The sequence below is a fragment of the Natator depressus genome, chromosome 1 (assembly GCF_965152275.1).
Source record: "Natator depressus isolate rNatDep1 chromosome 1, rNatDep2.hap1, whole genome shotgun sequence".
Taxonomy (NCBI): Eukaryota; Metazoa; Chordata; order Testudines; family Cheloniidae; genus Natator; species Natator depressus.
In genome coordinates this window covers 334,382,059-335,535,491 of record NC_134234.1, presented here as the reverse complement: position 1 = coordinate 335,535,491, position 1,153,433 = coordinate 334,382,059, and the positions used below count along the sequence as shown (strand labels likewise).

Sequence of the window (1,153,433 nt, the reverse complement as noted above, 5' to 3'; positions counted from 1 at the left end):
TGAGGCATCAACCATGTTATTAACAACGTAGTTCAGAAAACTCCTTTCAGAGCTCTTCTGAATGCTCTAAAGATGTAATCCTGGACTTGAACGAGTTTTTGGTGTCCATCAGCATGACTGCCACATATTACTACACTTTTCCCACTTAAACTGAACTTGCAACAGTTCAGGTTCAGTTTTGGCAGCTGGGAAAGCAAATGTTTTGAATTCCACACCTAAAATATTCACTTAGCATATGTTTGTAGTAACCACTGGTGTCATTTATCCAAGTGTTGGATGCTGTGCTGGCTATGCTTAAACATGGCAAGTGGTTGAGTCCATACCCATAAGGATCACTAAATCTTCATTGATCGCCTCTGAATGCTTCAAGATTGGACATTTTTTTATTACAGTGGTGCTTAGCCATTACAGATGGAATTGGGGCCCCATATAGGAAGAGACAGTCCCTGCCTTGTAGAGCTTACAATTTAAGTAAATGAGACACAGGGTGGGAGAAAGGGAGTATTATAACCCTATTTTATAGACAGGGAATTGAGTTGCATAAGTGACTTCTCAAAGGTCAAACAGAAAGCTAGAAATAACACCCATCTCCTGAGTCCCAGCCCAGTGCATTAACCACAGAGCCATACTCTTCAGGTTTAGCATTTGACTAAGAATTCACAACCAGTTATTTATATGGCACATTTAGGCCTTTTTCAGTATGTTGAGTTGTCTGCCAACAAACTGTGATTTCTTAACCCCCCACCCCCACCATTTACAGTTGTTCAACATGTGTTGTGAGAACATAATTCAACCAAGATGTTGATTAAAAAGGTCTCACATTTACTGCTCAATGAAGTATTTAGTGACCCCCCACTGTGTAATCAGACATATTAATGTTCCTGACTGGATGGACTAATGTTTTTAAAGGATTAATCCTTTTTGCCAAGACTGAATTCACTTTTCTCTGTCTCTCTCAGTTGAGTGCCAGGGCATGTTTGGGGTGTGTATTTACCATCCCAGGTATACCAGTATTGCTTACATTTGCCAAATGCATTCACTGAATTCAGTAGCTCCTATTTTATGTCATGTTATCACTTATCCTTCTAAGCAGTGATCTGGGATAGAAATAGTTTGAGAGATTTTACTAAGACCTGGCAATTTCTTTCCATTTTCCTTCTCTTTATTATAATTCAATTTATTTGTGCTTCAAATATGCCTAGAGGCCCCAACTGAGATCAAGGCCCCATTTTCCTGGGAACTATACATTTGCCTAGCAAATGACTTCTTTCCCATGTTCAGCCTCTCTCATATATCTGATGAATGACCAATAGTTGTGGCTAGACCACCCCTTTTCCCCAGGGTTAGTTGTCAAACTGGCTAGTTTCTTGAGGGCTCTGTGTGTGTATAGAAAAGCTAAGGGAAACTGTGTTAATGAAGAAAGTATGAGTTAGTTTATAAAAAAAAATTAAAAACCTGTTTTCTAGAACTGTGTATTTTTGGCACTGACAGTTCCCATAAAGAGAAAGCTAATGATTTTCTTCTGAGCATAATATGCGGATAATTAAGATAATATTTTTTTTAGCAATCTGAAATGTTTAACAGCCTTCAGACAATATAGATCTTTTTTGTACCATTCATATATTTAATTTAACTATGCCACAAAACTGCAGAAAGAAATATGATCGCTTGCATAATTGCACAGACACACTGAACATGATATTTTCCCCATCCTCTGCTTGGTAATGTCTTACATAACTAGGCAATTTAAGTTTTTTTTAAATATGAATAATTTAAGATTGAAGTATGAATCATTCGATCTCAGTTTTTCATTTGATCTCTTTCTGTTTAAAAGTGTGTATGCATAGATATGGTACATACACACAAGTATGTGAATATACATGTGGGTATGAATGCGCTCATGATAGGTAGTCAACAATCACACTTTTAGAACACATTGTTCTAAAACAATCAGCAGGGTACTGTGAGGTTACTTAAGAGAACAGCTGTTGGTAACTCTCTTTGATTATATGGAACAAAGTTTTGCTGGTAATATTGTCAAGAGATGTTTGGTTGGATTTTTTGTTTTATGGGATAATTCGGCCAGTGTGACATTTCCCAGACAGTTTGTCACTGACAGCAACTAAAGCACTAGGTGGTCTTTTGGTCGAGCTGAGTTCTTGAGGACTGTTTGTGAATAAACATTTTGTGTGTGTGTGACTGTTCTGATGCTGTTCAGAAAGATAAGACAAAAGTCTAGCGGACAAGTTTGAGTTTAAAATGCTTTTGCCCAGAGAGAATGACATAGACTGTTCTAACTGAAACTGACAGGTTTCAGAGTAACAGTCGTGTTAGTCTGTATTCGCAAAAAGAAAAGGAGTACTTGTGGCACCTTAGAGACTAACCAATTTATTTGAGCATAAGCTTTCGTGAGCTACAGCTCACTTCATCGGATGCATACTGTGGAAAGTGTAGAAGATCTTATTATATACACACAAAGCATGAAAAAATACCTCCTCCCACCCCACTCTCCTGCTGGTAATAGCTTATCTAAAGTGATCACTCTCCTTACAATGTGTATGATAATCAAGTTGGGCCATTTCCAGCACAAATCCAGGTTCTCACCCCCCCGCCCATACACACACACAAACTCACTCTCCTGCTGGTAATAGCTTATCTAAAGTGACCACTCTCCTTACAATGTGTATGATTGGAAATGGCCCACCTTGATTATTATACACATTGTAAGGAGAGTGGTCACTTTAGATAAGCTATTACCAGCAGGAGAGTGAGTTTGTGTGTGTGTATGTGGGGCGGGGGTGAGAAAACCTGGATTTGTGCTGGAAATGGCCCAACTTGATTATCATACACATTGTAAGGAGAGTGATCACTTTAGATAAGCTATTACCAGCAGGAGAGTGGGGTGGGAGGAGGTATTTTTTCATGCTTTGTGTGTATATAATAAGATCTTCTACACTTTCCACAGTATGCATCCGATGAAGTGAGCTGTAGCTCACGAAAGCTTATGCTCAAATAAATTGGTTAGTCTCTAAGGTGCCACAAGTACTCCTTTTCTTTTTGCTATCTGAAACTGTTGCTACTACACATCAAATGTTCTCCTATAATTTGGGCCTTCATGTGTCATGATTGCAAACTGTTCTTGTGCTGATTCATCAGGGAGCAAATCCAGTATGGTAGCTGTGGAGGGGCCTAAATGTGCTGTAGCTCTGAGGCTACAGTTGCAGAAGCTGGTTTAAGGGGGAGAATTTTGTTTCTTGAGTCTGCCCAGTGTGGTTGGACTGTGCTCTGGGGAGAGAATTTGACCATAAACTATCATGCAAAGCCATTCCTGCATTTCTATTGGCCAGTACGTTGTGTAAGGTATGTGAATGAAGTCAGTAAAATAAAGAAATTCGCTTCTCTAAGGCTGACTGTAAATTTTCCTTCAAACACTTCTTTGACAGAAAATAGAGCTTTTTCTGTAAATGAAATTTTCTCCAGGAAATTATCTGATATCTTCAACAACAACAAAATACATTTTTTCGATCAGTTTGTGGCTGAAATAGGGTTGCCAACTTTCTAATTGCGCAAAACCAAACATCTTTGCCCCACCCCTTGCTCCGCCCCTTCCACAAAACACCTTCCTTTCTCTGAGGCCCCGCCCCCACTCCTTCCTGCCCTCCTCCCTCCATCGCTTGCTCTCCTCCACCCTCACTCACTTTCACTGGGCTGAGGCAGGGGTTCAGAAAGGGGTGAGGGCTCCAGCTGGGGGTGCGGGCTCCAGAATGGACCCAGAAATGAGGGGTTCACAGTGCAGGAGAGGGCTTAGGGCTGGGGCAGGGGGGTTGAGGTGTGGGAGGGGGGGTTCAGGCTCTGCCTGGGAATGTGGGCCCTGGGGTGGGGCTGGGGATGAGGGGTTTGAGGTGCAGAAGGGGGCTCCAAGCTGGGGCCAATGGGTTTGGAGTGCAGGAGGGAATGCGGGAGGCGATGAGGGGTCTGGGAGGGAGTTCGGGTGTGGGAGGGGGTTCAAACCTGGGGCAGGGAGTTCGGCGTGCGGGCTCCAGCTGGGTGGCACTTACCTCAGGCGGCTCCCAGTCATCTGCACAGTGAGGCTAAGGCAGGCTCCCTGCCTGCCCTGGCTCTGCTCTACTCCCGGAATCGGCTGCCAGGTCTGGCCCCTAGGCGGTGGGGCCAGGCGGCTCTGCGCTGTGCGCACTGCCCACCCCTGCAGCTCCTATTGGCCACAGTTCCCAGCCAATGGGAGTTGCACAGTCGGCACTGGGGGCAAGGGCAGCACGCAGAGCTTCCCTGATCGCCCCTGCGCCAAGGAGACGGACATGCCAGCTGCTTCCGGGAGCTGCGCAGAGCCAGGGCAGGCAGGGAGCCTGCCTTAGCCCTGCTGTGCAGTCAACTGGACTTTTAACAGCCTGGTCAGCAGTGCTGACCAGAACCACCATGGTCTCTTTTCGACCAGGCATTCTGGTCGAAAACCGGATGCCTGGCACTCCTAGGCTGAAAAATATTTGATTTTCGATTAAAAGTCAAAATTGTCCACTCAAATTTCAATTTTTAAAAATCTTCTGTAGGAGGGAAAATAAAACCCCATACCTTTTCCATCCAGCTTTGGTCCATTCAGATAAAATCAGAACTTTTTCTGTAAAGTCCTTCTCACTGCCACCAGAAGTCCACTAACAGCCCTCAGTTCATGGACAGAACTATCGCCAATGTAATTTTCCATTGGAAGCATAGGATGGGATTTTCAAAAGCCCCCAGCAGTGACCAAACTCTGTTCCCATTAATGTCAAAAATAAAATTTACCATGCTTAAAATAAGGTTTTTACTTTTAGTAGGCTTAGCCCTGTACACATAACTAGGGATAGTTGGTGACATTCACTACTGAACTGAGGTTTCTAGGAAGTCAGACCATTCCCTAGCTGCTTGATTTCTGAATATATACCTTACTGATGCTTCAGAGAATATAAAAGCTGAAGTTAGGGTTGCCAACCCTCCAGGATTGGGCTGTAGTCTCCAGGAATTAAAGCTTAATGTTTAATTAAAGATTATGTCATGCAAAGAAACCTCCAGGAATACGTCCAACCAAAATTCGCAACCCTTGCTGAAGCATGGTTTGGATCTAGCAACACTGAAGAAATTGCCGAATAATTTTGACCTGATTTAATATAGTTTTGTGAAAACCTGGCACAAGCAGCATTAAAAGAGGTGTCAGCAAATCCATGCTGAGAGCTCATAATATTCAATACTTTCCACTTACATTGTTCATTTTATCCATAACTCTGAATCAGCTTTTAAAAGGTGGGTAGGAGTCACTACCATTGTTTTACAGGTAGGTTAAGTTCAATTGCATCCAAAGAAACAAGTGATTTTTCCTAAAGTCACACAGCAAGTCAGCAGCAAGCACTGGGACTAGAACCTTTGGTCTCCTAACCAGTGCTGCACCCTATCTAGATGGACCATATTAATTCCACCCTACATATGTAAGAACAACTAAGGATACTTATATTCAAAGGTATTCACCTTTTACTACAACACTTCCACCATCAAAGCCCCATACTCACTGGTCAACTGGAAACTGTGGAGCATGACAGCCAATGTGAAATTAATAGGCAGGATGTTTAAAACAAACAAAAGGAAGTATTTCTTCACACAACACACAGTCAATCTGTGGAACTCCTTGCCAGAGGATGTTGTGAGGGCCAATACTATAACAGGGTTCAAAAAGGAACTAGATAAATTCATGGAGAATAGGCCCATCAACGACTATTAGCCAGGATGGGCTGGGATGGTGTCCCTACCCTCTGTTGCCAGAAGCTGGGAATGAGTGGCAGGGGATGGATCACTAGATTACCTGAACTGTTCATTCCCTCTGAAGTACCTGGCATTGGTCACTGTCAGAAGACAAGATACTGAGCTAGGTGGACCTTTGGTCTGACACAGTATGGTCATTCTTATGTTCTTATGCAATAATCCAACCTTGATGGTACAAAGATATGAATCAAGAACTTTGCATCCTACTGAGACATGAGTGGTTTTAATGTTCCAAATTTCCAAGGTGGTTAAAATGAAGTCTGAATGGCCCTGAATGAAGTCACTTGGGCTGATTAGAAAATTAAAATTGCTTTCTCTGCCAAATCTTGAGTGCAGAATCACTGTTGAGCAGGTTACTTGACCCCATCAAAGAGAAAGGGGAAAGAATCAATTCCGTTTTACCTGAGTAAGCCTTTAGATAGATAGATAGATTTTTAAGTAGGCATCCTAAGTTAGACATCTGACAAGAACTGTGCCCAATTTAAAGGAAGCTATTCAGGGACAATGGGAACCTTAAGAAACAGTTGGGGATTTCAGCACTAAAATATTAAGTGAGAAAATGATTATAAGAAAAGAGAGGGAATGCTAAAGAAGCAAAAATATGAGAGCTGTGGCACATCTCCAGGGCTGCAGCAACGCCTTGCCTAGTAGTCCTCAGATTTTAGTCCTAGTTCATGGTCTCTTACGAATCAGATCAGTGCAGCTCCACTGAGGTCAACTTCTATCTGCCCTTTATTAGAGCATTGCCTTCTTCTTTACAAGATGCTTCCCGTTTGAGCGTACAGTATCTTGAAGACATAACCAAGCTTCCCCAGCAGAAACTCTATGTTTGAAACTCTATGTATGTAGCCCAGCCCCTAAGGCATGGCTGAAGTCTCCTTTTTGCTGCTTGCTACTTGGAATGGTTTCTCCCCTCCCCTTGCATGGGTTGAGTCCTGGGTTCTTTTTTGTGATGCTTGATACCTCCACCCCAGGTGACACTGCCTGTGTCCAAGCCACAACGGGTGTTTTCACTTAGGACAATACATAATGTTACTAGTGCTGGCAAAGAGCATGAATCCCAGAACACAAAAAATAAAGTACATCAACATAAAACCCAACAGAGAAACAACACAACCCAAAATAGGTGGGGGGGACTTTATAGGAAGTAAGAAAATAGGTTCCGGGGAAGGAAAAGTTAGGGTGAACTAATAAGTACTAAATCATCAATAAATTCCCCACCTCCCAACACTCACAAGTTCTCCCAACTCCCAGCTCCTTCTCTGGCACCTTCCCAGGCAGGAGGTACACCAAAGAAGAATGCAGACACAAGCACTTCAGCACTGTGAACAATGGCTGACTTTAACAAAAAGGGTCCCCGTACAATGTCCTCACCCCTGAGTGGGGAAAGGTCTTCTCCTGGCTCCCTGATCTGGAGTCCTAAGGAGGTCGCACCTGGCTCTCCATAGCTGGTGCCAAGTCAGATCTCTGCCACTCTGAATGCTGATCAGTGCAGGGCTAGAACTGCCTGACCCATGTGCTAGGTCCTACCAGCTGAAAAACACCCTTTGTGGGGAGGGGGAGTTAATCAGAGGCTTCCTGAGCTGTTCTGCTTCTATCTTTGCTATCCCACTACTGCGAACTTAGTAGCAACATTTGCTGAAGGATCTGTCCCTGAAGAAGACCTCACACTGAAAGATTTTTGTTGATGTAAATCCAATTTCAAGATGAAAAAGGTCTGAGGTGGCTACAATAATTGATGGTGGGAGGCCATTATTTGTAAATTAAGACTGTAGCTAAAGAAGATAAAAGATTTTCAGCTGAAACTTTTAACAAATATGTTTCTTTTCCAAAGCGACTACGTTCTGCAAAAGCCTCTCTTTTATTCAGTGTTCCAGTTTAATCTAAAACTGTTTTTTTCCTAAAACTGAAAATGTTTCATTTCATTAGAAAATATTCACCATTTCCAACAACTCTACTTGTCACATAGGGGGTCTTAAGAGACACTGGGCTCCTGCTGGATGCACAGGTAGCAGCCATGTCCAAGAACCTGGCTGTTTTTTTCCATCCGTATCTAATACGCTCAGTGTGCCATTGGCACCTTGAGAATAGAAAGCCCAAGCCCACACTTTGAATTCTACTCAGAAGTCCATAGGGCTGTATCTCGAGGCCATTCAGAAGCTGAAAATAACCCAGAGTGGGGTAGCTCACTGGTGAAGTGGAACTTTTTCTTTGGGATCACATATCACTCATGTTCTTTAAGCTATGCGGGCTAGTCGTAGGCTTTCAGGTAGAATTCAAAGTGTGGGCTTGGACTTTCTAGGATATCTACACTGCAGTCAGGAGGTGTGATTGTAGCACATATGCCTGGGCTAGCTTGCTAAAATAGCAGTGTAGCCATGATGGCATGGGCTAGCTGCCCAAGTACCTACCCTACCCCAGGGGTTCTCAATCTTTTTCTTTCTGAGCCCCCCCCCCCCCAACATGCTATTAAAAACTCCACAGCCTAGCTGTGCCACAACAACTTGTTTTTTGCATATAAAAGCCAGGGCTGGCGTTAGGGGGTAGCAAACAGGGCAATTGCCCAGGGCCCCACACCACAGGGGGGCCTCACAAAGCTAAAGTTGCCCAGGCTTCAGCTTCAGCCTCACATGGCAGGGCTCAGGGTTGTAGTCCTGTGAAGCGAGGTTTTGGCTTTCTGCCCTGGACCCGAGTGAGTCTAATGCCAGCCATGCTTGGCAGACCCCCTGAAATCTGCTTGTGGCCCCCCAGAGGGCCCCAGACCCCTGGTTGTGAACCACTGCCATCGCCCATGTAGCCACCAATGTCACTGTGGTGATACTGCTATTTTTTAGCAAGCTCGCTCAACCAAAGCTAGGTTAGGGTATTCCAACTCATGCTGTAATTCTACCTGCTGACAGTAGTGTAGCCAGATCCCTGGAGTCCTAAATAACATGGGACAAGGTTACCTGACAGATCACACCTTTCATCATGCCATGATATTGTAGCTGCAATCAGTGGAGGAAGCAATTGTAGAAGCAATCAGCTGACTTGAGCTCCCTTGATATCGAATAGGGGGCAGGGCATTCCCTGGAAGCCTCCTGGGCTCCGTAACTCCATACCACTGTCTGGATTTGTTAGCCTTCCAGACATGGGTAGTAGCACATCCTCACCTCGTGGGTGTCTTTTCTCTGGGTACAGTGTTGACCCGGGTTCTTGTCTCTAGCATTTCCCCAGGGCTCTCCCTTGGGCCTTCAATGGCCTCTCTCAGCCTCCATCTTCTCCCAACTCCCCCTTTTTCTACTCCGTGGCTTGGCCTTCCAGCCAAGTCATATAAAAGTCTAAATCCCTTCCAGAGTAGCATAAACAAGTCCAAACAAATATTCAAACTAATAGCCCTTCCAACCATCTCCAGCTTCACTGTGGTTCCCTTGATGGCTCTTTCTCAGGGTTTCCACTGCAGGGGCCTAACCTGCTCCTGTACTGTTCTTTTACCATTGTTTCCTGTTTCTTAAACCCTAATCCAGGGCTTCTCACCCCCAAAGAGACCCATCTCCTCTGTGGTCTCTCCCCAATCTATTTATAAGGCCTAGCTCCATCTCTGCTGTCCAGGAAGCAATTAATTACCCCCAGCTGTGGCATGTGAGTAACTGGAGTTCTTTCCCTTGCCTTCCAGGTGATCAGGATTAATCCCCATCACAACATGCTACAAGGCTCACAATTTTCTTCAGGTTTTGGGGGTAGGAAGCATGATGGGAGAATGTTAATGAATGTTATTTGAGAATTATAATTGAAGAGGTGGTCAGCAATACATTGACATGGTTCAGTGTAGCTGTTGATTATTACATGTTAAATATTGAAAGGAGTGGCCACAGCAGGGGATGAGTACTCCTAACATGTGTGTTTAAAAGTGGACATAAACAGATGCCACAAACAGAAGAAGGAAAGAAGTAGCAACCAGCAAACTCAGAAGGAAGTGTCAAAATGTCCCTCCAACTGTGTAGGCAATTTGGGCATGGGAAAATTACTGCAGACATGATTCTCATTATTAGAGCAAGAAAAAAGATGCCCCTAATAACTGTGTTATCTGCCATAATATCTTTCGAGACAAAAAGAGACTCATTTGCTCCAAGGTTACCGGGGTTACAGTGAGGCCGGAGACACAGAAAGGGGGAGATTGATACCATGGATGACAGAGTACACCTATACAGAGAGGAGGTGGGCTATTTCTAAAGCCCTGATGAAAGAAAATGGTGTCTTGCCTAGGGAAGCCAAAGAATCTGAAAAATAGAGTAAAGAGGGAATGTTTTAATGGTAGTGCTGAGCAAAATGCTGGTAATGAAACAGAATTGCCATCTTTTGCGAAGTTTGGGATTTCTTTACAAACCAAAGACTTTGGCTCAGGCTTGGTCACTGGCCCACCGGTTATTTATTTTCAGGTGTAAACCATGGGAAAATCAATAATTTGAAGTGGTAGGTGATTCAAATTCAGCACCCCGCTTGGTGGTGAAGGCTGAGTTTCACTGTGTTATTGAGTGGCTGGAGGACTGACCGCCTCAAAGCACAACCAGAAAAGGTTTGTACTCACCCGGAACTGGACCTGCCAAGTGTTGCACAGCTCAGATGAAAATAATCAACGTATCCTACAGAGGCAGTCGTTGTGATGGCTTTTATCTTTGGCCAACACACCAAGTACTGAACTGGAGCCCTTTAGAGCTTAAAAAAACACCAGATATTACAGCTTGAGCTAAAGAGGCATAGTCTATAGCCAGAGGCTGTAACAGACACACATGCTTTGTAGATCAGGCAGCGAGGGGGGGATCTGTAAGCTACTCACTCGTGAGTTACTCTATTACAGAAGAAATGGAAACCTCACGGACTTACTATCTGATCTGAAAGGTGCTGAGCACTCAATTACAGTTGACGTCTGTGGGAGTGGTAAGTGCTCAACATGTCTCCTAATCTAACCACTAACTTAGCAGCACAGAGATGAAAGTCAGTACCTAACCTTAGGCAGCCATGCTGAAAGATTTACATATAACTGATCAAAAAATACCTGTGAACATTTCACTGACTTTTTTTTTAATGTCAAAATTTCATCACTGATGATCCACTCTAATTTTGATCTCCTGGTAGATAAACAGCTTAAGGTCACATAACAAAGTGGCAGAGCTGGGAATACGATCCAGGAGTTCTGACAATCAAGTCCACTCCTCTGTTACATCGCACATCCTCCTTGTCCTTTGCTTTGGAACTTGGGAACGCTTGTGCAAACTGCTAGCAAGAAGTTGAGAATGTCAAGTAATTAACTGAAGACCTGATCTTGCGAAGATTTGCACACACAAGTAACTTTATATGTGTGAGTAGCTCCACTGAGCTCAATGTGTCTGCTCCTGTGTCTAAGTCTTTGCAGGATCGGGTCTTAATCAATAAATATATATCAAACTAAGAAGGAAATGCCCATGTACCAATTTTAAATTTAAAATACCTGTCTTGCAGTATATTAACTGTGACACTTTCTTCACTGAATGATAATGACCAGTCTGATAAACGACTAGGCCAAAGGGAAAACAGAAATGTCCCTCAGGTAAGCTTGGCATCCCAAAAGCAGAAGAGAACAATTTGTTATTTTAAGTGAAGCTATGCAAAGCTTTGGAGCAGAGTTTTCAGTTCTGTATCATGCCAAAGGGGGATATAATAACTTAAAATATACCCTGGGCTAGAAATATGTGCTATAGAAGAACTTTGGTTCTATGGATGGTTTTGAAAGATAATCAGAAAAAAATTAATGTACAGCATTAATCAACCTTAAAGGGGCTGTATGGGAATAACTCATGGCAAAGTCACATCCATTATTTGTAGCAAGTAGCAGACAGCACTCTCCAAAAGAAGCTGATCAGGAGCAGAGATGCTGATCAAGAATGCAAACACAAGTTATTACGAAGCTGTAGCCCCCTCTTATGTGTAATTAAACTGTTATGTAACACCGATGGACCCCAATCGTCAGTGGGCAGAATTGAACCTGGGACTTTTAGAGCTAAATGCATGAGCCCCCACTGCATGAGCTAAAAGCCACATGGCCCTTAGCTAAGATTGTAGCAGACGCATTAATCTCTAAATGGGCTGGGTGTCACTAGAGGGGACAGAGCATCACACCCAGGAGGTATGTGGGTTACAGTTACACAATACATACTTTTAAGAAAACACATAATACACCCAGAGTTGAATAGTGACCAGATTTTTTAAAAAATCCTGGACAGAAAAGTCCCTTTCTTTGCAAATTTTTTTTTTTTTGAGCAATAGGTTATTGTTCTGCAAACCTACAAATGGAGGGACATTAATTCTCAGTTGGCTGGAAACTCCCATCTTGAGTCAAATTTATGAAGTAGCTGTGTTCTCTCTTGTTGTTGTTCAGATGGGAGCTATGTAATCAATTCCATCTGTGGAGCAGCATAGAATAAGGTTATGTATGTACGATATGAGCTCAAATTAATAGTACTCTCTGGATCAATATTAGCTGGATTAATAAATAATCATAAATACCTGCCCCTGCTTTCTGTTGTGCTGTTTGATCTGCTTCTATCCCTAGCCATAGTCTATCCCTAGCCATAGTCTAGCCTATTAGGCAATCTATATCCATGGTCTACTGGGGCTCATGAGACCCAAGGGCCCGTATAAACTAGGCTGATGGATTCATGGGAAACATCAGTCCAGGTGATAAGGTCACATTTTAAAATGTTCAGCTAGGGTAGAAGAGTTGTGTGAGGAGGAGAGAATTCATGTGTCTGGTTCCTTTCCCCCTGTGCTCTACAACTTCCTGTGCTCAACACATCTCTTCTCCTCCCCATCACCAGTGCAGACCACGGCCTTAGGGCTCTAGTGAGCTACCAGGGTGCACCTCCAGTAGAGTGAGAGAGATAAGTCAAATTCAGGCATGGTCTGCACTTAAAAGTTAGGTTGAGAGAGCTATGTCAGTCAGGGCAGTAAAAATCCACACCCATGACTGACAGAGCTATGCCGACGTAAGCCCCAATGTAGACGCAGCTATGTTGATAGAAGAATTCTTCTGTCGATGTGGGTACTGACGTTTGGGGACACGGTGTTCCTAAACCAATAGAAAAAAACCTTCCATCAGTGTAGGCTGCATCTACACTACAGGTTTATGCCAGCAAAGCTACAGTGATATAGCTAAGATGGGATATTTTCTGTAGTGTAGACATACCCTAAGGCTATTGGTGCCCTGGACACACCCCGTGGTTCCCTCCCGCACACTGGAGGCATGCTGCCATCCCATGACAATGCCCCCCACTGGAGCTATACAAATAATGAATTTTTCGCTTTCAGTTGCCAAAGTGAGGGGGGAAAGGGTGGGGATTTTTTTCAGCATAACGAAAAAAAATTGAACAAATTTCATTCCAGCTCAAATTAAACATTGTGTTTGATCCAAAATTAACCGTTTTGTTTTTGACTTTTTAAACTGTTTTTAAAGTTTGTGTTGTGTTTGTTTCAAACTAATTGGAATTCCGAAACATCTTCGAAATGAAACTTTTCATTTCGAAAATGCCAAAACAAACCAGTTCAGCATTTCCAAAACATTTTGTTGCAGTTGGACTGAAACAATAGGCCAAAATCAACCCAAATTTGTGAATTTTTTACTCACCTCTACTGCCCACGTTGTGGCTTTACTCTTCCTTGGGTAGCAGTGCCAGGAACTACCCACTCAAAAGTTGTTTAGTCACAAGTTCTGATTCATATCCACATCAGAATTCCCCAGTGTGTAGGAGGGCTCATATCTGGGGGGTTAATTTCTAGTCTTTGGGTGAGATTTTCAAAGGCAAAAATGGCAATTAGGTGCCTAACTCCCATCGAAAGTCAGTGGGAGTTAGGCACCAAACTGTCATTTGGGCCTTTGAAAATCTTCCACCTTGCTCAATTTGCTGAATGCTTAATTTAACTAAAGAGCGGTTTTGTAGTTCAGTAGATATCAGACCCAACACGAATCTCAACTAGTATCATAATGTTAGAACAACAGTAAAAACAATAATTAATTCTAAAGTACAAATAATTACTCACATGTTATATTGCTTCTCAGGGATCCCTCTCCATTAAACAGATATAAATCTTGTTAAATGCAGAAAAGAAATTGCTGATATTCTTTAAGTGTATATTGGGACATCTTTCTTCCTTGTAAAGTATCTCATGCGTGTGTTGCTACGACTTCCACTGTACAGTAATTAAGATTTATATGGCTTCAGGATGTTTGATGCTAACACTGGAAATTATACTTCTCTGAAAACAGAATGTAAATGTAAAAAAAAAAAAAAGTTTACACACGAGACTCTTCTTAGCCATGAATATGTAACAGACATTTGCATATGATTTGCAATATTGTAATATAAAGCTGCTGACCAAATCTCACAAAGTAGGATTCCCCAAACACAGAGATTCCCAGATACATGAGTTCAATTATTTTAAAGTAAGGCTCTGTTACTGTTGACCTCTAAGTGCTCCAGAATAAATACAATACCTATACCTACTTCATATATGCTTATTTTGCAGTGAAAACCTCCCAACAGGGTAATATGTCATACTACAACATGAGTGATGGAATACCACAATATGAGGGAACATTTGTATGACAGTAGCCCTAGAGTCCCTGACCAAGTCCCATTGTGCAAAGTACTGCACATGCATGGAATATGAGAGTCTCTCTGCCCTAAAGAACTATAAAAAAAGAAAATGGGTAGAAGAAGGAAGTATTACCCCTTGGTTTACAGATATCTCTCTCTGATACAGCACTTTCCCCCAGTAGATCTCAATGTGCTTTACAGGAGGAAAGCATCATTATCTCAGTTTTACAGATGGGGAAACTGAGGCCCAGAGCCGCAACACGACTTGTCTCAGGTTATCCAGCAGGCTAGTGGTTGATCCAGGAATAGAATGCAGATCTCCTGCTGACTTGACCAAGGTAACACAGGAAGTTTATGGTAGACCTGGGAAGCAAACATTAATCTGTTGAGTACCAGTCTAGTGAGTGAACCACAAGGCTATCCTTTCTCCCCTTATATTTAGTGTCCTTTTTATACCTGCCATTTCAAAGTCAGTACTGTGGGATCTGGATTAGCAATCAATTAGCAATCAATGCTTGGAGTGCTTGTTTGGCTTTACAGAACATAAATGACATTCCAAAAGCCATTTCCTGCTGGTGCCAGATGTATGTCCCTAACACCAGTCAGTGGGGGTTTCAGAAGTAGGGAGGAGATTGGAAGCAATTTCTTTGAATTTCCTCATTTTTAAAGGTAGGAAGCAATTTCTCACCTTTTTCTGAGTGTCACTTGGCTGCAGGTAGAGAACATTACAGCTTGTGGGAATACCAATTGCAGCTAATTATAATCTTACTGATCTGCTTTGGCATTTAAATGCCCAGTAGAAAGAATTCATTCAGCAAAGTGATTCTCTGTTTTATAGATCCAGGAGCCTTATGTTAACCAGATGAATATAATGATCAAAATGGGGGTTGCTTATTTGAGCTTAAATAAAAACAACAACAACCTTGTGTGCCCAATTCAACATCAGAACAGTAGCAGCTCTGGGGTGGGGACTGGCAGGGATATTCTTCAGCACCTTATAACAACTTCTCTGCTGATGATATTACCCTGTCCCTGTTTTCCTGAGCTACACCAGAACTACAATTGCATTTGGAGTTGCTGCTCCAGTTGAGTGCCTCAAAAACTGACAGCAGGATCATAACCTTAACTAGATTGGATGTGAATTTAAAGCACAGGAAGCAGAAGTAAATGGAGCCTTAAACAAAATAATGAACAGAAAACTGTAGGGGAGAAATTATATCTTCCTTTAAAATAAAATCCAGTATAACTGGTAAAAAGGAGTTTCACAGTGTCAATGAGAGTAAAGCATTAATATCATAGTCTCTCAATGCGTGTGTGTAACTCTGATTAGGCCAAATGGGGAATTGTATGTGCACAAGAGAACAGGATACTATATTATTTTCTAAATTTAAAGCCTCCTCGTTCAGTGAGTGTTTCTTCCCTGCAGCAGGAGATAAAGGTTATTGATGCAAAACCAGACTTTAAAAAGCCCATTCTGCTGAGTATATGGCTTGTCAGCCAGTGCAATAAAAGCTGGATAGTCCTTCTGTTGGCAAGGCTTCTTAAAACTGTGTAACAGGTAAATGTGTGTGGGGGGGGGGCTTTCTAATATAAACTCCAGTAAGCCTCGTCACTTGCAATGCCTTGTAGGGAGTCCTGGGAACCGTACGGGGCTTTGCGTCAAGAGCAGTCCTCTTTCAGAAGCAAGAGATTCAGATTTTACATGAAGGCCCCAATTCAGCACAGCATTCAGGCACATACTTAAGTGATTTCCTGACTCAGGGCCAAAAAACCTAACTGATAACACTTGTTAATGTCCAACCTCTGCCACTGCTGCTACTCTTTGTAGACATGAAGTAGGTAGGGTATATTAGACAGACACTATGCCCTGTGCCCTTTTTGTGATTAGAAAAGCCATCTTGATCAAGCGGATTTCATTCACACTGTCTATATTATTATTTATTTAGAGCAACACCCACTCTGTCTGCTAGGTGCCTCCCAAACACTCATAGAATCATAGAATATTAGGGTTGGAAGAGACCTCAGGAGGTCATCTAGTCCAACCCCCTGCTCAAAGCAGGACCAACACCAAATAAATCATCTCAGCCAGGGCTTTGTCAAGCCAGGCCTTAAAAACCTCTAAGGATGGAGATTCCACCACCTCCCTAGGGAACCCATTCCAGTGCTTCACCACCCTCCTAGTGAAATAGTGTTTCCTAATATCCAATTGATGTCAAGACCTCCCCCACTGCAACTTGAGACCATTGCTTCTTATTCTGTCATCTGCCACCACTGAGAACAGCTGAGCTCCATCCTCTTTGCAACCCGCCGCCAGGTAGCTGAAGGCTGCTATCAAATCCCGCCTCACTCTTCTCTTCTGCAGACTAAATAACCCCAGTTCCCTCAGCCTCTCCTCGTAAATCATGTGCCCCAGCCCCCTAATCATTTTTGTTGCCCTCCCCTGGACTCTCTCCAATTTGTCCACATCCTTTCTGTAGTGGGGGCGCCAAGCTGGGCGCAATACTCCAGATGTGGCCTCACCAGTGCCGAATAGAGGGGAATAATCACTTCCCTCCATCTGCTGGCAATGCTCCTACTAATGCAGCCCAATATACCATTAGCCTTCTTGGCAACAAGGGCACACTGTTGACTCATATCCAGCTTCTCCTCCACTGTAATCCCCAGGTCCTTTTCTGCAGAACTGCCACTAAGGCAGTCAGTCCCCAGCCTGTAGCAGTGCATGGGATTCTTCCTTCCTAAGTGCAGGACTCTGCACTTGTCCTTGTTGAACCTCATCAAGGCATTCCCTGCTTTGAGGAATTCACAGGCTAAGGACAGACAAACAGAAAGATGTTTGTACACAGACCAACTCAATTCACTGAAAACAGAACTGCAGAAGTGGGCACTTATATGGTAGTGGCCTTGTGGGTGAGTTCAGTGTGGTGACTGGACTGCAAATTTAGGGTTAGTCCTGCAAAACCCCCAAGCACAGTGCTTACTTCCAAGAGCAGTCCCACTGACATAAACACTCTGCCTGGTCATGTTTGCTCTAAATATGGTACTACTCGTAGTGCCAAGGCTACATGTAGTAGAAAGTTTTCAGGACTGTGGTCTAATTCCACTATTCCTACTTGCAGGCCTCCACTTGGAAGCCCCTTAAGGATATGGAACAGTTTAGTAACCATTTAATTCATGGAATATTGGACCCCTGTGACAAAACTTCCACCCCAAGAAACTAAGGCCCAGTGTATTCTGGGACAATCATAGATATGATGGAGCTCTGAGTAACTGATATCAATGGCAAGATTTGCAAAAGTTGAATTCTGCTCCAGTTGATGTCAACAATAAAACTCCCATGATCAGAGCAGAATTAGGCTAATGCCTAGGGCTTTTGAAAGCCCAAACCCACAGGTCTATTGAATTATTTACAGGCAAAGACCTGCAATGCTATAGGACTGAATGCATTTATATTGCTTTTATTGTCTTAACATTAATATGTGTCTATTTCTAAATAAATTAAAATGAGTTCCAGTAATAAATGATCTGGCCATTTAATAAGACATCTGTCCAGTTCAGAAAAGTCTCTTGAAATTTAGTGCTCAAGCTCCCTAAGCTAAAGAGCTATCATTTGAATGGCCTGCAATGCACAATTCTCCACTAAGGTGCAGTTAAAAAAAGGTACAATACTTTGCCCAAAGAGACTAGTAATTACTTGTGTAAAATGTTTAAATATGTTGCTTATGAAATATAATCCTCTCTCATAATGGGTTGGAAAAGAGCTAATTATTTGACTCTTCAGCAAATAAGCCCTTCAATATTCATGTATTTATTGTTTGTTGTGTGCTTGCTTACTTGCCGAGTGCTTGTGCAATGCTGACAGATCCCGGTCATCAGCGGGCAGTATCGAACTCTGGATCTTAGTGCATGAGCCTCTACAGCATGAGCTAAAAGCCAACTGGCTATTAGCTAAGGCTATACAGCAGACTCATTTAACTCTCTCTAAGTGGTCTCGGTGCCACTAGATGGAAAAGAACACCAGACCCAGGAGGTGTGTGGGTTACACTTGCTTGACATTTATAGTGTGGTGTGTTTTGGGGGCTGCATGCTAAGCCAAGCAGCCTCCTAGGTTAGGCTGAGAGTTTACTAATAAGGCTCTAGCTTTCTAACCTTTGATCCCTATTCCCGCTAGGATTCCTAACAAAGGGGCAGGGCTAACACAGGGAGAACAGGGGTTTAAAAAGCCAGCTCCTCTGTGGCCAGAAGAGCTAGCAAACAGGAGAGTTTTGCGAGGGAGGGTGAGAGGCAGTTACATCTAACAAACATACTCTAAACATAGGCCAGTTGTTACCTGGGGTTTTCAGAACCTCAAACAGTGGTAACTTAACTGTTTCACTCCAGGCAGTGTCAAGAATAAATCAGTGGGAACACAGCAATTCTGTCTGATAGATAATTAATACAAGTAAGCCTGCCCTTATTTAAAACTACAATTTATTAGATATTAAGCACACACAGATAAAAAGAATAGGTTTAGGACATCCCAGATATAGTTACCCACAGTCTGAGATGGTTTTGAGTATCACCAGCCAGGCTTCCAGGGGCCCTCTTTCCATCTAGCTGATGGAGAGTTTAGATGTCAGCTCCTTGCCAGAAGAAAAGCTCCCTTGGACTGCTCTGAGGTATTAACTTTTACCTAATTTTTTATAGCTAACCCTAACAAAACACATAACCTATAGTGACTCCAAACTGGGTCAGCATAATAACCTCTATTGGGTCACCAATTCTCCTAATTTCAACAAACTACTCATTACCTCGAAACATTTCAAGTATTTCTAGCCATAACAACAATATGTCAGGGGCACCTAAAACCAAGGTCGCTATCCACCCAGTCTCTTCCATAACTTTCTATCCCATCCTCCCATTCTGATTAACAGACTGCAAATATGCAGCTGTCTGACCTTGTCTCACAAAGGCCTAAGATTATTCCTAGCTATGTGAAGTTTGGTTTTCAGCTGGCAGTGGCTACGCATACAAAATGGCTGACTGCAGTACTATAAAGTTCTGGGGTACATGTAGGAATGTCAGATTCCAGGGCACCACAATAACACCCGCACACATACACCAAAAAAAATCAAAGAATAAAGAAACAAACAAACCAACCCTGCAAGAGTAAAAATAAAGCAGGCTCAGGACCAGCAGCAGAGTGGGGGCTACCCAGTTTAATGTAGCATGTAGGGGAAGGGGTTGGAATGGGGGCTGGGAAGAGGTGGGGCAGGGGCAGGGGCGGGGCCTCAAGGAAGGGGTGGAGTGGGGGTGGGGACAGGGCAGCGGGCAGGGGGGTCAGTGATGCGGACCTCGGGCCAATGTACTAGTCCTCATGTGGCCCTTGTGGTCATTTGAGTTTGAGACCCCGGCTTAGAGTCTCTTGCCCGGTCAGAGTCCAAAATGCAAAGACAGATAGAAAATTTTTCTGTGACTTAGTTTTATTTCCTTCAGTCAGCTTCCAAGTTCACAGGATGAGCTTTCTTGCTTTGTCTTCCTTGTTGCACCCTCTGATGGGTGCTATCCATCTGAGAGGCAGCCCAGTGTGCACGTTTATTCCCTGCCGAGACAGCATGTCAAGATAGAAGAAATAAGAAGGTTACCTGTACCTGTTCCTGTTCCTGAGACTCCTGGTGTCCAATGATCGTGGTTCCTTTCCTGTGGTCCTGGTGGCGTACTTTGATTCCTGTGATTCCTGCCCTGTGTCCTGAGTGTCAACGAGAATGGTGATGTGTTTGCCCTTTTAATTTGTTTTACTCACCCTTGGTATGGTTGTGGGTTTGGGGATCTGGGCTTAAAGCCTATTGATTTGTTAACACCTGAGTGGTTTTTGTCTGATAATTGGGTATAATTGTTAGAAGGAGTCCTTAAATAAATTGTTACTTGTTTTCATCTATTCCTGCCAACTTTGTTCTTGGTCAATAAATCACTAACCAATGATAGATTTGGGAAGGGGTCAGGTTTGCAGTAAGGGGTTGGTTTCTCGTCTCCCTTAAATAAGTTAACAAAGGTGGTGATCTTTCATCATACATATATTAGTGTGGAGCCTTCAGTGATGCACTGTGTCGTATGTGGATGACAGGTCAAGAAACATGACACCTATTACCATACCCTTTTCAAAGCCATCTTTGATACGTTAAGTGATGTTCAACACTTGACTAGTGCATAACTTGTCTGGGTGGAATTCAGCTAGCTCTGGGATTAGGTGCTTTTCAACAAGCCTGAAGAGTGTTAATTCTGGAGGTTAATTTGGTCATTGTGTACTGTGCCCCAAAATTATAAGACTCCTCGACTCCTTGCTGCTTCTTAGGTTGTTTGTTCAGTGCCCTGTCATTTTCTAGGAGTTGGTGTGCAACCTGGTCTGCAGTAACTTTGTAGTGTTCCTCTACCTTCCTTGGATCATAGTTAAGCTTTTGGATGGTTATCCAGTCTTTTTTGCTGCCATGAGTCATGTCCACACTCTCAATGGGATTCTGCCATGACTTCTGTTTTTCCTCCTTTATTGCAAAGACCAATTCTTCACTGTCTGGGATGGTATCCTCAGCAAATGGGTCTTCTTTGAATTTTGCCTGTATTTTGCATACCGAGCCTATAACCTGGATGTTAGTCCTGGCACATAATTTGTTCTTCAGCTTGTGGAATGTACTTCTTTGAGACAGAGCGCACTGCATTGACAAACTCGTCATACTTTTGTGGCATTGGTTCGATCTTAAGATGTGTTATACACCTAGTAAGTGTTATGGATGGTTTAAGTGCATCAGTAGAAGGTGCTATAGGTGGTTATAGGAAACATACTGATCTGCTGGACTCTAACAATTGTTTAATCATCAATTATAAGTGTATTAATCATGTAATAACCCTTTATAATCTATTTTTCAATGTACCCTTCATATAAAGTGTAACTGTCTTTCCACTGACTTACATGGAGAGGGCCCCTGGTTTCTCTACCAGGTGAAAAGGTGAATTTCTTTCCTCTAACTAATTGAAGCTTACTTATATATCTGCCCTTATGGAAAAGTCCTATACAATTTAACAGGAATAAATCTTTAGGATTCTATAGAAATTACTCAAAACAAACAAAACAATGCCTACACAGAATTTGAGAGAATAATATCCTTTCTATAGCAGTTATTTTTGTTTTTATTTTTTCCTAAACCATCCTACAGAGGACTATTGCATGTTATTTAATTTTCCATTTTTCTAGTAAATGCTCCCTTTTTGTCCGAAAAAAATGATATAAAAGTTATCTTGTAAATTCCATAGGACTTTCCCATAAGTATGCACAACTTGAAATGTGCATTGTTACAAAGTTTCACCATCATTTTGGCAGTCAAACCCCACCTTCACTTGAGATACAGGAGTGGAAAGCTCAAAGCAAAAGAGGGAGTATAATATGCAATTGGAGCAGACTTGATTTTTAGTCTGCAAAGTGTTCATATTCTTTTCAACGGCTGTGCCAGCCAAAGCCCCAGGCTACTACTTCCATTGGCTCTCAAGTGAATAGTGACTGCTGGAGGTAGCATGCTACTTCCATAATCTTCAGGTCTTTATGTCTAGAGGATACTAAGGTTTTAAAGTGGATTTTTTAAATTACATCTCATGGAAATAGAGAATTTTAAGCAGGGAAGGGCAAGGTACCCCTGTGTTTGTGTGTGTTGGCAAGAGGGAAGGCACAGGCATTTCAGTCGGCCAAGCACTTGTCTAACAGATAGTCGAATGAAAAATCCCACTACACCCTGAGAAGCAGCAACAACTTCTGCAGGGAGCTGAGACAAACAGAACAGAAGATATCCAGAGTAAGGACACATGCAATCATAGACACACACATATACTCACTGCTCTGCTTGGACCTAAGCAGGGTGTTATTTTTCAGATATCAAACATGTTTAAATCAGTTGTTTGGCTATTATCACCAAATTTATACCTGCTGTTTGCATACAATGCTCATCCTCAAGATTTTATAAATGTGACAATTCCCATTATTAGCATCAATAACAGGATCTTATGTGAATCAGTGAAGGGTGGCAAATACCAGAGTCTATCAGTTCATCGCAGTGCAAATATATGATTTTATTATTCCCAAACTCCTTTCTTTCTATTCCCTTCTGTGTAATCTGGGTTGCATGGCTAGGCCTGTTTACCATGGCTTGATAGTCCAGTTAGGATGTACAATTAACATATATGATCATAAGTGATCTGGGGGGAAAAGGGGTAAATAGTGAGGTGGCAAAAATTGCAGATGATACAAAACTACTTAAAATAGTTAAATCCAAAGCAGACTGTGAAGAGTTACAAAGGGATCTCACAAAACTGGGTGACTGGGCAACAAAACAGCAGATGAAATTCAATATTGATAAATGCAAAGTAATGCACATTGGAGAACATAATCCCAACTATACGTATAAAATGATGGGGTCTAAATAAGCTGTTACCACTCAAGAAAGAGATCTCGGAGCCATTGTGGATAGTTCTCTGAAAACATCCACTCAGTGTGCAATGGCAGTCAAAAAAGATAGCAGAATGTTGGAATCATTAGGAGAGGAATAGATAATAAGACAGAAAATGTCATATTGCCTCCATATAAATCCATGATACGCCCACATCTTGAATACTGTGCGCAGATGTGGTTGACCCAATCCAAAAAAGATATATTGGAATTGGAAAAGGTACAGAAAAGGGCAGCAAAAATGGTGAGGGGTATGATAGATTAATGAGACTGGGACTCTTCAACTTGGAAAAGAGACAACTAAGAGGGGATATGATAGAGGTCTATAAAATCATGACTAGTGTGGAGAAAGTAGATAAAGGTAGTGTTATTTACTTCTCATAACTCAAGAACTAGGGGTCACCAAGTGAAATTAACAGGCAGCAGGTTTAAAACAAACAAAGGGAAGTATTTCTTCACACAACACACAGCCAGCCTGTGAAACTCTTTGCCAGACGATGTTGTGAAGGCCAAGACAACAACAGAGTTCAAAAAAGAAGTAGATAAGTTCATGCAGGATATAGTTAGGAGGCATGGCTTTCTCAGAGATTGACGGGGATGGACCACAACCCTCTGCGTGCTGAACAGAGCCAGGAAGGCCATGCCATGCCTGCTGGAAGTGGAAGGGAAGGACAGGAACAGGAAATATAAAAGGCCAGCCCTGAAACTCAGTTGGGCTGGAGCCGCCAAGGGAGACAGACACATTTAGCTTGCTGCTGGAGCCTGAAGAGGACCCCAGCCATACCGAGGACTGGCAAGTTAAAGAAGTATGGGCTGGATGAATGGACTATAAGGTGGATAGAAAGCTGGCTAGATCATCGGGCTCAACGGGTAGTGATCAATGGCTCCATGTCTAGTTGGCAGCTGGTATCAAGTGGAATGCCCCCAGGGTCGGTCCTGGGGCCGGTTTTGTTCAATATCTTCATTAATGATCTGGAGGATGGTGTGGCTTGCACCCTCAGCAAGTTTGCAGATGACACTAAACTGGGAAGAGAGGTAGATATGCTGGAGGGTAGAGATAGGATACAGAGGGACCTAGACAAATTAGAAGATTGGGCCAAAAGAAATCTGATGAGGTCAACAAAGACAAGTGCAGAGACCTGCCATTAGGATGGAAGACTCCCATGCACCACTACAGACTAGGGACCAAATGGCTAGGTAGCGGTTCTGCAGAAAAGGACCTAGGGGTTACAGTGGACGAGAAGCTGGATATGAGTCAACAGTGTGCTCTTGTTGCCAAGAAGGCCAATGGCATTTTGGGATGTTTAAGTAGGGGCATTGCCAGCAGATCGAGGGACGTGATCGTTCCCCTCTATTCGACATTGGTGAGGCCTCATCTGAAGTACTGTGTCCAGTTTTGGGCCCCACACTACAAGTAGGATGTGGAAAAATTGGAGAGAGTCCAGCAGAGGGCAACAAAAATGATTAGGGGACTGGAACACATGACTTATGAGGAGAGGCTGAGGGAACTGGAATTGTTTAGTCTGCAGAAGAGAAGAATGAGGGGGGATTTGATAGTTGCTTCCAACTACCCGAAAGGGGGTTCCAAAGAGGATGGATCTAGACTGTTCTCAGTGGTAGCAGATGACAGAATGAGGAGTAATGGTCTCAAGTTGCAGTGGGGGAGGTTTAGGTTGGATATTAGGAAAAACTTTTTCACTAGAAGGGTGGTGAAGCACTGGAATGCATTACCTAGGGAGGTGGTGGAATCTCCTTCCTTTGAAGTTTTTAAGGTCAGGCTTGGCAAAGCCCTGGCTGGGATGATTTAGTTGGGGATTGGTCCTGCTTTGAGCAGGGGGTTGGACTAGGTGACCTCCTGAGGTCCCTTCAAACCCTGATATTCTATGATTCTATGATAAGTGCTCCCAGGATCACCAGTCGACCGAGACACCAAGGAGTTGATGGGGCTGCTGCTGGCCACCTGCCCTGGAAAGACAGAGGACAACTATACCCTAGAGGTACCAAACCCCAGGGACATAGGAAGTAGCTCAGGGAAACTAGACAATAGTCTGGTTGGTGTTGGCCTGATACTAGGTTAGTGTGTGGCGGGTGGATCCCCGCTGACCCAGTGGCAGACCATTCAGCCACTGTTAGGACCATGGGCTGGGACACGGTAGAGTTGGGTGGAGCTGCATCCTCCTACCCTCTGCCACCCTATTCCTGGGGTGACAGCCTCCCCACCTTAGGCCAGGAGATCTCTGTTAGTCTAGCATCTGCCAAGCTAGGATGCTAGAAAGTGTTGGAGTTCACCTCTGCCAGAGCCCCTTAGACTATTTGCTGCTCTGCCTGGCCTGAGGACCTGAACACTAGGAGCAGCTCATTCCCCATTTTTAGATCACCCTCACAAGTGCATGCCAATGAGGAGGCATGGCCTCCCCCAGAAATTGACAGGGAGGGATGGCCACACACTCTTACATAGGATAAGTCCATCAATGGCTATTAGTCAGGATGGGCAGAGATGCTGTCCCTAGCCTCCTTTTGCCAGAAGCTGGGAATGGGCGCCAGGGGATGGATCACTTGATGATTACCTGTCTGTTCATTCCCTCTGCAGCACCTGGCACTTGCCAGTGTCAGAAGACAGGATAGTGGGCTAGATGGACCATTGATCAAACCCAGTATAGCTGTTCTTACATTCTTATATAACCAGAGGTCAAGCAAAGAGGAGGAGCAAATGATGGGGGACATGTTTGGGAGAGTATCAGTGCTTCTCTGTCTATCTTATTGAGTCTCTGAGGGGAGGAGGATTAGAATGAAGCAGAATTTGGAGCTCAGAGTCCAAAATCTGCCTTTGATTTCTGCATGGGTCATCTGCCACTGGATTCACTAAAGCATTGTTGCACCCATTTTTGATCAGCATTCTCAGAGTTTATGATGACAAATAAATTGCATGTTTTGATTTGACAATAGGAAGTTTAATTAACCCCTTTTGTCACCCTGTATATGTTAAGAGAACACATCGGGTGCTAGGTACATCATGTTGAACAGCAGCACTTACATGGAAAGCCACCATTTTCTGTGCTGCACAGAAGCTGCAGCAAAAATGCAGCAATGGATGTATTAAGTACCAGCAGCTGCCTTACTTTTATTGTAACTGTTAACCTCTCCTTCCTCGGCTGCACAAGCTCAGCCATTAAATGGGAGACACAGGTATGATTCCTGACTCTACCTGATTCGGAGCCAGGACTCGAACCTGGCTTTTCCACATTGTCCCTGGGCTGCTGGCTACTCAGGGGGAAAGGTATGTGGGTCTCTTTCCCTTCTATTTTTTTGTAAAAAAAATTCAAAAGCTCTCATTATATCATTACCATGTGGCATGAAACCAAATGTCAACACCTCACAATTTTCCTCGAAGCAGAATCCTTGTTTTGTGACCAGCCCTACTAAGTATATTTCTGGACAGTGCCTGACACAACTGAGCCCTGATCTCGACTGGAGCTTTTAAGTGCTACTGTGACACAAACAATCCATGCATAAAAATACTTTGAGCTAGTCAACATTTTAAATAACTGGTTTATACGGCATGCAGCCACTTGTATTGGATTTTTGTAGGCTTTGAAAAATTATGATTGAATACAAGTGAATTGTGCTGGAGGGTGGGATTTTCCCTATCATTCTTTTTAAAAAATGGTAGGGGTTTTAGACTCATTAAGAGCCCTCTGTTTCACCTAACTGACTGTCTCATTTTTCCTACACGCCAGGGAGTAGGCAGCGATGTGCACTAAAAAGGGAACAGTCAGACAAAATCTCAGCTTTTATGTTAAAATCCATGTTTTCGTGAGGGGGGAAATAGAATGAAAAAGGTGTGTATAAATATGTAGAGCTCTAGTAATTTACTCTTCAGCGGGTCATGTTGCTGGACGGTTTAGGAGCCAGTTCACACTGTTACTAAATAAAAGCAAAAAATATAGTTACCATGGCAACTGCCACACCACATGGTGCTGATTTTTCCCTCTGAGATTTGAAAAACCCATACATTTTTAAGGAAACATGCACAAAAATACCTCCTGTAAAACTTGTGTGACTTTGTCTGTGCTTTTATTAAACTGGAGTAGATTAAATCTATTCATCAGTAACTATTTCTGCTGAGCCATTTCAAACAAGGCCATGGGGGAGTGTTATGAGAGTGCTATAGAGAGAGATATATCTTCATCTATGTGTGTTATGTAGATAGCTAATATGAAAATTGCCACGTACTTGCACATAAGAATCTGTAGCATAGTAAGTTCAACTAAATTATTATGCATTGCAAAATGGCTCTATATATCTAATTTAAAGTCTTACCTGACCGCCCTTTGTGGTTGTATCTGAGGACCTGACAGCCTGTAATGTATTTAGCCTCAGAGCACCCTTCGAGGTAGGGAACTGCTATTATCCCCATTATACAGCTGGGAGAATGGAGACATGCAGATTAAGTGGCTTGCCCAAAGTTACACAGGAGTGGGACTCAGAAAGGAAGGCTGATTCAGTGGTGAGGGTGATAAATAAGGGCTCAGGTCCCAAAGCTTCAATTCCTTATTCTACTGCAGCCTTTCTAACAGGAGTCCACTTCAGCCATTTGACAGATTCATAAGCTCATGTAATTCAATGTGATTTCCTTCACAAGCCCTGGTCCATTCCTCTTTGGTCTTAATGGCTGACACGTATTCCTCCTCCTTGGGTGGTAATTTATTATTGATTATTTTTTGAGTGATAGACACCCCTCAAAAGGTTCAGAAGATTGTTTTGAGTATTCAGAATTTGACCCGTGTTGTTTAATTGTGATTCATCAGAAAAATTGCCTAGGTTTATTTCTATTTCCTGAGACACAAACATTCAAGAACTTTCTTGTAATATAAGGCCTGGGCTACACACAGGCTAATATGACTAGGGCCCTATAACTATATACCAACATAACTAGGGCCCTACCAAATTCCTGGTCCATTTTGGTCAGTTTCACAGTCATAGGATTTAAAAACTCTTAAATGTCATGATTTCAGCTATTTAAATCTAAAATTTCATGGTACTGTAATTGTAGGGGTCCTGACCCAAAAAGGAGTTGGGGGCTGGCGGGGAGGGGTTGCAAGCATAGGTGGCAGGTGAACCGTGGGCTTGGGAAGGTTAGCCCCCAGACGGCCCACCCCTTCTGTCCAGGGCCCTGCCCCTCCCACCTCCTTTCCCCCGCTAGAGCCCAGAGGGCCGCCCCACTGCCAGCCCCGGAGCTCCCGGCGGGCGTGCAGGCAGCACGGCCCCCAGCCTGAGCCCTGGAGCAACAAGCGGTCAGTTAGGCAGCTGATCGTGGCCCCCAGCACAGCGAGTGGGCAGCGCGGCCCCCCCACCCCAACCCAGAGCTCCAGCCGCCCGGAGTCCCAGACTGCAGGCCAGTCCCCACTAGCCCCAGCCCAGGGCAAGGGCACCGGAGCCCTCCCAAAAGTGTGGGGGTGGGGTGGGAGCCCCTACCCGAGGTGGAGGTGAAGGCAGGCAGCCCCCTGCCCATGTCCTAGGCCCCTCACCCAGGGCAGGTGGAGGGACCCAGGCTCCCCACAGCTGCCCGCACAGTTCTCCCCAACCCAGCTCTGGCTAGAGGGTGGGGCTTGGAGCCGCAGCCCAACCGTGATAAGAGCAGGTGGTCAGCTGTGGGGAGCCGCAGCTCACCATCCACCTGTCCATGGTGAGGGGGGCCCGAGCAGCCGCCGGCCCGTATCCCCGCCCCCTGGGCTCTCCACCCACCTGGGGCAGGTGGAGGGTCCACAATTCCTCACAGCTGCCCATGTACAGCTCTTACCATGTCCAGGCTGCAGATCCGAGGTCCCCCCCACCCACCCCCGCCAGAGCTGGGCTGGGCTGGGGAGAGCTGCGCAGGCAGCTGTGTGGAGCTGGCGTGGAGTCACAGATCTTCCACCTCCCCCAGGCGGACAGTGAGCCCGGGAGGCGGGGACATGGGCTGGGGTCTCCTCTCAGATCCCCCCGCACTCCGGGCAGGTGGAGGGTCCGCCGTGGCTCCCCACAGTTGCCTGGGCTCCCTGGCCAGGCTCCACACTGGCTTGGCCAGGGGGTAGGGTCTTGGGGGGAAGAGGAGGGGAAGTGGACGGGCCAGTCTCCAGGCCTGTCCACTTTCAAAAAGTGGGAGGGGAGGGCCATGGCCCCCCGCTGGTTACGGTGCCACTGGCTTGGGCCCCGGCCAAGAACCGCACCAGAGCGCGGTGGGAAGCAGGAGTGGGCCTGGGGGTGGATTGTGTGCAGGGCCATGCAAGCAGTTTAGGTAGGCTGAGCCTTCCCCTGCCTTTGATACCCATCACCCATGGTCACAAGGTTATAATGAGGAGGTTGTGGTACTGCTACCCTTGCTTATGCGCTGCTGCAGGCAGCTGCTGCCTTCAGAGCCGGGCAGCTGGAGAGCAGTGGCTGCTGGCCAGGATCCCAGCTCTGAAGTCAGAGCCGCTTTCAGCAGCAGTGCAGAAGTAAGGATGGCATGGTACACTATTACCATCCTTACTTCTGTACAGCTGGTGGGTGTTACCTTCAGAGGTGGGTGCCCAGTCAACAGCTGCTGCTCTCTGGCCACCCAGCTCTGAAGGCAGCAGTGCAGAAATAAGGGTGGCAATACACGATTCCCCCTAAAATAACCTTGCTACTCCCCTGCAACTCCCTTTTGGGTCAGAACCCCCAATTTGAGAAATACTGGTCTCCCCCGTGAAATCTCTATAGTATAGGGTAAAAGTACACAAAAGACCAGAGTTCACTGCCGGTGATGTGTTTTTCATGGCTATGAATTTGGTAGGGCCCTAAATATAACCTAAATATAACTAAATATAACTAAGGCAGCTCGGGGAGCTAGCTATTGTAAGCCTGGTTTCATTCCGCTGAGTGTCTACTAGACCTCTGTGAGAAAAGCTGTGAGTAGCAGTTTATACTGCAGAATAGCACAAGGCAAGCCCAGAATTTCTTAATGTCTGTGACTGGCTCCCCATGGAGAACTAGCTAGTTTGGTGATAGGGTTCTTTCTCGTCTTTATTTTCAGTGAGGTCTCGGTAAGGCATTCCTTAAACATCCAGGTACGGTCCAGTGTAACACCTAGATACACAAGCTGTGGGTCATGATCTGCCAGTGTCCATTCAGGACGTCGTTGAGCTGTTTGTTGGCCTTTGTGTGGTACAGATGGAAGCAGTTGGAAACTGTCTTTTTAGTAGCTTTCCAAAAAGTCTCCATTGTGACGTTGCACTCCATTTGATTTTATGAAAATATACTAATGAGTGTGAATATAATGTAACTGGAATATGCTTCATGCAAAAGGTCTCTTGTAAGGTATGTATTTGTATAAATGTATCATTCTTGTATCTGAAACTAGAAATATGAAATATAACTCTGAGGTCCTATTGTAATTATGCAAAGTGTGGACCATTGATGGTGTTTTGGAATCTTGATGGCTGCCATCAACTAGGACAATTGGTTGTATATAGGTCTGTTTACTTGCAAGCCTTCCCGTGAGTCAAGCCAGGAAGAATGAAGGCTTGGGGTCTCCCAGAGATGTGACGATGTCACCTGGTACTGGAATCCATCTTAAACCTGGTGCTTTTCCATTTAGAAGGAGGGGTGGGGACCCAAAGAGGCAAAAGATTCCCACCTTGTGCCAAAGCTATTTAAGGAGGTGGAACAGAACAAAGTGGCTGCAGTCATGAGAAATTCCTGAGCTACCACCTGAGCTGGAACAAGGATTGTACCAGGGAAAGGATTGGGCCCAGACTAGAAAGGAGTCTAGTCTCTGAAAGAAGCTTATTGGAATATCTCTGAGGGTGAGATTTCATCTGTAATCAGTTTCTTAATGTATTAGGCTTAGACTTGCAAGTTTTGTTTTATTTTGCTTGGTAACTTACTTTGTTCTGTCTGTTATTACTTGGAACCACTTAAATCATACTTGTTATACTTAATAAAATCACTTTTGTTTATTAATTAACCCAAAGTAAGCAATTAATACCCAAGGGAGCAAACTGATGTGCATCTCTCTCTATCAGTGTTATAGAGGGCAGACAATTTATGAGTTTACCCTGAATACGCTTTATACAGAGTAGGACAGATTTATTGGGGTTTGGATCCCATTGGGAACTGGGTATCTGGGTGCTGGAGACAGGAATACCCACTAAGTGGAAGCTTCTGGAAGCGATGGCCGGTATGTCCCTCGGCCCGCGCCGCTTCCCGCAGCTCCCATTGGCCTGGAGTAGCAAACCGCGGCCACTGGGAGCCGCAATCGGCCGAACCTGTGGACGTGGCAGGTAAACAAACCGGCCCAGCCTGCCAGGGGCTTTCCCTGCACACGCAGCGGAACGAGTTTGGGAACCACTGGTCTAAAAGATATGAGGCAGTGTCTGGGTCACCACTTCCCTCATAACGTTTGCAGACTTCTGCATGCTGCTAATCTAGGCAGGGAATGTAGATCTTATCATAACCTCTTGAAATTGAGTTGGTGAACCTCGTCAGATTCTTTAATAGAAATGTTATGTACAAGTAACGTAATGGTGAGTGAATTGTGTAAAGCTAGACCAGTTTGCTTTCTGATACTTCTAGTGAGGGTTAAGAACATAAGAACGGCCATACTGAGTCAGACCAAAGGTCCATCTAGTCCAGTATCCCGTCTTCCAACAGTGGACAATGCCAGGTTCCCCAGAGGGAATGAACAGAACAGGTAATCATCAAGTGATCCATCCCCTGTCGCCCATTCCCAGCTTCTGGCAAATACAAGGAGCACCTATTGGTGCTCACAATAGGTATGGTTTCTCCAACTTTGGTAATGATCAGACAGTGCTGACTTTGAGGTTAGTTTTTCAATACAGGGCTGCTTATAGCTTGAAGTGGATGATTGCCTGTGATGGTGAGGCAAGGTAATCTTGCACATTTATACCATCATAACTGCAACCACATAAAGGGGTGGGATTTTCCACTGCTTTCACTATATCTGTAGAATTGAAGCAGTACAAGTTTTGTATGTGGGGACAAGGCCTAAGTCCAGGAATATGTGTGCCAAGAAAGTTGGTCACATGAATGTTTGCTGGAAGCTAAGATGCAAAGTATGTGAATGTGGCCAAAGCTAATGCACTTAGTAGCTCAACCACATATTGATAGTAAAGGTTTGACATTATTTGGCCAGTTCACTTGTAACCCATGGCTCCATCTGCCGTGATCCCTGCTCTGTGAATTTGTTTTCAGCCAACACACAATCAGGGAGGAGGTGAGTCTGACCTTTGGCCTTCAAGGAGTCACGTTGTGCAGTCATGTCAGCTCTCAGCTGTGGAGTGGCTCCTATCCTGACAGGGCACAAATGTCCTGTAGAATATTGTTGGAATGAAAAGAACTGGAGATCTGGAATCAGAGGAAACCTCTGAAAACTATACAGTTTGCATAAATGATAACCGTGGAGAGGGAAGACAGACGTGTGGAGTCCAGTGACATCTGAAGAAAGGTAGACAAGCTGTCTCTCAGAAGTGACCTTGGGGACAATATACAGGGTGGGAAAAGAATATAGCACATTTGACTTGAAACACACTAGACAAAGCCTGCCCTGTTTTGGACAGTGATATTATACCCTAAGATGATGAAAACTAACGCGGACCTCTGTGGTGACTCCAGCCTGCAATTTGGTCCTTGCTCACCAGAGACCCATATACTGTGTTTTCATCTTGTCAAATGAAGAGAGAGTAGAATCTAAGCAAAGAGAGAGTATTTGCCTCATCTCATATGCGGGCACCGTAGTTTGTGCTTTCTTTCTGACCTGCAATGAGTGAGAATGGCTGTGTGGCTGAAGACTTTAGAGTAATTCTTTCAACTGACTATTGTACACTGGCTTCCCTAGCTCTTCCCTGCTTTCCCATTCCCTCTCCCAGCAATGAGACAGCAGGAAAAGTTTTATGAACACAGTTTAGCTTATTAATTCAAAGCCCCAAGAAGGAGCACTAGCCTGGAGTACTAACCCAACACTAGTTGCATACAATGCTCTTCCAGTGGTGGATTTACCTTGATGTTTCAGTGAGAATTTGAGTTGAGCATACTGGATTCACAGTCCAGATGTTGTACAGGAAGGAGGAAAAGGGGAGAAATAGGATTAAAATTAGGTATCACCTTCTGATAAAGACCAGACACGGTAGTCCGTATTTAGGGTGGAAGACCAACAAGGATAACTTAAAGTGCTGTAGGAAATGGAGCTGATGATTACCCATGTGGCATATTTCCCTTATGAGTCAGTATTGCTCCAGCGTGAATACTAGGAAACATAGCTCATTTGGTCTTGCCATCTTTTGGATGAGATATAAATTCAAAGTTCTGAATAATGTAGTTATTACAGCTCCCCTAACACTTATTATTTGTTAGAGCAGGCTTATTAATCACAGCATCTTGGCCAAATTCCAGTTTGCCTACCTCAATATCCTCCTGTGGGTTCAACTGGATGTGCCATTCTTCGTTCCTCCCTGCCAAAACTGTATCGCAGCACTGCTGTGTTCTATTTAATAACCCTTTGCATCATATGCCAGTAGCCAGCTTGCACAGAGTTTTGTATGTATTAGCTTAAAAGCTGGTTTATAAATGTAAGCTACTATTAACTTTAATTTTAATGCAGTGCAGAATAGAGTTAAATAGAGACAGAGCAGCGACTGGCTGAAACAGTGTTTGAGTAAGGTAAGAATGTTGACTGTGCGTAATAGTTTCAGATAACACAAATGTCAAAAGAATACTTTACAGATAATTTGAGGAACAGTAAATGAGAAGAGATGGGTTCAAAGTGAAAATAAGATCAGGGTGCAGTGATCCAAAAATTATATTTGAAGCCTGTATAATGCAAATAGCAAAGCTGCCAAGGCGGCCTCCTTTTGAAAGAGAGGCAGACGTGTAGTCTAATTGCTTAATATGGCTTTATTCGCCCAGCGTGGAATGTTATCAGTAAAACAAGAAGAAAGCAATAGCTCACACTGGGGAACATGTGCCTCTGTGCCAAGGGACAGCACAAGGTTTGTGTATTCATTTAAGCCTTATTTGGAGGACTTAAATGGTACATATGTCTTGTGCTGGCTCCTCTGCACAGGGGGAATATCACCCATTGTGAAATGTTGCATTTTGTCATGAGATCTTCTTAATCTCAAGTCCTTCTCTTTGGAACTGCTTATCTAAATAAAGGTCAAATTGTCCTGGTGACTCCATCATCACAAATGGCCTGCAGTTATCTGTGCGGAGGTATGTCCCCAGCATCAGATGAGTTATGCACCTCTCAGACAATGGAACAGGTTGCCTCTGTTGAGCCATTCTGTTATCAGGTGCTTGAACCCTGCATGACGGAGCAGTGTAATTGTTGCTGAGTCAGCGTGGCAAGTGGGTTTAGTTAGATACAACCAGGATATAACAAGAGTTGGAGCCTTTCTCAGGGCCAGAGGGAGCTAGGGTCGAGGCAAAGGGTTCTTCCTGGGAAAACCCAGGGAACAGTCTCTCTTGAGGAGAAAGTGTAGCCTGATGTTTATATTGTGTTATCCTTTCAGGATGGGGTTGAGTTTAGACTTTACCCGCTGGGTGTATACTGTGTTCAGACCACCACAAGCGCTCCAGGGTGATACCACTGAGTCTCAACCTGTCTCACTATGGAAGCAAAATAAGGCTACTTCTATATTACGAGCTAGGGGTGTGATCCCCAGCTCATGTATACTCAAATTAGCACTGAATGGCCTAACATACTAAAAATAGTAGTGTAGCTGAAATCGTATGGGCAGCAGCGAGCGGTGGCACCAGTGAGCTGCCCAAGTCCATACCCACGGGGCCCGGGCATGTGTGTACTCAGGGCAGTTAGCCCTTGCTGCTGCTCACTTCTGCCCAGGCTATGTGACTACACTATTTTTAGTGCTGAATCTCGATCAGAGCTAGTCTGCACAGACCGAGTATGTCCGTGCAAGCTGGGTGGCACAGCCCCAGCTCCAAGTGTAGACGGAACCTGAGATGGTAACTTCCCCTTCAGCAGGCAGAAGGAACACATTTATTTGTCAAAATCTACAGCCTTCAATTCACTTGCACAGGATGTATTTCACTAATGAACTGGGACTCTCCTGTTCCTGTTTCCTTAATTGTACACTAGGTCATCCAGCCAGCTTGCCCACTATTCTTTAACACATTGTCGATTCCTTCCCATTGTGTATAATCCATTTGATAAAATTCATCCCTGGGATTCTTTTCCCCATCAATAATCATATGGAAGAAAAAGAAGAATGATGATGAGGATGGATTTAGACTGTTCTCAGTGGTAGCTGATGACAGAACATAGAATCATAGAATCATAGAATATCAGGGTTGGAAGGGACCTCAGGAGGTCATCTAGTCCAACCCCCTGCTCAAAGCAGGACCAATCCCCAATTAAATCATCCCAGCCAGGGCTTTGTCAAGCCTGACCTTAAAAACTTCTAAGGAAGGAGATTCTACCACCTCCCTAGGTAACGCATTCCAGTGTTTCACCACCCTCCTAGTGAAAAAGTTTTTCCTAATATCAAACCTAAACCTCCCCCACTGCAACTTGAGACCATTACTCCTTGTCCTGTCATCTTCTACCACCGAGAATAGTCTGGAACCATCCTCTTTGGAACCCCCCTTCAGGTAGTTGAAAGCAGCTATCAAATCCCCCCTCATTCTTCTCTTCTGCAGACTAAACAATCCCAGTTCCCTCAGCCTCTCCTCATAAGTCATGTGTTCCAGACCCCTAATAATTTTTGTTGCCCTTCGCTGGACTCTCTCCAATTTATCCACATCCTTCTTGTAGTGTGGGGCCCAAAACTGGACACAGTACTCCAGATGAGGCCTCACCAATGTCGAATAGAGGGGAACGATCACGTCCCTCGATCTGCTCGCTATGCCCCTACTTATACATCCCAAAATGCCATTGGCCTTCTTGGCAACAAGGGCACACTGCTGACTCATATCCAGCTTCTCGTCCACTGTAACCCCTAGGTCCTTTTCCGCAGAACTGCTGCCTAGCCATTCAGTCCCTAGTCTGTAGCTGTGCATTGGGTTCTTCTGTCCTAAGTGCAGGACCCTGCACTTATCCTTATTGAACCTCATCAGGTTTCTTTTGGCCCAATCCTCTAATTTGTCTAGGTCCCTCTGTATCATATCTCTGCCCTCCAACGTATCTACCACTCCTCCCAGTTTAGTATCATCCGCAAATTTGCTAAGAGTGCAATCCACACCATCCTCCAGATCATTTATGAAGATATTGAACAAAACCGGCCCCAGGACCGACCCCTGGGGCACTCCACTTGACACCGGCTGCCAACTAGACATGGAGCCATTGATCACTACCCGTTGAGCCCGACAATCTAGCCAACTTTCTACCCACCTTATAGTACATTCATCCAGCCCATACTTCTTTAACTTGCTGACAAGAATACTGTGGGAGACCGTGTCAAAAGCTTTGCTAAAGTCAAGAAACAATACATCCACTGCTTTCTCTTCATCCACAGAATCAGTAATCTCATCATAGAAGGCGATTAGATTAGTCAGGCATGACCTTCCCTTGGTGAATCCATGCTGACTGTTCCTGATCACTTTCCTCTCATGTAAGTGCTTCAGGATTGATTCCTTGAGGACCTGCTCCATGATTTTTCCAGGGACTGAGGTGAGGCTGACTGGCCTGTAGTTCCCAGGATCCTCCTTCTTCCCTTTTTTAAAGATTGGCACTACATTAGCCTTTTTCCAGTCATCTGGGACTTCCCCTGTTCGCCATGAGTTTTCAAAGATAATGGCCAATGGCTCTGCAATCACATCCACCAATTCCTTTAGCACTCTCGGATGCAACTCGTCCGGCCCCATGGACTTGTGCACGTCCAGCTTTTCTAAATAGTCCCTAACCACCTCTTTCTCCACAGAGGGCTGGCCATCTACTCCCCATGTTGTGATGCCCAGCGCAGCAGTCTGGGAGCTGTCCTTGTTAGTGAAGACAGAGGCAAAAAAAGCATTGAGCACAAGGAGTAATGGTCTCAAGTTGCAGTGGGGGAGGTTTAGGTTGGATATTAGGAAAAACTTGTTCACTAGGAGGGTGGTGAAACACTGGAATGCGTTACCTAGGGAGGTGGTGGAATCTCCTTCCTTAGATATTTTTAAGGTCAGGCTTGACAAAGCCCTGGCTGGGATGATTTAGTTGGGGATTGGTCCTGCTTTGAGCAGGGGGTTGGACTAGATGACCCCCTGAGGTCCCTTCCAACCCTGATATTCTATGATTCTATGATTCTATGACGAGAAATCAGTATTGCAATGAACTGGCTAGAGCGCCCATGTACCACCGCTCTCTGCTCCATGGAATCAAAGCTGCTCATCTTTGCGTTGTAGGTCCCCAAGTAATAGAAATTCCCTTCTAGCAAAAGTGGTCAAGGTTTGTACTTTTGGAACTGGCGGTTCAGTGTTCTATGCTGTGAAGTTCTAACCGATCATAGCGTGCAGCACAGGGGTAGCCATGGAGTTCCTGAGTATGAACAGATTTGTTGCAGAATGATATCCATGGGTACTTTGGTGTCAGATTCCAGGTTATAAATATAAGGGGGTTGATTTAAAACTGGCGCAAAAGATACCTGCAAGTTTAACCTCATACTTTTAATACAGAAGTGGATGATCCCACATCCTTATTTGTTCTTTCATGTTGCTGAGAGAGTGCTTCTGAAAAAGAGGGAGAAAACATGGAAATATGCACATTACTATGTAGGTCAACTATTAATTGGTTTCAAAGGGCTTTATTATTAAAAAGAAATTATCCTTTTATACCAAGCAGACAGTTGTTCCATTTTCAGTGTAAACTGGGACATATGCATTCTGCTTTGCTTTTCTCCAAACCACCGTGAGAAAGCAAGCCCATTAACTCAAGAATCCAAATGCACAGGCCTTTTGCAAACTACTTCATCTCTTCTCTCTTTTTAAAAAAAGAAAGAGGGAGTGTCAGAAAAATCTCCATAACCACAGGTGAGCAATAAAATAGCTCTAAGGCATAAGTATTGTTCTCAGTATACTCTTAATCAGTGGCTCTCCTTTTTACATCTCAGTGTGAAATCTCCATATGAGTAAAGTTAGTTTCATAAGAAACAATCAGGGATTTTCACAACACATAAAGGTCACTACAAATTAGATGCTTCCTCTACCAAGTGTCCATTAGGGGTTCAAAATTAAGCACTATCATTTCAAAATACTTAGTGTTTCCGTCAAATACTCTCAAAAGAACAGGACGTTTCATTGTTAGATGGGAGCATTATTTAATAATTGTTCAACTTACTTAAAACACATAGTTGCCTTAAGAGAGACTGTTTTCTTTTTAGATATCTTCTTGAATGAGAGCAGTTAACTCCTGCTATCAATAATTGGTGATGGAGTAGGTTTTCTTCTCCGGGTGACTGGTCTGAATCCAGATTAGCTATGACTGAACATTGTTATCCTTATTTAAAAATAAAATACCATAACAACTCAAAATGCTGCAGGTTACAACTCTGCTACTGCATCATTATTGCACAATATAGTACTTTTATTGCTGTTGTGAAATGAATTAGTTGTTTCAGTCCATTTTATGATCGCCTAGTAGATTTTTTTTTTAAGAGTGCTAGAACAGCAAGGGACTGGATTGCTCCAGGGGCTGATAATATAATATTAGCCTTTCACTTCTTGGTCAGTATTTTAAATATGAACCAAATTCATAGCTTCCAAGTCCAGAAAGAACCATTGTAATCATCTGGTCTGACCTCCTATACAACACAGGCCGTAAAACTTACCCAAAATAATTCCTAGAGCAGATCTTTAAAAAATAATAATAATAATAAAAAAATCTAATCTTGATTTTAAAATTACCAGTAATGGAGAATCCACCACAATGCTTAGTGAAGTGTTCCAATGGTTAATTACCCTTACTGTTAAAAATGTATGTCTTATTTCCAGTTTGAATTTGTGTAGTTTCAAATTCCAAACACTGGATTGTGTTATTGCTTTCTCTGGTAGATTAAAAAGCCCTTAATCAAATATTTGTTCCTCGTGTAGGTACTTACAAACTGTGATCCAATCACCCCTTAATCTTTTATTTGTTAAGATGAATAAATTGAGCTCCTTGAGTCTATCACTGTAAGTTATAGTTTCTAATCCTTCAATCGGTCTCTTGGCTCTTCTCTGAACCCTCTCCAATTTATCAACATCCTTCCTGAATTGTGGACACTAGAACTGGACACAGGATTTGAGCAGAGGTTGCAGCAGAGCCAAACACAGAGGTAAAATAAACTCTGTATTACAACATGAGATTTCCCTGTTTATGTATCCAAGGATTGCATTAGCCCTTTTGGCCAAAGCATCGTATTTTAGCTCATGTTCAAATAATTATCCACCCCCAAATCTTTTTTTTTTAAATAATGAACGTCCAAAAGATCAGCGCTATCTGAAGACTTCCGTTTTTAGTGGCTATGTGTCTACATTGTTACTGGCAATGTTTCTTTACCATCTACAGCAGGGGTTCTCAAACTGGGTGTCACAACCCCTCAATAGGTTGCAAAGTTATTATGGGGGGGTTGTGAGCTGTCAGCCCCCGCGCATGCCTGGGCTTCGGATGTCAGCCATACATAGGGTTGACAGCCCAAGCCCTTCCGAGCTAGGTAGCCAGAGAACAGAGGCTGTGGGGCAGGTGCCCCACTCTGAAGGCAGTGCTGCCCCCAGCAGCAGCGCAGAAGTAAAAGTGGCCTGGTATGGGCAGTCATCACTTTTTTGGGGGAGGTCATCACAGCCTGAAATATTTTCAAAGTGGATCACAGCAAAAAAAGTTTGAGAACCCCAGATCTATGGGATACAGGATTATAGAATAAGGAAGGATCGTCCATTAGCTGTTTGAGCCTTTTCACTCTATTGATTTAAGGATGCAGACCTGAGACGACATGATTTTATTGCTCTTGGGCACTGGTGGCTCTGCTCCAATGCATGATACACGTGTGTGACAAGACTCCAGAAGAAATCTTGAATCTGGTTGACAATCCGCTTCTAGGATGAAAAATTAACAACAATTGCTACCCCTGAAATTTGGATAGTGCAACAGCAGTGCGGTTTGACCTTCCATGGGATGCACCTTACTTCAAACTGAATGTTACTGTTCAAATACAAAAGAGACCAATGTAACAACAACAAAATCCTCACCTCACCATGACTCTCCTAGAGTGAGTAAACATCTTGTTCATAGTTAAAACTACCTTGTAGTCATCCTTACTTCTTCTCTGGCAATCCCAAATAGACACCGCCATCCCTGTTCATAAAATGCCAAGAATGTAACATTCCTACTTAAGCCTCCATGTGTTTGGGTAGGAGGCTGCATGTCCAAGTGAAGCCTCTACTTTTCCTGCTTTCCTTAGGAAAAGCTGCAGACTAGGTCCATAGCACTGGATCTGGCCAGATATATCCCCTGTTGCAGAATTACCTGCCTGAGGTTATTTCAACCAGTCATTTACATAAAACATGTCTGGCAATAGCACTTCGCAAGGGAAGTTTAAAAGACCAAACAAAATGCAGCATATTGGGGAGAGAAGTGAAAGTTAGTCCGCTAAGACAAAGAAAAGATCAGTAAGCTACCTTTGGAGATTTATCTGCCAGAGAAGATGCAGAAGATTAAAAACCCTTGGCCTTGCCCATGGGGGCAAGGTAGGGCTTATGTTATGCTGAGGTATTTTTTAAATCAAACAGTGCCAATGGCTTTGAGAGCATCTGAAATTTACAAAGAGAAAGAGCTGATCAGGGAACAGTCTCAAAAGGGGGTGAAGTCAATAACAAGGACATTTTGCTAGTGATGAACTCCTCTGATCTCAAGTTCTTTCATCAGATTCCATAGCCCATCACAGGGTGATTTATGTAAACACAGATAGTTCCTAAGAAATCTCAAAGGTCAACAAGGGAGAGTTCTTCAGTCATCTTCTCCAAATCCCCAACTACTTGGTTTCACTTCCTTTTCCCCTGTAGGCTTTGTTGACACTGGGAAAATGAGGTGTGAGAAAATGTGCTAATGAGTAGAGAAAGGGAGTTGCATTTTAAAATGCATTAGCTGGTTCTAGCTATCCATAGGGGTATTTACTTCTATTTACTAATTTTATTGACTTTCCCTCACTGGGTTAACTAGGACCAGCTAGCATGCTTTTTAAACACAACTACCTTTCGCCACACTAGTTGCTAAAAGGTATTTAATATTGTGTTAATTAAAATGTGTTTGTTAACATTCATTGTTTACATAGACAGGTAGCTATGATCCCACCAAGGGCTTGTCTTCACTTGGAAATCTTACTGGGTGAAATCCCAGCTTGGTTGATGTCAATCACAAAACTCCCTTTGACTTCAGTGAGGCCAGGATTTCACCCATTGCTATTCACATGATTGTGAGGAATAAAATTAGCTGGCACATTGCTGACCATGACAGATTGGTCAATGGAGACTGTAGTAGGAAGAGAGCCTGAGACATAAGCCCTTGTATCACTGGTATGAGGCCTGAAGCCTGGGCTAAAGTAGTAGTCAAAGCTTTGCTGATATAAAGCAAAGTCAGGCTGTGAACTAGAGGCAGGCCCTGCTCACAGAATCTGGCAAGAACAGGGCTGATATTGCAGAAACACACATTCCTAAGAAATGCTAGGCACAGGACTTGCACGCAAACACACTCCAAAATGGTGGTACCAGAACACCTCAATACCAATGCTTCCCCCAAAGATAACAGGAACAGGTTGACCTCTCTTAAAGATAAGGTCAGGATGACAGTATGATGGATAGAGAACCAACAGGTACAAGGTGATGCATGGTAATAACCCATATCAGGGGGCAGAAACTAACTATGTCAGAGGGGCAATATGTGACTTGTTTGTATCAGGCTATAAAAGGAAGTCTCAGAGGGAGTGTCTTTGGCTGGCCTAGGGGGTAGTGGAAAGTCCCGCCACTAACTGCAGTGGACCTACATGTGTTAGTGTACCTGTAACCATTGAGCCAGGGCATTAGGACCGTGCTTTGTTGACAATAAACCTGACCAAGTGCCTTCACTACAAACCAAGTCTGTGGTTATTGGGCAGTTCAATCGGAGCCTGCTGTACGGGCTACCTCAGCTGGCCAGAGTCAGTACAACACGTCAAGAGAACAGACATGCAGCCAAACATCTGATGACATAGACAAGGACAAATTATGGTCAGCTTAGTGTCATCTAACACTACACATGAAATACAATATGATTTCCTACCAAAGATAAGCCCAGTTGACTGAGGCCATGGCTATATGGTGATTTTTTTCCCCATATATGGAAAGTATGTAATTAAACTGGTTTAACTATACGGATATAACCCCTTGTGTGGACACTCTTCTTCTGGTATAAGAGTGCCTTTTTCTTTCTTTCTTTTTTTTTTTTAGTAGGAGAAGGGTTATAAGCTAAACAAACACAACAAAACAAAAAACGGCTACTCTGATACTGAAATAAGAGTGTCCATATGGTTGTAGGAATAGTTTTTGTAGCGATTCAGGCACCTGTCCATTAGGAATTGGACTGACCATCACAGCACATAGGCTTCTGAGTATCCGATGGGTTAAGAATGACTTTTGAGGTGGGATGGATTTGAACTGGTGGCTTAGGATTTGTGTCCCATTAGCCTGAGCCATCCTGACTGACCTCCCCTCACCTCCCAGATGTTTCTCCACAGTCTCAATCTCCTCCAGTATAAATGATAGCATGTAGAGGAAGCCTGAGGTTTCAGTGTTTCATAAGGCACAGTGAACACTCGTCAGTCCCTCTGTCTTGTACCCTTCCCAATAATGTTGGTACAAGGCAGACCATTCAATGGAATTAATGGTCAATAAAATTAGTTCAAATAAAAGCATATACAAACTGATTGCACTTAACACAGGCAGCCTGTTGGATTCACTGCCTCAGATGACCATCGATTCATATACTGCAATTTAATTTTTTTAAAAGGCCGATTAATATCCAACCATAAATAGTGTTCTCGATTAGCCATATGAAGTTTCCAAAAGCTCATGTTTCAGAATCTATGCTGATTATCTGAAAGGACCATATAGGATTCACCAAGTACACTCTCACTAGGTATATTGAGGCTAAAATGACAGGTGCTTTAGAAATGTCAATTGATTATTTTTAGATGCAACAGGAGAGGTGCATCATTTCACTATACTCTGATGAATTAAGTTTTGGCCACTGCTGAGATGCTTGCCTTGAAGGACCAGCATGGCAAATCCTGTACTTTGCTCCTGGACTGACAGAAGTTCTGGGTTCTATTCTCAGCTCTGGCACTGATCTGCATTGTGATCTTGGGAAAGTCACTTTCCCTCCTTGTGCTCAGTTTCCCTTCCCATGCTTTGTACGTGTCATCTATTTAGATTGTAAACTCTTCAGCTCACAGACTGTCTTTTAGTATGGCAGTACAGCGCTTAGCAAAATGGGTCTGCAGTTTCAGCTGAGATTACTGGGGGCTACCATAATTCATTTAATAATAAAAACTTGGCAGGGTGTTAACCTACAATACTTTACTGTGACACTGTAAAGCATTCATTCATGGGCTCTTGATTGTGGAAAGCCTGCCTTGCTTAGTTGGTACTGTTCTCTGAATGTAATACCGTTCATATCGTGCATGTATGTGTCTTTGGAACAATGAGTATTTAACACTGGGAAGTCAGTCCTGCTTATAAACTGCAAGTCTCAGCAGCCCCTCTGCCACTTTCCCCACCTGCTCTTGGCTCAAGAGTGAGCCATGGCACATAAGCAGCTTGCTCTCTCTGACAAGGAAATCTGCAACTGGGGTTTTCTAGGCTTGCAGAATATATCTGAAAGCGGTATGAAAATTATATCATGAGAGTATCTAGGGAGGCATGCATGTAAGAGAGAGCTACTGCTGTGTTAGAAAGGCCTCAGGTTGGAAGATAACACAGGAGCTTCACAGGCTTTGAAAAGAAAGTACTTTAACTGGTGCTAATAGGTACTGCCTTCCTGTTGGCTTTGCGTAAGAGCCAGAGATTATTTATTAACCGTCACACTCGGAAGCCTTTTTAAATGAAGGACTAATCAAAAATCTGTTATTGCATTATCTGTCGAGTGGGCTGGCTTTCTCATTATCACCATGATCAGTATTGATCTAAGTGAATCAAATATTATTGTTAGCCAACCGAATGCTTTCAAGTAGGATTGTTTGTTCCTCCATGTTTCCCCCCATGAATTAAATTAAATAGGGGTGGGTGTGATCTGGGTTCAATTCCTAACTTTGCCAAGGCTTTTCTTGGGCAAGTCAATCAATCTATCTTTGCCTCTATTCCCCACAGTAGTGGGGCAGAGCCCCACCACAGTCAGGAAAGGGTTAAAGAGCTCCCCTAGGTACAATCAGCCTCAAACCAGTGCACCTGTGAAGCTTGTCAAGCCTGGAGATGGGTGGGTCATCAAAAGGGAGGTGGCAATCTGAAGGAGCAGGATTGCATCTCAGAGCTCCCTGGTCCCTGGAAGCAGGGGTTGCTGACAAGGGGAAATAGCTCAAGCCTTGTCCACCCAGGCCCTCTCAGGATGGAGAAGGGCCAGTATTTTTCTCTTTGACTTCCCAAAGGCCTAGGACTCTGCTTTTTGTGGACTATGGAAGCATGCTGATTTTGATTTGGTCTACTTTAACTTTCCCCTGCAAAAGAGCAGATGCATTGAACAGCAATTCCCTGGCGTCTGAGACAGCAGCAGCACCCACCCTCCACAAGGTGGTGCTAGAGTGCTATTGCCTACTACATACATCCTTTGGTATCTTATCTAAGTTGTAAACTCTTTGGGACCTAGACCTTTTATGAGTGTGCATTTGTATATTACCCAGCATAAAGGCACTCTGAACTCCAGGGCCTCTTGGTGTTACCATAGTACAAATAATATTTATAGCCAAATATATATTCTCAATCCCCTTGCAATAGATTTTCCGTGTGCTGAAAATTGGCCCATGGGTGATTTCCCTTTCAATAGTTCAGTTGATCTGTATCAGTGTAGAATCAATGCACTTGAATGGGAATGCTGGCTACCTCAATACCTCAAAACTAATGACAAACTATTTCCCTTTGTGACATTTAATATGTCTCAGAGAGACTGGTAAGTTACTCATGTATGTGGCAATGTACAAGAATGAATGTATTTTACAAACTAGGTTCTTGGGTAAGTATAACTTGCAGCAACCTATTTATGTTAACCCTTTTCCGTTTTGCCCAATCTCCATGAAACAAGTGTGCAATCTCAAGTGATGTACTATTTAGCCTCATTCCAGTTCGGAGTTTGCAGCCTAAGTGCTTTGTGATGGCTGCAGACTGCCATACCTCAGTGATATTTGTCAGCTCAGAAATGTGAGCAATACGCAGATGCTAACTCCTTCCTGATTTACCAAGACTCTGATTTGTTTGTAGAAATAATTAATGATGTACCTTAAAATGGCTGTAAGTACAATCATTTAGTTTTACCTGGAGCATTTAAAGCATTCAGATATGGTGTGTGTTTTATACTGCACTAACAGTGAGGTGGAATGCTTAGATACATACCTTAAGGATCAATTTTAGAGTTTCTTGCTCTGTAGTTTTTCAATGATCTGTTAAAGAGGTGCAGAGTTAGAACAGAATCTGATTATATTTGTCCTAGAGGGAAAACTACCAGAATACAATCAATCTATTCCGGGATTTAAAGTGTGATTTGTCAAATTTACAAGCAGTGTTTAATACAAACTATCATTGCACTTTGCTTTTTAGGACCTTTTGCATGTTCAGATTTTTGTAAATGTTGATAATTAAGGCTGGGTTTTCCCAAAGGGACCTAAGAGTTAACCGCCCAACTCCCACTGAATTGGGGGGTTAACTCCCAGCCTGAAAAGTTTAAAGCGAAGTTTCATTCTGGAAAGTACCTGTGGAAAATGACACCTTCTCACTCATTTGTTCTGTTCTATATGTCTATTGTGAAGCCCATCTGCTTACAATAGTACTAAATGTATGTTTCTATTAATTTGTGTTCCAGCTAGCACTGCAGAGCAGCTCCAGCTATGGGAGAGTGAGCTGGATTCTCCATTAGCCTGTATGTCTTCAACAACATGGTTAGCTAAGTTTCAAATGCCATGGCAAATTCTACTCACAATGGGGGGGAAGAATTTGGCCTACAAACTCTTCGTAACTGGTGATGACTTGTAAGCCCAAAGAAAATGCAGCCTGGCTTTCATATCCAAGATAGAATCTCCAAGATGAGCAGTTTTATTTTATAAACCTCTTATTTATTATCTCATATGGGGCTAAGTGGGGGCTAATTGGAGCATAAGCATTGTGCTAGCCTTCTGCACCAAGGTGAATTTCACTCTCAAGTCTCCTTTTAAGCAGTTTGGCCCCAAAGGTGCCACTGAAACCAATGGGAGTTAGGCACCTAAATACCTCTGAGGATCTGGATCTTCATCTTCAGTGTTTGTTCATGGCAGTGAATGAAACCTTGAGACATTTACCCACTCCCATTCCCTGCTGTAACAGCATTTTGTTAGTCCACATGGTGTTTTCCCACACAAACTCTACCTCATAAATCTGTGTCAAAGTAACTCTGAGAGGGAGACAGAAAATGACAGAGAGAGGAAGAGAGGCAAGGGAGGTAAGATATGTGCTCAGATGTGATTTGAAAAGGAACAGCAAGTTGATGAGGCAGAGAGATATAGGCATGTCATGTCAGCAGAAGGACAGAATGTGATTTTAAACTTCTCACTTTTCTTACGAATATTTAATATTGCTTTCTCATGGCTGCTTTTAACTGTATTTGAAGTGCTTTGCTGTTAATCTTAAAAACTCCGAAGTAAGCTTTTTATAAGCAAGAAATGAAAAGGCCGAGAACTCCTATTTGCTGCCAGTTTTAGGGCCTGGGATACTGTCTAGTCAGAAAGATTCTATGGGCCATATTCTGCTTTCTGATGGGCCAGTGAGAGGACAGTTGATGCCAAGCAGCACAGTCATCATTGAGAAAGGTGGGGCGTAGCATCTTTGTGGAAACACTGGTCTGTGTTTAGCTGTCCCGATAGCTGCCTATGAATATTGTAATGGGTCTTTATTGTATTTTGGCAATGAGTTTTGATACAGTTATAGATATTAGCTGGCTATCCCTTATTCATCTCTCCATCCATGTATGCAGCCATCCATTTACTTGTTTTAGGATTTTATTCTGCCACCCATCACTTAGCACCTTCCATACACATTAGATTGGCAATAGCAAAGACCTCAGTGGACTTCATGGAATGTCTGGTTTTTCTCCCTTATCAGGTTATAGAAATCTCTGCTTGGGGTAGGATTTTTTTTTATTTATTTTGCTCTGACTCAAGGATTGGGGAAAGAACGGAGCTCCTGGTGCTGTGAGTATTCTGTTTATGGTGGAAAAGCTCTATCACATAAGAAGGCTTTGGAGCATTTCCTAAAGGCAGTCAGACTCTTGATTCAGCCAGATTCCTCTGGATGTTCATTTACAGCTAGATCTCCTTCAATGAGAATGCTTTGTCCCCAGCTCCTATGTAATGCTGACAGCCCTGGTCGGTGGCAGCTGGGCTCAAACTTGGGATCTCTGAAGCTTAGTGTATGAGCCTCTACCACATGAGCTAAAAGTCACATGGCTCTTAATCAAGGCTATAGCAGGCTCATCAATCTCTAGATGGTCTACGTGCCTCTGGAGGAGGACAGAGTGCCACACCAAACAATGAGTTACACTTGCACATTTCATTCTGGACTTTGTGATCGGCTTTGTCCCAGAGGACTAAGAGGATTCTCTCGGGGTATTTCCATTTCTTGTGTTTCTTACTCAGATGACAGAGATGCTTACCCACTAATGTGGTCAAGTGATTCCTGCTGATGAATAAATATTGCTTAACTTTTAGAAGACATATTTTCCAGACTGCTTACTCAAGTTCATAGATTCTAAGGCCAGAAGGGGACCATAATGATCATATAGTCTGACTTTCTGTATAACCCACACCACTAAAATTCACCCAGTAGTTCCTGGATCAAGCCCATATCTTGTGGTTGAGCTAGAGCACAGAAGGTCAGAATGGAGAGTTTTGCTTGTGCAATGATTATTTATCAGCAGCCTTTGTTGACAAGAATGCCTAAAATCTGGAATTTTCTGCAGGCAGTTTTGGTATATTGTATGCAATTGGGATTTTATTCATAAAGAAAACCAGAGACCGCAGTGTACTGCTGGCAATCTACTGTGCTTATTTTTTCACTCTTGAAATAGACATATTTACATTTCTATGAAAGATTATTGGTAACAGAATCCATAAGATAATGTCTATCTAATTAGTACGACCTCTAGAGGGCACTCAAAACACTATGGCCAGGTTCTGCTCTCGCTTTATTCCCATGAGAGCAGAAATTGGTGCTAAGAGCACATTAACTACACAGCTACAGTGTAATAAATTGTTACATTGCTAACCTATTAAACATGTATTGTCTTTTTAAAAATCTTAAGAAGTGATCATTGCACAGGGGAAGACATAAATAAGTTCTTATTTTGACAGTTTTATTCCTTACTATATTGCAGGTTATCAAATGAGTGAATTTATTCATTGCCAAATGGATTTGATTGGACAAGTGCTTTGGTTCGTTAACCACATGATAAGTTTGAGCTATCTGCATAAGTATTCTTTCTGTGAATTTAGATTTGATGGAGGCTCACACATCAAGGAAACAAATTCCTTTGTCTTTTAAATAAAAAGGCTTTTTTAATTTAATTTATGGCTTTTAAATCTCATAACTGATGAAACATTTTTTGTTGCTTTCTAATTCTTAGCAGGTGCATTAGATAGGCTGCATACTAAAAAGTTCTGTTACAGATTAGTGTGAACCAAAGAACTCTGATTACAATTATCAGATTTTAATGAGCAATTGTCTATCAAGGTTTTTTCACAGCTTCAAAGGTGCATGCAATGTTTGCATGCAATATAGCAGATATTCTTTGTGTAGTAAGTTTTTTTTTAAAGAGAATCAGTGCCTGATTTCTAAATATAAGGTTTTTCACTGTGCATTTTGAATAATGATTCTCTGGTTTTTCTGGAATAGTTATTTGTTTACTCTTAATTTTTTTTAAAAGACAAAAACATCTATGCTAACAAAGTCAAAATCACAGTAAATCAGGAAGTTAAGGACACAGATCCTCTGCTGGTATAAACCGATAACTCTGAATTTAATGGAGTTAAATACTGATTTACATCAGCTGAGAATCTGAGATAACGTTGGCTACTTAACACACATATAGAATTCTCCAGTCTTACATTTATATCAAGAAATACAGCTCCATAGATGTGTTGGTTTTTAAACATGTACCATAAAATGCAGCATGGCTTTAACATTATTAGAGACACTGAAGAAGTATATGGACATGATCCAGCTCCCATGGAAGCTAGTTGGAATCTTTCCATTTACTTTAATAGGAGTTGGCTTAGGCTGTATATCATCCTCATAATCATAATTGTTGGGAGATGCCAAAGGACATAGACTCCTTGCAATCTTATTGTGCCATTGAAGTTTGGGGCAGTTACATGATTACCAGCTATGTAGCAGCTTTCCTTGGTAAACACTCTTCACAATTTGTTGGTCTTCTATCCTAATACTATGACCATGCCAACAAAGCTGCTGAAACCAAACCAGCACTGATGGCAGTAGTTGATGGGTTCAGTTCCGAAATCCTCATTGCTGATCTTACCCTACCACTTAATATGGAGCAGCTGATGATGACGAGAACTGAAAATGTCAATCGACCCCACTTCAGCCTTCCTTGTTGCCCATGTTTGACTGCTATGGAATGAGTTGGTATAACCACGGTTTTGTAGATCCACAGCTCCGAAGCAAGCTGGATGACATCCTGACAGCCCCAAAGAGAACCTGAGGGGCTCAGAAACCATCAGCAGCTGCTGCTGTGTGAGCATTCACAACTTTCTCAGGCTCTATACACATAAATAATTCTTGTATCTGTTGATTGGATCCTTTGTTCTCGGTCTCATTTTTATCCTTAGATTGCAAACACTTTGGGGTAAGGGTTATATCATGTGTGTGTTTGTATAGCACCTACCAGCATGGGGCATCAATCCTAATGCAGGACTCTAGGAACTATTCTAAAATTCATGTTTAATAATGAGAGAAAATAATGTGGCTTGATTTGCTTGTGTAACCCATTGGACAATGTGTTTCATATGTCCCTCTGGATGTTCAGTTCACAGAGAGTATGCTTCCATTGCTGATTATATAAAGACTCATTCTTTTAGCTCTGAGGGTCCCTGGTTCAATTCGAGTGTTGGCCAAGATGAAGATTTTCACACAAGGACCTCATGCTACAGCTGGTTGGAAAAAAATGTTGACAAAACTTACTTTTTTTTCATTGAAAAATGCCATTTCGTCAAAACAGAAATATTTCATGGAAACATATCTGTTTCAATGAAAAATTCATCAGCATGACCCAGAGAGAGACCCACACCAGTGTAGCCAAGAGCAAACTGGTTAAAGTACTTGCATGGGATGTGGGAGACACAAATTCAAGTCTCTGCTTATGATCTCTCATTTCTTCTTGGAAAATTTCAGAAAAGGTCTTTCTTGTTGTTGTTGCACGTCAGAACAAAAACAAACTTTGAAACCTCAAAATTATTTAATGAAATGGATTGTTGTTTTCTGGCCAGCCCTACTATGTACCAGGACCAAATCCTGCTGCCCTTGCTTAGGAGAAAAGTCTCACTGAAGTCCCCTGAACATGGCTCACCCCCTTTTTTTTTTAAATTATATGTATCATAGTGAAACACTTTTATTTTTAATTTTTCTTTCAAATGTATCACTTCTCTTAGATAAACGTATTTCAATCTACCACAATGTTGATTTATAGTAACTCATCTGTGGCGTTAGGGGCAAGATTGCACCTTACCCCACACACGTATGGAGTGGGGAGGCAGTAAGGTGGCTCTTTACACCCTTCAGTTCCCCTACATGGGCAATTGGCAACTTGGGGTATAGCACAAGGGGGAGAGCAGCCTCTATGGGGCATGACTTCCTCTTTCCATGCAGGAGGCTGGAAAGTGGGCAGGAAAAACTGAGGAGTGGGAGGAGCTTTGGCTCGAACTCCCAGTACCCCAACCAGGTCAGCAGGACTGTCACAGAGAGGGAAGTGATCGGCACCAGGCAGCAGGCTGGCACAGAATGCATTCCCCATGGAGGAAGTGTAGAGCCAGGGCCAAGCTGTGATTCTCTGAGGAGCTAATTTCTGCTCTGCTTCTGTGGCAGTGCAGCTACATATTGCCCTTTACTCAAGGCACAGCTGGGTAAACTCACGAATGGTGATGGATTTGCTCTCATTTTAAATATGCTTCTCAAAAACTTGTCTAGAAAGTCAGCACCACAGTGTTGGGCTTCATTAGAATAATTTAGCAGAGCATCAGAGCCTCTTGATATAACGAGAGAACTCTTCTTCTCAGCTAAATTGGCTCTTAGAGGAGACTCCTTCAGGGTCTCATTTGCTCTCTTCTGCTAAAGCTGTTTCTCTGCTACTTCAGTGGAGCCCTTGGACAGTACCTTGTGGAGGGATTCAGCCTGGTGATCCTTCAAAGAATCAATTATTAGAGGTTTGATCCAAAGCCCAATTAAGTCAATTTCCACTGAATGTAACAGACTTTGGATCCGGCCTTAAAACTGGATTGGAACTGAACTCTGGGAAACACAGCACTGTGTGCTAACCTGAAGAACCCAAATTTGTATCTTTGTTGTTAAGAAGCCCTAGCCTTTATTGGTTAAGAAGGGGAGGAGGAGGAGGAATTCTGTGGAATGGCGCCAACACACTTGAGGTCTGAAACTGCAAAAGAAGCAGGAAGTGAAGTGATCAAATCCTGACATGACATCTTCCTTTTGCAGATTGCTCACCAGGTGGGGCATGTAGCCTGCTACCAACGGTGAGGGAGAGCAAAAAATACATCTATGTTTCATAAAATCAAATCCTTCTATTCATAATATTGCACTTAGCCCCTGGGGGTGCTAGAAAGACATTTTCTTCTTACATGTTAATATTGGTTTCAAGGTAGGTAATGAGAGAACTGTATGAGAGGAGAAATGGGCTGGGAAAATATTATAAGAGAAATTATAGTAAGAACAGGTCAAATAATATGTACTCCACGTAAAATTTCTGCAAATTTCAGTGGTTTTAGTCCCATTATTTATTATAGGCAGAACTGGTGGCTACAGCTACAGTTAAGGTTGCCTAACATGGTCCATTGTAAGATCCTTCTTTCAGTTGCTTATAACTGCCAAACATCCACCATTTGGGCTGAAACTTTCCATGGTGGGTGTCTGCCACAGTTAGCTTTGCTTTCTAATTGTAAGTTGTTTGTGATTTCCTGTATATTTTAATAAGAAAAGGTTCCCAGTGCAATGGAATAGCTGCTGTTCCACTGCATGGAAAACACCCATTTGCCTCTGTATACACCTAAATATATAGGAAAATCTGGCCTTCTGCGCCTCAGTTCTCATCTTTAAAAAGATCAGGCACCCAGAAAACGAGGGACACACAATTAGTGGCCACGTGTGAAAACTGTGGTGTAAATGATTTCCTTAGCATCACATAAGAACTCGGTGGCAGAGGCAGGGATAGAATCCATTTATCCAGAGTGCCAGTTAGCTTCTTTAAACTGGAGATTTAAATAAGGCATACATTTTTAAAGGTGAGAGTAATTAACCATTGGAACAATTTACCAAAGGTCGTGGTGGATTCTTCACCATTGACAATTTTTAATTCAAGACTGGATGTTGGTCTAAAATATATGCTCTAGGAATTATTTTGGGGAAGTTTTTTGGCCTGTGTTCACAGGAGGTCAGATCAGATGATCAGAAAGTCCCTTCCTGGCCTTGGAATTTATGAATCTATGAGATCATCCTTTTTCTCCTGCCTCATTCCAAGTTTTTACTGGTTTTCTTTCAATTTGGGGGGGAAATTTCTACAAATTTTTTCTAAAGTCAAGTTTTTTTTCCCACCCTGACCTCTTACGATCAGGTTTGTCTTATGGGCAGGTTGTAATCTGAAAAACGTGGGATGAAAAACACAGTACGTCTTGTTTCTCCTTTTGAAAACAGCTGTTCAACACTTTTACCCAGGAAAAGCTCGATTCTTATCATAATTTTTTTTTTTTTTTTTTTGGTAATTGTATGGTTTAGTATTTAGCAAGACTTTAAAAGCTTTTAATGATTTTGACTCCAGTGACTGCTAATAGAAGGCTGTATTTTACTGCTAGTCTACTGGTGTGTTCTTTAGAAATATTGTGATAACTCTCTCTTGCAGCCTGCCTGGTGATAAATTAGACGAAGGTTCATATGAATCCTGCTTTTATAGTCTATGCTTGCCTTCTAATTCTGAGCGAGGCAGGGCAGAATAAGGGCCAGATTCTGTCACCATTATTCGCACTGAGTACAACCTTCTTCTGTTAAATAGCCCCATTTAAATTAATGAGGCTACTTCAGAAGCCAGGTAACACCCCATTTGAGTTAGTGGCAGACTCTAGCCCTGCAATGAAGCCAAAAGCTGAAAAGAAAGAGATTACAGAAGATGAATAGATTATGATGTCAAATTGTATTGAAATTCAGTTGGAAAGCTATTAAAGGGCCAGATTCTGATGACCTCTACTTACACTGAATACTCTGAGTCATCCCATTGAAACCAATGAGAATAATTGAGGAATTAAATACCACTCCACATGAGAGAGACCATCTGAATCTATGTTCTTAACAATGTATGTAAAGTCAATGGCTAGATTTTTGCCTGGGACCATGAGCCCACATGAGTGACTAAGAACTCCCCCTTATGACTCTGTTGATACATCTACAGTGGAATAAAAGACCTGCAGCACGGCCTGCTAAAAATTGAGCCCCCCACAGCTTTGCTGGGACTCAGAGCTCAGGCTCCAGTCTGAGTCTGATTGTCTGCACAGCAATTTTGCAGCCCCGCAGGCCAAGCCCTGTGAGCCCAAGTCAGCTGACCCAGTCCAGCCACAGGTGTTTTATTGTTGTGTAGATGTACCCTATATGGGCTACTCAAGCCTCGGGACTGAATGTGTAGGAGTAAGCAAGGTTACTTGTCTGTTCAATGCATCTCAGCAGGTAGGGGACAATGGATGGAATCTTATCTTCACTCTTGCTGGCCAAAGGATCTGAGCCATTAGGATGTGGGACAGTAATTTGCTGCAGTTATAGGCCAATAGTAATTACTAATCCTTAGGAGCATAAAGGAAGCTGAAGTGGAATTATGATTCAGAGGTGTGCCTGAGTTACAGTGCTTCCCTGGGCTACTCCTAGGATGGCAGAATTTAGGCACCACCCCTGCCCCAGGATTGTTCCTAAAATCAGAAGTTACTCCTAAATTACGAGTACAGTTAATGTACTTGATTGTTTAACTGTGTCAGCATACATGAGTGCTCACACATATATATACCTGCTCTGAAAGTTGTTGGGTTTTTCATCTTTGGCGTTTTAAAAGACAACAAAGACTTAGTTTAATTTAAAAAAAAAAAGCCCCCCTTATTCCTTCCACCTTGACACTCTAGCATTTTAAAGTGACATTTTCCAAAAGTCATGCTTTTAAAATTACATGGTTTTGTTTGATACTTTAAAGCAAATAAACTTCCTCACTACATTTATAGTCACACTAGGGCTGACAAGTTTCATGATAGATGAAGAATGCTGTAGTTCTTTTTTTCTAACTAAAGGGGATATAGTCCACCTCTTTAAAATGAGGGTTTGGATCACACTGATTCTAAGGTCCTAAACATTAGCATTATTGTTTCTCTGGATTACTCATGGACTGTGTCAAAACGATTTAAAATGTACACGTTTTATTAATTTGCTACAAAAATACTTTCTCCATTTCGTTCCCACCTTAAGCACTTATATGGTCCCCATTAGCATAATGTTTGAGTGCCTCACAATCTTTAATTGTTGTATGCAGTGTTGTGGTAGCTGTGTTGGTTCCAGGATATTAGAGAGACAAGATGGGTGAGGCAATACCTTATATTGGACTAACTTCTGTTGGTGACAGAGACAAGTTTTTGAGCTTACAGAGACCTGAAGAAGAGCTTTGTGTAAGCTCAGAAGCTTGTCTCTCTCACCAAAAGAAGGTGGCCCAATAAAAGGCATTACCTCACCCACCTTGCCTTACAATCTTTAACGTATTTATCATCCTAGATCCTGTCAGAATGATTTTTCCAGCAAAAAACATCCTTTTTATTAAACAAATTTTCCACAGGAAAATTTCATTTTTCTTGAAAAATTTAAATTCTCCATCGTGAAAACCACAATGAGAGCTCCCAGGGCTGCCCATATACAAGGCTCTTGTTTTTCACTTTGTCTGCAAAATTGACAAAAGCTTTCCAAGGGGGCCCTGAATCTCAGCTTCCCCCATCTCTGGGGCCACAGAAGGAGAGCTAGAATACTCAGGCTCTTCGGCATTGGAGCAAGACTGGAAGGCTCTTGTCATCTTCATTTGTGAAACTGATAAGAGCCTTCTATGTGGGCAGCTGGGTGTCGCAGACCTAGACATAGGCAGTCAGAGGAGTGGTGATCAGGAGCCAGGAACCAGAGCCAGGTGTCAAGCCAAGGGTCACAGTTAGTTACTAGGGGTAACTGTGTAGAGGTGTAGGAGCAGGGATCTAAAACAAGGCAGGGATCTAAAACGAGGACAGGAAAGCAGGAATCAGGAACAAATCAGGGCTCCGGAGTCCGGTAAGAGGTCAGGGTCTAATGTAGGAGCCAGGCAGGGATTCGTCTAATTGCCCAGACAACTTCCTGTGCCGCCTTCTGGTTTAAATAGTGAATCTCAGCCAACTAGAGACGACAGACATCTCATCCAGTTGGGAGCTTTGTGGGTGGAGCCTATGCTGAGTTAGGGTTGATCTGCCTACACTGCCTGCGGGTACCAATAGGTTGGAAATCTGTGATCTCTTACGCTGGGAAGCTGAAACAATTCATTTTGGTTCTCCTGAAATAGAATTTGTCTTGAAAAATCTTGCTATGAAAAATTTTGAGAGTTGATGTTTCATCTCAGTTTGGGATAAAAACATTTACAAAAATGCAAGTTTTTGTTTGTTTTTTGTTTGGTTGGTTTTTGGTGGGAAGGGATTTCCATTTTCAAACCAGCAATAATCTCCACAACATTGGTGTGAGGTAGGGAAATGCTTTTATCCCACTTTACAGATGGAAAAGTAAGGCACTAAATGACTGTCTCAAGGTCATATAGGCAGTCGATGGTCGAGCAGGGACTTGACCTTCAAATCCTAAATTAGGGCCCTACCCAATGTGTCATTTTTCATTCAGAGGGCTTGAGGATATACCATCAGAGATTTTGGTCCCTTGTTTTCCTTTTTGATGATGTTAGGCACAAATTCTTGGAAATGAAAATTATTTCTTAAAATCTTTTGGTCACATGGTTATCTTACTGATGGTTTCTCTAATTTCAAATGTTAGGGAGCTATTCCAACTCAACCCTTCACATGTGAAATCTGCAGAAATCCAGTGTGCTGAATATGTTGATAATACCACATCTATTGATAAGCAGAACATAGTAATAATCCTTACAGCCAGAGACTGTCCTATGACCCACATAGCTTCAATCCACACCTGAACTTCCATAAAACTCCAGGGTGTTCTGAGGAGGTACAGTTCCGATTTCATCTCCGGTTATTTCTGTGTCTTTCAAAGAGCTGTTCAAATACTGATGAATTTAATCTTCACAATGCGAAGTTGGTAAGTACTTACTTGCCTGTATAACTCCATAAAGTAGGTTTGTTTTACAAAGGGAGAAGCTAACTCTTGTCTATAATGAAGATTTGCCCTGATTTCATCCACTGGCAGCCAGTCACCTGTGTAGCTGCACTGACACAACCCCTAGTATAGACAGGCAAAGCTAGTGGTGCTTACACTTGTCGGGAAAAGGGATTAAGCTGCACCAGTGCAAATCATGTCTTTTGCCTGTCTTTGCTAAAGGTTTTGCTTCAGTGCAGTTATATCAATGGCTACTCACTGATAGCTGGAATCAGGGAAGATCCCCAAGTAGAAAATTCCTCAGAACCACAGGGGAGTAGGTTGGGCTTTTGAAAGCTGTCTAGGGCAACTGGCCATCCAAATTCTTTTGATGGCTTTGAAAATATCAGACTAAATGACTTACCTATGATGACACAGTGAGCCAGAATTGTACTTCTGAAGTCACATGCTTAGAGCATGATTTTGAGTTTGCCCACTCTCATCCTAAATGAGCAACACAAGGAGGCATGTTCTACAACCACCATTCTTGCTTTTCTTTCTACTGTAAATTACAGATAACAATGAGACCATCAGGTCTGTGTGTGGAGGATAAAAAGTTACCATAAAAAGAATACCATAGTGCTCAGCACAGCAGCACCATTGGAGAAGGTGATGAGAGCTCCCCCAAGTGGCTGGTGTAATGGAAGATATTAGGACAATAAGATCAGGGCCCTGTGGTGCTAGGCACTGTACAAACACAGAGTAAGAGACAAGACTTTTCCTGAAGACTTTGCTGTCTAAATAGACCCGACAGACAAAAGGCAGGAGATGAAAGAGAGGCACAGAGTGTGATTTGCCCAAGGTTAAGCACAGCAAGTGAATAACAGAGCCAAGAACAGAGGTCAGGTCTCCTGAGCAGATGATTTTTTTTTACCAGCTCCAAACATAGTATTTGAATGAAAAATGGCTTTTTGATTACATTTTTGGTAAAATGTCTTACCCCTCACCCCCAGCAAGCGGTTAGGTTTTTTCCACGGGGAATGGGAGGGTGTGAGAGTGCTGGGAGCTAGCAAGGTGTGCCAGACACTCTGATCACATAGGCATCAGTCTGTTCCCTTGGAGAAGGCTGATTGGGGATGTAGAAGCTAATTGGCTGATCAGGCTGGATGAGTCCATCCCCTGAGGGGTAGAAGAAGGATGGGAAGGAAACACCAGAGGGAGTAATCAGTGCTAGCTGAGTTCAGAGATCTCAAGGAAGGGAGACCTCTGATCCGCCTCTGTCCTGTGGGAAAGGATTAAAGGTAGAGATGTGCTGTATATAATATTGCTGTATGGGAGTGTATTGGTATTGGTGATGGGAGTGTAAATAAAGCACATAAAGTTGCCAGCCAATGGACAGAGTCTGAAAGGTTCCTGAGGCATCTCAGGATGGGAGGGCGCATGCCCTGTTGCTGGGGGAAAGAAAGAAACAAACAAACAAAAATTATAATTTTTTTGGTCAACAAAACTGAAGCTTTCAAAGCATTTCAGTGAATATATTTACCATTTTTCAATCAGCTGTACTTCTGCAGCCCAGCCCAATTTCTTGTCCATGTGACCACACTGCAGGAATGCAAACGGTAGGGAAGAGCCTTTTCCCTTAGGCACTTATGTAATGGTCAAACACAATCCATCCTTCCATACTTACTCAGGTAAAACTCTTCCAGGAGTTGATAAGAGCAACAGCTGATGTGTAAAAGTGAGTTAGACCTTCAGTCCCTTGTTTCTCCGTTAAACACATAAAGAGGAAAATGTTTTTTTCTTTGATGAACACATTAATAACCTTGACTTTTCCAAGCTGAGGGAGATGTCACCCAACCAATCGGGAGGAAATTCACATAATTTCAAATCAGACACATGTATGCCTCCACATATATAAGACAGGTTATAACTTAAGCCTTTAGAGGACGCTTACTGTGTTAATATTTAAGACAGGTACAGTGATAAATAGCTTCATGAATACAGAGAAATCTGTGGTAACTATAAAACCGCTGTTGGTAGAGAGAGATGGAGTAATAACTCTTTTCTGGGAAATAAGCGGGGGGGGAGTAAATGGTGATTTATTAACTCCAATGAACATATACTGTTTAACAAGTATAGCAAATGGAGGTGAATAATACATGAAAACTGCAAGGCCTTCAACGTGGTGCATAGAGAACTGGAGATTAAATCTGTGGTAGTGGAATGGGAAGTGAGGAAACTGACAAGTGACAGAATATAATGTACAATGAAAGTGGAAATGGCCCTGATCTCAATAGCCTCAATGTTATAGGGCCCTAAACATAGAGACAACTAGATTGTCGTATGAAAATTGTGTAAAAACTTCTGGTGTAGCTAGGGGCCCTGTTGCGTGTGATATGTGATGCTTAACTTATGGCTCTCTTTCACACTTGAAATGAGTCACAAGTGGTGCTTGACGCTTTTATGCTTCAACGACAACTCTGAAAATGCAAAACAACCATGAGGTCCGCGCTGCCGGCTATTCCCTGTCCCAATCACGTCCCGACCTAACCGCCAGGCTTTTTGGCCTGACAGTCTTTTGTGGGATTTCTCAAGCCCTAGAGCCTGCCTCCAAGATCTCCCAGTGCTGCAACTGTGAGGGTGACAATGAATAGACTAGAGGAGTATTCAGTGAATTGGGACCTGCCAGGCTGTAACGAAGACAGATCCTGAACTCTTCAGACCTACTATTGTCTAAAGAATAAATTTCTTTTATGCTAGTTTTTTCTTTTGTGTGGCGAAGATATCCTGGTAACAGCAGCAAGGACATTTTAGGCTCTTCAGGTCTCCATCTATATCAATAGACAGGCATCTATATCAATCTGGGAACTGCAGCAGGGTTCCTGCTACCACTCAGTTTTGGAGACCCCTAGTGGCTAAATGCTATAATCACTCATTTCACATTCCTATCAGTTCCAAAACACATGTGATAAATGGTTGGGGTCCAACTACATTTTTTGGAATTTTTGGAAAATCCAAAGGGAGAACAAAACACATTAGGTCAAATTAAATATTTCTGGAGTATTTTAATAAAAGAAAAGGACATGAAGGGCTAGGTTCACAAAAATGGCGGATGAGGTCCTGCCAACCTCTTTAACGATTAGATCCCTAAAATATTCCATCTATAATCATTAACTTTTTTTCTTCCAGTGTATATTAGATATTCTGTCATGTATCATTTCACTACCATGGATTTATTGTTCAGTATTAAATGCACAAAATGTAAGGCCATATTTTATAGCCCCAGTGAGCACCTGAAGCTCATAGAAGTGCAAATAGGCCCATGTTACAGAACCTGGATCTGCACCCGATCTTCCCCAATTTCCAGGGGTTTTGAATACAGGGTTTTTGCTTTGGTCCCCTTTCCACTGAGAAGGTAAGGAAATAACTGATCGGCGCTCCACAAAATGGAGATATTCTATTGCACGGGATATGTGTTTCAGATAGCGCTAGACATTCTGGCCCTGTAAGACTTGACTCCTGAGCAGCAGTGCATCGACTCTGTCTGTATCTTTCTTTTTATTTTTTTCCCTTCTGTTATAATTGTTTGGTGGACATTCTGACCATATATTCATAGGTTCCAAGACAGGAGGAACCATTGTGATCATCTAGTCTGATTTCCTATATAACACAGGCCTTAGAACTTCTCCCAAATAAGTCCTAGTCCATCTGTTTTAGGAAAATAAAGTCCATCTTGATTTTAAAATTGCCAGTGATGGAGAATACACCACAACCCTTTACATAAATTGTACTCTCGCCGTTAAAAAGGTATGCCTTATTTCCAGTGTGCATTTGTCTAACTGCAAATTCCAGCCACTGGATTGTGTTGTATCTTTCTCTCATAGGTTGAAAAGCCCATTATTAAATATTTGTTCCCCTTTAGATACTTATAGACTATAATCAAGTAACCTTTTAATTTAACTTCAGTCATTAACATTCCTTGTAGTCATTAACATGTCTTTAAGGTTTACAGGAGTTAGTTCTGGTGTCTATCTTCAATTAAGATCTTCTTAACTAACCTTTCAACTGGACATAATATAAATCTTCACTTTCTGTTGCAAACTGTTGTGTAATGTTGTGGTGAGCTGTTATATAGATTTCATGTTCCTCCCCAGAGTAGGCCACATTTCAGCGATGGGTGAAATGATTAATAGACAAAGCCTCTTCGCTCCTTGAAGTGAAGTTAGTTAGTGCTTAGAGATGAAAGTCATTATATAATAAAAAAGTAAGAGGTAGCTCTTATTAATATCTGGAGAACAGGTTGCCTGTCACATTGACAAATCATTAGTGGAGGCTGGTGTTATCTGAAAATGGATAACACACAAAGGTGCACTTGAAGGCCTATTGTAGATCCTGCTGTAGCTAATTCTGTTTGCCAGAAGCTGGGAATAGGCTACGGGATGAATCACTTGATGATTACCTGTTATGTTCATTTCCTCTGGGGCACCTGGCTTTGTCCACTGTCGGAAGACAGGATACTGGGCTAGATGGACCTTTGGACTGACCCAGTATGGCCGCTCTTATGTTCTTAAAACAGTGTAGGCACGGCCTAACCTGTCTGCTCTGATAAACCTCACTGTTTTGTTTGCAGCCAACATAGAAATAACACAATAAATGTCCATTGGGCAGTACTTCCGCTGAAACTAGGAAGATCAGAGGCACATGTAAACTGGATTTTTTTTTTCAGGGTTTGAACGCTGGAGGGGAGGGGAAAATGATACTCTCCCAAGTTCCGCCCATAAACAGCACTCTGCCCATTTGAGACACCAAAACAAGACATTGCTTGTAGTACCTCATACAGATGTTGAAATTCTGATCAGCTCACATTCGCCTGAGCTCCTGAAGGTTCATTCCCCTTGGGTAAGATTCAGATTCAACCATGAGTAGAACTCAATTAAGGCAGAAGCATGTGAGACACCCGGCGTCACGGGATGACTTCAGAATGCAAGCATTCCTTTAAAAAAAATCACTTCTAGCACTGCTGGTTGCAAAGAAAAGGTTGAAAGTGTGAATTGCATATAAACTGAGGCAGCCATGCAGATAGCCTCCATTCAGGGTGGAACAGCAGCTGCTAGAGCCAAGGGGGAAGCCAGCAGGCCTCACATTTACCACCAAAGTTTGAATCAAACTTTAAAAAGGCTTGGGAGGAAAAGAGGAGTGTTTGGGATCTGTGTTTATTTCGTCCAAAGTGTTTCCCCCCATCCACCCCTTTATGTTCTCTTCTCTATATAGAAAACATTAAAAAGCACTTTAGGATCCTTGAGCCACTCAGGCACTGGACTGGCTGAATGGTTTCCAATCCTATAATTTTGTACATGCAGAGGGCCTAATGTAGCAGAGCTTTTACTGCTTTGTAAACGGTTCCATTTTAACTCCCTCACTCTTCCACTTTAAGGTTACAACTGCACTTGAAAACAGTCTTAATTATACTTCAGCAGAAACTTTCTAGTTCCCTCCACACACACTTGCCAGTCTTTGAAATGAGTGTATAACTGTGCCCCAAGGGTATCTCTATTCGCCTAGTGTAGAAGAGCTCATCTTCACTTCCCGTTCACAGCTTAGATGAAGAGGCCATGTCTCCGCAGCCCTTAGTTCCACTGGATCAAATGCCCCCCTGTGCAAAAGGCTTTATGTGAGACTGAAGTGGTGCCACAGGCCTGGGGCTGGTCCTCTACACAGAGATGAATTTCACCCGTCGAGCACTCACAGAACTGAATGATACCCACGTTGAAGTGCACCAGTAGAAGTGCCGGCTGATGATATTTATAGGAGATGGACGCAAACATGGCATGCAGCGCTCCAGTGCGTAGCTTGGGCCTGGGGAAAGACCACATCACGATGTTGAAAAGCAGGGATGGGGTTTCGAAGTGGGTCATGCTGTGCTTGCTCTGCTGTGTGCTGAACCATTCACTAGATAATGGAGAAACAAATGGAAACATCAGCATCAGGATCCCAAGGCCAAGAGGCCAAGCTAGAAGCATAAAACAGCAGAGGTCTCAGTAGCAAAAGAATGTCTTTTATTATCCAATTAACCTAATAAACTAACATCTAAGGAGAGAATTCAAGCATACAGTTACCTTGTATTTTACTTACCAAGACCAAATCCTGCAGTCCATTATCAACGCTTCCTTTCTGTGGGACTGATGATGAGATTGTGAGGCTCTGCTCTCAAATGTATGTCCTTCATCTCCCTTAAGATCGTCTCTCCTGTGATAAAAAAAACAGGAGTACTTGTGGCACCTTAGAGACTAACAAATTTATTTGAGCATAAGCTTTCGTGGGCTACAGCCCACTTCATCGGATGCATTGAATGGAACATATAGTAAGGGTTCCTTACTGTCTCCTGCGATATTTTGTCCTCCTTACCTACAGCATTATAGGATCAGATTCCTCAGTGGGTCTCCTTTATTATTAAACAAGGATACTGCTGTAGCACTCAGAGAGCCACAGCAGAACCCACCATGTTAGGTGCTGTACAAATACACATTAAGATGTGATCCATGTCCCCAAGAGTTTGTGTTCTATGCTATGTATAGGCTGGGTGGGGGAGGAGGAGCCTTGTTAGATCAATTGCTTTGTATTCATATGTAACCCTGGCAGTCTCTTGGGCACTATACAACTGGGTTTTCATCGTGCACAAAATCTGTATTTCCTGACAGAAATAACACTACATCCTTCCCCCCACCACCCAAATAAAGTTTACTAAGAATGTAACACTGTTTTTGAACAACCTGTATTGATTTAATTCAGGGAACCACACAGGAGCTTGTTTTGTGCAATGTATGCTTTCACAGTCAGCAAGTAACTGAAAGGGCTGAGAAATGTCCCTGAGATCTGGACAAACTTTTTCTGGAGACACAAATGTGATGAGTAACTGTGATGGCCACCCTTGTTGCCAACATGTCAGGGATTGAACCATACACCTGTAGAGCTATGCCAGCCTGAGCTAAGCTCTGTAGACAGGAGCTGTAACACTTCATTTACTTCCTGGATGGGTACATACAGGGCTCTGTAACACACTCAGCAGGGGCTTACATAATGATCCCTCCGTGGTGGGTCGCTTCTTCAGAGAAGATTGAAAACTGCTTTTTGGTAGACACAGCACATTAAAATCATCTCTCTGACAGCCCACGCTAGATATGGCCTCTCCTGTATGTGCAGTGAGTCTTAGGGTATGTCTGCGCTGGTATAAAACACCCGCTGCTGGCCCAGGTCAGCTGACTCGGGCTGCAGGGCTATAAAATTGCAGTGGACATGTTTGGGCCTGAGCCCGAACGTCTACACTGCAATTTGATAGTCCCACAGCCTGAGCCCCAATCAATTGACACAGGCCAGTCGTGGGTGTTTTACTGTGGTATACACTTACCCTTGGTGAAAAGCACGGAGGATTTATTTAAAGAGACAGATGTAACACAGCACGGGGTAAAGTAAACCGTGACTACTTTTAACAGGTTTGAACTTATGTTTTAACTGCATTTCTAAAAAGGCAGTCAGCTGCTTTTGGTGGTGGTAGCCTCAATCCCCATGTATTCACACCCACAGTAGCATTCTCTGTATCCTACACAATGTCATGTGACAATGGCAGAGACCCTCAGAAAAAGTCCTTTCTTCTGATACTGAATGAGGAACCTTATTAAAATAAGGAAAACCAGATTATCTCTAAACAACTCTTTGAGTAAAATCTTGGCCTCATTGAAAGTCAACAGCAAAACTCCCGTTAAATTTCATAAGACCAGGATTTCACCCTCTTTCTGTTTTTTTTTTTTTTGTCTAGAATTTCTCCCAGTTCATTGCAGTCTGGCTATGCCAACCAATTTAAAGAAGCAGTACACCTGTTCCCCCACACAGCAGCGGAGTCCCTTCTACATTTCACAGCATTCCCACAGCACTGGGACTTGGCAGAAGGTACCTATTAACAGACCGGAGAATCTGTAGTAATCACAGTGCAATACCAGACAGGTCAGCAGGAAGGCAATAATGTCAATGTCCTGGTCTATTCTCACATCTGCCTAGTGCAGTGCACGAGGATCCCTCTGCAACTAGTTACAGACAGCTTAGGAGGTGAGTCTATAACTTCTTTTTTCTATGAGTCTTTTTTTATGGGGCAATACAAAATCATTCATCAGTTACTGGATCAGGAAGAAGCACCCACATATAGCAAAGTATGCCAAGTAATGCTTCACTGGGGGAAATATCCAGCATATCTGATTCTTCCCTTTCTGACAACGGTGTTGTCCCTCTGCCTCCGATCTTGCTTGTGGTGCTCGCAGGGAGAAGACTTGGTAGGACTTCTTAATGGCCCCAGAACATGAGGAGAAATAATTTCAAACATTCAAGGAGGAAAAGGAGGGAATGGATACATTTATAAATGATAGTCTCTGGCATACAGACACTCTTGTTAGCAGCCTCAGCAGAGAAGATAAGGAGCTAATGGGTATGGAGAGTGAGCAGTTCTCTTACTCCAAAGCATGGACAAGCTTCTGTTTCCACTGCCGTATGCAATGCATGTTCTGCTGCTAAACTCACAACTTCAGTGTGGGGGCTGTGGAGCCAAATCCACCTTTCACAAGCTGTAATGGGGTGTACAAATCCCACACTGAGCAACAAGAGGCTAAGGAACTGCTCTGGGCTCAGCCAGCCTCACCCTGCCACATCTGGTGCTGGAGCTAAAAGGTAGAAGAGCAGCTCATATGGGGGCAGACCAGGGAGGAGAGGAGACCTGCCACCAGCAGCTTCAGGGAGATGAGCTGAGAGAAAGCAGAATCTCTCCTAAAGCAGCTGCCCCAAAGCCCCTCCCTGAGGGAAGGGAGGACCTGCTGCGGAGGCAGTCTGAGGGAAGCATTTCCCTCTTATATGAACTCTGGACTGGTCTGAGCCCCTTTATTTTTGTTTGGCCTACCCCAGCAGAGGAAAGCCTTGGACTGAGCTGGCCCAGGAAGCCGGGCCATACGCCAGGAGGAGGCAGTTGTCCTCATGCTGCCTTACACCAGACAGCGACTTTGGGACAATTGCAGGGAGGTGGTAGGAAATGGCCTAGGGAGGACAGCCTTAAGCCTGCTTAGCTGTCAGAACACTGATCAAAGGTCCCTGGGTCAGAGCCTGGTAGAGCGGGAGGGCCCAGGCTCCCTTACCAACCCCCTACACGTTACTGGCCTAAGCCCTAACCACTAGGCAGTGCTGGCAGATGGCCCAAGTGAGGGCCAACACACAAGTACAAAAGTTCACTTGCTTTTAAACAAAAAATTCCAAATGTTGCCTTAGCTGAGTAGACAGTGTTCGGTATTTAGCACCTTCTCCGCTTTGCAAAACGGGAACGGATTTGGGCGTATTAGCTGGAACTCAGCTGTGTCTGGAAGCTCAGCAGTCAAGCCAAGTATCTACACTCAAGATACATCTATGCTGCAGCGGAGGGTGGGAGGGACGATTTTCAGCCCCTGTACATGTACCCATGTGAGCTGTGTTCTAGCGAGCTCGCCGAAAATAGCAGTGAGGATACAGCATCGTCGTCATCGGCATGGGCTTCACAAGTGAGTACGTACACAGGGAGGTCAAGTGGGCTTGTGCAGCCTATGCAGATGCCTGCAATGCTGCATCCTTACTACTACTACTTTTAGAGCGCTAGCTGGAGTACATATACGCAGGCGAACCACACCTCAGCGGCAGTGAAAGTGTACCCTAGGAGAGTGGAGAGCAAAGTGAAGACACAGCAGTTATACACTGAGATTGGACAGTGGATGAAGACTTAGCAAGAGCGTGCGGGTCTCTGTGGGGATTAGATGAGGGCAATTTTTTTTTCCTGATTGCAAGAGAAGTCTAACAAACCCTTCTGATAAAACAGCAATGTCTAGATTTTTTTCCCATGCCCCCTAGCTTCCCCTTACCCCCCGCCCCCCCCCCCCCGGTAAGGACCAACTTTTTTCCACTGAATTGAAAACAGCGGGGTTTCATGTGCGTAGATCAGGGCAGAATTGTGGCCCTGAGTGTTTTCCACAAAACAAGTATCTTCTAAATAACATAAGACTCCTCTGCTCCACAGCCATGTGTGAGGTGGTATACTTCGCAAGCCTCCCCTTTAGGCATTCAGGTAAACCTTTTGCAATGCAATTGTACAACTTTGCTCAAGTGTAGCAAGGTACTTCATGTATTTCTCCAAGGAAGAAGATAGGAAAGGGCTCCTCACAATGGAACTTGGAGGATCATCGAGACACACATGGTCTGTTTTTCCCCCCCTGTTGCGTTGCACTGGTCATTTACAGCCATCAAAGTGAGAATACAGCCTACCTTTGCGTTCGCTTCACCTAGGTGAAATTGACAACACCGTGGTGTGGGTAGTGGAGAATCAAGTCTACAACGATAAATCTTGCTCTTGCTTAGACCCCTTGTCAGTCCACCAGAGTCATTGGGATTAGAAGTTAGTGAAGCCAGTGAGGATTCACAGATGTAAAAGAGAACAACATCTGGCCACTAGAGCCGTGAGGTGACTACATTTATACCTGTTACCATGTGCTTACTGTAAGCGTAACCCACGCCTGTTTGGTGTGGCACTCTGTTCCCCTCTAGTGGCACCTAGACCAGCTAGAGATTGTTGAATCTGCTACAGCCTTGGTTAAGAGAGAGTTTCTTTTCGCTCATGCAGTAAGCTCCAGAAGTCCCAGGTTTGCTGCCGTTGCCAACTGGGGTCTGTCGGCGCTACATAAGCAGGAGATCAAATGTTGACTTAACAATGAACGGCCCCATTACGGGCCATATTGCAAACACCTTATCACATTAATTACTAATATAACTTTACATCCCTCTGTGAGAAGCATTACAGTCAGCATATGACTATGCTTGCTTTTCTTCTGCCTCCTTAAATAGCTAAAGAGGCTAAATTGTATGTAATGATAGACACAAGTGGCCACATTTTGACTACAGTTTCACAGAATTTGGCCCAAAGTCAAGAAACAATTCTTCATAAATAAACGCTGTCTCTATGTCCCTTCCTTTCTTCTTTCCAGTCGTGACTGTGTGTATCTATGGGCCTGCCTGCCTTTGAGTTCATCTCTTACAAGTGTCACCTTCCCAAATCCTCCATTCTTTAGTAAGCCGTCTGCCTGCTGGCATGAGATGCTTAACGGGTAAATGTGTTGTGCAAGATATGTTGTTTATCATGTCAGTCATTATTGCATTTGAATTTACTAAGGTTTTCAGATGGATATGTTTGAGATTAATGAGCTATTTGTTCTCAGTCAAGCAGCGATGAGAAATGCTCTCTTGACTCTAATGAGTTGTATGGATGAATCAGGTTTTGACCTTTTATTTTCAGCTTTTTTTCCCCCGAGAAGTGATGGAGTGTTGACTGCTTGAGATTTTTTGTTGCTTTGGCCAAGAATGTAGTAAAATTAACACTTGTTGCCTTGGATCTGGGCATTAGGTACTCTGTATTGTTTCAAGCGTGTCTTTCATACCTACATCTTTATTTTTATTGCAGAGGAAGCCAAGATAAGTGATTTAACTTTGACCTATCACTGTAGTAATTAATTTGAACAACCGCTTTTTAAGAAGTCTAGCCTTCCCTGAAGCATGCACATAACTTCCATTAACATTCATTGGAGTTATGTGTGCACACAACGGCATAAACTTCTAAGTATCTACTAATCAGGTAACAAATGATCCAATATTTCCTGTGTTTGTTGTCTTTGCTTTGATTTGACACATTCACAATGTTTTGTGTGGTTGCATGAGCAAAATGTTGTTAAAGAACTGTAGCATTTTTAGGAAACAACTCAAGTCTGAGTACAAGGCTGCTATTTAACTGTTACGTCAAGAACATAATGGCTGCAACCTCATTTAGTATCTTACTCAAAGTGCCTCATATGTGTCTTTCTCCCTCTAGCCTACTTCCTTTAAAATGTCAGCAGACTCCATAAGGCCTATAGCCAAAAGTCACTTCCTGACAAAATCAAACTAGTTTGGAAACAGAAGCAGGAGACTCCCTGGTTTTCCCAGCCAGTTTGTCCAAAAAGGACTGCTTGGTTTTAGCAGCAAGTTCACCAGGCAAGCAGAAATGCCTGGCTGTGCTGATAAAGCAATACTGGCAGTATTTGTGCTAGTACTCTCCATATCTTTTCAGCAAATAGGGCAGTGCTTAATTATATCAGATTGACTTTCAGTGGGAACTGGGTTATTTCAAAGCCTTACATAGAAAGATAGATAAAAATATAAAATTCTCTTACTGCCAGATTCCAATGTAACTGTATTTCTTACACAAGAACCCTAACACAAGAACCCCAAAATGAAGCAAGACAAAGCAGGCTGCTCCCTAAAAGAGAGGAACAGCTCAACCCGCCTGGCTCCAGGATGGCTTTCTGCAGACTGTCTGAAACACAGATTACAAGCTTTCCGGCAGAGCTCCGTAGCCTGCAAGCAGGATCAGGCAACCCTTTAGGATTTAAAGGGACAGCTTGTAATTTTTTCACAATTCTCAATACACCACAGGTTCCTAACTCTCTTGGGCCCCTTCAGGATATTCCAGCCCTTACTCAGAGAGTTTGAATTTTTCAGTTGTTCCACATTTATCCCACAATGAATATGCATCAAAAGTTAAAGTGATGCCCTAGGATTTTTTAAAAATCGTTAGGCACACGATTGCATGCCTGCTTCATGCATCCAGGAATTGGGGTGCTATGTGTAAAAATGACTGGTGCTGCCTATCTCTGTTTGCAGTTATCCAATAGTACCCTCTGAAATTTCACCTGAAACTATCTCACTAGGAGCCCCCAACTCACTACAGCCCTCTCCCCTGCTTTCACTCTCCACCCTACCTTCTATTTGCACTCTAAGTGGTTACTCCTGTGCAGCCATTAACAATCCCATGGATCTGAAAGCTGAGTGAATGATCCACAGCAACCAATGGGAGTTGGGCACCTAACTGCTTTTGACCCGTTGGACAATAAAAGGAGGATACGTATCAATATAATAACTAGTCTGCATGCACATTCTAGGACATATTTTATGTCACTGAAGCTGTGGAACCTTGTCAGAGACATTAGCTGTCGAGCTGGTATTTTGTAACAAGGTAGGCATGCAGGGGAAATTAGTCTGACATTCCTCTGATATGGTGGGCTTCAGTTCAACCACACAAAGGTGAACCACAGATTCAAAGATGTTTATTCATATGCTGAATACGTCTCTCTCCTCCTGTGTATTTTTTTTCTCCTCATCTTTACTAGTCTAGCACTTGTAACTACAGCAATGAATGCTGGCCAGTCTAATAGTCTAGTTTCTCTGCTCCACTCAGGTGATATCTAGTTTTTACATGCATTTATCCAATAGAATTAAAAAGTAATATTTAATTAAAGGTAATGTCATGTGATGAAACCTCTGGGAATTCATCCAACCAAAGTTGGCAACCCTCATTAAAGCATATGATGGTAATAGGTTTCTGCCACTCACTCATATAACCCTGGGAAAGTCATTTAACTCCTCCCTGCCTCAGTTTGAGCTTTTTGTAAAATGGGAATCCATATGTACGTATGAATCCATATGTATGTATGAATCTGGAGAAAAGCCTGTTGAGAGTCTTTGGGTTAAGTTTAGAAGCAAGAGCAACAAAGGTGATGTCTTGGTGGGTGTGTGCTATAGACCACCGGACCAGGAGGATGAGGTAGACGAGGCTTTCTTCGGACAATTAACTGAAGTTTCCAGAACACAGGCCCTGGTTCTAATGGGGGACTTCAATCACCCTGACATCTGCTGGGAGAGCAATACAACAGTGCACAGACAATCCAGGAAGTTTTTGGAGAGTACTGGGGACAACTTCCTGTTGCAACTACTGGAGGAACCAACTAGGGCCATTCTCCTCTTGACCAGCTGCTTACAAACAGGGAAGATTTGGTATGGGAAGTAGAAGTGAGAGCAACCTGGGCAGAAGTGACCGTGAGATGGTTGAGTTCAGGATCCTCACAAAAGGAGGAAAGGAGAGTAGCAATATACGGACCCTGGACTTCAGAAAAGCAAACTTTGACTCCCTTAGGGAACTGATGGGCAGGATCCCTTGGGAGGCTAATATGAGAGGAAAAGGAGTCCAGGAAAGCAGGCTGTATTTTAAAGAAGCTTTATTGAGGGCACAGGAATAAACCATCCCGATGTGCAGAAAGAATAGCAAATATGGCAAGCGACCAGCTTGGCTTAACAGTAAAATCTTCGGTGAGCTTAAACACAAAAAGGAAGCGTACAAGAAGTGGAAACTTGGACAGATGACTAGGGAGGAGTATAAAAATATTGCTCGAGCATTCAGGGGTGTAATCCGGAAGGCCACAACACAACTGGAGTTTCAGCTAGCAAGGGATGTGAAGGTAAGAAGAAGAGTTTCTACAGGTATGTTATCAACAAGAAAAAGGTCAGGGAAAGTGTGGGACACTTACTGAATGGGGGAGGCAACCTAGTGACAGATGATGTGGAAAAAGCTGAAGTACTCAATGCTTTTTTTGCCTCAGTCTTGACAGACAAGGTCAGCTTCCACACTGCTGTCCTGGGCAACACAGTATGGGAGGAGGTGAGCAATGCTCAGTGGTGAACGAACAGGTTAAGGACTATTTAGAAAAGCTGGCCATGCACAAGTCCATGGGTCCAGATCTAATGCATCTAGGGTGCTGAGGGGGTTGGCTGATGTGATTGCAGAGCCATTGGCCATTATCTATGAAAACTCACGGTGATTGGGGGAGGTCCTTGACGATTGGAAAAAGGCAAATATAGTACCCATCTTTAAAAAAGGGAAGAAGAAGAACCCAGGGAACTACAGACCAGTCAGCCTCTCCTCAGTCCCTGGAAAAATCATGGAGCAGGTCCTCAAGGAAACCATTTTGAAGCACTTGGAGGAGAGGAAGGTGATCAGGAACAGTCAACATGGATTCACCAAGGGTAAGTCAGGCCTGACCAACCTGATTGCCATCTATGATGAGATAACTGTCTCTGTGGATATGGGGAAAGCAGTGGACGTGATATATCTTGACTTTAGCAAAGCTTTTGATACGGTCTCCAACAGTATTCTTGCCAGCAAGTTAAAGAAGTATGGATTGCATGAATGGACTGTAAGGTGGCTAGAAAGCTGGCTACATTGTCGGGCTCAATGGGTAGTGATCAACGGCTCGATGTCTAGTTGGCAGCCAGTATCAAGCAGAGTGTGCCCAAGAGGTCGGTTCTGGGGCTGGTTTTGTTCAACATCTTTATTAATGATCTGGATAATGGGATGAATTGTAAACTCAAGCAGTTCGCAGATAACACTAAGGTAGTGGGAGAGGTAGATATGCTGGAGGGTAGGGATAGGGTCCAGAGTAACCTAGACAAATTAGAGGATTGGGCCAAAAGAAATCTGATGAGGTTCAACAAGGACAAGTGCAGAGTTCTGCACTTAGGACAGAAGACTCCCATGCACCGCTACAGGCTGAGGACCGACTGACTAAACAGCAGTTCTGCAGAAAAGGACCTGGGGATTACAGTGGATGAGAAGCTGGATATGAGTTAGTAGTGTGCCCTTGTTGCCAAGCAGGCTAACGGCATAGAAGCGTAGAATCATAGAATATCAGGGTTGGAAGGGACCTCAGGAGGCCATCTAGTCCAACCCCCTGCTCAAAGCAGGACCAATCCCCAACTAAATCATCCCAGCCAGGGCTTTGTCAAGCCTGACCTTAAAAACCTCTAAGGAAGGAGATTTCACCACCTCTCTAGTTAACCCATTCCAGTTAGTGGTGTAGCATATTGGGCTGTATTAGTAGGAGCATTGCCAGCAGATCAAAGGAAGTGCTTATTTCGCTCTATTCGGCACTAGTGAGGCCACATCCGAAGTATTGTGTCCAGTTTTGGGCCCCCCACTACAGAAAGGATGAGGACAAATTGGAGAGAGTCCAGCAGAGGGCAACAAAAATTATCAGAAGGCCGGGGCAAATGACTTACGAGGAGCGGCTGAGGGAATTGGGCTTGTTTAGTCTGCAGATGAAAAGAGTCGGGGGGATTTGATAGCAGCCTTCAACTACCTGAAGGGGGTTCCAAAGAGGATGGAGCTAGGCTGTTCTCAGTGGTGGCAGATGACAGAACAAGGAGCAATGATCTGAAGTTGCAGTGGGGGAGTTCTAGGTTGGATATTAGGAAACACTATTTCACCAGGCGGGCGGTGAAGCACTGGAATGGGTTACCTAGGGAGGTGGTGGAATCTCTATCCTTAGAGGTTTTTAAGGCATGGCTTGATAAAGCCCTGGTTGGGATGATTTAGTTGGTGTTTGTCCTGCCTTAAGCTGGTATTGGACTAGGTGACCTCCTGAGGTCTCTTCCAGCCCTAATCTTCTATGATTCTATGTTGTAAGGCCAGAAGAGACCACTATGGTCACCTATGCTAACCTCCTGCCATATAATTCCAACCAGTAATTTCTGCTTCACTTAACACTTGAGAAAAAAGATACCTTCACTCACCTCTCAGCAGCCAGAAAGCTGTGCCCATTCCTGTAAACGTCCATCAGCTCCAGACTGGCATATGTTAATTCCCTTTCCCTAGCAGAGTGAGATAGGATAGTAGTACACACAATGCTTCCACAGTTTCCCTATCAAGGCCAGTCAAATCTTCAGCTTTTATAGCATGCACCAGCCTACCACAGGTCTTCTGTGGCTCCACTGCCTGCCAGCTTCTTCAGGATCCAATTCAAGGTCAGAGTCCTTATCTTCAGGGCACTCAAGGACCTGGGACCAGGCTAGCTCAGAACACGTTTCTCCATCTATGACCCATCAAGATGGCAGCCATCCTCAGGAATGTGCTGGACCTACCCAGGGTAAAACTATCAGGGGCCAAAGGCAAGGTGTTCTTGGTGCTCTCTCTTTCATATCTGGGCCCAGAAGAGGAGGAAATGCAGACACAGAGGAGATCATTTACACACAACTAGCTGCTGTGGAAATTTGTGTTGTTTATGCTACAAAACTGAAATCAACACAAAACTTAGTCTTTTCACTGGGGTGGGGGTGGGGCAGGGGAGAGTGCTGAAACATTTAAAGGGAGAGGACATCACACTCCTCCCCTTATATTGTTAACAAAAAACTATATAACCTAAGAGTTGCAGATGCAGACTCTTAAATTGCAACAGATTATTTTGCCTTGGAATAACAGCGCACTAACAAAGCAATTTATAAAGCACTGGTCTTCACACTCTCTTGGGGTAATGTGGTGTGGCAGCGTCCTGAACAACAGGAAAAGTCAGTGTTAAGGAATCAACCAGACCTGGTACTAAAGTTTCTCCCAACAAGTCATCAAAATTAAGAGTTGTAACAGAAGGAGGTTCGGTTGGAGGAACAGAAAGTCCTACTGGAACATGCCTGGACTCTAGTACTTGTTGAGGCTGCAACTGGTCCATATGTCATTTCCATAAAATATCATTGGATAGTTTTACCCCAAACTGAACAGGTCTCATGCATTTTACAAGTTCTCTAGATACCCATTTCACTCCATAACAATAGTTACGAGTCCATATTAAGTCTCCAACTTGAAAATAATGATGATGAGTCTCACATCGTCCGTCAATTTGCATAGCTTGGGACTTGGCCACATCTGAGGCAACATCAAGAATTACAGGTCCCAACAGTTACACAAAAATTGCTTCAACAAAGAGTTGCAGATGACTCCTGGGTCATAGCATGTGATATGTTCCTGTAGACAAGCAAGAAAATGTACAATTTCTGCTGATGACTCAAAATAGACTTATTAGCTTTTAAGGCTTGCATAAGTGTTTGTATAGAGCACTCCACTAGTTCATTTGTAGCAAGATGGTAAGGAGCTGAGCATATGTGCTGAATTCCATTTAAAGGTAGGAACCTCTGAAATTCTTCAGAACAGAATTGAGGTCCATTGTCACTCTTGTCTACCGACTGTAACAGTTTTGGCTAAACTGTGGTCTTGGTAGTTGTAGTAGAAGTCATTCTAAAAACTTCTGGCCATTTCAAATGGGCATCTACTATGACCAAAAACATATAACCTTCTACAAGTCTATCAAAGTCCACATGAATCATGTCCAGGGAGTCTGAGACCATGACCGAGGGTGTAGACGAGCTGGGCCAGGATCAAGCTAAATTTGCTGACACATAGTACAGCACTTCGTCTTCTTCTTAATGTCTTTGTTGTTCCCTGGGCACCAGACATGACTCTGGGCTATGGCTTTCATCCATATAATGTCAAACCAACCTTCAGGAAGAGATTCCAAGACCTGAGACCAACGTGATTTCGGAAGCATCACTTGCATTCCCCATAAGATCCAACTGTGATAATTCCCATTGATGTGACACAAATTGTGTAAACCTGGGATATTGTTGATCAAACATTGTACCTCATAGTACTGTTCCCTGCACAAGAGAAAGCACATAGATTCATAGATACTAAGGTCAGAAGGGACCATTATGATCATCTAGTCCGACCTCCTGCACAACGCAGGCTACAGAATCTCACCCACACACTCCTGCGAAAAACCTCTCATCCTTAGTGGTTTCTTTATTGATGTCTTTGCTAGTGACGTGTAACCTATCCACCAAATTCAGATAGAACACTTTATACAAAGTTTCTTTGGGTAGATGGGAGCTTGGGCAAGGCAGGCGTGATAGCCCATCAGCATTTGCTGAGTCCCTTTACAGAGCTGAATAGCACTGGAATGAGCTGAAAGTAGCAATTCCCAGTTGCACATGAGCAGCAGCTAATGACAGAATTCCATGTTTTGGTCCAAAAAATTAAATTAATGGGTGATGATCCATCTGCAAGTTAAAATGTCTACCATACAGATAGGTATGGAACTTCCAAATTCTGAAGATAATGCTAAGAGCTTTTCACTCTATTTACACATAGTTCTCAGGTGTAGTGAGTTTACGTGATGCAAAGGCAATTGGTTTCTCCATGCCATTAGAAAAAGTGGGAAAGAACCGCATCCACTCCATATGATGAAGCATAAAAAGCACATTGCAATGGTAGTAAAGCATCAAAGTGCATAAGAACTTCAGCTGATGTAAACAGTTTCTTTGCTTCCTTACATGCACAATCATGCTTTAGTCCATTTTCCGTTTTTCTTTTATTGTAACAGTTCATGTGAAGGTGCCAATATTCTCGACAGGTTAGACAGAAATTTACTGTACTAGAATTAACATAACTGTGACAGGTTCTCCGGCAGGGGTGCTTGAAGACCCACCTTCTCGCTCTCTGGTGATTTCGTTAAGTCCATAACATCAATTAAATGTCCAAGGTATTCACCTGAAGGTTTGAAAACTCACATTTGTCTTGACATACTCTGAGTCCATGGTCTTCCAAACATTGCAACACAGCATCCAAATTTTGAAGATGATCCTCTTGATCCTTTCCTGTAACAAGTCCTTGGTCATCCAAATAATTTTGAACTCCATTCAATCCCTTCTGGATCTCATCCATGGCTTTCTGAAACAGGGCAGGTGCCAATGTGATACCAAAATGCAACCAGATGTAATAAAATTAGCCCTTTTGTGTGTTGATTGTGAAATATTTCTGAGATGCTGGATCAATTTCCATTTGTAGGTATGAACTGAGCAAATCCAAGTTACTGAAACTCTGTCCATCACTAAGAGTAGCAACCAGATCTTCAATACAAGGTAGTGGATAGTGGTCTAAACATAAAACTGGATTCAGTGTCACTTTGAAATCTCCATGAATTTAGACTGAACCATCCTTCTTGATCATTGGTATGGTGGGTATAGCCCATTCCCTCTGTGAAACTGGTGACATGACTCCAATGTTCAGTAAATGGTCCGAATCAAATTTCTACTGGAGTATAAGGCACAACTCTGGGCTTGCAATATTTTGTCTGGGTGTCAGACTTAACAGTGAGCTTCACTGATACGCTGCTCATCTGTCCAAATTCTTTTTCAAAAATTTCAGAGTGTCTGTCCAGTATTTCTTGAAGATTTTGATGTGTTGTCATGATCAGTGTCATCTCAGTACAATTCACCTTGAGATTCTCAAGCTAATAAGCTAATAATTGTGGATACTTTCCTTCAATCACATTCAAGGGTAAAACAACTGATTTTCCATCTAACTGAACTTTCACCTGGAGTATCCCTTTTGGGACCAACTTTTCTCTGGCATAAGTCTTCAAAACCATGGAGGTTTCTTCCAGAGGAGCTTGAGACAATGTCTGGTGACAGATGCAAAATTCAGTGAAACGGCAGCTCCATTATCAAGCCCCATTCTTGTAGGAACTCCTTCAATCACAGGTGTGACCCAGATGCCATCTCTGACTGCAGCTTCCAATAACATGTACTGATGAATCTTGGTCAGTGTCACTAGAGCTCTTTTCTTTTTCCACATTATGAATTCCGACTTCCACCCTTTCATAGGTTCAGTCTTCATAGGAGTCTTCTTGGCTGAACAGTTATTCTGTGTTGCTGGTTGTTGAACTGTGCTCCAGCCCTGGAGCGCCCACGGAGTCGGTGCCTATGTCTGCACTCGATCTGCCTCTTCTGGCTCTGTGCCAGCACTGCAGAGTGCACTATTCTGCCTTTGGCTGTATTTGTGCTCCCTCTACTGGCTGTTGTCCCTCAGTGCTCCTAAGCTGTTTGCCTGTCTGCCTGTTTGCACATGGTTAACTGATATGGCTACTTACTTCCCCATCACTACTTTGTTTGAAGTAGCTCCGGGCAGCAGCCTATTCCTTTGTTCTGTTTTTAATTGCCATTCCTCCTCTCTAGCTGGCTGGTTCACACTGTCCCAGCAGTAAAAAGCAGCAGTCTGTCACTTTGTGTCTCCAGGAGAACTTTTCCCCTCTTTTTATGGCTACTTTTTCTTCTTGTTGTTCAGGCAATGGGAGCACTGGACATGCATGCGACCGAAATCCTTCATTGCCAAATTCCTAGCTGGACCCAGCAGAGAAGGAGATACAGACACAGAGAAGCTCATTTAAGCATGGCTAGCTTGATTCTTCACACTGCAAAACTGAAATCAACACAAACCTGAGGCTTTTTACTGGGAAGGGGAAGAGTGCTCAAACATTTAAAGGGTCAGGACATCACAGTGGCCTAGTCTGTGGTACTGTCCATCGATGCAGGTCAGAATGTGTGGTTTTAGAGGCTGAATTTAAATCCCATCTTTTTGCAGAAGCCTAGGGGTCTCTGTAATAGCGGGATACAGATTTAAGCAGCTGAATCCTAGGGTAGCAAAAATAGTCCATTTTGGTGAGTTGTATGCTAATATTTAAACTTGTGTCTGAATGTCTATACTACAGTGACTGGCATCCTATGACCCACCATACTTCATAGAGGTGACATGCAGTTTTGTGCTTAAGATATGCTTAAGTTTTGTGCATCATTTTGAGACCCTCAGATGAAAGGCACGATGTAATATTGTGCAAGGTCCTGGCCTTCAGGCCTGAAAAGATAAGTTTTTTTTTAAAAAGCTACAATGAAAGAGCTGGTTACCCTCAAGACATTTGATTACCATTGTGGTATAAATACTGACAGAAGCAGATTCAGTAACATTGGCTGAATAATGTATTTGATTTCACAGTATTTTTCAAACACACTGTTTGACAGTGTCTTGTCTTATCCACCTGACTTATATAAGCTGTGTTGAACTGTTCTGTCTTGAATATAATAAACAAGGATCATTAGAAAGAAATTACATTTTCACTAAACTGAGATAGGGAGAAAATACTCTACAGAACCATCCAGTGACAGAATGAGGTGTATGTTAGAATTGAGCTTCCCAGGTTTCCATGTGTGATGGGGCAAGGCCAGATGGCTATAGAAAAGTAGTGGGAGATAGATATATTAGCTCCAGGCTGAACAAATCCCTGGTACCAGGATAAGTTAAATGGCAGCTGCTCGAGGTCAATTAAGACACCTGGGGCCAATTAAGAACTTTCCAGAAGGCAGGGAGAATGCTAGATTGATTGGGACACCTGAGGCCAATCAGAGTCTGGCTGAAACTAGTTAAAAGCCTCCAAGTTAGTCAGGTGGGTGTGGATGTCAGGAGCTGTGGGAGGAAGTTGTGCTGTTGGAGAGACTGAGCAATACACACCACATCAGGTACAAGGAAGGAGGCCCTGAGGTAAGGGTGAAGTGGAGCTTGAGGAAGTGGGGGTTGTTGTGGGGAAGTAGCACAGGGAATTGTATGTGTCATGTTTCTAAAAGGTCAGCTGCCATAGCTGATACTATTAGGGTCCCTGGGCTTGAGCCTGGAGTAGAGGGTAGGCCTGGGCTCCCCCCTTTGCCCCCGATTAATTGCTGAGACTGGGAGACAACAGAGACTGTGCAAGGTAGGATAGCTTCTCCTCACCTCCCTCGCTGGCTTATGAAGAAAATGGCTCAGTAGACTGTGACCCTTGTCTCTAGAGAGAGAAGGGTTACGTGGAGGGTCACAGTGAGCCTCTGAAGCTACTGAAATCCACCAGGAAACGTGGGACCCACGGAGACAAAGACAGAGCTTTGGCACACATGGTAACCATTAAACTTGCTAGGAGAAAATGAAACTTTTGCCCAAAATCCAAACTCTTTTAGTGGTACATAAGCACTCTTTGATTTTTAGTGAATGTAGCACTCAGTCCAAGAACTGATAGGCCTGAAGTTCTCTACCCTCGGAATGGATACAGCATAGCCAATGGCCATGAAACTCTTCCACAGTGACCTGTGGCGACCTGGAGGAACCACTAATAGACGTGAGAGGTAGCTTCGGCTCCATGTTGATTGAAACCTTGGCTTCTCAGACACGACAGCCAGCAGGGCTGCCACTTGTGCCACCAGTGGTAATGACTTTCAGTTCTTTTCAGTGTATGTACTGGCACTATGGGCCCGCAAAACCTTCTCAATAATCATCTTCATGTGTTCATAGCTAGATTCTGATGCTCACCCAAAGTATCTAAACATTTTTTCTCAGGAAATCAGACAGCTTATCAGAATAGCTTTCCAGTGGGACTTCCTCTCTGACCAAAAAAAGCAGCCTTTGCCGTGCTTCTGATCCTTGCTGGAACTGGAAGTTCAGTGGCAGCAAACACAGGGGAAAAAAACCAGGAAAAAACATTGAAAAATAAAGTTGGCCAAATATTTCTGTACTTGAAGACCAATTTCATGTGGTTTCAGTCTGAGTTTCAGGGCAATGGTTGGTAGGATGATGATGATTATTAATTGTTTATATTGCAGTAGCTTCTAGAGGCCCCCAACAGACATTGGCAGTCCTATTGTGTCAGGAGCTGTACAGATACATAGCAGGAGCCAATCTCCCCCTCAAAGACCTCACCATTGAATTAGATAAGACAGACAAAGGGCGAATAAAAAGGAAACATTATGAGAATGAGACACAGAGACTAAATGACTTGCCCAAAATTACAAAGGGAGCATCTGTCAGAGCTCAAATCCCAGTTCAGTGTCTTCACAACAAACCCATCCTCTTCTGGGATTCCTAGTTTGTCTGAAATGGTTCAAATATCTCTGGAAATAGTCCCTGTGTTGCTAATGATTTTATCATTCAAGATTGTCAAATGTACAATAAGCACTGGTGTTCAAATGTGCCGCTGCCTAAATGTTCCCTTAATGGCTGCAATGTTTTCCTTAGGAATGAAATAGAGAACAGGTCTGGTTTATTTGTTTTTACTTCTTTTTACAAATGATCACATAGTAAAGGTGAAGTAGACCCTGTTTTCTAACATATCAAAGCATTTGTTTTACTATTGAATTTTTTGGTGCTGGCTCTCTGGAGGCCCCTGCTGCTAATGAGCTAATGCAAATTACATCAGGAAATCCAAGGGGCTTAGTAAATGCTGAATATTAATTCAAGATGTTTTTCAAACTGCATAAACAGTATCATCCCCAAAATCCAAAGCAGATACAAACAATGTTAAATGATTAGCTGTGTTGTATTTTTATCTGGATGACATCCATGAAAATGGGCTTTTCACCCAGCAAGTCAATTTCACTTGTGCTTCTACTATACCAGCTGGCCATGAATTCAAAGTTGACAAGAGTCATTAAGGACTACTCCTGTGCCCAAGGGATCTCCCAAGTCATGATATGGTGTGGGCTCATCCTTTTGTTGAGTGGCATGCCTTTTCCTGATGCCACCCATGGACTGTTACATTGGTCTTGTTTTTAAAGAAGCAGAGTGGGACTCAGGAAATCTATGTTCAATTTCCTGCTTTGCAACAGACTTTTTCTGTAATCTTGGGCAAATCACTCAATCCCTCTGTACAGCTGTTGCACACATATGAATGCAGAGCAGTATTTCCTTTTGTTTGTCTAGACCGTAACAGACAGTGCCTGTCCCAAAGAGTTTACAATGTATATGTCCAGCATCAGGAATGGGGGAGAAGGGGCCTGATCTCAGCTATGGCCTCTAGGCACAACAGTAATACAAAGAGTGAGTAATACTTTCAGTGGGAACCATTAAACACATTTTACGACTCTCAAGTGACTTACCACAATGTCCCCTATCTAAATGTAACGTGACATCCTTGGATGGGTCGTCAACAATGGGAATTGAACCCTGGACTTCTGGAGCTAAAAGCCTGAGCTGCTATCACCTAAGCAAAAACACCCAACTTTTAGGCCACTGCAGATGCTTAAACCTCTGTGTGGTCCCATCACTAGAAGAGAACAGCGAGCCATCTGGTGTAAATGGGCGTTATGCTAAGAATAGGACGATCTTATAGTAACTGTAGGTATTTCCAGTGCTGAGTGTTTTAATGGCACCCACTGTTTTGGGTGTTGCCCCTGCTTCTCTTGGAGTTCTATGTGACATGGGCATATTTCTAATATAGCAGAGGGCTCTGCCCTTGGTTGATACTTGGAATGTAACCATCGGCCCAGGACGAACCCACACTATTTTGTGATTCCTCAGGGACACACCCATGCATGCTCGGTGACATCACTAGCAGTTGCACAATTGCCCCCTATGACAATGAGGGATGCTGGAGTAACAGGTTCTGCCTTAGAGGGTGCACAAAGCAGCATGATATATTATGACTTTCTATGGCTAAGAAGGTGATGTGGGGGGGATGCCTTCTTTTCTCCTAGAAACTATAAGCCTTTGCTTTTGGAGGCTAGGAGGCACATGAAGTTTCCATGGGCTACTGGCAATGAAGACAATTTGCTATGGAATCGCTCTCAGTAATTCTAAAAATATGGAATCAAGCCCAGTATTACTGGTTATATCATTTATGAACATGAAATTTATTTCACGACAGAACTATATTTTAAAAACAGCAGCTTAATGTTGTTTCTGCCTTGCTGTCAATGGTAACCAGCCAGTCATTTATTGTTTGTGGAGGATGCTAAGTAATACATAACATTGCCGCCCATGAATTTAAACTAATCAGCACTCTCAGTTCTCTGTTTTACAACTGGCCATAAACAGTTTATTTATGGACTATGTGAATAGTAATGTGTCCCTGACTTCTCCTGTTCTGAGAAATAATGACAGGCAAAAACAGTGTTCAAATAGTAATCAATGTGATGCTGCTAAAAAAAAAAGGCAAATGCCTTTCTGGGATGTATTAACAGGAGTATTATACGTAATTACTCTGCTTTATTCAGCACTGAATAAAGGGTGAGGCCTCATCTGGAGTCCTATGTTCCGTTTCGGGCACCACACTTTATGAAATGTGGACAAACTGGAGACAGTCCAGAGGAGAGCAACAAAAATAAAAGGTTTACAAAACATGACGTATGAGGGAGAGATGGAAAGAATTAGACATGTTTAATCTACAGAGGAGAAGACTGAGGGGGAGACCTGTTAGCAATCTACAACTATGTAAAAGGTTGTTGTAAAGAGGACAAGGATTAATTGTTTTCCACGTCCACCAAGGGTAGGATATGAAATAATCAGCTTAGTTTGCAATAAGGGAGACTTACGTTAGATATTAGTGAAAAACTTTCAAACAATAAGGCTAGATAAGGTTACCTAGGGAAGTTGCCTTTATCATTGGAGGGTTTTAGGAATAGGTTAGACAAACACTAGTGTACTTAATCCTTTCTCTGCTTGGGGGGCTGGACTAGATGACCTTCTGAAGTTCCTTCCAGCCCTACATTTCTGTGATTCTTAAAATTAAAAAAAGGTGGAATGTGACAGCAAAAAATTAGTAGAGAAAAAGGTGGTCTTGTAGTAGAGGCTCTGGGCTGGATCATAGATGTGATATACAGCCTAATTAGCTGTCCCTTTTTTTTCTTCATTAAAAAGTAATTTTGTCAAAAATGGATTTTTGTCAAATGAAAACTTTTGTGGAAATTTTCTTGTTAATTCATTGTTTTTCAGAAAACTGTTTTCAAAATTGAAAATGTTTTTACCAAAACTTGAAATATTTTAACCAAAAATCATTTTTGAATATCAAAAATTGTTACTGGAAATAAAAATATTTTTTAAACAGAAAAGAGTTCTCAAAAACTGATTTTTTTAATTTATTTTCAGTTTTGGTTTTTCAATGAAAATCTGAACAAATGCTCCTGCGAAATTTTGATGAAAATGGGGGAAGGGGAAAATGAAAAGAAAAATTAATTTTCAATGAAGATTTTTTTTATTTTATCAGTTCTATGAGATCCTGTGGTTAGGGCACTGGCTTAGAACACAGGAGTCCCAGATCCAATTCCCTGCTCTGCCATGGACTTCCTGGGTGACCTTGGGCAAGTCGCTTATCCTCTCTGTGCCTCCGTTTCCCAGCTGGAAAATAGATATCGTAAAGCTTCCATACTTCCCAGGGGTGTTGTGAGGATAAATATATGAAAAATCATGAAGCACTTTGAGATCTACTCATGAAAAGTACTATATAAAAATGGGCATTATTGTTGTGAGTATCATTAACACAACTGAGATAGGTAAGTATAAATTAGATATCAGAACTGAGACACAGAGATTAAATAATTTCCCAAGGTCACCCAGTGAGTCACTAGCTGAGCTGACAGTAGAACGGAAGAGTTCTTGACTTCAAGTCCTGGGCTCTAAACTCTTGCCCTTAATCTTTTCTTAGAGGCCAACAATGTTGAGCTAAAACCATGAGCCATGATTTTTGAACTTAGGTGCCTTACTTCAGAAGTCTACATTGATAGTCACCTAAATAAACTTGGCCTGATTTTTCAGAGGTACCCACTGTGACAGAGACCCCTTGGCAAAGGGTCCCCTGTTCTTTGCAAACATCTCTGACCTCAGACCTGATAAACTCATGACAGCAAACACATATCTTGCAGGATTCTTATCCATAAAGAATAATATGTAGAGTATCGACAGAGAGCTCATAACATCTTCATAATCATTGGGAGATGTATGTATGGATAATATTTAAGGATCTGTGTATTGACACTGGACGTACGCTTTGTGGAGAAAAAAGTAGACTGGTGGCCAGAATGTCCCAGTAATAGCCCATGTGGGCAAGGGGGAGTTATCTCCTTGCCCTCTCTGGCCAGTGACGACGCCATGCAAGGCTCAGTTGTTTAACCTTGTGTAATACTAAGACTTTGAATGGGAAACCATCAGAGGCAACAACAAACAACCAAAATCATATAAAGATAAAATATGAAACTTCACAAGGCAGGGATTCAACCTATATGAATAGCAACAAAAGCCTGTTTTCAGTATAACCGCGTGAGGGGAAGGACACTTGCACTCATTCACGGAGGAAACCGCTTGAGGAGTGGGAAGGTGGGGGGATGGGAATTCGTGAACACTTGGATCCTGGTTTATCTGAAACCAGCCAGCTCTGCAGAAGACTGAACTTTTGGGGGGGAAAGCCTACTTTATTATACAGCAAAGGTAACTATTAAGTGCCGATCCAAGTTCATGTTTTATGTTTTGTTCTGTGTTGTAACCCAGTGTTTCCATCACTTTCTTTTGTTTCTAATTAAATCTTCATCCTTTCTTAAATAAGCCTACTTTTGTTTTATCGTAAGTGATCACAAGTGCTGTAAAAAGAACAGGGGGACTTGTGGCACCTTAGAGACTAACAAATTTATTGGAGCATAAGCTTTCGTGAGCTACAGCTCACTTCATCAGATGCATACGAGTGCTGTGTGGTTTTACAGGAGCGGTGGTTTAAGGTAAAACTGGCAAACTGGGGTACGCTGCTCCTTTGTGTGCAGAGGATCTGGAAGTTCTGTGAGAAGCCAGGGCCAGGGGCTGGATATCACAGGGGAAGGACTCTAAGGGACTTGGCGATTGGGGTGCCCCTATTGCTAACCCGCAAGGCAAAGTCAGGGCTGCTACAGCCCAGAGGAGAGAGCTTGAGCGGCTGAAAGGATGGTGGTGCTGGGGAGTTGACACCCAGCTACCACAAGAAAGACTACCTCTCACTGGAGATGACTCATAGTCCTGGGCACCCCAAGAACAGTCACACAAACATACAGTTCCCATTAACTTCAGTGAGTATATGGGTGCTCAGCACCTTTTAATAGCAGGCTACATTTCATGAAAGGCTCTAACAAAATCTGTGGGGATCTTTCCATTGACTTCATGGGGCCTTAGATTGGGTCTTGAGTGCCTAAATATGGATTTAGGTGCCTAACTTCAGGCACCTACTTTTGAAAATTTTAGCTGTGTATCACTACTTACATGTTGGAGTGTTGGACTTGGTGAAGACAAGTTAATCAGTCTGAGACACTGACATTAAGTGCCATAGTCTGACAGCCTTATTCACAGGGAGGGCTACCTTACTTTGGGCTAGTCTACATTAGAAAGGAATTTGCCAATACAGCTATACCAGTATAGCTATGCTGGTGGAGTCCCCTAGTGCAGATGCAAATTATACTGGCATAAGGAGTTCTTTTGCTGGTATAGTTAAAATCACCTCCCTGAATAGCATAACTGGCTCTGTGGATGAGGGGAAAGCAGTGGACGTGTTGTTCCTTCACTTTAGCAAAGCTTTTGATACAGTCTCCCACAGTATTCTTGCCAGCAAGTTAAAGAAGTATGGGCTAGATGAATGGACTATAAGGTGGATAGAAAGCTGGCTAGATTGTCGGGCTCAACGGGTAGTGATCAATGGCTCCATGTCTAGTTGGCAGCCGATATGAAGCAGAGTGCCCCAAGGGTTGGTCCTGGGGTCAGTTCAATATCTTCATTAATGATCTGGAGGATGGCATGGACTGCACCCTCAGCAAGTTTGCAGATGACACTAAACTGGGAGGAGCAGTAGATATGCTGGAGGGGAGGGATAGGATACAGAGGGACCTAGACAAATTAGAGGATTGAGCCAAAATAAATCTGATGAGGTTCAACAAAAACAAGAGCAGAGTCCTGCACTTAGGACGGAAGAATCCCATGCACCGCTACAGACTAGGGACCAATGGCGAGGCAGCAGTTCTACAGAAAAGGACCTAGGGGTTACAGTGGACGAGAAGCTGGATCTGAGTCAACAGTTTGCCCTTGTTGCCAAGAAGGCTAACGGCATTTTGGGCTGTATAAGTAGGGGCATTGCCAGCAGATCGAGGGATGTGATTGTTGCCCTCTGTTCAACATTGGTGAGGCCTCATCTGGAGTACCGTGTCCAGTTTTGGGCCCCACACTACAAGAAGGATGTGGAAAAATTGGAAAGCATCCAATAGAGGGCAACAAAAATGATTAGGGGACTGGAACACATGACTTATGAGGAGATGCTGTGGAAACTGGGATTCTTTAGTCTGCAGAAGAGAAGAATGAGGCGGGATTTGATAGCTGCTTTCAACTACCTGAAAGGGGGTTCCAAAGAGGCTAGATAGCAGATGACAGAACAAGGAGTAATGGTCTCAAGTTGCAGTGGGGGAGGTTTAGGTTGGATATTAGGAAAACCTTTTTCACTAGGAGGGTGGTCAAGCACTGGAATGCGTTACCTAGGGAAGTGGTGGAATCTCCTTCCTTAGAGGTTTTTAAGGTCAGGCTTGATGAAGCCCTGGCTGGGATGATTTAGTTGGAGATTGGTCCTGCTTTGAGCAGGGGGTTGGACTAGATGACCTCCTGAGGTCCCTTCCAAGCCTGATATTCTTTGATTCTATGATAAGCTATATCAGTGAAATGACTCTTTTGCATGTACAGTTGCATCTGCAAAGTGGGTTTCGCTGGCATAGCTTAGTCCATCATGAGTATGAATTTTTTCATATCTCTGACTGACATACCTATGCTGACAAAACTTTGTAGTGTAAACCGGGCCTTTGAGGTTAGACCTCTCGAAATACATGGCACTACTCATGAAATTTACTACTCAGTTTGCACAGTTGTGGTAGACTCTTGCCCTAATGTAATACAGGATGAAGGTTATCCAGCATCTGGGCTTTAGGAACAGTCTAAAGAAAACTGCTCATTGAGATTTTCTGACTTCCTAATTTTGGCTTGTTTGGAATGTTTGTGAAGGTTAAACAAAAGGAATCACTTGTTGTTTTTCCCCCACCAGTGTCACTTGAAACATTGCCTTTGTGACATCAGACATCTTTTGTTATTTCAAACACAGAAAATAAGATGAGGCTCTCTTTCCCTGCATAAAATAAAACATTCCCATTTTAGGCTCCAGTGAGACTGTTTGGCACTCTATGCAAACCATATCCAGAGGTCAGGAGCAATAAAATATTCTGTTACCTTTAATGGATTCAAGGGATTATTTTCCATGTGCCAAAATGTTATGTCTGAAAGCTGCAGGAATCTTGAATGGTTGGATGATTCTCCCAAAATGTTCAGGGTTGAGAATGTTTTCTTTTCTGATGATTTTCCACTGTCCCATTTTGTTAAGAGGAGGTCATGATAGGATAGTTTTGATTCTTGGGATATTGACTCACTGTAGAGATTCCTGTGTTCCTTGCAGAGTTCAATGCTAACTGGCTTCAGAGGCTGCTCATGGCTAGCTTTCTAATGAAACCAACTTTGAATATTTCCCCTCGGCAAGTTTTAACTAGGAACCACTGAATTTCTTGGGGTTCAAGGCAGAGAAAACCTCTCAGACTAGCTTCCCAGAGCTAATGTACCATGAAACTGGGTCAGAAGTGTGGGTTATGAACTGTGCTAGCTTCAAGGTATGATCAGAGTGGGGATATGGCCAGTGATTCTGTGCTGGATATGAATTCATTGACTGAAGATCATGCACACGCAGGAAGGGAGCACAGCAATCATGGACTGACTACTGTTGCTGGAGGGAAAGATCTATCCATCTGCATATATACCTCCCACATCTGAACACCTCTTACTGGTTAATAGAATTTATCTTCTCAACAGCCCTGTGAGATAGGACATTTCTATCCTTGTTTTACAGAGCGGAAGCTGAGGCAGAGGTAGATTAAATGACTTTCCTATGGTCACGAGGAAGTCTGTGGCCGAGCTGGAAACTGAACCTAGGTTTTAGATGGAGCTTGTTGGAAAAATGTAATTTCTCTCACACACACAAATTGGATTTGTTTTCACAGGAGGAAAAATTCTGAAAAATTCATTCAATTTTGGGGGAACAGACACTGAATTTTTTTGCTTTGTCCCAGGGCTGCCAAACACCCCAGGTAAATGGCTCCCTGGGGGTGTCAGGCAGCTCTGGAGGCAGTTGCCCAGGACAGCTGGGGAGTCCAGGTTGGTAGCAAACCCTTGTCAAGTTTCAACAAAACTGACAAGTTCCTACAGAATGTTTGAATTCAGTCAGAATCAGCATTTCCAGTGGAAAAGTGTTCACTCAGAAACCTTTCACCTGGCTCTAGTTCTAATCCAGTGCCCTGTCTACAAGATGATCCCTCCTCCCATGCACTGCCATGTGACTAAACCCATTAAGTTGGCCTGTGAGCAACGAGCAGACCTAATATCTGTTCCATTGCAGTCATGTTTCATTATACTTTTTTTTCTCTCTCACCCTCTCTATTCCTTTTCCCTGTCAAGTCTCTCTAGATTTTCATTCTACTCCATTTTTAACCTTTTTTATTGAATTCTCCCCCCCCCCACACACACACCATTTCTTTCTGCTCCTTTTCTTCTAAGTAGGAGGCAAACCAAATAAAACCTGATTTTAGATAAGACTTTCCAACTTACGATGCTTGATTGAGTGAGTTCAAAATGGCCCAAAATGGGTTTGCCTTCCGCTGGCTTTAGGATGTCCCTGAGATGTAGCATTGGAGTAGAATGACATATTAATAGATAGCAAGAGATAGGGCTTTGGGGAACTCTTTCCCACACACCAAATAGACTAACCCAGCGATGATGGGTCAAAGTTGACTTGTGCCTTCATAGTATGTGTAAAGTTTAGTGGCCACTTCAGAGAATATATATCAACTGTAAGGGAGACTTTATGTATGTTCCTTCTTGTTTAGCTGTGCATCCATAATCTAAAACAAAAGTTACTCACAGTGAAAATATATTGGTGCACTTTGTTTATGGAAAACAATGTTTAGTTGCTTTCACTTTTTTTTGACATTCCCCCGTAGTCTGTATTCTAGGCCAGCCCCTTACCGAGAGTCAAGATTCTTTGGTTCTGTCCCCATGTCTGCCGATGAATCACTTTAGGGAAGTCATCTAACTTGCCTGTGCTTCAGTTTTCACCCACCCATAAAAGATGCAACATAACATGCCTTTATTTATTATTGCGTGTCTGCTGTAGTCATCTGGGGTGTACAATAACTTAAGTATTGTCTTTCTAAAAAAATCTTATTTTTTCTGTAATGCAGTGTGAGTCTCATGCATCAAAACTTCGTCTGTGCTCTATACCAGTGGACCATATCCACTACTAATGTTAAGTACTCCCAACATGTGCTATAACTAACATCCATCCGTGCGTGGTGAACAGGGAGACTGATGCTAAAGGCCTTAAACTCAAAGGCACAGGTAGTTGGTGTAACTGCTGCAAGGACTAAACATGCATGTAGTTACATAAAACCTTATTGGTCATTATAAAATTAGTTGGAAGAGAAACAGAAGAAACTACATAAATTTTAATATTTCTTGATTGGAGGGACTGAATATCACAGGAGAAACCCACAAGGATAGCAGGTGAAAATATCCATACTACAGAGCCTTTCACATGTAGGTCACCGGTTCACAGTGCCTGACAGTTACTGCCATTTGAGTGTGTTGGCCTATCTGAAATAGGGACAGGTGGACCCATTACAGAGCAACTGGCATCTTTAGGGTTGAATCCTGCAAGGTGCGGAGCTCCCTCAACTACCACTGATTCCAGGGTACTCAGCATCTCATGGAAGGGCTTCACAACTGGTGGGATGAAGCAGTCTCAGCAGAGGAACAAAGCACTGAATGAGTCCCGGACAGTCTGGTGGTACCTCCAGGTTAATGTGAAGGTGCACTGGAAAGGGTGAAATGGGGGCCAGATTGGAAGCTTGAATTGTTATCGTACGTCTACACAGCAGAGACAAACCTTCAGCTGGCCTGTACCGGCCAACTCGGGCTCACAGGGCTTGGGCTGCGGGGCTGTACCACAGCTGTGTAGACTTCAGGATGGGGCTGGAACCTGAGCTCGGGACCCTCCAGCCCAAGCCCAGAAGTCTACACAGCAATGAAACAGCCCCTCAGCCTGAGTTCCACAAGCCCGAGTTGGCTGGCATGGGCCAGCCGTGGGTGTCTAGTTGCTGTGTAGACATACCCTTACTGACCATACTGTATCTTCCCAGTGGCTAAAGGACTTCAGCGTCTCGGGTTGCTAGTTCATCTATCACAAATATTTTAAAAATATATCTTAAAAGGAGAACAAGCTACTCCTCATTTTGGCCCATGTTATTAAAACTCTTGGATGAAGATACATTAATCAGATTCTTCATGCTCTGCACTGATGTGAATTTGTTTAGCATTTGCTAAACACCGGTTCGGTAATTCCTAAAGTGCTTGTATCTGACAATGCAAGATGATTGACAGCCATTGAAGTGCTCTGTACCTTGCCTTATTGAGGTGGGAGGGAGGGAATGCATTTCTGATGAGACCTGGAAATTAACTAGAAAAAAAATCACAGAGCTACCACTTGATTACCATTGGCTCAAGCTAAATTTCTTTTCATAAGAGTTGTTTAATCATGTGCTGAGCCTGGAAGTCCTATCCTATTAAATAAAAGCGGTATGAGACAGTATGAAAAGTCCATCTCTGCAGCATGAAAATTCAGCTCTGCTTAGAGCTCTGCTGGTGTCTAAGTGAATTTGCACTGACGACACCAATGGCTTGTCAGATCAGAAATGGTCTTTCATCCCTGTCCTTGTCTTTCTTATCATATCATCTATTTTTCAGGAATTGTAAATGATTATTTCATTTCTGCAGTCGGCATTAAGGCTGTTTTTTGCAGGGAAAAACTTAAAAAGAAAAACAAAAAACCAGATGCATTGTTTTGAAGGCCCAACTAACACATCACATAACAAACCCAGCTCATTATTATGCATTATCTACTGCTGTTTGCTGCAATGCAATATTTACACTTTGGCATTAAGGCAGGAGACGGTCCTCGTTATGCGGCACAGCCACCGCTGATAAATCGACACAATGGTTTTTCAGAAACATGAAGAATTGAAAATGGTTCATCTGGGGACTGCAAGCACTATGAATTCTTTATACCTAACAGTTGGCCTGCACTGACCCAAAGGATATTAGATTTCTTAGGAGCAAACATGCTATGCTGAAATGTACTTAAAACGCTCTCTCAGCGGCCTGCAGTGGCTGGCCCCCCATCATCACTGGCCTTTGCCAAACAGAGCTTCATCTCCCTCTGTGCAACCCTTGCTCCCTTTCCTTATGCCTCCTGCTGGCTGCCTAGCCTCTTTCATGCTGGCATGATGCAGGCCACATGTGGGGGTTGGGAGGGGTAAGTGAGTGCAACAGTGGACGCTGGAGGAGGTTGCTCCCAAGACCTGGATTTTAATAGCCATGTCGCTGGGATTGTTTTTACAGCTGGCAGGCCAGAGTGATCTTAGGCTGCCTCTTCTCATTTCTGTTGGCTCCTTCCTCCTGAATCCCCATCAAATCTGCTTCTACTGCAGCCATGCAAGGGGCTGCGCTGGGCTGCTGTTATGGCCTGCAGAGCAGCAGGCTCTGACCTTACGTTAAGAAAAATAATGTGATACTGAAGAGCTGCCCAGTGGCCCAGCAGACAGCACATCATGCTGTTCTGTCAGCATTGAGGCTTAGCCGAAGCATTGACCTATCGGTGCTGGCACAGCTGATCAGCATTTACCCAAGATAGAGTGAAGCAGAGTCCTTTAGATGAGTGCTACTTGGGAGGCAAAATGTTGGCAAGACTTGTAAGGACCCTATATATAGAGAGAGAGACTCTTACCTCAAAGGCAGTACAATACATATGAGGATGATGAAGAGAATGCCTGACACTTCTGAGAATCTCAAAGCACTTTGCCCATAGGAATTAGTTAAGCCTCACAACACCTTTCTGGAGTAATTCAGTATCAATATTATCCCTATTTTTTTTTGCTTTCTGTTGGGGAATCAGGCACAGAGGTCCACTGACTTATCCAAGCTTCTTATAGAAGCCGTCCAGGCTCTCAGTCCTCTGATCTAGCTGCTAGATTATGCTCCTTTCCATTCAACTGTGTTCCCTCCCCTTCTCTCTGCAGAGTCCCCAGGGTGATGCATTGTCTTTCTATCCCTCCTATCCCCATGGATCTCCTCCATTTCCTGCTTCTTAAAAAGCCCCATCAACTGAATAAGCCTGCTTGCAGGGGAAAGCTGGGTGGGGTTTTTCCACCCAGAGTCCATCCAAGTTGCTTCTGACAGTGACTGGTGTTTCTAGAGAGCTGCTTGATGCTGAGCATGGCCCCTCTACAGCACTTCAGCCCCTGTCACTGGGACCTAAACTCAGATTTTCTGGGTGACAGCATAGTGCATGGTGCTGCCATTCCTGGCCTAGGCCAGCCCCTTGTTTGAAAGATAATTAGAAGAATGGGAGGGAGGGAGAGAAGGGAATAGAATTCAAGAGGATGAAAGGCTGTCAGGTAATTGAGACAATCTTTAATTGAACTATGCTTTCACCGACTGCAGCACACAAAGAGCTTTACTGCGCCGTTGCTGTGGAAACCTTAACTTTGAGCTTCCTGACACGTGATTAAAATCATAGACGTCAATGCTTCATTATCACAGCGAGATTTCTCATAAGGTAGCCAGCACAACAGTGGAGTCTGAAGATTTAGGGCCAGTTTGTCCCCTCTCATTTTTAGCCACCAAGGCGATTCCAGGAAAGAAATAGCCACTCAAGTGGACAGAAATTTAGCAGAGAGAGTTTAAGTGGCATCATTCCCCAGTCCTACGAAAGCTCCTCCATGTGGATACTACATGGATGGGACTCTGTAGCCTTTGAAGACCAAAGAGGAAGCAGAGCCAGGTGAGAGCTGCTGTACGTGGGCATAGAAGGTGTGATGTCCTTGAGCGTGCTCCCAACAAATGCTGGATTTCTTATGGATCTCAGGACATCTGCAGGGTTAGAGGGGCATTGTGGGTGGCCAAACCCTACCCACTGGAGGGAATTATGATTATGATGAGTATGACTTATTTTTTGGCATTCCTACACACTATGATAATGCAATCAGAGATAGGGCCTTTGATTACAAATGATGCAGAAACTCCATAACATCAAGGCATTTGTGCTTTCCCCTTCCTTTTGACCCTCCAGTGGCTTTCAACAGTGGAAACTAAGGGAGGGCCTGTAATGCATTAATAACATTTTGAAAGAGGAGGTGATCTGCCCTGACTCCACCCCCTCTCCTACACAATATCACCAAACACATATAACCTCCATCCTAGTTATAAACTTTATTTTTTCCCTCAACTCTCCTGCCTACTCTCTTAACTTCTCTCAGCCACAGCTTTTATTTATATTTAATTCTGTTAAGCATTTTGGATGAAAGATGCTACATACAAATTAATGGAATTGCACAGGGACAGGGTAGAATTTGACCCATGACTCACCATTCTGAATCCCACCACTGTTCCGTCTATCTTGATATCCAGGCAGTGGCTTATATCTCATGTTTCAGGGGAAGAGGAGAATTACCCATAGCACATCTAGCCATTTGTGCAATTCTGAACGTGGAAGCAATGAGTAATTTTCTGACCTCCTGGGCAATTAGTTTATGCCCTGAAGTAGGATGTTTGATTACCCTTCTTATAAACTTAGCTTGCAGTGTTAATGGCTGTAAAATTATCCAGTGTCTGATTAGATCCAGTCACAGAATTTGTCTCAACGCTTTCCAGTAGCAGTGAATTATCCATTGACCATCTGCTGCATAAACGGTTTGTTCAAAACACACTGTCCTTTGATTTCTTGGGTCCATCCATGCAGCAGGATTATAAAAGGGACAGATCATTTTTCACAATACTATTCATAATTTGAACTCAACCAAGGCCCCGCAATTTTGTTCCAAACTAAATATTACTCTTTATTTAAAAATCTCATGTAAATCCTGTATTCTAATAATACAATACCTGATTTTAAGAGCTGGGCAGGAAATGGTTTTCTTGTCCTAGGAAAAACTGACAGTTTTCAAATTTTTTTCCTGTCCCAAATCAAGATGAAAATCCAATCTCAAAATTTTTCACAAACTGACAATCTAACACCAAAATAAACCAAACAAAAATGGTTCAGATCAAAGGATATAATTTCAATATCTTCAAAATATTTTGTCTTGATTTTTGACCTTTTACTATAATTAGCTTAAATTTCTAAACAAAAAAAGGCATATTGAACTGGAAAGCTGGAAATTTTTTTCATTTTTAAAATCTCAAAACAGTTATTTCAATAATTTCAAAACTTTTTTTCAATTTTTTTTTCTAAATGCAAAATTTGCCATAATGGACCCTATCCCTCAAACAGTTTTGGTTTCAACAAATAGGCATTTTCTAATGAAACATGCTTATCAAAAAATACCTGACCTCTTCTACTGATCTTGTCTCTCATAAAAATTGTACCTCAAAATGCTCAACATAGTTAAATGATACAATGGCAGAGTTAAATATCTAATACCTATGGGTAAGGAAAGTGAGAGGGGAGAAATAATATCATCTCAGCTGAGAACTGAACTAAAATTGGGATTTTATGGACAAGTTCAAGATGGCTGCTAGACTGGTGTATAAAATGGTGAAGGAATAAGGGCTATCGGCACAGAGAGATCAGAAACAGCCTTGGACCTTGCACTCCTCACATGTATGGACTTAGATTTCCCAATGGGTCAAGCCTGTAGAGGTGGACTATTTTGAGGGGACAAGCATATGCTGCACACATGTAGCATGCAGCTGGGGCTGTTCTGACCCATTTTCTGTCAGTATTCCTCCTAAAGCTGTTACGCCTCTGGGATCACCCATCATGGCACAGTCCTTCTCAATAATGTCTCCCTTATCCCCCTGTGACAGTGCTGAGAACAAAGCCACAGAATAAAATGGAGAGATGCTTGTGCCTCAGCAGGGTGATCCAGTGATTAGGGCTACAAGCTTAAACGTTAAAAGACTTGGGTTCACGTCCTTGTTCTACCACAGACTTCCTCTATGGTCTGGTCCTCTGTTCCCTGTTGGTACAAAGAGGCATAATAGCACTTTCCTACCTGAGAGGGGTGTTCTGAGGATAAATACATTAAATATTGTCAGGAGCTCAGATACTACACTGGCAATTATCTTAGATAGATAAAAGGAACAAATCCATTCAATTCTGAAGCCTCGATGCCCTTAAAGAGATTAAATGTTTGGCATAGCAACCCCCGTAATGTCTGTTGAGTACCTGGGATACAGGTTAGTCAAAGAGAAGGCACAGCACTTTGATTAACCAAAACTCAGATCACTCTGAGTCTTTTGAAAGCACTGGGTCTACTGGGAGGCTGAACACCGGTACTAGCATAATTACTCCCGTATTAACATTACACCACCCCGCTGGCACAGTCACTCACATATTGTTAACATGGTACCAGTATTGCCAACCCAGGCCCTCAAAAATCTTGTGCCAGGCTCCAAAGCATCATGAGATTTTTTTTTTAAAAAAAAATTATACACGAGGTGTGTTTTATGTTGGCCTCCAGGTTGCACTTAAATCACATTTTCAACCTTTTTGCTGCAATCATGAGGGTTACAAACTTGCTTTTAAAAAAAAAAAACTGAGACTCTCACATAGTCAGTGGACACCAGGAGCTGAGGCTTTGAGAAGAACACTAAATATTGTGAGACTTGCAATAAAATCACACTGTGGTATCTAGTTTATACAACACAGTGTTCTATTCATTAAGCTAGGTAGCCAGTAATTTACAGCAAAAGGCCCCTGATCCCTGACTAGGGTCCTCAGATGTACCCTAAAGAGAGAATTATAATAAAGTAGGATTTTAACCTAATTAAATGTATTTTTAGGGTAACCGCCTACATTTTTTATATTATACTATTAAAATATTTCTTTGTGTTTTTGTCTTGACTCCATGAAAAGCATATTATTATTTTGTAAAAAATACAAGTATTTCTGTGTTCTTCCTTTTATTAAATGGTTAGACTCCATGCTGTTGAATTGTATTTTATCTGCCAGGGCTGGGAATTAAATTATTTTGAAAAGATCTAAAATGGTGTTTCTTGTTTGCATGTTTCAGAATTTTGACTGTCTCCCTAGTGACGGTTGCTAGGCTATTCTGCAACACACTGGTGGGCGATCCTTACAATGCTGAAAGTGCTATCGCACTTTTGCGAAGAGAGCCATCTAAAAGACCCATCTGATGGTTCTTTGAGATGGGACTTCAGTTGCATTTTTCCCCAGTTATTGTCGTCAAATTTCTCCTTGGCATGCAAAGGGGCTGAGGAGTTGGGGGAGGGAAATTGGGGAGCAAAGTCACTCAGCAGACAAAATTAAAACTGGCCAAGCGAACTTTGTAGGTGGCTTCCCTGTCTATTGTCACTGATAGGAACACGAATTCGCATGACTCATTTAGAGGATTGATTCATCAAGTCCAACTTCCTGCTTCTGGAAGTGGCCAATACGGTATTCCACAAGAGAAAGGTGAGACCCTTCCATGTATTGTACTAGGCAATTGTGCAGTGATGTCAGTGATTTGAGTGAGTGGTGGGGGAAGGGTAGGGAATTACTTTCCTGACTCCTTGCAAGCATCAGCTTATGGCCTGAAACATGTGATCACAATAGCTATAGTTAACTTGTTATAAACACACAGGGGAGGGCTATTTAGTCTCCCCTCATACAACTCCATTGAATTTTACATGTATGCACAAGTGGGACGTTACATTCCTATGGTTTTCTTCTTTTAAACTAAGGTGACCATATATGCCCCCAAAAGTTCTTATTTTCATGGTGTCTTATTTTCATTGGTTTATGAAAAAGGCAATGTTTTATCCTGGGCTTTCGTGAACTCCTAACAGGCTTGTCACATGTTGCCACTCTTGTTTCATTAGAAATCACACCTGTGCACACTGTCGGACTTGTAAGAAAGATATCTTTGTTGATCATGGACAGAAACCAGTGTTACGTGATGAGAGGCCTGCGTTTGTTTGGTAGAAGCCTGGCCACCAACTTACGTTCCTGAGCTCCACACTAGGTCCTTCCTGAAGCCTGACTCTTTGTCTCCAGTGCCACTCATGCTACACCCTTCACAAGGCTACTCAGTGACCAATCAGTGCCCTCTGCTGACCTACTCAGATCCATGGGGTGGCATGGATAGGAGTGAAGTAGTTTGGCAGAGAAGGAGGAGAAGAAGAAATTAGCATCCTATTCCACTATCTCCCTAAAGATGGCAAAACCCTCCAGTGCCAATTCCTTGATCTGCCACAGAACCACTCCCTGTAGACCCAACCCCTGCAACAGGTACTTGATTACTCTATTTTAGCATCCTTCCCCTATACTGTGTATTTCTAGGTATTGTTATTACTAATATAACAGTGGCACATTGAGGCTACGACTGAGAGTGGGGACTCATTGAGCCAAGCACTGTACGTATAAATAGTAAGAGACAGTTCCTGCCCCAAAGAGCTTACAATCAAAATAGACAAAGCAGACACAAGATGGAAGGGAAAGCAAAGTTGAAGCGGGTGGAACATTCTTTAATCAGAATTGATTTGCACTATTTGTTCAATTTTAGTTTTCATCCAGGGAAAGAATAGGGAAAACTTGCTTTATTTTCCTCTTAAACATAACAAATAAAAAGTAGATCACTCTCCTCTCTCCCCCGCTATGATAGAAACAACTTCTTCTTTTACATGGTTTATCCATATGTCTGGAGGTGAGTGGAAAAACCTCATTTAAAGTTTAGCTTTTCAAACTGTGCATAAAAATGATAATTGCTGTAATCAGCTTGTTCAGAAGAACCAGGCTATTGGCAGTCAGTTCCCTTAAATGAGTTCCCTGCCTGATGTTTTAGACACACCCCTTGGGTTCCCACACTGAGCTGACATTTCAGTTTTAGCGTCCAAATAAAAAATAAGATACAGAGCAGGAGGTCCTTAAAGAAGAATACTGTTGTTCAGGTGCTACCCTTGGGCTCAGGAGACCAGCATGCAATTCCCTCCTCAGTACTGACTTCTTTTATGACACTGGGTAAAATTTTCAAATGCACTGAAGTGACTTAGGATCCTAATAGTGGGATTTTCAAAAGTGCCTAAGCTTTTTAGACACATAACTACCATTGAAATAAATGGGATTTAGGCACCTAACCAGCTTAGTTGCTTTTGAAAATCCTGCTATAAATCTCACTTTCCAAAGTCACTTGGGAACTTAGGAGCCTCTGTTCCATAGCCTTGCAATAGTACTTTGGCACTAAAGTGTCTAAAGCTCTTTTGAAAATGAGATGTAGGCTCCTAAATCAGTTAGGCATTACAATGCTGAGTAGAGCAATAAGAACATAAGAATGGCCATATTGGTTCAGACCAATGGTCCATCTAACCCAGTATCCTGTCTTCCTACAGTGGCCAATGCCAGGTGCTTGAGAGGGAATGAACAGAACAGGTAATCATCAAGTGATCCATCCCCTGTTGCCCATTCCCAGCTTCCAGCAAACACAGCAAAACAGCTTCTGGCAAAAACTTCACAGCATGGCTTTGCATCCCTTCCCATAATGGCTAATAGCCATTGATGGACCTATCCTCCAAGAACTTATCTAATTCTTCGTTGAACCCCGTTATAGTCTTGACCTTCACAACATCCTCTGGCACAGAGTTCCACATGTTGACTGCGAGTTGTGTGAAGAAAACCTTCCTTTTGTTTGTTTTAAACTTGCTGCCTATTAATTTCATTTGGTGACCCCCCCCCCTCGTTCTTCTGTTATGAGAAGGAGTAAATAACACTTCCTTATTTACTTTCTACACACCAGTCATGATTTTATAGACCTCTATCATATCTCCCCTTAGTCGTCTCTTTCCCAAGCTGAACAGTTCCAGTCCTATTAATCTCTCCGCAATGGAAGCTGTTCCATACCCCTAACCATTTTTGTTGCCCTTTTCTGTACCTTTTCCAATTCCACAGATGTGGGGCAACCACATCTGCATGCAGTCTGCAACATGTAGGCATACTATGGATTTATATAGAGGCAATATAATATTTTCTGTCTTAATATCTATCCCTTTCCTAATGATTCCCAACATTCTGTTAGCTTGTTTGACGGCCGCTGCACACTGACTGGATGTTTTCGGAGAACTATCCATGACTCCAAGATCTCTTTCTTGAATGGTAGCAGCTAATTTAGACCCCATCATTTTATATGTATAGGGGGGATTATGTTTTCTAATGTGCATTACTTTGCATTGATGCAGTGCCTAAATACCTTTAAAAATCTGGTCCTTAGGCACTTAGAAACCCAAATCTCATGTCTTTTAAAAATGTAGGCTCCTAAGGGCCTAAGTTGCTTTTGAAAATTATATTTATAGTGTGATTTTCAAAAGTACCCAAGCCGGTTAAGTATCAGGGGTTAGCCGTGTTAGTCTGTATCCACAAAAACAACAAGGAGTCCTAGATTTAGGACTAACAGATTTAGATTTAGACTAACAGATCTAGACTAACAGATTTATTTGAGCATAAGCTTTTGTGGGTGAAAATCCCACTTCTTCAGATGTAACTGAAGAAGTGGGGTTTTTACCCATGAAAGCTTATGCTCTAATAAATCTGTTAGTGTTTAAGGAGCCACTGGACTCCTTGTTGTCCAAGCAGGTTAGACACCACTGTCAACAGTGATTCTGTTTCCCGCCCCCCCACCCAAGGTACAAATGCCACCTATTTCAAAACAGAGTCTAAGGTTTACTTTCTTAGTACAGATTAACAATCTGAAAACATTTCAGGGTGATATTTTCTGCTGTACAGAGATGCTTTTTTTCTAGGGTTAAAGAGCAAGATAATGCTGTGTGATTTAGGGGCCGGATAATGAAAGGATTACAAGCACAACTTTTGTCATTATGCGTGAACAAAGGAAAGATCATATTGGATCAGATCACTGGTGTGTCTAGTCCAGTATCTTGTCCCTGACAGAAAGAGATGCTAAGGGGGAAGAGCAAGAAGTATCATCATGGGCAATTATGGAATAACCTATCCATAAGAGAGCTTCTTTCTGACCCAATCAGTGCGTGGTTGACTAAAGCATCTATTTTTTATAATAAAGGAGATGTTTTTATTCTATCTCATGTAACTATTCTCAATTTCTGAGAGTATTTCATACTTGTAACCTGAAAAGTATAGTGGTAAATATCCACTGTTCTAGTTTTCCATTATGCTGTAACACTGTGTGACAGGTTGTTTTCCACATTTAAGGAACAGCCTGGGTGCAATCACAGAGGACCATGCCCCACCACTGGGGCTGGACTATATAAAAAGGAAAACAAAGCTGAATAGAGAGGGGCGATTCAGAAGCTATGCTGGTGATTGTGTGCATCAAGATACTGCTCCTGCTCCTAGAGAATTTGGATTTTCTGACTGTCAGTTTAGTTGCATTGAAGTAAGGGTCTTATGAATTTTAAGTTGTTCCTTCCCCAACGTGATGCATAAGAGAAAGGGAGAAATCCTGCTAGCCGCCTAGAACAATAAAAGAACTAGGAAACTTGCTTGCTTTTGTTGGTTTGGAGACCTTTTTTAAAGAGGATTTTTTGTTAGTTTGGTTTTGGCTTCCTGTTCTTTGATCCTGCATGCCCTATTCTTCAATGTTCATAACTAGATCTGGTTTAAAAATATTTTTATTTATTTTGCTGGATTTTTTTTATTTTATTCAAATTTTACATTTTTTTCCCAATGGAAAACAAAATATTTTTAAGGAAACAATCAAAGTTTTCTGACTTTTGATAGAAGTTGAAAAGCAAAAATGTTGACTGAAAATCTTTTTTTTTTTTTTTTCAGTTTTGGTGAAAATTTTTCAACCAGCTCTGCTCATAACTTTGGAAAACATTTAACTTTAGGTCTGAATTTTTCCGTAAGTTGCCTCTGCTCAAAGGTGACATATTTTCGGAAAACGTGAGCAAAATTTCTTTCAGCCACTTTTGATGAGACGGGGTGTAACAGGATGAACTAGGTCCGGAGGCCCCCTGCTAGAAGCCTTGCAGCTCTACCACGCCCCGCCTCCTAAAGAGGCAGTAGAGAGGTCCTCCAAGCTGCCTAGAGCAGGTGAATGGGAAGCAGCCAATCAGGGCCCAGCAGGCTAGTATAAGAAGAGTTGGAGGGCCAAAGGAAGGTTAGTTCCTTGCTAGACCTGGAAGAGAGTGGAGGATGTACATGGCTGGCTGAGGGAGCTATAGGACTTTGGACATAGCAGTGTTGGCAGAGGTCAAAGGGCACATGAAGGAGCTCCAGGATGGCTGTTGGGACTCCACCAGCACAAGGCCCTGAGCTAAGGGTGAAGAATGTGCTGGAGCCATGGGGAAGTGGCTCAGGAAATTGTAGCAGTGACACAGTTTATCTAGAGAGATGTAGTGGATGGCTGCTAACTATGGGGTCCCTGGGCTGGGACCTGAAGTAGAAGGCTGGTCTGGGTCCTCCCACAAGCCACTGGGAAAGTGGCCTGAACTTTGATACACCCCAGAAGGGGAACTGAACTGTAGTGGCCCAGCTGGAGACCTATGGCCAGAAAGGGCCTGAGAGGGTAAAGACATTTTCTCCAGGGAGGAAGCCCTGGGGCACTGCTCTAAACCAGAGCAGGGACAACTTGAGAGAGACATTACAGAGGGCACTGAGAGAAATCCCTGTTGGACTTGTACCCTGTAAGGGGTTTGCTTTATTTTTATTTCACATACAGACTGTGTGTGACGTGGCTGAACTGCTGAGTCACTGAAGACTCACCACAAACAGAGACAGTGAGTGCTGGCACATGCACTGAGACAGGGGGTGCTCACAAGAGGTGAGTGCACCCCATTACAGGGAGATTATTTTGCAATCTTTTTTAAAATGGGAAAATAGGTTTTTAAGAATTTTCAGGGATGAAAGGATGGCTTAAGGGGATAATTCAATAATGGATTGTTATTGTTGGGGTTACTTGACACCCCAAAGTCCTAGGGCCTCAGTGTGCCTGGTGTACCATGCCTTGGGGCTGATCTATACTAGAAAAATAGACTGACCCAGCTATGTCACTCAGGGGTGTGAAAAATCCACACACCCCCAGCCCCCGAGTGATGTACTTAAGCTGTCCTAAGTCCTCATGTAGACCGCACTAGGTCGATGAAAATTCTTTGACCAATTACTGCCTCTCAGGGAGATGGATTACCTACACCAATGGGAGAACCCCTTCCATCGGCATAGGTAGTGTTTGCACAGAGGCGCTACAGCAGCTGGGTCACTGTAGCATTTCAAGTGTAGATAAGCCTTGGAACCAAGCACTGTGCGTGCTTCAGCAGCTGGGCCTTGTAGGCTCTAGCCCTGGTGATGCAGGGGTGAAAGTAAGTTAAAGGACTTACCGGTATGCCGGAGTCCTGAGCAGGGGGCGTGGCCTCAACCAGAAGAGGCAGGGCCTTTTCCCCGGGCCCTTTAGATCTTGATTTAAAGGGCCCGGGGCTCCCAGCTGCCACTACTGCAGCTGGAGCCCTGGGCCCTTTAAATCACCCCCGAGCTACCAGCTGCAGAGGCGGCTGGGAGCCCCAGAGCTTGGGGGTGATTTAAACTGCCCAGGGCTCCAGCTGCAGCTCCCGCAATGGAGCCCCGGGCCCTTTAAATCACTGAGGAGCCCTGGGGACTCCCAGCTGCCACCACTACCTCTGGGCTCTGGCAGAGCTTTAAAGGGCGGGGGGCTCCGCTGTGGTAGCGGCTGCCGGAGCCCCAAGCCCTTTAAATCACCGCCAGAGCCCTGATGCCCGAGCCCTGGGCTAGCAGCAGCCGGGCTCCATTGGGGATTTAAAAGGCTGCTGCTGCCGCCCCGGCCCTTTAAATCTCCTCCGGAGTCCCTCCACCGCTACCCCAGGGCTTCGGCAGCAGGGCTCAGGCATTGATGTACCACCTCTGTCTTGCGGTTGGGGCACATGTTAGACAATATTTCTTGTTACATCATTTTATAATTTAAATTTAATCTATACTTTTGCAACATTACCTGTCGGTACTTCTTTCCCATCTTTCAGGTTATTTCTCGGGCATTGACTCTTGTCATCATTTGTCTCCAACACATAAAATAGCTAAGCTGAAGTCTTGCAGGCCTCAGCCTACATGTTTTTGCATTTCAGCTTGTCTTACTCTTGTCTACTACATTGATCAGTATTTACAGGAACTGTCTTATACTTTTATAATCCTATAAATCCACTCTGATTACAGTGAATATATGAAATAACATTGATTAATCCTAGCATTACACGATAAATGGATACTAAACTAAAATCATTGGCTACATTGGGCTGACAGGCAACGTTGCAGATGTCCGAGAACTTAAACAGTTACCGTTCAAATTATGATATAATGGTTCTTGTTTGGGTCCCTGGGGCAGCCCAATCAAGCATCAGGGCTCTCCAGGCCTTGTGCCTAGGGTGCCTTCTCCAGTCCACTCTCTCTTCAAGCAAATAAGCATTTGTGAGTTTCCAAGCCAGGCTCAGTTAGTGTCTCTCTCTGGGCCCCTCTGCACTGGCTTCCTGCCCACCTGCTGCTGCTCCCCCATAAATACCATACAGACCTGGTCCCAGCTGTATCTCCCAGCAGCCACAGCCTCTTCCTCACATGGCTCTAGCCACAGCTCCTGGGCTTCTCTCCAGCTCCCTGCTGCCATGTGGTTCCCACCCCCAAATGGCCCTGGCGTCCTCCTGCTTGAGGACCTTTCCCCTTCCCTGGGACAGGGAAGGGGGAGGCCAATAGAGAGGGACTGATGGAGCTGTAGTCCCCTGCTTTGCAGATCCATCACAGTATCCTCCTTCTGATTTGACAGAGCTTATCATGCTGTCATAAATATAAAGGGAAGGGTAACCACCTTTCTGTATACAGAACTATAAAATCCCTCCTGGCCAGGCCTTTCACCTGTAAAGGGTTAAGAAGCTAGGATAACCTCGCTGGCACCTGACCAAAATCTCCATTGAGGAGACTAGTTACTTTCAAAGATGGAGGGGCAGGGAACAAAGGGTATGTCTGTCTGTGTGATGCTTTTGCCGGGACCAGGTCAGGAATGCTCTTCAGAACTTCTGTTAAGTTAAAAGAAAAGGAGTACTTGTGGCACCTTAGAGACTAACCAATTTATTTGAGCATAAGCTTTCATGAGCTACAGCTCACTTCATCGAATGCATGCTGTAGCTCACAAAAGCTTATGCTCAAATAAATTGGTTAGTCTCTAAGGTGCCACAAGTACTCATTTTCTTTTTGCGAATACAGACTAACACGGCTGTTACTCTGAAATCTGTTAAGTTAGTAAGTAAGCTAGCTAGAAATGCGTTAGATTTCCTTTTGTTTAAATGGCTGGTAAATAAGCTGTGCTGAATGGAATGTATACTCCTGTTTTTGTGCCTTTTTGTAACTTAAGGTTTTGCCTAGAGGGATTCTCTATGTTTTGAATCTGATTACCTTGTAAGGTATATACCATCCTGATTTTACAGAGGTGATTCTTTTACTTTTTCTTTAGTTAAAATTCTTCTAAGATCCTGATTTGCTTTTTCATTAAGACCCAAGGGTTTGGGTCTATGTTCACCTATGCAAATTGGTGAGGATTTTTATCAAGCCTTGCCCAGGAAAGGGGGTGTAGGGCTTGGGGGGATATTTGGGGGGAAGACATCTCCAAGTGGGCTCTTTCCCTGTTCTTTGTTTAACACGCTTGGCGGTGGCAGCATAGGGTTCAAGGACAAGGCAAAGTTTGTACCTTGAGGAAGTTTTTAACCTAAGCTGGTAGAAATAAGCTTAGGGGGTCTTTCAAGCAGGTCCCCACATGTGTACCCTAGAGTTCAGAGTGGGGAAGGAACCTTGACACATGAATTGGGAAGTCTGGGGAAAATGTGTTACTACAACACATACATTCTTTGAATTCTTCAGGAGGAAACAGCATTAACTTAGCAGTTCTCTTAAACATGATCTCATTTTTCAATATGTGTTTAGCTCTTTAGTGAAATGCCCTGTAAACCAAGCTGAAGTGAGTCAAGAATGAGGTTAGGCTGGTCCTGTCCTAGACAAGCCGTAACACATGCCTGAAAGCCCGGACCTCCTGAGTTCTATTCCACCTCTGCCCTTAGTATTCATACATGCCATGCTCTAAAAACAATATTTGGCCCTATGAGGTGGGTAATAAGTTATCAGATGGCTATAGTGAGCTCCCAAACTACCCGCTCTGGAGCGGGAGCAAATAGTGAGTAGCCCCAGGTCTGAGAAACCCATGCAGGATTGTAAGTGTTTTTGTTTTTTTTATCCACTTTATGCAGTGGGCTGTGTGACTTACAATCAGCCCCTACAGCTTTTTTATTAAAATAACTGCTTCCTCTTCTTGATCGAAAATATCAGCGCTTGTAAATGCACTGTCTTCTGCAAACATACAGCTGTTAATCTGTCAGAATTAGGTTCACTCCTGTGTTCCCTGCACTTCCAAAATTCCCTGTTTACTTACGGGGAAGTTTCGGTGGAAAATGAATTTAGGATGGCTCCCTATATCTATATCACACTTTTGGTGTAACCATAGTTGGTGAGCATGTGAGTACAGTGCAATTTTTTTAAATGATAAGAAAATATCACAAATGTGATTGAGTGAATCATAGACAAAACAATGGTTTGCAAGAAACACGATGCTATTATTGATTTCATCTGATCCATCAAGCAAAAATAAATGGTGATCTTTCCCTCATTTAGCAGCTGGCAATTGTTTGTATACTCAAAGGCTCTGACTTTAAGATATGGTCACACATTAATATCAATTATGGTTTCCTCTTTGGAGCTTTGAAGAATTCATTTACTCAATGGAAACAAGATCTGAAGACCTCACTTTTCTTTGGGAGTCAGTTCACACTTTCAGCATTGTCCTTGGTGCACGACTGAAAACGAATGATGAACAAACGACTTCAAGCTTGTGGTTTTTTTAATGGTATCGTTAAAAGATAGCAGGATTAAAACTTCCAAGGGTTCCAATTATTTTAATCACTCTCCCCTCTGTATCATCCCTTCTAAGTGTAAAGACCATAGCTTCCTAGAGCTTTATGACTTGTGGCAGGAGTGGGGTACTCTTTAGGATATTACCTATGCATCTTGAGATTGGTCTTCTATGATTTTTTCCCTCTTGTTTAAAATAATTTAATCACACATTAAATCCATGCATATTCTGTTGCTTCTGCAAACTAGACTCTCCAGGTTTATAACCTACTTCCCCCACATGGGTTTGTTTTTGTTTTTAAAACTGGCTTTATTTCCTATATGTTCAAGTGCCAAAAAGTAGGTACTACAGTATAGTGACGTGTGTGTGCGAGGGGGGGTGGAGAGACAATCCCATGAGGTATCTTGTCATTAGAAACTATGCAGTAGCTTGCCAAAATTTTTTGCCAGATTTTGGTTTCGAATCTCAAGCAGATCCTTAGCTGATGTGAATTTAGGATGACCAGACAGCAAATGTGAAAAATCAGGATAGGTGGTGGGGGGTAATAGGAGCCTATATAAGAGAGACCCAAAAATTGGGACTGTCCCTATAAAATCGGGACATCTGGTCACCCTATGTAAATTGTCAGTGCCACTGAGCTCAACCTAGCTCTTATATAGTGCTTCTTTTCTTCTGTAGACCTCCAAGCATTTTACAAAGGAGGTCAGTATCCCCATTTTACAGAGGCGGAAAACTGAGGCACAGGGGATGAACTGTGTTGCCCAAGTGTGGGCAGCAGGTCAGTGGCAGAGCCAGGAATAGTAACCCTGTGTCCTGAATCCCAGCTTAGTACTCTATCCACCAGGCCAATCTGCCCCAATGTCTACATTCAGGCGCTAGTAATGCTCTCAAGTGACACGTCTGTGCATGGCATCACCTCCACCATGTAAACTCTGATGGGATGAACTCACTTGCCCTGAACTTTTGCAGAAAGTCACTGCTTGAGACTTTAAAAAGGGCAGCTTAGTTCTGAGACTACTCACCCAGCTCAAGGGTACCTTATTTTGAGGGATTCCCTTTATTTTAGCACCCAAATTATCTACATTCCCTGGCAGGGGTGGTTGGAGAGGGGCAAAGGCCATCACCCCCTGGGTAAAATTTTGTCACCTGGCTGGTGGTGCTGCTGCAGCCTCAGAAGCAATGTGGCACCAAGCCAGTGGGTCTCCACTGCCGTTCTCTGGGGAGGTGGAGACCTCAGGCTGCCACTGCTGCTAACCAGTGGGGGTGGCTCTGTCTCTCCAGTGCTGTCCACACACTGCCCTTGCAGGAGGGCAATGCCAAGGACTCAGAGCTGGCTCTGGGGATGCTGAGGGCAGGTGGGGGGCAGCCTGGGAAGCTGCATTCCCACTTTCTGGCCTCTTGCACTGTGCGGGCCCCATCCAGGAACCTGAACTCCACATTTGTTTTCTAGTAATGCTACAGGTGGCACCGGATGGGTCTGGGCTGGCTCACTCCCAGGCATCTGGCTGGAGCGAAGGGCCCAGACTCCCCACAGAGGGGCACTAGTGTGGAGAGGGAGGGGATGGCACAAAGTACCAACCCCACCCAGCAATTCAACTTTGTGGCTCAGGATCCAATCTGGTAAAACCCATCCCCTGCCCACCCTTGACACCCCCTTCCTCCCCTCTCCCCCGTTCTTCCTCCTTCTTCCCCGGAGGTCCCCGAATAGCTGATGCTATTCGGTAAAATTTTGGGAAATGTTTGGTAATTTGTTTAGACTCAGACCCCCCCACTCCACACACGTGTGCTCCCAAGTGATGCCCTATTTCCCAAAAATGTGGTGTCTCCTCTCATTTAAAAAAAAAAATCCCATCAGAAATGGGACTGAGGCTGTAGGAAGAGTTATTTACCCTGAAGGAAGGAGTCCCACAGCATTTTAGGTTTCCGGCATGAATAACTCTTCTCTCCCTTACTTTGGGATGGGAATATTCCCTCTTCCCTTCAGACACCATGTTCCTTTCCTGAAGCCTCTTCATAGCCCCAAACACCCTCCCAGATGTCAAAGGGCCTGTTTAGTCGAAGCAGTGGGTTTTGTGTGGAGTTCTAACTGGGAGGGGTCAGATGTTTGATTTGGCTACAGGCCCAAATCCATTAACCAGCTCAAGAGAGGCCATCTTCATTCTGAGGCAATGGCTGTGACCAGAGAGTAAGGAGTTAAGCAAAGTGCCTCAAACTAGAGTGGTGATGAAGCCCCTTCCTGCCCCATCATTTATGCACGTGTGTGTGATATGATCAACAAGTCTTCAGCTCCATTTCTGTCCTAGGGCTCTGCTCTAACAATTAATGATTTAGGTTGGCAAAGGTGCATGTTTGAACATAGAATCTCTTTCCAAATGAGCTAGCCCCTCACCCTTACCATAAGTCCAAATGAGCAAACATATTTTTCTAAACATTCCTTTAACTAACTTTTTTAAAAGGGACCTATAGGCCTGTTCCTGCAAATGACAAGCAGTCTTGTGGTTAAGGCACTGAAGTGCAGTCCAGGAGCCCTGAGTGCTGTTCCTGATTCTGAGTTAGACTTCCTCTGTGAATTTTTTCTGTAGAACGGAGAGGATATTTCCTGACTCTGCCCTAGAGTTCCTGTGTGACCCCTCTGTATGTCTGTAGAAGGGGGATTATATTTCCTTTCCCCCGTATCTTGGCTATTAAGAGTGTAATACTGTTTGTTTGTACAACCCCTAGCACAAGGCAGAGAGTGGGCCTTGTCTTTGGTTGGGCACCTCCAGGCTTTACTGTAATACATATAACATATGGTGATGATAAGCCACTGGGAAAGGAGAGAACCCCACATCTTAAATATGAGACCTTCTATCCTTGATCTCCATTAAATGCAAAAGCACTAGAAATTTCCTCCGGATATTAAAACAGAGGAGAAGGCTTTAGGGCCACTTGACCGGTACCTCACCTCACTCTTTTAGTACATACATTAAGACTAATTTTCAAGGAATTAAATACATGAAAGTCAATCTGGAAAACTAAATGAATTCTCTACCATGGATTACCTGCTATTCAATTAAAAATGGCTATTCCCAACATTGCTTTAGTATGCACTGCTAGTGTGTACAAATATAACTCCACTTACATAATATCTCCATGTGCTTAACTCTTAACTGTGAGGTATTATTCTGTGGGTGATGGGGTGGGGGAACAACTATTTATATTAAATACAGAATATGAAATTTAAAGACTACTACCTAATACTCTTAAAACAAAATACTTTTAAAAACACACTCCAGTCACATCAGCTATTAGCAATTGAAGTTTCAAATGAGCTTTTGCTTTATCAAAAGCAAACTTGTAATTCACAAGTTACAAGGGAGATGCAGTGTTTTATGCGGTTGAGGATTAAGGCTAAATGGGGACTGAATCCACTTATACCATAGAACCTGTGTCGAATCCAAATCTTTGACATTCCTGACTCCCTGACCTCTGACTGCCTTTCATTCCTCATGACCAACCCTGGCATTCTCTGGCACCCTCCGTCCACTTTCCTTGCATAGAACCAAACATTGTCCCTGATACGGCAACACTTATCGATATGATTAAATTAATGTACATGAGTTGTCCTGTTTAAATTTATATGTTTACAATATCAGAGCCATAGTGGGCACATGGGCAGTCTCTCGATCCCAACCGGAGCTCTGTGGGTCCTGCTTTAATCCACACATGATTGACTGACTATATCTGGTATTTGAATTTCTGTGGTACCTACAGGCCTCCACTGAAATCAATACCCTTGTAGTAAAGTGGTCATAGTTCTGTGATGCAGTTAACTAAAGCACCAAGTTCCTAGACTGCAATCCTGTGAGTAGACTAGTTTTTTTTGTTGCACTGAGTCATCCCTTTACAATCCACTGTGCTAGCAGGGTACAAATACATAGTGATAGTCAGGCCCTGCCTTCAAAAGCTTATGATCTAAAGAGTCAAGGCAAAGGGTGGGAGGTGAAACATAGGCACAGAGAGGTGAAGGTGTCACACAAGATTAATGATGCAGCCAGGAACAGGATCCATCACTCTTGACTCCCCCGCCAATGCTCTATTGACAAGACTCTGCTGCTTCCTGGATTGACTTTGTTCATTTTCATCATACAGAACCAAATTCTCCTCTGGTTTATATCTCGTTTATCCTGAGCAGGGTTGTACAGGATACAGATCGAGGCAGAATTTGTCCCTCGGTGGTGAAAACAAATACATTCAATATTGTACCTCCCTGTAGAATGATGAACGTTTGTCTCCACTAAAAAAGCATAAAATTAAAATTGTTAATAGTTGAAATGACTGGGGATTGTAATTTGAAAATATTTTGACTGAAGAAGCTATTAGAAATATGTTCAATATTAAGAACATTCTGTGTTTATTTTGATCATCTTTTCCTCTCACTGAACTAATGTGGTAATAGAGGTTTACGTTGAACAGAGTACAGGAATGAAAACCCCTACATAGCTTCATTTAACATGGCAGGGCAAAACCTCTTAAATTCCTTCATGTTTAAGTTCCTAATTTTTTTCCCCCACTATAAAAATTGCATTCTGTAGCTTAATACGGAGTCTCAGGTCAGCCCTTAACCACAAGGCCATTTTACAGACTTCAGGGAAAATAACCTCGGTCAATAATTTCAAAAATGGTTAGTGATTTTGGGTGCCTCCATTTTTGGATGCTCCACTGGAAACACCTTTAAAAGGGCCAGGATTCCAAAAGGTGCTAAGCACCCATCTTCTGAGAACCAGGCCCAGGTAAGTTCTCCTAAAGTGAGAGTGGAAAGATGGTGTAGGTGTTAGGGTGTTGGCCTGGGTTATGAGAAATCCTTGTTCAAGTCCCTGCTCTGCCATAGACTTCCCCAGTGACTTGGGGCAAGTCACCTGATCTGTCTCAGTTCCCCATCTGTAAAATGGGGATAATAGTAATTCTAATCTCAGAGCTATTGTGAAGGTAAATACATTAAAGGATGGTGAGGTGTTCAGATGCTATGGGCCATATAACTAGCACCCAGCATCAATAACTGCTTTTGAAAATCTTAGTCCCTGGATTCAGTTTTAATAATTAGGATCTGATGCAGGGGTGGAGGGTGCTGTTTTAGAACTCTCCCTTTCTATGGCAATTTTAAGTAAACATGCAAATTCCACCTAGGGGTCTGACATTTTAGTTTGACCTATTTTCTATGGACACTGACTAATTAAAAACTGAAAAGCAGAACAGTATCTAGCTGTATTTTGATTAAAATTATTTGTATTCCTGCTATGAGTGCTTGTACTGTATTACTACTGGCTATGCCAGCTGTGTGTCTTGTGCAGATCATTAATAAAGTGCTTGGAAATGAAGTCCTCCTCAAGTGGCGTGCTTCATTTTCTCTTAGATTCTAATAAAAGCCTGGTCTTGAGAGATGCTAAACATCCACAGCTCCCACTGACTTCAGAGTTGCAGGTTCTGTCATTACCTTTTGGGATCAAGGCCAAAGTTTGAGGATCTATCTTAGACCCATGATGTAGTTTGTATCTTCACATTAACCATGCTCATAACCTGTCACAGGAGCACGCAGAGCTTACAGGATTCTGGACGCAATGTTGTCTTTTATTCCTAAAATGCAATTACAAAGGTAATTGGCTACTATATATCTGTCTGATGCTTTCTTGGCACTGTCTTCCACTTTTTCACTCCCCCTCAATATGCTTTAGTGTTGGGGCCAATAGCCTGGTCACCATTCATAGGTTACACTTGGCAGGCTTAGGACACAGATGCTGGACTCCATACTAGGAGGGCTGTGAGAGAATATGTGGCAAGCTCTTTGACTGATTGGCTCAGTCTCTGGATCTGTGGCAGCTGTGAAATTGCTTTTGAATTTGCTAAGGGTTAAACTGACACACTAACTTGACTTTTTTTTAGATGTCCAGTTTCCTTTGCTATTTTTATCTGGCAGGAAATATGTACTATATGAAAGGACATATAGTAGCTAATGTTATGTTCATGGCATACAAACAGAGAAATTGGATAAGAACTAGGGCTGTCAATTAATCACAGTTAACTCATGCAATTAACTAAAAAAAATTAATCATGATTAAAAAATTAATTGTGATTAATCATACTGTTAAACAATAGAATACCAATTGAAATTTATAAAATTTTAAATTTTCTAAATTTTCATATATATTCTGTGTTGTAATTGAAATCAAAGTGTATATTTTTATTACAAATATTTGCACTGTAAAAATGATAAACAAAAAATAGTATTTTAAATTAATCTCCTACAAGTACTGTAGTGCAATCTTTGTCGTGAAAGTGCAACATACAAATGTAGATTTTTTTTTGTTACATAACTGCACTCATACAGACTAACACGGCTGTTACTCTGAAAACAATCTAAATCTTCAGAGCCTACAAGTCCACTCAGTCCTACTTTTTCAGCCAATCACTCAGACAAACAAAAGTTTGTTTAAATTTGCAGTGTTACCAGAAAGCGAGAACAGGCATTTGCATGGCACTTTTGTAGCTGACATTGCAAGGTATTTATGTGCCAGATATGCTAAACATTTGTACACCCCTTCATGCTTCAGCCACCATTCCAAAGGACATGCTTCCATGCTGATGATGCTCTTGGAAAAAAATGTTAATTAAATTTGTGACTGAACTCCTTGGGGGGGAGAATTTTATGTCTCCTGCTCTGCTTTACCCACATTCCGCCATGTATTTCATGTTATAGCAGTCTCGGATGATGACTCAGCACATGTTCATTTTAAGAACACTTTCACTGCAGATTTCAGAAAACGCAAAGAAAGTACCAATGTGAGATTTCTAAAGATAGCTACATCACTCAACCCAAGGTTTAAGAATCTGAAATGGCTTCCAAAATCTGAGGGACGAGGTGCGGAGCATGCTTTCAGAAGTCTTAAAAGAGCAACACTCCAAGGCACAAACTACAGAACCCAAACCACCAAAAAAGAAAATCAACCTTCTGCTGGTGGCATCTGACTCAAATAATGAAAATGAACATGTATTGGTCCACACTGCTTTGGATTGTTATCAAGCAGAACCCATCAGCAGCATGGACGCACGTCCCCTGGAACGGTGGTTGAAGCATGAAAGGACATCTGAATCTTTAGCGCATCTGGTACATAAATATCATGCAACGCCGGCTACAACAGTGCCATGAGAATGCCTGTTCCCACTTTCAGGTGACATTGTAAACAAGCAGCGGGCGGCATTATCTCCTGCAATGTAAACAAACTTGTTTGTCTGAACAACTGGCTGAACAAGAAATAGGACTGCATGGACTTACAGACTCTAAAATTTTACATTTTTATTTTTGAATGCAGTTTTTTGTACATAATTCTACATTTGTCAGTTCAACTTTCATGATAGAGATTGCACTACCATACTTGTATTAGGTGAATTTGAAAAATATTTCTCGTTTTTTTACAGTGCAAATACTTGTAATCAAAAATAAATATAAAGTGAGCACTGAACACTTTGCATTCTGTGTTGTAATTGAAATCAATATATTTGAAAATGTAGAAAAATGGTATTCTATTGTTTTAACAGAGAAATTAATCGCAATTAATGTTTTTAATCATTTGACAACCCTAATAACACAAAATACTCTTTCTTGAAGGTTGCTGTGTAACACTATTTAATTTCTTCAAATCCAAAACCTTAACACACAAGAACCAAAAACAGGCTGCTCCCTAAGGCAGCTCACACCACCTTGCTCTAAACTAGCTCTTTGCAGACTGATTGCTGAAAGAGCCAGATCCCAAGCTTCCCTACAGAGCCCCCGGCCTGCAAACAGGACCAGGAAAACCATGCAGAATTTAAAGTTACAGCCTCCACAGTTTTCAGTACACCACAGTTAACGTTCCCGCCCACAAAAAGCTTACAGTCTAAGAAACAGGTGGACAAGACAAACAAGTGGGCTGAGGTGGAAATTGGGGCTATCAAAAATGACGACAAGAAAAGGAGTACTTGTGGCACCTTAGAGACTAACAAATTAGTCTCTAAGGTGCCACAAGTACTCCTTTTCTTTTTGCGCATACAGACTAACTTGGCTGCTACTCTGAAAAATGACAAGATATTCACAATTCTCAGCCAATCAGGAGCAGTAATCACAACTTGCTGCCTGCGTATACAGGGAGTGTGAAGTAGCCCTGTTACTTAGAAGAAACAGTCACAGTCTCTAGGATATCTCCCCCATGATTTCCCATAGCAACTACCCTCTGCAGGGTCAGTGCTACTTGATGGCCCCAGGTTGCAGCTGTCAGTTATGGGAACAGATTATCTGGCTGCACATGCCCCTTTAAGCATTACTGTAGGTTTGAGGCTTGTACAAGACACAGAATCCCTGCTTCTTCTAGACAGAGGGACTAAAAATACAGTGGGAGATCAAGAAGGTTCTATCTCAGTGGGTTGATTGTTATAATGGGTGAGAGCATTTTAAGAATAGGATCTCAAAACCTAATAAAGAGGAATTAATCAACCCCTACAAAACCTCTAGGAGGTAGGCAAGTGCCACCATCTCATTGTGCAGGTGCGTAAACTGAGGAACAGAGAGATGAAATGATCCATCCAGTGTTACACACAATCTGTGGCATAGCTCAACCAGTACCCAGGTCTCCTGACTCTCAGTTCTGTATCATAAAAGCATAAGCCTGACCTTCCTTCTTTTAATGGCAGTTTTGCTACTTTGAGTCCATCCTAATAAGCCTCTATCCTAATAAGCCTCCTAGGGAATTTTGTCATATTTTGAGAAATGGAAAACTCCAGATGCATTTTTTTAAAAGTGCTTTCAGTGACTTGAATTTGCAAGATTTTCCAAAGACCACATTCTAAGAATAACTGATTGTTTGCTCTGCTCTTTGCGATCTTGTTGGCATTTCTAGCTAGTCTGTGTGAAGAAATTATGGCCTGATTTTACAGAGCCGCTAAGCAATTGCAGGTTCCATTGAAGTAAATTGGAATTCTGGGTGCTCAGCACTTGTGCATATTAAACCTGTTACCTTGAACTCTGTACGAACCCTTTTTTTGAGGTGAGTGGAAGTTGGGTTTTCTTTATTTCACTTGCTTCTTGGTTTCAGCTGGAATCAGAAGATATCTCAACATATGAGACACTGTTTCTTGTGGTATTTCTGGACCAACTAGAGGCAGAATAGAGTGCCAAGATTCTTACAAGAAAACTTGTTCTCATGAGATTTCCAGTGTGATAATGTAGGTTCTATATGTTTTGATTCATTTGTGGTTAACGTAACCAGCCAAACTTCTGAATGCTTAATTAAACTGGGGGTCAAACAGAAGTTCATTTGTCATGAATGTGTGTACAGAGAGCAAATATTTTTTGTGCACTAATTAATGTCCATGTTTTCTGGCCTAATGGCCTGCAAGTTCTTCAGCTTGTTTGGAACTGAATAAGATTTGCAGTAAGGAGCAGCTCCAAAAGTCTAGATTAAACTAGAACTGTACAGCATGCAAGATCAAAAACTCTTTAATAGAATGGGGTGAATACTAAAAATTGGCAAATATTGGTTTGAATAATGATTTTTGACTTTCAAGTATGTTAGTAGAAAGGAAAAAGCATTGCAAATACTAATCCAAATATGTACTTAAATGACTATTTCAAACAAAATTATGTGTGAGGCCATCTTGAAAAAACTGTTTGGGTTTGGAAGGAGAAACAACTTTGTATGACTTAAGCAACCATTCGCGTAGTAAGACTTATGAACAGCAACCAATTGAAATGGCAGATATGTCATGAACAATCCATAGGCTGTGTGATATGTTTATATAAACCATTCATTAGATAATCTGAGTAATGAAAAATTCATAAAGCTAGATTGTCACCCTTACTCATGTTGAGTAGTATCTGACTATAGAAGTGCTACTGGCATCCATGGGACCACTCATGCAGTAAGGTCTTACCCAATGTGAGGAAAGATGGCACAATATGCCTTTTTAACAGTGGGTAATTGGGTAATTAACCACTGGAACAATTTACTTAGGGTTATACTGGATTTTAAATTCTCCATCACTTGACGTTTTTAACTCAAGGCTGGATATCTTTCTAAAATATATGCTATAGCTCAAACCAAAGTTATGGGTTTGATGCAGAAGTTATTGAGTCAGGTCCTTTGGCTTGTGTCATGAAGTCAAACTAAGTCAGGGTTTCTTAACCTGTGGACTGTGACCCAAAATTGGGTCACTGGAATGTGTCAGAATCATGTGGGAAGCCTGGGGAGGGGTCGGGTCAGGTCCTATCCCTGTGAGGGATGGGAGGCCCTTGGGTGGAGCACGGGGGTTTCAGAGTCTTTCGTGCACTCACCCTGCAGCAGTGGCTCTGGTAACATGAGTCTGACTAGGCTCAGCTTCCCACACCAGGAATTACAACCTGGTGCACGGTTTGGCCGAGCTGCTTAGGTTTGGCTCAGCTGTCCCACCATCATGATGGTGGGCTGGCTGAGCCAAATCTGAGTGACTGGTGCCATAACGCCAAGCACCAGGTTCCAATGCCACTCTCACAAATATGGCCCAGTTGGCCAAGGGTTTTGGCCAAAACCTGTGCAGTGCTGTGACCCTGGAGGCTGCAATGCCTAGTGCGGGGAGCCAAGCCTTTCTAGCCTCATAGGCTAGGAGTCTTAGGAACTGACGTTATGGTATGCAGTGTACTTACGTAGTACTTGTTATGTTAATATATATATTGTGGGTAAGAAATACTTCGTAAGCCAAATGTGGTTGTTTTTTGTGTGGGTTTTTTTTTGCATTAAAGCTATTTATTGGGTTGTGACAGGTCATCAAGGTTTACAAATGGGTCCTGAGCCTCAAAAGGTCGAACCATTAAAATAGATGATCATAATGATTCCTTGTAGCTTTAAAACCTATGAAACTATAATCAAAGTCTGTTTGCAGATGATTCCAAAAAAGAGAACCGATTAGATTAACAGAATAAATTGTTAGCTACAAAGTTTGTTTGACTCTTACATTTTAAGATGTATTATCTATATATACCTATATACAGTTGTACTTAAGTATTCTATATCTGTATATGTCTAATTTAAGTGAATGTAACCTTCTGAGCCAAAAAATAAACAATCTAACAATAGGAAAAACTGCAATCTGTTGAGACATATTTGAGTTATTTTGCAGTAATTGGCTTGGCAGCAGGTTCAGTCACAGATTTCTGTTTCACAGATTGTCCCCAAATGAATAAAAGGTTTGCTTTGAAATGTAATTAATATTGTGTTCAGCTGCAAGACTTTCTCAGGTTGTCAAAGGAATTCGAAGGAGGTAGTTACAAAAATGAACAGGATGAAACAGCTATGCTGAAATGAGCTGATGGACAGCACAAAAAACCTCAAACTAAACTGGACTGAAATAGTGACAGTTTTTCAGGTGTTGACTGTCAAAGTCAGCCATTAACAAATATTTGTAGTGATGTTGCACAGGATTTACAGGTATCTCCATTCACTGTCAAGGTAATCTATGATGGTGCACTCATTTGTTTTATATGCATTGAGAAGGGAGAGGAGACTAGAAATAGCTCCACTCGCTGGTGACAAAAGCTATAAAGCCATGAAGATCTGATGGTCATGTATAATCCTTACCATTGCTAAATTACATATATTAAACTAAATAAGTTTGGTTCAATTGGGCTGTCTGGTAAGTGACTGACTGGGTTTACCCTAAACATACAACACAAATGGAAAACACTTTTGTGTGTTTGTTCTCACAGTTAAGGGTTTGACTAGATTAGCTCAAACTCTAAGCTTTTATTTCTACAGCCATTTGTTTCAATTTCTTTCCATGTATGAAATTCAGGGCAAGGTTCTCACCATGCTCAAGCAAGGGAATAAAATTGGCTATTTCTCCAGTTCAGTGTATTCAGACTTTGGGTCCAGTCATATAGGGCCCTGATTCAGGAGTCCAGGAAGCTCCCTAGAAGTGGGGAGGAGGCACCAGAACCCGAACCATGGCCTTGCCCCACTCCGCCTTTTCCCCTGAGGCCCCGCCCTTGAACACTTCTTCCCACAAGCCACTGCCGTCACTCCACCTCTTCCGAGGCCCAACCTCCCACTCGCTCTTCTCTGGCCCCTCGCCTCCCTTCCCCCGTTGCTTGCCCTTAAGGTAAGTCAAAAGTAGGCGAGGATAGCCATCCCACTTTTAAAAGTGATAGGCCACGGGCCCCGGCCCTCCCTGCGTACTCCTTCTCTGGAACAGATGTATAGACAGGGGCAGGGAATGGCCCCTTCCCAATTCACTCACCAGAGTAGCAAAACTAGTGCAGGGAAGAGGGTGGCATTATTTTACCTTCGGTACAAATCAGCCAAAAATGATCCTCCACCTCCCTGAGAGCAAGGAGGAAGTAGGGAAGGGATTGTGACTCAGTGGGGCATTAGAATGGTCCAAAGGTTGGTGTGCTGGCCTTGGAAATTGGTTGTTCCCTGCTTCTCCACAGACTTCCAGTGTGACCATAAGCAAGTCTCTTAGGGCCAGATTTTTAAGGGTACTTAGGTACCTAAAGATGCAGAAAGCCACCTACTGGGATTTTTAAAAGCACCTAGCACATAACTCCCATAAATATCAATAGGACATATGCAACTTACCTGCTCAGGAGCTCATATGAATCCCACTAGGTGCCTATCTGCATCTTCAGGTGCCTAAATACCTTTGCAAATCTGGCCCTTAGTCTTTTGATGCCTCAGTTCCCAACTGTAAATAGGGGATAATACTTTCCTACTTCCCAGGGGTGTTGTGAGGAAAGGTTGTGAGGTGCTCAGATACCACAGTAATGGGGCCTGTATAACCACCCTAGCTAGAATGTCTTCTGGAGCTATTCCTGGGGTGTTCCTGCTAGTACACCATCCCTTTTTCCAGACTGTTCCTAATGTCAGTCTAGCCCATGGTGTGATCACATTTTTATTAATAATCAAAATAATTCATTGCAGTCGTTGATGATGGAGGAATGATTTAAGAATCAAGAATGCCATGTGCAGATTCCCTACCAGTCCAACCCTAGCAAGCTTGACTCAGTTTATCCTTCTGAGCTACTGCAGATACATTGAATTCCATGAAGTGGGGGAGGAAGTTGCGCATACACCCTTTTTCATTTGAAACCTTAAAACTAAAGTTCCATTTGCTCTGTGCGGATGAGAGTTGGATGAATAAAACAAGTATGGGGAGAGAAACACCTCATTGTTTTGACCCTTTGATTCACTTAGGTTCTAACATTCACAGGAGCTCAACTTTATTCACAAGAATGGTTGTGGAAACCAAGTGTTACAAATACTCATGCAAATACATATTAGTCTACAGATCCTAGCTCCTACCATAGTCTTTTCAAAATACTCACCACCACCCCCAATATCCATAGATTTTTTTTGCCAATAGGAAAGGAGGCTCCTTCCATTTATAAAGCTCAGGTCATCCAAATGGGATTTTATTTTATAAATACATAAAAGATATGTGAATGTGTTTAACACTATAATGGGGTGCTTTAAAGTTCAATAGAAGTTTAATGTTGTCAGAGGCAACACTGTGTATTCGCACAGTCATTGGCAGTGAATTTCAAATGTTAGACTTTTTTCTGTTCAAATAATTACCTGCAAATTAGTTCCTTATGTGATTTAACGGGGAGTTTTGTGTGTGAGTGTGTGTGTAACTCGTGTGCTTTGAGCTGACTTTACTCAGTGGTAAGGATTAGTAAGAACCTGGTACTTAGGCAGCTCGAGTTATGAAATGAAGCTGTTTGAGGAGGATACTGTGAGACTGGAGAGAAGGCGGGGGGCAGGGATTGAGGCTGTGGCTTACTGTATATCCTAAATCTGGCTGGAAGATGGGCTTTGAACAAGCTGTTATTTTCCACATGGGAGTAGCACTGCTACACTAAAATGCCAGATTTCATCCATCATAATGTCATGGCTCATATTAAAATGTCTTGAGGGACCTGAGGGAGGGATGGGCAAAAAACATCAAATCAATTTTCAGGCAATTGCTACGATTTTCAGAACCTAAGCCCTATGTGATGGCATTATGGTTGCACAAAGGGAGGTTATAAATAAGGTCCATATATCAAGGGAAGAAATAATTTAGAAAAAGGCAGTTGATTTGACTTTTGCATGAGGCTGAACATATGGTGGAGTACAACCAGGTTATCGTTCTATGCATTCTTTACGGAGACAAACCCCAAACCTACACATCAGAGAAATTAGCTCATCAGTGGAGTTCTAAAACTGACAGCTTAGGAAAAGGGTACCCCTTGTTTATCAAGAAAAAAATGTGAGGGTTATTTTACATTTGTTTAAATTAGCATTTGAGAAATCCAAGTCAAACATCATTATAGAACTACTTTGGGAAGCTTAAGCATTAACCTTTATATGGAGGTGGAACTTTTTACAAGATGCTTTGGAGTACAAGGAATAGGAAATTAGCCCCATGATAGAGTCCTCTAATAAGAGCAGGTAGACTCTTAAAGTTTAATGTTCTAAATATTTCAGCAAGCATAAATAGATTTATTGTGATTTTTTTTGAGACCATAAACTTTACTCTCACACTACAGCACATATGGGAGGATGTTTATGGGTATCAGCAAACAGCTCGTTGGCCTAGAAGCAAAGAGCCACATGGGCTTTTGCAAGATAAGGACCTGATATAGAAGAACCGAAGAAAGTCTGGATACAGCAGCCATTTGGGGCTCTTTTATTAGGGTTTGCACAGGTGTGAATGTCTGCCTACGGGGATCTCTTTGCCTGATCACAGCCTCAGTTTGTTCTTCATTGAAAGAATGAGGTGTTCATGGAGAGGTGAATTATATCATGACAATACTACCTCCACTTAGCTTAATGCAAATTGCCAACCATGATACCCTGTTTGTTTTCATTCTCCCACTCATATCTTCAAGCCTTTCCCCCTTAGACCTCCCTGAGTGTCAGTGGGTAACCCCCAGTCTTGATACAACAACCCACCATTGTCCCCTCATTTGAGCTCCTGTGAAGTTGAGATTTTAATTTAGAACAGATTTCTCTCCTGCTCCCAACAAGGAGTGAATTAATTTATAGAATGACTAAAATGAAAAAGATACATTTAATGGGGCCAGCAAGCTGTGCACAGACCAAAACAGAATAACCATGCAACATTGCTGTGAGTTCTAGTCTCCTGCTCTGCATACACCTTCATTGAATGCTGGTAAGAGATTAAAAGCTGTCCAATTGGCCACATGGGGCCACAAGGCCTGAAAGCTGGGTTGGCTTGTAAGTATCATATTGGTGCTCAAGATATTTAAATAAAGATTAAACTCCCTTTATTGAGAGTGTCCTCCTCAAACTGGAGGAGAAAGGAGCCAGAACAATAAACAGCCCAGGTGGGTGAGAGAGAGAGAAGCTTTCAAGCTACAAAGAGCTCTTCTTTGGATCTGGGAAAGGTAACATGCTCAAATAAATTGGATAGTCTCTAAGGTGCCACAAGTACTCCTTTTCTTTTTGCGAATACAGACTAACATGGCTGCTACTCTGAAACATGTAACAGGATTGTCAGCATTAACAACCAGACGAAGCCAAGACTTTACTTGGTAACTAGCCCTGTGATAAATGAAGCGGGGTGGGGGGGCAATCTCCCTTTTATGGACAGCCAGCCAGTGACTTTACAATCCTTCTTAGTAGCTGTTCTCTATTTGCTCTACCTGTAAAGGGTTAAAAAGTGTCACTGCTATGCATAGGTAAAAGGAGGTGAGTGGGCACCTGGCCAAAAGAGCTAATGGGAGGCTAGAACTTAAAAAAAAAAAAAAAAAAAAAAAAACCTCGGCTTTTGACTGTCTGTTGCTCTCCCGGGGAGAGGCGGACAGGGCAGCAGCTATGCTGTAAGGTGCTTGGGCCAGGTATGAAAAAATCATCAGCATCATAACTATAAACTACTCATTTAAAACCCCAGATATGTAAGTAGATCAGGAAATGTCTAGGAAGATGCAATTAGGTTTATCCCTTTTATTTCTTTATGGCTTGTGGATTCCTCTGTGCTAACCCTAGGTGCTTTTGTTTTGCTTGTAACCTTTAAACTGGACCTCAAGAAAGCTATTCTTGGTGCTTAGTCCTTGTAGTTGCTCTTTTAAAATCTAGCAATAGCCTGAGTTCCCAGATGTATTTTCTTTCTTTTTTTAAAATAAAATTTACCTTTTTTAAGACCAGAATTGGATTTTTGTATTTTAAGAGGTTTGTGCATATGTTGTTTAATTAGCTGGTGGCAACAGTTGATTTCCCTTTTCTTCTTTTTTTTCTCAGCTCTTCCCCTTGACAGTTTCCCAAGGTACTTGAGTGCTTTGTCACAAATTGTCATCTCCACTGAGCTGTCTTGGTCGTAAAAGAAAGTTTTTCCCTTCTGCGAGCATAGAGTTTTAAACTCAAACCAGGGACCATCCAGAGGATTGTTACTCAGCTGCGGTTTGGTATCTTGTATGAAATGAGCTGCTGGACTGTGTCCCAGGGGACAAAAGTCTGTGTAACACCCCATCCACCCTCCTCAGTATACACCATAATTAACACCAGTTGCCAGTCTCAGCAGCAAAGAGCTGAATGTGCAGGGAGAGTGAACTCTTTTAACCACCACAGGTAAGCTAGCCTAATACCTGATGCAAGGTGCCTATCTGATATCTAGGATTTGCTTCCTTTAGTCCCATTTTATTGTGTTAACAGGTTTGACATGAGAAATAGCTTATTCTATTTTTTTTTTTTTTGCACTGACTCCTTTTGGTCCTATACATAAAAAGTTCCAGGAGTGGGAATTTGTTCTTTTCAGCATGGTCCATTGGGCACACTAGAGGACAATATCCTCCCTGATGTTGTTGTGCATGCTGTAGCCAGTAATTGCTACTTTATAATTAAGAATTCAATCATGTAGCAGATATAATTCCATGTGGATAAATGAGCTTTTGAAGTAGAGATTTGATTTTAAGAAAGAAACATTTCTGGATTTGGGCGAGGACCTCTGGAGCTTTGGTTGATTGGTGAGAGTGCATGCAAAATATGTGTCTGACAACTGATTATCTATCTGTTTTGGAAGTGATGGTGTAAAGAACTTATTTTGTTATGACAGAAGATACTGGTTGTGTTATTGTCTATTTATAGTAAACCTGGCCTTCCTTCAGTGCCCCATTGTGTGGTGTACTGAGAATTGTGTTTTAACTGCAAGCTATCACTTTAAGAGCAGTGGTAATAGGGGGTAGGGGCTAAATAGCAGGTCAGGGCATTCTGCAGCAAAGTCTGGGAGCAGAGTCAGTGTGGAAAGAGCCAGCGTAAAGCAAGGTTGGGTGAATTGTGCCTTGCTACCTGAGGGAGCAGCCTGTTTTCTCTCGTGTTATCATTATGAATTGTCAGAAAGGTAGGGTTACTTTGCAACCTTCCAGCAAGTGTATTTTTTTTTAAATCTATTTCTCAGTTTGACACCAGGAACATAACATCAGCCGATGTGTTACCTGCCCATTTTCTCTCAAAAAGGAGGAGCCCGAATGACTGAGCATACACAATTTTGATGAGAAAATGCAGGCTTCACAATGGGAGCAGGTTCTCTCGCCACCACCAGTGTTGCAAAGGAGACGCCAAATTTGGGTGGACTTCTCAGGATCTGTATGCTGATTTGTCTGTCGCTTTTTTCTTTCTAACCATCTGTCCAGAATTAGTAAGCAAATTGCAATCACTGGAACTCAGAAATGAAACGGGTAAAAGGGTATTCTTTTTTAATGGCACGAAGGATGGTCTGTTTATTACTGGAGACAGCCCTGCTCTAAAGGTGATTGCGGGCAAGTAACTTCTCTCAGTGCTTCAGTTTCCCACCTCTATACAATAGGATGATGATGATGATGCTTACTCACCCTTGTAAACTGTTTGGAGATGTCTATGGATGAAAAGCACTCTGTGGGCCAGGTCATCAGTTGAGGACCTGGTCATATAAGCTCTAAATCTTACTTAGTGTTAGCACTAGCAGAGTAAATAGCCAGTTCCACAGCAGGTTCGGTAGAACTTGGTTTCCAGTAATACCTACTAAAGCGACTCTTCAATTTTGTGGATTGGATTCTACTTTCCAAAAGCAAAGCAGCACGTGTCCTGCGGTCAGAATCTGGCCCAGTTTTCACACAGTCACTGGTAGTGATGTGTTTATCCTTTGCTGAGGCCTCGATCCAGTGAAAACACTTAAGCACGTAGACACAAGAACAGTCCCATTAAGTAGTACTCCCCTCTGCAACTATTAGTACTCAAATGCTTAGAATTCAGCATGTACTTAAGTGATTTGCTGGATTCAAGCTTTAAAGTGTTCAGTCGCCATTCTCATATATATTGCTCAGACTGGAAATGTACTTGGTTGTTTTTATTTCCCCAAAGGCAAGAAATAATTTCTCACCTTTTTAAGTGCCACTTGGCTGCAGATACTGTAAAAATTGTTACATCTTGTAGAAGTGCCAATTAGTGACAATAATTACTTGACTGGCCTGCTTTAGCATTAAAATGCCTAGAACTTTGTCCTTGGCAGCTGGAGATTTTATTTCTGTGCTTGTCTAATGTAGGTTTTATGCATATTGATTTAATAATCAAACAAGGCAAATTGTACCAGCGTAGCACTATCTTTTAAAACATTTTTCAGATCCCAGAATACCTTCTCTAATTTTTTCTGTTGGTTTTAGGAACACATTCCAATAGTTCAAATGCTCATTCTTTTTGCATCAGATACACTTAAAATAAATTATTATAAATGTAATGTAGATTTTGTGTGGGATCGACTTCCAAATAATAGCTTGGGAATTCAAATTGGGTTTTGTCATCTCAAGTCATATTTAAAAATAAAATCAAGTTGTGCTTTACTAATGAAAATGTAACTCAGCTGAAGTGTGTGTAATTAAATGGAGTGCAAATCTGAGTGATTTTTTTGTATAAAACCTGATAATATATCAATATAAATAAAAAAATTGGTTTTAAAAAATGCAAATCCAAAAAATGTTAAATGCATTTTGACAGTGTTCCTGAACTTTAGCCCACAAGAATCGTCAATGTCAGAAAAGCATTTGCATACAAAAATACCGATATGCAGCTTTAATATTTCTCTTGTGTAAAATAAAAGTTCTGCTTTAACTGCACATTAGTTACTTTTACTGAAAAATGCTCCCAATCCTATTTTGAAGACGAATTCTACATTTTTATTACTTAACTAGAGCAGAATATTTGGGGGGGGGGTTTCAGCTCTTCTGACTAAAAAAATGTATGCATAGGTGGGTGTTGATTAATGGTGCTAAAAACACTTTGTGCAGGATCTTATGCTAATTACCCTTTATACCCTAACCCGTGTCATTTTTAACAATCTAAATTAGCATTTTCTCTTAGGACTAAGGAATGTGAGAATTGTGAAGTTGGCTCAGTAAGCTGAGTTAACAGTGAGAAAATTGAGATGTTCTGTCTTTTCCTATTAACATCTGCTGCTTGTATAAAACGTGATATATTCAAAATGATGAAGATATTACCCTCCTCTCCCCTCCCCACAGGAAAAAAAAAAGTGTAATTTGTGACAAATTGTTATCACTAGTTCCAGGTAATCATATCTGCAATAATGGATTTTTGACATGCAAGCCTTGAAAATTGGTTGCATTATTGTTGATGCAAGCAGTTTAGTTTCTTTGTTATTATTGCAGTAGAATAACGGAACAAAATCTTAAAGGCACTCGGTGATAGGGAAAGTGTTGCTCAGATAAAATCCTGATTACAAATGGTTCCAATTTGGCTTATTTTGTATTTTAACAGGAACATAAGACTTTCCAGGCTTGTTACATGATAAAAATAAAACCCCAGATTTCTAAAGAGAAGGGGAACTTGTATTATTGTTTTCACTCCTAAAATACTATGCAGTTTACATGGATTTTGATTTTTTAGATGGTTAGTTGATAAATGGCAGTAATCGATAGCAGTATGAGAAATCTCTGTTTTGAAAATGTAATGATCTCTCTCAGATTTCAGAGATCCCCATAGCTGCTCATTATTACCATAATCAATAGTGCCTAAAATATTTCTGCACTGGGTGACCTCTGTGTAAGAAGCAGACTCTTACTGTCTCCAGCTGAGCAGAAGACAAACAACATTCTGCAGGCTGCGTTTGTTGTTCCTGAAAGCACAGTGTAGAAAAAAGCCAGTCAATGCGGAAATCTTTTAGTTTGTTCCCAGAATTCAAGCACTTCCATCACACAAACAAAACAACAACAAAACCTGGAGAAGTATTCTGGGTATTTGGGTGCAAATGAGAGATGCTTACACCATGCCAGGTTGCTGGTTCCATAGTGATTTAGCTTTAAAGGGGCCAAACATGTCCACGATTGGCTGGGAAAACCCTGCTCCAGTTTAAAGCAGAGTGTGTACTGGCTATGCAGGATGTGGGAATACTAGAAAGATGCCGGCATCCAAAGCAGTCTTCCAGCTCACAGCTATTTCATAAGGATGCCACTGTTTGAGCTCTGGGAGCAAACAAAGGTTGCATGGAGCTGCCCTCTTTTCTTCCACTGCTTGGCAAGCAGGAATAGGGGAAGGGCTTTCCCCTTTTAGCTTCCCTCCCTCTTCTGTGCAAGCTGGTAAGAAATACAGAAATAATGAGTTTGGCCCATGGTCATCACTTCATTACAATGAAAAAACCTTCCTGCCAGTTCATGTGATCTTTAAAGTCTCTTTACTTGTCAGAATAAGCTTTTGTCCTATTTTTAGCCAGAAAATTTTCAATGGCCATCTTTTTTCTCCACCCCAGAAAAATTGCTACTTAGAGACACAGGACTATCCTTCAAAATCCCAGTATAAATTCCCAGGAATCCGATTAAAAATGAGATTCCAGATCTAAAAGGGACTATTAGGACAAAATAGCTTACAAATAAATAACTAAAACAGCTGTAGCTCACGAAAGCTTATGCTCAAATTTGTTAGTCTCTAAGGTGCGACACGTATTCCTTTCTTTTTGCGGATACAGACTAACACGGCCTCTACTCTAAAACAGTGTCGTTACCTTAATTATGCTACTGAAGTCCATGCTGCTTTACAAAATGTATAAGCAGTGATCCTTAGCACATGCCAAAGAACTGAATAAATGCATTTGGAAAGTTTAATTAAGAGGCTGTATTGATAATGATAAAATATTATCTAGCTACAAAATTTAGTGTCCTCCCCAGCTGCTGCTTTGGGCCCGCTTCTGAAAAGCAATACAATTTAAACGTAGGCCTAAGTTAGGCAAGTGCTTAAGTGTCAGCTGAATCAGGCTTCTGAAAGTTAAAAACCACCCCTTGTAAGGTATAGATTGAACTTTACTTAGCATATCACAGGATTGGGGTCTTTAGTCAACTACAGTAGTAACCAGAGGTTCTGTAACAGCATGGTCTGTCCCTTTGTAGAGTCTGGGGCCAGCCAGCTCTGTTCGATTATCAGACGTAGCTGGAAATCAGTCAGGGGGTTCCGGTAAAAGGCTGAGAGGACTCACCTGAAGCAAAGCATAGCGGGAAGCAGGTGAGCTCCCATGGCAGGCCCTGGAGCGCAGGAGAGCGGAAGAGAGGCAAGCGGAATGAACTCTGGACCCCTGCAGCCTCCTTTGGTCAGGTGAATAACTTTCTTCGTGTTACTTTGTGCCTTAAAGGATGGGCTAGAACCGATTGTTTCATAGGAGTAATAGTCCTTCCTGGGCTGGGAAGACAGAGCAGCAGCCCTGCAGGTGCCCATATTTCTGTCAATGGCAAACTTGTGTTGGAGTGCTGAGTCCTTTCGGCAAACTTAATTTTTATTAAACACATTTGATGTATGTTCTACAGTCTCGTGGACAGGAAAAAAGGCAAATTAGTTTATTACTAAACTTTCTACCAGCATCTGTTTGCAGTCTGGCTGTGCTGTTATAAATAACATTTTCCCTAAGTATTACAGTGAAATCTTGAAAAAAGCAAAGGAGGACTTGCGGCACCTTAGAGACTAAAATTTATTTGAGCACAAGCTTTCGTGAGCTACAGCTCACTTCATCAGATGCATGCAGTAGAAAATACAGTGGGGAGATTTTATATACACAGAACATGAAACAGTGGGTGTTACCATACACACTGTAACGAGAGTGATCAGGTAAGGTGAGCTATTACCAGCAGGAGAGAAAAAAAAAACCTTTTGTAGTGGTGATCAAGGTGGGCCATTTCCAGCAGTTACAGTGAGCCCTATAAAAGATTCCAGGCCTCATTCTGCAGGGTGGTTCTTTCACTGAAATTTTACAAGTTAGACACACCTCAGATGGACCCACAAAACTGGTACTTTGCTACTCCCAAAATTGAACATGCTACTGAGTTAGGTTGCTGCAGAAAGGATGCACAAATCAGGAGTTGGGCTGGATGAACAAAAGCTGTGTAATAATCCAAACTTTAGAAAATATACAAATATTCCTCTCCCATAAAGCAAATAAACCAGATTTGTAAGTCTGAAGCTGACTGTTCAATCTATGCTCTGAAGTGATAATTACTGGGGCTTTTTTATTGAATTACAATAGCACTTTGGAAGCCCCAACTGTCTAGAGTCAGTATGTGGTGACAGAAGAGGCCACAAGTGCAGAGTGAGGAGACAATGGCACTCCGGCCCTGATCCAGCAAAGCACTTTAACAACTGTGCATAATTAATCCCTCTGAAGTCAATGTGACTACACATGTGCTTAAGGGCTTTGTTGGATTGGTGCCAGAGTGGCCAGGATCTTGAGGCATCAAGCCCAGAAGAACCATCTTGTCGACATGCATACCCTGTCATGCAGTAGCTTTTTGAGAAGGGCTTTCTCTCAGTCTCTGGAGTTGAATCCCCTTGGAGCTCGTTCTGATCTCCATTAAACCAGTGTAACTCCACTGTCTGTGTTGGCATTGCTCCTGATTTATACTGGAGCAAGGCTAAGGAAAATCAAGCCCCTCCTGGACTGTATTCCCGCTAGAGAAATTACTTTATGCGAAGACGGAAGAAGCTTGTGTAAAGGGAAGACTGATCATCTGGCTTTGGCTTCAGTATTGTTCAATTAACTTATGTGTTTTCCTACTACTATTTTCAAGAACAGTAAAAGTGTGAGTGGCATGGGAGAGCATAGATCAATACAGAGGCATTTTGTAAACATTTCCTTCTCTTCATCCTTGGGGCCAAATCTCTGGTTTTCCCATCTGGATCAGCTTTTGTGTCAGTGGCTGCAATCTCCTTTTCTCTGTCCTCCCTACATTCGATTGTCCCCTGACCCCATCAGTCTGCTAATATCTTTATTACCTCCTATTGTTGGGTCAATCATCTTATGCTTCAGATTCCTTTCTAGGCTTTCCCTTTCTTCCCACATGGAGTTCATGGTGCTGACCTTCCTCTTTAAGGAACTGATCTAAAGCCCAGTGAAGTCTTGATAGGTGGAAGGTAATGACTGCTCCCAACTAGCTAAGAATTGGGGACAAACTACAGTAAAAGCTTTGTTATCCGGCATGTTGGGGGAAAGGGGTGCCAGTAAGTCAAAATTCCAGTTAACTAAGAAGAAGGGAGTTTGGGTGCAGAAGGGGGCTCAGGGAAGGGGGTGTGGGGTGCTGGATCCCAGCGACAGTCACTTCGGACGGCTCCCCACAAGTGGCAGCATGTCCCTGCTGCTCCTAAGCAGAGGTGCTGCTAGGCGGCTCTGCGCCCTGCCTTTGCCCACAGGCACTGCCCCCACAGCTCCCATTGGCCACCATTCCTGGCCAATGGGAGCTGCGGGGGTAGCACGCAGAGCTGCCTACCACGCCTTCGTCTAGGAGAAGCAAGGACATGTCGCTGGTTCCAAGGAGCCGTCCCAATGTGGAATGGGAAAAAATTTAATCTCTCTAAAATTCTGTAGGACAGGGAAACTATTCCCACTCTAACTGTAACTCTTTGGGACAATGACTGTCACTTGCTATATATTCGTACAGCACCTAGTGCAATGGAGCCTCAACCTGATTGGCCTCTAGGTACGACCATGTTATAAATGTTCAAGTAACAACAATAATGGAGAGATTTCCATTGACTTCAGTAGGCTTAGGATCAGATCTCAAATCTACACAATTCCACTCCTTTTGTTTCTTTCTCCCTTTCCTCTCTCTCCTTTCCCTTTGGCTTTGTACTTTTTTTCATTTTGCTCTTAGAAACAACCTCCCATGTGCCAAACACCCTCCCAGTCTTTCTTCTCTCTCCTCTGAACCAGCTTCTTAACTGCATTTGTCTGTCTCCTTACACCTGAATTGTTGTAGTCAACATGTAGCCATTGGGAGAGTGAGTGAGACAGCATGTGCTGAATGACAGCGATAGGCAGAGATCCTGTCAGCTCTGCATCTCATATACATAAAATGTAAACAGCATCATTTCCCAGCTTTCTCAATGCCTAGTCAAAATCAACACCTGGATAATGGGAAGCTAATGCCAAACCTAGGCAAGACTGAAACAAAGCTTGTATGAAAGGTGGAGGGGGGTGTCAAGGTTCCTTCCCCTCTCTGAACTCTAGGGTACAGATGTGGGGACCTGCATGAAAACCTCCTAAGCTTGCTTTTATCAGCTTAGGTTAAAACTTCCCCAAGGTACAAACTATTTTACCCTTTGCCCTTGGACTTCCGCTGCCACCACCAAACATTTATCTGGGTTTATTTTTTATTAGGAAAGCGTTGTTTGGAAACGTCTTTCCCCCGCAAAATCCTCCCAACCCTTGCACCCCACTTCCTGGGGAAGGTTTGGTAAAAATCCTCACCAGTTTGCATAGGTGACCACAGACCCAAACCCTTGGATCTTAAGATCCATGAAAAAGCATTCAGTTTCTGAAATGAAGAATTTTAATAGAAGTAAAAAGTAAAAAAGAATCACCTCTGTAAAATCAGGATGGTAAATACCTTACAGGGTAATTAGATTCAAAACATAGAGAATCCCTCTAGGCAAAACCTTAAGTTACAAAAAGACACACAGACAGGAATATCCATTCTATTCAGCACAGCTTAATTTCTCAGCCATTTAAAGAAATCATAATCTAATGCATATCTAGCTAGATTACTTACGAAGTTCTAAGACTCCATTCCTGTTCTGTCCCTGGCAAAAGCATCACACAGACAGACACAGACCCTTTGTTTTTCTCCCTCCTCCCAGCTTTTGAACGTATCTTCTCTCCTCATTGGTCATTTTGGTCAGGTGCCAGCGAGGTTATCCTAGCTTCTTAACCCTTTACAGGTGAAAGGATTTTTCCTCTGGCCAGGAGGGATTTTAAAGGTGTTTACCCTTCCCTTTATATTTATGACAGGGGCATTTCAAATAATATTTTTTCCTCTCTGTAATGTTCCTCAGTATCCAGAGGATGTGTGCTTGGATCAGTACATCAGCACATAGCCTTGGGGTCCTTTTGGACTCCTCAATGCTAATGGCTGTCCAGTTGCCCTCAAAAAGCTCATATACACCGGTGGCTGGCCAGTGGACTGTAACCATCGTATCAGTCTTGGATCTGGCCACAGTGATTGTTATTGCTACCCATGGTACCTAATAATGTAGCCAGGTGCTCTGGGGGAAAAAAAACTTTCTATTGGGACAAATCACAGTGGCCCATCTGCTTAACAACACAGCTTGTCCTGAGCTCTTCACTGTGGAGTTCCTCTTTCTGTACCACCTCAGCACTGAATAGAGTCTAGTTCAAGATCTCAATCCTGGTATTCAAAAGTCACCTTGGCATTGGCCCTAGCTACTTGAGAGATGGTCTCTCACTGCATGGCCCTGCCCATGATCCCACTACTTGATGCTGACACCTAAGTTCCATCAGAATAACAGAAATGTGACAAATGGAACCATCCACTTGGGTGCAAGAGAGTGAACTTTTACTAGACTTAAACTGTAAAAAAGTCAGCAAAGCTGGATTCTAGCCCAGTCATCTCACCAGCCTTCTGTATGACCTGGACAAGTCACTTCATCTCTGTTACCCCAACACACATGCACTATGTCTGTACAAATCATAAACATTTTGGGACAAGGATGGGCTTTTACTATGTGACTGCACAGTACCTAGCACAGAGGCTTCCAATCTTGTTTAGGGCCTCTAGGTGCTACTGCCGTGCAAATAATAATGGTGTCTTTCCCTGTGCTGCCAGGCACCTAGCATGCTGTTGAGCACTGAAGAAGAACACCTGAGTACAGTGGAAAATATCAATATTTATATTCAAGGCAAGACTGCAAATGCATCCTGGAAAAGAAATCCATATAGGAAAAATATACATCAAAAAGGAAGAATTTCACATGGTGTCTGTTTTATTTAGACAATGAGATACTTGATCAAATAACAGACATTGAAACACTGCTTGTTAAAAGCTTACAAATCCTGAAGAAATCATCCTTCCTCCACCCGTGAAGCCAACAAAAAGTCATCCTTTAGCACTTTTCTACCAGGATGTGAAACATTTCTTTAAATATAAGATTTTCTTTTTTTGTCAAGCTGCCTTTGAGTATACACATTGTTTTCAAACATTCTCCAATTTGTACAGCGTCCTTGCATTTTTCTGAAAAATCTGTAGTTACTTAGAATAGAAACTCACAATGGTACTGTAACCAGTGTACTGTTCTGGAAAAGTACAGAATATCTGGGTGCATTTGAAAATGATAGAACTTACGGTTGTAATGCTGAGGAGAGAAAAAAATACAATTGTGCAATTCTGTTGATTCGGAAATGCTCCCTGGGTTTTCAGGTTAAGCTTGGTGATGGGAAATGAGTGTGTTCACATATCTTACTCCCTTTGAAGCCGAATGCTTACCGTTTTTAGCTCTTCATTGTGAAATGAGAGCAGGGCTTATGTGGTCACTGAAAGCAACAAAGAATATCGGTGATTTCTATAGCATAATTTCCCTGAGTTTCCAGGATAGTGCTGCAGCAGGAAAACAGCACATCAAATAAGCAGCTTTTGTGAGAAAGCTGAAGCATGGAACACTGAGACTAAGGCCATGTCTACACTACAGAGTTAAGTCGACTTCATGTAAGTTGACATCAAGCCTCTGATTTTAAGCAAGTTGATCCTGTGTGTCCACGCAATGCTCATTGTGTCGGTAGAGTGCAACCTCACTAGCGAGGCTTGTATCGATGCATGGAGCACTGCACTGTGGGTAGCTATCCCAGAGTGCACGTAGCTGAGTGTAATTTTGGGTTGGGCTTGCAATGCCTTATAGGACCAAAACATTGGCATGGGTGGTTATGGGAACATGGCGTTAATCTCCGATGATGCACTTACCTCCCTCCCTGAAATCAACGGCAAAGAAGCCAAGCCTTTTTCGCCTTCCTCCACCCGTAAGCCTGGGTTACCCACACAGATGCCAAAGCACGATAAGCATGGACCCCGCTCAGCTGTACACTGTTGTTGTGAGCATTAAAAACACCTAGCAGTCTTTACACAGCCGATAGAGGAGCTGCCGCAAGGAACAATGTGATGCCGTGCAAGCTGGAAGACATAGAGTGGAGCAATTCGCAGTTGCTGGCGACAGTCATGCATCACCTTGACACGGTGCAGCACCACTTCTGGGCCCCAGGAAACAAGCCCTGACGGGTGGGATCGCAACGTTATGCAGCTATGGGATGATGAGCAATGGCTGCAGAACTTCTGAATGTGGAAGGCCGCTTTCCAGGAACGGTGTGAAGAGCTTTTTCCAGCCCTGAAGCACAGCAATACTAAAATGAGAGCTACTCTGACAGTGGAGAAGCGAGTGGCGATAGCTCTGTGGAAGCTTCCAATGTCAGACTGCTACCGGTCAGTGGGGCATCAATTTGGAGTGGGTAAATCTACCATGGGTTCTGTTGTGATCCAAGTTTACAGGGCCATCCACAGACTTCTGCTAAGAAGGGTAGTGACTCTGGGCAATGTGCAGGACATAGTGGATGGTTTTGCTGCAATGGGGTTCCCTAACTGGGGTGGGGTGATAGATGACATGTATATCCCTATTTTGGCACCAGCCACCTTGCCAAACAGAACATAAACAGAAAAGGATACCTCTCAATGGTGTTGCAAGTGCTGGTGGATCAAAGGGGCTGGTTCAATGACATCAATGTGGGTCAGGAAAGGTGCATGATGCATGCATCTTTAGAAACACAGCTCTGTTCAGAAAGCTGAAAGCAGGGACTTTCTTTCAGGACTGCAAAATAACCATTGGTGATGTTGAAATGCCAATCGTGATCCTGGGAGACCCAGCCTACCCCTTGCTCCCATGGCTCATGAAGCCATACACAGGCAACCTGGACAGCAATAAGGACCAATTCAACCATAGGCGGAGCAAGTGCAGAATAGTGGTGGAATGTGCCTTTGGATGTTTAAAAGGTCAGTGGTGTTGTGTGCTTACTAGGTTAGACCTCAGTGAAAGCAATATCCCCATTGTTATTGCTGCCTGCTGTGTGCTCCATAATATCTGTGAAACAAAAGGAGAAGTTTCCGTTGAAGTGGGGGGTTGAGGCAGATCGCCTGGTAGCCAATTTTGAGCAGCCAGACACCAGGGCAATAAGAAGAGCACATAGAGGGGCTCTGTGTCTCTGTGAGGCTTTGTATACCAGTTTCAGCAATGAGCTAGAGTAATGGGACACTTATATGTGTTGTTCCTTACCAAACTGTCCTCTTCTTTGCATTTTCTCCCCTGTAAACTCAACCCCTACCAACCACCATGTGTTGAATGAATAAAGAGCCTTTTCTCCTCAATCCGTTAAGTTTTATTATGCACACAAACACACAGAGACATCAAAGAAAATAAAATAACCTGGGTCAAAAGGGCTGATAACACTGTGGGGGGAGAAACAAGGAAAGCTTGCTTACCGATGCACTGCACTAACAATCAAAGGTGCAGGAATGGGCACCTTCTGGTCTTTGTACCCTCCCCTGGTGTTGAGTGCAAGGGATACCAAACTCCCCTCTTCTCCCCCCCGCCCCCGATAGGATGTTTGGAGGAGAAGGATGTAGAACTGGACAATGATGGCAGCAGGTGCATCCTAGGCTACAGAGGGACTCTAGCATCCAGCTGCCTTTCTTGAACCTCAGCCAGATGCCTCAACATATCTGACTGGTCCTTCATAATCCACAGCATCTCTTCCTGAGTGGCATGCTCTTGTTCCCTGCATGGTCTCCTGTCCTCCCTGTCCATGTCCAGGTTCTCGGACAGTGTAATCCTGCATTCTCTGCTCTGAGCTCTGTCTTGTGTGAAAGTAGAATGAATTATATTGAAATTATAATTCATTAAAGAAATGCTGCTTGAAGGGTTTGTTGAAATATAGTTGTCAGGAAGAGAAACATTAAGGAGTGTGAGACAATGGGTCCTCAAACTAATTAACTTAGAGCTCCTACTGAGCTAGGGGATTGGTAAACGTTAGTATGCAAATAAGATATGTATGTATATTTGTCAGTTTCTGCTTCCTTTTGTCTCCTATGTTAAATTGGCTTTCCCTTATCTGTTTAAATAAGTTAGCTTGAGCTTTTGCAGGAGACTCACATATCTGGGTGCATTGGCAAAGTGCTTTGCTAATAAACAGAGTGGTCTAACAAATTCAGTAAGTCTTGAATCTGACTTTGACACTGGTCACCCCTAGGGAGGCGTGCATTAACTCATTGAGCGTGTCCTACCGAGTCGTCTTTTTCCACCTTCTAATCTGGGGAAAGTCTCTGTCCCGGTGTGGAGGATGTGCCAACGGAGCAGGTTTCAGCTGCAAGGAATACAAAGTACAAGGGTAGCATTAACCATGCATACATGGTTTCTGGTGCACTACCCCTCCATACACTTCACTGCAAGCCACAACATAATCACAATCACTGGCTATTGCAAGAGTCAGTTTGCTGCTCCAGCCTTGGTGAGTAAGGCCATAAGGCATGGGCGAGAGGTCTTATGCTGCTGCTTTTGTGAAGACAACCTTGGGATCACAGATTGGAACTTGAGAAAAGCCCTCTTTCTCCTAGTAATCTGGATGGTGCTTGAGGAGAGGCACCAGTGTAAAGTCACCAAATTGTTTGGTTTTTTTTACAAAAGCGGCACCGGGTTGGTGAGGGGAAGGGAGACAAATTAGAAGTTGCCACTCCCCCACCCCTTTTTTTTAATGCTGCTTACAATATACGGTGATCCCTTCCAACCACAACCACAGCACGTTTGGGAAAGCATGGTTGTGTGACCCAGATTTCACCAACTGGGGCAGATTACTTGTTGAATTGTTTCAGTTTAAGGGCTAGCATTGAAAACTTCCCCTGTTTCCCCTACGTGACCCTATGCGATATCACTCTGCTGAGGGTAACAGTGGCAGCCAGGGAGCAGATGCTACAAGGATCTGGGTACAGACCTGGGCCTTATGCTGCAATGATGCCAGCAGAGTTAATACTAGAGTGGCGCGGGGAAAGTGTCCTACGTGGTGGACGAAATAAGGCAGCCCTTCCCAGAAACCTTCTGCTAAGGATTGCAGAGTACATCCATGAAAGCTTCCTAGAGATGTCCATGGAGGATTCCCGGTCCATCCCCGTGCACATAAACAATCTTTTCCGCTGAGCACCCTCTGCGTAGTTGCAGTGGCCACCAATACCCACTACACCAACTTTTTTGTTCAGATTAAACATAAAATATAATAGCATGTAACCCCTACAGTTTGATTGGAAATGTGTATTCACCAGAGGTGCCTTCCCCAGCATCACACTCTGCTGCCAACTGGTCCTGTGAAGGGATGGGCTCCAGGGTTAAAAACAGTTCTTGGCTGACGAGGAGAATGGATCCTCCGCTTGCCTGCCTCACACTCTCCTCCTCCTTCTCCTCTTCCTTGTCAACAATGTCCTCCTCGTTGTTGCTTGAGGTCTCCTGGGAGGTCTCCACGGAGCGTTTTGGGGTAGTGGTGGGGTCGCCGCCGAGAATCGCATGCAGCTACTCATAAAAACGGCACGTCTGTGTGGCAGAACCAGAATGACTGTTCACCTCCCTTGTCTTCTGGTACGCTTGCCAAAGCTCCTTTATTTTCACACCGCACTGCTGCGTGTTCCCGGTGTAGCCCGTCTGCCCCGTGCGATCTTGGCATAGATGCCAGCATTTCTTCTGCTGGATCGGAGCTCTGCCTGCACAGACACTTCTCCCCACACAGCAATCGGATCCACCACCTCCTGTGTTCTCCATGCTGGAGCATGTTTGCAGCCTTGAGTCTCTATGCTCAGCTGTGCTGGCGAGTGCTCCACGCTGATCAAACAGGAAATGAACATTCAAAAGTTCCCCGGGGTTTTAACAGGGGAGCAGCTATGCAGTGGAGTTGAAAGTGCTCTCCAGAGCAGTCACAGCAAAGCACTGTGGGACACCTCCTGGAGGCCAATTCATTCGAATTACACAACGCAGTGTCTACGCTATCCCCATGTCGACTCATGGACGTCGAATCGAGCGCTACGCCTCTCGAGGTGGTGGAGTACAGAAGTCGACTTTACAGGCCACACAGGTTGGTGGAAGGGACTCAGTTGTGTAGACACCGTCATTATTAGATCGATTTAATGCAGCTTATATCAACCTAAATTTGTAGCGTAGACCAGGCCTAAGGGTATGATCCTGCAAATTCCTATGCACTTAACTAATCCCAGTGCTTTCATGAGACTACTAAAGGTTCATATCTAGTAAAGCACGTAAGGATGTCCTTAACTCTAAGGGTGCGAGTAGTCCAATTGATGTCAGTGAGACTACTTATATATTTAAAGCTATGTGCATGCTTTGTATCTGATGGATTGGGACCTGTTTGTGGAATTGGGTACCTAAGGAGACAACTAGGAATACAAATATAGGCTCTTGAAGGGAGACTCTTCCCTTCCTGAGGGAGGAGACATAACCTTGAATAATTGGGCTTAGGCCAGGGTGAAGCTACAGTGAAGCAAGCATCTAGTGTTGTGATGTAAAAGGTGACTTGCATCAGTGTAGTTTTAGTTTCAAATCAGGCTTATGCTGTAACACTGTAGTCACATTGTATTCCAGTGCAGCATGCCTACACCAAGGGGCTGAACCAGTGTAGCTAAGGCTAATGCAAAAAACACCTTGAGTGTCGCAAGGCCTGAGCAGCACCATATTCCATGCACAGCCCATTGACTTCAATGTTAACATGGATAAGAGCATTAGAACTGGCCACGGATGAACGTGTGGGGGCCATGCTGCGCTCCGCCTTGTATTCGCTTTCTGCTAACATTTTAGTCGTAGAGGTTTAGAGGCAGAAGTGTCTGCGCAAAGCCACGTCTGTGTTGTTTGCACTACCCAAGCTGAAAATGTCTAAACATAGAGGGTTGGTGAAAATATTCTGTGGGGGGAGGGGCTGACTAAAGCCCATTTTCTGTGCTGTGTCAGGCCCTGCTCTCTGGTTTATACATATGGGGCAGGTTGCGGGGGGGGGGGGGGGGGGGTTTGCTGTCACTCTCCTGGCTCTGTGTGCAGGCAATGTTCTGTAGAGTGGAGTGGTGGTTGGTGAGCAAGCCCACCTTGCACTTGAGATGCTCTCTGGATGCAGAGCAGCTGCTGTGGATCAGTACCCACACAGGAAGGAGGGATCTGCTCGGTGTGAGGCCAATTGTCTAACAGGGTTGGGAGAGCAAACAAGTCCCCAGCTCTATGGGGGAAAGGCTGTATAGTTGTGTGGGGTGGGCAGGTCTTCACCTCCATTCGCATGCAGGAGGAGCCTGCTCTCCAGTGTGTGCGGGGGGGAGGAGGGAGCAGGGTTGGTGTCTCTATTCCAACCCCTTGTGGAGGGAAGTGCCTGGGGTGGGGAGGAGCTGCAGAATGAACCTGCCCTGCATTTGCCCATCCACAGCTCATCCAGCTCCCCGCTCCAGCCCGTTGACTCTTGCTGCTCGCAGATTCAGAGGAGCCCGCTACAGGGTCATGTTATGGGCACATCTGCGTGTGGGCAGGACCTTTCCCTGTAGACAATGCCCTGCCCTGTCCCCTTCCTGGGCCTGGTGTCACCAGATGTGGAACTTCATCTGCCGAGCTGGTCTGCGTGTGTGGGCAGCCAAGGCTGAGATCGATTTGGGGGAGGAGGGATGAGTCTCCTCTACCCCTAGCCACCTGCTGCTTACGTGCATATGCATAACTGACTGTGCTGGAAATGCCTGTGAACTCATCCAGTTAGGGAAATGGATACCATGTGACTTGTCTGACCCATCGCAACTAAGCAACAGAGCTCCAGTTTTGAATATCAACTCCTGGATTTTCTTAGCAAACTGTTTGCTGTCAGCTCAAGGAGAGAGAAAAAATTTTATTAATTGAATAAATTCAAGGAAATTACTATCTACTCAGGGCTATTCTGCAGTCTAGGGGGGAAAAAGACTGGTAGTCAGATACACTACTAATTGCAAATTATTTGCTCAGCTGCACTTGGGATATATACAGAAGTGCTGGCCAGCTGGAAAAGAAACTGAGCAGTAAGAAGATATAAATACGCTAGAAAAGGATACTGGGCCAAATTCAACACTCATGTAAGCAGGTACAGCTCCCGCTGATTCTGTAGCCATTTGTCTCTGACAAGAAGTGCCACATGGGAGGAGGTATGGGGGTCAGGGAAGGAATGGAACATTTCTTTGGCAGGATTTTTAAAGATGTTTGAAACTGCTGAGGTTTTGAGAACTAGAAGGAGTTGGGGCTGTAGACAGACTAGTTGGCAGAGTGCAGGTGAGGCGAACAAACATAGCTGGTAAGTGTAATTTATCACTTTTGCAGTGGTGGTGTCCATGTGACATGTAGAGTGTTTTTAATCTCTACCTACTAGATCTGTAGACATTTATGTATCTATTTAGATACTTGCACCATGCACCTGCCAGGTGCTGGAACGTCAGTGGGAAAATCAGCAGTGAAAAGGAAAATATTTACCTTTACAATCCCAATTCTTTTAACTTCACAACAGCCCTGTGACATATGTAAGCATTTTTTCCCAGTTTCACAGACAAGGAAATTGAGGCACAGAGATTAAGTGAGTTGCCCAAGGTCACAAACATTCTGTTCAGAATTTGGCAAAGAACTCTCTTATCCACAAAACCATCTGTTCTCCATGGCCACCCCCTTGTTCACATTCTTCTGTAATAATAGATGTATAAAAATACAAGCCAGCACCAGACCTATGCAGTTCTAAGGGTTTCGGCCACCCTCATATACACTAAGAATGTTCTATCAACCAATATTCTGATAAAGATATGGGACTGATTTCATCCTCTACATCTTAATGGTGGCTTTTCTAATTTTAAGAGTGATTACTGTACAATAGGTTTCAGAGTAGCAGCCATGTTAGTCTGTATTCACAACAAGAAAAGGAGTACTTGTGGCACCTTAGAGACTAACAAATTTATTTGAGCATAAGCTTTCATGAGCTACAGCTCACTTCATCGGATGAAGTGAGCTGTAGCTCACGAAAGCTTATGCTCAAATAAATTTGTTAGTCTCTAAGGTGCCACAAGTACTCCTTTTCTTTTTACTGTACAATAATGCCTTAAAGATTGCAGTAGCCTCCTATATTTAATCGTCTCTGGCTGGTCTAACTTTCTGTGTGGGTCAGGTAAACTGAGTTCTATAGGGGAAATTCCACAGGTTATCAACAGAACGGAGACTAAAGCATATTTGTTACTACCTGAGCAATGTAACTGATCTGCATCAGGTACTCTGGTGACAAGTCCCTTTTACAAATGTATGTTATCAGCCTAATGGCTAGAAACTCCAGATCAGGGAAAGCTCTCTAACCCTCTCTTGGTGAAAAGGGCTGCCCCAAAAAGGGCTGCCCCTCTTGGTGAATAGGCTACCTACCCGCAGTTCCACTAGTGACACTTGGGAGGTCACCATAACCATATCTGAACTTAGATTCTGGCAGGTAGTAGACTCCCAGAGAGGTTCAGGAAGAAGAAAGAGCTTTCTTCTTGTGGCAAAGGCTCCCCTTTCCTGCAGCTAGGATTCTCATTAAGTATGGTTGCCAATTTTGGTTTGATTGCATTCCTGGAGGTCTCATCACATGACATAATCTTTAATTCCTGGAGACTCCAGGACAAGCCTGGAGGGTTAGCAACCCTATTAAGGGTTTTAAGTACTTCTGGCTCTCCTTCTGTGAGGACTTCACGGAGAGAAACTAGGGGGCTCAGTGAGGCCCTGCTCCTTAACAAAGATGAATCACGAGGTGGGTTATGTGGTGGTGCTGGTGGAATCAAGCAAGCTGTTCCCTTGGTACTGCAGACAGATAAGCAAAAAGATACCTGTACTGTTGTTGTTTTGCTGATCCAAACTGCAGGTGGCGCTTGGTGGATGGGTGAGGTTGTGTGGCCAAGGGCCTATCACCTGGGGGACATTCTCTCTGGTGGGAAGGAAGGGAGTTAGATGGACTACGGCCAAAGTTAGTGGAAGGAGATAGTATTTTACTCGTTATTTGCACGTGTTCTGTTGTTTATGTTTATGTTCCCTTCCCCTTATAAGGTTCCTTTGCTTGTACAGTCTTGGAGTGCTTGTTATGGGCATCCAGAGAAGATGCGTTTTTAGTTTTCCCAGGCTTCTGGGTGGGGGCACAAAAGAACTATTTGTTAAGAGGGACTCCAGAGATCTATTATACCTAGCCCTTTTTGCTGCTCTTAACCACTTTGCAGAAGGCTTACATTGTAAATGTGTAAAGTAGCATTGGGGTTCAGGAGTCTCAGTGCATTAGAGATATCTGAACAATTTCAGGGCCCATGTATAGTGTTTGTAGTAGACCTATTTAGTGCTATTGGTAGGCACAATATATTGCTTGCCTTCACTAGGATTCCTACACCTGGCTCTACCACTGATTCTCCATAGTATCTTGAGCATGTTATCAAATCTCTCCATGGATTTGATCCTCTGCACTGGCTGAGCTACACTCAGTGCAGGACTGGGGTTGGTAGTACAGATAGCTTTACCCCCTCTGTGATGAAGTCTGCTGGAGGACCTAAGGTCCTACTGCACCCTGCCCCAGGAAGGAGCAGCAAAGGAGGGTCCTCCAAGCCTGCCTACAATGGCTGCTTCTCTGCAGCCTATCAGAGCCCAGCAGGCTCAGAGAAGAGGAACTGCAGGGGCTCACCAGGTCAAGGCAAGGAAGGGTGTTCTGTGCTGGTTAAGGAGCTTGATGAGTTGCATTTGCTAAACCCGGGAGCGAGAGGACCTGAAAGCTTTAGCTCTAAGGTAATGGATAAAGAGACCAGATGGGAAGAGGCCCAGGAAATATAGCAGCAACCAGTTCAAGGAAGCCATGAATGGCTGCTGTTTGTAGGGTCCCTGGGTTGGGACCTGGAATAGTGGGCTGGCCTAGGTCCCCGCACTGAGGAAAGGGCAGGAGTTAGAAGGTCCAGAGACCGGGCTGAAAACTCCAGTGACGGCCAACAGTTTGAACTCTTTGCCTTCCCAGAAGGGGTTCATTCACTTTGACTGACTTGGCCAGAGGGCTGAGCCTTTGCCAACCTTGCTAGGCAGGTCTTCGACCTCTAGGGGCCACCAGGGGCAGGAAAAGGCCTGCAATGCCAGATGTAGCTACAGGAGGCGCTCAAAAGGTGAGCGTCCCCTGTTACACACCACACCGTCCGTGTGGCTTTTCACCCTGGGGCGGGGCACACTCCCTCCTGCAGTGTTTGAGGGGAGTGCACAATGGAGCGCCCTTCAGAATAGTCCTGTGTGTGCTCCCTCACACGTCCGGTCAGCAGAGCTTGCCGGAGAATGTGGAGGAGAAGGCAGAGCAATGGAGGCACTAGCAGGGACTGTGAAGGGATCAACAGGACTGCAAATGTGTGTGGCCCTGCTCACAGGGGAGCAAGTGATTTGCACCCTCCCAGTCCCCAACACGCTCATGCAAAGCAGGGAGCGCACACCGAGGCAAGTAAGATTTATAGATCCTGTGTAACATTTTAGTGGCCTCTTCTGAAAAACAGCATGCATCGCTTTAAATGTCAGTCCTCCATAACAGCATGCATCGCTTTAAATGTCAATCCCGCATGACACATCTGCAGCCCCCCTCTCAGTGCTGCTTGCTATAGCTAGCAGAAAGCAATGTGATAAATCCTTGGTACTGTGATCTTGGCTTATATCTCACAAACAGCAGATCATGTCTGAACCTGGGAGCTTTTTGGAAGGACAGTTATTGGTAATTATCTGTGGGTCTCAGCGTACATCACATTTTGCAAATGCAGTTTGCTTTATATAACTCAGATTGATCTCTGCAAAACATCAGGGCATAGAAGTGCTAAGAAAATGCACAAAATCTATTGGCTTTCCTGAGTAGCAGCTGGCTGAACTGGCAGACAGATTGGCGGTTTCTCTTTCAAAGTGGACAGGCCTTTGAAGTCAGTGAAATAACTCTTCTAGTCTAGATTCAATTCCGACTCAATCCCCGGTCAGATTAGCTGTAAAAGTCCCAGTGTTTTACTGGTGATGAGCTAATGCAATTAGATGCCTGAAGCTTGTCATCTCCTTGTTAACAGGCTTCTGGGTATGCCTGCAGCCCCCTTATTTGAAGAAGACTGTAATTCAAATGACATCTGAGAGTTATTTATAGGAAACCAGCTCCTGAGCTGTAACCTATATAAAATCAGCCACTGTTTTAGTTTGAGTGTTGAGATGTAGTTTTAAGCACAGAAATTCTGAAGGATTCTTATGTTTTGAAGGGAAAGGTCAGGGCTGACCTGTGCAGTTTGATTTGCCATTTTTGTCCAAATGTGTTCATGAATCTGTCTAATTCTCTGTATTTCTCCATGTGAAAAGCTCAGTCCTGGTGTGCTGGGCATAAATTGAGGATATGTTCAAAACCTCCAGGAGTTATTCAGCAGTTTGGCAGAAATGCACTTTCATGCAGTTACTGTGCAGGCTGACTGAGAGAGTGTTCCTTGGAGAGCACACACATGCAGACAAAGGGTGTGGCACCTTCTATAAGGAAAGGATCCATGTGTCAGGAAGTAATTCTAGAAAGAAGCTCAGTCAAGTCTGTGTGAACTACCACTGATTAATAAACATGGTTCCTTTGCTTAATGAGTCCATGCCTCAATGTCCTGCTGGGGATTGAACTTGCTTCTTCTAGCCTGTGAAATACAGGGGCCTAAGACCCAAGCCTTGCTTGTCTTACTCATGTAAAATATAGGGAATCTAGATTTAAATCTACCATACTGGCTCAGACCATCTAGTCTAGAATGATTTCTGTTGACTTCAGTGCTTGTTGGATGGGGCCCTATTAAAAAGAAACAGTAAACTTCATTTCACCTAGTAACACTTGAAACTAGATTTCTTTCCTCCCAGAAAAGAATTAATCTGTTAACTACAGATGAAATATTCGTGGCCTATTACACTTGAGTTGAACAGGTTTAAATGGCATGTAGAAGCAAAAGTTAAAATAGTGCCAGTGCCCCATATTCTTTTTTTACTTTCAAAATAGTATCTGAAGATAGGTGCAATTTACTTCAAAGCATAAAATGTGTAATTATATTTAGATTCATGTACAGCAAAGTGATATGTAGAAATAAAGATTATGGTAATTACTAATCACCAAAAAGTATGGTTGAAGAAGAGTTATGGCTCTGTCTTCAACTGAAAAGAGCCAGGAAGTTCAAAAATAATAAAATTAATCCAATAAAATAATACTGCACGTTTAGGTTAGCACCCGTTAACTACTCTACTCATAATGCTTTACAAACCAACGAATCAATGTGTGCTTCGACCCTGAAGAGTGATTCTGTAACAATTAGCTCTGAGCAGGAAACAGTTTCCCATTCTGTGAGAACTTTTGAGATTTCAAAAAAAAAGTTCCCTTCCAGAATTGGGACAAAAAGTTAAAATCAGGAAAACTTTCATGAACCAAAAATCCATAAACATTTTCAGATTGGGTTAATCCAAATGTTTGGATATAATTTTTGACTCTACATTATTGTACTGTGAATTAAATTTCTAAATTAAGTCTTTTCATTTTGAATATGTCCACAGAGGACATTTTCACAGCTTGGAAACCCTTTTCATTTTTTTTTAATGGGAAAATTGTCAACCCCCCCCCCCCCCTTTCCAGCAAACAGGTTCAGTTTAGATGAATCAACATTTTCTGGTGGAAAAAACATTTAGATGAAAAAGTTCCAGTCAATTCTAATACCAATGGCATATTGGGCTCCATTTTATTGCTACTCAACAATTACCAATTTAAATTTTCTTGTGTTATGGGTATAAAGATGCCAGACCTACAAACTTATTCATGACCTGGAAGTCAAGTTGGGTTCTTTCTGGCTCATCTCACGCCGTTATTATTTAGTTTATTATGGTAGTTGTGACCAGCATTACAATAGTGCATAAGGACAATCCAAGAATGGGGGCCCCATTGTGCTAAGCACCGTAGAAACATATACTCTCTGCCCTGGAGAGTTTACCATCCAAGTAGACAATACAGTCACCAGATGGGAAAAGGGGTATAACACACAAGCACCATAAACAATGTGACAGGAGCAAATATCATGTTAGCTCCACATTTTATTTTATTTTAATTGGATGGGGGATAGTAAGGTGGAGAATCAGCTAAATGAAATGAAAAAATGAATGGAGAGGGATTGTGAGGGGAATAGGAGAACAGAGGCAGATGGAGAATTAAGCTGAGGTGAAGAGACCATGTGGAAGGAGGAGGGAGATGGTTGGAACAAACAGCCAGTCAGTACAGGGTAAAGAAAGTCCTGCCAACACTGTAGAAAGTTCTGACTGCTAGAAGGTCCCTACTTTGGCTCTTTCTGCAGCTACTCCTACCAGCTGGAGTCTCTTGATCGCTACAGTTTTTCCCCCAAAGCCAGTGAAAGGTTCTGCAACTGGATCTTAATTAAACTGACTGTTGATGATTCCCCAGTCAGACTCGATCCAGCTCACTTTCCCATAGCCCTGTTGGTTCTTCAGTGACATCAGGAGTAAGTAGTAGTAAAAGAAATAATTTGGGTCTCTGTCTTGCAAAGTACTGAGGGCCCTATGAAGGAGGCTGAGCTCTTCCAATTTCCATTAAAGACAGACACAAGCATAAATACAATAAGCTGAGGGGGATTGGGCTATATTTAGCCACTCTTTTGGTGCTGGCAACTTTCACAGTTTTATCAGAAATATTTGGTATCTTCTTAAAGCCGCCACTCCTGAAATCATGGTAAACTCTCACTTAAAAACCCCCCAAAACTTAAGCTAAGTTTCTAAAAAAACCTGAACCCCTACTTGCTCAAAACACAAATTAAAAGAATCCAAAAATTCCATCATTTTCTAAATCTTATTTATTTCTCTAAGCCCAGTCTGTTTCTGACAGTTGGATTCATGATGCTTGAATGCTTGCAGCTAGCAGTGGCAGATTTTTCAGCAAGAAGGTGCCATTTTTAACAACCACTTTTCTGACCATAACCTCTTTATTTTTTTATCCTTCCAACATCCCAGTCAATCTTTAGCTAACACCATTTTACAGAAAATTGAGACCAAAATAGGTCAAGTAATTTGGGGCTTGGAGATGGCACCATTGCCCTGTCCAAGACCAGTGAAGCAAGCCACACATCAGGAGGAGCTAGTACAGGCTACACGCTTTCCCTATACACCGTGGGTGCAGTTTCATAGGAAACTATCCCCTGCTCCCAAATACTGGGCTGTGCTTCATGACAACATTTAATCTTGTCCACATTTAATTCCCTCTTAAAGGCCCACTTCTCAGTTAATTTGTTCCCTTTCCCTACACCAGTGGTTCTCAACCAGGGGCCTGAGGCCCCCTTCAGGGGCGGGCCACCAAGCAGGCCCTGCATTAGACTTGCTGGGGCCCAGAGCAGAAAGCCAAAGCCCTGCCTCATGGGGCTGAAGCCCACGGCCCTAAGCCCATCACCCAGGGCAGAAGCCAAAGCCTGAGCAATGTAGCTTCGTGGGGACCCCTGGAAGGCCCCAGGCAATTGTCCGGCTTGCTACCCCGTAATGCTGACCCTGGCTTTTATGTGCAGAAAACCAGTTATTGTGGCAGAGGTGGGCTGTGGAGTTTTTATAGCATGTTGTGGGGGGGGGGGTGACCCCTGCCCTACACTCTGTCCTGTGGCTGTGAACGTCTTAGGTTAGGAGCTGTCCATTCTCGTATGTCTGCAATGCGCCACATGCCTCGTGGGTGCTACCCTAAAGAAATGGTATTAATAATATTTGGGAGCTCATGGGCGAGATGATTAGGCATTGGACTGGGAGTCAGAAGCTGTAGATTCTCTTGCTGTTCTGTGGCTGTGTGAGCAAGGCAGGCGACTGCTCTCCTGTGTAGTGCCCCTGGTTCCTCTTCCACCCTTTTGTCAGACCTGTCTATTTATACAGTCAACCGTTCACAGCCAGGACCCCTACATGTGTGGACAAGATCTAGCACAAAGGGGCCCCTTGAAGCACTACTATGACACAAATGATAACATACATCTCCTACATATTTGTATGTACTTGCTTAGTTCTGCCTATAGGAAGAGTATCTCACGTGACAAGCGTACTTTGAAGATGAGCGTTATTTCCTGAATAAGCAGCAAAGAGTCCTATGTGGCACCGTATAGACTAACAGACATATTGGAGCATAAGCTTTCGTGGGTGAATACCCACTTCATCAGATGCATGCATGTATTCACCCACGAAAGCTTATGCTCCAATACATCTGTTAATCTATAAGGTGCCACAGGATTCTTTGCCGCTTTTACAGATCCAGCCTAACACAGCTACCCCTCTGATACTTGATTTCCTGAATAGTCACTGATTTAAATCAGTTTGTGGCCCCTTTTCTTAAAATCCTTTAGTTCTTTCAAACAATAGAGCTGTTGGCCTAATAGGTAGGTAGGTGCACTAGCTTTTCAGTAGGTGCACCAGCTTTCAAAATGTTTTCTCGTAGCCCACCCCCAAGTATGGCTCAAGCCTTCTCCCTGGTGCTTGCTACTTCGAGTGGCTTTTCCATCGCCTCACATGGGTTGGGTCCTGGGTTCTTTTTTTTTTTGGATGCCTGGTGCCTCCACCTGAGATGACTCCTCACTATGTCCAAGATGCCAGGGGTGCTGTCCTCTGGGCCAATGAATAACACTATCACTGCAGGCAAGTACATCAACACAAACCCCTGAAAAGAAATGACACACAAAATAACAGTACAACAAGGGTGGGGTTTATTGGGAGCAAGAAAACAGGATCTGTGGAAGGAAATGGTTAGGATCAACCAAGAAGGACTAACCCATCCACCAATTTTCCACCTCCCAACAATGTCTATTTTCCCCCACCTCTAGTTCCCTTCCTTGCACCTTCCCACACAGATGGTAGGCTGAGGATGAGTCCAGAGGGAAGTGATGCAGCACTGTGAACACTAGCCAGCTCAATTAATAACAACAAAAAAGTCCCCTCAGTGTCCCCATGCCTAGGTGGGGGCAGGGTCCTCTCCTGGCTCCTGTGTCTAGAGTCCTGTGGAGGTTCCAGCTGGCTCTCAGTAGCCAGCACCTGGTTGGGTCTCTGCCACTCTGAACGCTGGTCTCTGCAGGGATGGAACTGCCTGACCCACATACTAGGTTGCATAGCAGTTCAGACTCCCTTTATGGGCAGGGGGAGTTAATGAGAGACTCACTGAGCTGTTCTGCTTCCCTCTCACTCCTAAACTCAAAACTCATCACTGAAACTAGAACTAGTCTTTGTCTCCGAGTCAGGCTGTCCCCTCCCACTGATGGGGCTGAGCAGCCCTGTTTCATCATTGGCCCAGCAACCTGCTCATCCATATCACACCATGCAGAAGCCTCCCTTTGGGCCTCAGCAGGAGTTTCTAGTATATTCAGGCCCCAACCCTGTCTCCAAGCATGCTGGGAAATGGCGTCAAAAGGCTCTCATAGCTGTTATTGTTGAATCCCATAGGAAACTCAGCCTGGAACTCCAGGAGCGGGCAAACTCCAAACAGGTTACATAAAATTTACCCAGTAGGCTGTGCAAGGTCCTGAGGTGGAACCAGGGCTGGCTCCAGGCACCAGCGAAGGAAGCAGGTGCCTGGGGCGGCCAATAGAAAGGGGCAGCACGTCTTCGGTGGCAATTCAGCTGCGGGTCCTTCACTCCCTCTTCAGCAGCAATTCGGCGGCGGGCCCTGCTTCTTTTTTTTTTTCTTTGCCGCTTGGGGCGGCAAAGAAGCTGGAGCCAGCCCTGGGTGGAACCACTACAGTCTGTTGTGTATCTCCACGGTTAGGTACTCTGTGCAAAACTAAGTGTTTGATCTAACCAGAATGGCTCCTTCAGAGTCACTTTGGTCCACTGAATAAAACAATGATTCAGACTTCATAGATTGACCCACCAAGCCACAATAGCTCTTTTTTAAAGCCATGTTTATCTATCTTCTCAACTAAGCTGCTGAGCATGTATCCTAAACCCCCATACTACCAATCTACACACAGTAAAGGGCAGTGGGCAAGGTACTGATTTACCACTCACTATTTCCCATATTTTTGTCTGTCTCCCTTCTAGCATCATCTGCAGATTTGTCTTCCAAAATGAGACATTTCTATGAAGGTTTGAGGATCCTGGGTGAGGGTAGGCAGGACTAGTGACAGGAGCTTGGGATCCAGGAATCAGACACAGTATCAGGGTCAAGACTCAAGCTGAGCATCGAGTCAGAATCACGAGTTAAGCTAAGGGTGAGAGCCGGAGATAGAGTTGGGAATCAGACTGATGGTGAATACCAGCTATCGGGGTCCACGTTGGGTTTCCAGGGGTTGATGGGGAGTCAGAATCCAAGTCAGAGCTGAGAGCAGCATCAGGAGTTCAGAAACTGAGAAGCAGGGCGACCATGGCAGGCAGCTAGCTAGGGATCCTCATTTTTGTCTCAACACTTCCTGGTATGCCCCATGAGCTTATATAGGATCAAGGAGCCAGTCCTTAGGGATCACTAAGACCATAGTCAGATCACTTCAAGTGGAACTTGCCATGGTGTTCAACTGCCATGGACTGTGGGTCGCAAGGATCCGCCAGGCTATAGCAGCACTGCGGGGCAGAGTGGTTGTTAGCTGCTTGGTAGCTTTGCAGCCTTGGGCTCAAGTCCCACCCATCCTTGCAGAAAAAGGAAAAAGCAGCATTTAAAACCCAAGTGATAATTCTGGCTGCAAAGCTGAGACCAGAAGGAGCCTTAGCTAAAATTATACAATAGACAGATTCCCAATTTGGGCCTGATTATTATTATTATTATTATTATGATTAATTACTTCATAAAACTACCAGGGTAATATATTCATTGCCCTTTTCTGCTATCTTTAATTAGGTATTTTCAACAAGTCCCTTCTTTAGCATCAAAGCTTTTATGAAGCCTGGGCAAGATGGATTTTTCCCTCTGACTCTCTATCAGATGATAATGGTAGGAGGGTGAAAACTTTTCCTCAACCACTGTACTCCCCGCTTCTCCCCCCATACTGGCTCCCTGTGTAGTGCAACACTCAAGTTAAACCAAACTAAACCAACTCTGTATTTTACCATATATAAAAAGATAATATAGTACAATCTTTCTAGGCATTTATATGACCCTCAGCAGTATTATAGGTAAGTGCCTCACAAACATTGATGATTTTTTCCCCCTTACAATAACCTTGTGAAGGAAAGAAGTATACAGGGTTAATGGGGTGAAATGTAAGGGCGTGTTACCTACAGGAGGTCAGGCTAGATAACCTAATGGTTTCTTCTGCATTAAACTTTATGAATTCCTGTCAAGGCTGATTCCCCACTCTGGCACTTCAAGTGCAGAAGGTGGGGCCCTGCAAGGATTCTAAAAATTAATACTGGCCACTCCAGGCTTGTATTAAACTCCCAAGGTTACAGCTCTTCTATGACCTTGGATTGGTAGATGCTGCCACCACCCAAGAGCAGAACCCCTTTGAGAGTCCAGGAAGGCGCACTTGGGAATTCTGTCCTGTGGGGTACCCTCAAGCCCTTTCACACACACCCTCCGGGGAAGAGCTGAGAAAGAAAAAATAGAAAGAAAAAAAAGGAAATCAGCTGTTGCCACTAGCTAATTAAACAACATGTGCACAAACCTCTTAAGACACAAAAATCCAATTCTGTTCTTAAAAAAGGTAAATTTTATTAATAAAAAAAAGAAAGAAAATACATCTGGGAACTCAGGCTATTGCTAAATTTTAAAAGAGCAATGACAAGGATTAATCACCAAGAATTGCTTTGGTCCAGCTTAAAGGTTACAAGCAAAACAAAAGCACCTGGGGTTAGCACAGAGGAATCCACAAGCCATAAAGCAATACAAGGGATAAACCTCATCATGTCTTCCTAGACATTTCCTGATCTACTTACATATCTGGGGCTTTTAAAAGAGTAGTTTCTAGGTATGGTACTGATGATTTTTTCATACCTGGCCTGAGCTTCTTACAGCATAGCTGTTGCCCTGTCTGTCTCTCCCTGGGAGAACAACAACAGACAGACAAAAGGGGAGTCTTTTCAATTTTAAAAAGTTCTCGCCTTCCCATTGGCTCTTTTGGTCAGGTGCCCACTCACTTTCTTTTACCTGTGCATAGCAGTGAGGCTTCTTAACCCTTTACCGTTAAAGCAAGTAGAGAACAGCTATTAAGAGGGATTTTATAGCTAACTGGCTGGCTGAGTGTCCATAAAAGGGAGCTACCCCCCACTTCATTTATCACAATTGCCATGACAAACTGCATCATAGAAAGATGCATTGATTTGCCCAGCTCATTCTGGAAATTTGTAGCAGAGCTGGGACTCCAACCCAGCGTCTCCAGTCAAGCACCGTCACCACAAGAGCGCTGTAGTGTGACGCCTACTGTTAACTCTTTCCATACCCAAGAGTACATTTGCCATTATTTTAACTTCCAACATAACTGAAAAGCCCCAAGAGGCCTAACTATAAACTCTACCTATAGAGCAGAAGTAGTAAGACCTACAGCTAACTCCTTTAGCACAAAAAGAAAAGGGGGACTTGTGGCACCTTAGAGACTAACAAATTTATTTCAGCATAAGCTTTCGTGAGCTACAGCTCACTTCATCGGATGTAGTCTAAGGTGCCACGAGTACTCCTTTTCTTTTTGCTAATACAGACTAACACGGCTGCTACTCTGAAACCTGTCCTTAAGCACAGCGCCTGCTTCTGCCACACCTCAAGTTGTTCGTTTGGAAACAAACACAGTCAGACTCTCCCAAGTGAAAGAAAGTCTTCTGTGATTTTATAAGAGGCCACGGCAGGAGTGACATACCAGCCCAAAGGTGTGGCAGAGTCCCACCTATAGGGGTTTGGTTCTAGAGTTGGTCTCAACTGAAAGTTCAAAATTCAACCAACAAAGCAAATAAAATGTCATAAGAGAATTTTTTTAAATGTTTTCATTCCGTCCCCCTTTTTTAACCTGCTTTGGAGCTATTTTGAAATTTTGGTTACACGTTGTATTGAAGTTTCAACCATGAGGGGAGGAAATCCTGACATTTGTCCCTTCTTTTTAACATCAAAATCAATATAAAAATGTCTTCAGAGTGTCTTGTTTTTCTCACCAGCTTCCCTTGGTGTAATATGGGTAGGGGAAGCTCTTGCAACATTGCAGAGGGGTGCTGTTTGGAGTAACTAGTGCATTTACAGCGCTTTGTGATGCTCTATGGTATAAAAGCAGTAAGTACTATCATCGTTACCCATAGAAACAATAAAACATTGTCACATATAGACACCTCCCAAAAGGCTTGAAACTCCAGGCCAACTTCTCCAGTTCAAAGCCAATGTGCCTAGCATACCAAAGTCTAGCTGAAAGAAACATGCGTTGTGCATTTACATAACAGTTCAACTTTGATTATTTTTTTTTCTTTCAAATGGTGGCCAAATTAAATCATTATGATTTTTGCTGTTTTTCTGTTTAACATTAAAAGAATGTGTTCCAAGCAGCCTTCTAAGTATTTAATGCAGGTTTTATTTAAACATTTAAATGAACGGATTTATGCATGAAGAGTTGGGGGGGGGGTGGCAGAGGAAAATAATCCCCAAAGTAATGTTAATTTAGAAATGAAATATATAACTCTTCTAGAAAAGTAGTGCTGGAGAATTGCATGGACTTCATTACAAAGCAGTAAAGGGACATAATTAGGGCCTACTGTATAAGAAAAATGGAGGAAATTATTTCTTTTTTCTTTATTATGCTCAGAGAGCTTAATTATACTCTTAGTAACACTGGTGTAAATCTGTAGTAGCTACACTAAACATAGGATTCAGATAGACGAAACTGAAAAGCCAAATTCTGCTATGTGTTTTAGTGTCTTAAATATAGTCCTGCCATTCATATCCCTGTCAGCAGCTCTCCCACTACAAATGTGAAAGAATAAAACTGCTAAGGGCTAGATTCTTAGCCGCACTGAGTGTGAGCTTGGGAGCTGGTTCTAAATCCAGCAGGAACTCTTAATTTAAACTAGCTCAGGATTGTTAATATGATAACTGTTTTCTTGGCTGACATAGGGGACTGAAAGGGGGGACCTCCACATTTTAGGTATGAACCTCTAGAGCTTGAGATAAAAGACAAGGTCTTGTATCTACAAACTTCAGCATCCTCTGTGGCACAGAGGGGGCAGATAAAACACACAGATCATGGGGTTACAGTGGCATTTAGTACAGTCTGGTCCTGCCCCAGAATGGTGCCTTATAGAAGGAGTGTGTAATAAAGTGGCTAAACTGGTTTTAAACCACTGGTGTTTGGTATATGGAAAACTGTGTTTAAAATGACTAGCTATCATCACTTTAATTTGTAAGCGGTTTCCTGGTCCTACTTCCAGGCTAGGGGTCTAGGTAGATGAATGAGCGGTCAAAGACCAACTGCAGAGAGCCAGTCTAAAGTAAGGTGTGTTGAACTGTATGTGTCTCTTTTAGGGACAGCCTGCTATGTGTATTTCTGTTTTGGGTTCTTGTGTGTTACGGTTCTGGGCTCTAAGAAATAAAGTAGTGTGTTAGGCTACAACCTTCCAGCAAGAATATTTTATGTTTTTATTTAACTTTACTCTGCATATTTCATTAACATAACATGGAGCTGGGGGGTGGGGTGTCCAATTGATTTTTAAGGGATATATAAGTCCTCTTTGAACCATACAGTAGTGCAAAGGGCACTTGTTCTTCTGGGCAGATCCATGACCTGGACTATCTCTAAATGGGGTGAGGTCACAATAGTTAAGGAACAAACACAAAATGAAATTAACAGGCCTTGAAGAATCAACATATAAAATAACATTGTAGAATGACTTAAGGGATGTTTTTTTCAAAACTTTGATTACTCTTAGCATTCACCTTTCTAGTCCATGCTTATCTGGGCAGAAGGCACAGTACATACTCTTAAGATGATGCTTCTTAACTAGAGTGATCATTTTGGGGGGGAACTTTTTAAGAAGAATTCTGTTCTGACCTTCACTTTGAATTTGGGGAACATCTCCTTACAGTCTCCTTATGGAGAAGAACATTAGAATATAGGGATCAAAACAGTGTGGTTCTAGAGAAACTTATTAGAATCCTGTGGAAATTTAGTTTGAAAACTTGAAAGAATGAGTTCCATTGTATGGGTGTTTTGAACCATCCTATACCAGGAAGATAATTCACTATTAAATTCTACACAATGAAAAAAACATGGGTTATTTCCTATTAAATTCTCTAGAACTTTTTCATATTTTAAAAAATATGCTTCTGTTCAACCACATGATGTTGGACTAGGTTCAGGACTCACTAGATGCAAATCTGTACCCTGTGTTATGCAGGTAACCAGCCTAAACCATTATAGCAGTCTTTCCTGGCCTTTAAAATCTCTGAAATATGTACAAGCTTTAGTTTCCAAGTGGTTTTAATAACCCTACAAAAAGCAACAAAATAAACAATACAGCATACAAAAGGAATTATATCCATGTTAATCTCAAATATGGGTTCCATAACTTCTTAATTTTTGAATGATCTTTAGGTGGATGAGTAATATGTTCTAAGAGGATATACGCATTTGTCAAGGTTCCTTCCGCACTCTGAACTCTAGGGTACAGATGAGGGGACCTGCATGAAAAACCCCCTAAGCTTATTTTTACCAGCTTAGGTTAAAACTTCCCCAAGGTACAAACTATTTTACCTTTTGTCCCTGGACTTTATTGCTGCCACCACCAAGCGTCTAACAAAATATAACTGGGAAAGAGCCCATTTGGAAACGTCTTTCCCCCCAAGCCCTACACCCCCTTTCCTGGGGAAGGCTTGGTAAAAATCCTCACCAATTTGCATAGGTGAACACAGACCCAAACCCTTGGATCTTAAGAACAAGGAAAAAGCAATGAGGTTCTTAAAAGAAGAATTTTAATTGAAGAAAAAGTAAAAGAATCACCTCTGTAAAATCAGGATGGTAAATACCTTACAGAGTAATCAGATTCAAAACATAGAGAATCCCTCTAGGCAAAACCTTAAGTTACAAAAAGACACAAAAATCGGAATATACATTCCATTCAGCACAGCTTATTTTATCAGCCATTTAAACAAAACAGAATCTAACGCATATCTAACTAGATTGCTTTCTAACCCTTTACAGGAGTTCTGACCTGCATTCCTGCTCTGGTCCCGGCAAAAGAAACACACAGACATAGAGAACACTTTGTTTTCCCCACCCCCTCCAGCTTTGAAAGTATCTTGTCTCCTCATTGGTCATTTTGGTCAGGTGCCAGCGAGGTTATTCTAACTTCTTAACCCTTTACAGGTGAAAGGGTTTTTTTTCCTCTGGCCAGGAGGGATTTAAAGGTGTTTACCCTTCCCTTTATATTTATGACAGCTGTCAGACTGCAGTATGTTCCAATATGGAAAGTACAACTTCCTTTGCCCAATGTCTCATTAGGCCTGCGCTTGCTTCTTCTGAAAATCTACTCCCTTAAATTTCCTTTTGACTGTTTTTAATATAACTTCTCTTCCATTATTTAAAATGCAAACATGTTTGCTGGATCTTTAAAAACATCCAGCAAATCATGCAGGTGCTCGTTAACTTCTAAGTAGAACTTTTCAGTTTTTCTACATTGTGAGAACATGGGTAACATCTTCAAAAGCAGCTACTAATGATTTTCAAAGGTGTCTAGACACCATTTGAAAGTCAATAATGAAATATGCATTGGAATAGGGACTTCAGTTTTTCAACTTCCAGGTAAGAACCCTAGCCACCAACCTGTAGAGTCATTCATCCTCAATCTTGCCTGATGACTGTTTGCTTATGCAAAGTGGATCAGCTCCAGCAGAAGACCCTTTAAAAAGCACCACCCCATAATACCGTGTAACTCAACAGGTCACTCATCTGGGAGGTGAGAGACTTGGGTTCAAATCCCTGGTCTACATCAAAGAGATGGGGGGAACTGAACCTCTGACTCCATATCCTATGAAAGTGCTTTAACCATTATACTAGAGGCTGCCTCCTCCTTGGTGTGTTTTTTGTGAGAAAGGCTGACCAATCTTAAGTACCCAACTCCAGGAGAGGGCTCATAGCTGTGATTCCTGAACAGAAAGAAGTGCCTCCGTGTGGCCTGGAGATAGGTGCTTAACTCCCTTTCCTCAGCATTTCCTATTGGCTAGCTTAGTTGGCTCCCTGGTCAGAGTGTTGCCTTTTGCAGATCCCATTCTTTGGTGCCTAACTCTCCCCAGGCATTGTATAGGGAGCCTGGGCACCTAACTTGGGGTTGTGGATTCCCCTAGGTGGCAGGGGACCTAAACTTTAGGCTTTACAATGCCGAGCCGAAGTCCCTTTTGTGGAGCTAGCCATGGAGCATAAATGTGCCTAAGCAAGCTAGACTCTTAGGTGACTTTGTAAGGCCCACTAGGCTAGTCGTTTAGACCCTATGCATGTAGAACCTGTACGCTAATTGGTCTGCGTAATATGTTAAGGCACGTTAAGGAACTTTTAGTACACACCAACAGGATCTACATAGACCAATTAGTGCGCAACACGTCCGTGCACTTTAGATAACATATCCCCATAGTGGGCATTGCTGTTCGGTGTAGATGTGCCCTTAGGTGCTTTTGAGAATCCCACTGGGTGCCTATCTACCTTTAAAAATTACGCCCCGGGCCCTTAGACACTTCTGAAAAATTTACCCCATAACCCCATCTCTGTTTTGCAATTCAGGGTTGATTTTTCAATAGCACTAAGTGTTAGCCTGACTGTACTCCCAAAGAAGTCATTGGTTATTGTCTTCCATCATATGGAAATAGAAGCATTTACAAGTTAATAGACAGGTTTGTAATCCATTCAGGAGATGCAAAGTGTACGTTTCCTGTACCTCCTCAAAATGAAAAGGTGGGACACTTGATCACAATGTGTTCAGTGGTTTGGAGGTCTCCACATTCACACTGTGACAAATCCTTGATTCTCTATTTGTGCATCAGGTACATGCATCTTCCATGTAATGTCCTAATATGGTGGTTGATCTTCCACTGTCTTCAGTGGAGCAAGGAACCAGGCAGTTCAATGGTGGGATCCCTTACGAGGTGCTTGTTGTTTACATCAGGGCCTGCCCACTGGATCCTCCAGGTGTCTTCTGGGTTGAAGTTGGATGACAGAAAAGCTTCTCCAGGTGCCCAGAATGGTCAGCGGGACTTAAGGCAACTGTGAGGTGGGTGAACAATGAGGTTGTTGTGGAGTGAGATCATTTGGTTAGCAAGAGCTTTCTTGTAGTCATGCAAAGTAGCCATATCTCACCAGATGGTTGGAGGAAGGATGTTTGCAAGGATTGGAAGTCAAGACAGTGGAGTGGACTTCAGGGTTCCAGTTACAAGTGTGATAGTTGCACTTAGCTGAATGTCAGTGAGATCCGTGTGCAAGCATCTTCCCCAAACACGTGCACAGTATTTGGCCGTGGAATAAACTAGTGCCAGCGTTGCCTTTTGTGGCATTCAAACAGCATAATCCCAGCTAGAACCTGCTAAGTTTTGGATGATATTGACGCGACTCTTCATTTTATGTTGATAGGTAAGGTTGTGAATAAGGGTGACTCCTAGGTAGTGGGGGGATTAGGATTGTGGGCAATTGCCTTGGCACAGAAGTTGATGTTAAGCATCCTCTTAGCGTTCCATCTCAGCAATTCTGAAGCTGATGACACTGTTTTTGATAGATGGGGTTTGAGACACCAGTACTGAATAACGTTATCCACCCCATTCCTTGAGTATTGCGGACTGTGTCATCTGTGCCATATCATCAGCATAAATGAACTTGTGGCATGTCGTTTCAGGCACATCACTTATACATACGTTTTTTAAAGGGATGGTGCTAGTTCTGATCCCTGTGGGAGGCCATTGTACAGACTGCACTTTTTGCTAACCTGACTTCCAAGATGGACACGGAACATGCCGTCTGAAATCACTGACTTAACGAGTCACAGTGTCTGGTCTCACTCAAGCAGCTTGGATAGCTTCAGCAGTAGGGCCTTGCTCCAGATGGTGTTGTAGGGCCTTGTGCCAGACTTGTGCTGATGACAAGTTGATAAAAGCTGTGGCTGTTTTAAGCTTCTGCTGGAAGCCGGCCTCGATATGCATAGTCAGGATAGGCAGCTTTGCCCTGCCCTGAAATCTGCCTATTTCGAGGGGGATTGCAGCCAGGCCAACACAAAGTGGTTTTTGAAAATCCCACCCTTTTGCATACACCTCTGCATCAGAATCATCCTCTTCCTTCAATTCATTTATTTTGGGGAGATATATAATGAAATCTGGGCAGAAAACAATACATCACCTATATTAAATATTCTATTGTTGCAAACTTAACCTGTTTATATATAAATAATATATCCAAATAATCTAGGCCTGGTTCTCCACTCCACAATAGAGTCAAACCAGAGTGAGATTGGTGAGAGGAGAATCTGGGCCCTCTGTATCTGCTACTGGATTCCACCTCTCTGTTGGGCTATTCCCATATTCTTCACTACCAATTAAAAACTTTAGGCCATGCTGTCCCCTGCACTGGTTATTCCTGTGTAGAATACTGGAAACTCGGCATGTGTACACAGTTGGTCTGATCCTCCACTGGTTTTCACTTTGCGCAGATGTTTTAACTTTTGCAATCTGGGTGCAAAATGCTACTGAATCAGAAGGGAAACATTTTACACCCACCCGGTGTAGACTATATGGAAACAAAGAAGCAGGCCCAAAGAACTTGACCAGTAGGGTTGGGCCTGAAACCCTGTTGGTTCCTGGACTCCAGGTCCATCTGTAGGGAGGCTCTATATCTCTGCACTATGTTTTCTCCAATTAGCATAATAGGTCTATCTGTCTAAATACTAACATAGTGCCCATTTACCCTATTGCTTGAGCACCTTACAAAAATTAATGACTTATCTTTGCAGTACACTTTTAAAATATTCCCATTTTACAGATGAGGAACTTGAGGCACAGAGAGACTGAGGCAAGGAATTCCAAACAGGGCTAATGGAGATAGGCACTTATATCCTATAGAACCTCAGCTAGAGTGGGGCACCTAACTTCCTTTGGACTTTGTGAAAGTCCCAGATTTAGTAACATTCCCAACGTCACACAGACAGAGCCAGGAATTAACCCAGATCTCCTGAGTCCCCGTCCACTGCCTTAACTACAAGTACATAGTTGTTTCCTAGAATCCATACTCCCAAGGAGTGGACCTATAATGAGGTGGAAACCATGCAAGTTTTTACTGATTCAATAACTTACTCCAGACTGTGCTGCAAAATGTAAATTGAGACGAAGCAAGTGAGAGTGGCCTGTCCTTCTAGCCCCACCATCTCCATGCAGATTCCTGCAGAGCAACCTGCAAGATGGGCTTCATTGGGGCAAAGGAAGGGCCAAGCCAAAGAGACAGCACTCCTCTATACTTTTCCCTTCCCCACTTCCCTTTTGCTAGTGCCGCATTCCCTGCTATTCGAGCAGAGAGAAGCATTTGGGCCTATATACATCAGAGATGCTTTTAGCTCCAGTTGGACTGTTAATCACTCTACTTTACAAAATATTCAGCTGATTCTCTTCCAGTTCATTTCCCAAAACTGCATTCACATAACACCTGAGTAATAAAAATTGGCAGAAATGACTAGATGGAATTTCATCCTTTTGCATTATCATTGAAAAAGACATTACTATTCCCTTATCAAAAATATCCATCAACCTAATTACATCTCTTTTCCTCCCAAAGTTTTAAAATAGGTTACCTAAGCATGCTAGGCAATCTAGAGTTATTATTTAATGACCATAGGGGAGATACATTTTGATTCATTTTCTTACCTGTTAAAAAATTTATGACAAACATAAAAACCTGTTATAGCAATAGGATCATTCATGATGGCTTTAATTTCATTTAAATTATACATAGATAAAACATTATGTACATTTTAAGGTGTTCTGCTATCCTAAGCCACTTAGAGAGACAGCATGGTCTAGTGAACAGGAACTAGGATTTAGGAGAAAAGCAGTCTGGAAAGAAGTTTGTTAATGAAAAGAAGTGACACCTTCCTCACCAAAAAAGAGGAAAAATCATTCAATTTCTTGACTGGCTATCAAAAAATGCTTACCCCATGTTTTCACCTGTCTCTACCTGGATTCTATCCTGCCCCTGCCATGCTGTGTGAGCTTGGGCAAGACACTTCATCTCTCTGTGACTCAGTTTCCCCACCCATATTTTGTCTCTCTTGTCTATTTAAATTGTAAGCTTTTCAAGGGAGGCATTGCGTCTTGCTATGTATCTGTAGAATGCCTAGCACAATAGGGCCCAGTCTAGGTTCGAGGCTCTGCCATAATACAAAATAATAACATTCAATATGTATATCAAGTTCCTCATGCTGAATGAACACACACACACACAGGTATATAAATTGAAACTGGGCCAGATCCTCAGCTAGTGTAAACTGGCATAGCTCCACTGATATCAATGAGCTTGCCACTATATACCAGCTGAGTATTTTGTCAGAGAAGTACATCTGTAATATCTTAAAGCTGGAGTTCTAGATGGTTTATTTTTTCATTAACAATGACATGAATAACCCATCCATCCTTGTGAGACTTGGTCTAGGATAATAAGAGGCAGAGACTGAAAAATGTATTAAAAAAGTAGTGAGAATATTTACATTTATACTAAAACTTTCCCACAGATGGCGGTGTGGTAGATTTGCCTACCTCTCAATATTTTGTTTGAACAGGTCAGAGATATTTAAAACATTGATGCTAATGTCTGCTTATTTGCTAGAGAACTGTGGTATACTTGCATGTATATAAAGCTCACTGTAAAGGGTGGTCTGGCACCAAACCCAAAGCAGTTTTCTTTTCTTTTCAAATGCATTTGGGGGTTCCTTAAAAAAAAAAGCTCCAATTGCTAATGGACATTTAACAGCGTGAAAATGAGCCCTTTGAGGATAATGAAACCAAGCAATATTAGCATGTTGAGTTTATAGAAAGCAAGTCTTGCAAAAGTTGATTGCTTTATTTGATAGGATTGCCAAATTTAGGCCCCAGTCCCTCAAAGAGGCCTACTTGAGTAATAGGAGTCCTCCCATCGGAGCTTCTTTCAAGACCGGGGTCTTACGGGGTACACAGAATCCACTGTGGGCCAGAACTTCAGCTGGTTTCAACTGATGTAATAAAGCAATGCCAATTGACATCTGAGGTTCTGGCCCAATCCATCTGGATGTTTAGTAAAGAACTGGATATGAAGCTCCATGAAATCTTACTCTGAAAATGAATTCAAACTGGAGATGACTAATATGGAATGTAAAAGTCTTAAAGTGGGGAGAAATTTTTTAGAGCTGGGAGTAATGAGATTGTTTTTTAAAAGGGAAAAATGAAACTGAATATCCTGTCCATGAGATCTATTAGACCATAGAATAGTTTCCTAATCAAGTGGGTGAGTCCCTGGCATTTTTGGGGCTGGACAAAATACCCAATGTAGGGGGACAGTTCTGCACCAGGGAGACTGGCTAGTCACTGACTGGAGCAGTGCTTTTCCATCACTACATTCTAGGATTATGTGAGACCTATTTTAAATCATATGACTGCACATTTATTTCAGATTTCTGAGGAAAAGAATAGCCTAAACAATGTGCCCTGAAAATCTTTCCATCTTCTGTGAGACAAGTGAAGTAAGATATGGATGATCTATGGTGTATGTGGTAGAAGTAAATTATCACATATAAAGTTTTCTGCCAACTTTCTTATTTTAAGAGTGATAAAAAGCATAGCCTATCATTTTGACCCACTCTTCTGCTAGATAATATTTTGCAGGTGAAGGAAACCTTTCTGTGGGGATTATACCCAAAATAAGATTTTTGGATTTTTTTTCTTCTTGATGTTGCTATCATTATATCATGAGATTTCTTAGGGAATGCTGTATCTTTAATAGCTAGATGTTTTACTGAAGACAGATGAGAGGGATAACTTTGTGACTCATGAGAGACTTTCTAAATATATTATGGCTGATATTTATTTTGAGGAAGGAGGATTTTTGTTTTGTTTTTAGGTCTGGGCATTAATGACCTGAAATAACTTACAATAAAAAAGATCAAGACATTACTTTTCCTGGTGCAATATACAAGACACAAATACATTGTTAATTGCAGTATTAATTATGGCAGTACAAATATGACTCAGTTATTGCTCTTCTGAAGAGACACTAATGAGATGGTCTCTTCGCTGCAATGGCTAACTTGACTATTTGACCTGGTAATGATTCTTCTCTCATTTACACCTCTGTAAATTGGGAGTGACTCCAGTTGAGTCAATTGAGCTATCCTCTTGTCAAATAGGTATAAGTAAGGTAAGAATCAGGTGCTTTGTGTTTATTTTGTCTGTGGAGTCTTTAGGATAAATACATAAATTTTACTTAACTGCTCTGTAACTACCGCACTATATTACTTGGCTCTTAGATTCCAGAGCACTTTCAATTTGCCAGGCACACTACTAACATTCTGCCTATCCAGATCCTTATGTATTCCCCAGCATTGTAGTACTGAAGCATCTCTATAGCATCTGACCCATAAATGTATTGGTTCTCTATTAGCCCCAGTGATGCAGTTGAGCATTATTATCCTAATTTCACAGAGGAAGAAGCTGAAGGACTGAGAATTAGCTGAGAATTAGGCCAAAAGTAATAGCACAAGTCAGTAGCAAAAACTCCCGAGTTGTAAATCTGCTTCTGACTCCCAATCTATACTAAGACTTGTAGAGTGGGAGGGACTCATAAAGCAAAACCTATGGAGTGAAGCATCACACTCACATTTTGCTGGTCCATTTTATATAAATAACTAGTCACTGGAGCAGGGACTGGAAGCCAGTATCCCACCTTCCCAGTGAATGCCTTAACCACCAGGCTATTGTGTCTAAGGGGTACACCGCTACTCCTACTTCCTTGTTGGCTTTTCTGAATCTATCCTTCATTTCTCCGGCTTTTTGTTAAAAATGCACAAACCATTTCGTTTCAGCATGATCTAAATGTTTTGTTTTCCCTGAAGCTAATTTTTTCTGACTTCTTGGATTTTCTGAAAAATTTTTAAAAAAAATCACTTTCAGTTCTGCCCCAGCCTTTCTCTTCCACACTGTTAGCAAACTGAAAGATCAGATCATCTTTAATTATGGGATCACAGACTTTTTTTCCCCACAGGATCCCTGCTTCATTCAGTGCACAGGAGGATCTGTGCTCCATTAATGAGCAGTTATTCAGTATCCTTATCATCCAATGCATGGCCTTATGGCTTATTTACTGCACCATATTCAAACTCTGCTCTGAATACAGAACTCTGAATTTCCTCCTGGGCATTTTTATGTTGCTCATCACTGTAGCATCTGAGTGCTTCATCCCTGTTATTATTTCCATTTTACAGACAGGAAACTGCTGCACAAAGATTAAATTCAAGTGTCCACTAATGTTGGTTGCCCAATTTGAGATGCCTATGGCCTGATTTTTCAGAGAAAATTTTTATTTGCATTTTGTAAATAATTTTTTCAGAGCACATCTCTCATTGATTTCAGGTGTTGAGGTACCAGTTCTGCAAATCAAAAACCTCGGTGCCTCAGGTTAGGCATCTAGACATTGAGAAAGATAATGAGTGGCAACCTGTGAAATGTTTGGTTTAAATGACTTGCCTAGCATCGCACAGGAGCTCTGTGGCAGAGGCAGGGACAGAATGCAATTCTCCAGAGAGGAATTCAACTGCCTAAACCAGGAGACCATCCTTTCTCTTCCAGCAATCCCCTCCCTCATTCACTACACACCTTCCAACTTCCTCAAGAAATGCAGCAGGGGTCCTATAGCCTCATTAACTGCCCAGCCTTGATTCATCCCCAGAACACCATCCATTTTGGAATTTTTCCTGTTGAGGAATTGAAATGGAAAATTCAGACCCTACTACGCAAGGCTTGTTCTTGAGTTCTCCATCACATTAACACATGGGTGCTTTGCAGTTTTTCACCACTTGATGCCCCTTGTCAAAACATGATGGGGATGTGCAGCAGCAGCATGTCATTATGTAACTTTTTTTACACATCATATTTTTAGCATCGGACACATTTTATTCTTGGTCCAGAACTCTGCCAGTTAGACGCTGTTGACAGTTTGACTGCAGATTTGGAATCTGAATCCTGTCCTGTTGTTTATGGTTGGCATCTATAGCTGGCTCTGCCAAGGAAGCGTGATTGGCCCATTTTGCTCTTGCTGTCAAGGCAAGACAAAAAGGAGAAACTTCCATCACTTATTCATCATCCCCAGCCTATTAGTTAGTGGCTGCATGGTGCTTTGCACATGTGTTGTTGAAATGCTAATTTGTATCAGTTAGTGAAAAGCCTATCCAACACTGTGGTGCCCACACTCATGGGACATGTATATGCTGCACACCACTGGTGCAGCGTGTTGAGTACTTGGAGCTACACACTGGAGTGAAAAGCAGGCTGCATCCACATAGCAGTGTGCAGCTGCACATGTCAGTGAAAGGCTCTGGCAGGGGGAAGGCAGAGGGGAAAGGCTCTGGCAGCTCCATGCAGCGAGGAAAGGCTCCAGCAGTGGGGAGTCAGTGGGACAATTAAAAAAGAAGCAGTGTAGATGGGGGAAGCACTGCTAGGGTGTGTAGGGAACAAACCCAAAGGGTTCAAGTATGTCTGTACATTACACGCCTAACGGTGCCTCACCATCTACACAGCTGCTTATACTTCTACTGCTACACGCTGCCATACGGAGTGTGCAGGGTAGACATACTCATAGATTATAAAGGGACCACTGTGGTCATCTACTCTGATCTCCTGTATAACACACGCCATGGGACTTCTCTGCATTAAATCCTGTTTCTGAGGGACACAGACTTTTCCTTCACTTGCATTCCTGAGTCACTTGGGCTCTTTTGCAAATCCCATCTCTAGGCTTGTCAGAGCAGTCTGGAACAGATACATGACTTCTGATGCATGTAGAGTTGCAGACCTCCTCCCTATACTGCTCCATACTTCAGCTGAGGAAATTCAGGGAAAGTCTCTGTTTCTTCCTTTGGAATTTGCCTGAGTAAAAATGAAGTAAGGGCCACAACATTTGGCTCAATGGTGTTAATGCACACATTTCTAAAACAACAAATAAACCATGATTCTTTGTTTCAGTCAGTGGGCATTCAGGACTTCTGAAAATCATGCCACTTATTTAGGTGCCTAAATATGGACTCAGGTGCCCTTACTGTTAGGCATCCCATTTTTTAAATTTTGGCTTAAATTATTGTTTTGAAAAATGTACAAAGCCATGAAACAGTGACTATGACCAACTGTGACCATTAAAATGATCTGATATATGATGCTGGATTTTCAGTATCTTTGTAGAACGGGGCAACATTGGGAGCTGCAAGCTTTTCAGGACTTCTAAATATTGTATCATTTATGTAGGTGCTAAAATATGTATTTATATGCTTAATTTTATTCACCTGTTTTGGAAAGCTTAAACTCGATCGCCAGATTTGCAGAGATGTGTGAAGAAAAAAATCACAAAAACCTTCCACCAACTGCAGGGGAAACCGCCATTCATTTAGCTACATTATCTTTGCTCTTTGGAAACGAAACTCACATTACCACGGGCACTGTAAAGCAAGGTCTGTTTCAATGGTGAAATTTTCCCCATAGAACTTTTACATAGTGGTTGTAAATAATGCAGCACAAGATAATGACAATGACACATTAGAACTTCTTTTGAATACTTGCTGTGTTGAATGCATGATGAAGAATTCAATGGACAGTGATATGAAGGGGTAAAAAGACTTGTTTGTACTCAGATCATATAATCCACTCTTCTTTATTTTCACTGTTTTAGGCCTTTTGTCCCGAGATGTTCCACTTCTCATAAAATTCATTCAGCCTCATCCAGAGTTCTGATGCCCAAGGCTCTGTTACAATTGTTATAAATAACTTAACTATAACAAAAAAATTGAGAGTTCAACCAGGAAAACACTGTTTCAGTCATAAATAAGTGGCTCATTTGTCACTAGCGAGGGGAAGGATAGCTTTTCAAAGAGCTTCCACTTCAATTGTAGCCTCACCACTTTTGGTTAGAAATGAATGGAAGAGGGGTCTCTCTTTTGACAGGTTTGGGATATTTCATTGACTAGCGTGTATGACCTAGATTTTCAAAAGTGACTAAATAATGTTTTAGGTCCCGGTCTATATACAGATTTTGTACCAACATAACTATTTCTGTACTAAGCCCCCCCCCACACACACACGCACACGACGTGAAATAGTGATACCAGAACAAGCCCAGGTGTGGATGCATTTCAAAGCACTTTTATATCACTGTATTGCTATAGCTTATTTCCCTTGCTGTACAGCAATGAGCCATATTGGTATAAACGTTTTTATACTCGTATAACTGCATCCATACCAGAGGCAGGGCAGGATTAATGCATAGGCAGGGGCTTAGGGCCCAAATGTGTGTGTGTGGTGGGAGCAGGGAGCTAACCGTAGGCCAGCGTCCTTCTCCTCTGCCACTGCTTCTTCCTCACCTTGACAAGGGGCACAGATTCCCCTGCAGCAGCACTACCCTAGCACTGCAGACCTAATCTCAAAACATTGTGGAAGGGGACTCGGGGTGAGGGGAGGGCTTGGAGAGCGAGCTGCCCTGCACCCATCCTCAGTGGCAGTTCCTGTCCCACGGGGCTGGGCCCAGGTTCCCCATCCAGGTGTTGCGACCCAGTACATGGGATCACAGTGCTACACAGATGTGGCCCAGATGTGTGGGGAGGAGGCAGCAAGGCCACATATGAGTGAATGGTGTTGTAACCTGATGTCTGGGGTTGTCTGGGGTTGTGGGTGAGGGTAGAGTTTGGGTGTGGGTTCTAGGCTGCGGCAGGGGATTGGGGTGCAGGAGGGGGTCAAGGGGTCGGTGCTTACCTCGGGCAGCTCCCGAAAATGACTGGCACATTCCTCTGGCAGCAGCTCCTAGGTGGGGGGGTGCAGGAGGTCTCTGCACACCACTGCCCGAAGGCACCACCCCCCGCAGCTCCCATTGGCCACAGTTCCCGGCCAATGGGAGCTTTGGAGTCGGTGCTCAGGGCGGGGGCAGCACACTGAGGCCTCCTCCCCCCTCCACAGGGGCTACAGGGATGGTGCTGGCCACTTCCCAGAACGGCGCAGCGTCAAGGGAGCCACCCTTAGCTCTGCTGCTGTGCCGGACTGTTAGCGCCCCAAATCTCCCAGTTTGGCTGAAGCAGCCTCCGAGAAATAGAGCCTAATTCCAGGAGACTCCCAGTGAAAGTGGGAGGGTTGGCAACCCTACAAGGGAAGCAGTCCTAAGTCGGAGAAACCTAGTTGCAGAGACAACATCCTGTTCCTCCGCTTGGTTTAAAATAAAAGCAGAGAACCAATGTGGACCAATGGAGTTCCACCACCAATCAGATCCAAGCCTGGAGTCCTGTGTCATAGCTGAGCTTCAAGTTCTGGTAACTGTTAACAGGTCACGGGGCGGCAGGTTGGAACATGCGAGCTCTGTGGTCCAGGATTTGAGATCCAAGGCCACTAACAACTCCTTCTTTAGAGAGAGGGACTCACTCATGTCTGACACCATGTACTGTGACATCATAAACAGACAGAACCATACTTCATGCAGTAACTCCCCAACCGGGAAGTTTCTCTCTTTATAAAGCTCCCCTTTGCAACACATTCTCATCCTCTCTGGTAACTGTGGAGGACTAGGAACTCCATAACCAACTCCACAAGCACTAAAATAACATCTTTGCAAACCTCTTTCATGGCAGTCCCCAGGGCCTCATTGTCACATTTGTTTGTTCTTCTGCAAGCATAGAAGTGTAGCTCAGTATAGGGATGCTACTATATAGTATAGGGGAGGGGGATTTATGTAGCACAGGAAACTATTAAAGTTGTTTCACTAATACAGGCATGGTCTGCCTTCTGCGAGGAAGAAAGAACTTTTTTTTATTTTTACTTCAAAAAGCTGCAAAGCAGAACTCACATAAGTGTCAAACTTATCACGTCGCAATTATATTAACACCTTCTTTTGAAGTTTATAATATGAAAAATGCAATTTACTATAAAAGGTTTCACCACCTAGAAAAAGGAATCCAAGAGCAGACAACCGCTGCATTTCAGCATATACTTCAGAGACTTCAGGAGGTTTTCCTTTGCTGTTGAGAACCTCGGCATACTAAGGAAACTGGTAATGTACTCTGCTGACATAATTGTGAAGAAAAAAAAAAACCCCAAACAAAAAACCTTTGTTTATTTTAGAGGTTTGGAGACATTCGAATGTAAAGTAGATGATACCAGAGATAGGCAAATTGGATCAACCCTTAGAAGTAAACCAAGCTCCAACTCAAATTTAAGAACAAATATTGTTTGCTTGGGGTTCAAATCAGTTCGGATTGTACGGTTCTGTATGAACCAGATTCTCCTCTTGTTTACACGCGTGTAAAAGTGGAGAGACTCCACTGAAATGAAAAGTAGAGCTGGTGAAAAATTGAGGGGAAATGTTAGGAGTTTTTCTTCCTGTTTTTCAAAAATCAAAATTTGAACTACTTCAATGGTACAAAACGTGTAGTCAGGGACAGATTAACCCATCACTGGGCTCCAGTCATACATACTTTTCTCCCTTCCAGTGCAGAGGGGAGTCCTAGTGTAATGCACACACTTCCTGGGTGTGGTGTTCTGTCCCCTCTAGTGGCAGGAGGGGACTCGGGATGCAGGAGGGGGTATGAGGTGCTGGCTCTGGGAGGGGGCTCAGGGCTGGGGGTTGGGGTGTGGCCTCCCACCGGGCAGCACTTACCTCGGGCGACTCCTGGGTGGCGGCACAGCATGGCTGCTGCTAAGGCAGGCTCCCTGCCTATCCCGGCCCCATGCTGCTCCCGGAAGGGACCAACACATCCCTGCAGCCCCTGGGGGCGGCGGCCCATGGCTCCCTGCACTGAATGCCATGCTTCTCTGCAAGCACCGCCCCCGCAGCTCCCATTGCCGCAGCTCCCCGTTCCCAGCCAATGGGAGCTGTGGGAGCGGTGCTTGTAGGCAGGAGCAGCACGTGGTGTGAGACCCCCTGCCCCCGCCCCCACCCCCAGGGCTGCGGGGCCGTGCTGGTCACTTCCTGGAGCGGCGTGGGGCCGGGGCAGGCAGGGAGCCTGGCTTAGTGGCAGCCCCACTGCACCGCCGGAGATTGCGATCGACTGGGAGATCCTCTAGGATTGACCAGTCGATCGTGATCGACCAGTTGGTGACCACTGAAGTTGGTGACCACTGAAGTAGAGGCTCATGCATTTAGCTCCACGGATCCCGGGTTCGATCCCGCCTGCTGACAGCTGGGATCTGTCGGTTTTACACTAGGACAGAGGATTGGAGAGTGATCCCACCTCAGACTCATTCCACAACAGCAGTTCCTGTCCCTTGCGGGCCCTACCCCTACCCTACCCCTACCCTACCCCTACCCCTACCCCTCACCCACTCCTGCACCCAAGCACCCTCCCACAGCCCGCATCCCCTGCAGCACCCCAACACCCTGCCCCAGCCTAGCACCTGCACCCCACACCCAAACTCCCTCCCAGAGCCTGCAGCCCACATCCCCTCCTGCACCCCAAACCCCTACCCCAGCCTGGTGAAAGTGAGTGGGGTGGGGGAGAGTGAGTGATGGAGGGAGTGGGGATGGAGGGAGTGGGGCCTTGGAGAAGGGGTGGAACAGGGTCGTGGCCTCGGGGAAGGGGTGGGGTAGGGGGCGGGGCAAGGGTCTTTGGGTTAGTGAAGGGGTGGCAAACCAGCGGCTCTTCAAAAGAAAATATGCAGCTCCTGCCAGGCGCCAACTGTGGGGGAAAAACGGTGGGTGCTCAGCACCCACCAGCAGCCCTATCAGTCCCCCGCCCCTCTCGCCCGCCGGCGCCCCCCATCAGTGCCTGCCCCTCCCGCCCCACCGCCTGCCACTGCTGCCATGATCAGCTGTTCCATGGCCTTGAGGCGGCTCTGGGAGGGGAGAGAGGGGGGCTGGGGGCTGCCTCCTCACTCCTCCCCCTCCCTCCCTGTGCCATCTCAACACCACGAAACAGCTGATGGCGGCAGGAGGCGCTGGGGGAGGGAGGAGCGAGGACCCGGTGCACAGCCTCCTCCTCCCTCGTCTCCTCCTCCGTCCCCTTGCCTGCTGCCCCTGTTTTGCACCAGGAGGTTCTGGGAGGGAGAGAGGGAGGAGCAAGGAAAGGGCTCACTGGGGGAGGGGGCGGAATGGGGCAGAAAGAGGCGGGGCGGAGGTGGGGCAGGGGCAGGAAGGGTCAGAGTGGGGGTGGGGACTTGGTGAAAGGGGTGGAGTGGGAGGCAGAGCCGGGTGTCCAGCAACCCCTGGCTGGAGCCTGGTCTCTTTCAATAAAGTACACAGTGACTACTAGCTGGTGTGGACATTTTTCATCAAAATTTTTCTTACACCATCTAACAATGGAAGGCAAGTGCAAATGGAAAAGAAAATACACAGATGAAAATCAAGGCTTCCAACAGGAGTGGGAGCATAAGTACTTTTTCGTTGAACCATTTTGTTAAGGTCATGTGTCTTCTTTGCCAGACGTGTGTCTCTCAGTTCAAATCTTCAGACTTGCAGCATCATTTCGCTTCTAGCCATGCACATATGGATCAAGAATTCCTACAAGGTTCTGAATTCCGCACTTTAAAACTGAAAATTTTGAAAAAACAAACAGATGTAGTAGCCCAGTTCTTCACCAGATTTGCCAGCCACTCACAGACTGTAACATTAGCCTCCTATTATCTGGCCTGGCACATAGCCCGTGCAAAAAAGCCCTACTCTGAAGGCGAGTTTATAAAAACGTGCCTCACTGTTGTGATTTCAATTCTGTCACCAAAGAACAGAGAACCAGAATCTACAGAAGAATATTTCTGGCCTGCAGCTTTCACGCCACACAATAGAATGCCAAATCTCCGACCTGAACAGTGACATCGAATCGCAACTGCACTTGCAACTTCAGCAGTGTGAGTATTTGAGCATCGCTTTGGATGAGCCGTGCGATGTACAGGATAAATCTCAACTATCGGTATTTGTCTGGACTGTGTCTGACGACTGTGTTGTAAGGGAAGAACTCCTGGATATTGTCCCACTAAAGGACAGAACTCGTGGACAAGATCTAAAGGAGGCATTGATGTTGTTAGTTGCGAAACACCACTTCCCTTTACAGAAGCTCACTGCCATTGCAACAGATGGGGCTGCATCCATGTGGGGATCTGTGAATGGATTAGTAGGGCTTTGTAAGTCTGACGAGAGCTTTCCCAAATTTTGGACATTTCACTGTATTATTCATCGGCAGCAACTGGTATCTAAAAATGTCAAATTTGATCAAGTCATGAAACCAGACTTGCACATTGTGAATTTCATTCACTCAAATACACTCAATCACAGACAATTTCAAAATCTAATCGAAGAACTGGATGAAGACGACTTCCCTGCTGATTTGCCATTTCACTGTGCAGTTCGATGGCTCTCGAGAGATAAAGTTATTTCCTGTTTTTTGAAGCTCCTGAAACCAGTAAAATTGTTTATGTAGGAGAAGCAAAGAATCACGAAAGTTTATGCTCTAATAAATTTGTTAGTCTCTAAGGTGCCACAAGTACTCCTTTTCTTTTTACGGATACAGACTAACACGGCTGCTACTCTGAGATCCTGGGTGGGTTATGGACTTGGCATTTCTTGCAGGCGCGCTACTGCATTTGGATAAACTAAACATGGACTTAAAAGGAAAATTCCGGTTGCTGTTTGATCTAGTGCAAAGTGTATTTGCGTTCAAGAACAAACTGCACTTGTTTCACAGACAAATACTTGAGGGAGAGCTGACACACTTTCCCTCAGTATCACAACTTCCAGACAGATCAAAAGAAGATGCAGCAGAACCCCTAAAATGGAGCACAACTAGATATGCGAGCATGATTAAAGATCTTAAGGACAGTATTGAGGAAAGATTCCAAGATTTGCAGCAGAAAAGACCTCAGATCAGATTTCTGATTGACCCTTTTAGTGCAGAATTGTCTGAAGCCCCCTTTAGTTACTGATGAAGCAACATCCCAGATGTAAATAATAGAACTTTTGGAAGATGACAGATTGAAATCTGTTCAGAAGACAGAGGGGACCCTTACTTTCTGGAAATCTGTATCAAAGGACAAATACCCCAACATCAGAGGTGTGGCCCTAAAATTAATCTCAATGTTTGCCTCGACCTATCTTTATGAGTCTGTTTTCATGACACTCAAACATGAAATCCAAGCACCGATCCATTTTGACAGACAGCCACTTAAAAGAACTGCTGTGTGTGAGCACAACTGAACACAAACCAAACTTCAAGGGAATTGTTGAAAGCAAAGATTGCCAGAAGTCCCACTAAGTAACACGTTAAGACAAGTTGTTGTTATTATCGTTAACTATACATTATAAATGCACATTATCAAATTATATAATGATTGTGTGTGCATATATATACAGACACATATAGATATATGTATATAACAAGAACGTCGGGGGGGGTAAACTTGTTAAACCCTGGATTTGTGCTGGAAATGGCCCACCTTGATTATCATACACATTGTAAGGAGAGTGATCACTTTAGATAAGCTATTACCAACAGGAGAGTGGGTTTGTGGGGGGGTGGGGAGAAAACCTGGATTTGTGCTGGAAATGGCCCAACTTGATTATCATACACATTGTAAGGAGAGTGATCACTTTAGATAAGCTATTACCATCAGGAGAGTGGGGTGGGGGGGAGAGAAAACCTTTTGTAGTGGTAAACACCCATTTTTTCATGGTTTGTGTGTATAAAAAGATCTTCTGTACTTTCCACAGTATGCATCCAATGAAGTGAGCTGTAGCTCACGAAAGCTTATGCTCAAATAAATTGGTTAGTCTCTAAGGTGCCACAAGTACTCCTTTTCTTTTTGATATAGGTGAGAAACCTGCTGAGACAAAGACTGTAACTTGCTGAAGTTAAGTTTTAGTCACCAGAAAGCATGTTTTGTTTGTAACCTTTCATCTCTCTTTCACCCTTACTTGGAATCACTTACACCTATATTCTTTGTTAATAAACTTATGTTTGTTTTAATCATCAAACCATCACAGTGCTGTTATACCAAAGTGTAAGTCTTCAGCTAACCTAACTAGCTCCTGAGTGCTCTGTCTCTTTGGAAGAAGAGAACTTAAATGCTGTGAGTGTCCAGTGAGAGGGACTGGACACTGCAGTCCCATCTTTGGGGAACTCGGGAATTGGGGTTTGCTGTTGGCTCCTTGCAAGGCAAGGTTTGGACTGGCCGAATCCTGAAGAGTTTGCTAGCAAGGCAGACGAGCAGGTGTATCAAGGCGCTGACAAATAGCTTTGCTACAGCTAAGCTCACTCTCTTGCTGAGGCAGAGGGATAACACATGGTTCACAGTTCCGGGTAATCTGAGCAAGACGTCACAGTTACAGTTCCTGGTTCTACACAGTTACTAGAGAGGACTAGGATGTGTCGCAGCTGTGTTCCTGGTATGGGAGTTCTCTAGTTGCCGCTTAAAGCATGACTCTTTGTATTTATGTCCTACAGTGCCTGGAAGAAAAAGAAAAGAGTCTGAGTACCAATTAGTTGGTTCATTTCTGGTTGAAAATGTGGTCTTTGATTGTAGTTTAGTTGATAAATAGCCTTTGACTGTAAGGACTGGGAAAGTGCAGTGAAGTTTTTCATTTGAGTATCCCAGAGATAAGCTAAGCACTTTGCCACCACCGAGAATGATAACTAGGTGCATAAAAGAGAGGGGGAAATTGTCTACAGAAGGTAATGCAGGATGAAACAGAAGCAAAATTCAATGACAAGGCTTGTTGTTTTGAGACACACCACTTCTTTGGTGCAGTTCCTGTGGTTTAATTTTAAAACTGGGTGTGTGACCTTTAAAGATCTTCAAAAATGAGGTTTGTTTTGATGAGGGGACTGATCCATAGACCTTTTGAATATAATGGGAGTCTTTTCATCCATTTCCAGTTGGCTTTGGATCAGGCCCTAAGTGATGCAGAGCATGGGATTTTAAGGCAGTTGCAAATGGGTCACAACTAACCTCTCTTTCAGTATTACTTGGTGGGGCAAGAGGGTCCTGAAATTCTTTTTCTGATGTAACATGGAGTGACAGGATTGAAAGGTGAAAACTATAGAGAATCAGAAGCTGCATGTTCCCATTGACATTCAGTTTGTAATTTGGAGCATCACAAAAATGTCCTAAGTGAAATATTCTGAATGATCAGATCACTTTTGCTGTGATTGTCTGGCTAAATTGGCAGTTTTTAGAATGAACATTGGCATTATTCTGACAAAAGTGTGGTGATAATGGAAAGAAGACACTAGTCGTGCAATGACAAAGGTCAAGGTTTCTCTGGCGTCTCTCTCTCTCTTTTGATATTGTTTTCTATCTCTCTTTCCCAGCAAGGAGTCAGATTTCACATAGACCCTCCAAAAATTAACTCAAAGCAGGACCTTTTCCTACATAGTTAAAATATTGGAAAAATAATTTCCCCATCACATACAACCACATACACCAGGTATGATAGTGAGGTCTACATTGTCTTTAATCTGGGATGACCTGCAAGACTCATTCTATGGCTTCCTCCTTCATGAGTATTGTGGCCTTCACAGAGTTATTTGTAACACACCACACCATCATGTATTCCGATATGTAACGTTGGTATGGAAAAACAGATACAGGAAATCTGATTGTCCTCTCACTAACACCAGTTTCACAATGGTGTAACCCTGACTTCAGGGGTGTTACTCCTGATTAAAACTAGTGAGATCAGAATCCAAACCAAAGTGTGTCATAAATGAGTCTGCACTTTACAGTTATGTACTACATGCCATATTATGATTTCACTCACCACTGTAATGCAGCACCTCTGGAGTGGAATATGGCATCGGTCTAACCATGCACAGTAATACTATACACAGTTTAGGTCAATGAGTGAAGAAAAATACTGTATGCAGTTGAAATTTAATGCGGAATTTAAGTAGGCAGCTACTCTTAATGGATTATGAGTCATAATTGATTGAATACTGTCCAGGACAATGTTTTTTCAAGAAGATTCCAACCTGAATGTGCAAAAATGTCCCCATACATTAGACCTTTCAGTTATTATAATTGTGGTTGCAAATCCAGTATCCACACTTACAAAGTAAGACCCTCAGGCTGTTTGCTCTTGCAATTGCCCACGCATTCTTATGCATGCAAGGGGATTCCATTAAAAATAAAAATAGGGCCCTAGATGACTTCCTATCAGGAAGCAGGGCCTGCAGCAGAGCCAGTCTCTGGGCAACTTAACAAGCACAGCTGGCCTGTAGTTGGCTGCCTGATTAGCTGCACCAACCTGATTAGTTGGAAGAGTCAGCAGACTGGCTCTTTACGCCCAGCAGCAGAAATTCAGCAGCTTCTTAAAGCATTTGCCAATGGTGCAACAGCTCCTGCTCCCGTCTTGTGCCCAGACCTACTCCTGGCTTGATATCAGCCTTACCCCTGCCTTGCCTTACTCCAGGTAACCCGGTCCTGACCTTCGGCTCTGATGTCTGACTTTGGCTCTGACCTTTGGTGCTGGGATGTGGTCCCTTGACTCTGGTTCTGACCCTTGGTTTGGGCACTGGGACCCTCACTCCAGCTTTGATCCTCGGCTCCAATTGCTGACTCCTGAGCCAACCACTGGGCACAACCGCCCACAGGTTGGCCACTGACACTTCCTAGCCCAGGGATGTATTTTCCATTCCTTTCATATGTCTTTTTGATGGTTTAAATGATCATTTGCGAAATCCACTACCACACAATATTTAGCCTGGTCCACAGCTTCAACAAATTTTTGTGATTTCCCTCCCTTCTAGAAATTTCGAAAGTAAAACTTTTAGTGAGAATTCCATCCTTGTTTTGCAGAGCAAGAAAAGGCATGGATAAGATCTGAATAAGGAGTATTTGACCTTCAGGATACTTATCCAAACCTATAGCAAATTCTAATGCTTTGCAGGCTTGTCTATCATTGTGAAGTAAGTACAGGGTCAAAGTTTCTCTCAGTGTTGTGTATCACTGCACATTCAAATTGGGCGTGCAGCTCCCTGGTACACAGCAATATTTTGCACTTATAGCATGTCTTCCATTAGAAGATTTCAGAGCCCGTTACAAACACTAATGAATTAATCCTCGCAGCCCTTTGTGACGTAGCATTAGCCCCATTGCACAAAATGGGAAATAGAGTAGCTTGGAGGTCGACTTGCTCAAGCCCATGGAGTCAGCATAAGGAAGAATGAGGAATAAAGCCCAGATCTCCCGACTTTAATCTTGTGTTTTAGTCACAAGCACATCTCCTCTCTACACCCCATTGCCCATCGGTTGTAGAATGGTACTTGAGCAGAGTCTGAAGTAGAGCTGGTTGAAATCTTTCACGTTAAAAAATTGCCTTTTTCCCCCCCAAAAAATAAACATCACAAATGAAAACTTACACACTGTCCTATTTTCAGAAAGATAGTGTTTTGTGTGACTCTTTTTGCAATGTTATTGACATTTTTATCAAAATGTATCAAAAGGTTTGTGGACATGTTTCATTGATTGAAAATCCAATTTTCAGTTAATGAAAAATTTCAATACTGTTTTCAAAAACATTTAATTAAAAACTCTGAAAAAAATGAAATATAGCTCCCTTTCAAACCTGTGAAATGGAAACAACTTCCAAATTTCAGCGTTCCATAATTTTATTTTATTTGTCATATAAGATGTAGTGTGAACCCAAGACCTTCTGTGTTACAGGCATGAGCCTCTACATTTTTTAGCTCAAGGAGTAACTCTGTTAAATGGCAGCTGGAGCAGACTCCTATCATTTTATACAGACCAGATGCTGGGTGTGGACAAAGGCCTTCACTCTCTTACCTTGGGTTGCAAATCCAAATCTAGAAACTTTTATGCACCCACTGAAATAAATGGTGATAGGATCAGGTCCCCTAATCTTTGGGAAGAAACCGACACCTGCAAATTTTGCATGCGTATGGAGTGCCTCTAAAAACATGAACCCTAACATTCCCAAAGGCTTAGGATAGCTGCTTAAGAACTCAGTGAGCATCCACATTTAGAGTTGCTCTTGTGCATTGAACTGTTTGAAACTAAAATTAAGTTAGCGTGATAGTGGTGGAGATGTAACATTCTTCTGTGGGTTTGAAATGGTAGAGATAATTGTTTTATTAAAATATTTGCTCTTTTGCTCCTTACAAGGTTTTTGACAGCTTGGAAGTCATTCTATAGCACCATGCCAGCCATTAGTGCTTTCATTTCCACAATGCCTTTCTTTATTTAATAGGCCTGAAATATTGATTAACATTTACAGATTCAATTCCAAGTGCTTGCCAGAGGTTACTGAAAGCCAGAGAGAGCTGGTTGTGCCAGTCAAATTCTAAGGTGTAATGAAATCCCCTACTGTGCCTGTCAACTTATCCAGTGTACAGGTCATTTCCCACAAGGTCTGTGGTGTTGAAAGAAGCAGTTTTCACTTCACACATTTCATAGGCGACGGAAAAATATGTTGCTAGTATTGTATTCTCTAGCCCTTTGTATGAAATTGAATAGACTCATTTCTTCATGCATTTTTTCTCCCTCAAAGCATTCTGTATCAATATAAGAAAAATACTTTAAGTAGACACAGGCTGAGACTCTCAATGTAAATGTTTTGTTACCGTTTTCAAGGAATCTCATGGTAACTAGGGCTAGAGATGGACCAGCCTCCAAAGGATCAGAGGTTCAATTCAGTTTGGTTAAGTATCTAAAGGTTCATACATTTACTCAAACATTTTAAGGCTCCTTTACTACTTCCATTTTCCTCCCAGTACACCCTTCCTCTCAATTCCTTCTGGTTCCACTACTGTCCAGAGGGCGCTGGTTCTCTCTCTTCCTCATTCTAACACAGGACTCAATAGACTCCCACTCCTTATGGCCATTCTCCCACCTTTAAAAGGAGGGGCCTACATCTATGGAAACCTTTCTGGCCCCTAGCTACTGCTGAATTCAAATTTCATATGCCCCAGGCGTCATTGTGCAACACGCAACCTGTGAGGTCTGAAATCAGTGTAGCATGACTAGGTGTATCAGGGAGAGTCTTGTTTGACTGGATGGGGATTAGCTTTTCTCATCTGATTATACAAATTGGCCAGTGAACTGACTTCCCTGCCTTTCCCATCTGCTAGACCCCACTTCTTTTTCTATGTTACCCCTAGCATGCAGAGGTGATCCAGGACCATAAACTCAGGGCTCAGCATCCTTTGTGATGAGCCCCAGCAATGGCCTGTCCCTTTCATTTATTGCTTTAGTACAGGGGTGGCCAACCTGAGCCTGAGAAGGAGTCAGAGTTTACCAATGTACATTGCCAGAGAGCCACAGTAATATGGCAGCAGCCCCCCAGCAGCTCCCACCACCAGCTCCCAGTGCCTCCTGCCCAGCCCCTCCCAATCCATGCCTTCCCCTCCCTCCCCGCACCTCCCGATCAGCTGTTTTGTGGTGTGCAGGAGCCTCAGGGGAAGGAGGGGGGAGGAGCGAGGGTACAGCAGGCTCAGGGGAGGGGGTGGGAAGGGGTGGAGTGGGGGCAGGGCCTGTGGCAGAGCCAGGGGTTGAGCAGTGAGCACCACCTGGCACATTGGAATTTGGCTCCTGTAGCTCCAGCCCCAGAGTCGGTGCCTATACAAGGAGCCGCATATTAACTTCTGAAGAGCCACATGTGGCTCTGGAGTCACAGGTTGGCCACCCCGGCTTTAGTATCTGGGTTGCCCAAAATCTCAGTTGCACCCACCCCATGATTCTCCAAAAAAAAAAAAAGGAATTATTTGAGAGTAAGATTTTTCAAAAGAACTTAAGGAAGTTAGATGCCCAGATACATGGGAATTTAATGAGATTCGGATGCCTAACTCAGCTCCTTTGAAAAATCCCAACTGTAATTATCACGTTCTGTGTATTATGTTCACAGCATGCACACAAAGATGCTAGGTTAAAAACATAAACTACTCTTGCTGTAAGGTTGCAAAATAACACGAACTCAGAACGATAACACACAAGAACCCCAAACAGAGAGAGAAAGCAGGCTGCTCTCTAAAACACAGGGGCTCAACTCACACCACCTTATGCTAGACTGGCTCTCTACAGAATGACTGCTGAAAACCCAGATGGCACGTTTCCCTACAGAGTCCCCAAGCCTGCAACCAGGACCAGGAAACCCCTTAAAACTTAAAGTATAGCTTGTAATTTTTACAGTTTTCAATACACCACACTGGGGGTATAAGTTCTGTGGGTAAAACACCCCTATATCTTTCCCATGTGACTTCAATGCCTCTCCTTCACGATACTGTTCATCCTTTACCCATTCCACTCCTGACAGCAGTGAGTAATACAATCATGTCTCTCTGGCTCCAACTAGAGAGGGTGGTTGGTTTTTTTACACCGATGTGGTAATTTCTTTTTGCCTTATATTTATTCCCCCTTGCTTTAAAATGTTTCCATTGACTTTAAGCTTGACTAGGCTCTCCAGCTTGGAGAAATTAAATAGTTGAGCTTTTTTATTTTAAAAGAAATGCCATGCATGCTCACTCAGCTGCATTTCTAGGTTCCTGCTAATCTTATCACACATACCCCCACAACAGGAATAAAAAACCCGCTAGTTAAATCTCCTGCTTTTTGGAGTAACTAAGTAGTATTTTGAGCTACATTATAGGCAAATTGAAACATTCCCACCATGTTGACATAATAGCAACCAGAGCTACCCCTGACTGCAGCAATGCTCTGTGCATGGATTTTGACATTTTTCTGTGGGCTGGATTAGGAAATAGGCTATAGTTGGGTGATTGACCATATCTTGTGTAAATCAACTGTGACGTATTTAAACTAGTGGCTTTCAAATAGATTTATGCAGGGATTGGGACAAAACTGATGGGAATGTAAAAAGTTCTAAACTGCCATCTGGAAATGGACTGGCCATTAGCATTTGGTCATCTCTAGTTATCTCTCTTTTGTTATCTTGCAAGTATTCTTTGTTTGTTTTGTTTTCCTAGAAGGAGGGTGCATTCAGCATTCTTGCTGGAGCCCTGAAAATCATCTAAATTTCTCTTACTTTAAAATGAACTTCCCAGGAGCTACATCACCATCTCCATTACTTGGCTATACACTCGAGAACCTGAACAGAACCTCTCTTTGACCAGCTACAGCAGAGGTGGGCAAACTATGGCCCGTGGGCCACATCCGGCCCGGGAGACCCTCCTGCCTGGCCCCTGAGCTCCTGGCTCAGGAGACTAGCCCCCAGCCCCTCCCTTGCTGTCCCCCCTCCCCCGCAGCCTCAGCTCACTGCACCCCCAGCACAACGCTCTGGGCGGGGGTCTGCGAGGTCCTGGGGCAGCGCAGGTGCAGAGCCCAGCCTGACCCGCTGCTCTGGGCTGCGCGGTGGTGCAGCTGTAGCACCGCCAGCCACTGGTGCTCCAGGCAGTGCAGTAAGGGGGAAGGGAGTGGGGGGGGGTTGGTTAGAGGGCAGGGGGTTTCGGGGTGATGGTCAGGGCTGTGCCTGGGGTTGGGGCGGTCAGAGGGCAGGGAACAGGGGTGTTGAATGGGGCAGGGGTCCCGGAGGGGCAGTAAGGAAGGAGGCGGGGGGTTGGATGGGGTGGCGGTGGGCAGTTAGGGGCAGGGGTTCGGGGCAGTCAGGGGACAGGGAGATGGGGTGGTTGGATGGGGCAGAGGTCCCGGTGGGGCAGTCAAGAATGAGAGGAGGGGTTGGATGGGGCAGCGGGGGTTCCGGGGGCGGTCAGGGGAAGGGGGGGTTGGATGGGGCAGGAGTCCTTGAGGGGGGGCGCGTCAGGGGGCAAGAAGCAAGGGGGGGCAGATAGGGGGCGGGGGCACAGCCTGGCACAGCCTCCCCTAACCGGCCCTCCATACAATTTCCGAAACCCAATGCTGCCCTCAAGCCAAAAAGTTTGCCCACCCCTGAGCTACAGGGATCAAAACAGAGCTTACCCCTTCATCCATATGGAAGACAGACTTTTCAAACCTGGGGAAAGAATTTTAGTGTGGTGTACTGAAACTTTGTTAAAATGATAAACTATCACTTTAAATTCTCAGGGGTGCCCTGTCCTGCTTGCAGGGTAGGAGACTCTGTGGGAAACATGTGATCACAATGTCAGTGTACAAAAAGCAAGGTAGGTTGAGCTGTGCATCTCTGCCTTAGGGAGCAGCCTACTTTGTCTCTCTCTGTTCTGGGGTTCTTGTGTGTTTTTTTGGGTTTTGGATTCTACAAAAAGAAAAGTAGTGCTACTTTGCAAACTTCCAGAAAGGTAAAAACTAAAAATACTCTAACTTCTTTGTAGGCTGTGAACATAACATTCAGAACCTCCTAAGGGATGTAGGCGCATATGTCCCCTTTGAAAACAAGGGACTTCTGTTCCTAAATCACTGTAGATGGTTTTGAAAATCTCCCATCAGCTGTCTAACATCTGGATCAATTAACAAATAAGTGAATGGGTCTTTCAGAGGTGCTGAGCCCTTGCAGTTTCCTTTGAGCACAGCGGGGTCTGCAGGTGCTCATCACAAATTCACATATGTACATGCACAAATACGGATTTAGGTGCCTAGGTTTAGGCACCCAAGTTTGAAAAAAATTAAGCCTGAGTGCCTCTGCACCAGCTGCACTGGGCAGCAAGACACTGGGCACCCCATTTTAAGAGCTACCACAGAAGCTCCTCTTTGTAGCACTCCATAGGAGACTCTAGTTATCTTCAATTGTGACTTAAAGGGGACCATCCAGTGCCCATTGAGTGGAGCCCAGAATGAACATTCTGTCTTAGATTTTCACATCCCAGCTGGGGATTTAGAGACCCAACACCCATTAGCATTCATAGGAATTGAGTATTGAAGTCTCCCAGGTGGCTTTGAAAATTTCAGCCTATGTTTATGGATGTACATCATTAGTTTACAAGATTTTATTCCCCTCCTTTTGGTTTAAATGGACAATGCTAGCTTTGAAGGATAGTGCCTTGTAGAGTGTATGGATTTAATCCATTGAAAGATCAGAACAAAGACAGACTGGTTTGCAGGGATATGGGGGAAGAAGGAGGAGTTAGGATAAATCCAAAAAGGTCTGCTTCTAAAATTATAATTCTGAGTCCATTTTACAGTAGAAAGGAAGAAACTCTTTGTGTTCGAGTTACTGATGTGTATTCCATAAAGCTAATAGAGTAAGTGCTGCAGTCCGTCTGTCCATCTCTCCCCTTCTCTTAGCACACGCTTTATGGCCTCTTCATGCTACCAAAGCAATGTAAACGGACTTTGGTTGAAATGAGAATCCAACCCATGAATTCCTGCGTGAGTAACTGTTTGCCATTGTGAATAAAAGGATTCATAAACTATTGCCAACCTCAAAATCTTCATAAAACCATTGAGTCAGGTCCCAAATAATCATGAGACAGGCTTAAAAACATGTTTCAGAGTAACAGCCGTGTTAGTCTGTATTCGTAAAAAGAAAAAAGAAAAGGAGTACTTGTGGCACCTTAGAGACTAACCAGTTTATTTGAGCATGAGCTTTCGTGAGCTACAGCTCACTTCATCGGATGCATAGCATATCGTGGAAACTGCAGAAGACATTATATACACACAGAGACCATGAAACAAAACTTCCTCCCACCCCACTGTCCTGCTGCTAACAGCTTATCTAAAGTGATCATCAAGGAAGGCCATTTCCAGCACAAATCCAGGTTTTCTCACCCTTCCCCCCCCGCCCCCACAGACACACATACAAACTCATTCTCCTGCTGGTAATAGCCCATCCCTCTTTGAAACCTCTCTTTATAATGCGCATGATAATCAAGGTGGGTCATTTCCAGCACTAATCCAGGTTTTCTCACCCCCCCCCACACACCCCCCTCCAAAAACCACACACACAAACTCACTCTCCTGCTGGCAATAGCTCATCTTACAATGTGCACAGCAATAATCCAAGTTTAACTAAATAATAAATATTTGATCTTTTTATTTGTCTTCTGCTTTTTGAGCCTTTAGTGTTCACTTTTTACAACTTCTGTCCATATCCACTGGGGGTTAGAAACTTACTTTTTCTTTTATATGAAAGTGGAGAGTCTCACAACTCCAGGAGGTGGGGCTGTAAGAAAAACGTCAACTAGTGTGACACTTGAGATAAAATCATGAGGTTTGGCAGCACGGTGACTAGGGTGGTGGTTGAACAGTATCAACAGGGCCCTATTTTACCTCAAAGAGGACCCTAAACCCCCTGAGAGAAAATGACTGAACAAAATAACAAAGAAGCCATTGAAAGATGTCATTCCTCACCCCATTAGCGCTCTCCTGCTCCCACAACCGTGAGAAAGACTTCAGGGTTCTTTATGCCACTCCTTTTACAATATTCTTTTATTAAAAATCATCATGAAAGTCTGTCTAATAAAAATGTACATAAATGTCACTCTAACAGTGACAAACATCAATAATTGCTACCACAGATGAATGGAGAATGGGAGAAAATGAGTCCTTAAATATTAGGTAATATTCAAAGCCAAATTTTGATTTGATCATATTCACAACCCTTTCACGTTTGTGTTCCTCAAACATTCTATTATTTGACATTCACTAGCACTAAAGATGGTTGACATTTTTGAAGAAAGTGGGTGTGGGTTTGTTTTTTGTTTGTTTGTTTGTTTGTTTGTTTGTTGTTGTTAATTGCACTTTGTAAAAAAAGGTTATATGAAGAAATTCCAAAATGAAATATTTTTGGTTTCAACGCTTTGCCTCTTTTTCCCATGACAAAATGGAAAAAAAGAAAGAAAGAAAACGAGGCTGGGGGGAGAAGTTGGGAGGGAAAAGGAAAAAAGCAAGAAAAATTGTACTGAAAATTTTCAGCTTTCTGGTTTTGGTGGGGGGTTATTTTTTCCTTCTTTTGTCATTCTTTTTTCCCCTTTCCTCTCTTTTTCTTCCTTCTAGTTACAATTTGTACTACAACACAAATTGCAGATTGTATATTCAGTTGTAATATTCACAATTCTCAGTGCAAACAATATTCAGATCAAGAATGATTCACTGAAGAAATAAATGAATATTTTTGAATAATGAATACATTTAAGAATTTTGTTATTTGCTCATGGTCAATTTGCACACATAAAGAAAAGATACAATATGTCAAAAATGGATGTGTTGCAAATTATTTCTAATGATTACTCCATTACTAGAACAGAATCATTTTTGCTAGAGATCAGCCCAGAGCAGAATGCCTACAATCTTAAACTTTATAGTGGAGTTGAAAGCCAGACCCAAACCTATAATTCTGCGGTTTGGTCCTATATCTACTTTTTGTCATGTCACAACTCTTTCTATATACGTATTTGTTGCAAGAGCACATGGGACTCTGTGTTTGTTGCAAAAGGCTGACCGTACCAAGTCCAGTAAGGAAAAACATTGTCCTATACGGTAAACAAAAAGCAGCTGGACTGTGCTGATGAGCTCCAGTGACCGAACAGTTTATGCACTGTTTGATGTAGCTAGGCATTTATGTATTGTCTGATTCTCAGGCAGTGTTTTGTTTTAGCTTGGAACTGGTATTCTTTGCAACAAGATGTATGCAAATAAACTTCCCATGAGCTCTTGCAACAAGTTATTTGCAGCGCAAACTAAAACAGTTATAAACTACTAAGATGCCCTTAAACTGGCCTGATAATTCTCTGAGGAACAGAGAACAGCTGGACTGTGCAAGCGATCTCCACTGCTTGCTGAGCTAGCTTCCATATGTAGTTAGCTGCCCTGTGTGTCAAGCAGACACTCATGAATAAAGTTCACTGATCAGGAAACATTCTTTGTTGTCTAGGCTGTGGTCAGCATTTGGAAAATATGAAGTCCATGAAAATGGTTTTGTAGCAACATTGTGATGGCAAAAAGACTTTCATATAGTAGTTTGCAGTATTGTTGCCATGTTGGTTCCAAGATATGACAGAGACAAGGAGGGTGAAGTAATATCTGTTCTTGGACCACCTTCTGTTGGTGAAAGAAACGTGCTTTTGCGCTTTGTGTAGCTCAGAAGCTTGTCTCTTTCACCCACTAAAGTTGGTCCAATAAAAGATATTACCTCACACATGTTGTCTCTTTCCTATAGTAGTTACAATGCACTGGCTATCATAAAAATTACAAGGATAATCAACGCTTCAGCTTCAGGACAAAAACATATTATCAGGTAGGGTCAAGAAGATCTTTTTCTTCCTCATATTAACCAGGTCTATTAAATTCTCTTTTCTCTGAAGCATCCAATTATTGGCCGCTGTTGGAGACAAGATGACAGAGTAACTTGTCTGTCTGATTTGTTCTGACATGTATCTTGGTATTCCTATCTTTAAATTCATTTAGGAGTTAGACCAGTCCGAATGACTGAAACATGCTGTACTATGACTACTTTAAATGTGATGAATGAATTGACTTTGGTATATTGCTGTTTTTTATTTAGACACATCCATTTATTAAACTGGATTTTGAGAAAGCAGTCAGGATCTGGTCAGCCTTTCCTTAAGGCAAACAATCTTGTGCAAGGGTCAGAATAATAAATCATTTACTCGACCATCTTAGTTAACAAATTTGCATTTAAATTGCCAACCATTTAAATATAGCTTAGATCAGAGGTTCTCAAACTGTGGTCCATGGACCACTAGTGGTCCGCGAACTCCATTCAGGCAGTCTGCGGATAGTTCCCTTTAAGGTGCGCACCTGGGCGGCCACACATGAGAGAATGAAGTGCCACCACCCACCTAGTTAGTGGAGCCATGCAGGCGTGGCTCCACTAATTAGGTGCCTAGACCCTGGAGAAGACGCACATGTAAGGTGAGGTGGTGGCCTTGGGGGAAATAGGGGGTAGGTGGGAGGGGGCAGTGGGGGGAGAAGGGGGGGGAAGTTGGGAGGTGCAGGGCTGTGGTGGCCAGAGAAAGAGGCAACTTTCCTCAGTTCCAGGGCTGCGGTTGCAGGGGAGAAATGGCCCTCCTTCCCAGCCCCATCTCTGTGGCTGCTGTGGCGGGGGAGAGACGACACATCCATGGCATTAGAAAGATAAGGCTACTGATATTAAAATATGAGTTGGGTGCTTTTTTTGTAGAACAAAAAAAATTAATTATTATTAAGGGGTTTTTTTATATAGCGCTTTTATCCAAAGGGCTTTACAATAGTTAGCTAACAGTACAAACATCATTTGAGAAGATCATTAAGTGGTCCACCGAGACCCTCAGCAATTTTCAAGTGGTCCACGAGAAAAAAGAACCACTGGCTTAGATTAACCTACTATAAAGTAAGTGAATAACTGATTGGAAAACCGTGCTCAGAGAGTAGTTACCAATGGTTTACAACTGAGCTGAAGGACATATCAAGTGAGGTCCTGCAAAGATCTCTCCTGAGTCCAGTTCTGTTCTGTTCAATATCTTCATAAATTATTTGGATAAGGCATAGAGAATACACTAACAAAGTTTGTAGATCATACCAAGCTGCGAGGGGCTGAAAGTGCTTTGGAGGACAGGATTAGGATTCAAAATTATCTTGACAAACTGGAGAAATGGTGTGAAATAAGTAGGATGAAATTCAATTAGTATAAATGCAAAGTATAACACTTAGGAATCATCAGTTACACAAATACAAAATGGGAAATGACTGCCTAGGAAGGAGTATTGTGGAAAAGAACCTAGGGGTTATAGTGAATCACAAAATAAATAAGTTAACAATGTAAAACTGCTGCCAAAAAAGTGAATATCATTCTGGAATGTATTGGCAGGAGTGTTGTAAACAAGACATGAAAAGAAGTTCTTCCACTCTACTCAGCCCTGATAAAACCTCAAGTGGAGTACTGTGTCCACTACTGGGTACCACAATTCAAGAAAGATATGGACAAATAGGAGAAAGTCCAGAGCACATCAACAAACATGATTAAATGTCTAAAAAACATGAACTATGAGGAAAGATTGAAAAAAAACAACAAGGTTTGTTTAGTCTGCAAAAGAGAAGACTGAGGGGAGACATGACAGCAATCTTCAAGTCCATGAAAGGTTGTTATAAAGAGGAGGAGGATAAATTGTTCTACATAACCACTGAGGCTAGATGTGATGGAGTGGGCATTTTCTGTAAATATTTTATATAAATACTGTGTGTGCCCTAGTTCCCCCCGTGGGCTGCATTATTAACTAGGTGGTGGGAAAGGGCTGTTTATTTTCTGCAGAAGCCCAGAAATGGATTCCTAGCTGGGTTTGGGGCCCAAGTCAACAGAGAGTCCGTAAAGAAAACAGCAAATCCAATCATTGGGACATTGGATACCTAGCAACTAATGACCATGGATGGCCCAACCCCTCCGCAGGAAGTCAGCCTTGTTTGACCAGCTGGGGAACAAAGGACTGAGGAGGGAGCCAGGTGTGACTGGCCTGGGAACTTGAACAAAGAGAACACAGAAGGACTGAGTGGGAGCCAAGGGGGACACAGGGCTTGGCTGGGGCTCTGGACTAACCAAAGTGGCCCATGCTGTAACTTTCTTTTCTCTGTGTTAACCAAGTAGTTTGTATGCTGTGTTCCAGTTGGCTAATGAACCCCTGTGTTTTGAAAGCAATGTGTAACTGTCACTGCAGATGCTGTTGGAGGTACGTTGCTCCCTAAGATTGTACAAGTCTGCCTCAGTGGGACTCGCTGAATGGAGCTGATGATGGGAAGAGGAGTGCTGAAGCCTAAGGAGGTCCAGCCTAAGGAGACGGTGGAGCCATGGGGCTTACCCTGGAAGAACAGTGGTTAGGTTAGGTTAGACATTAGGAAAAACTTCCTAACTGTAATGGTAGTTAAGCACTGGAACAAATTACCCAGGGAGATTGTGGAAGCTCTGTGATTGGAGGTTTTTAAGAACAGATTAGACAAATACCTGTCAGGGTCGGTCTAGATAATACTTAGTGTTGTGTCAGTGCAGGGGACTGAACTAGATGACCTATCGAGGTCCCTTCCTGTCCTACATTTCTATGATTTTATGATCACTGGATTTCAAAGTTAACAGGAACAGCTGACACCACTGTTAGAGTTACTGTTTCATTCTCCCTGCCTGAAGACTCAGTCATACAATGCTTCACTGGTTCATATTCACATTTGACAAGTTTTCTTAATGACTATATATGGGACTAGAGCACACTTATTATTATTTATTAGTTATTACTAAATGAAAACTTAAATTCTACAGATGTAGCCACCATAGCATATCAGAATGGTGTGCTGTCTCATCCTAGCTCGTGTCGTCAGACATCACCAGTGTGGTGCTCTGCTCTATCCAATGTTGGTAACAGGCGGCTGCATGTGTGTATTCCCGCTGCATGCTGCCCCAGCTCTGCACAGATAGCTGGCACAGCAGACCCCAAGAGAAATCCCAATGACCACAGACTCCAATAAGGTACGAAGGCACCCGGCCAGGTTTATTGCCAAATGAAACATAGTCTCTAGCTCCCCGGATCAGATGTCTACAGTTCTGCTAGTACATATGTGCTCCCTGACAATGGACCGGCTCAGTCAGTGGCAGGATTTACCACTGCCCCCTAGGCCAGACAAAGACAACCCCTCAGGGGTGCACTCTTATACACAGGTACATTGTATTGAAGTACAACCCCTATACATAGTAAGGTGCTGCCTATCACCTTGTAAATGTTGGTTCAGTCGAAACAACCCCATCCATCATATTACCCTTTTGTCCCTGTCTTTAGGATGGGTCAGCATATTCCTTGTTATCTGTGTGGAATGTGCTCATACTGGAGTGTTCTGGTACCATCCTGGCATATGTTTATATCTTTAGTGTCCAGTACCTTTTAGGTATGCGTGTTTTTGCAACATCAGCCCTCTCCTTGCCAGACTCTGAGCAGGGCCTGCCTCTTGCTCACAGCTTAACTTTGCTTTAAGTTAAGAAAGTCTTGACCATTACTTTAGTTCAGGCCTTAGGCCTCATACCAGGCCTCTGATACAAGGGTTTATGTTTCAGGGCCTCATCTTACTACAGCTCGCACAGAGCCTATTGACATCAATGGAGAGTCTTCCATTCATGTCAGCAGCTTTGGATCAGGCACTAAAGCCCTGGTCCTGTGACTTCAGAAGCAACAATCTTTTGAACTATTCTGAGATTAACAGGTATGAATACCATTTTATTGTAATGAGATAGACATCCATAAATAACTGATCTTTGTTGCTAAATCAAGGAAGGACCAGGAACTTATGGGTAAAACCCAAGATTTTCAGAAGTAACTAGTGATTTTGGATGCCTCCATTTTTGGTGTCCATCTTGAGACACCTTAAAAGTGGCCAGATTTTAAGAAATACTGAGCACCTGTCCTCTGTAGATCAGACCCCAGTTATGTGCCTCAAGCCAGGCACCTAAAGAATCAACATTTTCAAAATCCTGGCCAAAATGTTGTGTGCCAAGAAGTGGCCAACAGTTGTTCTTTCAATATGTCATACAAGTGCCTAAGTCAGAGTTGAAATGAACATGCTTATCATGAGATACTTCCCATTGAAAAAGAATCTGCACCTTCTGAACTAAAATGTTATCGTAGCATTTAAAATAGATTTTTCATGGGATTCCCTTGTTTATTGTTATTTTGTGATTGATTAGGATGTTGGCAGCCATGATATTTATGATTTGGCAGCATCAGAGGTGTTGGTTGATATGTGCCAGCACTTTCTCGATAGAGGGAGAATGGTCCAGGGTAAGGGGGGTTATACTGTAATTTGGGAGACCTAGGTTTAATTTTCTATTCAATAACAGGCTTCCTGTGAGACCTTGGGCAAGGATAGGCTAGTTAGATTATCTAGTATTTTCGCTACAGATACAGTAAGGACAAGTGCACATTACAACACTGAGAAATCTCAGCGAGATTGTAAGGCAATTAAGATATTTCACCCTGGCCATTATTTGCAGTGAATAAAATTCTGTAACCAATTTTGCAATCTTACAGAAAAATCTCACAAGATCTCAATACTCTCAGCTCCAGTAATAAAAGTATCTTGGATCACCACAACCCTGTTCTTCAGTATGGGAGGAAAATAACAAAGCCCCATAACTTGTAAAATTTAAAACTAGACTGGACAAAACACTAAAAACTGCAGAGAATAATCTTTCTTTGGCAGGAAGATAGATTGAACGATACAATAGAATCTCAGAATCTAGAGCTGGGAAAAGACCCATTAATCATTGAAACAAACTACCAAAGGAAGTGGTGGATTTTCCATCTCTTGACTTCTTCAAGACTGGATATCCTTCTAGAAGATATGCTTTACTGAAATACAAGTTATTGAGCTTAATATATGAGTAACTGGATAACTTCTATGGACTGGGTTATGTGGGATACGAGATTAGATAATCTAATGGTCCCTTCTAGTTTTACAATCTGGGATAAATTTCTAAATTCAAGGCCCGCTAACCATTAAACGGCTAGTCCTGGCTGAAAACCAGATCTCAACTTTTAGGGAAAATTTCACACACTTTATCCTATTTTTATTCTCATTGAAATTTGAAATTTTGAGAAAAAGTGTCATTGAAATATTGACCAACTCTATAATAAGATAACATTTTGTTTCCTATATCTGATCAGATTGGGTGAAAATATGTACAATGTGCATACAGTGCCCCTAACACTGATGGTGAACATTAGATTCTACCATAGGGCAAATAACAATTAATTCCTCTCTGCCCAGAAGTCTAAGACAAATCTTATGTGCTCTCCATAAAGGACTTAAGTGGTGTATAGGTTTAGTATTAACACCCATGCACTGGGTCAAATAGCCTCCCTGACCATATTCTAAAATTCCATCACAAACTGCTACATGAATGTTTTTTAAAGTATCATTTTAATTTTCCTAGTGTAGTTGCAGACACATTTTCCCAGTGTGTCCTTCACTCTCTGCGTCATCTACATTAATTTAGAGTGAAGCACATTACTGTTTAGTTGTCCAGGGATTAGGAAAATAAGACATAATATGATCATGTGTTAGGTACAGCAGCCAAAATTGTGGGATTTTTTTTCCTCTTCCTCTTCTGAGCATGAGCTAAAGTGAACGTATTTCAAGATGAAGGCCTTTATATTTTGAGGAACAAAACAAAGAGATACTGCAACAACATATGCCATAAATATAAAGGGAAGGATAACCACCTTTCTGTATACAGTGCTATAAAATCCCGCATGGCCAGAGGCAAAACCCTTTCACCTGTAAAGGGTTAAGAAGCTAAGGTAACCTCGCTGGCACCTGAGCCAAAATGACCAATGAGGGGACAAGATACTTTAAAATCTGGAGTGGGGGGGGGGGACAAAGGGTTCTGTCTGTCTGTGGGATGCTTTTGCCAGGAACAGATCAGGAATGCAGCCTTCCAACTCCTGTTAAATTAGTAAGTAATCTAGCTAGAAAATGCGTTAGATTTCCTTTTGTTTAATGACTGGTAAAATAAGCTGTGTCTTTTTGTAACTTAAGGTTTTGCCTAGAGGGATTCTCTATGTTTTGAATCTGATTACCCTGTAAGGTATTTACCATCCTGATTTTACCAAGGTGATTCTTTTACCTTTTCTTTAATTAAAATTCTTCTTTTAAGAACCTGATTGATTTTTCATTGTTCTTAAGATCCAAGGGTTTGGGTCTGTGTTCACCTGTACCAATTGGTGAGGATTATTATCAAGCCTTCCCCAGGAAAGGGGGTGTATGGTTTGGGGGAGGGGATATTTTGGGGGAAGATGTCTCCAAGCGGTCTCTTTCCCTGTTCTTTGTTTAAAACGCTTGGTGGTGGCAGCATACTGTTCAAGGATAAGGCAAAATTTGTACCTTGGGGAAGTTTTTAACCTAAGCTGGTAAGAATAAGCTTAGGGGGTCTTTCATGCAGGTCCCCACATCTGTACCCTAGAGTTCAGAGTGGAGAAGGAACCTTGGCAGCATATGTGAGCTATATGTGCCCTGAGGCATTTATCATAAGGTGCAGTTTAGTTTTGATTACATCATTCTGACAGCTGTGAATAGGAAAAATAAATGTACTGGGGTTGTTGTCAGGGTCCACCATTTGTTTCTTTTGCTCTGTAGAAGGAGTGGTGGGGTTTGCTTTGTTTTTGTCTTTTTTGTTTGTTTTGAACCAGGAAGGTCATCTAGTTGAATTTCATTTAAATGTCAAGAACAACCACCAAAAAAAAAAAAAAAAGTAAACCGAGCTCTGTATTCACAGCCTAAAATTTTCAAACGAAAAAGCAAAAACAAAAAAGTCAATTTTTATATGTACTTGCCGAAAGAGATATACACAGGTACGTTTGATGTGGAGATACAATTCAAAAGCTCAGCTGCACAGAACAAGAAAAATCCATCGCTTTAAATGTCTGATAAAGTTCATTATCCTTTCTCTAGCCTCTGTAGAGCATTCTTAAATTAAGACATGGTAAATAATGTATTGATTTTGCATCACCAGCTATGAGTGAAAATGTGGAACTGTAAAATTGCTGCTGTTCGTAATATGGGGGAAATGAATGGTGACAGAAGTACTTTTTTGTTAATAAATTATTTCCAGTTGAGATACCTATATTTGACTTTTGGGGTCAGATCTTCAGCGAGTTCAACTGGTATAGCTCTACTGATGTCAGTGGAGTTACGCCAATTTACACCAGCTGAAGATCTGGCCCTTTGTTTAATATTATTACCATTATTCATCTATATTTTATATTATGGTAGCACCCAAAGACCTCAGTCCTGACTGAAGTCCCATTGTTCTGGGTATTCTCTAAACACAGAAAGAATCCCTGCTCTAGAGAATTTACACACTGTGCCTTTATGTGAACATTTAGTATTAATCTCTTTATCTCTGAATTTTCATATGATGGAATCTCCTCTGAAGATGGAAACTTATTGCTGATTGAATTGGGGTGGTAGTAAAAGGAAGATGGTAGGAGGGGAAAAGCAGCCAAAGTGGATGGGCTGGGTAAGGCAAGAATGGCGACTGTAGATGCAGGTGAGGTTGAATGGAGTTGATGAAAGAGAAATGAAGGCTGGAGTGGGGGCTGGGAAGATTGGGTAAAGCAAAAAATGTATGAGGGAGCCAGCCGTGTGCAGTTTAAAGGATGATGGGGAGGTGGAGTGCAGCAGGGTTTGCCTGCAGGCGCTAGGGGGATTCTGGCATGGGTGCAGCCTGCTGTACTCTATGTAGACGCGGGCCAGGGTCTCCCTCTCGCCATAGAATAACCTGAGTAGCAATCCACGTGCAGAAGGGATCCCTCTTGTAAAAATACAAAATAGCGAAAGCTCTTGGTGACTAGTGATAGGCCACGGAGGTTTAAAAAATGGATCTTCTGGTCTAAAATCAGATCAGTGGTGACCACAATATTTTTAATTGCTGTGATTACTATCATTCTATTGTTGTAGTACCAAAAGCAGGGACCCATGGTGCAAGGTGCTGTACAAAAATATAGAAGACTCCGTCCCCATTCCAAAGAGTTACGCTCTAATTTAACCACAGTGAGAGTGTAAAAATGCAATTGGAAAGTACTTTCCATTCATACAGTATATCAGTTTACCAAGTGACAGGTTGCTTTTTCCTACATTTTAGGTCAAAAATGGGACGGAGGGTATTTTTCTTCATATTTCTCCACTCTGGTGATACTTGGTTTGCTTTCTGCAGCAGCTGGGGATGTGCTTGTTGTCCCAAAGATAAAGGCAGCTGCTGCTTCTTATTTTATCCAGCATCCGGCTTAATGACCCTGTTTGATAAATATCTTCAAAGCATTCGCTTTTTGCACAAGATGAGAACAAAAATGCAGAATGCTGTGAACTCCCCAGTGAAAGGGCCATGAAGTCAGGCTGTAGCAGCATCAAGAGTGTGATTTACTCTGGCACTGAGATAAAACTTCCTGAGGTCTGGAAGTGCTACACTGGCTTAGCCCCACCACAAACCTTCCTCACCATACCTAGATGCAGAATTCTGCTATCTCAGCCACTCAGAGTTAACACATGCCTTTTGTTCAAGGCCAGCAAAGCTCTCTCGAAATAGAGTGTTTCAACACATGCCTGAAGCGTCACTTTAGAAACAGGGAGTCTCTCAATATCCGTACGAGGCGGATAAATACTGTACTACGAATTTCACAGATGTGTAAACTTGAGCGCAGAGAGGTGAAGGGCTAGATTCTGCTTGGCGCTGTGCTCTGCTGTGGTAGGAGATTAAGAAGGTGGAGAGAGCCTTTTTCCTCCAGAGCAGCGGGGCAGGATCTCGACAAGAGAGCACAGCGAGAGTAGGACTGTAAGCCGAGGCACCCACTTTCTGAGTTCCCGGGCTGTGCTTGACACCTGCTCCACCCCAGACCCCGCCCCCACTCTGCCCCTGCCCCCGCCCCCGCCCCACCTCTTCTTACCTCCACCCCGCCTCTTCCCTCCCCCCCAGCGCCTCTTGCTCACCTCTGAACAGCTGATCCATGGTAGGCAGGAGGTGCTGGAGGGGAGGAGGAGGAGCTGATTGGCAGGGCTGCCGGTGGGTGCTGAGCACCCACGGTTTTTTTTTTTTTGGAGCCATGGAGCCAGCCCCTGTGACTGTAAGTGAATGCACCCGTTATGTCACATCCACAAAGCAGTGTGGTTTGCTAGCTGGAGAGCATGTCCAGCCCCACAGCTGACCAGTATATACATTGAAGTCACCAGTACACGTGACCCAGGCAAGCATACTGGTTCTCCTTAAAGCAGCAGTATAATGTGCTCCATCGTCATCGTCTCTCCAGCCTTCCATAGCTCACCCTCCCCAGGTTGGCAGGGTTGCTATAGAAACATTTACATCAGTGCTGTCCCTTTTCCCCCCTCAACCAAGGCAGAATCTATCCGCCATTGTCTTGTTGAAGGCCACACAGTGTGTCAGTGGAAAAAGGATCCAGGAGTCCTGATACCCAGTCCTCCCGGGCTTTAATCGCTAGCTACACTCCTTCCCAAATAGGAAAGTGGAAAAGGCTTTGCTTAACTGTTTTAGACACTACCTGGAAGAGACAGTACACTGCCGATCGGGTGCCTTGAACTTCAGAAGTGAAAGTTGGTCCCATCCATAATTCCTCCAAGCAGAGGAGTGCTGGATTGGACCTCACTTTTTCCGTTCGCACAATGTGAATTTTTTAATTGCCTCGTTAAGAGAAAATGGCAGCTGACAATTGTTTTGTTCAGAATCACAGAGCTGATAATGCTCTGTCCATGAAACTGAGGATGTTAATGAGTCGTGAGCTGATGTTTCCTCACACTCAATTGTGCACAGTATACTTCATAATTTGAGCTTGTCATTTTCATTCTGTGGGAAAAAAATGCTCTTCTTTTCATGGTAGACTTCTCTATAAGTGTGTAATTATATCTTGATGTTCCCTGCGATTTGTGCCTTGTTCAGCTGATTAAAAATCCCTTTTTAATGCATGCTCATTATATATTTTCTTTTTCTTTTTTTTCCGTCCCACATGATGTGTGTGTTTTATATAAGCTGCTTCAAAATGTTACCATGACTTAGGGCAACTTGCCCATTCCCATCCGAAGCAGCACAGCAAGAGAGTCGGACTGTTTGAACTTCAAATGAACACTTGCACTTACAGTGCATGCTGTTGTCTGTCTACTAAGGTCATCATCCTGAAACATGATCCGCGCATGCAAACTCTTCAGTTCACATGGGTCCTACTGAAGACCATGGTGTTCCATATGGGCAAAAGGGTCCACCTGTATGGGCCCAATTGCAGAAGCAAAGACTATATATTTATTATTTCTTTTTCAGTAGTGTCTAGGAGCCCCAGTCATGAGCCAGGACCTCTTTGTGCTAGGCACTGTACAAATAGAACAAAAAGACAGTCTCTGCCCCAAGAGGCTTACAATCTAAACATACGACAATAGATGGATACAGTCAGACTATGGGACTAAAAGGTAGCAATGAGGTAATATTGGACCACACGACAGGCAGTGATCTCAGCAGAAAGTGAAAACTGTGTCACAAATGTGTTACAAATAGCAGAGTCGATGAACAGTACGGGCGAGGCATTTTTTTTATTGCTATGGATGCCGTTATGTGCCTCTAAATTGCAGGTTCATATTCTAACAGGTAAATATTTAAATATTTGTCTGTCTTAGCACATCAGGTACTCACTGCCCAAATGCTAGGATTTCTGCCTGCAGGAAGCTTCAGGTGCGAACATCTGGGGACAATATTTCACATGCAAGAAAGGCTAAGCTGAGGTTCTTTAATGAACATGAGCAAACAGAAGCAGCAAACGGGAGTTTTGCAAGGGAGTTCTCCAGGTGAAGGAATAGCTGACTATGTGATCCTTGGAACAAGTTTGTCTGTTTGTTTCTTGCAGAGCCAGAGCTAGGTATAAGCAGACTAAGCAATTGCTTAGGGCCCCAAGCAGCTCAAGGGGGCCCCCCTTTTCTTTTTTAGTATGCACTGTGTGTGTGCGGGGGAAATATTCCTGCTTAGGGCCCCTAATGGGCTAGCACCACCTCTAGTTTCTTCTGTTCTTGATTGCTTGCCATGTGTTGCTTGATTGAAGATTATAGTGTGGTCTGTTTTGGGGGCTGCGTGCTGAGCCAAGAGGCCTGCTAGGCTAGGCTGAGAGCTTACTAACGAGGCTCTAACCTGCCATACTTGGTCACTCCTCTCTTTAGGATCTCTTGACTAGAGGGCAAGGCTACCTCAGGGAGAGCAGGGTTTAAAAAGCCAGCTCCTAAGGGTATGTCCACACTGCAATTAAAAACCTGAGGCCTGCCCATGCAGCTGACTCAGGCTCATGGGGCTTGGGCTGCGGGGCTCATTAGTTGAGGTGTAGATGTTTGGACTTGGGCGCAGGCCAAGCTCTGAGACCCTCCCATCTCACAGGGTCCTAGAGCCTGGGCTACAGCCTGAGCCCAAACATCTACACTGCCATAAAACAGCACCTAAGCCCAAGCCCCGGGAGCCTAAGTCAGATGACATGGGCCACCCACAGGTTTTTAGACATATCCTAAGGGTATGTCTACACTACAAAATTAGGTCGAATTTATAGAAGTCGATTTTTAGGAAGCGATTTTATACAGTCTATTGTGTGTGTCCCTACTAAGCACATTAAGTCGGTGGAGAGCGTCCACAGTACCGAGGCAAGCGTCGACTTTCAGAGCGTTGCACTGTGGGTAGCTATCCCACAGTTCCCGCAGTCTCCACTGCCCATTGGAATTCTGGGTTGAGCTCCCAATGCCTGATGGGGCAAAAACATTGTCACGGGTGGTTTTGAGTACATGTCATCAGTCGCCCCTCCCTCCGAGAAAGCAACGGCAGACAATCATTTCACGCCTTTTTTCTGTACAGACGCCATACTACTGTCAGTAGACGGTGCAGTAGGACTGCTAACCGTCGTCATCCACTGCTTCCGCTGCAACTCTGCTCTCCTGGTGCCATGAATCCACCTCGCTGGTCCTCTCGTCGTTCTGTATAAATATCTACTCTCATGGCATCCATCATCATCCACCGCTTCCGCTGCAACTCCGCTCTCCGGCTTTCCTGAAGATGCCATACCACGGCAAGCTCACTGCTGCTGTTGTGAGCATTGTAAACACCTCGCAAATTATCCTGCAGGTGATGAGGCGACGACAGCGCGATCACGATAGTGATGAGGACATGGAAACAGACTTCTCTCAAAGCATGGGCCCTGGCAATTTGGATATCATGGTGGTAATGGGGCAGGTTCATGCCATGGAACGCTGATTCTGGGCCCGGGAAACAAGCACAGACTGGTGGGACCACATAGTGTTGCAGGTTTGGGATGATTCCCAGTGGCTGCGAAACTTTCACATGTATAAGGGCACTCTCATGGAACTTTGTGAGTTGCTTTCCCCCACCCTGAGGTGCAGGAATACCAAAATGAGAGCTGCCCTGACAGTTGAGAAGTGAGTGGTGATAGCCCTGTGGAAGCTTGCAATGCCTGACTGCTACCAGTCAGTTGGGAATCAATTTGGAGTGGGTAAATCTACTGTGGGGACTGCTGTGATCCAAGTAGCCAACGCAGTCACTGAGCAGCTGCTATCAAGGGTAGTGACTCTGGGAAATGAGCAGGTCATAGTGGATGGCTTTGCTGCAATGGGGTTCCCTAACTGTGGTGGGGTGATAGACGGAATGCATATCCCTATCTTGGGACCAGACCACCTTGGCAGCCAGTACGTAAACAGCAAGGGGTACTTTTCAATGGTGCTGCAAGCACTGGTGGATCACAAGGGATGCTTCATTGACACCAACTTGGGATGGCCAGGGAAGGTGCATGACACTTGCGTCTTCAGGAACTCTGGTCTGTTTAAATGGCTGCAGGAAGGGATTTACTTCCCAGACCAGAAAATAACTGTTGGGGATGTTGAAATGCTTATAGGTATCCTTGGGGACCCAGCCTACCCCTGAATGCCATGGCTTATGAAGCCATACACAGGCAGCCTGGACAGTAGTAAGGAGCAGTTCAACTATAGGCTGAGCAAATGCAGAATGGTGGTCGAGTGTGCATTTGAATGTTTAAAAGCTCGCTGGCGCAGTTTACTGACTAGGTTAGACCTCAGCGAAACCAATATTCCCATTGTTATTGCTACTTGTTGTGTGCTCCAGAATATCTATGAGAGTAAGGGGGAGACGTTTATGCTGGGCTGAGAGGTTGAGGCAAATCGCCTGGCGGCCGATTACATGCAGCCAGACACCAGGGCAATTAGAAGAGCACACCTGGGCGCCCTGTGCATCAGAGAAACTTTGAAAACCAGTTTCATGACTGGCCAGGCTATGGTGTGACAGTTCTGTTTATTTCTCCTTGATGAAAACCTGCCCCCTTGGTTGACTCTACTTCCCTGTAAGCCAACCAACCTCCCCGCTTCGATCATTGCTTTCAGAGGCAACAAAGTCATTATTGTTTCAAAATCATGCATTCTTTATTAATTCATCGCACAAATGGGGGGAAACTCGCAAGGTATCCCGGGAGGGGTGGGTGAGGAGGGAAGCACTGGATGGAGTGGTGGATGAGGGGAGGAGGGAAGGACAAGGCCACACTACAGTTCAAAACTTATTGAATGCCAGCCTTCTGTTGCTTGGGCAATCCTCTGGGGTGGAGTGGCTGGGTGCCGGTAGCCTCCTTCCCCCCCCCACCGCGTTCTTGGGCATCTGGGTGAGGAGGATATGGAACTTGGGGAGGAGGGCAGGTGGTTATACAGGGGCTGCAGTGGCGGTCTGTGCTCCTGCTGTCTTTCCTGCAGCTCCACCAGATGCCTGAGCATGTCAGTTTGCTCCCCCACTAGCCTCAGCATTGCATCCTGCCTCCTCTCAGCGTGCTCCTCCCTCCTCTCATCACGTTCATTTAACGCTTTCCTGGACTCTGCCATTGTTTGCCTCCACATATTCTGCTGAGCTCTTTCAGTGCGGGAGGACTGCATGAGCTCTGAGAACATGTCATCGCGAGTTTGGTTTTTTCGCCTTCTAATCTGCACTAGCCTCTGGGATGGAGATGATGGGGGAACGTAGAAACATTTGCAGCTGTGGGAGGAAAAAAGGGAGAGTAGTATTTAAAAAGATACATTTTAGAGAACAAAGCGAAGACTATTTCACACTGAATCAAGCGATTCACATTACATAGCACATGTGTTTTTGGTACAAGGTCGCATTTTGCCTCTTATATTGAGTGCCTGCCGGTTTGGTGTGAGACATCACACACGCTTGGCTGGGCAACAGAATTCGGCTTGCAGGCAGCCATGGTAAGGCAAAGGGTTTCGGCTTCTTCAACCTTCATAACATTTGGAAACAGTTTCAAACAGCAGCGCCCTCCTTTCCCATACCAAGCAAAGCCCATTGGGTTGGCCATTTAAAAGGAGGGGCTGTGGTTTTAGGGTGAATGTGCAGCACAATCTAACCCCCCGCCCCCAAATTCTCTGGGATGATCGTTTCCCGCCCCCCACTGCGTGGCTAGTATCAGGGAAGATCCCTGGCAGCCAAACATGAACAGCTCAGCATGAACGGGCCTCCCCACACTGCGTGGCTAACAGCGGGATGATTCTTTTCAGCCAAAGGCAAACAGCCCAGCAGGAACAGGCACCTCTGAATGCCCCTTAAACAAATTTCCTGTATTTCAACCAGGTGACCATGAATGATATCACTCTCCTGAGGCTAACACAGAGAGATAAAGAACAGATGTTGCTTGAATGCCACCAAAGCCCCGGCCCATTCGTTGCAATGCTTTGTTCTGCAATGATTCCAGACTACTTGCTACTGGCTTGGCATGGTAAAGTGTCCTACCATGGAGGACGGAATAAGGCTGCCCTCCCCAGAAACCTTCTGCAAAGGCTTTTAGAGTACCTCCAGGAGAGCTTCATGGAGATGTCCCTGGAGGATTTCCACTCCATCCCCAGACACATTAACAGACTTTTCCAGTAGCTATACTGGCCACAAATGCATCCCAAGTCTTCAGGCAAATAAATCATTAAACACGCTTGCTTTTAAACCCTGAATTATATTTACAAAGGTACACTCACCAGAGGTGCCTTCTCCGGCTTCATGGTCCGGGAGCCCACGTTGGGAGGGTTGGGAGGGTATTGGCTCCAGGGTGATGAACAGTTCCTGGCTGCCAGTGAGAAGGTATTCTCCGCTTGCCTGTTGTGCGCTATCCTCAACCTCCTCCTCCTCCTCCTCCTCATCCACAAAATCCTCATCCCTGTTGCGTGAGACTCCCCCCTTGCAGGTGTCCATGGACAGTGGTGGGGTGGTGGTAGAGGCCCCCCCTAGAATTGCATGCAGCTCATCATAGAAGCAGCATGTATAGGGCTCTGACACGGAGCGACCGTTTGCATTCTTTGTTTTTTGGTAGGCTTGCCTCAGCTCCTTAACTTTCATGCTGCACTGCTGTGTGTCCCTGTTCTAACCTCTGTCCATCACGTCCTTGGAGCTTTTCGCAAATACACTGGCATTTCGTCTTTTGGAACGGAGTTCTGCCTGCACAGATTCTTCTCCCCATACAGCAACCAGATCCTATACCTCCCATTCGGTCCATGCTGGAGCTCGTTTGCAATACTGGAACTCCATGGTCACCTGTGCTGATGAGCTCTGCATGGTCACCTGTGCTGATCAGCTTGCCACGCTGACCAAACAGGAAATGAAATGCAAAAGTTCCTGGGGCTTTTCTTATCTACCTGGCCAGTGCATCTGAGTTGAGAGTGCTGTCCGCAACAGTCACAATGGAGCACTGTGGGAGAGCTCCCGGAGGCCAATACCGTTGAATTGCATCCACACTACCCCAAATTCAACCCAGCGAGGTTGATTTTAGTGCTAAACCCCTCGCCGGGGAGGAGTTCAGAAATCGATTTTCAGTGCCCTTTAAGTCAACAAAACAGGCTTGGTCGTGTGGACGGGTGCAGGGTTAAATCGACCTAACGCTGCTAAATTCTACCTAAACTCATAGTGTAGACCAGGGCTAAGAGACCAGAGGAGCTAGTGAACAGAGGAGTCCTGTGAGGAAGTCAACAGGAAGTGTGAGAGGCAGATACACCTAACAAGCATAGTCTAAATTGAGGACAACAAGCACCCTCCTTCCACCCCCCAAAAGAAGAAGGATTTCTGGACAAATGCACCATGAAATCAACCATACACCTGAGCTACATCAATTATATTTTCATTCTCTAGACCGATGGCTTAAATTCCCTCGTAGATTTCCACCACAACTTCAATAACCACCACCTGTTCATTAAACTCTCTGTGGAACACTCCCACCCCAGCATCAAATTCCTGGACACCACCATCAGATTCAACAATGGAACCCTATAGACAGCTATCTACAAGAAACCCACAGATCACCCCACCTACCTTCATAAATCAAGTAACCACCCCAAACACAGCAAGAAATTTGTTATCTACAGCCAAGCACTCAGGTACCACAGAATATGCTCCAACGAGAAAGTCTAGGATATACACATAAACATACTCAAAACTGCCTTTACCAAACAAGGACACTCCACCAGAGGAGCAGATCGTATCATGAAACAGGCCATCCAAATACTCCAAGAAAACCTGCTTCAATACAGATATAAACCCGCCTTTGACTGCACACCCTCAGTTGTCAGCTATCACCCCACACTGAAACCCATATAAGGTATCATCAAACAACTACAACCCGTACTTGCTGGGGTCTCTATCCTGAAATAAATATTTCCTGAATCCCCTCTTCTGGCCTTCAAATACCCCTAACCTCTCCAAGTTCATCATCAGAAGCAAGCTCCCCACAGACCAGGACACATCAACTCAAAGTGGCACCAGACCCTGCCAGAATAACAGATACAAAGTCTGCAGACATATCTCCGTGGATACAATGATCAACACTCCCCACAACACACCTTTCAAGATCTATGGGTTCTACACATGTCTAAAACAATATGTGGTATACATCCAGTGCAATAAATGCCCCGAAGACAACTATATGGGTGAAACCAGACAATCACTATGCTCTCACATAAACTCACACAGGAAAATGACAAAAGACAAAAATACCACATCACCTGGAGGTGAACACTTTTCATAAAGTGATCATGCTTTAACTGACCTCTCAGTCCTCATCCTCAAAGGAAACCTGCACAACACTTTCAACAGATGAGCCTGAGAGCTAAAATTCAGAACTTTGTTAGACACGCAAAATCATGGACTGAATAGAGATGTTGGATTTATGGCTTATTACAAAAATCTATAACACACTAACAACCCTCTTCAGCTGCTTTCCCCGCCCCTTTCTTTCCTCCTTATGATTGGAGAGGTGTTAACAGGCCATTTCACCTTAAAGGGTCCCTTGAAATGTGTTAACTACTTACGCTAAATCAGGGGTGGCCAACCTGTGGCTCCGGAGTCACATGTGGTTCTTCAGAGGTTAATATGCGGCTCCTTGTCTAGGCACCGACTCTGGGGCTGGAGCTACAGGCGCCAGCTTTCCAATGTGCCGGGGGGTGCTCACTGCTCAACCCCTGGCTCTGTTCGTTCATTGACACTGTTCAGTTGTCTATCGCAAAAAGGTTTGGACAAATGAAGCACAATGAAAAGACTTGGGGTGGGGAGGGTTGTACGACCTTACTAAGCTGCCCGCAGACAGGAAAACACTCTTGAACAATTGTACCTGATGCTGACACATAGGAAATGTTTGGATGTCAATGATAAAGACCTCTATGTTGAGTTGGACAGTATCTGTCCCATTTTTGCAACATGGGAAGCACTCTCCAGTCCAAGTTCTCCAATTCATTCATGATGCAGAGCTGAAGGACACTTTTGATAATGTGGGGATAGCTTTGAGGATTCTGCTCACACTGCCAGTCACAGCTGCGAGTGGTAAGTGTAGCTTTTCGAAGCTCAGGCTCATTAAAACGTAACTTCGATCGACAGTGGCGGCTGAGATACTGACATCACTTGCTATTTTATCACTTGACAATGCCATTGGCTAGTCTTTGTATCTCTCTGACTCTGTGCTTCTGTTCATGTGGGCAAAGGCGAGAAAAGCGACCTTTCAGACTAAAGGACTAGGGTTAACATTCTAAGGCTGTCACCTACTGTAACAGTATTTAATACTGCTTCACCCAATGTCAGTGCACAGTTCAAATTCTTGATAGTACATTTCAGTTATTCTTAAAATTAAAAAGTTTCTGTAAGCTTAGAGGAAATGAACTTTTTTATTTGCTTATATATGGCATGAATAAATACAGATTTACAGATCCTAGCATGCAAATTTATCACCGTACATGATAGGGATAAATCATGCATACAAATTCTGCATCGAAGGCATGAAATGGGCTACAATGCATTTAAAATAAGGTATTCAAAAATTTAACAAATGGAGGGGGGACACCGAAGATGCTCCTCCCCTGGATAGCCATTTGGTCTAGGACCTGGTGCTTAGCACTTGTCCTCTGAAAACCGGGTTCTCTTACAGAGTGTCAAATTAGGCACCCACAATTACTAGTCACTTTTGAACATGTAGGCCTTTATTTATATTACAGCCAACTGATTTGAGGGCCCCATTGGGATAGGTACTATACAAAAAATTAGTCAGAGACCACCCAAAGAGTTTACAACCTAGATAGACAAGAGAGGCAAATGAAGCATTATTACCCCTAATTTACAGATGGGGCACTGAGGCACAGAGGGTGAGATCCAGAAAGGTATTTATGCACCTAAGTCTCATTTTCAGGCACCATTGTGAGCCACAAAATTCCTGTTCAGTCTAACCCTGTAGGCACCTAAACTCACTCAGCACCTAAGTTTTTGCAGTAAAAGTACCCTACGTGCCTACATTCCTGCTTCTGGGCACGCATACTGTTGCCTCATTCTAGACGCCCGAGCACCTAGCTCCTCCCATATCCTGGCTAAATACTTTAGCTAGTGGGCTAAAAGTTATGAGGGAGATCCTGCTCATCCTCTCCCTCCTTCCCAAGTTGCTTTGTGGAGTTAGACAGCCTCTGAGCACACCTACCGGATTGGGACCCACATATGACTTAGGGGGTCGAATGCCAGTTTTCCCCTGCTTCATAGATCACTACCAGAGGTAGGAGCCAAACTGAGAGAGAGCTGTGGCTTAGCACCCACCCTTCTGGCAAGCACCCCCCACCATTGGCTAGCTTAGGCAGGGAGCTGCCTAAAGTGTTGGCTTTTGTGGATCGCATTCTAAGGTGCCTGTCTCTCCGCATTCATAGTATATGGCTCCTGGGTGCTGAACAGGCTAGGAGGGTAAGCTCCAGATCCTCAAAGATATTTGGGTTCCTAACGTACTTCCATTGATTTCAGTGGGAGTCAGGAGCCTAAATACCTGTGACAATCTGGGTCCAGCAAGTCTCTGACAGAGCCAGGAACTAAAGTCAGTTCCCCTAAGTCCCACTTCAAGTCTTAACCACAAGAGCATCCTTCCTCATCTGCAGTTTGAATGTTAACTCCCTCTCGAACTCAGTGACATTGCTCTGCCTGCTTGCTCTTTAAACAATGTCATCAGAGAAAATTCAGCACAACAAAATGCTTGTATTAGGCATCACAAAACTTTCAGTGGTATGTATTTTGAAAGAGTTGTGACCACCATTATCAGTAGCAAAATCAGCACTAAATGCATAACCGATGATCCTTTGTCTGCCAGTTTTATGTTTTTTAAATAAATCATTCATGCAAATGTCATTCCGCATTGGCTGATTTGATGTGGTAGATCTGACCTGATCCCTTTTAGATTTGAGCTGAAAAGTTAAAAACATAATTACAAGATAAGAGCCCCAGTCTTTAGCAGAATACAGGTATAGATTTAATTATACAGATGCATTATAAATTTTTAAATATTCAAATCTCCCTATACTTATCTCCATTATTAAAATGTTTTACAGAAATGGTCTAAAGACCCAAAATAATACAGTTTTAAATAGTTCTAATGCAATGTTTGGTGTGTATTATTGTATCTTTTATAAGAATTGCCAGTACCTCACTTTGGCACAGTTCCTCAGAGGTATTTAGGATCCAAACTTTCATTGATTTCAGTTGATCAACTGATCTGGGACTTCATGTCAACAAAATTCTGTTTCTCCTACTGTACACAAGGACATCACTAACTCATAGATTCATACATTTTAAGTAGGACGGACCATTACAGTCATCTAGTCTTACTTCCTACATAACGCAGGCCAAAGGACCTCATCCAAATAATTTCAGCATCAAGCTCATAATTTCTGTTTGAGCTAGAGCATCTCTCCTTGGTGACATGCCCCTTCTTCCATTTCCTGTATGTATCCCTTTGGGGTTTTAGATAGCTAAAAACTCCTTGTGCAGCCACATGGGCCTCTTATCGCTCTTCCTGCGTTTCCTCTGCATCGGAAGACTCAGCCCATTGCCTATCAACAATACACTTTCGGTCAGTTAGAATGAGAGATGATCATTTTCCAAGAGCTGTTAAGATTGCAGTCCACAAAGGGGACGATCTGAATTTGAGCAGCTAGTGGGGAAGCAAATTAAAAATGCAGCAGGCACATAAGGGGAAGTGCATGCTGTGTGCAGGTAGTTTTCAAACTCATCAATGGGGCATCTTGAGGGAGAGGCAGGCACCAGCTACTTCAAAGGTGTGGAAAGAAACCAAAAGGTTTTAAATAGGGGAAAGCATGTGCTTGATTGCTCCCTCTCTCTTAACTTGCCGGTGCCAAGTCTGCCTGAGTCTCAAAGATCCGATCTAAGAGACAAGGGGCTGTAAGTTTGAATGAGTATCTGTAGCCAAGCTTTTGCTTGCATTGCTGAGACTTTTTAGCTAGTTTTCAGTAATGTCTCATGTATTATCAGTTTTGTTTTGTATGTTTCTTGCTTGGGTTGTACATAAAGTCAGTTAATCCTCTTGGCCATATTTTGCCCTTAGTTAACACATATGTAATCTCAGTTGAAACCAGACTTGCAGACTCAGTGGGCTAAAATAATCTATACAGTAATTTATGGAATTATACCAGAGATCAGTTTTGTTCATTGACCCCCAAATTTTGTTCTATGCACTATCAATCAAATGTTGTCTCCCCATTAACAGGGTGAGAGGGTTACTTAGGTTAACCATAAAGCAACAGGGAATGTAATTATTGTACTGATTTCTGCAGTGCCTGTAACTGTGGTATCTTGCCCCTTTGATCACTGTGATTAAAATGCAAACAAAGGACAAAATCAAAAACAGTTACTCAAATGAGAAATGAAATAAGCAACTGAGAAACTTTGAACTGCCTTTAAATTACCCAGAATGGTCAAAGTCTGTGCTCAGAAATGCACTGAAGGCCTCTATATTTGATGGTAAGTGCAATTAGTTGAAAAGATTTTAACTTTTGAAGAATGTCAACCACCCTATACACTGGCTGAAAAATAGCACAAATGGGTTGTAAATATTTTTTAACAAATCTTTTCACCAAAAAACTTTGTAGAAATCTGAGTTTTGACCAATTCTAGTGGTAATTTAAACATTTGTGAGAAAAGCAGCACCCCCTGCACTTGACTTTCAGTCTCGGGCCTGGTTAACTTTCTGCACAAAAGCAGTGGTGACTCAGGGTGTCTTTCATCCTCATGAATCTACTCCTCATATACAGTTCACATATGTTTGCAAGATCAGGGAGTAAGGGCCTGATCCTGAAGCCCACTGACGTCTTTGGGAGTCAATGAGAGTCTTTCTGATAACTTCAGTGAGCTTCGGATCAGGCCCTAATGCCATTCTTAAAAAAATACATTCAGTTCTTCGGATGCACACTAACCTAGCACTGTTCTGGTCCCATTGGGCATGGATTGGAAGGAGTGGTTGTATAAGTGAAGTCCAACTAAATGGCTACAGAGAGCTCTTAGTTAATTTGCATTATCCTTTAAAACTCAAAATGGAATCTAGAAACCCAGGACCCTATTATCAAAGGCTAGCAATAGACAATGAGTTCCTTAAATAAAGTGCTGATTATATAAAAGCGTTCTCTCAATTACAAATGGATACAATGCCCTCACGTCATTTTGGTGGGAATGTCTTTCGTTACTAAAAAGACCTTCATGCTGCCCAATGAGGCTCAAGGGGATATTTTTATTTTCACACTCATCAGATCATTATGAATTTATTAAATTTATTAATATTATTATTAAAATAAATTAATAAATTATTTAAAATAATTAAATTAAAAAATTTTTAAAATAAATTTAATAAATTATTAAAAATAAAACCTGTTAATAAGCAAAGAGATTCTCATAGCACAGGTGACCAGTTTAGAGCTTTTGATGTTTTTGACCTTTTGAAGATAGTCACCATAATAGACCTGATCCTCCATTTCTTACTCAACATCCTCAGGACTTCCAGGAGTAGATCTGTAGAGATAACAGATCTGTAAAGATATGATTAGGCACCAAAGAATTTTAGGCCCAGACCCTCAAAGGTATTACGGTTCCCCAATTCCCATTTAAATCAATACAGCTGGGTGCCTAAATACCTTCTGAGGATGTGGGCCTTAGTGTCAAAGGTTTGTAATATTTGGAGAGACTAAAGACTGAAACTACTAAAAATTAACAATTTTTGTGATGGGTAGGAAATGGCTCTATTTTCCTTTAAAAATCATGACTTGTTTTTTTTGCCATTGGTAAGGCCCTGTTTTCACGTAGTGCCATTCTTGCCCCTTGCTTTCAATGCAAAACTACCCATTTAGTCAAAATGCAAGAAAAACAAAATCTGACAGGCAAAAAACTGCCCAACATAAAAAGGAGGAAATTGTTACCCCCAAAATACAGGAAATAATGGTAAAGTAAATCAATTTCTTGGTACTATGATGAATCCTCTAGAGTGAAACTTATTATAGGAGATTGTCCTGAAAGGCATATAAGTAGGAATGTGGGATCAATGGCATACTGGATCAAACCATTAGTCCACCATTCTGGTATCCTGTCCCTGACAAAAAGAAAAGGAGTACTTGTGGCACCTTAGAGACTAACCAATTTATTTGAGCATAAGCTGTATTTATTTGAGCTGTAGCTCACGAAAGCTTATGCTCAAATAAATTGGTTAGTCGCTAAGGTGCCACAAGTACTCCTTTTCTTTTTGCGAATACAGACTAACACGGCTGTTACTCTGAAACCTGTCCCTGACAGTAATCAATATCCAGCGCTTCAGAGGATGGCAATTGCCATCCTAATAGTGCAGCTAGCCAAACATACCTCTTTCTACATTAACAGATATAGGGAGTAGGGATACCCTCCAGACCCTGTAGTCACCAGCTTGCATCCCCAAAGCAAGAGACCTGATTCCTTTTATCATGGTACAAATAACATTATTAGTCACAAAATTATCAAGCTTCTTTTATTATTTCTTTTATCTGCCTAAAAACTATAGTATAGCAGTTAAACTCTGCTGATGCTCTTTTCATTCTAAAGGCCTCCTTTGGCCCACGACCCAATATCTTTTGGCTTTAGCAGGGTGGAGATCATCAAAGAGGAAACAAAATTTTCAGGGGTTTTTGGTAAGTGATTTTATCAGCAACAAGAGAAAACGAGCTTTCAGCTCAGCAAGTACGTGTATACATTCTCTCCTTTCTCAATGAGCTAATACGAGCATGAGAATTCTTTCTGGTTCTGCTGATGAAGTAACATGTGCACATTCCTTACTGATGAGTTTACCTTAGAGATGGGCCTTGAGCAAAATTCCGGGTCCAAAGAGTTCCCCAGACTTCGGATAAATTCAGATCAGAGCCCGAACATTTAATTATTGACATGTCTCTAATTTATTTGAAAGATATTCTCTTGGAATTCTTTTTACTTTGAAAATAGTTTCACTTGGAAATCAGCTGTTTGATTTGTTCACATTCTTAAGTGTCTAGTGTCCTTCCTATAAATATGGCCTATCTTGAAATTCATCTATTCGTAATATACCCAATAGTGGTGTTTCCACATGAGCACTTTCCTCTTTTTTGATCATATAATACAAACAAGAAAGCTTCTTCTGAGTCTAGAAACAAGTCTAACCTCTTCAAATCTGCCAATTTGAAGAGAGGAAGAGTGAGTCACTCATTTTCTATCTAGTTTTATTTAAAAATGTAGCAAAGAAATATGCAGTTTGTTTCACTGGCAGTTACAAAGCCTTTTGTGCTGTTATTTTATCCCTTATATTTGTCTTTCCATCTTTTTGAAAGATAACAAATGACAGATTTTAACTTTACTTCAAATCTTTCTTTAAAACTCCTACTCTTTCAAGAACTTCAATCAATTTGGAAGCTGTAAAAATTGACAGCTTTGATTTTTTTTTTAAGAGTGCTTTCTCCAGAATCCAATTTCTGGCTTTCAATAAAATCACATTTCAGTATCATAATTGGTTGACTTAATATGTCCAGTTATAATTACAGATATCTTTACTTTTTTATTTCAGTAGTTTGCTCTAGTTTTAATATGGGTGGATTTTCACAGATTAGAAAAAACCCAACACAACCATCAATTCTTAACATTAATTCTTGGAATTAAAACCAGGATTTCTAAACACTGTCATTTCTGTCTTGCTGTGTTATATTAAAAAAATGGTTTGGGTGACTATCAAGTGTCTTTTTAAATATCAGTGAGAAACATGATTTGATTAGCTGCCAAGAGCTACGGAAAGGAACATTCCAACCTAAAAGCAAGTGCTTGTGTAATGTCCAGTGTTGGGCTGATTCCTAAAAGATGCTGGTGCCCTGATCCTCAGAGGTATTTAGGCACTTTACTCCTATTAAAATCACCAGCACCTCCTGGGATCAGTCGCAAAGTAAGCACATTATCTGCTCTGCCCTGGAGAGTCCTGGAAAAGAATCATGACTCTTTGAGAGGAAGATTTTTTCCTTGTTCCTGGGAGAAAACAAATTACTGCAGCCCTGAAGAGACTGCAGCTTATTTGCCCCCTTGTGTCAACCCAACTCCACTTGCAAAGCCAAGGTTGAAAGCCACCCCTTTGCTCATGGTGGAGGGAGCATCTGAAGAGATGCAGCTGTGCTCTCTGCCAGACTCAGATCAAAGATACAGGCAGGAATGTGGCAATGTCTCAGGGTGCCTTTCCCTTTAAGGGGAGTTGGGCCCAGCCTCACCTGTAATTGATCAGCTACCTTCCAGCTGAGGCTGATCAGGTGACAATACAATCCAATGAGTGGCTCAGATCTGGGCTTCATTTGCATTATCTGAGTAACTTAAAGGGAGCAGAATGGAGGCAGGAAAATATGCCCCCAAATATTTGATTGGGTTATCCATACAGTTGTGGGAAAATTAACTAAAAGATTGCCTCTGCAGGCTTTCCTGTTAATGGAGCGGGAAAGGCAGAGCAATTCAGGAAAAAGTAACATTCAGAAGAGGGAAACTGACAGTATTTACTGTGTGGCTATGCTAATCCGGTAGGAGGATGAGGTAACTCTATACAATGGTTCCCAGTCAATTTGCTGCATTTTCTCTATTAATCAATGAAATGGTACAAACAGCCTCATCATAAGACAAAGACAAAGCACTTGTTAGCATGAAAGGGCATCTAGGAAACAAAATCTCATAATTCTTCAGTATGATGATGGCAGAAGGTGGTGAAATTTTCATTTCTGACCAATCATTTTTTGTAATTATTCTGTAAAGACACATCTTCATGTAGGAAGAAATTTTAACATTTGTCTGAAGTGTATTAATCATATACCGTGAAACAGTTTCTCCTTTAGAAATGCACCCTCTTAAAATATTTAGAAAAATATCTTTAAACAGCATGCAGTTTTAATTACAATTTATAGGCTTGCATTTTAATTTCATTTTAAACTAATTTAGTTTGTTCTTAAAGTTAATTAAACTCATTGGGGAAAAATGTTTCTCAATTCAGTTGTGAGGATAGAGCAGATGTGGAAATGTATTTGTGTCTCTCTGTATCACCCTGAATTTACAAATATTCTTTTTGTCTTATGTACTCTACCAGATCTTTTAAAACAAAGTGTTTTCCGTATGATTAAGGTGTCCTGAACATTTCTTCTGTGCTATGAGAATTCAAATTCTATGTAAATTCTGCATATCATTTTACTGCGTTTGTCCCCTCTGCAATTACACTAAAGTCGGGTTATGGTGTAGTATGAAGACACCGCTGTTTATGCAACTAGGGCTTCCTTTAATGGCCTCAATGTTTAGAGATTGAGAACTCTGGGAAAATCGAGGTATACAATACAGTGATTCACGTAGGAGACTGGGAGTTCTGTCTCTTGTTGTGCTAATCAGATCCCAGGGGACAAATTTTCAGAAGTGCTGTCTAATTTTGGGTCCCTCAGTTATGGATGTCACAGTTTCAGGTTAACTGCAGCTGTATGCCACACACACACACACACACACACACGGAGTTCTCAGTCAGGTCTCAGGTCTTCAGCCAACACTTGTCTCTGGGCTGGGACACTTGTCCCACTCTCTTCTGACTGGGGAGGTTTAAGACTGCTCAGCCCCCTGCCTTATACTGTTATATCCCCAGCAAGTCAGTCTGTCTAAAAGCCAACACCTGTGCTTTGCTTTCTCTCTCTGAGAGCTATGAACAGTGTATTGCCAGCAGTTACAAGTTACCACACAGCTCTTTCTAAGCAAAGATGTTTATTCTTAGGGTAAAAGCATTACAGAGAAAACACCATAAAAACAATAAATAGATTTAAGCACATGCTAAACACACTAGGAGTCACTCATCAGCTTTATAGGGCCCTAGTAAGCCAAAGTCTTTCCTACTCTTCTGCAAGGGTGATGCTGCCTCCCTCACCCCACTCCGCCCCCCCACACCACATCACCCCCTTCCCCTTGGACAGAAGTTCCTGTCCAGTTGCTGAATGTGAAAGAAGGCCCTGTGTCAGTTTAAACCCAAAAGCCCATTCTTTGTCTGTTGGTCTCTGGAACTCCCAGTTTGAAACAAGCCTCCCATTGGGTGGTATCTCTCCAGAGATATTTACAACGCAAGTGATTCATCTTAATCATCCCACTGTTTTTGGCTCCTGGAGGACTTCCTGCCTGGAGTTGCATACAGTCCCTGGCCCACAGAAATACATACACTTAATACAATATCATCCCCAAAGATATCAGATGGGATTATAATATCTGTCACATTGGGGCACACAGTTTAAGACACCTTAAGGTGTCCTAGGCCACCAAAAGCAGTCCCCTGATTTGGAAAATTTGGCTTTTACTATGAAGACATATATATCTTCGGAAGGAGTGGGGGCACTATATAAGTAGATAAAGAGAAAGGATATGTCCTGAGTGAGAAAAACTGATCTGTAGTTGAATTAGGTGCTGCTGTACTAGCTGAAATTCTCTGGTGTCTCATGCACAGACGCACCCAAGAGGGTACAGTTTTGCAACCCATGAACACACTGGATTTATCTAAATAAGCAGTCCCCTTGACCTCCGTGTGTCTGCTTGTATAATTACTATTCATTAGCAGTGAAGGTTGCAGAAGTGGAGCCTGAATTTGGCATTGTATGGTGTGTGGTGTTTGTTGGTATTTTAATGAGCCCACCCCTGCACAAGTAATCAGTGCTGAGATGATCATAATGCTATAAAGCCAATAGCCATCCATATATGGCTTAGAATGTTCATTATTATTATTTCTACTGATGTAATGCTTTAGGGCCCCATTGTAGAAACAAACAATGCAAGGCCAGTTCCTGCCCCAGAGAGTTCAAAATTAGAGCTATGTGGAGGAAGAAACTTTTCATTAGGAATATATAAAAATGGAATATTTCAACATTTGGAACTTTTTCTTTTTTTTTTTAATGAAATTCTGGGTAAATTGACCCAATTTTATAAAGAGTTTCAATTTTTGACAGAACCACATGTTCCAGTGGAATATGGTTCCATCAAAGATTCTCTGAACAGCTCTGTTCAGAATCTAGTAGTTAGATAGTATTTTTAATATCAAGATATTTTCTTCACAGCACAATAATATAACTTTAACTTTAGAAATATTTGTTTCTCAAAAGGACTTCCACACTTCCAAATAGCTGTCAGACTTGAAGTACTTAAGTTCATTTTACTCAAGGATTTGTTTATTAAACTCTGTAAACAGAATGTTAGACTCTAGTAAATCATCTTCACATCAGAACTGAAGATTTCTGTTCACGTTTATAGTATTTCACATGTATTAAACCATTAGGGTATCATTGGCAGTTGAGAAGATTTTAAAAAAATATCTCTGCCTTTCAAAATTTCAAACAGATAATTAAAATGATCACAAATGGCTATCATGTGATGCTCATTAGAGCAGACTTTGAGTACTGTTTAACCAAAACAAGGAAACAAAGGAGGACTTATTGTGGCTTTCTGAGTGAGAACAATAACTAGTGTCTCAGTCTCTCTCAAATGGAATGCAAGATACCTAGACATTCAAAAAACCCTTTTATGCTCACGATAGACAGTAGTCATGGGTCGCTGGTTCTGAGGTCATTGGCATAGCCTTACAACTTTCAAAAAGAAAGCCTCCGTTAGCCTATGGTTCTGTTATTGCAGCAGAAACAAGCTCACTGCTGGTTTGTTAACTTGTTCTGATTCTGCTGTACTCTTGTTTCATTGACAAACATAAGGCTGACATCCAGAGACACTCTTCTTGGGCAGTCATGTGTATCGGGCCTGGTATGTTCTCTGTCAGCTTGATAGGCCCACTAAATGACTGTGCACTGATCCAGAAGCAGCTATTTCTCATACTGCGCAACTTGTTGGGGCTTTTATGCATACCATATATAGTGTATGACAGCTACTTTTGTGTGTGTGCAGTTATACATTATATACACATTTGAATTCCCTTGCAGAATCATCTGCCTGTATTTCCTTTTAAAATAAACTTTTGTTCTCCTTCTTATGCTCTTTGGAGTTGAAACAATTTTCCACATGCTCTTACTGCCCTGACCATCCATTTTGTAAGAAATATTTCATTAACCATTCGGCGGGGAGGGGCGGGAAGGGAGAGGAGAATAAGCCACATGGCATTCAGCTACTCTTTCCTAGGCTGGAGTTAATGTGCAAACCCTCTCTTTTGTAGCATCCTCAACAACAGAGAGCATTTGCACATTTAATTTAAATATGTTTTTAAACCACCTAGATGTACATATGCCTAATATGAGTGACTGCATGATTATTTTTTCCATAACCAGTGCCCTCCTTCATCATTCCCTCTTTCTACTGTAAGTTATACACTCACTAGTCTGTCAAATCTGTCATTTACAGCCCAATCCTGTGAACACTTATGTACATGCATAATTTTATTGCCATGAGTCGTCCCATCTAACTCCATGGAACTAATCACATCAGTAAAAGTTACCCACATGAATGTTTAAATATTTGGGTTCTTAGCCCCAATCCAGTGAAGATTTAAGCAGGAGCTTAACTTCATTCAGTGTGAGTAGTCCCATTGACTTCACATACACACAACTTCAGTGCAATAACTCCTAGTACAGAAAGTAAGCATGTGTGTAAGTCTTTGCTGGATTGTGGCCTAAGACTGTAAACTGCTCAGAGAATTAATATATTTTCCATCAGTTGCACGCATACAAAACGCAAAATGACTGCCTTGGAAGGAGTACTGTGGAAAGCAATCTGGGGGTTATAGTGGACCACAAGCTAAATATGAGTCAACAGTGTAACACTGTTGCAAAAAAATCAAATATAATTCTGGGATGTATTAGCAAGAGTGTTGTAAGCAAGACACAAGAAGTAATTCTTCCGCTGTACTCCATGCTGATTAGGCCTCAGCTGGTGTATTGTGTCCAGTTCTGAGTGCCACATTTCAGAAAAGATGTGGACAAATGGAGAAAGTCCAAAGAAGAGCAACAAAAATGATTAAAGGTCTAGAAAACCTGACCTGTGAGGGAAGGTTGAAAAAAATGGTTTTGTTTAGTCTGGAGAAGAGAAGACTGAGTGGGGACATAATAGCAATTTTCAAGTACATAAATAGTTCTTACAAAGAGGAGGCAGAAAAATTGTTCTCCTTAACCTCTGAGGATACGACAATGGGCTTAAATGGCAGCAATGGAGGTTTAGGCTGGATATCAGGAAAAACTTCCTAACTGTCAGGGTGGTTAAGCACTGGAATAAATTGCTTAAGGAGCCTGTAGAATCTCCATCATTGGGGATTTTTAAGAGCAGGTTGGACAAACACCTGTCAGGGATGGTCTAGATCAGTGGTTCCCACACTTTTTCTGCCGCTAGTGCAGGGAAAGCCCCTGGCAGGCCGGGCTGTTTGTTTACCTGCTGCGTCCGCAGGTTCGGCCGATCGCCACTCCCAGTGGCCGCGGTTCGCTGCTCCAGGCCAATGGGAGCTGCTGGAAGCAGCACGGGCTGAGGGACCTACTGGCCGCCGCTTCCAGCAGCTTCCATTGGCCTGAAGCAGTGAACTGCGGCCACTGGGAGCCGCAATCAGCCGAACCTACGGACGCGGCAGGTAAACAAACCAGCCCAGGCCCGCCAGGGGCTTTCCCTGCACAAGCGGTGGAACAAGTTTGGGAACCACTGGTCTAGATAATACTTAGTCCAGCCATGAGTCCAGGGGACTGGACTAGATGATCTCTCAAGGTCCCTTCCAGTCCTACAATTCTATGATTCTATGTTTTCTCTCCACCTAACAAACTTGTGGGTGTCATAAATTAATAATTAAAGCTGAAGTTATGTTTTCCTGGATGATGCTCATATATAAGAACATAAGAACGGCCATACTGGGTCAGACCAAAGATCCATCTAGCCCAGTATCCTGTCTTCTGACAGCAGCCAACACCAGGTGCCCCAACGGGAATGAACAGAACAGGTAATCACCAAGTGATCCATCCCCCGCTGCCCACTCCCAGCCTCTGTAAAATAAAGGCTATGGACACCATCCCTGCCCATCTTGGCTAGTAGCCACTGATGGGCCTATCCTCCATAAACTTATCTAGTTCTTTTTTGAACCCTGTTGTAGTCTTGGCCTTCACAACATCCACTGGCAAGGAGTTCCACAGGCTGACTGTGCATTGTGTGCAGAAATACTTCCTTTTGTTTCTTTTAAACCTGCTGCCTATTAATTTAATTCGGTGACCTCCAGTTCCTGTGTTATGAACTTGCTATCAATGTATACTTGAGCATCACTTCCTCAACACATAAAAAGCGTAGTCCACATTCAAGCACCACAGAAATTGGCTTCTCTCTCTTGTGTACAGGTAGTTGTTGCTACTAAAAAGTTATTATTTGCCAATGGGAACTACACACTAACCACTGTTATTTCCTATTGTCGGTATAGAGGATAACTGTGGTAGCTCAGGTTACAAAAATTAAATACGCAGAATGGGTAGGATTGACTTAATTAAGTAGAGGGAGACCCATTCTGCTAATGGCAAGAGATGAGAAGGGATGTTTTATGTTTATTTTTGAACAGCCTGTCTGGTTTCAGAAGCTGGTTCCAATGCTCCCAGACTGCATCAGACCACTTGTGATTTCTGCTGAATCCAGCTTATCATCACAATATTGATTCAGTCATATTTTTATGATACAGGATTGATGTGGATATTGGAAACTGCTGAAGGCTGTTCAAGATTGTTATGTTCCTCAGTGTTTTTATAATATATAGTTCAAACCAGCATTTTATATTATAGTACATTAAAAAACTCTCCCAGTCTGTTAAAGAGAGAACAGTGATTAAATGTTTGTGTGTTTATTCACAGACAAAAACTACTTTGTTTAACTGAAACTGAAAGTTTCTACAGAAATAGCATAAATATTAGGGACTTCTAAAATTTAAACAGATAAGAAAATTTAGAAATGATAAGATAATATATATACAGATTGGGATATCAATACCCTTCTTACATTATTTAATAATTCTAAATGTGTGAAAATTTTCATTAGACATTCTTATAACGACCTTAACTCTGACTCCCAGAATTATTCTATTTTTAGCTATAAAAGACACTTAAAAGACTTAAACCATTTCTTAACTATATCTACATTAAGCGTAACTAAAATTTGCCTTACAGAATACTATGTAAATGATACCCTTCAAGGTCTATTGCACATACACCTCTAATACATTTTAATTATCAGATTATGTAGGCATTACTCAAAGAACACTGCTCTGTATCTCATATTTATATATAATCAAGACATATCTTCTTTCATTGCAGTTTCTACTATACCTAAAATAAAACACTATCTGCATCATGAATCATCCTTCCACAGCTAACTTTCTACACTTTATCATAGTTATTAGAAAAATTACTAAGCAACCACACAAAACAAAACAAAAAACAAACAAACAAAAACAAGAGGTCAGAGTTAAGATTGTCAGTAGAATAGCTGGTATGAATTCCCTGTATGTCTAGATTTTGGTTAGAAAATGAACAATATGAATAGTTAGGAATACTGAAATTTGATGTCCCTGGACATAGGAACTGCAGTTCTGGATCAGACCAGTGGTTTCTAGTCCAAGATTATGTCTGATAGTGGCCAGTAAGAGCTGCTTCAGAGGATGGTTCAAGAAACCCCGCAGCAGGCGGTAATGGAATAAATTCCACCCGGGAATGTTTCTTCCTAGCCCCTCCACCCCATTAATTAGAGGTTGGCTTATGTCCTGAAGCATGAGGGTTTATATCCCTTCCACAGTCTTGGGGTTCCTTTTGGGTGGGAGGTTAGAGTTTGTTGTCATTCTAGATGTTCTTGTTTATATAAATGTCTATTTCAAATACTTCACTGCATTTACTGTAATGGTGAGGCATATGGCCTACTATCTACAGCACTGGAGTGGGACTTGGGAGACCCAGGTTCTATTCCCAGCTCTGCTACCAGCCTGCTGAGGGAACGCAGGTGAGTCACTTCACCTTGCAGTTTCTCCATCTGAAAGAACAATATTGATCTCCTCTGTAAAGCACTTTGGGATCTACAGATGAAGAACTAGCTTTTATTAACATGTGGGGTTTAAAATTAAGCTATGATTAAGAGCTTTTGTCTAGGTTTTTTTTCAATGAAGCAGCATGTATTAAGGACATAAAATAGTCTCATTACAAGGATTAAATCGAGCCCTGCAAATTCTGGACATAAAATGTTATGTAGAAGGGTCCACTTCTCCTTTGGCTCCAGGATCACATTCCTTTCCCCAGACAATATTAAATGTGAAGAGTGTCTTGTCAACATTCTCTCGCAGGTGGGCTAGTCCATGTGATGCTTTTAAGCTGCAGGATGGTGTGATGGTATGTGGAAGCCCATCAGCTTCAGTATTTCAGCTCATGACATTTTTTTTCTGATAGTTGGAGCATAGGTATTTATCCACTGATGCCTTTCATTGTACATGCTTAAAAGTATATTTGCACAATTATTTTCAGCACATAAAGCCTAATCTAAAAACCCACGGAAGCCAATGGGAATCTTTCCATTGACTTTAGTGGGCTTTGGAACAGGCCCACAGACCACAATTAAGGAAAACACTTAAGCACATGCTTAATTTCATCCCTATCCAGGAAAGCACATAAGCACGTGCTCAAGTTTAAGCAGAAGTTGAATCCCATTGACTTTAAAGGCACTTAAGCATGTGGTTAACGTCAAGCATATGCTTAAGTGATGTCCTGTATATGGGTGCTTTGCTGAATCAGGGGCATAAAGACTTATATGAATAACTGCTGTGCTCTGAAGCATCTGTGGATGTCATTGTAGGTGGTCACTGGACTAAATGGAACAAGGTTCTGATCCAGTATGGCATTTCCTATGTTCCTTTGGTATTGTATAAGAATTTAAATTCCAGTCCTGCAAGGCTTTCTCATATGACCAGTCTTTTCTCACACAAGGACATACTATTAGACCCCATGGGACTATTCTGTCATAGACTCATAGACTTTAAGACCAGAAAGGACCATTGTGTTCATCTAACCTGACCTCCTGCATGCTGCAGGCCATGGAACCTCACTTTCCCACTCCTGTAATAGACCCCTAATCTCCTACTGAGTTACTGAAGTCCTCAAATCATGATTTAAAGCCATCAAGTTACAGAGAATCCACCATTTACTCTAATTCAAACCAGCAAGTGACCTGTGCCCCATGCTGCAGAGGAAGGCGAAAATCCTCCAGGATCTCTGCCAATTTGACCAGGAGCAAAATTCCTTCTTGACCCCAAATATGGTGATCAGGTAGACCCTGAGCTTGTTGGTGAGACCCATCAACCAGACACTACTGTGGGAATCATCCTTTTGTTCTGTGTTTGTACAGCACCTAGCCTAATGGGGTCTTTGGTCCATGACTGGGACTTCTAGGTGTTATCAAAATACAAATAACAATATCATATATAAGGCTACAGAACATAAGCTCTTCATGTAGAGGACACAGTAGAGTTCTGAGAGCAGAATGTAATTTTTCATCTCAGAGCCACATTGCAAGACTTTTTAAAAAAATCTATAGTTTTATTAAAATCTAATTCAGTTTTTGAAAATCTTGTGACCCAAACCTTCAGACCCTTACTGGAGCCAGCATTTACTCAAGTAACCTATTGACTTCAAGGGGATACATGCATGAGCAAGAATTACTCAGGGTGGTAGAGTCAGGCTCTTGGTCCCTACTCTTTTACTATGTGGATTTAAATTTCTGGCAGATGTTCTTTTTTTGCTTAGAGATTAAAAAATTATGGAGCAGATTCTCAGCAGGTGTGAATTCCAGTGGGGCTATGTTAAGACTCTGGGCCTTGACACCATGGTGATTGTAGAATCGTTTGGAGAGGCAGTGGTTTTTGTAATGCATATAACTTTAATGGTATTTATAACTAAGTGGATACCCCCCAAAAAATCTAATAAACTAGTGTTTATGAAAGGGACAATCTGGGAAATTCACTTCTGCCTCTTTCCTCCCCATCTTAATTAAAGGAATCTTACCCTGTCTCTGAAGGTCCCAGATAGGATATATTTTGTGCTTGTCTGCAGGTTATTTTACCAGAGTCTAGAAAAAAAAAGTTGTAACCCTTTTATGAATTCTTTTAAAAACGATTAAAAATTGTGTGATCAATAGCAAAATGGATCTTTTCTGAGTCTCCTGTCTCTTCTGCCTTAAGACAAAACAACCTTAACAAGCAAAAAAAAATTGAGAGAGAGAGAAAAAGACGCATATACCTAAGGGCTAAATTCTCCTTTCAGTTACACCATGAAAAGCTGGTATAAGTGAGTAGAGAATCTGGCTGGAAGTTAGTGAGTGTTTCCCCTTCGAAGAAAATCAAAGAGAATTTTAACTGTATATATCTTCCCTTGCCCTCACAGCTTAGATGTTTTTCACTACTTCTTTTTTTCTATTGTTTAAATTTTCCGAATCTTCAATCAATTGCAGAGAGGCCTCTCAGACATAAGATAAATCTGTGTCAGAGAAAGCTGACCGAGTAAAAAAAAGTTTGAAAACTGCCTCCAGGTATAGAATTTTAATTTGGAGAAAGGAGCATTTTGGCAATTAACTTGTTCCAAACAAAAATTCCCAGACCAGTCCCGTGTAGAAATATTTGTAGGAGAGGAGTCTGGAGGCTTCCCATAGAACAAGGAATAGTTTTGATCCCAAACTGCATAGATGGTAAGGCATTTGGGAAGCATTGCTCTGATCCAGTATAGCAATTCCTATGTTTTATTGATTTGATAACTTTGGTGATTTCTTCACAATGATATCCTGCTTACAGAGAGACTTTCCATAGATACTGTACTAAAATACACCATCCTCATGAGCACTAGCTCCAGAATCTCCTTTGCCCCTACAGCACAAATTCCAAGGGGGATTTCCAAGCACAGAGAGGTACCTTAGAAGCTTCTCACAGGTTTGCCACAGAGTTTAGGAATGTTGCACATTCTCCCAGACTTGACCATGGAGAATGTTCTCTATGCAATCTGGGGCAGAAGGTAATAATTCCCTTATCCTTTCTCTTTTGTACAGATGTGGATGGGAAAGGAAAGGCAAGAGTTAACCCCATATATAGTGGCAACTTCATAGTGCCTCTGTCATGTAGATACTTTTCATTTCATCCAAACAAAAAATACCCACCAACTGTTTGCTCACGGTGAGTAGAATTTTTGTGGTTCCAGCAAAGCAATTGAAAGTGTGGTTTAGCTGATGAACGTTTCCTATTTATTTGTATTACAGAAGCAAACAGATGCCTCAGTGGGGACCAAGCCCCATTGTTCTGAATGTAAGGACCCTTTTCTAGGTTGTCACCATTGAACCCAGGACCTGCAGAGCTAAGAGCAAATGCCTAGCCATCTTGAGCTAAATGATTAATTCCCCTAAGTGAGAACTGCAGCAGACTCATATCTCCTGTAAATGAAGCACAGAGTGGGGACATATACTTATTTATATTGTAGGCTGTTGGCCTATAATAAACTAATTGTTGCAATGCTGTAGTGGACTACTCACTGCGTGTGTCTGTTGACAACCTCTACAGGGTAGGATGGAGCTGCTCAAACATGCAACATGAGCTTTATCATGCTAACATCTAAAAGGAGACTTTCATCCTTGCTGCTGCTGCTGGCATGAACTTATGAGTGACCTTGGTATGAAGCATAGTGACAACAGTGAAGTCCAAACTGACCATGAATTAGTTGCAATATTTTATTAAAGCGACCACTCACGTCAATAAGTACCATTCCGTTATCCCTTTATGAGTCATGTCAAGGAGATGGTCCTCAGCCTGTTAAACTCAAAATGCACCCAAGGTATGAAAGCATCCCGCAGAGCCACACTCCTAGTTATGCATTTTAAGCACTTACCATTCTAGTCTTCTTCTGAAAGTGTCATCATTTTTAGTATTGAACTGGTGCTGGGTAGTGGCTGTGACACTGGATTGTGACCCTGGATTAAGCTTCAAAACAGCTGGGTGGTTCAGCAAGAGACTTTGAGGCATGTCTGTTAATTTTTCTGCACCTCGATTCCCCACCTATGAAATGCGGATTGTAATACCACTTTCCTCCTACCCTTTGTCTAACTGGGAGTTTTACTACTGATTGCAATGGGAGCAGAATCAGGCTGACACTGAACACTTTTGAAAATCCACCCTCAGATTGTAAGCTCTTTAGGAAAGATGCTGACTCTTATTGTGTGTATGTACTGACACAATTGTGTTTGGTGTTGGCTTGGATCCTAAAGGGATTGTAATACAAATAAGGTGGGATTCTCTACTTCATTCAGTGTTGGCCTAGCTTTCCGCCTGTTGAAGTCTATAGTAAAACTAGAGTTAGGCCAATACTGAGCACTTTTGAAAATCCCATCCATAATAAAATAAGCAGCTATGAGACATAAACAGAAAAAAAATTCTCATCTCCTTACTTGTAACTAGATACAGCGTCCCTTGTAAATGGTCCAGTTCTGCTCCAATAACTCCTGTCCCTTTCAGTAACCCAGACTGAGTTCTGAGTTTATAATGTTATCTGAAATCAGGTGAGTTTCTCATAGTCCCAGGCTTCCAAATTTGACGCTACTCTGATAATTGATCACACAGCTGTATTCTTCTGTTAGAATTTCTATTGGTTTTGAAAAGATAATTTATTTGAACTTGGGTTTTTTTTTAAAAAAAACCCTTCATTGTTCAGAAATTACTGAGTACAGGTGCAAGAATAATAGATGACATCAAACAAACACAAATTCACTCTTAATAAACTGCAAGGATAAAGAATGTCGGGCACAAATCCAAAAGACAGCTGACAACACAATAGACAAGGTGATTATGTGTCAAACTGATGTGCGTTTTTGCTCTTGGTGGGTTACTTAAATGGGTACCTGAAGGTTAAATAAGAATTGTTCAAGGAAGAAAAGACAGAGAGAGAGGGAAAGGAGGGAAGTGGATATATAGACATACAAAGGTGATGTAACTATGCCTTGATAGGTAACACTGTTGGTCTAATAGAACCTCGAACATTAGGATATAAATCAGACTCAAATTAATGGGTATTAGGAAGAAGCTTTCCCCTGTAGACAGGCAATTCCATAACTGCAGTTTCTTGCACCTTTCTCTGAAGCAGCTGGTACTGTCCACTGTCGGAGACGGGATACTAGATTACCTAGCCAGGGTGCACTGCTCTGATCCAGTATGGCAATTCCAATGATCGGTGATATGGTACCTTGGTGACATCTCCACAATGATATCCTGCTTACACAGGGTCTTTCCATTGATTCTGTAGTAAAAAAAAATTATTTAATTGTTGCTTGCAATACACTAGCTCCTTACTTCAATATTATTAGCACATAACTGGCCTGATTTTTGGAGGTGATCTCAGCAGGACATGTGGCTGCTCAGCATCTTTGAATAACAGGATAAGACTTCTTACCAAAACAGCAACTGGCATAATGGGAGTATGATAAGAAAAGAGGAGGTGGAAAGAAAAGTCATAGTAAACTAATAGAGGAGACGGAAAAAATGATAAATTCAATTGGCTATTCCACAAGAGTTATTTTGAGCATAGTACCCTGAAAAAGTTCATTGGTCAGAATCTTCCAAATTTCAAGTGTCTGATGCAATTCTTCACTAAAATTTTGATATTCCAAGGGGGAAAAATAAGGTAAATTGTATCAATAAATTTCAGGCTTTTCAGCCCGCTAATTTGACAGAATCTGAAATCAATAAATGTTGATGAAATTTTGAAATAGAAAAAAACCCTCATGAACCAGGTAGTAACAATAATAATAAAAAAAACCTTTAAATTCTACCCTTTTTTGTTGACCAGCTCTAATTCGGTTGTTCTTTAATCCCAGGGGCAAGAGTCCTACTTAATCCAAGATGAACAACAGGTTAACTCCATTTCAGCTTTCCCATTTTATTGCCTGGGGGATCACAGAAGAATCTATAGAATCATCGTCAAAAGGCTGGGGTTGCATCTCAATCTGAGGATGTTTCTCTATTTACTTTCTGATAATATCAGTTAATTTACTTTCCTGTTATGAACATAAAACATGGAGGAAAAGTCCCTATTGACTGTGACGGTCCTTTTTTCCTTCTGGATCTTTTCTTTGGCTTACATCTACTGGGCTTGATTCACCACTGAATTACTCCAGTTTTATCTCTCCATTGACTTTAGCAGACCTACAGCACAGTATAGCTGAAGTACCAAAGTAGTGAATTAATTTGCCCACAGTTTTAAATTCTTTTATAAATGTTGATGACATCACAGCTAGTCTTATCATCTCACTGTACAATTATATTGGTCTCTCTCTTAATATTGGACAATTGATTTTGGATTATTATATGTAGCCATGTAAAATTCCCAACGTATTGTTTTGGGGGGGAAAGAATCCTTATTTTGACAGTACCAACTAAATTTTGTCCTTTTCCTACGACAGAAATTTTTAGGGACATCTAAGTTTTTTACCAGCCATTAGTCTATCAGATCATGGTTTTACTATCTGCGGCTAATATAAACTTAGCATTACTTGTTGGATTTTTCTTTTCTGAAATTCATTTCACAAGCTGTCATGGGAAGATGAAAAATGTGCCCTAAATATTCAGAATCAGTACAGATTGCAACCTTTATAGTGGCCAGCATAGCAGCAGCCCTACAAATTATCTGGATTAAGGGCTCAATTTGTATGTTAAAGGAAAATATGGAGTATGTATTTGCTGAAATATCCTTTGGCTTATCAAAGGGATGGTTATGAGGTGACTTGATCATAGTCTAGAAATACCTAATCAGGGTGATGACTTCTGATAGTAGAAACTTCTTTAATCAAGTGGACACATGTATAACAACCATTAGAACAGATTACAAAGATGTGGTGTATTCTCCATCACTTGAAATATTTACATCAAGATGGATGTCTGTCCAAAAGATATGCTATAGTTCAGCCACAAGGTTTTTGGGCTTGATGCAGGAATTACTGTATGAAATTTTACGGCCCATGTTATGAAGGAAGTCAGACTTGATCACAATAGTAACTTCTAGTTTTAAAATCTATGATTAACACTTTCACCTTACAGAGAACACAATGACAAGAATAAGATTTTGGTAAATGTTGACCTGATCTCTAGGGACAAAGCTGGATTGTAGCCAGAGTTTTGTATGTTTTCCGCTATATGAATATAATTGTAGCAATTGGATAATCTTTGAGTTAAGATACTCTATCTGGGCCAAATATTTAATGATTGTAAATAAGATCGGCTCCACTGAAATCAACAGAGCTATACTGGTCTACACCAGCTGAGGATCTGATCGTAGGTAGTCTGCTACTGGAGACTGCCATCCTTGATTTTCTGGCGGCAGAAAAGCTATGGCCTAACTGCAGATATTGGACAATTATTATCTTTTACCTTTACCCCATTAATAGTTTAGCTTTATCGGTGATACACAGCTAAAGCCGTGGAACAGAATGATTTTCAATGTATGATTTTTTTTTTTACATATTTCTTTTGCTTATGAGTGATCACTATTTTTGGCACTTGGTTGTGCTAGAAGCTCTATGTTATCAAGTATCCTATTTCTAAAAAAAATCTTTTTTCTTTAAGGATAAGCAGAGCTTGCTTTTTTTTTCATTCCATCTTTTCCCTCTGTATTCCATTGAGAATTAGGTCAGATTAGTACTGCAGTTGGTATAACTTGGGTCTAGATTTTGGCTTGAACTCATGTCTCATGTACTCAGAGGGCCTTTTCAGGGCCATCCCTGGGGAGCAAACCACTGCAGATCTGACAACAGAACCAGCACCAGAGATGGACCCTGGCAAGTTTCTGCCACCATGTTTGTTTTTATTGATATATGTGTGGGAGGGATTTCCAGTTTATGGTCCTATTGAGTTATTAATATTAACATCCTGATGTGAGGGAAGCCATAGACAAAGTATGCACTTGCCACTAAACCCAACCAGGTCTGATCACCCTTCTCCGCACTTCTGAGGCGGGTAGTGACATTGGTGGCACCAGCCATGTGCAGTGCCCGTGCTCCCAGGCTCAGGGGTTCAAGTAGTGGTAGACAGAATCTGTTTGTTCCCTCGGACTTACCCACTTTTTTCTGAGGAAGTGAACACTCATCTGTTGTGGTTGCTATCCTTGTGTAGATTTTGCTTCTCTGGGAGTTTCCTGTACCCCAAGGATGCCTGGGATATTTTCTCTCTTTGGCTCAGGGATGTCTCCTCATGACAAAGCTTTGAGAAGCTTTTCCCTGGCAGTGCTAGAGCAATGAATTACAACACAGAGTGATTTAAGAAAGGCATCTATTGATCCTTCAATTTGTGAAAGTGTATTTCAGGGTACAAAACACTAACTCAATCAAGTCAATATTCCCCTTCACTGCAGAGTTTGTCTTTAAGATTATGCATCTGGTCGAAAGATTGGAGTTCAGTTTCCAGACATGTCCCTTACATATTTTGCCTTAGTTAAGGATGCAAATATAGAAAATGGTTGTTAACTTACTGTGATGTGTGAACCAACTTATTAAGAACAGGCATAGCTGGAAGCATTACCAAAAGCTGAAATTGCTTTGAACTACAAAGCCATCTTAAAGAGCTTTAATGAAGAGACTAGTTACAAATGTTACTTTGATACGTTTTCACGATCTACATCCTTAGCTGGTGTAAATCTCCACTGAAGTCAATGAAGCTTTGCCACTTTACACCAATTTAGGTTCTGGCCCATGATTATTTTACCTATAGCAACGAAGCACCCATAAAACACGAGTGTATAGAGTTCTGTGTATAAATGTGAATTGATAACAGGCTGGTGTTATTAAATGCAATATTTATGAGAAATCTAAACAAATACTGAACTCTTAGAAAATCATAATCTCACTGAAAAAAGTTATTTTAGATATTTTCAAGGACTGCTTAAAGTAAGCTGCGACTTTCTTACCACAGTGATGAGCATTGTTATAGAACTTAGACAGATATATAGTATTTAGATTAAAAATACGGTCTAACTGAAGAGAAGGAAATGAGAAGATAAGATTTTATTTCCAGTAAATTACCCTACTTTACCTAGAAGAATTAACAAGAGCAATCTAATCACTCTTTCTATTTTATTCCTTCCTACTCTACGATTTAAAAATTCTCTGGATTTTTTTTTCTTCCCCACAAGGAAAGTTTAATGAGGCATATTTGCTTGTTTCCATGGTATTTCAAAGAAGGATTACTAGCTGAAGGCAAGGAAATATATAGAATAAAGCATGGAACAAATGTCTTTTCTTTAATAACAGATACAAACCTTAGTTTCCAAATTAATTGCCTAGAAGTATGATCACTAGCAATAAGTGAAACGATGTCAGTCACTTTGATTTTGATTTAAGAGCTGATGCTTCACAGAAAAAAAATGTTATACAGTGATTGTCTGGTCATAATGAGATCCTGTATGTCACTACCGGTCCATAAAAATCCTTTTGAAATGGAAATATTTCTGCATTGAGAGTTTAGTTGCAAACAGAGCCCAGTTTGCATTATCCTTGTAGCACCATGTTATAATAACTGCTGTCATTATCATCCATATTTGTGTCTATGTGTAACACCAGATTTGCAAAAGCACTAGTACCCCTTTGTACATGCCTGGTGGGCACATGCCCAAACCCTAATCTGAATTCACATCTATATGTTACATTTGCATGCACATAAGTCAAATGTGTGAAAAAATAAACATGGAGTGAAATCCTGGTACCCCTTAAAGTCAATAGCAAAATTCTCATTGATTGCAATGGGTACAGGATTCCACCTGTGTAATTTTTGAAATATCTCACATGATATATAAGGCTTATTATGGGAAAACTATTACACTACATTATTACAATTAATTACTTAATTTTATTGTCACCATAACTATAGTAGGAGCTATAGAATTCAATCCTGTTGCCACTGATGTCAATGCTAAAGCTTTTATTGGTTTCAGTGGTCTAGGTTCAGATATTTGCCGTATAATTCAGTGAGATATGGCCACATCAAGAAGAACTGATGATCTAATTTTCTGATGTAAGCAGGGTCTGCATGAGCTTCCCCCTGACATCTAGTGATGAGCTGTGGAAGAGGATTTCAGGAGCTGATCTCATTTGCATAAGCACACCCACCCTGCCTAGGTGCTCACATGATGGGATTACTTGCCCAAACGATCACTTTTGGCTGGTGTTGGATCCCCAGTCTCCTTGTTGTTGGGCTAGGAGTAGTAAAGTGTTGTTATCCTTGTGTGAATCAAGGGCAGCAGAACTGTGCTTGGCATACCCTGATTGAGGGACTCACCTTCAATTCAGCTGCACTCACTAGGCAGGCGTCATGGGTTCCAAAGCCCAGCGAGTTGAGAGAGTCCAGCGGAGGGCAACAAAAATGATTAGGGGGCTGGAGCACATGATTTATGAGGAGAAGCTGAGGGAACTGGGATTATTTAGTCTGCAGAAGAGAAGAATGAGGTGGGATTTGATAGCTGCTTTCAACTACCTGAAAGAGGGTTCCATAGAGGATGAATCTAGACTGTTCTCAGTGGTACCAGATGACAGAACAAGGAGTAATGGTCTCAAGTTGCAGTGGGGGAGGTTTAGGTTGGATATTAGGAAAAACTTTTTCACTAGGAGGGTGATGAAACACTGGAATGCGTTACCTAGGGAGGTGGTGGAATCTCCTTCCTTTGAGGTTTTTAAGGTCAGGCTTAACCAAGCCATGGCTGGGATGATTTAGTTGGGGATTAGGTCCTGCTTTGAGCAGCGGGTTGGACTAGATGACCTCCTGAGGTCCCTTCCAACCCTGATGTTCTATGATTCTATGATGGAGACAAGCATTTGTACCTGGTGGGGTGGGTGGGCCCTGCCTAAGGGCCCCAGACACTATTTGATTCTTTCTCTCTCCACTGTGTATTAACAGAGCTGATTAAGACTCAATTGAGAGTCTTGTTATACACCTTGTAGCTGAAATCACTGATAAGTAGGTCTAAGCATTAGACCTGCTTTAGGACAGTGTCTCTGATGCTGCCCAGTGTGCATTATCAGTGAGGCTCCCCCACTGACAGCTGAAATCACTGAGAACTTTGCTAAGTGGTGCAACCTGAAGACATCCCAGTGGAGAGAAGCGGTCAGCAGGGTGGTCGGTGGAGAGGAGCAGCTAGCAAGTGCCTGGACAGTGGAGCAAGAAAGGTGCTTTCTTATCCCCCCTCCACCCAGGGTGGGAGGTGAACTCTGCAGATACACCTCTGAACTCAGGGCCTACACTGACCAAGGACAACAACTGAGTGGGCTGTGGAGAAGGCAAAAGGAGGGGCAAAATAAAATAACTTTTGGTTGCTGGACTGAAGAATCTGAGGCAAAAGGACACTGCCCAATGTACTCTGGGGTGGCGCTTTTGCTTATGGTTTTATGTTTATGAATCCTGTTTGTGGTGTTTTCCCAAATTAACGTCAGGTGACTTCCTTCCTTTTATTAAAAGTGTCTTTTCTACACTCAGACTCTGTGCTTGCAGGTGGGAAAGTATTGCCTCTTAGAGGCATCCAGGAGGTGTTATGCAATTGTCCCAGGTTACTGGGTGGGGGCTCAAGCCGGTTTTGTGTTGTATTGTTGAAGAGGAACCCCTAGATATTGAACCCGGCCCTTATTGCTGCCAATTCAAATAGGCTGAAGGGTTACACTAATATAATTAGTGGGGTGCGGGGGAGAATAGAAAAAACATTGACTCAACCAGAAGATTACACAGCTACTTCAAACAGGTCTGTTTCCAGTGGAGTCCCTCAGGGATCAGTTCTTGGCCTTATGCTGTTTAACACCTTTATCAATGACCTTGAAGAAAACATAAAATCATCACTGGTCAAGTTTGCAGATGCCACAAAAATTGGGGGAGTGATAAATAATGAAAATAACAGGTCACTGATACAGAGTATTCTGGATCACTTGGTAACCTGGGTGTTTTAATATGGTTTAATATGGTTAAATGTAAATGTATACACCTAGGAACAAAGAACATAGCCCCTACCTACAGGATGGGGGACTCTATCCTGGGAAGCAGTGACTCTGAAAAAGATTTGGGGGTCGTGTTGGATAATCAGCTGGATAATCAGCTCCCAGTGAGATGCTGTGGCAGAAACAGCTAATGTGATCCTGCAATGCATAAACAGGGGACTATCAAGTCGAAGTAGAGAGGTTATTTTACTTCTGTACTTGACACTGGTGTGACTGCTGCTGGAATACTTGGTGCAGTTCTGGTGTTCACAATTCAAGAAGGATGTTGATAAATTGGAGAGGGTTCAGAGAAGAGCCATGAGAATGATTAAAGGACTAGAAAATATGCCTTATAATGATAGATTGAGCTCTTTGAGTCTATTTAGCATAACAAAGAGAAGGTTAAAGGGTGATTTAATTACAGACTGTAAGTATCAGCATGGGGAACAAATATTTAATAATGGGCTCTTCAATCTAGCAGAGAAGGGTATAACATGATCCAATGCTGGAAATTGAAGCTAGACAAATTCAGACTGGAAAGAAGGTGTACATGAAGTGAGCTGTAGCTCATGAAAGCTTATGCTCAAATAAATTTGTTAGTCTCTAAGTTGCCACAAGTCCTCCTTTTCTTTTTGCGGATACAGACTAACACGGCTGCTACTGTGAAACCATTTTTAACTGTGAGAGTAATTAACCTTAAACTAAAGAAAACAATTTAACAAGGGTTGCAGTGGATTCTCCATCACAGACAATTGTGGGGAAGTTCTATGGTTTCTGCTATAGAGGAGGTCAGACTAGATGATCACAATGTTCCCTTCTGGCCTTAGAATCTACGAATCTGTAAACATGTGCTCATCTTGATTCCGTACGAAGTGCTGTTAAAAAGAATAACTATCGACTCTGTTCTTGTGAGCCTCGTCAAAGCAGTGTATGTTAAAGAGGCTTGAAAAAAGAGTACCCGGGGCTACAATATTTTGGTCCATGTACTTTAATATAAAACAAGAAAAATCCCCTATTCAATCAAGTGTTTCTTCATTACAACCCATGAGACAAAATTTCCTTTAAGTTTAAAGCCCCAGTCTACTGTATATAGGTATTAGTAAACCCTTTAGATTGCCTCTTTGTGCTGCTTCACAGATGCTTTCTCCCTGTATTTTCTTTATTTTAGGTGATCACAACAAGTTTTTTTGACTCCATCTGTACTGACCAACTAGGTCAAGTGCCAAATGATTTTAGGTCATGTGGTCCTGAATCAGATGAGAGGATTTGCTGGCAACTGAAGGATAGATCCTATTTGTGCCAGGAAAAAGCTAGAGGAAATCAAAAGTTTCAGTAGAGAGCATTTTGTTTTATAAAGTATTGTTACTTTTAGAATTAGGAAATGGAAAATAGAGACAGGTTATGTTTAGGTGAAGTACATGCATGTTTGTTATTCATATTAAGGAAACACCTAAAGGTCCCAGTTGTGATTGGGGCCCCATTGTGCTAGGTGCTGTTCAAAGACATAGTAAGAGACACTCCCTGCCCCGAAAGTAACAAGTAGATAGTTCAGAAAATTATTTCCATTTTACAGCTGGGAGACTGAGGCCCAGAAATATTAAGTGACATACCCAAGGTATAGAGAAAGTGGCAAAGCCAGGAATTAAAACCAAGTCTCCTAAATTCCCGTCCAATGCCTTTATCTCTAGATTACATTTCCTCTTCATTACACTTTGCAAATATTTGTATCTTGCACTTTTTTATTCACCTGTGTGTGTGCACATCTATTTTATAAAACACATTTTACTCTCTCTACATTATAAATTCAAGAATCTAGCTTAAATTTCCTGTAGCATAATTGCTGTTCTTCATTCTTCAACATGAACATTTAAAATAAACCTCCTTCGTTAGACCAGAATTCAGCTATCTGTGCATAAACTAACCTAATCCAAATCATTTATTGCACACAATTTATGCACAGATTTTCTAAATAATATTTCCTTATGTGCTTACTGCAAAAAAAAAAAGAGATAGAAAGGTTTGTTCAACTAAAGCGTTAAAATATTATTCTGTACCTCCAGCATGCAACTTCTCGGCATGGGTTGAGCTGTACTTCGAAAACTATTGTCATCCAGGAGATAACCTGTAGTTTTAAATGACTAGGCTGTCAGTTCTTTAGCTCTCTGCATTTGCTTTTTCTGCTTTAGTGAATAGTAACAATTACACAGCAAACAGCATGTTATTTCCAACTGTGTTTTTTTGACAGAAATCTTTGTTACAAATATTGCAAACTTCCATTAGTTTGCAAGATTAATTTTTATGCAGATTTTAAAGAGTAGGAGGGCTTTCTCTAAAGCCCTACAGCACGCTTGGATTTTGTACTAGGACTGAGCTCTCTTTGATAAAAGGCTTTTTAATTTAAAAAAGACAAATGGTGGTTTTCCATGTTATACATTTGGGAATTCTTTTACAAAAACTCCTCGATTCCTGTCGAGATTTGCCTGCCAAGAACAGTTTATTTTATATTCAGAAGGAGGTGGGGGTTGACATCAGGAGTGAAGTGCAAAGTAATTTTATCTGAAGACATTTACAAATTGCAATTCACATTTTTGTCACTGAAACGAGTGTGTAAATATGGAAATATTGAAATGGTCTGAAAATAAAATGGCAGAATATTGTGTAATTCGTCCATGAGCATGAGGTCTATGCATCACTTAAGGCCTCAATTTCGGAGTGAATGGCCCCATGTGCAACAATGAAGTCTACCCTAATGGAAAATGGGCACGCCTACATGATTAATGTCCCATTATTCTTCGGTTCTCATTGTTCATTTCAGAGGGTGAATTATGGATTTTAAGGGATTGTTGTGGCCATCTATTCTCTTATCCTGAGTAGCACAGGTGGTAGAATTCCTCCCAGTTACTCCTGCACCGAACACAATACTCCGTTGCTGAGCTACAGCACATCTTTTCAAAAGACATTAGGTCTCAATTTAAAAGCTCCAAGTGATGGAGAAGCCACCACATCCCATTGTAATCTGTTCCAGTGGTTAGTTACCTTCCTTATTAATAAACATGTGCATCTTTATTTTTAGTTTGAAATTGCCTGATTTCATCTTCCAGCCACTGGCACTTGTTAGGTCTTTGTCTGCTACCTTAAAGAGCCCTCTAGCCCTCTTCACCTTGCATAGGTTTATAGGATGTGTTTTTTGTGTGTGGACTTTATGGATTAAAACCAATACCTTGAATTTGACCCAGAAACCTGTCAGTCGCCAGTGTAACTCTCAAAGCCCTTGTGTATCATAACACAGCTGCACGCAGTGCTAGTTTGTTTCCAGATGGCCGTGGCATATAGACCCCGGGAACTAACTGGAAGCAGGTTCATCTGTGAAGGAACAGGCATGGCCAGTATAAAGCTAAGTAGTTTACAACAGATGGTGGCTGCTGGGAAAGGTTGCAGGAAGGCAGGCAGCAGTCACTCCCTGGGAAAAGGGAGCTGGTACACCCAGAGTGCGAAGGGGAACCAGGTATGGCAGGAAGCAGTCCAGAGAAGGAGCAGTGAGGGCTAAGAGAGGAAAGCCCAGAACTTCTGATCAGAGCTCCCTGGACCAGAACCCGGAATACAGGGCAGGCCTGGGTTCCCCTAGCAGCCACTAAGGTAGTGGCACCAAGGCAGTGGAAGGGAAGACTGCCTAGAACTGTTAGGGAGAAGGGACTTTGCTCACCAGCAAAGGGGCAACACTGAGTGACCCAACTGGAGGGCTGAGTCATGAAGAGGATGCTGCAGTTTCCGGGACAACAGAGGAGCTGCGGACCTGTGAGAGAGACAGAGCAATGGTGTGCAAAGCACAGACAGGGGGCATCAACCTCAAGAGCTAATCCTCAGAGTGACCAGGAGGAGGCGCCAGACCAGCAGTGAGTGTTGCACCCCGTCACAGACCATTGCTGCCACATGGGCTTACAGAAGTGACTTGCAATCTGATGAGGCTCCTGTGATGTGGACTTGCAAGGAGCAGGCACCCTTACTTAGTTATGGGTGCTTTTCTCCTGCCCTTTGGCTATCTCACCTGGTAAGATGGTAAGATTTGAGGACAAAAGTGGGCCTTGGCCTCAGTTTGGACTTCTAGGTTATACTTCAGCACAAATAATAAACAATCATTCCAGTGTTCCCGGGGAGAGTCCCTGGGGGGATGGGGATGAGGAAAGTACCAGGGAGAGCTACATCTGACCACACTGGGATTGTACTTCAGGAGATAACTCAGGGAAAGAGGCATCTGGCAAGGAAAGTTAAGGCTCAGAGGACAAGATGTCCTTACTTAGCTGGGAGAGGCTGATTCATTACACTTAAGATTTCTCTGTCCCACTTTAAGTTCAGCATTGAACTTGGAATCAAGCCATTGTGTCCTTTCAAAGGACCAATGGGGACACTATTAACATCAGCCCATCCTCTACCTGTGTGCACCTAAAGCTCTTCTGAAGAACTACTAACCAGATTCTCAGCTGGTGTAAATCAGCAAAACTCAATTGACTTCAGTGTGCTATGCCAATCTGCACCACCTGAGGATCCATCCCTATGGTCCACAGAGTTGCTGCCCACATTCATTCCCTTCTGGATAGATAAATTCAATGCCAATTTATTAGAGCTGATGAGATAAGTGTGGGGGACGGTCGGGACTGCAAATTTTTCCTATTTTTTTTTACTCAAAATTTTGTCAAATTTGAAACATTTCCATCTCCTCTGTGGTTGTCCAAAAACAGGGAATGTATTTTGTCAAATTCCTTTCACAATAATTTTTCAAATTTTGAAACATCATTGAAATTTGAAAAAAATTTTAAAAATGGCCAGCATTACAAAATGTGCAGAAGTTCTATGTCATGGCAAACTTTTCATCTCAACTTCAGCATTGTCGATCACTAATACCTCTCTCCGGGGGGGGGGGGACCAAGGATGGACAATGCAGCCATTAGAAATCAAAAACTTCTAATTGTGACACAAACATCTAACTCAGAGATCATGCCATAATGACTCCAATGGCATCCTGACATTGTCCCCTATCCCACCATTGTTGACCGCATTTTAAGATCAATCCTAAAAGGTGGTTAGGACTATGGACCTGATCCAGCAAATCACATAAGCACATGTTTAACTTTAAGCAAGTGTGTAGTCTCATTGACTTCAGTGGGATTATGCAGATGCTTAAAGTGATAGTATGCTCAAGTGATATGCTGGATCAGGTCCAGCTTCAACACCTTGCCCTTATAGCAATGGGGTTCCTGCGCACACCCTGAGCACATCATCCTCGAAAGAGTGCAGTGGTGATTTTGGTAATTTAGTCTATGTCTCTGGGTTTAGACAGTTGGGTTCCCCTTTCTCTTCCCCCATCCTCTCTCCCATTACCTATCACTGTGAGACCATAAACAGATAAGGTATTAAAAAAACCACAAGTAAGTTTAATCAATTACCCATACCAAGTTTCTCATGAATTCTTGCTTGTCCAGCTACCAATACAGAGTTGAGAATTCTTCCACATCAGCAGTATTACGTTTAAATATTTTCATTAATGATTTAATATTAAATAAGGAATTACAGATAAAATCAGGGAATAAGTCTATTTGTAACTAATGGGAGGAATCCATTGTGTCTCGCTAGTTGATATGACACTCCCTCTCTCATCCTGTGTGGGTGTTTTTGGTTGTCCCTTGTGGTTTCACATTTGTTACTGCATTCCATTATTTGTGAGTTTTGTTCCCAGAACCACAGTTCCTTAAATATTCATGTACAAATGTATTGGAGCAGCCCAATTGCACTTCTAAAATTTCAGTGATATAAGCAACTAATGAATACCTACTCCCAACTTTGTCATGGGGTTGCCCATTTTGACTTTTGTGGCTGTGTGATCTTTGCAAAAGATTCTGTCACACCCCTGTGAACTGTTGTGGCAATCTGTTGAATAGGCCTGGCATGCTTATAACCCTTTAATCAGAAGCACCACCGGAGGAGAGCCAGCAGCTGCTGGATCAAATACTGGAAGTAATTCTGGTGCTGATGCTGGTCCTGGATCAGGTTTGGCTGCTGGAGCAGCTACAGCAAATACTGAGCCCATATTTGGAGGACCTGTTTGGGGACAGCCCAGTAGAGCAGCCGACAGCAGAAACTGCACCAGCACTGGAGCCTGGTATGTTTTGGCTGCTGTGGTTTTTTGTTATTAATAGTAAGAATGGGAGGGATTTCCGGGTTATGTCAAATTTATTTTTTTGCAAGCAGTGGGTTGTAGTGTGCCTCTGATGCGGGCAGAAACCATGCCATTTCTTTAGCGTCCCCCCCTTCTTTCCCCACAGCACTATATGGGATTCAAAATGGATGCCAAGAAATGGGGCAGTGGTAAGGAGTTAGCATGAAATTTTTACTAGATACATGCATATTGTTAGAAAAATAGATTGGATATCAGGCTTATGAAACTTACATTCCCTTTCCTGCGAGTACAGCTCAGTCATAAACCAGACAGCCTGGTCCAACCTCCTGGCATAGCTGAAATGTTCCAGGTGGCCTGTAACAGAGGATGTATTTAGTTCCAGGGCTGTCTATATTATGATTGCAAATAGTAGCAGAGGCTGTACGTCGTCCTCGGCTGCCAGTTGCGTCTGTGTAAGAATGCAGGGTGCTTGTAAGGAAGCTGTAATTAGTCGCTCTCTCCTAAATCATTATCTTGATTTATGCCACAATTTTTTCACCCGTTTCACTGGGTGGTGATGCATGCAAACTTCTAACAGAGTAGGAACTCCAGACAGTCAGTCAACAGCTGAGACAGGGCCACCTCTGTAGATCACGAGCCCTTCCATTTGTAAATGTTGCTCAGTAATCAAATGCGGAAAAATCTCCAGTTGATGGAGGGCTCTCCCACTCTGGCCTGGAATAGAAGTTCACGCTTCTACTCAGACACTACCAAAACAACGTCATCCAGAGATTGCCCTGCCTGAAAAGATTATAAAATTATAGCTAGTAACAGAGTCCTTCATAGGACTTTCCCTCCCTGGGGAAAAGTTGTGGGGATTTATTAATGATTGTAATGGATTCTTGGTACGTGCATCTCACCATGATGTGTATTGGCTTGAAGTGTAGGTTGCAGAAGCTTCTGAACAGGGTACTGATCTTTGTATGAATAAAATAAAACCAAATGATAAAAAGAATTATCCTTTGACCTTAAAGTGACACAGGCCCTGAAAAATGATAGCATTTTTTTTCTTGGTCAGACAATAATGTGTTCTTTCATTTTTCTAAGGCAGGCCTTTCCACCTCTGCTGGGCAGAGACAAGGAACCAGGAGCCTGGGAGAGTGGACTTTCAAGCAACATACAAGAAGGAAGAGAGAGGGGGATGAAACCATGCTACACAAATTGCCCAGAGCCAATGAATAGCTTGGTTATCAGAGGGAGAAAGAAGACAGGGAGCTAGAAAAAGAGAGAGTGAATGCCCTATGAAAGGAGAGATTGGCAGCACAGACCCTGGAGCATGACCAGAGGTTGATGGAAGAAGACAGAGTGCAGCGGAAGGAGCTTTTGAAGAGGTTGCTCCCTCTGATGGTCACCAGGCTGCAGCTCCCACCTCCAGCCCCAGCTCCACATGCACACCTAGACCCAGCTCCAGCTCTGTCTACTGAGTCCCGTCCTTACTACTATGTCCTGCAGACTATGCAGCCTTTGGACTATTCTGGGTATTTGTTCATGATTCAAGCAATGAACACTACACAGAACAATCAAATCATAGAATATCATAGAATCATAGAATATCAGGGTTGGAAGGGACCTCAGGAGGTCATCTAGTCCAACCCCCTGCTCAAAGCAGGACCAATCCCCAATTAAATCATCCCAGCCAGGGCTTTGTCAAGCCTGACCTTAAAAACTTCTAAGGAAGGAGATTCTACCACCTCCCTAGGTAACACATTCCAGTGTTTCACCATCCTCTTGGTGAAAAAGTTTTTCCTAATATCCAACCTAAACCTCCCCCACTGCAACTTGAGACCATTACTCCTTGTCCTGTCTTCTTCTACCACTGAGAATAGTCTAGAACCATCCTCTCTGGAACCACCTCTCAGGTAGTTGAAAGCAGCTATCAAATCCCCCCTCATTCTTCTCTTCTGCAGACTAAACAATCCCAGTTCCCTCAGCCTCTCCTCATAAGTCATGTGTTCCAGACCCCTAATCATTTTTGTTGCCCTTCGCTGGAATCTCTCCAATTTATCCACATCCTTCTTGTAGTGTGGGGCCCAAAACTGGACACAGTACTCCAGATGAGGCCTCACCAATGTCGAATAGAGGGGAATGATCACGTCCCTCGATCTGCTCGCTATGCCCCTACTTATACATCCCAAAATGCCATTGGCCTTCTTGGCAACAAGGGCACATTTCTGAATAGACACAGTTTTTGTTTACTGTTTTTTATGGCTTGATGATAGCTGGCCTACCGATCAGATTTTTACATTATTTACATGCATGCTGAAAATAAAGTGTTCAATGTGCAAACAAGATTTCACAAGTGGGTTTTATTACATATATAAAATGGAACTTCATCACAGTAATCCATAGAATGTGGGTTGAGGTTCATGAGCAGTTTTTTTATAAAATGCATAACAAAATGTCTTTAAAAATAATCTTTCCAGGGTACTCAGACCCCAGAAACTGTGGGATGAGTATGGCACAATTTAATCGTGGGCTAATTTGCTTTGTCATTTCCACTCATCCATGTCACCATGCAAACCCATTATGTGGACATACAAAATATCCCTGATTTCTGTTGCACATGTGGATCCTGCCCCAATAATGATAGGTGCTCTTTCTAGTTGCATGCACTGATCCAGCAATCCAGCAGTGCCTTGAGTCCACTCCTGGCAAAATGGCTCACCTTTGGCATTGCAGACATTGTGCAGTGCACAGCAGGCCACAGTGATGTAGACTGCATTGATGGCATTGGCATCCCAACAGTTCTGCCCTCAGGATCTCAATCTGCCAAACACACATTCCAAAACCATCCTACAGCTGCTGAGTGTGTAGTTGAAGCTTCTTTTGCCAGGCCCTCCAAGATCAGGATATAGTTTCATCATCCCTGGCAGAGGGGGGTGGTATGCAAGGTCCCCTAGAATAATAGTGGGGACAGACTTCGTTTATAAAAAATATGTCATTTGGAGGGAATAACGATTCAGCTTTTCTATGACGGTAAAGTCCCAATATCTGGAAAACACTGGCATTGCACATCTTGCCATTACATCCCACACTGGGGCGGGAGTTCCATGAACCTACCTCTGTGATCAACCATGGCCCTGCATAGTGGTGAGAATATAAACATCAGAGAGTATGACTCCATGTGCTCCATGCAAAGGGCAAATTAGGGATACAGGAGTCCCACTGATACCCTCCAACACAGGTTAAGGAGCCCTCTCAAAGCCGGCAAGTATTTCAGGGACATTTTTTATGCTAATCACTTCTGGGTAAACTAAATCCTGATTGCCTCATAAACCTCCACCTCCACAGCTGACTTGTTAACACTAAGCTGGTCTGCCAGGGGCCCGTAGCAATCTGGGGTAGCCAGCTTCCGGATGGCTATAGCAACTTGCTTCTGGGCTGGCAGTTGTGTGTGTCCTGATGCTGGAGGATGGGGGCAAGCGCTTCACACAGCGCCAGGAATGTTTGTGTCTTCAAGTGGAAGTTCTGGAGCCACAGCTGGTCATCCCAGGTCGTCACATGTGATCACACAAGTCTGTGCTCCTGACCATGGTCCAGAAGCACTGGTCTAAATATGGGGAACTTGTAGTTATGGCAACAGGCATGAGCAACATCAGCTGGGTTCTGAATGCCATGTCTGTGCTCCCCTCTGATGCCTTCAACAGGAAAAAAACTAGGGGGATAAGACTCGATGATCTTTTTTTTAAAAAAAATTGATTTTTTTTCTATTTTGTTATGTAAATTATACTATTTTCTTTTTAAAAATAAAACCTGTTTAGAACGAAAGCTGAATTTAATATAAAATATTTATTATAATCTCCTTAAACATTTAAATAAAAATAAATATGCTGAATCCATGTCAGAGCCTCTAGCAAACTTTGAGTTAAAGATTGCTCTTCTATATAAAGAGTAAATCAGGGGGGAAACTTTTAACTTTTGAGGTCAAGCTTTGTAAATATGGCACAAATGGTTATGTACTATATTACGGGATTGATCCTGTGGGGGACTAGGGGGCTGTGCAACTGGGTGCAAAAGACTGGCAAAGTCATCACAGGTGTTGGGCCCCAGCCTCTGATTCCAGAAGAAACCATCAAGGAGCTCATCAGGATCATCCACTGAACTCACCTGGGTGGTCTCAGGTCCCCTTTTATAGCTTCTCCCTACCCAAGCTCTGATTGGCTCAGTTCTCAAATTATGAATATTTATGACTCTACCCACTATGAAAACTTACTCTCCAGCTCATGGAAAAACACCAATCTGCCCAATAACTACCAACCCTTGCTTCTGAATGGATCTGGACACTTCACATTAATGGCCTTGCTCAGTCTCCTCGCATATGTACACAGACAGAAATACAAACAAACAGAAATCCATTAATTTCTAAACAGTGTCCCTCTCTGTCTCTAAACAAATAAAATACTGCAGTGCAAAAGGCATGTGGGATACATGAGTAGAAGTCTTGAATTTTTATTAGTTCTTTTGTTTCTCTGGGGGTAGGATGGCAGAGTTATATAAACAGGGGAAAAGGAGCAGAGCGTCCAACCAGAAAGGAGCAACACTGTGGTCAAAGCAGGACACTGAGGGAAGAAAGGACAACATCCTCCAGATTGATTTCAATGCCTGGGTGGGAGAGGGGGAGGAACCTGCCATGGCTGCAGGTTGTAGAAAAGGAACAGGTGCCAAACATAAACAACTCAACAAAAAGTTGTATGGCCTGATTGTCAGAATGAAACAACATTATGAAAGATGCTCCTCAGAGGGCGATGTTGAAGACGATGATGTGGATGTGTCTGAACAATCTGGATCAACTAGTTAGTAAACATCCATTCTTATGGGCGTCCCACCATGTCTTACTATGCTAGTCAATGATACCTTTGATCATTGTCATAAATTCATGTTTGAGTTGAATTACTTACTTATGAATTCAAAATGTTTGTGTTTAAATCAGTTACAGTTTTACTCTCACTGCTGGACTTCTGAAATGATTTTTTTTTTTTTGGTATCGCGCAGTATAATCACACAATCTCAGAGAAGGTTTCCTATTTAAAAGAAAAGTTCTTTTGGCAGTTATGAATTTATATTTTTCCCCCAAGCTGTTTGGTGTGTTGCTAAAGAGAGGGGTTTAAATAGATGTAAATAATCTTTACAATTTATTCATGATTTTCCCCATAATACTGTGTTTTGAATAAGTTATATAATTTAAACAGCGGTACAAACAACTGCAGTTGGAGGAATCTTTTATTTACAATATCATTTTTTTCAATACTCAGTGACTGACACTTTTTACCGTTTTGTTTAAGTGCCAGTGTGGAATGAGGGGTTATGAACAGCAATAATTTGCAGTGTCCTCAGTTTCAGAGTCGTCTGCTAGCACCACCAGCAATGCTGCAACCAAACATACATCAGACAGCAAATCACCTATTTTAAAAACAAACAAACAAAAAACAACCTAACTTCATCATCCAGTAAAACCACGGCTGAGTTTGTAATCAGGGCCAGCAAATTTCCAGTAAGATACTATAGATCAGGCGTGCCCAAACCCCGGCTTGCGAGCCACATGGGGTGCTTTTACAGTTAAAGTGTGGCTCACAGAGCCCTCATGCCCAACCCACCCTCCATTCTACACCTACCAGGCTCGGGTAAGGGGAGCTCAGGACTTCTGCCTTGTGGTGGGGTGGTGGGGTTAGGGGCTTCTGCCCCATGGGGAGGGAGATCTTGGGGCTTCAGCCCCAGGGGGCACACCTGCCAAGGGTTGGGGCTTCATCAGGAGTGGAGCTGAAGCCCTGAGTCCCCGCAGGCGCCTCCCTTATGGCTGAAGCCTCGAATCCTGGCAAGCATGCCTCGTCTCTCAAACTTCTGAAGATTGTCATATGTGGCTCGGTGGGTCAGTAAGTTTAGCCACCCCTGCCACAGATGACAAGATGGCTCAGTTAATTTGTGCAACAAATTTTCCCTTTCATCCTGTTCAGAGCAAACATTTCATTGACATGGTTCAGTGTTATGACAAGGCTACACAGCAGAGCAGATATTGCTGGAAGGTTGTTGGATTCAGTGTATGAGAAGGAGATTGAACAGTGTGCAGAAAACATTGACGGGAAATTTGTTAATCTGAGTCTTGATAAGTGGAGCTATGTACACACTGATCCACTAATATGTCCTTGTGACACAACAGAAGATGGGGTTGTCTATTTTACAGAAACAACTGAAACCTCGGGAAATCCCCATACAGCAGAATACTTAAAAGAGGTAACAGTAAAAGTTATTACAAACTGAACAAAAATTCAAGTGTCAAGTGCATAGCTTTGTCACAGATAATGTTGCAAATGTAGCAAAGATGAGAAGACATCTTGAAGAAGATAATGAAGGGAACCTGAAACTTATAGCATACAGGTACAATGCTCATGTGATTCACCTTTTAGCCAAAGACTTAAGTACAACTCCAGTATAAAGGAAATGTTTTTGAAATTGCAAAATTCTTTCATAACAGCTACTTTATTTACTTCAGCTTCACTAAAGAGAGTACGATGGATTTCAGTGGTTGACTGTTCTGAGCTATTTGTTAAGAGCAGGCCTATTCCGATGACCATTTGTGAAGGAAATCATGACAAAATAGATGGAACTATCACCGCCAAAACTCAACATAGGACTAAAGAGAAATGTAGAAGATATGCTGAATATACTGACACCTATTTCCATAGCCTTGGCCAGAGTGCACAAAGACTGCTGCTGTATTGCTGATGCAGTTGAAATTTGCAAAGAATTTCAAGAGACGTTGAAGAAAGAAATACCCAACAACAAAGTTAAATTGCAGGCAGTAAAGAAGCGGATGGATCAAGCACTTACTCCATCTCATTTTCTTGCCAATATTCTCAACACAAAGCACGAGGATAGATGCCTAACTGATGAAGAAGATGATACTATGACATGAGCATGTAATAATCATCCATCCATCATGCCAACTATAATAAACTTCAGGAGTTGAGGTAAACCATTCAGGCTGGACATGTTTGCTAGTGAGGTTTTAAAGAAAGTCACACAATTGAACTGGTTGAAGTCATTAGTTAAGCACCTGGAACCAGAGTTTGTTGAAGTGCTAAACCAGCTTTTAACAGCAGTAGTTTCTTCATCAGGCAAAGAAAGGAATATTTTCTTCATTTAAACGAATTAATTGAAAACTAAGAAATTATGAGTCTAATGGGGAGTTGAAAAGGCAAGAAAACTTTTCTCCTAGTCTGTGACTTAAACGAGGAGGGAGGGGATGAGATGTACTCGTTTGAAAAGTTTGAAGGACTGCCTAAGTAACTTAGGAGGCTGTTGTCTCATTTTCAAGAGACTTAGGTAACTAGGACCTTAAGCTCCAAACACTTTCACTTAGGAATATTTGGAACATTTCCCAGGCTGACCTGAAATAATCATTTTAATTCACCAACTGTTACTCCCTTTATTCCTTTAATAAATCATTTAGTTGAAAAAGTTGAACATGTTTTGATGAGAGAAGCTTATGTATCCAAAATACTAAGGTTGTTTTGCTTAATAAAAATAATGTTCATGTGCTGTTTTGTGTGTTTGATTAAATTTCAGTTACTATCCCAATGAAGCTTTTCACAAAATCATTAGCAAAAACTTAATTATCTAGTAAATAAGCTATATTTCATTCATAATTTTCTAACATATTAGAAAAGGACAATTGATAAGAATATGAAAATAAGCTATATATAGTTTTAATATATATATAGTTATAGTATACTCTCCTAGGTAGCAAAAAGATGTACCAAATCTAGTGTAAAGGCTCTATTTAGTTGTAAATCAACATGTTTTAACAGTTATATCAACCAATGAGAATGCACCTTTCTTTAGGACATCACTGAAGTACAATAGAAAAGTTTATTAAAATTGATTATTTAAATTGAGGATTTCCACCTGGTGACTTAAATCATGATTTAAATTGGCTCAATTTAAATAAACCTGCCTGAAAAATACCACCACCGAAATGTCCGCCAGTGTCTCACACATGCTTTGCCTGATTTCCAAAATAGGACTGAAAGCATGAGCAGGAGAAGTTTTTCTGTTGGTGCTGGATTCTTGTTGCTGGCTCCAGTTGCAGGGAGCATGCAGACCCCAAAATGGCTAGGCTGGATGTGTTGGCAGGCTCAGAGCCCTTCCAGTCAAGTGCAATAGGATGCACAGAAAAGTCCTTCCACAATACACCATGAACCAACCTAGCAAGGGTGCTAAGAATCCTGGGATATGCTCCCCAGAAACCAAAGCTATGCCAAGATCCACCACGTGAGGATCTGGTCTGAAGTCTTTATGCTCTTTGGTGATGCTAGGATGAGAACACAGTATATAAACTTGTATTGAAAATCAGCCCATTATACAGCAATATAATTCAGTTTAGATATCTCTTCTCCAACTGTCTCAGCATCGTTCTCTAAGTATGCTTTAGAGTCTGTATCTAGAGCTGTTATTTATTCATATTTGACTTACATGCTGGAATCACAAAAGTACATTTTAATCAAATGTCAGCACATTTCTTAGGACACACTGTGTGGACTTTACCTTAAAGACTCTAACTTCACACTGGCTTTTCAACGTGTATATTAAGTTTGGTATAAACTCAGAGACCTGTGTTCTTTATCTGTTAAACATGCTCCCTAATTAACTTTTTTTTATTTAAAATGAGAACCCATATTACAGTGACACTATTTGGTAATGGTCTCCTAGCAACAGAACTTGCTTGTAAAATCACACTCGCCATTCAAGGGGTCTCTTTTCTGTGTAGTTTCTCAAATTTAATCAATCATTTTCTTTATGTCTTACTTCCTATAAAAAGGTTTTGATTAATTTCCTCAGTCTCTTAGCAATAATAAAATAAACTGGTAACTTCAAAGCATCATTCTATATTTCACCATAAACCAGATTACATAAAGGAAAATAATAAATTATTCTTCTTTCACAAATCTACCATCTGTTTGAGGTAGGGCTATTTATAACACAAATTGCATGTACCAAAAAAATTCTATCAGAAAATGTGGTTTCATTTTAAAAAAAAATCTATTTCCCAGTTGGAAATTTTAAAAAAAAATCATTTCAAAATTAAATTAAATTTCATTTAGACTTAAAAATATCATTAAGTTACAGGTTTTAAAATCTGAAAAATTGAAGTTTTCCATTTTCAGTTTTTTAATTTTGGGTTCCTCTCCACCTTTCCCATTGGGAAAAAGTTATAAAGCAGTAAAAAAAGAATTCTAAAAGTAAAGAAAAATTAACTTTGTGGGAAGAAAGTGTGAAAAGTGTTACCCCACTTCCACCCCAATAAACACACTTTTTTCGAGGGTTAAATAATATATTTTTTTAAAAAGAGGAGGAGGAGGAGGGGGATGGAAATTATTCAGTTTCCAATAACTAAAATGAAACAATATTTTAAGTCACAACAAAACAATGCCTTACATTTTAGAAATGTCATTTTGAGTTAACATAAAAACTATTTTCATTTCTAAATTAAAATTCCTGTGGAAACCCCAGCATTTTCCAGTAAAAATATTTGAAAAGTGGATTTTTCCCACACATTTTTTTCTGTGGGGAAACAACTGTGTTTTCTAACAGTGCCAGTTTGAGGTTAGTAGGATGACTGTTTCTTAAACATGAGAACTTCTGTACTGTGCAGCATAGCAAACACCTTCTGTTATTTGTGTGGGTTCAGATTTATAAGCCATTATTATTCATAATATTAATATCCATATTTTATGGGTGTTCTCATCACAGCCTGGTATAGTCCTGTGGATCTGGACATCTTCCAGCAGCGGCTGGTTTGTGTTTGTATCACACTAGTGCCCAAAGTGAGATCAGGACTCCATTATGCCGCAGGCATAGTAAGAAACAGTCCTTGCCCCCAGAGTGCTTGCAGTTGACACAGAGAGGTAAAGTGACACACCTAAGTCCTCACAGCAGATAAGTGGTAGAGCTGAGAACAGAACCCAAGTCTCTTAAGTCCTGCTCTGGTGCACTATCTACTAGGCCACACTGTGTCTTAAATGCAGCAAAGCTTCATCATGAGCCTTCCAGCTGATTTAGAACACAAGTGTTTTCTATCATCCGCTGAGTTTCAGGATGCTTATCTGAACCTTGAGAGAGTTGCTCATCTCAGATCCTTTTGCATGTGTATACACAACGAAAGGACATGGTGAGCATTAGACTTCAAAAAAACCAACCCCACCCAAACACTTAATTCGTACAAATATCTTTATTGTGTGTCACTGAGTTTTCAGGCAAAATCAAGCAAACATATTTTGTTAAGCTAGATGAGCTCAGGAGAGTCAGACACCAGATTAGACTAGAAAAGTGGATCCATCAATTATCAGTTACTATAATTAACCTTGTCAAAAGTCAATATGAAATCTTTCCCCGGCGGAGTACGGGTGCTAGTGGAACAGACTTCTGTGATTAATCATCTTTGCACTCTTTTTTTAAATGGGTACATTTCTAGTTCATTCTTCCACATTTTTGAAAAAGTTTGACTCCATCAGCCTGCTCAGTAGAACAGATGCTGTTTATCACTTTCTGTGCCTTTTCCAAGCTGCTGTTGGTTTGCATAGCCAATGAAGAACATTAGTTATAAAAGCTAAAAACCTTTGTCAAATAAATGTGGCAAAGAAGACATTGGAACCTTGCAGGAGTACATCAAAGTGTATCCACGCATTGGGTCATGTACTTGCCTCTTCCTGTGGTGATCTATATTTATGTTTGTTCCTTGTTTGCTTCCTTGGAAATCTATACATTATATCCATATCTGTCAGTCTGACAAATGGTTTAGCCAATATGTCAAAGGAAATTTTTACCAGGAGGATTTTAATGGCTAGTAGCTATTGAAATACACAGCAAGAAATGCATTAACCATTTCTGTTTAATACTGACCACTGTTTTAAACAACTGAAACAACATAATATAACTGAAAGGGCACAGCTGATTTCTTCCTTTATAATTAGGCACTATTCACCAAAAAATGTGGAATTAGGAAATGAAAGGGACCAATGCCCTGCCTCTGAAGTGTCAGAAAACTGATCATGTTCCAGGATCCTAACTGATGCACCAAGAGACGTCCCAAGAGCCCTGCCATCATAACATGGGGAAAATGATTTCTCAGTCCAAAAAGTGGCAATAACTGCAATCCTGTTCATTGGAGCAAGGCTCGCTGTAGTTAAGTATCCACAGTATTTATACACTGAAGTTGAAGGGATGGCCAAATAACTCTCCGTTTTTTCACTTGAATCCCCTCACTATGGATTCTATCAATACCACCTGGTGCTGAAAATTCCAAACGCTGATTATCCTGTGAGTGGTGGGATGTGGGAAAGACACATAAGAACGGACATACTGGGTCAGACCAAAGGTCCATCTAGCCCAGTATCCTGTCTTTTAACAAAAAGAAAAGGAGCACTTGTGGCACCTTAGAGACTAACAAATTTATTTGAGCATAAGCTTTCACAAGCTACAGCTTACTTCATCGGATGCATGTAGTGGAAAATACAGTGGGGAGATTTTATATACACAGAGAACATGAAACAATGGGTGTTACCATACCCACTGTAACAAGAGTGATCAGGTAAGATGAGATATTACCAGCAGGATAGAAAAAATACCTTTTGTAGTGATAATCAAGGTGGGCCATTTCCTGCAGTTGACAAGAACTTGTGAGGAACAGTAGGGGGGTAAATAAACATGGGGAAATAGTTTATGGTCATTGATGGACCTATCCTCTATGAATTTATCTAATTCTTTTTTGAAACTTGTTATAGTCTTGGCCTTGACAACATCCTCTGGCAAGGAGTTCCATTGGTTGACTGTGCATTGTGTGAAAAAATACTTCATATTGTTTGTTTTTTCACCTGCTGCCTATTAATTTCATTTGGTGAACCCTTGTTCTTGTGTTATGAGAAGGAGTAAATAACACTTCCTTATTTACTTTCTCCACACCTATCAATTTTATAGACCTCTATCATATTCTCCCCCGTCTCTTTTCCAAGCTGAAAACTCCCAGTCTTATTAATCTCTCCTCATATGGAAGCTGTTCCATACCCATAATCATTTTTGTTGCCCTTTTCTGAACCTTTTCCAATTCCAATAAATCTTTTTTGAGATGGGGCGACCACATCTGCAGGCAGTATTCAAGATGTGGGCGTACGATGAATTTATATAGAAGCAATATGATATTTTCTGTCTTATCTATCCCTTTCTTAATGATTCCCAACATTCTGTTGGCTTTTTTGACTGCTGCTACACATTGAGTGGATATTTTCAGAGAAGTATCCACAATGACTCCAAATCTCTTTCTTGAGTGATAACAGGTAATTTAGACCCCATCGTTTTATATGTGTAGTTGGGATTATGTTTTTCAGTGTGCATTACTTTGCATTTATCAACATTGAATTTCATCTACCATTTTATTGCCTGTCACTGTCAGGCTCTGGGTTCTAGACAGTTAGGCATGGTGGTTGGAGCCAGTGGTAGAGTCAGGAGCGGGCCAAGGGCAGCACTGAAACCAGGTTCTGGGGACAGGCCACAGGTTAGAACTCAGGTCAGAGTTCATAGACAAGCCAAATCAGAATTATTGTTGGGGCCCAGATACAGATTGAAGCCAAGTTGGAGTCAGTCTGAGGGTTTGGGGGGTCAGTACGTGGACGCAGGTTTGGAGCAAGGTTGGAGTAGGACATGGGCAAGGTGGCAGCAGGTTGGAACTAGACTCACATGAGGCTGGGGCAGGAATTGGAAGCAGATCAAGGACAGGCTGGAAGCCAAGGAAGTCTGTAATACCACACAGCCGTAGGAGGGTTCCTGGCTGAGTAGTGCTGCTGTGCACACTACGTTACAGCTCAGGCAGAGTCAGTGAAATACCTTTGCTTTGGAGTCATCTGACCAGGGCCCAGCCCTGGGATGGGCTGCTGCACCATGCCTGAAGGCCAAGTCGCTTCAGGCTCTGTTGGAGCTGAATGAGCAGCCCTGGTCTGGCTACAGCTTTGCTTCTCAGATACTAACACCTTTCCTCTGATTTCTTTTGATATTCTTGCCTCAGTGGTCCAATCCACGTTTAAAACGTATACTGGCATAGCTACATCAGCTAGGGGTGTGAAAAAAAACACAGTCCCAGCAACATAGCTAAGGCCACAAAACCCTCAGTGTAGACGCAGCTATGCCAGCACAAGAGCTTCTGTTGGCATAGGTCATGTAGTTCAGGGAGGTGGTGTTCCTCCACCAGAAGGAAAACTCCTATCAGCATACACTGCGTCTACACTGGAGGATATACCGGCATAGGCTCTGTAGTGTAGACATAGCCAATGTCCTATCTGGAAGAGTGCTTAAATGTTGTTGGCAGCCTTTGGGGCTAGTCTAGACTGGGAAAACTAATAGTGTCTTAAAATGTGTTAGCTAACGTGCTAATGAACATATTTTAAATATTACTTAGCACCTAGTGTAGACAAAAATGATGAATAAAACTGCTCCCTCAACTAGCTAAGCAATTCTTAAGGTGTTCAACCCGGTTTACATTTGGTGCTAAGTGGGGTTTAAAAACATTAGTTAATACACGTCAACTAACATGTTTCATAGAATCATAGAATATCAGGGTTGGAAGGGACCTCAGGAGGTCATCTAATCCAAACCCCTGCTCAAAGCAGGACCAATCCCCAACTAAATCATCCTGCTGTTTCAAAGCATCACATATATTCTAAGTTTATACAGGGCCTAAGTGAATTCTTAGGAGTTGTAAAATGGTACTTTGTAGGATATTGTATTATATTGCCAATATGTCTTATAATTTTGGGGAGTGATTTAAGTGAACACTGCAAAACTGTTCAGGACATTGCACCAAATGTGAGCATGGTGGTAGGTTCACATATGGCTGTATTACACATTGAAGTGGTTCTATGAAATCCACCCACTGCCAGGGTTAGATTGTGACATAACCTGCCCTGAGTAAGGGGCTGTGCTACCTTAAGAGCAGACACATCAGCGTCATAACTGTTCCATGTTCCCACCTTGCCCCAGGAGGAATACAGTTCAGTAGCAGATTTTTCCCCTTACATGTCAGCTCAGCTCAGCTGGTGCTTTTGGGGTATGGGTTGGAAGTGAACCCAAGGTTCCACCCATTTCCCCATTCCTTTCCATGCACCTGCACATAATGGGGAGTGGCAGCTCTGTAGAGGTTTCTCTCCCCTCCTCTGTGCAGCAATCAGCCATGCAGGGGATGGCATACATGGCCTTGCTCCACTTCATGGGCGTATAGGCAAGAGACAGTCTTGTTCTCAGTGCAAACTCCAAAGTCAAATTCTGCCCTTGGTTAACCACATTGAAAGCAGTGGGAGCTGCACATGGGTGAGGTTTAGCTCATGTCTCGTTAATTTTGTAATTGGTACTATCTAGTTTTATTAGAGATGGGGCGTGAGCCAAACCCCCACATTTGAATTACACCCCCCCCAACACAGAGAGAGAGAGAGAGAGAGAGAAAGAACTTGGATATGGATCTTAGTATCCCTGATTGCTCCTATCCATCATGACAAATTTGGACACACTGGGGATCCAGAGCCAGTGGGTCAGCCCCATCTCTCTTAATAACATTTCTTACAGCCTTTGTTTACTTCCTGCAAACTATCCATCAGTTTCAGTCTTGCTACCATGCTGGGTGGCCCTGCCATCCAGCATGGACTGATGATTCAGTTCCAAGAGACTCTATGCAAACCCTAAGTATCAGCGCCTGTGTCATGATTGTGTTAGCCTTGAGTTAAGATGATCTGCCAGTGAGCTAAGGGGAAAAAAAATTCTCTCCTCTTCGCTTGGGCTAGCTCACCTATTATAGTCTGTCATGAGTGTCTACATCATGGGTTAGCTGTTGAAGTATTGTAATAGATGCTTTCATGTAAAGATGGAAAGCTGTGATACCGGTGTCAGACCAACTATTTCAGCATTCCCAGGTGATGTATCAAAATGTCAAAATAGTGACAGAAGGTGAGAAGCAGCTTCAACAAGGCAGGACCCTAAACACGCACTTTGGAGAAAGAAAAAAAACAAAGCAAGGTTTCAGACCTGTTTTAAAATAGTGTCTTCTTAAAGATATGGCACTGGTTCCGTGATGTCTAATTTTAAAAGGCAGTTAGTTTTGCACACAACCTTGCACAACCTAAACATTTCTTAATGCACAAAATAAGCAGGTACATACAAAATGTTTATGACTAACTATGTAATTTAAGCAAAATGGAAATAGCTTATTTCCTGGACAATATCTTGCAATATTTAATATCTGGTATTCTTATTGTTATTGATCTCTATATGAAAGTACCGAATATTATAGCAGAATACATCCTAAAGTAGATTCGGCAATCAAGAGTTCTTGCTGATTTACTATTCTTTCCTGGGAGATCCAGAACACTGACGATTTGATTATTAGATTGTGATAGCAACTGAGATCAGAGCTCATTGTAAAAGCCACAAATACACAGTGAAAGTTAGTCCCTTCACCAAAGAGTTTACAATTTAAATAGGCACAACAAACAAAGGGTGGGCGAAATGAAATATTATTCCCATTTTACAGAAGGAAAACTGAGGCACAGAATGACTTGCCCAAGTTCACACACACTGTGGTAATGCCAGGAATTGAACACATAGTTCCTGAGTCCCAGTCCAATGTCTTAAACGTAAGACCACTGTTCCCTATTTCTTATTGTCACTTCCTTCTAACTTCTTTTAAAGATACAGTGAGGAGTTAGATGGTCAACTCCCTCTAGAGCGTCATGCTTCTGCCTGTGGGCTCACTGGAGAATGATTTTTCACTCCCACACCCACATTTTTAGAAAGGGCTGAGTACACTGCCCCCAGCTTCTGCTTGCTTCTTCATGTGGCAGAAAATCATGCGTATAGCATTGGAAGGCTGGGGTTCAGTCCCCCCTGATGACCCATGACGGCAGTTGTTACAGATGCATTTTTGTGAGGTTTTAAAGATGGAAAGCTGAATTCCCGCTGTCACTTTTAGGGCTTAGTCTTGTCAAAGTCATCTGCAACATTTCCGCACAGTTCAGTGGGAGCAGTATCTTTCTGCAGCTAGCTAGTCTGACATGGCTTCTCTCTGATATCGAGAATATTTTGCAGGTACCTGATTGCTGCAGCTGATTTTGCTAAGCATGGGGCACCCTTTGCAATACAAGAGCACCTGATCTGCAGTAACCTTTCCATTTAAAAACATAATCTCCTCCCAATTCTCTGCTATGATATTTGCCATTCAAGCTATACCTATTGCTCTATTAAAATATTTGTTGCTCAGGATGCTAGTTTTCCCCAGTCATAGAAGGAAGGTGGAAAACATATTGCTTTGAGGTAAGCTCAAGGATCAGCTGGAGGCGCTGATGTGTGAATCATTGTGCAACCATCTCGCCTCCCTGAGAATATTGAAAGGCCTATTTTAAAATGAGACCAATGAGCTACTTCTGTTTCTCAGCCAAAAACTATTGTGGTATTATTTTTCTTTCCATAAAGATATAAAGTTCAAGTTGCTAAAATTAGCAGTTGTTTTTTCACCTATGTGCTCCTGTTCAAAGCGGTATTGTTTAGCGGTTCAGCGCCTGCCGCTTAAAATGCAGCGTTCCCCATTGAACATGTCAAAAAGCTATGGCTAATTAGTCTCATAGCAAAGATAATCGTACCAATTATGATTCTTTAAAAAGAATGGAGGAGACAAAGAAGGGCAGATAAGATTTAACAATGACAGGTGGGGGGGAAATCTCAAATGCTGGGAAAACGACATAGTCTCGTCCTTTTTTAGGAAAGAATAAAATTACAACTTTCTGAAAGAGCCAAGTTATCACTGTTCAATCTGCAGAATTACTAGCTCTAATTCTGTGGCTCGTGTTAAGCAGGAAATCAGACTAGATGGCCATTGTGGTCTGTTCTGGGCTTAAAATCCAAGATTCCACGGAAGACAGTGACCATCTTTGCTGCTGCAGTTGTTGTTTTATTATTTGTATTATCATAGTGCCTAGGCCCCCTAGTCCTGTTTCAGGACTCCATTGTGGTTGGTGCTGAACAAACACAGAGCAGAAGGACAGTCCTTGCCCCAAGGAGCAGTATAAGAGACAACTGATGAATACAGTCAGATGAGGGGAGTACAAGGAAACAATAAGACATTATTGATGTTGGTTTCCATGCTTGAGGAGCATGAGTCACTGTGAAAGGACCAGTTCCTGTCCCAAACCTAGAAAGCCCCAAACCCATCAGCTCCTTCTGGTAATACATAGATACCACAGAAGAAATTTAATTTTAAAATTGATTTAACCCTTCGTGGACCATTCATCAAGAACCCAGATTTCTTTCATTATGGTAATTAGTTATAGTTATCTAGTGCCTTTTCTGTCACGGGATGCTTTACAAATACAGCAGACTGGCCGACAAGCCAAAGAACCTGAGCTTGTGTAGCCCACATGCCTAATGGGGAGATATCTCTTTAAGACATCTCTGGGGAGGGGGTAGGAAGGAAGGAGGTGTGTCAGGCAGATGCACAATTAACTTACCACACTCAGAAGTTTCTAGAGTTGGGTGTGGCTCTTTTGGGAATGCTCAATAGGTTCCCTGCAGCTGGATTCACACTCCATGAGGACAAGTAATCAGGGCATCTGCTTTACAAAGACCATGTACCCTGTGTCCCTTGGGAGAAGCTGAGCCCCAGGACCAGAGAGTAGGCTTCTTTTTCCCTAACTCTGAGGCATTTTGCAGCAGGTTAGTGATATTGTTAACCCTCCAACAGGGAAGCCCTGGCAGTGTTAATTATAGAAAGGGGAAATTGGGAGGGAAAATAATTTCTTTTATTTTAATTGTATACTTGGAATGTTGTTTGATTTTAGCCAAACTGTTTTAGTTAAATTGTCTCAACCACTATGATTCTCCAACTCTTCTCTTATTTAAATATGAGGATGAGGAAAGAGCCAGTTATATTTTGCTGGTCTCAGTTTTGTATTTTTCTTGCAATGGGGTGTTTTTAAATCTCTGTACTCAATCCAGTGGTTGGTTAATTGCTTAGCTGACTAGTTATAAGTGAGTGATTGCCGCAGAGGAGGAGGGAGAGTCTGCACGGATTCTTGATGCAGATTTCTAAAAGCAAATGGAGGGAAAATTTTGTTGCTGTGCTTTTGCCTCAGCAGCTTGTATAGAGTCTGGTGATCAGACTATTACTGAGCCTCTGGCGAACTCAGCCTAAACTTTTGGGAACTCTGAGTTTCTTCTTTTACTGTGTTTCGGTAGGGACTGACATGTTTGGATGTAATTTGTTTTATTTGTGTTTATGTACCCCTGGGAAGATAATGTATGTGGCTTATAAAGTACTCATGTGATGTTGATGATCATATGTTTCTTTATCATAAGATTTTGTAAAGTTGGTACTTAAAAATTAACTTAATGTCTCTTGTTCTTTTTGGGCTTGATGGTGGGGAGGTTGACCCTATGCAATCCTTGCTGAAAACCCTCCATGACTGAATTCTGGATCTGCTCTTCTATGGCAGTTGTTTTTAGGAACTAGGAGAAGGCCAGTGAAGTAAACTCTAGCCCACCCAAAGGTGACACTGGTGCCCTTGCTCACATGAGTAATCACAGTTACACAAATAACGATTACTCACATGAATAAAACCTGGTCTGCGCTACAAAGTTCTGTAGCAATGTCAGCTATGAAAAATTCACACCTCCAAAGCAGCTAGCTATGGTGGCAGAACTCCAGGGTGGATGCCACTAAGCCAACAGAAAACTGCTTCTGTCAGCTTAACTAATGTTGTCCTGTACTGGCACAGGAACGTCTCCTGTCAGAGACATATGCAGTGTCTGCATTGGGGGCGGGCTATGCTAACAGAACTGTGCTGTCGTAGGCTTTGTGGGCTCAATATGGCCTGAGGGTTGCAGGATTGGGCCTCCTGTAGGGAACTTCCCTCAGTTCAGCAATGCAGTGAGCATTTTGACAGCACCTGTATACAGCTCTGGACAAGGAGAGCTTATAAATTCACTTGAAATTGCAACCACTGGGGCTGTATGGGAGTGTTGGCATCTACCCAAGCAGAGCCCATTGTAGCATTGGGCCTTGAATCACAAGGGCCTCCAGGCGTGGATGGTGGGTAAAGCACAGAAGTGATTTAGAAACCCAAATCCCAATGACTTTTAGGCTACATCTACACTTGGAGCGAGGGGTGTGATTCCCAACTCGAGTAGACACACTTGTGCTAGCTCTTATCAAGCTAGCATGATTAAAAAATAGAGCATCCACAGTAGTGGTGAGTGGTGGCATGGGCTACAAACCCTCTCGGATCATGTGCGTACATACTCAAGATGTCAAGCCCATAACACCACAGCTACACTACTATTTTTAGCATGATATCTTGATGAGAGGTAGCAGGAGTACCTCCTCTCAAGCTGGGAATCAGACCCCAGACTCTAAGTGTAGACATACCCTCAATGGATTACTTAGAAATCAAAGTCCCATTTACAAAAGCACCTACATCACATAGAAACCTAAATGACTTTGGTGCTTTTGAAAGTTTTACCCTGTGTCTTTGATGTTGGGCCCAACTCTCCTCTCCCTTACAGCAGTGTAAATGGGGAGTAATTCCACTGAACTCCCATGGAATTGCGTCAGTGTAAAATGGCTGTAAATCAGATTGTGCGCACTTTAGGGGCAGGGACCACCTTTTTGTTCCGTGTTTGTACTGCATCTAGCAGTGTGGCACCCGGGCTAGGACTGGAGCTCTTGCATGCTACCGCAATAGAATAATAAGAAAAAAGGGAGAATCGCGCCAGACATCTTCCATTCAGATTGTTCTATCTTGCCCCATCACCGCCTGCAAAATGAACTCACTATCCTTCAAAACCTTCCTTAAAACTCTTCTTGGCTGTGAGGCCTACAAAAACATTAACAATGTCTAAGCTGCTGGTGTGCTGAGATCATGCAGACCATATTGTTTCCTTGTACTCCCCTGTTTGGTCTTCCTGTATCCATCCGTTGGCTTGTCTTAGTTTGTGAGTTCCTTGGGGCAGGGACTGTCTTTTTTGTTCTGTGTTTGTACAGTGCCTCGCACAGTCCTGGGCCATGACCAGGGCTCCTAGGTCCTACAATAATACAAATAATCATAGAATATCAGGGTTGGAAGGGACCTCAGGAGGTCATCTCATCCAACCCCCTGTTCAAAGCAGGACCAATCCCCAATTTTTGCCCCAGATCCTTAAATGGACCCTTCAAGGATTGAACTCATAATGCTGGGTTTAGCAGGTCAATGCTCAAACCACTGAGCTATCGCTCCCCCCCCATCCCGATTCCTGATCACCATAAATAAATGTGGTGGCTGTGTACCTTGTAAAATGTCCAATACACCGGTGTTGCTTGACGAATGAATAACAATACTGTACAATTAATATTGCCCTCCGGTAGTGGTTACCTGACAAACTCATAGACTGCAGGTGGAGTTGCAAAGTTGCCCTGTTCTGCAAGTGCTGCTGATAAAGACAACATGAAAGTTCTTGACACAAAGGAAAACAAGTCAATATACACATCAGGACACTACAACAGATGATATTTAGCTCTATAATAACTAGGTATTTGAGCACAATTGGAGAAATTGAATCTGCTTGCCGCCACCTCCGCCGTGCCTGCTTTCAGCTGCTTTCTCATCCCGCTCTCCAGCTGTTTTTCGAACGGAGGACACAGCCTGGGTGTTAAGGAGACATTCTGCCACAGGCTAAAGCATGGCCTTTCCTGAGAGGTGTCACAGTGAAAGGTGTCACGAGGTGCCAGAATAGTATTAAACCCATTCAGCTCCTCTCCCTCCCCATTTCAACAACCTTCTTTCAAATGCATTTGCTGCTGCTGCCCGGCAGCTTTTGTATAAATAAATGAAATTATAACAAGGCTGGAGAAGGAAGTGCACGGGATGAAAGGAAATTCTGTAAGCATAAATGTTGCTGTGGTGGTTTGGAAGCCTTGAGGAAGACACTGGAGAGTAGGCTGAGTGTTCAGCAAAGTTTAGGGGAAATATATTATTGTGACTCTCCCCGAATCATCACAAAATGAAGCCCTATGTGCCTGTCACACTGAAGATATCCATTCATGTAGCAAATAGCCTCCCAAATCATTGGAAGGTTTGTGAAATGCTAAGGACATGAAGCAGACTGTTTGAACTCAGGAACTTCAACCCCAGTGCTACAGCTCGCCCACCAGAGCGATAGCTCATTAACTAGCATCACTGGTAGGCTATTATCACCTGTGTGCACTAGCCACTAGAAGGGAATGAGATGTACTTTACACTGTGAACCAATTATGTGGTATCTTAAACAGTGCAGGTTAATCACCACCCCATATACAAATAGTGCCACTGGCTCCACATTCACTTCTGGGTCCCTTTCAAAATTCCCCTCAGTTCTAAAGTCCCCTTTTTTGACTTTTTCCATCTGTCATCACAGATCTTGGACCTGATTCTCCCTTTCGCATTCATATCTGTGCCAGTTGCAACCATCACAATTGCTTGGCATTTTCTAACCAGTTTGCATTTACTCTCGGTGGGTGTGATGACTGCAATAGGGAATCAAAGTCCATGGGGTCTCTATTCCCGGGCCTCTCCCTCCACTCATTTAGCATCAGCCTCCTTTCTGTCCCTTTCACACAATCTCACTTCCACCGATGCCGGAGACATCTGCAGTTGTAGTTGTAAGGAACGGTTTCCGTTCATCTTTTGATGCCATCAGCCTGACCCCCACCCCCATGACCCATCTTAGCAAACATTAAGTCTTGCAACCCCCCAGTAAGTAGGTGAATGTTTATTATCCTGATGGGGAAACTCAGGCACAAGAGATGGGGTCTCTTCTAGGGATCAAGAGGGTCTTCTATGACCAGCAGTTTAATCACTGTAAGGGAGCTGGGGTCAGCAGCATAGGAGTCCAGATGGCATTTTCAGAAGTGCCTCTCGTCATCCCTGAATCCAGGGCAGAAGCCCATCTACTGTGCCCCCTTTACAACTTCCAAAGCTGCCAGACGGGGGGAAGCCCCTGTTTACCAGGGGAGGATTTTAGCACCAGATAATCAAGCTGGGATAGGAGTTTCAGGTGACTACTAAGCTACACTCCATTTCAAGTGATGGTAAAAGAGCTGAAAGGCCCTATTGCACAACCCACACTCCTGAAACGTTGCGTCTTCCAAGAATCATTATGATTTCCACAGCATTATCTGTTGCCTCATAAAGAATATTGTTTTTCAGCAGAAAAGTCAAATGCATCCTCCTGTAGCTCCATGAGGCTGTTAGCTTACCGCTGAGTTAATACTTTGCCATGTTAAGAAAAGTGTATAGAAAAGAGAGCAGGCTTGTAAAGCAACACAGGGAAAAATAATTCATTAGTGCTCAGGGCTTAAAAGCTGGTGAGTTTCTTTCCTTCTCTTTTTTTCTTTCCTGTTCCCCTCAAAAGTCAGTGTGAATCCAAACAGCTTGAAAAGTACTTTGAAATACAGCTTTATGTTGGGGACATAAGAGGAACTGATTTTTTCTTTCGTGCTTCTGTGTTTTTCTCGTCCTTTCATAGAGAGTTCAGATTAGTGAGAGAGAAGCCAATTGTTTTCATTTATTTATTTATTTGACGTTAGAGGGGTTTCCCGGGTTTTGCTGCGCAACTAGTGATTACCAGCTGTGGTTAACCAAGACATAGCTAGTCAGCATGCCAGAACTGAAAGCATCTGATCTTTGCCTATCTATCAAAACCCAGCTACAGTGTTTCTACAACAGGATAGTACCATCTCTTAGCCATTATGTAGGTCGTTACACAGCTTGAAGAATGCCGCTATATTTTTGTGGGAGATTCTTAGTTTTCATTGCACAAGTTTTGAAAAGGAATGACATGTTTTGTTTTTTTTAACTCTGGTGAATTTTTCAGATTTTTTGACAAGCGGGGAAGCAGCACTGAAAACTGAAAAGCAAATCATTTTGTCAGGGGAAAAATTGTTTTGTAAATAAAACCCCCCCTTTTTTTTTTCAGAAAAGGCCATCTTTGCATCTGAAAAAAAAATAGTTTGAGCTAAAAATGTTGAGACCAATAACCTGGATTAGGCTAAAGTATTGCAGCCCTCAGCAGGCTAAACCCCCATTGTGTGCCACAGGCAGACAATAGGAGAGACCCAGACTGCACCAGTGCTGGAGGTCCTGGCAATAGCAGAAAATTGACTTGGTGAGAAATACCCAGATGAACCTAGCAAGTGACATGTGCCCTGTGCTGCAGAGGGAGACGCAAAAAACCCCCTAAAGTACCTGACAAATCTGACTTGAGGAAAAATTCTGTCCTGACTCCCCCCAATGACAATCAATTTGACTCAGAGTGTGTGAGCATGACCCGCCAGTCAAGCATCTGAGAGAGAGAATTCTCTGTACCTCTTTAGAGTACTTGCAGAGCAAAGAGTGCACACCATATACCCAATGATATTGAAGCACTTGCTCATACATTACTTTATTAAGCCAGTGAGATGAGGAAATAGTTCCCCTTCCCTCTTTTTTTATTTTTTTTACAAACAAGCCAGGTTAATTGACTTGCCCACAATCAGGTAATGAATGAGTGGAGGAGCTGGAGATAGAACCCATAAGTCTTGGTTCATAGTACTGTGTTCTAAACCATGGGTTTTTAACCTGGGGGTTGCACCCAACCCGCACCACCATATTGCTGGAGAAGGATCTCACCTAGATCCTGGATAGATTGGAGGGATCCTTGAATGGGGAAAGGTTAAGAAGCACTGTTTAGCAATAAGCCACACTTGCCTTTCTAGTTTCATAGGGGCAGAGTTATCCCTGTGTAACTGCCTTGAGCCAAATTCATCCCTGAAGTCAATATGCACACTGGTTTCCTTTGAATATTTTGCTGCTGTTTAGAAACTTACTTTTTATACCACTCTATAGTATCCTGGAATATGTAAGTGCTGCCGGTTTTATCAGATGAAATCCACTTTCATCCGTGTTCCTGTTCACCTCTGATAAGAACACATATGCTTTAATTTTCCTTTTTAGTCTCATGAAAGTTATTGCTTTCTAACTACCCACCTATGGTAATTGCAAGTGGAAATACTAGTATCAGTGTCTAAACCTCAAGATCTGTTGCTGGTTGATTTTGCTTCCAGTGTGGAGGCATGTTTGCAGATGTACCGGGATGGCTTTGCTAAAAGGGAAAGGCAGCTGCAGCTCTGATGCCAAGTTGATAAATAGCAGTGAATTGTGCATCATCCAAGCAGAACACCCGAAGCCCTGGCAATTGCTAGTCAGAAGGCACGTGTGACTAGTTCAGAGCATGTGTGCTCTAACTAGAGTTTGCTGTTGGAAGAAAATATTTTCTTTAGCCAATTAGAAGTCTTTTTTTGACATTAATTTGACAAGTGCACATACTGACTAATGCTGCTAAAAACAGCTCTCATGTTGCACATAAAGAAGAATGCAATGGGAAGTCTTAGTGGAAGCAGAATTTGTATATGGTCCCAAGTGCTACAAACTCACAGGGAAGAAAACTACCCAGCTGGAACCTCACCGGATATTTCTGTGTTCAGACATATCACAACCATAAACTGCTTTTAAAAGGACTTGCTTATCTTGGGCTATATTTGGGATCTTTTCACAGTGGCTCTCAGTTTCTCTTAACGGTGTCTGCCAGTCCTTCCGTAACATAAGATTAAATAAATCCATTTCATACAAAAGTTAGTGAATTGCAAACTGGATTCCCACACACTTCCAGATCTAAAAACTCTGGTGTACAGCAGCTCCCATGTTTTGTTTCAGAGCTGCTTTGTTCCAGTCTTGATGACTGCAAGAGGTTAGACCAACATCTGTCAGGGATCGTCTAGCTAATACTTAGTCCTGACCCAGTGCAGGGGAATGGACTAGATGACTTATTAAGGTCCCTTCCAATCCCACATTTCTGTGATTTCCATGATGAATGAGGTGCATGCAAATGAACGTGCATATATTAACTGTAGTCTTCTGCACTTGTAGTGTGTATACATATATCTATCCCATTTCAGACCTAAATACATGGGCCTAAGTCTTATTGTACCTAGTGGGATCTGTGGGTACTCACAATCTCAGATATTAAGTATCTAGGAGCCTAAATGTGGACTCAGCCTTAGTGACCATTATTGTAACACTGTACCTCTAAGAACAGCTTGAGAACCCTGGGCTTGATTGAAACCTGTACAGGTCTATGTAGCTCTTGTCAGAAACTGTGATGGGGATGGTGATGCCTAGTGGTTGGAGCTGGAAAAGTCATACCTAGTGGTTGGAGCAAGAATCAGGAGTCCAGGGCAGGAGCAAGAGCAAGGCTGGAGCAGGAACAAGGCTTGGGGAGTCTGTTGCCACTGACAGGGAGGATCCAGTTCCAAGCCTTGGAGTGACCCAGGGCAAACTGAACTGTGATTAACAGAAGAACATAAGATTCCTCCTGTGAGGCTTATATAACTGGTCTGGGAGTCAGAAGACCAGTGCCTGGCTTGTGGATTGGCTGGGGCCTAGCACAGGAGTGATTCATCACCTTACAGGTCTAATTATTCCTCACTAGGATCTGCTCCCAGTAAAGTCTACTGGAGTTTTCCCATTGATTTAAATGAAAATAGAATCAGGCATCTCTAGAAGCCATAGAGTCCAATCCTAGAGAGACAGGATTAGCTACTTGACCAGCTTATTATGATCCTTTTGTACACAAATCTCAATATATTCTTTTATTTTGAACAGTGGTTCCATAATTTCTAGATAAATGCAGGTTACTAAACTGTTTAAAGTGACCTTGCTGAACCAAACCCGAGCAAAACAATTAGAATCCCTCCTTTTATGTGAGTCTTTAAATAATTCAAAGCTCTGTTCCAGCTCCCCTCCATTGAACATCTTTCCTGTCTCAGCTAGTCATTTGATAGATACTCCAATCTAGGGTACTAGAATCTCACTGTGCAGGGCTGTATAAACCCTGCACTAGAACTGAAAGAGTTAAAGACCAACACTGGGCCCAAATGCCTCCACCCAGCCACACCTGCAGAGCATGCCCCAGATGGAGGAGGGAGCTTAAAAGGAAGCCAGACAGAGAAGGGAGAAGAACCTGCCTTGAGAACTCCTGAGAAGGGATGTTGCAGGTGCCTTCCTTTAGAGAAGAGGAGCCTACCTGCAGGGCTCAGATGGACTGAAGGTGCAGTTAGGACCTTTTTACTATTAACTGTTTATAACAGACTGCATAACTTGGACTATAGAGTGGGAGGTAGAAAGTAGCCCAGTGAGGGCAGCTTTAAGGCACTTGTGGGTGCTGGACATTTGCTAACCCTTACATAGCCTTGGGCCAGAGCCTTGTGGAGTGGGATGGCCTGGGCTCCCCTACCAGCTCCCCTCTGCATTAAGGAAGGCCCAAATCCCCTAACTACTGGGTGATGCTTACGATGAGCACCGACCATCACAGCATAAATTTTAGCGTTTCATTTAATAGGACCTTTCCTGTCCCTCTCCACTATCACCACTCCCTGTTGCTGTTGATCACATTGGCATCCTGTTACCCAGCCGGAACCTCTTGCTTCCTGCTCTACAACACACAAAAAGTCTTCCCCTTTCTATCTGACAACTAAATCACTTGTCCATGCTCTAAACATCTCCTGCCTTGACTTTATCTTGACTTGAGCAAAGCTTTTGATATGGTCTCCCACAGTATTCTTGCCAGCAAGTTAAAAAAGTATGGATTGGATGAATGGACTGTAAGGTGGATAGAAAGCTGGCTAGATTGTCGGACTCAATGGGTAGTGTTCAACAGCTCAATATCTAGTTGTCAGCTGGTATCAAACAGCGTGCCCTAGGGGTCAGTCCTGGGGCCGGTTTTGTTCAACATCTTTATTAATTATCTGGATGATGGGATTAATTGCACTGTCAGCAAGTTCACCGATGACATTAAGCTGTGGGGAGAGGTAGATACGATGGAGGGTAGGGATAGGGTCCAGAGTGACCCAGACAAATTGGGGGATTGGGCCAAAAGAAATCTGATGAGGTTCAACAAGGACAAGTGCAGAGTGCTGCACTTAGGAAGGAAGAATCCCATGCACAGCTACAGGCTGGGGACTGACTGGCTAAGCAGCAGTTCTGGAGAAAAGGACTTTGGGATTACAGTGGACGAGAGGCTGGATATGAGTCAGCAGTGTGCCCTTGTTGCCAAGAAGGCCAATGTCATATTGGGCTGTATTAATAGGAGCATTGCCAGCAGATTGAAGCAAGTGATTATTCCCCTCTATTTGGCGCTGGTGAGGCCACATCTGGAGTATTGCATCCAGTTTTGGTCCCCCCACTACAGAAAGGATGAGGACAAATTGGAGAGAGTCCAGTGGAGGGCAACGAAAATGATTAGGCGACTGGGACACATGACTTATGAGGAGAGGTTGAGGGAACTGGGCTTGTTTAGTCTGCAGAAAAGAAGAGTGAGGGGGGATTTGATAGCAGCCTTCAATTACCTTAAGGGGGGTTCCAAAGAGGATGGAGCTAGGCTGTTCTCAGCGGTGGCAGATGACAGAACAAGGAGCAAAGGTCTCACGTTGCAGTGGGGGAGGTCTAGGTTGGATATTAGGAAACACTATTTCACTAGGAGGGTGGTGAAGCACTGGAATGGGTTACCTAGGGAGGTGGTGGAATCTCCATCCTTAGAAGTTTTTAAGGACCAGCTTGACAAAGCCCTGGCTGGGATGATATAGTTGGTGTTGGTCCTGCTTTAAGCAGGGGATTGGACTAGATGACCTCCTGAGGTCTCTTCCAACCCTAATCTTCTATGAGGCTGCCTCGAATACTGTCCACTCTCAGGGAGTTCGGATATTTTGTAGATTCCAAGGCCAAAAGGGACTGTTGTTATCTAATCTGACACCCTGTATAACACAGGCCAGAAAACCTCCCCCAAATAATTCCTAGAACAGATCTTTTACAGAAAACATCCAAATCCAATTATTTAAAAATTGTTAATGATGTAGAACCCACTAAGGCCCATAGTAAATTTTTCCAATAGTTAATTACTCTCACTACTAAAAATATACACTTTATTTCCAGTCCAAAATGTGTCTAGCTTCCACTTCTGGCCATTGGATCATGTTATATCTTTCTCTGCTAGATCGAAGACCCCATTATTAAATATTTGTTCCTCATGTAGGAACTTACAGACCCTAACTGTCACCCCTTAACCTTCTGTTTGTTCAGCTAATTAGACTGACATCCTTCCGTCAACCACTATGAGGCAGGTTTTGAAATCCTTTAATCATTCTTGTGGCTCTTCTTTGAACACTCTCCATTTTATCAACAGCCTTCTGGAATTGTGGGCACCAGAACTGGACACTGTATTCCAGCAGTGGTCGCACCAGTGTCAAATATGGAGGTAAAAGAACCTCTTTACTTCTATTTGGCATTCCCCTATTTATGCATCCCAGGATCTCATTATCTCTTTTGGCCACAGCATCCACTGGGAGGTCATGTTCAGTTGATTATCCACCATGTCCTTTTCCAGACTCACTGCTTCCCAGGATAGCATTCCCCGTCTTGTACACATGGCCTACATTCTTTGTTCCTAGATGTATACATTTATATTTAGCTGTATTAAAATGCATATTGTTTTCTTACACCCAGCTTTCCAAGTGACCCAGATCACTCTGTATCAATGACCTGTCCTCTTCATTATTTACTGCTGCAAATTTTTGTCATCTGCAAAGTTTATCGGTGGTGATTTTATGTTTTCTTCCAGGCCATTAATAAAAATGCTAAATAGCATATGGCCAAGAACTGATCTCTGTAGGACCCAACAAGAAACACACCCTAGTCTCCCCTCTCTTCTTCCCAAATGTAACTACAATAACCATCTTCCTCAACTATCTTTTCAAGCTTGTCACTCCCCTTCTTAAAATCTCGTCATTGACTCTGCATTGCCCTATATATCTAGTTGGAACTTCTGCTCCTCTTTCGAGGACCAATATCATATAGTCCTCCCCTGCATCTCTGATTTAGTAACCTAAGATCTGTGTTAAGAATTACATGACAGCACATTAAAGATGAGGTTTCTTTGACTGCCTCTATTGAGAACTTTGTCTCTCATATCCTATGCACAGATGGGAAAGAAAATAGATGTTGAAAGCATGTGTAGAGTTCATGTGAGTAGAAACCAGAAAGAAATGGAACCTGGCAGGGATAACTGGGATTATTCTATTTCTCTCCCACTCCATCCTTCCCCTCCCCTCAAAAATCAAAACTGCAGGGAGCAAAGGACTGGTGTCCTGACATTTACCTAACATGCATGTGTGATCACACACACATACACACTCTCTCTCTCTCTTTATATGTGAATATAGTGCTTGTGAAAGGTTCCAACCTCAAACCCTTGAGACTGATGTTCCCTCTATTTATCCACACAACAGGTATAACAGCAGTTCAGGATTCCTCACTGTGCCCACCAGAGTGCCTCAATGCTTGCCTGGAGGGACCATGGCTAGGGATGTGAGAAGGTAGTCTATTCTCCACCGTCATACAGCCCTTGGCCTCTCTCTGCTACGACTTCCAACTAATGCCAGTAGTGAGGGTATGAACTAAGACCAAATTCATTTTCCTTAGGCCACTGGAAACCCATGAGAAGGCAACAACTTAGTCACTACCATGCATCACCTATTATGACTCTCTGAGCCATCCAGCTACCCAAGAGCTGCAGCTGCCTTTAAAAAAGAAGTCTTTGCAGAGGAAAGAATGAAGTGTGTTACACTGTTTTCAGCTAGAAGGAGTCATCCATGACAGAAAGACTTATCTTTGGGACTGTGCCTCAGCAGCCAAATTGCTTGAGGATATATTAAAAAAAAAAAAAAAAAGCTGGGAGTGAGGAAGAAGTAGATAGGACTGCTGTGAATGCTTTGACTCTAATTATTTCTCAGCCCTGCTGCTGCAGCTCATAAGGACGAGTCTGTGTGAACTTCTGGAACCTAAATAACATTGGATGGAATCTGCTATATAACATACGCTGGGTGCAAAAAAAAGTTTCTATTTTTTTCTTTCCGTTTTATGTCTTGATGTAGCCTTAAGAAAATCTTGAAACTGGATGGAGGTTAAGGGATTATTTTGGGCTCAGTCAGCCCTGCCCCGCTACACCTGCAGCAAATGCTCCAGCTCCTGGAGGAATTAAAAGGCAGGGAATTAGCTCATTTGGGTGGCAGAGCTGGAGGTGAGTAGACCTGAGACAACCAGAGAGGGAAGTAGCCTGTGACCTTGGACACTGGTAACTCCCCCTTACTTCTTTTGGTTTGGATTTCCCCAACAGGGGAAGGCCTTGGAATGAGCTGACCCCTGGAGGGGACAAGAGGAAGAGGCCCAGAGCGGACAGCCTTAAGCAGCCATGGTTGCCAGACTCATAGCCACGCTCCCCAACCAGACCCCGAGTGAGGACCATTACAATAACTTTTGAAAAAACATCATTTTGATAACTTGTCCTGAACAATAATTTAAAAAAAAATCATCTAAAATCTAAGAAGGTTGCTTTAATGTATTAATTTGTTTAAACAAAGTTTACCTTTAATTTCTGCGTGTTTCTTTGAGGATGCTGTTTTAAGATGCCAACCAAGTATATGCCCAGACCTTCAAGTTGTGGGGTAACACACAGATAAAGGGTCAATTTCTTAGCTAGCGAAAATCAGCATAACCAATGGAACAATGTTGGTTTTCCACAAGCTGAGAATCTGGCTGCAAAATTCTAATACTAATGATTATTCTAAACTTTCTCCAAAATTTGGCAATTTTGCAGGGTTCACATTAAAATGCTTTAAGAGGCCTGACATTCAGAGAATGGGTGGTCAGTGCTTTTTGAAAATCAGGCTTATTTAAGATGCCTCAGTTCAGGTACCCAAGAATTGAGGGACACAAAATCACTAATCCCTTTTAAAAAGTTATGTCCAAAATTTGTCTCTTCCATATCTTAGTTTGGATTTATTAGTAAAAGATAATTAGATTAAATTCCTTTTGGAGTCTTCTTATCTGTTGTTCTGGGTCTGCCTACCATGAAAGTTTGAATTAGAAAATGGAAGTATTACCCTTTTCATTTTTTCCACTTTTTCCAAAAGGGGAAAGAAACTAGCCAAGAGATTCACTATTAGGGGATATGTGTCCATGTAACAAACACCAGCGCCATTATCATAGGATAACAGGTGAATTTATGGCCACTTGCCTTTTAAGTCTTGTTTTTAACACTTCTGTGCATTTAGTGAAATTCTGACTCTCTGTCAAATAGGTTACCTTAAGCAAACCCCTGTCAGTGCTTGCACAAGAACAAAATCCCCACACTGTGCCACCCCAGAGACAGAACGCCCACCCGCAGCTTGTTCTAACACTTGGGCTATGGTAGTAGCTGCAGCACAGGGGTCTCACAGTAGGTCTGTGCAGTTCACAACCCCGCTGGCCATTCCTCAGCTTGGCCTCCCCATTCTCTATGGTGGCCAGATCCAGGGCACAAAAGGGACTTTAGTGTCCTTCCAGCCTCTCACCCTGCCTCCCAGCACCATTGGAATTTGCGTTGTGTTTTTGGGTCATTGGGAGTAGCCCCCTAGTGACTAAGACCATGTCCACACTCGTGAGCTGACAGCAGCAGAGCTATACTAATGCAGCTGCCCTGCTGTAAGGTCTCTCAGGTAGCCGCTCTGTGCTGACACAGAGCTCTCCTGTCGACGTAATAAAACCACCTCAATGAGTGGCAGTAGCTGTGTCAGCAGGAGAAGCTCTGTGATGGCAAAACTCTGTCGCTCAGGCTGTGTGTGAGTGACACAAGTCTTGCCGACATAGGTCACGTCTACGCTACCACTTAACTTGTGCTCTGTGCACCCTCCATCCTGCAGAGCCCTGCCCACATATTTAATTTGTCACACTGTGAGTAGTTCTAATGACTTCAGAGGATCAGCGCTCTAGAATTCTAACCTATTACACACTTCTGGGCCACTTCATGTTTTGGCCTCTTCCAACTTGAGCGTGGAGCTGGTTTAGATGGTTCACAAAATAGCACCAAATGAACCAGAGAATGATGACCAGTTTTACTCTTACATTAACGAAAATCCTCAACGGTTCAAGTCGGTGAGTGATGTGAGAGCAGGACTTGACTCTGGAAGTGAAACGTCTGTGTGTTGCTTGAACTGTCTATAAATGATTCTATATAATTAATGGCATTCCTTTATTGTGAATCTAGAGTAGTTTGGCTGATGGTAAATACCTGGTAAGGGCTAAATATTTATAGGGGCATTTATTCAACACAGCGTGGATTTTAAATGGAAAAAACTTTGTTCTAGTTAGTGATAGTGTCAAACCACAATGTCCCTTATTCCGCTGGCATTCAACTATCTGATTCAGTTTTACCTGAATGAGTTCATTTAAATAAAAGCAGTCTGAATATATAGGAGGATAGTTCTCCTGTCTCATTTCATTGCAAGTTTTTACTGTTTAATTACTGGGACAAGACACTAAATAAACACACAACAAGTATTGCAAGTTAAGATGGAATGTTGAGGAGCAGATATAGCATTATAAAGAAGCACAAGTTAAATGCTAAGAACTCATTTATAATAAAAAGTCACTTCCTCCCTATTATGTTCTGCCTCCATCATGGTTAAACATTATAAATTAGCCGTGCATATTCCAATCCAGTATCTTGTGTTCTTCAGTATTCTTAAAAATCAGTGAAATCAAAAAGTCTGCTAGAGCTTCAATGGAAGTAATCGGAGACAATTCAATTGACAGAACTGTGTTTCAGATAATACCTCTTATCTTCAGGCAACACATTTCATTACCTAAAACTTCATTACTGTGCAGAAAAAGGGAGAAGGAGAAACATATGTTTACTTGTAGTGATGCATAAATTTTAAAGTGTTAACAGAATCAATTTCTTCCTGTCTTTTTAATCTTTATAGTATGTTGCATGACCTAAATGAAGAAATATGGAAACACAGAAATTTCTGGTATATTTTCACATTTCCATCACATGCAAAAGAATACTAACATTCACTGGGAGACTCTCCAGTATCCCCTCTTTAGACAAACACCTTCTACATCCCCCTAACAGATATCCCAATATCTCCTTCTTCCAGCCACCTACCTTGTGACTGGGGGCCTGGGATGGGCCACAGTGAGAATGCCACACTCAGGGCAGACTGCGACAAATAGGGCAGACAATCCCTCAAAACTGGTGGTTTACTCTCTAATTAGTTTCACCAAACCAGTAACAAAACAACTGCAGTACCACACTGGTTATCCAGAAGCCAAACCCGGTCCCCTTTAAGCATTGCAGCCCTTGGCTCTTAGCCAGGCAACCCAATGTAATAGAGCAAAAGGTTATTGAAAACCCATTTCACCATCTGTGGGTTCTTTCTAATCCCAAAGGATCAGACACATATCCCCAAGTGAATATGAATCTCAGATTTTACCCAAATATCAAGCTTTCAGCCAATCCTTAGTAACTAACTAAAGATTTAATAATTAAAAAAGAGAGTTATAAATGGTTAATATATATAAAGTGACTACACAGTCTTAGTATCAGGTTTGTAGCAGTGATGGTATAGATGGATGGCTTGTAAAGTCTCTCAGAATATTGGAAGGTCCTCAGTCCATAGTTTAAAATGCTCCTTTTTTCTGTAAATCTTCAGTCCAGAGAATTAGAGCTGGAAAGAGGCAAAATGGAGGTGTCTCAGGGGGTTTCTATATTTTTTTGCTTTGTGCAGGAAAGCTATCTGGATAGGATGAGTTTCTTCAATGGCCCATTGTGAGAGTGGAATGTCCTTGATAGTCCATCAACACATAGCTGCCTAGCCCTAACGTAAATTCTGTAAACAGTGTCTCCAGGGAATACAACACATGTTTAAGATACAAGAACATAGCCAATATTCATAACTTCAGATACAAACATGATACATGCATATAAACAGGAGAATCATACTTAACCAGTCATGACTTTTCCATTGATACCTTACATGACATACTTTGTACAATATTTGTTGCAATTGTATAGCAGTGGTAGCAACAGTGGTACAAATGGTCAGCTTTCTTATACACGGCATCACACACCTACTATATCTGCCTCACCCACATGCCCATCCCAAACAAAGTCTCCCATCACCATTATATCTCCAGTGCAAGCCACCTACCCTAATCCCTGAATATGTCCTTATCCATTCACAATCACCATTAACATACCCATCCACTACCCCCTCACACACACTGTCTACTTTCTTTAATCAGACACACAGCCAGCCACCATCGCCTATCTCCAAGCATGTGTGAGCAATTGATGTTTTGTTTCTGTTGGTGAAGAAGATCTTATGAGTGATAAAAAGTCCACTGGGATGCAAAATAAATATTGATATTTTTAGATTCTTTCCAGGCAATCTTGGAAGAAATCATCTTTTGATTTTGGACAAGTTATTGTGTGTGTGTGTGTGTGTGTGAGAGAGAGAGAGAGAGAGAGAGAGAGAGAACTTTATTGTTAACAGCTTTTTCTCAGTGACAGTTTGTAGGATTGAGAAGAAAGGTCATGTGGAAAAATTATGCAGTTCTTCACATGCATTTCGTATTTGCATCTGAAGATCAGTCATGAGATGCCATGACCCAACAGACTTTCCAACGATTTCTTAAGCCATTGACTTCAAAAATTTCAAAATTTAAAACAAATATTTCAGATGGAGGTAACTAAAGTGTCAGGACACCTACAATGCGATGATGTCACCTTAGCTTGAATGTATTGAGAGATCAGTGGAACTATTTGGAGAAATTGAGAAGTTGAAATAAAAGGCTACATATATCAGAAACATAGCAAGCTGCTGCTGACATAGTTTTCAAAGGAATACTGCTGCTGAAAAGTGTGTCTGTCAACAAACAGTCAGCAATCAACCAGCAACAGTTTCTCCAAAGCTTAACTGACAACCTTAGATCTTGTTTTATTTACCACTGTTGCCTCACATTGCTTTGTCTTTCTTGGCAGGCATAATCAACAGAATGTCTCTGACTTCAATGAGTCGATCTGTCAGATACAGGTCTTAGATTGAAGTAAGTGGCCAATAGATACAGCGTGTCCTTGATACAAGAGAGAGAGGAAGCTGAAGAAATTATGTGAAAAGTCACATCTGAGTTTTGAACCAATTAAGGAAAGCTTTCATGACTATATTGACAATGAAGGCAAAGAGGCACCTGAGGATCTCAAACCTTTAGTCTTTACTATAGAAAAAATTCTTGTGATGTCGGCTGATTTAGAAAGAGGCTTCAGCACAATGAACAGTGTCTGCATCCCCTTACACAACAATCTCAGAGTATCTTGGCTTGCACTGTTCATGTCCATTAGCTTGCTTAGACCTCCTATGCATTCTTTCAACCCTGCTCCACTTATGAAGAAGTAGGTTGCAAGACATCACTCAGGAGATGACATGAAATTGCAGAAACAGATACCTGAGGAGGCAGCATATGTAGAAAACGGATATTATCATATTTGGGATATATTTGTGTAGACAATGAAGAATGTGGTGGTTACTGTTGTTCTTGTTGTTGAAATCATGAGTGTGATGGTTTGCCTCCCTTAGGATGCCACCTGATGTTCTGAGATACCACTGAGCCTCTCTATTATGCCAGCCTGGGTACCCTTTTTAACCTGTCCTGCTGAGCCAAGCTATTCTATTTAGCCTCCTCCAGCACACACACAGGCAGGGCCACACCAAACTGCAGAACAAAACAGACACTGAGATCAGTTTTGTGAAGGCTCTGCTTAAGGGATTTGCCCCAGCACTCAGGTGTCCCCCTCCCTTGGGGTGCAGACCCAAAGATATATTATGAAATCCGGCTCCTCCCTCAATGTGGAGAAAGGTATGCACAACCTTTTACCCCCGCCCCCCCCCCGAGTTGTGAATTGTACAACCGGGGTTATATTATAAACAAGAAATAAGTTTATTAACTGCAAAAGATTAATTTTAAGTGAATATAAGAGATAACAGAACAAAGCAGATTACTGAGCAAATAAAATAAAATATGCAAGCTAAGCTCAAGATACTTAAGAAACAGGTCACAAAATGTAATTTCTCACCCTAAATATTGTCACACGTAGATTACAGAAAGTCTTGAAAGGCAGCTGTCCTGGCCTGAAGCTGGAGATTTCAGGTATTTCCACTCACAGACTGGACGCCCTCACAGCCTGGGATCAACCCTTCTCCCCTCAGTTCAGTTCTTGCTTCCAGGTGTTTTTCAGTGTCTCTTTGGTTGGGGAGGCAGAAGAGAACCATGATGATGTCACTCCCCTGCCTTATATAGCTCTTGTGTATGGTGGGAACCCTTTGTCTCCCAGTGGAAGAGCACTGGCATTCCAAGGGGTGGGTCCAGTACCACGTGACTCCAACCCATGTCTTTGCAGGGCTGTGGCAACCATTACTCATAGCCTGTCTGGAGCATCCACAGGAAGACTAAGCTCTTTCACAGTCTCTGCTAATGGCCCATTAGACCTGTCTGCCTTTTCCATTGTTGTACGTGACGGGCTGGTTGGGGGTGACACCCAAAGTAACACATTTGAAATACAGATACATAGTTAATATTCCTAACTTCAGATACAGAAATGATACAGTCATACAAATTGGATAATCACATTCAGTAAATCATAACCTTTCCAAAGATACCTTACATGAGCCATTTTGCATAAAGCATATCTCAGTTATGTCATATTCATATCATAAGCATATTTTTGATAAAGAATATGGAGTGAAAAGTCACAGTGAGCTCCAGCATTTATTTTTTTAGTGCTCAAGACTGGGATAATGAAAGACTCAAGAAGTGCAATCTATTTAGTGCATCAAAGAGAATGTTAAGGGCTGATTCAGTCTACAGGTACCTACATGAGAAACAGAAATCTGCTAATAGCAGAGAAAGAGAGAGGTTGCTCCAGCCAATCTCTTTCCCTAGGCAAAACTTCAGTGTGCCACCCCCAGTGGTGAGCTGGAGCCAGTTTGCACTGGTTCGCATGAACCGGTTGTTAAATTTTGAAGCCAGTTTAGAACCAGTTGTTAAAGGGGTGGGCAAACTCCAGCCCGCAGGCCACATGCGGCCCGCGGGACTGTCCTGTCCATCCTGCCTGAGCTCTCGGTTGGGGAGGCTCCCCTGTGAATTTTTACACACCCAGCGGCACCCCGAGCCTTTGGCGGCGGGTCCTTCAGTGCCGCCGAAGACCCGGAGCAACTGAAGGAACCGGTTCTTCAGCTTCTGGCAGCTCATCACTGGCCACCCCCCTCATAAGTTTGTGGCTGAGTAACAACCACCTCCATGCCACCACCAAACAGGTTTAGCAGCAGATATACTCAGCAAGTCAAGAGCCCTAGGGCCCACACAACTCACAGGATGTGCTACCCATGGCGGGGCCTGGTTGACAGGACATTCCCAATTGGACTGTATATCCTATTTAAACCTGGGGAGGACACAGGAAGTTTGTGTAACCAAGCAGAGCCCCAGCTAGCTGCTGCTACAGCCCCTGCTTTCTGGTGGTGCCCCTAATCCTGACCTTGGCTTTACCTCCTGGCTCCGAAACCCACTTTCTGACTGGGCCTCATCCTCTGCTTCTGGCTCCTGGTTCCTGACCTGGCATTTGTCTCTTGGCTTCAATACCCAGTTTCTTAATACACCTCGTTCCCACTTCTGAGTTCTGGTTCCTGACCCCAGATCAACAAATGACTCGGATTCCTGACTTCTGGCCCTGGCTCCAACCACTAGGCTGGCTACTCACAACTTGGCCAGCCACCCATGACTTGGCCCTGATACAGAGGGACAGGACCCTGGGTCTGCCACCTTCCAAGTTGGATCCCCAAGTCACCAGGCTACAGAGGCATTCTCTCTCTTTCCTTCTCACTGTCCCTCTGTCTGTTTAATTATTTAATATACAGTGAACTAGCTTCAACAGGAGAGACTGAGGGAGTCCCATATCAGCATATCCCATATCTCCATCGTTAGAGCATACTCCTGAAAGGTGGGAAGCCCCCTATTCAAGTCCTTTCTTCCCCTCAGGTGGAGGGGGGAATTGAACCTCATTCTCCCACAGGCTAGGTCAGTGCTCTAACCAGTGGTCTAAAGTTGTAAGGTGGGCAGCTTCACCACCATCACATCTTCCTCCCCTTTGAGCCATTTTGTGTGGAGTGAGGCAGGCGTGCCTAACTCATTCTCACAAAAAAAAAAAACTTAGATGGAAAAAAGTTCCCTGATTCCAGAGGGAGGGGTTCCTGGCTGTGGATCATTAGTAGAGTTGGTACATCCTTGCAGAACAAATTTAGACAGCTATTTCCATCCAAGAGGTGTGGGTTATAACACACCCCTCTCAATGGCCTCTCCCTTTGACTACATAAGAACGGCCATACCGGGTCAGACCAAAGGTCCATCTAGCCCAGTATCCTGTCTTCCAACAGTGGCCAATGACAGGTGCCCCAGAGAGAACGAACAGAACAGGTAATCATCAAGTGATCTATCCCGTCACCCATTCCCAGCTTCTGGCAAACAGAGGCTAGGGATACCATCCCTGCACATCCTGGCTAATAGCTATTAATGGACCTATCCTCCATGAATTTATCTAGTTCTTTTTTTAACCCTGTTATAGTCTTGGCCTTCACAACATCCCCTGGCAAAGAGTTCCACAGGTTGACTGTGCGTTGTGTGAAGAAATACTTCCTTTTGTTTGTTTTAAACCCGCTGCCTACTAATTTCATTCGGTGACCCCTAGTCCTTGTGTTATGAGAAGGAGTAAATAACACTTCCTTATTTACTTTCTTCACACCAGTCAAGATTTTATAGACCTCAATCATATCCCCTGTTAGCTGTCTCTTATCCAAGCTGAAAAGTCGCAATGTTATTAATCTCTCCTCATACAGAAGCCATTCCATACCCCTAATAGTTTTTGTTGCCCTTTTCTGAACCTTTTCCAATTCTAATATATCTTTTTTGAGATGGGGCGATCACATTTCCATACAGTATTCAAGATATGGGGGTACTATGGATTTATATAGAGGTAATATAATATTTTCTGTCTTATTATCTATCCCCTTTTTAATAATTCCCAACATTCTGTTTGCTTTTTTGACAAGCTTAGGCGGCTCCCCAAGCTAGCACATGGCCTTTTGTGGATCACATTCTTCGTGCCCATCTCTTCTCTTTGTGAATCCGGCTGAGACAACCTGTGCCTGCTGATAGTGGGGGGACAGAGTGAGGGCAGTCAGCTTCAGCAGTTTTTCTGAGCATGCTCAGTCCATGTAGCATGCCAAGCAGCAAATCTGGGGAGGAGGGAGGCATGTGACCCCACATCTCTCCCCCCAAGGGTCACCTGTGGAATCCTGGCCTTTGTTGCTTTTTAAAATATTTTAATCAGTGTGACATAGGAGCCTAAAGCCTATTCAAACGGTTTGTTCTTTACGTCCAGAGAAACGTAACACTATGGGATGTCCTGGCATGAAGTGTTCAGCCATGGTGGTCGGTCAGAACAGTTAGCAAGTGTCAATCAATGGGCTTCCATTTGCATCCTGGGCATGCAATAGTAAAAAAGGGAAGCCTGAAACACACACCAAAGACAGGAAAATATCTCATTTTACCTGAGCCTCTATGGACTGGTCAACACTACAGCTGACTAGGTATCTCTGACATAGCAGAGTGATGTATTCTGGGGCATTTTTAGCAGATCCAAAAGAGAAAGGCAATTTGATTGGAATAACATTCAAGTCAAATCAGACTCTGTGTTTCTGCTGCTTTGACACTAAAATCTTAAGAGCATCCAGAACTGGTTCTGTTTATAATAATTAGGGGCTAGCAATGTCATAAACTGTATCCGGTACTGTCAGGTAAGTAAAGAAGGGAATGATTTTCCAATACTTGGTTTTAAAATGCAGAGGTAACTTTGGATTATGCATTTGTTCTGTTGTTGATTGGGAACCTTAGCTTTTTAACTTGGTGGTGTTGTTTTTTAGTCGTTCACATCACTGTTCAGTGCAGATGAACAGGTCAGATCCTCAGCGGTGTAAACTGGAAAAAATCTATGAAAGGCTACATGAGCTGAGGATCTGGCCCATTATGTTTTGTCTCATGGCAGTATTTTATTTTCTCCATGTTTTTTGTATTGTTAATCACCAATACTCTGTGTTTTTTCCCTCTGTTTTCATTTATTTTAAAGGATTTCTTTCTCAAATTAAAAATAACATAAGATTTCATTTTACATTCTGATATTTCTTCTAGTTTGTCTCTGTCCATGATTGGATTCCCCCATCCCCTCCCTGCTACCCCCGAGGAAGCAGATATTTACTCCTCATGTCATGATCCTACCACTCTTAAGTGAAATGTGCTATTTGTAGGACATGAGTCGTGGAATACAAAAATAAAATGGGTTAGATGGAGAAGTGAATGCTTAGTGCTCCATCAAAGCACCTAACAAGCATTAGCTAATTCTACTTTTCAGTAGTTTTATGCAATTGGTTAAGCATACTCCCCCTCTGGAGATATTAAGTTACTTGCACAAGGCCACAGATTCGGTCAGTGGCAGAGCTGGGTATAGAAGCCAGTAGTTCCCAACTCCTAGACCTATATATATTCTGCTAATCTATACTACATCAAGAGAAGAGGGGAAGGATATGGAGGGGAAAAATCCTCTGCTAGCCCATATGTTTTTCGTTGGTACAAGCTAGTTGCATTTTATTCTTCCTGATCATGAAAACAGCCTCGCTGAATTCAGACAGTCTGATATGCAGAGGGTGTTCCAAAGATGAAACCATATAAGGTCACATTTTTTTTAATCTCTTCATTTGCAGCAGATCGTTGTCCCTCCTTCCCAGAGATAACTGGCTGATCCTCAGCATAGCACAAACCCTTTCTTATGTGCCCGGGTGCCTGGCGGTATGAAAATGTGCTGTGCCACCACTGCCTTTTCATTTCTTTCTGCCCTTTCCCTGCTCAAATATGAATTGGGTTTCCTGCTGTGCGGGGAGCAGCCTTCCAGCATCAGCAGAACAGAGATAGTGTGGAACTTGCAACATGAAAATGGCTAGACCTCCTACTGGCCATGCTCGCTTAACAACCCCTTGCAGTTAAGGCTTGATGCTTAACATGCAAGTGACCTTGATTCCAGAAACGCTATCTTTTGGGTGGAGCAGTCTCCCCAGAAGCAGCCCAGATTTGATCCATGTGTGTTAAATGCCTAATAGAATCGACTATGGGTTTATTTTTAGCCCATTACTGTAATACTGAAACAATAAAGTTTTCTAAATGAAAGAGTTGAAAAAGTTTTTCTGTATTCTTTTAAATCTAGTAATGTAGCTCCCTTGCCTGTATCTCTTTGTCACAGCGCTGTCAAAATGAGTCTGTCAAACACGTAATTTTTTATCAGTACTCAAATTCTCTGCATTGGGCTAGAGCCCAATCCTGCATTATGCTGAGCACCTCTTTCAAGGCACAGAGGACCCTTTCCTCTCTGGCTCAGTGGGAATGGAATGCACTCAGCACTTAGCAAGACGAGGTCCCTTGTGTTTCTGCAACCCCACAAGTTTCCTTCCTGTTGTGCACCTGATGTGTGACTGACTCAAACTGACATGCAGCTTCCACTATATTAAAAAAAGAGTGAAGAAACTCTTAGAAAGACAGCTTCTCAGACTGCAGATAGAAAATTGGGCAGAACAGAGCTTTAAACTCTTCTGATGCAGTAAATCACTGTTTGCAAAACACCTAATTTTAAGAGGTAAGACCTAAGTACCATATTCTTTTTGAGGGGGGTTGTGTGAGGCCACAGTTATATAGTTTAGGTGGCTCTTAGATCAGTCAGCCTGTTTTGTAAAGTCCAAGATGTTCTTGCTGTGTCTATTGCTGAAAGGTACTGTGATTTTTTTTTCTAATACATAACTAATCTACCACTCTTCTGTGATTGTTAGCATGCAAATATGAATGGATGTGAATGTTCCATTCAGTCTTAGGTCTTCACTATTGTATTTTACACTTTAGAATGTGTTGTATTTCACTTCCTGGAGTGTTCTAAAGTTGTTTCTCAGTCATATGTAAGAATACAGGCAATCATCTAGGATTAACAAACTGCCATGTGGAACATGGATGTGTATATATAACCACGTTTGTTAACTAGTACCCAATCATAGGGCTCAAGTGTGTGTGTGTCTGTGTGTTTTGTTTTAAAAATTTATCTATTTTGTTTCTTACTCTCTTGATTTTGACAGTGGAATTCTCAATTCGTACAGCCACAAAGCTTGCATTTGAAATGCATTGTTGCAAATTGCCAATTTCTGTGTGTGTCGGGATGGGGGAACTAATTCAATTGTAGTTAAAAATATACAGATGTGGAAATGTTTAGCTTCTCTTGGGGGAATTATGTCATAGAATCATAGAATATCAGGGTTGGAAGGGACCTCAGGAGGTCATCTTGTCCAACCTCCTGCTCAAAGCAGGACCAGTCCCCAATTCTTGCCCCAGATCCCTAAATGGCCCCCTCAAGGATTGAACTCACAACCCTGGGTTTAGCAGGCCAAGTCTCAAACCACTGAGCTATCCCTCAGATAAAATGTCCTTTACGATAACTAAAATCTTGAAAAATTGTCCTCCATTTGAAATTATAGTGCATTAAATGATTTTTTACATTCTTTCCTAATTGTTGAATATAAATGATAATAATTCATATACCTATGCATTAGATTATTAAGGCCTTCCCAAAGTCAGTGGAAAGTCTCCCGTTGACTTTAATGTGCTTTGGAACAGGCCCTTTGTGTTTCAGCAATTTTTATCGCCCACAAGCCATAGTTTTTGGGTTTTTTTTATCCTGGTTCACTGTTTAGAGCACACCCATTATAACCCTGGATCCTCTAACTCCAGGGAGTTTAAGGGTTACTTACAAATTAGAGATGCAGGGACAGGTCCTAAGTATAAATGCACCTTTTCTTTTTCCAGTGAACAAATGTCTTCATGAATATCTTACTCTAAACATTTTTAATGCAATGTGATTTTTCAAGGACAGTGGTAAATGTTTTCTGTTCATGGTTGTGATAAATGAGCGACTGGGAGGAGAAGGTTGGGAAACAGTTAATTGATTCTTGCAGTTGATGAATTACTCCTACTGACAAAAAGAAAAGGAGTACTTGTGGCACCTTAGAGACTAACCAATTTATTTGAGCATGAGCTTTCGTGAGCTACAGCTCACTTCATCGGATGCATTGAGCTGTAGCTCACGAAAGCTCATGCTCAAATAAATTGGTTAGTCTCTAAGGTGCCACAAGTACTCCTTTTCATTCTACTGACCAAAAGCATGTAGCAGTAGTCTTCTGACAAAGGTCCCCTTACTGCAGCTGGCCTGGTCAAAAACCCACCCATGTGGATCCAGTTGTAGGATATTGGCATTTACTTCCCTCTTTTGGATGACATGGCCAGAAATTTCAAAGGAACTCCACAGCCCCCATTGGGGCCAGATTTTCAAAACAACTCCGCACACTGGGTGCTGAGATCTCTGGAAATCTGGCTGAGAGTGACACAATCGGAGCTATGCACTTCTGAAAATCTGATGCATTGATACCCACATGCCCTGTCTCTACACAACCAGCAAAATACAATTAAGAAAACCATGTGTGGGGATGGTGTCCCTAGCCTCCGTTTACCTATTCTGTTCATTCCCTCTGGGGCACCTGGCATTGGCCACTGTAATGTCTTCTGCAGTTTCCACAGTATGCATCCGATGAAGTGAGCTGTAGCTCACGAAAGCTCATGCTCAAATAAATTGGTTTGTCTCTAAGGTGCCACAAGTACTCCTTTTCTTTTTGCAAATACAGACTAACACGGCTGTTACTCTGAAACCTGTCAGAAGACAGGATACTGGGCTAGATGGTCTGATCCAGTATGGCTGTTCTTATGATACCGTATTAAAAATGCTGTTTGCTTTATTTAGAAGCAATACTGTTCAACCTCAGTTATCTGAATCTCTGTTATCTGCAAGTCCCTCTGATCCAAAACAGGCCATGTCCTCCATGTCTATTAATTACACTGCAAATTCCCTTGATCATGCTGAGCTGCAATTTATTCAATGTTTCCACCACAACACTGAGGTAATTGAGATTCTGCCATGTTCACTGAGGGTTGTTTTATTTGTGGGGGGAAAGGGAAATCAAACCCCAAATTTCTGTATAAAGTTTAAATCAAGGAAATACTGTTGCTATTTTTTATATATATAACATTGGGCCAAATACTCAGCTGTGTGCAAATTGGCCTATCTGCATTGATGAAGCTTGGCTGATTTGTATCAGCTGAAGATCTGGTCACAAACTGAACAAACTGAGGACTTATACCGTGCCCTATTAACATTAAACATAAAATGATGCTCTCTACCATAGTTTTAACAGGAACAGACAGCTGCCAAAATTCCACAGGTGCTGTACAAGTAAATCTAGGAATAATAATTAATAGATCTGGTTGAAACACAGTTAAGTATTTTGCATGATTTTTTCTAAATTATTTAATAAATTTATGCTGTTTCCCCCTCCCCCCAGTTTTTAACTACAATCTGAAATTTTGGGGGGAATTTTTCCCCTTCTTTCTCTTTCCTTTCGTGTAGCCCTTTCTTTTTTTTTCATTTTTGCCTCTGAGAAAGGGGGAAAACAAAATAATTTCATTTTTAACAGAAAATTTTAACAGAAAAAAAAAATCCTCCCACAAATTTTTATTTAGCTAAAAAAAGCCATTTTTCATTGGCATTGTTTCCATTAAAAAGTTTTCAACCAGCTCTAATAATTATTGAATTGAATAATAACATTATGCCTGAGAGGTACTGATGCTGCATGCTATCGAACCTCTTTGAGAATGAGTGTGAACATACCCTTAAATGAACGTAACTGGCAGGACAGGTTAATCACAAGCTCCTAGCTAAGATAAAAGGGTTTGTGAACCCACATCGGAGTTTTCGACTGAATGGGCAGAAGGCTTTTGCAGAGTATTGTGTTGGGTAAGGGGTGTGTGTGAGGGAAGGGGAAATACAAACCAGAGGCAAAAAGCAAGACAGCCAAGCAGCAGTCTGGGAGTACGGGGTATCACCCTGGGAAAAGCTAGAGAGAGTTCTGCTGTCTGGTGCTAGCTAAAGAGGCTTCGGCAGTAAGTTAAGAAACTGCTCCTTTTGTTTTTGGATGATTCTTTGTTCAGAGAAGTAGGACTTTGTACGTTCCTTGTAAATAAACAAAATTACATCACATAAAATACCAACAGGAACAACCTATAAGGCCCCAAACTTTGACTAGCTGCTGAGGTCAAAAAGGGATAAACTAACAAACAGTTTACTGATAATTGTTAGGGTGCATAAACCCCATACAGGCAGAGAAAGGGTTAACGAGAACCTAAGAATACAATTAATGCACCTCGGGGGACCTGGAGATAATTCAGCTATCAGGTTCAGCTGCGAAAGGAGTTAAGTTTTCCTTAAAGGGCTGGGAAGGAGACCCAAGGAAAAAGTAGTTTGGAGTTTCTTCTCTGTGGGGAAAGGAACCACAGCTAGTAAGTAGGAAGGAGCTGGCACCGAAGGGAGAAGGTAGCAGAGGTGAAGGACACTTCTAAAGTATGCATGGGAGAAGAAGGATTCCAGGAAAGAATCCCAGAGGGTCTATGGCTTAGGAAGAGCTGGGCTGCCAGGGAGAAATGTCCTGAGAGGCAGTGATCTACATAAGAACGACCATACTGAGTCAGACCAAAGGTCCATCTAGCCCAGCATCCTGTCTTCCGACAGTGGCAATGTCAGGTGCCCCAGAAGGAATGAACAGAACAGGTAATCATCAAGTGATCCATGTTCTATTGCCCATTCCCAGCTTCTGGCAAACCGAGGCTAGGGACACCATCCCTGCCCATGCTGGCTAATAGCCACTGATGGTCATGAATTTATCCAGTTCTTTTTCTGAACCCTTTTATAGTCTTGGCCTTCACAACATCCTCTGTCAAAGAGTTCCACAGGTTGACTGTGTGTTGTGTGAAGAAATACTTCCTTTTGTTTGGTTTAAACTTGCTGCCTATTGATTTCATTTGGTGACCCCTAGTTCTTCTGTTATGAGGAGTAAATAACACTTCCTTATTTACTTCCCCCACACCAGTCATGATTTTATAGACCTCAATCATATCCCCCTTTAGTCATCTCTTTTTCAAGCTGAAACGTCCCAGTTTTACTCATCTCTCCTCATCCAGAAGCTGTTCCATAACCCTCATTATTTTTGTTGCTCTTTTCTGAACCTTTTCCAATTCCAATATATATTTTTTGAGATGGGGCGACCACATCTGCAAGCAGTATTCAAGATGTGGGCATACCATGGATTTATATAGAGGCAATATGATATTTTCTGTCTTATTATCTATCTCTTTCTTAATAATCCCCAGCATTCTGTTCACTTTTTTTGACTGCAGCTGCACATTGAGTGGATGTTTTCATAGAACAATCTTGAATGACTCCAAGATCTCTTTCTTGAGTGGTAACAGCTAATGTAGACCCCATCATTTTATATGTATAGTTGGGATTATGTTTTCCAATGTATAAGAGTGGGGAAAAAGTCTGCAGAGACCAGGAAGGGGGCGAAGAGACTATCAAGGATTGAGCCCAGGAAGGGTGGAAGAACTGATGGTCCTCTGTGTTTTGCACCTTCAGGGTTACCCAAATTCCAGACTCATGATTTCAGTGTAACCTGGCTGTAGGCTTTGTCACCACACCAGAAAAACTCCAAGGAGAAGAGTGAGGTGGAACGGCTATAATAATGGGATTTTACCATAAGGAGATTCTTTGGAGGGTGAGACCTGTCACGACAATATCACAATACTTTCCTTGGGAATCATTCATTTTCATGGAGTATTTGATACTGTTGATTAAAGCAGAGTTTAAGGCCAGAAAGGGCCATTAGATCATCTAGATCAGTGGTGGGCAACCTACAGCCCGCGGGGCACACACGGTCCGTCAGGGTAATCCGCTGGTGGTCTGCGAGACAGTTTGTTTACATTGACTGTCTGCAGGCATGGCTGCCTGCAGCTCCCAGTGGCCGCGGTTCACTGTCCCCAGCCAACGGGAGCTGCGGGAAGTGGCACAGGCTGTCTCGCGGCTCACCAGTGGATTAGCCTGACGAGCTGCGTATGGGCCGCAGACTGATCTCCAGTTTATCAAAGTCCACTAAATTTCACCCAGTTACCCCTGTATTGAACCCAGTAACTTGTGTTTGAAGAAAGTATATTTTTTCCAGAAGGAATCCAGCCTTGATTTGAAGATTTCAGGAGATGGAGAATCCACTATTTCCCTTGGTAGTTTTATTCCATATTGCACTTGCCTGTCAGTCCCTCTTTCTCTTTGACTTTCTTTCTCCCTTCTCGAGAAGACCCACTGTTCATCTCGATCCCTACAAACACAGAATTTGATCGAGAGGGAGCCATGCAGCTGGGCCATGCACCTCATTGATTTTAAGGGGGCTCGGGTAGGTATAGGGGTCTGCCTGTGTGCTTCCCTTTGCAGGACCGGAACTGCAGTTTGAGAGCTGTTAGGTGTGTGTGTGTGCGTGTGTGTGTGTGTGTGTGAGAGAGAATCAAAACAGTAGAAGCACTGGTGTGTGGTTTTTCTCTTTACTGTGAGGTGCTGCCAGCATTGCCCTATCTGCATAACTGTCAGAGCCCCAAAGATGCTAATGTGTTTCCCTTCTCTTGGTTGCATCCCGTCTGTTTTAAGGGATTCAGGTTGCTGTGAAGATAAATCCAAGTTTGTTCTTTTCCCTCCTCTGCCTCTCTGCCCCACCTCAAATATTTTAGTAAGTGTGTCTAGTTTCTTCATCATTTTCTTGCTCACTTGCCAAAATGATGAACATAGGAGACTCCAGCTAGCTTTAGAAGGAAAGCTGACACGCCTTAGGAGTTCCATCTGTCTGACTGTAGCAGGTGCTTTCTCAAGTACAGTAACTGTTGTTACCAAGTCAGCTGGAGGATGTGTTGATACTTTAGTCTACAGTTTGGTTGGTTGGTTTTTGGTTTTCAGCCAGATTTGGTATGACTAAAACCAATGAGGCCCGCTGAGGGGTAACCCTTACTCACCCTGAGTTGTACCTATCTGAGTCTAGCCTTTTATGTATATCTACATTACTGCCCCTTAGCAACTTTTTAAATAAGAAGAAATATTTGTGGAAGTAGTAAGTAAGAGCTAACTTGTTTAGAGATAGGTGGAGAAGGTAGTAGGGCCCATGTTGACCTGTCCATCAGTCTGCCTCTCCCCCCCTCCAAATAGACCAGAGGTTACAAGTATAAACAAACTCAGGACCCAATCCTGTTTCTCTTAAATGAGGAGCAAAAGCCCCACTGGCTTCAAATAAGTGCAGGATCAGGTCCTAACTAGGGTTGCCAACTTCCTTATGGCAGAAAACCGAACACTCCTGTCTCGTTCCCACCCTCTCTCCAAGACCCCACCCCTGCTTGCTCCATCCCCCCCTCCCTCTGTTGCTCACTCTCCCCCACCCTCACTCACTTTCACCAGGAGGGGGTGAGGGCTCTGGGGTGGGGATGAGAGGTTTGGGGTGTGGGAGAGGGCTCCTGGCTGTGGCAGGGGCTTGAGGTGCAGGGCGGGCTATGGCTGGGGGTGTGGACTCTGGGGTGGGACAGGGGATGAGGGGTTTGGAGTGCAGGAGGGGGCTCTGGGCTGGGTCACAGTTGGGGGGGGGGGCTCTGGGAGGGAGTTTGGGTGTGGGAGGGGACTCCAGGCTGGAGTTAGCTACCTCCTAACCCTGTAGGCACCTACATTCCCCAGGCACCAGCGTTTCTGCCCATGGGCGTGCACAAAGCCACTTACATTCTGATGCTGCCATTGCCAAGCTGCTTGGTGCCTAGTTTAGACCTAAGTCCCAGTGGGATTCTCAAATAGGTGTTCCTCCCTATCTCACCTGTGCGACCCAATCCAGTATGTGTGCCCCCCACAAAAAGTGGTGCCCGCCTTGTACCCAATAGCCCTGTGGTTGGGGCACTCACCTCGGAGATGAGAGCTGGATTTAAGTCCCTGCTCTAAACCAGGCTGGGGGGTGGGCGTTGTTTGGTTAGTTCCCTCTTTCCCCCTCCCGCCCCCCCGCAAAGAAAGACTGACCTAGTCAGGGCAGTTAACTTCAGGAGTGGGTTTATGGCTGTAAATACTGAGCAGCATTAGGAGCCTAAGTCCTTTCCAGCCTCTCTCTTCAGCATTTCCTATTGGCTAGCATGGGCAGCTCTCCACTTCTGTGAATTAGGAGCATCACTCAGGGGTTTGAATTCCATTAGGTGGCAGGTTGCTTAAGAGCTAGGTGTTACAACTATCACAGGTTAAGTCCCCGATGTGAGTCTAATCCTTAGTCTTTCTGTGCCCAGTAAAATGGGGTAACAGAGCTGGTTGGGAATTTTTATTTTTTTTACTAAACATTTTTTTTCCACCAAAAATGCCAATTTATCAAAACCAAAACATTGAGAAACAGAGTCCGTTCCAACGAATCTCCTGACTCAAAATATGTTTTGGAAAATAAAGTTTTAAAATTGTCAAAATGTCCCCTTTCAATATTTTTTCAAAGTTTCTTTTTTTCGAGTCAAAACAACTTTTCATTTTGAAATCTTTAACTAATTTGTACAACAAAAGTGAAAGAGCAAAATCAAAATGAAACATTTTGAAATTATCAAAACACAAAGTTTCGATTGATCTGAACAAACTTTTATTTTTGACTTTTTTGGTCCGATTCGGGATGGGATTGCTTCTAAAAAAATCTCTGTGGGAGAGGAAACCCATTTTCCTCCCAGCCCTAGATAATATTACTTCCCTACCTCACAGGGGTGTTGTCAAGATAAATACATTAAAGACTGCAAAATGCCCAGATATTACAGTCATAGGGGTCAGATAAGTTCTGTGCAGTGCAATGTGCCATCAGTTTCCACAGTGCATGTTCAGAACCTTGCAGGACTGGGGCCCTTAGTTTTTAAGGGCTTTACAGCAAGGACACATCTGCTGCTCACATTGATAGTGCTTAATAAATAAGAATAATGAGACATTCCCTTAGCCATGGGAATTGAGTCTCAGGCCTGCCCATTCCAGAGGAAAGAGATTCTATGAAGTCCACTAGGAATGGCACTATTGCTATTGATTTTTTTTATGTGGAAGGTGCTCAGATCATATGGTGATTTTTGGCAGTATAATCCCTAAAACATTATTCAAATTCCAATTTCCCAAATAATCATACAGAATATTATCAATATACCTATTTAATTACAGTCTTGTACATCCCAGGTAATGAAGGCATTCAAAAGCTGCTCAGTTCCGTACAGGTGAGCATACATTTAGAGATTTCAAACCTTATCGACATCTTCAAACCTTTTGAGGACCTCATGCAGCAGGTTCTACCATCTCCATAAATTCATTAACTTCTGTCATGTAGCAATGGTGAAGGACAGTAGAAAGTTATTGTCTACAAACGCCAAAACAAGGATCTTTATTAGAATAAAGGAAATAGTCTTTTTCCCTAAAGCTAAATTCTTTCTCTGCTCCACTCAACTCTGATCTTCTACCTGCCCAAAGTGAATTCAGCTCAGCAGCCTGTAACTAGACTCCTAATAGAATCAAAATTAGCTCTGATATTCTACAGTGGAGAGAGAAGGAAGTGCAATTAGCATGTAAGGCTGCCACCAGGAGGCCCATGCCACCAAGCATTAATACCTGTCCCCAGCCTCTCTCCCTTCACTGGGTTTTGGAACCCATGACCCTTGCCTAGCGAGTGCTGCTTAGTTGATGGTGAGTCCCTCCATCATAACAAAAGGTCAAGTACAGTTCCACTGTCCTTGATTCACATAATCAGGATAATAACAGTTTATTCCTGCCCTAATAACAGAGAAACTGGGGCTCTTACAGCCGCCAAAGTGACCATCTAGGCAGGGGGTGTGTGCCTATGCAAATGAGAACAGCCCCTGAAGTTCTTTTCCACAACCCACCATGACTCGCCACCAGATGTCAGGGTAGAGCTCATCCTGACTCTGCTTACATCAAGGCTGATTCTTATTTTGGCTGTTCCGTTTTACCTATCCTTATGGACGAATTCTACAGAATGCACCAGCTATGAAACCGGGAGCACTCTACAGGAACCTAAAAACCTATAGAGCCACTGAAGTCAATGGAGTTAGGCCAATTTAGTCAACAGAATTTAACAGAGAATAATATTTCTGCTACATAAGTTGCAGTTTTAAGTTAGTAGGCTATTTTAAAAATTCTATAGAAAGGTTAGCGTTCTCTATTCAGTTCCATAGGCTTCTTTTTTTCCATAAGGATACCCATGGGTCATAGATTAAAGCCAGAAGGGACTACTCTGAAGCTGACCTGTATAATGCATTCTGTAGAATTTCACCTAGTGATTCCTGCATCAATCCCATAACTTCGGATTGAGCTAAAGCATATCTTTTAGAAAGATACCTTTTTATATCATGCTACCATAACTATTCAAGCAGGTTAGCTGCCCACACTTTCCATTTCTGGGTGTCTCTTCAGTGTCTTGGTGAACCCTCATTTCTGAAGCCCAAAGCCCCACACATTACCAGTCCTTAATACACCTACCTCAGTTACACTCAGTAGTTTGTCGTCCCACTCTCACTCTTTCAGACTGTGTAAATTCTTTAGGTTTATTAATCAAAATTGCATTAAAGGTTTGCCACAGAAAGCAGTGATAGTACATGAAGGTCAAGGAGAATATGCAGTAAGTGATAACAGGAGAAGGTGTGTTAAACAGTAAGTGTAACACAAGCAGTGGTTGAAAGGCTCCTGAAAACTCTGTTTGATAGGAAAGATCCTTTAATCTTATTGCATTGTGTCTTATGCATTTCAGTTGGATGCCATCTGGTTCTATAACTCGAATAAATGTAAAACAGAGTACACTTGAAAAATCACAGGAAAGGAAGTCTTACTTGTTACTAGTATTGCTTTGCCATTTTATTATGACTTGCTATGGTTTCAGACATGTAATAAAGGGAAATAATTCAAGCAACGTTTTTTCACCTGGAAGAAAATCAACATTGGAATTTACATTTCTTCCCCATAAGACACTATACAGCAATTTTTGCTTCCTAGTAGTTTGATATGTTCAGTCTTGTTCTCAGTCTGGATATGATTAACCCTCTTGTATATGTATGTTTGTTTTTCATGTGGTAGCCTTTTTTTCATAATGCACCATAAATCTGATGCAGAAGGAACTATTAATACACTTTTGGAGCATCAAGGGACACTTCTATTAGAAAGGGTTCTTCCCACAAAAACTAAACCATTCACTTTTGGGGTGGGGGGGGAAAGCTGAGTTAAAGCTTTGTAGGCAAGATGCCAACAAAACTCTTGACAATGGTGAGGCAGCTGGCCACCGTTTAACAAGCTAATCCTAATTATCTCACTGTTGCCTTGTATTCCCCATCTTTCTGTCTCCATCCACCTGTTGTCTCTCACCATGTACTTAGTTTGCAAGCTTTTGGGGAGTGTGTACAGTGTCTAAAGTAGAGCCCCTGTCCCAGGAAAACTTTCAGAGTTACTATATGATGAGAGACCACTGGAACTTTGATCTCATTAGAGTCTCAAGACATTTACTGCTTTATAAATAATATGCATCTATTTACATATGACTCAGAGCAAAGCCAAATTTGCATTAAATAATCTTACATTTTGGCAGATTGAATTCTGCTAAATGGCACCAAATCTGTCTGTTTTACTAGGTACTTGGCCCCTGTCACTGTAATATAAACATCACCAAATATATCCATCCAACAACCACATGTGGAAGGAAATTATTAGTCCTATTTTACAGATGGAGAACTGAGGCACAGAGTAATTAAATTGCTTGCCAAAGTCAGAGCGGTCAGTGACAGAACTGGGAATTAAAGCCATAGCTCTTAAGTCTCAGTACAGTGCCTTCACCACAAGAACTGACTGGGTACTTGTGGTTGTATCTAGTGGCTGGAGGCCTGAAACGATATCCTTACTTATGATTATGATTACTATAATTAACTGAAGTTCTCCTTCACTTCCAGTGAAGTGGCCTCTTTGGAGCTGAAGATACTCTTAGACCTTGTTGTCACTAGTGTGTGGCCCAGTTAGCACCCAGTGTGTATGTATGAAGCAATAGGTTTAAACAGATCAGTATCAGACCATTATAGTGACCTCCAGATGCTCTCAGAGTATGTATGGAATTCTTCAGATAAGAGGTTCTTGAGGAATTATGGTTCACATTCTCCATATCATTAGATATTAACGGGTTGATTCGAAGTCCATTGAAGTCAATGGGAGTCTGTTCTTTGACATCACTGGGATTTGGATCAAGTGCTAAGCACACTGGGCTTCAATCTGAGCCCCCTTTACAGTGGTATTACTCAAGTGAACCAAACTCTATTTTCATTTACTCCAGTACAAATCCAAAGTATCTCAGTTGATTTATAGTGGATCAAATTCTGTATTTCTACCAGACCAAATTAGTAGAATGTAGCCCATTGACTTTCTTGGAGTTAATCCTCCAAGCCCATCATCTTCCCAAATCTTGCTTTCGGTTGGCCAGAGAAGAGGAAATTTACTTAATACCCAAGTGCTACATGCTGTGTTGGTGCACCTCCAGGGCATTATTTAAGATTGTTTTTAGTCACTCATAATAATTTTGCTTTTTCCCCTATTATGATATAGTCACATTTCAAATTCTCAACCCTGAATTTAGTTTATTTGCATGCACTTGCTCTTCCTGCTGAGCCACCTGGGTTTGAGTATTTTTTCAATTCACCTAATACAAGTACCATAGTGCAATCTCTTTACCATGAAAGTTGAACTTACAAATGTAAAATTATGTACAAAAAATAACTTTATTAAAAATAAAAATGTAAAACTTTAGCGCCCACAAGTCCACTCAGTCCTACTTCTTGAGCAGCCAATCACTCAGACAAACAAGTTTGGTTACAATTTGCAGGAGATAATGCTCCCCGCTTCTTGTTTACAATGTCACCTGAAAATGAGAACAGGCATTCACCTGGCACTGTTGTAGCCGGCGTTGCAAATATTTAAGTGTCAGATGCACTAAAGATTCATATGTCTCTTCATGCTTCAACCACCATTCCAGAGGACATGCGTCCATGCTGATGACAGGTTCTGCTAGATAACGATCCAAAGCAGTGCAGACTGATGCATGTTCATTTTCATCATGTGAGTCAGATGCTAACAGCAGAAGGTGGATTTTCTTTTTTGGTGGTTCAGGTTCTGTAGTTTCCGCATCGGATGTTGCTCTTTTAAGATTTCAAAGAATCATGGAATATCAGGGTTGGAAGGGACCTCAGGAGATCATCTAGTCCAACCTCCTGCTCAAAGCAGGACCTAATCCCCAACTAAATCATCCCAGCCAGGGGTTTGTCAAGCCTGACCTTAAAAACCTCTAAGAAAGGAGATTCCACCACCTCCCTAGTAACCCATTCCAGTGCTTTCACCCTCCTAGTGAAAAAGTTTTTCATAATATACAACCTAAATTTCCCCCACTACAACTTGAGACCATTACTCCTTGTTCTATCATCTGGTACCACTGAGAACAGTCTAGATTCATCCTCTTTGGAACCCCCTTTCAGGTAGTTGAAAGCAGCTATCAAATCCCTCCCCCCCATTCTTCTCTTCTGCAGACTAAATAATCCCAGTTCCCTCAGCCTCTCCTCATAAATCATGCGCTCCAATCCCCTAATCATTTTTGTTGCCCTCCACTGGACTCTTTCCAATTTTTCCACATCCTTCTTGTAGTGTGGGGCCCAAAACTGGACACAGTACTCCAGATGAGGCCTCACCAATGCCGAATAGAGGGAAATGATCACGTCCCTCGATCTGCTGGCAATGCTCCTACTTATACAGCCCAAAATGCCATTAGCCTTCATGGCAACAAGGGCACACTGTTGATTCATATCCAGTTTCTCGTCCACTGTAACCCCTAGGTCCTTTTCCGCAGAACTGCTGCCTAGCCATTCGGTCCCTAGTCTGTAGCAGTGCATGGGATTCTTCCTTCCTAAGTGCAGGACTCTGCACTTGCCCTTGTTGAACCTCATAAGATTTCTTTTGGCCCAATCCTCTAATTTGTCTAGGTCCCTCTGTATCCTATCCCTAACGTCCAGCATATCTACCTCTCCTCCCAGTTGAGTGTCATCTGCAGACTTGCTGAGGGTGCAATCCACGACATCCTCCAAATCATTAATAAAGATATTGAACAAAACCGGCCCCAGGACTGACCCTTGGGGCACTCCACTTGATACCGGCTGCCAACTAGACATGGAGCCATTGATCACTACCTGTTGAGCCCGACAATCTAGCCAGCTTTCTACCCACCTTATAGTCCATTCATCCAGCCCATACTTCTTTAACTTGCTGGCAAGAATACTGTGGGAGACCGTATCAAAAGCTTTGCTAAAGTCAAGGAATAACACGTCCACTGCTTTCCCCTCATCCACAGAGCCAGTTATCTCATCACAGAAGGCAATTAGATTAGTCAAGCATGACTTGTCCTTGGTGAATCCATGCTGGCTGTTCCTGATCACTTTCCTCTCCTCTAAGTGCTTCAGAATTGATTCCTTGAGGACCTGCTCCATGATTTTTCCAGGGACTAAGGTGAGGCCTGTAGTTCCCCGGATCCTCCTCCTTCCCCTTTTTAAAGATGGGCACTACATTAGCCTTTTTCCAGTCATCCGGGACCTCGCCTGATCTCCATGAGTTTTCAAAGATAATGGCCAATGGCTCTGCAATGACATCCACCAAGTCCTTTAGCACCCTCGGGAGCAGTGCATCCAGCCACAATCTCTTCATTAGCTTTTGACTCAGTATGCAAATAGACTTCCATGGCAAGACACACAATCCACAATGGTCAGCCAGGGAGATAAGTATGTCCTACCTCCTGTCTGGTATTCTCCCATCTTAAGGTAGGTCACCTCTGGGTGACCTACCTTAACTTCAAGGTTTTTGGAAAATAATTTCAGATCACTCAGTTTCAGCAAAATTGAAATGTTTTGATTTAGACTTTTAAAGCATGAATATTATAATATAATACAAAAAATCAACACCGTAGTTTCAAAATGAAAAACATAAACTTTTAGTTCTGAAAATGTTGGAATGGGCTATATCTATGTTATTGGAACTCTTTTCCCCCAAAATGAAATTTTGGCAAAATCCACAAGATTTCATGATTTGTTTTGACTTCAACAGAACTGCATTTTTCAATGGAAAATGGTTTTGTCAAAGTTTTCCAAATAAGCACTAATACTAAGTGGTTTTTATGGGGCAAATACTTTCAAGGCATGAACCTTTAGACAATGGCAGAAAATTTGAGAGACTTCCTGAATAAGTCTGGGTTTGAACCAACTGTTCCATTATACTTAATCCTGTTTCCTTTTCCACAGAAGTAGGCAATGCTGGTTAGGTTCCATTTTTAACAAATGCAGATAACAAGTGCAAGTACAGTAGTGTGTTCTGTATAAAACGTACATTTGAGCTTTTCAGAGGAAAGCTTTAATGCTGTGTCTGGAGTCATTTTATTTCAATAGAGTGCTCGTTAAAAGCTGTAAATCCTTGTTGTGTTGCTGAGCTCTCAGTTAAATTGAAATGTATAATCCCATTCCTATGTTTGCCTTGTTTGAGCTAATTATGATCCCTTCAGGCACAGACCTGTAAGGCACTGAGTGCTCCTCAGCTACCATTGACTACACAGAGGACCAGATCCCAGCCCATTCTGCAAGCCTGTGAAGGGGAATAAAGGTCTGAGATGCCCACTTGCTCCCCTGCGGTGACTACCAACATTGTGGATACTAGCAGTGGGGGAATGTGACGGAGGAACCTCTTAGTGCCAACTGGCCAGGGGCATAGAAGGGGTGCATAAAGATTACAGGGATCTCCTGGGTGTAGTGTGTACATTCCAGATCACCAAAGATTGTCATGTGCGGTCTTTAATACAAACCAGTGTCACAGCAGTCATCAATATCATTGTGAGCCACTTGTACAGATGTTGTGTAAGGAGTTGTGTATATACACTGAAAATTATGTTCTTAATGTCTGTGTCTAAGGGACCGGCCCCCAGCAAAGGTGAGAAACAAGTTTTCTATCAGGCAAGACATGTTTTTTTTTAATCTGGCTGTTTGCATGTAAACTAAGGATTGTGTGGATCACAATGAGACTCATCTCACCAGTCTGAACCAAATGCTAATGAAGGATTGTGAAAACTTCAAAGAGAGAGGAATGAGAGAGAGGTGCACATCAAAGATTTGCTCTAGTATATTTTGTGGGATAAAGAAGACAGCCTGCCATCCTTCACTAAGGAAATAAATGGACAGTGCATTTGCTTAATGAAAAAGGGGTCTCAACCAGGCTTGGCTGAAAGCATTGGAGATAACTTTGGGTGAAATAAGCTTCTTGAGACAGTAGGGTAACTAGTTAGTTAAGCTTAGTCTCTAGAAAGGTTGTTATGGTTTTGTTTTGCATGTAACCATTTGTTTCCAGTACTCTTACTCACTTTCCCTTGAATCGCTGTTCTTTAATAATAAACTGAGGCTTTGTCTACACTACAGACCTTATAGCGGCACAAGCTGCAGCTTGTGAAGGAAAAATCTAGTAGGCCTAAACTAATAGGCCTAAAACTTTGATCAAGCTAACGGTGTATGTGAAGCATAAGAAGAGAGTGAGGAAAATTCCATTGAGGGGCAATTGCAACAGCACAGCTTAAGAAATGTAACCATAACTGCTAGAAGTTAGAAAAGACCATTAACCGCAAAGGAAACACCTGTCAATAACAGGTAAAGCTTGTTTTGCTAAACTCCAAGTAAGGCAAAGCTACTGTTAGAGCTTGCACTATATGCCAAACAAGGAAAATGCTGTTGAAGGAAGTGGGCTTGACAAATTGTGGTTTTCAGCTATATAAGCTCCTGTATTTCTGTTTATGCCAGAGCAGCTCCGGCTGACTCTCCCTGTATGCGCATGCTTGAATAAAGCTGGCCTCAGGCTTGTTCTGAACCAAACACAACGCGTGGTTAATTTTCCACCACAAGCTGTACCATTGTAAGGTCTCCCATGTAGCCACTCTATGCCGGTGGGAGATGCTCTCCTGCTGGCATAATTAAACCACCCCTAATGAGTGGCGGTAGCTGTGTCACTGGAGGTGCTCTCCCACCAACATATCACTGTCCACGCCGGCACTTTTGTTGATTAAACTTTTGTTGGTCGGGGGGGGTGGTGTTTTTTTCCTGACCAACAAAAGTTTTACTGACAAAAGCAGGAGTGTAGACAAAACCTTATTCTTGTTTTCATTATAAATATATCTTAGTGCTGTGGTGTTAAGCAAATGATGATCCTGAGTTGATTCTTACAAGCTGGTGTGTAATGATCCTTTGGGAACAACAGGCCTGATAATTCTGTAAGTGTTCATTAGATAAGGAGCTGGACACGACAGGGAATGCTCCTAGGACTCAGAGGTTGGTGTCTGCCTATTGTTGTTGGTACAGAGAGAGAGGCTTGTGGAGCCCTGAAAGGAATGCTTGTGTTGCCAGAGACTGGTGGTTTCAGGGAGCGGATCCACAGCAAGCACTGACAAAACATCCTCACGTTAAGGGCAGGTGGTGGTGAGGTGCCTCCCAACTCCTGGGACATGTCAAAGGGAAGAGAGAGAAGCAGCTTCCACAAAACATCTAACACCTATCCTTTGCAGGTGGGCAAGGAGTATGCAAAGGCAAAGCTTCATCCTTCCCACCCCCTGCACTGAGATGCACAGCTGAGCCAGGATGTCGAAGGATGCATGCTACACCAGGTGGAAGACTGCCGCAAGGTACCTCTCCCTTGAGTGAGCTGGGGCCCAGGAAGCAGATTGGGACTCTCAAAAATCACAATCTGCTTCCCAGGCTGTTGCTGGGGCAGGGCAACGATGTGCAGCCCTAGTGACAGAGCCTGTGGCAAAGCCTCAAATGGGCCCTAAGAGCTGAAAGCAACCCGCACCTGCCATCGCTTGTCAGGACTTGGTCCCCTGAAGGGCAAAAGGAGAAATTCTCCTGCAACAGAAGAGCAATGATCCAGGAAGAGAAGAGACCTTATTTCTTATTTGCCAAGTGCTTGAGAGTGCTGAATACCTCTGAAGATTTGGCCCAATATTATATTCTGTTTTACGTTAAGAAAATATATTTTCCTTCCTTTGAATTCCCACATTGGAAGTTGACATTGTGGGAAGGTGGATGAACTGCACCATTAGCTAGACCTCAGACTGGGAACCCAAAGGGAACCGTCTTTGTACTTGGAAAATATTTGTATAACTTATCCCCCACCCACATTGTTTTTAATTTTCACCACATTTCTGTACTTCAGAGAAAATGCCACAAGAAAGCCTGTATTCCTGAGACTTGCAGACCAGAGAGGTCCAGGTGTCAGGGTAGAGAGCAAGATGTCTGAGTGCTTTTCAAACCAATGCTCTAAAGCCTGCCCTCCATCCTCAACTGAACCAATCAACTTTGTTTTCCTCCTTCAAGTCCTTCCTAAATCTCAGTTATTCATTCATTGCCAGCTTCCAAACACTGATTATCTGACTTCACTAGCATCCCTCACCTCATCACCCTCCACTTCATTCAAATTATTCCTGATTTACTCTGGCGGAAAGGTGCAATATCCACATTAAATTAAAGCCTTGGAATAAACAGACCTTTACCAAAGCATCTGGCATGATCTCTTGGCCCTTGTGTTGGACCCTTCCCCACTTCCATTGTAAATTATCTGGGACCAGGAACTTGTCTTGCACAGCACAGTGTCACTGGTATACGCCGACAATGCAGTTGAACTGGTCAATTAAACAGATACTGGCTTTACAGGGCATAGATTTCCTGATAGACTCAAGCAACAGTGCTTAACTGGCCAGTGAAGCATGGCTTGAGGCTGGAGTGGTTCAAAGCAACCAGAGTATATTCTTGACAATGACCCACATGTCTGTAAAGTACTATGTAAATCAATGGTGCTGTAAAAATAATCAAGTTACATCAGGTATGAATTTGGCCCCAGTATTCTTTTTCTGTCTCTTAGCTGCATATTGCACGGAAGGAGGCTGAGCTAGCTAGCTGTCATTACGGCTGGTGAGGATAGGCATGTGCCTTCCCGCTTGGAAATGGTTACACAGTTGACGGCTTCTTTGCTTGCCAGAGCAGAAAGCTGTTTTGCACTGAACGTAATGGAGTGAAAAGTCAGAATTTTCCATATTTGGGCAAGGCATAACTGAATAGGTTTTTGCCAGCTTGTTAAAACCCTATTAAAAATATCTTTGTGTCCATTGCCAAAGATGCAGTCATCGCTCATGGACAGAGGCAGGGCCTTTGTGAATGTATGCGAATGTGTTACAAGAGGCCTATAGGAAACAATTATTACATTAAGAAAAAACAGGATGACTCTATTTTGAGAAAAGTAAAATCCTCCAGTTTTTCACCCCACTTTCACTGTGCAGAGGGCTAAAAAATGGCAGGCTCCTTTACCCCGCTCCTGTTAGCTGAAGAATGTTTAAATTGATCCTCCAATACACCCCCTCCCCCCCCCCCCCCGATTCACACAGACACGCACTGTTACTGATGAATATCAAACTGTAGATGTTTGAGGTCTTGGCAGCCTTCCACTCTGCCAGAACCTTTGTCATCAGCTTCAGCAAATGGCTGTTACTGTGTAACTGTTCTTGACCTAAACATTTCCTGACAGCGGCTTCACCCTACTCCTATGATTGGCGTTTCCCAGAACACGGATGTATCTGGTGGACTGTGCCTGTTTCAGGAGTTCACGTTTCACATTCAGTCGCTTTTAAAATGAGTTCTGTCCCCATTGCGCATAATTCAGCAAATGCTGCATCAGCTTCAGCACACTCTGCATTTAATTTATAAAGAGAGAGTCAATACATTTCCTATGCACAGATTGATTGTTGTTTTGCCAAGTGATGTGTTTCAATCAGAAGGTGATAAATGTCATTTAGTGTATTAGAGACTGTGTTGCAGTTGTTGATGATATCTGGTTTAAGGAGGGATGTACCTGTTTTAGTAATGTGTTATCTAATGCAAATGGTGATGCTTTTCATTCAGTAGGATATCTGGGTTTTTTTTCCCCTTCATCATGTAATTCTTTTATCAGTAGATGAGTTATGGATAGCCCTCTGGATCTGAACTATGTTTACTCCTTTTATCCCACCTTCTGTCTGTCTTGCCCGTTTTGACCCTGACGCTGCAAACACTTACTATACTCATGTTTTACTTTACAACTCTGAGTTGCTCCATTGAAAGTTAAGCACGTGCGCTTGCAGGACCGGTGCCTTAGTTCTTAGGCCTCTGGGGCAAGGACTGTCTCTACCCCTGTGTATGTAGAATGCTTAGCACAATGGGACCCCTATTTCAGTTGAAGCCTCTAGACACTACTGAAATGCAACTAATCGACAATCAGATTCACGGTGTATAGTATTTTCTCTGTATTACATGTGGATTTTAACTATTATTTGTACGTATTTGTGCTAAATACTGTGGAACAGGGATCGTGCCTTCCAGTATGTTTGCAAAGAGTTTCCAGTCTTGAAATGTATATTAATGAAAATGTGTCAATTCTGATGTGCTGTGAATCCAGTCTGTTTGAATCTTTTAGCAAATGGGAACTCAGATACTCACCCACTAAATATAACAGAAAGCTACTGGGGCAGGGGATGGGGACCAGTGTTTGACTCATGCGTTTATATGCAATGTTCCTCCCTAACAAAAATTGGGCTTTGTCCATTTAAAATGTATCAGTACACATTGGTAGACAACAGGATGGGTAAACTTTATCTGGAGAGAAAGATGAAGCTTTATATTAAACTGGCTGTATACATTCTGCAGCCACAGGTTCAAATGAAATCCAGGCTGCATCAACTCAGTTCTTTGTATTTCTGAAGCGGATATTATGAGATAAATTACACTTATTTGGATTGGAGAGGGAGGGGCTTATCTTTCAAGTGCTTCCTTAAAAACGGAGGGTCCTAAGAGCTCTGTATGGTCCTTAAAGAATTAAAATACCCATGGCACTAAGATTAGAGCTTTATCCCTCTGTTATGGCCAACTTTTTGTCTCACCACTCCGAATGGCAGCTGCAGTTCAGTGACATTTTCAAAGTGTTTTAGCACAAAGACACTTTGTAAGTGTCCAATGGTATTACTGCTGTGATATACCGCATAAAAAAAGCACAGCAAGAACTAGATAAATTACCTATCAGTAGTCATCTGTTGTATCCAGCTGCATATGAATTCTTTCACTGAAGATCTAAACAGCATTACAAGTATTTTGACTGCTCAGGGCAGGTGCAATGCAAATCCAAACATTTTAAACAGAGCTGGGCAAAACAAAGTTTTGTACCATGAGAATGTGGCTGTTTTTGAGGTTGCAAAATGTTTGAACAATAGGAGCAATTTCATAAAATGTTTTGACCAAATGAAAATTTTCATCTCGTAGGATGGCTGAAAAAATTCTTATAAATTGATAACATTGCTTTTCCAAATTTCCAGCTGCTTTGGTTCATTGGGATTAATCATGGGAAGTCATGTGGTATTGTTTCTGGTTCCCTGATTGGGTGAGCTTATTACATGTGGTCAGGAGAGAGAGGAAACTATTTGACTCATTTTCCCAGTGTCACTTCTGGAGGTGACTCCAGCATACATACAGTATGGGACCAATCCAAAGCATATTGAAGTCAGTGGAAAGCCTTCCACTGGACACAGTGAATAGTGGGTTGTACCACATGGCTGCAATTTTGGAAAGCACTCGAGCATATGTTTGACTTTAAGTATGTGCTTCAGTGCTTTCCTGAATTGGGATTACTTCGTGACTTGGGCCTATTAGGTCCTGACTACTTCCATGTGTGCGTGTGGGTGGGTGTTTGGGACTGCACCAAGCTAGCCAAGTGAATAGACAGCAGCCGTCAATCTAAAACATGGAGAAGTATATGTACACTACCTTAACACTGTCTCTGGTTTCCCCAGTTGAACTCTTCCCTATAATCGTCCTTGTATCTGTTGTTGTGTTGCTATCATTGCAGCCACTTCTGGCCCATCACCAGTAGCTTCTCTATTGTTGTGAGCTACTGTCCTGTAGACATCAATAAAAGGACACCATATGGAACCAGCATTGTATCAAAGCTGGTTGCTGCAAATGGCTGGAGCTGACCTCCCCCTCCCCCTCAAAAAAGGTAGACCGTATTAAAATAGTAATTCAACTCACCCTAGTGTACGGAACAGAGACAGCTACAGGAAAATAAACCAGTATGCTCCTGATTACAGAAATGAAATGTTGAGAAGGTCAAATGGTTGAACACACCATGGTGGGGAAACAAAATGAGGTTGTGAGGGGCCTAATGCGAGTTGCCCAGTTGAAGACAAGCTGAGGGAGGCTAGGCTACTCTGGTGTGGACATCTCCAGTGAAGACACGGTAGTTATATTGGTAGCATGGCTCTTGCAATGATTGTGGATGGAAGATGACCAAGGGGGAGGCCAAAGACTCGGTGCATGGACCAGACCTTAGAGAGACCAGTTTGCACAACATTCAGCTGTACAATCATGAGTTTTGGAAGAAGGTTATAAAAGTTGCCAACCCCAAATAGGGAAGTAGCAATGAATAAGAAGAAGGAGGCATGGAACTGTCATGTCTTTCCTAGTCCTATATATAATGCATATGGAACTATCCTATGTTTTTGTCAATGTGTAATGCTGCTGTGTTCTGCATGTGTGGTAACACTCAGCTGCTGGGCGTGTACAATGTGTTCGATTTCCATCTGCTGGTGAAAAGAATTTCGCCAGATACTAGGAAATCAGTTTCCTCCCACTGGACTTCATGTAGGTTCCCACAGGGGGACATTCCGAAAAGGTAAATCTGAGGATTGAAGAGAATATGCTGACAACGTTCCTAGGAACTTTCAAACACTTTTGAGGTGGTTTTCCCATCACTAGTAGTCACGTCTTCTCTGTTTGCTTTGTAACACCAGGCTTATTGGGGATCTAATAATCCCCATGACTGATGGGGATCTGATACCATACTACAGTACGTGAGCAGCAGCTAGAGAATGCAACCTCCAGTTCATAATTTTAGCTCTGTTTTGTGTTGGATTAGCAGGATTACTTCTAGCCATTCAGTTCTAAATCACTAGACTGCAGTGGGGATTTTTTCCTCTTTTTTCAAAACACACTTGTAGGCTACTGAATGGAGTTTGTTGGATTGTCCCTTGCCTGTTGCTTGGTCACGTCAGACTGATTATATAATATCCCTAAATATCCTCAGTCTTAGTGATATATGAGAGGGAGAGAGAGAGAGAGCCAGTTAGAGAGGAAAAAAAAACTTTTACTTGCAGTCAGAAAATAACTGATATTTCCAATGGGTCTGACACCACGTCACACCTAAATTATTCTTCTGAAAGATTAGACCTGTAATAAATTATATCTAAATGGAACAGCAACTGCCTGGAGATGAGGTGAAACAGTAAGGGGTTAAGAGTTTATTATAGATGGAAGAAAATTATGAATAAATATTTGGGTATGTCTAAACTTGTCCATATGGTATGATGTAGTGTTTCGAGCACAAGACCATGTGAGAGAAGCTTGTGATTTCTAATCCTGGGTCTGATTCATCTTCCCACTGTGACCTCAGGCAAATCACTTAACTTCTCCCCAGTTCACCATTTGCTTCTGTCCCTTCCCCACCCCTCTAACTTTGAGGTTCTAATAGCAAATGTTGCACCTTCTCTGGTAATTAGGCAGGCAACATCTTGCCTGAGGCTTATAGTCGAAAGCTACCCACACCATTCCAAGCTCCCTTCCTCCCACAAAAAAAAAAAAAAAAAAAAAATACCAACCAGCAAACAGGGTCACACACACATTTTTCAAACTTCAAATTCTTTTTTTGTAGGTGTATCTATGTACGTCATGCTGCCACTTTAATGACACCCTAAGCATGGAAATTATAAAATGGCTTTCTATCCAGATAATTAGGCCCTCATCACTGTAGTATCTGAGTGGCACACAATCATTAATGGATTATAACTTCACAACAACCCTATGAGGGATGGAAGTATTAGCCTTGTTTTTAGGGAAACTTCAGGGGGAAGGCTCAGGCACAGGGGGTTTTATCCATCAGCCTTCATATGCATACCTTCAGTGTGTTTGAATTGTATACGTTGGGCATGTCATGTTTGTTTTGGGGACAGCCATAGAGACTCAAATACATACTTGGTACTGTGCTTGTTGGACTCCCTCTAGGATACTGAGGCACAGAATGGATTGTAGGAGCAAACAAGAAGCCTACAGCTAACCAGGAATTGAATACAGGCCTTCTAAGTTCCTGGCTAGTGTCCTGTCCACTGGGCCATCCTTCCTACACTTAAGCATAGTGTGAACACAGGACCTTTAAGTTTGCATCCATACCATCCAAACGAGGGAGTTACAGCACAGCACTTTGGTGCATACTGCTGTTAACACCCTCTTACTCTCAATTGCAGGGCAGTGTAGACATGCCCTATGATAACTAGAACTACCAGGTTCAAATAATAATTCCTAGCACTTTTAATCCATAGCTCTCAAAGCACTTTACAAAGGAGATAAGAATCATTATCCCAGTTTTACAGACGAGGAAACTAAAATCCTGAGAAAGTTAAAGCCAGTTGCCTAAGGTCACAAACACAGTCAGGAGCAGAACCCAGAAGTCCCCCTCCCATGTGCCATCTACTAGGCCACACTGCACACCCACCTTGTGAAAAACAAATTGTGGTCTGTCTGATGTAGGCATTTATACCACACTCACTATGGTATCTCAGCAAGAGGAAATGCATTTTCTTAATGCAAGGTGCAGCCACAGTGTTTGTGGAAATTTAAACAAAGTTTAAATAATTCCTAAGTTGCCACACACAAAAAAACCCCAGATTTTTTAAGGTATTAGCACCTGCCAGAGAGACTCAGTATGGTTCTATCTTGTACAGAGTCACAAGAACAATTTGAAAGAGAAAAGAGCTAAGAGTAAAATGGTGAAATTATATATGTATTTATAGACTTTATTGTTCATCAAGGTCTTAGATTGTAACCATCTCCCTGCCAGAGGTTTTTGTCCTTTGCCTGTGTTGTGATTTTATCCATTTTCTTTTCTCTTTTGGACAATGGGTTATTTTGCCTTTTTTTTTTTTTGCTTCTTTTTCCTTTTTTGCTTTGTTTAGTGTTGTCTTTTTATAGCTTTATTTTGCAGATTTTTGTTTGCATGACTTCTTGCTCTAATAATCCCTTCTTGCAAGGATGACAGGGAAGGAGTTGTGAAGGGTGGAGAAATCCTTCTTTGTGTGTGTGTATATGTGTATGGGTGATTTTTTTTTCCTGCTGCAATTCTGACAAGCTGGGAGAGAGACATAGGAGTGGGTGGGATGGGAGTGGGTGGGACAGGAATTGGCAGGGTCCCCTCCCCATGATATTTCTGCCATCTGCTCCAGAAATGATGTGCTCCACTACCCTTTTATTAAACCTTCTTAGAAGGGGTGGGAGTTGGGATGGAATGCAGAGGGGAAACAAGGAAGAGTGGGTTAAAGTTAATGTGTAGGCTGGTATAGAGATGGTGAAACAAGGGTGCTTTTGGTCTGGCAAAACCTCATCCTTTGTGGGTTTCTTTTGCAAGCTCAAACCCAGCTGTGGTTTGGACATAGGTTCGCTTTAATCCAATCCTCTGCAGAGGTCAAATTTGTGGCAGGGAAGGGGAGTGGATGGTTTAGATGTGAGCTGTGGTTTGCGCACAGTTAATCTCCGTTACATAACAGTGATGCATTTGGCCTGCAGGGGGGATAGGCTCCAGAAGAGGACAAAAAGAATGAAAATAAGACTTAACGCTTGGTGGTTTTCTCTGCCTGCATCTGAGCTAGTCCTTCATCATATCACATAGCCATGATGGCCAAGTGCTGTCTGTGTTCTTTTTATGTGCTGATACTGTAGCTGTATCATGGATTCATAGTTCTATGAAGGAGCTATATTTCTGGATTAGGGATCTGATTATCCCCTTTCTACTTCTCTATGTGAAAGAAGCCTGAACAGGTGGATCTGCCCTATTCCTGTGGATTTGATGGGTGGAATGATGCCTTGGGGAATGGCCTTCATTCCAGCCCTTATCCCTTGGTGAGTGGAAAGGAAGATGGCTCAGGGGGAAGGCTCAGGCACAGGGGTTTTTATCCATCAGCCTTTATATGCATACCTTCAGTGTGTTTGAATTGTATACGTTGGGCATGTCGTGTTTGTTTTGGGGACAGCCATAGAGACTCAAATACATACTTGGTACTGTGCTTGTTGGACTCCCTCTAGAATACTAGGTGCAGTATCCAGTCACCATAGCCCACAAAGACTATTACCATTTTGCAAAGGCATTAGAATGATGGCCACCATCTTGGTCAACATGAGGGACCTCCAGAGTTAAAAACCTGAATCCATATAACTTGAGCTAAAGAGCCAGGCTTTCTAGAAGAGACCTGTAATGTACAGCATTGTTGTAGCCATGTTGGTCCCAGGATATTAGAGAGATAAGGTGGGTGAGGTAATATCTTTTACTGGACCAACTTCTATTGGTGACAGAGACAAGCTTTCAAGCTTACACAGAGCTTTTCTTCACGGGCACTAACTCAAGGTGTCGCTGCTAAATACAACGTTGAACAGATTGTTTAGAGTAAGTAGTTAACACACATTTCAAGAGACCATTCTAGGTGAAGTGACATATTAACACCCCTCCATCATAGGAAGGAAGGAAAGGAATGGTGGGGGGGAGAGCGGGGAGAGGGGAGCAGCTGGGAGAGGTTGTTAATGGGCTGTTAATAGGATTGTTGTACTGTAATAAGTCTTAAATCCAATGTCTCTGTTTAGTCCATGATTTTTAGAATCTGGCAAAGTTATGAATTTAAGCTCCCAGGCCTGTCTTTGGAAAGTATTGTGCAGGTTTCCTTTGAGGATGAGGAATGAGAGATCAGATATGGAGCGATCACTCTGTGAGAAGTGTTCACCCACCGGTGATGTGGAGTTTTTGTCTTTTATCATTTTCATCCGATGAAGTGAGCTGTAGCTCACGAAAGCTCATGCTCAAATAAACTGGTTAGTCTCTAAGGTGCCACAAGTACTCCTTTTCTTTTTTCTTTTTTCCTGTGTGTGTTCATTTGAGAGCATAGTGATTATCCTGGTTCACCCACATAGTAGCTATTGGGGCACTTATGCGCTGGATGAGGTACACCACATGCTGTGATAGCCATGTGTAGGACCCATAGATCTGGAAAGGTATATTGTGGGGGTGTTGATCATTGCAGCAGTGGAGATATGTCTTCAGGTTTTGCATCTGTTGTTCTAGCACTTTGCCACTTCGAGTTGATGTGTTCTGCTCTGTGAGGAGCTTGCTTCTGATGGTGAGCTTGGGGAGGTTGGGAGGTGTTTGAAGGCCAGAAGAGGGGGTTCAGGAAAGATTTATTTCAGGATGGGGTCCCCACTGAATATGGGCTGTAATTGTTTGATGATACCGTGTATGGGTTCCAGTGTGGGGTGGTAGGTGGCAACTAGCTAGGGTTCTGCAGTCAGCGGGGATTTTATTTCTGTATTGAAGCAGATTCTCTCGGGGTATTTGAATGGCCATTCCATGATGCAATCTTCTTCTCTGGTAGAGTGTCTTTGTTGAAGGCAGTTTTATGTGTGCAAAGGTGTATATCCCGTACTTTCTCCACTGAGCATACTCTGTGGTACTTTAGTGCCTGGTTGTAGGTAACAGATTTCTTGGTGTGTTTGGTCTTTGTTACTGTATCTGTAAAAGTAGGCGTGGTGATCTGTGGGTTTTTTGTGATATATGTGATATATGCCATCATGTGCCAGCAATGCCCCTCTGCCATGTACATTGGCCAAACCGGACAGTCTCTACGTAAAAGAATGAATGGACACAAATCAGACATCAGGAATGGTAACATACAAAAGTCCCAGTAGGAGAACACTTCAATCTCCCTAGACATTCAGTAACAGATTTAAAAGTAGCCATCCTGCAACAAAAAAACTTCAAAAACAAACTTCAAAGAGCAATTGCAGAGCTAGAATTCATTTGAAAATGTAACACCATTAATTTGGGCTTGAATAGGGACTGGGAGTGGCTGGCTCACTACAAAAGCAATTTTTCCTCGCTTGGCATTGACACCTCCTCATCAATTATTGGGAGTGGACCACATTCACCCTGACTGAATTGGCCTTGTCATCACTGGTTCTCCACTTGTAAGGTAACTCCCTTCTCTTCATGTGCCAGTATATTTATGCTTGTATCTGTAATTTTCACTCCATGCACCTGAAGAAGTGGTTTTTTACCCACGAAAGCTTATGCCCAAATAAATCTGTTAGTCTTTAAGGTGACACCGGACTCCTCGTTGTTTTTATTGGCTTACAGAGTAAATTAGAATTGCCAACAGTCCTCTATTATAAGATGTAACTATTTAAATACAAAATTTGTCCTGTACTAAATCAGTATGGGATGTCTTTTGCCCTGTGGTGTAGCGCTGCTGGAGTGGACCAAAGCATCATTCTGGCACCTGAAATCCAGGATGGAGCAGCACTCTGGCATTTCACCTTGCAAAGTGACAGCTCGACCAGGTGCACAGGGTTGCAATGCTGCTCAAATTTGGTCTGGCCAGCCTTCTATCCCCAGACCCCTGCTGAAAGTTGCCCCCCCCATTCAAATAGAAAATAATGCCCTTGCTGGTTGCAGGGAAGCCTCCTCCAAGCCACACACCCCTTCTTGCAACCCCTGCCCCACAGGGCTGCAACAGGCAGAGAACAGCAACTGCAGCCTTTCACTCAGCTCCTGGCATCCACACAGAACTTGAACAAGAGTGGCACCAGTTGCCTGGCCAAGCATCTGAGGCCCTTGTCTCTCTGCAGAGCAGAGCTGGAGAAAGGATAACCCCTAATGAAGGACAGGAGCAGAGAAGATCTGCTCTCGGAGGCTCAAATCAAGACTAGGGACATCAGAGAGCTGTCCTGTATTTCTGAAATACAGTTTTGGCAATCCTAGTGAAAATCAAGAATAATTCTAGTGAAGTCAATGGTGCAAACCAGTCAGCAATATGGCTAACCCTAAGCATTCAGAAATCATGAGTCAGATCCCCCCAGAAACACATGATTGGCTTCAAAATCTTTTCTTTTAAAGGTGTGGGGGGTTGGTTGGGGGGTTGTTTTTTTAAGAGGTTTTGGGTTCTTTGGGGTGGGGGTGCCTTCTGGTTTCTGAGGCTTTAGGTGAACTTGCTCCATGTTTTCAAGGTTTTTTTTTCTCGTGACAGCTTGAAATGGTCTTTTTCTTTAAAAAAAAAAAAGATGAAACTCTCACGCAATCCCTTGATTCAAGCAGCTGGCCCTTTACAAAAAAAAAGTCAAAGACCACAAATGTTGGCAACACTGGCAGTGTAAACAAAGTCAGAATCAAGCCCCATATTTTTCTTAAATGTGAATTAAATTAAGCATGACTTACTTTACTGATTAGCTTAATCTCTGTGATAAAGCATTGCGACATATGCATGTTTGTGTACTGAAGGTCACATTATATAAGATCTCGTTCTTGGAAGGCAATGCTACATGAAAGAATTGAAGAGAAACTGCAGCATCCAGCTTTGGCACCAGTAAAAATGTGAACATGGGTGGGGATCAGTTAGGACTCTGGAATATTGTGACCTCAATTTAGGCTGGCTGACCTTCTCATAACAAAAAATGATAATTCTTAAAGGTACCCAGCCTAGATCAGAACTTTCCTTAAGGATCTGAAGAGACACTGCCATAAATTGCTTTCCATGCTATTTCAGTGCTTTCACTTTCGAATGCCAAAGAAGATTCTATTGTGAAATGAAAATACAAAGAAATAGCACAGGTAAGCAATTTTTGGAAGTATTTAAGATTTGTTTAGAAATTCTAATGCTTTTTGCCTTTCCCAATGCTATCTAAGCAGAAGAGAAACTCTTTAATATCAAAAGCATCATTTTTTATTTTATTAGAGTGTTTTCAAGGGTGTTTAAAGCATTATTTTAAATGGAGAGCATAATGCTCATAAAATCAAGCCATCTCTTACTGATAACTTAAGTCATGAGCGCAATTATTGAAAGACAGGTTTTAAAAACAATTTCAGCTTTTAAAAAAATAAATCTAATACGTATTAAATTGTTTAGTTAGCATTGAGATACCTCTCTGGAAGGAAAGCACATTTAAAATTAAACTTGTGTGTGATTACTTCAAACATATCCTTATTAACAGCTACCTAGATGCTTGTGGTCCTTCATGCATTCATGTTTAGTTCCTGATTATTCACAGATTGTTAATTGGTGTGATATGCGATGAATATTGATGGCATAGTTTGTGAAGATGATTTCCATACCAAAGGAGGCAAGAACATTTACTGCTTGTGCAAAAGGAAGTTCTTTGCTGATCTGACTTTGAAGTTTAATAAAAGCCAGGCCATTTTTTTCCCTGGGTCCAATAGGTTGGTTAAGTGCACAGGTCCTTTTTGTGATGGGCACAATATAAGATATAACAAAATGGGGAATCCAGTTTGGGAAATCAATTGTTCTTAGCAAGCTATGGGCCTGATTCACCACAATGTTATTCCAGGTTTGTGCTAGTGCATTATGACATGACTGGTTCCCTTTAGTAGAAGGGAACCCTGACTGGGGTGTTTGGATCCAGAAGTACCTCCAAATATCCCCTCCATAGACAGGGAAAAATAAAATATGTTCAGCTCTGTATCAGAACTTTCACAAAATACAGGGAATATCCAATATTTCAGCTCAGTCCCACCTTTAATCTACGCAAATAAGGGGCCGAATGAGCCAAAGTGATTCAGAAATGGATGGGCAATGCATGCTGGAGACAATGAAAGTGGGTAGACACCTACCCCCAAACACACACACCCTGAAGCAATGTTTTCCATGTGTGTGCACACACATGCAGATTACATACAGAGGAAGAAGAGACTTGATGGGAGCTCAAACAGAAGGGTGGCGGTGGGGTACAGTAGGATGGATGGATACAGTAGGAGACTCAGCCAGCAGGAGGTGATGGGTGTGAGGATACAGTCTAGGGGGATAGGCAATAGAGCTCAGATGGATGGTGGGATGTGGGGGAAGACCCAGTGCAGGGTCTCAGAGGATAGGGTAGTGGTATAGTTCAGACTGATGGGATGTGATAATGTCTCAGAAAACTCTGCATTGTAAGGCCTGCTACACCATATTCCCCCCACCTCCAAGTCATCTGCTCCCAAGCAGGGATCCAGCAAGAGGGTGCAGCAGAGGGACCAGAGGAGGATGAGAGGTTTCTACCTTGGAAAGTAGCTAGTAGATCCCTCCAGGCCTCAAGACTGTACTGGAGAAGACTCCTATCCCATCACCCCAGTAGGGTGACCAGATGACAAAAAGAAAATATCGGGACACATGGGGGGGTGGCCACAGGCTCACCATTCCTCCCCCAAGGGCCGGCTCTAGGTTTTTTGCCACTGAAGCAAAAAAAAAAAAAAAGCTGGAGTGCCACCGAAGCAAAATATTGGGACAAATGGCATCCCAACCATACATCGGTCAGGATGTGGGACAAACAACTAAATATCGGGACAGTCCCGATTTTATCGGGACGTCTGCTCACTCTATACCCCACCCAAGGAAGATCATAGAGTATGAAGACTTTAGCCATGACTCACTGCTGCCCTGCACTCTATGCAATCATCTATATCAGTGCACAGTAGGTCTAAAATCCCATCATTGGAGATTTTTAAGAACAGGTTAGACAAACACCTGTCAGGGATGGTCTAGATAATACTTAGTCCTGCCATGAGTGCAGGGTACTAGACTAGATGGCCTCTCGAGGTCCCTTCCAGTTCTATGATTCTCTGATTCTATGCTACTGTTAAGTATCAGGGGTTAGCCGTGTTAGTCTGTATCCACAAAAACAACAAGGAGTCTGGTGGCACCTTAAAGACTAATTCTGACACCCAATTTTGAACTTACTTTGCAAGTAAAATTTTGAGAATTTTTTATTGATTTTTTTCATTGGCTTTTTCAAATTGTTGATTTTTTTTTAATTAACAAAAATCAGCCAGTTCTAGAGCTGGTCAGAAACTGGACAAAAATACTTAAATGAACATTTTCACTTACATTTCTGAGGTGGGATTTCTCCCACCAATTAGAATTTGATTTTTAAAGAACTAAAAAAATCAAAACCTGAAAATATAAATCAACCCAACTTTGCACTGCTATCGACAGTGTAGGACAATGGAGAATCTGGTCTTCTGTGTCTTCCAGCTCCCTACCTGGAGGAAAAAAAGTCCCTCTGGAAGACTGGCCAGTTAAGTCAACTCTCAGTCATATCTTCAGCCTGACTGAGAGACCGAGGCAGGTTGGAATCTGATTGGGAATTTTTTTGGCTAAACAATTTTTCTGTCAGAAAATGTTGATTTGTTGATACAAAAACTTCTTATGAAAATATGTTGACAGAGAGCCTCCCAGAACAGCTACCAGCCCAGTGGTTAGGGCGCTCATCAGTGATGTGAAAATGCAGGGTCAGGCAGGAGTTGAACCCAGGGGTTGATTACTGGGATATTGGCTGTTTTGGGGAGCCTTGGTTTCAAAAACTTTGAAAGCTGTTGGTTTCATCCCAATGGAGAATGAAAACAAATTTCAAAATCTCAATTTCCCATGAACCAGAATTCTTGTTTTTCAGCAAGCCCTCATTTGAGGGGGGGGTGCGGGGGGCACGCTGGGAAGCAGAGAAAAACAAGAAAAGCAGAAGAAGGAGATATTAGGCCCAGGACAATACTATAGTACTTAAAGGCAATGGACAAAATTCACACCTGGTGAATTACTTTAGTGGTGGGCTGTAATTGGCCCAATATACTTGGGGTTAAATCCTGCTTCCACTGAAGTGAATGGCAAAATTCTCTGAGCTGAGTCTTTTCTTGTCTCTCCTCATCATTCCCAGTTGTTCTTGACTGTAATACATAAGAATATAAGAACATAAGAACGGCCGTACTGGGTCAGACCAAAGGTCCATGAAGCCCAGTATCCTGTCCTCTGACAGTGGCCAATCGCAAGTGCCCCAAATGGAATGAACAGACAGGTTACCATAAAGTGATCCATGCCCTGTCACCCAATCCCAGCTTCTGGCAAACAGAGGCTAGGGACACTAGGCTAATAGCCATTGATGGACCTATCTTCCATGCACTGAAACATCAGGGTCATCTGTATCTCCAGTGTTCCCCTTGTCCCATCCAGCTATTTGAACTTGGCTACGGAGAAGTCACTTATTTTTGAGACAATGGGAGCTCAACTGCAAAATCCTTACCTTGTTATAACCTTTTCCTTTATGGATTTTTACTGCAGGGGTAGTTTCCTCTCCCTGCTGGAATATCCCTGAAATGGCTAGTAGAAGTGCTAAATATATAAAGATACACAGGTTTATGCTTGCGGGACTCAGAAACACAAAACGCTTCACATTTTATTTCTTTCACCTGCTCATATAATGCATTCACTTGTGGGCTACTGCCAATGCAACCCGGTTGCACTGGGGAAACTTTGAGCCATAATTAACCCTCTATAATTATTTCTTCATGAATGCTTTCGGGAGCCCCCCCCCACAAGCCCTCAAAGTTTGGTGGTTATGTGGAATCCTGTATGGATGTAACCAACAAGCATAAAAAATCTGTTTCCCCCCTCCTTTTAAAATGTGCGACTCATAAATCCAAAAAGCCAAGAAAAACCTAGCAATCACAGATGCATATAATCATTTGTTTTTCTTCCTGGATAACAGCTTCACTTGTAGTACGTGAAATAGGTAGTGTGTGAACTAAATAGATGTTGTTGGGTGGTAGGAGGTAATAAGTGTGCTTGAAGATGTTGCTAGGTAGTACAGCAGTTGTTACTAGGTAGCTGATGTTACTAGCTATTAAGTACATTTGTGCTGCTTTGGTCAGTTGTTGTAAGGTCCCAATCCTTCCACTCACTGCAAGTCGCAAGCACTCAGCAACGTGCCAGAAAAGGCCCTAAGTGCATTTCTGTTATCGGAGAAACTCATAAGGTTTGGAGTTTGAGCTCAGCTCAGAAAGGAGCAGTGATGTGTCCCTTTAAGTTTACTTAATAGTAATCAGACAGCCCTGCCCTACTGGAACTTGGTACAGTTCAGAAGCTGTGGAGCAAATTGTTGGAGCTTTGCTAATAAATGAGCATTAACCCTGTGCCGATGTTAGCATGTGGATTTACTGCCACTGAAAAGTACAAATAGCAGCCAAGGATTTGGGTGTTTATCCAAACTACACAGACCTCTTGAGCCTGTAAAAGTGAGCTGGAAATCTCATGAGAAAAAGCTGTCTTGTGAGATTTCCAGCATTTCCACCCATCACTTATGTCTAGAAATGCAACAGAAAAAACATCTCCTTTGTTGCACTTAAGCATTTCCAGTTCTGATCACAGCTGGAAAATGGAAACTGGGGATGGCGGTAGACTTTGGAACAGTTATGAACCTAAAATAAAAAGAGAGAGAGAGAGATTTTTAGTGTAATGCTAAAAGTGGGTCAACATTCAAAGACAGAAAGGAAGAGGCAGGTTCTTATTTTATCTAAACTAATTTACCCATCAGTGGTTTTCTCTGTCTGCCTATGGATATTCCCAATGCTCTCGTCACTATGGTATCAAAGCCTCAAGTACCCAAATTAAGGGTAGCACTAAAATTGTCCCTGGGGCAAAACTGGACATGATCTGTCTTGGATTTTCCTTTTGTTTTTCTCTGCCTTCTTTGTCCTCATCAGTTTCTCCTATCTGATCCTGAGTTATACTGAGTACATTACAAAGACAGAAAAATAGAGTCTTTAGATACATTGGGACAGATACTCTGGATGTATAGTGGTGTAACTGAGAGCAGAATCTGGCCCATATCATAGCAGTAGATGAACAATCACAATGGTTAATTAGTCTAGGCAGTTGATTTTCAAAGGCACACAAGGGAAGGGAACATTAGGAAGGCACCTAATTAGGGAAGGCACCTAATTCCCATTTGCACCATTGAAAATCTTGCCCTAAAATTCATGAGCTTTTCCTTCCAGGTATCACTATGTATCAGTACTAGGAGGAGATGTCTCTTTGCAGCAATGCAAACAAGTGTTTAACAAACATGATTGGAGGGTTTTTTTGTTTTGTTTTTTTGTTTAGATCCACACATTGGTGATCATTAGCAAAACAGGTTAGAAGGCATGTAATCACTTAAATAAGTGGCAGAGGGTTAGGAGTGTTAGGAGGCTTGTAAATGTAATTACAGAGCTTGTCAATATACATTGATTTTCTTAGATCACTTAAAAGCATTCTGCAACCTAGGAAAGTAAAATGGAAGAATGCTACGTGGATTGAAACTGGGGCACCATGAGGGACCCCTCCGAGTCACGTAGTCATGAGATGGAGCTTTCCTCAGAAGCGTTTTTTTGTTTCTTTAAGAGAGAAGAAATTCCACGTTTCTTGTCTCTTTTTTTATGGGCTGATGTTATTGCAATCATTATTTTATCGAACTTTGACCTAAAAAAACCCAACTATTTTAAGTAACACACAGTGACTGCTAATCTTCAATAACTCTATCTCCATAGGCCCATCTACCTTTTTTCAAATGTGTCTATTTTCCCATTAAATTTAATGTTTCTGCACACTAGCATGTCTTTTAAATTATCCCATTAAGAACCTAAAAATATAATTACCCATAACTTCTGACCACCCTCTTTTCCACGTACCTTGTCTCTAACTTCCCTGGGGGGCAAGGGGTTGTTTAAAGGACAAAGCCAAAAAGCGTTTTGTACAGTTAACTAACACTTACAGCAGGGCGATTACCTGCACCCATCTAATATCACACAACCTGTATTGCCATGGAGGAGGAGAGAAAGAAGTCCCACATTGAACTTCTGTTTAACAGTCAGGTGACGAATGAGAATAGCAGTGGTTGTAACTCAGACAGTAGCTTGGAGGAATTATAGTTAGTGCCTGTGGATAACTCTCTCTCTCTCTCTCTCTCTCTCTCTCTCTCTTTCCATGGAACAACTAGAGAGATCCACCCAAACATTCAGGTAAGTAGTGGGCAATCAAAGAGCAGGGTATTGGATATCACTGGCTCTTTGTATGTCACCATGGCAGTTCCATCTGCTGATTCCCGCTACCTTTCAAAGCCATCATTTATTTCACTAGTTTCATCTTTGAGTCTTTTTCACAGTTTTGTGGACCAGATTTTCTGGTCTATTGCATCCCCTTTTTGCTGCTGAAATATCACAGAGTAGAACTATTCTGGCTGGAAATGGTCAGTGGAGAGTTCCCCTTTCATAGGGCAATTCTCTGTTGGTGTCAGGCTGCCACAAGTTGTCCCTCTTTCTCAACAAAGAGGAGATATGGGGGAGGGTGGAGGAAGGAGAGGAGGCATAGCAGAGTAGATCCACACTTTACCAATACTGCAGTGGTGTAAGGTCTCCTAAGGATTTATACTTGTGGTGTAAGTTAGAGCAGGCTCTGAGCTGCTCTAACTGCAACCAGGGCTGGCTAGTGATAGATCAGAGTCGGAACCAGCTCCTTGCATCCCTCCCACTTACCCTGTTCCTGAGCAGAGCTTGCACAGGCTTGAAAATCCAGCCCTACATCTGAATCAGTACACACTTCTCTGCTCTCCTCCTCAGCCTTTGGGAAGGAACTTAAGGTCAATGTTTTCCAAAGTGGTTGCCTAAAGTCATGCACCTAAACAAGAATTGTCCGATCCTGAGAAATCAGGGAGATGCGGCTCTTAGATACTCTGGGAAGAGGCCTTACAGAAACATCTAAGATGGAGGAATCACTTTAGTCTCCTGCGTTTGTAAATGTTAGCCTTCTTGTTGAACTCTGTCTCCTTAGTTCCCCTGCACCAAGTGAGTTTCTGCCAGCAAATTAAGGCAGGGAAGGGTGTGTGTGTGTGGGGGGGGTGCTGCCCCTGAAACATCTACCCCACTCACCTTCAAGCCCGGAAACAAGGTCCCAGTTCCTTGGATTTTGAGGAAGCAAGTGCAGGACCCTGATTTTCCCTACCCCTCATGGGGGAAGCCAGCAGAGGTTGCTGCAGCAACCTATACTGCTGACCCAAACCTTCCCCCTAGAGGGAGTTCTGAGACAATCCTAGTTGGGGAAGCCCTTAATAGGATGGGTTTCAGAGTGGTTCCTGTAGGGGCCATTGGAAGCCATGCAGCAACTGGTAGACAAGGGATCTGTGCATGGAAATCCCTTGCATTCAGTTGCTCCTGGAGAATAGAGAGATGTAGGGTTTAAGAGGCTGGGGAAAATTGCCAGGAAACTCCACTAGCTGAACCTCATGGAGTTTCCACTCCTGTAGGTATGAATAACCCAAGGATTTGGCTCTTAAACTGTAACCTGTTCGGACAATGACCTTGTCTTCCTTAATGTCTGTAAAGCCCCGTGCATGCTAATGGGACTGTACAAATAATAATAATCTGCAGAATATGCCTGTTGCTTTGGAGTTGTGCATGAGAGGGCTAACTGTTAGATACAAAGACAATGGGGGGAAAATAAACTCACAAAGTAAATCCTGCAGTTCCCTTAGAAATCCCCCAGAATATTGCAAGTCCCTAAAGACATGGACAGTACCTTGTCAAAGATTTTGTCTGTGGGATTCTGCAGACTTTGTAACTGCTTGAGGATTCTGCAGGAAATGGATGCTTTCTAGCTGTCATGGATGAGTCATAGCTAACCAACGATATTTTTGTTTCTCGGCGCCTTAATACTTTCCACTCGCTTTATCGTTGTCCTTTAACTTTTATTAAACTAATCTTAGGTTTGCAGTTGCCAGCTGGATGAACTAGGAGATGCATTTGTTAAATAAAGTGAACTTGTTCCCTCGAGAGGTTCTCTTGCAGTCAGTCTAATAATAACCCTGGTATAGGGAGGGGGGACAACAATTATTTGGGCTGTGGAATATAGCATTCATTGCTAATCCAATCCCAAGCATTTACAGTATTGTTTGGCATTAGCAGGCAAAATTCCAATGGTCAGGCTGCATTTCCAGCTAGCCCTAACTCATGTGCTAAACCATTTATAGGGTTTAGAATTTCTCCCATATAGGGGCAGGCAGAGAGATGGGCTGGTGCTTTCACCCTATGCTGCTTCATAGCTAGGTTCGAAACCTAGCTCAGATTCACAAGTGAAAATGAGTATTGTCGTTTCATCCTTTGGTCCCTTGTGGATATTTATGTACTTCACAAACCCACTGGAACAATCTTACACAATTTGTGGTGGTTGGCAGGTTATGCTCAAGAGTGGCCCCGGGTTGGAAATAGCAAGGGGTAGGATGATGAGGCAGGTTAACAGTGAGGTGCTTTTGTAACGCCGACGGAGCCTGGTTGTCGGAGGGCTGGATCGAATCTGGGGCCTTTGGAGCTTAGTGCGTGAGCCTCTACTGCATCAGCTAAAAGCCATACAACTATTAGCTAAGGCTGCAGAGCAGACTCATTAATCTCTCTCTCTAAGTGGTCTCGGTGCCACTCGATGGGGCAGAGCACCACACCTAGGAGGTGTGTGGGTTACACTTTGACAGAGATGGGTGAGGATGCTTGCATGGTGGTGGTTTGCCCTATGGTTGATGAGTGCTTGTACATCTGTGTTCTTACTTTCACTGGGCTATAATCTGCTCTATGGGCAGCTAGGAGCATTCAAGAGGGTATAGAGGTGACATGCACTACCTCACTTTTCCAAGAGGATTTTTGATTAACTTAGCCAAAATTCTGCGTAGGGATACGTCACAGAGTGAGCTGGCCCTCTAAGAGGGCTGGGACTCACCTGCACCTCTGATGGGGTAGCCTGCCTCCACAAGTGCAGGGAATGGGGGTGGGAAAGATGAGGGCTGTCATATGATGGGAACATGTGACTGAAACCATGTGGGCTGGGAAGATACAAAGGGAAGCCTGAGTTCAGTTAGAATCCTGCAGGGGAGCCAGAGGAGCAGAACTGCCAGAGACATCTGGGATGTGAAACCACGGTCAGAAGAGTTGGGGAAGAAGCTCTCCCTACCAGTCAAAGGGAGAGACCTAGCTGGGGTCACCTGTAGCCCAAGAGGGACATGCTGGACTGCTGAGCCCAGGAGGAGCATAATGAACTGGTGAGTCTGGAGAAGAAGGCCAGGAGAGTCTAGTTTTAAGTTGAATTGTTTAATACAAATGAACTACTCCCCTCCTCTAGGGACTAGCTACAGCTCACCAGTTGTGGTGATTCTGTTTGGCTGCAGAAGTGGGGAAACCGAGGTAGCAGTACTTGGATAAGACCCTGCTACATGTTCTCAGGCTAGGCATATCAGTGTGGTAGCTACCCCACCCACCAAATTTTCCCCCTCCATGCCTGGCCAACTCTCTGGAAGGAAGGATAGTGCAATAGTGCAGGCCTCTCCTTGCTCTCCCACCCTCTTTCAAGGAGGTCACAAGGACTACAAATACTATCGAAATTCCAGACAGCCCCTGGACAGAGATGCTCCTCCTGACCTTCCCCCTTCCCTTGTGCATCCATGCAGAGGATATCCAGAATCTGGCCCATTGTGAGTCAGTGGACTGCAGTAGGAAAATTAGGCCCCCACATTCAGCTTTCAGCTGCTCACCTTGTATTTTGAGGAGGAGTTGGAATTGTTTTTTAGGTAGCCGAGGTGCAATGTATTCCAGGCACAGGCAGAAGGAGATTACCCATTTGCCCAAGCTAGATGAGAACACCCCTTCCCAAAATAAACACTTCTTTGATTGTTCCCCTCTATTCGACATTGGTGAGGCCTCATCTGGAGTACTGTGTCCAGTTTTGGGCCCCACACTACAAGAAGGATGTGGAAAAATTGGAAAGAGTCCAGCGGAGGGCAACAAAAATGATTAGGAGACTGGAACACATGACTTCTGAGGAGAGGCTGAGGGAACTGGGATTGTTTAATCTGCGGAAGAGAAGAATGAGGGGGGATCTGATAGCTGCTTTCAACTACCTGAAAGGGGGTTCCAAAGAGGATGGATCTAGACTGTTCTCAGTGGTAGCGGATGACAGAACAAGGAGTAATGGTCTCAAGTTACAGCGTGGGAGGTTTAGGTTGGATATTAGGAAAAACTTTTTCACTAGGAGGGCGGTGAAACACTGGAATGCGTTACCTAGGGAGGTGGTGGAATCTCCTTCCTTAGATATTTTTAAGGTCAGGCTTGACAAAGCCCTGGCTGGGATGATGTAGTTGGGGATTGGTCCTACTTTGAGCAGGGGATTGGACTAGATGACCTCCTGAGGTCCCTTCCAACCTTGATATTCTATGATTCTATGATTCTAACCTTCCCCCTGCTCGGCCTGCATCTGCCAATTCCTTCACGTTGCCGGCAGGAGCGGAGGATGCATGTACCACATTAAGACTGCGGCGCTTCCGCTTCCCCGGCAGGCAGTGCCGTGTATGGTGCTTGTCTCCTCTCCCAGAATCCTCTTTCCCACCTCTTTGCAGCAACCACAGAAGACGGAATGAGAGGACAGAGGAGGGCGAGTGCCCAGAAGAGAGAACCAACAGCAGGTGGCTTTTGGAGTCATTTCTGTAGAGACTTATTGATTCAATGTTTGTTTATATTATAGTAGCACCTTGAGGCCTTTGCTAAGATTGGGTCCCCATTATACTAGGTGCTGTACAAACCTATTGAGAGACAGTCCCAGCCCTAGCCCCAAAGTGCTTGAAATCCAAAATGACAAGCGTGAGAGGGGAAACAGCTACATTGAAGTACGAGCCAAGGCCTACAGCTTAGTGTGAAGAAGTATTTCCTTTAATCAGCTGGCCTCTTTGCTTACATTGTCATCATAATTGTATGCTGTTGAAGTAAATACAAACATTAACATACCCCAGAGGTTTATTCATTTTCTGTATCTATCTAGGCTTGGAAGGATATAAAAATACTTCCATAGATAATAATCGACATTTACAGGTAGCCAAAGTAAGAAAAATGCTGCTGGAGAACTTATTAGAGTTTGAGTTAAGGCTATTTACTTTGTGTATTTTGACATGTGACACTGACAATGTGTATTTTAATACTTATCGAGCTTTAACTCTTTGAATCTCAGTGGTTACCATCATTAAATCATTATTGTGTGACGCCCCCAATTTCCCAAAACTGTGAACACTGAAATTGATTAAAAATTGAAAAAGCTTAAAATAAACACCAATATTATCCATCAAAATTGTAAAAAATAAAATTGAATTCTGCCAAGCCTATATATACAGTACACACAGATGTAGATAAACAATAATAGCCTAGATAGTTTCAGTGAATATTTGTTTTTTGTTTTGTCCCCACTGTTAGGTTTTTTTTTAAACAAAGTTTCATAGTATCCTGAGATACAAATATTGGGGTATCTGATCTCTTTAATGACATTTTAGGTTGTGTACTGGGGTCTTTTTTTTTTTTTAAGTACAGCATTGCCACTGAAGTTATTTTCAGAACATCATATGGATTTTTCATTGAAACATCTATGTTAGCTTTTATCATCCTTGCTCTGCTTTGTAATTTTGGAAACAGATATAAAGAATGAGCAACCCAGAGCACAGTAATATAGTGGGAAGCATCCTTCATAAGTCAATTGAGGAATTTAATAATCTCTTTAGAAATAAGCTCTGCAGCTATGAGAAAAATGTGTGGGTTAAAGGCCTTCCAATTAAGAAAGGTTTCTCTGTGGATTTATAGGTTGGTGGTTAGCTCTTCCTGTTCGTGTTTCCATGGCAACTGTCAGGTAGATTTTCTGCTCCTTGCTAGGAAGTTGGAAATGTTGAGTCTGGTTGAGCCTTTCAGTTCACTGAAGCTTAAATGAAATTCTTTGCAAGGAACTAGCATTTAGCCTGGGTCATTTATTCATATCTATAAAGGAAATCAATTATTGTAATCAAATGTGAATTTTTTTTATTGGGATTATTTCTGGGTAAACCCTTATTTTAAAATTATTGTGCCACAATCTATTTTTAATGGAAAGGTTTGAAAGCTGCAGCTGGCCTCTTCGCTATCTGTTGGCGTACGGCTTTAATTACAGCCCAAAACATCCATAGGCATGTCTTTTTCTGGTCTGCTCTTATGAGCTATAATCACCCCTGGTGATATTCATGATGCCAGCTAGAATCCTGGAGACTCATTAGGGCTGAGACACCTGTACTGCAAGAAACACAGCTTACAACCTTTTCTCCGCTCATTTCCCTTGTCTTGCTGATTTGCTTAGAAAGTAAATAACTTGCATGTTATTGTTGAAACTTCTGAGAACACATCTTAATTTTCACATCAGAATCTGTGTGTGCATGTGGATTTCTTTGTGCTCCTTATAGTTTCTGTCCCACACTGACTGTAGCTTGACAGCTCCATGTAGGGTTCTTTCTTTTAATTCTCTAACATTGGATACATAATATGCTGATGGTCTTTTTGTAATGCAGAATCTGTGCCTCCCAAAATAATATAACCATGCTATGTAGGTTTCACTGACATTCCTCATGTGAATAAGGCCAGTGGGATTTGGGCCAAAGGATGCAAATGTGAGGGCCAGATCCTCAGATAGTCTAAATGGCAGAAGAATGGTGTACTGCTTAGCGCAGTAGCCTGGAACTTTGAAGACCGGGTTCAGTTCTGGAAGTTTTGGAACAGCCTACCAAGGGCAGCAGTGGTGGGGAAGAAAAACTGGCTTTGAGACTGAGCTTGATAAGTTTGCGTATAGTGGCACGTGGCCCATCTCTAACCACGAGTAGCAAATATCCCCAACAGCCAGAGATGGGACACTAGATGGGGAGAGTTCTGAATTACTACAGAGGATTCTTTCCCAGGTGTCTGTCTGGTTGGCCTTGCCACCATGCTCAGGATCCAACCAGTAGTGCTGGAACTAGGGGTGATGGGGGTGCAGCAGCATCCCCTGACTTAAAATAGTTTCCATCATGTGCAGGGTTTACAGTTTTGTTCAATGGCTTTCAGCACCCCCACTATAAAAATTGTTCCAATGCCACTGAGTCCAACCGATTGCCATATTTTGGATCAGGAAGGAATTTCCCCCCAGGTCAGATTGGCAGAGACCCTGGTAGGGTTTTGCCTTCTCTGCAGCATGGGGCACAGGTCACTTGCTGGTTTAAACTAAAGTAAATGGTGCAGTCTCTGGAACTTGAAATCTTTAAATCGTGATTTGAGGACTTCAGTAATTTAGCCAGCGGTTATAGATCTACTGCAGGAGTGGGTGGCTGAGGTTCTGTGGCCTGCAATGTGGAGAAAATCAGCCTAGATGATCACAGTGATCCCTTCTGGCCTTAAAGTCTATGAGTCCTTCGCTCTGCTACAGCCTGTCTGTGTGATCCTGCAAAAGTTACTTCAGGGCAGATCCTAAACTCATGTAAATGATCATAGGACCACTGAAGTCAGTAGAGCTAGGCAATTTACACCAGCTGAGGATCTCCTCTGCTATCTGTGCCCCAATTCTCCATCTGTGAAATGGAGATAGTGCTTCCCAAACTCCCGGGGTGTGTGTGTGTGTGTGTGTTGTGATAAACACATTACAGATTGTGAATTGCTATGGTGAAGGGAGTCAGAAAAGTACCTTAGACAGAAATCAGCATAGCCCTGGTCTGACTCCTTTCTTTTATTCTTTCAGTCCTCCTGGCACACATGGAGAAAGAAATGCACACGCCCCACTTCATCCCTTACTGTTTTTTATTGGTAGGATTTCCAGTGACCTTTCCTTGAGAAGCTGTAATATAGACAACACCCGTTTTGGAAATGCACTTTATTTCATTTGCACCCTCGCCTTTCCAATTTATATTTAATATCTCTTTATCCTGTTATTCAGTGCTTGTCTTCCTTTTTATGATCTAGGCCTTGCAGCACCCTGCTACATATTTGCTTACTGTTAAACACGAGTGGCCCAAAGCAGGTCAGTAGGACAATCTGAACAGAGTCTTGATATTAAAAGCTTGAGCGGTCACTAACAGGCTGAGAGAGAGAGAGACAGAGTGTGTGTGTGTGTGACCGACCTTTGTGGAGGTAGGGCCAGCGGTCCATAATGGCGTGGGTACAATATCCCAGACACTGAGTCAGCATTGACTTTCCTCCCCTTCCATGCTACAGAATTATTGGCAGGAACCATTGTATATCCGCAAAGAGCTGGGTGATCTGGAAAGCACTCACATACCTCAGGGGTGGGCACAGCTATGACGAGTTGAGCTGGTATTTTCAGAAGTATGAAAGGGAACTGGGTGCCCAACGCCCTCACACAGCCCCTCCTAGATAATAGGTATTAGGAACTGTTTCTACTGCAGTTGGTGCAGAAATGGAGCAGCTCGCTTACTGAGCAGGGCATGACACTGGGAGCTTATGACACTGGTGCTTAGGTTTGCATCAGCTGTCTATTGGTCTTTGGATTTAAGGTATTGGTTATAACTTAGACAGTCTTAAAAGGCTGGGACCAGCCCGAGGGACCACTCTTTCTCTGTGCTGTACTGTCATGACTGCAGTCAGCAGAACTGCATGAGCTGGATCTTCCTCATTATAAGGGAGGGCCCCAGGACTCTGGAACTTCTTTCCCCTCCTCTCAGTTGATCTGAAGTAGGCCAGATTTGTGACCCTTCAGGCAGGCTGCAAAAGACCTGTATGCAAAGGGTTTTGGGGAGGGTTGGGGATATGCTCCTGGAATGATGAAGGGGTGAAAGAAGCATTTTTTGTAAGTTACTGCCTGGCAGGCAGAGTTCCAGTCTGACTGGTATTTTGGTGCTGCTGGGGTCATGCTGTAGTATTGAAGGTTAGAGACTCTTGGGTGGTATCCACAAAGGGACTTAGGCATAGCCACGCTTAACTTCCAGGCACAGGAAAATCCCAGGAATAACACTGGGATCCATAAAGCTGAGTTAGGCACCGTGGCTCCCTATATGTAAGGGGACTGTTGCCCCCTTACTAACATTCAGTGGGGGTGTTTTGGTTGGCTAGCTCCCAGTACTAAAAGGGGAAAGGTCTATGGGAAACCAGGACCCTGAGATTGATAGTCCCCAGGAACAATGGGGAGAGGCCAGTGCTCCAGGTCAGCCTGAATGATAGGGTGGGCAGGCTAATCAGAGAGTTAGGAGGCCAGGGACGTCCCGTCCTCCCTGTGAGCTGGATTTGCCTGGGTCAGACAGAGTGGGGCCGAGCTAAGGAGAGAGCAGGGGCCCAAGCTGAGCTGGGGAGCAGACCACAAAAGCAGCCCAGAGAGAGCAGACCCTGTCCTGGGAGCAGAGCGGCAGCCCCAAAGCCAGAAGCACAGCCCAGAGAGAGCAGACTTGCCCTGGGAGGAGAGCTGCAGCAACCAGAGCCAGAGGGGCCAGAAAAGCAACCCAGGAAGCAGGTCAGTGCTGGGAGCAGAGTCACAGAAGCAGCCTGCAGAGCAGACCTGTCCTGGGAGCAGAGCTGTAGCAACCAGAGCCAGAGGGGCCAGAGAAGCAGCCCAGGGAGCTGGAGGCAGAGCAGCAGCAGTGCTGAGACAGAGTGGTGGAGCTGGGGCTGGAGCAGTCTGGAGCTGGATGCAGTGAGCAGCTGGGGAGACTGAGGGGGACCCTGGGCAGCAGGCCCAACCCAGGGAGATGCCTCAGCCAAGAGGCTCTGCAGGCCAGGCTTGGATCATAACCCCAAAAGGGTGGGGGCGACACTGGGAAGAAGGGTCCTACCACTTAGAGCCTGAGAGCGTGTGGCCACCACCAGAGCAAGTGTCCAGTCCACAGCATCCCTGCAGCTCAGCCAGGGCCTGAGAAGAAGGCCTGGGACTTACAAGGAACAGACTGTGAACTGCCCGGACATTCCAGAGACACTGTTTGTGATGTTCCCTGCCACAGAGCGGGTTGATGTGTTTCCTTTAACCTTTCCCATTTTTCCTTATTCTTTTAAAAAATAATTGTTGATTAAATAACTTGCATTTGCTTTAACTTGTATGTAATGGTCAGTGGGTCAGAGAGAGTGGGGACACCCTAGCCCCTGTCGTAGGTGACCACAGCAGGGTTGGGTGTCAAGCCCCCCAGGAATCCTGGGTCCAGCCTTGTTGGGGTTACAAGGACTCTGCCAGACAGGAGAGTGGAAGGGGAGTCCTCAAGGGCAGGGAGGCCACTGGGTAAAGGAAGTGGGAGCGAGGACTCGGATCCTTTCGCTAGCCCACTTCACCGGGGTAATGCAGAAGCCAGGAAAGTTCCCCACAATAGCAGGACTATTCCCCCGCTTACATATACAATGAATATGGAAAAATAGGCACCTCGGCTCCTTATACAGTGAATGGGGAGAGTTGAACCTGGGTCTCCCATATCAGGTGAATGCTGTAACCACTGGGCTAAAAATTATAAGGTGGGCAGCATGACACCCACCTCTTCTAGTTGGCTTTTGAATGGGACCCAATTCAGTAGGTGTCCTCTGAGCACACCTACTGGACTGGGCCCCACGCATGATTTAGGCAGCCAACACATGTCTTTCCCTGATACGTGAGTTGCTCTGGGGCTCATCTGGGAGATGGGTGTCCGTGGGCCTAGTGAGGTAGCAGTGCATGTGCCCAGAGGAAGGAACCCAGGCACGTACAAAACTTTTACGATCAAAAACGTAGGTGCGTGCAGGCTTCAGTGGGAGTTTTGTGATTCACAGTAGAGCCCAAACTGGGACTTGGGCAGCTAATCTGAGATTTAGGCCCCTATGTACCTTTGTGGATCCCACCCTTACAGTCATCAATCAAATTAAATAAATGGTCATTCCACTGTACAAACACATGGGAAGACAAATGTCCCTGCCCTGAGGTTCTAGAAATCTAAATAGCCTAAAAGTTACAATTCTTATGAGTTAAGGGCCCGAATTATGACTTGGACTGTACATGTGTAAGTCTTATGTGGAGTAAGAACCTACTCTGCTTTACTCTTCTGCGGGCTACTGAGATGTTGCATCTAGATATGCTGCAACAAGTGGGGCTGTGTGTCTGCTTACCCCAACTCCACTGGAGCAGGGAGGTGAAGAAGGGATGGAAAATGGACAGAGACGTGGCTCCACTCCATCACTAACTGACTAGCACAGCTGAGCAGAGGTAACACATGGAGGGCATGGGGGGTAACACCCCCCACCCCCAATTTGCTGCTTGGCTTGTGCTGAGAATGCTCACACAGAGTGAGCACACTCAGAAGCACTGCTGAAGCCGTCTGTCCTCACTCTATCCCCCTACTACTGGCAGGCACAAGTCATCTCTGCATCTGAGCCAATGAGTGGGGTAGTAATTTACAACTGTCAGTCTCACAATAAATTATTACCCCCTACTCTTGGTGCAAATAGGAAGGGAAGCCCGGCAGGACGTGGGTCTGTGAAGCAGGGTGGTGATAGGTGCCTGCCTCTGCCCGGGGCTGTACCTAAAGTCAAATAAGATTCCTTTAAAAACCTATACTAAATAGCTGACTGTAACAGAGTGCTGGGCAACAGCAGCTGAGCTAGCACTCAGGTCACTGCAACTCTAAATAATTCTACCAGAGCAGACCTCCTTAAGAAGAGCTGTGCCTAACTGATTTGAGAAGAACTAAGAGGCTAATTAGGCCACTGGGCAGATGATAAAAAAGGTGCAGGAAGGAAGTGAGAAAAGAAGGAAGCAGAAAAAGGAAGAGAGAGATTACTCTTCCCTGCTTGCCTCAGGAGCTGAGGGCAGGGTGTTCAAAATATAAAAACGGGACACATGCAGGAGCCCCATCTCCCTCTGTGGCTCCACCCCCTGCTCCTCCTCTTCGCCCTGAGGCCCTGCCCCTTGGTCAGGCTGGAAGCCAAAACTGGGCAGTGGTAAAAGCTGCCCAGGGAGCATAGGCTGCTGTGGGGAGCCCTGGACCCTCCATCTGTTCTGGGCAGGGGGGCTGAGGTGCCCAAGAGCTGCCCCTGGCCCATGTCTCTGCCCCCTGGGATGTTCCGCAAGGACCAGGAGGAGGGTCCGGGGCTCCTCAGAGCAGCCTGGGCTCCTTGGGCAGCTCTTACCACTGTCTGACTCCAGCTTCTGACCTGGCCAGGGGTGGGGCCTTGGGGTAAGAAGAGGAGTAGGGGGCAGAGCCTTCTGGCGAGGTGGAGCTAAGGCCTACCTCAGCCACCCACACATCGGGAAGCGGCTGGTGCCGCCCCTGAGCCTCAGGCAGGCGTGGAGCGGCGCTGCAAGGAAGCCGGGACAAATGCTGTCCTGGAGTCATTCAGCCCAGGACTGGGACTTGAAATGTACATTTCAGGACTGTCCCGCCCAATTAGGGACGGATGGTCACCTTCGCTGAGGGCTGCCTAGGACAGGAGGGGTGAGGCTATATAGCAGGGGTGGCCAAACTTGTAGCTTATGAGCTGTCTGCGGCTCTTTTGCAGTTGTTCAAAATGTAAAAATGGGACACATGTAGGAGCCCAACCCCCCTCCGTGGCTCCGCCTCCTGCTCCTCCTCTTCTCGGCTCCCGGAGCCCTCCACACGCACCATTCTCCACCTACCAGACTGGGGGCAGAGCTCAGGGCTTCTGCCCTGCGGCCGGATGGTAGGGCTAGGGGCTCCTGCCAGAGATGACTACTGCCTGTAAGAGCCGGGGGGTCGGGGGGGTGAGGTGGGGGCACACACAACTTAAAGGTTTGGCCCTCCCAACAGCTTGAGTCACATACAGCCAGGCACACTCCCCCCGTTTCCCTCAGCAGCCTCTCACTTCAGCACCCAGGTGTTAGCTCTGCCTGGAGAGGCAGTAGCAAACAGCTGGGAGCTGCAGGTTTGGGGTGGGAGTCTCTGCTTTAGCTCCTTGGGGAGAGGCAGCAGAAAAAGCAGCTGAAGACCCCCACAGCATGCGCCTCCCGCAGGGCTGAACTCCCAAGCCCCGCAGGTGTGCCCGGGCTCTCCAACTTCTGAAGATTGTCAGATGTGGCTCGGAGGGTCAGTAAGTCTGGCCACCCCTGCTATATAGTGTATAAGGGTTGTGGAAACTAATATTGTAAATAAACTGCACGGAGGTGTTCTACCAGCAAAAAAGGTCTCTGAGCTGTCTGTGGGCTTGAGCAGAGGCAGGAGCAAGCGGGCCCTGCCACACTGACCCGAATTAGGGATCCGTGTCTGTCACAGAGGTCGCAGAAGTCACGGATTCTGAGCCTTGCCACGATCTCCCTGACTCCTGCAGCAGTCAGTGCAGTCACCCCAAGCAGCAGTCCTTGGGGGTGGTCGCAGCAGTGGCAGGTGGGTGGCCCCCGGCAGTGGTCCCAGGGCCTGCCAAAGCAGCGGCGGGTAGGCAGCCCTGGGTGCGGCTGGAGCAGCTGCTGCTCGGCGGCCCCTGGCAGCTGGTGCCGCTGTCCCCCATCCCCGCCAAGCAGCGCCCCTCCCCCCCAGCTAAGATTTCATCTGGGGTGTTTATAGTACAAATAATGGATAGGTCACGGGCCGTGAAGTTTTGTTTATTGCACGTGACCTGTCCATGACTATTACTAAAAATATCCATGACTAAATTGTAGCCTTAACTCTAATCAAATAATATTCTGAAGTGATAAGTGTCAAAGGTGCAACTGGAATGCACTGGTGCTTGGTAAGTAAAATATTAACTACTAGGGGATTCCTTAACTGCTGTAAATAGCCACAACTGTTTGAAACGTAAAGGATGGTGTTGCAGAAGACCTTATATACTTCGAGGTATTGGAGTATGTTTGTATGTGTGTTTTGGAAAGGTTAAAAAAGAGGTTTTCTCTTTTGGAGGCCATTAGTTCAGTACAAGCACAATACTTCACCCCCACAATGTTAACCACATAATACTGGTACCTCTTCCTATTCATTAATGGGTTGTTCTCCCTGGTGCTGGGGAACTGTGGCACCTGATTAATGACTACACTTCACTAGGGGGATTACACTAGGGGGACTACACTTCACTTGGGGATTGATCCTGCTTTGAGCAGAGGGTTGGACTAGATGATCTCCTGAGGTCCCTTTCAACCCTGATATTCTATGATTCTATGATCACAATCCCTCTACAGATTCACACTGCCATTACTGCATGCACACTCAGGATTATCTATATACAATTATCATGTGATTTTTCTCAGGAGTTGTGCTACAAGACAGAACAGATTCAACCAGTTGCTATCCTCTGTTCTATATAAAAAGGTAGCATATTGAAGAAATTACAATGAGCTCTACACTTGGCTCAGTGCTCTGACTTGAGTGAAGTTTCTTTCTTTACACCTGGTGTAATGGTGAAGAATTCAGCCCTGTTTGCCCATCTGCATTACTGATTGAGCTCTTGTCTCCCTGATTTCTTTAATTGTTGTTTAAAATTAAGTCTCTCTTCAGGATTGCTATTCCTGTTAAGATGATCTTAATTCTTCTCCCACTTCTACCAGTGTAAATCCAGTGACTCCAGATTTACATCCATGTAAATATCAGCATAATGGGGCCAAATGGTTTTATAGAAATAGGATTTATTTCATGTGCCATAGGGGTACAGATGTAGTTTTCAGTAACCCTGTCTATTACTTTTCTGCACCTGACTCTTTCATACACACTTATACTCCCATGTTTCCAAACGAAAAATGCCTCTTCGCTTTTAGTTTAACATGTGGACACTGCATTTTACTGAAAATGGCATGGCACTCTTCTTTCTGTATATCGAACTGAGCCTCTCCCATTAAAGACAATGGCAACTGTCCCATTAACATCAATAGGGTCAGGATCAGTCTTCAGAGCCCAGCTCTCTGAGAGAAAAAAGTACAGATGAATTACATTACATAAATCATCATTCCCGATTTCATATCATTTCCTATATCAGAGCGCACACGTCATCAGGAAGCTCTTACCCTGCATAATTTTAAATGTGAAAAGTTTTTTGAAAATGTTTTAGCTGCTGCTGATTGTTCTTATTATAAAAAAGGAATAAGCTAGTCTTTAATTGTTGCTATGGTAACTAACATCTGCCAGGATATGCTGCTAGAGAAAAAATGTACAAGGTCTGTGTGCATTCCTTTTGACTTTACATGGCAGAGTAGTTGAGGGCAGTGCTCCGCTGTGGCAACTTTGCAAACGCAAGTAGGAGGCACTCTGTGAAAGGCAACACATTTAAAACTGATGGAAAGAAATGTCTGGGTTTAGAAACAAAAAAAAACAAACAAACCCCACAGAAGATAGCTGTACAGCGGAATTCATTCCTGTGTTTTTAAAACCAACAGATTAATAGAATTTAAGATAGGGTGGGATTTTTTTTTATACATAATGACAATATACACAATTATCTGGGATAAATATTTACAAACGGGCTATAAACATTCATATTTGATAGCCCAAGCCAACCTATAAATAAGGGTAAAGAATATAATTCCCTTTGGGCATATAATTGTTCAGTGTGGGGTTTCTTGCACTTTCCTCTGAAAATCTGGTACTGACCTCTGTCAGAGGATATGGACCATCGGTTTCATCAAGTATGTCAATTCCTGTGTTGCTATTTTGACCGCCAATGGTAAATACCAGACTGTTTTACATGGAGGGTGGGGGTGGATGTTTGTTCATAAACAGCAATATCTCTCCTTTGCAGAACATAAGGCAGGAAAATATTGACTCCTGCTTCATCAACTGTTTTTGATAAAGCAACAAATGGAGGCCTGCCTCTGCCCCCCTTCTCTCTCCCTCCCTCCCCTCCAACATCCTCTTGGTTGATGCTGAAATAATTTGATGCACTACTCCTCTATTTATAGCCCAGACAATTCAACTGCAAGGCAGGTGGTTCCACTGAAAGATAAACAAACTTGTAACAAAACCCCACTGGTTCATAAATGACCAACTGTGCTGACATCGCAGGCTGCAGGGGACTTAACCTACCATGGGAAGTTGGCCATTTTCTGTACTACAGAGTAAGACCTCCCGTCGTTTTCATGACCAAGAAACAGCTGGTGCTATCTGTGTTTTCGCCTTTAAAAAAATTGATTTCTATACAGTCTGTTAAAAGGATTAAGAGTGGGGTATTTTTGTTGTTTTCATTTAATATATGAAACTCCATAACATCTTTGATTCCTTTGCCTAACATACTTACTGATTTCAAATTGGCGTTTAGGAGATTTTTGTTAACATTTTTCCTCCTTTTAAAATAGACTGCTGGGTCTAACGGTTTATTCCCTGGTGTTCTGGACTTTAGACCTTTTGCATCTTGATCTCTTGTTTTGTTCTTGCTGCTGGCTTTGTCGCTGAATTCAAGCTAGTTTCTACACTCCACTGGGTTTTTAGTCAGTACAAAAGGATTAGTAGGACATGTGAAAATTGGTTCTCTACCCTCTTTTTCAAATGCAGGAGGCTCCTGGGCAGCAAAATAAACACATTTGTCTATTTTTTAAAAGGTTTAAATATGTTATTCAAGATTTTAAAAAAACCAGATTCCTAAAATTAGACCCTTAAACCTATTGGTAGGCATATAAATAAATGACCTGATTTTTCAAAAGTTCTAAGCACCTAACATCTCTCAGTAATTATTGGCAGGTTTTGGTCAACCTGTTCTTAAAAACCTCCAGTGACATGGATTCCACAGCTCCCTTGAAAGCCTATTCCAGTGCTAATTATCTTTATAGTTAATTTTTCCCCCTAATATCTAACCTGAATCTCTCTTGTTGCAGAGTAAGCTGATTCCTTCTTCTCCCATCTTTAGTGGACATGGAAAACAATCAATCACCATCCTCTTTATGACAGCCTTTCACATTATTGAAGATGTATCAGGTCCTCAGTCTTCTTTTGTTAAGACTAAACGTGCCCATTTTTTAACGTTTCCTCATAAGTCAGGTTCTCTAAACCTTTTTTTCATCATTTTTCTTGCTCCCCTCTTGGACTGTCCCCAATTTATCCATGTCTTTCCTAGAGTGTGGCCCCAGAATTGGACACAATACTCCAACTGAGGCCACACCAGTGCTGAGTGGAACAGGACGATTGCGTCCTCTGACTTACAACTCTCCTGTTAATACAGGATGGCATTAGCCTTTTTTTTTTTTTTTTTTTTTGCAAATGCATCACAATGTTGACTCATGTTTAGATGCCTACCTATGGATTTAGCAGAGCTGCACACCTAGTAAAATCTATGGCCGATGGTGCACTTTTGGAAACCAGTCCACTTGTTTAGATGCCTGTTGCAGTTAATTTTACTTCCTCTCCCACTGTGGCCCCCTCCCTGTTTTCAGGCCCATGATCCGGGAGCTAGATGCTCATTGACCAGAAAATGGGAGCACTGCTCCAAGTTGTTGTTTTTCAAAAGCTCTGGACTCTGCCATTTGGTGCCTCTTAAATCGAGGTATCTCTAAATTGCTAGGGGTTGTTCCCACAGTAGCATCCCTATTTGTTTAGAATGAGGCAGAGAAAAGAGGCTGGAAAGAGGAAGCCCAGAAGACAGGGCTAGCAATTAATTGCTACAGAGCGGAGAAATTTCCCCTGCTATACAAGTGCACAGCCTTGGCCCCTGCCAACCTAGGTCAGCTCCATTAATACTTTCTTTCACTTTCCCAGCTTCTTCCACCTTTTTGTGTGTCCACTCCCTGACTCATTTACCTGGCACTTCAGCATCCCAGTATTGCGAGCTCCAATATTTGCTGTTTATGTTACAGCCAAAGCTGTAATGATCTGGAGGATGGTGTAGATTGCACCCTCAGCAAGTTTGCAGATGACACTAAACTGGGAGGAGAGGTAGATACGCTGGAGGGTAGGGATAGGATACAGAGGAACCTAGACAAATTAGAGGATTGGGCCAAAAGAAATCTGACGAGGTTCAACAAGGACAAGTGCAGAGTCCTGCACTTAGGACGGAAGAATCTCATGCACTGCTACAGTCTAGGGACCAAGTGCCTAGGCAGAAGTTGACCTCTGCCCCCCCCCCGCCCCTTCTCTAAGGATCCACTGACTCCATCCCCGCTCGCTCTCCCCCACCCTCACTTTGCTCATTTTCACTGGGCTGGGGAAGGGGGTTCAGGTGTGGGAGGAGGTTCAGGGTGCGGGCTCCAGGAGGGAGTCTGGGTGCAGGCAGGGGCTCTGGGCTGGGATAGGGGGTTGGGGTAGGGGGGTGAGGGCTCCAGCTGGGGGCACGGCTCTGGGGAGGAGCTGGGGATGAGGGGTTTAGGGTGCAGGAGGGGACTCTGGGCAGGGGGGTGGGGCTGAGGGGTTCGGAATGTGGGAGAGGGCCCCGGGGCTGAGGTAAGAGATTGGGGTGTGAGAAAGAGTATGGGCTCTGGGCTGGCAATTCCAGGGTGGGGCCAGAAATGAGGGGTTCAGGGTTTAGGAGAGGGCTGCATGCTTGGGCAGGGGGTTGGTGGGCAGGGGATGGGTGAGGGCTCTGGCTGTGGGTGCGGGCTCTGTGGTGGGGGCGTGGATGAGGGGTTTGGGGTGCAGGAGGTGGCTCCAGGCTGGGGCTGAGGAGTTCAGAGTGTGGGAGGGAGCTCAGGGCTGGGGCCGGGGTGTGGGAGGACGTGCGGAGTTCTGGTCCCGGGTGGCGCTTACCTCAGGTGGCTCCCAGAAGTGGCAACATGTCCCTTGGTTCCTAGGCAGAAGAGGAGCCAGGCGGCTCTGCACAGTGTGTGCTGCCTCCACCCACAGACACTGCCCCCGCAGCTCCCATTGGCTGTGGTTCCTGGCTAATGGGAGCTGTGGAGCTGGTGCTCGGGGCAGTGGCAGTGCGCGGAGCCCCTCTGGCTGTCCCTCCATCTAGGAGCCCAGGGACATGTCACCACTTCCGGGAACTGCACGGAGCCAGGTGGGGAGCCTGCCAGCCCCATGCCAACCAGACTTTTAATGGCCCGATCAGCGGTGCAGAGTGGAGCTGCCAGAGTCACTTTTCAACCGAGCGTTCTGGTTGAAAACTGGACACCTGGCAACCCTAACCCAGACAAACTGGACTTTGTGATAAAAGGTCACTTAAACCAAAAATCACATCACATTTAGGTTGCTTCCAGTCCCAAGAGACCAGTCACTTATCGCATATCAATTGGTAACCTAGATTTTATACCAAGGATGATGCTGGCAGCCAATTCTGGTTTATTAGCTAAGAAAAGGAAGTGAGAGTTATTGAGGAATTAAAGCAGTCACAATATATGTACAGGTGAGTCACAATTTGTAATTCCAAATGGTCGCCGTGATGTAATAATGTTAGTTTCCCAGAAGTCCTTCCAGGGTACTCAGGTTGTCTCTGGGGCTTGCCGCTTTGTATCTGGTACACTTCCCTGTAAGAATCCAAACAGTCCAGAGATGCAGGATCTTTCCTTTAATCATACTTATAACTTCTTCTCGCAGAAAACAAGCTTACAGGGTTACTACCCACGTGGCCTTTTCCTTTGATGACAGAAAGTGAGGAATGCATTTTGAGTCTTTGACCTCCGATCATCACACACAATGACTACTTGCTTTGAAATTAGCTCTTTTCTGTTGCATTCCATAAGGCTTCTTTCTCCTTTGATGGGTTATTTAGTTTCAGAGGTATTCACAATGTAAATGTTTGGTACCACATTATAATGGGATACAGATAAGTGACAACAATGAAAGTAACATTCCATTAGTTTTAATGAAGTTTAAACACCAAATATACTCTTATACGTTTAACACTCACTTTGCTTGGCCTGGGGCTTTGGCATGAGCTGGCACATGGTCTGCCAGTATCACAATGTGCCTTAAATGTTACGCACCTGGCACACCTTGTATTTTATTTTTCTAAAGTCTACCCTAGATGGCTGGTTAACTGATCATGGTTTTCCTGTTCTAGATCTTTTCTTCAATATCTCTGCAAGTTCTGCCAGATAGCTTATTTTGTGTGTCTTCTAAACTATACATTTGTAAAACAGGGCAGATTGAAAGGAGGGAGTTATCTGTTTAAAGTACCAGGTTTCACATTCAGCAACCTTGTCTGTATATCATAGAAGCTAGAATTGGAACAGATATGAAATCATCCAGTTAATCTCTCTGCAACTGCAGAATACCATTTGCATTGACATCACATCAAAAAACTGAAGTAGGACTGTATACAAAATGGTTTGGTCATAGGACACAAATTTCATTACTATTAAATTTAAATATCCATTTCTTTGGAGGGAATTTTGAAAGGTATGAAGGGGAGTTAGGTGTCCAAATAAATGGAAATGGGATACCTGATTCCCATTTGTCCAGTTATGTAAAGAATTTATGACTTGAATATTGCGATAGTTGATTCTCCATCATCTTTGTATTCAAAATTCTGCCCACATTACCTTTCCAAGAAAATCAGCTACAGTTTGTACCATTCTCCTAGCAACGATCTGATCAGAGGAGTAACTGAGCATTGATGAGGATGTGCAGCAACTCATGGGACTGGCTGCTTTAATTACTACAAGTTTTTAAAGTTACTTTCTGGTGCTTTAGTTTTTTCTATTTTGAGCCCATTTGAACAGCTACTTCTCTCCTAACAAGAATGTACAGAAAATCAATGATCTGAAAAGTTCAATGCAGTGTAATATGACTTGACTTGGAAATATAGTGCAAAATGGTATTACTAAGGATGTAATATTACCAGTTTTGTTTCTTGTTGTTACAATCCCAATTAATGCTTTCTAGTCCTGATTATAATGTATGTTTCCTTTTAAAGTAAAGTCATTTTTGTGAAGCAGAGAATGATTCCAAGAGGTATCGTGATCTCAGATCTTTGTTTTTTAAAGACAACTTGAAAGGCAGGAAATGCTTTCTCCCCCACCCCTTTCAGCCATCCCCTCTCCTACAAACAAAGTTCTCAGGCTCTCAAATTCAGAGTGAAATTAACGAGAAACTACACAACAGTTTAGAAGTGTATAAAACTGATAAAGGAAGCTAAAGCCATAAGGAAAAATCCTTGGTTGGTAGAGCTATGGACAAAAAAGAGTTTTAAAGTATATTAGGAACAAAAGAAATCCTACCAGTGGTCTAGCCCCATTACTGGGGGAAAATGGTACAATTGTTAATACAGAAAAAAGCAGAAGTGCTCAATAAACAGCTCTCTGTTCTGTATTTAGAAAGAAGCAGGATACCATACCCTTATAAGGACGATGAAGCACATTCTAGCCCATTAGAAACTAAGAAAGATTTTAAAGATCTGCTAAGAATGTACATTTTTATATCACCAGACCCAGATAACTTGTGCCCAGGTTTCTAAAAGAGTTGCCTGAAGAGATGTCTAGCCTGCTGGTGTTAGATTTTAATAAATCTTGGAATACCGGAAAAATTCCAGAAGACTGGAAGAATGCTAATGTTGTGCAAATGCTCAGAAAGATAATCTGGATGAGCCAAATAACAATAGGCCAATTAGCCTTATATTAATCTTGGGCAAAATAATGGAAAAGCTGATGTGGGATTCAGTTGATAAGAATTAAAGAATAGAAACATAATTAATGCCATGGTTTTATGGAAAATAAGTCTTGTCAAATAAACTCAAAGAACAAGATCAAGTATATGCAGAAATGTAGATCTGGAAGGGACTTCAAGAGGTCATCTAGTCTAGCCCTCAACACTGAGGCAGGACCGAATATACCTAAACAATCCCTGATGGTTGTTTGTCTAACCTGTTCTTAAAAGCATTCAATGATGGAGATTCCATAGATTTCCTTGGAAGCCTTTTCCAGAGTTTATAGTTAGGTTAGATAGTAGGAAGAGCTTTCTAACTCTTTCTAGCTGAGGATTACGCCAATTACTTGTCCTATCTTCAGTGGACATGGAGAACAGTCTGTCATCCTCCTTTTTATAACAGGTCTTAACATATTTGAAGGCTATCAGCTTCCCCCTCAGTCTCTTTGCTGCCCCTTCCCCCACGCCCCTGACTAAACGTGCCCCAAAGTATGGTACTTTGCACTTGTCTGTGTTGCATTTAATCTTGTTGAGTTTTAGATCAATTCTCTAATTTTCAAGTTTATTTTGAACTCTAAACCTTGCCTCCAAAGTCTTTGTGAGTCCATCCATTTAAGTGTCATCCTCAAATTTTATAAGCATAAACTTCATTGCATTATCCAAGTCATTAATGAAAACCGTGAATAAGTCTAGAACCAGGGGACCCCGTGGGACACAGTAGATACTTCCTCTCATAGAGAATCATTTATAACTATTCTTTGATTATGGTTTTTCCAACCAGTAGTGCCACCGACCTTATAGTACAGGGGTGGCCAGTCCACAGCTCATGAGCTGCATGCAGCTCTTTTACAGTTAAAGTGCAGCTTACAGAGCCCCCCACACCTCTCCCCCCATTCGACACCGACCAGATAGAGGAAGAGGTGGAAGCTCGGGGCTTTTGCCCAGTGGTAGATGGGGGGAGCTTCAGAACCGTGGGGCATGCCTGCCAGGTAGAGCTGTCTCTTGGGTAGGGCAAATAGGGGCAATTGCCCGGGCCTTGCGCTTTGCGCTCCCCCAGCCGCTTTGATGTACGATCGGGACGTCATTTGTCCTGATATTCAGGGGAGGAGGCGGGCGGGCGAGTGGTGTGAGGAGGCGAATGGGGAGGCGAGTGGCAGGCGGGCAGGCAGGAAAGGGGTGAGGAGGCAGGTGGGTGTGTGGACAGCGAGGAGACTAGCGGGGAGGCTGATTTGTCCTTGGCCCCGCACCCTCTTAGGGACAGCCCTGCTGCCAGGGCTCGGGGCTTCAGCACTGGCAGGCAACTCTGCAGAGCTGAAGCACTGAGATCCCCCTCCCTGTGGGGCTGAAGCCCCAAGCCCCAGTCGGCATGCCCCACGGAGACTGAAGCCCAGAGAACTCCCTCTCCTTGGGGCTGAAGCCCTGAGCCCTGGCAGGCATCCCCCATGGAGGCTGAAGCCCCAAGACCCACCCTCCATGCAGGGCTGAAGCCCTGAGGCCTGGCAGGCACGCTCAGCTCTCAAACTTCTGAAGATTATCGTATGTGGCTCAGAGGGTCAGTCGGTTTGACCACCCCTGTGATAGTAAATCCATGCAGATCACATTTCTCTAGTTTGCTCATGAGAATGTCATGTAAGATTGTGTCAAAAGCCTTACTAAAATCACAATAGCATTTCTACAGCCTAATACACACACACCTCTGGACCACCATGCACTATGCCAGTAACACTATCAAAGTAGTAAGTCGGGTTGGTTTGGCATGACGTCTTGTTGACAAAATAGCGCCACATGACATTCAGATTAATGATAATTTTTATACAATATCAGAGCACTTGTCAGAAACTGGCTAACTGACCTCAAAGTATCATTCGATGGGGAATAGTCATCAAAAGGGGATATTTCTACTATGGTCCTGCAGGCTTGATGCTATTCAATATGTTCATCGATGATCTGGAAGGAATATAAAATTACTGCTCACAGTGTTTGTGAACATAGTGTTTGTGACACAGGTTGATGGAACAGTAAATAACTGAGGCCTGGGTAGTCAAACGGAGTGATTTAGATCATTCAGTAAGCTAGACCCATTCAAACAAATTGTATTTTAATACCACCAAATGCAAAAGTTATACATCTAGGGACAAGGAACACAGGGGACACATGCCTGCAGAGTTGGGAATTGTGTCCTGAAAAGCTCTCTGAAAAGGATTAGAGGGTGATCGTGGACAAGCAGCTGAACTTAAGTGGTGCTTTGGGTGAAAAGGCTAATGTGGTCCTTGGATGTATAACCTAGTGACTAGGAGCAGAGGGTTTTTTTTTTAAACCTCTGTATCTGGCATTGCTGAGACCAGTTCTTGGTTACTACAGACTGTTCTGATCTCCACATTTTTAAAGAGGATGTTGAAACACTGAAGAAGGTGCAAAAAAGAGCCACAAAAAAGATTGAAGGGCTACAAAAAATGCCTGGGAGTGAGAATAAGATTTCAGTCTAAAAGAAGACTGAGAAATGACTTGATTACAGTATTTAAGTACTTTCACAGGGAGAAAATAGCAGGTAGTTTGGCATAAGGCTAAGTAGCCTTTTGATGATTCTAGAGCATCTAAAATTTGTCTTCTAAATTAGAGGCCCAGTCCTGTGATATGCCAAGCTCTTTCAGTTGCCACTGGAGTTATTGAAAGTACAGGGAGCTCAGCACTTTACAGGACAAAACCCTAAGATGACTTTTTCCTCTAAGGGCTTGTCTACACTACAGTTTAAGTCAATGTACCTTACGTCGCTCTAGGGTGTGAAAAAGCCACGCCCCTAGGCAACCCAAGTTACGACCTAAGGGCCGTCCACATCAGTGTTACGTCAGCGGGAGGTGCTCTGCTATTTATCAAATCTAAGTACCACATTAGCACCTTCTCCCATTTAATCAGTGGAAAAACTAACATTTACACCCATTGGGACTAAGATCTGGCAATTAGAAAATAGAATCACTAGATGAAGATCCAGAGGTGTGATTGGCCACCTAATTAATATGGCAAAGCTTCCTGAAACTTTTTTGAAAAGGAGAATAACAAACAGCAAATAACTAATGAATAGCAAGTACATATTCACAAAAAGAAAAGGAGTACTTGTGGCACCTTAGAGACTAACCAATTTATTTGAGTATAAGCTTTCGTGAGCTACAGCTCACTTCAGTACATATTCAGATACTCACTCTTGACACTTTCATGGTGCGCAAGCATTTTTGTAAACCAACATGTGAGCTGAATACTCAAAACATCAACAACATGGACCATGTTGATTTGTGAAAATATTCTCAACTTCTTTTTTTTTTAATTCAAACAATTCTAACAGAACGTAAAACAAGAATTTAATTAAAACGTGGTGTCATGGTATGATTGTTTTAATGAAAGAAGGGATAATATGCCAGTGTAGTTGGAGTGACTTACAATGTGGTTATCTCAATGTAAGTATCTTTTAACTTGTGGCTGGGATTTTCCAAAATACCAAAATCCCATTAAAATTCTGAGAGATATGGGGACTAAATCTTGGGGTGCTTTGAAAAAAAAACATGTAGCCTCTGTTCATTGAGGTCTGCACACTGTCTATTAATATGTCTGTTTACTTAAAATAGCTAGATGTGATTTTTGGCAAACGATTATTTTTAGGTATCCATTAGGAAACTTATTTTTAGTGGTACCTAGCAAAATAGCTGTTGTGTTCAAAACACCTTTTCTTGCTACTTCAATTCAACTGTAGATTTGATATTCAAAAACAGGGGTAGCTTATCATTATCTACACAGGCATTTTCAAGAACTCATGGAGATTTTTTTGTACTCTTCCTAAGTCATTTTAAAAAGATTGATAACTTGATCCAGGAACTTTTTAATTATAACATGTAATTGAAACGCTCACACTTCAATTAAAAACAAAGCAGCCTAAAACCATAGGGTGTTAGAAGCTTGTAAAAGGGGTATAAATTATTGCCATTTTGATGAGCTGCAAGACTTCAACTTAAATCAATTATAAATAAGTCATTTGAAAATGGATACAAGTGAAATTAAACTATCGGTTTTCTTTTTGTGATCTCAAAATGTACGCATAAATGGCAAGAAAATGTTAATTGACCTTAACCTTTCCTGTGATGAGTCTCTTCAGTAATAAAATACTTGCACTTATATAGCATAGTACCTCATACCTGAAGAGCTCAAAGAGCTTTAAAAAGTAATTAAGCCTCAACACTTCTTTGACCTAGTAGCATCCAGTATTAAATAGGTGGTGAAACTGAGACAAAAAGGCTATCGCCAACATTTTCAAATGTAATAAGAACCTGCATTTAGGCCACTTATTTTGGTGTGTTTTTTCAGCAGGCACTGAGAACCCACAATTCTCATTGATTTAGGGGTGAAATAGGGTTTTAAGAACAAGGCCCTTGGACTGTGAACTCTTCAGGGCAAGGATTCCATCTTTGTCATTGGAAGTGCCAGGCATATCTGGGGTAAGAAAACAGTCTGTTATACTGTTATACTGTATTATGGAGTGACATATAACAGGTAGAATTAATTTATACCTGTGATGTTTTGCAGCTAGACTCATAGGTTTCCTTACCACTATTTTCTATAGATTTAAGATACAGAAGAGATTTTACCATTATCTTGTAACCATCTGTGTGTCTATTGCAGTACAGACAAGCATGAGATGTTCCTACCCTGAGGAGCTTTACACTAGAAGCTTGCGTTTCAAGGTGCTCAGCACCTTCTACTGCCCTTGAAATCTGTCATGTATGTAGCTACGTACATCTAAGGGAAGTGTGTGCGTACTGCACTTTAATTCTAAAGAGTCTACCCTCAACAGGCAGTGCTGAGTCGGTTCAAGTAGGCTGCTACAGACTGAGATGTGTCCAGAACACAAGGATGCAGTAGTGTCAAACCCCCAGGTTCGAAAATCATGAGTCAGACCTTAAAAAAAATAAATCAGGAGATCAGCCCCAAAAGACTGAAATTTTTAAAAGGAAGATGCGATTGTGCGGTTTGGTGTGGGTTGGTTTTTTTGTTTGTTTTGTTTTTTTTAATTCTCCCTGCCCATCCTGTGTGTGTTGTCACAGTGAGTGTCGCCCACTCTCTCATTTAGTGGGTGAGTGATTTTTGGTCCAACTGCAGGAGCTCTTATTCCTACATCTGCCTCTCCCCTGCCCAGCAATTAGTTTTGCCCCTCTGCCCAAGACTCCAAAGCAATCCAGTTTCCCCAGCCCCTGCATCAGTTCTTCACCACCAGACTCAACTCTGCTGCTCCTGGGGTTCTTCACCCACGCCCCATTCCCCAGGCCTACGCGAGATGGAGCTGTGTCTTCTTCCAGGCTGGGGGGCAGCTCCGGGGGCTTTTCGACCCTCTCTGCTCCTTCCCAGGTTGGGTACGACAGGGAAGGCAGCAGAAGGCAGAGAGGAGCTGTCCCAGTGCTCACAGGAGGAGAGGAGGGAGCAGAGCTGCTGGGCTTTTTCTGCTCCCTCTTCCTTTCCCTCCTGTGAGAGCTGTCGATTGTTGAAATGAAGTGGAAAGAGAGCTCTGCCTGCTTCCTTCAGTGGCTCTGATGGGTTGCCTGCCCTACTGCCCTACCTCCTGAAAAAAAGCAGCCTTCCAATCACAGGCAGGGCTGAACTTCACTAGTGGGCTGGAGCTTCTCCTGTCATCACCAGATGGGCGCTCAGAAAACTCATGAGTTGGCCACATTGAGGGTTTTCAGGGGCACATCATAGTCTCGTGGAAACACGTTTGTTCACAGATTCATGGTTGATGGCTAGAAAGGCCCATTAGATCCCCTGGTCTGACCTCCTGTATCTTGTAGGCCATTAAATGTCACCCAGTCACCCCTGTGTTTCTTTTAAAATAAAAGGAGTACTTGTGGCACCTTAGAGACTAACCAATTTATTTGAGCATAAGCTTTTGTGAGCTACAGCTCACTTCATCGGATGTATTCTTTTGTTTTCTTTAATCTGAGATTTAAAAAAAATCATCCAGACTCGAACACAGGGCTTGTTCTTTGCATCTGAAAATTGTTACAAAATAAGTTGGCATTGAGGGTGCTTGGCACTTTGCAAAACTTGGCCCTAAATTAGACTTATCCAGCAAGGTGTGCCAATAAACAAAGGAAGGTTTGGATGAATATGAGCAAGATAAATTATACCAGTGAGAGATCGTGAGATGTGAGGGCCTGATCCAACCTTGATTGAAATCGGTGGAAAGACTTCTAGTGATTTCATTAGAGGTGAATCAGACCTTACTGTTGGTGAGTACTCTGCGTAGTGCTTCTTTTTTTCAAATTTATTTTAAAGAAGTTAACGTTTTAATGGGCAGAGGTCACTGATAGGAGCATCTCTTCAAAGATGAAAATGAATGTCATTTATTAAAATGACAAAAAAAAAGTTCATAATGCACATCTTGTGTTCCTGTCACAGTCAAGTCCTTGAACTGTAGTATTCCTGGCAGAACACCACCAGCTGGAGCGACTGAACACAATTCTGGCTCCAGCTTACATCTTTATAGCTGCAGGGTCCAACAGTACACAATGCAGATTTGGCACAAGAAAAGATGATATTAAGTTTTAATGCCAATCTTGGTTTAAAAAATTTATTTCTGTTGGGCACCTAAGCAGCAGATGCTTTTGCTAGGTGTCTCCAGGTACACAGACATGATTAATACATTTTACATTATTCAATTATACAGCTGACATATTTTGTAATATGGCACCCTGAGTATTTCCTTATGAGTTTGGCGGTTGTCCCTGAAATAGCTTAAGAGAAAAAAAAATACAGAGCTGAATCACATACAGGCTTCTCTCTCCAGATTAATTTGCCTTTACTCATTTCAGTGCTAAGGCTGGAATTTAGCTAGGTTGGCAAATTGTGAAGCAAAACTATTGCATTTTCAGGCCATCTAATAAAGATGCCTTTAAGTTAGCCAACTTCTCAGTAAAGATCAAAGTAAAATGTACATACTGCACAAGTACATCTTGGTATCACTAAAAGGTCACATTCAATTGAACTTGGAATTTTCTTTGAAAATGCCTATTATGTAACTCCTTATATTACATGGATTTGCACAAATTATTGACCAGAAGATCAGTATCATGTTTTGTTACTTTAAGTGATAGGTTAAATGACATCGCTATTTAGATGCCAAGCCCTATGGGCACAGATCATCATTTCCTCTATATATTGTCCTGTATAATGGCCAGTAGGCCAGCTCTTAAGACTGCAGCAGAAGCAGCTTGTTGGCTTCTCAGTCAGATGCACACTAGTGTGACTGCTCCTGTGTTACCTTGTTCCTGCTGCCTCTACCTTGCACCCACCCTTGCCTTGAACCCTTCCTTGCCTGCTTCTCTGCTTGATCCAGTTCCTGACCTCCGGCTTGACCCGTGGCTTTGGCTTCTGACTGCCAACTCTGACTGTAGGCCTTGATTCTCAATGCCTCCTCCAATCAATAGTTCTGATGCCCACTCTGACCACTAGGCTAGGGCCCCCTCATCCTGGTCAAGTGACAGAAGCAAACAAAAGTGAAGATACACTAAGACTAAAACTTAATTTCAGAAAGTTACAATCTTTGCCTAAGTAGGTTTCTCACCTATACTCCATTCCCAGAGACTTCGACCCTGTTGGTTGTAGGATCCACTTCTCTCAGATGTACAAGAGCTTTGGCCTCTTGTATCTGTCCAGTAATGAATAACTATGGGGTTTGCTCCCCTTTCTTTTTGTAGTCCAGTAAACCTTAGAAATATATTCTTTGAAAAGGAAGCCCAGCCAAAGCTTGTCTTCCGCTGGACTTTAGATGCCATGAGGTCTTCCCAAAGTTCATTGATCCTTCCAGAGGCAGTAAGGTTTCCTGGGGGTGCATTCTCCCCTCCCCTGTCAAGATTAAGTGTTCATCTTTCCCTACTTGCTCTCCTGATGGTTTTGTTTACCTTCCATGTAAATGTGCTTTGCGCTTTGGTCACACCTTGCCTAACTTACATTGGAGACCCATTCACATTGCTTTGTCTGAAACAGGTATGGCTTAAGCACTGCTTGCCAAATACACTTTTTAAGAATGTATTTGCAGCACATATCTATAAAGTCCATTGTGGGCTTACCACACCTACTCACTACACTAATACACTGGTCATCATCTGTATCTAAAAATGCGTCGTGAGCAATCATACACAAACCGGTAACAGATTGGTCTCGCAAATCATTATGTGATGTATGTCAGGTCTGACGAGAGCTGCTGAGACAGAGTGGTGAACCACCAATGAGCCTCTGTTACAGAGTGTATGCAGTGTGATTCCAGGATACATTTTCTGTGGGTGTATCGTGGCATAGCTCTCAGACTAATGAAACAGCACCAACTTACACCAACAGAGTTTAGCTCAGTCTTTAATTACATGATTCCATAACTTTTCTCACAAATGATACTGATTGGCTAGTGAAAACGTCCAAAAGGAGAAGGTGTTTAATATCTACCCCCTTGGTAGATGGAGCCTGTCCAACTTTTAACAGTCTGGGGGGCTTCTTGAATCGTCCACTGCTCTGAGAACATGAAGTACGGTAGAAGCCCACAGTCAGTGATCAAGATACTCTGAAGTAACTTGGTGGAGCTTCATCAAAGTCATTGAAGTTATGCTAATGTTCAAAGATCTGGCCCAATATTTGTCATAGGTATCTCCTATTCTAAGTAAGGGAAGAATTGTGGTAATCTCAGATACCACATTGAGGTTACTCTTGGCAAGCACGGACTTTTCCATGGTGACCATTGTAGCAGTAGTGAGGGACACTGACCTTTCCTCTTGGGTTTGGACTTTTTTACTCTTTTACATGTTGTTGGTCACTTCATTCTGGGTTACTAAAATGTGCTCTACTTTTGCCTCATCTGAACATCCATATATAGTTACCTTTAGTATTTATATGGTACTGATGGTTTCATTAGCAAAGGGGAACTTTATACCCTGTGCACTGGTCTGTCCATTTGGCCAAGTTGCTTCCAGTCTACCTCCATACAGTCCCTGTTTTTTTCTGGTGTCCCCTAAATAACAGTCGTTCAGGGAACATTGGCCCACTGACTCAGCTCCATGGATCATTGTACATCTTCCATATTTTACAAACACTTTAACATTAAAAACAGTTGATGCCCAGATCCTATCCCACGTGTCTTTGACCACAGGTTGCTAGTACATAGCTAAGTTGGGGTCTTGTCTTTACCAGACTCAGCTGGTTAAATAGCCTGAATTGTTCGGTCTCCTTAACAGGTGACCACATTGAGAATGATCTCTCTGTCTCCCTGTCAGCTGTTCCAAGTCTAGCAAACTATATCTCTAAGGAGTCTTCTCCCTTCCTGGGGAGGAGGGCGGGGATTGGTCTCTGCATAGTTCTTTGTCTCTCCATTCTGTGATAATCTCTGAAGATTGTATCTGGGTGTTGTGTCTCCTGGCTCATAAGTGTCTCCTGTTCCTTCGAATCACTTGTCCCTCTTTCATGGCCACCTCATACAACCTCTGTGCCACTGCACCCCTCACTACTCCTTTAGTCCATGCCTTCTGGTGTCTCTCTAATGGCAGCATCCTCACAAGAGTGTCTGTCTCCAAGGCCAGTGGGTCCCTAGCCAACCTGATGCATTCTGCTTTCTCTGGTTGGCAATCACTAATCTCCTCTCAGCAGTGTCTCCGGCCTTCTGGCTGCAACAGGTATCCCTCATTGGTAGGAGGGCTTTGGTCCTTCATCCCATCAGTGCGTGTGCTGGACTGCTGTGGCACCCAGTGATGAGTATTCTTGTCTACCAAAAATGATAACCACTTAGGGACTGTTTGTGGTGACTACAGTGTCCAGAATGCCATCTCTTCCAAGGTGGATCTTTAGTTTGCCAATCACTGACTTGCTTCTTGTATCAGGTAGAGCGTTGACCTCCCAAAAGTTTGAATAGTAGTCCTCTGTGATCAATTATTGCTTTTCCTTAAAAGGTAAATATGTCCACTCCCATCTTTTTCTCATAGTTGGGAGGGCAGCTCATGTGGTAATAAGTCTCTTTCTGCTGACTGTTATCACATGACCAGCGTGTGTCACACCCTCTATCAAGGAACAGAGTTATGTACTCATTCGTGACCAGTTAAACACTCTCGAACCCATCTAAGACAGGTGTCAATGCCCAGGTATGAGGCATATATATATTTTGCACAGCTTCCATACAGTATGAGGGAGGGGCCACAGCCCTGTGGCCTCGAAATATGATTCCATCCTGCACACTCAGCTCATCTTTCATTTGAAAATGTTTCTGCTTCTACTGTAATTGGCTTTAGTCTTCTGGCCACTCTTCTAGTATCACTCTCTTGACTGCCTGTGGTTGGATGGTCTTTTCCATACCCTCTTTGATTTCCATTAATTTCACTATTGAAACCGGGAGATAGTGTAGCATGTTAATAGATTCAACATCCTGATTCCCTTCTCTCAGCTTGCGGATGCTGGGTATATATGTCCTGCTCAGGATGTCAGCTAATACCAGTAGTCGCCCTGGACAGTACCTGATCTCTACCTCGTGGTGCAGCAACATGTACTGCAATCTCATTGGAGCACTAAGAAGGGGCTTTGCCATTGTTTTCAGGGGCTTGTGATCTGATTGCACTATTACTGATTGGCCATAGATGTACTCATGGAATCGCACCACTCCAAGTACCATGGCCAGAAACTCCCTTTCTGTATCGGTGTACTCTGGTTCAGTTTGACAGGGCTCTGCTGGCATAAGCAACTGGCTGCTCCCGCAAAAAAGCGATGCCTAATTATTTCTCTGATGCATCACACTGGAGTGTCAGTGGCTCTTCCGCGTGGTAGTGCTTCAGGGCAGCAGTATCTAATTTGTTTCAGCATGTCAAATGCTTGCTGTTGGGGACCTGCCCAGTCCTACTCAGCATCTTGCCTTGTGAGTGGATGTATGAGGTCTGCTACTTCAGCCAGGTATGGACAGAACTTGGACAGAAAATTTATCATTCCTATGAAGTACCCCGTTCAAAGTCACTGGAGCTGGCGTGTCTGACTGACTTGATCTTGTTGGAAACTGCTTTCAGTCCTTCTGCTGTGAGCTGCAGTCCAATGTGTGTTACCTCACATTGTTTGAGTTACAATTTTTCTAGATTGATTTTTATGTTCATGTGTTGGTGTAGAAAAGCTTGTAGCTTGTCATCTTGTTCAGCTTCTGTATCACTGTTCACTTCACCATCAATGAGAATACCTGTGAGCTGAGAGATAAATGGAGACTGGACGATAATGGAGCACAAGGGGAGGGCAAAAGGTAGACGATTATTTCAATGATGGTGGGAGAGTAAAACAGTTCTCCTCAAGCAGATGGTCCAGTGCTGGGGTGAGTCTTCATTAGAACCCTCTGGTGCTGGGCTTATACACACACACACACACACACACACACACACACACACACCCTGTAGCGCCCAAATGGTATTGCACAGATCATCATATGCTGGACAATTTAATCCAGGTTTATGTGCCAAAACCTATTCCTCACATCAGACATAAAGATTCTGGCTTTGGAAAGTTCCGGCAAGATGTCATCAATTGTGGGCAGTGGCTAGTGGCATCTTTTCAATCCCTGTTTTGTGGCTTTGAGTCTATGCGGATGTGTAATTTGCTTGATGGTTTCCTTACCACCATCACGTTGATTTTAACAGACTGTACTAGCCTCTACGGGCACTATGATACCAGTGTTGTGCAGACTTTCGAGCTCCTTTCTTACTGGACTATGTAGTACCACTGGAATCTTCCTCTGTGATAAGCTGTTTCCATTGTAGGGTCTACTTCCAGTCGCAGCTTTCCTTTGAGACACCTTTGAAAATATTTCCTTACTTTTAAAATTGTTTCCATTGTTCATGGGATTTCCCTTTTTTGCTTCTTGCACTGCAGTTATGAAATTTTGATGCTACACCCTCATCCGATCCATAGCTTGTATGGCTGTATTCACCACGGGGTGTGTGTGTGTTTACCATCACCACCACAAACTCCAGTTGATACCATTGAGTCCAGCTCAATCCAAGGAAGCACACTGCAGGAGGTCCACTATCCAGCTGACACCGCACAGGGCGTTTCCCTATTAACATTGTTGGGTTGGTATTGCCCCTTGTTGCTTTCCTGTCCCAACAACCTGAACCTGATATGCTCTGTGACTCAAGAAAAGTGTCACAATGTCATTACTGCTGTCTGATATGCCATCCCCCTTTGGTACAGGTCTGCCTAAATCTTTGAGACCATCTTCTGCTCTTGCACACATGGCTAAAATAGTTTAACTTGCCACAGCCCTAGCAATGTTGTCCTAGTGCATGGAACTTCTTTATCTGCTTATGTTGTCTCACAGGGAAGATTCATCTCACTGTGGGTATAGAACCCTGGCTATCTGCTCGCCTCTGCTGTTGTCTCACTGCACGAACTTCAGGGTTCTTGTGCCTCCTACACTCTCATCCTGTCGCTTGAGACTGTTGTTGCACATCTCGTCTCTAATCATCTGCTAAAATGAGATTGCCTTCCCAGAGCAGCTCCTCCTGCAGGTGTTGATCCCACATTCTAGGGACAATCTTATCCCAAATTAGGGAGTCTGTCATGTCCCCAAATTGCATGTAGCAGCAAGTGTGCATTAGGCAGTAACATAGGTGGCCATTCCCTCACCTTCAGCTTTGTCTCCAGTGAAAAACCGGTTTTGCTCCACAGTTTTGTTCTGCTTTGGGGAGCAACAGGTCTGCTGGGCTCCTTGGACTGCTCTAAAGTTTCAGGCAGTGGTGAGTGTCAGAGAGGTCCAGGCCCCTCTTCCTTGTTCCCCACTAAGGTCAAATAACAGTTTTACTTTCCTGCTGTTGTGGCTGTCCTCCTGCATGGTCAGGTCACTGTACAGTTCAAATTTCTCCTTCCACCGGATCTATCACTGGGCTAAGTTTGTCTCTGCACGCTCCAGGGTTCCAGAGGCTTCAGACTGAGTTCCATGGCTCACACCCGCCAGCTGCACTTTAGAGAACTCACTGCCCTGCTGCTACCATCATGTTTCATTAGCAAAGAGCAAAGCTGAATACAGCTAAACCCTGTGCACTGCTTGGTCCATGTGGCTGAGTTGCTTGCAGCCTAACTAATTCCCTTCCCTGTTTTTTCTGATGTCCCCTCAACAAGAGTCCCTCCAGGGAACATGGGCCCTCTGGCTCCAAGTCCACTAATCACTGTAGTATTGGATTGCCTTGCATACCTCCAGCTAGTGCAGAATGCTGCTGGTTGCTCACTTTAGTTTTCCATGCAGGAATCATACTGTACTCCCTGCTCTAGAGTTTGCAGTGGCTTCCAGTTCATTTCTGGGTACAATACAAGTTGTTAGTTTTCCCTGTCAGGACAAGTCACTTCCTGGTTTGGGTTCTGGCTACCTGTTCTATGCTTCCTCTCTTGTTGGGTTTTAACCTGATTATTGAGATCAGGTTGCGTGCTTGAGCTAAGATTCTCTAGATTTAAATGGGATGGGATTGATGGTAGGGCATTTGCAGTGAGTATCCCTTTAATCTCGAATGCCTTCCCTTTTCTGGTCCAACAGAGCTCAAGTTCGTTGACTTTTGGGGACAGATCCTCATCAGATGTAAGTTGGCATAGATCTACTGAAGTGAATGCAGCTAGGTAGACTTACACTAACTGAAGAACTGGCCTCCTGGGGCAGTGCTTCTCAAGCTATCTGATGTGGGGGACCTGCAATTTTTTTTTCCAATGTGTACACAGACCGGCAGCCGATGGCTAGCGGACCGGCACCGGTCCACGGACCACCACTTTGAGTAGCGCTGTTGTAGGGCACACTCAAGTCCTATTTACTTATACAGGCTTTTGTTTCAGGGATTGGCTGAAAGAATCTGGACTTAATGTGTGATGCTGGACTTAATTTGTAATGTCTAGTCCCAGGTGCTACACTGCCACAGGAGAGATCAGAAGAGTGCTCAAACTGGATTTCCTTCACTAGGGGAGAGAGCAAGCAACTGGCAGGGTATTTTCCCAGAGGCAACTCAGCTCTGAGACGCTCCTTTTGATTGGAATAGCCTGAATTTTGATCAGAATAGCCTGTGTTGAACTTCAAGGCATGCTCCCAGGCTCATCTTTATAGGGGGGGTTTTCCGGTCATTGTGTAGGGTCCAGTTAGTTGTTGCTGGATATGAGGAAGGCTGCCACTAGTTGTCTTTGTTTGGTTGTGTTTTTAAGTAATTGTCAATGGCACCTAGAGCTTAGGATAGGTGAAGAGAGATTTCAAACATAAACTGGGCCTCAGTTGTTGGGTGCTCAGCTTGTGATACTGACAAGAAGTTTTCAGAGAATGGATGCTCAGCAATCTCTCTGTAAATCAGGCTCCTTTAAAGGTGTCTCGAGTTGGACATACAACAATTGAGACACCCATAAAACAATCACTATTACTCTTGAAAATCCTGGCAGGTGCTTTGAAATCCACATTAAACAAGTTGCAATAAATGAGTCTGTAAAATGATTTATTATTGTGTCCTTTTAAGTGTAAATGTGCCATTCGGTGTCTCAGCACAGGCTGAATCAAAATGAATAGAAATGTTGCTCTACACGCAGCTGATGGAGTGCAGTAGTACATTGCTGCAGATAGTCATGTGCAGGATGTCTGTATAGCTGAATGGCAGCAAACATCTTTTAACCTGTATCACAAAGTTCAGAATTAAAGACTATGATAAGAGGCAAAGATCGCAACCAGTAACAAAGCATCTCTGTTGTTGGAGTGGCCTGAGATCAGGCAAACATTTTAACTCTTCAGGTACTACAGTGAACGAGGAGAGTCTGGATTCACCAGCAGAGCAACAGAAGCTTAAGTAGACTATAAGTGGTTATCATTATGGAATGGGGGGGGAGAGATATCTTGTAGTCCTAGCTTCTAGACCAGGGGTAGGCAAACTTTTTGGCCCAATAGAATACTCACAAAATTGGGGTTGGAGTGCGGGAGGGGGTGAGGGCGCTGGCTGGGGGTGCGGGCTCCAGGGTCCTGCCGGAAATGAGGAGTTCAGGGTGCGGGAGGGGGCTCTGGGCTGGGGCAGGGAAGTGGGGGTGTGGGCTCTGGGGTGGGGCTGGGGATGGGGGGTTTGGGGTGCAGGAGGGTGCTCCAGGCTGGAATCGAGGGGTTCGGAGGGCGGGAGGGGGATCAGGGCTGGGGCAGGGGGTTGGAGCATAGGGAGAAGCTCAGGGGTGTAGGGTCCAGGCAGCACTTACCTCAAGCGGCTCCCAGAAGCAGCGGCATGACCCTTCTCCAGCTCCTACATAGAGGCTCAGCCAGGCAGCTTGGCACGCTGCCCCATCCACAGGCATTGTCCCTGCAGCTCCGATTGTAGTACTGGAGGGAGCCATTGCAGTGGGGCCATTGGAGTATGTAGGAGCTGGAACAGGGCCATGCAGCTGCTTCCAGGAGCGGTGTGGAGCAGCCCCCGACCCTGCTTCCTGGATGGAGCGCCGGAGGAGGGCAAGCCCCAAACCCCACTCCCAAGCAGGAGCTCGAGGACCAGCTTAAAAGGGCTGGTGGACCGGATTTGGCCCTTGGGCCATAGTTTGCCCACCCAGTTCTAGAAAGCCTGAAATGCCATGAGAAAAGGCTCTGATGGAGTGCCCAGCTCAAACATAGGCACAGAAGGATAACCTGGCTCCCAGATTTTAGATGTGGCCAAGTCAGTATCATGTTTGCTGTTTCTCTGAAGCATGCCTTAGTGCTGCAGTCATGTAAAGCTTTCTTCTGTTCCATCAAATGCTTGAGTTTATGCAGTACAAAGGGTTCCACTTAGCTGCAACCACCTGCTTCAGTTGATTTTGTTCAGTTTTATGCCCTCAAAGCTTGCTTCCCTCCCCTCCCCCCAACTTCTTTAGTCCCCTTGTCAAAGACCACAATGTTTTCTTTTTGCTGTAACCCTAACAGGTTTTCAGGAATCATGGTGAGAGTAGTTAAATAAAGCCACAAAACATTTTATGCATGTGCATCCATCATTGCTTGAGAATTATGTTGGCATGGTTATCAAACAAGAGAAACAATCAAAGGGCTCTGTAGGGTAGACTATATTCTAGTCCTATGCTGGTCTAGATTCACATTTAGTTAAAACCTTAGGGCAGGGGTGGTCAACCCGTGGCTCCGGAGCCGCATGTGGCTCTTCAGAGGTTAATATGCGGATCCTTACCTAGGCACTGATTCCGGGGCTGGAGCTGTAGATGCCAACTTTCCAGTGTGCTGGGGGGGGGGTGCTCACTGCTCAACCCCCTGCTCTGCCCCAAGCCCTGCCCCCACTCCACCCCTTCCGCCAAGGCCCCTGCTCCTTCCCCTGAGCTTGCCATGCCCTCGCTCCTCTTCCCCCCCCCCATAGCCTCTTGCGCAAGTGAAACAGCTGACTGCAGTGGGAGGGGGGAGTAGGCACTGATTGTTGTGGGCTGCCCGCAGATGGGAGGCACGTGGGGTGGGGAGCTGATGGGGGGCTGACGACGTATTACTGTGGCTCTTTGGCAATGTACATTGGTAAATTCTGGCTCCTTCTCAGGCTCAGGTTGCCCACCCCTGCCTTAGGGGAAGCAACAAGTCCTAGTGGATAGGACAGTGGGCTGGAAACTAGTACATATGGATTTTAATCCTAGCTCTACCTGTGTCCTGCTGGGTGACCTCTGTGCCTGTTTTCCCTTTCCACTCTGTCTTGTCTATTTAGATTAAAATTCTGTTACCGCTGTGTCTAATAAAATGGAGCCTGTAAGTGCTAATGTGATAATAATAATAACGATCTTTAATGCCAAATATTTTATATTGTTTCCATTGTTCCTTTTTCTGGATAAAATTTCTGGAGGAGCTATTGGACTGCCTGCTGTGTGTTTGACTGGCAGGCCATACAGGACTGGCTCTAAAATTTTCAGGGGCTTCTACCCAGGTTAGTCTCCATCTATAAGTGGCCTCCCTTTGTCCAATGACCCTAGCTCAGACACATTTGACTCCTGCCTACTATCCCTCCCCACAGGCTATGGCAAACACTCCCTACACTTCTCTGTGAGGATTTGCAGCCTCTATAACCTCTTCTCTACCATATAGACACTCATGGACCAAGGACGTAGGAGGTGGAGCCATGGTGCAACATTCCAACTGGTTCAGGGCAAGTAGGGAAATGAATGAATCCTGACTGGCTATTTTCAATGTGTATGATGCTCTAAGGGCTCAGGTACACATCTCCTGTCCCTCAGACGTAATTTAAATAATACCCTGAAAGCTGAAGAGTTACATTAAACTGATTTTGAAAACGGGGGTCTCATTTCTGACCTGTAAATTATAGAAGGTACAAAGTATTGCAACTAGATGTCCAACTACCTAATAGCTGCAAGTGAATTAGTTCTAAATCTCCACCTGCAATTAAACTTGAATAATTGGGGCCTCAGTAGTTTATGGTTCCAAAATGGGAAGCCAGTTTTTTAAAAAATAGGACCTATTCGAAATCAATGGAGACTCATTGATTCAATCCGATGAAGTGAGCTGTAGCTCACGAAAGCTCATGCTCAAATAAATTGGTTAGTCTCTAAGGTGCCACAAGTACTCCTTTTCATTGATTCAATGGACATTCAGACATAATATGTAAAATTATTTCATATCTTATTCCAACTTATTTGCAAATGTAATTCTTAATAATAAAATTCTAATATTTGAGACATAAGCTACAGGACTTGCCTCTGTAATAGCCTGCAGCAGTAAATATTTATTATGGACCTTAACTTCCCCAAATACCAAATTGGTTCCACTAAAATTTCATATGCCACATCTTATTTTTGGGGAGGATTTATGGGAAGTTTGGGAATGAAACTGAGGAAAGTAAGTTTTGGAGCCACAATCTGACCTAATTGATTCCAGAATAAATCCAGAGGAGCTCCAATTACTTCAAGAACTAATTTGCATTTGCACCAGTGTAGCTGAAAGTACAATTTGGCCTGTGTGTGTGTGTGTGTGTGCGCGTGCGCGTGCGCGTGTGCGCACGCTTTTTTAAACTATGTTATCTGATTCACTTTTCCAGAATATTTGTAACTAGAGTTGACTTGGAAAAAAATCTCTTATGGAAAAAAATCAAAAATTTTGCAAAATTTGTCTTGATTCAAATTTTTTCATTTAATTCTAATCAAACTTTCATTTTGGTTCCTAAAACAAAAATTTTCCCATTTTAAAAAAAATTAAAAAAACTAAATTTCATAAGAATGGCCATTGTGGGTCAGACCAAAGGTCCATCTAGCCCAGTATCCTGTCTTCCGACGGTGGCCAGTGTCAGGTGCCCCAGAGGGAATGAACAGAACAGGTAACCTTCAAGTGATCCATCCCCTGTCGCCCATTCCCAGCTTCTGCCAAACAGAGGCTAGGGACATTCACTTTTCAGTGAAAAGTTTTACTTGATTTCCATTTTTAAAATCGCCAATTCCGTGGCAGGGAAAAAAATTCTGTGGAAAAACTCCAGTCTGCTGTATTCCTTATTTATTTATGTCCATATGACTGCCTATCTTCATGTTTGTTTTTGTTGGAGAGACTAGGACCTCTTATTGTTGGGGGGGGGGGGACGACTTTGGGGGCATGATTAGGAGTTTTAGTGGGAAAACTACAGAAGTCAATGAGGTCTACAGACATAAAAATTGTATGTAGAATGCCACACAAAACCATAGAAATGTAGGACTGGAAGGGACCTTGATAGGTTATCTAGTTCAGTCCCCTACATTTAGCAGGATTAAGTATTATCTAGATCATCCCTGACAAGTTTGTCTAACCTGTTCTTAAAAACCCTTCACTGACAGAGATTCCACAGCCTCCCTGGGTAATTTGTTCCAGTGCTTAACTACCTTACAGTTAAAAAGTTTTCCCTAAAGTCTTACCTAACTCTCCCTTGCTGCAATTTAAACACATTACTACTTCTCCTTAACCACTAAGGATAGGACAACAGTTTATCACTCTTCTCTTTATAAGAAGCTTTTACATACTTGAAGACTGCTATCATGTCCCCTTGCAGTCTTCTCTTCTCCAGACTAAGATTATTTTAAATCTTTCGTCATAGGTCATGGTTTCTAGAACTTTAATGATTTCTTTTTTGTTCTCCTCTGGATTTTCTCCAAAATTGTCCACATCTTTCCTGAAGTGTGGTACCCAGAACTGGACACACAGTACTGTAGAAGCCTTATCAATGCTGAGTAGAGTTGAAGAATTACTTTTTGTGTCTTGCTTGCAACAAACACTCCTACTGACATGTAACTTATACCATATAAATATTAATTGATCTGCTACTGATTCCAGGCTGCCACGACTGATGGGCTGAGCCATGTGGCACAGGGTAAGGCATGGAAGCTGCCCCCTGCCCCTCCAACCACACATTGTGGGATCTGAACATGTGCCCATACATTACTCATTGAAAGATCAAGACTTGAATTTGCCCTTTCTTTGTGTCCTGTAATGGGAATATGTTGCTAGATGAATACTGTTTTTATATCCCGATTATTAGGAGTGGGATTTTCAAAAGCATTAGTCTAACTCTATTCCCCCTGTAGTGAGTGGCTGTTTTACCATTCACTTGAGTGGGAGCCGTTAGGGTAACATGGATAATCAGGCCTACAGATTTACTCTACTTGGGGGCTCAACAAAGTGAAAGTTCATAAGATGTCACAATAACCTGGAATAACAAATGTCGATGGGAAAAATTATGAATAAGACAGAAACTGAATTAGTCTAAAGAAAAAGGCCTACTAATATAACTCAAGGACTATGTTAAGATCATGCTTGGTAAAAAAAGAAAATGTGGATGTGGAAATCAATTAACCTAATTGGTGGACAAAATATAAAAGGGATGGACTACTCGACCCCTCACTCCCTTTTGGGGGCCTTAAAGAAAGACTTAGGGGGCAAATATATGGAAGAACAGACAGTCTACTGGAGCAAGTGTCACCATCATGGCTGACAACTCCCCCTCCCCCACAACAGTCTCCTGGGTCCCAGACCTCCTTCATCCAAATCTAGCTGGCCTGACCAGATCAGGCCAGAGAAGGGGATTCAGAGGACATTGCCCCCCCCACCAGATGTATCCCACACACCACCAGTAATGAAATGAGATCAGATTTTGACACCAGCAGCAACAGCTCCAGCCTATCTTCGCCCCCAAAAAGGACAGTTATTACCATCTTTAATACCATCTAAGAGACACTGTCATGCAATGGGGTTTCTTCTTCTGAAGCTCTCTCTAGCTAAAGGGAAGGGGAACAAGAAATGGCATTAAAATGAAAGCCTTACTTAATACTCTACATTTCAAATGTTTTAACTATTTTCCCTTCTTTTCTGTAGCTTTAATAAAAGGTTAAAAGGATTCTTAATGATGTGTTTGCCATGGTATTACAGAGGCTGAGGTGTCTCTCTCCCAAACCCAAACCTTGTTTTCAGGTCTCTAATGTTGGATAGTGACTGGGTTATGTTAACACCTTTGGCTAATATATTCCATTTAAATTAATACAACAGCACTTTTGAAAATTTCCCATAAATGTGCAGTACAGATTCAATTCCAGGGTACATCAGAGTTCAAGTTCTCATAGTGTGGTGCGTTGGTAGAGTGTTTGGTTTTATCATTTTCTGTTCTGACATTGGCTGTTCTCACTTATTATAAAAGGCTTCCTCTCAGCTTTAGTGCTAAAACTGGACTAACAAAAACTGTGTGAAGAATGAGAGGTCAGTAAGTGTTAGTACATTTTTCCCTATCTTTACATTTTTGGAGCTCTGGGAGGGGGCTCTAGCCAGGTCTGAAACACTATGGCTGTAGGCAAGCACTCTATATATGTCATAAATTACTTCAGAATATTCTGAGATCATAGTGAAATAATGAGATTTGCTTAGAAAATATTAATAGCCAGTCTTAAGATTTAGTTCAAGGTTTAGCTCTCTTTATTAGAAGTGCTTTAAATATGCTAGTATAAAGACTGCTAAAATGTCTTTACGTTTGTGAGTAAAGAATTAAGGCAACTGTAAAGTGGACCATTTGAATGTAGTAGAGGTGACATTTTATTAGCACACAGACTTGCTATTGATGCTTATGTGTTGAGAGCAGATTTCTACTTTATTCTGGGCTAAATTATCAGCTGATGTAAACTGGCAAGTGTTCAAAAAGTCTGAAAGTCAGACAATTATTTAGGAGCCTAAATATAGATTTAACCTACTAACTTTAGACTACTGCAATCACAGCATTTGCCCTTAAGGAAAAGACCCATATCATTTAATAGTTGTCTACAGAAATAACTTTTACTTTTAAATTCTATAGGGTTTTTTTTTTTTTTCTCATTTTTACCAGGTTTTTTTTGTTTGTTTTTTGTGTGTGGAGCTTCAAAGCAGAATTCTTTAGGCTGTAGGGCCTCATCCTAATTCCACTCAGGCCCACAGGAGTCTTTCCATTGACTTCAATGGGTTTTTGTCCATAATGCTTTTAAATTCAATAGGAAAATTCAGAAATCCTGTAGAAAAGTTATTTTCTATTAAATTACTTTCCATATCCCTGGATGCAGGCCACCAGCTCTGTGAGGATTTAATCCTACATAAAATCCACTAGGGGTTTTGCTATTCTATTGACATGACATGGAAGGTTCTTAGATACTACAGTGATGGAGTCAGTCTCAGGGTCTGAGTCAGCCACTATCTAGCAGCAACTTTCACTCTTCCTGCCTGGGCTGGATTTGAACCAGCTGACATAAGGTGAATGTCTCTCTCCCAACCCAAGAGCCATCCAGTCTGAAGAAATGTGTAGACGCTGCTCATGTGTCTCTTAGCCTCATCAGACATCTATATCAATGGGTTCCTGGTACTCCCCTGCTTATTTGTTATGCAGTATTACTGACCTGGAAGATTATGCTTTCTGTGGGCTCTCAGAATCCCTCTCGAATCCAGCATTGTTTTCAACACACTTGTACTTAGTTCCATTTTTAGTAGCAGCATGATGTCAGTCACATTTAAATCAGATGAAAACCTGAATTTTTCATATTAATTAAAGTTCAATGGATTCCTTATAAAGAATAGATGAAAGGAGCAGCAGTGACAGGAGACTCATGTAGGCTGGATTTTCTGCAGATTACCTAAAGCTGGTATGAACTTCCTCCCTGGGTTTCTGGAATGTTTCCTGATTTTTTGAATAGATTGACAAACAAGGTTTTGCATAATACTGTAGAAGCAATTAGCTTAGCATTTCAACAAGGCAAAGAGGAGACAAGATAGAAAAGATATGGTGCTTTCTCTCTAGAGTGCTCTGTTGATACAGTGGCCTATTCCATCCCCGAGGAAATGCCACTGACTACACTGGAATTCCACCAGGAATGAATTTGGCCCCAAGGTTATGTAGGGTGTTGCACCAGAAATGCACAACATGCTATAAACTGCAATAGAATCATTTTAAAAGTTATTGGATGATGTATAAATCCTAATATCTGATGTATTCGCTATGAGTTCAATTTTTAAAAGCAAAAAGAGGGAAATGTAAGGTGACTATTAAGCCTTCCCCGCCTTGGTGTGCTAGATGATAAAATACTCTGTAGGGCAACTCCTGCCTCCACACTCCACCCCTATGTCCAGGGAGAACCACCAGTGAAGCCGAACTGCTGGGGTTCCAATATGCAGGGGATTGGTAGGGTAAAGGAAGCCCATACACAGGATCGGGCACATACCTCCAGTATGTTACAGCAACAATACAGGTGTTCCCCATGTATTTGGTACAGCCAGATTTGGTTAGCAGGGAGGAAGCAGCAAAGCCATGGGTAGAGACTATAGGCATACACAGTTATATCAGCCTTTGCCCCATATGGAGCTCGAGTATGGGGAGAAAGGAAAGGGAAAGTTTCCTTCCTCACCATCCCAATACCCCACACCTGTGCACCAAGCCCAGCTACTTTAAGTTGTGATGGGAAGTTAGGATTTAGCCCTGTATGATGTTAGATAAATTTTCTCTTCAGATGCTTTAACTCTTCAGTAGGAAGTGTTATTCACAGCTCTAGAAATAGGGCAAAAAAGTGTTTGCAAATCAGGCATCTAAAAATGGAAAATGTTGCAAGTGTTTTCACTTACTTAAAAACAGGATAAATAGGGAGGATGATGAGACCTCTTGAGTGCAGCCCTCATTTTACTGTATCATATGTTAAGCAGACACTTGCTGTTAACGCACAGTACAGTAAAAACCCTCTTCACCTAGGTAATCTCTCTCAGAAATCTGAGTTTTTTAAAAAGAAATAGCAGTAAGGACAAAGAAAAAGTAATGCTTTTATAGCATCTTTCACCCAAGGATCTCAAAACATTTTCAAATCAGAATTAATATGCCTGAGTTAGTAAGTATCCTTATCTCCATTTTGGAGTTCAGGAAACTGAGGCAGAGAGAGATTAAGTGACTTGCTGAAGGTTGCACTTTAAATTGGTATCAGGATTTAGAATAGAGTGGAACATCATCTCTTGATTTGCAGTGCCATGTCTTCACCATAAGCCAATGTTGTCTCCTTTATAGCCCTGGTCCAAAGCCCATTGAAGTCAATAAGAGTCCTGCCATTTGGCTTTTGATTGGGCTATATGGTCTTGACACTGCACCACTGAGGTGGATGTGAGGTTTTTTCCATTGAATCAAATGAGAGTAGGATCAAGCCCTAAATGAATTACCTGATGGTTGCAGAAATGCCAAGTGCTTCCATAGCTGAAGTTTTGTAACAGGAAAGTGTAAATAGCTAATAGCTATTAAACATATGGAAAGCATGAATTTACCAGATTGCTGTAAAAAAAGCTTCATTTACTGGCTTTATCAATAAATAAGAACTTGACACTTTCGCCAAATGGTGTCTTTAAAGGAGACTGTTTTCAGAATTTGATCAGAAGTTGGGTTGTATTGATTTTCCAATTAGAAAATTGGAGCTGATCCATTAGGTTTGATAATGTGGCACGCTAAAAAAACTGTCATTGACTTTTTTTTTTAAAATAGGCTTGTGGGATTCTACTCTCTATTGTTTGTAACACCTACATTAGGTATTAGAAATAAATATTTCCATTGTCACCTACTTTGAAAACTTTCTCTAAAGGACCCTAAACAAAGGGTAATATAAACATCAAAGTAGAGAGTTACTGGGAGGTGTCTAGCAAGTATCACAGGGATATGTGTCAGGTCAGGTCTTGTTTAATATCTTCATTTTGGCCTAGAGGAAAGGAGTAAATAGGACACTAATGACATTCACAGATGGTACTAAATTGGAAAAGGTTATGAACACCAATGAAATAATGCAAGAAGACCTGGGCAGAAAAGGATCATGAACGTAAAAATTGAAGTGAGCTGTAGCTCATGAAAGCTCATGCTCAAATAAATTGGTTAGTCTCTAAGGTGCCACAAGGACTCCTTTTCTTTTTGCGAATACAGACTAACATGGCTGTTACTCTGAAACCTGTAAAAATTATATTCAACTTGGAAGATTACAAGCTAATCCAGCTAGAGAAAAATAATTAGTACTCAGTAGGAGGGAGAAATTTGAAATGCAGTTATACTGGGGTGAAAGTAAACAGCAGATTAGACATGAGTGTACAGTGTGAAGTATCAGCAAAAAAAGGTTGGCAGTTTGGGGATGCTCACAAAATGCAGATGCATCAGGACACAGGACAAGAGAGGTAGCAACTTCTCCCTGTGCAACCACACCTGGCATATTGTGTCTAAATCTAGACATCTCATTACCAGAAAGATATTGACAAGCTACCAGGAATGAAGAGAAGAGTAACACATTGGTCCTGGAGAGTTTGACTTATGAGGACAAAGTTAAAAAGCTACATTTGTTCTGTGGGTGGGAGGTGAGTGTGGATATATCGATCTATACATATTTGCAGTATGCTGCCAAGACAGGAATTGTCTGGGGGTGGTATAAGAAGTGAGGAGTGAAATTAAAAGGAGCAAAATTAAGATCTAATAGTCTATAAAATAGTTACCCAAGATGGGGATAGGAAACCTCATTCCTTAAGATATTTAAAAATAGACTGGACAAAACTCTAGAAAGTTTACAATAATGAACTTTAGGAACAGACTAGGTGACCTAATAGGTCTTTCCTGTTTGTATTTTCTGCAATTCCATACTGACTTTATCCTTTTGGTTTGGTAAAATATTTGCAGGATTGAGTGTTTCAAACTGGGTCACGAGCACTTGAAGAGGTTGAATTTTCATTGCTTGTGCAACAGCCTTATTAAGATTCATAGATTTTAAGGTCAGAAAGGACCGTTACGATCATCAAGTCTGACCTGGGGCATTAGCTTTTACCACTATAGCTAAAAAGTAATTCCAAAGCTCTAGTAAGCATGTTTATATTGTGCATTTCTTCCTCAGGCCAACCCCCCACTAGCATCAGTCTAGTCCAATAAATAGGGGATTGATGAAGTATGAGCTGAAGATTGGGCTTGATATTTTTTAGTTAACTGCTACTGCACTGAGAGCTATAGGATTATGTTGGTACCAGTTTGATCCAATACCAGTCAGGTGATCTAGGTTCTATTCCTGGCCTAACCACTGACCTGCTGTGTGATCCTGGGCAAGTTATGTAATATCTTCTGTACCTTGCTTTCATATTAATAAAATGGAAATAATGCACTCCTTCCTAAAGCTCCATCTATACATGCTTTGTAGTATCAGGGGTATTTACTATGTTATTTTCTGGCAGTCCCACTAACCTACTACTTCCCCTTTCCCCCAGCTAGCTGAGGTCTTTTCCAGGCTTATTGGTCCAAAGTTTGCATCGTAACCACTCCATCCTCCCATACATAGTCTGTCACCTATTTTCTTGGTTATCCTTTTGTTATCTGCCCATTAACTCTAATCTCAAACGCCTTCCTAACAGGATCTCCTTCATACATGCCCATACCACCTCAGCCTCCTCTCTTGCAGCTTCTCTCTGATAGCCCAGATCTTGGTGTCACTCCTGATGACATCATTCCATACATAGTCCAGCAATGTCATCCCCTTGTTTCCTTCAAACAATTTCATTTCAATGGTTTCAAGTCTTCTCAGGTGGCATTAGTGCAATATCGTTTGCACAGATCAGGATTGTACCACCTTTGATTTGGATTTGCTTACTTATGAAGACCATCACAATTACGAATAGTAAGGGACTAAGTGCTGATCTCCGTCACACCATCCACACCTTTGTCATGGAACCATCGTGCACCATTCTCTGGACAAGTCCTCTGGTACCCCAAAGGATTGTAACACAGGCACCAGCAGTCAGAGAGGTCCTCTGCTGAATGCTTTTTCCAAATCGAGGAAAGCATCTGTGCTCAGCGTTCTCCTCCAGCTTCCTTTCCACTAACTCTAATGATGAACATGCTATCCGTCATTCCTTTTCTAAAACCAAACCACTCCTTTCCTAAAATGGGCTCCACTATTCGACAAATGTGACTTTGATTCTCAGTTTTATGCAGTGGGAATGTTCCTCAGGAACTTTGAACAGTCGTGTATATTCACTTTGTGCATGTATATCAGTACCAGTATGGCCCTTCTCCAGTCTCTTGGGATAGTCTTCTCTTTTTGAATTGTGTGCAGGAGTTCCATGAGACAGCATACACTAACTTCTCTCAAGGCTTTCGTCATTTCCACCGTGACTTCATCTGAATCTGCTGCTTTTCCAGGGGCCATCTTCAGCTGTGCCGCCTTAATGTCTGCCTCTGACAGGTCATCTACATCCATGATTACCAGTTCACATGAGGGTAGTGAGCAATACAAAGGGTTCTCCTCACTAAGTAGCCCCTCATAGTATTCTCACCATTGGTTATGTACAGCGTGTCCTGTTAAAAGCAGTCTGTCCCCTGCTTCCTTTATGAATGTCATGTTCACTCTATCTTCCCTCCTTTTTGCCTCTTGTTGACATAATTCCATATTTTTTGGGGGGGGCAAGTTGAGAGCAATTGTTCAACTCATTATACAGCTCATCTACAGTTAGGTTTCTTACCTTTCTGACTGCTGGCTTTGGCTGCTCACTTGGAGGGTAGGCCACAACCATTTCGTCCAGAGAGTTTTTTTCCAATCACCTTTCTGGCTTTTCTCTTATTTCTTACTGCTTTCTGCGCCTCCTTGTTCCAGTACCATTCTTCATGAGAGTGTAGTCTACCCAGCTTAGTGCATCCACAGTGTCTCAGCTTCTTGGATCACTATGTTCCTGAAGATACACAAGTTGGAACAGCAGAAGAAAGTGTGCTGTATTTCTTGGCTCAAACTTTGTATCTGGCTCTGTGCATGCTATGCAGCCTCCATCTTCTGATGTATTTTTCATTGCAGCAAAGCAGTCCCAACTGTTGCCAGTCCCACTAAATTATTGATTCTTTTGTTTCCAAAAGCTCTTAGTCATGGACTGATAGATTTTATCTTTAATTAAATATTTTATAATCCAGAAGATATTCAGTAGATGGATCAAAGTTTAGGCCTAAATTACATGTCTTTTTACAGCTGGCATATTTAGCACCTATCATTTCATGGAGAGTGGTTTTCTTTTTTATGTACAATACTTAACAATGATTAATGACTTTCATTGTTAGGACCAAAACTTTAATTAAATCTACCCTACGTGCTGTAATAACCAATCATTGTCTAAAGTTAATTATCTAAAATCAATTGAATTGAAGGAATATAGTGAAAAAATCACTTCCTAGTTCATTAAATATGATATGAGCAATATACAATATGTAATTAGTTTATACCAAAACTCAAATGAATTACTGTACAGTTCCTCTCTAGCCAAGGATGCACGCACTTAAGACTGTTGCTTTTTTTACCTCATGGCAAGTGGTTTTCTAACCTTAATTCAAATCCAGAAGTCTTTTTCTAATAAGATAGGAAAGGGTCACTATGGGCGATTTAAAAGTTGCAACAGTAAATATGAGTGTTGACAGCCTGCGGTTTGACATACCTTTCTTCAGAATGTCTTGCTGTCTAATAAAGTGGGAATACAATTTTTGTGGGAGTTCATCTGAAATTTTAGAAGGATCAAGAAAGGCACAGGAAGCTAGATATAGAAGATATACTGGGGCCAGAGTCTGTCTAGCAGCATACTGGGACTTTAAAGGTACTGTAAAGGGCTACAGGAGAATTCCCCCAGTGCGTGCATAGCAGAGCACCTCCATAAGCAGCCATACAGTGACCCCCTTGCAAGCCCTGGCATAGGGTGTGTGCTCTTGTAGTGCATATCAATGTGGGGATTCTGGGCTGCACTGCAAGCCCATAGATAGACCAGGAAGCACTATCATAATTTAGAGCAGCTGGGAGCTGCTCTAATTTATACCAGGGACTGCTGTGGCCCCTAGTGAATCCTGGTGTATGTCTACACTATATCAGCTACAGTGACAAGGGATTTTTTCCAGTTGATGTAGGTAATCCACTTCTCTGAGAGGCAGTAGCAAAGTCAACAGAAGATTCCTCCCTGACCCCCCAGCAGCCTACCTGTGTCTACCATGGGGCTTAGGACAGCTTAACTCTGTTGCACAGGGCATGCAACTTTTCAAATCCTTGAGCTATGTAGCAAGGTTGACCTAAGCTTTAGGTGTAAAGCAGGCCCCAGAATCTGGAATAACCCACAAGCCCTTAATGTCTGTTCATAAAGGGATAGAAGATTAGTGTTGGAAGAGACCTCAGGAGGTCATCTAGTCCAATCCCCTGCTCAAAGCAGGACCAACCCCAACTAAATCATCCCAGCCACAGCTTTGTCAAGCCAGGCCTTAAAAACTTCTAAGGACGGAGATTCCACCACCTCCCTAGGTAACCCATTCCAGTGCTTCACCACCGTCCTAGTGAAATAGTGTTTCCTAATATCCAACCTAGACCTCCCCCACTGCAACTTGAGACCATTGCTTCTTGTTCTGTCATCTGCCACTACTGAGAACAGCCGAGCTCCATCCTCTTTGGAACCCCCCTTCAGGTAGTTGAAGGCAGCTCTCAAATCCCCCCCTCACTCTTCTCTTCTGCAGACTAAATAACCCCAGTTCAGTAGTACTGGAGTTGATGGCCTCTGTAGGCTAGAGCAACATGGCAGCACGTGCTTCAGTCAGTACTGGAGCTTGTGTGAAAAATGGCATGATCATACACAGTTCAGCAGATTGGATTTCACACTCTGGGAAGGGGAGCACACAGAGACCACATTATCTACATGAGTTATTGATGGGAACAGTGGCTAATTCTACAGCTGAACTGGACTCACCCAGTTACTTTGATTCCTTTCATTATTATTTATGGATTTGTATTACAATAGCAGCCCAGGAGCCCCAATCATAGACCAGGACCCCCATTGTGCTATGTGCTGGACAATCACATAATAAAAAGACAGTCCCCACTCCAGAGACCTTACAATGCTTTCTGTTTTTATATAAGCATTTCTATTGGTTTGATATTATTCTTTATTGGAGGATCAAAGATTCCAAAAGAAAATGCAGGCATGTAGGAAGGCTCATTAAATACTGAATCATCAACTTGTCTCTACACCCAGCTATTCCTTCTCTGCTATGTTTAAAGTTTGAGGGCAACATTTATTTTTGTTCAGGTCCTGTCTACAATCTGTGCCTTTTGGATTCCCATTTTTTCCCCTCCAGGATGTGTCACAATAAGGAGCTTGCAGCAAAATACCTTGTTCACTTCAGTCCTCTTTAGCCTTGGAGACTCAGGTTTGGAGCAAGGCAAATCCTTATAGGTGGCACAGGGTCCGGGTCCGGGTCCGGGTCCTGCTCTGCTCCGCTCCTCTCCTGCTTGTTTTCCTTCCCTTCTGGGGAGTGAGTGCAGCCTCCCTGCTGGAAAGGTCTGGTGTCTTGCTGCAAACAGCCTACTGGCAGCTTCCCTGCTCCTCTCACTCCCTCACTCTCCCCCTCCTACCACCCAGGAGAGGGTTTTAAAAGGTCCCAGGTAGTTGGAGTCAGCCTAACCTAATTGGTTCCCTAGCAACCCCTTTTCCAGCTGTACCTTATTGCCCCCTGGTTTTCTCTCCTCAGTGGATAGGGAGGGGCCTTTTAATCCCATGGGACTAATTACTACCCCCCTTTTGTAGCTGTTTGTCCTGGGTTTATCACAAGCTATTGCGAAAATCAAGTTTCAGGATCAGTGCTGTGTTGCCAGGAGGCCATTTTGTCTGTGGGTCCTGTCATATGTGTCAGGATGTATCGGGCACATTCAGGGAGGCTGCCAAAGAGTTTGGAGTGCAGTTGGCAGAAGAAGAAACAGCTGGTCCCATCAAAGTGATCACATTCTTGGGCATTAAATTAGATTGAGAGAATGAAGTGATGCCTGCCTGGGGATAAGCTTCATAATCCTAAAGGGTTCGTGGCTCAGATATCGCTGGCTAGGAAGGTGTGTTAAAGCAGTTGCCTCACTAACTAGGCACTTGAACTTCATGAGTACAGTCAAGTCATTTAGGCAACGTGTGCTTTGGCAAACTGACTGGCTTTCTGCCTGTCGGAAGTTACAGAGGCATCATTATTGTAACACAAGGTAATTAGCCACTTAACTTTTGCCACTAGGTACCATTTTAGGGATTCTCGGTCCATCAGTTAGCAGATGAAGTCAGTGCTAATGCAAGGATGAATTATTTATGAAGGTGTAGTGTGAACATATATTTGAATGCATTTGTAAGCTATGCAGTGAACTGATGGTTGGCTGGATGTACTGGGGAGGAGCTATATCACAGAAAATAGAGCACACATACAGTGGTTACCATTGAAATATATAGTCAACAGGTGCTCAATTTACCATCGTATTTACTGTGGGTTTTCCTATTTTAAATATAGGAAATATCAACTTGTAAGTAGGGACCACTATTGTTGTTTCTTATTACTGTGGTAATAGTTATCTCGTGATGATCATATTAGAAGTTGTATTTATTTTCTTTCAATTTAAGACAATAAATAGCACCTCTGTACTCTGTCCATCATTTCATCCAAGCACTTTAGAAGTAATAAAAAAAAGTCAGCCTCAAAACATCCATGTGAGTTAGAGAAATAATGTCTCCATGTAACACATGGGGAAACTGAGGCTCAAGATAATGCAGTGAGACTGCAGCAGAGATAGCAATAGCATGCCACGCTCTTGAATGCTAGTCCTGTGCTCTAACCATTAGGTGAGAGGTTCTCACTTGTGTCATAGAGTGGACCACACCTTAATAGAGAGATTCCTGTGGCACCACGTCCCCCTCCCATTCGCGATGCATGGACAACCTACCCTTTCATCGGTGAGCACACGCTATTGCTGCCACATTAGGGAATTGCTGAGTGCATTTTTAAGCTGTCTTTGGATGTGATTTAGCAGCTGGAAATAAAGAGCCATGACCATGTGATCAGCCAGTTCTCTGCAGACCACCAGCAAGCGTTTCATTGAACATTAGCTGCACTAGCCCAAACCTTGAAAAATATTGTGTGATAAACTGAAGTTGCCTCCTTTTACTTTCACTTTGTTTTCCAACTGCGTAGACAGGGAGCTTGCCAGCATCATGTGCCTTTCTTCTCTTTTATGAGTAGTTTGTGGAGTTCAAGTAAACCTAAAGACGGGAGTATTTGAAAGGCTAATATGCAAAACTGGATTAATTTATCAAAGCACCAAATCCTGTAGAGATCTTTTGTGCCAGATCCTTTTGACTGTAAAAAAGAGCAAGATGTATCTAGGGGACAGTTACATATGTATGAAAAATGAATTCAACCACAGGCAATGGAGAAAGATGAAAATGTGTAACTGTCAGTTATTGAACCGTTCAATCAACAGGGATATTTTCTTCCTCAATAAGAGAGGTAGCTAAGTAAAGCTGTACATTAGAAAAGCATAGGCCTTTAAAAGCAGTTGTAATTAGCTGCTTTTTCTACTGAGAAATAAATGCAGATAGTCATTAAAAATAGAGCTACCATTAGAAATTTACCAGCTTATCTTTCACACCATCAAACCATTTCCATAAGATCTGTGGGTTCTTCCCCCACCCTCCCCACAGAGTGGCTAGAGATATATAGGTTGCCTCTTCAGATGCAGAATTTCTGTGACAATGTAACACTTGTGAAATAATGCACGTTTTTTTGCAGCTCTGCAGAGCTGCATAAAAAGTATTCAGTTTACTGCAGGTGCCACACAAAAAACTTCCCTTAAAAGAGCTTTTAATTATTGTATATCATTGTTTAGAAGCCACCCTCAATTACCTTTACCATGGGAGCTCCAGAGGGAAGCAATTAAATGTATGAGAAAGCCACCCTCAATTTAAAGCTGCAGGAGGAAGCAATTAAGAGTAATAGAATCTGTGGCATCTAAACAAAGATATACGGTATATGGAGTTTCTGGAGACTGTATACTACTCACACCTAGTTAAAGTAGATTGTATATCTCAAAATATGTGGCTGTTGAAAGTGGAAAGTCATAACAAGTTGTATAGCGTGTATTTATTCCTGAGTGCCTTAACAGCAAAGAGGCTGATCGTAATTTCTACTAAGGCCCCTTACCCTTCTTTGGCTGAGCAGAGAATTAGAGTAGGTTTAAATTACATGCAAGAGTAGTATAAAGTGGCCTTTGTGGAAATGAAAAGCAGGCACAGATTTTTGGTGGTGTTGCAGTATATGCTAAATTTACAAACATTGAGTCAATATTAAAAGGGACCCCATTCTTCCCCCCACCCCCAAACAGTACAAGAGTTGCCTTAGATGTGGCACAGAAATAGATTTTGACATGCCTTTTAGCTGTTTCAGAAATGCCTTGACTTCTCCTCCCAGTAGCATGTACATGTTAGGAGTGGGGCATGTGCATCAGCAGAAAACAGATAAAGTGAAATCCTCTTTCCTTCCAATCAGGGCTGGATGCTAGAAGATGGTTATTCCTCACAGCAAAACTCCCATTGACTTCAATGGGGCCAGCACATGCTAGTTTCAACCAAGGATAATTAATTAACCTGTGTGCATCTTTTTCTGAGACACTTTCTGTTGTATTTTATGATGGAGCAACCTCCACTAATTAATGCCACCATAATTTATCACTGTTTCATTAAAGCTGATGGTATAACTACAAAGAAGGTAATGCCTTTTCTTTAAAAAGAAAAGGAGTACTTGTGGCACCTTAGAGACTAACAAATTTATGTGAGCATAAGCTTTCGTGAGCTATAGCTCACTTCATCGGATGCATGCAGTGGAAAATACAGTGGAGAGATTTTATATACACAGAGAACATGAAACAGTGGTGTTACCATACACACTGTAACAAAAGTGATCAGGTAAGGTGAGCTATTACCAGCAGGAGAGGGGAAAAAAAAACAAAAAACAAACCCCTTTTTGTAGTGATAATCAAGGTGGGCCATTTCCAGCAGTTGACAAGAACATGTGAGGAACAGTGGGGGGGGGGAAATAAACATGGGGAAATAGTTTTACTTTGTGTAATGACCCATCCACTCCCAGTCTTTATTCAAGCCTAAGTTAATGATGTCCAGTTTGCAAATTAATTCCAATTCAGCAGTCTCTCATTGGAGTCTGTTTTTGAAGTTTTTTTGTTGAAGAATTGCCACTTTTAGGTCAGTAATCGAGTGACCAGAGAGATTGAAGTGTTCTCCGACTGTTTTTTGAATGTTATAATTCTTGACGTCTGAATTGTGTCCATTTATTCTTTTATGTAGAGACTGTCCAGTTTGGCCAATGTATTTTTTTTCCCTCTCCTGCTGGTAATAGCTCACCTTACCTGATCACTCTCGTTACAGTGTGCATGGAATTTTTATGTAGAAGCCCTCTACACCAACATTCCACACAAAGATGGACTACAAGCCATCAGGAACAGTATCCCCGATAATGTCACGGGAAACCTGGTGGCTAAACTTTGTGACTTTGTCCTCACCCATAACTATTTCACATTTGGGGACAATGTATACCTTCTAATCAGCGGCACTTCTATGGGTACCCGCATGGCCCCACAGTATGCCAACATTTTTATGGTTGACTTAGAACAACACTTCCTGAGCTCTCGTTCCCTAATGCCCCTACTCTACTTGCGCTACATTGATGACATCTTCATCATCTGGACCCATGGAAAAGAAGCCCTTGAGGAATTCCACCATGATTTCAACAATTTCCATCCCACCATCAACCTCAGCCTGGACCAGTCCACACAAGAGATCCACTTCCTGGACACTATGGTGCTAATAAGCAATGGTCACATAAACACCACCTTTCACCGGAAACCTACTGACTGCTATGGTTACCTACATGCCTCCAGATTTCATCCAGACCACACCACACAATCCATTGTTTACAGCCAAGCTTTAGGATACAACCACATTTGCTCCAACCCTTCAGACAGAGACAAACACCTACAAGATCTCTATCAAGCATTCTTACAGCTACACCTGGTGAAGTGAAGAACCAGATTAACAGAGCCAGAAGAGTACCCAGAAGTTACCTACTACAGGACAGGCCCAACAAAGAAAATAACAGAACGCCACTAGCCATCACCTTCAGCCCCCAACTAAAACCTCTCCAAGGCATCATCAAGGATCTACAACCTATTCTGAAGGACGCCCCATCACTCTCACAGATCTTGGGAGACAGGCCAGTCCTTGCTTACAGACAGCCCCCCCAACCTGAAGCAAATACTCACCAGCAACCCCACAGCACACAACAAAACCACTAACCCAGGAACCTATCCTTGCAACAAAGCCCGTTGCCAACTGTGTCCACATATCTATTCAGGGAACACCATCATAGGGCCTAATCACATCAGCTACACTATCAGAGGCTCGTTCACCTGCACATCTACCAATGTGATATATGCCATCATATACCAGCAATGCCTCTCTGCCATGTACATTGGCCAAACTGGACAGTTTCTATGTAAAAGAATAAATGGACACAAATCAGACGTCAAGAATTGTAAGATTCATAAACCAGTCGGAGAACACTTCAATCTCTCTGGTCACTCGATTACAGACCTAAAAGTGGCAATTCTTCAACAAAAAAACTTCAAAAACAGACTCCAATGAGAGACTGCTGAACTGGAATTAATTTGCAAACTGGACATCATTAACTTAGGCTTGAATAAAGACTGGGAGTGGATGGGTCATTACACAAAGTAAAACTATTTCCCCATGTTTATTCCCCTCCCCCACTGTTCCTCACATATTCTTGTCAACTGCTGGAAATGGCCCACCTTGATTATCACTACAAAAGGGTTTGGTTTTTTTTTCCTCTCCTGCTGGTAATACCTCACCTTACCTGATCACTCTTGTTACAGTGTGTATGGTAACACCCATTGTTTCATGTTCTCTGTGTATATAAAATCTCCCCACTGTATTTTCCACTACATGCGTCCGATGAAGTGAGCTGTAGCTCACGAAAGCTCATGCTCAAATAAATTTGTTAGTCTCTAAGGTGTCACAAGTACTCCTTTTCTTTTTGTGGACACAGACTAACACGGCTGCTACTCTGAAACCTGCCCTTTCTTTAGTACCTGCCTTATACCTATAGGCCAAATTCTATGACACTTAATCAAGCTTAGATACCACAGAGACTCTGAGATACTAATAATGATGTGCATCAATATAAGAACAGCATTTGGCCTTACATTCTGATATTTTACAGTATTGGATAATGTAGAGAAATAATTGATATATCCTCTCTTAACACTAGAACTTTAGTAGCCTTTTTGTATTTACATTTAGGACTTTACCTGTATTGAATACCATGAGTAAAATGTTTCCTCTGGTGTTTGATTTTCCTAGAGCTTGTCCATTTTAGTCAAATAATTGTGGATCTAATAGCTCTTCTTGACTATATCTGCTTGCTAAGTCAAGTTTCTTTAAGTGTTTGCTATTTCGTGTGTTATGTTTTTATTTTTAGAGAGGACATCATTCAATTATTTCTCTTTAGAAAGTCTGAGTGCCTTGTCAAGGGTGACCTGTTTTTAATAAACTTAAAATTTTAAGTGTTTTCAAGGATCATATAGAGAAATATGATTTTATTATATATATAATATATATAATTTTAAAACCCCTTTAAATTCAACTAATTATTTCGCTATATGATCCTTGAAATATGTATATTTCATCTGTGTGTGTGGGTGTGTGTATAATACAGGTATCAAGCAAACATGTATCATATGCTGAAAAGTCATCAAGAATAACAGTTTTTACATTTTACATGGCTCACCTAAACGATGAGCAGTGAGGAAGCAAGGTCTTGTGGATAAGAGAGGATTGGAAGTCAGGTGATGTAAGGTTAGAGAACAATGTTGTGACGTTATTGACGTAATCTGGGACCGTATAGATCATTGTTGCAACCAAAGTCCTGTAGTGGCACAAAATCTTATATAAAAGAGGTCAAATGAGGTGTCTAAGACAAGGTTATGGTTTGCTGATTATGATTATGCTGTCTATATGTGTGTATCATTTTTGTAGTTGAAGTTATTAATATTGGCTCTATACTGTCTGTAGTTCAAACTTGTGCTATGCTTCTGTGTGCCACCCCAGATAAGTTGGTGTCAGCTCTGCCTAGCCTGCTTGATGGCCCATTAAGGACCATTGGCTATACAACTGACCCATTGAGAGAAGGCAGACACGCCTTGGGACTCAGCAAGGTATGCAGGGACATGCCTATGGACAGAACTCTGAGGTGTTTCCATGCCATGTGATGGACAGCTTGTCTTTGGAACAAAGAAAGAAAGACCACATGGCAAGAGAATATAAAAAGCTGCTGCAGCTCCTCCATCTTGTCTTCAATCCTGCTTCTTACCTCTGGAGGACTGAAAGACCCATCCCAGCTGTGGATATTTTCCAGAGACTTGATTTGAACCTGCAGTTTATTCTATCACTGCTGCAAGCCTGAACCAAGAACTTTGCCATTTCTGTATGTAATTGATTCCATTTCACCAATTCTAGCTCTCATCTATATCTTTTTCCCTTCATGAATAAACCTTAGATTTTAGATTCTAAAGGATTGGCAACAGCGTGATTTGTGGGTAAGATCTGATTTGTATACTGACCAGCGTCTAGGGCTTGGTCCTTTGGGATCAAGAGAACCTTTTGTCTTTTACTGGGGATTTAGTTTTCATAACCATTTGTCCCCAAAACAAGTGGCACTGGTGGTGATATTGGGAAACTGGAGTGTCTAAGGGAATTGCTTGTGTGACTTGTGGTTAGCCAGTGGGGTAAAACCAAAGTCTTCTCTGTTTGGCTGGTTTGGTTTGCCTTGGTGTGCATAGAAACCCCAGCCTTGGGCTGTAACTTCCCTGCAATTTGTCCTGAATTGGCACTCTCAGTTGGGTCCCGCCAGAACCAGCATCGTTACAAATTTATACTGCATTATTTTAGTATCCTCCAAAATGTGGCTACAAAGCAAAGCAAACGTAAATCTACAGGCTATTCTAATGCAAAAAGTCAATAATCCACACAAAATATTGGACCCAACCCTGCAACCTTTACTCATGTGAGTAGTCCCATTGAAACCAGTTGAACTACTCAGATGCGTAAAGGCTGCACGCTGCAGCATTGGGTCTGCTTACAGTACAAAGAAATGATATAATCCATATTGTTACTGCAGTGCTTCTGAAAATCTATTTAGAACCAAATTGCTTATGTTCCATTCAGTATGTCTGTGTCCGTTCTTGTCTAAATAGCAAACTTGGAATGTAAGTGGAGATTACTTTAATTAAGTTACATTTTAGCTTTTTATTATATGGTTACACACATAAGTAGGGTAATCACTGAATACAAATTTGACATATTTACTGTAGCATGATCCAAGGAATTAGTAGTAAAGTATTAAGGAAAAGCATCATTTCACTCTTTTAATTTTACTTTATAATTAGGTAGGAACCCGATTTCAGTGATATACACTTTGTGCGGGGTGGGTGGATGTGTGCTCTGGTAGTATGATTTTGTACATGTTTTCTAATACTTACTAACATAGAGACCTTGATAAGTGGATTTTATACAGCCAGTTAAATAAATATTAGCTTTTTATCCACATACATTGTTACATTTGTCCATTGTACATATGCATTGTGCCATTTTCTTGTTATGCTTCCAATTTCTGTTATTTTTCATTGTCACACATGAGGATTTTAAAAACATTTAAAATGATTAGAAAACAGACAACAAACAAAATAGGGAACATTTCTTTGTGCCAAAGCGGAGTTCTCACTGTTATGTTGAAAGTTTTATATACATTAATTATTCTTGTCTACTTTGCATCCAGACGACTGTCTGTGAAAGATAGAAAGATAGAAAATACATACACACGTGTGTGTGTGTGTGTGTGTGTGTGTGTGTGTGTATACACACACCCACACTCTTATACTATGTGTATGCATTTGTGTTTCTTCACAGAATATGCTATTAAAATCAATCAGGTCTGATACATTTTTAAATTGATGGGGAAAAATCAACTGATTGAACAGCAGTTTCTGTAGTGTGCTATGTTGTATCAGTTAAAATGAATATAAATGTCATGCAAAAAACCATATCCAACCCTCCCTCCACCAGCAAAAAACAACAACAAACAACCTTTTCAACTCCTGATTTTTAGCCATCAGGAGTGGAGAGAGACACAGACAGCATGGTCCCAGCATGCTTTTTGCCGGTTTTTTTTGTTTGCACATTAGCTGTCAGTTGCAGCCCTGCAGGTAGTAGAACCCAGTGGGAAGAGGGGCGGGACAGAATGATGCAGCCTGAACTGACAGCAAATTTAAATCACTGAGTCTTCTTTTTTTTTTTTTCCCCTCCTTTGGTTTTTTTTTTATTATTATTATTTTTTCTACTCTGCGACAAACTGAAAAGATTCTAGCACACGTTAAATTAACAACCCTGCTTCTTCTGTTTTTTTCCCTCCTTTCTGCTTCCAGGATAATTAAAAGAGAAACCTGTAAAGGCAACATTCCTTCAAGCGAGTTGGTGCTGCAACGTGCTGGTGAGACAAATTTTAATTTTTTTTCCCCTTTCCCTGTCTTTTCTTTTCCTTTTTCGGAGCTGAAAGCTTTTGTATATCTAATGCAGTCATAAGTGAGGTCCCCCTGCTGTGGGGAGTTAGAATGTAATGAAAAGGTGTAATTGCTTGATATCTGACCTTATCGTATTACTTAAAATGGGTAATAACCGTATTCGTGCCTGTCTTCATGAAGCTTTCTCTCTGCTGGGCAAATAGTCAATTCACAGAAGCAGTGCTGTGACTGTCGCACTATGATAATGGGGACTAGGTTGTTTTTTGGTTACCATTCCACACTCCTGTCAGAAAGAATACTTGAGTTGTTTGGGGTTTTTTAATTGCCTGAAGCACTGATGTTAAGGGGGAGTCTTATAAGGCTTGGATATCAGTCTGGCTGTTCAGCTGTTTACTAGGCAGACAGGAACTGCCACAGTGAAACTTTCTAAATATATATATATGTATATATATATATATATATTCATTCTTCAGCTTGGTTTTACTGGGGTCAGAATATATGGGATAGGTTGTTAAGTGCTATGGAAAGTTCTTTCTAGGCATTAGGTTGGTCATCTGTTACGTGAGGGGAGGGGGAAAGTTCAGCTGTCATTTCTTAGCAGTAGTTGCTGTTAGTGAAGCTAAAAAGTTTTACACAGAATGCCTATGTTGCCTTTGTTAAAGAATGAGTTTGATTCTGTCGAGAGTTGCAGAATGTGTCAATGACAATTATTAGATTTGTGTTGTGCACCTTCAAATACTCCTGCTTTCTAATGTCTTTCTGACCTTATCGAGCAGTGAACATAAGCAGCATTAAAAAAAAAGTCAGATCACTCGCTTGTCATATCACATTTTTGTATGACTTTCAGAGCCTGATCCTGCCAAGTTCTGAGTACCTGCAACCCCTACTAAAGTCAATAAGGAAGCTGAGCTTGTGGACTGTCTTACAGAAGGCTGTTTAACGCTGCCTCACAGAGGTTTTTTTGGTGGGGGTGGGGGGAAGCAGTACAAAATCTGAAACTGAGACCCCCTTCCAAAAAAAACTACCAGGAGGAGAGGCCCAGGGTGGGATTGGAGAATGAGCCCGCACAGCACTTGCCCCACAGGGACAGCTCTTGTCCCCTGGGGCTGGGGCTGGGGCTGGGCCCAGGTCCCCGCTCCAGGCATTGTGATCTGGTGCATGGGGTCACGGCAACACTCAGGTTTATGGTCGCAATGCCACTCACTCAAATTTTGTCATGACTGAGGGGCGGGTGGGCCAAATCTGAGCGGCGCTGCACACCCGTGTACCCAGTTGCATCGCCACTTGGTTTCGGTACCGTCTCGAACAGGGGATGATGAGCAAACTGCCCCTCCCCCACAAAGTGGCCTACACCCGCCTAAACTTGATCAAGTGGTTGTTTCATTTTCAAATTAATATTATTATTAATGATATATATTAGCTGTTTATGCCCTTAGGGCCTGATCCTGCCAACTCTTATTCACATGAGTAACCCCACTGAAGTCAATGGGGCTAACTGAATGAGTCAGAATTACTCACGTGACTAAATATTTACAGAATTGAGCTTGGCCACCTGGAAGAATGCTTTCTTATGTTTACATAGGCTGAGAATTTCAGAGGAGTAAAAGGGAGTTAGGCTCCCAAATCCCATTGAACTTCAATGAGATTTAAGCCCCTAACTCTGTTGGGCTCCTTTGAAAACCACAACCTTAATCAATAAAGTACTGGAGCCATCCATTATTTACTTTGAAATTAATCAGCTCCATAGTGATACATCAGAGCTCCCCCGTTTTTAATCTACTTTTCCAAGTCTGCATTATAACCAAAGAATCTGGAGACCAAGTCAGGCTAAGCAGTGATCAGAGAAGTTAAGCACTAAGTCTCTTTAGAAAACCTGGTTAGAGGAGGAGAAGAGGTGATGGTGGCTGTGCTATATGCTAATTTACATTGCTTTGTGGTCTAAGGAATTTTACTTGTGCAGGTGATAGGGTTAAGGTGCATTGGTTGGTGTTAGCAGTTCTACCACAGACACTTTGTTACTGTGTGTATTTCAATCACACTTTAAAACTTTCTTCCTTTAGAATATTTTGCTGTAGAAAATTTATACCACTCGTGTGGAGAATTGTGCTATTTTGTATGAAATTAGATCGCTATCGCTCCTGTGTCTTATTTCTGCATCCAATAGCCCTGTCCCCAAAGTGCTAAGGTCTGCAAGGGCCCCCAAAAGTCTCCCTTTGTCCCCTGTAATCCTAACTTCCCATCCATTAGAGGAGAAAAGTATTGAATTCAATATTCTTGCTATGAAAATAAATTTGTGTTCACCGAATATAAACTTCCAGTTAGAAGCATATCTGAGATAATATGAGTAAATTGTAGTCTGTTGACATTACACTATACAGTTATAGGCCCCGATTCTGTCTGATAAAATAGTTCCTTTACACTGTTCCAGTGGTGTAAAGGCGATTAAACGATCTTCATAACATACCCCTATTATAGATGGATTCTCCAGGTGGCATAGAACCATCAAGGGTCTACACTATCTCCTTCCTTGTCCAACACAGGAACAGAGCATGGCAGAGTTTGGGCCATAATCTCTAAAAATGATCCAGATCACTGTACTTTTTTAAAAAAAGTTCTTGATGAAAACATGAACTTTCTCTTTAAATGTGGTCATCTAAATAAAACAAATTGTATAATGCTGCCAATTATTTTAATACTTCCCTATACAAACCCATACAGCTTTAGGAAATACCTAGTTGAATTAAAACTGATCTCTATAAAAAAAAATTCACAGATTCCTAGGTGTTAAAGGACCTTTGCGATAGTCTAGTTTGACCTCTTGCCTAACATAAGCCATAGTCCTTCCTATCAATAACATCGAAATAAGAAAACACCAGGCTATGAAAAAGCAAATCTGTGAGCTACAATTGTTAAGACTGTAGAAGAGAAACATTGCTGTTCTATGTGAAGAACTGTTATCATCACTAGAGCTTTAATAAAAATTGTAAAATTGTAAAATTATAGGTTTCACTATAGAGCCCAGTCATCCATACCGGTAATCAGTCCATAATCCTGCTCATTTAGATGCCAGGAAGTATTATACTTTCCCCTCATTAATAAAATATAAAGGACAGCTCACAGTGATATTATCAAACAGGCTAATTATCAATTAGCTTTCAGGAAAAAACAAGCTTAATCCTGCATTCTTCCCACACCTCCAACTCCCAGTGAAATCAGTGGAAGTTAGAGGTGCTCAAGAAATTTAGAATCAGGCCTACTGTAGCCAAATCCCCAATTCACCATGAACTAAATTGATGTAGGATTCTGTCTGCCCAGTTTTGCAGCTCTCTGTATATATGCCCGTGACTTCACTTGGGATCTGATCTGGCAAAGCACTTAAGCCTATGTATGGGCTTAAGTGCTTGCTGGTTTGGAATCATGCCAGTATCTCTAGCATTGATGGCCTGCTGGTAGCAGTGAGTTTTGTTTCATTCTGATGACTTTTTGGGGACCTGGCTCATAATCCTTGTATGCTTCGGCTTGGAAGTATTGAGGACCTGCCCCCAGCCTGCTGGATGCCTATGGATTTGTGGGAGTTCAGGGCCTCTATATTGCCTCTGGTCCCACTTTTGCCATGCCTTCTCTTCCCCTGTCCCTAGTGGTAGTGGTCCCCAAAAACTCAAGAGGGGCCTCTAAGGAAGATCCTAGGTCTTCACAGAACTAGAAGGTGGAGAACACAGTGTGTCCTGCCCACCCATTCTTCCCCATGGCCTTCCAAGTCACAATCTCTCCACCTATGCAGACCATGGATGGTGGAGCATTCTTTGGTAGGGGGCAGCACCACAGAGCTCGGTGCGTAACCCACACCCCCTTGGCTCTCAGTCCCTCTCTAGCAGTGGCTGAGCCACATAGAGAGGTTCATGAGCCTCCTACAACCTTGGCTAATGGAGCTAGGTCTTTTAGCTCAGGCAGTAGAAGCTCATCCAGATGTAATTCCTGCTGCTGACAATTCACTAAGGGGGCCAGCATCAGGCCTTGTTCATACTAGGAGAGTTGACCCAGTATAGGCATAGTGGTGTCGCTAAACCAGCAGAAATCTCCTGGTTTAGATGCAGGTATATCAGTAAAACTGTACTTATGCTTGTTCAGGGAACCAGCATAAGTTCTGCTGGTATAAATACAGTTTACTTGTCCACACTAGGGCTTTTGCTGGCATAGCTATGTCAATAAAAAATTCCCACCCTTACCCAACATAGCTATAGTAGTATAACCTGACATCAGGAATTATAACATTCAAAAACCAGTAGGAGAACACTTCAATCTCCCTGGTTACTCAATAACAGGCTTAAAAGTGGCAATTCTTCACCAAAAATCTTCAAAAACAGACTCCAACGTGAAATTGCAGAACTGGAATTAATTTGCAAACTGGACACCATCAAATTAGGCCTGAATAAAGACTGGGAGTCGATGGGTCATTACAAAAACTAATTTCCCCATACTAATTTCCCCTTACTGTTACTTACACCTTCTTGTCAACTGTTTGAAATGGGCCACTCTCAAGTGATTTTTCCTCCCTTGGTATTCTACTGTTAATTGAATTGTCTTGTGAGACTGACCCCCCGCCCCAGTTGGTAAGGCAACTCCCATCTTTTAATATACTATGTATATTGTATATATATATACCTACTACTGAATTTTCCACTCCATGAATCTGATGAAGTGTGTTCTAGCCCACGAAAGTTTATGCACAAATAAATTTGTTAGTCTCCAAGGTGCCACAAGGACTCCTCGTTGTTTTTGCTGATACAGACTAACACGGCTACCACTCTGAAAAGTATAACCTTGAAGTGTAGACCAGATGTTTTACATACACAGAGGAAGAGTTCATACATTGAGATCCCCTCCATGTGCAGTGGATGAGTGGGAACCAGTCCCACTCACTGAATTTTTAAGTAAACTGTGATTGGAAAAAAAAATATGAAGAAACAAAAGTTTTCCAAAGGACTTTACCCTTACATGTCTTACACCAGAAATAGATGGCAGGGTAAGGGTAAGTCCAATGGTGCTGTTTTTGTGCAAACCAAACTACTGATTCTCACCTAAATTCTTTGCAGTCACTTCAGAAGAGTCATGGCTTGTGTGAAACAAGCGTTTATTTCTGTCTCAAAGTTTTTCTTCAGCACCCTCCACAGTACTGCACGTGCAGAGAAAAACATCCCAGACTTTAAAATCTGCTGACTTTTCTGATAAGTCTATTTTAATGTTATCTCTTCTATCACACTACTGTACTAACTGGCATCACACATTCACAGCAAAGTCCTGCATGGCATTTTTTAACCATAGAGATTACAAAAACGCACTGCTTCACTGGCAGATTCACGTTGCCACAAAATTGTATTTGTTAATGGAGCTGTGAAAATACATTGCACCTGCCATCTCTTAGCTCAGGGATTTTATATACGGCTAAGAAGAATTTAAGAATGCCTGCAAAATGGGGTTTGGTTGTATCGGCTTAGCTTTAGAGGGAAGAGTGCTCTATAAAATTCTTACCCATAATTGGACACAGCTGACAGCCTTACTTAACTGGTGCTCACGAATGAATGAACAATGAACATATTCTGCCTCTTCTCACCCCAGAAGAATGGCCATTCCAGATCAGATGCCAGATGTTAACGCTATTGTGCATAGCCTTGTTGTAACTGCAGGTGAGACAAATGTGAAGCATTTAGGGACATTTGCTAGTCTGCAGATTTAAAAAAATAATCATGCATGGCATTCTAAAGAAATACATATATTATTCCACATGCTGCATGCAACACACAACTTTCAAATGTGGGCTATTCTATAGGTGTATACTCATGCAATAAATGTTCTATTCTACTGTTGTATTTTTATGCCACAAATTGTACTGGATTCTACTGGGTGCTGCTTCCATTGAAGTCATTGACAAAACTCTACTGGCTTCAGTGATATTAGGATTGGACCAACTGTCCAAAGTTCAGGAACCTAATCAAGCTATCAAAGCTTAGACTCAGTGACGACATAACTTTTCCTCCCTCTGATTTAAGTCCTGACTTAGGGCTTGATCCAGATCAATAGGAGCCATTCAGCTGATTTCAATGGGCTGTGGTGTCATTCTAGTAAAAAGCAGCAATAATTGCACAGGCTGTGATCCAGCAAAGCAGAACTAGATGGCAGGATAGTCATATGCTTAACATTATAGCACGTGAATAGTCCCATTGGCATGAATGGGAGTACACACATGCTTAAAGTTAAACAAGCATGTAAGTGTTTTGCTGGATCCATAGCTTCTCATTCCATGTCCTCTCTTAAGCAAAATAACTGGTGGAATTCAGAGATGGCCCAAACATAAGCCCTGAGCAGCCATAAATTTTGGTGAAGTTTGGACCTATGTCCAGGTTTTGTGGCTGGCTTATAATTCTGTAAGCCCCAATTTCAGCAAAACGCTCATATCCATGCTTAAAACTTTAACTTTAACATCAGGAGAATTACTCACATATGTAAAATTAAGCATGTACTTTCCTAGACTGGGGCCAAAAAATCCAAGGATTCCACCACCCCCATAAATTCTGGGGAAGTTAGGATCTGGTGCTGCACTTCTCTGATCAGTCCCACTTCTGGTTGGAATGTGATTTTAAGAAAATCAATATAATGATCCCAATGCAAATAGGAAAATATTTCTGTTTGTAATCAAAAGTACGTAATTGCATCCCTAGTCAGCAAAACACACAATGCATCCTTAGTTAGAAAATTTGCTTAAAGTGAAGCATGTGCTTATGTGCCTTGCTGAATTGGGGCTGTGATCTTCTGGACTATCCTGCTTTCTTGAAACTTACCCTTGTGGTGATCTGGAGGTTTTTCTGTTCCCATCACACTGCACCTGGTGTTTCCCCAAGTTTCATGCTGTCAGAAGTATGAGGGCCAAATTGAAAATACTGGTGTTTGTGAGTGTGTAATCTTTTCAGTGCAGACTTTGGTCAGTGTGGTTCTGTTCAGAGTAGGTGCATGATAGTAATGATGTCCAGGCATAAGGCCAAATCCTAGAACTGCCCCCAAAGCTGATATGCTCATACTCTGCAACAGTAGCACTAATTCCTATTCTGGCCAACAGCAGCTGAATGCGCTGCTCACCGTGAGGTTTATTCCTGCCAGGAGTGTGTATGAGCTGCATTAGACCTGTGCATTATACCTATAGCTGGATCAGAGAATGTAGCTCATAAATAGGCAGCCTATACTGTCCCCAAGCCCCACATCCAGTTCCAGAATGCCCTTCTGCAGCTCCTACAATAGAGGACCTGTGAAATGGCCTTTCCATGAATTTTTGCGGGGAGCCAAAATAGAGGTGGCCAAGTTCCACCTCACACTCCTCCAACTGGCCACAATTTTTCCGACAGGCACTTATGTGCAGCGCCTGAAAGAATTTGGCCTATTGTGCCCATATTCATCATTCATGTGACACCAGTGAAGTTATATCCTTCAGAGCTAGGGCCAGGGCAGTGAGCTGCAAACATAGGCTGGTGCTTAAAGGATCAGTGGAGATCTCTATTAGCAAGTGAATAAAAACACAGACACACAATGTATTAAACCAAGCAGTAAATGTGTCTAAAAATAAGTTATTACCCCATGTCCAACAACAATTAGTCAAATGGTAAGTATGTATTATTAGTGTGCATTCCAGGTTGGTTACATGGGGGCATGATCCAAGTCTCATTCAAATCAATGGGAGCCTTACCTAAGGGCCCAACCCCACTTCACTGTGGGTTGGACTCGGGCCCTAGGAGTGGCCAGATCTTCAGCTGCTGTAAATCAGCATTGCTTTATTGATCTTAGTGATCATCAGCTGAGGATCTGGACTAGGTTTTATATTTGAATGGCTGGTTAATATTAGACTTGGCTGAATAGTATTCGCTGAGGGCCAGATTAATAGATTTTAAGGGACTATTATGATAATTTAGTCTGACTTTCTGCATAACACACACCATAGAATTTCACCCAGTAATTCCTGCATGAAGTCCATAACTTATGGCCGAGCTGGAACATATATTTTAGAAAGACATCCAGTCTTCATTTAAAGACTTCAAATGGTGGAGAGTCCACCACATCCTTTACTCACATAAAGTGGCACTTTATTCCACAAGTAGTCTTGTGGAGTGAGGCACTAGTAAATGTGACTTAGGGATCAGGATCAGGGCCGGAAAAATATCTCAGATTGATAGTATTTTAGTGATTCTCTCAGATCTAATTAGTGACCCAGAGTGATCCGGACATTGTCTCTATATCAGAAAATCCCAATTTTGCAGGCAAGTGGCCCTAATAAATCTGTTTCCTAGAAAGTAGGAAATATTTTGACATTGCTATCTCCCCCTTTCTTTGGATAACATCATAATTTCTGCAGGCTTCTGGTGTATTAACCCATAAAATGTCTTCCCTTAGGAAGTCATAGAAGCCCCATTGCTTGAGACGTTTATTCAGGCAAATATTCAGTACTGCTCATATCCTTCATTGGCAAGGTGATGGATGAGATAAGGCAATAGATCTCTCTCATACATAAAGATCACCTGAACACTATCCCAAACTTGAACCAAACTTTCTGATTTTTTTAATGGTGGGATAACATGCTTTTGTTCTGTACTTCCTGAGTTTGTCTCGGCACAACAGTGAAAATACAGAGGCTATTCTCACTATACATCCAACCAGGTTCAAACCTCAAAGTACTAAAAACCTCTTATAAGTCTCTCTCTCAACACTTCTGGTTTCACAGAATCGTGGGAAGTAGAGATGGAAAAAAATCTGTGAGGTTAGCTACTGTAGCCCATCATCCATCTTGTATGGTAACAACCCTGGTAATAGAGTAACAGCCGTGTTAGTCTGTAGCTCATGAAAGCTTATGCTCAAATAAATTAGTTAGTCTCTAAGGTGCCACAAGTACTCCTTTTCTTTTGCAACCCTGGTAATGGCTACTAATGGCTTATTTGGTCTATATTTCCGTTTATACATGTGTTTCTCATAATACAAGAATGGGGGACATTCAATGGTATTGAAAGTCAGCAAATTTAAAATTGATTAAAGCAAATAATTTTCACACAATTCATATTTAATCTGTGGGACTCAAGCCTGGGAGCTCATCAGAATTTTAAAAAAATGATTGATTCACTGACTTCTAATTTATAGTCAAGCATGGTCTATTGAGCAGAAGGCTGGGAGCTAGGATCCAGGCTCTCACACTGAGTCCTTCTGTGTACTTGGATAACACACTTACCCTTTCTACCTCAGTTTCCCCCTCTGTAAAATGTGAATGAGAATGCCTACTTATCTACCTCCCAGGGACATGTGAGAAATAATCATGGAATCATAGAAGATAAGGCTCGGAAGAGACCTCAGGAGGTCATCTGGGCCAACCCCCTGCTCAAAGCAGGACCAATCCCCAACTAAATCATCCCAGCCAGGGTTTTGTCAAGCCTGACCTTAAAAACCTCTAAGGAAGGAGATTCCACCACCTCCCTAGGTAACCCATTCCAGTGCTTCCACCCTCCTAGTGAAACAGTGTTTCCTAATATCCAATTTAGACCTCCCCAGCTGCAACTTGAGACCTTTTCTCCTTGTTCTGTCATCTGCCACTGCTGAGAGCAGCTTAGCTCCAACCTCTGAGGACTCCCCCTTCAGGTAGTTGAAGGCTGCTATCAAATCCCTCCTCACTCTTTTCTTCTGCAGACTAAACAAGCCCAGTTCCTTCAGCCTCTCCTCGTAAGTCATGTACCCCAGCCCCCTAATAATTTTCATTGCCCTCTGCTGGACTCTCTCCAATTTGTCCACATCCTTTCTGTAGTGGGGGGCCCAAAACTGGACACAGTACTCCAGATGTGGCCTCACCAGTGCTGAATAGAGGGGAATAATCAATTCCCTCGATCTGCTGTCAACACTCCTACTAATGGAGCCCAATATGCCGTTAGCCTTCTTGGCAAGAAGGGCACACTGTTGACTCATATCCAGCTTCTCCTCCACTGTAATTCTTTTCTGCAGAACTGCCACTTAGCCAGTTGGTCCCCACCCTGTAGCAGTGCCTGGGATTCTTCTATTGTAAGTGCAGGACTCTGCACTTGTCCTTGTTGAACCTCATCAGATGTCTTTTGGCCCGATCCTCCAATTTGTCTAGGTCACTCTGGACATATCCAGCATATCTACCTCTCCCCCGAGCTTAGTGACATCTGAGAACTTGCTGAGGGTGCAATCCATCCCATCATCCAGATAATTAACAAAGATGTTGAACAAAACCAGCCTTGGGGCACTCCGATTGATAGCAGCTGCCATCTAGACATTGAGTCATTGATCACTATCCATTGAGCCCAATGATCTAGCCAGCTTTCTGTCCACCTTATAATCCATTCATCCAATCCACACTTCTTTAACTTGCTGGCAAGAATACTGTGGGGGACCGTATCAAAAGCTTTGCTAAAGTCAAGGTATATCATGTCCACCGCATTCCCTATATCCACAGAGCCAGTTATCTCATCATAGAAGGCAATCAGGTTAGTCAGGCATGACTTGCCCTTGGTGAATCCATGTTGATTGTTCTCATCACCTTCCTCTGCCCCAAGTGCTTCAAAATGGATTCTTTGAGAACCTGTTCCATGATTTTTCCAGGGACTGAGGTGTGGCTGTAGTTCCCTAGGTTCTCCTTCTTCCCTTTCTTAAAGATGCGTGCTATATTTGCCTTTTTCCAGTAGTATGGGACCTCCCCCGATCGCCACAAGTTTTCAGAGATAATGGCCAATGGCTCTGCAATCACATCAGCTAACTCCCTCAGCACCCTCGGATGCATTGCATCTGGACCCATGGACTTGTGCATGTTCAGCTTTTCCAAACCTGTTCTTTCACCACTGAGAGCTGCTCACCTTCTCCCCATACTGTGCTGCCCAGTGCAGCAGTCGGGGAGCTGACCTTGTCTGTGAAGACCGAGGCAAAAAAAAAAAAAAAGCATTGAGTACTTCAGCTTTTCCACATCATCTGTCACTAGGTTGCCTCCCCCATTCAGTAAGGGGCCCACACTTTCCCTGACCTTCTTCTTGTTGATAACATACCTGTAGAAACCCTTCTTGTTACACTTCACATCCCTTGCTAGCTGCAACACCAACTGTGCTTTGGCCTTCCTGATTACACCCCTGCATGCTCAAGCAATATTTTTATACTCCTCTCATCTGTCCAAGTTTCCACTTCTTGTAAGCTTCCTTTTTGTGTTTAAACTCACCAAATAGTTCTCTGTTAAGCCAAGCTGGTTGCCTGCCATATTTGCTATTCTTTCTGCACATTGGGATGATTTATTCCTGCGCCCTTGATACGGTTTCTTTACAATACAGCCAGCTCTCCTGGACTCCTTTCCCCCGCATATTAGCCTCCCAGGGGATCCTACCCATCAGTTCTCTGATGGAGTCAAAGTCCAGGATCCATATTGTAATTAATGTTTGTAAAGTGTTTTGAAGATGAAAAGCATGGTGTACCCACAGAGTATTGTTAATATGCCATCATAAGGAATTATTAATCAACCTCGATGGCTGCATTCTTCTAATAGCTGTGGGCAGTTATTGTGTCCATTATCCTGCAAGCTTTTCTGTGTTGACAAACCCCAGTGGGTTTCACATGGGTGCCTGGCTACTCCCACACAGAACAGCATGCGGGATTGGGGCCTTCACTGTTGTTTAACTCTAAAGAGAGTTTGAAATAAGCCTGCTGAAGTTCTTATGGGAGCTCTTAACCATAACTTTCATCCCTTGCCAGTCCTAGTATGCTTGGAAGTTTAAAAGAGGACAGGGGACATAGTTAGAAATTTATGAGAACAAAGATAGTGGATTAAATTTTCAGAAGTGAATGTCCCAATTTGTTCATGCCTGACCTAAACAAACAGAAACTCCAATATATGTGCATGAACCCACCCTTTTTTCAAGTAAATCCTCATATGCATGAGCAATTTGGGTTTGGAACGCATTCATCAGTCTGTGCATACGCAAAAAACATGTGAATGTGTGACTTTTGAAAACTGTGTACTTTAAAAACTGTTGGATCTGCCCTCTTGACAGCTTGATTCAGTCTTTTTTAAAAAAACATTGTGAGTCTTCATATTTCCAGAATCCCCCAAAACTGATTAACTAGTCAATAGATCTACTTATCTGAAGTAATAGTGGCTCAGGTCTCATTGCATATGCAGGAGGTCCAATTTAGGGGAAAGTTATTTCTGGCAATGCAGTAGTCAGAATCATGAATGCACATTGGCTAATAATGCTGCTTTATTTTTAGTTTTTCTGAGTGGATATGGCAGTTCATGTTCCCACATTATTTTAGCAAATGAACATTGCAGACTTACCAATAAGTGATGCATTGATGAAAACATTGGGCCCTCAGTAACTTCCTCCATATCCCCCGCTTCTCTCTTTTGGTCTTCCTCCTTTGCTCTTCTGAAGTTGATGTTTCCTCTCAGCACTGTTCTCCATACAGGTTCTTTCTTGAAAGTCCCTTCTGCCAGCTGGACCCTTTACTTTTTTCCCTCCTAAGGGACAAATGTGCTCCTAGTGTAAATGGGTAAAACTCCATTGAAGTCAATGGAGTGGATCCCATTTACACCTGTAGAGAATTTGCCTCTATGATTCTCTACCAGGCCTCATGCAGTTTAAAATCATTCAGTGTTGGTTCCGGTGCATCTGTTAGACTGTAAAACACTCTTCATCTCCTATGGAGGATAGCCTTATCGTGAGAGCTGTGTGGGAAATGGTTTCCCCTTCTTGTGAAAATGTTTGAGATTTCAAAAAGTTTTCTGTTCCACATTGTAATGAAACCAAGATTTACCAAAAAATTTCATGAAAAAGAGAGGAACCCCCCGCCCCCCGGATAACTGACAGCCTGGTGCTTAAGGTCTTCACCTGGGATGTGGGACACGCAGCTTCAAATCACTGCTCTATCTGATTTAGAGAAGGGACTTGAGCCCAGGTCTCCCACATCCCTGGTAAGTGTTCTAATCACTGGACTTTAGAGTCAGTCTCTCTGGCCCAATTAACACATAATTATTTATAGAAAGTGGAACAACTCCAACAGGAGAGACCCACCCAAGAACATCCTTCCTGTAGCCTGCTGCTCAGGCACCCATCTGAATCAGGTAAAACAGGGAATTAAACCTGGGTCTCCCCCTCACAAGGTGAGTGCCCCTAATCACCATATTATTGGCTTTTCTGAAGTGGATGGCTCGCTGTCTGTCTGACTGCCTCTCCTCTCTCTCTCTCTTTCCCCCTGCCTGAGAAACCTTCCCTAAGACAATGTTGTCAAAACTGTGCCTTTCTCATGACAATTTTCAGTTTCAATGAATTGGCATTTCCTGAGGGAAAAAATTGTTCCATCAAAAAATTCTCAATCAACTTGAATTGGCACTCAAGCCAAAACTAGAGCTGAAAAAGCAGTAGAAACACTCATCATGGGACAATCTTGCATTGGCCAGGAGATACATTATAGTATCTAACAGGAGTTCTCCATCTTCATCTTCTGTGATCAAGTACAAGTATAAATTAGTACCATTTTGATAGTGACCTCTTCAGCTTCTTTCAGTACAGACTTCTTCAGGATCCCATATAGTGTGGATCGCTTATTCCACGTTTCTCTTTGAAGAAGAAATCTGCTGATGTGTCAGAGATTAAATGAGTTACTCATGATAAATTGTGCTTCATGGCTCTGTATAGCACTGAAAATTATGCATTTTACGCTATCTTGTAAAATAACCATTTATCTAAGAAAACATATTGATTGCTTTCAGCTTCATATGAAAACTATCCTGGGCTGTGAATCTTAATTTAGCAAGCTGTTGACAGACAGGAAGGAAAAAGAGACGACGACTAACAATGATGGAAAAGAATCAGTTACTTAAATGTCAATAGGGGGAGTCTAAAAAATGAGCTCAAAGTAACAGACCAATTTGTTCTCAAGTGTCCAGTTTGAGATACAGACTTGGTAATTTTACCACTTTTCCCACATTTGAAATGCAGCTTTCAGCCTCTAAGGCAAACTGCATGGTGATGTGCTAATCTAATATCAACCCAACTGTTGCACAGATGAAAAAGTATATTTATGGAAGGAGTGATGTACAGTGATTAGACCAAAGGTGAGGAACTGCGGGTCAGCTTTCATGGATCATATTCCTAGTCTTCCTACTGACTTGCTGTAGGAACATGGGCAAGACATCTTGCCCTTGACATACTTGACTTTGTCCACCTGTAATATGGGGATGGTATTACAGGGCTATATTCTTTGCTGGGGTAACTCTCTTGAGGTTACTACAATGCTCAGACCCCAGATCTCTCAACAATCTGGCTCACTTACTTTACCCAGCTTACAGGAGCTTGGAGAGTCATAAACCAGGGTGTGATTTGTGCCCAGCTATGGACAAGATACAGGGATGAGGGCAAAATGAACTTTCCCCGTCCCATCCCTCCCCCAGCCTCGTGATCCATCTCAGTGGGGAACAAAAGCACTGCAAGAGGCAGTAGTCTCCCAAAAGCTGGCAGGAGGTGAGTGATTCCATGCCCCTACCAGCCTCTCCACTGGTCAGTGTGTACTGCCTGCATTTAAAAGATGACAAAGCTGCCACACCATTGTATATGCCCCAATTCAAAGTGTAGCCCCTCTGCACCTGCTTCTAGCTAAGCACTGACACCACACTCATTTGCCCTAGTATCTGTGACACAGGGTGAGATCTCTGGAGCCTTTCCAGGCCCACAATGAGGGATGTGATTTAAAGCAACCATCTGTCTGTCTCTTAATATTTGAAATGAATAATCTCAAAAAGACAATTTCAAAGGACAACGTCAGAGCAAAGTATTATTATGTTATATATTCCTGCTACCCCAAAGGTTTACTCTTCAAAAACTGAAGGAAATGTCATTGTCCTATACACAGTGTAACATAATTCACCATGGAGCAAAACATTGTAACTTGATACACATCTGGGCAGTGATTGAAATAATAACAGGCTCTTTAATTACTAAATGACAGTACAGAAATAACATATTATATCCACATTTATAACAAATTAATCCATCATGATTAAAGATCTCACAATGAATACCAAATGAATTAATACATGATTGGCCTTTATAAGCATAAGCCTTTAAAATTATGCAGTATTCCATGAACACTAACAGTCCCACAGAAGAAAGTTGCATTGAGAAAATCTGTCTACCAAAGAGTTTCCAACTTTATTTAACAGTCTGTGTGGAAGACCTCTTTTATCAGACTATTGATTTTTTTAAAACATTAGATAGCTTTCTAACACATCAGAAAAAAAATGTCCTTAATTCCTCAAACACACAATGTGTAGGGGGATGGGGAGAATTACCATGATTTGACTAATTTTTTGAAAGATATCTGTCATTTTCAACTGTTGTAAGCACATGTTGTTTAGTAAGGAAATTTAATTAAAACGGATTTCTCATTTAAAAAAGAAAAAAAGGGCTTTTATATATCCCTGGAGTGTAGTTTGTTTAATATGTTTACTTTGATTGAGTTGTCAAATTTTCTGAATCTAAAATATCCAAAATTAAATTGTTTCCACACTTTTTCTATATACCATTTTCTCAGCCAATTGTATTCTGTGGTGGCGGTTGTTTATTGTTTGTATTATGGTGATGCGTAGAGTCTCCAGTTGAGATTAGGATGCAGAGAACTGGGTGCTATGCAGATTATAATCAGAAACAACCCTTGCCCCAATGAGTTTACAGTCTAAATCAGGGATCGGCAAACTTTGGCATGCGGCTCATCAGAGAAATCTGCTGGTGGGCCAGGTCGGTTTGTTTACCTGCAGCCTCCACAGGTTCGGCCAATCGCTGCGTGCCGTGGGCCAAGGGATGTGCTGGCCACCGCTTCCCGCAGCCCCCATTGGCCTGGAATGGCAAATCGCGGCCAGTAGGAGCTGCGATTGGCTGAACCTGCAGATGCTGCAGGTAAACAAACTGTCCCGGCCCACCAGCGGATTTCTCTGTTGGGCCTCATGCCAAAGGTTGCCGATCCCTTATCTAAATAGTCAAAAGAGACAGAAGATGGGAGGGAAAACAGAGACATGGAGAGACGAAAGGAATTTCCTAATTCACACAGCAAGTCAGTGGCAGCTCTCCAGTTTAGTGCTGTATCCACTAGACTACACTACCCTCTGAGCTTGAGCCTACATTTAGTCAACAGAAACATTCCTACTGATTTCATTGTTGCAGGATCAAGGCTTCTATGCTCAGGACTCAATCCTGCAACTACTGGGAGTGTGAAATGCTCACTGTAGTTAACAGTAGCTTCATGCATGGAAGGCTTTATTAGTACTAGTTACATCCTGGTAATGTGCTTGGTGCTGTACAAAATGCAAAATATAGACAGCTCCTACTTCAAAGAGCTCACAATATAATCTGAGCTGAGTGGAACCTTGTGATGGGTTGAGTTAAAACCACCGCCTAAGATAAAAAGAGTGTGTGAACCCAGCCAGGAGCTTTTGACTGAATTGTGTTCTGTGTAAGGGGGTATGTCTGTGGGAAGGCAGAACAGAAAAACTGAGAGACAGAGACAGTCTAAAGGATCAGAGGCAAGCCTGGTGCCTGACCCTGGATGGAATTTGGACTCAGGATTTTGCACGGTGTTTGTAAACAAACAAAACTGCAGCAGAGAAAATACCAGACTCCCTCAATCTCTACTTTCAGCTGGAACATCCTCAGGGCCCCAAAATTTGACTAGCTGCTCAGGCCAAAAGAGGTAACAATATAAGCAAGAAGAACAGAGTTCTAAGACCAAGCCTTTTATTTGTAATAAGCTACTTGCTATAACATTAACATGAGTCCTAAAAACATGAAACTATTTATACACGACTTCCTTAACTATAATACATGAAAGGTCAGATTCTGATCTTAGTTACTAGAGTGACCAGATGTCCCGATAAAATCAGAACTGTCTTGATATTTAACTCTCAGTCCCGCACCCTGACTAATGTAAGATCAGACACCATTTGACAAGCCTCGAGTTGGTGCAGGGCTGTCAGGCTCCTTACCTGGCCGGCTCCGCACAGCTCCCCGGAAGTGGCGACATCACCGTTTGGGTCCTAGGTGTAGGGACAACCAGGCGGGCTCTGCAAGCTGCCCCCACCACGAGCACCATCTCCGCAGCTCTCGTTGGCTGGGAACTGATGTGGGAACTGCCACATCTGCTGGGAACTGCAGTCAATGGGAGTTGTGGGGGCAATGCCTGTGGGCAAGGCAGCATGCGGAGCCGCCTAGCCACGCCTCTGCCTAGGACCTGGAGGGAGATGTCACCACTTCTGGGGAGCCGCCTGAGAGAAGCGTCATCTGGAGCCCACACCCCAGACCGCCTCCTGCACCCCAACCTTCTGCTGCAGCCCTGAGCCCCCTCCCACACCCAAACTCCCTCCCAGAACCCTCCATCCTGCACCCCAACCCCTGCCCCAGCTCTGAGACCCCCCCCGCCCTTGCAGCAGAGGCTGGAGCTGGGGCTATGCACTGCTGTCCTGTGGCATGCGGCAGAGCCTGGAGCCGGAGCCTTGTGCCCCCGACCTGTGGCTTGCGGCAGGACTGCATCCGGGACTGTGCACCCCGCCCTGCGGCTTCTGCTGGGGCCTGAAGCCAGGGCCATGCATCCCCGACCCGTGGCTTGTGGTGGAACTGCAGCCGGGGCTGTGCACCCCGACCCGCGGCTTGCGGCAAAGGCTGGAGCCAGGGCTGGAGCCGGGACCATGCGCTCCCCTCGCATCTTCCTAGGGCTGTGTGTCCCCCTTCCCCATGGCTCCGGTGCAGGCTGTGAGTCTGTGGCTGCCCACCCCCGATGTGCCACGATATTTTACTCTTGCGATCTGGTCACCCTATTAGTTATACAGTATATATCTGGAGTAACTCCACTGACTCCACATACTGGTACAACCTAAAATCCAGTATCTGTCCTGAAAACTTTTCACAATCTCAGTGAAAGCACATTCGGAAATAATATTACAGTATTTTATCTGAAAAAGGTACAGTAAATGTAGCATTTACTCTACTTGCTTAAACTATTTTTAGGAAGGTGTGTGATGCAAACTCATGAGAGATGGGTCTAAATCAAAATGCTGACCACACCCAAAAACTTTAGAAAACTTTAGCTCTGATGGAAATTTGATGGTGCATCTCTGATGCTAATGCAGCTTTGGTGGCTTGTGCTGATACCAGCAAGGCTTTAATAAGTAGGAGAGCAAATGCACAAGAGAATGAACAGCACTACTCAGACAGCACAATGCCTATGCACGACCCAAGTGATTGCATAGTCTTGTGCTGATGTTTACACATAAATGAATTTCACCAACGACTGAAAAGGGTTCTCACTGCTTAGAAACACTGACAGAGGTGGCATAGGTACAAGACAACTCCTTGTTTAAAGTTATTAATTCTGATCATATTTTTAAACTATGCCACAACCTTACAGTAGATGTTGTATGTCTGATCTCTACATTATCTATAGAGAGACAAGGTGGATAAGGTAATATCTGTTATTGGACCAACTTTCGAGCCACATGGAGCTCTTCCCTATCAGTTATTTAGACAGCACCATTCACTGTAATATCTAGGGCAGCGGTTCTCAAACTTTAGCAACCTGAGGACCCCCATTTTGATTTAATTTTTTTCATGGACCCCCAACTCCCTGCTCAGCCCCAGGCCCCGCCCCCACTCCACCCCTTTCCCCAAAGCCGCATCCCACCTCTTCCTCCTCCTGCTCCACCCCATTCCTCCTCTTCCCTGCCTCTTTCCGCCCCCGAGTGCACCCCATTCCCACTCCTCCCCTTGCCTCTCAGTGCCTCCTCCATGCCACTGAACAGCTGTTCTCTGGAGTGCAGGAGGCACAGGGAGGGAGGGGGAGGTGTTGAGGGAGGGAGGGGGAGAAGTTGATCAGCGGGCCCGGCGGGCCCCCTGGAGTACCCTTGTGGAGCCCCAGGGGTCTGTGGACCCCAGTTTGAGAAACGCTGATCTAGGGCAATGTTTCCAAATTTGGGGTGTGGTGAGGAAGAACAATTGGAAGTGTGCTGTGACATCTGCAGGCTGATACAACATATCTAGCTCACTAGACCAAGGTTTTATTCCCTACCCTGCACTCGGATAGGCCTTGGGTGGCACCTGTGGATGCCTCCCATCTCCAGGAGCAGGTAGCCTTCTGGTAAGGGGTAGGAGGCAAAGGGGAAGGCTTGTCAAAGAAAGGAAGGAGTGTCCACGTGTCAGGGCTATCGCCTATGACTTGAGAGACTTGGGTTCAAGTCACTGCTCCACCACAGACTTCCGGTGTGACCTTAGGCAAGTTATCTGTAAAATGGGGATCACAACACTTCTCTGCCTCACAGAAGTGTTGTAAAAATAAATACATTAAAGTAAGGGGGCCATGTAAGTACCTATAATATATAGATAGGGGGAATTAAGGAAAAACTGAAAGGAGGGAGCAAAACCCATACTGAGAAGAAGACAACAGAGAGAGACAAGAAGAGACAGTAACCTCTGTCCCAGGACATGGTACTAATGGATATGGAGTAATTGCCAATCCATACTCAGGGGGTCACCTGCAAAAAAAAAAAAAAAAGTCTAGCATCTCATAAAGGGAATTTTGTCTAAGGAAAGTCTTCAGGATCAAGCTCTGAGTCTAAAGAGCTTTTAAGAGAGTATAAACAATCTTGCAATTAATGGAGACATTTCTCCCGCTAGCACAAATAGGTTGCTGTCTTCTAAATTAAAAACAATTCTGCCTTAGGAAGAATTGCCAAAGAATTTTACATTAGAAGTCTCAGGAGATGCAGCTTTTGCACATTGCCTTCGCTGGGGAGGAGTACATGCTTATCCTTCAGGAAGTGTCATCTGCCAATTATGACAGCTACATATTTGTATTCATTTATGAATTTACTACTTACAACTGTGGCTAGTTAACTCTACAGTTCCCTGGAAAAATCCTTGGACTGTGGGTTTGCATAATAGTAAAACTTTCAAGAACAGCTTTTTCTCTTTGTTTTATTTTTATTTTGCACCCCACTGATTTGTACACGAGTACTTTAAAACTGGACTGAGTGGTCATTATTCTAACCGCTGTGCATGCAGTAATATATACTCAGCATAAATTAACGTGCTGCACTCTTGTCTGGGGTGACAACAGTACTGACTGTGCCAAACCAGGGTAAATCACTTAATCCAATGGCGGGCAACCTGCAGCCCATCAGGGTAATCTGCTGGCGAGCCACCAAACAGTTTGTTTACATTTGCACAGCCGCCCGCAACACCCAGTGGCCGTGGTTTGCCGTTCCCGGCCAATTGGAGCTGTGGGAAGTGGCGACCTGCACGTCCCTGCAGCCCACACCACACCCCCGAGCTCCCATTGGCCGGGAATGGTGAACTGTGGCCACTGGGAGTTCCAGGCGGCAGTGCAAATGTAAACAAACTGTCTGGCGGCCCGCCAGCAAGCCGCAGGTTGCCCATCACTGACTCAATCTATCTTGTGTTTCAGCTCCACATCTCTGAAATGGGGCTAATTCTTTCTTATTGCATAGGGCTGTTGTAAAGGTAAAAATCATTAATGGCTGTGAGTTGCTCAGATGCTATCTATGGGGATGAGGGGGTATCAATCTGTGTTACATGTTGCCCATAATTGAACTACAGAAGAGATGAGTCTGCTCCAAGCTAAGGCTATTAGCTGCAGAGGGTAGAGGTCTTGGGTTCAATCTGAGGGAACACCCAAAATTACAGTGGTAGTGCTGGTGTTATTTTATCAACTTTCTTGTAAAACAGCAATCTTGGCTCAGTGTGTTTTAAGAGCACAGTATAAAGGGAGGGGTTGTCTGTTATTTGAGATACAAATGAATGGAATGCCGGCTTCCTAAAGATCCCCTGACCAGCTTACTTGATCCAGTAAAGGATCTCCATTTTAAACAGAATGACCAATTAATTTCTTTTTAATTGTTAGCAGCTCAACTTTCTGTTGCACATGATTGAAAAAATTGTGGTTTAGTAAAATATGGACTAGCCTTGCAGTGGAAAAGCTTTCTACACCAGATACATACACAAGAGAAGAGCCAAAAAGAGGATAGTTATTTAGAAATTTGGCCACCCTTTCTAGCATACTCAGAGGAGGAGGAGGATTCCCCAGCCAACAAGTCAGAATTTTTAGTGAGGTTCTTTGAATATTAACCTGGGTTAATAGAGAGCAATCTACAAAAAGTATTAAATATTATCTGAAATGGAGAAATAAGAGACCAAATTCTGATTTCAATTATGCCAGATTAATTTTGGAGTAACTCATCTGCATTTACCCATGTGCATGGCGAGGAAGTCAGGCAAAGGAGGGATAGTGCCAGTGGATTTTTGTACTTTCTTGTCTTATGTTGATTTTAGAGTGTCTTAAAGTATTAAAATTGGTGGTTTTTCGGAGCGGGGAAGGCCAAGAGTAGATAGCAGCAGTTGAGAAGGAGATCCAGTGATGGAGTCGCACCTCAAGGCGAGTGAAATTCCAAAAGCCAAGGCAGCACCATTGCTCAGTGTGCAAGTGATTATTCCCCTCTGTTTGGCACTGGTGAGGCCACATCTGGATAAGTGCGTCCAGTTTTGGGGCCCCCACTACAGAAGGGATGTGGACAAATTGGAGAGAGTCCAGTGGAGGGCAACGAAAATGATTAGCGGGTTGGGGCACATGACTTACGAGGAGAGGCTAAAGGAACTGGGGTTATTTAGTCTGCAGAACAGAAGAGTGAGCGGGGATTTGATAGCAGCCTTCAACTACCCGAAGGGGGGTTCCAAAGAGGATGGAATTAGGCTGTTCTCAGTGGCGGCAGATGACAGAACAAGGAGCAATGGTCTCAAGTTGCAGCTGGGGAGGTCTAGGTTGGATATTAGGAAACACTATTTCACTAGGAGGGTGGTGAAGCACTGGAATGGGTTACCTAGGGAGGTGGTGGAATCTACATCCTTAGAGGTTTTTAAGGCCCAGCTGGACAAAGCCATGGCTGAGATGATTTAGTTGGTGTTGGTCCTGCTTTGAGCAGGGGGTTGGACTAGGTGACCTCCTGAGGTCTCTTCCAACCCTAATCATTAATCTCCCAGGAATAAACTCCATTTTGCCATCATTTTCCTAAGTCCTCCAGTTGCTTCATATTAAAGGGGCTCTTTCCCTTGCTTCCACTTGTCTTCGCCCACTGTAATAGCATGGATCAGACACCACATATCCCTGGTCAAATCGCTTGGTTGTAGCTACCTGGCTAGTCAACCTAATTTCATCTCACTTCTGCCTCTGAGTAAACATGTCCGTTTCTCATGGACTGACCCCCCCACTCCCCGACTAAAGGGAGTTAGCTAACAGAGATCACTTCAGTAAGTTGTATGCTGCCTAGCTAGAGGCTATGTGTGTGTGTGAATTTGCATTGGCAGTGCAGAAATAGAAGTGGATTCTGTAGCTGAAAGTGTACCAAAAAACCCCACTGAAAAGATAAGGGTTTGACTTGGATTCCCTCAAAAAAAGAAACTCAGTATTAGAACTTAAAACTGCAACTTGAACTCCACAGGCTGCAAGTAAAGAATTGCAGCACGTGCTGCTTAAGGCTGAAGCTTATGTACTGTCCAAGCAGCCTGGCAACATCTCAGTAAGACACACTGAGCCATTACGTTTCAGTTCACTTCAGAGTTTCCTTGCTTTGGTGGGTTGCAAATATTGGCTATATTGTGGTTTTATGATATTCAGTTATTTTAAAAGAGTATAGACTCTAAGCCGATAGGGCTCAGACTCAGTGGAATCATTTTTCTTCACTGGGTAGAAGTACTAGTGCTGTCACAACAGCGAAATCCTATTCCAAGGAGTAAATATATTAATCACTTGCTTACTTGAACTAGCATGTAGAGAATGTCTAACCTATTCTCTGCAGGCTGCACTGGCTCCCAATTTGTTTTTGAGTGTAATTCAAGGTGCTAGTTTTGATTCATAAAGCCATATAACGGTTTGAGTGCTTAGAGTGCTTCTCTTCCTATGCCCTGCCAAAGGAATCAACTGGGTCCCTTCTACTAACGGACCCTGCTGAATGCTGAGGGACTGCAGACCCTCAGCTACAGAATGTACCTCTGTTGGCCTGACACTTCCAGTCATTTAGAGCACAATGCAAGGCTTGTCTATTGATTCAGACTTTTGCCTGAGGGGTGAGTGTGAGCTGGGTAGAAACCATAACTAGAAAAGTTCATTTCCTGACATTTGCCACTTCGTTTGGAATCGTGGCTGTGTATCCTCGTATGTGCTCAGAAGTTTGTACCATGGCTGTTTTTTTTTCCTACATAAAATGAATCTGACAGGACCTTTCACCTTTTTGGTTGCTGTCTCAGGTTCAGCTCAGGTTAGCAGTGACCAGTTGTTACCAGTGGAACGGTTCATCATGGGACTAAGTGAAATGATTTGGTGCACTGAGTTAAGTTCTCATCACAAAACCACCTTCACAATTGGTACAAATTGGCAGTCTAAGTGGAGGGGCCAGTGTTTGAATGCAGCAAGAAGACTTTTGTCTTCATTCAAGCAGTCAGGATAGTAATATATTGGCAGAGCACTTTGGGGAAACTTGCAGCACTTCTGCCAATTTTGTCTCCGTTTTGGGGGGGAAACGAGGAATTCAGAAGCTTTCTGTTCTGTCAGTCAAGTGCCTCGTAAACCCACACAATTCTAAATAAAGCTAGTGGGTCAGTAGCTGAATGTTTGACTAAGTGACATACATTTGATGTTTCATTATCTTGCTTTGCCTTTGAGAGCTTGTTCATTATAGCTGTGGTTTCCCTCAAGAGCCCATGTGGCTACGAACTGTGAGCAGCTGTGGGGCTGTTAGGTGAGTGTTCAGACGTCTTCTAAAGTACTAATTGCACTGGCTAGCAAGGGACAGGCAATACTGGTCTCCGTAGCTGTCCCTACACAGATCTGCCCATGCTACTGAGTCCTGACCAGAGCAGAGTGAGAATTTTTTGATACAGTAGTTTTTCATCAAAAAATGTGGATTTGTCAAAACAAATTTTTCATGGTAAAGGGTCGATTATGGCAAAACTTTTATTGGGAAGGTTTCTCAGGTCCAGGATGGAATTTCTGGTCAAAATCAGAGAGGAAAAAACCCACATTAGAATAGCCAATAGCCCAGTGTTTAGGGCATACTCACCTGCGATGTGGGAAAGCCAGGCTCAAATCCCTGCTTTGAATTAGGAAGATCTAGGACTTGAACCTGTGTTGTTCCCTCTTTTGGGATGGGTCTCTCTGTTTTTTGTGGGGGGAAGTTTCAAAAGGTCTTGGGTTCATCGTGCTGTAGAATGGGAATTATTTTGAAATCTCAAAAAACCATTTCCTACCCTGCTCTAGTCCTCACCAGTAAATGTCCCCCTGCTTCTCCACCCATTCCATACTGAGTTCTCTTTGTCAAGACTGCTAACTGAGTTTATGTAACTTTGTGTTTTGGACAGAGGATTTAATTTTGGGGGAGGTTTGGGGAGCAGGAATAAAAATATATTTGTGTTTGGGAAACTACCAGGAATGACATATAGAGTTAATTTGTGAATTACTGTCGTGTTTGCTATCCAGCCCTTATCTCTCACACATGTCCTTTCAGTACTTGCTTGCCCCACACAATCAGACCATAGAGCTGCTATGTTATCAATTCCATAAAGCCCTTTCCTTCTCCTTGTTCTGCAAGAGTAGATAAAGGGGGAAGTAGGTGTTGTATCCAGCATGTTAACTGAGTGAACGTTCCTAAAATCCACATCTTTAGCTCTTGCTTCTATCTCACCTTTAACGCCAAGCAGCAACTGTTGATAACGAGGAGATTAAAAACACTATCAGATTGCCATTTTTATGTAATAAATGGTCAAGAATCCCACATTAAAAGAGTATCTCACTTGGCATTAAACATCCTTCACTCACCTAGGAAGCCTTTATCAGCTTGAACCTGCTCTGCTCATTGCATATTAAATCTGTGAACCTTGATTTCATCGTAAGGAAATTCTTCATGAGGACAGCAGGGAAGTAAATAGATAACTGTGTTTGAAAGGAAAATCAAGCAAAAAGAATAAAGTGCTGGTCTATGTTAGTATAAAACTAACTCCCTGAATTCAAACTCTTTTGCCTGCCTCTGAAGTTTGTTAAAGTGAAACAGTCTTTTGCCTTCAGGATTGCCAGTTCAATTCCAGCCCAGGTCAGCCGTTGTCTGGAGCTAGTCCAATACATTTTGCCCAAAAAGTCTTTTCTTCAAAAAATGGCTTCTTCGAAAATAAGTCTCCCCTGCCCCATTGTTGATATTATTAATTTTTTTTCCATTTTTTGCAACTTTATTTACAGAAAATGTTATTGACATTATCTTTGAATTAGTGATGGAAATTTTTCATTTACAAAAACTAATTTTCCTTCGTGAAACCTGTTTCTTTGGAAAATGAAAAAAATCCAAAATTATTTGAATAAAAATGTGGGTGGTAGACACCACAGAAAAGCTTACGTAAAATGGGTCCATTTTGAATGGGACAAAATGAAAACAAGTTTGAAATTTCAAAATCTTTTACAAAAGTGTTTTCAACCAGCTCTAGCAGTAACCAGAAGATGAATGGTAGCTGAACTGTAGGTGGATGATGCTTCTTCATTGGTTATTGTGAAATATTGTGGTGATCTCAGTCCAGTTCCTAGAGGACAAGGGTTCACATTGTAAGACCATCCCCAAAATAGGCACTAACTTGCACTCTTCTGGGCATAGTAGGAAAATGGCCAAAGGTCGAATAGTTATAGAGGAAGAACAGCCAACTTAGGTCTAAAGGTGATCTCTCTAGCTCAGGGATGAGACACAACAGTGAGGAAGCTTGTAATGCCACTGTCATGCCTGTCCTATTGATTAACAAAGAGTTTGAAGATCTGGCACTTTTGACATGAGCACTAAAGTCACTCAGTAAAATTTTTAAAAAAATCTTTGACAGATGGAATAAATGCAACATTTATTTTGCAGAAACTTACTGCTTTTTTTTTAACAACATGTCCATGCTAAAATAAGATTTAATGAGGTTTTCAACAGCTTCTGTTCTAGAAACAGTTTTATATTCATTCAGTGTTCTGTTGCTTTTACTCTTCAATACCTTTCTGGAAGATAATCTCTTAGACTACTTTAAACACACTTTAAAATAGGCTTGCTGGCACAGTCCCAAATTACTTGACTACTGATGCCTGCTGGACTTGATTTTCAATCCTGGGATTATTTTTTTGAAGGAAACTGAGTTTAACTTTCTCCCCATGTTGCTGCAAAGCCTGTATACTTCATTACTGGTCTGTACTATACTCAAACTAGATCCTTGGTCTTTCCACATTACTAGCCTTCCAGGATACTGTTCGAGAAACTGTTATGTAAATTTCAACTCTTTGCCATTTAATAAACTCTCTTTTCAAACTTCATCATGTGGCCGGAGTGAGCTTTGGGAGAAAAAGATATCTCCATTGGAGACAATCTTGCCTTTTCCACTTGGGTGGGACTCTCTCAATTCATTTGGAATCCTTGCTCTCTTTATGTTCATTCAGTGTTCTGTTTCATTCATACATAAATGGCAAATTGTTCCATTGCCCCCGAGAAAAGTGAAAGCTAAAAATAATCTGGAACTAGTAAAAATAGGTAGCCATATAATTTGCAGATCACTCTTTGTATTTATACATCACAAACAAATTGAAGCTAAATAACCCCAGATTGACTGCTGGTACCTTGACAAATCTGCATATGGAACAAAGCAGAATTTTGCTCTGGTATTAACATCAGCATACAGGTTGTGGGTTTGTTGTTTTGTTTTTAAAAGGTAATTCCTATAACTGTGCTCCTCAGGTTAGACTTCACACTGTTTAACATGTAGGCATCTGGAACTTGATCCTATACCATTGAACTCAATGGGAATTTTCCTGCTGACTTTAATGGGAGCAGGATCAGCCCCACAAATAGTCCCAGTGGAACTACATGTGAGTCAGGATCGCATGATCTAGCCCAGGGGTTCTCAAAGTTCACTGAACCGCGACCTCCTTCTGACAACAAAAATTACTACATGAGCCCAGGAGTGGAGACCGAAGCCTGAGCCTGCCCAAACCCTGCCACCCCAGCCATGGGGGGCCAAAGCCAAAGCCCAAAGGCTTCAGCCCAGGCAGGGGGCCCGTAACTCTGAGCCCTGCCGCGCAGGACTGAAGTCCTCAGGCTTTGGCTTCGACTCCGGTCTGTGGGACTTGGGCTTTGGCCCCAGGCAGCGAGGCTCAAGCTTTGGTTTTGGCCCCAGGCCCAAGCAAGTCTAACACCAGCCCTGGCAACCCCATTAAAATGGGGTTGTGATCTACTTTGGGGTCCCCACCCACAGTTTGAAACCGCTGATCTAGCCCCACCTCTGTATACATACACCTCTGCAGTTTTATATAATGTAAAAACATCTGATACATTTTATACTATTTTACCCCCTAGTATTTCAGTATTACATAAATTGAAGTGAACTGTATAACAACGATCTTGTTTGTATTGCACCTTCAGTGGAAACTGATCCCAAAGTACTTAGCAAACATAACATGATACAAACAATACAGAGATTCATTGGACCGCTCGCTCAAGTCGAGCAACAGCTGGAGCTAAACAAGACAACAGTGTACAGAAAATATAACCAAAGGCATAAGGCATACAGGTAATTATGATCCCACCAGGAGGGGTAGCCCTCTTAGTTTTGGTTTGAAAGCATATATGGGGAGAAACAGACATTATAGGTCAAGATACTATTGTGACATAAGACCCTAGATGAACAGATAGAGAGCTGATTGGGTAGGAAGACCAAACAATAAACAGCACTTTCAGCATCAGATGTCAATTTCTAATAACCTTATGCAATACTTGAGAATTTTTAGCTACATGACTTCTATTAACTTTAATAGGAGTCATGCAGCTAAAAATCCTCCTTGCTCTGAAAGTTGCTTATTAAACAGTGAACACAAAAAATTAACTCTGGACAAACTATGCTGGAAAATCTTGCTCAGAAATATGGTGAGTTATGTCAGCAGAGACTGTAGCCTGATCATTGTAATGCTCCTTTACAGCTTTTTACATTTGATATCTTTATAATGTGGGGCTTCTGCACAGCCCCAAACAAAATAAATGCATAACCTACTGCACTGCTGGACCAGATGCTGATGAGTTCATTGAGTAATTGCAAGACTTAGATCAGTGGTGGGCAACCTGCGGCCCACGGGCCACATGCGGTCCATCAGAGTAATCCACTGGCGTGCCACGAAAGGAGTTTGTTTACAATGACTGTCCTCAGGCACGGCCGCCTGCAGCTCCCAGTGGCTGTGGTTTGCCGTTCCCGGCCAATGGGAGCTGTGATTTGGCCGTGCCTGCGGGGACGGTCAATGTAAACACACTGTCTCGCGGCCCACCAGTTGATTATCCTGACGGGCCGCATGCGAGCCGCAGGTTGCCCACCACTGACTTAGATGCTTTTACATTCAATGTTGGGAACCACATTTGTCATGCATACTGTGTGGCCAGTGTAATATAGTCAGCTGTCCATTCCATGACCGCTTGGTCTGAGCTAGGACTTAGGGAGACCTTATATGACAACACAAGCTGTGTTTAATAACAGCCTGGGAGCTGATGAGCCAGAGAGAACTATAGATACTGTCTGTGTCCAGCAGTTTCAAAAGAGAAACAGTATCACCAACCCCAGGCATTCCAAAATCATGAGTGAGTCCCTAAAAACTTTAAAATTGTAAGAGTTAAAAAAAAAAAAAATTGGGGGGTTTACTATTTGATTTTTGGTTTCTGAGTCTTTAGGGTTTACAAGCTTTTCTTCATAAACATGAGGGCTATAAACGTTTTTTTAATGAAATTTAAAATTGTCACATAACCACATGACTCCAGGAGTGGGGTCTTCAAGTAAAAAAGCATCATCTATCATGAGGCTTATAATAAAATAGCGCAAGTTGGCACAGTTCCCTTATGGAGTCCTGTCTGTTCTCTGTCGTAGAACACTACACCTAGAAGTAGTTAGACCTTGCTTACTAATCATTTCCAAGGATGGCTTCTGCTACTGGCTCTGCTTGGTTTCTCTGTGTGAGATCAGTGGCTCTTTTAAGCTGGGTCTCATGTTTACATCCCACTCCTGGGCAGGGGTAAAGGTGTGGTGCAAGCAACTGGGTGGTCTAGTGACAGCACTATGGACTGTAGTGTGGGATTCTGAATCCTCCATCTTGGCATGGATGCTCTTTCTTGGCACCTGCAAAGGTGCTGTTGTTTGGGGCAAGCCAGCTGTTGTTTTTGTTGGGGTTGGAAGGTTCTGTAATGGCAGAAAAAATTTCCCCAACTTAGTCCCTGACACCAGTCCTCCCCCAAGACAAACCCTCACAAATTTAACCACTGCAAACACATCTTTATTGCCATCGAGAAGCATGCCAAACATTCCTCCCTGCACTGCTTGCAGGGAGGTGCCGTGCGTCTCTGGAGGAACAATGTATTTCAACCCATAGGGGAGCTGTAATCCTACGTTTTTGTTTTTGAATACTCTGGCACAGCAAATCACAATGCCCCACATCAGTGGCCAGAGTAAAATCAGGCTCCATATTTGTAAGCGGTGTACCTGATGAGAGGTCCAGGTGAAGAGCTATGAGAGGAAGCCATTTGCAATGCACAACACCTCATTTTATTGGTCCTACAAAATTCAGGAAATATGTGACAGGCCATCTACTATGGCATCTTATCTATTAACTATTTACGTATAGAGAGACACTGAGTGTTCCTGTAACAGTGCACAAATTGCATGACTCCATATGACTCCTTGTGCACCTTGGAGTGCGCTCCATGACTCCTTGTGCACCTTGGGGCCAGAATTATTGTACCACCCCCTCCCCCCCCACACACATGTACACACACACCCCTCTTCCAGGTCTCACTCTTACCCCTTCCATGGAGAAGAGAAATAGCACACGAGGAAGCTTTAAACTGCTCTTCTCTGCCTACCAGCCTTTTCCAGGCCAAGGAAGGAAGCCCACTAGTGTCAACATTTCCTCCTCCTCTACAGTCTGCGACAGCTCCCAAGTTGGGCAGTGAAGAATCCGGGGCCTGGGGGGGAGACAGACAAAGGTCTGGAAATTGCAGACGGAAAAGTTTTGTGTATCTGCGTGGTGCGGTGGGGTTGTTGTTTTTTAACCGTTCCAAGTTGGATTGTCCATGACTAGTTGTAGTAGCTCAGTTCCATGCAACTCATGCTGTCACCTATTATACAAATACTTGTTACATCTTGTCATTAAACACAATCTGCAGAATGTCCCTTTTCAGCTAGGTGACTGAACATGGTCTGTGAGTGCTTATTTTTCAATTCACAGTTATGGTGAGAAGCATGAAATGTTTTGATTCTTCATTTAAAATGTTCTCCCCAAGAGATTTCAAGGTCCTTGCCATAAAGATAAACATTTTTTTTAAGAAAACTTATCCTTGCTGCTTACATACCTTGTCAGTCAAATTCAGCGGAACACACTGCTACCCACAGCCATGCTCCTTTGTTGCAGGTAACAAAGTAGCCTTAAAGAAACATATGTGAAATGCTAACTCCATAGAATCATAGAATATCAGGGTTAGAAGGGACCTCAGGAGGTCATCTAGTCCAACCCCCTGCTCAAAGTAGGACCGATCCCCGACTAAATCATCCCAGCCAGGGCTTTGTCAAGCCTGACCTTAAAAACTTCTAGGGAAGGAGATTCCACCACCTCCCTAGGTAACGCATTCCAGTGTTTCACCACCCTCATAGTGAAAAAGGTTTTCCTAATACCCAACCTAAATCTCCCCCACTGCAACTTGAGACCATTACTCCTTGTTCTGTCATCTGCTACCACTGAGAACAGTCTAGATCCATCCTCTTTGGAACCCCCTTTCAGGTAGTTGAAAGCAGCTATCAAATCCCCCCTCATTCTTTTCTTATGAACACTAAACATCCCCAGTTCCCTCAGCCTCTCCTCATAAGTCATGTGTTCCAGTCCCCTAATAATTTTTGTTGCCCTCCGCTGGACTCTTTCCAATTTTTCCACATCCTTCTTGTAGTGTGGGGCCCAAAACTGGACACAGTACTCCAGATGAGGCCTCACCAATGTCGAATAGAGGGGAACGATCACGTTCCTCGATCTGCTGGTAATGCCCCTACTTATACATCCCAAAATGCCATTGGTCTTCTTGGCAACAAGGGCACACTGTTGACTCATGTCCAATCTCTCGTCCACTGTAACCCCTAGGTCCTTTTCTGCAGAACAGATTTCTTTTGGCCCAATCCTCCAATTTGTCTAGGTCCCTCTGTATCCTATCCCTACCCTCCAGCGTATCTACCACTCCTCCCAGTTTAGTGTCATCTGCAAACTTGCTGAGGGTGCAATCCACACCATCCTCCAGATCATTTATGAAGATATTGAACAAAACCGGCCCCAGGACCGACCCCTGGGGCACTCCATTTGATACCGGCTGCCAACTAGACATGGAGCCATTGATCACTACCCGTTGAGCCTGACAATCTAGCCAGCTTTCTATCCACCTTATAGTCCATTCATCCAGCCCATACTTCTTTAACTTGCTGGCAAGAATACTGTGGGAGACTGTGTCAAAAGCTTTGCTAAAGTCAAGGAACAACACGTCCACTGCTTTCCCTTCATCCGCAGGGACACTAGATACAACCATCAGTCTAAAGACCAGAAATATATTAATTGGAAATTGGAGAGGGGAAAAAAAGTTAAAACAATGCAACTGAGTAACAGTTCTTTGAAGGTTTTCAACCTATGACTGCATTTAAAATATATTTTTCCCTCATAAGAAACATATGGAAACTGCTCAGTGAAGTGAGTCGTGCATCATATACTTTGTGGTTCGTTGGTGCAGTTGGTGAATTGAAAGAGAATAAACAGCTGTATAAATTTCTTCCATCAATCACCCAATCCTGCTGTGACAACATTTTAAGTTATCAGTTTGGTTGTTAAAAAAGCAGTGCTCCTGGATTTCCTGTTCCTGCAAATTTTGTGACATGTAATAAAATATTCTGCTAATCAAGTGTCAAAAGGGAAATCAGTTACGGTTAAAAGAGAGGGGGGAAAGGGTCTAAAAAGTTGATGATCAAAATTTTCAAAAATGTATGCTTAAACATAGGTAACTAGGGTGACCAGACAGCAAATGTGAAAAATCGGGACGGGGATGGTGGGCAATAGGAGCCTAAGTAAGAGAAAGACCCAAAAATCGGGACTGTCCCTTTTAAAATCAGGACATCTGGTCAACCTATAGGTAACTGAATCCAAATGTAGGCACCTGAGTATGGCATCTTAGCCTATTTTCACTGCTACATGGGGATCTGATGCTAGGGTGCACTAAATGGCAGAGGACCTGATATAAAGCCAATTGATGTTAGCCAAAGTCTTTACATTAACTTCAGCAGACTTGAGTCTGGCACAGAAGTCAAATTTTCAAAAATGATTTGGGCATTTTGAATCTTGAGGGCTTGTCTACATGGTGAGTTGGTGCATGGAAAGCCAGGGTGACAATCTACACCACCCTAACCTGTGTGCTAACTACCTGGGGGTGGACCCTGCTACCGCACACTGACAGTTCCATAGTGCACTTTGACATGTTGCTGTTTGAAACAGGAGCATGTCAAAGTGCACTATGGCACTTTTAGTGAACAATAGCGGGGCCCACATGGCAAATTAGTGTGCAGCTAGGGTTCTGCAGACTCACACCCCGGCTTGCTGCACACTAACTCACTGTGTAGACAAGCCCTAAGTCTCTGTCAAATTCAACTGAGAACATGGACTCCTAAGTGTCCAAGTCACTTTTGAATATGGGACTTAGGCCCCTAAGTCACTTAGGCACTTCTGAAAATTTCCCCATCGGTGTTTAGCCCTTTTCTTGTGGGAGGAGGTTAAAATATTTGCCATTAAAGTCTTGGCTTTCTGGCCTTATCTGCACAAGAGGGATTGACCCTGCTCGGACGATTTCAGAACACCTTGAGTCCACACTTAATAGTGCTTAAAATGATTTTCGGGAATCTGATGAAGCTTCAGGAGGACTAAATATCACTTGTGCCTCTTGTTTTAGTGTGAGTGTGGGCACAGGCCAGCTGAAATGGTTCAACTAGCCCTTTCACTAATGTCCCACCACGTGTTTCTTGGCCTTGCAAAATCTCCCAGAATGCTCTACTTCTGGGAGCTGAACCAGTAACTGAAGGATAGGTGCCCAGGATGGATTGCAGCTGAAATGGTTTAGGGCAGGGCTAGCATGGATGAGGGATAAGTTGTGTGGTTAGTGAGGTGTTCAGTTGGTTCAGATTCACCAGCTCAGTTGTCTAGTGTTGGCAAGGCCTCAGCCTCCATGGATTCTCTTGGGTGAATGCAAGGAACAGGACTGATAAGCTGGAGGGACCACATATCCATCCTTTTTTGTTTGTAAAAGACCTGTACAGAACTAGGCAGTGGCCAAAATCAAGACATGGGTCTGGTTTCCCACTCACACTGAGTCACATATGTGTAAAACTGGAGAATCAGACCCCATGGGGTCAAAATCTGCCAGACTTGGCCGCTAGACTGTTTGCACCTAGCTTAAACTCGCTTGAGGAAGCACAGTAATAGCAGAAGAATAAATGGGGTCAAAATGTCATAGCATAATTAACAGTCCAGTAGGCAAACTAGAAGTCTCCAGTCATTGCAGAGCTGGAAAATCACAGCAGCAACTTGCTACGTTTCCATTAAAATAGCCACACCTCTATTGAAAGTGACAGACCTAATATGCAGCTTCCAGACTCTGCATGAAACCCAGTTGTAGAAAATCCTCAGTGCAGCTGCTTCTGTTTGTGCCCCAAAACCAAACACCCCAGATCGGACAATCTCAGCATGCCTTTATGCTGCTGGAGGCACCACTCCACTTCTGTTGGCTTTTCCACCCGTTCTACTTGTACCACTTCCCGGAGTAACTAAAAATAAATAAAAAAACATCACAGTTTGCTGTGTCATCGGTGAGGTAAGGAGAATTGGTTGGGACATAGTCAGGCATCTCTAAAAGAAATGGGGTTTTAAATAAGTGGGGGAGGGAAGAATATCTGATCTAAGCAAAGGTGTGATGTTAGCAAGGAAAGATTTTTTTTTTTCCTGCTGAACAAATGTCACAGGGCAAAATGCCTGTGCTAGATTAGTGCCTTGGAGCCTTTTTAATGAGCTCGTCTCTTTCGTTTCTAGAGATAGCTGCAGTTCTGTGCAGTGCAACTGTGAATAGTCTATAGAGGCCACTGCCCGTAATGCTGCTTCCTGTGGATCTCATCCCTAGCAGACGAATCTGTTATCAGGGCAAATATGTGGAAGTGGCCCTGGCCAGTAGGGAGATGGGAGGATCTGCCTGACCTGCTCATTAAAATGCTGCTCTCCACACAAGGAAGGTGATTGCTGCTGGATCAGAGCTAGAAGAATTGACTCTCTCTTAGACTGACTGGGAGCAGAGACTTTCTTTGGTCTCACACCAGGATATCTGTGGAAGTCAAATGAGGGTGGTGGCAAGTGTGGGGCTCCCTGGATCTACCCAACTTCTACTGAGTATGGCTATTTATACCCTCCAAATTCCACCTTTGACTGGGTCACTATTCCGATTCCTCCTAAGACGGCATCTCATCAGATTCAGCAGTGCCACTCTCTGTTGCCACTCACTCCTGGCTCATAATTACCCACCCACCCATTTGCTGTTTCCCTGAGACTGCATCCCAGTTTGGCTGCTAACACTCCAGTGTCTTTTTGCGCAGTCTCAGAACCAGTGTTCAATCCTCCACATTAGCTGCCAGTTCCACTCCCTACCTATTTTCCATCACACTCCCATAAGCAGTTCCATCTCTGAGCATTGGTGTGACATGCCTCTCGATTCCTTTACCTGCTCAGGACTCAACCCTCACTATTCCATACCATCCCTCCAATTATTTGTCGGAGCTACTGAAAACCCTTCAGTACCTCCTAATGCCTTCCTCCTCCTGCCCCAACAGACATAAGGAAGGTTCTTGCCCATATATGCTAGGGTGAGATCTTTGGTGCACTTTACACTCATCTACATGCATGAAAACTCAGCATATAGAGAGAAGAATGATGCCCCTCTCTTCCAGACCAGGTTCCTTCGTCAGTGTATTCACTTTCCACTCGTGCTTGTTACCATAGTGTCTGTGCACCTCACAACATTAAGGCATGTAGCCGCACAGCACCACTCTGAGGTAATTAGATTTTAAGTTGTTTGGGGCAGGGACTGTCTTTTTGTTCTGTATTTGTACCTTGGTTTTGGGTGCTGAAAATCAGCCACCAAAGGCCTGATTTTCAGAGATGATGATCACACCAGCTTCAGTCACAATCTTTGGGAGCTACAGATGTTTAGCATCTCTGACAATCAAGGTAAAGGTGTTTCAAGCTGGGCACCCAAAATTAGTTGACACTTTTGAAAATCTTGGCCTGGGTGAACTGCAAGTCACACATAAAGTCTGTGGAAGAGCCATGTCTCCTGAGACCCAGTCCAAAGCCTTCACCACCCGACCTTCCATCCTTTTTTTTTTTTCAGGGTTTGGAAACCATTTTGCCCATAATCATTTTGAATAGTTTAGCCCTAAAGATTGAGTGCCTAAGACACATTCTAAGGTGGTTGGTATATTTTTCTCTGACTTGCAAGCATAGGTTGTAAGTATGAGCATTTATGAGTTACACCCATGTATCAGACAGTAATATAAATCTAAACTTAATAATTTGAAGGGCTGGCTTCTACACATCTGTATGTTTTGCCTTCAGTTCACAGGAAAAAATAATCTTATGAGTCAGCTGCTAGGCATTTTATAAACTTAAACAGAGTCCTGACTGATTTATGCCAGCTAGAGTACTTGCAATAAGATGAGAAAAAAACAGACAGCTTCTGCCATTCTATCCTTCTTATTAATATAATTAACTCCCACACAATCCATGGTAACACTCCTATTAACCCTGGGCAAACAAGAAAAATAATATAAACTAATCCTAACCATCCTCTAGTTGGAGGAAAACCCTGAGATACACTAGCACCCATTTAAAATCAACCCTAAAGCTACCATTCCTAATGAGTCAAAAACTGACAGGTTTATTCATATACTTCACCATGCACACTCAGCCCCTGAGGGCCTTGGAACATCTGCTTCCTAGATCCTCAGGGAATTTATGCAAATACCAAGTTCTCTATTTAAGAGAGTTTCAGGAGTGCAATGACAAGGATGTTGTAGTTCAAGATTGAGGGACTGTGATGGACGTGGAGGTTATATAACACCTGCTTGATGTATGTAATGTGGGGGTAATTAACCATTGGAACAATTTACCCAAGGCTGTAGTGGAGTCTCCATCACTGGCAATTTTTAAATCAAATTGGATGTTTTTCCAAAAGATTTGCTCTAGGAATTATTTTGGGGAAGTTCTACAGCTTGTATTATGCAGGAGGTCAAATTAGATGATCATAATGGCCTGTTCTGGCCTTGGAATCTATTGATCTATGGCTATGTCTACACTACCTCAGTAAGTTGACCTACGCTACGCAACTCCAGCTACGTGAATAATGTGGCTGGAGTTGACGTAACTTAGGTCAAGTTACCGTGGGGTCTACACTGCGGGGGGTTGACAGGAGAAAATCTCCCGTCGACTTACCTTGATCTTCTCGTAGGGGGTAGAGTACGGGGGGACTGCAGAGCGATCTGCAGTTGCTTTGGTGGGTCTTCACTAGACCCGCTAAATCGACTGCCGGTGGATCGATCTCAGAGCATCAATCCCCGCTGTAGTGTAGACCTACCCCATGAATGAATTCTAACTGTATTTAGCCAGTGTTATAAGTCCTTCCAACTTCACGACAATAAATTCACACAAGATCACCAAAAGGGCAGAATCAGGGCACAAGAAGATCAGTAATTATTCCTGTATCCTGTTGTTGACCTCTCTTTTTTTTGGTTTTGTTTTGTTTTTTAAGAAGGACCTTGTCTTTAGAATCTATCTTGGCTTTTTCCCTGTTGCATTCACCCAGGGGCAGCTATCATATCATAGCCAGGAAAGATAATTGAATGAAGAATTGATTTTTATTGCCTGTAATAAAAAGCAGCTCTTATTACTTTTACAAATTACTCATAATTACAATTGTCTGGAGAATGTCTTATCAACCTGAGTAGGACAGAAATAAGCTGCATGCACAATAGCACTTCTATGTCTGTGATTTAAAACTTGTATTCTCATTAATGGCAATGTAAATTAGCATTATGGCAAATTCAGTTCATATCACTTTACTGGACAGATTCTAATACTGTTGAGGAACAGTCTTAAGCAGACATGCAATTTATTTCTGAGCAGCAGCATTTTCTGTTAGAGCGTGTGGATTGGGTCTGACTTAATAAATATTAAGAAAAAAATTAGAAAGAAAAGAGATTCTGGACTTAGAATCATGCAATTTACAGTTCATGAAACATTTCAATTCAGTCACGATCTTTTAGAGCCAGAGTGGCACAGACTCCTATGTACTATAACTAAGTGGTAGATATGGGGTATGGTAGACGTTCAAAGCTATTTTAAGCAATAAGATTGTACCTATTAGTTTGGCAGACACATATTGAGTGGCCTTTTCTAAAGTCTTGTCTCCTATTACATAGAAGAAAAGTGGAAGATAAAGTTGTACATGCAGCATCTGAATGCTTATCTTGTTTATGGTACAAAATGGTAATTAAGAAGCTATCTGGTTTGGTGGCTGTTGGTTTTTTGTTTTTTGCTTTTTATTTTTTTAGTAAAACAGATAAATATAGGTCCCTTTCCTATACCTTGTCTGTTATAAGACAGAGAAGCAAAAAAAAAACAAAAAACCATTTTTAATTGCAAGCCCTGACCCTTCCCTCCTTAAAGAAAAAACAATTGTGAACAATCTCCATGGCAGTCTGTCTTCATTAACTTCCAACTTAGAGATTTGTAATTTGCTAAAAAAAAAAAAAAAAAAGTTCCACCCTCAGAGATCAAGAAATCGGTAGTCTTTTACTATAAGGGAAGGGTCTTCTTAGGGTCAGAGCACAGGAATGGGAGTCAGAATTTTGGGTTCTGTTCTTTAGTCTGCAAAGATTTGCTGAATGACTTGGGCCACATCAGACCACCCTTACATTATGTAGTGTAAGTATGAATGAAGGTAAAATGTATGAATTGGCAGAGGTGCCAGTTAGATTGTAAAGCTGAAATCTAAAAAATTAGATTGGCCAGTCTGGTAAATATTGTAGCTGATAGTTATATGAAATTTAATATGGATAACACACGTTCTTGAGTCCAGGAAGCATTAGCTTATTAATTTTAATGCTAGATTCTTCTCTGGTCAACTTTTGTCGTGGACAATATTCCTCTCAACACAGGACACTTCATTATTTTTAAACCGTCAAAAAGTTTTAATTCACCAAGAATCACCTATGTATATAATCAACAGTGTAATGAAGGCTCATAGATTAAGTTTGGAAACTAGATGTTCTAGGCATGCACTAAAAACGATGTGCATTTCTGCAAGCAATTTACATAGACCAGCACTGGGACCAAGAAGTTATCCCACAGAACAATCAAATCAGGATTTCTTAGTACATTACGACATTTACAATAATCAGTTATTAATTTCTTCACTATTTCTAATACATTTAATACACTCCTAGTCATTCTCCAAGGAGTAAAGTTGTGCATTGTTTTAAGACTGTTATGAATGTGGTCTTTGCTATTTCTAGTGTTTGGTTTGAAAGGGACAAGTTTAAAGCATCAAAAGCAACTGTTTAAAGTTAGTACATTAGGGTTCTCTTAGGCCAAGCTACTTGGACTTTCAAAGGAGAAATATGCATAAACTATTACGTAGTAAGATGCTGAAATGTAGTTCCTGAGGTCTCACTAGAAAGAGTGCAGACTCAACACGGCAACTTTCTATTGCTTATATTAAATAGAAACAAAGAGAAATACAACCTCAGAAATGAAGTCTCATCACTTCTTCTTAGTCCTGGTAACCCTGAAGGAGGGGAGAGGTTATCCATGTGGCTGGTCTAAGGTTTTGATTGCACTGTAAGGGTTCTGCCCCTTCTTCGATGGAGTCAGCAAAACCCTCAAGTTCCACATGGTGGCCTCATGTTTTCTATCCTGTTCCAAGGATCATTGGAAGGGGCAAATGTCTTATTTTCCTATTGACCACTTGCCAATGGGCTCTCCAATTTCTGCTTCCTCACGGTATGCCTACGCAGCAATCAAGGGTGCAACAGCAGCAAGCATACTGCAGTGACTGCAGCTTTGATCTAGCTAGCTCTAAAAACAGTATCAGTGAAGCCATGGCAGCCTGGGCAAGGCACTCAAGTACATACCCAGGGTCCAAGCTACTGCCCATGCTATCACAGCTTCATTGCTATTGTTATTCAAGCTGTCTAGACCTAAGCTTGCTCAGGTATGCCTACAGTGCTGCAATCACATCTCTGATTTCAGGCTAGACAAGAATTTGAAATAGTCACAGAGGTGATTAGCTGTGGCTTTGGTCATCATTGAGAGGGGAACAGATGGAGAGCTTTCCTGGTTTAAGGCCTGAAAGGAACTACAGTTATTAACAATGTACTCAACGCATATTTGACAACTGTACATATACTGTAGTACTTTACTCTATTCTCAGTTCAGGAAAGCACTTGGGCACATGCTTAAAGCCATCCCTGTTAAGTGCTGTCCTGAATAAAGACGCTTTTCAGACTTAGGACCTCAGCCAACAGTCCCATTGACTTCAGTGGGACTATTTGCAGAATAAGGTACTTTGAATCAACACGGAAAGCAGAAATGGCCCTCAGACTTTCTGGGTCTTATGCCTACAGCCCTGTATCTGTCTAATGCAAAGTGGGCATGATGCACTAACAAACCACATTTCACCATTCACACCAGTGAAACCCCTTTACACCCATATTGCACTCACAATTATAAAAGTCTACACAAAATTATAGGTAGTGGAAAATTCAGGCCCCTTGTGCCTCAGTTTCTCCATTAGAAAATGGATATAGCAGAACGGGCTGATATTCCAAGGGTTGTGTAAAAGTCAGCCTTGCAAAATTGTCCTTGAAATTTACTAATCACAAAATGCATTTTCCACCCTTTCCGGGATGATGAAAACACTCGTCATTCTGTTTTCCCTTTTGAAGAGAGTTACTTGTCCCCAGGACAGTAGACAAGTAGAATGGTGGAAGTGCATATTATTCTTAAAAATACTTTTATATTACCTGGAAGCATAATTAGATCATAAATATTACACTCTCCAAATTCCTCATATTGTGGAGTCTTTCTTTCCTTCTTCTGGGCGCCACATTTCAGGAAAGATGTGGACAAACTGGAAAAAGCCCAGAGAAGAGCAACAAAAATGATTAAGGGTCAGAAAACATGACTTGTGAGGGAAGATGGAAAAAACTGGGTTTGTTTAGTCTGGAGAAGAGAAGAATGAGGGGGGACAGGCTAACAGTTTTCAACTACATAAAAGGTTATTACATGGAGGGAGGCAAATTGTTCTAGTTAATCTCTGAGGATAGGACAAGAAGCAATGGGCTTAAATTGCAACAAGGGAGATTTAGATTGGACATTAGGAAAAACTTCCTAACTGTCAGGGTGGTTAAGCCCTGGAATAAATTGCCTAGGGAGGTTGTGGAGTACAGTATCCGTCATTGGAGATTTTTAAGAGCAGGTTACACGAACACCTGTCAGGGAAGGACTAGATAATACCTAGTCCTGCCATGAGTGCAGGGGACTGGACTAGAAGACCTCTCAAGGTCCCTTCCAGTCCTACGATTCTATGATTCTTCCTGCCCCATAAAAGGAAAATATCTTAGTAAGAAGGCCTCACCAATGGGTGGCACACTAGCCCCGGGTCCACGCCGTCCGCTCCCCTACCCCCCCCCCCATGGCCAGAGCCCCAAGACCCCCTTCCCCCACTCAGCCAGAGGAGCCCTGAGCCCCAAGACACACACACCTCCCTCCGCCGCGGCTGAAGCCCCAAGACTCCCTCTCATCCCCCCCTCGCCCCCCCCCATGGCGGATGTAGTGCGAAAAACTGCTATCTGTAGGAATTTGCTACATCAGGTAGCAGTTTATTACAATCCCTTACCTATGAGTAATTCCCACAAGTAGTAAATTCCTACATGTAGCATTTTTTCACACTACAGTGGAGCCCCAGACCCTCCTCACCCAGAGGAGCCCCAAGACACACACACACACACACACACACACACACACGGCTGGAGGAGCCCCGGGCCGGCTGAAACCCCGAGCTCCCCGCCCCTCTTCCTTCCTGGAGAAGTCCAGGGCCAGCTGCGGCCACGCCAGGCTACGCCTCCCCTCCCCAGACCCCAGCCTGCCCAGAGAAAAGTGTGTCAGACTCTCCTCCAGCAGAAGCTTTTGATATGCCCCATGCAGCTTCCGGGGCAGCTGAGGAGGCGGTAATTGCTACTCAACTTCCTGGGTTCATCAGTAATCTCCCTGGAGTTCAGGGAGATTACTGATGAACCCGGGAAGCTGATTAACACATACCGTCTCCTCAGCTGCTCCGGTATCTGCATGGGGCATTTTCTCTCCAAAATGCCGCAACCGGGGGTCCGCTGGCCACAGCAGCGCTAGGGGAGGCTGAGTCTCCCCTGGCCTATTATACCCGCCACCCATGGCCTTACCCATTACCTGCTATAATATTACTTACACAGCATTTTGGACTATATTTAATGGTCATTTGAAGGAGTGTTTTAATTAAACTTTTTGCTATGCATCTCCTTAAAAACATGGCAAGTGAGACAGAGATTCTAGTTGTATGGAGGTTGATTGACAGGAAGGAACAGATTGACTTGGCATGTTAGTTGGACTCATTAATCTTCTTCAAGTACATACTGGGAAAACATGGACTTCTCTCAACAAGCTGTTGCCAAAACAGTGCTTTTATTTGAACAGTTGGAAACCTAACTGTACAAGTGGAAGTTATAAGCAAAGAGTGACGTGCTCTCTCATGATAAAGGTGGGGGGGGGGGTTCTGTAATTGTGTGTAAAATTTAATACTAAGAACAATGTCATACTTGTTAGAGAATGATCTATTGCTGCTCAGATCTGGAGTCTTAAACTCTATATATCATACAATTAGCTGACAAAGTCAAACTTGGGTATCCTTTGTTGAGTTTTGATCCATAAATTAATGTTTACTATAACCATGTGCAGCTAATTAAAAAGGAAAACATTCTTAGTATGGCTCCATAACCTTCTGATATAGTCGAAGGCAAAAGAAACAAATATGCCTTAGATAGCATGAATAGCATAGAATAGAGGAGAACTACAGATGCCTGAATTTCTTTCTGGAGAAAGAGATATGGTAGAAATTGTCTCACTGAACTGAGGGCTTGTCTATAAAAATCACTTTTATTCTGGAATTGGGTGTCCACATGGGACAGTTATACCAACAAAGCTGTGCTGGTTAATTTCCCCATGTAGGCAACCTCTAAGAGCACCCCAAAATTGCTAGGTGTATTGAGACAGTTTGTCATGTTCTTCTGCCATCTGACCCTTTTCTTCCTGGACTCCTAAATTAGCAAGTACTACTATTTTAACTACTGTCTACAGATGGTGACAACTTGTCATAGCCTGTTCTTATAGCTGTTGTTGCATTTATTAACAACATGTTTGAATCATCAGAAGAATGACTTTAATGAATAGAGAAGGGAGAAATTCACTCAAACTGCCCACGTGGGTATATAAATCCTGCACCGCTGAAATGCACCTCTGAACTGGATGGCAACAACCAGTGCACAGCTAAGGTTTTGAACATGTAAGATGCTGAATCCTCTTCAGCTCCCACTAGCTTCGACAGGCTGATTAGTACCTTACAGGATCATCTCCATACTGCAGAGTGGGTGAGGGCCCAGGACACAAGGGCAAACCCCTATCTCTTAGGAAAGGATTCGTGAGATCATTAGTGTCTAGGCAGAGCAGACAGGACCACCGTTATTAAAGGTTTCGCTCACATCCTGTAAACTGCCTCATACTTAATGTATGTGCTTCAGCAGGGTGAAAGGCTAAGCTGATCCAGATGGAATTTGAAAATGTAGCTGCAGAGAGTATGTGGGACTCATTTACAGTCTTTGCTAATTCTCATTATGCTACTGTGAGTGTGTAAAAGGGTCTGAGTTTAAATGAGAATTAGGCCCTGAGCCTTTCAAACCCAGTGCTTAGATCACTTAGCCCTTTGATGAATTTCCTGTTTATAAAACAAAAAAACACCTTTCACTGATGCTGGAAATAGTAGTGGAAAATTTTACTTTTTTTTAAAGGAAATCATTATCTCATTATCAGTGTCTTCTTTATACACAATGCATTGTAAACAGAAGTTTCCATTCATACCTTATGAAAGACATTTTTATTCACATTTATTGGGTCCACAGATATTTCTTCTAAAAAGCAGCATCAATCAAACATTTACATACTATAAATCTTACTCTGCACTCAAACTCACAGAGAAATTGATCCAGAATGCAACAAGGTCGAGCATCCGTTATGTACGCTGGAGCAAAATTTGGACATTGTTAATGGATGTTTTCTGGTGACAGAACTACTCCAATATGAATTCTTAACTGCATTTGGTTATCAGATATGCTCTGTGGTGTCAGATTATATTCTGAGATGCACAGCTGACCGTTACACCAAAAAAATCAAGCTACTCTACGTAACTGAAGAGGGAGCTGGGTTGATGTTAGAATCATAGACTCATAGAAAATTAGGGTTGGAAGAGACCGCAGGAGGTCATCTAGTCCAACCCCCTGCTCAAAGCAGGACCAACACCAACTAAATTATCTCAGCCAGGGCTTTGTCAAGCCAGGCCTTAAAAACCTCTCAGGATGTAGATTCCACCACCTCCCTAGCTAACCCATTCCAGTGCTTCACCACCCTCCGAGTAAAATACTTTTTCCTAATATCCAACCTAGACCTCCCCCACTGCAACTTGAGACCATTGCTCCTTGTTCTGTCATCTGCCACCACTGAGAACAACCTAGCTCCATCCTCTTTGGAACCCCACTTCAGGTAATTGAAGGCTGCTATCAAATCCCCCCTCACTCTTCTTTTCTGCAGACTAAACAAGCCCAGTTCCCTCAGCCTCTCCTCATAAATCATGTGCCCCAGTTGCCTAATCATTTTTGTTACCCTCCGCTGGACTCTTTCCAATTTGTTCACATCCTTTCTGTGGTGGGGGGAGGAGGGGGAGACAAAACTGGACGCAATACTCCAGATGTGGCCTCACCAGTGCTGAATAGAGGGGAATAATCATTTCCCTCTACCTGCTGGCAGTGCTCCTGCTAATGCAGCCCAATATGCCGTTAACCTTCTTGATTCCTATCCGGCTTCTCATTCACTGTAATCCCTAGGTCCTTTTGTGCAGAACTGCCGCTTAGCCAGTCGGTCCCCAGCCTGTAGCGGTGCATGGGATTCTTCCGTCCTAAGTGCAGAACTCTGCATTTGTCCTTGTTGAACCTCATCAGATTTCTTTTAGCCCAATCCTCCAATTTGTCTAGGTCACTCTGGACCCTATCCCTACCCTCCAGCGTATCTAACTCTCCCACCAGCTTAGTGTCATCCAAAAATTTGCTGAGGTGCAATCCATCCCATCATCCAGTTGGGCTCCTCCTCCTTCCTTCTGCACCTTTGATCTCAGCAATTCTACAGATCTTTTCATTTTCAAAGGATGGTACAAATTTAAATAATGGTACACCCTTCTGAACTAGATAAGTATCCTCGTTCCCGTTTTACAGCTAAGGAAAGGGATTCAGGGAGAGTACACCCTATATTTTCAGACATGTTCACTGATTTTTGGTGCCTTGAGTTTGGATGCTCAGTTGAGATACCAGGAGATGCTGATGCTTCCTACTCCCACTGAAGTCAATGAGAGCTGCAGGTGTTCAGCAGCTCAGAAGATCAGGTCGATGGCTTCTCTGTTGAGCATCCAAAAACTGCCTCACCCAAATTTGGGGGGCACTTTTGAAGATTTAGGACACGGTGACTCACTCAAAGCCACGCAGTAGTCAGTGACATGAAGATTAAACCTCAGGAGTTCCTGGAGTCCAGCGGTCCTAAGGACTGTGCTGGTTCTCTGTCTCCTGCCAGCTTCCAGGTCAAAACGCTTATATACACCTCTCCAGCTTGTATGCCAGGTGAATCCCACTCATTTATTATTCTACACATACTGGGTCATCTCCCCCTGGGGTTGTGCCATTGAGATAACAGAGTTGGTGCATAGACTTCTCAATCACAAAAAGGATGTAGTAAAATTTGATTGCATAAAGGCAACCACAACCCACCCAATATACTGGACAATGCTTCTATTTGGACATAAAATAATTTGCTGCCACGGCAGGGGGAAAAATACACCCTACAGGGAACAGTCTTGACTTTACATTAAAATTAAGAATTTGAGAGCTGCTTGGCTATTTAAAGTCTCCTAAAGTGTGCTTATCTCAAATTCATAGCACCATGCTGGAGCATCTCCTATTCTGAAAACTTTCACGGTTCAATGTTAGTCACGGTCCAAATAAAGTGTCACAGCTTGTGACTAAGTTTCACAACTTTCCTTCTTACAGGGGCATCAGGTAAACCATCTCTACACATGCCCCTCGCTACCAAATAAATATACCAAGCACACACAATAGATCCCAAACCACAGACCATCTTATAGATCTCTGTATCATTGCATGTCATTTTTATTCTTTAGCTTAAGCCATCTTCGGAAAGCTCCAAGTGAGCTCAGTGGATTGTTGCCCTTTAGGTCAGCTCGGCCGCTCACTTAAGGAAAACATCCCGTTCCTGCTTTTAACAACCTCAGGCAGCAGCCAGCTTCATGCTGGGGAGTTTGTTCTGTTGTGGGGAACAATCTGAAGCTCCCCTTTTTTCAAAAGTTTTCTTTTTTTAACAGGGAGTTTTACCCTACTTCTCTCTCTTTACCAGATCATTCTGATCTCCACAGCATTAACCAACACATTGAACAACCTTTCCACTGGGGAATTGGGCTCCTGCAGGTGGGTTAACAAGCTGCTGGAATGAACTGATGACCCTTCATCAGCCGTTTTAAATATTCCCAGGCCCGTCTCGTCTTTGCTCTCTGGGAGACTCTTAGCGCTGGTCTCTCTCAGTCACCACTCTTTTCTGAAGACTGGAAAAGGGAAGAGGAAAGAATAAGATGTGCTGAACACAGAACAAGGTCTGAAAGAAAAGATAAGACACGTTCCCTCCAGGAGAGACAAAACCCTACAGTATAAGGAATGAAATAATGAATATGTGCAGGCAATGTTAGCAAGAAGCACCGCTATTTCAGGTGATAAACTAGCCTTATCAAGCCATTAAAGAGAATGACAGGAGCATGGTGCTGTCCAATACCTCCATTAAAATTCTCCCTAAAAATGACTAGCCCCTCACATTCCCTTCTAAAGTATAAAAAGGATAGGCACTGGAACTAGGGGTGTGGCAGCACCCCTTGGCTTGAAGTAATAATAGCCCCTGAGTGCATGTCTTCTCTGATATGCAGTTTTGTTCAATGGCTTTCAGCACCCCCACTGTAAAACTTTTTCCAGTGCCCCTGTAGGATTTTCAAAAGCACATAAGGGTATGTCTACACAGCATTTTGAAGTGAACCTCCCAGCCCAGGTCAACAGACTTGGGCTAACGGGGCTTGCGCCAATGCTCTAAAAATACCTGTATAGACAGCGCTTTGACACTGTGGCTTGGGCTGGAGCTTAGGCTCAGAAGTCTCGCCACTACCCAGGTTTAAACCCCTAAATCCAACTCTCCTTTCATGTACACTAATGCATAACTCTCATGGAGTCCTCCTCTATCCTGGTGCCAAACTGCCACTTAGATCCGTGGAGGAGATTGAGCCGGAGCTCCCTAGGTATATAAAGCCTTTATCCTGCGAACAGTTATACAGTACAGTTAACTTTATACACTGAATTCACTGGGACTACGCGCAGTGTACATGTTTGCAGGATTGGAACCTAGAAAAGTTAGCTGTGGCAAGACATTCCCTGCAGATACAGAACCTTACTTTGGTTCAGAGCCTAGTTGACTTCAGTGGAACTCCATGATGGACTAAAGGTGTAGGACTAGGGCCTTTGCAATGGTTAAGGGAGGGCTTTTAGTTTTGGTCCTGGGTCCAGTTTGTATTTCCTATGGGTTTCTTTCATAAATTATGTATATCTGTCTAGGTACCAGGATCATAGTAGCTAAGCATCTCACAGTCATTAATGGAATTTAAAACACCCCAGCAAGAACTTTTAGCCTCATTCGAGAGATGGGAACTGAGGCAGAGTGTAGATTAAGCATCTTGCCTCTGGTCACAAAGGGAGCTTGTGACCAGAGGACTTGAACCCAAGTCGCTTAGAATCCTTGTCCTGCACCTTCCCCCTTTGTCCATCCAACCTACCTACCTTCTAGATGCACCTGGAGGCATAAATTGGCACATCAAAATATATAAAAGGTTTATGTTAACGCAATCACACGTGCACACACAAATGCTACAGTGATGTGTGGAGAAAGTGGTAAGCATGATCCTAGAACCAATTTTCCATATAGGAGCCAAATAAGTAACAGCTCAGGTGTCTAGACTGGCAGAGACAGAAGGAGCCTTTAAATGAAGAGTATATTGCACTAAGACCACCTCAGTGGTTAAAGAGTTGAGAAAAATGGGAATAAATCAGCAGAGATGTATTATTTTGGCTGCATTCCAGGAAGGTGACAGCGAAGGAGGGTTTGGAGAACACGCTTTGTGCTTAAAAACCCTCAGGAAAGAGGATGACACTGATAACAATGAATGAAGGAAATATGACAAGCACTTAAAAAAATTATTCATATCTAAGACACCTAGTGCTGCTAATCCAGTCAAAATAGTTTCAAAAGTGCTGGAACTGCATATCCAATAGCAGTTATCTGAGAAGCTGCCACTGGATACTGATACCATTCTTAAAGATTGCTGTGTAGTGGCTGTTATACTAACTTGCAAGGTGCATGGTAATATTCCAGTTATTGCCAAATAATTTCTGTATTGCTAATTATGTGGAGCATCTTAAATAAATTATTCATGAACAGTTTAACCTTCTTAAAACAAATGCGTTTAATCTGGCTCCTGTTCATTGTATTCAGCACTCTTTCCGTTCAACTGCACGCTCCCATTTTGGATAATTGAATTGTTGCTGGTAGCAGGGATGGATTATTTTGTATGTGTGTCGGGGGGAGGGTATTTCAAGATGTCTATACTCCTAATGCCTGGGCATCTGGTTAGATCATCCCTGTAATTGCTACACTGACTATGCTGAAAGTAGACCAAGCAATAAAACTAGTCATAGTAAAATGAATCAAATGTTGTCTGGGCCACAGTAATGGATCGTGTATGGTCAATGATCCAACACATACTGCCAATTAGGTTACTCCCGAGTCAAGAACAAAGCGAATGAAACTAGAATTGATAGACATGGTGTCGACACATGTTTGTCATTTCTATTACTATTATTCTGCCTGTGTTGCCCCATCTGGGGGATTCGAAGATTATTTAAAGTTTGTAAAAAACTTTGAAGATGAAGATGCAGATTTTGACCCCCTCTGACTTCATTGAAGTTACTCAGAATTTACACCATTGTGACACAATTGGCATCTGACCCAACAGGTGCTAAGCATTATTATTGATACTAATTGATAACAATAGGGCATGGCAAATCATCATTGGACCAAAATTCACTAAGCTGATCCTATAGTTCTTGTGCACACATAAGCCTCATTCAAGCCAGCGGGAGTTGAGTGTACAACAACCACGGAGAGTTCTAAAGGCCAGATTTTCAGTACCCAGCAGCTCCACTTAGACACCTAAATATGTGATCAGATTTTCAGAAGAGCTCAGTTCCTATTTAGAAATGTAGGTGAATTTGCCAGGCTCTCAAAAGGGCTCAGTTCCCACTGAGAACAGTGTAATCTGTTAGGCACAGAACACTTCGGAAAATCTGGCCCTGGATGCTGAGCGCTTTTGCAAATCTGGTCTTACGTATTTTACAGTATTACCAATTGTGGACTGGTAGCTTTTCTAGCCTTCTGAGGTTTGCAGATTAGATTTAGTTACTGTTTATTTCAGCTACTCTGCAAAGGTAAAAAATGAACAGTTCTGTTGAGCTTAAATTTTAGGAATTTTTCAAAGAACAAGTCTGTATTCTGATTCCTAATGTCTGTGACAATCAAGCTACCAAAGTAAAGCAGACGTGTATGAAGAGGCAGCATGTTCCAGTGGGTAGGACACTGACTTTGAGTCAGGACAAAGGCCTGAATTCTATTCCTGGTTCTGTCACTGACCAGCTGTGTGGCCTTGGGCAAATCAGCGTGCCTCTGTTTCCCTTCCTACATTTGTCTGGTTATATTGTAAATTCCTTGGGACAGGAGCATCTCTTCCTATGTGTTAATAATGCCTAGCACAGTGGAACCCCAATCTCAACTGGGGCCTTTACGTGTGAATGTAAAACAAAAAATAATAATAATAATAATAATAATAACAATATAATATATCAAAACCATACTGAACCTGAACTTGATAATGGTGGAAGCTAATACCATTTCATTAAAAAAACCATAGTAGGTATAGGGCCAAATACGTCTTGGTGTAATGTCATTGATTTAATTGTATTTACACTATGAACTATTTTAAGAACATAAGAACGACCATACTGGGTCAGACCAAAGGTCCATCTAGCCCTGTATCCTGTCTTCCGACAGTGGCCAATGCCAGGTGCCCCAGGGGGAATGAACAGACAGGTAATCATCAAGTGATCCATCCCCGGTTGCCCATTCCCAGCTTCTGGCAAACAGAGGCTAAGGGACACACACCATCCCTGCACATCCTGGATAATAGCCATTGATGGACCTAGCCTCTATGAGCTTATCTAGTTCTTTTTTGAACCCTGTTATAGACTTGGCCTTCACAACATCCTCTGGCAAGGAGCTCCACAGGTTGACTGTGCATTGTGTGAAAAAATACTTCCTTTTGTTTGTTTTAAACTTGTTGCCTATTAATTTCATGTGGTGACCCCTAGTTCTTGTGTTACGAGAAGGAGTAAATAACATTTCCTTATCTACTTTCTCCACACCAGTCATGATTTTATAGACCTCTATCATATCCCCCCTTAGTCATCTCTTTCCCAAGCTGAAAAATCACAGTCTTATTAATCTCTCCTCATTTGGAAGCTGTTCCATACACCTAATAATTTTTGTTGACCTTTTCTGAACCTTTCCAATTCCAATATATCTTTTTTGAGATGGGACGACCACATCCGCACACAGTATTCAAGATGTGGGCATACCATGGATTTATATAGAGGCAATATGATATTTTCTGTCCTATTATCTATCCCTTTCTTAATGATTCCCAACATTCCGTTTGCTTTTTTGACTGCCGCTGCACATGGAGTGGATGTTTTCAGAGAACTTATCCACAATGACTCCAAAATCTTTCTTGAGTGGTAACACCTAATTTAGACCCTATCATTTTGTATGTATAGTTGAGATTATGTTTTGCAATGTGCATAACTTTGCACTTATCAACACTGAATTTCATCTGCCATTTTGTCACCCAGTTTTGTGAGAGCCTTTTATAGCTCTTCTCAATCTTCTTGGGACTTAACTATCTTTAGTAGTTTTGTATCATCTGCAAATTTTGCCACCTCACTGTTTACTCCTTTTTCCAGATCATTTATGAATATCCTTGGGGGACACTATTATTTAACTCTCACCATTCTGAAAACTGACCATTTATTCCTACCTGTTGTTTCCTATCTTTTAACCAGTTACCAGTCCATGAGAGCACCTTCCTTCTTATCCAATGACAGCTTACTTTGCTTAAGACCCTTTGGTGAGGGACTTTGTGAAAGACTTTCTGAAAACCTAAGTACACTTTATCCACTGGATTCCCCTTGTTCACATGCTTGTTGACCCCCTCAAAGAATTCTAGTAGATTGGTGAGGCATGATTTCCCTTTACAAAAACCATGTTGACTTTTCCCCAACAAATTATGTTCATCTATGTGTCTGACAATTTTGTTCTTCGCTATAGTTTCAACCAGTTTGCCTGGTACTGAAATCAGGTTTACTGGCCTGTAATTGCTGGAATCACCGCTGGAGCCCTTTTTAAAATTTGGCGTCACATTAGCTATCCTCCAGTCATTTGGTACAGAAACTGATTTAAATGATAGATTACAAACTACAGTTAGTAGTTCAGCAATTTCACATTTGAGTTCCTTCAGAACTCTTGGGTCAATACCATCTGCTCCTGGTGACTTATTAATGTTTAGTTTATCAATTTGTTCCAAAACCTCCTTTAGTGGCACCTCAAACTGGGACAGTTTCTCAGATTTGTCACCTAAAAAGAATGGCTCAGGTTTGGGAATTTTGTCCCATAGGGTGAAATCTTGGCCCGTTGATGTCAATAGCAGTTTCACCATTGTTGTTGTTGGGACCAAGATTTCATGCATAATATATTACTAAATTAAGAAAAAGAAGGAAGGAACACAGTATATGTCTGATAAGCTAATTGCAAACTTAGAGATGGATAACAGCTCTTAGGTCATAGTGTATTCCTCTGCATTGTCCCTTTTGGCACATTTACTAGTACAATGTCCATTCTCATTGTACTTATCATAGAATCATAGAAGATTAGGGTTGCAAGAGAACTCAGGAGGTCATCTAGTCCAACCCCCTGCTCAAAGCAGGACCAACCCCAACTAAATCATCCCAGCCAGAGCTTTGTCAAGCCGGGCCTTAAAAACCTCTAAGGAAGGCGATTCCACCACCTCCCTAGGTAACCCATTCCAGTGTTTCACCACCCTCCTAGTGAAACAGTGTTTCCTAATATCCAACCTAGACCTGCCCCACTGCACCTTGAGACCATTCCTCCTTGTTCTGTCATCTGCCACCACTGAGAACAGCTGAGCTCCATCCTCTTTGAAACCCCCTTTCGGGTAGTTGAAGGCTGCTAACAAATCCTGGCCCCACAGTATGCCAACATTTTTATGGCTGACTGAGAACAACGCTTCCTCAGCTCTCGTCCCCTAACGCCCCTACTCTACTTGCGCTATATTGATGACATCTTCATCATCTGGACCCATGGAAAAGAAGCCCTTGAGGAATTCCACCATGATTTCAACAATTTCCATCCCACCATCAACCTCAGCCTGGTCCAGTCCACACAAGAGATCCACTTCCTGGACACTACAGTGCTAATAAACGATGGTCACATAAACACCACCCTATACCGGAAACCTACTGACCGCTATTCCTACCTACATCTCTCCAGCTTTCACCCTGACCACACCACACCATCCATTGTCTACAGCCAACCTCTGCGATACAACCGCATTTGCTCCAACCCCTCAGACAGAGACAAACACCTACAAGATCTCTATCAAGCATTCTTACAACTACAATACCCACCTGCGGAAGTAAAGAAACAGATTGATAGAGCCAGAAGAGTTCCGAGAAGTCACCCACTACAGGACAGGCCTAACAAAGAAAATAACAGAACGCCACTAGCCATCACCTTCAGCCCCCAACTAAAACCCCTCCAACGCATTATTAAGGATCTGCAACCTATCCTGAAGGATGACCCAACACTCTCACAAATCTTGGGAGACAGGCCAGTCCTTGCCTACAGACAGCCCCCCGACCTGAAGCAAATACTCACCAGCAACCACATACCACACAACAGAACCACTAACCCAGGAACCTATCCTTGCAACAAAGCCCGTTGCCAACTGTGCCCACATATCTATTCAGGGGACACCATCACAGGACCTAATAACATCAGCCACACTATCAGAGGCTCGTTCACCTGCACATCCACCAATGTGATATATGCCATCATGTGCCAGCAATGCTCCTCTGCCATGTACATTGGTCAAACTGGACAGTCTCTATGTAAAAGAATAAATGGACACAAATCAGATGTCAAGAATTATAACATTCATAAACCCGTCGGAGAACACTTCAATCTCTCTGGTCACGCGATTACAGACATGAAAGTTGCGATATTACAACAGAAAAACCTCAAATCCAGACTCCAGCGAGAGACTGTTGAATTGGAATTCATTTGCAAATTGGATACAATTAACTTAGGCTTGAATAGAGACTGGGAGTGGCTAAGTCATTATGCAAGGTAACCTATTTCCCCTTGTTTTTTCCTACCCCCCCACCCCCCGACGTTCTTGTTAAACCCTGGATTTGTGCTGGAAATGGCCCAACTTGATTATCATACACATTGTAAGGAGAGTGATCACTTTAGATAAGCTATTACCAGCAGAAGAGTGGGGTGGGGGGAGAGAAAACCTTTTGTAGTGGTAAACACCCATTTTTTCATGGTTTGTGTGTATAAAAAGATCTTCTGTACTTTCCACAGTGTGTATCCGATGAAGTGAGCTGTAGCTCACGAAAGCTTATGCTCAAATAAATTGGTTAGTCTCTAAGGTGCCACAAGTACTCCTACTCTTTTCTTCTGCAGACTAAACAAGCCCAGTTCCCTCAGCCTCTCCTTGTAAGTCATGTGCCCCAGCCCCCTGATAATTTTCGTTGCCCTCCGCTGGACTCTCTCCAATTTGTCCATATCCTTTCTGTAATGGGGGGCCAAAAACTGGTTGCAATACTCCAGATGTGGCTTCACCAGTGCCGAATACAGGAGAATAATCACTTTTCTCGATCTGCTGGCAATGCTCCTACTAATGCAGCCCAATATGCCATTAGCCTTCTTGGCAACAAGGGCACACTGCTGACTCATATCCAGCTTCTCATCCACTCTAATCCCCGGGTCCTTTTCTGCAGAACTGCTGCTTACCCAGTCAGTACCTAGCCTGTAGCAGTGCATGGTGCTTCTACCTCTTTGTTGACCATGTCTACAGTTCAGTATCCTTAATTATTGGGAAATGTGTCCTGATAGCAGCTTTCTACTTTCTTTATTCGGAGTATTGCCCCTTCAGAGCTTCAGTTTAAAGACATACCTACTGTACAAAAATTTATGCAGTTTTCATTTTCTAGCATTTACTATTAAACACAGGTTCTGATCTTTGCATTATTTTTGGATGGTGATGGTTGTTCTTTTCCTCTTTGGCACATGGACATCTGTAGCTAACAACACGTAAAATTATCTTTCTTCTTCATTTTGTGAAATTGAAGATATACTCATGGTGCTTGACTGCAAATATCTGTAATTTTCATTTATATTTTTTGTAATACTATTCATTTAAAGTTTCACATCTGCAGATCTGAAGAGGAGGATGTGAAATATAAAGCACAAAGCATTTGTAGGAAAACAAAAGAGGAGTGGGTGGCTTTAGATAAAGCAATTGCCTTTATCTCTGACGCTGATTATTTTGTTTGGTTGTATGAGGCTTGAAAAGAGAATTCATTTGGAAGAGTCCTCCAGTCTCTGAAATTGCCAGATACAATGGGATACTAGTTAGACCTTGGTAGAGAAATTATTCAGATACATTAACATAGAAACAAATGTGCAGTGTTTGGCAGAGAATGCTATATTAGTGAATGGAGGTGAAAGGACAAGAAATTTGTCAGACAAATCTAATGCATACCTTTTGAAATGAAAAGACAACATTGCATCCCCGTCTCTGTCCCTTGTTTGCACTGAGGTATCAGTGACAAAAATGCACAGTTTACGGGGCATTATCAGAACAACGTTTTGTTTATTCCCAGATACTGACTTAGTTCAGCATTAGTCTGGGCAAAACTACACCCTGGATACTATCACATGTTACACATAGGTTCCACACTGGGCACCAATCCATAATGAATCCATGATCAAAAACAACAGTCACCAGCTGAGCTGGACATCTGCAGAACCAGAGATAGAATTTGGAATCTTCTCCAAAAACATAGGCATCTGTCATGTCAGGAAGTTTGTTGCACAGTCATATCTCCTCCACTGAGAATGCTTTGGATCCATCTCTCCTACATTTTCAAATCTGCATTGTCATGTGTAATTCACAGGAATTTCACAGGGAGGAAGTGGTTTATTTGGGGAGGAATGGGGTGTTGTGAAATGTTCCCTATTGTAAACTTAGCAAGAGTGCAAATTGTCTGGAAGGTCAATGAAATCAAGGTTGCAGGGCTGGCCTTACCATGAGGCGAACTGAGGTGGCCGCCTCAGGTTCCAGACTGTGCGGGGGGCACCACTAGGAACCAGAGTGTAGAAAATTGTGTCTGCTGCTGGTGCATACGTATTCTCTCTGCTCTCGATGGACAGAGATGGTGGAGTGCTGTGCTGGAGGAACGAGGGCACAAGAGATATAACAGGCAGGCAGGAGAAAAGGTGAGAGGGAATAACAGAAAGCAGCAGGAGCTGCAGGGAGAGAGAGGAGGAGTCTCTTATGGACCTCTCTAGCACCCCCAGGAGCCTGGACTGATTAAAACCAGCTTCTCAGGGAGCTTCCTGTTTCCTGCTGCTTCCCTGAACCCACTTGAGAACAGGCCGTCAACTAAAGTAGTAGGAGCCAGTTAGGCCCTTAAGACGCTGATATCTTCCCTCACTCAGGCCCTGCTAACAGACTGCTTATTTGTCTCCTTCAATTGAGTGTTGAGAGCCACTATAGCTGGCACAGAACAGCAGTCATGAGTGAAAGAAGAAAACGCCCCTCTGGGGCAGCATTCAGAAAAAAGAAAAAAAGAAAAGGAAGCTTTTCTATCTAAGCAGGAAGGAGCTCTCCTGAGATATGTAGACACAAATGTTCATGGTGAGCCTTCCGGCCCCAGTGAGGATGTGAGTGGTGAGGAGATGCCTGATCTTCTAGGTGATCAGAGTGTAGGTGACCTGGCAGCTACTGCAGCATCCATATCTCCATCTCAAATGGATGTAACCATGCACATTCCTGAAGAAAAGTGTAGATCAGAGAAGAGTGTGGTAGAGGTGGAAGAAACAGCTGTTGCTGAGTTTAGTTCCTTAAGTCTAGATGATCCAGGACTGTGGACCCACTTGAGCAGTAGCCTGAGGGACTTCCTTGTACTGCATGGGCCACAGCAAGTGAAAAACTTCATGTTCCCCAAAGACAATGAAAATAGAAGTTTCCATCCAACACATTACTGCCGTGAAATCCCCAATGGTGACAAAGTGGAGAGGCCATGGCTTATGTACTCAGAAACCCAGAATGCTGCATACTGTTTTTGTTGCAAACTCTTCCAGTCTAATGTTCCAGCCACATTGGGTTCTACAGGAACAAAGGACTGGAAAAATCTGGCAGGCCATGAGAAGAATCACCAGAGAGCATTCCATAGGTGGAAAGAGCTTGAGATGAGACTCAGGTTAAAGGCCACCAGGATGATCAGCATCAAGAGAAGATTGCATCAGAGTCTCTTTACTGGCAAAATGTTCTGAAAAGGCTCATTGCCACTGTGAGAATGCTTGCTACTCAAAACCTAGCACTGCGCGGCACTTCAGATCATCTGTATGTGCCAAACAATGGAAACTTCCTTAAAACTGTGGAGCTGATGGCTGAGTTTGATGCTATACTCCAGGAGCATCTAAGAAGAGTCACCACCTAAGAAATGTACACACACCAATACCTTGGGAAAACTATTCAATATGAGATCATACAGTTACTGGCAACAAAAGCCAAACAGCAGATCTGAAGTCAGCAAGATATTACTCTGTTATTCTGGATTGCACACCTGACATCAGCCATACGGAACAAATGACTTTAATGGTACATTTTGTAACAACAACGGAACCTATTGAAAATGTCCCTGCAATGGTGACTGTCAGAGACCATTTTCTAGAATTTATTGACATTGATGATACTACAGGAGCTGGTATGACAAATATGCTTTTTAAAAAGCCGGAAGATATGGGAATTGCGATAGCTGACATGAGAGGTCAGGGCTACGATAATGGTGCCAACATGAGAGGGAAGAACAGAGGAGTGCAGACACGGATCCGAGAGTTAAACCCTTGAGCTTTTTTTGTCCCATGCAGTTCTCATTCATTGAACTTGGTGGTCAGTGATGCAGCATCAGCTTCTAGTGAGGCTGCTGAATTTTTTAATGTAATTCAAAGCGTCTATGTATTTTTCTCTGCATCAACTCATCAATGGCAAATTTTGAAGCAACATCTGCAAACATCCTCTCTGACACTGAAACCACTGAGTGCCACACGATGGAAAAGTCGAGTGGAGGTGATAAAGCCTATCAAACGCCAAATTGGGAAGATAGATGGTGCCATAGTTGCCATTATGGAGGATAATGCTATGACAGGAACTGTTCACGGGAGAACAGTGGCAGAGGGAAATGGAATCACCAGAAACATACATAACTTCAAATTTCTGTGTGGCTTAGTGTTGTGGCATGACATACTGTTTGAAATAAATGTTGTAAGCAAGAGACTCCAAGGTGTTGACCTTGATATATCTGGAGCAATGGAACAACTGGACAAAGCAAAGTCATACCTACAGTCTTATCGGTCAGATGAGGGATTTCAAAACATTCTGAAGAGTGCACAGAAGTTGGCAGAGGAACTTCACACCAAAGCTATTTTCCCACCCATTCAAGAACACAAGAGTCCCCGAAGAAGACATTTTGATTACGAGGCATGGGATAGTCCCATAAGAGACCCCAAACAGCAATTCAAAGTTGAATTCGTTAAACAGGTGCTAGATTGTGCAATACAGTCAGTTGAAGAACGTTTCATGCAGCTCAAGGAACACAGCAGTATTTACATCTGGGATGTTGTATGATATTCCAAAACTCCTCACTATACCTGAAGAAGCCCTACAGCAGCAATGCAGGGCACTAGAGACAAGTGTTGACACATGATGACATGCACAATATTGATGCGAGCGATTTAGGTGATGAACTGAAAGCCCTTTCAAGATACATTTCAGCAGGATCAACTCCAATGACTGTTCTGGAATATATGTGCACAAATAAGATGACCACCCTCTTTCCAAATGCTTTTGTTGCTCTGCGCATACTTCTAACACTTCCTGTAACAGTTGCCTGTGGAGAACGCACCTTCTCCAGACTGAAGTTAATAAAAACACATCTATGCTCCACAATGACACAGGAGAGGCTGGTCGGCCTTGCAACCATCTCAACAGAGCATGAGCTAGCCCAGACTGTGGACCTTCAGGAAGCAATTCAAATCTTTGCAACCAAGAAGGCACGGAAAGCACCTTTGATTATTCAAACAGATACAAATGCCAGTGTTTACTATGCAGACAAGAGAAGTTACATTTGGTGTTCAGACGTTTGAAAGTTAAGTGTTACTTAAAATTTTTGAACAAGGCATTTTAAGTTGTTAGTTCTCCTTTATGGGGGTAGGTAGCAGAGCAGTACCATGAGAGGAGTAGAACAGGAAGAAGGCGGAATTGAGACCTTTCAAAGTTTTGACCCAAGTGAGGAGGCATGGGGGCATCATTTGAGCTCCCCGCTTCAGGCGTCAAAATGTTGTGGGCTGGCCCTGCAAGGTTGGGAGCACCTTTTATTTTATAATCAGAATAGCAATACAGCATCTATACATATATGTAAAAGTCTATCTGATTTACTATTTGCTTAAATTCAGCTAACTGTAGTGCTAACAAGGGCTAGTGATCCCTTTAGAGAACTAGCATTTTATCTTACAATTCTGTTTGCAATGGTTGCTGTGCATGCCAGTTGAAATAACAAAGCTTTCTCCCATCATCTTGTAATTTTATTCTTCCTCAGAAAGGACGAAAAGTTGAAATACCATACTTTAAGTGTCATGCTTAAAAATACTTAATATTGTCATCACTAAGTACTTTATTAATATTAATTCCCTGCATAGGCCTATGAGATAAGTAAATATTATTATACCCAGTTTACAGATAGATAAACTGAAGCATAGAGAGGTTATGTGACTTGATCTACTTCATGTGACCCATTAGTGGCAGCACAGGAAGAGAGCATGAGAGTCTTGTCTTCCAGTGTCCTCTTTCCCAGATGGGAACACACAAAACTATTTCCTCACATTTAAGACTCATGACCACAATTATTGTTGCTATTTTTCATATTGTTCCAAATGTGGTGGCACTGAAAGAACTTTACATACAGTTATGAGGACAAGAGGTGGGGCCTTCCCCCGCCCCACTCTGGCCCCTTTACTTCAAGTAAAAGGCTATAGCAGTACAAAGAGACCTCAAAAGTCCCATATCCAGCCCTGAAGGATTCCGCCAGCACAGGTACTGTAGAGGATAGCCATAAAGCTGCCTTACAAGGGCCCCCTCACAAGCCCTGGCATAGGTGGTCTGTAGTGGTTGAGGCTGGGGGTGAGAGAGATGTGTCAAAGGGGGGCATAGTATGCAGCACTGCAGAGATTCTGGGTAGCACTGTGGTCCATAAGGCAGCCCAAGGAGCTGCCAGCCCCTCAGAGGTGTATAAGTCATGCCAGGGAAGCAACTCGGGCACAAAAGTGGCTTAAAGCCACCTTAGCCCCTTGTTTGCTTGAGTTGCAAGTACTGCGCTGGGCCTTCCCCAAAGTCCTTACCACACAGAACTTCAGTTGTTGGAACCTTGATTAAGACAAGCCAGAATCTTCAGAGTATGGTCACATGGTTCCTTGCCTGTCCCTTTGGAATCATTTGTTACCGTAATACTTTAGACATGCAGTGGTTGCAGTTCAAAGGAAGTGAAGAGCCAGGTCCATGGGTATGGTTTTTGAAATGCTCCCAAAGCCTCCCCTGGGAAATAAGTATGCTACTTGCAAATGATCTGTGCTCGCTATTGATGGGCAAAGATGCTGCTAAGGAATCAAAATCTTTACCCCTTTCCACAGGCAGATGCTTACAGGGCTGACACTGAACTGTATCCTTCAACTATGTTGTACTTTTGCATCCTCCATTCTAAGCACACTGTGTCAGAAATACCATGGGAATAGAGTTCCTTCTTGTAGTCTGGAGCAAAGGAAATATCATAGGCAAAGCTTGTCCATTCACTATCACTGTTGCTGTATGGCAGAATGCTTTGAGAGAAATGGAGATGGAAAGAGAGGTGAGAGAGAGAAACGAAAAGGAAAAGGAGGACTGAAGGCCAAAAAAGCAGAAAACTGCTAGCTAGGAGATAATAAGAAGCAAACTGACACCAACAAACAAAGGAAAGAAAATCAGAATGCAAAAGAGGAAAGTTAATATGCTGAAAATGTACAAAGGAAAAGAGCAGAATTAAACTAAGCAAAAATGCAAGAAGGAGCAGGACACTTAAAATGGAGAAGTCTAGGATAAACCCAAGGAAGGAGAATGACAGACAGAAATCTGCAAAAGGGGAAGAAACAATAAAATAGCAAAGAGAAAAAGAAAACAGAAATACAATAATAATTCCAAACACTTACTCCCGAGAAGTGCCCATCAATATGTTTTTAAATGTACAAGAGACAAACGTAGTAAGAAAAGAAAGAAATATTTTTGGCTTTAAGGTGCTCTATGGAAATCAGGAAATTTTAAAGCTGGGTTAGCTAAAGTTTGACCGCCGTTAGTACGGATATACTGCACCTGACTGAGCAGACCAGTTACTCACATGCTGAAGTTTATTCACATGAGGAATCCCATTGACTTCAGTGGGATTCCGAGTGTGATAAAGAATATGCTTAAGTGCTTTGCTGAATCAGGGCCTGTTGGTGATAGGCTAATTTGAAATACGTAAGAGAACATAGTTTTGTAGGCAACGCCTGTTTCCTCTTTTTGTGGCCATTTGGAGGGCTATGCATATATTGCAGAGCTCTGTTCAAGTACAATCCCTTTCATTGTCCCTCCTGATATCCTGTTTGCAAAATTCTTAGAGAACAGATCTGCAAGAGAAATGTGTGTGGGAAAAGCATATTTCAAGCACCATACATTCAAAATTAATGAGGTTGCCAGGCTGAGTTGAAAGGGGTGGGAGTTGAAAAAGTGCAGCAAAACCAGTTTGTGCATGTACAGAACTATCCCTCCGGTTTATCTGCTAATTAATCACAAACAGAGATAGTGGCAGACACCACTTTTTGTGTTCTGTGTTCTTGTTTACTAGCAGGTCTATACTTAAATCCCTCTTGTTTTATGACTTCTTAGCCAGAGCCCTCAAATTGTCATCTGCCTCGCTGCCACATTATATGATTAATCTAACGTGACTTGTTACAGACAAATGACGTGTGATCAGAATATGACCAGGTAAAAGGCACATGGAAAAAGAATGGTGAGCAGTCTTCCATAGAGCTGGGTATACAAATTCCAGCTCACCATTGTCTTGCACCTTTTGCAGTTATTTACATCTGTGCAGAGTGTAAAAAGCTACCAAATCGGAATGTGTGAATGACAACACAATGCGCAGGTCCAGAGTAGGGGTGCTCATCAGCACAGGCAAATGAGGCACAACCTAAGCGAGAATTCCCCAAAGCTACAAAATATGTTTTGCATATTCTCATATTTAACTGATGCATGTATGCAGATTTTAGGACAAATTGTGATCTGATTTAAATGTCACACCTCACTGCTTCCAGAAGTAAAATGCAACGCCAGAAAGTTCAAAGTGCTGTGTGAGGCTCAAATCTTGGTATAGCTAATAGTGCCTCAAGAAGCTGCCTTATTACCATTGCAATTTACCACATCCACCAGTCACTTTATCAGGGCATTGCTATGGTAACCACTGCTTGGTGAGGTGGCAGCAGGATTATAACAGTTAAGCCCTGGCTGCAGGGGGTTTGCAGAGGGCAGTGATGGGGACTGCTCCCTGTGCTCTGTGGCCTCCTGACCCCATGAAATGGGCCCTGTGCGTGTATGCAAGGAGCCACTGCCAAGGCCTGGGACTGCCTCATGCTCCTCCCCCTGCACCAAACTGGGTAGACGTAACAGCAGTGGGGGCTTCAGTTTCTGGGTCCAGCTTCTGCTTCTTCACTTTAAATCAGTGGCTCTCAACCTTTCCAGACTCCTGTACCCCTTTCAGGCATCTGATTTGTCTTGCGTACCCCCAAGTTTCACCTCACCTTAAAACAACTTGCTTACACAATCAGGCATAAAAATGCAAAAGTGTCAAAGCACACTATTATCAAAAAAGTGCTTACTTTCTCAGTTTTACCATATCATTATAAAATGAATCAATTGGAATAGAAATATTGTAGTTTAGTTCAGTGTATAGCAGAGGTTTTCAAACTTTTTTTCTGGCAACCCAGTTGAAGAAAATTGTTGATGCCCATGACACAACGGAGCTGGGGATGAGGGGTTTGGGGTGTGGGAGGGGCTCAGGGCTGAAGCGGAGGGTTGGGGTGTGGGGGTGAGGGCTGCGGGGATGAGGGTTTGGGGTGCAGGAGGGGGCTCTGAGTTTGGGGGGGGCTCAAGACTGGGCCAGGGGGTCGGGGTGCAGGAAGGGGCTCCAGGTTTGCAGGGGCCCAGGGCTGGGGTAGGGGATTGGGGTATGGGGTTGGGGCACGGGCTTACATCGAGCGGCTCCCGGTCAGCTGTGCAGCAGGGGTGCTAAGGCAGGCTTCCTGCCTGTCCTGCCACCGCAGACCATGCTGTGCCCCAGAAGCGGCCAACAGCAGGTCCGGCTCCTAGGCAAAGGCGTGCAAGCGGCTTCGCACAGCTCTTGCCCCCAGGCAGCCCCCCCCAGCCCCCATTGGCTGGGAACCAGCCAATAGGAGTGCAGAGCCAGTGCTTGGGGTGGGGCAGCGTGCGGAGCCCAATGCCCCCCCTCACACCTAGGAGCCAGACCTGCTGCTGGCCACTTCCGGGGCGCAGCGCAGTATCAGAAGAGGTAGGGACTAGCCTGCCTTAGCCGGGCAGCACTGCCGATGGGACTTTCAACGGCCTGTCGGTGGTCTTGACCAGAACCGCCATGATCTAGTGCCTCACGGTCGTGACCCACAGTTTGAAAACCACTGGTCTATAGTATATAGAGCAGTATAAACAAGTCATTGTGTGTATGAAATTTTAACTTGTACTGACTTCGCTAGTCCTTTTTATGTAGCACATTGTAAAACTAGGGAAATATCTAGATGAGCTGACCTCTGTGTACCCCCAAAGGTATGTGTACCCCCACTTGAGAACCAGTGCTATAAATAAGGTAAGCTTTAAAGCTGTTAAATTATGCATTGAACGGATGGAAATAACTATATTGTGATTTGTGCCGCACCTGCCAAAAAAGTCACATGCTACTATGGGTCCAAAGTGTGGTTTGGTAGGTAGCAACAAACCATTCCAGGAAGCAACCACTGATGTCTGCATTTTAGCATCTTCATCCTCTTGGTTCTCTCTTCTGTGCCTTTAAACCTGGCTACTGTATGATTTGTACAATGATAGTGAAAGCAAATTGCGCCTCTAGTAACTACTATTCCTCTTTTATGCCTGTATTGACCAAGTGAACCTGTAGACCAAGTGCTTTCCTGAATGAGGATCAACGTAAGCACAGGCTTTGCTGAATCAGGGCCAGGGAAATTAAATGACCTGCCCAAAATCTTTGAGAGAGTCTATGGAAGAGCTGGACTCAGCACCCAGATGTCCTAAGTCATAGCCCAGTGCCTTAACCACAAAACTATCATTCTTTTTCTTTTCCTTCTAGCTATATAGTACTCACAGAACCTAGTTATTCCAGAGGTACTGGTGTAACAGCACCTGGCTACATGGCAGACTCTTAAACTTTGATTTTAGCAGCTGTACATGCATCTGGTGCTGTGGTATTATTCTGTTTACTGTCGCTAGCAATATTCCTTTTGTTTACTTTTTAATTTTGACTCACTTTTTAGATCTGAATAAATCCCTCCCAAAAAATTCTCTGTGTTGGTTTTTGCCACCCAAAATCTGGTAAAAGGATTATTTTGAGAGATGTTTCCTTTATAAGACCAGGTAAACGATACAATTCTGCTCCTGCCAAGCACTGAAAACATGTCTCTTTATACTTCCATTACAGTAAGGGGGTTTTTTTTGGTTTTTTTTTTGTTATTATTATTTTATGAAGAGGGCTCTTAAAGTCCATTATAAGCTACTAACAGAATCAATTAAACATGGCCCAGTAAAAATTGCAGAACAAAGGATAGATGCTTTGCACGGTACAGTATGTTCATGTAATTATTGCATTACGCATTAGAGGCAATTAAGATAAAAATCTTTTTCATTGATTTGTACGAGTTTATCTGTGATCGAGCCAGTAGATGCATCTCATAAAAATACAGAGGAAAAGAACTTCTAAGAAACATTTGGGTACATTTGAGCACCAGTGAGGTCAGGAACCATGCCGCCATGTAGCATTTCTGGGTCTTGAGTACTGAGGCAGACACACATCTGTAGAACCCTGGGGTCTCATTCTCAGTTGCTATGATTTGGGACATGAACAAGATGGCAGGGGCAGAAGGTGGCATTAAGCTACCTGTGAACTGTATTCTGATCTGGAGCTATAAGGTGAGGCCTGCCTGGTCCCCACTGTTAGAGTACATCAAGGCTGTTCTAACCTACTTCTCTGCTCCTGGTGGGCCCTGGGAAGCAGGTAATAGTTGTAGTTTAGTACACTCTTCCAAACCACTTCCTGTACTTGAGGTAGGGAGCAGGGCATACAGCAGCTGAGGAAGACCCCTGCAGAGAGGCTGTTCTTAAGGGCTTTCTCTGTCCATTGCAAGGCCTCTTTATGTTGCCAAAGAAGCATATAAAGCCCTTAGTGGCCTGAGAATCAGGATAAATGCAGAGAAGAGTGACTCCAAACAACGAAGCACTGGCAATTTTGCTGGTCCTGAAGTCATTGCGATGTCAGTGGACACTGCTGTCATATTTATTACAAAAGACACAGAAAGATGTTTTCTCATCACCACTGTGTTTGGAAGACCCTAAAATTGTTAAAACGGAAGAATCTGTGCTGAAGGAAGATTGAGACGTAAAGGGGAAGACAACAAGACAGGGGGAAAAGGTTTATATAGAGGTGAAAAAAGATTTGTATGAAAATGAATAGACTATCTCCTACCTCACAATAGAGTCGGAGTTTCAGGAGCTCAACCCTTCTCAAAATGTATATTTACCTCCCTCCCCCAACCATTAGAAGTACCTTACAAGTTGTTTTATGATGGTTTTGATTTTGTGGTTATTAAGGAACTGGTCTGGGACTCAGAAGGTCCAGGTTCAATTCCCAAATATGCCGTAATCTCTGTCCCTTGGTTTGCCATCTGCAAACTGGGGATAAAGTATTACTGTCCTTTCTTTTCCTTTTTCCCACACTTTGTCAGTTTTGTCTACTTATAGTATAAGATCTTCAGGGCAGAGAGCATCACTTACTGTATGTTTCTACAGTACCTAGCACAATGAGGCCCCAATCTCAGGTGGCATCTCTAGGAGCTACTCTAACACAAATAGTAAAACAAGTGAAATTATGGTGCTGGCAAGACATCTCCATAATAGTTGTCATTAGTGACTAAAACAGATCTCCATAATAGTCAGTTAATATATTTCCAGTAAAGGCAGATGGACCCTCAGGCCACATGGACATTCTTGTGGGTATTCTTGGACATTTGCTGGCTACCTTTGGCAGGTGCCACAGAAAAACAAGCAGAAGAACTGCGAAGATGTACATGTCCTCTAGTATAATTCTCCCTGCAGTTTACATTACATGGATGTAAGGACATACCTTTCTCCTTTTGAATAAGGAGGAGAGAAAGAGAGTGGAGTTCCTCAAGAATCAGATTTTGGACCAGTCTTATTTAATATTTGACCTTGGCACAAAAAGTGGGAGTGTGCTAATAAAATGTGCAGATGACACAAAGTTGGGAGGTATTGCCAATACAGAGGAGGACCAGAATGTCATTCAAGAAGATTTGGACAACTTGAAAACTGGAGTAATAAAAATGGGATGAAATTTAATAATGCAAAGTGCAAGATCAAGCACTTAGGGACTAACAACCAGAATTTTTGCAATAAGCTGAGGATGTATCAGTTGGAAGTGACAGAGAAGGAGAAAGACTATTGATTGATCACAGGATGACTATGAACTACCAGTGTGATGCAGCAGCGAAAAATATCAATGCAGTCCTAGGATGCATGAGGCAGGGTATTTCCAGTAGAGACAGGGAAGTGTTATTACCGTTATCTTGAATACTGTGTGCAGTTCTGATCTCCATGTTTAAGAAAGATTAATTCAAACTGGAAAAGGTGCGGAGAAGGGCTACTAGGATGATCAGAGGAATGGAGAACCTACCTTACGAGTGGAGACTTATTGAGATATGCTTGTTTAGCCTAACAAAATGAAGGCTGAGGGGAGATATGATTGCTCTCTATAAATACATCAGAGAGATAAACACCAGGGAGGAAGAGGAGTATTGAATTTAAGAGCCAGTGTTGGTACAAGAACAAATGGATATAAACTGATCATCGATAAGTTTAGGCTTTAAATTAGATGAACGTTTCTAACGATCAGAACAGTGAAGTTCTGGTACAGTCTTCTAAGGGGACTAGTGGAAGCAAAATACCTAACTTGATAAATTTATGGCAAGGATGGTATGATGAGATTGCCTGCAATAGCATAAGACCCATCAGCAACTGCTATTAGCAAATATTTCCAATGACTGGCGATGGGACATTAGATGGGGAGCGCTCTGAGTTATTACACAGAAATATTTCCCATGTATCTGGCTGGTGGGTCTCACCCACCTGCCCAGGGTCTAACTGATTATCATATTTGGGATCAGGAAGGAATTTTTCCCCAGATCAGAATGGCAGAGACCCTGTGGGGCGTGGTTTGCCTTCCTTTGCAGCATGGTCACTTACTGGTTTGAAGTAGAGTAAATTGTGGGTTCTCTGTAACTCAGAGTCTTTCAATCAAGATTTAAGGACTTCAGTAAATCAGAGGATATGAGCCTACTACAAGAGTGGGTGGGTGAGATTATGTGGCTTGCAATGTTCAGGAGGTCAGATTAGCTGATCATGACGGCTCTTTCTGGCCTTTCTGGTCCATAAGTCTATGAGAACAGGTTCTTTCTGATGTATAATTAATGTGTGTTTGAATCTAAATTCACTCATAAATACCACAATTCAAATACCACATTTGTGCAAAGTGGAGAGGAATTGGGTACCTCTGGGAGTAGATAATGGAACATGTTAGGCCTAAAATCCAGCCCGGGTCAAAAGTTGTTATTGTCTGTTGGCCACTTGGTAGCATATGTGAAGCAAGTTTTGTAGTTCCCTTCCCAGTAAATACGGACACTACCTCACAGTAATCACTACTACCACTACCAGTGCTCTTGGTGCCAGTCTCAGCACTCAAGGATTGACATGACCTATTGTCTCCCATAAAGGTCATGTCTCAAGATCATGGTTGAATCACATTAACGGGGCAGTATGGGGAATTCTGAGCTCCCTTGCCTTGCTCTAAATGTTCTATGGAGTGATGTCATTTGACACTCCAGGGGCTTGAAGTGCAGCCATTTTTATGATCATTAAAGTGACATGAAAATTAAAAGAACCCCATATTTTCTGGCTACAAAGAGAATTTAAATATAGCTAAAGATCAATGAAACGAATGTTGTTAAACAGGATTTTGAGAAATCTCTACTCTCTCCGACATATATTTTTCTCACTCCAATACCCTGTATTCTGTCTCACTCACACACACATATACATACACACACACATTCTTCCTTTCTTTCTTTCTCTCTGTCCCCTGCCAAGTGTGCTACATCTATCTGAACATAATGGCCATAGGTATAATATCGGCACAAAAGTAGAAAAGCTGAGATTGCAGCCATTAGAACTAGAATGCAAACCCAACATTACTTGGATGGGCTGTGTTAGGTAACTGTTCTTTTCCACACACATTTTTGGAACACAACTGTACTAAAAGCATTGTTCCCTTGTTAGCATATTAAGTGCAAAGAGTGCTGCTATCTTGCTGAAAGACTAAAGTGTAAGTGAAATGAGTTTCGGTAAACTGATTTATTACTGCTCCACTATGTATTTTGCTAGAGAAGACTGTTTTACATTAACTTTTCACAGCTCCCAAAAGCTATATATATAATACATACAATTAATTATATACAATTAATAAGGGTAACTGTTACAATTATTTGTTTCATCTTTTCCTGGTAAATAGCTGATAAAATATCAAAGAATAAATTTTAGCTGTGGCATTTTTATCTTTAATATACAGGGTTTATATATATTATACACTATATGCCTATATTATACCAATACCCAGTATATATATTAACAATGCTTAATATGAGTTCTGCTGAGATGATGCAAATATTGCATCATTCATATATATATGAATGTATGAATGATCCACTATTTAATAAAGGTAATATATATTTATAAATGTATATATTGCATCATTTATAAATATATATTACCTTTATTAAATAGTGGATCATTCATACATTCATATATATATGAATGATGCAATATTTGCATCATCTCAGCAGAACTCGTATTAACTAACTGCATATATTAATCCAAATATATACTTTGTATAAAGTACAATACTTCGTATTGTCTATCATCTTCATAAATATTAATCAGGCAGTATAATTATTTCCTTAAATTTTGCTATTAGCATTTAGTAGAAAAACAGCTCCCGAAAATAATACATTTTTTAAAGCTTCTGCATTGTAAGTTCCATAGATTTCTGGTGTCTCAACCAGCGCTGTGTCTTCAGTTAATCCTTTTCTGAAATAAGGGCACACTTTGGTCTTATTTCATTTCTCTGGAGGAAGCTCATCATCTTACAGCGGGGAAAGCAGCCTTCCATTCTTAAGCGATTCCACCATACATCTGAGAAATCTTATTTTGAAATGTCTTGGGGTCATTTTAATTGTGGTAGCTCATTCCATAGCATGATGGCCCCACAGAGTGTATGTTTTATTAGATCATTCCTTCAAGCTCTGACTAAAGTTCTTGAGGAGTGTTGGTGATCTGAAAAGTAACTATACAAATGACATTGTGGGCTCCCCTATATATTCTCCCAATGGATTCCACAACACATTTTCTCAGTTTACAAGTGAAAAGATGTTTATTTTATTTTCTCCCACTGTCAGCCATGCAAACTCATCCTGGGATCTGAAAATCAAGCTGGGTTCTTCCTGCCTTTTGCCTCTTCACCACTAATATAGAGTCCCGTTTTGGCTGGGACAGTCCCTTTTTAAATCCCTGTCCCGGCCATCATGACTTTATTTCAAAAGGAGGCATTTGTCCCATTTGCTCTTGCTGACTTGATCAGTTGGCAAGAGCAAATGGGACAAATGCCCACTTTTGTAAAAAAAAAAAGAAAAGTGGGGTGTGGTGTGGATGACCGGGGGAGGCGGGGGAGTGGAGATTCCAGCCCCCTGCAGGGGGGAGGCAGTGTTCCAGCATTGGGGGGGAGGGCAGGATTCCAGCAACAGCTGACAGCCTCCTGAGGGGGCAGGGTTACAGCCACGGGGCAACAGCCTCACGGGGGGGGGGGGGGGGGACATGGGGAGTGTCCCATTTTCTCTTTGGGAAATATAGTTACCCTAGTAATAAAGATTCTGGAATTTTTACAGACAACCTTGCTAATGACGCCAAGATGAGAATAGAATACAGCTTGTTCTCACCTATTGGCTTTGCAAGCCTAATCATATGAAAGTCTTTTTTTCTGTCAGCGCTGAAGCAAACAGATCAAGAAGAGAGATATGCAATGAGAAAGGACCATTTTACAAAGTGATATATTGTAATATGACAACACTTTAAATAGGTTGTTGTTAATGATTGAAGAGCCGGTCGTTTTGGGGTGGAGGGTTTAATTTTGTTTTCACTCTCATGGCATGACGGATCAGTTTGAAATTCTACTTAGGGCACTGAGCCTGCAAGTGACTCTGTAAGAGAAGACTACTACACCGGAGTCCCATTGACTTGGAGGATATGGGCCTTCATATATGAGGTATGATTTAAACATAAAGAAAAATAATGCATGTCTTAAAGACAGTATATTGTTGGGCTTTAAACCCGTGACAGTGTCATTTTTATTAAATCACTCTTAGTTTTTGGAGAGCCCATATTTTTCTACAGACTAGCCTAAAGTATGAAGCGTTCCTCAGGGCTATCCCAAGTTGCAACCCAGGATGATCTAATAGGATTACAAGAGACATTTTGCCAGTCCTAGTTTCAGGTAGATGTTTCTGCATCAACAGACTCGTTTCCATCCTTCTTGCTTCTCAGATAGTCAAGAAGCTGTTTTCAAGTATTACATTGACCAAATCTGAGTGTGCCTCACCATAGTCAGTTCATATTACCTCTGTCATCTTGTAGCTGGAGGTCGGAGAGAGTTCTTTTGTTTGATTTTAAAGTGACAGGGATAGAATGTAAAAATTAATACACCAAGTTGTTATTATGAAGTAAAATCGCAGCCAAATGCAATTACCATAAGGTAATCAGGAACTAGAGACATGGAGGTGTGTGACAAAACCTTTAATCTTCTTGATTTGGATCACACTACTGTATTTTGTGATAGATTATTCCAAAATGCTCTCTTTCCTTATAAAATTCCAGGAGTGTGTGTGTGTGTGTGTGTGTGTGTGTGTGTGCTGCTGTTAGCCGTACTGTCTGTGCAAAAGCTAATCACTATTTTAAAAAATAGGTGGTCTTCATGATGCACTTCCCCGTTCGGACTAGACATGAGTGAGTAGCGTGTATGTGTGGTGTGCCCAGATGTGTTCAAGTGACTTTTTTAAAACCATTAAATCGCCTCCTGTGGCAAAAAGTAGGTTAATCAAAATGACACTGTCAGGTGCAGAGTACAGACCTTCTTATAAAGGAAAATTAAGTAGAACTGGTCATTATAACTAGCATACAACCTTCGAATGTAGTCAATGAGACAGTCAATTTGCTTAGAATAATGAGGTACTCTGGCATGAACAATCTGTTCATACTTTGTTCCCAGGAGCCTCTAGTGGAAATCACAGCCCTAGCTGACATTTGATACTTTCTGTCAATTTATCAACTGCGTGTCAGCCTGAGTGATGAAGTGGTGCTGGGAGGTTGTTTAGGGAGCGAGATGAAACTGGGAATGTCGAGATCATTTTCAATGCAGTACATGCTTATTAAATGTAGATAAATGGCTCATATTTCTGTCTACATTAGTCAAAAATTGCATTAGGATTTGATCATTTCTGTGGATAACAAGAATTTTGGGAGGGATGTTAAATCTCATGTTTCAGGGTTTAAGACAAACTAACTATTAGTGATTAGGCTAAAACTTAATGTGCAGGGTAGGTTGCCACACATCTGCCTACTGCAGGGTTCTTACACCTTCCTCTAAAGCATCTGATACTGGCCGTTGTCAGAGACAGGATGCCGAATTAGATTGACCTCAGGTCTGATGCAGTCTGGCAATCCCTATTTTCCACAAGTTCCAAGAAATCAAAGCAAGCCCAGACATCTTGGATTCACTCGGAACGCCTTTGCCCCAAACACAGCATCTGAAAAGGTTTGTGAAACCTAACTCTGAAAAAATACACAATCAACAAAGTAGTTGAGGGGGCCTCTTGTTGTGGCCTGTGGCTCCCCTTTACTGGGCCAACTTGCCCCAGTCTGCACCCAAACCAGGACTGAGTTCCACATGGACAGACTTTCACAATTTTAGAGAATGCCCCATTAAAATCAGTGGTGCTCTGGGCGGGGACAGCGGGTCTTCTGAGAGTGGCCTACAAAAGAGATGTCTGTACATAGGTAGGTAGTAAGCTAATGGACCTAAGCTTGCCTATTTGCTTGAACAGTTTGCAGCATCAGCCGAACTTGAACAAATTCCATCCTCAGGGTATCACAACCAGTTAATGGCTGTTGAGATTTCCAAGAAATTGCTAATAAAGGCATACTGGGATAATAAACCCATGGACAGCATTAGTAGACTTGTGGAATAAACCAGCAAAAATCATGGGCAGCAGCACAGTACAGCATCTCATGTCCCACTGTACATGGTCAACATGCCTACAGCAAACAGAGTTTTGAAGCCAGCAACAGTGAAACAGATGATGTAACAAATCAAATAGCGGCATGACGAGTAGTAATATAACAGAGGTATCAAAGTGCTCCTTGAACTCCAGTTTGGAGAGCCAATAAGAGTATACCCAGCACCTATGTGACATTCCACAGGGTACAATCTGTACTGTTGAACAGCGGTGTTCCCTTAACGCTGTATCTTGGGATGCCTTTCTCACTGTTTTGCTGTCAGAACAGCCAAACAGAACAGCTGAAGGCCTGCTCACAAAGCCTTCAGCATGCAAAATCATTGCCAGCTGAATACATGAATGTTCTCCTAGCCATCTATGAATTACATACAGTGCGACTCCCGCATATTCCTAGACCCACCCCAGAAATGTTCATCTTGCATATCCCCTGGAAAGTACAAGCTCATAGTAAGTTTGTCATTTCAACAAAGGAAAATGATTATGCACCAACTTTGTGCCTCAGATGTAATTTCCCAAATACTTCAATCCAGACACACACTGGATTAGATAAAATAATAAAATCAGTTTATTAACTTCAGAAAGATAGATTTTAAGTGATTACAAGTGGTAAGGCATAAAAGTCAGGATTGGTTACAAAAGAAATAAAAAGATAAAAACAGAAGTTAATTCCTAAATTTTAACAAGCTAATAGGATTTAAAACAAGTATCTTTCTCTCACCACAAGTTTTAATAGTTCACATGCTCGATTTCCTTTCAGCCAGAGACCCCTCCCCCAGTTTGGAGTCCATCAGGTGTTCACTGATATCATAAGCAGAGAGATGGGAGGATGAGATGTGAAGTCAATGTTTTCCTCCCCCTTTATAACTCAATTTCTTTTGATAGAAACATCCTTGCTGAGTCTTGGTGTCACACAGTCTGTTGTGGACATGAGGTCTGAAATATTCCTGTGATGCAAGGTAAATTTCTTGTTTACACTCTCCACATGCTGAGGAGATGGCTGCTTAAGACGGTGATCTTCTTTAACATCTGGCTGGCGTGCCAGTGAGTCATTGCCTCTGAAAAACTGGCTTGGACCTGCTTGTCTGAACCTTGGAGCACATTATAACAATGATACATAGTAGAAACTTATAACTTCACATACAATATTGATACACACATTTTACCAGGACAATAATACTCATCAGATTATGACTTTTCAAATTATAGCTCACCAGGCATATTTTGCACAAAAAATATCATGCCCGTATAAAAATGGTGAACATGGGGTACAGGATGTCGCAACCTAATGACAGAGAAAAGAGATGGAGGATGCGGACATTTGTGCAGAGTAGTACCAAGATCATATAAGGCATTAGTACAAAGACAACTCTACCGTTGCAACGGTTATTTCCCAAGAACAATGAAGGGAAGACTCAAATGAGTCACACCGCCTTGCTTTGGATAAAAGCTATGACTGGGAAAGGAATTTGCCTTTTAGTGACCGTTCTGAGTTGGCAAAGACAATGCCATAAAATCTAGCACAGAAATTTCCAGTGAGCAAAGAGCAACAGATAGAAGAGATATGGACTGGGAGAGCAGCAAGTCATTTCAAAAACTTTATAGTTAATTGAGATTATGCAGTTTCCTTTATAGGAAGAGAAATGGTCCAAGAGTGGACCATGTCTGTCTAGATGTTAACAGTTAGTTCATGGGAAAAGTTCCAGTAGATGGTGCTCAAGAATAAGCAGCATTGGTCATAGATTAAAAAGCTAAAAGTATGTAAAATGAGCATGCACACATTAAGTGGATTAAGAGCTGGCTATCTTCTAGATCTCAAAATGTAATTTGTAAACTGGGAATCATCATTGAGTGGGTGTGTATCTAGTGAGGTCCCACAAGGACTGGTTCTTTGCCCTACGCTATTTAACATTTTTATTAATGACTAAAAGAAAACATAAAATCATCACTGATAAAGTTTGCAGATGAAACAAAAATTAGGGGAGTGATAAATAATGAAGAGGACAGGTCACTGATTTAGAGCGAGCTGGATGACTTGGTAAACCTGGTGCGAGCAAACAATATGCATTTTAATATGACTAAATGTAAATGTATACAGCTAGGAAGAAAGAATGTAGGCCCGACTTACAGGATGGGGAACACTATCCTGGGAAGCAGTGACTGAAAAGATTCAGGGGTCATGCTGGATAATCAGCTGAACATGAGCTCCCAGTGCAATGCTGTGATCAAAATGGTTAATAAGATCCTGAAATATTAAGTATGAGTAGAGAGGTTATTTGACCTCTGTATTGGCACTCGTGTGATCACTGCTGGAAAAATGGGTTAGAAAACATGCCTTATAGTGATATTCTCAAGGAGGTCAATCCTATTTATCTTCAAAAAGAGACAGTTACGGTGTGACTTGATTGCAGTCTCTTAGTATCTGCATGGGGAACAAATATTTAATAAAGGGCACTTTAATCTAGCAGAAAAAGGTATAACGTGATCCAATGGCTGGAAGTGGAAACTAGACAAATTCAGACTGGAAATAAGGAGTACATTTTTAACAGAGAGTAACTTACCTTTAGAACAACTCCTGGTGGCATGCTGGATTCTTCATTACTGACTATTTTAAAATCAAGATTGGATTTTTTTTCGGAAAGATCTGCTTTAGGAATTATTTTGGGAAAATTCTATGGCCTGTGTTATGCCGGAGGTCTAGATGATCCGAGCGGTTCCTTCTGTCCTTGGAATGTATGAATACAAGTTGTTGTGTCCACATGCAAGAGCTACAGAACTGCGCATCACTGGGTGTCACATGGGCTGATTCTGGCACACTGGCTGCTGCCACGCCCCTGTCTGCAGCTCTGGCACTGGTTTACAAACGTTCACTAAGGATACGTGCACCCTGCAGTCAGAGGTGTGAGTGCAGCACACGTAGACATACCCAAGCTAGCTTTGATCTAGCTAGCAGTACCAATAGCAGTGAAGCTGCAGCAGCACAGGCTAGCCGCCTGAATAGCCAAGGTCCCAAATGGGTTTATACGGCCTGCGCTGAAACCTGTCTTGCTATATAGCTGTACAGCTCGTGGTACTGATGCTAGCTAGATTAAAGCTAGCTCCGGTATGTCTACGTGTGCTGCAGGCACACCTCCACTTGCAGTGTAGACACACCCTAAGCCTCAGAACTCTTCAATACCCATTTTACAGAGGGGAAACTGTTCAGCACAAGTTAAGTGACTTCACGAGGTCATGCAGTGAGTCAGTGCCAGAGTTCAGGAGAAAACTCAGGAGTCCTGGTTCTTTGTCCCCTGCTCTGACCTTTAGTGAACTTGTTCCTTCCACCACACAGTGAGCAGAGAGGCTGAACACATTTGATCTTTAACCTGGGTTCACAGCCTGTTTTCTAGGTCTGTTGATTTGCCCTGGCTCTGCTGTTTCTTATTCCCCAGTTATAACACAGTGTCTTATACAGGTTTCAGAGTAACAGCCGTGTTAGTCTGTATTCGCAAAAAGAAAAGGAGTACTTGTGGCACCTTAGAGACTAACCAATTTATTTGAGCATAAGCTCATGCTCAAATAAATTGGTTAGTCTCTAAGGTGCCACAAGTACTCCTTTTCTTTTTGTCTTATACAGGGCTCTTCACCACAGAAGGATTCTTATCACGCATGTTGCTGTATTCATTAGGTTTTATGTTCTACCCCTAGTGGTCAGGCAAGAGTTAACATGAATGAGAGTTATGTACACACGTAATGCCGACAGACCCCGGTCATCGGTGGGCAGGATCAAACTAAGGATACCTAGAACTTAGTGCATGAGCCTCTACAGCATGAGCTAAAAGCCAACTGCCTGTTAGCTAAGGCTGTAGAGAGGACTCATTTTATCTCTCTCTTTAAGTGGTCTGGGTGCCACTAGATGGGACAGAACACCACACCCAGAAGGTGTGTGGGTTACACACACATGGGTCAGCCACCCAATTTGTTCAAAACTTCAGTGCAAATAGCATAAATGGACAAAGTCACATATTGACCATCCTTCCCCCCACCAGTCAATTGACTTAATTTACTCCCTCATCATGTGATGGCATTTCCCAGTGTTCTTTGAAATGAACATTGTGTAGTTTATCTCATGACCTCCTTCATAGTTGCCATGCTGCCTGGCAACTCACAATGGTGGAGAAGAAAGAACCCCCAACCTCCAATTCTACCGTGCAGGCTCCTACCGCCTGAGTCAAAGAAGAATCTTTGTTAGGTGTTTGCAGTTTATCAGTTCTGATTCAGTCCTCACATATACACTAATTGGTGGATGGCAGTATGACTGGAGATCCTGTTTAACTGGATGCATGATAAAGGCGTATGGCCAGATGAATAGGGACTAATGTGTGGATAATAATTCTCCTTCTTTCTCCTTGCTGAAGTGTGAGCATATTGTGTGTGGTTCATTTTAATGAATTAGCCCCACAGGGATTTTTTTATTATTAGTTTTGTAAAAATGTCTTGCCTAACTGTTGCTAAGACCGTCTCCTGATGGAGATCTATTGGTTCCAGGAATGAAAGGCATTTCAAATAAAAAAATAACAATTCTCAAGTACCTATTTTAACTAATGTTCCAAGCCCATATAGTCCTAATGATATGTAGCAGATCTAAAATATTTCCCTTTGAGTTTGATGTGCTGCCTGACTATTTAGTGTATTTGAAATGCTAAAGTATCCAGTGATTGATTTCTGAATCTGTAGACAGCATACATAAAACATGAGCATGTTTACTGTATGTTGTCTTGATATCGCCTCTGGAAATATTTTATAGATTTATGTCAGTCATCACTAGTTCAGAAATGTTTTCCAGTTTACCATATTTCTTCAGGGACCTAGCTGTGAGCAGTGTGGAAGGACTCTGACTTGTACTGGACAGCTGTAATGATCAAGACTGAAACATGGGACAAAGCTGCAGTAGCAAAATGCTTATTAACATGGAGATGGGTGTGTAGTGAAAGTGACTCACCGTAATGCTGCTGGCTGCACATTTGTGTTGGTGTCTTATTGTTTTTATTTGGTCATCTGATAAACGTCCATAACTGAGAGTTAAGAGCTCATTAGTTAAAATTTAGTGTTGTGTCTGGAATCAGGTCAGGCTGCTGAAACGGATGTTTCATGAAAGCTATTAATAGCCACAAAATGTTCTCTCAGTAGGAAACGTGTTTATAACTGTTGAAATAGTCTGACGGTTGTCTTGTTTGTTTATCTGATTGTAATGTATGCAAAGTATATTTTCTCGCCTTTTGGTGGGGGAGGAGTGGTTATGGTGGCAACTCATAAACTCCTAAATCTTTTGTATAGAAACTTTGTGCTCAGTCTGTTTTGAGAAACATACTGTTAAATCGCTAGCCATTTTGGTCAGAGAGCATTGTGGGTATGACAAAACCTGTATACAACTGTATAAAAATCACTTATAATAACTTATAAAAACACCCATCTTCTGTGTCTTATAGTTTTAAACCTTGCTCGTGTGTGTTTGATCCTTCAGTGGACTTAAGATTTTCGCGGCACTAGTTACATTGCAGATGTAGAATTATAATTTATATGGCTTGCTTCTGAGATCCATGAGACTGGATGTTTAGATGCAAAAGGGCGTAATTTATGGGATAGTCCCCAAATTATTATTGGGCTTTCAAAGAGCTGGTCAGGTGATTTTTTTTCTTTTCTTTTTTTTTTAAACAAATGTAGCCATTCCACAGGGGGAGAAAATTGCTGTCTGCAATTCTTCCTGGAGCATGCCATAATCTTGACTTTAGAACCCAAAAAACAAAAATCTGGCATTGTTTGGTTCTATTCTGAGAGCCATCATAAACCAGGGAAGTACTATTGTCCCCATTTTACAGATGGAGAAATATGGCACAGAGAGACTAAGTGACTTGCCTGTGGTCATACAGGAAAGCTGTTGCAGGAGGTGGCTGAACCCAGGTCTTCTGAAGCTATTACCCAAACCACAAGACCATCCTTTCTGTAATAAATATGTATGCATTCCTTTACATAATAGCAAGTATTAGGGCAGTCCATGCAATGCAACCTGGTCTGCAACTGCAGTTGTCTCCCAGGGACAGGTTGAGACACTGTGTGATGTTTGCTGGTTGCACTCCTGCACTGTATGGAGCACAATCTAATTTGTGCTGACAGAGCTCTATGGTGATAACTTGAATCTCATGGAAGAGATAAGGTTTCAGGGGTTTTTCTCCTTTTTGTCACCACAGATCTCTCCCCCCCACCTTTGGTGTTGAACAGGAACTCCCCACCGGCCATTTTCCCAAGTCTCTACGGAAACTACCCAGCAATGATGGGCCTGTAACTTTCTATCCGTCAAGCTGGCAAGGTATATGAGTCTGGGACTGGTAGGATGTGGGAATAGGTTCAAGTTATACACTGAACCTTTGTCCTTGCAGCCCAAGAACGCCAATCAAGGGGTCTCAGACTTCTTTGAACCAGCCCTGCCGTGCGTGGCAGTTCTACAATCACTAAAGCCACTGGCCTTATAAGGATTCAGTAAAATCTTTTCACAAGCATCTTCCTGTAAATTTTGACTTCTACCATCTTGTGCCAACATATTGTTGTGCCTTGTCCCTGAACTCTGACTACTATAGCCGAACTTGAAACTGCTTTAGCTGCAAATCCTTTTAAACAGAAGGAGGTGTGAGAGGGCTTAGTATGTGATGCACAGCATTACTGACATCTTAACACAGCACCCTTCGATCCAAATAGACAGACTTAAAATCCATTCTGCAACCATGTTAACCATACTGAAAAAGCAAAGATAGCTTTGTATAGCTTCAAAATGTGAAAAATCGTCAAGAGGACACTGAATTGCAGGTAGAATTATTTCCCATATATTGTGAAAACCTAGGAAATAGGATTTTCATTCAAGCAACTGCTTCAATGGGTAGTGGAGTTAGCACCATATAGGTGAAGATATAGATTACTTTTGTAACCCATTGTTCAGTGAGTATCACGTCTCCTTCCGTGCCTGATTTACAGAAGATGTGACTCTGTTATAGCCCCCAGCTTGCTGGCTTGGCTCTTTAGCTACAACTTTAAACTCTGAAGGTTCCCAGTTCAGGCCTTGATGTTGGCCAAGATGGAGGTCATCATCCCTTCACTCCACAAACCAGCCAAATTTTTCGCAGCTCCATGTATGGAGGAAAGTCATGGAATCCCCCACCAAACACAGTATGCCAACCAGTTGGAGCAAATGTGGCTGGGAGTTAGAAGTCTATCCCGAATGTGAGCACTGGAAACATACAGTGAGAGGACACAGTGGGAGGGTGCCCTGGGGCACTGAGACAGGTGAAGGAGGAGATGGGGCAACTGGTAGGCTGGAGAGAGAAGGGTGCTGGCAACCTGGGTGTTGGCTATGTGGGGAGTACCTGGGGCAATCTAGTGAAACGTTGGGGTGTGAGAGGTTGCCTGAGCAGCAGGGGCTTGTGGGGAGAGTCCATTGGAGGTTGCATGGGTCAGCTGATGGGGGAGAGTTGGGGGTGGGCTATATTCGAGGGGATAAGGAGTGCCTCTTGTTGGTGGGTCAAGTGCTCTCCTAACTTCTCTAGGCTGTGCGTCGCCATTGCTGTCTCCCCACTCTCACTTCTGCTCATCGAGCCAGACACCAGCAGGGGCAGTGGGAGCAGCAAGAGAAGGGACAGAGAAGGCACCACAACAGCTTCATACTGATACTAATATCTCAGCTGGGCCATGAAAGGACTGTCAATTATGTGGGTGTCATGCAAGATGCCTGACACTGGGCAGCCCTGATCTCTGGGCTGCTAGGTCCTTTGTGTGTATTTTTTATCCTGGCATTAGGTTCCTGTTTTTATCTTTTTTAATGCCAGTCAGGTGAAATACTGGCTTGCAGCGTGAACTTTGAAAGGTTCTTCTTTACTTACTTTATTTATTTATTTTTAACTTGCACTTCAAGTTCAGTGGGATGCTCTTGAGAGTTGCTATAGTCGGAAACTGTTACAGGACTATGGAAATTTCCTCTGGGAAGGGAACCATGTTGCATCTTTAAAAAGAGGTTCAGAAGGAAACGCTGCTTGATGCAGCTATTTAGTGAAGGATTGGAGTTCAACTAGATCAGAGACAAACAACGCGGGGCATTGAAGCTGTTCAGATCTGGGCTTCAGACAGCAATAATAGGTCAGGCCACCTACAAATTTCCAGTGTCTATATACTGCTGATTACATTTACATCTATGGCTGAAAAGTCAGTGTAGAGCATACATTTCAAATGAATAATGTGCATATTATTTGGCCCACCACATATGTTTTATTAAATGTATTTCATTTTACTTTTGTGGGAATAATATTAAAATCAGGATATGGCAGTGAATCACACAGCTCTTTAGGAAACCAGGTAAGAAGGGGAATAGATTGTGGCTTTTGGCCCATCTCTAAGCAAGGGTGGTAAACTGCACCAACTCACATGGAGATGGGACTCAGACACCTGTCTGAGAGCATACAGCTCCTGCTTATTTATATGCTGCTAGACCAGAGGTGGGCAAACTATGGCCTGCGGGCCACATCCGGCCCGCAGGACCGTCCTGCCTGGCCTCTGAGCTCCCGGCTGGGGAGGCTTGCCCCCAGCCCCTCCCCCGCTGTACCTCTCCCCTGCTGTACCCCTCCCCCACAGCCACGCCGCCGCACAGGCAGCGCAGCTTGCGCCCCCCCCACCTCCCAGGCTTTCCAATAAGCCTGTCCTGCCGCTCTGAGCGGCGTGGTAAGGGGGCAGGGGGAGAGGGGGTTGGATGAGGGGCAGCAGGTCCCAGGGGGCAGTCAGGGGACAGGGGGTGGTTGGATGGGGCGGAGCCGGTCAGGAGACAGGGAGCAGGGAGGATTGGATAGGGGGTGGGGTCCCAGGAGGGGGGGACAGGAAGCAGGGTGGTTGGATAGGGGGTGGGGTCCTGAGGGGGGGGGGCAGTTAGGGACGGGGGTCCCGGGAGGGGGTAGTCAGGGGGCAAGGAGTGGGGGGAGGTTGGATGGGTCAGGGGTCCCGGGGGGCCTGTCAGGGGGCGGGGGTGTGGATAGGGGTCGGGGTAGTCAGGGGACAGGGAGAGGGGGGGTTGGATGTGTTGGGGGTTCTGAGGGGGGCGGGAAGTGGGAGGGGGCAGATAGGGGGCATGGGGCCAGGCTGTTTGGGGAGGCATAGCCTTCCCTACCCGGGCCTCCATACCGTTTCGCAACCCCGATGTGGCCCTCGGGCCAAAAAGTTTGCCCACCCCTGCGCTAGACCCAAAATCCACATAGTCCAACTCACAACCAAGATCTAATGGGGCTCTGATCTGGGTTGGGACTTCTTGATTCTGCTGTACTACAAACAATAAGTGGCTCTTCAAACCCATAAAATACAGCAAGGAATACTGTATCCACTTGAAATTGTGTAGGACAGAATGAAGTTACCCAAAGTCCAATTTGCTCGTTTAGCATGTACTGCACATTTTCCCCCTTTGAGACCCATCTGAAGGGATCTACTAAAAAGCATAGTTTATGCAGAAAAGCCTTACTATTTGCATGTTCTTCTGCATAAATAATGCAATATTATGGAAAGGAATAGAAAAAGATTATCCTCTTTTGAATTCCAGTACTGAGATGAAGGTTGAAAAATATGTTATTGTAGTTTGCAGCATTACACTTGGAAAAAGAATTTGACTATCGATAAGCGGAGAGATTTTTAAATGGATATTTACATATAATATCACTGTGTGTTTACCGTTAATATCATATTGGATTTAATTTTATTACATTCAAGAAAGCAATTGGGTGAAGAATAAACACTGTGTGATAGTATCTCATTGATATGCAGAATCAATATGATAATCATATTGCTGCTATGAACTCATAAGAAAAGCTTCTGACATTTCATCTAGGCTTCTTAATTTAGTATTTACAATGGATGTATGAAACTATATACTGTAGTCTTATTGTTTAATTATGAAGAGTAAACTTTGTGTCATATTTTTGATTTTTTTCTAATGACTCTTATTCTGCTTTCAGATGATTTTCAAACTACCAAAATGTCATGAAGACATTTCTTTTAGATTTTTTTTATTAACAAATATATAGTGAACATATACAACAAAAGGCTAGATGCAATCTACACTAAAACCAGCCTATGAAGCGTGTGTGTGTCTGTGTGTCCCTAATGTCGCAAACTCATTCAGTCCTCCAAGGGGACATCCCAGAGTTCATTTAAATGTATTAAATGTAGTAGTTTGGACATATTCCGAGCTAAAAACATTTAGGAATAGGGAGATCAGATGTCCTGATTTTATAGGGATAGTCCCGATTTTTGGGTCTTTTTCTTATATAGGCTCCTATTACTTCCCAGCACCTGTCCCGATTTTTCATATTTGCTGTCTGGTCACCCTATTTAGGAAGCATGGACGTGGCACTGGCCTGAGAGTCAGGAGAACTGGGTTTTATTGTTTCCTGCTGTGCTATTTTAGGCAAGTTCCTTAGTTCCTGCCGTGAACAAAACAGACAAAAAATATCTTATGTTTGTACAGCACCAAGCATGCTGGTACTCTGATCTCTGTTGGTATCTCTCATTGTTACTGTAATACAAATAATAAATGGCCCTCCAACTCTATATAATCCTGTGCCTGTTGAGATAAAGGAAAACTCAGTAAGATAACACTGGAAGTAGGTCTCTTCCTCGCTTTCTGGGTCATCAAGTAAAGGGCAGCATCACATACAAGGCCAGTACATTACAATTGCACTCTTACAAGCAAAGACAACAATGACAAAATATCTTTCACAAGTGTCTTTAATGATGAGAGGCCCTGTCATAAAATACGTTTCACTGTTGTGTTAAAACAAACTTACCTCATTGGAGAGGGTTCTGTAAAAAGTTATAAAAGTCCAATACCTTGAAAACTGATATATCATTAAAGTCACTACAACATTCCAGGCACTGCCACAAATAATTTTGTGAGGTAGGATTGATTGAGTCTCTATTCAAGAATAAAAAACAAGCAGTGTGCCAAGAATGTTGACAAGGAGTGATATGAATCCAGTCTTATCTCAGTGTTATTGCTCTTGCTAGTCACTATCTTACTATTAAGATAAAGCAAGTTACCCTGCTGTGTAAGCCACTGATTGAAGGCTGGATAATGATTTCTGGATTTTTCACTACAAGTGCAATATTGGACAGAGTCTGGAAGAAGATGGATTGGTAAATTGGAATTTACGTTTTAGGATGTGCACCTAAAAAGTAATTTAATACATTGAGGTATCTGTACATATATACATCTCCCTCTCTTTCGTCAGGTGAAGGAAATCACATCTACTCTTTATAAATACATACACCTAAACATTCTGTATATGCTTATTTGTATAATACCATATATGTGCTTTGCATTTCAGACATAAAAAGACACAACTCCAAATCTGAGGAGTTCTATTGTATATATGTCTCTCTCCTTACCCAACAGAGGTTTGTGTAGCATATACATTGTATATTCATATGCACTATTTGCATATGCAAAATACATGCATAGTGGGCCTGATCCTGAGCCCACTGAAGTCAAAGTAAAGACTTTTATTGATTTCAGTAGCTTTTGGACCAGATCTAGTATGTGTAACACACTCATATGATATTGCATATTTTTGTTTAGAGGGGGCAACTGTTAATATATTAAGTTTTGCCTGTGACACCTAAAAGGGTGATCTCTGCTTACAAGCACACAGCCTTCATTATCTGCATGCCTTGCAAGTTATTATGGATTTACCTTCACAACCCTGCTGTGAGGGAGGGAAGTATTATTGTGTTGTATATGTCTGTGCAGCACCTACCACAACAGGATTGAGAGCATGTTTGAGCCATTAGGTGATAATACAAATAAATAACAATTTTCATGTTACAGATGGGGATCTGAGGCACAGAGTGATTAAGTGACTTGCCCAAGGTCACAGAAGATGTTTCTGGCAGAGCCAGAAATTGCAATCAGATCTCCGGAGTCCCAGTGTGTAGGTCCTTAATCATGACACTATTTTTCCTGATTAATGATTAACAAGCAAAGGAGGCCTCAGAAACAGAGGGAGGGAGAAGGATATCATACAGGTCCAATCCAGTGGCCATTTAGTCACAGTTGCAGAGCAAGTGCTACAAAGGTGAAGCTGGCCACAGGGTTGCGGGGGAAGGGGAGAGGAGAGGGGATTTGCCCAAGAGGAGAAGCTATTAGAGACTGCCCAAGACAGTGACTAGCCTTCCTTCCCCCCTCGTGTTCCCTTCCCCCCCCCGCCCCGTTTTTAAGGCAGGTAGACATTGCAGCCTTGATGGGGGCTCTGGATGCCTGCTTCTTGTCCGTGCCCTGTAGCAGGACTTGAGCAGTGCCAGGGACTGGAGATAATTGGACTCAGACCCAGGAGTGAGCCCAATTCCCAGTGGTAACAGTGAACTTGCCCAAGAGCAGGGACGCCGGACAAGGTCAAGGGACGTAAAGAGATTATAACCGAGCCCAGGTTGAGGGTCGGCTGACTGTTGGTCCTAACAGAAATTTCAGATTCACTCTGTATGATTTTGTTCTCCACCACCCCGCCATTTAAAAGCAGCTCTTTACTCTATTTGGGTGCGTATTACAGCTGTGTCAAACATTTCCAGTGAAATCATATGAGATTTGGTTGGGTTTGGATTTGTTACGAATCTGAAACTGAGCACATTAGAAGCGTGAGGTTTGTGCACCTCCAGCCAATTTCTGGTTTTCCACTGAAATCCTGCAGGATTTGTCATTTCACATGGTTTGGACCCAAAGCCAAGTGAAATTCAATGGTTTTGACTGTTTTGCATAAATATTTTGGTGAGAGTTGGTCGATTTTTTTTTAACAAAAATTCTTTCATTCAAAGATACCTTTTTTTCCTAAGTAGGAAAAATGCTCAAAAAACTGGATTTTTTCCTGAGAATTTTTCTGTTTCTTTCACAAAATTGGAAAACAAAAAATTTGGTTATGTGAGGGGCAATTAAAGGGGGGTTATTGATAATTTTATCCCATCTTTTTTTTTTCTTGTTTTCTGCTTTTTCAGTAGCCAAATGGAAAGCAGAGAAAAACAAAGATAGGTGGGTGGAGAGAAGGAAGAAAAAAAAAACACTCAGGAAAATCTTGAAAAACCCCCATAATGGAACAAATGGGTATTTCCATTAAAATGTTCAGAAATTTTTGACTAAACGACAAAATGTTCTTTTTCTGAACTTGCGGAGATAAAATAACTTTGACATTCCCCAATCTTTTTTTTAGCCATCTATAATTTAGGGTTTGTTTGAACGTGTAAGTCAAACCAAGATTCAGGGATTGCAAACCTGAGCAGATTGAAACGAAGGGAAAATCTGCATAGAAACCATTATCCAATTATAAATGTGTGTGGAGCTGAAGAACCAAAAGTTCTGGGCCCAGTATTTAGCTCATCATTAACTGTTTACACCATGCAGGTTTGTTACACATTGTGCACTTTCCTAAGCAAATAACCCATCAATAGTCACTGCTAGGTTAAATATGGATATAATTATTCATTATCCTGCTAAAGAGAGAAGCACACTTACTGTCTTCCATACAATTTCTTTAATATGCACTGTATTAGATGACTTAATAGGACTTTTCCATGTCTAATTTCTGATTGTGTGATTCATTTGGTCTCTCGGCAAACGTTTTCCAATAGAAATTTAGCTGACAATTGAACAGTAAAGGGGAGAGGAATTGTTCAGAGTGGTCAAGGGTATTAAAATGAATCATGCAATGTAAATGATAAATGAAAATTTGAGCTGGATATCAGGCAAGTTCCTAACACTGAGGTCTATTAAACTGTGGAGTAGCTTCTTGGGAACCCATTGCTTGGACTATTGTACCGGACTGCACAAAACACTAGAATATAAGCTGCAGGAAACATTCCTAAAGTGGCCAGGGAATCACAGAGTCACAGAAATGTAGGGCTGGAAGGGACCTGGAGATGTCAGTCCAGCCCCCTGTGCTGAGGCTGGATCAAGTAGACCTAGACCATCCCTGACAGGTGTTTGTCCAACCTATTGTTTTAAAACCTCCAATGATGGGAATTCCACAACCTCCCTTAGAAGCCTACTCCAGAGTTTAACTATTATGAACTATTTTAATGGATTAGCTAAACTCGAAGAAGTCTTTTTCCACCTCTAATTTCCAGGGATCTCTCCTCAACAGCATTTTTGATAGTCTCAGCACATGAGACTATCAAAAATGAGGTCATGAAATGTCTGAAACTCTAGCATCATGCCTAGAAGTGGTCCCTCAGGGTTAGACCTGAGGTGCATTTGACGGGGTGTAATGAGGCTACAGCTCTCTATGGTTTGCTGAACAAGGCTGGGAGATGGAGTTTTGATTCTGCCACAAAACTGTTTTAGTTTCAGACTGCTGTTGATTTTTGTTTTGTCCTAAGCAGACCAGTTCACCTATCCCTAGGATTTTTTTTTTATCATCTCATGGAACTCATAGGGTCCCAAACCCAAAATGCATTTCTAAAGGTGATTTTTCCCCCCAACATGGGCCATGATAATAAAAGCAACACAACCCAAGTTATCAGTTCTGGGCCCAGATAGACTAAGACATTTGTTCACCAGGCTTTGAAATTCTGGCAACCAGCCTGCCAGGGGTCTAGTATAATTGTCCAGTTCTAAATCAGAGCTAAAGAGAGAACATATTATGTGGTGTGAAATCAGAAATAGCTAACAGAGAGCCGACAGCCTGCTGCCTAGTTTGATCATTATAAGGCAGACTTTGGACTTATTTCTTTAATTGATTGCATTAAAGGATCGGGACAAGTTTATACAATGTAAACCTTCTTCGGTTTCTAATTAGTCCTTAACTGATTTGAATCAATTTGTTGTTTTAAATTGCACTGTGACAAATTAGATATTTTAAGGTGAAATTAAAAAATTGAAATTAACACCATTTTCACTTTGTGTTTATGGGTTTAGAATTAGCATAGGGCCTTGTGTACATTTTGCTTACATTACATACATTCATGTCTTTCTTCTGAGGATCTCAGAGCTTCACAAACATCAGCTAAGCCCCTTGTAAAGTGGAAGCAATCATTATTATCTCAATTTTATACATGGGGAAACTGAGGCATGGAGATTAATTCAAAGTCATACTTCGTGGGAAAGCTTTCTAACTGGTTTCTTATATGACCCCCGCCCCATGTAGTATGCAAGTACCTCCCAAACATTAATAAATTATATATAAATATACAAATTATATTATATGCACATACCCCTGTGTGATAGGGAAGGTTTTTTTTCCATTTTATAGATAGAAAACTGAGGTACCAAGAGATTAAGAGACTTTCCTAAGGTCAGACAGGAAGTCTGTGGTAGAAGCAGGATGTGAACCCAGGTCTTCCAAGTCCTGGTCCAGTGCCGTAAACAGAAAAACATCCTTCTCTAGAACAGAACCCACATTTTCTGACTCCTATTCCCTATTTTAGCCATTAGGAATATTGTTATTTAGTATCTATTTGTTAGCTCTGAGGACACTCTCAGTACGTGAGTACAAGAGACAGAATATATGGCCTGTAACGCTTTCTCAGAGGATCCAGAACTGTAAGTCAGTCACCCTGTAACCTCCGCCTTAGCAAGTGGAATTTGTTGGTGCTAAATTGGGTGACAGCTCCTTGCCACTCCAGTCTATTAGCCAGCCAAACAACTCGTTAGGACTCCATCTGTCCTAACTTTGTCTTGCAGGTTAATCTTTCATGTACTTCAGTTCCCAAACTCTCCAGAAGCATCTTTCTGCAGCACCCAGTGCCTGACACTGATCACTCGGAGAAATTACTAAGTCTGCTGTCTCCAAAGAGACAGTATACACAACAGCCTGTTGGTTCAGCTAAATATTCACATCTTACTTTATTAATAAACTTATTCTTGGTTTATTATAAATTCGTCTCATCTCAGTACTGTTATATTAAAGAACAGAGATTTAAGTGACACTAAGCAGAGATAATAGAAACAGAAATAGTTACACATAAAACAAAAGTATAATCATGCTTCCTAGTGTCTAAAATTTAATGAAACACAATCCTTGACTAAGCTACGTTTTTTATCTTAAGTAACCTTTCAGCATTACCCACCCAACATGGTTGGTAATCCATCTTTCACAGAATTCAAAGAGCTCTGACCTCTTTGTTCCCCAGTGATCAATAACAAAGGGATTCTTTCCCCTTCTGATAGCCAAGTAAACCTTTGAAATGTGTTCTTTTGAAGTGTATCCCCAGATAAAGTTTTTCTCCCCAACTGTTTGTGCTCCAGTGAGCTGACCCCATGCTGTTTTCTAATTTCCCTGATACCTGTTTTTTTCTGTAAACTTTTTCTGATGACTTAAAATGGAAATGAAGTGTCCTTTGTGTTGGTTTCATGATGCTTGATTCACAACAGGTACCAAGGCAGACAGGTAAATTAACATTCTTTTGTCCGAGGAAGACTTGTTGATCAACCCAGCTTGGTTACATGATTTTAAACATATTTGTAGTATACACATACAACTTTTTACTTAACCCAGACATACATCACAATGCCGATGTTCACCATTATGACATTTTCATTTGATACCCTAAACGACGTTCTTTATAGCTAAATACCAATGTGTTGTGCATAATGAGTTTATCAGTCTCGATAGGAATTGCTGTTATGTGGCAGTAAACCCTTTGCCAGTGGGAATTGAGGGGCTGTGAGGGCCACATGGCCCCTGTTCTGATGAGTTTACAGTCTAACTACACAAGCAACGAATATACACGATCAGGCTTCGAAGTAAGGTTCAGTCAATTGGGAATTATCTTTTTCACTTATTCCTTTAACTGATGGTTTGGAAGGATGGAGCGTTTGAGCTTCCCAGAAGTAGAGAGTCCTGAGAAGGAATTTCAAAGGAGAGAAGGTAGGCACATAGGCAATAGTCTGGGGGAAAGGCATGAGGACTGGAACGTGAGAGTAGAAGGCAGTGGAAGAGATGAGATGGGATTTGTCGGCAGAGTTTGGAAGGGGAGTAATTAGTAATTAGAAAGAGTATCTAAGTAGCTGCAGAGCTGCTCAGAGTTTAGAAGAGGAGGATAGAAATTTGAACTTGACACAGAAGGCCAGAGGAAGCCACTAGAGAGATTCAAAAGACAGAGTGATGTGAGATCTGATTTAGATCCCATGGAAGTCAATAGGATTCTGTTACTGACTTCAGTGGAAACATGGTCTGGAGGTTAGCAGCAGCATTTTGAGTGGATCGGAGGGCATCAAGAAGAAAGTCAGGGAGATCAGAAAGCAGGAGGTTGCAGTAATTGAGGCAGGAGAGAAGCAAACAATGGATGCATATTTTAACTGCAGGGATGAAAAGGAAAGGTTGGAATTTTAAGAAACTGTGGAGAAAGAGCTGCCAGAACTTGATGACTGCTTGGATGTATGGGAAGAAGGAGGGGAGGGCATTAAAAAATCACCCCAACCTGGGCAATGTAAATGTAAACCTGGGCAATGGAATGATGACTGTAGTATCAATAGTGAGGGAGAAGGGATGGTTTGGGAGGAGAGGTGATTTGCAATATAAAAATATTTCACAGGGCTGCTGATCTTCAGCTCCGGTAGACACTTCTCTAACATGCAATAACCTAGAATGGAAATATTGGTCCTGAAATGATCCAAAATAAAATGGTGATGCTGAGTTTTATCTGTCCAAATTGATTTTAATTTATCTGGCACACTTGTGTGCCTGTACCAAATTGTAAAATGTGTTGGCTGTTTTATTGATTTGCAGTATAATTTACAGGCTCTCTCTGATTAAATTACAGCTTGGTGCACAATAGCACTTGGGGTACCAGGGTTTCATCACTCGAGTCAGTTCATTCATAGAATGAGCTTATGTTGCAGTTCTGGACCCACGTGTGCACGGATGAATTGGTACTGGGTAATGTATGGACTAAATGCAGTAAAACCAGACCAGAGGCTGTAAATCTTAAAGCAGTTAGCAGCATTTAGATTCATGTGATTAACAATCTCATGCATGTAAGGCGGCTCTGCTAGCTGTCACAGAGAAAAACCCAATTACACATAAACAGATCTTGAATTCTCCCTCTGGGCTTGTTTCTCTTAGCTAAAGATTTTCATTCTTACTTCTGATTTTTTTTTCAAATGTAATATTTAATACATCTAAAGGCTGCTGTTTTATTGAGGAGTTCAGACAGTGTAATCCCTTGGGTAGCATTCTTTGATTGAATGCGATACATTTTAAAATTAAATATATTGACAGCCTATTATAACATGCTTTGTCCTATAAATTAATTTACAGCTTTTTGTATGTATGTTGAATGTGGATTGTAATTACCTAGTTATATTTGTATTTTAATATTTTAACCACTCTTCACATATGAGCACCAAGACCTGGACTACAAATGCCTGGCAATAACAGTCAAATAACAGATTTTTGTTATTCTTAAAGCAAATTTGTGAAGGGAACTAGATGACTTAGCAGATTTGTAAGAGTGTAAAGGGGGCTATTCGCCTCCTATGTTATTGGTTAGAATTCAGACGGACAGACATTTAAAGAGAGTTACCAATCACCTGATTGCCTGTTCGGCTTGTGCAAGGCAAGTCAGTTCCCAACCAGTTCATACTAGACAACTGCCCACATCTCAGAATCCACCTTTGCAGTTAGTATCTTTGTAGCCTCAGCAGAGAGATCTTGAATTAAATGGGGCTGGATCTGAACCATTGTGCTCGTAGAGATGGTCCTTCTAAAATAGCTGGCGTTATGAGACGTTGGGGGGTAGGGGTAAATAAGCACTCATATCTCAAGTTTTGTCCATCTAGGACATTTCATGAGTGCTGAATTAATTTTGTTCTTAAGTATCTTATATTAATAAAAGGAAACGTAGAAATGTTAGATATTCATTCCTTGGCATTAGCTTTCTTTTTGTGCATGCTTCAGTATAATGTACCAGTCGGTAATTAAAGCCATTTTTTATAGCCTGAGCAGTCCCACGTGATCTGAGACACTTTTTGGGGGGCACACAGTGAATTCTGGGGTATATGTAATATGGAAGCCCCAGAGTACCAGGAAACATGCAATAAGTGACCCATTTGGGAAGCTGTGAGGGAAGGAGAAACAGTGGGTAATGGGGTTGGGATTGGATCTAGGGTTGTATGAGGGGGAAGGCAGGAGGGGCAGAGGGTTATTTTCCACAAGAGTCAATTTCTGAATTATCTTATTATTCATTTCCCCTCCTTCTTGCTTCCCAGCTCACAGTCCTGATCTCCCCTCTGACCCTGAATTTTTGTACATCCACCCTAAAAAAATGCTGCTCGTAATTCACCTCCCTGCTCCTCTCTAATCAGCTGTCAACTGCAGCAAATCTGACCCCAAGGTATTAACCCTCACCACTGAATGAACGTCAGGTCTCCACCCTCAACGTATTCTTGACATCATCTTTCCCACTGCACCTCCTGCATTCCCTCTCCTCCCTGCTCCAACCTCAAAAGGTCAGCACTTCCCACTGCACACTCTCTTCCCCTACAAAAAGAAAGGGAGGACTTGTGGCACCTTAGAGACTAACCAATTTATTTGAGCGTAAGTTTTCGTGAGCTACAGCTCACTTCCTCGGATGTGTGGGTGGAGCCTTGATTAGGGTTGGTAGAAAATTTTCTGTCAAAACTGTTTTTTTTTCCCCAGTGAAAATTGGGTTTTTAGTTAAATGAAATATTTTGCAAAAAGTTTATTGAAAAACAAAATCAATAGGAAAATGCCACTGCAGTGCCTCTTGGTAGTTCAGCTGCCTTATGCTCCCATTCTCTTCTGTGGATTGGGCTCCCCACTCAAACTGCATCTGTTGTGATGACTGACAGGCATGGATACCCATAATGCACCGTGGTTGCTCAATAAGAGGGGGATTCCATGGTTCATCATGGGAGAGATAGTCCAGCCAGTGAACCTGGCCCATAGAAAATGGAGGCATGAAGCACCTGCACTTCAACTCCCATGGGGCCCTGCGGTAGCATTTCCAAATAGAAATATTCAATTTTCAGCCAAAAGGTTTTGGTTGATTTTTTTTGCCAAAAAGTCAAAATTTTCTATGGAAATTTTTGATGAAAATGATTTTGTTTTTCATTTTCATCAAACATTGTCCGTGGGGGGTGGGGGGGGCTGAAATATTTCCAACCAGTGCTAGATTTGACCCTTCGACAGCAGGGCTGTTGGACTTTACTTACAACCTGTGCATAGGATGAAGAGCCTGCTCAAAGAGCCAGTATCTTGTCTCATGTGGTGGTCTTGACTGCTGTCCCTGGCCTCATGAGTATTTAGCCCTTAGGTACTGCAGAAATAAAATTCAGTCTTACAATGTGGAGATGAAATTGGATACAAAATGTGACATACTTAGATTAGAACAGCCAAAATATTGTAATTCTTACAAACTAATTGGAGTGCTTAAATGATTCCCATTATACAAATCTAAAGTGATGATAGCATAGAATATAACTTAAACAGTAGGTGGACAAGTTTAGGACAAGTATGTAATTTCATTTCAGGTTAAATAAAAGGGGAGGAAAGCCCTTTCATTCTAAAAAAAGTGACTGATTATTGGTAACAAAAGAAACACGTACATTGTATTTATGTACATAAAAGGGAGATTAATGTGAGACACTCAAGAAACTTGATCTATTTAGCTTCTCAAATAAAAAGTTAAGAGGCAACTTAACTCATGGTCTATAAGTACTTATGTAGGGAGAAGATATTCTCAGACTACAGGGCTCTCTACTCTAGCAGACAAAGACCTAACAAGATTCAGTGACTGGAAGTTGAAGTCAGCAAAGTTCAAACTGAAAATAAGATGCAATTTTTAAAGAAAAGTTTTCATTGTAGCTGTTTTAAGAGTGAGGGTAATTACCAGATTACCAAAGGATGTGGTGGATTCTTAGTCATTTGGAGTCTTTAAATCAAGACCAGATGTCCTTCTTCTACAAGATATAGCCTAGCTGAGTCAAAAGTTGTTGGGCTAGATGCAGAAATCATTGAATGAAATATGGCCTGTGTTAAATAGGAGGTCAGACTAGATCATAATGATCCTATCTGATCTTAAATTCAACGAATCTGCTCATTTAGTGGGATTGTCAAGATGTGCACATAAAGCTAAGTAACTGTAGGATCTTTTGACCCATTTCCTCCTTTTGCCCTAGTCATACCCAATAGTTTGTTGTATCACTCTTCTTGCAAGCTCTTCAGGACTGGGACTGGGTCTATAGTCTTCCGGTGAAGGGTCTATTTAAAATGCATAAGCAAGCACTTGGGTTTTACCCAGGACCTCATTTAAAATACCAGTGCACACATCTGTACTATATGCTCACAGGGCTGTGACATGATGGACGAGCATATGCTGCCAAATAAGGCACATTACATCTGGTGTGTGCATGCCCGAGTCCATGGTTCTCCCGAATGTTTAATGGATCTAATTTGAGCTGTACTTTGAACAAAGCATGTTTTATTTTGGCCTGTCTGATAACAGCATGGCACAGTGTTGTGCAAGAGAAATGTGGTTCAGATCACGCGTGGGGCTCCTGCTTCTGAGGAGGATTTAGGCAGCAGCATAACGCTGATACGGTAGGGCTTCTGACAGAAGCAGTAGGAAGAAATAGAGAATGTGTGAACTATAGCTCCGGAGTATTAAGGTATGTCTGCCCAGCAAAAAAAAACCCAATGGCAGAGCATCTCAGATCCCAGGTCAACTGTTGGCGTGGGTCCAGCTCCCTCCTCCCTGTCAGTTTTTAGACATAGTTTGCTGGAAAATAACAGTTCAGAGTTTAGTCTGCAGGCAATTTCGTGGGTTTATTGGGGCTGAATAAGCAAGCATCTTTTGAAGCCTTTTATACCAGTTGGGCTATTTTTATATGATGATACAGTTTGTTTGTTTTTAATTATAGTTTTATATGCTGATAGAATCCCCTTCTTCTCTTAACCCCTCGCTTTGAACGCCGACGGAGCTCCCTTTTCTTCCCCTGTTTTTTGGCAAACTTAATTATACTTGTAGTGCCCTTTTTTGGTACCACCCTTTCCAGTACATGGTCATGTTCTGTTCAGGGGGGTCCTGAATCTGGGGTTGATAAGGCCCCCATTTTTTGTACCTGATGGGAGAGGTAAAGAGCGGGGTTTCTTTTGGTCATGGTCACTCTTTTGCAGACTTTGCGTCTCCTCCTTACAGCCTTCCCTCCCCTCCAGTTACTTGGTAACCATTGCAACCCCGTTCTCGATTAGCCCCTTATCTTCAAGGCTACCAGCTGCATGGGGATATGGAGGGGTGCAGCCTTGTGCTTTCACTTATATTCTCTTACTTGCTAATTCAGCCTAATTAAACTAAAAGCAAAGCCAGAAGCAAAATGATTATTGTTTGATGTTTATCTTATTTACTTTAACATTCTCCTAACATCAACTGACTTGGCTCACAGGCCTTGCGTTACAGGGCTAAAAATACCAGTGTAGATGCTTGGGCTGAAGCCTGGGCTTTGAAACCATGTCATGGGGTTTTCTGTGGTTTTTTTCTTGTGTAGACATACTTTTTTGCAGAGAAGGATTGTCTTTCTTACAGGCACTCAGTTGTTTACTCCCTGCAGGAGAGATGGAATACAAGACTCAGATTTTCAGAGGGACTGACCTAAGGGTATAGGCACCCAACTCCCAGTGACCATCAGTTGGAGTTGCAGCCTTAAACTCCCATGCGCCCCTTTGAAAATCCCAGCCACAAGGCCAAATAAATTCCTCTTCAGCACCTTCTACCCTGCTAAGCAATGGGACAGCAGCTTTGCTTCCTGTCCAACAGAGTAAACTGTCCACCTTAGCCTTTCAACTGGGGCACACAAGAGGTGATCTGTTGGAGGCTATGGAAAATTATGGTGAAATGAGAGACATCCCAGTGAAAGAACTGACAGATTTTGCTTGCCTTTGGCTCCCAAACGAGACACCCACCACCAAACTTTAACATGGACTCATGAAAGGAGAAATGTAGCTTGTGATGCATAAACTAAGCAGAAACACATGAAAAGAGCATGAAAGCTAAAGGAAATATGGATATGCCTGTTTTTGAAGCGATCTCTCTTGGGAGGTAGGGATTATGCAGAAAATACAAATACACTTCCATTACCAGTGCAAGATAAGTTACGGTTGCCACAGCAATTTTATTTTGGTCCCTTTTTGTATATGTAGTATTTTGTATTGTATTGGCTGTAAAATGTATGTCTTAATGTATTGCAGAATGTACAATGTGCTCACCGTAGTTTTCGGTATATTTTGAATTTCCTGAATTCCGTGCATTAAATTTTTCAACCATAATATCACATTTATGTACTGGCCGGTGGGAGAATGAAGGGGGTTGTTGCACTGGATTTCCTTGTTTCTGAAGGGGGAAAAAGTGCATGTATAATGATAACTTCATATGTACCCTATATTCATGTCAGAACCTGGGCATGATTCTGTAGCATTTAAACTCCATGTCAGTGGAAGTTTGATCTGAATAAGAAAGGCAGGAGTGGTTTCTTGAAGCTCGCTGGAGGGAAGTCAGTAATCAAAATGAACTGATTTTTAACATCTGACATTGTTAGGGTTTGTCTACACTGTGGTCACAGGGTGTGATTGAAGCTTGTGCCGATATCTGAGCTATCTGTATCTGAGCTAGCTTTCATTGAGCTAGCTTGGGTACTGGAGGAGTGAAGTGGCAGTGTGCTTCGGCTTCAGTAATTACCCCAGGGTTCTAAATGGGCTTGTATGTCCCTTGCTGAAGCACATGCTGCTGCAATTAGCAAGCAAAGCTACCTTACTATGGTCAGAACATGTAGGGATAAAGTGAGAAAGGCCAAAAACCATGTAGAGTTGGACCTTGCAAAAGGAATTGAAAGCAATAGTAAAAGGTTCTATAGCCATATAAATAAGAAGAAAACAAAGAAAGAAGAAGTGGGACCGCTTCACACTGAGGATGGAGTGGAGGTTAAGGATAATCTAGGCATGGCCCGATATCTAAACAAATACTTTGCCTCGGTCTTTAATGAGGCTAATGAGGAGCGTAGGGATAATGGTAGGATGACAAATGGGAATGAGGATATGGAGGTAGTAGATATTACCACGTCCAAGGTAGAAGCCAAACTCAAACAGCTTAATGGGACTAAATCAGGGGCCTGGGTAATCTTCATCCAAGAATATTAAAGGAACTGGTACGTGAAATTGCAAGCCCATGAGCAAGAATTTTTAATAAACCTGTAAACTCAGGGGTTGTACTGTATGATTGGAGAATTGCTAATGTAGTTCCTATTTTTAAGAAAGGTAAAAAAAGTGATCCAGGTAACTACAGGCCTGTTAGTTTGACATCTGTAGTATGCAATGTCTTGGAAAAAATTTTGAAGGAGAAAGTAGTTAAGGACATTGAGATCAATGGTAATTGGGACAAAATACAACATGGCTTCACAAAAGGTAGATCATGTCAAACCAACCTGACCTCCTTTTTTGAGAAGGTAACAGATTTTTTTAGACAAAGGGAACACAGTGGATCTAATTTATCTCGATTTCAGTAAGGCATTTGATACGGTTCCACATGGAGAATTATTCGCTAAATTGGAAAAGATGGGGATCAATATGAAAATTGAAAGGTGGATAAGGAACTGGTTAAAGGGGAGACTACAGTGGGTCACACTGAAAGGTGAACTGTCAGGCTGGAAGTTACTAGGGGAGTTCCTCAGGGATCGATTTGGGGACCAATCTTATTTAATCTTTTTATTACTGACCTTGGCACAAAAAGCAGGACTGTGCTAATAAAGTTTGCAGATGACACAAAGCTGGGAGGTATTGCCAATACAGAGAAGGACCGGGATATCATATAGGAAGATCTGGATGACCTTGTAAACTGGAGTAATAGTAATAGGATGAAATTTAATAATGAAAAGTGCAAGGTCATGCATTTAGGGATTAATAACAAGAATTTCTGTTTTTAACTGGGGACGCATTACTTGGAAGTAACAGAGGAGGAGAAGGACGTCGGAGTATTGGTTGATCACAGGATGACTATGAGCCGCCAATGTGATATGGCTGTGAAAAAAGCTAATGCGGTCTTGGGATGCATCAGGAGAGGTATTTCCAGTAGAGATAAGGAGATGTTAGTACCGTTATACAAGGCACTGGTGAGACCTCATCTGGAATACTGTGTGCAGTTCTGGTCTCCCATGTTTAAGAAGGATGAATTGAAACTGGAACAGGTACAGAGAAGGGCTACTAGGATGATCTGAGGAATGGAAAACCTGCCTTATGAAAGGAGACTCAAAGAGCTTGGCTTTTTTAGCCTAACCAAAAGAAGGCTGGCAGGAGGTATGATTGCTATCTATAAATATATCAGAGGGATAAATACCACGGAGGGAGAAGAATTATTTAAGCTCAGTACCAATGTGGACACAAGAACAAATGGATGTAAACCAGCCATCAGGAAGTTTAGACTTGAAATTAGACGAAGGTTTCTAACCATCAGAGGAGTGAAGTTCTGGAACAGCCTTCCAGGGGAAGCAGTGGGGGAAAAAACATATCTGGCTTCAAGACTAAGCTTGATAAGTTTATGGAGAACATGATATGATGGGATAGCCTAATTTTGGCAACTAATTGATCTTCGACTACTAGTGGTAGATATGCCCAATGGCCTGTGGTGGGATGTGAGATGGGGTGGGATCTGAGTTACTACAGAGAATTCTTTCCTGGGTGTCTGGCTGGTGAGTCTTGCCCACATGCTCAGGGTTTAGCTGATCGCCATATTGGGGGCCAGGAAGGCATTTTCCTCCAGTGCAGATTGGCAGAGGCCATGGGGGTTTTTCGCCTTCCCCTGCAGAGTGGGGCACGGGTCACTTGCTGGAGGATTCTCTGCACCTTGAAGTCTTTAAACCATGATTTGAGGACTTCAGTAGCTCAGACGTAAGTTAGGGGTTTGTTACAGGAGTTGGTGGGTGAGATTCTGTGGCCTGCGTTGTGCAGGAGGTCAGACTAGATCATCATAATGGTCCCTTCTGACCTTAAAATCTGTGATTCTATGATTCTATGCACTTCTCTGTTGCACAACCCAAGCTATTAAAGCTATCTCCGGTATGTCTACATGAGCTGCAGTCACACCCAGTTATTGCAGTACAGACATTCCCTTGTAAACTGTAAGGGCTACAAATGAATAGTTTGTAGTGCTAGCGAGTTGAGTTCTCAGTTCCAGTCTTCTATTTCTACACAATGGCATGAGAACCTTCTTCGCTGCAACTTCTGCCATCTGAGACAGCCTTCCCTGTATCTTTGTAACTCACTGGCTTCTAGTGTCTGATGACTCTGATGCAAAGCACACTGAAGTTAAGAGATTTCCATTGACTGCAGTAGGGTTTGGATCAGGCCCATTGATAATAAACTCACAGAGTCTGGGACTGACTTAATTTTGTCTTGTACAGCCTCTTGCATACTACTGAAGCTTACCAAATAATAGTGGTAACTGGCTGGCTCCCTCTTCTTTACACATCTTATCTGGAAATGTACCTTTTCCTATCTTGCCTATCTCTTTGCTTCTCTCATCTTCTGCTTCTACAGGCACTACACAATTTAAACATGTATCATGCTGCATATATGTGTGTGTATGTTGGCATAGTTCCATTGAAGTAGTATGGTCAACAGTGACCGTGATCCTTCCGACTCTAATAGTATTTTCAGAGAAGGAAAATGTTCAGGTAGGCTTGATGTTTGTTTATTATTACAAGGTGTCTGTCATTTATAAGTGGCAAGAGTCCTGATTTTCAAGTCAAAGCACTGAGTTTGTGGTATTAATGCTATTTTGCACTACCCCTTGTGATGACAGTGTTAGCCGATACGTATATGTTAGGCACAGTATTAATATAAGTGTTGAGAAGTTATGTTAACTGAATGTATTACACTCTCCCTACAATTCTCTCCATCCATGTAAAGTGGAGCCCTGCACGGATACAAATCTATATCCGCGGATATAAATCAGTATCCACAGAACCGTAGGGCTCTCCCAGGAACCGCAGCAGCGAAAGGAGCAGAATGTGGGGCTGCCACTCCCAGGAGCCAGCACCCTGCGCCCGCAGCTCCTCCAGCGTGGCTGTACTGTGACCCCAGCCCCACCCAGTGGGGCGGGCACCAGGCTCTCCAGTAGCTATCCCTGGTTGCGCTCTTGTGTTCAAGCGGCGCACATGCCCCCTGACAGGAGACGCAGACAGCTGCATGGAAGGGATGGGAGCAGGGCTGGGGGCGGGGCTGGGGACGGTACAGCCAGGCTGAAGGAGCTGCTGGCATGGGGTGCTGGCTCCTGGGAGTGGCAGCCCCACATTCTGCTCCTTTTGCCGCTGCAGTTCCCGGGAGAGCCCTGCAGTTCTGCGGATACCGATTTATATCCACAGATATCCACCTCTGCGCATATAAATTTGTATCCGCGCAGGGCTCTAATGTTAAGTATCCCATAAAACCTTGCATTAGCTGAAGTAAGTTTTGTCTTAAATGGATAGGAAAAATGTCAGGATCAGGACGTTGGAGTGTTTTACCATAGCAACAGGTACGGAATTACTCTGACAGGCTAATATTGTAATGTCCTAAAGGAGAAGGAGACAATAGAGCAGTGCTTTATCCTAGGAGGTGCCTTCATGACTCTTGGTACCTGGGATGCATGTTCAGAACAAAGAGATAAGGGGGACACCATGGTACCAGAAAAACAAGGTAGACAGTCAGATTGGTTAAATCTAGTTTCAGATGATGTACACAATACCTTTACTTGTATACAGGTAAGGTATAAAAAGATGGCTTTAGGGGTATAACTTAGAGAGCATACCTTCTGTATCAGGAGAATGGAACAGAGTTGCGCTAGATGGCTTCCCGGAGACCCAGGAATCATATTGAACCTTTTCCCTGTATTGTATTATTCTTGACTTACAAGAAGAAACCTGACTGAGATTGGTTATTTGGTCTCTTGGATATATTTCATAATGAACCAAAGTGTGGTCAAGCAATTGACTCTATGATTTATCAACAACAGCAAACATGCCCAAGAAACTTGCTGAAGAATTAATGGGCTCTTAAAAATATTAGGTCCGGTTCTGTTACCTGTGCAACGTCACTGAAGCTCTCAGGCGAGATTTTCAGAAGGGACCTATAAGGGAGTTTAGTGCTCACCTTCCTTTGAAAGCCATTGGGAATGGGACACCTACCTCCTTTGAAAATTTGGCCTAACCAATGGGGTTGCAATCTCAAATCAGCAAAATTTAGGCCCTGGGGCAGCAAAACACATAGGCATATGTTTAGATTTCACCATGTCAGTAGCCTTCCAAAGGACTTACTCCCATGCTTAGTTAAGCAAGTGGTTAAATTCATTTCTAGATCAGGTCCTCAAGCTGTTACTTTTATGTCTAATGCTTTTAATCACTTTTTGAATTATTCCCTGTCGATTATCGATATTACTAATTAAAATATGGGAGGGAGAACCATTATTAATACAGTCCTCCATCCATGATCAAAAAGAGAGTTTCTAAATGTAACTCCACATGGTTTACTGTGATACAGACCTAATAATTGGCTTTTCAACCTGCAATAAATATTCCCCTCCCTGTGCTCTTCTGATTGCTCCATAATTATCACTAGGAGGACACAGGTTTAACTCTATATTACAGATATTAAAATACAGATATATTTTAAATACCTTCTGCTGCATATATTAACATTTTTCTATGTACCTTTTTAAAGCAGCTTTGAGTTCTGCAATAAAATCAGATTCACCGTTTAGTTATGGTAATAGCCCTATGTGGTAATAGAATGGATCAGTTTGCAGGAAGGAGAGGTGAATCAGTCAACTGCAACATAATTGTGTGTGTTTACACTATAGAGAAATGTATATAGAGGAAGCACAATGGTAACATATGACTCACATAAATATCACTTTGGCTGAATAAATTGTGGAGGGAAGATTTGTAGAATAGAGGATTTAATACCATCAATACACATGTACCCAAAGCATACATTGATGCATTAACTGGGTCTTTCCCTTAGCCTTTGTATTTTTGGAAACAATGGAATAGCAACATTTATTCTGATAGTTACCCCATGTAATTATTTGGGGGGAACTTCACCCTTGCGTACCACTCAAAATAGGGGCTTAAGTGAGAGAATATCACTACTGATGAGTACTATATAAATTGGTTTCCAGTCTCAGCGATTCAAGCCAGACGCCACGTCGGTTGTGAGGAATCTTTTAAAAGGCTTTTGCAGCTACAAGTGAATTATTACAGGATACTGCTTGCATGGGTAACAACCGCTGCCATTTGCTCTTAATTCATTGCAGTTTAAATGCTGAATGGCATGGCATGTCAACTGATATATGCACAGACATGGATAACCAGCTCTTCTTCAGTGTCAAAAGGCCAACATAGCGATCTCAAAAGTTCATACCTCAATGCACCATTGACATTTTGGCTGTATGATTTACGTTTCACCTTGTAATAGCAATGTTGGGGATTCCTGACAAATGGGCTTGTGCAAATAGAACATAAACTTTATGGCTGAGATTTTCAAAGCCAACTAGGGGACTTTGCCACATAACTCATTAACTTCACTGGATGTTGTGTGGCTCAATCCTCCAGTCAGCTATGAACATCTCAATCCATAGCTCTCTGTGTTTCCCAGTGAAATGTGAGAATTTTCATCGTGTGCTACTCTATAAAGGATGGGATCAGGTGTCTTTCCCTGGGAATATCCCAGCTCTTCATTTTGTATTTGCTGCCGGTGAGAATTTGGTCATTTTGCCATTATCTGTATTTTAGTCATTACAAATCTGAATAGTGATTTTTTTTTAATTTAGCCACCTTTTGCAGTAGCATCCTCCTACAGCTTGCGCTAAAGAGATATCACAAGTCTTGATATGCTGCAAGCACCACTTTCAGTTTGTGTCGGCAGCTTCCTTTTTCGTATCCTAAACCAGAAGATTCTATTCTATTCAGGTTGTTTTACTGCTGTCGTCACCGTGGTACCTGAGTGCCTTCCACTTTTGTGTAAAAGGACATGACTAATATCTGTCACATGCGGTTTGCCTTCTGTCTAATCCTCTCACCAGGGGAGGAATTATGTGTGCTGCGTACTATTTTGTTTTTATATGGATTTGGATTTTTTTAATGTATATTCTGATGTGTGAAAAGACTATTACCAATAATAAAGCAGTCACAGATGGAGGAAAAGATTAGCCTGTGGTTAGATGTATTACAAAAGACTCACAGATCAGCCTGTTTTCCTCAAATATTAGAGTTTGCAACCAGTTCTCTGGGTGCTGAGTAAATATTCAGGCAGCTAGACAGCTTTCTGCTGGCTACTTATCTCATGTGCAGGGGTACAGATGAATCCTACCAAAGTCAGTTGTAATTTGCACTCACTAAATTGGATCCAGATCCACCTCTTTTTCTGACAGAAGCATAGAAATAACAAGGATTTGGGGAAAATGCCCATATTTGGTCATATGGCTTCTTGTTGGGGCTCTGCCGTCACAAACACAGAGGGGATGTAAGAACAATAATTTGGAGTTCCGTAAACCTTGTCGTCTGAAGAACTCCAAGTGCTTTCCAAGTGTTAACTAAAGCCTCACAACATCCATGTACTCAGGCATAGCAGCTTTCAGGTTGTTAGGCTCTTTCTGTGATCATGATGGCTCACTAACCCTGCGTAGCACTTAATTACAAAGGGAGACTGCCGATTCCTCCACCTCTTGCACTTCCTGCCCAGAAATCAGAGCTGTGGGCCCCAGCTAATGGTTTCAAGACCCAATTCATACAGGGTAAAATTTTCTAAAGCACCTACGGGTATGTCTACGCTGGAATAAAAGACCCGCTGCCCAGCTGCAGCTGGCTTCAGTCAACTGATTTGGCCTCACTGGGCTAAAAACTGCTGTGTGTTCAGGTCCGGGCTGAAGTCTGGGCTCTGGGACCCTCCCATTTTGCAGGGTACCAGAATTCAGGCTCCAGCCCGAGCCCAAATGTCTTCACAGCAATTTTATAGCCCCACAGCCCAAGCCCCGCAAGCCTGAGTCAACTGCCCTGGGCCAGGCACGCGTATTTAATTGCTGTGTAGGCGTACCCTAAGTGATTTAGGAGTCTAAGTGCTTCAGAAAATGTTACTTGTCTTACACAAAATAATATTTTATCATCAGTTTTAGAGAAAGTAGCATAAAAATAAAATCAATGCAGGCACTCAACTTAGGCATAAAATAGTGAATATTTACCCAGAATGGCTGTCCCAAGCAGTCAAAAATCATGAGTCAGGCTCAAAAACATTATTTTTTTTCTAATGGTGATTTTATTTGGCTTCTGTTTTTTGAGACTTTAAAGTTCATGTATTCAGGCTTTCTCCACAACTGTGAAGACAAGAAAATTACATTTGTAAATGAAGGCTGGGTTTAATCACATGACTCCAGGAGAGGGGACTTTAAAGAAAAATGCTAAATATTGTGAGACTCACTAAACAATTGTGAGACTTGGCACCATAGTTTACCTGGCATTAGCTTGTCTTCTTCTCTGAGCAGGACAACTTCTGATGCAAAAAATACTCAAAGTGTTTGTCAAAGAAGATCCTCCAATCCCTGTCCCAAGCATCTCTGTGTAACCCACTGAGCATAAGTGAGCTGTAGCTCACGAAAATTTATACTCAAATAAATTTGTTAATCTCTAAGGTGCCACAAGTACTCCTTTTCTTTTTGACAGGTTTCAGAGTAACAGCCGTGTTAGTCTGTATTCGCAAAAAGAAAAGGAGTACTTGTGGCACCTTAGAGACTAACCAATTTATTTGAGCATAAGCTTTCATGATGCATCCGATGAAGTGAGCTGTAGCTCACGAAAGCTCATGCTCAAATAAATTGGTTAGTCTCTAAGGTGCCACAAGTACTCCTTTTCTTTTTTCTTTTTGAGGTTCCCTTCTGTGCCCCATCCCCAGAGGCTATGCATCCATTATCGCCACACCCAGGGCGCCTTAGCTTAAATTGTAGCAGTTCATGTTTTTAGCTTCAGAGGTCCTGAGTTCAATCCCCGGTGTGACAGCCATTGTATGTGGATACTAGTAAATATTCTCCCAGCCTTTTCCTCATAGTGTTTCTTCCCCCTCAGATATCATCAATGGTACTTTACAGAAATTCTCAGCGCAGTTTGGAGGAGAATTAGTCTCTTAGGGACATGTTGTTCTCTCAATCCATGGCAGCACTTCCATAGTGTTTCACAGGAAGCATGTGTGAAACGAGCAATATTAGCTGGCAAACTTCAGACTCAAGTAACAAAATAGATTTCAAACGTGGCTTTGTCTGACATTGTTATAAAACACGAAGCACCTTGTTTAATTTATAATTGTCACAAAAACACGAAAAAAAAACCATTGTCGAGGAAAAAATATTGCTTTCTTTGTATTATTTGTATGTGATTGGCATGGAAGTTATGAAACTCTCACTAGGAACCAGAACACAATACCTAAATATCTTGATTTGTTTTTAATGGCTAATATCATTGTCAGTTTATGGCATGCAGTGTTTTTAAATGACAGAGAGGATGAATTCCAAACTGAGTTAAATACAGGCTGCAAAGAACATTTTAAATGTAGAGTTTGGTTTGCCTGGGCTTGAGATTTAAAGTGGTCTCCTGTTCCATTCTATATGTAATACTGACAGACTCCGGTCGTCAGCGGGCGGGATTGAGCCGAAGACCTCTGGAGCTAAATGCATGGGCCTCAAGCCACATGGCTGTTAGCTAAGGCTGTAGAGCAGACTCATTAATCTCCCTCTAGCTTTAAGTGGTCTCGGTGCCACTAGATGGGATAGAACACCGCACCCAGGAGATGTATGGGTTACATATACAGTAACTTCTCAGTTAAAGTCGTCCCGGTTAACATTGTTTCGTTGTTAGGTTGCTGATCAATTTGGGAACATGCTGGTTTAAAGTTGTGCAATGCTCCCTTATAACGTCCTTTGGCAGCTGCCTGCTTTGTCCACTGTTTGCAGGAAGAGCAGCCCGCTGCAGCGAGCTGGTGGGGGCTTGGAAGCAGGGTGGACCGGCAGCCCCAGCTATCAGCTCCCCGCTCCCTTAAGTTCCCTGTGCAGCAGCCACCCAGCAGGCTATCAATTGCCTGCAGTTCAGCTGTCCCTCCCCCCACTGCCATGTGCTGCCCCTGCTCTCTGCCTTGGAGCTGCTCTCCGAGCCTCCTGCTTGCTGGGGGGGAAAGGGGAGGGGAAGACAGGGGCTAATGTCAGGGTGTCCCCCTCCCCCTTGCTCCTGCACCCTGCTTACCCCATCTCCATAGAGCAGGGGGACACACGACAGGGCTCAGGATGGAGGGAGCTTCCTGGCAGCAGCTGTGGTCTCAGCTTGCTGATTAACTTAACAAGGCAGTTTACTTAAGAGTGGGGTCAGCGTACTTAAAGGGGAAATGCGCATCTCTCTCTCTCTCTCTCTCTCACACACACACACACACACTCTCTCTCTCACTGTGTATCTCTGTCTGCCATGCTGTCTCCCCTCCCTCCATTCCTGCTGCCTTGTAGAGTGTGAGGCTACATTAACAAGGCTTACCATATGTCCGTATTTTCCCAGACACGTCCGGCTTTTTAGTTCTTAAATTGCCATCCGGGAGGAATTTTAAATATCTAAAAACATCCGGGAAAATACGGATGTATGGTAACCCTTACCAAAGTCCCGGGGCTGGCGGTGCTTCCTGGGGCAGCTCCCAGCGCCTACCCACTGGCAGGAGCCTGCAGTGTGGTGGCCCCTAGGCACAGAGGCGAAGGGGGTCTCCACGTGCTGCACCGGCTCCCTCCTGCCCGATCGGAGCTGTGGGGCCGGGGCTTGCAGGCACCGACAGAGAGCCCTCTGCCCCCCCCCCCCCCCCGCCGCCCCGACCCAACCCTAGGAGCCAGAGGGACCTGCTGGATGCTTCCCGGGAGTCACCCCAGGTAAGCACTGCCGGGACACCCCACCTTTCCCCCCAGCAGATCCCTCTTAGGGTCGGGGTGGATAGGGCTCTTTGCGCACTGCCGGTGCCTGCAAGCCCCACTTCGCAGCTTCAGCAGCTCCCATGGGCACTTTTCCTGGCCAATGGGAGCCACAGAGCTCACGCTTGTGGCGGGCGCAGCTCGTGGAGACCCCTCGGCTGCCCCTGATCCTAGGAGCCAGAGGGACCTGCGGCAGGAGGGGTGAGTAGGCGAGCGGGGCGGTATGAAGAGGCTAGCGGCGAGCCAGCAGTGGGTTGGGGGGTGAGTAAGAGAGCGGAGGGTGAGTAAGAGTGCTGGGGGTAGTGGTGAAGAGGCGAGTGGCAAGGGAGCCAGTGGCTGGCTGGCGGGTGGGCAGGTGGGTAAGGAGGCAAGTGGCGAATGGGGAGGGTGAAGAGGTGAGCGGCAAGCCAGCGGGGGGCAGTGAAGAAGCGAGCGGCGAGGGAGCCAGCAGCGGGCGGGAGGGTGAGGAGGCAGGTGGTGGACGGGGAGGGCGAGGAGGCGGGCAGTGAGCCAGTGGCAGGCAGGGGGGGTGAAAAGGCCAGCGGGGTTGAAGAGGTGAGCAGGGAGGGAGCCAGCAGTGGGTGGATGGGTAGGTGGGCGGGGGTGAAGAGGCAAGCGGCGAGCCAGCGGCAGGCGGGGGTTCTCAGGGCGGGCATGGGGGTTTCTGGCAGGGGAGTGAGGAGGTGAGTGGCAGGAGGGAGGAGGTGAGCAGTGGATGGGGGACTGAGGAGGGACGCAGCAAGCCAGCGGCAGGCCAGGGGGTGAGGAGGGGTGCGGTGGCGGAGCCGAGCGAGGAGGGGGCAGGACTTGAGGCAGAGTGGGGACAGAGCAGGGGTGGACCGTGGGCTGGGCCGACACCCCCCGTGGAGTGTCCTCTCCTTTGAATGTTCAAATATGGTAACCCTACATTAACAACGAGTTAACCCCTTGAGGGCTCAGCCAATTGCTAGTTCATCATTTTGCAGTAAGGCATTCCCTGGGAAACATCCCACCCTCTGACTTCACCACCTCAACCAAGTTTCACAATCATCATTGCTGTGTACAGTATTCAATTGTTTGTTTAAAACTTATACTGTGTGTGTGTGTATAGTCTTTTTGTCTGGCAAAAAAAAAATTCAGTGGAACCTAACCCCCCCCTCCCCTTTACATTAATTCTTATGGGGAAATTGAATTCGCTTAACATCGTTTCACTTTAAGTTGCATTTTTCAGGGACATACTACAACGTTACAAGCGGAGTTACTGTACATGTTCTTATACAGTACTCACCACCTTCCAGCAGAGCATTAAGAAATGTGACTAACGTCTGTCATGTGTTTGTTCTCTCACCCTCTTCCCCAGGATTTTTTTTTTATAATGCCTGTGCGCACACAGTCTATTAGGGAAGGCAAGGTCAAAGAATTGCACCTTGCACTTGGAGCAGAAGGTGGCAAGGTTTGTAATAGTCCTTAGTTCCTACGGGAGTTCATTGCACAGTCTTAGGGAGGCATCCAAGAAAACTCAATTTCCTTGGTATTATGCCCAGCCCTGACATTTCAGGACATCTACCACATCCATGGCAGCCCTGGTCTTTCTCATGGCACATTCTGTGTAGGTTCCCACCTCCCAGATGACATTCTCCAGGAAAACCTTTAGCACCCCCTGGGTCTCTTTACAGTTCAGCCCCTAGATGAGCTTCACCACCATCACCAGCCCTGCAGCGGGCCTGGCGGTGGATCACAGGCTTGGTAATGCCCTGGATGTAGTCCTGCAGCACTTTGTGGTCCGTGCCTTTTGGTGCCTCCCTTCCAGACATCCTGAGACACCTTTGTTGAGATCACTGGCTGGAAGTACCCTCCAAATGATGGGCAAACATGTTTGCCCAAGAAGGATCCTGAACCATTTAATCCAAGTATAATAGGAGAATCTCCTATCTGTCTAGGAAGGTAATACACTGTAATTCAGAGCTGGGAACTACATCCATGTCTCTTGAGTTTCATTAGAGCGTATGAACCAAAAGATCATCCGTTCTCCCCAAATTTGTCTCAGTGGGAGAAGAGAACCAATACTTCTTATACTGACTTTACCAGATGTGTACAACAGTATATACAGCTAAAACAATATACACCACCAGTGCAGTCTATAAACCAATGTATAGGTCTCTTGGCAACATTGCAGCATATTTAAGCTTTGATCATAATTTAAAAGGCAGCACTTTTCTGTATCATGACTGTGCTCTCCTTTCAAAGCCTTGTTTCTGATGAAAAATGGGATAGGATGTCTTTGAAGTTAATAGCCATCAGGATATCATTAATGTTATGTTGACCCAGTCCTTCATCCTTCTGAGATAGATAAATTGAGAGGTCTATGCCAGTTGCTCTGTGGATGAGACCTGTAAAAGTGTCTGCTTATCACTATTATTATATGGCTTCAGGCAAGATCACGGCCCCATTATAGGGAGGCAGTGTGGTCTCTGGACAGAGCACTGGATTGTGACTCAGGAGACCTGTGTTGCATTTGTGCTGGCTGACTGTTGGTCAGTCTTTTCCCCTCCCTGTTCCTCAGTTTCCCCATCTGTAAAATGGGAATAATATTACTGACCTATTTTGTAAAGCACTTTAAGATCTACAGACAAAAATCATTATATAATAGCTGGATATTATTATATTAAGCTCTCTGCATATATATAGTAATAGACTGCTGCCACTCTGACAGAGTTTACAATCTAAATAGACAAATCAGAGAAGTGGTGGGAGAAAGGCAATAGAATTATCCCATTTTTAGATAGGGAAGCTGCAGCACAGATTATGTGTTGCTCAAGGTCACGCAGGGAGTTTGTGGCAGAGCTGGGAATGCAAGTTGCACTCCAGTGCTTTAATCACAAAACCCTCCTGTGTCTTCCCATAGTTTTAATCTAAGTGTAATCCATGTGTTCTGCCTGGCTCTTGAGGATCCAATGGCAGAGGGTTTGCTCCAGTGTCTGCAGCTAGGATTCTTTCCATCTCACTGTATTGTGCAGACTGCTGTTTGCTGGCTGCCTCCCATGCCCTAGACAGGGCTGGCCCTAAATCAAATGGCGCCCCAGGCGAGAAGCATCTTAGGTGCCCCCCTCCATTTGTTAAATTTTTGAATACCTTATTTTTTTGCATGGGTAGCCCATTTCATGACTTTGATGCATGATTTGCATGCATAATTTATCCCTGTCATATAAGACGATAAATGTGCACACTATGATCTGAAAATCTGTATTTATTCATGCTGTCAATGTTCCTTCCCCACTCTGAAGTCTAGGGTACAGACGTGGGGACCTGCATGAAAGACCCCCTAAGCTTATTCTTACCAGCTTAGGTTAAAAACTTCCCTAAGGTACAAACTTTGCCTTGTCCTTGAACAGTATGCTGCCACCACCAAGCGTTTTAAACAAAGAACAGGGAAAGAGACCGCTTGGAGACGTCTTCCCCCAAAATATCCCCCCCCAAGCCCTACACCCCCTTTCCTGGGGAAGGCTTGATAATAATCCTCACCAATTGGTACAGGTGAACACTGACCCAAACCCTTGGATCTTAAGAACAATGAAAAAGCAATCAGGTTCTTAAAAGAAGAATTTTAATGAAAGAAAAGATAAAAGAATCACCTCAGTAAAATCAGGATGGTAAATACCTTACAGAGTAATCAGATTCAAAACATAGAGAATCCCTCTAGGCAAAACCTTAAGTTACCAAAAGACACAAAAACAGGAATATACATTCCCTCCAGCACAGTTTATTTTACAAGCCATTAAACAAAACAAAATCTAATGCATTTTCTAGCTAGATTACTTACTAACTACAGGAGTTGTAAGGCTTGCATTCCTGATCTGTTCCCGGCAAAAGCATCACACAGACAGACAAAACCCTTTGTCCCCCCACCCTGCTCCAGATTTTAAAGTATCTTGTCCCCTCATTGGTCATTTTGGGTCAGGTGCCAGCGAGGTTACCTTAGCTTCTTAACCCTTTACAGGTGAAAGGGTTTTGCCTCTGGCCAGGAGAGATTTTATAGCACTATACACCGAAAGATAGTTACCCTTCCCTTTATATTTATGACACATAGAATCATAGAATATCAGGGTTGGAAGGGACCTCAGAGGTCATCTAGTCCAACCCCCTGCTCAAAGCAGGACCAATCCCCAATTTTTGCCCCATCCGTAAATGGCCCCCTCAAGGATTGAACTCACAACCCTGGGTTTAGCAGGCCAATGCTCAAACCACTGAGCTATCCCTCCCCCCATGCTAACAACAAAAACAGCACCCCAATCCTGGCACCCCCCAGGGGTTCGCCTGGGTTGCCTGCCCCTAAATCTGAGGTGACAGTATTGCAATAAAGCTGTATGAAAGCTCAGTAGGGTCTTTCAGGATGAAAGGCACTATCTAAATGTTCTACTCCTTCCCTGTTCCTCGTCTCCTCTGTTCACCAGCCTTTCCTTAGTCTTGCCACTCACTTACCTCAATAGAGGGTGGGGAAGAGAGGTACTTTAGTACTTCACTGGAGGGTACCAAGAGGGTTGGGAAATGCCTTCTCTTCCCCAGCCCATGCATAGAGACCCAGAATTCTGCTCTCCTCCTGCACTGGGCCTTCTGAGTTGGTCACTCCCTCCCCTGGAATGCAGCAGCCAGGGATGCCTCTTTCTCCCTCTCTTTGGAGTGGGGCCAGTGCTTAATTTGTGTTTCTTTCATTACAAATTAAGCACTGGATGGGGCCCACAGTAGACTCGGTTCCCCAGCAGACAAAGTCAGGGGGAGGCAGCCTTTAGCTTGCCTGTGTATTCAGGGGAACAGTGAGCCAATCAAGAGAAGCAGCAGCCAACAGGTAGCGCTGTTTTCATGATTTCTGTGCACTTTGCTGCACATTCAGCACCTTACAGAAGGGGCACTAGATCTCATTCAGCAGGGCTCATATGCAGTGGGAAGCAGTGGGACCATGGGTGCAAGTTGGAGCAGAACAGGGAAAAGACAACTGACAAGGTGTGTTTTTCAAACTTTGCACTGAGGGCAGGAGGAGGAAGAGGGGAGACTGGAAGAATCTATGATTCCTTGAGTACCCTCAGGCTGATAACAGTAACAGGAGCTGGCCGCTATCTAAATTATAAAATCAAGAATGTTGTTGTTATTTAGGTTACATTAGCACCCAGCGTGCTGTACAATCATAGAGGCAGACGTGGCCCTTACCCTCACAGCTACAACCTAAGAAAGAAGAAAAAAATAGAGGAGATAAATTGGGCTCTTATATGTACCCCCCCTCATAATGCAAGAACAAGAGACAAGCCAGTGAAACTGAAAGACAAGAGATTCAAAACTGATTAAAGGATTTTTTTCAACACAGCACAAAATTAACCTGCAGAACTCACTGCCACAAGAATCGTGGAGGCTAAGAGTTTAGTCAGATTAAGAACAAAAAAAGTTTAGACATTTTATAGGAATAAGAATTTCTACCATTACATTAGACAGGATAAAAAAGGGGGGGGGGTTTAAACCCTCATGCATCAGAGCATAAACCAAACCCTGTGCCAAAGAGTTAGGAAGGAGCTCGCTCTATGAGCAGGTTATTCCATAACTTTTCCTTGTGGGATCTCATGTGGCTTCTAAAGCAGAGTTATCAAACTCATTTGAAGGAGAGGGAATAGGGAGATGTTGCAGTATGGTCTGCAGGCCAGGATATAAATTTGGATCAATACACTCCACACAATGCATAGTCACTGATGTCACTAGGATGTTTGCACAGAGATCAAGGAGAAAATCTGACCTTTATGTGGTAATGAATCATTTATTTATTATTTGTTTAAAGCACTCTTGTTGCATTCCACGCTAGGAAAATTCTTTCCCTTTTAGGGCCATTACTCTCCCCCTGCCCTTTGTTTCTCCTCCTTCCCCATCGGCCTTTCTGTTTCCCTTCACCTTACCTCTTTTTGAGAATCCCCTGGGGTTTTTTTTCTCTGAATTTACCTCCCTGCAGCAATTCCCAACCCACTGGGTGTCATGCCTACCCCCTAACATCATCCCATCCACTAAAATGATGAGCAACCAGTTATATTGACAATGAAGTGTCAACATTGTGCTTGAAAGTTGATTCTCCAATCAAATTAATAGGAGAATGTGGTGTTCAACCTCTGAGTCATTGTTTCAGGCTGTCTGCACCCTCAGGCAGAAACCATTGCATCAGTTACACTCAGATCATGAATGGAAGGTTATATCTGCAACCACAAGGGATAGACCCTTACTTTTAAAAAAAAAATTTTAAGAAAAGTTTAGATTTTGGAGAAGTTGAATGAGCTGAAGGCCCCATAAATACATAATGAAGCAGGATCCAGTCTGTGGGCCATGTATTTGTCATCCCTGGTCCAAAGTATTTGCTGCTGGTCACTGCTGGATACTGAATAACACTGGTTTGATCTGATATTACAGAGACAAGATGGGGGAGGTAATGTCTTTCAGTGGACCAACTTCTGTTGGTGAGAGAGACAAGCTTTCGAGCCACACAGAGCTCCTCTTCAGGTCTGGAAAAGGTACTCCAAGAGTCACAGCTAAATGCAAGATGGAACAAATTGTTTGGCATAAGTGGCAAAGAGTCCTGTGGCACCTTATAGACTAACAGACATATTGGAGCATAAGCTTTCGTGGATGAATACCCACTTTGTCGGATGCATCCTACGAAAGCTTATGCTCCAATACATCTGTTAGTCTATAAGGTGCCACAGGAATCTGCCACTTTTACAGATCCAGACTAACAGGGCTACCCCTCTGATAGCCCTTCTATCCCACGATCAACCTCAGCCTGGACCAGTCCACACAAGAGATGAACTTCCTGGACACTACGGTGCTAATAAGAGATGGTCACATAAACACCACCCTATACCGGAAACCTACTGACCGCTATTCCTACCTACATGCCTCCAGCTTTCACCCAGACCACACCACACTATCCATCGTCTACAGCCAAGCTCTACGATACAACTGCATTTGCTCCAAACCCTCAGACAAAGACAAACACCTACAAGATCTCTATCAAGCATTCTTACAACTACAGTACCCACCTGCTGAAGTGAAGAAACAAGTTCACAGAGCCAGAAGAGTACCCAGAAGTCACCTACTACAGGACAGGCCCAACAAAGAAAATAACAGAATGCCACTAGCCATCACCTTCAGCCCCCAACTAAAACCTCTCCAACGCATCATCAAGGATCTACAACCTATCCTGAAGGACGACCCATCACTCTCACAAATCTTGGGAGACAGGCCAGTCCTCGCCTACGGACAGCCTTCCAACCTGAAGCAAATACTCACCAGCAACCACACACCACACAACAGAACCACTAACCCAGGAATCTATCCTTGCGACAAAGCCCGTTGCCAACTGTGTCCACATATCTATTCAGGGGACACCATCATAGGGCCTAATCACATCAGCCACACTATCAGAGGCTCGTTCACCTGCACATCTACCAATGTGATATATGCCATCATGTGCCAGCAATGCCCCTCTGCCATGTACATTGGTCAAACTGGACAGTCTCTACGTAAAAGAATAAATGGACACAAATCAGATGTCAAGAATTATAACATTCATAAACCAGTCGGAGAACACTTCAATCTCTCTGGTCACTCGATTACAGACCTAAAAGTCGCAATATTACAACAAAAAAACTTCAAAAACAGACTCCAACGAGAGACTGCTGAATTGGAATTAATTTGCAAACTGGATACAATTAACTTAGGCTTGAATAGAGACTGGGAGTGGATTGGTCATTACACAAAGTAAGACTGTTTCACCCCCCGCCCCCCCCCCCACTGTTCCTCAGATGTTCTTGTTAACTGCTGGAAATGGCCCACCTTGATTATCACTACAGAAGGTTTTCTCCCCCCCACCCCCTGCTCTCCTGCTGGTAATAGCTCATCTTAAGTGATCACTCTCCTTACAGTGTGTATGATAACACCCATTTTTTCATGTTCTGTGTGTATATAAATCTCCTCACTGTATTTTCCACTGAATGCATCTGATGAAGTGAGCTGTAGCTCACGAAAGCTTATGCTCAAATAAATTGGTTAGTCTCTAAGGTGTCACAAGTACTCCTTTTCTTTTTGCGAATACAGACTAACAGGGCTGCTACTCTGTTACTGTTTAGCATAAGTAGTTAGCACATATTCTGGGGACCATTCAAGGTAGAGTGTCCTGTTAACACCTCTGCAGTCAGAAGGACAAAAAGGGGGGTTAGTGGGTTACAGATTGTTGTAAGAAGCCATAAATACAGTGTCTGTTCATGGCAATCACTGTTTTCTTCACTTTTTCAAGGTTTATATGGTGTCCCGCTTCATACTTATAAACTCTTATAAACTCTGCAGAACTTTTTCCAGGATCTGACAATAAATCTCATGTACTACTATACATTTAATGAAGTTGTGTTTTTAAAAATATACACCTAAGTTACATCACCTGGGAGTGCCCACATCTTAATAATTCATTATTATGAAGGATAAAAGGTCTATCAGTGAAACTTATTCTAAACATAGTGGAGGACATACACATTTATTCTCTCTCTCTCCCTTCCTGTCCATTCAGTTATTTTTGAAAATATCAGTGTCTCAGGCTGACTGGCTCTTCAAGGGGAGTTGGGCCCAGCCTCACCTTGGATCCTCTACCTCCCTGTTAAAAGAAAAGGAGGACTTGTGGCACCTTAGAGACCAACAAATTTATTTGAGCATAAGCTTTCACTCACGAAAGCTTATGCTCAAATAAATGTGTTAGTCTCCAAGGTGCCACAAGTACTCCTTTTCTTTTTGCGGATATAGACTAACACGGCTGCTACTCTGAAACCTCCCTGTTGGCACTGTTTAGCTGGGGATTAGGTGATTATAAAAGCCAGCAAGTGACTCAGTTGGGGCAGAGGGGTGCTGGGAGTAGGATAGTTCCTGCAGGAGAGCCTGGGGAGGGAGAAGCTGAGGAATCAGGCTGGCTCCTGTGACAGGTCCTGGAGCAGGGGGAATCCCAGGCAGATGGCATGTAGAAAGACTGGGGAAATTGCTGCCTGGAGCAGGGAGGTTCCAGCAGGAAGCCCCTGGGTCAGGGGAAGGGACAGGTTTGGATTGTGGAATTTGTGTCACCAGTTGTATATAGAAAACATAATGCTGATGCCCTGAGAAAGGGGCCTGACGCAGACTCTGGGTATGGTGTCAATCTTTCCTGGGCTCAGGGAACTACTAATTTGAAAGCTTTACTGGCATTTGAGATTGGAATGCTGTATAAAATTATGGTGCAGCAGGAGTTCTAGCAGCACATACAAAATACATGTGTTGTCCTTTAGGTCCCTAGCAAACAAAAATTGAATAGTAACAATTAAATAGTAACAATTAAAAAAAAAAGTGGGAGAGGTTAAAGCCTGTTAACATATTGTTGCAATTTTGGCCTCCTTTACAAAATCATGTCTAGTGTCTACTAGCTCATGATAAATAGAAGTTGTACTGCATGACACTTGTGAACAATGGGTGAAATGGATATTAGAAAAATCTCATTTATCTTCAGCCTTATTTCTTGATAGAGGCCCTTGTCACCAGGACTATTGTGTGACTAGCCCTAGAAAGGCCATCTCATTAGTTTCCCTTATCAAGATAGCAAGGTCACTTTTAACAGGATAGCACTTACATTGTAGATTCAATTAGAAAATGGATTTTTATTTATTTATTTATTTTTAGTGCCGTTACTTCTTCCTTGAGAAGAGTCTGACTGTTTGGCTGCTTGAATGCATATGTTGTTTCCATAGTTGCTATTACTGTCATCGTGTTGAAATTAACACTCCCATCAGGAATAAGGTATCTATGGGCTACAGATGCTGAAAACTGTTTTATGTGCAGATTGCTAGTATTTGCCATGTGTATTTCTTTAATAAACAAAAAACATCAAAAGCAGTCTTGTGACTCTGAATTCTGAATATATTTTTTCCCTTTGTTTCCTCCACTCACAAACACATCCTCCAATCCTCTGACAACTGCTTTGAAAATTTTACTCTGTTGCCACCAAGGCAGCAGTGTGAATGTCAACAAATCAGTAACAATTTAGATTATGTCAAATGGAATTCAACTTCTTAGACTCCTTTCAAAAATCTTAATGACAGCTCGATCAAGTTGGACAATGCTATCTCCATTGACTTTCTCCAAGTTTAGCTGGGGATTTTTACAAGAAAGCAAGCTTAGCAGATTTCTCCAACAGACAAGTCAGGAAGACTAATACCACTCATGCAGAGCTAATAGCACTGAATTGTCCTATCAGCCACATCTAGTTTTATGCATAATTAAGAAACATTTCAGAGATTGTGAGAGAAAAGATCAATGATTACACAATCTATATTGTTAGTTTCTCTGTGTTGAATCATGGTGTAGTAGTGATTAGCTGTCATACAACACTGCTAGGTTTTGATAAAAATCAAATGAGTGGATACTGCTCGACAACTTAGCAGGGAAGAGTCTCAGTGGAAAGAGGCGGACAGTGAAGTGAATTTGACAACACTATTAACTTTTGCTATAAATCATTGTGACTTATTTCATTGCTATTTAAATGAAGATAAAATACTAAACGCAAAGAAATTACATTAATAGAACATTAAGGTTACTAATGTAAAGGCATATAAATCAGGAAATGTAAACACTAATGCTCTCATAGTAGCAAACTCTAATTCATATTTATTTTCAGTGACTAATTTGATTGACAAATGTTATACCTAAACATGTAAAATATATTTTATTTGCACCTTTCTCAAGCTGTAGGGCTTGAAATGTTTGCATTACTTGTTAATTTATAATTTTGAATATAAGAAAATGCAAAACATGGCATGGGATTTTCCTAAAAATTTCTGCACGTACTGCCACAACCATACTGAGATCAGGACTGAGGCCCAGTGTATGCTTAAAATGTAAGTCAGCATAAGTATGGCTCTCAGGAATGTGAAACATCCACACCCCTGAGCAACATGCCAACCTAACCCCCGGTGTAGACATAGCTAGGTGGACAGAAGAATGCGTCCGTTGACCTGGCTGTCATTGCTCTGGGAGTGGAGTTCCAACAGTGATGGAAAAGCATCTTCTGTTGCTGTAGTCTGCGTCTCCAGTACAAGGTTATGCTGGCATAACTACAGCACTAGCTATGCCATGATAGTCAGGGTAGCGTAGGCACTTTCCTACATGCAATGTTGCATGTGTGTGGGTTGCCAGCAGTTAGGATTGAACCTGGGAGCTCTCCATCCAAAAGCATGAGCTAAAATAGCCACCTCTGCTAGCCAATGCTGTAACGGTTTCATCAACCTCTGTGGCCAGCCCACCACTAGAGGGAGACGGTGCCTCACTGAATAGGTTTCATGTGTACTGACTGATTGGTACCAGTCCTCAAGGGAGAGAGAGTCTCACTCCTCTACTGCCAGAGCTTGTACTGCTGGAACTTAACCATTTCAGGGATGATGGAGGAAGGAACAGTCAGTGGCTTCAGGGCCTCACCCACGGGGAGCATGGGGCTTGCTCATGGGAGCTTCTTTTCTCTCAACCTGCTATATATAGGGCTTGGCTTGTTTGCTTTGATATGTGTTGTTTTGCGGTTACATCCACTGCACAAGAAACTCAAAAGAGACCAACATAATCGTTCAGCATAGGTCAATGAAAAGTCACCAGGTGTATGGCCTTGAACATTGACTTGATCTGGATTCAAGCTAACTAATGACCTAAATTGGAAAGGTCATGGTTTCTTTGGGATCTGTACTGTGCAGAGTGCCTGCTCCATTATTCATCTTTATTATTTTCACTACAGTAGCACCTAGAGGCCTAAACGGATATCCCTATTGTGCCAAGCATTGTAGTGTTAAATTAGAAGATATTCATGGCTGCCATTAAGCATTTCTTTCATCTATAGATCAGTTGCAGGCCTGGTGAAAGTCAATGGATGTGCTAACCATCCTTCTTTCAGACTCAGTGTAAGGAAGAATTAAACCTCTTGTTGTGGGGTATGCACACCCCGTCCTCTTCTGGAGTGGGGTGGGGTTGTGATACCACTGCAATTACAATCTTCCAGATCATCCCTAGGCTGGATGCAGCACAGCTCAGTGGCTGGAGTCAAGACAACTGCCCTCAGGTGCAGGGCAGTGCAGCCTGATGGCCAGAGTCAATATGGCTGTTGTTGTGTTCAGGACTGTGTGGCCTAGTGCCTAGAGTCTGCTCAGCTACCCTTAGGGTCAGGGCCGCTTGGCCTAGTGGCCAGAGTCTATACAGGTGCCCTTGGGGTCAGGGCTGCATGGTCAAGTGGCCAGGGTCTATACAGCTGGCCTTGAGGTCAGGGTTGTGTGGTCCAATGTCCCAAGTCAATATGGCTGCCCTGGGGATCAGGGCTGTGTGCCCTAATGGCTGGAGTCACTATGGCTGCCCTTGGGCTCAGGGCTTTTCAACGTGATGGTCAGAGTCAATCTAACTGCCCTTGAGGTCAGGAATGTATGGCTTAATGGCCAGAGTCAGGGGCCACCATCTTGGGGGTGATGGCCAGGGTAGCAGAACCTGGGCCCTCCCTACTCCACCGGGTCCCAGCCCAGGGTCCTGTCAGCGGTGAGTATGGTCACCACCCAGCCAGCGGGGATCCTATGCAACATGCTAACATTCCTCAGGTGGGAGATACCACTCACCCTACCGCACTGGGCTACTTCCTGCTGTGTGTCCTGAACCTGGGGTTCATTATTCATCAGGGATTCCAAGCTCCTTGGCACAGGTAGCTGGCTGGGATTCTGACTCAACCAACCAGCCGTAGGCACCAGGTCTCCAGTCTGTGCCTCAGGATCTCTGGTTCCTGCAGTCAGGGGCTGATGCGACTCCTGGGCTGGAGTCTCCACCAAACATCCCTCCTCACCAGCAGTCAACATAGAATGAGCTGGGTTGCTATCTTTTATATTGAGGCAGCAGTTGGAGCATGCCCAGCATGGTCTGAGGGGCGGGACTTCCGCCATCCATAATGTGGGATCAACCCTAACTTGTCCAGTGTTGGGTATGAATACCCCGTCATACCTTTTTATAATGTAAAATAGCTAGAGACTGACCAATAGATGCCACTGACCAAGACACTGAGCCACATGGCAAAGCCAGAGTAGGGCTAAGCAATGGGGTCTGTGCAAATTTAGGGACTAGTGGATTGTTTTTGGCAAGGTGTGTGTGTGTGTGTGTGAGAGAGAGAAAGCAGCCAGAAAGTCAACAGACAGGAGAGAGGGAGGGTAGAATCTGCCTGAAAAGGAGCAGAGGGAGAGAGCTCTTTGGGGCTGGAGAGGCAGGCTTGGAAATTGTGAGCAAGGAGACTGCCTACTATGGTTAGTTTATACTGTGTTCAGGGAAATGGGACATTGTGTACATTCTTTGTAAATAAACAGGACCAAAGAACATACCTGACTCAAAGTCAATTGCTCCTTCTAATGGAAACAACCCCACAAGGCCTCAAATATGGGCTCAGGGCAAAGTGGCCACAGTAGAAACTGCTGAGGGATCGGCTCCTCAGGGCTGGGATTTATAATAACTAGACCAGACAGGCAAAGGATGGGGGGAAAGAGATACAGAGAAGTAATGCGAGTTGCCGACAGACCATGCAGCAGGTCCGTGGCAAAACAAGGACGAGCACCCAAGTATCCTGACTTCCAAGCCAATGGACCTCACTGGCTCCTGTCCTCTGAGCCCATCCACTTCCTTCTTCTTTTCTTATCCCAGTCTAGTGCAAAAATACATCTTTTTAAAAAAAAAAGTCTCAGACACCCTGAATTCCACCACCTCTCAAATTCTGGAGGGTTCTAAACAAAAGAAAGGGGAAAGGCGGCTAAGTCTTTAACTTCCTTTGTCATGTGCTAATGTATATATTGGTCACCTCTGTGGTTCATTGACACCATCACACAGACCAAAAAAACCCCGACAACCCAGGTTGTATAAATACCACAGATATTACAAATCTTTATCTATTTACTTTTCTGAACATTAGATCGATCTGTTATGATCTTTGGTCTTCCCACAATCATAACTATTATTATTTCCCATTCAGTGCAACTGCTGAACTATCAGGGGTACTGCTGACAGAAAGACCATGACCTTACTTATTACACCACTGATGCACCCTTGAGAGCCCTGTAATTGAAGCATTACATGTTGACTCACCTTTTTCTCATGATGCATTGTTACTTCTCAAGGCTAGAGTTTTCAGTCGTGGGTTTTCATAGCTGTAGCACTGAAAATGATTTCAAATCTATTCTTCTCTGAAATAGGCTGCTCTCCCTCAAGAAGCTCTCAACCTTTCCCAGATATTTCTACTCCACTGAAAAGGAGGCTTTTGAAACTAACTTTTTAAATTTTTTTTTTTAACTTTTGTTCATTCTTTATAAACAAACATTATGTTAACTGGAACAGTTTGTCATTTCTGCCAAACAGTTCAGAGCCAGCTTTGAGGGATCTCTGAAGCCAATGGCTGATGGGAATGGGTGCTTCTCTTAAAGGGAGCCTCTTATATGTGCATCAATCCTGAATTTTAGGTGGCACGGTGAAATCTAATGCTATCCAATTTTACTGATAGGCCCTCAGGATGACCAAGAAAGAGAGAGCTATCCATCCTTTCCTCCCTGCATCTCCTAATAACTGGGGGAAAGAAAAGAAAAGGAAATAAATTTCTGGCTCCAGAAACATATTAGGCCAGATTCTGTGTTGAGATCTGGCCCCTTGCCCCTCGCCCCTCTTAGGCAGCTCAATGGGCTGTAGATGGCCATCAGAAATTCCCTTGGTGTAGGAGAACTCCATGCTGGACCAAGCGTGTCTGGGCTTACTGCCTTCCCATGTACCTGTCGGGGGTGGGTGGGGAGGCTGCCTGGCAAAGCACTGCTATGCTACACCTACCCTCCAGTGGTGTAGAACTCATTAAAGAACCTAAGCGAGTAAGTTAGAGCTGGAGGTGGCTTTCTGAATCAGGAAGCTAGAACCCGCTCCCTGATACTCCCCATTTCTTCTGGTCCAAGCTGAGCTCTGGCATAAGAGAGAATCCACCCAAGCTTATTTATTTATTTCACTTTGAATACTCCTACTTTAGGCTGTGGCTACCTCGCCACAATTAAGCCCAACAACCCTTCCATATGAAACGTAGAATCATTAACCAAAACCCCAATAAATAAATAATCACCCAGGCTCTTCATGCTAATATGTAGGTAGACAGTGTAAGCAGTGCTGGAATGCTCTGTGATTCCATACATCACTAAAAGCAGAGGTATCTATTCAGGATGGATGCTTCTCTAGTTTATAGGAAATCATGTTATTCCCTCTGTGCTGAAGCGTTATTTAATTTTAATTATAACCGAAAACACCCACCCCATGTTCTGGTGATCATCCGATGTCTTTGCAAGCCTCAACACCTTAAATTAGCAAATTACTCGTAAGTGCATTCCAATGATGGACATGTCACCTCCTGCAGTAGTTACAGCAGGGAGTATTTTACTAGATGTTACAACTGCAGAAGGAGCTGCTTACTGGAGAGAAAATAGACTCAAATTTGGGGTAAGCAATTGAGCATCTCACCTGATAACTAACGATAGGGTTGCACTATAGAATTGAACCATTGGTAATTGAGCTGGTGCAAGTAACACTGGTTCATTCAGTTGCTGGCGTGGACTTGCATGGGGCTACACCACTGCAGATGCAATGCTTTCTGGCTACTTATCCCTTAGTTCCAATTTTGTTAATCATTTCTGGAAGTCTGCAAGGGTTGCCTAAAGGATATGGAGCACTGGACTGGTTCTCAGGGGACCTAAGTTCCAATCTTGGCTCTGTCACTAGCCTGCTGAATGACTTGGGATAAATCAAGAGACCTATCTGTGATGCAGTATTCCCATCTCTAGTATAGGGATAATGATGTTACCTTCTTGGTAAAGCACTTTGAGATTTACTGATGAAAATTTCTGTATTCGAGCTAGGTATTATTCAAGCAGTATGGGTGAAAAGGTTAAATTCCCATAGTACTCTAGGAAAATCCAATAATTGGTGGGGAAAGATCGCTTGTCAGTCTTTTGTCCTGGCACCATAACCAAGTTGTCTTCTTAAACTGGCATGCAGACCATTGTATCCCTATTCTATATACTTTAAATGATGAATGTTCTCTATTACAAAAAAAAATAGCCTGAAAATTAGGCTTGTCTTTAGTTACTAGAGTTTGATACCAACCACATAGATTACTATTATAAAAATGTTATTCAAATGTTTATGTAAGTCTACCTTAAGAGCTTGACCATGAATCGCTTTTGTTTTTCAAGTTCTTGACCAGCATTATCCTACGGTGTAAATTCATGTGGGAAAATAGAGGTGTATTAAGGAAATCATGCTCAGTGTACAAATAATTTTTCATTATTTGCATAATGAGGAAGTAGTCTTCCAATAATGCTCTTTTCAGTGAAATATTTCTTCTTGTCTAAAAGATATGCTGCCTCAAATCAGAAACTTCTAGCATATGAAAAACATTCAGTGCAAATCATTTAAAATGAACTGTACCAGTTGCTTTCTGTACCAGTTCTGTCAATTATAAGATTAAAAAGAAGTTTAAAGGATTTATTTTGTTGGTCTAGGTGCAATTTCATGGGTGATTTGTATATTTAAAAATAATATGTTATAGGAATAAAGAAACCTAAACATTCTATCATTCCATTCAAGAGGCACAGAGGAATTCCACATCGGAGAAAATATTTAGCACCAGCATTCTGAAGATGTAAACATAACCTATGTTAGTACAGTATGGCTCTTTGTCCTCATATATTGGCTAGCCCACATATAAAGAGCAAGATGTCTGCTACTGCTTTCAAGTTAATGGTTCTGGTACCCTTGCTTTCTAGATGTCCCAAGTTCAAGTCTCACGAATGACCTGCCCGGGATGGTATTACACAAATACTTTTCATACATTAGTCCTCATAACACATATGGACAGAGGGTATGTCTATACTACGAAATTAGGTCGAATTTATAGAAGTCGGTTTTGTAGAAAGCGTTTTTATACGGTCGATTGTCTGTGTCCCCACACAAATGCTCTAAGTGCATGAAGTCGGCGGAGTGTGTCCACAGTACTCAGGCAACCGTCGACTTCCGGAGCATTGCACTGTGGGTAGCTATACCACAGTTCCCGCAGTCTCCACCGCCCATTTGAATTCTGGGTAGAAATCCCAGTGCCCGAAGGGGCTAAAACATTGTCGCGGGTGGTTCTGGGTACATATCGTCAGGCCCCCCTTCCCTCCATCCTTCCGTGAAAGCAAGGGCTGACAATCGTTTTGCGCCTTTTTTTCTTGAGTTACCTGTGCAGATGCCATACCATGGCAAGCATGGAGCCCGCTCAGCTAACCGTCACTATATGTCTCCTGGGTGCTGGCAGACGCGGTACTGCATTGATACACAGCAGCAGTTTATTGCCTTTTGGCAGCAGACAGTGCAGTATGACTGGTAGCCATCGTCGACGTAGTCCTGGGTGCTCTTTTAACCGACCTCGATGAGATCAGGGGCGCCTGGGCAGACATGGGAGTGACTCAGCCAGGTCATTTCCCTTTTAAGTTTCGTCTCATGGCGATTGAGTCCTACCAGCAGTGCACTGTCTTTTAATCAGCAGCCAGCAGAGCACCCAGGAGATGACGATGGCTAGCGATCGTACTGCACAGTCTGCTGCCAGCAAGATGTATAAAGATAGATGAAGTGGCTCAAAACAAGAAATAGACCAGATTTGTTTTGTATTCATTTTCTCCTCCCTCCCTCCGTGAAATCAATGGCCTGCTAAACCCAGTTTTGAGTTCTATCCTTGAGGTTTTGAGTTATATCTTTGAGGGGGCCATTCAGTTTCTCGCAAAGCCACCCCCTTTGTTGATTTTAATTCCCTGTAAGCCAACCCTGTAAGCCATGTTGTCAGTCGCCCCTCCCTCCGTCAGGGCAACGGCAGACAATCGTTCCACGCCTTTTTTCTGTGCAGACGCCATACCACGGCAAGCATGGCGCCCGCTCAGATCACGTGGGCAATTAGGAGCACATTAAACACCACACGCATTATCCAGCACTATATGCAGCACCAGAACCTGGCAAAGCGAAACCGGGCGAGTAGGCGACATCAGTGCAGTGACGAGAGTGATGAGGACATGGATGCAGACTTCTCTCAAAGCACAGGCCCTGGCAATGTGGGCATCATGGTGCTAATGGGGCAGGTTCATGCGGTGGAACTCCGATTCTGGGCTCGGGAAACAAGCACAGACTGGTGGGACCGCATAGTGTTGCGGGTCTGGGACGATTCCCAGTGGCTGCAAAACTTTCGCATGCGTAACTTTCATGGAACTTTGTGACTTGCTTTCCCCTGCCCTGAGGCGCAAGAATACCAAGATGAGAGCAGCCCTCACAGTTGAGAAGCGAGTGGCAATAGCCCTGTGGAAGCTTGCAACGCCAGACAGCTACCGGTGAGTCGGGAATCAATTTGGAGTGGGCAAATCTACTGTGGGGGCTGCTGTGATGCAAATAGCCAACGCAATCAAAGATCTGCTGATATCAAGGGTAGTGACCCTGGGAAATGTGCAGGTCATAGTGGATGGCTCTGCTGCAATGGGATTCCCTAACTGTGGTGGGGCCACAGACGGAACCCATATCCCTATCTTGGCACCAGAGCACCAAGCCGGCGAGTACATAAACCGCAAGGGGTACTTTTCAATAGTGCTGCAAGCACTGGTGGATCACAAGGGACATTTCACCAACATCAACGTGGGATGGCCGGGAAAGGTGGTACATGACGCTTGCATCCTCAGGAACTCTGGTCTGTTTCAAAAGCTGCAGGAAGGGACTTTATTCCCAGACCAGAAAATAACTGTTGTGGATGTTGAAATGCCTATAGTTATCCTTCGGGACCCAGCCTACCCCTTAATGCCATGGCTCATGAAGCCGTACACAGGCAGCCTGGACAGTAGTTAGGAGCTGTTCAACTACAGGCTGAGCAAGTGCAGAATGGTGGTAGAATGTGCATTTGGACGTTTAAAAGCACGCTGGTGCAGTTCACTGACTCGGTGAGACCTCAGCAAAACCAATATTCCCACTGTTATTACTGCTTGCTGTGCGCGCCACAATATCTGTGAGAGTAAGGGGGAGATGTTTACGGCGGGGTGGGAGGTTGAGGCAAGTCGCCTGGCTGCTGGTTACGCACAGCCAGACACCAGGATGGTTAGAAGAGCACAGGAGGGCGCGGTGCGCATCAGAGAAGCTTTGAAAACCAGTTTCATGACAGGACAGTCTATGGTGTGAAAGTTCTATTTGTTTCTCCTTGATGAAACCCCCTGCCCCTTGGTTCACTCTACGTCCCTGTAAGCTAGCCACCCTCCCCTCCTCCCTTTGATCACCGCTTGCAGAGGCAATAAAGTCATTGTTGCTTCACATTCATGCATTCTTTATTAATTCATCACACAAATAGGGGGATAATTACCAAGGTAGCCCAGGAGGGGTGGTGGAGGAGGGAAGGACAAGGCCACACAGCACTTTAAAACTTATTGAATGCCAGCCTTCTGTTGCTTGGGCAATCCTCTGGGGTGGAGTGGCTGGGTGGCCGGAGGCCCCTCCACCACGTTCATGGGCGTCTGGGTGAGGAGGCTATGGAACTTGGGGAGGAGGGTGGTTGGTTACACGGGGGCTGTAGCGGCAGTCTGTGCTCCTGCTGCCTTTCCTGCAACTCAACCATACGCTGGAGCATATGAGTTTGATCCTCCAGCAGCCTCAGCATTGAATCCTGCCTCCTCTCATCACGCTGCCGCCACCTTTCAGCTTCAGCCCTCTCTTCAGCCCGCCACTTACTCTCTTCAGCCCGCCACCTCTCCTCCCAGTCATTTTGTGCTTTCCTGCACTCTGACACTGTCTGCCTCCATGCATTCATCTGTGCTCTGTCAGTGTGGGAGGACAGCATGAGCTCAGAACATTTCATCATGAGTGCATTTTTTTTGCCTTCTATTCTTCGCTAGCCTCTGGGAAGGAGAAGATCCTGTGATCCTTGAAACACATGCAGCTGGTGGAGAAAAAAGGGACAGTGGTATTTAAAAAGACATTTTATAGAACAATGGGTACACTCTTTCACGGTAAACCTTGCTGTTAACATTACATACATAGCACATGTGCTTTCGTTCCAAGGTCGCATTTTGCCTCCCCCCACCACGTGGCTGGCCCCTCCCTCCTCTCCGTGACTAACAGCGGGGAACATTTCTGTTCAGCCACAGGCAAACAGCCCAGCAGGAACGAGCACCTCTGAATGTCCCCTTAAGAAAAGCACCCTGTTTCAACCAGATGACCATGAATGATATCACTCTCCTGAGGATAACACAGAGAGATAAAGAACGGACGTTGTTTGAACGCCAGCAAACATACACTGCAATGCTTTGTTCTACAATGATTCCCGAGTACGTGCTACTGGCCTGGAGTGGTAAAGTGTCCTACCACGGTGGATGGAATAAGGCTGCCCTCCCCAGAAACCTTTTGCAAAGACTTTGGGAGTACATCCAGGAGAGCCACGAATGCCAGGGCAAATTAATCATGCTTGTTTTTAAACCATGTATAGTATTTTAAAAGGTACACTCACCAGAGGTCTCTTCTCCACCTGGCGGGTCTGGGAGGCATCCTTGGGTGGGTTCGGGGGATACTGGCTCCAGGTCCAGGGTGAGAAACAGTTCCTGGCTGTTGGGAAAACCAGTTTCTCCGCTTGCTTGCTGTGAGCTATCTACAACCTCCTCATCATCATCATCGAAATAGCTGTGTTAGTCTGTATTTGCAAAAAGAAAAGGAGTACTTGTGGCACCTTAGAGACTAACCAATTTGAGCATAAGCTTTCGTGAGCTACAGCTCACTTCATCGGATGCATACTGTGGAAAGTATAGAAGATCTTTTATACACACAAAGCATGAAAAAATGGGTGTTTACCACTACAAAAGATTTTCTCTCCCCCCACCCCACTCTCCTGCTGGTAATAGCTTATCTAAAGTGATCACTCGCCTTACAATGTGTATGATAATCAAGGTGGGCCATTTCCAGCACAAATCCAGGGTTTAACAAGAACATCGGGGGGGGGGGGGAACAAGGGGAAATAGGTTACCTTGCATAATGACTTAGCCACTCCCAGTCCCTATTCAAGCCTAAGTTAATTGTATCCAATTTGCAAATGAATTCCAATTCAGTCTCTCGCGGGAGTCTGGTTTTGAAGTTTTTTTGTTGTAATATCGCAACTTTCATGTCTGTAATCGCGTGACCAGAGAGATTGAAGTGTTCTCCAACTGGTTTATGAATGTTATAATTCTTGACATCTGATTTGTGTCCATTTATTCTTTTACGTAGAGACTGTCCAGTTTGACCAATTTGACCTAAATCAGACTGTCCAGTTTGACCTAAAATCAGAGAGTGTGTCTCCATGATAACTCTGATTTCTATTCCTCCTATCTGAATAGAGCTCCATTGTACCCAACATGTGTCACATGTGGGGCACTTGTAACATAACATGTTGGGTTTATTTTAACATTTTGAGATAGAAAATATAGGAAGATTGTGCATGGGAAGGATAGCGGGGAGGGGCAGGAGAAGGAGCGACTGTCTACTCAGAACCCAAATCCCTTAGTCTTTCAGCATACATTTGGTCTGCAGATACATATTAGGGCCTAAATTTTCAACTGATTGGTGAGTTAGGATGCTCCATTTCTGGCTGCCCAGCTTGAGACATCTGAAATGGCCCTGATTTTCAGTGGGTGGGTTGTCAGCACTTTCTGAAAATCAGGCCCCTCTAAGGTATCTCAAGTAGGGTACCCTAAAACTGAAACACCCAAAATCACAATTTGCTTGTGAAAATTTAGGCCTGTTTGTTTTTCCATGAGAACCAATGCATGGGACCATTTTTGTTATATTTCTGTGGAAGATTTGAGCTATTGAAAATTACATTTTCGACCTATGGGAGTCACAAGAAGGTCTCAGGGAAGGAGTATGCTCTCATATTTACCAGCTCCAGGATTGATTAGTATACTATATTTATAGCTGTGGTAGTGGGAAATGTCACAAAGATACTCTAGATAGTTCAATATGCTTTGCACATCTTCTGAATAATTTAGATCACTGAGAGCATATTGCCTTGGTGTCCTGTGTGCTGCACTAACTCCGTCTTCACTCTTGGGTCTAATTTTAAGAAGATCCAGCTCTTCCAAGCAATCAATAGACTGAACTTTGTCTCTCTCTTGAATGGTTTCTTTCTACAATGATGGCACTAACAGCACAAAGAACGATATGCAGGAAGACCAGGTCTTTTCAGATATGAGCACCGAGGAATTCATAGAATCATAGAATATCAGGGTTGGAAGGACCTCAGGAGGTCATCCAGTCCAACCCCCTGCTCAGAGCAGGACCAGTCCCCAACTAAATCATCCCAGCTAGGGCTTTGTCATGCCTGACCTTAAAAACCTCTAAGGAAGGAGATTCCCTCGGTAACCCATTCCAGTGTTTCACCACCCTCCTAGTGAAAAAGTTTTTCCTAATATCCAACCTAAACCTCCCCCACTGCAACTTGAGACCATTACTCTGCGTTCTGTCATCTGCTACCACTGAGAACAGTCAAGATCCATCCTCTTTGGAACCCCCTTTCAGGTAGCTGAAAGCAGCTATCAAATCCCGCCTCATTCTTTTCTTCTGCAGACTAAGTAATCCCAGTTCCCTCAGCCTCTCCTCATAAATCACGTGCTCCAGCCTCCTAATCATTTTTGTTGCCCTCTGCTGGACTCTTTCCAATTTTTCCACATCCTTCTTGTAGTGTGGGGCCCAAAACGGACACAATACTCCAGATGAGGCCTCACCAATGCCGAATAGAGGGGAACGATCACGTCCCTCGGTCTCCTGGCAGTGCTCCTACTTATACATCCCAAAATGCCATTGGCCTTCTTGGCAACAAGGGCACACTGTTGACTCATATCCAGCTTCTCCTCCACTGTAACCCCTAGGTCCTTTTCTGCATAACTGCTGCCTAGCCACTCAGTTCCTAATCTGTAGCAGTGCATGGGATTCTTCCGTCCTAAGTGAAGGACTCTGCACTTGTCCTCGTTGAACCTCATCAGATTTCTTTTGGCCCAATCTTCTAATATGTCTACGGCCCTCTGCATCCTATCCCTCCCCTCCAGCGTATCTACCACTCCTCCTCCCAGTTTAGTGTCATCTGCAAACTTGCTGAGGGTGCAATCCACAGCAATGAAGATATTGAACAAAACCAGCCCCAGGACCAAACTTTGGGGCACTCCGCTTGATACCAGCTGCCAACTAGACATGGAGCCACCTTCCTTTAGAGTGAGGAAGTCTTGCCTGTGCCTATGGTGGGTCAGCTCCCTGACTCTACCAGACTGTGGCTACACAACATTGCCTTCCCGGCCTCCAAAGACTTTGCTCTTTCTGTATAGATAGCGACAGGCACATACAAGCCCTCAGTCCTCTGAGCATTCCCTGTAGTGTCCAGTCCCTTCTCCACTGAACACTCAGAGAATTACCAGGCCTGTTGTTCCCAAACAAACAGTACTTCACAGCTTATTTGTTATTTCTTAGAACTTGGCTCTGTTAAACACACAGCATTTATATATATTGGTAGTGAAAACAAGAATAAGTTTATTCTCTAAGTACACAGATTCAAGTGATCGTGAATAAGAATATTGGAAAGAAATGGTTACATATAAAACAAAATCATAACATGCTTTCTAGAGACTAAACTTAACTAGCAGTTACTTTTCTTTCTTTGAAGTTTTCACAATCCTTCATTAGCATTTGGTTCAGACTGGTGAGTAGAGGTCCACTGTGAACCATACAATATTTAACTTACATGTAAACAGATATGCAAACGATTTCCATTTCTGACCTCTTGAGTCCTTGTCCTCAAAGGAAACCTGCACAACGCTTCCAAAAGGCAGTCCTGGGAGCTTACATTCATAACTTTGCTGGACAGGAACAATCATAGTCTTAATAAAGATACTGGATTTATGGCTTATCGCAACAATCTGTAACCCACTAACCCCTGCCTTTTTGTCCTGTGACTGCATAGATGGTAACCATTCAGCTTCAATGGTCTCTTAGAATGTAACTACTTAAGCAAAGCAATCTGTTCCACCTTGTAACAGGGTCGCACTCACCTCTCATGAGTGCCCTCTGGCCAAGTGCACATGCCTGCACACACTCTCTCTCTCTCTCTTTGTGGTGGGCCTTCGGTGACTCAGCCCTCCGGCCAAGTCACATGCTCTGTGATAAAAGCAGAGCAAAACCCCTTCCAGGGTACAAATCCAATAAGGGACTTTCTCAGTGCCCTCTCTAATGTCTCCTCCCCGCCCCCCAGTTATCCTTGCTCCAGGATAAAACAGTGCCCCACAGCTCTCTGCCTGGTGACAAAGTCTTTGTCCTCTTAGGGCCTTTCCGGCCACAGCTCTCCAGGTGGGCTGCTGCAGTTTGGTTCCCCCCCTGGGGTGCCTCAATGTCCACGCCACTTCCCCCAGTGGTTAAGGGAGATTGGGAGGACCTGGGACCACTGTCTACTCTGGATTACAGCTCAGGGACCCTGTAGATCGCAGCTGTCCACTGTGTCCCTTTATCTAAGTCGTGCTGCTGCTCTAATTCCCTGGGCCACTTCCCCGTGACCAGGTCAGGGCTCCTTCTCGTTCTCCCCAGCACTCTCTGGCAACACTACCTTGTCCGAGGTCCTGCAGCTCCCTCAACCATCCACACTCCTCCAGCTCTAGCAAGGAACTGAGCTCAAGCTGCCCCTGCAGCTCTTCTTATACTAGCCTGCTGGGCCCTGATTGGTTGCTTCCCACACAGCCGCTCTTGGCAGCTTAGAGGACCTCTCTGCTGCCCTTTTCGGAGGTGGGGTGTGGCAGGGCTGTAAGGCCTCCAGCAGGGGGCCTCAGGGCCTAGTCCACCCAGTCACACACGTTGTACAGTAACTCCTCACTTAAAGTCGTTCCGGTTAATGTTGTTTCGTTGTTACGTTGCTGATCAATTAGGGAACTTGCTTGTTTAAAGTTGTGCAGTGCTCCCTTATAACGTCGTTTGGCAGCCACTTGCTTTGTCCACTGCTTGCACGAAGAGCAGCCGCAGCTGCTGGTGGGGGCTTGGAACCAGGATGGACCGGCAGCCCCAGCTATCAGCTCCCTCTTCCGCTAAGTTCCCTGTGTGGCAGTTGCCCAGCAGGCTATCAATGGCCGGCAGTTCAGCTGTCCCTCCCCCCACTGCCATCTTGCCATCTGCTGCTCCTGCCCTCTGCCTTGCAGCTGCTCTCCAGAGCCTCCTGCTTGGTGTGCCGGGGGGGGGGAGGGGAGAAGGGAGGCTAATGTCAGGGTGTCCCCCTCCCCCTTGCTCCTGCACCCTGCTTACCCCATCTTCCATAGAGCAGGGGGGACACAAAAAAGGGCTCAGGGCAGAGGGAGCTTCCTGGCAGCAGCTGCATCTCAGCTTGCTGATTAACTTAAAAAGGCAGTTTGTACTTAAGAGTGGGGTCATCATACTTAAAGGAGCAATGCGCATCTCTCTCTCACACACAGGGTGTGTGTCTCTGTCTCTCTGCCGTGTGTCTCTGTCTCTCTCTGCCATGCTGTCTCCCCTCCCTCCATTCGTGCCGCCTTGTAGAGTGTGAGGCTACATTAACAACTAGTTAACCCTTGAGGGCTCAGCCAATTGCTAGTTCATCATTCAGCAGTAAGGCATTCCCTGGGAAATATCCCACCCTCTGACTTCACCACCTCAACATCACAATCATCATCGCTCTGTACCAGTTTGTTCAAATTGTTTGTTCAAAACTTATACTCTCTCTGTGTGTATATGTATGTATGTGTATATATATATATTATAGTCTTTTGTCTGGTGAAAAAAAATTTGGAACCTAACCCCCCCATTTACACTAATTCTTATGGGAAAATTGGATTCACTTAACATCGTTTTGCTTAAAGTCGCATTTTTCAGGAACATAACTACAACGTTAAGCAAGGAGTTACTGTATTTAGTTGTGATAACTCTGAGTATCTTTTCCAGACCTGAAGAAGAGCTCTGTGTAGCTCAAAAGCTGGTCTCTTTCACCAACAGAAATTGGTCCAATAAATGGTATTACCTCAGCCAGCTTGTCTCTCTAATATCCTGGGACCAACACAGCTACAGCAACACTTCAAGAAACATGTAAACAGACAGCTAGATAAACATTTCTGACCTGAAAGAAAGAAAACCTGTGTTTTCACTTTTCCTGGTGACCAGTCCCTAGACATACACCTTAAGAATGTTAATATTCATAACTCCTTACACAACATCCATTATGCATTTTGCAATGATATTGATGACCAGTGTGACAGCAGCTTTTATTTAGGACCTCACATGACAGTCTTTGTTAAACTAGAAGGTACATACCAGATCCAGGAGATCCCTGTAACTGCTAAGCACCCCCTTTGTGCCCCAGGCCAGTTGGTATGAAGAGGTCTTTGGGTCACAGGTACAACAATGTGACACAGACATCATGCTTATTCAGTGTACATGAATGAAAACCTGGGCTCATTCACATAACATATTTAGGCAACTCCAGTAAACATCAATGGATGGGATCAGTGACCAAAAAAAGGTGATTTAAATCTGTATAATCAGTTTTCCACAATGAAATATTCAAATAGCTCCAATCCAGACTGTGTATGTTTGAATCTCTTTCCTCACTGTGCATGCTTGTATTCCTATCTATGTGCAGCAGTGACAGCGTGGGTGCAGCTACTGTGTCTGCATGGTGGGGAAAGGCAGGATGGTTCGGATGGAAAATAGCTCAGGGTGAAAGCCGGGTTAGAGTTGGCGCTCGATGTTTTTCCATTTTCACTCATGATCTAGAATTTAAAATCAATTCAAATGACCAGAGTGCCAGAAAGGCTTCAATAAAATTGCAGGGATTGGAATTTGGAGCCAGCTATGCCATAGGCTGAAGCTTAAGCAGATTGCAAGATTGCAGTGGTCAAGCCATTGAATTGAAGAGAGCGGTGGGGAGATGCGTGGGAGTCAGAGGTATAAACATACTGAGTTAATCTAGCCTCCCTCCTGCCCACTGCCATCATTAGATTCCTACTCTGCCACTGAATAGTCTCAGGTAGGGTTTTTGAATTTGACAAATGAAGGCAATTTGAGGATTTTATACTTGGGGATACATTGCAGGATTTACTGTGTGACTTAAAAGGGTTTTTTTCCCTGTAAATCAAATATTACCTAGGAAAATAACAATGCTGGCAAATGACACCGGTGAGGTGCTACTCAATCCTGCTCTAATTGTGTTGCTTTTAGGGAATGTAAAGCTTTTAATCATGCAGGGCTGCAGAGGTTGGGGTTACAATTCATGGAAATCTACAGATCCCATATAAACACAATGGGAAACCTACTGACAGAGTGAAGTCACAGTAATTTTTTTGTAAAAAATGGAATATAATAACTTCACATTTCAAAGCCCAGGCCTAAGTTCCTACATGGCACATTTAATGAAAAGTAGGTGTAATTTACTGTGTGTTTGGATCTTCAGTACTTCTGCAGCCTATCTATATATTCTCCCAGGCTAGAACATTAAAGTGATAGTAGAGACTGACTCTATGCAAAAACTCTAAGCATATTTTGAATGCATGGTACAGTCAGAGCAATAGCTCAGCTTCCCTATCACGGCCTTGATCCTGAACTAACAGCCACATGGGTGGACCCTCGCACCGATGCTGCTTTCAGTGAGGTGTCTGGGTTAAGTTTCATCCTGTATAGGACACAGGACAGCTACTAACTGCCGGGGGATAGGATGAAATGTCCTTTATTAGGTGATTTCATAATTGTGTGTAATGGGACACTATTTATTTGTACTACAGTAACACCTGAAGGCCTCAACCAAGATGGGGGAAGTGCTAGGCCTGTACATAAATACGGCAAGAAACACTTCTGGCCTTGAGGAGCTTACCATCTAAGTAGAGGGTGGGAGGGAGCCTAGAGATAAAGTGACCCACTCAAGGTCAAATAGCAGGTTGGTGGCAGGGTCTGGAATAGAATCTAGGTCCTCTGACTTGCAGTTCAGTGCCCTATGCACTATATTCAGTTAGTGGTACATTGATCTCATTTAGTATGGCAATTTCTAGTGTTCCAGGATATGAACAAAATATGAACAAAATTCACAAACAGAATTGCATCTGTTTCAGCAAAAATGTATTAAGAAACCATCAAACATGGTGCGTTTTATTGTATTTTTTGCTTCTCCCTAAGTTTGCAAATGGTAATGTCAGAGCAGCCTGGTACCAAGTTTCAGACTACAGTGATCTGAAATGGCATGTGGTAGAAACTTAGAACTCCAAAACTTAGAAACAGTAAGAAACCTGAATCTACAGAGGTACCCACTGGTCACCATTATAAGTCAATACTGGACAAATTCACCATAGTATAACTACCATGTAAGCCTGATTTTATGGGATATGTTGTATGAATCTAAGCCTTTTGAACATTCCTCCAGCTGCAATATTCTTCTTATTGACAAATCTTTTAAACACCTTATGCAAGCATTGGTTTATGCAAATCAGATTTTCAAAGGTGCAGTGTGAGAGCGCATTAGATCCAAATCCACCAGAATGCCAGGGATAAGTGCATGTTACAGAGTCATGGGAAGATCAGGGAGGAAAAGAGGGTGGGGGGAGCAGCTTTTCCAGAGTCCAGATTCATTTTCCTACAGCACCACTTTCCAACTAGATTTATTTCTGAACATCATAAGTTTTCAGTGCATCTTAGCTTGACTTTCTAAATCCGAGGACTGTCAGCTAGTTATTTGAACAGCTATCTATTTTTTCAGACATTTAAATTAATCTATTCATGGATATGCATGGCTTGTAAACCTACTTCTACACACTGATCTTAATGAGATTTTGCTCTCCAGACTTCTGGTTATGGGCAAAACAATACAATCCTGTGACTCCAGTGCATATGTCTTGAATATGAAATGTCTCTATGCATTTCTAAGCTGTCCCTCACCTTGGTATCTGGGTGTTAATACATATTATAAATAAATGCATAGGTTTTAAATTAATAATAAAGCCATCATAATCTTTCTAAAACCTTGCAGAGCTCATGTATTTGAAACCTCACATAAGCACAGAACAAGCTGCTGCAGCTTGTGTCTAACAAACGGAGCTTTTAACAAAATATCTACTCTGCTACTCTGAAACCTATCTACATGCTGTTAACATTGAGTGTAGTGTGTATATGCTATTTACAGTGCAATTAGAGCCATTTACATCAGAATGCAGTACAGCACAGTAGATTTCATTTTTCGTGCAAGGTAGGTTACTATTGAAATTGTTAATTAACTGAATGTAATTAGCTAAGCAAAGTATAAAGGACTATATCACCATAACCCAAGTTGCTTAACCTTTAAGTGCCCTGATTTATTAGCGTTATGGAGTTGCTTTGAATACAGTCTAAAAATCCAAGCTGATTCTACTCAGCTGTGGGCTGTGTAATTTGAGAAACATGTTTTATTGAAGAAGATGGAAACTCATACCAGCCTAGATTAGCTGACACTAAGGGCTTGTCTGCTTGGGGAAACTGGCCAGCATAGCTATAGCAGAATAACTTTTGCTATAGCTATTCTGATATAATTCCCTCCTGTGGATATTCTATTCGGGAATAAAGTGACTTTAATTAATCCAAAATAAAGTCACGTTTATTGCTAAATAATGTCCACATGGGGGAGTTATACTATGACGCTACACCCCATATTATTCATGGAAATAGGGTTATGTTAAAGATATGACATAACTGAAATGTACTTTATGCAAGATGGCTCTTATAAAATATCATTGGAAAGGTTATAATTTACTGAATGTGTTTATCCAATTTGTATGCATGTATCATTTTTGTATCTGAAGCTGGGAATATTGACCATGTCTCTGTATTTCAAATGTGCTATGTTGGATGAGACCAGTCCAACAACCCTCAGCAAGTTCGCAGATGACACTAAGCTGGGGGGAGAGGTGGATATGCTGGAGGGTAGGGATAGGGTCCAGAGTGACCTAGACAAATTGGACTATTGGGCCAAAAGAAATCTGATGAGGTTCAACAAGGACAAGTGCAGAGTCCTGCACTTAGGATGGAAGAATCCCATGCACAGCTACAGGCTGGGGACCAACTGGCTAAGTGGCAGTTCTGCAGAAAAGGACCTGGGGATTACAGTGGATGAGAAGCTGAATATGAGTCAGCAGTGTGCCCTTGTTGCCAAGAAGGCTAAAGGCATATTGGGCTGCATTAGTAGGAGCATTGCCAGCAGATCGAGGGACGTGATCATTCCCCTCTATTCGGCACTGGTGAGGCCACATCTGGAGTATTGCATCCAGTTTTGGTCCCCCCACTACAGAAAGGATGTGGACAAATTGGAGAGAGTCCAGCGGAGGGCAACAAAAATGATCAGGGGGTTAGAGCCCATGACTTACGAGGAGAGGCTGAGGGAACTGGGGTTATTTAGTCTGCAGAAGAGAAGAGTGAGGGAGGATTTGATAGCAGCCTTCAACTACCTGAAGGAGGGTTCCAAAGAGGATGGCTCTTGCCCCAGAAGTTCACAATCTAGGTGGAGCACAGGATGCAACAACTGAATGAAACAGACAAATGGGAAATTGGGATAACAAAATGAACAGCCACTTAAGCAGGAAAATCGTAATCTTGGCTTATCACTTGCTCAACAAATAAGAGAGGTCGTGTAAGCAGCATCCTCACCTCGAGGGTGCCTCCTCATGTCTGGATGCAATATTGCAGAAGACTTCACCTATAGCCAGTAGCCACTTCCTTGGCCCTGGAAAGGCCAGTCCAGCCAGCATCTTCTCCCAACTCCCTCTTTGGGTCTCTTGTGGCTTGTCCCTCCGGCCATCTCACCTAGCAGTTCACTCCCCTTCCAGAATAATTAAACTTAAAGTTCACAAAAATGTTGAAATGTGTAGTTCTTCAGCATCTCTCGGGCATGAGTGAAAACCCCTGCTTCCTGGGCCAAGCAGAGATTCTCTTGAGCTGTATCTTCCCCAACATCATTGCCCCACTGCTTCCATTTGCCAGGGACTCCAGCAATAATATCTGAGAATCTCCCTGCTCCTTTTAGGCCCTATCTCAGGGTTCCCCCAGAGAGGAACCACCCCTGATTCCTGTGGGTGACAGCTTGAGTTCCTCAGGCTCTTCCCAGAAGGGAACTCCCCTTGTTCCTCTCTCAAGGGTCTTCTTTCCTTTACTGAGATCCCAGCTCTATTTAAGTAGTGCTTTCCCTGCTCTACCACCAAAGCTAAGTTCAGTCTTTCTAATTAAGTCCTGTTACACCCAGTTGGGGTCACAATTTAGCCCTTATGTTGCCAGCTCATCAGTGGGGCAGAGGGAGATCTACTAAGTCACAGGCAAGTCTCAGTCCACCTTGCCTCGAAGGGCCAGCCAGCCTTTGACAGGTGATGATCTGTGGGCATCACAGCAGAAGTAGGTTATCATCTCACATCTTGATATGTGAAATGAGCTAGTGGTGTCTTTATTCTTAGCAGGCAGGTGTCTTTCACCTAAAACATTTCAGACATGGACAAACGGGTGGATTATTCTGGACTTTCGTCCCAACTTGAATTGCAGTGGTTAACGAGAAGCACATGGATATAGTGTGAACTTGATAAGATTGAATTTGTTGCAAGGTCAGGCTCCTAGATACAAATCGAACTATAAACATCAAAAGGAATAACACACTTTAAAGCCTTATCCCAGATTCAGCTGATTCCAAGAAATATTTTATAAGCTTTTCAAGATATATTACAGTATGTAACCAGATAAAGAGAATTTCAAACCAATTTTTTAAAAAAATATTAATCCCTGAAAATATTGAAGATAACTTAGCATATTCACTGTTTTTGTTGAGGCTCAGAAAAAGCTTTTGAAGAGGCTTTCAAAAAGTACATATTTTTAATTTTTAATCCTCCTTTTACTTCCTGATTCTGGCTGCACATGGAAGTATCAGAAATAATAATCATACACTATTCTCAAGCTATTTCTGTCCCAACAAGAAACAGGGAGTATTAGAAATCCCACAAGAAAACTTGTTAGATTTCCATCTGCTCTTTATAACTTGAAGTTTGAATAGTTTGGCCTCAGGCCAGATGAAAATCCAAATCTTTGGGTGTTTGTTCATATTTTACCTCTGCGTCTTTGGAGGTTCCTCCTTAATAATGCCTTGAAGGCAGTCTGTGAAGCCACGGATTTGAATGGGAATTGAAACAGGACTGTCCTCTCAAACCTGCTCTGGAAGGAACACAAGTCTAGGGTATATTAATGGGACAGTGTGGGAAAGCCTGTATTGTTACTGATTCCGTGGCATCTCTTCTGTGGAGGCTTTCAGTCTCTAGTGTTCTCAATCTGGACTCGGCTACAAGTGTTAATTTTAGTTGTTACAGAAGAGAATAGCACGGACACATCTCTGTACTATATTTAAGACAATAAGAGAAAAGAAAAGGTGAAATCCATTATAAATATATGGTATTGATTGGACAACAGTGACCATAGGAGGAGCCCAAAGATCTTTCCCTTTTCTCCTGTTTGAATGTTGTTAAAGTCCTACATCACAGCAGTAAACCTTCCAACCAACTGTTGGCTCACGGTTAGCTGGGACTCCATTCTTGAGTAGGGGTAATGCTCCTTTCCTGAAAATTAGGCACCAGTTTAGCTTCAGTGTAGACAAGGGTATTTACAGGCAGATCTAAGTTCTCCTGGGAAACTTGGTGGTTTTCTCACACAGTAGCCTGCACTAAGCTCTGGGCAGCCTTGGTTAGGCACTGTAATGGTTGTAAATTTTGGTTAGTCCCTAGTTAAGCCCATGACGTGATACTTTGAACACTTAATGGAGAGCAGGTCAGTGACAGCTCCCGGCAGCTGTTATATGATACAGATAATAGATTAAGTATATTATGGTATTTTAAAGTGTAGCTGTTTGAGCTGATAGGACTACACATCTAGCAGCTAAGAAAGCAAATAAAACAAGACCTACCATCTCCTAATGCTTTGTTCCTTGTCATGCTAATGGTGGCCCTTGCAATTTTTTGTTTCTATAACTTTAAGGTTGAAATGTTGGAGTATTTAGGTAGTCAAAGTTGTATTCAGGAACACAGCTCTGCTTAATATCTTTCAATTCCCTTAAGCCTCAATCCAGCAAAGCACTTAAACACATGGATAACTTTCACCAAGTATGAGGTCTTTTACTCAATGGTACCATCTGTGTGCTTAAAGTTACACGTGGGCTTAAATGCTTTGCTGGGTCTACCCAGCTAAGGATTTTTTATTTTTTATTTTTTTTGGTCCTGACAGTTGCTTAGAGCCTCTGGCATGCACAAACTTCTTCCCACTGACTTGCATATGTACGTTTAAGGGATGTATCTGGCATTTAATTCCTGTCTTTGTGTAGTCGAATGCTTTATACTTTCATCTCCGCTCTACACTAATGTTTTTGTTAGTGGGGGTTTTTCATTCTTTGTGTACCAAAATGTGAACATACCAGCTGCATAAACTACACTCTCTAAACAAGCTGTTTTATATCGTGATGAGAGTGAATCCTTTTAAACCTAAACTTTTACTACTTTAGGGCCTGATCTTGCAATCCAATTACAACACGGGACCTCAGTTGCTAACGCTGCTGTTATTCAACTGAAAGCATTACTTGACTGGTTTTCTACAAAATAAAATGAGGTGCTAATTATGTTAATATAAATCAACAAAATGTATCTCTTAGGGTTGGAACATTATTTATTATCTTTAATTTTTGTTCACAATTTTTTTGTTAGGTCTGCGGATTTAAAGATCTAAAGGTGTTAGCCAATTGAATAGATAAGAATCAAACTTTATCTAGCTTTAAGATTCACTGTTTTCATAAGTCATCCCTTTTTCTACTATTTATATTATAGATCTAAATTATCTGATTTTGCTTCCAATTTTTATATTGTATTTGTTATTCATCTTACGCATTCTCTTTGTTAATGTGGTATTTTGGTGTTTTCTTTTTGGCATTTGTTTATTTCTTTCATATTGTGTTATTGCTTTTTTCTTGTGTTTTCATTTCTAGTTATTTTCCATATTTTAGTTATTAAATTTTCAGTACAAAAAAAAAGATTGTCAAGAACATACCACTAATTTATTTTGGTCAGTATACGGAAACACAGCAGGCTCGTGTATTTTTAACTACTGGGAAGCAGGAAAAAGTATGAGCTAAAGAAATTACATGATAACCATTCAACACAAAGTCCCTAATGCTTGAACACATTCTCTATATTAATATTTGCTCCTGCACACACACACACACACACACACACCCCCCCCAAAATGCCCAAATATACACTTAAAAAAGATAAAAACCAAGCATAGTCTTTCTGTGATCACATGAACTTTATCAACGTAATTACTGTATAGCTAAAATGAAATCTGCTTCCTCTAATGTATTATAAAGCTGCAGTTAGACTATATTTATTGTTTCTGTAACAAAGCTTCATTAAAATGTACAGGGGTTCAAAGCCCAGAAGATAAATTACAGCTAATATCAATAGTTTACTTGACCACGATTTGGTAAATACATAAATCTTTTTCTTTTTTCCTTAGATATTCAGCTGAAAACTGAAAAACAACTGAAAAACAAGGACTAGGTAAGCGATGATGATAAATTATTCCTTCCACTATCATATTCTATTTATAGTATTTTCATTCATTAGGGTTTTTAATTTGTTTTGGTTTTGTTGGTTTTCATGCTTGCTCGTATTTCTTTAGAAAAAAATTCATTACAGTTCAGATTTCTTTCTTGTCAATATTTTAATCCAATTACATTTCTCAGTAAACAAGCATTCTTCCTATCTATTTGTAATGAACTACAGCCAGAAGTGATTTTTGATTTGACAAGCTAATTTTGAAAGGACAGAAGGAACCAAGCAATAAACTGGATAAAAATAATAATGGAAGATACCTTGTTAGATGACAGATAGAACAGATTAAGAACATGTGGTAAATAGAGGAGATACCTAATGCTAAGATATATAAATAGGCTTTGTCTTATTTATTTATTATTTATGTATCAGTTATTTTTTAAAAAGCAGCTTACTTGAAACCATCTAGCTACCTACATAGCTGTCCTTTATCTACATATGTTCTTAATACTGTTTCTCTCTTCTTCATCCTGTTTTAAATTAAGCCGCAGTCCTCTTTGCAGGATTGCGGTGTTAGGTTGTAAAATCTTTGGGATTGGAACTTTTTATTTTCCATTTCTACAGAATCCTCACTCTGAGGCCCTTATCTTGTTTATGGCCTCTAGGTCCTATCCAAACACAAACAGTAATAATAAACAGTTTTGTTAGGAAATCTGCAAAATGGAAACAATTACGCAGCATGTTGTTCAGACAGTAAGAACTTAAATAAGCCCCCAGTTTGGCAAAACAATTAAGTGCTTACGTGCTTAACTTTAAGCATGTGAATACTCCCACTGAATTCAGTGAGATTGCTCTTCTGCATACAGTTAAGCATGTGCTTAAGTGCCTTGCTGAATTGGGACATTAAGTATCATCGCCTCTTCAGTTTGATAGAATCCTCTTCCGTTGGAACCTAAGAGCCACTATCCTGCGAGTTGTATGTATTTTTGTTATTGTTAATGGTTTGTCACCATGACACACATGACAAACTTGGGCATGCAGGGGTGAAAAGTGGAAGTTCTGAATTTATGGCTTAAAAATATCAAAATGAAAATCTCCTTTAATTTGCAATTAAAGCTGGGTTTGGGACACTAACAAATACTCCAAAATAACATAAAATTCTTTCCCAGTGTCTGCTAATTCTGGATCTCCGCAACAGCAATGCTGACAGGAGACAGCTGCTTTCCTCTTTTCCCTTGCTTCCTTGTCTGCTACGGGAGAAGTATCACACATCTTTAACCAGCTATGCAAGCTGCAGAACGCCCCAACCCCCTCCTCTCCCCAAACCATGTCTTCCCTTCTTAATGACTGCATGAAAAAACAAGTATCTTAAGCTTTTAGTCTCGTGTTGCTGAAGTCACTGGAAGGTTTCAAGCTTTCCATTTGGAACTGGCTTGACTGGTTTTCAATTGCATGCTCTCCCCTCTCCTTCTTGCACCCCACCTCCTCCAATGAAAAATTCCCAAGTGACAAAAGTTAACATAGATATTTGTTTTAAAAAGCACAAGTGTTATACAGCCTATGGCTTTTTGGACAGCCGTGTTCAAATATATCCTAACACCCCAGTCTTGCAGTCACATCTGCAAGCATAGACTCCTGAGCCTGTCTGGAACCCCATTGATTTCATAGGCCCTATGCAAGGGCACAGGGTCTGTGCCAGCAGACCTCATTTCAGAATTGGGACCTTAATTATGAGTTATTAACATTAGCACAGAAAGGGGGAAACTACGGACATTTCTTTCAACAGGCATTGCCTCTAAACAACTGACTAAATATTCAATGACTTTATAGTCATGGGATATATCTATTTTCCCCACCTTTCTCCATTTTTCCTAGTTTGCTTTGTTTGATAAATACATTTTGATACATTATTTACCCAGCTCTGTACCCTCAAGACATTTGTGTGGCTGTTTCCCCCTGTTCTTGGAAATTCACAAGTATATGACTGGAGCGAGGTAGCTGTCATGTATGCTTAAAAAGAGTTAAAGTGATTTAAGGGAGGGAAATTTTGATTCACAATGAAGTCCATCTCTTGGCGAGGTTATGATTCCCTCTTGGTTTACACCTCAACTGGAGTCAGATGGAACAAAGGGGAAAGCCTTCTCAGAAGCTTGTGGCCACTGAAATATAACAAATATAAAACAGAAAACAGTGACTAGCAAGGTTTCAGAGTGGTAGCCGTGTTAGTCTGAATGAGCAAAAACAACAAGGAGTACTTGTGGCACCTTAGAGACTAACACATTTATTTGGGCATAAGCTTTCATGGGCTAAAACGCACTTCATCAGATGCATGGAGTGGAACATACAGTAAGGAGGTATAAATGCACAGCATATGAAAAGACAGGGTAAGGCAACTCCCATCTTAGCTTATGTCCAAATACATTTGTTAGTGACGAGCAAGATTCTGTATCTAATTGCAGTAAAAGGCTTGGTAATTTTTTTTATCCAGATAGTTTGGTTTTTTTAGTTGAATCCCATAGAACTGAATTGCAAGGGATAGGGCTTGATTCTCTTGTCTCAAATTTTATACTGGACTTATATAACTGATTTATCAACCTAATGGAAACAACCTGGTAAGGCCGTGAATTTCAGCTAACTGCTTGGACCAAATGGGCAGCAATATCAATGTCTAGAGGGGAAAAAGAGTGCAGAAGAAAAGTCAAACAAAATTAAATGAACCTGCTTAGCCCTTGTTATAGGGGAGTTACAATAGCATGACACTAACCACAGTTGCTTATGCTTAAAGCCAAAAGGTAAGCAATTAGTGGTTGAATCAGGCTAGCTCACATGCAGTTAATTTGCCTTGTGTTCAGGATCTCCATTGTGTTTGGAACAGGGAGGAATTTTACATAAGACCAGTACCATTGTCTGTTTTAATGTATTTCCTTTTGTTAAAGCTTTTGCAGGTTTTCTTTATCCTTTCTTAGAAAATCATATATAACTCTCCTTGGGTAATCTTGAAGATATTCTGCTTTCAAACAGTAGAGAAATACTTTCTGAAACTATTAAGAGGTCAAAGTTTGATCTCATCCTCTAATGGTATATTATAGCATTGTATCTTATATCAAACAGCAACATTTACTGCTGTGAAAGACTCTGCAAGAACACTATGAAGTGAACAGTCACTGAAGAAGGCAGCAGCAGCTTAAGCAGGAACTGCTGCACTGTGGAGGGATAACTAGGGCCACCCTTCTCCCCAGCACCCAGACACTCAGAATTGTGCAGGGGAGACCCTCTGGGGCACTAGGTCCTAACCAGCACCCCCCTTCTCTTCTTGCATTTCGCCTTTGGGAAAGAAATTACAGGAAGGAGCCAGCAAAAGATGGTAGGGGCAGCTGCAGAAGTAGCTTAAGAAGGGACCAATACACACTGATGTTGAAGTATTTGCTACAGTTTTGACTGGGCATTCTATTCCCCGTGCTGATAACTATTTGCTCCAACACCCTCCCATCTCCTCTTTCACTGTGTCTTCACCTCAGCCCTACCAGCCCTGCATTCCCTTCTCCTTCCTATCCTGGACAGTTCTCCCTACACTCCTCAATGTCCCCTCTCCTTTACTTTGTTGTTCTGTTCAGCACATCTCCTCGAACTCACACCCCACCTCCCCAACATAAATCATGGAACTAATGGGATATTTTCTGTCATCCAATTGTTCATTGTTGTCTATTTACATTGCAAGCTTTCTAGGGCTGGGAATGTCTAGTACTCTGTGTTTGTACAGTACCTAGACCAATGGGGCCCGGATCTTAGCTGGTGCCCAGGCACTAATGTAGCAAATACGATTAACAGGAAAACGTGATTGATGAGTTGTATGTGCAGATATGCTACAATGTATAATAACTTCTCAGTATACTATACAGACCAGGACTTCTCAACTAAAGAGTTTGTCCAATGGTCCTCTCCCATTCAGAGTCACATGGACCACCTCCTCTTTTGTTTGTCATTTGTAGCCACTACAGCAAACGGTTACATAGAAAAGTGATACTGAGGTATTTTACACTGTTTCACTGATGAGCTCCCATCCTTGAGGATCATTCCTGTTCCCTCTCTTCTTATGTGCTACTAGGAGAAGGATGCAAACTGGCTCCTCCTCCATGTTTCCAGCTGAGTTTACAGGCACCCAGGCTCTTCTTTGCAACATCCCTAAGACCTCTGGTGAGACAAGGAGGTACAGTCAGCACCATTTGACTCACCAGCTCTCTGGAGACTACCAACGAGAGCTAAACAGACACAGTCTGAGAATCACTAGTAGAGGCTACACCTAAGGTTTGCTAGTCAAACGGGTGCCTAATGTTAGGCCCCAAGGATGAGATCCTCATTCCCACTCCCCAGTCCCTGTATGGCAGGTAAAAGGGCTGAAGCTGCATAAAAGGTCACTAAAAGCCCCTGTTCCTCCTAGGGGTCGATTCCCCCCACCGCAGGCACTAAAGAGACAGCTGAAGACCCTTTTGCAAGCCCTGGCATAGGGGACATGCTGGCCAAAGCACTGTGCAGATTCCAGGCAGAGCTGCAGGCTATAGGGTAGCCCAGGGAGGCTGCTGTAAATTTGACAGGCCCCCAGGGCAGACCAAGGATATATCCGTACTGCAAATCACAGGGTGTGACTGCAGATCAAGTAAACATACCAGAACTAGCTTTAATCTAGCTTTAGTCAGGTCCTGGAGCAGTGAATCTGTGGCAGCATGCACTAGCCACCTGAGTAATTGTGCGTGGCTTTACTGCTCCAGGACCCAAACTGGCTAGATTAACATCACTTGGGCATGTCTACAAGATCTTGGGCAATAGCATCACTTGGGCAATTGCAGCCTGGACATACCCTAAGTCACAATGGGGGCCTCCCCAGCACTCAGAGCAACAGCCTGCCTTTCGAAAGGGCTGGGCACTGAGCAGCTCCCATTGAAGTCAGTCTCTAACTCTCTCTATGCTCCAGGGATTAGCAGCTGCTTAAAATCTAGTTGGAATTGAAGTTGGGTGGGGTCAGCAGGGCTGTGTTACTTTATAGTTATTTCTAGAGCTGCTGTTACCTTGGTATCCAAATCCAGTGTGAGAAAGTCATCGGAATGATGGGACTTGAAGGTCTGATGGCCTGCAACCTGTCATGGTAGAACAATAACTAATACTGTCTGTATCAGTAAACTGCCCAACGTGGGTCGGGTGGGGGGCAGACAGGAAGAAATATAAACCATGTATTACTTTTGGCCCCTATTGTTTTTACAGCCAGTTATTTTACACAACTATCATGACTAATACAAGCATCACCAACACATTGCTGTTAATGGGGAATATTCTTAATGCATCTTTTTCAGAACAATTACTTGAATCCTATGTGATTTATTTAGAATTCAGACATTGAGGGCCTGCCCCGTGGGACATTCTTCTTACTGCGTCCTGCATTCGCGCTCTCACAAGACAGATGAGCACAGTCCCTCTGCTTCCGTCATAATGAAATCTCCGATTGATTTTTACATGACTTTCTCATATGAAAATCTGCACCCATGCCTTCTGTCAGAAATAACAAATATTCTTTTAAATGAGTGGCTTGTTCTATTAACAAAATACTAACTCATTCTACTGTGTTTGTTTCTCTCTTCCTGATTCCAATTCCTCACCCATCAGGCATCTACCAGCAGCAGCAAGCCAAGAGTTCTCTTGATGGCCTCGCTGATTGCACAGGAACTAATCTTATTTTGTTCTAAATGATACATTCTTATAACTTAAAACCAAACATGGACAAAACTGAGCTCTTTATCTTCCCTCCTAGCCATTTCCCTTCCCCCATTCTTCATGTGCTCTTTCAAAGACAATACACCATTCTCCTTGTCACTCAGGGCCATAACCAGGGTTGATCTCTGCCTCTCCTCCCTCCCTTTCCCCATCCAACCAAGCCAGGTCTATATCCTTTCACTTATTCCTGCACAGTACCTCTACGATCAGCCGCTTTCTGTGTTTTTGCACCTGAAACTCCCATCCAGGCCCTAATCATCTCCGTTTGTGTAACCTACTTTTCTCTGTACTCCCTGACATCCACATCACCTCCCTCCAGTCCACACAAGCCGCCGCCATGAAGAGCATCTTTTTATCTGTGTACTTATATGTGTCCTCCTTTTGTAGCAGTCAGTTCATTTCCTGTTGCTCTCACCTTTTCTGTCTGCACTGCAAGCCAGCACTATACTTATGGGGCAGCAAAGAGTGTCGCACACCGATCACTGTATATCTTGGAACATTATCTGTTGCAGGTTAGTGGCTTAGTCATTGAATTTAGTTCTGGTGAAAGGTGTCACATAGGATAAAGAAAGCAAGCTCTCCCTAAGTATATCCAGGATATTATGACATGAGCAGTAGCTATTGAAGATTCCACATATCCATCCCCAACTATGTGTCAACATCAAGACTGAAAGGATGTTCTGCTCCTTCTGTCTGTCATATCCACTCAAGTTGTAACAGGGACTATATTTTTGTTATATGTTTTTACAGTGCCTAGCCCAATGGTTCCAGTTTCTAGATCACATTGTAATTAATAATCATAAAGATCAGGGACAAATTCTCTAGAAGTGTGAGGGTAGTTGAGTTTCCAGGCTTATTTAATGAAAGGCCTCACTGCTGATGCTAATGCAAAGAAGCCTATAAATTGATAAAATGATGCTGCAGATAACCAAACCACCCAGAATGAGTAAGCAATACACAGTGTTTGGATTGTCATTGGACGATCTGGCATGCGAAAAATGTGCACGCCAATAAAATTCAGGCTCTTACCACTTCAGATGCTTAATTGCAATATTGAAGCTAGTACCCTGCATTATATAGCTAAGCTGATTTATAATTTAGATGAAAATCAGGTTAATTTTTCTCACTTCTCATATATAGTTCTGAAGTTTAGTTAACGTTCTAAGTAGCATAATTTATTTTTCACTCTAATTTTCTCTATTCATGGAGGGAGAACTATGATCTAATGAAACTGACATTAAATTATCAAACAGTATTGAACAACCTAATGAAAATCTTAAGCAAAAGTCACTGTAAATTAGTTATTTACTATACTGACAACACAAGCCTTTGTAAACCTGATATTGTTCTTATGTAAACTCATGAATGGAGACTTTCTCAAATAAATTACTTAATAACATCAGAGAGTCATTGGCTGTGTAAATATTTCCCAGGGGCACACACTCAGTTTCCTGAATTTAAATGTTCAATAGAATTTCATATTTGTCACCTTTACTAACGAGTTTTTCCTTATGAAATCATTATTAGCATGAAAAAGTTACATTTTGTATCTAACTTCTTGAATTAATGCTGTTTAAAGACCCTGAGGGTTTGAAAGTTCTTTTACTGGAATGCATCATTTACATAATTTTCATAGCCCGAACACTTTCATGCTCTCAACTATGACTGCACATTGTCATTTCTTTTATGCTTCAAGGCAGCAGCTTTTATTTTTCCCCACACAAAACAATTAACAGAAAATAACAGGTAATAAACATACTTTATTTTTCAAAATTATATTAACAATGAAGGGCCATATTTCATGGCTCTGCGGCAGTACTGTCTGCTAAATAGTAAGACAGCCTATGATGCTCTTGTAAGTTTTACACTATGAAAATATTTGATTAGAAAGGGGAAACAATTGCATTAAATGAAATCAGGAAGCTTGCCATCGTTTTCGATATGAGACCTTTGCAAGCATGCGGCAGCATGGCCAGACTTTTAAATAGACTAGATGGTATTTCCTCAGACATTATATGGGCATAGTCCATCCCACTTAACGTGAATGGATTAGTTACCTGACAGGGTTTTGTCTACCTGTCCTTGCTGATATAGCTTCCCTTTATGACTCCTCTGCTCCCTGAAACATAGTGGAACTTTCTATCTCTCTCAGTCCACAAGTTTACTGGCTTAACCAAAAATTTTCCTGACTTTGACCCATTGCTGGTTATTATTTATTATTTGTATTACGGTCGTACCTAGAGGCCCCAAATCAGATGTGGTCGGCATCGTGCAAACACATCATGAGACACAGTCCTTGTCCTGAAGAGTTTCCAATATGTTGGTGCTAGAGCTAGGGTTAGAACCCAGGATTACCTGGTTTACAGTTCAGTGTCCTAAATATTAGACCCTACTGCCTAATTTAAATGAATGTTATAGATAGTTAGGGATAGTTCGGGGCTGACGAAGGCTTGTTTAGGTGATCTGTTTTGGGACAGACTGTTAAGACTCAATTGTTAAGTGCCCAGATAGGTGCATGAAAAATATACTACAGTTAACACACTTCTAGACGAGTGCATTGGAATAATTTATCCTATCACTTCAAACCCGAGGAAAATTTTCCCTATCAGCTGCCTCCACCTTGAGCCAAAGACAAGTTAAGAGAAATAATGCAGTGCAGTAGACATTGACTTTTAGAGCCAATCTGCTGTATCTCAGATTTCCCTCAGTCTTTTCAAGCTCCCACAAATATATGGTAGGTGTTAGAGAGCTTATTCCTTCACTCTCCCACTTCCCTGGTCCTTCTCGCATGAACAGAGAGCAACAATACCCGAAGTCCGAAGGTGCAAACAATTAGATGTTTATTGGGGTGAACTTCCAGCAAGCTTAAATACAAGTTCCTTTTTCCTTATTTTCGAATCCCAACTTACTTCCTGTTTGCCCCTAATTTATATAGTAATATTCTTAGCTATACCTTAACCAATCATTCTACTGAAATTTAACTAACCAATCCTAACATATTGTAACATGATTAGCTAACCAATTATATCCCACCACCTTAATTAGATTACACCCAGCAAAATTAATTATACAGCAGACAGAAACAATCACAGAACCAGACAGAGATTATACAGACAAACAATAGCAAAGTGGGAACTATAATGACAAAACAATACAGAAGTGAGGATTTCACATCCCAGCTATTGATAAGTGAGTTCTTCCCAGACAGGATGCTATCAAACTAAGTTTCCTTTTACATTTTCTAGGCACTTCCCTTTCTCTGGAGGTGATAGGAATTATCAGGACAGGATTGTATTCAGGACAGGATTGTATTCAGGACAGCCCAATAGCACCTTCTTTCAATGTGACTAGTTTGGAATGTGAGGATGTGACTGTTCGCTTCCTGGCTTATGGCTGCCTCTGCTGCTTAGCCAAAGGCCTTAGCCTAAGAACAGGGCCTCAGACTGTCACAGTAAGAGAAGGCCCTTACACCAGCAGACAGTGATTTTGATTCTTTCTTTTATACCTCTAACTAGCCAAGTAATAAGAATACCGCTAAATTCTTAAAGTACAGGCCTTTACAGACAGGCCTGAACATCTATATCCTAACAGTAGGCAGGGCTTTTTTTGGACTGGAAGAAAAAAAATTGTCTAAGCGGCCACAGAATTTCTAGGAACTGGTCTAGATGGACATTGGTCGCACCCAGTATGGCCGCTCTTATGTTTTTAGATGACTAGATGGATCAGTGGCTCTTCCCATCCTAATTTTTGACTGTAACCTATCCTTGGTATTGGTGGTGTTGGGCCATTCCTTTCAGGGCAGTGTCAAATGCTGAAAAGAGAAGCACTTAATCAAAACAGAATTTACTGTTAAAAGCAAAATCGAAATTCTACAGATTCTATAAAGTATGAATTATTATCCAGCACAGATTGCTAGAAATGCCTTGTGGCTGGTTATAATGGGATTGGTAGGTTACTTGCTATGTGCATGCCAAAAAGAGGGTCAGACATCCAAGTCTCGTCATCATCAATCTTTCCTCTTGCACTGGCCGAGTCTCATTACCCAGATGCTTGCAGAGCTAAAGTGGCCAGTCATGCCATCCAAATTAGCGTGTGCCCTTTTAATTGTGTCCAAACAAACACCAAAGGTCCACATATGTTTTTTTCTCCTGGAAAACTTCATAAAGAATGTTGTGTAAATAGTGAATGTCAATATCCAGATGGCAACGGATTTGAAGTGATTTTAAGCCACTTGCTGCCTCCTAGGTCTTTAAGTTTGTAAGTTGTGTGCTGGGATGCTAAATGAATCCAGATATTGATTTCTCTTGTGTTTTGCATGGCAGCATCCAGTGATTTAGGGCCTAATCCACAGCTCACAGAAGTCAGTGAAAAGACTCCAATTCACTTCAGTGAGTTTTGGATCAGGCTGTAGGTGAGTCTCCATGTAGAATTACCCTTGCCTATGGAGGACTCTCAACCAAGGCTCTAGCTGCACCCTGAAACATTCTACAAACATGTCATTTTTGCTTCCATTTTGCAATATGCCTTAGATTCCTGGTTCATTCCAGTGACACTGGCTCCAGGGTAGAGAAGGCATCCCCAAAACTCAAATGAAAACATGTAATTCAAGTTCTCCATGTATTAGCGGTGTTTGTCTAGTTTAAATATTTTTTTTAAAAAGACCTTGCATTGAATTTGGTACCACATTTAAACTTGGTGTGAGGTTGTTGCCCTGGAAAGCCAAGGACTACCATAGAGTCAGAAAAAAACAGGAGTAATAGCACAAGGACAATGGCATTTCCTGCTTAGAGTTCCATATTGTAATCAATGTTTACCTGTTGTACACTGAATAGTGCTTCGACATCCAAGACTCCAAGCCTGTTCTGACACTGCTTCTACTTTAGTCACTAAAATGTTGTCCATCCACAAAAACTGGTAGCCCAAGAGTATTCCCACATGTCTAACTTGGGATTCACTGCACCACACTTTTACCTTTCTTTCTTTCTTTCTTTCTTTCTTTCTTTCTTTCTTTCTTTCTTTCTGTATTTATTTTACAAATTAAACTCTAAAAGACCTAGTGGGTTAAAAGTTCTTCAAACATGCAAATAGTTTTCATTATTGTACACCTCTCTCTTGCAATGTAAGAAATAAACAATACATCAAGGGGTACTTTGTTTCTCAATATAAAATTAAATCATCGTTTGGATGAGAATAGACAGGGAAAAGCTAGGTGTCCAGTTTTATTTTCTGAGAAATATATGCTTAGTAATTCTGACTTGTCCACTCAGCATGCCATACAATGGCATGCCATACAACTTCTTCACTGTTGCCTCTTGACTCACACTTACCACTGTGACTTTTATTCTGTGGGATGTGGTTTCTCCACTGGCTTTTGGAAAGGGAATGGACTGAGTGGTTGGAAAATCTTTGAGCTTAGTATCCTCACTATATTTGTTGTGTTGTCAATGCATGATAAATGCAGGCTTTTGTACTGTACTGGTGTTTAGATTGTGTATTTCAATTTAGGTAATGGGTGCCCACTTTATAGGATGGGATTATATACATCTTAATTAAAATGAGAAAAGGTCAAGCTATTTAGTTTATTGAAGACAGAGTTAAAAGGTGACTTGATCATAGTCTACAAATACCTACAGAGGGAAGAATTTCTGATAGTATAGACAGCTCTTTAATCTTACAAAAAAAAAGCACAATGAGATCCAGTAGTTGGAAGCTGAAGCTAGACAAATTCAGACTCGAAAATATGGCACAAGTTTTTAACAGTGAGAGTAATTAACCATTGGAATAGCTGCCTAGGAATGTGGTACATTCTGCATTCCTTGCCATCTCTAAGTAAGACTGGATGTCTTTCTAAAAGATATGCTGGAGCGCAAGCAGAAGTTATGGACCTGGTGCACAGCTTATTGGGTAAGGTTCTTTGGCCTGTGTAATGCAGGAGATCATACTAAATTATCACAAAGGTCTCTTCTGGTCTTAAAATCTATGAATTTACAAATGCATTCTATAATTCTTTGATTAGCCAAATTAATTATAAGTTGCTAGCACCACTTGGTAGGATTATATCAGTCACTGTAATACACACAATGCTTATTTACCCAGTGCATACAGTAGAGTGAATATATCTTGTATGTTTCACAAAAGATATTTTTAAACAGAAATCACAGAACACTTATCCTAACTATACTTATAATATGGTGGCAAGAGCATGTTGTTTGTACATCCCCATAAATGTCTATGGTGCTTGCTGATATATAAAACACAGTAAGGAGATTTTCAAGGCACAAATGACAGTTGGGCACTTAACTGCCATTCAAAGTCACTGGGAGTGAGGTGCCTACCTGCCATTTATGACTTTGAAAATGTCTCCCCATGCTGCCTTGTAAAGCTACAGTCACAAAGGTCAAGATATAGGTTATGATGGAACAGTAGAGAGGCAAAGAGAAAGGAGGACTAGGGTGTCATCAATAAGATCATGTGGCTGCTTTGGTTATTAGAGCATGCTTTTTGAAAGTTAGCACTGGTTAGAAGGTTTCAAAGAAGAAATGTATTTTTAAATAGGGATTTGGAATAGGAAGGGGTGGAGATCTCTGGCAGATTGGGTCAGAAATGGGGCTCCAGGCATAGGGGACTGAATGGAAAAAGTCATAGAATCGATAGAGAAAGAAACAGAGGGATTAAAGGATGAAATCAATCAATCAATCAATCAATCAATAAAAAAGACTAAATCCCTTATTATTCATTGGCTCTTACTAGAAAGGATTTAGGCACAGCCAAAAAGGGATTAGGACAGACAATCCTGCCTTCATGCAGACAGTTTCAATCTTAAAGTCTCATAACTTTTCATTATTGGAAGAGTTCCAGATCAATTCTTAGTTTAAACTGATTTGTTCATTTTCACACTGATGCCACACACTCTGCGGCACATTCTGTCTACTTCCTTGTTGTAAAATAGATGGATTTATGTGGGTGGGTGAGAGGAGCCTCAGGGCCCTCTATACTGAGTGGCATCCATTCCAACGCAACAGCACTGGAGAGCTTTACTATTAGGAAGACACTGTGCATCTGACTAGTGTCATTAATGTCAACTCTAGTGTAACCATGAGGTTCCTAACTATTTACGTCTCCAAAGTGTGTTAGTTGTGGGTGAATTTGTATAATTGTATGATTCTGTGAATCGGGTTATGCTGAGCAGTTGGCTCCAAATCAATTACTCAAATTGCTGATGTAGAGTCAAAACTCACCACCATCCCAGGATTTGATTTTATTAAGGCAATCTAACAAACTCTAACCCTAAGCTTCTTCCCAGGATTGGATGCTCCTAGAGTTCACCCCTTTGGAGTTCTGAGCCACACACCGTAGACAGGCCAATCCCACATCTTCTCATCCAGGCTGGGATTACACTGTTACACTTGCCACAGTGAGTTAGCATCTCCCAGCGAAGTTCAAACAGTTGCTAACAGGTCAGGTCAATTGAAGACTCCAGCTACCTACAGTTAATGTTACATAGTTCATAAATGGTGGATATCTATAACATTTGACTATTTGCATAAGACATTTTGAGAGGAAATCTGATGGGAAGTCTGTTCATGTGAGATTGTAGCCTTATCCAAAACATAACCAGAAAATGGGCCCCTTCTAATTCTAGATCTAATGGCTAACCCAACCTGCGGAGTCCAATCCAAGGATTCTAAGCCAACTCCTCCAGGAATTTTGAAAGTGTTTGGATTTGACTTTCTGGTTTCAGCCCACTTCTGACTATGGTTATTGTAAGAAGACGTGAGCTACCAATCTGAGTCATATGAATATGTAATTGAGCTTGAAATATCAGCCCTGTAGTGAGTGAGACAGTTAATTCTGCCAGTAAATGTTGTGCAGTGCTAACTGCTAAACCGAAATTTAACAATTAGTTTAGAAAATTTAAAGATTAATTTGTAATGGGAGATGAGAAGCAGGGTGCATCTTGTGTTAATCACTCTTTTTGAAATGCCTACATCAGGTTAGGAAAAGAATGCTGCAATACAATGGGAGTACTAGTTTCCAATAGAGAAATCTGACCAAGAATTGAATGCATGCCTAATTATCTTCAACCAAATTTGACACATGTACCTACTGAATTAGACTGAGCTATTGCTACAAAACACAGTTTCTAACAAATTGCAAATGGACTGAATCTTCTGCTTTCCACATTTGCCAATATTAATGAACTGATATTGATATTATTCACTTACTTACTTATTTAATTATAACAGCAGTTGACATTGTCATAGCATAATAGTTGGGTGGCAATAGTTGGGTGGCTGTTTCCAGTCTGTTTAAAGAGGAGTGCCTGCACGTTCCAGCCCCTGGTGTTGAGATTAAAAGGAGATGGCAATAGCTTTAGCCAAGCTGCATAACTTCAGTAGTGGAAATCAAGACATTTTGAGCTACAAAGATCTTACAAGATGATAAAACATTGGCCAATATTTTCAAACCTGCATGTTTAAAGTTAGGCACCTAAATTAGAGCTGGGCTTTTTCCCTAAAAAAAGTAAAAAAAAATATAAATTGAATATTTTGGTTCAGAAATGCTGCCATGGTGCCTCATGGGAGTTGTAGTTTGAGTGCCCTCCTCCTCCCATTCTCTTCTCTAGGCTAGGCTTCTGTTCAGCCTACATCTCCCATGATGCAACTGCCTCCCCTCACATTTTGTCCAAAAAAAATTCCATTGGAAAACAATTTCAACAGAAATTGTTCAAACTGTCCTGACCTAAAACCATAGCTAAGCCTTGAGACACCACCTGGTCTTTCAGAGAGTGGGTGGTCAATGCTTTCTCAAAATCAGATGCTTTCAAAGTGGATACACAAAATGGAAGTTCCCAAAATCACAAGTCACTTGTGAAAATGTAGGTGTAAATATCGATTTAGCTGCCTAGCTTTAGACAACCAACTATGAAAAATTCTGGCCTCTGACTGGTTTTAAGGTAAGAAAGAGAAAGCTGTGTCTCAGGAGAGTTGTAAATTTGCGAGAAATACAAACAAGTTGAAAATTGTGACTGCTCAAATCTAATAATACAGAAAATGTACTCATCAGGCTTTCAGTGCAGCTAAGTTTTTTTCATTTGTATCATACCTTCTTTTGTTTCCCATCTCCCTTCATGATATGAAAATCAGTGGTCAGTTACCTTGGGTATTTTGATTTTTGTCAGTTCTACAGCAATGTAATTGTAGAAACACTGCAGTTTGCTCATCTGCAGAATCCATAGTTGAGTACAGGATAAAGCTTGGTTTATGTAAATTTGTAATCCTGGAAACAGTTACACTTTTTGAAGGGCTAGATCCTCAGCTGGTGTAAACTGGCATAGTTCCATTAAAGTCAATTGGGAAATGCAAATGTGTGATAGTGGAGGATCTGGCTCGAAAGGCTTAGCATAGGCAAACTTCATGTTCTGATACCCTGCCCATCTTTGGGGATTCTGACTTAATGAGTGTTCCATGACTGCAGAATAGATCACAATATCAGAATCAAGATCTGCCAGGAAGAGCTGAGAGAGGAGGATTTTGCCCATGGATTAGCAGCACAAATCCAAATGACCAAGAAAATACCATAGAAGGAGAGAATGTTCAGATATTTCAACTAAGCAGTGTAGCATAGTCATAGTGTACTCACTGCACTGCACCAGTATGAGGGGAAACAGTTACTGAAAAGAATTTTAATATATGAAGCAGAGCCACATCATTCTGAAATGCTTTGAAAGGATCTTCCCTCCTGATGCCTCATCCTTTGTATTCTCTTGGCTCGTAAAAATGCCTTGATTTTCTTTTGCACTGACTGCTCAGAAAGTATCATTTTCTAGCATTATAAACAGAGTATTCAGAGTGCCCCATTCAGTATTGACCTAGGTGTGAAAGGATGGTTCATTATTATAGAGAGTCAGTACTGTATATCTTCTCATCCATTTTTCCTATGTTTCCATGATGTATTCTATATGCAGTCCAGTGGTCCTCCTGGGGATTGCAGCCACAGAATTATGGAAGGCTCAAGCAACACTAATGACAACCACGTTTGAGCCTTCTAGGCAGTACTTTGTACTGAAATGTACATTATGTGGCCACAGTGGCAATGATCAGAAATGGTTTTGAAATTTAAGGATGCACTTAATGAATTGAACATTTTGTTATAATGACTAAATCTAATGTGTAATGACTCATCTAGGTCAACAGATTTTCCCCTCTATATTGCAGATTTGCATTCTAACCTCCTTTCTTAAAAAAGAGAGAGAGAGAGAGAGATCAAATTGTGAGTCTATCATAGGCACAGAAGGGATTGAATATGTAATAGATGTTTCAATGGAAGCCTGTGTATGATTGCTCTGATAACCACAGAGCCAAACTGAATACAATAGACTTCTTTACACTTTTGTTGTAACATCAGCAACACCTTTCTAGTCCTCTTAACCCAAAATGAAACAAATGAAATGATCCTAAAAGCAAGATATGTTATATTTTACCTTGTAGTCAGGAAAAATGAACAAGATTATATTTCTATTCATTTCCACAAATAACTTCAAATTCTAAATATGGATTTTAGTGCTCTCTCCATAAAGTACTAAAGGTGCAATAAATTAGTAAGTTACTGTTTCCATAAAATCAAATTGTAAATGTAATGCATCTCAGTCAATATAAATTAACTTGCTTAGGGTTTACACAGTAAGATAAGCCTGTCGATTATGACAAGTATTTCTGTCTCTTTCTTACTGTACATGAATTTCAGAATGTGTTTTAACTCGTGCTTGTGAAAAGGAGATTAAGACTGAGCTTTCCAAGGGGTCTAGTCTATAGAATTTAGGAACCCTTAAGATCACAAAAACAAAACAAACTGATGGGCATGGAAGTTTTTAGCAGCTAGAGTTTGGATGGGCTGTAGCAAAGCAATATGGGTGTCAAGGAACCTAGAGAGCAAAATACTGACGTCAAGATGTGAGATGATTGAGGCTTAGACAAGAAGTTTATCTGTTGGACTTTAGAGGAAGGGATAGAATAATATCCAAGATTTGGCTATGACCTGGACAAGTGGGAAGGAGGAGACAAAGGGCTTTTCCACATGGAAACTTAGTGTGTGGCACAGCAGAGTGTGACTGTGCAGTGCTCTAGCCTGACACACACCAAGTTGTTGTGTGCAGTATGTCCTACTGAAGTATGTCAAAGCGCACATTAAATGCACAGTAGCATGAGCAACACTGCCAGTTAGAATGCAGCAGGTTACAGCACTGTAGATTTAAACCCCAGCTTGCTGCGCACTAAATGATTGTGTAGACAAGCCCTAACGTGACCGCCAGCTTATGAGCCACAGCCATAAACAATTCTTACATGTTAATAAAGCCTGAAATAGTAGGAAAAAAAGTTTCACTTCCTGTATTATTTATTCTTCAAATGCTAATGTAATAGTGAAAAAATATAGTGAATAAAATTGGCCACCAGTCATACCAAATAATGTGCATTCTGTCCAAGCACAGGCATAATGCCGATCATTGTTAATTGTAAAGCTAGTCATTGGGCCTATCATCTGAGGCACTATACATGTAATGGAGAATTTCAGCTTAGTTTTTTAAGTGTCTAGCCCTTTTTCTTGCAATGACAGACTTGAAAAATGGAAATCGATGTAACCCAAAGTGAAATCAATCACTAGCTTGAAGGGAAAAAGTAGCTGGTTTCTACTTCTGTATTAGGAAAGTAGGAGGGACATAAAGACATCATTTGTAGGGAGACAGGGAGAGATCATTATGTACACACACACTTTCTGTGAACCATTTAAGTTTGGGCTGTCTTCCAAAGAACCATCTCACTAACCCAGTCCAAACGTTTAGGTCAACCCCGTGTATGATGGTGTGATAATAGTAGATGGGAATCTGTTATGTCTGTAGACCAGAGGGGCTACAAAAAACTTCTTTTGCGGGCCTACTCAAATATGCTAAGGTTGACTGTTGTTAATAAGCACTAAAGGTGGGATGCTTAATAGCATTCTGTTTTTGCCTAGCTCTCCTTCCATTGAAGTCAGTGGGATTTCCATTGACTTCAGCAGGAGCAGAATTTGCCCAATACTGAGTGCGTTTTAAAATTCCACCTACAGAGCATTATACCAAGGGAAGAATTAAGTCCCATCCTTTTCCCTACCTTATATTTGTATTACAATTATTTTAGATTTTGAACTAAATATATATAACTGGGAAGCCATCAATTTTGCAGTGGTTTTAGTTCTGGAGCATAGAACTAGTCATCATAAGTTCTGGGCTGGAACTGGAAAAAAAGGTAAACTATATCCCTTTTATATTAATGTCCCATATTAATGTTATATTAAACAAAACCTTACTTGTATTATTAAAAGCATACTCATTTTTTTAAATCTAAATTTCTTTTCACCATTGATTCTGTATTCATTTTTCATTCTATGTTACTTGGACAATAAAGTTTAGTATCATTTCCTGGTTCTTATGCAATAGCACAAGGCTCTTGCTTGTGTTTCTAGCCCTGTTTAATTCTCCCAAGACACTGTTTATGACCATTCTTATTTGCATCAAACATTTCTGTTCCTATTATATGTTGTAAACCTCAAAACTTAAATTTGGAACACGTGCTTGCAAACAGTGTCTCTTTAATAAAACATCTGCATTGCTAATCAATGCGAGTGAAATGCATTATATAATGAAGTGGATAAATCCAGAATTTCTAACAGGTGAGGATAAATCATGTTTGCCTGTGAATAACAGTTTTTATCAGTGACTCAGTGGGATCATAATGTATTCTTTCAATCTGCTCCAAAGGTAGTAGCAGGAAAGCTATTTTATAGATTTCTTGGTAATCTGAGCTGATGTTATACCTGTTACAGGACATTTCCAATAAAATAGAAACACAGCAGGATAAAAAAGATACAAATGGTGTTTTTATACCAGTCAATAAAAGCATGACTCTGTAGTAATAGAAAATTTGTTCATGAATTGTGACGTATCAGCAGCTTGGTTGGTAAGATATTAAAATAATTCATGTCCTACCTCTGTAACTGTTCTTACCATTATGTTAGCATGTGCCTTTAATTTGCTGTCTTATTTTCATTATCAACTAGGAAAAAAACAAGTCAAGTACATAGAGACACTGTATAATCAAAACAGCATATTGGAATGATTTCTTAAACTACTTTATAAGTCATTAGTTTTGACAAGGGAGGAAAAGTCCAGCGCATTTATACATACCAATTTACCTCTAATGATTGTGTTTCATATTATGGAAATGATATAGTAATGACACAACTTTTCTTTTCCCATAGCCTAAGGCTATTTAACAAAGCTAAAGCACTTTTTTTTTAACCTCCTAAGAAATCTTAGACCGCGATTGTGCAATCTAAGCCCTGTGGGCAGACACTTGTCCCGATTCAGAAACTGCGCTGATTTCAGTGGGACTTCATGAATGAACCTGTCTGGATCACGTGGAAGGATTGAGGCTGTAATTTGTACATCACAGCTAAGCAAGCTAAGTCAGGTGAGCCAGATTCTGATCTCAGTTACCCCAGTGTAAATCTGGAGTAATAAAAGACTTTATTGATGTTACATTGGTTCATAGTTTGGCCCATGGATTGTAAATCTCTCTCGTGAAGCTCTTTAGGTTAATTTTAAATCATATGCTGACAATTAAAAACAAAATCCAAGAAAGAACAACATAGGAATTGTCATACTGCATCAGAACTGTGCTTCCCCTAGATGCTGGAGATGATTGAGATATAGGTGATTTTGTTTTCAGTTTTGACCAATTCTGTTAGTTTTCAATATGCAGAAGTACAGTCTTCTGCCCTTCCCCTCCAAATTTCGCATGTTCCTCACATATGCAGGCAAGTTGCTATGCTATTTGTTTTGTCAAATGTAAGAAAGTCATTTTTTTTCCTTGATTGGGTTTTTGTTTTATACAAACGTGGTGTAGACATATTCTATTCTAAAGACATATTCTACTAAGCACATTCAAAACTATAAGGGATTTTTCTTTCTACCCTCCATGCAAAAAAAAAATATGAGTAGTATCAATTTTACATTTCTGATCTCATTTCCTCTCTCATATATAAATCTTGCACAAAGAAAATTGGAGCTGCATTATCTCTTAAAGATAAAAAAGTTTCTAATGTGGATAGTCCACATTTCCTCAATAATATTCTTGGTGGAAATGTTAATAAATAATTAACTAAATGCCCTATTTTGCAGACTCTTAGTTCATGATGATGTGTCTTTCTTACATATTTTATTACATTTCAATCTTTATTAGAAAGGGTTAGTGGAAAAATTTAGGTTCTCTTGCATAGGTTTATTTAATACTCAGTTATGTAATAAACAGAAAGACTTGTTACATTTTTGTCTGTTTATCATCTTCTGGTGCAGCTGTTCATAATTTTACAATGGTTCACAAGTGCAGGAAAAGCAGCTAAATTTCCATGATGCTATCCATGGCAGGCATGTTGGCTGCCGCTGCATTAGCTGAAGCACTTGTCAAAATGATTTCAGGGCAGTTTACTGTTAATGGGGGAAAAAGTCAAGAAGATTTGAGAAGATTACACTTAATATTTGAACAACAATGTCCATCTGAGCCATTGTCAGACAGCTTTAGTAAGACTGCTTATGCAGGCTCTCCTAGTCCAAATTATCCAGAGCTTTCAACACTGAATAAATCCCAGTAATACGGGAGGTTGTGAATATTTGCTGTCACTAGCCAGGGAAGTCATATCCAAGGTCTGCTGAATTATTGTAGCTTTTAAAGTTTTGTTCTTTTAATTTCACTTCAGTGGCCCATTGGTCAGTGGGAAGGAAGAATAACTTGTGCTAAATGGACTCTCCTGCCTCTGACTGGATGTTTCTTCCTGGTTTTGTTTTGTTTTTCATTATTGTCCCATAGGTGGTCTTGCACGATGGAGTGGATTTGGGTAAAAGTTTCAAAAACGCCCAAGTGATTTAGGAGCCTTATGTTCCATTTTCAAAAGTGACTTGGGCACAGAGAGTCTAAATAGAAAATTGAGATGTAGACTCTCTGTGCCCAAGTCACTTTTGAAAATGGGACTTAAGGCTCCTAAATTGCTTAAGAACTTCTGAACACGCTACCCTTGGTGCCCAGGTCTGAAAATTGGCTTTTAACCAGTGTTAGGATATTTAGGGTTTTTGTTTAAAATATTCTCTTCATTTTATGCTTAACATGATATTTTAACATTTAATAAGTTTGCTAGAACTCCTACCACCTGTCTGTGGGCCCCATAATTTCAATCTAACCCTTTTCTTTTTTTCAGCGTATGTTTGGCAATTATTCTTAAAATCCTGGATGGTAAGTTACATGCTCTGTCACTACAGTCAGTTACAAAAAGATGCAATAATTCCATTGGAGACCTAGCTTTATATTAAAAAAGCTAATAATAACCGTGACCTTTCAATACTTTTACTAGAGCAGTGGCAATGCAGAAAATGCAACCTAGATGGAGTGGGACTGCCACGGCAGGCCAGAGTTGTTGCACACCAGTTATGCGAGGGAGAGTTTTTGTCAGAATCAGTCTTTGTAGAAGACTAATAGAGATATAGCTAGAATTCCATATGAGTCAAACTTTTGGAATTAGTCATGAGACTGGTTAGGACACTGGCTTTAGATATGTGAAACTCACGTTCAGGTAAAAGGGGACTTGAACCTGGGTCCCTCACATCCCAGCTGAGTGCCCTAACCATTTAGATATGGCCTATTCTAAAGTTGCTGTCTCTCTCTATTCCCATTTTGCAAAAAATTTCAAAAGGTCTCATTTTCATTGGTACAAAACAAAAACAACTTTTGAAACCTCGAAGCTTTTGTGAAACAGAATTGATTTAGAGACAGCTCTGATATTTATTATCTCCATTTTACAGGTGGAAAATTAAGGCACAGAGATAGTAAGCGAGAAGTCCCATTGACTTCATTAAGACTTCTTGACTAATTAAAGTCAGGCACATGCTTAAGTATCTTATTGAATCATGGCCTAAGTGACTGGCCCATGGTCACGTGGGAGGTTTGTAGCAGAGGCACGAATTAAATCAAGATGCTCCTGAGTCCAGTCCTGGACCTTAACCACAAAGCCTACATTCCTCTGTGTAGTTGCATATAATTAATCAGGTGAACTGTTAGATGTCCCAAACAAAGGGGAATCTACCACTGACCTGGGGCGACTATTTGACAGCCTAGGCGATCTCATTGGTGGGAAGTGTCTCCAGATATTACTTGAAATATTTAGTTTACTAATTTTACTTTATTTCTAGGGTGACTGGAATTAGTTTTGAGCCACAAAATAGTTACTTTATTTAGTCTGAATTTGTATTTACTCCAGTTTTGATGTTATTGCACTGGCATAGTAAGTGAAGGCCATTTGGGACTTTGAAGTTCTTCTGTGACTGTCTAGCATTACCACCAGTTCATTGGTTGCTTAACTCTCAGTTGCTTTGCTTTCTGTACCATTTGCCTTTCTAAATACTACGCGCATGAAAACATCTGTTACCATTATTAGTGGACATTGTGTTGCAGAACATCGTATTTATGTATCTATATACACGTAGATGTTTATCTATTATTATATATATGTGTTTGAGTATACGTTCAAACCTACATGACACTGGTGCCTTAAACATTCTATTTGCAATACGCAGGGCAAGAGAGGGATATTTATTTATGGAATCACTTCATCTGCCTCCAGAATGCCCCAGGGTAAAATGTGGCAGCTGTTCAACATTGCGCCGTATAGTTATATAACCATTTAGGACAGGAAGTGAAGACAAATTCCACCTCAGTAGTGGGAATCTAATTATCCTTTTGGAATTGGGCCAAGACACTAGGGCTAATACCCATATGGTATTTTTTCAATAAGTGATATGGGTTCTTAAGAACCACAGGTGGTCAAGATTTCTGTTCCACTTTCCATAGTAAAGACACCTCCACTGGCATTGTGTCCCCTAGCATTATAACAAAGACATTATGTCAGTACTAAGAGGGAAGCATGCCATCTATTGAATCTATCAGTATAGTACTATTTCCTGCAGTTGTCTGGCCTTGCCTTAAAGGTCTCACATGCATGTATTCACCAGGCGAGAACCTGCTAAATCTGTGAGATCTGATATGGTGTGGCGGCAGGTGGTAGGATAAGGTTGAATACAAAAGAAAAGGGAGATTAGAACGTCAAAATCTTAATTGTGAATCGCAACTAGATCCTACCAGCACAGAATATTAATTCCTAATGTCGACTTTTTTTCCCAAGGATATTTTGGCTACTGTACTGACATAGTTCATTAATTAGTCACTGTGGCTGATCTGGAGTTATTGGCTTGCCTTTCATCAGTCTCCTCCTTACAGAGCATATTTAGCATGGGTACCAAATGCCTTTGTATTTTTTGCAGTAATGGCAGTCTGAGGGTTTATTTCGCCAGAAGACAATAGCAATGCTTTTCTAAGTTCAATGCATTGCTCCACATCAAATTACCTTCTTTCACTGAAAATGCTGTGAAAATTATGCTCTGAATTTTGTTTGCTGCCATTACTTTTCTCTTGTACCATACATCAATATGTAAACGGTTCTGACTTCTCCCAAATTATCAAGTGACGGTTAAAGTCAAAAGTTCCTATTACAAGAATATTTTATAGTTGGGACAAGGGTGTCCTATTAGTGCTCTAAATATCTAAATGGGTTCCAAATATTTATATGGACTCTGTAACGTGCTAAAATACAGTACATAGTAGAGTCCCTATTTTCAGCCATAGTATATGTGCCTGATGTAAATGTGAAGGGAGAGCTAGATCTCTAGATAAATCTATCTATAAACCCCATTCAGCAAGGTTCTTAAGTATATGCCTAACTTTAAGCACATGAGTAGTTCAATGGAGCTCAAATATCCAGGTTCTTATACAGTCCCCTACACCAAAGTATCCTGAATGACTCAGTTTACTTATACAACCTTCAGGATAATTTAAAGATATTCTCTTGTCTAATTTGTTTAGCCAGCAAAATTATGACTGGTCTTAAAATATTTTGTTATGATGTTGTCATATTCCTCCTTCAGTGCTGGGAGTAGTGCATTTTCAAGATAATGGATAGAGTATTGAAAAAGACACTGCACAATAGAATCTCTATGGATAGAAATTCCATGCTTGAGTAATAAGAGAATAGCAGTACAAATATACTACCGACCACCTGACCAGGATGATGGTGATTATAAAATTCTCAGGGAGATTAGACAGGCTATAAAAATAGAAAACTCAATAATAATGGGGGATTTCAACTATCCCCATATTGACTGGGTACATGTCACCTCAGGAGGCAAGGGTAAAGTTACTAGACACCATTAAAGACTGCTTCTTGGAACAGCTTGTCCTGGAACCCACAAGGGGAGAGGCAATTCTTGATTTAATCCTGCATGGAACACAGGGTATGGTCCAAGAACTGAATATAGCTGAACTGCTCAGAAATAGAGACCATAATATAATTAAATTTAACATTGGGGGGAGGGCGGAAGGGAATACAAAACAAGCCCACCCCTGTAGCATTTAACATCAGAAGGGGAAATTACACAAAAATGAGGAACCTACTTAAACAGAAATTAAAATTCACAAGAGTGAAATGCTTGCAAGCCGCATGGAAATTTTTTTAAAACATCACAGTAGAGGCTCAAATTAAATATATATCTCAAATTTAAAAAAAAGTAAGAGGACCAAAAAATGCCACCGTAGCTAAACAACAGACTAAAAGAGGTAGTCAAAGGCCAAAAGGCAACCTTTAAAAATTGGAAATCAAATTCTACTGAGGAAAACAGGAAAGAGCATAAACTGTGGCAAGTCAAATGTGAAAGTATACTTAGGCAGGCCAAAAAATAATTTGAAGAGCAACTAGCAAAAGACTCAAAAAGTAATAGCAGTTTTTTTTTCAAGTACATCAGAAGCAGGAATCCTGCCAAACAATCTGTGCGGCTGCTGGATGATTGAGGTGCCAAACGAGCAAGCAGGGAACACAAGGCCACAGTTGGAAAGCTAAATGAATTCTTTGCATCTGTCTTCACTGCTGAGGATGTGAGGGAGATTCCCACACCTGACCCATTCTTTTTAGGTGACGAATCTGAGGAACTGTCCCAGATTGAGGCATCAATAGAGGTGGATTTGGAACAAATTGATTAATTAGTTAAGTCACCAGGAGTTCACCCAAGAGTTCTAAAGGAACTCAAATATGAAATGGCAGAACTATTAACTACAGTATGTAGTCTATCACTTAAATCAGCTTTTGTATCAGATAGCTAATGTAGCACGGATTTTTTAAAAGGGCTCCAGAGGCGAAGCTGGCAATTACAGACCAGTAACTTCAGTACCAGACAAATTGGTTGAAACTATAGTAAGGAACAGAATTATCAGTCACATAGATGAACAAGATATGTTGGGGAAGAGTCCAAAATGGCTTTTGTAAAGGGAAATCATTCCTCACCAATCTACTGGAAGTCTTTGAGGTAGTCAACAAACATGTATAAGGGTGATTTAGTGGATATAGTGTACTTGGACTTCTTTCAGAAAGCCTTTGACACGGTCCCTTACCAAAGGCTCTAGAGTAAAGTAAGCAGTTGTGGGATAAGAGGGAAGGTCCTCTCATGGATCAGTAACTGGTTATAATACAGGAAACAAAGGGTAGGAATAAATGGTCAGTTTTCAGAATGATTAGGGGTATGGAACAGCTTCCATATAAGGGGAGATTAAAGACACTTGGATTGTTTATCTTGGAAAAGAGACAACTAAAGGGGGGGGGATATGACAGAAGTCTATAAAGTCATGAATTGTGTGGAGAAAGTGAATAGAGAAATGTTATTTACCCCTTCACCTAACACAAAAACCAGGGATTACCCAATAAAATTAATAGGCCGCAGGTTTAAAACAAACAAAAGTAAGTACTTCACAGAATGTCAACCTGTGGAACTCATTGACAGGTCTTCATTATGAAGGCCAAAACTATAATACGGTTCCAAAAAAATTAGATAAATTCTTGGAGAATAGGTCCATCAATGGCTATTAGCCAGAATGGGCAGGGATGCAACCCTTTCCCTGGATGTCCAAAGCTTCTGACTCCCAGAAGCTGGGACAGGACGAGAAGATCACTCAATAATTGCCCTGTTCTGTTCATTTCCCTCTGAGGCATCTGGCATTGGCCACTGTTGGAAGACAGGGTTATGGGCTAGATGGATCACTGATTTGACCCAGTATGGCTGTTCTTATGTTCACCATCAAGTTAGAAATCACATTTTTCTCAAAGTTTTTCCACATGCTGTTATTACATATAGCACCAAAGATTCTGGAACTGAAAGACTCAAATATTTTTAATCACTTTTTCTTTGACCATTTGACAAAGCTTTGTGCTTAGTCTTCTTCACTAGTTCCTATGTATAGGCACTCAGTTTTGCCTTTTGTTTATGTGGGTCTTTCACACAGCCATGGGGGAGATAAGTTTTTTTTTTAACAGGACATGGTGATAACAAAACCATGACTCAGGAGCAGGTATAGAATCTGAAACTACTTTCTCTCATGTTTTGAAATTAAACTGTCCCTTTACCATGCTTATATTATTTAAGGGTTTGGTTATGGCAATTGACATCATGTATCTTGCTGGATTTTAGATATAGTGGTGGTCATTTCAAGAAAATCAAGGTGAATTGATACCAGGATTATTGAATTACACCAGGCAGCATTAGTCTCTATGAAACGGGTCTCAAGTTGCGGTGGGGGAGGTTTAGGTTGGATATTAGGAAAAACTTTTTCACTAGGAGGGTGGTGAAGCACTGGAATGGGTTACCTAGGGAGGTGGTGGAATCTCTATCCTTAGAGGTATTTAAGGTCAGGCTTCACAAAGCCCTGGCTGGGATGATTTAGTTGGGGATTAGGTCCTGCTTTGAGCAGGAGGCTGGACTAGATGACCTCCTGAGGTCTCTTCCAACCCTGATATTCTATGATTCTGTGAAACAGATGTGTGTAGAAAAGAAATAATGCCTGGCCATTACCAATTTAGCAACAAAATTGTTATCATGGCAAACGTACTTTAGAATTTATACACAAGACGTATTTAGAAAAGTAGAAACTGAATTTGCATAATAACAGTCTGATACAGCTATGCTTTAATTCTTAAACCATGGACAGGTATTCTGCATTTATATCTTTTCATCCTAATAGATTCCAAAGTGTTTGTACCGAAATGCAGGCACCTGGGGGTGGAGTGCAACTGCCATCTGATGCAAAACACACAGCATATTTATTATGTTTCCTGGCCTGTGAATGACGGCTATATTTTAAGCTTTGTGGACAAAGGAGCCAAAAGTTTTTTTAAATGCCAGAGGTGCTTGATACAGAATTGAACTGTGCTCCAGAAACCTTTAAAAAAATATTTTAGTCTGCAAAATTATAGTCTAACTTTCCAAGTCATTTCTATGTTTGTATCATCCTTGACAGATAGTAAACAGATAGTAATAAGTGTTAGTATTAACAATCTAACTTGTTCTTATATTACTCTTTATAGTTTCTATTCCTTTTCCCTCTATTTCTTTAGATTTATTAAGGGCCAGTTCCAGACTCTAAGCATTTAACAAATTTAAAATTACTGTGCATAAAATAAAAATGCCAAAATCAGGCTAAGATGACCAAGTCATAACTCAGTAATATCTATCCTCCTTGAAAATAAAACCCATAAAATCTCCATAATATCCATACCAGCTTTATAGAGCCAAATCCTTAAAGCAGGGGTGGCCACCCTTTGGCTCCAGAGCCACATGCGGCTCTTCAGAAGTTAATATGCAGCTCCTTGTATAGGCACCAACTCCTATGATGTTGCCAACTTTCCAATGTGCCGTGGGGTGCTCACTGCTCAACCCCCGGCTCTGCCACAGGCCCTGCCCCCCACTCCACCCCTTCCAGCCCCCTCCCCTGACCCTGCCGTGCCCTCGCTCCTCCCCCACCCACCCCCAGAGCTTCCTGCACGCCACAAAACAGCTGATCAGGAGGTGTGGGGAGGGAGGGGGAGGCGCTGATCGACGGGGCAGCTGGTGGGCGGGAGGCTCTGGGAGCGGGGGGAATGGAGCTGATGCGGGGGCTGCTGACATATTACTGTGGCTCTTTGGCAATGTACATTGGTAAATTCTGGCTCCTTCTCAGGCTCAGGTTGGCCACCCCTGCCTTAAAGGCTTTCAACCCCCTCCCCCAACCCCTCTCTGAGTTTAGTAAGAGACAAGGTGGGTGAGGTAATATCTTTTACTGGACCAACTTCTGTTGGTGGGAGAGACAAACTTTCAAGCTCCAAAGCGTTCTTCTTCCGGCCTGGCAAAGATACTCAGGGCTTGTCTACACTGGCACTTTACAGCGCTGCAACTTTCTCACTCGGAGGTGTGAAAAAACACCCCCCTGAGCGCTGCAAGTTTCAGCACTGTAAAGTGCCAGCGTAGACAGTGTACCAGCGCTGGGAACGGTGCTCCCAGCGCTGGTAGCTATTCCCCTCATGGAGGTGGGGTTCTTTATAGCACTTTAAGGTTGCTAGTGAAGACATTCCCTCAGACTGTTACAGCTAAATACAAGGTGAAACAGATTGGTAAGGGTAAGGAATGTTTCAAGAAATCAATCAAAATGAAGTGGGCAATTAACACCTCTGCAGTCAGAGAACAAAGGAGAGTTAGTGGGTTACAGACTGTTATAAAGAGACAGAAAACCAGTGTCTCTGCTGAGTCCATGGTTTTTTGTGTCTAGGGGCTTGTCTTCCCTACCGGGGAGATCAATACTGCTGCATTCAATGCAGCAGGTGTTGATTTAGCGGGTCTAGTGAAGACCTGCCAAATCGAAGGCAGAGTGCTCTCCAGTCGACCCCGGTACTCCACCTCTCCGAGAAGAGTAAGGTAAGTCGACGGGAGAGCATCTCCCATCCGCGCAGCACAGTGAAGACACGGCGGTAAGTCGACCTAAGCTACATCAACTCCAGCTACATTATTCACATAACTGGAGTAGCGTAACTTAGGTCGACTTACCCCGGTAGTGAAGACAAGCCCTAGTAGAGCTATGAATTTAAGTTTAGTTTAATGTAATTTTGAGTTTAATCAGGTAGGTTACTTAGTCTGGGTGCTAGGAGTATTTGATGAGCATTAATACATATAAATGCTGATCAAAGAGATGAAATTTCAGAGCATTCACATTCCATAAGCACTTGCAGGGTTCTTTGAGAGCCTCAATCTTGCCTCAATACTTCAGAATGTTTACACAAGAAACACAATGTGGAACATATAAACACTACTGGATTGCACTCAGCATGCTGTGCAAATGGACTGCATCTTGGATGTTGCCTTCACTTCTGTGTACTTCAATTCCAGAAAGAAGTTGACAAACTGGAGGTTGTTGAGAAGAGCATCACAAATTATTAGAGGACTGCAAGGGGAGTGGGATTGATTTAGGAGGATGGGAAAAGTAAAAAACGAAATAGGACTTAGCCAAGCTATTCATATCTAAGGTGTGTGGCTGAATTGGTTTCCAATAATATCTTTGTCCAGGATCTACTGCCACTTAAGCAATTTTCATTACTGGTTCAGATGCATCCATTGCAAAGCTGCATGTTCACAGAGGCTTTCTCACTGATCCTCTGCAGTTGAACATATTGTTTGTCATATGGTGACAAGCCATTCATTTGGAAAAGGTGTTAAATTATTGATGCACATTCCTATAGCATACACAGAATGTTCTTTTTCATTAGGTAAATGCAACACAGGTGTAAACTGATTATGTGATTGCCTCAAGGGACAGCCAAAACATTTGGATAACTGCAGATTCATATCAGCTAATTTTAGTTGCTATATGAATTTTGCATTCACGGAACAAATAAATTGCAGATAACCTAAAATCTGGGTTCAGTTGTTGCTTTCATTTCTATAGCACCTTCTATGGGATAGATTCAGCAGACGTTGCAAACTTTACCTTCGCCACACACATCCCCTGGGAGGAAGGTAGGTGTATCCACAATTTTCAGAAGGGGAAAGTGAGACAAAAAGCAGAGGTTGCTTTTCCAATGTGTTTAGCACATTTGGGAAGAGAATGCAGGTCTCCAGACTCTTAGGCCTGTGCCTTAAACACAATGCCATCCTACCTCCTTGGTACCAACCTTAAAAATTAGGGTAAAATAGATGTTCACATGTCTAAAAAACTTGGTCCAGTATTAGCAAAGACAGCTAAGTATAATAAAGAAGCAAATATGAGGCCAGATGCTCCCCTTCACTGCGTGTAGTAAAGGAGGGAAGCCAAAATAATTAAGAGTAATTAAGGTGGTCCTGCAACTAGTTGATACAGTGAGCTCTGGCAGACCTGGGACATGCTCCCCAACTTCCCCCAAATCCTCCAAATGAACACTAGCTGGTAGGGGCTCTGTGGGTTTAAGGAAGCATGCCGAGCTAGCGAGAAACCACTTTTTGCTGCACAAGTCTCTCCAAAATTTGACAGCAATCCAGTTAAAAGGCTGCTTGTAATAGCATTAACTCCCACTCAGTGAGGGGGAGTACTTCACAGCCATATGGGAGGGTGTCCGTGACAGCATAGCAGCTGTAAGTGAGACATGCTGATGGAGGGAGGGGGAAGCAGAATAAGACAGAGGGGCCAACAGGATTTGCCTGCTGATCAGTATGTCATGCTAGTGCATTTTGCCTCAACACAGTCCCCTCTCGCCAGAGTGGAGAATGTAGCAGGAGCTAAAAAAACCTCGGGACGTACCTTTCCTCTAAACTGAGGTCTTGCATGTACATTGTGGCCTCTTGTCTTTCAAGTCTCTCTGATACTAACACATCCAAGGAGGTCTCACAACAAATTTTTTGGTGGCCTCAGAGTTTGGCCACCACCTCTTGCTGGCAGCCGCTCTGACAATTTTTTCTAAAATACTTAATTAACTTTAGGGAAACAAACACATATGCACAGATACATGTCCAAACCATTGTAATTTATTTATAGGGCTTTTTTGCAGACTCAGTAATAAAAATAATGGACAGTTGTCTCTATCCTTTACTGGACCTAAGCAGAGTAGAAACACAAATAAGGTGCTTTGCATGTTTTGCCTTTTTTTTTTTTTGTGGTTGATTTTTTTTTAGACTTGCTAGCTAGTAAGTCTGCTACTGTGAAAAGTGATATTTGTATATTTGTTAATATCACAGCAGACTTACTTATCCCCGGCAAGCTAGGGGACAAATTAAACCCTGGATGGGGAGGTGGGTAAGGAGGCAGGAGGGCCAAGGGCGATGCGGGACTGGATGGAGGGCTGGAGGAGGCAGTGGTGGTCAGGGCGATGCAGGAGAGGGATGAGTCCGGGGCTGGAGCCTGAGATCCTGCTGTATGGCTGGGGGCTGGCCGATGCAGCAAGGGCCAGGGGAAGCTTGGGTTGGCGGGGCAGGTTTGAGCCTGGGGCTGGAGCCCAAAGCCCTGCAGCTGGAGGATGGAGCCTGCTGTCACATGGCCAGAGCCTGCCACCCACCACCCCAGAGCTGATGCCCAAAGCCCAAGCCCCATCACCCTTGGGAAGGTGGGGAACTCACACTGGTCACCTGCTCCTCCAGTCTTTGTGGCTCCAGAAGGAGGCAAGGACCAACCTCTGCCGATGAGAAGGCTCCTCTGCTTCCTTCTTCCCCCTGTCTCCTCCAATCATCACCCAGGAGGCTGCGGCCACAAGAAAAGCTCCTGGTGGCCGCATTTGAGAAACACTGCTCTAGAAGCACTGAAGCAGGGTTGAGGTACATTGCTGTGGCATTATGCGGAAGTTTGCGTTGCCTTTAGGACACAAATCAGCCTGTTATGAGGGTGAGGAAGAAATTTTACCCAGGAGGTAGATTATTGCATAACAGCTTATTGCAAGGTTTCCCACTGCTTCTCTGCAATATCTAGTGCTGGCTACTGCTGAAGACAGAATAGTGGACTGTATGGATCACTGGTGTCATCTGGGATGGACATTTCTATGTACTCTAGGAGTTTTCCGTACAGTACCTTGCACAAGTACTACCATTCACTCACAATGCATGTCTGTGATGAGCATCTTATTTAGAGAACTGACCTGCTTCTTTCTACTTGGAAGTGCATTGAGCTTGAGTTTTATTCAGAAGATTTCAGGCAGGCCTAGACCTGTCCCAAAAGTTGACAAATATTAAAAATATGTTTGCTTGTCCTTAGTATAATTTATCCATGTTAACCTACACCAGAATGTCACTTGAAAGTTAACAGCAGTTTATACACAAGCATCAAATATGTTGTCGCGGTTTAGGAAAATAATGTGTGGTTGTGGGCTGCATCAGTTAAGGCTGATATTAATTGAACTGAAAAAAAATGTAATGGAAACTAAATGAAAAATGTCCATTTGTTTCAAAATTTCACACAATTTTGGAGGGAGACTTTTTGTTTGACATTTTTGGCTGTGAAAACCAGATTTGTTTTGCTTTGTCTTTTGACAAGCAATAGCAAACACCCATTTTTAGCACCCTTACATTAAAGGAGTGATTGCGTTGCCGAGAATTCTATGTGTATGGTGCTGTGAGAGCTTCAGAGGAAAGGGGTCATGTGAATGGCCGTCCTTAGTGCTCCTTCCCTCATGAAAACCTGAAGAGTTTGAAATGAATTTAGAACTGGAAGGTTTCAGAGTAGCAGCCGTGTTAGTCTGTATCCGCAAAAAGAAAAGGAGGACTTGTGGCACCTTAGAGACTAACAGTTTTATTTGAGCATAAGCTTTTGTGAGCTACAACTCACTTCATCGGATGCATTCAGTGGAAAATACAGTGGGGAGATTTATATACACAGAGAACATGAAACAATGGGTGTTACCATACACACTGTAAAGAGAGTGATCAGGTAAGGTGAGCTATTACCAGCAGGAGAGCGGGGAGGAGGAGGGGGAGAACCTTTTGTAGTGATAATCAAGGTGGGCCATTTGGGTCGTGTCTTTGAACCAGGATTGCATCTTGCGGGGGGAGCCTGATGACTGTTGTAGAGGGACTTAAAGACTTTATAATCTTATCACTGATGTGATGCTAATGTTTTAGCGGCGGGATCCCGGAAAATTTTCTCTTTAACTGTGATACTCCCCATGTGGCAGGATGCAAATAAGCCAGTTGGTAAGCAATCATAGTACATTGACATGAAAAACTCATACATTTTCTCTTTTGTAAAGTATCTTGGTTCTGTAGCGCAGTGCTCAGCTTGTGATACTTGAAAAGGTGGCAGGAAGTGAAGCCCTTGTTTGGGGTGCGGGGGTATTGTCTCCTGGAAAATCTTTTGAGATTATTCGCCTTTTGGTGCAATCTAGTCCATTCCAAGGGCAAAAAAATTTGCTCTTCAGAAGTATTTTTATGAACTCCAGGGATTAGTCTTCTCTGGCAAGAATGATTTAGCCTGTATCCAGAGAGGGGGTGGACTCCATCAGAGGCAGGGAAATCACTCCCACTGTTTTCAAACTGGCGGTGAAATTTTTAACAAGGGGCTCTTTTAAAAGGCCCCCTCTTGTGTGTCCTTTGAAGAAATTTTCTGGAGACTTGGGGCAATATTCTTCAAAGGGTAATGCATAGATATCTTGTTTGTACAATTTTAGCAAATAAACAGCAATCCTTTTAAGTGGTTCTTCCACTTCCTATAGAAATTATGTTCTATGAAATAGTTTAAGCAAATGGTTCTATTAACTGTTTCCAGTGTTAGCAACTTAGAAAACCAGTGCCAATTATATTGTCTTCTGGACATAAACTATAGAATCAAATTACCATACATTTGGGGGAGGAAAAGCAGATGAAAGAGCGATCAAATGTTCAGATTGCAGTTACATACATGTGTGGTATTAGATTAAAATCTGTGACAGATGTACACTAGTATTTCTGCTCCTGGTGTAGACATGCATTGTAGACATGCATTGATATAACTGTATCTACTCTGGAGTTGTTTTGGAATCAACATTTTTAAATTAAATTGATAAAAAGTCACACTCTTTACCAACACCGTTATACTGGTAAAACTTTTTAAGGGTATACCAGGACTTTTTAAAAGTTGTAACTTTGTGCTTATTGAAGGACACCATATGCAACATCTGCAACTCTTGTTGGTCAAGGGTGTGAAAAAACACACCCCTGACCGACATACGTTTCACCAACAAACGTGCCGGTGTGTACAGTGCTATGTCAGTGGAAGGGTCAGAGGGTGATTTAATTATGCTCACTGGAGAGCTCTCTCCCGCCGGCATAGAGCGGCTACACGGGAGACCATACAGTGGTGCAGCTGCAGCAGTAGAGCTGTGCCCCTGTAGTGTAGACATAGCCTAAATCTGCTATGCTGTAGTTTGAACCTATTGCCTCTTTTCCAAGATGAAAAGTCCGAGGCATTTACTCTCTTCTCATATGGAAACTGTTTCATACCCCTAATAATTTTTGTTGACCTTCCCTGTACTTTTTCCTATTTTAATAAATCTTTTTGAGATGGGGCAACCAGAACTGCACACAGTATTCAAGGTATGCGTGTACCATGGATTTATGCAGTGGCATTATGATATTTGCTATCTTATTATCTATCCCTTTCCTAATGGTTCCAAACAGTCTGTTAGATTTTTTAACTGTCCCTGTACACTGAGCAGATGTTTTCAGAGAACTATCCACAGTGACTCCAAGATCTCTTTCTTGAGTGGTAACAGCTAATTTAGATCCGATCACTTTATATGTATAGTTGGGATTATGTTTTCCAATGTGCATTACTTCGCATTATTCACATTGAATTTCATCTGCCATTTTGTTGCCCAGTCACCCAGTTTTGTGAGATCCCTTTGTAACTCTTCGCAGTCTGCTTTGGACTTAACTATCTTGAATAATTTTGTGTCATCTGCAAATTTTGCCACCTCATTGTTTAGCTGTTTTTCCAGCTCACTTATGAATATGTTGAACAGCACTGGTCCCAGTACAGATCCCTGCGGATCACCGCTATTTACCTCTCTCCATTCTGAAAACTGACCAGTTATTCCTACCTGTTGTTTCCTGTCTTTTAACCAATTACTGATCCATGAGAGGATTTTCCTTTTTATCCCATGACTGCTTACATTACTTAAATACTACATGTTAAGTACAAGTTACCACATGTTTAGCTAACCCATAGTAAAAACACACCCTTTTTCCTAATGTGAATATACCGAAAGTGGCTTTTCTCTTTGTCAGAGAATTTATTTTGATGTTCATTCTGGTCTGAAAGCTTCCTTTTTTTCTTTTTTTTTCAAAGGAGGAGTGGCAGGAACTAGGTGTTTTAGTTTTGGTTACAGCATTTTTGAATTTTTTTTTTTTTTTAAGAAACTGTAATCTTTTTAGATTAAACACAGCTGAGTTTCAGGTCTCAAGGGGAAAAAGATCTTTCTTCATTCCCAATGTACCTTCTATTTAATTCTTTTAAAAAGAAAAGAAAAAAGGGGAAAAATCTTTGGGTGGGAAAACTTGGTACTTTTGAAAAGGCATTAGTAACTTTTAAATTTTCAGGAAGCAGAGCTTGAGAAATATTCATTGTGTATATGATACTAATACATGCGAATGCAAGATACAAAGAATTTTTAAAGCTCTTGGGCCATATTTATGATGTGACCCAAAGCATAATACAGTCAAGTCCACTTAAGAACCCATTAAAAGGCAAATCCATTCACCCAAGGTTTTCACTAATGTAATATACACCTAGTTTTTCACCTTGAAAACACTCATCCTCACAAAATCCCTGGAAGAGAGAAAGAGTTTTTATTATCTCCATTTGGATGGAGAAACAAGATCAGAAATCAGCTGACTTTACCCAAGACCCTAGTCTCGCTGTCACAGTCAGGATAAGAATGGACTTCTTGGCTTGTGGGCCTGGGTTCAGGCCATTAGAACAGATGGGTGGAAAATGGAGTCAATGAGACCGAATGTCTGTGCTCAAACTAGAGATATAGTAAATATCTGGTGAGTTTCCACCTGACTCCCATTCATAGAATCATAGATTATCAGAGTTGGAAAGGACCTCAGGAGGTCATCTAGTCCAACCGCCTGCTCAAAGCAGGACCAATCCCCCAGTTTTTGCCCCAGATCCCTAAATGGCCCCCTCAAGGATTGAACTCACAACCCTGGGTTTAGCAGGCCAATGCTTAAGCCACTGAGCTATCCCTTCCCCGAGTTCCTCTGCTCAGACCACTAGACTAGTGGTTTCCATTGGATATTGACGGCCAATGATTCCCTTTTCAATGTCAATTGAAAATCAGCAACTTTCTGCTTCTCACAGCATTTACCATTGCATGTAGCACATGAAGTTGTCTACTTTATTGAGTTAGCTGCACTATATATTTTAATGTTTTCAGTTGCCAGGTCAGTTCGTAAAACAATGACCTGTACAGGAACTGAACACAGATCTGAGTCCCACTCCACGCCTTAACCCTAAGACCATTAAACCCCCATTCACTGAGTCAAAATTAAAATGAGTTGGTCAACACTTGGAGGACTGTATGGACTGTAAAGCACCCAGCTAACTTCGGGGACTGTAGAAATAATTAATTTTTATTACTCAGCTGCTTCATCAGTAATATGAGAACAGATCTGCTTCCAGATGATTGTATTAAGGATAACTGGGATAGGGCATCTTCTTACTACTGTCCATGAATTGATTACTACTAAGTAATAGGGCATCTTCTTATTACTGTCCATGAATTGATGCTCCTTAACTATAGCCTGTTTTATGTTTAATGATTGGTATCTTCTCCATTTACAGTAAGCACCATCAAATGTGTCTCTTCTAAGGAGACTTAACATATAACATGTATAGAGACAATGTACTGTATTATGCTGGGCAACCTGAGGCCCGCAGGCCACACGCAGCCCATCAGGTTGCTCACCACTGTCAGTATAAGTATTTTGCTAGCTGCATGAGATTTACTCAGCCAAACTGTAAAGCTAAACAGCTAGCCGGTTTCTATATTTACAAGAACAAAGCAGTTAAATGATTCAGCTGCCTCCTAATGTGGTTTATATTTGAATTCTTGGGGGGTGGGGGAGAAGTTATTGCCATAACAAGGTCTACTGCTAAACTGAACATATGTTGCTCATAATGTCACTTTCTAAATCAATGAAATTATCATTATAGAACATGTCGACAAATTAGACATGTAAAGTGCAGGCTGTATGTGGGAGAGATGTAATTTGGCTCTATAAAAAGAAATTAAACAATAAAATATCAATGACAGATGTAGTTAGCTAAAGGTTTTGAGGTTTAAATACCAATTTGTGAAAAAAAAATTATGCAGATCCAATCAGGGTACAAGATAAAAATACCAGCTTTCATGCAACAAGATGATTAAGTATTTGGACCAGATGTTCGGAGACCTTAGCTGTGCCCTTTATTTAACTGGCAAGCAGGCTGGCAAGTTCTTAAATTTGTAAAATCCAGGTAACGAAGGTTAGCTCAGATGGAAGTAATAACACAATCAAATATCTAGAGTCATTCATGTCTGTGCACTATAGACGTTTTATAGTTCTGAAACATATTTTCATGCACACCATCATTAGTTTTAAAGAAAAAGGCAGGGGGGGACGGGGGTTTAAAAAAGAAACTTACTTTACATTGGAAAAAGGAAATATTTAATTTTGTTTTCCAAAATGGGTCCAATCGTTGAATTAATTTAACACATTGTAGATGTTATCACAGGTTATCAAATTTTATAGCTCTCAGGTGACAACTAATATCTGTATGTCAGGATTACGGATTATATTCCAGGCTTGCAGTTGCTGTGTGACTGTGATTAACTCCTTTAGGACAAAATTTTCAAACGGTCACGGGTCCACCAAGGATGGTCTTGTAGTTAAAGCCCTGGTTTGGCATGTAAGATATGGGTTCAGTTTCTAGCTCTTCTACACACTCTGTGGGGCAGTCATTTAGTTTCTCTGTGCCTCAATTTCCCTTCCATAAAATGAGAATAATAATAATACGTTCTTTATGTGACTCCGAGGTAGGGACTGACTCTTATTCTATGCCTAGGTAGCGCCTAGTGATCTTGGCTAGGTCCTCATGGTATTGTCATAATACAAATGTTAGGTACTCCTGGGGGCATTCTGCGCCAAAAAATTAAAAATTCTGTGCACAACCTTTTAAAATTCTGCAGATTTTATTTGTCAAAATAACACTACATAATCATGCCAGTTTCAATTATTTTCGTAATTTAGTTAAAAATACCTGCCAGCAAATATGTCTGTAATATATGTCCCCCAGGAGTAGAGTTAAAGAAACTCCTATGACAAACCAGTTCCTGTTTCTCTGCCCCTTTCCCTGCCCAGAGCCCAGCCGGGGGAGCATGTGGGGGGGCTCCTTGCCCAGATACTCAGCCCACTTTCCTCCCCCAGAGCTCAGCTGTGCCCCCCCCCAGCCCAGACACCCACCCACTCCCCAGAGTGCAGGGATCCAGAGGGAGAAACAGCCTGATGCTCTGTCCCAGGCTCACACGGCGTTTCCTGTGCCACCCTCTCCTTCCCTCAGGGCACGCTGGGAACTGCAGCTGCCAGGAGCCCTCTAGCTCCCTTTCCCTCCCCTCAGCAGTGTCTTCTATGTGTGAGCTGGGCTCTGCCGGGCCCAGCAGCCCCTAGTGGCAGTCAGCAGCTCTGCAGCCCATTTCTGTGGGGGAAAGGAAATTCTGCACACACAACATTAAGTCCTGCTAAATTCTGTCTTGTGCAGTGGTGCAGAGTTCCCCCAGGAGTATTTAGGGCACAAATAGCAGCTTCTCATACATGGACTTTTCAGAAAGATGGCTGGGTGCATGTAAGATCTTTGCCCTCCAAAGGACAGGCTCCTGAAAATGGGCTGAGTTATGGAGGTGGCCTCCCTCAAGCTTATTTGCACCCACAGCTTATTTTCCAAATTGCATGAGGCTGTCTTATTTGTGCACAAGTTAGCTATGGTTCAGTCAGGTGGAAGTCACTGGTGTAGGTGGTCTCCTATCCCCCTCTGCTGACTACTGGGCCATGTCACTACAGGTCAAAAGAGGCAGTTGTAGAGGCATACTGGTGCATAAATTGCTTGTTTGCCAGCCTCTGTGTCCACCTCAATATGGCATCTCCTCTCCATTCAACAAATTGGGCTTCCTTTCAGGATCTAATCCCCCTCCCCAGCTATTTAGACCACTACTTCCAATGCAGTTTTGGCATTTAACCATAGAGCTGCAGCCTGTCCTGCATTGTAGTGATAGTTTTATATGCATGCAGCCAGTCTGTATAGGTTAATAATATCTGTTTTTTTATACTTAGGTGACCGCCAGAGGTGTTTTCCACGTTGTGCCAAGCAGCCAGCCTTATTGACACCCAAGCTTTCAAAATTGTCTGAATGGAGGAAGCTGCACCTCTGAATAGCATGTGTCTAATCTGCTGGCCCCACCGGGTGAATGAGGCAGCTGCAGGCAATTTAGAATCTTGGCTGTCCAGAATAAGTGACTGCCCTTAAGGGGAATAGCAGCCTGGTGATAAATGACTATTTTCATTTGGTACCATGTGCTCAGACCAAACCTTGCAGCACCATCTGCTCAAGCACAGAAACATACTGTCCTATACCTGCCCTTCTCCCCCATCTCCTACTGACCTAGTCCTGACCTTCTCCCTCCTCTCCAAACCCCTTCACCAAAGGGAGGCACAGTTTCATTTCATGGTTCTGCTCCATAATATTTTTATTTTACATATTGTCCCTGGGGTAGTGTCTGGACACAAGTTACTAACAATCTGTTGCTGCCCTGGGGGAAGTGAGAGTGGAAGGGGAGCCCACCTCTGCCTTTGCTGCACTAGCTGATTGATGTGGGCTCCCTCATTAGCGTAGAGGCAGAGGAAAGTTAGGAAAAGTTTTGAAATAAGAGAGACCATGCAGGCTTTAAAATGGATGGAAACAGCAGGCTCTGTTGCTTAGTATAATGAGTATGCCTCAGGCACCAATGGCCTGTCATGTATATTTCTCCTCAGAAGGAGTGTCCTAATGCCACTGCTATGGAGAGCAGGGCCCCAAGTCCATGCAAAACTTTGTCCAGGATCCAATTTTTCTCTGATCTGATGTTGCCAGGTTGATGAAACACTTTGCAATCTACTCCTCCAATTTAGCCACAAGTTTCCAGTCCTTACTTACCAGGGTCAGAATGCTGGCCGGCAGGAGTTGTTTGAAGCCCATGCTCTCTCTAGGCGTCCATGGTCCGGGCAGTATAGCAACTCACATGCAGAGGACAGAACAGCTGGGACTTTTAGGGTGAGGTCCTGTGGTTACCTGGGGCAAAGGCTATTCTGTTTTCAACCTCTCCTGATTATGATCACCTTGTATGCAACAACCACCACAAATCTGTCAAAATGATCAAAAAGCATATTTGGCCATATTTTAATTAACCCTGTGACCACATCAAACTATTGCCTAGCCAAGAAATGTGTAGTCCATGGATAGGAATTCAGGAAGGGAATGATTTGCCCATCCAGCCATTTTATCTCATGCACATTCTAAAGCTTGCAACTATCTTCTAGTTCTTGAGCATGTCATTGCTCTACAGCAGGGATCTCAAATTCAAATCACCACGAGGGCCACATGAGGACTAGTACATTGGCCCGAGGGCCGCATCACTGACACCTTTTAATACAAAGATACAAAAGCCCCCCTACACGCCCCCAGTCCCACCCTTTCCCCGCCCCCATTCCAACCCCTTCCCCAAACCCCGCCCCGGCCCTGCCCCTTCTCCGCCTCCTCCCCTGAGTGCACCGTGTCCCTGCTTCTCCCCCCTCCCTCCTGGAAAGTCCTAAGCGCTGCCAAACAGCTGTTTGGTGGCAGGAAGCGCTGGGAGGTAGGCGGCGGAGTAGGGACACGGAAGCAGGGGCAGAGGGGAGCTATGGCAGGCCGTCTGCGGGCCACGTGTTTGAAACCCCTGCTCTACAGGATCAACAATCACCTAACTTCCTCTGCTCATTTTTTGAAGTAGCCCATCCCCTGGTACTCCTTGCACTATTGCACAGGAAGTTGATGTGATGCCACTCTGAACTGCTGTTGCCTGGGGAAGGGTCAGTATGGCTTAATGGCACACACAAGCAACATTTCCACATTTAGAGCTACAGGTGCAGGCAAGTCTGTGTGTGCAACCCGACTTTGGAAACGACCATTTATAGCTTACTTTTGAGCCTACCTAAGCTTGCGCACCCACCGTTGAAAAGAGCAGAAATGTTATTTAAGAGTTTTTCCAGCCTCCAAGTAGGAGTAGGAATAGGGTACCAGAAACCTCACTAGTTTTATGATGGTGCTTGATACATTTATGAAAGGTCTTAAATGGTTGGGTTGCCTGCAATACAGGAAGGGGAATAGGTTTAGCACTAGAACGGGCCTCCTGGGTCATTATGTCCTTCCTTCCTAAAATGCTTTGAGTTTCCTTGAGTCAAGGATACCATGAGCTGGATTCTGTATCCCTTTCTCATGGTGAGTAATACCTCTAAAATGTGACTAAATCTGACAGAATCTGGTCCTAAATTAGCAATTTATTATTTGCATTGGGGCAAAGGAATCTTTAGGGATCAGATTCTGATACCCTTACAATAAAGCAAAAAACCTAACTGGCTTCAACACTGAGCTTGGTAAGTTTATGGAGGGGATGGTATGTTGAGACTGCCTACAATGGCATGTATCCGATCTGCGACTTCTAGCAGTAAATATCTCCAGTGGCTGGTGATGGGACACTACATGGGGAGGGCTCTGAGTTATTACAGAGAATTCTTTCCCAGGTGTCTGGCTGGTGGGTCTTGCCCACATGCTCAGGGTCTAACTGATCACCATATTAGGGGTAGGGAAGGAATTTTTCCCCAGGTCAAATTGGCAGAGACCCTAGTGGGGGGAAGGGGGATTCGCCTTCCCCTGCAGCATGGGGCACAGGTCACTTGCAGGTTTAAACTAGTGTAATTGGTGAATTCTCTGTAACTTGAAGCCTGTAAATCATGATTTGAGGACTTCAGTAAGTCAGCCAGAGGTTAGGGGTCTATTACAGGAGTGGATGAGAGAGGTTTTGTGGCCTGCAATGTGTAGGAGGTCAGATTAGATGATCATGATGGTCCCTTCTGACTTTAAAGTCTATGAGTCTATGATTCCTCAAGTAGCCCCATTGACTATTCGCAGAATAGTAGCTAAGAGTCCCAGAATGCAGCCTTAGATGTTTAAAGGCACTTGAATGTAATGACTACTTCCTTTTTAATGTTTCACATACTAGTCATTCTCCTTTTAGTCCTCTGTTTTCAAAGTGACATGGATTGAGGGAGTGCTCATATCAATCTCTCGCGGTTTCTGAAAGTGCTTACATCTTTGCCTGTAGATTTTACATGCTATATGGAGAGTTCCCATAGAATTCCACTTGCATAACTGCATTTGATTGAATGTTATGTTTTCCTTGTGCATGGATCTAGCTTGCTATAAATAGGGTGACCAGATGTCCTGATTTTATAGGGACAGTCCCGATATTTGGGGCTTTGACTTATATAGGCTCCTATTACCCCTACCCGCTGTCCTGATTTTTCACACTTGCTGTCTGGTCACCCTAGCTATAAATCACGTCTGCAGAGTAATACCTGATTTCTGAGAGTCATTACTCTTTTTTTTTAATTCTTCTGTCCTTTCATTTCTATGGCACTCCATTAAGTACACCAACTTACACTACACTACATCATTACATTTGAATCAGGATAGCAAAACACCATAACCTGGGCTAGCCGGAGGTCAGCTGAGACCCCCTGCTTGCTGCTGCTTGAAATTTTGGAGAGTTCAACACATTTCTGTTTCTAGCATTGGGCTGGTGTTATTTTTAATTGTGATTTCTTTTGTCCAGACGCGATTAGAAATATATTCAATATTTTTCGAAGATGCCTTTCAAAAAAGAAAAGCCTGCTGATGCCTCACAGTAAACTTTGCAATCATCCCTTTATCTGCAAACAATCTATTCATCTGCACATTATCAAGAGCTCCGTTATTAAGGACAGAATTGCTTTGCACGTTGAACTGACGGAGAATGAGATCCACCTACTCTACCCAGCTCCTGATATTCTTTTTTTCCTTATTGTGTGTGTTTCTAAGGTGCAGTTTACCAAGTTGTCTGGGCATCATTTAAGTAAGAGGAACCAAGATTTGTCAAAATCAGGATCAGTGTTGTCATCTCCTATAAAGCCTCGCACAAAACAGTCTTTACAAAAGGACCATATCCGGCAGGTGAGCGGCCAGGAAATTAATTGTCAGAGAGAATCTGATACTCAGGAGACAGCCTATGTAGAGAAATGTATGGCGTCAAAAGGTCATGGGGCAAAACTCCGGCTTTATTGGGAGCTAATCATCTATAGCTGAGGTCTCTCTTGCAAGATTGCCTTGCCCCTATGAGTTTAAACCTGGCAATCAAAACCCAGGCCTATTGATTGCATCTGCCATCGCATTTTTTCAGTAACAGAGAAGACATTCTGTAAACACAAACGAAGAACAGAATAATGCAACATTTCTCCAAAATAGAAACCTTCTTCCATGTGACCTGAGGCCTGCTATACTGATTCATACTTCTTGCATTATAAATACAGACATAAGGAGCCCAAATTGGTACAGCTATAGGTTTAGTAGTGAAGTCACCAACAGATGTGTGACTTTTAGAATATGGACCAATGGCTTTTAATTTGAGCTTGTTAAAGATTTTTTTTCTCAACATTTTTTGATGGATTTCGTTGTAATGAAATGGAAACATTCATAGACCATGTAATTTTCATCAACAAATTATGAGCTTTTTGTTGGAAAAAATTGGAAAGTTCATCAAAAATCTTGAAAAATGTAAAATAAAGATTTTGACCAAAATATTTTCATTGTTGTCAACATTATTTTTAGAGAAAAGCAGAAATCATTTCCTGGGCTTGCTCTCTTTTTAATACACATTTTGCATACTACGTAGGATTTCCTCTTCTTCCTCTAAATTGCTGTTAGCAAAAGTAGATTATTGGCGTGGATCCAAAGAGCTGGCCTGAGTGGTACATCTTCCCTGGTCATGCCCCTGAATTCAAACACTGCAGACAGCTATTCTGCAGTGAATAAGTCACCCCTTTCTTACTGTGCTCCGATTACATCCATTGCTGTATTTTTTGAGGGAGGGCATTTCAGTTTTGCAGCAGTCCCCAAGGCAGCTGTTAAGCTTGTTGCAACATCCCAGTGTGAACTCTCATGAATGGGAAGCCGTTGAACTCCACCATGATTTTCATATACCACAGCCCCGTGAGCAGTGTCAGAACCTACACAGGTACAGTAGATTGATTGGATTAGACTCTTTGGGTTAACTCAGGCCTTGTCTACACTACCGGGTTAAGTCGACCTAAGTTACGCTATCCAGCTGTGTGAATAATGCAGCTAGAGTCGACGTAGCTTAGGTCAACTTACTGCAGTGTCTACACCATGCTGCGTGGATGGGAGACGCTCTCCCATCGACTTACCTTACTCTTCTCATTCCAGTGGAGTACCGGAGTTGACCGGAGAGCGCTCTACGGTTGATTTAGCGGGTCTTCACTGCACCCGCTAAATCAACCCCCGCTGCATCAGTCGCAGCAGTGTCGATCCCCAGTAAGTGTAGACATGGCCTCAGTGACCTGACATTTGTCAGAGATGTGAATCTCTAAGGCCAAAAAAACTTCCTCCTGATAGAAGGTAATCTGATATTTCTTTATGGTCAATAATAAAATGGCTTTCGCTAAAGAAAACTAGCACATTGGTGTATCTCTGTAAATTATGTCTCCTCCTATGTCATGTAAATAAGAGGAGTTCCCCCCAGTAAATAATAAAATGTAGTCTCTTAAAAGATACTCATTTCCCATGCATTTTTATATGTCTTGTGAATTCTGCCTCTTTTCTTATCATATTTATAAATGTCATACTCCTATAAAAAGATGAAATTAAAAGGTTTTCAAGCAGAAAAAGTGCAAATCTGATAATGGCTTTTTTAAAATCAGTTTTTCCTTTTCTTCAGTCTTTAATTCCCATGAAACCAGAATGTTGAGTCTATAATTCCCTGTTATATGTTGACTATCTGAAGTCTTCATCCTTCTTGTGATATCTTAATATATAAGTGCTTGAAATGGAAATGATTATGGACAGAAGATTCTGACTCTGATAGAGCAATTCCAAAAGCATGTGAACTCAGGAAACAGAGATCATATTTCTGGTCCCATTGTTGCAGAGACTTATATACTTGCTTAACTTTTTAGGCACTCTGAGTAGTTCTATTGACTTCACTAGGACTACTCGAAAAGTTAAGCCCATGTAATATGCTTCATATGCTGTGTGGTCTTATTGATTAAGTAAACTTTACACAAATATGTCACAGGTGGCTGGCCCTTTAAGAGCCATTGGGCCCGTTATCACTTGTGATGGATCAGCTAGCTCACAGGTGAGACTGATCCGTTACGGATCAAGTGATGATAAAAGCCATCAAGTGGCTCAGTTGTGGTGAAGAGGTACAGGAAACAGGTTGGTGGCTGTTGGAGGTCCTGAAGCAGATGGCCTGGAGACAGACTTGCAGATAGGAGGAAGAGACAACTGGAGTGTTGAAGAAATGAAATCTGAGGGCCTGAGAAAAAGGGGCCTGACACAGACTCTGGATATGGTGTCACACCTTACTGGGCTGAGGGGACAGGTCAGCAACCTGCAGGCTGGTACTCATCATGCTTTTTCAGAAAATTCACTGTTTTTTTTTTTACAGACACTGTCAATCATTTAATGCAACAAAATATAACTGCAGCAGGTAACTCAGCCTTCATCATGTTAAAACACGTCCAGAGTAGCTAATAGGGACAGATCCAAAAGCCACTGGTGTCAATGGGCTTTGGTCAATTTCATAGTTTAGAAAATATCCTGCCCTCCTTGCCGTGAAATTCTGTTCACTCAAGTAACTCAGAGCCTGTCCAAGAGCCTGAGACAATGAGTGGGCTCTGCAGCCTGGCTAACAAATGTTGGCAAATAGCTTTCCACTTTTGTTATTACAGAACAATAAATAAAATAAGTTTCACAACGCTAACTGATTGTTGATCATCCTAATCAAACCCACTTAATTCATTATTCTATCTATACCATAGTATATGAGTATCTCTGAATTTTTTAATGTAGCTCACAACATCCCTGCGAGTTAGGGCAGTGCTATTATGCCCATTTTAGAGGTAGGGAACTGAACAGAGAGGCTAAGTGACTTGCCTGACGTCACCAGGAAGCCTGTGGCAGAGTAGGGACTTGAATTCAGGTCTTCGACTAGCTCCAGAAGCACTGAACCATTGTTCCTCTCTCTCATTGTCAAATCGTCGTGCTTACGTGTTTGGCTGAATTGGGACCTAACACATTTGTTTTCAGCCAGTTTTATCTTAGTTCCTTTCCCAGAACTGCTTTATGTTGTTGACCTTCAAAAGTCTTGTATATAAACAAAAAATGTCTTAAATACCACAGATTGCTCCCTGAGGAATATTCTTCATTGAAATGTTCGGTCCAATTATAAATGTCCAAAGTTACTGAGCTCCCACCACTTCCCTGGTGAAGCTATTCTAGTCTCTAACAGCTCTCACGTAACAGTCAGCAAAATTTGCATTCGTTTAATTTCATCTTATTACTCTCACAGCCACTTGTAGCACCTAAAAATGTAATTTTCACTGAGGGTGACCAGATGTGCCTATTTTATAGGGACAGTCCCAAAATTTGGGGCATTTTCTTGTATAGACGCCTATTTCCCCCCCACGCTCCCCCCACACCCCCTGTCCCGATTTTTCTCACTTGCTGTCTGGTCACCCTATTTCACTTGTACTGTATTGTGATGCTTTACATAAATCATTTAATTTGATCTTATACATATCCTTGTCTGACCTTTTGGTCAAATGACATATGAATGGAAACATATGGCAGAGGCGATTTTTTTACATGTTTTACAATCAAGCTTGAGAGTTAATTCCATAAACCTCCCATGTTACTCCCTTTTACTATTTCCTGTTTTAATTGTCTTAACATGGATAGCCAGAGCAAAGCATTCATCCTATCAGCTGTGCCTTTTAAATCTAAAAAATCTTCGTCCAGATCAAATCAGCAGTCTTTTTTGTATCCTTCCTCAACAATCCTCTTTCTGGATTGTATCATGTAGTAAAATCGTTTTATTGTTTAAAGATGAGTTGGAAAGGGAAAAAAATCCCTGAAAACCATTTTTTTTAAAATAATGTATCTGATGTTAGGATTTTCAAACCGCTCTAGGAGATTTACCCATCCAGCTTTGATAAATTCCCATAATCTCAGTTTGCAAATGTATATTATAACAGTCAGCTTCTCCTCTGTTTATCTGTGAAGACCTTTCCTCCTCCCTCCCCCTTTTCACCTTCAAGACATCATAGACACTTAAAACTAAGGATGGGCCTGGATCTGACCTTCCCACCTTCTCCCCGAACTGCTGGGAAATTTGGATCAAGATCTGAACTTCGTAAAATAAGATCCTCTCTCTATTTAAAGGGCTGGGAAAGGTGGTTTAGATTTAAAAAAAATAATCTTGTCTAAAGACAAAAAGGTAATCAAACCCCATTCCAGTTGCTACACTACAAGGCAATACACATTCCCCAAAACTGACTTAGCAGTGGAGAAGTCAGATGGAATTTTTGTTGAGTCTGGATTCACTGAAGATGAAACCAGAAATGGGAAGCAGAAACTAGAGAGGAAGGCTGGTGTTGTGGTTAGCACACTAGACTGGGACTCACACACTCTGGCCATGGACTTTCAGTGTGACCTTGTGCACGTGGCTTTATTTCTCTGTGGCTCAGTTTTCCTCATCTTTAAAAAGGGGATCATAATATTTATTTCCCCCCAACCTGTATCTGATTTGTCTGTTTGATTGTAAGCCCTTTGAGGCCAAGATGAGATCTCTTACTATATATATGTTCAATGCCTGGCACAATGGAGCCCTGATCTCGACTGGGGTCTGGGGTTGCACTAATGAATACTAAAATGCAATCTCAAAATGTGGTTTCAGAAAGTATATATCATCTATTACTATTAGTATGTGTAATGCAATGGGTGCCCAAGACAGTTGTTGTCCCATTTAGTTTGGGACTGGATGACATAGGGGGTGCAGATGCCAGGGGTAGAAATGGAGAGAAGAAATGTCAGTAATAGGAAAACAAGGCTGTACATGTCGTTAGCTAAGCAAACAAAGCTTTTTTCACTAGTGGCATCATTTTTCTTTAGTCCTTGCTCTCTCCCCAATCAGCTGATTATGCAAGACTCTGTGCACCTCCCAAAACACCCTTAACTCCCACTGAAGACAATGGCACCCAGCACCTTGTAAGGTCAGGCAAAACAAAATTTGAATAGACACTGATATAAAAATGGTAAATATAGCTGTTGAATAGCAGAATTTGCCTGTATAAATACTGTATATATGTTAAAAGAAAAGGAGGACTTGTGGCACCTTAGAGACTAACCAATTTATTTGAGCATAAGCCTTCGTGAGCTACAACTCGCTTCATTGGATGCATTCAGTGGATGCATCCGACGAAGGGAGCTGTAGCTCACGAAAGCTTATGCTCAAATAAATTTGTTAGTCTCTAAGGTGCCACAAGTACTCCTTTTCTTTTTGCGGATACAGACTAACACGGCTGCTATTCTGAAACCTGTATATATGTTGCTTTTAGACATAATTTTTATTATTGAATTTAGCTTTCACTCATTTAGGTGGCAATTTTCAATACCACTCTTTGTACCCTTTAATTATTGTCCCCCTATAATAGTTGCTGTTCACAAAACATATATCAGAGTAAGAGTTTGTTTTTGTGCAGTAAAACAAATCCAATTTGTATGGATCTGAAATGCAAACAGGTAACAGTAGCATTAGTTGCTGTGCTCATCTGTTCATGACAGTTGTGTTGTAGTTCCTGTGATAAAGTGAAAGAGCATTGCATTGTCATCTGCCTGTCTCCTCATCTATCATTAGGCTGGAACTGGTTAAAGAGTCACATCCCCTGATCGATGTAGTAGGATGCGGTTCAAAGTAGGTTGCTATGGGTGTAGATAGCGAAGTCCCACAGTCATTAAATCCCGTTTTATTTCAGTTCAGACTCCAAGTCTATAAAACTACTCCATCCCTTTGTTGAAGTCGAGTTGACACTGAAATCCACTGCACTGACACACATCACTTCTTAAGATAATTGTTGGAACTGCAGTATGTAAAAATCCTTCAAGATTCTCTCTGCTCAGTATAGAATGCAGGGGGGAGGGGAAGGGGGTGAAGAACACAACTGGTTTTGTTACAGTCATCACCAGACTTAAAGAATATTTGGGAGATGAGCATTTAGGTATGCTGGCATTTGTTCTGTATATGCCCAAGGCTTGATCCAAGGCTCCCTGAAGTCAATAGGAGTCTTTCAGAATGTACCAGTCTTTATTTATTAATTTTTTAAAATAGAGCCACACAGGAGAGCCACTTAAGTTTTGGGATAGGAACCTGTACCAGCAGTGATGTTGTGTAATGCCTCAGAGACAGGCCGACTGAAGGGCAATCCCAATCAGTGGTCAGAGTTTGTGCAAGAGGTCCGATCACCAGGAGACCCAATCCAAGGGGAAGGTACTGTAAGGTGTCTGGCGGGTTGGGTGAGACAGGAAGGCAGGGTCAGTTAGGTGCAAGCAGCAAATAGCAGGCAATGACTTGTTGTTCAGACAAGACCAGAAGGGAAGCAGGAAGTTTATATATAGTCACCAGCCAATCAGGGCCAGGACCATGTGGCCAATCACAGAACCCTCGAAGTTGGCCCACCCAAGTCTGAAGTGCCATGATGACCAGAGCTGCTGCCTGAAAACCTAGCTGGTAAGGGTTTGAGACCAGTGTCCTGATGTGTTGGAGTTGTGAAACCAATATAAGCCGTTAGTCACTCTTCACTTCCAGTACAAGAATGTAATGTAGTTGTGACAGTTTACATTTTCATTATATCTGAAGTTCAGAGGGGTCTAAATTTCTAGAGCCTAGTATGGAGAGAACAATTTCAATTATTTTACGTTATCACTGTTTTAATTTGTACCATTTCTCTGTTATGATCTTGAATGGGATCAGAGCGTTTCAAAAGTCCTCGCAATCAATTTGAACCTCTAACACAAAACACAGCATGTGTATTAAAAAAAAAGAAAAAAAAAGTAAAACCAAGGTGGCATTGTGGGTAATGTTATGCTAATTGCCATAAACGCAAGCTCAATAATGCTGACTTTTCAGCAATACCAATAGGTGTCCTTCCAGCTATTTGCATGAGATTACGCACAACTGGTGATTTTACTTTTACATTATAAGTTGTTCTGTGCAGCAATCATATTACAATACTTTTTTTTTCTAGAGCAAATTCTGTTAGAGATTCATTTGATTTCATAGAGCAAGGTGAAATCCAAGTGACAAATATAAACCAATAGCCAGAAAAAGGCTATTTAGTATTTCTTTTTATACTGAAGCTGCCTCTTATTGATATTTGTAGCTATTGTGTTTTTATTGAGTTTTCATTATACGACAGATCTTGATGTGGTAACAACTAAAAAAACACAGGGAAAAATTCATATCATTGTACATGAAGTATTGTTATAGAGAGGCATAAAATATTAAGAGTCTTAGGGTTTGATTCTGGAAATACTTACAGAAGTCATTTTAAGCTTGTAGTCCTGTGAAACCCAATTGGCACTAACGGCGTATATGATTGGGCACCATTTAATTATGCAATAATTCTTTTTCAAATAGATGCTTCTGTCTTTTTTTTTAATCAATAAATACAGAAGCAAATGTTTTCCATTAGATTACAATCAATTAGAATCCACTATGAGAAAAGAAATACCTTCAGTTGTAAATATTGTATTTTAAAACCAACCCCCAGTGCTGTCTGACTAAACCAATGTTTAAGCAAACAAATATATTCAAAGATATACTTGATGTCATAACACTATTGCTCAGCCTAATTCAAAAATCATCATAGTGCAATAAACAGAATCCCCCCCACACTAAAAAGCCCAGAGAATATGAAACAAGCCAGGAGTGAACTGCATATAAATGAATAGTAACCAAGATATATTCAACTGTGAATCTCATATCAGTGAAAGAGATCAAGTTCCATGTTAAATATAAGAAGACGGATGTTAAGACAAATAATAATTGTATGACTAAACAACAGGAAGTCTTCGACTCTACTGCACTATTTCAGTGTTGCCAACCCCAAATGTTCAAAATTCATGAATCAGGCACCCAAAGAATCATGAGTTCTTTTTTTTAAATAATAAATTTGGATTCTTCTTATTTGCCTTCTGGTTTCTGAGCCTCTAGGGTGCACTCGAGTCACATTTTCAAGCTCTGCTCCACAACCCTGATGGCTTGCAACTTCTATTTTATAAATGAAAGAAGAGATTCTCATATATTCACATGACTCCAGCAGCCTGGAGCTCTAAGAAAAACACCAGCTATCCCGAGACTCACAGTAAAATCACAAGAGTTGGCAACACTGCTATCCATACTACAAGGGAAGGCCAGACTCAATGTTTAAAAAATTTAGTTCATTTAGGTCATGATTCATTAAAGCATTTAAACATGTGCTTGACTTTAAGCACTTGCTTACATCTCATTTCCTTGAGCACATGCTTAAGTACATTGCTGAATACGGGCCTTACTTCTTCCTGGTTCTTACATTGTCTGCCAATCCATAAACGTTAGGTTCTGGCTCTTTGGATCAATGTTATATGGTTGAGAGAATACTCTCATGACTGGGGACTTCAATGAATGGTCAGTACTAAACATGCCAGATGAAATTTGTATGCAGTGCAGCAGCCTGATCAGTAGAGGCAAGGAGAGATTACATTGCCCACTGCTCGGTTTAATTGGTGTTAAGTAGATCTATTATGTCTGTGTGCCCCATAGACTAGCTGTTTATTTTGATTAATGTATACAATGCTATGAGTGAGGGTTTGTTTTGTTCTGTGGTGGTTTTGTGTGTGTGTGTGTGGAGGGGCATTTAATTAAATAAATGAACAACAGGAAAGTGTTATGTTAAACTAAATTTTCCACAGTGACTAGTTCATTTTAGGTGGCCTCAGGGTGGAGTACACATTTTCAGCCTCCTTAAAGGGGTCCACTTTTCAGAGTAGGTCCCAATCAGCGCGTTCTGAAAATTGTGCACTTCTCAAGGTGCCTCCAGCTGAGCCCCCAAGAACTGAGGCACCCCCAAATCATCAGTCACTTTTGAAAATTGAGGTTACTGTTCCTAAATCTAGCCTATGCCCACACCCACCACCTCAATGACTGGGCTTTGAGGGGAAGCAAGACTGAGAAGGGTCACAATGCAGTTATTTTCTGCAGTTAAAAGAAATGGTTTAAAAGTAAGATGTGGAAATAAGATGTGGAAAAGTGAATTGAGAAGAGGCCTTCTGTCATGGTCATAAATAGATATTATTTAAAACAGGATGAAGGGTTATTGAACTAGAAGTAGATAGGAACCTTATTTTTATGTTTCACTTTCTTTGTACTTCCCTGTCCGTCTGTATCCATCTGTTGTCTCTTGTCTTATGCTTAGATTGGAAGCTCTCTGCGGCAGGTACTGTCTTTGTTCTGTTTGTAAGCACCTAGTGTAGTGGGGTCTTGGTCCATAACTAGGACTCCTAGGACCTACAGTAATATAACTAATTCATAATAATTTTCAGTCCAAAACAGAAGGTTGGCGCATTAGCAGGAGGTCAAAGGAGAAAGCAGATGTATTGAAGCCATGGGGCACATGATTTACGAGAAGAGGCTGAGGGAACTGGGCTTATTTAGTCTGCAGAAGAGAAGAGTGAGGGAGGATTTGATAGCAGCCTTCAGCTACCTGAAGGGGGGTTCCAAAGAGGATGGAGCTCGGCTGTTCTCAGTGGTGGCAGATGACAGAACAAGGAGCAACGGTCTCAAGTTGCAGTGGGGGAGGTCTAGGTTGGATATTAGGAAACACTATTTCACTAGGAGGGTGGTAAAGCACTGGAATAGGTTACCTGGGGAGGTGGTGGAATCTCCATCCCTAGAGGTTTTTAAGGCCTGGGTTGACAAAGCCGTGGCTGGGATGATTTATTTGGTGTTGGTTCTGCTTTGAGCAGGGGATTGGACTAGATGACCTCCTGAGGTCCCTTCCAACCCTAATATTCTATGATTCTATGAAGGAGCTACAGTCAAGTCAGTGGCATGTGATGTAGTCTGTTCCACAGAGCAATCATTTTCTTGCTGTATAAAGCTATTGTTACTCTGTTTTGACTGGGTCATAGGGAGGGGGGGATGTCTCTACTGGAGGATGAGGGACAGATTAACTTTAGTTGAGGGGAAAAAATGAGAATCAGGACAAACCTTTTCTAAACAAAATTTGAAATTCTATCCAGGTCTCGTAAAGACCTCCCTCTCCCCAGTAGTTTCTCTCCTTCCTAGCTCACTGATAAGATGCCCTTTCCACTATACCTTACCCTTACCAGAGCATGGCCAGTCTTTGACTGAGGAAGAATTCAAATCTATTTTGCTGTGGAGCACAGCTCCTTGGAGTTCAGGGAGAGAGAATGCAAAATTACAATGTACCGGTGCACTGCTACTGGGTCCCCACAACAGATAGCGAAGCAACTATTTAATGTAGTTTCCAATCTACCTACATGTAGGCTCTCTGAACTTTGGAATACAAGTGCCAGACTTCAAATTTCATGAGATCAGTGGCTTGGGGGAAGCTGTTGTGTGCTTTAGAACTTGAGGGAAGGAAGAATCTACTCTGAGGCTTTATTTGGAGCTGTGTAAAAATGTGCCTAGACTTACAATATATGATAACAAAAACACAGAATCTGCAAATATCAACTCCCTGAACTCCTCTGAAAACACTGCTCAATCCATCCCACTCTGTCACCCTCCGCAGGGTTAAAAAAAAGCTGAGAAAATCCCACAGGCCTCATAGTGTCCTGAAAGTCAGCAAACTTGGGCCGTGCTGAGGCATTCAACAGGAGATTGAGTTCCAGAGTCAAAGTTCCTCCACGAGAGCAACCGCCCTTTCTCTGTATCCAAAAAGGCCAAGCTCTGATTCTTCTAAATATTTAGCCTGTGCCTTGTGGTGGCAGCTCTGCTTTATGTTGTGTCCTATTCCAACTGGCTATGCACAAGGAGAATTTTGCTGTGCCCTGCCCCGAGTCTCTGTCTGAGAAGCTCAGCCCTTAAAGGCACAGTCCTCAATACCACATGCCTAATTCTAAGCATGTGAGTAGAGCCATTGCTTAAAGTTAAACGTGCTTAAAAACCTTGCTGAATTGGGGGCTGTTAGCAGAAACTCCTCATCTGATCTTAGCTCCTGCACTGATACATAGGGAGAGTAGTGGGTAAGACAGAGAGGACCCATATGGAGCCCTGTAGAATCAAATCAACCCTTTGAAATGTGCTGTGGGTGTACTGGAGGCTTGGGGCTTTTACTGAAGGTCATGAGAACAGGAGCTGAGTCCTCTTGAAAAATCAGGGAGAGGAAAGGGGAGATTAACTCAAAGTTACAATAACCGCTTATAAGCACTCAAATTTTCTAGATTATCCCAACAAAAACTGAACCTCTGAACCTTTCGAGGTTAACATGTCACTGCTTATAACGTAATTAAGAGATAATGTCAATGGAATGGAACATTGTCCCAAGATAGTAGTTTCCCGATGCTAAGTAAATGCTGAGCCAAAGCCAAGATATTTATTTTCAAAGTGGGAGATATTTATCCTATAAACATGTTCTGTTCCAGTGACTTTATTTCTATTACACCAAATTACTAATGAGGTGGACACTGTCTGATGCATATGGATAAACTAATAACACTTTCTCTATGTCCTACTATTAACGATCTGGATTCTTATTGGATTAGAGAACAGATTAGTTCAGCCTTTCAGCCAATCTGAAAACCAGCGGATTCACACCATTGTGTTTTCTAAAATGTGCCCTACTTCAGTGGCGCACAAACTTTAACAGATGGAGAGCTACATTGTCATTAAATGGAGCTACAGAGCTATCACATAATTGCCTTGCAAGTCTGACATCCGCAACTTGGAACTGCATTGAGATGTGAAAACAACACAGGCTGAGATTTTGAAAGCCACTTGGGAGACTGAACAGGCTTCCTCTTCAGCTCCTGGAAACCCTGGATGGTAAGCCCTCTTTGTGAATTAAGCAGCATGCACAGTCTACCAGGTTCCTCTACCAAGTGTCTGTATTACTTATACTCCAGGTACGGTACAGCACAGCAGCAGTTATATAGAGCCCTCCTTCCTGCTCCGCCTTTTATACTGCTTTGCTTTCTTCTCAGAACTAATGAGATAATTACTTCATTACTCAGGCTCCCTACAACTGCAAGTGATCCTTTCTACTCTTCCAAACCCAAACAACTGAAGTCCCTCCTAGTTTAACTACACCAACTTCCCTGGGTATTCTAAGTGACAAGGATGCTCATTTCCATATGGATCAATTTATAGCTACTAACAGCACCTGTCACAGAGACTTAGATGTACAATTCTCTTTAATTTCAATGGGAGTTTTATATCTAACTCCCCCCGCCACCACTCCTGGGCAGTTTTGAAAATCTCAGCCCCCAGTTTCTGACTGAAGTTTCAGTCTGAAATGAATACAAATTCAGTTTGATTTCATTGCACATATACTTTAAAAAAACCATTTCAAGCATGAAAATAACAAATCATAAAGTTAAGATTAACAAATATACCCTAAAAAGGCTTTATCCTAGCTAGATCTTGGAAAACCCCACCAAAAATATCCCAGATGAAATGAATAAGTTCTTGGAAATAAATTGAATGGCCAGCAAAAGAACTTCATGCCTTAGAGTTACCAAACAAATCAGAGTTCATTCCATTGCAAAGCAAGTGCCTATTAATAGTTGTGCAGCCCTCAGCTGGAAGCTGACACAACCAATTTAAAACTTATAGACTGAGAAGGAATGCTTATATATTGCAAGTTTCCTGGCTACAGATGTTTTTTACTGGTTGATTTGAACTGAACTGAGAGTTCACTTTGTCATTTGCACCAATCTTCTTCCCTAATTACCTTCATCACTGGAAAAAGAAAAGGAGTACTTGTGGCACCTTAGAGACTAACCAGTTTATTTGAGCATGAGCTTTCGTGAGCTACAGCTCACTTCATCGGATGCATAGCATATCGTGGAAACTGCAGAAGACATTATATACACACAGAGACCATGAAACAAAACTTCCTCCCACCCCACTCTCCTGCTGGTAACAGCTTATCTAAAGTGATCATCAAGGAGGGCCATTTCCAGCACAAATCCAGGTTTTCTCACCCTTCCCCCTCCCCCCCACAGACACACATACAAACTCACTCTCCTGCTGGTAATAGCCCATCCTTCTTTGAAACCTCTCTTTATAATGCGCATGATAATCAAGGTGGGTCATTTCCAGCACTAATCCAGGTTTTCTCACCCCCCCCCCCACACACACCCCCCTCCAAAAACCACACACACAAACTCACTCTCCTGCTGGCAATAGCTCATCTTACAATGTGCACAGCAATAATCCAAGTTTAACCAGAACGTCTTGGGGGGGGGGGGGTTTGTAGGAAAAAAACAAGGGGAGATAGGCTACCTTGCATAATGACTTAGCCACTCCCAGTCTCTATTCAAGCCCAAATTAATAGTATCCAATTTGCAAATGAATTCCAATTCAGCAGTTTCTCGCTGGAGTCTGGATTTGAAGTTTTTTTGCTTTAAGATAGCGACCCTCATGTCTGTGATTGCGTGACCAGAGAGATTGAAGTGTTCTCCGACTGGTTTATGAATGTTATAATTCTTGACATCTGATTTGTGTCCATTTATTCTTTTACGTAGAGACTGTCCAGTTTGACCAATGTACATGGCAGAGGGTCATTGCTGGCACATGATGGCATATATCACATTGGTGGATGTGCAGGTGAACGAGCCTCTGATAGTGTGGCTGATGTTGTTAGGCCCTGTGATGGTGTCCCCTGAATAGATATGTGGGCACAGTTGGCAACGGGCTTTGTTGCAAGGATAGGTTCCTGGGTTAGTGGTTCTGTTGTGTGGTATGTGGTTGTTGGTGAGTATTCGCTTCAGGTTGGGGGGCTGTCTGTAGGCAAGGACTGGCCTTTCTCCCAAGATTTGTGAGAGTGTTGGGTCATCCTTCAGGATAGGTTGTAGATCCTTAATAATGCGTTGGAGGGGTTTTAGTTGGGGGCTGAAGGTGACGGCTAGTGGCGTTCTGTTATTTTCTTTGTTAGGCCTGTCCTGTAGTAGGTGACTTCTGGGAACTCTTCTGGCTCTATCAATCTGTTTCTTCACTTCCGCAGGTGGGTATTGTAGTTGTAAGAATGCTTGATAAAGATCTTGTAGGTGTTTGTCTCTGTCTGAGGGGTTGGAGCAAATGCGGTTGTATCGCAGAGCTTGGCTGTAGACGATGGATTGTGTGGTGTGATCAGGGTGAAAGCTGGAGGCATGTAGGTAGGAATAGCGGTCAGTAGGTTTCCGGTATAGGGTGGTGTTGATGTGACCATCGTTTATTAGCACTGTAGTGTCCAGGAAGTGGATCTCTTGTGTGGACTGGACCAGGCTGAGGTTGATGGTGGGATGGAAATTGTTGAAATCATGGTGGAATTCCTCAAGGGCGTCTTTTCCATGGGTCCAGATGATGAAGATGTCATCAATATAGCGCAAGTAAAGTAGGGGCATTAGGGGACGAGAGCTGAGGAAGCGTTGTTCTAAATCAGCCATAAAAATGTTGGCATACTGTGGGGCCATGCGGGTACCCATAGCAGTGCCGCTGATCTGAAGGTATACATTGTCCCCAAATGTAAAATAGTTATGGGTAAGGACAAAGTCACAAAGTTCAGCCACCAGGTTAGCCGTGACATTATCGGGGATAGTGTTCTTGATGGCTTGTAGTCATCACTGGGGCTTTCTCTGGCCTTAGCCAAGGAAACTGGATGGGAAACCCTAATGAAACCATTAATCCTACTCCTAGATTGGCCATAGAGGCCTGTGCAGAGCTGTGCTTTTCTGTGTACATACAAATCACTTTTTCTCTCCTCACTCCCGTTAGGCCAGGGAGCACAATCCACTTTTATGGAATGAAACATCCTCTTACTTCAGAGCATTACGCACAAGTAGGGTTGCCAACCCTCCAGGCTTGGCCTGGAGTTTACAGGAATTAAAGATGAATATTTAATTAAAGATTACATCATGTGATTAAATCTCCAGGAATATACCCAACCAACACTGGCAACCCTAAGCACAAAGCCACCTAGATGGCCCTTATAACGTATTTTGTTCCATTTTCTTGCTTTTGTTATGAACTCCCTCAGAGTTGTACTCAGTTCTGTAAGGGCTAAAAAAGGAATGCAATTTCCAGGAACACCACTAGACAGTCCACAAAGGGTAAATACCTCTAGTCATGCATCATCTGGGGATTTGTTTGTCAACATTCATCTACATGGAAGAGGCATTCGCTCCTAGTATTCCATAACCCCCTCTGTTCACAAACGCCATAGCCTCCTCTACATTTTAGGTTTCATCCACACCGTCTGCTCTTTCAGTTGTAAGAGTTGTAAGTTCATTTTAAGATATTTCTGGAGAAGGTGCCACTGGGATCTAATAATCACAGCTTGTTGGGTAGATAGAGAGTGGGTGAGTGGTGGGACCCCAGACAATACTTTGTATGGGGCACTGCAAAACCTAAACCCAACTGACTTCCATCAGTTTACCCGTTAATGTAGAAATAAGGATCCTTTCTCCCTCTTTTAATTTTCAGATCAATTCCATATTACCATGTCTTCCAGGATCAGGAGACATGAATCACTGTACCCTAATGTTAGTTTCTATTCAGCATCTTCCAAAAGCTTTATTAATTTAATGTTGGCTTCCCTGTTAATCCCCATGTACCAGTAACAAGTACTGGGAAGTGTCGATTTTCTCACATTTGTTGTCCTGTCCAGTACATGCTTGGAGACCAGGAGATATGTAATGTTAGAGTATCATCTCCTGATGTTCTTAAAAAAGGTTTATTATGAAGCTGTTTCTGATATTATGAAATGTTTTCAGTAAGTTGGTATGATTTGGGAGGTGTTAGTTCCTTCCAATATTCAGCTCAGTACAGTCTTATTGTTCTCTAGATAGATTCTGGATAGGACAGGAGATTGTATGTCTGAGGGAATTTGTAATGGGATTATGATGGTTTGAATCCAGCCCACATTGGTGGTGACTGAAAGCCACCTATGTGAAAAGCATTGGTGGTCTTGGTCCAATTCCTAGAGGATAATTATTATTCACAGTTGACAAATATCCCCATGTCTGACAATAAATGGTAACTTTTTGGCAGTCACAGCAAAGGACAAAGGATTGTCCACCCTTTTACCTGGGTCTTTCAGGTCAGGGTTTGAGTCACATTAATGGAGCCAGGTGGAGAAAGCTTGAACTGCCACTGCCTATGATTTGTGTTCTGTGTCTTTCTCCAGGGGTGTCCGCTTGTCGCCTTTCACACACACTAACCACATTTTGAACCTGTAGCACTGTTTGCCTCCAATGCATTGGACTCAGGAATTCTAAAAGAGAAAGTTGAAATACTCTACTTTAAAAAAAATTGCATTTCTTTCAACAAAGATTTTAATTGTTAATAACTGGAATCCATCGCAGGCACTGAATATTTAGTTTTAAAATCACTTTTACCATAGAACTGTTGATCGGAATCCCAACTGATGAGCACAAAAAGCAATTGCAGACTTAAGTCTTGCATATGCTGAGCTTTTTACCTGATTTCATCCATCACTTTCCTGCCACCATTGTAGATGCACTAGGGAAATTCCCTAGGATAAACTGTAAGCTGCCATTTGCACTTGGATAGCTAACCCCGATTTCAAACAGGGCTACATATATACCAGTGCTACTATCAGCTTTAGAGCCGGTTGAAATTTTTCAAACTAAGAATATTTTTGTTGAAAAATGGCCTTTTTCCTAAGCTGCGAATTTTTGTGAAAAAAGTTCATTTATTTGAATTTTTACTTTTTTTATCAACATGAAAAATTAAAAATTAAATTGTTTTTTTCTATTTTTTAAATGTGTATAGTTTTTGTCCTTCTTTGTAAGTTGCAATGGGGGGGGGGAGGAAGAGGAGAGGAGAGGAAACCCCCAAATGAAAAATTTCGAAAGTGAAAATTTTGGCTAAAAACGTTTGTGGCAAAACTTTGAATAAATGAGAAGTTGTTCTTTTTCTAAACAAAAAAAGTGAGTTTGAAATTGAATGTTTTTTTAACCATCTCTAGCCAGCTTTGCTGGACAACACTAGCAGTTACATCAGTGCAGATATATCGATGGCAGGCCAGCAATGGCAGAAATCAGGACAAATTCCCAAGGTAGACATGGCATGAGGAGAATTTTTATGAATATACAAACATGCATACCAACATTTTAATGTACCCACTATTCCAGATAAAAATTCAGTTCACAACATGTAGGAGAAGATTTGAGACATTAAGTCTGCTGCAGTCTAACAAGAAAGCTTAATTTGTAATTTCTATGTTTATTTATAGGTATGGTTTTATTATGAACAGGATGTTCATCTGATCAAATGCAATGATGTAATTAAATTGCTGCTTGTTGAGACAGGTTGTATAGTGCTTATTAAAAGTAAATATAAATAAATGTTTGGAGATTTGTGTATTCTGAAGCAGTTCTTGATATTGGACTGAACTATTCTGGTAGATAAAATGTATTAACCCTTAGAATCTGCAGAGGAGTATATTAATCCTCACCACGGTGGATTAACATATAGACAGTTGACATAATTTGTTTGGATTTTCAAAAGGCTTTTGTTAAAGTCCCTCACAAAAGGCTATTGAAGAAACAAGGTAATCATGGGTGAGAGGTAAAGAACAGTTATTGGTTAGAAATTTGGGTAAGAGGCAGAATACAAAGAGCAGGAGTAGACTTTTCAATAGAGCAAAAGGGTAACAGCGAGGCGCCCAATGAGCTGTGTAGTTTAATATATTTGTTAATGATATGGATACGTTGGTAAACATTTGAAGATTACACAGAATTATTTAGTTTAATGGAAACTAAAGATTTCGATGAGGAATGTTGAAGGAACGTAGCAAAGCTGAATGGGCAGGATGATGGCAGATGATATTTGATGTTGACAAATGCATAGTGTAATGCCCATTGGGAATAAAATAGTCTGAACTCCTCATTCACATTGCTGGGTTCTAAACTAACTGTAACAACTCAGGAAAAAGACCAGTCACCATTGTGACCAGCCCAATGAAAGTAGCTGCTTAATGGTCTTAAAAATAGATTATGTCTGGTTAATATACATGTATATAGCATAGATGGATCTTTGCAGTTGTATGGCATTGGCTTGGCTAGCAGCAATCTGTAGATTTTCATGTTGAACTCTGGCACCTTGGAATAAGCTGGAGCAGAACTAATATCTCTGCATTGTGTATCTGAGTCCGGAGAGATCTAAAGTTCTGTTTATTGATAGGCAATGAACTATGTTTGTGACTGAAGAGTGGGTTTTTTTTCCCTATTGCAGAAAAAATAATGATTGAACTACTTTTATTTGAGGAGAAAAGCAAACAAACCAAATAACTCTGTATTAGGCTCAAAATTCACCTTAGGCTCTTTATCTGCTTTTTTCATCCAGTTTTCTCCTTGCTTTATTCCCTTCTCTGGCCTGTAAGGATTTGTCAGCATCACTGCCCTTCAGAACGTTTGCTGTACACGGGCGGGCAGCAAAATATTGGCTAGTTTAATGACATACTCCTGCTCCCTACAAGAGCAGCATTCATCATCATTATTTAAGAAAATCCCTCATCTCCGGTAGACAGGCTCAAACAGATTATTACATCCACATCTTATCATGAAAGTGGTTACATCTACCTAGAGGTTACCAAGAGTCAACATACATTTTACTACTATTTCATAGAGAATTACTGTATTGAAGTGCCGTGTTAGTTAATTATCTGGATCATTGACCTTGATACCTTAATGGAAAATATTGTTCAACCATTGCATGGCAGTTCATGCAGAATTAGTTTTGCATTCAAGATGCTATAATTAAGGGTTATAAGATTCATAAACTATTAGGAACAAGGAAAGGCCATTCAATCCAATTTGCTAGGCCACTCTTGGTCTACGTTAATCCCACCTTCCTGCTCTTTCCTCAAATATATATTTTCTTTCTTTTTCCAGGCATAACTCTGTGTGCCTTGAACTCATTTACTAGACATATTTTGTTTCAATTACTTTCCTTAGTAATATATTTCATATATTTATTATCCTTCTCATAATGCAGTTCTGAAGTCTCTATTTACTTATAATTTCTAGATGGCCATCTATTTTTGAGCCTGTTGAATATTGTTATGCTCTCCTTATAAGCTACTTGTCAGTTCTGTTCTTAACTTTGAAGACTTCTAGTAGGTCTCCTGCAGACTCGACTTTTTCTGTGGAAAACAGCCAGACTCCCAGACTGTTGCCTCATAGCTTAGTCTTGGAATTAGCTCCATTGTCTTACCTTGTATTGTTTCCAAGACACACAATTTTAGTATAATTACTCATGGTGAATGAAAAACTTACAAAAAAAAAAGCATCCACATTTTGTTTATAGATCAGAATCTTATGTTCATGGCCAAAACCTGCTCAATGTCGTACAGTGGGATAGAAATGTCAACAAGTATTAATGGGACACTTTCCAGTCCCTCCTTTCCCACAGGTTGGAAATATCGATGGAGATGCCTTTGATCAGTATTTCAATCCCTCTGCTTCTGCTCCTTGCTGGAAGCAAGAACTGAGCTTAGAAAATAATTGACATAGGAGGAAGTTTCAGTTTAATCAAGACATAGGACTGGGAGATGGGAGATATAGGTATTGTGTGGCTTGGTTCTGATTTCTCCCTGATGCTTCAGTGGGTGTGCATTAAGTGGGGATAATATTCAAGTATGTATGCATGGTAATTTCAGGTAACTAACTGACAAGCTTTTAAAGGTTAGCATGGTATTGGAACAGTTGCCGTCTTTAGTAAGAAGCAAGAGACCATCGTTATGGAACTGAGGTACTCGGGGCTTGTCTACATGTAAAACGCTACAGCGGCACAGCTGCGCCATTGCAACTGCTCCACTGTAGCACTTCAGTGTAAACACTCCCTATACCAACAGGAGAGTTACTCCTGTCGCCACAGTTAATCCCCCTCCCCGAGAGGTGGTAGCTAGGTTGACAGAATTCTTCCGTTGACCTAGCACTGCCTACACAGGGACCTATGTTGGCTTAATTATGTCACTCAAGGGTGTGGATTTTTCACACCCCTCAGTGACATAGTTATGCTGACCTAATTCTCTAGTGTAGACCAGGCCTCAGTCTCTCACAGAACACTGGATGGACAATGCTGAAGTCTCTTCCTTGTTTGGGCCTGTAACAGGGCGCAGAGTCACCCAGCGGCACCTCCTGCTGGCCATCTGGGAATTAGCTCTTTTTACCAGCTCCAGAGCACCCTCTGCCAGTGACTCACCGTTGCTAGCTCCCAGTGCCCTTCCTGGACCCTGGTGCCCTTTTGCCAGGGGTGCTGCTCCTCCAGGCAATACCCCCCAGATCTGGGTCTCCCCTCCCTGGGGAACCCCCACCCTACCTCAGCCTATGGGCTATTGCCAGTCACTATCTAGCCCCCTTTCACTAGGGCCGATTGCAGTCTGTATAAGCCAGTCACCATAGGCAAGGGGGGTTTGGACCTGCTACCTCCGCCTACCCTTGGGCTGCCCTGTTGCAACCCCAGTACCCTGTTTTAGGCCATCTGCCAGGCCTGCAGCTTTTCCAGTCTGGAGCCTCCCAGCTCCTCTGGCCTTCCCCAACCCTGCTTCACCTCAGATATCCTAGTATGCTCCCCAGCAGCCAGGCCTATCTCCCTCCACAGCTAGAGGAGACTCTGTGTGCTCCTGGCCCACTGCTCTCTTATAAGGGCCAGCTGGGCCCTGATTAAGTCAGCCGCGGCCTGATTGGGGCATGGCCCCCAGCTGAGGCTGCTTCTCCCAATCAGCCCCGCTTTTCCTTCCCTGCCATAGCCCTCTCACCGGGCTGTTTTAAGCCTTTTAAGGCAGGAGCGGGTGACCATCCCGCTACAGGGCCCTATGTATGAGTGACAGCTTTAGTACTGACTTTTTTATACACTCAGAGTTAGGCACAGTCCATGGAGTTGGGTTACAGACAGATTAAACCATTCATTTAGAAAACACTTTTTTGTCTATGTATTTTTAGCTCTTGGGGCTGTTGGTCTGTAACTGTAGCAATTTTTCAAAAACTGTGAGCAAAAAAATGACAAAATACTATAAGATTGAAGTACCAACAAGTAAACATCAATGTGTGATATCAGGACTAGAAAATAAAGCAAATACAGTAAATCTGTGTACATATTTTAGTGGATTAGATGTATAATACAGGTAGATGACTGTCCAATACTATGTCTTATTTGCTACACTTAGTGCATCACATCTTACAGACCACAATGAATTGTGCTCCTGTATTAATTACATTTTAAGTGATTTCCTAAGCTTTGGACCATTTAAATATCTGACTCTGTTGCAGAGACAGTGAATTAGAATTTCACACAGTGACTGCTATGTGAAAGAATTTAAATAATAAGCAAAAGCTCTCCATTTTCAGTGTTCTTTCAGCCATTTATTTCTATTAGTATCGAAGTAGGTGTTTTGCAATATGCAAACATTCCTAGCAAAGGCAAAAGCAAGTTGGAGAGTAGGCAAACTTGTATAGAAGAAATATATATGATTACAAAATTTCTCAGGATATGTATGTTAAACTTCCAACGTTCGCTTCAGAAGAAATCATCCTTGATATAAAAGAAAATCACTGCAGCATCCAAAAGCAAGAGCATACAATACTATAGAAACACTTATTAGATGGAAATTATAGGATGTATTCTGGGTTGTTAGATTACTGTACTTTTTAATAAAGGATGATGTTCTAGACCCTAGCATGCTAAAAGAACATTAAGGATCTGAGGTAAACCTGCAAACGCAAAGGTAATTCTGAATAAAGCATGATATTTTGGTATAAAACATTGTCTTTATTTATCTCAACAAGTCAGGTCTAGATATTGCCTCATTGAGGTGATTTATGGATGCAGTGTTGCAATTGCTGTGAATTTCTGTGCTGTTTCTAGTCTTTGGACCCACATCTGAACTTTACAACATTTTGAGTTTTTCTTGTGCAATAGTGAACATAATAAGTTAAAACAGTTTTATTCATAAGGCTGTAGGGAAATCAGCAGTGCCCTTGAAGATAGAAAGTGCTACAAAAGAGTTAATTATTGGTAATAGTGCTCTTAAAAATCCTATACTACATGTTGTAAACACCTTCATGGTAACTTATTTACTTCACAGTTCTTCAACCAAATGAAGCAGCTTTTCAAATACATCTCATATACTCATGTGAATGTTTTGGGAGTATTTTAAATGGATGCTATTGATCCGATAGATTAATTCAATTTTATTTAGCTCTTAACATTTTCTTTGCTGAGCCCCCGCAAATACAGCACATTGCATTAAATACTAGGTTCTCAGCACTGTCTATTAAAAAATAGAAAAGGTGCATTATAATAGAGCTGGTTAAAATTTTTCCATCAATGTTTTTTAAATGAAAAATGGTTATTTTTTAATGTCAGTTTTCTGTTAGTTTTTTGGGATTTTCTTAAAAAAACAACAATCTGGGCACAGATAAAATTTTTGGTTTTACTGAAAATGTTTGCACAACCAGACAATCTTTTCCAGCATTTCCTGTGTTAATAATACCTAGCCTTTCCTCAGTAGAGTGCTTTACAAAGGAAATCAGTATTAGTATTCCCATTTTACAGTTGGGGAAACTGAGGCACAGAGGTGCAATGACATGCCCATGGTCACTCAGCAGACCACTGCACTGGAGTTCATTTTTGCAGAGATGGACTCCAGGAAAAACTCTGGATCCAAATACCCTGAAATCTGTGCTGTGGATCTGACATTCTTTGCTGGCCAGGTCCAGCAAACCCTCACATACATGAGCAATGTTACTCAAGTGTGTAAATATCTGCTGGATGAAGCCCCAAAATCCAGGTTGCAAAATGTTCCTCCTACCTTCACTCTCAAGCTTTTGTGTTTTAGGATCCAGATAGCCACCTTTCGTGGCTCTAATTTTCATTGTTCTTCTTTTTTAGCTCAGGAGCAAGAGAGGAGAAGGGAGCAGGTGCAGGGAGCAGGGTAGAACAGTAAGACTCCTTCAAGAGAGGAAAATATTCTCAAGCATGGGGAGAAAAAGAAACAGGCTGCTATATGGAACTAGTGCCTGCAATGGGGGACTAAATCCATTCCAAACAGTGCTTCAGCTGCTTTATCTGCACACCTCATTTGTTTGCATAATGTGAGAAATTGACACATTGTGTTGCATTAAGGATAAGAATCTCATTATTAGTCCCTGCGGTTTGCATGGACCTGCTCTCCTATGTACTGTAATTGGTCAGGTTACAATGCTGGACAGTCAGGCTCCAAGCACATCATCAAACTGGTATATGGTTCTTATTGTCCTGGAGCACAGATTCTCTACCCACTCTTCACTGACACAGATGTTGAACTCACTGCAGGAGCTGCCAAATAAATTCAATGCTGGTTGAGTCAGATCTGGGGAGCAGCTGTGTTTGACGCTTCGGGCAGCGCAAGACCCTTTCCAACCCCAAAAGGTCCTTATGATTAAGACACACACACTTCCACAGTGTCCCTAATAAAGAAAGAGGCAGTAACCTAAACAGCGAGAAAGAAGGGCACAAGTAGGAGCTAGAATCCAGGAGAGTTACTGTCTCACTGCAGAGGTTTTGAGAGCAGACAGCTGGATCTCACTGTGTCTTGATTCACTAATGACAGCTGCACTTCCTTGCTCATGGAGGGACCTAAACGGAAAGGTCAGTCCTTAAAGAAGAGAACTGCCAGGAGACTTGCTCTGCATTTTCACCAGGAGCTTGGAAGTTTACCAATGTTGTATCTGAAAATCCAGGTTATTTCTGTTTACTTTGATTTATCTGAGTAACCAGCTTCTGAGTCAGAATTCGGACCACTGGGTCCTACGTTGAGATAATAACAAACCCAATAAATGAGGCCCCTTGAAGGAGGAGGCCTGACTGTTAGTTTAGGGGAGCTGCTAGTGATTGTGCAGGAGACTGGAACTAGGGTCCAGCAATACACCCTGTCATAAATATAAAGGGAAGGGTAACCACCTTTCTGTATACAGTGCTATAAAATCCCTCCTGATCAGAGGCAAAATCCTTTCACCTGTAAAGGGTTAAGAAGCTAAGGTAACTTCGCTGGCACCTGACCCAAAATGATCAATGAGGGGACAAGATACTTTCAAATCTGGAGGGGGGGAAAAAGGCTTTTGTCTGTCTGTGTGATACCTTTGCTGGCAACAGATCAAGGATGCAAGGCCTCCAACTCCTGTAAAGTTAGTAAGTAATCTAGCTAGAAAATGCATTAGGTTTTCTTTGTTTTGGCTTAAAGAAAAGGAGGACTTGTGGCACCTTAGAGAGTAACAAATTTATTAGAGCATAAGCTTTCGTGAGCTACAGTTCACTTCATCGGTGCATCCGATGAAGTGAGCTGTAGCTCACGAAAGCTCATGCTCAAATAAATTTGTTACTCTCTAAGGTGCCACAAGTCCTCCTTTTCTTTTTGCAGATACAGACTAACACGGCTGCTACTCTGAAACCTTTGTTTTGGCTTGTAAATTCGCTGTGCTGGAGGCAATGTGTATTCCTGTTTTTTTGTCTTTTTGTAACTTAAGGTTTTGCCTAGAGGGATTCTCTATGTTTTGAATCTGACTGCCTTTAAGATTATCTTCCATTCTGATCTTACAGAGTTGCTCTCTTATCTTCTTTTGTTCTTCTAATAAAGTTCTGATTTTTAAGAATCTGATTGGATTTTTAAGATCCAAAAAACCCAAGGCTGGTTTGTGCTCATCTTCTTTATTCTCAAGCCTCCCCAGGAAAGTGGGTGTAAGGGCTTGGGGGGATATTTTGGGGAAATAGGAACTCCAAGTGGTCCTTTCCCTGTTCTTTGTCTAAATCACTTGGTGGTGGCAGCATACTGTTGAAGGATAAGGCAAAGTTTGTGCCTTGGGAAAGTTTTTAACCTAAGGTGGTAAAAATAATCTCAGGGGGTCCTTCATGTGGGTCCCCACATCTGTACCTCAGAGTTCAGAGTGGGGAAGCAACCCTGACACACCCATTATCAAACTCAGCAAAAAAGCCTAGGGTACAGCCACAGTCTCAGATTCCATGAGGCTCAGACAGCGCTCAGGTGCGTTAGAGATGAAAGAGTTTTGAAAGGGATATAAACCCTCAAGTTTAGGACTTAAACCCAATAAGGATTTGCTCTGCTTTGGAGTCAGCACCAGAGTCTTTTGTCTCTTAGGACTTCCTGTTTCTGTCCTAGAAGATGGAGATGCTGGAGCAGCAGACTGCAGCATGCTTAAATTATTATTATTTTTATTACAGTAGGGCCAAGAGGCTCCAACTGAGATTAGTGTCCCGATGTGCTAGTGCAGTAGTCACCAACTGGTAGCTCACGATGGACTGGTGACTGAGACCGACTGTCAGAGGCTCCACGATCGTCCAGTCCGTCATGATCTAGGGTTGCCAACCCTCCTGCAGCCAGCTGCTAACAGTCTGGCAGCGCAGCAGGGCTAAGGCAGGCTCCCTGCCTGCCCTGGGCCCCCGTCACTCCCAGAAGTGGCCAGCATGACCGGCGGCAGCTCCAGAGGGGAAGGGGAGGGCCTGGTGACTCTGCACGCTGCCCCCCATCCACAGGCACTGCCCCCGCAGCTCCCATTGGCCGTGGTTCCCCATTCCCCGCCAATGGGAGCTGCAGGGGCAGTGCCTGCAGACAGAGGCAGCATACAGAGCCACCTGCCCTTCCCCCCACAGGAGCCACTGCCGGTCATGCTGGCAGCTCCCGGGAGCCGCACGGGGTCAGGGCACGTAGGGAGCCTGCCTTAGTCCCACTGATCCGCTGCCCAGACGCCACCTGAGGTGAGCAGCGCCTGGCTGGAGCCCGCACCCCCTGCTGCACCCCAACCCCCTACCCCAGCTCTGAGCCCCCTCCTGCACCCCTACCCCAGCGCTGAGCATCCCCCACAGCCAAACTCCCTCCCAGAACCCGCACCCCCAGCCCCTCCTTCACCCCAACCCCCGCCCCAGTACTGACTTCCCCCAGACCCAAACTCCCTCTCAGAGCCTGCACTCTGAACCCCTTCCTGCACCCCAATCCCCTGCCCCAGGCTCAGCCTGGAGCCCCTCCCATAGTCCGAACCCCTTGGCCCCAGCCCAGAGTCTGCACCCCCTCCTTCACTCCAAGTCACTGCCCCAGCCTGATGAAAGTGAGGAAGGGTGGGGGAGAGCGAGCGACGCAGGGAGGGGGGATGGAGTGAGTAAGGCGGGGCCTCGGAGAAGGGGAAGGGCAGGGGCATGGCCTCAGGGCAGGGGCGGGGCAAGGGCATTTGGATTTGTGTGATTACTGTTATTTCTACATTTTCTTCGCGATAGATCCTGGGTTGCATTTAAATTCAAAAAGTGATCTTGTCCTTAAAAAGGTTGGAGACCACTGTGCTAATGTAACGCACACACCTCCTGGGTATGGTGCTCTGTCCTATCTAGTGGCACCTAGACCACTTAGAGAGAGATTAATGAGTCTGCTACAGCCTTAGCTAAGGGCCACGTGGCTTTTAGCTCAGGCAATAGAGGCTCATGCACTAAGCTCCAGGGGTCCCAGGTTCAATCCCACCTGCTGACAACCAGGGTCTGTCGGTGTTACAAGTTGGGGGCTCATTTGGGATTTCAACTGGGAAGTCTCTGAAGCTCAGGATGCACTTCATCAGCTAGGGGAATTATGTAACCCACACACCTTCTGAGTGTGGTATTCTGTCCCAGCAAGTGGCACCAAGACCACTTACAGATTAATGAGGAGTCTGCTCTACTGCCTTAGCTAAGGGCCACGTGGCTTTTAGCACATGCAGTAGAGGCTCATGCATTTAGCTCTGGAAGTCCCACATTTGATCCCGCCAACCGACGACCGGGGCCGGCGGTGTTACACTAGGCATTGTGCCAGCACAGGAAGGGTCAGGCCCCGCCCCAAAGAACTTACAGTTTAAATAGACAAAGTAAATATTATCATCCCCATTTAGCAATTGGAGAGCTGAGTCAGAGAAAAGTTAAGTGACTTACCCAAGGCCACATACAGAGTCTGTGGCAGAGACCCAGGTCTCCTAAGATCCAATCCGGTGTCTTAACCACAAAGCCATTCTTCCTCTCTTAAGAGTTGTTGTCTGTGCTGTTTGATCAGTGCACACTGCTTTCAGCATTTATCCTTTCTAATTACCATATCCCTATTAAGTTTCCTGTAGATGATGTAAAATGTCAGGCTAAAAAACACCTGAACGCATGTCAAGAAAAATACCACCGCTTTTCTGAAAGCTTACTGTAAAATAAATAAATAAAGCAGTACTAAGAAAAATTACCAGAGGTTTCATGAAAGGTTAGCTTTAGGCCAGAGAAATGTTACTTTTCATTTCTGTACAGTACACGAGAATATTTTGTGGCCTAACGGTGCATGAATAATGTTTTATTAAAATGTATATCTTTAAAGCTTTATTTTATCAGGTTCTTCAAGGCTCGGCATAAAAAAGGTTTAACAAGTTTGACACATGCTGATTTAGCATTTATACCACATACCGAATCCGCTGCTTTGTGAGGGGAAAATAGGCCAGCTTTCAAAATACGAACACTGTGAAGTATTCAAAGCGAAACAAAACAAAAGGGAGAGTCGGGAGAACCAAAAAAAGCAAGCCATTGTCATTCCAAAATGTTGTGTGGGTTGCCAGAAAAGGGCTTTGGACTAACTTGGAGGATTGATTGCATTAACTTTTGCAGCAGCTATTGTCTTGGGATCCAAGTGCTGTGATAAAAAATGAGCATGCAGAGCCAGATCCAAAGCCCAGTGGAATCAAGTGGATTTCCCTCATGGTTTAGAGTGGTCACTGGATCAGACCCTCACTGGGCCACTTTACTGCTGTATTTTTGCAAAAAAGAGAAAGCAAACCAAACAGCTGAAAAGTGGCAACAGATAAATGAGCCTCATACTGTGGTCACACACTAGGTCAGTGGCAAAGCCAGGAATAGAATCCTGCTTCTCAGTTCAGCACGCTGTCCACTAGAGCCAGTGTTTCTCAGCTCCCAATCCGTGGACTGCTGCCAGTCCCCAATAATTCCCTGACACAGTTTAGGAAGGCAGCAAGGCGGTCCCTGGTATCAGAAGGTTGAAATGCACTGCACTAGACCACAACTTTAGTTGTCTTAATGCCACGGAACAGGCTCTGACACACATACTATCAAAGGCAAGGAGTTCCATAAGGGCAGCTCTCTTCGTGAAAGAGCTCTGTATTCATCCTGGAATTTGGTCAAACCACAGAAAGAGTATTCCAGCAGATCTGAGTAAAGTCTCACAGGTAGCCACATCTGAGGTGATTTGAGGCCTTTAATGATGGTCAGCAATACCTTGAATGATAAAAACCTATGTCACAAACTCATTTGTGGTCTAGTGGATAGGGCAGTAGAAGAGGAGTCAGGAAACCTGGTTTCTATTCCCTGCCCTGCCACTGATCTATTGTTTGGCCTTGGGCAAGTCACTTAGCCTCTGTTTCATCTCCCACCTTCTTTCTTTCATGTTTATTTAGAGCATACAGTCTCAGGAGAGGGGCAGTGCCTAGTACAAAGGGGGCCCAATCTTGAATGAGATCTCAAGACACGACTGTAATATAAATAGTATTACTAACACTTGAGATGGAGCTAATCAGACTACAGGGTGCAACCATGTTAGGGCTTTAAAATATGTTTGCACAAGCTTTTCATACAGTTTAAGTGCTCATAGTCAAAAGAAGAAAGAAAAGCTTTCTCAAAGGGGGCCCATGTATATAAAACATCGAGAAAGCACTTTATAATCTCCTTTTTTATTATATTCGTATGTATTATTTGTATTACCATAGCACTCTGGGAGCCTCAGTCATGGATAGGGCCAAATTCGCAATCCATTTTGGTCAATTTCACGGTCATAGGATTTTTAAAATTGTAAATTTCATTATTTCAGATATTTAAATCTGAAATTTCATGGTGTTGTAACTATAGAGATCCTGACCCAAAATGGGACTATGGGGGGGTCACAAGGTTATTGTATGGGGGTCACGGTATTGCCAACCTTACTTCTGCACTGCTGCTTTTATAGCTGGGTACTCGGTCAGGAGCCGCCACTCTCCGGCTGCCCAGATCTGAAGGCAGCAACACAGAAGTAAGGATGGCAGGGTCTGGTATTGCCACCCTTACTTCTGTGCTGCTCCTGGTTGGGGTGCTGCCTTCAGAGCTGGGTGCCTGGCCAACAACTGCCACTCTCTGGCCACCCGGCTCTGAAGGCAGTGCAGAAGTAAGGGTTGCAATATCATGACCCCCCTACAATAACCTTGCGACCCCCCCTAATTCCCTTTTGGGTCAGGACCCCCAGTTTGAGAAACTCTGGTGAAATCTGTATAGTATAGGGTAAAATTACACAAAAGACCAGATTTCACAGGGGGAGCCCAGATTTCACAGTCCGTGATGCGTTTTTCATGGTCCTGAATTTGACAGGGCCTTAGTCGTGGACCAAGACCCCATTATGCTAGATACAGTACTCATAGAAAGTAAACAAACATTCAGTGGTATAATAAAACAGTAGTGGTATACTTCAAATTCTGCCCTTTTCCTGGGGAATCTCTGGGAATTAAGATGTCTCATAATGTCCTCTAGTATCTTAAACAACTTTAAAGAGTTTTAAACACATAGAGTAGAACCTCAGAGTTACGAACACCTCAGGAATGGAGGTTGTTCATAACTCTGAAATGTTCGTAACTCTGAACAAAACGTTAGGGTTGTTCTTTCAAAAGTTTACAACTGAACATTGACTTAATACAGCTTTGAAACTTTACTAGAAAAATGCTGCTTTTAACCATCTTAATTTAAATGAAACAAGCACAGAAACAGTTTCCTTTCCCTGTCATATCTTTTTTTAAAACTTTTCTTTTTTTTTTTTAGTACTTTACATTTAACACTATACTGTGTTTTCTTTTTCTTTCTTTTTGTTTTTTTCTTTTTTGGTCTCTGCAGCGGCCTGGTTGCGTACTTATGGTTTCAAATGAGGTGTGTGGTTGAGTTTGTAACTCTGAGCTTCTACTGTATGTAAATGGGCTACTTAAACATCAGTAGAGGGCAAGACTCAATTTACTTGTTTAAATGACACATTATACTGCTTGTGGGCCACATCCTTCCAGAATATTCATGTGAGTTTTCTCACTGACTGACTCCAGGGGTGTGTGTGTAAGCAGCTCCATGTTACCACCAGAAAAATATCATTGGTCAAAAAACAATGTGAAGCAAATAGTTATTAGTGGAAGTATTATTATATGGACATATACCCATGCTCTAAGAGTTAATGTGCATCCTCATCTGCAATGATCCCAAACGATCAATATGAGTCTGTATGTTAAAACCCTAACTTCCGTCGCTCATCCATTTTGAGCTTTTAAGCTCCACATTTTACTGTAAAGCTTCACTCTTCCTACATCTCTGCCAAGATGGAGACAGGAGGAACTTGCCTCTCATATGACCAATTTTTGGACCTCTACTTCTCGATCCTTTAAACAGTAGTGACCCGATCTGCATAATAGTGTCTCAACGTGCATGTTGAAGATGTGGTCGCTGATTCGTGATGTCTGTAATTTTGTGTTGTGTCTCTGACAATTTAGACCAGAGTGGGTTTTCGAGGTTTCTCTGTTTTCCTTACTTTAAGATGCCTCAACTTCATAGTACTTTGATGCTGAGAGGATTTCAGTCATCCCGTAAGTGATTAAAATATTTTGGATTTAGATTTAGTTTCCCTGCCAAAACTCTTTCCAAGCTTGAACAGATGCACAAAGTGCTCCTAGGGATCACTTCACCTTCCAGCTGTTTAAGTGGATGCAGACACCCTGCATAACAATTCAGGAGCAGGAAGCAATGGTAGAAAGCAGGAATATCACATCCAATTGACGCTTCCATAGTATAATTTCTTTTATACGCAAACCTTCACAAAGCAGCACAATAGAGTGGAGTCACGTGAAGCATACAGCATGTTTTTGATGAAACCAACGCTCCTTAAGTGAAAGATCTACCAGGAACAAAAGACTATGGGGAGTATATGCCAGAAATTCTGTAATTTACTTTTCAGCTTTGTGAAAGCATTCTTTGTTCTGTTGAAAAGTGAGTGCTTTGTAGTTCTAGCCAATCGTTTTTATCATAACTCTCTCATCTACTGGAAGTCTTTCCTTAGCAGCCTACATTGGCAAAATAATAAAATAAAAAGCAGGGTGAGAGGGCAGTGTTTCTTGCGATAGCTGGTGAGGCAGTGTTTACTGAAATTGTAAACCATTTTGTCTGTTTTCAAATCATCTCTCTAGTGTGGAACAGCTTCACGGTCTATTGAAGATAGCACAACTCTATAGAACGACTGCCAAAATGTATCTACCTTTTTTTTTTTTTAATTGCCAGATGATTCAAAAGTGGATTTGAAAAATGCTGAATGTCACCTAGAAACAATTTAGGGAAGAAGATAAGTTTGGAAAAAGAATCTGAAAGTTGGCCAAATTTTTAGCTTTACTGTAAGGGAGTAGATAAGGAGATAAGATTCCTGGGGCCCTGTTTTTCAGAAGGGCTTTGACAGTCTAGCAGGAGTAATCTGGTAAATGAGAAAATTGTCTCCAGATATATAGTGCAAATCCTACCAGCCCTGCAGATCTGAAATTCCGGACATTAAGGCAGCCAGTTTTTTCAGTTACTTCCACAGGAGATTTCAGCTTTTACTTTAGTTTAGAACAGCTCCATTATTTTGTTCAGGTGTCATGTGCACAGGATATCCCTTTTTCATCTTCAGAGCACTTCAAAGCCCCATGAACTCTGTGGCACAAAAGGCCCAAATTTCACAGCAACAATCCTTAAATTCCAGAGCAAGGACTCCTAAATTATGCTGTAGTGTTAATTGATTCTGCTGAGATCCTTCATTTCCCATTTTTCCACCCCACACAAACTATGGCCCATAGTTGAAAATGCTCATTGACATAAAGTTCCTTGATGTATTTTTGTCAATTATATTTGAGAATGGGATTTTTCCTGCTAAGCTTTCCAGATGGTGCATCTGACTTCTGCAGGATTCAGATTCCACAGTGTGGCCTGGTTCCTTTTCTCCATGTGTGAGGGAAAGGGGGAGCTTGTACCCAGTGTCTGATTTATCACCCCAGCTCCCTGAGCCTCAGTGGCTGCACTGTTCTTTAGGGATACCAGTTCACACTTCTGCCTCTGTCCTCCCCTCCCCCACTTCCTGACTCTAAACTGGACTCCGGCTCTTGCTCCCTGAGCCCTGCTCAGGGGATCCCTGTCGTCCAATGAACACCTCCTTGTGAGGAAAACTGGAGAGCAAGAGGCAGCAGATCCTGGCAGGGTATTGAGACGTTGGGGTGGCAACTATCAGGCTGCATGCTTATTATTCTTGAAAATAAGCCCAGTTATTTAGGAGCTGAAAAAATGGATTAATTCAAGGCTCCTGGGTTTTTTTAATCTTGGACTAAGGACTTTTTTGGCTCTGGTCTCCTGGTTGGTGCTGGTCTTCAACTACACTAGCGAAACAAGCATATAAGAATCACTATTGTACCACGGTAGAACAGAGCTCTCAGAAAGCCAGTCCTCCCTTGTAGAGCTGGGTTTAACCAATGAGAGTTGGGCCTCGAACTCAGGGTATGTCTTCACAATAGAGTTAGCCTGGGTGATCTACACCCAGGCTGAGCAGCTGGCTTAGCTTTGCCCAGCTGTGGACAGGCAATCTGTAAAGCCATACCCACATTACTGGGTCCTCACTGCTGCTGCACTCCCTCATGTTCACTGCTAGAACATACCGCATGGTTCTCTGTGCTACAGTAATTCTTTCCAGTGAATTGTGGACCACTGGTCTGTTATTCTGGGCACCCGGAGAGAATTGTGGGAAGTATGGGAGGATATCAGCTCCCAGTGGGTTTAGCCTGCATCCTCACTGCAAAGGGAGTGGATTACAAGCCTAAGTGGAACTCGAGTTCCAACCCACACACCTAGCTAGGCCAATTAGCTGGGGTGTAAAGTACCACTAAACTGGGTGAGTGGTTTTCTGTGTGGACAGGAGTGGAGTTAGGTACAACACCCAGATAAGAGCCCAGGCTAACTCTGCAGTGAAGACAGACCCTTAGCTGTTTGGGCAACAATTTATGTCTAGTGAACATACAGGTTTAATTCTGAAACCTACTTAATTGTTTTAATTTTTAATCATGATGTGTATATGGGAGGTTATTGCTAATGTCTTGGATTTTTTTATATATATTACGAGTCCCAGATTTTCCATGCTAGTAGCAGCCATCTATCTAAAGATATTACACCATACAGGCTGTATGAATTTTATTACACTGAGGGGGGAAACAGATGGTATTTCAGTTTATTTGCACCTCAAAGAACCTTTAGTTTCTATATAAATGTCACATTTTGTTATTTTGGGAAAGAGAGAGTGCCACAAAATTGTCAAGTTTGGTAACTTTCACTCAGTGAAGGGTTTCAGAGTAGCAGCCGTGTTCGTCTGTATCCGCAAAAAGAAAAGGAGTACTTGTGGCACCTTCGAGACTAACAAATTTATTTGAGCATAAGCTTTCTTGAGCTTTCGAAGTTTATGCTCAAATAAATTTGTTAGTCTCTAAGGTGCCATAAGTACTCCTTTTCTTTTTTCAGTGAAGGGTGTTTCACATTATTCTAGGTTTCCACTGTTTTTGTGAATGAGTGTTATCCGTTCTTCCCAGATAGGGAAATGGGTCACCAGAGATATGACATGACTTGCTTAAAGTTATGCAGGAAGATTGTGGCAGGAACTGAACCAAGATAACCTGTCTAGAGCCTTACTTAACCAACAGCCATCCTTTCCATTCAACACCTACAATGGATAGAAGTGCATATTTCAAGGAACTGATTTGAAAGCATGGAGTAATATGCACTAAAATATTATGCCATTTGGACACCAAATAATTTAATTCATCTTTCCTGAGCTCAGATTTATATTTTAATAGCTCATGCGATGGAAGTCTCCTTCTTAGCATGTGAATGCAGCTGCGTGGTTTGAAAACATGACATTCACACCAAAGTGATGGTTAAGGTCATTATCTAAGTTTTTTATTTCCTGGGTGACATAATGGAGGCTGCCTGAACAATGAGCTTTTCATTGGCTATTCATAAGGCCCTCTGGGCATACACTGTGTGACCTGACACGAAATGATGGAAATGAAAAGACAGAACAATATGCAGCTTTGGCATCTCTTTCCAATGTGGCAGCGGAGGGGTTAACAGCTGCTATGTTTTTGAGTGTTCCAAAATTGACCCCTGACTCCCCTGAATGGAATAAAAGGAAACAGATTGCGGGGTGTGACCAGCCCTTTCTGAAAATGTTTGACAAATACAAGGAGCCTTTCTTTTCTCCTTTCTTTCTTTCAAGTTGGGAAGGGGAAACCTCAGAAGTTCTTTTCCTCTGCCAAAGCCTCAAAATTAAATCACTTTCTTCTTGGGATTCAAATGTTCAGTACATAGACTGCACATGGTGAGCTGCAAATATTTAGGGGGCGTTAAGGTGACAGTCTTTTCAGAGACAATGCAGAGATTTCTCTGATGACAAAGTATGCTGTAAAAGTCACTCTCTGCTAGGTGAATAGGCATAAAACCACATCTTTGTTCATAAGCTTTTTATTGTGCCAGTTGTCATCATGAGCAAAACCTGAAAGTACTTGAAATTCCATTAAAATCACATTCACATATAAAAATGCCATCTCCTTGAAAGTTTGTCTCTGTAGACTTTGTTAAAGTGAAAAGTCAATATGTATGAGACACATTTATGTAATTTAAGATGAATGGTTAACTGTTAAAGTGCAGGTCTTGCACAATTATGCTGGCTGCTGATCTAAGAAATGAAACACTTACCTCTGGAACTATTGGTTGAAGTCAGCTTCTGAGTTGTTTTGTGTGATAAGATGCACTGAATTTCAGATGATTTGGTTATAGCGTATCTGTGGGTATAAGTGATCGCTAATTGTCTTATTGGTGCTCAGCCACAGTAAATAATCCCACTCTGAAAGCGGAAACTGTCTTTAGAATTTACTGAATTCTTGTATTTGGATAACGCTGCTTTTTTCAAAATTCTTCCATATTTGTGCGTATCCTTGTGCATCTTTTAAGCTTATGGCTTCCAGTTGTGGTGAAAGCAAATGGTGTATTTAACTGAGTGAGCCTGGAATTGTTTTTAAGATTCTGAATGCACTCAGACAGCTATTAATATTGGTGTGTTTTGGTTGCAACAGAATGATTAAAAACTGGGCAGGGTTTTATCACTCAAGTGGGCCAAGAACAAGTGCCTGGGTTCCCAAGTTTAAGCAGTGTTTTGCCAATGATAAAACATTTGTCTGGTCAAGAGCAAAGGAAAATGCATTTTCAATTAGTCATGACATTGCTTAAAAGAAGAGGCATTAGGCACTGTGGGGAGAAGATGGGAGTTGGTAACATGGGGGAGGAGAGAGAGCAGGAGGCAGACATAAGAAGAGCCTTTATCAGACCACAACAGACAGCAGCTGAGTTTGAGGCCATTCTTGAATAGAGATAAGCTTTTGTTTAGCAATTGGCTCCCTTGGGAGAGAGGAGGTTTAATGGTAAAAGGAGACCTGTGTTTCTTCCAAATAACTTAATATTTCTGCGTGCGTGAAGGGACATGCTTATAGGATGGAGTGGGGCTCTGGGAGGATGCTAGAAATGCATATACTCCTCCCAACTGCTGCTTTATAAGCTGATTATTGGTCATCCTGGCTGAAAATGATTCCTTTTGAGGACTTTCCCTGACTCCCTCAAATCTCTTGGACAAGATGCCACCCCTGCAAAAGAATTAAATAGCTGAACTAAATTTGCTCTACTTTCCTCTCTAACCCGGTTAAAACCTCAGCTCAACAGGCTTCTGATGTACAATCATCTGGAGGAAAAAAAAAATCACATCGTGACACAAAACCAGCCTGAGATATGCTCAGTGGCTATCGTGATTTATTTAAAAAAAAAAATTGTTAACACTGTGTCCTGTACTTGACCTGCAAATGCTTGGAGCTAACTGATCTAGGACTTTTTTGACTGCTCACAGTGTAGCCAGCTGTCTAAACGAGAGATGGTTATTTTGTTAAGAGGGTTGTATGTGTGTGTTATTTTGAGGTTTTTTTTTTTTTAAAAAAAAGTCTAACATTGAGGAAAATCTTGGATATGGTATGTGTGCATATTAATCATATGAATGGAAAAGTGTGACTCTCTAATTGATGGTGCGTTCAGTACACATTACAAGGCAGACCTGAATTGTATGATAAGTAGGCTGGAATTCTTTAACGGGTAGAGGAAACTTTCAGCTCCATTGCCTCCTGGCTAACTGTAGTAAATTTACTTAGTAATATTTTACAGATGTCTTCGTCATTGCCATTTCTTGGCAAACAAGCTAAAGTTCTTCCCATTTAAAAAAAAAAAGCAGCTTTGAGGGGTAAAGTCAGAAATTACAACAGCAAAACAATTTGGCTAAATGGGGCAACTGTGAAAGCATGAAAAGCAAGTAATTTTATCAAGTGCTTTTTGGTTTGGTTTGCATTCCCTCCCACAGCTAAATATGTTACCTAAACTACTTGAGTCTGTTTTGGAAAATCCATTGCCTGTTGCAAGTTTCTCTATGCTAAACTTAACCTTCTACATTTTATTTTTAGAAAGCTTATAGTTGCTTTATTCAGTGCTGTGGAGAAGTTGAAAAAATGTCAGCCAGGTCAGGAGAAAGAAGCAATTGGCTTTATTTCCAGAGGGGAAAAGTTGAGGCAGAAATAATAATAATAAAAAATGTAAATAATTCTAACGGGGAGAGAACGATCTTTCTCTATTGTAAATGTGTTCTTTTAATGGAGAACCATTGGAAAAGAGTAGTGGGGTGCTTTTCTGAGGGAGAGCCACAAATTGTGCAAAAATGAATGCACATAAATCATAAAGTATACTTACTAGAGATAAAATGCTTGACAAGGAGCTAGATTTTGAACTCTGCCACAGCTGAAGCTTTGTAGACTAGTGAAATCAGTTGGGTCTAGGTTTGAGTCCTCTGCAGATTTTAACACTGACCTGCTGTGTGACTTTGGGCAAGTCACTTAGCTATTCTGGGCCTCAGTTTTCCCCATCTGTAAAAATGGGGAATAGTGATACTTGCACTTCTTTGTGTATAGCTCTTTGAGGAAGCATGCTTGATAACAAAGTGCCTTTAGAGTGTGATTTGGCTCTGGCCCATCTCTATTATGTGTATTTCAAGTAATAAAAGAGTTATATCCCTATAACAGAATATAAAAAGAGAACAGCTCTCACTCCTCCCAGCCCAGGCTGTGCAACGCTGGTCATTTTCAACACGCAAAGGCCGGTGGTATGGTTGCAACAGAATTAAAACAGAGGAAGCTTGAGATGATGGGACATCTTATTTTATTTTTCATGTGTTAAAACATAGCTTCAGTTTTTGCATTTTTGATCTTGGTAATTAACATGAATTAAACAGTGAGAGGTTTGTGTGGGATAAGATGTAAACCTGGCTTTAAAACAAATGACATACCTGGAAGTGAGTGAAGAGAGGAGGACACATATTCATTGTCTATATTTTAACAAGACACCCCCACTAAACTTTTCTCCTTGGTCACGGGTTTCTGTTCTTTCAGAAAGAAGGAAAGACTGTGGAATCTGTTAATTTGTTTCCCCCATTTAAACATAAAGGTTTTCTCATCACCATAGCCAAGGAAGAATACAACAAGTGGCAAATGAACTTAAACTAGGCGCCCTTCATTGCAAATCTCTCTACATGGCGCCCAGTACTGTGATAGCCGAGCTCTTCACACTCTTTAATGTAGTTGTCATAACACCCCTGTGAGGTAGGGAAGTGCTATTATCCCCATTGTACGGATGGGGAACTGAGGCAGAAAGAGACAAAGTAACTGACACAAGGTAGTCTATAACAGAGCATAGAATTGAACCAGAGTCTTCCAAGTCCCAGGTTAGAGCCCTAACTACAGGACCATCATTCTCAGCACTGGTCTTCCCTTCAAATCATGGTGTGAGCACATAAGAACATAAGACTGGCTAGACTGGGTCAGACCAACGTTCATCTTCTGACAGTGGGCAGTGCCAAATATTTCAGAGGCAATTATTGATATCTATCCCTTGTCACCCAGTCCCAGCTTCTGGCAGTCAGAAGTTTAGGGACACCCAGAGCATGGGGTTGCTTCCCTAACCATCCTAGCTAATAGCCATTGATGGACCTGCCCTCCATGAACTTATCTAGTTCTTCTTTGAACCCAGTTCTACTTTTGGCCTTCACCACATCCCCTGGCAATGCACAGGTCAACTGTGTGTGTGAAGAAGAACTTCCTTTTGTTTGTTTTAAACTTGCTGCCTATTAATTTCATTGGGTGACCCCTGGTTCTTGTGTTACGAGGAGGAGTAAATAACACCTCCCTATTCACTTCCTCCACACCAGTCATGATTTTATCGACCTGTCTCATATCCCCCCTTAGGTGCCTCTTTTCAAAGCTGAACAGTCCCAGTCTTTTTAATCTCTCCTCATTCGGAAGGTATTTCCATGCCCCTCATCATTTTTGTTGCCCATCACTGTATTTTTTCCAATTCTAATATATCTTTTTTTTGAGATGGGGAGACCAGAACTGTATGCAGTGTTCAAGGGGTGGGCATACGATATGGTGACATTTTCTGTCTTATCTGTCCCTTTCTTAGTGGTTTCTAATACTCTGTTAGCTTTTTTGACTGCCACTGCACATTGAGCAAATGTTTTCAGAGAGCTATCCACGCTGACTACAAGATTTCTTTCTTCAGTGGTACAGCTAATTTAGACCCCATCTTTTTGTATGTATAGCTGATATGTTTTCCAATGTTTTCGCATTTTTCAACATTGAATTTCATCTCCCATTTTGTTACCCAGTCCCTCCGTTTTGTGAGATTCCTTTGTAACTTTTTGCAGTCAGCTTTGGACTTAACTATCTTGAGTAATTTTGTACCAGCTGCAAATTTTTCCCTTTCCTCCAGATAACTTACGAATATGTTGAAAGTGCTGATCCCCCTACAGATCATTGAGGGACCTTGCTATTTAGCTCTTTCCACTGTGAAAACTGACCATTTATTCCTACCCTTTGTTTCCTTTCTTTAACCAATTACTGGTCCATGAGAAGCTCTTCCCTCTTATCCCATGACTGCTTACTTTGCTTAAGAGCAGGGACCTTGTCAAAGCTTCTGAAAGTCCAAGTTCACTATATCAAATGTATCACCCTTGTCCACATGCTTGTTGACCCCCTGAAAGAATTCTAATAGATTGGTGAGGCATGATTTCCTTTTACAAAAGCTGGGTTGACTGTTCCCCAACATATTGGGTTCATCTACGTGTCTGATCATTCTGTTCTTTACTGGCGTTTCAACAGTGAGGAACAGTTCAGAGGAAGGATGGTCCCGAGATTAGGGTACTAGCTTGGGACTTGCGAGACTAGGGTTCAACTTCCTGCTCTGTTACAGACTTCCTGTGTGACCTTGGATACGCTATCCCTTCCAAAGGTTTGCTTTGAAGATGCTTGTTTTAATTTTAATAAGGAGGTGTGTTATACCAATAAAATAAAAAACAGCAGGATCTTATTAAAGGGAAAAGGCAAAATGCCACATTTATTGTGAATACAGAAAGAATCATAGTAAGCAGTTAGTTATAGCTATAACATTCCATTCAATTTCATATTTATTCACACATTCATTCATACACACACACACAGACACACACACACAGGTTCTGCAAGGTTGTTATCATAGTTACCAGCCTTAGAGTTGCTCATGCCGAGCCACTGGCCAGGTGGCCTGGACATGAGGAGGGAGCAGGGCCTTGTCAGATGCTCATCTGATGCTCCTGGAAGTTGGTTTGCAGATTCAGACCCCAAAGTTCTCACTTTCTAGAGTCTATTTTTATAGGAATTTCTTCCTATGCCAGTCTATGGGAATTGCTTCATCATGCTGTTGCTGAATCAATCAGCAGATGGCACATTCCTGATGGCTCCGTGCTGCCAGGTGTTATCTTGTTCTTTGGTTCTCCCATTCTTGAGGCTGTTGGGTGGATTCCAGTCTGCCCTCCAGGGGTCCTCTAGTTATTTCCACTTGACACCTTCTTCAGCCGATGGACACTGGATTCTCAGGCTGGCATCTCCCTGATCATTCAGTTATTATCCACACCAAGCATCCATCCACATACATCCTCTATCTCTATTTTAATCACAATTGTTAACAAATCGAGATGAATACAACAAAAGGGCGGGGAGTCTCTGGGTGCTGTTTCTGTTGTTACAGAGTATTGCTTTGAGTCTCTCTCTGTGTGAGTAGTTGTTGTTACAAAGAATTGCTTTGAGAACAGACTCTGTCTTAGAAGGTACTAACACAATTAGCAGCTTGCAAGTTTCACACAGAGAGGGAGAGAAACAGTACCAAAACCCAAGAGACCTCTTAATTAGTAATACCCTGGAATTTAAACTATGGGGAATCAAACTCATTTGTGATTTTAATATAGAACTTCTTTAATATGATCCAACAGGTGGGCTCCCAGGAACTTCTTCCATCCAGCCAATCAGTGGACATGAAGGGGAGAGGACAATCATTTTTATAATGCTTTTCTTTGAATGGAGAACATTAAAAGGAGAAAAACTTAAAACAGACACATTCAAGTGCAGTGGAACCAGTGCTAAAAATTTTAATCAAAAGTACAAAGGAAACAGCCCCTTAGGTTTTTGAAGTTACTACACATTGACCCAGAGCACTGTAGTTACAATACTATACGTTGTAATGATCTGGAGAATGCTGTAGTAGTGGTGTTTTTTTCTTTTTTAGAAGCAACAAAAAAGAAGAAATGGATCTGAAAGAATTAAACAGACACCTCTTCCCCTTTCAAGCTTCTGAGGAGATACATCCAAGTTTGCTGTTTGTTCTACAAAAACAGCAGCCTTGTCAGAAATCAGGCTGCTTTGAATTGTAGCTTAAATTAACAAATATGTTGGAGGTTTAAAAACCAAAACTAAGCCAAATTTGTAAAGCTTCCGAACAGCTTGAAGGGGGAGGGGGAAAGTTACTTTTAAAAAGTCCCTGCTTTAAAGTGTCAGAAAATCTAAACTGCCTAAAATAAGGGGGAAAGCAGAGACCCTAAACAATCTTTAGAAGAGAATATGAAACCTCAGAGGCAGAAGAAATACACAGAAGGAGAAGACTGCATGCAGCTTGCAGTAATCTGTAAATGATTGCTGGCAAAGTCTAGAGGCTTCAAGCTTGATCTGTGTTTGTTCCAAAAGAAAGCCAAGGAGGACGGTGTTAATAAAGAGACATTTAACTGAGAGCAATGCTTGGAATAAAGTGGGCTACAAAGAGGTCAAATTTGATCAGTTGGAGCAGATTACAAGGGCTTTAAAAGGTAGTGGTGGAGAAATGAAACTGGGACCGTGAAGCAATATAGCACAAGATTGATTTTGGGGGTGGAGAGAAGCTGGGACAAGTGCTTATCAGCTTGAGAAGTAGGAAGAGCTGTGCTAGGGCTGTTTTCATTCCCACGCTGAGTAGAGTACTCTGCTGCTTTTTGTGGTTAGCCTTCTCTGCAGTGTTTTTATTATTATTTAAATACAATGGTTTCTATAATCTCTGAACTGGATCCACTGAAAGGCTGGAAAGTTTTAAGGTAGGCCTATGTTTTCTTCCTTTTGGTACAGTGGTTCACCCCCAAATTAACTGAAACTTGAGTTATAATTGAAATGTGAGCCCTGGGCTTAAGTAACAGAGGAGTTTCTAGTAATTAGATCCCTTTAAGATACAGAAACCCTTTAAGCAGATGTTTAGAGAGACTCCAGGGAGCATTTAAAATATACTTCTCAGTGTTACAGTGCAGCAAGGAAGTACTGATCATTTTTTTTTTAAAATGGAGATTACTCTGTAAATTAAATTTTAATAGTAAGTCTAACACCAGTTGATACTGCAAGAGAATTAACTCTTTGCTTGCATTGTATTGCTTCCTAGGGGAACATTTAGGAAACTTCTGAATAGTTAAAGAGGGGGTAAGAGCTGATCAGTAAAGGATGAATATTCTTTTAGGGAAAAGAAACAGAAATATGCTGCTGTTGTGTATTTTGGGCTGTTGAATCTTTAGGTCGTCTGTTGTTTCTCTAATGCATACCTTTGAAAATAGCTAGAGATTGTTGTTTTATCCCTGAAATGTATTTTAAAATAATAGTGAAAGACAGAGAAAATTTAAGTGCTAAAAATGACTAAGATTGTATTTGACCTGATGCAGAGGTTGCAAAAAATTCATTTGAAAGCTCTGAAGTACTAACTGATCAGGCTTACTGATATTCTAACTGCATGTCTTGTCCATTAAGAGTATTGAATTATAAAAGTTGGAAGACAGAATCACAGTAACTTAATTTTTAGGAAAATAGTTGGTGATATCAGACTAAATTAAATCTGACTGACAAGTTTGTTTCCTAACTTTTGTACACTCTCCCAATACACAGAGGTAGCACATAACACTGTTGGATGTGTGCCACATTTGTAAAAGGAGCACAGCACAGATATGTTTAACAGTCAGGTATATTTTACCTTTTTGGCATATACATTTTAAAGTGCTTAGATATGTTTGTTCATGTTTTGAATTTCATCTTCTGCAGCTTAAAATAGAACATCACTAATCTATCTTTAATGTATGCTTCCCTGAATCGTTTCTCTCATATTTGCAAGGTGTTGTGCGTTATCAAAAATGAAATGTTTCTTTGGTCCTTATCTGGGTCTGGGGGTATAGGGCATAGCTTGCTTTTCTAACATCTGGGCTTGTCGGTATTTGGAAAGCTTCAACTTATTTTTCCCCTAAGTAAAATGCCACAATTCCTTTTAAAAATGTTTTTTTGTTTTTTGTTTTTTTTTTAGTTCAGCGTAATTGTCTGCTTGCTTACAGCAATAGTAATACTGGATATACAGTGTGCATAAAATAAGAGAGTATGTTATGGTGTAGCATAAAGATTTTATTGGCATGGGTTTTGGATGACCATGTTACTTGCAAGGGAATGAAACAATGAGTGATTTATGCAAGACATCCCAAATGAGTGCCAGTAAAATATTTGTCATAACACCGTAGCATCTGTATATGTCACGTGAATTATAGGAAAGCTCTTTCAGGAAAATTTCAGAGAGTAAATTTTACTGGGACTACTTTCATATCCCTATGCTAGTAAAGCCAGAGTGTACTGGGTTTGCACTGAACTGGGCCATGAGACAATGGACTTCAGCACAGAGAGAATGCCACTGACCTAGACCTGAAGCATGCCTGATGAGTGGAAGAAACATTTCTTTGGAAAATTGTTTTTTTTTTTTTTAAATGGTGACTGTTTGAAGCTGCCCAGTGCTTTGGAAAGTTTGCCTAAGTCCCAGGGCTGGTAGACAGAGGGCAGGTGAGAAGGTCACTGGCTCTGTGGATGAGGGGAAAGCAGTGGACGTGTTGTTCCTTGACTTTAGCAAAGCTTTTGACACAGTCTCCCACAGTATTCTTGCCAGCAAGTTAAAGAAGTATGGGCTGGATGAATGGACTATAAGGTGGATAGAAAGTTGGCTAGATTGTCGGGCTCAACGGGTAGTGATCAATGGCTCCATGTCTAGTTGGCAGCTGGTATCAAGTGAAGTGCCCCAAGGGTCGGTCCTGGAACTGGTTTTGTTCAATATCTTGATAAATGATCTGGAGGATGGTGTGGATTGCACTCTCAGCAAGTTTGCGGATGACACTAAACTGGGCGGAGAGGTAGATACGCTGGAGGGTAGGGATAGGATACAGAGGGCCCTAGACAAATTAGAGGATTGGGCCAAAAGAAATCTGATGAGGTTCAACAAGGACAAGTGCAGAGTCCTGCACTTAGGATGGAAGAATCCCATGCACCGCTACAGACTTGGGACCGAATGGCTAGGCAGCAGTTCTGCAGAAAAGGACCTAGGGATTACAGTGGACGAGAAGCTGGATATGAGTCAACAGTGCCAATGGCATTTTGGGCTGTATAAGTAGGGGCATTGCCAGCAGATCGAGGGACGTGATCATTCCCCTCTATTTGATGGTGAGGCCTCATCTGGAGTACTGTGTCCAGTTTTAGGCCACACACTACAAGAAGGATGTGGAAAAATTGGAAAGCGTCCAGCGGAGGGCAACAAAAATGATTAGGGGACTGAAACATGTGATTTATGAGGAGAGGCTGAGGGAACTGGGATTATTTAGTCTGCAGAAGAGAAGAATGAGGCGGGATTTGATAGCTGCTTTCAACTACCTGAAAGGGGGTTCCAAAGAGGATGGATCTAGACTGTTCTCAGTGGTAGCTGATGACAGAACAAGGAGTAATGGTCTCAAGTTGCAGTGCAGGAGGTTTAGGTTGGATATTAGGAAAAACTTTTTCACTAGGAGGGTGGTGAGGCACTGGAATGCGTTACCTAGGGAGGTGGTGGAATCTCCTTCCTTAGAAATTTTTAAGGTCAGGCTTGACAAAGCCCTGGCTGGGATGATTTAGTTGGGGATTGGTCCAGGGGGTTGGACTAGATGACCTCCTGAGGTCCCTTCCAACCCTGATATTCTGTGGTTCTATGATGATTCTATGATTCATGATAATTTATATTATGGTTGTGCAACTTCTCACATGGATATCACCTGTAATTTAGATTGTGGTGCATGTACATGCTAAAATATTTTCCAAACAGAGAAGACACAACTAAAGATGACCCAGATAGATAACTTTGTATGCTGTACCCTTTTAGCGGAGGGATAAAACGATAAAGCTTATTAGTTACATGTTTATTTCTTGGTTAGTCCTACTTGATTAAGTTTAACATACTATATCCATCTCCCCTTTCCCCTGACAGTTCAGCCTGTCATCTTCCTCATATCAGTTTCCAACTTAAGCTTCAGTGCCCTTCCCGCTCAACATTTAAGTCTCTCCTTTCATATAGCTGCGAAGTCATTGTGGTACCAAGAGAAATGAGTCTTCGGGACAGATTTAAATGTGGCGAGGGGAGTGGCTTCTGAGACCAGTTCATCATTACCTTCTATGAGCAAAAGTAGCATGCCGGAAAACACACAGTTATGGAAGAAACAGACCAACGGGGCCATGAAGCCAGCATTGGTTGAGAGTGGCAGAGACAATATAGTAAGGCAGAAGGAAGGGAAAGAGTTAGGGCCTTCAAGAATTTTCTGCAAGCCTTCAACTTTACAAGGTGAAGCCAAAAGAGCTAGTAGAGAGATTCAAAGAGGTACCTGTCTATATACACATGTAGACACTGAATGAATGCCTTCCTCTGCTCTGCATGGACCAACTGAGCTTGGATCCACCTTTTGGGCCTTCTCTTTGCTATGAATAAGAGGGGTGTCCTTAATTTATTAGATTATTTTGGGGTGAAATCCTAGAGAAGACAAGGCAAGTGAGCAGTCTGAGTTAAAGCCTATAGGAGAGCCTTGTCTTTGACACATGTGAAAACTATAAAATGCCTTGAATTCCACAGGATTTTAATGGGAGTTAGTTCAAGTTCAGAATATACTTGTTTTCGGAGTGAAGACGAGGCTTTGATGTGATTTGTAACCTCTTTCAATCTTTCCTGCAGGACTGAACCCTTTTTTTTTTTTTTCTAAAGCAGCCGAACCCCACCCTTCACAATTTAAACAGTGGTGAAGACCTATTTTGCCAAAACGCTTTTTCCTCCACACATTGTCCAAATCTCATTGTAAATGAGGTTCAGGGATAAAGTTCTTAAAACTTACGAAAATTTACATTTGGCTAGTGAGAGACCAGGAGAAAGTATGATTCCAATCTGTTGTTCGGTTATTTGTGAGTGCAACGCCAACAATTCCTTACAGTATTTTTCCCCCCAGGTTGATTGCCCACGTATTAAGATAGGTCTGGTTGCTGCATGGGGTTCTGCTTATAAAATGGGAAAAGAGGGTTGGACTGTGGTATGTTTGGTTGCCAGTTTCAGTTGCTGGCATGGGATTTTCCTGGATTTTGTTTTCTTTACCATTTAACTGAAACAGCCCAAGTATTACTGTGTGATGTGTACTCTACCTAATAATCTGCCAGAATGAAACCTCCTGTATAAAAAACGAGTAATAAACAGAGATAGCTTTGATTAATGGGGAAATGGATGGTAGTTACTGATTATTTTACTTCTGCCACTGTATCTCATTGGTACTAATGAGCATGGTGGCAAGGGCTGCTGTACCCTATCCAGGATGTAGATAGACCATTTCAATACTATATGGTCACCCAATATGTAACAGCTTTTGGAAAAGAATTTTACAAGCTATATTTTACTCTGAGGCCTTGGGGAACCTCTTCCAACCCCCTTAAAAGAGGCCTGACTGTGAAACACAATCCTGGATTCCATCACTACTCTGAAATACAGATAATGGAATTTGGATGTTAATATAGAATCCAATTTCCCTTGTAATAGCCACAATATGTTTGTTAGGAGAAAAATAAATATGTGAGGAGAAGGCGTGTACATTTTGATGTTGACTGAAAACACACTGAGGAAATTGCTTTCCAGTTAACTCATTCAAAAATACAGATCATATAGTACACTAAAGTCAAGGGAGGCCTGCGAAGGTCAGAGTTGGTTACACAAATGATTGATGCTGGGAGGAAGTTAGAATTTATGCACAAGAGTTCTCTGAGGTTTCATTTTCAAAGAATATTAAGTGCAAAATGGTGCACTAGCAAATAGATCAACATAGGTGTTAGAGAAAGATTAAACCAGTGAAGTCATCAGGTCCATTTCTCTGTCAGTGCAGGATTGGTCCATACATTGTACTTTTTTCAAACTTGCTCAGTATACCTTTAAATGGGCTTTCCACCACTTCCACAGTCTTATCAGAAATCTTCTTCCTTTATTTTTGTGTCAAGGCTGCTAACAAAGTCACTGTGCACCTTGTTCACTTAGACACAAGTTGCTAAATTTTCTAAGTGCTGCATTGGGGATTAGCCACCTGACTCCAATTAACAACAAGATCTCCCATTGAAGGCAATTCCACCATGTTTGTAGGCAGTATGTTCCACTGCCTAAATGTTGTTGTAAAATTATTCTGAACCCTGAAATTAAACTTTACTACTGCAATTTAAGAATAGTCCGGTTCTGCACTTACTAATTGACTGGCTCCTGATCCCCCTGAAGTCCTTAGGAGCTTTACTATAGAAAGGAAGGATAGTCTTGTAGCTTAGGCAGTAGACTGGGACTCGGGAGGAGAGGGTTTCAATTTGCAGCTTGCCACAGACTTGTGTGTGACTTCAGTTAAATCACTTAATCTTTCTGTGTCACGGTTCCCCATCTGTAAAAACAGGGATGATAATAGCCTGTCTTGTCTATTTAAATCAATGGTTTTCAACCTGGGGGGCTGCAGAATATGTGTAAGATTTCCAAAGGGGTCTGCACCTCCATTCAAAGTTTTTTCATGGGTCCGCAAATGGAAAAAAATGGTTGAAACCCACTGATTTAGATTGTAAGCTCTTCAGTGTAGCTGTCTCCCTGAGTTTGTACACCACCTCACACAATGGGGACCACATCTTGGTTTGGGGACTCTAGGTGCTACCATAATACAAATAATTAATTAATTTCATTGGGACCAAAATGTAGCTCTAGTGGGGACAGGTCATCTCTGGCTCATTTATAACATCTTTTTTTCTTAATCCAGTGTCTTGTCTTTAGACTGAACATTCTTGGAGTTTCCTACCATTTTGGTTGGTTGAACTCTGTAATTTGAGGTCTGTAGAACCTTCTGTTCTAAAGCGCAGTGCCTGGAACTGAACGCTGCAGTTGTGGCTTCACCAATGGTGAATTGCCTTGCTTGTTTTTCCTGTAATCCTCTTGTTTCGTACAACTCGGTATAACATTTTGCAACCTCAGTTACATTCTTGACTCTTACACTTTATCAGCTACTGTGTAACCCAAGTTCCTTCTTTATTGTGTAGTCATCCTCGTCTCCCTAGTTATCATTCCCTGGTTCTATATTTGTGTATTTGAATTATTCCTTCTATGCTTATACTTATTGTTCCTCAATTTCTAAACTCCAGCCCATTTTTCCTCTTTATTGCATTTTAATCCTATCTTTTGTGAGATCTCTCCTTGCTTTATCATCCATGAACTTGATCTGCATACCCCTCTTCGAACCCTCTCCAAATCATTGGTACTGTAATCCGCTGGTCTGAGTGTTTACCTCCCCTCTCTGATCCATAGAGGATGTGAGTCTGTTACCATCCCCAACTATGGAGCAGGAATCTTTCGCTTCAGCTCTACATATGCTGAAAAAGAAACAACATTTAATGGTGCAGGATCAAGCCCTAAAGTTAAAGGGAGTTTTGCCATTGATTCCAATGGGAGCGGGATTAGACCCTTTTTGTCTAGGTGCATATGTAAACATGGATAAAATCAGAGAGAATAACCCTTTTATTTAATGGCTAGCCATCAAGATTGCACCAGCAATTTGAAAGGGAAATTGGATCTTAGCTCCCAATAGAGTTCATGCTATCACTGCCTCTGGGGCTCCTAAACATACCCCATGTATCGGGTGTTTTAAAAAAATATTTCCATGTGCAATATAACCCCAAAGCACCCTACAAGTTCTTAACTCCTTCCAACCTTCATTTCAAACTCCCCCAGTTGAACACTCTGCTAGACTATCAGTATGCACTGTATTTTCCAGGAACAAAATGTTTCCTGTGAATTGTACTTAATATAACTTTTAAGTGCTGTTTCCTTGGCTGTGACAAAGCATCTTTTGTTATGAGTGGGAAAACCAAGTGAATGGATTCCACAGTTCTTCTGTACAAGCACATTCACCCCAGCATATGGGTCATAGAATAAAGGCGGGAGTGGGGGTGGACTGAGAAGTCCCCTTCTATAAAACATTGATAGCACATCACTGCCTGGCATGCTTTGGACTGCCAATAGAGGATAGCATTCTCATGACTTGACGTTATCTTCTCGTTCACACTTTGAGCTCTGAAAGATCCCCCTCTCCAGGTCACCTGTTTAACTGTTAAGATAGCATATTGGTGTAAATAGTTTTGAACAGAAGATTTTGTTTTGATTGAAACTCTGAATTTGATCTTGAATTGTGGTTTCGGTATACAGTCTTAGGAACAAAAAGGCTTTTAAAATATACAGAAAGGCAGATGAAAAGTTTAGGTTAAGTTAACTTAAGAGAGTTGTCAGTCTTACAGGCTCCAGAGAGGAACTTTTACTTCCAAGTGAGGAACGGTTGTGTGGAAGGTCGTTCTCTAGTTTGCAGCTAATGCACATTGATTCAGTGGTCTGTCTGCACACACAATAGGTTTAAAACTTGCACAGACAGCTTTACATGGCACCCCAACGTTCTACTTCCCAGGTCATTTATATTGCAAGAGGAAGATGAATCCTGGATGAATTCCAATCTGGGTGATCACATTCTACCACCTGTACCACTAAATTCCCCCGTAAGTTTTAATAGGATGACGTTAACATCATTTTCTGTCCCAGACTTTTGTGCCTTACTGCTCTAGCAAATAGTTGCTACATTTCACCCAGTCGTGGTTCCATGTCATTGGTGGATTAACATCGTTTGTATTCCAGTTGGTAGCACCTTCAGGAGGAGAAGTGCTGCATAAGTTAACTTTATTGTGCATTTTGAGATTGGATGTACTCTAGATTGCACTGAAAGTGGAGGTGTCAGGCATATTTGCTAATGGTCCCTGTTTACTGACCTAAAGGACAGCCTTAGTTCTTGAACCCGATCCTGCAGGCTTTGAGCGCATGTGCCAAAAGTTGGCACTGCTCATTACTAGAGGTCTAGCAGCCCTGGGGTCTTCAGTGCCAGGGACAATTTCTATACTGGTTTACAGTTTTGGCAACTAGGGTCAAAACTTGGCCAAACACTCCCATTGATCTTTTAAAATTAAAGGGTTCGTATGGACCTGAGGAGTGTCAGAGGCCAGGGAGGAATTTATTTGGGTGAAAAGGGAAGAAAGGAAGGGCCACAAGGCTTGCACTGTGCAGAGGCGTGGCATTAGGTGCTGATCCCACAGCGTTCATGCACATGTAACTCCCGTTGAAGTCCATGGGAATTTTTTATGCGAAAGCACTGCTGGACTTTGATGCTCAGCTGGTGTAAACTGGCAAAGCTCCAATGACATCAGTGAAGCTATGTTGACTTGCTACACCACCTGAGATAAACTGTTTTTAAAAAGAACTGTATATCTTTCTTTTAATATAGGAAGTTTCTGTATCTAAAGGTGGCGGAAACTGTAGCCAGAGCACTTATTACATAAACTATTTCAAGCCTATTGATGTCCAGTTTTATGCTGCGTCTCCCCTGCAATGTGGACTCCAAAACTCTCCTGGGGATAAGGCTATATTAAGCTTTAATTCATTAGTTAAATAGTTTTTTCTTATTTAAAAACTAGGTAAAAATACATGACCCTGTCTTTTGCTTGTGCTCTCCAGGTCATCTTTTAAATAGACTCACAAAATCAGCATAATCCACTGACCATCCCAGGCTTGTTAGATAGCTACACAAACTGCATATAAATTCAAATATTAGAAACTGGAAAAACAGAATTTGAAGTCCTTGACGTGATATTTTCATAGTGTGTGAAATATTTTAAGTGTTTTACACCCATTTTGGTGGTGATTGTCATGATTTTGCAACCACTATTTTTTTCCTCCCTGCACAAAAATAGTATATTTTAACTTTCAGTAACCGGGTTCCCACACACCGCTTTGGGACTGCAGTAACTCAGAACGCTGATCCCACAACCATACAGCGAGAATTGAAACTACATGTGTAGGCAGCGAGCTGCTCTGCTAGCCATCTTGATCCATAATTCCTCTTGCTAATGAGAGTTTAGACTCTGGGAGCAGTTAAAACAAGTGAGACTCTAGAGGGTTGCTGCACAATGCCTTAATGTCAGGTAGACCACTGCTTTACCTGGAGATCTTTGGGACTTGATATATTTTGATCAGAGGGATTAATTGGATGCAATCTAAAATACAAGAAAAGCAAGGTGCTTCCTTTGACTTCTAACAGTTCTACATACCCCCAAAAGTATTCTCAGCAACATTAATCCTGCCTAGTGATAGCAATCAAAATGTTTCTAGGGTAACAAGTGTTTTCAAAACACTTATTTAATTATTCCATTCCTTTTACTTCAATAGTCGTGCGGGGGGGAGTGGCGCTTCTCTCTCTCTCTCACCTATACAAAACTCACAAGAAAGAGATTCCGGAAAATGCACAGCAACACAATTTCTATATTATTTTATAGCACTGAAAGTGTGCTAGGCATTTTACAGAACAAACAAAGAAATGAACGCTGTGTGGAAGAGTTTACGATATAATTTGTTGATGTGATGTTTATTACCCCCACTCAATCATGATAGGCATGAACAGGATGAGAGAAGAAAAGGAGTACTTGTGGCACCTTGGAGACTAACCAATTTATTTGAGCATAAGCTTTCGTGAGCTACAGCTGTAGCTCACGAAAGCTTATGCTCAAATAAATTGGTTAGTCTCCAAGGTGCCACAAGTACTCCTTTTCTTCTCTCATCCTAACACGGCTGTTACTCTGAAACCTGTCAGGATGAGAGAAGAAACAAGTTACAGCCATAATATCATTCAGTAACTTAGTTTAGATACATGTGCATCATAGCAGTAATATTAGTTTGGAATTGTGTTATAATTACACATCTTTGCTTGCAGGCATTGTGGAAGAAATGAGTCTCTGAAGGAGGGACTTGAGTAAACTGACAGTTAACCAGAGAAGTGCACATGTTAAGTGTTAGTGAACAAAAAGAATTATGTACTGTACAGAAAAACCTGACATGAATATACTAAGTATTCAAACAAATCCTATTTGGACTAATTCACTGCCTTGTTTTCCTATTCAGCTCTGCAGGTGACTACATATTACAAAATTGGGTCTAGTCTATTTGAGTTTCAGGTTATGGATTAAGCTAAGCAGATACTATGAAAATAGAGAATATAGAAACATGAAAGATTAAGCTTCATTGATTAAAATGAGCCATGTACACAATCAGTCTATGATTTTGACGTGAGATAATATTGGAGTTTGGATTTCAGTATAATTAAAACACATGACAAACTGGAGGAAAGAGGACTAGTTCTCCATATTTTGTATCTGTTTCTGCATTCTGCAGCCACAGACCAGCCACACAGGATGTTTGCATGTATCTACCCTATACAGTGAAAGTGGGAAGAGGAAGTAGAACTAGTTCAGCAATAGGGTGTTGTGGGGGATGGGTATTTTTAAAGATTCTCTGGAGGCTAGAAGCTGAGACTGTTAATTTTGACTAAAATGTGCCTTTAAGAGAGGAAGTTTGATGGTTAAAGTCTGTCTGTCTGGCTGCTTAGCAAATCCTAAAAATGTAAGAGCTGCTGTACTGTAACAAACCAATTTTCCATATATGGGAGTGTGGCATTCTGTATCTGGTATAGGCCAATTCTGAATGCCTTCAGAAAGATGATAGAGAGAGCAACTTTTAACAGAGGGCTTCCAAAGATGGTTGGTTGATGATTAGAAGCATAGAAAGACTTCCATATGAGGAGACAGTGAAAGGTTAGGACTGTTTAGTGTAAAGGGGAAAGGACTTAAAATAATGGACACTGTTCTATTCACCCTTGGTAATAATACAAGGACAAGGAGATATGCAACAGATTTAAAACTGATAAAGAAAACAATGTTTATACTCACAGGCCAATTAGTCCATGGAATTCAGCGGCAGTAGATATCATTGATGCTAAGGATTTTTAAGAGAGGATTTATATGGATAATGAAAACATCCACTAGACAGGATAAAAAATAATTGGAAGTGATATAAACCCTCATTGCTTTAACCAGCCACAAACTTTTTGAGGTTAGGAAGAAACTTCCCATCTTTGGTAGGTTGTCCATAGCTTGGCCATTATAACACCTTCTTGTTACATGTTAGATACTGGAATATCAGATTAGATCAATCATTGCTCTGGTCATATATGGCAATTCCTACATTCCTATGATGGGACTAAAACCATACAAACTTAATGTAATTGTACAATACAATATGAGGGGAGATTTCTTCTTGATGCCAGCCCATGATCAGTTTATGCTATGAAGAGAGAGCACACTGACAACATTTGCCTTACCTTGTGTTACTGAAGATGACATTCTTAGTAAATTTCTATTTTTAAAGTAATGTCTCAACATACCCTGTGGCAGTGAGTTCCACTGATTAATTTTAAGTTGCATTAAAGCATCATTCCCTGTAGCCATTTTCACTTCAGTTTTCTTTGAACTACAGGTGCTCTCAGGTAGGTAAATAACACTTTTTTTTAACATTTTGGAATTTGTCCCTTGTTGTGGGGGATATTTACATTGGTGAAACTTTTTTCTTCTTTATTAAATCTACATAGAAGAAAATATTACTGCTGCACTTTATGATGATACTGTGTAAATCTCAGTGTTACAAATGTGCCAGCCTAACAAAATCTGGTAGAATAATGTAGCATTCATTATATTTCAGCTGCAAGGCTGTTCATTTTTAACCTTGATTGGGTGGCAGCTAGCCATACCAACAGCTTGCACATGGTTGATATATTACAACAAAGTTGTTCATAAACACAATTCTTATTTCATTTCGGGGAGTTTGATCTCTGATGCAGTGCTGGTCATAGATAATTTCACAGCACAGCCCTGAGGTTGGGTATTGGAGCTTTCAAAATCACACAGCCTTTTCTATGTTTGCAGTACAAACTTTCCCAAACCATAAGACCCAACTTTTCCCCTTTGGGATGTGTTGAAAATATATGTTAATTTGTGCATGCACTACAATTTTTATCTTGAAATGTCTGTTGTTGCCTTGGCCCAGTTTTGGTTCCTGTTTTGTTCTAGTTTGAGGCAGTCACTGAAAGACCCATATATCCAGGCAGAATTTCTTGCAGGGAGCATTTGCTTTTGAAAATACTATGTTGTTTTCCTTTTCGTGTGATTCTTTTTCCCCCCTCACCACATTAGAAAGGCATAATGCAGCCAAATTGACTTTCTCAGGTTTATAGATAAGCCTAAACACACACCTCTAAACTTCAGTGAGTTTGGATACATTAGGGTCAAAGTCTGGATAGCAGCTTTGTAACTAGCTCCCATTCCTATGCTAAATGGAATAAAACCCCTACCTCTGAACAGCCCTGAAGTTTGAAGAAAGTCTTCTAGATCTAGATCTGGAATTCATGTCTGATTTCTACAAACGTTGGAGATGGACAAACCATCTCGAATAAAATAGAACAGACTCCAAACCTCCACCAGCCCCCAACTGGAAGTGAGTCCAAACTTTTTTATGATTGGAGAATTTAATTTTAAGTTGTTTTTCCCTGCACTTCCTGTTTCTAGCTGGGAGAGGAAGAACCAAATATATTGCAAGAGATACTGCAGTGTTGGCAAGTCTCATGATTTTAGTCTTTCAAGATTTGATGTTGTGGTTACAGCCCCAGATCCTGGAGACAAGTGACTATGTTGGAATCTTTCTTGTTTCGTAACTTTTTAGGCATTGTGGGTCAGAAAAGAGAGAAGTGTGAAAATGTGACTCAGGTACACCCTGAAGGCCCCCAATTAGCAGGCAAATACAAAGAACCCAAAATTTTAATTTTTTAAATAAAAATATTTTGATTTTTGCTGCCTGACTCATAATTTTTGAACATGAGAAGTTGTCAGTTCTGGACTGTTCGTGTAGCATTTGAGGTTGAGGCAGAAATAGGAAATAATGTAATCTTGCAAGAGACCCACTTCACACAAGATTTCCAGCCCCATTAAGTTTGGAGAGGTAGTTTTGGATTGGACAACTATCTGAACTGAGTCTCAGAAACTTCCGATTTACGCTTCTTCCATTGTGGTATTTTTATTTTTCGCTGTACATGATAATTACTTATGATCCAAAGTAACAACATTTATTAAATCTGAATGGAATCATCTGCCTTGTCGTTGACCCTAAGTTTCATGGTAAAGAATTTTGAAGTACATACAGGAGACATAAAGCAAAAATTGCTACCTAACTTCAGCAAAAGATGTCCGAGATGTTTAGGCTGTGCTGATTGATGAGCTGCAAATGTGCTTAGGAAAGAATGACGGTCATCTTAAAAAGTATGACTTGTGCTGGCAATAAATATAAAAGCACAGTTCAAGAGAATGAATTCAAAGATTTATTGTTTTTTGTATAGCTCTTTTGTGAACAATTAACAATCCAATATTCTTATCCTCATGACTATACTCTGAGACACTGTATTTGTGCTTTTGTTTGTCCAAGAAGAATCTAAACCAAGCCAAGGCTTGTGTAATCACAGAATGCTGGGTGGAGTCCTTTCTGTTTAGTTTTGTTTGTCCTGGAGACAGTGCTGGGCAAAAGTGTTGGTGTTTTTTTTTTTTTTTTTTTAAAACCACAAGTACAAAAATTATAATTTTCAGGGCCATGTTTTCAAATGAGCTCCATACCTATTGGCTCCCATGAGACAACTGAATGGAATGGCCAGACATTCAAAAATGCTACATACCCATTATCTCCTACTATCCGGATCCATAACAATCAGGCCCTTAATCTACATAATGAGCCAAACGTGACTCTCATCTTTTCAATGAGAACTGCCCAAAGTTGCAGGGTTTGTGGAGCTGGGGGATTAAGGCCCAGTCTGGTCCTGAACACTTCCTACAACATGCCAACTCGACCCAAAACTAGTCATGAGTTTGACACAGATGTGCCAAATAGTTTCAGCCAAAACCAGTTTTTTCTTGCTAGATTCACATGGGTACGTGGGTACCATTCACAAAGTGAGGAGGGGGGGGAAGGTGGATGTGAAACCTTTGATGTGAAACTGACTTTTCGTTTTGTGGGGCTTTTGATTGAGGCTAATCTCTTGTTCTGTATATAATATCTTACTTGTACTTTTAACGTGATATTTTAGTTGGCAGATGATCATGTTTGCTTCTTTGGAGCAGATTTGGTTTGAATGCTTTGCTTAAGTTTCCCGGTCTTCTCCAAAATTGCAGTTCTTTATGTGGGAATCTTGCCAACATTTTAAACAGGTGAGAGTAAGATTTGTGTTTCACATGCAGCTTGCATAAGGTTAAAGTTTAATATTTCAGGGCATGATTAAATGTTTGGTGTTTTGGGGGAAGGGTGGGTGTGGCTGTAACTAGCTTATGAGTTATGTTCGCGGCTCATTGGGATTCTCATGAAATGTAGCATGGACTCAACAGGTTATCTGGCAGAGGGAAAGTTTTAATCCATAATACTGACACACATAAATCAAGAGACTAGTGCCTGTCCTTTATACTTTGAAGAAATATTACAGAGAGCAACATAGTTTTTTCACTAAGTGTTCATGTATTTTATCAGAATCAATGTACATATTTATACACAAGACTTTTTTTTTTCTGGACCATTTCAAATCAGGTGACTTTGCAACAAGGCACTTTGAGAAGTGGGGAAATAAATGTATATAATTTTTATGGACTCTTCAAACCATCTGATTCATAAACATATTTAGGCAACAATTTTAATTACCCTGTTTTAATCAGTGCAGTCTGTGATATTTTAAATAGCATTTCAAGCATTCCAAACTATCACTTTAGCTTTCAAAATGCCAAAATCTTGTATAACAGAATTACATTTTCTTAAAGTTCCAAAATATACCAGGAAGATGCACTGTGGGAGAAGTTCTATTTGTTTCTTTTCAACAATTCTGTTAATATTCCAGAAGGTACTGATTTCCTTTTTCTTCCCGTTGAAAGCCATTGCATTACATCTAATCTAGGCAGGACATAATTTCTGTTCAGAAGTACACTGCCTATATTTCATAAAAGGCCTGCTTTAATGTAACAGATGTCCACCCCTGGATATATATATGTGTACTTGTTTAGGTGATGCGATGTAGCACTTTTCAAAGCACAAAACAAATACTGGCTATTAAATTGAGTAGATAAAAGAAAAAAAAAACTGCGCACTCTAAGATCATATGGAATTATAGTAAAAAGCCTAAACAGCATTTATAGTCGATTGTTGGGCTGTGAGTAGAAGTGTAATCATAGGTATTTTACAGTGGTAGTTGTGGATGTCACTTTAATGCCAGTCTGTTGTCCAAAAGTATAAAATAAACAGGTGATATTAATTTAAACTGTTAATCTGTGAAGAGTGGCCAAGATGAATCATTTCCCCTTTTTGTCTCTTCATTTAGGTCCTTGAAGATATCCTTTTTATATTATGCAAACTAATTCACCCCCATTCATATTTGTAAATCTACAAACATGCATATAATCAGTTCTTAACTTTCTCTCATATACTCATGTATCTTCTCAAAAATTACCCAACGCTAGGATGGGTTCTTGGGAACTGTGGGAAGGCAGCTAATAGAAGGATGGTGGCAGTGTGTGAACTCAGTGAGTTTCTGCTCATACCTATTTTTTGGCCCACCAGTTTTGAAGTGTCTTGACTAAGGTCACACACACAAATCAGTGGGAGAGCCAGGAGTAAAACCTAGGTGTCTTCCTTTTCAGTTCCATACTGCCACCCATTGCTGTAGTATCTGAAGCCCGCATCCACAAAGGGACTAGGCGCCTCGGCTCCCTATACAATGAATGGGGAGAGAAAGGCGCCTCAAAATACCATCCACAAAAGCCAGCAGTCATTACGCCAGAGAAAGAGAGAGAGTGAGTGAGAACAAATCTGTAGTCCGGTGGGTAGGGCATCCAGTTGGGAGGTGGGAGACCCTAGGTCCATTCTCCCCGTCCCGCAATCACTTTAATTAATCCACAGTAAATGGTTTAGAGTGCATTCCACAAAAGCCAGCATGCTGGGTGGTGAACCGCCTCACTCCACAGAAAGCTAAGGAGGTAGTCATGTCCACTTTATAACTTCTGTCCCAGTGGTTAGAACGCTCCTGAACAGAGGGCTTCCCTTTTCCCTTCAGTCAGAGGGGAGTACTTTAAACCCAGGTCTCCTGCAGCCCAGGTGAGTGCTCTATAATTTCTTTATCCCAGGAGACCCAAGTTCAAGTCCCACCCCCCAATTTGAAGGGAAGAAAGCATTTGAATAGGTGTCTCCCATATCTGAGGGAGATGGAAACACCCCTGAGCTATGGGATATTCTGATGTGGGGCTCCCTCAGTCTCTCCTATTTAAAGCTGTTCCACCATGGATGGATAAATACTCCATTGGAGCAGAAGGGATTGGGGTCCTGGGGATCCCACCTGCCAGTAGGTGCCCTAAACTCTGGATTATTGAGTCATTCTATTTCTGATTCTTTAATTGTCCAAATATCGTCAAAGTAGGGGATAAAAAACAAGCTTATTTTGTTTCAGGTTCAGTTTCCGTGATCCACTGGGACTTTCAAAGGAGCCTTAAGGCAGTTCGGGGTTGAATTCATATTGAATTCCAATAAAAACAACAAGAAGTCCGGTAGCACCTTAAAGAAAGGCTTATGCCCAAATAAATCTGTTAGTCTTTAACAGATTTATTTGGGCATAAGCCTTTCTTTAAGGTGCTACCGGACTTCTTGTTGTTTTTGTGGATACAGACTAAAACCGCTACAGCTTGATGATTTAATTTCAATGGGATTTGGGAGCTTAACTCCCATTTGTGCTTTTTGCTGCACAACTGTCCAGGGGGTTAGACTAGATGACCCTGGCAGTCCCTTCTAACCCTGTGATTCTATGACCTTAAACCTTCAAGTCTATGAGTTTGTGACTGAATCCTTCCTAATTTGGCAGCAAGTATGCAAATACTTCTTATATTTCGATCAAAATCCCCACCATTATCATGGAACTAAGAAGTTAATCTTGTTAGCCGTCAGTCCAGCATGGCTAATATTGCACCTTGTGTGACATGCTGAAGGCCAATGCCAGTAATGATTTGTGAATTTCACACTTTTTATTTGATTTTTTTCCCCCATCATTTCATGGATCGTTTTTGTGTTTCTTGTACTATTGCGGTCATTTTCCACCATCTCTACTCTGTGGGTCACTTTGTGAGGAAAAAGATTCTTTCATGGAGTATCATCGCAACTCTGAAATCTTCAACTGCTTGCGTCTCAAAATATTTCATCCCAGTGCAAAAATGCGTCACTACACGTTGGTTGGTGTTAAGCCCGACTGATGATGGTTAATTCATTGTGGATGCTTTAAAACAGACACTGACTATGTGCCCCCTATGTGTTCCTTATGCCCTAAACCAGTGGTGGGCAGCCATTCCCATTGCCCACCACTGCCCTAAACAATGGTGTCCAGACACTGTTAGAAATTGGTGCACCGTCTCATTGTTTTGTATGACCTTTTACAGCTATATAAGTCCTACAAGTATATTTCTGTTGGTTAACATGCTTCAAGGCATATTCCTTGTGGAATGATTAGAATACTCATTTAATAATAAAAATCATGGTCATTCCCTCCTGAACTTCTTTTTCCTGAGCAAGGCCTCCTTTTGGTTTTTATTTCCTTTTTCTGTACAACTTGTCTAGTTTAAGAGCTTCAAAATTGGTGATAACTGCAGGTCATGACAGGCATTGTGCAAGTTCTTGCCAATGGCTAAGCTAGTAGTTTCCAACTCTTACCTGCAGCAGCCCTGGTATTCTAATCATGGACCCCAAGCAGAAATTGTCAATTAGTTTGAGCCTTGTGGTTGTCTTTGAGTAAATGTTCCTTAGCAAGTAGATTTTTAGTTCCTAGCTTCTGTTTTCCCTGGGTTTCTATGTAAACTAAAATGAAGTGCCTTCCTGGCGAAAAAAAATATCTATCCAAGTGAAAACCAGATAAAGCAGCTACTCTGGCTGAACTCAAGAAAGAAATAAGAGCGCTTGATGAATACCTTGAGGCCAAAACGGTGATTCTCTTGCTGGCTTCTCTTGGGAATAAAATTGTAAGAAGCAAAATCTTAAGTTATTTCAATTTAAACAACACAGAGGATTGTGCTAGAAGAGGCAGAATAGCCTCTTTTATCGAGTCTGTATTTGATCAAGTGGAGCAGGGAGAATTGGGATCCTTTACATAGTTAAAGTTGGAAGTTATTGGTAAATGGACATAGGAGCCCTGAAGAGATGCAAAGTTGTGCATTCTATCCTATAATGCCGTGTTTGTGAGTTCTGATTCAGTTAATATGTTTAGTGTGTGGCATTTAAAGGAATATGGCATGGTATGAGTCAGTTTCTCCATGTCCATATCCTCGAAACCAGAGCCAATTGGCATGCTATGAATGGACAACCAGGAGGGCTGCTAAAGACTCGAAAGGACCATGGTGACCTTCCAGAGGCAATCAGATGAAATTGGAGTCTGACCATCTTTAGGACACATTGCAAAACCCTCCTCTTTTTTGATTAAACCTTTTCCACCAGAAGTGGCACTCACAATATGAAAAAAAGAAAAGGAGGACTTGTGGCACCTTAGAGACTAACAAATGTATTTGAGCATAAGCTTTCGTGAGCTACAGCTCACTTCATCGGATGCATTCAGTGGAAAAAGGTGCCTCAAGTACTCATTTTCTTTTTGCGAATACAGACTAACACGGCTGCTACTCTGAAACCTGTCGCAATATGAACAGCCCCTTCTGTTCCCAAACCTCGACCCCAGGCAGAGCTTGGAAACTGAAAAGGGGAGAAATGTTAGAGACTCCATGAAGTCCACTAGGGCTTTTGCTATTAGTGCTATTGGATTGGTTTTTGGTTTTGCTTTTCTTACATGAAAGGCCTTCAGATAGTTTGGTGATGGGTGATTGTTCCCTCCATCTTAGGGTTTTACACACTCTCATCTCACCCCTAGAGATGGTCTCTCCACATTGTGGTTTAGACAGAGGCCAAAAAGTGTGGGGAAGCTTTGCCTAGCTGCTGTCTGAATTCTGTGACTGGGCTTCATTCTCCCTGGCACTTTTCAGAAGCTCTAATTTACTTTATCCCTTTTTTTAAAGGCAGAGAGAGAAGAAGCTGCTTATCGCAGCTTTCTGCTATTAAATGTGACATTTCTTAGACCTTCTAGGTGTCTTCACCAGCAGGAGCCACACGGAACCAATGATGTATTTAGCTTTGTGTTTGGGGAGAGCTTTTCACACGTGTACTGTTGCAGGTTAACACGCTGATCGGATAATTCTGCAGCCATTCAGAAACAAGATTTTTTTTGAGAGATGTGAGTTTTCCCCATCCCCCTTTTCCTCAGTGGGCCATTAACCATGAAATCTAATGATGATCATGTGTATTTTGAAACTGTGGGATATAAATTATGGGCATAGCTACCATTTGGTCCTCCATTCCAACTCCTGACCAACATATTGACAAAAGTGATGCCATGTGTGACACTGGTGTTCCCAGCCTACTGCCAAGAAATGGTAAGCTAATGATGAGAAAGCTATGGAATATTTGGCTGTCAGCTTTGTAAATCATAACAAGGACCCTAAATTCAATCCGGAATTTGCATCTGGCTATAGAAGCTGGAATTCTCCCAAGAACTGGTGGGGAAGGGGATTGTGTGTGTGGTTTCTGATGCTTGGTCTTTCCAAGGTTGTGAAATACTACAGGAAAAACCTGCCTAACTGAAGTTCAGCTCTTCTTGTCCTTGCTGGGCTGAGGTCTGCATGAATGTACAGTATCCACAAAAAATATTCAATTTTGGGAGGAAGTTCAAGATTTATTTTATTGAATATTTGTGTTAATGTTGCACCTATACAACATAGCCATCATTGTGCTTGGCACTGTGCATATGCCTATTAAGGTACTGCCCTTCCCTCAACAACTTTACAGGCTAAATACACAAGATGTCGGGGAAAGGAAATATTCCTATTTTACAGATGGGGTACTGAAGCACAGAGAGGCACTTTCCCAAGGTTACACAGGAAATCTGCGGCAGTTCCGGGAATCAAACCCAGGTTTTCAGAGTGTGAACCCCTAAGGCTTTCTTTCCTCTTCAAATTCTAAATTTCTCCAAACCCTGGACCACTTTCCTTGCTGTCTGCCCAAAGATTTAAAACATGGGGTGGAGAAGAAAGGATCTTTCTGTTTACTCTTTAAAAGTCGTGTTTTAATATTTAATAGTCCATTTCTTAGCCATTAATAATAAAGTAGAAGGGCAGAAAGTATCTGCTGACATTGCTCTTCTATATACAGTTGGTGTCACAAAACGTCATCACTCTTAACCAGCGGGAAGCTCAAATGCCAGTTTATATTTATATATATATTTATATAATATATTTATACATTTGAAATTTATTTACTTTTTTTTGTGTGTAAAAGTAAATAAAATTTAAAAGCTGACTGGGTAATTTGTGGTAGAAAAGGTTCCTTCTTCGCACGATTCTGAGAATATTGCAGCAAGTAAAATGGAGGTAGCACTTGCTTATGCTTCCCATGAAATTACAAAGCAGCTCCTTGTTTGTATTTCTTTTGTCATTATGAGACCGTATAGGCCACCAGCTGATACTGAAAGCAATTGTCGTTTGTTCATGAAGATTCTGGCCTGTTTAAAGTGAATTTACTTAGTTATTGGGAGTAACATTTTATGTTACCGCCATCTTTAGGCCACGCTGAACATCTTAATTCTCCCAGAATAATCTCTGATTTTCCTTTCATCTCCATTAGTTCTTTCACCACAAGGGTGTGAATTGAAAACAACAAAAAACCCCACAATCTTAAAAATGTTTGTAAAAAGACATTTTTATCATCCCGATTTGTTGAGTTGTGCTTTTAAAGGTGCATGGCTTTCAGAGAGTCATAAAATGGCACCATTATTTTTGTGTTGTATTGCCTGGTACCCTGAGGTTCCATTTAAAGCAAAGCAGAGAGACTTGATAATAGGAAGCGTTGAAAGTCGTGTATATGGATCCTGATGTCAAGCCATATCTTTACTGAAGTAAGATTCCCTTTTAATCTGAGGACAAGCTCTTCTCTACTGAAATAAAATGTGAATTGGGTTCTAGTGCCAAGCTACGTGTTGTTAAAACAAGATTAAACTAATGTCAAGCCCTGCTGCTATTTTTTGTAGGTTAAGGTAGTGAAATCGTGTGTGCCTTAAAGTATAATTTTATGGAAATTATGAGTATTTTAAAGTAAATATTCTCAGCAGTTTAAGTTAAAGACGTAGGGACATTTTGAACACTTCAGCGTATACTCTTTGCTGTACAGTTCTTTTGGTTTGTTTTGGGGGAGGAGGTTTGTTTGTTTTGAGGGTTTGTTTTTTGTGCCCTAGAGGTATCAGTCCATCAGATATCCGAGGACCGCAATTTCCTGCTATATACTGTGCATATCTTTTCAGATTAAAACCTTTTTGAGCAAACTTCATTTCCTCTTTCTATATAAAATTGCCCTTTTAAACAAGTACATTTTAGATAAAAAGCTTTTTTTTATTATTTAATCTTTTCAACTACCTCTTTATTGCTGTGAAAACAACAAGGCTATGAAGGTCTGCTTTTCAAGAAGGTGTTTAAAGTAAATCTGCTTGTATTTCAAATGCCTGTAGTTGGCTTTATTTAATGTCTACAGCCAAGGCGAGAAAATTAGTACCAGATAATGAGCAAAATTGAGGATTATTTTTGGGTATAGTAGTATTACATTGTGCCTGGGGATGGGAGTCAGAGGAGGAGGATTTGACTAAATTGAAGTTGGCAGTATTTTATTGGCCAAAAAAGTCTTTGGTCATTCTCCAGGGAAGCAAGGTTAGAATTAAGATTACATTTGGGATTAGCGAAGGAATCTGAAACCGCTTAAAAACCAGCGAAGCCTCTGGTTCATTTTTTATGTTTCATATCAGAGAGCAATCCGTTCTTAAAAGACGGTCGGGGCAATATATGAATGCGGTGCTTACAATGAAATGTGACACCATAACATTTTACTTTGCACTCAAACTGTGATTTCAGTGATGCTAGCATGTCATTGTCTCGGTGCTGCTGTCCCTTGATGAGGTTCTCTGGAAAGTGGCATTGTGAAAATGGCATAATTGTTCTCTGTATCTTGTGTTACAGTGACTCCGCCACAAAATGTGCTTAATTTGCAAAGAAAGAACCATTTTGTTTCTTCTGATTGCCAGTTTTGCAAACTCAGCCTAAAATCTGAGTGTCAAGATGCGTTCTTTCCTTATCATGCATCATTGGTAATGAAGGGCTTGTCTACACTGCCCTGTAGTGCAGGGGGTGTGCCTAGCAGTGTGCACCACACTGCTGCACTGTATCTTCCCCCATGTGGATGCTGTGGGTGCAAACTAAAAGTTCCTAATTCACATTAATGTAATCCTCTTTGGCGAGGATTACATTAATGTGAAAGAACTTTTTAGTTTGCTGCCACAGTGTCTATCTGGAATAGATATAGCTCAGCCCTGTGGTGTACACTGCTGTTCGCACCCCCTGCACTCCAAACTCTGGGGCAGTGTAGACACAGCCAAAGCTTCTGTATTTTGTTGCAGCTGTTCCCTTTCTTCATGGGAAACGCACTGTCAGGGTCACAAGGCAGGGGTGGGGTATTTTTGTTTTTTAATCCAAAATAACCATTCAAGAGGCCAAAATTATTGCATTAGTATTTCACAGGTAGGGTGACCAGACAGCAAATGTGAAAAACCTGGACGGGGGGGGGGGGGGGTAATAGGAGCCTATATAAGAGAGAGACCCAAAAATCGGGACTGTCACTATAAAATCGGGACATCTGGTCACCCTATTCACAGCCACCAGTGGTGGTTTTCTGTCCAAGTGGCATCATGCTGCGTGTTGTTTTGATACTTTTTTGTTAATGCTGAGCTAGGCATACAGGAAGTGACATAAGGGTGGCAGCTCTGTTGGAAATGTATGATTAATATCCTTCAGGAGGAAGGGAGGGTTTGCAGTTACGTTACTGGATGAGGGCTCGGGAACCATGGCTTCAGTTCTTAGTTCTGTCACAGACTCCTTGTGTCACAACCTGGGGCAAGTCTCTGTGCCTTACTTCACTTTCTGCAAAGTAGGGATGTTAACATTTCTTTTGTCTCTCCTGTCTCTTTGGGGCATGTACTGTCTCGTAGTTACAGTACAATCATGTAGTATCCCGCTAGGCCCTGTGCTAGGTTGGGACCTTTTAGGCTCTACCATAACACGCATAATAAATGCTAATGGAATACAATGCATGAAACATGTATCTAAGAGTTAGATGTTCTTTGGCTCTCGTCTCTCATCCAGTGTAACGAGCATAAAGGGAATGACGTCGTACAGGAAAGTCTCCTCCTCGTTTGCCTTTAACGCTCACAAAGAGGGCATAAAACAGCAAACAGAACCAAACTGAAGCTGTGCACGTTTGGTTACTTGGCCACTTCAGAGGGTGAGGTGAACTCTGTAACCTTGACTCTTGGCAGTGACAGAGCTGATCCGCAGGTGACATTGTCAGCCATGCACTCCTACGCAGAACCTGCCTGTGGGTGCATCACCTATTTATTTTATCCTTGGGACATGTCTGGTGTTTGTTAAAGGTTTCATGGGCCCCTGCTGCAATACAACATGTCAGTTTGGCAGCCTTGTTTATCTGGGAACTCAGTGGCTTCCTTTCCAGTCCTGTTCAGATGCTCTGTTTTGGCACGTGTCAACAAGTGTGATCAGGTGTAAAGAGGCAGATGGCACCAAAGTGACATAACTGTCACAGAGGATGGACTTCCAGCAGTCAAGATGGCACCTCCCGCAGACTTGTGCAGGCTGCTCTTATAAAACCCACTGGCACCTATGCCCTAGTGACACTGGCTGACCTTTTCATCAACTAAGCAACGTCATGTATTGAACATGAAACTGCTGGTTTGTCCTGTGCTGCTTTCTATGTCCATGTATGGTCAAGCCAGGGAATGTGTCATTGCTAAACCAGCTCCTGGTTTGGTTACTGTTTTTCAAAATTATATAAAGTCACTCTAGGTGAATTTTGCTTGTAGTGAATCAGGATCAGGCTTTGGAGGGTGAAAAAAAAATAAAGAAAGAAGCTCTCCTTTTTTGACATTTAGCCGAAAAATTTAGCAGACTCCTAAAATAGTTCAGTGGGATGGCTGGATTTTAGTTGTATAGTCTGAGATTCTATTCCGTAAGCTGGTGTGGCCTTTTTCTAGGGATCATATCTGTGCCACAGAGGGTTTTTGATGGATCTAAGCCCTCTCTCCTTCGGTCAAAGATGAGGCACATTGGTAAATATGAAGCTTGCCACGTTGCCTGTGATGTACCAGTGGTCAGTGGCTTCAGACTGTAAAGCTGTTAGTCTAGTATCTTTCACTAGCTTTCAATTAACCTTGAAAATCCAATGGGAAGCAAAATCAAATTAGGACTAGTCTACAGCTATGTTAACTTATCGCATACACCAAGGCAAGTGGTCCAAACTAAGCAGGTGCCCATGCTGTTTTTCAGTGGCCTGTACAAAACTCCTGGAGTGAGACAAAAAATAAAATAAAAGGAAAGCAACAGAGAAAAGGAACACAACTTAGTGAACGGTTTAATACTCTGTTAGGTTTGGTCTGCCCACTTTCAGATTGTCCCCAGCTTCTGTTGGCCATGAAATTCTCTCTGAAATTCTAAAGTTAAGTGTAGGAGTCCAGAAGATCCAAAGAACTATAGTTCAAAACACCCTGATCAAACAGAGCACTGTGATTAAAAATTGAATCCAAGGAACCAGTGCAAAATTCCAACCATAATTGTAGTTTTGCTGGGTCAGGGTGTTTGTTCAGACAATGAACAATTGAAAAGCTATTCACATCACTCCATTTTTTTTTTTTAATCTTGTCATTAATGTGTCATTAATTCTCTGTTAGGTTGCATTTAAAGACTGTGAATTATTCATTTAGTTCTTCACCACTTTGGGAGTGAATTTAAAACCCGTGTGAACAAAACATTAGCTTCTGCACCCTGCACTGGGTGGAAGGACAGGAACTTTGTCACACATGGGTATTCATTAGGGCTGTCGATTAATCACAGTTAACTTGCATGATTAATCAATACAAACAATAGAATACCTATTGAAATTTATTAAATATTTTTGGATGTTTTTCCACATTTTCAAATATATTGATTTCAATTACAACATAGAATACAAAGTGTACAGTGCTCACTTTATATTTTTATTACAAATATTTGCACTGTAAAAATGCTAAACAAAAGAAATATTTTTCAGTTCACTGCATACAGGTACCATAGTGCAATCTCTTTATTGTGAAAACGCAACTTACAAATGTGTATATTTTTGTTACATAACTGCACTCAAAAACAAAACAATGTAAAACTTTAGCGCCTACAAGTCCACTCAGTCCTACTTCTTGTTCAGCCAATCTCTAAGACAAACAAGTTTGTTTACACTTACAGGAGATGATGCTGCCCACTTCTTATTTCCGATGTCACTTGAAAATGAGAACAGACATTCACAGGGCACTTTTGTAGCTGGCATTGCAAGGTATTTACGTGCCAGATATGCTAAATATTCGTATGCCCCTTCATGCTTCGGCCACCATTCCAGAGGACATGCTTCCATGCTGATGACTCTCGTTTTTAAAAAAAAAAAAAAAAAAAAAAAAAAAATTTGTGACAGAACTCCTTGGGGGGAGAATTGTATGTCTCCTTCTCTGTGTTTTACCTGCATTCTGCCATATATTTCATGTTATAGCCGTCTCAGATGATGACCCAACATGTTCATTTTAAGAACATTTTTCACTGAAGATTTGACAAAACGCAAAGAAGGTACCAGCGTGAGATTTCTAAACACAGCTATAGCACTCAATCCAAGATTTAAGAATCTGAGGTGCCTTCCAAAATCTGACTGGGATGGGGTGTGGAGCATGCTTTCAGAAGTCTTAAAAGAGCAGCATTCCGATGCTGAAACTACAGATCCCAAACCACCAAAACAGAAAATCAACCTTCTGCTGGTGGTATCTGACTCGGATGATGAAAATGAACATGTATTGGTCTGCACTGCTTTGGATTGTGATAGAGTAGAACCCATCATCAGCATGGACGCATGTCCTCTGGAATGGTGGTTGAAGCATGAAGGGACATATGAATCTTTAGCGCATCCGGCACGTAAATACCTTGCAAGACTGGCTACAACAGTGCCATGTGAACATCTGTTCTCACTTTCAGGTGACATTGTAAACAAGAAGTGAGCAGCATTATCTCCTGCAAATATAAACAAACTTGTTTTTCTGAGTGATTGGCTGAACAAGAAGTAGGACTGAGTGGACTTTGTTTTATCTTTGAATGCAGTTATATTTTGTACATAACTGTACATTTGTAAGTTCAACTTTCAGGATAAAGAGATTACACTACAGTACTTATAGTATTTTTCAATTAATTTAATATATTTTTACAGGGCAAATATTTATAATAAAAATAAATATAAAGTGAGCACTGTACACTTTGTATTCTGTGTTGTAATTGAAATCAATATATTTGAAAATGTGGAAAATATCCAAAAATATTTATATAAATAGTATTGTTTAACAGCGTGATTAATCACACGATTAATTTTTTTTAATCGCTTGACAGCCCTAGTATTCAGGTAATGAAGGGGTAAATGTCCATGGATGCTTAAACAGCAAGCCAGCTGTCCTCCCCTTTGAAGATTAAGACATTGGAGTGAGACTCAGATCTGCTATTCCCAGTTTTGCCACAGGGTTCCTGTGGGACCTTGGACAAGTTTTTAGGCCCAGCTATAAAATTGGGATAATAATTCCCTACCTCACAGAAGTCCTAAGAGGATGAAATTCATTAATTTTGGGAGGTGCTCAGATCTCTTCACCATAGTATATCTGTGATTCTTCTGTCTAGATAAGTCAGCTTCCAGCAGGTGGGTATAACTTTCTGGTTTGCCTATATTCAATAGAATTGCAACCTATTCTGCTGGTCTAAAGCACGTCTGTATCCAGGCTTCTTTTTGCATGACCTTGACGATACCAGTGTTGTAGAATTTTAACATGCTACATTTTCGCTAAAATTACATGAAAATCAAAGGGCATGTGGGGGAACCATACCTGGATTGAAGTACAGTATATTATGGCAGTTAAATGGCTTATTCTGAATCCCTAACATGGTTACATTTTATATAAGAAAAAAAATCCATTCCTTGAAGACTGTTCAGTAAACAAAGGCTCTTTTGGTAGGTTCTATTTTCTCCTAAAATGTTAGCTTTTCCATAATTTAAAAAGAAACGTATTCTCCATGAGCCTGTCTTTTGCTTCAGGATCTCCAAAGGAGAATGGTGAGATAGGGAATATGAATGGAGAGTCCCATTCTTGTATGAGTCTAGCTGGTTTTTTTTGTTGTTAGAAGCCCATATCAGAGGTAGATCCTATTGTGCTAGGCATTGCAAACATTGACTATATTTTATTCTATGTTCCAAAGAGCTTGCAGGATAATTAACAAGATGCAACAAGTGAGGATTTGAGAATCAATAATAAGAACATGTGTTCACACAGAATAGCGGCAAGCACTGGTGGGCATTTTTGAGTCTTTTTTAAAAATAAACTGTGAGACATAGATGAATAAACAAGGTTAATATTAGAGACTCATACTGGCTATCTACCTGGACATTATCAATTGGCGGTTTCCCATTGGTATCACAGTAGAAATGGATGTTGAGTGATTTGTAGTAGGACAGGTTAGTGGCTTTATTGACTAGTTTGGGGGATGGTATTCTATTAATAAGTGGGAAGGAGCCATGCAGCAAAGAGCAGCCGTGCTTGCTCTATTGTTGACGGAGAGGAGAGCATGCAATGCAGTGATGCTAATATGGATAAGAAGGGACAGGCTAAGTGACTGCAAAATGAATGAGGGGAGAGTTTTTACCACAAAGGCGAAATCTGGCGCGGTTTTAAAATTCAGCCATTAAATCTCTGCCATTTAAAATGTTGTGATATTGTGTCTCGCTGCTGGAAAAACCTTTTTTTTTTTTTTTTGCTCTGTTTTAAAAATTCATGATTATTTTTATGAGAAGACTGTACTTCTACACGGTATTCCTATTAATAGATGCTTTTTTCATAATAGGGATTAGTGTCTGTGAATATTTGAGGGAGAGATTCCTAAATCAGGACAACGGGCATAGACCCTAAGTGAATTGGAACACATGTGGAGTCTCATCCTTTTCCTCCGAGCTTCCTGTCTCTTCTGGGTTCAAGACAGACTGCTAACGTTACTGTTCATGTATATGTGAGTTATGAAGAGACACAGTAGAGACTCATACCACATTAGAAAAAGAACCCTATCATTGCTATCTATATGGGAAGAAAGCTGATGTGGAATCTGAATTACCCTGACAATATCAAGCCCTGAAACCAAATTATTTGTGTGTGCTTCATAGCTCTAATCACTCTGATATATATTTGTATCACTCTCACTCAGAGATCCATTTTAATAGGCACCTGACTCTATGGAGCAATATATAGTGAAAATATAAGGGAGATTTGTTTGTTTTTCTTAATCATCATCTTTCCATGTGTTACTCAAGATGCAAAATATACAGTTAAATAAAGCCAATTTGCATGAGATTTTTCATGCATACAGCTCTTGCTGTGAACTAGAGAATGTTTCCTTTTATAGTCAGAGAAAAATATGAGAGCCTGCCAGTGGCTAGTTTAACACCTGTAAACCCATCTGGCTCTTAACCAAATACTGTGTAGCCTAGTAGATAAGGTAGGTTTATTATTTCAAAGATACCAAGTTCAAATATGGTGGCTGTGCATTTTCTTTTATCTTCTGTGTCCAATCCATTACTATGTTTTCAACACTCAGTTCTCTTCAAATCCCCAAATATTTTAAACTGAGAGTGAAATTCACCTCTGTACAGAGGGCCTTGCCTGGATAGTATGATTAAAATGAATATGTTTTGGTAAATAGGATACTTATATGAAAGATGAATCTGTTTAGCCATTGGAGATTCAAAGCACATGATGCAGTTTAGTTTTCACGAACTGTTTCATAAATGTATAGTTCTTTGTATAAAGCACTTTGAACTTTAGAGCCTTATTAGATTATCTCTTATTAGTTTTGTCATATTCTATAATTCATTTGGTTTTAGTGCAGTCTTTTACTGGCCCAAGCATTCCCTCAAAACTGCTGTTCAGCATATTGGATAACGTTTCTGCTTCCTATTTCAAAGATATAGAGATTGAATTATAATTGTTGTTTATAGGCCTTTCAAAAATATTCTGCTGGATGCAGAGCGTAATGGTGGAAAACTTTAGGTTGAGTGGTTTAAAGTCTGGCAAAGTTGCAAAGCAATTAGGAACAGGGAGCTAGAATGGGAAGCGTTAGGGAATCTTAATAATTAATTACTTGTCTTGTGGTAGTGCCCGTGAGCATCCATCAGGACCTGTGTCTAGTACAATTGGGCACTGTTAAGAGGACACGTTCTATATTTTGAGGGCTGCAAATCTGAGGGGGTTTTTTGTTTGGGACCAAATTTGAGGGGTGTTTGGTTTTTTGTTTTGTTTAGGACCATCTCCTTTTATTTTTTAAAAAACTCTGACAGGGTGGCCTGTCCCTTTTAAGGGATGGAGGGCCTAGGGCCAAGCAGCCCTGATAAGTTATCCACCCCAGCTAGGAAAGGCTCAGATGATCCCTATAAAGGGCTGAGAGCACTCGGCAAAAGGAGCTACTGGAGGGAGACTGGCTCCTACAGTGAGGCCCTAAAGCCAGAGGAAGTGGGAGAGGCAAAAGGAGAAAGCTTCTAGGAGCTATAGCCCAGGCTGGGCCAAGAAACTGTTTTTGTGTTTGATGTTTTGCCTAAATTGTACATATGGAGAATAAAACGATGCCTAGAAAAAGTCTAGGCACGGCCATGAGTGTTTAATGGGCTGGGGAGACACGTCAGCAGCCTACATGTGATAAAGAACGATCAGCCCCTGGAACTGAGGGGAAACGGAGGCAGTGGCTAGCCTGAAATCAGATTGGGTAAGGCAGCCCTGCTACACTCTATTTATTTGTTTAATCCATGGGATGCTAGATCAATTCTCACCCCTTTTCTAAAACCAATAGGGGAAGAAAGCAATAGTATTTGATACTTAATACAGCACATCAAAATTAAATATATAATATCTATAAAAGCACCAAATGGTTTACTCTGTAGGGGCTCAAGTACTGATGACTGCTCTGAGGATTTGAGACCTGTCAACTCTCACTGAAATCTGTGGGAATTGAGGGCTCACAGTACCTTTCAGGATGAAACTCTAACAGCTCAAGTTAAATGGGACACAGTTGGCTCCTTGGTCTTCCTAATTCAGAGCTCCCCCTTATTAACTGGCAACCAAGTTAAGCCAAACTTTTTTTCTTTCATCTGCCCATATTCTAGCTAATATCTCCCTGGTCCTGATTAAATGCCTTGCTGAAGCATAAGCAGAATCTTTAGCATTGCTGAGGTCAGTGGGACTACAGCAGGGGCCTAAAATTAAGCATGTGCTTAAGTGGTTTCTGCATTGGGGCTTACGTAGCTGATCTCTTCTTTTTCTAGGTTAGCCTTTTTAATACGTTGGGGTTTTTTGTGTGTTGTTTTTTGCAACATATTTTTTTTCCGTGCAGCACAGGGGAGTGTAAGGTCTTTTTTTTTTTTTTCTCAAGCAATAAATTATCAATCCCTTGTCAATGATAATTTTCTGTGAATGGCAACTAAACCCACAGGGAAACCTGATGCTGAAAAGTGTAAGTCCGTTTGCATGCTCTCTTCCAGCAACAAGAAACCACTATTCCCTTGAAGCTAAGAAAATGAACTTTGAGAACTTTGTCTAACAGCCATTTCTCTTCTTGACTGAAATAAATGAGCCCCAAGATTTAGCCCCATGCCCATGTTCACCCTTCAGAGAAAGGGCTTCTACACTGATTTCTCTCAATGAGCACAATTTTTTATTTTGATGTGCAATTAGGGCAAATTTAACTGTCACCTCTGTTCAATGTCCCTTAATTAAGAATGCTGTGAAGGGGTGGCAGGTGACTTGATGTGTGAGGCTGAGACTGCTGTGATCAGAATTAGAGCCACAGTTCGCACCAATTGTCTGCACTTGCTGGATTATATGGAAGGGAAATTAGAGGCGGGGGAAGCCAAAAACATGATGGTTCAGAACTGAGCTAGTCTATTTAAAACAAAACAAAAACGAGGAGTCCTTGTGGCACCTTAGAGACTAACAAATTTATTTGGGCATAAGCTTTCGTGGGCTAAAACCTACTTCATCGGATGGGTTTTAGCCCATGAAAGCTTATGCCCAAATAAATTTGTTAGTCTCTAAGGTGCCACAAGGACTCCTCGTTGTTTTTGCTGATACAGACTAACACAGCTACCACTCTGAAACCTGAGCTAGTCTATGACAACCAAGTACAGGTCAGCCTTCATCACGTGCGAGACAGAGGGCTGTAATAAGCACAGCATTGTGATTGCCAGCTGGTGGTCACATACTGTCGGGGGCATGTCTAATTAGTGGAGTCCAAATCCAGCAGCAGGACTCATTGCATCCTTCCTGCATGTTAATTCTGCTCAGACTATTAGCAGAAGACCCAGCCCTAGATGAATGGAAAGAAACTTTACCACTTGTCAAGTCAGAAAGTGCTGTGCTAATCATGTTAGTGGGGCGGTCATAGAATCATAGACTTAATGGTCCCTTCTGACCTTAATGATCATCTAGTCTGACCTCCTGCACAATGCAGGCCCCAGAATCTCACCCACCCACTCCTGTAACAAACCCTAACCTATGTCTGAGCTATTGAAGTCCTCAAATCGTGATTTAAAGACTTCAAGGTGCAGAGAATCCTCCAGCAGGTGACCTGAGCCCCATGCTGCAGAGGAAGGCGAAACCACCCAGGGCCTCTGCCAATCTGCTCTGGAGAGAAATTCCTTCCTGACCCCAAATATGGCGATCAGCTAGACCCTGAGCATGTGGGCAAGACTCACCAGTCAGACACCCAGGAAAGAATTCTCTGTAGTAACTCAGATACCACCCCTCTAATATCCCCATCGGAGGCCACTGGGCATATTTACTGCTAATAGTGAAAGTCTCCTGTTCTGAGCTCAGGGCTGGGACCCAGAAAAAGACATTAACTCCCTCTGTGGCTTTGCTTAACCTCGGTTTCATGAGCTGTAAAATGGGACTAATACTTGTTTTAATATTTTCATCTTCAAAACACTTTGAAAATCCTAGGTATTATTCTGGGTCAGCTGGATATGGCCACTGTCCAGCCATGCTGGAACAATTTTTCAGGTGTGGGTGCTGAGAGCCATTGAAGCACACTGTAAACCCTGTATATAATGGAATCCACTTCAAGCTAGGGGATGTGACAGCACCCTTAGTTTCAGCACCTATGCCACTGTCTCTAACTTCCATGCAAAATCGCCCATGGAGGTGCATTGGTTTGTCACATGGGGGAAAGGAGGAGGAGGAGAGAGAGCGAGTGTGTGTAAAGAATGATAAATAAGCTTATGTGGAAAAAATGTCTTTCATACAAGCCGTATTCCAAAATGTGTTATAGGGTTCAGCAGTACAGCAGAGGGTGGTGAAAGGCATTCATGAAACATAGGGAGAAAAGATGTTTTCAGCTGCATTCTGAAGCCAGATGGAGAACTGAGGAAGCAGAGAGGTACAGGAAATATCAAAACAGAGGAGAAGCCTCTTGCACCAATAGGTGATAGCCTCTGTTCAAGGACAAAGAGGAGGTCAGTGCTGGTTGAATGGGCACAGTGAGGTAATCTGGGGCAATGACAGAGAGCTTTTAAAAAGAAAGAAGGGCAATTTTTAAGTCAATCCTAAAACTAGTAGGAGAGAGAGTGGCATTTACTGAAGACTGTGATGCACTTCTCTGAATGGGTGAGGGGGCAAGTCACCACATACAGTACATGTTGGGATGTGGGGGAAGGCCTTGGAGGGGAGACCAGTCATTGAGAGTGTGATTTTTTTTTTTTTTTAAATATAACCTGGTTGCCTCAGTCCATATTTTCTCTGTTAGAAGCTATAAAGTAGCTGCTCCCAAATTGCTGTAAAGTGCAGCAACCTGTTTTTGCCCTGTAAATAATTGAATAACCTCTTCCAGGCAACATGGTCAAGATGCAGATTTAATTTACTGACAGGCCAGGAGTAAAGATGGCTGCATCGATTCAGTTCGCTGTCTGTGGTTGGAGATCTAGCATATTGGTACATAAATAGTTTACTGAATCTGTCAGATTCCCTGCAGAGAATAAGCATATCCTCTGGTCTGTTACATGTGCTTATATGAAACAGTTCCCCTTCAGTTCTCAAGCAGCAGGGAGTAATATATTTTCTCAATACTTTTGTGGAAAGACATAATGAATCATATTTATTGTAGCAGAAATGTATAAGGATTTTTTGGTGGTGGTGTTGCGGGAGGAAACCCCACTTGACTGGCTTTGGTTTCTTGTTTTCCTGTGAAATGGCATGGCCTAATTTAAAGGTGATCTGGAAAGCTTTATGTGTACCAGAATCTGAGGTTAGGGCTCAGAGTTGTTCCTACTACAGATGCTACATCACTAGTACCTACAATAACTTTTGTTTTTAGTGGTTTGTTATTAAATGTTAATAAGATTGTGAAACTGAGCACTGGGAATTCAAAATTTAAATGCTCAACATTAACGCAGTGACCTCACCCATTCTGTGTATATCATGGGGCACAATAAATATCACAGCCAAAAATTTTATAGGTGACTTGTGATTTTAGGTGCCCAGCTTGACACTTCTTATCAGGGCCTGACTTTCAAAAGTACTGAGCACTCACCTACTGGAAACCAGGCTCTGTTAAAGTGTCCCATGTTGGGCAACTAAAAATTGAGGCACTCAAAATCAATAGTGTTGTCCCATAAATGGTGGTGTATTAGATTACACTTAAAGCAAACATCAAGAGAGAACATGTGGCCACTTAAATGTTGTGCTTAAAATCCTGGGGTGAAATCCTGATTCTAGTGAAGTCAATAGCCAAACTCCTATTGACCCCAAAGAGCCTAAGATTTATTTTCCCCTTAATTTTTGGAATATCCTCACTCTTAACATCTGTGATTTCTGGTTTTATATTGCATTCACTTTATTTTTTGCCTTTACTACCTGATTCTGTAGCCTTTAGTTCAAACAGCTGTGCGGTTTTGCTTGAGTAAGGATTACTGGACTGAATCTTTTGATTCTCCTGGGTGTTTTAGGAAAAGAGAGAGAGAGAGGAAAAATGGAGCTAAACATAGAGCCCTTTACTGAGGGAGTCCTTAATGGAGGTATCCTCATGTGAAGACACCCCGCATCCTAAACTGCTTTTTCAGAACGATTCACAAAACCTGAGTTCATTTTTCTTGTGTCCATTAACTTATGGGAGCCCCAGCCCCTAAAACATGTTGACAACTCAATTTGTCAACTGCTGCCATTAATAAAAGGCAATGGTACAATAAAACCATAGAAGTTCCTTTTAACAATCTGTCTTTGTAAAACCAGTAAAAGGCTCTAATTACCTATAATCATTAGAGAGCTTCCTTTGCTCTTTTCACAATAGTAGGGGAATTTAAATCCCCAGATTCCTGGCCATATTCCACCATGGGCAATTATTTTCCCTATCTAAATTTCCTTTGCACTTTTTATTGGATATAGTACTTTTCTTCGCTTGCTGTTGTAAACTCTTTTATGTAGTGTCACTGTGCACTGTTAAACAGCTGTGAAGTTCCTCTCCAGAGAAAGATGCACTTCAATGGTGCTGTATGCCTAAATAGCTATAAAGCTTTTTTTATTTTTTTTAAACTTTCAGATTGGGAGTCACTATATAAATTCATGGTTTTCTTTGAATTTTCTGGACTTTGAAGGTTTTTAGATATCCTTTTAATAGACAGTCCCATGGCTCAAATTTGCCTGGGTTGCTAACTCTTTGCTGTGATTTGAGGTGGTAAATTTGTTCTACAGAATCTCAGCTTTCCAGGGGTATTTTCCCTTTAAAAAGGGGTTTCTAGTCCTCGTGATGGTGCAGAAAACTTTCAAAACTGAAGAGAGAAGTAACCAATGCAAAGAAGTCTGCAGACAGCCTGAATCAGTAGTTCTGAGAGAGATGACCTGCCTCCTTCCTCTCCCTGGGATGTTCACTCTGATGCCCAGTGATTGATCATTTAAATGATGATCTCTATTTCACTGCTGATCACCACATTTAGGAAAGGAAAGGGAGAATCACAGATCTGCTCAGTCTTCTGAGAGTGGTTTTGCGTGTTAGTGTAGTAAGAGGATGGAATTTGGGAGAGTATCACCTCTTTTTATTCTTCCCAGTTTGACCTGTGTGCCCCATCAAAGAGGCTCTAATCTCACAGAATCCAATGAGAGCTTGGAGTTTGTCCTCCAATTCACCCCCACCCCCACGCCCGTATAGTATAGGCCAGGTCTGCTCTGGGGCTGAACGTGGGGCCGAAAGGATTCTTCCCTGATTTTAAGTGACTGCTGCTCTTCCACCTGCCGGAGACTGTCTGCAGACTCAGGAAAATATTCCTGCTTCAGGTACACTTGGAGCACGTTTTCAAACCTTTGTTTCCAAACATGAGGGCTAGAAACTTTTTTTAATGAAAGCTTAGATTCCAGTGTGATCACATGACTTTGGGAGCTGGGGACCTAGTCATGTGCCTTTGCCTTTATCGCAATCTTCCAAGGATGTGTGCAGATCCCACTAAAGGAGAATCCTGCCTGCTTGATGTCCCCTGCAGACATAATCTGAAGATCTGCATCCAAATGTGGTGTTTTATGTTTGTCTCTCTAGGAGATGCAGCTTGTCTGGTGGGTGGAGCTTAGGGGAGTACTACTACTTCTATTCTCCCATGTGATCCCTGGACAGCACCTGTGTTTTTAGTGGTTTGTTGTACAAACACAAAGTGAGGATGTTATTTTTATGGGTTCTGAGGTTAGGCTTTCCTCACCTTTTTAAATGCTTTGTTGGCACTTAGGATTTTTCTTGGCTGCTTTACTAAGGTTTTACTGCTTTTCAAGTATATTTGCTTTCAAAGATGTTTTCTCCCTCATGTAGACATGTATGTGCATCTGTCTGTGTATATCATTAAGCGCATGTATGCATATTCAGTACTGATGGAACAGCTCTGTGCTGTTTAATAGTTTTTCACTTAGGTTGCAAGTTGACATAAAATCTATGGCTGCTGTAGGGCAAAGGTATAAAACTTTCATGAGTAATATAAAATATACAAAATGTTCTTGTTAATATTTAATACAGTTTTTCAGCAGTCAATGAGCAAAATCAATGTTTATTAATTAAGTTGCTCTGTTGTAATAGCACCCTTCACTTTTTCAGGGGAAGAGGAATGCATGTTTTGCAATAGAATTTAGCTAGCTCTTTTTAAAACAATTATGGTACATACAGCAATTGTATTAGTCATGCTTATACTAATTGGTTGCGTTTTGCTTCAGCAAGTAAACAGGGCTCTTTCAGTGACATCTTTTATTTAAACATGTTACATGACAAGAAAGCTGGGTTTTGTCCAAGGTGTTTAAGTGAGATAAATTGCAGTTTGCACTGGTTACAGTAGGCACATTTAGTGCTCCCAATATATGGTCTATTCTGTCCAGAGGGGTTGAAGACAAGAATGTTTAATATGAGTTTGTCAAGATTTGTAATAAGTAGCAATTCAAATAAATAATGGGCAACTTGAGCCCCCGCCCAACCCAGAGCCCCTCATCCCTGGCCCCATCCCAGAGCCTGCACCTCCAGACAGAGCCCTCACCCGCCCCCTGCACCTGAGCCCCCTGCCCCAGCCCAGAGCCCCCTTCCACACCTTGAACCTCTCTGCCTCACCCCCCAGCTTGGAGCCCCCTTCTGCACCCCAAACCTCTCATCCCCAGCCCTACCCCAGAGCCTGCACCCCCTCCTGCACCTCAACCCCCTGTCCCAGCCCAGAGCACCTTCCTGCACCCTGAACCCCTCAGTTCTGGCCCCACCCTGGAGCCCTCACCCCCTCCCACACCCCAGCCCAGTGAAAGTGAGTGAGGGTGGGGGAGAGTGAGCCACTGAGGGAGTGGGGAAATGTAGCGAGCTGGGGGCAGGGCCTCAGGGAAGGGGCAGAGCAGGGGCCATGGCCTCAGGGAAGGGATGGGGCTAGGTGTTGGGTTTTGCAATTGGCAACCCTAGTGCGAGGAGTCCTGTTGATGTCAAGGGAACCACTCGTGATTAAAGTTATTCATGGCACAACTGTTTGCAGGATCGTGCAGCTTGCCAGCAATAATTTAAGGGCACTGTTACAACTCAAGTCAGGTCTGTTTATGGCCAGTTTAATCAAGATAGCATAAAAAATGTTAGCCTTGAGGTCTGTATGATATGAATCTCTGACCAATTGTGATTAGAAGCAGACAGCTGCAGATAGTGTTATGGCCATAACAGACCATCTTTTGATTAAATTGGATGTCCGACATTATTTCTGTCACTAAAGGAGCTCATTAACTAATCGTGGTGTGGTTGAATCTTCCATTTTCCGATGGCATGTGCCTCTTAAATAAAACCAGATAGTGTCATGTTTAAAGTATGTTTCAAGAAAAGGCTATTTTGGTATAATGTGAATTTACTGTAAGGCACTAAAACCTTGCTGAGCAGTCTTCTGAATCTAATACAGTGTTAATGGGTGAAGCACATAGGCGTGGGAACTAGGGGTACAGGTGGCTGCTCTCCCTGTACCCGGGGATGCCAGCCCCAGCCTCGGCCCCCTTACACCTGTTCGCGTCCCGCCCCCCTCCCAGAAGCACGGCCCTGCTCCCCGCCCCAACTTTGGGGGGGCGGGGGCCAGGGTGCAGATGGGGGGGGTATGAGGTAAAAAGCTTGGGGACCACTGCTTTACAGTTTCACTGGCTTTCAACACTGCCACTATAAAAAGTGTTCCCGCGCCACTGGTTAAGAACTTACATTTTATTTTCAAAAACTTCAGCTAGCATGTATCATTTCATCTTTACCTGCTGACTGAGGGAGGGTGTACCAGATGATAGAGCTGGGCAGAGAAACTTGAACAGAATATTACTTTAGAACATGAGGTTCTATCAAAACACTTGGGAAATTGGGTAGATTTCTCTGGAATTTTGTTTTGGAATAAAACTGGATAAAAAAAATCTGACCATGTTGAAATGTCCCATGTACATTGGCCAAACTGGACAGTCTCTAGGTAAAAGAATAAATGGACACAAATCAGACGTCGGAAATTATAACATTCAAAAACCAGTCGAACACTTCACTTCAAAGAACGCTCTTTGGTCACTCGATTACAGACCTAAAAGTGGCAATTCTTCTTCAACAAAAAAACTTCAAAAACAGACCCCGAGAGACTGCAGAATTGGAATTTAATTTGCAAACTGGGTACAATTAACTTAGGCTTGAATAAAGACTGGGAGTGGATGGGTCATTACACAAAGTAAAACTATTTCCCCATATTTATTTCCCCCCCTCACCCCCCTGTTCCTCAGGCGTTCTCGTCAACTGCTGGAAATGGCCTACCTTGATTATCACAACAAAAGGTTTTGTTTTTTTTCTCTCCTGCTGGTAATAGCTCACCTTACCTGATCACTCTGGTTACAGTGTGTATGGTAACACCCATTGTTTCATGTTCTCTGTGTATATAAATCTCCCCACAGTATTTTCCACTGAATGCATGCGATGAAGTGAGCTGTAGCTCATGAAAGCTTATGCTCAAATAAAGTTGTTAGTCTCTAAGGTGCCACAAGTCCTCCTTTTCTTTTTGCGGATACAGACTAACACAGCTGCTACTCTGAAACAACGGCCTAGGTATTCCACCTCCCAAAGAGGCATAGGTGCCAACTCCGTGGGTGCTCTCGGGCTGGAGCACCCACGGGGGCAAAATGGTGGTGGTTACTGAGCTCCCACTGGAAGCCCCCCTGTCAGCACCTACCTCTCCCCCCAGTGCCTTCTGCCCACTGGCAGGCCCCACTGATCAGCGCCTCCCCACACCTTCCGTCCACCGCAATCAGCTGTTTCACAGCATGCAGGAGGCTAGGGGTGTGGATTGTCCACACTCCTGAGTGACGTAGTTAGTTATACCGACATAAGTTTGTAATGTAGACCAGAGCAAAGTATAGCTGCACATTGAGTGCTAAAGCAGCATGAAATGGTTATCATTAATTTATTTTGTCTAAGATTCTCTCTAAACTATACCTAAAAGAAAATTCTTATTTAATATGTACTTTGGGCCAAAAATGACTTGAGATTACCAAGGATTTTAGTTGTAATAACTTTTCTATAACTGTGTCATATTATTTTCTACAGCACTTTTTATTGAAATCTATCCACCTTATTGCTAATATTTCACAGACAGTTCTTCATTTCAGCAATATAGAATTCAATTTACCAGAAATGTGATATTCCTTCTGAAATTCAAAATTCCCAGCAGATGTATAATTCAATTAAGTCCAGAAGATTAAAAAAAAAACTGAAATCATTCTCCCTACATATACTCTTTCCGCTCAGTTCCAAAATAATGAAAAAGTACAGCTGTTCAGTTGTGGTTCATCTATCACTTTGTACAATTTTTATGGGTTTTATGTGTAATCACATTTGCAGAGAATTTTTATACAGTCTGCTCCATTTTTTCACAGTTATTATCTTTCCACATTAAAAACAGATTGTAAAAATTGATACACACATACAATCGTTGGTTCCACTCTTTAAAAAAAGTAAAATGCAGTCATTAATCATTAGTTTTTCTTTTACACACTATAATTGTTTATATTTGATTTGACTGTGGGACGGTCCTTTTCTCGCCTCTCCCTCCATATCATTTTGTATATATTGGGGCCAAACTTGCAATTGTTGTCTCTGCAAACCTGACTTAAGTAGATATTAAAGACCTACAGAGACTGTAAGCTTAAGCCCACTATCTACAGTAATATCTTCTGTTACTGATGGTTAAACTTCCAAAAAAGAGGAGGTTCAGTTCAAATAAATATTCACATGGTCAGAGACATATCCAAGCTCTTCAGGTCTAGAAATTAGACTAAAAATCTTTAGAAACACAGTATTCCCTGCAAGTCTTGATACTGTCTGAGTCATAAATACTGAGAATAGCCTTTCTTAAGGGGAATGTGTTTGGTGGTTAGAGAACTGGTCCATTTTTGACACTGCTATCTATAGACTTGGTGTGGTCTCGGAAAAGTCACTTAACTCCTTGTGCCTTAGTTTACTCACATATATAGTGGCTGTAATACATACCGACTTTGAGGATTCTTGTGGGAGTGTGTGTACATGTATTCTGTATTTTTAAATACACACACACACACACACACACACACCACTTATGTGACAGTCACCATTTTGGTTGACATGCTTGGGATTCAATTTGGCCCTCCAGAGCTTTTTTTTAAAAAAATAAAATGCCAAGTCTCTCTAGCCAGCAGCTGCAACAACTCATATCCTCTGTGGATCTGCATAAAGGAGGACCTGTAACACACAGTGGCCAGTAGATTACACTTAATGCTATACTGTGTTTATAGATTCTGAATACCTTCTCACAGAAGGAACTGGAAATTTCTCTTCCATCTCTGAGTTTCAAAGGTGCAACTTGTTGTTGTTTGTTCTGAGTCTAATGTATTTAAAAAAAAAAATTGTTTCCTGACTGGTCAAGTAAGAAGAGATTTGCAAATACTAACTTACCGGCTCATCAAAGGAAAATCGCTTAACTGGACTCAGCTTCATCTAATCAACTCCCTGCTTGCTGCTGTTGCTGAGCTGAGTATTGTCCTCCCAGGAAATAAACCATTGACTTGCTGACCTGTCCCTGGACCTTTCTTAGCCAAGTTTGAGCTCTGAGTTCCCTGCATTGAACCATACTTTTCAGAGTTCATATTTATGAGACAGGTGCAAAATATTATGAGTTGGGTTCCTCCGTCCCCAGACAACACCAGGAAATGCAGACACATGAAACTGGGTGGGAGGAAACCTAGTGGTTCCAGCTCAGTTTTGATTTACCTGAAGTTTTAACTTTTCAGTTGACTAAATCAGCATTGAACATGAATAGAGGGAAGTTTGGGTGAGAGAGACTATGACATAAAGCACCAGCTATGTTTGCAAAAATTTGTGTGCAGTAGATTGGCGAGAGCAGTAGTCACCACCCATCTGCCCTATCTGTGGCTTGCTGTGTAGGTCACAAATCTTTCCTGCAGCTATGAATGCACTCTCAAGTCATAAAGTCAATTCATCCACATTACATACTGGTTTTGAGTAAACAGACTACCCTGCAATGTTCTGGCTGGGTGGTAAACTGCAGAAGAAGAATGGCATTTGCAGCCGATCTGCAGTTATCTCATTTATACAAGACCGAATTAAGGTCTAAACCGTACTTCAGTAACATCCATTCTCCTCCTCCAGTCTTGGCTCTGCCACTGATTTGCAGTGATGTTCAAATAAACCAACTTCTCTATGCCTTAGTTTCCTCATTGGAACAATGGGGATAATACCTTTACAAATCACTTGGAGATCCTGCATCAATAAGCACAAGGTTATTTTCTTCCTCTTTGCCCATCTCTGAGTTGTAATCCAAAGGGCAAGACGCTTCTCTTATTAATGAAGTTGTGAGTGAATTGTGATTGACAACCATCTCTTTGCAGACGGTCCACGTTGTAGCCGCCTGTGCACCCCATGTCTGGCAGACTGCAGTGAAAAAGCTCTCTCCACGTAGCTCTGCACTTCCAGGCCAGCCTGCATACTTCATTTATATTCTGCAGAAACCTGAACACAGCAAGAGGAAAAGCTTACAAAGAGGGATCATAAATACCACCTTGCATGCATCGTTCTAGTTACCTGGACAGTCCAGATGGGTAGCATTAAATGCAATAGCACTTTACAGCTGTCGTCTGCTGCTGGATGAAATCTTGCAATTACTTTGACCCCCAGCTTCTTATGGGCAGGATCGAACCAGGGACCACTAAAGCTTAGTGGTTGAGCACCTACAGCATGAGCTAAACACCAACTGGTTGTTAGCTAAGGCTGTAGAGCAGACTCCTTTAACTCTCCCTCTCATAGAGGGAACAACCAAAGGGGAGGCATTCAGGCTAGGGTTACCACCTGGCCAGTATTTCACCGGCCTCGCTGGCTTTTTTTATGGATTTGCCAGTTGCCAGAAAAACAATTTAATTTGCAGTGGTTTTTTCTTTTTTACATGGGTCTAAAGATTTTCATTATTATCACAGTACACTGGGATATCTAATGTTAAAAGTTTGAGTGTCCATCTAAAGATAGTACGATGTTGCTTTTAAAAATAAAAAATTGCTGGAAATGTCAAAATCAAATGGTAAATATAAATTCAAGAAATAGACTCAGTGGATTTTCTTTCCGTATCAAGTTCAAAAGCATTCACATTCAAGTATATAGTTAAAATATAGAACCAATGCAGTTTGGGGAAAAAATAATCTAAGTGAAGACCGACACAAACAAAGCAGCTCAGAGAAACCAAAGTAAGAAAATGATGTTATCTCTCTAGGTACTATAAATGGCTGTTGGTGGGGGGAGGGTTCGGGAGTTGCCTTGTGGTTGGGAGTTGGGGTTGCAGCAGGCTTGCCGCGGGGGGCGGGGGAAGAAGGGCTGGATTTTTTCCATTTCAAAAGTGGTAACTCTAATTGAGGCCCAGATTAGATAAGGCACTGCGAGGTTGTCAGAAAACCATCTGGCTGGTTCTTGTGAAACCAGGATGTCTATATATGAGGCAATACAAGAAGCAAACCCTGTCTTTAAATGTTTGCACGTTGTTACCCAATCTGTGTTCAAAGACTTGGTTTTTTTTCGCCCCATGCAAGTAGTGTGTGTGTATGAATTTTGCATGGCTGTCCCATTGACTAGAACTTTAAAAATTTGTGCCAATTCCAGTTACTTAGTGGTCTGATCACTGTATAATCAGGAATATCTATCTGTGTATGTGACCTTCTTTCACTAAAGTTTACTTGGACTTTAAAAATAAAATTTCTATCCAACACTGAATTGCCTCTGAGTTCTGTGTACGGTATTAAACAGCCTTTCAAACCTGCCATTAATTTGTCTGTATGACGGGTCAGGTGACTGGAGTTGAATTTCTTACCTGCACTCCAATGCGTGTCTCTGCTTTATTGCAGTGACCTTGTTTCATGGTCTGCATATACAATCTTTTAGAGCTATTGCTCCCAGAGGAAGCAGTGTGTTGTCTATGATAGCTAGGGCCCTAAAGTAATTTCTCTGTAAAAGTTTCACAAGTTTATCACTCTGCTCTACCTTGTATAATATAGAGTCACCACCTCTTTTATAAGGCTTCCAACAGCTGTTTAAAAGAGAGGTTGGATTGGGCGTGGAGGTGCCATCAGCAATCTGCTCATGGTTGAACATGTGTGCTGTTTCTCTGGGAATACTCAATCAATGACAGCCATCCTTCCTGCAATTTTCTTATGTTTCCATCATGCTTTGGTAGGGTTGCCAGGTGTCTGGTTTTCGACCAGAACACCCGGTGAAAAAGGGACCCTGGTGGCTCCAGTCAGCAATGCGGACTGGGTCGTTAAAAGTCCGGTTGGGGGTGCTGCTGGCGCAGCAGGGCCGGCAGGCTCCCTACCTGGGTCCGTGCGCAGACCTGCCAAATCTGTGGAAAAAAATGCAGAAATTGGGATTGATTTTGGCTTCATTGGCTTGTGTGTTGCTTGTTTGCTAGTTTTTGCCTTGTAGCTTGTTGCTTCTTCTTTTTTTTTTTTTTATCAACTCCCGGCAAGCAGGAGTAAGGGCGGGGGGGGGCAAGCAGGAGCATGGGGGAGAGAGTTGAAAACACAGCGGGCCATCACAGTCCCAGATTGCAGGCCGACGGGGGTGGTAGTCACATAAAGTGTTGGGGTTTTTAGGGATTGGCTTGTTTTGGCCTTGTTTTGAAATGGGATTCGCTTCATATCTGGCTTATTGTGAAAGTTGGGTGCTTATTTACCGCGTGAAAGTTGGCAACTGTGTCCGTGCGGCTCCTGGAAGTGTCCAATGTGTCCGTCTCCTAAGCACAGGGGTGGCCATAGGACCACGTGTGCTGCTCCACCCCGAGTGCTGGCTCCTAGCCAATAGGAGCTATGGGGGCAGTGCCTGCGGGTGGGGGAAGCATGCAGCAGAAGCCTGTGGCCACTCCTTTTTCCTATGAGCCAGCCAAACATGCTGGCCACTTCTGGAAGCTGCCTGAGGTAAGCACTACCCGGCCGGATCCCACACCCCAAGCCCCCTCCCGCACCACAACCCCCAGCTCAGAGCTCCCTCCCACATCCCCACCTGGAGCCCTCACCCCCCCTCCCCGCACCCGTTGTCCCAGCCCGGAGCCTCTTCCCGCACCCTGAACCCCTCATTTATGGCCCCACCACACAGCCTGTACCTCCATCCCGGAGCCCTGTCCCACGCCCAGAGCCCCCCCCTTGCACCCCAAACCCCTCAGCCGCAGTCACACTCTAGAGCCCGTGCCACCAGCCAGAGCCTTCACCCCTTCCAGCACCCCAGCCCGGTGAAAATGAGCGAGGGTGGGGGAGAGCGAGCAACGGAGGGAGGGGGAATGGAGTGAGCAGGGTTGGGACCTTGGAGTAAGTGCGGGGCCTCAGGGAAGGGATGGGGAAAGGGTGTTTGGTTTTCTGCTATTAAAAAATTGGCAACCCTATGCTTTGGACATGCTGCATGCTCCCCCAGTTTGCAATGGCATTGCCTTTTTCTCTGAAAGTTTAAAACCTGTATCATAGGTGTCTAGAGAAAATGAGACAGGGTGGAGTTGTGGTCATGTTATAGGTATTGTCCTTTTCCTTTGTTTTATATCTGGATGCTCATGAGGCCTTCAATTACTTTGTTTACATTGAGAGAGGAAAAACAATGCTGATGTGGTCAGCTGTTGAGGTAATCAAATGAAAGCAATTAATTCCTTGTGTGCACAGCTATGCACTTGTTCCTAATGGAAAATAAACACTGCTGCTCTCCATAACTCAGCTGAACACTAGATGAAAGACCCAGTGAACCTGGATCTCATCTGCCACATTTACTGTAATACTGTTCCTTTATTTTATTTTGGGGCATTGTTGGCCATTTCTGTTGCAGAACCACCACCTCAGAGAAAGGAAATTGCAGAACTGGTGAGACTGGCGGGGTGTGAATATTGAAGCGTTTTACCTCTGGTACAAATTTCCTTTGTGAGGACTAAGTGTTTTCAAGGAGCGGCTGGTAGTTTTCTCCCTACAACACCCTAAATTATTAACAATTAGCTGCTGGAAGCAGTTGGGCCCCTGTGCTGCATCATTTCAATCTTAGCAGCACTCTTAAACCTTCCTAGAACTTGCAGTTTACGGCATGGTGCTTGACGGGAGATGTGTGTGATTTCAGAAGCAAATGTGGTCAAGTCCTAGGGAGACCCCAGAGTTCTGCTAAGCTGAAAGACAGCTGCAGCAGCACAGCAGAGAAAGTACTATCTCCTACCCAGCTACAGCCACAGTTGATATGGGGGTATCCCAGCATTGCCAACCCCAAGAGTTCAAAAATTATGAAACAGGCCCCAGAAAATCATTTTAAAAATAAAAATAAATAAATGTGGGGTCTGTTTATATCACTTTTGGTGTGGGAGCTTTAGGGTTCATGTTTTCCAGTTTATTTTGTATTAATAAGGGCTAGAAACTTATTTTTTAATTGAAAGTTGAGGTTCTCATCACATGACTCCAGGACCTGAGGCCTTAGGAAAAATACCGAGACTCTCAGTAAGATTAGGAAGTGTTGGCAAACTGCAGTCCTGCCTCCCCAAAAGAGGGCAAATCTGATTAGAGAGAGAGAGGAGGGGTTCTATCGATAGGTGTGAGAATAAGACCTTACTGAATTTGGAACTCCAGTTCTGCAAGGGATGAGCAAAGGTTCAAGACGATTCTTAGCTTACACAAATATATCTTTTCCAAACTACTCCTGTATTTTGCTTCCTTACCGTTGCCGATGATTTCCAAAGTATCTGAACAGAAACAGAAGCGAAGAAACCTCCCTCTTCTCTAGTTCATTCACAACTTGTCCATTGATATGCATGAGTGCATAGCGAATAGATTGAGTGAGATTAAAATAAAGCCCAGCCTGAACTGTCATCCACACCTCTAACCAAACACTTTTTGAGCATCTCAAAAAAGCTTCATTCTATATATTAACTTAAAAAAAAAAAAGGTTTTTTTTCTTTTTCACTATTGCTGCACTTCCTGGTTTTAGCAAGGGCCAGATGCAGAAGTAAAGTTTTGCAAGAGAGGCTAGTCTCATGCTATTTTCAGTCTGGCTACAAACTTAATGCAAGTTTATTTTTGTTCATGATTTGATATATTATTGAGTAAAAACTGCTTAGAATGCTAGGGGAAAGGGAAATGGGCAGCAGGAATGTTTCCTTAGGTAGTAGCCTGCCACCAGATCAGAAATGGACAATGATGACAAATCAGCAGAAGTGATAAAATCCCAAGGACTATTGGAAAACCCCTTCTATAAGACAACTGGGTTAATTTACTTCTTACAAATACCCATGGTGCCTGTCCTTTTAAACTGCGGCAATATAGCTTGACATGTATAGCTTGTGTGGCCTATCATGCTAGTAAAGTATTAAGAATGCTGTGTGTGTATCTGTCTATCTTCAACCCTTTTCATAACTAGTGCTATTGAACAGAGTATAACTGATTTTGTGTGTGTGTGCGCGCACACACACACACACACACACACAGTTGAAGACTGGGTTAAAATACTAGAGGAGTCCGGAAATATATGTCAAGCATGGCCACAAGCGGTAGTAGGCTTTCCAGTGCTTGGCATTATTGCTCTTAAAAATTCCAAGCTCAACATATTCAATTCAAAGCACTATATAATATAATATGAGGAACCTAGCCTTCTCTCTCCACTTTCTACCCCTGACCGTGCATAATGAGGCCAATTATGATATGTGTCTCTGTCTCTTTTACTGGTGAGGTAATAAATACTCTGAGGGCATTAGCAATACATAAGGCCTAAACCAAAGCCCACTGAGTTCAAAGGAAAGACTTCCATTGTCCTCCCTGGGCTTGGGATCAGGCTCTAAAAGTAGTGGTGTTTTTGTACTATCTTAAAGTCTGTCGATTTTTCCATTATAAACCTGAGTTTACTTGGGATTCAGAGTAGTAAGGTTGGAGCATACAAGTGACAACTACTATGACGTTTTCAAACCAGATTGCACTGAAACTTTGTCTCTGATAGGAATCCCTGGGCATAGGTGATTCACCTCAAGTCAGCTTGAAAAACTTCCCCATCACTGCTTGAGGTTCTCTGTCTCTGGAGCACCCCAGATTTTGATGCATTCTCTTGGGATTGGGGGAAGGAACTGGAGTAAGCTGCTTCTTTCTAGGATTTTTCCACTAATTCCTAAGGTTATCAGAAAGATCAGATAAGAAAAGGTAGAGCTAGTTCTCCGGTGGCCACACTCAGGTCCTGGCTGTTGCAACTCAAAGCATTTGAAATAGTAAGAAAAACTGACTAGGAAATTTGTCAAAGTGGCCAATAGGTCATCCCTTGGACTCTTGTATGACATTAAGAAAAGGAGTACTTGTGGCACCTTAGAGACTAACCAATTTATTTGAGCATAAGCTTTCGTGAGCTACAGCCCACTTCTCACGGCTGTTACTCTGAAACCTGTATGACATTACTGGCTCCATCTGTCCTCCTCTAAGAAATTTTTGCAGCCAAAAAGTTCTTCAAGCAGTACATTAAGTGAACTCTGTACCTCTGATATCTGTTGACTGATTTCTATTTATAGGATGGGAGAAGTGGGCATACAGTAAGAGGAAAATTACTGACTGGTGGTAATTTTTTTTTATCCTTTTCTCCTGCTATACTATATTCCTCCTTTCTTCTGGTCTGGGGATGCTTGTTGATATTTTTCTTACCTCACTCTTTCTTTATTGCTTTGCCAGTCATATCTGATTGATAGAAAGTGGGTAGGCTGGTACTTGCGTACAATACCATCCTTGACTGATAACTCTTTTGCCTCCTCCTCCTTCTAAATGGAGGCGGAATCACTACTGTCTGTTACTGATTTCTAATCACACAAAGGGGAAAGAGACAAAAATATGACAAAAATAATTACCTGAAGGCAATTTTATCTGACCCAAATGCCTAACCTCCACTACAGCTCTGATCCAACAAAGATTTTAAGTACAGACTTTAAGTATGTGAATAGTCCGTCACTTTTAAAGTTAAGCACACATTCAAGTGCCTTGCTGGATCAGGGCCTAGGTTCAGTTCAGCTAATGATCCAAAAAGGTTTAGTTTGAGGTTTTGATCAAAAATTCAATTTTTGTTTTTTACTTTTTTGTTCCAAATCTGCTTGCTCAATCCTAGCATTAATTTCTGATTTTAATAAATTTCTATATCTAAGTGAGATTAGGGACTCAGGAGGTGAGGAGGTCTCTGTAAGTACCTAGACAGAAATTAGACTGCTTGCATATTTTCAGTGACACTTCGTTTTGACAGCATGATATTGTGTTGTGAGTAAGTATTTACAGAACAGCGAACAGGTAGAATGGGACTTAAACTCTTAAGTCACTTAAGTGCTTTCCAAAGTTACACAACAACTGGCACTTTCCTTTGCCTTAAGAAAAGGAGTACTAGTGGCACCTTAGAGACTAACCAATTTATTTGAGCATAAGCTTTCGTGAGCTACAGCTCACTTCATCAGATGCATCGGTGTATAGCTCACGAAAGCTTATGCTCAAATAAATTGGTTAGTCTCTAAGGTGCCACAAGTCCTCCTTTTCTTTTTGCGAATACAGACTAACACGGCTGCTACTCTGAAACCTGTCCTTTGCCTTACGTCCTCTCTCGCGTCATGTTATGTCCTATCTAATATAAGGTGATTGTATGCCCCTTGGGCAGCGTCTTTGTTCTCTCTTTAAATCTCCATGCAAATCTATGACTGATGTTTCTCTATAATAGGCCAGGATTAGAAAGGGTGTGAAGGCGAAATGCTCCTCACACCTAAACAAGTCCCTACTGGGCAGGGGTGAAGTACCTGCACTGCTTCCATCTAAATACTGCTGTAGCTTGAGAGAGGACTTCAGGCTCTAGAGCTGTTGTTCCAGCTACTTTTTCAACACCATGAAACCCAAAGTCCAAAAACCTCAACAAATTTGTATTTTTTTTTCTTCTACCAACTTTTGGCGAAAATAAAGTTTTTTGGTTGTTACCAAGGTAAGAAGTGCACCAATTAAAGTTGCTAAGGCACCTGATATGACAGGAGCATCAGCCTGTAAACATTTGTGTCCCTGTGTATCCTTTTATCTTCATTCTCTTTACTATGTATCCTTGCTAGCACACAAAGTTCAGCTGTGTTTAATAGAGCAATTTCACCATTAACTTTACTAGGGCTTTGCGTAGTAAGAAAAATGCAGTAGCTGATGTTGTGTAAGCAATTTAGAAACCATAAACGCATATGATTATTATAGTACAGTACTTTGCAAAGTCCATTTGAATTTCATAAGGGGCTCAAACTATTGATTTTGTCAGCACTTTGTGCACTGAGAATTGTAAACAGTGATAGCATGTGGACAATTAGTGTATGTCGTTAGAATATTTTGATTGCTGGTATGTGTAATATTACAACACTCACGTCAGTTGAATGGTCTGCGAGTCTAGAGAAGAAAGCAAAGCAATAAAAGAAATGAACAGTCTAGTCTATCTCAAAACTGCATAATCAGAAGTACAAGGAATTCAGCCCTGACATTCATTATGCTTTGGTAAAGCATTTCACACTGTATTGTATAATTATAACTTACAGAAATATTTTAATACTTTTTTAAAATTAAATACATTTTATAAATTGATCAGACCTGAGAATAGCATCCGTATTTACATTGGTGAGATAGAAATTAAATGGTCTGGATTAATCTTTCTGAAATTTACTTGGAAACAAAGAAGTTTAAAGCATGGTCTCCCAGTTTAGGATTTGTATTAATTAAATGTTAATGGATTGCTTATTTGCCTTTTGGTTGACCTTGAAGGCGTGATGGCGGTGTGTATAAGAAGGTGTTGCATTATTGTTAAACCATTTATTAAAAGGTAAAAGGAGCAATTAAAATACACACTTTTTTTTTTAAAGTTAAACAGAATTTCTACCCTCCAGTACTTTGAGGGAGCAAAAAGAATTTCCACACTCTTGGTACAGAATTGAATACCTTTACACCTTTAGGAGCAATCAGCATTGATTATTCTCAGAGATAGAATCTGTTTTGGTGCTGCAGTTCTTATGTTCTTTTAACTGCTTATTAGTCATAGCAATACAGCATTAACTGTGGATCTCAGATCTATAAGGACAAACGATTGGCACAAACAGTATAAATTATTGAAACCACCTTAGCTCTGTAGTGCACATCTTACTTTTTTTTTTCTATTCAGTAGTATCCCTAAACCATTGTTCTCCATTCATGACAAGAGTGGAGGACAGTGCCCAGTAAGACACAGAAGATACATGGAAAGGATGCTGATACAAAATCATAGCTGTATATGTGGATTGTTTGAAACTACTGCAGAATAACCAAACTCTTGATGACAAAATAATGCATTCAAAGTTATTCCGTGTTGGATTCAGTCACTTGGTTTTCTTTATCCTTTTTACATCAAATGATTTGCTGAAACTATAAAAAGAACAGGAGTACTTGTGGCACCTTCGAGACTAACAAATTTATTTGAGCATAAGCTTTCGTGGGCTACAGCTCACTTCATCAAAATAGAATGGAACATATAGTAAGAAGACAGACATACAACATGAAAAGGTGGAAGTAGCCATACCAACTGTAAGAGGCTAATTAATTAAGATGAGCTATTATCAGCAGGAGAAAAAAACTTTTATAGTGATATTCAAGATGGCCCTTTTAGACAGTTGACAAGAAGGTGTGGGGATACTTAACACGGGGAAATAGATTCAATATGTGTAATGACCCAGACACTCCCAGTCTCTATTCAAACCCAAGTTAATGGTATCTAGTTTGGAAACAAGCAGGAAGAACTGGAGGTCCTAGTGAAGGCAAGGAATTATGACGTGATTGGAATAACAGAGACTTGGTGGGATAACTCACATGACTGGAGTACTGTCATGGATGGTTATAAACTGTTCAGGAAGGACAGGCAGGGCAGAAAACGTGGGGGAGTAGCACTGTACGTAAGGGAGCAGTATGACTGCTCAGAGCTCCGGTATGAAACTGCAGAAAAACTTGAGTGTCTCTGAATTAAGTTTAGAAGTGTGAGCAACAAGAGTGATGTAGTGGTGGGAGTCTGCTATAGACCACCGGACCAGGGGGATGAGGTGGATGAGGCTTTCTTCCGGCAACTCGCAGAAGCTACTAGATCGCACGCCCTGGTTCTCATGGGCGACTTTAATCATCCTGATATCTGCTGGGAGAGCACTACAGTGGTACACAGACAATCCAGGAAGTTTTTTGGAAAATGTAGGGGACAATTTCCTGGTGCAAGTGCTGGAGGAGCCAACTAGGGGGAGAGCTTTTCTTGACCAGCTGCTCACAAACCGGGAAGAATTAGTAGGGGAAGCAAAAGTGAATGGGAATCTGGGAGGCAGTGACCATGAGTTGGTTGAGTTCAGGATCCTGACACAGGGAAGAAAGATAAGCAGCAGAATACGGACCCTGGATTTCAGGAAAGCAGACTTTGACTCCCTCAGGGAACTGATGGGTAGGATCCCCTGGGGGAATAACACGAGGGGGAAAGGAGTCCAGGAGAGCTGGCTGTATTTCAAAGAATCCCTATTGAGGTTATAGGGACAAACCATCCCGATGTGTCAAAAGAATAGTAAATATGGTAGGCGACCAGCTTGGCTTAACAGTGAAATCCTTGCGGATCTTAAACATAAAAAAGAAGCTTAGAAGAAGTGGAAGATTGGACAAATGACCAGGGAAGAGTATAAAAATGTTGCTCGGGCATGTAGGAATGAAATCAGGAGGGCCAAATCGCACCTGGAGCTGCAGCTAGCAAGAGATGTTAAGAATAACAAGAACGGTTTCTTCAGGTATGTTGGCAACAAGAAGAAAGTCAAGGAAAGTGTGGGCCCCTTACTAAATGAGGGAGGCAACCTAGTGACAGAGGATGTGGAAAGAGCTAATGTACTCAATGCTTTTTTTGCCTCTGTCTTCACGAACAAGGTCAGCTCCCAGACTGCTGCGCTGGGCAACACAGCATGGGGAGTAGGTGGCCAGCCCTCTGTGGAGAAAGAAGTGGTTAGGGACTATTTAGAAAAGCTGGACGAGCACAAGTCCATGGGGCCGGATGCGTTGCATCCGAGAGTGCTAAAGGAGTTGGCAGCTGTGATTGCAGAGCCCTTGGCCATTATCTTTGAAAACTCATGGCAATTTGGGGGAAGTCCCGACGACTGGAAAAAGGCTAATGTAGTGCCCATCTTTAAAAAAGGGAAGGAGGAGGATCCTGGGAACTACAGGCCAGTCAGCCTCACCTCAGTCCCCGGAAAAATCATGGAGCAGGACCTCAAGGAATCAATCCTGAAGCACTTACACGAGAGGAAAGTGATCAGGAACCGTCAGCATGGATTCACTAAGGGAAGGTCATGCCCGATTAATCTAATCACCTTCTATGATGAGATTACTGGTTCTGTGGATGAAGGGAAAGCAGTGGATATATTGTTTCTTGACTTTAGCAAAGCTTTTGACACGGCCTCCCACAGTATTCTTGCCAGCAAGTTAAAGAAGTATGGGCTGGATGGATGCACTATAAGGTGGATAGAAAGCTGGCTAGATTGTCGGGCTCAACAGGTAGTGATCAATGGCTCCATGTCTAGATGGCAACCGGTATCAAGTGGAGTGCCCCAAGGGTCGGTCGTGGGGCCGGTTTTGTTCAATATCTTCATAAATGATCTGGAGGATGGTGTGGATTGCACTCTCGGCAAACTTGCGGACGATACTAAACTAGGAGGAGTGGTAGATACGGTGGCAGGTAGGGATAGGATACAGAGGGACCTAGACAAATTGGAGGATTGGGCCAAAAGAAATCTGATGATTTCAACAAGGATAAGTGCAGGGTCCTGCACTTAGGACAGAAGAATCCAATGCACCGCTACAGACTAGGGACCGAATGGCTAGGCAGCAGTTCTGCAGAAAAGGACCTAGGGGTGACAGTGGATGAGAAGCTGGATATGAGTCAACAGTGTGCCCTTGTTGCCAAGAAGGCAAATGGCATTTTGGGATTTGGCCTCCTCTGGAGTACTGTGTCCAGTTTTGGGCCCCACACTACAAGAAGGATGTGGAAAAATTGGAAAGAGTCCAGCGAAGGGCAACAAAAATGATTAGGGGTCTGGAACACATGACTTATGAGGACAGGCTGAGGGAACTGGGATTGTTTAGTCTGCAGAAGAGAAGAATGGGGCGGGGGGGATTTGATAGCTGCTTTCAACTACCTGAGAGGTGGTTCCAAAGAGGATGGTTCTAGACTATTCTCAGTGGTAGAAGATGACAGGACAAGGAGTAATGGTCTCAAGTTGCAGTGGGGGAGGTTTAGGTTGGATATTAGGAAAAACTTTTTCACTAGGAGGGTGGTGAAACACTGGAATGTGTTACCTAGGGAGGTGGTAGAATCTCCTTCCTTAGAAGTTTTTAAGGTCAGGCTTGACAAAGCCCTGGCTGGGATGATTTAATTGGGGATTGGTCCTGCTTTGAGCAGGGGGTTGGACTAGATGACCTCCTGAGGTCCCTTCCAACCCTGATATTCTATGATTCTATGCATATTAATTCAAGCTCAGCAGTTTCTCGTTGGAGTCTGTTTTTGAAGCTTTTCTGTTGCAAAATTGCCACCTTTAAGTCTGCTACTGAGTGACCAGAGAGGTTGAAGTGTTCTACCGGTTTTTGAATGTTAGGATTCCTGATGTCAGATTTGTGTCCATTTATTCTTTTGCGTAGAGACTGTCCGGTTTGGCCAATGTACATGGCAGAGGGGTATTGCTGGCACATGATGGCATGTATCACATTGGTAGATGTGCAGGTGAACGAGCCCCTGATGGAATGGTTAATGTGATTAGGTCCCATGATGGTGTCACTTGAATAAATACGTGGACAGAGTTGGCATCGGGCTTTGTTGCAAGGATAGGTTCCTGGGTTAGTGTTTTTGTTTTGTGGTTGCTGGAGAGTATTTGCTTCAGGTTGGGGGGCTGTCTATAAGTGAGGACTGGTCTGTCTCCCAAGATCTGTGAGAGTGAGGGATCATTTTTCAGGATAGGTTGTAGATCTTTGATGATGCACTGGAGAGGTTTTAATTGGGGGCTGAAGGTGACAGCTAGTGGCATTCTGTTATTTTCTTTGTTGGGCCTGTCCTGTAGTAGGTGACTTCTGGGTACTCTTCTGGCTGAAAATGTGTTCATTAAAAATGTAGGCATTGTTTTTTGTAGAGGACTTTAGGCCATATTATGCTGTCACTTTTTAAGCAGAAGTCCCATTGGCTTCAGTGAGTTCTGGTTAAAACAGATGACACACTTTGGCCTGGCCGAGTCTACAAGAAATAAAATTGGGGCTTGAACATTCTGCTCACCAAATCCTTTTGAAATTGGGGTAAATTCTTCTGGCTTTCTGTGATCTGGGTCAGATCTCAGAGTTGGAATGTTTTGCACTTCTTTGTGGATAATTTCTTACTCTATAGTGTAAGCAAAGCTTTTTCACATTCCTGCTAATGGTGAAAAATTATGGTGCCCCCTTCTTGTTCCTAAGAATTCTTCCAATTAGGAGGGGTCCTATGGCATTTACACATAGAGATTAAACTTTCCTTGGGGTTTAATGCATGGTATACTGACTTGGTAGCACAGAGGTCCATAAGAGCAAATTGCCAAGTGCCTTAGGGCTGCACCTATTTTGCAAATATATTTACGTTAATGTTGAGGTGATTTCTATATCCATCCCAGCTTTGTGGTGGAATTTACAACACATTTTGCATTTATGAATAAATACAGTTTAACTTATGAATTTTCATTTTTTTCTTACTACTTTCTTTTCTCTGTTTCCTTATGAGGGCCTGAATACAACTAGGCAATTAAGCCCCAGGTTAGCTTTCAGCACGTGAGCAATTTCTTTGACTTCAGCTCGACTAGTCATGTGCTTAAGAGCTTTGCTGGATCTGAGCCTAAATGCAGCAAGTTTGACCAGGATTTCCCAACAAAAGTGAACTTAAGACATCTCTTCCAGGTGCTCTTCTTCCCCAACCATCCTGAATCTAGTGTTCTGTTTCCATTTTCCTTTCATAGGAGCTGTGTTCCTTTGCAGTTGTTTCCATTACGGTTTTATACCCTCTTGCTACCTTAATGTCATTATTTATCTTACATATGTTATTACCATAGTATCTGGAGCATCTCGCAATCTTTAATGTATTTATCCTTACAACACCACTGGGAGACAAGGAAATGCTGTTATCCCCATTTTTCATAGATGAGGAACTGAAGCACAGAGAAACTAAATGACTTGCCCAAGATCACACAGGAAGCCTATGGCAGAGGAAGTACGTGGGACTCCTGAGTCCCAGATTAGTGACCAAATCCACTGAACCATCCTTCTGCTTAAAGTTATCTACCTGCTACTCAAGAATCTTTACAGTAGCATTTGAGATCTGGCTCTGGTACTCTGCCTCTTGAATCTTTTAGCATTTCTTTAGTATTTCTATTCGTTGTAAAACTGAATATTTGGCATGCTCTTTTGAGTATTAGAGAAGATTTTACATGAGTGAAATCTAGTCTTCATTTTTCATTGTACATGTTAATAGCTGTATCATTTAGGAACATGTGGACAAGTTTTTTGCTTAATTTTGCACCCAGCAGTATATAGTGGGTTGAAATATTGACATTTTTTGGGTTTACATTCCACTTGAGAGATTTGAGAAAGAGGCTACAGTATATATATCATACATGGGGCATAGCTAAGTTCTAGCCTGGGTTTTGGAGAAGGGGAGGAAGGGCAGAAGTACATATCATGGGCTTGTCTTTACCTGGAACACGGGTTCTCCGCCTTGTGACTGAGACCAGAGAAAGATGTGGGAAGCATGGTCTAATGGATAGAGCACTAGACTCTGACTGAGCCTTGGGTTCAGTTCCCAGCTTCTCTCTTCCTTGTGACACTGGACTAGCCACTTTGTCTCTCTGTGCCGCCACTCCTCATCTGTACAGTGGAATGATAGCACGTACTATTGATTGTATGTTCTTTGTGACTTGGTGGGGGAGAGTAGTGGAAATCAGGCGTTGCTCAGCACAATGCTTTGGGTGTACATGCAGTTTCTAGTGCTTACAGTGATTGCTGGTAATGGCTGTTCAATAATCTATTCAGCGGATGATGAAACTGGACAGTAGAGCAGAACTAGAGGTACTATGTAGATTCTTTACTCTTCTATTATGGTTTATGAACCCAGTAAAAGCACAGCAGTTGGTAAAAGCGTGATTTATTTGTGTGTATATCAGTAGTTTTTAATCACAGTGTAAAATCTCCATGTATTAGCTGTAAGATAGCAGGGAAAAGGATGACACAGGATGTAAAATTTAAAATCCAACCATATAAAATGTTCATGTGTGTGGATTCAACAGAGAGAAGAAACTAAACCAAAGGGATTTTGGGTCTGAAATCCCTGGATTTGCTTTCTTATTGTTCACTATTCTTGGCTGTAATTTCATGATATGGAGACTGTTTGTAAATGTTAATCTATACAGAATAAAGTTTCAGAGAAATCCTATACTGTACTTAGGGTGCTCTAACTGTTCTTGGAGGGGTGTGTGTGTGTGTGTGTGTGTGTGTATAATAAATAAATATTACGCAATAACCAAATAAACTAGGATAAGGTATACAATACACTGTGTGTTACGTTTCTTATATGGTGATAGCAAATAGCTAGAGTTTATAATATATATGAAGTAGATCTGGTGGGGAATTTTTAGATGAAACAGCTTTTTGTCAAAACCATAACTTTTTGTGGAAATGTGTAATTCTCAACAAAACTTCTGGGAAAGGTCTCTCAGGCCCAGCATGGAATTTCTGGTTGGAGAGAGCAAGAGAGACCCCAGAATAGCCAATAATAGCCCAATGGTTATGGCATTGACCTGGGAAGTGGGAGGCCAAGATTCAAGTTCTTGTAGTGCTTGATTTTAGAGGGACTTGATTCTCGGTCTCTCACATCTAGGATTACCACCCTTGAAATGCACGCGCAAAAAAAAAAAAAGGGCGTGCCCCCCCATAAGGCAAGCCCACCGCAACCCTAACCACAAGGCAACTCTGAGTCCCCCAGCCCTTCAACAGCCACTTATAGCATCTAGAGAGATCAGATTTGATAAGCAACATGTTTGTTTTATCAATGATGTTATCAGCACATTTTGCTAGTCAGTCTTTTTTGTAGTCTGTTTCGTTTAGCCTGTTATTGAATGTGCAGTTTCTGATGCGAGTCGACCCCCCTCCCCACCCACGGAGTGAAGAAAGATCACTCTCACCATTGCATTGATCTTCCGTTTATTTAATATGCCTTGCATGTCTCTCCACTCTCACATGACTCAAACCTTCTCTCACTCACAGGCACAGTGCACTTGTGTGTTGGTGGCAGGCAGCTGCTCTATTTTCAACAGTTTTAATCTAGGTTTCAGAGTAACAGCCGTGTTAGTCTGTATTCGCAAAAAGAAAAGGAGTACTTGTGGCACCTTGGAGACTAACCAATTTATTTGAGCATAAGCTTTCGTGAGCTACAGCCTTATCACTTAAACTGCAGAAGCAGGAACACTGCAGCATCTTTAGCTGGACGCAGAAACTCTTTACATCAGCGATCCCAGTGTATTGTGATAATACTGCAAATCTTTAGACCCACATAAAAAAAAAAAAAAGAGCCTGGCAGATTTTTCTGGGAACTGGCAAATCCATTTAAAAAAAAAAAAGCCAGTCAAATACCGGCCACATGGTAACCCTACTTACATCCCAGGGGAGCGTTCTGGGCTGGGATGTAGGTGGTCTGGCCGAGTAGTCAGCCCAGGAGTCAGGTCTAGTGGGCGGAGTAAGTGTCCAGGTTGGGGGATGCAGCCAAGAGTCTGCACCAGAGTCAACTGCAAGTTGTCAGAGTCAGAACAAGGAATTGAAGCTGAGGATCAGAGCCGAGATCAGATACCAGATGCCAGAGCCACGGGTCAAGCCCGAGTCAAGTTCAGAAGTCGGAGGCTTGGGTCGGAGCCAGGACTGGCCAACTGATGGTTGGAAGTGAGGTGTAAGGGCAGGAACTGGAGGAGAAGCAAGGATCAAGCATGGAGCAAGAGCAAGGTGGGAACAGAAGTGAAGACTGGGTGAGCCAGGAGTGGACCAGCAACAGGGTTGAGTGCAGGAGGCAGGCACAAGCAGGGTCTGATGCCGCCCCAACAGCAACTAACCTTGTTGCTCAGACAAACTTCTTGTGCCTCCTGACTTTTTAAATATCCTGGTTGGAGCAACTGGTGGAGCCAAGTGATCCTCCAGTCAGGGCTCTTGTGGGTGGTGCCTTGTCTGAAGCTCTAGTTTTACTATCTTCTTGGCCCACCAGGTTTCAGCAGACCTTGAGTGGATTCCGATGCAGCAGCTATCTGGAAACTCCCAGGCCTGGATTCAAGACCTGGGACATCACCAGGAGTGCCCTGACCACTGGGATAGTGGCTATTCTGGTATGGGTCTCACTCTGAAAATTTTTGAAAGATCTGAGCTTTGTCTCAAAGCACAATAGAAAACAATTTTGAAACCTCAGAGTTTCATAGGATGGGAAAAACAGTTTCCCATCTAGCTGTAATGTTCAGTTTCTTATACAGTTTGATAAAAAATAGCTGTATCATTTTTATTTCATTCATTAAGGAGGGAATATTTCAAAACCACATAGAGGACTTTATAAGTCCTATGCACTGCTATGAAAATTAAGCCGTAACTATTTAGGTCTAGTCTTCGAAATGATAGCATTTCCTCCTTTTGAATAGCTATTACAGTAATGAATAAATCCAACTTCATCATGGTTTCCTTTGTAAATGGGTAACCTAGCAACATAGAGTTCATAACTTGGGGAAATTATAACCAGTACTATAAGACAGCAAATGTAATAGTAAACATCTGATAAAGAAAACAGGGAAAATGTGGGTGCTGTATGCTAGTCCAAAGGGTGGTTGGAAAGAAAATAGAGCAAATTGTGAAAGTTCCGTAAAATGAAGTGATAAAAGAATAGAGCTGGTCAAAAACAGGAATTTCCATCCTGAGATGGATTTTTGTTTCATCCCAAATCAGGATGTGTAACAGGGATATACTGGCCTTTTAAAAGTCTCTGGGTGAAGGTAAAAAGGGAAAAGAACACGAGGAATGTCATTATAAGGGTTGTCTATAAACCACCAATTTGGGAGGAGGAGGCAGACGAGGCATGTCTAGAACACATAACAGAAATATCCAAAACGTAAGACCTGGTAGTAAAGGGGGACTTTAACTACCCAGACATATATTGGAAAAGTAATACGGCAAAACACAAAATGTCCAGTAAGTTCTTGTAATGAACTGAAACTTTTTGTTTCAGAAGATGAAGGAAGTAACCAAGGGGACAGCCATTTTAGACATTTTCTGACTAACGGGGAGGAAGCAGCTGCAAATCTAAAGATTGAAGGCAATCTGGGTGAAAGTGATCATGAAATGATCATAATCCTAAGGAAAGGAAGGAGTGACAGAAGCAGAATAATGACAACTGAATTTAAAAAAAAAAAAAGCAGACATTAACAAACAGAGAGAATAAGTAGAGAAGGTCCTATCGGAAGAAAATCAAGGAAAAAAGGAATTCAGGAGAGCTGGAAGTTTCTCAAACAGACAATATTTTAAAGTTGCAACAGCAAACTATCCTGATGTGAAGGAATGATAGGAATAATAGTGAGAAGGAATGATAGGAATAATAGAGAGAAAATAGTTTTTTTTATGATAAAACCTACAAACAGTGGAAACGTTGCTAAAGAGGAGTACAAAAGAATAACACGAGCACATAGGGATAAAATCAGAAAGGATAAGGCACAACATGAGTTACACCTAGCAGGGGACATCAAAGGCAATAAGAAGTTGCTTTATAAATACATTAGGAGCAAGAGAAAGATGAAGGAAAGTGTAGTCCTCTACTTGGAGGAGGAGGAGAGCTAGTAACAGATGACATCAAGAAGGCTGAGGTGTTTGTCTGTTTTGCTTCAGTCTTCACTAAAAAGGTAAATCGTGACCAGATACTTAACACAAGTAATATTAACACCAAGGGGGTGGAATGCAAGCCAAAATAGGAAAAGATCAGGTTAAAGAATATTTAGATTAAGTTAGATGTATTCAAGTCAGCAAGGCTTGATGAAATTTACCCAGGGTACTTAAGGAACTAGTTGACACAATCTCAGAACCGTTATTAATTATCTCTGAGAACTCATGGAGGACAGGTGAGGCCCCAGAGCACTGGAGAAGGGCAAACATAGTAACTATCTTTAAACAGAGGAGTAAAGAGGACCCGGAGAATTATAAACCAGTCAGCCTACCATTGAAAGCAGAACAGAAACCGGAACAAATGCTTAAACAATCAATTTGTAAGCACCTTTAAGGATAGTAGCGTTATAAGTAACAGCCAACATGGATTTGTCAAAAACAAATCATGCCAGACCAATCTAATTTTCTTTTTTTGACAGAGTTACTGGCCTATTGGATGGGAGAGGGGAGAAGATGTAGACATGGTTTACAGTGATTTTAGTAAGGCTTTCTGACAGTGCCACATGACATTCTCATAAACAAACTAGGTTAAATATGGTCTAGATTAAATTACTAAAAGGTAGTTGCAAAACTGGTTGGGAAAACCATACTCAAAATAGCTAGGAATGGTTTGCTGTCAAACTGGTGGCATTCCAGGGATTCCACAGGGTCCAGTACTTAATCAATATTTTGTTAATGACTTGGATAATGGGGTGGAGAGTACACTTATACATTTGTGGAGGACCCCAGATTGGGAGGGGTTGCAAGCACTTTGGAGGACATGATTAGATTTCAAAACAACTTTGACAAATTGGAGAATTGGTCAGAATTCAACAAGATGAAATTCAGTAAAGACAAGTGCAAAGACCTACACTTAGGAAGAAAACATCAAATGCACATTTACAAAATGGGGAATAACTGTCTAGATGGTAGCACTGCTGAAAAGGATGTGGGGGTTATAGTAGATCATAGATTGAATGAGCCAACAATATGATGCAGTTGTAAAAAAGGCCACTATCATTGTGGAGTGTATTAACAGGGGTGTCCTATGTAAAACACTGGTGGTAATGGTCCTGCTCTGCACGGCACTGGTGAGGCCACACCTGGAATACTGTGTCCAGTTCTGGACACCACACTTTAGGAAAGATGTGGACAAATTGGAGAAAGTCCAGAGTACAGCAACAAAAATAATTCAAAGGTTTAGAAAACATGATCCATGAGCAAAAATTAAAAAATATTGTTATATTCAGTCTTGAGAAAAGAAGATTGAGGGGGGGCCTGATTAGTCTTCAAATATGTTATAACAAGGAGTGTGATCATTAGTTCTCCATATCCACTAAAGGCAGGAAAAATAAGTAATGGGTTCAATCTCCAGCAAGGGAGATTTAGTTAAGATTTTAGAAAAAACAACTTTCTAAATATAAGGGTAGTTAAGCCCTGAAATATGGGTCTAAAGGGGGTTGTGGAATCCCCGCTATTAGAGGTTTTTAAGAACAGGTTAGACAAACACCTGTCAGGGATGACTTAGGGTATACTTGGTCCTGCCTTGGTGTTTGTGGGGGGACGTGGACTAGGTGACCTCCTTGAGGTCATGTCCAGCCTTACATGTCTATGATTCTATGAAAGGAACCTGGGTCTATGGCTGTAAAAGGAACTTTCGGTGAAGGTAGAGAACTGAGGGAGGATGGGAAGAGTCGGAGTCAAAGGTGGACTTTTTGAGGACAAGCGAGGTCAGGGCATGATTGTATTTGTAGGAGACAGTAACAGAAACACTAATATGGGGGTGCAGGTAGTGGAGGAAAGGAACTGGGGCCCACTCGGGATTAGCGGTGGAGAATAGGTGAGAAATCTTGGTATCCACCACAGAGGAGAGAGAGCAGAACATGCTAGAATGGGATAAGGGAGAACATGGCACACTGTCAGTCTCCTTTTTGGAAAGGGTGTTAACATCTTGTGCAGACAGCATGCAGGAAGATAAATCCACTCCTAAAGGAACTGAAGGGAGGAGTTCTATAGATGAAGTCAGAAGCTGGAATTGGAATTTGAAGTGCTGTGTGATCTTTATCATGTGGTCAGGATCTCTCTCATTTATATCTCATCTGAAATATGGCACTTCCAGCAGCACAACTCCCCCTAGCATTGTTCCAGGGCATTGGTTCAATACTGACTCAAAGGAAGTAATGCTGCTTATTTGAGACACCAACTACTACTTCCTGGGGCATCTTGGGTTTCCTTGATGGTTTCTCGCCAAGTACTGACCAACCCTGACCCTGTTTAGCTTATGAGATCTGATGAGATCGTAGCCTGAGGTAGTATGGTTGCTTTAAAGAGCTCTATAGATGCAAGCAAAAGGACAGAATGGGGTCAAACTGATGAGATTTAGGTTGACGTGTATTTCCTGAGATTAAAAGGTCAGGTTTTAATGAATCACATGCATTTTTATTTTTGTATATTCTCCTGAACTTTACAGTTCCTAATCTGGTCTGCAAAGTTAGAGGAATGTGGCTACCTCTGAACATAAGGGCATTGAAAGGATAGCTGGCAGAGTGGACATTTTGTCCACCTTATTTTTCTCCAGACTCCTTTTGATTTTCCATTTTCCCCCCTCCCCCACCCCAGTATTTTTGAGAACATCACCCTTCAAATTAGTAACACCAAAATGGCATTGCAGCAATGTATGACTGCTCTGATATCACTCCCATTCCAGAGGTATGAACTGTAGTGCTGAAATCTGGTGTCCCCAACTAGTTGCAAAGGCTCCTCATCCTTGTAGTACAAAGCCCTAGAGGTGGGAACACTAATTTACATAAGAGTAAACCTCCAGTATAGATGTGCTGCACTGGTGTATTATATTATTGTTTATTTGTAGTGTGGTAGTGCTCAGGTGCTCTAGCTATGGAGCATGACCCCATTGTGCTAGGTGCTGTACAAACAGAATCCAGTCCCTTCTCCAAAGAGCTTACAATGTAAGTAGGGCTTTTACTAGTGAGAAGAGCACCTTCGCAAGCAGGCTGGCTAACCTAGTGAGGAGGGCTTTAAACTAGGTTCACCGGGGGAACGAGACTAAAGCCCTGAGGTAAGTGGGGAAGTGGAATATTGGGAGGAAGCATAAGCAGGAGAGCGCAAGAGGGGAGGGCTCCTGTCCCATACTGAGAAAGCGGGACAATCAACGAGTTATCTTAAGTGTCTATACACAAATGCAAGAAGCCTGGGACAAGCAGGGAGAACTGGAAGTCCTGGAACAGTCATAGAATCATAGAATATCAGGGTTGGAAGGGACCTCAGGAGTTCATCCAGTCCAACCCCCTGCTCAAAGCAGGACCAATCCCCAACTAAATCATCCTAGCCAGGGCTTTGTCAAGCCTGACCTTAAAAACTTCTAAGGAAGGAGATTCCACCACATCCCTAGGTAACGCATTCCAGTGTTTCACCACCCTCCTAGTGAAAAAGTTTTTCCTAATATCCAACCTAAACCTCCCCCACTGCAACTTGAAAGGAATTATGATGTGATTGGAATAACAGAGACTTGGTGGGATAACTCACATGACTGGAGTACTGTCATGGATAGATATAAACTGTTCAGGAAGGACAGGCAGGGCAGGAAAGGTGGGGGAGTTACATTGTATGTAAGAGAGCAGTATGACTGCTCAGAGCTCTGGTATGAAACTGCAGAAAAACCTGACACTCTCAGGATTAAGTTTAGAAGTGGGAGTCTGCTATAGACCACCAGACTAGGGGAATGAGGTGGACGAGGCTTTCTTCCGGCAACTAATGGAAGTTACTAGATCACAGGCCCTGGTTCTCATGGCAGACTTCAATCACACTGATATCTGCTGGGAGAGCAATAAAGCGATGCACAGACCATCCAAGAAGTTTTTGGAAAGTGTAGGGGACAATTTCCTGGTGCAAGTGCTGGAGGAACCAACTAGGGGCAGAGCTCTTCTTGACCTGCTGCTCACAAACCGGGAAGAATTAGTAGGGGAAGCAAAAGTGGAGGGGAACCTGGGAGGCAGTGACCGTGGGATGGTTGAGTTCAGGATCCTGATAGAAGGAAGAAAGGAGAGCAGCAGGATACGGACCCTGAACTTCAGAAAAGCAGACTGACTCCCTCAGGGAACTGATGGGCAGGATCCCCTGGGAGAATAACATGAGGGGGAAAGGAGTCCTGGCTGTATTTTAAAGAATCCTTACTGAGGTTATAGGAACAAACCATCCAGATGTGTAGAAAGAATAGTAAATATGGCAGGCGACCAGCTTGGCTTAACAGTGAAATCCTTCCTGATCTTAAACACAAAAAAGAAGCTTACAAGAAGTGGAAGACTGGCCAAATGACCAGGGAGGGGTATAAAAATATTGCTCGGGTATGCAGGAGTGAAATCAGGAAGGCCAAATCACACCTGGAGTTGCAGCTAGCAAGAGATGTTAAGAGTAACAAGAGGGGTTTCTTCAGGTATGTTAGCAACAAGAAGAAAGTCAAGGAAAGTGTGGGCCCCTTACTGAATGAGGGAGGCAACCTAGTGACAGAGGATGTGGAAAAAGCTAATGTACTCAATGCTTTTTTTTGCCTCTGTCTTCACGAACAAGGTCAGCTCCCAGACTGCTGCGCTGGGCAACACAGCATGGGGAGTAGGTGGCCAGCCCTTTAAGGAGAAAGAAGTGGTTTGGGACTATTTAGAAAAGCTGGACGAGCACAAGTCCATGGGGCCAGATGCGCTGCATCTGAGAGTGCTAAAGGAGTTGGCGGATGTGATTGCAGAGCCCTTGGCCATTATCTTTGAAAACTCATGGCAATTGGGGGAGGTTCCGGACAACTGGAAAAAGGCTAATGTAGTGCCCATCTTTAAAAAAGGGAAGAAGGAGGATCGTGGGAACTACAGGCCAGTCAGCGTCACCTCAGTCTCTGGAAAAATCATGGAGCAGATCCTCAAGGAATCAATTCTGAAGCACTTAGAGGAGAGGAAAATGTTCAGGAACAGTCAGCATGGATTCACCAAGGGCAAGTCATGCCTGATGAATCTAATGGCCTTCTATGACGAGATAACTAGCTCTGTGGATGAGGTGAAAGCAGTGGACGTTTTATTCCTTGACTTTAGCAAACCTTTTGATACAGTCCCTCACGGTATTCTTGCCAGCAAGTTAACGAAGTATGGGCTGGAGGAATGGACTATAAGCTGGATAGAAAGCTGGCTAGATCATCGGGCTGAACGGGTAGTGATCAATGGCTCCATGTCTAGTTGGCAGCCGCTATCAAGCAGAGTGCCCCAAGGGTCGATCCTGGGGCCGGTTTTGTTCAATATCTTCATTAATGATCTGGAAGATGGTGTGGATTGCACCCTCAGCAAATTTGCAGATGACACTAAACTGGGAGGAGTGGTAGACACGCTGGAGGGTAGGGATAGGATACAGAGGAACCTAGACAAGTTAGAGGATTGGGCCAAAAGAAATCTGATGAGGTTTAACAGAGACAAGTGCAGAGTCGTGCACTTATGATGAAAGAATCCCATGCACCGCTACAGACTAGGGACCGAGAGGCTTGGCAGCAGTTCTGCAGAAAAGGATTAGGGGTTACAGTGGATGAGAAGCTGGATATGAGTCAACAGTGTGCCCTTGTTGCCAAGAAGGCCAATGGCATTTTGGGCTGTATGGGGCATTGCCAGCAGATCGAGGGACGTGATCGTTCCCCTCTATAAAACATTGGTGAGGCCTCATCTGGAGTACTGTGTCTAGTTTTGGGCTCCACGCTACAAGAAGGATGTGGAAAAATTGGAAAGCGTCCAGTGGAGGGCAACAAAAATGATTAGGGGACTGGAACACGTCTTATGAGGAGAGGTTGAGGTTACAGGGACAAACCATCCCGATGAGTCGAAAGAATAGTAAATATGGCAGGCGACCAGCTTGGCTTAATGGTGAAATCCTAGCGGATCTTAAACATAAAAAAGAAGCTTACAAGAAGTGGAAGGTTGGACATATGACCAGGGAAGAGTATAAAAATATTGCTCGGGCATGTAGGAAAGATATCAGGAGGGCCAAATCGCACCTGGAGCTGCAGCTAGCAAGAGATGTCAAGAGTAACAAGAAGGGTTTCTTCAGGTATGTTGGCAACAAGAAGAAAGCCAAGGAAAGTGTGGGCCCCTTACTGAATGAGGGAGGCAACCTAGTGACAGAGGATGTGGAAAAAGCTAATGTACTCAATGCTTTTTTTGCCTCTGTTTTCACTAACAAGGTCAGCTCCCAGACTGCTGCGCTGGGCATCACAGAATGGGGAAGAGATGGCCAGCCCTCTGTGGAGATAGAGGTGGTTAGGGACTATTTAGAAAAGCTGGACGTGCACAAGTCCATGGGGCCGGACGAGTTGCATCCGAGAGTGCTGAAGGAATTGGCGGCTGTGATTGCAGAGCCCTTGGCCACTATCTTTGAAAACTCGTGGCGAATGGGGGAAGTCCCGGATGACTGGAAAAAGGCTAATGTAGTGCCAATCTTTAAAAAAGGGAAGAAGGAGGATCCTGGGAACTACAGGCCAGTCAGCCTCACCTCAGTCCCTGGAAAAATCATGGAGCAGGTCCTCAAAGAATCAATCCTGAAGCACTTACATGAGAGGAAAGTGATCAGGAACAGTCAGCATGGGTTCACCAAGGGAAGGTCATGCCTGACTAATCTAATCGCCTTTTATGATGAGATTACTGGTTCTGTGGATGAAGGGAAAGCAGTGGATGTATTGTTTCTTGACTTTAGCAAAGCTTTTGACACGGTCTCCCACAGTATTCTTGTCAGCAAGTTAAGGAAGTATGGGCTAGATGAATGCACTATAAGGTGGGTAGAAAGCTGGCTAGATTGTCGGGCTCAACGGGTAGTGATCAATGGCTCCATGTCTAGTTGGCAGGCGGTGTCAAGTGGTGTGCCCCAGGGGTCGGTCCTGGGGCCGGTTTTGTTCAATATCTTCATAAATGATCTGGAGGATGGTGTGGATTGCACTCTCAGCAAATTTGCGGATGATACTAAACTGGGAGGAGTGGTAGATACGCTGGAGGGGAGGGATAGGATACAGAAGGACCTAGACAAATTGGAGGATTGGGCCAAAAGAAATCTGATGAGGTTCAATAAGGATAAGTGCAGGGTCCTGCACTTAGGATGGAAGAATCCAATGCACCGCTACAGACTAGGGACCGAATGGCTAGGCAGCAGTTCTGCAGAAAAGGACCTAGGGGTGACAGTGGACGAGAAGCTGGATATGAGTCAACAGTGTGCCCTTGTTGCCAAGAAGGCCAATGGCATTTTGGGATGTATAAGTAGGGGCATAGCGAGCAGATCGAGGGACGTGATCGTTCCCCTCTATTCGACACTGGTGAGGCCTCATCTGGAGTACTGTGTCCAGTTTTGGGCCCCACACTACAAGAAGGATGTGGATAAATTGGAGAGAGTCCAGCGAAGGGCAACAAAAATGATTAGGGGTCTAGAGCACATGACTTATGAGGAGAGGCTGAGGGAGCTGGGATTGTTTAGTCTGCAGAAGAGAAGAATGAGGGGGGATTTGATAGCTGCTTTCAACTACCTGAAAGGGGGTTTCAAAGAGGATGGCTCTAGACTGTTCTCAATGGTAGCAGATGACAGAACGAGGAGTAATGGTCTCAAGTTGCAATGGGGGAGGTTTAGATTGGATATTAGGAAAAACTTTTTCACTAAGAGGGTGGTGAAACACTGGAATGCGTTACCTCGGGAGGTGGTAGAATCTCCTTCCTTAGAGGTTTTTAAGGTCAGGCTTGACAAAGCCCTGGCTGGGATGATTTAACTGGGAATTGGTCCTGCTTCGAGCAGGGGGTTGGACTAGATGACCTTCTGGGGTCCCTTCCAACCCTGATAGTCTATGATTCTATGAACTGGGATTGTTTAGTCTGCAGAAGAGAAGAATGAGGGGGGGATTTCATAGCTGCTTTCAACTACCTGAAAGGGGGTTCCAAAGAGGCTGGATCTAGACTGTTCTCAGTGGTGGTAGATGACAGAACAAGGAGTAATGGTTTCAAGTTGCAGTGGGGGAGGTTTAGGTTGGATGTTAGGAAAAACTTTTTGACTAGGAGGGTGGTGAAGCACTGGAATGTGTTACGTAGGGAGGTGGTGGAATCTCCTTCCTTAGAGGTTTTTAAGGTCAGGCTTAACAAATCCCTGGCTGGGATGATTTAGTTGGGGATTGGTCCTGCTTTGAGCATGGGGTTGGACTAGATGACCTCCTGAGGTCCCTTCCAACCCGGATATTCTATGATTCCGCCAGTTTGAAACAAACTCTCTCTCAAATGTCCGCTATAGACCAGCCTAATTCCGTTAGGTGAATTTTCATTTGTCTGAAGTTTGTCTAGAACAGCAACTGTCCTCACATTTTTTTTTTATTTTTGTTTTCTCCCCACCATATTTTTGCACTTGTGCTCACGTTTGTAGCTTCACCTACTTCCCAACTCTTTTTGAATTGTGCAGATAAAGCCAAGTCTTAATGCATGAAAAATGTTGGTACCCAGCATGAAAACATTAGCCTGCTCCTAGTGCTTGTGTTGTGCTTTGAGATCCTTGGCTGCATGTTCATATATGCCATTGTATAGTGACTATTCAACAATTATCCTTAATTGACTAAAATGACTATTCAAAATTACCATTGTTTGAAAGCTCAAAACATTATTCTCTGATTCCTGGCGTGGCTGTCTGCCTATGCAGTTTCACTCACAGTTCCTAGTTTTTCACATATACATTATGAAAAATCAGCTCTCAAGATGTGAATCTTCAGCTTACTTAAATGTACACACTGGAATCTAGTTGGAAGGCTTGATTTGGACAACACCTATTTTGATTATCTCTGTAACTGAAAAAGATTATGGATAATGCAGTGGCCTATTCATACACTTTTATATTACAATGTGATAGCAAGCATGACTGTGGAAGGCTTTGATCTGAACAATCAGCACATCCGGAGCCTTAAAACAATGACGTCCCCATTTGGACAAGTACAAGGAAGGAAATTTCCATCTCCCAAAGAGAGAGAAGAGAAGGCAGGTCAGCCAGATCATAATTGTCTTTAATTTGCACTTCCAGAAGTTGTAACATTCACCTGCAGCTTAGTGGCACTCAGAAAAATGTGAAATTCTTCTTTACCTTTGAAAACATTAAAGAAATGACTTCAGATCTGATATTTACAACAGAATGTCCTGCTGATGGACCAAACACATCAGCATGAATAGGATATGCTTCTTTTTATCCATGGAGCTGAATGATCGCTGCAAGTGGTGAACATTAAAATCGAATTCCATAACATGCAGGTTTGCTTTTATTTTTTTTATCCTTCAAGAACATTTCAGAATGTTCAGCCCTTTTGTACACCAGTGCCATATTGAATCCTTACTATTCTCTCTGAAGTCTTTAGAGACCAGGGATAATTTGGTAACTTAGCTTATCTAGGTGTTTGTCTAGTTGAGTTATTTTTAATAATGGAAAGAAGAGTTGGTCTTTCATAGCGCCGTTCCCCCCTCACCGAGTCCCCACCGTATTTCATCTTATCTCTTTAAAACTTCTTTTCCCAATATAAGATGAGTGAACTACACAGCCTTTAGTGAAAGTTAATGTATCTGCTTCAGCATCATTGGTTTCCAGGTGTCTTACAAGCAGCTCATTTTTGTTCTGTGGTATCTTGTAAAATTCCTGTCCCTTTTTGGATAATTTTTTACAGGAAATACCGTGAGGCTTTAATTTCCTTCAACTATTTCACTTACTGTTAGATTTCAGTTGTTTCTTTTATGTCCCCTTTCTTTACTTGTTCTTTTGTGGAGAACAGTTTCCCTTCAGTACTTTTATTCTGTGGGAGGCAACTGTGGGTGGTTACAGCTGACGTGTGCTTCAGAATTTTGTAGCTTTTATTTGAAAAATTTACCATTCCATCTCTCTCTCTCTTTTACACTAGCTGAGTGGCATGTCTCTGTACTGGGGAATCTTACAGCTCTGGGGCATGGGTGTGACCTGGGTCCCATAATTCCAGATAGGCCCCAGAGGAGCAACTACTTCTTCCACAGAGAGAACTCCTGGAGTCCAAAGGGTGGCCTCTGTCTCTGAGTGCTTTGTCAGAGAGAAGCTCATGAGGGCTACTAAAGTGTAGTGCAGAGGACTAGTAAAGGTTGCAGACATTAATCCCTGCTGGAAGCTCCCTGAGTTGATGGGAGTTGAGGAAAATGCTGGCTATTTCTTTAAATCCAATACATCTACTGCTGCAGCACCTGAGGAAAGGCAGCTACCCCAGGAGAGCAATAGGCAGCCTCTTTTGCCTGCCATCAGCATTCGCAGGTAGACATAATAGTGGGTGAGGGATGGTGAAAGGGAGGACATTGAGAATGGGAAGAGTAAGGAAAAAGACGGAGCTTCCAAGGATGGAGTTGGGAGCATAAGTAGCAGGTAGTTTGGATTAGATTGGATATTTATAGTAAGTGGATGGGGAGGGGACACTTATAGTTCCCTAGGTTTATCTCCCACTTCAAAGTTTTGGTTGGGGCCCATCTGAACATTGATATTCCCACTTCTCTGCATGCACATCCACACTGAAGGTCTCGACAACCTCACTTAGAGGGACATTGTGTTGTAATACTACGACATTTGCAAAGCAAGTATCCTTAACATCATTGTTATAGGGACCCTTCGCCCCCACCCCTTCCTTGTGCCAAGTATCAATGTCCATTGTCTACAATAGAATCTGAGTTTATACTTCTCCTGACATTGGAAAGGATATTTCTTTTTTTTAAACGTTAAAATGTTACGCAGCTCGTGTTTTTAGTTTTAAATATAGCAAAAACATTTTGCTCAAAATAGAAGATTGATTTAGTTCCAGCATCTGGCGTGTGTTAATTTTGAAATGGTAACATAAAAAACACTAAATTAGAGTTTACTAAAATTAGAATCTCAACTGCAGTTGAGTCTCCATTTTGTTACTTTTCAAACTGAACGAGGACGCTTGTCATGAAACTACAAACAAGTGCCCAGTCTCTTTTAATGGACTGTACAGGCCTAGCTGCTTGCTTTCCCAAATCGTTTACAATTTACATTGGCAGTGGGCTCAAGGCTAAACATTTTCAATCTAGATTTTAAACACACCTTATGTTTGTGGATGTTTTGGATCTGGGGCTTTGGTTCAGGGCAACATCCAAATGTCCATGATTTAGTTGTTTACTGTTATGAACATTCCTGTTTGTTTGCAGATTCTGGGTACAAACTAAAGTCACATGAAACTTGTGGCTCAGATTCGCATCGGTTGAGTGAATCTTATTTCTGTTTGTGTTTTTTTTCTTGCCTCTTCATTCTACCCCACTTTCCATGATGTATGCCATGTGATAGATATTATGTTGCTATGATTTTCTTTCTAGCTGTGATCCTGACTTCTGTGCATTGAATGAACAATGTCTGTCTGTCTTATAACCTCCATGTTTAATCCCTCTATATAAGAATTAAAGAAATCCTCTGCTTTTCTTTCTCATGGGTATTTTATGTTCTTTCTTTGTTTTCTTTAAAGTAAAGGTAATCATATACAAGACTGAGAGAGCATGATTTGCACTTTGGGAGGGGGACTCGAATGTTTCTCACTGAGATTTACTTTGTGTTGCATAGGTCCCCAGTTTCACCAGAGTTGCAGCCCTGAAAACTTCTAACTTTATAAAGTCTTTTGGCAAGCCCAGCCAAAAAATTTTTGGCTTTGTAGGCCTCGTCTCAAGTTTAATTATTAGAGTTTTGTTGACCCCTAATAGCAAATTCAGGTCCCAGTTTTGGAATAAGAGCCTAGAAGATTGGTGGTGGGAAGGAGGTTCTTAGATTTTTAAAGAGAACCTCTGCAAACCCGCTACCTAGAAGACTATTGTGCGTGAATCTCACCACCAAAAAAAAAAAAAAAATTCTAACACTCTCTTTGCCCAGAGTACATTCTCTCATTCTTGCAGGGGTATTCACGTCCATAATTCCAACTAATTTTAAAAGACACTGAATCAGTTAAATCCATCTGACTCTGGGAGAATGAGCTCTATCCAGCAAGTCAAGTCTGTTTCATCTGCACATAGAAATATAGGCAATGGTTACTTTGGCTACCATGTAATACGTCATCAGTTAAATGCATAAATTTTTTTTTCCACTGGCCTCTGTCATAGTTGTTAAGTCTGTGGAAAGTAGTTAAATGATTAATGTTGCCAAGCCTAGGATAAAGTGGATTTTTGTTTGATTGTTGCGGTTTTATTTAAGATTTCAAGAATACCAGAGAGGGGAGTGTGGGGGAGGAGGGGTGGATGTGTGTGTGAGGTTTGGGGCTTTAAAGGCATTCCTTTAATTTCACAAAGTAATAAGCAGATGGGTTACTTTCAAAATGTCTTCCAATATTTGTATTACAACATTGCTTACAGTGCCCCAACAAAGATTGGCCATCCTTTGGCTATGTGTTCTACAAGCATGTGGTAAAACGTTGTCAGACGTTGGGTGGGAAAACGGAGACGCACAGAGACTAAGTGGCTTTTCCAAGTTTCCATAGTGGGTCAGTGGCAAGACCCAGATTTGCTGATTCCCAATCCCCTAGCCCATGCTGTCTAAGTACCCAAAGGGCTCCATCCTGTGGAAGATATATGGGACTGGAAGGGCTCGCCAGTATGACCCAGCATGTGTAATTTGGTATCTGTGTTTATGTAATGACATGAATTCATTTTGTAGCATAGGAAATGATGCATTACTCACCTGGAGAATTTCACGTGACATATCTTCGTGTAGAAAAAGCTGTGGCATACATTTAAATTTAATTGCTGCTCCTCTGTGGCTTAAAATTGAGGGTGGCTTCTATTAAATTTAATTACTTCCCCCTGCAGCTTGCATGGTTAGTAATCGGGGCAGCTTCTAAACAAAGATTTAGTTGCTATCTTTTAATGAATGGGAAGTGATGGGGGAAGTATTTTATAAAATACAGACACACAACATACCTTTTATACCAACCTTAATTTAATAATGATGATAATAAAAAAGCAAGCTGACTGTAACATCCAATTGCAATGTTTCAAATGTTACTTTCTTTTAAAAAAGCATTTTCCAAGCTGAATTTGGCCTTGAAGCATTTAAGCAAGGAAGCCTTCAATTTGTTCAAGTTCCTTTACAGATTTATGAGGTGAAACAGGTTAATGACAATTTTTTTTTTATAGAGCATTCTATTGACTATAGCTGGCAGATCTGACAGTTAAAATGAAAATTGTTCCAGAAGCAACTTGAGTCAAACTAATTATTGGAGATGTTATAGGGATGTATAATTATATTCACCTTTGAAAAAAAGAAAGGGGGAAAAATTATTACAAATGTGCTTTTTAAAGAACAAGTGGAGAAATAAAAGCTGTAATTGTTCTTAATTACAGTTAACTGTAATTGCACACAATTGCAATATGCAGTACATCAGCCGTAGATTACGAAATCCTGGCACATATATATATATCTTGCGCACAAGCAACTTCAAGAGAAGAGCGAGAGTTTTTTATGAATGTTGTTATGTATAATTTAGCTCTTTTACTTTTGATTCTATCCTTGTTGATTTGATTTTGGTTTTCATGGTAGGGAGATAATTGTCAATGGGGCGGTTCTGCCACCGTGAGTTATCCTCTGCAGTTGATTCAAAATTATCACCGTTTTTAGATTAAAAACTGATGCTTGGACCTGCACTGGCCAGATTTTCAAAGGTATTTAGGCACCTATGGATGCAGAAAAGAGCCTAACTCCCATAGATTTCAACCTGCTTAGGTGATTTTGAAAATCCTACTTGGTACCCATCTGCCTAAGTACCTATGTATTAATGGTTCAAGTCATTAACTTTCAGGAAAAGTGTTCTTGGGCCAAAATCCATGAACTTGGGTACCTAAAGTTAGGTGGTGGTTTCTGTATTATTCACTCAAATAAGAGTCCTAATTTTTCAAAAGGGTACATGCAGCTCCTGTTAACTTCAGTGAGACTCAGATCTTCTAAAACATCATGCTGCTCTTATTGGGTGTGTAAATATGGATTTAGACTAAGAGACCAGGTTTTGAAAATATTGGCATTGATATTTTACTTACAAAATTGGTCATTTCTCATATCAGGTTAGAGGAGCAGGTGCTTATGTAAACTATTATTCATCATTGTACACATGACTTTGATGTCCATTCTTGTACATCTTTGAATGCTTCAGATGGACTCTACCAACTCATCTGCCTGTGCTGGGACTGCTTCTAATATTTCAAATCTCTCGACTTCTTCATATTGTTTCTCTTTTAAAAAGACAACCTGCCACAAAAGTGTGATTGGGCTTCCTTCTAAATTGTTTGTGCAGAATTGGCAATATCCAGTCTTGGACTGCAGCAGGTTTCAGATCTAATAGGTCACTAATTTTAAGACCAGAAATAAGTGCTGTATAATTTTGGAACCATCACGTTTCATTTATTTTTGCATGCCATCAGCTTGCTTAATGCATGTACGAAGGGAAATTATAGTCCCAGATCCAAGCAGCTGTCCGTCTAAATCACGCTGCATTGTAGTTTGGGGACACAGGGCAAATGTCAGTTCTTGAAGAGACGGAGATATGTTTGGGAGACAATCAATCATTCAAAGGTTTTTCAGAAATATTGCAAGTTCTGAAGAGAATCATTCAATCAAGATAAGTAGTAGGTTGTTGCACAAGGAGTTTGAGAACAGTTCCGGGTCTAAGGCATGACGCTTAAGATATCTAAAGACTGGAAGGGGAAAAAGGGGGGTAAATAGGGATGGTTAGGTGAATGGGCAGGTAAGGAAGGGATGGGAGTAAAGCTGAAGGTATGGGTGAAGCTATTCTTGGAGTTAAGGATAAACATTTTGAACTTGTTGCAGAAGAATTAGTAAAGGGAGAATGGAAGGAGAGCAGTCATGGCAACCGGCAGACTCTGAAAGAGCTCACATGGCTGCACTATAATGTTAGCATAACTGTTACAGGGCTCCTAATGAGCCAATTTAAGTAATATTGCTTGACAGCAGGGGCTTTTTTTTATGCCTCTTCATTAAACAGAAAATATATAAAGGCTGACATCCAAATAGCATCCAATTTGGATACAGTTTTATCATTCTGACATTAAGTATAGATGGATGGATTGACCCTGATCTGAACATCTTGAAGGATAATGCTAGTTAGTGGAAGCTACTTAATGTGGAATTAACTGTGTATACATTTGTGTATGTGTCCTGGGAAAAGCTGATTCTGAATGCAAAACATGTTCACCAGTCCCCTTTGTTAATACACAGCATTGCTTGTGCTCTCCAATAAAATATTATTTCTGTGCTTCTTCTGTAATTACATTTAATAATCAGCTCTCACAGTCCAATAGTATTAAATGTAGGAGTCTTTTCAACAAACTATGATAAATAGCTGTTTGCAGAACTGTTGTACTTGAGGAAGCTTTATAGCTCCCTTTGTAAGATTTGTCATTTTCCTAATGCAGCTTCAAAAAGCTCCTAAGCTTTGCTGTGTGGCTTCACTCCCCCCCCCCTTTTTTTGTCTGTGAATGTAGCTGGGTAAATGAAGCTTAATGTGCCATTTCCAAGCACTATGACACTCCTCCAGGGCTGGTTACATTTACCATTGCTAAAGTCTAAATAAGTGAGTTTTAATGAGCACGATGCTTGCTAATAGCAGATTCAGGTACTTAGTAGTCCATGGTATTTAACTGTGGTAGAATTACAGACCATAAATGGTCTGATGATTAATAGACGTACCTGCTATGTATTGCAGCCTGATAGTTCCTTAATGGCACAAACTATCTTAACATACTATTGTTTGGAGGTTCATGTGGGAGAAAAGGCCTAGCTTAGATGTATGTCCTGCTGGCATTTAAAAAAATCCATAAAACCATTAAACTGGGTGATCCTGGAGCGGCAGGCCTGGGACTACAAAGCCGTGCTGGATCTGAGGAGCAAGCTGGAGAATCAGATCAGTCAATACAGCCAGCTGATTGAGGGAGTGACAGACAGGCTGCCGGAGGCAGACCATTAAGAAGGTGGTGATCACCGCCCAGGAGATTGTGGATGGGAAAGTGATTGCGCAGCGATCAGAGGAAGTAATTCAGTAAACAGGCAAATCTCAATCTGCTGCTGCTGCATTTAGAGCTCCTTTTAGTCTGCTTTAACAAGCCAGGGTGTGGGTTAAATTGTCTTCTGTAGAGGTCTGTGCTCTGCTGTGATTGGAATACTGCTGAATAAAGATCTTCCTAGCACTTTAAAAATAAATAAACAAACTAGTGAGAGAAAAGTAGTACTTATGCACTTTGGCTTCCCCAAGAGGCTTGGTCAGCAGATTCTCTTTATTTAGAGCTGAAGAAGAGTTCCATGTAGCTTGAAAGCTTGTCTCACCAGAAGAAATTAGTCCAATAAAAGATATTACCTCACCCACCTTGTCTCTCTATTATTCTGGGATTTACACGACTACAGCAACACTGCAGAAACTCTAGTGGGTTGGTTTTTTGTTTTTTTTTTTTTTTTTTTTTTTTTGATGCAGGCAGAATGACCCAATAGGCCAGATCCCAGCCACATTCTTGTCCAGTCTCACTCCATTTCTGTGCAGTGGCAGAATTTAGTTAGTGAGGGCAGAATTTGACCATATTGTTTTAAATGGTTCGGGGGCGGGGAATGACCAGAAAAAACCCAAAGCAGTTGTGGATGGAATAAAGAAAACCCAACCGCCACAAGTGGTGACTAAAAGAATTGGGGTATATGGTGAGTCATGGGAGAATCAGGTAACTCAATCCAGAGGGATAGACTTCAGGATATTTACGAAAATCATGCAAGTCCTGGAGCTCTCATCCCCCGCTCAGCCGCATTTTTGTTAGTGAAAGTCATGGACAGGTCCTGAGCTTCTGTGAATTTTTGTTTATTGTCCATGACCTGTCCCTGACTTTGACTAAAACTAACCTGAACAAAATCTTAACCTTACTCATTATCTCCATCCCCTGTAGACTTTGAAGTTAGAAGGGACCATAAGGATCATCTGTGGCCTCCTGGGATAAGAGTGCAGGGGAATAATATCAGGAATAAGAGTTAATTGGTGATTGTATATAATGGCTTTGTTCTTGATTTAATCAATAAGGTTTAACACACAATAACCATCACAACAGATGGACAAAAGTTTAAATATGTTAATGATGGAATACTAAGTATTATTTACAGTCATATTATTTTAGTGTCCTATTATCTTCATTGCATTTAGCCTGTTTCTCCCAAACTGTTCAATCATCTTTGCCCCAGAGACAATGCAATGGGGCCATGAGAACAGATTTTCTCATGCGATTTCAGGTACTCTCTCATTTCTGCTGGGCCTGAAGTGCAGTGAAAGTAGCTGCTCTCCATATTAAAAGCAGGAAGTAGCAAAAATATTGAGCCTTCTGTCTTGTGTTTGGCACCCCAGTTTTGCAGAACCAAGAAGCGTGCATATTAAATCAGAGACCCCCAAAGTGTCCCCTCAGATCTACTAGCTAATCTAGTTTAGGTACTCCTAACGTACTTCTCCCATTGGTACCTAATCTAGATCCAAACTCCCCTTAATTTAAAGGGTGTTCAAATATCCAAAGTTCATGCACGTGCCCACATTTACTTTGAATAAGGTTCTGATCAGCATTTGAACCTCTACGTACTTAAACAAATCTCTCAGCATTACGGTTTGCCCATCAGTAAGTTTAACGTAATAGTTTCAGTCCAATGATATTTCTCTAGATCAGAGGCAAAAATAAACTTCTTTAAACTTGGCACTGAAGGAAAAATCAAGGGTTACTTTTCCAAAATTACAGCACTTGACTAGGCTCAAAGCTCCCTCAGTGGTGCCAAGTCAGTGTGGGTTAGTGAAAATGTCCGATCCCATGAAATCCCCCAGGTTTTAGGCTGTTACAGTGTGTAAAATCCTGCAAAGTCCATTGATGAAACCCAAATCTACATTAAAAGAAAAAAGGAAACAAGTTAATGATTAAACTGAAATGTGTACAACATTCTGCATATTTTATCCAATGTAAAGCTTTTTTAAAAAACTGACTGAACAGATTACACATTCGAGAATGAGTATTTACAGTGTAATAAAAGCTTGTCTTCAGTACCAGAAGATACATGTACAGAGTTTATACAGAACCTTAGCAATCAGAGGTGGAAAAGACCATAATAGGTCATACTCCATCCTTCTGCGTAGGTATGCTTACTTCTTGAAGTACTACTTAGGTTTAGTGTTTGGTCTATTTCGTATATCACAATGATTTAGAGGTCATGTGAGGTGTTAATAATGACATATTGAGAGCCGAATTCTGCCTTTAGTTATAAAGCTGTGCAAAGTCTCAGTTATACAGAGTCACAGTCTGATCCCAAACTATTATTAAGATCTTGGGCTTAATTCTCAACTACCTTGTTGTCACATATATGTTGCAGTCTGATTTACTAGCATTTTACCTTCAAGTGACAACACAGCATGCAGGGCTATCGTAGATGGAATTAAGAAATTATGACATTTGACATCTGGTGAGAGTCACGCCCTCAAACTTTGTAGAAAGATGTGTGTAGCTAGCACTAGTGGGAATTCTCCCTACCTACCACAGTAGGGAAATAATAATCTGCCCTGCTCCACGTGGGAATAGAGGAGAGGAATGTCATCACCACCACCACCACTATCCATGGAGCAATTACAGACCCCTGAGGCTGCTGGAGCATCTCTGCCCCCGTTTTCTCTCTATATAGGTAGAAGGAGGATGGGGGGATCCCCTACAGAACAAATCTCCCTGTATGCTCCTCCCTACAGTCCCTTCTGTGTCCCCAGGGAGCTGAATACTGCACTTTGGCTGTGATGAGCTGTAGGCCCCCTAGCCTTTTTTCTTTGAGTCCTGTTGTCAGCCTTGCTCACAGAACCACACCAGTGGAGCCTGCACATACACAGAGAAGGAAGGTCTTGCAGCGAAGGCACTGGATTGGGAGCTCTGGGTTCAATTCCCACCTCTGCCACAGACTTCATCTATCTACTTGAGTAATTTACCTAATCTCTGTGCCTCCATAACCCATCTGCAAAATGAGGGTAATGCTGCCTCTCTCCCACTGTTTTTGTCTGGCTCTTCTCTATGTAGACCATAAGCTTTTTTGGGGTGAGGGTTGTCTCAAAATACATGTTTGGTCAGTACCTAGTACAAGGTACTAGTTGAGCCTCTCCTAGGGTGACGAGAGAGTGTGAAAAATCAGGATGGAAGTGGAGGGTAATAGGTGTCTATATAAGACAAGGCTCTGTGTCAAGGGGTGCAGACTCACCTGGCAGTGCCTCCTGCTGGTCGTCTTGGGGAATTAGCATCTAGCCTCCAGATCGCCTCCTTCAGGCCGGTGTCTCGCTGCCCCTTTCACTGGGTGCTGCCCCCTGGCAGTACCCCCACAGTTCTGGGTCTCCCCCTCCCAAGGGAGCCCCCACCCACTATCCCCACCTTGCCTCAATCTTAGGCTACTGCCAGTCACCAACTAGCCCCCGCTTCCTGGGGCAGACTGCAGTATAAGGGGGTTTGGACCTGCTGCCTCTGTCTACCCGTGGCTGCTCCTGCAACCCCTGTACCTAACAGGCCTTCCCAGGCCTGAGCTCCCCGGCTCCCTTGGCCTTTCTTCCCCAGCCCTGCTCCCAATCTAGGTACTGTTGTCAGCCCGTGCAGCCAGGTCCCTCTCTCTCTCCAAGCTAGAGAGAGAGTCTCTTCTGGAACTTCTGGCTCAAAGCCTTTATAGAGCCAACTGGGCCCTGATTGGGGCATGGCCCCCAGCTGCCACCACTTCCCCCAATCAGCTGAGGTTTTACTCCCTTCCCCTGCCCCAGCCCTGTGCAGCTTTTCCAACCCCTTCAGGGCTGGAGCAGATGCTCACCCTGCTACACTCTGAATATTGGGACTGTCCCTATAAAATCGGGACATCTGGTCACCCTAGCCTCTCCATTCTACTGTAATACAAATCATAAGGCATGAGAGGTTTTCCCTATAGTGTACTTTATAAAAAGCCTTTTGATCTATATCACATTTCTAAAATAGCTGTTTCTTTAACACAGCCAGAATTTTAGAAAATAAATAAATAAAAATATTCACGTTTAGAAGGATATGGAAAATATGGTATAAGTCTATCGGAATGTATATTGCATTGAGGGTAAATATTCATATTGTTACGTAGTGCAAGCATTTAAACCTTAGTGATATATGCAAGTCAGAAATGCTGGAGTAGCAAAGTTATAATAGCGGAAACAACTGCCTTTATAAAATCATCCTGGGGCAAATGAGAAGCACATCTGCACATGTCCTCTGTCTTCTCACAGCCAAGTAGTTTTGCAAAGTGTCAGCCTGTACAGAAATAGAATGTCCATGTGAACTTGCTACCTCACTTCCTAAAAAGAGTGTTCAAATTGTGCTTGAACATCAAGCTCAGCAGCAGTGCAAACAATACTATTGCAAACAGTATCCGTAGCCTTAGTTGAATTATATTTCTATTTTTTTTTATAATTTGGACCGATATCGGTCTATTTTTAAGCAAACTTTTAGATTTTTATTTTTTTTAAACTTGAAGTTGCGTAAAATTATGGGATTAATGCATTTTTTTCGATTTTTTTATCTAGTTAAATTTTCACGGTTGCAGGAAATTATGGGGGAGTCAGATAATTATTTAATGACCGTAGATGTTGAGATCCAGAAAGTTAAATCTTTATAACCCATTAAAACACAAATTGTCAACATCACATTTCATCATTTCAAAATATACAAAGTAAATGCCTTAAATCAACAAGTCACACCTATTTTTACTATTTATTAGGTAGTCCATTGCTAACTAGCCTCATTCAAAAGTCGAAATCACAGGATTTTGACTCATAAATTCTCAAGCAATATTTTCTTATTTTTTTCTATCTTTAAATATGTATTATCAATGGAAATATATTTTTTCATCTCTGTGTGTGTGTGTGTATAGTGAAATCGATGTTTATCAACATTTACCAATTTAAAAATTGAATCCTTCCATGCCTAATTATGATACCCATTTGATAGCTGACTCTATCATAATTAAATGCATGTGTGTGTGTGTTCAATAATCAGGACAGATATTAGTACTTTTTAACCTTTACACCATGGAAATCCTTGATTTTGGAGAGTAGGTCCATCAGTTGCCATTAGCCAAGATGTTTAGGGATGTAACCCCTAGACCTCTGACTGCCAGAAGCCAGCAGGGGAAGACAGGGGTGAGTGTCTCCAAAATTGCCCTGTTCTGTACACTCCCCCTGAGGCTCTGGTAGCAGCTACTGTTGGAAAACAGGATACTGGACTAGAGAGACTATCGGTCTGACCCAATATGGCAGTTTTTATGTTCGTGATGAATTAAAAAAAAAAACTCTTTGAAGAACTTTTGGTTAACTTTTTAAATATAAAATAATTTGTAACCATTTTGATTGTTGCCAGTATCAGTTTGCTTATTTTATAGGGCTTGATTCTGAAGAGGGGGCATTGTAGAAGTATACCAAATAATGAGTGAATGAATATGTAGAAGAGAAAATAGCCGTCTTGTAGAAGTCTAAGCCAGTACGATCACGATACAAAAGTGTTTTCTTTTAAAAATTTAGAAGAACAAAACTCAAACTACATACTGTATTGCAATTGTTTGTTCATGGTGATGAAATCCCCCCCAAACCAAGGAAGTGTCCATATTAAGATCAGTAAATTCTCTTGTCTCCAAAATGGAGTTTCAGTAGGTGCCATTCATTCCTTTAAGTCAATATTGAACCAATCCCCACTGCAGTGCTGAGATGAGGAGACACAAGACAATGCCTTTGAGGGTGCCATTTTTCAGCTGAGACATAGAACTGGTCTGACCATTTGTGGTCATGAAAGATCCCTTGGCACGTTTCTGCAAGAGTAGAAACATCAACTCCAATGATCTAGTTAAATTCCAGTTTGGGTTGTCATATTATTCCTGCCTTAAATACCCCCTTCAGTTTTAATCAGATGATTCTTCATTTCCTGTGGTAAACTATTGTGCAGTTTTGCTTTGCACTGTTCAATAGTCACTGTCTTTTAATCTCTCTTAGGTCATGCATTTCAGTAGTGGGTAAACTAGTTCTTGTATATACGTGGAGTCTGAAAAGTTGTTTGTTACGGGTCTGGTTCAAACCCAGTTGAAGTCAATGGGATCAGCCCCTACATTATGAAATACTTTTGACAGGAACTGGAAATTACAAATCTAAATTATTATGATTATCATTATCCACAATATTACAGGATGCTTTCTTTTGTATGTTACATCATGCCTATGGCAGATATTCCTGGAGAAATACATCAAGACTCAAATGGTCAAATAGGATTATTTTCTTTTTTAAATTCTTCTATTTTATTCCTTTATTTCCATTTATAAGAAAGGCTCCCTTCTGGGTTACGGGTGCTTGTACAATCTTTAGAAAGCTACAGGACCTGACAATGAAACAGCTGTGAATTGTCACCAAAATGAAAACCCTTTCCAACTCTTGCTCCTCTACAAATTGCTCCATCCCTCTAATATGACCTGAGGATTAACAAATTTCAGCTTTGGTCAACCAGCAAGTCAAGTGAATTCTATAGTCAAGGAGTGGGACCTGAAAACACCCTCCGCAACTCTCCTGTTTAAACCAGGGCCTGTTGTTCAGGTACCCTCAGCTGATCTCATCTGCACTGTCACACAGTTGTCTTTGACTGTGCAAAGATTGATCCTTGGAAGATGGAAAATCTCTTGTGTTTCAGCCTCTTAATGAGCCTCTTAATTATATGATTAATGACCAAACCAAAGAGCCAGATCCACAGCTGTAGTGAATCGACAGAGCTCCATTGGCTTAAATAGTGCTGCACTGATTTATGCCCATTGAGGAATTGGCCCTGAAGAGTTTAATATGGTAGCGGAATAATTTATGTATTTTTTTTTTAAATATAGAAGAGAACACAGATGGAGATCACAAGGGAATTAGATTAACAGTCCAACTGCGTGTCTGTGTGTCTGTTTCCCCCCATTTATAGCCATATATCGTGTTCAAATCAGTATATTTATATTTTTTTAAAAATACCCACAGGTCTTACTGGAAAGAGTCTGTAATAATTTTCTAAATCCTAGTGGCCAGGTCAAAATGGCTTTTGGAATCCTATTATATAACCTGATCACGTGCTGTCTTTTACTGAGTTTTACAATAGTTCTAAAGCACCATTTTAGAGAAGCGAGAACCATTTCTAAGCATGGTTCTGACTAACATGGTTTAAAATCTACTCTTGATAAATCTCCTAATGTGAATATAAAGGGCTCCTGAGGCAATATGTATAACTCAACACTCCTCTCCTTCCTGCACCTCAGTTTACCTCTTGGCAGAAGCACAGGCCAGAATTCTGTTCTTTTAGGACTTTCAGAAAAAAAGCAGCATGCAGAGTTAAAACCTTTGAACCGTGAAATGCAACCCCCAGAATGTAGGTGGTGGTAACAGCTGTGAGTCAGACTCAGTCAACCATACAATTTCTTAGTAAACAAAACAAATACAAACACAACACTTGGCAAACAGCACTGGGAATAGTTTTGAATAATTTTCTTATGCAAAACTATTAGGCAACAAGAATTTTAGTGCTTTTTATACAGATTTCCCTGCTTTTCTAATGGTACATATCATTGAGTGAGGTTTTGACAAAACACTTACACTTGTATTCTTGGTGTGTATATGTGTGTGCACGCACGCACCCCTCTGATTTCACAGGGATGATTTCTCAGTTATTCTAGTGAGGCCTCAAAACCCAGGTATGTGTGTCACCTGGATTCCCCAGAGCCCAAGGAGAATGGTAACTTCTCAGTTCCCTCCAAACACTCCAGAATTTCCACAGTCTGCAGATCCTCACTACTAGCAGCAGCTTCAGTCCACTGTGCAAATATCTGGCTGTTTTTCTCTTTTCCAGTAAGATTTGGGAATCTGCAGCCTGTTTCCAAAGTGATGCAGGTATTGGGATGCAGACTCCTCAGGAGACATATCTCTTGATCCTGGGTTGATCAGCTGCTGAATCCACAGGGCTGGATCCAACTCCCATATTTATAACTTTCCTCCCTCTGAGCTGTGATTGGTTCAGTCAGTCGAGTCAACTTTCAGATGGTGGATGTGCAAAACCTGCGAGACTGCTTCCCCTTAATGGAAACTTCTGCACAGCTTCAGAAACAGCTACTGAGCATGTCTAGTAACTGCCACCCCACCTCCCTACGTCTGGATGTTTCTGGGCTCTTGGAAATTGTTCTGCCCTGTTCTCTCTCCATGTGCAGAGAGACAAACGATTCAAATAAAACCCATATCTTCTCCCCTCCTTGGGACTGAAGAAAAATCTAACACTGCAGAATAAGCAAGTGGGTTACATAGAGAAGTCTTGACTTATACATGCCATGTTCAATTTAGATTGCACCTTCCCAAATGGAGCAGTATGATCATTAACTCTCTGATCTGATAGCTGACAATTTAAGAGGTTATAACCTAATTTTTATAGCATTGGTAAAATCATGCTCTGGTTTACACCCTTTCCACCCGCCTTAACTTCAGTGAGGTTGTATGCAGTGTTAATCAGCCCTGTATCTTTTACATTGGATTTTCAAGGTCCTCCCAAACTTTTGGCAGGATCTTACAACATGATGTTATGTAGGTTTTTCCCTGGAGTGTATTTTCTTGCTCTTGTTGATGTATCCAAGACTGATCGACTTATTTTTTTAATAAACTTTTATTTTTGCTACCGATTCAATAAACACAAATGATGATTTACTGTGTTTGTCACTTGAGGCTAGTAGAAATATGAAAATGAGTTGTATAAATCTATGTTCTGTTTCTTGAAACATTGCAGCATGGGTTTCCATTTGTTTTTGAAATAAACCCTCTTTGGGTATTGCTAGATTAGTGACCTGCACCATGAAGAGCGGTTCTTTACTGCACCAGGAATTTACTTTTAGACTAGTATTGGTGCTATTCCCAATACTTGCAGCAGGATATTTACTGTGGTAAATGTAACAACTGCAGACAGTAAATATTCAGTTTTTATTGGCACTCATTGCAAAGATTTATTTATTTTTAGCAGCGGAAACCCAGGTTTATTTTGTAGGAATGTCATGTGTTGCGTACTAATTTAAAGGGTTGCTCTTGCTAGGTCTTAATTTTTTTTTAATAGGGCTAAATATTTGCTCACACTGCATGACAAAATCTTCAGATAGCCGGGAAATTGTCTCTCTTTATTTTTTTTTTTTAAAGAAGCTTTTGTTGGAGAGTTATATTTTGGATTTAGTCATGATTTCAGAATGTATTATCTTGTTAAAATAAAAAATTGATCTACCAAAATGTGAAATTGACAATGCAATTAATCCCATAAAAAGTTTATGCTGCAGAGAGATGCAAGTCGATTGTTTTTAAATTAATCATTTTAATTTTAAATTAATTTCAAAGGTTGCTTTTATAGGTCTAACTTCTTTACTCTTTGCTATGTTCAGGACTCCACATTCCAGCATTACACTTCTTTTTAATTCTTATTCCTTCACCTTGTCATTTCTCAGGGCATAAACTTTGCTTTTTAAAGTACAAGCATGTGGTATGTGGTCAGAATACTGGGCCACATGTTACGATGGGGTTTGTAGAATTCTGGTTTTGATCATATCATCACCTCTTGTGATTAAAAACTAGGCAGTACCTTTGGGAAAAGGAATTGCTATCTCCTCTCCCACCTCAGGAGCTTTCCAAAAAGTTGTTCTGTAGAAGGGGAAAGGGTGGGGATTACAATATATTAGAAAATGGTTAGTACTGAAACGTTAAATGACCCTGTTAATATGTTACACAAAGCTAAATGCATTAGTGACTTTGAAGTGTATAAATTGTGGGTTAAACTTGAGAAATCTAATCTCTTGAAACCAATGCTCAGTAGATCCTAATGGAAATAAATGTCTAAGAATTATAGCTACATAAAAACTCTACACAGAATCAAACCCAAATATGTGCTGCCCCAGTGTAGTTCTTCTCCTCACTCTATTCCCCTTTCCCCCACCCACCCTTTTACATCCTACCAGGTCACTAGTACTACTGCACTTTTAATAATAGGTGTCTGAGATAGAGAACAGCTAAATACTTAGCTGACTGATACAACTGGGGTTGAATTTAATGGCAATATACCCCTAACTAGGTCCTTCGGAAGGGCCAGATTGTGGCTGGCTGGTCTGCAAGTGTGCGTGATAGGGTGGAGAGCATAAGTCACCCCTATGCTCCTGCATAGTGGTTGAGTGCAGTCCCTGTATTTCCTAGAGCAAAGAACTCCAAAGAGGACAATGAGGTCTGGGGAGATGCCAAGGTTCTACTCCTGTGCACCAGCTAACAGGACTGGTTGTGCACACATTGAGAAGGAAAAGGCCGTAGCAACTCACATGGTGCATTGCTAAGCATAGGTGAGCTTCTCTCTGAGCCAGAATTCCACCTGAGCTGCCCAGAAGTCTTTCTGGCTCCACACTGACCCCAGCCTGCCAGATGTGCCTGTATGATTCAGTGAAGACCACAGCTGGGCAATACAAAAAGAGATGAAATTCAGTGTCCAGAAGAGCAAGGCAATGCATGTTAAAAGGAACAATTTTAATTCTTATAGAACCATAGGAGCTTCTCGATTAACTGTAACCACTGAGGAAAAATATATTGGTATCATTGTGGGCTGCTCTAGGAAAACAACCACTCAATGTGCAGCAGTATCCAAAGATGTCAAATTGTATTATGGAAAGGATGAAGAAAAATCCTTACAATATTGCAATGCCATTACCATGCTTTTGTTTTGAATATCCCGTACGCCTCTGGTCATCCCATCGCAGAAAGTATATTGCAAAAAACAACAGGCCTCAGAGGAGAGCAATGAAAATTATTAGAGGCAATGAAAATCTTCTGTATGAAAAGAGATTAAAAAGATTAGGACTACTTAAAGTAAGGCAGAAAAAAAAGAGGTGACTTGGTAAAGGGGTGTGTGTGTGTGTGTGTGTGTGTGTGTGTGTAATGATGATAATGAATAGAATCATAGAATACCAGGGTTGGAAGGGACCTCAGGAGGTCATCTAGTCCAACCCCCTGCTCAAAGCAGGACCAATCCCCACTTTTTGCCCCAGATCCCAAATGGATTGAACTCAAGGATTGTACTCAAAACCCTGGGTTTAGCAGGCTAATGCTCAAACCACTGAGCTCTCCCTCTGAAGGTAGATCAAATTTAACCATTGTCGTAATACAAGAGCCAAAGCGACACCCAACAAAAAGAAAAGGCAACAAATTTAAACTGATAAAGCTTTTTGTACAAAGCATAATTAATGTGACCCTTGCTACCACAAGGTGTTATTGAGGCCAAGAGTTTAGCAGGATTCAAAAAGGATTATTGATATAAATTTATGTTAAGAATACAGCAGCTGTAGCAGACCAGGTAGAAATCTGAGATCTTCCATCATGCTTTATGATGGCAAGGGTTCCTACATTTTTCTCTGTGGACTGCCTTTTAAGGCCGAGGATTGCTTGTGAGCCAGATGCCCTCTCATTTGTGATTCCACAGCGTACCTATGACAGTTACATCAGTTGCTGACATGGAAAACTACTTTTAGGAAAGCATGTAATGTCTTTCAATGTCATGTTAGGAAAGCGTAGGCTGTCTTGCAATGTCTGGAAATGAGGAGACAGCATCATGTGACCAGTGGCCTCTCTGCAGACAAGTGTTCACAGGCCATAGTTTGGGAACCTCGGCTTCGGAATATCAACGGAAGTTAGAAAAAAAAAACTTCTGATTGTTTTTCTCCATTGTGTAGGTTTAAGTGGTTGTTTGAAACCGCTGGTAGTGGACACCTTAGAAGGCAAGGTGATAAACTAGGTGGACCATTGGTGTGGTCCAGTATAACAGTCCCTATGTTTTTTGGTTTTCGGGTTTTACACAGAGGGCGGGAGGGGGGAAAAAAAAAAACCTAGTTAAAAATTCCAAAATTCAGTGAATGGTTGGATGCTGGAATAAATCCAGGCCAGATGGATTTAGAAGGTGGAGAGCAGGTGTAGTAGTATAGTGATAAATTTATATATACACCACTTGTGTGGAGGTGATAGCCATGAGATGAATTGTGATAAATCATCCACCTTAGCCAAGCCTCCCTGCCTTCTGCTCACCAATCCATTTCCCCTGAAATTTATTTCCAACCCAAGAACAGCTTCAAGCAGACCCTTTTTTTTAAAATCACATCTACCTGCCAAGTACCAGCCTCCCAAATCTGGTACTTCCCACTTAAAAATTACCACTGCCCAAAGCCTAGAATGGGAAGATTCGGTCCTGAATCAGTGGTACTTCTGTAACATCACAGTGTCACAGATTTAGGATCCAATAGCTGGTGCAGAGATAGAAGGTGGGAGTTTTTTGCCATTGCAAAATGGGCCCAGTGCTTGGCTCTAGCCCTAGAGGAAGCTGCAGGGTTGGAATTTAAAATAGCAATATAATTTTATGGATAGAAAAACTACACCTGGATAATGTAACAGTCAGAAACTCACACTAATTAAAAATCTTTTGTATTGCTCTCCACCATGATGTATTTCCTGTTTATTACATGCTTGTGCATATTCTCGCATGGGACATCAGCTCCACATATGGGGCGTGCATGATCTTTGCCTTTAAAATGTTATAATCTCTGTAAACACTAACCAATTTTCCCTTCGGTATATCTTACAGAGAGACTGCCACAGAGTTAGCTGGAACATTACCAAGGTAAGCAAGCTGTTCTAAACTAATCTGTATATCTGCTTCTGGTAGCTGCTGAAAGAAGCACAGCCTCTTGAGCCAGAGCATCATTCTTTCATGTAGAAACCTGTCAGGGTGTGGGGAGGCAACATGGGTATATGGAGAAAACCAGCATTTTGATTTGTTTGCCGTACCCAGTAAAATGGCTGTAAAGAGCTGTGCCCCCCGCCCCCCGCAAAACGGATCATTTTAAATCAACATGTTTAAACTGCTTTGAGGCTCAGCTCAGTTGGCTACCACCTGAAGAAACGGATCCCAGATTTGGTTTCCTGCCACGTTCAAACTGTGTATGTTGTAGGTGATTTTGATGTTGCCTTGTATTTTATCAGTAAGGGAAAAGTTGGTTGTGAAGATCCAAATGTTCTTTCATTGGGAAAGCAGAAGAACCATACAGATCCGATCTTCCAACCTTTCAAAGAATGGGTGAGAGAAGACTACCTCCTTGTGGTCAGAGGAGACAAATATAAGGCTGTAATCATGGAGATGAAAATTATTCAAACAACTGAAAAAATATGGGGTGTCATTACATTCTGAATATCAAGGAACAATGCATGTGTTCCTTTTGCATCTCATTTCACCCCAGCTTCTTTATTATTGAATTGCGTGGGGGTTTTTTAACAAGCTTAGTTATTTTTCGGTGAATATTATATTGTAGTTTGACATTATATTCATAATGAAAATGTGTAAAATGCAAACCATGAAATCCTCTTTGCAATTATAAAATCATTTTTTTAACAACATGGTGGTAAAGATATTTGACACATCAGCTATGTCTCATTCTAAGGCAGCTAAAAAAAACTGCTTAACTTTTTTGGAGGGTCATGTGAGATCCAAATGTTTGTTCATTGGACAAGCAGGAGAACCACATTTGTTTATGGTGAGAACCATGGCTTGACTTAATTCCAACATATAGTAACAAAGTGTATTTTTTCCTTCATTTGACGGATATTTTTCTTTGGTTGTTTTCCAGGAATGTTTGCAGGTACACACAACCTAGCTTGAATATAGCTAGGTCTTTCAGCTATCATTCTCTTTTTGGGTTTTCTGTCCTTTATTATCTTCAAATGTGCAATGAAATATGTTGTTGCAATTTAACAAGGCATCTGAAATTCTGTTTATTCTCTGGCTAATGATCTGTGTGGTACATGACACTTAGGGATTTTTATTCTTTGTAGTCATAAAGGAATGCTTACAATTCTGCATCTGGGAAAAATGAAAATAGAGATTCAACAGCAGCTGACTAGTTAATCCTTGCTTGAAGACATTGGTATTTACTATGTTTCATAATCATTTAGTTGTGTCATTTTCCTTAGTTTTAAGGGTAGAGTATGTCCAATCTGATTGCACTGCATGTCATTAACTTAACTTTGACTTGGCATCAGTTGACAATATGAAGTGAAAATATGAAATCTTTGTACAGCAGAAGTGAATTCTACCCTGGTAGTTTTAAATGCTTTGAAGTTAAAATGAGAAATCTACACTAGGAGCTTGAGTAAGCATCCAGTTTCTATCTCACTGCTAATGGAAACCTAACTGTGTGTTTGAATTCTTGCCACAGCTGAAATTAAAGTCTGGTGGTAATATGTCACAAGTAGAAATTAGATTATATGAGCAATGTGCATGAGGCATTGTAATTGTATTATAAATATTAAAGCCAATGATCTTGTCTAGATTAAAACAAATGTTTACAGCTGTGTGAGTCTTGGCATTCTTCTTCTAATCTTCAAGCTTTTTTCTGGTGTGACCTGTCGTTGCTTTTGTTTCAGTAGTAGACTTCTTTGATTTACTCTTTATTGATTAGTTTTTGATATATTCTTTGTTCAAACTGCAAATGAATACTTTTGATATTAACGATTCATAAATTTAGAACCTAATCCAAGAATTTTTTTCTTCTGTCAATGCTGATTTTCTTCCCAAAATGATTCATTTCAATAGACACAATTTTAGGTATTGGGATTTTAAAAATATAAAAGAAATAACTGTTCTTTTGTAGATACTGTGCTATCCACACATTTGCCTAATGAGACAAACAAACAAAAAAGGCCACTCCGCCGCAGTTCAGAATATTAAAACTTACTTATGTAACTAAACAGAGAAAAGTCATTATGTTTACAAATAGTCATAAGCATATACGTGGTATAAATTGTTCAAATCCTTTCCTTCATTAGTAAATTGGCCCAAAAGAATCTCTTCTTTAACCCTTCCGAGCGTATGGAAGTGTGTATATGTGTATGCTATGTATTTGTCTACTCATCTGAAGGATGTCAGCATTTTCAGGGTTAATGGTGCCTCCAGGGGTTTTCTGGCTTTGTCAACATACTAAAAATAAATATTCTTTCCAAATTTGTGCACAGATTAATTGGATTATATATAAAAAAGTGCATGCTCCAATTTCCCAGAAAAGAGTTAATAAATTAGGAAACATGTTTTCTTTCTCTCCTGTCCTAATTAAGAGACTCATAAGTGTGTGTTCAAAAAGTAAAGGTAAGAAAAGAATCCCTGTTAAAACACAGGAGGGTGGATTGTTTGGTTTTTTTTCATGTTGGCATCAGCCATCAAATGCTGTTGAGCATTTTCTGAATAATCATTTTAAATAGGAAGACACGTTTTCTTCTGATTTACTTAGCCAAAAGATTCACCAACAGATTTCATAAGTGCTTAGGGTCAAGATGGAGAAAAATTGAAAAACTAAGTTTTGTAAACTTCTGTTACAAGGAAATTTAATGGATAATTTTGTGTTTGTAGAAAGATATAAATTAGAAACAAATACATGATGGGATTAACTGCAAGAACTTGATAGCTAGGTTTTATACTATGTGTCTTTTTCTTTACTGCCTTATTTCTGTTGATATGTTTAGATAATACAGAATAGAGAGAGAATTGATTTTAAACTTAAAATGCAATAGATTCAACTTCATTATTTTATATATATATATAATATATAAAAAAGCCCATGGATTTTTGTTTTTCGAAGAAAGGTTTTCTATGTATAACAGCACATCAAAGAAAAGATCTTCATAAGGAAAACTTCATAATATTGTTAGGTTGTTCATTGCATGACCTATTTAGAGTACTCAGATTATTCTTGTTGTAGACTACATAATTAAATTTTAAATGGAACATGATAAAGAAATTATACTGGTGGTCTCCGGAGACTTGAATACCCTATTTGGCTCTTTACAAGAGTGTAGCAAAGGCATATTTTAAAATTTAATAAAGGTCTGGCCTCATTTTTTTCCTCTTAGATTTTCTAGAGCTGCTGTGCCAATCCTGTTCCAAAGCTACTTTTGCAGATCTATACTATCTACATGTTACCTGAAATAACAGATCAAAATATAGTTCTTAAAAGCATGTTTATCTTGACTTGAGAAATCCGTTATTTAAGCATGATACAGCATAGCTGATCAATCAAACTAGTCTCATAAAACCTACAGTGCCTGAATTGGTACCTGTAGAAAATTGGGCTTCATCTTGTTTTGGTAACATTTGTGTTGTCCTTAGAACTTATCAAGCAAAAGAGGCAGAGTATTATTTTGGAGCAACAGGCATTTTGCAATGTAGACTGCCTATTCTCAGAGCATAAATTGCACTCCATGAGGGGGTCAAAGAGACAAGACAACACAGCCAAGGAACAAATAAGAATACTTGGCTTCCACATCTAAGGAGCTGTTTTCGTCTCTAGGGTAAATAAAACATGTTTCCTAACCTTCCATGATTTTTTATATATATATTTAAAGAGACATAATCTGTATAAAATCCTATATTTTAAATATTTATCTCTTTACTATTATACTAATAACAGCTTAGGTTTTTACTTCTAAAAGAAAATTTAAGATCTTATTAACTTGCTATGTTTTGTGCTGCTGGCTTAATTTTGCGTTTCATTCATCAGTACTTGGGAGAATGAAGTGAACCGGTCACTTCCTGTAGTAACCCAGGGCTCTTGTTTGCATTTCCAGAACTCCAGGGAAATGTGTAAAATGCCTGTGTAAATGAAAGTAAGAATAGATCCAAGAGCTGTTGTTGAAATTTGATCAAAATTTGAGTAAGGTTTTTTTTATTACACTATGTTAGTAATTGGCCTCTTCAAAAAATAAATAAACAAATAAATAAAAAAAGAAAGAAGAAGAAAAGGAAAAGAAGATGTGTGGGGGGGAAGCAAAACAAACATCTGCATTAAAAATATAATAGATGTTAAAATACAAAGCACCTAAAGAAGACAGGGACCTACAGTATTAAAATAAAGGCTAATAGTCTGTATTTGAGTTCTGTGACTGTATGTGTGTTTAAACAATATATATATATATATGTGATCAGCTAAAATCAAGGTTTACAGTACATTATGACTTTGAATTTCTTGGCATGCATTTGGGATTTGTGTGTAAAATTTCCAAAGGTGCACAAGTCCCATTTTCAAAAGAGACTGGCTCATTTAGGTACAAAGTCTCACTGAGAACCAATGGGACATAGGCTACTAAGTGCCTAAGTCACTTTGACAGTGGAATCTAGGCTCTGAAGTATGCTTCAGCTGAAGTTGGCTTTTGAAAATTTTACACACAACTTCACTTTTATTGAAATATAATACAGTTAGGCTTTTATCTAAAGGGAAAAATAAAATTGACAACCCACCATATGACAGGCAAAGTGAAATCTCTTGATTGCTAACTGACAGCCATTTTTATGATACCATTGTGTTATGGAATGATCTGTCTTCCAAGGAGCTAAGTATACAAGACTTTGAAACATTGCTGCCTTGACAGACATAATCCAAGTAATTGCTTGTAAATTCTGGGTGAATTATAAAATCTGTGTGGTTATTTCAAATTAGTTAATAAAACATCCATGAAGATTTTAATGAAAATATCATCATAAAAAGGAACATTTGTAATAGTAGTAGCAGAGAGTTGATTAAAGGCCTCCTTGAGATTCATATTGCCTCGCTTCCATTAATCCATACAAAACCCGGGTTATAGGATCATCTTCATTGCTTGTCACTCCAATTGTGCCACCATGCCCTCCGTTAACAATCAGTGAAAAAATTTAAAACAGCATCAAGTTCAACCTTCTTTTCTTTAAATTCAAGAACGTCCACAACTCTGACCTTCTTTGCCATTCATGTCTCTTATCGAGACACCCAGTGCTCTGCCAGTGGTACCAGTCTTGAACACCCATTGTCCGCTTCTTCCATATATATCTCTCTGCTTTCTTCTACTCTGCCTTTACCCATGAAACCCTGTATAGAAGTTGTCCCACCAGTTATTGGGCTCAATACAGTAATTACTGGTGTAATTCAGGAGCTTGGACTAGATGCTCATGATGCCTTTAAAATCCATTAATTAGTTACAGTTTCCTTTTCCTCCTGCAAATCCCTTCTCAAGATGCCCTTCCACTCTGATAGGGCAACTATGATCTCTCGGTTGGGTGGCAGTTGGGAATAGCTGATACTGATGATTATTTTTATTTCAAATTATTTGGATCCTTTCAGTTGTTCCCATATTAGTCTCTGTGAAAACATGATCTTATTGTTTACCTCGTCCTCCTTCCCCACTATCTTCCTACTGTTTGCTTATGCTCTCTTTTTCTGTGTTGTTTCAAACCACCTTTTCAATTTTAGGATGCTCAATCTGTGACACATTATAAAGGCAGGGTTTTCAGAGGGAAGGTGCTCTGCACTTTCTGAAAATCCGATCCTTTTAAGACCTCTCAAATTGGGCATACAAAAATGGAGACTTCCAAAATCACTAATCACTTTTGGAAATCTTGTCCCTAATCTTTCAGTGCCTAAGTTCCGCATTTGTGAATGGATACTTCCTTTGTCTTGTTTAGTTAGCTTTAGGGAAGAGACTGTCTATTACTGTGGATCTAAATGGCACAACGAAGCCATGATTTTGGGGGGGGTCTCCAGGCACTACTATAATACAAATAATAAATAGTAAGTTGTTTGCTATGGCAGAACACTTAAGTTGATTTATTTGAAATGTACTGTGCTTTTGAACAAATTATACCAAAGTTATCAGTTAATCTTCTGAAATTTTTCAAGTAAAGCTCCAACAACCTTAATAAGAAGGTTGAATATTTGTTTGTTCAGGTACATACTGAAACAATTTTATCTGCATTCAAAACTATTTTTTCAGATGATGTTAGTCATGAATTTATGTGGTCTATGAAATTCATCATTTGTGTAATGAAAACAGGCAATTTTCCATGGAGGAAAAATAGTATTCTTCATAATCCCTAATGTTGTGTAGGATCTGATTAATTTCTGAAGAGGTATTTTTAAAACCTACGAAGGAAACTGTTCGCAGATTAAAATAAAAAGGACAGAGGGTGATTTACTATCCAGGTAAATTTTCTAGTCATCGTTCCAGGTAAAATTTTCAAAAGTGCCAAAGTTATTTAGTGCCAGATTTAGATGCCTAAAGATGCAAATAGGCCCTTTGGTGATCTTGAAAATTCCACTGGCATCTAACTCCCCTAAATACATTTTAAAATCTGACACTTAGCCTCCCAACTTACTTGAAAATTTTACCTTCCATCTTCAAAAGTCCTCTGACCAACAGCCTAGGTGTTCTGATGGTCATTGGCAGGTGGTGAAAGTAGTTGTTGATTCAAATGATGGGTAATTTGATAGAGTAACCGTCCCCCTTACTTGAATGAATTTGGTTTTGCATCATCTCCAAGAGTCTGGTAGGTTTTATCCACATTTTACACTTAGGGAGCCAGAGTTACATTCATTTTTATTCATCTATCCCAGTCTCCTAGGTACCTTTTTAAACTTATGTTTAAAACTATAGCAATCCAAAGATGTCCAGTGCTTTGTGTGGCAGAAATGAAAAGAACTCAGCTGATTCACATTCCTGAGGGTGAATCCCAAGATGATGATTGTATTTGTACAATGCCTAAAGAGTGTGAAGTACTTTATAGAACACATTAAATACATTGTCCTTTTTTCTAGGAGGCCTCATAGCCGAATTTTAAGGCAAAGCACTATGAATGTGAACGCTAAAAACCAGGGAGAGAAGAAAAGAGAATATTTGTGAGGATTAAAATAGTAAGACTGAGTGGTTACTTATGTACGCTTCTTAATGGTACCACTTTTACTTGTCTTACTACTTTGTTAATGTAAATGTACACTGGGCTACGGAGAACTTTTAATGGACATGGGATTAATATTTCTTGGCTTAGCACAACAAGGGAGCCTTTTTGAAAAGGCTGAATGATGAGAGGGAAGGAGGCCTAGCAGAGTGGGATTTGGAAAGTCATTTCATGCGTAGGAAACAGCATAGAAGATGATGTGGAAAGTGAAGGGTCAATCCTTGCTCTCTCCAACTAGACCCCCATTCAGCAGAGATCAATAGAAATACTCATGTGCTTAAAGTTAGATACATGCTTAAGCACTTTGCTGAATCAGGGCCCTAGTGCTCAAGCTCACCCAGAATAGTATCCTTTAGAAACTTGGTGCTGATGATGGGGCTTGTGTGAGTAATTTTTGGGAATAATTTCAGACCTAGATATAGATTTGGAAACTAAATAATAAGGTGAATATCTGAGGTTGGCGCAGGAAAGAAAGCTAGCAATTTAGGTCAAGGAGATGATTCGTTAGTATGATCGTGTAGAGAACCTTTCATTTCTGATCTATCCCTGATAAGAGTTTATACCAAGTGATGTCTATTTGACAACCTATTTGAAATGAGTTGGTGACATCAGTCCATTTATTTACATTTGCATCACCTAACAATGGTCAGCGTAGACCAAGAGTAAGGCATGTTGATGGACAAAGTGAAGAAGTTTGCATTGCCGCTCCTTGTGTAGTAGATAAACATGAGACTTCAATCTAGCCTCTTTTCTCAGCAGTGCTTTTGCTCATTTTAATGTACACAAATCAACTTTATTTATAAAGTCTAATAATTAGAGAAGCAATGTAACAATTATTTTAATTCGAAAAGATCCTGCTATGAATTATGTACAAGTCTTTAAGAATTCTAAATAAAATATTTAAAAGATCAAAAGTGTAATACTTCTCCCCAGTGTTCAAGGTTAACAGCTTATATTTCATCTACATTATATTAAAAACATTTTTATTGGAGTCTATAAATGTTAAACATTTTTAGGAGACAATGATCATAATGGAACTGAATGCAAAACTGTGGACAAAGTTTCAAAGCAAAAATTAGTGATTTTTTTTTGCATGTTTCCGTTTTTGGATGCCAATTTGATATACCTCTTAGCGTCAATGAGAATACTCACATGAGTAAGGGTTGCCAGGATTGAGTCCTAAGGTATCGCCACAAGAGCAAGATAACAAAGAAAATAAGACAAGGTTTTAATAGGGCTAAAACGCACACATGCCAGGCCAGATCTTCAGCTGGTGGGGTAGCACTGGTGGCTGTAATGGTGCAATGCCACTTTAAACCAGTTGAAGGTCTGGCCCATTTTTCCTTAAATTTCCTGTGACTCCCAGTAGGCTTTGCAATAGGTGGCACGCACAGAGTTTCTACCACAGCAAAATGAAAACTTTGCAATTAGATTAGTTGGGCTATCATGGAATATATTTTTCATCCAGACGTTGGAATCTTTACAAAATTAGTGTAGCTTCCTGCTGGGAATATTTATTTGTCAGCACAGGAGTTATGCTGTTTTGATCAGGTCCGAGTTACATTTGTTTTAATTATTCTGAAGTTCATGGGAGTATGCTGAGGAAGAGGCAAGAGACATGGAGGGGAAGGGCTCATATCTCATATCAGAACAAAGACTTTGCCACCCAACATTTACTCTGGCCTCCGCTCAACATTCCCTTCTTGAGATTTAGAAGGAGAGAGAGAAATAAAAGACGATCTGCACTTTTAGATCTCAAAACTGCAAACACTGACATGCTTAACGGACGTCTGTTACTACTCCTGGCGGTAAGATTAAGCATGTGCATGAATGCTTGCAGCATTAATTAGTAGTCAGACCTTTCTTTCAAGGGACACCTCTTTCGAGTCAGGATAGTAAAGTAATATACACATATAAAAACTAAATATTGGGCCACATTTGATTTGGCAGTGTCCTTTGAAAAGATACGGACTGGGATTTTTTTTTAAATGTCTGACTAAAATTTAGGCTCCCGCGTCTGTACTGAAACCCCCCCAAAAAGGGGTTTGATTTTTAAAAGCTCTGAGCACCAGCAGCTTCAACTGAAGTCAGTGGCCGTTGCAAGCGTTCAGCGCCTCTGAATCCCAGGCCATTAACTTAGGTGACTGCTGGGGGGACTTTCAATGGCACAAATGTGAGTTAAGGGCCCAACTGCCAGTTGCACTTTTGAGAATCCCTCAGCAGGTTTGGATCCAGGAGCCTGACTTTAAGCATCCGTTTTTTAAAAATCTTGGTTGATGAAATTGGCTGCTATCACAGGCAGGTGCTTACGCCAGCAGTGACTTTTTTTGTCTCACTCAATGCTGAGTTTCGTTTCAGGATCACATGATATGAGGGACCAGAAGTTTTGCTGCTAGGAAGTTTTATTTAACAGCAATGAAATATTAGTATTCATGTCATGAATAATTGAGTCCCCAGATGTTCTCATTCTGTATCAATGACTGTGGACACTAGATAGACTGGTTTCAGAGTAGCAGCTATGTTAGTTGGTGTCAGCAAAAAGTACGAGGGGTACTTGTGGCACCTTAGAGAATAACAAATTTATTAGAGCATAAGCTTTCGTGAGTTACAGCTCACTTCAACAGATGCATGCAGTGGAAAATACAGTGCGGAGATTTTAAAAACACAGAGAACATGAAACAATGGGTGTTACCACACACACTGTAAGGAGAGTGATCAGGTAAGGTGAGCTATTACCAGCAGGAGAATGGAGGGTGGGGGGAACGTTTTGTAGTGATAATCAAGGTGGGCCATTTCCATCCGCAAAAAGAAAAGGACTACTTGTGGCACCTTAAAGACTAACTAACAAATTTATTTTAGCATTGATTATCACTACAAAAGGTTGCCCCCACCTCCCCCCCGCTCTCCTGCTGGTAATAGCTCACCTTACCTGATCACTCTCTTTACAGTGTGTATGGTAACACCCATTGTTTCATGTTCTCTGTGTACATAAAATCTCCCCACTGTATTTTCCACCTCATGCATCCGATGAATTGAGCTGTAGCTCATGAAAGCTTACGCTCAAATATCTTGACTCTAAGGTGCCACAAGTACTCCTTTTCTTTTTACTAGATAGACTATGACAGCATGAATTGGTTTTGGGGGTGTTTTTTTTTTTAACCTGTAAAGCGGCTGTGGGTTTTTAACTGGTTACTAGGAACTGACGTTGCAGGCAGAGCAGCTGTAAAAAGGGCCTTTTCATTTTCATGCAGAATAAGTAAAATAAAAATGACAGAAATAGCCTTTCTTCTACCTGCTCCCACCCAAACTGAAATAGCAGAGGTGTCTTTGATGTAACCATTGAATTTGTAGAGGCGCTCAAGAGAAAAAGATACTGCTGGTTAACACTGAATAACCAGAATGTAGTAATAAAAATAATTGCCTTAGCAAAAGGCCACCTGCTGACTTTCTTGGGGTTTATGTCCAAAATATTGATTTTAAAAAATAGCACAGAAGGGAAGGTTTTGACCCTTAGAAGTATATGATAAAATGCAGGGAAATAATTTTGTATTTGCTTTAATAATAAGTGAAACAATACACACTAACACATCTAAGCCTACTAATCCTGGTCCTTACCACTAGGGAGTGAAATAGTTAAAGAATTACTTGTACGGCACCTAATGTGCTGTGAATGCAGCATATATGCCTGGATTGCTAAATTGTTAAATCACACTGAATAATTTCTCTACTAATAGAATAGCGACCACACCTTCCATCGCAAGGAACCATGGCTCTGTACAAAACGCAGCCAGTCCAGGGGGGATGGTACCTCATGCAATAGGGTCATAGCATGCCACCTAAACTGCAGAAATGGAGGGGAAATGTGGATTTGTGCTCGAGTCAAAGAAAGTTCATATGCAGTTGTCATCCTACTGGCTGAATAAAAATAAAATCAATAAATAAGTCTCTCTTATCACTAACCTCGCCTATTCAGATCTATTTTCGGAGACACTCTTGAGTTCTTGCTTTACAGTTCTGTCTTGTGAATCTGGTCAACGTTGCCAAAGCGTATGTGAAATCAGTGTGAAGGACAGTTGCTGAGACTTTTAATCAGCATTTTAAGGCTCAGGTCGTCTTAGTTAAAGAAGCCAAGGAATGATGAAGCTCTTACTTAAATGTTTCAGTGTTGATATTTTCCGTCTATTATAGTATGGAAACTGTCTAAGGAAGCTCAACAGTTATATGATTTGAGCAAAAAGCAAATATGCCCCCCAAAGGAATAATAGACATGCAGAAGTGGGAGAGGAAATTCTGTAATAAAAAGGCCTTTAGTCAAACAGCAGTTATGCATCTGTCTTCTCAAAAATTGAGAGGCAGAGAAGATTGCTGTGGTTTAAAGCTGACATTGATTAGCTCTAAGTTCTGCATAAACTCGGCTTATGATTCCATTCTCTCTCCAGTGTCTCAACTTTATAGAACCATCATAAGCCTGTAATGATGTGTCTGAAAAGGGAGTGAGGTTGGCAGATGGGAAAGTTTCAATGGGAGGCAGGAGGAAGCATACTTCGGGGACTGCGTAAGTTTAACTCGTGTACATTGCAACTGCTTCCAGTGGTCCTAAACAGCTATCGGAAGTGAATGAGAGAATTGGCTTCTACTTTGTCATTGCTGTGCCTTGGGAATGATTGACTTCCTTTTGTGGCTCTATCTGTTAATGTAACATAAACGGAGAGTAATTTCACATCATGAACCTGTTGCCTGATGCCAGGAACATAACTACCGTCCTTGACATCTGTCTAGTTGAAAAATCAGAACTCAGGCAGATGTTGAGAATATGGCAGTCAAATCTGGATGGCTTTTTGGATACATGTGTTATAATTTGGGTATTATGTAAATTACATTTTATTATAGCATACTGGCAAATTTGCAGGGTGTTAGTAACAGATGTTTCACTGTATGAAATATGTGGCAGGAGCTCTAGGTGTACAGAGGAACATACAGCAAGAACAGTTGCCAAACAGCATAAGAACAGTGGTCCATGTGATGCAGCATTCTGTCTTCTGTGGGGTCCAGTACCTGCTATCTTAGAAGATGGTACATGAAACCCTGCAGTAGGCAGTTATGGAATAACCTGTCCACAGGGCAAGCTTCTTCCAAACCCCCATTAGTTGGAAGATGATGTATATTCTGCAACATAAGGGTTTATATACCTTCCAAACCCCCTGGTGGTCTATTAATCCTTACAGTTGTAACTTTGGGTGGTGGTGTTTATCAGTATGTCCAATCCTTTATTTATTTTTTTTTAATCCAGTTTTCAGTGGTATCCTTAGAAATGAGCTCTACAGGATAATTATGTGCAACATTTTTTTCTTTTATAGGATTCAAGTCTGCTGCTTTTTCCATTTCCTGGAATGTCCCCTTGTTCTTGTATTACGAGAGAGAGAGTAGCGGAGGGACCTTTTCAAATAGTTTGGCTAGACATCAGAATACTGTATGGACTCCGACAAAATAAGAACAAACCCAAAACTCAATTCTCACCTAAGCAAAACCACTAAATGGGGCTGGAGAAATTCCCTTTAATTCTTTAATTCAGATCTCGAAGTGTCAAAATACAGTAAGAAGCTAATTTCAAGGGGTGGATCATGTGGTTTAATCTATTTGTTGTGGGTTAACAAACTAATCTTCAAAATTTCAATGTAAATTGAGTAACTTATTCAGACTGGAGCGTTCAGGGGCTGGTCTATACTATAGAATTCTGTTGACATAGGTATGTTAGTCAGGGATGGGAAGAGATGTGCTCTCTGGCTGATGTAGCTGTGCCAACAGAGGTGCCTAGTGTAGACACAGTTACATCTAGAAAGCTGCGTTTTTACTGGTATAGCTTGTTTCAGTTGTGGGGTGTGATTTTACTATACTAGTACAAAGCACAGCTGTGCTCGTATAGCTGCCTCCAAACGAGGAGTCCGTTGCCGATATAGCATACCGATATTCCTGTATTGGTAAAGCGTTTCTGGTGTAGACGTGACCTGAGTCGTGCCCTCTGCTTTTCCTGTTGTCCCATTCTTTTGACAAGGAACTAGTCTTGAAGCAGTGGAGGTAGTTTAAAATGTTGGTGTTTATATGTTAATGGTGACACAGGGAAACACAGTATTGTGACATCCAAACCTAGTGTCATTTGCAGAGTAAAAATCCTAACAAAGTAACGCACATTCAGGCCATATTAGCTTCAGCTCTAGAGTTTCTGTGTGGCAGCAAGTGAGGCTAGCAACATCCTGCACAGGCTGTCCCTGCACTTGATGTGGTCCAGGGGTATTCCCAAGCTGGTGGGGCATGCCTCTACTATTACACCATGGGTCTGCTGCACATACCTCTGGTAAGGTTTTTAGTTAAGCAAACAGAATTGTTCTGCTGAATTATATATGTAATGGGCTAAGGCAGACTTAAGGGTGTTCTTTAGAGTCAGAAGATGGCTGGGAGTCTGATGTACTTTTAGACCATTTTAATTAGTACACACTAAGAAAACAGTATTTTGCCTATCCTCCTTTCTCCTAGCAATGGCACTGTGACCCCCTGCTTTTATTGCATTAACCACACCTCAGGAGTCTGCTGGAAATTTGTTGTATTTATTTATTGAGGGGGTTGGCATTTCTGGTTCTGCTGTGGTAGAGGCTCTGGACTGGAACAAATGTAAAATAATGATAGAAAAAGAACATACAAACACCTCTGAACTTTGCAGTTCTGATGAGGTTCTGAATTTCACCACCATATTTACTCCTAAAGTGAGCTGATCAAAAATGTGATCAGAATCTCCCAGAGTTTCCATGGAGTATAGATTTGGATTTGATGTGTGGGCTGGGTCCAATTCTTTGTGTTAAAAATCAAATTGTAACTCAATATCTACAACCTTCAAGAAGCTCAATTTTTTGATGATTTCTAGAAATTGGCAATGATTCTTGGTGCTTCTGAATACATTCACCTGTCCCTGTCTGCTACTAGGGTCACACACGGTAAACTTTACATATTTGTATGTAAACGTGTCATTGACTGAGCATTGATCCTTGCAAGAAGCATTGTCCAGAAATGCAGAAGGCCCGTACTGAAACAAAAATGAAATAAAAAGACAATCCAGAATAGATATCCACATTTATCTTTTTGATAGCACAAAAGAAGAAAAAAGAAACATTGAACTTCTTAAGGACAGGGAAACCTTTATCCTGTTTTTCTGCTAGACTTTATACTAGTTTTTGTTTTGTTTTGTTTTGTTACTCTCAACACTGTGTGGCGCTTTTAAAGTGTTTGTTTTTATTTCTAAAATATAGAACTACAGTAATGTCCTGAGAATATTTGTGCACCACCCTTCAATATACTTACTCGGACATCAATGTGGAGTCATTTTGCAGTATACGATACATAGAGGAAGACATTTGCCCCGCTTCTAGGGGCTTACGCTCTATATAGCCACAATGGCCTGTGCAACACTATGATGTCATCAATCATTTCTCCCCAGCAGGAGCCAAAGATTTATGATGCACAGCTGCGCCTCATCCCCAAGAACTCTACCATGCAGACTGCCACAGGATCAGTGCTGGTGGCTCCCTTCCCACATACTCACACAGAACTCCGTGGAAAAGTTGGGAGATGCTGTGAAAGCTAACTCTGCACAAATGAATAAACACCACGTAAGCAACCCACGGTCTTGTCCCCAGGGTGTAAAATGTGCTGAGACTGGGAGAGATGAAGAGTAGAGTCCACTGTCTAATTCACTATGGACATCCCCATGCAGACCTTGCTGCATCTGGCAGTCAGACACTACAGTGGTGAATGCTGCACAGTACATTTCAGACACATAATACACCGATTTTTCCATAGGGGATTAGCACTGTTTTCAGATATGTGTGATCGTGTCAAAGGTGATTCGCTCGCTTTCTGCAACATTCTCGTCTCTGATCCATGCAGTGGATTTGAGTGTCTCCTCTTCCTACATGGACAGAGCTCCCACTTCTGTCAGAAGGAAAGCTGTGCTATCGAAGATGGGAGGGTCCGTATTGTTATGGGAGTAGAATTTTCCTCTGAGTCCTTTGTGTTCATAAATTCTACCCTACGTGCTCTCTCAAAACACAGCATCAACAACAAATCTCCTCCTTTACTGGTATTTCCTTGTGAGACATCATTCCCTTGTTTATCAGCTATTCAGTACACATTTTGGGATACTGAAACTCGATAACTGAAATATGATTTTTATAATGAAAAACCCCTGAGGGAAGCATGCAAATATACTGTAGAAAGCTATTGACATATTGTGCTCTATTCCCAGTGAGTGTATTAACATTTTCTAACAGAAAACAATATTAAAAATAAAATAATGCATGAGTGTGAATTCATGGGTCCTGAAGATAACATTGAAGTTATGATTGAAAACTACACACATACATTAATATGGTCCCCAATGATGTATCAAGTTGAGACCTGGCCGTATTATAAAAACCTACCGCTATTGCCTGATCTGGGAGAATGTCTGACTGCTCCCCTGTTCTCAATAAAGTTTGTAACCATTTGAACTACCTACATGGTGAAAGGGGAATTCCACAGCTACAGATTGCACTTGGCTTCTGGTAAAAGGAGCTATTGATGGAGGGGTCCATGCTTGAAGGTTATGTTGTCGCCCATGTAGGAGGAATGCAGGTGTGATTGTGATCTGTAAATTATTTTAGACTCCTTCCAGAGGATTTAAATACATCTAGAATCCATCTAAAGGATTTAAATAAAATGTAATTTAAAGTATGGAATAAAGCTAACCTGCTCACACAGAGGATGCATCAATTAAAAGCATGTAACAAGAAAACAAGCACTGTGATCTATTCAAATAGAACTTCCTATGATAAAACCTGTAATTGCTTTAAACTTTTAAAATCTATATCTCTGCTCTCATCTCATCCTACGCACTCTGATATTCCTTATGTTCCTCACTCTCTTTTCTCAGAATGACTCTCCGTATCCTTCTCCCACTCCCAGCCTTGGTCCTTCTTTCACCCTCTACACTTGGCACAGCCTTCCACTGCCCAAACATCAACCTACCCCTACCTCTCTCTCTCTCCCTCCCACAGCCTCCTTGAGTCTCACTTCTTTCTTCAAACTCCTCTCTGCTGATGTCCCCACCTAAGTCTTCATGTTTCATAGGCCTAAACAAGACCCTAGAGATGAGCATTCCTGAACCTTGGCTCCAGATTCAGAAAAAATGTCAAATAGGTAAAACGCAATGATGCTATGCCCAAGATCTACTGAGATCCATCTTAAGATAATATAAATATCCAATACAAGAATACGTGCAGGAGGTTTGAAGGCTTCTGCATCACCAACCTGCTTTCTAGGCCCTCTTTATTCATTTCAAATATTTTTTTTAATGTAAGAGCTTAATTGACACACATCTTTCAAATGCGTATGCCAACTCGGCTTTGCGGTTGTCAAAAAAATGTTTCCTTTTAGATCATGACCGATTATTACATTAATCTTTTGTAACCTGTGAAAGGAAAATGCTGAAGTAAGATGTTCAAATCTACCACAAGAACTAGGAATGTGTGGCTATGGGAGGGTGACTCTGGACTGTAGCTTCTGCCTTTAATCTCCACTCCTTACTTATCCATTAGGTAACTTGATTCTAGAGATTCTACCTAACCTACCATCCTAGCTGCAGATGGTCTGTCACAATGATAGCAGCTATTACAAAAGAGAGGATGAAGGAAGGTATCAGAGGTGCTTAACAAATTTGTAATGAGACTATCAAACTGTATATTTTATTTGCAGGCAATATGTGAAAATCAAAGTGTTGCTGGTTTGATAAAGAATGAATAAACAGAGTACATGGTACACCAATGGGTGTGTACTTGAGTGATGTGAAATACAGGATTTCCATAGAGGTTGTTTTCTTTTTCACAGAATTTGCCCTCAAAGACTGAACTGGATTGTAATCTTGCACAAATTGAAAAGGCATCTAATGAATAAAAATTACTTAGATTAACAATATAACTCTGTAATTATAGCATTGTGACTGTCACCCTGGAAATAGATGGCACTATAATGGATTTTAGCTGATGGGAGTTTCAAATGTAGTGATGGGAGATTTATAGAAGTGCAGAAAAGATTGAATTGTACATCAGAAGGAAAAAATAAGCATAAATGAAGCCCATATAGTTAGTTCTTTCTCACTGATGAATGTGCTCTTGTTAATATTAATAGATAATTGTGAGAATGTATGTAGAGAATTATATAAAATCATAGAAGATTAGGGTTGGAAGAGACCTCAGGACCTTTAGTCCAACCCCCTGTTCAAAGCAGGACCACCCCCAACTAAATCATCCCAGCCAGAGCTTTGTCAAGCTGGGCCTTAAAAACCTCTAAAGATGGAGATTCCACCATCTCCCTAGGTAACCCATTCCAGTGCTTCACCACCCTCCTAGTGCAATAGTGTTTCCTAATATCCAACCTAGACCTCCCGCACTGCAACTTGAGACCATTGCTCCTTGTTCTGTCATTTGCCACCACTGAGAACAGCTGAGCTCCATCCTCTTTGGAACCCCCTTCAGGTAATTGAAGGCTGCTATCAAATTCCCCCCCTCACTCTCTTCTCTTCTGCAGACTAAATTTAATATTCTGTTTATCCATCTATATAGGTACATTGGTTGCTATTAAAACTGCTCACAGAATTTTTTTTCTCCTGTGAAATTTAAATAAAAATGAAATTGTTTTCATCAAAGTTTTATAAACAGGAATTTTCAACTCCCCGCCCCCCCCAATCAGAAATATTTACCAGAAAACTTCAGCCTGAATACAGATAAATTCAGTTTCCTCATGAGAGTTGTAGTTGCGTGCCTTAGGTCCCCACTCTCTTCATTCTACCTGGCCAGAATACATCTCCCCTCTTGCTGAGCCACTGTGAAGCATTATGGGAGTTGTAATCTATCTGGAGCCCCAAAGGAGAATGAAGGCATGAGGCACTTTAACTACAACTCCTATAAGTCATTTCCAATTGTAAAATGTTCAGTATTAAACCCACACGCAACAAAGTTTTTTGTTTTCAGGAGTTTTGTGGTTCATTTTTTTTGTTTTTTGTTTTTACAAGAAGTCAGAATTTTCTGTGGAAAGCAAACACTGCTTATGAAAAATGTCGTTCAGTCAAAAAATCAACTTCTTCTGAAAAACAGTTGACAGAATTTTTCAACCAGCCCTTCTTGCTGTTAAAAAGCCAACAGTTGCTAACAGTTTACACTACACTTAGGACTTGATCCAAAATCAGAGAAGTCAGTTGCCACACAGTGGGTTTACGAGGCCCTTATTTCCTACACTTATCATGGGGGAAACTGTAGGATCTTAGGTGCCACTAAGTAATGACTATTGATAAATGCTGTATATGTTGAAAGAAGAGACATTATGCTTGTCATACAGAACAGTCAGAATGAAGAATGTGCGCTGTTAAGAATAAAATGTGTTGTATCCTTCGGCACTTAATACCTAGTTCTTATATAACTGTTTACATCAATAGATCCCAAACCACTTTACAATGGAAGTCAGTGTCATTATCCCCATTTGACAAAGAAACTGAGGCACGGATTGCTGAAATGACTTGCCCACAGTCACTCAGCAGGCCAGTAGCTGAGTAGGGAGTAGAACTCCAGTCCTGAGTCCCAGTACAGTGTTCTAGCCATTAGGCACCTAGACTATGAATGGCTATGTATTTGCTTACCTTTATGGAGCTTAGGCAAACCCAGTTTTCTTGTTTTGAAAACGGACATTTTGAACATTAATGCAAATGATTAGTTTCTTGATAAGCAGCTGTGATTCCTTTTATATTGCTTGTGGTGTGCGGAGGGACAGTTGGAAAGCACATTACAAAATTGCACCTTTCAGAATTTGCTCAGTTAAAGGTCCATAAAATGTAAATAGGAATAAAATTAGCTTGGTGCAGCTATTGGGGGGGGGTTGTTTTGTTTTTGGTTTAAAGTTTACATGTTAACATTTGCAGAAAGTCCTAAAATGCAACATTGGTTATTACCATATATATACAGTTGATGAAGCTAAAGTATCTATTTGAGGGGAGTGGAGGTCTCATTCAATCAATCCACTCATGAAGATGAGTAGAAAGCATTGGAGATCTGCTTCAGCCAGTTTCCTGTCTTCTCTCTGGTGTTGGATGGGCCTGGGCCAAGCTTTGGAGTGGAGAGTTGATGTAAGTGACTTTATATCCCTGAGCAGCTCACTGCCTCATTTAACAAGGCTTTACAGGACTACAGAGGAATTGTAAAGCAATAATAATCATCCAGCTCAAAAATGGATGAACTGGATGGAAAGCCTAGATGGTCAGCTGAATTGATCTTACCAGCTACTGGCTAGAGAACCACTACTCCTTTGTTTAGTCTATTTTTTTTTTCTTTTTTTAGACATGCTCTCCTTTCTCATGGCTGGGGATGGGGAAATTGCTGGGTCAAGAACAGCTCCCTTCAGTGAGTCCGATTGGCTACAGTTGAGTGGGGGACAGTGTTTAAGAGAGAGCCGCATGCTCACTGCGGCCCAGGGAACAGTGTATTTTTCTATCTGGCCCAAAAGTGCCAACCACCAGAATTATCAGTGGACTTGTGCTGGATGACATTCACTCCAGTGCATAGAGCTCACTCATACCTAGGCCTAAGCATCACTTAAGCCCCACTAAAGTGGTGCACAGGGCTTTGTGTGGGCTCTCTGCACTGTGGTGAACTTCACCTTCAGTGAGTTCTGTTGTGCATATTACCGTGAGCCCATTTCATCTATGTTACCATGGGACAGTCCGACTTGGACTTCATGGGGAGGGATGTTGTGGAAAGTCAGAGATGATCTACTTTAATCACTACCATAAAACTCTGTAGAACTGATTCTAATCATGCTTATATTGGTGTAGATTAGGAATCAGTGTAGTTGCACCTGTGTAAAACTGTGATGGAAGTGAGCTCCACATCCAAGTGAGACTGGATCCAGAATTACCCCGGCAGGCTAGGTGGACACTCACTGCCCAAAGTGAAAGAGCTCATTATTTCTGAAGAATAAAGTCATATGCTCTCAGAAGTGGTTTTCCAAAATGGAGAAGGTAGCTTGTTTGCAAATTCGTTCCTTCCCTCAAAAGGGGAGAAAAAAAATCTTCCAGCTGCTAATTTTTCATTAATATAAATCACTTACCAAAATATGAAAACAAAATGCTATGAATAAGACAAAAAGCACAACAAATATTAACTGAATTTGTATTGTCTAACAGGGCGAAACACCTTCACTTAGATATCTTTTAGTAGGTATGGTTTCTGATTTATTGCTTATAGATGTAGCTTGGATAAAGTGGGAATGGTTGCAAAAACTACATCAACGTTTCTGGATTTAAATTTAGGGTGTAACATCTTTTATTTTTTTCCATTGAGAGGACCTTATACCCAAATCTTAGTGAAGGACCTTTTCACGAGGGTATTTAAATAAATTTAATTTGACTCACCAAGGTGACATTAACAACCCTTTTGGGGCAATGCCCATAAGAGCCAGCCAAGAAACCAGACAGTAGGGTCAGACTGACTCATGTGCAACGACTGGTAGTAATAGATTCCAGGGCTTGACATCAGGGTCTTGCAACTGTCTCTCACATTCAGAATCTGGCTACAGCTGTAGCCCCTAGTGCCTGAGTACGTTTTTTAAAAAAAAGCAAAGGGGTTTGGCTTTACATGTTAAAGAATGCAGAAAACAGAAGAAGGATTTAAATCATTCAATTTGTATGGCTCGTTTTTGGTTTTGAAATTACAGCACCATTTAGGCACATCGATGTTGTGTCCGTAGAAGCGTGGTGGAGTAGCCATGGACTCTCTGAAATGTCACAGCATAATAATGTGGAATTGCTGTGTGTTGAGGAAGGGGGGAGATTTCTGTCTTCGTAGGGATTCCAGATAAAGAACCAAGTCTTAACACAAGCACTTGATTCATATTTTGAACTCTGCCACTATTATGTTAACTTCCTCTCTCACACCATTAGCATGTTCCAGTAAAAATGAAAGTGTAAAAAAAAAATCTGAATCTGGCTGTTTGTGACCTTGGCAAGTCCCATCATTGCTTTGAGCATCTCTTCTCCATTCCACCCTTTGTCTTGTCTGTTAAGATTGTAAGCTCTCCTCAGGGTGAGTGCTGTCTTATTATGTGTATACAGAGTGCCTAACACAATAGGGCTCTATCTGAGTTAGAGCCTGTAGGGGCTAATGTAAGACAAATAATAAATAAAACAATATCTTCTGGAACACAAACCCGTGTCTTAAATTGGAGTCATGCTCTTAAAAATTTCTCTAAAACTGGCCCAATTGGTTTCTGTGCTTATTGTGTCTCAATGACTTCTAGAAAAATGCTTTTAGTTTACAAGTAAAAAGACATTGGTTAGGATTTTCAAAACAATCTTCCTTTAAAATGGAAGATGGCTAAATCCTATACACTGCTTTGATAATCTCAACCATTGTTTCACCCTTCCAGCCCTGCTAATGGAATGTAATATGAACGAGTATGTTTTTCTTCCGTCACCCAGCAATGAAGATTCTGCAACTGAAACGTGGTTAACAGTTCTGTTGGGGATGCACCAGCCAGAATAGAATTCTGTGCTAACAGGAAGAAACAGTTACTAATAAAAAGCCTCATTTTGTGGTTTGAGGACACATAAGGAGTTAGAAGGTACATATTTTATTATCAATACTTATTTTAATATTTATATTGCTGTAGTGCCTAAAGTCACCAACTGGAATCAGGGTCTCATTGTGCTAGCTAGACGTGCTTGTTCCCTGAAGAGCTTACAATATACAGATTGGTATATGACCATATTAGCACCTTAGGGAAATCCCCAGGAGATTTCTGGCAGAACTTTCTTCCACTGCTGCCCAGCAATCATTTCTTGATGGCCTGACTAGGGAAGACCATTTTAAATGGGTTTCGTTGTATACTGTAATGACAGAAAAAAATCATATTCAAAATATTTCTGCACAGTACCAATGTACAATTTCCCTCCTAATTGTCTGACATTTCTGATATCCAGTTCTGTATGCCAAACACTAATCATTATTGCTAAATATCAATTTGTGCTAATTGGCCTGAAACAGGGAGAACTCAAAATGAATTCCATGTGTAAGCTATCCATTTTCAAAGTATGTTTTAGACTTTGAAATGTCCCTGATTTTATCATGTGTTGACATTTTCTTCATTAATTTCCTTGTAATTATGTATTTCACAAGTCTCAGACTTTGGAGCCACTTTCATATTTTTCTCAGGTAGGCCTTTAAGGGAGTGTTTGTCACTTAGGCATTGAAAAGGATCTGTATTGATTCTGGCACCTGTTAAGGCTATAAAGTTTGTTGGTTTGTTTCCCAGAGAGCGCTAGTTGAGATGTTATTACACATTGGTTCTTTGCTAGAATAAAAGGTGTTTTATAGTCTGCCATTTTGTTGTGTCAGAAATCAGTTTCTGGTAAGGTGCAAGTGTCAAAAGTGTTTTAATGGTTAGTATATTTTTGGATGAGATCTCAGGGCAGTTGTTTTAATGGCAGAGAGAAAATTATCAGCTTAAATTTTCTAAAGGGACTAATTATTTGGGGTGTATTGATTTTTGCCTACTTGACACCTTAAAGGGGACTGATTTTTTTCCAGAGGGCAGGTGCTCAGCTCTTCTAAAAATCCAAGCCCTTTTATTATGCCTAAAATTGGAGGCACCCAAAATTACTAGTCATTTTTTGAAGTATAGGATTTTGTGTCTATGGAGAATGCCAGCTATGCACCTGTAGTTGTAACCTCTTATGATATTAAAGATCAGTTTCAGGTTGAAGGTGCAGATGTTAAAAATATTTTTGTGTTTTTGTTTGTTTTTTTGAGAACAGAAAACAGAAATTATCATTTCACCCTAGTATGACCTCTGATTTGAACTAAGATGTTGTAGAGGACTATGAATGAGACATGACTCCAAATGAACTCAATTTGAGTATACTGGATTTCCAATTATATTGTTTGTGAAAGCTTTCATTCCTTCATTTGTGGGATAAATAATGTCCTAGGACCAATGCTCTACCAGCTGGCTCAATTGTAAAGGTATTAAACACTGCGTGCAAAGTGGTGTTTCAAAGCTGCCTCAATTAAAAAAAAACAAAACATCTTTTCCTAATTTGCAACCTAACCCTACCTAATTTCCTAATCCAGACAAGAGGACAGTCATTCATTAGCTAACAGAAGGTATGAACGCTAAATTCAGTAAATCAGGAAGAAAACAAACCTAAAACCCCAGAGAGGTAAAAAAAAAAATGCATATTTAAATTCATCATTCAATTACTACTCTGCACTGATTAGGCCTCAACTGGAGAATTGTGTCCAGTTCTGGGAGCCACATTTCAGGAAGGATGTGGACAAATTCAAGAAAGTCCAGAGAAGAGCAACAAAAATGATTAAAGGTCTTGAAAACATGGCCTGTGAGGGAAGATTGAAAAAACTGGGTTTGTTTAGTCTGGAAAAGAGAAGACTGAGAGGGGACATGATAACAGTTTTCAAGTACATAAAAGGTTGTTACAAGGAGGAGGGAGAAAAAAAAATTCTCTTTAACCTCTGAGGATAGGACAAGAAGCAATGGGCTTAAATTGCAGCAAGGGCAGTTTAGGTTGGACATTTGGAAAAACTTCCTAACTGTCAGGGTGGTTAAGCACTGGATTAAATTACCTAGGAAGGTTGTGGAATTTTCATCATTGGAGTTTTTTAAGAGCAGGTTAGACAAACACCTGTCAGGGATGGTCTAGATAATACTCAGTGCTGCCTCAGTGCAGGGGACTGGACAAGATGACTTCTAGAGGTCCCTCCCAGTTCTCTGATTCTACTGTGCTCACTCTTTGCTACCCTTTATACCTTGCTTTGTTTGCGATCTAGATAGACAACATACCATCTCTTTGGAATACAGGAGCCTTCACATCTTACCTGTCTCTGTAGAACACCATCAGCACTTTGCTAATGCTACGTAATAAACATCAATTGCAAGAAATGTAGGAGTCATATGATGGCTAATGAAGCATCTCAGAGGTTTCTGAACTGAAAACTAAGATGTTTGCTTAAGTTTTCAGGTTCAGTCTATGCAGATGTGTTTATGAATGAAGGCCAGGGCAGTGTTGGTACCGTATTACAGGATCATTTGAGCACCTGGGCTAAAGAGGGACCATAATATTCTATGGGAAGTGTGGTGAGAAACTTTGCATAACTAGGTGCTTTCTTCTTCAGGAGAACTGGATAGGGAGTCAGGTTGTTGTTATCTGCTTAAAGTGCCCTTGAGATATGCAACATTAGTTCTGATTGGGATACCCCTCTTCTTGTGTTCTTCCTTTCTGGAGTGTTTCTGGGAAGCTGGTAGATTGGCAGTGACACAAGCATTGTGAAAGATGGGTCAACGTGGCCTACAAACCACAGAAACCAAGTTCTTCAGGTTGCCAAAGTCCCCATTGTATTAGAGAGTAATGGAAGACATAAATGTACTTAGTCTCGGACAGACTTTGTTTTCTGCCTTGTCTTCAATGTCTTTAGCAGGTCATTTTATAACTATCTGGGATATGGATGATAGGGATAAGTCAAAGTCCCAGCTAATGTTCCTGTTATGAGGCTATATGTCATTAATGCTCACTGGGAGAGCAAAATCCTCATTTAAGTTTCCAGGCATCTGAAATTGACTGTTACTTCTCAGAGGGCTTGAGTAGGGTGTTTTTACAAGCAGATGTTAGGAAATACAGAAAATGGATAGCTGGTACTGATTACTCTACCATATAAACATGTCATAAAAATGTCATTACCTTTGCCTTGTTACATAGCATGTAAAGGATGAAATGCTAAACTTGTTATGGAAGGAATGGTGAGTGTCTCTCTACATCCTCAAGCTATAATCAATTGCACTTCATTAACACAGAAAATCTTTACTAATTAGCTTTTATGATCAAACCGTTATCATGAGGCTGGTTTCAAAGAAACTAAAATTAAACTCCAGATAGCTCTGCAAGACAGAATTATGGAAATATAAATGCCTGGGTCATCTTTACAAGTTAGAGTAAAATGGTCTACTATGGTTCATTAGGTAATTGTAACTACTTGAAAGAAAAAATAGTTACTCATTGATAACACGTTGCAATATCCTTGAGTATTGGTAACTGATAAAATTAAGATGTTGTTAATAAATGAAAGTCAACTGTAAAAGAGAGAAGGCAATGATGTGTTTCTATCCACTGGGGCATTGAATGAAATTTAGTAGTTCAAAGAGCCATGCGTATAGATTCTGTTAATCACTCCAAATGTTCTAATGCAGTTTGCAACCTCCTAAACATTTTACATTAAAATGAGACTTTAAATTTATCTTTTAATTTACAAAATTCAGTACACTAAAATGCTATTGGTCTTTGACACACAATAATTATTTCCCAGCATTGTATTTGTTATATATTCTTAGAACTGCTTAAATTTAATTTTGGTTTGCAGGTATTCGTGCAAACCCTTTTTACAGGTTTGCATTTGACCTTAATTTTTACTTTCAGGTTCAGATGAACTGAAAAAGAGCAGAGCCTTGCTTTGAGTTTCTAACTGCTTTTTTTTTTTTGCCATACCTTTCCATGTTCTTTGCTGTATATGCTAAAGAATGTGTATGTAGCATATTTTATTTATATACACTACGGCCAAAATTTTCAAAGGTGTTTAAACAAAGGTGTTTCACCGTTTCCTAGGTGTGCTGCCATTGAAATCAAGGGATTCTTACTCAGCACTTTTCAAAACCAAGCCATTGTGTTTAGCTGCCTGTTTTCTCAGAATGGCTTTAATAAGCAATTGTGAGACACTGGGAATGACATCCCACAGGATGTAGAAGGAGCCTCTTCACTCGGGACTTTTGAGTTAGACTATGGGGAGACATTTTTGAATGGCACATAAGCATTTGGGAGCCTGAATGACTGAGGCTTAGGTTTCTATGTACCAAAGACACTTTTGAAAATGGGACTTGAAAGCTTTTTGAAAAGTTTACTGTAGACCATTTGATCTGAACTGGGGCGTCACAACCACCCTCCACTTCTTTATGGCTAATTGGAAAGGGAGGTGGCCATGTCCCCAAACTACTTTCTGGCTGTACTATGGGGTTTGGGTATGGAAAAGGTTGAGGCTCACTACACTGGACAGTATACTAGTGGTATCAATCCTGAACTGCCCAAGAACAGCAATCAGACTGGATGATCAAGTAGTCCTTTTCAGTCTCTCTCTTCTGTGATGAAATTATCCTATTTATTTTACATTGACTTCTATAGGAGATGATTTTGTAGCAAAATAAATAGGCCTTTGTAGCTTGTTGTTAGATGCAGAAGTGTTTTATTTTGACTTTTTCAGTATTGTTTTATGGTAGGACTCTGCTTTTAGTTCTACTAAATCTGTGCTGGAAATATTTTTGCAGTTCTAAAGTGTGTTTTACATATGTGTGAGACTCCCTTACACACTCCTTTCTTTACTCTGTTGATAGTGTTTGCCTAATCAAATAAGTAAAGTGTGGGGGGGGGAGGAATTAAAGAAGGATACTCTTTAATTATACAATTATACTCCAGACTATTCTGTATCCCAGAATCAATGAAAATCCAACACTCTGACTGAGTAGCACAGGATGAATAGGGAACATTTTTATTTGCATTTAGGATTCTTGAGCCAAATGCTTCCCTCATATATACATGTATAAATCCCATTAACCGCCTCATGGTAGAGTTTGGCTCCTTCAAAGGTGCTGGATTTACAGCCTTGAAGAAAGTGAAGTCACAGGCAGGACAGTTTTCTCCACACTGCCCTGCCAATTCTATTCCAAACTGGTGGGACCACTTTCGGTGGTGAGAAAGTAGCTTAGCCTTGATGGCCCTTTAAGATCTTGGCTTCTTTTTTGATACTGCCAGCCTGGGTGCCAATCAACGCTAAACACTTTGTGGATTTTTAGGATGCATATGTGTCATGGAGGAATGGGATATCATAAATTAACTGATAACTCTTCCTGTCTCTTCAGAGCCACGCAAATTAGCCCTGTGTGGTGGACGTAAAGAGAATTGCACACGTAATAAAGACCTATTGAGGGTTAAATTGTGTGATGGCGTCCAGCTATGCTCCATTGGAAAAAAAAAATCAGAATTTTACCAGTTCTGGAAAGTCTCTGTAAAATAGGTCCTTGTGCTCAGGAGACTTTACACTAAAAGAAATTTGCCCCCATTATATTAGCGAGTGAATTCACTGCAGATTTATAAGTTATGATATTGGGTTCTGCTTTAGCAAATTTAAAATGTACACTATAAAACCCTGTTGTGTGGAGGTGAGTGTGTGGTGGTCTGTTACAAGTTAATTTCTTTCCTTGAATAATTAGAAAATAGCGTGACTTGCAAAACCGGAGGGTGGAGGGAAAGGAAGGTATATGCCTGCACCTGTGCTTAGATTTTTTTTCCTTTTTGACTTCTCCTTTCATTTTTCTAGTCGGCTGCACTTCTTCTTTCACTGATTTGGATGCTGGATGCCCATTTACATTTCCAGTGCATTTAGTGTCTTACAAGACTGGGACAATTAAAAATGTACATGGCATAGAAAAATATTTGTCTACAGTACTTTTTTAACTCACTATGATCACAATGATAATAGAATCTAGTAAAGTATAGCTGCAAAACCTAACAGAATGTTTCTTTTGTAAAGATGTTTTTTTCAATAGGGACTAGGCTGGCTGCACTCTCATGGCTTACAATCTGTAGAGGAGTCTTCCACAGATCAACAGACTATAAGATTGTTTTTCTGGATATGAGCCACTGATGGACCCATACAGGCTAGTGTGCTAGCTCTCATTTAAGAGTCTTTTATACTGTCTCAGCAGGGACATATTCCCTATAGGTTTTGTGAAAGAGAATGTTTTCCTAGCAGCTGATTTAATAGTAGAGGGAGGGGGATGGAAGGAAGATTAATGGTCCTGCCAGCCCCCCAGCAAGATCACAAAAACAATTGGCTAGAGCAGGGGTGGGCCAACACTGTCGGGTTGCAGACTTTTTGGTGTATGTACAATGGCATGTTTTTAATCAAATGTGAAATACAGCCTTGGCAGGTTGAATGGATTAGCTCTCCTTGTAAGTAATTCTGTCTGCTGTAGTCAACGGTGTAACCATTTTTTCTAACATTTCATCCTTAAAAAAGTTGTCGTTTTTACCTGTGTCAGTTTAATGGGCCTCGGGAGTTTTGATCATCAAAGGTGGGAGCTGCTTAATCCCTGGATGTGTTTTAAAATATAAACTGTACAAGATGCCAGGGTCTGAAGGTTTTCGTAGATTGGCACTGGGTGAGACCAAAACCTGACTGCAAGAGTAATTCACTGCAACACTGAAGTGTGATCAATTTATGTGGCTTCTGACTTATCTTCTGTAGTGATGTTTCAAAGCTGGATATCCTGGTTTTAAATATTTAATTTCCCTGGATTTGGATTTCTGAATCTGCCTGGATTTTAAAAGGTTTCTGGCTTGGATGTGTTCAAATGTAGCTAGTTGCAAAACATGTTCTCGGAACTATACTGAGGAGTTGTCCCTCTTCTAACTTGGGTACTATTTATCAAAGTCCCCTGATTTTTATGCTGTCTTAAAAGATCCCATTAATGACTGTAGAGATTTCAAGTAGCTCATTTCCAGTTCACATTAGCAAAGCTACTGATTGATTTAGGCTACTGTAATATTATGGTTCTCTGTTAGCCAGATGTACTTGTAGCCATTACAGCTGGTTGAAGCCAAATAAAATATTTGGGGATTTAGTTGGGGATTGGTCCTGCTTTGAGCAGGGGGTTGGACTAGATGACCGCCTGAGTTCCCTTCCAACCGTGATATTCTATGATTCTATGAATGTCAGATTTTGTAAATTTATACTGTTCTGTTAAAATGAACATAGTTATACCGATTTACACTTGCTAAGCATCTGACACATGCATTTAAAATATACATTTTTAAAAAACTACCCTTTTGCATTCAGATAAAAGGTGCCGTGATATTCAGTGAAGTAATACCATATTCTGTGTGAAACGTCTTCATGTTGCTTCCTGTAATCTAACCTTTTTAAGTTCAAAAATGTGACGATTGAGCCTGACTAATTAAGAGTGGTGCTGAAAAAATAAATTAGGCTGTGCTATGGAGTGTTGGTTAGGCAATGTTAATTAACTCTCAGACTTTTCCAAGGACTCACATATTTCACAGAGAATAAGAATTTAATAAAGGTTTATAGAAATATTTTTGTTTTAAAAGGGAGTGCATTTAGTGAAAGCCCTAGGATATGGAGAGGAAGGAAGGAAGGAATGTGGGAGGGTAGGAGGAAAGGTGATTCTGTCTGTTTTATTAATCTAGACTGAATTTTCAAAAACACTCTGAATTCTCCTAACTGCTCCCATTGAAGTCAGTGGGAATTTTATTATTGAGCTCAATGGAAACAGAATTAGACCAACTTTTTTGAATGCTTTTGAAAATCCCACCATAGATATTTATCTCACACTCATCCCCACAGTGTGAGTCCTGGTTCAGCTGCAGTCATCAGCAATTTAACTCTAGCTAGCACAGAATCTAGCAATCCAACCACGCTATGAGATTAGAAACAACATAGTACAGCGCACTGGTGAGGTTAGGTCATGTACTGAGTTTTAATTTGATTAAAAAGTGGATTTAGTCCTTTGATTCCCACAAGAATCCTCTTCCAAACAATGGAAAGTGACAAAAATAATTTGCTATAAAATATATAATGGAGAGAGTTATTTTGTCAGAATTATTTAATCTTAACTTGTACAGCCAAACTTTATAAAGGAGGCTGTTTAACCTGTTAGGGCAGAAGATTTAAGAGTCAGGACTTCTGGGTTCTCACTCCTGACCCACTGCGTGACCTTGGGCAAGTCTTTTAACTTTTCTATTCATCTTATCTATCCATAAAGTGGGCACAATAATGACTTATCTCAAACAGTGTTGAATCTTAATAATGTTTTTAAAACTAGAGCACTGGCTTTCAATAGTTAAGGCCGTGGTTCAGGAAAACACTTGAGTACGTGCTTGCGTCCCATTGACTGTTAGACTTAGGCAGCATATTAAAGTGTTTGGCTAAACTGAGGCCTGTGTTCATATGTAGAAGCAATTATGTTACTTGATTTTATTTGCTCAGTAATTGGATGGCATTTTGTTGCTTTTTATATCAAGTTGCTTCTTGTTACTTGGGTGCAGATTCTGTTTGTGTAGCTGTTCAATTGCAGACATGACAAGGTATTGAATTAACAGCACATCCCTCAACCTGCAAAAATATTTGACTTACATAGTGACAATGCCCTTTTTAAATATCACTATGTGACCAAAGTGAGGATTTGGGTTTTATTAGGAATGCCATCCAAAACATATGTCAAATGAAGAAAACATTGAAGCCTTCAGATTTTCTATGGTGCATTTTAAAGAAGCACATTTTTATATGTAACATGACATGATGCTTATTTGAACTGAGTGAACATTTTGCCTTCAACTTGTTTTTCTCGCATTCCTGCTGCTCTACAGATATTAATATAGATATATATGCACAAATATACACATCTGCAGCAGAAATGCTGAAGTTTTTTGAAGGTGAGATGAGAAGAAACAATTGCAATATTAAGACTAAGGAGTAGTTATATTATGTGTAGCAGTTTCCCAGTATTGACCTCAGGGGAGGATTAAAATACACACAGAAGAAAAGTAAGGTTAGGCCATTATAAGTTTTTTGGCCCAAATGATCAATTTAGGAATTGAATATTAAAAATTACATTGCATTGATGATCTTTTTACCTTGCATCCTCCTAAACTAAGATTACCAAGTATACTACCAGATAAAGACGGTTTTCAAAATTGTGTGGAAGACTTAATATTAGTACTGAGCACATATGTAATTTTTTTACCTTAAAAGTGCTTGCAAACATTATTTATATAGTGTCATACCTTTGCATGGTGCTTTACAGGGTTTTAAGTAAATGTGGTCCTTTCCCAAGGAGTTCATAGTCTAACAGTCCAACCTTGTAAGCACTTAAAAATGTGTTTAACAACACATTAAAGTTACACATGTGTAAATGTGTGCAGGACTGGTGAAGCCCTAGTCTTACAAAGTCAATCAGTCTTGGTGCTGGGGGGTCCCTGCAGGATTGAAACCTAAGTAAAGCACATCACAGCGAATGATGATGACCTACAATCAGAGCTGGGCAAGAAAAGGTTTTCCTGTACTGAGAAACTCTTTGAATTTCCACACATTTTCCCATTCCACACTGGGACAAAACTGAGACCTTTTCAAGTTTTCATAGAGAGAGAGAGAGAGAGATCCATCCTCGAATAACCAATAACCTGTGGTTAGAGCAGTCCCCTGGGATGTGGGAGACCCAGATTCTGGTCTCTACTCTGCATGTTTCAGTACAGCAACGTAAACCTTGATCTTCCACATCCCAGGTGTCTGCCCTATAACCTATAACCACTGTCTCTCTTTCTAGCTCTCTTGTCTTGGAGCTGTTCCAGAAATTAAATATTCCCTGTGACAGAGAGAGCAAGAGACTGACTTGGTAAGCCAGGGGTTAGGGTACTCACCTGATATGTGGAAGAACCAGCATCAGGTTTGTGCTCTAATTAATATTTATTTTCTACAAAATGGAACAGCTCTAACAGGAGAGATTGAGACCGAGCCTCCCTAGAATAGCCAGTAGTCTGCTGATTAGAGCACTCACCTAGAATTTGAAAAAATATAATGGTAGAGCAGGGACTTGAACTTGGACCTTGTACATCTCAGATTAGTGCCCATGCTGTTCTGGCATGGGTTTCTCTGTCTTTCTTTCCCGCCCCACCCTGCAAAATTCCATTGTGGGTTTCAGAAACCTTTCCAAACAAAAGTTTTGCTAAAATTTTGAACATTCCCACAAAAAGTTTCATCTTTGACAAATTGACATTTTCCACTGAAAATCTATTTCGTCGAAAATTTCCCAACCTGCTCCATGCAGTGGTGGCTGGAGGAAAAGGAAAGATGGAGGTAACAATAAATAAAGCTCCCGGGTTTTTTAAACATATTTTTAATCCATTGGTGGTGGTGGGGCCTGGTTGCTTTGTTTTTTGTACTAATTGGTTTTTATAATGTGTGACTTTACAAAATCCAACATTTAACAGGAACTTAATTGTAAAGTCTTATTGGGCTGGATAAAAAACTTCCCATTAAGCTTCTGAAAAACTGGATTTATTTATTATAGTGCAATTGCATTATGTAAGCACTATCCAAGTGATGGTTTTGGTCCTAAAATAATCCACAGTAATCTATTTTATGTAATAAAGATGTCTTTTTTTTTGTTACTGTTTAATAAGGGCTCAGTTTCCAGATACCTGTACAATACCTGCAGTGAGTATCCCACCTCTCTCTAAAGAAGGGTTTCTGTATAGACCAAAGGGCAAAATGTTATTGCCAACAAAGGTGATAATATTAGTCATGGGTAGTGATGCAGTCTCCTAATGCCTGGAGCTTTGGATAAAATGAGCTATTGATGACTTTGGGACTTAAAAAAAAACAAAAACCCTTTCACTTGTCCAGAATGCAATTATGTGAGCCTGCAATAAGTGATGCCTGAATGAGATTAACAAGGACCTCCTTGCTTCACATCACTAAATAGGGGGTGAGGAAGGGGGCGGCCAGAGTAATGACCATTGACAGTGTGATGGGAGATTCAGTTCACTAAATAAAGGGAAATTCCAACAGGATAGTTTTGTTTTATTTTATTTTATTACATGAAAATCAAAGGTAATTAATTGATTCATGACATAAACCACCAGGCATGACATTATTTGTATTTTGTATTTTGTTTGTTCCATCTTGCAGTTGCTATTTTAAAAAAATTCAAAATCTACTCTCACCATGGTTTTAAGAGAAATCAGAATATCTACTACCTAAATGTTTAGATCCAGCTAAATTAGTAAAAATAGAGTCTATATAACTGGAAAGCAATTTCATTTACCAAAACTATATTAGTATACAGAGAGTGGTTCACCTTGAATTAGTAGGAAAGCATTTTATACTGGCTGAACTTGAGACAGAATCTGCTCTTTGTTTATACCACTGTAAATCCAGAGTAAATCCAATGGGCCTAGTGGAGTTATTCCAAATAACAGAGATCTGAATTTGAGGTAAAGAGCATCTGTGACAAAGTGGGAATGTTCTTAATGTTTTCTCTTAATACTGTGTGGCTGCCTCAGCTTCCCCTATGCAGTTCTTAAGTATCTAGGTGGTGGGATAAGCTGTGTGATTGTTGCAGAGCCCTAGAGGGCCAGTGTGATGGTGTCTGCACAGAGAATGGCCAACACCCTGTCTCCTGGCAACTGATGGCCTGGGCCCCTCCTCTGCAAAGGTGCCAACTAAAGGTGTTGGAGAACAAAGAGATCAGGTGGCCTCCTGGCCCGGAAAAGAGACAAAGGCCAGAGGAAGGGTGGGAGAGTTTCAGTTTGGAGGTGGCTGGGGAAATGGAGGGAGGCCCAGATGGGGCTCTGGCCTCCCTGCCCCCAAGATGGACCGGACTGAGGGGTCCTGTTCTCTGTACCTACAAGCTCTGTTTTAGACCATGTTCCTGTCGTCTAATAAACCTTCTGTTTTACTGGCTGGCTGAGAGTCACGTCTGACAGAAGAGGTGGGGTGCAGGGCTCTCTGGCTTCCCCAGGAGCCCTGCCTGTGCAGACTCGCTGTGGGAAGCACGCGGTGTGGAAGGGGATGCTGAATGCTTCAAGGTCAGACCAAGGAAGGTCAAAGCTGTGTAAGCTCCTTGCCCTGGAGACAGTCTGCTCAGAGAGAGGAGGCTCCCCCAGAGTCCTGACTGGCTTCGTATGGAGTAGTTCCAGAGCATTGCCCGGTGACTCCGTGAATGCATCTCAATGTCAAATTGCAATAACTATGAAGTCAAATGCTTTATAATTTCCTAATGGTATTATCATCAGTAAAATCTTTTGATACTTGGATGAATGTTAAAGAATGTACTAGGTACATGATGTACACAAATATAGGACTGAACATTGAGGTATTTTGTGTGTTGTTTTTCATTCGTTGGTTGGTTGGTGTTTTTAACAAAGATGAATGAAAAATCCACTGCTGTAATTGATGTGTGGTAATCCATTCACTACACAATAAGATGCATACATAAGGAGAAAAGACTTGAAAGTATAGTATTAAAATCTGTGAAACTTAAAAAATTGTATTGCAATTTGATAAACTAGTTGGAAAGTTACCAATATTGACACTGGCTATGTGCAGTAAACAGCAAAGGTAGGACCAGATTCTGATTTCATTTACACCAGTGTAAATAAGGAATATCTCCATTGAAATCAGTGGTGGTGAAAATTGCTGTGAGATGATAAAAGTAAGGCCAGTAAAAAGTAGGATATGAGCCCTTTACACATTTTTCCATTATTATTGATTTGGAATGGGTGTATAGTAATTGTGTGTGCTGTGTGCACTCATGCACATGCCCGTATGACCCTGGTTCTCTTTTGCACTCAGGACCTTTTGGACTATTTACGTAGGTAAAGCAGCCTTAAAATAGTGCTAAATTACACTTACTCCTGCTTTAAAGGGACATTAATGTAAATGAGAATTAGGTTCCTATATGTGATTTTAAGTCTGATTGCCCTTAAGCATCCACATGCAAGTTGCGTCCTGGAATGTGCCTACATGGCTCTAAAACTGCCCTGTTTTACACCCAGGTAGTGATTGTTTACTCTAGGCAAAAATCCATTTAAAAAAGCATAAAATACAAGAGCTGAGCACGAAGTCGTCGCTGAAATATGCACAATATTTGAATCATAAGGAGCAAGGAGTGGTCAGTTCCACGTTTTTTCCAGTAACTGTGACTGTCTTTTTGTTCCAGGGCCCCCAGAACAGTGAAGTAAATAAATGATCATAATATTGCAGGCGCAAATCTGAGTACTTGTGCCTGTAGCTACCTGGCTGCAAGTGCACATCAGGTAGCTAGAGGGGTATAGACTCAGATTTGTGCCCACCGTTCAGCCCTTTCGAAAATATATCCGTGTAGATCAGGCAAATATTACTTTTATTAACGTTTTCTAATGGGATAGGTTTTTTTAATGTGGCCGGTCCCTTTCAGTTTTTGTGCCTCATGGGGCTCCCTGGAAAATCTATAACAATTGTCACATTACATAAGAGGACATGCAAGTATTAAACATCTAGTAGTAACGATGTTGTGTGCTTGTAGAGTAGTCCCTGGATTTCGAGTGGGGGTAAGCAATATTTTCCCCTTCTTACAGGTGAGATAACTGAGCCACAGAGGTGAGATTTAAGCACACAACATCTCTTTGAATATCCCAGCCTTTCATAAGTGTCCACTAATCATGGGTGTCGCATTTTGAGGTCAAACAGGTCCTGATTTTTAGACCTCCTAAGTGCATGTAGCTTCCGTCGACTTCAACTGGTGTGCATGCTCAGAAGTTCTGAAAATCTATCAGGCAGGTGGGGATGTAATAAATGATAACGAATCAGGTGACACTGGGGAAAGGAAATCCTTAATTTTCCAAAATATTCTTTGTTGCTTTGTTTGAGGATGTAGAAGGTGGTGGTTGGGGTTTTTTGGGTTTTTTTTGTTTCTTTGTTTGTGTTTTTTTAAGTGAATGACAGTTTTGGTGAGAGGAGAGGGAAGTGGAAAGGGATTAATTGTGATCCACTGAAACTCACTTCCAGCCTTTTTAGGGTGGAAATTATTGGTTAGCTGGATTTACAGAAAAGTCTCTTTGTATGATGTCATCTTGTTATGCACAACAGTCCTCTAAATCTAACCTCTTTAAAGGCTTAATTATTTCTGAGGACAATAACTAAACAAATATTTGTTTATACATTTTAGTTTTCCCAAATTGTTTTCCAGGAACATATGCTGACTGTGACCGTTTGGTAATTTGAGAATAGTAATGGGAGAAAGAGAAGAGGGTGTGCTATAGGACAGTAGCTTTGAGTCATGGGAAACAGAATTGGTCTTTCAAGAAGTTTTTGTTAGTGTGTTATCAGGAAATATTGATTTTGATGCCCTTTAAGTTTGAATAATAACCAATCTTATTATTCTCCTTTTCTTCAACAAAGTCACTGTGCTGTGTAGGTGGCAGATATAGCCTCAATCAGGAAGTTATTGCATTATTATCATTTTTATTTATTATAATTTTGATTCTTTTGAAATTGGACAAAACTTTGTGCAGCATTGAGGGGTCTTCTTTCTAAGTTCTGATCAGGCCTACTCCTGCTTAGTTATGACATCTAGCAGGGTCACAAGCTGATGCACATCCAACAGCCTAGGGCAAAATTTTCAGAGACACGTAAGGGTATGAGTGCACTGCATTGTAAATCTGGGTCCAGGGCTTGTAGATTTACTGTTTCCAAGCCCACGCCTGAGCATCCGTGCTACATTGAAAATCTGGTTTTGTGTACATTGTGTAAATAAATAAATTACACTAGAAAATACCTTACGCCTGTGACACTAATTTCTCTTCTAATGAAGTGAAGCCCCAAAATCTGCCACTGGTTGGCAAAGAGTCAAGTGTATTAAGGCTGGTGAGTGGAAGAAGTTGGGTCAGACTTAGGACTCCAGACTCACGGTCTTGTGCTGATTGTACTATAGACTAACATCTTCTCTTTGGAAATGTATACATCTATTTTGTATTTTTATTTTTTATTTTTTTATGTTTAAAGATTCTCAAACCTGGCAAATTTTGTCAAAACTGACAAGTACTGACTTGTTGAGAGTTTGTGCAGTGCCTAGCACAACTGGGCTATGGCCAAGGACCTGAAGCTATTAGGCTCTCCTGCAATTCAAATAATAATAAAAAACTAATGTTCATAATTAATATTTCATCCAGACACAGAATTGCCTCCAGCATGTGCTATTATGCATGAGTCTAGTGAGAGGATCTGAGTGTGGGAAATCCTAACTGGATGTTTTGTGGCGTGCCAATTGTACCGCAAAATCCTATTTTTGTTTAGAGGGAGCAGTAAAACTAAACATCTTTTATTTCAGATATGTACACACAAAGACATTTGCTAATGAAGCACATCTGATGCTGTGTGAAGGTTACTTCCAACTACTTCAAAAGCAAGAAAGATTTTTAGCCTTAAATATCCATAAGCAAGAAGACCTAGCTGACATTTGGCAGGCTTATACTCAGCTACTAATATCTTTCAAAACAAATTAGTCCCAAAGGATGTTTAAAATTGCAGTGTCTCTGGAATTAAAAAACTCCCTTTCCTGAGTGGCTTTGCTAGAGTAAAATGTATAGTTTTAAGACTGAGGAGTGACTCAATTTGGGCATTATTGAAACCCGATGATTGAACAAAGCAGTCTTTCCTAACAAGCACATTGTTCCCCAGGTACAGAAGAGGATTTGCAATTTTTTTTCTTAATGAAAATGAAATAGCAAGGAAGTACATTTCATAGACCCATTTCAGAAGTGCTAATGCAAAAGGCACAGTGATAATGAAAGCATAGTTTCTCCTGCAGATAAAGGAGAGTTTCTAAACATGTAATGTCTGACAATGCTCACTTTTTTCCCCATATTGTAACAAACTTTCTAGAAACTTAATTATGAAATGATTTGACATTTAAACATGGAAATTTTATTAAAGATCAGTGGGGAAAGTGTGGGAGATGTAGTACTGTCGTCTTACCATGAAGCCTGTACACAGAAGGCACATCTGTGATCCACAAAGAAGAAACTATACACCATATTTTTGTTCCCTCCTAGAAGAGTCTGCAGGATAGTTGAAGATACCTGGGAAATTATTTGTCGAAACCCATGAAGTTTCCTAGGTAGAATGCCATCTTGGGTGTGGGATTTTACTCTTCCCCTAGCCGTGCTTCAGAAAGTCTTTGAACTCTTACAAGTGCAACATCCCTTGGAGTCTTGTGGACCTAGCAAAGACCACTCACCTCCGGAGGAAAGAGGACACAGAGTGTTGAGTCATGCAGAAGAGCAATTATGTGAGCACTGGGGTACATGGAAGTGGATTCATGAGGTGTCTGCACACCTTCATTGAAACGGTTTTACCCAAAGATGAGAGACGTACCCCAGGGCTTGACTGTAGAGGTGCAGAATGATAGATGAGTGGCACTTTGGTTGTGGCTCTCCTAAACTCTATATGAAGTCAACTCCACTAGTTCCACAGTCCTTGAGAACAGTCTGTGAAGTAATGAAGTGGTCTTTGAGGTCTTCAGTTTGGCTCCCCAGACTTCCCATACCACTGGGCCTTCATCTGCAGTTCATTCATTATGGTCCTTGGGAATGAATTCTTACCATTTGAAAAAATTTTCACGAAGACTATGTTTAAAAGTACAGTCTAATGTCGCCCTAGATCATGTACTATAAACCATATGACATTACAAAAGTGTTACCTGAAAGGTAGTCTGAAGCTACAATAAAATATTGAAGTGTGGGCTCCCATTATCTGCAAAACCTAAAGATTGTGTTATATTTAGAAATTTTGTACATTTATTCATAATAGAGCTCCACTTTAACTTGGGGAAAATTGGTTTCATTTTCTCTCCCTTGCATTAATAGCTATTAGAGTTAAAAATAAGGCTTTATACATATCATTAAAGTACACTTAAGTAACTTGCAATTGACAATTAACTCAGCATGGTAATACATTATCATAACATTTTCTCCTGATAGGTTTGTCTTTTAAAAGGCACAAGAAAAGACAAAAGAGATCTTTGTAAGACCTGCATTAAAGCTATTCTTGTTTTAATTGTTCATATTATATACATTATGTCAGTAAAAAATATGTATACATATAACGGAAAACCGTTCAAAACATTTATTTTTTTGAGCTTTTGACAATGTATAATTCTGATAAGAAATTGTGCATATGTTTGAAAGATCATATATATGTAGGTGCAGTGGGGAAGAGTGAGAGATATCAACTGAAAAGATTGAATCTGGATTTCAAGAACCCTAAAAGTTCAAGGTTATGTGGTACTGAGATTTCTGAGTTCGTCTATTTTATTATATGGCATTCTGAATAGGGGTAAACAATGCCATCTTTTAACTGGATTTCAGAGTAGCATACTGTACACTTTCTCCGAAAAGACCATAGTAAAATGTGGTAGTCTGAAATTTAAACCACTATTTGGCAAGCCTTATATAAAAAGGTAACATAAAGAGTTAAAATTCAGAGTGCTTTCTCGCTCTGCATAGTGACCAATGAATGCCTGCTTGCAAAGCTTAGTTTAAACGTTACTATGACAATAGCCACACTGATGGAATTCTTATGTAGCCAATGGGCATTGACCTTATCCCGTCAAAGAATGTAAGAAGCAATGTGGGCAACACTGACTTTGTAAAAATTGGACACTTTTATTTATCTAGGACATTTCACCCATTACCATATATTGAGTTGTAAAATTGTAGCTCAAATAGCTACTGTATTTTCCAGGGCAGCTAGATATACAACAGACAACTATAGTCTGCGTGAATATTACTCTGATGTTTCAGAAGCAAAAAAAAAAACAAAAAAAACCCAGTGCCAAACATATAAAATCCCATTAGCTCTGTGCCCCATATTTTTTATTTTAACCTTGTTCTCAAAAATGTTAGTTTGATGATCTAGAGATTAGAGGTCAGTAGTCTGGAGATTGGGGGATAGGCTTCTATTTAGCATATTTAAATCTGCAGAACCTAAAGAATTTACATAAATTCTGCAGAAATCAACAATAACATGGTATTTTTGAGTGCAGTGCTTCCCAGCCCATTTCTTTCCCTCTCTCAATCACAGCTTGAAAATTCCTTAATAATAACCTTATCCAAACCATAAATATGAAAGTCAAATAAGACCAAAGGAGATTTATCGTCCTCTGATTCTGCATTCCTCATCTGATTAATAATGACATTGATTCCTCTAGAAACAAAACAAAAATTCATGTAAAGATTCTGGTGGGGTTTTGTATTAGGTAAACTTAGCATATTGAATGAGCATAAAACAATTATGGGTCTTATTATCAAAATTAGCTATGGCAAATTTACCAGAAGGAAACTGTTGCTATTTAGCTCTCTAATTATGTGTCACTATTCTTTGCGACCAAAAGATGTAATGAAAATAATTTGATCTACTCATGCTGCATAGAGAATTTTCTGGGAGCAGCGGAATATCATAATCAGAGTCAAAAATAGGTTTTCCTGGCATTATGTTTCAGAATAGCAGAGGTCAAGGGCTTCAAAGAACTTTTAAATGGAGTGAAGTTGAACTGTGCTGGGAAGAATATGAAATCATGCTCTGTTCTTATAAATGCAATATGAAACCCTGTCTGAAGGCAAAAGCTCTTTGAACATGGCTTTGCCAAATGGTTCATACTATATAAATAAAACTAAGGCTCTGGGAAGATCTGTGGAGTGTTTTTGGCCTGTTTGACAAAGAGGCAGACAACTGAGCTTTCATTAATAATGCCTATTGTTTAACCATTTCCCAGCACTCTGCCTCAGACAAAGTGACTTACAGGTATGTTTACGCTGCAGCTGGAGGTGTGACTGCAGCTTGGGTACAAGGATGCTTCAGTACAGGCTAGCAATGTCAGTTTGTAACCAAAGGCCTAGGGCAGGTTTTTACATCCCATGTTGAAGTCTGTGCCACTATGTCTTGGCTGCTATTTTTAGCCATGCTAGCTAGATTAAAGCTAGCCCAGGTGCCTACCCGAGCTGTAATCACATCTCTGACTGGAGTTCAGTTGTATTTTAACATTGGTAAGCTTTACTTTTTAGTTCTGACAGTTAATCCAACCGAGAGCTTCATTAAATGATAAGCACATATGCCCCAGTGGTGGTCTACTGGTCACTCTTGAGTGGGAATCCAAACTTCGGTGTTTAAAGATGAACAATTTTGATTCTTGGATGCCAATTTTGATTCATCTGCTGTGACAGAGTATCATGCTATCATAAGTGAGTGGGGCACTAACCCCCAGGCAGATGTACAGTACATAGCAATGATCAATTTAGATGATGATCATATGTAGCTTTGTGAATCTCATCTCTTTTAAGAAACTTGTTTCTGCTATTACTAAAGCACCAGCATCATCACTCACGTACTGATCCAAAGCACACTGGTCAGTGCAGGGGTGGCCATTGACTTCAATGGGCTTTGGGCCAGTCTTCTTCTGCTTCAAGAATAAACCTAAAAAGTAGAAGAAAAGAAGATGCAAACGTCATGAGTTTCCAGCTACCAACAAGGCCGGTTGTATAGTTGCAGCAGGTTATTTAGATCAGAGGTTCTCTAATTTTTTCATAGTGTAAACTCTATTTGAATACAAAGGTTGTCCCCGAATCATCTCCCCACTCATTCACAAGAGCTCTTCCAGTTCTAATTCTAAAATCCTTGTAGCAACTGCAGTAATTTAATATCTCTTCACTTGATTGTTTTAGTGCAGTTTAGGAATTGAAAATAAGGAGGAGCCATTTCCCATGAACCAGCAGCAAGTTCTCTGCAGACCACTAGTGGTCCATAGACCACCATTCAAAAACCTTTGCCTTAGATTATACCAGTGAACATCCAGCTAGGTATGATATAGTACAGTATTAAAGTATGCGAAGTGTACAAATCAGAGAGCCCCTGTGAAATGGAAGCACCATGGTAAACAATGTCAGGTGCTTGCACACTCTTACTAAGATGCTCTTAACTGTGGAAGCGGATCTCTACTGGTTCTGTGGATGAAGGGAAAGCAGTGGATGTATTGTTTCTTGACTTTAGCAAAGCTTTTGACATGGTCTCCCACAGTATTCTTGTCAGCAAGTTAAAGAAGTATGGGCTGGATGAATGCACTATAAGGTGGGTAGAAAGTTGGCTAGATTGTCAGGCTCAACGGGTAGTGATCAATGGCTCCATGTCTAATTGGAAGCCGGTGTCAAGTGGACTACCCCAGGGGTCGGTCCTGGGGCCGGTTTTGTTCAATATCTTCATAAATGATCTGGAGGATGGTGTGGATTGCACTCTCAGCAAATTTGCGGATGATACTAAACTAGGAGGAGTGGTAGATACGCTGGAGGGCAGGGATAGGATACAGAGGGACCTAGACAAATTGGAGGATTGGGCCAAAAGAAATCTGATGAGGTTCAATAAGGATAAGTGCAGGGTCCTGCACTTAGGACGGAAGAACCCAATGCACCACTACAGACTAGGGACCGAATGGCTAGGCAGCAGTTCTGCAGAAAAGGACCTAGGGGTGACAGTGGACGAGAAGCTGGTTGTGAGTCAGCAGTGTGCCCTTGTTGCCAAGAAGGCCAATGGCATTTTGGGATGTATAGGTAGGGGCATAGCGAGCAGATCGAGGGACGTGATCGTTCCCCTCTATTCGACATTGGTGAGGCCTCATCTGGAGTACTGTGTCCAGTTTTGGGCCCCACACTACAAGAAGGATGTGGATAAACTGGAGAGAGTCCAGCGAAGGGCAACAAAAATGATTAGGGGTCTGGAACACATGACTTATGAGGACAGGCTGAGGGAACTGGGATTGTTTAGTCTGCGGAAGAGAAGAATGAGGGGGGATTTGATAGCTGCTTTCAACTACCTGAGAGGTGGTTCCAGAGAGGATGGTTCTAGACTATTCTCAGTGGTAGAAGAGGACAGGACAAGGAGTAATGATCTCAAGTTGCAGTAGGGGAGGTTTAGGTTGGATATTAGGAAAAACTTTTTCACTAGGAGGGTGGTGAAACACTGGAATGCGTTACCTAGGGAGGTGGTAGAATCTCCTTCCTTAGAAGTTTTTAAGGTCAGGCTTGACAAAGCCCTGGCTGGGATGATTTAATTGGGGATTGGTCCTGCTTTGAGCAGGGGGTTGGACTAGATGACCTCCTGAGGTCCCTTCCAACCCTGATATTCTATGATTCTTGCCCACTATTCTTGCTCCTTTCCACTTCTTATTGCTTGTGTTCTCTGGGAAATGTTTTCACAGTTGTTTCATTATTTAATGCATCCTAATTTTAATGACAATACTATTGTGCATTAAATATAAGTAGTAAGATACCAAGCCATGGCAGCACACATCACCTGGTGAGACTTGCTTTATAATTTATATCCTAAAGGAGATCAGGAAAGTGTGTTCTTTCTCCAACCTGTAATAAGGCATAAATCACATCTACCTCAGTGTGCAACGTTATGAGATTATTTTGCTGTTGGGACTACAAAGTGTGTGTAGCAAATAGTGCTTCTGAATGAATGAATGACTGGATGAGCAGTACCCTCTGTAGAGATGATGGTCAAACATCGAAAGGTTAGGAGGTTTGCATCAGATTATTTGTTTACTTATTATTCTGGCAACACCCAAAAGAACCCAAAAGTTCAGGTGCTTTATCTGTTCAGGTTCTTACACTGTGTCCATGGCTGTGGTATCTGAGTACCTTATCTGAAGCTTATCCAAATCTCTTGGGTCTGCAAAATTGCAGAGACTATCTCATGAAACGAGGAGTTTTGTAGGAGCTTTCTGAGTTCTAGTTGGGCCTGAAATACCATGAGAGCAGCATTTTCCAAAGTATTTCAGCACTTCTGTTCTGACTGGAACAGACAGGGATGTGAATGAAAAATAAATGCATATGTGTGTAAATTAACCTTGGGTTGAGTGAGATTCAGGTTGCTACTAAATTTCACAGACTTCTCCATGGTGCCCCTCTGGTGTTTATCTGTCTTGCTATAAGTGTGACATGCTCTGCCATGTGGTGCAGTAGTCTTCCAAATGAATGTGATGTGTTGTAGCGTTTCTTTGAATGAAGGGACTTCGTTTTCCTTTGATACCCTGTGGAAACTCTAACAGTCACCTAGCGTAATATTCAATATGCAGAAAAGATTTGCAAATTATCAAGAGGAACCATGTCATTTATTAAAGTCTATTATGTTAAATGAGAAATGTAAAACTCTTGTGCTACCAAAAGATTTACAATAGGTGTTGGAATAAAAGACTAAATAACACAATTGTAATTCAAGCAGTCTGTCAAAGACAGGTTATGGCTTGTGGTATTTGCACATAACTGGCTTACAGAGGAAAACACAACTCACTTTGTGAAAATCAGACTCACAGCCCAGACACTAACCTTTCCTTTCCAGAGTGCTGCCATGATGCACTCATTCCATCATCACGTACTGAGCTGTGCTATGACACCTTTCCTTCTCTCCTTATTCTTATGGTCCCTGGTATGTGAAAAATCTAGGGGGGGTATTTTATTCATACAGGGTCAGCCATCCATTGACCACTCCTGGTCAAAACTTCAGGCAGCACAGAATAAGCCTTGCTTAGCTTACTGTGCACTCATTAATTAAGAGCACTCTGCTGTTTCTGAGCTGTTGATTGCAGTGTCCATCTTCCATGCAGTCATCTTGCTACAGCTTTGGAGCCCCCTTCCAGAATTTGCACCACAGACTCTGGGAACTTAATCCTATGCTCCCTGAAGCTCCCCCGTAGGAGCTGGGAGGGTGTGGGGAATGCAGGATTGTGTCTGCTGCCGTGTTAGAGTAAGTGCCTCCGCAGAGAGGCTCACCAAGGAAAACGGAGACGCTTTGTTTACATAGCAGCTGCGAATGTCACATTCAGTTGGGATGAAGCTGTATTTATTTTCCCTTTGATTCTGAATGGGGCAATGCCTGCAATGCTCCAATTCATGAACAGGCATTTAGTGGATACATAGCCACTCCGCCTAACCTGCCCTGATGAGGTAAAGCAGTAACTAAGAAAATACTGTCCCAGCATATGTTCCCTCTGCAGTGGTGGTCTCTTCAGTCATATGAGTAAAATGCACTCACATGCAAAGAACTGCTTTCTTTTCTGAGGCTGATTGGTATTAACATTGTTTTTCACTCTATGCCTTTTTGAAGTGTACTGTGAACACGGCGAGTCTGGCGTTGGTGGGGGGTGTGTGTGTAACTTTGGCGTATATGAAACAGCATCATTAATCTCAGATTGTGATTGACATCAAACAAAAGGGCCAAAACTCCCTTTGTTCTCGAGCACAAAGGGTGTTTGTTTGCTCAGGGTACGTGAAAGGCCCCATGAAGTCCAACTGAAGATCTTTAATGAATTTGGCAGTCTCCAAGCTGTCTGTCCTACAGAGTAATCCTAATGACAGAATCATCACACAGCATTTAACAGAATGTGACAGAAGAATCTCTGTTTGAGAGAAGCTGCAGGGAGGGTAGGGAGGGGGAAGGTATTCAGCTATTATGCCACAGAGCGGGCCCTTAAGGTCATTCCTTTCTCACATGTCAACGGGTGCACTTATGTGTCTAACCTGAAAAATCAGTGTTTTCAGGCACAGGTTCTTAACCCGCCTACATATTGGTGTAGAATCCCCATTTAAAGCAGGAGGGATTGATGCCCTGTGATTCGACTGGATTGGGAGTTCAGACTCTTGCAGCTTTCTTGTTTATGGTTTGTAGCAATGCTATTAGTATACTTGATTCTGTAGAAATCAAAATTAAGATGAGGTCCCTACCCTCTAGGTATTTAGAATCTCATTGAAATAGACATTACAGTGATGTAAGGGGGATAGACACCAACTCATAATGGAGGAATGGTTGCGAGAGGGATACAACACGAGGAAAGTCTTCTTTAGGCAGCAGGTCATTTAGAGTAACAAATATTTGAGCTATGGTGTTACATTGGCTTAGGTTTCTTTTAAATTTAGTTACTAACATTTTGTTTAAGTTGAGTAGAATTCTTGGCAGTACACAAGTGTTAAAAGCAAGTGTGTCTGATATACAAGGGAATACCATGGAGTTGGGGCACTGGGAGGTGACGGGTGACCTCAGTAAGTAAACCATATATGTTATATCATGGTGTTTGTATCAGTATTTCTGTTCTTTTGGAATGATTAGGATGGATGTGACAATGGGGAGTGACCAAGTACAGATTAGTGGCAGAACGTTATCTGAATGAGATGAATATTTCAGAGAGATTATTCTGACTGTGTGTGTGAGAGAGAGAGAGAGAGACCTTGAACAACTCATATTACTTTTCTATGCCACAACTTCTCTTTCTGTAAAATGGAGAGAATCATATTTACCAGCCCAGAGGGGCATGTTGCAACGCTTAATTACTTAATTTTTTAAAACTCTTGGAGATCTTCAGATGAAATGTGCTACTTCAATGCAGAGAGAAGAAGAAACTGTTCCTTGGGCATTGAAATGATTTTAGCTTCTTCATGATTCGAGTCAAATCTTTTCCCTGATGCTGAACATGAATTCAAAAATGCATTCATACTTCAAATGTCAAGACACTGCAGATGCTCCCGTAAGGCTAAGCAATACCTGCTGGTCCATTTGATACTAAGCCAACTGCCAGACAAAACCACAGTGAACCATTATAGTGTCAAGACTCATATCTGAGATTTGGACCTACTGACACTTACAATGCGACAGTAACATTTCTATCCTGGAAATTGATACTCAGCCCCTTGTAAGAGTCCTCTGCCTGGCATCACTAGATGAAGTAATTGCTCATTTTATCTTCTGGTTGTAAAGAGCATTGTAGGATCTAAAATACCCAGCCCTGTTTACCATCCCCCCCCCCGTTATCAAGTCAGATGTCAGAAATCAGGTGTCTCCGTGCTTCCCTGACAAGAACAAGGATGTTAAGGAGTGAAGGCCAGAACAAAACTGGCTCAAGGTTTTATAAAATGCATCTGGGAACTTGGGCTCTAAATGAGCCATAAAATTCCCCCCATGAGGTAGAAGTGGGGTTTCTGCAACATTGGATCAGAAGTGGAAAATGCCACTTTGGAATGCTTATTTTTCCTTGTTGTTTCTATAAGACGTTCTATGCAGGTTTGCCTTTATGAGGATGCTATAAAACTAATAATGATTTCCATAAAACTATTGAACAAATAGCAGGAGTATATTTCAACACCACCAGCAAAAAATAAGCATTTCTGGTCTTCATGCGAGCCACTCAAGCCAATTAGCATGAAATTTAATTTGCATTAATCAGCACAAGGTCAGCAAGAAGTTAACTTGATGTGTGGATTTTCACATATAACAATTTAGTGGGGGTGGGGGGGCTGTCCCTGCAGGGTGCTGAGGTGGAATTGAAGATGCTGAGCAGCTTGCAGGATTGGGCTCTTAAAGGAGAATAGAAAAGTGCGGGTGGGGGCAGGATTAGGAAATGTTTAAGGCACAAATCAGTATGGTGTAGTTAGAAATCACTTAAGGTATTTATATATTAAATTAAGAGATTTTTGAACCCTTGCCTTTTCCTTGTTAAGACCTTGCAGGTGGTGTTTTCCCTGCAGCAGATGGTAACATTGCTAACACCTAAGAGCTCTGTCCAGCTGAACATACATGCTGTCTTCTGCAATGTGGAGGCCCCAGAAGGCTGCAGATGGTGACTATGCAGTGGATCAAATGATACAAGAGCTTAGGTGTGCAGCTGGAAAGTACATCCCTTCCTCCAGATCCACAGCAGTGTCTTGAACACCTTTGGAATGGAAGGAGCTTGTGCAAATGACTAGTTTCCTCTTGTATACTCCCTGTTTAGATTCAGTTTTCTTCCTGTGCTGACATCATGGATTTTTACTACGGAGCAACACCCTGTCTATAGATCTAGGTCCTTTTCTGGAGCTTCTCAGAATGGTACCTGCCCACAGGGAGTGTATGTGCCATATGGAAATTGGGGAGAGAGAAAGGAATATTCTACGGTCCTTGGGTGAGCTGGCAGAATTCTTGGGGAGGTTGCATGGCATTTCTTCATGTCCCTGACTGAACTACATTTCAGAGGAGTTGGCCCTGGCAGCCTGAAGCACGTGTCCTCCTTGCCAGAGAACAAACCAACCTGTTCCTCTCCTCAAGACCTTTGGGGACATGCTAAGCTTATTTCCTTATGTCATACTGATGAGCCCAGTAGCCTTGGGAGGGGGAGAATCTTGAGCAAAACTACATGGCCAGTTCCTAGAATGAGTGGCCACATAATTTGCAAGGCCCACCAAAGTCTCCACAGCTGTAGCATCACAAGGGGACATATCCTTGGGGCAGGATAAAGTCTGTAAGTGTTGGACAGTGCTCATGGCCCTTGGCATCAGGTAACACCAGTTGGAGATGAGTACACGCAGAATCAAGATCACGGTTTGTTTATGATTTGGGGCCAAATCTTCGGCTGGTGTATTTGGACTTAACTCCGTTGATATCAATGGAACAACACCGATTTACACATGCTCAAGAGCTTGGCCCCTTCATGTCTTAAGCAATATTTTTCCTAGTTTGTTTTTTATATATATATAGTTTAAACCTGTCATTTGTTTTTGAATGATATGTCAGAGCTCATAGTAGCACTTTTGACATTGCGATCTTTGCAATTTTTAAAAACCTGTGCTCTGATAGATCAAGGAACATTTAGCACAACAAAACCTAAATTTGGCCAAGAGTTTCAACAGTGATTAGTGATTTCAAATGTCTCCGTTTTTTGGGTGCCCGACTTTAGACACCTTCAAAGGGGCATGATATTTTCAAAACATGCTGAGCATCTAATAGCTGAAAATCCAGTCCCTTTAATATGACTCAAGTTGAGCACCAAAAAATATGGAGGCGTTCAAAATCATTAGCCACTTTTGAAAATGCTAGCCAAATTTAGGTTTGGGCAAAAATATTAACTATATGATAGCAGGAGAGAGGCACTTGAAATCAAACTGAAGGTTTATATAACAGGCAATTTTTTTATTTAATCAATCCTAATGCTTTAAAAAAATGTACAGCATTTAAAGAATCGCAAAAGTGAGTGATGATTATTTTGTAGCATGTAGTGCAATTAATTAGTCAAAGATGAAAGCTACTGAAACAAGTGTTTATAGTTGCTTGATTATGAAATTTTTACAGTTTTTCTTGTAGTTCTTAATCAGTTTTGTTTTATGGTAACTGTGTATAGAAATAGATCATTTTCCTTTTCTTTTAGTCTTTCAGTGCATGTATAGTATGTAATATATGTCTGAAAATTTTCATCTTCCTCCTTCAAAGTCTTATATCCTAGAATTCTAGCAGTCATTTATTCAAGAGTCCTCAGCTAGCCATCAGCTTCCCGAAGTCAGTAGGAGTTTGCCTTCAGTTTTTTTCATTTGTATGTAGATTTCTGGAGCTAACATGTCATTTGCTTCTATCACATTGTTCACTCTGCTTGTGCATTATATCCCTTCCCTCACCCTCGCCTATTCGTACTGTAAGCTCTTCAGGGCAGGGACTGTCTACTACTTTGCACAGCACCTAGTGCAATGGGGCTTCATTCTTAGTTGGTCCTTAGGCACTAGCATAGTAAGAGAGAGAGAATGATCATTCTGGATTACAGGAACAATAGAAGAGTAAAATGTATTATTGTTTTATTTCTAATTTTAATCTAAATTGATGAGAAATCATAAAACTCTCATACATGTTATTGCCCACATGTATGCCATCCATTCAAGCAAGTATACAGTATTTACCTGAATGTAAATAGATACATATGTAAATACACTGATCATGTGATGTCATATGGTTTACGATATCATACAGGGCAGAGCCAGAGGTGGCGACATAGGAGCTGCAACCAGTTTAAAAATAAAGATACCCTAGTTTAGGATGTGCAGTGTTCTATTTATATCAAAGACAGTTTAGTTTATTTTCTATTTTAAGTCACAGACTGTAACTGGAAGTTGTCATCTCTCAGATGTATCTCTGTTTGTCCTAGCTATTTCTCTCTGTGCCTTTGATCTGCTTTCTTCTACATTTTTTTAGCTGCTGGTTGGATGCTATTATGATATGTAGACCCTTCCAAATAAATTGTTTACTTTGCAGAGGGGGGCATGTCTGAAATCACAACATAGCCAGTTATCTGTCAAGTCAAGAATTTTCTTTAAAATGTGCTGATTTATCATGTTCAAAATGGTGATTTGCCATGACTTCACCTTATTTTTTTAAACTGGTGCAAAAGGAGTACTGAAGCACATGATTTAAAAAACCTTTTTGTAGTTCCTTCTGGAGCCTCTGTCCTCCAGCTGCTGAGATGCACTGCGTCAGCTCTGTCGAATGGGAGAATGCTTCTTCTCACAAACAGAGAGGAAGAGCTGCAGCAGGACCATTGGCACCAGCTGTGGTAGGAAACTTAAAACAAATCATCTTCTCTTACTGCCTTAATAATTATTCTTATCATTTACACAGCACTTTACATCTCCCAAGTGCTTTTTGTACGTTATTTAATCTTCACCACACCCCATGTGAAGCTCATACACATACAGTAATGCTAGCAAAAATCTCTTCATCACTCAGCCTGACCTGCATTTTGCAGGTCATTAAATATTGTCACTTCCATTTTTTAGATCGGAAAAGTAGACAGAGAAGCTAAAACTCTTGCCCAAGGCCCTGAAAAGTTAATGCCAAATCTGACGCTGGGAAGTTCCATTCCTCTATCCTGTGTTTTTACACTAGAGGATCATGGTCCTCTCTCCCTTTGCTTCATTTTTACCACAGGAGTTTGAAAATATGCCTTCTTCAGCTGGGGTGTTTCATCTTAGCACAAAGATGGCAACCCTAGCAACTGCAGGCATGTATAGTTTGCACAATGCACCAGTACATTTTTCTCAAGTATCAGAGGGGTAGCCGTGTTAGTCTGGGTCTGTAAAAGCGTCAGAGTCCTGTGGCACCTTATAGACTAACAGACGTATTGGAGCTTTCGTGGGTGAATACCCACTTCTGAGATCAGGGCCCCATTCTGCTGGGTTCTGTAGGAAGAGACAGTCCATGTACCATGGAGCTTACAACCAAAATGAACTGTATAAACAAAATATGAGGGGGGAAACTGAGGCATTGAGAGGCAAATTGAGGCATTGAGAGGCAAATTGATTTGCCCAAGGTCACACACAGGTCAGTTGCAGAGCCAGGAATAGAGTGCAGGTCTCATGACTTCCAGCTCATTGTCCTATTTACTGGGCCATGTTGCCTCCCATTGTTTATGATTTGCAATTTTTTTTAAATAATGGCACATAAAGAAAACATTGTGGTTCCTCTCCCAGTGAGAAGGTACCAAAAAATCCCACTGAGTTCAGTGCTAGCAGAATCAGTCCCTCTGCTCTGAAGTACAGTGGTGCAAATAGCAGGTTTTTCAGTTTTATGGCAGTCCCAAAAAATTAGGGGGAAAAATAGCTTCAGGTGAAAACACAAAATTTTCCGAAGAGATTTTGGCAAACCAAAATGCTGGAGAGAGAACGTTTTTTGTTTTGTTGTTTTTGCATCAAATGAAACATTTCATTTAGATTTTGAATTGAAAAAATAACAACACCTCCCCCCCCCCCAAACTGAAATGCTTTTTTACAACCAAAACAATTTGGCAAAATTTCTGAAATGTTTTAGTCATCCCAAATCTTTATTTTTTTTATACCAAAAATGTTCAGCCAGCTCTACTCTGAAGTTCCTATTGACATAAAGACTTCAGGCCGTCGGAGTGTCTCTCGTTAATGGGAGACTTTGGAGGAAGCAGCTGGCTGCTCTTGATGGTGATAGAACCCAGGTGAACCATCCAGCTCCTCTCCCAAGAGAGATGCCAGAAAGGACAGCCATGTTACTCTTTTAAGTGGGATGTTGATTATCTGCTGCCTGAAACCTTGCATAGTCACTTCAACTAGTGCAAAGTGGGTGTAAAATGTTATCGCATCAGAACTGTAGCTCTTTACAATATCATTGCGTTCATTTTGCACAGGAGTAAATGACAGCGCACAATCTGGCCTTGGTTGGAGTTGTAGGTTCCTCTTGTGGGAAGGTGTTAGATAATGTTCTCTCTATCTTAGGCACTGATACGGATTAGTCCATTGTTGTAGTCGCTGAGGACTTTACAATCTTTAATGCCCTACCTTAATACACCCTGTTGAGATAGGGCAGTGCTGCTATTATCCTCATGTTACATGTGGGAAACTGAGGCACAGAGAAGCTAAGTGACTTGCTCAAGATCACAAGGGCAATTTGTGGTGGAACTGGGACTTGAATCCTGATGTCCTAAATCCTAGGCTGATGTTCTAACCACTGGACCATCTTTCCTCTGTATGTGATCAGATGTAGACTGGTGCCCATCACATGCTATTGCCCCTTTATAGGGCAGTAGCACAGTTTGTTTTGGATATATGATAATTCTGTTGTTTTCTTGAGCAATCTGAATGATTAAAAGTAATCCAAGGGGAAGTTACAGAATATAGGCCAGTCCCTCAGCTGGTATAAATCGTTCTTGCTCCACTGACTTTATGCTGGTCGCCATGAAGCCTTTGCAAGTAATTAACATTGCCACAGCATTCAGTTTATGCAGGACAGTATAATTAGTATGGGAAATGCTTACATAATTTCTAGGAGTCCTGTAGGTGCATTAAATACTAGCTAAAGAAATTGTAAAGCTTTTAATGGCTACCACTGCATATGTTTGTATATAAGAATCTACAGTATATATGTAGAAGTTACATATTTGTGATCTGATGCTAACTGCTGTATTTACCTTAAATTCTATACCTGGGATTTCATCCTGACAGAAATCAGATAGCCCAGTGCATGTGGTTTAATCTTCCCTTAATGCTATATTATTTTAAAGGCACTCCTGTTTAGTACGTCCTGCAGTGGAAAGGTAATAGGCATCACACATTCCCACTTATCCTCAGCAGCTGTGATCTCACTGCAGATGTTGCTAAGTCAGTCATTTCATTTTGTATGATAGAAAAATGGGTTGTTTTTGTCTTTTAGTTTTACCACTTAGTGGTTTTTGCTTTGCTTTCTTTACACTGTGGATGAGTTCAAAATCCTTAGACTTCATTTCCCATAACTGCTACTTTTCCTTCCGTGTAGGAGCAAAACTGATCAAGGATTTCCCAACACCAGGTTCAGTCAGCTACCCAATGCAAGCTGCGTTGATTCCATAACTAGGCCCAAAGGACTCTACAGAAGCCATTTTAATCTGTCCTAAAAAGAAACCATTGTACTTTCTTAAGATGGTGATTCCTCCCATGTTTTTGGACAGTTGTAGCAGTTTATTAGCCGGTGCCTGACACTCCGCATTCAGCTGTGCATTCTCTCACATACCCCGGAGCTTGTAGTCCTCCAAACATCAATCTTATGAATCTGAAACTGGGGTGGACCAACCCAATTGCCATGGCAGGTTACAGCAGGCAAAAGTGATTTGGAGATGGAAAGCATTTGTGCACCAGTACAGAACTCAGAACTTCATGTTCAGGGAGGGAGAGAGAGCATCTAGGGTGCCAGTGAATCTAAAGCACCAGTCACCAAAGCCTGAAATGGCAGTACTGGAGCTAGGGTTTTAGGATTTAGTATTTGGGGTTTGAGTTGCAGGACTTGTCATGGTAGCACAGCTTTGTCCCAGCCAATTCTCATGACTGCTGCATGGATTTTCAGTAAAAGCTAAATGCAATGCCTTTTAGTGCACTTTGGAGTATGTACTTTTAACAATGAAAATGCACTATTTGTTTTGCAGTAGTACCTACAAGCCTCAGTCATAGACAGGACCTCTTTGTGCAAACACAGAACAAAAAAGACAGTCACTGCCACAACGAGTTTACAATGTGTAAGGGCTTTTCTTCACAGCAGGTTACTGCCTGACAAGCCGGGGATGAATCTACAGCACCCCAGCTTGCTGTGCAGTAACTTCCCCTGTAGACTAGCCCTACGTACAAATCTAAGGACAAACCTTTGCCCGCCATAGTATCATGTTTTCCTTTCACTGAAGGTGAGAACCCACCATCATATTTTCTGGGTTGGTGACTGCTTCCCCAGAGCCCCCCAATCCCCTCTCCCACCCACCAATGAGACCAAACCCAACCAGTAACACCAACATTCAGTAAGGGAATCCTCCAGCTGTGAAATTATGTTCAGCTCCAAACAGGGATACACTAGTGAGTAGTCCATATAAGATACTGATGTGTGGTATAAAAAGGGGGACTCCCAGGAAAAATCCTAAATCAAGACACACCTGAATTTTGGGACAGTTTGAGATTCAAGTCTGTCTGTAGCTTAGTGTGCAAGGCATACACTCCGGCCCTTCAAATAATTCTGCATTTGAGGCCTGATTCTCATTTACCCCGATTGCTCTTCGCACCACTCTGGTAGCATAAAGGGGACCTCATGGAATTGGTGCCCACTTTAAGATCTATTTACACTGCCAGAGTGGAGTAAAGAGGCCACAGAGTGAATGAGCATCAGTCTCTTGGTGTTTTAGCAGGGGGGAGCCCACATATCTACATATCTGGTTTAGACCTTAAATACACGAGATAGAGATGAGGTATAGAGGTTTCTCCAGCAATGGCATGAATGAGCCCAGATGTGAAAGTACACTTCATTTTGACCCCATTGGAAACTTGTGATTAAGGGCCACTGTTTCTATTGAACTCAATAGCGAGGGTCCCATTGGCTTCAATGGGAATAGCTTTTGGCCCAAATTGCTTTACAGATGTGACTCTGTGGTCTCTTTCACAGATTGAAAGTGAATAAATAGTAATGCAACCCCTAATGGCTGTGCAGAGATGTCTGTAAAAGCCGCACATCCGCATAGCCACCGGTGAGGCTGAACTAGGTCATTTGCTACGGCAAATGGCAAAGGCAAACTGAAAACTCTCAAAAGGTCCCTAAACTCTCAAATCAACAATCCTCCGTTTCTCTGATCAGGGCTAGTGGGTGCTGTAAAGCCACTCAGACTCAAACAGGGCAGGGGGTAAGAGGGAGAGAGAGAAATCCTACTGTGAATCCAAAGCCCCAGAACGAGATCCTAAGCAAAATCCCTTAAAGCACACAAGCCTTTCCAGCCACAGCCTCCATGTGCTGCAGTATTGATAATTCACAAGGCAAACAAAAGATGCATTTCATATTTTCATTTCACCAAACAGAATAGGAAACTCATTAATTAATTTTTTTGAAGGGGGGGGAGGTTACTAATTTTGTTGATGGTAATCAGGAGAGCTAACACCAGCCAGGCAATAGTGAACGCAAACAAGACCCCTATAGGCAGCAGAGTGCATTAATGTAAAATATGCCCAGACAACATAACTTGTCAGAGAGGATTATTTCTGCTTAGTGAATCTGCAGGGGCCCCTTTGCTCCACCACTCAGCGTCTGACTAGAGAGAGAAAGAGTAGCCATTAGTGAGTAGCAACTGTGGCATTGATGTTTGAGCGCACTTCTGAACTGGCTTTTGTTGAGAATATCGGTGCAGAAAGCATGCGCTGTCCCAAATCCGCTGTTACTATGAGAAATGAGGAGCTGCTTTTAAGGTATGTTGTCTCCTTTGTTTAATGTGTGCTTTCTAGTTGCCTGGGCCCGCTGCGACTATAATCATGCTCTGTATTAAATAGTTTCCCTATTTAAAAATTTCAAAAAAAAAAGACAGAGAGGCATTGCTGTGTGCAAGCAGCATTTCCACGAGTTACAATTGGATTTAACGTGTCTGATGACCGATGTATTAAGAAAAGCAGGCAACAAATATAAAAACATCTGAAAGCTGGTTCTTCTTTTATCATCTCCTTTGCAATATTTTTGCCTGATTCATTATTCTGCATTGGGTATGGAATAAACATGGAAAGAGACTCCATATTAGAGCTAGTGCCCTAAATACCACTTTTAATTTTCACTTAGTCTCCATAAATAGCCATTAACGCTCTACCTCGTCCCGATCACTTGAAGCTGTTCAAAAAATGTGTGTGAAAACATGTACATATGTGTGTGTATTCTTAACGTACCATAGTGTAGTGGAGAGCAAGAGGCGGCTACCTATCTCAGAGGGAGAGAGACAGAATTATGCTAGAATTGGCACCCTGCTTTGAAAAATGTAGTCTTTTGTTTGTTTGCTAGCAGACATTGTAGCATTGAATGCATCTTTTGGTCTGACAATGGGACAGCTGAACAATGGAGCTGTCAAACTAGCTTAATGCATGTCTGGGGCTTTTTTTTTTTCTTAGCCCATATTTTTTATTTTTTTATTTGTATAGACTGTATAGTACGAAATGTTGTAGTATTACTTGTTTATGGGTTTTTAAAATTTGATATCCACTGTTAATAGTGGGGGTTTTGCATCTTGTAATTATGTCTGTTGCATTAAGTTGAAGATTTATTGCTATCTTCTCCTTTAACTGTAGAGAGAAAACTTACTGATTCTGAATGCTTACAAAACTGATGTCCATCTGGCAAATACAAGGTTACTGGACATGCGTTTACAATATTTTATGTCTGATCATTTTAACTTTGACTGTTACGTTGATGCCCACTGTTTTTAAAATTTTGTTTTGGCAATGAAAACTAGCTACAAAGCAGACAGAGATACATACCATTTTCCATTTTTGTAATCCAACTGCTCCTATTACATTAGGATTTTTAAGGTCAAGCAGAATAATTTACATGGATGGTTCCTGTCCTAAAATCTAACAAATTAATACATATGACAGTTCTTGAATTATCCATCTATTTAGAAAGACCTTGTTTATGATTAGAGTGTTGAAGAAATTTTTGTTTATGGATTGGACGTACTCTTATAGTCTCGTAAAATACAGTGTTATGAAAAGAAACTCATTTACCAAGCTTTCCAAAATCTTTAAATCATTTATCAGGACAACTGCACATACCTTAAATGGGATATTGTGTTGTCAAAAGCCTGGAGTTTCCACAACTCTTGAAGTCTTTAAATAGTTTACAGCTTAATTAACTAGATCACTGGCCTTGTTAATATAATAAAAATGTGGACTTAATAATAGAAACGATTGATATGTAGCTATGTTGTTTGGCTTTTGTTGAGAACAGTTTCTTTATAGGGCTTGTTTTTGTTTACTGCATTCCCTTGTGTTAGTTTTATGAAATCATACCGATGTTTAGAGGAGAGTAAATGATTTCTTAACAAATAAGGATATATTGCTGAGAGAGAGCTCTTAGCAGCATACATTTAAATAAAATTGTTTTACTGGAGCCATTCAGAGTGCCTTGTGCTTATGGTGGGTTGTTTTTGTGCCCCCCCCCCCATTTAGAGATAAAACAAGGTGAACTGATAACTCTTTTGGTAAATAAAAAGATAAAATGACAAGTCATAAAAAGTGCATGTGTTTAACTTAAAATAAATAGAAGTTATAACATTGAAAACTTTTGCTTGCAGGACATATTTTGCAATCAACCACCATAAAAGTTAAGCATGGTTTTAACATAATGAGATCATGCTCAAAGCCTGCTATAGTCACTCTTTTTTTTTTCTGTACCTTAGAAGAACTTTTTCCTTCCAGAGAAGTGTTAACTAGTCCCCACATGGCCAGTACTTTTCTGCCCAGGACCGTGCAGCTGGGGTGAGGTATCTTTTGTCGAGTTACCCTCCCTTATGCAATGCATTCTAGCAGCTGCTCTTATCATGGTCCCTTGTGATTATCAGGCAAGAAAGTATGTGGTAGCTTGCTCCAGATTTAATGTAAATACCCCTTTAATAATCACCAAAGCTGGGTGCTAATGACAGAATGGCAATTCTTCAACTTTATCAGTCACTAACATGTCACCTGTACAACATACCCAGCTTCCTTTGTTGAGGAATCTCGATTACCAAACCTGTTTCTAAACCCAGACCTCACAATGAGTTCATACCGTACTGCCACTAGTACGTTGCTTTGCATATTTTGAGATTAGGCTAACTGATAAAACGCAGAGGAAAATATTCTATACAATCAGTGTTCATCTGGTCCAGTATACTCCAATGGCATCATATAACACTTTATTCACATTAAAATTGAAACTTACAATACAAACAAAACTCCTAAAATATTATCCTTATTCTTCTGTGGATATTTACTGGATCATTGCTCTTTTAGTCTTTTATTTAATTATTTTTAACAGCTAAGATTGTGAAACAGGTTCTTGTTTCAGAAGAATTTGCAGGTTAGAGGTCTCCAGCAATAATACTTCAGGTGTCTTTACCTTTAACCGGTTGTGAATGGGTGAGATTCAAAGAGCAATGTGGCACCCAGAAATTGGTAAACTTGTCAACATGTCTTCCCGGAACAGTGACAAGATAGCTAATTCACACACTGCAGTAAGTAGTTGTTTGTTCCTGCAATGACCAAGTGTAATGCTAGAAGGAATTACAGTTCTTAGACCAACCTAGCAGAGCAAGACGAGCTTGTGTGTGAACCTGGGAAATGCCTTATCAGAGTGCTGTAAGAAGACGGTAGCTGTAATGTATTTACTTATTAGTTTGTAGTCTTTGTCTATATTTTCTTCAGATTCAGGAATTACTATCTCTAACATCAATGTGCTAATATTCTCTTTGTTAAATTAAAATAAAACTGAAGTGTTTCTGTTATCAAATTTAAGTATGTAAGATTGCAAACTGTACCTTTGTGGCTGAAAAACAAAGGACAACATTCAGTTAATATTCATATCTAGAACTTTTACGGCAAGTGTAGATCGTGCTTGAATACTTAAGAAGTCATTCAGGAGTGAATCAATACTAATTATTGTAATCAGGAGGGTTAATTAGCTGAAGATGCTGCTGATGGAAAGTTCATTGCTTACAGCCCTGAAAACTCCTAAGTTGATGAAATCTGAAAGCAAGATGCCTAAGAGGACTTTATATCGAGAGCAGAGTGGCTTTCATTTGGCATTTGAGGGGCCGGTTTTTTCAAATAAGAAAACGTAGATGTTTTGCATTTTTATATCTATAGAGGAAATGAGAAGAGGCAACTGAATCTCTATTGAAGAGCTTTCTGTAATAGTTTCTAATTGAACGCCTTTTGAGTAACCAGAAAGTCTCAGTGTTACATTCATTTGTAGATTACCTATACATTAATATAGATACCCCTATATGTCTGAAATCTTGTTTCAGCAACTTTATTGGGTATCCCTTTACCACTTTATTATTTGGTTCTTTTTACTGCGTGGTTAAGCAACTTTAAAAAATCATTGCTTTTTGACTGCTCTGCCCTCTAAGATACCAGTCACATTTGTTCTGTAGAAAGGTATTCAGCTTCTCTTAATTAAAAGGACAGTTATTAAATTACCAATTTGTGAATTTAAGTTACATGATATGGAATAAAGGCTGAAAGGGAAAAAGAAAATGTTGTTCATGAGTGTTTTGGGGTTCCCACACTTCACATAACAATTGTGTTTCTTAAAGTGAACATCACTGAATTCAAGAAGAACTTAGATATATAAAAGCTTTTCTCATAAGTGGATGGTGAGAAGTTTGTTTTTTCCCCCCATATGGTCATATCTGTTAAGATTACAGTCCAAATGAATCCCTGTGTTTGTTTGAACACACTGTCAAAAAAAACAACCCACTAGTAAAGTGTTATTTTGAAAGGCAGAAATTCTTTCTCAAAACATATCATTCTCCTCTCTTTAATGTCATTAGAGATTATCTAGTACAGGTGCTATTTATCTTTGCTTTCCTATGACTGTTTTACTGCTTCCAACACATTTACTTGTATGTCAGCCATATAAAAGGTAACTGAAAATGGCAGCTGTTGAGAAAGCATGTCGCCATGCCTGGAATGACATGCATTATCAGGGCAGCATGAGCTGCTGGCACTACAGCCCATTTCTACTTGACCCGTCGAATGATTGGCTGCCTGGGATAGTGATGAATCACTAGAGTTTATGAAACAGGACTGCTGGCATTCCCACAGAGGAAATCAAAACTGGAATTTTCCTCTAACACTATTGTCGTGGCAAAATAAACCCCGGCTCTTTGTTTTGCTTTTGCTTATTTTATCCTGCAGCTAAAGCAAATGTCTCAGTTAAGCTCATTTTAATGCTGTCCTTGGCAAGCTAAACATTGTGCCAAGGTTACCTATCTCTATTAGATAGAGTAGGAATGATTGAAACCCCATATCTGAGCACTCCCAAGTGTTGGAAAAGGTGGGATCTGGATCTGAATTTGGGAGGATCAGCCACATCTTTATTTTTTTTAATTGGTGTTGACTGAGAATGACTATCCAGGAACTGGCCCAGTATATGAATAACATATAGTAAATGGCTTTGTTTGTCTGGTGTAAGAGTCAGGTGACCATTTAAAGGTCTGATATTTGATGTTCCACTAGTTCTGTGAACTCATGGTACACTTTGGAAAAGCCGGGGCTCACAGGTTTTTTGCTTGCCCATGATGTATACAATTTCCATCTCATTCATAAAATAGGAAACCTAAAAACCACATTGTTTGGATTACACGGTTTGTTCTCCGAGTCTTGTGCTTGTAGAAGGGCATCTTGGTCTGTGAACCTTCCAGTGTGCTGAAGAGATTGAGAGACTCTTGAGTGGGTCACTAGCTGCTTCGCAAGGACGTAGCCATTTGACTTGCTGCTTGCATTTCAGTGTAACCAACTTCAAGTTTTGTTTGTTTCTACATGCAAAATACCTGGGGTGTCCGCTAAACACATCACTATCTAGCTCTGGCAATAACTTTCAGTTTTAGTCCCCATTCAACTTTGTGATCCAAGGGCATGGGCACCTTTTTCTATTTAAATATATATGCCTTTATTTGCTGTGATACTTTTTAATCTTCTAGGGTTACCATATGTCTGTATTTTCCTGGACATGTCCAGCGTTTTGGTTCTTAAATTGCCATCCGGTAGGACTTTTTAAATATCTAAAAACATCCGGGATTTTGCCATTATTGTTTTTCCCCAAAGAAGAGTTGATCATTCAAGAAAGAGAGTGAATGTTCAAGTCAAAGCTGCAGAAGCTATCGGAAGCCTGCATCCCAAGAAAGGGGGGAAAATTCATAGGCAGGAGTTGTAGACCAAGCTGGATGAGCAAGCATCTCAGAGGGGTGATTAAGAAAAAGAAGAAAGCATACAGGGAGTGGAAGATGGGAGGGATCAGCAAGGAAAGCTACCTTATTGAGGTCGGAACATGTAGGGATAAAGTGAGAAAGGCTAAAAGTCAAGTAGAGTTGGACCTTACAAAGGGAATTAAAACCAATAGTAAAAGATTCTGTAGCCATATAAATAAGAAGAAAACAAAGAAAGAAGTGGGACCGCTAAACACTGAGGATGGAGCTCCCAGTGCTTGCGGGAGGAGGGGTAAACGCGGCGCATTCAGGGGAGAAGGTGGGGCCTGGGTGGGATTTGGTGAAGGGGTCCAATGGGGCAGGGAGGGGGCGGGGACTTTGGGGAAGGGGTGGAGTGGGGGCTGGGCCAGGAGAGGTGGGGCGTGAGCAAATACCTCTTTCCCCCCCCCCCCCCGGTGGAGTGTCCTCTTTTTTTTTTTTGAATGTTCAAATATGGTAACCCTATTATCTTCTGAGTCATTCAGCAATTGCCTCTCTTAGAGACAGGATACTTGAGTGCATGCATAGCTCTTATTATTTCAGCCCTAGCCCCCTGGCTGCCCTCCAAAATTTCAGAAGCATTCTAGGGACAACTTCTCCCATTCAGCCACTAGTTGGTGGTTGCACCCCTGAGCTGTCTTGTCTGACCTTGAGGTGGGTGAGGAGTAAATACTGCACTCATTCTGGAACATTCCCATGATAGCAAATCAGCAGGTCATCTTCAAGAAAAGTCTTTCAGCATAGTGCTAGACAATAGCCTGCCACTGCTGAATAGAAATGGGGATAACTGGAGGAAGAAATAAAGGGTGTGGAAACTTCTTATCCCACCTAACTAATTGAGAAGAGATGATAAAGCTGCAGCAACCTGACAGAGACCATTAAGACAACGATGCCACTTGCACAGGTGAATAGCTGCACACATTATAAAGAGATGTGGATGTTATGTTACTGAATTTAAGGCCTGATCTAGCAGCCACGCTCAGTTTGCATCTGCAGTATCAGGCCCCTGTAGAAAGGAAATTCATAGATTCATAGATATTTAGGTCAGAAGGGACAATTATGATCATCTAGTCTGACCTCCTGCACAACGCAGGCCACAGAATTTCACCCACCACTCCTGCAAAAAACCTCACACCTATATCTGTGCTATTGAAGTCCTCAAATCGTAGTTTAAAGACTTCAAGGAGCAGAGAATCCTCCAGCAAGTAACCCGTGCCCCATGCTACAGAGGAAGGCGAAAAACCTCCACGGCCTCTTCCAATCTGCCCTGGAGGAAAATTCCTTCCCGACCCCAAATATGGCGATCAGCTAAACCCTGAGCATATGGGGAAGATTCATCAACCAGATACTACAGAAAATTCTTTCCTGGGTAACTCGGATCCCACCCCATCTAATAGCCCATCTAATTCTGCAAGTGATCAGAAAATCTAAGATTTTATATATTCATTCTTACCGACCTCGTTTCATCTATAAAAGACCTTTGGTTTTATTTTAGCCTTTTCCTAACTAAACATGACTGACGTATTTTCAACCAAAATGTGAGGAAAAGCTCACTCTAGAGCTTGGGAACTTGTCTGCAGCATTTCAGCCCACATTTAATTTTAATGAGAGAGTTATATAACTCCCTTAAAAATCACAGATACGAGCTGTCCCTGAACTGCAGCAGCAACGTCAGGTTTTCCCCTGCAGTGCTGTTCAAGTGAATCATGCAGAGAGACTTCTCTGTGCAAAGTTGATACATGCACATTTTATTATTTAGTGAGACCCCAAAATGTACCCATCAGAGCTGGCCGAAAATTTCTTGATGGAAAATGCTGATTTGTTGAAATTGAAACTTTTGTGGGATTTTGTCAAAATGTTTAATGGGAAATTATCAAAATATCTCATTTCTATCTCAGTTCCACTCTGTTGTTTCCAATTTTATGTTACAAATTATAATATAAATGACATAATGATAAATTAAAACAAAATGTTTCGCCCTCATCAAAGATAAAGCTTTTAACAGCCAGTAAAATTAAACCATTTTTAAAAAGTTGAAATGAAATATCCAGGAAAAACTCCAGTATTTTGACTTTTTTTCCCCTGATCAGGGATGAAACAAAATTTTAAAATCTCAAAATTTGCCATGAGATGGGAATCCCAAATGTTGACCATCTCCAGTACCAGGAGTTTCAGCACCAACAGATTTTAATTTGGAAATGGGAGTTCAGGAAAAATTAAAGTGAGATCCTCTCTTAGGAAAATAACCAAGGGAAAAGGGTGTAGCTTTCACTTAGAATGTCTTGCAGTTTTTCCACTTTTTGCTGCAGTTGCCTTGTTATAGTGGACTTTGTCTGTTGGAAATAGCAGTCTTACGTAAAGATAGATTTTTATGTATATCCATAGTAGTGTAACTTATTTCTGAGCACCCAGGTGCGTAAAACATATTTCACAAACCAAAAACATCCATGGAATGCCCTGTCCAAAAGAGCGCACAATTTAAGAATAAAGTAAGATAACAGCCAATAACAGCAACAAATAATGAAAACAGAATGAGGTGAAGGGAGGGTGGAAGTTACATTAGTCATGTCTGTCTAGCCAATCAGGTAGGCTACACAGACATCTTGGTAGTTTAACAACAGAGGTAAACACTTGAACTAAAATCCCCGATCCTATTTGCATCTTGTACCCCCCCCCCCAAAAAAAGTCTGGTTGGGTCCATGTTCTTTTCTAATGTTTCTCTTCCCCCCACCCACCATCTTCCCCTTTTGATTCCATCCCATATTTTCCCTCCTACCTTTGCCAGTTCTTTCATTGATGAGTTCAACCCCTCACCCTACACGCCTACTGGTTTAATTCAGTCCCTGCTCAGTAGCTACTCACTCCCTCTCGCCTCCCCCCACATCCACCCCCAAACAGTCAATCTCCCAACTGCACAAAACAGCCCACAGAATCCCAAGCAGACAACATATCTTAGGTGATCCTGGAGCTCCGCTTCTCTCCTCTGAAGGGAGGCAGGGACTTCTGCACGTGTTGAGGAGGGATGGCCCAGTTTACAAAGCCAGATATGCAACTCCTCCCATCAGTGCTTAATTTGTATTGAAAGAGGTGCCAGGGTTCAAGCAATTAGGTGTTGGGTTCAAGGGTTTTTTTGTTTTTTTGTTTTGTTTTGTTTTACATTCTGACTGATGCAGCAAGCCCAGAAGTGCTGGGGCTATGAACTGCCAAGTCTAGAGATGCCGGGGTTCAGCCATGGCAAACCCTGGCACAAATTAAGCACTGTCTCCCACCTCAGCCACCATAATATTATTACATTTCACTTGGGAATGGACTAATACCCAAATCCAGCAATAATGAAGTCCCATCCTATGTTTCTTCTCCATCACTGTCTGGAAAAGAGGCTTTTTTTTTTTGCTCAGTGAATAGAGCAGCTGTTACTTAGTAGGAAATCGGAACTGCCCAGTGCAAGCAGAATCCTAGATTTCTCTCCCGGATAAGCAACGGCTGTTCCATTCACTCTGTTGCTAGGATCATTCAGTGCTACTTGTGCTGTGGGGAATATGCCAGTTATAAAAGGACTTAATGAATAACTGGGTTATGGGAGGACTAGGAGTGAAAGAGAATGAGGTCTTAAAAATTCTCTCTCTCACACACGTGTACACACACACATGTGCACACACGCACATACGTGTATACATACGGAGGTATGCAGCAGTACACACAAGTAGAACCTTCACTTCAGCAGTAATGCTTTTCATTAGAACTATAAATTAACAATGGGATTTTAGAGCCCCATCCTACGTGGCATGGTCCCAGTGAAGCCACTAAAACTACTGTAGTGGTGGTACTGAGCTCTACATTCAGTCGTAAATGTTTGCAGGATTGGGACCGTACTTCTTACAGATGACTGTTGACAGTATTTGCAGAACATAAGCCTGAGTAGGAACGATTTTAGAGCCAAATACCTTTAAAAACCCCTCCTTAAAATGTAAAATACGCTGTTAATAATGTTCACCTTTTGTCATAAAATCTTGCCTAATTGCTTTAGAAAAGATAAAGTTATTATTACTCAGCAAACAGAACAAAGGCCTTATACCCACAGTCTGATGAAATCACCTTTGTATCAGTATAAAACAGGAACACAAGAGAGAGTGGGAAGTTTTACTATAGCAACCAAGTTTACATAATATCATTGTTTTTCAAGCGAAGGCTCTGGAAATGCTTAATTCAAGGTGCTGTACTAATTTTAAATTACATTCATTTCTGCGAATAACTAATTACGGGGGAACAGACCATAGAATCAGACAAAATCTCTAAGTACCTAATGTTTATTGGTATTTAAATTGCATTGACTAGACCTAACCAAAAATTGATATTTTTTTAAAATCAAATCGTCCCTAAGCACTTTTTAAAAAACAAAACAAGAAACATTTATACAATTTTAATTTAAGAATGTGATGCGATAAAGACATGTTTGATGCTGGTTTAAAATAAAGAGCAAGCCTTGGAGGCATAGTAAAATAACCATAAATGAAGTTTAGGGCCTGATGTTGTACAACCTCACTCCCAAGAGTAGTCCTGAATCTCTCTTCAGGAATCGGCTTAAAATTAATGAATTACTCTCAGGAGTAACGGTTTGCAGTCCCTTTGATTATGCCACACAGAGAAATATGTTTGTCGCTTTTGTGAAGCTGCATTTATAATAGTTTTGTTGATTGTCAGTAACATTTAGGGAAAATAGAGTAGAAGGTATACTAATTTTACAGAAAGAAAAAGATCACTTATCTTAATGCTTGTTTCCCTCCCTTCCTGCCCCTCCAGAGATCTGCTACAAAATTAAGCCCTTACTCACTGGGAACCATGAAATGAAAGAATTCATTACCTGCTAGTATGTACGCTACTACTTTCTAGCCTGTGGTCTGTGTGGCACAGGTGTTTCTTTGTGAAAGACAGTGAACATTTTATGTGCATAGTATAGAGCTGCTTGGGCAGATTCTTATCTCACGTACATGGGTGTAAATCTGGAATCACTCCACTAAAGTCAAGGGGGTTTGCTCCAGATTTACACTACTGTAAAGGAGATTAGATTTCTGTTAGAAGCTTGCTCTGATGCCCAAGATCAGCTGAAGCTACAGCAGTGCTCGTTGGCCTAGAGGGGGAATAAAGTAGAATATTTGAACTCTCTAGACTGCCTTGCGAGCTCATTATGTAATGACATCATTCAGAAACTTTCCCTTGAAGTGCTTCCAATAGTAGCATTTCCTATGTTCAAAAATGGATGGGAAGTTGACTAAAAGAATGACAGTTAAACTTGCGCCAGGGGTGGGGCGGAGGGGGAGGGGGGAGATCATGAGCACGATGCCAGACTGGACTGAAGGGCTTACAAGGGGGCTCTGCTTGATTTCTCCCAGACTGAATTAGAATAAAAGGCAATGATATCAGAACGAGCTCATACCCTTGAAAGTGATGCAACTCTTAGCTATCACCTTTCTTCCAATTCACTCTCTTGTGTGGGCCTTTCCTATAAAGACAGATTTTTATAATGCTGAGCTGCTCTAGAATACTTGGCATGGACATAGTACATAGTTCAAAGAACTGTACAAACAGTGACTAATCCACAACATTGTTAGGTAAATTAGTATTATCGTCCCCATTTTACAGATGGAGAAACAGAGGCAGAAAGATTAAATGAGTTTACTAAGGCAGCCAGGGCCAGATCCTGTTCCTCTGAACTCAGTGGGCATTGGATGGGGGCCTACCGCAGTGGCATAGATGGGATTAGAACCCAAGAGTTTCTGACTTCCGATCCTGGGTGCCTTCCTCTAGACTAACATAAACTATACCAACTGAAAACAACAGTGACTAAATCAGCCAATAACTGATGCTCCAAAAGACCATGTTATATCTGTTTGATTTATGCTGTAAAAATTAAAGGGACCATTCCATTTTTTTTCAATATTTTTCAGTATTTGATAGTGATAAGTTCTGCCAAAGCATTCTTTCTTTAACTCAACAGTATTTCTTAACATTTTTTTAAAGTCAGTATTGCGAGAGCATGTGCTTTGATCACAGAAATGGAGTCAGTATTAAAAGTAACAGAGAACCATGGTTGTAATATTGCTGTGTGAAACACGAGGAATTTTTTTTTTTCACTTACCCTCTGGATACTATATTAAGTGAATATGCAGCCACTACATTATTTATATTTGGAAATTAAACTCTTCAAATACAGCTCTCTCTTTCCCTTCCCCAGTAAGCTTTTCTTGATTAAAATCTCCGTATCCTTTACAGAGTGGGTTTCCTTTTGTATTTGACCCTGGTCCTGCCTCTAACTTTTAAATAGCAAAAGCAAATGTGCTTTGAAAAGTGTGTTACACTGTAGTTGTTAAATAAAGCAATAACCTATGCACTTGTAATGCTTTTGCTATGACCTACTTACATACTACTTCACCCTCCTTATAGTATGATTAAAAGCTGCTTTGAATCCACTATTCCCTCAAGGGATTTGAGGCTAGAATTTAACAAACTGCTGAGAAGGCTTAAGTCAGTAAGAGGGCTTCCCTACAGCGTCTTCCAGCTAATTCACATGTAATTAAAAGGAAAATAAATATTTCAAAAGAACATATGTTTTAATGAAGTATTTTTAAGCATTCATACCTTAAGAAAGGGACAAATATATACAGATCTCCTTATTTCATATGCAGATTTTGAGCACAATTCTTTGTGATTTTCCCTCCTTTTGATGCAAAGAACTGATTTATTTAAGGTGAAATTTTTTATTCATTAAGACTGTCTTCTTCCTAAATGACCCATGTAAAGCTTGAGGGCCAGGAATCTCTGTATTTGTCTGAAATTAGAAGGCACCACAAAACTTTGTGTGACGGGAAGCACCTGGGTGAGACCCCAAAGGGTCAAATGGTGATGGAGACTTCTTATTTTAAATAATATCTTCATCCTTATTGAGCTCTCTGTCTGCTTCGTCAGGGCTAAAACCTTCCCCTTCTCCAGTTGCAAGATTTTGAAATTGAAAGTTAATCCAGCTCTAGTCTAGGCTGGATTAACCACCAGGAAGGCCTCAGATCAAAAGGCAGGGGGCTGCAGCCAGCCGGAGAAAGTTGTACTGACTTTCCTTCATTTCTGTTTCACACTGATTCTTCTGCCACTCTATGGGTTTGCTCGCAGATAGGATGCTGATGAGGGTGGCATAAAAGGACCTATATAGAACTGCTTAATAATACTGTGAAGTTATTTCTTCAGGTTTCCGGCTCTCCTAGGCTAGTCAGAGCAATAGTTTTAAGTGAGCCCTTTTTCTTTAAACTTCTAAAATAGGCAAAAAGTCTAGCAGCCTGAGGGTTTTTCTTTCTTTCTTCTACTTGGGAATGATAAAATGTCTTAAGCAGTGAAATAAACTTTTTAAAATTAGCCCACGTTGTTGGATATTAACAGTAAATGACAGTTGGCCCGAATTATAGTATTGATCAGCAGAAGTACATTTCGGTGTAAAATTTGAAATGCTAAAGATGAAATGTGCCCAATGTAGTCATCTTTTGTATCTTCATTTTGTTTGATTTTTTTTCATTGGTTATATCCAAAATTACAAAATGTAAAAAAGAGACTCAGAAGGAGAAGAAAATACAGTAGCAATAACAAATTGTCTAGCTAGAGTCCTCAGATCACCCTGTAATCTTTGTAAACATCAATTATTTTGCCAAGAGCTGCATTGCATTGGAGCAAACAAGTATAAGAACATAAAGGAAAATGTACACAGCTTTTCACTTTGTTTGGTTTTAGTAATTGGGTGAGTGTGTATAAATTTCTGTGTGTGTCTTGATTATTTGTTTTCTATATCAGCTGTGCTGAACTCCCGAGTATATCAGTGGGGGGCAAGGATTTTGGCAGATTTATATATAAAATGATTGCCATTGTTGTTAGAATGACTACTTTTTATCATGGTTAGCGGAGAAGATATTTTCACCCTTCATATTCCTATGGGCTGCTACCATAAACCTGAAATGGTTGTTTAAGCTTAATGGAAGCCAAGCCTTGGATGTGGGAATGTTGAATATATAAAGCCATTACCGAGGAACTAATTGTCTTTGTATTGTTTCAATGCTTCTAATGTTTTCAGGTTATATAGTAATTGTCTTTCCACCACTAAATGGCAATTTAATATTCTTACTGTGAGAGCTGTTTGTGTTTTAACTAGCATGTTTTATAAATTTCAGAAGTGGAATTATTTTTAACAAGAGGCTCATTAACAATACTGAGATTTGTATTTACATGGGAACATGCATTATCCCAATGTAGTGTGTGTGTGTGTCCAAAACATTCAATTGTATAGGATTGCTAGTAGTTAATTTATTTGCCAGTGTAATGAGTATCGGTTTGAATATTTTAATGGCTTTTACGGAGTTAATGCATTTTACTTTTTAAAGTTTAGTTAGATGAGACTATATGCTGTTAAAATCTTAAGTCCACTTCCATTTAACAACAAGAAGTCGAGTTCCTGAACTATATTTTAGGTCATAATTGCTCTTACTGCTGGAAAATGTAAAAGGTTAAAGGAAGTCAGTGCAATTAATCTACACATAGATTTTCTCAGTTTCCAGTCGTTTTACAAGGTTTTATCTTGCCTACATTCTTAACGTGCATTTTCCAACCCATTGTGAACACCTACGGAGGTGCATGGGTTAAACTCTAGCTGCAGTGGAAAAGAGGCTCCGCCTCCCATTTCAGCACCTGGTGTTCTATAGACAGTTGCCTCAGCAGTAGATTTCAGAGGGGATTGGAGGAAAACAAGAGGGGGAGAGAATGTGACAACTGCTGACTCTGGCTGCTGCCTTGGGGAGGCCTCTCGCACCTGTCCCTGCCTGTCTCTTGGCCAGCACAGTTGTTGAATCAGACAAGCATAGAAACATTCTTATTTGCCAGACCAGAACGGTGTGCACAGAAAAGAACATGACTTCTTCATTCAAGCTGGATTTTCTTCCGGAGATGATGGTTGATAGCCGTTTGCTAGTTTCTGACAGACTGTAAGTAGAGATTCAGTTGCCTGACAGCGTACAGATATAAAATTGAGCTCCTCTGCCTCTAGTAAGGGAGCTTTTTAACATTCATATTTCTTAGAGGGTTGGGCATATAAACAAAGCACTGGCTTTGCCTCTGACTTGCTGCTGGGAGTCTCTGTGAGGAGTGTTTAAGGGAGAGTAAGGATTTTTTCCCCCCGGTAACTTAAAATTGCTTTGTGATACGTAGTTTGCTGGCCCCCCAAAAAGGCAGCAGATGCATGTCTTATATTTAGTATTCTGAGGAGGCAGATTGATAACGATGGCTCAGGGAGGAGGAAGAGAAAGATAAGTATGATTTTTATATTCTGCTGATGCAATATGGAAAAATGCACACAAACCTCGCATAAATAAATGCACTCTTCTGCCCAGTGAGAATTCCAATACAGATATTTGTCTTCTGCATGTATCATTTAAATTTGGTGTTGGTATGCCAAGTTGCTTATTTCCTTCAGTAGTATAAATAAAGATTCACTTATAAAAATTAACCACTAGTCCAGCCTTGGATTTGCAATGGCAATTCCCTTTCCGATTCACATGAAATACTAATAATCAAGTGTAAAAATAGGTAGGTTTAGCATAGTGCAGAAATTAGAGGCAGTTTTGACTTAGTCCCAATGGTTTTATGGTAAATATAGTGTTAATTAATGTGAGGATGGTTGTTTCATATGTAGTGGAACCACTGATAAGGTTTATTGGAATATGTCCAGTGCTGGAATTTCAGGGAGAAAAGTATCCCTCCAATTTATGTCTGTCCTATTAATCTTGATCTAAAAGTTTCTATTATCATCCGGTTAGGCATTGTCAAGTGGTGAGTATTTTCATGTACTCCGGGCATGCAAAATAAAAAGAGAATGAAAGAAGTAACCAATTGCTGAAATGTATGAAAATTGAATACCATGTTATTGTATTAAACATTCCTAAAATGCCTTTTATTTTGATGCTTTTCTTGTAGTCAGAATGATAAATGTGTTGAGTTCTTTTAGAATCAGGTAAGAGGCTTTGCCATTGGCTATATACCATATCTGTTCCGATGGAAGTAGTGCTTAAGTTTAAAGTGTAAATAAAGCTATGTATGTGAAATAATGACTGCCATCTACAACTTGCTTTTCCCAAATCATCTTGTGTATTGCACCCTGTTGTAAGACCATTCTGAGTTTTATTACTTACTTCACTGGCAACAAACTTCCTTGTAAGGTGTTATGTTCTTTTCCTAGTGTAAGAAGCTTTTTGAGTAGATGTATTCAATGGTAGCCAGTTGTTCAAGCCTCTGAGATTTAATAAAAAGGGAAGGGAGGAAACATAATTCATGTGGATGACCGATACCATTCCAGTCATTTCATTTACTGTGAAGAACGGCTAAGTGTTTGCATAAATGACCAAGTCCAGTGTCTCAATTCAGGTAATCTTAAATTAAAATAATGAATTTCTTGCTTGAAATTTTTCTTTAAGAAATTGTGTTTATTAACACCATTCCCTTACTGCTTAATTTGAAAGGATCTATATTTCTCTCCTTTTACATAAATTGCCTTGTAAGCATACATTAATGTGCAAAGTTACAGCCTAAACATTCAGATAGCTTCTCTAACAGTCTTTCGAGATGACCTGTCAAAGCCAAGAATTACCTTGTTTTCATCATCTCAGCTTGATCATATTTCTACCTGCTCTCCTTCCAGTCAGTCAGAAAAGATATTGCTAATAGACATCTTTGAACTCCATGGGTCTGTTAACTGAATTTGATAATGCCCCAGTTGTCACTTAGGCTTATGTAAATCTATCTTCTTCTTGCCCCTTGCAGGGTGAGTACCATGTGAAATTGTTCCTTCTGCAGCTGCCTTTATACATTTCTCTAGGAAACTCCTATCCTGTATTCTAGAATATCCTGAACAGAATAATCATTCTGCAGATGCAGGTCCTATTGCTTGTCCAAAACAATACAACTTGTTTTAGACATACTTCAGCCTCTTCTAAGTATATCTCCAAAAACTCATGTCTTAATGATGGAGAATTCTTGGCATTTTTTTATGCTATTTAATCTGTTCTTTTATTTGGAAACTTTAGTCCTCTAAGCTGCAAGTATTGTATATTGCCTGAGAGAGGAGAATTGTATATTGCCTGAGCACGTATAAGTAAGTATTGTATATTGCCTGAGAGAGGAGAACTTGCTTATTTACTAGATTTTATTGACCAAATTATGACAAATTCTCGAACGGTTGCTCCATCATAATAAGAAATCTTTGCTTTCTGCTGATCTAATAGCTGTGAAGTTTTATGATTTCCAGGGATCATTTGCCACGCATATAAGTTAATATTCAGACTAAGTTGGTATCTGCTAAGGGAGAAAAATTCCTAAAAGAATTTTAAAGTAAATGAAATGTGGAGGCTTTGCTACGCATAGTTTTAGAGATTGATTGCACATGATGGGCCATTTGTCATGTAAGCATATTGCCCTTAAAATGGCCTGTTCCAGACGTCCAGAGTGACACCATCAGAGTATAAAACAGTTTCAACTTTTGGCACAATGTATTGGAGAGCATACACAAAGTTATCATCTTAAACAAAACTTTTAACCTTGCCAGATTATCTTCCTGTAGAACATATCTTAATTCAGTCTTAGCAAGAAGGAATACCCTATTTTAAAGAATAGTAGCTACCAACGAGCAGATAAAAATTGGCATTTTTATTCACTTGACCCCTTCTAAAGAATTGAAAAATTCATAACTTTTGTGTTTTGGGTTTTTTTTTTTAAGTAAACCGGTGCAGTACAGTACCAACTACATTTCCAGAACATCTATGTATTAAGAAATATCTATAAAAGAAATTATTTCTTCCCTCTACTGCTCAATCTCATCCTTCAGTTCAACAAGTAACAGAGAGAACCACATTATTTTAATACTTGTCAATGCATTTTAGTAGCTTATTTGAAAGTTAGCTGACCTACTTGATAATTATGGGTTATTTACTGTATTTAATAACCAACAAGGTAAGAAAACTTACCACTTTTAAATACCGTCTTTTTTCTTAGTACTTTACTATTTTTTTCCTGACTTGGGAGATTTAAGGAAAATACAACATTTAGTTTACAGGTGAGCTCAGATACCAAAAGGTCCTACTTGCTTTCATGTATTTTAAATAATTAACTAAGAGAATCAAAACAACCTGCAAAGTAAGTTAAATATGAATTAATATTGTTGAGCGAAATTTTCAAATTCCTTAAGGGAAAAAAAGGGTTTTAAAGACACTCTTCAATCTGTTCATGATAGAAGTAAAGAACTTTAACTAGTTATTGATCTACCTCACAACAGCCAAACAACTTCTGATCTCTTATATGACAACCTATTAATGGTCCACATGCGTTGCTTATTTATATGTAATGGGCAACTTTTGGTCTTTAAAGAGAAGGCTTAAATATACATGAATATTTTAAAAAACAAATTTGTTAATGAACCATAATCTAGTAAATAAGTTAACTGAACTTGCTTAGTGAGTGCCTTCAAAAAGATACCTCCGTATGCAATTTGGGATTCTAAAATGACATGCTGTGAAGATCAGATTACTGAGAATTTCTTAGAGAGATCAGGCTCCATTGTCTACTACATCACCACCAAAGATTTTTACTTCTATTGAGAAATTGGATTAAATGGGATAGCTTAACATTAGTATTCTTTATTATTACTGACTAGAGGGACAAACTTGGGTTCACTTTCACTTTTGATGGCTGTGAATAAAATCATTAAAGTACATGATACTGATGTCGTCGGAGGGGTCTAGAATAGGGCCACATACAACTGATTGGGTTCCGTAGCAAATTGCCATAAATTATCCATAAAAAACAGTCTTTGAATTTGAGACTCTCTCATCTCAAGGATGAGTCAAATATATATGTACGTACAATACACTAATTAAGCAACCAGTGAGGATATATTTTTCCATAGACTATATTTTTGCCTTACAAGGCATTAGCTAGACAGAATTTCGTGAGTAAGAGATTTCATTATTTATGTGGAATATTTGCATGTGTGTGCATGTGCGCGCACACACCCCACACAAAACACATTACAAATAACATTCAGTCAGAACTCCATTCTGTAGCATGCCATACTAAAGTGAATTTAATAAAATGATACCCCATTAGGAAATGACACTTACAGCCAAAAGTAATCTGTTTGCTAGCTCATTTTATGGTCAGACATCAAAACATGAATTGCCAACTGAAAATGTGTATGTTGGTATCAGTTATTCTCTCAGACCGTAACCTTACCCTGTGTTGGTATCTTGGAAAACAGTCCCTTCTTTGATTTGGTTAGTGGTATTATTTTAATTGTTATGACTTGCTACTTAATTGTAGTTTGCTCAGCTGAGATTACATTGGTGTCCATTGATGGAAAGCAAAGAAAAGGAAAAAAAATATCCTTGAAAGAGCAGATAAAAAGCTTCAGAAAGGAAAAAGGATCTTCAGATAAAAACCCAATAATTAAGATTTTATTTGGTCACTTAACTTTTTTTCTCCTACAATTTTTCTAGCAGGCTTCCTGTACTAGCAATACGTAGCAAGATACTTCAGTATCTGATAAGTCTTATTAAAATATATTTTTCCAGTAAGGTCCCTCACAACATATTAATAATCACATAGGTTTTTTATTTCTACTTCTTGATATCCAAATTAAACACCAATTACTGATTGTTTTAAAAAAGTTTCATAATTCTAAATATTTCAGTTAATTGTTTGATATTTTATAGTCATCTTGGCTAAGGAGATAAAGTTTCATAATTAATCCCAAATGTTGTTTAAAAATATTGCACACAAATGATAGGGGAGAAAATTATGCAAAAATATCTCAGCTTTTTAAAAATTCATGGAATGCAAGGAATGCATTTCAACAAGAAATGACCCTCTGGAGAATGAAAGAAGTCACTGATGTGCTACAGTGCGTGCATATCATCTAAACTCTTTATGTCCAATGTGGAGGGACTAGTCTTTTTGTTTCAGCAATCCCACATTTCCTGTAGTGCATTATTATTTTTCAGTTTGTATAATCACAAAGTATGTTATATCTTGTGGCAGGATTTTCTTTGATTAAATATAGTGATGGTAGGGGTTAGGTAACAAACGAAGGTCACAGAATATAGAAAGCTTCAGTGATATATAGATATATATATATAGATATATGGCAAAGCTATTTCTTGCGGGGGTGGTGGGGTGCAGGGGAGGTAAACTGGAAAAAAAATCCCTTGATAGATATAAGAAAAATGCAGGAACTAGAAAGCCTATTTAGAAAATAAAAACTAATTAGAGCAATAAATGTGATGCTCTCAGGTAATTGTGAAATAATTATTCCCCTTTAGAATCATCATTGTATAATTGCTTCACCCACATTCCTGTGCTTCTGTATTCAGATGTGAAGTGATGGAACCACTTGTTTCCCTCCAGGATTTCATTTTTCATTTTCAGTAAGCTGCTGGCTTTCTTTGTAAAGGTTTTCAGAAATGTTTTTGGAAAGCTTTAAACTGTGTTGTGTTTTTTCTGTGTGGTGGTAAATGTAAAAGGAGAATGGCAGATGCTGAATTATTCTGAAGCTATAAATTCATTCTTATGGTCCAGATAAATCTTCCTGAGATTTACTCATGCAGTTTTATCCATCCAGTGAGTTACAGATTTGTAATCAATTTCTCCTTATCTGTGAGCCTATATTACATAAATATGACACACTTCAGTGATGTATTCTCCTTGCTCACAGCTTGATTCTTGAAAATCAGCTGCCAATAGTCAAAATTATAACATTAATAAAGAAGAGATATCTGGCCTTCAAAATGACATCTGAAAGCAGCTTCTGTTTTGTGTTAAATCTTAATTACTGTATTTAAATGAATGCCTAGATGAGCCAATTCACAAAGGAGTTACATACTGTACCAACAGTGCTTGTTGGTTTATTTTTCCTTTGGATTCAAACAATTGCTTACATTTAACAGGGAGCAAGGATGGTCTCTTGCCTTCAAACCACAGGACTGAAAGGCAAAATATCCTGGTTCTCTTCCGTTCTGTGCCAGAGGCTTAATTAACTTATCTTTGCCCTAGTGTCCTCATTTGTAAAATGGGGATAATAATACTTATCTCATACTAGTGTTGAGAGACTTGGGGCCTGATTAAAAATTCCATGGAAGTTGATAGAAATGTTTCCATCGACTTCCAAATCTTTTGCATCAGGCCCCTAATTGAGGGCCAAGTCATCGTGACATAATGAGCCACTGCCTGGTGTAAGAGACAGCACGTTGTTGCAGCTTGAGAAGGAGATTGTAACTCATTTCCCCTGCAACTCACGAGAGGGAGTAAGCTATGCCAGGTCAATATATAAGCACATCAGCACCACCACGTTGCCTGGAATGCTGAAAAGGGGAATGGAACCTTCCCTTTCCTGCCTTGCCAAACTATGCCGAGCCTGGTTCCCTTCCTGCACTGCTAGCCACCATTCAGCTGTCTGTCACTGGGGACAAAGGGGGCACTTACAACCCGTTCCTTCCTTGCTCCACTGCAGAAATGGAGGCACAATTTGGCCCTTGTTGATGTTTGCATAGTACTTGGAGATAGTAGTTGCTAGAGAGGTGCAGAGTATTTTGATGTTTGCTATTATAGGAGTAACCCATATACTAAGGATGCCTAACACTGGTCGTCATAAAACAAAACTATAATTGGTTTATTGAAGAGTCGTCACTACACATGGCATAGACAGCTAGAGGTTAATCAGTTTGGTCTTTCAGATAAGACTGTGGTCACATACACAAAAACACCTATTGGTTGACTCAGGTGCAAACCCATGCAGATTATCTACTGCTTCCTGTAGAAACATGTAGGAAGCATGATTATAGTTCACCATGTTACAATAAATAAAGTTTAACCCGGACAAAAAGGTCTCAAATCTTCTCACTCTCGCTGGTGTCTCACCATCCCAGCACTAAGGCTGCAGGTTTTCAATGCATTGATATTAAAAGACTGTGGCAAGTAACTTTTAAACAATATCATAAGTGAAGCATGAGGAACAAACATCTCAACTCTACGTTAATGGTTGCTGCCTATCTTTAGCTGGCCTGTGTTAGCTCATTGCTTCCAGAGAGGTGGGGGTGTGGGGGACAGTTCCTGTTGAAACAGCTGATGCTCCCTCTATCAAGAACTGTACTGTTTTGTGAGGGCACTATGTGTCCTTTGAGCAACTCCAGATTGAATGGGAGCCCTGGCTGAATAGAGCTATCCTTTCTCTCCCAACTCTAATAAGTAATGAAGATCCTAACAGCATCCCCGCCCAAGGTCATGATGGTGCCTTCTTGTCTACTCAATCCTGGCTCTTCCCTGGTAATTTTTTACGCTATTTTCCTGCTAACTCTGATTTGCAGACACAAAACAACACGGAAAATGCACAGCCTGGTGTCAGATAAGTGTGCTTGCTTCATGTGCCTGAAATGGTCTCAGGCAATTGAAAGTTTTTAACTTGTGGCTGAGGACAGTGGTCTTTGAAAATCTGCAAAATCAAGGGATTCTCCTAATGCTTTTCCTGGCTCGTTCAGTTCTGTCAGGTCTCCTTCCTCCAGACCATCGTTAACAACAGTGCAATGTGACCACACCAATTATTGACAGAACCTGCTTGCAAGTTTACCACAAGTAGAATTTGGAGCTAACCAAGTATGCTTTTTGGAGCATGGCAACCATGACCTATATTCTATCCTCCTGCTACTTTGGGCTCTGCTCTTCCTTCACATCATTATAGATGATGATTCTAGTTTTTTGTTTCCATTTTTTCTCCATTTCAACTTTTATTTTAAGTTGCTCGATTGCCTTGCCACTTCTATGAAAACTTTTTTTATAGGTTCATTTGCATTAGACTTACATAAGTGTGACCCCAACTTGGTCATTTCATTTGCCAAGAAATATACACGTTTTTAAAAACGCATATGTTTTACTTTTTAAAACAGTTTTATTTATTGTTTGCATGATATGTATTCACTCTTTATGTAACCAGGCACACACACACGTCACTGCATCACACTGCTGTTCAAAGCATGAATGGTAGAGTCCATGAACAGGAAGTGACATGGGCTGTCATTTATGTCAGCTAATATGAACAGAGGATGAAAGGAATCTGGCCATTTTCTGGGTTAGTTTTTGCCGCTGATTCTTGAAAACTTCCTGTTGGGGCTGTTTCATAGACCTTTTTCAGCTTAAGCTCAAAACCAGAATCCCTAATTATAGAATGGGCACAGGAAGATGCTCTCAGCATGGAAAGAAGCAAACACAATTCTCATAGTCTAAAACAGAGATGTGTGATTCATCTTTTTCCCTTGAGCACTGAAGTAGGTCAGTGCTAAACATGCCAAGTGAGCAGAAGCTTAGCTTTGGTTGTTTTACTTCCAGCAGTATCTGAGTTACCAGCATTTTTGTGGAATTAAATGGGGGGTAAGGAGGGAAGAGAAAACAAAAAGTGTGATTAGTTTTAAGGTTTAATTTGCAGAAGACAAAAAATATGGGAAGAAGGAAATGAGTTGAAAAAAGAGTTAATACGGAGATTTGACTGGACTTCTGAAGCAGTGTTGTCTCTATTTTACTATGGACCATATCTTTTTGGTCTTCAGGCAAAACTCCTGCTGAACTTCCTGGGAGTTCTGCTTCAGTAAGAAATGCAGAATTTGGCCTTGTACTCCCTGTGCCTTGGTACCAAGTACAGATCCATGTGTTGACACATTACACACATTTTTGCTATAGTTCCTAGCCCCCTTTGAGCAATTAACTCAACTTTTACCGTACTATAGATAAGTCTTCCACATGTGCTGCCATTGTTGAAAAGGAATGAATTGACCTGAACCCAGATACGTTATGGGCAGTGTAATGTGGCCTATCCCAGTATATTGACTTAGTTTAGTGTGAAGGAAATACATCTCTGGTTGCTTTTATGGGGACCACTCTTTTCCCCTTTGTTTGATTTTGGATACATTTTTGTTGGACTTTAAGTAAAGGACTCTGTGTCCCTGGAAGGGACAGGACTTGCCAAGTGGTCTAGCTGGAGGGCCCTCTGGACGTTGGGGGAAACTGAGGCGAAAGTGTAGCAATGCCACATCCAGCCAGGAGGGAATGTGTTGGGGTAGCGACTTTGCAACACTGCCTCAGATGTTGTTACTGTACACATAGGGCCTCTACCCTCTGTTCTCTCTCTGTCGTGTAGTAACTTCTGACACACTAGAGATCTGAGCAAAGGATATGTGTATGTAAAGAATGGCTGAAATGGGACTACTGAGCAGCTTTAAAAGTCTTCTCTTGCCACAGACTCTATTATGCTGTTCAGTACTTCGGTATTTAGGGTTTCACTTGAATCTGCTTAAACTCTTCTTACATTGCAGAGCACAGAGCTCTGGGGACAGGGACTGTCTTTCTGTTCTGTCTTTGTACAGCACCTAGCACAGTAGAGTCCTGGTCCTTGACTAGGGTAATACAAATAATTCATCATAATAAAAAAACTCCTCAGCAGGTCATGCAAACCCTTCCTTTTAGAACACGTGGCAATACATGAGTCAGAAATATTGCAAAAGAGGCTTAATTGGGCCTGTGAAGTCATTAACCACACTGACTGCTGTCCATGTTTGCAGGATAATATGTTACTCCAGAATCCTTAGGTACCGCTTCTTCCTTGCTTTTTCCTTTGAGCAAGCTGAGTGGGCACATCTGTGTACTTTGGGACTGATCGTGCACCCCTTGTGAGGGCAGGATAGTTGTCTTGAGCCCAAGCTCAGGCAGGGATTCCATCGTACCACCATCTGGGGAGAGAACAGGAAGCTACTTATTGCTGCAGAGGTACAGGGGATCTAGCAAGATGCAGTTCAGCTTGGCCCAAATGAGAGCCAGAGGCTGCCTCCTGGAGAGAGAGGTTCTATGGGGGCCAGACCTTTTCCCTTGTAGCACACTGGCCACCTGTCTATCATTAGGTATCAGAGGGGTATCTGTGTTAGTCTGGATCTGTAAAAGTGGGTATTCACCCACAAAAGCTTATGCTCCAATACGTCTGTTAGTCTATAGATGCCACAGGACTTTTTGCCGCTATCATTGTGTTTCTTTGGTCCTGAACTCCCTTTGGGAACAGGAGATGCCAGTGGCGCCTTAAAAAGATCCCTTATTTCTCCGAGAAAGGGAGTGAAGAGCCCTGTAGGTGGCTCAAGTCAATCAGTCCTTCTCTTAGTTTGCTCTCTTGGATATGAAGACGTCAGGATGGGGATGGGTGCAGGTAGAGGACAAGTGTATGTGGGATGGACAGATTATTTGGTGTGTGGGAGTGGGAAAAGGGGGGTGTATTGTGCCAGACATGAGCTTATGTGTGAGGTACATATTTGTGTTGGGAGAGCTGCCCTGTGAGTATGGAAGAGTGCTACGTGCTTTATATGGGTGTTCATAGTATAAACATTAGAAATGATGCAAACTTAGCAGAGAAAATATTTTGAGCTCCATATATACTAATTTTAAATGTCATAATGTGCATTAAAAAGCAAGAAAAAATAGTTTTAAAAAAAAACCCCGAACAGCAAAATCCCAAAACCCTGAATATGCAAAATTGTCGTGATGATGCTGATGATACATTTAAAGTGTGACTCCTGAAGTCCTTTGTGAAAACTTAGCAGGAAATAACCAAAACTAAAAATGCATTTGAAAAAGAAATATATCTGTAAATAACTAAAGATAAAAAATAAAGTATCCAAGAGCCAGCAAACAACACTCCCTTTCCATCTGAAAACATATTGTAAATAATGAAAAACTCTCATAGTGCCAATGAAAAAAAAGTAAATTTAGAATATAGTACTTCAATATGCCATACATACAGCTAAAACTGTCTTCCAGACTCTCATGGTCTTGTGTCTTGATTTCTGTAACATCCTTTTCTCTGGCTTTGAAAAATATAATCTTGCCCCACTCATATCCATTCAGAATGCTGCTGCAAAGATCATTTTCCTACCTTTGACTGCTCTTTTCATCCTTCACTTGGGGAGTGTCACCCTTCTCTATCCCATCAAACATAAGCTATTTATCTTGACTTTCAAGGCCCTTTATCACTTATACCTACCCTATTGTGTCTCATTCACTATTGAGATGTTGACACTTGCCTCTGATTGACCAGTGATATTAGTCACCATTGTCCACTTCTTACATTTTCAAAGAAGCACCTTTGTACTTTCTCCCATGCTGCTCCTCTGGCTTGGAGGAGCTCTCCAGAAACATCTGCAAAGCTACCTTGTTGTTCTCCTTCAAATCCCTTCTTAGCACTCTCCTTTGCTATGATGCCTACAAAAAACTTGACAAGTCAGCCTCTGGTGTGCTAAGACCACTGCCTATGATACTGACCAATATTGTCTCATTGCTTCCTTGTGGTCCCCTAACTGTATCTGTCTGTTTTCTCTTGTTGTGTGCTGAGGCTACGTCTACATTTTAAATGCTGAAGCACTGCAGCTGCGCCGCTCTAGCACTTCAGTGTAGACACTTACTACAGCAATGGGAAAAGCCCTCCAATCGTTAGAGGTAATCCATCTCCCCGAGAGGCAGTAGCTATGTCAATGGAAGAATTCTTCAGTTGACCTAGCGCTGTCTGCACTGGGGGTTAGATAGGCTTAACTACAGCACTTGGGTGTGGATGTTTCACACCCTTGAATGACATAACTGTGCCAATATAACTTTTCAGTGGAGACCAGCCCTTAGTTGGTAAACTCTTTGGGACAGGAATCATCTTTTTGTTCTGTGTTTGTACAGCGCCTAGCACAATGGGATCCTGATGCATGACTGGGGGTCTTATGCACTAATAGAAATAATAATAATTAGTTATTATTATGAAAGAGCTGTTGTAGTAGAAATTCTGTTGGCCAAAATATAATGCATCTTAATTAAAATGGTTAGGTTGTTTTTCGCCATAATCTAATAAGAGATTTGTCCCAGCTGCATCAGAACAGTAGTTTGAGAAGTAGGAGAAAATGGCAGCCCCTGTTGTGAAGATTTTCATTGTAAAGTGCTGCTAATCTACTCATTTTCTCTGCAATCAGAAATTGTGTCCTGCTACCGCCCGTATCTGAGTGTGAGTTGTGTAACACACCCCTTCACACAGGCCCCAGCTGCAAAGCTGGAGGATCAGCTGGGTGTATAGAGGGCCATATCAAGACCTCATAAAATGCGTTACAGCTCCAACTAATGATGGAATTTCCAAAACTTTAACATACTTGGTTAAGCTTTCTGTATTGGCAATTGCTTAAACATTAAGGTGTTTGTGTTAATCCTTTGTCATGTACGATATTTGTTTTCACCAGTACAATTAATATATGTGGTCATATAATTAAGATGCACGAGGAACCTTAGGACCCTTTTTGGGGAGGCACCATTTTTTATCATGTATCTGCAACCACAGTGGGAAGGAACGTACTTTTTAAAATAAAATGAAAGCTGAGATTCTCTTCTAAGCACATGACTCCAGGAGCTAGGGCTTTTAAGTGAAACATCAGATACGGCAGGACTTGGCAATGCTGGATTCTTCTGGGTTTACTGATCATCCTCAGTATTTTTCTCACTGTGTTTATCCATACAATACTCCTTACATGTGCTGTGCAGGTTCAAGCTCCACATCAATGGTCTCCAAACTGGAGCGTACCCCCTAGCGGGGCATGGAGGAATGTTCAGGGGCAGGGAGGGAGTGCCACCCAGCCCCACTCTGCTCCCAGCTCTGCTACAGTCCCGGCCGTGGATGCAGCTCCACTCCCGGCTCCACCCCGGTCCCATCCACAGTTACTGCCCCAGCCTTGGCCCCTTGCTCCCAGCCCGGCCATGGTTTTGCAGCTGGCTGTGGCTCAGCTCCCGGCCATGGCCTTAGCCCTTCCCCCGGCCTCAGCCCCCAATCACAGCCCAGCCGAAGCTCCATTCCCAGTTGCGGCCCCAGCCTTAGCCCCCAACTGCGACCTGGCTGCGGCTTTGCTTCTGGTCACAGGCCAGCCCCCACCCTCAGCTTCAACTCCGGCCCTGATCATGGCCCAGCTCTGGCTCCCGACCCTGACTCCCAAAAAAGGGGGTGTCCATTTACGGGGAAGGGTAGGCGTGAGGTAAAAAGTGTGGAGACCACTACTCTACATGTATGTGTAGGTCTGTCCAGTCTCTAGTATGAAGAAAGATTTACCACCTGAATTGCCTTTGAGACTCAGACTCATATGCCTGTTGTTTGCTCTGAAGTGAAAATGTCCACCTTCTCCCTTTGTTTGGCTGTGAACCTGTGTGCATATTATACGCTTTAGTGTGCGATCAGGTTAATTTCTGAGGAGCTCAAAGCACTCTGAGGGATCAATCTGTTGAAAGGGGCACCAAGGCAACATCAAGATCACTTATGCCTCAGGCTGATTCTGGTTTACTACTGAGGCGGCAGAGCCAGACATTTACTAGACATTTTTATTTAAGATACAGTTAATTTACACGATGCCAAACTCCTCTGATATGGATTTCTTTTTTGAGATCAAATATATACGTTTTGTTTTTTCCCCTAAAATCTTATTCACTCTGAGCTTGACTCTACAGGACAAATTGAAGCTTTGATTTCTGCTTCTTATATTCTCGCAAACAACGGGCTCCGTTAGCTCTGACATCAACTTTCCTCTCATTGTTAAGCAGCGCCTGGTTACTCCATCTCTGAGTAAAGTGACTTCCCTTCTTGCAAAATGTTATAGGCATCAGGTTTTCAAAGAATCTTGAGTTCATCTTTGTTCTGATTTATGTGTAGGTTCCTGATGTGGTAGAATTATGGGAAAAAAGTAGAAGTAGAATTCGTGCATGGGTTAGTATAATGCACAAGTCATTTCAGACTGAATATTAGCTTGTCAAAATACCTCTGCGCTTGGCAGGAGACAAATTTCGTAGCCTAAGAGGCTACGATTTGAGTGGAGTTTTCATGCCCCATGTGTTCATTGTGTTCTTGCTACTGATGCAAACATTATCTATAATTACGTTTTCAAGAGACTGAAAATTGCAGTCTTTGCTGAACAAAAAATACACCTTGAAGAATGGAATGTATATCCTCTCCATCCTCATTTATAAGGTTTTCAGAAATCAAGATACAAGGCCCAATACTATGGCTCTCAACTACATGAAACCAACACCATTCACTGATGTTAGAATCCTTTCTGTTTTAAATGCTGACCTTTCAAAGATCATATTGTAATGAGGGTGAATTGCATTATTTTTACACTGTCATGTTTGTGCCACTAGATTCAAGGTCATGGTCACTTCTGTTGTTAGAAAGATTGCTTCTGATTAGAGTTCGACATCTGAACTTTCCTCCAGAAAACTAAACTCTTCTTTAGAATATTTTTAAAAATTAATTTTCTAGTTTTGTGTGTTACAGTTGATAACATCTCAGAAGTTTACAGCTTGCAGATTGTCTTCAGTATTCCCATTATCAGAGGTGTGCCGTCTGTGTATAGAATGCATCCTTTGCATGCCCCAGAATTCACAAAAACGTTTTCCAACTGGTGGCCTGTGCACTAGATCTGGCCCAGGGGATGATTCCGTCTGGCCCCCAAATGCAGATTGTAGAACAAAATGGCATCCTCTACGCGGTGTGATCTTGCATGAACCATACATGCAAGGTCACACCAGATGGAGGATGCCATTGTGTGGAATGTCATTAAAAAATGTCGGACCACCTGGGGCACGCAAATGCAGAATCGAATTGCCCATGATAGAACACAGCTAGCGGCACAAATTCTTTGTGAGGATGGAAAGTTTAGTGCAAAATTTGTTCACTAAAAATGTGTTGTATGCCATACTACAAATTGTTACAGCACACCACTGCCTACTACTCAAAAAAACTTTGGTACACTAGGACTGGAATTTTCAAATGGGCCCATGGGATTTGGGTGCCCTGTTTCTACTGATATTCATTGTTACTTTTTGATTAGGGTTCTCTTAGAAAATCCAAGCCCCTTGTATATCTATGTGTGTAAATATATCTATTTGAAAGATTTACCCTAACCTCCCCCCCTCCCCGCCTCTCGATTAGTTTCAACCAAACAGCTGGCATTTAGTTTTTAAATCCACCTGCCAGAGAAAAGTTTCCTTCTTCTCAGTAAAAAGAACAGGAGTACTTGTGGCACCTTAGAGACTAACAAATTTATTTGAGCATCAGCTTTCGTGAGCTACAGCTCACTTCATCGGATGCATTCACACTTCTTCTCAGTGTGAGTTAGGGATGAGAGAGAAGCCATGAATGAGTTATGTGGATCTCACAAAGAGACTGCCACTAAATCCTTTACACTATACTAGACCATCAAATATTCATCCCATAGGTTGCCAAAAATATTTTACAGTTTTAAAAATGTGTATTGGGACTACTGTAGCATCCTGCTATAAAGCTGTATGACTTATTCACCATCAGTAGCCCTGTACTGGGAACAGTGGGAGCCATAAAACCTAAGTTACCTAAATGTTTTATCTCCAGTCCTTCCGGGAGAGCTGGGACTATGTCATTAACTCACAGTCTTACTATTACATCATTGGAAACACTTCACATTTTTATGTATAAACCCCCAACATCATACCTATTCTAGGCCCTGGGCTCATAAATTAGGAATGGGGACTGGGGGACAACATTTTAGGTGAGAAGGCTAGTTTTGTTTTGTTTTTTAATAGTGTGGTGGCAGTTTGATACTTCTCCGGTGTTTGAAATGGCAGAATAAGTCCCAGGTTAAGTGGACTAATGGGCTGAGTACAGGTAGGGTGATCAAAGTTGCATGAGGAATTCTGAGGTTTTTGATGTCTCACATGGGTATTACCTTCACATATGTGGAGGTACACACACACACACACACACACTTCAGTATATTACTATAGAACATGGGAAGACAAGGTGGGTGAGGTAATAGCTTTTATTGGACCAAATTCTGTTAGGGAGAGAGACAAGCTTTCAAGCCACACAGAGCTCTTCTTCCCATTAGGGAAAGGTACTCCCAGCTTCATGGCAAACTGCAAGGTGAAACAAATTGTTTAACATTAGCATATTATAAGGGACCACTCAAGGTAGAGTGGCCCATTAACACCTGTGCATCCATAGGACAAAAAGAGGAGGTGAGTGGGTAACAGATTGGATTTATGGCTTCTTACAGCAATGTCTCGTTCAGTCCATGATTTTTAGTAGAATAGTGAATTTAAGTCCCCAGGCTCCTCTTTTGAAAGTATTTGTGCAGGTTTCCTTTGAGGATGACAACTGATTTTTTGTCCTATGATTGCAGAGGTTCTAATAGGCCACTGTACCTTAAATGATCCCTTACAGTATGTGCTAACTACTTATGCCAAATCTGTTCCACCTTGCATTTTGCCTTGATACTGGGAGTACCTTTCCCAGACCTAAAGAAGAGCTCTGTAACTCTGTGTGGCTCAAAAGTTTCTCTTTCTGTAGCAGAGGTTGGTCCAATAAAAATATTACTTCACTCACCTTGTCTCTCTAATATCCTGGGACCAGCACAACTACAAGTACACTGCATACATGTAGAGGTTATATATAAAGTTTTTATTGTCATAAATTTGCAATGACTGCATTATTCATGACTGGTGAAGCTACAAGTGAATTAGATATGTCATCCCAGTAGAATGATCATGAAACCTTCATGCCAGAGCATAGTGTGTTCTATATAAACTATATATTTTGTAGAAAAAGGTTTTGAAAATTTTATTCTTACTGTAAAAAGAAAAGAAGGACTTGGAGACTAACAAATTTATTTGAGCATAAGCTTTCGTGAGCTACAGCTCACTTCATCGGATGCATTCACTTCATCGGATGCATTCAGTGGAATATCCGATGAAGTGAGCTGTAGCTCACGAAAGCTTATGCTCAAATAAATTTGTTAGTCTCTAAGGTGCCACAAGGCCTCCTTTTCTTTTTGCGGATACAGACTAACACGGCTGCTACTCTGATAATAAGTCATTATTCTCACTGTGGTTCACATCCCTTCATCTGCAAACTAATACAATTAATCCAACTATATAGAACTAGGAGGAGGGGAACAAATAACTATTGTACAGGGCTACAGTGGATGAGAAGTTGGATATGAGTCAACGGTGTGCCATTGTTGCCAAGAAGGCCAATGGCATTTTGGGATGTATAAGAAGGGGCATTGCCAGCAGATCGAGGGATGTGATCGTTCCCCTCTATTTGACATTGGTGAGGCCTCATCTGGAGTACTGTGTCCAGTTTTGGGCCCCACACTACAAGAAGGATGTGGAATAATTAGAAAATGTCCAGCGGAGGGCAACAAAAACGATTAGGGGGCTGGAACACATGACTTATGAGGAGAGGCTGAGGGAACTGGGATTGTTTAGTCTGCGGAAGAGAAGAAAGAGGGGGGATTTGATAGCTGCTTTCAACTACCTGAAAGGGGGTTCCAAAGAGGATGGATCTTGACTGTTCTCAGTGGTAGCAGATGACAGAACGAGGAGTAATTGGTCTCAAGTTGCAGTGGGAGAGGTTTAGGTTGGATATTAGGAAAAACTTTTTCACTAGGAGGGTGGTGAAACACTGGAATGCATTACCTAGGGAGGTGGTGAATCTCCTGACTTAGAAGTTTTTAAGGTCAGGCTTGACAAAGCCCTAGCTGGGATGATTTAGTTGGGGATTGGTCCTGCTTTGAGCAGGGTGTTGGACTAGATGACCTCCTGAGGTCCCTTTTAACCCTGATATTCTATGATTCTATGATTGTAGAAAAATCAATTTTCTTTACCTTAAAATACCATTTCAGTGCATACAAATGGATGCATTTTTAAGGTTCAGTAACTGAGCCTTATCCTGGTGGAAAGGGGTATTCCTGGCCTTCTGTAATGATATAAACAGTCATTTTTAGCCCTGAAAGTTCATGAGACACCCTCTGGCCTGGACTAAATGTTGCCAGTGTAAAACCATTGGGTCATGTCAAGCCTTGGGTCACTGGGCCAGTACAATGTTGGGGAGTAGAACTTCTCTATCTTCGGGGGGGGAAACAAATATTACTCTATTAGGGTTTTGTTTTCCCAGTTGGAGGTATTTGAATCTTTTCCGAAGTTTGGAATGTTAGAGGCAGCCTGGTTGGAGTTGGATTAGTGGGCAGAATACAGCTGAAATGGTCAATGGTGCACTTTCTGCCAAATTGGGGAGATGGCTCCTGGATCTATCATATGGCTATTTTTACTATGTGTGTACAGATTTTTAATGGTTGCATGATGAATGCTTGAAAATAAGTTAGGGCTTGATACTGCAAGCACTTACATATGTGAGTGACTTTGTGTGTGTGGGAATGGAGTCAGTATTACTGATGTGAGTAAAATTACTCATGAGATAAGTGTTTGCAAGGTTGGGTCACTAGTGGGTATGCACTCACTTATTATGACTGTAGTTCATTTACTCTAGTTAGTTTTTGTGTTGCTGAAAATACGACAGTGCTTGATGTGAGTGGGTAATATGCGACTTAAAAACGTCTGTCACAAAGTGACACTGGCCCTTTAAGAGGGAGCACGGCAAGTGCACTTGTGCCTCATCAGCTCAGTCCAATTTGGGCTTAAAAGAGGGCACCTGGGCCCTAGAAGAAAGAAAGATGTGGTGAGTCAGGGCCGCGTGGGAAGAGATTGGCTGGAGATTAGAGCTGCCAGAGCCAGAACATGTTCCCTGGAGGAAGGCTGAAGGCAAGGAGCAGCAGTAAGAAAGGTTTGCCGGCTGACTGCCCCAAGCCAGAGAGCCAGGGCTGGATGGGTGGAAGGCAGGAGCAGCAGCAAGAGGGGTTTGCCGTCTGACCACCCCGAGCCAGAGTCAGAGGGCTGAAGGCAGGAGAGACTTACCCACTGATTTCTCCACGCTGGAGATCATCACCCAGTAAAAGAGTCGGGGAGTGACAGATTCTCCCCTAGTAAGAATGACCTCCCAGCAGAAAGGCTATGGTGGTTCCTGCTGGAAAGACCAGGATTGCACACCCACTGGAAGGGCTGGGGTCACTATCTTGGCAGAGGGACAGATGAGGAGCCTAGATATGGTAGAGGACACTGGAGTATGGTGAGGATGCACTCCCAGCAGAGAGCTGGGGCTGGATCCCACTGGCAAGAGCAGGGTTTTAAATTCTACATGCACAAGGGGTGGTATTGACTATGTTTTTGGACTTCTGTGACAGACTGTTTGCACTATGTTTTGTAACAAGGTGGCCCCCAAGAGGGTTATTACTCAAGCAAGAGAGCCTGGTGTAGAGTCCTTAGGTTAACTGAGAGGGAAAACTGAGGCAGGCATGCATGTCATGCCATGGGCTGGGGCAGGAGGGTGCTTTTGGATAGGGACACCTTCTTACCGTGTGTAACAAAATATACTAACTGGGATTAATATTCTGTTTTTGGTTGTCCACCATCTGTAGGAAGTGGACTGTAGTCAAGAATTTAATAGACAACTTGAAATATTTATAGAGTGACAAGAGATGAAGCTAGATTAATGCACTTTATCCATTTCCTGCCTAAGTTGATAATTCTTTCACCAAGTTCCACAGTCTGGTTAGAGCAGGCTATGCACATAAGTACCAGTGTGACTAAATGCAAGAGTTCCCTGGATAGCATCTATTCTTAGTGGTCCAGCAAAACTTATTAAAAAAAGTAATTAGAACAAAGCGAAAATACATTACATTAGCCTCCTTAATGTTCCTGAATTCTCAGAGCTATCTGTGAGCATTGGCAAAGGCAGGTTATATTTCCACTACAGGAGTCCATGAAAAATACTCTCGGAAAGTTAAACTCACGTTTTTGCCCATCTGTTAGTTCACTAACGGAGGTATATATTTTCAAAGTCAAGTAGAGCTGTCCAGAGGATGACTATTCCATCTTGCAGCAGCTTTCAAAATGCATTGGAATGAAAACAAAACTTTCCAAGTGTTTCTGCAACAATGGAATAGTGCCAAAATGTGCATTTTCTTATTGAAACCTGAGCTTTTTAGTGAGGGAAGGTTTGAGACTCTCTATAGTCTTATTGTGTAGGGAACTGGATTATGATAGGTTCAGAGCAGAGATTTTCATCCCAGATCTCTTTGAATCTGACAGAGAAAGGACTTGAACCTGGGTCGTCAGGCCAGTGCCCTAAACACAGGCTATATAGCGAGACTCGCTCTCACGTCTGACTGGAGAGCCTTGGACCTGAATCTTTCTGACAAACTAGCATATTTTGACAGCATGTCATTTTGTTGAAAATGTATCTGGTACCACATTGACATGTTGCAGCCTATTATCTAGCAGATTGGTCTGGTCAGTAAAAACCAGCTGTAACTGTTACCATATTTGCTAGTCAAAACTCTGTGTCTAGAGGTCCTGAGTTCTAAGTGTTTTGCAGCTGCCTTCCCAGAGAGAGCTGCTTTCACCATGATGTCAGCTCCCGAGCTTCAAGAGATGTCAGGTGGCTACATCCATTTCCTTTTCAAGGAAAGCTCTTTTAAGAGTGAGGGGAAACCAGCCTTTCCCCCTCAGGTCCTAGATCTGCAGATGGGGGTTGAAATACAGGTCTTCCTCTTTTTGCAGTGTCATCCTACATTTCTGCTATAAATCAGATTTTTTTTATGGAGTATCACTTTGCTGAGATGATCTTACTGTGTTTGGTTTTCCCATTGGACTCCATAATGCATTTTCAAGCCCGTTCAGATTGTCTGTCTTCTCTGCTGAGCCAAACCTGTCTCTCTGCAGGCTTTTGGGGGCTTTCCCATGCCTTTGGGGGATTTCTCCAGATATTAGGCGGCCTCAAAAATCTCAGAACTCTGAGAGCTGAGTTCCAGCCACTACATCCATGAGCACAGCTTTCCGTAACAAGATGGGCCCCACCAAACTAGGCCACAAAGAGGACAATTCTTGAGTTCTTCTTGTCAGTTGCCCACATTCATTGAGATTAGGTATATATTATCTTCATAGTTATAAAAAGAAAATGTGCCAATTAACAGAAAACAAGTTGGGAGAGGCAGGAATCAACAAAATCTCAGGTTTCTCAATTATAGGCGGATATGGGAAGCCCCATAATATTAAGAATTGGGCTCTTCTAAGCTTTACAGCCCCAAACTACTCACGTTTACTTTTGCTAGCAGCCTAGCTTGATATAAAAGCACTCTTTTTGCTTTCATCATGCCCATTACTGAAGAGTCCTTTCTCTGCCTTCAGTCATTCTCAGCTTTTGGCTATGTTCTCCCATTGTTTCAGTGCAGTCCTTGAGTCTTTCTGCATTGTTTGCTCTGTAGGTTGAATTTAGTATCTGTCACAGCTACATGTCTTCCTGTAGGGTGAATCCCATTGAATAATACTAAGTTCCGCCTTTTAAAAAAAAAAGAAAAAAAGAGTGGTGGTGGGGAGGGGGGGATATTTTCATCCAGCAGAACAGATTGAACTTCAAGGACCCAGGACTTTGTATTTTCCTTAACACCTAGAAGAGCATTTGGGAGAGGGATCACTGCGTGGTTCATTTCATTGCCCTAGGATTCAGGCCACCATCAAGTACGTCCTACTTCAAGTAGTCTTGAAGGCTTTCGGGGGGAACCTTGTTTCCCACCAAGTTGTCTATTTTTATTTTTTCTTATTAAACAAGATAATGTTCAGCTTTTCCTAGGCACCAAGCTGTCTGGCATTCAGTGAAAAACAGTAATGAATTTAAAAGTAAATGATTAATTTTAAAAGATTCTCTTTGTCAGGCTGTGAAACATACGCTCGAAGTGTGCCTGAATGAAGCTAGCTGATTTTCACCTGATATCACAGACAGTGAAACTATAACCATTCTATAAAATTGTTTGACTAGTAAACATTACAACAGCCAGAAAATAATCGGCTGTTACCAGCTTTAAAGTGACTGGTTCCCCATGTTAGGGAACTGAACTCCAGTCCTCAGGCTATTGTATTCTGTAATGCTAATAGCACTAGTATGGTATTATTGTGTTTGAGACTTCAGAGATACTGTACAAGCATTTTCTTATGATTTCCTGATCTTTGCATTTATACCCAGCTGTTTGTTATTCAGTTCAGCCATCAGCATCTGAGTCTCAATGGACCATGTAATGTGCAGCTGTAGCCAGATGTAATGCTTCCTATTCCTAAATGTTTCTGTTAGAAGCTAAGAGTGGCAGGCTAAAGACTACTGATAACAGTGTTGCTTGCATTAATTTAAACTCTAGAGCTACACTGATTCTGTTTGGCAAATTTATTCCATAGCCAACAAGCAGAGCAATATTTCCAATCTTCATCGTTGCTAGCAGTGTTGACATTAAATACATCGAGTATGTCTGTGCTGATATGGAATATACTTATATTGCTAATTCAAGTAGTGTGAAGATGTCCAATCTACATAAACAAATACATTTTGAGTACAGTTCTATTTGCGAGAAAGAGAGAAGTCAGCTCTAAACAATATCTTACAAAGATTAAAACAATTCAGCAAGTGCTCACCCTCCCTTAATTTTTCATTTTGCTTGGATAACGGAGAACTCCTATAACATCTTAATTCAGGTTTCAGCCTACCCTTGCTCTGTGTGACATTTGTGGCTGGGGCACTGGACTGGGAGTCTGCCATTGAGTGATTTTGGGCAAGTCACACTGGCCGTGATCCTGGAAGCTTTTCCATGTGAACAGACACAGTGCCCACATGGACCCATTAACCGCTGGCATTCCGCACAGGCATAGGGATCTGCCTGAGTAGATCTGTTTGCTGGATCAGTACCGTAACTCAGTGCTCTCTGCTCTCATTTACCCACCTGTAAAATAAGTAGAATAAGAATTACCTGCTTCGCATCCATGTTATGAAGTGTTTAATGCTCCTTAGAACCCTTTGAGTCTTTTAGCTGGAGCACACTTACAATTGCGAAGTGGTAGGGGTGCTGCAGGTTCTGAGCACATCTGAAAATCTTTGTTTAGATAACTTTGTTTAGGGCCTTAATTTGGCTTGAGAAGCTAACTTTAGGAATCTAGGTTGGAAAACTTTGGTCCTAGCTTTTATTATTTACAGCTATCCTGGAACATTCAAAACATTTTTTTTCCTTCTTATTGTGACTCGTTTTTCAGCATATATATTTTTTCACACAAATAATCCTCAGAATCCACCCAAAATGGGAATGTTTTCTTCTTTCCTCTGTGCATACTTAGTGTTTAGTACCACAGAGCAGCAGGCAATCTGTACTCATGTGCTAGGCAATCTGCATACATGTTTTGATTTCGGAGTGATCAGCATTACACAAAGGATTTGAAGCAATTGTAATGAATTACATAGGGGAAGTGCTTGTTTGAAATCAACTCCATTAACATGGAGCACAAACCATTGCAAAGTCAACAGTTTTCCAAGTGGCCAACCCCAAGCATCTCTATTGAAAATGCTAACAGAGTGTTTAATTAGGGGGTGAAAATTGTTTACAGTCAGTGATCCCAAGTTTTGTCATTTTAATAATGGTTAAATTCAATCTTTTTTGATGTTTGGCAACTCTATCATTGTTTCAAAAACTGCTTATGTCTAGTTCAATTCATTTGAATGTATTAAAATTGAGCCTCCCTACTGCAGTAGTGGTGTTTACTTAATTGCGCTGTGTCATCATGGCAGGCAGAGAATGACTAATATACAGCAGTGGATGTTAAATGGGTATTGTGTTGCTAGAGAATATGTATATTTGTGTGAGATGTGTGGCCAGATTAATGGGAACTACTGGGTGGGAACCCTTCTGAATATCATGGTAAATGTTATTCAAGATTTTAGATAAGTATGTGACTGAAAAGTTTTTTTGTTTTTAGATTGTAACATCTTCTATTTAGCCCCAAACTTAACATAACCTGTCACACTGGGAATCAGAGAGGAGTAATACCTAGAAGTGTCACATTCTGCCCCTATATACGTCCACTTGATTTCAGTGGGAGCTGCATGCTTGTGACTGAGAACAAGATTTTTCTTTACCTCTTTTTATTTTCTGATCTTCGCCTTACACGGTAACAGGGGAACTGCATTATTGAAATGCAGTGATCTGGTCATGTATTGTTTGCATAACAGTAGGATGTAGTCAGCCCAGCAGCGTTTGGGGCCCACTGTGCTAGACGCCGTATGAGCATAGTAAAAGACCAGTCCCTGCCCCAAATTGCTTGCCATTTAAATAAACAAGAAAGACAAAGAGTGGGGAAACGGAGGCACAGAGATGAAATGACTTGCCTAAGGACACACATCAGGTCAGTGGGCCTTCCAGCCCCTCAGAGTTTCCCATCCTTTGTCAATGTTCTGTTTTAATGTAGGGCCTTAGTTACAGTGAATAGTATTTAGTTCCAAAAATGGGTCCATTGCTGGACAAGGTGCTAGTCAACATGAGTAAAGGTACCAAACCTGGCCCTTAGGTTGTAACCTCTTCAGGAACAGAACGATGGAGAAAATCCTGGTCCCATTAAAACCAGTGGAAGTTTTGCCATGGATTTCAGTGCAACCCAGGTTTCCTAAGTCCCAGTCCTCTGCCAAGAATTATTATTACTTTGTTTATGGTAACACCCTCTATGTGTCAGATAGTTTCTAGACACCTTGCTCCAAGGAGCACCGTCTAAGCACAGGCACATAGAAGAGTAGAGGTTAGGAGGAAGGGGGGACATACTTTTTTTTTCTTTCGTTTTTTATTTAATATATATGTCATCGACTCATCACAGCAGAAGTGGATCTTCAAGAAGGACTTGAATTTGGAAAGGGCAGGGGCCTCGCAGATGAGGCCAAGAAGGACATGCCATGCATAGGAGACAAAATCGAAGAAGATACAGCAGTGTTTATCTGAGAAGCTGACGGAATACTCTAGTCTATACAGGAAACGTGGCTTTCTGGCGTCTGGTCCCAAGACTATGGAATGAATCCCAGCAGGATCTAAGGATCACAGGAAACCTGATAAACTTCCATTCCAAGTGTAAAGCACACTTCCTCTGCCTTGACTTTGCTAACACACAAATGTATCACAGCGTACATATCATTATAAAAGTTCTCTCACAATTTCCCTGTGGAAAACGATGGGAGGAAAAAAAATCCACGTGACACATTAGCTGTGGGTAACATCACTGCCTAAGTGACTTAGAAGCCAATGCCATTTCTGAAAATGGGATGTAGGCTCCTGACACACTTAGGACAAATTTTTTCAAATGAACCTCTGTCACTTTATTATTTATTTATTTGTATGTATGTATAGTGATAGTGCCTAGGAGCCCCAGTCATGAACTAGGACCCATTGTGCTGGGTGCTGTACAAACACAGGATAAAATGTGCTTCTGGAAGGCACTCTACTTCCATCATGATGAGTACAGAATACTGTATAGAACAGAAGCTGTACAGAATAAAATACTTATGTGACATTACTATTGTTTTGCTAATAGCGTCACTGAATATAAAAACCCTAGAAAAGTACAAAGAAAATGCAAATGTTCTCAATTTTAGTCCATTGTATTCCTGGAAAGTTCTCTAAACACACAGCACTACAGAAGTACAAGCAAAACAGTTTCTTGCTTCCAATTTCACACTATTGAGCAAACAGGCAAACATAAATAGATATGGTTTATTCTAATGTTTCAGAGATAATGGTGTGTGATCTAAATAATAGCGAAACGTCATGAATGCAAGGGTTTGCAACAGTTTGTCTCTTGTCTTTATTATGTAATCAATACAAAATAACTTCGTATTTGTGAAAATCATAATCATAATCCTATTAAAATATTATAATCCAACATAAATGTATTATAGGAATGCCACTTACAGAGCCACTGTTGTAAAAGGGTCTTTCAATATTGTCTTTTAAATGTCCCTATTGTAGTGGTTTATTACATAGCAGTAAAAATGTTCTCGTGCTTGAAACTTAACAGACCTCATTGCAGGGTGGAAGCAGTTATTTTGTGTTTTAATCAAAACTCTATTGGTTTTATTGCTTTAAAGGGTAAAGAGGCAGGGGAGAAGGATGTGGGGTTTGGTTGGGTTTTTTTATTATTATTATTTTTTGTATTCCTATAACTTAAAATAAGTTTTAATTAAAAATAAACCATTTTTGTATACCTCCATGCAGGAATGGTATTTAGATACAGGATCTTTCACCACTGGTATACCAGATTTGATTGGTAATCTCTGACTTTTTTCACCCTCTGACAGCTGCTCAGTGCACAAAATGAGTTGGTGGACCGAGTCCAGTTTATAGCAAGGAAGTCTCCATGTCACAAGAACCACCAACATAATTGGCTCTAACTAGCATCCTTGTCTCATCATAAAGGCCAGGGATTAAAGAGCATGAAAAAATGAACTACCCTTACCCTTAGAGGTGATCTAGATCAGTGTCAGAGCAATGTTGAGAAGCTTTAGATTCTTCTTGTCCAGGTATATTGCTTAATGGGACTTCATTGTATACAAGTCTGGTGATCCAGAACTTTTCTTAAACAACAACATTCACTGAAATATAAAGGGAAAGCTGCTGATTCTTGTTGTTGTTGATTTGATGTGGTAGCCTTAAGATGCTGGGTGCTTTCTTAAGCACAAAGGAAGAAGATCCAGTCTTTACATCAAACAGCATATAGTTTAAGATGGCAAACAAAGAAATGATGCAAAGGAGCTTTATGTATTTCTGTGTGGCCAAGATATTCAGCTTTAAATAGGACAGATGATGTACAAAGACCAACATTTTCAAATTTGGATGCCTAAAATTAGGCACCTAAATTAGTGCCCTGATTTTCAGGCACATTTATTCCCAAGCACAGAAATGCATTCGATTGACTTCTATTCATTTTCTCTAATACAAATAGTAACTACAATAATGTACTTTTCACGGATATAGCTCTTTCTGTCTGAGGATCTCAATGCCCTTTGCAACTATTTGTCTCAGTGCCCCAGCAAAGTAGGTCAGTCTTATCATCCCCATTTTGTCAATAGGCAGAGTAAAGCACAGAGAGTTTGACTTGTGCATGGTCATGTAGTCTGTAACAGGCAAAGTGAAGGAAAGAACCAAGGGCTCTCTGCCCGTGCTCTAACCAATAATCTACACTGTGGATAAGAATGGTATTTGTAAATACCTACAGTGTATCAAAATCTTACCTCTTTTTCTATGCTGATCATACAAATATAAAATAATTTAAAAATACAGTTACACCTCAGAAATATAATGAAAAATGAAACCTAGGTATAGTATTAATAAAATTAATATTATGGTAGCACTGAGGCTTCAGTTGAGAACAAGGCCCCATTGTGCTATCCACTGTGTGTATGTGTACACACACACCCCTACATACATGTACACACACCCACCCACACACAGAAGTATGAAACAGTCCCTGCCTTGAAGAGCTTAGTCTAAACAGAGGCGTGATTAAGGTGCAGGAAAGTGCATAAAGTAATGAGTTTATTAAATAGATCATTCTTGTTTTGCAACAAATTCACAGGTCTTACAGTGGATTTTTACATTGGTTTTTGTAACTCATGCTCAGAGAGAGCAGGTCTTTGTCTCCCTTTAGGACTGTCCCACATACTTCTGCTACAGCTGCTAGATGGAGGACTTAGTCTTTTTGCTCAGGCAGTAGATGTTCATGCTTTTAGCTCAGAAGGTTACCAGTTCAAACCTCTGGTGTCCCAAGTGGGGTTGATAAAACCTGCAGGTTTGGAAGTGGGGGTCAGACCTGTCAGGTAGTTGCTGAGAACTAAGCCTGTCTTTCTGAAGAGCCTGCCAGAAGACATCTCTGCTGTAGAGCTTTGAGACCAAAATTGTCTTCCTTTTTCAGGTTTGTTTTTAGATAAATTAATAAATAATAAGTAACCCATCTCAAATCAACTTTCTACTATAGGCCAATTCTAAGTGGTGTGCTTGTCAAGGCTAGAGTTGCCAGGTGTCCAGTTTTCGACCGGAACGCCCAGTCAAAAAGGGACCCTGGTGGCTCCAGTCCGCACTGCTGACCGAGCCGTTAAAAGTCTGGTCAGTGGTGTAGCGGGGCTAAGGCAGGCTCTCTGCCTGCCGTGGCTCCACGCAGCTCCTGGAAGCAACGGCATGTCCCTTCTCTGGCTCCTGTGCATAGGGGCAGCCAGGGGGCTTCACATGCTGCGCCTGCCCCAGCTGCCGGCTCTGCAGGTCCCATTGGCTGGGAACCATGGCCAATGGGAGCTGCGAGGGCAGGACCTGCGGACATAGCAGCGTGCAGAGCTTCCCGGCCACTCCTCCATGTAGGAGCCGGAATGGGGACATGCCGCCGCTTCCGGGAGCTGCCTGAGGTAAGCGCCGCCCAGAGTCCGCCCCCCGACCCCTTCCCGCACCCCTACCCCAGCCCCTATCCCCCTCCAAACCCCTCGATCCCAGCCCAGAGCACTCTCCTGCACCCCAAACTCCTCATTCTTGGCCCCAGCCCAGAGCCCCCACCCCCATATGCCCTAACCCCCTGCTGCAGACTGATCCCCTCCCACCCTCCGAATCCCTCGGTCCCAGCCCAGAGCACCCTCCTGCACCCCAAATCCCTCATCCCCAGCCCCACACCAGAACCCGCACTCCCAGCCAGAGCCCTCACCCCATCCCGTATTCCAACCCACTGCCTCAGCCCGTACATCCTCCCGCACCCTGAACTCATAATTTCTTGCCCCACCCCGGAGCCCTCACCCCCTCCTGCAGCCCTAGCCCAGCCCGGTGAAAATGAGCGAGTGAGTGAGGGTGGGAAGAGCAAGCAACAGAGGGAGGGGCAATGGAGTGAGAAGGGGCAGGGCAGGGCCTCAGAAGAGAGGAAGGCTAAGGGTGTTCAGTTTTATGTGAGTAAACGGTAACCCTAGTCCAGGCTAAACTCCAGTGGCACCTCATCAGCCACTCCCTGCAACCCAGCCCATTTAAAACAATAGGAAAAAAACAAAGCAAAAGAGCATCCCAGGCCCACGCTTTGTCTGACCAGCTCTTCATCCCTCACTGAATGTGTGGATGGAGATTCAAATCTGTACTGTGATCAAGAACATAGTCTTCCCCTTGCAGAGCAGGGGAGGTTCACCCAAGAAGGGCAAACTCCACCTTTCCAGATCTTATAAAAAACCACAAGTATTTATCTCAGATTATGCCCACCTACTTGCAGTGAATGTTGTGAGATCTGCTCTTGCCCTTCTTTATATGATCTGCAATTATAGATCTGACCAAAGCACTCAGGGTGGCTTATTCTTTAGCCTTCAGTGTTTCCTGTTGTGGACAGACCAGAACCAGCAGCTCCCCTTGTTAATCTGTAAGTCTGACCTTCCTGTAAAAGTCACCTTTAGCATCAGGTTGTGTGTAAGTACGTATGCTAGCCCTAAATCAAATCGGTTCCTGCTGCTGCCCAGAGAGAAACACTAATTTTGCTCTTCTCCAATAGCAGAGAGCTTCTTGTTCCTTTGTATTATGGTATGTACCTCGAGGCATTACGGTGCTTGGCACTGTAAAAACACAGCAGTGGGACATGGTGACTGAAATGCTTACAAGGTAAGACTTTGCAGTCAAACCAGTGTCGTCTCATTCGTTCCTTTCGCTCTCCCGTCTTCGTTGCATCCACCTGTTTCTTGTCCTACAATTAGATTACAAGATTTTCTGGGTAGGGATTATCTCTTTGTTATGTGTTTTGCACGGCAGCTAGCACAACTGGACCCTGATCCAGCCTGGGGACCCTAAGGCCTATAGTAATATAAATAAATAAGAATTCTGGGAAGTGTAATTTTGCAAAACCAAACCACATCAGTGTGGAAAGTAGGTAGTAAAAGGTGTGTAAAGAAGGTGGCATATTATAGGATTACCGACAAACGGGGTATCTGCGGACCAGCACTAGCAATATTGAGTGTCTACCATGTAAGCATACAAAACATTCTGGAGCTACAGCGAAAAAAATCTACCTCTTCACATTTTTTGGCTGGTTTCACCTCTGTTTATTCTCTTCTTCTGCTCCCTAAGGAATGTAGATGAAGTTTAAGTTAGTTGCAATAGTAATAGCTTTGGAATCTAGCACACTTGCACAAAATTAACTTTGCTAATGTTGATTTGGGAATTAAAATGCTTCATTAATTTAGAGAGTCCTGAACTGACAGCCAAATGGTTCATTTTGTGATTTCTACCTTTAAGTGCAAAATTCTTATTTCTGAGCTACCCTGAACATCTCTGAGCCCCACCACAGCTTGCAGACCCATGTGGCCTGGAGGGGAGAAGCTGGCTGTTGTTGTTAGTGTGTGTCCATGTCCAAGCATGTCTTTAAGCATAGGGTAAGTAGGAAGCTGCCTAGTACTCCATACCCAAGGTAGTGCCACAATAGGTCAGCTCAGTTATTGACTAACAGGGTGGTCACTTAAGCCTGGTCTGCACTGCGGGGTGGGGGGGAGAAAGGGGGCAAAGAGACCGATCTAAGTTATGCAACTTCAGCTACGTGAATAATCCAGCTGACGTCGACGTACTTAGATCTACTCACCGTGGTGTCTTCACTGCGGTGAGTCGACAGCTGATGCTCCCCCGTCGACTCCGCCTGCGCCTCTTGCTCCGGTGGAGTACTGGAGTTGACGGGAGAGCGCTTGGCAGTCAATTTGTCGTGTCTAAACTAGACACGATAAATTGACACACACACACCCGGATCGATTGTTGCCTGTCGATCCTGCTGGTAATGTAGACAAGTCCTAAGTGTCCTAAATTCTTTCCTCTGTTTTGGAATCTCTGCTCACTTGATCTCTCTTGTCAATGCATACAACTGAGCATAAAAAGACAGATCCCTTTGAAAGGGGGAAATGAGTCAGAGGGCAGGTAGGTTGCTGATCTGTGTAAGAAGGGGGCAGAGGGCAAGAAGGCACATGGGTGTTTTGGGGGGGCAGGGAGTTCATTATATCCCTTCTTTAGCACGTCCTGTCCAGAGTCCTCGGAAGCTCCAGAGATTCCTATGCATTCACATGCATTTGATTCACTGTTTTGTTTTTTTATTCCCTAGCAGCTGTGTGTTTTATGAACAGGTGAACAGTTTGGGTGCCATTAAACTGGTGGCTCCACTCACACGACAGAATATTGTATTCTAGACATTTTATAATGAAGAGGGGTGGGAACTGCATGAACCATCCCATTATAAAGCTAATGCAATCCCGGGATGCATAAACTGAGGAATCTTGAGTAGGAGTAGAGATGTGATTTTATCTCTGTATTTTTCACTGATGGAATACTGTGTCCAGTTCTGATACCCACAATTCAAGACGGATGTTAATGAATTGGAAAGAGTTCAGAGAAGAGCCACAGGCTTAGAAAACATGCCTTAGAATGATAGATTCAAAGAGCTCAATCTATTTAGTTTAACAAAGAGAAGGTTAAGGGGTGGTTACAGTCTATAAGTATCTACATGGGGAACAAATATTTAATAGTGGGCTCTTCTATCTGTCAGAGAAAGGTATAATATGATCCAGTGGCTGGAAGTTGAGGCTAGACAAATGCAGACCAGAAATAAAGACTACATTTTTGACAGTGAGGGTAATTAACCATTGGAATTTACCAAGGGTCATGATGCATTTTCCATCATTGAGAATTTTAAATAGATACTAGATGTTTTTCTAAAAAAATATGCTCTATGAATTATTTTGGGGAAGTTCTATGGTCTGTGTCATACACGAGGTCAAACTAGATCAGGGGTTCTGAGACTTTTGTTCTGGTGACCCCTTTCACACAGCAAGCCTCTGAGTGCCACCCCCCCTTATACATTAAAAGCACTTTTTTATATATTTAACACCATTATAAATCCAGGTGGCAAAGTGGGGTTTGGGGTGGAGGCTGAGAGCTCGCGACACCCCCCATGTAATAACTTTGTGACCCCCTGAGGGATCCCGACCCCAGTTTGAGAACCCCTGGACTAGATGATCACAGTGATCCCTTATGGCCTTGGGATCTGCGGATTTATAATGTAATGAGTTTGTGGACTCTGCTTTCCATTGTTCTTCACTGTATGGTGACTGTGTGGTTTCTTCCAAGCTTTCCACACCACAGAAAATAGTCTCATTCTTTAAATATGTTATAATGTATACAGGGCCATGAGGTCACCTCTCTTTGCATTATAGTGTGGTCCACCATGAAATGTTCTGACTCCAGGGTATAGGAGTGCAGAGTGAAGCCAAATGTCCCAAACAAACTCTGAATGATAGAAATAATTCAAAAAAATGTGGATCCTCAAGGCACCATAAAAATGTATTATAAAGCACTGAAATATGAAGCAACTTGAAATAAAATGTATTTTATTGCCATTTAAGAATATGTTTCCCTTCCATGTAACTTCCAAATGGAGCAGTCCAGCCATTTTAAAATGGAACGATATAAACACAGTTATTAGTTCCACAGCATGAGGCATCCTCTCCATTCCAAGTTACAAGGTTGAGAATGTTCAACCAGTCCATGTTCAGCCAGCAGAAATCTCATTGGCTGAATACCTTTAATTGCGTTGTGGTGTAGAATGTAGCATGCTAAAAACTGATGCAGCAGAGTCAGATTAATTTGGACTCTGGTCTTTTTGCAAACCTTGTATGTTGTAATATAATATACATGCCCATTTAAAATGCTCTACAGTATACCAGCCTTGCAAAATTCTGCTAGCTTACTCATCTGGGAGAGTTGAGGGGGTTTCCGCCCAGTAGTTGAGTGAATTGTCTTTAGTTTTGTATTACAATCATCATTAGTAAAATTGTAGCTGTAGGGTTCATTAGTAAAATTAATAGATTTTGTACCTGAGCTAATTATATATTTTACCAGGCTGCTGTCTGTATACATTTTAACAACATAGTTTCATAACTTATATGTGTTGCCTTGCATTTCTTAGATTGTTGGGTTTTTAATGGCATTCAGTCATCAACATTCAGTATTTCCCCATTATTTTGGGGGAGTTAATTTTATTCTTGTGTTTCCTGGGAACCAGTGATTATAGTTACTCACTTTTTTGAAAAGGAGATATCAAAATTCCATATTCAGAGCGTAATGAATAAGATAAAGGGTCATAGATTAGGAGTTCAAATTAGGTACTGGCTCAAGAACAAGATATAAGTTAACCTTTGATAGAAACTTCAGGTTTAACAGGAATTAGAAGTAGCACGACCCAAGATCAGTTTTAAGATGTGTTGTGGTCAGTCTTCAAGATGCCATGGACTCTGGCCTCGATCCAGCAAAGCATTTAAACGTGCTTTATCTTTAATGACATGAGTCCCACGGATTTCAGAGTTAAGGATGTGAATCCCATTTAGCTCAGAGTTAAGCACATTAACAGTTAAGAGCAGAGTTAAGCTTAAATGCTTTGGTGATCAGCACTTTTATGATTGAGCCCTGGGTATGTAATATTAAAAAAATAATAAGAATAAAACAAACACCGCAGAATGGATGACTATGCTGAAAACAAGCTCTCCATCTCAGTTTGTACTGCAAATGATACTAAAATTGGAGGCAGAGTTAATGACAAGGAACAATGCAACAAGAATAAAAAAGGATTTGTATAATTTAAGTGATTGAGCCAGTAGATGACAACAAACACATTCAAATGCAGACAAGTTTAACATGATTATTCTCGGAACAAAGAGCTAAAGTATAAAATGAGTGCTACATGCATCTCTGCACATTCAACAGGCAACGTAGGTTATGTGCTGTATGCTAATTCGTGTCTGTTTATTCAGAAATCTGTGCTCAGTTCATATGAGATATTGGTAGGTAGATTTTCCTGCCAAAAAAAGTTCTGGATAAATCCTTTTGCTGTTTATTAATAGTTCCATTAGTTTGTGTGTGTGTGTGTGTGTATCGCTCTCGCTCTCTCTCACACACTCACACACATACTTTATGAGACTCCTCTCTTGAAAGTGATACAGCAGAAGTGTGTTTTCTGGAGGGATTTGAATTAAGCCAAGTTTGGTTAGGGTATTCCATGCATATGGAGCAGTGTGAAAGATTGCACAGAGTTGGGAATCACAGGGTTAGAAGGGACCAACCGCAAGGGTCATCTAGTATAACCTCCTGCCAAGATGCAGGATTTGTTGTGTCTAATAAATGAAAGACTGAAACAAAAGGATGTGAAGGGGAGGGAACAGCAGGAGAGACAAGGCTGGAGGTTTAAAACAAACAAAAGGAAGTATTTTTTTTCCCACAACGCACAGTCAACCTGTGGAACTCCTTGCTGGAGGATGTTGTGAAAGCCAAGACTATAACAGGGTTCAAAAGAGATAAGTTCATGGAGGATAGGTCCATCAATGGCTATTAGCCAGGATTGACAGGGATGGTGTCCCTAGCCTCTGTTTGCCAGAAGCTAGGAATGGGCGACAGGGGATGGATCACTTGATGATTACCTGTTCTGTTCATTCCCTCTGGGCCACTGTCGGAAGACAGGATACCGGGCTAGATGGATTTTGGTTTGACCCAGTATGGCCATTCTTATATAAGCTGGGGCTGAGGGTAAGGACAAAGAACTTGATAGAGAGGACAATGATGAGTCAGTGAGGGGATTTTAAGTGTTGTGTGGGGAGGAGCAAGGGAGGGCATGATACCTGGGGGAAGATAATGGTAGATGAGAAAATGGCAGTCTCCTTTCAGAGTTTCTGGTCACTTTGAAAAAATAGAAATCTATTTGCTTAAAGTTTCATTCGTTCTTTCTTTTTTATTGCTGATCCCAGGTAATACCTTCTTGAAAGAGACTTCCATTAATGTACAAATGTGCAGGCCACACATTTAGCTAGTAAATTCTGAATCCAGTACAGGTCTGAGAGACAATCAGGAAAAATAAGCACCAAAGATGGAGAACAACAATAGGCAGATTCAGGATTACTTCCAGGGTTATTAAGGGAAAGTCACCATGAAGCATGAGAGTGGAACACAAACACCCAGTCTGGGATAGCTTTCTGGTTTAATTTAAAATACTTTATATCTGTAATATTTTAAATTAAACCATATATATAGATATAGTCAAACACAAAGGTGCCTAGAGGGTCAAATTATAGCTTAGAGTACTAAGTAAGGAGCAGAACTTTCTGCACCCCTTTTGGAGATAGTCATAATGACTGTGGATATAATAAGCATCCTTGAAGGCATTAAGTAGTAATATGGCTCCTGTAGGCAAGGTGTAGCCTGCTTTTCCCCCAGTGTTTACCAGTGTGCACAGAAGTCAAGGATATGACCCACCCCGATCAACCCAGACATACCTTATCAGGGGTTGTCAGTACTAGACCTCACCCCCCGTGTACCTCCCATTGCTAGCAGTAATGGTTGCTTCTTGTGCAGTGCGTTATGGTGGGGAAAGGAATCTCGTGTGTCCTCTACACCTCTAGTGCATCATGCAGGACCAGCAATAATGTGACCTCTATGGTTCAAAAATAAGAAACCCGAGTTACGGTTCAAAGTAACCCGTGCGTTTCAGTCTGAAGGATTGCCTGCTGAGTACTCTCCCAGGACCATCCATGCCGCATGACAGGCTTTCTCTGCGCTGCTTTCCACTGACGCCAACCTCTCAGGCTGCTGCAGCCTTATGTAACTGCCCCCAGCTCTCCCAGAATGCCCTGTTTTTGTGGAGGAAAATGCTGATTCATACTGTGCACAGGTGCTTCATTGCTGCCTTACATATTGCACTCGGATCAGGTGGCACTGAACAGAATGTTCTGTGGAATCCCAATACACAGAGGTAATAAAAGGTAAAGGGGAAGAAGCCTGAGCTTTGTTTTGGGGGGAAGGCCCCATTGCAGGATCCTTGTTTCTAGCACTCCTTCACAGCTGCAGTTGGGAGGGATGGGAAGAGAAGAAACGGATCATAGGCAGTGTTAGTAAAAACACAGGATACAAAGCAGGTGATTCCAGCACTTAACAGACACTGAGCAATGCTCTGCCACGTTCAGCTCTGTTACACTGGTGTAAACCGGAAGTAACTACTCTCCCTTCAATTCAGTTGACTTCAAAGATGTCACCTGAGGCTTATGCCAATATAACAGAGAGGAGACTGTGACTCAGTCTGTACAGCACGGCAAAGATATTGCCTGAGAGGGTGCAGCAGAGGCTCTCCCACATGTCAAGAATCTTCTCAATTACATGAGGAGAGATGAAGGGAATTGGGTTTGTTTATTATTAGAAAAGAAGAGATTTTAGGGTGACCTGAGAGCACTTTTCGTTGAGTGCAAATTTACTTACTTAATTTATATGTAACACCAACCCACACAGGGCTGTTGGCAGTGGGGATCAAACCTGCGATCTCTGTAGCTAAATGCATGAGATGCTACTGCATGAGCTAAAAGGCATATCTCTCTTAGCCAAGGCTGTAGTAGGCTCATCAATCTCTAGCTGGCCTCACTACCACTAGAGGGGGACAAAGCACCACTCCCAGTAAGCAGAGTTTGCATATATTAAATTCCTTCACTCTTTTTTTTTTTTTCTTATAATAAACCAAACAAATTTTAGGTGCCAACATATAGCACAAGTACAAACATATTATACATGAGAAAAGGCCAAGATATTTATACAGAGCTTGGATTCCTATGTATTAATCACAGTGTTCCTAGCATATGGATTCTTATGGCACTTATAAAAAAAATTAAGGTTATCAAAGTCAAGAGGGAAAAAGGCAGAGAGAAAGAAGAGACAAAGAGAAGAGGGGTTGGTGAGGGAGTGTGTCGATCTATCTCCTGCCTCTCATCTGGGCCTCACGCAGCCATCTTTAGTTGACCGGTTCTAGAAAACTGTCCCAAATGGCCTGAGATTTTTTCAAGGTTTGCCATATATTGTATGTGTGAGTGCAAATTTCTTACAATAGGCAGGTTTGAAAAGCATCTCTCTTCCTCTGCTGACGGAGACCATCAGTGCCCAATAAAAATAAATCATTTAAAACTACAGTAGGTTGATATGATTGACAATTAATTATGTGCTCTATAGTGGGGGGCAGGGGGGAATGCTTACAGATGAACAGAGCCCTGTTCTCAAGCGATCAAACTTGGTTGATTTCTTAAAAGTAGTAGGTTAAAGAGAAAGTTCTATCCAATAAGCTTACACAAAGAGGGCATTAGTAGCCTTACCATAAAGTAATTTACAGGGTATATCTACACTGCAGCTGGGAGGTATAATTCACAGCTTGGGTAGATGTATAGGCACTAGCTCTTATCAAACGAGCGTGCTGAAAATAACAATATGGCCATGGCAGCTGCCTGCGTATGTACCTAGGATCTTGCTCAGACATCCCGGGGCGTCACTGCGGCCACTCTGCTATTTAAATTTAGCATGCTAGTTCAAGCAGACATAGTGCATCTATGCCTACCTGAGCTGGGAATTACACATCCCTGCTGCTGTGTACACATAACCACAGTATGATTGACCTATATAATACCAATTCTAAGAAAACCCGCATTGCAAGCAGACATGTAACTCCTGTTACTCTCGGGAATGTGGCGCTTGAGAATATACTACCAACCCAGGTGCTAAGAGCCTAGGGTAAATACCTAAGTCAGAGATAAAGGTGATGCATGCACATAATTTAAAGGAGAATGGGCTCCTTCAGTCTCTGCACTTGCAGCTGAGAGGGTAATGTGTCACAACTTGATTGTGTGATTCCTGTATGAAAAAGGAACAGAGAACTAAATTCTTTCTTCTTGTCTGTCTTTTTTTTTTTTTTTTTTTGAGTTAATTTAATGCTGGCGAAAGGTGACAACGCTTGAGACTGAAAGTCTCAGTTTATCCACAAAAAGGTACAGCATGGATAATGGCAGAGCTAGAATTCCCACTCTGCCTCAGCAATATGCTTTTAAAATAGTTTATTTGTCCCTTACCAAAGATTTTCTAAAGGTAAAAATAAAGGTTATCCATTCAGTCATTTATAGTGTGCCTATCTCTGTCAGATCTGATAGAGCTGGGTTCTTCTGTCTGCAAGAGTTTTCAAGATTTCAGATTTATTTCCCATCTCCAGTCGCGACTGCACAGACCCTAGTGAGCATCCACTCCTGTAAGGGGAATCCAAACCTTTTGTGCTCTGGATCCCCTGGGGTGTGTTAAGCTTCTGGAGCTTCTGAAGGCTGCAGCACTGGTTCCTCCTGTGGCCTCTATGGCAGATTTCCTGGGCACTGACTCCGTCTGTTACCCCTTCTTGGAAATGGGGTTCCTCAACCCAGCTGCCCTCGGCCCCAGACCAGTGCTAATTACCAAAATATCCCAGTTGCTTAAATGCACCCCTCTCCCAGAGCTCCATCCCAAAAGTGGGATGCTTCTGATTCATAGTTTAACTCTCTCCAGGACATGCAGCAGTTGTGAAGCAGTTAAAATACAGAGAAATGCTTTGCTCAGAGTCAAACACGTTTATGCTCTTTTATTCTTAATCATGTAAAGCACAGGAGAGTACAGATCATATAAAACAATAAATACTAAACACGTGTCCCTGTCCGAGTTTCCTCACCATCCATGTCCACAAAGGCAGGCAGGTAGGCATGGTGTTTGTGGTGAGTAGTCTATCCCTCATGGATTAGAGAAAAATGGCTCATAACCCAGTTTTTAGAGTAGCAGCCATGTTAGTCTCTATCCACAAAAAGAAAAGGAGGACTTGTGGCACCTTAGAGACTAACAAATTTGCCACAAGTCCTCCTTTTCTTTTAACCCAGTTTTTGTAATCTTGCTGTCTGCTGCCCTGTGTCTTCTGTCTTGCTCTCCTCCTGGTTGGCTCATTGTTTAAACAGCTGCTGGTCACCTGGTCTCTTTTTATTCTGTTCTTGCTAAATTTCCACTGCTCCTACCTTGTCCCCTCCCTTCAGAGGAATCATCTAAACCAGGTTTTCTAAGGATGCAGCTACTTTTTAGCATAACCTTTGTGAGGTCTAAGGAAAGTCATTAACCTTAAGTATTTTCCATAATCCTTGTCTCGTGTACATCTGTAACTAGAGGACCTATCAGCACTGGTGCATCCACATACATATAGACATTCATAACACAGCCATTTTTCATAATAAAACTTCACAATATCAATCAGAATTCATAAGTTGTACAGATATAGCCCCGATTCATCACAGGGATGAAAAGTGGAAATCTCAAAAAATGTTGTCAACTGATTGTCCAAAAGAGAAAACAAATTGTTTCGATAATTTTGAAATGTGTAGTTTCTATTTTGCCCTTTTTTATTGTTACCTTTTTTTAGAATCTGTTAAACCAAATTTTGAAACAAACATCATTTTGAACTGAAAAATGAAACATTTTTCATTTTGAAAAATGTAAAAATGGGATATTTTCATAGTTCTGCGCTTTTCATTTTTTTCCAATCGTGAGATTTGTCAAAACCAATCCTTTCCTGCAAACAGTTTGTTTCCACAAATTGGTATTTTCTGAGGGAAAACATATTGTTGGAAAATTCCTGAACAGCTCTAGTATCTAAGCACCTTCACGAACTTAACATTTGTATGTCATGAGAAGTCCTACGAGATGGCCAATTTCTGAAGCTTCAAAAGCTGTTTTTGTTAGAAAATTCCTATTTGAACAGACTTGCAAACATTTAGGGAGAAATTGTGCAGAGGGACCTACAAATATGGCCACTAAACTAGGGAGTATTCCTTTAAACAAATAATGGTTACCAAACTAATAACAGGTTTCAGAGTAGCAGCCATGTTAGTCTGTATCTGTAAGAAGAAAAGGAGTACTTGTGGCACTCTAAGGTGCCACAAGTACTCCTTTTCAGACTAATAACAGAATTTAATAGCACGTGTACACCTAAAAATTGCAAATAAATTACTTTAAATCAAAATATTGAGAAGTCTTTTTTTCCTTTATCTCCTGCCAAGGTCCACTCCAGAGCTTTTGTTTATGTTTTTGTAGCACTGACATCGCTAACACCTAAAACTGCATAAGCAGTGTGTACTGCTCCCTGCCCTGCTTCAGTTAGCAATGGCATTGTTGCCAGAGAAACACAGAACCTTGGGCTGGGATTCTGGCAGAATAAAAGCCTTTCAGATCATATTTGATCAAATTTAAAAAGGAGGGGAGAAGAGGGACCTTGTAAAAATCCTGTTTGTCCACTAGAGAGCATATAGGCAGTGTTTCTCCTCCTCAGAGGAAATGTGTCAAACTCGTAATATACACAGTAACATAATACAATGTAAGTGTTTACAACAGTTGTACTCTTCTCAGTAACATACAAAGAATACAGTAAATGAAAATTGGTAGATGGCTTCATAGATAAATAACTGATATCCAAAAGCCACATATATCCTGTTACAGTAGCTGCTTAGCATCCTCTCTCTTTCTAAGGCTTTGTGTACGCTGGCAGTGAAAGACACAAAACTTTTGTCGTTCAGGGGTGTTAAAAACAAAACAAAACAAAACACACACACCCCCCAAAAGACACAAGTTTTGCCAACGACAAGCACCAGTGTGACAGCGCTTTGTCGTCAGGAGTGCTCTCCTGCCGACAAAGCTAATGCCGCTTGTTCGGGGGTGGAAGTTTTTTGTCGGCGGGAGAGCTCTCTTGCCGACAAACCGCGGCGACACTGCACACCTGCTAGCGGCCCGGCTGTAGCGGCACAGCCATGTCGCTAAAAGCTGTATAGACGTAGCCTAAATCTCAAAGCATTCACATGCTAACCGTGGCAAGATAAATAATTTACGAAGTTCTTTTGAAAAAGAATAGTGGAGTAAGTTTGAGCCAGGAAATAGCAGACCACCGTCCCAGCAGTTTTTGGTCGCTCTATCAATTTCTCTAGAATTTTAAGTGTTATTTTCTAGCTCTTATGGTTGTGAAGAAGTTTCTGAATGTAAACGGATGTGCTGTTTTACTAGCTCTGCAGATGGCCAGACTGAAAGGTTAGATCTGAGAAGGGCATACTTTGAAGGCTGATGATAACTATTTAAGTGTCAAAATTAACTTTGCTCTGCTGATCGGATTTAGAAGCAGCATTCAGTCAGGGACAGAGCTTGAGCAGAGTACCTCTCCTTTTTTGTTTCCGTTTTGATCCCCTTTTTAATTGACCTCTTCTGAGATAACTTCTGTTATTCCTTTCGTGTATTTGTGTAACTTCCTTGTAATGTTAGGGATTTATACTCAAAGGATGAAGGGTAATAAACTCCCATTGTATTACCTGCATGCTATTTTTGGCAGCCTGGTCCCATAATTAAATACATTTAGATATATTATAATTTTTTGTGTAGACTATAAATGTTTGTCTCCATGCTGTCTAGAAAAGTTATTCTCCCTTTAATAATACTCTGTGTTGCATGTGGGAGGCTGCTTTTTCCAGTGGATATGCCATTGACTTTCTCTGTTACCTTAGTTGACCTCATTTTCTCTATCTGTAAAATGGAGACTATTCTACTTATATTTGCATTGTGCTTTGAGAATGCTGGATGAAAAGTCCTATATAAGAGCTAACTACATCTTGTGTTGTGCATCTTTTCCTCCTATTGCTTTGATTCTGCAGTGCCTATTTAATTTGTAAACTCCTCAGATTTCAGGATGCATGTTACTATAGTCAGGTAAAGCAACTAAAACCTCTTCGGTGTGATAGAAGTAATAAATGTAAAGCATTATTATTTATGATTGTTGCTTCTCCCTATAACCTATACAGGGCGCATTATTATTTACCAAGCATCACAAGAGTGCTCAGAGCTTTGCAAAACATTTGTGTATTACTCAGAGGCTGAATGAATTCCTCTGTGAATGTCAAATGACAGGGGTGGAGGTGTATAGATGCAGATTATCCTCATGGCTGGCATTTGAACGTTTGCAATGCCTTTTGTCAATGAGCAATTGATTTGTCTGTATTGTATTATGGAGCCCGTAGCAGAACAGTAGATGAAAATTCATTTTATTGCAAATAGATCTATTAAAGTCAATACTCTTCTGAAAATTTTTTTTATTGTCTTTAGCCCTAATTGTCTCAGTGGTGGACTGGTGTCAAAATAAATGGTGATGGCATTTAGGATCAGAAATAAAGAACACAGCGCATCTAGTTATTTTGGATAGCTTTGCATTTTGAGTCTGCTTGGTTCTCATGTTTGCAATATGTATGCCTACCAGACAAATCTCCAGTTCCATATATTTTATTTTACAATGTGGCAATATTAACTTCTGGAACTAATTAGGTCTCTTATTTGACAGCACATTGTGATTGTTAAGATCCACTCGGCTGTAAAACTGCACTATTAAAACATCTGAGGTAGAATTTAAGAATACCTACCCATACTGGTTTCACCTCCAACGGTCTCTAAAAATAAAACTTAATACCTAAAGGAGAGCAGCGTCTGTTTACACATCAGCCCGTAGTTTGGGTGGGTTTTTTTCTCATTCAGTGACAGGAAACATTTTGTGTGCACATGTGTGTGATGTAAATGTTAAATGACTGTATTGGAGTAAGTGCACTCTAGATTATAAACTAATGGCAGGACGTTTCAGACTGAGCGGTAGCAATAGGACAATGAAGTGAGGTAACTATCCCAGCTGGCTGTGGTATTTTACAAAAATATGTAACCAGAGAAGCTGTGAATTATGTAAACTGTTCAGTAGGATTCTGGGTGTAACCTATTACCATTATTGTTGGCAGGGAGGAAATACTACTTGTTAGTTTCCTTGCATTTTCTTAAGAAACACTGTACAGATGGTCTCTTTTTAAAAGCATGAGATTTTATTATTTGACAAAATTATAAATTTCAGGGATTGTGTCATCTTTCTAGTGTCCTGGGGAGTAGGCATCTAAACTTAACTTGTACTGAGTACAACTCTTAAATAGATGTATGCTGAGTTACTCAACTATCAAACTGTTCCAGGCATAGGGATGGGCTCAATGACATCGTGGCTCTTAGAGATGGCAAGTTCTGTGATTCTTTTGTACAGTGAGATGAGCGTGGAAATGACTGGCTTTAGGTGGCTGGCTACAGTTTTGTGTTTGTTAGCAAAGAAATGCTTCATATATGTGTGTGTGTTTGTTTTCTCCCATTACGTTTTTGCTCCCGTCTCTTCAGTTCAACTGAATGATGCAATGTATTTCATACATTGCTTGGGTCAAATTTCCCCCTACCTCCAGGGTAAATACAGTGTTTGAATCTGGCATTTACTGAAACCCATGGATGATGGGGCGGCACTCACCTCTTGCGAGCGCTCCTTTCAAGTTGGGCGTGTCTGTGCTCTTTAGTTTATGGTGACCTGTCAGTGGTTTCTCAGGTGACTCAGTCCGACCGAGTCACAAGCACTGTATGTATGTATGTGAAACAGAACAAACCCCTTCTGGTGTATACAGTCCACCAGGGGCCTATCTCAGTAGTAACCCTTAGTTAGTGTCTCTCTAGCTCTTCCTGGGCTCAGTCTTTAAGTAGTCCCAGCCCTGGTATGGGGCCATACTCTCAGGGCTTCCTTCCTGGAGACTCTATCTTCTTGCAGCCCTCCCCGGCCTCAATCCCATCAGCCACCCAGCCAGCAGCTCTCTCACTATCCCAGTCCCTGCCAGCATTGAGCTGTCTGTGGTCCTTCTGCTCTTTCAGCCAGCCAGGAACACAGTCCTCTCTTCTCCATCTCCAGGCAGTGACTGACTGCTGCTCTGTTCTACAGCTCCTTTTTATGGCCCTGCTGGGCCCTGATTGGCTGCTCCCTGCAGCATCTCTCATTGCCTGCTTCCCCACAACCACTCTAGGCCCTTGGAGGACTTCTCTTCTGCTCCTTCCTGGGACAAGGTGTGGCAGGACCCTGAGGCCTCCAGGAGGAGACCTTTGGGCCTACTCCACCCTGTCACACCATGGTATTAGCTTTAATGTATAAAACCAACAGACTGCGCTGGAATACCTACATTTTAAAATTTGCTGCTGCTAACACTACAAATGAGAGAAAGAGGTCCAGATCCTGAAATCAGTGGCAGTTAGGCATCTACATACCTTTTTGAGGTTCTGAGCCAGCGCTGATGTTAGGCAGTAGAAAGGCCTCCTGTCAAAACTTCGTTAACAGTGAAGAACATAATCGCAATTCACTACAGTGATGCAGCAAACGTGCCTATAGGATAGTAAGATGACAGAACAAGGAGTAATGGTCTCAAGTTGCAGTGGGGGAGATTTAGGTTGGATATTAGGAAAAACTTTTTCACTAGGAGGGTGGTGAAGCACTGGAATGGGTTACCTAGGGAGGTGGTGGAATCTCCTTCCTTTGAGGTTTTTAAGGTCAGGCTTGACAAAGCCCTAGCTGGGATGATTTAGTTGGGGATTGGTCCTGCTTTAAGCAGGGGGTTGGACTAGATGACCTCCTGAGGTCCCTTCCAACCCTGATATTCTATGATTCTAAGTACTGTCTTTTCATTGTAGATCAGCTAGTTCTGCTGAAGCCTCAAGACCACTGACAGAACAAGTAATCCTCTTAAAGCCTCATCCTGATAGTGACCTAGTCCAGTTTTATTACACCATTTATTATTCATACAGCACTAGCAGTGTGTTTATAGACAGACATAAGGTCTAAATTCTTCAAAGTGACTAATGATTCAGGGTGTCTGTATTTTTTTTTATGACATTCTTTTGAAAGGTCCTGGTTTTGAGAAAACGCTGTTCCCCCTCTCTCTGAAAATCAGGTCACATTAAAGTGTTTTCAATTAAGGCCAGAGTACCTACCCCAAAGAAATAAGTCCAAAGCTTTTAAAGCAAATCCTCACCCAGATCTTTATCCATACCCCTTTACTCTACAGTCAGGATGGCCTATTCCAAGCATTCAAAAATCATGAAATTGGGTTAAAAATCATGAAACTATTTTTAAACAAAATAATAGTTGGGTTCTTTTTATTTCCTTTCTCATTTCTGACCCTTTAAGTTACACTTGCTTCACATTTTCAACCTTATCTCTGCAAAAGTTGGCAATGCGGTAATGTAATGGGTGGGAGTGAGAGAGGTATAAGGAGAAGGTGGGACAGCATTGCCCTCTAATGATTCTAGCTCCCTCTGGGTGGGTGTTTTATATAATAATTGATCCAGTTGTCTGCAGCCCAGGAAATTGTTACTGCTCTACATACCAAGAAACAAAATAACCAGAGAAAAGGAGATCCTAGTTTCGGAGGCATAGGATAGGTACGTGGAAAGGAATAACTGCCAGAGTTTTCAGTCAAGAAAAGAGGGTTTGCATTGCATTGATGAATGATGTTAAGTTGGGCTCCTGCACTCGGCCTGCAGAGTTCTGACCTTTATACAGGAAGTACCATTAGCAGAGTGGAAGCTGAGTACAATGCAGCCTGAGTCTTTACAACAGCTTGCCTGCGGTTTCTATGCTGTTTGTGCAGCTCAGACAGAAAGAGCAATCAGCAGCGCTCTGTGCAAGTGACAAGAATGTTTTTCAGTACAATTTTCATTGTTTTTGTGGCCCAGAAAACTCACTTTTTCCAGAACATCTACCCAATGGTTATTTTTGCATCAAAACCTTGAAAATTAATAATTTCAGATCTTTTCATGGGAAGTCTTCCCCCCGCCCCCCTTTTTGGTCTGAATTAAATTTTTCAAATGGATCTTATTTTATGCTTTAAAAAGACGTTTTGAATAAATATGAACCCATTATCACTCAGAAATTATCTCATTTTGTGTACACACACACATATGCTGGTAATAGCTTTTTATGGAATTGGACCAGTTTTTGAAAATTCAAAAACTCAACAATTTCTCAATGTTTTCAGTGTTTGAATGTAGTCTGATTTAATTTTTACCACGAGTAATCAGGCACTATTAGCAGTAATGGCAGCTCGAGCCTTCAAAAATCTTGTCAGGTCTCAAAAATCATGAAATACAAAGAACACAAAATGTATTATTTTTATATTTGGCTTCTGATTTCTGAGCCTTTAGGATGCATTAAGATCATGTTTCCAACCTTCTCTATGAGGTCTACAAACTTATTTTTAAAATGAAAACTGAGATTCTCATATAATTGCTTCAGTCCAGGAGCTGGGGCTCTAAGAAAAACACCAAATATTGTAAGATTTGTGGAAAAAAAGAAGGGACACGTGGCAACACTGTTATCCATTTCACCTGCAGGCTCATGGTAGACAGCACAGGCAGCTGAGAGTACGGCTTCAGAAGAGTAGAAGTTAATATATTTTTCCTCTCCCTCTCCTCCCTTTTGTATTCTACCTCAAATATCTTTAGCTGAAAACTGGAATCTTCTGTACACACCAGTGCTCTTCACACAAGCTTTGCTTTTAAAGACCCTGAGCTAGGAATAAGAATTATTACTAATTCATTCATTTCTAACAGGATTTCAATCAATTTAGGTTGTGTTGGGTTTTTGGTTGGTTTGGTCTGATTTTTTTTCTCCAGAGAAGAATTTTTGTGGCTCTTTTGCTGTTACTACCATTGATCATTGTGCTGAGACTAATTTGTCATGTGTTCTGATGAACCACCATTATCATGCAATGTAAAATGCATTAATATCTGTGCCCTTCACAAAATCATTCAAGGGAGCTTAAAAAAATTAAATACCATCTTAAAAAGCCACATCAAAGACTTTTTTCAGATTTCATATTTACAAAGGGATACAACTTTTAAAACCTTAAGTGGGAACTGATGCCTTACTAGAGGAGCATAATTAGAGAGAGCTTAGAAATCCAAGAGACTTCAATCAACTCTATGGACCAGTCAGATAATCAGCAGTTTTTCATCTCAAGCCCCTTCTTAAGCAGAGTTAAACGTTCTTTGGCTGTCCTTGGTCTGACATTTGGTAAGTTCATCATTGCGTAGAAAAAGTTTCTCTTGCATTTCCATACCACCTACTGTTTTCTGATTGGGTTCACGAATCCATGAATTTCTCACTTGTTCTAAGAGTTGGTCTGTGTCAGCCTTCACTATCCCCTTGAGCACCTTGAAGCTTTTCACAATTTCCCCTCTAAACTGTCTCTTCTGCAGTGAGATCAGTCCCAGTTTTCCACATGAGCTAACTTTTTAGCCTTGTGATAATCTTTAGTGCTTTCCTCTGGACGTTTTCCCCCCTCTCAGCCCTTATCTGAAGTATCAGGGTACTGTGCAGAACTATGTTTAATTGCCTTTTTGGAAATCCAAATAGATTGTTTCCCTTATTTTGCTTGTCTGCTTTCTGTGTTCTCACAAACAAGTCCACCAGATGTGTTCAATGTGATTTTTTTTTTTTTTTTTACTTTTTGTGAAGCAGTCACATAGTTATTATGAGTGCTCGTTTCTCTGGAAGGGCTAGATCGTCTTCGTACTAAGTCTATGTCTACACTGGAGCTGGAGGTACAATATCCAGCTCGGGTAGACATGCCGATGGTAGTCAAAATAGCAGGGTAGCTGCAGCTGTGTAGACGGCGAGATAGGCTAACCGCCCAAGTACTTAGGGTTTCAGACACTGCTATTTTTAGCACACTCTCTTGAACAAAACTGATGCCGGTGCCTGTGCCTCTACCGGAGCTGGAAATTATTTCTCCAGCTGCAATGTAGACATACCTTAAAGGTGTGTCTTCACGGGGGGGGGGGGGGGGGGGGGCGAAGTATGTTCTTAACTTGGGTTAGCAAACTCAGATTAAAATAGCAGTGAAGACACCGCAACTCAGGTTAGCAACCTCAGGTTAGCAGCTTGAGTCTATTAGGGGAGCCCGGGATTGAATTTGAGCTGCTCTAATGTGAGTTGAAAGCCAAGTTCATTGCTGTTTTACCCCAAGTTTGCTAATCTGAGTTAAGAACATGCTGGCCTCTGGCCCCGCATCACTAAATATCTTCAGCATATGTGTCACTTTAAGCACACAAGTAGGGTCATTGACTGACTGAATTGGGGCATCTAGGATTTTCCTTAACACTAAAATTAAGACAAACGGGTCTGTAATTTCCTGGTTTCCTCCCCGCAGACAACTGTTTTTGTGATTCCTTCCCTGAAGTCTTAGTTATCTCCCTTTCTTTCAGCATTAGTCAGATACTCAGTACTTCCTGACCTATGTGCCTTTTCTGCACATGGTTCTGCTAAATGACTCTAGTACTGCCCATTATGACTCAACTGGTCATATTTTACAATCTCCAGGTTATGCTGCAGAAATTGTACAGCTGTGCAACGTGCTCTGTCTTTAGAGATTTAAAGTAAAAAGTGACTATTGAGCTGGACCCTCAGCTTTCTCTAGGGGAAAAATAAGTAAGTTTCTAGCCCTTTCCCTCGTGAAGCTAGCCTCAAGCGCATACCTTCATGTAAACCAATCACTAGAGTGGAAAGGAGCAAGCAGCAGGTTCCACTTTTGGAGCAAGAGACTGGGAAGGACCTAACCACCTCCCCTTCCCTTGTGCAAGACACAGAGCCTCATCCAGCTCCCACTGAGGTCAATAAGGAGTCTTTGCACTGATTTCAGTATGAGATAGATGAAGATTGCAAAGAGCAAGCAAATACACTTGAATTCATTCCATGCAAAGCACTGATAGTCTTACACAGTAAAAGAGAGAAAGTTACAAGACTGGAATGTTTTGCCAGCCTTCAGAGTTTAACAGTTATGAATCAGGCCACACAAAAAAATCATTAAATTGGTTTAAACCCCAGAAGACTGTTTTTAAGTTCTCCTTCTTTGCCTTCCGGGTTCTGTGACTTCAGTGCTTCATGTTTTCAAACTTTTCTCTGCCATCATGAGGGTTAAATCTTACTTTAAAAAAAAACCAATGCTGAGATTATCATGCAATCTATTGATTCTAGCAGCTGGAGCTTTTAAGAAATACACCCAAAATCATGAAACTCATGATTAAATCATGTGTTGGTAACATGGCAGTAGCCGGCAGTACAATTGGAAACTATAGCTGTAGCTCACGAAAGCTCATGCTCAAATAAATTGGTTAGTCTCTAAGGTGCCACAAGTCCTCCTTTTCTTTTTGCGAATACAGACTAACACGGCTGTTACTCTGAAACATATAGTGAACAAGTGGTATCCCAATTTAGACTGTTTAAATATAGTCCCAAAATAAAGTCTGCTGTTCCTCCCCTGTGTGAATGTGACAGGTAGCTGTCTTTTTTTTTTTTTTTCAAATGGTAGTAGTATTTTATTGTCTTATGTGCTGGTTTGTCTTTGGGGATTTCCAAGCAGATATTGTTTCGAGGTTGTTGGGTTATTTGTTTTGTTTTACTCAAATAAGTTCTGTTATAGTCTGACTGCTAATGCTTATTAATTTGGTTTGAATTATGCATGTATGTATTGATTTTACTCTTTGCCAAAAATCTTTACTTCTATTTGTAACATCTCACTCCTTATGAACATGGAGGAGGGGAATATATTTGTAGGACATTTCTCTGGGTAATTAACTTCCCACTCTGATCTGTTTAGTTTTTTGTTGCGATGTCTTATTGAATGCTTCCCCGCACCACCTGTGCATAAGATATTTAATGGTGGAATTTATTTTTATATCAGAAGCAAACACAGGGGGAAGACCTGTCATAAATCCTGGAAGTGCCTTTTGGCTTTTGAAACAGAGCCATCTTTACAATGAATCACTTCAGCCTATCCTATAACTCCTAGAACGGTTATATTGGCCAAGGGCCTCAAGAACCTCACTGGAAGTCAGGCATTCCTGAGTTCTAATCTTAGTTTTGTTTCAGATTTGCTTGGAAGCCTTGGGAAAGTCTTACTTGCCCTACCTCGGGCTCCCCACCTGTAAAGAAGAGATAATACTTACAATTACCTACCTCCCAGGACTGTTGTGAAGATTAGAAAGCACTTCACAGACAAGAGTTAAACTTAGCGTTGTATCATGGGTTGGTATTATTATTAATAATTAATTAACAACCCTTCCTGCCCTCATACTATCCTCTCCTCCTCTCTCTCTCTCCCACCCTCCCGCCCCCCCCCATAGTTGAGTAAAAAAAAAAAAAGTAGGGTTACTCAAGGTTACAAGGTTACTCAATCTGGGCAGTGGCTGACTGGGATAGCATAGTTTATAGTCATGTGACCCCATGAAGCTACCAATCAACATCAAGTGTTGGCCTCTTGATTAGATGCTTGCACGTTCCCCTCAGACATAGAGACACTGACAATTTCCACTGTCTTATTGTTGGCCTTTATCAGCCCTGAAGGACATGGGTCCAACACACAGGAGAGAAGTTAGTATCTTAGTATTTTGGACCTGACCAAAAGTAAGAAAGCTTTGAAAATCTTCCAGTCTCTGGCCCGTATTTACTTACCCAAGAGGTTCAAACAAGCATCGAAACATCTGTGTGTTTATCTGAACCAAACCTGTGAGCTTTCTGAGGCCCATCCAGCACTTTAAAAAAATCTGACCTGATAAAAAGTAAAATGGAGCGTTTCTAAATGTGAGAAGTCAAATGGGTGAATATCAGAAAATGTTAATAAGTTACAAGCACTGACCTAAAGTTAAGGAATTTTATAAAGGTATGAAGAGGGGAAAGGTGAAGACTACTAAACTGAAATTTAAGTAAAGGCTAATAAAAAATTATGTCTCTTAAAGATTTAAAACAGATCAAGCAGTGAAGAGAGTTGGGGAGAGCATTACAAGAAGTTAAATACAGTTGTTCATTGTGGTCTAGGCAGAGGACGTGATCAGGCGAAGGTAGGTAAGTGAAGATGAAAAACACAAGGAGCCTGATTCACTATTGTGTTACTCCAGTTGTCAGTGAAATTGTTGTTGTTTGTATTACAGTTCCACTTAAAATGCCTCCATAAGATCAGGGCCACATTACCCTAGGTGCAATTGCAAGAGACAGCCCATGCCCCAAGGAGCTTACAGTCTAAACACAATGAAGTCACACCAGAGTAAAACTAGCATAATACAGAGGTGAAGCAGGCCCAAGAATGAGAAGATCTATGAGATCTGTGTGAAAGACAAAATATAAGAGGCAGAAGAAAAAAATCAGAATTTTCACTGGCAAAGCTCCCCCTCCAAAAGATAAAAACTTCTGCCTTTTTAACTAGGATATAATTTAATGAAATTACATGACCTTTGCAACTGAATGTCTTCAGAGGCAATCAGCCACAACTGAATCTGTACTGTGGTGATTAGGAAGCAGCCGAGCCAAGCTAACCATGGTATCATCTGCATAGCAGTGAAAATACAAGCAACAGTGCTGAAAAAATAAAATCAATCGATAAGGCAGCATGTAACTACTGAAGAATGTAGGATCTAGACCAGAACACTGTGGCCCACCAGAGTACAAACTATGTGGGTCAAATGAAAATGTGCTAGTAAAATCAAGATAAGAATGTTGGTCAGAAGAAAGTCAATTCCAGCTAAAGCTATGCCAGAGAGCTCCAAATTGCATTCGTAATTGGAGTGAAGTGAATCCCAAATCTACCACCTTATTATGTTACCCCCAAGCATAATCTCTTGCCAAAGGGAACTGTAATTTTTATGACTGCCTTGAAATGCAGCCAGGTAATTACCTGCAGGAAATGTTCATTTCACTATGTGTTAATCTAGAGAGAGGAAAACAAGTTAAATAGCATGATAAACAATCTAGTTACCATGGAACCCTTATAAAGGAAACCCTAGGTGTGGTCTTGTGGGAAATATTTCATTGGAATAAGTGTTAATCCAAAGAGAAAGCTTCACCTTTAGTGGGTACACACGATGCCTGCATTTGAGACCGAACGCCTTGAAATACTATTTCTGAATGACTAGAAATTGCCTTTGAACTGCATAGGCCTAATATAACAATGCTGATTGTCAGACCATTACTTGTGGTTTTTCAGCAATCAAAATATAACATTTCTGCTTAAGAGGCTGGTTATCTTCAGAGGTATTGATTTATTTTTACTTTGGCTACAATTATTAAGTTATTTATTACATTGCATAAAAATCTGACATTTATAGGTTGGGGAGCATGGAAAAATTTAATTTGCAAAAAAAAAAAGGGGGGGGGGGAGAAGACAGGTTTTTGCTTTTAAGACTGACTGTGTATGTTACCAACGAGTTTTTTTTTTTTTCATATCTGTTGGTTGGTTTCTTATTGCAGCTTTGATCTTGCATGCAAAAAATGGGACAGCATAAAAATTCTCTGAGTAGTTTCAGGGGGTTAAATCATTTGTCTTTAATGCTAATACAACCTTATTATGATTCCACAACCACTGGAGAGTTTGACATTATCACATTAGCTGCTAATGTATAAATGCAATGCTAATGTACTAGAATTAAAATACTGTATACAGACTTATCCTTAGCTCAGCCATTAAAAATACATTAATGTTCTTCTTGCAAATTGGCCCTTATATGTAATTTATTCAGCAATATCTATTTGTGTGTGTGTGTGTATCTATATTTCCCTGGAAAGTTAATATTCTGCCTTTGAAAGCTTTTAGTTTAAAAATACAAAATATGACACACTGATATAGCCTTTGTTATTTTTAAGAACAATGCAGTTTAATGGCCAGAACAAGGAAACTAAGACTTCTGGGTTCTGTCCTGGCTCTGCTATTCACTTGGGCAAGTTCTTCTTCCTCTATGTGGCATAATATACCCATCTATAAAATCAGTAGATTTACTTACTTCATGTTGAGTTTGAGACTTATTTGACAGATGTTAGTAACTATTTTCAGATCCTCATAGGAATCACACTATATAAGTGCAAAGTATTTGTTGTTACAAATAAGAGCTACCAATGTATGGGAGAAAGAAATTAATCTGTCTGCTTCGGGGAGGGGGAAGGGTTTAAGTGCATTATTTAGATAGTGCAGTGTTTAAAACTGTGTGTGTTTGAAGTAGGTGGCGCATACGATGACAAAAACATCTCCCACGTGACTGCTGCTTTTTTCCCTCCATGCAGCAGGGTTTTAAAGCCTTGAAAAGCAAGCTCAGAGCTGAGTAGAAAGCTTTCTGGAACAGCAATAGGCATGTAGCAGCACACTTCACGATAACAGCTTTCAGGACACAGGAGATGAAAATGCAATGAAGTATATAGGCTATAGGAAAACTTGGCCTCAGGCAGTGTGCTTTCATTTCGGTAGTTTTAACTCTTAAAATACTACAAGGCACTTTAAGAAATTTCTTTGTAGCTTGTTTTTGAATATTAAAAATCTAAAAATATGCTGTTTTTCATCCAGCGAATATTATTGTGGATCGGGGCTCCAAAGTACAGATGTTGCATTTAGATAGATCTGCTTTTATCTGATTAAGAACCATGTGTGTTTCCTCCGATGGGAATGACCACAGACACTTTTTAGTCAGTTGCAATTTCCCCTTTAAATATAAAGTAGAATATTTAATCTCAGGCTACAACTTCATATGCTCTCTGCCAACTGATAGAAATGGGTTTGGGAAAAATGGCTCAGGGATGAAAGTCCCTGAGCTGGAGGTATATATAATTGCCTCAAGAAATTGAAAATCTTCGAAGTAGTAGGCTCTAAGCCAAAGAGTTCTTGAAGTTCTTCCTTTTCGTGGATTGCAGTTTATCTAATTCACTGTACACTGTGTCTTCACACGAGTGTCTCTCTCTGTGGCAACTGTACGAACACAAAAATCAGACCAAAGGGCCAGATTCTGATTCCAATTTTGCCAAAGTAAATCTTGAGTAATTCCCTCTACTTCAGTGGAGCAAATCCCTCATATGGCCTATAAAATGGTAATAAATTACAATAGTTATGGTACTGCCAATCCCACGAGCTCAAAAATAATGAGTCAGGCCTCTGAAAATCATGTGATATGGCTTAACATCACATGATCTTGAAAGAAATACATTTGTCATCTCTCATATTTGCCTGCTGGTTTCTGAGCTTTTAGGGTGCAGCAGAGTCATACTTCTAAGCTTTTCTCTGCAGCAATGTGGGCCAGGGCTAGAAAGTAACTTTTTATTTATTTTTTTGTTAAATGGTGAGAGGCACATGCCTCCCAGGAGCTGAAGCTTTGTAAAACACACCATCTATCACAAAACTCTCAGGGCAAATCACAAGGGTTGGCAACAACTGCAGTTGTGTGAATATAGTGGTATGGGTGTATGTGGTGCTTCCAAAGCAGACAAAAAAGGCAAGGTTTATGTTTTCAAAGGCATCCAGAAGATTTAGCTACATTACTTTCAATAGGAGTCTCAACCATAGTCTCAAGTTTGAAATCACCGGACCCTATCCTGCAAACACATTAATACCCATTTATGTAGGGCTTTATACCACAAATAGTCCCATTAATACTAACGTTAGGAAAGCAAAATGATAAGTAGTAAGCATTCACAGGATCAAACCTGAGATTATTTCAAGAACAAAAGAAAAATAACAGATCATCAGGGATAGCGGTGTGACAGCGGAAATATCTGTCAATGAACAGCCTCTAGGACAGCAGTTCTCAAACTGTGGGTCAGGATCCCAAAGTGGGTAACCCATTATAATGGGGTCGCAAGGGCTGGCGTTAGACTTGTTGGTGCCCGGGGCCGAAGCCCAAGCCCCGCCACCCGGGGCCAATGCCAAAGCTTGAGGGCTTCAGCCCCGGGTGGCGGGGCTCGGGTTACAGACCCCCCGCCTGGGGCTGTGGCCCTTGGGCTTTAGCTTTGGCCCCTCCAGCCGGGACAGCAGGGCTTGGGCGGGCTCAGGATTCGTTCCCCCATCCTGGGGTCCTGTAGTAATTTTTGTTGTCAGAAGGGGGTCGTGGCGCAATGAAGTTTGAGAACCCTTGACTTAGAAGAAGGTACTCAAGAGAGCAGATCATTTGCGTTGATTATTTCACATACTTCTCATGGGTTCCGTATACTGTTTGAAATTTTAATTAGTTCACTTTTTATCTGATTTATTATTTTGAATTATTTCAAATGTTATGAGAGAACCTAGGGCCACTGAAGTCAAAGGGAGTTTTACCATCGCCTTCAGTGGTGCCAGGATTTCACTGTATATTAGGACTTTCCTGGAAGTAATTAAATTGATAGACAATTCTCTTTAAAATAAATAACCAACCAGGGTTAAAAAAGTTTGAAAGTCTTCAGTGAATTTTGTTTCCTGCCCACCCACCCCCCACAATTTGGCTTTCTTTTATCTATTTCTGTGTTGTGGAAATTCATGATTTACAGTGTTAAGAGGCATGGATAGTTCAGAAAAGCCTGAAGTATCCAGACTGCTCAAGTTTGCCCATAACTAATCATAATATGTCTAAGAAACTTGTTTAAACCAGGTTAAAGAGAAATGATACCCTTTTTTTTAATTTTTCTGATTTTTTTCCCTATTTAATCCAAGGATAAAGAGAGAATATTCTTTATCCTTCTAATATAGTAACAATTCATTTTATTTGTTTACAGTCAACTCTTATTACTCCAGCTGTACTCCTTAATTTGTTAGGGCTGGTTTCTCAGCTGATGCTGATCAGTGTAGCTTCAGTTAAGGATCTGGTCCCTTAAAGTTTAAAAAAAAAATGGTTCACAAAAAAAGAAAAAATAAGCTATACTCACAAAGCATACTATTCACAATGAGTAATTTGACCAGCTGTATTTGTAATAAACTTTATGGTAAGAAAAATATTTGTCTTGCTTGGTTATTTTGTTTTTATTTATTTCAAGTTAAACTTTATATAGCTTGCAATTGTTAGTTGTCTCTTGAATGGCAACAATTGAGCAGATTTTAACTACTCAGCTGTTCAGAACATTCCTCTAGGCAGCATTAGATACTGTGGTGAATAGATACTATAGAAAACCCTAAGATACATAGCATTAAAAAATGATTGACTTTCATGGGTCAGATTGTGCCCTGTGGAATTCAGTAGGATTGCACAGGTTGTAAGTTAAGGGTAGATTTTGACCAACAGCATGTTTAAATAAAGCTTTAACAGCATTACTTTGGTTCATATATTGAAACCCAAACATTACTGGTATTACTGTTGTAGCATATGTAACCCTTCTGCCCGTCAGAGTTGGCAGCAACAAGGGCCGGGTTCAATATCTAGGGGATCCATTCCAATAACACAATGCAAACCGGCTCGAGCCCCCACCCAGTGACCTGGGACAAATATATACCACCCCTGCTGGGCGCCTCTAAGAGGCAATACTTCCCCTCTCGCAAGCACATAGTCTGAGTGTAGCAAAAAGCCTTTTCATAGAATCATAGAATATCAGGGTTGGAAGGGACCCCAGAAGGTCATCTAGTCCAACCCCCTGCTCGAAGCAGGACCAATTCCCAGTTAAATCATCCCAGCCAGGGCTTTGTCAAGCCTGACCTTAAAAACCTCTAAGGAAGGAGATTCTACCACCTCCCTAGGTAACGCATTCCAGTGTTTCACCACCCTCTTAGTGAAAAAGTTTTTCCTAATATCCAATCTAAACCTCCCCCATTGCAACTTGAGACCATTACTCCTCGTTCTGTCATCTGCTACCATTGAGAACAGTCTAGAGCCATCCTCTTTGGAACCCCCTTTCAGGTAGTTGAAAGCAGCTATCAAATCCCCCCTCATTCTTCTCTTCTGCAGACTAAACAATCCCAGCTCCCTCAGCCTCTCTTCATAAGTCATGTGCTCTAGACCCCTAATCATTTTTGTTGCCCTTCGCTGGACTCTCTCCAATTTATCCACATCCTTCTTGTAGTGTGGGGCCCAAAACTGGACACAGTACTCCAGATGAGGCCTCACCAGTGTCGAATAGAGGGGAACGATCACATCCCTCGATCTGCTCGCTATGCCCCTACTTATACATCCCAAAATGCCATTGGCCTTCTTGGCAACAAGGGCACACTGTTGACTCATATCCAGCTTCTCGTCCACTGTCACCCCTAGGTCCTTTTCCGCAGAACTGCTGCCTAGCCATTCGGTCCCTAGTCTGTAGCGGTGCATTGGATTCTTCCATCCTAAGTGCAGGACCCTGCACTTATCCTTATTGAACCTCATCAGATTTCTTTTGGCCCAATCCTCCAATTTGTCTAGGTCCTTCTGTATCCTATCCCTCCCCTCCAGCGTATCTACCACTCCTCCCAGTTTAGTATCATCTGCAAATTTGCTGAGAGTGCAATCCACACCATCCTCCAGATCATTTATGAAGATATTGAACAAAACCGGCCCCAGGACCGACCCCTGGGGCACTCCACTTGACACCGGCTGCCAACTAGACATGGAGCCATTGATCACTACCCGTTGAGCCCGACAATCTAGCCAGCTTTCTACCCACCTTATAGTGCATTCATCTAGCCCATACTTCCTTAACTTGCTGACAAGAATACTGTGGGAGACCGTGTCAAAAGCTTTGCTAAAGTCAAGAAACAATACATCCACTGCTTTCCCTTCATCCACAGAACCAGTAATCTCATCATAAAAGGCGATTAGATTAGTCAGGCATGACCTTCCCTTGGTGAATCCATGCTGACTGTTCCTGATCACTTTCCTCTCATGTAAGTGCTTCAGGATTGATTCTTTGAGGACCTGCTCCATGATTTTTCCAGGGACTGAGGTGAGGCTGACTGGCCTGTAGTTCCCAGGATCATCCTCCTTCCCTTTTTTAAAGATTGGCACTACATTAGCCTTTTTCCAGTCATCCGGGACTTCCCCCGTTCGCCACGAGTTTTCAAAGATAATGGCCAAGGGCTCTGCAATCACAGCCGCCAATTCCTTCAGCACTCTCGGATGTAACTCGTCCGGCCCCATGGACTTGTGCACGTCCAGCTTTTCTAAATAGTCCCTAACCACCTCTATCTCCACAGAGGGCTGGCCATCTCTTCCCCATTCTGTGATGCCCAGCGCAGCAGTCTGGGAGCTGACCTTGTTAGTGAAAACAGAGGCAAAAAAAGCATTGAGTACATTAGCTTTTTCCACATCCTCTGTCACTAGGTTGCCTCCCTCATTCAGTAAGGGGCCCACACTTTCCTTGGCTTTCTTCTTGTTGCCAACATACCTGAAGAAACCCTTCTTGTTACTCTTGACATCTCTTGCTAGCTGCAGCTCCAGGTGCGATTTGGCCCTCCTGATATCTTTCCTACATGCCCGAGCAATATTTTTATACTCTTCCCTGGTCATATGTCCAACCTTCCACTTCTTGTAAGCTTCTTTTTTATGTTTAAGATCCGCTAGGATTTCACCATTAAGCCAAGCTGGTCGCTTGCCATGTTTACTATTCCTTCGACTCATCGGGATGGTTTGTCCCTGTAACCTCAACAGGGATTCCTTGAAATACAGCCAGCTCTCCTGGACTCCCTTCCCCTTCATGTTAGTCCTCCAGGGGATCCTGGCCATCTGTTCCCTGAGGGAGTCGAAGTCTGCTTTCCTGAAGTCCAGGGTCCGTATCCTGCTGCTTACCTTTCTTCCCTGCGTCAGGATCCTGAACTCAACCAACTCATGGTCACTGCCTCCCAGATTTCCATCCACTTTTGCTTCCCCCACTAATTCTACCCGGTTTGTGAGCAGCAGGTCAAGAAAAGCGCCCCCCCTAGTTGGCTCCCCTAGCACTTGCGCCAGGAAATTGTCCTCTACGCTTTCCAAAAACTTCCTGGATTGTCTATGCACCGCTGTATTGCTCTCCCAGCAGATATCAGGAAAATTAAAGTCACCCATGAGAATCAGGGCATGTGATCTAGTAGCTTCCGTGAGTTGCCGGAAGAAAGCCTCATCCACCTCATCCCCCTGGTCCGGTGGTCTATAGCAGACTCCCACCACTACATCACTCTTGTTGCACACACTTCTAAACTTAATCCAGAGACACTCAGGTTTTTCCACAGTTTCGTACCGGAGCTCTGAGCAGTCATACTGCTCCCTTACATACAGTGCTACTCCCCCACCTTTTCTGCCCTGCCTGTCCTTCCTGAACAGTTTATAACCATCCATGACTGTACTCCAGTCATGTGAGTTATCCCACCAAGTCTCTGTTATTCCAATCACGTCATAGTTCCTTGACATCACCAGGACCTCCAGTTCTCCCTGCTTGTTTCCAAGGCTTTGTGCATTTGTATATAAGCACTTGAGATAACCTGTTGATCGCCCCTCATTCCCAGTATGAGGCAGGAGCCCTCCCCTCACAGACATTCCTGCCTGTGCTTCCTCCCGGTATCCCGCTTTCCCACTTACCTCAGGGCTTTGGTCTCCTTCCCCCGGTGAACCTAGTTTAAAGCCCTCCTCACTAGGTTAGCCAGCCTGCTGGCAAAGATGCTCTTCCCTCTCTTCGTAAGATGGAGCCCGTCTCTGCCCAGCACTCCTCCTTCATGGAACACCATCCCATGGTCAAAGAATCCAAAGCCTTCTCTCCGACACCACCTGCGTAGCCATTCGTTGACTTCCACGATTCGACGGTCCCTACCCAGGCCTTTTCCTTCCACGGGGAGGATGGACGAGAAGACCACTTGCGCCTCCAACTCCTTTATCCTTCTTCCCAGAGCCACGTAGTCCGCAGTGATCCGCTCAAGGTCATTCTTGGCAGTATCATTGGTGCCCACGTGGAGAAGCAGGAAGGGGTAGCGATCCGAGGGCTTGATGAGTCTCGGCAGTCTCTCCGTCACATCGCGAATCTTAGCCCCTGGCAAGCAGCAGACTTCTCGGTTTTCCCGGTCAGGGCGGCAGATAGATGACTCAGTCCCCCGGAGGAGAGAGTCCCCGACCACCACCACCCGCCTTCTCCTCTTGGGAGTGGTGGTCGTGGAACCCCCAACCTCAGGACATCGCATCTCATGCCTTCCAACCAGCGGAGTCTCCTTCTGCTTTCTCCCCCCAGACATATCATCTGGTCCACTCTCCGCAATGGTACCTGTGGAGAGAACATGAAAGCGGTTGGTTACCTGTGTCTGTGTTACTGGAACCCGGACATTCCGCTTACCTCTTCTGGAGGTCACATGTTGCCAAGCTTCTTCACTTTTAATAACAGAGAGAAACAATGTGGCATTATGTTGGGGAAATACCACCAACAGGATTCATAATACAACCCATGAGCAAAAACCCACCCCAAGCAATTGGGGCATGCCCTTTCCCTTTGGTTCTTGAGTCCAGCAACCCCAAATCACCCAAAGTCCCAAAAGTCCAATGACCCAAAAGTCTCTGTCCCTGGTCAGGGGAGCCCCAGAGTTCGAAAGTTTATCTTCAGAGCTTTACCTCCCAACCTGGGTGGAGATGGGGGGCGGGGGAGAGAGAGAGGTAAGGGGCACCTTACATGATCTGAAGCTGACTGCCCCACAGCTCCATAGGCCTTCGCGCTGCTCCACCAGCCGCCCCACAAACTGCTTCGCTCGGCTCCGCTCTGCAGCCCACAAGCAGCTCCCGCCATCCCATGAACTGCTCCACAATATATCTTCGGGCTCCCCCACTACTTAACACAACGCTCAGTGATTTCAGCTCTTTGGTGAATTCAGCTTGTAGTAGGGGAGCCTCAGTGCTGGTGCACCATTAGCCCAAAGTGAGCTAAGCAGCCTGTAACTAGACTCCTAATAGAATCAAAATTAGCTCTGATATTCCACAGTGGAGAGAGGAGGAAGTGCAATTAGCATGTAAGGCCCTCACCAAGGGGCCCATACCACCAAGTATTAATACTTGTCCCCAGCCTCTCTCAATTCAGAGTTTTGGAACCCATGACCCTTGCCTAGCGAGTGCTACTTAGTTGATGGTGAGTCCCTCCATCATAACAAAAGGCCAAGTACAGTTTCAAGCACAGTTCCCATAATCAGGGTAATAACAATTTATTCTTCCTGCCCCAATAACAGAGACACTGGGGATCCCACAGCAGCCAAAGTGACCATTTGGGCAGCTATGGCCTCATTCTAGGCGGGGAGGGTGTGCCTATGCAAATGAGATCAGCCCCTGAAGTTCTTTTCCACAACTTGCCACACCTCACCACCAAATGTCAGGGTGGAGCTCATCCTGACACTGCTTACACATATTTTACATCAGTTTTGTGATTATAAAGTTAAATAAGCAAATGGATAGATAAAAGGTTCATGAAGCATATGTGGAAGTCTCCCTGAAGGCTTGACTCTTTAAAACATATCAGTAAAAAGCGTGACTCAGGAGATTAAGAATGAAAGGGGCTTTCAGTGAGTTCTGCTGCCCTTTCTAATATAGCCTGAGTTGGTAGTGATTGAAAGTGTTGCAGGTTAATGGCTGTCCAGTGGCGTGTGTGAAACAAGTTGGTGGTCTCAGTCCTGCTCCAAGTGGACAAGGCAACCACAACCCCATCCTGCACACATCTCAGCAGACAGGCCAGGAATTGGATGGACTGTGGAACTAAACTATCCTTTCACCCCTCCAGGTCAAGTTGTTACGTTGGTGGGGCAATGTGGGGCAAGTTCACATTGTACAACTGCCGGTGGCATTTGAGCTGTGACTAAACAGAGTATCCCCCTACAGAGTTGTCACTCGCACGTTTTACACCTGCATTAAATACAGTTAGAAATTAAAATGTATAGATATGAGCTTCTACTAACATCTATTTTGGCACTGTTTGTCCGAGACAAAGCCGAATTATTGCAGCTCCCAGTATATTTTGTTTTTCTCCACCAATTATCTAAAATCTTGATATCTAGAGCATGAATGCCAAGGCTAAAATGTGCATTCAATTAGAAGACAATACGTAACCGACCTATATGGTAGTTTATTCATGAGATCATGTGACCTGCAGTCATAGAGATAAGTCAGTTGATTGAGTTGGGTTGGCTGTAAACTCTCCAGGGATTGTGGAATCATTTAAAATTAGATGACACTGCACATTCTGGAGAGAGCTTTGAGATCCAGTCTCTATTTCTAATATTTCTTTTATGAGATGGGTATATAATTTGTCCCATAGACTATCCTTGTAATCCTTTAATGCTTTTTTTATTATCTTAAAGTACTTAGGTATCAAATGAAATGAGCAATTAAGTGATTTATATTTAAGGTTTACACTCAGTTCAGGGCTTAGCTACCTAACCTCCCATGAAGAGGAGACAGACCTTGCACAGTATTTACCACTTCCTTCCGACAGCTACAAAATGGTGCTTTTTGTAGCTGAATCAAGTTGTGCATATAAATCCCAATTGCCTACTACTCTGCAGCAAATTAATATTTTTATTTCAGGTTATTGCATTTGTTTAGTGAACTACAGGATAGTTGTCCCACTCTTCCTCAATTTCAAAACAATAAAGTCAAAGCATTTTGCTCACTGGGGTGAAAACTTTACCAATGAACGGGTGGTTTAGCATAATGATCAAATGACACTTTTTATATTACTAAGCCACAAAGGAAGCTCAGAGAAAGGTTGTAGGTCTGTTATAAACCTACACCAGGAAGCTCATAAAGAGAAAAGGTGCAGAGAAGCAGCGATCGCTTGATCTATGGGATTGTGAGGTATTTTAACAATTTTCTTATGTCACATTGTCTTGAAAGATATTTTAATGGAAATGATCTGTGGGTCTGATCCTTTGGGGAGCTAAGGGCCCTTTCAAAGGCAGTTAGGAATCGCTGTGCCATGCCAGATGAAGCCATAGGTACAGTTCCTCTGAAATTCAGCCACCCTGAGTAACACACATAATTGGAAGAGGGAAAGGGACATTTTGTACAGAGATTCTGGGTGAATGCCTACTTTTCCAAAAAGTGCCATGAGGTTTTTACATCCTCAAAGAGAAGGACTGTGGTTTATAAGATCTTTTCTGTTACCAGATGAAAGTGCATTTAAAAGACACACATGCATATTCATATGATCTTTCTTTTTCTATTTCCCCCCCCTCTGATTCGGTGGTGATTTGCTTGTCTTGTTTTTAATTGCACGTTACCACAGTGACAAATCTACTGTTGCGGGGGGGAGATTAATCAAAAAGCAAGGGAATTTAGAGTTAAGTCTGTGGTTCAGCAACTAATCCACCTCATTATGATTGTTTTGTACAGTGTATAGCATTTGTAAGATCATTTTTTGTTTAGGGAAGCTGCCATGCTTTGGTACATTGGGCAAATTAAACACTGTCAGTTTAAAAAAAAATTGCACATCTGTCTTTTTTTTTTTTAATCCGTTGTTACAAATGACACCTAAAATGACTAAAACTGAAAGAGATTGGGGGGTGGGGAGAAATAATGGTTCCAATTTTTTTCACTTGGTTTACTTTGCACACTTTGTATGGTCAGTTTCTGGTGTTATTTTAGGTGGGGCCTTCACGCAAGTTTTTCTCTCTTCTCCTCTCCTGGTGCTAACTGTAAAAAGAGTTTGTCAAGCCACAACAATTGGCAGAAAGATTCAGTTTTTAAATTGATAAGATTTCAAGCAAAATGACAAGATCAAGCAAAGACTCACTTACTGTAAATAAGCTTGGAAGGATTTGATTTGTATCAGTAAATATTGATAAATGTTAACTTCATCATACCCACACACAAACAGGCAAACAATATTTCCATTGGTGATAACTGAAATTTACAGGTCGCCAATCTAAGAAGAATGCTGCTTGAGAAATTGGAGTTTGATTTTAATACTAAAATTTTGACATGATGATTCATTTGTGTTTTGCTGATTACGAAGCTTAAACTTCTTGAAGCTCAGTGTCTGTTGTCATTAAATAATTGTCTGACAGCCTCACACACTCATTTCCCACAACTGAGAACATTTAAATAAATAAAAATTTAAAAATGCTTTTTAATTTTAATTTTCCACAACTGTGAAAATTTAAATTGATAACAATTGAAAAAAAAAGCTTAAAAATGAACATCAGTATTATCCATTGAAATTATTTAAAAAAAAATAGAAATCGGAGTCTGCCAAGGCTAGTTGCAAACAAACTTCCTTATCTTAGCTATTAACAGCTTAAAGCATTGAAAATGAAAGCATGTCAGGGAAGTGACATCATCCGCTGAGAGTGGCCTCATATCGGTTTAAAATTAGGGAACATGTTGAGCAGAATGAAGCAACATCTCTAATGGTATCTTGTTCCCCTTTGGAAAAAAAAATCACTCAAACCAGACAAGTTGGCAAGTAGAATTCTGCAAGGCTGAAATGGAAGTTAATACATGTTTGAACAATTTTTTACAAACTGATTTATTTTCAGAGCTCTTTGTGTCCGGAAATCTGTCCTGCAAAACATTTTAATCAAATACTGTTTATTTAATAGACCGTCATGGTTAGTGCAAATTAAAAGCAAACCTCTTATAGGTAAGACCACAGTGGCTCTGAGGGAGTGTGTAAGGAGAATCTGTTGTGAAAATATACACACAATATTTATATCCATCATTCCTGGAGTTGCCTTTGGAGTCACTAATCTGTCATGAAAATATATAAACACATACGTATCAAAAATGCACTACAAAATTCTGTGCAGTTAGTATGAATGTACTTGGCGCTGGAGAAGTCTCTGAATGCATCCAATGAAGTGAGATGTAGCTCACGAAAGCTTATGCTCAAATAAATTTGTTAGTCTCTAAGGTGCCACAAGTCCTCCTTTTCTTTTAGCAGAATTACAGTGTCCAGTTTTGGGTGCCACACTTTAAGAAAAATGTGAACATATTGGAGAGAGTCCAGGGGAGAGCAACAAAAATTATATAAGGTTTAGAAAATCTGACCTATGAGGAAAGGTTTTTAAAACTGGGCACGTTTTAGTCTTGAAAAAAGAAGACCGGGGGGGACCTGAGAAGTCTTCAGATATGTGAAGGGCTCTTATAAAGCGCACAGGGGTCAATTGTCTCCATGTCCATTGAAGAAGTTGTGACTTAATTTGCAGCAAAGGAGATGTAGGTTAGATTTAGGAAAACTTTCTAACTGTAAGGACAGTTAAGTACTGGAATAGGCTTCCAAGGGAAGTTGTGGAATCCCCATTGTTGGAGGTTTTTAAGAACAAGACCTGTGAGAGATTTTGTAGGTTTACTTGGTCCTGTCTCAGTGCATGGGGCAGGACTAGATGACCTCTCAAGGTCCCTTCTAGCCCTATATTTCTCTGATGCTATGAAATACAGGGATTAAGGCTTCACATCAGGACAGAGAAGAGGGAGTTAGTAGCTAGGCTTTGACTAATCTTACAGCCAGATATGAATACAATTAAATTAGAGACAGTCCTGAACCAAAACCCCTGAGCTATGAAGGGTTTGGAATGTAAACATGAGGATGGATGCAGATTTACAATTATTCCATGTCTCTGCAACATGCCAGACTGAAGTGTTAATATCCTGCGCCATTGGAGTTAGGCTGACCAGACAGCAAGTATGAAAAATCGGGACAGAGGGTGGGGGGTAATATGCACCTATATAAGAAAAAGCCCTAAATATCAGGACTGTTCCTATAAAATCGGGACATCTGGTCACGCTAATTGGAGTCCAGATTGGAGTTTTATTGCTTGAACCAGTCCCTAAATGAAATCTTCTAATAGTGGCCACCATGCTAATTTTCTGACTGTTACTTATATGAGGTGGTTTCATAACACAGTGTGATTAAAATTATGGCCTTGCTGAGAGTTCTTCCATATTACTGACCGTTAGGCCTGGGGAAGGCTGACATGGGTTTTTCCTTATATAAATTAATATAAAGAGAATACAAAAAATGGGGGGTCTTCTCTTAGTCTTCTCTTCCAAGTATGTTCCAATCTAAAAGCCCCTCCTCCTCTTGTAGGGCATTTTTTCAAATATAGGCAGTAATTTGGAAGAATTAGGCATAATTCTATATTCTTGATTTCTCCTACAAAAAGGTGTCATACATTGTATGGTGGTACTAGGCACACACCAAGAAGGAGAGAACCACTGAGGACCAGATTTCCTGCAAGGTACAACTCCAGTGACTTCAAAAGAGTTTAGTGAAATTCCATTGGGGACTAATTCAGTTCTTTATCTTAAGTAGAAAGAATAAGATGCAGTTTTACTCAATATAATTTCTACAGAAATAAGCAATACATTGGCAGATCATCCTGATCAGCAGAATGTTATCAGGTCCTGTGGATTAAAGAATATTCTCCAACATTCAGATAAAACTTCCACACCATTTCTCAAGAGGCCCTAGGAGATGCATCCAGATACGCCCATTCTTGCAACTAGAAAGTAGATTGTCCTATTCATGGATCTCCATTCTGTACTTAATGGTGGCATTTATTTTTAACTCTGCTGCTGTTGCCTTTTCTCTCCGTCTTCTAACCCTGTGTTTGGGTTTCAGTAGCTCCCAAGTGCCACTGCTAAGCTCAACAAGAGCTACCCATGGATTAGCAGTGAAACAAACCCAGATATAAGCTACCTTTTAGCTTATAAAGTTTGTAAACTCCAAACTCGATGTGGTGATGCTGAAGTAATGCCTGTCCCAGGATGGATTGTAGGTGGCAGACAGCACAGAGTTCTTGGTTTAAATATCGCCCACAGTCTTCTGCCAGCCATGCACCAGTAGATGTTCTTTGCTATTTGATGAAAACTGATTTGGGTTTATTCAAGTGTTTGTGCAGTTTGTGTGGGCCAGTCACCCAGTCGTATTTTGGAGCATACATAGCAGAAAGTTGTGATAGCTGCATAATACGTGGAAGGAAAAGCAGGTTATTATACAATGTAATACACTGAATCATATTAATCCACAGATGCAGAAAAAAAGGGAATTAACTTTGCACCTATAGTCATTCTCCAAACTGGCCAGCCATGAAGCTCTGGCCCACTGTGCAACCAGGGCAAAGAGACCAGCTGTGATTGGCCAGTTCTGCTGATCAGTTAGAAGTGCTTTGAAATATATTACTCAGAGAGTTCCTGCTAGACGATGAGGAAGGGATTGGTGCATTTGGCTGCATAGCAACACCACAGTTCGTTCATTCCCTTCAGAGTAAAGGCTGAATTTCTAATCAAGCTGCTGCTGAATGAACCTTCTAACAGGAGCGGGGTAAGGTTTTTGAACAAGTTAAAGGGTTTCATTCAGACTGGTTTATCAGTCTTTAAAAAGTGATTGTGAATACCATTACTTACTGTCTACCTCTAGTGTTTCTCAAGCATGCCACTGAAAGCTAGATAGCATTCTGCAGGTTTAGCAGTAATCTGAATGCAACAGATACATACCTGCAAACTACAGATGTTGAAAAGACTCAAAATCCAAAGGTGCCGTATGTTGCTAGTAATTGAAAGCAGGTGCCCTGAAGGAAGTAGAGATTCTATTTCACTTTGTGAAGTATCCAGTGGCAGTGCAGGCAAAAATTACTTTCAAAAGCTTCATTTTTTAGGGCTAGATATAGCAGATTAAAACTGCTTTTACCATCTATATCACAGTAGCCCTATGAGGGGCTGATCAAGGCTCCATTTTGTCGATGGGAAAACTGTAAGGAAAAAGCAGTAGAGACAGTCCCTGCATAAAGAGCTTAAAACCCAGGTTAATGACAAGATCCAATAGGGGTATGAAGAATATGGGGCAGAGGAGAAGGTAACAATAGTGGGTGTAGATTTGAACCCTGATCCTAGTAGAGTCCTGCTCCTCCAATACTTTGGATTTGTTCCTGCTGGACAAACTTCCACTTGTCCCTCCCTCCTAACTCCACTATAATGGACACTTATTTTTCTCCCATTCCTAAGTACTCTCTCTTCCACCACTACCACCTGTTGTTATTGAGACAGCCTAACCCAACTGGTGGACTACTGACCATTAGCAACCAGCCGTGTGGTGTGCTGCTGACAGAGCCTGGTCTTCGTCATTGGGCAGGATTGAACCTGGGGCTTCTGGAGCTAAATGCATGAGCTAAAAGCCACATGGCTCTTAGCTAAGGCTATAGCAGACTCATCAATCTCTAGGGTTAGGTGCCTCTAAAGGGGGACAGAGTGCAACACTTATCAGACATGGGTTACGCTACCACATTCCATGTTGCCTTAACTTCCCTGTTTGGATCCCAAGGATTCCAGCATCTGGCCCTGGAATTGTGTTCATCCTGATAATGAGTAAAAGCTTCATAAGTGGTCTTTATGCATTGCTACTGTTGGATTTTGAGGAGGGCATGGTAGGGATGTGTTTGTTTTTGAATAAACTGGTGTTAGGAATGTAGGATTTGTCACATCAATGTATCAGCAAGATGGAGAGGCATGGGAAATGTGTTGGGACTCCGGTCAGGTATATAGTTATACCACCAAATTGGGGTCAGCCCGTTCATTCAGTCTAGTCTCTGTCGTATGGCTGTAGCAAGTATTTGAGACTTCATAAAATGGTCCCCAGCCAATTTTGTAGGGCTGGAGGCTGGAGAAGCTGGAATTCTATTTTGGTCTCTGTCACAATTAGCTTACATCGTGAATCATAATAGCTAATTCTCAGCAGACACAGGCATTAGACACATTCTTGGTTATAACATTTTCCATCCCTTTAATCCCTTGCAGTAGATAGTGTCTAATGGAATTTCACCATATCACCAGTGCAATTCTGGTCCTGCCCCACCGAAAACACCTAAACCAAGTTCAGAAAGTGCTGATCATCTTATAGTCACTAGATTCAAAGGTTAAAGCCCTCTATGTTCAGTCCTACAGAATTACTTTTTAAAAGCCTAGTGTGCTTTATATATGCAGGGGTGTCTGGGTTAACAACAAATTCGTTCTCTTACATATATAGTTGCAGTCAATATTTTCCAAAAAATATAACTTTTCCAATCGTTCAGCTAACACCATCTGTCAGAAAGAGAGAACCTTTCTTTCGCTATTTTACATTCTGAACACGGAGCATAGATTTTTCTGGGGAAAACCGAGATTTATTTGAATGCTTTTTAATCAGTAGTCCAAGATTTTCAAAATAAGATGCATAAAGTTAGGCCCCTGAAACCACATTTAGGCATCTAAAGAAAAGGGCTGATTTTCAGCGGGAGCTGCTGAATGCTCATCAATTCTGAAAACCAACCCCCTTATTTAAGTGCTGCAGGTGCTTAACTTTGGCCAAGATTTTAAAAAATAGCTGTCTAATATCTATTACATTTGCTGTTTTTGTTTCCACCATCTCTCAAAATGGAAAGAGCACTTCCCAAGCCTTCTTTTATACTTAAGAAACATAAAAGAAGACTCTGTCTCTTCCATAAAGAGCTTTCAATATAAGGTTTTAAAATATTTAGTCCTGGTTGTACGAATGGTATGTAGTAAAGCTATATGTAGAAGCTAAAGATAAGACAAATCATGGTGTAGTGGTTAGAGTAGAGGGCTGGAAGTAAGGAATCTGGGGAATTCCCAGCTCTGCTACTGGCATGCTTTGTGACCTTGGTCAAGACACTTGATCTCCCAGTGCTTCAATTTTCACATCTGTATAATGTGAATAATACCTTACAAGGGTACTGAGAACCTACATTTCTTCACATTTATAAATTGCTTGGGATTCACTGGTGGAAGGCACTATAAAAATACAAAGTATAAGTGTTACATTTTTTCTTAAAATTGTAATTTTTTGGTATACACAGCATAAAAGTATAGAACAAAAGCTGAAATTAGTAACAGTTGTCTGTGAACTATGATGTTTCATGTAAAACATTTGTAGGCGCACATCTCTAGAAGGCATATAAACAGTTCTAGTTAATCTTACAAATAATTTCCTCCTATTTTAATGTGAACTGCAAAAGGAGAAAAAAGCTTTCAATTTTTATGGTTTGTAAATATTTGTATAAAGATTGAGCTGCATATGTATTCCCTCTGCACATGTTGGCTGGCTGTACCCTCTGTGTATAAAGATTTTTTTTTTTTACAAGTTAATACAATTTACTAGTGTGAAGAACTAAATTATGATTTTATTAAACACTGTTGAACAATCAACAGCTTTCAATAGGTGCCATATAGCAGGATAGTCACACTATGGCAACTCTGTTGCCTACTTAACAGCAACCGCTGTATGCACAAACAGGCAACAAATGACCAAACTCTGTTCTGCTGAGCTCTGGACAATGCAGTGAATCCCTTATACTGTGTGTGTATTCTGAAATTTCGAAAATCATAAAGAATTTTCTCTGAATTAAGGCCCTGATTCTGCAGTTGGAAGCATGTAGGTGGACTCTTGCACCGGTGCTTAGTGCTCTGCAACCAGGCAACCACGTAGATCCATTTGCACAGTCAAGGTGTATATATTTTTTTTTCCAAAGTGCTCCTCGAGGCTTTGGTTATCGAACTCCCAGTGAAGTCAGTGAGGGTTGGGCAGCCAAAGCCCGCTGAGAAAAAGTAATGGAAAGAATCGTAAAATTAAGTGCTTTGTCCAATCTAAAGCGTTTTAAACCCTGGGTTTTCCCCAACTTCCCCTGGGAGGTTATTCCAGTCAGAGGGCTTGTCTTCACTGCAACAGCTAGCTCGAGTTAGCGTATTTGAGATACTGCAGTCAAGCTAGCCTCGTGAAAACGACCTCACTTCAGAACAACACTGAGTTATTTCATTAGTAGAAGAGTGATTGGATTAGCAGAGTTACTGCTCCTGAGTCGTCATAATGGGAGCTGTCGCACCCCCACTGCATTAGTAGCTGGAGCATCAGCTTCACTGAAGTCTCAGCGGCCCCCCCCCCCCACAAGAGTATGTCTTCACTGCAGCTGGGGCCGTGCCTCCCAGCTCAGGTAGACAGGGACGCTAGCTGCGCTCGAGCTACAGCACGGAAACTAGTATCGGCTGGGGCTAGCCCACAAGCTTGGGCAGCGAGTCCTAGCCGGTACCGGCGCCGCTATGCCCACGCTGCTGTTTTTGGCACTGTCGCTCAAACAGAGTTGACGCGAGTCTGTCGCTTCCAGCTGGAGTGTGGACAGACCCTAATAGGCCAGCGAGCTCAAGCTTAAAGCACCACTTAGCACAAGCTAGAGACTTGTGTGTGGGGACAGGAGCGGAGTTAGGGGTAAAGCTTGAGTTATAACTCGAATTAACTGTGCTGTGAAGGCATTTCCTTATAAATCTCACTGTTAGGATTTTTTCCCCCTGACACCCAGTGTCTAGCACCGATCTTGCATCAAGTTCTTCTAGTCTAATCCATTGAAATCAGAGAGACTCCAGGCAAGTACAAGGTTGTGCTAATGGATCCCAGAGCAGGATTAGGGTTTATTTTCCTGTATTTAATTTTCTCCCAGTATACCATTTTGTATTTATTCTTAGGTACCCCAAAAACCTTTCCACCTGCAGTTTAGCAGGTCTGGCTTTCTGCCGGAGGATATTTATTTTTGTTTGAGGCTAATGACAAAAGGTATTCTGGAGAAAAAATTGGGAAAATGAGTTTTCTCATTTTGGAAAGTTGTGTGTCCAAAAATGTGTGGTTTAGCCTCACATTTCCGAAACAGTGGCTTATTTCCATGGAACATAACAAAAATTAAAATTGTAACAGGGAAAAGTTCCCATGTCTACACCATACAGAAACATAAAAATTAGGTATAGCTATAGTATATCTGTTGTGTTCTGACAGAAGCACGTGCTGAGTCAGATAGTGAATGAATATGAGGAGACAGAGTGAGTTGAATAGCAGATAAGAGAGGGAATGTGGCCATTCATGAACATCATGAGAGCTCTACTGAGTTGAGCTGCACTAGTCTATCACCCACATAGTATGGAAAGGAATGTGCAAGATTCATAGGCCCATCCCAAACCACTTTTTTCATATTTATTTTCTTATTAGCACGAATCACACAATTAGCAGAGAAACACAGACAAATAACCATTCTGTGGAGGAGGAGATGAAGGAAAAACAATACAAGAATTTAGACTGCCTTGGACTGGCATGAATTTCTCTGCTGACACAAATGAACTCAGATGGTTCAATGAGCAGTACTTTATACATTCCTATCTAATTTTGCCAGACTTGACCCATTCAGTGGGGGAACAAGTATTTGGACAGTCAAAAGAGGGAGAAGATTATGAAATATTTGGGCACCAACGTTGAGAAAATCCAAATGTGCTGAATTTCTTTCTCCTTGACTTCATTGATGAATGGTTTGGAGTGCTCTTTTGAAGTTTGGGGATTAGTTTGAGTTATTTATTATGAATATCTGAACTTCTGAGAAGTGCATCTTATTTAAAAAATGGATAGAATTCAGGCTTTAGTAAATTTCTCCAGCTGGCTTTCGGTAACCAAACCTATATAGTTTGTGAGTTTTGGAGGTGAACTGGCTGGGCTGAAAAACCTTGCAGAGTTTGTAGGTTCCAGTAGTTGACCTACTCAACATCTGAAATTATAAACTCTTCCAGGAACCGTCCCTCAAGCTGCTTGAAGTGAAAACGGTTCCCTACTACAGGCCCAGACGGCACCAATCTGTTTCTCTCTCTAAGCATTCCCCTGACTGAGACAAAACTTTGCAATTTGTGAATGACTGTTATGGAGCTTAGGAGTTCCCACCATGAACCCCTCAAAGCCCTATGCCTACTGCTGCAGAGCTTCTAAACTGCATAGAGACTGTTACATACTTTCTCAGCTGCTTTAGAGGTTTGAAGCTTCGGAGCTACTGCTGTGAGTCTTAAAAGCTCTGGAGTCACTGCTACTTTACAGTTAAGTACTTAAATGTCTTAATTTGTTACTTTAAATATATTACTTTATGTATCTGAGCTTTCGGGACTTTATATCCTTAATATAGTCTATAAGGTGCCACAGGACTCTTTGCCGCTTTTACAGATCCAGACTAACATGACTATCCTTAATATGTTATATCAGCTGATAAAGGAAAATTCTTCTTGCCTTTTCTATATGTCTATAGTATGGTCTTCGAGAGGACTGTATCATGTTTCAACCTACATAGAGCCTTCCATTCTGTTTCAAACACAGAATCTAAGGCCCATCTTGCCAGGATGTTCAGGGAATTGAGCTTTGTGGTTTATATGTTGAGGACAGGTATTTAAAATGTTGATCGGCAATCTCTGTCTAGAGCAGCAGTTCTCAAACTTTAGAAACTCAATGACCCTCATTTTGATTTTAAAAAGTTCACAGTCCCCCCCCCCCCAAGTCCCCCTGCTTCCCGCAGCTCCCATTGGCCAGGAATGGCGAACTGCGACCACTGGGAGCTGCAGGGAGCCGTGCCTGCAGACGGTCAATGTAAACAAAATGTCTTGCGGCCTGCCAACGGATTACCCTGATGGGCTGCCTGCTGAAAGAAGGTTGTCGACCCCTGGCGTATGGGGATGAAGTCCCAGTCCTTATCCTCTAACTGTGGGTGGTTCACAATTTAAAGTCTATCTTTGGAATTTTAAGGATGTGAACCTCAGAGCATAAAAATTAGATTGGATTGTGGTGGAGGACAAGAGGATAGTTGTAATGTTAATATTGGAACAAAAAGTAAGTATTTCCAGACTTTCTGATGTTTAAATTTTTATAGCATGTCAGCATTCTAATTTATCTATTTTCAAATGTTGTTTTTTTAAAATGAGTTGAAGTTTTATCTGATACTGCTGATAGTAAGTAATTAATGGAACTTTATTTACTGTTTTATCTTAATGAAGCTAAGTATTTGTGCTTTGAAGACATTGAAACAGGGAAATGCTTTATAAAAAAATATACTGTCAGATACAGATACATATGGCCGACTTTGTGAACTTGAACAATTCTTGCCTTTTGGGTTGGATGGCTTCTATCACATGCCCTTTCAAATTTTAGCTATCATATTACAGGTCACAATTTGAGTGGCCTCCCCTCATTTTAATGTATAGTGTTACACAACTGGTGCCCAACAACTCTTGGAGTGAGACCTGTCTTATTTTCAGGCTACTTTGCTTCCGTTTACATTTTTCTAGGCAGACATGGACGACTGCCAAATTGGTAACACTGATACCTGAAAATAAGTGTGGTTGTCTTTGTCATGTCAGATTTTGGTCTCCATTGGGCATCTCATGTTAACGCAGTGTATAATGTGATATGAATTACTGTGACGCAAAGAGTAATACTTGATAAGGAAACAGGAAAATTGTTTGCAGATCAGACAGGCCCTATCAATTTGTGTAGCAGCCATCCAAACACAAACTTATGTCAAAGCAAAGCAGTGTAACACCGAAAGGCAAAAAAGAAATGCACCAGTGTTCACAAATGCCTTGAGAACATGGATTCTATTAAAATAAAAAATCTACCAGTACTTTACGTATCTGGTTGAATGGTCTTTTAACAGCTGGGAGCATAATGTTGTATTCTTGTTGCATTTTTCTAGTATTTCTTATTTCCTGCATAATGTGGAGAGAGAAATTCATTCAAATTATTAGTTATGAATGACACTCCAATGTTTAGGAAGTTCGGCTCATATAGGCACTCCAAAATTTCAGTGCATATCCAAATTCTGAAGGAACAGCATGACAAACTGCATAGTTCAAATCCATGACAAGCTGCAGACCCAGTGTAGATCAAACTTCTGCAGAACTCTCCTGCGTTTGATTGGCTAAATAACAAAAACTGGCTTCCTTAACAGATTTTCAGTATTTCGAGTTCTTCTGTTCAGTGGGGGTACAAGCCCATCTTTCCTCACTTTTGGGTTCTGCTGTGGGCTGGAACGCCTGAGTGCAGAGGATCATGAAAGAAAAAATTTAACCAAAGATTTAGAATCCTTTAAAACAGGGTTTGTTCCAGACATGAGTGAAGGTTAAAGATGTTTACTGCCTCCTTTATAATAGGCTTGCATATATCTACATACAAAATTTGTATGTTAACAGGCATTCCTTCTAGATTTCAGCTACAGCAAATATGAATGTCCTACCCTCTTGCTTTTATTCTCTTAGAACATATTAGTCTATTTTCCCCAAGGCTCCCTGACATTTTTAATTTAGATAAGACAGTATAACACATGGCTCTAGATCCACATCTGGCTCTGTTCTTTGTGGACCAACTTATGGCATCTGGAGCATCCAAAAATCTAAAGGGTCTTTCTCTGGTCTTCATGAGGCTATAGTAAGCAGCCTTGAGTAAACAGATAGGATCCTTTCACCCCTGCAATCTTCAAAGTAGCTAGGAAGTGAGGAGAGGTGGAAAGGAGAGACGGAGAAGGATGCATTCTCTCCTTCCCCACAAATCAGGAGAAGTGATGAGAGAAGAATGAGAGATGTGTCCTCCATCTTCCCAATAGTCGGAAGGTGGGAAGAAGGGGAAGAGGAAATACACCCTATTATTCCCTCCCAGCAGCAGGAAGGGGACATGTTCATTGAATGGAATCACAAGATGCTCATGTCCTGACGTTGATATGATATTTGCTTGGTATTGCATGATGGTGAGCTCTGATGCTACCGTCTCACACAACAAGCATCACAACGTGTTGTCAAAACTGTAATTATTTTGTAGCTCTCTGCTACGCCATCTGGCCAGCTCTGCCAGGGTGAGTACTACGGATTTAAGATATGGTCAAAGTAGGCAATATAGGCGACATTTTGTTCTCTGTCCAAACTCCTTTTGATAGTTTCGACAAGGCTCTTTGACAGGTCACTCCATCCCTCCCCAAATAGTACAGCTTTGAGAAAGGGAACTCCATGTTATGATGGTATCATTGAATGCCGCTCCAGTATTACAATCAAGGCACTGCTGTTTAATGCTGTTTCTGAACTATATTAGTATTGCATTACACCGATTCAGTGCCTGTGCCAATATGTGGCATCAGAAAAAAGTGTTTGGGAATTGGGAGTGGATTTCCACACATAAGCATGTAAATATGTCAGTTGCTCCTTCACGCCTTCCGAATTGCCAGTGAGCATGAAAGAACTGTACATAGTTCTGCGCTTATGAATAGGATCTCCCATATGTTCCATGTGAGTGGGTTAGTAGTCCTAAAATATCCACATCATGGTATCTGAAGGGGGAAACCAACACAGTAGTTCTTATTCAAGAGTAACTCTACAGACATTACCGCACCCTAGAATGCATGGGCTGCATAGCCAAGCTGCATGTCTAAACTGATTTGTCATTAAGTTGGGTTAGCATTACTTACATAACTTGGATTTAAGATTTGGTGCCGGGGATAGTTAAGAGGCAGCATTGATATCTTCCTTTTTAAAAAAAAAAATTATATTTACAGTCCTGGCACCTAAAATTCCCCTTTCCTTTTCCAGGAATTTGTAATGATGGAGTGGAATTCATCCTGCAGGCTAGGATATGTTCAACATGGTACATGGCATTTTGAGGCTTCAGCACTAGGTACAGCTTGAAAGCATTGACAAATAGGTGCAATGCAGAAAAATGTGTTTAATAAACCAAGAAACTCTTCCTGGACCTTCTTCATACAGAGAAGTAAGACTACTCAAAAACTCCCAGAGTACATCAATTCCTGAATACATAGCTTCATCCTAATCTGTCTAGCAATGGGGTCACAGGTCACAATGACTTTCCTGTTCATACCACTGAATCTGTTGACAGCTGACACCTCAGTGGGAAAATAAGAATGTGAACTGATGAAAGCGCCATTATCATTTTGACAGATGCACATTATAGTGGCCTCTTTGGCAGGTTTAGAAGCACATACAAAGCTCACGTGTGTCTAAAAAAACGTATTTACACTGCAGCTTTTGGAAGCAAAAACGTCCTTTTTGAAATTCACCCAAATAATTAGGTTAATTGGACAAAAATTAGATGGGCCATAGTCAGACTTGGGTTTTAAATAACACAAAGGTTGTGGCACAAGCTGCCAACGGTCCGGAAATTCATAGTTGAGCCTGTCACTGTGTCTAGAATGTGCATGATTATCTCTTTGTGACATACACTGTGGGCACAAAGTAATCCCATTGTTTACTTCCAACATTTAAAAAATGGTAACATAGAATAAAAAGGAGTCATCTGTGGGCAAGGCGTGATAGGAAGTTTCAGGTTTGGCAATCTCCGCTTCCTTGTTAGAGCCTCTGGAAAGCTGGGCAAGGACCTGCTAGATATAGGGAAAAACACAAATACTGGTTGGCTGTAGCTGAATGTTGTAATTTACATTGCGGTCTGGGCTTAAGGGGGCCTCCGAGGCACTTCACAATGTCTTCTCCCTGATTTCTGTGAAACTGTTACACTGCTAAGCACAGCCTCTGCTTTCCAAAACCATAGAATTTAGGATTGGGAAGCGAAGTCCATGAGTGAGCATGATTAGGTGTGACTTTGGAGTCCATGGATCTATAGTGAAATGTGAATTTGAAAGGGTCTGATCCCTGCAAGCCACCGAGAACTAATAAGAGAGGCTCATCACCTCGTATTATTGGACCCAAAATTAGTGACTTCCATTGACAGGCAAGTTCATCACAAACTTGCCAGCTGTGAAATCTCACAGTTTATGAAGATGCCTTGCATAAGGCACGTTTTCAAATATTTAGTAACAATGCAGTAGCCTCGTTCTCCATTTGCAATTAATACACGTCTTTGTTTGCATTTGTTATAGGACTTTTGACAGTGCCAACACAACAAGAAAAACGAACAAACCTGAGTAATAAATCTCTAGGGACATTCAGCAAGTGCCACAGGGCTCATTAATCTTGATTATTCCCTGTAATAGATAACTTCACAAATCATCTATTATTCCCAATCATGCACATAAAGATAATGTATATATAATAGCTTCCTCTGTTGGGGGAAAAAACAAATAGAATTTCATTTTTAAAATATAAGTCTTGACAAATGCAAGCTAAATATTTGCTGGGAAAGGGTGGAGCCCTTTATGCCTTTGAGTTGTGGCAAAGTGGGGGAAAGAAATCTAGAGTGCAGAGACTGCTGTGGGAAGAACGTGACAACTGTTTGGTTTGGGGGGAGCAGAGTATTTACATTTAAAATCTCTTTATTTTAATTAAGGAATTCATTCATTTATAGCCTAAAGTAGTTGGGATTTTCTTCCTAAGAGTTTTGGCTTCGGAGACAAAGGAGTCTGCAGCTGTAGCATCTATGCATGTTGTTTAAGGAATGTAGCCAGGGAAAAATAGAAGCCACTGAGAAATTGCCTGAATTTCAGGCAATTTAATATTTATAACTTGCACTGTGGCAACTGGCTCACCCTCCACATTGTACCAGTCCTACCTCTAAAAGGGGTCACGCTTTCAAAAAGAGGCTAAGTCAACAAAGGGAGTAATGGTTGTGATTCAAAACAGACTGCACCCATCCATCAATGTTCCCCTGCCTTCCCCCCATATACCAGCACATTAAAATAGATCTGCCATGAGAGAGATCAAATTTACAATAGGATTTGACTCTGTATTAGTCATTCAGTATCAGTAATAAACATACCACGAAATGCCCATAGTTGGCATCCCATTACAAACCATGCTGCAGCATACAATATCTTGGTTGTCTTTTTAAAAAAATAAATAAATAAAATAAAGTGCACTGTGTAAGCGGGAAGGAAAGATAGATAAGATCAGATCATTAGTCCATCATGCCCAGTTTCTTTTCACGTGCATGGATGTATGCCTGATGCTTAAGAGTAAGGTGTATAATTCCTATAAAGCAATAAGTCAATGATGCAGTACTCCATGCATTGGCGATAATTCCTTCCTTATACTTGTGGTGATCAGTTTATGTCTTGATACTTGAGCTTTGATTGCCCTTGTCCTAGGCCGCAAAATCATAAATGAAATTTATATATATAAATTCCAGATGATTTAAAAACCCAGCACAGTATTTGACTCTCTGATTTGGGGACACCAAGATAGCATCTCAGGGTGTGTGGGAAGGATTTAATACAGTGGTTTAATACATTAGCCAACTGAATCATTTAAACAGAGTTTTCTTCTCTCTCCCCCCTTCCCCCCGCGACACCCCCCCCCGCCCCATTGTGCATTTCAAGCAGTCAGGGTGGGTATTTGGTCAAACCTAATAGAAGAGAAAACAAAAGGAAAAGTGCATTAACTTTTGGAATTAAAACAGGAACAATCTAAACTTTGAACCAGCCCCCTTTTTGCACATCTTTCTTTTGTAATCAGTATTGCTGCATACATTCCTTTATGCGATACAGTGAACACCCACAGAGCACAATATTCCTTTAAGACACTACAATGCATACCTGCCTTGTCTTGCTCCACAATTTCTGCACATCTAATGCATTAACGGTATTCAAAGCATGACGTGATTGCGTGTGCAGGAGAGTGTAACTGATTTGATTTGGCTTCGGCATCCTTTTGGGGGCAATTGCATCTCAAGTGAGGATGTAAGTGAGCCCTGCTTGTCCTGTCAGGAGGTGGTGAATGGAGCTATCCTCTAAGGGAGAAAAATTAGGAACATGAAGATGCAAGATCTTATAGATTTTCATTAGCTGGTAAGTATTCATGTTTAGCACCGTAGATGCAAAGAACCTGCAGTGGTGACGATATCGTACAATAGCACACGCACTTTATTGATTCTTTGGGTAGACAGCACTGTCTAATAGTGAGACCCTGGGCTTGGAGTCAGGAGATATAGGTTCTATTCCCAGCTTTCTTACTGGGTAACTGTAACACCCTGGGCAAGTCATTTAATCTCTCTCTGCCTCAGTTCTCCTTTATAGCTATCCTGGTAATACTTTCCTTTGTAAAATGCTCCATGACACGCTGATGAAAGGAACAAGTTTAAGTTCAAAGTATCATTCTTAATGAAAGACGGGACTAGCTGCTTACTGAAGAAATGCATGCAATAAACATGATAGAACTGTACAGACCAAGCGTTGTTCCTCCCCTTGGTGCTTTCGTCTCTCAATTTGCAATGTTGTTTTCTCTTTCACCTCTCCATTAATGGGAATACATTTGCCAGTGATTTGAATGTGGTGTGCTACAGTCCCGTCAACGCCAACGTGTGCAGTTGAACTCAGCTTAGTGATTGGCATCAGCTGTAATTTCCTGTTCTGTCTGAGAATTAGCATGCCAGTGGATGCAAAGTGATTTGCAGTCACTTGTAATTGTTGTCCTTCCATTTCTGTCTTCAGTTAGTGTGCTGATTCTCTAACAACGTCAGGAGTTAATGCTGGAGATAAGCTTGAACCTTGCAATTCAGATCGAGATGCAAAAGAGGTTTGGGCTTGGACCGAGCTCTAGATAATGCCACCCTCAATCATCTTGGGGGGTAAAAGTTTCCTGCTCCCTCACTGGGGGTGTTGATCAAAATGTAGTTCTTGGTCTAGGAATTAATACCAAAAAAATCCACCTATTCAGAAAATGATTGAAACGTGTGGGTAGTCACCAAAGAAAAAAAATAACCAGATGGAAAATATGATACTCTCTCTACTTGATTATACTCATTGACTTTTTCAACCCCGGGCCACTCTCAAACCTGGCCATCTGCCTCTTTGACCCAATTATTTCTCCAGATCTTTTCTCTTTGGTATATTGAACAGAACTAAGGTTCCACTTATTTTCATGTCCCAGTGGGGATTTTTCTGTCCTTAGCCAGCACAGTGCTTAAGGTCTAGGGTTCATAGGACTTCTAAAAGAAGTGATTTTTAGAAGAGAAGGTGAAAACATGGCAGACCAGGTTAGGAAACTGGTTCCAGGAATATGGAACAACATGCAGGAAAGCCAGGACTCTACAGTGGGACAAAGTCCTCATGTCAGGGTATGTCATGTAGCGTGGGCACCAAGGGGAGTGAAAAGAGACAAGCACAGACAGAGACAAGAACCTCAGGTTGTGAAGGGCCTTGAAAGACACACTTGTGCAGGCCTAGAAAAATGAGGAATATCTTTTTTGGCCTGATTTTCCACTGCCTTGCTGCACCTTGTGCAGTCAGTAAAGGTCTTGTCTACACAAGAAATTTGCACCAGTGTAACTTGAATCATTTTAAACGGATATAAAGTGGTGCAAAAGGTTGTGTGGACACTGATTTTGGTTTAGCTCCAGTCAATTTTTACTCCATTCAAGCTGTATTTAGCCTACCTTTGAGGATCTGGGCCCAAGTCAATAATGGATTTAAGATCAACCATTTTAAATTTGCAATCACGATTTTTCATGTGTGCAGCATCTTTCGTATGTAAGCATCCAAGCAGGCTCTATCAATGGATTTACAATATACATATAGAATTTATTTTGCTCGTCACCGGAATGTAGCTGCCTGGCCAAAGCACAAGGCCAAACTTTGGCCTAAATTTGCCAAAAGTGCTATGGTATATTTAGCGATTACGCATTGTTACTCAGGGCATGAAACGCTGCAGCTACACAACTGTACTGCAGTGTAGATGCTTACCGCAGCGATGAAAGGGGTTTGTCTGTCACTGTAATAAATCTACCTCTTCAAGAGGCGGTAGCTAGCTCAACGAAAGAATTCTTCTTTCGACCTAATGGTGTCTACACCAGGGCTTAGGTGGGCTTAATTTTTCACAGCCTTAAGTGATGTAGTTAAGCTGACCTAACTTGTAGGGTAGACCAGCCCTTAGATTGTAAGGTCTTTGAGACAGAGCCCCTGTTTCTGTTCTGTGTTTGTACAGTGCCTAGTACAATGGGATCCTGATCCATAACTGGGGCTCCTAGATGTTACCGCAATACAAATAATAAATTATCAGGGACTTGGATTTAACCTCTCATTAGAAAGATTGAAACTGTGGCACCACCTAATACCCCAATGAGGCATCGCTTCAAAGCAAACTCAGATAAAAGCGTGTCCATACTCCTGAACGCTATTTCCTATAGTATCCTTGTTTTTACTCGGGGGGGGGGGGGTCTGCTAACTAGGTACTGATCCAACCAACCCCTGCTTCCTTTATTATATTGGACAAGACCAAAAAACCTGTTGCCAGTGTAAATGGCAAAGTCCGGTAACTCATTTATTTTGCAAAAAGAAAAGGAGTACTTGTGGCACCTTAGAGACTAACCAATTTATTTGAGCATGAGCTTTCGTGAGCTACAGCTCACTTCGTCGGATGCAAGCTGTAGCTCACGAAAGCTGATGCTCAAATAAATTGGTTAGTCTCTAAGGTGCCACAAGTACTCCTTTTCTTTTTGCGAATACAGACTAACACGGCTGTTACTCTGAAACCTGTCATTTATTTTGGAAGTTGTTTGGAAACTTGATGAACGCAATAAAATTAATCCTGAATGATGGCTGACCCCCCAAAATGTTGTTCTAAATATCTGAAAAATTGTTGATATGCCCTGAAATCACTTAGAACATGGACTGTATTCAAAGGCCAAAACAGTATGTTTAAAGTTAGCTGCCCAATTTGGGAATAAATATGTACAATCTTTTAGTCACTAGAATGGGACCTGTGTTATGGAAAAAGTTTACGTAATGCTGTTTCCATTCTAAATAGAGACTAATTTTGTCAAAAAGGCTCTTAATACTAAGCAAACAAGTAAGTTAGTACTAAAAACATTCTCAGTGCTTCATTGCCTTGGGTTTACAATATCATTTGCACATCAAATTATATTTCATCTTATGATTTAGTAATGCCAGAAGAATAGATCTAATTCCGTGTCTCAGGATACCCTTAAAGATGGAAGATTGCTTTCCATGGAGTGTAAAACTCAATTTGTAGTCATGTGTATAAAACATGACTTTATGGCAGATTAGCTTGCTGTAGATTTAGTTCTCTGACAGTGAACTGAAAAATATTAGCATTGCACTGAACACAATATTAATGACAAGAAGAGAGTATTAGAGTAATGTAAGAAATACAGAATGGGATTTTTGAAAGTAGGACCAGTAAGAGGCAGAAAAATGTATTCAGAGGTTTGCAAGGAGTTTAGATAGAGTTGGTTTAACTTTTTTTTGTGCAAGTCATTTTGAGAAATGATAGTGAATTTGCAAGTTCAAATTAAAGTCCTCCATTATTATTAGGAACATAAGAATTGCCATACTAAGAGAAGACAGTGGGCTGTCTATTCCAGTATGCTTCCAATGAAAGTGCAACAACCCACCTAGTGGACAATTAGGGAATAACATTCTGGTAGCGGAAGTTCTTTTCTAACTTCCAAGAAGTAAGAGATTGGCTTATGCCCTGATGCAGGAGGGGTTGTATCTCTTAGGATAAAAATTTGTATCTAATGTAACTGTGGAATTTCTTATTAGTCATATAAATAGTTGATCCTTGTTTGGATCCATGTAAGTTCTTGGCATCAGTGATATCTTGTGGCAGAGAGTTTCACAGGCTTATTTATGTGCTATATATAAATTTTTTAAAGGCTTCTTTTAATCAGTTTGTAAATTGGTTGCTTTTTAATTTTGTGACTTGTTCCCTTGCTACAGTGTTATGGCGAGGTTAAGCAGGAGCCCAGAATGATCTTTTCTGTACAGCTCATTATTGTATATAACTCTGTGGTGGTGATGTCTCTTTGTTGAAGTTAGCTCTGTGTCTAACCCCACTTGGAAATGTTCATCCAGCCAAGTCACTTGGTCTGCTGAATATTACTAACAGACATAGGTCTGAGCCAGTTCCATAGAGCTAAAACCATCAAACTGATGGTTTATAGTAGAAGGCTAGAGGAGGAAAACAAGTGGAATACAGGATTTTTATCTTTAAACAGTGTTTTAAAGGAAGGTGCATTACTGAGAGTACTTAATACTGTCTCCTTCTGCAGTACATATCCAATAGCAGTCTGTCTACCAGAATGATCCAAAACTCTCAGAAGGAACCACTCTGACAGTGTGATAGATAAACATAATAGCCTTATAAATCTATTAGAACCACCAAAAACTCAGGGTACAAACTCCCCCTGAAGATGCAGACAGCGTCACAAATATATCTTGCAAAGGCTGAAAAGTAGCCTATGCTTTTATTGAAATTGAATATTTTTTTATTTATGAGTGTGTCCATTTGTATTCCAGAAAATGGAAAATAACGATGTGTGAAAAGAGCATAATTACATTTTGATATTTCTGCAAGAGTAATAACTGAATTTGATCTGCTTTGATCCTTCAAGCAATTTATTGTATCCATCAATCATTTATTCTTTTAACTAGCTTTTTTGTTCATTCCACTCTTTTCTGTTAACTAATTGTCAGTGGGTTTACCTGCTTCTTTCTGTCACTGCCTGCTCTGTATTCTTTTAACATCTCTTTAAAACTGATTTCTGTCACTTTGCTGCCAATTAGACGAGCATTTGAAATTGCAGATGATGTGCTGAATTGCTACATTTTCTATAGAATGTCTTTCCACATCCTACAGAATTACAGTTATTTCACTGATCCTTTTAAATAAAATTTTGGTTATTCCTTCCTTCATAGAGTTGTTCTTTCTTTGTCTTAGCTGTTAGGGGCCAGATCCTGCTAACATGCGCGCAAGGAGGAGTTGTTGTTTATTATGTGTATTTTTCTTACACGACCCAACTGAGATCGGGGCCTTGTTGTGCTTGGTGCAGTACAAACCCATAGTCAGAACCCAGTCCCTGTCACAAAGAGCTTACAATCTACATAGAAAAGACAAAGATTAGGAAGGAAAATAGAGGCACGGTGCTGTGAAGTGACCTGCTCAAGGTCACGGAGCAGGTTTTTGGCAGAGCCGAGTTAGATACAGGAGGTTTTTGGTGGTGTTACATCTTGCCCTTCATGAGGAGAAAGAAGGTGGTGAGATTCAGCAGCTGGTCTGACTCCTGTGTTTGGCTATGGAGGGTTAGGTAAGATTCCCAGTCTTGTAGTTGTATGGCTTAAGGCCAGTTAACCTATTACGATGGGAAGGAGCACTTCTCCTTTAGTTATTAGATACATGATAAACTTGCAGCTGGCCGCTCTGAATCCAGTCTCTGTGTCTGCTTTCTCCTGAGTGAGCTGGTGAATGGTTGTTTACCTGCACAACTGGACTCTGTGTAGCGCAGCTGTCGGTATTGTGATTTTAAACCTTTAAATGAAACTACTATATAATAAGAAAAGGAGTACTTGTGGCACCTTAGAGACTAACCAATTTATTTGAGCATAAGCTTTCGTGAGCTACAGCTCACTTCATATCCGATGAAGTGAGCTGTAGCTCACGAAAGCTTATGCTCAAATAAATTGGTTAGTCTCTAAGGTGCCACAAGTACTCCTTTTCTTTTTGCGAATACAGACTAACACGGCTGCTACTCTGAAAACTATATAATAATATTCAGATGGTAATTAGATATCTTTTGCAGTCCGTTGTCCAGTACTGGTAATTTTTTGCTATTTGAATGCAAGGAAAAACAGGAAGATGTTGAAGTAGTGGTGTGAGTATTGCCCATCTTAAGCTTTTAAAAAACCGTAAGTCACACATCCGCAACCCAAACAACAGAGATTTTTTTAAATTGGGTCCTTTTTATTTGCCTATTTATATTTGAGCCTTTAAAGTTCCTGTTGTCAAGCTTTTCTCTGCAACCCTATGGGCAAGAAACTTTTTGTTTGAAAATGAAAGCTGGCAGTCTCATGTTGTTATGACTTGAAGAAAAACACCAAATATTGTAACACTCCTGTTAAAAATCACAATAGTTGACAACACCGTTCCCCCTTTTTCATTTTAAGGTGGTTAATTTAACAGCCACTAATAGACTACCCATAAACAACTTCATAAACTTCAAAAGCTTCCTTCTTTACTACGCATTCAGATGTCATTTGCACCCTCTCAAATCCTACTCTACATCCCCGGATGCTGCTGAGTAGGGACATTAAAACAGCAGCTACTAGAAGACTGTTCTCATTTACAGAGGCAGTCAGATCAGGCCAAGAAGCTGTTTTGGATTTATTTTTAGCTAAATATGTTTCTATGGTATATTACTGATTATTAATCATGTTTATTACAGTAGTGTCTAGGGCCAACCAAGAATGGAGCCCCATTGTGCTAAGCTAGGCTAGATTAATAGATCGTCCCTGCCTCAGTATATTATATAAGATATAAGAGGGGCAGCAGAATGTATCGCTGTCTCAAAATAAAATGATCATGGATCTACTAATAATAATGGCACTGCCTACCTCATGATTCCGTGGTAAACTTACACTGGTCTTATCTACTTACCGTTGGGGTTTTATACTGCCACCCATCACTACAGCATCTGACAGCCTTCCCAATGAAATGGATAGCAATAGCAGAGGTGCTGGTGGGGCCTCCAGGAGTCTCTGGCACTTCTCCTATTTCAGGGTAAAAACTTTGCTTGGAGTAGGGTTGTCATCTTTGGCTTTTTAAATACTGTTAATTTTCTTGTAAGTTGGTGGGGAGGGGGGAGTTGGTTGATTTGTTACTGGTGGGGGCAGTTTGGGTAGAAGGGGATGTCGATGTTGGGAGTCGCTATTTGTGGGAAGGCATTTTGAAGAGAGGGAGGTTTTTCAGACCCTGGATTTTCCTAATCTCTCTGGGAGGTTTCTTCCACACCTGGAATTCCACAGCTGAGAATGTTTTGCCCTCAGCTCTCTCAGGCTTTGCTCTGGGTTTTTTGATCTGCCCGGCAGAGTGACTCCCATTCTATTAGTAGAACAAATCCTTTAAGTAAACTGGGTTTGTTTACAAGGTGAGTTAGTGTGCAGCAAGCCAGAGTGGGGATCTACAGTGCACTAGCTTGCCGCGCACTAACTCGTTAGGTGGACCCTGCCTCCATGCACTGAAAGTGCCATAGTGCACTTTGACCTGCTTCTGTTTGAAATAGGAATATGTCCTAGCGCACAGCAGAACTGTTAGTGTGCTTTATCAGGGTCCAAACGGTGAGTCAGTGCACAGCAAGCCAGAGCACTGTAAATCCCTACCCTGGGTTGCTGCATGCTCATGGGCCATGTAGACAAGTCCTGTGAACCAGAGAGCACTCACATGCATGGTTACTTCAATCTGCCGACTTAGCTTGCAGAGGCAAATGCTGAGTTCTCCTCCGCAGCTGCAGGGGTATCCGGATATGGCTAAAAGGTCTAATTCTGTGGTCATGATTTATGGACCATGCAAAAGATCTGCTGTACCCTGCAGGGGTACCCTGCTGTACCCCGCAGTCCCACTCTGTAAGGACTATCTCTACATCCTTGTACAATGGGGTCATGGGGAGATGGCTGCAGCAAGAGCAGCAGTGGCGGATCTAGTGTGTTGCCCATTGTGTACATCCAGTAGCCCCTGGAAAAGCAGCTCTGTGATCATTGTGCAATTCAGCCGTCGCTCCAGAGCCTGGGAAGATTTCCTTTCCCCAGCCCCTGTGGAATTCTAATGCACCAAGCAGACTCTTCAGCTTTAGTGTCATGGTGGGTAGGCAGAGACTGATCCCTCAGTAAGCACAGTATGAAAATTTGGCTTCCTGTTTCTGACTAAGAAGCCCAGGCATGTTTCTCTTGCTTTCACCCATTCAGTAGAGAAAACCGATTTCAGGAGCGGTTGTGTTAAAAAGCACTCCCAGCACTAAAAGAGCTGTTCCCTCCTTGGTTATGAAATCTGTTGTTCTAAAACAATGACAAGTTGATTAAGAGTAATTTTCTAGAGAGGAAATAAAGCTACCTAGAGGAGATAGAGAAGAGGGGGATATTAGGCTGCATCTGAACATTCGTATTTCAGTAGTTGTGCTCCAGTAATTAAATTCTGACAAACAGATGAACAAACAATCTCCAGGGGTAATGAGGCTCAGTCAACGAACCATAAGTGTTCACAAGTACTAACATTAAGAGAAAATACAATTGAAACTACTGCCTGTGTGTTACTTCAAACACAGGTCAAGAATTAATGAGAGGGATTTTTGTTTACCCTTTTATAGCCTCAAAATTTAGGAGTGGGTTCATACAATATTTTCTCGCTGCATGAGGATTTTCGGGACTGGTAGGAATGGATGGGGTGGGAGAGTTTATCAATTCCCTATACGCTCATGCGGTTTATCAGACCTCTCTCTTGAGATCCCTTCTGGGACAAGTGACCCTAAATGCTATTGCCCCTTTTGTTTATCAGCCAGAAGACATGTAACCAAAGAGGAGTGCAGTTCTTTAAATGTAATGTGCCTGCCCTTTAACCAGACTGGAAAAAATGCAGACTCATGAAAACATGGTCATAGAAAATGAGTATCGTATTAAAGTACCTTCTAACATTTTTGTTGACCGCATTTTTTCGAAAGCCCTATATGACTATCTCCTTTGCTCTTCAGGAAAAATGGTAACGTGCCATCACATTAGCCTTATAGAACAGTAACTCAGAATCAGTGGAGCCCACATAAAATTGTCTTGTGTCAGATGGTATAAACATTTTGGAATTCTAATTAGTTTTTTTTAATAAAGAAAAAATGTCTTTTCCTATCAACTGGAGCATAGTCCTGCACCCCATCGAAGCATTAATATCTCAATTTGAAGTTTCTTACGGGTTGATTCCTTAGCCCTTTTAAAAACAACATTTCTGCCAGAAATGATGGGAGGGGTGGCAAATTTCATCTGGGGAGTGCAGCTGGGAGAATTGTCAGTAACAAGAATGTCCGTTTTGCCTTTTACTGCTGCTGTTTGACTACAGAAGTTAATCCCATCAGTAATTACCATCATTCTAATTTCATTGATATTTGGTAATCTGTGTTTCCATCCTCTCTACATATCTTAACTACATATCTAACAGCCCCATATGCATTACAGTATTTTTTTCATTTGAATCTATTACAGGCAAGGATCGTGTGAAGCTGCTTGACAAATACTGTAGATGGTGTTTTGTTCTTTATGGATCAGGCTTTTAAAATATATTCATAAGGGCTATTTGAGTTATTTGGATGATACTAATTACAGGTGATTAGTTCTTTGAATTGCCCGCAGTATATAATTCCTGAAAGACAGAGAGAGGAGACCTTAGAGATATATGGTAACACATCCTTAACCTTCTAGGTCTCAATGGTGGTCACTGTGTGCTACATATAAGACCATGGCCTCTCAGAACTTCTTGATGGCAGCAAATCCTCTTAATCAAAAAGCGCAACCCTATACCACCGAAGAGGAAAAGGAATCTCCTGGATTTGTTAGCAGTTTAGGGCCTATGATGCATAGTTGTGGTTCTAACTCCATCCAGTAGATGGCAGTGGCATGCATGCAGTCCCTTCTAGGAAAGTACATTAAAATGAAACTACAGTACATTTGTAAACTTTCCCAAAGTCTTGAAGCAGTTTGGATCTGTGATTTTTTTTCCTTTGGTGCTATCTCCAATTAAAGGTGAGGATGATTTATTTGAAAGTAAAGAGAGCTCTAATTTCAGATGTCCTTGGTTTTGTAAAGCCAAAACCTTGGGGTAGTTCAGAGCTAGATTCCATTTTCTCTCTCTTTCCTAACATGGTGCGGAGGGGGAAGCTAATGATTTTAGTTTTGGTCCATCTCTGTGTTGAAAGTAAATTTCTACATTATGTTGAAAAATGTAAATAAAAAGGAAATAAGGGGAACAACCTATGTGTTGCACACCTTGGGTCCTTCAGACCCTGGCAGAACCTGTTGCACTCAGGTGTCCTATATGACATCCGTGTTTTTTTGTGCCTCTTTGGATCAGAAGGATTCTATATCACAAAGAATAGCAGGTCTTTTTTACATGCGTACACACATGTGCATGCACCTTCCATATTATGTATTTACACATTTTCACAGCCTAATTATTACTAGGTCAGCAATAATGGGAGATGAGGTGGTCTGTTGAACTGATGTGGCCACTGATGATGTTGGATTTTACATGTAGAGCAGAATGTTATCCATAATCCTAGCTTTAAATTCTCTGATAGTCATCTGGGATATGAGCTCAGCAAAAAGAACTAGGAGGTTGGGAGCTGGAGAGAGAGATCTGTTGAGGCAGACAGATTTCAGAAATGCAGTGTGCACATTTGAGAAACAGGTGTCCATCAATTTAATCCTTTTAAATTTCATTTTACCTAGAGGCTTCCTGCAGCATGGGATATTGCAACAACAACAACAAAAAGTTTTTTAAAATGTATGTAATGGGTAACAGTAGCTCAAAATCTGGGAAATTGAATGAATGAAGTTTAAATGAATCCCTTATATTTAAAAGGGAGCATCTCAGTAATATGTTAACACAACAATAAACGTGCTAGAACTACTCCAAGGAAGCTGTAGTATATAGCTGCATGCAGTCCATACTCAAACTGCCTAGAAAAATATGTTCTGAACTAATTTTAATAATATTGTATTACATTATGCCATTCACTCAAGGATCTCAAAGCCCTTGGCAAACATTAATTAAGCCTCCAAAATCCTCTATATATTACTGTGTTCATATTTTCAGATGGTTAAAGTGAGGCAAAGAGAGTAAGTAATTCTGCCACTAGCAGAGCCAGGAATAAAACCCAGGAGTCTCTCTAACTCCCAGTTCCCTGCTGCCTCTCTATATACCCAGATCTGTTAAAATATGATTACATGCCACCTTTTAAATCTTTTAATATTCTAAATGTAATAGGACTCTTCTAAACTGCTGCCTGTGATGACCCTATTATCTGATGCATAGGTCAAAGTTCTGATGGGTATTTATTTCATGGAATGCTTTTGCCCCTTCATTCTAATCTCCCTCACCTTCCCATCCCCCCAGTTTAAGTCCATATTTTCACTATTCATCAGCCATGCAAAGGATGTTGTGGAATTGAGGCCTAAATTCCTACATTACACTCTAGCAGGTAGAGTTAACAGCAAAACAGTAAGGCAAAAATTATTCCTTGAAGACGCTATTTTAATAGCTTCTGTCTTTTGAAGGGAAATCTCCTAACTTGTGTCTTTAACCCCTTAGTGAAGAGCTGGGATTTTTTTTATGCCACCTGCACATGCTGAATTCATAAGCTATAATGGCAAGAGAAAAGGCTCCACTGACAGCAAAAGTTAATTATACACAAAATCAAGCCTTTTCCCCCTCCCCCTGTTATACACTTCACTTTGAGAGCTCCCTATCTCGGAGAAATGAAGGCTTGTTGTTGTCATGTCTGGCTCCAATCAATCCTGTTACCATTAAACTCTTCTCACATAACATAAACAAAGTGGACTTCTGCGTACACTCTCCTGATTTCCCCACATTGAGCTGTCGGCCCCGTTTCTCTTGCTTGTTCCTGTCACTGAGTCGCAGCAAAGAGAGAAATTTTCCTTCCATGGATATGTGAACAAAACCTCATTTCCCCTTTGCCTGGAATAATTTTGCTTGAGATAGTCCTGTAGGGATCTCAGCCAGTTTGCCATTACCCACTTCCTACTTTCTGTGGGATTATAATGGTCTTTGCTTTTGTTGACAATTTGGATAATGATAGAGAAACACAATAACTGAGGAAACATTTTGGTTCAAAGCAATTTCCTGTGGGAGAAATCAATGCCTGTGTTAAAATTGTAGTCCAATTGGAACAAATTAAATTTTTAAAGGTAATATCTTTCAGAAAGAAGCCACTACTAATTATGATATGTGGTGTGGCTGGGATAGTTGTGTTTAAGCATATCCATTATGAACCCTTATTTGCTGAAGGTTATAATTTAGGCCCTGTTACAGCATCTGGCTGCATTCAGAGCCCCACAGAAATCAATAGTATTCATACAGTCATAGGAATCCACCTGTAAAGATCCAGTTTAAGGGTTAGTGCCTTAGTCACTGGAATTCACATTGGGCTGTATATTGGCAAATCATTTACAGGCAAAATGCAGGGAGGTCAGATTTTCTTTGTAGTTTATTAGTTTTTAAATAAACAGAGTAGCATAAATTGGTTTGCATCAAATCACCAGATAGATTTTTTTTGTGTGTTCAACTTAAAAAAAAGCTTAATTTTAAAACCTTATGCTATAATAACTACATTTTATCATGTACGTACATACATACATTACTGTATAGAATGCCTTTCATCTCAGGAGCTCAGAGCACTGCTTTCATCATTTTATTAAATTAATTAGACCTCGCAAAGCATGTGATATAGAATAGCATTACTACTAACTGTGATAATACTTGACACTTACAGTATATAGTGATTTTTTTCTGTAGATCTCAAAGAAATTACAAGCACAGGTTAGGCAAACGCTTGTCAGGGGTAGATTATCTTGCCTCAGTGTGGAGCAATGGACTAGATGACCTGAGGTCTCTTCCAGCCCTAGTTTCTATAAGAGAGGCTTATCTTTAGTACCCCCGTTTTATAGATGGAAAAACTGAAATGTAGAGAGTTGAAGGGACACACCCAAGGTCACGCCGCAGGTCATTGGTACGGCCGGGAATACAGCTCAGGTCTCCTGATTGCCAGTCCCCTGCTGTAATCACTAAACTGTTCCAGTCCCCCATAACCATTCCACTGTGCTGTATTCAATTCAGGGAGCACTTTCTTAGAACAGATTTTTCCTTGCTTTGTTCTATTAAGCAGCCAACCACTTCCAGAGGAAAAGTGAGAGTATTTACACAGATTATTTTTATACATTTAACTTTCTCCTGTTTAAATTCTTCTGTAACAAAAAGCAGCCAGATTAAATTTTCTCATAAAATCTCTCTCCTACCCTGAGACCACTTATATTCATACAACAGTTTTTTACAGCTGTGATATGAACTCCTGGAAAGGGAAAATTGAACAATGGAAATTTTGGCAAGCCATAACTTATGAAAGACTCCATGGGAGTACTATTTTGGGTTGGCTTATGTGTTAATCATCGATTAGCTTTGTGATGGTTGCTGAAAGAAATCTGCACTTCACGCAGCACTTTGACACAGGTGTAAAAACAGATGTTGAGTTAAAGAATTGTGACTTTACACCAAACAGATATGTTAAAAAACTGTACTTAAAGGTTAATATGATAAAAATTGAGTTCATGTGAGAGTGATAGAAATATTGATCATAAAAAATATAGTGGCCCAGAAATTCAGTTGAAAAGAAAACAAAACTAGTTGATGTATGAAGAATTTGAGCTGTGACACTAAGATCAATGGCTGTATTTTCACCCAGTGAAGCATGAGAGTTTCAGATAAGGGCAGTTTAGTCAGTGAAATACTGACTGACATTGCCCTTTTACTGTTGGCATTTGGTCTCCAATATTGATCTTGACTGTCACAGCCAACAAAGTACACTGAGGCTATCTTTGTGTTCAGATAATGCTGCATGTGATACTTTATGAATTATCGTCAACAGCTGAGGGCTTTTGAGGGGTTAATTTTAGTAGTCTTCCTCGTTTATTTGATTGCATCTTGTATATTGCTACAAGCCATTATAATCTTCTGCCAATCAATCAGAAAACGGATAACCCACCATAATCTGCCAAGACGTTTCAAATCCCAAGATTCAGCTTCCAGTGAGAAATGCTGTAGTGTGTTATAAACAACAGCTATACATCACATTCTTGAGATATGAGAAATACAGTATATCCGAAAATAAACAATAATATCTGTTAAACTGGCTAAAGAATAAATCGGTAATAGAAAACCCATGACTCATTCTCCAGCAGAATGGTGGACTTGATAGGAATGAAGTTGTAGATGTTACAAATAGTAGTAGTAATAGAGATAAAACATAGGACTGTTGTGTCCTATTGTAACAGGCAAATATCAGAAGTTTGGGTGTCTGTTTTGATAAAGCCCGTTGCCTGGAGATTGGGGCTGGGAATCTCATGAATACGAGACTTTTTTGTAAATCGGGTGCTTTTTTGGTTTTGTTTGAGTCAGAAACGCTTAGAGAACAGTTTATTCCTCCTGGTGTGTTATGTTATCCTGACCAACAGCACAGAAAGCACAGAAATGAGTGAATGACTTATGGGTGGCAACATTGGTACAGTATGAAGAGTGGAACTGCAGAAACAGTGTCAGGTTTCAAGTGGGATTTAGTTTGGTGTGGCAGCTGGTGTAGGAATTCAAGTTTGGGCCCAAGCTGTTGCACATAAAACTTCAGCGCATGAACATGTAATGCTGGATACTCAGCATATTTGATAAAGATCTATACCGTACAATGCTGTCTGCCTCTGCATCCCTTATTGCTAATGAAATAATAAATATGCCATAGTTACCTGCCAATCAGGATATTTCACTTGTGTCCACCTATTCCCAAAGTACTTTTATATTTCTAGAAATAAGCTCTGAATTTCATAATACAGTTATAATTCTTTAGTGCTGTAATTCAAAACATCTGCTGCTCCCTACAGCATCAGCATTGTTTTTAAAATGCAGTCACTTACAATGAGAGACTACTCAACAGTTTTCCTTTTAAAAAAAAAAAAATTCTGTGTGCATTGAGCATTGGTGACAGGTTTCAGACAGACCCCTCTGGAGACTCAAGCTCTGTGCGTCTCCATAGAACAGAGAGAGTGTGGGAAGCAGCAGCAGTGTGTACGTCCCCCAGACCCGTGTATCGGTGTGCATCAACCCTGACATAGAGGAGGGTTTCTCTTCATTTTCCACAGCCCATACAGTTTCAGGGCTCTCTAGGTATTGATCAGTGGTAGTGGGTCTTATGATGAGAACTTTCACCTATAGAGCCCTACATTGAGACTACCTATTTCATTTCACATAGGCCAGTGAATAGTTGTCTGATGGTAACTGTGCAGTTACATTCAGACTACACTTTGAATTCTGCTTTGTTCACTCAATTGCAGGAGACTCTGGGTATATCTATATTGCAATCACTGGGTGTGGTTACAACTTGAGTAGACATGGCCAAGCTAGTTTTCATCTAGCTAGTTGGGGTACCAGAGCAGTGAAGCTCGCAGCAGCACGTGCTTCAGTACAGGCTATAAAAGCGCACTCAGAAACCTGGGTAATTACTTGCGGGGCTAGTTAGGTTTGTCAGGTTGACATCCAGAGACTTTTGTAATGGCATTGAGAGAAAATGTGCCAAAATAGGATCCAAGATGGTGTCATCACTTACTCTTTTAGCACAAAGATAGTGAATGGCCATGGACATAACATGAAATAAAACAGAGTAGCTTTTGCAGCAACGGGAGGAAATTGACAGGCCAACATTTTTGTTTTCTTTTCTGTTTTTATAACTGGTGGGAGGAGAGAGTTATAACAATGGAGAACACGTAGCTAGCTAGGGAAATATGGTTGTCAGGTTCATTTCATTAAAAATTATAAAGTTCTTTGAGATCTTGGGTAAATGGTACCTTGTAATTTGGAAACCATTTTGTATATTCTCAATTACCCCATGAACAGCAAGATATTTTGGTGGAACAGGTTTGAAAATGAGAAACCTTCTGATTTTCTTTTCTTTTTTTAAAATCACCTGACTTTGATGTTAAATCAGGAATCTGTTATTTATAAGAGATTGTGAGCAAACACCTGTGAGATGCACCCAATTCCTGGAGGGGCTGATTGGAAGCCAGCAGAAAGGGGCTCGGTATTGAGGAGGGTTGTTAGTGCTTCTCTTCAGGAAGACCGGTTGCATGCCAAATAGATCAAGCAACGTTTAGATCCTGGCTCAACACCCCGTCTTCCCTGGGTCAATGTTTAGACACTATTAACCTAGTAATCAGTTATAGTCCTAATCTGACTCTTCCTTTTCTTTATTCTGGCAGCAATTCAAGATGTTGGTGATTAAATTATCTTATATATGCTTTCCTATAAAAGTCTATAAATGATCTAGAACCCAGTAATCCTAGATAGATATTTCAGATTCCCTAAGAAGCAACTGTTGTCAGTTCCTGGAGCCCGAAGAGCTTTCTCAGCTGACTGAGGGCCTTCATCTTTGGGATATGCTGTCCTTGACATGTCACTGTAATGTACTGGAATGGGTGTTGCATTACCAGGGTCTGATGGAAGATGTATCTCTTTGGCTTTATTTATTTAATTCCTATCCCCTATCATAGTATTTGTTCCAAATATAACTTTTACTGACCAATGAAACCACCCAAAGATGGGGTTACAACACACTTCATTAGCAGCTTACAAAGATGTGATCAAACTAAACTCGTACCGTAATACTAGCTTTAATGTAATGACAATTTAAGAGCATCAGCAGTCCATATCCAGGTTGTCTTTAGCCCACTGAAAAAGCAAATGTTAACTTAGCCAGTTACAGGCTAGCGTCCCTTTTACATTCTGTTTTGTAGTTTTGACATTCTAGATACTTGCTGCCTGTTATGACTTATCTGCCTCATCTTCGCCATTTTCTGTTTCAAACCTCAATTCTTCATTTAATGTTCCTGTGAGAGGAGTAAGCCATTCATCCTTTTGGAGGGATTGAGAGCTATTTCCAGGTCCCTCACCATCTTATCTCTTTCTGAGATTTTGTTTCCTTTGATCGTTTATATGTAATTTGAATGCCATTTGATGACTGAACATTTGTCATTTCAGTAATGATTTTACAGCACTTTCAGCATGTGCTTTGTAAATGTCTACTACGATTAGGAAGTCTGTAAACAAGTGCTTCGGTCCTGATTTTAAGAGGTGCTGAGCGCTGGTTTCAGAGTCAGCAGGAGCCATGGCTAAAACATCCCTAAAGATCAGATGCATTCATTGCTACAGCCATAGGCGCTGTACAAATCATTAAGCTAAATAAAATGCTAATGTATTTGCTATTGTCGAAGAGTACATCAACACTTGTTTAAGATTGGAGTGTTCTCAGTGTTACCAACAGAGCAACATGGCCTCAAATTAGCAGGGTCATGATTTCAAATCACTGAAATGACTTTAATACATCTAGTCGTATTATGAATGTGTAGTAGAGTGTGGCAAAAAAGCCTTTGTTCTTTTTGACTGCAGTAGACCTAACTTAATGCCCTATTCTGCAGCCACTCCACACATGCCACTCCCGTTCTTGTCAGTGGCAGCTCCCTACATAGAGCTCATTTACCTATCGTGTGCATCTGACCAAGAGTGTTGGTGGTGCCGTGTTTGGAAATGTTGCTAGTTCGCGATGTGTCTGAAAAGAAAAATCAATATTTGTGACTCTATATTTGTGAGTGCAGTAACTTGGGAGAAACCTCTCCTAAATCTGGACACGTATCTATGAGAGAGGCAGGCATTTTACTATTGGTTTTAGGTAGTTTGGGATAGCTGTACAAATCAACCCCAGAGGGGCTTATAATACATTACTATGCTACATCGCAAAGGGGCAGCTGTACCTTACATCTTTGGGTCTCCTTTTGTTACTAACGGGATGTCAAACTATTGCTTTCGATAAGGGTTAGGCAGCTGGACACAAGCAATCAGATTAGCAGAAGGGTTTGGCACAGATCCTAAGGCGTGGTCTACACTGTGGGGAGGGGGGGTGTCGCTCTAAGATACGCAACTTCAGCTATGTTAATAACGTAGCTGAAGTCAACTTACTTAGATCTACTTACCATGGTGTCTTCACTGCAGTAAGTCAACAGCTGATGCTCTCCCATTGACTCCGCCTGCTCCTCTAGCTCTGGTGGAGTATTTTGGAGTCGACGGGAGAGCACTTGGTGGTCGATCTATCGTGTCTAGACTAGATGCAATAAATTGAACCCCGCTGGATCGATCGCTGCCCGTCGATCCAGAGGGTAATGTAGTCAAGCCCTAAGTGAGTGGAACGATGTTGAAAAGCGTTCAGCACCCAGTCGCTCTCCTTGTTCTCATTGGAAGCATTTGGGTACTGAGCATGTCTAAAAATCTGGCCCCCGTTATGTTTGCTGAGCACATATTAAATTCCATTCCAGGAGCTCCAGTAACACATTATTACAGGCATTTGACAAACGCTGCTCTCCATTTGATACATGCTTCACCTAACAGGTTTCTAGACTTCACTCTGTGTTCTGTTCACCAGCGGTTCTCTCATCAGGTTGTCCTAGATCAGCAGATGAGAGCAGAGGCCAAAGGTGAATCTGCACTTAAAGCAATGGACCGTCTTTCTCTCTCTCTGCTAAACAATTCTGATTAGATACATCCCGCTGGCAAGGAGGCTCATCCACTTGTCTCTGGGGCTGAGCCCTACAATGTCCTCATCATTACTTCTTTCACTTAAGTAAAGACTTCTCTTTGCCTCAAAAGCTATTCATGATGTGAGCACTCCGGTCTCTGTGCTGGTAAATTAGCCTTTCTCATTTACTCCTGTGTGATTCTGGAGCTACTCCTCTGAAATCTGTGGAGTCACTCCAGATTTATGCTGGTGTACATGAGAGCAGAATTTGGCACTCAGTAGGAAGCACACTGAAGTAAACATACTACATGCAAAATCTTCATAAAAATCTTTAAATATTGCAAGTCTTTACTTTTACAAATATGTTAAGGGCTTTGGGATTTGCTTTTGAGGGGAAGAAGGGGCAGGTGCTTTGTATGATCCTGGTTTCTGTCTATGCCGATTCCCATTGACTCTTGGGAATAGAGAGAAAAGAAATGGATGAAATTCTAAATATGTACATTTTAGCAGAGTCACAGCTGAGGGAGATGCAGAGAGATGGTCCAGTGGTTAGGGTGCAAAGCAGGGACAGAGGTTCAATTTCCTGCTTTGTCACAGACTTCTTTTGTGATTTTGGATAAGTCACTTAATCTTCCTGTGCCTCAGTTCCCCATCTGTGAATGTGGATAATAGAATTTACCTACCTCACAGGGCTGGCATCAGCATAAATACATTCACAATTGTGTGTATCTCCCAAATACTGCACTAATGGGGGCCATATTGGTATGAAAGCTAGATACAGTATTTGAAGGATGTACACACCAATGGGGGAGAGAGAAAAGGGAAGAAGGTGTAATCTGAAAAGGAAGGTATCCCTATAGGAGCTTTTGATTTGTGGAATAGTGTCCTAAACAACATTATATTTAAAACCAGATTAATAAATTCCAAGGCCAGAAGGGACCATTGTGATCATCTGGTCTGACCTCCTGTCTCTCACAGGCCAAAGAACTTCCCCAAAATCATTCCAACAGCAGCTCTTCTTTTTTTTTTTTTTTTTTTTTTTTTTTGAAAATCATCAAATCTAAGTTTAAAAATGTCCAGTGACACTTGCTAAATTATTCCAATGGTTAATTCCCCACTGTTAAAAATTTACCCCTTATTTCTGAATTTGTCCAGCTTCAACTTCAAGCCACTGGATCGTGTTCTACCTTTCTCTGCTAGATTGAAGAGCCCATTATGAAATATTTGTTCCCCATGTAGATACTTATAGATTGTAATCAAGTCTCCCGTTAACCCTCTCTTTGTTAAACTAAATAGATTGAGCTATTTGACATGTTTTCTAATCCTTCAGTCCTTCTTTTTTGTGGCTCTACTCTGAACCGTTCCCTATATATCAACATCCTTCCTGAATTGGGAACACCATAGCTGGACACTCTCTATTCCAGCAGCAGTTTCACCAATGCCAAGTAAAAAGGTAAAATAATCTCTCTCTACTCCTACTCGAGATTCCCTTCTTTATGCAGCCAAAGATCTCATTAGCCCTTTTGACTATAGCATTGCACTGGGTGCTCATATTCAGCTGATCACCATGATCCTCAAATCTTTTTCAGTCACTGCGTCCCAGGATAGTCACCCATCTTGTGAGTATAGCCCACATTCTTTGTTCCTAGATGTGTACATTTACATTTAGCTGTATTAAAACACATGCTGTTTTCTTGCACCCAGATTACCAGATCTCTCTCTAATGACTTGGCTTCATTATTTCTCACTCCCCTATATTCTGTGTCATTTGCAAACTTTATCAGTGATGATTTTATGTTTTCTTCCAGATAAAAAATGTTAAATTCACAATCCTGCACCAGAATGGATATGGATTAGGTGCCAATACTGGGTACATATTTTTCATCTCTAATTTCTATAATATTAATGTAGCAAATATTACATTTTGCAGATAGCTAATTGGTTTGGTTCTTATAGCCAGTTACATTTGTGAAAAGTCTCTTATGAAGCTAAGTGAATGTTACTCAGATCAATTATTAGTGAAAAGTGCATCACTAATTGAGTTAGGAGAGTACTCTGCCCAATCCATTGTTCAAGTGATTCATCGAATATGACAGCCTGGCTTGACTGGAATCGACTAGTATGTGTGTATACGCGCGCACGCGTGTGTGTGTGTGTGTTTGAAGCATGGCTGATGCTTACTGAAAGCCTGCATGCAGTGAACCAAGACATATCAATAGTGAAATCAAGGTTCACTGGCTGACAGACATCAATTTGCCAGAGGCCTTTTTTCCACAGTCTCTTCTGTTCTTTTTTTTATGGCAAATCCAATAGATATTTGGACTATGTGCTCTCAAGAAATTTGCCAACCAGACCTTCATTCATAATGTCTTCTGTAGTTTCCTCCAGGCTGAAAATATAAGTGAGAAGAATTACTGATGATTCAGTTAAACTGAAATTGTGCAAAACAAACTCAAAGCAAATGCAATTTGGGTAGTGTTTATGTAACTTAATTATCTCGTATCTCCTCACTCCCTTTTTAGAATTTACAAACAATTATGATATAATTGCCAATACAGAGGTTGGTAGATGTGCAGAAAATACCCCTCATTTCAATAAAATTCTCCCTATCAAAAATGGGACCTTATTAAAAATGCACAAATTTATTGGCATAAAGTCATCAAATGACCATCAGGAAATAAAATTCTGTAATACTATATAGCAAGGACAGACACAGTCACATATTAAATTAGTGAACCAGTTAAAATAGTTATGATAATTCACTATATATTCATAAGACATGAATATTTTCGACACTTGAGGCAAATGCCTTGAACTGAAACCTTCTGTGGTATAGCTTTGACATCACTGTTAGGGTTTGTGGGGTTTTTTTTTTTTTTTGGAGGAGAGGTTTGGGGGCACATTTTAAGATCCAAACGTACCTTTTTGCTTGAATTAGTAACACGTTTCAGAATTTACTAACAGCTTTTTAATGTGTAATCTGCTTGGTTTAATGGGGAAGGAAAAAATCTAGATCATTAAGAATCCCGTACTGTGTGCATACATTCATGAGGCAAGAAAGTGCCCTGCAGTATGCAAGGAGCATTTTGGAATTCGTGGGATCCTTTACCCATATCTGCTGAAGTGCTGTCAGAGATGAAGTAAATTTAGAGACCTGCTTGTCCCGTTAGCTATTCATCACTGTTGACGGGCTCTAGTGGCAGCCAGAGGTATTTTTAGAGAAGAGAATGATATGGAATTTCTTCATGTACAGAGCATTAGCTGATCCCATTACTCAAAGCTACTCAGAAAGTCACAGCTGACACTTCACGTTGGTGCAAAAGAAGAACAATCGGCTTAGAAGGCAAAACACAGAAAGAGATATGATGAAAATGCATTTGTGGGAGTGTGGCTGAATTGTTTCTATTGTCAACCAGAATGTTTTGTTACTTGGAGTCAGTAAAATAATAATTTAGTAAAAAAATTTTAAATGCACATTTTCCTGGTATTGAATAGAATCTGTTTGGGTATATTGAACTTGATGGGTAGAATGTAACCAAGAATAATAAATGTTTGCTCTCCATATAAGAGAGACCAGGTGTAAACCATCTAGCATTCAAAGGTTGTTTGTCCCGTGCCTTCAGATAGTTTCAGAACAATATGGACAGCTAACTACAAATAAGTTATTTTGCAAACAACCAAAGTCATCTGTGTTATTATTTATCATTAATTCATCAAAGAAAATCCATCTAGTTTAATGTTAATTTGAATCGTGTCTCTTGAAGACCTCCAAACCCTAATAATATGACAAACACACTCCAGAATGTCAAAATAGTAAATAGTGTGTAATTTTCTTTGACAGTAAGTGGCTCAGCTCTTGCCAGAATTGTTCCCTTTTACACCCATTGTGAAACTATTGCTTTTTTGATGCAGTGATATTTGACTTTTAAATTTCAGAAACAAGAACACAGCTGACCTTTTTTTTTTATAACATTGTGGAGAACAAATTGAATCTAACGTGATTTGTGCTGTTTGAGTAGGGGAAACCAGAAAATGGTCAGTTGTCTCCTGGAACCAAGTTTCATGTGATAAAGAATCAAGAGTGGACATGTTTGTTGAGCATTTCAAAAATTTATGACCCTCTAGAGAATGTACCTTCTGAGTCACTCTAGTATTGACCCCAAGCAATGTGATACTGAACTTCCAGAGCTTTAGGCTCACAATGAATGGCATTTATCTTAGCTACTTAGTTCTGATCTTGTAAAAGCTAACTCATGCATGCACAACATGATAGACCATGTCACGCCTCAGAGCCTTTTTCAGCACTATCATCTTATACATTTTTTATAAGCTGGAGTGCATTCATAGAATTCTGCCTCAAAAGGTATTCCACTTTAATGACTGCACTGAAATGTGTACTCCCAGTCCTTGTGTTTTTGAAAACAAAACAGTAATCAAAAATATTTAATGTTTTTATGTTTCTGTTTTTATGTTTCTCTTTAATAATAAAAAGCAATTAAAGCAGCAAGGTTTAAACATGTAAAAAATGTCTGTAAATAAAACTGGCTTCAGTTCGAATCTTAAACTCCAGTTGCTAAGAAGGCATGCAGTATAGGTTTATGTGTAAACATTTCTCTGTGTGTGTGAGACACAGAGAGATTTTCATCCAAGCTCCTTGTCTTTTTAAAATTTTTTATTTATTTATCATTTTAGTGAGTCATGTTACTTCCAAACAGTGGTAGTATAGATAACAAATAGAAATAGTTCAGGTTTCAGAGTAACAGCCGTGTTAGTCTGTATTCGCAAAAAGAAAAGGAGTACTTGTGGCACCTTAGAGACTAACCAATTTATTTGAGCATGAGCTTTCGTGAGCTACAGCTCACTTCATCGGATGCATATGCATCCGATGAAGTGAGCTGTAGCTCACGAAAGCTCATGCTCAAATAAATTGGTTAGTCTCTAAGGTGCCACAAGTACTCTTTTTTAGAAATAGTTCACAGATACATATTTGTAGCATGATCCAGTGTACCAAAATTAGACGTTAAAAAAAAAAAAAACAATTGAGAGAGAATCTATGACAAATAATATATTTATGCCTCTTCAGTTAATGAGTAAAGGGATATGAACTTAATTTTCTCCTCTTCTTCTTCTGAATGTAATTTTCAAAACAAAATAGAGAAAATTAATAAGGTATATCAGATTCAGTAAACAGTGCTCTTGACGGTAGTACAGAAAGCAGGAATATAGTTATTTTGCTTTATATGACCCATTAAAAAGTTACCACTCCAGGGCTCTTTTGACATATGAGAAAACCGTTACAAACGAGGATAAACCTAGCTAAAAATGCAGAAAATAACCACCTGAAACCCCATGAGCTGCAACTACCAGCCCTTCATGCCCATTCCATCTCTCAAGCTAGGAAAAAGGATGGACTTTGCAACAGATTTGGCTATTTTGGAATGGGGGAGGATGAATTCAATGCTGGGGGCCCCTTCCATGAACTCAGTCTCCTTTTATACTGAGGACTCACCTCTGCTAACCACCGCTGTAGCAATATGGTTTAAGGAGACAGGTGATCTCCAAACAGGTCCCAAGCTCTTTAGTGCCCCATAGGTCAAAGCCAACACCTGAAACTCCATTCAGAAACTGGCAAGTGCAGTTCACAGGGCACTGTGGTATCATTGAATAAGTGGGTTGCCACCATCTGCACCAGCTTTGTTTTCTAAGTGGATTTGAAGTGTAGAGCACTTTGTAGCGGTCTCATGTTGGTGGAACAAAACATGGATACCAGTAGCAGGTTCATTATCGGATGCTACATCTACATGGAGAGCAATGGATGCAATTCCCAGCTCGCATATACATACTCGCACCAGCACGATGAGAGCTAGTGCATTTAATAAAGAGTAGCCACGGTAGCACGGGAAGCAGCAGGGGGCATGTTCTCGCCCTGGTATAACACCCGTGGGTATGTACTCAGCCTGGCTAAGCCCTGCTGCCACTCCCATGCTGCTGCGGCTACGCTATTGTTTATACTCTCACTAGTTCTCCTCGAGCTAGCACAGGTATGAATAAGTGAGCTGGGAATTACACCCCTACCTTTTAGTGAAGATGTAGCCTGAGAGGAAACAGCCGTAGCCTTCTGCCCAGATATAGATGGCGGGAGGGCGAAAGCGGTCCCAGTTTTATGTATCACTTTAGCCTTAGCCACACTGGGCTTTAGACATCTATACCCCAGTCTGTACCAAATGCTCAGTAAGCCACTGAAGAGCACTGGCTGGATCAGATGAGACCGATGTAGAACGGGGTGTCCCCAGCATACAGAAAGCACTGCAGTCTCTCAGTACCTTCATGTACACATTCCAAGAGTGGGGTGCAAGATGAAACCCTGCGGCGCCATAGGTGCTGGAGCTAGGGATGCTGCCACACCCCCTCGCATGAAGTTGTTTCCATCATATACTGGGCATACAGTTTGGTTCAATGGCTCTCAGCACCCCCTCTATATAAATTGTTCCAGCACCCCTGTGTGGCTCACACACAAGAGATCCCCCGGAGCAGGAGAGTGAGTCCCCAAACTACTCACTGGGGTGTCTTAGAGAGCAGAAGGATCACAGCCACCAAAGAGCTGCATGTTCCACTCCTGCAAGGGTTCACAGGCAAGTCAACAGCTCCTACGATCAACAGCACTGCAGATCTAACAATATTAACATAGACCCGTGACCTTCATCCATCGCCAGGTCATCTGAGGGGTCACACCAGGGAAGACAGACCTGCTTGTTAGGGATGGGATGAGATGCCCTCCAGACACAGTGATCTTTTGGCCCATCTGCTGCTATATGAAAAAACTAGAACGTAACAGTTACAGAGGTTCTTACACTGGAAAGTTGTTTTCACATTCCACGTTGTACATGAAAGGGAGTTTGGTCACGTGATTAGAGTCGGAGACTGTGAGCCTGGAGTCTTTGGGGTCAACTGTGATAACCTTGGATAAGTCACTTCATGCTGTGCCTCAGTCTACCCACCTGTAAAATTGGCACGAGAATATCTATGCTGCTAGGGTGCTTGTGGCTTGATGTTTGTAAAGCATTTTTGATTTCCTAAGATGAAAAATCCTGTATAGGTAATAACTTTACATATTGTAGAGGAACATTTTGTTTAAAAATGCCATGATGGCAGCAACACATGCCTCTGACACGTGCTACCATTTGCATGGCTATGCTGAGACAAAAATTGTTAATTGCTCCTTGGGCGCTAGAGAGTGGTTGCAAAAGTGGGACTCAGATCTGGGTTTGTAATTTCAGACATCCCCAAAGGTCAAGAGAGGTTTAGATTCCAGGGTTTTGGACCCATTTCTAATGTGAGTGATGGGACCACCCACCTTCTATTAGTTTAAAAGAGAATTATTCATACTGATGACATTGTTTTCCAATGGGACGAAAAAGGAAAGAATATCTCTTTATGTGTGTATGTCTCTAGCTATAATCAAATTAGATTTGGGGACAAGCAGATCAGCATTTTAAAATAATACCAGGCATGTTTTTTGGAAACCTTCTCCAGTAGTCCAGAACCTTTTTAAAAGTTTGAAGAGAAGGCTAACATTTTGGAATTACCATGCTTTCCTCTCGATTAGCCTGCTCGTCTCTGCTGCCATCATACAGTCTTTCTACTGCCATCCCTGTTTGGTCTGGGCTCATTCCAACAGCAATGGCACAAATCTTGTGCTTGCACACTCTAGCCTATCTCAGGCTCTCCTACATTTCCACGGTGCTTCGTCAGGGGCTTCAATAACATTTGTTCAGCTGCTCGAACATCATGTTATCCACATCAGGCTGTGTGAGAGTCTAGAAGAGAATGGGGACTTGGCAGCAATAGACTCAAGCTTGACTGAACCGGTGATTAACAAGGGCTTTTAACGTGTGTGTCAGTATCATTACATCATCCATGCAGCAGAAGATGAAAACACTTTAAGAAGCTATTACCATAAGCTACACGAATGACCCAAAGCACCGTGGTAAATTGTAGTGCATTACATGATTGACATGGAATACCATAATATATTGTAATGAATCCGTAGTTTTCTAGGGTCATCATGGTTGTCAGTCTGTTTCACACCATGCCCATTTGGATCTGTTCTGATAATAGGGGCTACAAATTTACTCTTCTTGTAATTGCAACTGTAAAAAGTATGTGAAAGGTCCTCAGATGTCACAACAAATGTTGGTGGGAAAAGATACAAAGACAGACTGAATTAGTCCAACCAAAAAGGCCTCCTGATATAACGCCAGCACTGTGTTAAGTTCATGCCCGGTAAACTAGAAAAGTGTGGAACCAGAAAACAGTTAAATGAAATCGGTGTGTCGGAAACTAGGCCCAACTAGTGGACAAAAAACTGATGGGAAGGGCTATTCCTTAAAGAGAACTCACTTTTTAAAGTTAAACTCGCAATTAGGGTAAATGTGTAGGCCCGATTATCACTACAGATCTCCATGCTGACAGTGCAGATAGAATTCAAATCTTCCTGCTCCATAAAGCCCCAACCACTTGAGCAGTTCTGATTCCATCCAGTAAAGGGCGGCACGGTGGCTGTGCCTAGAGATCTCAGTAGTGATTCAAGCGGATTGCACTACGTGCAGTGCAAACACAGGCTCTGTGCTGCAAACACGTACACACATGCATAACTTTAAGCGTGTGACTTGTCCCGTTATCTTCCCGTGTGAATTGAGTTAAACACATGTGGGAGCAAGGTCACATGTGAAGACATGACCCATGCCCTAAGAGTTCACCACCTAATTTAAGACAGTGCACAAAAAGAGAGTGTTGCAGACAAAAGGAGGACTGTGGAGGAGGAATCAGGGTAGAAGTACTGTAATACTGTCACATGATCACGTAACTAAATCATTTCAACAATTGTTTAAAAATATATGAATGAATCCTTGTGAGCAGTCCTCACCAGCCAGTTTATTACAATATTTTCAGCAGGGTAGAAATTGTGGATCACAACTCTTAAGGCACAAAAATAAAGAGTTGTTTGTTTTTTTCTAAACTTAGCTAAAAGATTATCAGATGGGGAACAGGAGGCTGTGCCATTGGAGCACCCAGGAACCGAGGAGGTAGCGATGAACCAAAGGGACAGATATGATTAGGATCAGATAAATGCCCATGGCTTTCTGTTGCTTTTCAGACCACCAGGACTAGCAGATCTATCTAACCCAGGGATCTCAAACTCAAATCGCCAGGAGGGCCACATGAGGACTAGTACATTGGCCTGAGGGCCACACCACTGACACCCTCCCATCCTGGTGCACCCGGACCCGCCCACACTCCACCCCTTCCATGAGACCCGCCCCTGCCCCACCTTCTCCCACCCCAACTCCGCCCCCTTATAGAATCATAGAATATCAGGGTTGGAAGGGACCTCAGGAGGTCATCTAGTCCAACCCCCTGCTCAAAGCAGGACCGATCCCCGACTAAATCATCCCAGCCAGGGCTTTCTCAAGCCTGACCTTAAAAACTTCTAGGGAAGGAGATTCCACCACCTCCCTAGGTAACCATCTCCCTGCCCCTATTCCAACCTCTTCCCCAAATCCCCGCCCCGCTCCACCTCTTCTTTGCCTCCTCCCCCCTCCCTCCTGGAAAGCCCTAAGCACCGCCAAACAACTTTTTGGCAGCGGGAAGCGCCTGGAGGTAGGCAGAGGAGTGGGGATGCGGCGCACTGGGGGGGCGGGTGAGGGGAGCTTGGCGGCCTCAGGAAATAACTCGGGGGTGGGGAGGGGCCATGGGGAACTTGGCAGGCCACAGCAAATAACTCCACGGGCCGCGTGTTTAAGACCCCTGATCTAACCTGTAAATCCATTATTAATTTGTATTACTGTAGTGCTTAGCAACCCAAACCAAGATCAATGACCCATTGTGCTTGGCACTGCATAAACACATAGTAACAGACAACTTACAATCTAAACAGATAGGACAGACAAATGGTGGGAGGAAAAAGAGAGGAACAGAGCGGTGAAGTGACTTACCCAAGGTCACACACCTGGTCAGCAGCAGAGCTTGGGATTGAACGCAGGTCTCCTGACTCCCAGTCCAGTGCTGTATCTAATCTATTAAGGGTTTATACCCCTATGCTTATCACCATGGTATCTGCTGACGGTTCCCATACAACCTTTTTGAAATGTAAAGTGTTTCTTAATATTAGGAAGGACGTTTATCCAAGCTGATTTCTACATCAAGGCCTCTGCTGCACACCTGTATCTCTTCTGAATCAGACAGCCTGTCATCCCAGGCAATTTCAAAAGCAACCTTGCTTTACAGCCTCACTCAACATTTCTGCAATAACACTGGTAACCACTGGAATAATATAAACCACTTACTAATCAGTTTGGTAAGCAAGGATATCTGCTTTACACAGTGCAGAGGCAAATTAAGGAGGCTGTCATACTACTCAGAAATTGCCTGGTAGACAAAGGAAAAGGAAAAAAAGAAACTAATGGTAAATAAATTGGCCCTTAGTGCTGGTTTTCATCCAGATGTATGCTGCTATAACACAGCTATCTCAGAAAGCCACCTATTATTTATTTATTCAGGATGACTCCAGAAACTGTGCCCTTGTTGCCAAGAAGGCTAACGGCATATTGGGCTGCATTAGTAGGAGCATTGCCAGCAGATCGAGGGATGTGATTATTCCCCTCTATTTGGCAGTGGTGAGGCCACATCTGGAGTATTGCATCCAGTTTTGGGCCCCCCACTACAGAAAGGATGTGGACAAATTGGAGAGAGTCCAGCGAAGGGCAACAAAAATTATTAGGGGGCTCGGTCATGTGACTTACGAGGAGAGGCTGAGGGAACTGGGCTTATTTAGTCTGCAGAAGAGAAGAGTGAGCAGGGATTTGATAGCAGCCTTCAACTACCTGAAAGTGGGTTCCAAAGAGGATGAAGCTAGGCTGTTCTCAGTGGTGGCAGATGACCGAACAAGGATAAATTGTCTTAAATTGCAGTGGGGAAGGTCTAGGTTGGATATTAGGAAAAACTATTTCACTAGGAGGGTGGTGAAGCACTGGAATGGGTTACCTAGGGAGGTGGTGGAATCTCCATCCTCAGAGGTTTTTAAGGCCCAGCTTGACAAAGCCGTGGCTGGGATGATTTAGTTGGGGTTGGTCCTGCTTTGAGCAGGGGATGATCTCCTGAGGTCTCTTCCAACCCTAATCTTCTATGATTCTATGAAGCAATTCCTCCATAAATTCCTTTCCAATAACCTTCTAATCTCAAGTATCAGAGGGGTAGCCGTGTTAGTCTGGATCTGTAAAAGCGGCAAAGAGTCCTGTGGCACCTTATAGACTAACAGACGTATTGGAGCATAAGCTTTCATGGGTGAATACCCACTTCGCATCCGACGAAGTGGGTATTCACCCATGAAAGCTTATGCTCCAATACGTCTGTTAGTCTATAAGGTGCCACAGGACTCTTTGCCGCTTCTAATCTCAGTAAGTCATTGGCAGAAGTTGTGCTAGAAGAATACTCTGTCATAGATCATACTTTTCTCTGTTATAACTCAGAGATGAATTTACCTGTATATACTTGGAAGAAATTATAGCATTTCAAAGCACACGCTTTTGTATCTGGACTTGTCAGCTGGCTGGTGGTGTGGCTAAAGTGCTCCAGCCTGCCATGCAGGCAGTGGAGGAGATACCGAGGGGCTTCAGGGAAGATGAACATCTCAGAAGTGCTGAGTTTGGTTTGCTTTATTGGGCTTCTCATGTGCACCTGCTCTTCCATCACCCTCCTGGTAACAGATCTAAAGAGCAGATTTAGATGCACTGCTGAGCGTTGGATGCGGCAGGTAGTATAGCAAGTATCCTACACTAGATGCTGGAGAAAATAAAACCTTTCAGGAGTGGAGATGTTAAAAGATTTCAATCCCTCTGCTTTACACCTTGAGATAGGAGAAAAATGTATTTATTTTATACTTAGTAATATCCCCCATTCTCATCCAAATGTTTCCTGGTGCAGAGCATTCTGGGGAAACCATCTTTGCTTGCATTTTGCTGATGCTCAACTAAAGGTAACACTTGTCCCACTTCCTCCCACTCAATTTCTCTTAACTGAAAAGAGTACTAATTGAAGCCTGTTTATTTATATATTCCCTTTTAATAGCCACATTCTGGATGTGCGTGCCCTTTTCTCTCCTTGGAGTTGCAGACAAAAGGAATAAAGCTAAACATAATGGTAAATGACGCCATGAAAGATGCTTAAAGCTCTTCAGGAATTATTTCTGATTAGGGTCTGAGCACTGATTGTAATTGGAAAAGCAGCAAAGTTTAAAAAGTGTCTTATTTTTTCCCTTTAAAAACTGAGTGCACAAGGAAAGTGCCAGATTCCTGTCTCTGGAAGCCAAAGTCGCCTATCTCCCTGGACTGGACTGGTAAATTATGGTAGCAGCAATGCAAGTCTCTACCAGGACATTCTGCTTTAGGCCTAACCTGAGGCAGGGAGAGAATACCATTTTTTTTTTTTGTGAGCCATTCAGTTTTTGGCCCCTCTGGTGATGGGGGCCAGTGGTGACTGGTGAGTCTTTCCAAACTATTGCCCCAGTCCCTGTATGTGTGAGTGGACTCCCGCACTCCTGCGTGTGAGCTTGTAGAACCAGGGCCTAAATAGAGAGCTCATTTCACATGGGACCTTGAACAGTCATCAGACTGGGTCAACACTGTAGTGACCCAAAAAATGAAAGGATTTATATCCCATTATCACTTTAGTTATCCAGCCTTCTGCTGCCTGATTTCTCATGATCCAGTTAGTTTGCTAAAATTGTGGTTTTGATGGAGCTAGTGACGGTAGTGAGCGCTGCATCAGCAGTAAGTATTTGTAAAATCAGGCCCTACATTTAACACAATTTAAACAAACAGCATTGTTAAATGACAACAGCTAAATTTAATCAAACATTTTTAGCTTCTGATCCCCATCTCCTAATATCCACTGTCTGCCTTTTTTGTCCTCCATAAAATTGTCTACTTGTCTCTCTTACTCAAAATTTGATGGGCTTATTGAGTAACTTATTCTGTATGTTTACTGCTCTTTGGACCAAATAATTCTTCATGCGTTCCTTGCTTACTCTATCGCCTGTTTGTTTTAACCGTTGCTTTTTTTCAAATCCTTGTTCCATTTTATCCAACCCTTATAATTTATTTTTAATTAGGCTCGCTCAAAGTCTCTCTCTCCATCAGTGGGAATAAACTCAAAAGCGCAGTTCTCTACTGTGTAAGAAAACTGCGATTGTTGGGGAACCAGTTATGGCTGCCCAATTCTCAGCCTGGTCCAAGACACAAGATAGAGCAGCCTTAGGACTGCTCCACCCCCCACCAGTCAGGGACCAGGAGCCAGCTGGCGATCACTGGAGTACACTGCAGTCCTGCCATGTCGGAGCTGTGGGTAGGAAGGTACAAGAGCTGGTTTCAACAGCCCAACATCGACCAAGGACTCCATGCTGGGGAATTCCCCAACAGGAGACTTGCAGGTACTTAGGTAGCACAAAGGGAGTGGGGGAGAGCTGAGAATTTGCCCCCAATTTCTTCAGCCTTTCCATTTAGCAAATATTTTTGAATCCTAGCAGTGTTCTGACTGGTCTTACATTACACCATCTCCAGAGAAACAACCTCCTTCCTACGTTAACCAAAGCCGTTCATACAGCATGTGCTAGGCCAAATGTACCCAGTGCCTTTGTAGACTAGTTACCTCACATCAACATCTTCTATCCCCTGTTGATGCATGCTAATATTCTGCTTGGTGCCCCCCTGCCCCCTCCACCCCACCCCCCCATACAGCTGGACACTGCTAATGGCTTCAAGGATTTTTCAACAACAGCCTCCGAATTCCTCCCCTGTTCAGGACTCTCTGTGGGCATCCCCATTGAATGAACACCTTCCTCCTTTGATTCTCAACATATAACTTTATATTTGTCTGAAGTCAACAAATGAAGAGCTAGAGACGATGCAGTTACCGAAAATGCACTTCGACAGGTGCCTGGCAGAGGGCAGGAGGCACACTTTAGTGTCAGACGTGCTGTCTGAGACATCTGACAGTTATAAATATCTGCCCTAATTAATCATTAGTAGCTCTTCATTAGTACTGTTAGTTATAAAATTGGCATGCAGTGGTTACCCTTGAAAATGAACTGGTTGCCTTAAATGACTGACTAATATTCCATCATTATTTCCTAGGTAAATATAGGAAATAGTGATACAACATTATCTAATTGAGGCAAAAACTAGCTTGTGTTTAAGGGCAACTGCTATACAAGTACAAAGTACCTAATAGTAGAGACGGGCTCAAGCCTCAAAATTCAAATTTGAATCCAAATTTCACCAAAGTTCACAGGGGCTCAGATGTGGGGATTTGATTAAGCGCTGTCATTAATAAGACAATAAATTCTCTGCCCCAAGACGTTTGAAGCTAAAAGAACTCGATGCAAGCAATGGGTCTGGCCACCAGAAGGATTTGGGACAAAACTCCTTTTCAGTAAAATTCCATAGAGGTGTCAGGGTCTACCTGCATATACATCTAAGGAAATTGGCTTAAGCTTAAGTCAATCAGAAACAACTGAGGATCATGAGTAAGAGTTGGAGCAGTTTGTAGTTCTTGACTGAGTGGCTTTTACTTTCAGTTTATCTTTAACTGTTAATGTGAAACATTTTAAAGAAAAGTCTTTTTCCCCCTCTAAGCTGAAATTAGACCTAAAGTAAAATTTTCTGGATTCTAAAACTCCGATTTTTTTTTTAAAAAGGAATTGTTGGCTAAAATTTTTTAAAATAGCCCTGTTCCTCCGAATAAAATGTGTGCCACCTGCCGATGATTGTGGCACGAGTTAAGCTGTGTTGGCATAAGAAGGTTACTTTTCAGTAGGAATGATATTGTTTACCTTCTTTTTGTTCCATCTTATGCAATTCTGCTCTTCTGGATTTTGTCCCTGCCTAAAAGTACTGAAATACTGGAAGAGATTAGAGGCAGTGTTGGGTGGGTGGTTTGGTTGGTTAGCTGGCTGGCTGGCTTTTTTAAACCTGGTAGAAACACACACAGGAAAACCTGTTCGTGTAAGATGTCCAGTCCGATGATTAGATTAGAGAAGTCTGGATAATACTCATCCAAACCCAGCCTCTGAATTCATTTCCAGATTTGGCCTTACTGCTTTATAAGTTGGAGATAGTTATTCAAAACAGCTCATAAATTTCAGCTCCGTTCACAGTTCTGAAAAAGAAATCAATAGTTGCTGAGTGGAAAAGGAGGAAAAAAATGGCTGACAATGGAATAGGGATGGGAAATATTTTCATGCTTTAAAGAAAAGGGAAAAAAATACATTTTAAAGCACAGACTTTCCTGGTTCCTCCTTAGACAGCTTTTAAACAAAGGTGAGCTTTTTGATATTTGATGCCATAAAACCACGTGGCTGTGGAGGCAGACACGGGATTCTGATTCCTCAAGTTTCGCTGGGGAGTTTTCATGCATGGAGTCTGATTCAGCACTGCTTTGCACCTTGTAGAGACACTTACACTTGTGCCGAATGAATGTAAAATGCTACCAAGTCGGACTGGCTGTGCTTTGCACAGGTTGTAAATGACTGAGCAAAGTGCAGGGCAGTATAGAATGAGGCCCACGGTCATTTTTGCAGCACCCTCTGCTGTCCAGTTCAAAGTTTTACATTCATTATCCCAGGTGGATCTAGACTTAAACTAGCAGCTTCAAAGACAGGCCTATGAATAATAAATAAATATAATTTTGGATTAAACTCCCATTGACTGGAATATACTAACAAATCCTGAAGACAACATTTACCTTCTACAGAATCTTTCACATACCAGTCTCTCTCTCTCTCTCTCTCTCTCTCTCTGACCGCTTTTAAGTTGATATTGGTCATGAACTGTAACGGCAACTGCAGTGAAAAACACAATACTGTTTATGTATAAGGAGCTGGATCTCAACACTAAACTGGCTTCGTTATTTCTTTAGTGAGAGAAGGTTTCTAATTGACTGGGATACAGCAATAGAAGACTTGGTCCAGGTAATGGGGAGCTGTTTTGCGCCTGGCTGGCTGCAAAGCCAGGACTCCCAGATTACAGTTTCTAATGGAAGAAAGATAACCTGACAAATGAATAAAGATAGGCGTTAATTGTGAATAAATTTCAGTTAAGAGTTGATTTGAAATCAATCCTTTGTGTAATAGGGATCCATTATAACCCATTCAACTTGTGATGCAAATTAATGTGTTTGAAACATGAATGTTATATGCATGGGTATATGGAAATCTAGTTAGAATAAATAATTTTAAACAGCAGACAGGGAAGTTAAGGTAGGATGTAAAACTAAAGATGTCCCAGTCAAATCTGCAAAAGATTATAATCAAACAATGAAAATAGTCCCCTGTAATAACTAAACAAATATGAATGACAGAGGCATTAGGACTGTATTGCAGGGGCTTGCAAATCAGCAAGATCTTGAATAGTCAAGGGATTACGTGTTAAGCAATGACAGGACCCAATGAAATTGTCTTTGTGTTATAAACGTTCAACTGCAGAAAGTTACAGCTCATTCAGGATCTAATATCCATAATGCACTCTGACAGCAGCGAATTCACTCCACCATCAAAAGGTTTAAATGAAAAGCAGTGTTAAATGCTATCAGCATAGATGGGAGAGAAAACTGACACAATCACATCTAATGGCTTCACCAAAGAGGAGCCTATAAATCAAAAGAGTAGGGCCACAAATAGAACCCCAGGTTCTGCCTGTGCGGAGTGCATGTATGTGAGATTTCCCGCCTGCTAAAATAAATTAGCCTTCTCTGGCAGGATATAAACAGAACCAATTAAATGCAGCACCGCTAAAATATCCAGTGATTCCAAATAATCTTAAAAAGTACCACCAACAATCAATGGAATCAAAAGCAACAGTGGTATCAGGCAGCATCAGGAAGAAAGGCAGGCCAGTGTCACAGTTGATAAGAATTTCATTAATTACTCTGAGGAGTACTGTTCAAAGACTAAACGCAGCACTGCAGCTCTTGCTAGATAGAGCTTGGAGATAAAGGGATCTCTTGATTTTACAGAAGGTGAGACAGTATGAAGATCTCTCCTGTAATGGCTAATGTGAACATTTTAAATACAAGCATCAATAATGGGATCATTAAATGGGGTCCTCTCTGGGGGAACTGAAAATAGCATTTTCTAGCCCAAAACTACTGACCAAAAATGAATACTTGGGGTCCAGTTACCTACTCTTAAAGGAGCTGAGATGTGTATCTGATAAAAGGTCAGACAGATTTAGCTGGACATGGCTGTACAAGGGTTGGTAAATCTAAAAGAATAATGAGTGTTTAGGTTCTTAACTACTTTATCTCATCTTAATGTTATTTACCTACTTCACAGAGTATTGGGAGCTCAAATAATCCTTGTAAAGGTCTTTCAGCACCTCATATATAACGTGGAATATAACTTCAATTTTCAATTGTTAAAAATCAGAAAAAGAATAACTCTGGCAAGCCCTGATGAATGTGTACAGCAACAGATTGACCTCTCGGATGTTTCTATGGTCCTTTTTTGGGCCATGTTTTTAATAGTGAATTAACTTCCTAGTGAATAAGGGAACTGAACAGAGTGATGTTATATTATTTGCATATATTTTACTAAAGATTCCTTCACACCAGTTTAGAAATTAATATTGTGGTTGTTTTCCCTAATGCCTCACTTAACTTAATACCACAGGGCATGTTGCTCAGTAAAGCCAAGTGAAGAAAGAAATAACAGTGCAGTAGTAACATTAAAATGGAACAGTAAGGAATGGTTTGCAAGAGGCCAAGAGCATTACTCTAATCGGCTCTCTTCTGTGTGTAAAGCAGACATGGTTTTTGCTGGAGGGAGGGTGAAGAGAAAACAAAAAAACCTGGCTTGTGATTGCTTCTAACTGAAATATCCAGCATACTATTTACTGGGCCTTTTAAACTTCCACCAGTGCAGGCACAAGGGATTACAGGAAATCAGTGTTGTTCAGTGGAATTCACACTGCAGGTCAGGGAAAACCTTGTGCGGCACACCATAATTCTGTGACTTCAGGTGTGTATCTGCCATGTCATTTTGGCTGCATCATTCAAGCTGCAAGAACAGGCTTTGCTTCCAAATGGTTTGTATGACATTTCACTAGTAGCTTGAGTGTCATTCGTGCGTCTTTCTCTCTCTCTCTCTCCTCCCGCCCCCATCTCTCTAATATTTAATTTTTATACCTGTCAAGAAATGGTTGAGGTCGAAAGTCAGCACTGAGTGCATCATTTGTGCATTGTGTCTCTTTTCCTTGTCTGCCTCATGTGCTAGAAGAACTGAACTCTCATCCATTAAAAATCCATTTATTGTGTCCTGACTCCACTGAACTAACGTACAGGACATTTAATCAAATGGTACAGTTTAAAATAATTAAACTGTGCTAAGTGTATTAGTGCCCAGCAAACATGACAGGATAAAGAACTTCGTCATTTAAAAATCTTTCTAAGACCCTCCAGAGATTGTACTTACTGATACTTCAATATGTACTTTAAGGCCATGATTTTCAAAAGCGACTAGTGATTTGGGTGCCTCAATTTTGGGAGCCCAATAAGGAACACCTTAAAGGGGCCTGTTTTTCAGAGAAGGGGTCCTCAGCACTTTATGAGAATTGGGCACCTTCAAGTTAGACACCCAAAAACTGAGGCCCTAGTCACTTTTGAAAATCTTGGTCTAAATGGTTCCCAGTCACTGATCTTGGTATTTCAGGTTTCAAAGTAGCAGCCGTGTTAGTCTGTATCCGCAAAAAGAAAAGGAGGACTTGTGGCACCTTAGAGACTAACAAATTTATTTGAACATAAGCTTTCGTGAGCTACAGCTCACTTCATCGGATGAATTCAGTAGAAAATACAGTGGGGAGATTTATATACACAGAGAACATGAAACAATGGGTGTTACCATACACACTGTAACGAGAGTGATCAGGTATGGTGAGCTATTATCAGCAGGAGCGTGGGGCTGGGGAACCTTTTGTAGTGATAATCAAGGTGGGCCATTTCCAGCAGTTGGCAAGAACGTCTGAGGAACAGCTGCGGGGGGGGGGGGGAAACATGGGGAAATAGTTTTACTTTGTGTAATGACCCATCCACTCCCAGTCTTTATTCAAGCCTAAATTAATTGTATCCAGTTTGCAAATTAATTCCAATTCAGCAGTCTCTCGTTGGAGTCTGGTTTTGAAGTTTTTTTGTTGAAGAATTGCAACTTTTAGTCCTTTGTCTGTATTTTCCACTGAATGCATCCGATGAAGTGAGCTGTAGCTCATGAAAGCTTAATGCTCAGATACATTTGTTAGTCTCTAAGGTGCCACAAGTACTCCTTTTCTTGGTATTTCAGGGAATTATGACTGTAATTCTACATCCCTCCTTATCCCCTAAAACTAGAAATGAGCCTCTATTGGACCCTACTATGCCCACTTCACAATGATTTAGTTGTGTGCTAGAGCTGCCATCCACAGTCACAAGATGAGGTTTTAAATGACCAGCTAGAGTATACACAATTCAACAGGAGATGGTAAGAGTAGACTGATTATAACCCAAAGTCATTGGAGATATGCCCGCTTAGTGACTTTGGACCATGGTGTTGACTCTGATATAAGGTGATATAAATGCCCCACGAGGGACCACAGCTTTAAACAGTGAATTGTTCAGCTGACAGCATCCTTTATTGCCCTTAGGCAACCACAAAATAGGGTCAAAGGACTAGTTAAATATATTTACTGTCTAGGTGGGGGTTTCCATAATATTGATGCCATACTCAAGTCAGAGAGGATGGTAGTTCCCAGATGGATTACAGAATTGAATTGTTCTAACTTACATTGCTCTAATGCAGGTGGGCATACGAACAGGGTTTCTGCAAATCAAACCAGAGCTCGGGAAAACACCCGCTTTTACCAACCAGCAGAACTGATCACATGGGCAACAGCTGGAATTCACAGGGGCTCCTTGTTCAGTTAATTTTCAGATGCCATTATGCTGCATTTTCCCCTGAGCAAAGAAGCAGTAAAAACAGGCTGCTAAATATAACTTCACTATTTCCCCTACCGCTCTACCTCCCTGCCCACTCTACATTTGCCAAAGAGGCAACCAGGGACCGAGAAAAGAACAGCAAAATGTTTCAAGAGAATTCTGCAAGCCTATTGGGTTGTGCATGTGATATTTGTATTGGTTTCCATTCCTCATTTTAATGCATTATAAAATGTGCTGGGGCTCTCATTATAGCTTGCTTCTCTGCAAGACATGTCTGGGTATGTGAGGAGCAACTTCAGCAAGATGGGAAAGAGGGATTACCAGAGTAATAAGGATTCATTATTTATAGGATACCCTACTAAATAGGGTTCTAAAGCTCACACAACATAGAAGTAATGCAAATATGCTACTACTGCCCTTGATTTAAAGTTACATGTTCACTTTCTTTTTTGGTATTTATTGTTGGCATTGAATATGTAAGGATTCTTAAATGATTCTTTTTGGAATCTGCTTATCTTTCATGTATATAAATGAGAGGTGTCTAATCTGTTTGCATACAGGACAAATTGAACCAGTCTGATGATTTTCCTGGGTCCCATGCTGCTAGAATAGAGGGTCAGGCCAGGACACGTATTCCTGTCTGGTCCCACTTCTGGAGGGAAAATCACGGTTTGGCCCATGAATTGCAGAGGTTATGATATAACGCAGTGGCTCCAAAAGACTGAGTCCTCTGTTGGCTGTTTGATTTGCTTCTGCTTGAGGCCAGCCCTGGAGAAAGGAGGTGAATGAGAGTTAATAAACTGCCTGGGCTTACCTTGGCTGGCTTGCCAGAAGAGTCAAAGACGAAAGATCATTCATCATTTCAAGTGAAATATTGTTGAATGACCGAAATCTTAAAGAGAGGTCAAAGAAGGCATATTTTGCTTTTCAAAATCAAGACCAGAGATGTTTGCATCTGAGTTGTATTTTTATCTGAATCACCCAGTTTCAGGGCATAGGGAAAGGGGTTCAAATAAAAGCTTCTGTCCCATCCTTAAGCTAGGGATCCAGGTTCCATTTTGTTCTTTCCAGCAAAGTTTGAGCTGGTTCAGATAGAAAGACCCATCTTTGGCCTTTAGATCTGGATCCAGAATTTTGATTCCTGGGAACACACCTATAATTTTAATTGCAAATCTTGTTTTATTTCACCATCTAGCTTTGTTTTAAAGAACTCTTTAATTTAAATTGCATCCTTTTCCTGTTTTCTTTGACAAAATTACTAATATGCAGTTTGGCAACTGCTTCATGAACAATATAGCATCTGACAGTCCACACCTAATGGTAATTGGATATGCTTAAAATATTTTGCTGATGCATAAAACATCAATACAGTAATAGTAGCAATGGGACGGCTAAGCTTAGAGAAATTATTACTGTACTCCTGTACTGTTCTGCTACAGCTAAAAGATAATGACATATTACAGTAGTTCTATAATAAAAATACAGCTGTAGTATTTCTTATCTGAGAACCTCAAATTGCAGTACAAACATTAACTTAAATTTTCCCGGTAACTGGGAGTTGTGTATTATATCCATGGTACAGACTGGTAAACTGAGGAACAGAGAGGTTGTAATTTATCCAAGGTAGATGGAGTGTATTACAAAGCCCAGAAGTTCTGCTTTGCAGTTCCCTCTCTTGCCAGGGGGCAATAATACACAATGTCTTGACGTTACCGGGGAGCACTGACTATATCCTGTATCTACCTAGCGCTAGTCACTATAGTATCTAAATGCCAAATGCAGGAGATTTGAAGCTTTGATGTTGACGTGGTTAAGACGATGTTTGCACCACCTTTGTGGATTCTAGATTCAGATGATGTTTGTGTACCACCACCTATACTGAGGAAAAGCTAGTACAAATATATGATACTTGTATTGAGCTCTGCAGGGCTCACTGAAATGAGCTCATCCCAACTTTTCTGCTGCAGAGGCTTCCCTAGCCAGGTGTCCTGTACCAACAATGCAGCGTCTCCTGTTCCCATGAGCATCATTCTAGGTACTAACGTCTATATCATACTTTTTGATCACAGTATTCTAGGGGTGAGACTTCGGGAGAAGTACTTTAATTCTTTCCCCTTTGCATGATGTTGTTGTTGCACTTAACATATTGGCTTAAGTATAACATTGTTTGAGAGGGTATTAATATGTGCGTGGGATTAAAAATAGTATCAGCCTATGAATGACTTGTATTTTGGGAAATATCTGTTCCTTCCAACTACAAGGTTTCAATCCTGTGCAGTATTCCCACTATTTGTGAGATGCTTAGTTAAAGCTTAGCTGCTGTTTAGATCTAAAAATAAGGCATGGGTTAATGAAATGCTTAAGAAATGCCTTACTCAACATTTATTAAGCATTGACTTCGACTGCTTAGAGGAAACATAAATGACTCTCTGAGAGCTAAGGACAGCTTGATAAAAGTCAAGCAACTAGCTAACTGCTTGCTAACAGCATGAGAAATGTTAAATAAGCAGTTTGGCTTGGCATGGGATTGTAGTCAAGCCCTAGACTACTGAGAACTTAGAATATGAGAACCCAGAACTGTGAATTGGGCCTGGGTAGCCAGTGTAGGGGGGACCGAGCACCAGTGTGATACGGTCACATCTGCCTGTTCTGCAGTCTGGACTAGCTACAATTTCTGTGCCTTTCCCGCTGTCTTCCCCAGGTGGTGAGCACTGCAGTAACACATCCTTGAAGTAACAAAGGCATTGATGACTGTGGCCCGGTTTTAATCTCAAGAGCTGTTTCAGATGTTTTCTTGCGAGTTGTAGGTGAAAGCAGGCTTAATGTCAAATTAAGTTTTTCTCCTAGGAGCTCAAAACAGCAGGGAAATCCACTCAACACTCTTTGTGCTAATGAAAGATGAAGTCTATAAACACAATTATGGACTAAATCATCCAGTGCTGACATGAATTTCTGAGGGTGAATAGCCTTTTGCTCGTGAAAATTCCCTTCCTTTTTGCCCCCCTGGTTTCATAATTAGCAGCGATTTAAAGGAGCAGTGAAGGTAGCCTATGAATGTTAATAAAATTCAATGAAAAGAAAAGAGACATTAAATGCAATTATATGTGATTGAGTTGATGGGGTTAATATTTTTTAGAATATAGAGTTAGCCATTTTTATTCTAAGTAATGGTGTAATATAATTATAAGTAACTCAGTAGATGGACTCAGTTGCTTAAATAATGAAAATTAATTTCCAGGATCACTCTGAGGTTGTGGGATAGTTATTTTTCTTTACTCTGTACGTGAAGAAGTAGAATGTTTGTGCGTAAGACTCACACAGACACACACACATGAAATGACCAAATCCTGTCCACCTTACTGATGTGAATAACGTTGCTGACTGACCTTCAAGGGGGCTATTTGCATATGGAAGACAAGCCCATAAGCCTTCTACAAACCGCCTAAACTAAAATATTGTTTAAGGAATTTGGGAAATGAACAGTATAAAACAGTGCTGCAATCAATAATAATAATACCTAGCTCTTGAATAGTGCACCAAGCATTTCACAATCCATAATGTATTTATCCTCACAACAGCCCTGTGAACTAAGGATATATTACAGTCCCCGTTTTATAGATGACTTGAGGCCCAGAGAGGCTAACTGATTTGCCCATACAAGATTTGTTCATGCAGGAAGGCTGTAGTGGAATCAGGAATTGACCCTGTGTCTCCTATGTCCTAGACCAGTGCACTAATCACTAGACTGTGCTTCCACAAAATGATAATAGCAGCACATCTCATCCACAGATTTCAAGGCACTCTACAAAGGCATATGAGTATTATTTCTAGTTTATAGATGGGGAAACTGAGGCATGCAGTGTCTTGCCAGAGAGCCTTCAGCAGAGTGAAACTTATGCTTCAGAGTATTCCCTTAAAAGTTTTGAAGAGTGCAAACCTAATATGCAAAGCTAACATGATCATTCTCATGTTTGTAAGGAATAAAATGGACAAGAATGCAAAAGGAAACATATATGTTAATGGTATTTTTTTTTGTCTTCGTGGCAACAATCTTATGGAAAAGCCCTACAGAATGTAATGAGGAATGTATAGGATTCTATTGAAATTTGTCTAAAAACCTATTGAATTTTAGAGATACCAGGTATGTTTACAAGCAAAGAAAAACCTGCAGCTAGCCTGTGCCAGCTGACTCGGGCTCAGGTTGTGGGACTTCCAGTTTTGGGCTGTGAGGTGGGAGGTCCCAGAGCTCGGGCTCCAGCTTGAAAGTCACCAAAGTGCTATGTAGTTTTTAAAACTTAGGATATGTCTACACTGCAGTCGGAGGTGTGATTGCAGCTCAGGTAGACATATGCAAGCTAGCTTTGGTCTAGCGAACACAAGTATTAATAGCAGTGAGGAAGTAGCAGCATGGGCTTCAGTGTGGGCTAGCCACTCAAGTAACTACCCAGGGTCCCGGGTGGGTTTCTACAGCCCATGCTGAAGCCCCTACACATGTCACAATCACATCTCTGATTGCAGTGCAGACATACCCTTAATTACAGGGGCCTGAATTTTCAGCAACTGTAAATCGGGTGTATGCTGATTTATATCAGCTGAGAGTCAGGCCTGGGGTCTGAGTTAAGGGAGATGACTGGTCCTACAAAAGATATTAGCCAGTCCTTTGTCTCTTCTGCAAACAGTTTGTCATGGCAGGACACTCCAACCCAGTGCACGCAGAGTTAGGCTCTATGGGTAAAATCCTGTCCTCGCTGAAGTCGATGGAAAAACTGCTGATTTCAATTGGGCAGGATTTTATCATACGATTTTGTTTTAACTATTACTTTATTTTTACATTGTTCCTTGAAAGTGTGTCTTTTTAGCACTTTAAAGTAATTGGGTTATGTGCTTCATACAGTAGAATGGCAGCTGTGGTCTATGTTTCCCTCCTTCCCTAGCATTAGTGTTTCCTGTCACTCAAAGCACAGATTATCAAGTATTAGCAGAAGAAAAAAAGAAAACCTAGAATTTCCCTGCCAGAGACTCCTTTGCTTAGAAATTCAAAAATAGTCCAAATTTACTTGTAAGTCCACATATGACTATGCAGTAGCCCATTGCTCTGTTAACTTCTGTTTTCAGGACAAGTGCGTAATGGTATTTGAATATGACTAAATACTCTCATTAATGAAACAACCTACATTCCTATAGTGCAAGAGCAAAAGATAATCTCTGTGGTAAGCACTTTCCTTCGCAATCCCTGGTGAGTCAGAACTCTGAAAACAAATATTGTATTTACCATAATCCACGAATGGAAAGAACATTTGCTATTTTATAATTTATCCTTGTAAAGTAGAGTTCCTTTTGGCATTCTGTAATTGTATGGTGTGTACACATTTTTTTATATTGTATGTAATTTGAGGTAATTGACATGATAACAGATAGACCAATAATGGCTTTAAAATTTTTGGCCAAAGCATAAAAGGACTTTACTGGGTGTGCTGACTAAACAGTTAACTGAACTAGAGATCATATCACTGTATTTTTTAAATGAAGGATTTTAACTAATGCTAATGGAGTAAAGCAGGAGTCAATAAATGCAACACATAATTAGAGCTGGGCAAATAGTTCATAAAGAATAACTTATTCTGTGAATGTTGCTTCTAATTGACCAGACCACAATTTTCTCAAATTTATTTATTTATTCAAAAATTGTTGCTGAATAATATCTGCGACTAATTTTTGGATAATCATGAAAAATCATAGAGCAGGTCCTTAAGGAATCAAATCTGAAGCACTTAGAGGAGAGGAAAGTGATCGGGAACAGTCAGCATGAATTCACCAACGGCAAGTCATGCCTGACTAATCTAATTGCCTTCTATGCCGAGATAACTGGCTCTATGGATGAGGGGAAAGCAGTGGATGTGATGTTCCTTGACTTTAGCAAAGCTTTTGACACAGTCTCCCACAATATTCTTGCCAGCAAGTTAAAGAAGTATGGGCTGGATGAATGGACTATAAGGTGGATAGAAAGCTAGCTAGATTGTTGGGCTCAATGGGTAGTGATCAATGGCTCCATGTCTAGTTGGCAGCCGGTATCAAGCGGAGTGCCCCAAGGGTCGGTCCTGGGGCCGGTTTTGTTCAATATCTTCATTAATGACGTGGAGGATGGCGTGGATTGCACCCTCAGCAAGTTTGCAGATGACACTAAACTGGGAGGAGAGGTAGATATGCTGGAGGGTACGGATAGGATACAGAGGGCCCTAGACAAATTAGAGGATTGGGCCAAAAGAAATCTGATGAGGTTCAACAAGGACAAGTGCAGAGTCCTGCACTGAGGGCGGAAGAATCCCATGCACCGCTACAGACTAGGGACCGAATGGCTAGGCACCAGTTCTGCAGAAAAGGACCTAGGGGTTACAGTGGATGAGAAGCTGGATATGAGTCAACAGTGTACCCTTGTTGCCAAGAAGGCCAATGGCATTTTGGGCTGTATAAGTAGGGGCATTGCCAGCAGATCGAGGGATGTGATCGTTCCCTTCTATTCGACATTGGTGAGGCCTCATCCGGAGTACTGTGTCCAGTTTTGGGCCCAACACTAGAAGAAGGATGTAGAAAAAATTGGAAAACGTCCAGCGGAGGGCAACAAAAATGATTAGGGGACTGGAACACATGACTTATGAGGAAAAGCTGAGGGAACTGGGGTTGTTTAGTCTGTGGAAGAGAAGAATGAGGCGGGATTTGATAGCTGCTTTCAACTACCTGAAAGGGGGTTCCAAAGAGGATGGATCTAGACTGTTCTCAGTGGTAGCAGATGACAGAACGTGGAGTAATGGTCTCAAGTTGCAGTGGGGAAGGTTTAGGTTGGATATTAGGAAAAACTTTTTCACTAGGAGGGTGGTGAAGCACTGGAATGGGTTACCTAGGGAGGTGGTGGAATCTCCTTCCTTTTGAGGTTTTTAAGGTCAGGCTTGACAAAGCCCTAGCTGGGATGATTTAGTTGGGGATTGGTCCTGCTTTGAGCAGGGTGTTGGACTAGATGACCTCCTGAGGTCCCTTCCAACCCTGATATTCTATGACAGTAACTTGTTCATGAGCAGTTCATTGTATGTAGTCTGTATTCAGCTGGTCTGGATTTACAGCCTGGAGTATAACACTTAAAATCAGAATTCTGGTGCAAATACTCATGACTAATTAAAAAGCCACTTTGCATGAATTTCATGTAATGTGTGTATAAAATTCTCTCTTGTTTCCATGAACACTTCTGCCAGTAAAGTGAGTTGCTAGAATAGTAATGGAAAAGAAACACAAAAGGGGTACAAACACAATATGTTTAAAATTTGGAATGAATATTAACAGAATTTTTTGCAGTATTCGCCCAACTCTACCCAAACTAGATAACACTGTAGGGAACAGAGTGAAGATGGGAGAGACAAGTGGGTCTGAGTCTTCGTTGTATTGTGCTTTGCAAAGTCAGTATAAAACACTACTGCTTGGCATTCGTGTAAGGGCATGATCCAAAGTCCATTTAAATCAATGAAAGTCTTCCCATTAATTTAAATAGGCTTTGAATCTGGGCCTATCACGACACAAAGTGCAAGGCAGTGGAGAATCAGGCCCAAACTGGAAGCTAGTCTGAATATAGGATCCAGCTGAATGCTACTAACTGCCTTCTCTCTTCCAAAATACAAGAAAATGGGAATGTAAACTTTTAGCTGTTGCTAGTTTGAGTCAGATAAAAGCTCAGGTAGCAGCTAAACAACTGTTGGGCACTGGAGGAAAAGGGGTGGCGTGTGTGTTGATTCTCTTTAGACAACAGCAAAAGAAGAACTAGTAAATGTACTGCAGGGAACAATTCTACAATGGCCAAGGGAAGGATTGGATGATAGTAGGTCTTTTCCATTTCTAACTTCCTTTTCTCCCTGTGCTGTGGGGCTGTACCACAGGAGCTAGAGACAGATGGTAGCTGTATGAGATCAGGGATAAAGGATGCTGAAGGGAAATAACCAAAAATAGGAAAGAGAAATAGATTTGCAGCATAGAATGTGTGTGGAACAGTCACCGCTCAAATCGGGAATGGATTGTTGGGAATCATACAGACGAAAGCCATTTTTAAAAAGAACATATTGAGTAGCTTTAAATTGTTAAGCAAATCACATTTTCCCCAAAAAAGCTTTTACATTCTATTTAGCATCCCCATATGTACTGGCCCTATCATTTTTTTTCTCCTATGAAAAAAAAATATATATATATAAAAATTAGGAAGCTCCCTCTCACTTCTCCTCCATCCTTTTCATTAGCTGAAAGTCCCCAACATGCAACTGCATAGAACAGACTTTGTGTGATTGGGCACGATGGAGAAATGAGGCTTTTCCAATAAAATGTATTCTAAAGTATCCTTTGAATACTTCCACTCCTGAGTTATTTTACGAACATGAGTAGTTCCATTGAACTTAGTAAGACGACTCACAAACATAAAATCACACATGTTTAATGTAGGATTGGGGCCTAAGTGGCTTGGGCTGTGTGGTAATACTGTATGTACCGAAGGTATGCAGTGTAGTTGTAGCCGGGTTGGTGCCAGGATATTAGAGACACAAGGTGGGTGAGTGAGGTATTAGTTTCTCTCTCTCACCAACAGAAGTTGGTCCAATAAAAGATATTGCCTCACCCACCTTTGGTTTAAGGTGTGTGATTATTTCATCCTTTAGTGGCTAGCCAGGTATAGAATGTAAGAGCCTACCATTATCATCAATATCTTTTTTTATAATGTTCAAATATTTTTTAAGAAGGGTCTATTTTGAATCTTGTGAAATAGAAAAAAAATTCAAAAAGATTGTTAATGTATATTCTTATTTTTTGGTCTAATTCTAGTAATCTATTTCAGTCCGGATCCCAGACCACTTAAAAAACTATATAATAGGATCTTCTTCACCTACCATTGAAAGGCAACCACCTCTGATAGTTGTATAAATGTGCTGCACAACAATACCCAATAATTTTAGAAGACCTAAAATGAACAATGTAGCAATCTGAAACTTCAGTGGAAATTTAAGGAGGCAGAATATAATTACCCACATTTAGATTTAGCCAAGACACTGGAAATAATATCCTTTCTTTTATAAGTGTCATGGAATTTTAATGACAAGCGTACCAGACCTCAGTTTTACATTTGAACCAAATGACATCACCTTCCACTTCACAGTGGATCCCTATACCATGCAGGGATATTGGCACAGTATAAAGATGGAAAGTGCTACCTATTAAATCAATGGGGTCTCCACTGAGTATTTAGCATCCACTGAGCATCATCAACTGAACTTTAACATTTTTGAATTACATTTTCTACGTGTTTCAGAGTAACAGCCGTGTTAGTCTGTATTCGCAAAAAGAAAGGAGTACTTGTGGCACCTTAGAGACTAACAGATTTATTTGAGCATAAGCTTTCTTGAGCTACAGCTCACTTCATCGGATGTATTCACCTGGTTGGTGAGAGGGCTGCGTTCAGTCAGAACAGCTTCAACATCTGGAGCTCATTTATTCCAAAAAGAATACTATCTCACTTAAATCAGATCCCTGTTTGTCTCTTTCTGCTCTTACAATATTTGCCTTGTACTGATTCCCCTTGCTAATTGCGATCCATCCAGCAATTTATATGAAAAGCCATTTCTGTTGCGTGCTTTAATGCTTTTCAGTCACCTTGGCTTTGCTGACTCATTGGTCAACCTTGAAAATCATAACAGTGCAAACACAGCAATGTCACCAGAGGACTAGTAGGTTGTGTAGGAGCTCCTAGTACTAATTGGTGTCTTTTTTTTTTTAAAGTTGAAAGAGCTATTGTGTTTAAGACCATGAGATTTAAAATTAGTAGTAGTTAAAAGCCAAGACTCCTTCCTTTATATTTTTTAAACATGAAGAGCCCCAGGAGCCTCTGTAGTCATCAGAAAATCCCATTCTTGTGCTAAGCTTGTCCTTTTAAACAGTTCTGTCGTTAGCTTCTCTGAATGGAAAGCAGGATCTTGTTCAGAACAGTTGCCGAGGGGGAGGGAAAAAATGCCATAAAGAAGAAAAAAAATGCGGAGGGGGAGGGGAGATATTCTGTGGTTTTGTACTGTGTCCTTAGCGATTGGATTTCTACTCTGCCTACTGGGAAAAAACAGTTGGTGGGAAAGTGGGTCACATTTGATCCATGACCTAAAAAGACAAGTGTAAAAAACAAAATAAAAATCAACTCAATCATTAATGAGGTAAAAACTCTTTTTTAATATATGGATCATTCATGAAACTGGGCAAAAATGTGATTCGGGTCACCTGGCTACATGATAGAAAATGTGGTTCATACTTTAAGGGACAACATGATTGCTGCAATGTTAAAAAAAATACGGTTATTTGTTTTAAATATGCTCAAGCAACGCAAGGATTAAAAATGACAGTTTGGCTATGGGGCTTTTCTTTCAGTTCAGAAAAATACAGAACATCACTGAGTGGCCCTTTCCTCGTAAATGAGGCCATTAGTAAGTCTGTGTATAAAGTTCTTCAGCAACAGAAGAATAGATTTAGAAAAATCCTCTTCCATCATTGCCCTAAAGTAGTGGTTCCCAGACTTGTTCCTCCGCTTGTGCAGGGAAAGCCCCTGGCGGGCCAAGCCGGTTTGTTTACCTGCCGTCTCCACAGGTTCGGCTGATCGCAGCTCCCAGTGGCCGCAGTTCGCTGCTCCAGGCCAATGGGAGCTGCTGGAAGCAGGGCGGGCCGAGGGATGAACTGACCGCCGCTTCCAGCAGCTCCCATTGGCCTGGAGTAGCGAACTGCTGCCACTGGGAGCCGCGATTGGCCGAACCTGCGGACACGGCAGGTAAACAAACCGGCCTGGCCCGCCAGGGGCTTTCCCTGCACCAGCGGCGGAAGAAGTTTGGGAACCACTGCCCTAAAGTTTCAATCTCACTTACACCGCTCCTTCTGTTATTTTTGGTATAAAATCAGAAATCACAAGCTATAATTTAAAGTTAATGACCCCTCAAGGATGTGCTGTTTTGATTTAACTGTAAGTAGCACAAGCACTCATGTACCTCTGTGCACTCATAAGAGGAATGCTTTTGCTGACTCTCTAAGCTTCTTATTGTTCCATATGGCTAAGGGAAAGTGTGCTGTAGTCTCTTTCCTTTTCCAGGAGGACCTTATACTTTCTGAAATATTAAAGCAATCAGAAGGACATTGTGTCAAGATAGATTTTATAGTTGTTATAGTTACTTCTTGTTGTTTATAAGAAGCCCTTGGAAGCTTGAAACTTTTATATAATAATAATAATTTTTCACATACAAACTGAAAATTGACTTTCTTACCCAAGTTATTTTTCCTTGCTCCTACTGGCTAGCTGTTATAACGCTGATGAAATTACAGTGCAAATTTATTTGCTATAGTGTGTGTACAAACTCTATCCCAGAGTGTTAATATAATTAAATATTACAAGACAGCAGATGGTCTAGTGGACAAATGACCAAAAACAGTAGAATCTGGCTTGACCTGGAGCATCAGATCTGAATGCTCTCACCCTTTGGAATTTCACAGGGTAGGTTTGGATCTGAATCCCCACAGCCAAACCTGCCCATGCAGCTTTAATTCTGGGTTGGATCCAAATTGGCCTGCTTTCTTGATCCAATTTGGATACAGTTCCTAGATATAAATGTAAGATCAGCTAATTTTGATACGATTTCTGCCATTTGGGGCAGAAATCTCACAAGAACATCTTGCAAGATTTCGTAGCTGTTCAACCTCTGCCCTACAAACCCTAGTCTCAACCTCATTAGGAATGGAAAACCAGTTGCTCCAACCAGGTCTCAAGAAAATGCATTGTTTAGGAAATTGAGACAGCTGCTTAGGATTTAAGGCCAATCACACAGGTGAGGGAGAAAATGTTCTTCAGTATAGTTGGGGATTAGGTCCTGCGTTGAGCAGGGGGTGGGACTAGATGACCTCCTGAGGTCCATTCCAACCCTGAGATTCTATGATTCTGTGAATATGTTTGATAGAATCATTTAAAAAATGTTTAGGTACAGTAATCATTCATCTGCTGGGTGAATTCCTTTTGCACATTGTGCTCCAATGGTTGGAGCAGTGGCTTGGGAGCCAGGAATCCTAGCTTCTCTTATTGGCTCTTCCACAATTTTTCCTCACATCCTTGGGCTGGTTATTTTACTGCTTAGTGCCTGGGTTTCTCTATCTGTAAAATGGAGATGGTCATAGTACACAGGGCAGGGGGATGTAAGAAGTAGTGTTTATAACAGGCTTAAGTGCTGTAAAAGAGCAGAGTATTGTTATAAAGCCTCCAGTTCTCCAAAGACTTGTCCTCACAAATTAGCCTTTTCTACTCTCTGGAAACTGTGGCATGAAGAGTGGTGATTCCTATAAATCACAACACATCTCACAATCATGTAAGTGCCTACGAAGCCCTGGACTCATTGCTTCCACAGTTTAGGCAAATTACAGTGAGCCTAAAACATATCTACAGATACTGAAAAATCTTTTCTGTTACCCAATGCAAATTTAAACCGAAAGAATTTGCACTTTATGTGGTGGCTACAAGGGCCCATCATGTAGTCTCATCTTTTTTCCTTTCCCTTCTCATGTACCTCAGCTGTATCTCTCCTGGAAAGCTGTCAAACTGTCCACCAGAACTGGAATCCTTTCTCAGCTGCTAACAAAACCACTATGGTAAACAATAAGCCATCAAGATAAGCTCTTCCGCAAAATATATAATTAGGAAGTTACCTCATCCTTTTAAATTCCCCCAGCTACAAGTATTTTCTGTGACCTTAAAATACACAGTAGTGGCAAATTTTCAGGCATATTTTCCTGTCAATTGGCAAAAGTTCCAAAATGGCTGCCTTCTAATGTTTTCCTAGGGATACGTTTGCTCAGAATACCATGGAAACGCAAAACAAAAGATGGATGTTTAACCTCAAAAGTGTTTCCCTAAATCACTGCCATATGATTTTGGAATGGTACTAAGGGGCGGTGGTGGTGGTTGCTGGGCTTTTTTTAATGGTTAATATATGTTTTTTTATTGCAATGTATTCCAATTCTTGTGAGGTGTTCATTTTTAAATGTCTTTAACGTGACAGTTGCTGGGTTTTTTTAAAAAAAAATGTTGTGTGTTTGTTTTTTCACAAACCTCAAAGTAATGTTGCAACCACGTTGTCCTGTGGAGCAAAATAATTCAATTGCAACATCAGGATAAATAGCTCTAGCACAACTTCAAGCATAATAACTACACCTTCCAGTTTACATTAAAAGGCTGAGATCCTTTGATGGCTAATTTTGTGCCATCTTGTTTCTTCTGTGACCAACATTTTCACAATCGTAAAAACATGAAAGTTTGGCAACCCAAAATGCTAATGAAAACTAGTCCTTTTCAAAGGGTTTAGAAAACACATTGCAGTAGAACATGCAGTTCTTAACATATGCATCATGGAAACAGCGACTCACTTCAACATGGGCACAGATCATTTCCTTCTGTCTTGCAAATTTGAATCAAGCATTGTTGTTGTTAAAAACTGCAGCAGTAAATCTCAGCGTTTGAGGTTCACAGATGAAAGCCTTCCCAGCTGTAACCCATTATCATGGTTGCCTACTTGGGCATTGAGACTTGCATAACCTCCCAATGAGTTACTGAAGATGAGCTGAGTTGAGGTATACCCCTCAGTGTTTGCACTCTACAAGGGCCTGATCCTGCCACCTTTCTTCACTTTGAGTAGTATCTTACTCCATAGGCAAACTCCATTGAAATCCAATGGGACTATTCGTGGCATAATGTACTGTTCAAAGTACTGGCAGAATCAATCCCTAAGGATGGAATTTTCGTAAGCACCCAGGGGATTTGGGAGCACATTAAAAGTCAGTGGAACTTGTTCTTTTCACATCCCTTAAGTGCTTTTGAAAAGCCTACCCTAAATGATTACATTTAGTGATAATATAATGAGTCACTATAATCTCTCAGCTGTTATCAAGATTCCCTCCTGCACAATGATGTCCAGTGGTTAGATCATGGCAGTGGTTGTATTTGCTACTGTGAAAGCTTAGGCCAGTTATTTATCTTTCTCTTTACATGGGGGTTATCATCATCTTCTTTGTTGACCAGTGATGCGGAACCAGCATAATTCAAGTAAGTTTTTCATTATTAAATAGGAAAAAGATGGAAGAGGAGAGAGTGGAGGCAAGTCTCACCCTTCTTTTAAAAACTGTAAAATCTGCATTTCTTCCAACTTGTGCACAGCACTGGCCAAGCTACCTTAATAACAGCATCCACCACTTCAGTTTCAGAGCACCTCCCAAAGAGTGGATAACCAAAAGCAATGAGGCTTTATTTTCCTGCCTACTTTCGCTGAGGCAGTTGGGGCTATGGGGTTTTCAGTTTATGTTTAAATGCTATTTCCTCCTCCTCTCCCACTGTACCACGCCAGTCCCTGAATTTGATTTTCATCATTTTTGTTTGTATTACAGTAGCATTGAGAACCGCCAGTGGAGAGCAGGGACCCACTGAAGTAGGCACTGTATACAGACTAAGAGTCTGTCCTACCCCCAAAGACCTTACAATCTAAACAGGCAGACAAAGTTTGGAGGAGGAACAGAAGCAAATTACCCAAGGTCGCATGCAGCAGATCAGTGAGAGAGAGAATGTATCTCAGGTCTCCTGATTCAAAATCCAGGGTCTTTCCATTAGACCACGCTGCCTTGGAGTATCTGCCTTGTAACTTTTTCCTGACTCATCCTGAGCTCACAGCCCAGATTCCCACATAATTAACTCATTCACTTAAAACTCTGATTTTCTGGTGCCGTCCCCCAACTGCAAATCATGCCCTGAACTCAGCAGGGAAAGTAAGGGCTCAGTCCACATCGCAGAAAGCCCCTTTTCAGCTCTGAGTCACTGAGCACCTTGTTGGCAGAGTCTGTCACACCGGGCAGTGCAGTGTTAAACTCTTTGAGCCCTGCATCAAATCTGTGAGGGGTGCACTAGTGGAGGATGGGGGGGGGATTCTCCTCCAAGGTGCACATCTTTCTTCCTAACAACTCAGGTGCTGTAGTTGGAGAGCCTGGTATCACAGTCACTCGCTTGGCTGTATCCCACGTACCAAGAAGTGGGAAACCAGCTGAGCTCCTTAAGATGTTTGGCATTGATAAAGATGCCATCGTGCTGGCTATTAAAGTGGCAGTTTCCAAATCAAGGAATGCAGAGTAGTTTGAAGCATCGCACGTTGTGTTACATTGGACCAGTGTTCAAAACTATACTGTAACTTGGAGGAGAAGGTGCTCAAAATATATGCAGAGAAGGTCTAATAAAAATACAAGATTTAAACAAAAAAACTCTCAGCAGCTGTACTGGTGCATTATAAAACACACTCCTAAGTGCATTGTCAAACAGATCATTCCAACCACATGTTGTAAGGAAACAAGTGTCATACTGTGCAACAATGTGTCTGCACCTGTCAGCAAAGTGATCTTTTGGAGTGATAGCCGAGTGTGAGAATTTCAAAAGGAGTTAAGCAATTATATTTAGAGCCAATATTTTTCCTTAGGAATTCATTATAGAGTTTTGTTTCAAATAAAGATAGTTACACACACACTTTTTTTTTTAATATTCTCTCCCCCGTTATATTTTTTCCTGGACAGGTTATACATATGCTAATAGAATTATGCCTATTATTGCAAGCATAGTGCTGCTTGTCAATGAAGCTTCATTTACAGCGTTATCACCGCCTGACATTTATCTTATAATTTTCCAGAATTGACTGTTTCATCTCCATGGAAACCCAAATTGCAATTGAAACAAGTGAGATAATAAAGGTATCCATAGCAATTGACAGCATGCAAGCCCGGTATATTTGCAGGATACATTTTTTATAGTTCCTTAGATAAATCTGCTCCATTAGAGATTTTTAATATTACCTGTCCGCTCTCTTATTGTGACAGCTATTTATTGCAAAAGTTTACCACAACATCTTTGATACATTTTATTGGACTCATCAAGAGATATTAGAGCACTGAAGATGTAAATTTCACTGTCTTTTTTTGATTAAATATGAAATTCTTTATGGTTGATTATGATACTATAAAGAATTTTTTTTTGAAACAGCAGTAACTTGTGATTGCTGGGCTTTTTTTTCCCTTTTAGTATGCAAGAAAGATCTTGTACTATTTTTTTTCCCTTATACCTAAGGACTTGAGCTCTTTAAGTTCATGACTCTAAATCAATTTAGGTAGTGCCTCAAAGCATAGAGTCATGAAACTGGAGTGGGTCCAGAGTGAATTAATCTGAAATTAATTTGATTTTGAAAGGCTCCATCTGGCTGTGTTTGGAAAAGGCCGTTAGACAGATATATAAACAAGTGATCGTCTGTATTCTATGTGCCAGATGTGGTGTCAAAAAATGAAGAAATGAATTTTAAAAAAATCAGCTGAGGGGGATTTTGATATAATGCTCATTCACTTGAAATTACAATTACATTACAATTTGGGAAATCTGTTTTTATTGATATTTCTAAAGAGGGTACGGGATACAAAGGAGGGCCTGATAGTATATTATTTTTAAAAGTAAGAAAATTGAATGTCACAGCTTGCTTTGACTATTTCAGGTATTTCACATAAATAAGCACAGCTGAATGCAACTGGCTAAATCCTTAATATGCGCAGTGCTGTGATCTTCCATTCCATTTTTAAGAAAGCTACTTAGATAAAGCAGCAATATTGGACGTGAGTTGTTGGCCTCCCCCTTTTTGACATATGCGTTTGGACCCTATTAAAATAACATTCTGGGTCTCGTAGAGCTCAGCAGTAAGCTGGTGGATGTGTGTGTTTGTGTGTCTGTGCCAGTCTTGGAACCTGTTAATCTAAAGTACTTCCTGCAATAATCATTTGGCTTTACTGCAGGGGAACTGGTACTGTTTTTCAAAACAAATGTTTTCCCCCTTCTTGGACATTGTGTCCCATTTACAACTAAGAAAATCCTTGTAAATCTCAGAATAACGTGGATAAATGCCATTCTGGAGAGACAACTCACTAAAATTGCACGTTGTTAGTTATTCCCTTTTAAAACAATTTTTTAAAAAAACCTTTCATATCTGGTGTCTGAAGTCTTTTGAGCCAAGGAAGAAGGAAATTGAGTAATAACTTAGTAAATGTTTAGCAATAAGTGTTTAGAATCTGTGGAGAGGCTGAGGTTGTTGACAAGAAAACAGATGCTCCTACATGATCTGAATTTTAAGTGCATGGCAGTATTCTAATTCAACTGCCGGCATGTCACAAGTATGTGAGCATTTTGGTGTAATCAAATTTTTAAAAAAGCAAAACCTGTTAATGCCAATAAATGTCTCCTGTCACACAGAAAAGAAGTACACTTCATTGTAAAAAGTGTCTAATTAGGAAAGCACAACATTAGTAATCATTGCCATTAATATTAAGTGGTCAGCTACCTCAAAATCGGTTACATTTTTTAAAAATATGTAAATTAGTGTTCCAAGTGCATAATTATGACTGCAGAACTACAAGAGCTCTTGCACTGATTATCTGAATTGCAGTAGTAACTAGAGGCCTTTGTTGGGGCCCCATTGTTTATGCTAGACACAATACAAACTTTTAAGCAACAAAGACACAGTCTCTGCCCCCAAAGAGTTTACAATCCCATGTGAAGACGCAACTGGAAAAGATGTGAAGGACTGAAACAAACTAGTGTACCGTAAGCAATGCCCATAGTTCACCACCATCCTAGCGGCGGTCAGCTGCCAGGCAGAGGTGCATTCTGAGAAAGGATTTGAAGAAGAATAAAGTTAGTGGTTTTTACAGACCTTGGTATCCTTACAACTAGAATGTCCAATTGAAAAACACGGAGACAAATATGTATGAAGCAACTGTCTTTGAGTAGGTCAACAGAAAGCAAAGAACAGGTCAACAGAAAGCAAAGAACATTAAAAAATGTAAAGCTCCCACAATGGGCGTTTGTTATGTCATGGCTTTGTGTGTATGTGAATCACTTCTCTCTGCAAGATAGAATAAGGCAGTCGGTAATTAAACTCACGTGTTAAGCTCTCCATAGCCATTGGCCACATGCCGTTACAGTTATAATGGTAATCAGCTATCTACACACACTAAACATCAAGGAGCAGAACTCTGAACCTTCAGCTCCTAAAGCACAGGTCTCTGCAACCTGAACTCTAAGTTTTTCCTTTAGCGATAGCTGTATGATGTATAGACTAGGATTTTTAAAAAAACAAAAACCTAAGAGTGTTAAACACCCAAATCAGTAGGCTCCTTCGAAAATCCATTTTAGAGGACTAGACTATTGAACACGTAAACAGAAGGAGTTGGTCCCCTCTCTAGGTTGATACATATGGTCAGTTGTGTGTATATAGTTGTTTATGCTATTGGCTGAGCTAGCAAAGCTATTTTATAAACTTACTAAGTAGAAGCCTTTGTCTGTTGGAGCTGAAAGGCGTATATTTTATTCCTCATGCTGCATATATGTGGGTAACTATACAAATTAGGCATGCATCCGATGAAGTGAGCTGTAGCTCACGAAAGCTTATGCTCAAATAAATTTGTAAGTCTCTAAGGTGCCACAAGTCTTCCTTTTCTTTATACGAATTAGGTGTCTGTGTATAGTATGTATGCATCTATAAATCATTACAAATGGTTCTAAGACAGAATGTGCAGGCATAGCTAACTGTAAGAGCTGGGATCTCTAGGTTTCTCTGATTTTATTAATTGATTTGAACATAGCTTTTTTGAAGATTTGATGCAGCAAATGCACAAAGGTTGCAGGTATATTGTTACTTGACTGCACAATTTAGGAAACATTCACTGTCCAAAAATATTACATTAACATAAAGTTAATCTGTCGTTTGACTTGGCAAAAGTACAAGGCATTCAGAGTTCAATCTGAAATCATGGCGTTAAACCAATCGGTTTTGACTAGACACATAAGCAGGGCTGGCTCTGCCATGCTGGCTAAGCAGCTGATGGCCTGGGGCAGTTAAACATCCAGTAACTGTTTGCATGGGTGACTGTAATTTGGTAGGGGCAGACATTGACAGGTTTGTCTTGGGCAGTAGAACTCCTAGAACCAATTTATGAAGCTGTAAATCCCCATAATAAAGGATCCTATTTGCTACAATATGTGCAGCAAGTTGAATAGTTAAGGTCCAATTGACAGAGATTATTGGGATTTTCCTTGTCTCTTCAGCTGCTCCTATAATAATAACGTATATCCAAGCCTTGCGTTGCATATGCTAAATTTGGATTCAGTGGTGAAACAAGAGAATATCTATTACAGCAACTGTGGTTTGCATGATACGGCGTTTTGCATGATATTACATAGCCAGAGATTTAGCAAATAGATCAGTGCCAGAAGCTGGGCTCTGCCAACACCTGAAGAAATGACTTATTGTGAATTATTTGGGAATAAATAATTAAATTTGTGAATTTTGAACTATTTGCTAGCCCAGTAAGAGGGATTTTCTCATCTACTGTCTTTCTAAAGCACTAACATGGCTGCAAATATTTTCTGCAAACCATGAAGGCAATCTGTGAAAAATATCTTTGCATTTATCATTCACTGCTTATTACTTGCTTATTATTAGACATTGGCAAGGAAAAAATAATATTGTAATGAACTGGTTCACTCAGAGCATTGCAAGTCTGGAGTTAAAATTGCAATCAAAATAGTTAATATGATAGTTTAAGTATGTGCCATTGACTACTGGATGGAGTCAGAACTGCTCAGCTGTTTGTCATAAACCATAATCTGTTAACAGAATGAGTAAGGGTCAGTGATTTGGGGGCTGAAGGGATGGGCGTTCTCTCTCTACTGCGTTGCTGTGAAGTTCCAACTGCCCTTGATATGCAGAATATAGTGAAAACATAAGAATGGCCATACTGCGTCAGACCATTGGTCCATCTAGCCCAGTGTCCTGTCTTCCGACAGTGGCCAATGATGGTGCCCCAGGGGGAATGAACAGAACAGGTAATCATCAAGTGATCCATCCCCTGTCGCCCATTCCCAGCTTCTAGCAACCTTGCAATTCTATGTAAATACCAGTTTGTTATACAAGCACCAGGGCAGCATGAATAGAGTTCCAAAGCAGAGAGGGGCATTATAAGTCTTGTATTACTTGTGTACAGTATGATGGCATGCACTGGAGTGAAAGCCCTGCAGTGCGCTGTTGTGTTAACGAGCTATGGTGTCAAATCTATTTAGCATTTGCTTTTATGGATACATATGGAACTTAATTTAATTAGAATAATGAAACATAGTGGTTTATAGGAGTGTAGCACAGGGTGTCACACCAAGAGATAGTGATGATTTGCAAAGAGGCATTCTTCTGACTGAATACATTTTGAACCACTGCTCCAGGGAAGTGCTTTGGGACAATAAGCTCCTGGAGGGGCCATCTTTTTCATGAGATGTTGTCCTGATCAAGTGTGGTTATTAAAAACCCAAAGGCACTTTTTTTATTTTATCGTGCAAGAGGCGGTGTCCCTGGGTGTCCTGGCCAAAATCCAATTTGGGTAATTACATCCTGCATCTATAAAATACCCCACCCCTCACAGTTTCAATTGGATATGATATTGTTCTTTACTTTCTGGCTCTCAACTGCTGTGTGGCAGTGCTGTGTGGTTTACGCCTCCATTGCATGTCACCCGAGGATGAAGTCATTCCTGCATATGGCAAGTTTGTAAAGCACCTTGTAATCCTTCCGGGTAAAAGGTGCTTATAAACCTATGACAATACAGTAATTTATATGGTCAGCACATCAGCTTTAACTATAAGGATTTCAGGGCAGGGACTGGCCCTTTTCTGTGTGGGCCCAGAACCCAACCCAATTGGTCCCCAATCCCAGTTGGGGCCTACGGGCACTAAACATTGACTACTATGAAACTAAAGTGCCTCTGTATTAAGTTGGATTTAATAGTTCGTTCATCTGCAGCCTGTTATTTCCTTATACATTTCCCAGCCTTTCTACGTCTATAGGGCATTAATACTGTCAAGCGCGGGGTGGCGGCTTAGTAATTTGTTTACAGTTAAGCCCGTGTTTTGTAGCCCTGCATCATAAAAGGAAAGGTAAATCTGGACAAAACATTAAAATAATTGGAGTCGGGTGAGGCTTGGGATGGGAAGAGGAGCTAACCAAAATAAAACTGTCAGAAAGGTTCACATCAGGCCAAGAAACGGGCCTGAACAGAAGCTATTTTGGTCACTGCCACTGACTGTTGAACAATTGGCTTGTTATTAATGGAAATGAGCCTAGACTGGTATCTTAAGATCCAGACCCAAACACTGTGGTTCCGGGGCCCATCTCTAATTAGTAATAAATTCACTCCCAGTAGATTTGCTGGGATTAAAAATAAGGGTGGGGTGCTGCTAGTAAACGTAAGTAATATCAAAACAATCCATCGCTCCTCAGAGAGTGGCCCTGTCAGCTTCCTGAAATGATGGAACAATAGGTAGGTTATTAGAAGGAAAATTGGCACAAATGGAGAGAAAGGATGCTCTGGCAGCAACCACAAGCAGTCAGCCACTCACTGGCTTAATCTCTGCCCTCAGGCTGCTCTCCACAATATAGATGACACCTTGTCAGTGATTAGTATAACGTGCTGGGTCACCCATGAGTCCAGTGGACTAAATTGGCCATTGAGGGAGGCTTACTGCAGTGCAGAGGCAGCTGGTCACATAACCTAAATTTTCTTTTCGATATATCATCATCTGGGTACTGACAGTAATTGTCATGGGATTCTGCTCTCGTTAGTGTGCCCTAGACACAGCTCCCTTTTGTGCTCACACTTTCAAGAAATAGTAGAGGCCTTAAGCTTTCCAGAGTATTGGTTTGTTTCCTCTTGGAAATAAAGTTTTGTGTGTGGTTTCTTTTTTTTTTCCTCGTTATTTCCTGAGTAAGGGGGAGACGGGAGAGAGCCACTTCCACTGAGTTCCGGTGTATCAGCAAAGCCAAGTGACAAAACCGCTCCTTCTCATTGATGACTAACAAGTCTCAGCCTAATACAAAATATTTTCTAGGCAAGAGAAAGTTAAGGGCCTAGGGATTTTTCCTCCTTTAGTTGCGGTTTCCTTTTTTAGGTTGTTTTTTGGGGGGGGAGGTGGGGTGGGGGGTGGGGGGGTCTTCTTGGAGATTATGCCATTCATCTCATCATCTGGACCATACCCTACTCAAAAGGACATTAATTATTTCCCCAAACAGACAATGTGATAGCTGAATCTTAATGCAGGTGTTTGTGGGATTGTGATTCTCAGCGTGTGCTCGGAGTAGATCGTAGGAATTGGATTAATGAAAACCAGTTCTTCCCCTCCCTGTTTTTCCCCCAGATGATTTGTCTTTATGATTGGTCCTAATGCATTAGCCTCCTATGGTGATGGGCTCTCTTGTAAAATCCTAAAATAGATTGTGGGCCCAAGGGATGTGTTAGCCTCAACTCTCATTGAACTCAGTGGCAAGTGAGAGAGCTCCAAACCTACAAGGGGGCATTCAGCACCTTCAAAGACTTGCCCATGTATGCCCACAGAAACATATCCTATTTATGTGGGTATAACTTGCCTACCCCCATTTTTTATTGGTGTCAATGTACTTTTAAGCCCAACACCACTGTTGCAAATAGGAAAACAATATAAACCCGTTGAACAGTTGGGTAAGTTTACGTGCACGAGGACAAATTTTGTTCTCCCTTCACCCACCTGCCGTGTCAATGAGCTTGCACAGGTGTTGCAAAGAAATGGTCACAGAAAGGTTTGAGTGACTTGCCCAAGATAATACAGTGAGTCAGTGGCAGAACCAAGAATGGAAACCCAAGAGCTTTAAATTCCATCGCTCAGTTGTTCGTTTAGGTCCTGATTCAGCAAAGCACTTCAGCAAGGGCTGAAATTTAAACTCAAAATCCACGTTCAGTAAAGCACTTAAGAACATGCTTAATTTTATCCCCCTTAAATTACATTAAAGTTAAGCACGTGCTTAGGTGCTTTGTTGAATTGGGATGGATTTAAACATATACTAAGGGCTTTGCTGAACCAGGGCCGTAATGATGACTGGGATTCATTGGAATGAACACCGACTTTTTGTGTTGTTGTGTTTTCTAAAGGTCAGTTCCAGTTGTTTCATTAGTCAGAAACAGAGCGGTGCCATCGCGTTGCCCATTGTTTTTTCCTCTTACCCAGAACAACTCTACCAATGTGTACACTTGTTATCCCACATCAGGTGCAACTTTGTGGCATAATTTTGACCTGATACCTTTGTGTGTGTATGTTGAATATACACACCAGAGGAGAAAAGGAGTGGAGAATATAACTTTTAATAATGAATTATGTTTGTTAATGTTTCTAAAATATTGCACGTGAACATAATGAGGAAAAAATCAAAGTGCAAGTAAATATGAGTGCAAAATAAAGTGCAAAATATATGAACCAATATAAAGACTATCAAAGTAGAGAATACATTACAGAAGTTAGCTAGTCAGTGTTTCTAAAATGGTATGAAATACATAAGGGGGAGGTTTTCAAAGGCCCAAATGGCAATTAAGTGTCTGAATCTAAATGATGGGGAGTTCAGTGTCTAATAGTCATTTATGTCTTTGAAAATCTCCTCTGAATAGGTAGATTTTTTTTTTAACTTTCAAAGGAAAGGCACTATGTAAGTGTGAAATATAGTTCCACAGTTCTCAATGCCAGAAGGGATCATTATGATCATTAGGTCTGACCTGCTGCATAATATTGGCCATAGAATTTCACCTAGCGATTCCTGCATCTAACTCTGATAAGTAAAGTATTGAGGCTCCAAACTTACAAGCTGCACTGTATGGGTGAACCCTTGCACCACATGGAATCCCAGGGCAGTCAGTGAGCCTCTGCATGGGTGGGGAAGGCTGCTTGCATGGAGAAGCTTGCAGGATTAGGGCCTTTGTTTTTTCTGCTGCATTATTTCTCTCTCGTTCATTATGCTGAAATGGATGGGTGATGGCAATGATCCCACAAATCTCCAAGGAGCCACATTAGAGTTCTTGTGATCAGTGAAAGAGCTTTGAAACTAAGAAGGGGTGTAAGACAAGCAAGAATATTTGTACATTAAAGACCATAGAAAGGGATGAGCAAAATCTTTTGTCCCTTATTTAGGCCAAACTCCTACTAGAATCCATAGGAATTTTGCCTGAGAAGAGACTTGCAGGTTTTTCACCTGTAGTAATTCAGGAAAGAGATGAGTCATTGAAGGATAATAAGTGAGTGAAGTTTATTCCATTGCCCATTGAGCCAAGTTAAAGACACTTGACAAAATGGATGATCGAACTTTTCATCATCAGTTTTGAAATGTGCTTTTCATGTAACTTTTTCTCCTTCCTTCAATAACTAAGAAAAGTGCAAAAGTTAATCTGGGCATATTCATGTGTTCAGGTGCACTGTGCTTCAGAGGAAGCGAACTACCAAAAACTGAATAATTTGTCTTTACCTAAATTTTAGCCCTAAGGCAGGGAAATTATGCAGGGCTTCAAAAAAAAAAAAAAAAAAGGTAAAATGTATGGCTTGGTCTTTGTGCAGTCTCCAGCCCCTGGGTGATATGGGTGTTCTCTTCTGGGCAGGTATCAGCTAGAGAACCTATGGTCCAAAGCCAAGATTTTCAAAAGTGACGGGTGATTCTCGGTGGCTCAGTTTTTAGTTGATCAACTTTTGACATGCCTTAAAGGGGCCTGAGTTTCAGAGGATGGGTGCTCAGCACTTTCTGAAAACCAGGCCACTTTAAGGTGTGTCAAATTGTTCACCCAAAATCACTACTAGTTACTATTGGAAATCTTGGTCCAAGAAAATAGTTTTTGAAATGATTATTGTTAATTACCAGTGGTGACTTGAGTTTTATGCATTTTACCTTTATTCGGTATATAAAATGATTTGTTTTCCTAACATTTAGGAAAAGTTGTACTCTGTGATATGCAATTTTCCTGCTCCAACAAGTTCAAAATTATCAGCAAGAATAATTTTTTTTTTCAAAATGCATAGTTGTTTCAAACGCAAATGCACATCTGGAAATTAGATAGGGTAGGGAATTTATGGGGTGTGAACGATTTGAAACATGTAATGTTATTTACATGGTGCTAAACTTTTTGAAGCAGTATTTTCATTTTCTGAACAAAGCAGGCAATTCTGTAACCGTCTTCCCCTTCTGAATTGTGCTCTTTGTTTCGGGGTGCACCCATTCCCTTTTTAAAAGTGTAGGCAACTAATCGGCAGCAACCAGCCACATAGCTGGAGTGTTTTCCATTCTAGGCAATATTATCCTAATTTGATGCACACATGGATGCTTCACACAATCTGCAAATTCATCGCTGGCATCTTGCATTAGTCATCTGACAGATTGCCAAGCATTTCATATTCCTTTCATGTGACTTATTACCACACACACACACACACACACACACACACCCTTATTTCTGTCAATAGCTGGTTTGGTGCTGTTTACAGCAGCCGTATTTAGAAATCTCCACTTATTCATAATTATCCTTCACTTTAAGATGCAAAAGTACTGGCTCGTGGCTTGTATTTTCCAGGTCTTTTCTGCTATAACAGTATTAAGCAGCAGTCTGCAGTGAAAACCAGTCTCAATGAAAAATGTAATGCTGTTTTGCATTGTTTTTGTTCATAACATTTATACTGTTAATTAAGCAGAGTTTTTCCCCCATTGTGCCCTGTTGACATCTTTTTCTGCATCTACTATACATCAAAAATGCTCAGTCTCCTAACTATGCCTGTTATTTTTGTCTCTTTGTTCCGCTTTCTAGTAACGGCACAGCTAACAAGATGAATGGAGCTTTGGATCACTCAGACCAACCAGACCCAGATGCCATTAAGATGTTTGTTGGACAGATCCCACGTTCATGGTCGGAAAAAGAGCTAAAAGAACTTTTTGAGCCTTATGGAGCTGTCTACCAGATTAATGTTCTCCGAGACAGGAGTCAGAACCCACCCCAAAGCAAAGGTACAGTAGTAAGATTGTGTTTGTTTACTTTCTGTTTCAAAACTCTCGTTATGTGCCTTCAGGATTTCGTAAGGGATGTCTGTTTTTTGAAGCATACTGTATTGAGCCAGCCAGAGACCTAAGAGACGAGAACTTCTGAATACCTATAGATTACTGGCTACCTCCTCTTCGTAAATTGTAGTTTAAATATCTGTTATCTTGAAGAGACCATTCTGACTGCACAAAATATAACAAAAGAGTGCAGCCCTACTGTAAATTATTATTGCCGAGAGAAATGGAAACCTGAGTGGTCCGTTTCCTTGGATTAGCTCATGAAAAATATAATGTTCCACTTCCTTTCACTTACTCTCTCAGCACCACAGGTGGGAATAATTTGAGGGCTTTAGTAGGAGAGAGCACAATGCTGGGCTCCTACTACATCACCTCTCTGGAGGCAATAAAAGAAGTCCTGCCTCATTTCCAGATTTCTGATTTCTCTCCTGAGGTCACATTAGGGACTAGCTCAGTTGCTGTTACTTATCCAGAAGATAGCTTCCCTTTGTCTTCATTTTTGATGTATATGTAATATATTTATCCTTATCTCTATATTTCTCTGAGTTATGTATATATGTATATAGGTATGTATCTATCTGTGTGTCACAGAATACTTTTCCTCAGATAAAATCCCCTTTGTTGTTTAGTATTTTTGGCATTTTCTGATCGTCTCCAGAATGTGTGCGCTAAATTTTTAGCGATGTTACAAATAATGAGTGTTCGCCTTCAGGCACTGGATCCCTCCAGATGTGTACCCGTGCCTGTTCCTGGCAATACTTGATGTTTTTCATCTGACCACACCTTTAAAACACACATTCTGTGGAGAACATCAGAAAGGGATTTTATAGGCCAGCAGCTGATTAACAGGGCTGAGCAACACTCTGTAAAGATTCCCATTCAAGTGGAGGTGATCACTATCCTCTGAGTCAGGATCAAAAATTTTGGATGTTCCCATGTCTTGTAGCAAGCTCATCTGTATATGCTCGGTCAGAATTTTCTTTTCTCTCCTGCGGCAATGGTACTGGCAGGTGTAACAGGGTCAGCTCTCTTTGACCTTTCTCCTTACTGCTTCCCACCCCTGATAAACCAGCAGGACAACTTAATCTGTCCTTGTATATTTTCTATAGTGCCACTGGTGCTTTTGCTGATGCCCTACGTAGATTACATCTGCTCACCAGGCATCAGGTAGCCATATAGGAAGAGTAGCATACAATTTATGTAACTAATAAAATTTCAAGTTCTAGCATTTGAAACTGCAGCTTTGATTGGTACCCATAAAACTGAAGGCATTTTCTTCTTGCAGCATCGGTGCCGTTCTCCCACCGTTGGCTCTACATATTCTGTAAGCAAACAGAAGATGATGTATCTTAGTGAATAGACCCCTGCTATCCTAGCAGAGTTTTCTCATTATGTATTTTTTTTCTCTAATGCTAGTTAACAGGTCAGGCAATTGGATTTACTGCAGCCCATGCCACTATGGATGAGCAGACGCCTGCTTAGTGTAAACCACCGCAGTGCTGAACTTTGAAGCTGGCTTTATTTAAAGAGGTGATTCCTGACTCTCAGAAAAGCTTTCCCACTAAGCAGAAAATGAAGTGAGGATGGCATTGTAGTGAGCCTGAAGAAGCCCATTTCTTTGATGTTTCCCATTGTTCAATACCTGTCTGTCAGGCAAGTTGAGGGTATGAATAAACTTCACAGACTAATTCTCAAGACTTTATTAGTCCCCTCCCAATCAATCTTTTCTCTAGAATGCTGGTCTTTCTTTTGGCTGTTGTTCTCAGCCAGGGGAGCAGGAGAATTATGTCCACTACATTTTTTTTTAAATGCTGAGTGAGTTTAATCCCAGCAAAAGCCAGACAAAATTCTGCAGACTTAAATTCTGGTGATACAGCAGCAAGCTGCCCCGCCAGTGAGTTCTTCCTATAGAAACCACCTCTGGGGTATGGAAATGTGGCCCCAAGCCTATTCAATCCTTGCTCTGCCAACGAGGGTGCTTGCTGTAGACACCTCTTCAAGTTCTGGTTGGGCACTTCTCCTCTAGGAACAAGACCTAGATTTTCTTAACCCAGTTATACATGGGTTTCTGTTTGCCTGAGTGAAGGTTAGAAAATACGCATTATAATCAGGAAAAATCTCTTTTTACTGAAGGCTGTTTCTAATATTGTCTGTGTCAACAACACACGGGAAACACTTTGCCACATTTTAGAAGCAGGGACAGACTTTAGAGTTGGTTTATTCTGAGGGGTGCACTAAATCAGTGCCTGCAGACTACTCAACCACTCAAACCAATTCTTATTTGAGATAGATGGGTTGGAACTGGGTTGCTGGCTACCCAGAATCTCTTGGGATTGCCTAGAGTTTTATGGGATAACATGTCTTGTAAGGTTTCAGAGTAGCAGCCGTGTTAGTCTGTATCCGCAAAAAGAACAGGAGTACTTGTGGCACCTTAGAGACTAACAAATTTATTTGAGCATAAACTTTCGTGGGCTACAGCTCACTTCATTGGATGCATAGAATGGAACATCTAGTAAGAAGATAGATAGATAGATATACACACATACAGAGAACATGAAAAGGTGGAATAAGAGGCTAATTAATTAAGATGAGCTATTATCAGCAGGAGAAAAAAACTTTTGTAGTGATAGTCAAGATGGCCCATTTAGACAGTTGACAAGAAGTTGTGAGGATACTTAACGTGTACATGGCAGAGCGGCATTGCTGGCACATATCATATTGGTAGATATGCAGGTGAATGAGCCCCTGATGGCGTGGCTAATGTGATTAGGTCCTATGATGATGTCACTTGAATAAATATGTGGACAGAGTTGGCATCGGGTTTTGTTGCAAGGATGGTTTCCTGGTCTGTCTTGCTTACAGACAGCCCCCGAACCTGAAGCAAATATTCTCCAGCAACCACACACCATGCAACAAAAACACTAAACCAGGAACCTCCACATCTACCAATGCAATATATGCCATCATGTGCCAGCAATGCCCCTCTGCCATGTACATTGGCCAAACCGGACAGTCTCTACGCAAAAGAATAAAGGGACACAAATCTGACATCAGGAATCATAACATTCAAAAACTGGTAGGAGAACACTTCAACCTCTCTGGCCACTCAGTAACAGATTTAAAGGTGGTAACTTTGCAACAGAAAAGCTTCAAAAACAGACTCCAACAAGAAACTGCTACGCTTGAATTATGATGCAAACTAGATACTTGGGTTTGAATTGAGACTGGGAGTGGCTGGGTCATTACACATATTGAATCTATTTCCCCATGTTAAGTATCCTCCCACCTTCTTGTCAACTGTCTAAATGGCCCATCTTGATTATCACTACAAAGATTATTTCTCCTGCTGATAATAGCTCCTCTTAATTAATTAGCCTCTTATTCCACCTTTTCATGTTCTCTGTATGTGTGTATATCTATCTATCTTCTTACTATATGTTCCATTCTATGCATCCGATGGAAGTGAGCTGTAGCCCACGAAAGCTTATGCTCAAATAAATTTGTTAGTCTCTAAGGTGCCGCAAGTACTCCTGTTCTTTTCATGTCTTGTAAGTATAGCTTGTGATGGCAATAGAACAACTCCCTGTTTTGCATTGCAAGGTCATGGCTTTGTGTCATGTACAACAACATCATGACTGGGCAAGATCAAGAGATTACTACTTTACGTTCTTCAGGATGTGAATTGCAAAAGTGCAAATGCTGGTTGCCATTAGTACCTGTTTTTAAGCACTCCGAATCTAAACGTTGAATAGTGCTTGGTTTTAGGAAGCCTTCACTCCTGCTAGACTAGGGCCCTGTATTTCTGTTAGCTTGGCCAAAGAGATTTCTCTGGTTTGGGCATGAGATCTCTCTGATGAGCTGTTTGTCAGGCTGCAATCTGTGCCTTTTACAACTCTGTCAAAAATAACTAAAGGCTAATTCTTTCTCCTCTGCTGTCATTAAGACAGCCTTCTGTACCCTCTAATCATGAATGTCCTAGTTCACTCATCTCCTAGCTTTTTGTTCCGCTTGCAAATTTTACATAGCTGAAGTTGGAGGAGGAGGAGACAGGAGGAAAGAAGCACTTTACACTTCAGAGAAGTACCTATTTCTCTTTTAGAGTACATGTTGCTCTCTCATTACATGAGATGTAGAAGCTATATCTTAACCACTTGTAGCCATTAAAGATCCCATGGGACTTTTTAAAAGAGCAAGGGCAATTTAAATTCCTCCAACCTAAATTTCTCTCATATCTTCAGTTGGATTTAAATTATGTTCAGCCCTACTCTCTGTCCTCAACATCTTGTGAAACATTGTTAATCATCTGTTGTCTTCTATACCAGGGGTGGCTGCGCGGCAGTCCTTGGGATCATGGTGTTCTCTCTTTAGGTACCAATCTGGTGGAGCATTTGAAGGGTTTGCATCTCTCCATATTATTCTGGGGGATTGAAGAGTTCATAAAATTTGACTACATTACCCTTTTTTTCCTCCTGTAGCTTATACCCACCATGTGTTGCTTTCCACCACAAGAGAAATTCAGAGAGTAAAAATATAAAATGTTCTAAAGAGAGTTAATAATATTGAGTTAAACTTTTGAACTTATCCTATGCAAGTGGGTTCAAAATTTAGGCAGAACAAATTTATCTGTTCCCTGATAAGGTATGTGCACTTCACATACTTTATATTGATGGAAAGATGCCAAACTTCTTGTAGTTTTTGTTAATGAGCCTTTTATAACACTACAAATGGACACAACCCTTCACAAATCAAAGTAAGATGTGGTGAAGATTTCCCTTCTTCCTCTCCTCTTCCAAGATCTCCTTTATTCCATTGCCTTGCTGCTTGAGAATAGAGAAAAGCTGGACAGAACTACACTTTTCCTCTGGAATATGATGGGTGGGGGGACTTGGGCTCAGAATTTACTTAGAACTCTCCAGCTTATATCCACCTGTACTAAGGAAAGGAATATTGTGGAAAACAGAGACACTGTCTTGTAGTGAGTAAACCTGTGTAATCCATGTAGCCTTTTACAGATTAAGAGAGGGGCTGCTGTGTGAACAATGAGGTGTTCTAGTAAAAGGCTGGTACTATGTATTACCCTACTTCACATGGTAGTTTGTCTACTGGCAGGCAGGTTTCAGAGTAACAGCCGTGTTAGTCTGTATTCGCAAAAAGAAAAGGAGTACTTGTGGCACCTTAGAGACTAACCAATTTATTTGAGCATAAGCTTTCGTGAGCTACAGCTCACTTCAGTGGGTTTTGATAACACAAGGTGCATGTGCTACAGGTGTGAGGAGATGGATGAGTAAAGCATGCTGTGTACAAAAACTGTTTGTCATTCTTTGTTATCTAAGATAACAGGATACTTATGGCCAAATCAAGACGCTACAGTGCTGGAGAGGGGATCAGGTGCACCACTATGCAGGTTCCTTGGGAGTTCGCATGCTTGCAGAAGCCAGGTGCAGTCACAACATCTTCGGGGGCACTGGAGTGAAGCATTATGGCCAATCTGATTCAGATGCACGAGTCTGAGAGGGATAGGGACAAAGGGGCCATCCCTTCTCCCTCCTTCCCCAGTGCACCCATTAGCTATCAATCTGTGCTCTGGCAGAGCAAAAGAGGAGCCCAGGCCGCAATGGCCCAAAGGGGGCATGCACAAGGGGGTACACAGATATGTCACCATGCTCCTCCCATAAATTCACCTCTACTGTGTGCTTCTCAGACCTGGAGAAGCTAAGCAAGCAGTCTACGCCTATCTAACAGGAGTCATTGGCTGTCAGTGAGAATGCTTCACTCCAGTGCCCCCGAAGATGTTGTGACTGCACCTGGCTTCTGCAAGCATGCGAACTCCCAAGGAACCTGCATAGTGGTGCACCTGATCCCCTCTCCAGCACTGTAGCGTCTTGATTTGGCCATAAGTATCCTGTTCCCTATCCATAACTCCCCTGTGGTCTAAAGCCACATGCTCTATATATGGAATAGCTTTTAGCTATCAGTTCTAATGTGTTCTGCTAATGCTAGATAGAACGATCTCTAGAACCCTTGAGCTAATAAATGCCACAGATCATAAGTTCTACAAACTTAAATGATGCCATGTGTGCGCATGTGTGTATGCTTTGTAGAGCTCATTGAGGCTTAAATAAACTCCAGTCTTCTGACTTTGTGTACAGTACAGTAGCATATTCTAGGTAGCATGTATAAGAAATTGTAGTGATCACCATTTCAAAGTTAACATTTTATACCTTTAGGAAACAGCTATTCTACACAGTGTGGTAATGGTGTTTTTTAAAGGCAAACACTTATATTTCATAATATATTAAATGCCAATTTATAATGCTATAAAAAGATATCTTGTTTTTAGGCACAAGTAGAAGGGGGCAGAGTTAAGGTTGCATTATCAACTGCGACACTGGCATTTCTGACTCTTGGATGCTCAATTTCTAAACCTTAAAGAGCATTCACTCCAAACTTATGCATGGGATATACACAACAGTATAAAATATAGTATAGATGTGAGCTGATTTCAAAAAAGCTAATTCTTATTTTACAAATCTGCTGGAGTTTTCAAAGAGGTTTCTCAGAAAGTGGACATGTGTGAAATTGTGTATATAATCTACTTAGATTTCCCAGGAGCAGTTCACACAGTGTCACACAGGAGACTAATACACAAAGCTGCTAGCAAAGCAGAGAAGGGGCTGTTTTCAAATGGAGAAAGCAACCAGTTATGTGATCGAGGGCAGATTTGAACAGGGAAAGGTTATGGGTCAGGGAGAAAGGGGATGAAGATTGGAGAACCATGGGGATTGGTATTGGAGATCGATATTTTTTTTCACTTTGTATGTAAATGACTTTGAAGAAAGGACCACTAACGTTATCCAAGTTTTTGGATAATACAAAATGGATTGGATGGGGGAAGAACCAGCAAATAACGTGGAGAAAGGGAGCAGATACAAAGGAGTCTGTCTGGATAAAATGACCCAGGAAAAACAAGAATAAATTTGAGATTTGAGTCATAGTATATGTTAACCTAACACATTTTGCAGATTAAAGAGCAGGAGAAGGATTTTGAGGAGTCATAAAAGCTAGAGCCATGAAAGGACTAGCATGATGCATTGTATGACTGTGGTCAAAGAGGCACTGAGCAAGCAATGCACAGAACACAATTTAAAAGGAAATACTGTAACACTTAAAAAGGGATTTTTTTTTAAAGATCATGTTTTAACTACTGTTCCTAATATTTAGAACCATTCTATAGAAAACCATCAAGGGCAGTGGTCCAAAGGAGAGTATCATGAATCATAACAGGTCTGGAAGGGTTAAGCTATGGTGAAAGGGCTACAAGGGTTAACTTGAGAGGGTCTTGGAGGGTTGTTTAACAAGAAGGTGGAGAAGAGAAAAGCGGTGGAAAAATTCAGGACTGTACTTGGCTTTTGGGACATTAAAAGTTATAGGGGAATCTGATGGAAGTTTTGCAATGTGCTAAAGTGCATAGTGAGGGTAGAAATAGATAAGCTCTTTCCATTAATATTAAACCCTGAGACGACACAGCATAGACTTGCGGATTTTTAAGAGCAGGTTGGACAAACACCTCTCAAGGATGGTCTAGATAATGCTTAGTCCTGCCTTGAGTGCAGGGGACTGGACTCGGTGACCTCTCGAGGTCCCTTCCAGTTCTATGATTCTATGATAGAGAAACAGCAGGCAAAAAAAGCGTTTAAACCAAACTCTGCCCCCTTCCCCTCCATGCTGAGGACAGGATGTTCTTCCACCAGGGGAATCAGAGAATATTCCTCAAGAAAGTTATTCCTTCCACCAGTATTTCAGAGTGCTGCTTCTGATACACAGAGCAGCACCCAACCTGAGCACTGCCCCCAGGTACCCGGTAAGGTAAGGTTTCCTCACTTAAGCAGCTAACAGGATAGAATGGCAAGTCCTTTGTGGGCCCAGCTGACAGTTGGTGATCCGCATTCAGTTTGATGAAGGTCTGAGCCTTCTTGTGACCCATGATATTTTTGCACTGCATGGAGGTGGGGGACAGATGAGGCTAATTTCCTGTCACATATGTGACTGTGAACTTGTCTCCATAAATCTGCCTCATCGTAAAATCCAGTCATGGTTTATTGCAAAAGAAGGAACTGCATCAAAACCGACCGAAAGCCCACTGGCAGTCGGAGACAACTTCATTGGTGAGCACAGCTCAAGAAGATGTTGTAAAATGAGAGTTATTTAAAATGACCTGTAAAGGGGAATGGTGGGTTTGCCTTTTTTTGCTGATGTTTGGTATACAGAGGGAGCCTGGAAAAGATGTTTTCTGCTTGATTTTCGAAATTAGAAATTTAGATCTTGTTCTCCTTGTATCTCTGGATGAGTGGAGAAGCAACACTTTAATAATCTTTTCGTTCTGTGTTTGTACAGCACCTAGCGCAATGGAGTCCTGATCCATGACTTGGGCTCCTAGGTGCTACCGTAACACAAAAGAAGAATACATCTCAAGAGAGGGAAAGAACAGCTTGTTTGCACAGGCTTGTCTACACTATTTTAGTACTGATTTAACTATATTGATTGAAAACTTTCCGGGAATCTCCAAAAATAGGCTATACCGATAAAAGCACCTTTACCTGCATCCACACTAAGGGATTGCACCCGTTTAGCTGTATTGGTTTCTAACGCAGCATGGTTAAATTGGTAGAAAAACTGTGGGTTGACCAGCCCTTAGAAGAGAAGGGATATATAGTCAAGGTAACCAGGTCAGCTACCTCTGGAGCACCTCCTTAAAGCCTGAGGTGGCTCTGTTGTAACCCTGCTTCGGTTTCCCTGGTCCATAGGACACCTTCTGCACTCCACATCACAGACCAAGATATTCAAAACAAGGTTTCCCTACTGGAGTCCAGTGTATTAAGTCCCGCCAACAAGACGGTATAAATGGAATTCAAAACAAAACAAAAAGTCTTCAGCCCAGTCTCCGGCTGCCACAACCCATCCTCCCTGCGGGTCTGTCTTCCTGCTCACCCAGCAGTGATTGCCAGGAGTTTAGCCTTCTCACCCTGGAGAGGAACCAAGACCCTCTCTGCCTTCTCTATAGGCCACCTCCCTAGCCTTTGCACTGGCCTCGTTTTTTATATATCCTAGGCCTGATTGAGTTCCATGACCCACTGGTCACATGACCTTCTCCATTTTCATCACTTGGGAAGGTGAGCTGATCTTGTCACAGGTAGGGATAAGGCTCATCTCTCCTTGAGGGGGTCAGCCAACCTGTGACAGTCGGACTGTTTGCAACTTTGACTTTTGTTAACAACTATTTAATTCTAACCTCTAAGAAACACTTGGGAGAAAGGAAGGTTATGTTAAGGGATCGTTGTCCCTGCCTTTTCAATTCAAGGATGAGATATGTCCCAATCTATATCTGAGACCCCCAGGAAGCCCAGGGAAAGTAGGGAAAGTCCAATTTAGCACTCCTAACATTTCTAAGGAGAAAAAAAACAGAAATTCAGTATTTTATTTATTATAAAGAAGAGAAAAGGGGCACAAAGCCTCTTTTAAAAATTCTTTTCAGATTACCTTTCAATTCAATTGCAGGGTAATGGGGGAGAAAAGTTAAAATGTTAAAACTATCATTTCTCCCAACTGAGATTGCTCTGGGGGAAAAAAGCATATTGCACCGATATTGATCAAGAAAACTGAGTAGATAAGTATTATCTTCTTTGAAGTTAGAACAGATCTTGTCAAGTAATTAAGACCCAATATTTATTTGTGGGGTATTTTGTAATATCTTTACAAAATCAAATATGATTAGAAATGTTTTCATAAATGTAAAAGGATAAATCTATGAACATATATATTTAATGTATGCATTGCCCTGCCCTGTTGATAACACACAGAAGAGTTAACAACATCATGCTAGGACACAAGACTAGGAATATGAAATTGTATATAAACAAAAATGAAAACAACCAGTCTAGTTTCATTTTCCAAGCTGAATAAAATGCAAAAATATCCATAAAGGCAAGTTGGCAGGGCCTGATGATACTCATCCTAGGATATGTAAGTAACTAAATGAAACAATCTTGGAACTATTAGTAATTTTTTTCCAGAACTCATGGAGGATGGGTGAGGTTCCAGAGGACTGGAGAAGGGCAAACATAGTAACTATCTTTAAAAATGGGAACAAAGAGGACGCAGGGAATTTTAGACCAGTCTGCCTAACTTTCTTACCTGGAAAGGTACAGCAACAAATTATTAAACAATCAATTTGCAAGCACCTCAGTGATGATAGATTTATAAGATATAGCCAGCATGGATTTGTCAAGAAACAATCATGCCAAACCAACCTAATTCCCTTATCTTGATATTTAATAATACTTTTGACACAGTCCCACATAACATTTTCATCAGCCAACCAGGGAAATGTGATCTAGATAAAATTACTATAAGGTAGGTACACAACTGGTTGCAACTCTGACATCATCATCAAAAAGGCTGACAAAGGAGATGCTGTAGTCATCATGAATAGGTCGGAATATGAACAAGAGGCTGCTAGACAACTCTCTGACACCACATTCTACAGGCCATTACCCTCTGACCCCACTGAGGATTACCAAAAGAAACTACACCAGCTGCTCAAGAAACTCCCTAAAGAAGCACAGGAACAAATCTACCCTTTACACCCCTAGAGCCCCGACCAGGGGTGTTCTACCTGCTACCCAAAATCCATAAACCTGCGAATCCCTGGACGCCCCATCATCTCAGGCAATGGCACCCTGACAGCAGGATTATCTGGCTATGTAGACTCCCTCCTCAGGCCCTATGCTACTATCACTCCCAGCTACCTTCGAGACACCACTGACTTCCTGAGGAAACTACAATCCTTTGGTGATCTTCCAGAAAACACCATCCTGGCCACTATGGATGTAGAAGCTCTCTACACCAACATTCCACACAAAGATGGACTACAAGCCGTCAGGAACAGCATCCCTGATACCATCACGGCAAACCTGGTGGCTGACCTTTGTGACTTTGTCCTCACCCACAACTATTTCAGATTTGGGGACAATTTATACCTTCAAGTCAGCGGGACTGCTATGGGTACCCGCATGGCCCCTCAGTATGCCAACATTTTTATGGCTGACTTAGAACAATGCTTCTTCAGCTCTTGTCCCCTTACACCCCTACTCTACTTGTGCTACATTGATGATATCATCTGGACCCATGGGAAGGAGGCCCTTGAGGAATTCCACCAAGATTTCAACGATTTCCACCCTACCATAAACCTCAGTCTGGACCAGTCCACACAAGAGGTCCACTTCCTGGACACTACAGCGCTAATAAGCGATGCTCACATAAACACCACCCTATACTGGAAACCTACTGACCACTATACTTACCTACATGCCTCCAGCTTTCATCCAGACCACATCACATGATCCATTGTCTACAGCCAAGCTCTAAGATACAACCGCATTTGCTCCAATCCCTCAGACAGAGACAAACACCTACAGAATTTCTATCAAGTGTTCTTAAAACTGCAATACCTACCTGGTGAAGTGAAGAAACAGATTGACAGAGCCAGAAGGGTACCGAGAAGTCACCTACTACAAGACAGGCCCAACAAAGAAAATAACAGAACGCCACTAGCCATCACCTACAGCCCCCAACTAAAACCTCTCCAAGCAATCATCAAGGATCTACAACCTATCCTGAAGGATGATCCCTCACTCTCACAGACCTTTGGAGGCAGGCCAGTCCTCGCTTACAGACAGTCCCCCAACCTGAAGCAAATACTCTCCAACAACTACACACCACACAAGAAAAACACCAACCCAGGAATCAAACCCTGGTACAAACCCCGGTGCCAACTCTGTCCACATATCTATTCAAGGGACACCATCATAGGACTCGACCACATCAGCCACACCATCAAGGGCTCATTCACCTGCAAATCTACCAATGTGATATGTGCCAGCAATGCCCCTCTGCCATGTACATTGGCCAAACCAGACAGTCCCTATGCAAAAGAATAAATGGACACAAATCTGACATCAGGAATTATAACATTCAAAAACCAGAAGGAGAACATTTCAGTCTCTCTGGTCACTCAATAACAGACCTAAAAGTGGCAATTCTTCAACAAAAAAACTTCAAAAAGAGACTCCAACTTGAAGCTACAGAACTGGAATTAATTTGCAAACTGGATACCATCAGATTAGGCCTGAATAGAGACTGGGAGTGGTTGGGTAATTACAAAACATAAACTTAATTTCCCCAATACTAATTTCTCCCCACTGTTACTCACACCTTCTTGTCAATTGTCTGTAATGGGCCACTCTCTTACCACTTTAATAGTTATTTTTCCTCCCTTGGTATCCTGCTGTTAATTGATGTATCTCGTTAGACTGACCTCACACTTGGTAAAGCAATCCCCATCCTTTCATGTATTTATACCTGCTCCTGTATTTTCACTCCATGCATCTGATGAAGTGGGTTCTAACCCACAAAAGCTTATGCCCAAATTAATTTGTTAGTCTCTAAGGTGCCACAAGGACTCCTCATTATTTTTGTACCTAAAGAGTAGTAATCAGTGGTTTGCAGTCAAACTGGGAGAGCATATCAAGTACGGTTCCATAGTGGTTAGTCCTGGGTCTGCTTCTAGTCAATATTTTAATTGGTGACTTGGATAATGGAGTGGAGAGTATCCTTATACAATTTGCAGATGACGCCAAGCTGGGAGGGGTTTCAAGCATGTTGGAGAACAGGATTAGAATTCAAAATGACTTGACAGATTGAAGAATTGGTCTGAATACAACAAGATAAAATTCAATAAAGATACATGCAAAATACTTCACTTACGAAGGAAAAAATCAAATGCACAGCTACAAAATGGGGAATAACTGGCTAGGTGGTAGTACTGCTGAAAAGGATCTGGGGGTTATAGTGGATCACAGATTGCAGATGAATCAACAGTGTGATGCAGTTACAAAAAAAGGCTAATATAATTCTGGGATGTATTAACAAGAGAGTTGTATGTAAGACACAGGAGGTAATTGTCCTGCTCTACTCAGCACTGATGGAGCCTCAGCTGGAGTATTGTCCAGCTCTGGGCACCATACTTTAGTAAAGATGTGGATAAATTGGAGAGAGTCCAGAGGAGAGCAACAAAACTGATTTTAAAAAAAAGTTTTTAAAAACCTGACCTATGAGAAAAGGTTAAAAAAAACTGGGCATGTTTAGTCTTGAGAAAAGAAGGCTGATTGGGGTCCTGATAACAGTCTTCAAATACATTAAGGGCTGGAGATCAATTGTTCTCCATGTCCACTGAAGTTAGGACAAGAACTGATGGGCTTAATCTGGAGCAAGGGAGATTTAGATTAGCTATTAGGAAGAATTTTCTAATGCTAAAGGTAATTTATTCGCTGGAATGGGCTTCCAAGGGAGGTTGTAGAATACCCATTATTGGAGGTTTTTAGGAACAAGTTGCAAAAGCACCTGTCAGAGATGCTCTAAGTTTCCTTGGTCCTGTCTCAGCACAGGGAGCTGGACTTGATGACATCTCGAGATGCCTTCCAGCCCTACATTTCTATGATTCTGTAATTTGTGTCAAGTGTAGTAAGTCCCTGATGCTGCAGGCACTTGCTTATCTGAGTTAGTCAATGGAAATAAGGGACGTAGGACACAATGTAATACTCGTGAATAAAATCACTTAGATGTTCAAGCATGGAACCTACATTTTTTAAATGTATTTCAACTGTAATCATCTAAGATTTTGTTAGCAACACAGATAGGGAATTTTTATTAAAATCTCGAATTTTTGTCTCTAACACTGAGAGTCATTCACTCATAACATCATAATAGTAAAATCTGTGAAGGATGTGGGGGCCAGATTACCATCTTTACACAGTCTGGCTGGGCATTGGGCTCTGGGGAAGAAAATATTGAGAAATGTTCAGAGGACAAAAAAGAAGTGTGTTATAGGATAATAGTGAGCCTGTACTTCAGACTGTATGCAGCCTCTAGATCTAAAATGTCTAAGTCTTTCTACCATAAGAATAACACTCACAACACTAGGACCCCATCGACTCCTAAACCCCTACCTACCAACCAATCAAGAACCATCCACTTATTTCACAGAGGCCAGCAAATAACTTCCTAATGGTCAAGCCTGTCAACAACAATCTGGTTGGGCTGAATTCGAAGCAGCGACCTATAGGGGTAGCGCTGCTTATCTCATATTAATCCCAAATCACCCCACTCAGAGAGTGAGACATTTTAAAGAGTCTAGGTCTTTCTAATCTCTTATAAAAACACTTTGAGAAAAGCTGGTGCCTACATTAAAGCTGAATGTTTCCAGTAGATCTTTTGGGGTTTTCACTGTACCTAATTACTGTCTAATCTATGCCCATGAGCACACAGTTTTAAATTGGACATGGCAGACTCTCACTCTGCAGATGCATAAATTCATTATTATTTGGAAAGAGAGAGAAACTCCATTCTCTACTACACCGTGGTTTTAATTTAAAATAACCACTATTTTTGAGGGTATCACACACTCCTTTAGAAGAATAAAATGAAATACTGAGGAAGATGCTTATATATAATAATCCATGTCTCTTATTTGCCTAACTGAATTTGTGTGAATTTATATGTCAAAAGAATAATTGAACAGTTTTTGTAGATCAAGATGTCAGGCTTCCAATTTCACATTCAGGGAGCTGTCCAATGAGTGAACTGTATGGTAGTGTATGGTGGATTCATATAATGTATAATATGAGTAGGTTTGGAAGGATTAGATTTTTATTGGTAAATGATAGTAACCATCAATTTCATCGTATACACACGAACGAATGAAAAAATATTTCTGTGGGTGATAATCGGAATTTACAGAGAGGCAAAGTAAGAAAAATGCTACTTGACAACTTAGTAGAGTTTGATTTAAGGGTATTTACTTTGTATGTTTTGACATGTGTTTTAACGGTTATAAAGCTTTAACTTTTTGAATCTCAACATCTACTGTCATTAAATAATTATTTTGATCCTTCCATAATTTCCTGCAACTGTGAAAATTTAAATTGATAAAAATAGAAAATACAGTAAAATCTCAGAGTTATGCGCACCAGAGTTATGAACTGACCAGTCAACCACACGCCTCATTTAGAACCAGAAGTACACAATCAGGCAGCTGCAGAGACCAAAAAATAAATAAATAAATAAAAGCTAATGCAGTACAATACTGTGTTTAACGTAAACTATTAAAAAAAAATAAAGGGAAAGCAGCATTTTTCTTATGCATAATAAAGTTTCAAAGCTGAATTAAGTCAATGTTCACTTGTAATTTTGAAAGAACAACCCTAACGTTTTGTTCAGTTACAAACATTTCAGAGTTATGAACAACCTCCATTTCCAAGGTGTTTGTAACTCTGAGGTTCTACTGTAATGCTTAAAAAGAAACATTGATTTTATCCTCAAAATTAAAGAAAAAAGAAAAATCCAATTCTGCCAAGCCTGAATATAAAGATTCTTTGTGCTTTAATAATACTGACTTTAGCACTTTTAGCATAAATAATCATAATAATAATACTTAGCGGTGTTATCCAGAGATCTCCTAATGCTTCACAAAGATATGCATCATTATCCCCATTTTACAGACTGGCAACATGAGGCACAGGGAGGTGGATGGACTTCCCCAAGGTCACACAGTGATTGAGAATGGAAAAAGAACCCCTCTCTCCTGATCCATTGTCTTATCACCTGGGTTACACTGCCTCCCTCACTTTCATCCTTGGCTCTCAAAGGACTTTACTTGCACAAATACTTATTAATACTAACACCACCTATGTTAATTTCCCCATCTATTTAATGGGACTGATGGGGAATTAGAGTGTTGTTTTCATGGCATGTACACAGAGAAGTTAAATAAAAACATAACATACTCTTGTGGAAAGGTTGCAGGGTAACACTACTTTATTTCTTAGAATTAAAAACCCAAAAACAGAGAGAGAAAAAAGCAAGCTGCTCCCTAAAACTGAGAGACACAACTCAGTCCTCCATACTTTAGACTGGCTCTCTGCAGAACTGACTTTAAACACACACTGCCCTACAGAGCACCGTAGCCTACAAGCAGGATCAGGAAACTCTTCAAAACTTAAGTGTGATATCTTGTAATTTTAGCATAATTTCAGTACCTCACACAGAGAGGCTGTTATATGCCATGGATTAGAAAGCAAGTGTGTAGTAGACCTAGGGGCTCTGACAACCATTTCCCTGCTCTTACCATTTTCATCTCCATTTAATGCCATTGGTTTTAAACAAGAGCTTTCCTTTTGTGTTTGCAGATCATGGGATATAAAACTATTGTTGTTTTAAAATGCACTATGTTAACCTGAGCAATTCTACTGGGGTTTTAGCTTCTATAGAGAAGAGTGTTTTGTTTTGTCTCTGGTTCAATGAGATTTTTCTCAGTGTCAATTTTAATTCACTTCATCCGAACATGTGAGGAACTCTCTGTGGGAGGGGAACTTTTTACTTCTGCTCTATTCCATTCTTTTGTTTAACAGTTTAAAATGCTTAGTGGTGCCGCATTCTCCCTTGGTGTCAGCTAGTGCATCTAATAGGAATGATAACACATCGCTTGGGTGTTCTTTAATAATGTGCTGGGTGATTTGGTTTGTTTAGGAGAAGAGAGGTGGGGAAAGAGTCATAGTCTCCTTCCCTTTTACTTATGACTACCTGGAACAATCTTGCAGTGGCCTGGATGACCTAGTAAGTCTTCTCCAGTGCTCACCTCACCTCCATAATACTTGTTTCTCATGATTACACTCAAAGGTCTCACATTATGGCAAACCTCAACCTGGCCACAGAGCGCTAGGCAGCACTTCCTTCAGTACTCACCAGCACCACCGAGCACAAGACAGAGGTGAAGTTGCCTGAAAGATTGTTCTTCCCTCGTAGGGTATATCTACACTGCACACTTAGCCTGGGCTCGGACTCAGGTTTGAGCCCAAGCCTCCTTTCCATCCACACACAAATCAGTCTGACTTGGGTCAGCATGTACTCTGGACCTGGGTTCTAGGACCCTACTAGGGAGGAGGGTCAGAGCCCAGCTCCTGCTATGACTCAGGTCCAAGCCCTGTTATTTTGAGTGTGGATGCAGCTCAAGAGACAGACCTGAGTCAGCAGGGTGATCTGGCCAAATTCTGTTTTTAGAAACTATATTCTGCCTACCTGAATATCCTTTGTTGTTTCACTTGGGTACAGTATTTTTCTTCACTTCCGATCCTAATTTGTTGTTTAGCATTGCTGTGTGGTGCTAACATGGTTGCCTGTGCTTCATTGCTTGTTAGTTTGTAGTTTGGGATCTTCTGAGTTGACAGGCGCTGTATATAAGTAGGAAATTATTATAAGTTTGATGCTGCAATCTAAATAAAAGTAGTTTAAAAAAATCTTATAACCAAAGGTCAGCATAACTTGCAGGTTTGCATGTGCGCAGTGCAAGTAACCTTCAGAAATTTCATCATGACAGGATAAGTGCAGTAATTATATTTAAATGAGTGCAGGAGAAAATTTCTCTGTAAACTGCATTAGCTGGAGAGACTTTGGTCCAAGAGGATTTAATTGAATAAATGTTACTTACTTTTAAATGCTCCACCCAGTGTTTTACCAGTTCTCCGTACCACTAAGAATAATAACAATATTTAGCTCTTAAAAACCCAGTTCATCAACACACTGAAACACATGCAGAGTCCCAATGACTTCAGCAAATGTTAAAACCTCAGCACATGTTTAAATGCTTTGCTGAACTGGGGCCACACTGCACTTTATTCACCTGTAGTTCCCAAAACCTCTTACACAGCTGCATCGGCACAGGAGCCAGCAAACAGAGCTGTAAACAGGGGAGTTTGAGTGGGAGTTTGCAAGGGGAGTGTGGGGGAAAGACTACAGCCAGGCAAAGGAACAGACAGGCTAGTGAAGTGAGTGTGTGGTGTTCTGGTAGTGTTTTTGTGCTCGTTGGGGGTTTGTTTTGCTGTGGGCAGCGGCGTATTAACGGTTAGGCTGGCAAATTTGCAGGGGCGGCAAATTTATAATAGCAGCCAGAGGCTGCTTCCCCCGGCGCCGGTTCATGCCACCCCCGCCCCAACTCCACCCCTTCCCCACCCCCATTCCCCGCCCCCTCCCTGCCCCTATTGGTCCCCTTCCCCAAATCCCCGCCCCAGCCCTGCCTCATCTCCTGAGCGTGCCACGTTCCTCCCTCTTCCCTCTCCTTCGTGAAGCTGTTTCGCGCACAAGCACTGGCAGGGAACGGGGAGAAGCAGTGCGCTCAGGGGAGGAGGCAGAGCAGAGGTGAGCTGGGGGGGCCGCAATTATTTCAGGGCCTAGGCGCGGCAAAATCTTTAATCCGCCACTCGTTGTGGGTGGGTGTTTTGGTTTGGTGTGTGTTTCCCAGACTTACAGGACTTAGGTGAGAAGGCTATGACAGACACAGAGGCAGCAGTGGTAGTGACCCAAGTAGTGGAAGACACAATGAAGATGACTGGATGTAGAAGCTAGGGCATGTACATGATCCTGGAGGGGGTACCTGGAAAGAATTTCATCTGCATGAAGTGCTGCTTGATAGAGCTGATGGAAAAGAAGATCCTAGGATTGGAGATGCAGGTGGAGACTCTGGTTGAGTTTAGAAGAGGGTTCGAGTGGATGATGGAGCAAAGACATGAGGAGGCTGAAGGGAAAAGCTGAGACTTGCAGATGGAAGCAGGACTGAAGAACTCTGAGGGGATACTGCTCGGTGAGGAAAGTGGACAGTGGAAGCATGTGACTAAGAGAACCAGGCAGAGGAAAAGACTGGGCAGTGAAGGAGAAATAGAGCTCAGGAACAGGTTTGCGGAGTTGGAAAATGAAGAAGAGGCACAGCAGGTGGTCACTGAAGATGAGAGGGCAAGGACAAAGAGAAGAGCAGCTAGTCCTATTGGAAGAGGGCAAGAGTCAATGGAGATAACACCAAATGTGAGCCCCAGGAGGATACAGGATGGGTTGCAGAGGATTGCAAGGGACAATAGGAATCGAGAGGACTTGCGGCCAGATGGAACAGGGGATAGACTGGAGAATCGCACCATCATGAGAGAAAGGCAGGGCTACGTGATTGAGGACTCATTGCTGAGAAGAATAGACAGGCCTTTAACAAGAGCTGATTCAGAGAACAGAAGGGTGTGCTGTCTGCCGGGTGCTAAGATACAGGATGTGGACCTGAGGCTGAAGAGGATTCTAACAGGAGCGGGAAAGAATCCATTGATTATCCTTCATGTGGGAACAAATGATATGGCTAGACTCTCACTGGAACGTATCAGGGGAGACTATGCCAGGCAGGGGAAGACGCTAAAGGAAATTGAGGCTCAGGTGATCTTCAGTGGGATTCTTCCTGTTCCTAGAGAAGGGCAACAAAGGTCTGACAAGATTATGATGCTCAATAGATGGCTCAGGCAGTGGTTCTATAAGAAGGGCTTTGGGATGTATGGCCACTGGGAGGCATTCATGGACAGAGGACAGTTCTCTCAGGATAGACTACACCTGAGTAAGGAGGGAAACAGACTTCTAGGATGGAGGATGGCACAACTGATCAAGAGAGCTTTAAACTAGGAATTCAGGGGAGATGGTTGGGAGATGTCCAGGTAATCTCCACACCAGTTATTCTCTTTGAGAGGGAAGAAAATGAAGTAAGAAAGGATACAGCCATGGGTAGGAGAATGGATATAAGGTGAAAGGGTAGTGTACATACCAATTTAATAGGTAATATTGGCGGTAGAATGTCTGTGCCCAATTGGGTAAAGAATGTGAGCAAAGCCAAATGGCAAAAATTAAGATGTTTGTACACTAATGCGAGGACCCTAGGTAACAAAATGGAGGAACTAGAGCTACTGGTGCAGGAAGTGAAACCAGATATTATAGGGATAACAGAAACATGGTGGAATAGTAGTCATGACTGGAGTACGGGTATTGAAGGGTATGTGCTGTTTAGGAAAGACAGAAATAAAGGCAAAGGTGGTGGAGTAGCATTGTATATCAGTGATGAGATAGACTGTAAAGAAATAAGAAGAGATGGAATGGATAAGACAGTCTGTCTGGGCAAAAAACACATTGGGGAAGAAAGCTACTAGAGCCTGCCCTGGGATAGTGCTTGGGGTGTGCTATAGACCACCAGGATCCGATGTGGATATGGATAGAGACCTCTTTGATGTTTTTAAAGAAGTAAATACTAATGGAAATTGTGTGATCATGGGAGACTTTAACTTCCCAGATATAGACTGAAGGACAAGTGCTAGTAATAATAATAGGGCTCAGATTTTCCTGGATACGATAGCTGATGGATTCCAAATAGTTGCTGAACCGACAAGAGAGGACGCCATTTTAGATTTGGTTTTGGTGAGCAGTGAGGACCTCATAGAAGAAATGATTGTAGGGGACAACCTTGGTTCGAGTGATCATGAGCTAATTCAGTTCAAACTAAATGGAATGATAAACAAAAGTAGAGCTGTGACTAGGGTTTTTGATTTCAAAAAGGCTAACTTTAAAAAATTAAGGAAATTAGTTAGGGACGTGGATTGGACTGAAAAACATATGGATATAAAGGCAGAGGAGGTCTGGAATTACTTCAAGTCAAAGTTGCAGAAACTATCAGAAGCCTGCATCCCAAGAAAGGGGAAAAAATTCATAGGCAGGAGTTGTAAACCAAGCTGGATGAGGAAGCATCTCAGAGAGGTGATTAAGAAAAAGCCGAAAGCCTACAAGGAGTGGAAGATGGGAGGGATTAGCAAGGAAAGCTACCTTACTGAGGTCAGAACATGTAGGGATAAAGTGAGGAAGGCCAAAAGCCATGTAGAGTTGGACCTTGCAAAGGGAATTAAAAGCAATAGTAAAAGGTTCTATAGCCATATAAATAAGAAGAAAACAATGAAAGAAGAAGTGGGACCGCTTAACACTGAGGATGGAGTGGAGGTTAAGGATAATCTAGGCATGGCCCAATATCTAAACAAATACTTTGCCTCAGCCTTTAACAAGGCTAATGAGGAGCTTAGGGATAATGGTAGGGTAACAAATGGGAATGAGGATATGGAGGTAGATATTACCACATCCAAGCTAGAAGCCAAACTCGAACAGTTTAATGGGATTAAATCTGGGGGCCCAGATAATCTTCATCCAAGAATACTAAAGGAACTGGCACATGAAATTGCAAACCCATTAGCAAGAATTTTTAATCAATCTGTAAACTCAGGGGTTGTACTGTATGACTGGAGAATTTCTTAAAAATAGGAACTATATTAGCAAGGTAAAAAAAGTGATCCGGGTAACTACAATCCTGTTAGTTTGACATCTGTAGTATGCAATGTCTTGGAAAAAATTTTGAAGGAGAAAGTAGTTAAGGACATTGAGGTCAATGATAATTGGGACAAAATACAACATGGCTTTACAAAAGGTAGATCGTGCCAAACCAACCTGATCTCCTTCTTTGAGAAGGTAACAGATTTTTTTTAGACAAAGGGAATGCAGTGGATCTAATTTACCTCGATTTCAGTAAGGCATTTGATACGGTTCCACATGGAGAATTATTTGCTAAATTGGAAAAGATGGGGGTCAATATGAAAATTGAAAGGTGGATAAGGAACTGGTTAAAGGGAAGACTACGGCGGGTCACACTGAAAGGTGAACTGTCAGGCTGGAAGGAGGTTACTAGTGGAGTTCCTCAGGGATCGGTTTTGGAACCAATCTTATTTAATCTTTTTATTACTGACCTTGGCACAAAAGCGGGACTGTGCTAATAAAGTTTGTGGGATGACACAAAGCTGGGAGGTATTGCCAATACAGAGAAGGACCGGGATATCATTCAGGAAGATCTGGATGACCTTGTAAACTGGAGTAATAGTAATAGGATGAAATTTAATAGTGAAAAGTGCAAGGTCATGCATTTAGGGATTAATAACAAGAATTTCTGTTATAAACTGAGGATGCATTACTTGGAAGTAACAGAGGAGGAGAAGGACCTCGGAGTATTGGTTGATCACAGGATGACTATGAGCCGCCAATGTGATATGGCTGTGAAAAAAGGTAATGCGGTCTTGGGATGCATCGGCGAGGTATTTCCAGTAGAGATAAAGAGATGTTAGTACCGTTATACAAGGCACTGGTGAGACCTCATCTGGAATATTGTGTGCAGTTCTGGTCTCCCATGTTTAAGAAGGATGAATTGAAACTGGAACAGGTACAGAGAAGGGCTACTAGGATGATCCGAGGAATGGAAAACCTGTCTTATGAAAGGAGACTCAAAGAGCTTGGCTTGTTTAGCCCAACTAAAAGAAGGCTGGCAGGAGATATGATTGCTATCTATAAATATATCAGAGGGATAAATACCATGGAGGGAGAAGAATTATTTAAGCTCACTACCAATGTGGACACAAGAACAAATGGATATAAACTGGCCATCAGGAAGTTTAGACTTGAAATTAGACGAAGGTTTCTGACCATCAGAGGAGTGAAGTTCTGGAACAGCCTTCCAAGGGAAGCAGTGGAGGCAAAAGACATATCTGGCTTCAAGACAAAGCTTGATAAGTTTATGGAGGGAGATGATATGAAGGAATAGCCTAATTTTGGCAATAAATTGATCTTCGACTACTAGTGGTAGATATGCCCAATGGCCTGTGATGAGATGTTAGATGGGGTGGGATCTGAGTTACTACAGAGAATTCTTTCCTGGGTGTCTGGCTGGTGAGTCTTGCCCACATGCTCAAGGTTTAGCTGATCGCCATATTTAGGGTCGGGAAGGAATTTTCCCCCAGGGCAAATTGGCAGAGGCCCTGGGGGGTTTTCACCTTCCTCTGCAGCGTGGGGCACGGGTCACTTGCTGGAGGATTCTCTGCACCTTGAAGTCTTTTAACCACAATTTGAGGACTTCAACAGCTCAGGCGTAAGTTAGGGGTTTGTTACAGGAGTTGGTGGGTGAGATTCCGTGGCCTGCATTGTGCAGGAGGTCAGACTAGACGATCATAATGGTCCCTTCTGACGTTAAAGTCTATGATTCTATGAACTCAACAGTACTGCTGGCAACGTTGTATGGCAGCAAAATATGGACGCTGATGAAGATAGAGGAGCAACAACTGTCTATCACAGAGAGGGTGATGGAAAGAAGAATTCTGGGGATTTCAATCTGTGACCACGTCCCCAATGAAGTGAACAGACAGCAGAGAGGAGTGCAGGACGTCATTGTTGAAAGCAGGTACAGCAAAATGCGATGGGCTGGGCATATAGTGAGGCTCACTGAAAATGGACGGACTACAGCTCTCGCCAAGTGGTACCCATGGGAACTGAAATGACCACACCGCCGACCTCCAAAACGATGGGAAGATTTTATTGTGAAAAGGCATGGCCACACATGGAGAAGGAAGGCCAGGATAAGAGACGAATGGAAGATGTGTTGTGATCGGCACAATCTATATGAGGGCTAAAGGACCGATCAATCAAGGCTCTCCAAGCACTTTACAAAGGAGAGTAAATACTCTTTTGGCAGCATGGGCACTAAAAGAACTGATTTAGGGCCTGATCAAACTGCCAGTGAATGCAATGGGGGTTTTCCTGATTTCACAGACAGTTGGGTCAGACATGCCGCAGTTTGTAGTCCACAGTTTGTAATTCCCACCACTGCTGCTGATGCACACTGGATCTTGGGCTACATAAGCCAGGGGCGCTGGCACAGGCAGGGTGGTGGGGGAAGGGGCCATGGCCCTCCCACTTTTTGAAAGAGGATGGGCCTGATCTGTCCACTTTTTGCCCAAGGCCCTGTCCTCCGCCCAGGCCGGAAGTGGAGCTCAGCCTGGGGAACCATGGCCCCGCCACCTGCCTTGTGTGTGTGTGTGGGAGGAGGACCCAAAAGCAGCCCCTGGCCTGCGTCCTCGCCTCCTGCCCCTTTCTCCTGCCCTGCGGCTCCCCACAGCAGCCCAGGCAGCTCTTACCATGGCCCAGCTCCAGCTCTTCAGTCCCGCCAGAAGGCAGAGCCAGGTCCGGGTAAGAGCTGCGCGGGTTGCTGTGGGGAGCTGTGGACCCTCCACCTGCCCTGGGCAGCCACAGAGGGGGCGGGACCTCGTGCCCTCCCCCCCACACACACCCCTGTTAGGCAGAATTCGTCGCCTCTGGCATAAGCCTAACATGAACAATATCTAATAGTATTAACAGATTCCCATGAATATCTTAAAGCTCTTAACAGAGGCCAGCAACTAGTACTCTTTAATGAAATTATCACTTCATGATTCTCACTTTTGCATGATTCTAAAATCCTGGGTTCAGATAGGTAGGCAGAAAAGTGTAATCTGGCATGATATTCATGGAAGCAAAAATACAGGTAAGTAATGTTACCATGTCCCCATTACATAAATGTGAATTCTGAGATGCCCAGGGGTTAAAAAATACCTGTCTCAAGGATACGCAGCAAGTCCATGGCAAAGCCACCTACAGAACCCAGTTCTCCTGACTTCCAGTCCACTTCTCTAACCACTAGGTAAAGACCATGATTTAATTCCCTTTAAAATATTTTTCCCAAGAAAATCAATGTGCCAAAAAGACCCTTGAAGAATAGATTTGTTTTAGAGGAGTAGTTTGATACCATTTAATTTTTCTTTTGTATGTTCTGTTGTATCATTTTAAAAAACATTTTTAAAAAACAATTGTGTGTTGCATTTACTAGAACAAATGCCAAAAGGGCCAGGGGGGTGGGGTGGGAGGGCAGGGAACAATGTTTTAAATGAAGGCTTTTTCTTCAAATACAGACTGATCTTTTGTGGAAATTGAAAAACAGTGGACTAGTTTCTAAAGCTACTTTCTTCATTGCTGGCTGAATCAAATGGCAAAAGCTGCTATTAACCTACGCAGCTAACATTTCAACGAACCATGTTTCACTCCTGATTTCACCCACCCTTGCTTATGCATGCTGTTGGCGTTCTGTTACAGTCAATAAGGCACACTATTCAAAGAGCTACAGTGTGCTCTTTGTTAAAAAATATATATTGAGTAATTGCAAAAGTCAAATAATGTTTATGGGGAGGAATTGTGTCCTTTTTTAAAAAAAAAAAAAAAAAAAAGGATATCCGTTTTTTAACGTGATGAATACTTAAAATATATAAAATCTCTGTTTATAAAAGAGATGCCAGTACGTAATGCAGAAGTATAATATTCCATATTACAAAGAGATATAGTGCAACATACAGTCCATCAAAATAGAATCAGATGCATTTCCTACATATCAGAAATACCTTCATTAAAAATTGATTATGGTAATAACCAAAAACATTGTAGGTAACATTATGGTAAGAAGTAACATTTGGAGTTATTGCTTTGTAAGAGCGTAGAGATTTTTTTATAAAGGTAAACATTACCTACAAGTGTATCAACACCCCGTATAATTTTTGGTGGGGTAAATTAAGGTAGAATGTGGTATGAGCTATTCCATTTATTTTCCCTAATTTTCATCACTTTGCTATTTTAAGGGGGAGATTTCAAAGGCACAAAGGACACTAAGGTGCCCAACTCTCATTGGCTTTCATTAACTTTATGGCTTTGAAAATCTCCCCTGAAATGCAGATTGCTCTGTCCCATCTTTTTTCTGCACAGATGGAATTTATAATATTTTACATGGTGCACCTATTAGAAATTATATATAGACAGCATCACACAAATGCAGCCACCTCGGTTGAGTTTTGTTAAATGCCCAGGTGCCACCCAGTACTGAGGATAAAAACAAGATCTCTGCCCAGAAGCGCTTACAGTCTTGGGACTCAATCCTGCAATCAGACAGTTGTTATCATTTATTTGTGTGACAGAAGAGCACAGATGAAATCAGATTGTGAAATATGCTGTAGAAACACATAGTTAGAGATGTCCCCTTCCCTTTAAGAACCTGCCAAGTAAGTTGATAAGACAGAAGGTAGTAGTATCCCTATTTTACAGATGAGGAACTGAGTCCCGAAGAGGTGAAGTGACTTGCTCAAGATCACACAGGAAGTACATGGGCAGGGTGTAGAATGGGACCAACATTTTCAGCGATCTCGTCCAGTGCCCTAAGCACAAAAATATCCTATGTCCCTTGTTCCTGTCCAGAGCCCAGCTGTGGCAAGGGTCTGCCCACACCAATTCAATTGCAGGGTCAGTTTTAGACAAAATGCAAAATGAGAGCATGATGATCACTGAAGAAGGAATAAGGGAAAGGAAAACACCTTTTGTCCATGGACTTTAACTTTGCCATCCTGCAGTGTTTCTCCTAGAATTACCTAACTGCATAGGGGGAAAGGAGGTGACATTCCAAGTTCGGATGGTCAACCCAAGTATTAGAGCAAGGCTCTGGGGAAAAAAAAGTCTGCCCAACCCAGTGTTAAAGCTTGATGACCCGAATATGGGATGCACTAATCATGGAAACTTTGAGACACTGGAAATGACAACAAGAGAGAGACTGTCCGAAAACTTAGCTCTCTATCTTAGGCTATTCAAACATGAAAAAATTAACATCATACAAAGAGATAATCCCCTTTGGCCTCTCCACTACCTTTATTAAGAAAAACAAAACACTACCTAGCATGAGGTAACCAGAGTGTTTTACCCCTTTAAAAGGTTATTGAGGGTTGGTTGATTTGTTTGTTTGTTTTGAGGGTTGAATATTAACATTCATTGCAGCTGGACAATTTTTGGAGGCGGGACTCATTTAGTGAATACGGCACATCCTTAGAATTTGTAACATGGCTTAACCCTGTTTATATATTTTATTGAATAAATAAACAAACCGCATAGTTTCAAAAGAATACAGAGCTGCTTTGAGTCTAAAAACAGCCCTTTCAAAGTTTACTGCAGCTTAGGGAGAGGAGAAGCTAACCATCTCAGAAAAGTCCAGCTGCTCTCTTACATTTGTCAATAAAATTATTAGAGACTAAAAATATTTCAGCATTGAAATATTGCTGATAATCTGGCAATTACTGTAACCTGCAATCAAAACAACTTGAATTATTGATTCTTAGTATGCAGAAAATCTTGTATTAACTTTGTGGTGGCATAAGATCTATTAGAGGCCACGATCAGCCAGGTACCTAAAGTTTGGAGGAGGTCTCTCTCTTATCCGGACTGAATGAAGCTGCAGCTTGACCAGTCATTTAAAAAGAACTATAGGAAAGGACCAGTTGCGGTTAGAGGGATTGAGGAGCACTGGGTAATAAGCTCACATGGGTGACTGCAGTCATTCTTCTACGTGGTGCCTGAGCATCCTCAGGGCCAGATCATGAGAGCTGCGGATCATCAGTGTAATCCACTCAGTGTAGCACTCTGTTTTCCTCTAGTGGTGGCTGAGACACAAAATAGAGCTTGGTTAGCATGCTACGTGCTTAGCTAACAGAGTATGGGTATTTTAGTTCAGGCAGCAGAAGTTTGTGCTTTAAGAAGTAGAAATCCCTCCCCACTGCTAACACCCCACCCAGGGGCATAGCATTACTTCTACAACTCCTGTGGCAATCAGTGGGACTAGTCACATAAGTAAATGGATGCTAGACCAGGGCCCTCTAGGTACTGTAGAGTCAACCAGGGAAGTAAGAAAGGAAAAAGACCTGTTAAATCATCCATTCCATCTCCCCGCCAACTATGGTGGTGGTCCCCACAGTGCATTTTCAAATGTTTTGTCCAATTTACTTTTGAATATAACGTGCGCTTCCCCTGAGAGCTTGGGTATGTTTTCGCTGCACTGTAAGCACGTGCGTTTTTGGCATCTCATTGAGTGTTTTTTTGCCTCCATTTATTTCCTAATAGTTTTGTAACCCAAACTCCGTGCTAATGTTGATAAATGACAGGGCTACACTTTCCGTCGCGTAAAACAGTACAGGGGATAAACTCTGCTTAAGTTTTTGGCTGACCCTCTCAGCAGGCTTAGCTCAAAAATTAATTTGTCATTACCCAGGTGCTATGCACTAAGCTTTATTGGCAGTGAGAAGCTCAGCACACTGTATGTTCTCTGGAAGGAAAAAAATGGTCATGTAATCACTGAGACACTGAACAGTCATTTCCAATCTGGTAATATTTTATGTGAACTGGCACTGTATGTTGCATATCATTTATCTTCCTAATCCTTGTTCCACATTGCCTCCCACTTGAGGCCAAGAACATTACAGCTGTGCCAAAGAGTGGGTGGAAAAATAGCCTTGTTATTAACCTAAGTTGAAAACATAATGGCTTTTTGAATGTCTTCATTCACAGATGCAGTCATACTAAATATTAATACCCTTAAGTGTGGCAAAACAGAACGTTCATTTAAAACTCCATTGTTCATGTGTGTTACATAAAAGAAGGCCCAATGAAAGGAATAGTGTCTTGTCAATGGCTTCATCTTGTCCCTTTTGCTGGGGCCTGTTAACCCATACATTTCAATAGTCTGCCCTAGTGCTGTCATCGATGGGGCAAATTCTGCTCCAGTGTAAATCCAGAGTAACTCCACCAGCCTCAATAGAGTTACATAGGTGTAACTGAAAGCAAAATTTGTCTAGTAGCTTCAGAACAGAGCGTCAGTATGTAGAGTGTTACTGAAACACGCAGAATGTTGTCATAGCGGCCTGAGCATCAGAAGGCTGCAGCGTTGCCATTTCAATCTCAACCCCATGAGAGTAGGGCAAATTATCTATTTGGGACAAATTATCTTGCCAAATGGAATTCCCCAGGAGCAGCTGTCATAAAATCAAGAGGGGGAAATTGTAAATCTCCTCAAATTAGTCTTCAGGGTATCCAAAAATCTCTATTCTGAACATACAAGCAAGAGAACCAATAAGGTAAATTAGTTAACCCCCAGCACAATTAATTCCAATAGCAAGTCCTAGAAATTAGAGATGAAAACTATTCCTTATCCACCCACAGCCCAGCCAGTGGAGATCATTCCCTAAAGCATAATGTGTAATGTTTACTGGTCTATTTTTTCTGGAGGCTGCAATTCATTTCCGTAGAGGATACCTTCCAATGTAAAATGTTATTCCAACAGAGCTACCAACGACATTTTTTACGAGTTACTGTTGAATCTTAATCTTTGGAAAAATTGATTGTGGGTGATATGTGACAATGTTTCCCCATTTTAATATGAAAAAACGGACTGGATCTTAACCTATTGTATATCAGGCCTTGTATTGTAAATCAGTCTATGTCAGAGTTCACAAGTGTTTCATCACCTTAAATGGGGCTCATTTGATATTTAGTTTTACATTTTTGATAACTGCAGGACTAATCTGAGGCCTGCTTTTGCACATGAAAACCTCTTTTCATCCATTCTTTTAAGACAATCAAATGTAAAACGGTTGATGTGTAATTGCTTCGTTATCTCTGTATCAGAGCTTGTGATAGACAATATAGTGAAAGCCTGCATTATGCAATTGCTAAAATAATTTCACTCCCAGGGGAAATGCTGCATTCACACTGAGGGCTTTGCATGGCTTGGAGATGTCCTTAAACTTTGATTTCTTGAGGCTTAGCATAGCCAAAGTGGTGTACAAGTCTTAGGCCCCAGTCCTGCAAGAACCCTATCTCTCATCCCTTGCACAATCAGAGTCTTACTAGATAGAGTGGGGGACTTCAGAAATCTGGTTGTATTTCCAGTTCTGCTACTGACTCACAGTATGAATCTACAGACAGACTTTTGAAAGTGCTTAACCCTGCGTGTTCCCAGTGGGAGCTGCTGAGCTCATTTGAAAATCTGGACTCTAACCCTTGTGGGTCTCAGTTTTCCTGTCAGTGACAGTGATCTCATCATATTTACATACTTTGCATGGATGTTTTGAGATATAAACATTTCTATAACATTTTGAGGTCCTCAGAGCAGAGATCCTGTATACATGAAAATCATAATTTGCTGGTAAGTTTAGTAAGGTATATTGTTAGCAAAATAGTGTAATTGTTCGTGGTGGTCTTCCTGGGAAAAGGACAGTGAGGCAAGCAAACTCCCCTTCATCTGCCCCCCCCCCAAAAATCAGCCAGGGAAAAATCCTGTAAAAGGAGCTTTTTTGTGTTTTCTATCTCCTCTGCCTCAGGAGCACAGACCTTCTTCAAAAGCTCTCTAAAGTTTTGGTAGTGAAACAAACTCACACAAGCACATCTGTGACATCTCATTGGATTCATTCCTGCAGCTGCCCCAGTGACCCAGGCAGAATGCTGTAGAAAATCATGCCTATACTGCAAGTGATTAGACATATTCAGGATCCTCATGCTGTTGATGCCAAGGAACGCTGAATAGTTTCATCAGCTCTGCAGACGTGCTTCAGTGTAAGCCCTCCTGCCACTGCCTAGTCAAGGCCACCTTTGACAGCCAGCAGGAGCCAATACAGAACTGTTTAGGCACTCATTTTGTTCCCTTTCTCTGTTTGTCTTTCTCTCCCTGATTAAGTTGCCAATCATTCTCTTACCTCCTTCTCCTCCTGCCTTGATAAGGTGCCAGTCATTTCATACAGCCTTGTCGTCCCTTGCCAAATACTTCTTTTGTCATAACTTGGAAACAGACTGCTATAGCTTTATTTTATATCTTGATCTGATTAGTGGTGCCAAGTATCAGATACAAAGGCTTAGAGTGCAGCAGGGCCTATATATCATTTACTGTCTTGAGCTTGGATTGGTTGGTTATGGTATTAGTTAAGGACCTTGAACTGATAGATGATCTCGCCACCCCTAGAACATTAGTTTCCCATATATAATATATATGATATGGTGTATCCATTTTTAGCCTTTTTTTTCCTAGCCCAAGTTTCCAAATTCTGCATGGTTGCCTGTTGCAAGAAAAAGATCATCAATAATTTAAGAACCCTGACAGGCAATTCTGATATACCTCTGTGATTAAACGCTCAATTAATAGAAATTTCAAAATAGTAGCATTGAGGGTGGTTCAGTACAGTATAACTATGAATAATGAGTTGCAATTAAGCAAAGGACAATTTAACCTGCATACTAGGAACAATTTCCTAGCTCTGAAATTGAATAGATTGTGGAATTGTCTCCCAAGGGAAGTGGTGAAAACCACAACGCTAGGAAATTTTAAACCGGACTAGATAAAACTTTGGAAAATTATACTCAAAAGTACAAATCTCTGCTGTCAGGGAGAAGTAAGCTAGATGATTTTGTTGTCTTTTTCCATTTCTAATTTTTATGATTCTGTGAAAACTATTTTCATATATTTGTAAGATAGTATAAATACCAGAGGGAAGTACTGTTATCAGCTTTCTTAGTTTGTTTTCCAACCACAAGCACAAGGCTCCATGAATTATCTTGGCTTTTCTGTCTATTCAGCAGTATTATTATGTGCACAAGTATCTGACTTCATCAGTTTTACATCAGTTGAGTCATCAAATGAAAATAAAAAACAAACGTCGTTTGAGTTCGGTTCCTTTTTGCCACTGATGCTGTCCTTCCTCCGGCTTAGCTGCTGGGGCAGTGTGAAATCTCAGCTGCTACTTTTTAATCAAAACAGGTTTTTACACTGCTAATCTTCCTGCGCTTTTTAAAACTGGGGTGCCTCAACAGCTGGGATGCTGTCAAAACACCCGAGATGTGTTGGGTCAAAAGTCTATCCCCAAATGCCAGCGAACATTTTGGGCTTGATCCTGGCAAGTGTTGAGCATGGCCTGCAAGATTCTCTGCTCTTTGTTCCCAAACCAAGTCCTTATAAGGCACCGCAATTTATTTTTGTGTGCATGTACAAATATATGGTTTTATTGCTAAAGTGTTTTGTTTATCTTTGCTGCTGCTGCATTTATTTTAGTACTCATCTAGACAATTAATTAGGAAAACACTTGAGTGCTGAATATGCTTCTTCAGATACACCACTCAGTTGTTGTTGGGTTTTTTTTTCAGGCGCATCAAGCAATTAAAAAAAAAATCTACTGCAGTTTTCCTAACAATGGCTTCTTCCCTCTGCACCTTACATCTCAGGTGCTCCTCCCTCCCCCATTCGAAAGGCAGGCCCTATTGCTTTGAAAGATCTTGGGCACCATCAAGAGCTCAAAGCAAAGCGTGGTCCTTAAAGTTCAAAGGTTCCATGGTGTTGCATCTCCATCTGCATAGAACTTTTCCAACCAAGTAGAAAGATTCAAGAGCCAGCAGGAAAGATTTTAATATTTTTGTTTTGTTTGGGTTTTTGGTTTTAAGATTTAATAGGGGAATAAATGTGTCCCTGGTACCAAGTTAGGGAAAATTAATCTTTTTAGATCAAATTCAGGTTTCAGAGTGTTGTTTGAAGGTGCAGGTACAGAGGGATAGATTTGACATATGCTCTGACCCTCCTGGAGTGAAACTGCAGATGTCCTGAAATCAGCAAAAGACACGGGAGAGTTTATATCATTGAAGTTAACAATAAATGTAACTTTTCAGCTTGGTTTTATTTGTGCAAATGGAACAGGGAGCATAACTTACATTCAGAGAAAGGTGAAGTTCTTAGTATAAATTGGGAGATAGGGGAACCTCAACTCATTTTGAAGAAGAAGTGTTCTCAAATAAATGAGGATAAGAGAATTGAAGTGGATATGTAACAGATATTGGGTCACAACCATGCTAATGTAAATCTTTGTAGCTCGATTAACCAGCTGAAGATATGGCCCATTAAATGGCTCTGAGGGCAATAGTGGTAAACTATGGCCTGTCTCAGGGGGAGAGGGATAGTACTTATCATTGTGGTATATTGGCCAAAGCGAAGGACAGTGGAAGGAACTATTTCCTTCTGGGCTTTTTTCCCCTTTCTGTTGCCCTGGAAGCTAGTCTGTATTTGTTTTATTAAATCCCTCCTCTTCCTACATGCAAGCTTTTGGAGGAATTATGTAGGGCTTGTTTTTTCTCAGGCAGAAGCAGAGTTTTCAGATAGTGATGTTCTTCTGTCTATCTACAATACTTATCTGACCCCCAATACTCTAGTATATGAGCACCTCACAGTCATTAATGTATTTATCCTCACCACACCTCTGAGACTTAGGAAAGTGCCTTTATTGACATTGTACTGAGGAATAGAGAGGCTAATGGCCAAGTTTTTAAAATGTATTTAGATGCTTAAAGCTATAGATAGGCACCTACTAGGATTTTCAGACAATTAACTCCCACTGGGCACCTATCGGCATCTTCAGATGCCTAAATACCTCTAAAAATTTGGCCATAAGTGAACTGTGCAAGGTCACACAAAGAGCCTGTGGCAGAATTAAACCCAGGTCTCCTAACTCCCAAGATAGTGCCTTAACCGATGTGCTATCCTTCTTCCCACCATGTTTGTAAGGAGCAGGCTCCAGAAAGGTAGCGTTTGTCTATTTCTCTCTTATTTTGTCTCCTTAATCACTTTATGGAGCTAGATCTGGCCTCCTTCTGAAGCCTGCATTCTGCAGAAGGCAAGCCCAGGCTCCAGAGCTCTTAGTGCAGTGATGGGGGCAGGTGGCCTGCAATTGTGTGGTCTTCATACTTAGACACTTCTAAGCCTGAATTTCCTATTTGGGATTTAAACTAAGTCCCATATTGTAGTGGATATGACAGTGTTGTAGAAACCTGTAACTAAACGAAATGTGTGTTAATTCCAACCCTTTAATTCACAAACCTCTGAACTTGTGGCACCTTAGAGACTAACCAATTTATTTGAGCATAAGCTTTCGTGAGCTACAGCTCACTTCATCGGATGCATACTGTATGCATCCGATGAAGTGAGCTGTAGCTCACGAAAGCTTATGCTCAAATAAATTGGTTAGTCTCTAAGGTGCCACAAGTACTCCTTTTCTTTTTGCGAATACAGACTAACACAGCTGTTATTCTGAAACCTCTGAACGTAATTCTGAAAACAGGGTGTAACATGGACTTCTGGATCCTTGCTTGCTTGACAAGATGGAACACTTTAAGGTGAATCATAAAACCTAGAATCTCAGGAGATCATCTAGTCCTATCCCCTGCTCAAACCAGGACCAGTCCCCAATGTTTGCCCCAGATCCCTAACTGGCCCCCTCAAGGATTGAACTCACAACCCTGGGTTTAGCAGGCCAATGCTCATATTGGATCTGCTTTTATTCTCTCAGACAGGGCAAATTCACATGCTATTTTTCCCCTTTCTATGAAATTAACTAGTTATTGAGCGAATTCTTGAGAGAAGCATTTCTGACACTCTGGCAATACGATACAATGACAAAACGTACCAAATTTAGCAGTTTAATCCTGATGTTGTCAATTAAAGTTAAATGAGTTAGCAAGATATCTCTAAAGAAGTCATATTTGTTTAGTGAGGCATCTTTGACTAGCATGCTAAATGCCCTGGTTCTTATTTCCCCAGATAAATTAGATTCCAGTACACACATGTAGGTTTTTCATAGTGACAGTATATTTACAAACTGCTACTTACTGTCTGGATAGTCAAGGATTAGAGGGTTGAGTCCTGAAATAGAAGTTTTTTATTTCTGGTTTTGATTTTGCCCCATTGCAACTTCCGGGGAAGGAATTCAAGGATTATTTTACAGCATGTGTGATATTCAGAGTAAACTTGCGAGAATAACTGGTTTTTCTAGTTTATTGGCAGTTCTGGAAAATTAATTTTTATTTGACCTGGAAGGATTTTTTTTTTTAAATGGCAAACTGAAAAGTTAAAAAAAAAAAAACCATTTCTGGTCAAATATTAGGTTTTTATTTGGCATAAAACTAAACATTTCATTTAGATTTTGAATGCTTTAAATCAAATTGAAGTAACGTCATTTGAATCAGAACATCAAAATGTTTCATTTTGAAAATGTAGAAGCAAAATGTTTTGACTGTTTTGGATATTTGTTTGTGCTCTTTTCGCCAACAATTTGACGGAAGTGACACAAATTCACAAAATGTTGGTGTCAATGATCTGCATTTTTGTCTAAAAAAGGTTTTAAACTGAAAAATTTCATCCAGCTCTAAGTCAGAGTATTTCTCACTGCAGAGTTGTCCGACTGCTGAGCTGGTATTTGGGACTGTGCACCAGATTCTCCAGGACCATAGTGAACTCTGTTATGAATTGTAGGGTCATCAAACAAATCAATGGTCTGGAGGTGTTGTGAGTGAGAAGCAGCAGGCATTTCTCTGACTTACCTTTATCTCTTAAGAGCATTAAAGTGGGAGAAAGCAAACATGGGAATTCTGAAATTCTAAGATCTGTGCTCTGGAGTCCCATTCAGTACTCCTGTGTGTCTAGGGGTCTGACAAGTATTAGCACTGGGACCCTTAACTCAACATTTGGGTCACCCCGCAGTACCAGTTCTGCTAACCAAAAGTGGCCCACTACGCGCTCACATTCCACACCCAACTCTTTTAAAATTTGTGGACAGGCTGAGATTATTTTAGCTCTAATACCGCTAATCATTCGCTTTAGCAGATAAAATTGTGGATACAGACCAGTGCCAGCTATCTTAAAGGAGACTTCAGAGGGAACCAGCTACTGGATGATTTGAGTAGGCCCTTTTCACAAGAATTGAATTAAGATACAGTTTTACCCCTACACCCATTTTAGGAACTGATTGATAATGGGGAATGTTTCATTTTTCCAACATTTTGAATTCTGAACCTTTGTTTCCCTGTAGTTTCCAGAGATTTATTTAGCAGGGGGCAGGTTTGCTACCTCTGAGGGTGACTGCAGAGGGGCTGAGAAGGTTTTAACTCATTTCAGAGACAGAATCCCCAAACCACTTACTTGGAGCAGATAGAAAGGGAACATTGGACAGGTGACCTCCTACTGGAGAGAAAGGGGAATGGCAGTACTGGTGGGACACAGTGTGAGACCTGGGAGTGAGGATGTGACAGAAGAGAACATAAGAGTGGCCATAACGAGTCAGACCAATGGTCCATTTAGCCCAGTATCCCGTCTTCTGACAGTGGCCACTGCCAGATGCTTTAGAGGGAATGAACAGAACATGACAATTATCAAGTGATCCATCCCCTGTCGTCCACTTCCAGCATCTGGCAGTCAGAGGTTTAGGGACACGCTGTCACAACCAGGACATGGGTGGTCTGACCTAGTGGTCAAAGCAAAGCAGGAGTCAGGCCAGGTCAGATATGGGGAGGTCAAAGTCCAAGACAGGCCAGAGGGCAAACTGAGAGTCAAGCATGAGGAGGCAAGCAGGGTCAAGGTACCAGGAAGTCAAGCCAGGGGAACAGGAAGCACACATTCCAGAGCAGGGTGGATCCCAGTTGCATGGACAACTTCCTGTTCCTGTACTGGGTTTATATAGGAGCAGTAGACTAATCAGGACACCCAGTATGCTGTCTGTCCAGTTCCAGGTCTATATGGTTTCTGCTTCTGCTCTAGCAACTGTTAGCAGGTGGCAGGTTGGAGCTTACTAGCTCCTAAGAGTCCTGTGGACCCATGTTTGAGAGCCATAGTCCCTGACCATCTTGGCTAATAGCCATTGATGAACCTATCTTCCATGACCTTATCTTTTTTGAACCCAGTTATTCAATATCGCTTGGCAATGAGTTCCAGAGGTTGGCTGTATGTTGTGTGAGGAAGAATGTCCTTGCTGCCTCTTAATTTCATTGGGTGAAACAAAGGAAAAAAGGAAAGGAAAAAAAGAGGACAAATTAGAGAAATATAATACTTAATAACCACAGTGCTCAGTGCCTCCGTTTTATATCTCCTTCAAAAGATGATGTGTTTATATAATAATATTTATATTATACTAGCACATAGATGCCTTGAGTGAGCGCAGGGGGCTCATTGTACATACACATAATAAAAGACAATCCCTGTCTCTAACAGCTTACAGTCTAAATAGGCAAGACAGATACAATATGGGAGAAATAAAATATGATTGTCCCCATTTTACAAATGGGGAAATGAAGCACAGAAGAATTAAGACTTTCCCAAAATCACATGGGATGCCCATGGCAGAGCTGGGACTTGAACCTAGATCTCCTCATTCCCTGCCCAGTGGCTTAATCACTAGATCATTATTCCTCTCTGTTATAAGCACTGATGGTATTTTTAGTGCTGTCTAAGATCCAAATTACTAGTATTCTTTGCCTCAAAGAGCTAGAATTCTAAGTAGGGCAAACTCAAACTAGACAATATTCACTGGGGGAAATTATTTGGATTTTTAACAGTTAATATTATTGATTCACTTTCTGCGAGTGTTGCAAGAGAAGTGCGTCTCTAGGAGGAATTTGAGAGGATAGTAGCTTGGGTGAGCCACATTGCTTATGCATGGAATGCTTCCAGCAGCATTCTGTCTCCTAACAGTGGGCTGGGGCATTGGTTCCTCACTGACTCGAGGATAGAGAGCTGCTTACTGAATTATCAACACTGCTGCAGCACTTTGTGGGGTTTTATTTTTCCCCTTGGAAGCCTCCTGTCCGCAAACAGTTCTGCTAAGATCACATCCCATGGTGGAGTGGAGGCTGCCTTCAGTCTTGGAATAGTTATTAATTACATGAAACTGCTGTTATCAATCTGTTTGGTTTTTTATTCTCTCTTTTAGTGGATAACTGTCCCCGTACAGCTGCATTTATCACTCTGTCTGGCAATATCCAGAATCTAATTCTGAACCTTTTGTTTACCTATTACCATCCACTGTGAATGTCAAATAGTATTTTCAAGTTGCAGAAACTGAATCTAATCAAACTTTCCCCCTTTCTTCCCACAGCAACCCCAGGTGCCTTGCTCTAGGAGCATACTGGCCATAAACTTTCCATTCATTATGCATACCACAAGAAAGTTCAAGAATCTGCTAAATCTGCTAATTTACATTAAAATTCCTCAGATACTTTTGCAGCCATTAGACATTTAAAATTGTTTAATGTAAGAGGCTTATTTCAGAAAGCAAGAAAAATGCAGATTCTAGCAATTTTGTCCTTGATATCTTTTCTATCTGTGTCGCTCTTTAGTCAGAATTTACATAATAATGGATGGGGAAGTGTTGTAGCCCACGAACCAGTGCACATTATTTCTTAGTTGCTTTCCCAAAAGGCTTGAAAATGCAGCAGATTTAATCTAGGTCAAAAAAAGACCTCAATTTTCCAGGCAGAGGACATTTATAGAGAGCATTTGTATTCACAAGGGTACGGGAATGACTCCTCCAAAAGAACTCCCCAATGCAGCTGAAGGATGACAGGAAACCAGGACTTGTGGCCAATTAACAGAAATGCAGTCATAATGGAGAGAAAAAATTAAGCTTCATGGGATTGTTTTTTACTGGCATTGACAAGGCTGTTACAGGCCAGGTACACTGGTACTGTAATGTGCTAAGGAGTGTTCAGGGCATAATATAGCTGCTATCACTATCCTGGACGTTATAATCCGAAGAAGAAAGGGAGCAGAAGAAGCACAAGTGTTGAATTTGGTTCCTCCTGGTTGGAATAGTAGCACTCCCCATCTCCAGATAGCATGTTAACATTATAAATGGCAGCACTGTAAAATCTGCTGCCATTACAATTGAGAGTGAGTGGCTTTTCTGTTTCCTGGCTGGTGGCCGGATTGGTAATATGGTTTCCATCAGGGTGCCAATTATATCGAACTCTATAAAACTGAGCAAATTGGAATATGGTATCGTTAAAGGGTTGATTTCTGCAGGATATGGCAGTTCTATCTGTTTGATTGCCCCCAAAATGAAAGGCCCCATCTTACACACAAGTTACTCGATGTATTATAGAGCAGTAACATGTTACTAAGGGATAATGCGAAAATGCATCCATGGCTGTTCCTTTTTTCCTTTTCTGTTAGGTGAGAGCAGAGACGCAGCTTGATTTCACCTTCCAAATGTGTTTTATTTTCCTGTGCAGGTCTTTGCTTCTATCACCGATCTTTCCCTTTCAGCTCTCGCTTATATGCCTCTATGTTTAGTATGGCATGGTTAGAGGTACAGTATTAAGTAACCAAAGCAACTCTCCAAGGCTTGTAACACTTTCCATGTGTAACCCACATGCCTACGGGGTGTGGTGTTCTGTCCCATCTAGTGGCACCGAGACTACTTAAAGAGAGAAAGAGAGAGATAAAATGAGTCTGCTTTACAGCCTTGGCTAACAGCCAGTTGGCTTTTAGCTCATGCAGTAGAGCAGGGGTGGCCAACCTGTGGCTCCGGAGACACATGCGGCTCTTCAGAGGTTAATATGCGGCTCCTTGTGTAGGCACCGACTCCAGGGCTGGAGCTACAGGCGCCAACTTTCCAATGTGCCAGGGGGTGCTCACTGCTCAACCCCTGGCTCTGCCACAAGCCCTGCCCCCACTCCGCCCCATCCCCCGAGCCTGCCGTGCCCTCGCTCCTTCCCCCTCCCGAGCCTCCTGCATGCCGCAAAACAGCTGATCGGGAGGTGCGGGGAGGGAGGGGAAGGCACGGATTGGGAGGGGCTGCTGGTGGGTGGGAGACACTGGGAGCTGGTGGTGGGAGCTGCTGGGGGGCTGGTGGCTCTCTGGCAATGTACATTGGTAAACTCTGACTCCTTCTCAGGCTCAGGTTGGCCTCCCCTATAGTAGAGGCTCATGCAATAAGCTCCAGAGGCCCCAGGTTCAATCCCACCCCCCGACCCCCCTCCGATGACACGCGTCTCTCAGAATATTGGAATGGCATCTTCTCTAGAATGTAGTTAACTGCATAATAATCCATATTACAATATAAATTATAAATGCAGCCCAGGCCTCCTCATAATCCTTCCCGCCCTGACTCCCATCTAATGCACTTGAAAGTGGCTGTTCTCCAAGCACATACCTAAACTACTGTAGCAATAGGTCTTCTCTGTGGCTTTAATGGAAAGACTTTTTGACGTCTTAATTGCCTGTTGGAAAATGAAAGCGCGGGTCATGGTGTGTTTGGTTGAAAGTCATGCTGTTTAGGCAGTTGTTCGAGCTTCACGAAGCACGTATTATACTCTTCAGGGGAACAGCTGGAATTCAAGAGTCCCTTATAAATGCAGCCCCTTTAACTCATAATGTAACATTTAAAATGTGTGGTGGGAGGTGAGGACAGAAATCAAGATCAGAACTCCTGGAGAAAACCCTTCTTTGACTTATCTAGCTTGAACTGTGCTGGATTGGCAAGAAGACAGTGTCCCCATTGAGATTCCAAGCCTGCATGAAGCCAGCACCTGTTCTGCTTGCTAATTCACTTACAAAAGTGAGCTTCATTCACAGAAAGAGAGAAACATAGCAGGACTTCACTCATTTAGCCTTCCAGGGCCTTCCGCCTCTAGATCTGTCAGTCCCTTAGAATTCAAACACAGCCTTTAAAGGAATTTTCAATTCACAACATGATGACTTTGTTGATGTCCTGAATGTGAATGTATCTTGAATTGAATTTGTCTGCTAGGATTCCATTACTTGCTAAAAGAATACAGAGTTCAATCATCAGATAATCATTATAGCTGTTTTGAAGTGTTTATTTTATTAGTCTAGAAGGTAAAGCAGATTTCATACTTTTAAGTTGTTGCAAGCTTTGAAGACACACTGATAAGCTCTTGTATTCCTATATCCTATGGCTAGGGTTCAGATGCTGGCAGCAGGTGATAATAGGCACAACACAGTGGAGCTCCAAATTGACAATTTTGGACAGTTCAAAACTATAAAAGCTCAAAAATCAGTCCAAGAAATACGTTGTTTTTTCTATTTTTTTTTCCTTTTAACCCAAAAAGTTGTTTGGGCCTGGAAAATCTGCACTACGGTTTTCTCTGAACCAAATCATTACAACAAAGCCCTTATAAGAAAACAGATTTTGCAGTTCCAGCCAAAACTAAGGGTTATCTTCCCTTCTTCTTGCACATGCATAGCTCCCCATTAACCATAGACTGGCAACTCTGAACTCATCTTAAAGGGGAAGAAGAAACAGGAGTTTAAAAGAGCATTTTCACACCAAAAGCTAAACAGACATTTCCATCCTCACTTGAGCATGTAATTCCTGGTGTAGTGATTCTCTCTTGTGTGCAAATGTCAGGGGTCGATGTCCAGGTTCTGTAACCAGAGGATGACCTCAGTATCGAGGGAGGGTAGGTGTTGTAAACTGCGCTCTAGATGTCGGGTTGGGAACTTCCACCACGTGAGTTATTTTTTGCAATGCTGCGCCCCCGGGCACAGCACAGGAGTTAACGGTGCATGGTTTTGGTAACTCTGATCAAGCCAGAAAGTAGCTTGTTGAGCACTGGTCCAGCATCTGTGATCAAGTGGAGAAAGAGGCAAGTGCAGTGATGGACTCCTGAATTTACTTAGGCCCGGTCTACACTTAAAAATTAGATTGACCTAACTATGTCACTTAAGGCTGTGAAAAATGTTGCGCCCTGAACTCCATAGTTAGGTTGTGTCCAGTTTCGGTCCCCCCAAGCCAGAAAGGATGTTGGACAAATTGGAGAGAGTCCAGTGGAGGGCAACGAAAATGATTAGCGGGTTGGGGCACATGACTTACGAGGAGAGGCTGAGGGAACTGGGGTTATTTAGTCTGCAGAAGAGAAGAGTGAGCGGGGACTTGATAGTAGCCTTCAACTACCTGAAGGGGGGTTCCAAAGAGGATGGAGCTTGGCTGTTCTCAGTGGTGGCAAATGACAGAACAAGCAGCAATGGTGTCAAGTTGCAGTGGGGGAGGTCTAGGTTGGATATTAGGAAACACCATTTCACTAGGACAGTGGTGAAGCACTGGAATGGGTTACCTAGGGAGATGGTGGAATCTCCATCCTTAGAGGTTTTTAAGGCCCGGCTTGACGAAGCCCTGGCTGGGATGATTTAGTTGGTGTTGGTCCTGCTTTGAGCAGAGGATTGGACTAGGTGACCTCCTGAGGTCTCTTCCAACCCTAATCTGCTATGATTCTGTGATTCTAACCCCCCCAGCAAAAATGCAGCTAGGTTGACAAAATATTTCTTCCGTCGACCTAACTCACCTCTTTGAGAGGCAGCAATAAACTACATCAATGGAAAAACCCCTTCTGCTCATGGAGGAAGCGTCTGCACTACAGCAGCATAGTTGCAGCTGTACCATTCTGGTGTTTGTAGTGTTAGCCTGAGTGTGTTAGAGTCTCGTTCCCACCAATACTTCCACACTGGAAGGGTGTCATTTTCAGCTTCCAGGCTGCACTGATTGTCCGTGCATGGCATGGTAAAAGACCAGCAGCAGCCTTTTCCTAGAGTGTTTCAGCTGCTGTGGCAAAGAGATGTCGTGAGATCAGCTGTGGCACTATAGTGATTAAGCCTCTTGCATAGATTCCAGTGCCATTAAAGGAAGTCATGGAAGACGTCAGTCACAACTCCGTACAGTTCCTTTGTGAAAGAGGCCGTACTACTCAGCTGTTTGAAACTAGGCCTTTAAATAGTCCTCACTGAGTAATTTGCCTTTGTTTGATTTGGGAGGAAGTGATTGAAAACTCACCTCGGACTATATTTCATGGGCCTCTGCGGGGATACTTGCAGTCCAGTGAAGCCCCCATTCCTTCGGGGGCATCTTTGAGCAGATCTGCACCTTTTTCTTCACATACTGGAGTGCAGGTCGGATTCTCAAAGATATCTAACAGACATAGGCCCCCAAGTCCCATTAAAAGTAAGCTACTTAGATGCTTTTGAAAATCCCAGACTGCAGCTCTGAATTGGCTGCTGTAACAACGTGCATGAAGAAAGTTGCATTTGTTTCGCTGTTTAAAAAAAAAAAAAACAAACAGAAAAACAGAAAAATCTTTCCCCTAATTCCCCGTATGATTTTAGGGATCTGTCATTTTTTTTCTATATTTTGCATATTCTGAAACTTTTAAACTATCATTTAAAAATGCAGACGACGCAGCCATTACAACATAAATTCATATATTCTGCTGGTGTCCTGTTTACCTAGAATGGCAGAAAGGTGGTTCCCTCCAATCTCACTGAACAGATCCCTACTGATAAACAGAGAGCCTCCACCACTGGCACTAGCTGGTGCCTTTGGCAGCCTCAGCGAAGGCCAGAGATTGAGTATGTCATGGAGAATATACCACCTTATCACTCCTAGAAACTGAAGTCCTTGAGGTCTTTTTCTAGCACTAAATTTGCTTTTAAGAAAAAGAAAAGGCATCTGAGATAAGAGACCCTATTTTGGTGAGGCTGAGGTATTGATGTTGCAAACTTTGGAGCACCTATCTGCAGTGATGAGCTGCCAAAATCTTAACGGGTTCCCTCCTCACCCCACGAGGGGGTCGTTGCCCACCCCCGCCCCTGGGACTCCTGCCTCATCCAACCCCCCCGCATTCCTTGATGCCCCCCATGACCCCTGCTCCTTCCCCCCCTCTCCCCTGTCCCCTGACTGCCCCCAGAACCGGGAAGGAGGGTCTCGTGGGCCACCGTAGTGGGTGCCCACCCCACCCCTAAGAGGGACCTGCCGGGGGGCGAGGTGGGGAGTCCCAGCGGTGCTTACCTGGGGCAGCTCCCAGGAAGCATCCAGCAGGTCCCTCTGGCTCCTAGGGGCGGGGGAGCATAGCTGGGGGGGAGCACGGGGAGCGGCCGCTCCCCCACTGATCACATCAAAAGTGGCGCCTTAGACGCCAACTCCCTGGGTGCTCCGGGGCTGGAGCACCCACAGGGAAAATTGGTGGGTGCAGAGCACCCACCAGCAGCTCCCCGCCCCACGCCCAGCCCCAGCTCACCTCCGCTCTGCTTCGCGTCCTCCCCTGAACCCACCGCCCCGCTCTGCTTCTCCGCGCCCCCGGCTTCCCGCAAATCAGCTGTTCGGCGGGAAGCCGGGGAGGGCTGAGAAGCAGGCCGCGGCTTCCCGCTCAGGCCGAGGGTGGCGGAGGTGAGCTGGGGCGGGAAGCGGTTCCCCTACGCACCCTCCCCCCCCCCCCCGCCCCGGTTACCTGCTGCAGCGCGGGCGGCCCTCCTCGCACCCCTCCCCCCCCCCCCCCCGGCCCGAGCTCACCTCCGCCTCCATGGGCCTGAGCGGGAAGCTGCCACTTGCTTCTCAGCCTGCCCCAGCTTCCCGCACAAACAGCTGATTCATGGGAAGCCTGGGGGGGCCGGAGAAGCAGAGCAGGGCGGCGCGTTCAGGGGAGGAGGCAGAGGCGGAGCGGAGGTGAGCTGGGGCCGGGGGTGGGGCGGGGATCTACCGGTGGGTGCTCTGCACCCACCAAATTTTCTTACTTCTTGTAAGATTCTTTTTTGTGTTTAAGATCAGTAAGGATTTCACTGTTAAGCCAAGCTGGTCACCTGCCATATTTACTATTCTTTCTACACATCGGGATGGTTTGTCCCTGTAACCTCAATAAGGATTCTTTAAAATACAGCCAGCTCTCCTGGACTCCTTTCCCCCTCATGTTATTCTCCCAGGGGATCCTGCCCATCAGTTCCCTGAGGGAGTCAAAGTCTGCTTTTCTGAAGTCCAGGGTCTGTATTCTGCTGCTCTCCTTTCTTCCTTGTGTCAGGATCCTGAACTCGACTATCTCATGGTCACTGCCTCCCAGGTTCCATTCACTTTTTCTTCCCCTAGCATAGACACCAAGTGGTCAGCAGGATGTGGACAGAGACAGAACAGAATACAACTGGTACAGAGTCTTAATTAGTAGAGATGGCTACCATCCCAGTCTAGAAGGAAGGTTGGAATCTTCAGAATTCTCCCTCCTGCCACCTTTCTCTTGGTTCAAGCTGCAGATTGTGCTTTGAGTGCTCTCTGGGGCTTTGCAGTTGGACCAGCTACAAATGTTACCTTTATAACAAGCAAAGGTAATCGTGTTCCCAGCCAGAATACATGGGGGACCTTATCCCCTAACACAGAAATGCACTCACAGGCAATACAATACACTCACACAGGCAGGTAATGCAGACTTACCACAGTCAGGAGAAACACCATTCACAGACGAATGCCAGCAGATCCCCTTAAAATTTCACAGTTTACAAAGGAACCCATTTGGTAATGATTTCAGTCATTTGTGGGTCATTCAGCAGGATCATTCAATCAGTCAGCAATTGATTGTTAGCCGCTTGTGCTTTTTATAGGAGTTCAGAGTTTTAAAACCTTCCACTGAGAGCAAGCCTTGTGATTTCAGATTATTTTACTCCAGAATTAAACCTGTATTTGTGCCATTCTTCAATAATACAACATAGAAATGCAGCAATGATTTTTTCCCTATTTTACAAGTCAATTTTATATCACACTGTCAATCATAGCCTCTTGGGTCAGTTTTATTTGTTTAATACATGGGCTCTCGACCTGGGGTTGTGAACAGATGCCAGGGGATCCATGATTGCTATGCTCCTTCCCATATTGCTAGATGAGAGTGGGGCCCAGCCTAAATTCCAGTGGAAGGGAAGGGAATCCTGGAGTTATGCAAGTGGGACAGAGTGCTAGGAGCCGAGAGCTGACCCAGCATTCTGGTCACTATGGCTACATATACACTGCAAAAAACCCCCAAGCCCATGGCCATGAATCTCAGAGCTCCAGTCAACTGACTGAGGCTTGTGCTACAGGGCAAAAAACAGCTGTGTAGATGTTCAGAGTCGGGCTGGAGCCTGCGATCCAAGACCCTCCCTGCTCATTGGGTTTCAGAGCCCAGGCTCCAGCTTGAATGTTTACACTGCTATTTTTAGCCCATTAGTGGGAGCCCAAGTCAGTTGACCTGGGCTCTGAGGCTTGCTGCCTTGAGTCTTTTCTTGCAGTGCAGACATATTCCACTCCCTGGAGTGGATTTAATTGGGGAATGGATGCTCAGAGAGCAATCATCCTGTCAGCTGGGAACACTAAGGACAGGAAGCCAGGGTGATGGGATGCAGGGTCTCAGGACAGTGAGATTTTTCCCTCTCCCTCCCCGAAGGGCAGGTCATGGGGGAAATTTAGGGCATGTCTACACTAGAAAGCTTATAGTGGCACAGCTGTACCAATGCAATTGCGCTGCTGTAAGATCACTCGGGTAGCTGCTCTAAGCTGATGGGAGAGAGGTCTCCCATTGACATAGTTAATCCACTCCCAACGAGCGGTGGTAGCTATGTTGGCAAGAGAGCCTCCCCCACTGACATAGTGCTGTCCACACTGGTGCTTCTGTTGGTGTAACTTATGTTGCTCAGAAGCGTGTTTTATCGCACCCCTGAGCGACGTAAATTATACTGACAAAAGTGCTAGTTTAGACATAGCCTTACTTCCAATTGTATTTTGCTGCATAAGGTTGTACTGGGTGGAGGGGACTCCATCAACACCACACTGGGGCTTATCAACTCGGAATATCCAGTCTGTTTGTGGTGGTCCAAAGGGCAGAGAAGGGAGCCTATTACACCAGGTGTGGAAAAGTTTGAGACCCTCTAGAGGCGCATACTTGGCATTGGTTCCAAGAGCTTGCATCTGAAAGATGAACACAGCAAGACAGGACATATTGGGAAATTATCATGGGCTTGCTGCTTGTGGGCTTCATGAAAGAAAAGTGTTTTTAAGGGGTATCTGTAAGAGGAGAGGATAGTGACTTTGTGAACAAAAACTGGGAGACGATAGCCGTGTAAGAGGCAGCATAGAAATGTGTTAGGTAGGAGGTCAGACTATATGGTCACAACGGTCCCTTCTGGCCTTAAAACTTGTGGATCTAAAAAGGCCCAAAGATGAAATGCTTCAATTACTTACATCTATTTAAACTCATTTTTTTAATTAAAAAAAATCATCTCTAATGGACAACTGGGCAGAACTACCACAGTTGACAATGATTGGGTCTGAATAGATCTGCTAAGAAGGGTGGGGGTGGAAGTGGGGGTGAAGAGAAAAACAGACTGGCAAAAGTTCACACACTCCCAGAGGAAATTTTACACCTCAGCTTAGGGAATTTTCAAGAGGAGTTCACTAATAGGTGGCCCCAACTTGAACTGCTGTAGTTCCACAGAGCAGACCTGGATTTGAATATGGATTCAGTGTAAAATTCCTGCATCTCGATTGTACATGAAGGATTGTACCTCAGTACTTGGCTCTGAAGGCAGCTCAGAGTCATGTGAGTTACCTGCAGATATCTAGGGAGGGATTATTCCTATCTAAAAGAAAGAGGGTACTTTGTAAGTCCCTCAAGATGAAACCCTCTGCACCCCAAGTAACTGGAAGCCTGAATGAAAATCCCTCAGGTCAGGGCAACTGTCAAGGTCCATTCTGGGGGTTGGCAACCTTGAAAGTATCTGATGCGGAAGATACCGTGACTGCCTACTACAGACCGAAATTTAACTAGTTTAACTCTGAGGTAAATCTAGGTGGGACTGCATCTTCTTGATGGTAGAGAAACTGTACAATCGCTAACACACGAAAAACAAAAAGAATACTTTCACTATTTTGGTGCAACAGCTGTTTGAGCTCTGTTGGTAACAGCTTTTACAGTAACACAAACACTGTTGTTTACATACCAAGAAGAGACATTGAATGGAGCACAAAAGTCAACCTTCCCAGGTCTGTAATGTCCTAATAACATCAGCCACAATGCCCTGGCTGTGGTGCCAGATGTTTGAATGAACAAAACAAAACTGCCATCACACCAGAAAGAGTACGATGGCAAAAAACAATATGTCTGAGAAATGGAGGACAAAAACTGAGAGAGGAAGCATCTCTATTTCCCCAAACTTCTGAGGACGAAATGCTCAGATAGGCAGAGGTGAGCTGGAGCCGGTTCGCTAGAACCGGTTGTTAAATTTACAAGCCCTTTTAGAACCAGTTGTTCCGCGAGGGGCAACCGGTTCTAAAAGGGCTTGTAAATTTAACCGGCCAAAAGTGGCACCTTAGGCGCCAACTCCACGGGTGCTCCAGCCCTGGATACACTGGAGGGTAGGGATAGGATACAGAGGGTCCTAGACAAATTAGAGGACTGAGCCAAAAGAAATCTGATGAGGTTCAACAAGGACAAGTGCAGAGTCCTGCACTTAGGACGGAAGAATCCCATGCACAGCTACAGACTAGGGACCGAATGGCTAGGCAGCAGTTCTGCAGGGGTTACAGTGGATGAGAAGCTGGATATGAGTCAACAGTGTGCCCTTGTTGCCAAGAAGGCCAAATGGCATTTTGGGCTGTATAAGTAGGGGCATTGCCAGCAGATCGAGGGACGTGATCTTTCCCCTCTATTCGACATTGGTGAGGCCTCATCTGGAGTACTGTGTCCAGTTTTGGGCCCCACACTACAAGAAGGATGTGAAAAAATTGCAAAGCGTCCAGCGGAGGGCAACAAAAATGATTAGGGGACTGGAACACATGACTTATGAGGAGAGGCTGAGGGAACTGGGATTGTTTAGTGTGCAGAAGAGAAGAATGAGGGGAGATTCGATAGCTGCTTTCAACTACCTGAAAGGGGGTTCCAAAGTAGCAGATGACAGAACGAGGAGTAATGGTCTCAAGTTGCAGTGGGGGAAGTTTAGGTTGGAGATTAGGAAAAATTTATTCACCAAGAGGGTGGTGAAACACTGGAATGTGTTACTTAGTGAGGTGGTGGAATCTCCTTCCTTTGAAGTTTTTAAGATCACGCTTGACAAAGCCCTGGCTGGGATGATTTAGTTGGGGGATTGGTCCTGCTTTGAGCGGGGGGTTGGACTAGATGACCTCCTAAGGTCCCTTCCAACCCTGATATTCTATGATTCTATGACTGAATGGAAACTGGAATACCAGGTGTCCCACCATCTTGGTAAGCAGCAGGGGGTATGATTCAGTCAACATCCTAGTCCTCATTCACCACCCAAAGGACTAAATGTCTTACCTCTGCCCTGCCTTGCCTTATCTCTGCCATCCCAGGAGCAGGAACGCAGTATTGAGGTCTGTGAGCCAGGAAGTTTCTTCTGTACTCTGGGTATTGTTCTAAGTTCCTCTGAATCCTCTGCAGCTGCCTGCGTATAGCTGATGGTCTTCTGAAACGCTAGTACAATATATAGCATCTTGATCTATACAAATAATGGTTTTCACTTTAGTAGCACCTTTCATCCTAGTATCTCAAAGAATTTTATAACCCCCCTCCCACCATGCATCCCTATATGATATGTAAATATCCTGATCCAAATTCAGCTGAGGAACTGAAGCACAACACTTACCTGGCTCACTCATGGCCACACATGAAGTTTTATGGCAGAGCTAGGAATTGAATCCAGGGGTGACATTCTGTGCTTTGCCTTTTGGAGGCACAGCACGGAACTCGCAGCCCTGGGAAAGGGTAGGGAACTATGGTGGTTTTAAGCCGCGTTTGCCCACAAATCTATTCCTCTACCTAAGACCGGGGAAAGATGCAGCTAAAGGACCGTCAAACAGCATCCACTGATAGCAGCAGGCTCCAATGTCCCTAAAAAGGCACATTGAATTCCTTCTCTAAACTGAGGCACTTCTAATCACAGGTTTCACAGTGGCCTATCCCCAACCCTCCTTAGGAAGCATAATTGTAGTTTATCAGAAAAGCTTAGCTCCTGTATATGTCTCTTTCAGTAAGGTCGTGCTTTTTAAGCCCACTTTTCTAGCCGGGCTGCTTTGGTAAATTTCTACTGCTCTGAGCTTGCAAGCTGTTTATAATCCTACCTTAATGGAGAACCTATACAAAATATAACTTTGTTTACGCTATGGGGTCGATTGATTTTAGTTAACTTAATTTCAAAGTGGTTACAGCCTGCTAAGGATGTAGGCGTGCTATAGATACAACATGTGGCGGTGGCTTTTTTTATATTATTATTATTATTTATTATTTTATTTTAAACAATACAAGTTTCCTCTGATTCAGAGCATTCATGCAGTCTCATTATACTTCACATTTTCAGCCTTCATAATGCATCATTCAGTCATTTTTTCCCCTATTGTAGTCTCAAACTATTGTCGGTAATTTCTTTTCATTTCTCTCCTTAGGTTGTTGTTTCGTAACATTTTATACAAGAAAAGCTGCACTTGAGGCACAGAATGCACTGCACAATATTAAAACTTTACCTGGGGTGAGTACATTTTCTTTTTGAACCTAATCACTTTATCACTACAAAATAGCTGCTTTTCTGAAGAGGCTAGTTATAGGCTGTTAGTGCCAAAAATGACTTTGGTCTTTTCGAAGGAGGGTTGCTGACCTGATAATTCACATACAGTAGCTATGCCAATTGGCCAGTCCAGTAGCAATGGCATTAGCTTGGAAGAAAACTGCTCTTATACAGAATGTCCCCTGGCTGGAAATAATAGTGATCCCTGCTGGGTAGCAGCAGCTGCTGAAGTGGACTAAGATTTTTCGGCGGGGGGGAGAAGGCAAATAGGAAAACAAAACTTCACACACCAGGATTTCTTTTTTTCCTAAGTGTCTGGTTTGGTTTGGTTTGGTTTTTTGAGGGGGAAGGGCGGAAAAGGACCAAATGTAGCCAGCATAGGCATAATGGTTTCTAAACAATACGCAGCAGTTACTTCGATGGCTGTGTACTGATGTACATTAGAAAATATTATAATGTAATTGTATTCAAAATGTTCTCCCATTTTGTTTTGTTTTTCAGCAATCTGTAACCACTAATGTATTACAGTGACAGTTATAATAGATGCAGTTGTACTAGTGATCAGTTGCTTATGTGTGTAATATGTAAAAAGTAATCTTTAAATTCTAAATTACAGTCATAATCATCACGTTTCAAAGTAGTAACTTGATAATCACAAGTTTTTGGAGTTAAACAATCGGTCAATTCAGTATTTTACATCATTCTGTTGGATACAGCTGCGTATTGGTCACATGTGGAATAAAAAACTCAAGTACTTGTTTGCAGTGTAAGGTTCCAAACAGAAATGAAGACAAAAGGCACAGTAAAAATATAGCTCTTGTTGATAAGTATAGGTTCCACACTACTTGATTTAACAGATACATGGCAAAAAAACTCTTCTTTAGCTCCCATGTGCTGCATGTGAATTCAACTCCATGTGTTTGAAAAATAAGGTTCTGGCTGGTCCACCTTGTACAGGTGGGAGAGTCATGGAATTTACCAGAGAAAATGAACTACAGAGAACATGGGTGAGGTAATATCTTTTATTGGACAAACTTCTGTGGTGAGAGAGACAAGCTTACATAGAGCTCTTCTTCAGGTCTGGGAAACTTACTCAGGGTGTCACCGCTAAATATTTAAGCCAATCTGATGATCTAAATGTGAAATAGCTATGACACAAAAGTCCTGCAATAGCAGAATGGATATCCTCCTTTAGTTTTACGTGGAAGCCACTGAGGGAGAGGGTGCTAGAAAGTCTTCTAAGTTCTAGCCCAGATACAGGGAAATAAATGAAAAGCTTTGTTGCTTGGTATAACATGTCTCAAACTCCAAGGGCTGCCCCGTTGAGCCTCCTTTCTCTTTGTGCAGCCCACAGAACGACCTGTCAAAGTTGCACTCCCAGCTTATGAGGAAGCTCAAGAATGTGCCCTAAAGAAAAAAGGGGCCATGTGCCTCTCCCCACACTCCCTGAGACCAGGCTGGAGTGTGGGCCAGCCCCGCCGGGGGCTGCTGATGCAGCCTGCTCCGTCCACAAAAAGAGTTCAGCCTGCATGCCAGACATCTCAGAGAGAGACAATCCTTCCCTGAGCCCCTCATGTGTGGTTCAGCTCTGCACGGCTCTGTACTTGGGCCAGTAGCTAAATGCTGCAATTTGCATCTCCCGCTTCTTTTTCACCAGTCATTGTGGGGCTGGTGTCTGGACTGTTTTTACCATTGTTGCCAAGCATTCAAAGAACATCAGACTGGCTCAAAAATCACAAAAATTTTAAAAACTATAGATTTTGGATTCTTTGTTTAATTTTGCCTTCTAGTTTTTCAACCTTTAGGAGGTCACACTTCCACGTTTTTCTCTGCAATTTTTAGTGTAAGAAACTTACCTTTTTTTCAAAAAATGAAAGGTGAGATTATCACATAATTCATAGAATCATAGAATATCAGGGTTGGAAGGGACCTCAGGAGGTCATCTAGTCCAACCCCCTGCTCAAAGCAGGACCAATCCCCAATTAAATCATCCCAGCCAGGGCTTTGTCAAGCCTGACCTTAAAAACTTCTAAGGAAGGAGATTCTACCACCTCCCTAGGTAACACATTCCAGTGTTTCACCACCCTCCTGGTGAATAAGTTTTTCCTAATCTCCAACCTAAACCTCCCCCACTGCAACTTGAGACCATTACTCCTTGTCCTGTCCTCTTCTACCACTGAGAATAGTCTAGAACCATCCTCTCTGGAACCACCTCTCAGGTAGTTGAAAGTAGCTATCAAATCCCCCCTCATTCTTCTCTTCTGCAGACTAAACAATCCCAGTTCCCTCAGCCTCTCCTCATAAGTCATGTGTTCCAGACCCCTAATCATTTTTGTTGCCCTTCGCTGGACTCTCTCCAATTTATCCACATCCTTCTTGTAGTGTGGGGCCCAAAACTGAACTCAGTACTCCAGATGAGGCCTCACCAATGTTGAATAGAGGGGAACGATCACGTCCCTCGATCTGCTCGCTATGCCCCTACTTATACATCCCAAAATGCCATTGGCCTTCTTGGCAACAAGGGCACACTGCTGACTCATATCCAGCTTCTCGTCCACTGTCACCCCTAGGTCCTTTTCCGCAGAACTGCTGCCGAGCCATTCGGTCCCTAGTTTGTAGCGGTGCATTGGGTTCTTCCGTCCTAAGTGCAGGACCCTGCACTTATCCTTATTGAACCTCATCAGATTTCTTTTGGCCCAATCCTCCAATTTGTCTAGGTCCCTCTGTATCCTATCCCTGCCCTCCAGTGTGTCTACCACTCCTCCTACTTTCGTATCATCCGCAAATTTGCTGAGGGTGCAATCCACACCATCCTCCAGATCATTTATGAAGATATTGAACAAAACTGGCCCCAGGACCGACCCCTGGGGCACTCCACTTGACACCGGCTGCCAACTAGACATGGAGCCATTGATCACTACCCGTTGAGCCCGACAATCTAGCCAACTTTCTACCCACCTTATAGTGCATTCATCCAGCCCATACTTCTTTAACTTGCTGACAAGAATACTGTGGGAGACCGTGTCAAAAGCTTTGCTAAAGTCAAGAAACAATACATCCACTGCTTTCCCTTCATCCACAGAACCAGTAATCTCATCATAGATTACATGATTACATAATTACATGATTCAAAGTGCTGGGGCAACACTGGATTTTACTTTCAGAGCCCAAGTTGCACCTAATTATTAAAGGAAAATAGAATAATCCAAGCATAGATCCATCACCAGTGTTGGATGCACACATTATTCTACTATATTCTGTATACGCTGCATGCTAATATTTTATAGAGGTTCTAGCACCTTGTTACACTGAAGCAGTGTTTTCACAAAACAACTTCATTGTAAGTCAGCAAGATTCACTCTTTCTGGAGCTGCAATTTGCATACTGAGAACATTGGATTCTACTTCCCTTTAATTGGAGATCAAGCCCAGTTTCACTGCAGGCCGGATCTAGTCCCCACTGAAGATTATGAAAAGAATCTCATTAACGTCAGTGTCTTTGGATCAGGCTACATTAGCAGTTTCTACTGAACGTGAAGGAACCAGCGTACAGATTTCATGGCTGAACATGCACCTAATCTCTTTCTGCACAAACAGGAACCATCTCCAGTTGCCGTTGGGCACCAGACTGGATTTGCACCAGGGGAGAATTGGGACCAGTATGTGCTTGACATTGTGCCTCATCCTGCTTCATTGTGATACTAGATTTTGTTTGTGTGCGGTTCAGTAGTAAAAGACATCTCCTGCAACTAAAAGAATCTCTAGGTTCTTGGATTAATTGTATTGCTTTTGTGCTTCCTATGTCTCATCCTCTAAATGAAGGCCTGATCCAAAGGCCACAGTGAAAGACTCGGATCAGCTCCAGCAGGTTTTGTATTGGGCCCCATATGAAAACCAGAAAAAGCTTCTTAATGCTTGGGCTTTGTTTTACATTCATTTGCTCTATGTTCCACTATCCATTTCAATTTATCTTGGCAATGCACTGTACTCTGCTCTTTTTTTAGTCTAGTTTTAGCTGGTAACCCACATCCTTAGCAGAGAGATGAAAACATTGATGTTGCATCTACTCCTTTGAGTTTCAGCCTTTTAGTGGACATGAAGAAAATGGGACCAGACATAAATGATTAAATGCAGATTCTTGGAAGAAAATATTGCAGGGTGCCTTGCTGTTTGATTACCAGACTTGGAATTAGTCAACATTTCCATAATTCTAAACCAATATACACCTGTTTTCCCACTGTGATGTGAAGGCACAACTTAATTTAACAGAAACCCCGCTGTGCTAAATCTCTCATTAAATACCAAGCTAGTTCTGTAATTTAAAGTTGCAGCATCACTATTTTAACCAAATTTCCTTTGTATTATGAAATTAATAAGTTAATCATGTACTCCAAGACACTTTTTTTTAACAGCAACAACAAAAAAGGAAGCTGAAGAAGAACATAGCACCAGCTGACATCTCAAGGCTTTTCTGGTTTTAATCATATTCAGGAGGATACAATCATGTAAAAGCTTTTATATGTACCAGTATATATAATTGTGTCAAACATTTTCAGCATAATCTAGGATCCAATAGCTTCTTTCTACTCTTGATTAGTATCATTTTTCCTTTAGCTATGAAAATCCTTGTCATATAATGGAGTTTTTATCATCCAAATAAACTTGTGTTTTTAGGTACCATTTACAGGATAGTATCTTCTCTTGACAGAGAACAAAAAACAGTGTCAAAGGAATACAAGCTGAAGTTGATATTCTGTGCATATCAGCAAAACAGATAAACTTCCTGTTGCTTACTCTGTCTTGATGTCAACATTACTAATAGTATTTACATCTTCTAAACAATGACTCTGAACTTCTGAACAAATGTTATATTAGAAATTATATCACAAACTATTCTAGTTCATGGAGAAAGGCCATAGTGGATGCAATTTATAAAATTCTAATTACTTTTAAGTTATTTATTTCTATGTGGAAGTGTTGGTTTTAAAAAAAAAAGTAGAAAACCTAATTCTTCTTCGAGTAGCGTCCCTATGGGTGATCCACTCTAGGCATGCTTGCGTCCCTGCACTACTGATCGGAGAACTTCCGTAGCAGTGTCTGTTAGGCCCTATAATGGTCCCCACTCGGGGTCTGGTTGGGAAGCGTGGCCTGGTGGTCATACCCACAGCCCCAGACTGCCAAGGGGGTTTTATATTGTATGTGCAACACACTCATTGTGACCAGGTCTGCCAGGCAATATGCCTTTTTTCAAAGGGCTCTCCCATGTCATGTCCATCTCGTTGGCTGTGACACTGTGCACTGTATGCTCATCAGATCTCATGAAATATGGTCCGATTATTATTTGTGAGGGAGACCTCCCAGGGCAATCCAGGGTGCTGCATGTTAGTCGTGTTAGTGATCCAGTAGCTGGCACTCTCCTATCTGAACCAGTAATGAAGCAGTGCTACAGCAAGTTGCTAGGGAGCACAGTGCTGTTGAAGATGCTATATACTGGCTAAGAAGTAAAACCTAGATCACGACCACTTAGTAGTCATCCAAGGTCCCACTTTAAAGATAGCACTTTCAGAAAAAAGCAAGTGTGTTAATCCCAGTGCCTACTTTAAACTACAATTTGGGGTAGTTATGGCATGCCTACTTACATATTCCCTCTCCAAATTCAGTAGAAGAATTTAATCTTCACTTCCGCTGCTAAAAACCTTTGTGTAATGTTGCTAGTGCTGAACGACTGCTACGTTCCACCCAGAGTTTTGCGACACTGCTATACTTCAGTGACTGTCCGGTGATCCTTATATGTCATATGCAGTCTATAAAGCCCTTTTTATGATTTTTCTGGATGAAAGGGTCTGTCTGCAGTACAACCCTGTTTATGGGGTGGTCTCTGTAGACATCTGAAACCTTCAGATAAAGAAAAATGTGAAAGAAATGTCAGAATTGGCCTGCCAGCAGTAAGGAGGCTGTGTTGTGGATGCCCATCCCAAAAACATAGCCGAGGATATAGCTCGATGTGCTTCTGGAGATCTGAGATTTCAGAACAACTGGGGGATGTAACTGAATATTGCTTAGTTCAGTGTTTTGGTTATGGGTTTAGATCCTCAGCGCACATAAATCAATGTAGCTCTATTGTAAACAACTCCATTTTGCACATACTGAGGATCCAGCCCAATATGGTGTGTTGTCAGGGTGCACATCTCGTTATCTCTACATACTTTCTATAAATAAAAAGCAGTAACATTAAAGGATTTAAATGCTTTTCATCTGGAAAAGAAATACAAGGATATATTTGAATGCCGAGTCTGGTGTTTTGTCTTATTCTGGAGCTGTACATCATTTCACTTGCAGCACTGCTGGAATCTCTTAATGACTTTGCTCCCAGGATATATTCTGTAAGTATTTTCAGCAGTGGAGAGGAGCAGTCATTGAAAAGCATGCCACCACAACTCCATTGATTAATAAAAGCCTATTTCTCATGCACAATGCCAGGACAATTAAAAAGGCAACCAGTGGATATAGAAAACAGTTGGCTAAACAGCGTCCTAAGCAATGATAAACACAATGAAGTTTCCTTTGTGGTTGATTTTTATCCAGCGGCAGCCAAATATCAAAGTGATATCAAAGGGAAGCTACCCATTAATTAATTCAAACTGACTTCACAAAGCAATCCCATGCCTTTGCTGATATCTGATTCTGACAACTTCCTAATCCTCACAAGTTGTCATTAGGAGTGGCGTTAAACCAGCCTGCAATCAATCCCAGCTCTTGCTCCACTGTTTCTCAGAGATGCACAGTCTCTCAGCGTGGTGGGCGGGGAAAGCAACTTTTCTTCTGAGAGAACAATTTGCAAGTAGAATTTACAATCTGCCAGAGAGTCTTACAAGCAGATCGACCTCTGTCATACACACCGGACACCCCTCTCCCCCTCCCCCTACCCACCAGTTACAGCCGAAACAGGTGCCTGTTTCACTTGGTGGAAAATACTCTTACAGGGCAAAAAGAAGCTTTGCAAGGAAAGGAATAATCCTTGGGAGTCTGTAATGATCTTTTAAAAGCATACGTACATCCTTATTATTGATTCAGAACTACAGAACCTGAGATACAGGAGATGAGATTGGGGGGAAGATAAAACATTAAGCAGGAGAAGAGAGATGTTTTTAACCATGATTTAAAAAGAACGTATCTCCAAAATGTAGATAAATGAAGGTAGCAATTCCACTTGTGCACCTAAACAAAACACTCTCGTGGTTCTCACTGTTACTAGAATCCCTCAGTGAGATTACAGCGTCCTGTAGAATTTCAAGGTATGCGATGCCTTTTATATTTTCATTCAAGTGTGAATGATCTTAATGACTGAAAGTAGCTTGTGTTTGTGTTCTAGACCATCGCTCGAGTGGGTATCCGCTAGACAGCAACTAATATTATTTTGTGGCCAAATCATGACAATACCTCCAAGTAAAATGTGCTGGAGTATTGCATGGGGTGTTTATTTCAAAGACTGTGTTAAAAACAAAGTGTTAAAATGCTGTTCTGTGGGACAGCAACCGCAGCGTCTACGGCAGCCTTGGTGTAGATGGTGCATTTATATCTATAAGAGCATTTATATCTATAAGAGCAAGAGAGAGAGAAAAGAATTGTTTTTGATGATGCATAGAAGGGAGGATAAAATTATAAAATATGAATAAAACTACATGAAGGAAAAATTAGTGACTATCGGGGAAAAATGGGATCTGTTCAGTTTTCCAAAGGAAATTAGATGAAAGCCCAATCCTTAGGGGTACTTGAGTTGGGAAAATGTTAGAAATCATACTGTAGGGAATAATCCTACATTGGCTTGAGGACAGTCTAGATGACCGAATAGATTCTTCCCATCTCCAATTCCTGTGATAAGAAATTTATCTGGTTGTTTGAACGCACAATCCTCACTCACCATATATGCAAAAATAAATATGGTTGAAAAAGAAAGAGATGGTATTTAAGAACGACTGTATATTGGCCATGTATTTAAATGCTCTGTTTATATTAATAATTCCTCTATTATGTGGTTCTGGTTTTGTTTGGTAGGATTTTCCATGCATGCTGCAGGTATGAAGATATAACCCAGCTCATGTGGTATGGCCCCTTTGCGTAGTACTATTGGTGTAATCTGTCCCTAAATTTTGTTGACCCAGGGAGGATGACCCCAATGGAAAGGGGGATGAACTGATAGCATAGAGCTGACAAAGAGGCTCCTTTGCCTCTCATCCTCCCTGCTGACAGTATGGCAAGCAAAAGAGGGGGTAGCTAGATAAAAGCGGGTCATGGCTGTGGACCATGACAGTCTTCGGCTGTTTTTTCATTCAACCTCTAGCGGCCTGATAGAAGTCACAGCGTCCCGGTTGCTGCTTTAACCTTGTGCAGGGGAAACCGCCTGCACAAAGCAGTTGCAGGTCCAGGACAGTGCATAGCCAGTAATGTGACCCCTGGCTGCAGGGAGGGTGAACAATGTCCAAGCCCTCGTGTTAGTTTTATGCCATCAGAGGATCAAGCTTATACTGGGGATATCCTCCCTAGGCCAGTTAAACTTTATGCCACTTGTGCAAAGCATCCCTTGACCTGTCCTCTTTGGCTGTAGCTGAGGGTCTGCCCCATAAAACACAATACAGAGAGAGAACCCTGTAGTCTTTGCACAGGCAAAGATTCTAGTGAAATGTAAGGGAGTTTTCCTGTATAAGGAATAAGTAAGGAAACAAGTATTTGCATATACTATATGTTATGTGTGGTATATAAGAAAAAATCAGAAAACATTTTTCAGGCTAATCAGAGGGCTCAGTCTTTGGGAATATCATATGTGGACCATATTCAGAATCAGATCCTAACCCAAATTATTACGTGGGCTTTGTAAACATATTAAAGTAGGGGAAGAAAGTTAGTTTTGATTACACATTGATAGTTCCCCTTTTGCCAATAAAGTATTCACCTTGATCACCTTAGAATCATAGAATCATAGAATATCAGGGTTGGAAGGGACCTCAGGAGGTCATCTAGTCCAACCCCCTGCTCAAAGCAGGACCAATCCCCAATTAAATCATCCCAGCCAGGGCTTTGTCAAGCCTGACCTTAAAAACTTCTAAGGAAGGAGATTCTACCACCTCCCTAGGTAACACATTCCAGTGTTTCACCACCCTCCTGGTGAATAAGTTTTTCCTAATCTCCAACCTAAACCTCCCCCACTGCAACTTGAGACCATTACTCCTTGTCCTGTCCTCTTCTACCACTGAGAATAGTCTAGAACCATCCTCTCTGGAACCACCTCTCAGGTAGTTGAAAGTAGCTATCAAATCCCCCCTCATTCTTCTCTTCTGCAGACTAAACAATCCCAGTTCCCTCAGCCTCTCCTCATAAGTCATGAGTTCCAGACCCCTAATCATTTTTGTTGCCCTTCGCTGGACTCTCTCCAATTTATCCACATCCTTCTTGTAGTGTGGGGCCCAAAACTGGACACAGTACTCCAGATGAGGCCTCACCAATGTCGAATAGAGGGGAACGATCACATCCCTTGATCTGCTCGCTATGCCCCTACTTATACATCCCAAAATGCCATTGGCCTTCTTGGCAACAAGGGCACACTGCTGACTCATATCCAGCTTCTCGTCCACTGTCACTCCTAGGTCCTTTTCCGCAGAACTGCTGCCGAGCCATTCGGTCCCTAGTCTGTAGCGGTGCATTGGGTTCTTCCGTCCTAAGTGCAGGACCCTGCACTTATCCTTATTGAACCTCATCAGATTTCTTTTGGCCCAATCCTCCAATTTGTCTAGGTCCCTCTGTATCCTATCTCTGCCCTCCAACGTATCTACCACTCCTCCCAGTTTAGTATCATCCGCAAATTTGCTGAGAGTGCAATCCACACCATCCTCCAGATCATTTATGAAGATATTGAACAAAACCGGCCCCAGGACTGACCCCTGGGGCACTCCACTTGACACCGGCTGCCAACCTTGATCAATGAGTCCTTCAGCCCTCATATAGATTGCGCCAGTCAGAACACGTCTTATATTCTTCTTGTATCCTGGCCTTCCTGTTCCATGTGCGGCCATGTCTTTTCACAATAAAGTCTTGCCATCTCTTTGGAGCTCGACTGAGTGGTCATTTCAGTTCCCCTGGGTACCGCTTGGCGACAGCTGCAGTCCATCGATTGTCAGTGAGCCTAGATATATGCCCAGCCCAACGCATTTTACTATGCCTGCTCTCAACAGCAACATCCTGCACTCACTCTGCTGTCTGATCACTTCACTGGGGACTCTAATTAATATTAGAGTATCATTAGAAGAAATATGTGGAGATGTTTCTAGAATCATGTTTCAGTGTAATAACCAGTTAATCACAAGTTTCTTTAAATATCACTCACAGCTGGAACTTATTAAAAGAATAACCAAAAAACCCTCAAGATTTATTTCTATATTTCTTGCTATTATTGCCCTTTGGATTTTTTGTAAGGGGGAACTATTTTCAGAGAGAGAGTGGAGAGCACACTTTAGTTGAGCAGAGAATATTGAAGTAGGGTTGCCAACTTTCTAGGTCCGCAAAACGGAACACCCTTGCCCCGCCCCTTCTCCAAGACCCTGCCCCCCGTCGCTCGCTCTCCCCACCCTCACTCTCTCATTTTCACTGGGCTGGCTTAGGGGGTTGGGATGCAGGAGGGTGCTCCGGGCTGGGACCGAGGGGTTTGGAGGATGGGAGAGGGATCAGGGCTGGGGCAGGGGGTTGGGGTACAGGGGGGGTGAGGGCTCCGGTTGGGGGCGCAGTCTGTGGAGTAGGTCTGGGGATGAGGGGGTTGGGATGCAGGAGGGGGCTCTGCGCTGGGATCAAGGGGTTCATAGGGCATGGGGGGATCAGGGCTGGGCAGGGGGTTGGGGTGCAGGCTCCAGGTGGCATTTACCTCAAGCAGCTCCTGGAAGCAACGGCATGTCCCCGCTCCGGCTCCTATGCAGAGGCACGGCCAGGGGGTCTGCGCTCTTCCCTATCTGCAGGCGTTGCCCCCACAGCTCCCATTGGCTGTGGTTCCTGGCCAATGGGAGCTGCAGCGCCAACACTTGGTGCAGGGGCAGTGTATGGGGGCCCCAGGCTACCCTTATGCGTAGGAACTGGAGTGGGTAATGCCACTGCTTCCGGGAGCTGTGTGGAGCCATGGCAGGCAGGGAGGTTGCCTTAGCCCCAGTTCACTGCCGACCAGACTTTTAACAACCCAGTCAGCAATGCTAACCAGAGCCACGAGGGTCCCTTTTCATCTGGGCATTCCAGTCAAAAACCGGACACCTGGCAACCCTATGTTAAAGACATGGAAAATGTATATTACCTGCCACAAAGAAAGATCTGATAAGGTGCGTTAGATATGATAGAGAGACATCAAGGAAGTAGGAGAATGGGTTTACACAACAGAAGGTTATGAGGTTACTTGACTTCTTAATGTACACTTTTTTGCTGCTGCTGTTTGTAACTTTATATACTTACACAGTGGATTGTAGGTAATTTTACAGATGTGTTCTGGTGTCTGTGTATAATTTAAGAATGCAGTAACATTCCTGTCCTCATAGAATATCCAAATGTTTTGCCATTGTAGAGTATTGTACTAACATTGATGACTTTCATTTTGACACAGTATTTGACAGTTAAAGAGAATTAGTAAAACTTAAGCTCATTAGGATATAGTGGGGTGTTAAATAGAATCTAAGGATCAGATCCTCAGTTGGTATAAACGGGCATAATGCCATTGGTTTCAATGGAGCTGTGCCCATGTACACCAGCTGAGGATTTGGCCCCATTCTGTTTTAGTCCCGGGCAAGGATAAAAGAAAATCGTAAGAAAACTTTGGTAACTTCTGTGGTCACAGATAAATCCATAAATAAAGTATTTGCAGTTCCTTGCTGGGGAGTTGATGTTGGCCCTTATTAGTCAGATTTTCAAATACAATACACATTATTGGTTAATGAGAACAGTTTAACAGTACAAATCTGGCTAATCAGCTCCTGTCTATCTATCTGTTGATCAATTGGTTTTCAGTTTTATACTACCATGCATCATCCTAGTACCCGAACAACTCCCATGTAAAGTCAATAGCAGAGTCCCAACTTTCTAAAACATTTTGAGAGGAAAGGTGCTGTTGATAACCCAGCCCTGTTGATCAGAAAGTCTCAGCTGACATCTTGATAAACAGATATTTGCATGAATGTGGGCGCTATTAGCCATGACTCCTAGCTGAATTTTTCAATATACCCCAGTCTAGAGACTTGGGACCCTAGCATGTCATTCATTCAAAAACCCTTTCGGCTAAAGACTGTGACTAGTCCTTGAAATTGTTTTATAAACTTGCACATTCCAAGGTAGTTTGGGGGCCCATGTAAGACTTTCTAATAAATCTGGAAGGGACTTTGGCTATGTCTACACTATGAAATTAGGTCAAATTTATAGAAGTCGGTTTTGTAGAAAGCGTTTTTATACAGTCGATTGTGTGTGTCCCCACACAAATGCTCTAAGTGCATTTAGTCGATGGAGTGCGTCCACAGTACTGAGGCAACCCATCGACTTCCGGAGCGTTACACTGTGGGTAGCTATCCCACAGTTCCTGCAGTCTCCGCCGCCCATTTGAATTCTGGGTAGAAATTCCAATGCCTGATGGGGAAAAAACATTGTCGGGGGTGGGTCTGGGTACATATCATCAGGCACCCCCTTCCCTCCCTCCATGAAAGCAATGGCAGACAATCATTCCGCGCCTTTTTTCCTGGGTTACCCGTGCAGACGCCATACCACGGCAATCATGGAGCCCGCTCAGCTCACCATCACCATATGTCTCCAGAGTGCTGGCAAATGCGGTACTGCATTGCTACACAGCAGCAGCTCATTGCCTTTTGGCAGCAGACGGTGCAGTATGACTGGTAGCCGTCGTCGTCGTACTTCTGGGTGCTCTTTTAGCCAACCTCGGTGAGGTTGGTCAGGGGCACCTGGGCAAACATGGGAGTGACTCAGCCAGGTCATTTCCCTTTTAAGTTTCGTCTCATGGTGATTCAGTCCTGCCGGCAGTCCTACTGCACTGTCTTCTGCCAAGCACCCAGGAGATGACGATGGCCAGCAGTCGTACTGCACCGTCTGCCGCCGGCAAGATGTATAAGGATAGATGAAGTGGATCAAAACATGAAATAGACCAGATTTGTTTTGTATTCATTTTCTCCTCCCTTCCTCCCTCCCTCCCTCCGTGAAATCAACGGCCTTCTAAGCCCAGGGTTTTGAATTCTATCCTTGAGGGGGCCATTCTGTTTCTCCTTGAAGCAAAGCCACCCCCTTTGTTGATTTTAATTCCCTGTAAGCCAACCCTGTAAGCCATGTTGTCAGTTGCCCCTCCCTCCGTCAGAGCAATGGCAGGCAATTGTTTCGCGCCTTTTTTCAGTGCAGACGCCATAGCACTGGTAACATGGAGCCCGCTCAGATCACTGCAGCAATTATGAGCACTATAAATAGCTCACGCGTTATCCAACAGGATATGCAGAACCATAATCTGCAAGAAAAGCGAAGCCAGGCAAGGAGGAGGCGACTGTAGTGCGGTGACGAGAGTGATGAGGACATGGACATAGACGTCTCACAAAGTATGGGCCTCTGCAATGTGCACATCATGGTGTCAATTGGGCAGGTTCATGGCGTGGAACACTGATTCTGGGCCCGGGAAACAAGCACAGACTGGTGGGACCGCATAGTGTTGCAGGTCTGGGACGATTCCCAGTGGCTGCAAAACTTTTGCATGTGTAAGGGCACTTTCATGGAACTTTGTGACTTGCTTTCCCCTGCCCTGAAGCGCAAGAATACCAAGATGAGAGCAGCCCTCACAGTTGAGAAGCGAGTGGCGATAGCCCTGTGGAAGCTTGCAACGCCAGACAGCTACCGGTCAGTCGGGAATCAATTTGGAGTGGGCAAATCTACTGTGGGGGCTGCTGTGATGCAAGTAGCCAGCACTATCACTGAGCTGCTGATATCAAGGGTAGTGACTCTGGGAAAGGAGCAGGTCATAGTGGATGGCTTTGCTGCAATGGGATTCCCTAACTGTGGTGGGGCGATAGATGGGACCCATATCCCTATCTTGGCCCTGGAGCACCAAGGCAGCGAGTACATAAACTGAAAGGGGTACTTTTCAATGATGCTGCAAGCACTGGTGGATCACAAGGGATGTTTCACCAACATCAACATGGGATGGCCGGGAAAGGTGCATGACGCTCACATCTTCAGGAGCTCTGATCTGTTTGAACAGCTGCAGAAAGGGACTTACTTTCCAGACCAGAAAATAACCGTTGTGGATGTTGAAATGCCTATAGTTATCCTTGGGGACCCAGCCTACCCCTTAATGCATGGCTCATGAAGTTGTACACAGGCATCCTGGGCAGTAGTCAGAAGCTGTTCAACTAGAGGCTGAGCAAGTGCAGCATGGTGGTAGAATGTACATTTGGGCGTTTAAAAGCACACTGGCGCAGTTTACTGACTCAGACCTCAGCGAAACCAATATTCCCATTGTTACTGCTGCTTGCTGTGCACTCCACAATATCTGTGAGAATAAGGGGGAGACGTTTATGGTGGGGTGGGAGGTTGAGGCAAATTGTCTGGCTGCTGATTACACGCAGCCAGACACCAGGGTGGTTAGAAGAGTACAAGAGGGCGCGGTGCGCATCAGAGAAGCTTTGACAACCAGTTTCAGGAATGGCCAGGCTATGGTGTGAAAGTTCTATTTGTTTCTCCTTGATGGAAGCACCCCTCTCCCCCGTCCCCAGTTTCACTCTACTTTCCTGTAAGCTAAGCACCCTTCCCTCCCCCCTTCGATCACTGCTTGCAGAGGCAATAAAGTCATTGTTGCTTCACATTCATGCATTCTTTATTAATTCATCACACAAATAGGGAGATAACTGCCAAGGTAGTCCAGGAGGGATGGTGGAGGAGGGAAGCACCAGGTGGGGTGGTGGAGGAGGGAAGGACAAGGCCACACAGCACTTTAAAACTTATTGAATGCCAGCCTTTTGTTGCTTGGGTAATCCCCTGGGGTGGAGTGGCTGGGAGGCCCCCCCACCGCATTCTTGGGTGTCTGGGTGAGGAGGCTATGGAAATTGGGGAGGAGGGTGGTTGGTTACACAGGGGCTGTAGTGGCGGTCTGTGCTCCTGCTGCCTTTCCTGCAACTCATCCATACGCTGGAGCATATGAGTTTGATCCTCCAGCAGCCTGAGCATTGACTCCTGCCTTCTTTCAGCCAGCTGACGCCACCTACCATCTTCAACCCACCACCTCTCCTCTCAGTCATATTGTGTTTTCCTGCACTCTGAGATTGTCTGCCTCCATGTATTTTGCTGTGCTCTGTCAGTGTGGGAGGACAGCATGAGGTCAGAGAACATTTCATCACGAGTGCGTTTTTTTCGCCTTCTAATCTTCGCTAGCCTCTGGGAAGGAGAAACATATGCAGCTGGTGGAGGGGAAAAAAAAGGGAGAGTGGTACTTAAAAAGACACATTTTATAGAACAATGGGTACACTCTTTCACAGTAGACCTTGCTGTTAACATTACATAGCACATGTGCCTTCATTACAAGGTCGCATTTTGCCTCTTATTGAGGGTATGCCGGTTTGGTGTGAGAGATCACTCACGCAGGGCCGGGCAGCAGAATTCAGCTTGCAGGCAGCCATGGTAAGCCACAGTCTTTTGGCTTCTTTAACCTTCATAACATGTGGGAATGGTTTCAAACAGCAGTGCCCTCATTTCCCATATGAAGTAGCCTTTGGGTTGGCCATTAAAAATGGATTGGCAATTTAAAAGGAGGGGATGCGGTTTCCAGGTTCACGTGCAGCAGAAACCCAACTAACCCCCCCACCTTCCACCCCCCCCCACACACACACAATTCTCTGGGATGATGGCTTCACCCCTCCCCCCACCGCGTGGCTAACAGTGGGGAAGATTTCTGTTTGGCCACAGGCAAACAGCCCAGCAGGATCGGGCACCTCTGAATGTCCGCTTACTAAAACCACCCTATTTCAACCAGGTGACCATGAATGATATCACTCTCCTGAGGGTAACACAGAGAGATAAAGAACGGATGTTGTTTGCATGCCAGCAAACACCGGGACCATACACTGTAATGCTTTGTTCTGCAATGATTCCTGACTACGTGCTACTGGCCTGGCGTAGTAAAGTGTCCTCCATGGAGGACGGAATAAGGCTGCCCTTCCCAGAAACCTTTTGCAAAGGCTTTGGGAGTACATCCAGGAGAGCTTTATGGAGATGTCCCTGGAGGATTCCCACTCCATCCCCAGACACATTAACAGACTTTTCCAGTAGCTGTACTGGCCACGAATGCCAGGGCAAATTAATCATTAAACACGCTTGCTTTTAAACCATGTATACTATTTACAAAGGTACACTCACCAGAGGTCCCTTCTCTGCCTTCAGGGTCCAGGAGCCTGCCTTGGGTGGGTTCAGGGGGTACTGGGTCCAGGTCCAGGGTGATAAACAGATCCTGGCTGTTGGGGAAACCGGTTTCTCAGCTTCCTTGCTGTGAGCTATCTACAACTTCCTCATCATCATCATCTTCCTCGCCCCCAAAACCCGCTTCCGTGTTGTCTTCCACTCGTTAGATGGAGTCAAAGCACAGGGTTGGGGTAGTGGTGGCTGCACCCCCTAGAATGGCATGCAGCTCATCATAGAAGCGGCATGTCTGGGGCTCTGAACCGGAGCGGCCGTTTGCCTCTGTTTTTTTGGTAGACTTGCCTGAGCTCCTTAATTTTCACGCGGCACTGCTGAGGGTCCCTGTTATAGCCTCTGTCCTTCATGCCATTGGAGATTTTTTCAAATATTTTGGCATTTCGTCTTTTCAAACGGAGTTCTTCCCCATACAGCGATCAGATCCCGTACCTCCCGTTCGGTCCATGCTGGAGCTCTTTGGTGATTCTGGGACTGCATGGTCTCCTGTGATGATGAGCTCTGCATGGTGACCTGTGCAAGTGAGCTCACCACTCTGGCCAAACAGGAAATGAGATTCAAAAGTTCGCGGGCCTTTTCCTGTCTACCTGGCCAGTGCATCTGAGTTGAGAGCGCTGTCCAGAGTGGTCACAACTGAGCACTCTGGGATAGCTCCCGAAGGCCAATACCATCGAATTGCGTCCACAGTACCCCAATTCGACCCAGCAAGGCCGATTTCAGCGCTAATCCCCTCATCGGGGGTGGAGTAAAGAAATCGATTTTAAGAGCCCTTTAAGTCGGAAGAAAAGGCTTCATCATGTGGACGGGTGCAGGATTAAATTGAGATAACGCTGCTAAATTCGACCTCAACTCGTAGTGTAGACCAGGCCTTAGTATTCAGTTGGTAATGAGGAGAAAGGTTGACTGATTTGCACTGGAGAACAGGAATTGTGAATAAAGAAATGCGTTCCTGGCTCAAAGCTCTTCCTCGCCTTTTCTAAGTGAAAAGTGCAGAAGGTCCACATCAACACCGCTAAAACTTTCTATAAACCTTCATGCCCTCCTTTCTAATTTGAAAGGAAGCATTTCAATGGACATTATCTTTTTGCCTATTTTAGGCTTATCGTGATCATATTCTTTAAATATAAGATGTTCTTGCTGTTATATTGTAATGCAAATATTAAGTACTTCCAATAGCAATGCTTTAAAAGATGTGTACATATATATTATAATAAAACAAGCTAGAATTTTAGTTTTGAGTCAAATAATAGACTTCACATTCTGACAGAGGACTAGGTGAGCCAGTGGTCCAAGGTGACCTTTCATTCTGCACAGTGAGTCAGGCAGAAGGTTTGCTGGTAAGATGAACAAACCCCGTGGTGCAAAACAGAAGGAGTGGCTGGAGGTGGCTGTGTCCCAGAGACTTAGAGAAGTCACCAATGAAGGAGAAGACAACTGGATCTGGGGTGTTGTCACTGAAAAAAGGGAGTCCAGAGGTATACTTTCTTGCCCTATTAAAATGTTGCTACCTTTCACATTTTTGCCACCTGTCGTTCATTTTAAAGTGTTAGTTTGATCTTTGCAGTGATGCAGCTTGAGGTATGGGATATGTCGCACTTCAGTAATCACAGCGTGATTTCCCCATGTGCTGGTTACAAAGGTGCTTACGCAGAAAAGTGCAGAACAAAGTGATATGGTCAAATGAAGCTCCTACACGATAGGCATCTTTGTGTCACAGTAGGAATGTTCTAAGTCCTAGCTGAGCAGGAACTTTCATTATAGAAGACACTATTTTCTGGGGTTTTTGTTTTTTTTTTCCTAAAAAGCTTTTATTTGAGCTAAAAATTTCACATGATTATTCCTGTTCCTGAGAGTGAATTCTCTTTGGTAAACTGGTAAAATTAAATGTAGCTGTTTTTGTGGACTCAGAGCATGAAAAAGAGATGTTTTCCCCAGGGCCAGATTAGAGCCTAGGCACTGTAAGACAGTGCCTAGTGCCTCAACTCCTGCAGACACCTGATAAGGCTGGAATCTCAGCTTTCATTTAAGGAGCAAAGGCAAAATAAGGTTTTAGCCAGCATGATTGCAAGGAAAATGTTGAAAATGAGACCCCAGTGTAACCAGTGTGGGGGTCCTCTTCCGGAGTCTACAGAGAGCCAGAAATGATAGCTCTGAAAAGGGAGAGCTGTCCTGTTCATCTCAGGGGGGTATTAATGCCAAGAGCCACTGCTCTGGGGGAGCCCCCAGCAACGCCTATCCAGCAGAGGACTCTGCATGTGGAAGGAGAAGAGAGCAGCAGATTTGTCCAGCTCACTCAAGTGTATATGCCCTGCTGCTGGAATAAGTACTGCCACTCCTGGGGAGAACATAGGGACTCCATTCTGCTGCCGTTCTGGGGGCTATAGGAGTAGAAACGTAGGTAAGCCCTATGTTATGGCATGTGTGGGGCCCCTGGATTGCTTTGCTCCAGCCCTGTTTTCCATCCAAGAACATGGTCCTTTTGCACTCACGTGATTCAAAAATTACTTCATTGAAAACAGCAGCCTTGCCATTGATTTGGAATGCACGCCAAAGCCTGAAAGGCTGGTCGGAGCTTGAGAATAAAAAATGAGGGGGTGTTGTTATGGCCTGAGTTTCCTAGTTGTACTCGTGAGTTGTTCTTTTCCTCGTGCAAAATGGGCAGTTGTGTACACATTTGAAAGTGGCGTGTAAGGAGATCGCAGTGTGCTTGCACACAGCTGCATACCGCAACCCTGTAGTCATTTTAGTTGTTTGTCTCCGGATTCTAGTGAAGTTCAGTATTTTTCCTTTCTGTGAGACACTTCTCCTCATTTGATGCTAGTATTTTTTACAGCAAAGGGATGCAAACTAGCTAGTGAAGAGAAAATGCAATGAATCCACTAACGGGTACAGATAATAGCTCTGAGTAGGGAGTTACAGGGTACAGTTTCAAAGTACCTGAGTGGCATGCAATAAGACTTAGGCTCCTAGGTGCTTAAGTCACTTTTGGAAATGGGACTTGGGATTTTAATCACTTAGGCACCTTTGAAAACTTTACCCAATGGCAGTAAGGAGGCCTGGTGCCCTTGTGGTGGTAGTTCTTGTAGGAATGATGACCCACTGATTCTGAGATTTGAGAGACCTGGGTTCACATCCCTGCTCTGCCACTGGTTACCTGTGTGACCTTGGGCAAGTCACTGAGGGTAGAGCTACACTGCGTACTAAGCCCAGGGGCCCTTCTGTCCAGACACAAATCATTGTGACTCGGGTCAGCAAGCACCCAGGTCCTAGGACACTGCTAGGCGGGGTTAATCAGAGTCCATGTCCTGCTGTGACTTGGGTCCAAACCCTCTTATTTTGCAGAGTAGATGCAGATCACTCCACAAACCTGAGTCAGAAGGTCTGGGTGCATTAGCATGGCTGTGAGAAACAGGCCAAGCAATTATAAATCCAGATTTACCATGCAGTGTGGACACCCAAGCACAGGCTTGCTAACACCAAGTCCACAAGCCCAGGTCCCACAGACCTGGGCTTACCATGCAGTGTAGACATACCCTAAGTTCCTCTGTGTCACATATAAAATGGGGATAACTGCACTACCCTACCTCATACATTGAATACCAGTATATTAGAGATGGTGAAGAATTTATATACTAAGGTCATAGGGGCTGTATAAGTACCATAGATAGGCAGAGCAATGACGCCGGGGTTCTAATCCACGCTTTGGCAATGACTCAATGTATTACCTTGGCCATCACCTCGTTGTGCTTCATTTTCATTTTCTTCAGAAGTAGGGATAATTATATACCATACCTCGAAGGGAACTATGGGAACCTCAGTCGATGATTAGTGAAGCGCTCTGTGATCTTTGGATGGATGGTGCCGTAGTAGTGTGACGAAGGAAGAAAATATTGGAGTGCAAACTTCAATTGGCAAAATGTCAACAAAAGTTATTGCTGGTACCGATGAGATGAATAAATATCACTGTTAAAACAATATCTGGTGTTTTGCTCAGATGTTTTAATGGGTTTGTTTTTTAAGCACGGATAACACAAAGTAGCCCCAAGGCATTATTCCAAACATGATGTAGAATCCAAGTTGATATTATTTTTAGGATTGAATGGGTTTTGTAAAGGCTCATTTGTCTGAAGAAAAGATAGTTAATCATTTTTGTTTGTAGATGATTATGAAGGGAAAATGTCGGAGCGAAGTTAAGGAAGGGAGGTATTTCTATCTGACTTGCTATGTTCCAAAGTCACAGCAGCATGGGTGGGTGGAAAGGAGTGAGAGGATTCAGTGAACGGGAGCATACATTATGAAATGAAGTTGTCATTTCTAAAACCACCAGACTGGAGGTGGGGGGTGTGAGGTTATAATTTTTAAAGAAGACAAAGTGTTATATGCTAATTCATAAAGGTGGCTGGCAGAACAGCAGAATGCGGGAGGTAAACTGTGGAAGGGATCATTAGAATATGAATTTCAGTTCAGGTCTGCAGATGATTTGACCACACTACTCCTTTACATCAAGGGTCAGCTGAGTGAAATGATTGTTAGTTTAGCTTTAAACCAGGTGCTCAGGTACGTAGTATCTTTATCCAAGGTAGATTACAAGACGCTTAATAAAATATCAGGAATATTTACCAAAAGAAATGCAAGCTATTGTTTGGGGAGACATATGGTATTTACCATTCAATATATATCTCAATTTGATATGCATTTATTTTAAAGCGCAGCATTATTTTAAGTCACTCAAGTTCATGTTCAATTTAACTTGAATTTTAAAAAATGGACTATAGTGTGTTTCAAATGACTGACTTGGAAAACCTCCAAAAGTCATTGAATTTCAGCAGTGTCAATGTTCTCCTATGAAAGAAACAATTTGTTGAAACGAGCTCTTGGCTTGTTCCTGTGTTCCGAATAGAACATAATGATGTTATGCATTGTGACAGGGACTATATTTGTTGTGCACGAACCCTATTCACATATATGGATATATTAAAGCTTTTCTTTATTCATATGGCATTAACATCTAGGAGCCCCAGTCATGGACCTGGAGACCTTTGTGCTGGGTGTTCTACAGACACAGAACAAAGAACGTGGCTTATGGACTTGTGAATGGAAGATATTTCTTATGAACTCATTACACATATTAATTGATTGAGCCTGACAACACACCAGTGTGGTAGCAACATATTAGACTCTTTTCTACAGATAGATAAATTGAGGAAAAAGCAACTTACCTAAACAAGCCAGAGCTGGGAATCACAGTCCTTTCTCCAACCACTAAACAATGCTTCTCTAATCAGGGAAGCCCACTGAAGCCAAGAGGAGTCTTTCCACTGACTTCAGTGGGCTTTGAAACAGACCTATTTTAGTCATTGTTGGTTACTGCAGTTAATATAGAGAATATTCTACAGCTTACAAATTCATTATATATTCAGAGAGCTAATAATTCGTTTTACATGAACACCCACTGCATTAAAGGCAGTGTTTTACTGATAACATCTTGGGTGGATGTCAAATTTGTTTAGTAACTAACATATACCTTCCCCTGAAGGTACATCTCGGTACAGCCTGCTGCCCTTGAGTCATAGCTACAATATTGGCAGCATATTGCCAAATGAATTTTGTGCAAACCAAGTGGTTCTACACAATTTTCTTAGATAGGAAAATTCCCCTAATCAGAAAGTCACTGTGGACTCAGACAATTGGTGACTGGCAAAGGCAAACAAAATATGGGTCACCAATGAAATGATGTGAAAATCTGACTGTTAGCTCTTCTGAGTGGGGACCATCCTTATGTATTTGGAAAGCTCCTAGCAAATAGCAGATGGTCCTACAAATAATATATAAAGAACAATAATCTGAAAAACTGATGCTCTCTTAAAACACTGGGCCTGATTAATTTCTTGCAGGGTTCTCTCTCTTGGGGAATGGTGGGGAGAATTTCCATGACTTTCACGTGCTGGAAAGGGCTATCATAAAAGGTAGAGGGGGCAGTTTCAATTTTCTTTGGACTACTAGTCCAATTAACAGCACAAGTTAATTGGATCAGTAGCTTGGAGAAAAACTGAAATATATTCCCTAGGCTATAATTAGGCAATTCACTTACACTTATATTTTCCCCTTCTCTTTCTGTTGCCTCCCCACGTCTGTCACATTCTGAAATATTGTCCCTGTCTTCAGTACTCCCCATTCTGCTTTTCCCAAGAGGCCTACATATCGTAGTCCTCCCCTCAAAAAATGATTTAGATATCCTTTTAGGACCTGGCTTCCCCCCTATACACACACACCTTTATAAATACAAAGACAGGGCCGGATTTTCCGCCGATGTAAATCAGCTCTGACTTTAGTAGAATTACACTGATTTATGCCAACTAAGCATCTGACCTTGAAAGGACAGAAATCACAAGATGCCTGAAAACTGTCACTGTCTAATCCTGTTACTTTTTGTTCCACCCCTTGCATGGTTAGGACACCGTTGATGTAGTTGAAGTTCTGCGGGGGGAAAAGTCTATATAAGTAACAAGAATCCTGGGATTTTCTTTTTTTGGTCCCCATCCTGGGATTTTTTTTCAAGTCCCCTCTCTCATCTGTTGAGTTCTCTCCTCCCCTCTTGCCTTACTGGCCCTCTGATCATCCTCTACTACCCCTGCTTTTTCCATGGTCCCTTTATTTCCCGCCTCCCCAGGAAGGCTCCCCTGTAGGCAGACTTGGTTAACACAGGGTGTGTGGAGATACCTGAACTCCTCTTCATCCCTGGAACCGCTTACATAGTGACTCTGGTAAACTCCTAGGGGAGTTCTCTGAAGCCTCTCCAGAACATTTGGCATAATCGTCCAAGAGCTACATCATGTTTTCTTCAGAGGTGATCTGCAGAACAAGGAGATGTGAGGAGTGAGACAAGAGGGGGTATAGTAAAACACAAACAGCAGTGGGGAAGAGGGGACAGATGAGCCAAGAGGAGAAGCAGTAACAGGAGAGACCATGAAATGGAAAGAATGGGGTTAAGAGCTCCAGGGAAATGAGGGGATTGATGGGTTAGGGATTTTGAAAGGATTAAGGACTGGGGAGTGAGCAATATTAAGAGCCACAAAGATAGAGGGTCACTCTCAGCATGCTGAGCTCTTCTAAGCCCCTTGCTTGGAGTCACACTATGCTGAACTCTGAAGGAAACTCCTCCCTTCACCCAGAATTGTAGGGGCCCATGGGCGACCAAAGTGTTGAACTAGTTGAAGCCATAGGATGATCAAGATGAACACATGGGACTGCTTGGTTTGTGGTTTTATTTTGCATCAGAAACAACAAGGACAGGTTGGAAAGTGGGTGATCTCCATCATCAAGCATGGAAATTAGAGCACCTGACTGGGACTAATCCCACATGATTTTTTTATTTTTTCGTAATGAATCATAAAATAGTGACTATTGGCCAAAATCTAGTCATGGCACGGTATGTGCGTGGCCTGACGGTTCAGAAATGCTGAGCATTCACAAATTCCACTGAGGTCCGTGGGCATTCCATACCTCCGAAAACCAGGTCCAGCAGCCCTTTCTCCAGCACTGAAGGGACAACAATACCATTGACCGATACTGGACTCCTCTTTAAAACAAACACACACATTCAAAAACCTCCGTTCCGCAGGACAGGTGGATTTATAAGGCACTGGGACAGTAGTATATGTCGAAATTAAGACTGAGATTAAGAGACTAGGCTGCTAAAGGTTTGGATACACAGTTCCCATCAAAGTTAATGGGAATTGGGTGTCCAAATCCCTCGTGATTTTATAATATCCCACCCTAACTGTGCTGATATTGAAGAAAGGGTTAAGCAGCTGCTGCTAGGGTGGCTGTTACTGAATGCATACCAATGTCTGCTGAGAATTCTCTCCAATTCACCTTTCGCACTCCACGTTTGACTACACCTGTTTTTTAATATTCTTTGAATAAATAAAACAAGCTGTAAGCTTATGTTGTTGTGCGATGTGAAAACACACAATAATAATCACAGCTAATGACTCTTCTAAATGCTAAACTGTGCACACCTCCTTGTTTGGTATTTGTTTTGTATACAGAAGGTAACATACACGGAATAACTAGGACGCCAAGTTACAGATGGGGCTGTGGAAAGGTATTTGACAGCCGATTAGAGTAGTCTGACAGAAATGATGACTTAATCACCACGACAGACTCCAAATTCCCAGATAGAATTCCACCCAGGTTAATCTAATTTCCTTGCAAAATTTTTGCCAGAAATAGACTCTTACCTTGCTTGTTTTTCCCCCTTACAGATGTCACATGGTTTTGACAAGAATGTAAATAGGTAGAGTTATTACTGTTGAAAAGATGACTTTGACGCTTGAAAGTGAGACAGGATCTGTACCTCTGAGAGTGTTTTTTCCAGCACAGTTGTATTTACATATGGTTGTACCTGCTCAGAAAAAAAGAATGAAAAGCACTTAATTAGTCATCTTTAACTTGTAGGCCATGACTTGTGGTCTGCTCCTGCTCCCAGAAAAGCCAACAGTAAAATTCCTATCAACTTAAATTGGATTGCACATCTTGTAAGCAGTTGTTCCAATTCCCATGTGGACCCATGTTAGTATCCATTTGTCAGATTGGAGTCCTAGTTTTTATCGTACTTTGCACTGTGACCTTGTGGTTTAGTGGGTAGCGCACAGTATGGGGACTCAGGAGTCTTGGGTTCTATTTCTGGCTCTGCTGCTGGCAGACCTTGGGCAAGTCACTTCACCGCTCTGTGCCTCAGTTTCCTCATCTGAAAAATAGGGATAATGATGCTTGCTTCCTCTGTAAAGCACTACATAAGAGCTAGGTATTGTTATTGTCTGTCCAGCATCATGCACATCAGTGGACCTACAAAAACCTTGACAATGCAGGATTGTTCACTATTACAGTATATTTCTCCAGTTTGATTTCAGAGAGACATGGGGCTTTTACCAGATCTCTTGGGAGGCTGTTCTACAGTCAACCTTGATGACAGAAAATACCAGTTGTTTCCTTTTACCCTGGGGTCTGAGGTGCATTCAGGGTGTTGTTGATGTGCAATTTTTTTTACCTGCATTACTTTATTTCTTCCCTATTTATTAACTGCAAAATCATTCTCATAAATACTGAACTTTTATAAGCAATGCTTCCTTCAAGCCACAGAAAAGCGTCTCCACTGTTTTTAGTTATGAAAGCATGACATATTGAGAAATCACTCACCTGGAGATACATAAGTGTATGGCTTTCTGATGTATATCTACAATAACTGCTTTCTGATAATACATGAAATCCTTCATTTCAGTAGATGACATGATTCTAGTGGGTGGCATCTAATTTGAAACAGGTTTATATCATCTGTAATCTTTTGGAGGACCTAGGAAAGTGCAGCTATTTTATTACTTTATAGCCTACAGTTATACAAGCAAGATATAAAATGCTCCAATTATTTTCCCTTTTGTTCATTGTAGAGGGAAGGGAAAGTACCTATTTAGCCCTTGTCTCTGCCCCCTTTAATTTTCTTATTCACTGCACACCACTTCCAGATTCAATTCCCCCCACACACACTTTTAAATATTTTATGGGTAGAGAGCTTATAATATGTATAGTCACGGCAGCTGTCTCTAGAGGTCAGCAATGAGTTTAATAATGAGATGCGAACCAGTGACTCTGTAAAACCCATTTCAGGTTATAAATGGCATGTTTTATTGAATCTAGTGTTAAAGGTTGCTAACTTATCAATTGGTGATGGCGAGGGTTAAACAAGCTTCAACATGAGCCCGCTCATGTAAGGAAACAGGGTAACATTTTTTACCACCGTTTTCTTTCCAGATGCCCTGTTTTTATGTTTTGTACTCACCTTACTGTGGATGTTCTGCAGGTTATTCTCACAGGGCCTGATTCTGATCTCATGCTAGTTGGCCCTAATGTAACTCTGTTGAGTACAATGAAGTTACTCCTGATTTACAGCTGTTGGTGAGGAGAGAATCAGGCCCACAGTTTTGATTGAGAAATTTTGAAGTTCAGTGCAAACTACAGTCACAACTGAGTCATGAGTAGCACTGTGAATTTTTTTTCGCAAAAAGGACAAACTAGTGGCTTAATAGCAAATCAGTGGTAATTATGCCATGATGAAAGTTACAAGGTGGGCGAGGTACTATCTTTTACTGGACAAGCTTCTGCTGGTAAAAGAGACAAGCTTTTGAGCCACACAGAGCTCTTCTCCAGACTGAATACCAGCAAGCTCCACAGAAAAGGTTTTAGGAAAAAGGCTGTTTCAGAGAACATTAGTTTGCTAGAGTTAACCTACTTCTACCAGACTAGAACTTATCTATTTTCTTTTATTTGTAACCATATCTGTTTCTATTCTCTTTGTTTAGTATCTCTGTTTATTAATAAACTTATTCTTGGTTTTACTATAAGTTCTTCTTAGTGTGTGAATACAAAAGTGTGACTTCTCAGCTCAGCTAGCAGGCTGGTGTGCATAACTCTCACTCTGGAGACAGCAGACTTGGTAATGTCTGAGAGTGTCTAGTAACAGGGGCTGGATACTGGTGAACAACCCATTTCCAGGATGTTCGGGAACTAGAGTGCATCAAATGTTACCTGCAAGGCATAGTTAAAGCTGGCAGAGCTTTAGAGGAACTTGTGTGGCTGGCTAACAGACTGACAGGGAGCTGTCACTCAGAGCTTGTCTTCACTACCAGGGAGATCGACACTGCTGCAATTGATGCAGCAGGTGTCGATTTAGCGGGTCTTAGACCCGCTAAATCGTCGGCAGAGCACTCTCCAGTGGACCGCGGTACTCCACCTCGCCGAGAAGAATAAGGTAAGTCGACCAGAGAGCATCTCCCGTCAACGCAGTGCAGTGAAGACACTGCTGTAAGTCGACCTAAGCTACGTCGACTCCAGGTATGTTATTCATGTAGCTGGAGTAGCGTAACTTAGGTCGGCTTACCCCGGTAGTGAAGACAAGCCCTTAGTTTAGCTCTGGCAGGTCTCTCTGTTGCTAAGGCAGAGGGGTAAGAAGGCCACCCATAGTTCTGGGCTCCCTGAAAAAACATTACTTATGGTGATAAAGTGCCAAATGATTATGGCTTTTTGATGGTAACCACTGCAAAGAACACTTTCCTTATGAGCTTGATCCGCAATTGACATCTATGTCTAAGCTTTCTAGGATGAAAATAAAAAGATCCTTCACTTTAGAACCCTAAACTTGTAGAAATTACAGATGGAACCAGCTCTGGTCTAAATCTATCTGCTTAGATGCTGTAGTATTAAGTGCTGTATAAATACAGGAAGATAGTTTGATTCCCCATCTAGTGTAATAGGTAGGTTGAGTTGGTTTTTCATGACTGCATGTTCTCCAGGGCTTTGTCAATCTGACATTACCCAAGCAATGCGAATTCTAGCACTTCCCTCAGGAGACTGTTCTCCATTAAAGACCTTAATGTCAGACAATATATCTGGAACAGTCAGCCTAAATTTTCCTTTGCTCATTGCTCCTAGTTACACCCTCTTGCATCACCCTAGACAATTCCTTTAGCACATTGATGACTTCATCTTTCAAATGCTTAGCAAAGAGGCAATGCAGATAATGAGCTAATTTAAGCAAGTTACGCCACTTTTTTCTTGTTGATTTTTTTTCTCTTGATGGGCGTGATGCACTTTCCCACATTCCCATGAACTTAAATTCCCCTGCAGTGCACACAGAAACATAGGACTGAAAGGGTCCTCACAAGGTCATCTAGTCTACCCCTTTCACCCAACCCACCCCACACTGAGGCAGGATTAAGTATACCTTGGCCATCCCTGACAGATGTTTGTTAAACTTGTTCTTAAAAACTTCCAAGGGGTTTCCACAACCTCCTCAAGTAACCTGTTCCAGGGCTTCACTATCCTTGTAGTTAGAAAATTTTTCCTAATATCTAACCTAAATCTCTCTTAATATTGCTGATATCAAGACAACAATTAAACATCAGGTAAAGGAAACAGAGCATAATAATCATTCCCCCTCCCTAGATATTAGATGAAAATCAGAAAGATGGCAGACAGGCACTGGGCTGTTAAAGTCCGGTTGGGAAATAAATGGATCAAAGAAAACGGGATTATTAAAATAGAAGTATTTTACACATCCTGGTGACTACGTGCACCATATGGCTCTGTTTGTTCCTTAAGGCACTGTAGGGAATGAAACAGAAGACTTTTTGCAAGTCGTGCAAAGAATGTATTGATTTGTGGGACTGAGGGACATTCTGAACTTTGAGCAGATTCTATGGAAGATTCACAATAATGTTCTCTACTTGCCAAGGAATCCAGCAAGTACAGCATTGAAAACTAAATACCACTACCAAAAACCACACATGCTAGTCATTTTCTCTTCCTCTCTGGCTCTAAGCACATTTGACGTGATTGTGTGGTTCCCATCTTCTGCTTAATTGTTGATTTTCCAATTCCATATTTGGCATCTTTCTTAAATAAAGCTGGAATAGCAGTTGACGGTTTCAGGCAGCGCAAGCCCGGTTGCGCTCATAGAGTGCAATAATAGTACAGACCATTCAACATGCCTGTGTGAAATGTGGAGGAATTACTGAAGAAAGGTCTATGGCCCCAATCCTGCAATGAGCTCTGCGTCTTTACACCCCTGCACATGTGCAGAGCGCCACTAAAGTCAGTAGATCTCTATGCGACCTCAGGTGTCTTTCCCAATAGGACAATTTTCAGGATCAGTGCCTAAGGCTTGAGAGCAGCAATAAGAAATGACCACTGAGGTACAATGGGAATTTGTACACCGAAACTGCTCTGCAAACTCATCAGAGATATTCTCTTAATAGCTGTCATGTGCTTGCACCATGCTAAGAAACGAGTACATGGTGGAGATTTGGGGGAAGGTGTAAAAAACAAAAAGAAAAAGCTCCAGTTTGTAATATGTTTTCAGATCAAAAGTCTTGTAGCTGCCAGGGGAGTGACATGGTGCAGCGCCCCATTCTGAAAGGCAAAGTCTGCCATTCCAAGTGCGAGACTGTAGATTGCCCTTGTGTACAGCACATTGCATTAATTGCTATATAAGGCTATGCACAGGAGTTTGCCTATTGTTTAGAAACAGATTGAAAAAGAAAAGTGCATTAAGAGGTGTGATGAAGCCAGGATTGTAGCCACATCCTAAGGGCAGCTTGGTGAATGAGTGATTAAAGTGTTTTGAAGAAAAGGCCCGTTACTAAGCAAGCAACACCTATGGGAATCACAGAACTTTTCCCCTTTGGTACTGGATGAGTTGTTGTCACACACTTCTTAATCACAAACCAAAGTTCATTTGTTAAACCAAACAAATCAAGACGTGTAGGTTTGAGTTGCTTCCTGGCACTTCTTAGATTACTTTAGAATTTTGTCTCTGTTCTGCTAGTTGTTAACAAACTCAAGAAAAGAAAAGTTATAAGCTGGTAAAATAGAAATCATGCATGCCATAAACCAGTGAGGGCTGTAACTTGAGAGGTCTTCTGAAACTAAATACAACAAATTGAAGTTTATATGAGTCCTACGGGTCCAATAAATTGGGGGGGTTAAGCTTGCTGGTTATAAAATACTTCTTTAACATTTTACTTTCATTTAAAAGCCAATATTAAGGTATCATTTGAAATTTATATCTTTCTGACTTGCCAGCCTGTTTAATATTGATTGTGTATCGTTTTAGCCCCCTGAGCAACTAAAGTCAGCAGTGCCAATAAAAGTAAAATGCTTGACTTTGTGACTGTCTAACCTGCTTTACTGTCTTTTCATTTATATTTTTAGATGCATCATCCTATTCAGATGAAACCCGCAGATAGTGAAAAGTCCAATGGTAAGTGATTATCCTATTTCCTACTTAATGTGTGTGCATGTGTCTCTTTTCATTTAAAAAACAACTGCAAGGTATGGCTTATGCTTTTCTCTTAATACAGCTAAAACCCTTTAAGAAAGTGTCCCTATAGCTGAGAGGTCTGGAAAAATGTTGACCTGCTTTGAATTCCCGATTCAGTTTAAAGAAGGGAGGAAATGTCCTTTCCTCTCTTCCTGATACATTCTCTGTGTCATGGCTTTGTTTTGTTTGTCTCTTGTTGGTATCCTGCTAATACCTAATAATCAGGTAATACCTGATGCTGATAACATTCTGAGATTAAAATAACATGGGAGTGGAAAGAGAAGTTCCCATATTCAGGAAAATATTTAAGCGCTGTCTGAATTGGACTTAGGTATATTCTTCAAGTTAAGCACGTGTCTAAACACCCTTCCTGAATAAGGATGCTTCTCTGACTCTAGGCTCAATTTAGAATCAAACTGGATGTTTTGCTCTTAATTATGAGACCCATATTGACTTTTGTTTTATGTAGGGTACTCTAGACCTCTCTCAAATAAATATGATGACAATAATATCTATTCAAAATTTAGGTTATTGAATTAAGGAATATATATGATGTGCAAAATATACAGTGTGCTAAATCTATAAAATATATCAGATCTGCATATTCCAAGCATTAGACAATCCTGATGGTAGGGCTGCCTGTGTGTTTTGTTTTAAAAAAAAAAATCTATACATCTTTTCCCCCTGGATTCATTCCTATAATTTACTAAAATATATGTTAAAGAAATCACCTTCCTTCCTCGATTGCAAGAGCTTCTGTTCCCCATAAGGCTGACTTAATCAGAGCCGGTGCCTTCCAATAGGCATCTCTGCACCTCATTAATTAGTAATCAGGGCAGAAGCCATGCACTTAGAGATCTACATATCTGCAAATGTAAATTATGATTGGGCTCTAAATCTCTCCGCAAGGTTCTGCTAATTGTACTGCGTCCCATTTTTAGCCTTCTCCACAGACTAAAGTTAGAAGGAAATTAAAACTTTGTCCTGTGGCCCTTTCCACATTGAGGACAGCTTTAAAAACTGGCCAGGTGCACAGCGGAACTGGGCTGGCCCTTGTATGAAGAGGAATGGGGAACTCACTCTTCCGTTGGAGAGGTGCTCACATAACCTAAACCAAAAAAGCCCTCACCACTAGCACAAAGTCATCACCGTGTTTGGATGCTCAGCAGAAAGACCAAGTAGTCTGAATATGCAGACTGGGTGAAATCCTAGCCCCACTGAAGTCACTGGGAGTTTTGTCACTGATTTCACGGGGAACAGGATTCCACCCCAAGTATTTATCATACTCTCAATGGACAATTTTTTTCTCCTCTGCAAGAATACTGCACAAGTCCCTATGAACTAATTAAGTCCAACGTAAGCCCTACATGGGCCTTTCTACACAGAGTAAATTCGATTCTAAAATCTCATGGACAAAATAGAAGTGTAATAGATAATTGACCAAAAATGAAATACCCCCTCATCCCTAGAACTTGTCCTCCCAGAACAAGACTCAAGCACATTGGCAAAGTGTTGTAGGGAATTTTGCAATGCCTGAACCGGTACCATGCATAAATGCCTTGCTCTCCAAGGCATTCTCCACCACCTTTCACCAGCACTAAATACAGCTAAGTTACCTTTTTTTTCCTTCAAAATTCTCCTAGATTTTGGGAGAAGGCACAGAAGTCCCAACTGACCAAAAGAAAGTAAGCAGGTGGAATTGCCTCCTTTAAATTAATCTTCTGAAGAAAAGCAAAAGATGTCTAATTTTCATATGCACATTTAGAATGATGAGAACTCTTTGTTGTTTGAAGCTGGAGAGGAAAGCTACTACTGTGATGATGAATGTAGTGTAGCACCTTAGAGATACAGGAAGTAGGATCGGAGCCATAGAGTGGGAGGTGAGGTAGAGATTTGGCAGCTAAGGGGAGCAGAGTGGTGCAATGCAGAGGAACAGCTGGTATCTGTTTTCCGGCTGCCACTGTGCCAGCAGCTGAAGAAGGGTGTGTGTCTGTGCCAATGGCACACTGGAAGAAAACAGTATGCCATCAGCAGGACACACAGTGTGAAAAGGGCTCCGGAGGAGGAGAGACAGGTCTGGGGAAGAGATAAAGAGCTAACCAAGGTGGGTTGGTCTTTGTGATGGGAGTTCTTGAAACCCTTTGATCTCTCACCATGGAAGCTGTGCATCAGAACTGAATGGTCCACTAGGTTTTATTGGTAACTAGAACTTCTAAAAGTTCGAAGAGCTTGAAGACTCCTGTTGATCAAAAGTTCCAAGTAGCTAATAGATAGATACGAGAGAACGAAAGCAAGCACAGACTGCAGTTCTCTTGAGTTTACCAACCTCTGTGTAGGGCTGATGAGACCCGATGAAGCTTGATATGAGTTCTGATGTTTCTTTGGTAATTTTACAGGATTTCTAAGACTCGGTATTTGCTGAGTGACAATGTTGAAAATCCTATTAAGATGGATGATCTGGTTTGACACCAGTTTGCCCAGTTCTGGACTCAAAACCAAAATTTGTGTGAAGGCTTTGCAATGTTCTGTTTAGTGTCTTTTTTTTTTAAATTGCTCACTTCTGAATTCCAGGGCTTGACTTGCAATGCCAAAATATTATGGGAAGAGAATTTCTGCCCCAATAGGAAGCAGAAAGCACAGTAACTCTCACAGGAGCTTCTTGTGAGACTTCCAGATGCAAGAGGGTTTGGATGAGTGTCCAGACTTGTGGGCACTTGCATGAAGTGGCCCTGAACTGTAACCCTCTTGTGCTTTATGTGTCACCTAGGAGCCAATCCTCTGCTGACTTATCCTCATATCAACCTCCAGAAGCCAAGCTTGAGTCAGGGACCTCTATAGGAGTGATGTAGTACAGACATCTCCCGCACGTGCCTGGTTATGGAATAGCAGTGGAGCAGCACCTCACCACTTCTACAGTTTCAGGGCATTCTCAGCCTTTGTGTCCGCCTAATCAGGGTGGAATGGCTGGTGAATATGGGTAGCAGCCTCCAGACTTGCTCTCCATCCCTCTGTATGAAGGGTGAAGGTGGGCCTCTGCAGAGCATGACAGTACACTGGCCTTCAGGTCCTATCTCCTCCTATGAAGATGCAGCAAAATGTAATCCTTTTCATGGTACTCAGGGCTTTCTGCAGCTAGTGCAAATGGAGCAGCATCCTTAGTGCTAATGAATTTATTTCACTGGAGGATACTTAAAATAATTAGCCGATAAACTTACCTTTCCTAAAAGTTCTTCCTTCCAAAAGATGAAGTATACAGTATATGGTGCTCATGAATTCATAGAGTTTGAGGCCAGAAGAGACCATTGTATCTTCTAGTCTGTCCTCCTATACATCACTCAGTACTTAGCCCAAGAACTTGTGTCTGGCGAAAGCATCTCTTCCAGAAAGGTGTGTAGTCTTGATTTGAAGATTTTAACAGATGGAGAATCCATCATTTCCCTTGGTAGTTTGTTCCAGTACCAGTCACCCTCTTTTTTAAATATTTAGGTACTGGGCTCTAATCCGGAAAGCATTCAAACTCTTGCTTGAGCTTAAGTAGTCAATGAGACTTATTAACATGCTTGAAGTTAAGCACATGCTTAAATGCTTTGGTGGCTGCCTGTACCTTCCATTAACATTAATGATGGACCTCAGGGCAGATATCCCGAGGACAGTATACACCCATTTTTATAAAATGCCAACACTTCGGGGAAACCAAGAAAAATTCTCCATTGCAATATCCTGGACTTACTTTCTGATTCACTGAAAGGGTGAAGAAATGGTTTTGAAATCCTAACAGGAGAAACTTGCAGATTTGGAAGCAGTAATTAAATGCCATATGTCAGCACTAACACATAGAAAAGTTGTTAATTAATTCAGGCAGTTCCAGATCCAGGTGTGACTTTGACAGATTGTACACTAGGGTTTTTCGCCAGCTTACAAATAAGGACAAAAAATCTTTTTTCCTCCACTCTGGGGAAAAAAAAACATTTGTACTTAAATAATTAACCGTTACTTGATTGGCTTAAAAGCGAGGACAACTTATTCTGCGAAGGAAATAGTGTTCTTGATATATTTAAATATGATAGCTTCAGTCACTTAAGAGTACGCTGCCATGTATTTTCACGATAGAATTTGAGCTTCAGGGAAGAAAAATAAAAAATTAGCAAACCTTAATAGCATTTTTTCATTACTTAATTGTTGTTTAAACATTCTCCTGCAGTGCTGTGATCTCAAACACAGCCCCTTGGTTTTAACATATGAGAATCCATAACTGAAATGATGGACTGGGAACAGAGAAGTGAAAAAAGATTAGTCAGTTTTCACTGTCCAAGCAAACTATAAGTGAAGTGTAAAAATCAAACACTAAGGTCTTTCTACTGCAGTGCAGTGACTTCAATGGCACTCGTCACAGGCTCCACCCAGGCAGACACAGCTTCAGGATTGGGTCCAGTAGACATTTACAGGGTACACCCTAGCTGCTTTGTCCTGTTCCGGCAATGCAAAGCAACCATACGTTTGTTAACTGTCAGGTTATATCAGGTTGCATCTGCTTTACATTGCCAAAATAGTGCAAAGCAGCCGGACAGCAGTATTGAGTCCAAAATCCACCAATCAGAACCAACTCCTCTCCCCCCGCCCAAAAGTGATTTAAATAAATAAATAAATAAATCATCCTTTTTTGTCTGTCTTCTGAATTTTGAACTGCTCCTGTCTGCCCCAGATGTGTGTGGGTGGCAATTACAGGGCAAAAATAAGACCTGAGAAACGGGAGGCAGTGTTCTCTAGTGGGTAGGGCATTGGACTGGGCCTCAGGAGACTGATTTGCTGGCTGACCTTGGGCAAATCACGTCCCCTCCCCATGCCTCAGTTTCCCCGTTCATAAAATGGGGATAATGATGCTGACCTCCTTTGTACAGTGCTTTGAGATTCCAACCTATCCCTACCCCCCGGCCAGGTTCCAACAGCTGGCTCTTGTTTCTAACCTGCATGGGATGGGGCTTCCTCTGGGGTCTTATCTCTATTAACACTTCACTTTTCTGCACTATGGTGGGAGGTGAGGCCACTGCTTCCAAGATCGGAGGAAGGAGGCATGGTTCTGCAGTGAGTGCTGCAAGTAGGCATTTTAGCACCTGGGGTGAGCAACCATATTTGAACCCCCTACCGTTTTTTTTTTAGTTACTTCTCCACTCCCAGGGCTCTGCTCAACTCTGAGCACACAGGTCACCACATACTGCAAGCTGCTGCATGACCTGTAACATATGTGGCACAGCAACCTCTAGTGGTTAAAGTAGGGTGACCAGGTGTCTGGGTTTCGATTGGAACCCCCAGTCAGCAGCTGGCGGCTGGCGGTTCCGGTCAGCACCATTAAAAGCCCGGTCAGCGATGCTGTGGCATTAAGGCAGACTAGTCCCTACCTGTCCTGGGGCACCATGCTGCACCCCGGAAACAGCCAGCAGATCTGGTTCCTAGGCGTGGGGACCACCGGGTTCCATGCCGCTGCCCCTGCCCCAAGCACTGGCTCCACGCTCCCATTGGCCGGGAACAGGCCAATGGGAGCTGGGGGGGCGGTGCCTGCAGGCGAGAGCAGTGTGTGCCACATAGCCTCCTGCCTCCAGCCCCCCGCCTAGAAACCGGACCTGCTGGCCACTTCTGGGCGCAGTATGGACCCAGGACAGGCAGGCAGACTGCCTTAGCATTGCTGACCGGGAGCTGCATGAGGTAAGCCCGTGCCCCAACCCCTTACCCCAGCCCTGAGCCCCCACCCCACAACCTAGAGCCCCCTCCTGCATCCAGATCCCTCATCCCCAGTCCCACCCCAGAGAATCCCAGCCCCCTCCCATACTCCAAATTCCTCAGCCATGCTCCCCAGCCTGGAGCCCACTGATGAACCCCAAACCCCTCATCCCCAGCCCCATCCCAGAGCCAGCACCCCCAGCCCAGAGTCCTTACCCCTTCCCGACCCTAACCCCCTGCCTCAAGCTGCAGCCCCCTCCCACATTCTGAATTCCTTGGCCCCACCCCTCAGTTTGGAGCCCCTCCTGCACCCCAACCAGAGCCCTCACCCCCTCCCACAGCCCAACTCCCTCCAACATTTCTTGCCCCACCCCAGGGCCCGCACCTCCGTTTAGAGCCCTCACCCCCTCCCGCAGCCCAACCCCCTGCCGCAGTCAGGTGAAAATGAGTGAGGGAGGGGGAATGTAGAGAGCGGGGGAAGGGGTGGGGTAGGGGGTGGGATCTGGGGGAAGGGGCAGGGGTAGGTTGTTCGGTTTTGTGCCAATCGAAAGTTGGCAACCCTTGGTTAAAGTGTGAAACTGCCAGCCACACAGACAAAATCTGTGAGTTGCCTCCATTTTACTGTGAGAGACCCCCAATCCCCTGCCAAATTGTTTGGGTGTATTTGACCTGTAGTCCTCACAGCACTTTAACTATCAATCCCCACAACACTTCTTGTTTATCATGGAAAGACTGAGGCAGAGAGGTTAAGTAACTTGCCCAAGACCACAGAGATAATCAGTGTAAGGCCTGGTCTACACTGATGGGGGCAGGAATCGATCTAAGATACGCAACTTCAGCTACGAGAATAACGTAGCTGAAGTCGACGTATCTTAGATCGACTTAGAATCACTTACTGCATGTCCTTGCGGCGCGGGATCGACAGCGGCCCCTCCCCCGTCGACTCCGCTTCCGCCTCTCACCGTGGTGGAGTTCCGGAGTCAATGGCAGAGCGATCGGGGATCGATTTATCATGTCTACACTAGACGCGATAAATCGATCCCCGATAGATTGATCACTACCCGCCGATCCGGCGGGTAGTGTAGACATGGCCTAAGAATCCAGGAATTTGTGGCTCCTATCCTATGCTGATGGGAATAAATCATGCCTTTCTCTGCATGAAAGTGTATGATATTATTTTAAATTGATTATCATGCCTTACAACAGAGGTAAGGCACCTATGCAGGTTTTATCTTGGCAGTGCTCCTTTAAACAGTCTGTATGGTTAGGCATTTAGCCAAGATAAAATTACAAATTTCTTAAAGTTTACCACAGATCAGCAGTACCAAACAGCATTGGATGTGAGGCACGTCATCCTACCGATATGTCTTCTGTACACTGAGCATTTTCCTTGAAATGTGCATTTTGAAGATGTACAGTACACAGGAGCTGGGTGTTTAATTTACTATAAAATCACCCTCCAGCTGAAAACCTTCAAAATCGTTTTAGTTAAATGGCATATTTGTAGATTTACTAGTGAGAGTGAAGGAGGCCAGTGCGGAGTTTGTCATCTGCTAGTGTTTGGAAAATTAAAAAACATCTTAGCATTTGACTTTGGGGGAGGGGAAGTTAAATGGCAGTTTGGCAGAGCAGCATCTTCCTCTTTACTCTGTAGGCTGGAGGAAGGGATCCCCTGCATCCATTAAGGTTCCTTATTTTTTATCTTCCACTTGAAGATAAAAAGTCTTCACTCTTCCCTGTAAGCAGGAGCAGATGGGACACCTTTTGGGGCAAGAGTGCAGTTGCTTAATTGGCTGAGGCAATGTCGTTTGTAGGATTGAGCATGGAGCTGGGAGCTAGGAACTCTTGAGTTCTGATCCCTGCTCTACTGCTCAATCACCTGTGGCCCTAGACAGGCCACGTGACTTCTCTGTGTCTCAGTTTCAGCATCTGTAAAATGGATGTTAATAGTACAAATACCTATATAAAAAAGTATGGGTCACACTTTGTGTTATGGTTCTGTTTACAAAGGATGAACAAATGATTAATAGATGTAATAAAGAGTAAAACGATTGAGTCCAGCACGGTACATAGCTTGCTTATAACCCTGGCTCACAACATCATCTGCTGACGTGCCTATGTGCATCTATAACCCATACTTCTCAAGTTGTAACATCTTTATATCATCTATTAATCATTTAGTAACCTTTTATAAACCATATGTAAATGGGACCTTAATATCAAGTGTGAATGAAAGTGCTGAGACTGGACATATCTCTGCTGAGCAAACCACTCCCTTTTCCTGGGCATTGAATTCATGCCTGTTTCCTGCCAGCCTGCACAGCAAAAGGCTGGACTCTAAGAATCAGTCCAGATGGCAGTGCATCGCCCTATTAGGGACCCAACCTACATCTAAATTCTCTTTATTTAAAAAAAAAAAAAAAGTACATTTCGATTAGCTTTTGGGGTTCTGGAAAATGCATTTTCCCTATGCTTTCTTGTGTAAAATAGCAGAATGCCTTTCTTAACCATTAAGTAAAGAAGTACTACCCAGTAAAAAAAAAAAAAATTACTCCAGATACCCCTTCTGTCTTCAATAAACATTAGCCTCTGTTTTTCTCGCTGAAATTATGTTAAGGGCACTAAAAGTGTCAATACCAATAAAATCCCATGAAAATATATAGGTTTCTTCCTTCTCAGCTGCAGTTTATTCCATTTGACAAACACATGCTAATACATGCAGGGTGGGTTGGGGTGCAAAGGAAGATTCATTTTTCATAAGCACAGAAATGAAAATATTTCATTAGAAAAATAATTTGCACAATAGAAATAAATAAGTGCACCACAGATACTCTGGAGTAAAGCTTTCCGTCTGTCTTTGCTTCCCGCAAAACTCTGGCAGTCTGCTCATTAACAGTGAATTGGATTTGCATGCCATTTCAATAGCAGAAGAAAGGAGCATATAATAACCCCTTAGATATTTTTTTTAATATAGGGGAGATAGTGAGTTAGCATTAAGTCTTCCAGATCGGAGCTGGGTTATTGCTGTTTATTCTATCTTTGACACCAGTCTATGGCTTGAGCTTTTGTTAAACTTCAGAGCCAGCATACACACCCAGCTAGAGCGACCTACTTTATGCTGGCCGTGTGGACGATATAGAAAGGAGATAATCTACCGATATCTTTGGCAAAGTTCCTGTTGTATTTCTTGCAAACTCAACATCATCACCAATCAAATGATTTGGCTTTTGGAAAGTAATATGCACTCCCCTTGTTGAAGTGCTGCCCCTGGAACATACATTGTGTCCATTTGAAGAGAGACTACTGTGTCATTATTGGAAAAGAGAGAGGAAAATTTAATGCATTATTCTTTTCATTGCAGTCACTACAAACCTGCTTCTGAGTGCCATGCATTACAGCTGCTTGAAATTGAAAGCTAGGATCCTTTTCATATAAGAATGTTTCTGTAGAGTATTTTTCATTATCTCATTTTGTTATGTGCACTCCCCCACCACCACCACCACCACCCGCTGCCTGTTTTGTTTCCTTTCATGCATTTGGGAGCTGGGGTGGGGGGAGAGGGAACATATTCAAATTAGAATCTATGCAAAAATATCTTGAGTCTCTGACACAGGATGCTTCTTTCTCTTAGATATCATGATGGGGAGGGGGATGAAAAATGTCTTATTCATGCAACTAATATGACAATAGCACCCACAAAAAGAGGGGGGGGGAGGAAGAGGGGGAAGGGTGATAAGTATAAAGTGTTTGCCTTAGGACTTGTCTTCAGTTGCAGAGCCAGACTCACATGACTGGAACTTGGTTTGATGTGGTAATGAAGCATTGATCACAGGGAAAAGATGAAATGGCCTTTGCTCATTCATTATTTTTATCTTCTAGCTGTGGAAGACAGAAAATTGTTCATAGGAATGGTTTCGAAGAAGTGTAATGAGAATGATATCAGGGTGATGTTTTCTCCATTCGGCCAGATAGAAGAATGCCGAATTCTTCGGGGACCTGACGGGCTGAGCCGAGGTGAGTGTGCAGTCTATAAAGTCTCTTTCCTTAAGTGCTAATTGGAGCTATATGTCACAGTCAGGGTAGATGTAGCCACTGTCTGCAGCGAGAGGTTACACTGTAATATGTCCCACGTGACGGAGTTACGCACATGAATTTTTCACAGTGACTGAAATTATCACCTTTTATTTCAAATGTCAGAAAGGTCTTAGTGCCAACATATTGACTTGTGTGATCACGCTGTTTGTCAGATTGAAAGGGTACCATTGAACCCTGACATCTCCTATTTTCCCTACCACAAAATCAAAGATACACACACACACACACACGCACCCCTGTATTTTGCACCAGGGAAAACAAATGACTGTTTTATGGCATCTGGGGCCATGCAAACTGGTCCATGCTATAGTATCCTTCTACTCCCGCATTCTTTGTAACCATATGTAAAACGTGGCTCTGTATTGCCTCTGGAATAAAGGGGTTAACTCCTAGAGTTTTGCCCAGACAGAACTCATGAAGGGAGCTTTCATAGCTCAAGTCCCTAGGTCCAAATAGAGCCACCGCAGGCCTGCCAAACAGCAGTGCATAGTGCAGTCATATGAATAACCTGAATTCTGGACCCCATGCCAGACTCTTACTTTATTGTGTTGGAAATTAAGTGCAATGCAGACTTTGATACTGATCGCCCCCTTCCCCCACCCATTTAGATATGCAGCATATAGCATTTTGTACCTGGAAAAGGCTCTTGAAAATATATAATAAAAAGAAAAGCAGATCTATATCAATGACCCCTGCTGCATATTAAGCCTTTGTTGTATTGACCTGGAATTACTTAGACAGAACAATCCTTCCCACCAGCTAATGACATATGGAATTGAATTGGGAAGAGGATCAGGGCAAGCTTGTTGGCCTTCGGGGAACAGTGCCATGATATCAGCTACCACAATTTAAAGGCACAGGCAGTAAAAACTACTCTAAAATGTGGGGTTGTAAATTCTATTAAGGAGAAGCAAAACTCAATCATTCTGTTTTGGATATTTTTCCCCCTCTAAACATGAAAAAGTACATAGGAATCACAGGTTTCAGAGTAACAGCCGTGTTAGTCTGTATTCGCAAAAAGAAAAGGAGTACTTGTGGCACCTTAGAGACTAACCAATTTATTTGAGCATAAGCTTTCGTGATGCATCCGATGAAGTGAGCTGTAGCTCACGAAAGCTTATGCTCAAATAAATTGGTTAGTCTCTAAGGTGCCACAAGTACTCCTTTTCTTATAGGAATCACAGTTTATGCATTTTATTACATTTTCAAAACACGGAAAAATGTAGAGAAGAATGTGTGTTTTTTTAACTTCTGAAGCATATTGTTTCTTTTAGACTCTGGTTTCTACAATATGTGCAGCCACTTGTGGTTTTTTAAAAAATTATTCTGTGCAGCAGTTTGTCCACAATGGATATAAAGTCCAGCAGAATAGGTTGGGAACTGGGTGTCGGTATGTCGTCTGTGAAGGCAGAAAGCAGGGGCCATAGCATCTCCATGGAAATAAGGATAAAAAAAATCACTCACTGAAAAAAATGCTCTGTTGATTAATGGGAAACCATATGTTCTGTTTGTGAGCATTGTACCAAGGAAAATGAAGGCCTACAATTATACAGACTTAGACTCTGATCCCACAGCTGCTTGACCTTCAAGAAGTTGCATGATCCTGGCTCAGGAGTCTAACTTTAGATAGTCTTTTTATTTATTTTTTAAATCTTGGCCACAGGAAAGTAAACCTGCAGTGGGGAGTTGCTGGATAACTATTTAAATATTTAGACTAGATTATAAACTAGAGAATCAAGTCTTTGAGTCTTACAAGAGTTATTTGACTCCTCCGCAGAATTCCAAGTATTCCCCAAGTCTTGTTCAATAGAGGTTTTCCATCATAATCCCAGATCACGAGAGCCTACAGGAAAGGGTACGATGGGGGTATTTTTATTCCTCAATAGGTGGCAATTGCTATCGCCAGTTACAAATTGATTGCGTATTGCAGTGTAGCCCATTGAGCAGATGTTGTGGTAATTTAAGGTTAATGTGCAAGGCTTTCACCTCTGGAGACGGAAGAGCATGTTCCAGGTACGTCACACTCAAACAGGTATTGGAATGTATTGGCTTAGCAGAGCTATAGCCTCTCTAATATTCAAGTTTATTCTGACAGTCACACAATAATATGATACCAGGCTCTCTTGTTTCCTGCCTGTTAAACTTGAATTGCTTTCTACACGCATGCTACAGCCCAGTTTCCAGGCAGATGTTTGTCAACTTCACAAAACCACTAGACCAAGAGAGAAAATCAAGCACTGGGAAAGTGCCGAGCGTTGAAGAGCTGAACTGAAGTACTGCAGGAGAGCTTTGGGTGCGAGGACTCTTGCGTGGCATAGAACCGAAATCGGGTTCTTTAAAAATAGAAGGAAAATTAATACAATTAAATCCTGCAACAAATTCCAACATTTAAATGGATTCTCATTCATTTTACTATTTCCAGTATGTTAAATTCCCCATTGCCACATGCCATCTTTCTTCTCATGTGTAAGAGCCCACAGCTCAACCATGCTTCCAGATGGGAAGTCCCTATAAAGAGAGGAAGGATGAATGAAGAAGAGTCACATTCTTGTGGGACTGCTGTCATCTCAGCACACGGGCATTTGGGAGTGCACAGTCCTCACAGTCCAGCAAAATAAAAATACAATCCATTAGGCTCTGCTTGAGTATTTCATCTTCTTCTCAATCAGCGTGCCTTAAAAATTAGCATATTATGATACCTCAGAAATAAAGAGCATGAAAAACACATTTACTGGTATTTATACAAACTTTGGAGCTTATTTGGAGACATTTGGAGTAAAATGTCTTAGGGAAGGAATCTTTAGTATTAACAGATGTGAATTCTCAGTTCCAAAGGACAGCTACTGACTAGAGTGCTAGGCAGAACAATTCAGTTTTGTGCTGTTATTTTTCTCTAAGTAAGAAATGAAAGCTTTCAGTCAGCTTTTGGAACCTGTTCACGGTAGAGTAGCAACACTTTTGTTTCTAGTATAGCAATGTTAGACTATAACATTGTAGGGTAGGCCTAGGATCATAGTCTACTCACAGTTGGAACAGGAAAAAGAATCCCTGTCTACAATGGTAAAGGAAAATATAACACTCTGTGATGAGTGTGATATAAGTGCTTAGATAAGGATACAGAGAGATTGAACTGGTTGTTGCTAGTGTAGTTTCAAGCCAAGAGTAGATACGGTTCTAATAAATTCACATCCATTCTGCCACTGTAGATAAAGGTCCATCCTCATTTCCACTCCAAATTTGTATTACCAGCTGTTTGAAACTCGTGTGTAAAAGTAGCCTAAAGACATCATACAAAGTCTCAGTGATGGAGCAATATATTTTAAATGCCCTTTCTAGTGTCTCCATTTAATCACTTTATTCCCACTGATGTTTGCTCCTGCAACTGAAAAATGGTTTGTTTTTTTCATCTGTACCTGGTTTGGCTGCAACCTAGGTACAGTGAGTAGATAGTGACCAAAAGTCATTATCATCTGATGGCTGTTTTACAGCCCCTGTGAAGTTAGTGGGTTGATATGGAGCAGTTCCCAGTTGGTAGGTGTCTGTTTAAGAATAAGAAAACGCAACTGGCTGTCTAAGCAGAGAATTTGACGACTGAAGGGTATGGAGACTGTCCTATTCTCTCACCGCTACAACTCAGGTTCATGGGGCTGCATAGGGAATCTTGTGAATGCCTTTCCTGTATCTGTTCTACAGGTACAGGGATTCAGCCTCCAGCTTAAACCACTTTTTAAAAAATTCCCATTGTTGATGTCCTGCACTACCCCCCATTGTCATGTCAAAGCAAAAGTGAACTGACTGGGACGATTAGGGTTTTAAATCACTTATTGCAAAGGGTTTCCAGAAATCTCTGAACTTTTTATAGAAACCCCAATGTCCTGGCTCCTAGTCCTGAGATCTGTATAAGAGAACACTGCTGCCAACACGGACAGCTGTGAGCTTGTGGATGGAACATTCAACTGGTTGCCAGAAGGACCTCAGTTTGATTCACAAGTCTGCTGCTGACTTGCTGTGTGACCCCAGGTGACTCACTTCATCTCTTTTTGTGCCTCAGTTTTCCCATCTACAGTAGAACCTCAAAGTTACAAACACTTCGGGAATAGAGGTTGTTCATAACTCTGAAATGTTCGTAACTCTGAATAAAATGTTATGGTGGTTGTTTCAAAAGTTTACAACTGAATATTGACTTAATACAGCTTTGAAACTTTATTACAGAGAAGAAAAATGTTGCTTTTAACCTTAATTTAAATGAAACAAGCACAGTTTCCTTACTGTGTCAAATTTTTTTAAAACTTTCCCTTTATTTTTTAGTAGTTTACGTTTAACACAGTATGGTACTGTATTTGTTTTTGTCTCTGCTGCTGCCTGATTGCGTACTTCCAGTTCCAAATGAGGGGTGTGGTTGACTGGTCAGTTTGTAACTGTGGTGTTCATAACTCTGAGGGTCTACTGTACCTTTGTAAAGTGCTTTGAGATCAGTAGGTCAAAATCACTATATTACTGCTAAGTAGTATTAGTCAATAATAATAATAAAATCCTCTTATCCTTATCATAGGAGCTCCATATAGCAAATTACACAGATGTATTGCTAAGTACAGATTTATATAACAGACACTGTAGTCAATTGGGTCAAGAGATTGCATTGAAAGAACCTGCTAAGTATGTGTACAGACAATTAGGTCTAAAATGTGCATTTGATAAGGTCTCTAAATGCATATTGACACAGCTTTTAAAGTCTTTTTGTCTGATTTCAACATGACAATATTAAGCAAGTCAGGCAAGTGCACGCTTAGAGTATTAAAAATCTGGTAATAAGGAATGTCTGTTTTAAAGAGCAGATGGGAATGGTGTGGGAATCAGCCCACGATCAGGCAGAAATTCAGCTTTGCAAAATTCCATTCATCCGCAGTAAGTAGGGATTGTTGGTTTGTTCGTTTAAAAAAAAAAGGGCAAAATATCGTTGTTCATTTTTTGCATTATCACTTATGGTAAAAAAACAGGTGAGTAGTTTCTGTGCCTAGAGCAGGAGATTTTCTGACTGATATTCAGAGCAGCTTTGCAAGGCTGAAGTAACATAATGTGCTACCCCTGAAAGTGATCTGGGTTTGTGGCTAGCCTGGCACTCCTCAGGGTATGTCTACACTGCAGACAGACAGTGGCTTGGCTTGGCCCATGCTAGCTGACTTGAGCTCACGGGGCTCTGGCTTAAGGGGCTGTTTGGTTTTGGTGTAAAACGTTCAGGCTTAGGCTGTAGCCTGAGCTCTGGGACTCTCCCCCTCACAGGGTCCTAGATCCCGGGCTCCAGCCTGAGCCCAAATGTCTACAGTGCAATTGAACAGCCCCTTAGCCGGAGTCCTGCGAGCCTGAGTCAGCTGGCCTGGGCCAGCTGCGGGTTTTTAATTACAATGTAGACATACCCTAGGTCTACATGGGGCGGGAGACAACACTATTCAGACTATATGTTCCGCTTCTTGAAGGAAGGCTTTGATAGTGCCTTTTATATGAGGATCTCAAAGCCCTTTATACTACAACTTTGCCACTCTGCCATTTTTCAGGTTGTTGAAAACTGTGGCAAGGTTAGTGTTTCATTTGTCCTTTTGCCACTGTGTAACTTTTGAAAAGTTGAAGAAGTTTTGATAAGTTAAGAGGAAAAAGCGTGTGGGAGCAGGGAATGGGAACCAAAAAAACTAGACATTATTCATGTTGTCACATTCAATGTCAAAACAGAAAATTAAGAGAGAAGGGCAAAAACAAAAATTTGAAATTAAAAAAAAAAGTCAAAAAAGAATCAAGGGAAATTTGTCTGATTTGAATCAAACTTGAAAATTTTGAATTGAAAAAGAAAATTCTAATCAAACTTTTCCTGTGAAAAACTTCAAATGACAATTGTGAGTTCAAAATATTTTGTGAGGAAGGAATGTCTTTTTCAACACTCTGTCATATTAAATGATATCCTTAAGGCTGTGTCGGAAGTCAGTGGTAGAGATGGAATACAACTGAGGCACCAAGACTCAAAGCTTCTTTCTCTAGCCACTCCATGACAAAGCTAAGTATCAGATTTGCCCTCGTTACACCTTCTCAACATTCTTTCACTAGAAAGATTGGCTTGAAGCAGGACAATAACTGACAAAACTTTCCATTTCCAGAAAGTGGGTCACTCGGGTTGTCAATAAAAGGTGGTCTTTAGTGTTGGTCTAACTCCAGTTTGGTTCTGTGTAAATTTCAACTACTGGGGCCTACATTTTCCAAAGTCATTAGTGATTTGGGGTATCCAACTTTGAGACACCTTCATAGACTCTGATTTTCAGAGGATTTTCTCGGAGGGATTTTTTTTTCTTTTGCCACTAAAATGGGCATGAGAAATTGAACCTGTCTTCTGACCTCTAGGTGAAGAAGGCCAATCAAGGCCAAGATTCCAGCACATTGACAGAGCATTGTGGGAAGTGTGCATTGCCATTACCTTGCTGTGTCTCTGATATGTGTAAACAGATGGCTTCAATTTCCAGGACACTCAGTCCAACACCTTTCACCAAAACCCTTTTTTCGTTTGAGCTGAGAGAATAGTATTAATACTTCGCTGTTATGTAGAACTTTTCATCAATGGATCTCAAAGCACTTCACAATCTTTAATGTATTTAGCCTCACAACACACCTGTGAGGCAGGGAAACATTATCAGCTCTGTTTTTACAGATGGGGAACTGAGCCACAGAGCAGCTAAGTGATTTGCCCAAGGTCAAACAGAAAGTATGTGGCAAAGCAAGGAGTGGCACCCCTATCTCTCAAGTCCTAGGCTAATTGCTTAATCACTGAACCATCCTTCCTCATGCTTTCTGCACTTATGCTCAGGGCTACCAGATCTGTAGAAAACAACATAGAGTAATCCCTGCTGTTAGCAACCACCCAGGGGCCTACCAAAAATCAAAAAACATAAGAACGTCCATACTGGGTCAGACCAATGGTCCATCTAGCCCAGTGTCCTGTCTTCTGACAGTGGCCAATGCCAGCTGCTTCAGAGGGAATGAATGGACTAGGTAATCATCAAGTGATCCATCCCCTGTCGCCCATTCCCAGCTTCTTATCTGTGCTATAAACTATTTTCTGTCTTACAATAAATATGTAGCAGAATTATACTCAGTACACTTGGGGATACTTTGGAGTGGTCTCTTAAGATGGAAGGTTGCCTAATTAGGATGGCCCCTTGTACAGGTTACACTGTACTACTTGCCCAAGTTTTACTTTTAATGAAACACACGAACATGTGAACCAGAGGAATTCTTAGGCACGAAAAACTCCTGTGCAAACCCAACCAGAAATAATTGGACATGAATAGACCCTTTCCTTTTGTAGACCTGTTCCAAATTGCTTGTCAGTTTTCATTTTAACAGTGTCTTCTATTTCTATAGTGCCTTTCTTCCCAGAGACGCCAAAGCACTTTACAAATTTAAATAGGCTGCGCTCAGGGATCACTTCAACAGTCACTGATGTACACTCACCTCTGGGATGAAACGTGGCAGCTGATCGACTGGACACAACACCCGTATCATTTAGGAGAAGAAGTGAAGAAGAATGTTGTATCCAGTTGAACCTGGAATTTGGAAAGGCAAAACACAATCACCAGACCGCATGCAACTGTATAGCTAGAGGCCGAGATTTTGAAGGCAACATTTAATGGGATTTGAGCATCCCAGTCTCTTATCTGGCTTTCAAAATTTCATCTTAAATCTTTCTTTTAGGTCACGAAATAGTAGATTGATAAAAAACCACTGAGATATTTTTAAATACATTTGATTCTTTATTTGATGTTTAGATCCATTCAGGCCAGTTTTTTCAAACTTCCATTATTAATTCCACCTTTAGCCACGTAAGTAAAAGTGACCTGATTCACAGATATCTGTAGTTCTCACAGCTCGCATTGACATCACTGTGAGGTGTGGGTTCTTAGCACCTCTGAAAATAGGCTCGTTTTGTTTAGGTGAAATCACATTTGAAAATGTTCTGCTTCCTATGTCATTCACAAGTCTTGTCAAGGTTGTACAGACGTTCTTACCATGCATGTGCTTCTGGGGCGGCAGCCCCAATGGAGATCAATGCCGGCATAAATAAATGGGGCATCCTTGACTTCAATGGGAGCATGGTTAGGCCAAGACTTAGCGCTTTTGAAAATCGTCTTGGAGCAGAGATTCCTGGGATTTGGGGGAAAGAGAGGGGAGAGTCATTAGAGATGTATTGGTGATAGGTGAGAAAAGACAAAACATCCGAGTTTAGATATCCTTTCAACTGACATGACTCATGTAATCGATGTGTTTCCAAAATCTGCTCTGTGGTAGGGCAACATGTTTCCCTCTGATTCCCTCAGTAGGAGGAAATTACTTTGAGAAACCTTTCCCCAGTCGATCATTTATCTGTTCTAACAGGTTAGAAGACAGCCTTACAGAAATAAGGGAAATTCCCCCCCTTTCTTTTCTGTTCGTGATCCCTGACATTTTGAAAGTAGAGATAACAAATAATTGCAAGGTGAATTACAGGTTGGCCACATTTACAAAATGATTTTTGTTGTTACACACTTGGTGATTTAAGGGGAAGTAATTTCCATGTTGACTTGGCAACAAAAATTTGTGTCTTCATGTTCTTGTTACTATATTTTCCTCTCCTCTTCCCCGCTCACACCTACCTCCTCCCCTCCCCTGCCCCCCCCCCCCCCCGAATGAGCTCCACTGCTCCTATTTGTAGTAAGAGAATTTCCGAGGCAAGGGGCTTGGCCATCTAAGGAGCATAGGACTTGCCATAGCAGATCAGACAATTGGTTCATCAGGTCCAACCATGCTGCCTTTGTCAATGTCCGATAGCTGATGCTTCAGAGGAAGCATGCTCCTTGCCTTAGGCAATTATACAGTGTTTTATATGATGAGGTGAGGGGATGTGGAAATCCTTCTTGATTCCCACAGCTTACCCCCTGAAGCATGAGATTTGATTAGTCTTATCTTAACATGCATAGCTACAATGTTATTAATGGTTATAAAGCTGTCTGGTATGTATCTCAAATAACCACCTGTGGCCATGAATTCTACAGGTTGATTGTACGCTATGTGAAAGGAGTAATCCCTACCATTCACTCAACATCTACTACCTATTAATTTCAGGAGTAAAGAGGGGTGTGCAACAGCTGTGGGCCAGAACTGCCCTAAATAATGTATTTATCTGACCCCTCCTCCCCAACATGGCAGATTTGGATTTTGCAGAAGGAAAGCTTATATATATATAAGCACACACACAGCATTGTTTTTAGCCTGAAACAATGGTTAGAAAGAGTTGTGAACTCATTCATCTCAATGTTGTGCTGATTCTAACGATGACACTTTAAAGGCCAGGTTTTCAAATAATTTAGTAGTGCAGTTGCACACTTAATTTGTGCCCACAATTGTTTGTGCAAATCAGGTAATCATATGCACGACTGGCCAGTGGTTGTCAGTTGGAAATTTGCTGTGTATTGTGGGTAGAATATTGACCTAGCTTTGTAATCCTGACCCCACAGACCATTATGAAAATGTAATTCAGCCTCCCTCCCTCTATAGAATGATTTTGAGCATCTTGGAATAGGGCACAGGATGCACAACACATTCGTCATGGGCTTCACAGAGAACAGGTTTCCTTTAAATAAGTAGCTCAGCGTATGGTACTTTACTGTTATAAAAATTGTTTCACGCCAGAAAATAAGAGTTAGAGGCTATTCAAATGAACCTGGGTTGGGGGTGAAGAGGGAGGCTATGCCATAATATTGGCAGTGAAAGCCCCACAATGACTTAGCTTTGCGGTTAAAAAGGGAATGAGCGGGGAGCCGGAGGGGGGGAGGTAATCTGCTCCACCTATATGGCCACATAGCTTAATTGTCTGCTGCTTCACTTTTCTTTTGAGACCTGCTAATTGCAACATCTCTCAGTAAGTTACTTACAGCTGTACTGCTGGGTAGAAATTGTGATAAATGCATAAACTGTGTCTTATTGATTCTTGTTGACATTTTACATGCTTCTTTTGCATTCTTAACCTCCACTAAGTAATTGTCACTATGGTACAAGCTCCTGGATAATAAGAGCAAGGGAAGAAAGGAAACAGTTCCTTGACCATTAAAAGTAAAATTATCAAAGGCTCTGTATTTTTCCCCCAATATATCTCTGTTTGTCCTCTCCCCACATTGAAGTCACAAGATAAGAAATGAAAACGCTTAGTGTTATTTCCTATATTAATAATAAGAGTAATGTTTTTAAGAGAGATTACTTTGAGACTGATGGTAAATTTGGGCCTCTTTAATTTTAGTGCACAGCATCAATATGGAATCTAGCAGAGGTACTGTAGCTTATTTACCATTCTACTACACATTTTGTCTAGAATGCCTTATAGAAAGATGTTTGTGAAATTATTTTCTTTGACAAAAAAATTTTCTGGATAACAGTAGTAGCATCATAATGTGTCTAAATAATTAAAACATCATCAGCTGTTCTGTTATCTGAGAAATATATAAAGTAGCGCAACACTACTGTAAAATCTGCATAAAGAATTCTAACTTTAAAATTTATAATGCTAATCTATCAGTAAGATGCATAGTAGATTAGTTTCCCTTGTATCAAGGGATTTTATATTTTTTTAAAAAAAATTACCGCATGATGCAAAAATGCATTGACCTTATTTTCATGACTAGATGTAGTGCTTTTGGGTAATGATCAGGCATTGCTTTCTCTTACTGTTGTTTGATTAAAATGTTAATACAGTCTTGACTTGATAATCTTACCAGGTACATACAGATCAAAAGAGAAAAGATGTTTTATGGCTCACAAATTGATTTACATAAACCAAGCAATCTGTTGCTTGCTGGATTGCAAAATGGTTTATTTTGCCCATTGGCCACAGGGGCAACAATATGGTATTTTTGGTGCCAGAACGTAGCTTTCATGCATTAGCTCTAAAATGACAATATGCTTCAGCCTCTCTGTGTTTAGATTTGCTTCATTTGGAAATCTTTTAAGTAGTAATAATAATAATGTTTTGAGGAAATTGAGTGGAACACTAAATTATTCTCTGAAACCTAAGTTCAAACTGTGCAAGGCTAAGGGAGCTGAAAATCAATGCACTGTTAAAGTCATTAGAGATCACAAGTGAAATAAGTCTGTGTTGCTTTAGCTAAGCTTTTAGTGTGCCATGGTATTATTACAAAATCAGCCTGAATCTGGGTTAATTTCACAGTCTTTTTCTTTAAGATGCCCAAGGGTGCATGAAGAAGAATAAAATGTAAATTTCAGAAGGCAGTGTTTTTATTAGTTAAAAGGGCATTGAGCCATGCAGTACTAAACTTGACCTACACCATGCCTAGTATTGGTATGAGCAGCAATAAAGGGGAGGCTGGCAGGGGGAAACAGCTCAGGCACTAAGCTATTCTTTTTTCTATGATTTAAAAGGGAAAAAGTGGTTTTCAATTATTCACACACACACAGCTCCAGTATAATTTGAAGGTGGTCATAGTTTTTGTAGATCAAAGAATTATGCTTGTACCCATAAGTATCAGGACTTCAAAAAAACAAAACTCATAAAGATTTTTATTTGAAAAATTCATTTTAAAAAAATATTTAAATTCCACCTGCATTACAGAATTTGGTCTGGCAACATGACTGGGTCCTCTGGCATTTAGTTTTAAAGCATTTTATACATGTTTTCCTCACTCTTATTTGTGTTCACACCATCTTGATGAAATTTACCAGTGGCATTATGAGCTCTTTAAATCTGTACTTAATTGCCAGTGATGCTCGCAGTTTATTTTAAACCAACAATAAATAAAAAGAAATAACAGGTAGCTGCTAATATATGCTTTGGAAGGGATTAAAATATACTATCCAGACTTTACATTTTAGAGCATACAAACAAGCTTTGCTTATTTCAAACCCTGTGGCTCAACAACAACAAAACAAAAACCTCCAAACCCTTTTCTCCCACCCCCACCAATCTATTTTTTTTCTTTCATCTATGGTCAGATTAGCAAGTCAGCACTGTCAATAAATAAATTAGAGGAGTTGTTTACTTTTATGTACTACTGAGAACAGTGTCGTCTTGTGGCCGTTCTCGTAGACTGTGTTGGTTTAACAAGCGTCCAACCCTTTTGTCTTGTTGTTTTTTGTCTTTCCTGCTCCCTGTCCCCTTGTTCCCACAGGCTGTGCGTTTGTTACATTTTCTACAAGGGCAATGGCACAGAATGCAATCAAAGCCATGCACCAGTCTCAGACCATGGAGGTACAGTACTGTATCATCTGCCCTTTCTTTGTTTTCTTTGTGCAAATGATTGTGAATGGTAAAGCCATGGTCTCCTGGAGAAGATCAGACACGTGACAATCTCACAGATTTAAACTTTCACAAAACTCACTCTACCTCTTTGTGAAATTTATTTTTCTGAATGATCTTGAAACACAAGTAAGAAGATCTCTGTGTTGAACCCAAGCATTGCTTTTCTAATGTGTCCAGTGGCATTCAGTAGAAAATAAACATAAATAAATAAAACATATCTGGGGACTAAATTATCTTTTATCTTAAACCAAAAAAGCCCCCAAAATGCCTGACTTTATATGGATTTTAAAATATTGCAGTTTGTGCTACTCTGGGAAAAGGCTCGAAAGAGATTTTTAACCTGGCCATGCCAAGTTCCTAGTGCATGTGTTTGGGAATTTTGGGGGGGGTTGCATATGGAAACTCTTTTTAAGTTAATATAATTTCTCCTACTTCATGTAGCCAATAAAAATGCTAATTATGTAAGAGCACATTGAAGAGCTGGACTAGCTACCGAGCACTGTCACGGCAGGCTCTGTACAAACAGCAATCTTTTACTCGCTAAAAACTGCTTCCCCGGCATCGTGCTTTCTAATAATGAGCAACACAAAGCTTTAACTTTACTTACCTGGTGCGACTACAGTTTCAGGGTCAGATCCACTTATCGGCATATTTATCTCACTGCCACAGCTCATCTGGTGGTCTCAACTTTTTTAGTCTGTGATTTATGTCATGGTCTTTCAGAATTTTGCACAAAAGGTCTCACAAGAGTACTAAGCCTTTACTTATTCTGGATCTTCTAGTTTAATCATTTGAGAGTGCATGTTATACTGTATTATGTATACTGTATCTTTGTGTACTGATGATCTTCTCATAGGTGGTATTTTGATGTTATGTGCACTTGTTTCTTCTTTTCTTTTCTTTTTTTTTTAAATTATTATTCTTTTTAAATGAGGGCCTTTCAATTTTTCTCAAGTAATTTTTCTTTGCAATGCTCTAGTCTCCCAAAGCATGCTGGGTACTAAACAATCATTATTGCGTCATGTCGTTGAGCTGCTTTGTGTAATGAGCGAAGGGAAAGACAGAGAAAAAAAAAAGAGACAGTGCATGGAAATGTCAGCTGTTTTCTGTACTCTTCCAGTAATGATATTGGCATTGCAAAGCTATTGTCTTTCCAAACATCACATTTGACTTTGGTTAAGATTATTTTATAATCAATGTGTTTTCTTTTCAGTCCAATGCATTTTTATAGACCCTGAATATACAGTGTTAGATGAGAATCTGCCACAGAGAAAAATCAGAATTATTGAAATTATCTTCACTAGGAAGCTGCTCTTACCTAATATATTTTACTGTGCACTATGACACTATATATGGAATAAAAAGTGACATTTTAGTTCATTGGAATAATGATTCTTTTTATTTTTCTGCCATGCACTGCCCCATTAATTTGGGTCGCTATATTTTTGCTACTTTTTGGTTCCACATAAAACAGAAGTGTTGTTAATAATGCTGTGGTTTTTATGTGTATTTTCCATGTGTTCCCATGTATTTTTGGTCTAGGGTAATGAGTTTCACATGAATCACTCTCACGTCAGAGGATGTTGTAAAATGAAATAATCATTAAAGGTCAGATTCTCCCTTTCATATGCTGAGTAATTGTACCATACTTCAAACACAGCCCCTTTGTGATATACTTCCTTATGTTGAATAGTACCTTATGCCACAGGTAATCCAATTGTTTGAAGTGAGCAAGTGTATCACAATTTAGCCCTATATAAATAACTACTCTCAGAGAAAAGTACTACTCAACAGCCTTAAAGATTGGAGTATCTGCACCCATAATTAGCATCATGATGTCAGCTGGGCTCAGGTCCGTAGCAGAACTGATGTGCTTACTCTTTTGTGGGAGGTGGAGCAGCCCTTCCAGCTCACCAATTCATGGCATGGTACCATGGTACCGTAGGAGTCTGCATGTTCTACCTTGCCAACAGAAGGAAAGGTACACAAGCAGTGCTTCCCATTGAGAAGGGGAGATAAAAAGCAGCCATAAAATAATGAGGTAGGAGATACCCCATATCTGCTTGCATAATGGGGGGTACCTCTCCAAATGGAAAGAAGGTATTGCTCTGGTCAACATTCAAAAGGATTTCCTGCCTCTTGGTTATTAATGTCAATGCTATGATGGTAAAAAGTTGACTTTTGAGAGCTGCGATTAAAATCTGGACACACTCTGAAATAATATTGCCCCTGGCACTTTGATTTCATGTTTTATGGGGGGGAAAAAGACTTTTAAAATGGAAGATGGAAGATTATGTATTATGCAATCAAGTTTCAATTGAACCACTGAAGTTATTTTTTCTGATTTCATTATTTTCAGTTCTTTGGCACACATCATTGACAAAAACGTATTTTTCAAAGTGACGCAAAATGATGAGAATGTTCATGTTCAGAAGAGCAAGTGTCTCCTGGAAATAATGAATTTTCCTATTGCTCTTTGCATTTTACTCTCTATCCTGGTTTAAGCAACTCATTTTTAAAGCCATAATTGCTGCCCTCATTTTCGGCTTTTCTGCCTCATTTTTGTATTTTAAAAAAAAAATCACTCAAATGGAGGGTTAGTAGGAGACACTAATTTGTTGACATGGAATAAATAGCAACTTTTTCTCATATAGAGCCATTTTGCTACATATAATTTCAATCTTCAGAATGTTTGCTCCTTTGAAAATGATGAAATAAGAGCAGAAAGTGAAAAAAAATTACAGATTCCTAAATTGCAGAGATATTGTTTTTATACAATGTACTGACATTTCAGGATTCATAAATATGATATCAGCTGTTGTATTGAGTATTGAGCTGCTGAGCTGAGTCCTGGAACAGCCATATACTATTTCTTCCTTTTGAAATTCATTTATATTCCCTTTGAAATAGACCTAAGAGTTTCACGTATGTACATGTAGCAAGCAGTAAACTATCACCACACTTAGCCTAATACCACCAATCTGAAATGGGATACAAGCTTGCTATTACCTTTTTTATTAGCTAAACTGGAAAAATATTTCAATTTAAAAAAAAATAAGAGCTTGATTTTAATATTAGTATAAAATCACTGAGAAGAGGCAATTGTATACCAAGCTGAATCCTCCATAATCTTTATTCAATTGCTGAAGTGGTGTATCTCAGTTTTTACTCACTGAAAAATTGAAAGACATTTTTACAATGAAATATACAAGCAAGGTACTGGGGGTGGAATAATACATCTCAAGTGATCATTTTCTAAGATGATAATTCTAAAGGAATGGTATTGATGGGAGGTCTTCACACAAAAGATATTATTACCGTGGCTTATTTCATCATTTTGTCTGTTGATTCTGAATGTTCCTATCATTGTCCTATTGTGAGGTTCCTCGGCTACTCTTTGTAGAAATAGAGAATAGGAACTTTTCTGAAGAAGCTCACAGTGTAGTGAGAGTAGCCATGGGATGAGTTTGGTTAGATATAAACCCCCATTGCACACTGTAAACTGTATCTAAAATCCTGCTGTATTTCTGGATCTGAGGCACCCAACATGGTTTTAGGATTGGGGGTGGAAGAGAAATCGGCATGACAGTGTGTAGGGGATAGAGGGGGACTCAGACACTACATTGATGGGCAGCAGGATAAAACTCAAAGACAGATGGTTTCTACAAATCATGAAATGTTCTAATCCATTTGCCAAAAGTAAATTGGAATCATTATGATGCTACATTGTTCTGTAGATTTAAAACAAAAAAATCTCAAGGTTTATATCTGAAAGCAAACAGTTTCAAAATTAGATAAAAAGGGATCTGTTTTCATTCATGTGGCACTGTTTATGTCCGTCATTGTCTTTGGCTATTACTTGCAAATAGACAGAAAACAAAGAGACAAGTCCATCTTTAAAACACATGAACCGTGACGCTTAATTAAAGAGCATTGATAAATTCTGTTGTCTCTCCAGGGGCATTCAGATAGTTGAACATACACAAAGATCTGGAGGGAAAGGAGTTCAATGAAAAGAGAGAGGAAATTAATAATTTTTCAAGAGCCATGTTTTAAAAATAGTTGAATAATAATTAATAAACATCATTTCAGAAATAATTTCAGGTTATTTCAAATGGATTTAAAGGTGGTAAGAACACGTGAAGGTAGAATCATGTAAATGTGTGTGATGTTAACATCTTTCTTTTCCAATCTGTCCAATCATAGGGCTGCTCTTCGCCGATAGTGGTGAAGTTTGCTGATACCCAAAAGGATAAGGAGCAGAGGCGTTTACAACAGCAGTTGGCACAACAGATGCAACAGCTCAACACTGCCACTTGGGGGAACCTCACAGGCCTTGGAGGGCTCACACCACAGTACCTAGCTGTAAGTTCTTGTGAAATGTAGTGACTACATGATTCATCTGAAGAAGTGGGTTTTTTACCCACGAAAGCTTGTGTCCAAATAAATCTGTTAGTCTTTAAGATGCCAGCGGACTCCTCATTGTTTTAGTGACCACATATTTAGACTTAAACCGATATATTTATTTTAGCACACTGGAGTGAACCCTGATAGAATGGAACTCCCTACATTTTAACATAGGCTCTTTGGGGCAGATAAAGTGACTTATTCCTGAAAGCACCCTGTAAATGTATGGCACTATATGAAACATTTTGTAGTAATAACAGCTATTTAGAATGAAAGTCGCAAGTTATTTCAGTGCCTTGCAGTCCTCTGAAGATTAAAATTCTATTTCAGCTGGAAAATACATTTTTCACTCTGATGTTTCCGCTGAACATTAAATTCTGCTTTTTTAAAAAATGTGAATAAATTTTTTGGAAGCTTTCTCTTATCAAAGTAAAATCTTCACCTTTCAGAGATCAGGTAGACATCTGAAAACCTTCTTCAACTGTGTTTGAGAACAGTCTTTTGAATCCACAATGTTTGAATTTAATTCTACTCTGCATATCAGTTTCACATGGAAATATTCCCTGTACTCATTCAAGTTAATCTTTTAATATATTTGAAAATGGCTATCACATTAACTAGTGAAAGTCTGTAAATTAAATGCGCTTTTATTGGTACTAAATGTGCAGGGTTCATATTACTTTATAGAAGATAGATTTCATGGGCGTTTGGGCATTTTTTAAATGACATTTTCTTTGACTCTTTGAAAGCTATGAGGGAAAAATGAGCTTGCTACCTTACATTGTTCAGCTGCCCTCTGCTGGGGGGAATCTGGAACAGCTTGAGTGTGTCATAAATCATAGACTGGTAACAAAGATTCTCTTATTGTTCAAGTGGTCAGGGGTCTCTGCCTTTTGCCTCTGTAAAGTTGTGAATGGTCACAGTGTATGGCATATTGACAACTGGGAAGTTCCCACATGCTCAGAGATCTGTTTCTCTGTATCTGCAGATTGCATAAATCAATTGTGTGTGTACGTGGGATGGGGTGGTTATAAATCTGCATAGACATTCATTTAGCTGGCAGTCTTTAAAAAAAATACCCAGTATATCAAGGGTTAATAGTGAATCTTGACTGTTATATCAGCTAAGTGCCAGCCTATGAACTAATGAATATCTGTGCACTTGATGTACCTTGTTCTAAGAAAGAAACCTGAATTTAAGGGGTTGGGTGAGAATGGACCATGATTGACAGAGATGAGTTATGGTAAGTACTAGACTGCAGAGGTTTATAATTAGTCACGCTATGTTGGTTTAAATAGATTTAACACCTGGTTGTTAAAAAGAGTAAATTGATTAATTGTTTTAAAGCAGAGATGTTATTGAGTTTCCCCAGTGTCTGTGTTTCTTAATAGAGATTAGACATTAATATGGATTTACAGCATCATCTCTGGGGATGTTCATTCCAACAATAGGCAGAAGTGAGAGACTATATAAAACTAAAGGAAACTATATGTATTCCAGCTTTAATTTGATGGATAATTTTGTTTTAATCTTGTTGCTTTTTTGTAACATCACTTAGATGACGATGATCGTCTTATTATTAATTTGCAGCTTCTACAGCAAGCAACTTCCTCCAGTAACTTGGGTGCCTTCAGCGGCATTCAGCAAATGGCTGGTGAGTTAAAAATCATTTCATTTTGGCCAATTATATTTTATTTTCTTAGGCTCTTAAATTCTGTTATCTGTAATGATCACATGAAGTTAGTCTTTGTATATAAAATGTGTTGTGTGTATGAGCAGGGGACAACTCATGATTCGGATTCAGTCCTTCTTTCAGAAACTGAAATTAAGCTAACCGCTCCTCGGTTGTACAAACAGTTTGTCTTGCATTAGTCACCTGCCATTTGTCCAGAGTAACCAATTGTAAATTGCAGGAGAGCTCTTAGTTCCTGCAGCTATATCCTACCTAGTAAAAGTGGCAATAAAGCAACAGCAGGATTACATTTTAATTTCCAGTGAGATTTCTGTGGCCTGAAAATCAAATTAATGGCAGCCCTCAAACATTTTAATAATAGGTGACAAATAAAAATGTTCTGACCTTCTTAATGAAACCCAAGATTACAGGCCTACCACTGATACAAGCTTGCAGTCTTCTTTTTATAATCATGGGAAATTAACTGGGTGCCTTTTTGACTTCAGAACCCTAGTTGACAAAATTACACAACAGAAGCTTTTATGAAAAAGTACAATCTTTGTTCTGGAAAAAAGAGAGAGAGAAAGAAAAAAGAAAATCAAAGTGTAAGCATATTTGAAAGCCAGCTAGTTGGCGGATTTCTTGGTAATGAGCTGTGTGCTAGTAGTAAGTGATGTGTAGTGATTAGTAAAAGGTCTCTCCCACTGTGTGACCTGCCATGCTGATACCCTAACTTAACATGATGCTAGAGAAGGCAGCATGTGCAGTAAATCAGACCACAGATGCACATTATGCCTGCCGTGAGGAACTGTTAAAAAGCTTTTTTTTTCCTTGCTTGATTTAAAAAAAAAAAGGTATTCTAGTTTATTTTAATCATGAACTCAGTGAATCAATGAAATGTAGCATTGGACTTGCTTTGCCATCACAAAACAACTGCTGAAATATTTGTGTGTCTTTAGGAACATTTTTTAATACTCTTTTTTTTTTTAATCCAAGTCTTTAGCTTCTTCTGGCTTCCCTTTGAATGAATCTTGAAATACTTTTTAACAAGTATAGATATACCGCATGATATAGCCATACTGCACAGGTATTCTCTGCTCAATCGTTACATTATGCCATTATTGCAGTGGCATCAGAGACTAATGTGAATCTGCTGTCTGACAATATAAATTGGCCTACAGATGACAATATCCCTGAATTATTTTCTCTTCCTCAGACCTGCTGGCAGTGCTTGCTGTTTCTATTATGTTACACTTACAATCTAGCATTTTTCTCATAAAAAAAAATCTTAATATGATAAACAGAGCAGAGTCATTCAGTAACATTTTCACAGTTGGCATTTTTGGAGCTGGCTTTGAGCTCAAGGATTCTGTTTAATCTTTCATATTTGGTTAGCTCTACAGAATGAAAAAATTGAGAGACCCAAGGGGGGTAAAAAATACTCAGGGAGATTTTTCTGTATAGCATACTCTACCGTACTTGTATCCAAGTAGGTTCCCATTGTCTGTTGTTCATGGTTATTGTAGGTTTAGTTTTACCTCTAATAACTGAACCATACCTGGACTGAAATTAGGGATTTACCTAGGGTGACAGCAAATGTGAAAAATCGAGACGGGGATGGGAGGTAATAGGAGCCTATATAAGAAAAAGACTGTCCCTATAAAATCAGGACATCTGGTCACCCTCGATTTTCCTCAGATTAATGCTAGGGTGTCTCTCAATCCAATGTATGAATCAGTTATGCATAGTAGGCCATTTAATCCAAGGAAATTATCTTCTGAGGTCATAGTGGCATGTCATGTTTACTAGAACGATGTACTACTTCAGCCAAAGGCTAGATTTCTAATGGGTCCATATATTGGATAATAATTTAAGAACTGTATGTGCCTCCTGGAATGTTTTAACAAGGCGGTTTTCTTACTTGCAATATTAACCGAATTTAATGCTTTTTTGAGTTTACCTTTTCGTCTCCAGAAATGCAGGGCTCTTAAATTTCAATGTCCAAGGTCAAATTCATGATGTTAAATTTCTCTCCATGCTGCAACTGTACACAAAAGGGCAAAAGGCTTAGCACAATTGCATCATTAAGTCTGAAAGTTCAAAAGTTGTATATTTTCCCCAAGTTTCAGGTTTCTCCTGCAGCATTAACCAATTTACATTGCACAGCCACTATATTTGGTAGTATACTTTAATAATAAAGAGTAATTTATTAAGGTTTACAAGAGACAGAAGAATTGAAAGTTCTAGGTGTGTGCAACATGGATGGGTTAATATTGCTGGAGCATTGATCTCACAACCTTAATGTAGCATAAGAGCTAGATTTGTTCCTTTTCTCAAAATGTATTTTTAATTACATCCTATCCATACATCTTACACAAATAAATATAATAATATTCATTTCCAGCTGATATGGAGCTTGTGTATTAATACTGGACTAGCTTTTCTTAAAGAGGAAGAAAATCTAGAAGCAATCAGCTAAGATACCAAACAAGCTCCACGGTTAGACCTTGCAAGTTCTTTGAGAGAAAAAAATGTTCATTTCGAATCAGATCTTTTGCCCCCCTCCTTGTGTTGATTTTAGTGGGAAGAGTAAGATACTACTCAACATGAGCAATGGTGGCCAACTCTAATCTTAAATTTACCTGTACACGTATGTAGCACCTAAAAGTATTTCTGTTAGCTCAGTCCTGCACCTTTAAAGTCAATGACTGTTTTCTCTGTGGCTTCAGTGGATCTAAAGCCCATTGAAATCAATGGACGTCTTTCACTTAATTTAAGTAGACTTTAGATCGGGCACCTAATTCTCCAAAGCATTTAAGTGTGTGTCTAAAGCCCACTAAAGTAGGAAAACACTTAATATGACGAGCGCCGTCAATATCCCTTTTGCTGTTTTAATAGCATTGCAGTCTTGATTACAGGAGCTATCATTGTCTTGCCAAACTCTGCTTTATTGTTCTAACATAACACATGCACATACTTATGTCACTACTCTCAATCATACTGTAGTCTTTTTTCCACTGACTACTGTAATGCTTAACAATTTAAAGGCATTGCTTTTACTTTTATGCATAATATTAGGCTGCAGTGTATGGATTGTACTTGCTCATTGTTTGTGGGGAATGTCCATAATGCGGGTGAAGTAGATCACATGATTTGATTGTCTAATAAAAAAATACAAGCTACAGTTAATGACTGTTCAAGCCAGAGAGTTCCCCTCTTCAAATGTATACAAGTTACATTGACAACCTGATGCAAAGCTCAGTGAAATCACTTGGATCTTTCCATTGACTTCAGTAGGTTTGGATCAGATCTTAAAAATCTGATTTACATTAGATGAGCTAAGTTAACTTACTCGTTTTAAAAGTACATTGAAGATATGACGTAAGATTTTACGTTATGTGACAGAATGCCAGGAGTTTATGCCAGAAGAGATGTCAAAAAATATTTTTATTTTTCCCCATGAAGGTTTTCCATTATCAATACAATTAATTTCAAATCTTTTGTTATAAATATATGCATGTAGATATTAGGTATGTATACATGTGCATATGCATAGATACACACACACACACACACACACAGGGTTATATTGATTCAGTTGGATGGTGTGAAAGCAAAAAAATAGGTTGAAATAGAAGAAAGTGATCCATACTTTTGCATTTATCTTCTTTGGATTTCAGATTGATAAACGCTGTCCAGCTGGGCCTTTTTCTATTTTCTAACATATGTTCCTAATCCTTTTGAAATTCTCTCATGGTTCGGTTTGAGATTTGGGCTGAGCTTCTTACTGGTCCTGATTTTGATTCAGTTAGGTTCACCCTTTCCCTTTGACCTGAGCTAGGTTTCCTCTGACTCCGTGGGAGCAGACAGGTGAGAGAAATTCCACACAGTTCTGCTTACTGAGTGTTCCCTTAATCACTCCATTGGCTCGGAGAATCTTGAGGGAAGGTGTAGAAGCCAGGACCTTCTGCATAGAGGCGCTGTGCTTTCGCATTGGCTCTCAAGTCCTTTCCCTCAGCTCTCTCCTTCGCAGCACTTTTCCAATGGAAGCATACTGGCCAGGCTTCTCCTGCTGGGCTTTGCCCATAGGGCCTCTTTAAAGGGGTGTCCTGTTCAAAGTGAGAAACTCCGTCGACTCCAGGAATAATGCCGTACCATGGCTGCTTCTTACATAGGCACAACTGAAAATGTTGGGCAAAGGGACTCAAAGCAATGAGGTCAAACAACTGCGCTTCCCCCAAAGGTGGCATTTAATCAAAGCCAATCAGTCCACATTTTCTAGGTTTCACGATGAAGCTTTAGTTGACTTTTTGGAGAGCACACCATTGAAGGGAAAGGGTTTGTTCTCTAGTTAGTGTACACGCAAACTCCTGCAAACAGGAGTGGCACAAGCACATTGAGGAGACCATCAGCCCTCCATAGCCTGGGAGATTTGAGAATACAAAATGGACTCTTTGGGTTAGGTTCAGTCAGAAGGAAGGGACTGCAAGTCTGGCTGAGCCTTACGCCAACTGCGAAAGGCCTGGAAGAGGCTCCTTATTCCCTCTCCCATATTGGGCACTCACATAAAGACCAGGCAGAATGTAGCAGGAAAGCTTTGACTCAGCAAAGCACTAAAGCATGTGCTTAATGTCATTCTTATTCAGGAAAACACGTAAGCACACACTTAACTTTAAAGCACATGTTGAAATCCCATTGAGGTCAATGGGAAGTTACTGAATTCAATGGGACTTAAGGATGTGCTTCAGTGCTGTGCTAAATAGGGATGAATTTAATATATGCTTAAAGTTAAGCATGTGCTTAAGTGCTTTGCTGAATCGGGGTCTCAGTGGTTAGAAAAAAGTAAAGTACTAAATATTAAATAAACAGCTGTTCTAAAGATGGATTCAAAATATGTGTGATTTGGTGGAGCTAGAAATCTTGACTGGTGCTTGTAATTTCAAGAGCACTATTCTGGACCTCTCCCTATCCCAAGTAAAGTCCTTGGAAATCTGATTCAACTTTTTAAAATAAAAATCTGGAGTGTCTGATAACATCAGTGTGAACAAAGTAACTTACTTTTTTGATCAAAGATGATCAACTGTACTTGCTTTGATCATTAGTCCATGTTTCTTAAATTTCAGTCAGGATTTAATGTAAAAGGAATAAACCCTATGGCTGGGGAAACTAACAAGGCAAAAGGAAAAAGGTAAGTAAATAATTGGGCCAATATTACTGATTGTGGGGTGCCTCTGTGTTGGGGTGACGAAGCTGAGACACTGTAAAGGGACCTGGTCAGAAAGTGCTCAGGAACCATCCTCTGAAAATCAGGCCTCTTTAAGATGACCAAGGCTGGGCTCTAAACCAATGAATATTTTCCCAGAAAGGAAGGATTTAAGCAGGAATTTCTTCAAGGTGAAGACACAAGTGATCCTCAATTATTTTAATACTTACTAAATGTTTTGCATGTAAAACTGAAATAAGCATAAAAAGCTTTTAAAAATGGCCCATGATTCTGCTACGTCCTATACAAACAAGCCCCTGATCCTTACCACTTGCATTTATCACTAGGAGAAAAACTGTGGAGACTAAAGCAAGGCAGATTGCCTTATGGCATGAATGTTTGCATTGGAGGTAGCACAAGACGTTGTAAAATGTAAATCTTGTGCTCTCAAATTTACCCGTGTTTTCACAGAACTGCATCTGTGACTGTGCAGCACTACAAAAATTTCCTGCGAATGTGCTAATAGGCCTTATGAGAATGTTCTATAACCATCCATCTGTCACTTTTTAACAGGCCTGATTGGCAAGCACTTGTAACAACTGACATCTGTTCTTGCTTATTGATATGTAGATTTATGGTAATTGCCATGAACAATAAGATACGAAATTACCGAAGGTGAACATTAAATTAAATTTTCATGCCCCTATCCTTATAAATAATTTTTTAAAAAAATCTTAAGTTTCAAGCAGGCATATTGTGCATCTGTTTTGTACATAATTTAATTGTGTTTTTTTTTAATTTGCCAAGTAACAAAATGAAAGTTGTGTTCCTTGTAGTTCTGACTATTTGCCAGGCTGATGGCATGCTGGTAAATACACATTATTAAAAATGGAATCAAATTGTAATGTGGTTCTAGCACTTTATAAATCATTTTGCTTTAATTCCCAACATTTTCTCCATCATGAAGATGAAGAGTTCTTTCTTACCGAGGAGTTCTCTCCCTGCAGGTGGAATTTCACTCTTTTTTTTTTTTTTTTAACATGCCTGTGAGGCTGTTCTTCAGTGTTAAGCAGTTTGCATTTCTTCAGCGAGAGGTACAGTTGCTGAGCATGCAGCAGTTTCAAATAAAAAGAATCGAATCACTTTCTCTCTAAGTTTGTTCCGGTGTTTGAGGCTGTTTTTAAAAACCTGTGTGATGTGAAAAGTATGGACTGCGGGAAGGGAGACCATGTGAAAGCATAGTGTGTGCCAGGCAGCAGACTAATCCCCAAAACTATACATTGGTTAGAGGTTAATTGAGCCGGAATCTACTTCTACTGTGTGACCAAATCGGCTGTTGGATCTGCGCATCAACAGTACTTGGTTCCATCTTCTGAGTTTGTTCTAGCAAGCTGTGATGTTGACACATTTCACATAAAGGAAAAAAGCCAATAAACAGGGAGCAGCAGTGATGATAAAACATCTGGAGGAAGTGAAATATAGTAATGATGAGGATAGATTATTTGTGTATTTTAGCCGACAGCCTCTGGGATGGGAGTGAGGAGAAACGCCTGTAGATTTCATCAGTTCTACAGCACCCTGGGCACTGGGTGTGTTCTCAGCCTGTTATTAACATTCACACTCTTGAGTTCCACTCGGTTCGATTCTTTGGTTTTTTCTCTGATGCATGATGACAACAACAAATGGATCTTTTCTGGAGGCCCCATAGCTGACACCACATAACATCTGAAGAGCTGGTTTGTGGCCAGTGTGTTGTAGTCACTTTTCAAGTGACACATGCAGGTTGGGGAGAGGACTTCTTTGATATATGTTTCTTGCTTCTTAATATTCTTTTGGGTTTGAAAAATCTTCTGCTAGTGGAGGAGATCGCCCTTTGCTTCCACAGGAAACTAGTCTATCTGCTTCTTTGTGCTATAAAAAGGTTTTGTGAGATGGAGAGATATGGGCATTCATTTTGCCTCCACCTGGGTGCTAGACTGGCTCCCCAGGCTCAGGCGAGCTGTTACTTTTGGTGCTGCTGATTAGCCTTGTTTCTAATTCTTTGTGTTTTGTTTTCCTCAAGCACAGCATGTCTCTCAGCAATCATAGCCTTGCACCCATGTAGCTCTTCACTGGCCACAAAATAGAAAGCAATTGTGAATTGTTTACAATTCTTTTTGCTTACAAAACGAATTTCAGAGAAATCTACGTGCATGTTGCGGAAATTGGTGGGATTCCACCAGTCAGAAGCTATCTCCTAAAATACTTTTCAGCATTGCTGTATGCATCTTTGTTCACCGCTGTTTGGCAATCTAAATTGTGAACTGTTTAAAAGTACCACGAGGAAGCATCACCACACACAAAATATAATTCAAATGCAATCTCCTTCTGATCACCAGCCAGTCCAGTGGAGAGAGAGGCAACCAAGACATGTTGCTTTATTGCGTATTTCTACCAGCCAGACACAGAATGGCATTAACTGTGGCCTCCGTGAAGATTTGCATTGTTTACTGAAGTCTTGGGGTTGAGCTGTGTAGACTTCTAGTGGACCTGAAACTTTATGAAGGGCACACTGGGGCCAAAGAGCAATCCAGAATGAAACCTGAGCCCACATCCCATCCTTCAAAATGTTTCCCACGCTTGCAAAGAGATGGAGTCAATAAACTAATAGGTCTCCTCTGTCTCTAAATTTGGTGATCCACTGGCTGAACTATTCTGGAGGCTCTCCGTGTAAATCAGAATTGTAGAACGTACTTTACACATCCAGCCTCATTTAGTGGCAGATTGTGGGTGGCCTATATGAGTTCACAAGTGTGTGAACAAGAGGATTCTAGGAGCTTCTCTCTCTCTTTCCTCCCCTACTTTTGTGCCCCTGGATAAGGGCCAGGCACAATCTTTACCCTTGTGCTTTCTGAGAGCTAGAAGATGAGGGCCTCTAATGTCAGAAACTCTGGAAGATGGGGAGGGGCCATAGCCAGCTTCTCTCTCCATACCAGACAGCACAACTTGTTTGTTGCAGGCTGTAAAAAACCATAAGCTGTGGCCCTGCTCTCCAAGAGGACTTGCACCTGCCTCCAGCAGGGACAACGTACCTCCCAATTCATCCCTTCACTATCATTGCTGCAGTTGATGAGCAAGTATTCAGCTGTGAATAATGTCCTAAAAAGATATACATAGAAATTTCAGATTTAGTGATGGACAAGCTCTTAAAGGCATGGATCAGCATAAACAAATGTGAAGCTTCCCCAAGCATCCTCACTTAACCAAACCTATGCATTGAAAAGTACCTAGCCAAACCACTTTGTGTTGGAAAGCTCACAAGGACCATCTCTCATAAGAAATTTCCATTGTTCCCTAGGTTTAGCCTCTTAGGAAACACTACTTGGTATACTTTAGTATTTCCTTGTCCTATCCCATCTGAAATGAAGAAGTTCAAGGCTCAACCTTTTCAAAAAGTTCACCAAATTCTTTCATGCTTCAAAAGAAGACTTGGTTGAAGAAGAGTTGTGTTTCAGGCTGTTTATTTTTTTTCAGACAGGTTTGCCCATCCCTAATTCTTTGGTAATTGTAAAGTTTCCATGTAATTAAACTACAGAGTTTTTAAAGTATTTCTGTAAAGCACTTTGAACGTGATGAGTGGTGTGTATAATCATGATAAAGCTCTAGCTTAAAAAGCTGAGCAAACTCAATGACGACCTGTGATTACAGGATACAGTAGTTACACCTAATTACCTTGGTTATTAGTCCCTTGTAATTAGAGTAGTTATCTGTTTTATTGTGCCTTGTAAACTATTATAGGTGATAGGGTTTGAGACAAGCCTTATGGTTTATATAGTTCTTAAATTCTATGAGTAGTCATGAGAGAGGTTTTCCTCTGTTAGTCCCTCAAAGTGTATGATGTTGGTCCCAGACTCCTCTAAGTGATGGATCTTCAGCCATATTACCGGTAAGATCATCCATCACCTACTTCTTTTCAATAATGGCTCTACCAAAAAAAAAAAAGTGCTTGACTCCCACAACTGGGGACAATTTTCAGAAGAGCTCCGTTCTCAGTTAGACACCTCAATAAAGTGACCAGATTTTCAGAAGTTCTCAGCGTTTAGCGGCTCTGATGGTAGAACAATGGAAACTTCTGAGTGCTGAGCATTTCTATGAGATTGGTTTCTAATGTCTAACCTAATTCTGTCCTGTGTTAGTTTCAAGCTATTGCTGCTCTTTATTATGCCACCTGCTCTCCGTCTCTGTAAAATATCCCTCCTGCTCTTTTATTTTATTAGCTCTCAAATACTTATAGAGTGTTGTGATAGTCCCTCTTCTCATTTTCTCCAAGTCCATATTAAGTTCTCCTGCTCATATGGTCATAGCTTAATTACTTTGACATTCTCATCTGGATTTCCTCTAATTTATCAATGTCCTTTTCATATGGCATATGCAGAACACCTGCGTGTGGCCAAACCAAGGTGCGGGAAAGAGGCATTATTTCTTTCTTTGTCCTACAAATGATGCCTATGTATATAGCTGTGATGCCCATATATATACACACTTGGTACACCATTTTCATCTTTGAGCAGCTGCATCACATTGAGATTTCAAGTTCTTTGTCACATTGTTGTTCTTTAATCGTTTTTCTTCCATTTTGCATGAGTGTTGTTTAGTATTTGTCTGTCAACAGATGTTCCATTTCATATTTATCTAAGTTAAATTCCATGTTTTATAAATTTTCCCCTCCCTTGAAGGTCTTTACATCATTCTGAAATGTAGATGTATCCTTCACTACGTCTCATAAAGTATTGAATAAACTAACAAGTGTTTTTGGGAACCTGGATGGCTTACATGATACAAAATGTTCTGCCTAGAGGTCCCCAGTTCAAATCTGGCCCCAAATGATAGTGACTGAAAATCATTACTGTCTGATATCTGTTCCGTGCTGAATTTGAAATGAATTTGATGGTCTCGATTCAGTTCCAAATAGACAGAAGGAATTTCCGGCAAATATTGCTCTCACAATTGGCTGTTATTGTGCGGTAGACTCAGTAGAGAAGTGAAGAGGGGACCTGGGGATTGAACTTGATAAGATCCAAGTACCTCCCAAGCAATAACTAATTTACCTTCTCTCCACCTGCATGAGGTCAGGAAGTATTATTATCCCCATGTTTCACCCAGAGAGATTAAGTGACTTGTCACACCACAACTCTTTGACGGAGATGGGAACTGAACACAAATTTCCTGAGTTGTAAGACCGTGCTATAACAACAAAAGCATCCACCCTCTTACCTGTAAGACAGATACGAGGCGTGTTGGCTGGCACCAGTGTGGGGTAGCTTATTCTGCCCAGGCTCTTCTGGGAATGAAAGGAGAGTTTAAGTCACTGGTTAGACTGTCAATCCGGCAACCTTTACAAGTCTTATATTCCTTTACAATAAATACAACTTTTAAATCTCTTCATTAACCCTATTGCTGAAGCTGCCTTTTGTTCTCTGCGCAGGCATGAATGCTTTACAGTTACAGAATTTGGCAACCTTAGCAGCTGCAGCAGCCGCCGCCCAAACCTCAGCTACCACCACCAATGCAAATCCTCTCTCCACAACGACTGGTGCTCTGGGAGCCCTCACAAGTCCCGGTAAGAGTAGTTTACTTTCCATTCAGATTCTTCATTAAAGACAGGAAGGAGAGCCTCAGAATGGTGATCCTCTATCTGTTTATCACCTCCAAAAGCAACGAACTTGTACATGAAATGCGTGGAGGCTTTTTTTTTTATTGAGTAGAATTTTTTAATTAAAAATGTGTGTTTAAGCAGCTAAGTAAGGCCTGGATTTTGCAAGTTGCTCCATGCGGGCACAGGGGTCTGCTCTGCCAAGCTCGCTGCAGGATTAGGGGCAACATTGCAGTCTTACAACACCCAGAAGGCACAAGAAAATTCTAGCTACATGAGGAACTCAGTGAGGTTTAACTTTTCAAAAAGAATCCAGAACATGAGCCAAGACCTCTCATGCTAGAAAAAAAGACAAACTAAATTTGTTTCCTCTTTTTTTTCCCCCCCTTGCCTTTTCTTTTTCTTCTTATGGTGCCTTCAGAGATTGCTCCTGCTGGTAACTGAGAGGCGATTATGGAAGTAAGACCAGATGCATAGTGAAAATCTTGCCAGATTCTGATCTCCATTACACTGGTGCAAATCCAGTATACAATAACTCCTCATCATCTCCAAAGCCAGTGGAGGGTAGAGTTATTTACATTGGTGTAACTGAGCTGAGAATCTGCCCCCTTATCTGTGTTTATGGCAGGTCTAAAAACATTCATATCATTTTGGAGCCACTAAAGAACATTTCTGTTTAATCTTGTTTCTAAGTATATTCATCCCTCATGATAAAATAAGCTGTGGCAGAAGGTTTGAGCTCAACCGCAAGGGAGGCAATCTTTGACATATGTTATAGGCAGAGATTGTAACACCACCTATTATTATTAACACTTCCATTATAAGACTCTGTTTTCAGTGGCTTTTCCCTTTTTACCAGACTGTTGGACTGAATTTTTCCATGCCTGGTGTCTGCCTCAGGCTGAATGTGTTAGGAACGTTTCAGAGACAATGGTGCAGCCATTTCCAAGGATGAAGCTAGGGGGAAGTACTTCATTTTTCAATGTTAAAAAAAATAATAATAATTCTGCAGTCTTTTCTTTGGGAAGCTCTAGAACACTAGGCTTTGGAGTGGGGACTCGAAATTTGTCAGGGATGAGGCCTTTGTGTCAGAGATGTGTCTTTTTCTGTTTCTCTGGAAATCTGCCCAAATTTGGTCAAGTTTAAGTGTTCAAAAAAACCTCAGTTCAGACATGCCCAGTAGCGACTTGTTAGGGTATGTTTAATCACTTGAGCTGGAGGTATAGCTCAGATAGAAGTCTGCACGCTAGCTTTGCTCGAGCTAGCGCACTAAAAATAGAAATGTAGCCGTGTTGGTACAAGTGCGGGGATGGACTAGTCACCCAAGTAAGCACCTAGGATCCAAGGCGGGATTGTACTCAGGGAAGCTAACCCCTCCTGCTGCCTATGCTGGCTACACTTCTGCACTTGATCACAGCTAATGCACTCATGTCTACCCAAGCTGTAAATTACATCTCCAGCATAAGTATAGACATGTACCCTTAGTGCTTAGCAGCTAAAATCTCTGAAGATTCCATCCTCCCTGAGCATGCTCCATCCCCATACAGCTCCTAGTGCTCATCGGACTGCAAATATACCATTCCCACAAAGCAACAGAGCAGGATCCAACCCAGGGGCTATGGGGCTTAGAAAGACTTTCTCTTGAATTACTGCTTCCCAGCCAGGATGGGGCTGGGCATCAGAACTGACAGCAGAAAGCCTGTCTCTCCTGTGCTCTCGATGACACCCCTGCTGGAGCCCAGGCAGTGTGGAAGAGGAAGGTGCCTCACTCAAATGCAGAGGAGGCAGGAGCTAGACTGGGGGAAGGGGGCTGGTGAGACCGGGACTATGGTGAAAGAGAGAAAACGTGACTTGAAGTTTGGGGGGAGAGAGGGACTGATTTGGCAAGGAAACTGGGACTGGGAACGAGTGGAGGTGAGTAGACACATCTGACCAGGAGCTAAGATGAGAAGGACAACAGGGACCAGCTAGATAAAGAGACTGGGACAAGGAGCCTGACACAGGGGAGACTGGGACAGAGACCGGGGCGTGGAGAGGGGAAATTAAGACTGGGAGCCAGTGGGGATGGGGAAAAAGAGGGCAAGGGAGCTTGATGCTATGGGGAAGGCAGAGAGAGATTGGACAAGGAGTTGGTGTGGGGAGGCAAGGAAACTGGGAGTGGGAAAGGAAAGATACTGGAAGGGTAGGGAGACTGGGACTCAAATGGGGACCTTCGAGGGAGAGACTGGGTCTGAGGTGAGACTGGGTAGGCGAGGAGAATGGGCCTGGGCCTGGGACGAGGAGCCAAGGGGTGGGAAGACACAGGACTGGGACAGAGACAGGTTAGAGGGGATGGGAAAGAAGGGGTCAAGCTTAGGGGAACTGACGGAAGGGTCTGTGATGTCTACCGGAACACACACTCCTCCTGGCATGGCACCCAAGATTCCTGAGTCTCACTATTCTTTCTGCTGTCATCAAATCTGTGAAATCCACTGGCAGAGTGTCTCGCACTGCTGTCAGAAACTCTGTTAGCTCAGTTGGTAGACATCTGGGCAGTAGATCTAAAGGTTCCAACCCTGCTGATGGCCCATGTTGGCAACTGTATGATGCCACATGATACAATTTCTGGTGTTTTTCAGTTTACTCTTTTAAAAACCTAGGAATTAACAAACAAAACACTATGTTAAAAGAACATTAAGGTTGCAAAGTCAAGCACACAAAAGCTAGGAAATTCCATACTGAGGACCCTTGCCTTATTTGTTGCAGAACTTGGAAGTTGTGTAGTGCATGAGGCAGGGGACTGCATGAAGAGGAAGGACAGTCTCATGGTTAGGGCAGTTGAATGCTGCCCTGGAGAACTGGATTCTATCCCTGCCCTGCCAAACTACGTGATGCTGGGCAAGTCACTTAACCAAACTTTTCACAGGAGGTCACTATTTGTATTTTCATCGTGTTCTGGGTGCTCAACTTGAGACCCTGGAGTATGACTTGCACAAGTGCTGAGCACTCACAGGTGCAACTGAAGTCAATAGGATCTGTGCTTTGAAAAGATAAAATGTTATATAATGCCAAGGATCTGAAAAATCATGTTATAGGCATCTCAAATAAGTACCCACAATTAGTGGATACTTTTGACATTAATTTCTCTGTACATCAGTTCTCCATCTGTAAAATGGGGATAATACCACCCTTCAACAGGGGCTTTGTGAACCTACATTAATTAACATTTGTGAAGCACTCAGATACTATCCTGATGAGTGCCATAGAAAATTCAATGAGGAAATGAATAGTTCTGAATTTAGAGCAGGGTTTGAATAGTGTGCAGTAAATAAGGAATGAGGCCACACAGTGAACAATGAGGAGAAAACAAAATATTCAATAGCTGCTCTTTCAGTAAGCACCATTCATCCTGTGCACTGAATGAGACAGGGCTCCTCTGGAAAAAATAGTGTGATAATATACTAAAGACTCTATTATCATACGTATGTACAAAGGGGCTGAATTAAGGTTGAGGAGGCAACCTTAATTCTATAATGACTTTCCATGAGGTCTGTGGTACAAACAGCTGTCTTGAGGATTCTATACACTATAGATTTTGGAGATGAAAAAGACTCCTCAGATCAACTAGTCCAACTTCTGCAAACATAGGATTGTTCTAAAGGGCATTTCCAAGTGTTGCTTAACCTGAATAACTCCAGAGATGGGAATATTTACACTTCCCTTCCAATATTATTTAATGGCCTAATTAACCTTATTGTTAGAAAATGTTTTCTGGTATCCAGCCTAATTATTTGCTTGCATCCCACTTTTCCATTAGCCACTTTAAATGGTTCTTTCCCACACAATCAGAGCATTTTAAAAGTTAGGGATGGCCTATTTGGCTATCTAGCCCATATTGCTACCAAAGGATTGTTCACTGCTGTATGTTTTTTGCTGTGTTGGGAAGACTAGCTTTGAATGTCTGAATATATCCAGGCTTCTACTCGTATCTTAATCATTTTTATCACCTTTTTCTGGACCCCCTCCAATGTGATTATGCCTTCATTGAACTGGGGCACCCAGCACAGCACGCAGTGTTGCAAATGTATTTAATTCAATGCTACATGAAGATAGGCTAACCTATGTAGTTGTGCTTGTGCTTCATATAATGCAGAATATATTGTGCAGTATATTACATTGTAAAATTGTATACATACATAGCTATTCAATTATATCGTAGCATCCGTGCTGAGCATCTCCTCGCATTTATCTCTCTCTGAGTCATATTGCCAGTGTTTTAGATTATATTTCCCAAAGTTTTGTTGGTTTTGCATTTTTTGAGATAAAATTTCATTTTTTGATTCCTTCTGGTTTCTCTGATCTGGCAAGAAATACCTTCACTCTTCTCTACTTCCCTTGAAAAGCATGGAAGACTAAGACCTTATATGGGAATGCAGGGCTCCTCTATTGAGTCAGATGCTAAAGCCCTGAATTAAGAGGCAGAGTAATTACTCCACCCAGGAAGGAGGTGAAGTTTGGACACTCCTCAGCTAGTGTAAATCAGCATAGCTCTGTTGGCTTCAGTGGAGCTCTGCCATTTTATACTGGCTGAGCACCTAGCCCAGAGACTTCCCTATGAAACCTGGGGAAGCTTTGGAAGAAGCCGGATGTGGCCTTTTATTTCACCGTAATTTCATTTATAAAGCTGAGGGTACTGTATGGACGCTGTTTGCATAATACAAAACAAACATCCCAAATATGCAATAAAACTAAATACTAATGAGCGCTAGCGCTAAGAAAACAAACTTGCACCATCCCTGAAAAGCAAAGGGCCTAACAGTGGGAACTTGCAAATCCTCCTGGGAAAATAGGTGTTTTTAGATGATGGCTGTGAATGGGATGTGCTGAGGCAGATGTTTCAGATGGGATGAGTAAATACCTCCTAGGTGGCAACACAGTATGGGGGGCAGTGGTGGCCCCCTAGTGGCAGAAACCATGATTTTCAGAAATGACTCATGATTTTGGGTGACACCTTGATGATTTTCAACAAGGGCTGAGCACCCAACCTCCCAAGTTAGGCACCCCCAAATCGCAAATCCCTTTTCAAAATCTTAGCTGGAGTTAATAGCCACAGGAAAACCATTTTCAGCATTTGAAAGCTTACTGTGGCACTGAGTGCATATTTAATAGTCTCCTTATGCCCATACGCACTCCACAACTAACCAACCATTGTTAAAATGTCCTTCCATTTAACCTTTCTTATCTGGTTCCACATTCTTCACCCTATTACGTATTTTGTAAACCTGAACAATATCTTCATGGATTCTTCTCTGCTCTATGAAAAATACATTTAGTTCCATAAAGCCTTTTATAGTAGCACAAAGTATTTCCATTAAAACTTGAAATAGATTGGCAGAAAACTTTTGACTCTGCCTTTCAGTATTGGAGGTTTTGTCAGAGGAATGGGGGTACTTTGGATCTAGTTTTCTTTTAATTGAATTCTCCAGTTTGTCTGGTTTAGTGGGAATAAATTATACTGTCTGATTGCAAAGCCCAGAGTAAGCACAAGAAGAAATGTTTGTTTTTCTAGATAATACATTAAATCAGTAGGCCCTGATTCAGGAAAGCTCCCATATTCAGGACAGCTTCACTTTAAGTCCCATTGATGTCAAAATGCTGTCCTGAATAGGTATGTATGTACATAAATACTTTTCTGAACTAGGCCATTAATAATAGTCCAACACCACAAAAATTCAAATCCAGATTTATCCCCTATTCCTTCAAAGTTCATTTCACGCTCAGATCTAGGGTTTTGGTTCCATCCAGAAATTGGAGCTAGCAGTAAAATCTAGCATCCTCAAAAGATGGGTGTTTCAATTTGGACTCCTCTTTAGACCTGGTCCTGTGAGGTTCAGAGTGCCCTGGACTTGCACTGAGTTCTGCAAGTGCTCAGACAGACTTGGATCCACTCAGTGCCTAATGGGGACACAGGCATAGAGATGACCCCAAACCAAAATCTTGCCTGATATTTGAGGATGCCACATTTTGCGGCTGGCCCCCAAGAAGGCTTAATAGGACTTGAAAAGTGATCAGCATCTTGCAGGACTGGACTCTCTAATACTAACTGTTGAGTTTATATGAAACGCCTCCTTTCAAAGTTCAGCCAACTATATATTTCAAAACAAAACTCTGCATTTTACTATGAACACAACCCAGTACAACTCCTAAATGGCTTTGACTCCAATCTATGAACAGTCATTCCCTTCCTTGCGCTGAACACTTTAAAGCATTCTCTCTCTTTCTAAATACTTTCTCTTAAGCTTCAGACAATATTAATCCAGAAAGGACAGAGACAATGCAATCCCCAAAACTATTAATTTTTTTATAATTGTAAATTTATATTTTCAATTTTGCATACCCATGGAAGTGTCTCCCTACAGCATTGTTAGAAATTATTTTTTAAAAGCCTTTGCCTAAAAAAACATGAAAGATTAAGCTTTCATTTTAGAAAAAAAAATCCCCTCAGGCAATAAATAGGTTCTTTTGTCTAGTGGCCTTGGGAAAAAAATTAAAATAGCTTAAATTGCCTGTGGTTATAGAGTAACAGTTTTTTGCAATTATTAGATGGTAGTGGATAAAAATGAAAGAATAAAAACCAGGTAAATGCATATTACTCTTCCATGAGTTTCTCACGGGTCTTTAGAAGCCTCATTTAATCATCTTTCTTGTCTTTTATTTTGATATGATAATTGTTTCTTTTATTTACTTTAATCACCCCTATTTGGTTAATGAATTGTTCACTCTTTTTTTCCCCACTTGCTTGGAACACTTTTCTTTTTTAAACCATTGGAACTGTATCAGTGTAGAGAGGCAATATTTTATAATGGTTAAAACTTGGGACTAGAAATCAGGAATCCGGGATTCTCTTCCAGACTGTGGCTAGATCTTATAAATAGATGCACTAGCACAGTTCCCAGTGCCTGCACAAAACTCCAGTAAAGTCAGTAGGACTCCACATGGGTGCCAGGGGGTACACTAGCAAACGCATGTTCAAGAACGGGGCCTCTGCCTCCAATGCACTGTGTGACACTTAGCTTGCCTTGATTTACCCACATGTAAACTTAGGGATAATAGAATTCACCTACCTCACATTGGTGGTGTTAGGTTTAATTAATGTTTACACAGCACTTTTAAATTCTCTGGTGAACGGTGGTATATGAGCTCCCAGTATTATATAAACTGATATTATATTCCAGCAAATACACTACAAGACGGGAACATTTAGGCTGCACACAAAAGTCAGGAAATACAAAAGTACAGTTTCACATACACCTTTAATTCTGCCCTCTTGCACATGTGCATCACAATACAGTTTTTAATCGCATGATCCTGTATTGTTTCCTAAATATAATACAGTATACATTTTTTTCAACAGTCAGTAGCACTGCCCTCCCAGGTGACTGCAAAGGGAAGGGAAGAGGCAGCAAAGGATAGAGCTTATTGTACCTGCATACATGCACACAATGCAATTTTCTGGTACCATGGGGGATAATGTAGCTAACTCAGAAGCTAATTGAGCGGTGCACATAAGTAGCCTTTGTATTCGATCAGATTTTCACAATTGTCCTATACTGCTATAGTAAATATGCAGTATGTTGTGTAAGAATAGTTTACTATGTACCTTGCATATAAATGACCTTCGTGGACTGTGAGTATACACTGTAAAGTACTACAGGATGCTAGAGATATGTATCGAACATTGTAGAAAACAATTCTGTGATGATGGAATGTTTTTGAGAAAGAGAATATGATTCTGTGGTTACAGAATATATTATAAGTGCATATGGGGCAGTTAATTAGACATGCAAAGGTAATTACCCCTCCACAAGATATTTTATAGGATTGGAATGCAGGACCTTTTCAGCCCCAAAGCACAAACCTCTACCACCTGAGCTAAGGGAGTAACTCTATTTGCTCCCAGCCATAGTAGTTTTATATGTGCACTGGCTGCCAGAGGGGAACATGACATGCACTCACTTTACGAGCATGCTATACAAACTTAACTTTGTCATTTCCTGACTTTTGAGTGCTTATCCATGCTTGCTGAAGGCCAGTTTCAGTCCTTACGGAAGTCAATGGGTAGTCTAAGATAAGTTTTTAATAAAATTTTCTAAAATGTGTTTTTGTTTTTTCTTAAAGGTGCATATTTTTTCTAAAAGTAAAATCCAAAAGGTTGAACTTCTTGGCTAAACAACACTGGAATGTCTTATCCCAGATACTGTACTTTATAAGGAGCCTCTTTATTCTGCTGGAGTTTGCAACTTTTACAATATAAGATGAGCAGTGAATGAGGCATAGTTCCCTGAAAACCCTGTCTCATTCACTGTTCACCTACACCACACAGCTAAGCTGGCCCTGCATGCTCAGGTAACATGACTTTATCAGCCTGCATACTTGGAGCCTAGAAGGAAGTGTCTATGCAAAATATATTGTGTGTGCAAAGAATATGATTTTCAACAGGACATTACACTCAAATCAAAACCACTGTGCTTTTTCCATGCCAAAGTTCAACTTTCTGGTCCCATCCATTTTAAGCAGTAGAGCGGTTATAAAAATAAAATAAAATATAAAAAGCTGTAAACATTTTTAATTAGGATAGTAAATAAGTTTTATATATGTATATATATACCCATACTCAAAATAAGCTACTTTTGGGCAGATGCCAACACTGGAAAATTTCATCCCCAAAGGAGGAAGTTTCTGAAAGTTATAAAGCAACTGAAAACAGGGGGTTAGAATAGAAATGCTTTCCCAATTTAATGAGGGCAGTTGATGCCAATCCCATTACAATTAATCTGTTCTTTCCCTTCTTAAAAGTAGGGTGGTCACTTACAGTTAGTATTTGTGGTTCATTGGTCAAAACTTATTTGCATCAACATCATCTCTGTTCACTTTTCCTTAAAGATGAAGTAAAATTATTCTTAGGGCATTTATTATTTTATCTACTCAATAACATAGCACAAAGATTGCCTTTGTTAGTTAGAAGTATTCAAGTTGGGAACACAATTGTTGAAACGTTAGGCATTTTACAGAAAATTTAAGATACCTCAGCAGAGACGCAGCAAAGAATGTTCAAATAGACCTTTTTAAAAGCTCCTCTTTTTATTCACTTCAGTACAATACCTATTTCTCCAATCAGCAGTTCACGTCTGCCACAGTGACATTTTGTTATAGGCCAATGCACCCACTGTGCTGTCTATGATTTGCTTCCAGGATGATCCAAAAATAACCATACCTGTAGGTGAATATGAACCTTGGACAGTTTTCTAAAGAATGAATCAAGGTAGATGGTTCACGCTGGAACAAATCAGTTTAAATCGCAGCGGCTTTCTCTTCCACTTCAGCACCAGTTAACCAGTTATATGTCTTGGTATAGAATGAACATGATCAAGTACAATATATTGTACTATCATTTAAAAAGCTGTTCATTACATTTGGGGGAGGGAACTCACCTAGCTTAACATTCATTATTTTTAGGGCAAAAATATGATCTATCAGATAAAGTAGTTTTTAAAAGGCATGTTCTGTGCACTTATGTAACAAAAGTACATAAATTATTACGATGTATTTTAATCTAGACTGATTTCTTTTGTAAGGTTTGGGTTGTGGCTTGTACATTTGAGAGAAACAAGACAGAAAGGAAAATCCTGATAGGGGGTATGATCTAGTGGTCAGAACATGGGACTGAGAGGCAGGAACTTCTTTGTTCTAATCCCAGCTCTGACACTGTCTTCCTTTATTTGGCCTTTTTCAAGTCATTTAATCTCTCTGCCTATCTTTACCCATATGTAAAACAAGAAAAACATGTACTTGCTGATTGCGGGTTCTGGAGTCTTAATTCTGGAGTCTTTGTGAAATGCTTTGAAGCTGAAAAGTGCCATGTAAGAGCTAAGCACTATTAGGATGGTTGTGTTGCAGCTGTTGATACACTTTGAGGCAAGTCATTATTTCATGGATAGGGACCACTGATCCCTGGTGTAATTATTGCTATAATGAGCATTGCATAGGGTCAATTAACTTTCTATGTGTGATGCAATAATGTTAGTCATAATAATGTTACTTATTATTAATGGGAAGATTTTATTACCAAGCAGTGGATGCCCATCTTGGTTCACTCACCAAGGACTAAATTAGAGGCCTCTACAGCTGAAAGCATGCAGTGCTCAAGTTAAAGAGCAAAGACTCTATTCTTAGATATTCCATGGCTCAGAAACAGAGGTGAACACACAACATACATTGACCAGTGGGTTACAGTGGCAAATGGGTCTTGATTTTCCTAATGTACAATAGGCAATGGCTTAAAGTAGAATTTTTGTCAGCGAAACGTTCCCTTTAATTGTGAAACTTGTGACCGAATTTTTTCACTCTTTGATGCCTAAATCCATAATTTAGGCACTTAAACAAGTGACCTGATTCTCAAAGGCTCCAAGCCACGAACAGCTCACGTTGACTTCAGTGAGATTGATTGGCACTTAACACCTCTGGATTTAGAAGCCTACATGTAGACACCCAGGTTTGAGAATATTGGCCAAGATTTAATGTTTTTAATAGCACCACAAAAGTAGGCTACACATCTCCCAATGAAATGTGGCCTGAGGAGCTCTGAAACTAAAGCCCCCATCTTTCAAAGAGCCACGTTGAAGTCAGGATGTCCCCATCCTATCTCCCTCACCTGGGAGAATGATGGCTATGATGGCTATGACCTGAAGGGTGAAGTGGGAACCCCATAAGAGCTGTCAAGCAATCAACAAACCAGAATGGTCTGTTTGTAAAATATAATTGTCCCTCAAAATGTATTAGTTCCTTTGCACATATTCCTAGAAAGTGTATTCATCTCAGATCAGGGTGTATTGCTGTAGTGTTGTTACTAGGACCATAAGGAAGTTAAATTGATGAAATGCCATTGAGTGGTATGGTGAATAAAATCAACAGAACTTGCAAGTAAATAAGTTTGAGTCTGTCCTGAAACTTTAGGAAGGGTCTTTCTACAAAATTTCTTGTCTCCTTTTAGAGTGACTATGAAAATTGTATGAGGTTAGATCTAGAAAAATCTGACTCTGTTTCCTCAGGGTTACATAACTCTTCTTTACAGTAAGAAAGAGCAGGAGTGTCCTACTGTATGCATAGAACAAGATTTTAAAAATACCAGCTGCTGTAAAAAGGATAGAAATGCATTTGTATTTTTCAAAGCATAGCATTGTTCTCGTTAGTCAAATAATTTTTTTAGGCAACGGAGTATAGCACTTAAACTAAACCCTGGATTAGAAGGATCTAATTCAACACAAGACATGTTTGGGTTTTTTTATATATAGTACATTATCTTCTGCCTAAGGTATTACATCCATTGTGTTAGCACATTTCAGGTTTTACATTTTGTGATGTGTACAGGTAACGCTATGTAATATAGTACCTTTTGGCAGTGTGTCTCTACCACACAATCTGTAATAATTTTCAGCTGTGGTCAGCCACAAGAAATTCAATATAAAAAATAAAAAAAAGCTTATCAGTACAAGTAGCACGTAAGACACAAACCACGGCTATATTGCTGGCTTGTTCAGGTTTATTTTCTGCCAAAGAATCAAGTGCTGCTGTCGCCTCGGCTACAGAAGGTGGACACTCAACCTCAGACACCATGTGCTTTGTAAGAAGCTCTGACTGAGAACAGGCTGGAGTTGCTAATTGTCATGAATTAATTTAAATCTTGATAAAACCTGCACACAGGAAGAAGTTTAATAGTAATGGTTCACCACACCAGTGCTTTCCCCACACTGCCCAGAATTGTACATTGTGCCCAAAAATATGCTTGTTGTGATCTCCTGATATTCTGTGTTTCAGAGTAACAGCCGTGTTAGTCTGTATTCGCAAAAAGAAAAGGAGGACTTGTGGCACCTTAGAGACTAACCAATTTATTTGAGCATGAGCTTTCGTGAGCTACAGCTCACGAAAGCTCATGCTCAAATAAATTGGTTAGTCTCTAAGGTGCCACAAGTCCTCCTTTTCTTTTTGATATTCTGTGGTATATTACGGGACAAGTTCATGGAACGTTTTTTAACCACATCCCGTTGTTTCAGTATTTTAAAAAATGCTTTGTCTGCTGTGACCTAGTGGATTGAATATGGTGCTAAGAAACCTGGGTTCTGTTCCTGACTTTGCCACATCTATGAAATATTTATCTGCCTTCATAGGTTTGTAAGGCACATTGCTATCTCTGGAAGAGACGTGCTATGTTAAGTGCAAAGTGCTATTGCCATATTGAATTGGCACCGATACATTATTTTAGAAAATTATGTACCGTACAAGGGGAACCGGTTGTGTAATTTTACATCAAATCAAATAGTTTTCTGCAACTTTTTGTCTAGTAAAGAGATGAATGATACACACCCTGGCATGTCACTGCCCATCTCACTGCCCATCCATGCTCAATTGAGAATCCACTCCGCAATCCACAGACCACTTTTTGAAAATTTTGGCTCTGGACTCCTGGGTGCTGTTTCCAGCTCTGTTACTGAATTGCTGTTTAGCCTTAAGCAAGTCACTTCACCCCTCTGTGCTTCATTTTCCCATCTGTAAAATGGGTATAAGAGCATGTACTCAGAGGATCTCACAAAATGTTAATCAGTCTTTGGAAAGCCTCCTTTGTGAGGCTTTGATTAGAGCTCCTTAGAAGAGCTATGCTAAACTCCGATAGAAATTGAGACATTCCTGCTAAAATGTCAAGACAGCTTTGAGTTGGGCTGGGAGGGTCAGCCTGAAAAAGGCCTCCTTGGTCTCCTTTGCACATGGGAGATTTGAAGTTGAAGTGGCAGCAACTACTGCTTTCCGTTCCTCCCGTCTAGGAGATGGTTGTCTTGCAAGACATCCTTGGCCTCTTTCTTCCTCAAGCCTGGATCAGCCACTATGGAAGTCACTAGGCCTGGACATGATGATGACAGGGAGGGCCTGGTATCTCTGAGTCATCCCTGAGTTGTTATTACACAGTCTCCCCTCCCTATGTTGTCACTCCACTACTTCTACGTGACGCTACGGCTCCGCTGCTCTTTGTTCCTCTTCCCATGGAGTGTCTGTCTCACTCTTTGTTCTATCCTGCGCGTGGGTAGAACACTTACATTTACTAAAATCTTGATCTTTGACATGTCAGGCAGCACTTCAGAGATCAGCGTACCAGTCTTAAGTTTTTAGTTTTCCTTTCAGCCCATCAACGGCGTGTTAATTAGACAGCCTGACAGAAAGCCAGCCTCTCTAACCCAAGAAAACCCTCTTGCCAGAAGTTGCCCCAGAACACAGAATTGAATTGGTGCATGCCTACCTATACTCATGATACAGACTATAGCACCACCAGTTTGGATGGGAGTGAATCTTCTGATTTGCTGGAGATCACCATAAAGGGCAGACGATTTAATGCCATTTGCATGCGCTAGTTAGATTAGAATACTTATGAGCCCTTTTGAAAGGCCAACTGCATCTTCCTCCAGCACAGATATTGACTATACCCCCCATTTTCCTCACCCCACCAAATAAAATCTTCACAGGAATAAATTAAAACTTGGAGGTGTGGTTATTATCACAGAATAATTAGACCCCATGGGATAAGAGACGCTCAAAGTTTGTTAATGCCCCGGGTTGTGATTATCTAATAAAGATGATGCCTCTGACATTGCTTAATTATTCTTCCCTTTTAGAACGTTCCTTATGCAGTCAGAATCTGTCATGTGTGCTCATTTCAGACAGAAATACTACCGCAAATCCCACCATGCAGTGTTATGTGGGCTGTTCAACTGACTCGACCAGCTTCCTCCTTCCCCCCTCAACCCCCATGTTTAGAATTTTTATTTAATAAACTACAGCATCGCTGCACTTCAGTTGCTCATTGCTTACATGGCAGACATTTAACAGATGCATTAGAAGTGACGTCATTGGTCACACCTTCTTGAAAACCAGCCAGTTGCTGTCAGTGGCTATGTTGGTGGGGTTATGTAGAGAGAGTTGGTTTGGATGCTTCAGGTCAGTTTAGCACTGATCCTAAATAACGTCAGTTAGATGGTGTAAGTCCCATGCTGCATAAGAAACTGCCCACAATTCAGTGAAATTAGTCTCTATCTTCAGGAGAGGGCTGGGACTGAAAGACCAGGGTATGTCGCCGATCACAGTTGAGTGGGAAGGTTTGTTTAGAGTCTGTCCAACAATGTAAAATTCTGGCCAGTGTCCTTCATCTCTTGCTTTTGTCAGAAATAAAATTCATTACCTTCACATAACATTTGAGAGAGAGAGACCTAGTTACCATTGTTTTACAAGCTAAAGAGTAAAATGACAATGGAGAACTCTGCCTTAGCTTGATTATCCTTAAAGCCAGTCTCTTGTTTAGCTTTGCCCTCCTTCTTGTACCAAGCGAGGGATTAAAGGATATTTTTCACTCAAGGGACTTTCTGGGGGAACTTGTAAATTCCATTCCCTGGAATTAGCCTTCTTAGATTTTTAAAGAACTTTTGGTCCTTACTTCCACCCCACTGCGCATCTTCTCTTCCTTCTTTATCGCTGACTGGGGAGCTGTTAGATACTTTATTAGAAAAACAACATATACATCTTTTTGTATGATTCTTATTTATTTTCACTACAGTAGCACCTAGCAGCGGTAGCCGAGCTCAGGACCCCATTGTGCAAGGTGCTGTACAAATACAGAGGGCTTGTCTTCACTGCGTTGTTAGCTCAAGGTATATAATTCCAGTGTTGCCCCTAACCCAACTCCTGTGCATACACAAAAATCTCTAGCCTCAAGTTAAGCAGAACTTTAAAGTCAAGCTAGCTGGCCCTTTAGGGAGGGTGGGTTGAAACTCAGGTGCTTCTGGTGCTTGAGCTAATAATACAGTGTGGACTCAGATACTCTGCACTGCTAATCCAATCACTCTGTGCTGCCCTGCAGTGTGGCATCTCTGACTCTAGCCAGGCAGTCTTGAAATGGGTCAAGCCACCATTGCAATGAAGACATGCCCAGCTGATCTGACACTCTAAATACACAAACCAAGGAGGGGGTAAGAATGGAAACAGACACACACCTTGGTGAAATGATTTGCCCAAGGTCACCTGGAACATCACTGGCAGAGTTGAGACCAGAACCCAGCTCTGTAGACTCCCAATCCAGGAGGTGCTCCACTAACCCACGCTCATTCTGATGTAGCCTAGGGTCTTCGTATATGACTTGCACTCAACTGGAAATTACTGCGCTGCTCTTACACTTTTTTTTAGTCAGGAACAGATTAAATCAGGATCCCATGCAATCTGCTCCCTGAAGTCAGAGGGGGCTGTGGATGCAGTGCTGAGTCAGAGACAGACTCACAGTTGAGGGCTGCCTGGGGAGAAAGATCAAGGACTCAAGAAGGGAAGAAAAACAAGAGTCTGTCTTGGTAGCTTTGAGAAGAGGAGACTTTCCTAGAGCAAGAGTGAGCCTAGGCTGGAAATCTGTACATGCTTGCAGGGGTGAAGCTGAGTCTAAAATTACGGTAACATTCCGTTAAGAAAACACCAAGAAAGAACAAAATTGAAGTCTCCATGAGCGAGCACTGGGGTTTGTTGGTGAGCATATGCACATCCTCTGGAACTGGCTGCAGAGGATGAGAGAACAAACTGGCTGCTGTCTCCAGGCAGGATTCTTAGAAATGGAAAAGGTGCAGTCTCCAGAAAACAAAATCACCAGTGTCAAGCTGCCTCTGCCTGTATTGACTTGTAAAACACAGGCTGTCATGGGGAACATAACTGAGAACTGTCTAAACAGCACTAAGGGAAAGGTTGCGTGCACAGTGAATTCAAGTGCTCTTAACCCAGTTACTGACATGAATCTTTATGAAGAAAGCACCAAAACAGACACCAATTCCACAGACCTTTTTTTTAAAAAAAAAAAATGTGATCAGAATTATTTCCCAGTGCATCAGATGGATAAATGGATGGATCTCTTGCAGCAAAGCGCGGCTTTCAGAACTGTACAGTGGAGACTAGGATGCAAGCTGGCCATCACTGCAAGCTGTCAGAGATCACCAGCACACAGAGATGGCCAATCCATACCCCAGGTCATGCCCCCGTCCTGGGCTTAGGGTGGTGCAGCAGCTGATACTGTATATCCCTTGGGTAGGAAGAATCCTTAAATTGCTGACTAAATCAGAATTGTGGCTGCTTTGAAACACTGGAGCATCACAAAGCAGCCTTGGGACAAAGCAGGATCTGGCCCGGTGGATCTTGACTCCTATGTTTTGCTCTCCGCAGATATGTGGAACTAGTGGAGGATGTGCTATAGCGAGAGCCTCTATGCAGCTAGGAGGCCCTCGCTGAGGCTTGGAGAGGAGAATTCTGCCCTTATGTTGCTTACATACTCTGACACTTACAACAAGAGCACAAACGTTCCTTCTTTTTAAACCAAGGCTGGGGGGGGTTGGGGTGTTAAATAGGGTTACCTCAAACAAATACAATAATGTTAAAAAGAAATAAATCCCACTTAAAAATCATAGAAACCACCATCTGGAATATTGCTGTTTGGTTTTTATGCCTTGGATCAAGCCGACATCGTGTTATTTTTGTGGTCCTGTTACCAGACATCTGCTCCAGTCTTTTGGAACCCATCACGTTGCCCAAGAAAAGGTGGGACGTCAGTGACAACCTTTAAGCATATGGTATGCATCCTCCTAGGGATGTGCCTTTTCCGTGGGATGTCTCTTCAATAAGAAGTCATCGGAGACCATTATAATCTGACATTTATCACAGAGAGTGAAGATGGAAAACGTCTATTAGATCATCCAGTTCGTCTTCCTGCCAGTGCACAGTTGTGGGCTGCATGATCTAACGGGTCCTTTCATTCAGAACAATGATGATAATTAGCATTTATTCAGCACTTTAGTTCATTGCAAAGTACTTTATGAGCATTAACGGATTCTCACAGCAGCCCTTTGAGGTAGATAACGGGAGTCAGCTTATAGATGAGGAACTTGGGGCACAAGAGGTTGTGAGTTGCACAAGAGCATGCCAAATGAATCTGTGTCAGACTCAGGAATACGGTTCTAATTTTATCACTTGTGTTACAGTCACTCCTAAGGGCCCAGCCAGGATCATGGCCTCATTGTTCTAGGCTCTATGACAAAATACACATAGGAGGAAAGAGTCCCTAACCCAAAGATAGCACAGTCTAAGGAAACAAGCTTGACAAAAGGTAGGAGAAAGGAAATATTAGTATCCCCATTTTACAGATGGGGAACTGAGACAGATTAGGTGACTTGCCCAGGGTCACACAGGATATCTATGGCAGAGTTGGGAAATGAAACTGGCTCTTTTGACTTCGAGTCAATATCTTCATAAATGATCTGGAGGATGGTGTGGATTGCACTCTTAGCAAATTTGCGGATGATACTAAACTGGGAGGAGTGGTAGATACGTTGGAGGGCAGAGATAGGATACAGAGGGACCTGGACAAATTGGAGGATTGGGCCAAAAAAAACCTGATGAGGTTCAATAAGGATAAATGCAGGGTCCTGCACTTAGGACGGAAGAACCCAATGCACAGCTACAGACTAGGGACCGAATGGCTCGGCAGCAGTTCTGCGGAAAAGGACCTAGGGGTTACAGTGGACGAGAAGCTGGATATGAGTCAGCAGTGTGCCCTTGTTGCCAAGAAGGCCAATGGCATTTTGGGATGTATAAGTAGGGGCATAGCGAGCAGATCGAGGGACGTGATCGTTCCCCTCTATTCGACATTGGTGAGGCCTCATCTGGAGTACTGTGTCCAGTTTTGGGCCCCACACTACAAGAAGGATGTGGATAAATTGGAGAGAGTCCAGCGAAGGGCAACAAAAATGATTAGGGGTCTGGAACACATGACTTATGAGGAGAGGCTGAGGGAGCTGGGATTGTTTAGTCTGCAGAAGAGAAGAATGAGGGGGGATTTGATAGCTGCTTTCAAGTACCTGAGAGGTGGTTCCAGAGAGGATGGTTCTAGACTATTCTCAGTGGTAGAAGATGACAGGACAAGGAGTAATGGTCTCAAGTTGCAGTGGGGGAGGTTTAGGTTGGATATTAGGAAAAACTTTTTCACTAGGAGGGTGGTGAAACACTGGAATGCGTTACCTAGGGAGGTGGTAGAATCTCCTTCCTTAGAAGTTTTTAAGGTCAGGCTTGACAAAGCCCTGGCTGGGATGATTTAATTGGGGATTGGTCCTGCTTTGAGCAGGGGGTTGGACTAGATGACCTCCTGAGGTCCCTTCCAACCCTGATATTCTATGATTCTATGATTCCAGTAACTTCACCGCAAGATTACCCAATACATTTTCATACAGCACTGTCATTCTTTCTGTGCTCCATATCACCATACTCCCTTTGCCCAAAGCACTGACTGGTTGTGCAGTGCTCAGACAATGCAGAACAGGGTGTAAGTAATATTACACATATCACTGACTTCACTTGCATAGCTACAGACCTCACCATCCCTGAGCTCTGAGTGTCAGCCTTATGTAAATTGTCATCACTCCATTGACCTCAGCGGAGCTTCGCCAGTTTGTAGTATCTGAGGGTCTTTACATCAGGATTGGATGTCTTGCTAAGCTGGCATTTCCAAAGGAGTTTAAGGGAGATGGGTGCCCAGATTCCATTTAAACTTTACTTCTTTAGGCTCCTTCAAAAATCCTAGCCCTAGGAGGTAATACCAGTTGCTGGGCTTGTTGCAGAAACAACTGGGTGAAATCTGTGGCCTGTGTTAACACAGAAGGGCAGATTAGATCAATGTATTGGTTCCTTCTGGCCTTCTGTGAAATCATCATTATTATTTGAACACAGCTATAGGTGTGACTGGTGCCTTGCACTTCAAAGATAGACCTGGCCCCTGACCCAAAGAGCATGCAGTTTGAGGTCCAGATCCTATTCCCACTAAAGTTGATGGCAAATCTCCCACTGATTTCAAAGGGAACAGGATCCAAGCCTTAAATTCAATATGTCCTGGTAAAACAGCAGGTAAGGGTGGGACAATCAGATAACGTGGTTACTCCTTTTGGTGACATGCCCTGTGACTGAATGCACCCCTATATTCACACCCTCCACTCTACTGTAATACTCTTTGTACTAAATATGCCTTGTGCGATGTCATTTGAAAACTAATAACTCACTCACTCAATAATATTAAGGCAGATGGTGACACAAGACCTCACTAGTCTTGATTGCACACACACACACACACACCCATATCTAATCTGGATATGACATGTCCCCATCCTGGTTCACACTTTCATGATAACTTTGATTTTATTCATTTGCATGGGTATCCATTGAAAAGAATGGGGATGGGAATGAGGTAATAGGAGGGAGAGCAAATAGTTGCATGAGATACTGGATCAGAGAAATGGTTCCCGGCATGAGGTGTAGGGAGGGAAGTATGAACTAAAGAGCAGAGGCTGTAATGGGAGAACAATCATCTTGACCTTCTTATCTTTCACATATACAACCTTTCATTCCAAAGAGGTCCCAAAGTGATCTACAAACTCTCTATAGAGGAGCAATGCAGACCCCTCCTGGGGAGAGGGCAGCAGGCAACTGGAACAGAGTACAGCATTGGGAACTGGGGAAAATTTCGCCCAGGATTCAAGTACAACCCCTAGTCTTAAAAGTGCAACTGGATCGTTCAGCTGGTCGCTCAGATAGTTTTTCATATTTTCATAATTTTTAAGATCAGACATCACCATTATGCTGATGTAGTCTGGCCTCTAAAGCAGGCCATAGAATTTCACCCAGAAATTCCTGCAGTGATCCCAATAACACTCTGGAGGAGCTAGTGCAGTGTTTCTCAACAACTGGTCCGTGGTCCAGCATGGGTCCCTGAGATCTCCATGACACAGTTTAGGAAGGCAGCAAGCCAGTCCCTGGTATCAAAAAGATTGAGAAACACTGAGCTAGTGCATGTCTTCTAGAAAGAGACATCCAATTTTTCCAGGGACTGGTATCACAGTGATGAGTGCTGTAGAAATGCCTCTAAGCAATAGAATCTTGTCTGTCATGTTACAAATGGTTATAAAATGGATTCAGCCCTTTAAAAAATATGAAAAAATTCAGTCATAGTCTGAGGGCAGCCCTATTCTCCTACCATTAGTTCACAATCACCCAATATTCACCTGGCTAGAACACAAGCTGCTTCTTTGTTCCTCGAGAGTTTTGCTGGTTTCCCAAATGAATGGCACAGTATTCTAACTTTACCACAAACTGTGTGATTTTTTTTCTGTGTATTCATCATACATTACATTTCTAAAGCAAGGTCATTTCAACTGAAGGAAAAGAGGGAAGAGACAGGATAAGCTCCTGTAATCCTTAGCTTGAGACCAATTTCAGTGTACGCCACAGGTAGGAGAAATCAGAGTTGAGATAACAGGCTTCTATACGTAAAGCTTCCATGGTATTTTACCTTTTCCTTTATTACATTTTTGTGTTCTGTAAGTAATACAATGTTTCATTTACCTGTGGTGTCGAGCATGTTGTAGAAATTTTTTCAGCTATTTTTTTTACCTGTGGTACTTATGCGGCCCCTGTTGCCATAGTATCTCACAATCTTTAGTATATTTAGCCCCACAACACTCTGTTGAAGTCCACAAATTATCTAAGCTCCATTTTACAGCTGGGGAGCTGGGATGCAGAGACTGAGTTGCCCCAGGCTCACACAGAAAGTCTGTGGCAGAGCAGGGAATTGAATCTGGGTTTCCCAGGTCCCAACCTAGTGCCCGGACCACTGGGCTGTCCTCCTTCCTGCTCTTTACTCCATACTCAAATTATATTGTGTGCATGTAAAATCTTTAATCCTACGCCCCTCAAAGTAGCAGTTGGCAAAACAGGAAAGACCCTCAAGTGTATCTGACATGTCTCATGGCTAATTCCTCCCATAAGGTTTGCAGTGCAGATCATATTGCAAGGCAGTAAAAATAATTGCAACATGAGACCACTGATTTCTGGGCTGCTTCGGTGCCCTCTATCGCATTTTTATAATAGTTCTGAGTCACCTGAATATTCAGTCAAACTAGGATAATGTGAACTCTAAATTCAAATTAATGAGAAAATCTGAGGAGCCTGATCAGTGTTGACTGATAGAATACCGAAACTTGAACCCAAGAACACGCACTTAAATTTGGCCCCAGAGTTTGGTCAGTCACTGACCATCTATTTGAGTTGTGTAGATCTGACACCAGTCACCAGAATGGAAGAGAAGGATTTGGACTGCCTTCCTCATTCACAAGGATGTGTTAGCAACCCATCTGCTCATTAATCTGTCACACACGGGGAGTTTTAATCTTAAATTTTATGATTTGAGGTTCATATCTAATTTTGTTCTTAATAAAACGAATTGCTGATGTAACATGCAGCTGCCCACCAGATAGCATTAGCCACAGGGAGCTTATTACACCACTCATTTAGCCACTGTACAGACTCCTTATTTTCTTCTGGATACAATTAGACTTCAGCCTACAAGGCTCTACGTACCTTGGATCCTGGCTGACTGAGAAATCACTGGTCTCCACTACACACACACACGACAGCAGGGTTTAAGACAGAGGTGGGCAAACTGTCCTGCCCAGCCCCTGAGCTCCTGGCCTGGGAGGCTGACCCACCTCCCCTACAGCCGCGGCGCAATGCTCTGGGCAGCGGGGCTGCAGAGCCCGGCCTGACCCGGGCTCTGTGCTGCGTGGCACGGCTGCCTTTCCTGGTGCAGCTGCGCCGCCAGCCACCGGAGCTCCAGGCAGCATGGGAAAGGGGCAGGGAGCGGGGAGGGGGGTTGGATAGAGGGCAGGGGAGTTTGGGGGGTGGTCAGGGGTGTGGATAGGGGTTGGGGCTGTCAGAGGGTGGGGAACGGGGGTTGAATGGAGGCAGGGGTCCCGGGGGGGCAGTCAGGAAGGAGAGGGGGGTTGAATGAGGTGGTGGGGGGCAGTTAGGGGCAGGGGCAGTCAGGGGCGAGGGGTCCGGGGTGGTTGGATGGGGCAGGGGTTCCGGGGGAGGCAGTCAGGAAGGAGGGGGGGGGTTGAATGAGGTGGTGGGCAGTTAGAGGTGGGGGGCAGTTAGGGGCGAGGGGTCCAGGGGTGGTTGGATGCGACAGGAGTCCTGGGGGGGCAGTCAGGAAGGAGGGGAAGGATTGGATGGGGCGGTGGGGGGCAGTTAGGGGTGGGGGGTCCAGGGGCGGTCAGGGAACTGAGAGCAGGGGGGCTTGGATGGGGCAGGAGTCCCGGGGGGGCCATCAGGGTGCAAGAAGCAGGACGGTCGGATATGGGGTGGGGGTCAGGCCATGCCTGGCTGTTTGGGGAGGCACAGCCTCCCCTTAACTGGCCCTCCATACAATTTCAGAAACCCAATGCAGCCCTCAGGCCAAAAAGTTTGCCCGCCCCTGGTTTAAGATCAGTGAGGGCTCTCAAGCTAACAGCATCTGCATTGCAAAGGCCAGAAGGCTTGTTGACTCTTCGGAATTTGTTGACCTTTAGAGCAGGGTGCAAGGAAGTTTAAGGGTGTCTTGGAGTTGTGGGAGCTAGGTAGATAGATGTGTGTATGATTTTGTTTAAAGTGGGGAGGAATTGCACTTTATTTGGACTCTGTTAAGGCCTACTCCTTCTTTGATAAAATTGTCTTCCACTCTCTTTGTTGCATCCTATCAGCCTAGAAACTTTAACTTCTTGGGTATTCGCTGCACAGCTGGGTGCCTCTGATGGAAGAGACAGCCCCAGAAAGGATGAAGAGGATTAGGGACAGAAAGCATTCGTGTCCATTTCACCACAGCACAACTAAAATGTTCAATTTAAAATAAGATGTTGCCATTTCAGATAACGCTGCTACAGAGGAAAGATGGTCTTGCGACGGATGCACTATACTGGGACTAAGGAGATATGGCTCTAAATCCTACCGCTGCCACAGATTCTATGTGTAGCCTTGAACATCTCCCTTAATCTTTCTGTGCCTCAGTTCCCCTTCTGAAATGGCAATGATAATACTTCCCTCCCTCAAAGGGGATAAATACATTTCATATTTGTAGTGTGCTTGGATACTGTGCTGATGGGGGGCCACAGAAGTACCTACCTAGATACTACAGTGGAAGCCAACAGAAAAATTAATTGCATTTGGTATTTCGTTAGTTATTTTTTTTAAATTTTATATTTCAGTGCTTTATATTCTATTTATATGGTGCCCTAAAGATACAATGCCATGATGGTATCTCACTTAGGACAGAACAATTCAGGTTTTGCTTGAGCCCAGAACAGGAACTGGCCAAATCTCAGATATCAATACCAAGCCCTATGAGTAACATATGGTTGCTTAACAACCATGTTAAGAAGGGGCAAGCTCTCTGGCACTCTGGCTGGTTGATCAGCTCTTAGTGCTTTATTGATACACTTTTGAGAATGTGAGAGATGTTTTTTTAACTGTTCACAGATTTAGTGTTTCTGCAAAGAAAGCCAAATTACTTAAATTTCACTATCAAATCCACACCACTAAAAAATTCAGCAGTGCTTTCCATCAGCAGCCAATACAGGAACTTACTGAGAAAGGTTTCAGTGTTGGTCTGATTCCTTACATTTTTGCAAGGAGGCCAGTTATTAAGATTAGAATCGGTGCATGATGTTTTGTGACTGATACGTTTCAAGTTCTGTTTACTTTAACTAATATTGCCCTACTTTCTCCCCTTTTAGTGGCTGCGTCAACTGCTAATTCCACGGCTGGTGCGGCCATGAATTCTTTGACTTCTCTGGGTACTCTCCAAGGATTGGCTGGAGCCACTGTTGGACTGAATAATATTAATGCACTAGCAGGTACCGTAAACAGTGAGTATTTATTGCTGTGGTGGACAGCCTTCCCCAGTAATCACTGTAGGAAAAATATCAATTATAAACAGATTGTTACTTTTAACAAATATGCAAAACAGCAGGTAAAGCTGATCAACTTCCATTCTTTGCATATACCTGTATATATAGGGCCCTACCAAATTCATGGCCATGGAAAAACACGTCACAGACCGTGAAATCTGGTCTCCCCCCATGAAATCTGGTCTTTTGTGTGCTTTTACCCTATACTATATAGATTTCATGGGGGGAGACCAGCATTTCTCAAATTGGGGTCCTGACCCAAAAGGGAGTTGCAGCGGGGTCGCAAGGTTATTTTAGGGGGGTTGTGGTATGGCCACCCTTACTTCTGCACTGCTGCCTTCAGAGCTGGGTGCCTGGAGAGCGGGGGCTGTTGGCTGGGCGCCCAGCTCTGAAAGCAGCGCCCCACCAGCCGCAGCAGCACAGAAGTCAGGGTGGCAATACCGTAGCCTGCCACCCTCACTACTGCGCTGCTGCTGGTGGGAGCGCTGCCTTCAGAGCTGGGCTACCAGCCAGCTGCTCTCCAGCTGCCCAGCTCTGAAGGCAGCGCTGCCGCCTGCAGCAGCCCAGAAGTAAGGATAGCAGTACCGCAACCCCCCCGCCCCCCCCCCACACATAACTCCTTTTTGGGTCAGGACCCCTACAATTACAACACTGTGACATTTCAGATTAAAATATCTGAAATCATGAAAATTACGATTTAAAAAATCCTATGCTCATTAAATGGACCAAAATGGATCGTGAATTTGGTAGGGCCCTACATATATACAGTCCTTTAGCCTTAAGGTTTCACTAATCTTGCCCTCCAAGGTGGATTCTGTTGAGTTCCGGGGGGGGGAGTCTCCTTTTTTTGCAGGACATGTGGAATTTTAGGACCTGTGCTAGATAGTCAGAATGGATTCTGGAGATTGGTTTTGGTTACACGAAAGGCTCCTTTTGATTTCAGAAACCAAAAACATAAACCCATGAAAACAGGTACAGCACCTCAGCGCAATATATAATTCAGGAATTAGTTTATTAAGAAACACACATTTGCTGGAACTTTTCTATTAGTTATAGAGTCAGAATAGGACACCTTCTTTGACCTGGGAGCTGCATATTTGCTTAAAAATTAAAACCAATTTCTTGGTTTTTAATTTGCAAGTATGTGAGGATGGCTCAGTCATCTGTAGTACTAGAGCATGTAAATTTCTCCCATGTGGTGTAAAACAAGCACTGACATTTCCAGCTAAAAAGAAGATGTCAGTCGTTAATCAGAACCTTCATCCTCATTATCAATCACAGTAGCCGATCACAATCAAGCTTCTACTGCAGAACAACGATCCCTTCTGCTCTGTTTCTGTTACAATGACTTCACTTTTGCCTTCATTGGAAGATATTCATCTGGCTGCATCTTCCCCCCCCCTCCTAGCTTTTTTTAGCTGCTGCTGTTCCTTGCATCTAGCCTACAATGCAAGGAATCTATTTGGTCACCACCAGTCTCTAATTCATTAGCCATCATAATGTACCCACAGGAATGGATGTCCTCCTCAGTATCACTTGCTCACTCTGATGCTCTGCATGATGTCCTTTTTGTCACTGTTATCTAGCTGCTCATCCAGTCATTTTATTACTTGAGCTCTGATTGTCATTGATGGGAGGCAGGGGTGGAGAGGCTTAATTGATGTCTGTGAAATTGTGGTGAGCGCTTGCATGGGGCCTTGTGTAGGACAGGTCTTGCTTCTGGCAAGGACAAAAATGCTAGAAAACCAAACAAAAAAACCTTCCCAGTAAATGTGGTTTCAAGGGCAGTTTAGCAAAAGTAAGCAAATCCAGAACTGCCCCTTGTCAGAATTTGAAGCAACATATGCTTTTTGTTTCTATCAAACCGAGCCATTGAAAATGGCACTCATGACAGATCTGGTCTCATTAATGATATTAACAATGTCTAATATGAATGTTCTTATCCTTGGTACATACTGAATGTATGTTGTGGGGCATATAAGCTTACAGCATCAAGGGTAGAGTGTTGCATGCCACCTCTTTTCACATGTACTCAGAACCCAAGCAAACTGGCACACTCAGAAAATTAACATTCCTTCACCAAGACTGATCCACAGTAAGCCACCTATGTGGTTTCACCTCTTGACAGTATGTGGGAATCATACCATCACGCATTTAGCAATACTTGCTAGATTATGGATGATGGCTTTAGATTTTCCTAACAGGTATTTTCAAATGACATGAATGCAAATCCCATTTGCATGTGAAGTATTATTGGTGAGTACACAACCAAGGACCAAATTTGATTCCCATGGATTTATACGAGGGTGGATTTGGTTCAAAATCTCGTTATTTGTGAATGTTTCCACAGATTGCATGGAGAGTGTTTGCACATGGAATATCTGTCTCTGTGTGTGTGTGCGTGTCTATATCTATAGATAGATTAGATATATATATATAGATATATATACACACACACACACACACACAGATATTCCATGTGCAAATATATATATATATATGTATGTTTGTGTGTGTGTGTTTGAAAGAAACGTTTTGCAGTGAGATTCAGAGAGGGCACTGCTTTCTCATATGCTGTGATGTGAGTGACACCTCTTTCTCTCTTGAGAAATACTATGACACTGATTATCAGCCTCTGGTACTTGTGGCACTAATGGTAGTTAACTCTTTTGATACTGTAACTAGAGGCATCCCCTATCTGTATTGACAATATGCTGCTTCCGGGCCCAGGTATGCTCCCACTAACCATCTCCCATTCAGTTGTTTCCACTCTAACCTGTCATGGAGCATGTAGTCATGAAAATTTGGTTTGGAACCCTCTGTGTCCCATGTCAGGGCTAGACCATGAGCAATTTAATGGGATATAGAATCACTGGCCGGTAAAACCAAGCTCTCAGTCGCATGAAATGGTGTAATTGCCCATAAATGCTGGAAACCAATGATACATGCTTGTGGAATTAATGCTAGCCTTCTAATGCACAAGTGGAGCTAGGTACAAGCCATGATGAGTTAGAAAAGGGCACTGAAGACAAATGCAGATTTGATCGTGTGTTTACACAAATGGTTGAGATTATAGTAGCTGAAAGGAAACAGGTTTGAGAAGTGGACTCTGATGTGGCCAATGGTAAGAGGCAATCCTTTAGGAAGTGCAGCCAGCCACAACCTATCCCTAAGTGACTTTCTTTCAATTAAAAATTTCTCTCCTGGGAACAGGAAGATTCAGCAACTAGGAAGACCGCAAAATCTTTGGATAACTAAAAAGCCAGTTCACGGAGACTGGGCGGCACAGTGGGATAATGTGTTAGACCAGGGGTGGGCAAACTTTTTGGCCAGAGGGCCACATGGGGTACGAAACTGTATGGAGGGCCGGGTAGGGAAGGCTGTGCCCCCCAAACAGCCTGGCCCCTGCCCCCTATTTGCCCCCTCCCACTTCCCGCCCCGACTGTCCCCCTCAGAAGCCCCGACCCATCCAACCCCCTGGCTCCTTGTCCTCTGATTGCCCCTTCCTGGGACCCCCCACCCCAAACTGCCCCCCCCAGGATCCCACCCCTTGTCCAACCCCCGCCGTTCCCTCTCCCCTGACTGCCCCAACCTTATCTACACCCCTGCCCCCTGACAGGCCCCCCAGGACTCCCACGCCCTATCCAACCCCTCCTGTTCCCCGACCCCTGGCCAGCCCAGAACCTCTGCCCCCTCCAACTGTCCCCTGACTGCCTCATGGGACCTCCCCGCCCCTAACCGCTCCCTGTCCCCTGACTGCCCCTACCCAACTGTTGCACCGCTGCATGCACCGCCACCACCCCCCCTTACTATGCCGCTCAGAGCGGCAGGAGCTCGCAGCCCCACTGCCCACACGGAGGCATGACTGCGTGGGAGTGGGAACAGTGGGGGAGGGACCGGCGGTAGCCTCCCGGGCCAGGAGCTCAGGGGCCGGGCAGGACGGTCCCGCAGGCCATAGTTTGCCCACCTCTGTGTTAGACTGTGGCCTCTGGAGAAGCAAATTCAAATAAAGTTATTAATGAAAAGAAATCTGATGTGTAATAATGAAATCACTAATGCGAGGAGGGGGAAAAGATGGTCTTATGATTAAGAATGTGAATCAGGAGATCTGAATACTATTGCTGGCTCTGACACAGACGTTTCATGTGATCCTGGGCAAAGTCATTTATCCTTTCTGTCTCTGTTTCCTCATCTGTAAAACAGGGAAAATGGCATTGATCTACTTCACAGGGACAGAGAGAAACTTGAACTTAATAAAAAGAAAAGGAGTACTTGTGGCACCTTAGAGATTAACCAGTTTATTTGAGCATAAGCTTTCGTGAGCTACAGCTCACTTCATCGGATGCATACTGTGGAAAGTGTAAAAGATCTTATTATATACACACAAAGCATGAAAAAATACCTCCTTTCACCCCACTCTCCTGCTGGTAATAGCTTATCTAAAGTGATCACTCTCCTTACAATGTGTATGATAATCAAGGTGGGCCATTTCCAACACAAATCCAGGTTTTCTCACCCACCCCCCACACACACAAACTCACTCTCCTGCTGGTAATAGCTTATCCAAAGTGACCACTCTCCTTATATTGTGTATGATAATCAAGGTGGGCCATTTCCAGCACAAATCCAGGGTTTAACAAGAACGTCTGGGGGCGGGGTAGGAAAAAACAAGGGGAAATAGGCTACCTTATATTTGTGTCCATTTACTCTTTTACGTAGAGACTGTCCAGTTTGACCAATGTACATGGCAGAGGGGCATTGCTGGCACATGATGGCATATATCACATTGGTGGATGTGCAGGTGAACGAGCCTCTGATAGTGTGGCTGATGTGATTAGGCCCTGTGATGGTGTCCCCTGAATAGATATGTGGGCACAGTTGGCAACGGGCTTTGTTGCAAGGATAGGTTCCTGGGTTAGTGGTTCTGTTGTGTGGTATGTGGTTGCTGGTGAGTATTTGGACACAAATCAGATGTCAAGAATTATAACATTCATAAACCAGTCGGAGAACACTTCAATCTCTCTGGTCACACGATTACAGACATGAAAGTCGCTATTTTACAACAAAAAAACTTCAAATCCAGACTCCAGCGAGAAACTGCTGAATTGGAATTCATTTGCAAATTGGATACAATTAACTTAGGCTTGAATAGAGACTGGGAGTGGCTTAGTCATTATGCAAGGTAGCCGATTTCCCCTTGTTTTTTCCTACCCCCCCCCCAAGACGTTTTTGTTAAACTCTGGATTTGTGCTAGAAATGGCCCACCCACAAGTACTCCTTTTCTTTTTGCAAATACAGACTAACACGGCTGTTACTCTGAAACTGGAACTTAATAATGTTTGTAAAGCTCTTTGAGATTCTTTGGCAGAGGGCACTGGAACTGCTAAGTATTATCATCTGTTATTTTTATTCATCACTTTGGACAATTCAAGACCGCTCATTAGAAACCCAGGGATAGAATAAATATTTTATAAAGTGCAGAACAAGCGGAGGTGCATTGGTAGAGCTACGTGGTGATGTTTACAATTTGCCTCTCCATACTCCGCTTAACTCAAGCCAGTGCTATTAGGCCCTAGGACATTTCATAAAAATCATGGAAGAGCAGAGTAAATAATACCAAGGATCAGAGGCCTTTCTACAGGTCTGTTTTGCTCAAGGTGGAAATAAATTTAGCCATGTCTATCATAGTGATGGTAGCAGTGTCCTTCCCAGTAGCAGTGCTGTCAAACAGGGCTTTCTGTTTAATGATCCAAAATAGCCTAGTGGTAGAGTCTACAGGTTCACATGAAGAGGACTTGCCCAGAGCAGAGTTTGGTAACACAGAAAGTGTTTTGCTAATGGGCTGATGACTCAGAAGATAACTTGTTATCTTAATTGTTTCTGTATCACCAAGTTATTTCAACACTGTACAAAAAGCGCCAGAGACAAGAAGTGGTTTATCAGGGTCATTTAATTCAACCACTGTTGCAAAAACAAACACACACACACACACACACACAAGCAATGGCAGAAAACAATATTCAGATCTCTTGGTAAGGTTGCAGTTAGATTTCAATATCAAACTGTAACAGGGTTCACATTGTGCCCCTGGGTATTCGGCCCCTGGGCCCTCCTCTTCAATGAGTCAGGGACACTTCAGTCTGTCAGCAGTCAGCAACACCTGAGCTCTTTATTCTCAAAAGGTTTCCCACCACCAGTTCCCAACTATATACAGGCTTCACAGCTACTTTGCCTACCACAGGCCTGACCAGCAGCAGACTAGAGGCTCCCACTTTTCTGTGCCTGACCTTTCTCTTTCCCTCTCCCTCTTCTCTGGCTTCCTCCCAGCCTTTATAGCTCTGGGCTAATAAGACTGGCAGGTGCGGCCAGTTACCAGACAGGCACAGGGCTATTCACCCAGCCCCAATCCATTCCCCTTGATTGGGGCTGGAGTGGCAGGAGCTGATTAAGGGCTTGTCAACCAGCACCCTGCCACACACCTTCCCCCTTAAGCGACTGCTGGGGGGACCTGGTCCGGCCCCTTCTCCCCCTGCCTGTAAGGTTATTCCAGGGAAGCCCCCTGCCTCCCACTGGGTGATTTCCCTGGGGTCCTCCTCACAGGGGTTTGTCCATCTTCCACCCACAGAAGGTACACTAGGTAGGGGGTGGACTGCCCCACAGTTCTGCTGCTACCCACAGGTCCTGAGACCAAAAGGTCCTCCAGCAGGGGAGCCGGGTTGGTCTGGGCTTCGCCCAGGGCCTCAGGTTTGGTTACCCGGCCCAGGGGGGTCCGGATCTCCCTGCCTGGGGAGATCTACTTTTGGGCCTTTCCTGGGGCCCTCCCACTCTATTCCTCGGTCCCCTTCCCTGGGTGTTCCATACTAGGGCATTCTTTCAGCCCCTCGCCCTCTGCTCCTCTCCTGTCTCCATTCTGGCTCTGTCATTAGGGTTTGTTTCTCATTTTCCCTGGGGACCTGGGCCCTCCCCCTCATTGGGGTCTACTAGCATAGGGGTTTCCCCTCCCTTCTTCAGGGTCCCTCCCCTCTTCCTGCCAATGGGTCCCCTCCCACAGCCTCCTTTCCCTTTTGGGAAGGGACCCCAGTCGGGCCCCAGTACCACAGGGTACGGTAACCCCTCTACAATCCCAACCCGTTGCCAGGCAAACCTGCCCCCTACTTCCAGGGGCACCTGGGCCACAGGGCAGGGCTTCAAATCCCCGTGGATGCATTCCAGTTTCATCCTTGCCCCGAGGATAAACCAGTGTGGCTTCTCCAGCCCCCTCTGAATGAGGGAGCAGGCTGAGGCTGTGTCCAGCAAGCCCCTCTGGGGCTTCCTCCCCAGTCACATAGGGATGGTGGCCAGTCCTGGCTTCAAATCCCCGGACAAGCTCCCACGTGTAACGGGGTTTGCTCAGCAGTCTCTGAAAGTCAGGCCCATTGAAATTCCCTCAAGTTAGGCACCCATAAATTCAGGCACACAAGTTCACTAGTCACTTTTGAAAATCTGGCCTGATTTTCAATTTTGCTGAGTCCCTGCAGCTCCCATTGCCTTTGGTTGGAGGTATGGGTTATTAGCTCTTCCGAAAATCAAGCCCTTAGTTCTTTTAATCATTTTACTGCTCTTCTCTAAATTTGTTCCAGTCTGCTGCTCTTTCCAGTACTGCAAGGCCCATATCTAAATATAGGGAGAAAATTCACTTTTATTCCATGAATTGCTGTAAAAATTAATATTAAAACTTTTCGCTGTAGTACTTTAAGGGTAGGTCTACACTACCCACTGGATTGGCGGGTAGCGATCAATATATTGGGGGTCGATTTATCGCTTCTAGTCTAGACGCGATAAATAGATCCCCGAGCGCTCTCCCGTCAACTCCGGAACTCCAGCGCCGCGAGAGGCACAAGCAGAGTCGACGGGGGAGCGGTGGTAGTCGACTCGCCGGTGTGAAGACGCTGCGGTAAATCGATCTAGGTACGTCGACTTCAGCTACGCTATTCTCGTAGCTGAAGTTGCGGACCTTACATCGCCTCCCTCCCTCCCCCCCAGTGTAGACCAGGGCTCTGATACATGTGACTCATTTAACAACTATAATAGGAAAAAGAAGTGGCATAGACGGCTGCATCACAAGAAGTTTTTGCTGTCAGCCATCAATTCATAGATATAAAACTCTCATCACAGACAGTGCCATATAAATGGATTGGGTGTGCCATTTATCCATAGCTTAGACTCCTCGCCCTGAATGTCTTCCCTGGCAGTCATCCCAGTTAAGTTAATATGCTATTTATCAGGGTGCAGACCAGTGTTTATAAAGTAATTTTACTGCCAATAAGAAGTGAGGGAATGATAATACTGGAGAACAAAGATTTCTCTTTATCAGCAGGACAGGCACAGCTTAGGCTGCAGCACTGCTAGCTACCCTACGCCAGTGCTTCCCAGCCCTGATCAGGAGATACCAGGAGTGAGAGGCTAGTCATGCCTCCATGCCCATTCAGTTATCTTGCCCATGTTCTGCATTGCACATAAGGGTACCAATTGTAGTGGTGGTGGTTTTGGAATGGGCGTAACTGAGATTGGTGGCCTATGTAAAATTAATTGGCAAACTTCATTCATATGATAGTAATTTCTGGTCACTAATGACCCAGTCTGGATTTGAACTGTGTCCCATTGAAGAACTCTGCCCCATTGCCAATCCCACAAGGTATCCACCCTTGATCAAGTGGATTCCTTCCTACAGTCTTTGGATAGCCTCAAGATCATGGAGCCAAATGTATGCGTCTTGGGGCGCGTGGAAGAACAGGATTTCAGAAGCACGGTGTTACAGTACTTGCCAGTAGCAGATTGCATGTGAATAGATTTGGTCATCAAACCATTGTGCTGAAGTGATCTTTACTGAAGTTGTGTTTCGTTGTTTTCAGTTCCATTTGGTGAAGTGCTGGCTTGCATGCACTGCCGTCATTGTCGGTGTCATATAATGCCAACTACTTTTGGAAAGCACTAATGAACAAGTGCAATTTCTTTTCTCTATTGTTGGGTTTTTTGTAAAGTTGCTCAAATGCTCTCAGGTATGGCGGCCCTGAACGGAGGACTTGGCGCAACAGGCTTGACGAACGGTACAGCAGGCACAATGGACGCCCTCACCCAGGCCTACTCAGGAATTCAGCAGTATGCTGCAGCAGCACTGCCAACATTGTACAGTCAGAGTTTGTTACAGCAACAAAGTGCTGCGGGCAGCCAGAAAGAAGGTAAGCAGAACCTGCCGGGGCCACAAAGCACGCATCTCCAGCCACAGTATCAAATTTTACGATAAGCTAAATTCAGCCTTTCTACATTGGTTGGGTTTGGCTTATTTCTTCATAGATGCTTTCTGAAGAAACATGATGAGCCTAACCACTGATTTTTAACCTTTTCTTCTTTCCTGTTCAGTGTTGTTTTTGTTTTATCCTTTAATTTAATTTTTGCCATCTATCCTTCAAGGTGTATTTTACCACCCATCGTTTGTTAATGTAAAAGTACTCATTGGCTGCTGCTCACAAAAGACACTGCTAATGAAAACCATCCTAAAAGCACTTTTTAAAATTATATATATATATTTGTTGTTGTTGTTGGGAGGTGGGTGAGGGAGGAAGTGTCGTGTGGGTAACTCTCCCCTTCCCTCTGCTCCTTGTGGTTTCTATGTATGCTATGATCATCTAGCTGCTATTAGATTTTAGTTTTCAGGTTAATGACGAGATCCGTCGTTACATCGAGTGGTTCTTTGTTTAATTGTGGGTCTTGAGGGGAAGTAAGTAAGTGATTGATTGCCCCTCTTTCTGTGCCAACAGAGCAAAATAAACCTCAGGAAGTTAACGCTAAGAATAAATTAATAGTCATCACAAAATGTTTAACGAAATGAGAATAGCCTCTCTCTCTTCTCTCCCCTGCAGCCTTCTTGGGGTTTTGTTTTTAATTCCCACCCCCTTAACTTTCAGCTAATTTTAGAAAATAGAAAAGTTTTGTATGCCTTCTAAGAAAGAGTCTTCATTGTGTTTACTGCTCTTGCTAGAGGTACACTGAAACAAGGGCTAATGAATGGCATCAAAAGAAGTTTTTTATCCTCTTTTAAAATAGTCTCTTGAATCATTATGGAACATGGTGTCTCTTAGGCAGACAATGTTGAAACCCTCAAAGCTAGGGATTTAATAGGGACACTGTCAAGTTAAAATAAATATGTGTTTTATAATTTTCTTACCATTTTTACCATTAACAATTTAGATTATTGAAGTTGCAAGAATTTTTTTAAATTCATTTATTTTTCTCACTATTTTAGCTCCCTGGCTTTGATTGTTTTTTGGTTTTGATTTGCATTTCATTCAGTTTGGACAATGAAAATGGATTGGATAAAACCATAAACAGAAGCTGTTTCTCTGTTGTGACTGGGTAGCAAATAATGTAGGGCTAGCTTTTTTATTATTTTTTTTTAATTATCTTCATTGTTTTTAAGTTCACAAAAGCATTTTTATCAATAGTAAGTTTTATCATTCCCCATGTGACAGTGTCCCTTATAAGGTAAAGGCCTTTGTCATCTTGCTGTCTTTTCCAGTGGGGGACTGTTAAGGTGAGCAAGTTTTGTTATTAAATTCTGCTGGCTGTGTTTGTGTTTCAACATATGACTTCTGTTGGAATGGCTAGGAGTCTGGAATATTTAAAGGAGGATAACCAGCTACCAGAAGAAAATATTGCATTAAATGTTAAATGAAAGGGGGGTGAATTGTTTTATGCATCCTGCTATCAATCTATGTTAAACCAGTTTTGCTCAGTGATTAAGAAAGTTCATTTTGTTGAGAGGACTTTTTTTTTTTTTTTTTTTTGGTAAGAAGAAACTTCATTTGATTTCTCTTCCATATTGCCAGGTGATTTTTTTTTTCCATTTCATTTTATAAAATTCTTTTTTTTTTCACCCTGTTGTTTTGTTGTTGGTTTTTTTGTTTTGTTTTTTTATTCCAACCCATGCACCCCCCTGTCTAGGGCAAATATTGCAGCCCCTCCCCTCAGGCTGTGAGAGGGCAGGCAGTCTGATTCCTCTATTCTGAACACCAGTGCGGCTCCATGAATCTGCTGCAGAAGGTACTCCATAAGTGTCTGGCCTGCACTTTCCTCTCCTCCCCTAGACAGTAATCAAGCGCAGCATATCTAAGACACATCTCGTCTCCACTCAAGCCAGGGAATATCTATTTAGTCTGCTCCAGAACCTGCCTGCACCAGAATTGTGTGGTGTCTTAGAATCCCAGTGATGCACTATGGCTGGGAAGGCCACATGTCCAGGTTCACACTGGAAAGTCTTTCCTTAGTCTCTTCTTTTTATTTCCAGATTATTATGGTAATAGGGAAGCAGAGTTGATGGCGAGAAGCTTTTGACTAGAGCTCGGTGAAAAAAATCAATTTTATTTCTGTGGACAGGCTTTCAAAAACAAATACAAAACTCAGTTTGAAAGAGAGAGAAAATGCCAGTTAAAAACGAAATGGATATTTTCATATGAAATTTCACAGAACTCAAAAAAAGATTTTCCCAAACACTTCCATTTCAAGGAAAAAACATTTTTGTTGTTGTTGGGGGAAAAATCAGTTAAAAATCTTAGCCAGCTCTTCTTTTGACAGAGTTCCCTGCCAGGTGGTGAGGGCTTTCCAATCGGATTCTTTGTTGTTAAAACAACACATGTACTGTGAATAATGACTACATGTTTTATTATGAGCATTCCTTTTCTTTTCTTTTTTTTTGTCCCTCAGTTATTTGCAAAGAAAATCAGCCAGCTCAGTTTGTAAGTCAAAGTGAGGTTTGTTTTACTTCCCCCTGCCCCCAATTGCTTGCCCTGCAGACTTAAACCTGGGATCTTTAGAACTGAGCTGGGCTCTATCTCTTAGGCTAATAATATCTCTAGTTTAGCTGACAAAACGGTTGAAGATGTGTGAGGCAGCATAGAATTCAACTCTATCTTCCATAGCTGGACAGCTTGAAGAGATAGAGAGAGCAGAGTTGTCCTAAGAAGGTGCCACTTTCATGCAGTCACTCTTCTAACCATAACCCTACTTTAGGACAAGCTTGGCAGTCTTACATGAGTTTAGGAAGGAGGCTGAAGTTCAAAATCTCTTATAATAGAGATGTCAAGTACAAATCTGTAAAAGAGCCACTGCTGTTTTGTCCGTTTGCTTTGTTTTTGTTACTTCAAAAAGTCTGAAACTGAACTGTGTTTGCCGATCACTTTCTAAATTACCAAAAAAAGACAGATGAAATAGAACTCTTCTAATCGCTCTTTTCATACTTTTTTTTGTGGTTTTCCTGTCTCTAAAGGTCCAGAAGGGGCAAACCTCTTTATTTACCACCTCCCCCAGGAGTTTGGAGACCAGGACATTCTGCAGATGTTCATGCCCTTTGGAAATGTTATCTCTGCTAAAGTCTTCATTGATAAACAGACCAATCTGAGCAAGTGCTTTGGTAAGCAACATTTAATCAATTGAAAAGTAAAACTGTACGTGGTGAACCTGATCCCAGAGCTATCGCTTGTAATCCTCAAAAGTACAGAAAGATGCCCAGACAAAGCAGTTCAAACTAAAAACTGGATTTGAAAAAAAACTTCCGGTCTGACATCTACTATGGATGTGTCAAATACATGAAACTAATTACACCCTATGTGGGGGAATGCCATTTACTATACAATTAAGCTGCCTTATTATGGATACCTAATTATCCTCTATTGTATAGCTGAACCTCTTTAAAACTCTCTGTGTTTAACCCATTACTTGTACTTCTGGGTTAAGTACAGTACTGTGCAATTAGTGTTTGTATAGCGTACACATATGTAGCATAGAATATGTTACAGCTCGCTGCTGCCTATATACAAGTATTACAAGGAGGTTCAACTGTACAGGTAGCATCTGCCGTTATGATAGGGCAGGGGATGAAGAGGGGTACAATCAAAGTCCTTGCCCTGAAGAGCCTACAGTCTAAATTTAAGACACGATATAACAGACAGACACAACAAGGAAAGGCAAAAATGAGAGAGGAGGCCAGATTCCCACAGGCAACATAAAAGAAATGGTTCTTGATGAGGGACTGGCAGGAGGACAGGATAGCGATTTGACAGACTAGTTCGGGTAAAATGTTCCTTGCCTAGCAGCAGAATGCAGGAATTGTGAAAGTGCGTGTGGGAGAAGTGAATAAATGATTGAGCAAGGCTAGCTTCCTTGACCAAATAGAGTGAATGGGGTTGGATCTATTTGATAAGATGTGAGAGTGAATAAACAAGAGGGTCAGAGGTGGGAAGACCCCCTACATGTAAAAGTTTGAATCTGATGTGGTGGAGACAAGGAAGCCAGTGAAGGGACACAAAGAGGGAGGCAATGATCAGGAAGATGATCTTAGCAGCTGCATTTTGAATGACTTGAGAGGGAAAACTGAGTGTCAGGAAAGCCAGAGAGGATGAAATTGAGTAATCAAGACAAGAGATGGGGAGGCTCTGGGTGAGCATTTTATCTGGGTGAACACAAACTGGGTATGATGAAGGGGTTAGCAGAGGAGTGCGGGTGAAAAACTTCAGTGCCAGGGGAGAAGGAAAAGAGGGTGATGAGTAAGAGAGGGATACACACTTTAATCTAATCTAAAATAATTCATTAAGACAATTTCAAGCAGAAATTAAAGGGAGCATGTCAAAGCAGATGCATAATACCAGGCTGCAATGCAGTAATTAGCCAGAGCAGAGTTAGAGTGGTAGTCAGGAGTGCTTTTCAATTAAGAGTGGGAGGCTCAGATATGAAAATGAGTTGGAGCTTCTAGGCTCAGGGAGATTAGAGTGCATTATGAAAAGAGCACTTTTAGTCTCTAGGGGACAAGAAATTTAGACCAAACCAGCCATACTGAGTACAGGGAGAGAATGCTATCTAAAGGTCAGTGCTGAAGATTGGGAGGAGACCACCTCGGGTTCTATTCACAGCTCTGCTATTGACCTGTCATTTAACCTCTGTACTTGCCTACCCCATTCCAGGGCCATGACACTTAATTAATTAAGGTATGCAGCATGCAGTGGGATCCTGAGATGACAAGTGCTCTAAAAGTGCAAAGTATCATTATTATTAGAGCCATGGGAAACCCATGTTTCATCCCTGCTCTGTCACAGGCATCCTGTGTCACCTTGAACAAAATCACTTAGCCTCTCTGTACCTGGGGATAATAGCACTTCCCTACCGACAGGTGTGTTGTGAGGATAAAGACATTAATGATTGTGAGGCACTCAGATACTGCAGTGATGGGGGACCATCTAAGTACCAGAGAGAGAGATACTGTACTGCCCCGTGTCACACAGCTCATGGACACCACAGCTGTTTGATTGCTGTCCCAGCTGGAGATGGTGAGGTAGCAAAATGCTGAACACTAGCAAGATAAGGGGAGAGTTGGGATGAATTGGGAGGGAAGGAGTGTGAAGCGTAATCAAAGGAATGAAGGAAAGAACTGAAATGAACGTGTCACTTAAAAGAAAAAGTACTAACAACAAACACTTCTTTTTGTATATTGAGCCAGTCCCCTCTTCTTTTGTTCTAACCTGTAGTTCACTTTCTTTCCCCCTCCATTCTGTATTTTGTAGGTTTTGTTAGCTATGACAATCCAGTCTCTGCGCAAGCTGCTATCCAGGCTATGAACGGCTTTCAGATTGGCATGAAACGCTTGAAGGTTCAGCTGAAACGCTCCAAAAACGACAGCAAACCTTACTGATCTTAACCCCAGATGCTCACTGCTCTTATTTTAGCTTTCTTAGGGTAAGTCCCATGAGCAAACCTGCCCTTCTGTGGGGGGGAGGGAGGGGGCTAAGGAAGAACATATTGCCAACCTTCACCAAGAGACAATTATTTTTACAGTTATCGCTTCCATTTCCCCACTCACCACAATTAAACTTGGCTGCTGTTTCCAGGCCAAGTAATTACTGAGTTGTGTTACTGTATTTTATTTTGCAACATAATTTATCTCCGGTTTTTTTCTTTACTTTTTTTTTTTAAAGAAACGACATCTTAAGAATTAAAAGCGACAAAAAAAAAGGGGGGGGGGTGCAATTTAACTCTGTGAACCCTGGTGCCATTAGCACACTTTGGGGAAATAAAAGCTGTTTTGTATGTATGGACCCAATCTTATCAGGGTGGCACCAGCAGTTTATAGGTTAAACATAATGGTCGTATGCCAGCAGAAGCACTTATTGTGAGACAATGACAACAAAAAGTCTTTCCACTACATTGGTTTGTTTTTGAAAATGGTTTTTTATTTATTTTTTATTTTTTTTAGGGGTTCAAATCAACATAACATTCTATTAGTCTGATATTACACTGGTCGTCTTTATATTTCACTTTTTTTTTTTAAGTTTTCTTGAGTTTTTTGGAAAGGAATAATGTAAAAAAGATTTAGAGATCTGTTTCTAAAGCTACAGGGTTTAAAATAAAAATAAAATAAAATAAAATGAGTGACAATACTTGATGTTTCTTGAGAGATAAATTTAATAATAATAATAAATAAGAAAGCCACAGGCCTGTAAATTTTATTTGTAAAAAGCATTTCTATTTTTATACAAAATTTTTACTGCCTCAGAAATAATGGAAGTTATTTATTGCCTATTGTTAACTTATTGGATACCTAAAGAGCAGCTCTCTATGCTAGCTAGATCCTTTGAAGTAGTCTCTAGAGTAATTGTGCCAAGAATGGGCGCTTTTTCACCGTTGAACCCTACACCCTTTACAGTTCATGCTTTTATCCTCTTGTTTGTACTTGTCTGGTTATTTTGTTCGTAGTTTCCATTTTCTAGTTTAAAGTTCAGTTGTCTGACTTTTTTCTTCCCCCTACCCCTTATGTTACATTTGTTGAAAATGGTTCTTTCTTCTCTCCTCCCCCCAAAGATGAATCCATCTTCTCTAACTCTTTTCAGATGGATTCTTTTGGGGTTTCATTGTGCTGTTGTTGATGAGTATTGTAAGTTAATGCAAATTATGTGAATGGCTCATAGACTCTAATGATGAAAGATTTGCATTAGTTTTCTCCTGCACCCATAAAAGTGATTTTGTTTCTGCTGCATAGATTCTATGTAACTTTTTTCCTCTTCCTTGTTTTTTCCCTAGACATCTCCATGCCCGTTAGTTCATCGTTTGCCTAGCATGTCCCTGTGGCGTCTAAAAAAAAAAAAAAAAAAGTTTCATCGTCCCGTCATTGTTTCTGATGTCTTTCTGACCTCACATCATATTTGGTTCTCCTACTGACCTTTGATCTAGTTTGACCTTTGAAATTTGCATGTGACCTCATCTAGCTATGAATTCTGGGAAGTCAATGTGAAAAAACATTGCTGCATTCACGCAAGACTGAAATTTATTATTAGACAAATTAATACTAGGGTTTAAAACAAAAAAAACAAAACAAAAAAAAACCTGTGGCAAAAATGTTTTTGCTTGCTTTCTTTTTTTTTTTCTTTCTTTCTCTTTTTTTTCCTTTTCCAAAAATAAATAAATAAATAAAATAACAGACTTGAAAGTATTATACAGGGATTGGCATTCTGCCTGGTCACTGGTGACAATAGCAATATGTGTCCAGAGGCACAGAATGTTGGTTTCTAACAGACTACTTCCAAAACAGTTTGAGGAAAAAAAACTGTCTGATTTTAAGTCTCTAGAGGTCTGTAATAGTTTTTACATTTTTCAGGCAGTGTAAAGTTTTTTGATAAGGCCATTTTAGGTGGCTCACTTTCTCATTAAAATATATATATAGAACCACTTTTTGTAGATTAGTATAAGAAAATATTTACCCTGTTTTAGGGCAAATGCTACCTATTTGTGTCACCTTTTGCTGAACTGACTCACAGTTAGACAATCCATGGTTTAATGCACATGAAATTACCTATATTTTATACTGTTTCAATGTACAGGAGAAAGGTTACTGTAAACTGTGTTACGTTGGTGCTTCTGTGAATTAAGTTGTGGTTTCATCATGAGTCTTACGGTCTTAAGTGTTCTGTGTTTATAAAAGACAAGTTTAAAATTGGTTTACTTGAACAACAACAAAAAATGAGTTTAAAAAAAGTTGTTTGCTTAAAAAAAAAAAATTTCATGTGAAAAATTAAAAACTATTCCAGAATAAGTTTGTGTTGGCTTGTGACGCATTGATGTCATTTTTTTATTGTGGACAATTTAGATGTGTTTGTGTTCAGCAAAATGTGATCGGTTTTTCTTTTAAAGAAAAAAAATCAGTGAAAATATAGTGCCAAATTCCAAAGGTACTTTCTTCCTAGAGCTTCAGTGTGTTTCTTGTGTGAAGTAATTTGATAACATGGGTATTTTATTATGTGTTTTGTATAAATCCCTAATATTTAAAGAAAAAAAAGAGGTTAAAAAGTTTGTTAACTTGCTATCCTGTGGTCTTGTTGCCTGAAATTGTTATTGTTTGTTATTTCTCTTTGATGTTTTTTGTAAAACATTGTATAAGTGCCCATGTTTCACTTTTTTAACCACTCTGCACATCAATGCTGTGAAAGCAAACCTCACAATGTATTTTCTTCATAATGTATGGAAACCTCTAAGGTGAGAAAGTTTTGAACTTTTAACCCTTTCCACCCAGAGCTGTCTTGAGTGTTAATACCTTTTATACATTCACCATTTTGCTGTTTATTTTTATATATATATCTATATATATAAATATATATATATACTTAGTTTTTTGTGGTTTATTTAATACATGGTTGAAATCAGAAAAATGCACAGGGCAGATCTGAAGGACAAAAAATTATTTTACTGCTGTCTAAATTTCTTCTGTATCTATAACTAAAATTATTTAAAACAGTAATTAACTTGTGGTTTTCCTTTTTAGATTTTGGGTTTTTTGTCTTTTCTTAAAGAGCTTTTAATATGCTGCTGGAATATGCTATTCAGTATTAATAAAATAAAATGAAAAAACAGTTCTTTAATTATCTATTGTGTGAGCCGCTCCCAGATTGGAGTGGATTGGATTATTGGATTATTCCACCATTTGAAAACATTGAGGAGAAAAAAACAATATTTTTGTAATTAAATAAATGAACTTTTGCTTAAATCAGATGCACTAGATCTTCCTGGGTGAAAATTCAATGTGCACTGCAGTTAAACTACTTTTTATGGATAAAGTTTACATATGCTGTAATGCTTGGTGTTATCTGCCATTATGCATATTGACAATATATGGGCCCAATCCTACAGACACTCACCCAAGTAACTTTACTTGCACCGGTAATCAATGAGAATATGTATGTCACTTAAGTGGTTGTTTGCTGGATTGAGCCCTATGTAAGGAACCTGCAAAAAGATGCTGGTAGCCTTTCCACTGCCTTTTAAATTTGACTGGATTGCATGTCTAGAGCACCAGTGACCAAATTCGGTTCTTTACTACTGGAAAACAGAATTCATTGCCAATTCAATGCATGTGAGCAGCAGTACCTGCTTCTGATAACAAAGTGCCATATCTTCTTCCATTATCTGTTCCTATTTGGTTATATTCAAAGCGAATATAAAAAATTTAAAATTAAAATTAAAAGTGAAGCCCTATATGAACAGCATAAAGACACAGGTGGTGCACTCTGTCTCTCGTCCCCAACTTTGCTTAAATGCTCATTTTTGTAGAAGCCCTGGGATGGAAAGGACTAGCCTCTAGTGATGCAAAAAAGTTTCCTCCTTATAGCACATGCACTTATAACTAAATGATCTATATTATTCTCACATGTTTTTACTACTGCTGAGGCCTTCCTACACCCTTTGAGGGCTATTTTGTACTTCTTGCAGCAATTTTGCTTATTCAAAGTATCATCACACATTATATTATATATATGCACACACACATATATATATATATAATATGAGAATATAATTTGATTTTTTTTACTGTTTCACTAATTCTTCTAATTTTATCCACCATATAAATTTCCAATGGTTTTTCAGATCCCTTCAATGCAGCAGCCCCAGTGCGAACTGCAGGTTTCGAGTCCAGTTAGAATGTTAGAATTAATATCCGAGAACCCCAGCTGCTGTAAACCGGCATAGCTTGATAGACTTCAGAAGACACACACACATCCCCGCCTATGCTTTACACCAGCTGAGGATCTGGCCCAGCATTTTTAGCAGGGAATTTTTTTGTGTTTCCAGGTGACAACTATGGGTCATTGGGGGGAAAGTTTGCCTTTATGAATAATAATAATAAAAATAAAGCTTGAACCTCCTTAGAGACTAATTGTCTACCAGTTCTCCTTCAAAATATTGAAAGGAAAAAAGCTGCAAGGGTGCAAAGGGCCTAATAAGAAAGGAAGAAAAACAAGGGAAATTGCTTTCCAAAATTCTAATCAAAAGACGAGACTAGTAGTTTTTCAAACAAATTAGCTAATTGCAATGGAATGGCAGTCCTCAAATGACTAACAAGTTCATCTTTCTTTCACCATAGGGGTTATAGTTCCTTGGCTTGTGCTACTCTGAAATCATATTACTGTTTCTGTTTTTATTATCTTAAGTGCTAATTAACAAAAGGAAAAAAACCTGTAGTTTCATTACCTTTTGGATAATGTCATACAAAAAAAAACTATGTATTTGTGTTTTGTTTTGGGTTTGGGGTTTTTTTTTCGTGCTGTGAGAATTGTTGTTTGTAGATTAATAAAACTATTATTTTGTTTAGAATTACAAACTAATTTTTAAGTATTGTCTGAGAAAAGCCAAAGTTAATGCAACTTAGTGGAAACTGTAAGACCATTTGAGTATTGTTTCTGTTTTATTGATGCATTTGGATTTTGTTGTTTGATGGAATTTGAGCCAAAAAAAAAAAAAGCAGGCTTTCCTATTTCTACAACTTGATTGTACTTATGCATTTTGTACCAGTGGAACTTTTTATACTGGAGATTAAAAAACAAATGGAATTTTTTGTGGCTTACTCTTGTGGGCCCCCTGACCATGACTGATTTTCGAGTTTGATTTCTGGTTGGTAGAAAGAGAGTTGGTTTTGTTTAGAGAATTAAAAACTTTGGCTTGATATATTTTTTTTTCCTTTTGCTTATATCTAGTGTTTAGAATTTTGTCTTTAAAAAAAACAAGCGGTAAGTTTCACTTTTTATTCTGTATTGTGCAGTTACACAATAAGATAATTAGAATTAGGAGTACTCGGTCACTTTACGTGGATAAATGTATTAGTTACAACTTTAGGGGTTTGCTTTTTTGCTGTTTAGATCAAAGTTTTTTCTGATTCTTCTGTCCTCATTGTGAACATAACCGTGTAGTTGAAACAGTCAGACTTATTTTTGTAATGTATGTTATTGTGTGATGCAGTTTTTTGCTTCTGTCTCCAATATTAAACCATTTTCCTAATACTTGTCTCTCTCTTCGTGTGTTGTATTGTTGGTGGTCATTATGTGTTGGTAATGCATCTACACACTTCACTGTTTCACGTCCCTGTTTTTTTTTTTTTTCCTATTTGTTGTGTACAAAAGATACAGTCGATTCCACCTAAGTGACTATCTGATTGGGGGGGTGAAAGAGGACTTGCACACGTCAGCTGTCTTTGGTTTATTTTACATTTTTTCCCCTCCCCTAGTGGGTTTATCACTTTGCTAATCTGAGCAGGAGATCCTTTTAAATGACTGCCTGCAAAGTCAGTGGCATTTGTTAGTCTTCTGACCACGAAAGCTGACCACATAAACACACACAAACGGAGAAATCTGAGGCTATGTGAAAAGTTTTTTTGCTCTGCTGTTTCAATCAGTCTGGAAGAAGTGGATTACAGAGATCAATTCAAGTGATTTTTTTTTTTTTAAATGGCAGTGCTACTGCTTTGCAGAGGCATCTGAAACATACAAGAAAAGGAGGATATAGCCATGGGATTTCTTCCAAACTGTACAGTAATCTGGTGGCATCTGGTGTTCATCAAAGACTCCTTAAAAACTAATCACAATTTAACTAGAGCTATCACAGACTGAGAAAAATCTACCAGGTGAACAAGCTTGTTATATGTATAGATATAAAAAAAAATAAAGTAAAACCTTTTTTCCCCAAATGGGCTATTTTTTCGCTGGGTGCTTACAAAGTGGCTCTTTCTCAGCACTGCATATTAAAATGTCAAATCTCCATGCAAAAAAGAGCTATGGTAGCAGGGGGCAGGGGTTGGCTCACAAGAATCCCTCCACTGTCCCTTGGACTGGTGTCCAATAGCATCAGATAAAATCTGCAAAGGAAAATAAATGCTGTCATGGTTCGCAAAGTCTCTCTTCACTCTTTTGTCTGATCACAGATATAAAACTTTAAAATTTGGAGAGTAAAATAATCCCACAGGAGGGGGGGAAGCACTCCCAAGTGTTCTCTGGAACTCAAGCCATATCCCCCATCCCCTTCCCTTTGTCCCACTTCCTCTCTGATGCTCAGGAATCGAAGACCACTTAAAAGTGCTCTTATGAGACCCAAACAACACTCCTCCCTCTTGTATCCTCTTTTCCAGTCTCTCTGATGCTCTGGCTTTGGCTCACACACACAAACTTGCCCTAAACTAACATCCTATTCAGAAGGTCATGGCGCACTGTTTCCTTAAGGTTTTGGCAGCTATGTTGGCTCCTGCGCTTGGAACAGTTTTGAAATTTTCTGGCTCATGAGTTGGCCTCGTTTTGCTTTTAATTTATTTGTCTTTCTCATTTTTTTTCTTCTGTAAGCATAAAAGACAAGTGGGGCATGAGTTCTGGAGCCCCAAGCAAGCTGAAGTCATCATCTACAGGCTTCGTTGTCAGAGTTCAAATTTCTAGCAAACACCTCCCAGGCAGCTCTGATTTTAATCTAAAATTACAGGGGCCTGTAAGGGACAATCCTGCACTGGGAGCAGAAGGATGGTCTGGGTGACCTAACAGGTGTTTTACATCTCTTGAGTCTATGGTGCTGATTCTGATAACATTTACAGCAGTGATTTCACTTGAGTAACTCCTGTTTATACCCGAGTGCGATCAGAATTGCAGCCTGTTTTTAAGTCATCTTAGGTGGTTCTTTTGACACTCATCAGTTTGTTGGCAGAGAAGATCAAGTTGAGTTCAAGATCTTTTCTTCCAAACACAATTTAATTATTAAGATCCAATATTACAGTTTACAAAAAAAAAAAAAAAACACCACACCTCATGAGGACAAAAATCTCCAGTTCTTTACGCACAAAAAATCCACCAACAGTGGGGGAAATGAGTTCTGTAAAGCCATGTAGCTGTACAGTTTGTCCTGCTTAAACGCATGCTTTTAATTTCAATTAAGTCAGGCACCTTGCAGTGTTAGCAAAATGTCTCTTTGTTAGCTGTATGTGTATCACCATGGGAAATTACCAAACTGTCACAAGACTTGCTGATGAAAGAATACCCCACCCGAGTATGTGTGCCTTTGCCCAGTTTGGTTCTTAGGTATTAGGCTAGGGAAAACAATTGAACCAACAAAATGTACTGTGAATCATTCCTGATAAGTGAATAAAGCATTGTGACCAAGCAATCAGATTATTCACTTATCAGGAATCGACTGTACTACTAGCTTGCTTGACTGTTTTTGTTCCTCATCTCTGTTGTAGTTTCACTACTTTGCTGTGTTCTGTTTTTCTCTCTCATGCGCTAGCAAGATCACTGGGAGTATCCCTTCGTGTGACCATGAAACATGCTATTGAGTGAAAAAATTATATCGTAACAAAATCTATGCACTTGCTATCAGGAACACAATACTGGATGTGTCTTATATATATTGAACTATAATAGTAATTGATTTCTTAAATAAAGCTGAAGAAAGGATTCTGTTGTCTGTAACATTTTATGAGCATTAAAAGAAAAAAAGTGTTTCTAGGGTTTGTTTTTTGTTTTATTAAATCTCACTGGGTACAAAAAGTTTAAAAATACCTAGGCAAACTGATTGTACAGAATACTTAAGCTTTCCTTAGTAATTGAGAGCCTAGAAAAGTAGGTTCCTGGAATTGGGGAAAAGTCATATCCCCACTGAGATTTGCAGCAAAAAAAATCAGAAGTCAGCACTTTCCAACACTGTTCTCAAGATATGTTTGTTACAGTGTTAAGACTATATCAAAGAAAATAGAACATTGCTCTCAGTTGCTACAGACGTCAGAGAACAGTTACAGTGTAAGATTCCTTCCATACACCTAATAAATCTATTCTGTTTCTGAATGTGATCTTTTCTTCTTTATAATTCTATAGAATATGCTTAGAATTAAAAAAAAACATATACCAGTAAATAGAAAACATATATGCAATGCTCTACGGGTTGATATGTCTTTTGAGAAAGACATGAAGCTTGATATATATATAGAGAGAGATATATTGCTGCATTCAAGCCTTAAAAAAGCAATAAAAGAAATATTTGATCATCAAAGATGACTCGGGTAAATTTTCAAAGCATTCTGTGGAATTGTAGCTGCGTGACTCGCATGGATTTTAATGGGAGTCTCACAACTAAAACCCTGCAAAATGCTTTGAAAAGTGTATTCGCTAAGGTAGTAGATTTGGCATGAAGACATAAAGTTGAAACAATCCCTCCACTTGGATACCTATATTTATGGAAATGTCTAGACTTGTTCTGATTAGTAAACCTACAACAATCTCAGCCTTTATGCAGGATAAAGCCAGGAGCATGTTTGTCTTAACTGAATTACTCTGTTCATTTTACATCCGCCAGTATCGTTATCAAAATTCCTGGAAATCTAATAGTTTCCACCTAGAAAATGGTCGTAGGTGATTAGCAAACTAAGTTAAGAAGCAACATCCAGCGCCCAGGCCTTTGGGGAAGAGACCATGCGTGAAATCCTGACCCCGTTGAAGTCAATAGGAGTTGACGTCAATGAGATCAGGACGGCGCCCCATGTCTTTGTGTTTGCACAACACTCAGCAAGGTGAGCCTGAGCCTGATGGGGCTTCGTGGGCACTGATGTAATATCAATATTAAATTCCATGCAAATGTTACACAAAGAGAACATTAAAGGTGCATAGTCAAGCAGTCAAAAGTTAGGAAATGCCAGTTTAACGTTGCCCAGGCAACCTTAATTCTGCTCCCCTGTGCCTGTGCATCATGATACAGTCTTTGATTACACGATCACATAGTATTTTTCCCACAGGACCTCTGTCTCATTCAGTGCACAGAACAGACCTATTCTGGGGATGAATCAGGGTTGTGTAATGAAGGAGATTGTTACAGGACCCCCTTGCCTCATTTGTAGCAGAAGTTGGAAGGTCTGACCAGAATGAGGCAGGGGACTGCAGGAAGAGCAAGGATAGTCTCATGGTTAAGGCAGTTGAATGCTGCCCTGCAGAATTAGAGTCTATCCCTGCCTCTGCCACAGAGTTCTCGTGTGATGTTGGGCAAGTCACTTAAGCCAAATGTTTACCAAGTGGTCACTAATTGTGTGTGCCTCATTTTCTGGATATATTACTTGAGACACCAGGGTCTGATTTGCAGAAGTGCTGAGCATTCACAGCTGAAGTTAATAGGATCTGTGCTTCGAACATATAAAGTACTATCTCCCCTTCCAATCTTGCTGTTCAAGTCTGTCTCCACCTCACGTCAAGTGCTAGGCTCCATGCCCAGCCAGTCCCTGTTCCCGTTCCCAGGTCCTGCTCCTATCCAAACTGCCTCTCTCCTCCCCTCACTGACTCTCCTAGATTTGCTCTCTGGGCCCCTCATCCAAACTCTTTCTTCCCTCTGCCCCCTTTCTTGGCCCCTTCTCCCAGTCTCTTTGCCCAAGCTGCTTCTCTCCAGCTCCTTATCTGATCTCAGTGTTCCCCCTCGACCAACTGGCTGCCAGTCTTCTCCTCTTGCTTCCAGTCTCCCCTTCACTCCCAGTCCCTCACACTTGCCCCCCCCCTTGAGTGCCAGTTTCACCAGAACTGTTGTCTTGGTCTACTTCTTTCCCACCTCCTGGTCCAGCTTTTGTCCCGATGTATTTGAATCAGACTGCGTTCTCCTCAGTACTGTCTAGGGACCAGTCAGAACACCAGAGGGGTAGGCTCCCTGTTCTCAGTGCCCATCCCCCGAGGAGCCATTTCAGGGAAAATCTGGCCTTTGCCCCTGAAGCCCTGGGTTGTGAGGGGATGGTGACGGAGCAATCTGGTCCGTACTATGAGCTGTGAAAAGCTCAGTGAGGACAGAATCTTCAGAGCTTTCAGCTGTGACGCTTTAGCAATTCTCTACTAAGCATGAAAGGCTGATAACTTGGCTAGATTCGGACAGATTTTTATGGGGATGGCAAAAAGGCACATGGCTGATACAAAGGCCATGTTTCAAGTCCCTGCTCCAAAGCATGTGTGCACTAGAACTGTTCAAAGAAAACGTTGCCAGAAATTTTTTTTCATGGGCAAAACAACGTAGTTTCCCCGAGCCTCATTCCCCGAAACAGCTGAACTACTCTGGCTGACATTTTCCGGAAAATTTCAGCCCAAACATTAAAGTCTGGCAAAGTTACAAGCAAGTGAAGACAGGGTCTTACAATGGGAATTGTCAGGCAACCTGAATAACAGGTGGTGCTACCAGCTCTGCCAATTACAGTGATTACCCCATGTTTACAGTCCCTCTGATTTTTCTCATCAACATACTTTCTTTTTCCACTAAAGGGCTCTGGAAAGTTGCAATCATTTTCTGAATCATTTGCCCACTGTTAATAGCCTAATTGTTTTACATGAATGCTAATATTTCCTTCTGACACACATCTCTATACTTCAGCTAAATCAGCAGTAAAGTTAACACTTCTGGGATACATTCCTATATCAATTAGCAGGGATTTATGCACCAAAGCCCCATTAGCACTAATGGAAGTACGCTTTTTAGCATAAACAAGTTGCTTATAGGTCTGGTGGACCTTGTAATAGAAACAAACAAGCATCCAACTGACATTGTTGCCTTTTGAAAGAAATACTTCAGAGAGTGATGTCCTAGTCTGAGCTGGCTGCTGTTGGGAATACCTTCAGGTACAGCATGTGGGTAAATTGCCGGGTTATCCAGGAAATGTGTGAGATCAGCTTGGAGATACTGGCCCCTTTGATTAACTTTTAGTGTAAAGTTTTGTTGGTATTTTTGCTGAGACCAAAATAGATTTTTCTCAGTCTTCCTAATCAACATGCAGTGGACAACACTGGTAGTTTCTGATTACCAGAACACAGCCCCATTAATGCACTCTGGGTAAAATTTCAAAAGCACCTCAATCACTTTGATAGTTTTACTCTCTAGCGTACATTGCATACTGTAACATAGCAAGGGCCTTATGCTCTAATAGCAAAGGTCTGTGCTTTGATGATGAACGTCTGGGGTTCAAACCCTGCTAGTGACCTGGGATGGTGAACGCTGCATCTGCTTTGTTCAGATTTTTCCATGAGTCCTTCCACCATATCGACAGTTGCTAGTCAAGTATCTTGAAGCAGCCCAGATCCCATAATGTTTTGTATTACAAGAGCCTGAATCAAATATTGGCTTGTAAATGTTTTTAAAGGAGAGGAAGTGCTGAACCAAGTCACTTTGTTGCTGGGACAGATGGCTATATGTTAAACTGCTGAACTTTCATGTGATTTCTCTGTGGGGAATGCACATTTATAAATCAACAGGGATATGCAGACCACAAATATTTCATTTACTCTTGTCTGGATAAGCACACCCCTAACTTAATGACATCAGACAAATTTCTAATGTTGCTGTTTAAAGGATCTATTCCTTTAAAGCAGGCTGTGGAAAAACAGTAACCCTTCCGGGGGGCGGGGGGGGCAGAGACTGTGCAGGTATATAATACATGTTGGAAAAGAGCATCATTTGGAAAACAGAAGAAACCTGAGTCATACACACTGACCTGAAACCAGTTTTGTGGGCTTGAGGCAATATCCCCAAATGCTAACCTAGAAATTAAACTTTCAAACCAGCCTCTGAAAGCCTTGGTGGTTAATAAAGCACAGAGAGCCTAGGCACACGACCTCAGCTGAGAAGAAACTGACTGCTTGTCTAGTGAGAGAATTTGCTGCAACACAGCCTTCATGATGAGAGACTGACAAGATGAGCAGCCTTGTAAGATGAGAGTCAGAAGATGTAGCTAATATGCTGGACTTGCCACAAGCTTGTTAACCTGGCTAGCAATATTAGTCTGCATCTAAGAAGACTGGCAGTGTTTCTTGCTAACCTGTTCCTCATTAAGTCCAGCTGATATTTGAGCAGTGGTTCTCAACAAGGGGTGTGTGTATTGCTGGGGGTACACAGAGGTCTTCTGTGGGGGGGCTAGTTTTACAACAGGCTACATAAAAAGCACTAGCAAAAGTCAGTACAAATTAAAATTTCATATAGACAAAGCCGTGGTAATACTGCTCCATATACTATACACTGAAATGTAAATACAACAATTATATTCCCACTGAGTTATTTTATAATTATGTGGTAAAGATGAGAACGTCTGATTTTGTAAGCAAGTAGTTTTTAAGTGAGGTGAAACTTGGGTACACAAGACAAATCAGAGTCCTGAAAGGAATACAATGTCTGGAAAGGTTGAGAGCCACTGCCTTTGAAGATCTGGGCCTTAATGTTTTGACCTGGGCTACACTTAAATGTAGGTCAATGTAGCTACGACATCAGTTAATGGTATGAAAACTCCATAGCTCAGAGCACTGAAGCTATGCCAACCTAATCCCTTACCCCCAGTGTAACGTCAACAAACAAACGGTGTTGGGGGAGGTGGTGTGCCTAAACTCCTTCCATCGGGGCAGGTGGCATCTATGCTATGGGCTTACGCTGACATAGCTAAGGCACCATAGCTATCCCAGTATAGTGTAGACATACTATTAATTTCCCATCTGTAAAATGGGGCTAGCACTACTTCCTTACCTCATAGGAGTGCTGTGAAGATAAGCACCGCGCAACCATGGATGCATTTAACTACTATCGTTATGGGGGGGCAATAACAATAGATGGACAGGGAGAAATTGCAGACAAACTGAAAAAGCAGTTGCCCCCACTAACCAGGCGACAGGGACGACATATATAGCCATCCCATCACAAAAATGGCCTTTCTTTCGTATGCTTTGGCTATATGGAATGCTGACAGACCCCCAGAGGGCGGGATCGAACCTCAGACACCTAGAGCTTAGTGCACAAGCCTCTACCACATGAGCTAAAAGCCAACTGCCTTTTAAGGCTCCAGAGCATTTTTTTTCTAAGTGGTGTTAGTGCCACGAGCTGGGACAGACGACCACACCCAGAAGGTGTGTGGGTCACGCCTACTTACGGCAGTGTGTAGAGTGCAGACGCTGCAAGCGCCGCTAACACAGATCGAAATAGCAGCGGAGCTGGTGGGGCGTTAAGGAAAGATATGCCGTGTCTTTGAAAGAGATACCCTATATGGCTCTGTACACACTCACGTGGAGCCCAGTATAGTGTCCTGCTGCCTTCTCACACTCACGTCCCTGCTCACTGTCTCAAGGTCTGCCCTGAGGTGATTGTCCGCCCCTTGTCCAAGGCTCCTTCCTGGAGGCTAACCCCACCCCCACCCTTCCCTGGTCCCTAAGCCAAGGTCCTCCCCTAACAGTCCCACTGGTTTCCCCTCCCTGGCCCCCGCAGCTGGTGTCCACCACTCTGCGCCCCTCTTCAGTTCCCCCAGCCTGCCCCCCGCCCCGGATGCATCCACCTCTCCAGTTTCCCAGTTGAGGCTGTTCCCACACACACCTCCCTTCTCCCAGGGCCACCCCCCCCCCCCCGCATCCTTCCCCTCTCTCATACCTGACCCTCCATCTATGAGGAGGAGGAGATGGGGCTCCGGTGCTGTCAGCTCAACCCCTCCCCAGCTAGTTGGGCAGCCCCTTCACTGCGCTGAGGGTAGGCGTGGGCTCCCTAGGCCTCCACAGAGCCAGCTACTGCCATTGGCACAGGGGAACAGAGCAGCCGCAACAGTGGCGGGGAGGGAGTGCTGAGTGCACTAAGTCGCAGCCCCAGACCCTCTTGTACCTCCATCTAAGCCTCCCCCCCCCGGGTTAGATTCAAAAGGGAACTTAGGCTCAGCACCACAATATCTAGCATCCAGACTCCCTAGATAATGCATGGAGATGGGGATCTAAGAATGGTATTCACAAAAGCCATGTCACCTGAGCTAGGCAATGCCAAGGCGGGGGCCTAAGCCCTGCCACTTGAAAAGCGCTAGGCATCTAACACTGGGCTGGATGGAGAGACCCTCTTCCACTTGAGATTCACAGCTGTGAAGCCTCTTCTAGAATTTAGACACCTAAGCCAGGTCAGTCTTTTCTCATAAGAAACTGAGCAGGAGTTGGTAGCAACAATCCCCCTATAGACCAGGGGTTAGAGCCTTCACCTGGGATGTGGAGTGCCTGGGTTCAAGTCTCTACTTTGCTTGACTGATTTGACCAAGATCTCATGGGTGAGTACCCTCAGCACAGAGCTGTTGGCAAGTAGGGCACCTTTAGCTCTCCTATTGATGCTGTTCCATGTTGTAGAAAATACTTAAATGTTCATTGCAGCAGGGACTGGCCCCAAGTCACGCTTGCTCTCTGACCCAATGAATATTTAATTATTTTATACAAAATTGATTGCCGTCAACAGGAAGGATCCCCCCCCCCAAGGGTTAGGCCACTCGTCTGGGAGGTGTGAGACTCGGGGGTCCAGTCACTGCACCAAATTAACAAACCTGGTTCACTTACATGCTCAGTGAGGGCTCTTATTGTGTGGCTCCTATAAAATCTATAGCCCTGCCAGAAAAAGAGACACCACTGCACACGCTTCTCCCCAAGGGAGAAGATAAGGGAACAAACTACATGTGATAGACGCCTAGACATGTTATTTAATGACATACTGGAAGGTGCTCAGATATAGTGATGGGTGTTGTATTAGAACCTGTATAGAATAGCGTAGACATTCAGGCATAGCTCTCTTTTGCTTATTCTTGGTCCCTACTCTGTAGTCTACAAGTATTTGAAACCAGCACGGCCGATTAATTATTTAGGGTGGTACAGGAGGGATCTAAAGTAGGTGCAACAGAAAAGAATTAATAAAGAGAAAGTTGAGGCCGAAGAACAGGAAAATATTTCCCAATAATGAAATGTGTTAAACAGTGATGTTACCCTTAGGAGGATGTGTTAGAAGGCCCAAACCTTAGGACTTTTGAAAATGGACTGTAGGGAACAGTCCTGCAGGGACTGGGAGAGATAACCCAAGAGGGCTGTTCCATCTCTAATTTCTAGGCCCAATTGTGGGACACGTGTGATCAAGTTCCAAAATGAGGACCACAGATTTATTCATGCAGGAAACTTAAAATGCTGTGGGATTTTTTTCTTTCAGTGCAAACAACTCTGTATATAACCTCGGTTTCATGATTCTTTGCTTCTGATGTAATTAATTTTCAAAAACAAAAGTGAGAAGTCATCAAATTAGTACAGGTGTATACAGGTGTATTAGGTGCAGGTATATAACTTTGGGACTGAAATGAGCGACAGCCCTTGAAATGAGGTTATTTGAGAAGAATGCATCTATGATTCCTAATATTACTCTGAGAAATATCAGGGGGTTTCTTCTTTCCCTTGCTGTGCTGTCTCCTTTCATTACTGAATGTCCAATCACAAACCCCTCTGCCATGCTACTGAATTCTTTTATCTCCGTTTTCTTATCATTTGACCATTTCCTGCTCATGCTAAGAATGTTACTGTGTTTCCTAGGACACATCCATGCTGCAAAAAAAGACCCACAACAGCCAGTCTCCGAGTCTGGGTCAATTGGCTCAGGCTCGTGCTACAGGATAAAAATAGCAGTGCAGACATTTGGTCTCAGGCTGGAGCCTGGGCTCTGGGAACCACCCCCCATCACTAGGTCTCCAGAACCTGGGCTCCAGCATGAGCCCAAACATCTACACTGCTGTTTTTAGCACCATAGCCAAGTCTGTGAGCCCAAGTCAGTTGACCTGGGCTCTGAGAGTTACTGCTGCAGGCATTTTTTTGCAGTGTATACATACCCTTAAATTTACATAGACTAGATGACCCTTGCGGTCCCTTCTAACCCTACGGTTCTACGAGTCTAACTCCTTGCCAAGATGCAGGATTTGTTGTATCTGGTCCTGTGACACAGATTAATCTCTGTGACTGTATCACTCTTGGTACTGATAGACAGCCAGTACTGCCTAGTAACACAGGGCAATGTTCCACAGTCAGAATAGGCTCCTGTGGTAAGTCTGGTTTGACACAAGGAGACTGTATCTATGAAGACAACTTGGGAGGAACTGAGACAGAATGGGAAGCTTGGCATATCACCAGTACTGAGGACATCTTGGTGGTCAGCAAAGGTACTGAGAAGACCAAGGGAGTTTTAGGTACCACCCTTTTAGAAGTAGAGTGCCTAGACTTCTTCCCTGCGGTGTCCTGCTTCTGCAATACAGAGGACAGTCTCAGTACCAAGGCATGTTTGGTGCCATCGGTCTTGGGAGAGCTCAGAGCCCATCCACAGGGTCAGTACGAAGGGGGCCTGGAGCCTCAGTGGAACTTAGGGCAGGATGTGAGGTCTCCAAGGTGGTCTTACTTTGAGGAGACTGAGGCTTTCTCAAAGTGGACTCTAGGAAGAGAATGAGACCACATTCCATGAGTCTTCCCTGAGTCTTCCATCATCCTCTTAGTTTGAATTCACTGGTCTACAGTTATGGGAAATTATTTAAGGGCTTACACCTCACAGTAGATCAGGTCACACTGATTGAACCAAAACATCTGGTTACTAAATGGAACTGTCCATTTTTTCCTTTTGTAAGTTTCATATCCTACACCAAAATTATACATGCAGTTGCTGCTCATTGTGGTACAGTGATGGTTGGAAATAACTGTGTAACACATTATGGCTATAAACATACATGCACCACAAACAGCAGCAAAGCTCGGACACGGCCATAAGGTAAAGGAGAAACTCACTTAACTCTGTACAATGAGCAGGGTACTATTGTAATGGAGATGGGGGGTGCTGAGCCAATATTCTGTATAACAATCATACTCCCCTTCTTCCTGCTCCTCAGTTTAACTCTTTGCTGAAACACAGGCCAGAGTGCTGGCTTTTTAAGACTGGGGTAAACTTCAGGGATACTGTATGCAAAACCCTGATAAATAGATGTTAATAACTCCAAATCAATGTCAAAGAGTGAGTACCAGCTACTTTCTTAGGAATAAGAACCAAGCATTTAATGCACATAGATAACATTCTAAATATTATAAAGCACAGTAAATCGTATTTGGACTACTATGACTAATTTAAACAAAGCTATTAGACAGTAAATCTACTGATGTTCCTTATACAGACTTTCCACCTTTGTTTCTCTCACAGATAGTCAAATATACAGTTTCAACATAACATTTTCTATACTTCAGCAAAACATATCCCCCTCTGATCTTCTCTCAGAGATGGTTTCTCAGTCTTTATAGCGTGACCATAGTACGTAGTGCGCGTGTCACCTGGACTCTTCAGAGCTTGCTAAGAATGAACGGTAGCATTTCAGTCCTTCGAACACTTCGGAAGCCTGTCACTTAACCAGCAGTCTGGTGCTGGCCACAGCTAGGAGCAATCCAGCTCTGGGGTTGATAGCTGACTGGTCCTCAGTTGCTGGAGAAATCTGTAGCCTCCACCCAAAGTGGTACAGGAATTGGGACCCAGCTCTCATAACAGATATTCTTTTTGGTCCTGCATTGATCAGCCCTTGAGTCCACAGAGCTGGCTTCAATGCCTGTATTTATAACCTCCCCCCACCCTCATCCCTGCCCTTGCACTCTGATTGTCTTAAGTCTCAGAGCGTGACTAAGGTGTGACCTGCCAGGTGGATTGCCCACCGTTTGCTTCAGAAACAGCTACTGAGCGTGTCTAGTAACTGCCATTGCCACACCGTGTTCTGGTTTGACTGAGCCCCTTCCAGCTGAGTCGCCCTGCCCTGAACTTTGTATGTGTGGAGAGAGAGCATTCCAGCTAAAGTCCATGTCCTCTCCCTACTGCCTTTCTCCCTTTCTTTGGACGAAACAAAGTCAAATGCTCCACTTAGGTTAGTTATCTTTGGTGGAGCCAGTCAACTGCCGGAGATTTGCTCTCCCGTGCCAGCGCAGAACGACAGTGTAAATCATCCGGAGGTAGATCAGTGCTCCTGTCCTTGGTTACTGCGCTTTCTGCAGAAGTCACGACCTTGCTGCTGCGGGGCGATGGCAAAAATCATGCCGCTAAGTGGTATGAACTTTGCCATGGCTATGTCACCACTCCGTGTGCCTTTTGTGTGTGTGAAAGTGGCCGGTGCCCCGCTGAGTTTGTTGTGGTAACACCTTGCGCCCTCTCTGGGGACACCGTCAAAGAGAAAGCACCATTGAACTGGAAAAGTGGGGTTGCACGGCAGCAGGGGACTGCAGCCACGCGCTGGCTAGACGAGGCCGATTGGTTAATAATTAGCAATGGTCTAATAGCAACAGGGAGAGCCAGCTCACGCAGTCTGTGCATTTTCCTAGCCTCGTGTGTAGCACAGACGCTGGATCTGCCTGATTTTTGCTGAGGCAGGTCTTTTTTTTTCTCTCTCTTCTTTTTTCCCAAATCTGCAGCACCACAACGTTGCTGCTGCTGCTTGCAGATGCCGCCAAACTAACAAGGCTGAAGTAGCAGAAAAACAATTTTACCCTAGTTTTACATTACGGGCACTGATGCTTCAGAGCCACTCCCAGACACAGCCCCTGAATACAGTGTAGCAGCAGGAGCAAGCGGGGAGGTTTCTCACGGCTGAATTTACTCCCCAACACTCACCCGCTACAATTGGCTGTACACGGCTGCCACAAAATATAGTCCAGGTGCTTTAGCTTGGCACAATACCTCCCTTCTCAGCTCTTTATCGAATCTGCTTGATAACACTATCGCTTCATCTTCTGGCTCCTCAGCTGGAATTTCCTAGCATACCAGCAAACAAAACAAAGCTTTAGGATGTCCTGATGGTTTACAATTCACTCTCACTCATTTAATTAGCTGCTGTAGTGTAGCTAATGGCCACTCAGTCTGCTCTATTTCTCCCCACTGGGTATCAGTGCATCATTTATAAACGTTCTGGGGAAAGGCCGGTTCGGAGGGGGTTGCTGTGCCAGCTTTCTGTTTGCTTTCTGCTGATTTAAGGCTAATTGCTGCAGCAAACAGAGCCTCTGCCCACAGTAGGCGGCACCAGGGTGTGGGAGGAGTAATTCTCTTTTCCCTGCTCTGCCATTTTCTTGGGTCTTCCTGGCCCTACAAAACTAATGCGCCTCATTGAGATTTGTCAGCTGCTAGCCCTGGCTTCTACCCTCTCCTTTCCCCCGCCAAAAAATTCCCCTTATAATCACACCCCTCTGCTGCATCGTACCATACAAACCACTGGGCATAACCGGGCAACGCTTCCTGACAGAATCGGTGTCTCCCCAATGCCCCGTCTGCTTTTCAACAAAGGAATCTAGATAGGCAAGATCAGCCCAGTTTAGCCTTTTGGAAATTAGCTGATCTTCAGGTGACTTTTCCCTGGGACTAGCTCATTTCTGGGTAAGAGGGGCCTCTTAGAGGACCCAGCGGTGAATAAAAATCATCTCTGGCTATTGCTTCCCTTTCTGGGTCCCTCCATCTCCCTACTCTCTGTTAGGAGAATGTGAAGTAAATAGGGCAGAGAGTAAATAATAATAATCTTGCTTCTGGCCTTGCTTTTAGTTTAAACAAGCTGAATAAGCAAGCAAGAGAATGTAAGTGAAAGCAAAAGGCTGCACCCCTACCCCCCACCCCAGCTGGTAGCCTTGCCTTTCAGTAACAAGATAAGAGGCTAATCGAGCCAGCCACGGGAAGGTGTAAGGAGGAGACGCAGAGTCTGTAAGAGAGTGACCATGGCCAAAAGTAACCCCACTCCTTACCCCTCCCCTCAGGTATAAAAGAGGTGGTCTTATCAACCCCAAACTCAAGACCCCGCCCCAGAACAGACCATGACCAGATATTGGAAGGGGTGGTAGCAGGGGAGGGACACTACAAGGATAATTAAGTTTGCCAAGAAGAGGAGGGGAAGAGGGAGCTTCGGCATGGGGACCTAGGGGTCAGGAGAAGAAGGGGGTTCTATCAGCGTACGGAACAGTAGTTGTGGGAGGGGAAGAGGAAAACTCTATCGGCGTATAGAGCTAGCCTGACTGGTGTGAAGTTCCTCAGAATATGCTTGCTTGTTTAGCCCCAATAAACCCATCAAATTTGTCTGCAGACTGGACTCTGGACTGTTATTTTCTGGCAAACTGGGTCTGGGAACTGAAGGGAAGCGGGAGCAGGACCCCCGCCAACACTCTCTGCTATGCACAGTGTTCCCCAAAGGTCCTAAGTGACAGGGCCAGCTCTAGGATTCTTGCCACCCCAAGAAAAAAAATTTTTTGGCCACCTCCGCTTTTTTTTCGTGCCCCCCCCGGCTACGCCCCAACTCCACCTCTTCCCAACCCCTTCCCCAAATCCCCTGCCCCCCCTCCTCCCCCAGGCATGACGCATTCCTCCCCCCATTGCTTCCTGCGGCTCCACCCCGCAACCCCCCACCCTAGCTCCCCTCCACTCCACCTGTTCCCCTGAACATGCTGCTGCTCCGCTTCTCTCCCCTCCCTCTCAGGCAAGGGAGAGGCAGCACGTTCAGGGGAGCAGGCGGAGCGGAGGTGAGTAAGGATGGGGGGGACCACAGGAAGTAACGGGGAGGGGGGGTAGAGGAACCGCTGCCTGCCCCAGCTCGCCTCTGCTCCACCACCGCCGCCTCCCCCGAGTGCGCTGCTGCTTGGCTTCTCCTCCCTCCCAGGCTTGCCGTGCCAAACAGCTGTTTCACACGCAGCAAGCCTGGGAGGGAGGGGGGAGAAGCAGTGCACTCAGGGGAGCTGGCGGAGGCGAGCTGGGGCGGCGGGGACACATTTCTAGGGGCAGCATGGCCGGCGCCGGAATGCCGCCCCTAGAAATGTGACGCCCCAAGCATCGGCTTGTTTTGCTGGTGCCTAGAGCCGGCCCTGTTAAGTGATGTCCTTCCTCACCCCATTACCTAGCAGGGTATAAGGGGGTCGTGGATATGGCCACAGCGGGCAAGGGATGCAGTCTGGAGTTGCCTCTTGCTGGTGAGTGGAAGTAGGCAAGAAGCACCAGGTTTGGGGGTTTTGTGGGAGGACATGGGCCCCTCTTCTAAAGCATACAGAGGGGGCTATTGTCAGCCCACCTAAAAAGGCTGGGGGCTTATTTGCAGCAGCTCAGTCAAAGGTAGCACCTGACAGCTGCATTTTAAACACCTCCGTGCTGGAAAAAAATGTTTGCCATTTTGTCTTTTGTACTGGAAAGGTTTCAATTCTACAGAATAGCATGCCTTTCCCATTTGTATTTGCAAATAAGCTCAGGAAGGTTTCCATTTCTATGGCCTCTCACTAGAGCAGTAAAATGGCACTAAAAGAGTTGTCTCCTGCCCCTCTCTGTTTCTAAAACGAAGCCTCAGAGCCCACCATGAACCTTTCACAGCAAAGCTGCAAAACGTATTCTACTCTGTAGGGCACAAAGACACCAAGTCTTCGTTATCCCTCTGGCAACTGTTAATCATTCATTCATAGTAACCTGATAAATCCATGCCCGAAACTAGAAAGCATGTTATAAATCACTGGTACCCTTCGAGCAGCTCTGTGTATCACTGAGTCACCTGAAGACTCGTAAGTAGAACAGGATGTGTTTGTGTGTCAACCAGCACCTATTACTCAGCAAGCATGTAAAGTAAGGCCTACTCTCCAAACGTTTCATAGTCATCTATTTTTTGCCTTAGTAACTGCAAATGTTTGTAGTGAAATGCTGTAAATGGTGGCAGGTTCGCAGCCCCAGGGGGCATAGTCATTTACTTAGGTAAAGATCTGGAACGAAAGCAACAGGAGCCCTGTAGGTGTCCCTAAACTGCCTCTATCTTTGCCTTGATCCAGACAGAACACCTTCAAGAGTAAGGCCCAGAGCCTCCAAGGCATTTAGATGCCTAACTTCCATTGAAATCAATGAGTACCTTTGCGACGCTGGGCCTAAGAGTCAAGTAGTCGTTAGACTCTCTTTTGAGACATAAGAACGGCCATACTGGGTCAGACCAAAGGTCCATCTAGCCCAGTATCCTGTCTTCGGACAGTGGCAATGCCAGGTGCCCCAGAGGAATGAACAGAACAGGTAATCATCAAGTGATCCATCCCGTCGCCCATTCCCAGCTTCTGGCAAATGGAGGCTAGGAACACCATCCCTGCCCATCCTGACGAATAGCCATTGATGGACCTATCCTCCATGAATTTATCTAGTTCTTTTTTGAACCCTGTTATAGTCTTGGCCTTCACAACATCCTCTGGCAAGGAGTTCCACAGGTTGACTGTGTGTTGTGTGAAGAAACGCTTCCTACAACTATCGAAGTTGCCACCAGGGGTTTGTGATGTGGCCATTGTGCAATAGGAATTGGCCTGCAACCACCACTGAACACCCATGGTCAATACCAATCTGTAATGCTGTTAAAATCGGCACCCTTAAGTCTGTTACTGAGTGGCCAGAGAGGTTGACGTGTTCTCCTACCGGTTTTTGAATGGTATGATTCCTGATGTCAGATTTTGCAACAGAAAAGCTTCAAACTGCTGAGCTTGAATTAATATGCAAACTAGATACGATTAACTTGGGTTTGAATAGACTGGGAGCGGCTGGGACATTATACATATTGAATCTATTTCCCCATGTTAAGTATCCTCCCACCTTCTTGTCAACTGTCTAAATGGGCCATCTTGATTATCACTACAAAAGTTTTTTTCTCCTGCTGATAATAGCTCATCTTAATTAATTAGCCTCTTACAGTCTGTATGGCAACTTCCACCTTCTCTGTATGTGTATATATAAGGTGGAAGATATATATATCTTCTTCCTATATGTTCCATTCTATGCATCCGATGAAGTGAGGTGTAGCCCACGAAAGCTTATGCTCTAATAAATTTGTTAAGTCTCTAAGGTGCCACAAGTACTCCTGTTCTTTTTGCGGATACAGACTAACACGGCTGCTACTCTGATCCCTATTGGTTATTATTTATTCATTTTGAACACTTCATTATTCCTTCTGTGTTCAACTGAACACAAAAAAACCTACAAAATTTGCATGAATAGTTGTTTCCTACAGTCTTTAGAGATGCTAAAATTGCAAAGAAATCAATGGGAGTAAGAGCACCAGGGTTGGGGGATGGGGCAGGAAATCCTTTCATGATATTTTGACCCAGCTCCAGCTTCTGCATAAAGTGATTGTGCTACATATTTACCAACTCCCATTCTTCTTACGGGAGGTTAATCACAAATCGTGAGATTAAACTCTTCCCCGGGAAACATTTTATGAAAGTATGCACAAGAAGTAATAGTGAGATATACTGCATATAAGTATGGCTAAGGAGTTCCAGAATACCAAGCACTGTAGAGAAAGAATAGAATAGACAGACTATTCTTACTGTATCTTGATTCTTCCATTGTGCTCATCACCATGAAAGCCGAACACCTTCCAGTAGTGCATTAAACAATGTGACTAACATCCAGCTCATGCTTGTTCTCTCAGCCTCTCCCCGGAGGGAGGGAGGTGGGGGGTGTGTGTGTGTGTGTGTGCGCGGTGCTTTGTTATATTTTGTTTTTTCTAATATAAACACACACGCACACTTCCTTTGCTATAGGTTTATGATAGAGAAGGCAAGGTAAAAGAAATGCACCTTGCACTTAGAATGAAAGGTGATGCGGTTTTGCAAGGGTCTATGTAAAGACTTTAAGAACTGGAAAGAAGACATTGACAGCTTTAAAATTCAAAAGTATTTCCCCCCTTCAAAAACTTGAGTGGTTGATAAAAGCAGCATGAGCAATGGCTAGGAAAAAACAGAGCAGTGATCAGTCCTAAAGCAAAATATTAAATATGTTTTTACAGTGAAAAATAATAATGGAAGACAGCACGTACATGCTGTAAACACCTTAAATGTAATTCTAATGTTATTGTTGTTTCAAGAGTCAGATTGTTATGGCAACAAAACAGGGGGAGAAGGGATACCAGATCGCAGCATTAATTTAATATCTCAGCTTCATTTGTTCCACATTTATGTTTCAACTCATGCATAATAAGCAATTACAGTTAGAGGAAAAATAATATTGAAGCCCTAATAATGGTATAATGTAGTATCCACTCAATCCCTGAGTCTTGTTTTTAAAATATGTTATGAGTCTATTCCAGTGCCAGCTGCAACACAATTTACAGTATAATCAACAACACTTGAAAAGCAGGAAGGCTAAACAGTCCTTCTGCACACTGAAAAATATTAACCTAACGACAGCTGATGTGGCCAAACGTCTGAGAGGTAAGTCCTTTACTTTGCCTTGAAAGAGACTCAGCTTCAACATTAGCTCCTAGCCTCTTGCCTTGTTCTGGCAAACAGTGGATGCACCACATATAAGCACCCTTCAAGAGGAAGAAATGCAACAGTGACACAATCCCCCTAAGGAAAAAAATGGTATTGGAGAAATGGAAGATATGACCCTTACTAAGCTGAGGAATCTGATGTCTGCAGCTTACTCAGGATATAATTCCAGAGGCTTTGATGTGTGGTTGGGTTTTTTTAAGTCTGAAAAGTGACCTGGTAAAAAGAACATCATGAGATTCCCTGGTCATAGTGTCTCAATGGTTTATTGGGGGTTAATTTGATCATTTTATTAGTAAAAATATTTCATTCCCCAACACCAAAACCCGTGGGTGCCAACTAGCAGAGGACATAAGAGGGCATCACAAGCCCCAACTTCCAGTGCTGTAAATGTGGCCAAGGATCTGCACATTAAGCTGGGTTCTTTCTAGCTCATCCATAACCACCAAGGGTTGCTCCTTGAGCAGGGCCGGCTATAGGCTTTTTGCTGCCCCAAGCTCCGAGAGCGCAACTGCCCAACCAAAAAAAAAGGATGGCCGGAATGCCGCCCCAAGCATGTGCTTGCTTTGCTGGCGCCTAGAGCTGGTCCTGTCCTTGAGGTTGCATGAGCTTAACAGTTTGAAGGCAATGGGGTTGCATAGTTGGCCCTACAATTAGAAATTAGTTATCAATTCTGTGGATGATGCACAAAGCAGAAAAGAATCCAATTTACTCTCCCTCAACCTGTGTTGGTGGAGTACGGCTGACAGTAGTAGAAACATACAAACTTTCTTTAAAGAACTCAGAATATACAGCTCTGAATACACACAAGGAATATGTCTGCTGAGTGACAGGGTGCAATTTATTTAGACCCTTTTCAGAACAGAACGTGCTCTTGCTTCTTCAAGAATTGGAAAGACTATGACAAAGCCTGTACCAGAGTAACTTGAGGATCAGGAAAAAATTAATGCAGTGTTAATGTTGTACACTGAATTAAAACAGAGAAGACTGGTTTGTGCAATTGGCTAATTAACCAGCAAACCAGAAATCTTGGTGATGGGTGCATTGTGTTTTCTCACAGTGAGTGACCCTATGCAAATAAGAGTACAAACATATGGCATCCATAATGATTAGGTTTTATCTTTCATTGGCTGGGAGGTAGGCAACCCTGTTTTGGTCAAGTGGGTCCAGCTGCATGAGGATTAGAATGTGAATGATGGATCTCACTGTTATTCCTTCAGTGATAGGCGGTCTTGCAGCTAACCACTTTCTATGGGGTTTTATTAGCATCCAAGTAAAAGAAAGGAGTTTCTTTATAAATGACTCTCAGGTTCATACTTGCACCTGTATTTCTAAACCACAAGCAAGGAAAACAAGTTCAGCTGAAGCAGTTTCTAGCTAGCAGTCACAGTACAGCTTATTCAGGAATGTATGACCATTTTCTAACCTCTTATTTCACCCCAAACTGTTCATGGAGGACAATACTGCGAATAGTATACGTAGTTGCTTTAACCACCCTTGTTGTTCGATATTAAAAAGGGTCAAGAGACCAAATCACCGAACTGAGCCAACAAAGTAGTACCCCACCACTGCCTCCAGGAAGCTGTTTCTTGCAGCATATATTTATCTTATACAAAAGGTAAGCTCTGAAGTATGATCACAAAACAACATATATTTCTATCATAGCCATTTACGAGCTCAAAGCACTCTATATGTGACCTAAGATTGAACCCACCAGTACCTTAATTTGTTTTTCTGTACCTTTCCTTATCTCTTGTTTTGGACAACACATTCCAAGCACTAGAGGCTGTGAAGGTAACTCCCAAGCTTGTACCAGGGCAGAACATTCATATATCTTGTGTCCGACAAGTTTCATATCTGCCTATGCCAAGTTGTGCAGGGGACTGTTGGATATATACCTTGACAAGAGTGAGCAAAAGAGAAGAGCATTTTGGGAAAGACCAATATAATTTGGTTAATTTGACTGCCCACATGCTGGGTATTATGCAATATTAATGTGATGTGTACTATGCAAATAGGCCTATTGCAGATATGTGTTGGCTAACAATAGTAGCATAAAATAGCATTATACCACATAAACCGTGAGCAGCATTGTTACACAGAATGTGCCTGTGAAATTCTAATAGATCAAAGCTGTTGCCGTTTCTTTTGCCAACACTGACCTGAAAATCAGATGAAACAGTAAGAACAACCAGAAACCAGAGTTCAACCCATCAGGCCATAACACTTAGATCTAGATTTTTCAGACATGCTGAGGGATTTTGAGCGTCCAATTGGAGACAAATCAAAAGCGGACTGATTTTCAAAGGGTGGCTGGTTAGCTCTTTGAAAAATCAGGCCCTTTTGGAAGTGTTGCAAGCCAGACAACCAAAATCTCTAGTGACTTTTGAAAATCTTGGCCTTAAACCCTAGAAGGAGTAAACCAAACATAGTCTTTCAAGTTTTACAATGCAGCTAGCAGCTGCTTCTGTTTTTAATAGAGCAAGCTGAATAGCACACACAGTGTTGGAAGAATTTGTTTGCATGGGTCAGCAATTCATGGCTGGAAGCTGAAACTTGACAAATAAAAATTATCTGAAAATAAGGTGCAAAGTAGGGGTAGCATTAGCAGGGTTCATGGGTTCAACTGCACCCACAGAAATCAGTACTCTATCCCCACATCATGGTGGCATCACCCCACCCATATGTCCATGGTGCTTGGAGACTGGGACACATGGCTGCATCCCAGCCTCCTCCCCAGGTGCGCCCCTATGATGTGTGAATTCCTGTGTGGCAAAAATGCTAATGAGGTCTGAGCCAGAAGGAACAGCCTTGTGTAACAGTCTTGTAGCTCTTTTCACAGCTGATTCCACCTTACCATTACTCTGTGGGCATGCGGAGGAGGAGGTGGTGTAGTGGCCAAACTTCTATTTTGTGTGCAAATTCCTTGACATCTTCCGAGACAAACTTGGGTCCGTTGTCAGTGAACACAGTGTCTGGAATGCCATATCTTCCAAGGTGGGCCTTTGGTTTGCCAGTCACTGGCTTGCTTCTTGCATCCGGTAGGACACTGACCTTCCAAAGATTTGAATAACAGTCCACTGTGATCAAGTCCTGCTTTTCCACAGTCAGGTGGGCAGCTCCTGTGGTAACAGTCTCTTTCTGCTAGCGGTTATCACATGAGTAGCAGGTCACCTTTCTATCAAAAAATGGAGTTGTGTATTAATTCCTAGCCAGTAAACACAGTCTGGAGCCTAAGACAGCTGTCCATGCGTAGGTGTGAGGCAGGTATTTTTGCATCACATCCTTACGTAATGAAATGGGGACGACAGCTCTCTGTCCTGAAAAATATGACTCCCTCCTCCACAGTCAGCTCGTCTTTAATTTGCAAATATGGTTCTGCTTCCCCTAGCTTTCGTCTTCTGGCCACCATGTCAGTATCACTCTTGACCGCCCGTAGTTGGATGTCCTTTTCCATCAACTTCACTATTGAAATTGGGAGACCATGCAGAATGTTAATGAATTCAATGTTCTCATCCCCTTCCCCCAGTTCACTGATGCTGGGTATATATGCCTGGCTCAGGGCATCAGTTAATACCAGTAATCACTCTGGACAAGATCTGATCTCTACCTGGTAGTGCTGGAGGTACATCAACATGAGCTGCAAATTTTTTGAAGCACTAAGAAGGGGCTTTGCCTTAATAGTCTGTAGGGGCTTGTGGTCTGTTACTGGCTGGCCATGGGGGATACTGATAGACTCACTGCACTCCAAATACCACAGTCAGAAGCTCTTTTTCTATCTGGGTGTACCCCTGCTCAATCTCTGACAGGGCTCTGCCGGTGTAAGCCACCAGCTGCTCCCGAAAAGAGCTACAGCCAATCATTTCTCTGGTGCATCACACTGAGGTGTCAGTGGCCATCGTGCCTGGTAGTACTTCAGGACAGGAGCATCTATTATCATTTGTTTCAGCATGTCAAATGTTTGCTATTGGGAACTGGCCCAGTCCCACTCAACAACATGCCTTATGAGCTAATTGCTACTGCAGCCAGGTGTGGACAGAACTTGGACAGAAAATGTATCATTCCAATAAAGCACTTTTACCCCATTCTCAGCTACTGGAGCTGGCATGTTTGACTGCCTTGATCTTATTGAGATCTGATTTCATTCCCTCTGCTGTGAGCAGATGTCCAACGTACGTCACCTCACACTGGTTGAGTTGCATTTTTTCTGGTTTGAGTTTTATATTCTTGTCCCTGCACTGCTGTCATGGTCTTGTTCAGCTTCTATATTGTTGCTCCCTTCACCTACGATGAGGATACGGTCTGCAATTATTTTCAGCCCAGGGCAGTCCTTCCGGTGCTTGGGTGAGTCTTCTCTGGAACACCACTGGTGCTGGCTTATGCCCATTGGCATACGCAGCCATCTGTAGTGACCAAATGGTGTCACAAAGGTTGTCAGCATGCTGGACTCTATTCAGGCTCTTGAGCCAAAACCCATTCCTCACCTCACAGACCATAAAGACTGTGGCTTTGGAAAGTTCTGGCAAGAAGTTATCATTTGTTGGCCATGGTTAGTGTCATATTTTCAAAGCCTGGTTCAGTGGCTTTGGGTCTATGCAGATGTGTAACTGGTTGGCTTCTTTACCAGCCCCATGCTGCATACCCAGGCTGTACTGGCCTCTGAGTCTAGAGGTACTAATGTACCTCGGATCTTCAGACTTTCAAGTTTCTTGCATATTAGATTACATAGTGCCACTGGGATTTTCCTTTGTGGTAAGTCACGGGTTCCATTGTGGGGTCTGCTTCCAATCACAGCTTTCCTGGGAGGCACCTGTCACCTTTGAAATCATCCCCATGTTTTAAAATTGTCTCCATTGTCCATGACACTCCCCCTTTCATTTCTTCCACTGCAGCTATAAAACTCTGATGCTGCACCCTGATCAGATCCATGGGTTATTGTGGCTGTATTCTCCAAGAGGGGTCTGTGATTCTTACCATTCACCACCACAAATTCAGTGGTACCGTCTGTTTTTTTTTTCTGGTTAGTTGCTCTGCAGTCACGTTTTCCTATGGGCTGCATTGTGCTCTCATCGTACATTATTAGATTATGCCAGCTGTCTGTAATGGGTGTGTCCCTGTCCAATTCATTCCAAGCCATCCTATTGCAGGGGGACCTGTTATCCAGCTGGGGTTGCACTGGTGGTTTCCCTATTAACAGTGTTACATGCACTGAGGTTGGTATGGTCCCTTGTTGCTTTCCTATCCTGACAGCCTGAACCTGATATGTTCTTGGACTCAAGGAGAGAGTCATGATGTCATCACTGCTGGCTGATGTTTCATCCCCTTCTTGAACAAGTCTGAATGAATCTTTCTGAGTCCTTCCTCCGCTCTTGTACACACCGCTAACATGGTTCAACTTGCCACATCCCTAGCAATGCTGACCTCTCCTGGGCACTTCTCCTTTACCTGCTCATGCTATCTCACACACTAAATTCATCTATGGATATGGCACCCTGGGCACTTGCTCTTCTTTGCTATTGTCTCACCGCATGTCCTTCTGGGTTGTTGGACCTCCTAGGACTTTCATCCTTTCTGTTGAGTCACCGCATGTCTAAGCATCTGCCTAATGTGAGATCATCTTATGGAGCAGCCACTGCCACAATTGGTGATTCCAAGTCCCACAGAATATCCTGTCCTGAATCAGGGAGTCTGTCGAGACCCCCAAATTATGGGTAGCAGCCAATGTGTTTAAGATAGTAACATAGGGGTCTGGTCCCTCCCATTCAGCTTGGGCTCTAATGAAAAAGCTGTGTCACTCCAAAGTTATGCCCTGCTTTGAAAATAGGGCTAATGAGAGTCTCAGAAGTGCTGACTCTGTGGACGCTCCAGGGCTGGAGCACCCCAGGGGAAAAGTAAAAGTCAACACCTATAGTGAGTCTTGAGGCAGTGGTGAGCTGCAGTGGGGTGCAGAGTCTTATTCACCAATAAGATAACATAAGTTACTTTCCTGCTGTTGTCATCATCCTTCATGGCCAAGTCCAAACTGCTCCTTCCACCAGATCCACTGCTGGAGTAAGTTTGTGTCGGCAAAATCCAGAACTTTGGAGGGCTTCAGACTGAGTTCCATGGCTCATGCTGCCAGCCACTGCACTTCAGAGAACTCACCACTCTACGCACATAATCCCTGTGCACTGCTCCGTCCATGTGGCTGAGTTGCTTCCACCCTTTTTCCATTTCCCTAATGTCCCGTCCATAATTGTCCCTCCAGGTACATGGGCTCACGGACTCCAGTTCCACTTATGATACAGTCCATGCATATAATGCTCCATCTTGGCCTGGGTAAACAGATGTTTAGATCAAGATTGAATGTTGCAGCAGGGGACCGATTGTTTCAAGTCATTCCTTATGTCACAGAGCAGGGTGCCTAGGATTTAGTGAGTGGGAGTGGGAACATTGACAGTTTAGCTGGTGCAGCTTCTAGCAAGATGCAGACATCTTGAAAATGGTCCCCGGGAGACAATGTTTGAATTATAATGAATCACCCATAGTACTGCTTCCTTTTGTCCTATTATTGACCAGTTTCCCTGACCATCTGCTATTTTCCAGAACGGTTAAGGAGAATACTTCTCAAAGAAATATTCTCTGACTGGGGAAGTTATTAGCACCCTAGCCAAATTCAGATTTTTTTTTTCAAATATAACAGTGACACTTGTAAAAATTTGCTTCACAATTGCCTGTCCAGCCAGCCAACTGGGTTTTTGGTCTCCCCACACAATCACACTGTATCAACACCACTGAAGGCTGAGAACAAAGACGGTGAGCATGGAGCACAGACGATGCTGGCAATTTGTCAGCTTTGACCGGAGCACAGCCTTTGACATCTTTAATGGTAAGAAAGTTAAAAACATTTGCTGGTATCTCTCAGATGACATTGACTTCATTTGAGAGATAGAGTCTGTGATTTGTTCTCCCCCCCCCCGCTCCCCCCCTCCCCCCATACACACACACAGCAGCAGATCCAAAACCTCCTTAAAATAAAAATGCTTCTGACACTGTCCATCTTTTTTGGCTACATTATCCCAGTTGGGATTAATGTAACAATATCTGTATTCCTTCTAATCCTGAAGCAGATCTTTACAGTGGGTTTGAATTTTTTAAACTTTGTAATACTGACATTGATTTGCTTTTCTATAATGCTCATCTTCCAGTGCTCTCTAAGCAATTCATGTACATTAAGGAAAGCCCCATCACACTCCCGTGTGATAGACGAGAGACATACACAGGTTCTGCAGATTTCTCTTTTAGGACTGAAAACTGCACTCTCTGAGCTACTACTATGTGATAATTGCAGATGAATGTTGACTTTAATGGCTCTTGGGGAGCTCTCAGTCACTAAAATTCAGCAAACTCAAGGGGTGGACTATAGCTTCTGTTCGACTATTCACAGCCACAATAAGCAGTAGTTTAGAACAGGGAATGAAGATGATATTGAATACAAGAGGAATTGTAGGTAGGCGGAAGGTTGTTGGCATTTGACCAGGACATAACAGCTCAATTCGTAAAACAAAAACAAAAAAACCCACCACGCCATGGGATCCATTTTGCAATGATCACAAGAAGTCAGGACCTTCGTTTTACATCTCCTCTGAGAACTGGCACTCCCAGCAGCACAGGGACCCATAACAACATGGTGGAGCATTAGTTCAATAGGTTTATGTTTGTAATATAGTAGCACATGGAGGACCCCGCTGAGATTGAGACACCCTCCCCCTCCCATGCTACGTGCTTTGCAGACACAGTCAGAGGCAGTCCAGGCTACAAAAAGCTTATAATCTAAACAGAGGCCTAGAGTGGTGAACAGTCTTCCCCAAAGCAGGTCAGTGGCTAACTCAGCAATAGAGCCCAGGTCTCCTGACTACTACTCCTGTGCCCTTTCTACTGACCCTCACTGCCAGATTTTATTGCAGTCCCTAACCAGAGCCTTCTCTCCAGGCCCTCTGTCAAACTTAATATCACGGCAGGGCTTGGCTTTCTGACATTTCAGTCTTTCATCTACCTTTCTACTGTCACTGACTTGACTTTACAATGAAAACAAGTGAGAAAATTAGCTGTGCTTAATGTAGTCAGCATTCCTCATCTCACACAGAATGGCGTTTCCTGGCAAAAAGGACCGATTTTCTTTCTTGGCATAAAAGCAGTAGAGGCCATTATGTAAGTCTTGGATCCGGAGTCTTGGATCTGTTTTTCCCCCCCTTCCTCACAGGTAATATGGAGCCTTGGTTATCTGAGGAACCTACTCATTGGGTTTTCCATGCCTAGACCCCTTGGCACTACAGGTTTAAATGTCTGCCACAGACAGTGACAAACCATCTTTCTAGGATTGGTAGATGCAGCTTAACATGAGATTTAAGACCGGAGGCGTTCTCAGCTCTCTGCTGGAATTCACCTCTGTGCAGAGGGCTGGCGCTTAAGCTATATAGGCCTTGTATAAACCTTCTGCCAGCTGTCAGCAGCAGCAAAAAGGGCCACACTCAAATAGAAAGGGGGTAGCTCTGAAAACTAATGCAACTGGTCTGAGTTCACGCACCCCGCAAAAAAAATTTCTGGGCAGACGGAGCAGTGCGAGCCAAACAACCTTATAACGGAACATTGCACGACTTTAAATGACTATGTTCTCTAATAGATCAGCAACCTAATAACGAAACAATGTTAACCGGGACTACTTTAGGTCAGGAGTTACTGTACTTGCTACTGTGGAGATACTCCTAGCACAAAGCTAGAAGCCCATGTTCCCTCTCCCACTTCAGCTCCACTATCCAGCCAATTCTGAGTTTGTATACAGTTATAGTGACTTGAGGAATTCTGGGTAGAAAGTTTATGCAAATGAGCACTCTCTCTAGCAGAGCCATCCTGTCCATAGGACGGACTGGGGCAACCAACCCAGGCCCAGGGCTTTGGGGGGCCCCGCATTTTGGGACGTGGGGTCCAGGGCAGCTAGCAGGGGGCCTGGTGCCGGCAGCAGCGAGCAACCCAGCCCCAGGCCGTCCCGCCAGCTCCCGGCGTCGCTCAGGGGAGGGGACGGAAGCTGGAAAGAGGTGGGATGGGGGCAGGGGCTTGGGGGAAGGGGTGGGATGGGGATGGGGCAGGAGCAGGGTCAGGGTCAGGAGGGGGGGGGATTTGGGGGATGGGGCAGGAAGAGGTGGGGCGGAGCAGGGGCAGAGCAGGGGTGGGAAGAGGAGGGGCAGGGGCTTGGGGAAAGGGGTGGAGTGGGGGCAGGACCTGGGGTGGAGGGGGAGGGGTTGTCCCAGGCCCCGCACCTCCCTAAGGACAGCCCTGCTCTCTAGTCATACTTCCCACTGTTAACCAACCGATAGGACAGAGAGCTCCTTACCCCCCAGAGCTTCAGGCCACAAGGGTTACATTTGCACTAGCCCTCTGCACATGGGTGAATTTCATCTACAATTAACACTGATGTTTCCCTTATGCCTTACAGAATAGCAGGGCTTTGCCACACACACCCCAATTCCCACAGCTGAGCAGTTGCTGGTAGCATCTGTCCCAGATGTGGCTGTAGTACAGTGGTGCTCCACAGGAGAATGATTAAGGCACACCACGAGAAATCTGGGTCAGATGAATTCAGTGGGAGTAGGTGTTCACATCTGAAAAGAAATAGGGCAGATACTGAAGGGTCTAAATGGCCTTAGGCCCAGATCCTCAAAGGTATTTAGGTGCCTAACTCATTCATTTAAGTGGGAGTTAGGTGCCTAAACATCTTTGAGGATCTGAACCACAGGTATCTAATTTAAGGCATCCAGGTTTTGGTCTTCATCTGTGTGAGCTCATGAAACTTCCCTAGCCCACAAGAGTACTACCAAGCTAAATCCATTCATGACTGTAAAGCACCGTGAGATCCTTGGACAGAAGGCACTATGCAAAGAGTTATCGTTATATAGGGTCTAGAGCATGGAGGATGAAAAGCACAACAGGCATGTAAAATATAACTGCTATTAAAAGCATGTAAAATATAACTGCTATATTACCATATAGGCTGGATGGCGATACTAGAATGCTGACCACATCATTTAAAAAACCAAAAAAACCCCCCAAAAAACGAGTCCACAATATTCTTGCCAGACACAGAAAATAAGAGCAGAGATGAACTTTCAGTCATACAAGGAAAGGTCACCCTGCATCTTTCCGTTTCCCTTTGGTCTGCAAAAAACTAGAACAAGGTTCAGTGGAGAAAACGGGGAGCCATTATTCAGAGAGAGATGAAAGGGGGAGAAAGAATAAGGTTGAAAAGAGAGTGTGTTAAAAGGGGGGTGAATTAAAAAAATGGGCCAAGTGGCCCTGCCGAGAAGCCTTACGCAGGGAGAGGGAGGAAGAAAAGATCAAAAGGACAGAAAGCCAATTAGTCAATCACAGGGTAAGGAGCCCAGTTTGGAAATAATGGGGAATCGTTTTAAGCAGTTGGGCCGCGAGGAGATTAGGAGCGGGTTAGCGGACGGCTGTGTGGCTTAGCAGAATGCAGGGCAACACATAGCAGCAGAGAGAGAGTTGTCCTCACTGTTATTTACTCCCTTCCCTCCTGTCTTTGCCACTAATGTATTTTGTCATTTTCCCTGCCTTGGAACCCTTCACTATCACCACCTTGGTTTTTCTAATCTGTTCCCCAGCTGCTTGAAATTGTGCCCCTTTGTGTCTGAACACTGCTCCTTCCCCTTTGATCAAATAACTGCCTTTTTATCCAGCAATCCCTTTTGTCTTCTCCACTGGTATCCTAATCATTTATCACCTAACCCTTCCCCCTGTGATATTATCCCTCCCTTTTTATCGCCAACTTCTCCTTTATCCAAATAACCTTGCTCCATCTCCATTCCCCTCCAGAGCCAAAAGCAAGTGTCTTGGTTCCACACCCAACGTGGCTATGCTACGGCTAATCCCACTAGTTCCAGCATTCATTTCACTAACATCGAAGTGGTAATGCCAAAGCAGCGCCTGCGTCACTCACCAGGCAATTAATGAGCTGTAAATGTAAGTTTGTTAGTTACTAGGGAACATGTTTTCACAGCTTCTGAGTGCTCAGGAAGGTCTAGGCTTGAGGAAGGGGCTATGCCCTTGTTGGGAGGGACATGAGTTCACACAGATACCAGGTTTTTCATCCTAGTCCATTTATTTATAATATGCACACTTTGGGGGAGAAATATCGGTTAAAGTCAAAACATCAAAAAAGCAACTCAATCTGTTTTCAACCACAGCGTGGTCCCAGTTCTCTGTTCCAGCCAATCTCTGCTCAGTGAGGGATTGGATAAAGAGGGAAAAGGTGGCTTTATGCCACCTTTCAGCTCCCTCTCTTCTGGGTTCCCCCAGGAAGTGGATTGGCACCCGATGTAAATTAGAACAGCCTGAAGTTTGCTCCGATTTGTGCTCATCTGCCTGTAAAACTGAAGTGATTCTTCCAACCAGGCCACAAGTAGGCATTTTAGCACCCGGGGCGAACAAGCATATTTGCGCCCCCCACAATTTTTTTCATCATTTCTCCACCCCATTTTTCTGCCCCTGTGGCTTTGCACCCTGGGCAGCTGCCCCACTTGCCGTGCCCTGGTTACAGCCCTGCTTCCACACTGCTTGTCCCAGCTGCACACCCACACATGGGTCTGCACAAGGGAAGGGAGATGTAGCCAGCTCTACACCACCCAGGGATTCTCCCAATATTTATAGATTTTTAAGACCAGAAGGGACCGTTAGATCATTTAGTATGACCTCCAGTGTAAAACAGGCCATTAAATTTCACCCTATTACTCCTATATTAAGCCCAATAACTAGTGTTTGACTAAAGCATATCTTCCAGAAAGGCATCCAGTTTTGATCTGAAGTTTTCAGGAGATGAATAATAAATCCCTTTCCTGAGTAGTTTGTTGTAACGGTTAATCTATTTCACAGTGAAAAGAAAATGTGCCTTATTTCTAACTTGAATTTGTCTAGCTTTAAACTTCCAGCCATTATTTCTTTTTGTGCCTTTCTCTGCTAGAGTAAAGAATCCATCTAGTACCAAGGCATTGCATATCCATGCACTAGCCATATTGGACTAGAAGATCTCTCAAGGTCTCTTCCAGTCCTACAATTCTATGATTCTATGGATGACCTTAATCCCAATTGCAGGACTCTTAGAAGCACTAACAAATTGAAGTCCTTTTTAAAAAGCTAGCTATTCTTCATACTTACAAAAGGTAAAGGTCATCCAAATATGAAGCCCCTGTGTGCTGGCCAGCCAGCAGGCCTCAGTCTCAAGTGAAGGGACCATGTGTATGGATGAATGGGATTCGTTATCCCTACCCATTCTTTGAAGTCTCTGTTGAGCCAGCTGCAAACAATAAGACAAGTTGGTGACATTCAGGATGTTTCATTATAGATGTCCACATCGTGAAAATTGTCACTGCCAGCTCATTGCACATAGGCCACAAAATGAGCCAGCTGCTGGCAACAGCTCTGGGTCACAACCAACCTTTGCTAAATTCAAGCTAGCCTCCTAGAAGAGAGAGCCTCCCAAATCTCACTGTTCATACCTTCCACCATCCAGTCCACCAGCCAAACAGTTCACGACCATGCTATAACTATCTGGGTACAACAATTCAATAAGTGAGAACCATTAAACCATAGTTGTTCATCTTGGGGGTCATGACGACCTTACCCTTCCCATATGGCTAGATGGTAGAGGGGTCCTAACATTGGTACAGAAAATGTTGAGAACTACAGAGTCCATGGTGTGATAGTATGAACCCATAAAGCTGCATTGCAGGTTTGAACGGTTAAGGTGCCGAATACCTGATCTAACAAAATAATGGTTAAAACTATTTTTAAATGTTTAGTTTCTAGATTGAGACATGAATGTTTTTCTGCTAGTAAAATTTTACTTGGAGTGTGCAAATTTAAAATAAATTAAAAAAAAACACCCTACCAGAACAAAGTACTATGCTATCAGCACAGTTCTCTTCCTAATTTAGGGTGACCTGATGTCCCGATTTTACAGGGACAGTCCCAATATTCAGGGCTTTTTCTTATTTAGGTGCTTGTTACCTCCCCATCCCAGTCCCCATTTTTCACACTTTCTATCTGGTCGCCCTATCCTGGGATGAGAGAAAGGAAAGAACGAACTATGCATGCCAGACATTGGTCACATTGCTTCATACACTGCTGAAACATACTCAGATACTAAGTTGATCTAACAATCTATATAGACTGGAATAGAATAACCCAATGTATATCAAATAAAAATCACACCAGCCTACCCATGAAGCCGACAGCTGAAGACAAAAAATTAATAATACTGTTGCCCCTCTGCTGAGTCATGGCAGAATTTGGGGGCCTTGCAGTCAGCCTTCTAGTTGAGAAGAAATCTATGGACATGGAATCTGGGTATGTTCTCAGTGTAACTTGCTCTATCTACACACATGCACCAGTTATGGAACAGAAGCCATCATAAATGGCATACAGGAAACCCCTCTTCCAGAGATCTCAGCCCATACACCCAGGCCTGGTTCCCAGGAAGCTACTCTGTCTTAAGAATAGCCTCCAAATATAGAGCATAAAGCAGACAGCAAGTTCTCTGCTACCTGCCACAGCTTCTTTCAAAGGTCTATTGCATAAAAAAGCCTAGCAATAATACAGCATTTCTTCAAAGACTAAACACTTGTTTGCACACACAGAAAAAGAATTTGTAAGGCTTTCTGTAACAGAGCCCCCTGGTGACTCCAGCCATACAATACTTGCTACCGAGCACCTACCAAGGGCTTGTCTACATGGAGAATTGGTATATGGCAAGCTGGGCTGTGAACATACCGTGCACTAGTCAGCCATGCAGTAAGTCACCGTGTTGACCCTACTACAGAAAACCAAAAGGTCCATAGTGCACTTGGACAAACTACAGCACTTTTAGTGCATGACAGTAGGCACAGACCAGCTGGCAGCATGATTCCCAGCCTGAGAAGAGAGACTTGTGCTAGCTGCGCTCAAGCTTGGTGCGCTAAAAATATCTGCATGGACATTGCAGCACCGGCGAAGGCTCTGGCTAGACATGCAAGCTTGGACCTAGGGGATTGAGTGGGCTTGAGAGGCCAAGTTGCCACCCAAGCCTCACCATCCATATTACTATTTTTAGTGCAGTAGGTCAAGCTGAGCTAACACAAATGTGTTTACCCACCCTGGGAGGCACGCTCCCGGCTACATTGTAGACATATCCATATTTGCATGGCAGGCTAGTGTGCTGTAGATTTACACAGCTTGCCATGCACTAAGTCTCTCCGTAGACAAGCCCAAAGGTTATCAATGTGCTTCGTCATTCTGAAAAAGTGGTGGGGGTTTTGCACACCAAAGGAGTCAGACACCAGATGGGCACAAAATGCCCGACCAGGAGCCGCCACCCAGAACACAAAGTTGAGGTGCCCAGTGACCACTTGTAGCTCCCTCGGCGTAATTTTCTTTGCCCCTTTGAGGGCCTGTATCTGTACCCTGACTGATTCCAACTTCTCTGTAGGTAACCTAGAAACACACTGAACTGTGTCTAGCTCAAAGCCCAAACATGTTAAACTTTGGGCAGGGCCTTCTGGTTTTTTAGAATGGTGAGGGCACTTGGCTAGGATCTGGAAGGCAAGAAGCATGTACTCGCAGTTGCCTGTCCCAATCTTCCTGCAAATAAGTCATTGAGACAGTGCACCGCATGACGCAGTCCAGCCTCTTGCACAATCACCCACTCCAATGTGGAGCTGCAGTTTTCCAAAGCAGCACATGACACCGAGCACCCTGTGGGCATGTCTTTATCAAAATAGTCATGCCCTTCAAAGTGAAACCCAAGCAAGTTAAAGTCCCTGAGATGTGACTGGAAGCAACTGGAATGCTGACTTGATGTCTTATTTCACCAACATTGCCCCAGGGCAATGCTCCCTGACCATGGCTACCGCAGCATCATGGAGGTCAATATAGTCATTTACCAATGAGCCCTGGCAGCTAGAACAGGTGATGGATAAGCCTGTATTCCCTTTGTCTTCTTTTCGTACCACACCCAGGGGAGATGTGCACAATTCTGGCATGGGAGGGGGCCTGTTACCAGAGGTGAAAGTAAGCAGGTGCCCCGGTACAGTGTACCGGTAAGAGCCGGTGCACCATACTGGGGCAGCCCGGCTTCCCCAGGGGGCAATTTAAAGGAGCCCCAGGCCCTTTAAATTGCCTCCAGAGCCCCGCTGCTGGAGCCCTGGGGTAGCAGCTGCAGGGCTCCGGCAGCCATTTAAAGGGTCAGGGGCTCCCCTGCTTCTACCGCCCAGGCCCTTTAAATAGCCACCGGAGCCCCACCGCCGCTACTCCAGGGGCTATTTAAAAGGTCGGGGCTCCATCTGCCTCTGCCGCCCCAGTCCTTTAAATAGCCACTGGAGCCCCACCGCTTTCCCAGGGCTCCGGCAGCTATTTAAAGGGCCAGGGCAGTAGAAGAAGGGAGCCCCAGGCCCTTTAAATAGCCCCCGGAGCCCCGGGCTGCTGCTGCTACCCCAGTCGGGGGGGCACTTACCTTACAGGGTGGGCTGGGGCTGGCTCTGACCCCCTGAACCCCGCCTCTTCCGCCCTAGGCCCTGCCCCTTCCGGGGGCCAGAGCTGGCCCCAGAGTACCAGTAAGTCACTGGACTTACTTTCACCCCTGCCTGTTACTCTCCCTGCTGCCAACTCTGAGGCGATCTTTTTCCTTACTATATGCTCAAAGGCTTTAAACAGACTTAAAGTTATCTGACCAGGTGTGGCACCTCACTCCCTCATACGGGATTTCAATATATCCCATAAATAAGCAGTGTCTTTTTTCCTGGGGTAGTCCAACAACAAATTCCATAACACCTCAACATGGTTTTTGTAAAAGGAAATCATGTCTCACCAATCTGTTAGAATTCTTTGAGGGGGTCAACAAGCATGTTGGCAATGGGGATCCAGTGGATATAGTGTATTTAGATTTTCAGAAAGCCTTTGACCAAAGGCTATTAAGCAAAGTAAGCAGTCATGGGATAAGAGGGAAAGTCCTCTCATGGATTTGTAACTGGTTAAAAGATAAGAAACAAAGGGTAGGAATAAATGGTCAGTTTTCAGAATTGAGAAAGGGCTTTTATCAAATGAAATTTTAAAGAAAAGTTTATTAATATTGTTTTAATGAACAATGTAGTGCCTTTTTTCAAAATTAATTCTTGAAAATGTTATCAAATGTTCTAGAAACTCAGGTTTCCAGTAAATGGAAAATGTCTAGAACTATTTTTCAATCTGTTTTTCAAGAGTCTAAAAATTAACACAAAACATACACGCATCTATTTCAGTCACTTGGAAATGAAAACAACCTCAACATTTGTCCCAAATGTAAATTTTTGTTTGTTGGCGAATGTAATTGGTGAATTAGTGAGAATACTAAGTGATGTAAAGAGCCTTGTCCTTCATAAGTCCATTTTCATTCCTTAGCCACTTGCACCTTTTCATCTAATATTTACCTTCAATGGTGTTTACACACTCACAAGAAAGAAGGGAGAAAACTAATATTTGCTCATTAATTTATAGGACCACTAAACAGAAGGAACAGAGATTTAAGCAGTGAACAGAGTGAGAGGAGGGATAGCTCAGTGTGTTGAGCATTGGCCTACTAAACCCAGGGTTGTGAGCTCAATCCTTGAGGGGGCCATTTATGGATCTGGGGCAAAAATTGGGGATTGGTCCTGCTTTGAGCAGGGGGTTTGACTACATGACCTCCTGAGGTCCCTGCCAACCCTGATGTTCTATGAACTACCTAGTTGTGCCAGAAACTGTCTCAGTTCAAGTTACCTAAATTACACATTTTCAGGAAACTCCAATAAACCAGTGATTCTCCAATGGCTTCCTGTCGTTCTTTTTTTTTTGTTCCTTCCTAAATGGGACCTGCAAAAGGGGGGGGGGAGGGGCAGGGTTGAAGGGTTGACTTTGGTTCTGCTTCATGATGTATAAAGGCCTGAAAGATTTTTGTTCGTTCGTTTGTTTATAAATGGGCATTGGAGGAGTCTGGATCTTTCACAAAGAAAGCTTTCCTCTCAAAGCATTTGCCAATAAATTCAGTTAAACAGGTGTTAAAATCAGCCCAAGATTTTAATCAGTAAAACTCAAAATTCCTTTCTCCTTCACCTGTCCATGATTCCGTCTCTTGTGATGCTGTAATTCCAACAGTCCTCTAGAAAACCCCAGGAAGCCAAGACCTAATATTTCAAATGGAAAACACAAGCTAGAATTATTGTTCTTGTGAGAATGGTGAAAGGCAAAGTACTGTCATGGATCAAAAACTGGCTGAAAAAGAAGAGGATGAAATGGTCAATTTTCATCATGGCAAAAGGTTATCTGTGCAGTGTCTCATGTAGATCCAGTGATGTTAATATATTTATTAATTACACTCTCAAAAACTAAGTTAAAAGAATATTAAGGTTGCAAAGTCAAGCACTCAAAAGTTAGGAAATCCCAGAATTCACTAGGTAGCATGTGCAACCTTAACTCAACCCTCCTGTGCAGATGCATTATGATAGTCTGTAATTACACAATCACATACTATTTTTTCTAAAGACCCTTGCCTCATTCAGTGCACATGATGAACAATGTTTGCTTAAGAAGCACATTTTTATTATTTGGTTTCTCCTCATTTCAGTGTGTGTCCCCATGCCTTATTTACTGTACACTGTTCAAACCCCACTCTGAAGACAGAATTATTAATTTACCCATGGGCTTTTTAGTGTGCTCATCACATCTGAGTGCTTCTTAAACATTAATTAATCTATCTTCACAACACCCCTGTGAGCTGAGGTATTATCCCCATTTTACAGATGGCAAGCTAAAGCACAGAGAGATTTAAGGTCAAAAGTATCCACTCATTTTGGGTTGCTATTTGAGATACTAAGGAACTTTACATGTTCAAAGCACAGCTACGGTTGACTTTAGTTGAAGCTGTGAGTGGCTCAGCACTTCTGCAAATCAAACCTCAGGGTCTCAAGTCAGGCATCAAGAAATTGATGAAAACCACTGTGAAAAGCCTGGTTTAAGTGGGTTTTCTGTATAATTTCCTCTGTTTTAAAAAAGGAGGCAAAACACAGAAATCCCATCATGTAGCGTATTGTCACCCACATGGTTTGTCACCAGGATCAGGAACGTTTAGCTTCACCTCAAAGATCTCTAACTTGAACTAGTGGAGTAACCGATACAAGTAGAAGGTTGTCATCCTCAGTATTGTTGAGCACTTGATGGGGGTGAGACATTTCAGGCTCTGGAGGGGAGTGGTTCCTGGTGGGCATAGACTATTCTGCCTGTTTCCACCCAAGCATGACTCCTATTGCCCTGTCCTTTGAACCTGGGCTTATTCTAGTCCGGTCTCTTCTCCACCCCTGGCTGTTTGTCCCAGTCCCATTTTACAAATTTTCAAAACAATTCAGCCAGAGGCAGACACCCAGAATAGAAAATTTCAGTCCAAATGTGCCTAGCAAAGTTATACGCAACTAAAAACAGGGTCTTATAATGTGAAGTGTCAAGCAAACTTAATAATAGGCAGTGCTACCAGCCCTCCCTGCAATGATCTGAAAAAATGAGCAAGTAGTGAGCTAACAACATTTGCAGGTGACACAAAATTCCGATGAAGTGAGCTGTAGCTCACGAAAGCTTATGCTCAAATAAATTTGTTAGTCTCTAAGGTGCCACAAGTCCTCCTTTTCTTTTTGAAAATTATTTAGGTTATTCAGGACCAGAGAGGACTGTGAAGAACAACAGAGAGACTCAAGGAGTTAGGTGAACTGGCATCACAGTAATGAAATTCATTGTCAATCAATGCAAAGTAATGGACATTGGAGAGAAAATTTTAAATTACTTGTATACCTTACCAGGTGCTAAATTAACTATGAACCCAGGAAAGGGACAGGGCATCACTGAAAACTGGTGGTTCTCAACTTATTACACATTGTGGGCCCCCACATATGCAGCTCTCAGTGTGTTACCTGGCCACAGGGGCCAGGTGGCAAGGCAGCAGCAGCCCAGACCCCTGCCATGAAGGGCAGGCGGCTGCCCTGGACCACACCACATGGGGCGGGCTGGTTGCCCAGACGCCCAGAGCTTGTGGGGCTGGGCGGCAGCCCCGGACCCCACCATGTGCAGCAGGCTGGCTGCCTGGCCCCCGGACCCCAGAATTCATGGTGCCAGGCGGGAGCCCTGGACCCCCACCGTGCAGGGCTGGCCACACTGACCCAGAGGCTGCCCCAGAGCTCACGGGACCGGCCGTGAGCCTTGGCTCCCTGCTGTGCTGGGCTGCCCAACTGCTCTGACCCCAGGCCCCCACTACATGGCTACCCTGGACCCTGGGCCCCAGACCCCGCAGGACCGGCCAGGAGCCTCGGACCCCAGACTCCCGCCATGCAGGGCAGGCCGGCAGCCCTGACCCAAACAGGCAGCCCCAACCCCTCCACGCCAGGCAGCTGGGAACCTGGTGACCCCAGCACACTGGCAGCCTTTAGCACACAGCTGAGCTTGGCCGCAGCTGTGTGCTAACTGGGCCGCATATGGCCCGCGGGTTGAGAACTGCTGCTGTAGACTGCTCAATGACACCCTCTGCTTCAAGATGTCAGGATTAGAGGTGGGCGAACATTTTTAGATGAATACTTTATTTGCCACAAAAGGAAGTATTGGTGGACCCAGGACTATTCACAAATGTGTTGAATAATTTTGGCCAGAAACATCGGGGTGAGGGTGGCTACATTCACAAAATGGCTGAAGGAGTCGGTGAAGGTGCCCTCCTTATAACTTTTAGCTGAGTGGTTAGGACCCTCCCCCTAGGATGTGGGAAACAAATGTTGGAATTCCCACAGTGGTGTAGGGATCTGAACCCTCCCATGTGAGTGCCCTAACCACCAGGCTATAAGCTATTCTGAAGTACGGCTCTCTCATTTTCTCTTGTTGAAGCTGTTCCACTGTGAGTAAAATACTTGAATAGTCTTTAGGCTACAGATTGAGAATGAGAATAGCCTGGTGGTTAGACCCTGTTCAAATCCCTGCTCCAAAGCCCAGAAACAAAATGCTTTGGGTCAAATGACATGGTTCGTTTGACCTGAAATGGACATTTTTGATTTGCCAACATTTTTCAGACTTTTTAAATCCAGTTAAAACTAAACTAATTTTTCCCCCAATGTTTTGGAACTGCCAGTGAAAAATCAGTTATTCACTCAGCTCTAGTTAGGCTGCATTAGGCACTGAATGGATAATAATACAGAGAGCATTATAATTCCTTTATAATAAAATCAATGGTGAGGCCTCACCTGGAATGTGCGCACTCTTGGTCATCCTGTCCTCCAAAAGGATATTGCAGAATTAGATGGGGTTCAGAGAAAGGCAACAAGAATGATCAAGAGCCTGGAAAAACTCATACGAAGAGAGATTAAAAGATTGGAATTGTTTACTTTAGAAAGAAGATGAATAAGAAATGACATGTTAATAGCATATTAAATAATGAATGTAATTGGGAAGGTAGATCAGGAACTTCTGTTCTCCCTATCTCATAACTCAAGAAGAAGGAGACATTCAGTTAAAGTAAAAGGTGGTAACCTCAAAACTGATGAACGGTCATATTTTTTCACACATATAATTAAAATTGGGAACTCATTTCCACAAGAACTGGTTAAGGACAAAAATTTAGCAAGATTCAAACTTGGATTGGATGCTTATTTAGATACCAAGAATATCCACACTTGCTTATATTTAAGGATAATACATTTTGCAACAGATATTAAACCTCATGCTTTAAGGCTTAAGCCAATGTCCAAACTATTGGAGATCAGGATGAGATAATAGGGGCAGAGGGCTAGATTATTGCACATCGGCCTATTGTGCAGGTTTTATACCTTGCACTGGTGCTGAGCAGGGTCAGAGAGAGGGTACTGGACCAGATGGGCCTGGGGTCTGGCAATTCCTATCAGAAAAGCCTATTAGGCCCTGGCCACATATGCAAGGTGCACAGCAAGACTTTAAAAGAACCAGGTGAAAACCTACTTATTCGTCCAATTAATGCTGACGTTGTACCCAATTGCAGCCACAGGATGCTGCTGGAGATAGCTTTGTTAAAAGTAGAGGTGAGTGAAATTCCTCAAAGTTTTTATTTCAAGTGGGAAAAAAAATGTTTGGTCAAAAATGGAAGTCTGCACCAAAAATATCCATTTCAACTAGACGTTTCCAGGTTTTTCATGGGAAAAGATTTTTCTGTTTTCAGCATCCGAAAATTTTTGGCCAGTCAGTAAAACTTTTCAGTTTGGAGGGTAGTGGTTTTGCCAGTTGGCTGAAGTTTGTTGGTTTTCAGCTACTAAAAGTAAAAAAAATAAAACAAAAACAAACAAAAAACTAATTTTTTTTGCTGAAACTCATCCCCCCCCAAAATTTTGGAGACAAATTGGAATGTTCTATATTTTCATTGAAATTCTTCATGGGGTGGGGGGGGGGGGAACACATTTCCCAGCCAGACATGGTTAAAACATTCATGTGATCATCTTGCTGATGTCAACAGTGCATGTGTGTTAAGAACAGTGATTCCAAGAAGACCAAGACAAAACCCCTAGGTCTTACAAAAAGCGCCCTCGGATCTTTAACATTCAGGTAGGGCAGAAAGGACATTGGGCCCAAATTATCAAAAATGACTAGATTCATAGATTTCAAGGCCACAAGAGACCATCTCTTCAGAGTAGGCGGTATTTTTCATATTAGCTAACCTCATTATTATGTCATTTTAATAATTACCAGTCACTAGAGTGACCACTACCACATTCCCAGAATACTGAACATTGAGGTACTTCTGGGAACAGCATGACCCTGGCCCCATCAGCATGACCTCACATGCTTAGTGCATGCAAGGTTACACCACGTGTAGGATGCCATTTTCTTCCTGAAAACACCATTCTGGCCACCATGGATGTAGAAGCTCTTTACACCAATATTCCACATGAGGATGGACTACAAGCTGTCAAGAACAGTATCCCTAATGAGGCCATGGCACACCTGGTGGCTGAGCTTTGTGACTTTGTCCTCACCCACAACCATTTCAGATTTGGGGATGACTTATACCTTCAAGTCAGTGGCACTGCTATGGGTACCCGCATGGTCCCCACAGTATGCCAACATTTTTACGGCTGACTTAGAACAACGCTTCCTCAGCTCTCGTCCCCTAGCGCCCCTCCTCTACCTGCGCTACATCAATGACATCTCCATCATATGGACCCATGGGAAAGAGGCCCTTGAATTCCACCTGGATTTCAACAATTTCCATCCCACCATCAATCTCAGCCTGGAACAGTCCACACAAGAGATCCACTTCCTGGACACTACAGTGCAAATAAGTGATGGTCACATAAGCACCACCCTATACCAGAAACCTACTGACCGCTATAGTTACCTACATGCCTCCAGCTTCCATCCAGGACACATCACACAATCCATTGCCTACAACCAAGCCCTAAAATACAACTGCATTTACTCCAATCCCTCAGACAGAGACAAACACCTACAAGATCTTTATCAAGCATTCTTAAAACTAAATACCCACCTGGGGAAGCGGGGAAACAGATTGAGAGAGCAAGATGGGTACCCAGAAATCACCTACTACAGGACAGGCCCAACAAGGAAAACAACAGAACACCACTGGCCATCATGTATAGCCCCCAGCTAAAACCTCTCCAGCACATTATCAACTATCTACAACCTATCCTGGAAAATGATCCCTCACTCTCCCAGACCTTGGGAGGCAGGCCAGTCCTCGCTTACAGACAGCCCCCAAACTGAAGGAAATACTCACCAGCAACTACACACCACACCACAGAAACATTAACCCAGGAACCAATCCCTGTAGCAAACCTCATTGCCTACTCTGTCCCCATATCTACTCTAGCGACACCATCAGAGGACCCAACCACATCAGCTACACCATCAGAGGCTCATTCACCTGCATGTCTACTAATGTGATATATGCCATCATGTGCCAGCAATGCCGCTCTGCCATTTACATTGGCCAGACCGGACAGTCCCTATGAAAAAGAATAAATGGACACAAATCGGACATCAGAAATGGTAACATACAAAGCCAGTAGAAGAACACTTCAATCTTCCTGGACATTCTATAACAGATTTAAAAGTAGCTATACTTGAACAAAAAAACTTCAGAAACAGACTTCAAAGAGAAACAACAGAACTAAAATTCATTTGCAAATTTAACACCATTAATTTGGGCTTGAATAGGGACTGGGAGTGGCTGGCTCATTACAAAAGCAGCTTTGCCTCTCCTGGAATTGACACTTCCTCATCTATTATTGGGAGTGGACTAGATCCACCCTGATCGAATTGGCCCTGTCAACAATGGATCTCCACTTGTGAGGTAACTCCCTTCCCTTCATGTGTCATTATATAATGCCTGCATCTGTAATTTTCACTCCATGCATCTGAAGAAGTGGTGTTTTACCCATGAAAGCTTATGCCCAAATAAATCTGTTAGTCTTTAAGGTGCCACCAGACTCCTTGTTATTTTGAACAGTGTTCTGCCTTGCTCCCTGCTGGCATGACTTCACCCACACCATGCGTGCAAGGGGGGACAGGGAGGCACGCTCTTCAAAATGGCGTCTCCAAGCCATGACACCAGATAAAATCACATCCGGTTTTGTCTCAGTTCCAGACAACGACAAACCTTACAAAAAAGAGAACTGCCTGTCTTAAAACCAGACGAATGGCCTGCCTACCAATGATAAAAATTGAAAACAGCTTGGACAAAAACCCAATAGTTTCTGATTGTTCAGTTCAATGTGTCCGAGCCAAAGAAAGCATTCAATTTGCAGCCTACAAGTCGCACATGTGTAAGGGGACTGTTGCCCCCTTACTAACATTCAGCGGGGGTGTTTTAGTTGCTAGCTCCCAGTACTCAAAGGGGAACAGTCAATGGGGAATCAGGACCCTGAGACTGACAGTCCCCAGGAACAATGGGGAGAGGCCAACGCTCCAGGTCAGCCTGAATGACAGGGCGGGCAGGCTAATCTGGGAGTCAGGAGGCCAGGGAGGTCCCGTCCTCCGTGTGATCTGGAATTGCCTGGGTCAGACAGAGTGGGGCTGAGCTAAAGAGAAAGCAGGGGTGCAAGCTGAGCTGGGGAGCAGAGCTGCAGCCCCAAAGCCAGTGGCACAGCCCAGAGAGAGCAGACTTTCCCTGGGAGGAGAGCTGCAGCAACCAGAGCCAGAGGGGCCAGAAAAGCAGCCCACGAAGCAGGTCCGTGCTGGGAGCAGAGTCACAGAAGCAGCCTGCAGAGCAGACCTGTCCTGGGAGCGGAGCTGTAGCAACCAGAGCCAGAGAAGCAACAGCGCTGAGACAGAGTGGTGGAGCTGGGGCTGGAGCAGTCCAGAGCTGGGTGCGGTGGGCAGCTGGGGAGAGCGAGTGGGACCCTGGGCAGCGGGCCCAGCACAGGGAGACACCTCAGCCAAGAGGCTCTGCAGGCCAGGTTTGGATCGTAACCCTGACAGGATGGGAGTGATGCTGGGAAGAAGGGTCCTACCACTTAGAGCCTGAGAGCATGAGGCCACCACCAGAGCCAGTGTCCAACCCACAGCATCCCTGCAGCATAGCCAGGGCCTGAGAAGGCGGCCTGGGACTTACAAGGAACAGACTGTGAACTGCCCTGACATTCCAGAGACACTGTTTGTGATGTTCCCTGCCACAGAGCGGGTTGATGTGTTTCCTTTAACCTTTCCCATTTTTCCTTATTCTTTTTAAAATTAATTGTTGATTAAATAACTTGCATTTGCTTTAACTTGTATGTAATGGTCAGTGGGTCAGAGAAGTGCCCAGTGCAGAGAGAACACCCCGGAGTGGGGACACCCTAGCCCCATCCTAGGTGACCACAGCAGGGTTGTGGGTCGAGCCCCCCAGGAATCCTTGGCCCCGCCTTGTTGGGGTTACGAGGACTCTGCCAGACAGGAGAGTGGAAGGGGAGTCCTGAAGGGCAGGGAGGCCACTGGGTAAAGGAAGAGGGAGCGAGGACTAAGATCCTTTAGCTAGCCCACTTCACCGGGGTAGTGCAGAAGCCAGGAAAGTTCCCCACAATAGCGGGACTATTCCCCCACTTACACATGTATTTTAAACTGGAGCAGGAGAGAAATATGCCCTGGAAGTTCAAATTAGCCATTCACATGCTGCGTTGCTAAATGTTGCTGCATACTTCCATGTTTTCCTTTAAAAAAATATCTTTGGAGACCTGATTCTCATGTCTGGTACATGGCTCACATCTCTGCATATCTCAGAGTATGCACTCCTGCATGGATTTTCAAGACATAGTGGCAAACACCAAAAGGTAAAACCTCCCACAAGGAACAATTAGCAGGTTGTGAAATTATGCAGGGAAATCAAGGGCCTACACATCAATCTGCACTGTCCTGCAGCCCAAGGCTCATAGCCTGGACCTGAACACTTTTTCCAGAAGATTGACTACTTGATAAAATTAACCCCAAAATTCTTTGTCTTCTCTAGTTTAAAGATAGCTAAGCCCTGTAAATCAGATGCATACTTTGTGTAACTCCATAAAGGAGTCATTTGATGCTGGATCTGTAATAATACACAGACAAGTTAGGTCTCTTGGCTTGTTCTGACATAATTTTGTATGAACAGGGCCACAGACTGCACTCATAGTTCTCATCTCTAGCGATTTCAAGTCTGCTTTGTCTTACACAGCATAATCTAGTAGTAGAGTTCGAGTAGTGTGACCAGATGTCCCGATTTTATAGGAACAGTCCCGATATTTGGGGCTTTGTCCTGTATAGGTGCCTATTACCCCCACCCCCATCCCGATTTTTCACCCTTGCTATCTGGTTCAAGAGTGAATCTTCACTTACTCCCTCTCCCACGATCCCATCTGAGTGAGCACAGCCAGCACCTGAGGCAAGAGTCTGACATCCTTAAAGGGCCATACCCTACAATGGCAGGGTTTTATGCCATGGTCCAGTTTAGTGAAGCAAAAACTACTGGCCATCCTGGGTAATTACTGCATTTGCAAATTCCCAGTGAAGAAAACTTACTGATTAAACAGTAAGCTTTTGGGAATAAAAATATATTTTTTAAAAAAACTTATCAGGCTTAATCATCAAATGACAACAGCATCTCTTCCAGTTTCACTAGCACAGCAACATAGGTGAAGGTGAAATTTTGGCCAAGAAGACCAACACTAAACCTTTAGTCTTACAAAAAGTGCCCTGGGATCTTTAACATTCAGGTAGAGCAGAAAGGACATTGGGCCCAAATGATCAAAAATGACTAGGTTCATAGATTCCAAGGCCACAAGGGACCATTGTGATCATCTAGTCTGACCTCCTGCATAACACAGGCTAAAGAAGTTCCCCAAGATAATTTCTAGAGCAGATCTTTTAGGAAAACATCCAAACTTGATTGAAAAATTGTCAAAAATGGAGACTCCACCACGATCCTTAGTAAACTGTTCCAGTTTAATTACCCGCGCAGTCAAAATTTTACATCTCATTTCCATTCTGAATTTGTCTAGCTTCAACTTCCACCCAGCGGATTGTGTTATACCTTTCTCTGCTAAATGGAACAGCCTATTAAAAAGCGGAAGTTAACTTGTGAAAGGAGTGTGCATTCTTATGGAACATGCAGTGTGTACAATAAAGGGAGTAAAAGAAATTTAAACAAGACAAACGAGCAGTGGAATGTAGACCTGCCTTGACATGAGTAATTGAACATGAGTGAGGCCTCATTTCTTGGGAGAGAGCTAGGATAAGGGGGAACATTAGGGTGACCAGATGTCCTGATTTTATAGGGACAGTCCCAATTTTGGGGTCTTTTTCTTATACAGGCTCCTATTACCCCCCATCCCCTCTCCTTATTTTTCACATCTGCTGTGTGGTCACCCTAGGGAACATCCAGGGAACCATGGACAAGACAGGCCATCTCAAAAAAGATATATTAAAAGTGGAAAAGGTACAGAGAAGGACATGAAAAACAATTAGGGGTATGGAACAGCTTTCACACAAGGAGAAATTAAAAGGACTGGGTCTTTTCAGCTTTGAAAAAAGATGACTAAGGGGGTAATTATAGAAATCTATAAAATCATGCATGTGTCACCTTTGGGTGGGCTAGAGTCCACTTCATTTCCCATCTCCAGTGGCTTAAAAAAACCCCCAACTCCCATAGAAAGTAGCTGGAGACCCCCAGTTCAGTCTCAGAGTCTAAGGATTTTCAGCAAGGCTTGCACAGGGTCAGCCTCCCCACATTCAAGTCCCAAAAGGAACTAAAGAAATGAATTTAAATAACTTTATAAAATCTTATGATAAAGAAAATTAATTTTTATAGCATGACATGGCTATTTTATAAGCCACAGACTTTATCTTCACAGTTATGTATAAACATAAATAAAGAAAAATTAAAATCTGAACAGTTCAGTTCCCACAGAAACACAGTGAGAAGAAACTGAAAGTTCCCAGAAGCTTAGGTTTTGTTCACCTAAGTCTCAAAGTCTTTGATCACCAAATCTAGACAATCTGAGTCGAAATCATCATCTTCCCTCCATTTGCTTGTAGGAATCTTCAGTTGGAATCCGGGCAGACCCTTCCTCTGCTGAAATCACTGCTAGCCAGTCAGCTGACTGATTAACCACCCACACCATTAAGTGTATAAATTTAAAGAAAACCCTGTTACAAGAAAATACAAAACTGAAAATAGCAAAATAGAAATTACTCTTTCCCCAGTATGACATTTAAAGAAAAGTTGGTGAATCAGACTAGTTGAGACAATGGAACGAGAACAGTTTGGCTAAAATCAAAACCACATTCAAAGCACACAATTAAAACAGAAGTTATTTTTCCCTCCCGATTTCCCCTTGCTATAATTAGCATTGCCCAGGCTTCCCTGTTGGAGGGTTAACAATATCACTAACCTGCTGCAAAATGCTTCAGAGTTAGGGACAACAGCGTGCTTCGTGCTCCCAGCTCACACAGGGCACATGGCCCCCTGCAAAGCAGCTGCCCTGACCGCTTGCCCTCATGGAGTCTGACCGCAGCAATAGGGAACCTACTGGAGCATCATATCAAAACCACCACCCCCAATTCCAGGAGCTTCTAGATGTGGAGTGCTTAATCCGCCCAGCAACAATGACCCAGACACAACTCACTCCTACCTCCCTGCAATGGGTCTCTTAAAGAGATATCTCCCTATTAGGCACATGGGTTACACGTGGTGTAGAGAAAGTGTTATTTACCCAGTCACATAATACAAGAACCAGGGGTCGCCCAATGAAATTAAATAGGCAGCAGATTTAAAACAATGTACTTCACACAATGCGCAATCAGCCTGCAGAACTTGCCAAGGGATTTTGTGAAGGTCAAAACTATAACTGGGTTAAAAAAAAAAATTAGATAAGTTCACAGAGGATAGGTTCATCAATGGCTGTTAGCCAAGATGATCAGGTATACAACCCCATGCTCTGGGCGTCCTAAGGCTCTAACTGCCAGAAGGTAGGAGTGGACAACAGGGGATGGATAACTCAATAAGTGCCCTGTTCTGTTCATTCCCTCTGAAGCATTGGGCATTGGCCACTGTCGGAAGACAGGATCCTCAGCTAGATGGACAATTGGTCTGACCCAGTATGGCTGTTCTCATGTTTTTATGCTACTTAATTCAAATCCTATAAGGGCTCTATAGAGGAGACACAATAGGTTGTGTTTTTTCTTTTCAGATGCCTGCATGCTTTGAAAATAGAAACTAATCCAGCACCAAGGAAAAAAATGAGTAAATATAAGGAGTGACGCCCAACCATCTAAATCCTACTCGCAAGTGCCTTCCAAATTTTGTTTTCTTTGAACAGGTTATTAATTATGGATGATGGAGCTACATTGAATGGTGCAGTGGCCATCCAAAAACATGACAAAAGCTCCAACCACTGACAGCATATGCAGCAGTTCCGTTTAACTGTGGTGTAAAATAAATGTTAAGGGAGTAAAAACAAAAACTATATGGAGGAGTTTTGTAAATTAAAAAAAAAAAAAAAAGACTAGGATGGCCTAGACTAGAAACAGGTCGAAGTGGATTAGGGTTAAGTCCTATTAATGAAAGATTGTACCACAATGTTTAGTTTATTTATGGGTCAGTGTTACAGAATTTTACCAATCTGCAGTTACCTAAAGGATTGTGCCCACTAAAATTTGGTGGAATATAGTTAAAAACTGTTGAAAGGAATTTCTGTACAAAAGGTATACTTTAGAATGCATAAAACGGCCAAGGCAGGAGGCAACCACATCAAAAGAAACTTAACAGGATTGGCACAGGAACTGTTTGAAATTGGAATGTAGCTGACAGATATGCTGTGGGAACATGACCAAGCATTTCAGCAGAATATAGCAGCAAAAGCACTGCATCCAGAGGATGAGCATAACCAAGGGCTCATTAATGAAGCTTCGTTAACTCTGTGTGTGTGCGTGCGCACGATGTTGCAATTGCTTTTAAGGAAGTACGAAATTAAGTCAACGTGTTCTAATAATAACAACATGTGTAGTATGTGGGGGATACATGCTATACAAAGTAAAAGCCACCTTAAGTGATATGGAGCAAGTATTATCACCACAGAAAAGTAAAAAATTTGGTAGAAGACGGGTGACAGTTGTTGCAGGATAAGAACATTAACAAGGATCCAATACCACGAAGGTAAAGGTGAAACCCACAGTAACCCCATGTGGAAGAAGTTGGTTTTCCCTCCTCTAATACTGTTGCAAGACAATGCAAGGCCTGGAGAACCGCAGACTTACACTGCAGTTTGCACCCGTAAGGCACTTCCATGAGCAGGTATAATGTCTCACAGGGAGCGTTACTGGCATGTAAGTTCGCTCTGGGGGAAAAGTCACCCAATTGCAAAGTATGGTTGAGATGCTAGGATGTTGGTAAAGTGAAAATTGATGGTGATAACATGTATTGTATGGTTTCAGAGCAGCAGCCATGTGCGTTTGTATCCACAGAAAAAAAAAAGAAGAATCAGAAGAAGAACAGGAGTACTTGTGGCACCTTAGAGACTAACAAATTTATTTGAGCATAAGCTTTCGTTATTGAATATGGAACATATAGTAAGAAGATATATATATACACACACACACCCGTTCAGAGAAGGTGGAATTTGCCATACAAACTGTAAGAGGCTAATTAATTAAGATGAGCTATTAACATCAGGAGAAAAAAAACTTTTGTAGTGATAATCAAGATGGCCCATTTAGACAGTTGACAAGAAGGTGTGAGGATATTTAACATGTGGAAATAGATTCAATATGTGTAATGACCCAGCCACTCCCAGTCTCTATTCAAACCCAAGTTAATGGTATCTAGTTTGCATATCAAGCTCAGCAGATTCTCGTTGGAGTCTGTTTTTGAAGCTTTTCTGTTGCAGAATTGCCACCCTTAAGTCTTTTACTGAGTGGCCAGAGAGGTTGAAGTGTTCTCCTACCAGTTTTTGAATGTTATGATTCCTGTTGTCAGATTTGTGTCCATTAATTCTTTTGCGTAGAGACTGTCCAGTTTGGCCAATGTACATGGCAGAGGGGCATTGCTGGCACATGATGGCATATATCACTTTGGTAGATGTGCAGGTGAAAGAGCCCCTGATAGTGTGGCTGATGTGATTAGGCCCTATGATGGTGTCCCCTGAATAGATATGTGGACAGAGTTGGCATTGGGCTTTTTGCAAGAATAGGTTCCTGGGTTAGTGTTTTTGTTGTGTGGTGTGTGGTTGCTGGAGAGTATTTGGCTTCAGGTTGGGGGGCTGTCTGTAAGCGAGGACTGGTCTGTCTCCCAATATCTGTGAGAGTGAGGGATCATTTTTCAGGATAGGTTGTAGATCTTTGATGATGAGCTGGAGAGGTTTTAGTTGCGGGCTGAAGGTGACAGCTAGTGGCATTCTGTTATTTTCTTTGTTGGGCCTGTCCTGTAGTAGGTGACTTCTGGGTACTCTTGTGGCTCTGTCAATATGTTTTTTTCACTTCAGCAGGTGGGTACTGTAGTTTTAAGAATGCTTGATAGAGATCTTGTAGGTGTTTGTCTATGTCAGAGGTACTGGAGCAAGTGTGGTTGTATCGTAGAGCTTGGCTGTACACAATGGATCGTGTGGTGTGCCCTGGATGGAAGCTGGAGGCATGTAGGTAAGTATAGTTGTCAGTAGGTTTCCAGTATAGGGTGGTGTTTATGTGACCATCGCTTATTAGTACAGTAGTGTCCAGGAAATGGACCGCTTGTGTGGATTGGTCTAGGCTGAGGTTGATGGTGGGATGGAAATTGTTGAAGACCAGTTCTGGTATGGACTCAGGGAATGCTATTTTAATTGACCTGTGCTCTGTTTCACACCTAAATTTCCTATGGTGATAAATGGAAAGATTTTTATATTTTGTACCAGTTTTTTATAATGTAATAAAAGCAAAGTTAAAATTACAGAAAGACGCTTTAAAGACCAAGCAAACTTATAATGCAAAATTACACTCTGGTGGGCTATCCCAGAGCAGGTGAGCTTGCACCCTCTGGTTCATACTTTGAGCCTAGTATTCATGGTGGTTCAGATGATTACAACTACTGTGGTGTTGTTGGATAGTGTACTTAAAGAAAGCATAGAAAGACAGGAATATGATGCAAATGAAACAAATGCTAATATAAAAAAGAACAGCAGCAGTGGAATGTAGGCCTGGCTTGACATGAGTAACTGGACATGGGTGAGGCCTCATTCCTTGGGAGAGAGGATTAGGGAGGTAAATGGGTCATCGGGCTGGAAATAGAATGTCTGTACTAGCTAAGATAAGGGGGAAGAGCCAGGGAACCATTTGCAATGGACAAGATAGGCCTGGAACACAAGATGAAGAAAAGAGTAAGGTGTTCACAGACAGCATGTGCTGTACAGAGATTGGTTCCTACAAAGTTACCAAGCCAAACCCAGAACATGCGATGCAATGTATAGTAAATGCCATGTAACGTGTAAATGTACATAAAGGAAGAGGTTTCCTGTGTGACCTTGGATGTGTGGTATGCCCTGTACCCACCCCTCTGCTTGAGTCAGCTCACTCAGTGTCACTTTGCTGTAGGCCAAATAAAGGAACCTGGCTCATGTGACTGCAGTCTGACTGAATTCTTGGGCAACCAAGTGGAAGAGGTCTCAGGGGAACCACAACAATAGACTGTGATCAAGTCATCCCTTAATCTTCTCTCTGATAAACTAAATAGATGGCGCTCTTTTGAATCTATCACTATAAGGCATGTTTTCTAGTCCTTAAATCATTCTCGTTGCTCTTTTCTGAACCCTCTCCCATTTATCAACATCCTTCTTGAATTGTGGGCACCAGAACTGGATGCTCTATTCCAGCAGTGATTACACCATTGCCAAATATAGGGGTAAAATAACTTCTCCTACTTGAGATTTCCCTGTGTATTCATCCCAGGATTGCATTCACTTTTTTAGCCACAGCATCACACTGGAGTTCATGTTCCGCTGATTATCCAGCGCAACCTCCATGTCCTTTTTTTAGAGTCACTGCTTCGTAGGATAGCGTCCCCTATTTGTAGGTATGGCCTACATTCTTTATTCCTCATATATTCATTTACATTTAGCTATATTAAAACGCATATGATTTGCTTACATCCAAAAGTGAGATTTTGCACTGCTAAGGGGGAGTGTGTTCAAACATTTAAAGGGACAGGACATCACATTACTCTACCCTACTTTAAAAAACTTCTGAAATATTCTCATACATTATTGTTTGTATGGCTAACATAAAACACAGTATAACCTAACTAAAAGTTGTGGGTGGACTAGTCCACACTCAAGTTGCAAGGCATTATTCTGCCCCGGAACAGCAACTCACTAACTAGACAATTTATAAGTTCAGGCACACAACTGGATTTCACACTTTCTTGGTGGGGGTAATGGTGCAGCAGTGTCCTGAACAGGTTGGTATGGAATCAGCTGGGTCTGGTACCAAGGGTGTAGACAAAATGGACCAGGGTCATGCTGAATTTGCTGACACATAGTACAGTTCTTCACCATCCTCTCAATATCTATGTTGATCCTCAGCCATCAAACACAACTCTGGGCCCTGGCCTTCATCTGTACAATGACAAAATGACCTTTGTGAAGAGCTTCCAAAACCTGAGACTGAAGTGATTTTTCAGTGATCACTTGCATTCACCATAAGATGCAACCATGATTCACAGATAATTCACATTAACTTGACATGAATTGTGCAAACTGGGGATTCTGTTGATCCAACACTGTACCTTGTGGTACCATTCCCTTCACAAGAGAAAGCAAATCATCCTTAGCGGTTTCTTTGTCGATATCTGTGCTAGTGATGGGTAACCTAGCCATCAAGTTGAGATAGAACTCTTCATCTGAAGTTTCTTTGGGTTTGATGACAGCTGGCATTGCAGGCATGACAGCCCATCAGCACTGCTGTGCCGAGTCCCTTTACAGAACTGAATAGTATATGAATGAGCTGAAAGTAGAAATGCCCATCATTGCATGCACCAACTAATGATGGAATTCCATGTTTCAGTCCAAAAACTGAAAGCAATGGGCAATGATCCATCAGCAATGTAAAATGCAGATATGTATGGAGCTTCCAAATTCCAAAGATAATGCTAAGAGCGTCTCATTCTATTTATGCATAGTTCTTCTCCAGTGTGATGAGTGTACATGATGCAAAGACAATTGGTTTCTCCCTGCCATTCGAAAGAGTGTGGGAAAGAACTGCTCCCACTCTGAAGCATCACAAGCCAATTTCGATGACAGTGAAGCATGAAAATGCATAAGAACTTCAGCTGATGTCAACAGTTTCTTTGCTTTCTTAAATGCTCTTTAGTCCATTTCCATTTTTTCTTTGCTTGTAACAGTTCATGTAAAGGTGCCAATACTGCCACCAGACACTCAAGCAGTCCTAAGAATGAATGTAATTGTGACATGTTTTCTGGTGGCGGCGCTTCAAGACCCACCTTTTCTTTCTCTCGTTATTTCCTTAAGTCCATGGCATCAGTTACAAGTCAAAGATATTCAACAGAAGATTTGAAAAACTCACGTGTCTCAATGTACTCTGAGCCCCTCATTTTCCAAACACTGCAAGACAGCATACAAATGTCAAAGATGATCCTCTTGACCCTTTCCTTGGTCCTAGGATTTTTGTCCAAATGGCACTGAACTCTGTTCAGTCCCTTCAGAATCTCATCAAGGGCTTTCTGGAACAGGGCAGGTGCCAATGTGATACTGAAAGGCAACCTGTTGTAACAAAATAAGCCTTTTTGTGGGTTGATTGTGAGATATTTGCAAGATGCCAAATCAATCTCCATTTTTAGGTATGCACTGAGCAAATCCAATTTGCTGAAACACTGTCCTCCCCTAACCGTGGCAAAAAAGTCTTCCACATGAGGTAGTGGATACTGGTCTGCATATATAATTGGATTCAGTGTCACTTTGAAATCTCTACAAATCTGGACAGAGCCATCCTTCTTGATGACTAGTATGATGGTTGCAACCCACTCACTGTGTGAAACCGGTGACAAGATTCTGACGTTCACTAATCAGTCCAAATCAGCTTCCACCAGAAGCGTCAGAGCATAAGGCACAACTGTGCCTTGCAATATTTTGGCTAGCTTTCAGATTTAAGCAATGTGATAGTGAAGTTCAGTGTTATCTGTCCAAGCTCTTGTTCAAAAATTTTGGAGCATCTGTCCAGTATTTCTTGAAGATTTCAACATGCTTTCATGATCACCTTGATCTCGGTCCAATTCACCTTGAGTTTCTCAAGCCAAGCTCAGCCAAATAATGGTGGATACTTTCCTTACATCACATACCAAGGTAAAATGACTGATTGTCCATCTGGTTGAACTTTCACCTGGAGCATCCCCTTTGGGACCAACTTTTCTCCAGTATAAAACCATGGAGTTTTCTTCCAGAGGAACTTGTGATGACATCTGCTGAGAGGTATCAAGCACTATTCTCGTAGGAACTCCTTCAATCAAAGGTGTGACCCAGATGCCATCTCTGACTCCAGCTTCTGATAACACATTGCAGTGCTAGGTCTTGGTCAGTGTCAGAGTTCTTGTCTTTTCCAGGTTATGAATTCCCAACTTCCATCCTTTCTTAGGTTCAGTCTTCACAGGTGTCTTCTTGGCTGAATGGCTACTCCATGTTGCTGGTCACTGAACTGTGCAACAGATCCTGGTAATTGTCCATCCTTCTGACAGTTTCTGCAAATAATCTGGCGTGCCCAGCAATCCTTGTCAGAGTGCATAGTTTGTGCACAATGGCCACAAGGAAATTCCATAAATTCCCACGGTCCTCCGTCTCACCAATTCACAAAATGAACCTCTCAATTCACACTAAATTCCAGAGACTCCTCTGCGGTTTCCATTGCAACTGCTGTTTCAACCGCCTTCTTGAATGTAAGCAATAATGCAGTCAATAACTTCTTCTGGACCTGGTCACTGCATAATCCAGAGACTGACTGGCCACACAAGGCATCGCTTAACATTTGTCCAAACTGACAGTGCTCTGTCAACTGCGTTAGAGCAGCAAGGAATGAGGATACTGACTTTCCGCTTCCCTGATGGGACCTATATTCTGCTATCATTGGTGGGATAGGAGAAAAGTATTCCTGCAGTAGGTGTGGCATTCATACCATTCCGGGCCTAGTGTGAGACAACAGGTCACCCAGCAGTGCATATGCTTTTGGACTTATCGCTGTCAGAAAGGTTGAAACTTATCGCCGTCTGGATGGTGTTGCAGGATTCAAATGGCTCAAAATGTTCGAGGTACACCACCCATGATTCTCCAGTCACTGACCTTGCCCACAAAAGTTGCCATTTTCTCTGCTCTCCTGTTGGACTTTACAACTTCTCTGACACCTTTTCTGCCACAGGGAATCTTTTTTTTTTTTTTTTTTAACACTGAATTATCCGCACTTGGCCTGCCTCTTCTGGCTGCATGCCAACACTGCAGTCTGCAGAATTCTTCCTTTAGCTGTGCTTGGCCTCCCTCTGTTGGCTATAGACTTTCAGTGCAGGCTAAGCTGCTTTTCCTCCTTTGCCTGCTTACTTCCCCCTCACGGCTTTTTTTGCAGTAGCTCTGGGCAGCAGCCTGTTCCTCTGTTGTGTTTTTATTTGCCTACACCCTCCTCTCTAGCTGGCTGGTTCATGCTGTCCCAGCAGCAAAAAGCAGCAGTCTGTCACCTTGTGCCTCCAGGTGCCTCTGATATTATTTACTTATATTTCCGTCTTCAGGCAGAGACAGCACTGAACACACATGGGATTGAAATCCTTCGTCATCAAATGTTCTATCTGGATCCACCAGAGGAGGAGATAGACACAGTGGTTTGCTCTGGTGGTGGCTTTATTGTTTTGGCTGCAAAATGGAATTAACCCAAAAGTGACGCTTTGCACTGGGGAGGGGGAAAGTGCTCGAACAGCTAAAGGAATGGGAAATCACACCTATTGTGGCCAACTGTCATGATTTTATCACGTCTCATAATAGCTGGTGTTTTTCTGACAGCCCCAGCTCCTGCAGTCATGTGAATATGTGAAATTCTCAGCTTTCATTTAAAAAGAAAAGATTTCAGCCCAGGTGGTTGCAGAGAAAAGCTTAAAAACATGAACCCTAAAGATTCTGATACTAGAAGGCAAATAAAAGGACCAGACATTTTAATTTTAAAATTAGATCATTAGTTTTATGCCATTCTTATGATTTTGAGAGGCTAGACTCATGATTTTTGAAAGCATGGGATTGGAACTGAGGCATCCACTTTGAAGATGTAGGCCTCAGTTTTTACGGTTTTGATGAAAGACCTCTGGCTCACTAAATAAACTGCATAGTCCTCAATTTAACCACCACAGAAAGGTGGAAAGGTCAAATTAACCCTGCTGGGATTTGGTTCAAGGGAGCATAGGTACTTAAAACCTGAGGCTTAGCCCACCAGAGTTGGGAAATGTCACAGTTGCCTGAAGAACAATGAGAATGTGGAAATATCTCCTCAGGAAATGCATGTCGGTTGCTGTGCCTGTCAAGGAAATTGTCAGCAAAATTTCAACTGACAAACAAGCATACCCCATCCTCAGCACTACCATAAAACGACAAACTCAGCAAACCAAGGAAGAGTGATTGTCAAACACCTTCAAAGAGTGCACTTACTGCTCCAAGGGCAAACAATTCATAGGAGAAAAATAAACCTAGTCCAGTGGAAACTGCCATGCTTTCTGAGAAAATGGCCTGTCTCAGTCCCAGAACAAAGAAAACCCCTCAGACATTGCCAGAGTGGGCAATGAAGTACCAAGATGCCATCCTATTCCCCCCGTCCCCACTCTTCTGCCTAACTTCCCTTCAAAAGAGATAGGCCGAGAAACACCCAGACTTTCCTACCAAGAGCATAGGCTGAGGTAAACACCACCACCACGTAGCTTTCATATAAATTTTTTTAATCAGTAGATCTCAAAGCACTTTACGAAGGGAGTAATCATTATCACCATTTTACAGATAGGGAAGCTCAGGTACAGAGGGGTGAGGTGACTTGTGCAAGGTCATCCAGCAGGCCCCTGGCAGACCTGGGAATAAAACCCAGGTCTCCTAAATCCCAATCCAGTGTGGTAGGCCATGATTTATTGCATAAAATGCTTGATTTCTGGGTGTTGTCTCAACACTGAATTTTATGAAGAGAGTTCTAAGGGTGGAATCTGCACTGCCAAAATCAGGCATGGACCCTGCAGTATATCTATTGCCTTCTTGGGTGTTTAATACACACACACACACACCCCTGCCACTTCACAGAGGCCTGTCACCAAGCTGATGCACTAATAGGTACCCATTACCCACAAGCTGGCCGTGATGGGTGGCAGAGAAATGGGCTCATGCAAAACGTAAAGGTTTCTGTCGCCCTGTACCGGTGCAGACTGGCAGCTCCCATCACAGCCTAATGGCTGGGGGAAAGCTAACTCCAAGGAAGAAGAGACTGGGAAGAGCATGCCTACTGGATCAGGCCCCACAGGCCAGATGGGTGAGGCAACACCTATCTTCACCTGGTTTGAGGATTGTGCTGGGGCTTAGGCATGAGACAGCTGCCCAGACGCCTGCCTGATGCAAGAGTACACCTGTTCAGAGACAGAGAAACCTAGGCTCCTATAGAACTTTTACAGCAGAAATGTAGGCACCTACACATTCAGGCAGGAGCTGACTGGGGGGGGTTATGCAGAACACTGACTATCCCAGTCATGAGCAGTAGGGATACAACCTTGAGCTTGATGCATAAGCCTCCACTGCCTGAGCTAAGAGACAGATGTCTCTTAGTCCAGGCTGTAGCAGGCCTATCAATCTCTAGCGGGCCTCGCCTCCACTAGAGGGGGACAGAGTGCCACACTAAATAGGCCGGGGTTACGTACTCCCCCTGGGCAGGGCAACACAGTCTTGAGTTTTAGAGACTTCCCAGTTGACTTCCCACTACGGGCCACTACTGGTAACACCAACCACCTCAGTCATCAGCAATGGGGATCAAAGCTGGGACCTCTTGAGCTTAATGTATGAACTTCCGCTGCCTGAGCTAAGAGACAGGTCAAGGCAGTAGCAGGCTCCATCAATGTCTAGCTGGCCTAGCTACCATTAGAGGGAGACAGAGTGCCACACCGAGCAGGCAGGGGTTACCAGGGGATCACAATAGCCCTTAAATCTGGGGGTCAGGTGCCTAAGTCACTTTGTGGTCCCGGGCCTCATGAAAATCAGTGGGAATATATCCACATTACACCTATGAAAGGTTGATGGTTAATAAAATGGGAGACTGTCTGCTTTTGTAACGATCGCCTTGAACGTTAGATCACAAAAGATAGCTACCATTGTCCTTACTTAGGGGTACGGAACTTTTCAGCGGCCTCTCCAGATCTAACTCTTAAATCTGACAAACCTAATTTCACATCTACCTATTTAAAGCTAGCACAGACAACTGGAAAGAGATGAACGCCTGTTAAAATGCCTTAAAAGAGTGCGTTTTTAAAAACATAAAAACAGCAACCAAGACAGCCTGAGCGCTTGTGTGCCAATTTTAATCCCCTTGTTAATTGAAAACAGCTGAATTATAGCCCTCTTCAAAAATTGGGATTACAATGGAAATGCCAAGCGAACAGAGCCTTCGCTGTAACAGCGCTGCTGGTGCCTCTAGAACATAATCACAAAATGGCAAAACACGTTGGCGCCTCCTGTATATGCAATTGAAATATTCACTCGGCGCTGTCTCTTCCGGTTAATTGCTGTGTGGAAAGTGGTCCCCTTACAACCTCTTTATCTGTCTGCTTCAGGAGCATTGCCTACCTCTGCGAGCTCTCATGGGGCGCAGTTGGCTAGGCTGCAGACACAAATGCCAAGCACTGAGAAGGAGCTGGTATTTTTTTTCCCCAGCAGTGGCATCTGGATCTTTGTTTGGCTTCTTGTCTGGTGCCTTGGCAAGTTCTCTTCTTGGCTTTGCGGGGCTCTGGAACAGCTTGCGTGCATCGTCTTGGAACAGACTCACTGCTACGGCTACTAGAGCTAGTTCAGAATCTCTGTTTTTTCTTTTTCATTTCACTAACCCTTTCTTGTCAGAAGTTTACTCACTGAACACATTTTTCAAGCAGCCCCTGCTTCAATAGCCTTTTTACCATGGGCGGCAGTGTGGAATAATGGATGAGGTGCTAGACTGGGAATTGAGAGACCTGGTTTCTAGTCCCGGTCAGCAACTCACCTGCAGCATGAACTGCTGCAAACCAATTCACCCCTCCCTTTCCCGTCTCACCCTTTGTCTGTTCTGTTTAGATCATGAGCTCTTCAGGAAGGGAACTGTCTTACTATGTGATTATACCACTCCTAGCTGCACATAGTGCCTGTGCAATTATACAAAGGGGCCCAGGCTTCTAGGTGGTCATGTAATACAAATAATAAATAGAATTAAACTGCAGGTGTAATCATAAAAGTGAGTGTAAAAATGGCTCCTCCTTTCTCAAGGGACCTATTTCCTGTCTGCAGCCAGATCCTAAACTGGAGCTATGCCAGTTTACACCAGCTGAGGATTTGGCCCCCCAAAATTGTTTTCAGTGCTGTTAGGTACGGCAGCGTCAGTGCAGCTGCAGAAGTTTAACCTGGATTCTATCCACCGCGTATCATTACCAGAAGCGTCGGCTAAATCGTGATTGCAGAATCTTTATTAGCAGTGATGATATGAGAGAGTGAGGAAGAAGCAGATTTCAGGCTTAGTTTTGCAAGGTTGGCAGAAACATGATATTTTTGTCTTGGATTGGGGCGTTAGTCATTAAGAAATAATATAACACTTTTCATTTATATACCACCTACCAAAGGACCACAGAGAAGCTTTACAAACATGAATTTCCAACCCCCATCCTTTTATGCTGGCTAATATCGCCCACAGTATCCAAAAAGAGAACTGAGGCATAGAGAGATTAATTGACTTGCCCAAGGTCACACAGCAAGTCAGTGTCAGAGCAAGGTGGAGTGTTCTGACAGCTTTAACGTCAAAGTCAGAGCTTAGTGTTTGAAACTGCATTGCCTTAAAGTGCACTAGGGAGCCATTAGTGCACACCAGCAGGGTTTACGTGAACCAATTAATGTGCAACACATCAGTGCACTTTAGAAATCACACCCCTTATAGAGCGCACTATTGTAGACAAGCCCTTAGAAAAACAAAGCCATTTCTTTGGAAGCTGAGCTACTCAACTGTATAGTTTAACTGTTGATAGTGAAGAAAATGAAAATAGCTCTGCGAGAGAGGAAGAAAAAGCTTTTAATTTCCCCATAAGATGTTCTCTAGATTGACATGACTAGAAATATGAATGGAAGAGTGTAATTAAACAAGGTTGCTAATGTTGCTGTTCAAATTAAACATTTTTTAAAATGTAAATAAAGAGACAGACAAGGCTCAGCATGTTATAACCATTTGCATAGCTGTTAATCAAGGGGGATTAGAAACATATAATATAGAAATGCAAGGCATGGCAATATTTGATCAAGCAAACTACTTTAATGATTTCCCCTCCCTAGTTTCATTAAGGTCATACCATTATGATTTGATACAAAAATACATGAGGGGGACAAGACAGCACCATGGGGAATTTTTCAAAATCCTCAGGGTTTGTTGAAAGTTTTGTAGAACTTCTGCTTTTATCATTTTGGCTTCCTCTTGGCCCCATCCTTTGGAAATTACAAAGAAGATAATTCTGAAGATATTTATCAACTCATTAAACTATGAGCAAAAGTTGTAAATGGGACCAAAAGCCAATAGAAAAATGCCAAAAATTCTAGCCAAGTCTAACTCTACAATGTTATGGAATAATAAAGCGTCACATAGGGCAGACTTTTGAAAGTGGGTCCAGATTTTTAAATGAGCCCAGCACCCACAAGCTCCTAACGAGATTAAAAGGAGGAAGGGTTTTTATTATTTGTATTACCATAGTAAAAAAGAGGCCTCAAGTGAGATCGGAGCCCCATTGTGGTAGACACTGAACAAATACAGAGAGCGTGAGACAGTCCCAGTCCGAGATCTGCCAACCTAAACAGCCAAAGCAGACAAAGATTGGGTGGGAAAAAGAGAAATAAAGTGACTTACCCAAGATTGCACAAAACCCAGGTCTCCTGACTCCCACTCCAACGCTCTAGCCATGTAATCAGGCTGGCTTGGCTGAGTTGTTCGGTACTGAACACTTGACACTTTGATCACATCATTTAGATGCCTATCCCATAGCTCTTTTGAAAATCTGGCTCCTAATATTTTAGTGGAGGCCCACTTTTAAGAGAGCTGAAAGGCAACAAGGATTGCTCATGGGGCCCCAAAGCCTTTCACCTCTGTAGGGTTGATACAAGTGCAAGCCTGGTCAGACGTGAATAGATATCACTGCTGCTTCCTGCCCTTTTGAAGGCTTGCATGAAATGCACTGATGGTCTCAGTCAAGATCCTAGCAGCAGGTTACCATCAATACTGTACTGATATAGCCTCCCTGACAGTTCAGCACTTGAGAATGAGACTGCCTGAATGGTTTTAGTTTGAAAAATAAACCAACTCAACCTTTGACATTTTCCCCGAAGTGCTTCTTTCTAAATGTTTGGATCAGATAGAGAGACAGCCTTGTTGTTCAAATGGTTAAAGCTGACATGTAAAGGTAAAAACTTGGGTTTGTATTTGTTTCTGCTTCTCTGTGGATATACACCAAGGGCCTGAAATGTGTGAGTTACCTTAGAAATATCAGGAATGTGGTTTAAATGCTGGTCTTTCCTGCTTTGCTGGAGGATTTTATTGGAAAATCTAGACACATAGATAGAAGCTTTCTTAACTGATAATGCAGGGGCGTTGAATATTGAACAAAACAGCTTCTCTTCCAACCCTTTGTTTTCAATAGGGCTTAAGAAAGATACCCACAGCTTTGAGTATCTGATTAAAAAAACCCAACACATTTCATTCTTCAATTATATTTTATTTGAATTATTTCTCTGATGTGATTATCTCTCTCTCTTCCACCCCATCATAGTGTCTCCCAGGAAAAACAATGTAAGTAAGACTTGAAATTCTAACTTCTATTCCATTCACGTTCATATGCTACCCTCATCACCATGGCATCTTAGTGCTTTAGTACCTTCTAGGTTATCTAAAAGATTGTCTAAAGCTTGAGGATGAAGACCATGGTCAACAACTATGTTGCTCTGGTAGAGTGGAACTCTCAACAATAAGAGTAAAGTTAGTTTGTGAGGAAGACGGAACTTTCTCCAGGGCTGGGCAGAGAGTGTGGGATGAACTCCACCCCCCCAGAACTAAGGACCATTACAAACCTCCCCACCTTCCATTCCAAGCGCAAACCTTTGACCAGGACTTCTCCAATGTAAACACATAGCCACAGACATATTTATATTCAATGTGGGGAGGGGGAAGACATCCAAGCAAACCAAGACACTCTACTGCACATACTTCTCCCTCTGGTGAAAGGAGGAGAGAACAAGCAACACACAACAGACGTGGTCATGTTGCTTAATGCACTACTCAAAAGTGCTCAGATAAAGTGATCACTGAAGTACAAAAAACGATATAGAATAGTTGAGCATTAACTGACATGACTAACATCTGCCATAGGCAGCTCTTCCTTTCTCCTTCCCAGGGGAAAACTGTATGGGGATTTATTCTTTTAGTTGAGAATACAAGCACACACACACACACACACACACACACACACACAGAGTTCTGTTTATTTATATTAGCAGTGGCGAGGTTACAGAAAAGCATCTTGGATGTAGAAGGGAAGGTGGGAGCCTGGAGGTAGTCTTTAGATTCCACAGTAGTTTATTTTAGTGCCTTGGCCCTGCCTCCCCAAAAAAGACGGCTACCTGTTCTGTAACTGGTGTTCTTCGAGATGTGTTGCTCATGTCCATTCCACATTAGGTGTGTGTGCTCGCGAACTGCAGCGGTGCCTGAAGTTTTTCCCTCAGCAGTATCTGTAGGGGAGCAGCTCTGGTGCCCTCTGCAGTGGTGCCCACATGGTGCGGTATACGGGGTGCCAACGGGGGCAGAGAGGAGGGGGTTTGCCACAAGGCATTGTATATCTTCAATACCCCTTCATGAAGGGGAAGGGCCACCCTAGCAGGGGCTGTGGAGGAGAGGACGTTCAACAGGGAGTCCGCTTGCTCCTCCAACTCCTTGGCCTGCAGGCAAAGGTTGGACACAAGACTCTTCAGCAGCTCCTGGTGTATCTTAGCATCATCCTGAGGAACCGGGTGAGGGGGCTCTGTGATGGCCTCAGCCAGTGACTGTGTGGAGGAGGCCGGTACCGCGGGTTCCACAGCACCCACTGGTTGTCCAGCAAGCTGTTTCCCTTGGTCTACAGGGATGTGTGGGGTCTTATCCCCTGGAGTCTCAAGAATAGGAGGGAGTTGGGTCATCGAGGCCACCAGCCTGTCCGAGGCTCCTGACACCGAGCGGGCAGGCTGGGAGGGCTGAGTGAACCCCATGGTTTCCAGGGGTACCACAGGGCCAGCCATTGGGCCTAGGGCCACGGGGCACATTTCAGTACCGATGATGCAGGCAGCACCGAGGATCTGGGAGGCTGCGCCACCAGTGTGGAGCCTTCCTCCATACCGGAGCCATATCCAGAGCGATTGCTACCTGGTGACCAGGATCCACTGGAGCGACAACTGTGCCTAGCAATAATCACGGTCGCGCCTAGAGGAGGACGAGTCTGAGTGGAACATGCACCTCCGTGGGACCTCAGTGACCAGCAGCACTCGGCAGATCCACAGTGGAAGACCGGTGATCCACGCCTTGCGCTTCAAGACCAGTATCGGGACGAGGAGCAGGACCTGCAGGTCCCACAGGCCGGGTGCCAGCGGGATCTCCCCGAATACGGTGACACCCATCTCAGGGATTGTTGGCGGGTCCCATGGCTCCGGTCTTCCAGTCATTCCCGGGATCTGTAACAGCATTCCGAAGATGCAAAGGGCCGGCCCCGACATTCCTGCTGGGGAGCACATGCCTTCGTGGGTCTGCGCCAGGTAACCGGCGAGGTCCGCTGTCCAGTAACCATAGAGGGCTCCGATGTGTCTGTCTCCCTAACTCTGAGGCACGATGGCTTTGAGCAGGTGAACAGTGGCAGGATGTCTCCCACGATGGGGAGTGGTGCCATTGAGGTGAGGGCGGATGGAAAGGTCCTAAGGTGGGTTTATTCTGAGTTCTGGGCAGCACCGGGAGCATCAGGATCTCCTGCGCAGCCTGGAGTGCTTCAGGCATCGATGGGACCTGAAGCTGAAGAAGGCCCGCCTTTGTGTCCAGGCTTCCACAGACAAGGAATGGGGTGGGCTCCATCGCTCAACATGAGCTGAGTCCAGACTTCCTGATGGGAGGTGGAAGCTTAGCTTGCCCCCAGCCCTGTCCGTCCCCTACTGGCCTTCTTCGACTTCTTGGCTGGAGCCGTGGATGGGGATGGGTGCCCGCTCATCAATGGTGCAGCACTATGCACCAATGCTGTGGTGCTGGGGGCAGAGTTGGAACCTCTGCTCCGGGGCCGGAGCGAGCACCGACTCCATCAGGAGTACTTTGAGCCTGATTTCATGCTCTTTCTTGGTCCTAGGTTTAAAGAACTTTCAGATACGACACTTAGCACTTATGTGCCCTTCACCAAGGCACCTGAGACAGCTACTAAGCGGATCACTCACAGGCATGGGCTGTTTGCAGTGATCGCAGAGCTTAAAGTCTAGGAACCGGGGCATGCCCTGTCCCCCAGCTAAGTCCCCGACGGGACTAACAAAACTCTAACTACCGCTAAGGCTAACTAACTCAACTACTAAGTATGTACACTAACTTTACAAGAACTCTAGTTCGTACAAACAAAGTTTAAGCTACACTAGTAAGAGCAGCAAATGTTCCGTGCACCATCACTGGCAGCAACAAGGAACTGAGGGTGAGGGGAGCCGGCGGTGCCCCTTATATCGTGCCATGCAGGTGCCACTCCAGAGGGCGCCAGAGCCACTCCCCTATGGATGCCGCTGAGGGAAAAACTTCCGGCATCGGGGCATGTGGTGAGCACACACACCTAATGTAGAATCAAGTATCAGGGGGTACCCATGTTAGTCTGTATCCACAAAAAACAACAAGTCTGGTGGCACCTTAAAGCCTAACAGATTTATTTGGGCATAAAGTTTCATGGATAAAAAACCCAGCTTTTGTGGGTAAAAAACCCACTTCTGAAGTGGGTTTTTTACCCATGAAAGCTTACGCCCAAATAAATCTGTTAGTCTTCAAGGTGCCACCGGACTCCTCGTTGTTTTTCTAATGTGGAATGAACATAAGCAAGCACTCAAAGCAGAACAAGTTTTACCCTTGTGGCAGATGGTTCCATTGAGCTTGAGGAGCAGATTTGATTATCACAGTCCTCCTGGAGCCTTACATGATCTATTCATGTAATAAACAGAAATACATATATATATATACACACACACACACACACTTTTTTAAATACAACATTTCAGGCCTTTGATTTTACAAAGCATAAAGGAGTCACAAGAGGGACAAACCTAAATCTTGTTCCTTCACAGGTCCCCTCCAGCTTATTACTGGTTTCTGTGAACATTTGTTGATTTCCCATGTGTCTATCCTTAGCCTTGAAGTTTGATGTTTCTTCTCCTACATCCCCATCAGCAATACTAAATGCAGTCCATCTTCTACTGAGACAGATGTGGTCTGTTGGAGGCTCAGTCATGACCATCTAGTCTCATCGAAATTCACAGTCAACATTTATTCAGAGTGTTCAGTTATTTACAAGCTACACAAAAACTGAACATAATGCTTCTGGGGAGGGGGGAAGAAATGTAGTTTTCCCCTCAATATCTTCCATCAGTCGGAGTCTAAGCTGTTTGCAAGAACCTCTTGAAATGAAGAATCGAATATTCAATCACAGAAAAATTAGCCTTTGCATATACTGCACTCTATTCTACTGGAACAATTGGTAAGAGAAATGTTATGCGGCAAGAGATTTTATGGAAGATGGAGGACCAGGTGGCACAGTGGGTTGTACATTAGCCTCTTGGCTCTGGAGACCTAAATTATAAAGTCTGATTTTTGCAAAACCTAGTTTCAACCTGAGAGAGTGGGTTCATTTACATGAAACGCACAACATATGCTTCTCCACCATCCTCTCAACGGGGTGCTGTGGAGTCACCACTCAAATGGATTCTATAATACAGGGTTTGGGCTGACCTGTGTTACAAGAAAAACTGGAATTATTTTGGAGAAGGCCATTAAAAAGTAAAGAAGTCCATGCTGACAGTGACTGTTGAGGGTCTTCACAAGATTTACATGAAAGCAGCTAAGGGCTAAGGGATTATGGATCATTAAGCACTAGATCTGGATCCAGGAGATCTGGATTCAGTCCCTGTCTCTGGTACAGACTACCTGAGCCTCTTTGGACAGGTTATTTAATCTCTTTATGCCTCATTTCCCTCATCAGTAGAGCAGACAATTTCCTACCACATAAGCCGTGAGGGGATAAATTCATTTTTGGTTTGTGAGGTACTCGGATACTATTGAGATAGGGCCCAGATGAGTACCTGGACAGACAGACTTCATTTACTTGGAACAAATATATTTACTAGTTTATATTCTCTCTCCACATAATTTTCTAGTGTAACTTTGCTTTCAAGATGGCTCATGTCCTTAAGACCAGAGAGAAGGATATTCAGTATGTGCATGTGTCGTCATTACATAGGTCTAAGAACAAAGCAAGTGGCAGAGTGGGACCAGTTGTTTCTCTAGAGTCCTGGATTTCGGTCACAAATGAAATGAATTAAGAACTTTCAATCTCATGCCGCACTTAAAGAGCCTCTCTCTACTAACTACCCTCAGTTCTTTGGTACAATGATCAGATTGCTCCAAAGTTATTTGTTACAAAGATAAGGAAAATTGCCCATCATTTATCAAACCACTTTTAAAATGGACTTAACCATTAAATCAAGGTAGCCTGAACCAAACATTATGTAAGCTCTGGTGGATTGAGACAGTTGAACCAGAAAAAAAATCTGTCACAAAATGTGTTTTTCCTAAGGTTTAGTAACAGTTTGTAATGAAAGAAAAATATTTTTATAAAGATTTAATTAAACAGCAAAAACACAACTTGGATTTAGTCCAAGTCCTTTTTAAACTTGAGGCATTTATTAAAGAAAAAAAGGTTTCCACAGAGCTCAAGTTCCAACTTTGTCCCTCTTGTTTACCAGGGACTACATCCTGTCTAGAATTCTATGCTGCGCAGAGACATCTAGAAGCTGAATAATATAGTGCAAGTAAACATTGTTACAAGCTACAACAAAGCCTTCTAGCAACTGGGCATTGAGCTCTCACATCAACAGGGTTCCCCACCCCCACCAGCTTACCAGGAAGCTGCCTTCCATCTGGAAAGGACTTCTGACCCCACTTGTACTTTACCTGTGTGAGATCTAAGCAGGGAGGACCTTGTCTCGCACAGTTCGGGATGAGACCAATTTGGGTGTAAGCAGAGCTTAGAAATCACACTCTGTATTACCATGTATCTAACTGTATTTAATAAGGGGAGGATGCATCCTGGATGCTCTTTTCCCCTCGAATTTGTTGAGTATTGGACGCTCAGAATCCTCGAGATACAGGGTATGAATATGGGCACTGGGAGGAAGCTGAAGTAGAAAGATGGGGTGGAGGTGGTGCAGGGTTCAGGTAATGGGAGGCATGCTAGGCAGTCAGAGGCAGCAGGTGGAGGAATCCAAGCAGGAGAAGGGGACCTCGTGATATCTGCCAGGTGTTAGGGAAGAAGTAGGCAGTGGGGTGTGGGCACAGCCAAGGAAAAGGCAGGCAGGGGCTAGGGATGGGTGGCAGAGAGCAGGTGCTGGATATCTGCAGATGCCAGGAAGGGCAGTGGATTGAGGCCAGACAGCAAGAGGGGGAGAGAATCATTGTAAATCTCCAGTTCCTATCCTTGATATTCATATCAATATGAATCAGGTCAACATGGGCGAGCTGTGTATGCAAATTGTGTATGAACTGGAGATTCCTCCCATCCCCAGCATTTAAGAGTCGATTAAAACAGACAATTTAGAATTACTTCAGTCACACTCCTGCTTGTTCTTCAAACACTGCAAAATAGAATTTGGCGTCAACCCTGTAATTTTTCATTCCAGGGACAAAGACTGTTCCCACCTTGCACACGAACATATTCCATAAGATTAAAATTCTCTCTCACAAGATTGTCAGATGCTGCCTTGGAGTTTCTCTTTCTTGTCATTTTCAGAGGCACAGCTGCCAGCCTGCAGTGTGTGTGAATTTAAAAAGATTTTAAAACTTTAAAAAGAGTTTTATTGGAAGGGGGAAAAGAAAGAAGAGGCTACATAATTCCATATGAAAAATACTGACCTTCACTCCTCCGGGAAGTCAGTGCAAGTGCATGCCTGGAGGCAATGGGCGTCCTGCAGAAAAAATTCAGTGGTTCAGATGTGCAATCACTTGACACACGGAAATTGCCAGGAGAAGGTCAGAGCTGACCTAGCAGAGAATCTGCATTGGTGACCCGTAGAGAGAAAACCTTTTTGTAGAGCCATAGTTGGAGACCATTAGCTGTTGCTCCACAGAGAAACACTGCATTAGTCATCTCCAATGTAATGGGTTTCCTAGCAGGTGACATTAGTATCAATTGGGTGGAACAAAGGAAAATTTTGAAATGAGTTTGTACATGGAGGGTGAAATTCTCCCCTGTGCAGACGCCAGCACAAGGACCTATGTACCACTTAGCCCTCCGAGTAGGGCATAAGGGGTAGGTAGGCCCTTCTGCTTGGCTCTCTACGCAGGATGAACTGCACCCTTATCGGAACAATGGCCCATCTGAAAAGCCCTCATCACAGACTGCAGTTTTACCTTCCATGAAGAATAGTTTAAAATAGCTTCTTTTTTTGCAGACCGAATGTTTAATCACAGCATTCACAGATTGAAAGAACCACAACAAAAAAACACCACCACTCTGGCTCCAGAGATTACGCTGATGTCTGGCATTAAAAAAGCCACCGAATGACAAATGCATGCTGTGGTAATTCATGTTCCTGACATTAGAGTGATTGGCTTTTAATATACTCTTCAATAAATTACCCCTAGTCAAATGAACAGCTCTAGGGAGAAAAACAGAAGAAATCATCAAGAACCCTGAATGTTCATCAGTTGGCTGAAATGTTCAGAAACAAAGAGAGCATTATACAGCATGGCCAACGCTCACCTCCCAGCAGTGCCTAATTTGTAATGAACGAGGTGCTGGGGCTCAAGCAATGATTTAATTTAAAATTTTAAATGCATGTCTTTGAACGGGCGGCAGTATTATTGCCATTACCAAAAATCGATGGTCACCGTCCGAAGCACTGACTCAAGTGCATCATGCAAGTAGCAGCCCAACTGTCCAGGGACGTTCTTCCGGCAAGCTGAGTGGCGCGTGAGTGGAGGCGGAGCATTGCCCGGCTGGTGCTTGAATCTCTTATGCGCACTAAAGACCTTGCAGAATGGATAAGTGAGGGTGGTAGGATATGCGATGGTCACCCTTAATTCTGCACTGCTGCTGCTGCTGCTGCTGGCAGCGGCGCTGCCTTGAGAACTGGGTGGCCAAAGCCCAGAGGTGCCAGGGCTATGAACTGCTAAGCCTAGAAGCACCAAGGCTCAGCCCCAGCACAGATTAAGCATCGCCTCCCAGATTAACAATCTTTCATGCACACAAAGGGGAAAGTTACATTTCTATTGAGGAAGTGGGGAGGGCTGGGGGAGAACCACACACAAACACTGTAGTTAGTCAAGATGTTGCTGACAGGCTGTGGAATCTAGCAGCTAGAGAGACTGGAGAGTCACAACTCAAGATTCTATTCTTGACCACACCAGTGACAGTCTATGAGTCCTCAGCCCAGTCACTTGGGTCCCAATTCAGGAAACCACTTAAGCACAGGCTTAACTTTAAAAACTTGTGAGGCAGGGAAATATTATCCCCATTTTACAGGTAACCGAGTCGCAGGGGAATTAAAGGTTTGATCCAAACCACGCTGACATCAACAGAAAGGTTTCCATTGATATGAATCGGCTTTGGATTAGGCCTTGGGTGACAAAAGAAGTTTGTGGCAGAGTTAGGAACAGAACTCAGATCTCCAGAGTCCTAGACCATGCTCCCTAAAGGGGACACTATCAGCTTAAAAACACGTTTTAAAATTTGTATTAAAAGTACTTTAAACTTCTAATTTACTTTTCACTCGTTATCCTGCACTTCACTCAGCACAGTCAAAGGAAACCCCCTAAGCAATTTCAGCTTTTTCCTATAGTCAGTTTCACCCGCTGGCGCTCGTGCACAAATGCTGCAATATCTTGGTTGAGACCACTGCTCAGCGGAATACTGACATCTGCACAAAACATTGGCTTTCACTGGCATTTTAAAAATATTTCACAGAAACAATTGGGTTAAACATTCGGATTTGTCCACACATTTAAAAACTAAAATCCAAGTTTCAGGTCTAAACCCCTGCGTGTCCAAATGTTATTCATTAGTAAATTGGATCTAAGACTTACCTTCTGAGTATAAGGACATCATCATGTGGAAGGTGCAATGTTAATAAAAGGAAACATCAGTAATAGAAAAATCATTCAACTCATGTTGCTTATAAACACCTCTTGGAAGCTTGAAAATTTAATATTTCCCAACTAACTTTCCTCTCCATCCCATATGCACACTGGTTTGTTATTGTTCACAAGCGCTGAACCCCTGGCACTGTTTCTTTTTTTTAAAGAAAAGCTTTAAAATATCTAAGGTGAAAAAAACCAAATACTGAGACTATGCAAACAGTATGCCATCCCACCCTTGATAGCATCCCTCCAAATGAAGTGAGGAGCATGACAGCTGGTTCTCAATTTGGTCTATGCTGGATGATGATATATGCAATAATTTCTACATGAGCAATGGGAGATAAGGACCCCTGATGTTCTGAATTGCAGCCATGTTGGACTGAATGCTGGTGATAATACTAACGTTTTGTGACAGAAAATTAGTGCATATGCTAATCTCCAAAAACTTCTCTTCATCTCAAACGGTCTTTCACATGATAATTTGTCATATTTATCCTTGTCACTTCCAAAAAATGAGACAAATAAGGCCCGGAACGTCCTGTACGCTTGCTAAATGTTTTGCCATTGATGCATATTTAATGCAATTTATTGAAGGGTTCCAGTTCACCGTGCTAACGCAGCATATGCTGATGTCATTCTTAGCACTTAAATACAAACCTCCCAACATCACCTAGTGTCGCTGTTAGCAGTTTATAAACAGGAAAATTGAAGCAGAGAGAGTTCAAATAATTTCCCTGTGGCTGCATGCACAGTAAGCCAGTGCCAGGGTTGGGAATTAGAACTCAAGTGATTTCTGCTAGCCAGGCCTTTGCATAATTCACCAGTTCACTGTAACAACATTTGAATATTCATATCTGAAATGTTGCTCATTTTGGTCCTTGGTATTATACAGGAACAGAGAAGATCCGGGGAGAAGCTAAGATACCTGGAGGAAAAATTAGGCAAAGAGAAGAGAAGAGAAACAGAACACACACACACACACACACACACACAGCCCATCTTCCCAGTAGGGTGTTAATTCTGAAATTTTTCCTGGAGCACAATTTAAAATGTCAAATGCTGTTAATTTATTTCTCCAGGGAGAACCAACCATAAGCCTCCCTCTTCAAAACCCAGGTAGCATGACAACAGAAAACCTATAGGACTCTCATCAGTCACTATAAAGGAGAAAATAAAACACACTGACAACAGCTATTGTCTCACAGACCTGGAAAGGCTGCATTCAGACACAGAGCCCATAGCCACTGCTGGTGCCAGCCCATGCTTCAGAGGTGAACATCATGGGCAGCGGGTGAACCCCCCCTTCGGAGATGCTAACCCCCTTGCCCCAACTTCCGCCCAAGGCCCCGCCCCCACCTGCTGGAGCCCCTACTCCCCCCTTCCCCTGGCAACCAGAGCCCCGAGTCCCCCGTGGCCAGAGAAGCCCCGGCCCAAGCCACCCCTGCCCCGAGCCCTAAGCTCCAGACCGCCGGCTTCAGGGAAGAGGGGGACTGAGGGTGGGGCTTCGGGGTGGAGCATGGGCAGGGCCACAACATGGGTTAGGGGAGGCTTAGCCTCCCCTGGCCTTCAATACGTGCCGCCCATGATGAACGTCATGCCTACCAATACCAGGATGGAGTCTTTTCCTAGCATCTGGAGTCCAGTGAATGATTATAATCAAAAATTAATAAGGGGCTATTGAATATTTTATATACCGTAGGACAAGCTATTTTAATCCTCAAACAAAAACCTTTGCAAAGGTCTTGAGAACAGCAGAGCTCGGCTTACCAGGCAAACTATAAAACCCTTGTTTCTCTTTGTTTAGTCATGTCTGATCCTCCCATTTCAGGCTTCTTTGTTCTCTTGCATTGGGCAGAAGTTTCCAGCCTGGCGAGCCTTTGCCTTCAGCTGGTTTCTGAAGGGATTGTTAACACTCTGCTCCTCTACTTGCTGTGAAGTTGCTCTCTCTGAACAGTTAGTTTTGCTGGGAGCTCGTGGAATTGCCACTGGGCAACTTACATTCCACTCCATCCACACTTTTTTTTAAAATGTTCTTTTTAATGTTTCTTCCCACCAACCAGCTGCTATAAACCTCTCCTCTGTGCTTGAGCCCACAAGACATGCTGGGAGCGCTCATCACCCAATAGCATCAAGTTTTAAGTTTTCCTTTATAAAGGTGGTTCCTTTTTCAAGCCATTTTAGCAGCTGGCATAGAGACCTGGAGGGCTGCAGCATTCCTCATACAATGTACATCTCATCCATGTGTGTACCCCTTCTGGAATCCTGGGAACACTGAGGACAAATACTACTCTTACCATGAGACTTCCCCCCATGCTTGACCCTTTTCTAAAGGGCGCCCCTGCAATTGCTCGAAGAACTGCACACTCCCCATATACTGTACCTTAAAAACTGCCTCCCCGCTCAGAACCGCTCTGTGCCAAAGCAGCAAGGAGCGTCCCTGTTGCTAACTCACAAGGAAAGGACCATACCCTGAAGGAAATCTTTCCCAACCCCCCTCTTCTGGCCTTCAAACAACCCAACTTCTTTAAGTTCGACATCAGAAGCCTGCTCCCCTCAGACCAGGCCACACCAACTCAAAGCAGCACCAGACCCTGCCAGAACAGATGCAGAAACTACAGACATTTCCAACACTGCAATGACCAACACTCCCCACAACACACCTCTCAAGATCCATGGGTCCTACGTATGCCTATCACTACATGTGGTATGCCTCATCCAGTGCACTAAATGCTTGTGATGGGGTGTACCAGGTCCTTTTAGGCCCCCACTGCAAATCTAAGGAGACCAGTGCTGGGAGTGTCATAGATCAGCAAGTGTTTGGTGCCGGCGCCGGGAATCAGTGCCAGTTCACCCTTGGAGCTGGAGAGTAGAAGCACCTTGCCGGTGCCACGGATGGTGCCGAGCCGGGGACTGTGAGCGCCGCATCATGGCTGGCTTACCTCTAGACAGTACTGGAAGTACTGGTACTGGAGGTTTGTCCCTCAGAGCAGGGGGCTGGGAAGCCATCATTTCAATTAAGTCTCTGGCGGCTTCAAAACTGTCTGGGATGGAGGGCGGCTCAAACTCCTCCACCTGGCACTGCCCTTGCTGCGAGTCACTGCGTATCGGACTCAACAGTTCCCTCCGGGAAGCCGAAGTCAACGGCACGGGCTCGTGTTGTTTTGGCACCGATTCCGGTCTGGGGTGCTCCTGTGCATCCCCTGATGGTCCCGTGGCTTTTCTAGCCAGTGAGCGCCCCCTATCAGTCTTCTTATGGCGCTTACGCGGTACCGGCAGAGTCGGTGGTGCAGGAACTGAAACCTCTTCTCAGTGAGTGCTCTAACCCCCAGGCCACAGAGATGCTCACTCTTTCTCCATCTCTGGACCAATGAATATTTAAGTATCCATATGAAGTGGAGTAGCTTCAACAGGAGACAGCCACACCCACCCCAGAATACCCAATAGGCCACTGGTTAAGGTCACTCACTTGCAATGTGGGAGACCCAAATTTAAATCCCTGCTATCCATCAGGCAAGTACCACTACCACCACCACCACCTCCTCCTCCTTTGTGAATGGCATTTCCAAATTTCCTTTGCTTCTTAACAAAAAAAAAAGTAGTTAAATGTCCTACATTAAAATGAATAATTTTGTTTCAGATCAAATGGAACATTTAGTCTGACCCAAAACAAATGCCCCCCCCTTTTTTTGTGTGTTTCACAAAGAAAACCAAAAATTATTGATTTCAGCTTGATCCAAAATGACGGGTTTTTTTTATTTTTCAGTTTGGCCAATGAACCAAAAAAAATCAATTATTCGTACAGAGCGACACCCGGTAGGTGGGAGGTACTTGCTGCAGACGCAGGTACTAATCTAGCCTTGCTTCCCAGTAGCTAACGACTGGCAAGCTCCCTGGAGCAGCTCATGAGCAGTTCAGGGAAGAGAGTTACAAACCAGGGCACAAACCCCAAACTGGGGTTCTATGTTCTATAATTAAATTTCACCAAGTATTAAGTGTGAACTCCTCAAGCATTGTAATAGCCTTAACATGGAGTCTCAGACAGTTCCCTTCTACTCCAGTCCAGGGCTTGAATTCAGCTGGAGCTGTCCGGAAAGGAGCTTTGCTAAATATTTTGGCCCCGTAGGGCTAAAGCCCTGAGCCCCAGCACCTTTCTTCCCACACAGGGCTGAAGCTCCGAGTCCCAACGCCTCTCATGGAGAATGGGGGGTGTGTGTGTGTGTGTGGTGGGCTCCAGGAAATCCTCTATGAGAATTTAAGTCCTGCTCTGGTCTATCTTGCCACTTAGGCAAGCTTGCCTTTATGACAGATGGCTCCATACACCAAAAATCACAATACTATTCAGGTTACTCCCAGTCCCAAAGGACCAGTCACTTACAAGGTCAAGTGCAACCTAGCTCTCTCACCAAAGACTATGCTTGAACAAAGGGGCTCACTACTGCTTGGCTGGGCTGACCAGATTGGACTATGCTTTAACTTTCTTTTCTCATACCAACCAAAGGACTTCCTATGCTGTGTTCCAGCTGACTAATAACCCCACAGTGCTGTATGAGTGTCACTGCAAAGGCTTTGCGAGGTGCATTAATCCCCAGAGAGCGTACAAATCTCCATCCAGGGTCTGTCTCAGTTGGACTCGCTGAACAGAGCTCACTGTGAAGCAGGAGTGCTGCAGACCTAGAGGCCCCGTTTAAAGCTTTCCCTGGAGGAAGTGAGAGCCCTAGGTGGTCTGGCACACTGCAGGAGCTCCTCTTAAGGACAGTTCCAAAGCTCAGGCCATAGCCCCATACCTGCAGATCCATGACTAGAAACCATGCTCCAGTTTAAAAGATTGGTTGAAAAATTTTCATTTTTCAACGAGCTCCATCCATATGGATATAGGGAGTTCCGAAAGAAAGTGGAATGCTCTGTGCTTTCATTCACACTTGTATCCCTAGCATGCTTTGCCAGCTCCCAGCTAACTGCAGATATCTGAGCTGGGAACAAACTGGGAGGTGTGAATGTGGCACTGGGGGCAGGATGCTTTTCTGACTCTCTGATCTTCGGATGCTGTCTCTCTCTCTTCATGAAACTGTAAATCCCCTGGCTGGTACATGAAACCATTTAAGCGATGTTACCAGCTTTGCCCATTACTTTGGGGTATGCTCATTTATTAGGGTTACTCTTCTGTGGGTGGGGGGGAATTCTATACTACTTTCAATGTACTGCTTGTGTCACTTGTGTTCTCATACGGAGCTCTACTTCTCCCTGCTGCAAGTTCCCTCCCAGTGGAGCGATCCTGCAGGACCTAGGTTCCCCAGGGCTGGCTTCTTCCTGCCCCAAGATCAGATGAACACACATACACACGTTAACAGAGTGCATCTGAGAGGACGGGATTAATCAGAACTCCCAAGCTGACCCCTTATATGTCTCTGGACTCAGCAGGCTGGGTCGAGCATCACCTCCAAGCTGTCACCCTCATATGCCATGGGCACTGCACCAGAATAGAGCATGCCAGGTCGAGCAGCACTTCCAAGCTGCCACCCTTGTATGTCCCAAGTTCAGCACATCCCTACCCCACTTTCACGTTACAGTTGTTCTGGTCGTAACCCACTTGATGAGCAAACCCCAGAGGATTTTTGGGTGCTGCAGGGATCTTTTAGCTTAGGTACAAGGAGTGTTGCTGCAGAGCGAATGAGGAAACCAAGCAACCCCCGGGAGGAGGAAGGGCGAGAGAGAGAAGCAACCAGCTTAATGATGAAAGTTATTTATTGCCAGGTAATAACCATACAAGGGGAGCCAAACAAACAAAACAGTGATAATATTAACTCTAACTTAAATTTGATTATAAAAGTCAGGTTTACAAAACTATAACTGATTATGCAAGTCAGGGTCAGAAGGCTACACTGAGAGCGAGAGAGAGAGAGAGCGCGTGCGCGCTGGGTTCTCACCACTCCATGAAGCTGGAATCGATCGGGGGTCCCAGGTGGTGGTGGTGGCTGAGGGTCCGGAGTGCTGGAGACAGGCAGAGCCCCCAGCATGATCAGTCAGGAGAAGATGAAGTCCCGATGGAACTGATGCAGATTTTGGATCCAGGCATCAGAACACTTACTTGAGCATGGGTAGGAGTTTTTGGAGAGAAACAACAATGGTTCAAGGGAGAACACTAGATTTGTTTATGTGTAAACAAGGGAGTATACCAAAGTTGTTTTGTTCAGGCTAGGTCATGGGAACTGATCATTCCTGGCTTTGGGCGGTGTTCCTTGGAGGGAGCTTACAAAGCATTTAGGGAGCTTCACCAATAGAGGATTTATTACTAGAATTGGTCCGATAACTACTGAGCTGGGTGTGTGCAGGCGTGGGTTCATTAGCATCTGGAGAAGAGATTCCCCCATCATGCAGTACTTCCCTGCTTTTCTAGTCCCAGAGTTCAGTGTGGTTCTTGCCTTGGAATCTGTTCTCCATTCTGTATGTTAATGGAGATGCCTCCTTGTCCCATCTTCGATGCAAATGAGGCTAGGGGAGTTTCCTTAATCCGGTCATCCTTATCCCAGAGGTTTAGGTGAGTCTCCCACTGCCTTTTTATTGCTTTTTGTAAGTCTTTCTTCTGATGCAGATTTGGTTCAAAAAGAAGCTGGGGAGGTATGGGGGGGGGAGGTCTTTCATGAGTCAAGACAGGCTGGGTACTGTGCCCTGGTTCCCCAAAAGCACAGAGCTGCTAGGTAACACTGATTAAGAGGGAAATGACTGATGAAACCCAGCAAGCAACATTACAGATCACATAAATGAAGAGCTTTCCCTGTCCACCATTATCAGGTACATTAGATCCCAGCAGATAGCGCTTGCCGTTGTACAAGGGCCATAAAGCGCCCCAACAACAACTAGTAATCACCAAAAACATTTAGCAGTTTTGCAATAAGTAATAAAATTCACATTGCCTCTGCCAGGAATTGCTCTCTCTCAGCAACAAACTCCAGACAGTAAACACTTGTAATGAAGTCAAGAGCTTATAGACTTTTAAGAGGTCACAAATCCTTTGGAACAACATGAGGAAGTTTGGGGAAAAAACACTCACTATAAGTATTGTGAAATCTATCTGGGTATTAAAATGGCCAACAAATATAGCTCTCCTTTGTAAATACTATATGGACCAGGGGGATTGGAGAAAGGGAAAGTAGCAAAATATAATGCACTGCATTTTGTGCCAATGAACAGAGGAGCTCAACACCAGCCATCCCATGTTTACAAATGCTGAGTGGGTTGTTTTCAGAACTCTCGAAAGGAGAAAGCCTACAACTGTCTACATCAAAATACAAAATCAATGTTGTTTATAAGTAACCAGAGTAATAACTACAGTGAGGAATTAACTTTAAGTGCTTCAGCCAATATTGGCTTAGAAAAAAAATGAATGCTGTGAGCGTCTAGGGACATGGATGGACAGTACATTAAATGATGCAGTTTGCATTGAAACATTGATCAACGTGCTTAGGGTCAAAATCCCTTTTTTTCAAATGCAGAAACAGATGGTTCCTTCCTGCAGTGCTGTTTCAGAGGACATTGTCTATGGAGGTGTTTTTGCAACTGTGAAAAAAAATATGAATGCACCCCACAGTTGTACATGAGGCTGCTGATCGATGTTAGTTCCTCAGCACATCTCGGTACTGTTTAAAGAAAGAAAATATTTCCTTAGTAATTCAGGTTCTGGGTTCTGCTGGAACCTGCTTCCTAGGCACAGCCTCCTGACCGGTTAGAAGTTTTTGGCACCATCCACGTCACAAAATAATCGTAAAATCTCAGTACAACTCTTTGTAGACAGGAATCCTCAACTGAAACCCTCAGTGGCAGTTCTTGCAGAAAAACAAATATCTTGAATGGGCAAAGAGAGACTTACCTACAAAGTACTGTTAGAGAATGTCCCTGCAGATCGAGGTGAAGCAGAAGATTTCAAGCAAAGAAAATCCAGAGTAACCAGTGATTTTGGATGCTCAGTTGGAGGCAACTCAAAGGGTCTGATTTTCACAGGGCAGATGCTCAGCACTTTCTGAAAGTCAGGCTCCCTTTGAAGTGCCTCAGGTACAGATGTCCAGAAACTGAAGCACCCAAAATCATTGGTCACTTCTGAAAATCTTGGCCTAACTCTCCAGTGCTGCCCATCGAATCACTTCTTTTAAAAGGAAGCTGGAATTTATGTACTATCATCATTAATTATTTGTATTACCACAGTGCCTAAATAAAAGCCCTGGTCATGGACCATGACCCTATTGTGCTAGGTGCTGTACAAATACAAAACAGACAGTCCCTACCCTAAGAACTCAGAATCTAAGCATAGGACAGGAAACAGAGGTATAGACAGACACACCCAGATGGAGGAGTATAAGGAAACAATAAGAGAATACTGCTCAGCATGATGGGTTGTGCAGAACGGAGTTCCATGTACACAAGTGAAATGGAAGAAGGCATGGAGTCCTTGTGGGAGGAGCCAACAAGAGGCTTAAAGGTAAGCTAAGTGGATGAGGGCAATGTGAAAAAAAAAGCTAAGAGCTGATAAACTGGGAAAGACAGAGGTACACAGATCTTCAAGGTTAAGAGGCTTGAACTTGATGCTTTGGAGAAGAGGGGGGAGCCCAGGGAGGGCTTCGAAGACAGGGGTTGGACTGATAGGTTAGTAAGGTAATTAGCAACTTTTTTTAATAAACTAGAAGAGGGCAACATGAGTTTCAACGGGGCCAGAGAAGAGAGATTTGCAGCAACTAAGATAGGAGAGGTGTGTGCCTGAAGAAAAGTTTTAGCTGCAAGGATCCAGGGAAACCAGTGGATCTGGGTAATGTTAGGGTCAGAGAAGTGGTTGGAAGATTTCCAAGTTCCACTGGTTTGTCTCTATCGCTAGAGCTAAAATATAAAACTATAATCCCTACTGATGGATGGCCCTTTACCTTCTCTTCTTCACCCCAGGGCTGGGATTCTGAACAGTGGTTTAAAAAAATTCTTCATCCAAACCTGTCTAGTTATTGTTTTTAAACTAACTTAGGTTCTGAATTTAGGCTGGTAACTTGTGAGTTTGGTAGCCTACCAAAATCCAGTTTAAATAAAATTTAACCTTGGGGATAAGATTGTAGCATGTATCACAATAGTCCATCGCTATATGTAATTATCAATGAAGAATCCATTTAGTCTCAGAGGCCAAAGACAGCGCTGCTTGTTCAGCCTGTGTGTTCAGAACTGTTGAAGGTTTTTTTAAATTCTGAAAGAAGTCAGAATGAAGAAATGAAGCTGTCATACAAGTTCTGGCCGTAAACCCTCCATATTCCAGCAGTCTTTGTCTGCATCTTTGTCCTTGATTTCAACACTTCTTTATACCAAGGACCTCTGAACCAAAGCTGTAAAGAACTTGCAGAGCTGCAATAAGTTTCTTGAAGTCTGTTAGAATTAATGTGATTCATTTCCCTTCTGCTACATCTTAGCATTGTATTGCCACTTCAAATACAGAGCCCACTTAACTTGTTCTGGAAGACTTCAGATGTCAAGGCTATGAGGTTTTTGAGCATCTTGTAGCATTTACAATGCAATTTCATTTCAAACAGCATTTTTTAAACAATATCTTTAAAGAAAGAAAAGCCACTGCAAAAAAAAAAAAAAAGAAAAAAAAGAAAAAGCTTTCCAGGATGGATTAACAATGAGTGCACAGAGTGAGAGGTTTGTCTGACAACTAAAGCAGACCCAAATATTTGGTAATGTATAAAGAATGCTCAGCATCAACCAGAGCTCAGATCCTGCATTTTTAAATGGACACAAAAGCTTCATCGTTTTTTAATTAAGAACAGAATAAACTGAATGAAATAGAAGATTCAAGAAATATGTTTTTTAAAATGGGAGGGCGGAAAAAAAGTTATTTTTATATTGCCATTACTGCATGAGATGCTTTACAATGAGGTAGGAACACCTCCCAGGAGTTTATAAAACTACAGCCCCAAGCCTGCAAACACTGATGGAAATATCTAGACTTACTCCCATTGGCCTCAATCTTCAAGCACTGTAATGCATGTGCTTCCCTTTTCTCATGCAAGTAGTTCCACTGAAGTCAAGCCCTGTGTATTTTCAGGGGGATGGTCTCAGACAATATACACGCTAGGAATAGTGAGGTTGGGGAGTTCATTCGCAAGTTTCTTCTCCAGTGGTCTTTCCTACTTTAATGTATATCTGTTCTGCTCCCCAGTTTAGACTGATTTTTCCATCCATGGCACTAGTTGAAAAGCTAGCAATGGTAAATCAAAAAGCAAACAAAAGGAGTCATTCAGAACTGGTCCTATAATAATATATACACTGTACATCTAATATTTAAATACCAATTTGAGTTGATAGAGAAACATGGTGGCCAGTAACTACAAAAGAATATACCTCAAGCCAGAAATACAAGCAGTCAGAAGATCAGAACTGGTTTATCAAAAGCATTGGAATGAGAAATATTTTGAGATACATTCTGCTAGACAAAAAGCACTGAAGTGAGGATTTTTTTAAATGAAAGGTTAAAATACAGTTTTGGGGGAAGCAGGTTAAATTTCTCCAGGGTCCTTTTAAGCTCAGGCACAATCACTTTCCTAATGAAGGGGAAAATTCCACGCCTGCTTTGTCACTTAAACTTACTATCATTCACTCATGAAGTTACCATAAAGTTTTAGTTATACCATAAGTTCTAATAAAGTGCCAGCTGATTTTCATTACAAACCGCACTGCAGTTGAAGTATAATTTAGAAAATGCAAGATTAGGAAGTGTTGTTAAATATATTATTCTAAATAAAACTATAGTCTAGTAATAAAATTGGGCGTCTCTGTTTGTCTGAGCAGTGATCCAAGTACGAAGAAACTATGATGCCCCCCCCGGACTGTGAAACCCCTCACCACCACCTGCACATAGCATGAAGCAATCTTGTGTCCACCTACTGTAGCTCAGCTCCCTGAAACCAACAGCCTCTGGCCACACCAGCATGTATCATCCCAGGTATGTGCAGAGCTCACCCTCTCCATGCAGGCTAGTGATAGGTACATACCACTCCCCACGTCCTCAGAGCACATACCTGACAATGTCTAGCTCTTCACGACGGAACACTCAGAAATTACCAGGTACACGGTCACCAAAGGAACAGTGCACACACACCCACTTGTTTAGCTCAACTGAGGACGCGCTCCAAGATAACATCACAGCACTGAGATATATTTACAATGAAAACAAGACAAAAATATGAATAAGGATAATTATGGAATCAGAAATGGTTAATATATAAAAAATACAAAAAGCATAAAGTTTCTTAGCCTCTAAACTTAACTTTAACAGGCTGAAAACCTTTGTCTAAAGCCTCTTCCCTCACCTAAAGGATTTCCAACCAACGTGGTAGGGATCCCACTTTCCTGAATGCTAAAAGCGCCCTTTTTGCTTCCTCAGTAAAGGATAAAATGGTGCCCTTTCGCCTTCTTTTTACACCCCCCAAAGTGCATTGTTTTGTCTCCAGAGTGAGGATGAGTGTGCCCCCCCCCCGAATTTATTTTCTCACGTTTTATCCCCGATGACTTGGAGCTTTCATTGCGTTGACCTACAGTTCTTAATTGACATGGCCAACAGATAGGTGAATTAACATCCTGTCTGACCTGCCTTGGATACAGATTTTAAAACATTTTTAATATACACACACACACAACTTCTTAAGTACATACATCTCGTAACAATGATGAGAATCCGTACGCTATCAGCTTTTAGTAGATACCTCACTTGCCCCGCTGTGGATAAACACCATGAAAGCAATGTGTTGGGTGTGGTGAGTTTGTCAGGCCTGTCAGAAGTTACTACTACAACACAGAGAACCCTTTACCAGTTGGCATTGAGGGGTTCTTAGCATCCCGGGACTGTCTGAATCTTAAACCCAGGATTCTCTCTCTGCCCTTAGTAAGTCATTTAGAGCCTGATTTCCAGAAATGCTGAGCCCCCACATGTTCTACTGAAGTCAACAGAAACTGTGAAGTGCTCAGCTCTCTGAAAAATCAGACACAACCTCTTTAACCTCCTTTAGTCATTGGTACACTAAAAGTAGGACTAATAATATATAACTACCGTATGGGGGTGTGGTGAGCGTTAAGTGCTCTGTAAGTGCAAAGCAGTATCTCTGTGGATAGAAGCAATTATAAACCCATGACAATTGATTTTACATATTTTTAACAGTACAGTAAGAGAGGAATTTCAGGATAGCAATACAGGCTGTGGAGTATTCCAGCTTCCGCATCCTTGGGCTTAATCCACAGCTCACTGAAACCAATGGAAAGACTGACTACAATGGCCTTTGGCTCAGGCTCCCAGGCTGCAGTGGGAAGGGAGTCCTGGGTAGCTCAGCTTCTTCCTCCATTATCTCCTCCACCTGAGCTCCTGTGTGCTCTGTGCCCAAGGTATCAAAGATGATCCTACTGGCACCCTCCCGCTCCCCAGCGCATAAAATCAAAACCTAATGAATCAAACAAAAACCGCCTTTAGCTCCCATAACCTGGGAGACTTTTAAAAATATCGGGTAGTCAAATTGCGTAGGACTTGTGTGCCTTTCTATATATCTGGACACTAATCCAGCACTCCATTGGTAGGTAGGATTTTTTCTTCATTATTCCAACCAGGAGCCAAATGAGAAATTTTGGAAGTTTTTGATTCCCCTACTACAAGACCCATTAATCCAAGTGAAAAGGAAATTATGAAGCCCAAATTTAGAGAGATTCTATAGAGCAGACCATGATTCATGTCTAAAGAGAGGATGGGCGAATCTACCTTTCAAGAGGTCATACTGAAGTAATTACCAGGGCTGAATAAATGTTTTTTAGAGGCTAAACGCCTCTGTAAGAAACTCTTAGATGAGAAGGGAAAAAATATCTGACAAAAAGTATTAAGGATAAGAGTCATACATTGAAAGTGACCGGATTATACCCTTCCCAGGCTACACCCTTTTTTGTGCCCAAAGTCATAACTTTTGAAAGCATTTCAAAGTACTTCAGACACAGTTTTTAAGAAGTTAAATGGGTGCACAGTGTACTGTAAGTACCCAACATAATTGGCATCACAAAGACTTGGTGGGGTAATTCACATGACTGGAATATTGGTATAGAAGGGTGCAGCTTGTTCAGGAAGGACAGGCAGGATAACAGGAGGGTGTGTTGCCTTGTATACCAGATGTATACACTTGCACTGAGGTCAAGATAGGAATGGGAGGAAGACCTGTTGAAAACCTCTGGATAAGGATAAAAGGGGTAAAAAACAAGGGTGATGTTATGCTGGGGTCCACTATATACCACCTATTCAGGAAGAAGAGGTGGATGAGGCTTGTTTTAAACACCTAACAAAATCATCCAAAGCACAGGACTTGGTGGTAATGGGGGACTAGAATTAGAATTCAAAATGATCTTGACAAACTGGAGAAATGGCCTGAAATAAATAGGCTGGAATTCAATAAGGACAAATGCCAAGTACTGCACTTAGGAAGGAATAATGAATTGCACAAATACAAAATTGGAAATGATTGCCTAGAAAGGAGTACTGCAGAAAAGGATATGGAGATGAAAATGGATCAAAAACTAAATATGAATTAACAATGGGATACTGTTGCACAAAAAGCAAACATTCTGGGATATACTAGCAGGAGTGTTGTAAGCAAGACATTAGAAGTAATTACTCCACTCGGCACTGATAAGGCCTCAGCTGGAGTACTGTGTCCAGTTCTGGGTACCACACTTCGAGAAAGATGTGGACAAATTGGAGAAAGTCCAGAGGAGAACAACGAAAACAATTAAAGTTCTAAAACACATGACCTATGAAAAAATATTTTTTTAAAAACTCGTTTGTTTAGTGTGGAGAAGAGAAGACTGAGAGGGGGACATGACAACAGTCTTCAAGAATGGAAAAGGTTGCTAGAAAGAGGATGATACATTGTTTTCCTTATCCACTGAGGACAGGACAAGTAGTAATGGACTTCATTTGCAGCAAGGGAGATTTAGGTTAGATATTAGGAAAAGCTTCCTAACTGTTAGGGTAGTTAAGCACTGGAACAAATTACCTAGGGGTGGTTGTGGAATCTCTCTCATGGAAGATTTTTTAACAACGGGTTGGACAAACACCAGTCAGGGTGTAGATAATACGTAGCCCTGTCTCAGTGCACGGGGGCTGCACTAGATGACTTATTGAGGTCCTTTCCAGTCTACATTTCTGTGATTGTAAGATTCATCCGATTCATGCTCTTTTATAAAGTTATTTAAGAATCTAAATTCTTTTCTTCTTCTCAATTCCTTCTGACAGAATTTTATTTCACTAGGAGCACAGAAGAACAGAACGGTACGAGTTTCAGCAATTTTAGAGCCTGTGAAAGTTAAAATGATGGAGGAACTATGCAGCATTCAACAGCAGTCTTACCATTCCCATTAATGCCTGGGCAAAACTTGGACTGTCCAAGGAGGGGCGGTGGAGGAAAGAAGTGATAAAAATTGAATACCTCTTTGTGCCCTTCCATAAAAAAAACAAAATTTACTATCTGAACAGCCATGAATGCGTACAAGGGACTCGTTTGATTGTTTATGAAGGTAAGCTTGCCCAGTGAGAGTTGAAAACAGTGGTAAAACAATTGCTGGAAATGGAATTTAAGTTATCAGCTTAGTAGTTTGGCTGCAGAGAAAGAGCACCAGATGATGTTTCTAGTAACATATTTTGTAATAGTGTGCTATGTAGCAATATGATGTTTTATAGCAACAAAGGTTTAGGTACAGTTATGAAGAGTGGACGAACTCCCTTAATTGCAAATTAGTTACTGACTCTAGCAGTGAGTTTGCTAATTCTACAGCTAAAATAAGCTATTTATTTCCTGCTGAGCTTGCGGCTATTTATTAAATATTTCCACAGTGGCAATGTGCCTGGTTTATCCCAGTCACGGTTACCCCCACCACCACTGTGCCAGCCACTATATAAACACAAAAAGGTAGACAAGGTGCCTGACCCAAAAAACTTACAACCCAAGGCCTTGATTATGCAAAAACATATGCAGGTCAGTCAATGGGACTGCTCATAGTGTACAAAGTCAAGCAGGTGCACAAGTCTCTGCAAGATCCGTGGCCTTTGATGACAAGCAACACGAAGAGGTGGGGAAGATGGAGACCATTAACTAGATGCATTTTCAAGCAGCCATTAATATATGTTTATAGTCATGTATACATTTTTTTTTTGATAATCACGAAAAGAGATTGACTTTCTCCAACTGCCCCTCAGTCCAGCCGTCGCAGATTGGCTGATTTCTTGTAGTCAGTGGTGGCAGTGGGTCTTGAGGAGGAGCTTGAAGGTAGTACTAGGGATCAATGTAGGCAAGGTGCATCATAGAAAAGGTGATGATCCAGGAGCTAGAGAGAAGACATTTGTTGGAGTGACAGAAAGGTGGGCAGGGCAGGTCTGGCAGCAGTGGCAGAACTGATGAAACAAGGAAGGCAGACAAATGTTTGAAAGGGGCAGAGTTGTGAATGGGATCCAAGGTTAGGACAAGAAGCTTGAACTTGAAAGGAAGCACTAAATCTAGTGTCTGGATTCTTTGCCTAATTAGTTGGTGTCAGGTTAATCTTTTGTAACACAATTAGTTTCTTTACAGAGGAATAAATTTGTGGCTTTCAAGGAAACTTCCAAGGTTTTCAGGTTTTTTTTTAAATCCATGCTGTTCAGTTGGGTATAGAAAATCTTTACTATGCACATATTTATTAGGCCAGACACAGCTGACTTAAGCCTGGTCTATGCTAGGAAATTAGGTTGGTGTAACTATGTAACTCAGGGTGTGAAAAATTCACACCTCAGAGATGCAATTAAGCCAACTAAACCCCTGGCGTAGACAGCGCTAGGTCAATGGGAGAATTCTGTACTGCCTCTTGGGGAGGTGGAGTACCTACGCTGATGGGAGGAGAACTCCTGTCAGTGTAGGTAGCGTCTTCACTGAAGTGCTACAGCGGCACCACTGCAGTGTTTTGCGTGTAGACAAGCCCTTACACTCACATGGGTTCCAAAATGGATCCACTGCCCAATTTTTTTTTTTTTTAAGTGAATGATCCTGCACATCAGGGTGCCTGATTTCAGAGGGTAGGTGCTCAGCATGTTATGAAAAACAGGTCCCCAGAAGGTGTCTCCAGTTGGGCTCCCAAAAATTGAAGGCAACCACAAATTGCTAGTCACTTTTGAAAATTCAGGCCATCTTCTTTACAACCTATGATCAAAACTCAAATTATTGCAGGTACTCAGGCATAATCTTCACTAAGTGTCCACTTCACCTGATGCTTGTGCCGGATTCCACAGTTACAAGGTTTGTATAACAGGATGGCTGTTTGCCTCAAAGGCCCTCCCTACCTAGTAGGTGGTGATGATGATGGAAAATGTTAAAGTATGGTTTTCTGATTCAATCTTTGCAGGTGGCTCATTAACTGCTAGCAGAGGCAGATGTCGCTAACAGAGGATCAAGGGTGTGGGCTGAACAGCCCTTGAGAGGAAACACCAGGAATAGACAAGCATGGGCTTGACCTGGATTTTGTCTCACTGAATTTGGAGTTCTTTTTGTGAATAAAAATAACCGTTGCATCAACTGCATTTGGAGCACAGTGGGGAAGACACCTGTTCATAATTATCTTGAATACATCTTCCCAAAAGAAAAGGTGTTGCAAATTCAGACTACACTGAATATCTTAATATCCATTAAGAAGGCTGACATACCTTTTATCTAGTCAATTCCCCTTCTGAATTGCACCTGCATTGCTAAATATGGAGGGAGACCCCCAGATAATATCCTTAGCAGTTTCCATAACTCCAATCTCACCTCTAATGTGTTGTCTCCCTATGCAGCACCATTTTAGCCACTGTTCTAAAAGAGTTCTTGGACAAAGAAAGCAGACAGACCGGCATCACAGTCAGAGCTGAAGTGGCAAGAGAGGGAGGCAAAAAGATGAGACAAAGACAATAAGTGGAGTGGTGAAGGGAAATGTGCATACATATCCAAGAAAGAATTTGTCCCTACCTCTTTTGTATTTTTGAAGTGTAACATGATCTTCAGAGATTAGCACCAATATTTCACACACTCTCTCTCATTTACATGCACTTCAGAAAGCCTTTAAAACCCCCTTAAAAAAAGTTTCCACAACAAGAGAGGCTTAGAACATGTATAATATGTTACCGTGCCCCTAAATAAACTTTTATCATTAAGGCCTGTGGGTAAATGCATTCAATGCACAGAATACAGTTTTGCTTTGGACATTATTTGGAAAAGGCTGGAGAGACACATGGTAACCTCTGTTGTCTTAACCATCCTGACAGCATTACCAATGAATAGCAGTAGATGAGTAAGAATGGAACACAGTTGTTCAGGAAAGTCCAGAGAATGGGTCAAGGGAGGTTACCAGAATGAAGGGAGAAAAGAAAAATGAAGTTCAGCACAGCTTAGTTTTGTCTGACCTACCCAAACAACACAAGCAGAACAAACCAATTTCAAAATCAGTGTCAAAAGCCAGAGGATGAAATGTTGGTTCTCAGAAGATTCAAACTCTCTAGTTTTTGTACCTGTAAAAAGCATGAGTGGTTTTCTGTTGATGCATTACAATATAAGTACAAACAAAACTAGTCAATGCTAGGCAGTGGAGGGACCAAGAAACTCAGGAGAACTCAGGTTCTTTGTTCCAGGAAAAAATTCCTTATGGCACAAAGCAGCCCCAAAACAGTTTCTTTCCTCATGCCCGATAGACGTGGCAACCATTTTAAAGGCCATGTTCAAATTACTGCCA

At 42.1% G+C, this 1,153,433-nt stretch overlaps 1 protein-coding gene across 16 annotated transcripts; it reads left to right on the top strand.

The window, feature by feature from the left end:
- The first annotated feature begins 373,965 nt into the window (after positions 1 to 373,965).
- Positions 373,966 to 1,068,180, top strand: CELF2 (CUGBP Elav-like family member 2). Of its 16 annotated transcripts, XM_074942653.1 has the most exons (17): positions 373,966 to 374,172; positions 514,823 to 514,866; positions 688,840 to 688,875; positions 901,753 to 901,949; positions 951,713 to 951,795; positions 982,065 to 982,113; positions 991,768 to 991,902; positions 1,002,293 to 1,002,322; positions 1,004,175 to 1,004,254; positions 1,008,512 to 1,008,670; positions 1,010,303 to 1,010,366; positions 1,021,052 to 1,021,186; positions 1,044,910 to 1,045,041; positions 1,054,104 to 1,054,301; positions 1,057,385 to 1,057,528; positions 1,059,672 to 1,059,843; positions 1,061,185 to 1,068,180. In XM_074942653.1, the coding sequence occupies exons 4-16, from the start codon at positions 901,772 to 901,774 to the stop codon at positions 1,059,797 to 1,059,799; spliced, it is 1,515 nt and encodes a 504-aa protein (XP_074798754.1). In that variant the 5' UTR covers positions 373,966 to 374,172; positions 514,823 to 514,866; positions 688,840 to 688,875; positions 901,753 to 901,771; the 3' UTR covers positions 1,059,800 to 1,059,843; positions 1,061,185 to 1,068,180. The 16 variants fall into 16 exon arrangements, with proteins under 16 accessions (XP_074798754.1, XP_074798757.1, XP_074798745.1 ...); XM_074942656.1 differs by lacking the exons at positions 373,966 to 374,172; positions 514,823 to 514,866 and adding an exon at positions 534,110 to 534,128; XM_074942644.1 differs by lacking the exons at positions 373,966 to 374,172; positions 514,823 to 514,866 and adding an exon at positions 599,458 to 599,614.
- The last annotated feature ends 85,253 nt before the right edge of the window (positions 1,068,181 to 1,153,433 follow it).

Excerpts from the sequence above, each read along its gene's own strand:
- CELF2 (XM_074942641.1), top strand. The coding sequence starts at position 744,180 with ATGTTTGAGCGCACTTCTGAACTGGCTTTTGTTGAGAATATCGGTGCA. Across the intron at positions 951,796-982,064 it reads ATATTAAAACTTTACCTGGG|ATGCATCATCCTATTCAGAT; the intron begins GTGAGTACATTT and ends TTATATTTTTAG. Across the intron at positions 1,004,255-1,008,511 it reads ACCAGTCTCAGACCATGGAG|GGCTGCTCTTCGCCGATAGT; the intron begins GTACAGTACTGT and ends GTCCAATCATAG.